General features: G+C 39.5%; 3 protein-coding genes and 4 long non-coding RNA genes across 10 annotated transcripts; 4 read left to right on the forward strand and 3 right to left on the reverse strand.

The window, feature by feature from the left end:
• The first annotated feature begins 111191 nt into the window (after positions 1–111191).
• On the forward strand, positions 111192–827094 carry LOC115256314 (uncharacterized). 2 transcript variants are annotated; one of them, XR_009995602.1, is made up of 5 exons: positions 111192–113157; positions 455984–456048; positions 560937–560979; positions 746685–746820; positions 826491–827094. It is a non-coding gene; the product is annotated as an uncharacterized LOC115256314 (long non-coding RNA). The 2 variants fall into 2 exon arrangements; XR_009995601.1 differs by lacking the exon at positions 826491–827094 and having other exon boundaries at positions 111193–113157; positions 746685–747305.
• LOC134291186 (uncharacterized) lies at positions 161207–163180 on the forward strand. The gene is made up of 2 exons (XR_009998957.1): positions 161207–162858; positions 162915–163180. It is a non-coding gene; the product is annotated as an uncharacterized LOC134291186 (long non-coding RNA).
• LOC134284060 (uncharacterized) lies at positions 568690–572056 on the forward strand. The gene is made up of 2 exons (XM_062842283.1): positions 568690–570357; positions 570420–572056. The coding sequence occupies exons 1-2, from the start codon at positions 570180–570182 to the stop codon at positions 571652–571654; spliced, it is 1413 nt and encodes a 470-aa protein (XP_062698267.1). The 5' UTR covers positions 568690–570179; the 3' UTR covers positions 571655–572056.
• LOC134284052 (uncharacterized) lies at positions 767108–768885 on the reverse strand. The gene is made up of 3 exons (XR_009995595.1): positions 768822–768885; positions 768690–768760; positions 767108–768628 (listed from the first exon to the last, which is right to left on the reverse strand). It is a non-coding gene; the product is annotated as an uncharacterized LOC134284052 (long non-coding RNA).
• LOC134284192 (uncharacterized) lies at positions 769150–774886 on the reverse strand. Its single transcript, XM_062842777.1, has 3 exons — positions 774823–774886; positions 774691–774761; positions 769150–774629 (listed from the first exon to the last, which is right to left on the reverse strand). The coding sequence occupies exon 3, from the start codon at positions 774292–774294 to the stop codon at positions 769150–769152; it is 5145 nt and encodes a 1714-aa protein (XP_062698761.1). The 5' UTR covers positions 774295–774629; positions 774691–774761; positions 774823–774886.
• Positions 827095–911824: 84730 nt separating the features above from the next.
• Positions 911825–914154, forward strand: LOC109424330 (uncharacterized). Its single transcript, XR_009999120.1, has 3 exons — positions 911825–912761; positions 913604–913731; positions 913789–914154. It is a non-coding gene; the product is annotated as an uncharacterized LOC109424330 (long non-coding RNA).
• A 16700-nt stretch (positions 914155–930854) lies between these two features.
• On the reverse strand, positions 930855–952696 carry LOC134292124 (uncharacterized). Of its 3 annotated transcripts, XM_062860891.1 has the most exons (3): positions 948610–952696; positions 948463–948543; positions 930855–948403 (listed from the first exon to the last, which is right to left on the reverse strand). In XM_062860891.1, exon 1 carries the CDS (start codon positions 952681–952683, stop codon positions 948736–948738), a length of 3948 nt encoding a protein of 1315 aa, XP_062716875.1. In that variant the 5' UTR covers positions 952684–952696; the 3' UTR covers positions 930855–948403; positions 948463–948543; positions 948610–948735. The 3 variants fall into 3 exon arrangements, with proteins under 3 accessions (XP_062716875.1, XP_062716874.1, XP_062716873.1); XM_062860890.1 differs by having other exon boundaries at positions 948463–952696; XM_062860889.1 differs by having other exon boundaries at positions 930856–948543.
• Positions 952697–974482: the final 21786 nt, after the last annotated feature.

Genomic DNA, 974482 nt, shown 5'->3' on the forward strand with positions numbered 1-974482 from the left:
GTGCACCTATGTCAATCTTGGTGCCGCCATCGGACGCCATTTGGCTACCAAGATATTGGACGCTGTAAACATTCTCCACTGCTTGCCCCGTAAAGCTGGAAGGGTCGACTGTGTTTACATCCAACAATTTGGTCTTGTTGACGTTGATGGTAAGACCTGTCGCCGAGGAGCGATTGGCAAGATCACCGAGCTTTCTCTGCATATCACAGCGCCGTTGAGCTAGGAGAGCAAGGTCATCAGCCAATTCGAAGTCATTCAGTAACTCCATGGTAATGGGCTGCCACAGGAACCATCGATTTGGTTCACGATTAATCGCACCTACCGGGATCTCGTCGATTACGATAAGGAACAGTAGCGATGATAGGATACATCTGTTCCGTACGGAACGAGAGATTAGTCAACGAGCATTTAATTAATCATCCAACGTAGCCACCGCGACCCACGAATGCGAAACCCTTACCGATTTGCCGCCCCCAACACGACCCACCCTTGCTACGTCATTGAGAACGTGAGTACCGACAGCCACCGTGAGTACCCGCAGTGAGCGCAAATGACAGGTTCTCGCCGTCGTCGACGTTCCCGAAGTGTGGTGACTTACGCGAAACTCACCACGACAGCCAGCGCGATGACGATGAGAGCCATCGAGAGAGTTCCACCCGCGTCTGGAACCAGCGTTGCGATATTGCGCGAACATTCCAGATGGCGGGTGCGCACTTATAAATATGCGAATGGTTCGCCCGCAACTTCAGTTTTGTTTCAACCGCCGCGTGTTATACTTCGACCAGTGAAAGTGCAAAGTGAACCGAGTGCAAAAGTAAAAGTGCTATTTCCAAATAGTGTTAAGTAGTGTTGTAAGGTGCAGAGTAGTAATAAAATGTAGTGAATCAGTGAACCATTGGTGTTGTAACCTTTCATCCGAATTCCCGACAAGTGATACAGTCCACCCCGACCCGACCGGAGTTGGCCCCGGATACGCGCCAACATAGTGGTCCTTCGAACCGGATCCAGTGCCGCCCTCGCCGTAGGAAAGGATACAGCACCGTCACCGCCGCCCGACACGTTTCCGTGGCTCCGTTGCCAAAACGTGCACCGACCGAAGAGAATATTATTCGCTACTGTCGTCATCGCTTCCCGAGCAGGAGAAAATAGCTGAAGAATAACTAACTCAGGTATGGAAAACCGAATACCTACAACCTGAATGAGGTATTAAGTAGCCCTGCATAAGAGGTAAAATACCTAAAATAATAACTGGTGTGTATTCTGTGCATAACGCGTGAATAATGACATCAGGTATGGCAATACCTAAATAATAATCGGCGACTTTTCCAAACAAATAGCGATTTTTCCATAATTGAATAATACCTCAAGCAGTCCTCAACACCAAACCAATAACTCGTTGAGGTATTCCATCAATACCTACAAAATACCAAAATAAGTTATTTTCAATACCTAGATAACCTACCAATAACCTGTCTTGGTATGATACCTGACTTTGGTATGCTCCAGTTATGTGGCAGTTATTCATTCCTGCTCGGGTTGTGAAGTGTTCCATACCGACCACCGATCGCCCGAAGAGTACTCTGCACCCCAGTTCCGACCCGAAACGAATTCGTAGCGTGTTTTGTCCGAAAGAGTTTCACCATGTCGCAGGTACGAACGCCGATGACCAGATCAGCTCCCAAGGCTGCAGCTGAAGCCGCGAAGCAGAAGCAGCAACTAATCGTCAACGCAAGCAGCTGGGAGATCAATGCCGATGCAGAGACGATAAAGGAAGTATCGTCGCTGTCCCGCCAGCGTGATCAGGTAAGCCTCAAGCTAGCACGAGTGCAAAGGGCACTTGCCACTGCAAAGCATGAGGTGAGCCTCCCGCAACTCAAGACATTCCTGAAGAAGGTGGATGACGCGTACGCCGAATTCAGTGCCATTCATACGAGGCTGGTTGCCGTTATCCCGGATGAAGCTTTCCGTCAGCAGGAGGAAATTTACATCGCTTTCGAGGAACGATACGACTACGTGCGCACAGTAATCGAGGAGCTTATGTTAGCACACGAGACGAACACCGCCAAGGCGTAAACGCCCCAACCACAAGTGATCCTGCAGCAACAGCCATTGAAGGTCCCGATCCCCACTTTTGATGGATCGTACGCTAGCTGGCCAAAGTTTAAGGCTATATTCCAGGACCTGATGGCTGGCTCGGGAGATTCCGACGCCATCAAGCTTTATCACCTTGATAAAGCGCTTGTTGGTGAAGCGGCTGGAGTTCTTGATGCCAAGGTGATGAGCGAAGGGAACTACCAGCAAGCATGGGCTATCCTCACCGAACGATACGAAAACAAAAGGATCATCGTGGAGACCCACATCCGTGGACTGTTCGACATCCAGAAAATGGCTTCTGGATCCTGTAAGGAGCTGCGAAGACTTCACGACGAATGTGTCCGTCATGTCGAGAGCTTGAAGTACCTCGAGCAGGAGTTCCTTGGTATTTCTGACTTGTTCCTGGTCCACATTCTAGCTTCCGCGATGGATCAAGCGACTAGGATGGCTTGGGAGGCCACCCAAAAGAAAGGTAAGTTGCCTTCGTACGCACAGACCATATCGTTCCTCCAGACACGGTGCCAGATGTTGGAGAATTGCGAAATGGCTTTTCCGACAACCAACACAGGACATTCATCGAAACCAAGTTCAAGGAAAGAAGGTTCTACGAACGAATCCACCATGAAAATCTACACCGCTACATCCGAGCCGAGGAAAGACATTTGCGACTTCTGCCAAGGCCTACATCGCAACTACCAGTGCAACGTGATTCGTGCTATGCCGTTCGACAAGAGGATCGAGAAAGTGCGAGCTTCTGGCGTGTGCTTCAACTGTCTCCGCAAGGGGCACAGCGTCAGAGATTGCTCGTCAACAAAATCGTGCCAGAAATGCCAGAAGCGTCATCACACTCAACTCCACAACGAAGAGGTTGAACAAGTGTTAAGTCCCAGCGTCCACGTACCAGCACAGGAGACTCGCCATGCAATCGCCGAAAATGTGGAATCTACTGCAACTTCAACCCGAGAATCACCGAACATTCCGCTTTCTTGCAACTTTGCCGACTCTACGAAGACTGTGTTCCTGCTAACAGCTGTTGTGAACGTATTGGACGCAAACAACAAACCACATTCCTGCGCGTGCTGATAGACAGTGGATCCCAAGTGAACTTTGTCACAACGGATTTTGCGAGTCGCATTGGAAGTACGAAACACCGTGTCAACATCCCAATCAGAGGAATCAACGATGTACAGACCACTGCCTACAACAAGGTAGTGGTGAAATTCCGATCCCGTGTCTACTACTACGAAGCGCAGGTGCAGTGCCTCGTAACACCAAGCGTAACAGGAGTCATCCCAGCATCAAGAATCGATGTTTCATCTTGGAGTATTCCCTTCGGAGTTCAACTCGCCGACCCCGAATTCTACAAACCGGAGAAGATCGACATGTTGCTTGGTGCCGAACTGTTTTTGAAATTACTACGCCCAGGTTACATCAAACTTGATGACGATTTCCCCGAGTTACGTGAGACTACACTAGGATGGGTAGTAGCCGGAGTACTCAAGGAACGACCTATCTCCAAGCGTGTTCACCATTCGCACATCGCATTGGTGGACCACAACGAGAAGATCACCCAGCGTTTTCGTAGCACCCAGGAGTCATCCGGCCCAAGTGCGACATCCAGTAACCCACAATATGGGAGATACCGCCGAGGAATGCGAGACGATAATCTAAATCATTCAACGCGTCGTGCCGTGTACCGCCCTACGAAGTCGACTGCCAATGTCCCAGTGCTTTGCTGTAGTGCGTGGACAGTGGCAGATCAACAACGTAATTAGCCGTCCTCAGCTAACGTTTCAACGATGGATGATCTAATCATGCTGTATCAACGACTAAAACTTTCACGTTCCCAGAGTAAGTTTAAGTGCAACCGGCCACCTGACCGCCTCCGAGTGCAGCAACCATTGATTCCGACCAAGATATCCAGAATCAGTCCTCACCTTTGCCTAAATAAGCCGAATGAATCGCTTCGAACTTTGTGGGACCCCAACACCAACGGCATACGCAATAGAGTTTCAACATCGACCAATGGATGACTGAGGAATAAAAACTCATCGATCAGCTCAAGAGTATTCCGACCCAAAGCAGACAACATGCGCAACCGATGGACTTCAATCGTCTAAGACAAGTTTGTATCATCAGCAACGAAACCTATTGAACTTCGTGTCAACCGGGGGGAGTATGTTCCGTACGGAACGAGAGATTAGTCAACGAGCATTTAATTAATCATCCAACGTAGCCACCGCGACCCACACACCAAATTTTGATTTTCTCATCCAGCAAAACGAATTGCTGGATAAGCATCAGCAAATTACATCTGGCTGAAAGATCGGTTCTGCTAACTGATTATTCAGCAAACATTGAAAAAGCTGGCTAATCAGCAAAACACTTGTCAAACACTTACAATTTTCTGTAAGAAATGTTGCGCGCCTCCTCATCCCGACTTCCAAACCGACGTGAGAACTAGCAGAGATCATGAAAACTCCGGCAAAAAAGTCTTCGGCAGCTTAGAGAATAAAGCGCAATGTTTTAAAGTATGTCTCTTACATTTGTACACTGCTGGCTTAATCAATTTCAGCTAATTAGAAACCATTTAAATAAAAGTTTTTGAAAAAAAAAACAAACAAAAAATGCAGCCGGAATCGAGCACGGACAAAATTGCTGGTTGACCAGCAAAGTATGCTGTCAGAACGCATTGCTGAACAGCCAGCAAAAATATATTGCTGAATAGATTGCTGTATCTACAGCATGTCAAAAACCAGCAAAATTTTGCTGGTTTCCAGCGAATTAAAAATAGTGTGCACGAATGCGAAACCCTTACCGATTTGCTGCCCCCAACACGACCCACCCTTGCTACGTCATTGAGAACGTGAGTACCGACAGCCACCGTGAGTACCCGCAGTGAGCGCAAATGACAGGTTCTCGCCGTCGTCGCCGTTCCCGAAGTGTGGTGACTTACGCGAAACTCACCACGACAGCCAGCGCGATGACGATGAGAGCCATCGAGAGAGTTCCACCCGCGTCTGGAACCAGCGTTGCGATATTGCGCGAACATTCCAGATGGCGGGTGCGCACATATAAATATGCGAATGGTTCGCCCGCAACTTCAGTTTTGTTTCAACCGCCGCGTGTTATACTTCGACCAGTGAAAGTGCAAAGTGAACCGAGTGCAAAAGTAAAAGTGCTATTTCCAAATAGTGTTAAGTAGTGTTGTAAGGTGCAGAGTAGTAATAAAGTGTAGTGAATCAGTGAACCATTGGTGTTGTAACCTTTCATCCGAATTCCCGACAAGTGATACAGTCCACCCCGACCCGACCGGAGTTGGCCCCGGATACGCGCCAACAACATCCTTGCCTCATTCCGGATGGGATCGGACAAGACGCTGTACGAAAACGCCCTGTACTGTGCTTCAATGAGGCCAATGATGTTCTCAGGGACACCCTTGCGTTTAAAGGCTTTCCGCATGTTTTCATAAATGAGATAAATGAACACCAGGTATACTGCCCCCACTCGCAAAACAGTCCCATATGAATAGGAAACCCAGGAAAGATGGGACTGTTATGCGAGTGGCAGCAGTATACAGATTCTTGGAATTCAAATCAATGAAGACCAACAATAAACCAAGATTTTTCGAAGGTGACAATATGGCCCACACAGGATCGTTCGGCACGGAATCCAGTTTGCTGTCGTTAGAGAGTCGCACAAATTTCCCGAATGGAGGAGAACGTGCCTCTAGAGCCGACCTACTGATACTGATACTGATACTGATATGTTGGACGCTCTCCTTATCAGCTCACCGTTTCGCAGCTCACATTTCGTGGAGCGTGTCACGAATCCTTTTCATGATGAGTTTCACCTTCTGGTAGAATTTCCGAGAACCAGTGCAATCATACGCATTACCCAGCATTTACCAGCAATCTGGATGCAAGAATTACCCCAGTTAATACAGCTGCCCAAATGAGTGTCAAAGAAAAAATAATATAATAACATGTTGTTCGACTGGTTGATATAAATGTCACCAACTACTCTTCCAAATCCATCAAAAGCGACAACCCGTGATGAACAAATCCCGGCTTCGAGTGGTTAATTAAAACGAACTAAGTATTTATCGGATTCTAATCCGCTTAAATTTTCTGAAAAGAACGAATCAATGTGTCATGCGATACTTTTTCATCCCCTCGCTTGTGCGTTGTGCCGGTTGTTAGTGTCAATCAAAATGTAGGTAGATAGGGTAGGGACGTACCCGGGAAACAGTACAACTCGAAACGAAGAACCAACCGGACGGGGTCTGTATGGAGTTCACCTTGTAAAGTTGTTCCGATACATTTTTGTCGGTCTGTAGGTCGGATGCTGCAAAGCACGTAACTGTGAGTCAGAGGATATAGAGAAGGATCAAAACGAAAATATCAATTTCCGAATTGGACGCATTGGTTCTCGCAAAGTGAGTTTAACCAGGTTTGATTGAATACACCTTTAATTACGGGATGTGTTTCGTATTATGTAAAAGGGTGCGTATGACAGTTTGAAGTCGTTTGTAAATTTGTTGAGCTAGAGGGGCTTTCCAGAGCTCGGAAGCTATACGCTTCAAAATCGAATAAGTGGCGACATAAATTGTTATTATGACCCAGCCATGGAGTTCATCGCTCCAACTACAATCCAATCTTCAGCTTGCTTTGAAGGTTCTTCCCAGCATCCAGGCATCAGAATGTCACCACAGATCAGTAAGTGGTTCACTGCTTCTGTCCATTCTGCGCTCCTCTCAACGACGACGTGCCGTCACACGGCACCGGCTCTTCTGTTATTCCACGCTCCTCCGCTGACCGTCCTCTTTCGGAGCTTTATCGTCGTTGTCGACCTCATAAATAGAGCCCTGCACCCTTGCAAGAGATATCGATTGTCGTCGGTCGCTTCAAGTGTCCACTCAGCAACAAAACAACACAAGGACACCCTCTTCGGAGGGTTCTCTGTGTCGTGTCTGGTAGTCAAACAGAGTGTTTTTACATTTCTATGAGACCCTTTTTGAAAATTTATTCCTTCTTTATTCAATTATGCTACGAGTTCCGATAGCTAGTGGTAGGTACAAGGGTACAAGTGGGGGCGTTCTACCGAACGAACTGTGTGATGCGACCCAAGTCGGAAGAGAAAGTGGTCTTGGTTACACAAAAATCCACTTCCTCTACCCGCGTGCGACACTCTTTCCCGAGCAAAATAACAAAAAATGAAGCTGCGCGTCCCATCGTCTAGTTTCCATTATCCATTTTCGGGCTCTGTTTGAACTTTGATAAGAGTTACATTTTATTCCATTTGTCCGCAAACTTTGTCATTCTGAGGGTGGATACCAAAGTGCGGGCCACTCGGTTGATGGAGTTGGGTCTATAGAAGTGATGCAAAACTTGGACGAAAAGTGGATGTTTGAGTTCGTCGTGTTTCATAAGATGATGGAGTGCAGTTTGTAGAGGTATTTGCTGAGGAATTGAGTTAATGCAAGTGCGAGTGCAAGATGATAATCAAAGCAGTAGAATGCAAATTGGGAATTGCCGAAATATAATTGAAAAGTTATGTTTCGAGGGGTACCATTGTTGGTTAAACTGCATTAGTTTGAGGGTGTTTTCCATTCAGGTATTAAGCTCGAGCATGAGGATAATTGCGAAAAATGAAGAACAAATATTTTTTGTCAACAAAAAGTTCGTTAAGCTCTAGCGTGACGGAACCTTCAATATTTGTTGGGTTAACATGAAAACCAAAGTATTATTTCATATTTATATCACAGAGAACAGACATCCAGGCTAGAACAATATTCATTCGGAAAGTTGTGTAAGGATTTGAATCTTTACTTGAGTTAGGTTGCAAACCAATACACGATGACAACACTAACGCCACCAAACACCATATTGCCACAGTCAGTGGTGAATTGAAACATTTCAAGTGGTGAATTAAATTAGTATGGGAAAATAACCGATTGCAGCGCCACGCTTTTGCCACTTGTGTTGCCGATTTCAAATGACCGTTAAATTCCTTACACAGTTTCGGAACTGGACTTGGATGTCTGTTCTCTGTGTTTATATGTTGTAAACTTGTATTTATCAAACAGCATCAACTTTTTTGATAACATGGAGTGAGCTCACTGATTTTGGTTTCTGCTGTTATTGGCATGAGATCAATACTGAATCTTCATGAAGTCACCATGCATGAAGTAAACACCGCAGGCATCTGTTGTTAAAGACCTGCAGCCATTGAGTATTCTTCACCAATACACACCAAGTTTCACTGGCGTAAAGCAGCACAGACTTCAAAGAAAATGAACACCCGGCAGCGAAAGGAATGCAATTATTTTCACTTTTTTCAATCGATTCACCGTAGACCTACAGCGTAGTATCGTCAGCGAAGCCGACAATGACCACGTCTACCGGAAATTTCAATATTAACACCTCATTGAACACGTTCCTTACATCCCGGGTCACTATTGTGAATTTGCAAATTCTTTCCTTACGCTGGAGAACAATCTGGGCGATCTTTGTGACCGACAAAATAGCATCTAATGGTCGACCTCCTCTTCCGAAAGCCGAACTAAACCTAGAGCCTTACCTTTAAAGGAAATTGGCAATCATCGTAAGATCCTCACGGATGCCCCTCCCCCCATCACCAGATCCAGTTCCCAGTAGTCCTGCGAAAGAAGATCAAATACTCTGATCATGACGTGAAAAACCCCTTCGATGATCCTCTCCAACATCTCTGAAGACTTTTCGGTTGGAGCCATTACATTACATTAGCCATTACATCGCGTCTTAGCCATCTGAACCCTATAGACATCACCCCAAGTAACAAAACAAGATTTTGAGAACCTTATTTATATATTTAATTTTAATTTTATGATGGTTCAAAGAACCTCCTCTAGTCTGTTCGACTAGAAAATGGCGGGGATGCATCCAGATTTTGGTCAGTTTTGTAACTTGTAAAACTTCATGAATAGACGAGACTAATTCAATGAAGGATATTCTAAGTATTTTTTTTGTCACATACCTGATTCATCGTCATCTGGTTACTTCGGGGAAGGGACTTGATCGTAGCACATCTTGGCTTGAGATTCTTCTGCGATTCAGAACACTCTTGTAAGATTCTTCCTGAAGTTTTTTCTTCCTCCTAGAAATTCATCTGGCATGTATACCAGTTCCTTCAGTGATTTTTCCTTGAATTCCTTCTGGAGTTCCTCCAGTTATCTTTTCTGGGAGTCCTCCAGTAGATTCATCTGAGATGCTACAATTATTTTTTCCTGGGGTTTCTCCTAGATTTTCTTCTGGAATTCCTACTGGAGTTCCTTGAGTTTTTTTATTTGAAATTCCTTCTGGGAGTCATGTAGACGATGTGTCTGGAAATCCCCTTGAAGATCTATCTGAGGTATCAAGTGGACTTGCTTACTGTATTCTTGTTTGAATTGTTTCTGGAGTTATTTTTAAGAATATTATTTTGTGCTTTTCTGCAGAAGCTTTTCTTCTGGGATCTCTCCAAATGATTGTTCAGAAAGATTCTTCTACACTTGAAAATTCGTCCAATAGTATTGTTACGGTAGCAAAGAGGCGTTTTCGCCGAATTTTCGGTAGCAGGACGCAAACTCCGGGATGTGGGTGCGAGCAAGCTTTAAGCTATAAATTTTATTGAAATTAGATTGGAATTTTTACATATGATTGTTTTACTTACAATTTTCGGTCTGAAGCATGTTTTAGGAGCTTTTTTGCCTCGTTGTTCTCGTAACTTGTGTATGTCTGTTTTACAATAAATGTTAATTTTAAGGTTTGATAAGTTACACTAAATTCTAGTCAAAACTTACAGTGATAACTTGTGATAACTATTAGTTTAAGTTCGTTTGTAATTCATTGTGTTTGTTATCATTTTAACGGAAATATATATATAAGAAAACTAGATAAATCAGATCATGGTTACTATTTAAGACTGAAACACTTCACTTGATATTACTTCTTATTTCTCCCGGTGTGACATTTCAGATCGAATTGATATTACTATTGTCAGTTGCATACGAACACAAAGTGGGCAGTGCTGGCAGAAACAAGTATCTTCAAGCACTCCTCTTAATCTGACTTCATTTTTTCAGGAATTCTTGCTTAGATTTCCAAGGATATTTCTTTAAAATTTAATTCCGATATTTCCCAATGAGTTTATCTTTGGGATATCTCAATCCTTCTCTCCGCACATTTTGTGTGAGATTCCTCCGAAAGATCTTCTCTCTAGAGAAATTTATTTCTCAAGAAGGAGATTGTTTTGGTTGATTGATTGATTTGTCTTTATTTAAGAAACTTTCAGCCCTTGGCTGGTTCGTCTCTCTCGTTCAGGGTCGTGCAATTTCGAAAGGAAAACATGACGTACGACGACTGTAGCAAATCGTTTCCCATGCGAACGGACTGCTGTGATGCTTCATCTCTCACCCAGCAACACACTCGTTCGTTGCTGCTACAGAAACAAGTGTGTATGAAACATGGGATGATACACTTGGATTTTCGTTTCATTTATGAGTCATTGAAATACTTCAACATGCTAAAAACACTATTTAAACCACATTTTTAAAAAGTGGTGCACGCCAATAGAATGATAATTATGTTTTATGAAAGAGGATAACAAATTCGACCACTTAAATCCAATTAACGGGCGCCCGTAACCATTGAGAGACTAGCGCGCACCAGTGAGACACTAATGCTCTGACGGGTGAAGCACAAGCAATGCGACCGGGTGGGAGACTACCGAGTGCTACGATGAGTGGAAAAGTTTTTTTTAACGACCGAGTCATTAGAAAAATGTATGAAACACTTGAAGTGACTCATTCAAATATTGCATGAAAGTGTATCATCGAAACGAAATTGTACGCCCCTGCTCTCGTTTTGGACTTCCTACTGGATTTCCTTCTGGAATTTCTGGAATTGCTGAGCTTTATTCTGGGATTCCGCCAGTAAATCCTTCTTGTGTTCATTTTGTAGATCCTTCTACGATTCCAAAAGTTAATTCTAGAGAAACACCAGGAGGCACTTCTGGAGGAATTTCAGAAGAATCTTCATGAGAAATCCTCGAACGAACTTGTTGAGGCGTCCGAGAAGAAAATCTTTGAAGAATCCAAAGAAGAACTTTCTCAGGAATCGCAAAAGAAATCAATGTATTTCAGAATTACAAAAGGAATCCCTGAAAATATCCCGAGAAAAACTTCAAGAGGAACAGCACAGGGAAGTTTTGAAAAATTTCAGAAGAACAATTGTCTATTTTGTTATGTTATTAGAAGAACCTTCTAAGAGAATCCATGAGGAAATATCTAGATCCACGATTCCCAACCTTGGCTCTCGCGACCCCCCAGTCTATCGTCACTACGCTTTTCGTAAAAGAATCGAAGCGTGCCTGCAAGCGGTTGGGGGGTCGCGAAACGAAGGTTGGGAAGCTATGATCTAGATGAATACCAAAATGAATTCCAGGAAAAAACACAAATAACTACTGAAGGATCCACAGAAGAAATCACTGAAGATGCTTTCAAGATTTTCTCGGGCATTCCCTCAGAAATCCATTCAGAATATTTTCTGAAATTCCTTCAGAATACACTTTTGAGGCACTTCAACTATTTTTTTGGGATTTCTTTTCGGCGTTCTGCAGGTATTCCCAATGAAGGACCTTCTGTTTTTTTTTTCAGAAATTCTTCGAGGAATTGCAGAATTCAGAATTTACTTCAGAAGAAATCCTTGAAGGGACTTTTTGAAGGATCCCTGATTTTTTCATGGAATATGGATAAAAATATTTCGTAAATTTTTTCCTTGAAATCTTCTTAGAGGAAACTTTAGAAGGAATAATAAGTAAATCATTTGGAATAATCCCGGATATGTTTTTTTTTTTTAATTTGTACTTTTATCAGTGAAATGGCAATTGTTCATGTCAAGGAAAAACAATGGTTTCAAAGTGGATAAGTCTCAGGAAAACTAAGACAGTACAGTATAAATATTAGAAGGAATCTCAAAAGGGCGTTCTTCCACTGAAAGCATATGAAACCATTTGAAATGTCCTTCACCCATCTGAAACTCCCTGAGATCCTCTGGAATACTCTGGAACGCTCTGGATATCCCCATAACACCCAAGGTATGCTCTGTAGACCCCCTCAAACACCCTTGAAAACTCCTGGAACGCATCTGAAATTAACAGAAAAACCCTTGGAATCTCTGGATCGCCCTCAAAACCTTCTAGAAAGTCCCTTAAATACCCTGGAATTCTCCTGAAGCCCATTGTGTTGTGGGGGAAGTTTTCTAAAGTTTTTAGAGCAAAACATCGATTTATCGTGGTAAACTAAAAGCTATAAACTAATAAGTCAGAGCGAGTGCCAAGGTTGGGAAACGATGGGTTAGAACATTCCTTATGTCCCATGATACTCCACTGAAATCTCCTGGCACGTCTCTGAAACCCCTTGAACATACCTGTAATCACCTGGAGCATCCCTGAAACCCTTTAAAACCCCAGGAACGCCGGAGACTCTTTGAAAACCCCTGGAATTTCCTTGTACCTCCTCGTACGCCTTTAAAACGCCCCTAGAACACCTCAGTAACACCCCTGAATTCCTTTGGAACACCTTGGAATGTCCCTGTAACCCCATGAATCCGCATGGAAAGCTTATGCAATCAATTGGCACACCCCTCGAACGCCAAGACCATCTGGAATATCCCTCGAATAAGAACGCACCTGAAAAAAAGAAAACAAATCTGACAGTTTGAAAAAATAAAATCATTAAAATCCCGATGAGAAGGTAATGCATTTGGAAATGTAACAATGACAAAGTGTTAAGGGCATCCTCCAGGTTCTTTTAACTATGGCACGACCCCGAAATTTTTTCACTTGTTTGCCAGAAAAGCTTATTTCGTATAAGCAGTTCCTCAACTTTCATTTTAAGAATTGTGCTCTTGCAGTTTCATGTAATCTGCGATGAAAACAATTTCAACCAATGTTTAATGGAAAATATAAATAATTCTGAAGAAAAGTGCCCCGCATAATAGAATTTCAAACTTTTTTGTTTTCGGTGCGTTCCAGGTCGATTTTCCCAATTATTTTTTCGTACGCACACATCGGAGCCCTGCACGAATGAAACACTGAAAGAATGATGAAGATCCGTTGACGCGTTCCTGAGCCTATTCGTGACACACAAACACCATTCCATTATATATATATATATATATATATATATATATATATATATATATATATATATATATATATATATATATATATATATATATATATATATATATATATATATATATATATATATATATATATATATATATATATATATATATATATATATATATATATATACATATATATATATATATATATATATATATATATATATAAGTTATCGCATCAGTTTGCCCCAACTCCGAAGAAGCCATACTTGGCCAACTAGGAGACATCCAACAACAACAACAACAGTTAGCAACATCGCTAGCAACTTTGAACGAGCCACACAACGGACGATGAGCAAGATCAGCAGTTTCCACGGAATCCACACCTGTCTTCAACCTTACTGAAACCAGCATGTCAGCATCGCGCCACCGGACGACGCGATCCAATTACGCATATGGTAAATTAGCCAGGGAATCATTCCTCTTCCCAGCCAGGCTTTTGTAAGCTTAAAATAATAAACGACGGTTAGTCTTTGTCCATTAATCGACGAGTTCAGTTCTGTTTTGTTTTTTAAAAAACCCGATCCTAAAGCCGAACTCAAAGCTTATATATATATAGATTTTGTAAATAAATCGGTGCAATATCGTGGCTTACATGTGTATGTCGTTTAAACTAAGTGAATATAACTTAAGGCGAAACTGGAAGCATTTCTTCACTTTTTGGTTTTTGATTTTTTATTCAACAACGAAGCAATATTTTCAAAATCGGTTTTCGTACACATGTAGAGTATGGATCAAGGTATCTTCTGATTTTTTTTTGTGGTGGAAAAAGTTTATCGTTTTTTCAGAAACCATTTCTGAACAAAATTCCACTAAAAAAGGGTTTCTACAAAAACGGAAAACATTTGCCATCACAAAAAAATTCAGAAGATACCTTGATCCATACTCTACATGTGTACAAAAACCGATTTTGAAAATATTGTTTCGTTATTTAATAAATAATCAAAAACCAAAAAAATGAGGAAATGCTTCCAGTTTTGCATTAAGTCCGATTTACAAAACGGTTTTTGGAAACTGTTCAACATTAGAGTAGTGTTCAACAATTATCGAATTACGCTAGTCATCGCTGTTTCGTAATTATGCATCAGAATAATGGCTTTTAATCGTGTTTTGAGCATTACCTTCCTACGAACAAACGCAGAAGCATTTCGGTTATGCAGCTCCAGTGCTGTGATATTTATTTATGAATATAATGGAAAATGTTTTTTAATTTTACCAAAACATCATTTTTAAAAGAAATATTAAAAAAAGTTTCTGGAAAACTGAAAAACACTTTCAACAGGGAAAAAATGCAGGAGATACTTCTCTAAGTATGAAAACCTATTTTGAAAATATTGATCTGTAATTGAATAAAAAATCAAAAACAAAATAAAAATGAAATACTGGCCACTTCTCAACTATCTACTTATTTGTCCAGTGTTTCCTGTTTCAATAGAAATAGAAATAGTAATGCGAAAAAATACACAATACATTTGATCAGTCGTTGTTCTGTTAGATAAGACATACTATATACAGTAGCGTGGTTCAAAAAATCGTTTTTGCTCCACACCGCTTATTCGATTCGTAACCAGATTATATGCCTTCTCCTAAAATTTGAGCTCATTTGGTTGAAAATTGAGACTGCACAAGCCCTTCAAAGTTTGTATGGGAATTACTATGGGATATCGATGTTTTTCATTCAATCGGCCTTAGCTTTTTTCCAACTGCCCTAGAGGGTTAGTTGACCCTTGGTATTCCTAGGCTACTCTATCAGCTACAACTTTGCCGAAGACCGCATTCAAATCGGACGCCTCATTAATTAGTTATCAATTTGTATCCAACTGGACAAACTTTAACAGTGATCCTCCAACTTCCCAGCAGGCAACATTGCTGCATATGGCGCCAAAGATAGCACACTGAAATCATGGCTACTATGTTTCACTGCAAAATGCAGTGATGCCCACCGAATAGTTTAACCATCATGAGTAAAGATTTCAATTCTGGGTAAAAATCGATAACTAATTAATGAGGCGTCCGATTTGAATGCGGTCTTCGGCAAAGTTGTAGCTGATAGAGTAGCCTAGGAGTTCCAAGGGTCAACTAACCCTCTAGGGCACTTGGGGAAATGCTACAGTCGATTGAATGAAAAACTTCGTTTTCCCATAGTAATTCCCATACAAACTTTGAAGGGCTTGTGCAGTCTCAATTTTCAACCAATTGAGCTCAAATTTTGGGAGAAGGCATATAATCCGGTTGGGAATCCAATAAGCGGTGTGGAGCAAAAACGATTTTTTGAACCACGCTAATATACAGGGTGTTAGGTTCCTGAGTGCAAACTTTTTAAAGGGTGGTAGAGGACCATAAATGGTGAAAAAATTGTTCCACGCATATGGTCAAATCTCAACCGTTATGTAGTTATTGAACTTCCCATGTTTTTGACTCTTATTGCCTTAACTGGCAATAACTTGAAAATGGTCAAACTTATCGAAGTTTTTCTCACCCTTTTTCGAAAGATTATTGAATTTTCTATTAAATGGCATGTCGAGGCCATAAGCAAGCTTCTGGGGTGTTTTTATTTCATCGCTATTGTTCTAGATAGGTACTGCATTGCTCGTATTCGTAAAGGCTTTGTTATTGTGTTATAAAGGTCTAGCAGTTTTAAAAGGTCAGCCACATCCACACAATAGATTATAGATATTTATATTGTATGCAATTCTACCTAGAGGTCGTTTGATAGGGAAGAGTTTCCTATAAATAGAGTACCTGTAACTGAATACAACCAGTATCAAATAAATCGTTGAAGAGGAAGTCTCCTATGTATTTTCAATCGCTCCGCAACGTATCCGCGGGAACATGGCATCTTTGAACCGATTGGTTTAGTTAAATAACTAAGTTTTGTAGAGCAAAATAGCCAAAATAGTGTATTTTTATAGGTTTTTGTCAATAATCTCTGAAACATGCGTAATAAATTAAAATTCTTTCTAAGGCAAAGTTGTGGCCCCTGTTACACTCTACAGTTCGTTCTTTGTCATTAAACTTCTAGCTCTTATCGTTTTCTTGCAATTTTGTTTTAAATGTGCGTCACAATGCGCAAAAAAGTGCTTTCCATGGCAGTGGCAAATTTATGATCTGAAATGCGATGTTAAAATCAAAATTGCAACAAAACGATAAGAGATAGAAGTTTGATGTCAAAGAACAAATTGTAGAGTGTAGCAGGGGCCACAACTTTGCCTAAGAAAGAATTTTAAATGATTACGCATTTTTCAAAAAAAATTGACAAAAATAAATTAAAACACACTACTTTTGAGCTATTTGCTCTAGAAAACTTAGTTATTTAACTGAACCAATCGATTCAAAGATGCTATTTGATAGAAAATTCAATAATCTTTCAAAAAAGGGTAAAAAAACTTCGATAAGTTTAACTATTTTTATGTTATAGCCAATTAAGGCACAATGGGGAAAAACCCATGAAAACCAGGAAAAAAATCAATAACTTTTGTCGCAGTGGAGTGAAAATTGCAAACAAAATCATTTCCGCTTGGAAAATGTCTCATAAATCGAATGGAACTAGTGTCGATCACCGCACGAAACTGTATGTCGACCTACAGAGTCGATTTATCATCGGATTCTTGATTTTTCATTCTAAGAGATGCGTTTTAACAGTATATCTCATACAATATATAGAAATTATGAGCTTACTCTGGCATACAAATGCTTTAGAATGTACACAAGTAGTATTCGACATAAATATTTTTTTATGTCGACTCAAGTTGGTTATTTTGGCGAAATTGATCGATTTTCATACAAAAATTCATAATTCTGTCGTAGTTTACTAGGAAAACTAAATTATTTCCGCAAAGAAAATGTCTGGTAAATAGTCTGAAACTTGTGTCGTTTACCGGATGAAACTGTATGTCGACCTACAGAACGATTTATGACCGGATTCTCGATTTTTTGTACTAAAAGATGCGTTTTGTCAGTATTTCTCATACTATTTATGAATAAACTCTGGAATACAAATCCTTTAGAATGTACACAAGTAGTATTCGATATAAATATTGCTTTATGTCGACTCAAGTATTATTTTAACGAAAATGATCGATTTTCATACAAAATCTCATAATTCTGTCGTTGTTAACTAGTATATTTTGAATTTACTCTGACATACAATTCCTTTAGAATGTACACAGGTAGTATTCGATATAAATATTTTTTATGTCGACTCAAATTGATTATTTTGGCGAAAATGATCGGTTTTCATATAAAAATTCATAATTCTGTCATTGAACACTGAATCGTTTCCGTTAAGAAAACGGCTGGTAAACAGACTGGAACTAGTGTCGTTCACCGGACGAAACTGTATGTCGACCAACAGAGTCGATTTATCATCAGTTTCTTGATTTTTCGTACTAAAAGATGCGTTTTGTATTAAAATTATGAATTTATTTTGACATACAAATACTTTTGAATGTACACAAGTAGTATTCGGTACAATTTTTTTATGTCGACTCAAGTAGGTTGTTTTGGTGAAAATGATTAATTATCTTACAAATGATTAATTTTCATACAAATTAATACTTGTAATAGTTAGCAAAGAAGTAAATATTTGAAAACATTTGAATGTTGAACATATGTACACTGTAATTACTTCTGTACTCCAAATTTCTCTCTCTCACTATCTTCTTGGCACAACGTCCTCACTGGGACAAAGCCTGCTTCTCAGCTTAGTGTAATATGAGCATTTCCACAGTTATTAACTGAGAGCTTCCTCTGCCAATGACCTTTTTGCATGTGTATATCGTGTGGCAGGCACGAAGATACTCTATGCCCAAGGAAGTCAAGGACATTTCCTGTACGGAAAGTTCCTGGAGCAATCTGGAAACGAACACGCCCCCCCCCCCCAGCATGGTCATGCTGGATACCCATGTATTTACAGCTGTGGCTATATGAGCCTAAATACTGTATTCCAAATTTATTTTTATATCGTAAACAGCTATTTTATAACTCGAGTCGATTAAATCGGCTCGCCTGCTATCACTGTAGAGTCGAGCAGAAAAGCTAGTACAGAAATCGACTAGCTCTATAGCCGACCGACGAAGAGTGGTCGATTCGTGATTTTGACAGTTTAGTGACAGAAATTCCTCAAGGATTTCCTCAAAAAATACCTCCAAGAATTCATCCGCAAATTCCTCATGGACTCCCTCCGGAAATTTCTCAAGGATTTTCTCCGCAAATTCCTCAAAGATTTCCTTCGGAAAATCCTCAAGGATTTTCTCCCGAAATTCCTTAAGTATTTTCTCCGGAAATTCCTCCAGGATTTCCTACGGAAATTTCTCCAGGACTTCCCTTGGAAATTCCTCCAGGATTTGCTTCGGAAATTCCTCCAGGATTTCCTTCGGAGACTCCTCCAGGATGTCCTCCGCAAATTCCTCCAGGATTTCCTTCGGAAATTCCTCGAGAATTCCATCTGGTAAGTCCTCCACGAATTCCTCCGGAAATTCCCCCAGGAGATCTTCCGAAAATACCTCCAGGAATACTTCCGGGAATACGATTTTCTCAGGAAATTTCTCCAGGATTTCTTCCGGAAATTCCTCCAAGAATTCCTTTGGAAATTCCTCCAGGGGTTCCTTCGGAGATTCCTCCAGGATTTCCTTCGGAAATTCCTTCAGGATTTCCTCCGGAAATTCCTCCAAGATTTCCTTCGGAAATTCTTTCAGGATTTCCTCCGGAAATTCTTCCAGGATTTCTTTTGGAAATTCCTCCAGGACTTTCTTCGGAAATTCCTCAAGGTTTTCTTTTGGAAATTCCTTAAGAATTTCACCCGGAAATTCCTTAAGAATTTCACCCGGAAATTCCTTAAGGATTTCATCTGGAAATTCCTCCGCAAATTCTTCAAAGGATTCCTCCTGGAATTCCTCCGGAAATTCTTCCAGGAAATCTTCCGGAAATTTCTTCAGGATTTCCTTTGGAAATTCTTCCAGAATTTTCTTCGGAAATTTCTCAAGGATTTCTTCCGGAAATTCCTTAAGGATTTCATCCGGAAATTCCTTAAGGATTTCATCTGGAAAATCTCAAGGATTTCCTCCGCAAATTCCTCCTGAAATTCCTCCAGGATTTCCTCCGGAAATTATTCCAGGAAATCTTCAGGATTTCGTGCAGGAATTCCTCCAGGAATTCCTCCGGTAATTCCTCCAGGAAGTCTTCCGGAAATTCCTCCTGGAATTCTTCCAGGAATTTTCCCAGGAAATTCTTCTGACAGTTTCCGGAAGGAATTCCTGGAGGAATTTCCGAAAGACTTCCTGGAGGAATTACCGGAGGAATTCCTGGAGGAATTCCTGCAGGAAATCCTGAAGAAATTTTCGGAAGATTTCCTGGAATAATTTCCGGAAAATTCCTGGAGGAATTTCCGGAGGAAATCCTTGAGGATTTTCCAGATGAAATCCTTGAGGAATTTCCGAATGAAATCCTTAAGGAATTTCCAAAAGAAATCCTGTAGGAATTTCCGGAGGAAATCCTGAAGGAATTTCCGAACGAAATCTTGGAGGAATTTCTGGAGGAAATCCTGGAGGAATTTCCTGAGGAAATCCTGGAAGAATTTCCTGAGGAAATCCTGGAAGAATTTTCTGAGGAAATCCTGGAGAAATTTCCTGAGGAAATCCTGGAGGAAATCCTGGAGGAACTTCCTGAGGAAATCCTGGAGAAATTTCCTGAGAAAATCCTGGAGGAATTTCCGAAGGAAAACCTGGAGGAATCTCCGAAGGAAACCCTGGAGGAATTTCCAAAGGAATTCTTGGAGGAATTTCCAGAATCCTTGAGGAATTTCCGAAGAAAATCGTTGAGGAATTTCCGGAGGAAATTTTTGGGGAATTTCCGGAGTAAATCTTTGAGGTATTCCCGGAAGTATTCCTGGAGGTATTTTCGGAAGATCTCCTGGGGGAATTTCCGGAGAAAATACTTAAGGAATTTCGGGAGAAAATCCTTGAGGATTTTCCGAAGGAAATCTTTGAGGAATTTGCGGAGAAAATCCTTGAGGAATTTCCGGAGGGAGTCCATGAGGAATTCAAAAACATGGGAAGTTCAATAACTACGTAACGGTTGACCATATGCGTAGAACAATTTTTTTTCTCTATTTATGGGCCTCTAACACCCTTTAAAAAGTTTGCACTCAGGAACCTAACATCCTGTATAAATACCTGATTGTGATAAGCATCTGATTCCAACAGTACGGCACTTGAAAGGAAACTCTTAAAACTATGTCCTATCTAACGGAAAAACGACCGATCAAATTCCACCCGGAGATCAATTTGACCCAGGTTTACAGTACCTTGCCCTAAAATTCTCAAATTCATTGTTATGTGCAGTATTTAAAAGGAAATCTCCAAATCACAAATAATTAAAGAATAATCACGCTTGGCTAGGATTAAGTATGATATGAATGACCAATAAGAATAAGCGATGCTATGACTGAGCTTTCATAAACCATAAGTAAATCCATAAATAAGGAAAAATTGCATTTTTCTTTTTATCAAATGTTATTATCTAACAAATATTATTTTGTTTGATGTAAACACTGCAAATGATCTCAAAATAAAAGCTATTAAAGCCTTTTAATAAAATGTGAACATATCTTTTGTTGAAGCATTGTTTGTAAATGACACCGCTATGAGTCAATTATATCTCAATGATTGAACATATTTGCCCAGCCAGCTAAAATCCAGAAAGAATTTATTCTCCATTGAGCAAATCATTCGTTTAATTTCGCCACGATGAAAGTTTAAGCGTTTCGAATGTCACCGCACCGCATTAACAACGATCGACCGACGACTACACAAAATGTCAAAACAGTGACTGATCCAATTCGATTCTAGCAGCAGCTGCCTACGCTACTTATTTGATCTTTGTGAGTAGCGCGTGCTTTGTTTGGCATTTTGGATCTGCTGAAATAGAAGTTGACTTTGTTGTGGGTTGGGTAGAGATAATCCATGAAATAATGAACCGGAAACTTCCCAGTTTAGTAACAATGAACTTCTGGCATCAATTGTCAGTGTGAAACGGTATGTTCCTATGATCATTGACAATCATACTAATTATGGTAATCGACACGACCGTATGATCTCTATTACATCCATGCAAACATTGAAGAAAACCAGAATGCATTCACCGGAATCGTTTGTCGCAACCGCGAAGCTGACAAAACCTACCTCTACTCTGCTGCCAGCAGATAGTCACACAGATCGTAATTCAAGCGTGCGGCTAATGAAGGTTTGTCACAAAAAACGGACCCAGTCATGGTACTAAACGAGTGCAAACAAGTTATAGGAGTTTTGAATGACCGATCAGTGATATGTGCACTTAATAGCCCAGAATTTGATACATGGAATGAGAAACACCCACATGGAATGCACATGGGTTGAATAACACGGATAGATCATCGCCATGAATACGGTTGCAAACTGGCGTACAGTTGAGACTTCTACAACACATGGCAGTCCGCTATACACAGTTCGCTTTGAATCATTTCATCTGACTTTTGAAAGCCAACTATAAGACAGAAGATAAATATTTATAAGTATGTAGTGGGCAGCACAGTAGTGTTATAGGAGTCCCGACTGTAAGTGTGTTCCGCAATTGGTGCATACAAAAAGTGTAAAAGTGCAGACAAAAAACTACTGTTGAATAATGAGGGGCTTTAACGTTATGGTGACAAAAGATAGAAAACCTGAAATCGGTAGGTTATGCCTACGTTTATACGCACTGTGCTTGGTGAGGTGATATATGTTTTGCTGAAGCTGTTTGGCTTACACCATACCATATGGAATGAGTTATTTATTGCGCGTATTAAAATAATGATGCTATTTAAGCAACAGTTGTTATTAAACATGGATGAATGGGAAATGATAAACCAACTCTGGTGCAATTCCTATATGAGGCTCATGAAAAACTAAACGACGAATGTAAGATCACTTTAATATCAATACGTAAGCATTTTTCAAACGATCCTGCATTTATAAAGAAGTTCTGCTAGTGCTTCAAATTCTTTACTACTTTATTATGAAACGTTGATCAACTGGTAAACTCCATGCTTCAAATGGATTACACGATATGCTGTTTTCGTTAAGGTTTCTATTTCAGATTTATTACGCCCCCATTTGGTCTACCCCCTATTCTACCTACCAGCGACTTAATCATGCTTTTGAGTCCATATTATCACACTCTGAGATTTCATAAGTTGTAATGAAGATCAACTACCCATACTAGCGGAATTCAAATGTTGATGCTTTCAATTCTTGTTGGTGTTCTTAGGCCATTGCGATCCTCATAGGTCAAATGCAACCCAAATCAAATGCGAAATTTGAGTTCTTCCTTCGGAAGGGAAGTAAAGAGTGGGTCCCGAGATGAACTAGCCAAGGGCTAAAAATCTTGTTATTTTTTTTTTTTTTTATCCATTTCGTTTATTTAAGGCTCAATTGTTTAATTCTAAACTCTACGGAGCCGAGGGTCTCCAAAGAATAATTTGATATTCTAAAAGAAAAACAATTTATAAAAGAGTAACTAATAGTGGGTTCTTCGCGCACATTTCTTCCTCGGGGCGGAACCAGATCCAGAGCTTGATCGAGATGCCGCAAAATCAGCACGCCGCTGATTGGCCTGCGGGTTTGTCATCGCAACCTGAATAGCTTTGGCGACTTTTTCCAATTCCTTCCAGCTTTCCTTTTGACGCTTCTCTTTTTCCGACATGGCTACGGATCTTTCCTCTAACGTTTCTATGGGCTCCTCTAGTACTTCTTCCTCCAGAATTTCGACGATGTCGTCCTCCACTGCTTCCGACGGTTTTTCTGCAGATTCCAATCCTGACACAATCGCAGCATACGAGGCCGGCTCCAACGTTTCTTGATGTCCCCCTTTCTGTTCCTTTTGTATTTTACGTTGTGGACAGGAGTCTTTCCGGTGTCCCGTTGCACGACAAAAAAAGCACGTGTCCTTCAGTGCACTGTAGAATATGCGCCCTTTTCTATTGCCGATGTTAACCGATGGTGGGATATCGTTTTTGACGTCGATATAAACACCGCGGACACCGGTATACATGTGGCCGAGGCCTAAATCCGCCGGGAATTTTTCCCGAATAATTCTCTCTACCTTACCAAACGATCCAAAAACTTGCGATAAATGGTCATCGCTCAGTTCCGGTGGCAGATCGAATACCCGAACGTATTTCATGTTGGTGCCTGCCATGTACATTTGCACTTGTACCGTCTCTCCGCTTGAAAAGGAAAATACCAACATCTCCGTGTTTCTTTGCATTGTATCCATCATCGCTTCCCGGGTCGTGAATTTCACGAATAACGAGCGATCATGTGCCGTTTTATATGCTGAATCCATCAGCATCGGATCCGTACCCAACTGCTTCACAAAGTTGGCAATTTCCTCATACGAAGGTCGCGGACTACCGGCCGGGAACCGAAATTGCAGTGTGTTCACAATTTCGCACATTGCGGTTGTATGACACACAAAGCACCGACCGACCAATTAGCACAATGCGATCAAACGAGAACAAAACGCGTGTGATAACTTCAGCCTAAAAAATAAAGGCTGATGGCAAGGCAAAAGCGAACGGCGAAGAACACCTTTCCTTCCGTCTGTACCCGACGACGGCGGCGATAGAACTGAAAAAAATCTTGTTAATACAAATACAAAAAAATACATTTTTGCTGTACAAGAGTTGAATTAACAACTCTTTAGCAAACTTTAGTTTAAGAAACTGCAGTTCAGTTAGTTCTGTTTCTTGGGCATTCATTCATTTATTTAGTTAACATCAAATTCATGATAATACTGAATCAACAATTTGCCGCCATAATATTCGATTTGCAGCTGCAGTTCTCCAAACTCGGTCACGCCCAACACTCGCCAGATCACGCTCCACCTGGTCCGCGCATCGTGCTCTCTGCGCTCCACGCCTTTTTGTACCAACCGGATGGTTAGCAAACACCAACTTTGCAGGGTTGTTGTCCGGCATTCTTGCAACATGCCCTGCCCACCATATCCTTCCGGCTTTGGCCACTTTCTGGATGCTGGTTCGCCGTAAAGTGCAGCGAGCTCGTGGTTCATCCTTCTCCGCCACACACCGTTCTCCTGCACGCCGCCGAAGATCGTCCTTAGCACCCGTCGCTCGAAAACTCCGAGTGCTTGCAGGTCCTCCTCGAGCATCGTCCATGTCTCGTGTCCGTAGAGAACCACCGGTCTTATTAGCGTCTTGTACATGGTACATTTACGGGGTGAAACTTTTTTGACCGCAGATTCTTCTGGAGCCCATAGTAGGCACGACTTCCACTGATGATGCGCCTTCGTATTTTACGGCTCACGTTGTTGTCAGCCGTTAGCAAGGAACCGAGGTAGACGAATTCTTCTACCACCTCGAAAGTATCCCCGTCTATCGTAACATTGCTGCCAAGGATTGTCCTGTCTCGCTCAGTCCCACCTATCAGCATGTTCTTTGTCTTAGCCGCATTCACCACCAGTCCGACCTTTGCTGCTTCACGTTTCAGGCGGGTGTACAGTTCTGCCACCGTTCCAAATGTTCTTGCAATAATATCCATGTCATCCGCAAAACAGACAAATTGGCCGGATTTCGTGAAGATTGTACCCCGGCTGCTGAGCCCGGCTCGTCGCATAACACCTTACAGGGCGATGTTGAATAGTAGGCAGGAAAGTCCATCACCTTGTCGTAGTCCCCGTCGAGATTCGAATGAACTGGATTTTTTTTTTTCCCTTATCTGTAGAGCCTTTGAGCCACTGCTTCCATTATGTAGGAATATTGTGGCATGACCCATGTTTGCTTTAGTGCTTATCAAATATCCTGTCACAATTGAGATGCGATGGACATTGGTTGATGTAGCACTTGATCCCAACTAGGCTCAACTCGTTTTATGAAGTCGATTACCCTGTTCGGATTAAATTGCCAAATTTCCAAGGGCTCTAATAACCCTTTCCCTAATATTGACGACCTTAAATTATATAGTACTCCACATTTGCATAGAATGTGTTCAGCAGTTTCGTTTTCCGTTTGACAAAAACGACATTCAGAAGATTGAATTTTACCAATCTTATTTAAGTGATATCTGCTTGGGCAGTGCCCAGTCATCAGACCGGTTATTACCCTAAGATATTTTTTGTTCAGATTTAATATGGCCTTGGCTTTTGCTGCACTGGGTCTTATAAATCTTTTAGCTTGTCTACAAGTATCCGTGGCATTCCAATTAGATTCTACCATAGACATTTCCCAGGTTTTAAGTTTCATTCTAAGAGTACACTCCGGAACTCCACAAAATGGTTCAGGACCAACAAAACACGATGCTGCACCGTGTCTTGCTAATTTGTCGGCTTTTTCATTTCCTTGAATTCCACAATGACCAGGAACCCAACTGGTGAACTGGATAGTTCACCCGAAATCCTTACGCTGTTCTACACACCGTCCATCGTTGCTCTTATCAGTCTGGTAAGCTTCCCGGGAAAGCTGTTTTCGTCCATAATTTTCCATAGCTCTGTGCGGTCGATACTGTCGTATGCCGCTTTGAAGTCGATGAACAGGTGGTGCGTTGGGACCTGGTATTCACGGCTTTTCTGGAGGATTTGCCGTACGGTAAAGATCTGGTCCGTTGTCGACCGAAGTTCTCACATTCCAAATGGTCGCCTTTATTGTGAATGGGGCAGATTCCCCTTTCCTTCCACTCCTCCGGTAGCTGTTCGGTTTCCCAGATCCTGACTATCAGCCGATGCAAACAGGTGGCCAACTTTTCTGGGCCCATCTTGATGAGTTCAGCTGCGATACCATCCTTACCAGCTGCTTTGTTGGTTTTGAGCTGGTGAATGGCATCCTTAACTTCCCTCAGCGTGGGAGTTGGTTCATTTCCGTCCTCCGCTGCACTGGCGTCGTCGTTTCGTCCGTTGCCGTGGGCTCCCGTGCCTACGTTCTCCACGCCGTTCAGGTGCTGATCGAAGTGGTGCTTCCACCTTTCGATCACCTCACGTCCGTCCGTCAAGAGGCCTCCGTCTTTATCCCTGCATATTTCGGCTCGCGGCACGAAGCCGTTGCGGGATGCGTTGAGCTTCTGATAGAACTTCCGTGTTTCTTTGGAACGGCACAGCAGTTCCATTTCTTTACACTCCGCTGGAAGAGCGGCGCTTTTTCTCCCGAAAGAGGCGGGCCTGCTGTTTCCGCTTCTGTTTGTAACGTTCCACGTTCTGTCGAGTCCCTTGCTGCGGCATTACCGCCCTCGCTGCGTTCTTCCCCTCCAAAACCGTTCTGCACTCTTCGTCGAACCATTCGTTCCGTCGATTCCGTTCCACGTACCCGATGGTGCTCTCTGCTGCGTCGTTAATGGCTGCTTTCACTGTACTCCAGCAGTCCTCTAGAGGGGCCTCATCGAGCTCGCCCTCGTCTGGCAACGCGGCCTGGAGATTCTGCGCGTATGCTGAGGCGGCATCCGGTTGTTTCAGTCGCTCTAGGTTGTACCGTGGCGGTCGCCGGTACCGTACATTGTTGATGACGGAGAGTTTTGGGCGCAGTTTGACCATCACCAGATAGTGGTCGGAGTCGATGTTGGCGCCACGATAGGTCCTGACGTCGATAATGTCGGAGAAGTGCGGTCCGTCAATCAGAACGTGGTCGATTTGAGATTTCGTCTGCTGTGGTGATCTCCAGGTGTAACGATAAGGGAGGCTGTGTTGGAAAAAGGTGCTACGTATGGCCATATTTTTGGAGGCGGCAAAATCAATGAGTCGTAGGTCGTTTTCTTTCGTCTGCTGGTGGGCGCTGAACTTACCAATCGTCGGTCTGAATTCATCCTCCTGGCCTACCTTAACGTTCATATCTCCTATGATGATCTTGACGTCGTGGCTTGGGCAGCGATCGTACTCGCGTTCGAGCTGCGCGTAAAATGCGTCCTTGTCATCATCAGTGCTTCCGGAGTGAGGGCTGTGCACGTTTATTATGCTGAAGTTGAAGAATCGGCCCTTGATCCTCAACCTGCACATTCTTTCGTCGATCGGCCACCAACCGATCACGCGCCTCTGAATATCACCCATCACGATGAAAGCTGTTCCCAGCTCGCGTGTGTTGCCGCAGCTCTGGTAGATGGTATGATTTGGCACGGTAAAGGCTGGGTATGCTGCGCAATTCAGATCCCATTGTGATCCACTAGCCTCTGCCCAGCAACTCCTATCCCTACCTCCACGCGGTACCGGCCGGAAACTATGAGCAACCTTAGGGAAGATCGGGATCCCAACTCCGGTGGGAACTTTGGTATTGGCTGATCTACGTCCGAGTGCCAGGAAGGACTCTGAGCTCAACTGTGCACTACCCAAGTAACAATTCCATTGCTGGTTGGTTTTGTTTGATTTTTATTAGGGTTTTATCACAGCAATAATTAAAACTCAGTTTTATGACTGCTTTTATGAAAACCATTGATGAAATGTTTTATAGTATACTTGAAAATATGCATAAAGACAGATTTTAAGAGTAAACAAAACCCTCCGATATGTAAACCTTCTGGCAATCATTATTACCACAATAAAACTGTTAAAACTCTCAACAGATGGCGAACCGTTCGATTATTAACGACATCTGTTGGTGGAAAAGCAGAAACTACGACACTGCTAGGTTTATTGCGGTCATCATAAAAGTAAACTTGCTTTCGTGTTATTTTCGCTGATTATGGTCGTCGCCATATTGAAGAATTAGCTAACGTGAATGGAAAATAGTTATTTTTGCTCAAATTAGCAATGAATTGATAGTTAGCCATAATTTCCATAACGTGCTCACATAAATAAACTATCTCTTCTGAGTTTTCTTGTGATTCGCGATAGTTTTACTAAATTAACCAATTGATTTATTTCATTCCAAGATGATAATTTTCACTATTTTCAAAGCGTATTAATTTTATGGTTCTGCAACCCCAATATCCACGGTAAAATTGAATGCGCATAAGCATACCAACACAATTACTACAAAAATATTGCTTTAAAATGATCCCTTTCTACTTACGAATGATGTATCCTCCTGAACTTTACGTGCCATCGAAGAAGCTTCTCTGCATCTTGAGCTGTCATAGTTTTGTTGATAAAAAACAACAACAACAATCGAGAATGGGAAACTTCTCAACTAGGTTTTAAAACGGGTTTATTGCTACTTCTAATGCGGTTTGCAAAACCTCTCCGAGAGTGGTCCACTTAGCCGGAAGATGCTCTCAAAGAGGTTATCAAGAGGTTTAGATGTATAAATCAGTTTTATTGCAAGTTTTAAAAATTTGGTCATGAAGATCTCTTGTGGAGCGGAACAAAACTTAAAATGTTACTTGGGTATGGTCCTCCGGAAAGTAGGGGGTTGATGTCAGGCCCTACGAGCCAGCCGTAAAAAAACATTGTAGCGGAAAATCATCAACAGAATTTCTTCAGATATTGTTACCTAATCTCCCGGCATACCCTAAGGATGTTTGCTCAATTTCCTTCAGATTTTTTTTTGAATACCTTTAAGAATATCTCCAGAGATTGCTTCTGGAACTCCTTCAGTGATTCCTATCGGATTTGCTTCAGGAACTACTCTAAGAGTTTCTACAGGTTTTTCTCCCGAAATATATCACCCGGCATTTACTTCATTGTTTTTTTTGTTTAGATATTTGTTATTTAGAGTTCCTCTTGGAATTATCTCAGGGTTCCTTCTAGTATTTTACTGAAAAATCCTTACAAAATTGATTTCGTCTCTCCTGAAGAATAAATTAGAGATGATAGAAAGGAAAAAGAGAGAGGAAATAAGAATAATTAGATTTGAACATTTACGTTTGCTAGGTACCTTAATGGAAAACAAAATTTTATCTAAATGTATATTTTTATAATCAATGATGACACTCATTGCTCCATAAAATCATTAAACATTCGAAGCTTTATGAGCTTGAATTTAATTCCACTACATATTGCTTTAAAAGGTGCAACAGCACACCCACAAAAAAACAATGCGCAATTAATATCGCAACTCGTTTAATCAATCGCCACACTTTTTATCCGCCTGGGCATTACCGGGTATTATTCTGTAAAATGTTAACGATGCTTTTACTGTGAACATTAAACAGTAGTATCAACGAATGGCTGGAGCTCGCTTTCGGTAGCCAGCAGTAACATTAAAGAAAATTCCGGCAGTAAAATATTAACAAAAACAACGCGCAAAAAAAATAAAACAAAAACGAACAAAAAGAGATTACTGCTGTAATGCGTCACACTGTAAAACAATAAATTTTAACGGCTTGGCAAGTTCGATTCGATGCTCCCGGATTCCGGTACCCGTGCCGGCCCGGCCCAGTCCACTCGATTTCATTTGATGCATATTATAAATAAAAGCGGGGGTCTTTTTTTATTCGAATTTACTGTCGAGAGATGTGGTTGAGGGGACGGGCACAAAAAAATGCCAGCTTCGCGAGGTTGGTGACGATAACAGGCTAGATTATGGTTGCACTTTTTATTTTACCGGTCATTAGCTGGAAACCGATATGGAGAGAGGGTTTTGCGTATTGATGGCAATTACCTAGAGTGTGTGGATATGAGTATTTTTTCGAGTTTTTTGTTCATGGATGATTGTAATGATCCGGGACCAGCTTATTGGGCAGTTAACTATTACAACCGTCAACGGATATGACGTCTTAATGGCTAACATATGTATCTACCTGTTTTATTCATGGCCTCGACCAGTCAGACAATTAGTATGTTACTCTTTTCAGAATATATCAGTCGGCTAGTATGTCTGAGATAGACGTAAAAACTTGAAGCAATTAAACGCACCTCACCTTCAAAAGTGCGTTTATTTGACAAATTAAAAGATTCATTCCTAAAAGAATTACCGCTTGTTTTGGTGGGATTCGAACCGTCGACTCCGTATCGGTGTAGCGGCGCTTTACCAACTAAGCCACATAACAAGTTACTAGTGATACGGAGTCGTGGGTTCGAATCTCACCGAAACAAGCTGCCATTTTTTAATGCATTTTGCCTGTAAATGCTTCAAGTTTTTACGTCTTGGCCAGTCCTCTATTATTATTTTCTGTTAAACTCCTTACGTGTTTTTATCTCATGCTTTATCTTCTTTTCATATTTTCTTAATGTTTTTAGTAATCTAAGAGCACTCATAGTTATTACCTAAAAGTTGATCATTTTGCATGTGTATATCGTCAAGTCAAGGAAATTTTTCATTACGAAAAGTTGCCGGCGAGATGGACCACCCATGGTCTTAGCCAGAAAAGACAGCAAAGAAAAAAAAAAGTTCGAGGACCGATCGAATCCCTGAACCTTATACTGAACGCCCCAGAAATAACCGCTTCGGTTATCATTTTATGTGTGAACTATATCGACGGAAACATTCGAACACGGAATGGATTAATTTTCTCACAGGGAAACGTAGTTATTTCTGACGAATTACATCGTAATCCTCTTCATAGAAAATCCACACAAATTACACGCTCTAATCGTTGTTGGCATAAACAAACTCGAAAACATCAAGCTGCATTATGACATCATTTGCACAAACACGTTAAATCCCATAACCTTAGCTCAGCCCTCGCACTCAGCCCCACCTCACCGCCTCACGGGGGTGTCTTTAAATTTCGTTTCGCATCGCATTAGTCAGTACAACAGCAACAGCAGCAGCAGCATCAGACAGGAAAAGCAGGTGCAAAACTTTCCTGGACCGCATGTTTTCCCTGCACCTCGCCGAAATAACTTTATTTCTTTTCCGGCTGCGTCGGAGAAAAAAAGAAAAGCACCGCACAAAGAATCCTGGATATTCGTTCGCGGGACTTCGTTTCTTTCGTCACTTCTTTTGGAAATGTGGCTGCTTGCTTATTCTATTCAACGGATGAACATGGGCGCGAAAAGAAACCTTGTAACCTTGGACCTCGACTGTGTAGCGTTGCTGTTGGTGTTGCTGCTGCTACTGCTGTTGAAGCATAGCATTGAGCTCGTTTGCTGACCTGAAGTTTCGTTATGCACCGCGACTGGGCTAAATGGTTTTCGCGATAGAGGATGAAACGGATGGCAACATTCTAGTGAGCTTATTTTGGTGGAGTGTCCCATGAGGTGGCATCAAAACTGAAGATTACTGACGAAGTATTTTGTACATATCTTAGAAAGCAAAGGATTTACCGGTATGTACTCTAAGGAACATTTAAGAGTTCTCCTGAGAGTTCCTCGATCTTTTTTTTGCACCATTTACTTCAGATCATCGAAGATAGTAATAGAAAATATCTTTTGTCTTCATCTTGCTTGTGATTGTCAATCATTTTAGGAGGTTCAGTTTAGTGGTGCAAAACGGTGAGTCAATAAGGTAAGCATCCAACACAGCTCTGGTCTTCACAAGTTCCTACCTCATGCTTCCAAAGATCAAGCGATGGCAAAGACCGCCAGCTAAAAGTTAACTGTGCTTAGCTGGTACTGTTGTCCTTCTGACTTCAGCTAGATTGAGGACCCGAGCAGAGAAGAATAGCAAATTAATAACAACAGAATCACATAGTCTTCCGGATGAAGAAGCGCCAGCAGGAAGAACGAGATCGCGAAGCCATGGAACAGCTGTACCGCGCTAAGGACACACGAAAGTTCTACGAGAAGCTGAACCGCTCGCGCAAGCCGACATGTGCCGAGATTATCACGGGAATATTCTCACGAGCGAGCGTGAGGTGATCAAGAGGTGGCGGCAGCATTACGATGAGCACCTCAATGGTGACGTTGCAAGTACTGAAGGTGGCGTGGTAACAGCTCTAGGAGTATGTGCACAGGACGAAAGACTTCCGGCCCCTGACCTCTAAGAAATTGGAGAGGAGGTTGGCCGGTTGAAAAACAACAAAACCGCTGGAGCAGATCAACTACCAAGCGAGCTTCTAAAATACGGTGGAGAAGCACTGGTGAGAGCACTACACTGGGTCATTGCCAAGATTTGGGAGGAGGAAGTATTACCGGAGGAATGGATGGAAGGTATCGTGTGTCCCATCTACAAAAAGGGCGACAAGTTGGATTGCGGGAACTACCGCGCGATCACACTACTGAGCACTTCATACAAGATACTCTCTCAAATTTTATGCCGCCGTCTATCACCGATTGCAAGAGAGTTCGTGGGGCAATATGAGGCTGGATTTATGGGTGAACGCGCTACAACGGACCAGATGTTCGCCATCCGCCAGGTGTTGCAGAAATGCCGCGAATACAACGTGCCCACACATCACTTGTTCATCGATTTCAAATCGGCGTATGATACAATCGATCGAGAACAGCTATGGCAGATTATGCACGAATACGGATTCCCGGATAAACTGAAACGATTGATCAAGGCGACGATAGATCGAGTGATGTGCGTAGTTCGAGTATCATGGACACTCTCGAGTCGCTTCGAATCTCGCAGAGGGCTACTGCAAGGTGATGGTCTTTCGTGTTTGCTGTTCAACATTGCTTTAGAGGGTGTAATTAGGAGAGCGGGGATAAACACGAGTGGAACGATTTTCACGAAGTCCGTTCAGCTGCTTGGTTTCGCTGATGATATTGATGTTATTGCTCGTAAGTTTGAGACGATGGCGGAAACGTACATCCGACTAAAGAGTGAAGCCAGGCGAATCGGATTAGTCATTAATGTGTCGAACACAAAGTACATGATGGCAAAGGGCACCAGGGAAGAATAACCGCGCCCGCCACCCCCAATTTATATCGACGGTGATGAAATCGAGGCGGTTGAAGAATTCGTGTATTTGGGCTCACTGGTGACCGCCAGTGACGACACCTGCAGACACCAGCAGACAAATTCAGAGGCGCATTGTGGTAGGAAATCGTGCTTACTTTGGACTCCGCAGAGCTCTACGATCGAATGAAGTTCGCCGTAATACGAAGTAATACGCTGATTCGACCGGTCGTCCTCTATGGGCACGAAACATGGACCCTACGTGCAGAGGACCAACGCACAATGCTGCGAATGTATGGAACTGCAAGACAAAAATCATAACTAACGTACCATACATTTTTTCTTAATAGTGTCTTCGGTGAAGTTGACAAACTTGCTAAAAGCTACAATTTGCATAAATGCCCCATGTATAATTCATAATCGCTTAAGTGACTTAAGCGCCAATTAATTTTAATCTTGCAGGTTTTTTTTCTAGAATACAGTTTAGGCAACTGTATCAACATACAGATCATAATAAATAGGTAATTGCAAGAATGACTTATTCACCAAACTTTATTCTCACCGAACATTTTGTTTCTTGAAGGTCGTGTGTTTGGCCATTTCTTGTCTAGTTGCATATTTTAAAAATGAACAAATCGTTGAAGTTTGCCCTCAAATTCTTCGTAGAAATCAGCAGTTTCATAAGCAAACGAGAGAACAATATAAACTGATACACTTTTCGTTTGAATGGATCAGAAAAGAACACTCGATCAAAAATATCTTCGATTTTGACTATAAATACATGACTCGCAAAAAGTTCGATTACTAACAAATTAGCAATTAAAAGCAGCTGGAGTCGAATTCAGTATTCAGCGGACACTATAAAGAAAACATGGTGAAAAATTCAGAGAGGTCTTTTGAGGTCATTTTTTGTTTCATCAATTTGAATTTTGGGGTCGTTTTTCCTCTACGCCATATAGTACTTACATTATGACATTTTATTTTCACAAATATCAAAACATGTTGCCGTGCTAAACGAAAAAATAGATTCTACTGATGTGTTGTAGACCATCCATTTTGATTTTCACTGAAAACTTAAACGTTTAATGATGTTGAGCTAGGCCAAAGATGAATCTGTTTTATAAAATATTATTTTTCTATGGACAACGAAAACACTGTTTGGTAACCTAGGTTTTTTTGGTATCATAAATACAATTTTCAAGCTTATAATGATCGAGCAACATACTTCAAGCATATATGAACAGCATGGTATACTAGATTGAACAAAATTTTAATGTCGATTTTTTCACTTTTGTCTATGGGGCGCAGCACTGTGCAACGCGCCCTTGGAGTTCTCGAACGGAAGGTGTTGCGTACCATCTACGGCGGAGTGCAGATGGAAGACGGGACTTGGAGAAGGCGAATGAATCACGAGCTGCATCAGCTGCTGAGAGAACTAACCATCGTCCATACCGCGAATATCGGGAGGCTACGGTGGGTGGGTCACGTCATCAGGATGTCGGATAGCAGCCCGACTAAAATGGTTCTCGAGAGTCATCCGACCGGTACAAGAAGACGTGGAGCGCAGCGCGCTAGGTGGGTTGACCAAGTGGAGGACGATCTGCGGACCCTACGCAGAGTGCGGAACTGGAGACAAACAGCCATGGACCGAGTGGAATGGAGTCGGCTACTACAGTATGCGGCAGGAAAAAATGCGAAAGTGTTTTTCAACTTCAAACCTCATTTTCGCCCATTTGACATTAACCTATCTATGTTTCAACGTTCCATGATCTATAATAGGCTAGTTTTCTGAAAAGTTAATTAAAAAATTTCCCATTTTGTTCACTAACCTTTACAGGGCGGCGCCTGAAGATGAAGACAACCAGAATTTTCAAACCGCAGAAAATCGCACAGGTCGCTAAATTTCGCATCTGATAAAACAAAATTTTTGATTTTCTCTACAATATCATCAAGTATATGTACTTATTTCATCTGGTATGTGAAACTACATGGCTCTGGATCAGTGTGGTCTGGTTGTTCATCGGATTTGAGCTAATTTTGTTACTGTTATAGTCATTTTGTTTAATGACTATTGGGCGCGCAGTTTATTGATATCCGCTTATTAGGCCTACATTATCACGTGTTAAACATCAAATGTGTTCATTTTTATTTTTCAGTGCTAGAATATAGACATTGACTGATACACTGTCATTAAAAAATAGTCATATATATCCCATATTTAGCGTGTAATAGTGCCTTGAACTTTTCGCATTTTTTCCTGCCGCACCCTGTATGTACAGCAGAGGCCACCCGGCCTTAGCCTGATCGTCAGTCAGTCAGTCACATATTAAGGCGATGGCTGGGAATCGCCCAGGATGGAAATCTTTCAATTTGGCCCTCTGCACCACCGTGGGTGTCCAGGACTGAAAGTAAGTAAGACCCAGACGTCCAGCGAAATAAAACTGTCCTCGTGACTCCAATTTTTGAGACTACCAGCATAATTGAAACTACAACTAATAATGAAGTGAACCTCAAAATTTCATTAAAAAATATTGATGTTTGCGTCTTTGGCAGCAGTTTGAAACTTTGTTGTGAGCTCCGTAGCCTACGGGTTAAACATTGATTTTAAATGTGTCTTCAAGAATTCCAGCTTTAACCATTGAAATCAAGAAACTTCTTAGGATTTTTCGTAGGATTTTTTAGCAGTTTTATACGTGAGTTTTTTGGAAGTTTATTATTGATCAGATGTGTCCTTATAAACTTTTTATAAATTTCTGCAAGAAATGGTTCACTGGAGGCTCAATATACAAATCGATTCAGCTCTACGATTTTATTTCACTAGTTTACGTAACGCAACCTTTAATTACGATTATGGCCATTTTTTACGGTAAAAAAAAAAAAGATTTCAATTGAATATAAATAAGGCAGTCAAGGTACGGTGGGCGGAAATCAAGTTATACCATATTGTAGAAGATGCAACTGCATATGAAAACCTCCATGAAATTTTCACGAAATGATTATATGGGCACATAATAATATGTAATCTTCTAGAAAGAAGATTATCAAAAATGTCAAGCCTATGTATCATCAACGGGTTTTTTATTTAAATTTTGTCAGTGCTTCCAAAACTCTTGGACTCAAATCTCTGTCGCAGATTTTACCAGAAATTCCTGCAATGTCATTCATGAATCATTCAATAATGTCCAGAAATTATGTAGTGAATTTTCGCAGGTACATTAACCCTTCAGGACGCGTGCTGTTGTAAAAAGTACAACACTACCAACAAACCTCACTCGTCGTATATTCCGACGGTTTCCTGTGAATCGACGGACCTGACACTGGACGACGTTGTACCTGAAGCGCGCTACTGATGATCAGTTCTGATAGGAACCGACACACTTCCAGCGGTAGAAGGACTTTTTACTTGCTAAGTAAAAATTCAAAAACGTCTAATTTTTGTACAATACTACGACAGTTCCAGTGTAGAACAGAAATCGTATCATCGACCTCCGTGGTTAAATTAGCCATCGAAAGATACGATTGTCGCAAGGAGGGGCATTTTAGAAGCCAACTGCTTCAAAAGAGGGGCCACACAAGGAAGAAGTCCTTTGACAATGCTCTTCACTGAGTCGAAAGCATTAAAGAAGTTATAGATGATGTCTACGATACCAGAAAGCGTAAACATCGGAATACCAAGGGGTTGTTCCTGGTTTTCCGAATGCTGTCCCTCTGGCTGAGAAGTCCAAAAATTGGGACATCTGGGATTTTTTATGTTCCCGGGAGCGAAGGAAAGCCCCGTTCAGCTTGGATTTTGAATCCAGGAGGTGAACGTTTGTTGTCTTTCTTAACACTTCTTGAATTGATCACGGTGAGTTGGGGGTCACTGCTGGGCAGATTCCCCGAGGTTTTTTGGTGGGTCTCTGGAGCCTCATTCGTTTCCTCGTTTCATCCTTAAAAACAAAGGGAACCTCGTCCCCGACCTCAGAGTCAGAGCCCTGATCATCGAGAGACAAAGACGAGTAGATGTTGTGCGATTCAACGACCGGAGCAGCTTTTCTCAGCATTTCGGCGTAGCTTCGCCTTGAATGCTGCTGCAACGATCGTTTTTGATGTTGTTTTTGCTGTATGTACTTTGGGCAAACATTGAGATCATGTGGACGGTCGCTGCCACAATAAACACGGCGTTTCACACGCACCGTCTTCATGTCTCTCCCCGCATGCTGCACAGCGAGGTTTATTGCTGCAGTACTGGGCGGTGTGGCCCCGCTGCTTGTAATTGATGCAATTCATTACCTTCGGTACATACAGCCTCACAGGTAGCCGAAGTTTGCCAACCGCCAGCAGATCTGATAATGCTGATCCGGAGAAGGTCACACAAAATTCATCAGACGGTGTGTAAACCTTCTTCTCGCCCTCCTGGGAGATCGAATGCAGTTGCCGGCGATCCAGTATCTGGACAGGAGGTAGAGAAGGGTTTTGGAAACGACCACAGCCTTGCATGATCGTTTCGCAGGTCAAAGATCCTTCGGCGACCTTCCTCGAAATCTCGATCTGGGCGCTTGGAAGGTACACGTGATACTCAAGTGTAAATTACTCACAGGCCACAATCTCATTTAGCCTGTTTTCGGTCGCCTACTGTCACCCGAAACTTAGCTATACCGACCATGTCAATGGAGACAACGGAAGAATACCGCTTAGTCAGATCTTTGCTGATTTGAACGGTGTTCAAACGTTTGCCTTTGGGTCCGAAGAAAACTACATATGGCCCGCCAAAGTCGGGAGGGTAGGCCTTGAGGCGGGGGACGTTGGAGGGGTATTATTGGCGTCCATTGCCGAAACGCCAGATTGAGGGGTGCTAAAGGGGTTCACATTTTGCTGGATCGGTGCACCCGAAGCCAACAGCAAGGCTTCATTGATGGGATAAGACGTACCCCGCCATCCTCATCATCACCCATTGCGGCAGGTAACCACCGCCACGGGGCACACACTCAAAAACAACAACGATCACGACGATCAAAAATGAATCGAACACTAACACAAAATATTAATACAAATGGGAAAGCGAAAGAAAAAACTACAATATACTTGATAAAAACTAATCATAGGAGACGGAAAAGTGGGGGAAAACCACGAAAGGGAACGGGGTACTTAACTTAACTGCGCTGCGCTAGTGCCAACTGGTTGTCGGTTGTGCACACGCACGATGATTTGCTCTCTCTGCTCTCACTGCTGCTGGGTTGGTGTTGGTCGAAGACTGCTCACACACACGTTGATCGGACACTCACCAACGTGGTCTAAGTGTGCGCGTGGGTACGCTGAGGAAAAAAACGGACCACGTGGGCGGCTATACGCACAAAAACTGCACTTTTCGACGGGTAATGGCTCTGCCAAAGAATTCTTCTTGCAAGCGCGGCTTGGGACAACCACTGCTTGCACACTGCTGCACTTCCACCTCTTAAAAACCACTGGATTTGGGAAAAAACGAGGAGAATCCCGGATGCGTGAAACTGTCGACTGTCTCGCGCGGTAGCTCAACAACGAATGTAACTATATTGTTATTGTTTTGTATTAACACCTGGAGCTTTTAATTTTGTTTTGTTAAAGCACTAGGAGGTCGTGGGGCTAAGTCTCCAATGGAAGTTGCAAGGAGTCTTTATCAAAATACTCTAAAACTATCAAAGAATTTCTTGATTTTGCAAGTGAAGCATTTTTTGACTGAGAGTTTTCTTGGTCAATCGACTATTTCACAATTCGGTTGTTATCGGAAAGCAGGCGCAAAAAAGGCAATTCCCAAGAAGATTGCTATTACGACACAATCGTCATCCGAACGATAATGGATTCCGTACTATTTTAACATAGTTTTGGTGAATAACTAAGCTTTTATAACTCCACCTATATTGGCTGAAAAATTTAATAGCTTCTAGAATGTTAGTTCCCCTGGATTTTTTTATGATGCTAAGGGCGCATTGAGTGAACCACCATGAAGCCTTTTCCCACGGTTTTTTTTTTCTTTCCTCTCAAACGTATGCAACTGTGCACTTTCTTGCCGCCGACACAGGGAAAAAGAAACACAGCAACTGCAGCACCAACAGGGGCAGAAACGATGAACCAGCGTGCAAAAGTTTTCTCTTGCCAGCGAAAAAGAATTTCCACATTTTCCCCCGCGAGTTGTGGCAAGAAAAGAGTGATTGCAGCTGAAAGAGGCTTTTCCTGAATAGGGGAAAGGATGAAAGCGAAAAAAAAGTCGCTTGAACTATTGCATCGCTATTTTGTGGCTTTTTTTCCTCCGGGGGGATAAAAACGGGAAGCCACTGACTGCTGGCTGGGGGCGGAAAACACATTAGCTCGTTATTAATGGGCTCGCTGTTTGAGTTTAATTTGATAGCGTTGGGTGATAGTTTGAGATTTATGGGATGTTGAGAGGATTTTCTGTTTTTGGATGATGTGAAGTATATTCGGAACAATCATATCGCGATTCTGGCTGGAAAACTAAACGATTCAAGTTTGTTTTCGGCGGTAAAAGCTGTCAGCAAATTTTATCTTTCAACTTAACGTACAGCGACAGCAACTACCGACACCGCACAATTGTCAGCGACTCGATACGGGAAGTGCTTTGCAAATATTTTCCACGGATTGTTTCACGCTTCGCGTGCCAAAATAAAACCCAAAACTATAACCAGAGTAAAACATTCAGGAACGACAGACGGTTCTACTCCACTGCCAAGCAGCAGCGGGTTGTTGTTGATGGCGCGGAGACAATTCCAATTCGGAACTCAACGGCAAATGTACCAGCAGGGCACCAGCATAGCAGCAGCCGGCGTGTATGCCAACCGGGCACAGCGGAACAAAATAAAATTCTCGAAAGTATTGTGACTGGCGTTGGAAAATCTCGTTCGTTGGTTGCCGCATGCCAAGCTTGCGGTTGGAAAATTTTATCGCTTTTCGTTCATCCGAGTGAGATTGTTTCTTCCTTTTGCGGTCCAGCAGATAACTGCGGATCATGCTGGGAGAGACGTGCCATCCTTGCTACCAAGCGTTTGCTGGCATCGCTGCCTTGAAGGATGCCAGCCAAGGAAGTTGCACTGACTGGTATTATCGCATCGCGGTGGTTGTGGGAACTCGCGTCAACATTCTGAAGTGAAAGTTTCGTTCTCGCGGGAAGAAAGGGTCCAAAGAAAAAGACGTTGTAAACTGCAGAAAAGACGCTGTAAACTATTGCTCCTGGTAATTGTAATTAAAATTTGAATGGAAGGAAAGAGTTTGCAAGACATTTATTTCATTTTTTATTTGAAAGTATGCATTGAAATCTCGTTTGAAACTTTGAAGATGATCTGATTACATTAATTATTCATTTCTAAAGAAACTTAAACTGATTTTATAAGACCCCTTCATCATAGACAGTAAGGATTTAGTACCTGAGCAGAGGAGAATAGCAAATTAATTACTACGAAATCACATATCCAGTTTTTTTGTTTATATTAACGTGTATTTTAACTTAAATGCTAACTCTACACTACATAACCTGTTTTTATATCTTGTTTTGTTTTTATTAAATAATTAAGGCATAGCTCTCTAAGAGCCGAAAGAGTGATAAAGTTGTGGAAGACGGACCCGGTTTAGGGTGGTGCTACGAATCCAGTTTGACTTTCTATTCTGCAGAGTTGTAACTTGTTCTGTAGCTTAGTTGGTTAAAGCGCCGGACTAGCGATAACGGAGTCGTGGGTTCGAATCCCACCAAAACAAGTGGTAATTTTTTCACAAATTTATCTCTCAATTTGCCAATTAAACGTACTTTGCCTAAAAATACTTCAAGTTTTTACGTCTAATTCTTCTGAGTAATTATTGGAGTTCTTGGAAGAATTTTTTGAAAAATTCTTGGAATTTTTTTTAAAGCTGCTGGTGAAATTCTGAAAGAAATTTACAGAGAAATCTTAAGATAAACTTCCAGACAAATTATCACAGGAAATTTTGAAGAAATCCTTGAAGGGATTCTATGCAGAATTCGGGAGAAATTTCTAGGGGAGTCTTTGAAAATCCGTGAAAGATTCCGTAGAAGAACTCTCGAAGAAATCTCTGGAAGATTTTTCGGATCTATTTATGGAAAAGTTTATGACGAAATCTGTCGAGGAATTTCTGGTAGGACAAATCCCTAAAAAATCCTCAGAGAGGACAATTACAGAAAAAACACAGAAGGAATTTCTGAGGTAATCCTTAGATAAATCGATGTAGGAATTTTAGGAAAAATATTGCAGAAATTGATGGTGAAAGTTCTGAAGGAATCATCAGAGAAAGTTCAGGAGAAATTCTTTTTGGAGGAATCTTTGAAGAATGGAAGTCGTATTATTTGAAAATATAAAAATTACTAGAGTGCAATTACCTTGCGTTGTAGTGAGCCAACTTCAAATCTCTTAGAATGACTTAAAAACTGAATTTGATATCAAATAACAAATTTTGCTCTCCGTCTATTATCAATAAAATATTACTATCAAAATTTGTTGTTTTTTTTTTCCAAATTCACTATTATTAAGGGGCTGTCCATAAACCACGTGGTCATCAGGGGGGGGGGGGGGGGTTCGGCCAATGACCATTTTGTATGGACAAATAAAAATTTTTGTATGGACAAATGACCACGCGGGGGGGGGGGGGGGGTGGGGTGTTTGGAAAGTCCCAAAAAATGACCACGTGGTTTATGGACAGCCCCTAAGTTGTTATTGAAACTAACAAAACAAGTTATTAGAATGGTTTTCCAGGAACATTATGATATTTGTTATTTTGCCGCTTATGACAGACAAGTTCCTAACATAATATATTATGTTAATAACTTAAAATAATAGATTCTATTATTCAGTTATTTTGCCCAAATAATACAACTTGTTATGCTGTTATTTTTCCCTTCTGCTCGGGTAAATTAGGGGTAATGGTACTTCAGGGCAGGGCACTCAGTTCTTTAAAAATTTCTGAAGGGTTGTTAACTATAAGGCAACAAGGCAAGGGAACTTGTGTGGCCACTTGATTATAGAACTATTCCTCTGCACGTCAGACCTCGTAATTTCTCTTTCAAGTACGAGTAAGTGGCACAGTAAATTTGAAAGAGCATCGCCCTGCTTCAATCCATCTAAGGTCGCAAACAAGGTAGACGCTTCGACGAAATGCAATATCTTCTTTGTTTCAAAACATTTTACCCTGGAGTTTATTTTTATAGGCAAAGGGAACAGTTGTGCTAAGAAATGCATGGTACCTCCCCCCTTTGAACCCTCCACCCTTTTGCTGGTAGTCGAAAATATGTGGCTTTTTTGTCACTGATCCTTTACATGCAATGTCTACCTACTCTATCATAATCTATTGAAGTTTCGATGCCAAGCTATTCTAAGGCCTCCAAAGTACTCCGAAATTTGTGTCACAAATCTAACATTCTAAACCAAATTTTATACACGATGAATGATCACAGAACGTAGTCTACGGTACTCAAAAAGCCGCAAAACACCCCTATAAAATTCATGGTGCATGAATTGGGTGATCTAGGTCATCCAAACTATTCTGGAATTCATTTTCTTAATATCTACAACATCTACCATCGTTTGTGCTTACTCTGCTCAAAATATTTATTCACGTTGATGCCCATTAGACCTCGAAATGCTACGAGCAACTCGATATGGGTCATTCCGCGCCAAGTGGCCGACCGCTTGCAATCGACCATCACGGATTTGAACCAAATTTGGCTGAAATATTTGTTTAGATGGAAAAAGAAAAAATCCAAATTTTGGTGTCGATCGGATCACCCCTCGGCCCGTGGCAGCACCCCTCGTTTTGGCCGATATAGAAACTATCCTCTCTTTCTTTTATTTTTATCATTGAAGTGATTGCACATAGACATTTTCGACCTTCGACTTTTTTGAAGGAAATCGTTCAGGGAATCCAGAAAAAAATATTATTTGTTTGATGCAGTGTTGCCAGATAGCAAATTTTTCAATTTTAAAACTCAAAATCAATTTTTCTCAAAATACGTATATTTTGATTTCAAAAATTTTGATTCCATCGTGTTTATCAGACGTTTTTCTATCGAAAAAGCTTAACTCCCCAAAGTAATTTGCGTCGTTCCTGAGAAATACTGTTTTTAGGAAAAGATATTCAATTTTTTCATTTAATATATCATATAAAACCAGATGCAGTTTATAAGTTTCGTAACAAAAACAGTGTTTGATGCCATGTAAAAGTGTTTTGTGCTGATTTGAACAATATCGAGTATGAAAAGGATTAAAAAAATGTGACAGTGTTGCCGGTTTCCCGTTTTTTATTATACCATGAAACTTAACCTTCAAGTGTTTGACAATGTACAGTTATTCTGATAAATCGCTCCATGTGTGTTGCAAGATGTGTATCTTACTCACACAATACACCTCTTCTTCTCTAACAACCTTGTTGTTGACCTTTTCTTCACAGGCAAACAAACTTAACATCCCAAGCAACACGACTTGTTTCAAAGCCAGTAACAGCAACCTTAGTGCAATTTATTCACTGTCCGTATTATAGAAGACGATAGAATACAATTGCTTCTTTTTTAAAACACAAAAAGCGCAGATTCTGAATCGTTATGCAACTTGAATGAGAGGAAATAATACACATAGATTTTGTCCAGAATCGAACCATGGATACTAGGAGTATTAACTACTCACCTTACATACTACACCAAACGCTCTGTGAGAGAATTGTTGCTCAAAACACCATAAAAGCTACTGAAATTACTTTTTACTTCATTGCACCTTCTTTGTCACAAGTTAAAGAACTGTCAAAATAAAAAGAAGTTTATCGCACAAGTTTTTCTCAACACATTTGAAACATAATCTGAACCAACAAACCAGAGTTAGATGTTGCATGACTATAATATAGCACATTTAATGCAAGTCAACTGTTTTATCACTAGTGATGAATATGTAAGCTCCGCCTCCACGAATAGATGTCAAAACTCATACCATATGCAATCACATCATTTGACAACACAATACTCTGTTCACTTCTCTGCCCGGGACAATAAAAGACATGATCTATTATTCTGCAATCCCCTCATAAGGGTTTATGCATTCACAGTAATTATTGTGTGCGTTTCCGCGGAATACTAGCATTCTTAGCAACACTGCCGTAAAAATCAATCAAAAGATATTTTACAGGGATTTTTATAAGGAGTTGAACCTTCGAATATAAAATAAAAATACCGAAGTCTGAGCTACCAGTTGCGCCACTAATCTAATCTATCTAATCTAATCTAATCCCAAAGGATATTAGACTTCATATTTTATCATATTCCATATTTTCAGTTTCAGATTCTGAAATTAACTTTGAATGTAGATATATCGAAATGACATTTTCAGCACTGTTGTTCATAAATACACCCATAAAATGTTTTTTTCTGAATATATTTTACGCCGATGTTGCCAAATGTACAACATGTTAATGAAAAAATATACTTTTGGCTAGTTAATTAGATTTTATACTAAAGTTCTCAAAAAATTAGGATTTCTACAATAAATATTAACTATTTGGCAGCACTTCCGTTAAGATTATGTTAAAATAGATGAAATTTGTTTAGAATTGATGATCTCAATAGAAACATTTTTTAGTTCAACAGGTTATGCTAATCCATTACGATACTCATAATTGATAAAATGGCAACACTGTTACATTTTTTAATCCTTTTTATACTCGATATTGTTCAAATTAGCATTACCATTAGCATTAGCATTTAGCAAGTCGCACAAATTCGTAGGTGGTACAGCCCTGGATCGCTGTTATGAGGGTTGCATCTTTCCTGTCCGTTATCAAAGCACAAAGATTTGGGACTAATCTCTGACTCTTAGACAAGATTGGCGCAATCCTCCAACGGTCGAGTGCTGTCCTGGCCACGTCCTTGCGACAGCTTTGGGATGGGGAAGGAAGATTAGTTGGACACCTATGAAAGTACATAGAGACCTCTACATTCTTTCAGGCCTAGGCGTCACGGGAATTTGGGTGTTAGTGGAAGGGTAAAGTTCAAAGAAAACGTTTGGTCAACGTTCAGGTGCACGCAATATTTTTGGTTGATGCCTGGTTCCTTTCCTAATTCCTTGTTGGGTGTTCGATTCCAAATCTGAAATAAAAAGTAAAATTATAGATTTTTAAATGGTGATAGGCTCACAACAGCAACATAATTTCAAATTACCTGAATCCTCCTGAAAGAGATGGTTTATTAACAATGAAAAACATAACATGTAAAAGAAAAAAAAAGTAGAGCAAATTGTGATCTTGCATTTTTTCTGCATTTAAATTAACAAAGCTAAGAAAATACAAGATCAAAATTTGTTATGGTAGATCTTACGCCGTAACGCACCATTATAAGGTGATCTACCCACGTTACGGGACTTATACTCGATATTGTTCAAATCAGCACAAAACCTCTTTACATGGCATCAAACAATTTTTTTTTTACGAAATTTATAAACTGCACCTGATTTTATATGACATTTTAAATGAAAAAAATGAATATCTTTTCTTTAAAACGTTATATCTCAGCAACGACGAAAATTACTTTGAAGAGTTAAGCTTTTTCGATAGAAAAACGTCTGATAAACACGATGGAATCTAAATTTTTGAAATCAAAATATACGTATTTTGAGAAAAATTGATTTTGAGTTTTGAAATTGAAAAATATGATATCTGCAACATTGCATCAAACAAATAATATTTTTTTCTGGATTCCCCGAACGATTTCCTTCAAAAAGCCGAAGGTCGAAAATGTCTATGTGCAACCGTTTCGATGATAAAAATAAAAGAGAGGATAATTTTCATATCGGCCAAAACGAGGAGTGCTGCCACGTGCCGAGGGGTGATCCGATCGGCACCAAAATTTGGATTTTTTCTTTTTCCATCTAAACAAATGCTTCAGCCAAATTTGAATCAAATCCGTGATGGTCTATGCAGTTTGTGTTACTATATCTACATACTGTAGCATTCTTTAATTGTAAATATTATGCGTGGAATGTAGTCTTTACTGCCAATGGAGCCTCAGTTCACAGCTATAATGCTTTTGGTACATTCATAGGGTATTCCAGGCTATCCAAACTATTCTGGAATTAGGACCTTCAAGGCCTACCGGCTCTACTCTTGTTTCTCTTGATTCTATCGGCATAATTCATTCGCGATTGTGTCTGTTGCAGCTTGTTATACCATGAGTATCTCTGTGTTTTGCTATATGGGTGTCCACTGGCATACAAATGGATCCAATGTATTTTGAAGTATGAGTCGCAATATCTGCAAATCTTGTGATATTTTTATTTTAGTGAATACTCGCGGAACATAATCAACACTACTGTTAAAACCTCAGAGTGCAATTCTGATAACTCCAGCAACATTCACTTGGTAATCTAGGTCATCCAAACTATTCTGGAATTAAGACTTTCAAGCCCTACAAGTTCTAATCTTATATCTCTTTACTTTATCGGTATATCCTCCAAAAATCCTCTAGGAATTCCTCCAAGAATTTCTCCAGCAATTCCTCCAAGAATTCATCTAGAAATTTCTCCAAGAATCCCTCTAGGAATTTCTCCAGAAATTCTTCAAAGAATTTCTCCAGAAACCTGCAGGAAATCCTACAGAATTTTTTCCCAAAATTAGTCCAGGGATTCATCCGAGATTACTTTCAGGCATTTCTCCACAAATCCCTCTGGAATTCATGAAGAAATTTTTCAACAATTTTATACAGAAATTACTTTAGGAACTTCTTCAGGAATTCCTCAAAGAATTCTTCAAGGAATTCCCCCAAGGATTTTTTAAGAATTTTTGTCATGAATTACTTCAGAAATTCCTCCATGAATACCCCCAGGTTCCTTTGGGAAACCTTTAAAAATTTCCCAAGAAAATACTTCCGGGTTTACTATAAGAATTTTTCAGAGAAATCCTTCAGGGATTTCCTCAAAAATTCCGCCAAAAAAAGTATTAAGAAATTCCTCCCGAAATTACTCCAATTCCTCAATGAATTCTTCTGGGAATTCCACCAGGGTATCCTCCAGAAATTTCCTCAGATATTACTCCTTAATTTTCTTCAGGAAGTTCTTTGGAGATCTTCGGGAATTCCCCCAAGAATTCCTCCAGGAATTCCACCAAAAAATCCTCAAGGAATTTCTCCGAAAAGTCATCCAGGAATTCTTCCAAGACATCTGCCTAGAATTCCTCCAAGAATTGTTCCAAGAATCCTACCAGTAATTCCTCTAAAAAATCTACAGGGTCTTCCCCAAGAATTTCACCAGGGGTCCTTTTAAGACTTCTGCCAAGAATTCCTTCAGGAATTTCACCAAAATTACCTCCAGGGATTGTGTCAAGAAATTCCTTCAAGAACTCATCCAAAAAATCCTCCAGAAATTCCTTGATGAATTCCTCCAATATTTCTCAAGGAATTACTCCAAGAATGCCTCCAAATATTTCTTCAAAAATTTCTCCAAAATTCCTCCAGGAATTTTTCTAAGAATTTCTCCAGATGTTTCTCCAAAACTTCTGCTAAGAATTCCTCCAAGGAACTCTAATAAGAATTAATTCAAGAACTGCTCCAATAATTCTGTCAAAAATTCCTCCATGAATTTGGCCAGGGATTTCAAAAACTGATTTTTGACTTATTTTATTTTTAAAATAATTACAAAACAGTTTGACATCCAAGAAAGAGTTGTTTATTTTGACAAAATGAGCAACTTTCCCAAAGGCACAGTCTCTAGGAAATAAAACTAAAAAGTTAGATGGTGGCGCCAACTATTCGTATAATTGACGAACCACTAATTTCTTAATGTCTCTGATGATTACAACAAACTTTGTCAAAGACAATCTGTGCCGGAAATGCTTCGTTTCGGAGTAATTAATTTTGTCCCGCTAGGTTGCGATCATTGCCCTTAGTGGTGATGTTTTATCGATACACTTCTAATATCTTCCATGTGTCGAGCTCTCGCACATCTTTCTCCAGAAGTTTCACAAAGTATACTTTTACGGAATCGGATGTGAATTTCTTCATCAATTCCTCCATTATTTTTTTTTCAAATCACTCCAGAGATTGTTTGAGAAATTCGCCCAGGGATTTTTTCAGAAATTTCTCTAGGCATTCAGCTGGAGTATTTGGTCAAAAACTCCCCCAAGGATGCTTTCAAAAAAATCCATTTATTTATTCCGAAATTTCCCCAGAAATTCGTTTAACTAAACTTTTAGTAATGCCATCAGAAACTATCCCAGAGTTTTTTAGAAAATGTTGCAAAAGTTTCTTCAAAAAAATTGTACATTGGTTACTTTTGAAATTCTTCCAAGCAGGGATGGGACATGTCATAAAAATGTCATTTAGTTATTTGCTAATTTCACTGCACTTAGTCGGAAATGTTAATCGACGACAACATTGATTATCCATAACTAATCAGCGTTATGAGCTGATGATGCATACGGAAAGAAATTTACTTCGGTAGTGGTGTAAATAGAAAAATGTCATGACATTTTTTTTAATGAAATTCCACGACATGTTCCATCCCTGCTTCCAAGGATTTTACCAGAAAATTCCCATATCAACTTCCCATTTCTCTAGTTATTCCATAAGAGGTTACTCCAGAACCCAAGTAACACACTTGTCACAAAAGAGTCACAGCGGCGCAGGTTTTTGTTGCGCAGCAGTCACTGTGACTTACTTCTTACAAATAAACACTTACTTGCTAAACTCAACCGATTTTATTGGAAATTTTACGGTATTAGCTACACATAATATACTATTCTTGGTAAAAAAATTACTCTTTGGCAAACGCAATCAAACGTTATACAATATTTTCTGTGTGCCAATTTCATCGTGGACATCGTGGAGAAGTAAGTCACAACAAAAACCTGCGCCGCTGTGACTCTTTTGTGACAAGTGCATTACATGTGAAGTTCCACTAGGGATTTCTCCAGAACTACACAAAAAGTTGTGTATGAGTTTCTGCAGAAATTCCTCCAGGGAGTTTTTAAGAAAATCCTCTAGAGATTTACCCTATTTTCTTCAAGACTTTTCAAGACCTTTTAGTTTGAAAAAATCTTCGGAAATTGACCATTCGCTCTAATGATTTATTCCAAAATTTTCTCCGTGGGTTGCTTTAGTACTTATTCCAGAGATTTTTCTTCAATTTAAATTTCTGTCAGAAAATCTTCCTGGGATGTCTTTAGAAATTCCTCCAGGATTTCTTTTTAATATATTAACATCCATTCCAGATTTTCTGCAGGGATTTCTATTAGAAACTGCCCTAGGGGTCCCTTCACAAATTTGTCGAGAGATTCTTTCTACCATGGGTTTTTATTAAAAACTCGACTAATATTGTCTTCAGAAATATCTCCAGATTTTCCTCCCGAGATTTGCTTTCAAATTTCTCCAAGCATTGCTTGAAGTAAGTTCCACAGATTTTTAGACTATTTATCCATGGAGCCTTGCTGAAATCCGTCATAAGATTAATTTAAAAAAAAATCACGAGCTCCTGAAAAAAAAAATCATTCTTAAAGATTTTTTTTCAGGGGCTTCTTTGGAAACTCTTCGTAGATTTACTTTAGCAAAATCTTCTAGGGATTCCTTTAGACTTGGTGATAAGCACCAACGCGTATTAGCCGCGATTTAATCTAGGATTTACCAAATCCGAGATTAAATTTAATACCCCGTTCGGTAAGCACCAAAGAGCTTCGAGAGAGGATTTAACAAAGAAAACACGCAGCCATTTTCTCTCTCGTGATTGTCCAGCTCGCGGAAATGTCAATTTAGTTTGCTTCAGCATCCAATCAGCTGGTGTTTATTTACTCTTTTTTCGTGCAAAAAAATGTTTGTTCCTCCTGCGTGATGGACCATGATCGGTGGGCAGAAATTGCGCGATGAGCGTTGCATAATGCAATCCTAAATTACCCAACGAGGATAAGTGGACAATATCAGACGCCCCACCGCTGTCAAACAGAAAGAGCCGCCGAACCCGCCCGTTGGCTGTGTGCGCAACACATTTCACCCGGGATTCCCGAGAAGCGCTTTCCCAGGTTTTTTTTTCATTGCTTCGGTAGATCATGCCTGAAATCTCTACAGAAAATTCCTCCTTATTCACCAAGAGATTACAAAATTTGCCGTAAAATATTTTTGTGGAATTTCAACAAAAGTGCCTCCAAGAATTGCTCAAGGATTTTCTTTGGAAGTACGAAGCGTTCTTCCAGGATTATTTTCTTTAATTAGTTCAAGGATTCCTTTAAATCGAAATTTATGTAAGGTTTCTTTAGCAGAAATTTTCGTTGGAATTACTTCAAAAAATCCTCAGAGAAATACTTACACACATTCCTATGAAAACCTCCGGAAATTCATCCACGAATAGAGATGGGCGAACCGTTCGCGAACGGTTCCGAAGAACTAGTTCTAAGGGGAGAATGACTGAACTGTCGTTCGTTTGAAAAGAACGGTAGTTCTCCGTTCTCTATAAAACTAGAAAATTGACTGTCTCACAGAACGGTTCATTCAGCTTTTACAATGAACGAATATTGCATTTTGAAAGAGCAAATGTTGTAAAAAATGAACTACCCAATCATCTCGCAAAATAGTACTCCGATGACATATGCAGCCGGTCCAAAAACTGCAGGTAATAAATAATTGATCAATGCTTAGTATCACAAATCCTAAATATTTTTGCGGAGATAGATTTTTTTTTATGTGGTCACGTAACACGGCAACGTACAAACGTCAAACTTCGGTTCGAAAAGGCCCATAAAAACTACTGAACGAAAAAACGGTTCAAAAGAACTAGTTCTTTTTAAGGAACTGTTCAATTGAGAATGGTTCACTTAAAATAACTGTTTTGCCCATCTCTATCCACGAATTCCTTCTGGAATTCATAAAGGAATTGCTCAAGAAATTCTTCCAATAATCCTTCCGGAAAATAATTCAAAAATGCTTCCCGCAATACCTCCAGAAATTATTTGAAATTTTTTACAGAAAATCTTCCGGGAACTAATCCAGAAATTCTCAGGGAATTTCTCCAGAAATTCGTCCGGTATTTCCTCCAAAAGTTCCTGAAATTCTTACTGGAAATAATCCATAAATTTCTCTGGAAATTCTTCTTAAAATTTCTCCAGAAAATCTTCTGGGAATATCTCGAGAAAGTCTTTTAGGAATTCCTCGCGAATTTCTCAGAATATTCCTCCACAAATTCCCCAGGGAGTTTTTTCAGGAATACCTATGAGAAAACCTCCAGAAGATCCTCCGCGACGTGCTCCGGAATCCAATCCACGAATTCTTCCTGAAGTTTTTCTGGAAATTATTTGAGAAATTTCAATGGCAATTTGACCAGACATCGCTTGGAGAACTACTCAATAAATTCCTCCAGGAATTTCTTCGAGAATATCTAAAGGATTTTTTTTTGGAATACCTGCAGCAATTTTTCCAGAAATTGCTTCGGGGATTACCCCAGGAATTCTTTCGGGGATTCCTCCAGGATTTCTTTTGGAAATTCCTCCAGGAATTCCTTCGGAATTTCCTCCAAGAATTTCTTCGGAAATTCCTCCAGGAATTTCTTCGGGAATTCCTTTAGGAATTTCTTAGGAAATTCCTTCAAGAATTTATCCGGGATTTCATTCGCAATATCTTAGGGAATATTCTTCCAGGAATTCTTCAAGGGGTTCTTCCAGGAATTCTTCTGGTGATTTCTCCAGCAATTCCTTCGGGGATCCCTCCAAGAATTTCTTCGGAAGTTCCTCCAAGATTTTTTTCGGACATTCCTCCAGGAATTTCTTTGGGAATTCCTCCAGGATTTTCTTCGGGAACTTCTCCAGGAATTTCTTTGGAAATTTTTCCAGTAATTGCTTCGGGAATCCCTCCAAGAATTACTTCGGGATTTACTCCGGGAATTGCATCGGGGAATCCTCCAGGAATTTCGTCTGGAATTCCTCCAGCAATTTCTTCGGGAATTCGGGAATATTCCTCCGGTGATTTCTCTATGAATTCCTCAATGAATTTCTTCGAAACTTCCTCCAGGAGTTGCTTCGGAGATTCCTTCAGGAATTTGTTTAGGAATTCCTCCAGGAATTTGTTCTGGAATTCTTCCAGGAATTGCTTCGGGAATCCCTCCAGGAATTGCTTCGGGCATTCCTCCAAAATTTTTTTTGAATTTCTTCAGGAATTTCTTCGGGAATTTGTTCAGGGATTTCTATGGGACTTCCTCCAGTAATTTCTTCGGAAGTTTCTCCGTTAATTTCTTCGGAAATGACACCACGAATTTCCTTGGGAATTCCTCCAGGAATTTCTTTGGGAATTCCTCCAGGATTTTCTTCGGGAACTTCTCCAGGAATTTCTTTAGAAATTTCTCCAGAAATTGCTTCGGGGATTCTTCCAGGAATTTCTTCGGGAATTTCTCCAAGAATTTCTTCGGAAACACCTCCTGGGATTTCTTCGGAAATTCCTCTAGGAATTTCTAAGGAAATTCCCCCATAAATTTCTACGGGAATTGCTCTAGGAATTTCTTTGATAATATTCCTCCAGGAATTCCTTCGGGAATTTCTCCCGAAATTTCCTTGGAAATTTCTCCAGGAATAGCTACGGGAATTCCTCCGGGAATTGTTTCGGGGATTCCTCCAGGAATTTTTTGGACATTCCTCCAAGAATTGCTTAGGGGATTTCCTCCAGTAATTTCTTTGAGGATTCTTCAGGGATTTTCTTCGGGAATTCCTTAAGCAATTCTTCGGAAATTTCTTCAGGAATTGCTTCGGAGATTTCTCCAGGATTTTCTTCGGGAATTCTTCCAGGAATTCCTCCAAGAATTTCTTCGGGAATATTCCTCCAAAAATTTCTTCGGGAATTTCTCCAGGATCTCCTTCGGGAATTCAGCCAGGAATTTCATCGGAATTACTCCAGAAATTTCCTCGGGAATATCTCCAGAAATTTCTTAGGAAAGTTCTCCATGAATTTCTTCGGATATTCCTCCAGGAATTTCCTTGGGAATTTCTCCAAGATTTTTCCGGAAATTCCTCCAGAAATTTCTTTGGGAATTGCTCCAGAAATTTCATCGGAAATTCCCAGAGAAATTTCTTGAAATATTTTTAGAATTGCCAGAGAAATTTCTTGAAATATTTTTTGAAGAATTTCCGATCGTATTTCTGGAAGAATTTCTACCCTGAGAAATACCCTGAAAATTGTGGAGGAATTCCCAAAGAAATTTCTGAAGGGATTCCTCCTAAGAATTTTAAGAAGATTTTCTGGAGGAACTCCCAAAAGAATTTCTAGAAGAATTCCCGAAGGAATTTTTTGAGGAAGCCCCGAAGAATTCCTGGAAGAATTTCCGAAGCAATTCCTGGAGGAATTCCCGAAGGAACTCCTGGTAGAATTCTGGAGGAATTTCCAAAAACAAATCCTGGAGGAATTTCCAAAAAAAATCCTGGAGAAATCCCCGAATAATTTCTTGGAGGAATTCCCGAAGAAAGTCCTGGAGAAATTTTCCCAAAGAAATCTCCGTAGGAATTCCCGACGAGATTCTTGGAGGAATTTCCGAAGAAGTTCTTGGAGGAACTTCCGAATAAATTTCTGGAGGAATCCCCGAAAGAATTTGTGGATGAATCCCCGAAAGAAATTCTTGGAGGAGTCTCCGAAGGAATTCCTGGACGAATTCCCGAGCATATTTCTGGAAGAATCTCCGAAGAATTCCTGGAGGAATCCTCGAAGAAATTTCTGGAGGAATCCCTGAAGGCAATCCTGGAGAAATCTCCGAAGAAGTTTCTGGAGGAATTCCCAAAAAACTCCTTGGATGAATCTCCGTAAGAATTCCTGGAGAAATCTCCGAAGGAATGTCTGGAGAAATCCTCGGCGTTACCCGTGCAAAATCCGTGGCGGTAATTCATTAAAAAATCTGTGAAATAATTCATGGATGAATTAACGAAAGAATTCCTGAAGGAATCCCCGAAGGAATTCTTCTAGAAATCCCCGGAGGAGTTCCTGGAGGAAGCCCCAATGGAATTCCCAAAGGAATTACAAAAAAAATCCTAGAAGAGTTGCCAAAGGTATTTCTGAAGGATGCACTGGAAGAATTTCCTTAGGAATTTCTTGGGGAATTCTTAAGAGAATTCACGGAGGAATTCTTGAGAAATTGTCGGAGAAATCTATGGGGGAATTCCCGGAGGAATCCCTGAAAATTTTCCCGGATGAACCTCTGTCGGAATTACCGAAGAAATCCCTGGGGGAAGCCCGGAGGAATCCCTGGGCGAATTCCCGGGGGAATTCTAGGGGAATTTCCGGAGGAATCCCAAGGGGAACTCCCGGAAGAATCCCTAGGGGAATTCTCGGAAAAATCCCTGGCGGAATTCCTGGAGAAATTCTGGGGAAATCCCTAAAGGAATCCCTGGTGGCATTCCCAGAGAAATCGCTGGAGGAACTCCCGCAGGAATCCCTGGGGGAATTCCCGGAGGAATCCCTGGGGAACCGATGGGAGAATTCCTGGAGGAATCGATGGGGGAATTCCTGGAGGAATCCCTGTAAGAATCCCTGGGGAAAATCCCGGAAGAATCCCTGGGGGAATTCCTGGAGGAATTCCCCGAAGAGAAACCCTATACCCGTTTTCGAGAGTTTCTGGATTCCCGAAAGATTTCCCTGATGAAATCCTCCAAATTTCGAAGGTACTTCTTACGAAATCTCCGTAATATTGCTGAAGTTATCCCCGAAAAAAAAATCGAATGGAATTTCTGGAGGCATTCCTTGAAAAAAACATGTCGGAGCCTAGTATGAATTCTTACTAGAACTCTATCTTTAGGTAACAACTTTCGGCACAAAACTGACACATATGAATAAAAAGGTCAATCTTGTTATTAAATCATTAGTAAGCTACCAGCAAACAAGGATGAATACAAGGAATATCGTTGGCCGTACTGCAGTTGAACAACCATCCAATCTAGGATATCTTCTATCCAAGGCGGGCACTGAAACAAGTGCCCAAGTAACCACAAGCATTATATCATAACATTAATTCAATCATATTATAGTTTAGCTAATGCGAGATAACTTTTATTCTACACCTGTCAAGTAATAAAGCGTTTAATCTACATTATGAAAGCATTGAAGCATTATGGGATTTTGACAGTTCGGTATAGTTCTATAAGGACGTTGTTTAATGCTTCATTGCATTACCATGTTAAAAGCTTCATGGCAATCAATAATGCAAGGATTTATTACTTTATATATGCCTTTAATAATGCTTTCATAGTTGTAAACAGAAAAAAACATCAGTTCGAAAAAAATCTGTACAACCTTTTTAAAAGCACAACCATTTAAAAAGAAATGAAAAACAAACCCAAATTTTCATGGATTGCTGCGTAGAACTTGGATTATCATGCTCAGATGTTGCTGAAAATTTATATTGTGTATGTTTTTTTTTTATTCTGGTTGGGACATAAAGACAAACATAAAGATGCTGAGGGAACAAAAATTATGTGAGGTTGAGGTATTGACTTCCTTATTTAACATATAGTGCCCAATTTCATAAAATAAATGGTAGAAGTGTGCACGTATGAAAACAATAAGAGCAGAATCAACACAGACTAATTTATATCCTTATATTATCTTCGTTTGTGGAAACAATTGGTTCTGCAATCGCTTGTTTTCGAATGAATTTGGGAGAGTAAGATAACTGATGGCATTCAGACCCTAGCACAACTTCTTAGAGCTGCTGAAAACACAAATCAATAAAGCACGAGCTGAGTATACGTTACTTTATGTTGCACATTTTTCCGGGTGCAAAATGCATGGTAGTCGTAGCACAGCGTTAGCGCATCCGAGTTTCATCACAGTCCAGTTTCAGCAGTCTAGGTTCAATTCCCGAATTAGAATAAAAAACATCAGAGTGAGAGTATCGGAACAGCTATGAGAAGATAAAAATAGACAGAAAAATGAAAAAATACTTTTTTTCTTTTGTTGACATGATGCCTTAAGTATACATTCCATACTATTTCATTGCATTAGCTATATGGTACAAGCATTTTTTATGCTTTAGCAATCACAACAGTAAAGCTTGCTTCAAATCAACAATAGTAGCGCCACTTTCGACTTTAAACCTACTTTAATGATACCTATATGACAAAACAACTTTACATCGCATGTCATATAATACACTATAAAGCGAAATTAATGCTCTATATGCAGCGTCATGGTTACTTGGGTGGCTCTCTGCGCAAATTTTTCATCATCTGCAGCATCATTGTTAACGCTCTTTTTTTTATCTGTATTAACGAGATTTTTAGCCCTAGGCTAGTTCATCTCGGGACCCACGCTTTATTTCGCTTCCGAAGGAAGAACTCACATTTGGTGAGTTTGTCGGGAGTGGGATTCGATCCCAGGTCCTCGGCGTGATAGTCAAGTGTTCTAACCATCACACCAGGTCCGCTCCACTGTTAACGCTCTTTCTTGCATTTAACAAAAAGGTCTTGCGAGAAAAAAGCGGGGCAATCCTTCGGAAACATGCTGCAGTTGGGGAGATTTTAACTTTAACGCAGATTGCAGCTGCTTGTTTTATTTATTTTGTTTATCATCATTAACGTTTCCCAACACGATTGCGTAGTAGGCGCGTATCCGCACGCAGCCAGTTTTTGTAAATCCGAGATTTAATTTTAGTGCGCCAAAATCGGCGCACTAAATCTAAATCTCAGATTAAAATTGAGGATAATACCGTTTGGTGCTTAGGAAAATCGAGGATAATACGTGATTGGCGTCTAGTACGCTGTGGAGCTTACCGCCATAAATGTCCTCTAGCAATTTCTCCAAGTACTCCCTTAGAAATTCTTGCACGGTTAGGTTCCAAAAATGTGCCATGGATTTATTTAGGGAATACTTCAAGAATTTCTAGCTAAAAATCTTGCATAGACTAATCAAGAAACTTTTCATCTAGAAAACTTTCCATGAACTTTCTCAAAAATACTCCATGATTTTTTTTTTGATAATGATTCACGGATACATCAGAACCATCAGAAAATCCGAAGTTCTGAGAAATTTTTTCTAAAAAATTTCCTCCAAAAATTGTTTTAGAAATTCTACAAGAGATAATTGAGGAAATTCCCAAAATTTCTTCACACTCACATTCTAATTTTTCTACAGATTCTTTCAGATATTCTTATATGGATTCTTACGGCAAGGCTGGAAAATATTCTTGCAGAGATTTCAGCTGGGATTCATACGGATAGTTCATCAAAAATTTCGCCAGGTATTCCTCTTTGTGTTTTCTTTTTTAGAAATTCCTCCATGATTTCCTCCAAGTGTACCTCTTGCAATTGGTCGGCGTTCAGTCAGAGTGGACTACGCGATTTTTTGGGCAGGTAAAGATAAGCTGAGGAATTCGTTAAACCTGAACTTTTCGTCGTTCTTTTGATGCAGATGTGTCATTACATAAAAGAATAATAGTATTTCTGAAAATAATACCAGAGTTTTGAAACTTCAAGTGCTTGCAGGACAATTTCTCGAAATCATTAAAAAATAGATGGTCCGGTCTGACTTAACGCCGACTAATTTATCTATGGATTCCTCCAGGAATACATAAAAAAAAAGATTAGGATTTTTAATAACATTTGAGGTACATTCGATTTTCATAATACTTCCTTTTGGACATAACGTGATCAAATTCCAATGGAACTATCGAAAAATTCTCAAAAAAATTATGAAGAATTTTCAAAGTAATTTCCTGTTCATAAAGAAAATGACGAAGGAGTTTTAAAAGATTTTCAGAAAATATTAACAAATATATATCCGAAGAAATTTCCAAAGGAATTGACGAATTCACAGGCAGTTTCTTGGTCAGTGAAACAGGAACAACTTTACATGTACCGTCGATGGGGGTGACAATGGGTCTGGGGGGTGAGATTGGGTCAAAACGGAGAAACATAAAATTTGAAATAGCTCATTAACTATCGCGAATTTTTATTGAAAACTTTATGTTATTTTAAAGAGAAGATGTTTTTACACGTCATGATGCAGAATAAGATGTTTAGCAATAATCGTTTTTTGTTCAAATTGTGGCTAAACTTATATGATGAAACTACTAGTAAATCACTCTGAAAAAAATTCTCCTTCGCAATGTTTCACACAAGCACCTAACCATAAATTTTATTATAAGTAGTTAGCTACCCTGGTAATACCTACCCTGGTTGATGCAACGAAAAAAAGGGGCTGTCAATGCACTTTTTATATAAAAAATCAATATTTGCGACCCAATGTCTAAATATTAAGAATGGGGGTGAGATTGGGTCAATCACGTTATCAAGTGCACATAACCTTAACTAAAAATTCAACTTGTTATCCAGTCCCCATTTGACGTTAAAGTGGTGCCATGTTTACCATATCTTCATAAAAGCATATATTTTTTCGAAAATATATCGAAGAAGTGTCAAGCGAGTGTGTTCATACGTTTAGTGCCTAAAATCATTTATAACAATAAACCTATGCGTTTGGACAGCTCCTCTAATCATCATCTAGCGTTCAGTGTACTCCAATATCGTAAGCTCACAAAATAGACTTAAAACGTTCTTCTTCTCCACTCATTTTTGAAATTTTAAGGAAATATCGTGAAGCTGCCAGACGGTAGTGGGATTCAGGAAATACAGGGACTATAAAACCGATAAAATAGTACAATGTCGGAAAGTGAATGAACGGCGAATTTTGGTTTGGTTAAACATTTCTATGCAATCTTTCAATGCGTTCCTCCCTCATTGTAATCCTCCCCTTCTCTCATCGAGGTTGAAACTTTAAATGAGGATGATTATATTGGCTAAAATGGCGATAAAACATACAAGCGTTATTTTATCAAATTTCAACATTTTTTCGGTTGTATTAGCCCTTTTAGGTGGATTAATCATCTTTTAAAATTACAAAAGTTTTTTTTAGTCATGGTTATATTGTTTTTTAAGTAGGTTTACTAGATATGATCAATAAAATTAACTTATATTCTTAGATAGGCGACTTCGAATACTTTGACCCATTCTCACCCCCTCTAAGGGGTGAGATTGGGTCAATTTTCAATCATTTGTAGTTTTGCAAGTAATTCATATAATGTAATACTTTTTTACTAAACTATCAATACCACATAGAAGAGTATACATACCAAATAAAAAGTTATTCCGACTTCAATTGCATTTGTTATTTAACAAACAATCTTTGAGTATCCTTTTTTGACCCATTCTCACCCCCAACGACGGTACCCAAATTAGATAGATAGCCGCAAGGTGAAGACAGAAGTAGTTTTAACTCATTTTTTCTTGATGATGCTACCAACGGATTCTAAAAACTGAAGAAATAACAAGAACCCCTAATCTAACCAATTTCATACTCAGCTAGTTAATCCATTTCCAAAATTCAACGTTCAATGAACCAATCATTACTAAGATATCCTGGATTGGCTGAAAGGTTGCATATATGAAATGTTTGTTTGTCAAAGTAGTTGGTTTTAAATATTTTCGTTTATTTCCGTTGCAATTGGCTATACTAATGACCGGATTTCAGCATTTCGGGAGATATTTCTTTCAGCATTTCGGGAGATATTTCACGGTAACGAAAGTACCGGTACCGGTACCGGTATTTCGGTACCAAAAAATGGTTGATAATACCGGTGTTTTCGGTACCGGTACACCTCGTCCTTTTTTTACGTCCATGCTTGGCTAAGCGACAAAAAATTCTACCGCTAAGACAATGAGAAAACTCAACAGTTTTATATTTTTTAAAACATCTTCGTGATTAGGAGAAGTGTACAAAAATATAAAAATGTGTATTTTGATCATTATTTTGGCAGTAGAAATTTTTTTCGCTGAGCCAATAGTGGACTTAAAATAAGGTTTGGGTGTACTACAGGTATTACATCCCTAGCACAGACCAAGAAGGCGAGGGCTGCTTTTGTGAGTTGAAGAAATGTAGGGGAAAGTGAGGTAAGATGCCATTTTTCAAGCTTTCATCGTTTACAATGATAAATAGCCTCATTTGTTGGGCTTTCAAAGTGGTAACAGCAACTAGACTGTATTTACTCAATGCTTCTGCAAAAATATTAACTAAAATATTGCATTTTCATCGATTTTCAGTGATTTTAAAAACTGGTTTGTAAAAAAGGAAGTGGTGCAAAAAGGCCATCTGCCATGGGGTAGGATGCCACTTCATGAAAACATTCAAAAATAACGTCCGTCATTTTTCGGGCATTTTCGACTCCCTTTCCCCACACTGTCCCGCTTTTTTCATATACTCAATATACAGAGTGTCATCCCCCTCCCCATTAAACGATGGGGGTCATATTTGAATGACCCCTAACATGGATAGCGTAGACAACAACAACCATGCGCCTCCATATGTGCCTCAATATCCTTGGAAACACATGGCTGGTAATAAAATCATCTGAAAACCTTAATTGCAAGCACGAAATACCGGAAGTTGCCATTTTTCATTGGGAAATCCAAAGATTTTCCGTTTGTTTGGCGGCCTAGCTTCTAGAAGAATGGAAACATATCTTGACACAATTCACCTATAGTAATAAACAAGCCCCATTCAAGAATGATTTTATGATTTGGGCCATTTTACCCCATCTTGCCATTTTGAGCTCTGTTCCTCTATGGAAAAACAACCAGATAAGTCGATGCACCAAAAACCGAATTTTCAACTCGAACGTAAAATCTGTACTGCTGTACGACAGTGAAACTTGTTGTGTATCAGTGGAGAACACTCATCGGCTGCAGATCTTCATCAATCGATACCTGCAGTATATAATTCGTACATGGTGGCCTCACAATTGGATCTAAAACGTGGAGCTCCATCGTCGATGTCATCAAAAGTCGATAGCGACAGAAATTCTAGAGCGAAAGTGGAACAACACACTATCCAGGGGCTTCCGCCTGCATAATCTGCGTGTAAGCGTTAGACTGGAACCCAGCAGGAGATTGCAGCAGAGGCAGACCCAGAGGCTCATGGCGGCGCAGCCTCAACAACGAAGTCAAGCAACTCAACAGAAATTTGACCTGGCCTCAGGTCAAGGCAATGACGGGCAATCGCTCAGGATGAAGATCCCTTTTCACCACCGTGGGTGCCCAGAACTGAAAATAGTAGAAGTAGTATTCTTTTAATTCTTACGTTCTTATGCCAATCCATAATTACAGACAGTTCACCCTTTAAGAATGCTTAAACTAATGCACAAAGAACTTATCCGCATCGTCAAATAGCAACTACTCCTACCTACTTCAAAATGCAGCCAATTCCCATACTGATCCAATAAAATTATGCTGTGGCCTTCCCCCTGCGATCACCGCCCTCAGCCGCACATTGCTGATTTTTGCATCACATCGCCATCCAACAACAAACCCACCGGAGGCGATGCACTTCGCTGCAATTTTCCATCTGCCTCTCTCAAGGTGGTTTCCATCATCACCATCACTACCTCCACCACCCGTAAGGCAACTTGAGAAGACTCAGTTCTTCTTCAGCTCAGCTCGCCTTGGCGCTGCTGCACGTCTCTCTGAATAGATTCCAACCGAGATCTTGGTGCACATCGCGCGTCCGTGATGCTGATGCCGGTGCATCACCCAAGCCAAGACCCGAAGGAAGGAGTAAACAAAACTTTAAAGTTTCGGAATCTGCTAACTGGCACGACATCGAGAGCATGCGGATGAGATTTCCATAAGTTGGCATTCCTGCGCTTGAGAGTTGCCTGTGAGCTGCTTGGTTCGTTCGTTCGAGATCGGTGGGGGAACTCCATGGCTGTTGTTATCTTACCGGAGGAATCTTATTTCTGGTCCAAGACAGAGGGGAGTTTTCTTCTTTCGAGAGCATCGACAAACTGTGTGCTGTATTTGCACCTCTGTATCATTGCGATAGATGATGGAGGATGGATTCCCGAGTAAGCAGTTGCAAAAACCATGCATATTTTTTGTAGAACTATTATATTTCAGAGTAATTATAATTAAAAAAAATCTGTAAAAACATGATAAACGACCAATGATGTTTTTATACTACTCATATTTTGTTTCCTCCAGAATGATTTTAAAAATTCCTTGTGAAATCCTGCAAGAGATTACATAAAAAGATCTTCACATATTCTTTCAGAAAATATCCAACCGATATCTTTGACAATTTATCTAGGGTTCGATCATTTTTTGAAAATAACCACATGAATTGATTTAGAGAATCCTCCAGTGATTCCATTTTATTAAACTTTTCACCGATTCCTTCAGTAACTCATTCAGGGTTTGTTTTACAAATTATTCTATAAATTGCTTCGGAATCTCTTTCAGCGATCCCTTTAGTAAATCAGAGATTTAAAAGCTTAACCAATGGATTTATCAGAGTTTCATGCAGAGATACCTTCTAATAGTCATCCAAGAGATGTCTTCAAGGTTTCTTTTGAAACTCTTCCATGATTAGGGGCCAACAATATATTGAAATGTTTGTTCCATAATTCCATAAGTTTCCTTATGAGTTCCTTTAAAAGTTTATACAGGAAATTTTCCTTCAGAATTTTATCAAGGATTCTTGCAGAAATCTTCAGGATTTTTTAAGGATTCTTACAAAAATTCCCGAGAGAACTTTATCGGAGTTTTTTGTTTAACTCCTTCATGTGAACAATGCCAGAATTTCTACAGGGGTTCCTGCAGAAATTCCTCCACATATATATTAGAAATACCTCTAGCATTTCCTCCAAGAATATTATATGTACCAATGCACAGTGAGGAAAAATAGGTATAAAACGCGAATAAATTCAATATCTCTGCTCGGAGTGGACGGATTTGAATAAATTTTTGACACGAACTGTAAAAATCTCTATAGTTTCAGATAAGGAGAGTCTCATTCGCCGCACGATGCACGATTGCGTTCCACTCCGAGCGAAGATGTATGTGAAATTTCAAAGAAAAAGGGGATATCGGGGTTACTCGAAGATATTCCAATTTTTAGGGCTGTGCGGTGAGCCAAACCAGCTACATTCGATACTATGGAAGTTTTTACACAAACACGAATTAAATAAATCGTTTATTTTGCATTCCAGGATTTTTCTAAAAAGGTGAAAAAGAGAGAGAATGGGGTAAAACGGGCCCGATACTCTGATTTCCAGTATCGTGCGGCGAATGATATCCTCCGTATCTGAAACTATAGAGATTTTTGCAGTTTGTGTCAAAAATTCATTCAAATCCATCCACTCCGAGCAGAGATATTGAATTTATTCGCGTTTTATACCTATTTTTTTTCCAATTGTGCAATGTCTCCACGGATTATTTAAGAAATTTATTCAGAATTGCTCTTGAGAAGTTTCGAAATTTTTTTTTTTCAAAAACGTTACCGAATTTCTCCTGAATATTTATAAAAAAATCCCCAGCAATTCTTGTAGTAATTCTATCAACATTTTCTCAAAAACATTTTTTTTTCAGTATAAATTTCTTAGGAAACACTTTTTCCTATTTATTTTTAGCAATTTTCTAGGTATTCCTTCAAAATATCCTCCAAACACTTCTTCGGAAATTCTGCCAAGGTTTCTACCAAGAACGACTAAAGACATTTTTAGAAATTTTTGGGGGATTTTCTAGAAGAATCCCTGAAGTAACCGTCGAAGATTTTTGAAAAGAAACCCCTGGAGGATTTTCTTAGGAAACCCATACAGTAATTTAGGAGAAAATCAAATGGTCATGTCCTAAAGGAGAAAACTCAGGAGGAAGCCCTGGTTCTATGGTGGAATCTTGCACGGATTCCAAATTTTAAAATTTTGTTCAAGGATACCAGAAAAAAAATCCCAAGGTTACCTTCCGAAATTCCTCCATAGATTTTTGTTTCAGAAATACTTTTCGAATTTCTCCGAGGACTATTCAGAAATTTCTGCAAGTTTGTCTTCGGGAGTTTCTTGATGACTGCATCCATAAGTTCCTGAGAAGCTCCTGACATTTATGCATAATTTCTTTCAATGAATTACGCCGGAATTCCTGCAGAAGTTCAAACAAAGATTCCTTTAAAACATGCTTCGGATATTCTTCCATATATTTACACAGCTTATAAAAAAAATCCTACAGGAATACTTCCGGATAGTTCTCCATATACTTTTTCATTGATTTTTCCAGAAATTCATGCAGATATGCCTTCTGGAATACATTCACATTTTCCTCCATATTTGCATTATTTTGGAGATTTTTTACGTATTTGCTTGCAGTGAATTAAGCTGGAATCTCTGTAGAAATATACACAGATTGCTTCAGGAATTTCTCCGGATATTCATCTATATATTTTCTCAGGGATTCTGTAGTATTTCCTCCAAAAATACCCCTACAATTTTTTCCAATTTTTTTTCGAAATCCCCATCAGGAATAATGATCAGAAACGATCTTTACCAAACCGTTTCTTAGGAAATCTATAGGAATTCTTTCAAAAACCTTTTTTCAAGGATTGCATCAAAACTTTCCCAAAGAACTCAATCAGGATATCTCCACAGATTTTACAAGAAATTTCTCCAAAAAGACCTTCAAAATTTTATATAAGGATTTTTTTTTTAGGATTTTCAGGATATATTCAGTAATTCTTCAAATTCTTCAAACGCGTTGCGTTCGGCGTGAGTTTCAAAAATTTGCTTCCAAAAATGGTAATGTTGTCAAACGATCGGAATTGAATAGAAGATTTAATTTATTTTTTTAAATGAAAATTGGAACTTTTTACCTCAAGAAAAAGATAGAAATAGAGCATAACTAGACATCATTGCAAAAAATATTAATTTTGACTGAACGCCATGAAGTTTGCCAATTTTTCGAAACAGTTTCAGTAATTTTAAAATAAAATAAATAATAAATTTAATTTTAGTGCAAAAAGTATTAAAATCTACAGCAGGAGCATGAAAATATCGTTTAATGAAGTTCAAAAACCACAGTGCACAATGGTCCACGAACCAGATTTACGAGGAAAGATGCATTCTGCGCCTTCAAATGATGTTCTAGATTAATATGGTCTTCTACAAAGTTGTTCCTAAAAATAAGGCGCTCTTTTCAATTTACATGAAAATTAGGGTGGTCCATATTTTCAAAGAAATTGGGAACCAAACTTTTTTATTTGCAAGAATATCTATATACACTCTTCGCGATAGTTGTAGATCTATCAATTTTGAGCAACTTTGCTGAATACTATTTTTATGTAGCTTTAAAGTTGACCGATCTAGAGGTATTTTTCTGAATAAGCTTAGGGTGGTTGAGGAAAAACTGGTTTTCTGGCGTTAACTTTTCCATTTTGGATTTTTCATCAAAGTCGCCCAAAAACACTTGTAGAGCATTTGGAGACGCGTCGTTTCGTGCACTGAGATGGTCGTTATTTCTTTTGGTTCAAAAGTTACAGGCATTTTTCTTAATAAATATAGTCTTTTAAAACGGTGTTTCTGACGGGTTGGGGCAAACATGAAAAATATCTTTTGCCCGCATTCAAAAGAAGAAATGTTGTTATAAAACATATCAAAAAATTAAAGGGGTGTTATTTTTGTAACTCAAGTGAAAAATACTTGAAAAGTGCCTATTTTTTCAAGAAAATCATCAATATCTTTTGAACGGAATAACGTAGCAACATTATCAGCGCACGAAAATGTGCGTTTTTTAAGGCTCTAAAAATGGTTCTTAGACAACTTTGATGCGAAGTTTGAAATAAAAACCCAGATTAATCCACCTAGCGGTGATAGTGCCTTTCTCGTAGAATACGTTCTCTAGCTCCTGCAACATAGAAGCTTGAACTTGTAATAGTTATAGCAATTAGATTCTTTAAGGGTAAACCAAAAATGTACAGTAAAATGGGGTATCTTTCATAGTTTTTCAGCAAATTTTCCTAATATTTTCCCATGTAACAGTATTTCCAATAATAACATACAAATTTTCAAAAACTTTTGTTCGGTGCAAAACCATCTGTCAAAGTAACGCTTCGATTGTGAATAAAGTGCGTGCGCTGCTTTCGTAAGCTCTGTAAAAGTGATCTTTAGTGATTTTCAAGTACGAAATGGTATCGCCACCAGAACAAAGGTAAAATTTGTGTTCCTAATGTGGAAACTAATGTGATTGCAGCTAATTAAAGCTAATTTCAGACAAAATTTAAGTGACTCATTATTGCTGCGTGAAAATCACGCAATTATGGGTGACTTTTTGTGCAGCATATATGTAATTGAGAGTTCTGCGCTGCCGTGTGCAGCATATTTGTCCCATGTTCTATAGGAATCCCTATTAACATGGGACATCTATGCTGCACGCGGCAGTGCGTACATATACATTGCATACTTTTAGGCGTTTATCGATGGTGTGGGTGGATGGAGATTTGGTCCCAATTTTGAAAAATTGATTTCAAATCATGAAAACACGCTTCGTTAAGAGATTTGAGACCAGCATTAGATTCTAATATAGTTGATCTAACGAGAATAAATGATAATTCATTAACAAAATAGATAAAACTTGAGTAACTAAATAAATAATAGGTAGACAACAAGTTGACCCATAATTGTTACACAGCCAATTTTGGCCCATTAATGTAGTTTTCATTATTATTCATCAACTTTTTAGTAATTTCCAGCTGATTTTTATATAAAACAATAAAAAGGAGTTGCAATGATAAGAATGCAAAATAAAAATAATGTAAATGTTATTTCTGTATGAAAATCGATTATGAAACGACTGCTTCTTGAGTAGGTACCTAACCCATAATTGTGCTATGAGTGTAACTTTATGAATCAATTTTGAAAAAATGAACTATCCCATCCATATCCGAAAGCTCGAAAATGGTTACCATCATCTTATATAAGAATAGTAGTTTGAGCATGACGCTGAGGAAGGTGATTCAGTCCCAAAACAAAATTTTTGGTCCTTTTTATACAGGAATCAAAAACATTCAATACTGAGGAAAATGGAAAATTTGATAAAAATGAAACTAAAAATAAACGACGGGAGCGAAAATGTTCACTCTCATCAACAAGCGCGGCACACTACGAAAGTGATCCTTTTTAACCCTCGAACAGTCGCGTCTTCAGCCACCCTCAGCGACACCACGCTCACGCTGTGTACCACAAATGTGCTTTTTTCATGGTGCGTGTACTCAGTACACGACTCGACCGTAACCGGGTTGATGAAATATACGATTTATTAAAAGAAGGTTTTCAATTCCCTAAAAGTTTGCCTACCTTAAGGCGTTATTAGTTTAGACGGTTTGACAGTGACAAAAAAAGCACATAATTTGTATGACTCAGAGCGTTCATGATTAACAAATATTTTAATCATGATTAATCATTGGTGATTAAAATTCAAATTTCGGTGATTATTGATTATGATTAATGATTAATTTGATTTTTGGGATGATTAATGATTATGATTAATGATTAAAATTGATTTTATCTGTGATTATTGATTATGATTAATGATTAAAAATGGCTCATTGATTAAAAATCATGATTAATCATGATTAATCAATCACAAAAAACAGGAAATGATTAAAATATAATTATTGTTTAAAATATTTTTGAAGTTCCAAAAGTAAAAGGTAACTCTGTCTGGGAGATTATTGAAAAAATAATCAAGAAGAACAGCATTTGAACCAATTCTAATTGGATCATATATTTAATATGGTGAAAAATTTTTGGTGATGAATGATTAATGATTGATTAATTTTTTTTCTAATGATTATGATTACTGATTAATGATTAAATTGCGAAATCAGTGTGATTATGATTAATGATTAATGATTAAATGAAAAATTTTGGTGATTATGATTACTGATTTTTGATTAATCTTAATCATTAATCATTAATCATGATTAAATTTATGATTAATCATTAACGCTCTGGTATGACTTTGGACAGCATATTCGAAATCAGGGATATCGATTTAGTTCACCCAGCGAATATAATAACGAAATTCATCAAAACACCTTATGAACTTTTGCTATAACTAAATATTATTTTGTGGACTTCGTGGCCGTGTGGTTAGCGACGGCAGTCGTCTAGGCATATCGTAAGCCTCGAAGTGTGAGTTCGATTCCCGCTCCAGTCGGTGGAAACTGTTCGTCAAACGAAAAATTCATCACTGGGCCACTGGGTGTTCTGTGTCTCGTCCGTTGTCTAGTGTAAGTAATGTGTTCAGTCTGTGCGGGCCAGGGGGAGCGACAAGCCAAAAAACCTCAAAAAAAGCTGAAAAAAGCCCAAAAAAGTCGCTAAAAGCCGCAAAAGTTTTGCGGGTTTTACCGGGTTTTTTCGACTTTTTTTGGGGTTTTTCGGCTTGGCAAAACTAGTGTCGCTCCCCCCGGTGCGGGCTGAAGACGGTGTGAATTGTCTTTTTCTTTAAATATTATGGAAGCCATAAGAATACCTCATGAAAATTCATTGTGTTGATTATGACAAACTTCATTAAATAAGACTTATGAAAAGCGTAAAAAACTTAAAATTAAGCATACTGGAAATGATCCATGAACATTTCATGAGGTCGGTCAAGCCAATCAATGTTACCCCGCTAATCAAAAAATCTGTTGGCAACTGGGTCCAAACCAACAAGCTTGAGATCAACTGGCTCGCATGCTACCACTCGGCTATAGAGGTAATCACGTTCAAATGTATGCGTGCCTTTTTTGTAGATGTAGTTGTGAAACTGCGAGGAAAATATTTGCACTCTTACCCCGGACGTTAGTTTTATCATTATTTACCCGTTTTACCCAAATCGATTGGATAATATTTGCATATGCAATCTGAATAGCCTTTGAATCGGCGTGCACTTTTGTGTGAGGAAAAATTTGCGCTAGTGTTCGTGTGATGAAATGTCACTTAGGGGCTGTCCATAAACCACGTGGTCATTTTTTTGGGACTTCTCAACCCCCCCGCGTGGTCATTAGTCCAAACAAATTTTTTTGACGTAAACTACGTCTTACGGGAAGTACTGGGTGTAAAATGAAAATCTAAAATTTTGCGACCGTCACGAAAAATTGATAGGTTTTGAGCGCTAATAACTCAGCCGTTTCACGACCGATTCTCAAAATTTTTGCACCGATAGATCACAAATGTATCTACGCGTTGAAATAATTATAGCTAACTATTGATTTTCAACAGTAAACTATTGAAAATTTGGGAAAAGTGGACCCATGTTTTATCCAGCCAATCACGTGCGAGCACATGTTTGCGATTTTTCGTCGAGCACCACCCAGTATAAAAGATTACTGCTTCTTCCCATCTTCCTCCATTCTGCATCGACTCCTCGAGGAGAACGCATCGGAGGAGAACTGTCCAGTACCTCCGTTTGCATTTTCGCTGCTCAGTATAATATTTCCACATGCCGAGCACGGTGGTTGCCGACGGTCGCGTGTCGTCGCGTCGTCGTGCCTGGCCTGATGCGGTACAAGTGGAGCTGCTGACCAGACCAGAGGGAAACGCATCGGAGGAGAACAGCCATAAGTAGTCATTCCGAGCGCGGTGGTAGCTGTCGGCGGTTGTGCGTGCGTCTTCGCGTCGGAGTGCGCGGCAGCACGAGTGGATCTGATGATCACACAGAGCAGTTTCTCCGTTTGCATGTTCGCTCAGTATTCTGTGACATGCGGTGCGGATAGCAGTGGATGTCAACGGTTGTGCGTCATCGTGCACGGCGTGCGGTGGTAAAATTGGAGTAGCCAGCCGGATGAGGACTTTTCATCGTCGGATGGAAATGATGTAAATTAAAACAGCCCTTCAGAGGGCTATAAAACTGTCCCACAAGAGAGAACGGATAATTTTCCAGGTTACGGTTTCAAGTGAAATTAATATGAGATGGCTGTTATAAATGGAAGGAACAAAATCAGCAAAATTTGTACGACTTGATTGAAAATTTGTTCAATTTCTTCAACTTAGAAAAATGGTTACTTTGATGAAGAAAATGAGCATTGTTAAACAGTGTTGCCAAATTTAATTGAATAAGTACTTTAACCGTTTAAAATGTGCGATACTTGACCATGATATTAAATTATTATTTATAAGTATTAAACTTTTATTAAATCTAGTCTACCAATTTGCAAAAGTATGATTTGCATATTAAAATGAATTTGATGAACGATTGCAAATAAATCCTATGGCATCACTGATTCTTACCCCTCTCTCATCGAACCAACCACGTTCGAGAGGGGAATACGAACCGCCTTGCCGTATAAAAGCAAACTGCTTCTTCCCATTTTCTCTTATTCTTTGCCAACTCTTTGACGGGAACGCATCAGCGGAGCGCTCACTTCACTTCCTTCAGTATGCTTTGGCAAGCCGATCGCGATGGTCGACGGCGGTTGCGCGCGAGTGCGTCCGCTTTCGCGTCGTCACGTTTTGCACAGCATCGCCTCGCAAACCCACCATCGGAGTCAACGCCACCGTCGCCGTTCTGGATTTCGCAATCATAACTACCGAATTTCACCTTTAGTAAGCAATTAAATTTAAACAGCCCTTATGAGGGCTACAATTCTAAATTTTCTGCAAGAGTTGATTCCGAATTAAGTGAAGACATGCAAATGCCGACAATTTAAAACCATCTACGCGAGTGTGGTAAAATTGCATGAAATGGGGTGCTTACGCTACCACGGCACTGGAAATCTAAAATTTTACGACGGTTACGAAATTATGTCAGATTTTGCACGCTAATAACTCAGCCATTAATAGTATTATTTCCAAATATTTCATATTAATCGATTGGAAATGTATGTACGTACCATTTATGACAAATAATCAAAATTATTGATTTTCAACAGCAAACTATTGAAACTTTGGGAAAAGTAAGCCGATGTTTTAACCAGCCGATTGCGTGCGAGCACATTTTTGCGTTTTGCCGTCCAGTTAAATTCTTCTCATCTTCCATGATTCGTTCATGACCTTTCTAGGGGATTGCATTGAAGGATGGCTTGCCAGTTTCTCCGTTTGCGTTTTCCAATGTTCCTCCACAAGAATGAAGCGAATATTTTTCTAAGGAAGACGAAGCGCCGGGTCACAAATAATGTCAAAATCGGCACAGTCTCAAAGCTGGAGTAGCGGAGTAGTGGCAATATAATTGCTTCTTGTAGCATCCATGATACACTCCATATAAATTTACAAAAGCGAGTTGATCGGAAATTTCCAATAATTTTCTTAAACTTAGAGAAATTGCAAGTTTAATGAAGAAATGAAGATTATTGACGTAGGACTACGTCTCTGTTTTCTATACCCGGTGTCATTTCAAAATTTATGAAACCAAGAGCGTTACGTTTGAGTGAAAGATTTTAAACGCTCACAGTACCTTTCCCACTGAACGAAATGATAAACAAATCCCGTTATCCGAGAGATGAAACTCCCGCGTTCAATTTGTAATATTCGGTGAACCTAAAAATCATTGATAAATAGTTAAAAAGTTGTTTTAAAGTTAGACATTGAAATCGCTGAAATCTATAAATATGGGTAGCGGACAAATTTTCTCGTTCAGTATACCAACGCTCTCTGATTGGTGCGCATCGTGGGGGCAACTACGATGCAGGAAGGAATGCGATCATGCGAGAGCTGATCGTCAGTTCCATTTCGACCACCGTCGAGGTGACACCTCGAGCTGGGCAGCGGCACATCGACTCAGCGACGACACTTGGCTATCGTACTGATAGCACCAGGAATCTCATTCACAACAGCAAGCGGCGGGCCAGTTTTCGATTGCGTCTAGCGTTGAGCGCGGAGAAAACCAACACGAATTGCGTGGCATTGTGAATTCATCAAAATCGTCCATTATTCAAACGGTTCTTTTCAGAGCCATCGAAAAAGATTTCTCAAGAGTTAATTGGATGAATTTCCACCCTCGATCGAGAAAGGTGTAGTGCAATGCAAGGACAGAGCGGCGTTTCTCAGCAAAAGCAAAGCCGGTCATTAATCGCATGCGCGGCAGCAAGCGGCGGGCCAGTTTTCGGTGGCGTTCAGCATTTAGTGCGGAGAAAACAAACACGCATAGTGGCATAGTGAATTCATTTAATTTTCTTCCTAAAATTATTCATTATCCAAACGGTCCTTTTAAGGACCATCGAAAATGATTTTTCAAGAGCTGTGAATCGAATAATTCCATTCCAACGAACGGGAAAAGTGTAAGTAGTACAGCCGAAAAGTGAATGATTTTGAATGCTTGGTGACTCAGCCAGCAACAATTATGACGTCTAATTGTTCCACCCGGACTTTGGCAACGCATTATCATATCCGGACCATTTTGCGTGAAAATGTTTCAATTCATTTTCCAAATTAAAATGATCTAAATCATCTAATATTTTGGTTACATTATCCGTTCAATGGAAATTTTCTCATTTCTCGGTTGATTAATCGTTTGATGCGTCTGGAGCATAAGGGGCGGGTCATGCAAACGAAATTAACTGAAAAGCCAGCCGAATGGGAGGAGCTTCATCTGCCAATCTAGGGGTATAAAAGCAGTGTTCTCTGTTTTCTTTCGTCATTTTCGTTGGATCAGTCAAGGAGGTTGGAGGTGGATGTCACCTCCAGCAAGGCAGCAGCACAACAACCCAGCGACTACTCTCGGCTATCGTGCTGATGATAGCACTTGGAATCGCATCCATGGCAGCGGCGGTGGGCCAATTTTCGACGGCGTCCAGCATTCTCCGCACTCCGCAGCGAAAACCAACACGCATTGCATGGCATAGTGAATGCATCAAAATCGTCCATTATTCAAACCGGTCCTTTTCAGGACCATCGAAAATGATTCCTCAAGAGTTAATTGGATAATTTCCAACATCGATCGAGATGTAGTAGTGCAACCAAAAAGCAAAAGACAGAGCATCGTTGCCAGCAATAGTGAAACTGGTCATTATTGTAATCCACGGCGGTCCAGTTTTCGGTGGCGTTTATCATTCAGCACGGAGAAAACCAACACGCATTGCGTGACATGGTGAATTCATGCCATTTCGTTCCTAAAATCGTCAATTAATCAAACGGTCTTGTTCAGGACCACCGTTAATTATTCCTTAAGAGTTTGTGAATCAGCTAATTTCATTCCATCGAACGAGAAAAGTGTGGTGCAATTGAGAAGTGAAAGATTGAATACTTGGTGGCCCAGCAATAATGATGAAGCCGGTCACTAATGGCCTAATGGTTCCACCCGGAATTTTACAACGCATTATTCTATCCGAACTATTTTGCGTGAAACATTGTTTAAATAAAATTAAGTTTAAACATTTTTCGAAAATGTTCGAAGGTGAATATATGACGAAGCCACACCTAGAATTTTCTAGAGCACAAATCTGAAGAACCGAATGTCGGTTTGCGCTTGATCGTTTGGTTACCCGCTGGTGGTGAATCGAAATTATCCAATCCGTTCAATGAAAATTTGCTCATTTCTCGGTTGGTTAGTTGCTTGATGCGTCTGGAGCATTCGGGGCGGGTCATGCAAACAAAATAAACTGGAAAGCCAGCCAAATGGGAGGAGCCTAATCTACTAATCAAGGGGAATAAAAGCAGTGACCTCTGTTTTCTTCCGTCATTTTCGTTGGATCAGTCAAAGGGAACGGATGTCACCTCCGCAGCTGCGCACCAATCCTGCGATGACTCGGCTATTTAGCTGATAGAACCAGGTATCTCATCCACGGCAGTAAGCGATGGCAGTTTTCGATGGCTTCCAGCATTCAGTGCGGATAATTTTCAATTGTCTTGCCGAAATCTCCTGTTATTTAAAAGGTCCTTTTCAGGACCAGTGAAAATTATTCCTCCAGAGTTATGAATCGGATAATTAAAAGCGACAGACTGAAAACTTCTGTTGCTGATTTTCCGTTACAATGGTTTTTTACGGCTGGCTCGTAGGGCCTGACACCAACCCCCTACTTTCCGGAGGACCATAGTGCACAGTTGAGCTTAGAGTCCTTCCCTGGCACTCGGACGTAGATCAGCCGCCCCTAACATGGGGATCAGACGCTGTTGTGAGCCGCTCCTCCTGGAGAACAGACGCTCAGGTTTGCCGAAGCAAACCCCCCCTTCCCTGTCAGCCTACGACCAAAGGTCCCACCGGGGTTGGTTACCCGATCTTCCCTAAGGTTGCTCATAGTTTCCGGCCGGTACCGCGTGGAGGTAGGGATAGGAGTTACTGGGCAGAGGCTAGTGGATCACAATGGGATCTGAATTGCGCAGCATACCCAGCCTTTACCGTTCCAGTTCATTCGTATCTCGCCGGGGACTGCGACAAGGTGACGGACTCTCATGTCTACTCTTCAACATCGCGCTGGAAGGTGTGATGCGACGAGCCGGGCTCAACAGCCGGGGAACGATTTTCACAAAATCCGGTCAATTTGTGTGCTTTGCGGACGACATGGACATTATCGCTAGAACATTTGGAACGGTGGCAGAGCTGTACACCCGCCTGAAACGCGAAGCAGCAAAGGTCGGACTGGTGGTGAATGCCTCAAAAACAAAGTACATGCTGGTAGGCGGAACCGAAAACGACCGGATCCGTCTGGGTAGTAATGTTACGATAGACGGGGATACTTTCGAGGTGGTGGAGGAATTCGTCTACCTCGGATCCTTACTGACGGCTGACAACAACGTGAGCCGAGAAATTCGGAGGCGCATCATCAGCGGAAGTCGGGCCTACTACGGGCTCCAGAAGAAACTGCGGTCGAAAAAGATTCACCCACGCACCAAATGCACCATGTACAAAACGCTAATAAGACCGGTGATCCTCTACGGGCACGAGACATGGACCATGCTCGAGGAGGACCTACAAGCACTCGGAGTTTTCGAGCGACGCGTGCTAAGAACGATCTTCGGCGGTGTGCAGGAGAACGGTGTGTGGCGGAGAAGGATGAACCACGAGCTCGCTGCACTTTACGGCGAACCCAGCATCCAGAAGGTGGCCAAAGCCGGAAGGATACGTTGGGCAGGGCATGTTGCAAGAATGCCGGACAACAACCCTGCAAAGCTGGTGTTTGCAACGGATCCGGTTGGCACAAGAAGGCGTGGAGCGCAGAGAGCACGATGGGCGGACCAGGTGGAGCGTGACTTGGCGAGCATTGGGCGCGACCGAGGATGGAGAGCGGCAGCCACAAACCGAGTATTGTGGCGTACTATTGTTGATTATGTCTTGTCTTAATGATGTTGAACAAATAAATGTATGTAGACTGAAAACTTAGCAACAGTATAGCCGGCCTCTAATTGTTGTTCGCGTAACTATACAACGTATTGTTAAATCTAGAATATTTCATGAAACTGCAATCAAAATTATCTAAAATTTCGTTAACAGCAATTGAGTTGTGTCAAATACACATGGCGACGGTTGCGCCATCTGTTCATTTCATAGCGGCAATTTTAGTTATTTTAATGATTGTTGCGATCGCAATATGATGTTTGGGAAGCTATGGCTTAACGCCTTTCAATATTATAATCATTCTTTCCTTTCGATGAAAATTCTTTCAAATAACGGTTGAACATATATCTTCAAAATAAAATAATACTCAACCCTCAAGTGATGGCCAACCGCGCGAGTTACGGAAGGTTTAACTAATAAACATCTTATGAATGCGTTCAGTGAAATGGATCACATAGGTAACAACTTTAATCAACACATCACTCCGCCGAATTGAATTTTGCCAGCATACATTGTGTAGGCCTTTTATGTGATAAATCCGTTATGCATTTATTTACGAAGGTCGGACAACAATGACACGAAAAATCAGCTGATTTAAGACTTCAAATTAAAGGGCCCATTTTAATATATAAAAGTCGGAACCTCATTCCAGCCTTTGTCCTACGTCAACATTGCGGTTATGTCTCAGACATTACCCACCCCTAGTTTTTCTCAACCAAATTTCAATTAGTATTTTGTCTGCAAAAATCAAAATTCTCTGTGCCCATTTTTGCCGCAAAATCTGGAAGAAAGCTACTAAGATTTATAGAAATTCTTTGATAAATAATAATATATCTAGGCAATTCCAGTCATCAAATTAGCAAAAGCTTAATGATTTGCATTTTTTATTGATCTGTTTGATTGCAAAGTAAGCTGTATGGCATTACTGATTCTCACACCTCTCTCGTCAAACTAAGTCTTCTTCTATCTATCAAACCAATTTTTCTGTTTCTTCTTCTTCTTATGGACGTCCTAAGACAAAGCCTCGTCGCTGTTCTGACTTTTGCTGCCAAAACAATGAAATTTGTTGAACTCACGGGCAATAATTTGACTAAATTCAGGTTCGAACAGCCTTTTCAAGGGCTTTATAAATTTTCTGAAAGAGTAAATGGCAGATTTTCCGATAAAGTGACGCTGGTCACATAAGTGTCAAAACTGCCGAATATTAAAACTTACTATAGTACACTAAACAAAATGCAACAGCATTGTGCGGAAATTAAACCGTGTCTTTTCATCTGGCCGTGTCTCTGAATCTAGCGAGTACGCTTTCTTCTTGCGCCACCATCAACGCAGTGTATAAGGGATTTCCGCCGGCTTCAAACTGTGGATAACTGACTGACACTGAGGAAGATTACAAGTGGTAGTCGATACGCGTATCTGTCAAAGGATAAGCAAAATAGGGCGGAATTAAAAGGTACAAAACTTATTACACTCATTCGAAGAGGGTATTCTGCTTAGAGAGTTCGAAAAGTCGGTACAAGTTCAAACTATTTTGTAATTATTTCCAATACCGGAATTCTCAAACTTGCAGAATTTACCTTGTTCCTTATGATATGATTATTTGTATTGATTCAAACTATTGATTCAAACTATTGATTCAACAAAATCTCCTTAATGAAGCTAATAATAATAATAATATTGATTCAACCAATAACTACGTAGTTTACGTCATGCGGTTGTGTCTTGTACACGCCCCTCTAATTTTTTCTTCCATACAAAATGGTCATTGGTAGGTAAAAGAGATTCCAACTCTTTGTCGCTCTAATGAAAAACCTCGTAAGGAACTGTCAGAATGTGCGTGAAAAAAAGCAAAAAATATTTCCCTCTCGTTTTTTCTCACGTAAACCTTCACGCACATTCGACAACTTCGTATTCGCGAATCAACATTGTTGTCACTTCGTAAAATGGCTCATAGTAATTTCAACCGCAAGCCGTTATTTAGTGTAGGAAAACAAAAACTATTTCTGATTCTGAGTAAGATCAACCCAGTGACTGAGTAGAAATTTTCCTCGGTAGGTGATAATTAGAACCTGACAAATGTACATTTATTCGTTAAGTGGTAGGTAAGTTAATCGCCAAGATGTATGCAACACACGAACCATTAAATATATTAATATGTTCGAGACGTTCATAGATTACGTCACATTAAAATTTTCCATTCTAAATCACTTTTCTCCCTCTACGTCAACATTTTAACATTTTCATCTTCAAAATGTGTGCATGGATTATTACACTTTGTGAGTACCTCTTAAAGCGTGTCGTGATTCACGATTGCTCCCTTGCCTGAGCGAAGCACACGCTTAAAAATGTTACATTAATATATGTACTATACGTAACGTATACACCTGCAAAAAAAATTACTCGGTTTCTGAGTTGGTCTCACTCAGAAATCGAAAAATCCTTTGTTTTCTTGCTCAGTTTCCATTAATGGTGGGACAACTCAGTAACAAATTTTGAAAACGACGTATAATCAATGCTACACCATTGATTATACGTCGTTTTCAAAATTTGTTACTCATTGGCAACGGGTTGTCCCACTTTTAGCTAAAACGAGTAAGAAAAATAATCGATTTTTCGATTTCTGAGTGAGATTATCTCAGCCACTGAGTAGATTTTTTTCTTGGTGTTCTAATTAGAACCAGGTAAGCGGTAAGTGAACCGCCGAGATGTATGCAGCACACGACCCTTTAAATGTACTAATGTGTTTGGGACGTTCTCAAATTACGTTACATAAAAAATGTCCTTTTTCAACCCCTTTTTCCCTTGCAATCAAACTTTTTACATGTATCTCCAAAACATGTATCGGGATTATCACATTTTGCAGATATACCTCAAAATTTGACGTGATTTATTATCGCTACCTTACCTGTTATAACGCACACGCTTAAAAAATGCTACATCAAAAGGTGTATAATAATTCACTACTTTTCTAGCTTAAATAAGATCTTCAAAACCACTTCGTTGAATATGCAACTTAAATTTACTACATCTACTGTTGGGCTACAGTAGAAAATAGTTTTCGCTACAATTTTGTCGATCTAAAACAATGCGAGTTAAATTCACAGCTCAGGTGAATTTTTTTAGGGTTCCCGATAAGCGTTTGTGTCTAGACTTGGAAAATGGGAACGTGGGGAATGAGAAGTATTTATTTTGTGGTAGCTCGCAAACTTTTTCAAATATCTCCGAAATGGCTTGAAATATCCAAATCAAATTCAATAGCGTTCAACTACAACCTATTCCCTATCAAATAAAACATGTTGCGGCTCAATCGATTGACATTTACTAGGAAAAACATAAGCTCATTTCTTTGCTTAGCATTATTAGCACACCAATACACACATACGGACGGACATTAAATGCAGCAAATTTTGCTCAGTTCGTCGAGCTGTGTCGATTGATATATGATTGATATATCTGAGCTTTCTATCAAAAAATGATTTTTGGAATGAAATGATAGCCTTTCGGTACAACTTTGTTGTACGAGAAAGGCAGAAATGCCAAAAAACGCTAAAACAAGTAGAGTTTTCATACCTTACAAGGTTGTTTGATTTTGAGTTTTTGGCATATTTTTTTTGGTAATTTGTTTATTCGTGTGCAACGTGTACTAATTAGAACCCGGTAAGCGGTAAGTTAATCGCCGAGATGTATGCAGCACACGACCCACGAAATATACTAATATGTTTGGGACGTCCTTAAATTACGTTACTAAAAATTGTCTATTTTCAACCCCCTTTTTTCTTGCAGCCAAACTTTTTGCATTGTTTCTCTGAAACATGTGTCGGAATTATCACATTTTGCAGATATCCCTCAAAATGTGACGTAAATTATGGTCGCTCCCTTACCTGCTACAACGCACACGTTTAAAAAATGCTACATCAAAAGGTGTACAATTCACTACTTTTCGAACTTGAAATATAACTTCAAAACCACTCCGTTGAATATGCAACTTAAATTTACTACATCTACTGTTGGGCTATAGCAGGAAATGGTTTTTGTTACAACTTTGTCAATCTAAAAATATATGAGTTAAATTCGCAACTCAGGTAAATTATTTTAGGGTGTCCAAGAAGCGTTCGTGTCTAGGCTTGGAAAATCATGGGAACGTGGGAATTAAAAATATTTATTTGTGGAAGTTCGCAAAGTTTTTCAAATATCTCTGAAATGGCTTGAAATATCCAAACCAAATTCAATAGCGTTCAACTACAACCTATTCCCTATCAAATGAAACTTGTTGCGGCACAATCAATTGACATTTACTAGGAAAAACTTAAGCTCATTTCTTTGATGTATTATTAGCACACACATACACACACACATACACACACACATACACACACACATACACACACACATACACACACACATACGGACGGACATTTGCTCAGTTCGTCGAGCTGTGTCGATTGATATATAAGACTTGATAATCTGAGCTTTCTATCAAAAATTGATTTTTGGAGTGAAATGATAGCCTTTCGGTACAACTTTGTTGTACGAGAAAGGCAAAAAGATAAAGCGTTTAAACTGTTTTGACCAAATTTTGAGCATTTTCCCATAGTTTTCATAGGGTGGCGCTAGAACAATTCTTTTTTTTTTTTTTGCTTTATCTTTTTTGTTTCAAATGTCTCGTTAAAGTCGCCTAAAAGCCACCCAAAAACGCGCATTCGAACGCTGAGAATGTTGCTACGTCATTCCGTTCAAAAGATATTGATGATTTTGTAGAAAAAATAGGCACTTTTCAAGTATTTTTCACTTGAGTTACAAAAATAACACCCTTCTAATTTTTTATATGTTTTATAACAGCATTTCTTCTTTTGAATGCGGGCAAAAGATATTTTTAATGTTTGCCCCAACCCGTCATAACACCTTTTTAAAAAACTAGGGAATCGCGCCACTTGGGCGGTGGCTTCTATATTCGTCTGTTTTCCACTACAACTCAGCCAAATTTGAACCAATTGACACAACTTTTGGAATGTGGTGAGATAGGTATAGTATCTACCCGTGTACAACATTTCAAGTCAACTGGTTCAAAATTGACTGAGTTATAGTGGAAAACAGACGAATAAAGAAGCCACCGCCCAAGTGGCGCGATACCCTATATTTTTTTTTTAAGAAAAATGCCTGTAACTTTTGAACCAAAAAAAATAACGACCATCTCAGCGCACGAAACGACGCGTCTACAAATGCTCTACAAGTAGTTTTGGGCGACTTTGATGAAAAATCGAAAATGGAAAAGTTAACGCCAGAAAACTGGTTTTTCCTCAACTACTCTAAGCTTATTCAGAAAAATACCTCTAGATCGGTCAATTTTAAAACTACATAAAAAGTGTCTTCAGCAAACCTGCTCAAAATTGATAGATCTACAACTATCGCGAAGAGTGTATTTGCAAATAAAAAAGTTTGGTTCCCAATTTCTTTGAAAATATGGACCACCCTAATTTTCATGTAAATTGAAAAGAGCGCCTTATTTTTAGGAACAACGTTGTAGAAGACCATTGCATTTATTTAGTTAACATCAAATTCTTGATAATACTGAATCAACAATTTGCCGCCATAATACTCGATTTGCAGCTGCAGCTCTCCAACGTCGGTCACGCCCAACACTCGCCAGATCACGCTCCACCTGGTCCGCCCATCGTGCTCTCTGCACTCCACGCCTTCTGGTACCAACCGGATGGTTAGCAAACACCAACTTGCAACATGCCCTGCCCACCGTATCCTTCCGGCTTTGGCCACTTTCTGGATGCTGGGTTCGCCGTAGAGTGCAGCGAGCTCGTGGTTCATCCTTCTCCGCCACACACCGTTCTCCTATACGTCGCCGAAGATCGTCCTTAGCACCCGTCGCTCGAAAACTCCGAGTGCTTGCAGGTCCTCCTCGAGCATCGTCCATGGCTCGTGTCCGTAGAGAACCACCGGTCTTATTAGCGTCTTGTACATGGTACATTTGGTGCCGGGGTGAATCTTTTTTGACCGCAGTTTCTTCTGGAGCCCGTAGTAGGCACGACTTCCACTGATGATGCGCCTTCATATTTCACGGCTAACGTTATTGTCAGCCGTTAGCAAGGAACCGAGGTATACGAATTCTTCTACCACCTCGAAAGTATCCCCGTCTATCGTAACATTGCTGCCTAGGCTTGTCCTGACTCGCTCAGTCCCACCTACCAGCATGTACTTTGTTTTAGCCGCATTCACCACCAGTCCGACCTTTGCTGCTTCACGTTTCAGGCGGGTGTACTGTTCTGCCACCGTTCCAAATGTTCTAGCAATAATATCCATGTCAAACGCAAAACAGACAAATTGGCCGGATTTCGTGAAGATCGTACCCCGGCTGTTGAGCCTGGCTCGTTGCATAACACCTTCCAGGGCGATGTTGAATAGTAGGCAGGAAAGTCCATCACCTTGTTGTAGTCCCCGTCGAGATTCGAATGACCTGGATAATTCACCCGAAATCCTTACGCTGTTCTGCACAGTCAGTCTGGTAAGCTTCCCGGGAAAGCAGTTTTCGTCCATGATTTTCCATAGCTCTGTGTGGTCGATACTGTCGTATGCCACCTTGAAGTCGATGAACAGGCGGTGCGTTGAGACTTTGTATTCACGGCATTGCTGGAGGTTTTGCCGTACGGTGAAGATCTGGCCCTTTGTCGACCGGCCGTTGATGAAACCGGCACTAGGTGAAAGACGACGGAAGATGATCTGGGATAGCACTTTGAATGCCACCTCAAAATGGTGATCGCTCGAATGTTTTTACACATTAAATTGTCGCCTTTCTTCTGGTTGGGACAGATTATCCCTTACTTCCACTCCTCCGGTAGCTGTTCTGCTTCCCAGATCTTGACTACTAACTGGTGCAGACAGGTGGCCAACTTTCCCGGGCCCATCTTGGTGTATGGGAATTGCGGGTAATATGAACACCCTAAGCGTTTGTGGTCGTTTCCAATACAAATATGACAAAATCTTTATTTTTCACCCCGTAATATCGTAGATGGTAATATATTCTAAGAGTTCTGGAAGAAAATAATAATAAAAAATACAGTTTTCTTACATTATTTTTGATTACAAAAAATGCAAGAAAATGGGGTTATGGAAAATAGTGTTGGTAAAATGAACATTCGCTGGGGGTAAAATGAACAAATTTAAATATATAATCTTGATATATTCAAGTGTAGGCCAACTAATTTAATACAAACTTTATATGCTACACTTTTGAAACTTTTGATATATATTTTGGAATGTGCTGAAATAATTATTTGTAAAAAAATGTAATATAACAAGCAATTGTTCGGATAAAAATCTTATTTTATGAGCGTAAAATAATTTTTCCAAACTTTTTGCACTAGTTGTGTCAAAATATGTGTTACAGATTTCAATAAACCGAGTTTGCACAAAATTTTATAAAAAATGGACAAAGTTTGAACTAGCTGTTCATTTTACCCCCAAGTAGCTCTGGTTTTAAAGTTGTTCTAAAAAATTTATGGAAAGTGTAACCTAATTTTTTTTTCAACTGAATATTATCTTTTGGAAGTACATTGTTGACATATGGGATCACACATGTCATAATTTGCGAAAAATATACAAATTGACCTTAATTCAGATAAGAGCGATTCCAAGCAACAGCATCAAAATTAAGGAAATTTTTTAATTCATGATTTTCTATTGAACTGAAACTTTGCACAGTTTTTCAGTTCCATCTAAATCGCCATTTTTCGATATCAAATTTTTATTTAGAGCCACGACTAACTTTTCAAAAGGGTGTATGTGAAAATGGTTCAAAAATATTCAAAAATATGCACAGCAAAAACGGATTGTTCGATTGTTATGAATTTTTCAGCAAAGTTAGATAGCTAAATGGTGATTTCTAAGAAAATATACACTGTGAAAAAAAAATCTATTTTATCATTGAAAAACATCATTTTTGTCACAAAAACTCAAATATCTCAAAACCCTATCTTTTTACCAACTTGAATTTTTTAGGGAAAACGGTCCATTGTATTAGCAATCTACCATAAAAATTTGGTGATGGTAAACTAATAAACAAAAAAGTTATAACATTTCAAAAATTTCACAATTTTTACATTTAGTAAAAAAAATTTTTCTGTGTAAATTATTTCGGCCGGGAATCGCGATTTGATGCTGATTTTATTGTTCAGCAAAGTTAGATAACTAAATGGCGATTCCTAAGAAAATATACACTGTGAAAAAAATCTTTTTTAACATTAAAAAATGTCATTTTTGTCACAAAAACTCAAATATCTCAAAACCCTATCTTTTTACCAACGTAATTTTTTAGAGAAAACGGTCCATTGTATTAGCAATCTACCATGAAAATAAACAAAAAAGTTATGACAATTCAAACATTTCACAATTTTCACATTTAGTAATAATTTTTTTTAGTGTAAATTATTTCGGCCGGAAATTGAAGTTTGATGCTGATTTTATTGTTAATGGCCTTGCGTGAGTAAAACAAGTTGTTTTTATTATATATTATATATACATATAATATAATATACTATGTACCGTAATGTTCCGATTTTATCACGCCCTCCGCGCATTAGTCGTTTATTCATTAATTTGCTGTTACATTTGAGGACAAGTGTTTTCCCTCTTCTTCAAGATGAATGTTGAAAGCGTGTTTTGCAACGTTAAAAATATTGAAATGGGTATAGATGTTGAAGAATATTACAGGGCATTTTTGAAAAGGGGCGTAATTAAATTGTTTAAACAGATGTCGCTGATGGCAATTTCTCAGTTGTTGTCGTTTTCGAACTTCCTGCGCCCTGCTTTACCGATGATATACAGATGGCTCGTTTGTCAAATTCTAGACGGCAGGACGTGCAAATGCGTAATTTTGTACACAATGTGGACATTTGGGCATAACCACCCAAGTAACCAGTAAGCATTTAAAATAGCATTCATTCAGCATTATAGTAGCCTTTACGACAAGGCGTTTAATGCTAATTAGCCGTATATGCGCCTAAAGTGCTACCTCACAGCAGGTTTTGGCAAAATAACGGGCTGTCTTAGTGCTATCCCTTCAGGAACGTCGTGACGAAATGTCAAAGAAGCGTAACGCCTCGTCGAGCAAAAAAAAAACAAAAATAGATTGACGTCTGCTTCTCGTTCTCTCAGCCTGCTTCCCCGCTTCATCGTCCTTCCATATTCCAGCCGGTGCTAGGTGGTACTTTTTTGCTGATTTTTGTAGTGATGTAGGTTTGAACTTACGATCCGGAGATTGATTAATCATATCTGCTTCGGATTCTGTTGCTCCTGATCCACGATGCTAAAGCTGTCCCGGTGGCGTGCGTTGATTTAATCGCCAATATAAAGAATGATTCGATAACAGCTTCAGATTCAACATCCAAAACTTGTTTTCATTGAGATATTTACTTGTGATAGAGCATTACGATTCCTTCTTTTAAATATCTGTGGAATATGATTGTTTCTTCCCTCTTTCAAACAATCCTATGATCCACCAAAGCATCCACCTATTCGGCACATATTTTCCGACGAAATGATAAATAATTGGTGTTTTTTTATGGACAAATTCCCAATCCAATCCAGCTGCAGTAATGTTTTCTTTGGTGCTTTTGGATGAGTAGGGGAAAATGAAGAAATAAATAAGATGCACAAATTTGTAAACAGAAGCATAGGCTCTGTAAGAGAGAGACAAAATGTGTTGCCAAATGCGTAACATATCTCCCAACCTTTTTGCTCCTAGCATTTAAAGAGCAGTTGAAAAGCATTCTGTATGCTCCCAAGTGAAACCACTTCAAGCAGTTGAAATGCTAATTAACAGCCGTAAGCTTTTGAGCAGCACAGCTTATGCTATCTCAGGGCAGCTATGCATTCGAAGTGCTTATGTAGGGCAGCAAGCAGTTTAAATGCGTAATACGGGCTGATACACGGCTTATTCAAATGCTTAGTGGTTACCTGGGCAGTCTCTTTCAGTTTATCTATGGTGCTTTCGGTGAGATTTCGTAACTCTTTTGAACATTTTTTTTCATCAAACGGTCTACAAGAGAGCGTTGAGTTGAAGACCTTTGAGAAAGCGACTGTTCATCTTGTTCGTTAGATTATAATAAACAAAATCACTTATTAATTTTAACTTACTTGTTTGGTGTTGGTGGCTGAAGAAAAAAAATACTATACAATTTTTAATATTCATAGCGGTAGTATTTTTTTGTTTTTTTCGTGAGCATTGTCAGGTATGTATACAGACAAACAAACGTAACACTGGCGAAATTTTCATTGACCACGCCTTCAACGATCATTTTGAATCTTGGTTGTGGCTTTCATAACAAGAAGAGCGCCCATCGTTTTTCTTTGCGTTTGACGTTTCACACTAGCGCCTTCTGATGACGATATTGCACAACGCAGTGTTTCGTGAAACATTTCCACCAGGTGGTGATAGTGTGAACTGGGCGATGAATTTTCACTAAAATTGTTCTAGGCGTTTCGTCTGTTTGTCTGTGGTATGTACCTCTTATGCATTTGTTGTTGTTGAAGTTACTCGCATTCTTCCGATCATAAAGTCTGTTCTCTAAGAGGGATTTTTTTGCGGATAAACTAGACGTATACGCGTATAAAAAAACTTTTATTATACAGCTTTTGTCTTAAAAATAAATTCAATTCCATTTTTCTTATAATCAACAGCTTTTCAACACTATCAAGGGATTTTTTCACCAGTCACGTACAATAAAAAGTATGACAATCTCAATATTTTTGATCACAACACTGGATCGCGTCTAAGTTTCAAATAGATACTATAGTAATTACGAATAATCAAACTAAAGTATCATGAAAACAACTTGTTTAATTCAGGCGGTAGCCTTTACAATAAAATCAGCATCAAAATATAATTCTCGAAATAATTTACACAGAAAAAAATTTTTTTTTGTTACTAAATGTAAAAATTGTGAAATGTTTGAAATGTCATAACTTTTTTGTTTATCAGTTTACCATCACCAAAATTTTATGGTAGATAGCTGATATAATGGGCCATTTCCCCTAAAAAATTGAAGTTGGTAAAAAGATAGGGTTTTGAGATATTTGAGTTTTTGTGACAAATATCATATTTTTTCAAAGTAGAAAAAGAAATTTTTTACAGTGTATATTTTCTAAGGAATCATCATTTAGTTATCTAACTTTGCTGAAAAATTTATAACAATCGAACAATCCGTTTTTGCTGTACAGCTTTTAGAATATTTTAGAACTATTTTCGCATACACCCTTTTGAAAAGTTAGTCGTGAGTGAATATGAAGGTTTAATATCAAAAAATGGCGATTTATATGAAATTGAAAAACTGTGCAAAGTTTCAGATATATTTGAAATGGTCGCTCAGGATCGACTGACATGACTCCGTGGAATTCCTCATAAGCTCAATTTCACATCAAAGCATATTTTTTGCGTGGCTTTTGATATTTTCCTCATAATCAAGTAGTTTATTTAATTTTTAAGTTCAAGATCAGTAGAAGTATAATTATTTACGTTATCACACAGAATCCAATCGTTAAAACATGCAGAAATACGCTAATTGCTGTAAAACAACACCATGTTCATTTTACCCACAATTCCCCTATGGCATCCTTAACTTCCCTCAGCATGGAAGTTGGTTCGTTCCTGTCCTCTGCTGCACCAACATAGTCATTTTCTCCGCTGCCTTGGTCCCCCGCACGCTATGTCCAAAGGGAAGTATTATGAAAATCGAATGTACCTCAAATGTTATTCCATAGGATCATAGGTTTGGACCTCTAGCTTCAGAATCTGTGCGGTTTAAAATATTTCATCTTGGGTTTTTCGATTTGTTTGATTTTTTTTCCTATTTTCCCATACAAATGGCGAAAAAAGTCATTTTAAGGTAAATTTCATCCCATATAAAAATGTATGGAAAAAAAACCCAAGATGAATTATTTTAAATCGCACATATTCTGAATCTATAGGTCCAAAAATATGGTTCTAGCGAATAAATTTTGAGGTACATTCACTTTTCATAATACTTCCCTTTGGACATAGCGTGCCCCGTCCCTTCATTTTCTTCACCATTCAGGTGCTCGTCGAAGCGCTGCTTCCACCTTTCGATCAACTTACGTATGTCCGTCAGGACTCAGGAGGCTCCCGTCCTTATCCCTGTATATTTTGGCTTGCGGCACGTAGTCTTTGTGAGATGCGTTGAGCTTCTGGAAGAACTTACGTGTTTCTTGTGAACGGCACAGCAGTTCCATTTCCTCGCACTCTGCATCTTTCAGGCGGCGCTTTTTTTCCCGGAAGAGATGGGTCTGCTGCTTCCGATTCTGTTTGTATCGCTCCACATTCTGTCGGGTTGCATGCTGCAGCATTGCCGCCCGTGCTGCGTCCTCCTCTTCCAGAACCGCTATGCACTCCTCGTCGAACCAATCGTTTCGTCAACTCCGTTCCACATACCCGATGGTGCTCTCGGCTGCGTTGTTGATGGCTGCTTTCCAGCAGTCCTCTAAAGGGGCCACATCGAGCACACCCTCGTCCGGCAACGTTGCCTCGAGATTCTGCGCGTATGCGGTGGCGACATCCGGTTGCTTCAGTCGCTCTAGATCGTACCGGGGCGGTCTTCGGTACTGTACATTGTTAATAACGAAGAGTTTTGGGCGCAGTTTAACCATCACCAGGTAGTGATCAGAGTCGATATTAGCGCCACGATAGGTCCTGACGACGATAATGTCGGAAAAGTGCCGTCCATCAATCAGAACGTGGTCGATTTGCGATTCCGTTTGTTGTGGTGATCTCCAGGTGTAACTGGAGAAGGTGCTACGAATGGCCATGTTCTTGGAGGCGGAGAAATCGATGAAACGTATGTTATTTTCGTTCGTTAGCTGGTGGGCGCTGAACTTTCCAATCGTCGGTCTGAATTCCTCCTCTCCAGAAATTCATTCAGAAACTCTAAATTCCAAAAAAGATTCTAAATTTTAAAAATTTATCCAAGGATTTTTTTTAGAAAATATTTCTTAGGCTTCTTTTAGGAATTCCTCTAGCGCTTTCTTCAGAAATTCTTGCAGAATAGAAATTTCTGCAAGCATGTATTTTTTCAGGAGTTCCTGAGAATTGTCATAAAAAGGTCATACTAAGGATTCTTTCAGATAGATTGCTTCGGATATTCTTCAAAATATTTCCACAGAGGTTTGTCCAGGACTTTAAAAGATTCCTGCAGAAATCTAATCAACATCTTGCACAAATTAAGTCAGCATGCGGAAAATTCATTTGGACCAGTTTTATTTTCCAATTCAGTAGAAACCAGCTCTACATGGACTATCGCAAAGGTGGTCTTCGTCTAGTAGACCCTGAAGCAAAATGCAAAGCGTTGTTTTTGAAAAATATTTTCTACAACTTTGATGGGAATGGTCAAAACATGGAAGAATCTTATTTACAGAATGATAAAATTAGCGGGAAGCTAACAAGAAATGCTAGAGAATGGTTGCGCGAAGGAATAATGAACAAAAATTCCAAAGATTCCATTAGTCGAAACAAGATTCCAACTTGATTGGCAAAACATTTAGGATAATGTTAGTTCCAGCTTTTTATCGCTTAATGATCGGGCCAAATTATTTGTTTTCGTGAATGATCTTGTGCCAAATAAAGAGAAACTCAAAGCATACAACATAGGTCATATTAACGTCACAACATGTGAAAAGTGCGGTCTATCCGATATCAATGAACATCGCATAAAACAGTGCCCCAAAGCCAAAATGATCTGGGACTGGTGTACGAATGTAATAAGAAATAATGTGAAGGTAAACGTGAATGACATAGAAGATATTCTCCAGTTTAGTATTCCGTTATCATCCAAACAGCGTAAAGCTGCATTATAGTTGACAGCAAAAGCGATTGCATTTTATTTGAGGGTTCATGAACCATCGTTGTTTATTTTCAAAAAAGAAATACGAGAGTTGAGGTGGAACAAAAGGAATGTGTTTAACGCGGAATTTGGAAACTTTTTAAATATTTGTTGATGGCAACTGATGAGAGACTAAGATTGGTAGAGATTTAGGTTGGTCGATTAAAAGTGTAACACGAACTATATTTTAATTAAAAAAAAAACAGTGTTAAAAAATTTTCCAAAATTATTTTGACTTGTATCCTCTTTACATTTCTCTACCGTATTTTTTCAGGGATACCAAAAGGATTTCAGTGATAATTGCTCTAAGATTTCTTCTAGACTTCCTCCAAGATTTTTTTCATGGAATTTCCCAAGGATTTCTGCAGTAAATTTAAAAACAAAAAAAAAGAAAAAAAAACATTACTACGAGTTGCTTTTGGAATTCCACGAGCGTTTTTTAGAAATTTCTTCAAAGTATCCTTCGGCGATGTTTTCAAGTATCAATTTCTTGATTTTGCTTTGGCTGATCAAGCCAAGCTCTCCCGCTTTGACACATATGTGCACAACAGTGTATGTGTTAGATGTTGCCCGTGTAGCTGCCGGCTTAGAATAGCACTACGGACCACCTGTTCCGGGGGTAAAAGTCCACCAAACAGGTAACCCCAATCCAAGGTGTCAGGCGACCCGTTCTGAGGGATGAATGGTTGAGGGGGTTTAAAAGATGCTCGATCTTTAACGGAGCCCGCAGCGTGGGTAGATCGCCTTTTTGGGTTGCGTTGCGGTGATAGATCTACCAAACCGAAATCTAGTGTCGTCCTATTTTTCGATTTTGAAATATATGTTCTGGTAATGCAAGGAATTATAGTATTTAGTCCTTACTACTGGTGTTTTGGTGACTTCCAGTTTTTGAATAAAACTGAGTTTACCAACTTTACTTTGCATATAGTTGAAAACCTCACCATCTGAGGCTAAACTCAATGCAAAGGAAATCAAATTGGGTTAGGGATCCATGTATGTACTAACTCTTCAAAGACTGGAAAGTGCTAGTACTCAAGGAACATACTAGAATCCTTATTACTGAACACATGTTCCAATATTGGAATTATATTGCTGCTAATGTTAAAACCCGGGTCCTAAACTTCCTACTGGGGAGAATTTAGCAGCAAAACAAGGGTGATGCTAGGTTTCCGATGCATGGCCAATATCAGTACTCTTGTTTTGTTTTCTAAGAAAACAAAACAAAAACTGTATCAAAATCGATACTTTATTGCCCCTCAATGGCAATTGAGTAATGCGACATGCACTACACTAAGGATACGGGTAATGTCACAATAGATCTAAAAACTGGTCGCAGTGACAAACCCGAACAGGAATAAAAAAAAACATGTGTTAGATGTTCCTAATCCCATCCGAAAGAGAGTTGGATTGTGAAAAGAAGATAACCATGTGCGACTGTGGAATCGAGTTCAGTTATAGGCCTGCTGGCGATGGAGATAGTCGAGTGACTCCGTAGCTTGAAGGAATAGAAGCGCCCGTCTAGCGAAATGGGAGTCGTGAGTTCGAATCTCACTGGAGTACGTGGATTTCTTTACATAATTCAAATCTCAATTTGTTCATTGAGCACATGTTCTGTTGTGCAAATGGATGTCAAAGCATTTTCAACTGTGTGATTTTTTCAAGGATTTGTGTAGAAGTCCTTCAAAGATATTTTAAGGAATTCCTGCGAGGATTATTTCATCGAATGTTTCTCCAATTACTCCCGAAACAATTTTTCCAAAAAATCCTTGCCATAAAATCCTCCTGCGGTTTTTGCAGGGATTTCTATCTAGAATCCTGTTGATTTTCATAATAATTTCTTCTACTTTCTTTTATAATTTTCAATTTATACCTTAACCTGGGAGTTCTTACATGGACATTTGTAAAACTTTTTTCGGAAATTTCATATGAATTTAATTCGAAGTATCTGTTATCAAAATTTCGACAATGATTTTAGAACCCTTTAAAGTATATCTTAACGAGTTTTTCTCAAATAATTTTCTAGAAACTTCTTAAGATTTTGATAACAAGAATTTTATTATAAATTCCTCAAAATATTTTTTCAAGGAATTATGTACTTTGATTTTTTCAGTATCTTGCTGAAGCTTGCTTTCAGAAATATCCTAAAGCGTTTTTATGGGTTCTTTTCCAAACATTTGATTAAAGAATTTCATCAGATTTCTGTGGCAATTTCTTCAAAAACTGTTTCTGGGCTTCAAGGCTTTTTTTAACTCCAGGAATTTCCTAAGAAATTCATTCGATGATTATTCCAGGATCTCCTCCAATGATTTCTTGCTCTCTTGTTCGAATTGTTCGAGGTATTCTTACTTAGGGATAAAAGTATTCTTACAACGTTCAAACCTGGGAAACATTATAAATTTCTCCTCATTTTATATGTTTTCATGAGGTCCTCTTATATGATTGGAGTTTTTTTAAAAGATTTTCGAAAAAAAAATCGAACTTTTTTAATTTTCAATACTTATTCAAGGCCTAAGCAATTTTTTCGAGAATTTTTGTAGGATTTCTTATACAGATTCCTTCGATTTCTTCAAGGCTTTGTTCACAACTTGTTTAGGAGGTCTTTAGAAAATGCCTTCATTGTTTTAACACGTTTTTCAGAATTCCTTCAAGAATTACACAATGGACTCTTTTAAGGGGATATCAAATTGTTCTTTTTTAATACTCATAAAAGGATGGATAAATTGAGGAATTCTTCTTCTTCTTGGCGTAACCTCCCCAATACGACAAAGCCTGATTTTAAGCGCGGTGTTCTGTAAGCACTTCCGCAGTTTTCAACTGCTCTGCCAATGACCATTTCGCATGTGTATATCATATGGTAGGCACGAAAATACTTTGTGCCCAAAGAAGTCAAGGAATTTTTTAATGAGTTACCAAAAGTTCCTGGACCGACCGGAAATCGAACCAGGTATCAGGTATCAGAAGGCCGGCTCCAGAGGCACGTTATCCTCCATTTGGGACATTTGTGCCATCGCCAAAATAACAGCCTATTTCATCATTTACCTGAGGGAAAAGGAAGGAAAAAGGATTTGGATGGGGATAGGGACAGGTAGGGAAATAGGAAAAATACCCTGGAAGAGGGTACTAACGCACAAGCGTACCACAATGGGTTCAAACAGCCTGAAAAGGGCACTGTAATAACGCATAAAGCGAAAGAGAGCCTATAGCTCTTTACCACAGCGGGTTAAGAACAACAGAATATCCTGAAGATTCAGGTTTCTGAAGTCAGTTTCACTTAATAAGTGTTTACCGAATACTCGGAAACGCAGTTGCGCGAAAACTGGACAGTTACATATCAAATGATACGAAGTTCCATAATCGGATTCACAGCTATCACAGGCAAATGAATCAGCTTGCTGAATATTCGCCATGTGGTAGCTGAGTCGGCAGTGGCCAGTCAATGCTTTGACCAGCATGCTGCAATTCTGCTTAGACAGATTAATTAGATACTTCGCCACCCGTAGAGATGGCTCAGCACTATACAATTTGGTTTGACGACATGACTCCAAACTATTCCAATATTGTCTGTGTTGGGTGACAGCCCAGGTGTGAATCTGAAGCTTAATCCAACACTTCATTATCAGAATAGCTGGCTCAGGGCCAATGAAGTCATGTGATGCTCCAGAGCGAGCTAACTCATCAGCCAATTCATTTCCAGCGATGGAAGAATGACCAGGTACCCATACAAAGTGAACAGCGTTTGCTGAATTCAGCTCCTCGATTTGAGTTCGACAAGCGATAACTATCTTCGACCTGGAGTTGGCCAAAGCAAGTGCTTTAATAGCAGCCTGGCTATCTGAACAGAAGTATATTACTTTGCCCATTACGTGCTGCTGAAGTGCTGATTGCACTCCGCACATAAGAGCAAAGATTTCGGCCTGAAAAACGGTGCAGTGTCTACCAAGTGAGTAAGACTGATACAGCCTTAGCTCACGAGAATAAACACCAGCACCTGCTCGACCTTCGAGAAGGGAGCCATCAGTGTAACATACGATGCCGTCTGAAATACTTCTTTCCAGATAACCAGATGTCCACTCTTCCCGGGAAGGGAATTTCGTGGAAAATGTCCTATATGGAAAATTACAAGCAATTGTAAGATCACTTGGAGCAAGGACAATTTTGTCCAAATTCACTAAAAGTGGAAACAACGAGGTGTGTGTTGATGTGCGGTTCACAGGAGTTTCCTCTAGTAGACCGAGTACCCGTAACCGGTAAGTGCAAGAAAGGGCTTCTTGTTTGAGATGAATGTGTAGTGGGGCAACGTCAAAGAGAACTTCTAGCGCTGCCGTAGGAGTTGAAGAGAACGCTCCAGACATCGCCATTAAGCACATCCTTTGGAGATGGCCTAATTTTGATTGGACCGTTCTCACTTCACCCTTTTGCCACCACACAAGACATCCATAAGCCAATATTGGCCGAACCACAGTTGTGTAAATCCATTTGATATACTTGGGTTTTAGACCCCAAGTTGTACCAAAAGTACGCCGGCATTGCCCGAAGGCCATACAAGCTTTCTTGATTCGGAACTCAATGTGAGGTGTCCAGGAAAGCTTGGAATCAAGAATGATTCCAACGTACTTTACCTGTTCAGTCACATCGATTTCAGAATCAAAGAGACGCAAAGGTCGAACGCCATTACGGTTTCGCCTTTCCGTGAAAAGAACAATAGATGTTTTACTCGGATTAACCGAAAGGCCATATTGGCGACACCAACCCTCAACTACCTGAAGGGCGTTTTGCATCAGGTTGAAAAGGGTGCTGATGCACATACCAACTAACAATGTTAGGTAGTCGTCGGCAAAACCATAAGTAGGAAAACCGCTATTATTGAGTTGCCTCAATAGCGTATCTGCTCCGAGATTCCACAAAAGCGGTGATAAGACTCCCCCTTGGGGGCATCTACAAACACTCAATTTCCTAATCCCTGCTAGACGCAATGTCGAGAAGAGATATCGGTTTTTGAGCATTTGGTGAATCCAATTGGAAATCATTGGAGATATACCATGACTCCGTGCGGCTTCCAATATGGCATCGAAAGGCACGTTGTCAAAGACACCCTCGATATCTAAGAAAACACCCAAACAAGATTGCTTTTGAGCGAATGCTTTCTCGATATCGTAAACAACCTTGTGTAAAAGAGTTTCAGAAGAAAAGAGGTCAAACTGATAGGTCTGAAACTCTTTGCTTCTTCATACGACGCACGACCCACTTTTGGAATAAACTTTACAGTAATATCCCGCCAGGATTTGGGAATATACCCTGTAGCAAAACTGCAAACAAGTAGTTTTTTCAAAACATGTTTGAAATAATCAAATCCCTTCTGAAGCAAAATAGGATAAATCCCATCTGCCCCAGGAGATTTGAAAGGAGCAAAGCTATTAAGAGCCCACTCAATCGATTCTATAGTTACAATACTCCGAGCCGAAGCTAAAGAATCATAACTACAAGAAAAGACATCAGAATCATCCGAAGATGTAATATCCACACATCCAGGGAAGTGTGTGCTGAATAAGCATTCCAGAACTTCCTCATCAGAGGAAGTCAGATCGCCATTTGGCAAACGAAGTTCGTTCACCCGGAAACCCTTAGATTTCGCAAGGATTTTGTTTAACCGACTGACTTCACTCAAGCTGGAAACATTTGTACAAAGGTTTTTCCAGCCGGATCGTTCAGCAGACCGGAGAGCTTTCCTGTAGGCCTTGCGAGCCGACCTGAAAGCCTCCGATCCAGCCGAACGTCGTCTGTTCCAACTCTTTCTACATTGTTTCCTGAGTTTCGCCAGATCAGAGTTCCACCAAGGGGTTCCTCTTGTGATCTTCACAGACCGTAGAGGGCATGCTTCTTCAAAAGCTTCCATGATGAAGGTCGTTGTAGTATCAACGGCATCATCTAAATCACTTGGAGTGTCAATGGATGGTGAATATCCATGAAATTTGGCTGCAACCAAATCAGTATAAAGATCCCAGTTTGTTGACCGAGGATTCCTGAAACGCAATGTTTGCGAAGTAACATTTAAATGTTCAAAAAAGATGTAGCGATGGTCAGATAAAGATTCTTCATCTGACACATGCCAATTGGTCAGCTCGTGACTGATTCTGCTAGAGCAAAGCGTTATATCTAACACTTCCTCTCTAGCAGATACCATGAAGGTTGGGTGGTTGCCTATGTTAAGTAATGCAAGATCTGTACTACTTAAGTACTCCATCAAACTGGAGCCTCTCAAGTTAATGTCTGAGCTGCCCCAGATGATATGGTGAGCATTAGCATCACTGCCAACAATTAGCGGAAGGCCTTTTGAAGTGCAGTATGCGATGACTTGTTTGAAAGCATCCGTAGGGGATGGTTCATCATGCGGTAAATACACAGAACAATAGACGTATTTCCTGTTGAGGTTTCCAACAGATACATCAATTGTGATAGCACATACATCTCTGGTGGTAAGTTCAGAGATGAGTGTAGCAACGATTGCGTTGTTGACAAGCACACAGGCTCGAGGCATGACACGTGAGTTTGCCAGTTCATGTTTACTGAAAGTGGCAAACACCGGGTTCACAAGGTTTCCTAGATAGAAATTTCCCTTACGAAAGTAAGGTTCTTGTACCAAGGCCACTTGGGCTGTACCATTTTGCATAAGTCTGCAAAGATTGATTGTTGCTGTTCTTTTATGCTGAAGATTGATCTGAGCTATCTTAACCGTAGCCACTACCCAAACTAGGTAAGATTAAACTCTTCGCAACAACAGCACAACAAAGAACAGCAACAATAAAACCAAATCGGTATCGATTGGATAACGCCAAAGGCGAGGATACACAGAATACACAGTGTAAATCGCATAATGCGAAACCATATAGGTGAAAATTTAAACTAATTAACAACATCTTCATAATCCCGCCCTTATTTAGCCTCAAGTGAGACTAAAGAAGGGCAGCTGATTGTCTCGGAGAAACACAAGGTCCACTGCACCATTGCTCCGGTTAGCGCAGTAAGGGCTACATACTGTGGAGGGCGCCCTGGTACTCCACAGGCTCCGTTAGCGGTTAGGTTTTTATTAGACCCCCCTAGCCATTCATTCCTAGGCACGGTAAGCATAAAGCCGCATCACACCATGAATTAGGGGTCACCTGTTGGTGGATTCTTACCACCGGAACAGGCGGTCCGTAGTGTTATTCTTAGCCAATTGAGACAATCGCTACCGACACTACACAGCTATCTAGGCTGATCGAGAAAAGAAGTTAATATTGATGATCAACTTCATACGGACTCGAACAGCCGAACATATGGTAGGCACGAAAATACTTTATGCCCAAAGAAGTCAAGGATTTTTTTAATGAGTTACCAAAAGTTCCTGGACCGACCGGAAATCGAACCAGCATGATCATGATGAATTCCCACGCCTTTACAGCCATACAGGCATTTAGGAGCTTCTTCGATGGATGTATCGGAAATTCATGAAAAGTCTACTACAAGGCGTCTAAAATTTGTTTCTAAGATTATTTTTTTCTTTTCAGGGACACTTCAGGGAGATTCAAAGGGTTTTTTTTTTATCACTTAACCTAATCTACAGCTCTATTGTCCACAAGGGCACTGCGTTAGCGATTCCAATTGGAAGCTGTACGTACACTTTGTACAGCGCCTAAATGTATTATATTCTAATTGTACTACATCGAACTGGTTGCTGTTGCGCTGCTTTCACGTTCTACCCTTTCATGGTAGAATGATGAGCACGAGGATGTTGATGTGTGGCTGTTGGTTGTTCCTGTTTCCAGTCCGAATGGGGGTCTATAATGGGTTGCCGTTCGCCGATGTCCAAGTATCCGGGTTCATTTGAGCCATGGACTCACAAGAGAGCCAGTTTCAGCTGCTCTAAGGGGGAAAGCGCAACTGACGAAAGTGCCGGGGCTGGGATCGAATCCATGACCATCTGCTTATTAAGCAAACGTGTAGCCACTACGCCACGGGCCCCGGCAATTTCGGAGATTTCTCCAAGGTTTCCTGTAGAAAGTCTCGTATGGAGTCCCTGACAGGTCAAAGATCAAAGAAATGATCGCAGTGGTTCATTTCCCAACAACAAAAAAATCCATTTAGAAATTTTTTCAGGGATTTCTTCAGAAAACCTTTTATGTATTCCATTATATGCTCTTTCAGGGATTCCAAATTTGAAAAATTTATCCAGGGATTTCTTCAGAAATTTCTCCAGTGGTTTTTTTACAGAATTTCTTCTTAAACTTCTCCAGGGATTTAATTGTTTTTTTTTACAAGAATGTCTCCAGGAGTTTATTAAGGGATTTTTACCAGAAATACCAAAGTGAATTTTTCCGGAGATTTCGGCATAATTTTTGTCAGTATGTTGAGCTGGAAATTCTCCAAAGGCTTCTGGCAAAAATTCATACAGAGATTCAATAACAAAATAACTAATAACAAGAATTCTTCCGGAAATTCCTTCATATATTTTCGAAAAAAATCCTCTAGGTTTTCCTCGAAGAATACCTTTAAGCGTTTCTCCATAGATATTAATTCAGTTTTTTTCTAGAAATATTTTCCAACCATTCCCGCAGAAACTTCTTAAGCTTAGAGATTTTTCTATGCATCTTAACTGAAATCAATCCAAGTGTTTTTTTTAGATATTTCTCAAAGATTTTTTTCGCAAGTTAAGGAAATTTACAATTTGAAATGTTCCTGAACCAACTGGAAATCCGGAATAAATCGAAATTTTAAACTAAACTTGAAAATCTCCAAAAAGTGATAGATACTTTCGGAAACTATGTTCAAAATTGTTTTTATATTTCATACATAGCTTTGCGTTTTATGAGTTAAGTTGTATCATTTTTTTAGCTGTACAATTTTATTCGGGTGTATAGATCTCAAAACGCAAGAACTTCGAAAAAGTGCCATAAGGCTGGCGTCATCGATACCGGTCTCTGCGGAGTGTGGAGGGGCTTCTGGAGGAAGGTACTTGGCGGAATGTCACGTAATACTGGATCACGTAGCGAGCAACTCATCCAAGCCATGCATGGGCTGAGCACCACGGCACCACCAGCATCGGAACCTGAGGGAGATGGTTTTTGGTTCTGGCTACTGGCTCGTGGCTAAAAAGTGAGAGCTAACGAACCGAACCGGTGTCTGCAAATGTGTTCCGGAAGAATTCCGAACGAAAACGTTGATGCGGCGTGGGAATTTGATGGAGCGTAGTTGGTACGTATGTGAACTGTCTAGTTTGTTTGTGTTGTAGAGTTAAATAAAATAATAAAGTGTAAAGTTTAAAAAAAAAAATGTTGCTCAAGTAATAAAATCTAAAAAAAAAGTTTTCCACCATACTTTAAATTTTCTTTACCAACCAGCATTGTATCAACGACAACTCTTTTAATTTTCATGCAAATGACGTACGGGAATATAATTTGCAGGTGTGAGCACGGTGAATGAATCTTACTCATTTTATCAGCACAATCCCAGTCATTCCAACTAGTAGGGAACCCTTATTCGCTCCAGGCAGCCGTCGTCTCTTCGTCGTCAATGTCGAAATAATTGAAAACGACCCAACAAGGTCGTATTCCATTTCCGGAATGGCACCCCGGAGTGTACCTTTCACACAAACCTGCTGCAGGTGGTGTTGTGATTGCAGGAGCAACTCGCTACTGTCGCTACCGTTCGGCTTGCATCCGCCGCCGCCGTTGTTGTCACCGTGAACGATGAGTACTTTCGCCCCTTTTATTTTCTTCGGGAAACACACTTGACTGATGTATGTTGTAGGTACTTCACGTTCAGACCTAGAAGAACGTGTGTCATATCTACTGCGAAACAGGTGAACACACCATTATGTGTGTGCCTTTTGCGAGTAGGTGGAGTAATGCGTCCAAATTTTCACCTGCACGTTTGTCGGAAAGTGACACTGAAGTGAATTCATTTTTATGACATCTCATTATGCTCGTTACTTCTCGTCGGGTGCATCTAGGTGCACAGAGTCTTTACTAAGGTTTAGCGATGGTAGTTGAGGAGAATCGCAGCTGAAAGAACTCTTATGATGATAATAAACATCTTATTTTCCTTCATTTTGTTTTTTGTTCCAATTAACTTAGAAACTTAAGGACAAGTCTCGTGTCTGTTGAGGACTTCCACTCTAAATAGCGTTTATATTAGCGATCTCCATAGATTGTCGGCTTGCTAAATACATACATTTATTCGCCCAACATCACATTTAAGATAAGAGATAATCAGCAATAGTACGCCACAATACTCGGAATTTCACGGCTCACGTATCACCGTCTATCATAACATTACTACCCAGACGGATCCGGTCGTTTTCGGTTCCGCCTACCAGCATGTACTTTGTTTTTGAGGCATTCACCACCAGTCCGACCTTTGCTGCTTCGCGTTTCAGGCGGGTGTACAGCTCTGCCACCGTTCCAAATGTTCTGGCAATAATGTCCATGTCGTCCGCAAAGCACACAAATTGACTGGATTTTGTGAAAATCGTTCCCCGGCTGTTTAGCCCGGCTCGTCGCATCACACCTTCCAGAGCGATGTTGAAGAGTAGGCATGAGAGTCCATCACTTTGTCGCAGTTCCCGGCGAAATCTGAATGAACTGGATGATTCACCCGAAATCCTTACGCTGTTCTGCACACCGTCCATCGTCGCTTTAATCAGTCTAGTCAGTTCCCAGGAAAGCTGTTTTCGTCCATGATTCATCATAGCTCTGCGCGGTCGATATTGTCGTATGCCGCCTCGAAGTCGATGAACGGGCGAGGCGTTGGGACCTGGAGTACTCTGGAGGATTTGCGCCGTACGGTGAAGATCTGGTTCGTTGTCGACCGGCCGCCGATGAAGCCGGCTTGATAACTTTCCAAGAAGTCATTCGTTTTAGGTGACAGATGACGGAAGATGATCTGGGATAGCACTTTGTATGCAGCATTCAAAATAGTGATTGCCCTAAAGTTTTCACATTCCAAATGGTCGCCTTTCTTGTGAATGGAACAGATTACCCCTTCCTTCCACTCCTCCGGTAGCTGTTTGGTTTCCCAGATCCTGACTATCAGCCGATGCAGACAGGTGGCCAACTTTTCTGGGTCCATCTTGATGAGTTCAGCTGCGATACCATCCTTACCAGCTGCTTTGTTGGTTTTAAGCTGGTGAATGGCATCCTTAACTCCCCACAACGTGGGAGTTGGTTCATTTCCGTCCTCCGCTGCACTGGCGTCGTCGTTTCCTCCGCTGCCGTAAGCTTCCGTGCCTACGTTCTCCACGCCATTCAGGTGCTGATCGAAGTGCTGTTTCCATCTTTCGATCACCTCACGTCCGTCCGTCAAGAGGCCTCCGTTTTTATCCCTGCATATTCCGGCTCGCGGCACGAAGCCGTTGCGGGATTCGTTAAGCTTCTGATAGAGCTTTCGTGTTACTTGGGCACGGTACAGCAGTTCCATTTCTTCACACTCCGCTTCTTCCAGGCAGCGCTTTTCTCCCGCAAGAAGCGGGTCTGCTGTTTCCGCTTGTGTTTATAACGTTCCACGTTCTGTCGAGGTCCTTGCTGCAGCATTACCGCCCTCGCTGCGTTCTTCTCCTCCAAAACCGTTCTGCACTCTTCGTCGAACCATTCGTTCCGTCGATTCCGATGGTGCTCTCGGCTGCGTCGTTGATGGCTGCTTTCATTGTACTCCAGCAGTCCTCTAGAGGGGCCTCATCGTGCTCGCCTTCGTCTGGCAACGCGGCCTCGAGATTCTGCGCGTATGGTGAGGCGGCATCCGGTTGCTTCAGTCGCTCTAGGTTGTACCGTGGCGGTCGCCGGTACCGTACATTGTTGATGACGAAGAGTTTTGGGCGCAGTTTGACCATCACCAGATAGTGGTCGGAGTCGATGTTGGCGCCACGATAGGTCCTGACGTCGATAATGTCGGAGAAGTGCCGTCCGTCAATCAGAATGTGGTCGATTTGAGATTCCGTTTACTGGGGTGATCTCCAGCTGTAACGATACGTGTGGCCATATTTTTGGAGGCGGCAAAATCAATGAGTAGTAGGCCGTTTTCGTTAGTTTGCTTTTGGGCGCTGAACTTACCAATCGTCGGTCTGAATTCCTCCTCCTGGCCTACCTGAGCGTTTAAATCTCCTATGATGATCTTGACGTCGTGGCTTGGGCAGCGATCGTACTCGCGTTCGAGCTGCGCGTAAAATGCGTCTTTGTCATCATCAGTACTTCCGCAGTGAGGGCCCTGTGTGGTAGTGGTTTGTGTTCAGATTTCCCGTGTTAATCTATCTGTAAGAACTTTGTAAACATCTTTTGTTCTCACGATATGGATAGGCTTGCAGTAGGTTTCGTGAGACTTTTTTTGGACAACTCAACGCTGAAGTTGAAGAATCGGTCCTTGATCCTCAACTTGCACACATACATTCTTCGATCGGCCACCAACCGATCACGCGCCTCTGCATATCACCCATCACGATGAAAGCTGTTCCCAGCTCGCGTGTGTTGCCGCAGCTCTGGTAGATGGTATGATTACCTCTAAACGTTCGCACCATGGATCCTGTCCAACACCTCCTGCGGCGCTACGATGCCGAACCCGAGGTCCTTCAGTAGACCGGCGAGTATGCAGGTGCTGCCAATGAAGTTGAGAGATCGGCAGTTCCACTAGCAGACATGGGCAAAACACCAAACAGTGCCGCACCGGTGGCGCGTTTGCCCGTTAACACACCACCGTGTGTGTTCATATCACCACCTTCGTTCAGCTTCTACTGATGAACACGCAGTGCGACTGACGAAACACTCGTGTCGGTATTATAACTCGAGCCTCAGTTTCGGCTCCGTGTTTCAGTTTTGGTTGGACACGGATGCCGAGTGTTTCCGATTGTATGAAACACCAAAGCAGTGAGCTCGGCCACAGTGCGTGGTAGCTTGACTGCATCATAGCCACTGAGTCAGAAGGAACGAGAAAGACACAAAAGGAGCCGCCAAGTACTTCACCATTTGCAACTGGTGCTGGAGAATGAACAGCACTGAGCGTTTGAGCTCGCACGAGTGTTTTGCATAATCGGAAACACTCGGGCTCCGTGTTACCCAAAGCGCAAAATACCGTGCCAGTGCCTGAGTACCGCCACCGACACCGGTGTTGAACCAGGCACGCTGCGTGTTCGTTCTGAAACACGAGAGCTAGGTGGTGGTTTGGCACCCACAGTGGTGTGTTTGAGCATCGACTCCTCGTGCAGTGTTTGGACATGTCTGGTTCCAAATACCGAGTTTCCAATCGCAAGTCCTTTTTGTTCGCTGGGGTCGTTGCCGTTGGTCTCGGTTCGTATTATTCTGTTGCTGATTTTCCGTTACAATGGTTTTTTACGGCTGGCTCGTAAGGCCTGACACCAACCCAGTACTTTCAGGAGGACCATAGTGCACAGTTGAGCTTAGAGTCCTTGTCTGGCACTCGGACGTAGATCAGCAGCCCCTAACATTGGGATCAGACGCTGTTGGGAGCCGCTCCTCCTGGAGAACAGACGCTCAGGTTTGCCGAAGCAAACCCCCCCCCTTCCCTGTCAGCCTACGACCAAAGTTCCCACCGGGGTTGGTTACCCGATCTTCCCTAAGATTGCTCATAGTTTCCGGCCGGTACCACGAGGAGGTAGGGATAGGAGTTGCTGGGCAGAGGCTAGTGGATCACAATGGGATCTGAATTGCGCAGCATACTCAGCCTTTACCACTTCCAATACATATACTTGGGGAAAGGATCACTCCATCTTTTCCAGTTTCAGAGAGCGAGTTAGCGCCATTAAGCCTAGGCTTTCGAGCCTGGATATTAAGCTTAAATTCCCTTGTCCCATCCCAGAAAGAAGAGCCTCGATGGAGTGACATCAAATTTCTTAGCAAAGTCACTCCCAACGTATTTACTGTTTATATTTATACTACATACTGTACTGAGCGGTTGGTACGAGATGTTCTCGTTATTTAGCTTTATTGTACAAATGACGCTGCACAGTAGGCCTGGCCGCTTCAATGCAGCAAGCATTGATTATGGCAAGAAAAAATGCTAGAAGTAATCGGTTCGATTGTTTTTCAGGATTCTTTCAATGAATGGCTGTGTATGTGTAGACTAGACTAGACTAGACTAGACTAGACTAGCAGATCTATCGATACTCTTACTAGACATCTGTCAACAATTAATACTGAACTATGACGAGGGTTTCTTCATGAATCTACAATATATTTGCCATTATTTTTAGCAAGAATTTCGTCAAGAAGGCACAAAGTTGATCGACAATCTCTGAATTGCATACTTTGAAATTGACGACTTGGTGCATTGCGCAACAATATGCTTCCAAAAAGTGCACCGCGAGGAGTGTTATGAAAACCAGAGCGTTAATGATTAATCATAAATTTAATCATGATTAATGATTAATGATTAAGATTAATCAAAAATCAGTAATCATAATCACCAAAATTTTTCATTTAATCATTAATCATTAATCATAATCACACTGATTTCGCAATTTAATCATTAATCAGTAATCATAATCATTAGAAAAAAAATTAATCAATCATTAATCATTCATCACCAAAAATTTTTCACCATATTAAATATATGATCCAATTTGAATTGGTTCAAATGCTGTTCTTCTTGATTATTTTTTCAATAATTTCCCAGACAGAGTTACCTTTTACTTTTGGAACTTCAAAAATATTTTAAACAATAATTATATTTTAATCATTTCCTGTTTTTTGTGATTGATTAATCATGATTAATCATGATTTTTAATCAATGAGCCATTTTTAATCATTAATCATAATCAATAATCACAGATAAAATCAATTTTAATCATTAATCATAATCATTAATCATCCCAAAAATCAAATTAATCATTAATCATAATCAATAATCACCGAAATTTGAATTTTAATCACCAATGATTAATCATGATTAAAATATTTGTTAATCATGAACGCTCTGATGAAAACCCCTGCATCAAAACAACAAATGCATTTATCTCATATATGAGCAAATTGACGCATCTTCCATAACTAATCCATTTTACTACAGAAAGCCTCGACATAATTTAGAGCAGGAAATTTCAGGTCTTTTGTCTCATGATTCGCTGTTTTGGGGACACACTGCCACGCAGTGCACTTGATCAAATATTTTAAAACATTAAATTTGAAGTTCGTCAGAGATGTTAATGTACTTTTTGATGCGATTTTAATGTTCTTTGCACGTCGAAATAGTTTTGACACTGATTATGATTTGGTTTCTGGTCAAATTGGTGTCTGGTTAATATCCACATTTCCTGGCGCGACCCTCTACGAAGCTTTGTTCTGATCCCTGTATTCCTAGACAACTGGTATGATTTTTCAAATATTCTTTTTCAAAGATATCCAAAGATGCTCATATTTTCAGAAACACCAGCTAAATTTTGAAATTTTTAGTGAAGCTAGAGAAAATATGTTTCACCATAACTTGTAACATTTTTGGTATTGGAGATAACTTTGATGGATTTATTAGAATTGTTTCATATCTAAGGAGGCCAGAGGAAGGAAATTCACTAAAGAATTCATTATACATCTGTCTGCTTGTCAAAGAGCTATGTCGCATTCATTTCTTCAATATTTTCGTTTTTGCCTTTCTCGTGTACCAAGGTGTACCGAAAGGTTATATGTTCACTCCAAAAACGAAAATTTGATAGAGCCTACGGAGGGGTCACGTTCTATATATTGCTTTGTGTGTTCAAGATGTAAACGGTGCCCGAATGCGCTTCAAACGCGGTAACACATGTTACCAAAGGCAACGTAGCAACCATAGCCAATATCACCGCCAACCTAGGATTCGAAAGCTCCCACTGACATCGGGTTACTTGTTAGAAAATCTTACCGCATTTGGTGCTCCCGCATTTGATATTTGCATTTTGAATGCACACAGCAATACCAACCGACTCAGCTCGACGAATTGAGGTGATGTCTGTGTGTGTGTATGTGTGTATGTGTACAAAAAAACTCACATCACTTTTTGGCAGTAAACCTCAACCGATTTTAATGATTGATGGTTCATTCGACGCGGAATGTGGTCCCATTGTTTCCTATTGAAAATGGTTCGGATCGGTTCAGCCGTTCTGGAGTTATGGCCATTTAGGTGTTCCGGACCGGTACCCCAGGAAAGGGCCAGATATGAAAACGCTACAAACCCATCCATGCGGCACATCAACCTATGGCATTTTCGATAACTTGATGAATGGTAAGCAGAAAAATAGTCTCAGTCCATATCTGAACCAGTAGTGTCCCGGAACCGGTTCCGGGTGTCCCACCGGAAGTTACCAAACATAAAAGTGAACTAAACCCATGCATGCGACATTTCAAACCGCGGCTTTTTCGATAACGTGATGAACAGTAAGCAGGAAAACATTCTCAGACTATATCGGAACCGGTAGTGTTCCGGAACCGGTTGCAAATGTCCCGCCGGAAGTGGCCAAGTATAAAAGTTAGCTAAACCCATGCATGCGACATATCAAATAGTGGCTTTTTTGATATGCTGATGAACAGTAAGCAGGATAATATTCTCAGACCATATCTGAACCGGTAGTTTCCCGGAACCGGTTCCGGGTATCCCGTCGGAAGTGGCCAAATATAAAATTGAACTAAAACCATGCATGCGACATATCAAACTGCAGCTTTTTCGTTAACCTGATGAACAGTAAGCAGGAAAGCATTCTCAGACCATATCGGAACCGGTTCCAGATATTCCGCCGGAGGTGGCAAAGTATAAAAGTTAATTAAACCTATGCAAGCGACTTATCAAATAGTGGCTTTTTTGATATCCTGATGAACAGTAAGCGGCACGGTAAAGGCTGGGTATGCTGCGCAATTCAGATCCCATTGTGATCCACTAGCCTCTGCCCAGCAACTCCTATCCCTACCTCCACGCGGTACCGGCCGGAAACTATGAGCAACCTTAGGGAAGATCGGGTAACCAACCCCGGTGGGAACTTTGGTCGTAGGCTGACAGGGAAGGGGGGGTTTGCTTCGGCAAACCTGAGCGTCTGTTCTCCAGGAGGAGCGGCTCACAACAGCGTCTGATCCCCATGTTAGGGGCGGCTGATCTACGTCCGAGTGCCAGGGAAGGACTCTAAGCTCAACTGTGCACTATGGTCCTCCGGAAAGTAGGGGGTTGGTGTCAGGCCCTACGAGCCAGCCGTAAAAAACCATTGTAACGGAAAATCAGCAACAGAATAATACGAACCGAGACCAACGGCAACGACTCCAGCGAACAAAAAGGACTTGCGATTGGAAACTCGGTACGTGGAACTGCCGATCTCTCAACTTCATTGGGAGCACCCGCATACTCGCCGATCTACTAAAGGACCGCGGGTTCGGCATCGTAGCGTTGCAGGAGGTGTGTTGGACAGGATCCATGGTGCGAACGTTTAGAGGTAATCATACCATCTACCAGAGCTGCGGCAACACACGCGAGCTGGGAACAGCTTTCATAGTTATGGGTAATATGCAGAGGCGCGTGATCGGTTGGTGGCCGATCGACGAAAGAATGTGCAGGTTGAGGATCAAGGGCCGATTCTTCAACTTCAGCATAATAAACGTGCACAGCCCACACTCCGGAAGTACTGATGATGACAAGGACGCATTTTACGCGCAGCTCGAACGCGAGTACGATCGCTGCCCAAGCCACGACGTCAAGATCATCATAGGAGATTTGAACGCTCAGGTAGGCCAGGAGGAGGAATTCAGACCGACGATTGGTAAGTTCAGCGCCCACCAGTAGACGAACGAAAACGGCCTACGACTCATTGATTTCGCCGCCTCCAAAAATATGGCCATATGTAGCACCTTTTTCCAACACAGCCTCCCTTATCGTTACACCTGGAGATCACCACAGCAGACGGAATCTCAAATCGACCACGTTCTGATTGACGGACGGCACTTCTCCGACATTATCGACGTCAGGACCTATCGTGGCGCCAACATCGACTCCGACCACTATCTGGTGATGGTCAAACTGCGCCCAAAACTCTCCGTCATCAACAATGTACGGTACCGGCGACCGCCACGGTACAACCTAGAGCGACTGAAGCAACCGGATGTCGCCTCAGCATACGCGCAGAATCTCGAAGACGCGTTGCCAGACGAGGGCGAGCTTGATGAGGCCCCTCTAGAGGACTGCTGGAGTACAGTGAAAGCAGCCATCAACGACGCAGCCGAGAGCACCATTGGGTACGTGGAACGGAATCGACGGAACGAATGGTTCGACGAAGAGTGCAGAACGGTTTTGGAGGAGAAGAACGCAGCTAGGGTGGTAATGCTGCAGCAATGGACTCGACAGAACGTGGAACGTTACACACAGAAGCGGAAACAGCAGACCCGCCTCTTTCGGGAGAAAAAGCGCCGCCTGGAAGAAGCGGAGTGTGAAGAAATGGAACTGCTGTGCCGTTCCCAAGAAACACGGAAGTTCTATCAGAAGCTCAACGCATCCCGCAACGGCTTCGTGCCGCGAGCCGAAATATGCAGGGATAAAGACGGAGGCCACTTGACGGACGGACGGACGTGAGGTGATCGAAAGGTGGAAGCAGCACTTCGATCAGCACCTGAACGGCGTGGAGAACGTAGGCACGGGAGCCCACGGCAACGGAAGAAACGACGACGCCAGTGCAGCGGAGGACGGAAATGAACCAACTCCCACGCTGAGGGAAGTTAAGGATGCCATTCACCAGCTCAAAACCAACAAAGTAGCTGGTAAGGATGGTATCGCAGCTGAACTCATCAAGATGGGCCCAGAAAAGTTGGCCACCTGTCTGCATCGGCTGATAGTCAGGATCTGGGAAACCGAACAGCTACCGGAGGAGTGGAAGGAAGGGGTAATCTGCCCCATTCACAAGAAAGGCGACCATTTGGAATGTGAGAACTTCAGGGCGATCACTATTTTGAATGCTGCCTACAAAGTGCTATCCCAGATCATCTTCCGTCGTCTGTCACCTAAAACAAATGAGTTCGTGGGAAGTTATCAAGCCGGCTTCATCGACGGCCGGTCGACAACTGACCAGATCTTTACCGTACGGCAAATCCTCCAGAAATGCCGTGAATACCAGGTCCCAACGCATCACCTGTTCATCGACTTCAAAGCGGCATACGACAGTATCGACCGCGCAGAGCTATGGAGAATCATGGACGAAAACTTCTTTCCTGGGAAGCTGACTAGACTGATTAAAGCAACGATGGACGGTGTGCAAAACTGCGTAAGGGTTTCGGGTGAACTATCCAGCTCATTCGAATCTCGCCGGGGACTGCGACAAGGTGACGGACTCTCATGTCTACTCTTCAACATCGCTCTGGAAGGTGTGATGCGACGAGCCGGGCTCAACAGCCGGGGAACGATTTTCACAAAATCCGGTCAATTTGTGTGCTTTGCGGACGACATGGACATTATAGCTAGAACATTTGGAACGGTGGCAGAACTGTACACCCGCCTGAAACGCGAAGCAGCAAAGGTCGGACTGGTGGTGAATGCCTCAAAAACAAAGTACATGCTGGTAGGCGGAACCGAACACGACCGGATCCGTCTGTGTAGGAATGTTACGATAGACGGGGATACTTTCGAGGTGGTGGAGGAATTCGTCTACCTCGGATCCTTACTGACGGCTGACAACAACGTGAGCCGTGAAATTCGGAGGCGCATCATCAGCGGAAGTCGGGCCTACTACGGGCTCCAGAAGAAACTGCGGTCGAAAAAGATTCACCCACGCACCAAATGCACCATGTACAAAACGTTAATAAGACCGGTGATCCTCTACGGGCACGAGACATGGACCATGCTCGAGGAGGACCTACAAGCACTCGGAGTTTTCGAGCGACGCGTGCTAAGAACGATCTTCAGCGGTGTGCAGGAGAACGGTGTGTGGCGGAGAAGGATGAACCACGAGCTCGCTGCACTTTACGGCGAACCCAGCATCCAGAAGGTGGCCAAAGCCGGAAGGATACGGTGGGCAGGGCATGTTGCAAGAATGCCGGACAACAACCCTGCAAAGCTGGTGTTTGCAACGGATCCGGTTGGCACAAGAAGGCGTGGAGCGCAGAGAGCACGATGGGCGGACCAGGTGGAGCGTGACTTGGCGAGCATCGGGCGCGATCGAGGATGGAGAGCGGCAGCCACGAACCGAGTATTGTGGCGTACTATTGTTGATTATGTCTCGTCTTAATGATGTTGAACAAATAAATGTATGTATGTATGAACAGTAAGCAGGAAAATATTTTTAGAACATATCTGAATCGGTTGTGATCCGGAACCAGATTCGAGTGCCTCGCCGGAACTGGCGAAATGCACAAATTAACCAAACCCATACATGCATTACATCAATTTGCGACTTTTTAGGAAAACTGTTTAATAATTTGCATGAAACTTGTCTAAGACCACATCAGGGACAATCGGTCAGTGGTAAAATATGAACCGAAAGTGGTAAATGTGAAATTGAACCAAACCCATGCGCGTCGTACCATAAAACCACGCTATTCGACAATGATTGCTGTAAAATTACCTGGGTAAACTTTTAATTCGATAAACTAACTCTATTTTAGTTTTGTTTAGATTGTATGATTTGTTTTTGAACACAAATCTTACAGATATTGTGGTGGTAGGGTACGAGTGCCATCAGTAAGCTCACGCTCCCATATTCATCCTATTTGAAAACAAGCGATTACGGCACCGATTGATTTCGTTCTTTTTGTTTTCATGCGTGCTCACTTCCAACAAAAAATACAAAAAAAATAAAAACAAAACAAATAATGGTTCAATCCTTTGTTTTTCGTAGGATGAAAATGGGAGCCACATGCTTAATAAGGGAACCAATACCCTACGAATTGATAGCTTGTACATTTTACGATTGTTGGCTTCCGAGGTTCACTGCGGTTGATCACCAAACGGATCAGGTGTCGGAAAGTAAATAACATCAATGAAAGGGATAAATATGTGTAAGAGAACAAAATTTTGACATATTAAACCCACATACAAACAGACGTCTCACTATACTCACTACGTTCTTGTTTTCAACGGTCAATAAAATATAACCTAGAATATGCAGAAAAAGCTTTATCGAAGACCGAAAAGTGATCTGTGATTGTGTAAAAAGTTATATCTTATATTGAATTAATATTGAACAGCTCCCAATGCTAGTGAAGCTACTCAAGCAGTCCACTGAGAAATCTGATACTATTCAGCTCTGCTGATACGCTGAACACAACGTCGGACTATGTGCCAATAAATTTTAAGTCAATTCAATGATGGCTTTGATAAAATGCTTGCTTTTCTTAAAAAATATCAGGATTAAGGAACACTTTGACTTACGTCGAAGGAAAGATCGTGAGAACATATACGACGAGATAGAACTATCACCTCTAGGTGGATTAATTTTTTTTTTTTTTTTATTAGATTCAATTGTCTAATAACAGTGCTATCAATCATCCACATTGTTGGTCGATTTATTAATCTAATATTTTTCCATCAAGCATGTAGCCTGTTCAAAATTGTTGCGGTGCACTTGGCAAGCCTTCGCCGTGTAGCAAATGCACCGCGGTGCATGATTTGAAAACCTCTGATTTAGAGTGTTCAAAATAGTAGCAATTGCTCCGTGGTTTCATTTTATCAAGATAAGTTTGAACTACCATGCGTCTCCATCTCAGTATTAATTTCTTTAAAAATTGATGAAGAGCTGTTTGGAGGAGTTAATCTAAATCACACAATAAAACAAAATTGGTAACGAAAAAACGAATCTAAGCTTCACATGTATAATGTATATGCAAATATAATAATCGTCTCTTTTTGATCGTTATAACAAAACGACTTCCAAACAAGCTAGCTAGAGCAGAACATCTCGTTTAAAGCCACAGTAACCTTCCTTCACGTGCGATATACAGCAACATAAAACATCACCCACAAGCCACCACCACCCACTCACGCATAACGAAACAAAAGCCCAAAAGGAAAACACAACAAAAACAAACTGCAAACTGCTCGAACGGAGAGCGATTCGAGTAGCGACTGTATGTTACTCGCTCAGTGCATAAGCCATGCTGTTCGCTCTGGGGGAGAGCAATATTCTCAAAACAACATTCCACGTGAGTGAGAGTTTCATCGACTTTCACAGTCTCAACCGTCTCAATAGCTCCTATGTTGGATCATATGTTGCTGGCACATGCAAAAATGCCAAGCATAGTTTTATGCTCTCTCTCTCTTGTTTCACGCTCTTTCCGTTTAGCATCGTGACCCACCGACATCAGTGGGTGGTATGTGGTGGAAGTGTTGTTGGCGCGAAGCGCCGCCGGTGAATCATGCTCAGGCCTTAGCTTTGTAGGTAGTGGGTGAATGCCGCTCTGCTCCGCTCCGGCGGATAACCGTAGTTGTTGTGCGCTTCGTCGAGATTTCCCTCTTTCGTCGACTCTCACCTATAGCAACAACTCAAGGCAACAACGCGTGGCTCCACATCTCCCCGTGCTTCTCGATTCTCGAATCACGGACGGACGGTTGTTGGTTGGGTTCGATGGAAAATAATGTTCATGGTTGCATGCTGCTGCTGCTGGGGGATTGGCCGAGTGCATGCTGTTGACTCCAACTGGTTCCAGTCGTATTCCGGCATTTCTGACGGTCGGTCCGTATTTGTTCGTTTCTCGCGTCTTGTGGATCCGTATACGAAAGTCGTCGGGTTGAGTTGTTTTGAAAGTCGTGCGTGCGTGCGAGCGTTGTGTTTTGGGGATCCGCTTGAGGACTCGTTGAGCAGTTTCCCCGAAATATTCCACCGGATTCGAAAAGTTGACGTCCGGCTTAGGTGGGGGTCGTCCTGTGGAAAAGTCAACTCGGAGCTCCCACTTACGACGAAGGATTTGGTCCGGAAGCTCGTGGGACGTGACGTTCAACGGTGACGACGTGCTGCAGCTCCATGCTGAGTGTAGTGAGTTGTTAATAAATAATTGCAGCCGAGAAAAAGGAAACTTTCAGCAACGCGAAAAGTGACTGTGTGAAGGAGATCCGGTCAGGTCCGGTCTGATAGCAGTAGAAGCAGTCCGGTTCGACTTGTTTTTCGCCACGTCCGTCCATCGCGCCGTAGTGTGGACGACGGGCTGATAACGACGGAAAAGAGCTGTTGCCATTAAAAAAAAGTTTCGACTCCGAGCTCGGCGACTGTCGTTAGGGGGCTAGGGGACACTAACCAAGTGGCGGTTGGCGAGATCTGGAAGTCACGTTCTACCAATAACCGACGACCTTCTCGCGTGAGTCGGTGTCCACGTGCGACGTGCCACTTTCTGTGATTATCGTGACGGTCCAGAGGTGTTATGCAGTGAAGTTGAGCGCGAAGAATAAAGTAGCAATCAAAGAATTAAGAAAAATAAGTCAGCCTGGTGATTTTGTTGTGGGTTGAGCTGTCTGGGTCATTGCAACACCCGACTGATTACAAAACGGCCTGCATCGGTGTTGTATTTTTTGGCATGTTCGAGCCAGTGGAAATTTGCGGCCTTCGCGCCTTCGTGATTCGATTTGGCTGATTTTTCTCAAATTGTTTCGAGAGTGATCAAAATAGAAGAAGCAGAAAATCCGCAAGAAAGCAGTTTTCTCGCCTCGAGGGGCAAAAGTGGTGCACCCGCCGCGCCGCGCTCCGCCAAATTGAAAGCGCAGTGTAATTGTTGTTGCCGTTCGCAGGCTGAAGTTGCCCGCCGCCGCCCGTGTTCAGTGAATTATTCTCAATTTTCGATTCCACCCGTTGTTGTTTGGCTGCAATTCGAGAGCCCAAATACGAGCGCGGACTGAGCAATAGGGTACCCGACCTACCTATACCTACGTTGTTGTTGTTGGTTGGGAGTGTAGAAGATAATCCGCAAAAAAAAGAAGGCGCAAAGTGTCAGCCACGGAGAAGTCGTTCGAACACACTCTCGGCCGGGCCAAGTCAAGTTTCGAAAAACCGGTTTCGACAGAGTCAGTCAGGCAGCTTTCAGGTTCAGAAATCCCGTGCGGGAGTAGTGTGGAGTGATTGCAGTGTGCGATTGTGTATGTGTTTGCATTATTGAGGAGTACAGCGGAAAGCGACAACGTTGACGTCGTCGTCGTCGTCGTCATCTGATAAAGCGCAGAACAAGTAAGAAGCCGGTAGACTGCCGCTTGAACCGGCTTGAATCTTGCTGTAAGGTTGCATTTTTGCCAGTCGGTTGGACACTGCATGCCATCTGGAGCCCTCTAGGGGGAGTGATGACTTCGTGAGTGCGAGAAGCAACGAATCTTAAAGGTAAGATATATGATGCTTTATTCATATATTTTTTGTGAAATCTTCAGAAACAAACAGGTAATTATAATTTTCTCTTAGAAACGCCTATGCAGTCTTCTAATAATGAAATAATGTTTATTAACTGCTTAACGTTTGCACTCGGGGTTAGCTACCGTTCTACGTCCGATTGTCCCACGTTATATGGGAACCCCATGTAACATGGGACAATCGGGCGTAGAACGGCATTTAGTGTCTGCTCAGGGTAAACTTAACTTGATCGTTATTTCCCCCTGAAAAAGACACTAACCCCGCGTCGAAACGTTGGTCAACTAGAAAACATCGTTTCATTATTAAAAAGACTGCTTAGTCGTTTCTAAGAGAAATTTGAAACTTTACAGTCGAGTCTCCAATAGAAGATGTCCCGATTGTATCACCCCTCAGGAATAGTGTTAAATTCTGGAAATATTTTATTTTTCATATTTGAACTTTATCATACGTTTAATAATTTTTGTACGATTTTTTTCGCCAACTTCGCCGGCGTAGAACGCGTCAGCGAGGTACCAATGACTCAATCGTCCTTACGGGTTAAAGTAGCTTATAGCTGTCAAAGTTGTATACGCAAAGGACGTTTCTGACGTGAGGACGTTAATTAATTACGCCACGCAAAAGTATTAACTCAAACCACCTTCCTCTTTGTCACCCTTTTAGTATAGCATCTCATATTTGTATGAACAGTCCCACTTCCATTAACGCATCCCCTACCCTTTTCTGAAAATTTGACGTAGATTACGGGTACTCCCCATAATTCTGCACATGAGTGTTTATTCTGCAGAGATTCATCCAGGGTATTCTCTAGAAACTCCTGGATTTCCCCATTGATTTCTTCCGGAATTCTTCCACATATTCTTTTTCTACTTCTTTCTCTAACGTCCCTACTGGTACAAAACCTGCTCCTCGGTCTAGTATTGAATGAGCGCTTCCTCAGTTTTCAACAGAGAGCTTTCTCTGCACATGTATGTATATCGCGTGGCAGGTACGAAATTACTATATGCCCAAGGAAGTTGAGTCAATTTCCACTACGAATAAATCCTGAGTGGACAGAAAACACAACTCGTCTACCCCAGTATTGTCTTGTTTAAGACCCGCACGTTCACTGCTTCGGCTATATCTGGCTGCCTTTCAGGTGTGTCGTGATTTTTCAGGGTTTTCTCTCCGAATGTTTTCAAATATGCCTCACGTGATTTTTCATGGATTTTTTCTTGGATTTATCCCGAGATTTTTTCGGAGCTTATCTCGAGAATCTCCAAAGATTCTTCTTCAGGATTTTTCAAGCTATTCTCTCTGAATTATTCAATAGATTGGAACAGGGATTTGCTGTTCTTATTATCTTCTTCTTTTTCACTTCTGTGGTTTGAATACCCTGTCAAGCTGGTCTCGTGTCCCTAGATTTAAAATTATACGTCTAAATCTCTACAAACTAACACTTTGCAGTGATTTAATAATTACAATAAATCCTCTGTACCATAAAACGCCTAAAAGTAGGCAATTTTTAGCAATTACTTGGAGAACATCGACCGGCTTGAGTACGGACCAGCACAATTGTGCTGGTCCTAATTTGACCCCAAAAAGTGCATAGGTGGATAAAGTAGCCGAAGTAAAGAAAGTTTTATTCTAGAGGACGTTCAGTTTATAAGAGAAAATTTGAGATAATCATTGTTTTATGGTCCGTCACGAAAGGGATATCGAACTAGTTGCCTTTGTTCTGCTTTCATTTTTCCATCCTGTCAATGATAGAATTATGAGCACGATGATGTTGATTTTTGCGGTTAGCTGATGTTCGTGTTTCCACCGGATCCGTTGGATCTATAGGCTCAGAAGAGGGTCAAGTGTCAGCCACTCTTGGGGGGACGTGCTACTTATTTAGCTTAGCTCAGCTTAGACTGACTACACATATATATTGTTGCTACTCCGTGATTGACCCGAACCTATGACAGTTACACAATGAATAAACTGAATAATTGACTGGGAGTGATCAACCATTCTCACTGTGCAACCTTTAGGAGCTCTTTTTAGCGGTACAATAATCACACTCGCCAAGTCCTTCCAGCCAGGTTGGAAGAGGGAAGAAGTATTAGTAATAACCATTGCCAAGTTAAGGATTATTTTTATCGCTGAGACTCCACCAAAAGCTGCAGGAAGGAGTGCTTGTTAGTAGGGAAGGTATCGTTGGGTAAGGATTCACTTTGATAAGTAGTATGACCTTTGATTTATAATACCTATGGAAGTGCCGCGCTATTGATCGCTTCACGTGGTATCCCACGTCAGGTGGTCGCTTAATATCCTAATATTCTCACGTGAAAAATTGCAAGTGCCAGGGTTGGGATCGAATCCATGAACATTCATTTATGAAGCGAACGTGTGACCACTGCGCCAAGGGGCCCCATCATATCCAGGATTTTTTTTTTGAGGAATGCTCCCAAGTATCCTCCAATGATTGTTTTCAAGATTCTTCATTGATTTCTCCTGGGATTATCTAAGATTCCTTCAAAGTACTCTATAGAATTTTCTAAGCAATCTTGCAGGGAATATTCCCGAGATTTATTCGAAGATTCTTCCCAGTAATGTTCCATTATTTTTGCCAGGACTCCTCTTCCTCCATAGTTTACTTTTGTTATTCCTCCAGCGATTTTTTCAAGGACTACATCATGGATAATTCAGGCCAAACATTTCAATAGGTCCTAACTGCATTTGAGAGGCTCTCTTTGTTCACTTCCTCTTTTAATTATTATAAAGGGTGATACGGTCAAAATTTGGTCACACAATTTGTTTCATAACTTGAAACTGCGTACACCAAAACAGCTGAATTTTGAACCAGTAATGGTACTTTATATGTAGCTTATACCATAAAATTTTCATCAAAATCGGTTTAGTATTTGCGGAGATATTGTGAATCCTGAAAACTGCAATTTTAAAATGTTGTACAAAGTGGATTAAAAAATAAGAACACATTTTTACGCTTTTATTTATAGAACCAGAAATACTGAACCAATTTCAATGAAAATTTTTTTGTATGTAAAGTATGAATATCAAAATGTTGTGTAAAAATTTCATTCAATTTGATCCAGCCATTACAAAGTTATATTTGTTTAGGTGGTCAAATTTTGTCAAATTTTGTCAAGTAAAGCCAAATTTTGGTCACACATTTTTTTTCATAACTTTAGATTGCGTACACCAAAACAGCTGATTTTTGGATCAGTAATGGTACATTATATGTAGCTTGTACCATAAAATTTTCATCAAAATCGGTCTAGTATTTGCGGAGATATTGTTGAACCCTGAGATCTGCAATTTTAAAATTTTGTGCAAAGAGGATTCACACATTTTTACTGTTTTATTTATAGAGCCAGAGATACTTAACCGATTTCAATGAAAATTTTTCTTTATGTGAAGTATGCATATCAAAATGTAATTTAAAAATTTCATTCAATTTGATCCAGCCGTTACAAAGTTATATTTGCTTAAGTGGCACCCGGTCAGTTTTTTTCATATTCAAACTGCTACAACTTTGAAAGTATTCATACAAAATGGCTCAAAATTTTACTAAGAACATATTTACATAATAGTATTATACTGTAAAATTTTGATAAAAATCGGAGCAGTATTGATAGTTCTATAATCAAAATTGTGCTTTACTGACCTCAAATTTCCGAAAATTTACTATGGAGCGCCTTTGTACAAAATTTTAAAAAGGTAGGTCGATGGTTTTATTTATATATCAACCAATACTTAATCGATTTTGATGAAAATTTTATAGTATAAGCTACATATAATGTAGCATTACTGGTCCAAAAATCAGCTGTTTTGGTGTACACAGTCTAAAGTTATTAAAAAAAAAGTTCGACCAAATTTTGACCGTATCACCCTTTAATGTAATGTTACACTTTTCAATTATTTTTGTAGTACAAATCAAAAGACGATTGTTTTGACCATCATTCAATGCAAGGAGACAATCATAATACAAATAAGCAGCTGAGATATTAACGAAAGAGAGGGAAACCAAAGAGAGCCTCTCTTCTGCAGATAGGACCTTTAGACATGTTTGGCCTGAATTACTTAGATGTCTTCTCGGGAATCCACCAGTCATGTTTTGTAGGATACCTCAAAGAATCACTCCTTTGTTCCTCCAGAGCAGGGGTTCCCAACCTTTTTGAGATGGCGACCCCCTTGAAGAATTGTCGAAACATCTGGGGCCCTAAGGAATTTTTCAAGAATAAAAATATGAATTGAATGAATGAAACCTAGTTTTTTTGGGTAAAGTGACGTAGTCAGAAATTTACTGTGGGAGGGATTTTCGACGATCAATGAAACGTTTTTTTTTATTCGACACTCACATTTCGTAAACATCGTACATTCAATTTAAGTTATTTATAGCTGAAAAATTGCGGCGCAGCCGAAAATTTTTTCTCCTGAAGGCGTTTTATACTGAAAATTTGTTCCTAAAATTGTGGCTTTTGAGGATGGCGGTATACAAAATTAAAAATCGGTATGATTTGCACAAAATAGAATAAAAATTTAACAAGTTTTTGGTAACACTGTGGCCCCCTTGGACTGGCTTCACGGCCCCCCAGGGGGCCACGGACCACCGGTTGGGAACACGTGCTCCAGAGATTTTCTGTTATTCGCCCAGGGGTCTCTTCCGAAGCCCTCATATATTTCTTCAGGAATTATTTCAAAAACTTTTTTCGAAATTGCTTCGAACTCTCATGCCACACATTCTCCGTGAATTCTGTTTAGGGTTTTTGCTGCTTACTCCTGTGGATTTTGTTTGATTTTTAGAGTTTTGTCTCCAAAATTTTTCCGGTATACCTTCAGGTATTTTTTCTCTATGATTTTTTCTGGATTTGTTCAGGGCTTCCTCCCGTCTACTCTTCAGAACCATCCCCAAAATGCCATTCATTTTTTTTTATATTATCCAGAAATTCCACCAAAAAATCCTCCATGATTTGCATTTCTGTGGAAGTGCTCATAAAATACTTAAGATGGTTTGCAGGATGTGTTTCATCATAGCCCAGTAAAAGTATCAGCAATCGAATTAAGCTTGTATAAACAGTTGATCTACACTACAATTTATGAAATCTTAGAGGGGGTACACAGAATCGAAGGCAGACAAAACCGGAGAATGCCAAAATCGCGTCAAGACTGTAATACAAACTATAAAATAAAAAATATAAAAAAATATAATAATACAACAAAAAATTACTTATACGTTGTTTGGACTTGCCATCGGCTTCGGGCTCTGGCTATTTCAAATTTCCCACTGGAGCCAACTAAAGCCCCCTCGGCAATTTTATCCACACTATTGTCTATTGCATCTCTATACCAATACCCATTCGGTTCATGTGTAATGACAATTCTATGAGTGTTTTAGATGAGTTTTTGTTTACCTATAGTATTTAAGCTGAATATGTTCTAGTCATTGTTAGTTCTGTAGTTCACTCCCTTGCGGGCAATAAAAAGTGCAAAATCCATGTTTCGTCGTTCTTCATTGTCATGGAGAAAGGAATCCGGCATTTCGGATTATTGTCGTCGTCATCGTAGTGGTTTGCCATCATCACAGGGCAGGTTCCGGTCCCTGGACAAAACATGGTGCCGTGACCAGGATCGGTCGCACAGGACGCGGCCTCGAACCGACGGAAAAATTGTCAAGGTACGGAAACAAGCGTTTGCCATTATGTTCAGCTCCTCGAACGATATGGAAACTGTCGACGACGCCATTCCACGGACTGTTTTATTGACATCGGATCTATACGCCATTGCTTCATCCTATCATTCACGGAATGACTGACTCCGGACCGGCGTGCCCATGTGTCAGCGTACTACAACCTCCTTCCGGACCGGTGCGTCCAACTTCCGGGCTTATTAGTGGTTCTTTCAAGTGGCTGTCTGCAAATCCTGAACTGCCAAATATCCATCCGAACCGGTGAGTTCATCGTTTGGTTCCTTCCGGACCGGTATACGTCCAATTCCGGACAGTTGAGTCCATTTCTGGGCAATGATGCCATCATTAGCCCAGCGGTCAAATTCTTCCACATACTCCGTGCGTCATCCTTGCGGGCCGGTGCATGCCCTTTCCGGACCAGTGCGTCCCTTTTCGGACAATGTACTCCACATGTTCGACTGCCAATTCCTCCTAGATAAGTGAATCCTCTTCCGAACGTCAGGCGGCTCTCCAATCAATGATTACTCCAGTGTTATTAGTTAAGTAGTGAATTGTTGAATAGTTCGATAATTGTCAGTCATTTTGATTTTTCCTTGAAGTGTGTAATCAAACCATTGTGAAATCGATTGTCATAGTTCCGTTAGGTTTAAGTGTATGACAATTGTTGAAATTGAAAAACATTCGTTTTTGTGGGGCGGGATGTTTGGACTCGCCATCGGCTTCTCTGGCTATTTCAAATTTCCCACTGGAGCCAACTAAAGCCCCCTCGGCAAAGTTATCCACACTATTGTCTATTGTATCTCTATACCAATACCCATTCGGTTCATGTGTAATGACAATCCTATGAGTGTTTTAGATGAGTTTTTGTTTACCTATAGTATTTAAGCTGAATATGTTCTAGTCATTATTAGTTCTGTAGTTCACTCCCTTGCGGGCAATAAAAAGTGCAAAATCCATGTTTCGTCGTTCTTCATTGTCATGGAGAAAGGAATCCGGCATTTCGGATTATTGTCGTCGTCATCGTAGTGGTTTGCCATCATCACAGGGCAGGTTCCGGTCCCTGGACAAAACATACGTCGAACCAATTATTTTTAATGAAGTTGTGACCAATCTTATCACTTTTCGATGCACTCCTAAACCTTCTTCGGATATTAAGAAAAACAAACGATTCAGAGAATGGGTTCATACAGACCCAGAAATTCAAACTCAAATGACAAAGTGAAACTTTGATTAAACTATAAACTTATTTATGTCAATCGAAAAGATCTTTTTTTCTTGAGAATGAGATAATAAAATAAAATACTGGTTCCGGGAATCGACTACAAAGGGTATTATGTTTTGTATATAGCACTACCACACACCTCTGTCCATTCCAATTCTAGTGGAAAGCTGATTTCGTATAGAAATTCAAGGTAAAATGTATCAATGTTTTCAGATATGTTGGTCTAATTCTACGATGGACTATAGTTACGGTTGGCAACTCCGGGAACCTCCGAGGTGCCACGGGGGAACCTATAACTGGGGACAATTACGTTTTTACCTCAAAATATGCCGTAAGACGGCTTTTTCTTCATGATTTTTTGTAGTCATGCTGATGGTTGTGAAGAAGAGGACCATGCCCACCATGGGTCACTCCGGGAATCTCCGAGGTGCCCCAGGGGAACCTTTGACAGGGGACAATTACGTTTTACATCAGAACGTAACCTTCATCGGCTCTTTAATCATTATTTTGGATAATCATCTTCTACTTTTTGGCGTATCTTCCTCATCGGGACAAACAGGGTGGCCAGCGAACCGGGAAAACCGAGAGAACCGGGAAAAAGCCGACAATTCAGAATCACCGGGAAATATATGGGAATTGAGGTTGCCACTGGGAAAATATAGAATAATTTCAAATTTATCTGCAACTTCTAGGTATTTATTACAAAATTATTTTCATTAAAATTTTTCATCAACATTATCTTTATTATTGAGATTTCCAGCCAAGAGCTGGTTCATCTCCGAAAATCCATCATAAGGAATCCAAATCACCGAGAATTCGTATTAACTAATAATTTCAATTGTTTCACATAGAGTTAGTAGCAAAGCATGTAGAAACAGGATTATACTATTATATCTGTTTATACAATTTTCATTTTACATTTTTTTTTATATCCATTTCTACATTTTTCAAAGTATACAAGCTAAACTTTCATTTCACATTACATGTTGAAGAAATTTCCTAGGTCTTCTCGTTATTTTTGTAGAAATAGTTTTCTTTAGGTAGAGCGATGACTATGATTTCAGGGTTCTTTCACCAAAACTTATACCACCAATATTTTTAAATAAAATCCTGTATGCCACTATTAGCTCAAATGTCTATCACAAAATTTACATATTTTGAGAAGCAGAAACTTAAGTTGAACATTTTTGTTTGAATCAATTGATCTGAAACACTTCAATTAGCTAAATTTGTTTCAGCTGAGATCATCTTGGGATTCGCTCAGATTTACCTCCAGTAAATTCGCCAAAGGTTTATAAGGGATTCCTCCGAATATTTTCCGATTACTCGATAAAATTCCTGCTGGGATATTTCCAGGGGTTTCTTCAAGGATTCCTATGTCATTTCTCCAAGGATTTTCGCCAATAATTCTTTGAGGAATTTCTCTGAAAATTCCTGCTATGATTTCTCCACGAATTTCTGAAAGAATTGTGAATTCTATTTGTATTTTTTTCGGGAATTATTTCGAGGACTCCTTCAGAAATTCTTCTTGAGAAGTTTAAAGAATTTCTTCAGTAATTCCTCTTATTTTTTGTGTCGTGGATTTCTCCTGTGAAAACTTCAGAAATTCCGAGCTCGAGTTAGCCCTGCTTAAACTCCTCCGGAATTAACCACTGCCGGAACTCGTTTTGGAATTCCTACAAAAATTCCTTATGTGATTGTTCTAGGAATTCCTCCTAGAATTATTCTAGGGTTTTTTTTTCGACATATTCCTTCTGGAATTCTTCCAAACATTTCTCCCATAAACTCTCTGGGATTTATCCAAGGACTACTGAGATTACTTTAAGAATTCATCCTGAATTCAACTAGGGATTAGTTCAGGAGTTATTGTTGGAATCCCTTTGGAAATTTATCCAGTTTCCTGAAGTAATTCCAGGTTTTACCAGTCCTAAATACAACTCCAAAACAACATCATATTATAATAGTCTTCGTTTGATTCCCGGTGCTGAATTTCTTGACTTTTGGCAAGCAAATTTCTTGGTTTCTTTCTGAGTATAGACCTACCTTCAAAAATCCTTAATACAGAGATGAGTGGATTTTTTTTTATGTCAATTGGGCATCACTGTTTGTTTTGTTTATAATAGCTGCCAGCACTTGCTACAAAGCTAGATGTTCAAACCTTGTATGCGACTTGACTATATTGTTGTTCAAATCGTTGACGTTTGTTAATAAGGGTCGATTATTTCATTCTGTAAGTTTGACCAAAAGCAGTGCAATAGTGGAAAATGGAATTCATTAGTGGAAAATGGAAAAATTACAGTAAATTGTAGAAAGTTGGGTCGATTTTTAAACTCCAAACATTTGTATAGGGTGTAAAAATTGGTGAAAAACTTTAAACTACATCTCCTCAAAAGTGGACTTTTGTCACATCCCTTTGATTTTAAAACGGGCTTGGTTGTTTAGTGGCTATCGCTTCTGATTCGTATGCAGAAGGTCCGGAGTTCAATGCTTGGCCTGTCCTTTTCCTCCTTCTTTGTATATATCTCTCTATATACTTTCTCCCTCTTCTTTACACATACACTCATGCATGCCCGTAGGGGCCCATATTGTATGAAGCGTCGGTAATGGGCGGGGGGGGGGTTAACCCTCAAGCACCTCCCCCTTGTTCACGGGCTTGAACTCATGTATATTCACGTGTTCATAGCCATCGCTAGGAAAGAAACGGGTTAAAAAAGCCGGTTTTTTCGTTCTTATTTTCCTAGCACTGTGTTAATCTATCATATAACGCCTTTGAGTTAAGCAATCAAGCGAATTATGCCACATTATCTTCAGAGTAAAAAATACACAAATCTATCACCTTACGCCTGGCATCCACGAACCAATGTGAGAACACATTGCCAACACTCCGACATCCTCATAAATTTTGCAGACGCAGAGGTATATTCGGTCTGCTGTGGATACAAACGATTGCAATCAAACTTCCTTTTCCTTCCCCACATTGACCTTCAACCTGACATGGCAGGCGCCATTGTCGCCTAAAAATAGAAGAACACACTGAAAATGCCTGCTTAGTCCCCGGCAGCTATCTCATTGGTTCCTTGTGTGAGTTTGGCTGGTCTGGCGATACTGGAGTAGCATCCACAGACGGTCAATCAAGCTTAAGCTAAAGCTTTAAACTTATTTGATTCTGACTTCCTTCATTCTCAATTTACAAAGTTCTCTTTTTTTCTCTTTTTAACTAAAGTTGCTCTCTTACATGCATCTCATGCTTCGTAATCAATGCTTCAATGGAGCTGATATTTTTATTGTTACTTGCCAACATCTTATATCTTGAATGTATGCGGAAAAAAAATCTTATTGTCATTCTCCTATTGCAAAACATATTTTGAAAATTTTGCTGGACTTAGGAAGACTACAAATACCTCCAATCATTAAGACTTCCATCAATCTGACGTTAAAATTGCATTCAGATGATCGGAATAGATGATATTCAGCTTTCTTTCATGGAAACATATTGAAAATTGGTTAACTGCAACTGCAAGATATTTGAATTTTGATTGATCATAGTTTTTGAAACTTGTACAACATCAAAAATTTATCGTTGTTGAAAAATGAAAATTGATCGTTCAGGAGTTCACGACTTTCGTAGTACTTTGTAAACTAGTGCTACAATTTTTTTTTGTTCTTCATTCACTTTACCTAATATCCACTAGGGTACTGCGTGAGCGATTCCAAATGGAAGCTGTACTTAGGGACCATCCATTAAGTACGTCACGGTCATAGGGGGGGGGGGTGTGAAAGTGTGACAAACAATGTATTCAGTATAGGAAAATCCGTACGAGGGGGGAGGGGGTCAAAAATTCACACTTTGTACAGCGCCTAAATGTATTCTATTCTAATTGTACTATATCGAACTGGTTGCCGTTGCGCTGCTTTCACTTTTTACCACGTCACGGTAGAATGATGAGCACGAGGATGTTGATGTGTGGCTGTTGGTTGTTCCTGCTTCCAGTCCGATTGGGAGTCCATTATGGGTTGCCGTTCGCCGATGTCCAAATATCCGGGTTCGTTTGAGCCATGGGCTCAGAAGAGGGTCAGTGTCAGCTGCTCTCAGGGGGAAGAGCAACTGACGAAAGTGCCGGGGATTGAGCCCATGACCATCTGCGTATGTAGCAAATGTGTGACCAATTGCGCCACGGGCCCCGGCAGTGATACAATTTGTTCAAATTCAATTGCAATACCTTTCAACTGAAGTTTTGCTACAAACGAAAAGCATGTTCGATTTGACTCACACTATTACAGATTTTATTGAGCCTCAGTAACGGAGTCGTCCATAACCATTTGCAACTAGTTGTGGATAGGGGAGGAATATTTGTTTGGAATCTTTCTCCTCGGAGACAGTGTCTTCCTCTGCGTACTCTGGTCACAATTCGAATCAATTGTTAGTGAGGAAACTTTCTTAAGAATTTGCTAGTTGATATTGATATCTGAAGGTTATGGTTTTCAGTCTTGAAAAGTTCACCCGAACCTCCATTTAGGCAACGAGTCGGGACTGCCTAAATAGAATTTTTACCTAGATGAATTCAATACCTAAATAGATTTAGTTCATTACCTAAATGGATTTCAAAGTTGCAAAAAAGTTTGAGAAGGGCATGTGGCTTGCCTATGCAAAGGGAAGGGCGTCAAGGCTTTCAGATGTAAAAAGGAGGGTCAGATGGATTTCAAGGGAGTTTCTAGGAGGGGGGGGGGGGGTCAGAGGCGTTTCCAGGCATTTACGGGCATTTCAGGACATTTCAGAGGGCTTTTAGGGGGCTCCATATGCTCTCAGATGAACTCCACGGGAGTTTCAGAGGCCTTTTAAAGCGTTTCAAGGCGTTTCAGGGCGTTTCAGGGCGTTTCAGGAGGTTTCAGAGGTATTTCAGGGGGCTTCAGAGGCTTTCAGGTGCATTTTACATTAATTTTATTTGTGTTTTAAAGGCGTTTCAGAAGGTTTCAGAGAAGTTTTATGGGGCTTCAGAAATTCTTCAGATGGCCTTAACTCCAGGGTGTTCTCGGATACTCCTATACAATCATAGAACCCACCACTTGATAGAACATAGATGCCTGGGGCTGTGTGAGTATAAACCTCATTCTTAGTGCTCTTAGATACAATAAGTAGCCCTCGTAGATTCGATTACCTATACTCAAGGGAGTTCTTGTAGACCCTTAAAGATTCTTCGAACTCAAAACTTGATAAATCATAGTTACCTGAGGTTGTGTGAGTATGAACCTTAGTCGTAAATCACTTAGAGATTACCAAATACGTTCATAGGTAGGTATAGGTCAGATGACCTATACTCAAGGAAGTTCTTGGAGTTCGTCAAACTGACAACGACCTCTCCACTTGACAGCACATAGTTGCATGAGGTTATGCAAGCCTAAATTTCATTCATAAAACTCCAATCGATAACTGATTACGCATGTAGATAAGATGGCTTTACTCCAGGTAGTTCTCGGATACTCTTAAACTTTCGACCCTTAAACATTCCGTAAACGTCCCTATACTCTTTTTTCTGCTTTTTTCCCGTAAAGCATCTTTTTCTGTAATCTTGAGTACTCGAACTGCTCTGAACATAATCAAATTCCATTTAGATAACGTTACCTAATTGGAGGGTCCTAAATAAATTTTACCTAAATGGAGGTTTCAGTGTATATGTAACTCAAACACGGATTCAAGTTTGCATCTACTGTTTCGATCAATTATTTTGTATCCCGCTAGTAAGATATTTTACAGAGAAATAATGTAACGAAGGTTTGAGAAGTTTGATCAAATTATAAAGAAATTAAAAAACCGAGCATCACCAACTCTAACATTTGGTAAACAATTCAATTCGTTTATATTATTGAAAATTCTTTATTTTGAAGCTTCTTAACTATAAAATTTAAAAATTGGCATTGGCATCATATCTTCTAAGAACAACTTCACCAAGACAACCCATGTAGCAGTAGATCTTTTCCAGCTAAATTTCCAAATAAAAGATCTCCAACCGGCACGTTTCACATGCGGATCGCCCCAATCAGATATGCGGTGAAACCGGGCAGCAAACAAACATGTACCTACGACTTGGTGTGCTGGTACGCCCTCGTAAATCTCGTTGACTGTGTAGCCCGGTCACATCGCCGACGCCGCGGCCGCCTCATGCATCTCACGAAAACCGGTATGCCTGCCTGATTGTAGACTCAATGTAGATAGAGTGTAGACAACACGCCGGGCCGGGCCGGTCGCGCGCTTGCTGACTCTAGAGCTGTATGTAACTAACCTTTCTCTTCCTCGATTTTCTGGCTGGACTGGCCGTAAGTCTGCAATTGCAATTTTTGCATGCGCCTCCATTCCCACATACAGTCGCCCAACGCTGCAACAGCCTTGGGTTGCAACTAGTAATAGTTGTGCTGGGTTGGGAGGTATCAGGGTAAAATGTGATTACTGTCACTAGATAACTAGGTATTTGTGGAAAAAAAGTTTGTGTCTGGTTTGACATGTTCTAAAATTTTTATTTAGACAAAACTTTCGTTACCACTTATATGGTGCATTTTGCATCACATCCCCCTACCAACTACAGTGCTACAGTTTGGACTTTTTAATGGCCGTACCCGGTACGTGATTTCTGTCCCTAAAGGTAACCCCAGCTAACCACCGCGCACCGAGTTGGCGGAGTTCCGGAGGAGGAGGAACGAGTAGCTGTGGTCATTTATGCTGGTTATCCACCACTTTGTTGTTGCTGGTGCAAACGGCGGCGGCGTCCGTGGCACCTTTCGGTAAGGAAGCGCGTGCAATTATCGCATTACAATTTTAATTAGCCTGACATCCCTACGGTGCGGTGCGGCGAGGCGCACCATGGTGGTGTGGAACTTCGTCTGTTGGTCCGTTCCGTGGTCACCGCAGATATAATGACCGATAATGAGCGGAGCCTTCTCTGTGTTCTACGTGCCATGCCACACTGGATCTGGCTGGAAGTTGACCTCCGGCTCCGGCTGCTTTGGTTGCCTTCGTTGGGGAGATTTTTCCATGGAAACTCAATCGTGCCCGAGGTGCAACGATACCTGGCCATTTGTGAGTTAAACGACCAGGAAAAGGAAAAAAAATGACCCTACGGGAGTTTCTCGCCGGACATCGGCGCTCCGGTGGATGTGGTTTTATACTTTTCTTCGGAAGCTTCGGAATTAGTTGTGCATCGAAAGTTCGTATGAAATAGGAATGATTTGATGATGGTATGCTGGCGGCGATAAGTTACTGGAGATTTTTCCTATCTTAGCATAGTTGTGTTCGAGTTATTTTGGAATTGCAGTACTTTGCTTCTTCTTATTCTTCTTCTTTTTTATCTGTATTAACGAGATTTTTGGCCCTAGGCTAGTTCATCTCGGGACCCACGCTTTGCTTCCCTTCCGAAGGAAGAGTTTGTCGGGAGTGGGATTCGATTCCAGGTCCTCGGCGTGATAGTCAAGTGTTCTAACCATCACACCAGATCCGCTCTACCTTCTTCTTCTTCTTCTTCTTCTTCTGTTTCTATCTAGTGTTAATACTTGAGGACACGCTAATAATGAATTCCAGACTGCCTCAGTATGAATTGGTGGACGTTAGAGTGGTTCAGAATACCACATGTCAAAAAGCTCGATGCGCACCCTTCTCATTTTGATTTATATACCGCCATAATGCTCTGGTAAAATTTTCAGCTTAATTTTACAACATTTGGGCGATGATAAGCCCATTTGAAGTTTTTTGGTATGGAAGTTTATATATTTAGGAAAACAAATCGTTTTTTTGCATTTTTGTCGTGAATAGCTTTATTTTTCTAAAACCACATAACTGATTATATAGACCTAAATCCTTATAGATGTCGAAAGATTTTATAGAAGACCGTGAAATCATCCGTAGCTTGTGAGATAAAATATTACCTTTAACCCATCTGATGGTGTTTAGCATTTAACATGGAAAGTAATATCAAAAGCAATAAAATCAGAGTGATTGGGCATGTACTATCTAGGCTGTAACCAGTGATGTCATCAAAGGTTCTCATTGAGTAACCAGCTCTTAAAATAAAAAAAAACTTGTTTTTACTCTCAAAACGCTCTCTAAAAATCATAAATTAATTTAAGCGTTTTGAATATCTTTTTTGAAAATATTGGATAGATTGCTGTGGAAATTCTCCAATGTTTTTTTCCCAGGTTCCTGCAGAAATATTTTTTTCATAAATGCGGTTAGGGATTCTTTCAGAAAACCTTTTTGAAGACTTTCAGATGATTTTCCAAAACCTCAAAAACGAGTTCAAAAATTCGCTCGTTTTTTTTTCTAAAACTTTTCTTATAATTATTTTGAACATTTTCCTTCAGAGATTACGAATTTCAATAAATATTTTTACAAAAATTTGAGAAATAGTTCTTTTTGAGAATCCTGCTTTGATTTATTCATAAATTCTTCAAGCGATTTCTGAAGTAGTAGCGCGATTTTTTTAGAAAACCTTCCACAGATTTCTTTAGAAATTTCTCTAGAGAGGCTTTTATAAGGTTTTCTAGGATTTTCTTTTCTCAGTTCTACTTCTTTTTCTTGGCATGACGTCCCAACAGAGTAAAGCCTACTACTTAGCAAGATTCTTCTAGAAATTTCTATCAGTATTCCATTGGAAAGTACTATATGGTTTTCTGTATGGGATCAAATCATAAGTCAGAAATTCTTTCATGAATTCTTCCAGAAACTCTGTCATAAAATCTTTCAAAAATTTATTTGGAATTTGTTCCTGGGACTTTTGTAGAAGTTTCTCTTGAGGTTCCCTCAAATATTTCTGTGGAGATCCTTCTAAAAATCAAGGAATTCTAATAGAACAGTTTCCATGGGTCACTTCAGTATTTCTTCTAAGAATTTCTTCAGAAATTATTCTAGATCCTTTTTTTATTTTTTTTTTTCCAATGACTCCTATAGGAACCTTCCTCAAATTTCTTCAGGAAATTGTTCATACATTCTTTTAAAATTTATTCAGATTTGTACAGAAATTTCTCCAAGTACTCTTTTTGCAAATCTTTCACAGATTACTACAAAATCTAAAATTAATTATTTCAGAACTCCTTTAGAAACTGCTGTTAAAATTCATTCAAAAGTTCTCTCCTAGGGGATCTTTTAGAAATACTTCCAAAATTTCCTTTAGAAATTCTTCCAGAAACTTCTTAATAAAATCCTTCCCAAAAACCTTTTTTTTTCAGAAATTACTTTGAATTTAGCTCTAGAAAATTTAACAAGAACTATTTTAGAAAAACTTCCATTGAATGGTTTCAAAAATTCCTTCACAAATTCTTGCAGGAATTCATTTTAAAAAATCTTCCACGATTTATAAAAAAACAACTTCAAATATTCTTTCTAAACATCTTGCAGTAACTACTTCAACAATTCCTCCAGCGAATCCTTTAAAAATCTTCTGGAATTACTCTAGAAAGCCTTATGGGCTTGTTCGGAAATTCCAAGGGAAATTCCTTCATGGGTTCTTTCAAAAATCCCTCCAGAGCTTTTTTCGCCAAATCTTTCAAAAATTCCCCCAACTATTCCAACTATGATTTTTCAGAAAATCACAAATTCAGAACTTCTTCAGGAATTTCCCCAGGGACTTGATTAGAAATTCCTCAGAAGTGTCCTATATTATTTATTTAAGGATTTAATTTAAGAAATCTTCCTAGGGTTGCTTCAGCAATTCCTCCAGGGTTTTTGTTTTCAAAAATATCTTGAAGGCTCGCTACCAAAATCACTTTATTGAGATTCCATTATTATTATTATTTGAAATTCTTCCATGGATTTCTTCGAAAATTTCTCTGTAGCTTTCTCCCGCAAATCATCTAGAGATCCTTTTAGGATTCCTTCAGAAATTTATCCAGCGATTTTTTTAGTTTTTTCCAGAGCTTCCTTTAGAAAATCCATCGATTCTTCGGTTTCTTAAGAAATACATGATTTTTATTCAGAAACTACAAAAACATTGTTCATTTTATTTTCCCAGTTGACATTCATTGATGTTTTACGGGATCAGAACTCAGAATTTCTGGCGAGCTAAATTTATGCAATAATTTAATTTCATTCACCGAGCTTTACTTTGAACAAACAAAACACCTTTTTCTGCGTCTCATAAAGCATTGCATTTATCTACTATAGCACTTGAGATTTTGTTCTTTATTTTGATCTTCGCATTCTCCTGCAAATTCTGAACCTACAAAGGGGAAATCGCAACAAAAGAAGATTGCTACTGCTTTCGACAAAAATATGGCAACCGTCCTTGTCCTAAAAACAATGAGTGCAATTTTTACAAATCGTATGGAATGTCGTTGGGGTTAGGTTTTTGCTGAGTGATTCTATTTGAACTCGATGTTCATGTTTTAATTGTTACTAATTTTTCATAAGCATTTTTGAAGACAACATTTACATCACCAGTTCGCCACTTTGACTCTAGACTTACTCCCTAAAGCATTTAATTTTTTCTCGTAGTTTCCTCCGTCCATGAGCTACGTATACTTGCAAGGGGAAGAAGGAGTGGGGGTTTGAGTTCCTGACCAAAATAAATGGTCCATATAAACTTGGGGAGAGCAAAGGAACATCTCAGGGGCATTTCAAGGGCGTCTTAGTGGGTTTCAGGGGGTACCGGGAGGTCTCAGGAGCGTTTAAATGGGTCTCTGGGAGTTTTAAGCTGAAATTAAGAGAGGCAGCCACTCATTTTTTTTTTCAATTTTTATCGGGATATCGAATGAAAAGCCTCTGGTTATTCTTCGAGGGCATCTCAGGGATATTTTGGGGGCTCCCAGAAGGTTTCAGTGGAGTACCCATGCAGCATACTTGCTACAAAAGAGTCATGCAGCGCAGTGTTTTGATTGCACACAAGTCAATGTCAAGTAATTCTAACATGGGGTTGGATTAACATGACCATAGCTCATGCGCAACCAGAAAACTGTGCTGCCTGACTTTTCTGTAACATATGTACGTCTCAGGAGCATTTCAGGGAGGGGTGCTTTAGGGTTGTTCCAGGGGGTCTCAAGGACATTATGTGGGGTCTCAGGTGCGCTTCAGGGGGTCTCAAGTACGGTTCAGGGAGTCTCAAGGGAGATTTAGGGAGTCTCAGGGGCATTTCATGGGACACTCGGGGGTTTGAGGGGTTATCTGAAGGTCTCACGAGCGTTTCTAGGGGTCTCAGGTAGTACCTGTAGGACTCAGAACCCGAACTGAGTCTAACAACAAAGTGATAGCAAATCGAAAACTCGGTTTGCATTCAGCAGCAAACAGATATCACATTTTGATATCAGTTGGTCTTAACTAAATATGATTTTAAGCTTACATTTCGTTTTGCTGTCACTTTGAACTATTATAAAAAATAAGTTTTTAAGTTATTTCAAAACTTCTAGGCAACCTTGTACAATAACTCTAAGAATATACCATTAGTGTTATTATTTTATGGCATTTAGGATTTAATATCAATACAAAAACCCCTATATTTACCGATTTTTCCATTTTTTCGTACTAAGAGCAAACACAGTTATCAATTTGCTATCACTGATAGCAGGCATTGTTTTCAACTTGCTATTACGGGAACATTTTTCTGCCCTCATTTTTGATGTTTTAACCGTTAAAACGACCAAAACGACAACTAACTGGGTTTTCATAAATTGCAATATATCAACATAAAAATTAGCTTTCCATTTGCTGTCAGACTTTGAAAACTCACTTGGTTTCAGGGTGTTCCAGGAAGCGCATCATTCTTTTGAAACGCTCCTATAATCTCTATAATCTCTTTGAAATACCCCTGCACACCTCAAACTTCTGAATCTCCTAAAAAACCTTGGAACCCCTTAAAATGCCCCTGAGCTCATAATTTCATTGAAACGCTTTTGAAATCGGTTATGAGGTTTCTGATATCTCCCCAAAAAAAACCCTGCAAACCCCTTGAAGCGTCACTGATGTGCTATCAACCTCGTGAAATACCCTTGAAACAACCCTGTCACTCCAGTAATACTACTATAAAGTCCCTGGAATTCCCGTTCCTCATTGAAACGCCAACGAAACCCGTCCCGAGTAGAGGAAAAGAGCTCAATAATAGCATATTTTGATATGGAGATCAAAAAGTGATATGGGTTTGATTGACATAAGAGATAAAAGATCTAAAAATAAAATCAAAAATTTACTCCTGGAACATCATCATCATATCATATTTAGATTTTGTAAGATCTAACCAATAGCAGCAAGCTATTCGCTTGATCTTGAAATACCCAATTTTTAAATTGTTCAGATGTTCCAGGAACATTTATCAGATATTATTTTTAGATCTTTTATCTCTTATATCAATCAAATCAATATCAAGTTTTGATCGTTAGTATTTCACCTCTACCCGGGGTCGGAACGCACTTGAAAAGCTTCTGGATTTCCGTGAAACAAACAATCCTTTGAAATGCCCCTGTAGCCCCATGGAACCCATTTTTTGGGCTCTCTGGCAAATGCTTCGGAGTAAGTTCTCGCGAGTTTCTCAGTAAAGCCCTGACTGTTTATGTATGAAACAACCTCTTTTTACGTCTTTTTAATTTATACACCCTCATCCCATGGCTTAAAAAGAGGTTCCAGGATACCTATCAACATTGTATAAATCCGTGTAGATTTGTTAGGAACATCTGGGTATATTCTTTGAAGAAAATTAGTGGATTCCTTGGACGTACCTGAACTATTATTTGAAAAAAAAAAATAAAATTGAAGAATTTTCTGATAGAGTCGATGATGTTTTTGAGGAATATTTAACCACCGACTGAACCTTGTTTTAAGCTGGTTGAAAACCTCGAAAAACTCCGGCTATAATCCTGGGAAAACTTTTGGAAAGTTATAAGAGTCTTCGTATCTTTGTAGCATTTTATATGGGACTCTTTGATGAATATTTTATTTTTTTATTCTTATTGTTCTCATAGACTTTAGTAACTTCTTGAGCAATAGTTGAATATTTAACCTTCTAATACCCAAATTTTTGATTTTGATCTAAATATCATTTTTCGTCATCTAAAATCGATTTAAACATGTTTTGGAAGATGATTCTTTTTAATTCTCGATTTCGTGAATTTCAGTTTTTGATTTTTCTAATTTTTATTTTTGAACATTCCCACAGTTTCATATTTTTCCTGGAAGCCTATTTGGGGTACGGATTTTTTGAGATGAAAACATTTTGAGATTTTATGATTATTGTTAAAATATTTTTATTTTTATTTTTTTTTCAAAGAATTTATTAGTCATCATAAAACCAAAATAAAATGCATTAGGTTTTATGACGGTTCTTAAAACCTCTACATCATCAAAATGTTACTTGGGATTGGCGAAGGGAATCTTTGAAAGCAATGCAAAAGTTAGCTATAGTCGGCGTAGTAAACACGAGAAAATCTGGTGCTTTCACTGTAACTCATCTCTTTTTTTCTCTTTCTCTACTTCTCCCTTTACACTGTTCACTTCTCATTGTTTAGTCTTCACTGCTCTTTTCTCATTCTTCGCTGCTCAGTCCTAACTGTTCCATTCTCACTCTTTACATTTCACTGCTCATTCCTCACAACTAGCTTCTCGCTCCTCGCTCTTCGAGTAATAGAACTACACAACCCTTCCACAGTTATTTACTGACTATTCTTCTGCTAATGACCATTATGCATGTTTTGTTTATATCGTATGGCAAACTATTTGAAAGGAAGTCAAGGAATTTTCTTTACAAAAACTTCCTGGACTGACTGGAAATTGAACCCGTCATCGGCGTCTTACTCCTCGTTGTTAATTAATTCTTCCTCACTGCCTACTTTTCATCTCTAACCAGAGAAGACAATTGTCTTGGAGTTTATTCTTTTTGACTCACCTTGTAAAAATCTCGAAAATGTATATTGGCGACAAAATAGAAGCTGAACTTGTAGTGTACTTTAAAACTTATCAATAATCAATTAATATGAACCGAAAAACATAACTGTTTAATGGTGGCTGTTCAACAGTGATGCAATGCACAACAACTTGAAGTTACCGCTTCAAAATCGCAATACAAGGTTTAAAAAAAACTCCGAACTTGTGATGTACGATCTTCATTATATTTTTTTGAAGTGAGGACAAACCTGTGATTAATGCAGAAAATGAGGTTGTGAAATTGTCATTATTGTCGCCCTATTGTAGAAATTTGAATTAGTGTCTCTGGCTTTTCGCTACTTTGTTGTTTACTTATCACTCACTCACTGCTCACTACTCACTCTTCACTCCTCACTCTACATTTCTCACCTCCTCCCTTTTCGCACGTTTTAATTTTTACAGCTCATTTCTCACTTCTCTTATCCAAACTCCTCACTAATCACTCCGTATTGTTTACTTGTCACTCCTCACTACCCCACACATGACCCCACAGTATTTACCCTTCACTGTGGACTCCTCACAGCTTATTGCAACTTCTCACTCTTCACTGCTAAATCCACATGCATCATAGCTCAGCCAACATTCACGACAGCTTGGCACATTTTGCACATTCAAAATATGGAATATGAAAAGAAAAGAAGCCAAAAGGGCTTCGGTTAACTATGTTGATGTTTTCTCAATTTCTTGTCTCTTCAACAATACAGTTTTCTAAAGTTTTGCTCAAACAGCATCAAATTAGAGAAGAAATCCTGATAGTCACTCTTTTTGCACCATTTCCTTGCAGAATTTACCTTCTCATCATACAAAACTTTAGCTCATTACTACAAATCTAGTACTTCACCGATCGTGTCCTATTGGAACACCTCTTCTAATCTACTGTTGCATTTGCATCTGCTTAGTGGTCAGAGTTTAATTCCCATACTAGATATCCACTTGATTATTTTTTAGAAACCATCCAAAAGGCTTTGATTGCGGATATTGTTGATTTTTTTTTGCATTTTAGTTTTTATATCATGTATGATAAACTCATATACCCATTACATTATACGCTTCGTTCGTGTTCGAATCATTCAAGCAACAAACTGTTGAAAGATTTCCGTCTATCCAATCTCCCAGAAAGCACGAAGCCGGTAACAAAACTTCGCAAGGCATACCCATGCCAATTACCGGGTATTAATCTTTAAACACTATCGGCAATCTTTTGGCATGCAACGAATCTCCCATTGTCAGAGCCGCACGACACCACCGGCGCAAACAATGCTCGGCGTCCTCTATTCAATCCAGCGCGGCGGTGGTGCGGGCCCATTGACGTGGGACAAGATGGAACGAACCTATCCTTTGCACCAGCCAGCCAGCTAGCCAGCCTCTCACAACACAAGAAAAGCGAAAACCTGCCATTCACGAGTTAACGAAAGGCGATTCCGAGCGACAAAAAATGTCAGAGATCCATCCGAGTGCGCTTCTCACAAACTCCGGGGCACCAGCCAGCCAGCAGCGTAGATTCCTTCGAGGTCGAATAAATAATTGAAAGCAAAAGTTCCTCCGACGACTGTGACTGCGAGTGCAATTTTGTCCCGCAATGCACTGCTGCTGGTGCTGCTGCAATCACGGTGCCCTTTATCGAAGACGAACCTTTTTGTGCACTGTGGGATAGAAGGTGGTACTTTGGGAAGAAATTCTCTGGGCACACATAAGCATAAAATCTCCTATCTTCTATCTTCTATCTTCTATCTTCTATCTTCTATCTTCTATCTTCTATCTTCTATCTTCTATCTTCTATCTTCTATCTTCTATCTTCTATCTTCTATCTTCTATCTTCTATCTTCTATCTTCTATCTTCTATCTTCTATCTTCTATCTTCTATCTTCTATCTTCTATCTTCTATCTTCTATCTTCTATCTTCTATCTTCTATCTTCTATCTTCTATCTTCTATCTTCTATCTTCTATCTTCTATCTTCTATCTTCTATCTTCTATCTTCTATCTTCTATCTTCTATCTTCTATCTTCTATCTTCTATCTTCTATCTTCTATCTTCTATCTTCTATCTTCTATCTTCTATCTTCTATCTTCTATCTTCTATCTTCTATCTTCTATCTTCTATCTTCTATCTTCTATCTTCTATCTTCTATCTTCTATCTTCTATCTTCTATCTTCTATCTTCTATCTTCTATCTTCTATCTTCTATCTTCTATCTTCTATCTTCTATCTTCTATCTTCTATCTTCTATCTTCTATCTTCTATCTTCTATCTTCTATCTTCTATCTTCTATCTTCTATCTTCTATCTTCTATCTTCTATCTTCTATCTTCTATCTTCTATCTTCTATCTTCTATCTTCTATCTTCTATCTTCTATCTTCTATCTTCTATCTTCTATCTTCTATCTTCTATCTTCTATCTTCTATCTTCTATCTTCTATCTTCTATCTTCTATCTTCTATCTTCTATCTTCTATCTTCTATCTTCTATCTTCTATCTTCTATCTTCTATCTTCTATCTTCTATCTTCTATCTTCTATCTTCTATCTTCTATCTTCTATCTTCTATCTTCTATCTTCTATCGTCTATCTTCTATCTTCTATCTTCTATCTTCTATCTTCTATCTTCTATCTTCTATCTTCTATCTTCTATCTTCTATCTTCTATCTTCTATCTTCTATCTTCTATCTTCTATCTTCTATCTTCTATCTTCTATCTTCTATCTTCTATCTTCTATCTTCTATCTTCTATCTTCTATCTTCTATCTTCTATCTTCTATCTTCTATCTTCTATCTTCTATCTTCTATCTTCTATCTTCTATCTTCTATCTTCTTTCTTCTATCTTCTATCTTCTATCTTCTATCTTCTATCTTCTATCTTCTATCTTCTATCTTCTATCTTCTATCTTCTATCTTCTATCTTCTATCTTCTATCTTCTATCTTCTATCTTCTATCTTCTATCTTCTATCTTCTATCTTCTATCTTCTATCTTCTATCTTCTATCTTCTATCTTCTATCTTCTATCTTCTATCTTCTATCTTCTATCTTCTATCTTCTATCTTCTATCTTCTATCTTCTATCTTCTATCTTCTATCTTCTATCTTCTATCTTCTATCTTCTATCTTCTATCTTCTATCTTCTATCTTCTATCTTCTATCTTCTATCTTCTATCTTCTATCTTCTATCTTCTATCTTCTATCTTCTATCTTCTATCTTCTATCTTCTATCTTCTATCTTCTATCTTCTATCTTCTATCTTCTATCTTCTATCTTCTATCTTCTATCTTCTATCTTCTATCTTCTATCTTCTATCTTCTATCTTCTATCTTCTATCTTCTATCTTCTATCTTCTATCTTCTATCTTCTATCTTCTATCTTCTATCTTCTATCTTCTATCTTCTATCTTCTATCTTCTATCTTCTATCTTCTATCTTCTATCTTCTATCTTCTATCTTCTATCTTCTATCTTCTATCTTCTATCTTCTATCTTCTATCTTCTATCTTCTATCTTCTATCTTCTATCTTCTATCTTCTATCTTCTATCTTCTATCTTCTATCTTCTATCTTCTATCTTCTATCTTCTATCTTCTATCTTCTATCTTCTATCTTCTATCTTCTATCTTCTATCTTCTATCTTCTATCTTCTATCTTCTATCTTCTATCTTCTATCTTCTATCTTCTATCTTCTATCTTCTATCTTCTATCTTCTATCTTCTATCTTCTATCTTCTATCTTCTATCTTCTATCTTCTATCTTCTATCTTCTATCTGCTATCTTCTATCTTCTATCTTCTATCTTCTATCTTCTATTTTTGCTGTGCCATTTCGTTTTTCGCCCCTAAGTGCCGAAGCGTGCATTACAGTGAGAATTAATTACATTTTGTGCAATCCAACTTGCGACGCGCGAGTGCAGCAATCAGTTCCCTAGCAGCGAGCGCGCCCGTTCGGTTCGGACTTTCGTTACAAAATTAATTAGTTTCGTAAAAGTTGAAGAAGACGATATTACACCACACCGCCACGCCGAAACCGAGCATCGACTTCAGCGTCGCCCGTGTGTAAGCTAAGCCAGCGGTGCTACGATAGAGGCAATGGACTTCTTCTCCTCCTCCCCAGCCCTCGATCCAAAAACGAAACCGCGAAATTCCCCCGGTTCACGACGAAAGGAAAAATTACCGCAGATTTTTTTTGCTCCGGGTCGCAAATCGAAAACCGGTGCCGGCTCCGGCTTGCACTATTAGTGCTCATTTGAAGGTGGCATTCCGAAGAAAGTGAACGTTATTGGTTTTTCTTTTGGTTCGCTCGGCCAGTTGCGGCAGCAGCAGCAGGTTCGAAAGTCTCTGGTGCCAAACCACCAAGACTAGGCAGTTAAGCGGAAAAACCGCAATTTCTCCCACGCCCCCATCTTCACAGCTATCCGCGGTCAGTGTTTGTGGATTGAACGACGACGACGACGTCTCGTGTGAGCCACAGTGAGGCCACTTTAAAGAGTTGCATCGCTGGTTGTCAGCTGGTTTGGGACGCCAAACCGCACCGACATTTGGCGAAAAAGCAAAGCGAGTGGAACCCGAGATTGTTTCACTTCTACTTGTAACCGTTCGTCGAATTCGCTCGAGATATTTTTAAACTCGGTGGCTTTTGCGCCACTCTCGCGAACGAGAGACCACCGGTTCAATTTAAGATTTGCCCGACTATACGACGACTCTTACCTCAAGGGCTTTCTTGAACGGTCTCTGGTCGAAATAAAACCCATAAACGCACCAAATCTATTATACAAAACTTACAAACTGAACCAATATCAGAAAATTTACGCAAAAAGAAACAAAGCAGGATAAATAACAACAAGTAAATGAAAGAAAGTATTTGAAGTGAATTTATTGTATAATACGTAGGGGAACAAAGCCCAAAATGCCAAGATGGGGTAAAATGGCCCAACTCATAAACTCATTCCTGAATGGGACTTGATCATTACTATAGGTGAATGGTATCAAGATATGTTTGCATCGAACATTCTTCTAGAAGCTAGGCCACCAAACTCACGAAAAATCTTTTGATTTCCCAATGAAAATTGACAACTTCCGGTTTTTCGTGCTTGCAATTAAGGTTTTTTGGTGATTTTATTACCAGCCAAGTGTTTCCAACGAGATTGAGGCACAAATGGAGACGCATGGTTGTTGATGTCTGCGCTTTCCATGTTAGGGGTCATTCAAATATTACGATCATCGTTTTGCAGGGAGGGGGGTAACACTCCATTTATTGAGTATACGAAAAAAGCAGGACAGAGGGGGGAAAGGAGTCGGAAATGCCCGAAAACTGATGGACGTAATTTTTGAATGTTTTCATGAAGTGGCATCTTACCCCATGGCAGAAAGTCTTTTTGCACCACTTCCGTTTTACGAATCAGTTTTTAAAATCGCTAAAAATCGATGAAAATGCAATAGTTTAGTGAATATTTTTGCTGAGGTATCGAGCAAATATTGTCTAGTTGCTGTTACCACTTTGAAAGCCTAACAAATGAGGCTAATTATCATTGAAAACGATGAAAGTTTGAAAAATGGCATTTTACCCCACTTGACCCTATATTCGAGCGATGCTGGAAAAGGTGAAAACCGCAAGAAATCACCTGTTTGGGGTGGTTTGAGTGGAGCAGATATCTGTAATCGAGAGAAGCTCTTCTCACGGTTTTTGGACTTAGAAATCGTGTGGGGTTTCAAAGCATGTCGAATTGATTTGCTGATATTATTTTTTCGTGAGTTTGTTGTTGCCGATGTTTATAACAATATCAGTGTAGGACAGCTTAGAACTTTTTCTTATTTTTTTACGGTGTAATGTCTCAACTGGAACAAAGCCTGCTTCTCAGCTCAGTGCTCTATAAGCATGCAAGCACTGATACAGTTATTAAATGACAATTTCCTCCGAGTGATTTTCGCTTAAATGCGATAAGTGTCAAGACCGAGCGGTAATTGAAACTGTCACCCTCAGCTTGGTCGAACTGAAGACCTTGAATGCTTAAGGAGTGATATATGTTGGGGTAGGGAAAAAAGTGATTCTTTTAACTTAAAGTATGGGTTCTTAAGTATGCTGTGTCATATTTCCATTGAGATCCAAGCAGTAAAAGAAAATATATAGCGTTTTTCGCTATATCTTTTCCAAATATTTTATCAGATTTTTTTCCGAATATTGTACCAAAAATTTCTCTATATTAGTTGTCTAAGAATAACACTAAAATTGTTTTACCGTTTTCATCAAATGCTTTCAAATATCCTTAAAATTAGTAATGCAAGGCTAGGATTCCATCGGAATCCTCATCAAATTTACTCCAATGATCCCTCTTCCAAAACATCCCCCCGTGAATAATCCACATATTCTTTCGGAATGAATCCTCTTACAAATTCAAACGAGGGCTTTATCAAACATTTCTCCAAGTATACTGACCCCTAAGGTCATCTTAGTATTTTGAAAGACTTTAAAATCAATGCAACAAACTTTGAACGACTATTCGATGTGACTTTTCTGAATCGTGTTGAATGGGAATCAGGGGGGGCTAATATTCATTCAGGTTCGGTAATTTTCTTTACAGATAGCTCCACCCAAGCAACACACATGTTATATAAAAGTTACGACAGCGCAAGTTTTGGTTGTATAGAAGTCAAATTGACGTAATTCTAACATTGTGTTAAAATAACGTCGAATAAACACATATACAACCAAAACTTGCGCTGTCGTAACTTTTATATAACATGTGTGTTGCTTGGGCAAAATGGGTGACAAGGTTATAGCTGGTGTCAGTGGCCCTGGAATTAGCTTATCAATATCTATGGGCAGATGGCCAACTGTATTCAAGCAGAAATACAGGCGATTAATGAATGTGCAATTTCAATTCAAAATTCAATGTGATGAAAACAGAACAATACATAGGCAGTCGGGTGCCTGAAACTTTTGCCAGTCTTGGTAAGGTGGTATGAACTACCAACCAAGCCGATCTGTTTAAAAGCACAGGTCGCACGGCAGAAGTTTCACGCATTCGATGTATGTATTCGTTCAATACATGGCCTACTTGCCTAATTTCACCGTTGTTCGCTACCTAGCGAATTCTATCATATCTATCATTTCATTATCCACTTTGATCTCTACTCCCTTATACTTATGAGTAGAAAGAGACCGATATAGCCACAAAATCATCAACATAATTTCACCAAAAAATGGTTTCTGCAAAAATAGAAAACATTTTCCACCTCAAAAAAATTCAGAAGATACCTTGATCCATGTGTACGAAATCCGATTTTGAAAATATTGCTTCGTTATTTAATAAAAAATCAAAAATTAAAAAAATTGAGGAAATGCTTTCAGTTTCGCCTTATAGATCAAAAAACAGGTCACAGTGGAAATGTACCCAACAGGAAAAAAGTGTAAATTCTAAAAGAATATTGAATCATTTCTGCAGCATTTCTACCAAAGATTCTTATAATAATTTTTCTAAGGATCATATTAGGAGTTCTATCGAGGATTTCTGCAGGAAATCTACTAAGAGCTCCATCAGGAATTGCTTCATAGCTTTAAATAGCATTTGAATCTTTTCTAAAAATGTTTTAAGGGGCTCATTTCTTCAAGAATTACTCCAAGAACTCTTACACAAGTATTCGTTATAGGTAGAAGAACTGCAAAAACTCTTTTAGGGGTTTTCCCAAATGTAACTTAAGCATGTTTTTCAAGGACGTTCAACGATTTCATCGAGTATTTCTCCAAATTATCCTCCGGGAATTTATCCAAAAATGTCTACGGGATTTTCTTACAGGTTTTGTCCAAGAAATCATCTGGGCTAATCTTCAAAAACGACTTAAAAAAATCTGTCAAGAATTGCATTAGCAATTCCCTCAAAATTTCCTTCATCTATTGTTTTAATCGAGGTCTTAAGGAATTTCTTGATATATTTTTGATAGGATATTTCTTATTTTTTCAGTAATTGTTCCAACGATTACTTCGACAAAATCCTTCACAAATTCCATCAACCATTCTTTCAGGAATTCTTCACAAATGCATCATTTAGATATTACTCAAAGGGTTTCTTGATTAATGCCAACAAGGATGTTTGTAGGAATTTCTTCAAGGGTTCTTCAAAGAGTTCTTTCAAGAGCTCCGTCAGAAATTGCTCCGAGTATTCATAGAGGGATTTTCGAAGTAATTCTACAGAAATTTCATTCTTGATTTATTCAGGATTTATTTTATTTATTTCTTTAGAAATTCCTTCTTGCGATTTTTGCAAAGTATTGTAATATCTTCTAGAATCCTTCAATAAAAATCCCATCCTCAAGCATTTGTCCACGTACTTGTAAAGCAAGTTCTTCCAGGAATTCCTCAGGAAATCCTTACGGAATTTCTCCAACAATAGAATTCGTACGAAGAAATCGACCGCACAGTCAACCAGTGATCGTATAAGATGTTGATTATGTTAAAGTGGATGGCGATAGGCGTACATTTTACATGCGCCTAAATGGAGGCATGCACGCATATGGCCTACATATTTTTTGTTATTTTTTTCCAACGGTTGGTTAAGCGATTTCTTCTAGGATTCCTTTGGGATTTCTTCAATAATACTTCAAAAAATTCCTGCAATTCCTGCTTGAGATTCCTCCAAGATATCCTCCAAGGATTTCCTTTCATAAACTTCTTGAGAAATTTGTTCAAGAAATTCTTAAAAAAATTCTGCAAGTATTCTTCTAGAAGTTTTTTAGATGACATTATTAGAAACTCCTCTTAGATGTTCTATAGGAATTCCATAAAAGTTTCTATGAGGATTATATCTGAGGTTTTTCCATTATTTTTGCTAGGAGCTTAACTGAATATTCTTTAAGTTTTTTTATTTCTTCAGGACTTCCTCCTTGCAAGGATTTTTAAGGGTTTTTTTCAAGAATCAGTAACTTCTACAGAACTTTCTCTGATAGATCTTTGGGAATTCATTCGAAGATTGCTTTGCCGTTTGCTTAAAAAAAATTTCTCCAAATATTGATTCAGGATTTCTTCCAAGGATTCTTTTAGGGAAATCTCGTTGAATCAATCTGCAAAATCCTTCAGGGACTAATTTAATAAATCCAAGAAGGATTACTCAAGAAAATCTCAAAATTGTTTTTACATGTATATTAAAAAAAATCTATTGTAATTCCAACTGAGAAATAGTTCTCCTTCTACATTTTCCTAAGAAATTCCATCACGAAGTCTTTTATAAGATATTTTTTACGAAACTTTTAAAAGTTTCTTTAACGGCTTCATTAATAATTCTTTCAAAGATTCTCCAATAATTTATCCTGGGATTTCTGAATGAGTTCCTGCTAGAAGTTCTTCAGAGATTTCTCCAAAAGTTCTCCTAGGCGTTCCTTCAAGGACTTTTCAATCATTTTTTCCAGTAATTCTTTTAGAAATTTCTCTAAAAATTCCTTTTATTAGAGAATTTTTCAAAAACTTCCTTAAACAGACAGATTTTCCTGCATGAATTTAATGAAAAAAAAAAATCCTTCTAAAATTTCTGTAGAAAGTTTTTCAAAGAGTCTTTCGGGAATTTCTCCAAAAAGTTCTTTACGTATTTTTACAAGGATTTCCACAGAAATATTTTTAAGAAAATCTTTCGGAGTTCTTTCAAAAAATCTTTCCACCGAAAAAACAAATCTTCCCCCAAAAAAGTTCAGTAAAAAAATCTTCGAATTTTACTAAGGAGTACTATAGGAAAATTTGCTTCTACGGAACTATTTAAAAACTATTCTAAGAATGTTTTCTATTGATTTTTGCAACTACTAATCAAGGTATTTTTCTCAAAAAAAAAACAATAGAAATTTCCACTAACATTTTTTTTTAAGAATTAGTGTAAAGACTTCTGTTCAACGCACAGTAACTTTTTACCGGCCCCGAATTCACTCGGCGGAGATTCGCGGACCGGCCTTCGATGGTCAAAGTGGACTGGAATAACGGCAACAGACACTGAGGGGTTCACACGCGTTCACTTGAGATATTTCGGATTCGCACTGGACTTTCGTCGTACTCGGGTGGTAGTTTTAGCAAGACTGACTTTATTTCGAGATGGGGTATCATATTTATAGGGCAGCATGAATTGGTGTTAGTACGTATATCTATTATAAACGAGGGTTATATTCTATTGCATATACAAGTAGTACATAAGGAATAATATAATGGGTTTATGGATTGAAGGCCAAAGTGGCTTTCTCTTTCCAGGGTCGAGAGACAATATACCGTTATGTGCAGCTGAAGCTAGGTTTAAATTTTAATACACTCCGAGAAATTCATTTTCATCAGATTGGCATTTAACATACCGGCCGCCAAAATGAATTTATTTCGAAGTAACAGTAGGAAGATCTTATGGGAATGCAACGTTACATCTGGCTGAATCAGGACAGTTCGAAACTCTGTCCCAGTGAGCAACGCTTCCCAAGTAACGCCGGCCGCCAACTTGTATTACACCTTTCGACTTCGATGAACTAATCGGGAACTTCACCCTACCCTGCTTTGGCTCCTCGATCTACAGACCAAGTTCTGGTCCTCTTGCACACGAGCTACGAAACCGACGGGACCGTGATCGATTTCCGCGGACGACACTGACCGGACGACGCGACGCGACGTTTCGCGAACACGAGGAGAGCAAACTTTCACGCACTGGTGTCCTGCTGCGATATCCGACCAAGAAGAGATGGTTTCCTTCAACCGTTTGCGTCTACGCTTCCATATCCTTCTCTTCTTCGTTCTCTTCGGTTGAAGAGGCTGTCTTCTTGACGGAAACATTATTTTGAACGAGGAATTCCGATCCAAGAGTCGACGGTATGCTGGCTGATACTCACATGAAAAACTGCTGCTGCCTTCGGATCTCTGACGTTTGTGGCCAGAAACTGGACACGCTAACGATGTTTTCTTTAGCGATGACAAACGTTTGCGATGATGGCTGAAGTTATCCCGTACAATACCGGAGTCATAATCAGCACCAGAAATGACGGAATGGGAATTGAAGAAAGCAGAGTTTTCTGAGCACGCGTTTGTGAAATCCGACCGTTCTGGTATGCTAGATGTTGAAACGGCAGATTGGATGGCGATGGAAGGCAAGACGACGAGCTGAGGTACGATGGAAACGACTGGTGTGATAGACGGTACCTTTTTTATAACCAACTGACTCGTCTTGATGGTAGTTTGAGCGATACCACCGATTTGAACATACTGGCAGAGAGCAGAATTTAACAGGCAGCGGGTGAAGATCCTGCGTATCTTGTCCTTCTCCACAAACGCAGGATGGGCAATCACGGTCTTTGAAGGCTCCAACGTCTTGTGAATCGACTGACTCTCGCACTGGAGCTCCGACGTCCTTAGCAGAGCTGATATGGAAGGGGAGTGGGTATTGTCCTGCTGATTCAGTACCTTCGGAATCAGTGGCGGGCTGGATGGTTGAACCACCATGGAAACTGCTCGAGAGGACTGACTACCGGAAGAAAATGGTAATACAAACTTTGCACCGTGAAGCAAAGTGTGATGTTTCTTGAAACACCGGATGCACGTTTGCCGTGGACAAGTTTTAGCGACATGATCGACCTTCCGCAGGCAATTCAAGCAGACCTTCAGACTCAGTGCGCAATCCAACCTGTCAAGCTTGGAAAGTTGTTTGAAAGCCGGACACTGATGCAGTAAATGATCCTGTTGACGACATTCTTGAATAAGCCTCGAATTTGCAGACGCAGGAAGAGAAGTCACGCTTTGCACGATCCGGGGGTACATCGAACTAGAACTTCCCTTGCGCTTCTTCAGAATGAAGGCACGCATCTTGATGTATGATCTCTCTAGCTGCAGTCTCTCCTCCTTATAAGGTGGATCACCGTGGATTGATTCTAACGCACAAGTGATTCGACCATAATCCTGCATGATGTGATCCAAAGCCTCCGACCACGCATCAATCGGAGCGTTTACATCCTCTCCCACATTTCTCAGCTTCTCTTGGAGATGCTCAAACCATTCCAACAAATGCCTTTTCTTTACCCGCAAAAATACGGGATTCATATCGAGATCAGTTTTAGGGGCCATTTTTACGTGAGACTACACGGAAACAAACACGAACGAATAGCTCCTTCCCGGGTCAACGCGCGGGTTGACACTACCGAACCGGGGCGAGCGACGAAAAATGATCGAAACGACGAGCCAACCGATAGGGCTCACGCGATGTCGTGTGCAAGGGATAGAAAGAATATGCAGGGTACTTACGCAGCCGATGTGCTGTTGGCGATTCTCCGGGTGGCCGCTCTCGAAGCGGCGATGAAAATTGGACGCCAGCAAGCGGGGAATTTTCTGCTGTTGGTACTCGCTGCAATGCCGGTGGTGACGGTCGTCACACCAACACAACGATCTCTCGATCTTTCTCTGCGACGCTGAGACACAGTCACTAAGTCCACTAACACTCTTGTTCAACGATAGCAGCACGCAGTATCACCGGGTTTCTTCTGATAACCGTCCGGGTTTCTGGTTTGTCCGACAGAACCAGCGATCAAACACTACCACGTTTTCTGCTGACGATTCAGCCATACACCGACGAGAACTACACGAATCAGCGACAACGCGATCGACACTTCAAAGTTCACAAATGCCGTTGGTGCGTAGCGGTTCCAGGTTTCTTACCGTGATCGTACCGGTGGCTAGTTCATCCGACAGAACTAGCGAGAAAATTTGATCACAGCAAGCGAGAAAGAATAACCACTACGCGTGAGAACTCCGATAGTCGGTGCTGACGCACTCAGCCACGCCGACGACGTTACTACCACCGAAAAGTTGTCGCTTATTCACTGTTCTGCGCGAACGCGTGGTTGATGCAGTTCGGCACACACTCAACCAGCGCGCTGGGTACCGAAAAAACGTTTCTTCGCTGTGCGTGCACTTCCCCTCTACGCAAAAACCGATCACGCTTCCACGGACAGCGTGGTTGCTTCGTACACACACGCACTTGCTTCTGCGGCAGAGCGACTCTCGCGACGCACACTCTCTTCACGCTATCTTTTTTCTTCTCTCTCTCTCTTCTGAGCCACGCTTTTCACACTACCGACGCGCAAGCTGCATGCGTATGGGATACATCGAACCACGTGGCCGATCGATAGCACTGCTGATTTTGGTTACGTTTTTGCACTTTTGCCGCGATTCCACTTTGTCACTTGTCCATCATCCGGCTCGAAGGACCATTTTTTTCAACGCACAGTAACTTTTTACCGGCCCCGAATTCACTCGGCGGAGATTCGCGGACCGGCCTTCGATGGTCAAAGTGGACTGGAATAACGGCAACAGACACTGAGGGGTTCACACGCGTTCACTTGAGATATTTCGGATTCGCACTGGACTTTCGTCGTACTCGGGTGGTAGTTTTAGCAAGACTGACTTTATTTCGAGATGGGGTATCATATTTATAGGGCAGCATGAATTGGTGTTAGTACGTATATCTATTATAAACGAGGGTTATATTCTATTGCATATACAAGTAGTACATAAGGAATAATATAATGGGTTTATGGATTGAAGGCCAAAGTGGCTTTCTCTTTCCAGGGTCGAGAGACAATATACCGTTATGTGCAGCTGAAGCTAGGTTTAAATTTTAATACACTCCGAGAAATTCATTTTCATCAGATTGGCATTTAACAGACTTCCTTAGGAATTCCTTTAGCGATTTATACAAGGATTTTTTTTAAGAATTCTTTTAATGATATGTTAGGAGATTCGAGCAAGTAGACCATCAATGATTTCTTAAATTATTTCTTCAGCATTTATTCAGGAATTTCTACAAGTATTAATTTTAGGAGGAAGTCCTGATAGGATTTCTTCATAAACTCCATCAAGGATACATGTTCAATTTTTTTTTAAGATTCTTCAAAGAGCGGAGGAGAAGAAATTCTTGGTATTTTGCCTATGATTTTCTTCCAAAAATCCTTTTTCAAGAATTTCTTCATTTTTTCCATATGTTCCATTAGAAAGTCCTTTCTAGCATGACTTCACAAATAATCACAATGATTCAGCTACTCCTTTAAGTATTCTGTTGTGGATTTTACTAACGATTCATTTAATTTCTCCAAGGGTTTGTGCTAGATTTTCTTCAGTGATTCTTCCAGGACCCTTTTCAAGCACAGAAACAACTTCAAGCTTTCTTTTGGGAATTCTTCTAAAGATTGTTTCAAGAATTTCATCACATATTCTCGCAGACATTCAAATATTGTTTCTGGAACTCCAAGAATTCCATAAGCAATACCCTCGATGATTCTTTCAGGATCTCCTTTAAAGATTTTAAAGAATTTCTCTTTGGGTTTTCAAAAACTACTGTTGTCATTACTGAATCATTCCTTGATGCAACTTCTGAAGCAGACCTTGAAGGAATTCTTAAAAAAAAAACCTGTAATACTTGATAGAAAACTTGCAGGATTATCGGTAGGAAAACTTTAAGATATTAGTGATGAAATCATGCTGAAGGAATTACACTCACCCTTCGAAGCTTTAAGAATTCTTGGAGAAATTCCTGAAGAAATATAAAAAGAAATGACTGGAGGTATTTTTGGAAGAATTTCCGTAGGAGTTTCTAAGATCTTTTGATGGAATTAACAAAAGCAATCATTGGAGGAATTCCTAAAAAAATCTTTGCAGATTTTGTTTAAAGAATCCATCAGGATACTTCTGAAAGAATTCATGAAAGAACTGCCAAAAGAAGTCCCGATTGATTTTTTTGAAAACAAAAAAAAAATCTGTAATGCAAGACAAGAAAGAAGAACATCCAGATCCACGGATTCAATGGCTGCATTTGTCAAGATTCTCCGATAGCCCACTGCGCCGTTCTACCCATGCCATGGAGATTAGCACTCAGCAGTCAGTGGCGTTCCACCAGAGCGCATCGTATCGAGGTTAATTACTCATCCGTCCTCTTCTCGAGAACTGACACCGAGACAGGCGGATTCTGTCTTATTCGTTTCGTCGCTACAAATAGCTGTAACTAAGGTATTCATTCTTCTGACTTCGCATCACCGCAGCAGCTCAAACAGAGAAGTTGCAACATCTTCCACCAAAGAGACTAGCCATGATTCCGTCGTCGTCGTTCGTGTCCGCTCTAGGTCGAAAGATAACCCCCTCACGTTAATTTTAGTTGATGCTGCCAAACTCTCGCAGATTACACTGACTGGCATCGGTTTCAGCACAACTCGACTCGACTCAACCCGAGACAATCGAGTCAACAAGCGCATCGGTTTATATCTAATTCGCCTGAGATTATATTGCATTTTTATAGGTACTGTTCCGCAAGTTTCGGTTTTGCTGCACTGCTTGAGAACTGCAATTGAAGGCTACAACGGACCGAGCACCGAGTTCATCGACAATCACGAACAACGGTGGTGATTGAAGTCAGGGACGTTTGCGCGAACCGAAGCGGAGGTAATGGAGCTCACGGTCGGTTTCGTCGGTGACGTTGTTGTCAATGCTGAGCTCTAGTTTTCGGAGAAGTAACTTTAATTTAATTAACAATCGCGATAGAGATCATACCGTTGTTGCTGCGTTGTGGTTTGAGATTTCGGAACTACTATTGTGAGGAGGTTGGTGATGCCTTTGAAGAATAAATAGAAGAAGAATAAGAACAATAAGAAGATAAAAAAATAATACGAAAAATAAAATGAACATGAAGAAAAAATAAGAAGAATAAGAAGAAAAACGAATCGAAAAATATGACGTATAAGAAGTATAAGAAGAATAAAAAAAAAGATTTTTTTAAAATAATAAGAAGAACAAGAAAGAATAAAAATGAATTAGAAGCATCATTAGTATACGAAGAATAAAAATAATAGAATAATAACAAAAATATGAAGAATGAGAAGAATAAGATGGATAAGACGAATAAGACGAATAAGCCAAATAAGACAAATAAGAATAATAAGAAAAATAAGAAGAATAAGCAGAATAAGAAGAATCAGAATCAGAATCAAGCCAAATAGGAAGCTTCTCTATGTCTTCAATCAATTATTCCAGGAATTTTGGAAAGAATTGCTTTAAAAGTCGCATCGGGAGTTCCTCCAAAAAATCAGCAATTTCTCGAAGTCACAGCGCTTTGATATTGTATTCTTCGGCAACTATCTTGGATAATTCCTTGACAATTTATCCGAGACTTTCTTCGACATTTACTTTACGATTACCTTTAAGAAAACTCGATTGAAATTGTTTTTTGTTTTTTATTTTTGTGTATTTTAACTTAGATGCTAATTCTACACTCCGATTAAAATTGCCTTTGCTTTAAGAAATACTAGTTGATTTTAAAAAGAAGTTCTCGTAGAAATTCCTTATTGATATTCCTGCAGAAGTTCAATTTGTTGCAGAAGAATTTATAAAAGGGTTTCAAAAGAAATTACCTGAAAATTTCCAAAATGAACTGTCAAAAATTGTCCTACACAATAAAATAAATTTAAAAAATCGCAAAATAAAATGATGGAAAAAAAATCCGAAACAAATTGCGAAAGGAATTCCTACAGGAATTTCCGAAATAATTTGCAGAGTTAATGCAGAGAGAATTCCTAAACAAATTTTTGAAAAAAAAAATCCCAATCGCCAAATTCGATTACAATCAAAAATGGGTTGCAAGACGGAAACGCTGCTGTAAGGATTTTCTTCAGAGATTCCTTCAAGAATTCTTTAGAAATTTCTTCAGGAATGCTTTGTATAATTCCTAAAGCGATTTCTCAAGGATTTTTTTTATGAATTCCTTCAGGAATTCCTCTAGCGAGTCTCCCAGGGATTCCACAAAAAATCTCTAATGATTTCCTTCAGGATTCATCAAGGTATTACCTAAGGGATTCTCTAAAGAATTCCATCAGTAATTCCTTGACTCCTTAAGGAATTCATTCAGGGATTTCTTCAGGGATTCCTTCAGGGATTCCTTCAGGAATTGCTTCAAAGTTCGCTTCAGGGATTCCTTCAGGGATGTTCAGGGACACCTTCAGGTATTCCTTCAGGAAAACTTTCAGGAATTATTTCAGGAACAGCTTCAGGGATTCTCTTAGGAATTCCTTCATGGATTTCTTCAGGAACACCTTCAGGGATTCCTGCAGGAAATTCTTAAGGGACTCCTCCATCAATATATTCAGGATTCCTTCAAAAATTCTTTCAAGCATTCCTTTAGAAATTCTTAAGGGTTTTGGTCTCCGTCGAGTTTTATATTTGGAAATTGTTGATATTTTTCACCGAAAAATATCAACTATTTCCAAATATATATTCCTTCAGAAATTCAGGATTTTTTTCAGGGATTCCATCAGGAGCACCTTCAGGCATTCCTTCAGGAAAACATTCATGAATTCCTTTAGGAATACCTTCATGGTTTCTTTCAGGAATACCTGCTGGGATTCCTTCGGGAATTCCTTAAGGGTTTTCATTATAAAAACTTTTAGGGATTCCTTCATAAATACCATCAGGTATTCCTTCGAAAAAACCGTCAGATATTTCTTCAGAAATCCCTTCATGATTTTCTTCAGAGATTCCATTAAGGATTTTTTCAGGAATTCCTTTTGGGATTCCATCAGGAATTCCTTCGGGGATTCCTGCAGGGGTTCCTTAAGGGATTCCTTCAGAAATTTCTTCAGATATTCCTTCAGGAATACCTTCAGGGATTCCTCCTGGAATCCCTTCAGAGATTGCTCCAGGAATTCCTTCAGGGATTCCTCCTGGAATTCCTTCAGGGATTCCTCCTGGAACTCCTTCGGCGAAACTTCCAGAAATTTCTTCGGGGATTTCTTCAATGTTTCTTTCAGGAATTTCTCCAGAGATTCCTTTTGCGATTTCTTCAGGAATTCTTTCAGGGAATCTTTCAGGAATTCATTCAGGAATTGCTTCAGGAATTCCTTCAGAGATTCCTTCAGGAATACCTTCAGGGATTTCTCCAGGAATTACATCAGGTATTCTTTCAGGAATTCCATTAGGAATTGCTTCAGGGATTCCTTCAAGGATATCTCCAAGAAATTTTTCGGGGATTCTTTCAGGAATACCTTCAGGAATTCCTTCAGAAATACTTTCAGGAATTCCTTCAGGAATACCTTCTGGAATACCTTCAGGAATCCCTTCAGGAATACCTTCAGGAATTCCTTCAGGAATATATTCAGAGATTCTTTCGGGAATTCCTTAAAGGATTGCTTAGGGAATTCCTTCATGGATTCCTTCAAGCATTCCTTCAGCAATTTCTGCAGGGATTCCTTCAGGTAATAATTTAGGGATTCCTTCAAGATTTTCTTTGGCGATTATCTCTGGAATTTCTTCAGGAATTCCTTTGGGGATTTCTTCATGAATTCCGTCAGAGATTCAAGAATTTCTTTAGAAATTCTTCCAGGTATTCCTTCAGGTATTCCTTTAGAAATGCCTTCAGGAATTCCTCCAGCAATTCCTCCAGCAATTCCTTCAGGAATTCTTTCAAGAATTCCTTTTAGGATTTCTTCAGAAATTCCTTTACCGATTTTTACAAGATTATCCTTCTAAAATTTCCACAGGAAATCTCTCGAGAATTCCACAAGGGGTTTTATTTTTTTTTTGGATTCCTTAAGGAATTCCTTCAGAAATTATTTCTGGTATTCGTTGAAGAATTTCTTAAGGTTTTTTATATTTAGAAATAACTTCATTTTTTTTTCAGATGTTCCTGCAAGCATTCCTTCAAAATACTCTTCAGAAATTGCTTTTCAGGAATTTCTTTAAAGATTCTTACATAATTTATTACAATAACTCGTTTTAAGAGAGGCTTTTTGAGTTTTCAACGATTCCGTCAAAAATCCTTCAAAAATGTATTCCGGACTAGTTTCTAAGGTTGATTCAACAATTTCTACACACATTTCTGTAGGAGTTCCTCTAATATTCTATGTGGAGGAGTTTTTTGGTCGTCAAAGCTCAAAAGTATGTATGCCTTTGGATGATCTTTGGTTCCCAAATTGTATTAGTTTTTTATGCAGGTTGCGTTTATAAGGTTAAACTTGTGATATAAAAATCTAATAGCAAAAATCACTGCAAAAACTTCAACAACTAACAGCGAACATCAACGGTACATCACCATGCGTTACCTGGTACTTACCGGAGAGTTAGCATTATCATCATCACACATTTTACCACAGCAATTACTTTGACATTTTAGTACCCAAACAACTCATGTCTCTCGAAACCACAAGCTTTACGACTCTAGCCAGCCAGCCAGCCAGAAAGAAGCCAACTTTACTTCGCGAACTACCCGCACTAAACGCACCACACCGTATGAAGTGCTAAACCAAGTCATAAATCACGCCCCATAAACGACGACACACGACGACGACGACGATGACGATGGATGTAACAACAACGCGTGTACATGTGTTGTTGCCGGTCATTAGCTCAAAGTTTAGAGGAGTTTCCACTTCCTCGCGTATGACATTTCGGCCGGAACCGACCTGCTGCTGCTGCTGCTGGAAAAGCGTGTCAAGGTTCGTCGAGGTGTGACGAAACGGAAAAGGGCAACTTAACTCAACCCGACTCGACTCGACTGATCTCAAAGGGGAGCATAAAAATTTTACATGTGTTGTTCTGAAATTGCGGTGAAAACTTCGGTGGGGTGTGATAAGGTCACCCCCGCCTTTTGGATCCACTTCTAAAGCGACGGCAGAGGAATACATTTTACAACGTTTTCGCTTTTCGTCGAGTATAGAAGTGCAGCCAAAGGCGCAGTGGAGTCATCTTCACGATGGTGACCTTTCCCTGTGCTAGCTAGCGCATTGGAAGCGTGGTGAGGCACAACTAGAAACCTTTCAGTTAATACACGCTGCAGTACCACAACAACACAGTCATCGATTGCAAATTGTGGCTCACGATGATGATGGCAGTAATCGATCAACTTCCACTTACCCACTGGGGTACCTTGCCGTTGACACCGCCGACAGCAACAACAACCGACCGGCCCCAACAGCGCGCCGTGGTTACACGGCTTGTTCGGTGCAAAGTCGAGCGAAAGATTTCGAGATTCGCTTAAGCTATTGTTGGGGAAAGGCAAAAATAGACCTCGGCCCTCGGTACATATTCTTCTCAACAATGTGTAATGGGACGACCCCGCTGCGCGACGACCGCGCTACAGAAGGTAGGTTGGTACATCAAAGGAAGTTTGCACACAAAAGGACGACGACGACGACAACGACGGCTGTGTCATGATGAGATGGCTGAATCCCGATGGCCGCCATGACGGAAAGTGAATTACATTGTCAACACCGTCGCCGCCGCCGCCGCGCCGTCCGGCTTGGATCCGGTCAAGCGGGGACCAGAAAAAATAGCAGCAGTAGCCGGAGTCAGCGATGCAGGGGATTGGATTGTGGTGGTGGTGGATGCGTGGGACGGTCTAAATTTGTGCTCAGGGAAAAAAAAAACTTCTAGAAGCGAGATTAGTGAAAGGTTGAAGTGGCAATTCGCTGAGCAATTGAACGGCCATGGAGACAGCAGAGGAAATGACTAGACTGCTACCACTTTCCATAGCCACACTCTTGGTTTCATATGTCTAGAAATATCTAGGATAACAATCGATATATTAAACATTATGTAGTCTAGTCATGGACCATTTGGGCAGGGGCATACTTTGGGTACTTGCTGCTATAACTAACTTAACTTCCAAGAGATTGAGGAGGAGATTTGTCGGTTGAAAACAACAAAGTCGCTGGAGCAGATCAACTACCAAGCGAGTTACTAAAATACGGTGGAGAAGCACTGGTGAGAGCACTACACTGGGCCATTACCAGGATTTGAGAGGAGGAGGTATTACCGGAGGAATTGATGGAAGGTATCGTGTATCCCATCTACAAAAAGGGCGACAAGTTGGATTGCGGGAACTATCGCGTGATCACATTACTAAGCGCTGCCTACAAGATGCTCTCTCAAATTTTATGCCGCCGTCTGTTGAGGCGCCGCAGTGCCTCAAACGGGAAGCTCTTGGATTTCTGGCGGGATGGAGTCTCGCAAGACCTGGGGTACCAGAAATCCTCCGTTGATCCGGTTCGAAGGACCAAATGTTTGGGGCTCCGCAGTGCCTCAAACGGGAATTTTTCCTTCCGCAGAAAGAAAAATACACGGGAAGTACTTTACACTTAAACCACTTTATTCCTCTTCACTTGGCGTTGTCCAAGCCACGCCAACGCTTGTAAGTACACTTTACTTAACTTAACACTTCACTTTACACTTGACCGTTAGCCGGGTCAAAACAGACTATTTCGTTGTTCGGGATTGCCGTGCTGCTTATATAGTCCCTCAGAGTGCTTCTGGAATGTTCTATAACTTTCCCGGATAGAACATTCAGGAACTTTCCTCCATTCTGGCTGCACTGCTCGAACGAAGTAACTCAAGGTCACTCACGAGCGGCCTGCACATGTTCTTCCCACTGGGTGCCGCCGCAATGACGCGTGCTCGCTCGCAGCTGTCATCATCAATCATCATCGTCATCATCGTCGGTGGTGAGTGGTCCCGCACTGTCGCCGTGTTTACGTTTGTGGGAGCTCGAGTGACGCTGTTCAATCTCGTAGGGGAAAGTGGGGCACATTTTCCACCGGAGCGTCCGATGGGCGCGAACATACTGCCCCCGGGCTGGAGGTATTCCTGTCGAAGCGACGGCATCGGATGACGGTTGGCTTCTCTGCAATCGAGTTGAAGCGGTGGTCGACTCGTCGGAATGTTTCCCTGTTGTCTTCGTCGCGGCGGTTGGTGGCGACACTTGGTGGGCACTTCGTCACAAGATATCTCCATCAGTTTGGATAATCCAGCGTGTCCTTCTTTGGATGGGCTGAGTTGCTCGACGGTCATCTCAGAGCAAGCTTCTGCACTGATATACTCGCCCACCAGAGCATACCTCGAAACATTCACAGAAGTCCTTGGTGGTGGTTTCGATGGCTTGGTGTGCCACTTCTTTATGGCCTTCAGTCTTTGAAGGTTGTGGAACTTTCCCTTCTCGCTGTTATTGTCAAAAACCGTGACACGTACAGCAGTGTCCAGAGCCAGCTTCACGCTGACTGCTGTAACAATTCCACACTCCATGGTCTCCAATTCAGACCCCTTGGAAAACACCGCTGGGTTTACCAGAGGTTTCACACACGTTGATGGTTTGGAGGGCTCCCCTAGAGCGGACTCCACTTGGTGGATGACTGTCGCAAACGATGGTTTTTCGTCCAACAGCAGACTCGGTTTGTCCGGAATCATCTCTCGATCTGCAGCTATCGCACCACGCAATGGCTTTACGTACGATAGCCAGAACTGCTCATCATGAGCGGTTTTCATGGGATTCGGGCTTTCTGCAGTGTAATCTGGCAGATCATCACTGCACAGCTTGCAATGCTCCTTGTGAGCAGACTCTGGTTCCACGGCGGATATTGCAGTGTGAGCAGGCTGGTGCACACAGGACAAATCAGAGAGCTCCTCCAGAACGGACTCTGATTCCTTCTTGCTTGCCATGGGCTCGGTGGTATGGGGATTCGTCAACTCCATTACGGACGATTTAGCCTGCATTCTCGAGGTGAAGGCAGATCCTTCGACGAATGTTGCAGTGTGAACGGGCTGTTCAACACTGGACGGGTCAGAGAGCTTTTCCTGAGCTAGCTCTGGGCACTTCACGGCTGCCACTGTCACTGTCCTTATGCTGGACTCCACATGACGTAGCTGCTGCTCGATACTCGTCAGCTTGGAATGCTCCTTCTTAGCGGATTCCGGATGCTCGACGGGTGTCGTAGAATGCACGTTTGGGTATGATTCTACTCTTGGCTGATTGGAGTTCTTCTTCTGAGCGGGCTCCGAGCGGTGTCGATGATCCACTTCCTGCTGTAGACCAGGGGCTCCTGACTCGGCAGACTTCACGGTGTGACTTGGTGAGCCGAAGTGCTCCTCCCGAGCGGACTCCGACTGACGTTGGTTCCGGTTACTTACCGGCTTGCAGTGCTCCTTCTGAGCGTTCTTCGATTGGTGATCTGATCGCACTCTCTGAGTCGATGGCACTACTCTGGACGCGTCGGAGAGCTCCTCGCTACAACAGTGCGATTGGTGGTGAATCCGCATCCTTCCTGAAGATCTCCAATCCTTGCTGGCCAGTTGGATTACCTGGACGGGGATCGCATTGCCACTCGATAGCTGCACACAGGACTGGCTGGATAGCTTCGTCGGTATGAACTCTGCCCGAAGGGAAGTCCGCTTCCAATCCGCGCCTTGTTGATCTTCAGTGCTAGGTACGCCACATCGCGTCGTGTGACGCGGTTCCTTCGTAGAGGATGACCCATCGTGTTCTGTGTAAACGTTGATCGGTTCGTCCTTGGACGTCTCAGAGATTGCCGGCGGCTCTAGACTGGATGAGTCGTAGAATTCTTGTGAGACGGACTCCACCTGATGCCGATTATGGAGGCTACCAAAAGCTCGGCATTCTCTCGATTGCGACTTGGCTGGTGACTGGTTAGGCGTCACAGTGTGATTTGTTGGTGTCACACTGGACCAATAAGAGTGCTCTTTCTGAGCGGACGCCATATTGCTGACGGTTGTCGCAACGTGATGTAGCGGTTTCACGTTGGACTGGCCTGAGAGCTCCTCCGGAGCAGGCTCTGACAGCTGCCTGCTTTGGAAGCTTTCCAAAACACGGCACTCATATTCGCTGAGTTGGTACTTACCAGCCAAGCTCACGGATAGCTGCTCTATCCTTAGCAGCGCTTCGGTGTGCAGCCGGTAGAAGTCCATCTCCAGGTCACCCTGATCCTCGAACTCCGATGCCGGGATGCGATCCAAGATCTCCTGGTGAAGCTTGGCGTACTCCTGGTAGTACATGCTTAACTTCTTCTCGTATACCCGCAGGAGCGATGATGTCATCTTCGACGGGTCGTGCTCTGCCTCCACCAGGTTTCCCAAGATGTGCCGGGTCTTCCGCGAGACCTGTTCACGGAGATGGATGAGCAGCTGTGTCTCATGCATGGCGGGTGCCTCAAATTCCGATGTGCGGTGTCTCATCTTCACTTCGACGGTCGGTGGTTGGTTGACAAGTCCTCTCTTCGGTGTCCACGCAGGAATTCACCGACGGTGCCGATCTACTTTGAACGGCAAAAACCGTCGACTGGTCGCCTTGTTGACCAGGGCCGTACGCCTCACTAGTCGACGGCAGATCTACTCCTTGGTGTCTCGATGACTTGTAGGAGCGGTTCCGTTTCTACTGATACCTCCTTGATCAGCAGAAGGCTTTAACGGCACCGATAGCAGGGCTCGCTGACCGGTATAAACTTGTCTTCTTGGTTGTCTTGCCGGCGGCAAGAATGACACATCCAGTGCCGATCGTCCACTGACCGGCGGTAATTCCTCTCGACCGTCGCCCAGGGAAACACTTCTTCTGGGGCCGATGACCTCGTTGTTCGGCAGGAAATCTTCTCGTTGGTAACGTCTTTACCAGCGGCAAAGATGTCACCCTTGATGCTCGTCGTACACTGACCGACAGGATTCCTCGACTGGTCGCCTCAATGACCAGCAGGACGCTTCGCTGCGGCCGACCGACTCTTCGGTACGTTGATGTTCTCACCGGCGGTAAGGATGTCAGCGATACCGATCTCTCGTTGACCGGTACGGAGCTCCTCGACTGGTCGCCTCGATGACCAGCAGGACGTTTCACCAGGACCGACTGACTCGTCAATCGGTGGGATTCCTTCGACTGGATGGTGTCTTTGCCGGCGGCAAAGAAGTCACCGTTGATGCCAACCGTTCACAGATCGGCAGGGATTCCTCGACTGGTCGCCTCGTTGACCAGGGTAACAACTCGCTGGTGCCGATCTCCTCGCTGACCGGCGGAACTCCTCCAGGGGATAGGATCTCGGTTCCACTGATCTCTCCTCGACCAGTAGAAAGCCTAACTGGGACCGACCGACTCGTCGATCGGTAGAATTCTTCCAATGGGATGGTGTCTTTGCTGGCGGCAAAGAAGACACCGTTGGTGCCGATCGTCCTCAGACCGGCAGGGATTCCTCGACTAGTCACCTCGATGACCAGCAGGGCACTTCGCTGCGGCCGACCGACTCTTCGATAGGCTGGTGTCCTCGCCAGCGGCAAGAATGTCACCGTTCGCAACGATCCTCTCGTTTACTGGTAGGGATCCTACGACTGGTCGCCTCGTTGACCAGTAGGAAACTTCGCTGGGGCCGACCGACTCGTCGATCGACGGAAACCCTCCGATGGGATGGTGTCTTTGCCGGCAGCAAAGAAGTCACCGTAGGTGCCGATCGTCCACAGACCGGCAGGCTTTCCTCAACTGGTCGCCTCGTTGACCAGGGGGACAACTCGCTGGTGCCGATCTCCTCGCTGACCGGCGGAAAATCCTCCAGGGGAAAGGATCTCGTTTCCACTGATCACTCCTTGACCAGCAGAAAGCCTCGCTGGGACCGACCGACTCGTCGATCGGTAGAAATCCTTCGATGGATGGTGTCTTTGCCGGCGGCAAAGAAGTCACCGTTGGTGCCGATCGTCCACAGACCGGCTGGGATTCCTCGACTGGTCGCCTCGATGACCAGCAGGACGCTTCGACAGTGAACCGGGGACTGTAGGCCGGTTCCACTCCACAGTACGGTATCCGGTTCGGACGGACCAAAATGTTGAGGCGCCGCAGTGCCTTAAACGGGAAGCTCTTGGATTTCTGGCGGGATGGAGTCTCGCAAGACCTGGGGTACCAGAAATCCTCCGTTGATCCGGTTCGAAGGACCAAATGTTTGGGGCTCCGCAGTGCCTCAAACGGGAATTTTTCCTTCCGCAGAAAGAAAAATACACGGGAAGTACTTTACACTTAAACCACTTTATTCCTCTTCACTTGGCGTTGTCCAAGCCACGCCAACGCTTGTAAGTACACTTTACTTAACTTAACACTTCACTTTACACTTGACCGTTAGCCGGGTCAAAACAGACTATTTCGTTGTTCGGGATTGCCGTGCTGCTTATATAGTCCCTCAGAGTGCTTCTGGAATGTTCTATAACTTTCCCGGATAGAACATTCAGGAACTTTCCTCCATTCTGGCTGCACTGCTCGAACGAAGTAACTCAAGGTCACTCACGAGCGGCCTGCACATGTTCTTCCCACTGGGTGCCGCCGCAATGACGCGTGCTCGCTCGCAGCTGTCATCATCAATCATCATCGTCATCATCGTCGGTGGTGAGTGGTCCCGCACTGTCGCCGTGTTTACGTTTGTGGGAGCTCGAGTGACGCTGTTCAATCTCGTAGGGGAAAGTGGGGCACATTTTCCACCGGAGCGTCCGATGGGCGCGAACACCGTCTATCACCGATTGCAAGCGAGTTCGTGAGGCAATATCAGGCTGGATTCATGAGTGAACGCGCTACAACGGACCAGATGTTCGCCAACTGCAAGGTGTTGAGAAAAAGCTGCGAATACAACGTGCCCACACATCATGTGTTCATCGATTTCAAATCGACGTATGATACAATCGATCGAGACCAGCTATGGCAGAATATGCTCAAATACGGATTCCTAGATAAACTGATACAACTGATCAAGGCGACGATTGATCGAGTGATGCGCACAGTTCGAGTATCAGAGACGCTCTCGAGTCCCTTTGAATCTCGCAGAGGATTACGGCAATGAAAGCGGGGATAAACACGAGTAGAACGATTTTAACGAAGTCCGTTCAGCTGCTTGGTTTCTCTGATGATATTGATATTATTGCTCGTTAATTTGAGGCGATGATGGAAACGTTCCTCCGACTAAATAGTGAAGCTAGACGAATCGGATTAGTCATTAATGTATATATTTCTATCCATGGTGGTGAAATCAAAGCGGTTGAAGAATTCGTGTGCTTGGGAGCATTGGTGACCTCCGACAACGACACCAGCAGGGAAATTCAGAGACGCTTGTTTTTATGATAAAAATGAATATTTTTACATGCTTACTAACGTCACCTAGCGACAGAATTGCGAATCAAAAAATTTTCAAACAATCCATCCTCTGCACAACTTTGCCGAAGATTTGAACTTTCTATCTTACCGGGATCGCGAGATAGAGCTGGTTAAAATGCTCATTTTACATGGTCACTAGCGTCATGTCACTTAGCAGTAGAATTGCGAACCAAACTGTTTATCTTTAAGATGTCAACGACCTTCTGAACAACTTTGCTGAAGACTGTTTCTTTGTAGATTACATATCAGGATTTCGAGGTATAACAGCATGAATTTACCTGTTTTTAGGTGATGCTAAATTTTTTAGGGGGTGCGGATGACGCAATATTCACCTGAATGTTGAAATACTTTTTCAAATGAGTCCGTACCTATGACGGGTAGAGTTCAATGCAGCTAGAATCCCACTGATGACCAGGGCCCTACATTTTCAATTTCAATTGAAATTTTCAGGCGAAGTTTGTAAACAATGTTTTCAATCGTCAATGGTAACAAGGCGCCGTCGTCGTCGCTCAGCCCGACTGTCATCGTCACCGATGAACCGACGCTGCTGCGTCGTCGCAGATGCCACTTTGTTTCGCACTCACAAGCTCACGCACGCTCGTTCGACGTCGAATGAATTTCTCTGTTATAACTCATTTAATGAGTGTAACAACCGTCAAATCTGTGTAATGTTAATGTATGCTATGCATATTTTACTGAAATAGTTTATTACCCATAAAAATATTAAGCAAACATACATTTTAGACAATTTGAAAATTTCAGTTGAATCCCAGTCGGTGTGAAAATGAGCCGCCACTCGTCGTTGCGTCGAAGAAAGTGACAAGAAGGGCGGATGAAGCGAAGCGCATGCATGTTGTATTGAATGTTTCCGTCGTCGGCGTCCGTCTGATGCTGATGGGCGCTCGCTTTCAGCGTCATGTTTTGGTTTCGACGATGTAGGCCCCTGCTGATGACAGTTGGAAACGTGAAGCTAATCACCAGGGGGTATGCCCCTAGATACGTATGTCATGGTATTGAACTCCACGGATCGACGATGACGAGCTATGTGCCATGTGCCGAAGGGGAACATCGAAAGCTGCCGTTCAAGTCAAGTGGAGCTCGGGCGAAGGGTGTGTTGAAGTTTATCCATTCAGTCCTGTGTGGACCGATGGAAAAGTAGTTGCACGGCGATGGATTTAACCCTTATGTGGCCAACAGGGTACCCGGATACCAAGCGCCCCTTTAAAATACACGGTGTAGAAAAAAGCAAAAAGTTTGTCGGACACATAACGGTGAAGTTGACATTCACAAGAATGTATGGCCCACGTGGAGAAACAAACTGGGTACAGAGTAGAATAAAATGCTTGGGTCCAAGTGATGACATACGTTGCCAAGGAGAAGAGGAATAAACTGGAAGCTAAATCCATTTCATGCAACCTGGTTATCTACGCAGAGTATAACAAGGGGTACAGAGCATTCAATCTGGTGACAAGGCAAATTTTCACTAGCCATGTCTGCATAATGCTCTATCAGAAGCCTTCCAAGCCGGTCATACTGTAACAAAAGTGGCACCATATTGCGAAAACATCGGTGCGACCATTGAGAGCAACGAAGCAAACGACTCGACTCGGTACAGATTGAACCAACTACGGACCTGATTACCACGGTTAGGGGTTGTGGGTTACAGTGGATAACCTAAGCATTTTGGTCGTTTCCAGTGGAAATGCGGCAAAATCCATCTGTATTTCCGAGTAACATGGATATACATACCAAAGTCCCAAATTAAGTCGTAGCACTCGGGCTCAAACCGGGTACCACTTCTAGTACTACATTTGGTCCCCGGTACCCAAATTTGACATTTGGCTACATACCTCATTTTTTAATACTTTGTGACACAGTAGCCCACGACGAGGTAGTAGCTTAGGACAACAAACTAATTTCAAAATGTCAATTCAAAAGAAAAAAAATCATCTCGCCGAAGACGTTCACGGACCTCAATCAGCTGTTTTCCAAACTCTTATGGTAAATTCCATATCTAAACATTATCTGTCTGATGATAATTATATTCCTTTTTTCAGGGAAAAAAGATTTTAAGGTGCTTTTCCTTGAACCGAACCTAAAACCGACGGCACGTACAATGGCTTTTCCTCTATCTAGCCTAGAATGAGATCGTGTGTCTATAGGCTCTGAGGCTAGCTTGAAACATTACCGGCTCAAGAACCCAGTTGAAAATGCGTTCAGGAATGGCCTTTCCCATCTGTCCGGATAACTATTGTAACCTACATTGAAACTACTCCTAACGGATGTTAAATATTATGGATTAAATTACATTGATTTGCCCTTTTTTCCTGTCTAAGTACCTATTTCAAAATAAAATCACCTCAATTTATTTTTATGAAATTGATTATTTTTGCCAGAGAAAGGGAGAGGATGATGGGGAGGGCCAATAGGGCACTTGCTGGCTTTGTTTAGTGTGCCCAACAGACCCTTTGATTTTGCTAGTAACGCTTTGTAATGAGAATCGCGTTACGAAACGTTTCACAGCTAAATCAAATGGGTCTGTTGGGCACACTAAACAAAGCCAGCAAGTGCCCTATAGTAGTGATAGCTCTGAATTGTAGCCCGAAATTCAAGCCTAAAAATGATCTTCTGACGTGATTGTCAGCATACTCCACTGGGACTCATGTCGAATGATCATCCGGGTTTCCGTATTTCTTTTCAAAAACTTCTGTATAATTTTGAATTATTATTTATACTCCAGGCCGGGAATCGGATCAGACGATAGGTCCTGGCTGCGGTCGGGATTGTTTGTCTTCCTACATTCTATTTGGGCTTGCTCTATACGAGCCTAGTAAAAGTTATGACTTAATATCGGGTCATAGTCTCCCTTTTTATCGAATCGGCATGGCACAACAAACGAATTCCAATATTTGCTATCCAAACATTCCATAACCGAATCACTTAGCATCCTAAAATAGAGGAAATAATCGTTATAAAATGAATAATAAGTATGAAACTTGATTTTCCAACGCCATGTTTTTTCATGTTTTTACTGGCATAAACCCTAGGCATAAACATCTATCTGGTTACTGTTAGCAACAATCAGGGAGTACTAGAGTTTTAATTCTTGGGGTGTTGCAAGGTTTTATCGATTGAAGGTATTATATGTTTCAACCCTAGTACTTCATGAGTCATGAAATTTCCAGGTGTTGTATGGAAGTAGGAGGTCTTTATTTTGTCTTTGTACATACTCTAGAAATCTTGTAAGGGATTACATTAAAAAATATTGTTTTCTTTGATTATTTTCTTCACCAAAACGTGCATCAAAATAGCGTGAAAAAAGTTGGTGGGGGTAAAATGGACAATCGATGGGGTAAAATGAACAAGTCGTTTAAAGTTATATAACAACATATTGTGTCTATGTTTTTATTTACAAACTATCAAATTTCATACGAAACCTTTATTTTGTTGTTTTCAAACTTTTAATAGAAACTTTGAAACACACTTAAATAATTATTGCAAAAATAGTATAAAAAACAAGCACTGTTTTGGATGAAAATTACATTTTGTTGATAAAAAATATGTTTTTAAACCTTTTTCCTTCAGCTATACCACGATATGTATGACGGCTGATGAATCCGGAGTTTGGAATAAAAAAAAAATTTTTTTTGGTGGAATTTGAACCGAATTTCCATTTTACCGCCAAGGTCTGGTTTTGTTAAAATTATGTCCAACAACATTTTTTTTTTTACAAAACTCAATTTTTTTTCAGTTTAATATACACTCAAACCTCTATTTAGGTAAGATCCATTTAGGTGAAATCTATTTAGGTCCCTCCATTTAGGTAACGTTACCTAAACAGAATTTGGTTGTGTTCAGAACAGTTGGAGTACTTAAGATTGATGGCGTCATACCCGATATTAACCTATCATTCACCTGTTTTTGTTTTGGCCACCAAACCCAACATATACCCAACAGTTGTTCGATGTTGGTCCAACAGTGGCCCAACATACGATAAAAAATTTCCCGACTTTGACCCGATATTCAATAATTTTTCAGTCTGGCGGAATTTTGCAGTTTTTTTGTGTTCCGTGCCCAGCTAGTCATTTTCATAACAGTTCTCACCTGAGACCCTCCAAAACCACCGAAAACGGCCCTGAAGCCCCTCCCCTTTTGAAACTCCCTTTTTAAGTGCTCTGAAACTCAGCATGACCCTCTTTAAATCTCCTTTTCGAGTCACTCTCCCTAGATGAACTTCTTTGCAATCTTGTACTCCATTTAGGTAATAAACTGTATCCATTTAGGAAAAAATTCTATTCAGGCATTCCCGACTTATTACCTAAATGGAGGTTTTGGTGTATTCTTTTACGTGGTCTTTATTGGTTTAGGGTGTAAAACTTGGAATAATTAGAAACATAACTTACGATAAAACCTTAGCAATGATAAGCAAATTTTAAATCATTTCCGATTTTTCACGTGATTTTTAAAGTTTTTGTCATTTTGAAGAGGTTTATTTGATTTTAATGTTCAAGTTCAATAAAAGTATAATGATTCATGCTTAGGGATAAGCTTCAATCGTTAAAACATGTTGAAAAATAATAAAAGTCATGAAACTGTACTCTGTCCACTTTACCCCTATCACCCCTACGAAACTTGAATCGGATACAGTTGAAGATTTGGAAGCTAGTTGTTTCGGGACAGAAGCAGTTCAATCATCTGCACTTCCTCCGCATTCATCTCGAGGCAGTGAGCATCTAACTCCGAGACGCAGCGAAAGGGAGCGCCATTGACCCGGCAAGTATTATGATTATAAGGCCACAACAGTGTCCTGCTTCAGAAGCTTGTATCTTCATCGGCTTTAAAGAAGCATCGCACTCCTGTCGCATTCCAAAGATAAATATGTTGGTCTTCAACAAATGTCTGAGCACGCAGTGACTGAGAGCGCTCAGTCACGGGCAAGTATTCTTTAAAATTCGTCACGTATAGTAATACACAAGGACGATTTCCTCATTCTTTCATACGATCGGTGATTGATGGCCAGTATCAAGCAGCAACTAAGCGCCAAGTTCGAGATGAAGGACTTTGCGGCCAGTTAAATAGGTGTTAGGGCTATGGGTGACCAGATCGAACGGCGGCTTAGAAATTGACCATAAATACTATATCGACCTGTTGTTGAGGATGTTCTACTTGATCGACTGTAATACTGATCCTACTGCCCTCGGTGTAAACCAGTGGCTCACATAAAATATGTCCTATATATGAAGAAGAAAAGGAGAAGATGTTCCATTCCAACAGCTAGCTGGTGGAGTCCAATTCGTTGCGCAGTGCTCAAAACATTAGCCATGCAGTAAGTTTGGTCAACAGTTATTGCCATCAATTTGAAACACGTGGCTCTTTAGCCGAGGGGCTTCTACGTTACGACCTCCCCTAAAATGTCACGTTTAGTTTCGCAAGTCTTCCTCTTTGGGGCCACCATCCCTTGTCACACTTGTTTTTGCAAGCATCTTATCCTCTTTGGAGCCACCATTCGCTGGTATTACATCCAATAACGCTAATTTGGCGACTGATCTTCTCAAGACCGTTAAACCATTAAACCATTGATACCGACTTGAAAGTCCTTTCGAGCTCTTATATGCCTGCTATGGCCCACGTTCTGGCTAGTTAGCCCAATATTATTATGGACAACAGGACTTTGTTTGCGAACCAGATTTTGGGTTGTATCTCAGTTTTGTCATATCCCCGATAAAACCTACTAAATAAAACCATCTTCTGTCTTGTCAAATATTTGTTTTGCTTATTTTTCACTATCAATGTTCGGTACTCAGAATAAATTATACTAGATTGTTTATCAATTGAAAAAATGCCGATCTGGAATTCAGATTGATTTTCCTATTTGATACGTGCTAGGATCCATGCCACAGGAAATTTGTGGTGAATGTGACTGTGATAATGATAAAAACTTAGTGCGCCACACAAACTGTACATTAGTATGGGACACACTTGTATGGAAAAAATAAATCCTCGCTCCAGTCGACTTTTTAGATCCCATTTAGGTCCCATATGAGCTGTACAAAATTTCAGCGCAATCGGTGAAACTATAATTTAGCGCAAGTGGTTTAAAGTTTGCATAGGATTTACTATGGGAAAAGTTACACTTTCAGATAAAAAATCCCAGAGGTCGCCCCTTGTCTCCTTAATTCAAATCGACCAACGTTTCTTGTAGAAAAATCATTTATGAAACTTTCCTTCGAAGACCGCAAAACAATTGGATGCTAGTGGAAAAAGTTATTGATTTATTACCGATTAGTGATCCAACGAACTGCTTTTTGTTTTGTTTTATCAGCAGCACTGCTGCTGCCGTTGTTGCATGAGGTGGCGGGAGGCATCACCACCCCCAGAGACAGCAGCAGCCAAGGCAGCAGCTACAGTGCTGCTAATAAAACAAAACAAAAAGCAGTTCGTTGGATCACTAATCAGTAATAAATCAATAACTTTTTTCACAAGCATCCAATTGTTTTGTGGTCTTCGAAGGAAAGTTTCATAAATGATTTTTCTACAAGAAACGTTGATCGATTTGAATCAAGGAGACAAGGGGCGACCTCTGGGATTTTTTATCTGAAAGTGTAACTTTTTCCATAGTAAATCCTATGAAAACTTTGAGCCGCTTGCGCTAAATTATAGTTTCACCGATTGCGCTGAAATTTTGTACAGTTCATATGGGACCTAAATGGGATCTAAAAAGTCGACTGGAGCGACAATTTGATGTGTGTCCCATACTACTGTACATTAATTGGAAGTTAAATGCATTTAAATTACTCGGTGGAATTGGGTGAAAAAATTTTTTTTTTCATAGACATGTTGGAAGGGGAATGGCGTTCAGTCTTTGGATGAATAACTCAAAAGAAGGCGCAATATAGCGACCGAAACGTCGGATAAAAGCTTAAGAATCCGTTTTTGAGTTATTCCTCCAAAGACTGAACGCCATTCCTCTTCCAACATAATCACCAACAGTCGAAATTCGAAGAAAGGACATTATGTAAGTTTTTTGGAAAACAAAATAACGGAAACGTGTTGAATCGTTATGTTTTTTCTTAAGCTGTACGTGAAACCATAAAATTGAGCAATGATTTTTCTATATACATATTTATACATCATCCTGACTAGGCGACACATTTTTTCTGATAAAACTCTGTGTTTCTGATGATTTTTCCAATAAGGCTAACCCTCCTGAGGTGGTCATAACTGAGCTCATGATAGAACTAACGGTTTTATCACAGCGTTTCTTATACACTGGAACCTCTTTTTATGCACATGGCTGGGACTGCATAAATTAAAAATGTGCATAAATTAAAAAGGGCATAAAAAGAGGGAAATTTATGCATAAATTAAGTTTGGGTTGTAATTAGAGAATCTAGTTCTCGAGAACAAGACCTGTTGCAGATGAGGTGAGGCTAAGGAGGTTTCCAGAAAGTTCTCAGAGAGCACAAAAAGGGGGTTCCAAGGGACTTCAGGGGCATTTTAAGGGGTTGTTTCGGGGAATTTGAGGATCCTTTGAAGGGTGTTCTGTCAAGATTTTTTGGTGTTTTAATGGGATTACGGGGAATTATGGGGTATTTCAATAGTATTAAGTGGATTTCAGGGGCGTTCCAAGAGGCTTTAGGGGCAATTCAAAGGATCTCAGGAGCCTTTGTAGGGCGTTGCAAGAGGTTTGAGGGGCGTGAAATACTTTCAGAGTCTGCTATGAAACTTCCTGAAATGCCTCCAAAATTCCCCTTAAACCCCCGGGGACCCCATGTAACGCACCTGAGAGGCTTTGAAACCCCTGGAAACTCTTCCGTAACGCCCCTGAATCCCGCAGAAAATGCTCTGAAACGTCATGAAATGCCTCCAAAATCCCCCTTGAGCCCCTCGGACCCCATGTAACGTACCTGAGGAGCTCCAAACCCCCCGAAAATTCCTCCGTAACGCCTCTTAACCACGCCGAAAATGGTCTTAAACATCCGGAAAAGCCTTTAATTTGCCCTGAACCCTCTCAGACCCCTTGTAACGCATCTGAGAGGCCCCAAACCTCCCAAATCCTCCCCCAAGTAACATTTTCAGAGCTCATTGGATTTATTTTGGTTTTATTAGAGGCTTATTACGGCCACCAACAACGCCATCGGCTGAAGTTTTATTTGATTCTAGAAGCGTTCTATGAAGTGTCAATAAAATCATCACAAAACTTTCCAACGGTGCACCCAATTTGATTTATGAAAGGTTGTATTGCAGTCGTCAAGGGTACTATAAAATAAACAATGAAAGAGTAATCAATGGCTGCATATCATGGCTGATATGCACTATATCATATTATGTGGCCAAAACCAGGGTCAACCATAATCACGGCTAAAATGCATTATATTTTTAATCGATTAATGGACTCGATACGCTGATCTCAAAACTCTATATTGAAAAAATATTTTTCTAATTAAATAAGCACCACTGGTATTTGTTCATTTATTTCATTGAATTTATTTGACCAACCATAGCCGACCATAGTGAATTGCTGTTCATGGTCTATCTGAGCGCCATCTCGTAAGAGGTAGCGAAATCTACAGATAGATTCATTGTGAATTTAATATGGTAATGGCATGATCAGTTTCACTTATTGCGGTTGTGACGAAGAGATAGAAGCTTTATTGTCGAACGCATTATTTTTTTCGGGAGGCTGCTGCTGCCATATTGAAATGTATCACTTATTCACAACGCAAAATCGATAAACACAATAAAATAGTACATACCTTGATGATATGACGCTTTTGATGAGAGGTAGGGCTATTATCGATACCGGTAAGTTATTTCTGGAGGAAAACGTGAAAAAATACGACACTTCATTTTTACTTTATAAACACTTTATTGCCAAAAACTGCACTGTTTGAGTGGCGCGTTAATTATATGCATCTATTATCGCAACATGCACGGTAAAATTTTTCTCGCTTTCACTGAATTGATGTAACAATCGTCACAGAGTTACACATTTTCCAACAAACTACTTCTACTCTTCATTTAAATTCAGTTCCATGATGGTTACGATTCCGTGAGTAGATTGTTTACCTTTCTCGCACGGTCAGAACGAAACTGGATGTCAAACTTTTTCGAGCAGAAATGAGAAACATGAAAGTTTTATTGTGGACTTATTGTTCCTTTAAATGTTGATTTATTAACCTCTATAGGAGTGGTCCATTTGGTCGGAATACGTTCTTATAGCGGTTATCAGAAGGTTGTGATGGAAATGTTGGTTTTATTAGCAGTTTTATAAAATTTGTCATGAAAACCGCTTATAGAAAACGATAAAACTAAAAATGTTACTTGGGCCGTAACGCTTTCGTAACGCCTCTTATTTCCACGGAAAATGCTCTGAAATATTCTAAAATGCCTTCAAAATCCCCCTTAAGCCTCCTCGGACCCCATGTAACGCATCTGAGAGGCTCCGAGCCCCATAAAAACTTCTCGTATCGCATAAGTAACGCGTCTGCATCCCGACGAAAATGCTCTGAAACGTCTTGAAATGCCTTCGAAATCCCCCTTAATTTCCCTCGGACCCCATGAAACGCACCTGAGAAGCTTCAAAAGATTTCAATAAAAGTTTCTTTAGGAATGATCACGTGATTTTTCAACAAATGTATGCATTAAGTTCAAGTGAGAGTTTCTACTAGCATTGCAGGAGAAATCGTGATACATTTCCTAAGGAGTTCCCCAAACATTTCTTTCCTATTCTTAACTATAAACATTTTCTAAAACGTATTTCCAATTAGGCTCTAAATATGATGCAGAAAACTTGCAAGTGTTTTCATTTTGATGATTCTTAGGTTAGTGGTTGCCCATAAGTTAGGCTTTCTAGTAGAAGGGCTTACACGCAAAAAATTATCCCATATATCGCACTTAGTTTCGCAAGCACAGCTTCCTCTTTGAAGCCACCATCTCTTGTCACGCTTGATTCGGCAACCATCGCATCCACCTGGGAGCCACCATCTATGAGAGCCACCATCCAATGACAGCCAATTACGCTTATTTGGCGACAGCTTTTATCAAGATTCCACCTGATGTAAAAACGTCTGCTTAACGAATTACACCATTTTACCAGTATAAAAGATTCTAGTATCTTCCAGCATACCAGTACTAACCAGTCTTTGAAGGTTCATAAAACTTGGTACTGAATTTTCAATGGGGAATATTGAGAAAATTCCAGGGAAATCTAAAGCAATCCATAAGAAATTTCTAAAGGAACTCCGTCAAAATTGCTGAAGTCATTTTTGATAAACTTCTGTTAATTTTTCAGGAAATTCTTTTAGTCATTAATATCAAAGAATTTGATAAAAGTTGTTGAATAACTTTCTGGAAAATGTCTGGCACCATTCCTAAAAAATACTCCTAGAATTTTAATTTTATCAAATTTCAAGAAAATCGATGGCAAAATTCCTGGAAAGTTCCCGATTTTGTTTTGCAAAGATCTACTGTAGGTCCTAACTGTGGTGGCTGCGCAGTCAAACGGGTTTGATATTTACCCAACGTCAATAAGTCCCGAAACGTTGGGTATAAAATAAATCCGTTTCAAGAATAAAGACGGCGTAGTCATCAAAAATGTAGAGTATCTTCGTGCCTGCCACACGATATACACATGCAAAATGGTCATTGGCAGAGGAAGCTCTCAGTTAATAACTGTGGAAGTGCTCATAGAACACTAAGCTGAGAAGCAGGCTTTGTCCCAGTGAGGACGTTACGCCAAGAAGAGGAGAGGAGGAGTCATCAAAAATCCACAGTTTCCGATAATCTAAAATTTTACAAAAGATCCAGAACAATACAAGTTTGGGGAAATTTCTGAGATCAATTTACGGCGTAAGATCTACCATAACCAATTTTGATTTCGTAGTTTTCCAGCTTGGTTTAAATGCAGGAAAATAAGGCCGTTACAAATATTTATTTCCCTTTTTGTCCCACCACTCTTTGGCTGGTCGAGGGGGGGGGGGATAAAAATAATAAAGCATTTATTCTGGAAAATATTAAAAACTCATCGGATTTGTTAAAGATATTTTGGCAAGACCCGATATTTTGATAAATATTTTTTTATCTGCCCCCTCAAAATGCAAAATCCAGCCAAACATTTTTGAAGGGGGTAGGAGACAAAAAGTCAAAAATAAATTTGTATCAGCCTAATAAGATCAAAATTTTGTTTTACGTTTCTGTGTTTTGTTTTATTTTTGTATATTGTTTTTCACTACTAATATACAATTTTCCGTGTTATTTGCTTGATTTTAACTTCAACTTTAATGAAATAACGATTTGTTTCAGCGCTGTTCAGGTAAATAAAGTTGAAATTGTAATGTAAGTCAATTCTATGCATCATAATCATAATATTTATTGTTTCAGGTAAAATCAGGTAATTGGTCAATTATATAATTAAATATATTCAAATTATATGATACTTGGGATATTGGGAGAGTAGCCTAAGGAAGCTAAATGAACTGGTTTCTGGACAAATGTTCGTGGGGTGGCCAGACTTTGTCACGAGATAACAACCATCGTGTTGTCTTCCGAAGGTCTCCAGTAAATTTAGCTTACCCTGCTACAACAAAACATCAGGTAGATCATTCCCTTCCGGTATGACTCTGCAGCCATAGGTAATCCTTGCGCTGATGGTGGGTACACAATCATCATCATCATCATCATCATCATCATCATCATCATCATCATCATCATCATCATCATCATCATCATCATCATTTCTGAGATCAATTTATGGAAAAATATATGAGAAATTCAGAAAGAAGAACGTTGGGAGTTCCTGGAGTTCATAACAAAGGGAGAGTTGGTTGAAAATTATTTGAAAAAATCTTGGCTTAATGTTCAGTAAACCTTTGAATGAATTGTTGAGACATTTCAGAAAAATTAATTAGAAAACCCCCACGGAAGATCTCTGCAAAAATTTCTCGAGTGATGTTTCGCATAACCATTAACCATTATGTATGGAAAACTTTTGGAGGAATTTTCAGGAAATTCCTTGAAGATTTTCCAAACAATTCCTAGTACAGTTTCTTACGAAGCTCATGGAGATATTCCTGGGGAAGTTCCACAACAACTTCGAAAAACTTCCAGGGTAAATAATGGGTTTTTTTTTTGAGGAGTTCTCGTTAGAGAGAATTGTTAGCATTTCTGGAGGATATTCTGGTAAGCATTTACCTCAGCATCAGTGAAGAGCAGCGCTGTTATTGGTCGTGAGCTTCCCATGACGATGAACAAGTAGGCTCTTTCATCGTCACAAGACAAAACGAGCATTCGCGCACTTCGTCATGTCATTTTGCAATGATCAAGCGTCATGACGAAAATTTTCAAATTGTTTTGAAATTAAAATTTTCACCTGGTCCAAGCAAATTTAGGCTAGCCGTTGTATTTAACGGATAGAGAGGGCATACGTGCATGCTTTAAAGGATTTGAACAACGACAAAATCCATGAATGTTGTAGTAATTGCCTTGTTTACAACCATGTCACGCTCCGTCGTGACCGAAAAATGAGCGAATATTGTTAGACTCTCTTGGTCATTGTCTCACGATTCGATGACATTGAGAGAGGCACTTCTGTAAAATTCGCGTGACGATCCGTGTTGACGCTGACGCTTTCCAAGCCTGGTGAAGAGAATTGTCAGACAAAAGAGGTACAAAACAAGCAACAAAGACGACTACTTTTTATCCCTACTGGTAACAGATAATGACATTTTCTCAAATTTTTTTGTTGCAGACAAAACGGAAGCTTTTTTTGTTGCGTACTTTTCAACTCGTGAATAATCAATTATGAGCCATTTAACGAGACGTTTCGGATCAGCTGATCGCTCATTTCATGAATGAAAATTTGACAAGAGGTTGCGCCCAAGCCCGTGAGTGTTAATATCAATATCAACACTGTTGTCGTTTCGTAAAATAGACTATTGCTAACCCAAAGTCGAAACTGTTTGATGATAGAGTTTCACCAGAGTTGCAGTATTTACCGATTCCAAGTTACCGTCCGAAAATCGCCATGCAAGGCCTTAAAATCTCTAAACTCTTGATGTACGATGTTAATCCCATTATTTTCAAGTTGGGACAAACTTTTGTCGCATCGGTTTGCTTGTCGCAACAAATACAGGTTGCGACATTGTCATTATTGTTGCGCGATGGTTGAATTTTGATTCACCGCTCAGCATTCAAATAGGATGTACAAATTTAGAATTCACCACTGCACGCATTTCTGCCCATATCCGAGTAATATGTTTGATCCGCACAACCGTTCTGTTGGGCCACCCCGAAGCGCAAGACGACATCGTCGTCAACGGCGACGACGAGGATGACGATGACAGCGACAAAAATAATTATGTTCCGTGTAATTTTCTTTTTTGTTTGCTTGTGCGCAGCATAGGTACCTTGGTGGAGCAGCTCCCGCGCTACGTACTATAACTACTAGCGTGGGTCATCGGAACCGTTTTCTCAGATCAAAGCTTTTTTGGTTCCGTTTCGGGTCCTGAGTATCTGTGCAAAATTTGAGCACGATCGGTTGCGTCTACACTTTGCGCATTGCAATTGAAATTTGTATGGAAATTTGTATGGGAAAACATACTTTTTAGCATTTTAGCCATAAGTTGAAAAAGTTTGTCTGAAAGTTTTTAACCGATACTGCAAAATGATAGCCTAGGATGTTCTGAAAAACTTTGTTGAAGACCGCAAAGCGATCCGATGCTTGTGAAAATAGTTATAACCAACGAACCACATGCATGTGTTTATGTTTTAACATGTAAAGGAATAACAATAACAAAATCATGCTGTTTCGCCAAGCAATGCCAACGCCATAACTTTTTTCATAAGCATCAGATCACTTCGCGGTCTTCGACAAAGTTTTTCAGGACACCCTAGGCTATGTTTTCCTTTCATCGGTTACATGGTTTTAGAAAAATTCAAGCTTGTTATGAGAGAAATGCAAAAAAGTGTCTTTTCCCATGTAAAACTCCATACAAACTTCAAACGCGATGTGTAAAACGTAGACATAACCGATCCTGCCCAAATTTTGTACACTTATTTGGGTCCTGAAATGGGATCAAAAAAGCTTTGATCTGATGGGATACCATTGAGTTTTTCATTTTTCCATATAAACGATGACCCACTCTAACCTACTGCTCTCTGGCTCGGGTCGGACGTTTTGAGCGAATGAACCTTTTCTGACAGTCATCATCGCTACCGCCACCGCACCGCGGAGAGCGCACCGCATTGTTGGGTTGTTATCCACCCCGGTTGTCATCACCAGCTACATAGCTGGAGCAGCATGATCTTCAGCATGTTGCTGAAAAAGTTCAAAGGACGAACTGTCGTAACTGCTCCGACGCGATAATACTATGTGTGTTGCTTCATTTCATCATCGTCATCATCACTGGCACTGCCGTCGTTGATCCACCCCAGTGCCAGTCAGTAGTGGTAGCAGTGCACTGCCACTGTCTGGGCATGCAACATAAATGACCAATTTCCTTAGGATCTGGTCCGAAACTTAATTTACTTTGGGCTTTCGCATGGTCGTATGTATGTCGTCCACATGGGTATGGGACGATGTGAGCTTGAACTACCAACGATGATGACTGATTTGCAGATAACGACCATCCGTAAGCATGCGGTTCGATGCAAATGGACCGGAGTGTAATTATGTGGTCGTTATTTGTGCACCGGGGTTTGGACGGAAAGGACACTATCAGGAACTTGGCGGTTACATCCACGGAAGAGATGAAATTAATTACTGTTTGTAATTGGAAGCTTTTGTGGTCTGTGTATCTAGTGAAGAAAGATGCAAATTTTGATATTTCAATTTTTGAGCCTTCCAATGTCGTTTACATCTTTTCAGATGCAAAACGGTGAGTCGATAAGGAGAGCGTCCAACATAGCTCTGGTCCTCACAAGTTCCTACCTCATGCTTCCACGGGTCAAGCGATGACAAAGACCGCCAGCTAAGAGTTGTGTGCTTAGCTGGTAGTGTAGCCTGGGCACTGTTGTCCTTCTGACTTCAGCTAGATTGAGAAGGTACGATCCGAGTGTCTGTTCACCAAGGAGGTGCGGCTCAAACAGCGTCTGTTCTGGCATCCAGCGGCTGAGTAAGAAACGCTGCACCACGCCCAGCTAGATCCAAGGTGGTAGCCCCATCAGCGTGGTCGTCCCAGTGTTGGTTGGGACGTTAAACAGAACTGGCACGATGGCCCTCCGGCGAGACAGGAGTGTTGGCGTAGGCCCAATAAGCCACCCGTAAAAATCCCCATTGCGAATAACATAGGAGAAAATACGACTCGATACAATCGGCAAAGACCCACGCGACGAAATAAGGACTACGATTGGAAACTTGGAACATGGAATTGCAAGTCACTAGGTTTCGCAGGATGTGACAGGATAATCTACGACGAACTACATCCCCGCAACTTCGACATCGTGGCGTTGCAGGAACTTTGTTGGACTGGACAAAAAGTGTGGAAAAGCGGGCATCGAGCGGCTACCTTCTACCAAAGCTGTGGCACCACCAATGAACTGGGAACAGGATTTATAGTGTTGGGCAAGATGCGACAACGTGTGATCGGGTGGCAGCCGATCAACGCAAGGATGTGCATGTTGAGAGTAAAGGGCCGTTTCTTCAACTACAGTATCATCAACGTCCACTGCCCACACGAAGGGAGACCCGATGACGAGAAAGAAGCGTTCTACGCGCAGTTAGAGCAAACATACGATGGTTGCTCGACGCGTGACGTGAAAATCGTTGTCGGCGACATGAACGCGCAGGTAGGAAGGGAGGAAATGTACAGACCGGTAATCGGGCGAAACAGCCTGCACGCTGTATCGAATGATAACGGCCAGCGATGCGTAAACTTTGCAGCCTCCCGTGGTATGGTAGTCCGAAGCACCTTCTTCCCCCGCAAAGATATCCACAAAGCCACCTGGAGATCACCCGACCATCAAACAGAAAACCAAATCGACCACGTTCTAATCGACGGTAAATTCTTCTCGGATATAACCAATGTCCGCACATACCGCAGGGCGAATATAGATTCGGATCACTACTTAGTCGCTGTATGCATGCGCTCAAAACTTTCGACAGTTATCACCACCCGTCGAAGTCGAACGCCGCGGCTCAACATCGAGCAACTTCGTAACGTAGAAGTGGCTCAAGACTACGCGCAGCAGTTAGCAGTGGCATGGGCGAGAATGCTGCAACACCGTACGAGAGCGAATGAGGTACGTTACAAGCAGGCGCGGAACAGGCAGAACTCAGTCTTCCGGATGAAGAAGCGCCAGCAGGAAGAACGAGATCGCGAAGCGATGGAAGAGCTGTACCGCGCTAAGGACATACGAAAGTTCTACGAGAAGCTGAACCGCTCGCGCAGAGGCTTTGTGCCACAAGCCGACATGTGCCGAGATAATCACGGGAATATTCTCACGAGCGAGCGTGAGGTGGTCGAGAGGTGGCGGCAGCATTACGATGAGCACCTCAATGGCGACGTTGCAAGTACCGAAGGTGGCGTGGTAACAGATCTAGGAGTATGTGCACAGGACGAAAGACTTTCGGCCCCTGACCTTCAAGAGATTGAGGAAGAGGTTGGCCGGTTGAAAAACAACAAAGCCGCTGGAGCAGATCAACTACCAAGCGAGCTTCTAAAATACGGTGGAGAAGCACTGGTGAGAGCACTACACTGGGTCATTACCAAGATTTGGGAGGAGGAAGTATTACCGGAGGAATGGATGGAAGGTATCGTGTGTCCCATCTACAAAAAGGGCGACAAGTTGGATTGCGGGAACTACCGCGCGATCACATTACTGAGCGCTGCCTACAAGATACTCTCTCAAATTTTATGCCGCCGTCTATCACCGATTGCAAGAGAGTTCGTGGGGCAATATCAGGCTGGATTTATGGGCGAACGCGCTACAACGGACCAGATTATGCACGAATACGGATTCCCGGATAAACTGATACGGTTGATCAAGGCGACGATGGATCGAGTGATGTGTGTAGTTCGAGTATCAGGGGCACTCTCGAGTCCCTTCGAATCTCTTAGAGGGTTACGGCAAGGTGATGGTCTTTCGTGCTTGCTGTTCAACATTGCTTTGGAAGGTGTAATAAGAAGAGCGGGGATAAACACGAGTGGGACGATTTTCACGAAGTCCGTTCAGCTGCTTGGTTTCGCCGATGATATTGATATTATTGCTTGTAAATTTGAGACGATGGCGGAAACGTACATCCGACTAAAGAGTGAAGCCAGGCGAATCGGATTAGTCATTAATGTGTCGAAGACAAAGTACATGATGGCAAAGGGCTCCAGGGAGGAATCACCGCGCCCGCCACCCCGAATTCATATCGACGGTGATGAAATCGAGGCGGTTGAAGAATTCGTGTACTTGGGCTCACTGGTGACCGCCGACAACGACACCAGCAGAGAAATTCAGAGGCGCATTGTGGCAGGAAATCGTGCCTACTTTGGACTCCGCAGAACTCTACGATCGAATAAAGTTCGCCGTAACGCGAAGTTAACCATCTACAAAACGTTGATCGTCCTCTATGGGCACGAAACATGGACCCTACGTGCAGAGGACCAACGCGCCCTTGGAGTTTTCGAACGGAAGGTGTTGCGTACCATCTACGGCGGAGTGCAGATGGAAGACGGGACTTGGAGAAGGCGAATGAGCCACGAGCTGCATCAGCTGCTGAGAGAACCAACCATCGTCCATACCGCGAAAATCGGGAGGCTACGGTGGGCGGGTCACGTCATCAGGATGTCGGATAGCAACCCGACTAAAATGGTTCTCGAGAGTCATCCGACCGGAACAAGAAGACGTGGAGCGCAGCGAGCTAGGTGGGTCGACCAAGTGGAGGACAATCTGCGGACCCTACGCAGAGTGCGGAACTGGAGACAAACAGCCATGGACCGAGTGGAATGGAGGCGGCTACTATGTACAGCAGAGGCCACCCCGGCCTTAGCCTGACCGGTAAGGTAAGTATCTTTTCAGATATGAAAAGCTGGAAACAAATTGTATGATTTTAATAAAATTCTACAACATACTTATAAAATACAAATTAGTCAGCAACTGTTTTTCTTTATCGACTTCCTCTTTACTGTACGTTATGCAGTTTTCGGTCAAACATTTGTCATAGTTTAAGATCGCTAACCAAGGTTTTCCAAAAAGCACGCCACGATTTAGAGGAAAATTAGAGCCAAAAGAAGAAGGAGTCATGAGTTTACAAGTGTGGCAACATAAAAATAAAACAATAAATCACAAAACTCTATGAGCGTTCAAACAGTTATTTCATTCGCCAGAAAAATGCACTTACAGTCCTCGTTAACCATCACTAATTCCCGTAGCTATGAATGAATGCTACGAGGTTAGTGCACTGACTGTACTGTAGCATACCGGTCGGTCACGATCGCATTAATCCACGCGAATCACACGTAACTTGATCAGCAGCAGCAGCAGTGCCAGCAGTTGGCAGTGGCACTTAATTACAAACGCACCGCAGCGTACCACACGCACATACTGCCTTCGCCGCTCGCTCCTCCGGACCGTCTGACTAATCGTCATCGGGTGGCCGCAACAAATTGATCGTCCATCAAAGTTATAGGCAACCGAATCACAACAAGCAGGAGAACTCAATTAAGCCCAAAGCTGTACAAACTAGGGCTTGGCACTGCTGTTGGATAGATGGATGCGATGCGATGCGAGGGCAACCCTCGGCGGTCGTTGTTGCTGTGTGAGGATTTGATGAGTAGTGTTTGGAGTGGATGCGTGTAGTATTTTCCGACTGAACAAAGTGCACGGATTTTAGTTTGGAGGTGGCCAGCGGCAGCTCCTTAGCGCTTAATTTCACGCTGCACAGCGTAACCAAACAATGTACTATGCACAAGAAAATAAAAACACGCGTCAAAAATAATGGTCGGGGTACTTTTTGGATGGGCGCTCTAAATACTCTTGGCCTAGGGAGGGGAATAAATTTGTCTTCTTATCGGGAACATTTTCTATTTTACGACTTTCTTATTACTAAAACATAACATAAATAACTAAACACATGTTAGAGTTTTTATGCAATATTTCGCTGCTTATAATTTGTTATGAACTTTAATCATTTCATGGTGTGAATGATGATCACACATGTCGAAGGTTAGAATCATTCTCTTCAACATTTTTAGTAATCCCTGACCGTGTTTACATCCAACGATTTGGTCTTATTGACGTTGATGGTAAAACCTGCCGCCGACGAGCGATTGGCAAGATCATCGAGTTTGCTTTGCATATCTGGCTGCAAAACGGTGCGTCGAACATAGCTCTGGTCCTCACAAGTTCCTACCTCATGCTTCCACGGGTAAAGCGATGACAAAGACCACCAGCTAAGAGCTGGATTAGCTGGTGTGTACTGCTGTAAGTCTGCAAAGTGACGTAAGCGACATTGACAATTATAATACATTTTTGATTATTATGCATCTAGCTCTTGGATATTCTCCAAATGTTCTTCCATAGATGCCCGGTTTCACCAAGATCTTGCATCCTAATACAGCCATTCCATAGAATAACGATATAGTGCAACTCCAAACTTGGTTGGTTTGTAGTTCATCGAAAATAATTAGACCCATATTTTTTATTTCGTCATTAGTGTGACAAATTTTCAAATAGGGTGGTGTTAAAAATCGTGGTTTTTAAAAACTAAAAATTTTCAAAAAATCATAACTTATGAACCAGTTAACTGATTTAAACCTTTTTTTTTATGTTTGAAAGTTATTTAATTCTAGTTTTCAGGAAAAATACGTTTAATGGGCCAAATTGTGTTTTTGTGCAAAAAAATGCAAAAAAAATAGTTTTTTCACGTTTTTATGGTCTTGGGACCAAAGAGGTACCCTGCTTTTATATTTTAATCAGAAAATTTGATATTTGATTTTTTTAAAATAGCGAAAGTCATATATTTTAATACTAGCTGCTTTAAATTTTTATAAAACTATGCTTTTCATTGCTTTTTTGAGTAATTCCTGGTCTTTTTGGTATCCATACATGTATAAGGATTCAAAATATAATCAAATTAAAAAAAATGTTTTGAAGGGGAAAATTTGACCCTTTATTTTCAAAAAATCATCTCAAAAACTAAAACAACATACATCTCTAATTTTTTTATATGTTACGCCAAATATCCTGAATTTTCTGATAAAAAAACCAGGGTACCTTTTCGGTCCCGATACCATAAAAACGTGAAAAAAACAAAAAAATGCATATTTTTTTGCACAAAAACACAATTGGGCCCATTCAACGTATTTTTTTTATAACTGGAATTCAATAGCTTTCAAACAAAAAAAAATTTAAAAGCAGGTAACTGGTTTATAAGTTAAGATCTTTTCAAATCTTTTAGTTTTTAAGAACCTTGATTTTTAAGACCACCCTATTTTCTTTAGTGACGAAATAAAAAACAAGGGCCTAATTATTTTCGATGAACTACAAACCCACCAAGTTTCATGATAATCGGAGTTGCATTATATCGTTTTTCTATGGAATGGCTTAATATAATGGGCATGCCACAGGGTTATTATTTCACCAGATATATAACTTAGAATGTTGCTTACGTCACTTCGGCAGGGCAGCTTGGGCACTGCTGTCCTTCTGATTTTAGCTAGATTGAATAAATGAATTCCGAGCGTCTGTTCACCATTGAGATGCGGCTCAAACAGCGTCTGTTTTGACATCCAGCGGTTGAGCTTGAAATGCAGTATCGCGTCAGCTAAACCTAATGAGGTAGTCTCTTCAACGCGACGTAGGTCCCGGTAGATAGCCTGCTGAAAATCTTCATACATTCAAGAAAGACATAAGTAGAACTGCCGCAAAAGTGGAGCATTTTTCTCCCTGATAACCTCCAATAAAACTGCCAGAAATTCCAGATTCTTTTAGCATTTATCAATATGTCACAGGAGTCCCTAGAATTTTGACAGCAAGAATTTCTCCAGGTATCCCTTTAGAATCAATTCCTGTCCATGCATTTATTCGAAAATTTCTGCAGGTATTTTGAAATAGATTCTCTCAAGAATTACTCCAGGATGTTTACCTAGGGTCTTCTTCGGGAGTTTCGGAAGAGATTTCTAAAAAGATTCGCTTTGAAACTAGTCCAAGGACGTCTTCAGAAATTCTTACGATTTTTTGCAGGGATTCTTCAGAACATTTCTTCAAGGATTGCTACAGAAGTTCGTTCATGTATTTTTCCAAACTTCAATGTCATCAGCATTTTCTCCTAGAGTTTTTCTTCGTAATAACCATCAAACATTTTTACAAAAGGTGCAATTCCGGGAGATTTTTTTCACAATGATTGGTAGAATCTTTTAAATTTTTCTCTAGAATTTTCTTTTTGGAATTCCGATTTTTTCCAGGAACAATAATTTTTGGTATTTCTTCAGGTATGGATACTTATATTCAGGGATTCGTTAAGGTATTTATTCAGAAACTCCTCGAGAATATTTTCAAGTGATTCTTCTGGAAATTGCTTTAGTGGTTTCTCCAGAAGTTCCTCTTGATATTGGTTTGGAATTATTCACACCGAGGGATTGCTTATGATTAATTAAGGCATTTTACAGGGATTTCTTTTCAGAAATTTGTCTGATTTTGAAGTTTGATTTTTTTGTTTCTGCAGGACCTTTATAAAAATTTCTCCAGACAGTACTAATTTCTTAAGAACTTGTTCAAGAAATTCTTCCAAGAATTCCTCCAAAGGTATCTCCAAGAGTTCAATCAGAGATTCCTTCAGAAAATTAATTCAGGGTTTTTTTTCATGAATTACATCAGTACCTTTTCCTACAATTTTTGCAGACATTTTTAAAAGATTTCTTCAGAAATTCCTTCATGGATTTCTATTTTACTCCCTTCAGATTTTTTTCATGTAATTATTTCCAGAGTTCCTCCATGAGAAGTTTCTCAAGATTATTTTTCCTAGGAATCAAGGAGGTATCTTGGAGAGATTTTTCAAGTATCCTTCCACGCATTTATCCAGGTCAGTCTTGCGAATAATCGCGACCATCACGAGACAATCACTTGAACCGCTTTCTGGAGTCACCCTTCCCAAGGTGATACGAACCAGCTAGCATGTCACGCCTGGAATGACAAACATGTTGTGGGTTCCACCCTTCGCAGCTTTGCAGCGATAGCAGTTGCTGAGTATGCTTCAGGTGGGTTGCGAGAGAATCAATCTCTCTGAGCAACGATGCATAACGGGCGAAGTGAGAGCATTTGCCGTAGCCAGGGCGAACTGCGTGGTGCGCTCAATGTGTGCGTTTAAACGGAGCTATGCAAAACGAATAGGATTTATGACGTAGTACCGTGCTTGTGATAATACACATGCATAGTTTTACATGCTGTTGCGCGTGCATCTGCTTGAGGCGACGGAGAGAGTCATGACACTCACATGAGCCGTATCCAAGTCAGGATGATTGTAGCAAAACAAGGGTGACCGGGTGACTATGATGGGATTCTGTCTTTTCTGGTGTTAGCGACTGTAGAGAGAGCGAATCAGAAACCGCAGAGATAGGGTGACACAAGCTTGGTGTTTATCAGATTTTTTGTGACTTGTACGCTGATGCTTCGCGACACTGATCCAGGTATATTTTCCTATTGCTTTAGGAATTTTTGTCTTGAAGTCCTCAAAAAGGATTTCAAGAATCTCCAAAGATATCACCAGGAGTTTTAAAGGGATTCCTTTAGACAATCCTTGAGGTATTTTGTTTTTACAAATGCCTATAGGATTTTTTTCAAGAATTCTGCCAGCTAATTCTGAAACAAATCACTGGAGAAATATCTGAATCTACAAGAATTTCTCAAGGAGTTCTTGGAGGAACCGTTGGAATTTGCCATGGAATCTCTGCAGGATTTTTAAACCTCCTTGTGCATCACGATCATTTTCGCCCCAAACCGTACACTACGTCAGCGAGCTGTTCGCAACGTGATGCATTAGGCAAGGTCTAAGAAAAAAATTAGAGGAAGTTATGAAAAAACTTCATGGAAGAACTTTCAAAGTAATTTCTTGCTGAACTTCCTAAAGAGATCATTAAAATTATGAAGAAATCTCTTGAGATACGTTTGAAGGTATCCCTAAAAAAGTTTTAGAAGGAATACAAAGAGGAATTTTTGAAACAATCCGTGATAAAATTTCGGCAGGAATCTCCAGTAAAAGTCTCGGGAAGCACACTTCAATGGAACTCCAAATAAATATCTGAAGAAATTCTAAGGAAATTCGTGAAAGAATTCTAGGTGGAAATTCTGAAGAAATTCCTGGAGAAATATCTGGAGAAACTCTTGGAAAAAACCCTTGGCTGAATTTCTAGAAATGTTTATCGAGGAACTTTTAGTAATAAAAACCGGATATATGAAATATTTGGAAAATTTCTGAAAGTAATCCTGGAGAAATTCCAGTAGAAATATCTGGAGACACGCCTGTAGAAGGAACAGTTAAGATTCATTGAAAAATAAATTTTGATATATTTGTTGTTAATTTATTTATGAAAAAAAAAAATCTTTAAAGAAGCCGTGAAGGGATTCTAAGTGTTTTCAGAGGAATTGCCAGAGAAGTTTTGGAAGAAATGCATGGAGGAGTGTCTGCAGAAAACAATTGAATTCGCAGCAATAGTGGTGGACCTCTTGAAGAAATATCTAAACGCATTTCTGAAGGAAACATTGGTAAACTTGCCATTGAAAGAATTCATGAAAGAATATTTGAAATAATTTCAAAAGAAATCCTTGCAAAATTATGAAGGATTCTTCATGGGATACTTTGGAGAAGTTCAAAAAAAAAATTCTAAACGTTTCCCGGGAAGAAATTTTAAAGTGATTACTCGTGGAGTTCCCGAAAGAAGCTGTACCCGACTAGATGGGAAAAACAAAATTATTACAGGTTTTGTTATTTTGTTTCAATGATTTTGTAATAACTATAGTTCAAAAATTATGTACCGGTCATAGTTAAAATAACAAAAAATCTAGCAAAATTCGTTCCAATTAAAACAAATATATAAATAGTTGAGATATAATCATATAAAGATTATATCACGTTTTGTTTGACTTAACTTGTGAAATCATAACAAAATTATAACAAGTTCTGTTATATATTTCGGAACAAATTTATTACAAGTTTTGTTATAAATCGCTAGATTCGAGTGACCAATACAATAAAAAATACCAATCTTTTTCGCGACAACAGAAAAAATCTTATAAAATCTGAAATAGTTTTGTTACAAAAAATATAACATATATAGCCATAAAAGTGTTACGAAATTATGTTAGAGGCAATTATATTATAATGCATAATATAACAAATGTTGTCAAACATCTTACTAATATTATAACTTATGTAAATATAATTTTGTTATTGATATTCACATGGAAAAATCCTTATAACTACTGCTATTTTTAACAACAGTTGTTTTATTTTGTTATGATCTTGTTATGTGCTTGTGTTCGGGTGGAAATATACCTTAAAGAGTTCTTGAAGAAATTTCTAGGATAACTCCCAGTATGGTAAAGGTTAATTTTCTTATAATTTGGGGATGCATAACATTTTCAAAAATAATTTCGTAAAAAAACATGTAAAGTCACAATATATAAGAGGCATTCCGCCCTTCAAAAAGCACAAAGCGTAAGCTCTTACGCAATTACAAATGGAAGCGCAAACACAAAAGTAAATATCAGAAAAGGAAACCTTTCTGAAGTGGTTGCAAAACTTTTAAAAAAATATAAAAACGGTGATTTTCTTATGCCTAGGAAAGTGGAAGAAAAAATCCAGAAAAAGCTTGGAATATTCACAAGAGAAATTTTCCACAAATCTGTTAGTGCGCATTCAAAATACAAATACAAAAATATAAAAATAGTTTTTTTTTAGAAAAATATTGTTAAGAGGACTCACTTAACGGCGTAAATAACTGCGTTAGCCAGGATTATCTAATTGTTGAATGTTTCATTAAATTGCGAATAGAAATATCAAAGGATGCCTTGGTGATCGCGACGTTTAATCAGGATTCTATATAATAAGTGGTTTACGCTGTTAGGTGCTTGAACTTTATGGGACAGCTTTCAACTAATGGAGTTACGAACTATTTTTAAGATATTTAAGATAAAATGGCCAAAAAATTCAAAGTTTTTCAAAACAAAAATTAAAAAAAAACCATAAGTTATGAACCAGTTGTTTGAAAGATAACAAATTGTTGTTTTCAGGAAAAAATGCGTTGAAGTGGCCAAATTTTGTTTAAGCATATCAAATTTGTAGAAAACCATAAGTTTTGTCACGTTTTCATGGTTTTGGGTCCAAACAGGTACCCTATATTCTAAACATAACAAAAAATCAGAGATCTATGTTCTTAGTTTTCGATATAGAATTTTTTTGAAATCCATATACATATTTCAATACTAGCTACAAGCTACTCTATTTTTTTTACTTATTCGTTTATTTGGAAGGCTCGGGCGCCACATGGGCAAAACTGAGCCGAAATCTTTTGTTTTTACATTGATTTTACATTTTAGAATTTAATACTGCCTTAAAACTATGTAAGTTGGGAAGCCGAAGTACTCGCGGCTGTTTCGAGGTTAAGGATTGAAAAAAAGAATAAAATAAAATTGGGAAGGACGGATTTATGGGTTTAAAATTAAATTATTTGCTAACTTATACTAAAAACATTGATGGGACTATAATAGGTTCGTTGGATTTCTTTGTTCAACAGAACTACACGTTACAGAATGAATTTTATTGTCTCAACTGAATTGGTTGAGACCCATAGAGAACGGAACGCGCAATTGACTGTGTGTGGTCATCCGCTTTGGGCGACCTGATTAAAATATGCTTAAGTTGTTCAACTTCGCGACGGATGTTTATACCGGCGAATTAAACAACTGAGCATGGATAAAATATTGTAATCACAATGTTGCGCAAGCAACACTGCAGTATGAAAGTATTCATACTACAGGACAAATTGTCCATATCTGTAGCGGAACCAAAAAGAAAGGACTTTATCGGTAGACAACGACAAGATGAGGACAAACGGAAGGAGGGGGGGCAGACAGGAGCGAACAACAAAACCAAAAGGCGGACAACGAGAACAAGGAACGTACTACATCAAACTCTGGCATCAACACGTTTCAAAAACTGGTAAATCAGGTTCATGTATTTCAAATCAAGTCCTGCAAACACTTCTCTAACGGGTTTCTGTTGTTTTCTTCGAATCCGGAGAATTTCATGCAGCTCAGATCTGACCTCACGATACTCATTGCATCCCCACACGACATGTTCGATATCCTGGTAAGCCACGCCACAAACACAGAGATGGCTTTCTGTGAGCCCAACACGGAAGGTACATATGTGCGTTCAACAAACAGTGGTTGGACATCAGCCGACAAATCACACGAATAAAATCGCGGCTTAAATCCCAACCTTTGAACCATGGCTTCTTTGACACCTGTGGGATGATAGATTGCAACCATCTACCCATCTCTCCATTTGTGTTGCCAGCTGATCAAGGTCTCCTGACGGGTCAATGCAAAAAATTCGTCGAAGTCGATTTGACGCTCGTAAATATCGCCTTCGCTAGCGCCCACCTTAGCCAGAGAATCCGCTTTCTCATTGCCCGGAATTGAGCAATGTGTAGGGACCCAAGCTATGGTGATAATGCGTTTGGACAAAGCACTCAAAACTTGTCATATTCCTTTTAAGAAGTACGCTAAGTGCTTCATCGGTTTCATTGACCGAACAGCCTCCAGAGAACTTAGACTGTCGGTAAAAATGAAGTAGTGCTCAGGTGGAATGTACTCTAAGGTGTAGTATATAGCCGCTAGCTCAGCTACGTATACAGAACAGGGCTTTTGAAGCATGAATGTTGCGCTATAAATTTCGTTGTAGACACCGAATCCAGTCGAATCATCGGTTTTCGAATCGTCTGTGAAGAACTGTCTGTCCCCGCTAACATGCCCGATCTTATTTGCAAAATCTTGTGGAATACACACGGAACGAAACGATTCTGGTATTCCGGTGATGTCATCCTTCATGGACAGATCAAAATCCACAGAGTCGAAGTTTGAGAAGTTGTTACGATTGGTGTTGTTAACCGGAGATGGACTTACCTCCAGCGTCATGTACCAGTAGTACATACACACTCATAAAACGAGTTTGAGGGTTCTGTTCGAGCAGCTTTTCGCAATTTTCTATGGATTCACAACCTCGCATCGGATGAGGAACCGGAACGATAACTCCGCAGAGCTGTACACCATCGAGTACCTCTAAACTCATAGTGTGAGTTGAGTACAGAGTGGAAGTTGAATATTGAATATTTCTATGAACAAAAAGACTATCGTTGAACACTGGCACAATCCACACTGTTAGCATGACTGTCAGACATTGCTATTCAATTTGCCTGATAGTGCATTTCAAGGGGTTCAGGGGCGTTCCAGAGGTTTTCAAGGAGATTGAGAGACATTCCAGGAATCTTCCAGGAGGTACCAAAAGTCAAGTGGCGTCCCAGAGGTCTTTCAGAGGTTTCAGAAACATTTCGTTTGGTTTCAGGAGGTTTAAAAGGCGTTAAATGGCATTTAAGGGAGCTTCAGTGGCATTTTATGGAGCTTGACGGGGTTTCAAAGGCGTTCCAGGGGTTTCAGGAGCATTCCATGGGGTTCTGACATATTTCAGGGGTGTTTATACTCTTTCTATTCGTGAATTTGGGTTTTCACAAGGTTTTAGGACCTCTTTGGGGAGCTTCATGGGATTTCAGGGACGTCCCAGAGTGTATTATGGGCCTAGCCGATCCAGGGATATTCTAGGGGCCTCAGGAAATTTTATTGGGTCAGGGGCGTTTCAACGGTGTTCCAATGCGCTTCGGGAACGTTTAAGAAGTGTTTCAGGGGATATCACTTGGAACCGTGAAACGCTCTAAACTGCGTTGAAACCTCTATGAAAGTACCCGAAAACCCCTCTAAATCCTCTAAAAAGCCTTCAGGCGCCTTGAAACTCCTCATCCCTGAAACCTCTCTTAAAAGCACCATCCCTAGGTAATCCCTTCGAAACCTTTTCGAAACTCACTAGAAACTTGAAAATAAAAGTTTGGAAAATTTGGAACAGATGATTTAAAATTTCAACTACCGAAGGGAACTGTTTAACAATTAGCGAGAATCGGTCTACATTAGAATGAGCTAGCTTAAGGATGCGTTCATCATTTGGGTTTCATTCTTTCGATACAAAAGAAAAATTCAATAGAAAGTATAGAAATTGATGGATGTAGACGTTCACTGTTTTTTTTCTGATACCGTGGAATACACTGAAAAAAAAACAATCAAACAACGAATCGTCCTGTTAAAAAAAACTTATCAAGATCTGATGATGAAAAATATACTGACAAAGATTAAACAAAAAACCCTGAGAATGCAAGAAGAAATTGTAAAAATGAATACTTGGTAAAATAGTCATAGATAACCTGGAAAAAATAAAGCACGAACAATGTATTTGTCCTTTTATTTCAAAAAAAAAAAGGCATTCGTTTAACCCATAAGGAATATTTTTTTAAAGATTTATTCGAAATCTCTTTGATTACCAAAGGATTTCGAAATGGATTTTTTTTGGGAAATTAAACTCCCTATCATTATTTAGGGAAAAGTTTTTGAGATAATCTTGGAGCAAATCTTTAATCGTAAAATGTATTAGTTAAGAAATTTTGATGGGAATTTTAGATTGAATTTTGAACGGAGCTACTAATAAAATTAACTGACCTTTTTGGCAGAAGTCTACTTCGGAAATAATCATTAAAGAATTTCAGAACAATCTTATAAAGATTTAAAGATACAAATTAGTTTTAAAGAAAACGGTAACTTTCCTTAAAGACTGTCCAAATATTATACATCAATTCGAAGAATTCCGCCTCCATAATGTGTTTTGTGTATTGTGTTCAATATCTGCATTCTAGCCCACAGTGCTGTGCCTGGCGGGATGGCTTCAATGAGAGTATATTACAGGTGAGGAAGAAGAAGAGATGGCTATGTATTAGTAAGCAAAGAAAAATGTAAACACAAATAGTGACGTCACTATTTGACACGCGTTCTTATGGGAGCTCGCTTTGCTTGTAGTAGTGACATGTGTTGCACCAAACACGGATCTCACGCACACAAAGCATCTCTTCCACACCTCCATTATACTCTCATTGGGATGGCTTCATTTTTTAGTTCAATTTTTCAAGAGTCTTTTCAATCGGTAGAGATGGTCGAACCAAAGAAGCAAAATATACACCACCAACAGCAACGCAGTAGTAGGTAGTAGCAAAGTGCGATCTTTTGAGTTGCTTGCTCTTGTTTTTTTTGCTTTTCGCTTAGTAGAGTTGCTGTTTTTTCTTCGGTCGCTGATGCTCGTCAAGCTGCTTATTTTTTTTTCGGTTACCCGACTTAGTGAAAGATGCTCGTCGGCGGCGTGATGAGTGAGTAGTATAGCGGCGGTGTTGTTCGTTCGTTGGATCTGGATGGTTGCAACATAAGCACAACATCTCAATTGGAATTTTAAATGAGTTGGAAAACAAAAAGTTGCGATGGGTTTTTGTTGCTCTAGTCCGCGTAACATTTTGGAACAATGATGCGCGAAGGTTGGCTTTGGGTGGATGGGTGGATGGATGGATTGGGCTCAGTTACGTCTTGGGACCATTTGAAGCTTAGCTTGCGCTGACCGTACAGTGAGTATACAGTGTACATGTCATTGATTGCTTCTCCGTGATTGATCCTAACTTTCTCTTCTTGATGTTACTTCCAAACTGAGGTTGTGCCTGCTTATCAGCTTAGTGTTCTATGAGCACTTGTACAGTTATTTACTGATTTTGTATGTGTATATCGTGTGGCAGGCATGAAGATACTTTATGCCCAAGGAAATCAAGGTAATTTTCATTACGAAAAGTTTCTTTACCGAACGGAAATCGAGCCAACCACAATACAATATTGCTTTATACTGTGAGTTGCATGGAACGAGCTCACTAGTTTGTCTGGTCTGTATGAAACAGATAAATTCCAAACATTTTCGTGTCTGCTGTAAATTGATTATCCTTCATCTGTAAATAAAAATACCGTGAAAGTGCTCGTAGGATTCTTTATTGAGTAATTGACGTCTGACAGAAAAACGCATTTTGATATTGGGATTAAGATTCCATACTTTTGATCGGCGCACACCACGTGATTTACCCTAATTCAGTTCAATAACCTTAGCTCTTCAGTTGTAAACAAATTGAAAAATTCAATTACTCCCATCGTAATGACACCTGTCAGCTACCAATAACCTCGCCGTTACCGGTCGGGACAGCCACACCGGTACCGATGCAATCGTTATCTTCCCCATATGCATCTAATGCCATCGCTTGCAGCAACCATCATTCACGGTCAACGAACCAAATAATTGAAGGAAACCGGTCTTTGTTTACCTTCTTGCTTCCGTCGTCGTCATCCAAGACGACGACCGCTTGCCTCGAGGTGAGGGACGAATCTTCGTGTGTGCAGTGCATCTCCCGCGCCAACCTACAGTCGGCTCGATGGTACGAGCGGGGGTCACTAGCATCCAACGGAATCAAATCGCAGAAAACCGTGTGGAATTCGATGCTCGTCTCGTTGATCGTCGCCAACGTAGCTAGCAACCTTGACTGACAACCCAGAAACGGGGGACCGCGGGACTGGAGTTAGTCGTCCATCACATGCAGCGCCACCGTTAATGATTAATGACCTATCAAAATGGGTACGGTTGCCACCATTCAAAAGTACGGTAACTTTGGATCCAAAATCGTGCAGGTTTGTTGACGAATTAAGGAAGGTTGGGGATATAGGGGGTAAAATCACTACTTTGCAAGAATGCCAAATACAACTACTTTGGAATTCCTGGTGCAGTTCCCTGTGAAATTCCTGGTGGAATTGTATAGATTATGAATGTATGTATCCCTAGTGGAATTCTTATCGGAATTCCTAATAGAGTTCCTGAGGAATTCCTAGTAGAATCTCCTGTGGAAAATCTAGTGGATTTCCCTGTGAAATTGCTAGTGGAATTCCAGTTCCTAGTGGAATTCCCTGTGGAATTCCTAGTGGAATTCCTGTGGAATTCCTAGTGGAATTCCTGTGGAATTCCTAGTGGAATTCCTGTGAAATTCCTAGTGGAATTCCTGTGGAATTCCTAGTGGAATTCCTGTGGAATTCCTAGTGGAATTCCTGTGGAATGCCTAGTAGAATTCCTGTGGAATTCCTTGTGGAATTCCTGTAGAATTCCTAGTAGAATTCCTGTGGAATTCCTAGTGGAAATCCCTGTAGAATTCCTAGTGGAAATCCCTGTAGAATTCCTAGTGGAATTCCTAGTCGAATTCCCTGAGGAATTCCTAGCGGAATTCCCTGAGGAATTCCTAGTCGAATTCCCTGTGGAATTCCTAGCGGAATTCCCTGTGGAATTCCAAGCGGAATTCCCTGTGGAATTCATAGTAGAATTCCTAGTGGAATTCCCTGAGGAATTCCTAGTGAAATTCCCAGTGGAATTCCTAGTGTAATTCTTGTGGAATTCCTAGAGGAATTCTTGGTGAAATTCCTGATGAAACTCCAGATGGAATTCCTGATGGAATTCCTAGTGGAATTTGTGGTGGAATTCCTAGTGGAATTCCCTGTGGAATTTGTGGTGGAATTCCCTGTGGAATTCATAGTGGAATTCTCTGTGGAGTTCCTTGTGGAATTCTCTGTGGAAATTCCCTGTGGAATTCCTAGTAGAATTCCCTGTGGAATTCCTAGCGAAATTTCCTGTAGAATTCCTAGCCGAATTCCCTGTGGAATTCCTAGCGGAATTCCCTCTGAAATTCCTAGTGGAATTTCCTGTGAAATTCCTAGCGGAATTCCCTGTGGAATTCATAGTGGAATTTCCTGTGGAATTCCTAGTGGATTTTCCTGTGGAATTCCTAGTGGATTTTCCTGTGGAATTCCTAGTGGAATTCCCTGTGGAATTCCTAGTGGAATTCCCTATGGAATTCCTAGTGGAGTTCCCTGTGGAATTCCCTGTGGAAATCCTAGTGGAATTCCCTGTGGAACTCCTTGTGGAATTCCTTGTGGAATTCCAAGAAGAATTCCCTGTGGAATTGCTAGTTGAATTCCCTGTGAAATTCCTAGTGGAATTCCTAGTAGAAATCCTAGTGGAATTCGCTGTGGAATTCCTGAGGAATTCCTAGTGGAATTCCTAGTGGAATTCCCTGTGGAATTCCTAGTGGAATTCCCTGTGGAATTCCTAGTGGAATTCCCTGTGGAATTCCTAGTGGAATTCCCTGTGGAATTCCTAGTGGAATTTCCTGTGGAATTCCTAGTGGAATTCCCTGTGGAATTCCTAGTGGAATTCCCTGTGGAATTCCTAGTGGAATTCCCTGTGGAATTCCTAGTGGAATTCCCTGTGGAATTCCTAGTGGAATTCCCTGTGGAATTCCTAGTGGAATTCCCTGTGGAATTCCTAGTGGAATTCCCTGTGGAATTCCTAGTGGAATTTCCAGTGGAATTCCTAGTGGAATTTCCTGTGGAATTTCTAGTGAAATTCCTTGTTGAGTTCCTAGAGGAATTCCATGTTCAGTTCCTAGTAGAATTTCCTGAGGAATTTCCTGTGGCATTCCTAGTGGAATCCCTGTGAACTCCTAGTAGAATTTCCTGAGAAATTCCTAGTGGAATTTCCTGTGGCAGTCCTAGTGGAATCCCTGTGAACTCCTAGTGGAATTTCCTGTGGAATTCCTAGTTGAATTCCCTGTGGAATTCCTAGTTGGATCCCTGTGGAATTCCCTGTGGAATTCCCTGTAGAATTCTTAGTGAAATTCCTGTGGAACTCCTAGTGAAATTCCCATGGAATTCCTAGTGGAATTTCTAGTACAATTCTTGTGGAATTCCTAGTGGAATTCCCTGTGGAATTCCCTGTGTAATTCCTAGTGGAATTCCCTGTAGAATTCCTAGTGAAATTCCCTGTGGAATTCCTAGTGAAATTCCCTGTGGAATTCCTAGTGGAATTCTCTGTGGAATTAATAGTGGAATTCTCTGTTGAATTTCTAGTGGAATTCCCTGTGGAATTCCTAGTGGAATTCCCTGTGGAATTCCTAGTGGAATTCCCGTGGAATTCCTAGTGGAATTCCCGTGGAATTCCTAGTGGAATTCCCGTGGAATTCCTAGTGGAATTCCCGTGGAATTCCTAGTGGAATTCCCGTGGAATTCCTAGTGGAATTCCCGTGGAATTCCTAGTGGAATTCCCGTGGAATTCCTAGTGGAATTCCCGTGGAATTCCTAGTGGAATTTCCGTTGAATTCCTAGTGGAATTGCTGTGGAATTCCTAGTGGACTTGCTGTGGAATTCCCGTGGAATTCCTAGTGGAATTTCCGTGGAATTCTTAGTGGAATTCCCGTGGAATTCCTAGTGGAATTCCCGTGGAATTCCTAGTGGAATTCCCGTGGAATTCCTAGTGGAATTCCCGTGGAATTCCTAGTGGAATTCCCGTGGAATTCCTAGTGGAATTCCCGTGGAATTCCTAGTGGAATTTCCGTGGAATTCCTAGTGGAATTCCCGTGGAATTCCTAGTGGAATTCCCGTGGAATTCCTAGTGGAATTCCCGTGGAATTCCTAGCGGAATTCCCGTGGAATTCCTAGCGGAATTCCCGTGGAATTTCTAGTGGAATTCCCGTGGAATTCCTAGTGGAATTCCCGTGAAATTCCTTGTGGAATTCCCGTGGATTTCCTAGTTTAGTTCCTGTGGAATTCCTAGTGGAATTCCCGTGGAATTCTTAGTGGAATTCCTAGTGGAATTCTTAGTGGAATTCCTAGTGGATTTCCTAGTGGAATTCCTAGTGGAATTCCCGTGGAATTCCTAGTAGAATTCCCGTGGAATTCCTAGTAGAATTCCCGTGGAATTCCTAGTGGAATTCCTAGTGGAATTCCTGTGGAATTCCTAGTGGAATTCCTGTGGAATTTCCATGGAATTACTAGTGGAATTCCCGTGGAATTCCTTGTGGAGTTCCCGTGGAGTTCCTAGTGGAATTCCTGTGGAATACCTAGTGGAATTCCTTTGGAACTCCTAGTTGAATTCCTAGTGGAATTCCTGTGGAACTCCTAGTGGAATTCCTGTGGAAGTCCTAGTGGAATTCCTAGTTGAATTGCTGTGGAATACCTAGTGGAATTGCTGTGGAATTCCTAGTGGAATTCCCTGTGGCATTCCTAGTGGAATTCCCGTGGAATTCCAAGTGGAATTTCTTGTGGAATTCCTTGTGGAATTGCTGGTGGAAATCTTAGTGGAATTCCCGGTGGAATTCTTGGTGGAACTCCTTGTGGAATTCTTAGTGGAATTTCTGGTGGAATTCATAGTTGAATTCCTGGTAGAATTCCTAGTGGAATTACTGGTGGAATTCCTTATGGAATTGTTGGTGGAATTCCTAGTGGAATTTCTTGTGAAATTCCTGATGGAATTCCTGTGGAATTCGTAGTGGAATTCCTGGTGGAATTCTTAGTGGAATCTCTGGTGGAATTCTTAGTGGAATTCCTGGTGGAGTTCCTAGTGGAATTCTTGGTGGAATCCATGTGGAATTCCTAGTGGAATTCCTGGTGGAATTCCTAGTGGAATTCCTAGTTGAATTCCTGTTGGAATTCCTAGAGGAATTCCTAGAGGAATTCCTGGTGGAATTCCTAGAGGATTTCCTGGTGGAATTCCTAGAGGAATTCCTGGTGGAATTCCTGGTGGAATTCCTGGTGGAATTCCTAGTGGAATTCATGGTGGAATTCCTAGTGGTTAGTGCATTTCATGTCGATTTCCCTCAGCACACATCCCAGAAACTCGAAACATAGGTAATGACAAATTATACTGCGACGAAACTACCGGCATCAAGCACGTTGCGGTTGTCTAGTGCTTCGCACGTGCGGGCACCGAGTTTGATCGTTTTTTCAGCGTCTCGTGCAACTGACAGATATGACGAATGTTTCGTTGCCCGTTGATACTTTTTGAAAGTAACCAAAAACATACAGATACCATAGTGCACCGCTCATTCCTTTTGGTGGCGTTTGATTGGGGCGGCTTAATTAGTTGCACCATGTCAGATTTGTGGGGTTTAGTTGATTGTAATTTTTCATTTCTGTAAAATTTCAAAACACGAACGAATGCTTTTTTTTAAATCAAACGAAATGTGATGCCATCACACAGTACATATGCGGCATTCAATTGAATTCCAAAATTAAGACATTTCAAATTGTTTTCTGACCATCAATCTAATACTTTGTTTACTTTTTTTCTGTCTTTCTTCTAGGTAAATCATGGTTGATCCACGTTCGACACGACGAAGAATTCCCGACAACTATTTGTTATGGGAAGAACTTCGACGCTTCTTCGTGCATGACATGCTTCTTCATCAACATGGACGATCGGCCGCGACATGCGATGATTGACAGCTGTCAGAAGTCGATCCCCGATAAACCGACCAAATGGCGGGCGAGTGAACAACGTGTCGGACGAATCGGCGTGGCGCAGCAGCAGCGTTTGCACCTTTCTCTTGTTGCATTGTGTTTCATTTTTTCCTATTTAGAGTTTTATTCAACATTTCCGTTGTTGCTTCCAGACAGGTTTTGAACTGCTCGGCTACGGCTAGAAAGGCATACATCATCATTTCTTTTTAGAGGGGCACCGCAATACATACCGACACAATGTTGCATACCATTTCGCTGAATTAGGCGCAGTGAAGCTTGAAACTCAAAACAAACAACAAGGCAGATTCCATTAAAATTTTAGGCTGACGTGGTCTAAAAATGTGTCTTCCTGTCTAGACTGGATTTGGTGATTTCATGTATTGAGCATACACTAAAGAACGCCAAACATGTTGTAGGTGCCTGTTACACACTACCTAAGGAAAACTATTTATATAAAAATAAGAAGAAGACCGACGAATGTTTCCAACATATGTCAAAAGATTGTGTAGTTTCCATACCTTACCACCAAATGAACAAACCGAGTCAAAACAACTTTTAGTATTTATTACGGCGTGTGCCAATGATAGGAACCCTGTACCAGTTATAGACACGTTTTCTTATTTCGGTTCCACTTCGCACTATTTGTATGAATTCCTTATGGAATTAGCCATAACTGGTACACTATGGCGAAATAGGTGTAGTAGGCTTTGCATTAGGTATCATTCTGAATAATCGTCACTTGTACACTGTACACTGAAATAGTAAGAAGTCTTTTTTACTAAACACTACAATAGGGTGCAAGGAAGCTGAAATTATAAGGAAAATGATTTATTTCTATAACAATTTTAACAAATTGTGAAGTTTTAATGATTGCACTTATCTTTTGTTAGTGTGATCTTTTATTCACATAATGTTTTCTGTTCTGAAAAGTTTTAATTGCTTGAATCTCGACTCAGTGAACAAATATAAAAATGTCGTTTTCAGCAAAAAACAATCCAGTGTAAAAGAGACATGTGTCGAAAAGGCTTACATTTCAATACTACTGTACTTGAAGTGAATGTGTCTATGAGGTTTTTCAGTATTTCCTCATGATAATTCTTCATGTTTTTTTTTTTCAAGAATTTCTATCAGTGCTCATCTTGTAATACCTTCAGAGAACCCTGTAGGGGTTCATCCCAGGATTTCATTGGAACCGTTCAAGAATTGTTCAAACCCTCCCGGGATTCCTTGCGGGGTGTCTGCAAGTATTTCCTCCGAGATTCGAGTAGGGAACTAAGCGATTTCTTCAGGGATTCTTACAAGAATTCTGTCAATTCTTAAGGGATTTATCCTGGTATTCCTTCACCTTTCCTTCTGGATTTTTGCCACTTATTTTTATAAGGTATTTTTTCTCAGAAATTCACCTCAAGATTCATATAAAGATTCTTTCAAGGATTCTTCCGGGGATTTCTTTAGAGATTTATCCTAGGATTCCTCCCGGCATGCATCATTGATTTCTCCATGGGATCCCTAAGAAGTTTTTGCTGGGACTCCTTCCGGCATACCTACATACATGCCTTCCAAAAACCATTTAGAATTCCTCCTGAATGTTTACTGGATTTCTTCCAATTATTGACTTTTTATTTGTTTGGAAATTCCTCCAGGGATTTCTTCTTTGATTTCTCCCGAGATTCTTCTATGGATTTCATTCGGCACTTTTTCCCGGGGTGGCTTCAGCAAATCCCTCCCTTCATCGATTCCTCCCACGACTCTTTAAGAAATTCCTTCGGGATTGCTATTAATTTTCCCAGGTTTTCTTCAGAGATTCATCCCAAGATTTTTTTTCATGGATTATTTCAAGGGTTGTTTCTAAAATTAGTTCATTAATATCTTCCAGAATATGTTCTGGTAATATTTCAGGTTTCACTCCCAAAATTTATTTAGAAATCCTGGATCCTTTCCGGGTTTTCTCTGGGAACTTTTTTTTCTCCCGCAAAAAAAATTCAACATGCTGTAACATTTCATAGAGTACATCAAAAAATCTCAAATTTTGACTGTTTATCAAACTGTTATATGTGCATCTTTGGTACAAATTAGGGCTCGATTGAATAATTTTTCGTGAAGTTAGAACCGTTCGGGTAAAACACTATTTTTTAGACAGCTAATGTTAGAGCTGTCATACCTCTGAAACCAGTGAACCGAATTGAATGATTTTTTTAACGTTTATCAGCAATATATTGATACTTAATACAACGATATAAAATGTAATATTTTCTCACGGCGAATTAAGTTATACCGGGTTGAAATTTTTACCCATATAAAGGAAAATAAGTCAAATTTACAATACCAGACAAAAATTGCTAAATGTGTTCTTCCTCGAATCGAAATAGGCTCTTATATATCTGATTAAAGCAAATATAATAAATTAAGAATATGACCCACTCTGGCGCTGAACTGGCGAACGCATTTTACCGACAGCAGCGACACGGTTGGCTCGCGGTCGAACTAATTTACTGCCGCAAACCGACGGGTGGCTATGATTGAAAAAGAAAAGGATAAACCTAGGGATAAACAATGAAAATTTTGAACGAGCTCCAGACGTCATTTTCTTGGTGCTCTGAAGTACCACGTCCAAAGTGTGTGCAGGAATGCAATTTTTGTGGAAGTTGGTAACGTTGGGTTATATTGGGTAACGTTTGCACGGCCCGGTATGATCCATGGTAGGTCACGGTTTTTCGTATGGGAATATTACCTTAACGGAAAAAAGCTACTCCAGCTCATGTTCCAAAGGGTTTCTCCCTTGAAACAGCTTCATCGAGAGATATTCCAACAATATCAAGTTGTAAGTGCGACCAGATCTGAATGTGTTACTGATTTGATTTGATTTGATTAGTTTTATGTAAATGCTTACACCAAGAGACACCAAGCTTTGGTTAACCAGAAGAAGTCTCTGGCATAGTGAAAACCCACATCCTACCCGAGATTCGTGAAGGCCCCCTACTCATTAGATTTGATTGATATTGCGAGAATAACCAGCATTAGCAATGAGCCATTTTACGAGACGTTTCGGATCAGCTGATCGCTCATTTCATGAATGAAAATTTGACAGGAGGTTGCGCCCAAGCCCGTGAGTGTTAATATCAATATCAACACTGTTGTCGTTTCGTAAAATAGACTATAGCACGGTAAGGTTTAAGGGCTATTTATTCCCATTACACCGGGCCGGGACCGTGCCGGGCCCCGGCCGTGCCCCGGTCATCGATTTCTTACATGCGATTACTATGGCGTAATTCACATCACACCGTGCCGAGGCTCGGTCGGGCCCCGACCGGGCTAATGAGAAGCACGCCATAGATATCGTTAAAAAGAAATCGATGACCGGGGCACGGTCCTGGCCGGTTGAAATGAGAAGATCGCTTTTAAGTGTCGTTATAACAGAAATCGAAAATTATCACGGCACTTCTAATTCATTGGGTGTTCTGATGGTCATCATAGTGCGAAATTGTCCGAACCTTACCCCTTGATGCACGATTTAGAAATAAAAACTTCAAATAATTCCTTTACAAGCCAGAAAAAACAAGTTTTATGCTCTTTTTCATTGGACTTTGAATCTCTTCTACGTCAACCAACGACTCTCTCAAATGACGTCTACTACGTAGCAAAACACCAAGCTAACTCGATTATTTTTTCTCAAATGGTTCGATTTCCCGCCTAAAGTGGCGCTGTCGTCGAACAAAACTGTTCGCCAATCGATAGTATGAGAAATGAAAGAGTGGGTTATCTTGTACTTAAAAATCTTTGATTAAAGATAACTTGAGAACAGAAGTGAAAAATATTTATACATCAACACTAAAATTTATTGACATTGACGTAACAAAATTACATATTTTCGAGAAAAATCCAAAAAGTGTCAATCCATGATAAGTTTTTTCCACGTTCAAAAAGCATCTATGTTTAAATAGTTTGTGATGGTTTCCGAGATATGACAGCTCAAAAATGAGTTGTCTAAAAAATAGTGTTTTACCCGAACGGTTATAACTTTGCAAAAGATTAATCAATCGAGCTTAAATTTGTACCAATGATGCACATATAATAGGTTGACAAATAGTCAAAATTTGAAATTTTTTGATGCGCTCTATGAAAAGTTATAGCATGTTGAACTTTTTTGTGAGAAAAAAAAGTTGCCTATCAAAAACATTTTGGCCATCCCCTGTAGATAAAATATAAAATGCCGAGTCATTAATTGGCTCGGTAGCGTAGTTGGTAAAGCACTTGTCTAGCGAATAAGGGTCGTGAGTTCAAATCTCACCTGAGCTGTGAATTTTTTCCCACTTTTATCAATAATTTACCCATCTGTACACACGGATTGGTATTTATTACCGAAGATTTGCACTTTGTGTGAGTCGTTTTCGAGCATCTACCTCTACGTAATTATCAGTCGTATCAAACAGAAAACGAACAACTCGTTTGATCGCCTTCCAGGTAGCAATTGTTCTTTCTCAACACAGTCGTTGGGGAAGCGGTGCCTGTACGATAGGCTAACAGTTTTGTTTAATAAATAAATCGCTTTCGCTCGTCGTACATATTTACAACAGAGATGGTTATATTTGCGGTTTAGGGGAAGATGATATAGAGAACGATCAACGGACGGGGATGTCCCTTGGTGGAATACAAGACTAGAACATTTAAAGAAACAAGCTCGAAAAAAGTTTAATCGAGCTGAGCATACTTTACAGTGGGATGAATATAGAAAAGCACTAACCTTATATAATTCAGAGATAATAAAATCCAAACGCAAAAACTGGAGGCACACCTGTGAAAATACTGAAAGTACTCCGGTTGCTGCTAGGTTACAAAAGGTTTTATCAAAAGATCATTGTAATGGGCTTGGTACTCTTAGGAACGATAACGGCTGTTTTACTTCTAACGCAACAGAAACTTTGAATCTGATGATGCAGGTACACTTCCCAGGATCTTTGGCGGTCTCAAGTGGAGAAGCGACTTCTCGGTATATTCAAACTGGGCCTGAAATGACCAGATTGAGAATATTTGAGGAAGCTAATAAAATTGCAAAAAGTACTGGGCGACAAATGACCAGGACAGACATGCAAGATCAAGCAAGTCGCATTTTTACTCAAGCAAGAGATGAATGGGCTATAGATTCCTTTGAACCATATAAATCACCAGGCACAGGTGTAATTCGTCCAATAATGATTCAGCAAAGCAAAAACATATTGATTCCATGTTCAACTGAACTATTTAAAGCTAGTTTAAGGTTGAATTATATTCCCAAAAGCTGGCGACAAATTCGTGTTGTATTCATTCCTAAAGCCAATAAAAAAGATAAAAAGATTTGAAAATCTTTTAGGCCAATTAGTCATTCATGCTGAAAGTGGCGGAAAAAATCATAGATTACTACATCAAATCAAAATATTTAGTAACGATTCCATTGAGTAAAACCAATTTGCGTATCAGCACGGAAAGTCGACAATAACAGCACTCCATACACTGGTAACAAAAGTTGAGAAAACTTTTGAGGCTAAGGAGATCTTGTTAGCTGCATTCAGTGACGGCAATTGTAAAATTACGGTCGTCTGCACCGTCGCCCAGCGGCGCCAGCGTCATTGATTTGTTTTTGTTTTGATAGTCGTCTTGACAACCCGAGCGGCGTCCTCAGAAATGTATGCTTTCGAAATTCTTTTGACCGCTGTCTGCTGAACTTCAACCACCTACTGATACTCAAAGTCAGTATTTTCAATTTCAACTGATTCGTTTTAATTAAGCACGATGCAGAAGCAAAAAATGCAGTTGTTTTGCATCACTCACAAAATGTAACTATAACGCATTGAATTAAGGTAACATATCGGTATTTGCATGCCCTAAACCGTAATAGACGAGTGCACCCATGAACTGAATTCATCGCGGTCCGAGAATTTTGACACTACAGCGGGGTCGTTCCCAATCAGAATTGTTCAATTCTGATTGGAAATCTTTCATTTCTGATTGGAAGCGACCCCGCTGTAGTGTCAAAATTCTCGGACCGCGATGAATTCAGTTCATCGGTGCACTCGTCTATAAGTCAATTCCAAATTGAAATATTCATACAGTCATAGCACAATCATGGGTCACCCACAATTATGGGTCAATTCCATTTGAATTGCATGGTGAACTGCCTGACTAATAATTGTGACAGAGTGACCCATAATTGTGCAATGACTGTACATATTCGAATTCATCGAGCAGAAGTTCAGCTGAACTACAGCTAGAGTGGATGACACCACAAGACGTCGCACAGTGGCCGGAGGCCGGACAAAACCTCAAAATTTCATCTCAAAATTTCATTGCTTTGATATTTTTCTTTTATTATAAATACTTCAACTAAGAGAAATCCAAATTTTCAAGTCAATTGAATCAAAATTGAGTCCAGGGGAATTTTTCAAAGTTGAACAATTATGTACTGAATAATTAGTTTTTATCATCATAATTTCAAACCATAATTTCAATGTCACAGTGTGTAACATGTAGTTGATATTTAAATACATGAATTTTGTCATTGTTTTGGGATACATTTAGCCTTGGCATTACAACATTCAATCTTAATCTTAGCTTACATTAATTGTCTTTTAAGACCATTCAAAAAGTGTAACTTTTACTGATTTTTTTGATTATAAATTCAGGCTACATTGATCTAGTACTTTTTAATGAAACAGTTCGGAACGATCAGGTGTGTTGCATCTAACCCCAAATCTTGTCTAGTTTTTGGGGATATACGTCACTGTCTGCGCAAAACTGCGCTAAGAACGAAAAATTTACTTTTTTGAAAAAAAGTTGTAATGGAGACGCATGGTTGCGGAACAGTCGAAAATTTATGAATTTTATTTCCGAACGTAAACTTATAAAATATCTTTTAGAATTCCCGTCCAGAATATAAAAGTCATTGTAGTATATTGATATGTTGCGTTATCACTTATGCAGAATGTACTGGGGAGGGGTTTTAACCTGTTTATTGTCGCGCATTCGATCTCTTGAGACAGCATTACGTTGGTACTGTATTCAACAAGTGCACTTTTGAGCAAATACTACAGTGCGGATATTGAATGGTTTAGTGATAGACTGTATTTTTATCGATTATATTAGAGTAAGTAGCTATACGTAGTTTACCTTTTAATAAATATAATGAAATTACGGATTTCTTGTGCATTCGACGAATGTACCTTACATATGCATATTTATTGTTTTAACAAGTAATCATCCGAGGATTCATTTGCTAAAATACGTTCTCGGAACTTCAACGGCATTAATTTCAATAATGATTAACTCAAAAAAGCCACTAAAATGGTGACCACAGACCAACGCACAGACAAACAGACGTATCACTTCGAACAAATTGCGATTTAAATAATGGTTATTTGCTCAATGCTAATCAAACCGCCAATCAATTCCAATGTTTCGCAATCTCATAACTAGGTGGCGACAGTGAACAAACGTTAAACAGGAGCAAAAATTATGCGGGAGCCATGAGCGTACGATTTACGAACTACCGACTGTTAATAAGAGGATCAATGGGAAGTGAGTAGCATGAGATGTCTGTTTGTCTGTGTTGTGAGTTTGTATTGACGACTTTTGTTGCACCTAGATGTGGTATGAGGTATCGTCTTTGTTATTTTCGCTTTGTGGCAAGCGGACATGATGAATAGAATGTAACCCTCACTTAATAAAAAGTGTATAGCAATTTTGCATTGTTAACTCGCATTTTTGTACAATTTTGCATGCTTCATCAAATAAACTATGTAGATAAACCTTTTATCCAATATTTTTTGCAACATAGAGCACTATACTCCACTCCACTATATTCCTAAAACAAATAAACATGATGCCGACTTATTTATTATGAGCTTTTTATTATTTTTATTAAAAAAAAGTTATTTTAATATTTTAAATCTACTTTTATACAAAAATAATGCAAGTTATGTAAATTTTGATGCCAGAAATAGATTCAGCACACCCAAATTAAATAGACATGTGAATTTCAGCGCATTTGGAGAAAGTTTTAGGTTTTGTCCGGCATTTGTATGGAGCCCCGCCACTGTGCGTCGCTTTCATTGTTTCGTCTCTTCTTTGTCATGTTCATTCTCGGCTTCGTGTCTATGGGTAACTGTGTTGGTTTAATTGTGTTCGTTTTTGCACAAATTGAACCTCATTGTACTGATTTTTTTTCGACACTGGCTGCATTTCCTGACATAGAAGGAGCCTTTGACAATGCTTCTCACAATTCAATGAAAAATGCGATGATCAAGCGTAACTTTGATAAGTGTATAGTGAATTGGATTTTTGGAATGTTTCAAAAAACGAGAAATAACTTATAATTATGGTAATTCAACAGCTGTGGTTAGGGCTGTGACAGGTTGTCCACAGGAAGGTGTTCTTTCACCTCTATTGTGGTCGTTACTAGTTGACGAACTAATATCGAATTTTGAAAGTCAAGAAATTGAAATAATTCGGATTAGCAGATGATATAGTAAGGCTGACACAAATTTCGATTTTATCTAATGTCACCACCCCCCCCCCATCCCTCGGAAAATTTTTGGCGGAATTCGAGATTTTGAGGGGGGACACAAATAAATTATTTAGGAAATTTAAAAATTTTCAAGTGAAATTAGAGTCGTCGAGAAAATTCCTTAACAAATCCGATGAATTTGACGATTTTGCCTAATTGTTTGGGTAATTTTGCATGAAATACGTTTATTATTTATCACACCCCTCCTGACGAGTCAACGAGCAAAATGACAAAAGAAGAAAATGAGATTTGTTCCGGCCTTATAGTACGTGGTAAATTTGAACAAGTTATTAGAGACAGACTGCAGTATGCTCTAAAATTGACTTTAGCGTGGTGTAAAAATGTGGGGTTATCATTGAACCCTCTTAAAACTGCTATCATTCCGTTAACACGAAGAAGGAAGTACAAAATACCAGATATTTTCTAGGATGGATCAAAACTTCCGCTCTGTCTAAAGGTTAAATATTTGGAAGTAATGCTTGACAACAAACTAAATTGGAATTCGCACATTGATCAAATATTAAATAATGTTACAGTGTACAGTTTGAAGCTGAGAAAAACGCACTAAGATTGAAAAGAACACAAAATTTGTTTGATGGAGATCTTAGGGGTCTTCTTAGTATTTTGTAAAGTTTTGAAATCAATACTTTAGTTACTTATGAAGGCTGGATGGAGAGGCAGTATAACTTTGAACGACTACTCGATGTGACTTTTCCGAATCGTGTTGAATGGGAATCAGGGGGGCCTAATATTCGTTCAGGTTCAGTAATTTTCTTTACACATGGCTCAAAATGGGTGAGAATGTTGGAGCTGGTGTCAGTGGCCCTGGAATTAGTTTATCAATATCTATGGGCAGATGGCCAACTGTATTTCAAGCAGAAATACGGGTGATTATTGAATGTGCCTATATTTGTTTAAAACGTAACTATAGAAATGCAAACGTATGTATTTTTTTCTGATAGTCAAGCTGCGTTTAAAGCGTTAAAATCTTTTACGTATACTTCTAAATTAGTTTGGGAATGTATTCAATTACTACAGAAGGTATCTAAAAAATGATCAGTAAACCTTTTCTGGGTACCTGGGCAATGTAGTATTGAAGGTAATGAAAAAGCAGACTATTTAGCAAGACTTAGGTCATCAACTTCTTTCCTAGGTGCAGAGCCATTTTGTGGGGCCGCAGAATGTACCTTCAAAATGGAATTGAAGAACTGGGAAAAGAAGATGATTGATGATGCCTGGCAGTTAACGACAACAGCACGACAATCGAAACGATTTATAGTACCTAACAAAATTATAACTCAAAACTTCTCAGCCTGTCAAAAAAAGACTTGAATACTTTTTGTGGCCTTCTAACAGGGCACTGTGCAAGTAAATACCATTTGAAACAACTATGTATACTCGAAGATGATACCTGTCGTTTCTGTAATAGGGACAAGGAGGATTCTGACCATTTGTTATGTACCTGTGAAGCCCTTTTCCAACAAAGATGCACATTTTTCGATAAAGGTTTCTAAAACCATCCGATGTATGGATGACTTCTCCTAGCAAGGCAATACATTTCATTCGATCTGTTATACCATACTGGGATAATGCCTACAGTCAGCAAGTAGAAATCACTCAAACTCATAGTGATATGACATACTGATATGGGCAAAAACATTAAAACGGGGCCGTCCACAATAGATCAAAAAACTGGTCGCAGTGGAAAATGTACCCAACAGGAAAATAAAAAAAAATGACTCTTATTTTATTCCAGGTTTTTGGGGCCTGGCAGGCCCGTGCACAAAAGTGGCGCCAAGGGAGGGGTTTTTCCCAATTTTGGGAAAAGGCGGAGGGGCGCCAAGTGTATGAAGCGTCGAAAAAGGGGGCGGGGGGTTGAACACCTAACCCCCCCCCTTGTGCATATTAAATAGAACATATTTGAATTTGTTTGTTCTAGCTGTCACGTCGGTTCGTCGGTGATACAACATTTGCCGGAGCTTATTATTTTAATAATAAAATAAACAGAATAATGGTAGGGTTTATTGCCAATTATTGCACATCTGAAAAACTCGCCAATTGTTGCACACCCCATAAGAAAAGCATGGAGTGTGCAACAATTAACGAGTTTTTGAAGTGTGCAATAATTGGCGATTTACCCTAATTAATCCTAGTTTCAGATCGACACCATCTAAAACTATAGAAAAGCACTTCTATTCTTTTATCAATTAATTGAAACTGTAGCCATAATGGCTAAAAGATATTTCACGATGAAGTCCCAAAAACGACTTACAGTTTTAACTATTCACTGCACACAACTCTCGGAAATCATAGCTTCCGGGAATGAAAAAAAAACTTGGCGCGTCTCTTCTCTATCGCTTTCGTATTTATTTTTTACCAGATTCTTGTTTTTTTTACTATTTCCTCTTTTGTAAATCATCCCATACAATCAATGAACTTTTTGTTTTAACGCGGCATAATTTGTTTTGCTTTGTTTTCTCGCTTTTCTCTTTCGCGCGTGGAATCACGCGTGGTTCCGATTTGAATTTACATGTGTGTGCTGTATTGCCACAGTAGGTACACCACGATCGTGGCGCTGCCACTCTCAGACCATCACCGATTTATAGGTAATCACCACGTGTGTGCGAGTGCGGGTGTGGCTTGGCCCACTGCGCTGGACCGCGTGCGCGAGCGATCATCACATGCGTCGCATTCGCATTTTGGCCCTACTTCGATCGCCGCGGAATGCCTTTCTGTGGCGATGCGAGCGAGCGATGCTCGAACGAAGTCATGGTCGCCATTAGCGGCGCGCGCGGCGACGACGGACGGAGGGGTAATTTCTTCTGCGTAACCTACATGTGCGAGTTTGCTCATAAAATCTGCAAAGTGAAAAACAAATTGCCGGCCGCTGCCGTCTTCATCGGGTACGGGTACACGCGTGTTTTGCTTCTTTTTTTATCGCACCGAGTGAAGACTCGGTACAGACAAAAAGAAAAATCCACCTCGATCTGGATTAACAGCACGTGGAACGGCGGGGGCGTTGTTGGTCAATTACCCCTTGCTACAGTTCCAATGCGATCAATGGGGGAAAGTCAGGTCCAACTCAGTTCAACACCAGTTCAATTTTTGTGCGGGTTGTGACATTGAATGGGCATACTTTTTCGGCAGCTAGGATGATCGATAATTGTTTTGTAATGAACATTGTTGCAATCGGACGAAGCCCCTTTGGAGCAGGTCGAGAGGAGTGAGTGTTGGCGTGTCGAAGATTTCCGTCGAAGGTGGCAAATATGCCGGTGAAAGGCGAAAAACCTTCGAAAATGCCATGAACCCATTCATCAGTCAGCGCTAAGCTACGGAGAAGGCTTTGTAGTGTGCTGTGATTGACCGCGGTCGACTTGGAGGAGGTCGAGGAGAGGTCCAAGCAGTCCAAGATTTTTAATTGCCACGCGATGCCGTGAAAAACACCGAGCCAACTTTGATCGGTGAAGGTGCATTGCTACCTTTCACCATTGGCTACTTTGATGCGGTGATGGTGATGACGATGGTTTGAAATGGCAAAACGAGCAAACGAGAGTATACATGCGATTTTGGTTGACTGAAACTGGGGTGTGATGATTTCGTATTTCGGCTGGATTATGTTAATTTGGAGTATTCACTCTATTTCACTCGTTTGGTATTACTACAGATTTTAATTCTGTCATTTATCTTATCAGTTGTCCGTTGTCAATGTTCCTCCCACTATTTAACACTACGAATTCACAATGCACGATCGTCGCAACTTTACTCCGTTATTCCTATCGCATTAGTTCTTTCCTCCTTCTAGATACAACTGTTTGTTTTTCCAGGATATTTTCGACAGCACAATGGACAGTAAGATCAACTTCCCCAATCTCGCCCACTACTGGACGCCTCCGGCACCGGTTGCCACTGTCGTATTTATCCCACGCCAGTTGAAAATTGCTGTGAAACAATGCCGTCGAATTGCCAGACCGACCAACAGTCGTCGTTGTCGTCATTGTCATCGTAGCCCGCCCGGTGTTTCCGGTTTGTCCGTCACTCAATTGGGACGACTATTTATATCGTGACGGAGGGGTAGCGCAGGAGGAACCGATATAGTCGATGAACTCGCTACATCCGCTGCTATGGGGTAATGCATTCCGAGGGAAAACTCCTGACAAAGTATGCTTATCAAAATGGTCGTGCTTTGTTCGGACTCCTAGGTTCTAGCTGGGATGACTAAAGATGACCGTTTCGGTTGGTGTTCCCGAGTAAAAGGTGATAGATGATTTCATTGTTCGAATTTCTGCTTGCTTATTGTTTAACAAAGAATGAGTAGTGATAACAGTCTACAGCATCGAATAAATTGTTTAGGTCACTCAAATCAAAAGTAATTAGCAGCCAATAAAACTGTCTATGGAAATTCATAAAGAAGTTGCGTTGATAGCAATATTATACAACAAAAATTCCATAATAAATTTATTATATACATAAAAAATCGAAAATACAATTAATAATAGTAAACAATTGCAATACAATCAGAGGCTGATATATGTGAAAAAGCTTGCTATGCGGACTCGTTGACGTTACTTACTTACTTTCAGTCCTGAGCACCCACGGTGGTGCAGAGGACCGGATTGAAAGATCTTTATTCTTCATCCTGGGCAATTGCCCACTATCGCCGGCTTTCTGTCGGTTTGCTTTATTTCGTTGTTGAGACTGCGCCGCGACGAGCCTCTGGGCCTGCCTCTGCTGTGATGACCTGCTGGGTTCCAATCCAAATCCAATGCCAACGTTTGCTGGCAGATTTCGCTTCCGCCCCTGCGTAGAGTGTGGCCGACCCACTTCACTACACTTCCACTCCCGAATATCTGTCGCTATCGGCTTTTGATGACACATTGACGATGGAGTTTTCTCCACTGATACACACCAAATTTCACTCGCGTACAGCAGCACAGATTTCACGTTTGATCCGTGCACCTATTTCGATCTTGGTAACGCCGGCGGCCGTAATTTGACTACCAAGATAGGAAGCTTTCAACATTCTGTAAAACTAGTACACAGCAAATAATTTTGTAATATCCAGGCGCGTTATTTCTGGCGACGTATCCATTTTCGAACGTTATTTCACTCTGCTGCATCGTTTTCCAACAAATATCACATTCATCATGTACACCGTAGTTGGCACCGGAAAGTGTCAACAAACCCATTCCAGCAGATACCTAGAAACAGTATCATATTTATCACTCACCTTCCAACTCAGTGAAATAGCCGAGAGGTAAGGGATATGCCTCTCAATCAACGGATCCGTGTACGAATCCATGCCAATATTTTTCTTATATATGATTCATCTATCAATTTGGTTCTAGCGATTGCTAGACCCACTTTCATGCTGCGGCGGCTAATTTGCTGCTTAGAAAGAATGTAATCTGTACATCATTTTTACGACGCAACTGATGTGCAGCGAAAATAATGAGATATTACAAGATTTTTTTTGCTGTGTAGGGTTGACCGTGTTTACATCCAACGAATTGGTCTTGTTTACGTTGATGGTAAGACCTGTCATTGAGGAGCGATCAGCAATATCATCGAGTTTGCTCTGTACATCAGAGCGCCGTTGAGCTAAGAGAGCAACTCCATCAGTCAGTTCTAAGTCATTTAGATGATTCATGGTAATGGGCTGGCTCAACAACCCACGATCTGGTTCATGGTCAATCGCACCTACCAGGATCTCGTCGATTACGATGAGGAACAGTAGCTGTAATACATCCTTGCTTCACTCCAGCGACAACTCGGATGGGGTCGTACAAGACACCCTCGCGCCTGAGGTCGACTTCCACATATTTTCGTGACTGAGACGTGATCAATTAACACTAGGTAGAGAGATTCTTGGAATTCATTGATTTGCTCCAAGATAATACGGTGCGTGACAATATCGTCCGTCACGGAATTCTACTAGGTGCCGTCGGAGAGTTGCGTCAAGGATCACTTTGCAAAGGTCTTTACACAGTAACATGACACCCCGCCATTTATCGCATTCAGTCAGGTCACCCTTTATGGGTACCTTAACTAAGACGCCATGCATCCAGTCGGACGGAAATGTCACGGTTTCCCATATATTGCAGAATAACTGATGCAGCAGTTTTGCGGATACTACGCGGTCAGCTTTGAGCATCTCGGCTGATATGCGATCGACCCTCAAGGCCCTGTTCGAATTCATGTTTTGGATGGTTGTCTCTATCTCCTGGAATGATGGAGATTCTGTGTTGACACGGGTAATGCGTCGAACCCTTGGCGAATCATTCTGAGGTGTTGATGTCGTGGCTGATACTTGAAAAAGGTTTCCAAAGTGCTCGAACCAGCGTTTCAACTGGTCAGTCGACCCGTCAATAACTATCCAGACGTGTCTTTCACTTGAATCTTAGCATTCATCTCAGTTCCACTAAGGCGACGTGAGGAGATGGTTGTTTTCCGGTGTGTTGCGGCTTTCTCGTCTTCGTCGGCTAGGGGGTCCGCCCATGCTTTTCAGTCCCGCCTACATAAGTGCTTCACTTACCTCTCGAGAGCCGAATAGCGCTGACGGGCTACTGCTTTGGCTTCTCGAGTTTCGCTCGCTCTATCGTAGCTTTGCCGTTCCTTCGCTCCTTCTATCTTCCTCTAGATGTCATCTGTGATCCACTGCTTTCTCTGGGTGTGTAGCTCATCCAAATTATTCTCGCCAGTGGTAATGAAGGCGTTCTTGATGCCGTTTCATTGATCTTCTACGCTTTTATCTTCTGAAATATGCGCAACATGGTTCTCTAGCTCGGTAACGGTAAGGTTTCGAACCCGTGTTCTGAATCTGGCCTCAATTATCCTATCATTAATAGGTTCCCACTTCATGAGGGCAGCGTGGGCGTGAGCACTAAGCAGGAAACCAAATCCACGGTGGTGAGGAGCGTGTTCTCGTATGTTAGAGTATATCAGAATTTTGACCCGACGCCAATCTGTGTTCCCCATAGTTCGGCAGACGGACTTCTCTCAGGAAATTTCCCATTCAAATGTACCTCCAACTGGAAGATCTCTAGCATTCCGTCAAGCCGAAGCTGGATCCGGACGAAAGCTATGATGCTGTGAACCCTGCAAAGACCCGGATAATACAAGTTCCAAAGTTATACTTCTCTTTGAACCTGTAAACTGTGCCCATGGCAAGGAAGCAAAAGCGGCGCAGGAAGTGTAGGGTAACCCGGAGAAGACGATCGAAGGTTCCTGTCTCACCCGATGAATCGGTCTCCTTCACAGGCTGGTGAAAACTGTTCTGACAGGATAAGTGATGAAGCAAGCGGTCCATCTCTATGGCCTGATACCTCAGGCCAAATAACCGGTATGGCTTCGCAGCAGCGAAATGACGAGTGACAAACGATGTCCGACGACTCGAGGACAAGAGAAGTACGACGCCCATTTAGTCAATGGAACGCAGCAGACCTCCAACCTCGAGGGATCTCGTTGGGGGTGATACACAAATTATGTCACGCAAAAATCGACCTTTTTCAACCCCTCCTCCCTCCTATGTCACACTTTTTGTATGGGTTGTCACGTTTTGCAAAACCCTCCCTTTCCCCTAATAGCGTGACGTAATTTGCGTATGACCCCTTGGCTCTCCGATAACTTACCTTTCGGTTCAACTCCGACAGCAACCATCATACAGGATTCCTTATCGGGCTGATGATTGATCATCGAAGCAATAACGATAACTTCATTTTGTAGATCAGCCCGGTTGAACGTGTTGGACGACTTCTTGGTGAATTGGATCTGCTTTGGTCTCTTTCCGAACCGCTTTGTACGCTAGCGGCAGGAATTTCAGAGACGGCAGCATAGTATCGTGACGTGGTAAGTGCGCTTCAGTTTGATGTCCTTAACCACGTTCTCCTGATCCGGGCGAATATGATTGTTGATAAACCTGAATCAACGTATTCGAATAGTTCGATTGACATGTACTGAATATCGAAATCGTATATGAGGAATATGACCAACAATGGTTTATTATCCGTTTTGAGCGTGAAGTCTTTGGTGAAATACCAATCAAACAGCATCCACCGGAATCGAGCGATGGCGAATATCAACGGTTCTAGCGCAGATGGACGAGGCGTCTGCAGACACCAGCTTTGGATTATAGAGTGTCTGCATCTGCGAATACATCAAAGTCTCCTTGAACCGGTCGAACGAGTTTTGACAGACTGTGTTCCAGTCTCATTTGGTTACATTTTCAGGAGTTTGTCCATGTGATACTACATCACTAGAAAGTAATGCACGTAGTTATTCACGACACCAAAATAGGACAGGAGCAAAAGAAGGCCGTTGCATGCCGGCATATTCACAATAACAGTGACCTCGTTGGAGTTCGGTCTAACACCATGCACGCAAAAAAATCCGTTCCGATATATGTGCACTCCCAATCACGGCAACGGGAACAAAGGGGAACTTTGCATAGCAACGATAACAATAATAAGAAATGTACACCGTGAACTAGATTTCACTTTTTCTAGAACGCTTATATTAACGGCAGGAACTATGTAGTTCCAGTTCACGGTGTATATTTGCTTGTTCTCATATTTGCGTTTGTTTGTTCACGTTTATCAGAACGGTTTTCTGAGCGTGCACCGTTATTCATGATCTGCCAAAAAAAATGACCTTATGCTCCTTTTTATCAGGCACTCGTCATTCACGGAGATGCGTGAAAATGGTTGACCAAATTAAGAAACGCCTAGTGGTGCTATGTTGTGGTGGCAATGGCCCATTTTACCTCGCGAAGTGATTGCATTGATTTTTGTTTTCAATATATGTATTTGGAGCGGACCTGGTGTGATGGTTAGAACACTTGACTATCACGCCGAGGACCTGGGATCGAATCCCACTCCTGACAAACTCACAAAAATGTGAGTTCTTCCTTCGGAAGGGAAGTAAAGCGTGGGTCCCGAGATGAACTAGCCTAGGGCTAAAAATCTCGTTAATACTGATAAAAAGAAAAAAAAATATATGTACCGACGCCAAGCTCGTGAATCTGGAAACCAACGCGCGATATTAGACGTATTCGTACGGGTGAAATGATCATCGAGCGCAAGCGATATAAGGAGCGCAAGGGCGCCGCCTATAAAAATGTGGTGGAAGAGGTCCTTGGTGAGAGTGTCTAGATGAGGGATCTTACAGCGGAGGTGACTCTGAATTTTAAGAAGCTACATGAGCTCACGTGACGCGGAAGAGCTCGTCACGGCACTTCGGTAACAGTACAAGATGCAGATGGCCACCGCAGCCGTTCTGATACGAAAGGGCTCAGCAGGAACACAGCTGGCTTTGGTACAGCTACCTTTGGCGAACGTACTTGAGTCTGTTAAAATAGGTTAACTCTAGGTGCGCTGGTTAGTATGCCAACTGACCTTGCACGACCAACCGCAGGTTTGCTTCAGATGTTAGGAAGCAGTATACAAGTCATGGGACTGCAAAGGTTCTGACAGGAGCAAGCTGTGTAGGCGATGCGATGTGGCGGCGAAGGCCACAAGGCACAAGGCTGTACGAGTCTACCCACGTATTTGATTTGTTCCCGGAAATCCGTGAATCTTAACGACCGGAACAAATCACAGTACTGATAACGCAGCTGTACCTGAATCATTCAGAAATTGCTTTGTCAGACGGTTTCTGAGTGGAGGACGGATACCGCCATCATACCGGACCCATACCGTGTACCTGAAGTGCTTTCACATAACCTCAGGAGTCGCGAAAGGTTCCATCGTGGTTCCGGTGTTATGGAATCATGTATGACGAGGTGTTGTAGTTGAAGTTCCCGTTGATAGTGGAAATCGTCGGCTACGCTGACGACATTACGTTGGAGGTCTACGGTGAATTGATCAAAAAAAAGTGGAATTGACAGCTGCCCGCCCACTCGATCAAGGTTGTGGAGGCGTGGATGAGATCCATGAAACAGGCGTTGGATTACCACACCACTGGCTATCATTCACATCGTCTTGAAGTTGCAGAGGAGGTGGCGCGTGGACTTGAGGAGTTGCCAGCTCAGACGCTAAACAAGAGGTCCAAGCGATCGGACGTTATACCGGTAACCTTACAGCGAATGAGTGACCGAGGGGTGAACATCCCTGCTGTTGTGGCGTCAGTCTACTGAGTTGTATCCGGGGTCCTTGTCGACGTCGGGCAAGTGGAGGCTCCATGGTCAGCAACTCCTTCTGCGTGCTAGCTCATTAGGGCTAAATCCTTCAGGACCGCAAATCTCCGAAGTGATGGCTTCTTGGTGGTCCCGGAGAGACGTAAGGTTTGGCGGCAACAGGAGTGTGTTTACTGGTTCTGGGGTATAGCCCTGTCTCTACTTTGCCTATGCGGTCCCCAATCCCACAATACCTGAGCTTGGACCTTTCAGGTGCTGTTGGGCATGTTATCCCCGGCTTGAGGAAGAAAGACATCACCTCAATTTGTTGAGCTGAGTTGATTCGAGCCTCCAGGCCTCCAAAAAAGTCTTTTTTGGAGTGAACATATGGCCTTTCCAGTACTTTTAGTGTACGAGAAAAGCAAACCTTTCCTAAAAATTTACTCATTCTCTGCTCGGGCTTTCCCGAATGATAAGGTCAAAATATCCTCTCCATCAGTTTGTCTTATGGCCGCGTGAGCGAGGAAAAACGGCAAACACGAGGAGGAGCATCTTCATCCGGTCTGGACAAAAGTAGCTTTTATAAGCTCTACCACAATTTTGTTACGCTCGGATGGAACTGGACGGGCATCCACTGACTAACTGTCAGCAACTGTAAAGACTGTGAGCAGCTGTGACGTAGTTTCATAATAATTGACTTCTGGCCACAACGGCCATCAACAAACTGGCTGGATCTGTGTTGTCTGCCTGGTCGCCGCATGCTGACACAATGCGGCTTACATTATATCATCCAGTTGGACGTCTATATATCTAATAGCGAGAAGAAAAGATCCATTTCGCAGCAAATGACCAACCAGGCTATTGAAACCGAAGAATGCAAAAACTTCTCCCTCATGGAAAGTGATTTGTGCATTCAACCGTGACGGACCGTGGCTGACCACCACACATCGCACGCTCTAGGTATGTAGTGTAGAGGGATCGCCAATCGATGCGACAACTGTCACCGATGGGATTGGTGTCGCGCAAGCTTTTTGTGCTCAATCAATGAGGGAGTGTAACAACGTCTAGGAGTGAATGTGTGACTGTGGATTTCTGGGTCACTGCAGAGGTATGCAAATAGGGGGCGTATTTGACGTTGATTGGATGGTTGGAATAGTTAGATCTATAGTTTAGGTTTGTTTTTCTGATGTTTGTTTGTGTTGAAGCCGCATTCTGTTCAGCGATATGCTATTACAAATGATAGGGCGGTGAAGTAATTGTGAAGTAATCCAATTCTTTGATTTGTAGTATGGTTCTATGGCACAGAACATTTTACAAATTCACTTCATCGAACACCATTGGATCCATCCATATGCTAGGAGTTTTACTTCGTCATCTTGGACGACCGACGACGTCTTGCCGTAGGCACTCGCACTTGTGCATCGCACCACCGCACCGAAGGAATCACCCATTACACTTTCCGGAAACTTTATCACATTAACTGCGCTTAATGGGGATTTCGTTCCGCACACCCAACCAAGAGTGGCGCAAAAGTTTACTGAACGCTGCAGCAGCAGCAGTGCCCCAACCAACGCAACGTCGCGTGTGGCGGCCGGGGCGTTCCGGTGATGCTAAAGGATTATCACTAGTCAGCCGCCATCGCATCGCCTCGTATCGTCTCCTCTAGTCCGCTCGAAAAGCCGACTCGTGGCGAGAAATTCGCCATCCCGCCGTCCCGTTCGTTGGATGGGTCTTTTCCGTATATAATTTGCATATTTTACGAGTTAAACAGCGATCCGTTTGCGCTGAGCCGAGCTGATGATGAAGAACTTTCCCCGTGGGAATTGAAGAGTGCGAGGACTTAAGGCTGACGATGAGAAGACACGGTCTTTTGGTTTTTGATGTTAGACAGCGGCCGGTCGCCAACACGTTGCGTTGGACGGAAGACTTGCCGAGGAGTGGGGACTCATTTTTTGGTTATTATGATGATAATCAAATCAAATTGCTTGAATCGGATTCATTACTGATGGAATGGTGGATACCATCAGGGAAGCAATGTTCTGAAGTCAGCGAAGTGACGGAGGGTTTTTAGTTTCATGTAGTGATTTAGCTCCCATTCCCGTTTCTGGTAAATAACTTGGTATTTAACTTTCTGCAGACGGTTTGCGATATTATACTTCATCATCTGAATAAGATTCTTCTTCGTGTTCACGGTGTGTGCACTTGCCATGGTAAAATCACAGCTGGTTACTTGAGGTTTTCAAATTTATGTATGCCTCTATGGAAATCACTTTAGTATTGTGCCTAAATAAGAATTATGCCGGGGAAACAATTCATGGGTTTTGCAGAAATTCCTTTTATTATTATTATAACTTCATTATAAAGATTTTCAGCCCTAGACTGGTTCATCTTTTAAATTCCTTTTATGAGTTCAGCTAGAATCCTTCTAAATATTTCTCTAACAACTATTTGAGGGGGTTAGAAGAAAAGGGGTGTTAGTAACAAAAATCTACTTTCGAGTAAATGATTTTATAGTTCTTCATCATTTTTTTTATCCCATACAAAATGTAATGTATGGAGTTTCAAAATCAACCCAATTTTCTCCGATTTATCGTAATTTTTCGAGTAATCGTAAAAATAATCTAAAAACATTTCCTAAAAGATTGAGGCCTGAAGAATTTTTTGATATGCTCACCTCAAAATCGGCAAAATGGTCACTACACCCCTTTGCACCTGGGCCCCTCATTTAAGAACACATTCCGTCCCGGTCCCATATACTTCTTTAGAATATTCTCCACGATAACCTCCAAAAACGCGACCAAAAATTCTCTTCGGGATCCTTACAATTTTTTTTTTCTCAAAATTATTTCGGATTTTTTATAGAAATATGATTTTTGCAGAAATTCCTAGAATGATTTCAGCCAGAGTTCCTCCAAAGATTTCTCTAAGTATCCCTTAAGAATGCATTCTTGTCAAAGTATTTGTTGCCTTTCTCGTACACCAAGGTGTACCGAAAGGCTATATGTTCACTCCGAAAACGAACTGTTGATAGAGCCCCCGGAGGGGCAAGTTTCATATACCAATCGACTCGGCTCGACGAGTTGAGAATTTGTCTGTATGTGTGTATGCGTGTGTATGCTAGAGTTGGTCAACGTTGTATGGAGAAACTTTAAATTTGATCGCATTAACCCGAAACAAAGCTTTTTCAATCTATATTAGTGTCCAAAACAACTGTGCAAAATTTGGAAGCGATTGGTCGCGTCCCCGAATTCCGCATTGCGATTAAAATTTGTATGGAAGTTAGTATGGAAAAACGTACCTTTTTACATTTTATTCATTGGATGAATTCTTTTGTCTAATACCATGTAACTTGTAATGACGTTAAAGTATAGCCTAGGATATGCCGAAAAACTTTGCCGAAGACCGCAAAGTGATTCGACGCTTGTAAAAAAAGTTATTCGCTTGGTAACTTAGGTCAAAAATTGAGATTTTATTATTGATTTTATTCTTTTATATGTTAACCCATTTACGCCCAGTTATCTATTTATAGATCAGTAACTTTTGCGATAACTGCGAAGACATGAAGCATTTTGGAAGACTGGTGTCTTCAGAAAAGTTGTTGAGGAGATCAAGGGTTCTCCGATAGCACGTATTCGCTAGTAATTTAGTACGTATTCGCTCCAGTAGGTGGCGCTAGTGATCATGAAACATTGTGCTTTGATAGGTGTTTCGTCAACAGCCATTGCAAATATCGTCGCGCTCGTATCTTGAGAATCCAACTACATAGAAGAATTTCGTCTTCGGCACTAGTTGTTTCTAGTTTTATCTGTTAGATGGCGCTAGTGAGTACTAAAAACATAATCACACTACACAGAAGAATTTCAAAATTTCGTCATCGACAAGGTCGATCAGGACATCAAGAGCTAATCGATACTGAACTAGTTGGTTCTAGGTTTATCCAGTAGGTGGCGCTAGTGAGTCTTAGAAAATCTTAGCTTCTGTTTCTTAACAACCAGACTACATACAAAAATGTGGTCATCGGAAAAATTGATCAGTACATCAAGAGCTATCCGATAGTTAATTAGTTGGTTCTAGGTTTATCCACTAGGCGGCGTTAGTGAGTCCTAAAAAAATTAAACCTCTGTATCTCGAGAATCCGACTACATAGAAAAAAATCGTCTTCGGCAAGGTTGATCAGGACATCAACAGCTATCCAATAGTGAAATATCGAGTGAGTTGATTGTAGGTTTGTGCGCTAGGTGGCGCAAGTGGGCCCTACAATTTCTGAACTTCTGTATTTCGAGAATCAGACTACATTGAAGAATTTCGTCGTTGGCAAAGTTGATCAGTACATCAAGGGCTAACGGATAGTAAAATAGTTGGTCTTGGGTTTATCCGGTAGGTGGTGCTAGTAAGCTCTAAAAATTCTGAACTTCTGTATCACGAGAATCCGACTACATAGAAGAATTATAACTTCGACAAGGTCCATCAGGACATCAAGAGCTATCTGATAGTGAACTAGTTGGTTGTAGGTTTGTCCGCTAGGTGACGCAAATTGGCTCTAAAAATTCGGAACTAATATTGGTAAAGTAGTTTTTACGATAAAATAAAACTTATTTTATATAAACTATTCATATAATTCATAACTAAATATAATGTTGAAAAAGAAAATATAGTATAGTATAACTAGTTATCAACTTGAACTTAATGATAACGTAATTTTCAATGACGTGCTATGTGCTATCAATGTGTTACTTTTACTCTAGTTCATTGTGACTCTCATCTCAAAGACATTTGTTTGGGTCGAATGTGCCTCTGGAGCCGACCTACTGATGCAAAATATATAATTTGATCAACTAGCGCCCAGCAAATTGGTTAGAGACCAGAATACTTGAATGCCCAATGGTCTATTCACAGATTAGTAAGTTTTGCTAATACCGTGGAAAATGAAGCATGTTGCACCGTCTTCCATTCTCCTCTCTTTTTCGCGCTCGTTCAGCAGAGTTGTTATTCTATGATGAGCTGGTTGGTTTTAGGTTAGCCCGTTAGGTGGTTTCAATGATTCATAGTGTTGCCGAGGTAGAATTGTACTGGAGTTTTTTGACTAGATGGAGCACACTGGTGGTTGCTTAAATCAGCTAAAACTGGAATAGTTTGTTTCATTTTAGTTCATTATCTGCTTCGGTTCAACCCGGATCTAGTTTCCTTTTATTACAAATTCTAACAAACTTGCTGTGATCGACTAGTGATCAACGCACTTGATACTACTTGATACCATATGAGCAGAACGCTAGTAAGGTGGTGCTTTATTAAATGAAACATAAACCATGCTCAACTGTACCATGGCACTGTACGAGATAACGGTGTGTGGCGGCAGAGGGTGAGCCATGTGCTCGCTACGCTCTGCGGTTACCAAAGTCAGAAGGTTACGGTGGGCAGGATATACTACTAGTATGCCGAATATCATCCCATTATATATAGAAATTATTAGAATGATGCATATTGGAATGCCTAAAAACTGTTGAAATCTATCCCCCAAGTAGCACCTGCAGCTAAAATGGAAATGATCATCGTTGCAAACATGTTGCAACTGAGTTTTCATGAAACAAACAAAATTAAAACCTATTAAAATCCAGTTGGTTATGCCAAACTGAGGTATAACATTTTTATAACAACTATCAAAATGAAAACAAACGTCATCATTAGTTGAAACTTCCGAAACCAATTTGTAACTGAAGTATAATCTGTTTGTTTCAACGAATCTTAGTTACAACCGTTTACAAACCAAATCAACAAAAACATTGATTCTGATTGTTATAAACATGTTGCACCTGGAACTTATTTAGAACATAACGAACAATTTTGACAGGAGAGGTAGAAGTTCCAAAATGTGCAGCAAAATGTTTTTGTGACCATGAAAAATATAAAATGCACTTTAAAAAACCAAAATGTTTCAAAAATAACGAAATCATGTACAAATAAAATGTAACCTTTTCTTCATAAATTTATCGACATATTCCAAATTTTATAAAATTAAAGTGGTAAAATAGAAAAAAAAAATCTGATTGGAAGTATAATAATGAGCCAATAAAAAAACTGCTTCATTTTCGCAGTACTGAACGACTGGTATCTACCACTGGGAAGATTTGAATATACGGGGCTTTGAGAAATCTTACGTAACGTACATATTGGGAGTTTTCCACGAAAAATTTTACAATGGGTTTACATTTTTTACAAAAAACGTGAAATTTTCGTTACATAATAAATGGACAGCCTCTTGTCGACGTAAATAAGAAGTACACTTGCAAGTCTCTGCTTTTTTGGTTGTTTACGTCCTGTACGGAAAATTCAAACTACCTTATTTTGGGTCAATTTTACCCTAAAATGAGTATATCAAATTGATTAGTTACCCAAAATTAGGTCGTTTTTCCTCTCTCCCCCACAGATGTTGTCGTAAATATACAGAGATGCGTCTATTCAACGAGAGTCCTTGAGGCCAATAAGCCAATTTTGGGTAAATGTAGATTTACCCAAATTTGGGTTGAATGAAGGGGGTCTTGGGTTGAATTTACCTACTCTTGAGTATATTTTTAGCTGGAGGTAAAGGCAATTTACCTTGCGTGAGTTTAATCGATTCACTCAAATGTTCACTTATTGGGCCGAACTATGGGATTGCGTCAAAAGCATCCAATTTTGGGTAATTTGGTGGTTCCGTGTACCGCGTGCAGCATTGTTGTACTTTGTCAATACGGATTCTCATAGACATTATTTAGCAAATAATATCTTCCTAAATTCTAAAATTTATTTTCAGCATTTTACGGGTGCATTAAATAACCTGCTGAAATGCACTCCGGCAAAGCAATATGGCGAGTTAATTTTTACCACAAATGCCTAAATTTTCACTCGCAAAATGATAGGAGACTGAGGCGCGTTCAGAATACGGAGCTAAAATGCGTAACTTACCGATAAATCTGGAACGGCACACAAATTGACGTTCTCGGTCAGCCTTATTTGCGGGAAAATTATTGCCACAATTTATTAATCACATGAACGAAACTGTTGATGCATTATTACTGGCAGTGACGAATGTGGTGACTAGCTGATTAGTTGTCGAATCAGTCACCATTTTTTAAGCCGACTATAAGTTGTATCTCGGTTATAAATCGATTGCGTATTAAAACCGTTCATATCACGAATGGATGTTTTATATTGGCTCCGCCTCTTGCGCTTTTTTGGTTGCAATTTAGTCGTTAATAAGACGATTGGTTCAAAAGGCATAACTTTCAATATAGTTGCATACAAATTACAGGAACTTATTAATGTCCAAGTGTGTTGCTTGGGCCATTGATAACCTACTAGTAGATTTTTTTTAGTTATTAAACCCTTTCTGGAACATTTCAAACCGTATTTTTTTTATTAAGAGAATATCAACTATTCCTTGCATCATGATCAGTCATCTAAAATAGTTTTACATAGCTCATAGAAATAAGGTAACTGCACAAAAAAAGAAATAGAAAAATATTTTTTCAACGTTTCTTGTGCATATGCCCCACTGTGTATTAAAACGAAAATTTCACCGTAGATTTCCGTTTAAATGACTACAATAGCTTTCTTTTATGGGGTTGAGGTACTCCAAAAAAAATCAGACATCTACTGTGATTGTGGCATAATTTGGGCATTAATGGATTAAGAGTCTTTCAGTCCTTGGCTGGTTCGTCTCTTATTTCATAGCAGAATAAACACGTTCAAAAAATTGGAAGTTTGTCTATGTCTTTTTGCAATTGCTTCGGAGTCAGTTTGGCTTTCTATTCCGCAGAATCATTACTTGTTCTGTGGCTTAGTTGGTTAAAGCGCCGGTCTAGCGAATACGGAGTCGTGGGCTCGAACTTCACCAGACCGTCATTTTTTTTTACAAATTTCATTTCTCAATTTGTCAATTAGCAACATTTCGTGCCTTCTAATTACTAGTTTTTCCAGTATGCTTCAGACATATCAGCAAATCTGGTAAAATGCCAGTAAAATGGGTAATATGTGTCATTGTAAAATTATTAATTTCATCAGATGTGAAATTTAGCGCCCAGTTTAGTTTTTTGTGGTTTGATAACACACGCTAAAACCGCTCAGTACCTAAAATGTGTAAGACCTACTTATAAATGCTTAATTTCCAGACTACACCAACAATGAGTAACAGCTACACATTCACAAAAGCAGCTCGTACACTCTTCTAGATGCGAAATGTCGATATTTTTTTTTTCTACCTTAGTTAAGGTCACTAGTATACCTAGTTAGATTGCCGTACAACGTTTTTTTTTTGCGAATTTCACGATTTTGCGGACGCAGGAACTGTTTTTGTGAATGTGTAAGTGTTACACATTTTTGGTGTAGTTTGAAAAATATGCACTTTAGTGCTGAGCGGTATTAGCGTGCATTGATTGACTTCAGTTTCAGGCGCTGGTGCTGTCTTGTAAAAGTTATTGACCAAAATGAACAAAAAAAAACTTTAAATAACTTCTCAGAAATAAGCCTGTTAGGGAACATCCATTAACTACATTACTTTTTTTTTTTTTTTTATAATTTGTGAATTTATGTACATTACTCTAAAATTGAGAATTTCAGACCCCTCCCCCCTTCGTACGGGTTTTTCCTATACCCAATACATAGCTTGTCACACTTTCACAAATCCCCCTCTCCCCTAGGACCGTGACGTACCTAGTGGTTAACGTCAAATAGACGAAAATGAAGTTTGAAGTTCAAAAACACTTTCGCATTTTTTCCGACCGCATTCTGTAGGTAATTTTCGAATATCCAAGAGGGCGGAAACAATTCTCGATTTCTTTGAGGAACTATTTTCTTACATGTATGAAGCGCAAAAAAAAAAAACAAACAAAAGGCAGACCTTATAAGACTCATTATTATCTCATTTTTCTCTTCTAAAGTGAACATCTTTTGGGCGGATAGCCTATGAACTTTTTGGGATCAAATTATAACCAGCTTAATTTTGCTGGTCCGTTCAAGGCGGTCCCGCAGCCTCAGCATGTTCATAAACACTGGCAAAGTAATGACACCACTACTGGACCAGCTGTCGAGGTGGTTAGTCCATCATAGGCACGTGGTGGTCGCGTTCAGCCTCACTTGGTTACCGTGTCGAGTCGCGTGCAAGTGATGTTCATGGAAGATGTACTACATCGCATCCCGTAGATACCTACCTACTATGCAACAGCAGCCATTTGCCACTGATGAACATCAAAAACGACGTGAACCACTCGGGCGTGTAACATAGTTTCGAAATGTGGCATAAATTTGCCTCCATCATCTTTCTGTGTTGAGGCCTACGACCACGACCCTCATCATCATCATCATCATCACGTAATGTACCATCCCTAAACTTCCACCGTGCAGACCCAGAGAGCTTCACACCACACCAACACCACACGCCAGGTGAACGGTGTCAGATGAAGACATAAATCGTAATTATTGTTGAAACCGATTAGAGTTTGCTCGGGAGCAGAACCACCCACTGACAGACTGACTGACTGACAGTAGCACTATTCGCAGAGACCCAACACTCCCAAGGATGACACCCATCATCACGGTCTCGCTTCGATTACAATGTATAATCGCCGTCATCATCGCATCATCTTCAGTAATCTCGTCGCAATTATGAAAGCTGCCAGAAGGTACTGTCACTGTGTCACCAACCGTTGCTCACCATCCTCATAAACCTCTTATGCAAATCTCCCATCGAGCACAACGACGACGACGACGACGACACCCGCACAATCCGCATTCGAACGCAGACAGCTAGAGCCAGCCAGGTAGGAATTACCTAATTGACCTCGCCAAATATGCGGATGCGACGCGGAGTCTCCGTATTCAACACCTCCCGTGCCGGTGCCGGGCGTCGGTATCGTCTCTCGACTGCGGTGGGTGATGCTGTTGGTTGGATCGGCGGCGCTGAAATTTAAAACCTGTTCGGGCTCGAAATCGAAACCGTTTGCTCTGGGCTGCGCTGCTGTGGTTGCGAGTTGGTCACTTTCCAGCAGGCGAAAGTGAAACCAGCAACCTACCTATGACGGCAACGGCACCACGGCAGCGACACCTGTCTGGGTGCTGCACGCCCAGACCTCTCTCTCCTAGCGCCACAGAGACAGACAGGCACATGGTAGCCAGTGCGACCCAATGCTACAAGCTGAAGGCAGGAAACGACTAACAGCTGTTATTTGGCATATCGACGGCGATGATGGCGGCAAAGTGGTTGGTTATACATAATTACAAAAGTTTTATTTTCGTCTTTTGCACTACTACTGGGTGGTAGCCTTTCCACTAGGCATGACGCCCTCTGTGAGGGGCCAATCGATCCACTAATGTGATAATTTAATTCGATGGTTTGGGCTGGTAATGGGTTTCCGAATTTGCGATTGTTAGAGGGTGTAAACTTGGCAAAATGCTAGTTAAGATATCTGGTGTGTTATTGAGATAAGATAAATAGATGCATGGATTTAAGATAACGCTGCTGGAGTTTCAATACACTGGGACCTCCATTTATGTAATAAGTCGGGACTGTCTTAACAGATTTTTTAACCTAAATGAATTCCTTAATCAATGGAATTTCAGGAAGAGAAAGGTTCATAGGCGATCCAAGGCAATTCAGGGCGATTCAGAAGGATGTTCGGGAAATTCACAGACTTTCAGGCAGTTCAGTGCAGCTTTAGGGGTTTTCGAAGGGATTCCAGAGAGTTTACCTTTAACGGATCTGAAGAGCGACGGGGCTTCAAGGGTGATTTCGAGGGTTTTTGGCGGGTCTCAGATGCGTTAAAAGGGGTCCGAGCCTCAGCCTGTGGTGCGTTACAGGTAGTCCAAGGTGGTTTCAGAGAGTTTTCGGAAGCATTTCAGGAAATTTCATAGAATTTTCAAGTGGTGTCAGACTCGTTTTAGGGGGTTTTGATGGGTCCCAGGAGCGTTACAAGGGGTTTTGAGGGAGTTTCGGGTGGCCTACAATTTTGATAATATATTTTGGATTACTACTCTCAGCTTCAGGGGGATATCAGCCTGTGGAGCACATTAAAATGTTTTATTTGCGTTCCATGGATTCTGGACTTCCAATCGCCCAATATGTCTGGAAAGGCGTAAAAATTTGAAGTATTTTAGGACAAAGGTCGTTTAATTGAAAAAATTATCAAAAAAAATTACCACATGTTTTGGTGGGATTCGAACCCACGACTCCGTATCGCTAGTTCGGCGCTTTAACCAACTAAGCCACGGAATAAGCTACGATTCTGCGAAATAGAAAGTTAAACTGGATTCGAAACACCATCCTAACCGGGTTCGTCTTTCACAACTTTATCTCTCCTTCGGCTTCTTCTTCTTATTTATGGTTCTACGTTCCCACTGGGACTTGGCCTGCCTCGCTTCAACTTAGTGTTTTTGAGCACTCCCACAGTAATTATTTGAAGGGCTTTCTTTGCCTGCCACTGCATGAATTTGTACATTGTGAGGCAAGCACAATGATACACTATGCCCAGGGAGTAGAGAAAATTTTCCCGACAGGAACGGGAATCGAACCCGCCGTCTCTGGATTGGCGATCCATAGCCTTAACCACTAGGCTAAATGAAGACCCCTCTCCTTCGGCTCTTAGATGTCAATCTCCCGCACTCAGTATGTGTCAGCTATAATATCAACATTCTAAAAACAATACGCTCACACTTGTTGTTCGTAGGCCGTGAGAGTGCGGGAGATTTCTCAGGAGCTTTTTTTTTCATTTTAATAGGAACAGTTTCTTTAAGAATGTTTTTTTCAGTAATTACTTCAGTTTTTTTTTCATTTCGGTAATTCCTGTGTGAATTTATTCGGTAAAAACATTTGCAATTTTATCAAATAATCCTTAGAAAACTTCTCAGGAAACTTTTTGGAAAACAGTTTGATTATTACTCTGGGAACTTCATCAATTATAAATTATAAATTCTTCCCGCATTTTTTTCGGCAATTCCTTTGGAATTTTTGTAATAAATTACAATGAGCAATTCTTCGAGAATTTCTTTGGTCAATCCCTTTGTTGCTTTCTTTGCTTGCTCGACAATTTCTTCGGCAATTTCTAAAGCAATTGGATTTGAGGATTTCATCCGAAATTCTTTTGGTGTATATTTTAAGAATTCTGTGGTGATTTCTTCAAAGTTTCTCTTGAATATTGTTCATGCGATTTTCGTTGATTCGGTTGATTCGGTCTTTAAATGACTCCTTTGGTATATTTTTGTTCTATTTAAAAATGGCTTTGGAAAGTACTACAGTAAACTGTTTGGGAATCAAAATGGACAGTTTCTCTAGAAAGGCTTTCGCAGTTTCTTTAAAAATGTTAACAATTTCAACAATATTCGCACTTTTTTTTGTGATTTCATTTGAAATTTCTTCAGCAGCTCTGACTCGGAATTTACGAATTTTCAAAGATGGGGACAGCAGGATCGATTCCCGTTCGGGTCAGGAACATTTTCTCGATTTCCTGGGCATAGTGTATCATTGTGCCTGCCTCACAATGTACATATTCATGCATATTGGTAGAATAAGAAAGCCTCAACCACTGAGCGTCCGGTAAACAATTTAACCGAAACAATCAGTGAAAGTAAGTAAATTTGTTTTATTCGGTCAAACTTAGTTCTGTGATGTTTATTATCTTTTACTTTTACTTAAGTCTGTAAAAATGTTAACCGATTCCTCAGCTGTTGAGATTTCGGTAAACGATTACCGATTTTTTTCCTAGCTGTGTAGAATTTTCCAAAAGTTTCACTAGGAATTTTACCCAGACTCCTCAAAGATTTCCTTAGGAATTTTATCCAGCAATTTCTTCTCCAAGAATTCTGAAGAAAGTTCTGCATTGAGCTACGGCTATTTTTATTCATCAATCACTTAACCTAATTTACAGCTCTTTTGTCCACAAGGGCACTGAGTGAGCGATTCCAATTGGCACTGCACTTACACTTTGTACAGCGCTCAAATGTATTCTAATTCTACTATATCGTACTGGTTGCCTTTGCGCTGCTGTTACCTTCCTACCCTGTCCATGGTAGAATGATGAGCACGATATTGCTGTTCCATTGCTCTTGTTCCATTTCCAGTTCGATTGGGGGTCCATTTTTAGTAGTTACTAGTCTTGTTGAGAGTTGAAACAATAATGAGTCTTTATTCAAAATCAAAGCTTAAGCTAACCTGCTTAATCTAGTACATAATTTCTGGAGAAGGCTGAAACGCATACATATCAATAGCCTATCGATCCATGCAACAGAACGATAGCCAATCCAAGGAAAGGAAAAGATAATTACGAAAAGGGGCGTTTACCATTCAATTAAGTAAACGTTCACACGTGGTTGCTTGAACTGTGCGCTGTTCGGTTAGGTCAGCGCTTCGAGTGGAAAGAAGGAATTGTGTGCATTTATGGGTATGAAATGTGATACGCGTACTCAGCATGAGTACGGTATGGGAAACAAGAGTGTTGCACAACTTGTGTGGTAAATCGAAGTTATTTAGGTGTGAATGACATGTCCCAGCATTGTTCGTGGGAACATGAGAGGAATGCACTTGAAGAAATGCAGGCGCATCAGTCCTGCATGTGAAAAAGACCACTTGAAAAGATGTGGGAAAGACTGCTTGAAAACGGACAGTTGTAAACTGTCAAGATCAAATATTTATGATCTTTCAAAAACATGCTAAAGAATAATTCTTTACAGATACGATAATGCTACACCATCCCCCTTTGGGTGAATGACGTAACGCAGTGAAATCATTCAATTATTGTCAACATAGTTTCAATAAATTCTAAAATATTGTTTCAATCTCCTTTACAATGATGAAATAAAATGTCAGTTTTTGTAATTATAATTGAAATATTTGGAATATGTAGTTGCAAAATAAAATAAAATGTATCTTAAAACTATCCGAATTTCTCACTTCTCAGCTAATGCTAAGAATATTGACCTATCTCATTTTTTTACTATTTTTTGATTTCCAATATTTTTTTTATGAGATTAGGCTCGGGTTTATAAACTAACACTTCTTATGATCTAATTAATCTATTTTTGTGAACTATTGATGAATGATTCGTTTTCAAATTTATGATCTCACAATTTGGTTCTGATATCGATGTTACTTTATATGGACCTGTATAGAATGAATCTAATTTACGTCTATTTTCCTTTTGCAAATAAACTGTATCTCCTGTTTTGATTTGAATCGGATTCGTTGAACGATCATTTATTTCTTTTCGAATTTGTTTCTGTTCAAGTAATTTTTGTTTTACAGTTTCATGTGACTTTTGAAGTTTGAATTTTAATTCTGTGCTGTAGAGATCAAAATTATAAACTGGATCAACTTTATCTGTGTATGTTTCGTGTGGTACTCTTGCTTTAACTCCGAAAACCAATTCATATGGCGTTAAACCATGATCAGTATGTGGGCTAGTATTATATGTAAATGCATAAAATTGTAACCAATCATCCCAATCCGAATGGTGTTCATTGACATAATTTCTTAGGTATTCATTCAAACACCTATGATTTCTTTCCAATGAACCTATCGTTTGTGGATGGTAGGCTGTAGAAAAAGTTTGCTTAACCTGTAATAACTTGCATATTTGGCCAAGGACTTCATTTTTGTATTCGGATCCTTGGTCTGATTTTAACTCTAAAAATTTACCATATATCAAAATAAAATTTTCAACCAAAGCTTTAGCTATTACATTCGCTTCTTTAGTTGGAATTGGAATTAAAACTATATACTTAGTCAATTCACACTGTATAGTCACAGCGTATCTATTATTATTATTTGATTTTGGAAGTGGTCCTACGGTATCAATAGCTATCACTTCGAATGGTCTAGATGGGGTATTGGTAATTGTTAATTTTTCTTTTGTGTGTTTGGTAATTTTATTCAACTTGCACAATTCACAGGCCTTTATGAATTGAGCAATCGAACTTTTCATATTTGTCCAGTTGTAAATTTCTCTAAGCTTGAGGTACAGTCTATGCTGACCTATATGTCCTCCAGTTGGTGTCTCATGATGGTTTTTGAGTATATTTTGAATTTCTCCAAGATCACTAATGAACTTGGGTGGATTATACATTATAATCTGTAATGTTTTGATTGATTTCAGAGTTAACTCTTTAAAAGTTTCTTTAGATACCATGTTAAAAATTGGGTCAAGACTCGAAAGTGCAATTTTATCAATTTTATTAATATTCATTTCTTTTTCTAACACTGAAAGTGCAAACACTAGTGTTTGTCTTATACTTCGCAATCGTGTTGTTATTCGTATAATAACTTTATTTTTCTGCGCTTCATACATTGTAAAAATTAAATTTTCATTTTCCACTATACTTCGAAGTTTTGGTAGTTTTCTAGCTTCAGTCGGGTTCTCTGTCATATAGATAACAAGTTGATCAGGCTTATTATCGACATTGATTTGACTGGAATATCGTTGTTCATTTTTAGTTTCATTATCTTTCTTCCTTGTCATTGACCTAGTATTAACAGTAAATATACTTTTAGATTTTAATTCATCTGATGTCATTATTATACGTGACAATGCATCAGCAGTAACGTTTGTTTTACCTTGAATATATTCAATGGAAAAATCGAAATCTTCCAAATCCAATCTCATCCTAGTTAATTTAGATGTCGGATTTTTCATATTAAATAAAAATACTAAGGGGCGATGATCTGTACGAACTACAAATTTACGTCCATACAAATAAGCTTTGAAATAATCGATAGCCCAATGTATCGCTGTTAATTCTTTTAAAATTACTGATTTATTCTTTTCACCAAGCGTAAAGCTTTTACTGGCAAACGCTATAGGTAAATCGTTGCCATCAATATTCTGTGATAATACCGCGCCACATCCAACATCAGATGCGTCGGTAGTCAATATAAATGTTTGCTTAAAATCAGGGTATTGTAATAATTTTGGTGACATCAAAAATGATTTAAGAGCATTGAAAGCATCCTCACATTTTGATGACCAATCAAATTTTACATTTTTTCTTAACAATTGATTCAACGGATAAGCAATTGTTGCGAAATTTGGGACGAATTTACGGTAGTAGTTGCAAAATGCTACAAACCTTCTAACTTCGTCACTGTTTCTCGGAACTGGGTAGTTCTTTATTACGTCATATTTACTACTGTCGGGCAGAATACCTTTGTCGGTTATTCTGTGCCCTAAATAAGTAACTTCTGTATTGAAGAATTTACATTTTGCCAAATTTAATTTTAAATTATATTTACGAATTCTTTCAAACACTATCGATAAATTGCGTAAATGGTGTTGCATTGAACAACCTACGACTATTATATCATCGATATAAACAAAAGCGAGTTCTGGTGTCAAACCAGACATTGCAATAGTCATCATCCTTTGAAAACTATTTGGACTAATATTTAATCCAAACGGTAATCTTGTAAATTGGTAATGACCTGATTGGGTCGAAAAAGCAGTAAATTTTCTCGAAGACTCATCCAGTGGGATTTGATGAAATCCCGACATTAAATCTAAAGTTGAAAAATACTTTGCTCTACCAAGCTGATCCAATATTGAATCTATTCTTGGCAAAGGAAATTTGTCACTTAATATCTTCTTGTTGAGCTGTCTAAAGTCTATGACAAGACGCCATTTTTTCTTATCATCTGTTGATTTCTTCGGAACCAAAAGTATTGGACTATTGTATGACGATACCGAAGGTTCAATAATGTTATCCTTCAGCATTTTATTAACTTGGGCTTGAATTTCATCACTTTGGGAATGAATGGTTTTATAATTTGGTATATAAGTTGGAACTGGATCACTGGTATTGATAGTCTGTTCGTAAAAATTGTTTACAGTTACTGGCTCATCTGGTAGTGAAAAAATATCCGAATAGTTTGTAATTAATTTCTTTAAATCATCTTTTGCAAAATCAGGAACGTTTGTCAAGTCAACTTGCTCCAAAATTTCTTTATTTCTCATTTGTGTGGTATCAGGTTTCTTGGATTTCCGAAAATTCAATATTTGGTAATTAGTCAGTGGTTCCATCATAAGCTTTACGTCAACATTTGAAACATTAATTGGTTGTAGAGTGGTATTCATGAATTTAACATACTGACAATTAGGTGAAATTATTGCATTACCACAGAAAAGACCAGGTTTAACTTCCTGAGAAAATAAAACCATGTCCTCTGTGATGTTTAAATCTTTAATCTTACGTATTACTTCACATCTTCGTGGGATTATGTAATTCTCATTAACTGTATCTTGAATTGGAACAGATACAGGTGTATTATTAATATTAAAATTCAATAACCAAGATTCATAATCAATATTGCATCTGAAGAGAGACAGAAAATCTCTTCCTAAAATGCCATCAGTTAAAATTGGAAAATTTGCATTAACTACATGAAATGAATGGTTAACTCTTACGCCATTTCCAAAATTCAAAATTGTCTCAGTTACAGCCAATGTTTCAATCTCTCCTTCTGTAATTCCCGTAATAATTGTTTTAACATTGTTGTTTATTTTGTGATTTACCAAAATTTTATCAGATTTAAAAATAGAAATATCTGCACCTGAATCTACAAGTAAAGTGCAGACTGAATTTGTCATCTCTACTCCAATCTTAATAAAATTGGAAGCAGAAAGATTTATAGTTAACACTGATCTAAAAAATTACGTTGACTCTGCTGCTGGTTTTGTTGCTGTTGCTGAGGAGCTCTGTTTGAAATATCGCGATTCTGAGATTGTGGTGGACCAGGGAGCTGATCCACATTTGCCATGTATATTCGATTTGTGTTATCGAACCGTGGGCGATTATCATTAAATCGTCCGCGATTATTATAACCTCCGCGTTGGTATCTTCCACGTGATGAATAATGGTAATAGTTTGGATAAGGCCTTGGAGTAAAACGATTAAAACCACCTCTAGGGGGGTTTCTATAATGTTGGTTTCTGTTGAAGCCATTGCCGCGAAAATTAGATCTATTATCCTGACGCCCGGTATGTTGTTTACTTTTGATAGTAAAAACTTGTGATGTGGAAACATCATTGGCACATTCTTGAGCTTTTTGCAAAGCATCTTTAATGCTAGAATAATTTCCAGCTTTTAGAATCAATTTTGTTTCGCTGGCGGTAACACCTTTGATGAGGGCATTAACACCTGCTTTTGTAGTCATTGTTTTCGCAACATCTTCCGGCACTTTTTGCGAAACATAAACATTTTCTAGTTTGCTGCAGAGATTCTCAATCTCCTCACAAAAACTTGTAATTGGTCCCCGTTGTCTCAATGTATTTAACTGCGCCACAATCGAATCAGGGGTCGTAGTATCCTGACATTTTGATCTAACATGATCAATTAAGGCATCAATCGTTACTATGGTATCAGGTAAACCACTGCGAGCTTTTCCTGATAATCTTGTTTTAATAAATTTGACGGCCATTGCCATATGTGTCGGTTGTATTAGTTCTTGCAATAGCTTCACTGAATCGATGAATGTATCGAATCCAGCTACTGAACCATCATACGGGTGTATGATCGATGATGCTTGTTTGATGTCAAAAATAGCTACTGGTTGGACACGATTATCGTTTTCTTCTGCCATTTCGCACGATATAACCTTTGCCACACGACACTGTTTGAATTTAGTTTTTGGAGTTACACGTTTCTTAATTTGTAATTTATCTAATTTAATTTTTATGATACCTTTAATTTCTTGATTATATTTCCTCAATTTTGAAATTAATGAGTTCAATTGCTCGTCTGACAAATCGTCAATATTATCAATTAATTTTGATTCACAACTGCTGTACAGCTCGTTACACTGCCTTAATTTATCTCTTAACGTTTTTTCCGAAATAGTTGTGTTAATGCATTTTTTTATATAGGTGTGTAACAATTTCAACTTTTCATAATCATTCATTCGTGATGCATTTTAATTAAACAAATTTACTCATAAAAAAAAATATATATAAATGAATAAACAATTTTGTGATAATTTGTGATGATTTCGTTTTGTACATTACCAATGTTGATTTCCTCGCGCTCCCGCTCTGTGATGTGTCGTGATGTAAAGTTGTTATTGCACGTTACCGCATCTCGTCAAATCGCCGATCCGGATCCATTGAATCCCGCCTACCGGCTCCTGCCGGTAGTGGTCTCGCCTGCAGTTGATACTCTTAAATTTTACACATTCTAGTGTGATTGCACTTTTTTCTGGTTTCCATTCCGCTGCACCCTCTGAACTATGGGTTTACGTTACGAGTCACCTTTTATTCACTTCACATCCACCTCGTGTCGGTCTGATTTCGACATTATAATTGTGTTATATGAATGTTTGTCTTCCACTTTTATTACTTTTCGCTTTTCATTGCCACAAAAAGGTCACAAATTGGGTTCTTAATGAGTTTTCAAAATAGGGCTAGTATGGACTTAGCTATATCTGCAACTATTCTTCACTTTTTTTTTTTGCTTCGATAGATTCACTTATACAATATCTAGCGCAGCCACCGACTTTGCTGCTTTTATAGCAACTTTTCGTTCTCTCCTCTTATAGAGGGTGTATAATGTGACTGTTAATTGAATCAACACAGCGGCTAGAATCAGCCACAACATTAGAGTATGTTCTTCATGGTCTTCACTGTGCGTTTGTTGGTTTTGCACTATAGTTGTTAATTTCACTTCACCATTTTCGTTGTACTGTTTTGACTGGGTTTTACCCATCTTATTGGTTTTGCACAATGTAAAAAAAAATCTCTAAGTCTATGACTTAGAACCTTCACTGATCGCCATTTAGTAGTTACTAGTCTTGTTGAGAGTTGAAACAATAATGAGTCTTTATTCAAAATCAAAGCTTAAGCTAACCTGCTTAATCTAGTACATAATTTCTGGAGAAGGCTGAAACGCATACATATCAATAGCCTATCGATCCATGCAACAGAACGATAGCCAATCCAAGGAAAGGAAAAGATAATTACGAAAAGGGGCGTTTACCATTCAATTAAGTAAACGTTCACACGTGGTTGCTTGAACTGTGCGCTGTTCGGTTAGGTCAGCGCTTCGAGTGGAAAGAAGGAATTGTGTGCATTTATGGGTATGAAATGTGATACGCGTACTCAGCATGAGTACGGTATGGGAAACAAGAGTGTTGCACAACTTGTGTGGTAAATCGAAGTTATTTAGGTGTGAATGACATGTCCCAGCATTGTTCGTGGGAACATGAGAGGAATGCACTTGAAGAAATGCAGGCGCATCAGTCCTGCATGTGAAAAAGACCACTTGAAAAGATGTGGGAAAGACTGCTTGAAAACGGACAGTTGTAAACTGTCAAGATCAAATATTTATGATCTTTCAAAAACATGCTAAAGAATAATTCTTTACAGATACGATAATGCTACACATTATGAGTTTCCGTTAGCCGATATCCATGTTTCCGAGTCCGTTAGAGCATATGCTCAGAAGAGGGTCAGGTGTCAGCCGCTCTGACGAAAAATTGCAAGTGCCGGGGCTGGGATCGAACCCATGACCATCCACTTATGATGTGAACGTGTAGCCACTACGCTACGGGCCCCGGCTGAGCTACGGCTTATTTTTCAAAACAAAAAAAAAAACAAAAGATCTGGAATTCTTAAGTTTTTCTAGATTCACACGACATAAAAAGAGAAAACTCTCTGCTTTCACTTCAAGCCCATAACTTTTTCAGTTTCTAAGCGATCATCAATCTTTTTATGAATCTTTGTCATAATAATTTTCGAATAAGCTTGTAGAACATATTTTTTTTTCCAAAGTGTTGCAAAATATGAGTTTAAAAAAATTTATTATTTTTTTTTCATTTTTTTACAAAAAAATGTCTGCTTAGGGCCCGATAACTGTATAATCGCTTGATAAATTTTAAATATTTTAGCGTGCTTATGTAGATATTGTTGTTGCCCAAGAATACTGTGCATAAACTGTACCTGTAAAAAATAATTTCAACATGGATAAATATGAAAAACCGTACATAAACACGTATTTTAACAGAAAAAATTAGAATTTTGACAAAATTTTAATAGTTTTCTTGCTTAATAGTTTCGGGCTAACAGTGGAAAAAGTATTCTAAATGATAATATAGAAGCCTTAAACTTCAAGTTTTGGAGTGTTTTGAATTAAAACATATATTCATGTTCTGAATGCGAGGAGAAAAAATCCTAAATACGATTCTTAGGATCTGGTTTTGTGTAAGAAAAACTTGCAAAAAATAGTCCTAAACTCCAATTTTATACAAACTTACAATTTATGGAATTTTTTGGTAAAAAGTTTCATAAAAATAAAGTATTCAACGAATAGTTCGCTCAGGACAAACCATAAAAAAAATCTTCAAAAGCACGTTAGAAGATTTGAAAATGGTCAAGCGGTTAAAAAGATATCGAGCCCTATTTTTTTTATCAAAAGAAAAAAATGAGATTTTTTTAAATTCTATGCGATATTTTGCGTGACTTTGGAAAAGTTAAATGTTCTACAAGTTTATTGAAAAAAATTTTTGTGAGATATTTATAAAAATATTGACAATCAGTTGAACATTGAAAAAATTATGGCACTTGAAGTGAAAACTCCTTTTTTTTTGCCAAAAAATCAACTTTAAGGCGATTGTGCCACCTCGAAATCTAAATATTTTGGCTCAAACTCAGAGGTTTCTGTTTTTATGTCATCCGGATTCAGAAGAGCTTACGAATTCCAATTTTCAATTACATTTCTGAAATTAACTGCATTCTGAATTGACTTTTTCGATGATTTCTTTAGGAAGTAAGTAGAAATTCCAGAAAAAAATATTCTACAACTTCTTTAAGGATTCTAACAGAAATTTCTATGTGAGTTCCATCAGAAATTCATCCCAGGATTTCCTAGGGAATTCTCCCAAGAATCTTCAAGGGATTCCCAGAATTTCTGCAGCAATTTAATCTAAACATTTTTCAAGAATTTCTCTAAGGATTTTCACAGAATTTTCTCAAAGTGTTGCTTTATGAGTTTTCCCTAGGATTGTTTTTTCAAGAAATACTAACAAGTAATCCTTTATGAGTTGCTGCAGTAATTCCTCTACGTTTCCCTGCAAAAACTCTTCAAGGGGTTTCTTGGCAATTCCACTAAGGCATTTTTTAGTAACTTCCACGATTTTTTGCCTTTCTCGTACACTAAGTGTACTGGAAAGGCTATATGTTCACTCCAAAAATGATTTTTTGATAGAAGGCCCGGAGAGTCGAGTCACATATACCAATCGACTCAGCTCGACGAATTGAGGTGATGTCTGTGTGTGTGTATGTATGTATGTGTGTGTGTATGTGTGTGTACAAAATAAACTCACATCACTTTTTGGCAGTAAACCTCAACCGATTTTAATGACCGATGGTTCATTCGACGCGGAATCTGGTCCCATTGTTTCCTATTGAAAATTGTTCGGATCGATGCAGCCGTTCCGGAGTTATGGCCATTTAGGTGTTCCGGACCGGTACCCCTGGAAGGGGCCAGACATGAAAATGCAACAACCCCATGCATGCGACCCATCAAACCACGGCATTTTCGATTGTCTGATGAACGGTAAGCAGAAACATAGTCTCAGACCATATCTGAATCGGTAGAGCTCCAGAACCGGCTCTGGGTGTCCCGCCGGAAGTGGCCAAATATAAAATTGAACATAACCTATTCATGCGACACATCAAGCAGCGGCGTTTTCGGTAACCTGTTGAACAGTTAGCAGAAAAATAGTGTCATGCATGCGACACATCAAAAAGCGACAACCTGATGAATGGTTAGCAAGATAATAGTCTCAGACCATATCTGATCCGGTCTTGTTCCGGAACCGTTACCGGTTGTCCCACCGGAAATGGCCTTATATAAAAGAGAACCAATCCCATGTATGCGATACAACAAATAACGGCTTGATGACTGGTTATCAAGGAAGTAGGCTAAGACCACATTAGGGACTGCCGCTAGTGCCGGAACTAGTTCCGGTTGTCCCTCCGAAAGCGGCCAAATATAAAATTGAACCAAACCTATGCATGCGATACAGCAAAGCGCGGCATAAATGGTGAAAACAAATTTCTACGCACATGGTCAAATCTCAACCGTTACGTAGTAATTGAACTCTACATGTTTTTGACTTGCATGCCTCAAACTGGTTATAGATTGAAAACCTATTCATTGGTTCCTTGTGCAATTTCGATTGCTTTGGTCAATCACGGAGTAGCAACTAGGAATTGTGCGGTCATCTATGTTCATGCTTAAACTGGCTACAATATCATTCGAAAGATTATTAAATTTTCTACCCAATAAAGATCATTGAATCTATTGGTTTAGTTAAAAAACTTAGTTTTCTAAAGCAAGTAAGCTCAAAAGTATTGTTTTTTATTTGTTTTTGTAAATTATTTTTGAAAAATGCGTAATAAATTTGAATTTTCTCCTAAGCAAATTTGTGGCCCCTATTCCGTTCTACAATTCGTTCTTTGACATCAAATGTCTAGCTCCTCTCATGTTCTTGTAATTCCGAATTCAACATCGTATTTCAGATCATGAATTTGCAATTGACTTTCACGAATTTTAGTAATTTTTGCTCAACTCCTACAGCATTGGTGTCAAAGAAGCAAATAACCAAAAAACATTGGAGAATATGATGCCGTTTTGAAAAATCCAACTTATTAAGTATATTAGGGTGTTCCAGAAAGAAATCTATCAGAAAAACAGTTTTGGGCCTGCAACTCGAAGCAATCGGACGTGTTTCACACGCTAAGAGTGAGTGCTATTTTTTTGTGGTTTCGTTTCTTCGGAAACAATAGGGTTTATTACAAAGGGAATTATCATCGTCAAAATGGAGTACGCACGAAAAAATACCGTCAAGGTTCGTTTTGGAGATCAAGCCAGATCTCCGTCCGATGGAGAAATGGTCACCTTCGTCGCCAGAAGTTTGGGAATCAAGCCGGATCAGGTTTCACACCTGTATCATGATCCGTACGAGAAGTGCATCGTAATCAAGTTTGCAAGTGAAACGCTAATGAAAATGTGCCTCGAGCAACACGTGGGTGAAAAATCGTTCGGTTACACAAGTGGACAATACACTAAGGTTATGATCACTGATGGGAATGAGGAGATCAAGTATGTGAGGTTGTTTTACCTTCCTCCGGAAGTACCGGACCGGGAAGTTGCAGAATTTTTCAAGAAATTCGGAGTGGTGAAAAAAATTGTACATGAAAAACGTTCATTAGCATCGAGATTCAACTGCTTTTCCGGTACGAGGGGCATCTACATGGATGTTACCAGGGAAATACCGCCTCAGGTGTACATCTGTAATTACCGGAGTCGAGTGTATTATTCCGGAATGCAAGAGAAGTGCTTTATCTGTAAGGCAACGGATCATCTAAAGCCCGATTGTCCGCGGCGTGTGAGCCCCGGCACCAGCAAAAATCTGTGTCCCAGGGAGCGTGTTCGGGAGCAGGAGGAATCATTGAAGCTTAATTTCACGAATCTCAACAGTCTGACGAGGGAGACAAAGGAAGATAAATCGGACCAAATCACCATTCCGTGTGGCGATGACCTTGAAATGAAAGAGGTTAGTTCGGCGGTCAACATGGTAGCAGAAGCTGATGTGGATGTAGGTAGTATCGTGGATCCCACCGTTGGATCGAACAAGGGTAGTGATTGGGTGAACGTGTCCAAAGCTACAAAGCACGGAGCCTCAGTGACTAGTGGGTCATCCTACGGGGTCACTCACAGTGCTCAGCCCATCGAAGAAGCGACAAGTAGTAAGAAAGGAGAGGTAACGGTGAGTAATGAGTTCTCCTGTTTGCTTGATGATGTGGAAGGAAGCGAAATCTCTGATCTGGATCCGAAGAAGAGAAAGCTGAGTTCTAAGTTGAGCCAAAACCTAAATGGGTAGGTATTCAATGAAAATTGCTACCGTTAATTTGAACGGGATCGTATGCACAGCAAAGCAATCGTTGATCCGTGATTTTGTCAATTATAATAATGTTGATATAGTATTCTTTCAAGAAATGAACATAACGTCGTCGTCCTTTTTGCCTAATCACGAGATCATTCTAAGCTATAATCATATAAATCGTTCGACAGCTGTGGCAATACGGAGAACCTTTGCTTTTACAGACTTGTTAGTTGATCCAAGTGGTAGGATAATATCGTTCATGCTTAAAGGGATAAAATTTATTAACATCTACGCACAGTCGGGTTCACAATTCAAGAAAGAACGAAATGAATTTTTTACTGAAGGTTTAGCATTGCATCTGAACTCTAATTTCGATGCTCTAGTGATCGGAGGAGATTTTAATTGTGTGCTGTATGAAGAAGATAGTAGAGGATCCAATAATTTTTGCCAGGGTTTGCAACATTTAATTGATCAATTGAGTTTGAAGGACGTCGGGAAATTACTTTCAAAGAAAACAAATTTTACATTTTTCAGAGGTAAAAGCGCATCTCGGTTGGACAGATTCTACTGCTCCACGAAGATGGTACAGAATGTTTTGAATGTTGACACCGTACCTCTTGCATTTTCAGACCATCATTCCGTAATAATGAAAATTGAAATCAATGAACTTCCTAAAACATTACAATCCAGAGCAGCCTACTGGAAGCTTAACTCAGCTACTCTCAAGAATGAACAATTAATACTAGATTACCGTACTGAATTGAACCGCTGTAAACAAAGGGTTAAGTATGATGCAGACTTCAACCTATGGTGGAATTTGGACTTCAAATGCACTACAAAGAATTTTTTCAAACGTTTCACAATCAATCGTAACATAAGCATAACGAACGAAAAGAGCATGCATTACCGAGCACTTCAAGAATTTTCAGCAAGACTTAATGCAGGAGAAGATGTGTTTCTAGAAATTAACTTTATTAAAAAAAGGTTGATTGAAATTGAAAAGGCAAAACTGTTGGAGTTTTCTCAGATCTTTCAACCAAGCTCACTGGTTGAGGAAGAGAAGTTAGGAATTTTTCAGATAGCACAACATAACGATAGAAAATTGGCAACTTCAAAACTTAAAGTTGGTAACGAAGTAACGACTGATGGCAATATAATTAGGAATGAATTTCTCAAATACTATGCATCTATTTTTCAAGATAACAACCAGCTTACGGATAGCACCAGTTTTCAATCTTTTGAATTCATCTCAAAGCATTTGGATGATGAGCAAAAATCATTTCTAACGAAACCGATAGATCATCAAGAACTATTGCATGTTTTATCTAACGCGACCAAGAAGAAGTCTCCGGGAATCGACGGTCTATCGTATGAGTTTTATCTGAGAAATTTCGAATTGCTAAAAGATGATCTTTTAAAACTTTTCAATTTGTATTTTTTACGTGGAGTAAAACCACCAGCTAGCTTCAAAGAAGGCGTTTTAACGTTCATACCTAAAACTAACAATCCAACAGTTAAAGACTTCAGACCTATTTCACTTTTGAATACAGATTACAAATTATACTCCAAGATCTTAGCCAACCGCATACAATCAGTTCTACCCTCTCTCCTTGGGCCATATCAATCGGCGTGTCATAAAGAAAAATCATGTGTGGATAATTTAAAAACTTTAAGGAATTTATTAGCTTCATCTAACAAGAAAAAGTCTTTCAGAATTGGTTTTTTGAGCCTTGACCTTCAAAAGGCTTTCGACCACGTAGATAGAAATTATTTGTGGGCACTGCTGGCTAAATTCGATTTTCCAGCGGCTTTTATTGATGCGCTAAAAAGTTTATACGAAGGAGCTGTTTCGAAGTTATTGGTAGCGGGGAAACTAACTAACGGAATTAAAATAAATCGATCAGTGCGACAAGGATGTCCACTGAGTATGGCACTTTTTGTTTTATATTTGGAGCCCTTGATTCAGATGCTTGCTCAATCCATTCCAGGTATTTTAGTAGATGGAAGTTTTTTCAAAGTAATAGTTTACGCAGACGATATTTGTATAATCATCAAAAACCAACATGATTTCGTAAAGGTTTTTGAAACAGTAAAAATTTTTTCAAAAGATGCAAGAATTAGTTTAAATTACGAAAAATCCTCAGTATTGTGTTTGAATGGTTTGGAAATCTCGAACAATAGAATCAAACAGGTCGAAGAAATCAAAATATTAGGTATTACTTTCAAGAAAACTTGGGATGAAACAGTTTCTTGTGTTTACAATATTCAATTGAATAATATTAAAAGATCATTGTTTGTAGCGAAATTTAGAAACTTAAACCTGATACAAAAAATTTGGATGTTGAATAATTTCATTTTGTCTAAATTGTGGTATGTAGCGCAAGTGATTCCAGCGCCAAATAAATTCATTGCTGAAATAACAAAAATAATAGGAAATTTTTTGTGGATGGGTCACCTGTTCAAAATAAATAGAAACCAATTATATCTACCCAATGAGAAAGGAGGACTAGCCTTAACTGATGTTGGTAATAAAATTAAAGCTCTTTTCATTCGAAATATCCTGTACACCTCAGTTAAAAACGGTTCGATTCCCTCACAAGATTTTCTATTCAAAAATAGAAATAAACTTAAATTAGGAAGAACCTTCAATATTTACATAAAGGAAGCAGAAAATCTTGTGAGGATCCCATTTTTAAATACTACGAAACAAATTTATTTATATTTGATTGAAAACATGCGAATTCTGCCTGCGGTTGAAGTGAAAAACACGAACATTATATGGCAAAATGTTTGGCTGAATCTAAATATGAAGTTCATTGATTCAAACCTTAAGACAGCTATCTATTATTTTGTAAATGGAATTGTTCCAACCCGTAGCAAACTTTTTAGACACAAAATTCGTGGAACAGAAGACGATAATTGTAAAATTTGTGGCAAATTAGATGACGCAGAACACCGTCTGAAAACATGTAAAAATTCTATAAATGTTTGGAAATTCGTACTGGAGCTATTAGGAAAACAATTAAAAATTGATGTTGCAGACCCTTTAGAACTTTTAGATAAAACAGTAGGTAAAAATAACGAAAAGTTAGGTCTTTGGATAATTGCAAATGCTATAAATTATAACCTAAAAAATTACACAACCAGTAATGTAACTGATTTTAAACAATTGATTCATTCAGGATTATACCACAAGAAGCAATATTTCGATAAGGAATTTGGCACATGTGTAAATTTAATTCATAAGATGTAAGTTTTGTAACGTTTAAAGTCTAATAAAGGTTTTTTTTTGAAAAAAAAAAAAAAAAAAAAAAAAAAAAAAAAAAAAAAAAAAAAAAAGAAAATCAACTTTCTAAGGTTTTTCTGATTACAAATGTGATAATTACACATGTTTCCTTCAATTTTATTGGCACACGTTGTTCGGAGAAGTTGTAGCAGACAAGTATAGCTTTCAATTTCTGCCGAAAGAATTAAGTTTTGACATGTTTCAGAGTAGTTATGATTTTTTGAAGTTCAAAAATAGTCGAAAAACACAAAATTGATTTGATGCACCTTTTAATTTCAACGGATTTGGCTGAAATTTTGACCAGTTACTTCTTTTAGGATGCCAATCAAAATATGGGGGTGGACTTGAGAATCAGAGAACATTTTTGAAAAGCTGGACAGGCCTATTGTGTATGAAGATGTGTGGCACAGTTCGCTTGATTGCTTAATTTGTAGGCGTTATTCAATAGGATTGAGGCATTGTGCTGTGGAAGTTTGGAAGGCTTTTTCAACCCGTTTCTGTTCTAGTCATCATCGAACCGTGAAAATATATAAGTTGTATATGTAGAGAGGAGGAAGAAAGTATATAGAAAGATAGAAAGTAGAAGGGAAGGGACGGGCCAGGGATTGAACCCTGGACCTTCTGCATATGAATCAGAAGCGTTTACCACCTAGACCACCAAGTCTGTCTGCATTATTTTTTTGATCAAAACTTACTCAAAATAGCAATTTTAATGTTGTACTCGGTTCGGGGCGTAATGAACACTGGCAATTACGAATGGATGTATGCGCATTGCATACTGTTAAACGTTTTAGAAAGTTAAAAAAAATCCATCCAATTATTTCAGCCTAAAGTTTATTTAATAAACTTTGATAACATGTAAACTCGTCTAAAATAGAGTATTATATGAGGGGTATCGATATCCGTAGGCAAATTACTTAACTGGTCGATGTAATCAAAGAATTAGCATAAAATATGCAGGTGTGTTCATTATACCACGATGGGTGTCCATTTCGCCCTGTACCTTTTGTGCCAGCCCTAAAAAACACACGGTTTACAATTCATTACTTTATCACAATAAAGGCATTCTACCTACTGTAAATGATTGAAATACTTAGGAAACAAGCTAAAGTTGTAAGACAGCTAATAATATGTTGAGTTTTTCTCTGTTATATAGCCCAGACGTACTCATTTGCTTATAGCGTCCATTATACCCCTAATCCCCCTATTATTCCAAATATTCTTTCACGAAAACAATAACAGTAATATCAAAGTCAACGTTCCAACAGAACGACTACGCATCACAGCGAAAGCGTGATTTGGGAAATTTAACATTCATGAAACATAAAATATCAAGCGGTACGACAGAAATAAGCCTCCTGGGTGTTTATATTGTTTCTCTCATAAAAGAAGAAGCTTGAAAACAGTGATAATTCTGTGCGTCAAACAGCTCAAACTTTTAAAGCTGAGAACAGTCAGTGATAGTATTTTTTTTTCACCGGAAACAGAACTGTTTCCGGTCATCGTCCATTCTTTGATCACGGTCTGAAAAATTCACGTAACGCATGTTTAAATCCCAAAACTCATCCCCACTGAACTGTGTGTTGACACACCACCGCACCGCGAGGCAGACAGACACCAAGGATACCTACCCATACCTACTAGCTGCAGGTAATTGTAGGGTGGTCGATAAGCCCCCGTCCATGAAATGCCTCCCAACAAACGAGAGGAGACCGATGTTTATCAATAAACAATCGATGTACGCAAGCTAACAGAAAAAAGCTTTTAAACGGGAGCTGAGCACTCTGACGGCAGGCAAAGTGGCTTCACTTCAGCAGGTAATGGTTCCACCTGTGTGTGCCTGATGTGGGGATGATGCCCTCCGCCGGAGCGCTGAGGAGTGGAGCTCTGTTTACGGCGGCGTATCGGTACGAGCGGAAACTGTTGCACTCGTTTGCTTACCGAATCGGCGTCGTTGCTGTCTGTCGAATGTGTCATGTTGTAAACACAGTTTGGTAGATCGCTTCGCTTGTCGGTGTCTGGTATTCGGGGAAAGTGATACTGAAGGGTGTTTGTTCTATGGGAAATGTGTCTATGTGCATACAGAGTTGGCGTAAATAGTCGTTTCCCAACAAACTGCAAATTGATTGATGTCGTTTTTCGGAACACACAGTAAACGAACGGTTTTGTTCGATGGGAATGATAAATGGCGGAGGGGTGGAGAAAAGGGCAATCCAAACTCGAATGGTAACTGTAGTGCCGCCGATGCATTACAGATAAGTGCCTGACAGAACAAATAGTCATACCGGAACCGGTGCACAGTGCACAGTGGCTGATTTCGTCATTTTAGCGCGCTTAATTAATAACTTTTTAACCATGACGTTTAGCGTCATGGTGTCTTCGAGAAAGTTTTTCGCTATAATAAGGAGCTTCTTTTGAGCTATTGTAAAAAATGATCAATCCCTCTAAAAGTGAGATAGAAAATTTATTTTTTGCATTTTTCAAGATACAAGGTTTGTGTCTTTACAAAAGTTGTAGATAATGTTATTTGGAGCAACTTTGTCAAAGACGCCAAGTTTGTAACTCCGTTACTTTTCAAGATACGTTACGTTTTTTATCATCAGACCCTTGAAAAGGGTTTTTGCGCAATAACTTTCGAAGGATTGATTCTACATTTTTCTGATGTTCTACAAAGTAATAGATAATGGTGAAACACATAACTTCGCCGAACACGACATCCTTCTAATTTCTAAAATAAAATAGTTATAACGGTTTTTATAGATTTTTGGGCCATATTTCAAGCATATATAACCTAGCTATAGGCAATTATATGCAAATTTCCTTTTAAGCATGTGAATATACAAGTAATTGCCTCTCTTAGAAAGCCAAATCCATCAAACTGTAAGAGACTGTAAAATGGTTTTTGTACAGAAACTTTCAACCATCTATGTTACTTTTATATGGGATTTATTCATATCTTCACCATACTTTTTTGAGAGTTCATGGCAGCTTGCATTTTTATTGTTATTGTAAATGTGTGAATATATAGAAAGGATTGTGGTGCATTCTGCAACATTCATGAAGTACGTTATATTAAAACTTACCATCTACTTCTATTTTCTGACTAACTGACAGTGCTGCATGTAGTCCACGAAAAGAACGCATAAAGTGTTATTTGTTTTGTCAGATCACGATTAAACAGCACCTTACTGTAAAGTACAATAAGATTTATAATTAGCTATAACTATTGTAGACATGTACTAGAGGGAGCGTTCACAAAATATGTCACGCGCAAGTTTAGAATTTGAGAAAAAATGGCACTTCGTTCGCTCTTTTCGTGGACTACATGCAGCACTGTGAGTTAGTAAGAAAATATAAATAGATGGTATGTTTTCGTGTAACGTACTTTATGAATGCTCCAGAATGCACCACAATTCATTCTTTATATTCACACACACGTACAATAACAATAAAAATGCAAGCTGCCATGAACTGTCAAATAAATATGTTGAAGATATGAATAAATCCCATATAAAAGTAACATAGATGGTTGAAAGTTTCTGTACAAAACCCATCTTACAGTTTCTTACAGTTTGATGGTTTTGGCTTTCTAAGAGAGGCAATTACTTGTATATTCACATGCTTAAAAGGAAATTTGCATATAATTGCCTATAGCTAGGTTATATATGCTTGAAATATGGCCCAAAAATCTATAAAAACCGTTATAACTATTTTATTTTAGAAATTAGAAGGATGTCGTGTTCGGCGAAGTTATGTGTTTTATCATTATCTATAACTTTGTAGAACATCAGAAAAATGTAGAATCAATCCTTCGAAAGTTATTAAAAAAAAACCTTTTCAAGGGTCTGATGATAAAAAACGTAACGTATCTTGAAAAGTAACGGAGTTACAAACTTGGCGTCTTTGACAAAGTTGCTCCAAATAACATTATCTACAACTTTTGTAAAGACACAAACCTTGTATCTTGAAAAATGCAAAAAATAAATTTTCTATCTCACTTTTAGGGGGATTGATCATTTTTTACAATAGCTCAAAAGAAGCTCCTTATTATAGCGAAAAACTTTCTCGAAGACACCATGACGCTAAACGTCATGGTTAAAAAGTTATTAATTAGGCGCGCTAAAATGACGAAATCAGCCACTGTGCAGTGGGGTAAATTGCTAAAAATATGCTAGATTGACCAGACCGTTCTACCGAAAGACTGTGGGTACTCTAGAGGACTGCTGAAGTACAATAAAAGCAACCATCAACGACGCAGCCAAGAGCACCATCGGGTACATGGAAAGGAGTCGATGAATCGACGATGAGCTCAGAGCGATTTTGGAGGAGGAGAACGCAGAACGGACGGTAATGCTGCAGCAAGGAACCCGGCAGAACGCGAAACGTTATAAAGAGAAGCGGAAACAGCAGACCCGCCTCTTTTGGAAAGAAATGCACCGACTGGAAGAAGCAAAATGCGCGGAAATGGAACTGCTGCTCCATTCCCATGAAACACGGAAGTTCTACCAGAAGCTCAAAGCATCCCGCAACGGCTTCGTGCCACGAGCCGGAAAATGCAGGGATAAGGACGGGAGCCTCTTGACGGATGGACGTGAGGTGATCGAAAGGTGGAAGCACTACTTGGATGAGCACCTGAATGGCGTAGAGAACGTAGGCACAGAAGACCACGGAGACAGAGGAAATGAATACGAAAGTGCAGCAGAGAACGGAAATGATCCAACTCACATGCGGAGGGAGGTTAAGGATGCCTTCGCCAGCTCAAAGTCAGCGAAGCAGCTGGTAAGCTGGTGATGATACCGCTGCTAAACTCATCAAGAGGATCACAGAATGTTGATCACCTACATGCAGCGGTCGATAGGGTCGATAGTCAGGATCTGAGAAATCGAACAGCTATCAACGGAGTGGAAGGAAGGGGTTTATCCTCCAATAACAAGAAAGGCAATCATTTGGAATGTGAGAACTTCAGTGCGATTACCATTTTTAATGCCACCTACAATATGCTATCTCAGATCATCTTCCATGGTCTTTCATCCAACATGAATGAGTTCATGGAAAGTTATCATTAACGACATGTGCAGAACCCAACGTAAGTTTGTGGAACAATTATTATTCCACACGAACTAATTTAAATTTAACTTTAGCACACGTACAGACTACCAAAAAAACCCAAACAGACATTCCGCTCAGCAACGAACCAAATGATTGTAAGTTTACACAATGACGAAAAACAAAAATTCAGAGCTAACATTTACAATAAAATACGCCAGTTTCCCCTGAAGATAGCAATAAACATTGTCGAAACGTAGGGACGAATTAAAACCGTTGGCGTTTGATGACTGCATAGCCGAGAAATCCAACATGTAGCGCATCCAAACAGTGGAACACTCAAACCTCCAGTTTCCCAGGAACTTTTCCAGAGATTTCTTCTGGGACTTCAAGGGATTCTTTCCGGGATTTCTCCAGGAGTTCCAGGAATCTTCTAGGCATTGTTTCTAAGATTCTCAACAACTCGAATGCCACAAATAAACTCCGTGATACACTCTTAAAGGATTTGAATCCCAAGCACATGTTAGAAAATTCCATAAGCATCTATAGGAATTATAGAAGAAACTTCTGAAGGAATCCAGAAAAGAGTTCCTAGGGAATCCCTGGATGGAGTTTCTGAAGAAAATCCGGATGCAGTTTTCGGAAGAATCATGGATGGATTTCGAGGAGGAATCCCAGTAGAAGTTCCGGAAAGACTTTCGTAAGAAGTTCCTGGAGGATTCAGGGAAGAAGAATCCAGAAAAGAGTTCCCGGAGGAAACCCAGCAAGAATTCCCGCAAAATATTCTTAAATCAATTCTGAAATTCTGCAAGAATCCCGGGAGAAGATTTGGAGGATTCCCGAAAAGGATTCCCAAAGGAATCCCAGTAGGAGTTCCTAGAGGAATTCAAGAAGGAGTTCATGGATGAGGAGGAATCCAGAAAGGTGTTTCCGAAAGAATCCTGGAAAAAGTTTCTGAATCCCAGAAAGAGTTCCCGTTGGAATCCTAGATAAATTCTCGGAGGAATACCGGGAGGAGCTCCTGAAGCAATCTCTGATGCAGTTCCTGCAAGAACTTCAGAAGAAGTTCCTGGATGAATCCCGGAGGGACATTTTCGAGAAATACCGGAAGGCGTTTTTGGAGGATTCCTGGAAGGATTTCCTAGATAAATCTCAGAATTCCTAATGAAATTTCTGAAAAAAATCTCAGAAGCAAATCTAGTAGGAATCTCGCATGGAATTCCTGGAGCAGTCCTGAATGAATCAAGCCAAGAATCCTTGCAGGAATTTAGAAAGGAATTCCTGATGGAATCCTATTATAATCTGAGAAGAAAATCTTCGAAGAAGCCCAGAATGGATAATGGAAGGAACACCTAGGGAAATCTTAGGAGGAATGTTTGAAGGAGAAGGAATTCGCGATGAAATTCTAGAATTGGCTCCCCAAGTCAAGCAACAGATCCTTTGTACAACAATAATGTTTGTTGAGTCCTGGAGGGGTGCCCCTACCAAGTCTTTAAAACGAGCACCGCAAACCCCACATTTTGTACCCAATCAAACCACTCATGGAAAGCTGACAAAAAATTCTAAGTCTGAATCGTAAATAACAAGGCCAGGGGCTCTCCAGTTGGATGGCATAAGAATATAAATCAGCTCATATAAGGTGCAATTACATTGCAATAAACGGCAATACATACATGAAGCATTTGCAATTAATTATGGATTATTTGTATTTTATTATGGAGCATTTTAGTGTTAGTATTAGAATGGCACTTTTAAGGAGAAAATTTTATATTTTACTGGTACATTTTCTATAAAGTATGGAACGTTCAGCTCATTATTCCAAAGGTCTTTAGTTCGGCACTGAGGTTATAATATTTGTTTTTTTTTGTGAATATTAATAAGTCGCATAATATGCTACATTACATCATAATAGTGCACACCGTAAATCGCATAAGATATCGCTTTATTTCAAAATCAAATATTCAATGCACGTATATCGCCTCCACTTTTGGCCGCACTTGCAGCCTCTTATGTGATGGGACTTACCCGTATAAGAGACCGTATAACACGGTTATAAACTTCATTATAGAGTAGGGTGTTCCAAAATTTAAAAAGTGTCAAAAAGTTAACTTGCTTACCCTCAGAATGATAGCTTATTGCCTTAGAAAATTTTTCCATACACGAAAACTCAATCAAAAAATATTTAGAGGTTGCACGCATCGATTTTATGAAAAATGGACGATTTTTACCAAAAGACGCTAATACGAGTTGAAAAATGAAAGAAATTAGAGTCATGAATCTCAGTAAATCTTAGTTCTGGGTCCGCAAACAAAGTTTGGAGGTGTGGGATATGAACAAAGCTGAGTAGCATTTCCCATGCGTGTATTTAGATCGTCAAAGTTATAGATATATTGTTTCGTATACTCTTTTTTTATCTAGTTCATTTATTTGGGGCTCAATCGCGTATAACGCTTCACGGAGCCGAAGTTTTTTTTTTGTACTTAATAGTATACATTAGTAATTAGTAATGGGTAGAAGCCAGGGTACTCGTGGCAGCTCGAGGTTAGAAGGTCACCAAAGGTTTCACTGCAGCTCATCCGGGGGCGAATCGCATCTTGCTAGCGTATTAGGTGCCTTGTGGTGTTGGTACAAGGAAGACTTGGTCTTCCGGATGGCCAGGAGCAGCTTGGTAACACAAAGAGGACAAACAGAGAAAAAAAACCGGAGAAGAAAACACTAGTGAATTAAACTTTTATACCAGCAGAGCGAAGAAAGTCGAAAATACATCCCATGTATGTGACATCGCGGGTCCCCAACACATCTCTCACGAGAACAAAGGGTTGTCTACTTCGGGCCTCAAGGGTATCCAAAAGCAGTGCTCTGGAGGCATCATAATCCGGGCGTTGCCAAACTACGTGGTCGATGTCATCATAACCGGAACCGCACTTAGTGCAAACATTGTTCAACGCGAGGTTAATCCTGTGTAAATGCGCATCTAGCGAGTAATGGTTGGAGATAAGTCTCGACATCACGCGAATGAAATTGCGATTTACATCCAAACAATACCACCACACTCGCAAAGTAACATTAGGAATAATGGAATGTAACCACCGTCCCAGCTGGCCATCTCGCCAATCATTTTGCCAACTTTGAAAAGAACTCTGGCGAACTAAATGGAAAAATTCATCGTGAAATTCTTCTATCATAGGTCTCACCTTCCTGTGCGCTCACCTTTGCGATGGAGTCCGCCTTCACATTGCCATAAATTGAGCAATGTGAGGGGACCCATACAAAGGTAATCTTGTATGATCTTTCCACCAGTGCACCCATCTGCTCCCTTATTTTTGTAAGTAAGTAAGATGAATGTTTTACAGGTTTCATCGACCGGAGTGCCTCAATCGAACTAAGGCTATCCGAGAAGATGAAGAAATGGTCTACGGGCATGTTTGAAATCATCCCCAAAGCGAAATTGATTGCTGCCAGTTCAGCAACATAAACCGAACAAGGTTCCTGAAGTTTGCGGAAGGCGGTGAAATTTTCATTGAAAACACCGAAACCAGTGGATCCATTTATGCGAGACCCATCAGTGAAGAATCTCTTACAGGAATTGACATTTTGGTACTTTTCGTTAAAATGCGAGGAAAAGATATGCATCGAAGTTGATCTGGTATTCCATGAGTAGCTTGTTTCATGGACAGATCGTATTTAACAGAGGAACTGTCATTAGTGAAGTGTACACGAGGAGGGTTATAACTTGGTAGGCTTATGTCAGACGACATGTAGAACAGATAGATTCTCATGAATTTTGACTGAGTGTTCAGACTGAGCATTTCTTCAAAGTTTTCAATAACAAGTGTGTTGCTCACTCTACACTCGTATACCATTATCTATCATTCTAAGGGTGAGCAAGTTAACTTTTTGACACTGTTTCTTTTTTTTAACACCCTATTATAGAGCCATTCCAAAGAAAAAGGATATAGTGCAACTCCGATTGTCGTGAATCTTGATGGGGTTGTAGTTCATTGAAAATAATGAAACCCTTTTTTTCGTCATTAGAGTGACCAACTTTCAGATAGGGTGGTCCAAAATGTCAAGATTTTTCAAAACTATTTCTTAACTTTTGTTGAAAACTTTGATCGATTTTAAACTTTATTTTTTATTTAAAAGCTTTTGAATTCCAGTTTTCAGGAAAAATACGTTAAAGGAGCAAAATTGTGTAAAAATGCAAAAACCATCAGTTTTTTCTCGTTTTTATGCTCTCGGGACCAAAAGGGTACCCTGGATTTATATTTGCAAAAGAAAAATCAGGAAATTTTCTGTAATATATAAAAAAAACCAGAAATGTATGTTTTTGAGATATTCTTTGGAGAATTTCTTGGCTTTTCAGTCCGATTGTGAGATCAAAAACACCTTATGTTCTCTTACTACGATGTTTCGATCGGTATCGGATCTTTATCAAGGAATCTGTATTTTTTCGGAACATTACAATTTTTTTCGTTTTGCAAGACACTTTACACACAATTAACACATTACCGAGTTTTTGGTAGTTTTTTCGTCATGTAGATTTTTCAATCCTTCAACCGTCATTCGATATTCTAGCTACAAATAATTAACTGTTAGTCTTTTTAACGCATTTTTGTCAAATTTTACTTACTTTCCCGTCCGTTTTCATCCGGAAAACCGTAACTTAAATCACTAATGATCGGAATTCGGACCCCTTTCGCTACTGTATGTCTACGTTTCCAAAATGACGGTTGATGCTTTTATACTTCGCGTGTTATGTGTTCGGTTCTTAGTGTGTTCGGGTGATTAGCGTGTGTTGTGTTTACATTCGTTCTGTTTTGATTTTCCATTTTTGTCGTCTGTTTGTTTTTTATCGTGTGGAGTTCAGCAGCGTAGACTACGTGCAGGTTGTCTGTGTCTGATCGTTTGTTTACCGTGTGTGGCGTGTTTTTGATGTAACAACTTTCCAAAATGGGAAGATTTGATGGTCTAACCAAAAATTCGGTAATGTGTTAATTGTTTGTTAAGCGTCTTGTAAAACGAAAATAATTGTAATGTTCCGAATAAATACAGATTCCTTAATAAAGATCCGATACGAATCGAAACGTCGGAGTAAGAGATCATAAGGTGTTTTTGATCTCGCAATCGGACTGAAAAGACAAGAAATTCTCCAAAGAATACACCAATAACAGTCGTAATCCATCAACGTTTTTGAGATATGATTTTGTGAGAATAAAATTTCCAAAATTTCCCATTCAAGATACTTTTTTAAATTTGATTATATTTTGAATCCTTATAAAACAATGGACACCAAAAACACCAGGAATCACTCAAGAAAGCAATACAATACATAGTTTCATAAGGATTTACAATATGAGGCAGTTTAAGAGTAGCTAGTATAAAATATATATCTATATATAATGAAAAAATCGTAACTCAGAAACTTTAAAACATACATCTCTGATTTATTTATTTTTTTACATGTTACGCCAAATTTCCTGAATTTTCTGATCAAAATATAAAATCAGGGTATCCCTTTGACAGCCGCAAACTGAGTATTGTGGCGTGCTTTTTCTGGTTATGTGTTATCCTAATTATGAAGTTGTGCAAATAAATGTAAAGTAATGTAGAGTGTATCTTTAATTTCTTTCAAAGTGCAACTGCCAATCAATGAACACATTTATTTTAAGAATTTGAACGAAAAACACCATTGGTGCTGAGGACCTAATCATTCAGCATTGATGTTCTGTTTACTATTATTTTATGAGAAAGCAGAACAACTTTTGATCTGATTTGAATTCAACAGTTTTTGCCCACTGTACAATGTTGCAGTTCTTTGATGACAATGTTGTTCAAACATCAATTTCAAACCTCCTGTAAGTCTTGTGCAATGCAAACCAGAATAGCATCAAACGTCCCATCCTGAGTGAGACAAATTTTCAGCTGCATCGACCTTTTCACTGGATGGATCTGAACTGCTCGAACTGCACTTGTCACCCCCCGGTGATGGTGATTCGTTTGGTCAACGAGCTCTAAAAGCATTTCCCACCAATTGATGCTTGTCTATCTCTCCATGATATGTAAATTATTTCCACACAAACACATGAAGCCATATGACTGACCTATCATGATACCAGGTTCATCTAAAATCCATCACAACGTAAAATCAAATGGAAACAAGACTATGGACGACGCACGGACGACCGAAAGTCCATTGAGCAGCAATTTGAGAGCTTAATGGCTTTTCCCATCCTTCCCTTGAACGGGGACGATGTGAAGCAAAAGCATCACATCGTTCAATCGCCATACTCTCTACTAAAGTGCTACACTTAAAACTGACTGACCGACGAACGGTGACACCACCCCCGTATCCCCACCGTGAATCTGTGCGCTCTGAGTAGGAGAGAGTGTTCTATGGCGTACCGTACGCAGTTATTCAGCAAGACCATGCTTTGGGTGACGGGTTCGATGCCCGATTTATCTTGGATTATTTGTAGTGGAATTTTACTTTACTTCGTTGGACGTAGAGCATCGCAAGTTGTGTACACACGATAACACATCGGAAAGCATAAAAAGAAGAAAGCCTTTCTTGTTTATACATCAACTAATGGAGATTCGTGAAGGAGACGCGTGGTCTTTTCTCTGTGATTCTTCTAGTCTCACATGAGCAACCATGCGTCTCCATTGGGTACCATTAAAATTCCGTATCATAAAACATGTAAGATCACCGATCACCATAAATCAGGAGATCTATATTTTATCAAATTAAAACTTTGACTTTTGCAATTTATCCATGCCGAATCATTTTGTGCCATTAACCCCCAGCCTAGTACAGTGTGCACAGTTCACCGCACACCACACGACCACGACGAGCCAAAACATGGGAATGCCATTCACCTGCCACACGTGCCCTACCTTCAGCTCACACCAGCCAGCAACCAACCAACCGACGTTGGCGGCGTAGTTGGTTGACCGAATGTGAGGCGGCTGAACAGCCGGTCCCCACGAAAAAAGCGTGATCAATAGATCACGCATCTCCAAACAACAACAACAGCACCAGCTTCAGCGCGTTTCTACGGACTTTTCAGTTTCAGTATTTCCATTAATTTCACGAACACCTTCGCCATCGGCAGCCATCCATCATCGATTATTATCGCGGGTGGTGTCAAATCTCACCGAAAATCGTGACCAATGGCCATGAATTTCAACCTGCTTGCTTGCTTGCTTGGATTGGTTTTTTTTCTATATTGTTAGCTGACCGCCAGTTTCGATTTCATATCGGAGATTTATGGGAAATTAAGTGGAAGTGGGTTGTGGTTTTTCATGCGTTTGATAATATTGAGATATCTAGAATTCACATTTTTACGATACATAATGAAAAAAATGTGCGTTCAGTGATTGGTATACTAAACACATTCCAAAACATTCGCAAATAAAAAGAAATTAAAAAAAAAACCATATCCTGGTGGAACTTCTGGAGGAACCACGGTTGAAATTTTAGAAGTAATGTAACACTCCCAGTGCCATTACTCCCAAATAGTGGGAACGGTAATTTCAACATGCTATAACTCGGCCATTTTTCATCATACGTATTAATTCCAAAATTGAAACAAGATTTCAGAAAAAAGCAGGAAACTGCTGGAATAGACTAAAGAATGTAAAATTGAGCCAACATCCTGTAACTATAGCTGGCCAGAGATTCTACCAAGAATTTAACCATATTTCCTCTAAGAATTCCACCACGAATTTCTCTAAGAATTCTCTTATCAAATGTTTCAAAAACTACCCACAGAGTCACGGCGACTCAGGTTTTTGTTCCGCAGAAGTCGCTGTGACTTACTTCTAACAAGCAAATGCTTAATTGCTAGAAGGAAGTCACAATGACGTCTTCGCAACAAAAACCTGCGTAACCGTGACTTTTCTATGACAAGTGTGTTGCTTGGGCAGAGATTCTTCCACGAATCGTCCCATAAGAGTTACGGCACCACCAATAATTCCTCGAGAAGTTTTTCAAGAGATTTCTCCAAGAATTTTCTAAAAGTTATCTCTAGTTTAATCCTGTAGAAATTCCCGGTTGAATCTCTGGAGAAAGTTCCGAATGATTTTCCTTAGAACTCTAGGAGAAGTCTCTGGTGTTATTCCTTGAGGAATCTAGAAAGAAATTGCTCGAGGAATTTAGGAAAGACTTTCTGGATGAATTACGACGGAAATATGTTAACAAATTTCTGGAATAATTCCGAAAGCAATTTTCGATGCAATTTATTGAGGAAAGAATTCTTTGGAGAGTTTTCAGAGCAATGTATAGAAGAGCTCGTGGAGAGATACCCGTAAAAACTCCTACAAGTACCGCTGAACTGATTCATGGAGGAATATCTGAAGCATTTCTTGAAGGAAACTTTGGAAGAATCAATGAAACAATTCTTGGAGAAATTGTGATAAAATTCTTGGAACTCCGGAAGATGTTCTTACAAAAAAATCTGGGGAACTCCTGAAAGTATATCTGGAGTAACTCTTGCGCGGATTCTTGGCAGAATCTACGGAGAAACTCAAAAGCTAACGTTGTGGTATCTCGAGATGAACTACTGGAAGAATCCCTGGAGGAATCTGTGATGAAACTTCTGAAGGAATCTCTGTGACAATTTTCGAAGAAAACTATTGAACGAACTCTTAAAGCAATTCTTGGAAAATTTTTTGGAAGAATTCTTTCCTAGAGGTATATCTGGGAGAACCCTTGATGAGTTACTGGAAGAATTCCTGGAAAAAAAACGCAGAAGTACTTGTTTGATTTTTTGAAGTGATTTCTGATGGAACCTCTGATGAATTACTGGAATCTTTGCAGTAGAACTCCTGGAAGAACCTCTTAATAATTCTTGTACGAATCGTAACAGTAGTTTCTGAAAATATCTGTAGCAATCATTGAAGGAATTTTTGGAACAAGCTTCAAAAATTTTCCTGTAGGGATCTTTGCATAAATTCTAACGTAAAACTCTGCAGCAATTACTGAAGATTTTTGGAGGAATCTTTCGAGATTTTTGTAATGAAAGATTTGAGAAATTCCTGAAGAAGTCAACGAAAAAAGCTTTGGAGTTATTTCTGAAAGAAGATCTTCGGAAGTATTACTGAAGAGTTTCTGAATGAACTTCTGGAGAAATCTCTAGTGTGTTTTTTTGTAATTATTTGCGGAATCTTTTAAGGAATTGGTTTACAACTCAGTAAAAGTTTCTAGATAAACTGATACAGTTCCAGCAGTAATACCTAAGCGAGTTCCTTAAAACATATTGCAATAAATTCCAACAAAACTCATAGAGAAAACTTTGGGAGAATACCGAGTTGGATTTTCGGGGGAATATCTGGAGGGATTCTTGAAGAAATGCTTGAAGAAATGCTTGAAGGAACTACTTGAAGATTCTCCGGTATAATTTCTGGAAGGGTTGCTGAAGCCTTTATTTAGACTTAACTCTAAATGAATTCATGGAGGACTTTCTAAAAAAAAAAATGCGATTGAATTCTCCGAGAAATCTGTAATTTTTAAGAAATTACAGAATTGAAATTTGAAGAATTTTGAATTTTGAAGAATTTCAGAAGAAATCCTTGAAAACATCTTCAAAGGAACTCCAGAAGAACTCCCGAAGGAATCTCGGAATGAAGTCCTGGTAGAATTTCTGCAAAAATTCTTCAACAGGCAACAGTTCTCTAAAGAATTAAGCGGAATGCAATGTTCTCGCTCCGACGTTTCGGTCAGGATTGATACCTTCTTCAGGGATCTATATTTATGGATAATGAGGGCAATTGTTGGACTTACATGTAACATTTAAAATTACTCTTTTACAAACAAGAGCAATCTGCAAAAAGGGCCCCTATAGTCACTGCTGTAAAGGCGTTATATTATATTTAGCATGACTATGCTGAGGGAGACAAGCTCGATTCCCGGTTGGTCCATGAACTTTTCGTAAAAGTAATTTTCTTGACTTTCTTCGTCGTAGAGTGTCTTGGTGCCTGTCACACGATATACAAATTAAAAATGATCATTGGCAGAGGAAGTTCTCAGTTAATAACTGTGGAAGTGCTTATAGAACACTTCCTGAAAAGCATGCTTCATCTCGGTGGGGACGTTCCACCACTAAAAACAGTATGTAGAGAAAATCCTGGAAAAACTTTTAAGATGTTTTTAGATGATACTCTAGACATTCCTGAGGAATTCCTGAAAGCATGTTGGAATAAGTCTGAGGAAATTCTTGGAGAAATCTCTGGATGAATTCCTTAGAGAATCTCTTGAAACAGAATCTCCAAGATTTCTTGGAGTATGACAAAATTGTTTTGGAATCAAGAAATTCCTAGACAAATCTTTGAAAGAATCTTTGAAGGAATCTCTTGAAGAATTTCTGGAGGAATCTTTGGAGAAGTTCTTGAAATAATCTTTGAAAAAAATCGTCTGAAAAGCTATAGAGGAATATGGAAGAATTGCTGGAGCGAACTTTTGAGCATTTTTTTAAATGAAACTCTCCGTTTTCTGATGAATCTTGAAAAGAAGTTTTCTGTGAAAGGAATCCTGAAAGAGTTTCAGAAAAAAAATCCCAAAGGAGCCACCTGGTATTTAATATTTGGAACATTTAGAGGATTATTGGAAGACATTCTGCAGAACTTTTTGGAGAAATCTTTAAAAAACCCTTAAACAGCCATCGTGATCCTCAAGTTCTAAAGTGTTTCGATATCACCCATTATTACTATAAAATTATACGGCCATCTGTTAATGAAGACCTAAAGCCGTTGAGCGCCTTGTATTCACACGATCGCATATGATGTTGAATAGGATGCTAAAGTGGAGGCGATATGCGTACACTTTACACGCGGTTAAATGGAAACATGTACGCATATGACTTCCACTTTAGCATCCTATTCAACATTATATAAGATTTCGTGTTAGCTGGGTGTTCTACGCTGATACGCACCAGCTTTCACTTTCTTACAGTTTCACAGATTTCTTATTTAAATTAAATATAAGGTATTTATTGCTTCGATCAATCTGTGATATAAAAGATTTCTTCTAACGTGATTAAAATTTCTTGGGTTTGGCAGTCTGTGTGGGAACCTAAAATATATACTAACAATTTCCTAATTCAGTATCCTTGTTTCGAGAAAATTTCCCATAGAGCTACTTACAGGAGTTAGCCTTTTTGTTCAGTGGTGTTATGTTCTACATTGGTTAGTCCTACAATTATAAAGATGCACCGCGGTGTTCACTTTGGCGATGGTTTCGAGGGTCAGACAATAACTGTCAAGACAGGTCTTTCACGGACATCGTGGCACTCATCACAGTCCCTCTAAGGCACCGTGAGATATAATAGGGGAAACGATGACAACATTCGTTGCGGTGTTCTCAACTCCTAAGCTAGGGAGCCCGCACAAACAAAAGACAAGTTCTGTCTACTTCCTTCTCGAGAACAGCATAGCGTTGAAGCGCTTTGACTTTGGCTCCTCGTTTTTTCGCTCGCTTAAATGCGACTTTGGTTTTCCATCGCTTCTATATCGCCCTTCAGATGACCAAAGTTGTATTGCAGAATACGGTTGTATGTAGTGTTGTATGTCCATGTGGATGAACTTGTGATTGATGGATGTTCAGTTTGTACTATTCTTGCACACGCCGGTCAGCTCTCACATATCAATCTGAATGCTACATTATTATTTAAATCCCACCCACGAGATCGGGAAGGCTCAGATGAGTTTCTGTATGATGCCATTCATAGAGCTCGTAAAAGAGAAAACAATGTCATGCCATACATTTTTTGTTGTACATACATGTACATGAGTTTCCATGAGCAAGACTCCAAAATGTCCTTCATTCATGGCCTTTTAACGATCCATCGCTAAGCAGATATCATTCTTATAAGCTGTGTTTACGCGTTTACATTTCTGATTCAACAAACCATTCTTACAACTGAGTCCCCATCCCAGTTCCACTCACAATCCGTGTGGGTGCTTAGCTTACTACTAAAAGAAACCAACGTGAATAAACCCCAAGAGGAACGAGCGCAATAACCGATGCGATCCCATATGCTACGGTCGGCGGCGCTGCGGCAGGCAACCACCCCCAGCGCTTGGTTCGACGGCCGTATCGTTGCTCTTGCGAGCTAATGTAATATTTGCACAACCGCTGAACCGGGGGACCACTCCTTCCTCATCGAGTCGAGTGAATCCATGTTTCGCCTTATTGAGACGCCGGTCGCTGCTCCAAGCGAAACCAGATGATCCCAAAAGATTACCGGGTACGAGTGGGGTATGGTGTGGAAACGCAAGACCAAGTCGCGTTCGTAGTTCGTAGTGCATCTAGCGGTAGCGCACCCGCGCGTCGAATTCTTAGAAAAGCAAACTGCATCGTTTACTAAATAACATCGGCGGCAAGTACGAGCATTCTGCGTCAGCAGTATCGCACACCCGTTTGGCCTAGGTCGGGGAATTCCCGTCCCGTTTGCGTTGCTACCGCCGCCAAAACCAACAATCGTACCGAAACAGAACAGCTCGGGCCACGGCTGCTGGGTCGTCATGTAGCTGCAGATCGGTTGCAAACCGGCTGACTACCACCGCTGCTGGCAGCCCTTCTTACTGCACACAACATAATCCCGTGAGAGAATACCCGACTACCGAACACTCGGTTCCAAGAATCGAGCAGCTTGCCCTCACCCACGCAAACGTTACCGTCTCCGTGTCGGCACGTATACCACCTACAAGAGATACCCATCTCCGAACGGATGGATGATGGACAAAAAATAACAAACATAATGCGATTACGATTGTGTTGTTGTTATCGGTTAGCAGTAAGCACACAAACGGCGGCGGCCGGCGGTTCTTGGGAGCCATCGCCACCACCGCAACGCAGAGAACATCCACTATCCACACTCGCCGTGTAGTAACGACGGTCGGTCGTCCACCACCCCTCATCCTTCTACTGATGTTCTGCACAGCACAAGAGCTACACGTGATGAATGGAATTCGCGTAGCATTGCGACTGTTTGTCTGCCGGCATTCGGTTACTACCTACCTACAACTGCTCAAGTGATCCGACCTAATGCCTGGTTTAGATGGTGCAAGTGACTTGATTCAAGTCAATGGAAACTGTCCAATTGAACGCAAATAGAACGTGTAAACACCACCGCTCAACTCACTTGATCAACTGACTTGACTTGAACGAAAGTTGAACATGTTGAACTTTTTCATTCAAGTCAAACGAAATCATCTCACTTGCCTCGTCTAAACCCGCGATTCATGTGAGTTGAATTCAAGTCATCTGTCAAATAAGATGAATTCAATCCAGTATGCTTACGCACCGCACGAATTGAACAATGTAAACACTTCGTTCAACTTAAATGCTTTCAAGAGCATTCAGGTGGACGTTCAAGTCGTTTGCTCAGTCTAAACACATCATTCAATTGGATTGAGCACATTTGAGAAGTTTGCAAGTGAAATGCTCGTTTCAGTTGATCAATGTAAACCAGGCTTAACCGTGCACCACAGTGAGGCGTTAGTTGTGAGAAACGGATCGTTGGCGCTGCTGGGTGGCTGAATGGTCGGATGTTTATCTGGCTCTAGACAAGAGGCGTGTGGCCTATCTATGGTATACTACACGCGAAAAACAGATGATTTGATGTTGATGACGACCGAAAGATAAACAGCTGCCGTTGCCGGGGGTGTTGGATTGTACCGCAAAACTATGAACTAAGCCCTGATAGTTTTCGCAGTTTGGATTGCTCAGAGCAATTCGAATTAATATAATTTTTATGAGGCTCAAATTAAGCATTGTAATCAGAAAAAGCTCTTATTCATTTAAACAATAATCAACGCTTCTTTTCAGTCATTTTTATTCTATTCATGTTTCATAAGCTTACAGTCTTTCAAGTAAAAAGTGATTACTTACCAAATTAATAAATAGCAAGGAACAGGAAGAATACATAATACTTATTTACTTCGTTGAAACTGCGCCATCATACACAGAAAAAAATATTCATGTAAATTTCAGCGAAAAATCATGCACATAAAGGGAATGCTACACAGATAAAAATTATGAGATTTACACGTCACGTAAACTTCATTTTAATCATGTAAACTTAGTGTTACGATGATTTACACGATATATCATGTAAATTTGTGCTCTCAGAGTCATGCTGAATTACGTGACATATAATGGAAGTGTACATGATATTTTATGACTTTTACCAGTGTTGGTAAAAACTCAAATTCTCAAATCTCATGCTTGAGTTGTTTCACGCGCGATTCTTGACTCGCCAAACTCACCACCGAAAAAAATCATGCATGAATTGACTCGCGATTTCACTCATTGCTTTATTTCTTGGTATTCTTATTATTTACATCGATATTATTAGGATTGTATGATAGAACAAAAGCAAACCTGTCGTACAACAACATTGGATGTCGTTCAAATTGACTTGGATTCGTTTTACAGGCGAACGAGATTTCGGCGCTTGACTCGTGAGAGCGAGATTTTGCATGAAAATCTCGCGCGTGAGAAAACGATTCAGAATCGCGCGCGAGTTTACTCACGCAGGAGCGGTTCATGAGTGTGCTTTAGTGTGATTTTACCAACACTGACTTTTACATGATATACCATGTAAACGTCTGTGATATCCCACGCTCCAATTATGTGCATCATATGTCACTGAAGTCTTTTTTCGATCTGTGTAGACTTGAGATATCATGTAAAATTACGTTACGTTCGTGTAAATTTCCGCTAATAGTCGCGTTACCGGTTGGAGTCCATGACGGTTTACGCGATAGTTGGCGAAAATTTACACGGTGGCAAAATAATTTTACATCACATCTCATGTAAAAGTGCACTAACTCTAGCATTCCCTTTATGTGCATGATTTCTCGCTGAATTTGAATTACATATTTTTTTTCTGTGTAGGCCTGCCTCTTCTGTAATATCCTGCTGGGTTCCAATCTAACGCTTTGTCGCAGATTTCGTTCCCGCCCCTGCATAGTCCTCCTCTGTCGTTCCAAATTTCTGTCACTATCGGACCTTCGTCGGCTAGTGAGTTCGACCACTATCTTATGTCCCGTCAATATTGGCGTTTCACATTATCGCGGCTTTGGCATTTCTTCGCTCCTCTCAGTTATTTCCTCATAAATTTCTCCAGGGATTCCTTTAGATTTATCAACAGGAATTCCTGTGGAAATTCTTCCAGAGATTCTTTCATCTTCCAGTGGTGTCTTCAGAAAATTTTACAGATATTCTTTTAGAAATTCATGCAGGTATTTCTTAAGAAACCAGTCCATTTCTTAAGGTCACCAGAGATTTATTTAGGAATCACTCTAGAGATTCCATCGGAAATTCGCGCATGAATGTGCCCAGCAAATTATTCAGAGATTCATTCAGAAAATAGTTTGATGCGAGATTGATTGCCCTGCCTTACTTGATCCCGTTTAAGTAATGGTCCAAAGCGTATCTTTAGAACGAGAAAACTGATTCAGATAAACCGAAACAGGAACGAAGCCGTAACGGGATCGATCGGATCCGGGGCGAGGAATGACAGCCCCAGCTGGTTGAGCTGGAATGAGAATGGCGTGCAATCGGATGTTACTTAGAAATTATTTTTTTCAATCATTAGGAAGAAATTTCAACACGCCTTTTTACTCACGCGTCGCTAAACGGAGCCGGTACAGGAATAGAATCGGACACTGCCGGGATGGTGCCTGCTTCGTTCTTTATGCGGCCGAAACTATGCAGTCGGGATGGGGCTGGTGTCGTTTGACGGCGCCGGAACTGGAACAAACGAAGTCGGAACGGAATTGGACAAGGAATGGCAGCCACGTTTAGGCTAGAACAAGAAAGATGGTGTGCAATCGAATTTAGAAATGAGTAAAAACAACTTAAGAAAACACGGCACATTTTACTTACCTGTTTCTTTGAGAGAATGGTTTCCCGTAGAACACACTAGAACACGAAAAACACAAAAAAGAGACATAATTATTGTATTTAAAACTAGATTTCAATTAAAATAATGGCTTTTTAAATTGTTTTCCACTAATCACCAATGAAATCACACACTGAATGACCACGTTTTGACAGGTGTGCGGAGTGCACGTAACGCTTGATAATTTTCATGAGTTTAAGCTCATAAAAATGGTTGCAACGAATCAAGATATTAGCTGCTCAGATCATGAAATTATGATTCGTGATCATGATTTCTTAAAATGACAAATCTTTATGTTTTATGATTGGTGAATCATAAAAACAGGATCAGATTTGTCTCCGTTCAGGAATTACTTTGGAAATTCTTCCAAAGATTCTTTATTCTTCCAAAATTGTACAGATATTCTTTTAGAAATTCGTTCAGGTATTACTTTGGGAACCAATCCATTTCTTAAGGTCATCAGAGATTTGTTTTGGAATTACTCTAGAGATTCCATTGGAAATTCGCGCATGAATGTGTCAAGCAAATTATTCAGATTTATTATTATTATTTCTTTATTATAGAGATTTTCAGCCCTAGGCTGGTTCATCTCTTAAATTATTCAGAGATTCATCCAGAAAATAGTTTGATGCGAGATTGATTGCCCTGCCTAACTTGAGCCCGTTTAAGTTATGTTCCGGAGCGTATTTTAAGAACGAGAAAACTGATTCAGATAACATCGAGGAATACTGATTATGGAGCGAATGATCCGGTAAACTTCATTTGTAGTGGTTTCCGTCTAGGCGGTAATGCTTTTGATTTTAATTTTTCGTTAGACTTCTTTAGACAATGTTTGAGCGGAACCCATATTGTTGATTAACACTTAAGATCTAGAATCAATTTATTTCATTTAGACCTTGATGAAAGATGAAAACAAACACAATTAATGATAAATAAGTGATACAATCCTGCAGGAGTTTAGTGATTCAGGTTGGAATTTCTCCGTAGATTTCCGTGGGAGTTCATACTGAGTTTCTTTCAGGAATTACTCCAGAGATTCCTACATGTATTACCCTACAAATTTATCCGGCGTTTCGTCTAAGGATAGCTGTTTAATCTTGAAATTAGGTTTTGATCCGCATTAGAGAAGTTTGTCTGAACGTTCGGTATAATGCAACATTGCATTAATTGTAACCACTAGTTATAATGGATTAAGAAGACAAGTGCATTCTTCATGATATACAATGCGTCAAAGGTTTCAATAGTCAGTCAAACAGTATTTAACCACTACCATGTTCTAGTCCAAATCAGTATCAGTATGTATTTAGTATCAATCCAGTATCAATGTATCATTGTCAGTATATAGTGTCAATAGTAGTTTGTATCGAAGTAACCGTTCAAATTGTTCCTGTAACAAATCCCGCGTCCGTTGTAATGTGTTACAGTTCAAGGAATACAAGTTATCGTGCTCTCTGGAGCAATACCTTCTTGGTGGTTCCGGAGAGACGTAGGGTTTGGCGACCATAGGAATGTGTTTAGTGGGTACGAGGAGAGAGTAGTCCTGGCTTTTACTTTTGTTGTAGAAGACGGCCTCAGACCTACACTACCCTAACCTTCTGTTAGGGTGTCTGTTGAGCAGATTATCCCCCTATGGCTTAGAAGGAAAAAAAAAGTTACCGTGCTAATGTTCCTCTAAGTACTTGTGTAATAAATCAGACCACTAAGTTCCGTGTAAATCAGACCCGACTATACCGACCAATAAACGAAGTATTCAGGCAGACCGCGTAACATTCAGTGATTATCATTTGTGGAACTCCAGTGATTAATTAGATACCGACAGATCAGTACAGACGCTTTTATGTGCGCGAACAATAGCTCTTAAAACTTTTCCACGGAAAATCATTCAAACATATTTCCTAGGAACTTCCACGGTAATACCTTCGGAAATATCTGAAGATTTTTTTTGCAGAGGTTTATCTATGCGTTTCTCTACGAAGTTCTACGGGATTTGTTTTTCAGAAATTCGTCCACAGATTTCTCTAGGAATACTTTCAGTAAATCCTTCCAAATTTTATGAAAGGCTCCTGGAATTTTCCTATAAATCCCTAATATTTTTCCCTAAGAACTCCACCAAAGAGTTCAAGAGTTTCCCTGACGATTTCTTCAGGTATTCCTTCAGAGATTCATTCAAAGGTACTTCTAAGATTATTACAGGAATTCAACCTAAAATTTCTGCTGAAATTTCTTCAGGGGTTCTTTCAGAAATGTATGCTGGGATTCCTTCTAAGATTCCTTTTTTCCAGAAACATCTTCAATTATTTATGGATATCTTCAGAAATTTCACCAATGGATTTTTTGAAAAGTTCTTCCAATGAATATTTCATTTCATTCAAGTTCTTTTTACAAATCTGACAGGCCTTGCTTCGGAAACTCTTCCCAAATTGTCTTCAAAAAACTTTTAAACATTCCCTTAGTGATTTCTGCAGAAAGTCCTTCAAGGATTTGTTTTAGAAATTTCTCATGCAATTCCATCAGAAACATCGCCTGGGATGTCTTCTGAGATCCCTACAGAATTCCACCAGGGATTTTTCAAAAGCACTTGTAGATAAGGCACACGCTTTTGGCGAACGCTCCGCCACTGTCAATGTTTTAAGCCCTGTTTCTGATATTCTCAGTATCTCTCCAAATCAATATACTCCGAAATATCTGTATTTTGAATATTTGCATATTTTTTTTTAAATTTCGTCGGCAGCTCTTTGGAACTTCTTATGTAAATTCTATTGAAATTCCTCCGGCTTTTTCTGAGAATTGAACCGGGAATAATTTATTGAAGTTGCTTCGGTAATTCTTCTGGAAATCCTCAATTTCCAAAACCAATTCAACAGATTTACAAAACATTAATGGCCGGAGGTAATGCCAAGAAGATTGCCGAAACAAATACTGATAAAAATGCTGAAGGATTTTTATAAGGATTTCATGGGAAACTTTGAAATGAATGGCCCAAGGAGTTCTTAAGACAATTTTGAACAAAATTCAAACCGAATAACCGAAACATTTTCCAAAAGGACTGCTGTAGAAATTTACTTATATATTGTTGACGGAATTCCCGAAAAAAAAAATCCAAATTTATTCCCAACTTGATAACTGAAAAAAATAATACCGAGAGTATCAACAATAGCAGGGCTCAAGAAATTTTCAAAGTAGGGTGTCCAGTTATCGCACTACCTAAGTGTAGTGTACATACTACTACAAATAATACTATCTTGAGTGAATACATCTTAGAGTGCATGCTGTCACTCATGCGTAGGTAAACATGCTCAGTTCTATTCAGACCACTGCCGCGTGTACACGTCTCTCTTGTGATGCATCCACCAACCACTTTCCGACATTAGACTAAGAACAGCTATTTCTACTTAAATAAGAAGAAGATCAACAATTGTCATCAATATGTCAAATGAATGATTGGTTTTCATACTTTACAGGAAAAATATATAAACTGTGTCAGCAAAGCATAAAGGGGCTGTCCATGACCACGCGGGGGGGGGGGGGTTTGGAAAGTCCTAAAAAAATGACCACGTGGTTTATGGACAGCCCCAAAGTTGTGAAACTAGTCTCAAACTTTTTGACATGATGCATTCCTCCAACGATTAAGAGCTGTCCTGGCCACGTCCTTTCGAAAGCTGGGGGATGGAAAAGTATGGCTAGTTGGCCACCTAAGAAAGATGTAGAAAACTCTACGACATCTCAGGCCTGATGTTACGGAAGGAAATATGGGTGTTGTTAGTAGATGGGTAAGGTGCAAACGGTGTCAGGCCATTCGGCCGAAGGTCATTAGGCCGAATGGTCATTAGGCCGAATGGTCATTAGGCCGAATGGTCATCAGGCCGAATGGTCATTGGGTCTTCTTCTTGCCGTTACGTCCCCACTGAGACAAAGCCTGCTTCTCAGCTTATTAACTGAGAGCTTCCTCTGCAAATGACCATTTTGCATGTGTGTATCGTGTGACAGGCACGAAGATACTTTATTGATGCTGAATCTACTGATATTTTACCCATGAATTTTTCCTTCTTTTAAATATAGGCTGTTCTTTCTAGTATCATTGCTGAAATAGTTTTTGGCGCTGAAACTGCTGATATTCAATTCATAAATTTTTCCTTCTTTAAAACATAGGCTATTCTTTCTAGTTCCATTGTTAAACTAGTTTTTGTCAAAAATTGTTGGAAAAGGTAAAAACAACGGCTAACTTTCAATTCGTCCTGATGACCATTCGGCCTAATGACCATTCGGCCTAATGACCTTCGGCCTAATGACCCAGCATCCAACGATAGGTTTGGTCAACGGTCCGCCACACAATACATTATTAGGCTGTTTTGAATCAGCTGTCTTCATCCATGTTGTGTCGTAATCTTTTTTTTATGGCTTTATTTATGAGATTTTCAGCCCGAGGCTGGTTCATCTCAGTTCGTAATCTTTGTTCCAACTGGGCTGTTCGGTTGAAAATCTGAAATATCAACTGGTATCAATATCTTCCGTTGGATAAGCTGCATATAAGCGATATACTTGCAAAAGTTATATTTTACAGAATAATGAGTATCATACGATAAACCGGTAACCACATAAAGTTAAACATTATTTGACAGTGAAATTTAACATACAAATAATATCAAAATGTGTGGGTTCACAACTGGTAATTATGATTAAATTAAGTGGTGGTGAATCGGCGGCGAATCCTTCCAAACAATATTTTTTAGTTAAATAGACTAGAGGAGGTTCTTAGAACCATCGTAAAACCAAAGTACATGGTATTAGATTTTATGACTGTTCTCAAAATCTCTACCAGACTAGTTGGTCATCAAAATGTTGCTTGGGTCACAACAAACATTACAAAGTGCGTCGAACCTTGATCATGATATGATTTTAAATTACTACCTGGTTACTTTAGGTAGAAAAAAAAATCAAGATCAAAATTTAATGTGGTAAACCTTACACCGTAACGTAGCATTCTAGGATGATCTATCCACGTCACGGAATCCGATGAAATTTAAAAAAAATAATTGGGGAACAAATTTCAAACGAATTAGTATAGGAATTTTCAAAGGTTTTCTCGTCAAAGGATCACCAGAGGAATCACTAAAAGAATTCTAATGATATTTCCGTATAAATGTCATGAATGAAATCTCAGAGGAATTTAAAAAAATGCTAAATGACATTCAATAGCATTTCTGCAGGAATCAACAATTTTTAAATAAATAATATTAAACAAAATTTTTCAAAGCTATCTCCGCAAACGCATTTTCGATAAAATTGCCCAAGAAATTGAATAAAAAAAATCTTGAGATATATAAGAAAAAAGTTTGACCTGTCTAAAGGATTTCAAATAAATTATATCGAATAATAGCGTTTTCTGTATTACAAAAAATACAACAAATATTTGATTGTTATTTGAATTAGTGATTTACTAGTACATGTCAATAGCAGTTGCCAAAAGTGCTACGTTCGATATGATAAACATTGTTTTTTTATTCTTCAATCACTTACAGCTATGTTGTCCACTAGGGCACTGCGTGAGTTATTCCAATGGGAAGCTGTACTTACACTTTGTTCAGCGCAATTGTATACTAATTCTAATTCTAATTCTAATTCTACTATTTCGAACTGGTTGCCGTTGCGTTGCTTTCACTTTCTACCCTATCATGATAGAATGATGAGCACAAGGATATTGATGTGTGGTTGTTGGTTGTTCCTTTTTCCAGTCCGATTGGGGGTCTATTATGGGGTGCCGGTAGACAATATCCCCCAAGCAACACACATGTTAAAACAGTTGTATAGAAGTTTATTTTACGTAATTTCAACATTGTGTTAAAATAACGTAAAATAAACTTCTATACAACCAAAACTTGCGCTGTTGTAACTTTTATATAACATGTGTGTTACTTGGGCCATGCTTCCGGGTCCGTTAGAGCATATGTTCAGAAGAGGGTCAGATGTCAGCCGCTTTCGGGGGAAAGAGCAACTATAGGGCCCATATAGCCGAGGCGGTAAACGCACGGGTATTCAGCATGACCATGCTGAGGGTGACGGGTTCGATTCCCGGTCGGTCCAGGATCTTTTCGTAAAGGAAATTTTCTTGACTTCCTTGGGCATAGAGTATCTTCGTGCCTGCCACACGATATACACATGCAAAATGGTCATTGGCAGAGGAAGCTCTCAGTTAATAACTGTGGAAGTGCTCATAGAACACTAAGCTGAGAAGCAGGCTTTGTCCCAGTGAGGGCGTTACGCCAAGAAGAGGAGAGGAGGAGGAAAGGAGGAGTAACTGACGAAAAATTGCAAATGCCGGGGCTGGGATCGAACCCAAGACCATCCACCTATTTATGAAGTGAACGTATAGTCATTACGCCACGGGCCCCGGTGAACCTTCTGAGGACCTTGGGCAAACAAACACTTTAAAAAGTATCACTTTTTTAACCTAAAACGTCGAGCCAAAATTAAAAAAAAAAACTGACCCGATTTTTCTGGGGGGTTCTTTAAAAGCTAAGCAGCTTTCTCGAGGTGGCTCATTTGCCTTCTAAGCAGCTTCATTTTTAAGTAATTTTGGAACTTGAAAGTTCATCCAGGTAGCTGGATAGCCTTCTAAGCAGCTTCTGACAGAACTTCGACAAAATTCAGAGTCAAGCAAACGTCACTACTGTACAGGTGTGCAAAACTAGCTGCCGACAGAAAATCGATTCAAGTCAGGATTCACCCGCTCTTCACTTAATTTTAACTGTAGTAACTTGGTAGAGCGTAGGGTGGCGTAGGTTTCTCACGCAGCGACTCTCGGTTCGAATCTGATGAGTGACATTTTTTTTATTTAAGCCTATCATTTATTGATTTGATATATTCAAATTTGTATTATATTTCTGTATGCTCAACACTGTTATTTTCTGCAAAAAATTACATTCAATATTCATTGAAAGACAATGCTACTGAACTGAACTTCTCTGAACTTGAAAGTTCTGACAAAGTGCCGAGTAGCATCTTAAGCAGCTTTAAAGTTCCGTGAAGTTCAGATAAAGTTCCGAATGGAACTTTTTGGCTTCCATTCGGAACTTTATCTGAACTTTATCTGAATGGAACTTGAAAAAGCATTTTGTCATGGGAAGCGGAACTTTTGGTTATTTGGGTATGTAGAAGTATTGTATCAACATTTCATTCAATTTGATGTAACCGATAAAAGGTTATAGCCATATATTTAGCGTTTTTTCACATAATTAGATGTGTTTTTTTGTATAGTGTAATTTAAACTGCTCTAGCTTTCAAAGTATTCGACCAAAATGGCCAAAATTTTCACTGAAAATAGTTTAACACAACAATTTGACAATGTAAAATTTTTATAGTATTCGGGACCAGTTGTTGCCAGTTCTACAATTAAAATAGTGCACACTGGTTTTAAAATGTTATAAAGTGCCCAACATTTAAAAACATATTTTTTGTATGATTTTTTTTTATTGTTAAAAAAAGTACTGAACCGATTATGATGAATTTTCACCACCAATTATGCCTTACTTAAAGAATCACATTTTCAGACGTATTGATAAGCTAATAACAAAGTTATAGCCTAGACAATTTTTAAAATGTATGCCCAAAGTTTCCAAAGTCACATTGTATTGTTTCGATAATATCTGCGCCATTATTAAACCGATGTTGATGAAATTTTTATGGTGTTAGCTACACATTATATGCTATTCGAAGTTGAAAATTCAGCTAGTTTTGTGCCTGCAATCAAAAGTTATGCATTATTTTGTTCCTCTTTCTTTTTTCGATTCCAGTCTTTATTCTCGAAGGAATTCCCAGTATTTTTAAATTGGTAACTTTTTGGCCTTTTGCTTCCAAGTAACATTTTCATGTCAAATAGTTTCGAGGAGTTCTTTAGAACCGCCATAAAACCAAAAACGATATCGTAAAAGATTTTACGATTGTTGACAATCTTATTATCTTATCCTAAACTATTGTATCATTATTAAATTGGTTGTTTGTATGGTTTTCATACTTATTTTATACCGCAGAAACAAACAGTTTCCCACCTTTGATCAAGTTGCTAATAACAAGGAAACCGTCATCAGCAAATGAGCCTCGCATTTGTCTCCACCAACAAACACATTTTATCTTTCTCTCCCAACTGTTGTTACCTATCATCATCACAAGACAACAACAAGTGGTGGTGCCGTCTCTGACACCGCCACCCGATAGCTGATAGGCAGAGAAGTGTTAATGAGCACCCTCATTATTCCTACTTGTGGTTTGGTTGGATTACTGGTTGGCACTAGATGGCATGGTCCACCTCGTTGCCATCGGGCCGAGCCGGTGAGAAAATTACCAGTCTCATTCAGTTTTGACAACCTCTTTCAATGTACCTAGTTTGGTTGATTGGCGAGGTGTCATGTTGGATGACATGTTTCCTATTTAGCTACTGAATGGTGGCAAAATTTGACATATGTCTCTGCCAGTCTCTACCATGTTACCGAAGCAATAAACGCTCAGAGGATGCCTGGAGTAGATTCCTGGTTAGTTAATTATCCTTTAAGGTTGAAGGATTCGTCATTGATATCACCGTCATCATTAGAATTTCGAAAGCAGTTTTCTCGTTCAAAACCCAAATGTTTGTTATGTAAATATATTCACTGTATTCTAGGAGGAGAATGGAATGCAGTGAATACATTTTCATAACGAACATTTGTGTTTTGAGCGAGAAAACTGCTTTTGAAATTTCAATAATGACGGTGATATCAATGACGAATCCTTCAACCTTAACAAGTCTAACGATTTATAAAAATAGAAGTGGTTTGCTTCCAGAATAATACTTGCCAGTTAATTGCTGTGGTAGTGCACATTTCTGGATTTTTAGTATATTTTTTTGGTAGCTTTGATGTGTTGCACCTCTCTACCTACAATCAGTAGTGGTCGAGTTCAGTGACTGCTGCCCGAATCGAAACACGTAGGTACCAAGCCTCGAAGAAGTTGAGTGACACCTGCGAGTAGACACTATCAGCATCACTTGCCGTGGAAGTTTTTATGTCTGTCACAGTAACGTAACGGCAACACATCAAAACAAATGACAAGGCATTTTTCGAACGAATAGAGTTTTGTGTAGTGCACTACTTTAGCGAGTCAATGGGTACTTGAGTGGTGCCACCTTCGGGCGTAATGAATTAAGATTATATTCATAGGGTAGATGCATCGGTTTACACCGATACTCTATTTTCACCGTTTTTGGTTATAACGTTTTTTGTGCAATGTACATAAATCGACGTGAATCATATCATTATTTGATTTAATTAAAAAAATAGGATGGAACGAGCTCACCATGTGCATTAAACAATTATTTCAGAGCCTTCTTCCAGCAGGGCATAACAAGCAGAAGAATCAGGTCGTTGGATATAGTTTTAAAAACATGTTTCCTCAAGCTGTCCATAATCAGTACTGTTACCCTATTAACGATTTGGCTTTATTAGGATTGGAAGGTTAATATTTCATAAGTTCATTTAGTCGAATTATTACGGAATTTTCAGGGCAAGTGGGCTGAGACGCCTACTTATTTCCCATTCAAAGTCAATGACTCGCTCCCATAGCCAATGCAATGGGAGAAATTTCTCCATCAGCCCCAGCCCAAAACCCAGATTACCCCGAACAGGTAGCACATTTGTTAACAATGATGAAAGAACCGACTCGACATGACATGATGATGGTGATGGATGGAATACCACGCAGTTCAGCTGGTGGATACATTCTCGGGAATCCCGTTCGGTGAATGGCCACCCGTCTCTCTCTTCCATGACAATGACGATGTCGACGATGATGACGACGACGACGACGACGGCGTTGTACCTATTGTGTAACAATCAACCGCCCGGGGTATTTCGTTCTTGCGAACTATCCCACATGACGACGGGAGTTCTTCGCTTTGTGTGGAAAATGTTCAGTGGTTTCCGATGAGCATCGGGTGTGTGGGAAGCGTAACAGTAGTTGGCAGCTGATGAACTATTGCGTGATAGTCAACCCCTGCCGGTACAAGAACACGAGTTCTGACAAATGGGTAATTTACGGCTTTATTTAGATTCTTTTGTTTATTTTAACAGAAGTGCAAGTAACATTGAAGTCTAATTAGCTCTGGGAAGGATCTTAAAACCGTTATAAACCTAAAAGTAGAATGAAGAAGATAGAAGATAGAAGATAGAAGATAGAAGATAGAAGATAGAAGATAGAAGATAGAAGATAGAAGATAGAAGATAGAAGATAGAAGATAGAAGATAGAAGATAGAAGATAGAAGATAGAAGATAGAAGATAGAAGATAGAAGATAGAAGATAGAAGATAGAAGATAGAAGATAGAAGATAGAAGATAGAAGATAGAAGATAGAAGATAGAAGATAGAAGATAGAAGATAGAAGATAGAAGATAGAAGATAGAAGATAGAAGATAGAAGATAGAAGATAGAAGATAGAAGATAGAAGATAGAAGATAGAAGATAGAAGATAGAAGATAGAAGATAGAAGATAGAAGATAGAAGATAGAAGATAGAAGATAGAAGATAGAAGATAGAAGATAGAAGATAGAAGATAGAAGATAGAAGATAGAAGATAGAAGATAGAAGATAGAAGATAGAAGATAGAAGATAGAAGATAGAAGATAGAAGATAGAAGATAGAAGATAGAAGATAGAAGATAGAAGATAGAAGATAGAAGATAGAAGATAGAAGATAGAAGATAGAAGATAGAAGATAGAAGATAGAAGATAGAAGATAGAAGATAGAAGATAGAAGATAGAAGATAGAAGATAGAAGATAGAAGATGGAAGATAGAAGATAGAAGATAGAAGACAGAAGATAGAAGATAGAAGAGAGAAGATAGAAGATAGAAGATAGAAGATAGAAGATAGAAGATAGAAGATAGAAGATAGAAGATAGAAGAGAGAAGATAGAAGATAGAAGATAGAAGATAGAAAATAAAAATAAAAAAGTGAAGGTCGAAAACACAACAGGAGAAAGTTGATTAAAGATGGAAAACAAGAGATGGAAATGATAATTATAATTCTCGGTACAAAAAACTATGTTCAGAAAAAAACTTCTCCATCCTAAATCGAACCATTACGAAAGTCAACACCTGTGCTTGACTACGTAACAACCTCCATTCATTACGAAATAATAAAAGTATAATCAGAAAACAGCAGCAGTAACAGCAACTAATTACCGAACCCATCGTACAAACCCTCAACTCAACGTACCTCACCGTACCAATCTTGCACCTTTCGGCACGCCAGAGACCGACAAATTTACCTATTACTGTTATAGTTGTACCCAAATGCGGAGAAATCTCCCAAGTCACTTTGCACCAATTGAATTTCAGTCAAGCTGTTTCTCCTATTGCTTTACTTTCAGCAATGCTACTTCTGCTACCATGGGAGATGAACGATGCCGAAGAAATGTACAAGCACCACGAACGGAGGTCATGCTTCTGTTGGATGTTTTTACGGTTGCTTTTCCTCTCCTTTCAGCTTCTAATCATTTGCATTTCATTTCTCGCCCTCAGAGTTTCGTGTAAAATAAAGTTTTAACGTTTGCCAATCGTTTCTCTGCTCTTTCTCGTTGCAGGTGTGATTTTTCATTTCGGGATTTATTGCCCCCATTTGCAGCTGGAGACAAAAAAACCCTAATTAATCCACCTAGCGGTGATGGTGCCTTTCTCGTGCTTTAAAATATCCTTTCAACAAAACTCGAGCGACATGTTGATGACATTGACATAAATACAAAATGAAAACTGCTTGCTAAATCTACTCAATATGGATACATTTTTTATCAGCATAACATCCAATATTCAGAAAATATAAGACAACGATCCAAAACTCAAACCAAACAAGTGTCATGAAGCCGCAAAATTTTTAAACGTCATTTTAGATTTTCCGGTCATTATTTTTGACTCCGGATTTCTACCCCAACTAAACTAAGCGCCATCTTGAATATTGAGACACCATCTTGGATGTTCTGGTATTCATTTTTGGACTCTGCACCTAAAATTACATAAAATAGTCGCCGTATTGAATTTTGACATGTCGTTTATGATTTTCTGGTTACCAGTTTTGGACGAAGACCGGCATTCTTCCCCATTCAAACTATAGTCATATTGCAGATCTTGTGAAACAGCGTACAGCTTGGGTTTTCTGATTACAAATTTTGAATTCTGGACATATTTTCATACAAAATATGCCCATAATGCAAGAATTAAAAATCCTATAAAATAGGCACTAACTTGAATACTGGGCCATTATCTTGGACTTTAGACCGGTATCTTGGATACTCTGGTGGACTCCGAACATATTTCCCATACCTAATACACTTATTTTACATAGTTTTAGAGCTCTAAATTCCTTAAAACAGCCACCATCTTCTGTTGACGCGATCAAATTCTTATTTTTCCATTCAACGTTGACCCATCCTGCTATAAATTTACACCTTAGGAATTCGAAATGGTACGATTTGATGAGATCGCTTTAGTTTTGTTTATATTTTGTTCTCATATATGAGAACTTAGACCTATTCGTCAATGTTGTTCATACCTAGTGTTTATCAGGTCATGTAACAAAACCACGATTTAATTTTTCACATGAACGTTGGTTCTGCTACACAACAGCTAGTCTCTAATGTGATCTAAGGCTATTTTCTTGCTAATCGTTCATTAGATTATCAAAAAATCTGCGATCTGATGTTTCGTATGTATGGGTTTGGTTCATTTTTATATTTGGTAATTTCCGGTGGGATAGCCGGATCTGATTCCATGAGTCATGGACCATGACACTACCGGTTGTCCCAATCATGGTCTGAGAATATTTTATTGCTATTTATTCACCTTTACCTAATCACCGCGATTTGATATATCGCATGAGTGGGTTTGCTTCACTTTTACTTCTAACCGCTTTCGAAGCCACAGCTGAACCCGCAACACTACCGGGAATCTAATGTGGTCTGACCCTATTTTTCCATCAGGTTGTCGATAAGTCGTGATCAGTCTTGTTAGAGATCACAGTCATTTGAACCTTTTCGTCGATATTCGGCCTCCTTTGTCTCCGACATTCGCAACACAAGCAATCAAACTACTGTTCGAAACAAAAATGTCAAACGAATGCACTTCACCACGATAGCGGTTTCGGAAGACGGTTCGGCTTTTGTTATTCCTGTCTTCTTCCATAATAAGAGCTATGTTGCCCATCTGTGTGTCGTATTCAATGCAACATGCAAAAATAAGACGATGAAATTTTTTTTTGTATGGAGTTTTCATTTACGCGGCCGCGTAAATCAAAACCGCGTAAAAAAAACCTGACTGTATTAACATTCATAATCGGAATTGGCAGAAAATCTATGCGTAAAGCTAGAACTACACACATGTCATCGTGTCAGATGACATTGATTTGACCCTTTCTTATGTTTATTGATCTTCGTTCTACTGCTCGTGTTGTGTGTAGGTAAGAGGTAACGATAGCGCAAAAATGTAACAAAGCCGACTGACACCCGACTACGGCAACGAAATGAAGGTAGTAAAAAGTGTCGAATGTTTACAAGACTGGTCGTGTTTTGATGTACCGCATCCATGGGTTTGGTTAAATTTTACATTTTACTACCCGGATCTGATTCCGGGTAACTACCGGCTGAACCAAATATGGTCTAACATTATTGACTTGTTAACTGCTCATCGGTTAACCAAAAACGCTGCAAATTAAAAGTGTCACATGCAGGGTTTGATAATTTCGACGGGACTCTCGGAACCAATTCCGGAACACGACCAGTTGTCTTTAGTGTGACGTAAGGCTATTTTCTAGCTAACTGTTCATCAGGTTATCGCAAAAGCCACGATTTGATGTGTCACATGCCTTGATTTGGTTTACTTTTACATTTGGCCTCTTCTGGCCACTCAAAACCGATTCCGAAACACTTGCTGGCTGTTCATTCGGTAATCTAAAAACCCGCTATTTGATGTGACGCATGTACGTACGGGTTTGTTTCTCTTTCAGATTTAACCACTTCGGTGGGAACCCCGGAACGGGTTCCGGAACACTACTGGTTCAGATATGGTCTGAGATGGTTTTCGTGCTCATTGTCCATCAGGTCATCGAAAATGCCGTGGTTTGATGTGTCACATGTATGGGTTTGGTTCAATTGTATATTTGGCCGCTTCCATCGGAACGCCCAGAACCGGTTCCGGAACACTACCGGTTCAGATATGGTCTGAGATGATTTTCCTGCTCATTATCCATCAGGAAAATGCCGTGGTTTGATGTGCCGCATGCATGGGTTTGGTTCACTTGTATACTTGGCCACTTCCAGCGGGACGCCTAGAACCGGTTTCGGAACACTACCAGTTCAGATATGATCTGAGACTATTTTCCTAATTACCGCTCATCAGGTTATCGAAAATACCGTGGTTTGATGTGTCGCATGCATGGGTTTGGTTCACTTGTGTATTTGGCCACTTCCAGCGGGACGACTAGAACCGGTTTCGGAACACTACCGGTTCAGATATGGTCTGAGATGATTTTCTTGCTCATTATCCATCAGGTCATCGAAAATGCCGTGGTTTGATGTGCCGCATGCATGGGTTTGGTTTAATTGTATTTTTGACCACTTCCAGTGGAACGCCTAGAACCGGTTCCGGAACACTACCGTTTCAGACATGGTCTGAGATGTTTTTTTCTGCTCATTGTCCATCAGGTCATCTAAAATGGCGTGGTTTGATGTGTCGCTTGCATGGGTTTGGTTCAATTGTATATTTGGCCACTTCCAGTGGGACGCCCAGAACCGGTTCGAGAACACTACCGGTTCAGATATGGTCTGAGACTATTTTCATGCTTACCGCTCATCAGGTTATCGAAAATGCCGTGGTTTGATGTGTCTCATGCATGGGTTTGGTTCACTTTGATATTTGCCACTTCCGGCGGGACACCCGGAACCGGTTCCGGAACACTACCGGTTCAGATATGGCCTTAGACTATTTTTCTGCTTACCGCTCATTAGGTTATCGAAAATGCCGTGGTTTGATGTGTCGCATGCATAGGTTTGATGCATTTTCATATCTGGTCCCTTCCTGTGGTACCGTTCCGGAACACCTAAATGGCCATATCTCCGGAACGGCTGAACCGATCCGAACCATTTTCAATAGGAAACAATGGGACCAGATTCCGCGTCGAATGAGCCGTCGGGCATTGAAATCGGATGAGGTTTACTGCCAAAAAGTGATGTGAGTTTTTTTGTACACACACATACAGACACACACACACACGCACACACATACACACACACATACACACACACAGACATCACCTCAATTCGTCGAGCTGAGTCGATTGGTATATATGATTTGACCCTCCGCGTCTTCTATCAAAAAGTCATTTTTGGAGTGAACATATAGCCTTTCCAGTACACTTAGTGTACGAGAAAGGCAAAAACAAACGGTAAGACGAAAGACGGTCAACCGACGGACGACGATGTTCGTCGATGTTGGTTGGTTTTAGCAGTAGCCACTAGCTAGTCATCACCATCATCCGCATGATTTGTGAAATTGTCCAAAGTCATGGACACATCCGACACGCCGAACGAAGAAGTGAACAGTAGCAGCAACATCAGCGGCCGGTGACCACCGTCGTCTGCCAGTTGCAGCCCAACCCGACTGTCATCGATCGGACGGTGAGGGTTCGATTATGTGTTCAATGCCGGTGGTACCGCGGGTACTTACAACGGCTTAGTTACCACGAAGCGGAGTGATACGCTAGAGTGGTCCAAAATAGGCGACATCTGGAGTTTTTCCAAGCAAAAGCCTGTGCTACCAACATGCAGTGGTGTCATTGAGGTTACTTCTGAATACTCACTGAGTAACCAGCTCTTCAAAAAAATATATATATCCGAGAATTCTCATATTTGGAAAAGCATAAACTTACTGGAGCTTTACAAAGTTTCTGCGCTATTATAATATTAAAAATAACCTTTGTGGTTCATATTTTTTTTGCCTTTCTCGTACACTAAGTGTACTGGAAAGGCTATATGTTCACTCCAAAAATGACTTTTTGATAGAAGGCCCTGAGGGTCGAGTCACTCATACCAATCAACTCAGCTCGACGAATTGAGGTGATGTCTGTGTGTGTATGTATGTGTGTGTGTGTGTATGTGTGTGTGTGAGTATGTGTGTGTACAAAATAAACTCACATCACTTTTTGGCAGTAAACCTCAACCGATTTTTATGACCGACGGTTCATTCGACGCGGAATCTGGTCCCATTGTTTCCTATTGAAAATGGTTCGGATCGGTTCAGCCGTTCCGGAGTTATGGCCATTTAGGTGTTCCGGATCGGTACCCCAGGGAGGGGCCAGATATGAAAATGCTACAAAACCATGCATGCGACATATCAGATCGCGGCTTTTTCGTTAACCTGACGAACGGAAAGCAGGAAAATACTCTCAGTCCATATCTGAACCTGTAGTATTCCGGAATCAATTCCGGATGTCCCGCCGGAGGTTGCCAAATATAAAAGTGAGCCAAATCCATGCATGCGACACATCAAATAGCGGCTTTTTCGATAACCTGATGAACAGTGAGCAGGAAAATAGCCTTTGACCCAGCAGAGACTACTGGTGGTGTTCCGGAACCGGTTCCGGGTGCCCCGCCGGAAGTGGCCAAATATAAAATTGAACCAAACCCATGCATGCGACACATCAAATCGCGTCTCTATAGATAACCTGATGAACGGTTAGGAATAAAATGGAATCAGACTATATTTAGAAAAACCAGTAGTATTCCGGATTCCAATATAAAAGTGAACCAAACCCTTGACGAAACCCATGCATGCGACACATCAAATAGCGGCTTTTTCGATAACCTGGTGAACAGTAAGCAGGAAAATAGCCAGCAGACACTACCGGTAGTGCTGTAGAACCAGTTCCGTATGTCCCGCCGGAAGTGGTCAAATGTAAACGTGAACCAAATCCATGCATGCAACACATCAAATCGCGGCTCTATAGATAACCTGATAAACGGTTAGCAAGAAAATGATTTCAAACCATATTTGAGACAACCAGTAGTATTCCGGAACCGGTTCCTGGTGTCTTGCTGGAAGTGGTCAAATGCATATAAGAGCCAAACCCATGCATGCGACATATCAAACCACGGCTTTTTCGATACATTGATGAACGGTTTACAAAAAAGAAATAGTCACATTAGAGACTACCGGTAGAACTCGTTTTGTTTGTCCTGCCAGAATGACCAAAATGTAAAATGAAACAAATCCATGCATGCACATCAATTTTCGGCTTTTCAGAAAACCTATTGAACAGTTAGCAAGAGACTCTGCCCATAATCGCATAATTGACGTAACCACCATTAACAATGTCAGCACTCACAAGCTAATATCTATCAAATGTGCATAATTGTGACCAGTTTTATTCAATAGAGCACAAGATCTAACCACTAGCTAGATATCAACGTGAAAAAAATCATAAACTTTTCATTAATCATTGTTAAAATTTCAAAAGTGTACTGAAAACTACAGTGGCGCTTACGTCAACTATGCGATTATGGACAGACTAGTCTCAGACCATATTTGAGACAATAGGTACAGTCTTGGAACCGGTTCCGGGTATCTTACAGGAAGTGGTAAAAACAGTGAAAATAATCAATGCAAGCGATAAATATGTGTAAGAGAACAAAATCTTGACCAAGATCTTGACAAAACTGATGCAGGCTCATCAAATTACATCTTCTCATATTCCTGAGGTGTAAATATACAGTAGAATGGGGGTTCCATGAGAACATTGAAATTTAATCGCATCAACCTCGAGCAAAGTTTTTCAATCCCCTTTTGCGTCTAAAATTGCTGCGCAAAATTTTGATCCGCTGATTGCTCCTCGCGCTCTGTGATATGATTCTAATTTGAATTGGATTCAGTACGAAAAATTTCACTTGCTTCCATTTTTTGATTATTTTTTTTTTTTGAATCTAGTAACCAATGATAATAAAATATAGCCTGAAGTGTGCAGGAAAATGTTTAACGAAGACTGTAAAGTGATTTTTGGTAGTGAAATAAATTATATTTAAGCTTGTTATTATAACTAAATTATTCACAGGATTCAGAATGCTTACGTCGACGGAAAGATCATGAGTACATATTCGACGAGAAAGGCACTATCACCACTAGGTGGATTAATCCGGGTTTTTTGAATCCACATATGTGCAAGCAGAAGCTTCATTTTAATACATACTCCAGAATAAAAACGCATAAAAAAGACACTACATCATCTTTAGCCAGAGGCTGCACAGACTGATTATTACTAACACGTGACAACAGACAACCCAGTGGCCCAATGGAGAATTTTCCGTTTGACGAAAAGTTTTCCCCGACTGGAGCGGGAATCGAACCCGCACTCCGAGGCTTACGAAACACCTAGATGACTGACGCCGCTAACCGCACGGCCACGAAGCCCGGCCAGGATAAAAACGCCTAGACTGAGTGTACCAGTTATCGTCATAATAGTTTCCCATTTGGCCATAGTGGTTATTTGAGATAACTAAACATTTTGTTTCATTTCAAGAGTTTAAAAGACTGAACTCGAAAAAACTGAAACACGCGAAATAATATGTGCAGTTATTGTCGATACAATAAAATATGATTTTGAAAACTTTGAGCATCCATTTCAAAAATTGTTTGGACTGTACCTTTTTTGTTAGCTCATCAAAACGTCTGAACATTTGACTATAAGCTCTCAAAGTAAGACATAATACGTGGTGAAAATTGCATCATAATCGGTTCAGTACTGTTTTTTTAACAAATCATACAAAAAAAAACGTTTTTTTCAAATGTCTCTCTCTCTCTCTCTCTTCTTGGCGTAACGTCCTCATTGGGACAGAGCCTGCTTCTCAGCTTAGTGTTCTATGAGCACTTCCACAGTTCTTAACTGAGAGCTTCCTCTGCCAATGACCATTTTGCATGCGTATATCGTGTGGCAGGCACGAAGATACTCTATGCCCAAGGAAGTCAAGGAAATTTCCTTTACGAAAAGATCCTGCACCGACCGGGAATCGAACCCGTCACCCTCAGCATGGTCATGCTGAATACCCGTGCGTTTACCGCCTCGGCTATATGTAGGCCACTTGAAAATCTGTGTGCACTATGTCTCGATTTTTTTAAAATTTGACAGTGTATAATTGATGTGTTAATCATTTTTTAGGCACACTGGAAACATTTCATCATTTATGGTTTCTGATTTTTTTTTATTAAATAACGAAATAAAATGTTCAAAGTCGATTTTCTTGGATCAAGGAATCTTCTGAATTTTTTGAGTGGTAGAAAACATTTTCCATTTTTGCAAAAACTATTTTTTGCGAAATTTTGCTTAATGGTTTCTAAGAAAAAGAAAAACATTTTTCATCGGAAAAAAAGAGACACCTAGATCCATACTCTACTCGTGAACGAAAACCGATTTTGAAAGTATTGCTTTGTGATTTTTTAAAAAATAAAACCGAAAAATAAATAAATGCTGCATGAATTTCACTTTACCAAGAACACATCTGCTTATTGTGACACAGCTCTACATATATACAGGGGGTGGCCAAAATGTTTGGGATAGGAAACTTTTTTTCTCTCACAAAAAAATTCAACATGCTGTAACTTTTCATAGAGTGCATTAAAAAATCTCAAATTATGACTGTTTATCAACCTGTTATATGTGCATTGTTGGTACAAATTTCGGCTCGATTGAATAGTTTTTCACGAAGTTAGAACCGTTCGGGTAAAACACTATTTTTTAGACAACTCATTTTTGAGCTGTCATATCTCGGAAACCAGTGAACCGAATTGAATGAATTTTTTAACGTTTATCAACAATACATTTTTACTTAGTACAACGTTATAAAATCTAATATTTTTTTCACGGCGAATTAAGTTATACCGGGTTGAAATTTTTACCCATATAGCGGAAAATAAGTCAAATTTACAATACCACACAAAAATTACTAAATGTGTTCTTCCTTTAAGCTCAATTGGCTCTAATATATCTGATTAAAGATAGCTTGAGAACAGAAGTGGAAAATTTTTGGACATCAACACTAAAATTTATTGACATTGACGTAAAAAATTACATTTTTTCGAGAAAAATCCAAAAACTGTCAATCCATGATAACTTTTTTCAACGTTTAAAAAGTACCTATGTTTTAATAGTTTGTAAAGCATTAACATATTGTTAGTGTACGTTCAAAATTTCATTCAATTCGGTTCACTGGTTTCCGAGATATGACAGCTCAAAAACGAGTTGTCTAAAAAATAGTGTTTTACCCGAACGGTTTTAACTTTGCGAAAGATTAATCAATTGAGCCCAAATTTGTACCAATGATGCACATATAATAGGTTGACAAATAGTCAAAATTTGAGATTTTTTGATGCACTCTATGAAAAGTTATAGCATGTTGAACTATTTTGTGAGAGAAAAAAAGTTGCCTTCCCCAACATTTTGGCCATCCCCTGTAGCTATAACTTTCTAACGGTGAGATCAAATTTAATGAAATTTTGACAAAATACTGCTACATACATACTTTACGTACAGTAAGCTTTTCATTGAACTCGGTTCAGTATTTTTGACTCTACAGTTTTATGTGTTTGTTTGCCCAACATTCTCAAATAGTAAGTCTCTTGTTTCGACGATATTTCCGTTAACATTCAACTGATTCCGAGGAAATTTTTATGGTATTAGCTACACATAATGTATTATTCCTGATCAAAAATCAGCAATTTTTGTGCACGCAATCAAAGGTTATTATTACATTATTTTGTGCGTCCCATTTTTTTTCGAGTCCTGTCTTTAATGACAAGATACTTTTAAATTCTTGCTATTAAAACTTTCATAACAGGTCACAGCTTGAAAGCTTTCTAAATTTCCACTATGGCCAAATAAGGAACCGCTAGGGTCATAACTGGTACACTTGCCCTATATGATTTCTAACAAAAATTGTTTTCGTTATTGAAGGAAATATCATCTTTGTAATTTTTGGAGTTTCCTAGTACTTCTCGCATATTAGGAAAATTTTAGTTGTGAGATCTCCACAAAAATTCAAACGATTTTTTTTAGGAAACCTTGCATTGATTGCTTCAGAAATCCTTCTAGTTATTTATTAGAAAAAAAAAACACCTCCTGGAATTTCTCCAAGGATTAATTCAGAGATTTCCACAGAAATTGCAACATGGATGTTTCAAAAGATCCATAATGGATTCATTTGGAAGTTCTATTCGGAAAAGTTTCAAAAATTTCGCAAGTTATTCCTTAAAAAAATCCAATCGAAAAATTTCTTTTAAAGAAAAATTCTTTATAAATTTCTTTAGAAATTTGGCCAAGGACATATTTTAGATATTAATTTAGAAATGTCTCCAGCTTGTCAAATTGAAAATCTTACAGAGATTCCTTCAGAAAATTCCCGGAAATTTTTCAAAGGTACAAATTGAAAGTTCAGGAATCCATTCATGGAGTCATTTGAAATTTTACATGTATTCTTTTACAGGTTCTTGTAGAAAATTTTCCAAGAATTTTTTCGAACATTTTTTAAAGTTTACCTTATCAATTCCTTCAGAATTTTGTTTTAATGGGCATTTTTTTGAAGATTTTTTTTTTTAAACCTTTGATGGGTTAGTTTATAAATTTTCAAATGGGAGCCATACAGATGTTTCACAAAGAATTCTGGATATACATGCATTGCTTCTTCAGAAATTATTTTTGGGATTTTATGTAAAGAAATTAATTTAAAGATTAATAAAGAAATATTATTAATATTTTTTTACAAAATCTTTTGAAGATTTCTTCAAAAAATTGCAATTTTTTGGTATTTTGCTATTCTGTTTTTCGAAAAATATTCATTTTCTTTTTGTCAAGTGACGAATCAGCCAAGGGCTGAAAGTTACTACAATAAATCCTTTTATTTTTTTATATTTTTCACTTCAGCAATTCGACCAGAGAGTATTTAAAATAAATTCCCATGTTCGATTCTGAAAATCTTCTAGAAATTCTTCTAGAACTTTATTTTAAGATTCCCTTAGAAACCATTCATGATTTTTTTACAAAAACAAATTCGTGAACATCCTAAGAAACTTATCCTGGATTTTTTAGGAAATCTTTCACGACTTTTATTCGTCATAAAATTTGCCTTAACTCAGATATTTCTCTATCGGGGTTTTTTTTCGGAAATCGTTCCAAATGTGTTTTTTTATTTTAAGATTTTCTGCAGGGATTCCTTCTAATATTCCTTCTTCAGAAATCTCCAGGAATACGTTCAGGAACTCGTTCATGTATTCTTTTACGGACACTTCCAGAGCTTCATGCCAAAATTCATGCAGTGTTTCCATCGGGAATTCAACCGGTTTTTTTTTCTGTATGTATTTTTTAAATAGTTTCTGAAGGATTTTTTAACTACGGTAAACAGTAAATGACTACATCGAGAAAATAGTCCATGAGATAGTTATTAGTTACGATTGTAATTTGCTTTCAGTGCTTTTATATGTGTTTTTGAGAAGTGTGTCCGGTAGTTGTATGATGATTCTGATATCAACAGAAAATACAAATAAATGTGAGATTATTTTTTCGCAAATGCTTCTGAACTTGGATTTTAACCAACAATCATTGCTTCTCTCAATCACTGTTGGCGTGAAACAGTTTCCACAGATGTCATAATTTCTGTTTGTATATCTAGTATCATTTCTAGGGACATGTTAACCTTCACGTACCCGACCCCCAACATCCCATTTAGAAAATGCTGGCATTTCGTCAATTTTTATCTAATTTTTTTGAAGTCGCCCTCAATTGATCATAAATTGATGCAAGTTTATCACACCCAAGTGACCATGCAATATCCGGAACCATTCCGAAGAAATTCCGGATTGTACTGGTGTCAGGGAGAGTGCCGAAATGGCTAAAAATGATTATTTCGTGGGTTATTGTGTTTGAACCATCGATTTTCAGCGGATTTTTTGTTGCGAACAGTGAAACACAAATGCGATAATCAGATTTGAATAAGTTGACCCATCCGGATCACCGTGACAGGTTCCGCGAGGGCCTCATTGGGGACACTTCTGGTTTTCTTTCAAAATATGTCGTGCGACATATCAATTTTCATGATTTCGAATGACTGAGTCAGAAACGATACCCTGAAGTCTGTATCAACCAATATGGCCATCCCGGAACATCTAGCATAGGTTCCACGGGGGTGATATCGGGGACATTTCTGGTTTGCAACCAAAACATACCGTGCGACGTATTAAACTTCATGATTTCAAGAGAATGGGGCAGAAAAAATTGACTGAAGTATGTAGCAACTGATATGGCCGCTCCGGAAAACCTGAAATAGGTTCCGCGAGGGCCCCTCAAACACAATAACACACGAAATAATCACTTTTAGCCATTTGGCGAAACAGAACCCCTCCACCACCCCCTGACCCCAGTACAATCCGGAATATCTCCGGAATGGTGCCGGATATTACATGACCACTTGAGTGTGATAAACTTGCACCAATTTATGATCGCTTAAGGGCGACTTAAAAAAATCGAATGAAAATTGGCGAAATGCCAGCATTTTCAAAATGAGTTGTCGGGGGTCGGGTATGTGAAGGTTAAGTATAATTTTCAAAAAAAAAAAATGATAAAATTTTGGTAATTTTCTGACATAAAACTTTCTTTGCAATTTCTGAAGAGATTCCTTACAAAATTCTCCAAGTTATGCTCGAAAACTAAATCAAAGATGGAATACATGAGAAATTTTCTTGCGCCGACCTTTCGAACCCTCTAAGCAGAATACCCTCTTCGAATGAGTGTAATCAGTTTCGTACCTTTTGATTCCGCCCTATGTTGCTTATCCTTTGACAGATACGCGTATTTCGACTACCACTTGTAATCTTCCTCAGTGTCAGTTATCCACTCCACTGGATAACTGACACTGAGGAAGATTACAAGTGGTAGTCGAAATTCGCGTATCTGTCAAAGGATAAGCAACATAGGGCGGAATTAAAAGGTACGAAACTGATTACACTCATTCGAAGAAATTCTCTGTTTAACAGCTTCTTTCAAATGTTTTTAAATATTGGATTGAAGATACTCAAATTTTCAAAATGGACATTCTCTGGGCAGTAGGTGGTATTTTTGAGAATTCTTAAAAATATATCTTTACTACGCTCTGTAAAATAACTTATTGTTTCTCAAATTGTTTAGCAGTTTCTCCTTCACATTATTCTTTTTTGTCGTCTTAGATTGCAGTTTTGTGCAAAATGGCTTAGAGAAATACACGCTTTTACATAGAAAACTTACAACGAGACGCTTGTGTTATTAGAAGCTATCAGTTTGATCTAAGCATCATATATCTTTTCAGCATGAACTGCTATCGAAAACCCTATCAACTTTTTTTTCGAAGAAATGTTACTTTTTTCTTTTGGAATATTTTTGATTTCTTTGATTTTTTTCGAATATTTCTTTGAAAACCATTTAAGAAAAATTTTCATTAAAAATTTCTTTAGCAATTATTTTGGAAAAAAAATACAAATATGTTTTTTTTAGTTTGTTTCTTCAGCTCTTGTAAGAAATTCCCTAAAATAGTTATTTATGCAACAAGTTGCAAAATGATGATTTTTTCAGCACGAGTCATACATTTATCCAACGAGGCTTGCCGAGTTGGATAAACATGACGAGTGCTGAAAAAATCGAGTTTTGCAGCGAGTTGCATACAACATTTTTTTGCAATTATAAAAAAAAAATCATTGAATTGGATCATTTCCAGCTGTACAGCCATGTTGCAAGAAATACACGTGTGAGCATCAATGTCGCGCTGGACCACGTTTTTCAATCAGGTAAGCTGTGCCACAGTTGGTTGTCATAAATTTTCGGGCAGCCGTTGGAAATAAGTGCCACAAGCCTTCGTGAAACAATTCGGATTTTCTGGGAGTGATTCAACGAGAAAAGTGTCTTCTGATGCTCAATAGACGCAGAAGTAGCAGAGGAGTCTTGTCCCGGTGTAATGTTCTCTTAGAAAACCTGAAAAGTTTGCTATTTTGCAATTTAATTGCAAAAGGGTTTTTTTGGCAACCTTTATGGAAATTTCCTTAAGATTTTTGCTATTGGTTTAAAAAGTCCTTTGATTTCCTTTTTGCTATTTGTTTAGAAAATCCCTCAACAACGTCAATGGGACTTTATTTAATTATATTTTTAGAAACTCTTTCGGTAATTCCTTTGAAAATTTGATCAAAAATCTCCTGGACAAACAAAATCGAGATGAATTATCAAAATTGCCGAAGAAATACAGAAATACGAAGAAATAAATACGAACTACAATAGAAGTTTCCGAATTGCTAGAACTGCCGAAGGGAACATTGCGGAATCAATTTTCATTGACATATCCGTAGAAGTTCTTATAGAAATTTCCTAGCCATTTCTCTCGGAAATATACTGGAAAAACTTGTAATTAGAAGGCGCGAAATGTTGCTAATTGACAAATTGAGAGATGAAATTTGTGAAAAGAAAATCGCGTTCTGGTGGGATTCGAACCCACGACTCCGTATTCGCTAGACCGGCGCTTTAATCAACTAAGCCACAGAACAGGTAATGGTTCTACGGAATAAAAAGCCAAACTGATTCCGAAACCGCACCGTGAACACTCCTATTTCACAAACTCATCTCTCTTTTCGGCTTAAATACTAATCCACAACACACTCCTGTTTGTGCCCACTAACTACAAGTGAGAGCGAATTATATATATGAGCCGAGACTTACTCCGTACTCCGCATACCTAACCACCAGGCAGTTTGTTTTGCTGGTGTCTAATTAGTATGCGGCTAGGTATGCGGAGTACGAGAGTAAGTCCCGGCTTCATAAAAATAATTAGCTCTCACTTGTAGTTAGTGGGCACAAACAGAAGTGTGTTAAGTAGTTCTTCGAAATTTCATAATAAAATTTTTACCGGTACATTGTACTTATTATTATTATTATTATTATTATTATTATTATTATTATTATTATTATTCACCGTCTTCGAAAAAAAAATCGTACAGACTGAACTCCTTAATACTAATTTACAATTACTTAAAACCAAACAATTCTTCTTAATCGATTTTTAAAAACAGTTTTAAACATATCGAAGTCGAATTCTTCAGAAACAACATTGAATGCGCGAATACAAGAAACAATTGGATTATTATAACCATCATTAGAGTGGTGGAAAGGGACAACGAACATGGGGACATGTCGAAGTTGCCGCGGAGGAACGTAAAAAGGAATTTGTTCTAGAAGAGTAGGACAATCAATGGTACCGGTTAGAATGTCAAAGACAAAAAGACGTTGCAACTCTACACGTCTAACCGACAGCAGTTCCAAGCTAATCAATTTACAACGATCTGAGTAGTCAGGGAGATTGTTCGGGTCATTCCAAGGGAGTAAGCGTAGCGCAAAACGAATGATTTTTTTCTGCACGCGTTCAATGGATAGTGTCGGTGCGGCGTAATACGGAGACCAGACAGGGGCAGCATACTCTAGGATGCTTCGCACTAAACTGCAATAGAGTGTTTTCAAGGCGTAAATATCAGTGAACTCAGAGGCATGACGCCGGATTAGCCCTAGAACTGAGAAGACTTTAGCGGTAGTAATTCGCACGTGCTCATTGAACCGTAACATAGCATCAAGAGTAACTCCCAAATCACAGATAGAGGTAACACGCTCCAGGTTTGCAGATTCTATGCTGTACTGGTGACGAACGGGATTGGTTGCGCGGGTGAAGGATATGACTTTACATTTTGCGTAATTGACACGCATACCATTGTCGCTACACCAGACCAATAAGGCATTGATGTCCTCTTGCAAAGCGTCGCAATCGGCTGGCGAACATATTACGCGATAGAATTTGAGGTCGTCGGCAAACGAAAGTTTGAACGATGAAAGGAGTAAGCACAAATCGTTTATAAATATGTTAAATAACAGTGGACCCAACACGCTGCCTTGAGGAACTCCGGATGTAATGTAAAGTTGACGGGACCTTGCAGAGTTGACAACTACGTGTGCCGAACGACCGGTGAGATACGAGAAGACCCATTCTGAAAGCCAGTCAGGATAGCCGATGCGTTTGAGTTTTTCGATTATCAAAATATGAGGCACCGTATCGAATGCTTTTGCAAAGTCGACGTACACTGCGTCCACTTGTCTTCCAGCTTCCATTTCGTTAATCAGTGAAGGAACGTAGCACATCAGGTTAGTTAACGTTGAGCGGCGTTTCATGAAACCATGTTGGTTTTCAGAGATTAAAGGCGTTGCAACAGTGTAGAGAACATTATGCATCAGCTTTTCAAAAACTTTGCTCAAGCAACATAGAATAGATACACCACGATAGTTCTCAACTTGGTTCACATTTCCTGATTTGTGAATGGGAACGATGGTTGCAATTTTCCAAGCGGAAGGGAATGTCCTTTCACTAAGCGATCGATTGAAGAGAAGTGTTATAGGGATTACGAGTTCAGCTGCGCACTTTTTTAGAAGCAGTGGTGGTATGCCGTCCGTTCCGGATCCTTTGTTGGAGTCAAGGGTACAAATAACATTGAGCACATCTTCCGGAGAAAACTGGATAACTGGAAAGTTGATATTGTACGAAGGGATATGCGAAAAGCAGTCTTGACGAGGTACAGGAGACGATTTGCAGAAAACATTCTCGAAGAATTACTTAGTAAATATTTTAGAATATACTTCAACAAATATATTCAGCAGCCCTTTAAATTGTTTCAGATATTTATTCGGTACATTTTTTAACAAGATTCTCGAGAAAACTTTATCTAAGTTCCTCGGAAATTTTGCCTTTTCTTTCGATCATTTCTTCAGAAGTTTGAGTGAAAAATTGAATAGGAAATGTTTTAGTAAATCTTCAGAAAATCGCTATTAGGAGGTTCCCGTTGAAATTTTTCACTTTGTTAAAATTTCATTCTTTAATAAAAGGAGAGTTCGAGAGAGTTAATGGTGAAATACCTTTCACCATTCTTTCGGAAGTTCATAAACCTCTTTCTCGGAGAGTTCCTTCAGAATATATATATAATTTTTTTTAGAAATTTATCGATAAACGTTTTCGGGTGCTCTTGTGACAAACCCAGGAGCTTTTTCGAAACCTTGACCCCAATGGTTTTAGGAAGTTCCTTGTGAAATTCCAACTGACATTCGTCGAAATGTTATTGGAAAATTTCTCCAAAAGTTGCTTTAATATTTCTTATATGAATAACATTTTTTTTTTCAGATAGTATTGTCTAAATGTTGCTTGTCGTGAAGAAAGGCTTCAGCAAGATGTTTTCTAGCATATTTCTTCAAAAGTTCCATAATAAAAAATCAACAGCAATGATAAATTATAAAAAACATTATTGCGGAAGATTTTGAATTTTTCCTCGAAAAATTTCCACCTAATGTTTTTAAATGATTCCTGAGATTTTTTTCTCAGGAATCCTATGGGAGACTGCAAATCAGGAAAACATTTCAGGATTTCTACTATAAATGCTTCCAAAATTCCTTGTCAAAATTTTCTAGCAGTTACCGTAAACTGGGGTATAGTTGATCAGTGCAGTGAACCTGATCACTCAATTACCCACGGATATCAACTTTCAAGGAAGTTACCATACCATTTTAATTTTACGTCATTGGCATGCGAATGTTTCAAATATAATTGTTGCTTTTTTGAAAGTCTATGGGGTTGTCCATAAACCACGTGGCCATTGGGGGGGGGGGGGCTGGGGATTTCGGCCAATGACCATTTTGTATGGACAAATAAAATTTTTTGTATGGACTAATGACCACGCGGGGGGGGGGGGGGGGGGGGGTGAAAAGTCCCAAAAAAATGACCACGTGGTTTATGGACAGCCCCTATATCCACGGATAATTGAGTGATATGGTTCACCCCACTGATCAACTTCACTCCAGTTTACAGTACTTGTCAAACTACTCAAAAAAAAAAAACTTGAGAATTTCTTTCCGTATTTTTCTGGGAATTCCCTCACAGTTTTGATCAGAAAACTCCATCAAAAGTTATTGATGATTTTTTTCCAGCATTACGTTAAGTAATTATTCTGTAAGATACTTTCAAAAAAATTGCAGCTTTTCTCGGAGGTTTTAACGAAGAATTCCGAGAAAAATGTTCTCAATATTTTTCCATTAATAGATCTTTATGAAGATACTCGGAAAGATTCATTAGAAAATAACTCTCGTTATTACTTGCTTTCTTCAGAAGTTCCTCCTAGAAGTTCTTGGAACTATTACCCAACAAATTACTTCAGAAGTGTTTTGTTTTGTTATTTTTTGTGGAATTTCTTTTATGAGTTCTTGGGAAATGTACGTTCGGAGTTCCTATGGAAGATACTGGTTTCATCGTGTTTTTTCGAATTCTTCCATGAATTTCTAGATTCTTCCAGCATCTACCCAGCTTCTTTGAATATTCTCGTGTAATTCCCCATAGAGTTTCTCACAAAAAAAAAAGAAAACTACCTCAATAGTTGTTCAAGTTTCTTGAAAAATTACTCTGCTAATGTGACTACCGGCTTTCCTCAGGTGTTCTTCAGGAAAGTTCTTCAAAAGGTAATTTTATTATTTTTTTTAAGCCTTTTTTATTATTATCCCTTAGTTCTTGAGGAAATTACGTAAGGAGTTCCTCTTATAGCTTTGACAGTAGTTTCTGTGAAAACATATCCAATCCCGTCCAGGAGTTCTTCGGCAAAGAATCACTGAAATTAATCTTAAAGAAATCTTAATTTAAATTGATTCTCCGTTTTTCCACCTTGGCCACTCTAGTGAACCCCGCAAACCGTCTTTGAAAGTGCTGAAGTATTGCTCGTTAGATGCATATTACCTAATAAATCGGTCGGTTTCGGGCGGCAAGGCAAATACCTATGCTAGATCGAGGAAAAGGGAAAGCATCAGCCGGTCTGAGGAGTGTCAATCAAACGGGAAATTACCGAGGAGAGTAATGAGAATGTCGGTGTCGGCTGTAGTACGGCGCGCAGTCGGGAGAATAAATCGAATGATAGACCTCGCGAACCGAACCGCGATCGTCATTGCATTGTTTCGCCGGGGAGAGTTATGACTGCGAGCTGGCTGAGGTTGTTCGATTGTTACGGGAATTGGTACTTACCGGGCGAAGACGTCATTTTGGCGGGAAGTATTACTTTGATGGGTGACATAAACTTTACGAGGGGGAATGTCATTTGGCGTGATGAGGATTGCACTACTATTGCCGAAATTAAATTCGGCTCATGTCTCTGAAGCGCTGCATCTATATATATAAAAATGGATTTCCGTCTGTCTGTCTGTCTGTCTGTCTGTCTGTCTGTCTGTCTGACCGCTATGCATTCAGAAACTACTGAACCGATCGGTGTGAAATTTTGTGTGTGGGTATTTTGGGAGCCGGGGAAGGTTTTTAGCTTGGTGTGAGACCTCTCCGGTCTCTGGAACGGGGGGCTCCCATACAAATGAAACAGAAATGAGCAGAGAGAAAAGCTCAAAATTCAAAAGTAACAAAACCAATCTAGCGTGCGGTGCAACAATTGTCAAATTTGATTTGCCAATTGAATGTTTGCCTAAAAAGACAATGGTGTGGCAAACACGGCGGTGGCTGGCCAGGTGGGCCACAATAGCTGCAGAGGAAAAGCCGGGGATTTCTGTTCCACCGGGATGCGACAACGGCTTCGTCCCGAAGAAGTGGGCCCGGAATGACCGGGCGTGGCAGCGTGGGTGGTGAACAACGGCGAGGCGACAACGGTTTTGGCTGGCAAGGTTGGCGTCGATAGCCACCGAGAAAAGGCCATGGTTTCTAGCTTTCGTGGTGTGCCGACTTCGTCCCGAGGAAACAGGTCCGGGAGGACCGGGCGCTGGGCAACTGGCTTGAGGCGGCTGCCACCAACCAGCAGGTTTCCTAGGAATGAGCGGAACATTCATTGGGGAATCCATGACTTTTCAAATGAAGACTTATGAAAAACTCTATGTAGTAACATCGGAATCTGAAAGTAAATATGCATATCAGAATCTTTGAGGAACGTATCTAAAAAGTCTCCGGGGGGAATTGCACCGGATATTAACTGGCTTTGTCTTACACTAACATAACACTCATGTTTTCCTTTAGGAGTCCATCCTAATGTTTCTTAAATTATTCGTCTAAAAATTATTGCAGACATGGATTTGTTTAAAAATGTTTATCCAGCGATTCCTACAGAAATTCTTCCAGGAATTCGCTAAGAAAACTCTCCTGTGGTTCCCTTAGGAATTCCTCATGGGGTTTCTTCAGAAATTCACTTGGGAATTCCTTCTGTGATGCTAATATGGACTTCCTCCAGAAATTCCTTCAGAAGGTGTTCCTGGATTCCTCTGTGATTTGCTTCAGGGATTTGTCTAAAAATTCCTACATGGATTCGTCCAGGAATTCCTCCATAAAGTCCGCCAGAGATTCCTCTAGAAACTCCTCCAGGTATTCCTCTAGATATACCTCAAGCAATTCCACCAGGGATTCATCCAGGAAATCCTACAGGAATTCTTTCAGTGATTTGTCCAAGAATTTCTCCAGGGATTCTTCCTGAAAGTTCTCCAGTGATTCTTCCAAAAAATCCTTCAGAAATTCCTCTAAGGATTAATCCAGAGATTACTCCAGGAGTTCCTTAGAAGATAGCTCAAGGAATTTCTCTAGAGATTTCTCAAAAAAATCTCTACTGGAATTTCTTCAGGAGCTCCTCTAGGTACTGCTCTTAGAATTCCTCCACAAATTCTTCAGGCATTCCTCCAGGGATTTATATAGAGATTCATCCAGGGATTCATCCAGGCATTCCTTCAGGATTTAGTTCTGGGACTCCTCCAGGAATACCTTTAAAAATTCCAGCAGGAATTACCCCAGGAAATCCTGCAGAATTTACCTTAGGAATTCTGGATTTCATCCAGAATTGCCACCAAAAATACCTCCAGGAATTACCCCAAGAATTCATCCAGGAATTGATCCAGAAAATCCTCCAAGGAAACCTTTTTGAAATTCTTTCAAGAGTTTCTTCAGTAATTCCTCCATGAGTTTTTCCAGGGATTCCTCCGGGAATTCTTCTAGGGTTTCCTTGAAGAATTTTTCCAGAAATATCTCCTCCAGGTAAAACTCCAAGGATTCCTCCAGAGATTTCTCCAGGAATTGATTCAAGGGATCCCTCCAGGAATACCACCAGCATTTCCTCCAGGAATACCTTCAGGAATTGGTCCAGGTATTTACCAGAAATTCCTTCAGGGATTCCTCTAAAGATTTTTCCAGAGATTCCTCCAGGAATTCCTATGATGATTCATCCAATAATTCATCCACATATTCCATTAAGAAATTTTTCCTGGAATTCCTCCAGAAATTCCTCAGGAAATTAAAAAAGGAATTTCAGCAGAGATTCCTCCAGGAGTTCCTCTGGAGATTTCTTAAGGATTCCTCGACGAATACCTGTAGGTAATTCTCTAGAGATACCTCATAAAATTCAACTAGAGATTCCTCGAAGAATTTCTCCAGAAATTCTTCCTCTAGGGATTCTACCTGAAAGTTTTCCAGCGATTCTGCAAGAAAATCTTCCACAAATTCATCCAGGAGTTCCTCTGAAGATTTCTTAAGGAAGTTCTCTAGATATTCCTCCAGGAATTCGCACAGGCATGTCTCCAGGCATTCCTTCAGGAGCTTCGCTAGGGAATCCTCTAGGGATCGCTCTAGGATTTTTAAAGGAATACCTCCAGGAGTTCCTCCAGTGATTTTCATAGGGATTCCTCCAGGAATTCATCAAGGCATTTCTTCAGGAATTAACTCTGGGGCTCCTCCAGGAATACCTTTAAAAATCCCACCAAGAATTACCATAGGAACTCCTGCAGAAATTACCTCAGTAATTTTTGCAGAAATTAATCCAGTAAATCGTACAGAAATAATAACGGCAATTTATCCAGAAATTTCCTCAGGAAATCATCTTCCCGGAGTTTATACACGCATTATCCCAATAATCCAGGGATTCCTGCAAGGATTCCTCCAGAGATTTCTCCAGGAATTGTACACTGTTATGAAACGGTGGAAATCTCTAATCTAATCTAATCTAATCTAATGCAAACGCAGCCAGTACGAGAAAGCATCCTGGAAAATAATTGGGTAAGATTACGCCCAATTATTTTTCTTGTCAGTATTGACGCTTGCAGCATATCAAAAATATGACACAATCGTCAAAGCGGCCAGGCCTACTGCGTTGCATTTACCGCAGAGATGATTCTTTGAAATGCCTGGACAAAAGGTTTTGCCATAAATGGCTACTTCATTCATCAAAACAATTCTCGAATCCACAGGGGAGGAAGGATGCGTGGACATACCGTACCAAACGCTCCTGTAGTTTTTAGGTTATATATGGTTCAAATATAATTGGAATGATATTCAAAAGTTTCATATTGGAAAGATCTCACCCATTTGTGCAACGTTTGCAATCCTTTGCCGTGCTGCTGGATCTGCTGACGGTATCCTCCGAGCGGTTTCTTGAACACAACTATTAATGACTTCCAGAACTAACTAACGCTTTTTCCGGATGCCCTGCACGAAGCAAAACGAATCCACTCCATGCAATTGGCATTTGATTTGCATTTAACGACGATCGCGATAGCTCACTACACAATAAAATCCACTAGGTATGCTTTGAAGGGCCACTACGAACAAAGGGGTTCCGAGAGGAGAACATGTCACAAGACACGAAGCACAAAACAAAACCCAATTTCTTCTTCGATTTCATTTCATCGTTAATCACTCACATAAAACAATAGTTTCGAAATCTTTTCAGATAACATTTGTATATTTTTTTTTTTACTTCAATTACTTTTTATTCTTTTGGATTTTCACAAAAACAAGCAGAGAAAAATTCTGCTGTCACGAAAACACGTCCACTCGCGAGCAAAGCATACTACGATCTCTCTTATGAAACGGTGGAAATCTCTTAACAAAAATTAAACCATGGATAAAATTTGTTTCAAACTGTTTATTTCTCAGGTAAAAAGCATAGACGTTCTGTTCTATTATGTTCTATACATACACGATGTTCTATTGTATATACAACTGACTTTGCTACCCTTTGTAGTCGATGAAATATTAGAACGATCGGCATGATTTTTGCACGGTTCAATTCGACTTCATGGTGGCTATGTTTAGATGTAGAAAAAGTTGGGAAAATAAACAACATGATATATTTAAAAAAATGTGACATTACTGTGAAATATGCATGAGATGCGAAGAATTTCAAAAAAAATAATAATAATATTAAATGCGGTAGATAACTGTAAAAAAAAATAATCCAGCACATTTAAAATGGGCAACACAAGGTTTGCCGGGTCAGCTAGTGCATTATAAAATTACACTTTATGCCGTTTGTTGGAGGAACACGTAGATGAGATTCGGTGTAAAGTGCATTGTTAGGATAATGCGAACTGCTAAAAGTAAATTCTAAAATGAACCACTTCACTGCAAACGGTCAAGCGTGATGAACATTGGCAGCACGTATTTCCCACTTTCACCTAATTAGATTCACCAGAAAACCATGTATGTAGAATTATTGCGTGCTCCAGTTTTGAAACAAATTTGATTATTTTCAGATTTTTCAAAAACCTGAGAGACGCAAATCAAGAAAACGATTTAGAGTGGCAAAGGTATGCCAACTCATTCAGCATAATGCTATTTTTTTGGAATAATCCCATTTGTCATAACGTCGTTTATCATTTTCCCACGCTCTCCCCAACGACCTATCTGTGCCAGTCACTGCCAGAAACTACTGAGGACATCCAGGCCTGTGTTGCACATTTGCTTGCATCCCCTTTGGTGGCGGCTGCTGCACCTTCTTAAACCTTTCTCTCTGAAAGATGCTAATTTTATTCATCGTCACACTTACTCGTTTTCCAGCAGGAGTGGCGTGGCACCGGATTGCTTTGATGAGCTTCCCTTCGCATACTGATGGCATTGCTTTGGACGATGGTGGTGAATATACTTAGGTAACAAGGCAGCAAGGGAGCAAGGTTCTATGCAAAAAGGCTTATTTCAACTTGATTGAGAAAACTGGTGAATGGGAAATGAATGGCTGGAAAAGGGCTTCAATTAGAGGGCTTTTTCACAGTAAGTAGATGGTTCCAGAAATTGTCCATTGGCCCAACAGACTTGTCAAAGGAATCTTGCACATGCCTCAAAAGCTCAGATTATTGAACACAGTGGCCTAATTTCCCCCAACAGCGGGAATAAAAAATCTTGCAGAAACTTGTTTGGACTGTTTACCAAGATATATCTGTACTAAGATTGGAAGATTTTATTAGAAAATGCGCGAAATATAGGTTTCATTGATACGATGGGAGTGCCAATCACACGTATTCTTTGCAAAATTCTTTTAGCAGCCAAATGCATGTTACCGTCTCGACGCTCCGACGCAGAAATTAGGACACTCGCTGTTAAGCGACGGCTAAATGCCAAAATTTCACAAAAGCTTCCTAAAGCGCTTCTTTCAGGATTTCGTACAGTAATTATCCTTGAGGCTTCTTTAAAAGTTTCAATAGAAATTTACCAAAGGATCCACTTTTTTCAGAAATTTATCCTGGGATTTCTTCAGATTTTTTTTAGGAAACCCTTTTAAAGACGTCTACAGAAGTTTGTGCATGTAATCCTTCATATAGAATAGAAGCTTCAGATTTGTTCAGTCGGGTGTTTTGGCCATAGTGCGTTATTCAGCCTATTGCAATTTGAACCAGCAAAAATGTAGTTTTTACTATTAGATCCTAATTTAATATGATGATTAAAGTTGTGAAAACTATATAATTTGATTAAAAAATGCGAGAAAAAAATAATTTTCCTTGAAACCTCAGCTCCCATATGTGTATTTTGGCCAGGGTGTTGCATTGGCAGTTTTCATATGAATATTGGGTATTTTTATACAAATGATTATCCCTAGACTAACCAAGTTTTTTTAAGTTGCTCAAGGAACGCTGTTACCAGTTTTATTTTTCTATTAGATGTTCGATTATAGCTTGTGAATATTCTACTAATTTTGATGTGCATTTATAGGGTTCTTCTATCACTCAGGAGAAATATAGCCCTAGCAACCGGAGTCGTTGCATACATTAACACTTAAACTACCTAGGGGGTAAAAACTCCCGCGAACTACCAAGGGTCCAAAAAAAGTCGGAAGTCCAACTTTGACAAGGCGTTTCTCGGTCGTTTTTCAACCGATTTCAAAACTTTTTTTTGCGATGGAACCGGACAGGTTTCAAGATCATCGTCCATCTAAAAAAAATATAAAATAGATGCGTCTACCCAAAGTTATTAAGCAAAAGGCACTTCCTAGTTTTTTTGAGGGCGCATTTTTTGCGCACATTGTTCAATAAAACAAAACTTAAAGCGATGACATATGGTTTTTTCGACTCTAAATCATGCGTACAGTTGGAGTGAACATGTTTATGCAAAATTAGTGATTTTTCAGTACACTGATAATTTACCTTACTCAAAAAACTGCTAAAATACCCTATTTTTCAAATAAAATAAGCAATAAATCAAAATTCAAAGCGATGACATATAGTTTTTTTGGTCTTAAATTGTTCGTAGGATTGTACTCGACATTTTTGATGAACAATGAAAATGTTCTAATTACACTCTTATTTTGTTTTACCCGGAAAACTACGAAAATTCCATACTTTTGACACAAAGTAGTCAACAAAACTAAATTTAAAACGATAACATGTAGTTTTTTAGTCTTGAAATGTTCGTAGCAGTTTGGGGGACATACTTGAAGAATAAGAGTGATGTTTTCATTACACTCAAATTTTGATTCACTCAAAAATCAACGAAAGTACTACATTTTTCACGCAAAGTGCTTAACAAAAATAATGGCTTACAATGCAAAGTAGTTTTTTACCTTTGAATTATTCGTGAAAGAGTACTGGACGTTCTTGATGAGTAATAGTGACGTTTTCATGACACACTTAATTTATTTTACTCGAAAAGCTACAAAAATATTATAATTTTTATACAAAACAGTCAATAAAACAAAATTTAAAGCCATAACATGTAGTTGTATGGCCTTATATTTTCCGTTACAATGTTCTGGACCTGTTTTTGATAAAATGTTGATGTTTACATTACACTAATATTTTGTTTTATAGAAAAATGTACGAAAATACCACAAAAAAAACGAATAAGCCAAAATTTAAAGCAATGATATGTAGTTTATCAACTTTGAATTTATCGTAGTAGTTTAGTGGATTTATTTGAACAACCCTAGTGATGTTTTTATTACACTCATATTTTATATCACTCAAAATACTAGAAAAATACCACATTTTGCACACAAAGTAGTCATCAAATAAAAATTGGAGTAAATGCATTATAGCTTTTTTTGCCATGAAATTATTTGTAAAAAAGCACTAAACTTGTTTGATAAACAATAGTGATCTTTCAATTACACTCGTTGTTTTCTAAATTTGTTTATAAAAAATCAAAAACAACTCAAATAAAGAGAACTTACTATGCGCAGCATATAGTCACATGTTGATGTACCGTAAAAAAAATTATTTTTACACAGATAATTATTTTTGATAGCTAAAAGCACTGAGATTTTCACTCAGGTGGAGTACTGACTCAATTTGTTATTTATAATTTTATAAAATACTTCATGTTTTGATACAATAAATTAACCTAACGTATTTCATACGGCTTTTCCCATCATGCTGATACTCTTTGCGTTGCAATCTGTAATATTTTTTGGGATTTAATATGTTTGTAAGAGCACTATCAAAGTTTCCCCAAAATGAAAATGTCATTCTCGCTCATATGAAAAATTAATATTGATCACCCAAAACAATTAAAACTGTCCAATCCTTACATTGCAATTTTAACTGAGACACCAGTACTTGTTTTAAAATTATTAAATCAGAAAAAATACATGGAATAATATTAGGGAAATATGCTGAAAAACTATCAAAGCTACCCCGTTTTACGGTATTGCATCAGAAATTCTTCTATATACATTTGTGTTTCAGAAATTTTCCAAAAGGTGCATTTATATTTTATGATATCTTTCAAATATTCTTTCAAAATATTATGTTGTGGGTTCTTTTCGAAAATCTTTCAAAAATATTCCCAGAGATTCCTTCCGGGATATTTTCATAAACATCAAGGATTCATGCGGAATTTATTTAGGGGTTCTATTTCTCGAGGAATTCTTTTAGAAATTTTTTGAAATGTTTCCGTGTATTATTTTTTTTTTGGGTTTTCATCAGAAATCCCTCTAGCGATTGCTTGATAAATTTCTCCAAGGATTCATTTAGAATATTATCATATTTTTTAAGGAATCTCTTATTTTTTCCTGGAGCATTTTCGAAGTTTTTTTTCTGGCTTTCTCCAGTTCTCTCAAGTTTCCATCCTAGTTTCCATGCAAAGTGTTGGTCTTTTATTTGCTCCCATTAATAGTTCCTTCCGTGGTTTTTTCGATATTTTTAGAGATTTCCGATAATTACTTCTGGAATTTCTGCCAAAGAGTTTTCCGATATTTCTCCTGAATTTCTTCGCTGGTTTTCATCCGGAGTTTCTCCAGGGATTTCTCTTAGAAATGTTCAGAGTTCTTTCATGAATTTTCTAAATATTTCCTACCAGAGCTTTTTTCCGAGATCTCCCAGTTCTTTTCAGGATTTCTTCCGAAGTTTCTCTCGCGTTCCTCATTGCATAATTTCTCGCAAAAATCACGTGGATTCATTCCGACATGTCTCCGGTTATTTAACAATAAATTTTGTAGGTTATCTCAGGCAGGAGGTTTTCTGAGAAACACTTCTAGAAAAGTACAGTACTGGACGCATTGACCGATTTTCATACAAAATGCTTAAGTTTGGAGCTCTGTATTTCAGCTTCTAGAGCACAAACTCCAAGAGTAATCTCAGGTGAAACTTAAAAAAAAAACTCTCGCAAGAACATTTATAAAATATCCCGGATGTAACTTCTGTAGAAATCCGGGGAGAAATTCCAGAAAAAACTCATTGAAATTTCTTAAAACTTCGGGAGAAATCCCTGAAGCAATTCCTTCAGAAAACTCGTGAAAAATACCTTTAAAATCCGGGAGGAGCCTCAGTTGAAACCCCAGCAAAAGTTTCTGTAAAAACCTTAGAAATCCCGGAAAAATCTCATGGAGAAGTACCAAGAGGAATACCGGAAAAATCCAACGAGAGACTCTGAGAGCAAATACGGGAAAACCTCTGGAAGAAAATCTATAGAATTCTCATAAAAACCTTCAGGAGACAATATTTGGATTTCAGAAATCCTGCAACATTCTCCAAGAATTTTTCCGGAAAGAACTGTTTGAATCTAGGGTAAAAACGTCGATTGGAATACGAAAGAATCTCCGAGAGGAATTTGAAAAGGAATCCCAAGAAACAGGAATGAAAAAAGGCTGAAAATCTCTCTAATAAAGACACATAACCTAACCTTAACTTTGGAAACCAGTTAAGTTCGTAACTTTTTTCATTTTCACAGGATTTCCGTTTATTTTTTGGTGATTGCTACTGCATGTTCAGGAGACGCAAATGGACTCAAATAAAAACAAATTTAAAAAATCCCTGGTGAATTTTCGGTTTGCCTTGTATTTTTTTTAGGTAAAAGATAACCTGAAACTGGTACAAAAAAGTCAGTAATAGAAATCTGTTTTGAATTTTTTGTTATTGGCTATTTTGTGTTAAAAATATGGCACATTCGTGATTTTTTAGTAAAATAAAACGTGGATGTGATGTGAACATCAAAATTTTATCAAATACATGTCTAGTACAAATTTTGTTTTATTGACTATTTTGTAAGAAAAATATGGTATTTTAAAAACTTGTTTGGTAAAATGAATTAGGAGTGTCATGAAGGCGGTATAATTGTTCAACGTTCGTCATTTCACGAAAAAAATCAAGCCAAAAACCAAAATGCATTGCCTTATATTTTTATTTGTTGACTACTTTGTGTGAAAAATGTGGTATTTTCCTAGTATTCCGTGTGAAATAAAATATGAGTGTAATAAAAAATTCACTAGGATTGTTCAAATAAATTCACTAAACTACTACGATAAATTCAAAGTTGAATAACTACATATCATTACTTTAAATTTGGGCTTATTCGCTTTTTTGTGGTATTTTCGTACATTTTTTTATAAAACAAAATATTTGTGTAATGTAAACATCAACATTTGATCAAAAACAGGTCCAGAACATTGTAACGGAAAATTTAAGGCCATACAACTACATGTTATGGCTTTCAATTTTGTTTTATTGACTGTCTTGTATGAAAATTATGGTATTTTTGTAGCTTTTCGAGTAAAATAAATTAAGTGTGTCATGAAAACATCACTATTACTCATCAAGATTGTCCAGTACACTTTCATGAATAATTTAAAGGTAAAATACTACTTTGCATTGTAAGCCATAATTTTTGTTAACCGCTTTGCGTGAAAAATGTGGTACTTTCGTTGATTTTTGAGTGAATCAAATTTTGAGTGTAATGAAAACATCACTCTTATTCTTCAAGTATGTCCCCCAAACTGCTACGAACATTTCAAGACTAAAAAACTACATGTTATCGTTTTAAATTTAGTTTGTTGACTACTTTGTGTAAAAAGTATGGAATTTTCGTAGTTTTCCGGGTAAAACAAAATAAGAGTGTAATTAGAACATTTTCATTGTTCATCAAAATTGTCGAGTACAATCCTACGAACAATTTAAGACCAAAAAAACTATATGTCATCGCTTTGAATTTTGATTTATTGCTTATTTCATGTGAAAAATAGGGTATTTTAGCAGTTTTTTGAGTAAGGTAAATTATCAGTGTACTGAAAAAGCACTAATTTTGCATAAACATGTTCACTCCAGCTGTACGCATGTTTTAGAGTCAAAAAAACTATATGTCATCGCTTTAAATTTTGTTTTCTTGATCAATGTGCGCAAAAAATGAGCCCTAAAAAAACTAGGAAGTGCCTTTGCTTAATAACTTTGGGTAGACGCATCTATTTTATATTTTTTTAAATGGACGATGATCTTGAAACCTGTCCGGTTCTATCGCAAAAAAAAGTTTTGAAATCGGTTGAAAAACGGCCGAGAAATGCCTTGTCAAAGTTGGACTTCCGACTTTTTTTGGACCCTTGGTAGTTTAGGAGTTAAGGTCATTTCTGGCGACAAATGACTGCAAGACAGGCAAACCGCTCCCTAGCAGGGACATCAAAATGCAGCCGTCTTTCATTAAAACTCGATTCGGGATGGCCAATTAGGACTAGTTTTCCTAGACACAAATAAGCTATGTAAACAGAATAAATACTGCTAACAAAAATGGAATCAGCCAAACAAAACACTGTTCCAGGATTGATTGATGGACCAAAACCAATAAATGAAACCTCGTCATCCTGTGATCGTAAATTGTTATTCCTTTGAGGATAACTGGCCACTTTTATGTTTTGTGTTGTATGTAAATGTTAATTTGTGTAGTTATATTTTAATGTGCATTTGAAATGTTCTATTTATTTTTCGTAATGATAAATAAAATAGAGCATTTAAAGGGTTCCATCATTGTTTGTCCGTAATTTGGCACCCAACGCGGGCTATTGATTATTAGATTTTTTTTATTTGTAACAACGCATCCATACATATTGTAAGAAATTTTTCCATTTTCTTTTTTGGAATTGACTTATCCCTGAATTCATCTAGAATTCTTCCATGTGCAATTCCTCAAAGGATTTTTACGAAAGATTCAATTGCAAAACATTTTTTCTCAGAGAGTTGGAGATTCTTCCAGAGATGCTTCCAAAATCTTTCAGAATGGTGCTTCAGGAATTTTTCTAAAGATTCACTTCGAAATTTTAGCAGAAACTAACCCTCAATCGTTTTCATGGTATTTGTAAGGGATTTTACAAGTAGTTTTGCTATAAATGACTCCAGATAGATCTCTAGTTCTTCCAGGTATTCTTTTGAAAAAAATCCTTATAGAAAGATTTTTTCAAGGTTTTTCGTTTTGTTTCTGCAGGATTTTCTTCAAAATTCTACTAGAATTTTTGTGTATGAATCCCTTTAGAAATTGCATATATATTTTTTATCTAAAAATTCCTCCAGAGGGATCTGCGGGAGTTTTTCCAAGGATTAAAGCCTGTATCCGCAATAATCGGGACACAGAAGTACGGCTGTAGCTCTATAATGAATCGGTAAAATTGACCAAATAATTGACTGAGAACTCTTTGGTGTATGTTTATTATTTGTGCCAAATTTCATGAAAATCGATGCATTACTTTTAACTGTGGATGAAAAACAAACAGACGTGGTTTTGAGCATTTTGTACAATCATGACTAATTTTCAGCTCAAAGTTCTGTAAGGATAATTATGAAATTTTGTTGGCAGTTATGATACTCATAGAGACACTTTCTTGCAAAATTTCATCAACTTTTATAAATTGGTTTGAAAGCTACTGGTGTTGATAGGGGTGAGTGTTAGTGACATTTTTTCGTGTTTTCCATGTGCGATGTTTGCCTATTCATAACTTTTGAATTTCTCTGCCAATTTTCATGAAATTTTCACAGAATGGAAGTTGATTATGTGTTTATTATGTCTGCAAAATTTGATGATTATTGGTATAGTACTTTCAATAGTACAATCGAAACAATAAAGGGTGCTAACCAATTGCTGTCGGAGGGGCTAAAACCACGTTCAGTCCCAATACATATTTCGACTATAAAATTTTTGATAGCGCATCGATTTTTTTTTTGAAATTTTGCCTGTGCAACGAATATAGATTGAGAGGTTTGTGTTCAAAATTTCAGCCATTTTCTTTGCCAAATTCAAAAGTTACGTGACAAGCAAAACTAGGGTCTGTACAAAATTTAATGGCGCACATTCTACTCTTTCATTGCTACAACAAAAAGTACTGCACCGATTCACATGATTTTTTTTAGGTGAAATCAACACATCTTGAGCAATTTTAATGTTTCTAATACAGATTTGCAGATGTATTTCTGTGTCCCGATTATTGCGGATACAGGATTTATATCGGGATTTTTGTTATGTTTCAGGTCCTCTGCGTGATAATCACGTGGTTTGACCATCACACCAGGTCCACTCTACTGCATCCTACAGGGATTTTATCAAGAAATTCATCAGTACATTTTCTGCAAATTCAGAAATGAATTTTGTAGACATTTTTAAGAGATGACTTCTGAACCTCCTCTACTAATTTCTCAGGGATTCGCTCTCGAACATTATCAAGTAAATTTTCCATGAAAATTACTTTCAGAGTTCCTCCAGAAGTTTCAAATATTCAGGAGTTCTTCTAGAGATAACTTCAGAAATTTGTGTGTGAATATCCATCTAAAAAATATTAAGAATTTCTTCTAGGAATTTCTTTCTGAAGGAATCTCTGAAAGAGTTTCAGGTGATACTTTTGACGGAACCACTGGCAGGAGCAATTTAAACAAAAAAACTGTAGGAAGTTCTGCAGGAAACCCTGAAGAAATTTCTCCAGAAATTTTTGGAGCAACCCTTGGAAGAATTTTTCTGGATTCTCTGTAGTATTTTTATATATTTTGAAAAGGAATTTTTGAGAATATCTGAAGATATTCCAGGGACTTTCTTGAAAAATATTCATAGAACTTCATGGAAAGCTCGAAAAGCCTTTGTTGGAATTCTAAAATAGTTTATTATTCAATTTTAAGGAAAATTCCTGTATCTTTGAAATATGAATGGTAGATTTTCTGAAAGTATTCTTGGACCAATCTGTGAACGTATTCTGAATGATTTCTGTATGAATACCTGGAGAAACGACCTAGATAATCTTTCAAATCGGGGATGAACCAGCCTCGGGCTGAAAATCCCCATAATAAAGAGCCAATAATAATAATCTTTCAAATTCGAAGACCCTGAAAAAACAAAACAAAAAAAGCTCATGAGATATTTCCAAGGAAATTCTTGTAGAAAATTTAGGAAATATTGCAAAAAAAAACTCCCTCAAGAACCCGTGGAGAAATTCATGAAGTTTTCCACAGAGGGAGTTCTTGAGGATGGGCACAGGAATTTTCGGATTAGTACCAGAATGCCTAGAGTATTTTTTCAAAAAATCCTTGTTGGATTTCTTGGGAAAAAAACTGTACGATTTTTTTAAAAGAATACTAGGAAGATTTTCGAACAAAAAACCAAGAACAAAAAAAAAAGAAATTTATGAAGGAATCTCCAGAAAATGAAGTTCCAGGGTAATGTCTAAAGGGATAACTGGAAGAATTTCTTTTAAAGAAACATTGAAAATATCTCTGAAGCAACTTTGTGGGGCTTCAGTCACCGTTGAGTTATATTTTTCAGAGTTGTTTATTTTTCTCGGTGATATTTCCCAAATAAAAATCAACAACCCTGAAAAAAAATCTTTGAAGGGAGGTCTAGTGAAATCATTGGTGAATTTTGTTTGGGAGAATTCTGCAAAATTGAGTTTGGAAGCTTTTCTAATGATATTCTTGGGGAAATTTCTGACTAAAAGTCTCTTGAATAAAGACAAATCAATCAATCAAGGACCCCCTAAGGGGGCCTCCATTTAGTACGTCACGCAAAATTAGGGTATTTTCGACCCCCGTCCCTCTTTCATACGGGGTTTTCGTATACCTAATTCATTGTTTGTCACACTTTTCGAAACCCCCTCCCTTCTACGAGCATGACGTACGTTATGGAAATTCTGAAGGAAATAGTAGAGAAATTGCTGAAACAATCCACGGAAGATGTTCCGATAACATTCTAGATCGGGTTTTTGCGGAAGATTTTTGATTGGAATTCTTGGTGAACTTTCTAAAAGAATCCTGGAGCAATTTTGAAGGAATTCAAAGAAGGGTCGGTCTATAAAAAAGTTCTGACATTAATTTCTGGAAGAATCTCTAAAAGAGCTCTAGAGAAAATTCTAAAGGAAGCTTTGAATTTTCTGAAAGATATTCCGGAAGAATTCCTCTAGGATTTCTCAGAGAAATCTTCGAAGGTATTCCTGGCAGAATTTTGAATGAACCACTGGAGAAACTTCTAAAGACATAATGATTTTTTTAAAGAATAAATCCTTCAATATTTTTGATATCCTAAAATTTCTGGAGTAACCACTTCACGGGTTTTTGAAGAAACTCATGGAGAAAATTCTGAAGCCATCCATATAAGATTTTCCAGAATCCTTTTGGAAAATTTGGAGCAACATAAGAAACTTTTCGAATTATTTTTTGATATCTTTTTTTAATTGGCCGATTGTTTAAGGAATTTGTGTGAATAAATTATGAAAGAACTCCCGTGACGAATTTCTGAAACATGTTCATTTGTTTGTGGGAGATCTCAAAGTTTTGAAAAATCGTGTAGGTGATTTTTTTATATCAGCCATTCCATAGAACAACGATATAATGCAACTCCAATGATCGTAAGACTTGGTGGGTTTGTAGTTCATCGGAAATAATTAGACCCATATTTTTTTTATTTCGTCACTAGAGCCAACTATTTTCAGATAGGGGGGCCTAAAAATCAAAGTTTTTAAAAACAAAAAAAAATCGAAAAATCATAACTTTTGAACCCGTTAACTGATTTAAAATTTCTTTTTTTGAATGAAAGCTATTGAATTCTAGTTTTCGGGAAAAATACGTTGAATGGGCCAAATTGTGTTGTTGTGCAAAAAATATGCAAATATATTAGTTTTTTCACGTTTTCACGTCTCGGGACCAAAGAGGTACCGTAAACTGGGGTGTAGTTGATCAGTGGGGCGAACCTGATCACTCATTAACCCACAGATGTCGACTTTCAAGGAAGTTATCATTCCATTTTAATGTTACGTCATTTGATTGCGAATGGTTAAAATATAATTGTTCCTTCCTTGAAAGTCGGTATCCGCGGGGAATTGAGTGTTCAGTTTCACCCCACTGATCAACTACACCCCAGTTTACGGTACCCTGATTTTATATTTTTATCTGAAAATTCAGGAAATTTGGCATATCAAAAAATCAGAGATGTATGTTTTTTAGTTTTCGAGATATGATTTTTAGTTTTTAAAAACCTTGATTTTCAGGACCACCCTATCTGAAAATTGGTCACCCTAATGACGAAATATTAAAATTACGGGTCTAACTATTTTCGATGAACTACAAACCCACCAAGTTTCACGGTAATCGGAGTTGCATATATCGTTTATCTATGGAATGGCTGATATACTAGTGGGCGGAATGAAAAAAAAATCCCCTGTACGAATAGATAATTTTTCCAACATTTTTGGAAATCAAAACATTTTGAAAATTGAACAGGTAACTTTTCTTGTATTGATAAAGGAGTAAATATGAGGCTTTTCCGGGTTTTCCAAATTAAAGAGCTGCTTTTTCTTCCAGTTGAGTAATAAAAATAATAAAGAATTAAATCAGAAATATATTAAAAATTCATCGGATTTGAAAACAAAAATTAAGCAAGATTTGATATTTTAATATATATTTTTTATCTGCTTCCTCAAAATTTAAAATCCAGCCAAATTTTTTTCAGGACAAAAAGTCAAAATGAAGTTTGTATCAGCCTTATATGGCACATTATTTCAATTTTCCAAAAACCTTACCCTTCGTTTTTTAATACTTTTTTGTAGAAAGCTGACTTCCAGTCTCAAAATTTGCTAGTCCAAGATAAGCAAATGCTTCTTACTATTTTTTTTTCTCAATATTTTTAGTCGATTTTCAGAACAAGCAATCAAATATTATTTTTATATAAAAAATCCCAAAAATTATTTCCTCTTTCCCGTTTAAAAAATAGATGAAAAATAAAAATTCGAAAAAGAAGCATTCAACCTACCTAGACTGGTAAATGTTGAGGACAAAAATCACTTTTCTTCAGAAAAATAAAAAAAAAACCAAAAGTAATATTTTTGGAAAATTAAAATTATATGACATCTAACATAGATCCGCAAAGAATGTTCCCTGTCTAGTCTAGTCTAGTCTAGTCTACACATACACAGCCATTCATTGGAAGAATCCTGGAAAATGATAGAATCGACTAATTCTATCATTTTTCTTGTCATTATTAATGTTTAGAGCACATCAAAGATGTATTTCAAGCATTAAAGCGGCCAGGCCTACTGTGCAGCGTTGTTGATTTTTTTGGCCATAGAACGGGGACATCACGTACCAACCGTTCGGCATACATAGTTAGGGTTATAATTGGTATTCGTTGGGAGTGACTTGGCTAAGAGGGTTAGTGTACACTCCATAAGTTCTCCTGGGAAGGGACACAGGTATTTCCCCCTTGTGCCCTGGCTAATGTAAGCCTAGGTTTAAGCGCCATTACTCGCCCTCTGAAACGAAACAAAACTAAAACTTATCCCCATCAAATAATGCAAGGAAACAATGTTCAGTGGAGCATTTACATTAACTTTGTTTTGAAATATTTAAAATGATACGATCTCACCAAATCCATCCTCACGTCTAACTTAATTGATGCCAGCTCACGTGCCAGCTGCTTTAAATGATATTTGTTGAACTTCTAATGCTTCATGATTCAGCACCGTCACCATAAAATTCACCATAAAAAAAACATCACAGTAAGCCGTATGTTTTTGAAGACAACTGTCGATACGCTTCTAGTGCGTTGACACCAATTAGCCAAGATAACACTTGCAGTACCTCGAATGACCTACCAAAATTTTCACCATTTTCGCTGAATTAGCACCACTACACCATACTTTTGACCCTACTACACGACTCCTCAGTGCAAAACAAAAAAAAACGATTCCGGAAGCATTCGTGACACACTTATTCATCCAGACCCACCGATACACATTCTTCACCTTGTTTTTCACTCACTATCAACCCTTTCTTCCAAGCACAACGTTTTTAATCGACGAACTGGAAGCAACGTTCAAAACTCATTAGAACAACACTTAAATCAGATTTCATTTCGAAATACGTAAGAATTATTTATCCAAATTGCAGTTATTCCATCAGCCGAAATTCGGAAAAACTGATGGACAGCGCGAGAAAACACGGGGAGCGAAAATTTTTGCTACCGTCTTGGGCGCAGCACACTACGATCCTCCAGATCCGCAAAGAATGTTCCCTGTGATTTTTTTCTTAAAGTCTTTTAAATATCCTCAAATATTTTTAAAGACATTATTTCAATCCAACATACCGTTTTTGAGTTATAATTTTTTGAAGAAGATTATAAAGTTTTGTTTTGGCCTAATAGAAACAATAGAATGTGAATAAATCGATTCTATCGAATTAGTAAGGCTTGCAGTTCTTACACTAAAGTTGAGCAAAGGGTGAAAATCCAATATGTATTTAAATGTTCAATTACTTGAAGCGTTTGTAGGCCTCTCACAATGCGGTAGTCATTGGCATTTTTTGAACAGCTTGGCGTTTTCTAGCCTATTTTTTTATCGTTGTCCATGTAATATTTTATCTTCTCGAACAATAAAATCCTGGATCCATGACTAGAAAACATTCGGAAACGTCCGAAACTTGAATATTTTTTTTAGAAAACTTTATATTTCAATTTCTGTATCTCTGGAACGAAAGTAGTTAGTAAAATATTGCTGAACATCTGATTTATTAAACGTAAGTTTTTAAAATCCTGTCGAAAAAAGCGCTTTTTGAAAAAAAAATCCTTTTGTAAAGTGGAGCGGACTTGGTGTGAAGTTTAGAATATTTGACTATCACGCCGAGGACCTGGGATCGAATCTCACTACCGACAAATTCGCCTTTCTTCGGAAGGGAAGTAAACCGTGGGTCCCGAGATGAACTAACCAAGGGCTAAAAATCTCGTTAATACAGATAAAAAAAATCTTTTGTAAAATAAACGAAAGGAATAGCAACGAGAGATGACAAAAAATCACTTTTGAAAAACCTAAGCCCATAGGTTTAAAAAAAATTCATACAAAATGTATGAAGCTTCAAAATCTACCTAATTTTCCACGATTTTTTTTTATGGTTTTCTTAACACGCCTTTGCTTTTTTTTTTTTTTTCTTTTTTTATTTGGAGCAGGGAAAAGCCCCTTGGAGTGAAGTTCCTTTTGAACCTCTTCTCCAAAAGGCATAAAACCTCCTCTTCTTTTCAACATAATAACAATTCAATGACACTTCCAGTGAGACTTTGTCTCTTTGAAGGAAGTGCCGGTATTTAACATACATTACAATACACTAATTACGAATGAAAATAACAGCTTACGGTGATGGTTGCTTGTCAGGATCATCGAGTCGACCGGGATGGCAGAAAGCTGCTGTTGGATGGACACCGACAGGATACCAAGTTCGATGGAATGTGTAGACAGTAGCTTGCATCTGGGCCCCTGATAATAGATTTTTGCTCATTTTGTCTGGTGATTAAAATTGATCGTCTTTTTAAAATTTGCTAAAAATAAAAAAAAAATTAATAAAATAATCATCAAATTTATGCCGTTTTTCTTTTTGATCCAGTTCCAACCTGGGTTGAGATCACAGTTTCAACCCCAACCCGACTTCGGTTTCGCTTCTACTAAAGTTTGTATCACGTTTGGTTGTTTACACATTTTCCACCAATCCAGTTCCAACCCAGGTTCAAAAAGAAAAGCGGCATTAGATGAAAACACTAAATATTTAATTTTGAAATGTCAATGTAGAATTAAAACCTGCCATGACTATCATGTAACGGTCTCCTCGAATGCCATCGATATGCACCGGATAGTTGTTATTGATATTTCAAAAAGTCATTTCGAAATACCTCGTTGCTTCAAATAAATAGCTGATTTGAGTGTGACTATCTTCATTTGCGCAAAGCAATTATAACTTTGCAATGAAGTTTGTCGACTGATAATGAAAATTTATTGCTAGTGCTAGAGTAGGTACGAGTTTGTCAACCGGGTGAACTTCACAGCTTCGAGCTGATGGATTGAGTGAGTAATGGACTGTCTATTTGGAATTTGAGCATCAATAGACTGTACTACGTTTACTCAAATGTGTTAATTATTCAATTACTCGGAATTTGGAATAGTCGATCAGTCCATATCGTATTAGGGATTCTCATACATCACCAATGCGATATACAGTAGCCTGGTACACGGTTTATATGAAAAAAAAAAAATATAAATAATGGAAAAACTCCAACTCCTGTATACTTTTTGAGTTCCATTTTCGTCCCATATAAACTGTGCACAATTTCATATAGTTTCTCCGATCGAGCTGAAATTTTGCACAGTTGACATGGGGCCAAAATGGAACTCAAAAAGTGTACAGGAGTAAAATGTCTTTTTGTGTCCCACGCTAATATACAGCCACTGCATCAAACGTATCACTCCACTGTTATCCGTAATTATCACATCGTTTTCACATACGTCATGGAACTTTCTCCGAAGATGCTCTACTATGACGGACGAGCCATGCTGCACACCCCCACTCATAATCTCTTCATTTCAAATCCATGACTGGATCGAGCAGATGCACTTCAACGTTACCAACATGTCACGGTGAACGAGCTTCCTCGGTGCATGTGCGACTTTTGTTGAGTGATACGAAGAAACGGACTTGTTCAGTAATTAATTGAAGACTACAAGTAAATCTGCCTCTATAAGCTCTGGCTGTTGTCCGTCGTTGCTGCCAGGAGGGACAACTGCTTAGTGGCAATTATAAACTGAAAATCGAGATCTGTCGCTCATAGTGGTGCTCCAAATGTGGATGGTAATTAACTTTTACCGGGTGCATCAAAGCGCTAGCTCACTCACACTACTGGTTCAGCAGGCGGAGAGAGCTTTCGTGATATACGATATATTGCTTTGTCCTGCTGCCATCGGTGGACGGCATGAACTCCTACATATGAATAGTCAATGACCGGAAAATTGCTCCAAGCATACGGTCAGTTTTTGATCCGACGGCGTAGAAACGGGAGTGATTTCTCTTCAGTGATTTCTGATTTGGTGACTATTTCCGTTGAATCAATTTCATTGACTGGAGGACATTTTTGGGTGTTGAATCACAATTTCGAGTTATTAAGGCTCACCTTGGTTGTTTTTGTGTGCCAGACACTGCACGATGAGCGTGATCTGAAAAAGGCTTCATTATCTCTGAAAAACAATGCCAGCCACGGATTTAATGCCCATTTCAATCTGGATAAACTCAAGCAGGACAAGTACGTGATAGAAAAGGTGATTGACTTCCCCGCTGTGCCAAAACTCGAAATCACAAACTTCTTCTCTTCTCATCTCCACGCCACGCCGTTCCAAATTCTCCAATCACACCGTACATTTTCCGACATTCGATTATTCTGGCGATATTGATCCTGGGACGTATAAACTTACCCACCCCCCGAAGCTCCCACAGCGTGATTCATCCCACTTTGCTTATCGATTGGGCCCCTGAGTCTCCTCAACGAAAAGTCACGAGAAGAGGTTCAGTTCGGACGATACGGCGAAGGCAGCAGCGAATCTAGAATCTAGATGCGACTTGACTCTGTCAAATCGGGCGAAAGCCATATTGTTTAAAGGTTGGGTACACTCTAGTCTACATTCTACATCCACTACTGTTAAGAGTGAGGGCAGCTAATTTCGTATTCCTGCTGTGTTTCGCACGTCAGTCGGAAAGCGCTCTGATTCAACGAGCTTTGTTCCGTTGGAAAGCTAACGCTAGAATTTTCTCACAGCTTCACAATAAATAGGACCGAAGAATAGGGAAAGGTGCCCGGATTGTCGTTCAATCAATCGAACGGGGACCCCGAGGCAATCCGGTCGTCTGTGTGGCACCATCACCATCACCGTCATCAGGGAATCAATCAAGTTAGATATGGCGAGGCGAGTGACTCCTTTGTTTGGGGGCAATGGAGCATCAACATGATATGATTGTTTATTGGGAATAAATTTCAAAATTCTTTGAGATTTAAAGGGTTATGTGTTTGGAATTCGCGTTTGAGTTTTGAAATAAAAAAAAGTACTGAAAGGATTTCGCTGTATTTTTCACCAATTAATTTGTAATAAGCTTATTCTCAAACGTCAATTCCATTGCTTCAACCATATCTCTACCAATACTTTGCAGGTTTTGATGAGTTTTCAATGTATTATTGTGTTCTGACTCTAGGTACAACTTACTGTTTGACTGTGAGCTATTCATCACTTTATTCAAACATCTCTCGTGCTGTTTAGTGGTATGAACTAGTCTAAGTAGGGACTTAACGTCATTAGGGAGCTTTCCAGTAAATAAATTGCGCTTTTGGTTTCAAGGGGAGCTCATGCATATACGAGGGTTGTACGGTCACATAGAAATTTAGAATAAAAGCGTTTTCGAGACTTTCAAGGGCTTCCAATAGGTTATAGAGTCGCAGGAGGAGATTCAGGTGGTTTTCAAGGTGGAATACGGGAGCTTTCAAAGGGTATTGGGGAGTTTTAGAGGGCTACAGAAGGGCCTATATAGCCGAGGCGGTAAACGCACGGGTATTCAACATGACCATGCTGAGGGTGACGGGTTCGATTCCCGGTCGGTCCAGGATCTTTTCGTAAAGGAAATTTCCTTGACTTCCTTGGGCATAGAGTATCTTCGTGCCTGCCACACGATATACACATGCAAAATGGTCATTGGCAGAGGAAGCTCTCAGTTAATAACTGTGGAAGTGCTCATAGAACACTAAGCTGAGAAGCAGGCTTTGTCCCAGTGAGGACGTTACGCCAAGAAGAGGAGAGGAGGGGGCTACAGAGGATTTCAAACGATTTTAGTCGGTTTCAGGGGATATTAACATTCCGTAACTCGCGCGTTTGACTACCTGCGTCAGCACCACGCTAATGCTGAGTACAAAAAGCGAGCGTGTTGTACAAAATACAACAGCGCGATCGCTCGAGGGTTAAGCGAATGCAGGGGAATTTCAGAAGCGTTCTATAGGGTTTCAGTAGGTTTCTGGGGATTTTCAGGGACGTTTCATGAGATTCCAGGTAGTTTTCAGGGTATTAGGAACATCCTAGAAATCTCAATGAGTATTTAGGTGAACTACCATGAAAGTCCCTTAGATCCCCTGGATATTTCCCGAAACCCACTGAAACGCCCCTTAACCCATGAAATTCCTGGTACCCATGGAAACCTCCTGATATGTTCAGAAATTGCACAAGCTATTCCTCCAACATTTCTAAAATTAATGCATTTTTTTCCAGAAAATTCGAGAAATTCTTTCAGAAATTTCTCAAAGGATTCATTTAGCAAATCATCCATGGATTCCTTCACAAATTTCTCCTGCGATGGCTTCAAAAAATCTGGTATTCATAACAACAATGTCCAGAGATTCTTTTGGATTTTTTTTTCCATAGTTCACTCGAGTTTCTGCCACAAATTTACTCTTTCGTAATCCCTTCCATGCATTGCTACCAAAATTGCTCCATAAAATTTGTTTAAAATGGGTTCATTTGAAAAAAAAAAAATCACTAATTTCTTCATGAAGTTCTTCAGAGTTTATTTCAGAAGTCCTTTCCTTTCTTCTTCCTAGAGTGTCCTACAGGAACTGTATCCAATATCTGGGAAACTTTCCATAGGCTTTGTCATGCATTCTCAAATGGATTCTATTTTCAGAAATTCTTCCAACGTTTCAGTGCAGTGAGTAAAGAATTACTTGAGAAACGTCTTCAAACATTTCTTAAGAATTTCTTCCTGGGATTCATTTAGAATAATCCTCCAGGGATCCAATCGTAATTTTCTCATAAATAGTCTTTATAAATTCTTCCGGGAAATCCTTTGGAAATTTATCTTGAGGATCCTTCAGAACTTTATAAAGTGATTTTTTTTGTAAAATCTTATTTAGATTCCTTTCAAAATCGCTCCATGATTTTCTTCAGAAATTACTCAAGAAAATCGTTGATTATATCTTCAATATTCTTTCTGAAATTTCTCCAGCGGTTTTTTTTTTTTATTATTTTTAGAGAGAAATTTCAAGAAATTTTTACATGGCTTTTTTCAGATATTTTCTTAAAATTTCAGATTTTTTTCCTCAAGGAAGTATTTTGTATATTTCTTTCAATACCCAGTCCGGGAACACTTCTGGAATTTTGTCTAATTTTCTTTGAGAAAATCTTCCAGCGATTTCTTGAAATCCGCTCCAGAAATCTTGCGGGGATTTCTTCAGGAATTCTTCAAAGGATTCCAATGGAGACGGGTTTGCTTATCTAGTGACTACCACTTCTGATTCGCATGCAGAAGATCCTGAGTTCTATCCCGAGCAGAAGAGAATAGCAAATTAATAACTACGAAATCACATAACCTGTTTTTATATCTTGTTTTGTTATTATTAAATTATCAAGGCATAGTTTTTCCATAACAAATTTTGTTGGACAATCTCATTTTGTTATAATCAAGCTAGTGATATACATTCATTAAATTACATTTAAATAACATGTTTTGTTGGAGTACAAGTTTTGTTTGATCAACTTATCAACAATAGTATAACAGTAACAAGTTTTGAAATCAAAGCTGACCTGTCGCTTTGTTTTGTTCCATTTTTGTATTTAGTTAAGAAGAAAATTTCTGAACGCATCCTCTGAAGAACATACATGACATACATGTGCACAACAGACAATGTGTTAGATGTTCATCTAATCCCATCCGAAGGAGGTTTGGATTGTGAAAAGATGATAAACATGTGCGACTGTGAAATCGAGCTCAGTTCTAGGCCTACTGGCGACGGAGATAGTCGAGTGACTCCGTAGCTTGAAGGAATAGAAGCGCCCGTCTAGTCTTTCAGACAACGCCTACGAGTTATGCAATCAAGCAAACTGTGTCTCATCAAATTCAGAATAATAAAACACACAATTCTATCATAATTTGTGAACCCTCTGTCAACCATATTCCAACAACTCTATATCATCCGCATCGATTTATGCAGACTCTCACATACTGAAGATGGCTGCTAGTCTCCGGTAGGTATCTCATTGGTTCCTTGTGTGAGTGAAAACTAGTCTAACGATACTGGAATAGCATCTACGGGCGGTCAATGAAGCTCAGTTCAAGCTCATTTCCCCTAGGGATACCAATGGCAGCTCCCACAACAATCTCTCAAGGATTTTTCAGAAAGTCATCCGGAAAATCCCGCATGTTTTCTTCCAGAGTTTTTTTTTATTTATAATTTTAAGTGTTCCCAGTAGACATTTGTCCGGAGACACTTGCAGAAATTCATACACAGGTTCCCCCAGGAGTTCCGTCTTGAATTCCTACATGCGTTTACCTAGGATTCACTTCACGAATTCTTCAAGCGATTATTACAGAGATTTATCCAAAAAAAATCCTAGGCTTTTCTGCAGGATTTTCTTTAGACATTTTTTAAGAGATTGGTCCAAGAATCTTTGCATATGTTTTTCAAGGTGTTTCTCTAGATATTCCCATTTTTTTTTTTCGAAAATACGTCCACTCCATGAGAACTATCAGAAAAAATCCAGTAACTTTATAAGAGAATTTCTCCAGAATTTATTTTATTTTTCAGTGAATTCTTTCACCAAGGAGTTTCTCCAAAACTTTCTTAAAACATTTCAATTCTTTCACGGATCTCTCCAGGGAATATCTAAAGGAATTCGACTAGAGATTTCTTCAGAAATTGTATGTGGGCTTTTTTTAGATGTTTCATTTGGGAATACCTTAAAATACTTCAGGGATTTATTTCTTATTTGAGGATTCGGGAATCGCAACAAGGAAGTTCCTCAATAGTTCTTCCATGGATTTCTTTTCTAAAGTTTCCTCTGCGAATTATTTTATAAAAACCCTTCAGGGATTTCTGCCGATTTTTTTTTATAAGTATTGATTTTAAAGATTTTTATGTGATTCTGTCACAAAAATTTTCTGGGGTTACTTCATGGATTCTTTCAGGAAATTATTCGGAAGCTCTGGTAGAAAACGTACAATATTTCAAGTTCGTCAGATCACTTTGGTAAAGCGAACTAAATAAAATTCTTGAGAGATATCCTGCTGCAAATTAACAGAGCGGGATCTCTTTTTCGTTTTAATTACTTGGACTGGAGCAAATTAAAGTAATATGATAAGTTCATTTTTGATCCCGTCAGATGATTTATCATCACTTGAGAGACCTTTTAATAGGACTACAAGAACAAGCGTGCAGCAGACCTGTCGTAAAATGTGAAAAATTTATGCTTTTTCTCAGTAAGGTACTTGAGTCGAAGATCCCGATCTTTCAGGGTTTCCGGCAATACGCGGAAGTCTTCTTTCCTAACAATTTGGAAAGAAACCTTGATTCCTCAATTGTAGTTCAAGATCTTCTGTCTAAAACCGGCAAACTCAGAGATGCTGACTACGATTGGCGTAGAGGGTCTTGTTTCTCGGACTGAAAAAAATCCCGGGATTCGGGATTTTTATTTTTTAAATCCCGGGATTTCCCGGGATCCCGGGAAAAATCAAAATTTCCCATAACCGATAAAAAAGTGATGGAATGAATTTTGAAACCGTCTTTAACCAAATTTTAACGACTAATAAAGATGTTCAACTCTTCGGATTTTTATTTTCATTTCTTATTCCTAAAGATAGGATTTGCATTCCTGGGAAAATCATAAAAAATAATATGTATAAATCCATAAGGTCTTTTCATGCTAGTTCTGGGAGCAATTAGACAGCTTCTCTGACAAAGCTTGAGTGGTAAAGGTTTTAAGAGTGATTTTAAAATTTCTTATGACAACTTTTTGTCAACATTTTGGATCGTACTGAAAAAGATTGGAGAAATTGGGTTAATTTCAAACAAATTCAAGCAAAAAGGCTTCTATTAGATATTGTGAAATATAATAAAGAACAATTGGCAGAGTAATTCACTGCGCGTCCTTCTTACAAATTCTTGTGGAATTGCTATTAAAAACTCTTTGAAGAATCTTACGACTTCGATAATTCCTTCCAAAAAATCCTATTTCGATATATTGAGTTTCACTTTTATTAATGTTTTGACTTCTGTGATAATTTAAAAGTCCACTGAAATATCATTTCATGCAAGATTATATTTCATGCTCTGGGACGTTGAAAGCCCAATAAGATCAGGTTCTACTGCTGGTTGTGTTTTTACCTCGGCTATGTAATACATTTCGCTCTGTTTTTCGTTTTGTTGACATACATCTCTGCAACAACTCTGCAGAAAGTCTAAACAAGAAGTACTATTTATGCTGGAAACTAATTCAAAAATTATCATAAAAATTGTTACAAAATTTCTGTTACAATTTTCTCTATAAAATTTTGTCCAATTTTTTTAATAAGTTTCGTATGACATTTTGGTTGGACTTCAAAAGAAAATGTCTCAAGAAAAATATTCCAGAGATAGTATAGTCCCGTCAGGAATTGATAACCAAATTTTCTGAACTATGTATAAGCCTCCAAAAATTCTGCAAATATTTCCATCAAAATTTATGTGAGCGAAATTTCACCAAAATGATGTTGAAAATGCTTCAAGCCATTGCTCAGACCATGAAAAAATATCATTTTATTACTTTTAGGATATTGGTCCAGAAACATCTGAAGTATGTCTGGTATCTATCTTCCTCTAGCACATAATTTCCTAAGAAGTTTTGCGCAGAAGTTCCACCTGGAAATATTCCACACGTTTCGTACAAATATTGACAAATTTTGCTTCTTAAAAAGCTGCAAGAAAACAACCTTGTAATAGCTTAAAATCAATCCACCAAATCCACATTTTAACCATTTCTACAGAAAGTTATGGCCTTTGTTGTCATTGTTAGAATTTTCGGGAAATCCCGGGAATTCCGGAAAAATATCCCGGGATTCGGGATTTTTCAGATCCCGGGATTTCCCGGGATTTTTGTCCCGGGAAATCCCGGGCAAGACCCTCTAGATTGGCGGCAATCGTTGCCTTTTGGCAGAAATCAAAGTGCATGGGCTAGAAGCATCTTCAATTTACTGTTACGAAAAATTGTCCTGCGTTTCATGAAGATTAAGCTGAGTGTATCAGATATTCCCATCATAGTGGTTCGCTATTTGGACATAGTGGTTATTTGAGATAATACCAAATTTTGTATCATTTCTAGAGTTTTTATGACAAGATACATTTAAATTCTTGCTACTAAAACTTTCATAATAGGTCAAAGCTTAAAAACTTTCAAAATTTCCATTATGGCCAAATAAGGAACCACTATGGCGATAACAGGTACACTTACCCTACTCATTTCAACGAGACTTTCATCCGAAACTATTGTTTTATAGACTGTTTCAGAAATTATAAATACACTAACGATTAACTGCCATTTCAATTTGAGCACAATATCCCAAAAAGTTTCTTCTAGCTCTTATAGTAAATATTCTTACGAAGCAAATAAAGGGTGAGTCGTTAATTATTGTGCCACCCTATCTTCAACTGATACGCAAATTGTCTACAGTTAACGAAATGAAACCAAATTTCTACAGTAGTTTAGTATACACCGTGTCCAATAAGTTCTCATACAAAATCAAATTGAATTCATTTCACATCTGTAACTAGGATTTTCAAAGTAAATGAATTTATTAAAAGGCCAACTAACACTCACCAAATGCAGCATATGTTTTGGAATTAACTGTCCTTTATCCTTCTCTGCTGATCGATTATGTGTCGTAAGTCCGTTTCAGCCGGCACGCACGTCATTTCTTAGGTATTTCGTTACTTTTTAACGAGTAATGGTTTAAAGTTGAAATAAATTAGGTTTCTGTACTCACCATTGCTAGTAGTAACTATGACCAGAATAAATAAAAAATGAGGCTCTGTATTGGTGGAGTACGAAGCCATTTTATTTTGTACAAAATAAAACGTGAATTAAACAAAAAAGTCCATTTACCTGTTTTAATGAGATTTGTTGTGTTAAAGAGGCATGGCTGTATCTTATCTTGTTCATTCCCAACATTTTCATTTCTAAAACATGCTTACATCCCTATTATGGAAAATTTTGTCCAAAATTTACGTTTTATGATGTTTATTTTTAATATAACGGTCATTTTCAAGAAAATCAGCTCAAGTTGGGCTTACTAGCAAATTCTTGCAATAACTTCACTTAAAGTGTATTGTTTTAGCCTTAGTTTATCCATTTCGTACAATACTTGAGATAAAAACCCAAAATTTAACCTTATGGGCACTATTTAGCTACCGTAGAATGAAAAACTTTTCGAACATTTTACTTGCGTGTCGGTGCAAACGGATTTCAGAAAACGGAGGTGTACTCCTAGGCTTATAAAAACAAATAGAAAATAATATTATTCTTAACTGTATGCTTTATTTATTCAGTATTATGTAGCCCTTCAATACATACATTCATTTTGAAAATATGAATCACAGATGTGAAATTAAATTATATCTTCTAAATTTGTAATTTGTATGAGAACTTATTGGACACGGTGTATATATGTATTTCAACTTTTTGGTATAGGTTCAAATTCGTTTTAGTGAAATTCACGACATTTTCAATTAACGGCCTCCATGTGGACATGTTCAGGCTTCACTTGAAACAAATAATTTAAGCTCTCTGGTTTGTTTATGCGCATCGTGGCTGGTTTTCAACCAGCTCCAAGCTTATGTTTCACTGACAACCGTTCCTGAAACCTAATGACGAACATTAAGATGATCCGACAATTTATAATCATTAATTGTTCCAAGGCGCGATACCATGATTTTTGATTTTAGCATGCGATTGTACAACATCTTTTTTAGAACTGTTAACTAAATTTATTCTATATCGACCGGAATCTCACTGAAAACTGCTAAATTCATTATATGTAAACAATAGACTATAAGGAAAAACTGTACAAAATTTGGTTGATTTTGGTGAAGCAGGAAAAAAGTTACGTTAGTTTGAAAATGGCACAATAATTTTCGACTCACCCTTTAATAAATTAAATTGGTCAATTTTGTTGATGTTTTTGGTAAAAGTCAAAAAATAGGGCTCTGTAAACTAGATGATTAAAATTTGAAGTTGCACAGTGGATATAAAAAATGTAGCATAGTAGAAGAGAAAAAAAATTCACAGGTAAAATATTTAATTTCCAAACACAATAAAAATTGCTGTATCGATAATAAAAGATACGCTCTATCGGTAAGAGTAATTTTTACTGGAATATTTGATCAAGAACAACAATTACGGGCCTTTTCAATACAACATTTTTTGTTTAAAATTTCTCAACAACACCAGTAGCAACAAACGTTAAGCAAACGAATGTCTTAATTACTGCTTACTGCATTCGTTTTATGGTATGACAAGCTTTACCATCTGAAGGATCGAATGAGCTGAAAAAATAAGTTTGTTTAGATTAAATGCGTTCAGGAAAGCTAAGAAACTGTGTGGTAGTTCTTATGTTCCGTAGAAAACCTTAAAAAAAAGAAACTTGATCTCCGAAAAAATGTTGTGGAAATGCCTTTATCGATTTTTCCCAAATTTTGATCAAGGCATTCCTTAGACAACTTGTTGAGAAAGCGAATGTGATAAACATTTAGATAATTTTTGGTATTTAGTGATAAATAATGTTGAAATCATTAACAACACCTTTGTGCAAATGCAAATTTGATAAATTAAGTCATTTGTTAGAGATCTCGACTGTTCTTCAAGATATCAAGACAATTGAAAGGAAATAAAAAAAATATGATGTAAGGTACCCCGGGGCAAGTGGGACCTAAAAAAATGCTAGTTTGGTTTTGTCAAACCAAAAAATTCTAAGCATAAATAATTTTATAATTCCAATAGTTCTAAAAGACACTGTTGGTATATTTCTTCTTAGTAATGGGCATAAAAACTGTTTCAAAAATTTTAAATTCTGTATATTATGCATATTATAAATAGTGGAACAGATCTTCATTTACTCCGTATCACGGGGTAAGTGGGACCTATTCGGATTTGTTTTGTAATAATGGCTTAATATAGTTGCTGCATATGTGAGGTAGCATAAATTATAAATATGTTGCGAATAACTATGTTTAGCGATTTATGTTGGAAAAGTTTTGTGGTATCGTGCATAAATTACGTAACACATATAATAACGAATCACTGAGAAAAAAAATGATTTAACTCTAGCAGCTCGTGCAAAACAAATTGATTTTATTTATACAAAAAGCGCCCTAAGGTTAAATGCCGACAGATTTCCAAACTTACTTTTCATATTACGTAGTTGATGAGTCTCGCCAAAAGGGTTTTCAACATTTACAGATGTTATGTTTTCCCTTACATAATATTACGATCATTAAATGAAGATATTTAAATCGTAAACTCCGAATAAGTTGTTTTCCAATTTTATGATATTTTATGGCCGATTCCTTAACATTCAGAAAAACTCATTATGCAGCGAAAAACGAAAAAAAATAATAGAATTTGCTTGAACTAAAATATGAAAAAAAAAATAGATAATTTCGAAAAAAAAAATATGTTCTATCAAAGATCTCACCATTTTTAACAATAGCTTCATCATCAGAATAGAAGTAATTAAGTATAATTCAACGATGGATTACTTAAGGCGCCAATTTTTACTTCACTTTTATGTGAATTTCGACTTAGGCTGAAGAAAGCGAGATCAAACTTTGAAATTGTGTTTGTTTACTCTCATAGGTCTCACTTGCCCCAGATGCTGAAATGCACTGGGGTAAGTGAGAGCAGTTAACAAAAGGTAATAAATGAAAATAAATTACAGCTTTTTCGCTTAAAATAACTCGCAAGCACTCCAAATATTATCCCGAAACTGAAAAAGTTTTACTTTATTTATTATTCTATTTTTCAACGACGAATGTAGTAGAGTACATTAATCTCACTTAGTGAATTGAAAATTACATATGAACAACAATAACATATATGGTCTCTTTATGGTGAGAACAATACCAATTTTTGAATTCAAAGTATCCGTTGGTGTGATACCTATGTTTTCTATGAAGAATGTTTGCCTTAAAACTTATAAATAAAAAAAGTTATAGCTGTAGGTCTCACTTGCCCCGGATTCTCACTTGCCCCGGGGTACCTTACAATATGCTATATTTTGAAAGAAGTTGATAAAAATCATTAGAACAGTTCATTCAATTTGATAAACAAAGTGTATTTATAATTTCTGAAACAGTCTATATTAGAAGGAAGCGATGAAACTGAAAGTTCTCCTTTCCTTTTAATTTTACTGCGTTTTGCGACCGTTTTGACACTTTTGTGGAAGGGAGCGGTGAATTTATAGCTATTTATGTAACGAGTTGCAAAATGATGATTTTTACAGCACGAGTCGTACATAAATACGAAGAGTGCTGTAAAAATCGAGTTTTGCTACGAGTTGCATACAACATTTTTTGCAATGACCAGAATTATTTCTTTACTAGAATATGATCATTTCCGCAGTTCGCGGTAGTTCAATGAGACCGACCACGTGCTCCAACATACCTACTAGACCTGAAGTTTAGATCAAGCAAGCTGTGCTATAACCAACTATAACCGTCACAGTTTTGCAAGCTCTAACGGTGGAAACGGTGGCAACCAAGGTGGAAACTCAGATTGTTGATCAAACAATTGCATTATGGTTCATAATGCAACCGAAATGAGTTGCATTATGAACCATAATGCAACTGTTTGATATTGTGCAAAAAAGTAGGCCGTTTCGCTGCCAAAACGGTAAGTATAAAACAAGAATTTATAGTGCCGAGTTGCAAAAAAGAGCTTTTTTTGTTCGACGATGATGATTTAATTAGAAGCGACCTTCCAGGAGGTGTTTTTCATAATCGCTGTCTTAGTATGATTTCCACCGTTTCACACGGAATTTTACTTCCGTGGTTCAGGCAAGGATCAAAAAGGAATCAGTAGGTACAAATCTAGCGCTGAATAGTGCTATTGTGGGTAGTACTGAGAAGTACTGTTGAATTGCTTTCGGTAGTAAAACTTCCTGCAGCAGAGAGAGCTTAAGTCCGCACAACACAAGAGTACGATGTGGACTGATGAACTGTATCTTATGTTATGATTCGATCCTATGTTTTTTTATCATAAAGTCATTTTTAGAGTGAACCTACGCTGTCAATACCGGCGTAAACTGCATTTCGGAATCTAAAATAGATCTACACTTTTAGAACATAAATAACGAGTTTCAATGTTTTGTCCCATTCATATGTAACATCCATTCGCATCTGATTTGCATTGCCGGAAACACCATTTCCTCACTCAATTTCAACAAGCGCTTTTTCCCAGAGAAAGGAGTTTCTATTGATTTGCTATTGAAGCATATCATGCAAACACCTAGGTGTGGACGGTACCCAAGTAGATACTTACCTCAGACGAATTCACACCAAAGCATCCCACTTGGTATCAGAGGGAGCTCTGCGAAGAGAAGCTCCGATCGGAAGCACCAAAGAGAACCAATCGTAAATGCAAATTGCATCAACTTCCTTTGGATTCATCAACCACATATCCACTAGGACTCCATCAGCATTGCTTTCGGGAGCATCGTCACGGGAAAAGTAGTAGGTACATGCAAATCGGGTTACGGCAGTTGGTTCTCAGAATCAAACTTAATGGTGGGAAATGGTGGGAAAGAAAGGGTTTACGTTTGTTTTGACGTATTTGAAAAGTTAAATATTTATTAAAGATGAATTAAGATGGCTTATAATTTCACTTAACTGAACTAGGAATTGATTTTTTTTCCTTACAAGAAAAAGTGATCTTTTTGAATTGTGTACAAATCGACTTTCATGCTATACATATACGAAGCATTTTATACCAATACCTTCTGTCTCCATCGAAAATATGTAAATCATCCAGAGCATTTTCCAGTGAAAGCTGATGATAAGACACAATTTTAAAGAATCTGCGCCCAAGAACCTTACCGCCCAGACAGCAATTTGGTTAAATTGATTCAATGTTTAAGCTGCAGAAAAAGGAACGAAAACGTCTTCTGTCGATCGCGGAGAAAATGCAAATGAATCCGTGAAAAACTCACCAACCCGAATAAATTACGTTTCGCTAAGTGAACCCTCATCCGTCTTCCCGGGATTCCACCGTTTTCTGGGGTAAAGCGGTAAAAGTTGACCGCCATAAATATCAGTTTGTCACAATTTAATCAGCGGTAATTGCACGCTTCTAAATCGGACTCCGGTTCGAAGTTTAAGCACAAAGTAGCTAAATTTTTCGTTCGTTAAGTAATCTGTCTCCCGAAGCATTACAAAAAGCGATTAACGACCGTCGAGTTGAGACCTCTTCTACAACAGTGCAGCCAAGTTCCTTGAAAATTAGCAAAACCAAATCCCCCAAAACATTCATCAACACGTTCCGCCCATCTTGATTCTACCTTGGACAGAATTTGCAATGACACGTAACACCACGGCAGTAAAACAGTAAAAAGTTGCAAATTTTATGCCCTCAAGACGTGCGCTGCCATCATTTCTGACATTTTTGACATTTCTATGTTTGCCCGTCTCTAGCATACCGGTGCGGTGGGTAGGTATGTATCTACTCTGTAGTACGATTTGAATTATTTGAAGTCTGCAAGAGTCGCATCGTAAACCATCATCGTGGCGATGCATCACCGAAAGTGTTTCCCATGATCTATGAACTCGTGGTAATGCGTTTCTTTGCAAAATTAACTGCTTTTTGGCGACGGCAGGGCTAATCGGCGGCCGTAAAACTTTGGCTTGAATGATGTTGTTGTTTTTTTAATAGGTACCATTGAAATGAGAAGCTGAAATTTGCTAAGATTGATGAGGAGTTGAATTTGGACCAATTTTACAATTGTTCTTTAGCGTCTTTTATTGACATTGTTCTTTGGGGCCGTCCATAAATGCTGAAGCATTTTTTGACCAATTTTCAACAACCTCTTCCCCTCGTAGCCTATTTTCTCACAGCTACATGGACGTAGCAATTTCAGAGAGTCTCCCCTACCCCCCAAAATACTATGTCATTTATGGACGACCCATTATGTTAAATAGGCTACGATGTGATTGTAGGTAGGATTTTGAAAAACAAATGTTGGCTTATCACTGTTGGTTTTTTTCCTTATCGTACAAATTGCACCGAAGAGTCTCAGATTTTCATGAAAGTTTTTCCACAGGCAGGGCTCATGGATGCATGAATGTATGTATGTAAAATGAGTAAAGAAAATCCGGAAAAACTATACCCGAGCTCGTGGAAAATTAAAAAAAAAAAATGTTTGAGAAGGTAATTTTATAAGCTTTATTCGCTGAAATTTTTGGAATGCATTTTTCTTTCGTTTTTGAGCTATGGCCAATTTTGTTGAAAAATGTGCCAAATGTGTCATATAAGCCTTTTCTTTGAAAAATCATAACTAAAGAACGACGCATCGTAGAAACAAAGTGTTTTTTAGAAAATGAAAGCAAAATTTCTTAGAAATCAAAAAAAAAAAAATATTTTTCGAAGCTTTGATCGCTGAAATTTTTGGAATGCACTTTTTTTTTCCTGAGTCATTTTTTTTTTTCATTTTCCTAAAAAAAAATATGTCTACGATGCTTAGTTTTTGAGTAATGATTTTTCAAAATAAGTAGGGTAAAAGCTCCCTTAGTGGATGTAGTTCATATATCCATGAGCCCTGCCTGTGGAAAAAGTTTCATGACAATCTGAGACCCTTTGGCCCAAACCCGTACGGTAATAAAAAAAATCCCATGTTTTCAATTTTAGTTGGATTACTTTTTAAGGCTCAAGCATCCGTCATAATTTTTCGGAAAATAAAAAGCAGTTTTCTCGCTGCAAATCAAAACAAGGATCATGAAAATATATTCACGGCATTATATTCCTCATGTGCAGTACAGTGAATATATTTTCATAGCAAAAACTTTTGTTTTGAGCGAAAAAGCTGCTTTCAAATGTTTGATAATGACGATGATTTCAATGACGAAAAGTTCAACGTTAAATTGGCTCACAATTTCATTTAATAGTTATTTATGTAACGAGTTGCAAAAAGTTGATTTTTTCAGCACGAGTCGTACATTTATCCAACGAGGCTTGCCGAGTTGGATAAATACGAAGAGTGCTGAAAAAATCGAGTTTTGCAACGAGTTCCATACAAAATTTTATGCAATGATTTTTTTTTCATAATGCAACCCATTTGAGTTGCATAATGTTCATCATGCAACTCAAATGAGATGCATTATGAACATTATACGACTATTTTTCATTATGCAACTCACTTCAGTTGCATAATGAGCCAGTTCGGAAAAATTGGCCATTATGATATCAAAATGAGTTATATAAAATGTAAATTATGATACTGAATTGCATAAAAATGTTTATTGTCTTCGAATTAGTTCTGAATCAGCTTTCTTTCATTATTTTTATTAACGTCTCCACAGGGACAAGACCTGTTTCTCAGTTAAGTATCACATGAGCTCTACCACAGCTATCAACTAACAGCTTTCTCTGTCAATGACTATTTCGCATATGAAGTGCATTTTTAAATATTTATTCAGTTTTAGATATTTTCCGTGCTTTGTTTTGTTGATGTTCGTGACTTTTTTGATGCAAAGGAAAGGAAAGAGAAAAAAAGTGAATAAGTTGAAACATCAATTTAAAGTCAATTAAATGTTTGAATAAGCGGTAAAGCAGGTGTCCTAAAGACTGCAGATCCAAGAGATATGGCGGACTGGGTATGTAGAGTGCGATGAGCGGAATAGGCGAATTTGACGGAAGCTAACGATCACTCTTTTATCTGGTGGCAGGAATGAGAACCCTATGAAAAGAGTGACTCCACCAAAATTTGCCATGGCGCAGCATAGCTGCCGTGTGCAGCATAGTTGTCCCATGTTAATAGGGATTCCCATAGAACATGGGACAACTATGCTGCACACGGCAGATAGGCAAAGTGAACTTTTTTTCATTTTTTCATATCGAATTCCGCATCGTAGAGAACCGAACGAGCACTTTTTGGAACGAAAATTGACGCGCAGATGCGCTTAGATCCGGTAGGTACTCACGAACAATTTATATGATAAGAGCTCTTGCTATGCCTCCGGCGGGCGATCTTCCGGGTTTTTTGTTAGCTGGCCAATCCGGTGTTTGTCGGCGTGGGCATCAAGAATGATGATAATGGAAGCCATTATCAAAGGAAAATAGAAACAACCAAGGCAAAATATTAGTTAATTTTGAAGACAAAAAATTGAATTTTTGATGTAAGCAAACGATTTCCACCTCATCTCACCTAGTGCTACGTAGGGTCATTCGAATTCTTCTATACGTATGTAGGCCAACCCGGGAAGACGCTGGTCAGATTACCGTAAATCAGTGGATGAGTTCAACACTATTCCTTCTGTATTTGCATTTAGGGGAGTTTTCTCCCCTTCTCTCATGTGAACTTATCTTCTACCACAACCGAATCAAATGCGATTGACGAAACTTGCCTTTGACGTAGAGCCATCTTTAACATATGGACGGGACACTGAAGTAACTTCAAATATAGGTTCCTCTGTGGATTCGCTTTTTAACCTAACTTATATTTGAATCGAACTTGACAGTTTTCTCATTAATTGTTATAAATTTCAAACTTTAGTCAAAATGGAGCCTAAATATTGCAATAAAGGTTAAGCACGCTGTAATGATCCTTATGTATCTAGTCACCCACTCCATGCAACTACATTAGTGGTCTAATTACACTTAGCTATCTCAGCATAGTTCCATCATGCCGCTCAAAGTGCTGCCAAAAAAAAATGCTTAGTTTGCAAAACCCGGTTATCTGGCTGGTGGGGCATGGGAGCTTAAACTTAAACTGTTAATGCAATCAGAGACTACTCAGACTCAGACGTGGGCGATCCTATATCAGAATGGTTGTCCAAGACGCTCAGGAGAATTCCCAAACCCATTCTAATAAGGCTAGAAAGCCTAAGATACCATTAACAGGAGAAAAATGTCAAGATAATATAACATTATATCGTTTATGTAATGTGAGACCAAAACCATTTGATTAAATGTATAGCCAGTAGTTAAATTACAAATAAAAACTCTATGAATTTACGGTACATTTTATTGTATGAAACCATACAATGTACGGTATATAAAAACCCACGTATCAGTATTTAGAACAATTCATTTACAATAAAATGTATGGTTTTGCAAAAAAATATATATGGAGAAAAATATGTTTTTTTGGTATTGTTACGATACTTAACAACCTGTATAAGATATTGTAAAATTCCTATTTACAATTCACTTTATGGTGTCCACATTACATCTAATTGTTTTTGTATTTTTATTTTTACAGTGGTGTCTATTGGTTCTAAATAGTACTGTTATAATACAACGTTCGGTTTTTCTAAAGTATTTTTTATTCGGGTAGACCGCACCAAAAACGAACCCGTTACCTTTAGCATGGTCTTGCTAAATACGCCTTTACAGTTGTCCCAAATATTGGATCACAATATTGAAAATTACAGTGCAACTTCCATAGGTACAAAACTTAGCGCAAAACCTCGATCGCGATTATTTCGATATTGTTATTTTGATAAGAGCCGACTAACAACTAGCTGACCGTTTTGCAAGCTTTTTTTCCTAAATATCGAGGCATTGGACGGTTCACTTCTCGTAACTACAGTATTGTTTCGGTTTTATCATTGTAAAAAAAAAAATGCCATGGAAAAAGGAAAAAAAAGGAAAATTGGCGAATCGAAAAATAAGCGTAAGTGTATTTTTTTTTTAATTCAAAATCGATCTATTGCAAAAATTACACACTCAGTTGAGCTCGGCTAATTTTCATTCTTTTGCCGAGATCCGCACAGCCGAGCGCTCGGCAATCGCATTTTAACTGAGATATCAGCAAAAATTAAAGTTTATTCATAGCAGCACCCATGAGTGCCGCTACAATCAAACATCAAACGTCAAGCGTTTAGCCGAGATTTCAGCAAATCAACATTAACCGAGATCCGCACAGCCGATCTCGGCATTCTGTTTTAAGTGTGTATGAACCGTAGCTTACCTGAAAAATTAGCATTCAGTTAAAATACACAAAAATATAAACAGAAAAAGAAAACCTAGTGTTTGAAACGCATTGGACTTTCCCGAATTTTAAACTATGCTTAAAAAGCAAATAACGTTAAGATTCTAGAGACTATAATGCCGTTGTGGACATTCCAGTTCTGAACGTATAAAGGTGTTTTGAAACGAATTCTCTCAAAAATCAACTTTTTCATGATCTTCGGGTTATACTTTTGGTATTTTTTCGGCGTTGCGACCAGTGGTCTGAATTCTGACTACCATTACTAAAATTATGGTTTTCCGGTTAAAAACGGACGGAATTTTAAAGTATCAAATGGCGGTCAAAAATCTGTTTGACGAAAAAACGACAACTATTTCGAATACTTGATAAAGATCCGATAAGGATCGGAATGTTGGAGAAAGAAATCAAACCGTAGTATCAGTATTCTTGTAAATAGGCTCTAATATATCTTATTATAGATATATTAAGAACAGAGGTAGAAAATCTTTGGGCATCAAAAATAGAATTTAATGACATAGATGTGAAAAATTTACATTTTTTCGAGAAAGATCCTAAAAGGGTTAATCCATCATAACTTTTTTCAACATTTGAAAAGTACCAATATTTAAAAGGATTCTCAAGCTACTGATTCAACGGCAACGACTTTTAGCGCGAAATAACGGACAAGAATTGGAACTTGGAATGTATTAATCATAGCCCAGCAGGGTAAACTAGTACAACTATAGTCACAATGAGGCATACCGTATGATAGACACGGGCAACGTCTTCAACCAGAGGCTGTTACAGACTGAACGAAACTTAATACTAGATAAGGGACACACGGAGCATGCACCAGTGGATACGGGGAAGAAACTACTCTCACGAAAAGATTCATCCCCCGGAGCGGGTATCGAACCCTCACCCCACAGCATGGTGCGATTAGAAGCTTGGTGACCCTAACCGCACGGCTACGAGCCTCCAGCTACGAAGCTTGAGATTTTAGGACTGAGCGGAGTCCGTTCGCCGAACTTTGGAGAACACAGATTGGCGTCGGGTCAGATTCTGCTATACTCAGCTTACTAGGTGAGCACGCTCCTCGCCATCGATGGGTTGGTTTCCTGGAGTCGGTTTAAGCGAGAACAGTGAGCTGTTTGCAGAGGAAATTTGTGTCAGCCTAATCGAAGTCGAAAAGTTCATTACATTAGTGTTCAAGATCAGTTAATCACAAAATTTTGATTTTAACTTGAGTAGGCTCATGCAGAAAAGCTCAACGTTGACATAATTATGACGACCAGTAATGGGCAACTAATTATCAACTAACAGTGGAAATTTCAGAATTTTAGACGTAATTTTCAAAAAACTACAGCAATTTAAACGTTTTTAAAGTGATGTTGTTTAAACTTCGTTTGTACATTGCTAATAAAGTTTATTTTCTTTCTTTCAGGTAATCGAAACAACCACTCTCCAAAAATAATAAAATCAAGGGGATGTGAGTTGAAAATGTAAGTGTTTATAACGGTAAGTCACAACAAACTAGTTTCCCAAACTTCCATTTCGTCAAGGCACTTCCCAAGCAATTAAGTTGAATCAAATTGTTCTTGTCATACTTCCATTTAAATAACTGCATTCTTTGCATTACATTGCAGCAGTGAATGTCACACCGGATTTACATAGTTAGATAGACAACCCAGCACTCTACACTGCTGCTGCTACTGCTGCGGTAACCACGGATTACAACTCGCCCAGAAATTCCTCCCAGGAAAACCGTCAACTTCTGCTCAATTTCTGTCGCATTCGCCATGTACGTAGAGCTCCTCCAATCCTGCATTCGCGTCAGTTATCCTCACGCTTTTCGTAGAAAACGTTGTGCAAGTGCAACTGTTTTTCCTGCGGTTCCATCAGTTATTCCCAGTGTGGATCACACTCCGCTCGTGTCCGTGTCAGCCAACTGCACCGCCACCACCTCCCCTCAGGGAAGGCGGGTTGAAACGAAACTTGAATTCCAATTGTATTTACTACTAGGTAGCATTGCTGCCGCAGCAAGGCAATCGCACTCCGGCCCGTGTGTTGGCAGCATTGCACAACTTCCGACCCAACTCGGTGCAGTGTGTACACACTGATGCTGCTGCTGCTGCATTGCACTGCACTACTGTCTGCATTCATCCGGGAGTTGACTGACAGTAGCACTCTGCGCCCGTCGTCGCCGTGTTGAGGCGGGAAGAAGTGCGATCGGTAGCTTGTGCGTTCCTTCTTTATAATGCACAGAAAAGCCCTATTAATATTTGAATTATGTTATTTTTGATTAGATTATATTCTAATGAAAGTACTTTTTAAAATTCTAGTTAAAGAATGCACTGCTTTATATATGTAGGTATGATAGCCAAGAATTAACAAACTATTGTAACATTGCATTGGTCATTGCAAAAAGAACGTCAAAATACTTTGAAACAAAATGGCCCATCTTTATTTGTTAATCTGTGACTCTTGAATAATTACTGCAAATAGTAAATTTTTTTTATCTGTATTAACGAGATTTTTAGCCCTAGGCTAGTTCATCTCGGGACCCACGCTTTACTTCCCTTCCGAAGGAAGAACCCACATTTTGTGAGTTTGTCGGGAGTGGGATTCGATCCCAGGTCCTCGGCGTGACAGTCAAGTGTTCTAACCATCACACCAGGTCCGCTTCACATAGTAAAATTGAAATATTTCAAAAATCGAATTATTTCTTTCCCTTGTGAGTACTGAATGTTAACTTGAACGCCGTTAAGGTGAATGTATAACGAAGCCATCCCTCGAATTTTCAAGAGCACAAATCTGAAGAACCAAATGATAAATAGTGCTGAAAAGTTGATCGATTGGTCACCACCAGCGGGTGACCAATCGATCAAGTTTTCAGCATGGTGAGACATTTGGTTCTTCAGATTTGTGCTCTTGAAAATTCGAGGGGTGGCTTCGTTATATATTCACCTTAAGTATGCAGCACAAAATGCATTTAAAATTTTCAAAGTTTTTTATGCTACTCTCAGTGGATTCGTGACATAGATTAGCTATTCAAAAGCCTCAAAAACTTTTTGTCAACATTTAACAGCTGTGCAGTAGTATGGGACACGCTTATATGGAAAAAATAAAATCTCGTTCCAGTCGACTTTTCTGATTCCATTTAGGTCCCATATGAACTGTACAAAATTTCAGCGCAATTGGTGAAACTATAATTTAGCGCAAGCGGTTCAAAGTTTGCATAGGATTTACTATGGGAAAAGTTACACTTTCAAACAAAAAATCCCAGAGGTCGCCCATTATCTTCTTAATTCAAATCGATTAATGCTTCTTGTAGGAAAAACATTTATGAAACTTTCCTTCGAAGACCGCAAAACGATTGGATACTTGTGGAAAAAGTTATTGATTTATTACCGATTAGTGATCCAGCGAACGGCTTTTTGTTTTGTCTTATCAGCAGCACTGCTGCTGCCGTTGTTGCATGGGGTGGCGGGAGGCATCACCACCCCCCCCCCGAAACAGCAGCAGCCAAGGCAGCAGCTACAGTGCTGCTAATAAAACAAAACAAAAAGCCGTTCGTTGGATCATTAATCGGTAATAAATCAATAACTTTTTCCACAAGCTTCCGATTGTTTTGCGGTCTTCAAAGAAAAGTTTCATAAATGATTTCCCTACAAGAAACGTTGATCGATTTGAATTAAGGACACAAGGGAGGACTTCTGGGATTTTTTATCTGAAAGTGTAAGTTTTCCCATAGTAAATCCTATGAAAACTTTGAACCGCTTGCGCTAAATTATAGTTTCACCAATTGCGCTGAAATTTTGTACAGTTCATATGGGACCTAAGTGGAATCAGAAAAGTCGACTGGAGCGAGGATTTGAGATTTGTCCCACACTACTGTGCAGCTGTGGCGTTATAGAAACAAAAAATACAAAACTTACGAAATACTATGGAAATTTAATTTAAGCCAACCGACTGCGCAAAGCCATACTTTTCATCGTCATTCCTCTTAGAGCGCCCATCACATTGCATTGCATTGTTGCAGGATCAAGACCTTACTGTTTCAAAAAGCACGTGCACGTGCAGCTTACCAACACGGGCGGTAGAAATTATATGGTACTGCCAGCATTGACCGACCAGGAGGACAGTCTCTAGGGTTTCACTGCGGACCAGCAAGCGCCAGCGGTCCAGCTTATCATGTCACCAGCACTGACGAGAAGGCCAGAGCCAATCCATCCGGCGAGAGTGGCGTATTCTGACGGCTGGCACACCGTGCTCTGGTCCAATGAATTTCAATTTTTCTGTTACTCTTCAGAAATGAAATGGGAAAATGGTACGGAAATGCATTTTCCATTCAGCCGTACATTTCATCCCCACATTTCATATGTCCTTGCGGTTCACTCTGTGGCTTTGCAATTGATATATCAAGAGTTTTGATTACTGTTATTTCAAGTTTAATTGATGGTGGCCAAGGTGAATAGTTCAAACAAAAAATAAGTTACACTGGCATTTTTTGTTTTAACTTTTTTGACAAAATATCCAAGAAATGTCAATGAAAACTAGTTGTTCTTTTGGATTTTTGTTTGAAGTCAGCATGAATGAAAACAAAAAGAATGGAATCAATCGATGCCCCAACGCGAGTTTACGAATATGATGAATTCGGGAACGTAGAATTATTAATAGCAAACTTGAGCTTAATGAGAGGCACTGTATAAATCCTTCAAATAAAGCAGCGTTGATTTTCTTGAAACTATCGATTTACCTAGGATTTTAGCTTAAAAATATCAAACACAGCTCTGAAATAAAAAAAATATCCGAAGATAAACTTCAACTTATCATTACAACCTGTTGAGGAAAGAGAGCTTCCCTTTGTTTATTTTCTCTTTCGCTTATAACCCTGCGGCATCTTCGTATTCGTTCTGCTTAAATCCTTAGTAAATAAGAATGTCTTTTTATCCATACTGAAAAGTCAATCAAGATAATCAATTATCAAGCAAACTTATTCTGAACAACTGAATGAAAATTTTTGGAATGAAAAAGAATTTGCGTCATCTCGCAAATGGGAGAACTGGTGAACCAATATGCTACTTGCCATGAAATCGATATATTGAAACAAAACTTTGTGTCGACACTAACAGTGACGGACCACACACACTTGGGCAAAATACTGACGCATAATTACGGATCAAATCAGTGTGGCCAGCACCGTAAGGTAGCGGACTGTACAAAAATAAAAGAAAACTTAACTAAAACAAAACAAAATTAATGAGAAATTTGACCGCCACTCGAAGTGACGAACTTTGCAGTTCTTGTTGAGTAAATATATGAAGGATGATTTTAAACTAATAGATACTGTTTCGTCCAGCGGTTGATAGGCCCCTACGTTGTGTCTTCTTTCCCCCGGTGACAAGACGAAGGAAGAACTACTTTCGGCTACGCTTACTTTACGTTTTATTTGCACCACCGAGAGGCAGTGCTCCTACTCTGTGGTGTTATATTGCTTACAACTAATTACATGTAGATCACGCTGCCGCTTTTATAGGCGACAGCGATAGTACGGAGAAATGTGCACAAAGGTGAAATGCGCTAAGGGCTAGCAACACGCAGCCCAGTACAGCAATGATAATGTAGCCGCTGCTGGGCGATCCAGCATAAAACGCGTGGCTTAAGCGCCACTCCACAAGGGAGACCACGCGCCCGATATTATATTGCCCGGATGAGACCCCCTAAGGGCGAGTCCATTTGAAAATTCCTGAAAGGATTTACGGATCAATCCAGCTGGCTACGCACTAAAACGTCCAAACGGGAACACCCTATTATCGCAACATAACTACACAGTCACGACGACACTCAGAGAACGGTGAGAGACCACCCGTACCCTCAAGATCTCACTAGTGAGAAGTTCTCATCATCGGCAGACTCTCTCCGTTCATCACTAGATTGCTCACTGACCTGGAAGACATTCAACAACCCAATCAAGCTCACTGACGTGGAGGACGGGACAACGAAACTACTAACATGCTATGTGATGATAAACGCAATTAAATGATCAAATGGCTAGGAAGGAAACTCTGTACTCTACATTTATTTGGATTACTAATGAAACGATTATTATTGGCTTAACATTCTAGAAGACATATACTTAACATTTATTGGGTACATTAGGGTACAACATTCAAATTTGGCGTTTCATAATGTGTGTTCGTTCCTCTCTACTACTACTTCCTAGCGTGTGTGCGAATTCTAACTCCTCCCTATCTGACTATCTGTGCTCAGTGCTCTCTGTGTTCTTCAACGTGACGTCATTTTCATAGGCAGGACAGCGGTGTAATGGGCTGCGCTCCTATTCCCCGAAACTGATTGGCGGTGGTGAACGATGGCGTTTCACGCACGCATTTCTCACGGAGCCAAGACGTTGATCCGCAGAAGTCGTTCAACGGGTTCCGGTTCTTCAAAAGCGGGTTTGTTGGCTTTGCAGCTACCTTTCGGTCTTCAGTCTAAGACTGGCAAAAAAAATCCTCCGCGGCGCCCTCAACGGACGCCGCACTCCGTTCAAAAAAGAAAAGGTTTTGACTCACCGAGATGTCGTTGGCTTACTGAACAGCAGTCGATGACCTGCTGCTAGGGTCGATGATCCCTCTGGCTTGGCTGATCAATCGGTGGCAATCACAGAGCTGAGGTACGCAATGGCGGTTGCTCCTACCAATGCGATGGCGGTTTTGGCGGTTGATGCGGCTGTGCTGGACAATGGACGAACCAGCATGTGGAATTCTTCCACTCGAAGGTCCCCGGGCCTCCCGGACAGATATGGAGACGGATCCGTCCGCTTCCGGCGGTTCGGCGATTGCCGGGAATTCTTCGTCCGTTGGGGAGCAGAAGTCGTCGCGCTTGGGTGCGAGGAACTGTGGGATTGAAACAAAAGCCAACCTGGCAGAACATGGACATGAGCACTTGCACTACGAGCACATTAGAGCACAATTCTCACCTTCGTTTAGAGCTTCTTAAGGTTCTACTAATCGCACACAATTCCCTACGCACACTTTGGCCTACTTTTTGGAACGAAACAATTTAATTATTCAACTACATTTAACACCACACTAAACGGCACCTACAATTGGCTCACGAAACACTAGCTAACAAACGCGGGGACTTCTAAGTCAGTAGACGATCACGGACGAAATGATCGAGTCTTTCACGCCTCAGATAAGGGGAAGTGTATCTCGGACGCACCCGGAAGTGCGTCATTTCCCGAAACCCTTCGTGTAGTTTCGTGACTACACAGCTACGTTGGATAACTTGAACGATAGCCGTGCTGCCTTCTCTCTCCCACCTTATCAAGAAAACAAATGGCCTCGACCCAAGGAAGCGTTTGCACCTCATTAAGTGCTCGTTTGCCTACTCTAAGGGATTAAATACATTTCAAATTCATTAATGGGAAGTGCGTATTCTTACAATCTATTTCCATTCCATTATTAACACACTATATTTACAAAATTTATTTACAAAACTCCTGACTGCTACAATAATACCATTGGGCTGCTCGCACGTTTTCAAATTATCTTCTGCGCCGGGCAGGCTGACGACGATTCATCTGTATGTACGATCGGGATGGGCTGATTCGGCTGGTTGCGATCGGGTTTCGATCAGACTGCGATGATGCGCTCGTTGTCCGATGTAGGTCCAGAAGATGATTCGCTCTTCGCTGACGATTCGCAATCGAGCCAGGCAGTTTTTGCTTGCTTGGCGATGTCGTTCTGGTGGTGCGGTTGGTTCGGTTTGCATTTGATTGACTTCAATTTTTCACTTTATCACGGGATGGTTGGGCGGTTGGCTGTCTCGGCAATGGGTGATTTGATGGCTAGGTTTCATGCTTGGGTCCATTGATGACGCTGCGATCCATGGATGGCGCTTCAGCCAGGTGGTGGACGCTGGGGGTCCTACGGGCGAATGCTGTGATCCTTCTGTTGGACGCAGGGGTCCGACGAGTGGTTGATTCGGCAGGGCGATGATGCGCTCGCGGCCTGCAGGAGGACTCTCGAAGTCCGACGGATGATTCGACAGGCGGCGATGGTACGCTCGCGGCCTGCAGTGGACGCTGTGGTCCCAAAGGGTGGACGCTCGGGGTCCGACGGGTGACAATTCGGCAGGGCGATGGTGCGCTCGCGGCCTGCAGTTGGACGCTGGGTCCCATGGATGGACGCTCGTGGTCCGACGGTGGATTCGGTAGGGCGATGATACGCTCGCGGCCTACAGTGTGGACACTCGGGGTCCGACGGGTGGACGGCAGTGGTCCGGCAAAATTACACAGGGTCCGGGGGGTGGACGCAGGGGTCCTACAGGAGGACGCTACGGTCCATCACGGCGGGAGGATGTTTGATCTCGCACCGTTCGTCGACGCCGTCGTTGGCTGTTAGATACACACGCTATCAGCGCAGTACAACACAGCCCATTCAACTATTGTATCTCTTTCATAGCCTACAGTAAATGCCTAGAGCCACGGTAGGCATGGTAAAGCGTGCTACCGTGCGCTCTGTTGTTTTGTATCTATCCGTACTGCTTCCCCTATAAAAGGGAAGCCCTAAATGTATGTAATTTAGTGTGCTTTATCATATCACCGCCGTGTGGAGCACTGCCACACGGTGGTGCAAATAAACGTTAGTATTTTGAATCTGCGTACTTCTTCCTCGTCGTCTGGAGTCTCGTCGGTTTAATAAAAGTACACAGCGTAGGGCCGTAGTCGCATCCTGGCCGAAACATTTACTGCGTTTTTCAAAATTGCTGGTTGTCTGTGTTTCTCGTCGCCCAACGAAGGACAAACCGCGAACTGACTGCGTCGTCGTCTCCGTAGATTCCGGGCCGCAACAAAAAAAAAACAAACGAACGAATGCGTACCAAACCTTCTGTCGCGAACTGACTACGTCGCCATCACCGTCGATTCGTTCAATTCGTAGCTTCTACTCCGCGAACGACCAGACCAATCGAAATTTCACAAGGAACCAACAAACGGAGCTTGGGAGCAGCTTGCCATTCTCAAAGTGCATCATCAATAATTCCAAGCCTTGATAAATAATTAACGGCGCCGGCCACGTCCCTATGGTCATCGAGAAAGAGAAAGAATATCAGTGTGATGCGCGCTGCCACTAGAAACCGAGATCACATCTACTTCTCCAAGACTGACACAGGAAGGGGTTTTTAGATGTAGGCGAGAAAGTTACATATGCAGGATCCTCTTTGGTAAGTGATGCGATCCACGTAACTTCTATTTAACTCATAACACATATTTCATTTTGGCCAAAATCATCACACGTGTCGACAGCAAAGGTGACAAACCAATCAAAGTGTTTTGGGGACATTCATTAAGTACGTCACAGTCCTAGGGGGGAGAGGGGGGTTTGTGAAAGTGTGACAAGGGGCTGTCCATTAATTACGTAAGGGTTTTTGGGGGAAGGGGGGTGGTTTGAGAAATCTTACGCGCCATGCAAAAATATTTGGGTTCTCAAACAAAAAATCTTACAAGGGGGGGAAAAATCGTAAAAAATACCTTACGTAATTAATGGACAGTCCCCAAGCAATGTACTGAGTATGGGAAACACCCGTACGATGGGGGAGGAGGGGTCGTGACGTACTTAATGGATGCTCTCTTTTGTAAAAATAACCATGACAAAATGTGAGACAGAAAGCGAATCGCGAATGATTGCCGTCACTGAACGTGACGAACCATCCAGTAATTGCCCAGTAAATACAAAAAAAAATGCCGTTTATCAAATAAATCAAATGTTGTTATTTGTATTATGGAACGAACTCACCTATTAGTAGCTTCTATGACTGGATGGCATCTTATGACCAAAGCACGCAATCCTATAGGAATGTCGCTTTGGCACCATGAAACATTCACACGATGACAATCCATTTTGGATGGTTCTTACGACGGCGACGGAGTATCACCACCAGAAAATCCATTTCTGTGCCCTGAGGTATTCACACGACGAAAAGCACACTTTCCTCGACCGACGCACACGACTCTTCGGAAATTTCTGCTCGCTCCTACTACGGCGACGGAGCATCACTACCACAAAGTCCATTTTGGCGCCACTTGGATATTTCAGCTTATGGTTCCACATAAAAAGCTACTTTTCTACCACTCTTCGTTCTCGAGTTATGTATGGATCGTATTTTTTGACCCCCTCTCTCCTTTCCAAGGAAAACCGTGAAATTTTCAGAGATCCTTCCCCCTCTCCCCACAATAATATCCACATGGATATTATTATTTTAAAAAAATTTCCTATAAAAAAAATGGAAAAAGTGATACCTACTGATTTTATTTAGTCAACGTAACGGTCACCACAGAACATGCAACGATTCTGCGGAATGGAAAGCCAAACAGACTCCTAAGCCACACCATAAACGTTCTTTTTCCACAAATCTATCTCTATTTCGGCATAGATACCAATCCACAACACACTCGCGTTTGTGCCAACTAACTACAAGTGAGAGTAAATTGTTTTTATGAAGCCAAGATTAACTTTCGTACTCCGCATACCTACGCGTCGTGGCAGTAGCTGATTACTTGACACATGGTAATTAGCTGGCTAGATGCGAATATCAAAACGGGACGTGCTACAAAAGTTCAGCCTATTGGACGCAGTGGCTTAATTTCCCCAACAGGGGAGGAAAAAAAATACCTACCTAGAAGGCCGTCCCTTATTTTGCAAAAATTGGAAATGTTATAAGTTCGTTGTTGGCAAATGATCGTTCTAGCTCAGAAATGATCGTACCAAAATTTGAAGTCCGTATCTCAAGGCTAAGTGGTCCCTCACAGGGCCTAAAGCTATTACAGTCAGGTTTTTTTTTTTACGCGGGGGATACGTACCGCGTAAAAAAAAACTCAGTTCAAATTTCGAAAAACCGCGTAAAAAAAGTCTCACCATTTCTCGACGAATCATGCAAAAATAAGACGATTAATTTTTTTTTTGTATGGAGTTTTCATTTACGCGGCCGCGTAAATCAAAACCGCGTAAAAAAGACCTGACTGTATACTAAAGCAGATGATTCTAGAACCCTAAAAGCCCAAAAATGTGCTTAGAATTGCGATATCTCTACTCGTTTGTGAATTATTGACAAAAAAAAAACAGATAAATCAGCATTTTTGACCATTTTTTTCCGTTTTTAAAGGAAACTTACCCTATTATGCTCAATAACTTGAGGAGATATCGTAAATCTAAGCACAATCATCGGTTTTAGTAGAATAACGTATTTTTTTTTGTTAAAAAAATTTCATGTTTTTTAGTCCCATACAATTTTTGACAACTTTAAGCCCTTTGAGGGACCACTTAGCCTTGAGATACGGATTTCAATTTTTTTACACGATCATTTCTGAGCCAAAACGATCATTTGCCAACAACGAACTTATAGCATTTCCAATTTTTGCAAAATAAGGGACGGCCTACTACTTAGCCACCAATCAGTCTGTTTGCTGGTGTCTAATTTAGTATGCGTCGAGAGCTTGGCACGGTCGCACGCTTCACTACCAACTGCGCCGATACGACGCAATTAAGGGTAAAATGATATATATTGCCCTTTACTGGCATTCATCAGATTTGCTAGTATATCTGAAACATACTGAAAAAAAAACTTATAATTAGAAGGCACAGAGTTTTGCTAATTGACAAATTGAGAGATGAAATTTGTGAAAAAATTACGCGTTCTAGTGAGATTCGAACCCATTGGGATTTTTCAGAAATTCTTCCTGGGGTTCCTCCAGAAATTCTTCGTAGGATTACTTCTCCCGAGATTCCGTGAATAATTTGCCTTTTGATCTTTCCAGGAATTCCTTCTTTGATTTCACCAGGAATGCCATTCAAAAATCCTCCAGAAATTCGCAAATATCCGCAACCTTGTGAAATATGTAGTGTCTATATTCTGTTGGCCCATACACGATCGTGCAAGAAATTGTTTACGTTCCCAATAAATACAAGACAAAAATCTGTGCCCTTTTTCAAAATGTAGAGGTTTCCCAATTGCCGTTCTACGCATGATTGTCCCATGTTATATGGGATTTCCATATAACATGGGACAATCAGGCGTAGAACGGCAGCCAAAATGTGAGAAAATGAACCTTCGCCATAATGCGAAATTTTTATTCCGCCCTCACTCGTGCAACTCTATTAATTTCTTCAAATGATTCTCTCTGACTGAAAGAAATACGTCAAGGATTCTTTCAGAAATTCGACCCATTTTTCAGAAATTTATTCAATGATCAACCCACGTATTTCCCCTTTAATTCCTCGGGATCGATTAAATATTCATTCAAAAATTTTCTCAATGGATTACTTCAGTTTCAGATTAATTCAGATGTTTCACCTGTAATAGCTTTTCGTACCAAATTTCTCAAAACATTATCTTGGATTGCTTGGATATTTCTTTTTTTTTTTCAGATATCCTTCAGTAATTCCTTTAAAAAATCTTTGAGAGAAGGCTTCATTTAGTAACTCATCAAAGCATTCGTTAGGAAAACCATCCCAAACATAATCCATCTTCATAGATTCCTCCAGTGATTCCTTCAGAAAATCTTCCAAGGTTTTTTTAAAACAATCTTAATGGGATGTCTTCGGATCCTTGATTGGTTGGATTGATTGGATGTTTTCTTTAACATTTTCTTAAAATTTGTCCTGTACCATAAAATAATAAAAATAACCCTTTATAAAAACCTCTATAGGATTCCTGCTAAATTTGCTTCATGAATTTCTTTAGATAACCTTCCAGGATTTTCTTAAATCCTTTTGAAAATTCTGAAGTCCTTCTTAAATTTTTCAGAGTTTTCAATAGGAATTCCTTGGAAATTCTTTCAAATATTCATTGATAATTTATTTTTTTGGTTTCTTTAGCAAGTTTTCCGGAGAGATTTGTTCAAGACTTCTTCAGAATTCCCACAGGATTTTAACCAGCAATTTCTCCAAATATTTATCAAAAAAAAAAACATGCTAGAACTCTATCAGAGATTCTTGCATTATTACTTCCAGTGGCTCTGGCGGGAATTCTTGTTGATATTCGTGCAGGAGTTCAAGTAGAGACTTCTTCCAATTTCCCCTCAGATATTCCTCCAGGAATTTGTTCACAAACTTCTATTGCAATTTCTTCACGGAATCTTTGAGAAATTTATTCAGAAATGATTCCTAGGATCGTTTACAGGAATTCCTTTAGAAATTTCTAGAGTTTTTTCTTCTTCTTAGGATCACCACAGAAGCCTCTCTAGGCGTTTCTCTAAGTATTTCTACAGGAATTCCTGCAGAGAAAAAACGTCCACGGGTTGCTCCAGAATCACTTTCAGAAAATCCTTTAAGAGTTTTGTGAAAATATTTCAGAAGGATTTTTTTTTCTAAAAGTTGTTTTATAAACGTTTCTAGGAATTCCACCAAGATTCTTCACATATTTCTTCAGAAATTTTACTTATGATTCCTTTACGAATTTTCTTGGGATTTTTCATATCAGCATCTAGAGATCCATTGAAAGTACTTCCTAAGATTTCTACAGAGATTGTACTGAAGAATGGTTCTGAAAATCCTTTATGAATACATTCTAATTTATCTTAGTACACTTCTTCAAATTTTAGGAAATTTCTTTAGGAATTTTAGCACGAGATTACTTCAAAAATATTTCAATGGCGTTTTTAAGAAATTGCTCTTAAAAATTCTTTAGAAGTTTATTTGAAAATTTAAAAGTTCCTTGAGAAATTCCTTCAGTTTTCAAATATTTATTCAAAGATTTTTTCAGTAGTTCTGAATTTCTTAAGAAATATCTGGAGGAATCCCTTAATATCTTTGAAGTCTGGGAGAATCCTTAGGGAAGCTTATTCAGATAGATTTCTTGGGTTTTCGGCTTGCAGTCTGAAACTGTTAAATGTTAACCAGTTAAAGTGGTGGTCAATCCCGGCGGGTATTTCTCCGTGCTAAAAGAGAATTCCCTGGACCGAATCATAACGGATGGCCCAGAAGTGTATCATACAGCGTGACCCTTTACGACCCGACATTTTTTGCTTTCTAAAAAGTTCTGTGACAGTTTGATTGTTGTATCGAGCCCTGAGGAAGGTCCCATACCTGGACCGAAACGTCGGCGATGATCTGAAATCAGTCAACGCAATTTTTTCAGACTGCAAGCCGAAAACCCAAGAAATCAAGCACTCAAATCAGTCGATATTCGAAACCAACTTATTCAGATACTTCGTAAATTCCCAAAAAAAAAAAAAAAATATGAGAAACTTATGAAGGAACTCTAAAAGCAATTTCAAGGAGAAATTTCTTGAGAAATTGTTGGAAGAACTCCTGTTAATTTTTTTTTCTGTATAAACGAGATTTTAGCCCTAGGCTAGTTCATCTCGGGACCCACGCTTTTCTTCCCTTCCGAAGGAAGAACTCGCATTTTGCGAGTATGTCGGGAGTGGGATTCGATCCCAGGTCCTCGGCGTGATAGTCAAGTGTTCTAACCATCACACCAGATCCGCTCCCTCCTGTAAAAATGCGAGAAGGAATTTTTGAAGAGATCTCCTAAAAATTTCCGCAAAAATCTCTGCCGAAATTGCAGTTACAAGTGCAGGAATCCTCAGAAGAATTTCTTAAACAAGTTCTTAAGAGATTAATACACAAACATCCCTATGATACTGTCTAGGTAAATTTTTAAGAAAGAAATTAAATGCAGAACCGATAAAAAAAACCCTTGAAAGAATACCTGGAACAATTAGGGAATTTTTGGAGATGTTCCGGCAGCATTCAGAAAGAATCCAAGAAGAATGATCTAAATAAATCCTACGCAATCCTTGACAAAACCTGGAGGCTTTTCTGTAGAAACCACCAGAGGGATTTCCTGAATAATCGCTTGAGAATTTTCTAGAGGGTTTTGCAAATTAATGCCTGAGAAAATTCCAGAAGGAAGAATACATGAAGAAATCTCCGGGGAAAACCAATAATTATTTTGAAAGGCTGTACTTTTGAAGTTCTTAATGAAAACACTGAAGGAATTTCTTAACAAATATTCGAGTCTTTGTGAAAATAAAAATCCTCTAGTATTATATATATTGAAGAAATTTCCAAGGAAATTCTGACGAAAATTTCCAGGTGAAAATACTGACAATATTTTTGAATGAATTTAAAAAAAAAAAATCTTCTGTTGCCATCCTCGAACTAATATCCTGAAGAATTATGGAACAAAACCCTGGAGATATTTCTGAAGAAGCCCATGTACTAGTCTCAGGATGAATGTTTTCAGAAATTTCTTGAGAAACTCCTAAAGAATACCCAAGGGCAATACCTGGAGGAGTTTCTGGCAGAACCTTTCGGAGAATTTTCAAAAAAATATACATGAACGGGAATGGAACCTAAAGGGAATCCTGCGAGAATCTTTTTGTATAACTCCTGGAAGAATCCTTGAGGAAATTTCTGCTGGTGTCCCTGGAGATAATCGTGCAAAAAATTGTTCAAGAAGGATCCATATGAAGGAGTACAATTTCCAAGGAAAACTTCAAAAGAATTCTTGCTGAACTCGTAAAAGGAGTTTCTTCTAGAATGCCTCTTTCGTGATAGTTGCAGAAAAGAATTGTGGAAAATTAACTCATGAAGGATATCCCACAAAATATTTTTGATTGTGTACTTTGGTAATATTGATTGATTTGTCTTTATTTAAGAGACTTTCAGCCCTTGGCTGGTTCGTCTCTATACTTTGGTAATAGGAATACCTGAAACCAATAAATATTTGATGTTGGAACTGGAAAACACTTTAAAGTTTGATCAGGATTAAATTTACTGCACCAAAAATTAGTGGTTTTCTGCCAAATTAAGATAAAACAACATTGTCTTTCAACTTTGTTCGAATTTTCTTTCTAATTCAATCATTTTTAGAGATAATATGTACATTTTGCGGAATTTTATGTTTTTGCCTTAAGTTGACACATGACTCGAACTAACCCGTAACGTGGGTAGACAGGGGCGTACAATTTCGTTTCAATGATACACTTTCATGCAATATTTGAATGAGTCACTTCAAGTGTTTCATACATTTTTCTAATGACTCGGTCGTTAAAAAAAACTTTTCCACTCATCGTAGCACTCGGTAGTCTCCCACCCGGTCGCATTGCTTGTGCTTCACCCGTCAGAGCATTAGTGTCTCACTGGTGCGCGCTAGTCTCTCAATGGTTACGGGCGTCGGTTAATTGGATTTAAGTGGTCGAATTTGTTATCCTCTTTCATAAAACATAATTATCATTCTGTTGGCGTGCACCACTATTTAAAAATGTAGTTTAAATAGTGTTTTTAGCATGTTGAAGTATTTCAATGACTCATAAATGAAACGAAAATCCAAGTGTATCATCCCATGTTTCATACACACTTGTTTCTGTAGCAGCAACGAACGAGTGTGTTGCTGGGTGAGAGATGAAGCATCACAGCCAGTCTTGTGCATTATCACCATCATAACACAAAAAAGCCGCAACATCAACATTGCTCTTCTTCCTCCATCAACGCTACAGCCGACCGTCTCTATGTTGCTATCGAACACATTCGAGAAGAACGCATTGATACGGTGGCTGCCGCCGCCACGCTCTTTCTCTGCAAATCTCTTGAGTAGCCGAACGCTTCTTAACCGTCGTTCCGAAGCAGAGCTATGCCACTCACTGCGGGGTGACTCTCGTCTGAAAATGCCAAGATGAGGGTCAATTTGTTAAGTAGTATTGCATGGCGCAGCAAACACAAACATAGCACGCCCTATGAATAGAATGCAAAGCGTAGAACAAAAACTCGCTTCAGTGTTTCATCGTGTGGTTCGAAAACAAAAGACGATCGCTGCAGTTGGATGTGGTTGACTCTGCATTGAACAAGGGTTGGCTTGAGTGGCTTTTGCGTGAATCGATTATGTTTTGATGGACTGCGTTTGTCGTATGAAGTGATGGTTAGAACGAGTGTCATTCGACATTGACCCTCCTGAAACTGCACAACCCTGATCACAGCAGTCCGTTCGCATGGGAAACGATTTGCTACAGTCGTCGTACGTCATGTTTTCCTTTCGAAATTGCACGACCCTGGTTACGGTGCAAGATCTATCATTTCAAGTTTTGATCTTGCTATTTTCCAGCCTGGTTTATTTAACCCTTATGTGGCCGGCAGGGTACCCGGGTACCCAGCACCCATTTAAAATACACGGTGTAGAAAAAAGCAAAAAGTTTGCCGGCCATATAACGGTTGAATGCAGGAACATCCCAGGATCAATATTTGATGTACTTTTATACACTATTTATTTATTTATTTTTTATTCTATTTATTTTTCTCTGCTAATATACCGTTTGTTTCAGAGGGATGGAGGTAAATTTAAACTATATATAAATAACAAATAACAAAAATATAACAGTGGAGAACGTATCACAATTTAATACTTTTTTTCTATTTCAGATTTACAAGCAGGCAATCAGCGATCAAAACGGCGAAGTATATCTTTCTTTAGAAAGGTCAAGATTACCCTACGATACAGTGGCAAGTAGACCACGTTTTCCGCGTCGATTTATTCGTGCCGAGTTCCATAATTTCGATTTCTTTTTCAAACATTTACGATAATGTATTTTTGTTCATCACACCTTCAACTTATATTACGCGTTGCGAACATTCGCGGATAATAAATATGTACAGCGGTTTTATTATCAGCAATCTTATTAACACGGGAACGCGAAAAAAAGTAATACAAGAACATAGATGAAACTCAAAAGCAACGATTCTAGTTGTTTAGTTGCCCAGTTTTCTCGTAAAGCTACGCCGCGGGTTTCGGTTTTTCAGCATTGGCAGTAACACTAAACGGAATTGCATACAGTTTATTTTCTGACTGAGAAACGATAAGCTTAAAACGTGCGTTATTACGAGTTGATCCGACATAAGCGTGGGAAAAATCATAAACTAGTGTTTTCGATTCCCCAAAAGACTGCAAAGCCAACATTCCGAAGCAAAAAATTAAAAAAAATATTCATTTTCGGTGTATAATTAAATTTAATACACAAACATACAATAAAATTAGTGTATTCTTCCGACAGCCGGCTGGCGGAAAACTAAATCATATCAAGGGTTGCATAGCTCACATCACTTACCAATATGAATCCAGATCTATGTAATTTTCTATCCCTTCCCTTCCCACTAACGAACGTCCTTCCTATGACAACCGTGGGGATGCGGAGTTACACACGGTCTCTAGTAGCAACGGATGTCCCACTGACATTCCTTCCCTTCCCCGATGACCGTAAAAACGTGGCCGGTGCCGGTACTGACAATATAAAGTTTTGAACCTTAGAAATTGCACATTGAGGATGGAAAGCTACACCCAGGCCCCATCCATTTGGTTCCCTGTGCAATGTTAACTGTTCTGGTCAGTAACGGAGTAGCAACTACGAATTTTACGGTCATCTCATGCTCATGCTCATGCTAAGTTGACAAATGACTCGAACTCTTGCCCCACAATTCGAACTTTTGCCCCACTGTGTGTAAAATATGATTTCCAAATATTTTTTGCAAAAAAGTTATACATGCTAAAGCCACAAAAGCATCTTCAAAATATACCTAGTTACGCCCCAAAATAAAATATCGAATTAGATCGCATTACAATTTCATTCCATGCTTTGGAAGGATCATCGCATTACAATTTTTTTGATCTAAAACCAACATTTTGTCATAGCTTTTTGAAATGTTGATCAATTTTCATAATTTTTGATGTGAGAGACCCTTTTTCAAAAAGGCTTCGAACAACCTTGACACCCAAAAGAAATAATTTGAATTGAGTTCAAAAACTTCAAAAGAAACTCTTGCCCTACTCGAGCTTTTGCCCCACTTTACTCTAAGTGTACAAAATAAGTACATACATTGCGCCCAATAGCGCAGTCTGTTCAAAATATTTCATTCAAAAAAATAGAATATTTTGCATAAGAAATATAAAACGACGTATTTTTTTTGAGTTTAAGAGTCATGATTGTTTGAATATAATAAATCGTGTTTTTCCAGACTAGGCACTTGTAAATTTGTGGAGCTTACATCTGTGTGAATATGACAAATACGATCAGTTATAAGCGCTAACCACCACTACAAGCGCAAGCGCAAAGTTATCAAATACAGACAGTCAGTTTGGCTCGTGAAGCAAACTGACTGAAGATCATTCATTCTCACTCGCTGCGGTGAGTGAGTTTATTTCAAATTTCTCATCAAAGTAGTCAAAGAACCACTTTTAGAGCTTTTAAATGCGCATTTTCGTGCGCGAAGAATGTTGTTACTTCATTCCGTTCAAGAGATATTGAAGATTTTCTAGAAAAAAATAGGCAATTTTCAAGTATTTTTTACTTGAGTTACAAAAATAACACCCCTCTAATTTTTTGTATATGTTTTATAACAACATTTCTTCTTTTGAATGCAGGCAAAAGATATCTTTTTATGTTTGCCCCAACCCGTTATATCACCTTTTCAAAAAACTGTGATTTTTTTTTTAAAGAAAAACACCTGTAACTATTGAACCAAAAGATATAACAACCGTCACAGCGCACGAACCGAAGCATCTTCAAATACTCTATAAGGACTATGGGGCGACTACAGATGAAAAATCGAAACTGAAAAAGTTAATGCCAGAAAGCCGGTTTTTCTTGAAGCACCCCAAGCTAATTCAGAAAAACATCTTTAAATCTGTTATTTTTAAAGCTATATAAAAACTCTCTTTAGCAAACTTGTTCAAAATTGATAGATCTTCAACTTTCCCGAAGAATGCATATAGTTATTCTTGCAAATTAAAAGTTTGGTTTTCAATTTCTTTGAAAATATGAACCACCCTAATTTTCATGCACATTGGAAGGAGGGCCAAATTAGGGACAACTTTGTAGAAGAGACACATTCTACTGTGACGTAACAACGTTTTGACGCCTTTTCTTTTAGATTTTTCACTATAACTCGTAAATTCTACCGTAAACCCTCAAATATGGTTGCATACTCGAAACCCTTGTAAATTTTCCAATAAGTATGATCTGTTGAACAGTTAGTTTTTATTAGAAAATTTTGTTAAAAATGAGAATTACAGGTATGTTCCGTTTTTATCAACACGGTCCGCGATTTTCAGTTGACAAAAACGGAATAGTGATAAAAACGGAATAATTTTCTTTGACAAAATATTTTGCAACATTTTTATATAAATTGGAAGATCTACTGTGGAACACATTCCAAAAGTAAAAATATGCAGTTTATTATGAAATTTAATTGTTTTTGATATATTTTAGCACATCTCAACGTTCAGAGCCCTTAGGTCTTCCTCAACTGCAAAAAGCCACCGTGTGCGCGGCCTACCACGAAGCCGACGACCCCTACCTGGTTCTCTGCTGAATATGGTTTTAGCTTGTCGTTCCTCCGGCATACGAGCCACGTGCCCAGCCCACCGCAGCCTGCCGTGTTTTATTCGCTTCACTAGGATACTTTTAGGATTCACTAGAATAGTTTTAGAAAATCTTCAGGAATTTTTCTAAGCAATCACTTGTATTTTCTCCAGAATATTGGATTCTCCAAGAAGTTCCTCGAGAATTCTTGTAGGTTACCTTGTACCATGTCGCTTGTTTATCTTTTGGAATTCGATAGGGGGTCGTCCAACAACGACGTGGCATTTTTAGACGATTTTTGATATTTTCCCATACCTTAAACATGGTCGTAGCATAATCAGAGACTCCCCCCGTTGTCCTAAAATGCTACGTCATTTATGGACGGCCCTAAGAATTTTTAAAGAAAAGAGGTTCTGCCCCTTATGATTTCTTCAGAAATTTCTTCTCGGATCAACCTAGATGTCTCTTTTTAAATTTCTCCTGGAGTTTCTTTGGGGATCCCTTCAAATATTCCACCAGGAATTGGAATTTATTAACCATACTTATGCATTATGCTGGGAACAGCTCGCTGACGTTGTGTACGGTTTGGGGCTGGAATGCACAAGGTGGGCTAAGAAAATCATTCTGGGATTTAGTCCTAGTTCATCAATTCATCCAAGCGTTGCTTTGGAGATTCAACAAGATTTTACTTTTGAAATATAGGAGGTTCTCCGTTTCTTCAAAATTTCCTACGAGATTTCTTCCAAGACTGCTCTTTGAAATCCCTCCAGGATTTTTTTCTGACATTTCTCCAAGGGTTCTTTCTGGGATTCCTTCAACAGTTTTTCTAGAATTTAATCAGAAGTTCTTTCTTGGATTCTTTAAAGATTTTCTTATGATATTTTTTTTACTTTACTTTGGTAGTTATGCGCAGTAGAAACATCTACACCTACTGGAACTTTCAGAGATTTTCCAATACGATGCTATCTTTTATCTATGTTATTTCCTCATGATTACAATAGATGAACCAGCCTTGGATTGAAAATCTAGTTAATAAAAATAATATGTATTACAATAATAATTATCCCCGATTTCTTACTACGTTTCCTGGAAATCTCCCAGAAGTTTAGTCTAGTAATCTTCCAGGAATTCTTTCCTAAAATCCTCCAGAAGTTTCTTGGATGATGTTCTGTATAGAAATCTCCGAGGAGTTATTCCTGAGAATCCTCCAGAAGTTCCTTGTGGGAATCCTTGAGAAATTCCTTCAAGGAATCCTGTATAAATTCTTTCAATTGTTCCTCGAGGGATACTTTAAGAATTAATAGGATTTCTGTAGGATTTTTTTTTTGAATCTTTTGTTTCTTCTTGGGACCCTTTAGGAGTTGCTGGAGAAATCCTCAGATCGTTTTCCAAGATCCTAGACTCCACCTTCTTTGAAAAACTTATTTCTGAAAGATTTAACTCCTAATTCACCTAAAGGAACTTCTGAATTATTTCCTGACGATTTCTCAGAAGAAATCCATTAAAGATTCTGGTGGAATACAAGAATCGCTAGTAGGAATCACTGAAGAAAATCAAGATTGCATTTTTGGAGCAAACGAAAGATGAAATCTCGGATAAAATTCTATAGGAATCTCCTGTTAGGCTAGTGAATATCGCTGTTTCGGTCTGGAAATTTTCGACAGGGTATCAAGGATGACAAGAGAGATTTCTGGTAGAAGTTTGAGCCCCGTCGGAAAGAAATAGCGAAAGAAATAATTTCAAGAAAACGTGTACAAAATCACGTGAAATTTATTTCACTTAAAAAAATCTTGTTTAAAAGATTGTAGTGTAAAAATTCAGGCAAGGACAGGCAAAGAAAGCCTTAAACTGTTTAAGTTCTTGAAGAACACTTGAAGTGGCAGGCCAAGTTCCAGTTGGGACGTAGATCCGTTAAGAAGAAGAAGAACAATAATAAGAAGAAGAAAGGAAAAGAAGAATCTTCAGAAAGAAGTTCTTTGAGGAATACTCAGATAGCCAGCCTGGAGCAATCCCTGGAAGGGACATCAATTGTACCCTAACACAATAGGCTAATGAAATAAAAAAAATCGATTATCCATGGTGAGTTTTTCATATTCCTTTGATGGTTTTATATGCACATCCCATCTATTATTGATCTATCATGATTATCAACTTTTGCTACTCTTGGAAAATGATTGAACCATTTTACAAACCGACAAAATTGTTGATGATGATATTGATATTCACGTGTTACCTCCTGCCACCTCCTGTCAGATTTTCATTAATTAAATTGGCCCGGTTTAATTTTTCTATCGGACTATTGGTTTAATTTTCGCATTTTCAAATAAGAAGTTAAATTATGCTTGAGAGAAAGCATGAATTACCATTATATATAGCTGAATTTGAAATGTTTTGAAAGCTACTGTGGCGTATACGTCTTTTATGTCATCATTGGTATTTGTTTAAAATTCATTCTTGCATGCATTGCCTCAAGATTAATGTTAAGCTATAAATAACTCGTGTTCGATGGAACAAATTTGACAAAAAATTTAGTGTTGATAAAAACGGAATGAAATGTTGACGAAATCGGATAGTGACAAAAACGGATAGTGATAAAAATAGATAGTGACAAAAACGGAACATACCTGTAGTAGCGTGACGTTAAACGTTAAAATTTTATAAGGAATCCGAATATGCAAAAATATTTGAGGGTCTACGGTCGAATTTACGAGTTATAGTGGAAAATCTGACGGAAAAGGCGTCAAAATGTTGTAATGTCACGGTAGAATGTGCAAGACCATATTTGTCTAAAAAATCATTTGAAGGCGCTGAATGCATCTTTCCTCGTAAATCTTGTTCGTGGACCATTGTGCAATGGTGAAGAGAAATAAATATTCAATCAGCTACACGCCGCTGAACCATCTTTCCTCACTATAAGTCAATTTTTTATCCTGCTCTCCTTTCTTTCAGAAGCTGTAAGCCAATAAAGGCATATAGTTAACCACTTTCGGTTGAATAGCGCTAGTCGAAGTGGGACAATAAAGGTTGCTGCAAGGGTTGCTTCGTTCGGGAAAAAACGTTTCATTTTTCAAGCATTGTAATCCTCATAAAACTATGAATACAAATAGTTTTTTATGTAACGAGTTGCAAAAAGTTGATTTTTTCAGCACGAGTTGTAAATACGAAGAGTGCTAAAAAAATCGAGTTTTGCAACGAGTTCCATACACAATTTTAGCAATGATTTGTTTCATAATGCAACTCATTTGAGTTGCATAATGTTCATAATGCAACTCAAATGAGTTCATTATGAACATTATGCAATTATTTTCCATTATGCAACTCATTTAAGTTACATTATGAACCAGTACGGAAAAGTTGGTCATTATGATACTGAAATGAGTAGTATAAATTGAAATTATGACACTGAATTGCATAAAACAAAAAGAATCACTCAAACACAAGTGAAAATATCGGCATGCTTGTTTTCCTAAAGTTTTGCAACATATCCTGGCCACCTTATCCTGCCGGCATAGGCTACCTCTACGATGTTCACAGCAGATCGCATTAAGGTCGAGGTGTATCCTGTGCTGCCACTAGCAGTTCTCTTACGTTACCAAAGTTTGTTTTTAGTACGCATCTCTCAAACAAGCCAAGTGCTTGTAGAAAAGCAAAATCCTAAGAAAAGATTCTCAAGTTGGAATATGCTAAAATTTCCCATTTAAAAAAAAATCCAAATATAATTTATTGCGAGTCAGTTCACACCATTCCCCTTGTTCTTTTATCTTTCATATCCGCAAGCCTACCTGCTTCTGTTCCGACAGCCGGAACAATATCGCCAAATGCAATCTCAATTTCATGATTCTGTTCTGTTGATAGTAATTAAAAAACTATTTTTATTTTTTAGCATTTCTTCCGCTTCACCCCGCCTGAATTCATTGCAATAATCATAGTAGTGTTTTCCCCTGTACACATCCACCAACAATCCTGCTCATTCTCTGGAATTGTCACAGCTTTTATTTTATTTTTCATGCCCCCCAAACTGGTCGCTTGGTTTATCCCAGCCGTTTCATGTTTTCTCATTTACCGGACTTTCATGGCTTCTTCTGAATCGGAAAATGAGGATTGAACGAGGCAAAAAAAAAAATAAAACCGTCGCTGTGGTTTGACTGCACCCGTGGACCTGGTCCGGTACGGTGGTTTCCGCTAGTAGTGCCCGTCCAGTGATGATGGCCCCAGTCAGTCAGTCCACCAAGCCCCCTGGATGGAACAATAACAGAAGCAACAGAGAGTACAATGATCATGACGGTCGAGGACGTCGACGACGGAAGCGCGCAGTGGGATATTTAATATTTATCATTTGTATTATAAGTGTCATGGGTTTGTAGATAGAGAGGGTGAGTCAAAGGTATCCTTATTGTGGAAATCTGAGAAGCGAAACTATAGGAAACTTCGATGAAAATGTGCAAAAGCGTGCAAATAGGAAGTGATGAGTCTCCTGGAAAGGATTCAATAAATGAAGCGAGAAAATCGAATCCTCAGCATCCAACCGGCTGCGATTCCGCCATGTTTTTGAAGTCATCATCTGTTTCAGGTCAAACATTTGATTTTGGCATAGTTTACGAGTGATATTTTTTCTTTAACAAAAAAGTTCTTTGCATCCCCAATTGCGGCCTAATTTGAACACGTTTTTATTTATTGTAACATATTTCTGCTAAGAGATTTTTTTTTCATATATCTCCTAGTATTTTCGAAAATTTTAGTTTTTGTTGTGGAAAATATTACGCGCTTTTCAAGTGTTGGTCCAGAAAAGTTTAATGTTTACAAACTTTGCTGTCAAAATGGGGTTCAACGCACAATGGGGGTCAGAGATGTTGGCTCGCTTTTTTACTGTGGGGTAGTATTCGGATGACAAGTGGCTGTCAGCATCTCATCTGCGCCTTTATCTCACCCACTATATAGTAGAGTGGGTCAACGTTGTATGGAGAAACTTTCAATTTGACCGCATCATTTTTGACTCCTTTTTGCGCCCAAAACAACTGTGCAAAATTTGGGAGCGATTGGTTGCGTCCCCGTATTCCGCATTGTGATTGAAATTTGTATGGAAGTTAGTATGGGAAAACGTACTTTTTTGCATTTTACTCATAAGTTGAATTCTTTAGTCTAATACCGTTTAACTAATGACGTTAAAGTATAGCCTAGGATATACTGAAAAACTTTGCCGAAGACCGCAAAGTGATCCGACGCTTGTGAAAAAAGTTATTCGCTTGGTAACTTAGGCCAAAAACTGAGATTTTATTATTGATGTTATTCCTTTACATGTTAAATGATAAGCACCACCAGGCAATCTGTGCGTTATAACTTTGTTCACAAGTATCGGATCACTTTGCGGTCTTCGGCAAAGTTTTTCGGCATATCCTAGGCTATGCTTCATCGTCATTAGTTAGATAGTTTTAGACAAAAAATTTCAATTTATGAGAAAAATGCAAAAAAGCACGTTTTCCCATACTAAATTCCATGCAAACTTCAATCTCAAAGCGGAATACGGGGACGTAACCAATCGCTCCCAAATTTTGCACAGTTGTTTTGGACGCTAAAAGGAATCGAAAAACAATTGTTCCAAAATCGATTGACTTTGTTGACCCAGTCTACTATATAGTGCATCGGTATTACATAAATAAAGGCGTTTATCCGCAGATCCTCCTCTCTTCTTGGCGTAACGTCCTCACTGGGACAAAGCCTGCTTCTCAGCTTAGTGTTCTATGAGCACTTCCACAGTTATTAACTGAGAGCTTCATCTGCCAATGACCATTTTGCATGTGTATATCGTGTGGCAGGCACGAAGATACTCTATGCCCAAGAAAGTCAAGGAAATTTCCTTTACGAAAAGATCCTGGACCGACCGGGAATCGAACCCGTCACTCTCAGCATGGTCATGCTGAATACCCGTGCGTTTACCGCCTCGGCTATATGGGCCCTGTTTATCCGCAGATATGCTGATCGAAATTTGATTATATTGTTTCAAAAATGAAAATCTTTCCAACTTCCGCAACTAAGTCCACTAGTTCGAAGGTGAATGCAAATCTCTCTCATCCTCTCTGATTTCACGTGACAAACGATTCACATGCCCACAGGAGGAACAAAAAAAAAGCACATCCCAGCAGGTCGCGATATGTATGCACACTCTGCCATCGCCATGTCATCCGGAATGAAAGATTTATGAATAAGTAATTTCTCGTTCATCTCTCACACTTGCACTCGTCGTCGTCGTCGTCGTCATCGTCATCGCCGGCAGAATGGCTTTCCGCGGACGTATTCAACTATGTATGGTGCAGTTTTTTTTTGCATTTTTTTCTCCGTGCTTTCCCATTGTCAAGTTGGTTGCATACTTTCCGGTGTGACTGGTCGGTGGATCGCCTAAGGGTATGTGACTGCCAGTTCGTCTGTGGCACTGCAGTGAAACACTCCGATCGAAACAAGATCCTTTTTTGAGGGACAATTGTGCGGTATTCTAACAGTAGGACCAGCTCACTGTATTCTGCCAGCTTTTTGAATCTTCTGGATTTAAGCCATTGGTTTATTGTTTTGTTTTCTTTTTTTTTTGTTTAAAAGTAGGTCAAATTAGATTGATTCAATTCAAGAATTTCAATTTCAGAAACTCATACATACATCTAAAAGGCGATCCTTCAGTGAATCGTTTCAAATTATTAAGAAAATGCTCGTTAATTTTTGTTCGACAACTCCTAGTGCCTAGCTTTGTGTCATTCGTTTGGAAATTTCTCAGTCAATTATTTTAGGATTTCCTTCTACAATTCTTTCGTTATGTTCTTTGGCAACTTGGTTTCTTAAAAAAAAATAGCGGACAATGTCTTTGGAAATTCTTAAATTCTATATCGGAATTGCTGAACAAATTTTCAATGAAATAACAGAACGAATTGCCAATTTTCAAAGTTTTTCGAAAGCATTTCAGGAGTAATTGCTGAATCAAATTGTAGAAGAGCTTCCGAAGGAGTTCAGAAGGTACTGAAAGTTACCTTAGGATGAATAACTTAACCTTTTCAGCAAATTACATTAAGCATTGTTGATATATTGTAACTAGTACTGAGTCATGAGCTCTACATATATTTAATATATAAAAATGAATTTCTGTCTGTCTGTCTGTCTGTCTGTCTGACCGCTATGGATTCGAAAACTACTGGACCGATCGGTGTGAAATTTTGTATGTGGGTATTTTTGGGGCCGGGGAAGGTTCTTAGCTTGGTGCGGGACCTCTCCGGTCTCTGGAACGGGGGACTCCCATACAGATGACTTCGCCGGGGACGTCCCTATGGAGCTGCATGTCAAAAAACACAGTAGGCAGGCAGAACGACGTTTGCCGGGACAGCTAGTATTTAATATTTGTGAGACGTAAAACCTGCTGTGAAACCATATATCCTCGCTTATAATAACTATCAACCCTTTAATTAAAAAATCATATTTCAGTTGGTTAGTGTATATCTTTTCAAAGCATTTTCCACATTTTACATCAAAATCTTATAATATGAACAAGAACTAGAATGTAAGAGCAGTTTAATGGTAACTAACTTAGCTTCATGTCATGTGTTGCAAGTTACCCCACAGATGGGGTAACTTGCAACAAGCATGTATTTTGCACCTCCTGATTAGGTGGCAACGTATTCTGGTAAATCAATTGCTGCATAGTATTCTACTCGTGGTAATTAGTGTACACGATGCTTTACAGTATGTTTCATATGTTTAGATTTTCAATGATATTGCTTCAAAGTCGAAAAGTGTTGCAAGTTACCCCATTTGATGGTACTTTCGATTTAATTTCCAAACTGTTGTTTGAGAAATATTCAAAGCATCTGGAAAGACTTCCAAACACAACAATAACAGGGGAAATGAAAAAAAATAGCATATTTAAACGAACAGGGAACTTTAGTAGCTTAACATTTCTGTGACCGTGAAAACAGTCCAGTCATACGTACCTTGATATAACGTAACTCGATGTAACTTAATTTTTGACAGTGATTGTTCCATCTTTAGCTGCATTTTTTGGTTGCCGAAATCAATAATTACTTAAGGAATCGCTAGATAAATAGAATCCTGAAGGAATTCAAGTAAGTATATCTCGAGGAGCACTATGAGGAATTCCTGGTGGAATCTTAAAGATAGTTTTCATAAAGAATTCTTCGAATGAATCGCTGGAAGAGTTCCTGGAAGAATCCCTTGAAAAAATCTAAGGAAAAATCCCTAAGAAATCCAGGGGATAAACCCCCGGAGAAATCACAAATGAAGATTCTGGAGGAATTCCAATAGGAATTCGGCCAAGTGTGTAATGCCAGCAGTAATTCCTCGAGAAATCGTAAAAGAAATCCTTCGAAAATCTCTGGAGGAATTCCTAAAGGCATTTTTGGAGAAATCACTGGAGATATGTATGTTAAGAACGATCCCAGAAGGAATTCCTTAAGAAATCGTATCAGGAACTCTTGTAGCAATAAAAGCAGGCATTCCTTGAAGAATCATAGTAGAAATAACTGGAAAAATCACAGTAGGAATCCCTGGATAAATCATAAGGGTGCATTTCTGGAGGAATCTAAAAAAAATGCTTTGATAAAGGTATTTTTTTTTATTCTTAATCACTTAACCTAATTTACAGCTCTATTGTCCACTGAGGCACTACGTGAGCAATTTCAATTGACAGCTGCACTTACATTTTGCACAGCGCCTAGATTCTATTCTACTTTATCGAACTGGTTGCCTTTCTGCTGCTTTCACCTTTTCTACTTTATACCTAGTGGAATGATGAGCACAAGGATGATGATGGATGGCCGTTGTTCCTTTCCAGTCCGATTGGGGGTCCATTATGAGTAGCAGTTCGCCGATATCTGGGTATCCGGGTCCGTTTGAACCATGGGGCTCAGAAGAGGGTCAGTGTCAGTTGCTCTCGGGGAAAAGCAACTGACGAAAAATTGCAAGTGCTGGGGCTGGGAATCAAACCCATGACCACCCGCATATGAAGCGAACGTGTGACCAACTACGCCACGGGCCCGGCAAGATAAAGGTAATGTAACGAAAAAAAAAAATGCATTTACGTTATATCGAGGTATGACTGTGATTACATTTGTTCAACATCACATTTAAGACAAGACATAATCAACAATAGTTCGCCACAATGGTGTCCGGCCATTTGGCCGCATGCCATCTGGCCGAATGGGTCGATTGGCTGAATGCCGTTTGGCCGAATGTCGTTTGGCCGAATTATGATCCAAGGATCCAGAGGCAGTTTTTGGCATTCTAACTACCAATATGATTACCAGAAATATTTCCTTCTTCATAGCCTTTTATTTCTAGTTTTGACTTTCAGGGATTTTTTCTTTATCTGTATTAACGAGATTTTTAGCCCTAGGTTAGTTCATCTCGGGACCTTCCTAAGGAAGAAATCACATTTTGTGAGTTTGTCGGGAGTAGGATTCGATCCCAGGTCCTCGGTGTGATAGTCAAGTGTTCTAACCAGTCTTGTGCATTATCACCATCATAACACAAAAAAGCCGCAACATCAACATTGCCCTTCTTCCTCCATCAACGCTACAGCCGACCGTCTCTATGTTGCTATCGAACACATTCGAGACGAACGCATTGATACGGTGGCTGCCGCCGCCACGCTCTTTCTCTGCAAATCTCTTGAGTAGCCGAACGCTTCTTAACCGTCGTTCCGACGCAGAGCTATGTCACTCACTGCTGGGTGACTCTCGTCTGAAAATGCCAGGATGAGGGTCAATTTGTTAAGTAGTATTGCATGGCGCAGCAAACACAAACATAGCACGCTTTATGAATAGAATGCAAAGCGTAGAACAAAAACTCGCTTCGGTGTTTCATCGTGTGGTTCGAAAACAAGAGACGATCGCTGCTGTTGGATGTGGTTGACTCTGCATTGAACGAGGGTTGGCTTGAGTGGCTTTTGCGTGAATCGATTATGTTTTGATGGACTGCGTTTGTCGTATGAAGTGATGGTTAGAGCGAGTGTCATTCGACATTGACCATCCTGAAACTGCACAACCCTGGTTCTAACCATCACTCCAGGTCCGCTCCACTTCGGGGATTTGTTGGCGTTGAAACTGCCAGTATTTTATCAAAGATTTTTCCTTCCTCAAATCATAGGCTGTTCTTTCGAGTAATACTGATGCGAGGAGCAGTGGCATGGTCACTAAAAATCATTATTAATTATTAGGTTAAGCGGCATTCGGCCAAATGTCTCTTTCGGCCAAATGGCGTTTTGCCAAATGACCCGGAACCGGTTCGCCCATCGTGCTCTCTGCGCTCCACGCCTTCTTGTGCCAACCGGATCAGCAGCAAACACCAGCTTTGTAGTCCGGCACTTCTTGCAACATGGCCTGCCCACCGTATCCTTCCGGCTTTGGCCACCTTCTGGATGCTGGGTTCGCCGTAAAGTGCAGCGAGCTCGTAATTCATCCTTATCCGCAACACACCGTTCTCCTGCACACTGCCGAAGATCGTCCTTAGCACGCGTCGCTCGTAAACACCGAGTGCTTGCAGGTCCTCCTCGAGCATGGTCCATGTCTCGTGCCCGTAGAGGACCACACCACCGGTCTTATTAGCGTTTTGTACATGGTGCATTTGGTGCGTGGGTGAATCTTTTTCGACCGCAGTTTCTTCTGGAGCCCGTAGTAAGCCCGACTTCCGCTGATGATGCGCCTCCGAATTTCTCGGCTCACGTTGTTGTTAGCCTTCAGTAAAGATCCGAGGTAGACGAATTCCTCCATCACCTCGAAAGTATCCCCGTCTATCGTAACATTACTACCCAGACGGATCCGGTCGTGTTCGGTTCCGCCTACCAGCATGTACTTTGTTTTTGAGACATTCGCCACCAGTCCGACCTTTGCTGCTTCGCGTTTCAGGTGGGGTACAGCTCTGCCACCGTTCCAAATGTTCTGGCAATAATGTCGATGTCGTCCGCAAAGCACACAAATTGACCGGATTTTGTGAAAATCGTTCTCCGGCTGTTGATCTCGACTCGTCGAATCACAGAGCGATGTTGAAGACTAGGCATGAGAGTCCATCACCTTGTCGCAGTCCCCGGCAAGATTAGAATGAACTGGATAGTTCACCCGAAACCCTTACGCAGTTTTGCACTTTGCCGTTTTCGTCCATGATTATCCATAGCACTGCGCGGTCGATACTGTCGTATGCCGCTTTGAAGTCGATGAACAGGTGATGTGTTGGGACTTGGTATTCACGGCATTTCTGAAGGATTTGCCGTACGGTAAAGATCTGGTCTATTGTCGACCGGCCGTCAATGAAGCCGGCTTGATAACTTCCCACGAGCTCATTCGTTTTAGGTGACAGACAACGGAAGATGATCTGGGATAGCACTTTGTAGGCAGCATTCAAAATAGTGATCGCCCTGAAGTTCTCACGTTCCTATGTATGACTGTGATATCCTTATTGAATTGTCTTCATCAACGATTGCGTAACTAGTTTTATGTATTTCCTAAACATACAAAATTCAAGATCACTCCTTATATTCCTTTATAACCTTCCGTAACTCGCGTGGTTGGCCACCACCGTCAGCACCACGCCAATGCTGAGTACAAAAAGCAAGATTTTTACAACGTGTTGTACTAAAAACAATAGCGCGGTTGCTCGAGGGATAGTAATCATTTCAAATCTGGATCAAATTACCCTATAGTGGACCCGACTATAGGGCGCGTTTTCACCGAGCGGCTCTGAAAGCTGAATATAATATGAGTCGATCATCTGAGCACAATTTTTGCGTCAGATTGATGGAAGTCAAGATTCATAGCATTTTCACTAAGTAAACCCGCGGGGAGAGTGCTACAGGTAGTCCGCAAGAAAAATCAGCAACACATCAGATAATCTTGATTTTGTTTATATGCTACACTAAATACTAAAATCGAATACATTTATTGCTGTGAAGCTACGTTTGCTGCTACTAAGAACGCGTTTCTCCAACCACTTTGAAACATCGGTAGCGGCTGATACGAACCATACTCAAGGCGTTGCTGTAAGGAGCTGTTCTGTAGGAAATTTTCACTATCCTGCCTGTAAAGCTCCTCTCTGGAGCCACCATCTTTCTACTTCTGAGTGACGTGTACGTCCAGCTTCATAGTTAGGCGGATTACAGATCCATTCGAGTGCGCCTTATTTTCCAAAAGTTGTTGGGAATTTGGAGTTCGTGTGCTCTTCTATATTCAAATCACATAAAAAGAGAAACCGCCGAGTTTGAGCCCAAAATATTGAAATTTATATGTGGCGCAACGCATCAAAGTTGCATTTTCGAGTAATAAAAGAGATGTGTCTTTCTTATAATCATAACTTTCTTAGTTTTCTCCCTATTTTCATTTGTTTAGCATGATTTGCTTGAGATTTATTTTTGAATGTGAAGATGCAGAAGATATTTTTTTTTATATCAAAAATAAAAAGTAAAATATATGTTTTTATAACTACGTTAAAAATTTAACCAAAATTCTAATTTTTTTTTATATCAAAAATAAAAAGTAAAATATATGTTTTTATAACTACGTTAAAAATTTAACCAAAATTCTAATTTTTCTATACAAATCTATACAAATACAAATACAAAAATCTTTATTTTCGGACGGTTTTTAGAATGCAACAATAATGTCGACTGAACATTGGTGTAGGTATAGTTTATTCACATCCTTTTCAGACATAAAAAAATACAAAAGTATGTTGAATGGTTTGAAATAGGTCAATCAGTTCAAAAGTTACTGGACTCTTGAATTAAAATGCTGAGTGAATAGAAGAAGAAAATAAGTACACCTTAAAAAAATGTTCAACAACTTTTGAAAAATAAACCGCACCCTACTATCCATCCATTCCGTTTGTTCTACTATGAAAACAAGTTCTCCCGGTGCCAACCCTTGATGACCGGGTGCAACTATGAGATTGCGAAGTTTGCTGTGCATGAGCAGGAAACATCACTACTGGTCATCCACTACAAGGCAACTTAGTTCGTGATCTTTCGGTGGAATCATGGGGAATTTGGTCCCCCTAGGTACCATGATTATAAGGGGGCACCTCCCGACTTTGTGGCGTTAACCGAAGATAAAAGAAGTTTGTGGCGGTCTCGGGAAATTTTAAGAGTTTTTGGAATAGTTTACGGGTTCATTAACCCTCTAATGGATACCTGGGGTTCATTGGACCCCAGAGCCACTTTGAAGTTGTCGCAAAAAAGTTTGGATTGATATATCGGCCCCATTTTTACAGTACCTTCAAACTACACCGCGATGAGTTATTTGGGCAAAAATACCGATAGTTTCATGGCGTACTATGGATTATTTTGGATACCAAAGTTGAACCGGGCGATTTTGTACCCCTGGGGTCCATTGGACCCCACGGTACGAATGATTGTATCTTTTGATCGTGACTTGCTAGAATAATGCTGTCTTCGACAAAATTGTTCAATAGAACAAGAACCTTATGATAAATAAATTGAATCGAATTATCTCAGTAGATGGCGCTAGTGTGTATTAAAATTACAGATTAAAAGTTATATTTAGTTCGAATATTTTTATATTCTGATTGTATAGAATATTCGTGTCTTCGGCAAAAATGTTTAATACATCAAGGACTATTGGTATTGACAGTTTATCTGCAAGCTGGCGCTAATAAATACATGTCCGCCCAGCATCCTAGATACCCCGATCGACAAATGTCCATGTCCTCAAGAAAGGAAACTTCTTTTGAGGTGAATGTCTTGATACAATATATTAACAAACTGTTAACAATACCAATACTTCCTATTTGGTGGATAATTTACATCAGAATTGCCTCACCAGGTGGCGCAAATGTAGCTGCAAAGATCACACATAGATTCGACTTTTGAACCATATTCCAAAAATGTAATATACTTTTGTTACGTTGATGTCTCGATCGAGAGAAAATATTCGGAGTTGATGTCTTCGACGGAATTTTTCATATGAATGTAAGTTTTCAATTTCAATTAACTCTGATTTGAAATTAATACAGGGAATCTTTCAATGATTCTCCAAAAGTTCCTCCAGGGCCTCATCTAGAAACTAGAAAATGCACTTGGAATCCGCATTTTTTTCCAGAAATTCCTCCCGGGATTCATTTAAGAATTTGTATTAGTACCCAGACAACCAGTCATCGTATAAGATGTTGCATAAGATGTTAAAGTGGAGGCGATATGCGTACATTTTACATGCGCCTAAATGGAGGCATGTACGCATAAGGCCTCCACTTTATCATCTTATGCAACATCTTATACGATGACTGGTTGTCTGGGTAGTGCTCCCGGGATTCCTCTAAGAAATCCTTCGGGGTTCTTCCAGGAACCTCCCGCGTTCCCTACAGGAATTCCGGCTGAGATTCCTCTTGGAGTTTCTCCTGGGATTCTTCTAAGATTTTCTCCTAACATTCCCCCAGGAATTCTTACAGGAATTCCATCTGGGATTGCTCTAGGAATGCCTCTCGGGATTCTTCTAGGAATTTCTCCCGAGATTCTTCTAAAATATAAACTGTACCAGGGATGGCATTCACCATTTGCAAATAGTTACATTCACTTGCTTCTATCTCAGTTCAAAAGCATGCTATCAAAAAAAAACAATGTATGGATGACTTTTATCTTGTAGTTTTATCTGAAAGTTTTCCGAATATCATAAGGGTCGCACACGCATGCTTAACTCGTGAGCGAGCTGTGAAAGCAACTCTCCACGCCGTGAATGTAATTTACATTCACGGCGTGGAGAGTTGCTTTCGCAGCTCGCTACCCCTAGCGTTACGTAATATTTGAACGAACCCTTTTGAGGTACCGGACATTTATGTCGGTCCCATTTCTGTCCCATTTACAGAAGTGTGATTTATTCTTTTGTTATGTGCGTCTTGTCCGCTTGCTTTGGTACGTTACATTGTTATTGTTAAATTGTTAAATTGTCCATCACTAGATAGGCCTTGACTTACCGAACATCTTTGCTGAAAACATCAACCTTTTAAAAAGTAAGGATCACGAGATACGCGAGAATATATGTTGGGGTCCAATGGACCCCAGGGTCCCAAAACGGACCTTTTTTAAGGTATCCTTTTGCGGGTTAAGCGGGTTGTCAAGGGGTTCCAAGGTGTTTCCATGGGTTTCAGGGAGTTTCATGAGGACTTTCCGGGAGTTCAAAGGTAGCCAAGGGGGTATGCATTCAAAGGAACTTCACGGCAGTTCAATATGTTGCAGGATATTTCAGAAGTTTGTTTAACCCTCTAATACCCAATCCCGCCTTTAGACGGGGTATAGTTTGAACATTTTTGTAATTTTTGTTTCGTGGAAAATCATTTTTTTATATTTTTGGCTGATATTTAGGACTGTTCTGTACATCTCAAAATTGGTTTTGGTGTATTTTAAAGCGCATTTACATTTTTTTGAAATCATTGAAAAACTGACGTTTTAGTCACCTTTTAGAAGTCATTGTTTATTTTGTATTGAATAGCTACAATTAACATATTTAATTTTTTTTCCCAATTCATTCTATCCTTGTTTAATAGTTTAAGGGAATCGAATACACTCTAAAATAATTTTCCTTAAAATTACACGGAAAATAAAATTTTCTGTGAAAAAAAATAAAAATATTTATATTTCATCAATAATCATAAAATTTCAAAATGTTTTCATCTGAAAAAATCCGTTCCCCAGATTGGCTTCTAGGAAAAATATAAAAGTTTGGGGAAGTTCAAAAATAAAAATTAGAAAAATCAAAAACTGAAATTCACGAAATCGAGAATTAAAAAGAATCATCTTCCAAAACATGTTTGAATCGATTTTAGATGACGAAAAATGATATTTAAATCAAAATCAAAAATTTGGGTATCAGAGGGTTAAGTTATAGAGCATTCAATCCCGTTTCAAGACGTTCCTCGTTCGATTCTTGGGGTTTAGGAGATGCTTCCGGGAGTCCTCTAGTTCGATGATTCATACTCAAGGGAGGTCTAGCAGACCTTCAACAGTAATAGAACGAACATAGTTGTGTGCGGCTTGGTGATCATGCGCTTTATTCGTAGTACTTAAAATGACCAGTAGATATGCTTATGTATCCAATGACATGTGTATAGGGAGTTCTTGGATATCTTTGCTTAAACAGTTTAATAAGGTCTGAAGCGCTTCTGAGATCTTCTGAAGCGCCTCAGAAACGCTTTTAAGACCTCCAGTAACCCCTGGAACCTCCTGATATCGCCTAAGACGCCCACAATATTCCCTTTAATATTGATCAGAAATCTCGTTGCCCCCTGAAACGCCCCTGAGATCTACTGGAATCCCCTAAAACTTCCTCAAATGTCCCTGAAACCCTCTAAAATACCCTCAAGACTCTCAGTAGCACCTAGGACCTCCTGAAACCCTTTAGATGCCCCTGAGACCCTTGAAATACAACTGGGACCCCCTGAGACCCCCGGGACTACCTGAAATGTCCTTGATGCCTGCTGAAAACCCCCTAAGCTCCTGAAATGCCCCTGAGTCGTCTTGAAGCATCCCTGAGGCTCCCTGTAACTATCCTGAGACCCTCTGAAGTTCCCTGAAACAACCAAAAAACCCTTGAGACGACCCCTTTCAACCACTATAAATGCACCCTGGTTGCTGTTGCCATAAATATCGTCATTATTACATTTTCATATGAACAGGCTCTGAATAGCTCTTCCTCTTTTAATGCTAGGCATAATCAATGTACAATGTTCATGAAAATTACGATACCCAAGCTCTGAACCTTTGATTTGGCAGTCCATAGCCTTACCATCTGAGCCATTCCTCACATTCCTTTGAGACACATTATACGTAACTTTTGTTGAGCAATGTATGCTTATGCCTACCTGTCACTTGAATCAACGATCAATCATCGCAATCACCAAGAAAAAGCAAAGCTTCTATAGCTCAGGAAAGCTTCTACTTTTCGATTTTTGGCTTTTCAATGATTTGGTACTTTTTATAAAAGTTGTGTGCTTGAATTTCGTAGAACGAAAACTGTTGAAAAATGTAACTTTTTAGAGTACTTGCATGACTGAAAAACGAATAAATATGATCAAAACATTCTCCGATCAGTACAAAATGTTCACATGGGCGTTCGATATTGATCTAATCGGCAGCAATGGAAGCAAATGAAAAGAGATACAGCGAAGCATAGGCTTCACGATAAACCTCGACTGAGTTGAAGTACATGATTGCGGGTAAAAACAGAGGCAGATGTAGTATCAAAAGGGGACGAGGGTGGTTAATTGATGGAGACATGTTGGAAGTTGTTAAAGAATTTGTTTATCTCGGATTGTCACACGTCTCAAGTAAACGAAGTTTCCCGTGAAGTGTAAGAGCCTATTGAAACTGCAAATACAGCCTGTTACGCACTGCGTAAACTGCTCAAATCCCGTTATTAACAAATACAAGCAAAATTTGCTCTGTATAAAACGCTGAATCTTTTGATGCCCCTCTATCCTAGTAGAGGTGAAACATGTTTTTTTATTTGTGAATTATAACTTAAGCTAATTCTTCACACAAGAGGTGAAACACTGACGATCAGAACGTGTTATTGGTTTGATTGATATATGAGATAAAATCACTGAAAATATTATCTAAAAATGTTCCTTGAACATTTGAAAAGTATCAAAATTTTATATTTCAAGATCAAACGAATAGCTGCTGCTGGTTAGATCTTACAATAGCTGAACATGATATGATGATAATGTTCCAGGAGTAAATTTTGAATATAATTTTTAGATCTTTTATCTTGTATACCAATCAAACCACTATCATCTTATGATATCCATACCAATATATGCTATTATTGAGATTTTTTCCTCCACTCGGGTACGGTCAAGGAAAGGTACCGCATACCCTTAGTGTCCGCTTATCGTCCACGTTTGCAACGGTTTGGCACATCCGGACCGGAACTTACATTGAAAAGCGAGCGCTTGTAGCCAACCAGCCAGGACGACGGACGGACATTTGACGTTGATTAAGAGTGGCGGCAGCCAAATGCGTCTCTCCCGTTCACTTCCAGGTCCGACCACCTCTTTCTTTGTGTACGAATAATGCTTTCAAGTGGTGGTGTGAGAAAATATTTTATTCATTTCCATACATCGGATTCAAAAGCTCCGGATCTGCAGATCCGGACACAAATTGAATATCGGGAAAAATTGACGAGCGCGCTTAGATAAAGGAGCAAAAAAAAAAATCCGATTTGAGCGATGATGCTGTGTGTACCGTAACCGTTATCGAAATTTGCACTTTTCCACGCCAACCGCCAACGCCTTTGAAAGGAAATTGCTTTCGCCGAAGTTTGGTTACATCGCTTGCAGACACCGCCCCTCACCTTGTATCTAGACAAGACACCTGCCAGCTCAGCCAATTTCGGCAATGTTTTAGCCGAAGTTATATCACCTCTTTGTGTTGGCGCGGGTGGGTTCCGCTGTTGTCGCTTCAGGGGTGAAACTGGGTGAACGGTGCGGCGACGTGTGGCAGCTCAACCCGAGATAAACGGAGATCAAAGAAAGTGGGTGAGAAAGAGTATCCTCGACAAGGATGCTAAACTGGCGCGGAAAGATCCTTGAAACCGGCAGTCGAGTGAGCTTCACAGTTTGCAGCCAGCAGTCAGTGCTTTGTACTTGTTTGGTGAAACGAGCTGGACCAATAGCGACGATGGTGGCTTACTTGCAGTAATCTGGTGTTGCCTTGAAAGCTCTGTTTTCTACAACAACTCTAGATTGTTTTACCGACAAGAACAATCGCTTCTATTCAGTGGGAAATTGTGCTGTTCCACTTCGGACAGGTGTCGGCTTTCTAGATCGAGTTTATGCTACAAGGTCAGTGACGTAGCTGCGACTAGCGGGGCCAACAATGATAAAAAGAGGAGAAATGAAAATTGAAAAATGATTTTCTTGCTCTTAATCGCGATAATCGTCGTACAAAGAAAGCTCGATTTCCTGCCACAATGCGCCTCTGAATTTCTCTGCTGGTGTCGTCGTCGGCGGTCACCAGTGAGACCAAGTACACGAATTCTTCAACCGCCTCGATTTCATCACCGTCGATATAAATTCGAGGTGGCGAGCGCGGTGATTCCTCTCTGGAGCCCTTTGCCATCATGTACTTTGTCTTCGACACATCAATGTCTAATCCGATTCGCCTAGCTTCACTCTTTAGTCGGATGTACGTTTCCGCCATCGTTTCAAATTTCCGAGCTATAATATCAATATCATCAGCGAAACCAAGCAACTGAACGAACTTCGTGAAAATCATTCCACTCGTGTTTATCCCCGCTCTCCTTATTACACCCTCTAACGCAATGTTGAACAGCAAGCACGAAAGTCCATCACCTTGCCGTAACCCTCTGCAAGATTCGAAGGGACTCGAGAGAGTCTTTGATACTCGAACTACGCACATCACTCGATCCATCGTCGCCTTGATCAACCGTATTAGTTTATCCGGGAAGCCGTATTCGTGCATAATCTGCCATAGCTGTTCTCGATCGATTTGAAATCGATGAACAAGTGATGTGTGGGCACGTTGTATTCGCGGCATTTCTGCAACACCTGGCGGATGGCGAACATCTGATCCGTTGTAGCGCGTTCACCCATGAATCCAGCCTGATATTGCCCCACGAACTCTCTTGCAATCGGTGATAGACGGCGGCATGAGAGAGTATATTGTAAGCAGCGCTCAGTAGTGTGATCGCACGGTCGATCCCGCAATCCAACTTGTCGCCTTTTTTGTAGATGGGACACAGGATACCTTCCATCCATTCCTCCGGTAATACTTCCAAATCTTGGTAATTACCCAGTGTAGTGCTCTCACCATTACTTCTCCACCGTATTTTAGTAACTCGCTTGGTAGTTGATCTGCTCCAGCGACTATGTTGTTTTTCAACCGGCTAATTTCCTCCTCAATCTCTTGGAGGTCAGGGGCCGGAAGTCTTTCGTCCTGTGCACACACTCCTAAATCTGTTACCACGCCACCTCCGGTACTTGCAACGTCGCCATTGAGGTGCTCATCGTAATGCGGCCGCCACCTGTCGACCACCTCACGCTCGCTCGTGAGAATATTCCCATGATTATCTCGGCACATGTCGGCTTGTGGCACAAAGCCTCTGCGCGAGCGGTTCAGCTCCTCGTAGAACTTTCGTGTGTCCTTAGCGCGGTACAGCTCTTCCATCGCTTCGCGATCTCGTTCTTCCTGCTGGCGCTTCTTCATTCGGAAAATTGAGTTCTGTAATGTGACTCATTCGCTCTCGTATAGTGTTGCAGCATTCTCGTCCATGCTGCATTATTCTCGTTTTTCAACTGTTCACATTCGCCGTCGTATTTACCAGTCGTTTTTGTGATTCGGAGTCGCGAAGACTAGTGCTGTAGCCGGGGTACTACCTATGGCGGATCGGATGTCCCTCCAGCCATCTTCAAGTGTAGCTGCGTCAAGCTGCTCTTCTATTGGTAGGGCCACTGCTAACTTCTGCGCGTGGTCTTGAGCCACTTCTACGTTACGAAGTTGCTCGATGTTGAGCCGCGGCGTTCGACTTCGATGCGTGGTGATAACTGTCGAAAATTTTGAGCGCATGCATACAGCGACTAAGTAGTGATCCGAATATATATTCGCGCTGCGGTAAGTGCGGATATTGGTAATATCCGAGAAGAATTTACCGTCGGGTGATCTCCAAGTGGCTTTGTGGATATATTTGCGGGGGAAGAAGGTGCTTCGGACTACCATACCACGGGAGGCTGCAAAGTTTACGCATCGCTGGCCGTTATCATACGATACGACGTGCAGGCTGTTTCGCCCGATTACCGGTCTGTACATTTTCTCCCTTCCTACCTGGGCGTTCATGTCGCCGACAACGATTTTCACGTCACGCGGCGAGCAACCATCGTATGTTTGCTCTAACTGCGCGTAGAACGCTTCTTTCTCGTCATCAGGTCTCCCTTCGAGTGGGCAGTGGACGTTGATGATGCTGTAGTTGAAGAAACGACCCTTAACTCTTAACATGCACATCCTTGCGTTGATCGGCTGCCACCCGATCACACGTTGTCGCATCTTGCCCAACACTATAAATCCTGTTCCCAGTTCATTGGTGGTGCCACAGCTTTGGTAGAAGGTAGCCGCTCGATGCCCGCTTTTCCACACTTTCTGTCCAGTCCAACAAAGTTCCTGCAACGCCACGATGTCGAAGTTGCGGGGATGTAGTTCGTCGTAGATTATCCTGTCACGTCCTGCGAAACCTAGTGACTTGCAATTCCATGTTCCAAGTTTCCAATCGTAGTCCTTATTTCGTCGCGTGGGTCTTTGCCGATTGTATCGAGTTGTATTTTCTCCTACGTTATTCGCAATGGAAATTTTTACGGGAGGCTTATTGGGCCTACGCCAACACTCCTGTCTCGCCGGAAGGTCATCGTGCCAGTTCTGTTTAACGTCCCAACCTACACTGGGACTATCACCTTGGATCTAGCTGGGCGTGGTGCAGCGTTTCTTACTCAGCCGCTAGATGCCAGAACAGACGCTGTTTGAGCCGCACCTCCTTATTGAACAGACACTCGGATCGTGCCTCCTCAATCTAGCTGAAGTCACAAGGACAACAGTGCCCAGGCTGCACTACCAACTAAGCACACAACTCTTAGCTGGCGGTCTTTGTCACCGTTTGACCCGTGGATGCATGAGGTAGGAACTTGTGAGGACCAGAGCTATGTTGGACGCTCTCCTTATCGATTCACCGTTTGCAGCCAAACACCCATGGAACCATCATTAATGCCTCTGAAATATCCTAATATTCCTGAAACAACCATAGCTTCCAGGAGTATCTTTGAAACGCTTCCGCAAACGCAATAGACCCCTATTAACGCCCTTGAGAGTCCTCCGAACTCCTCCGAAACTTCTCCTCGAAGCTCGAACCCTCATAAAATAGCTTTATCTTAGACACCTCACTGAGTGTTACATTTTCTTATGTACATACAAAATATGCACTGGAACCTCTTATTATGCATAAATTAAAAAAAAAAAAGGCATACAACGAGAGAATTTTGTGCATACATTAAGTATGAGCTGTAATGAGGAAACTTAATTCGCGAGAGCAGGTCTTGCAACTGGGTATTTGAGATCAGGCCAAAGGGATTTCCAGGAAGTTCCGAGAGAGCTCAAAAAAGAGGGGTTCTAAGAGGGCTTCAGAGACGTTTCAGCGGATTTCCGATAGGTTTCGTTTTGGCGTTTCAATAGGATTACGGGGATTCTAGGGACGTTTCAAGGTGCTTTAAGGGTGATTCAGAGACGGGGTCTCAAGGATTTCGTTAGGGAATCGTTACAAGGGATTTCAGCAGTGATTTAATGAATTTTAGAAGAGTGTGTGTGTGTGTGTGTGTGTGTTTTTTTTTTTTTTTTTTTGACGTAGGACTACGTCTCTCTTTTCTATACCGGGTGTCATTCTAAATTTTCAGAAATCGGCCGCGTTACGTTTGAAGTGGAGATTTTGAGCGTTAATAACTCAGCCATTTCTCGATGAATTTTCAAAATTTTGGCTCCAATCGATAGGAAATCTTTACACCAATTATGTCCAATATTAACATTTGCTGATTTTCAATAACAAACTATTGAAAAATTGGGAAAAGTGAACCCATGTTTATTCCAGCCAATCACGATCGAGCACATTTTGGATGCTCCCGTCGAATATAAAAGCTACTGCTTCTTCGCATCTTCCCTCATTTGTCTTTGTCGTCTCGAGGTGAACGCATCGAACGAGAGCTGCCCACTTTCTTCGTTTGCGTTTTCGTCATTCTTCTTCGACGGCCGTGTCGGCTCGGTGGCGGTGGTTTTCGGCAAGGGTGCTGTTGCACATTCACCTTCTAACCGTCTAACGCGGCAGACCAAGGAAGTGTTTGAACATCAGATTGATCGACGGTGGTGACAGAGGCAGCAGTAAAATCCGGAATCGCACCCACGGCAGCAAGCGGCGGGCCAATTTTCGACGGCTTCCAGCAAACAGCACGGAGAAATCCAACACGCATTGCGTGGCATGATGAATTGATTTCAGTTTCTTCCTAAAACCGTCAATAATTCAAACGGTTCTTTTCAGGACCATCGAAAATGCTTCCTAGAGAGTTAATTGGATAAATTTCCTCCATCGACCGAGAAAGTGTAGTGAAAACCAATAGTGAAAGATTGAATTCTTGGTGGTGGTTCAGCAACAGTGAAGGCGATCACTAATCTCATCCACGGCAGCAAGCGGCGGGCCAATTTTCGACGGCGTTCAGCATTCAACACGGGGAAATCTAACACGCATTGCGTGGCATGATAAATTCATGTAAATTTTCTGTCTGAAATCGTCCAATATTCAAACGGTTCTTTTCAGTACCATAGAAAATTATTCCTCAAGAGTTGTGAATCAGATAATTATTTAATTCCATCGCTCGGTAAAAGTGTGGTGCAACCGAAAAGTAAAAAATTGTGTGCTTGGTGGCCCGCAACAATAATGATGCCGGCCACCAATGATTCCACCAGGAATTTAGCAACGCATTATCCTGTCCAGACCATTTTTCGTGAAACATTGTTTAATTTAACCATTTTTCGAATTAAAATAATCTAAATCTTCCAATATTTTGGTTACTTAATTCGTTATATGAAAATTTTCTCATTTCTCGGTTGATTAACCGTTTCAAGCGTCTGGTGCATGCGGGGCGGGACATGCAAACGAAATAAACTGGAAAGCCAGTCGAATGGGAGGAGCTTCATCTGCCAATCTAGGGACATAAAAGCTGTTCCCCCTGATTCCTTTCGTCATTTTCGTTGGATCAGTCAGGCAGGGTGGATGTCACCTCCACAGCTGAGCAGTGGCACTTCAACCCAGCCGCAACTCTCGGCTATCGTGCGGATAACATCAGGAATCTCATCCATGACAGAAAGCGGCGTACCAGTTTTCGGTGGCATCCTGTATTTAGCAAAGAGAAAACCAACACGCATTGCGTGACATGATGTTTTCATGCCATTTCGTTCCTAAAATCGTCAAATAATCAAACGGTCCTTTTCAGGACCACCGAAAATAATTTCTCAAAAGTTGTAAATCAGATAATTTCATTCCATCAATCGAGAAAACTGTGGTTCAATCGAAAAATGAAAGATTGAATTCCGGCCACAAATCGTTCCACCCAGAATTTAGCATCGCATTGTCCTATCAGAAACATTTTTCGTGAAACATTGGGGAGCATCCAGAAATTACGTCACATTTAAAGGGAGGGGGGTCAGCAAAGTGTGACGACCCATACAAAAATTGCAGAGGTCCCATACAAAACGTGTGACATAGTGATGAGGAGGGGTTGAAAATGACAAACTTTTGTGTGCCGTAATTTAAGGACGATCCCTTGTTTAATTCTAGCATTTTTGGAATTAAAATGATCTAAATCTTTTTATATTTTGGTTACTTTATTTGTTAAATGAAAATTTCTCTCATTTCTTGGTTGAAAATCGTTTGAAGCGTCCGGAGCATGCGGGGGGGGGGGTCATGCAATCGAAATAAACTGGAAAGCCAGCTGAATGGGAGGAGCTTCATCTGCTAATCTAGGGGCATAAAAGGTGTTCCCTCTGATTTCTTTCGTCATTTTCATTGGATCAGTCAGGGAGGGTGGAGGTGGTATCACCTCCACGGCTGCGCAGCAGCACGTCAACTGCGACGAGTGGTAGCACCAGGAATCTCATCCACTGATCACGGCTGCGGTGAGCCCGGCAATGGAAGTTACCTCCGGAGCTGGATAGCTGCGCACCAACCCAGCGACGACTCTCGACTATCTATCTGATAGAACCAGGAATCTCATGCACGGCAGCAGGCGGCGGCAGTTTTCAATGGCTTCCTGCATTCAGTGCGGATAATTTTCAATTGTCTTTCTAAAATCAACCGTTATTTGAAGGGACCTTTTCAGGACCAGAGAAAATTATTCTTTAAGAGTTATGAATCAGATAATTTTCGGATATATTCCATCGATCGGTAAAAGTGTAGTACATTCGAAAAGCGAATGGTTGAATGCTTTGTGGCTCAGCAACAGCAAAATCGATCACTAATCTTTCTACACGAAATTTAGCAACGCATCATCTTATTCGAACAATTGTGCCTGGAACATTGTTTCATTCTAATATTTATCGAATTAAAATGATCTTAACTATTCAATACCTCTATTAGTTTATCCGTTCGATTAGAAATTGTCTCAAAGAACGGTTGATTAGTCGTTTGAAGCGGCTGACACAATGTGGGCGGGTCATGCAAACGGAATTAACTGGAACGCTCGCCGAATGGGAGGAGCTTCATCTGCTAATCTAGGGGCATAACCGCTATTTCCTCTGTTATCTTTCGTCATTTTCTTTGGATCAGTCAAGGCGAAGGGAGATGCCACCTCTCAGCTAGGCAGCAGCACACAAACTCAGCGATGACTCTCGGCTATCGTGGTGGCAGCACCAGGAATCTCATCCACGACAGCAAACGGCCGCATTCATACATGCAATAATTGTCTTGCCAAAATTTTCCGTTTTATAAACGGTCTTTTCCAGGATCAGCGAAAATGAATCCTCAAGAGTTATGATTCGGATAATCAAAAGCGACAGACTGAAAGCTTGGTAGTTCAGCAATAGTGAAGTCGGCCACTAATATGTTCTTCCTGGATGAAAACAACATTATTGTGGAAAAAGAGTTTCACGTTAAACTTTAGTTGAAAAGATCTATCTAACGCCGTTCAATTATCTAATAATTTTATCCGCTCGATGAAAATTCTCTCGTAGAACAGTAATTTGACAATTTCTCTTCAAAACGAAATAATTCTTGAACTAGTCAACATCTTTCCAAGTAACCGAACCAGCTGAATAACAGCTTCTTGAGCTAAAGTTAGCTTAAGAGTGATTTGTTTTACTCTTATACAGCAAAAATGTTTGTTGGGTTATAAATGCGTTCAGCGAAAGCGATCACACAACAACTTTACTCAACACATCAGTCCACCATTTGTATTATCATAACAACAAACATTGTATTATGGAATTATAAAAGTCGGAATCTCGTTCCAGCCTTTGTCCTACGTCAACATTGCGGTTATGTCTCAGACATTACCCACTCCTAGTTTTTTTCCTTCTAAACCATAGGGGGATAATCTGCTCAACAGACACCCTAACAGAAGGTTAGGGTAGTGTAGGTCTGACAGGCCGTCTTCTACAACAAAAGTAAAATCCAGGACTACTCTCTCCTCGTACCCACTAAACCATTCCTATGGTCGCCAAACCCTACGTCTCTCCGGAACCACCAAGAAGGTATTGCTTCAGAGAGGGGCTAGTGCACATCGCACCCACAAGGTTAGCTGCGTAGCCTGCAGCAACGAACATCGATGACTCGCTTTGGAGAGTCCATCACGGTAGCATGCTGGCGCTTAGCCAGTTTCCCGAGTGGTCCTCGCCACTCCCTTTGTCCTCGGAAGGCGGGCAGAGTCAACCCCGCCCGCGCCCTACTACTGAGCGGACATCAAGAACTGATGCCCACATGCAACCCGATCTGACCTGCCCGCAAAGGAAGGGTATCACTACCCTTCAGGCCCTATCAGATGCATCCGTAGGTTGCTGACGGCAGGGTCTCCACCTGCCCCGACCCTTGCCGGGGACCCCTTTCCAACCGCGGGCTTGGATCCAACCCAGTAGACCGACGCCACGACAGCACCGCTACCGGGACTTCCTCTCCGCGGCCACTTAATCGTTGTAAGGGTCGATCTCGACCGCAGGGCACCGGTATGACCTACGAAGCCGACTCCGAACCCCTGGACCACCTCTTGTACTGCATCTGGACTAGCCATTCTCCGAGTCCACGCGCCACCTCCTCTGTAGCTCCCAGACGATGTGGGTAATAGCCGTTGAAACGGCGTTCCAGCCAAACTCATCCCTACACATCCTCTGGACCAAGTTGTCCGGAGTTGTGTCCTCCCCGCATGTGGCAAGCATGCGGTCACGCATTGTGCGAAAACGCGGGCACACGAACAAAACGTGTTCCGCCGTTTCCTCTAAACCATTGCACACTGGGCATTCGGGAGAATCCGCATGCCCGAAACGGTGTAGATACTGTCGGAAGCAACCATGACCTGTAAGGACCTGTGTCAGGTGGAATGTGACTTCCCCATGGCGCCTATTAATCCAACTATCTACCCTCGGTATCAACCTATAGGTCCACCTTCCTTTGGTGGAACTGTCCCACGCGCGCTGCCATTTGACCATAGAGGCCATCCTGACAGTCCTGCGTATGCCTCTTGTGCCGCGCATTTCGAAGCACTCCATGTCCTCACTGATAAGAATGCTGATAGGCACCATACCAGTAATGACGCAGAGAGCGTCGTGTGACACGGTACGGTACGCGCTCGCAACCCTCAGGCACATAAGCCTGTAAGTACTTTCCAGCTTCCGTCGTGTGTGTGTGTGTGTGTGTGTGTGTGTGTGTGTGTGTGTTTTTTTTTTTTTTTTTTTTTTTCATTCTAAACCATAGGGGGATAATCTGCACAACAGACACCCTAACAGAAGGTTAGGGTAGTGTAGGTCTGACAGGCCGTCTTCTACAACAAAAGTAAAATCCAGGACTACTCTCTCCTCGTACCCACTAAACCATTCCTATGGTCGCCAAACCCTACGTCTCTCCGGAACCACCAAGAAGGTATTGCTTCAGAGAGGGGCTAGTGCACATCGCACCCACAAGGTTAGCTGCGTAGCCTGCAGCAACGAACATCGATGACTCGCTTTGGAGAGTCCATCACGGTAGCATGCTGGCGCTTAGCCAGTTTCCCGAGTGGTCCTCGCCACTCCCTTTGTCCTCGGAAGGCGGGCAGGGTCAACCCCGCCCGCGCCCTACTGCTGAGCGGACATCAAGAACTGATGCCCACGTGCAACCCGATCTGACCTGCCCGTAAGGAAGGGTATCACTACCCTTCAGGCCCTATCAGATGCACCCGTAGGTTGCAGACAGCAGGATCTCACCTACCCCGACCCTTGCCGGGGACCCCTTTCCAACCGCGGGCTCGGATCCAACCCAGTAGACCGACGCCACGACAGCACCGCTACCGGGACTTCCTCTCCGCGGCCACTTAATCGTTGTAAGGGTCGATCTCGACCGCAGGGCACCGGTATGACCTACGAAGCCGACTCCGAACCCCTGGACCACCTCTTGTACTGCATCTGGACTAGCCATTCTCCGAGTCCACGCGCCACCTCCTCTGTAGCTCCCAGACGATGTGGGTAATAGCCGTTGAAACGGCGTTCCAGCCAAACTCATCCCTACACATCCTCTGGACCAAGTTGTCCGGAGTTGTGTCCTCCCCGCATGTGGCAAGCATGCGGTCACGCATTGTGCGAAAACGCGGGCACACGAACAAAACGTGTTCCGCCGTTTCCTCTAAACCATTGCACACTGGGCATTCGGGAGAATCCGCATGCCCGAAACGGTGTAGATACTGTCGGAAGCAACCATGACCTGTAAGGACCTGTGTCAGGTGGAATGTGACTTCCCCATGGCGCCTATTAATCCAACTATCTACCCTCGGTATCAACCTAAAGGTCCACCTTCCTTTGGTGGAACTGTCCCACGCGCGCTGCCATTTGACCATAGAGGCCATCCTGACAGTCCTGCGTATGCCTCTTGTGCCGCGCATTTCGAAGCACTCCATGTCCTCACTGATAAGAATGCTGATAGGCACCATACCAGTAATGACGCAGAGAGCGTCGTGTGACACGGTACGGTACGCGCTTGCAACCCTCAGGCACATAAGCCTGTAAGTACTTTCCAGCTTCCGTCGGTAGCATTTAGTACTTAGCGCGGTGCCCCACGCCGGGCCGCCATACCTAAGTATGGATGTAGCAACACTAGCCAGAAGCTTGCGCTTACTGGCGTACACCGCAGAGCTATTGGACATCATCCGGGACAGTGCCGCAATAGCTGTGGAGGCTCTTTTACAGGCATAATCGACGTGGCTACCGAAGGTAAGCTTATCGTCGATCATCACGCCCAAGTGTTTGACGGAGCGCTTTGACAGGATAGTACAGTCTCCTACACTGATCTCCGTCTGCTGCTCCGACTTCAGGTTGTTAACAACCGTCACCTCTGTCTTGTGGTGAGCCAGCTCCAGTTTCCTGGACCGCATCCACGCCTCCACAACCTTGATCGAGTGGTTGGTAGTCAACTTTACCTCCTCGATCGTTTCACCGTAGACTTCGAGCGTAATGTCGTCGGCAAATCCGACAATCACCACTCCCACTGGATACTCTAACCTCAACACCTCGTCGTACATGACATTCCATAACACCGGACCCAGGATGGAACCTTGCGGGACTCCTGAGGTTATGTGAAAGCACTTCCGACCCACCTCCGTGTCGTAGACTAGTACACGATTCTGAAAGTAACTTCCGAGAATCTTGTACAGGTACTCCGGTATCCCCAGACGCAAGAGCGCATCGGCAATAGCAGACCAGCTGGCGCTATTAAACGCATTCCTTACATCCAGAGTCACTACCGCGCAAAAGCGAATTCCCCTCCTCTTAGGCTCGAGTGCTTTCTCGGCGGTTTTTGTAACCGACAAGATAGCGTCTACGGTGGACCTCCCCTTCCGGAAGCCGTACTGGTTACTCGAAAGACCATTTTCGCCCTCGGTGAACCGCAACATTCTATTGAGGATGATCTTTTCGAGCACCTTCCCCGCCGTGTCAATCAAGCATATTGGTCTATATGCCGACGGGTCTCCGGGTGGTTTCCCCGCCTTTGGCAATAGTACCAGGCTCTGCCTCTTCCAAGCTTCTGGGAAAACTCCCTCGTCCAGGCATTTCTGCATAGCAGACCTGAACATCTCGGGAGCCTCTGCAATAGCTACTTTTAAGGCCAGGTTCGGAACTCCGTCCGGACCTGGGGCCTTACCTACGCTAAGGGACTTAGCTATCCCCGCAAGTTCCACATCGGTGACCCTCTCCTCATCGTCAGCCCCAGTCCCCGGCTGTCCTACGAAAGGAGGCCAAGGACTAGGATCATGACGCGGAAAAAGTCCTCCAATGATCCCCTCCAACATCTCTGGAGATTGCTCTGTAGGAGCCATCACACCTCTCGTCTTGGCCATAACGATCCTGTAGGCGTCACCCCACGGGTTCGTATTGGCACTCTGACAGAGACCCTCAAAGCAGGCCTTTTTGCTTGCTCTTATCTCGGTCTTGAGCGCGGCTTTTGCAGCGGCGAACACCACCCGCCGTTCGTTTCGCTCTTCCTCTGATCGTGCTCGCTGCATCCGCCGCCTAGCCCGTAGGCAGGCGCGGCGCAGGTCCGCAATCGCGTCGGTCCACCAGTAAGCCGGTGGCCTCCCATTTCTAGGGTGGACTCGCCTAGGCATGGTCGCATCACACGCACGTGAGAGCACCGCTACCAGCTCGTCGCCGTCTAAACCGATTAAGTTTCGCTCACGGCGGAGCGCCTCCCTAAATACCCCTTCGTCAAAGTATGATGTCTTCCACCTGCGAGGGCTTGGCCTTGGCCTAGCCGCCTCTTCTTCTATCCGCTGTCTGCTGTTATTGTAGTCGATACTGTAGCGAACCGCCAGGTGGTCGCTGTGAGTGTAGCCATCATCTACTCTCCAGTTCGAACTACTTCTTAGGCCAGGACTACAAAAGGTCACGTCAATAATTGACTCCGCTCCGTTTCGACTAAAGGTACTCTTGGTACCGACATTAGCCAAGTCGACATCTAAGATGGCCAGTGTTTCTAGCAGGATCTGACCCCGCTGGTTCGTGAAACGGCTTCCCCATTCCACGGCCCAGGCATTAAAGTCGCCCGCTATTACCACCGGCCTTCGCCCTGTTAGCACGGTCGTTAAGCGGTCCAGCATTTGCGTGAACTGCTCGATCGGCCACCGCGGAGGCGCATAACAGCTACAGAAGAAGACCCCGTTTACTTTGGCGACCACGAACCCCTCATAGGTAGTAGACACCAACTCCTGAACGGGGTATTTACCCGTCGTCCATATCGCCGCCATTTTTCTGGTCCCATCTGCGACCCAGTTGCCGTTGCCGGCGGGTACTCGGTATGGGTCCGATATGATGGCGATATCCGTCTCCCACTCAGAAACTGCCTGACAAAGCAGTTGCTGAGCCGCATCACAGTGGTTCAGGTTCAGCTGCGTTACCTGCACTGTGATTTGTTGTTCACTGCGGCTTTCTTGAAGGCCGGGCACCTTGGACCACCCATCGGATGTCTGTTGTTCGAGGATTTCCCGGTACAGATCATGCAGATGGGCGGACTCGTGCAGCTTTGGGCCTTATGACCTTCAGCGCCGCATCGCCTGCACAGTTTGCGCCTGTCGGGGCCTTTGCAGTCCCACGACTTGTGTCCTGGTTCCAGACACCTGAAGCAAACCTCTGGTGGCTCGTGGAATGTCAGATGACATACACACCAACCCACCTTTATGCTCCCTACTTTAACGGACTTTTTGACGTCCGCCACAGGTAGCTGAACCAAAGCTATCTGTGTCCCTGCTGGCCCTTTCCGTAGCTTAACGGCTGCGGCGGCCACCTGCACATCGCACTGTTGCCGCAGTGCCGTGACGAGCTCTTCCACTTCGGTGATCTCATCGATGTCCTTGACCTTCAGAGTCGCCTCATGTGTCAGAGCCCTCACCTGCACACCCTCACCAAGGACCTCTTCTGCCAGCCTCTTATAGGCGGCGCCCTTGTGCTCCTTCTGGCGCTTCAGCTCCAGGATCATCTCGCCCGTACGAGTACGTCTAATACTGCGTACGTCGGCTCCAAGACCCTCAAGCTTGGCGTCGCTTCGCATCATCTTCAAGACGTCCGAGTACTGTGTGTGTGTGTGTGTGTGTGTGTGTGTGTGTGTGTGTGTGTGTGTGTGTGTGTGTGTGTGTGTGTGTGTGTGTGTGTGTGTGTGTGTGTGTGTGTGTGTGTGTGTGTGTGTGTGTGTGTGTGTGTGTGTGTGTGTGTGTGTGTGTGTGTGTGTGTGTGTGTGTGTGTGTGTGTGTGTGTGTGTGTGTGTGTGTGTGTGTGTGTGTGTGTGTGTGTGTGTGTAGGATTCGGGAACGGTTTAAAGATGTCCGGAGAGGTTTTACTGACGTTTGATAGCATTTCAGGGACGTTTCAAAGAGTTTTCAGGGCCATTTCAGAGGAGTTTCAGAAACCTTTTAAGCGTGTTTCAAAGGGTTTCAGAGACATTTTCAGTGAATTACGGTGTCTCAAAAGAAATATGAAGGTTTAGGGGCGTTTCGAGACATTTCAGGGGCATTTCAAGGGGTTTTAAAGGTTTTTCCTGGAGAAGTCTTAGAAATTTAAGAGCGCTAAGGGGTATTTCAAAGGGATTACGGAGATTCCGGAGTATTTCAATAGTATGAACGCCTCAGTGACCCCCTGGAACCACAATGAAACTCCGTGAAACTCCTTGGGCTTTCACTGAGACCCCGTGTTCTTGAGAACTCCAGGAACCTTCAAGATCCCCTGAAACGCTCCTGACACCTGTAGGTATCGGGGTCTCCAGTTAACCTAGTGGTTGAGGCTATGGATCGCCAATCCGGAGACGGCGGGTTCCCGTTCCGGTCGGGAAAATTTTCTCGACTCCCTGGGCATAGTGTATCATTGTACTTGCCTCACAATATACAAATTCATGCAATGGCAGGCAAAGAAAAGCCCTTCAAATAATAACTGTGGAAGTGCTTAAAGAACACTAAGTTGAAGCGAGACAGGCCAAGTCCCAGTGGGGACGTCGAGCCATAAAGAAGAAGATCTGTAGGTATCCCCCAAAAGCTGCCCGTGTAGCTGCCGGCTTAGAATAGCACTACGGACCCCCTGGTCCGGAGGTAAAAGTCCACCAAACAGGGAACCCCAATCCAAGGTGTCAGGCGACCCGTGCTGATGGATGAATGATTGAGGGGGTTTCAAAGATACTCGATCGTTAACGGAGCCCGTAACGTGGGTAGATCACCTTTTCGTGTTGCGTTACGGAGTAAAATCTACCGAAACCTAGTGTCGTCCTACTTTTCCAATTTTGGAATATGCGTTCTGGCAATTCAAGGAATCATAGTATTTAGTCCTTGTCACTGGTATCGTGGTGGCTTACGGTCTCTGAATAAAACTAAGTTTACCAACTTTACTTTGCAGATAGTTATAAACCTCGCCGTTCGAGGCTAAAATTGATGCAAAGGACATCAAATCGGGTTTGGGATTCATGTATGTATGTACTAACTCTTCAAAGACAGGTAAGTGCTGGTATGCAAGGAACATACTAGAATCCTTATTACTGAACATATGTTCCATTTTTGGAATGGTATTGCTGCTAATGTTAAAACCCGGGTTCTAAACTTCTTACTGGGGAGAATTTAGCAGTAAAACAATGGTGATGCTAGGTTTTCGATGTATGGCCATGGCCAATATCAGTACTCTTGTTTTGTTTTCAAAGAAAACAAAACAAAAACTGTATCAAAATGGATACTTTATTGCCCCTCAATGGCAATTGAGTAATGCGACATGCACTACACTAAGGATACGGGTAATGTCACAATAGATCTAAAAACTGGTCGCAGTGGCAAACCCGAACAGGAATAAAAAAAAATCCCCCAAAAGCACCTATTGAACCCCCTGAAACACACCGGAGATAACCTTAAATGCCCCTGAGACCCTCTGAATAACCCCTGAAATCGACCTGAGATCTCTTGGTAGGCTTCTGGGATCCTCTTGAACCCCCTGATGCGCCTCTGAGCCCTCCTGATACGCCTCTGAATGCTTGGAATCCTTGGATCCCATGGAGCGCCCCAGAGACCCTATTTGAATCACTCCTGAGATCTCCAGCTAACTCCTAACGCTCCAAAGACATTCTAGAACTCCCTTGGGAGTAGTGTTGCAAAAATTCATCTCATAATTTGAGCGGTAGGCAACAAATTTTGCTTCTAATCAAGGTTAAAACGATTTCAGTCAACAAGAGCACCCTTCAAATGACAAGAGATTCCTTGTCATTCGCATGAATTGTGACTTCTCTGCAGTGTTTGGCAGCCGAAGTGATAAGTGATCCACTCAGCTGTTTTTCTTCCCTTTTGTTGGTTCTGTTTCAATTTCCAAGCGTGTCTATGTTCGCTCGTCGTGACGTATGGTTCACGAACGAATACAAAGAAGATATTTCAATATAGACAAGCTCCAGCGAAGAGCGGGCATTGCAAGGTGTAACACTTTCTGATGCTCTCTCATCGTTGGATTCAAACAACTGTGAATGCAAGTTATTTTCATCATTATTTATCCCATTTTCGCTTTTTAAACAAAACATACTATTAAATTCAATTGTATTTATGAGGGGCTGTCCATAAACCACGTGGTCATTGAAGGGGGGGGGGGGGGGGGGGGTTTCGGCCAATGACCATTTTGTATGGACAAATAAAAAAAATTGTATGGACTAATGACCACGCGGGGGGGGGGGGGGGGGGTTGAAAAATCCCAAAAAAATGACCACGTGGTTTATGGACAGCCCCTGATGTTACCAGACGCACACTGGGGCAGGATTGAAAATACACGGAAAAAACCTCTAGCTCGTCGAGATGTCGAGATACGCTCTTGGTGTCTTCAGAGAAAATATTTCTATGAACAAGGTCGATATTCTGAACGGTAGCATATTTTTCTTACGTTATTCGCATAAAAGTCTTATAAGCCATTTTGGCCATCTTTCATTTTAGCGGTATGGTGTCTTCGGCAAAGTTGTTCGGCTATTTATGCTAAAAAAGTTTGCCGAAGACGTCAAATTTCCAAAGCCTACTGTTCTTGAGATATTAGTCGTTTTATAAAATACCTACCTAAAATCGAGTTTTTTCATTAAATTACGCTTGTAAACAAATTTAAAGTCCGTTTTCTAGTTATAATAATGAAAAATACTAAAATAAAACATATGTAAAATAAATTAGTTGGAAAAAAACAAAATATGCATTGATTTTTCATAGAAAGTTCCTGAAAATCACGCAAAATGTATATAGGACGTTCTTGCAGTCGGGCAAGTTCGGGCAAGTTTTTTCATCGGCGATCACCTAATAAATACATAAGCTTTCATGTAAATTTTTTTCACCGACATGATATTTGATGATTTTTTTTAAATAGCGTTCAAAGTTTACTGTTTTGTGTGAATTAGTACAACATTTTTGCACATATTTTACCATGTTGTATGTTGCCAAGTGAACCATGAGAAGTATAAATGCAATCTAGTTACAGGTTTAGTCATATTTAAGCTTAAAAACAAATTGTAAAACACAAAAAATGTCCGAAACGCCAATAAAAGTGAGTTTTAGATCATTGAACACACAAAAAATAATTCTATCAAATAAAATTATATAAGATAATGATAAAACCAAGGCTAAATGGCGTGTTTAGAACATTTTTGTGTTTTACAATTTGTTTGGAGCTTAAAAATGACTAAACCTGTAACTAGATTGCATTTATACTTCTCGTGGTTCACTTGGCAACATACAACATGGTAAAATATGTGCAAAAATGTTGTACTAATTCACACAAAACAGTAAACTTTGTACGCTATTTAAAAAAAATCATCAAATATCATGTCGGTGAAAAAAATTTACATGAAAGCTTATGTATTTATTAGGTGATCGCCGATGAAAAAACTTGCCCGAACTTGCCCGACTGCAAGAACGTCCTATATACATTTTGCGTGATTTTCAGGAACTTTCTATGAAAAATCAATGCATATTTTGTTTTTTCCAACTAATTTATTTTACATATGTTTTATTTTAGTATTTTTCATTATTATAACTCGAAAACGGACATTAAATTTGTTTACAAGCGTGATTTAATGAAAAAACTCGATTTTAGGTAGGTATTTTATAAAACGACTAATATCTCAAGAACAGTAGGCTTTGGAAATTTGACGTCTTCGGCAAACTTTTTTAGCATAAATAGCCGAACAACTTTGCCGAAGACACCATACCGCTAAAATGAAAGATGGCCAAAATGGCTTATAGGACTTTTATGCGAATAACGTAAGAAAAATATGCTACCGTTCAGAATATCGACCTTGTTCATAGAAATATTTTCTCTGAAGACACCAAGAGCGTATCTCGACATCTCGACGAGCTAGAGGTTTTTTCCGTGTATTTTCAATCCTGCCCCAGTGTGAGACGGTGTTGCCATAATAATCAAGAGTTATGACAATAAAACATTCTACCTGGGCGATTGTACGACATTTCCCCGAAAACCAGTTCCCCGAATGAAGTTTATCCGAAAGTTATTTCCCCGAAAAACGATTCCCCGAACGAACCGTCTCCCCGAATGTACCGTTTCCCCGAATGTACCGTTTCCTCGAATGTACCGTTTCCCCGAAATATTTATAATACTATTTTTAGTACTGGTTTCTAATCATTTTCTTGATTAATTCCATTGTCTGAACTAGTCATTGAAACGAAGTAGCGGAAAGTTAGCCTGTGTACAAAGTGTGCCGATGGGTAGTCTTTAGAAAAATATCAAGATCATGGAAACTTTCACATCTCATTGATATTGTGCATTCCATCTTACCATGAATTCTTCGAGATATAATGATCTTCATGATACTTCAATGAGGTTTGATTTTTTTTAAATATGGGTCGTTCTTTTCTGTTGTACTGATTGAAAATGACATGGCACTCAATTAAGAACACGCTCATCATAATTTTCCCTTCTTTCATTCATAGGCTGTTCTTTCTATTTATTTTTGAATTTTCAATCGATGAAAACACCCTTTAAACGCATAATACCTTCAAAACGAGTCATCGTGATTGTGGTAGTAATCTGCTAAAGTTCATCGTCATTGTAAAACACATGATCCAGATGACTTCAACTTTAAGTCTTAAAGTATTCTTGCTAGCGAAGGAAATCTGTGAGCACAAATTTAATGTGTATTAACAGGCTTTAAAACAAAAGTAAATGTAATTCAATTTGTTTGACTAATAGGTTTGAAGCTAAGCACTAGGGTGGCCCACACTTATATGAAAAACAAAAATTTCGAAAAATACCAAGTCTTACCTCCTAAATTAGTTTTTTTGGACTTCCAGAAGCTACGTTCAAAATTTGAGCAAAATCGGTTGAGCCTAAGGGGGCGCTCAAAATGCTTGAAGTTTGTATGGGAAAACTTGGCCAAATGTATGCAGAAATTTTAAGTTTTCGAATTTTGCCGCTAGGTGGCGCTGTAAGCGTTCAATAATCAAACCCTTCGGTATTATTGTAGGTGACTATATGCCAGAGAACTTTGTCGAGGACCGCGAAGTGATCCGACGGCTGTTAAAAAAGTTATACCCTAGGCAAAGTGAGGCAAAGTATTGAGATTTCATTATTGATATTATTCCTTTACATGTATTGGAAAAATAATAATAAAGTTTATCCTCACTTTTCCTAGGGTATAACTTTTTCCACAGACGTTGAATCACTTTGCGGTCTTCGACAAAGTTGTTTGGCATATAGTCACCTACAATAATACCAAAGGGTTTGATTATTAAACGCTTACAGCGCCACCTAGCGGCAAAATTCGAAAACTTAAAATTTCTGCATACATTTGCCCAAGTTTTCCCATACAAACTTCAAGCGTTTTGAGCGCCCCCTTAGGCTCAACCGATTTTGCTCTAATTTTGAACGTAGCTTCTGGGAGTCTAAAACAACTGATTGAGGAGGTAAGACTTGGCATTTTTCGAAATTTTTGTTTTTCATATAAGTGTGGGCCACCTTACTAAGCACTCTTCAGTTTTTTTGTAAATCAATGGATCAATCATGACCGCGAAGTAGCATTTGGAATTGACATTTCTACAGAACTTACTAGTAGTTAGACCGCCGGCAATATTTTGAAAGAACAGTATATGATGAAAGAAGGGAGAATCTTTGATGAAGATTTCTACTATAACACCTACTAGAACAGTCGGTCACAAAAAAAAAAAAATATAGCAGCAGTCAATTTACTGATGATTGATTGAGCAATTCAACTTGAAAGAACAGCCTATGTTTGAAAGAAGGGAAATTTTATTAAATGAAAGGTTATCAATCAAGCCAAAAAGAAGCTGCTGGATCATTAAGCAGAAGTATGTCAGGCCGAAGTACGTTAGGCTGCAATCATTAGGCCGAAAGTATAATTACGCCGGACGAGCATCATTACGATTAAGTTGAAAGCCAAGAAAAAACCTAGTTTGATCATATATACAACCCAATACTCAAAAGAATAGCCGACTTGAAGGGTAATCCTTGGGGTAATCTGTCATGGGACAGTCAGTGGTTTGACAAAATACTACCGTCAATAAGCTATGCAATACAATACAAGACTAATTGCCTATCAACATGTTAGGCGCCATCCACAAATTACGTAACGATCTAGGGGGAGGGGGTGAGTACGGCTGAGCTTTACGGCCCATACAAAAATTTTCAGGTTTTCATACAAAAAAGCGTTACGAAGGGGGGAGGGGGGGGGGGGGTCAAAAATTGTCGATTTTAGCGATACGTAATAAATGGATGCTGCCTTACTTGGGTTGATCATCAGTTCTTCAGTGACAGTATAACATCAACATCAAGAAATCATCTATGTGAGAAAAGGGAGAAGGATAAAAGAACATTGTAAAATCATGGAAGTATTTCCCAGTATCCATAGAATCCCCTAGATTCGAGGAATGTAAAACACTCAAGGGACTCAAACATCTTCTAGGCCTTCGAAAACAAATTTTAACATCGTTTATGAAAAAAATTAAGAAAATGCCTACTGACCCATTCTACCCTATGAACTTCAGCTTCGCAATCCATTCGGCTGTAACCGTCCGTTCGAACGTGCTTTCCGGTAACGTTAGCAGATGGCTTATGTGCCACTCCGGAAGGAGACCATCTACCTGTTTTCAGGGTTGCCCGGCCTAAGACCTCTCGAGGGAAAGGATTTTTGGGTCCAATTACTGGACAGAAAGCACGAATCACGTCTGGCTACGTCGTTGCAACACCAAGACCCTCCCCTGGATTTTACTCCAGACTGTTAAACTAAATAAAGACAACCTAGCCGATAGTCTAGACCACCTTTACGCCTGTTCTCATCACTGGCTGGCTGTACACGTAAACCCCTCACTGTTTCATGGAAGATTAGGGAGAAGTCCTTGGTTGGATTCGGAGCCAACCTCCCCAGTAAAATAAAATAAAGAAACAAACTAGAAAACGACACCGAGTAACATGAAAACCTCCCCTACATTACCTCTTCTCGCTCAAATAACTCAAACGCAGGTCGGTTTGTCTGTGGTACCCTAGCTGTTTATTGAAAGACACTCATCTCCACTTCAACAAATTCATTTCTATATTTAATTCAGTAGGCCTACTTTACCGACTCTCCCTTTCTCTCTTACTCTATATATACATTCTCCAATTCGTTATTCTACCTTCCTATTTCTCTCCTAACACGTGCTCTTGTGCGGTGTGGGCATTCACTTTCTCGAACGACTATGGTCAAACCAAAAATAGTCGGCGCCGCGCGTCTCGAACCAACAATCGGGAGCGGGCAAAAAAAACTACACACTTTCACTGTTATGCATGCATTTACTCACGGTACCATATCAGCACGACGGGGACGGATGATCGTCAGGCGATGACTCTGCTCGGCTCACTGACGCTGGGGACGCTGTCGTCGGGGCGCGCGTCGGGGGACGCTGCGGCTCTACCGCGCTTCTGACCGACGCTGCGAAACGCTGGGTGGGTCGTACGGTGCTGAGGTGCGGCGCGTCGGGGGACGCTGCACGCTATGTCTGAACCAGAAGATTATTAAAATTGAATGTACATCGGGTTTCTTTCCACAGAATATCAGAATTCATGCTATATTATCATATGCAGAAACTTTTAAAATATTTCATCGGGGAAATTTTGATTTTTTCATCTTTTTAGCTGTTTTTCATACAAATTTGCATGTAATTCTCGTTTTTGGCCAATTTCGCTCCCATACAAAATATATGGAAAAATTTTCACCGATAGAATATTTTTAAACCTTCTGCAAATGAAAATATGGGTTGAACACTGATGTTCTGCGGAAAAACATCCGATGTACATTCAATTTTTATATTCTGCTGGTTCAGACATAGCGTGCGCTGCTGACTTGCGACGCTGGCGGGTTTCGGTCGACGCTTACCTGCAGCACATTTCTGGCACGCGTGCGTGCTTTCCTGTCGGACAACGGACGTCTACGCTTCACGCTACATTCAGGCGCCGTCGGCGCCTCACAAACGATTTGTGGGCTTCTACTAAATATCACTCGCGGTCGTCACCGTAAGCGGGAAAAAACTGTTGCTGTTCGCTGCTGCCTTCTGCCCTGTCTGGGGCGCGGAATTGACGGGCGCGGCCCCCTTCGGCCACGTGTTGCACTGGCCGGGACCTTCGAAGCTGCAGAGTGGGGTCAGGAATAGTCTCAACGGAAATTGTGAGGTGGCGGGCTTGGCACGCTTGCCACAAATCTGTTAAAGAAACCACCCACGCACAATCCATTACCACTTAGCATATTCGCACAACTTGAGCACGTGATTTACCTGGTTGGTTTTCCACACTCGCACACTTCCTAGCACTAGCACGCTTTTCTTGCAATAGCTTAGCACGATTTACTAGCCTCAATGGTTTGAACTTTGGCTATCTAAGGGAGATTTGAACTAAAATTAGTAATTTCAAAAAGGCTTCCATGTCACTATAATTCACCTGGACTAACACCTCACGACGCGAAACACAAGCTAAACTACTCCTGCCTCTTCCACAATGCAGATCGAAGTGAACGAGTCACAGCCAGAAACCCTCAGATAAAGCGCGAATATTTTCCACGATCTTCGCTACCGGATTTGACTTGACGAAGTCTCTAAATTCCCTTTACTCAGTCTAACAGTCTATTGTGTCCAAGAGAAATTAGATACTTCGTATTGCAACGATTTCACCAGCCGAGCGCATCAGAATATCGGAGAGAATTCTCATTAACGAATTCCCGGGGTCAACAAATCCTGAAAAGGTTTCCCACAGGTCGATGGCCACCAACCAACGCTGTGATGTGATCACATGCGCTTGCATTTGCGGTCACATGTTACAACTTTCTTTAGCACTCATCTAATCCATGTGAGACACTGCTTGAGTGCTTGAGCGCAGAGAGAAAAAGCTCGAATTCGCGGTGCAAGTGATGGTGGAACTTTAGGAGATTTCAAATTATTTTTAAAGAATTCATTTTACTTAAGCTAAATTTATATTTAAATATTTACAAAAATGCAACGCACTGAAAGTTCGTTACACGGCTTAACGTACTTCGGTCTAACGTACTTAAGCGTACTTCGCCCTAAAGACCGGATGCCCCTAGTTGTGCATTGGGTCAATGATAAATGGCATATGCAATAATCTTTTCGGGGAAACGGTACATTCGGGAAAACGGTACATTCGGGGAAACGGTACATTCGGGAAAACATTTTTCGGGGAAATGGTACATTCGGGGAAAAAACTTTCGGGGAACTGGTTTTCGGGGAAATGTCGTACAATCACCTGGGCACGAAACACGGAAAACCCTGAAAAATTCCGTCAGACTTAAAACATTATCGGATGTCGGGTCAAATTTTACCGAATGTTGGACAACTATCGAACCGACATCGATTAACGTTTGAGTCTAAGTTGGATTTGGTGACTGAAATAAAAGCAGATTTATAATAGGTTTAGGTATGTCGAGTCAAATATCATCAGTGAAGAACAAAGTTTTAAACCCAGACAACCAATCTGCACGTAAAATGAAGTTTATGTTCATGTTATACGTACTTTAATGCGGTAAAGTTACATAGCATAAGATGCAGTAAAAGTGCCTTTTGCGTACACAAGTGGCGAGGCGCTCTACGTGCATTAATAACGCAATATAACTTCAGGCGATATCTTATGCGATGCACGGTGTGTACTATTGCGACGTAATATAGCATCTTATGCGACTTAAACATATTCCAAATGAAAAATTAATTCTTGTCACCTCAGTATCGAACTAAGAACCTTTGGATTTTTGAGCCACTCTTCACACTTAACACCAAACACCATTTATGAAACACACTAATTAATTTTCATGACTTTCTAACTCACCTCAGTGTTCGTTGGAATGCACAGGCTATCTGGAGCTCAAAATGACGAAGCGTGATTTCCAAACTGATATGTTCGGATCGATACTTACTTAAGACACCGTAGGACTATTGTTAAGTCTACTTTATTGATAGATGGTCGGGACGCAAAAGAGACTTTCTCTAGTGCGCACCGTGCTTATATATATTTACAACCGGAAGTTCATTCTTTCACAATGGATGGTGTTCATCTCTACATCATAATACAAATTCAAGATACTTGTACAATAGATATTTGATTTCAAGATTAGTTCATCTACAATGGGCTAAGCCTATACATTACACTTCTCCCCTTTTAGATTTTTTCTAACATTTATAAAATATTGTTGGTTTTCTTTTTCTTTGCGATCTTCTTAGTTTTGAGAAATCGGACCATTTGCTTTGCATCTTCTGTTTTCGGTTGATAATGCTTTTCTTTGCAATGATTGGTGATGAGTTATTTACAATTTGAGATTTTCTGGAAAAAGATACACTTGGATGATATTTATCACAAAGGTTAGATTTCCTCAAGGAGGAAACGTGTACTATTCTTATGTTATCATTCACATTTATCCTGTATAATGTTTGAGAGAGTTTGTCTACAACCCTACCGGGAATCCATTTACAAAAAGATTTGAAATGATTCATGTACATAATCTTCTCCCCCTTTTCGAAAGATTTCAAGTTTACATTAACATTATCATTCTTTCTTCGATAGTCAGCTGTTTTGTTGATACTTGGCTTAATTGACAATTTATCGATTAGTGTTTTTGGTTTGAAACTGAACATCAAGTCAGAAGGAGAGACTCCAGAGACAGCATTGGGTGTATTCCTGTATTTGAACAAAAAATTATCAACTTGTTCATCGATTGTTAATTTACGATATCTAGGGTCGAGCAAAAATTTTTTCAAACCGTTTTTAGTTGTTTGAACTCCACGTTCAGCCAATCCATTAGATTCCGGATGATATGGTGGCGATTTTGTGACTTTGATTCCCTGTCTAACACAAAAGTCTATAAAATGAGTGGAATTAAACGGTGGCCCGTTGTCCGATACTATTTCCCTGGGCAAACCGAACGTTACAATGAATTTTCGTAAGCAATCTGTTACCGATTTTGCATTTGATATTTTTAAAAGAAAAACTTCAATCCATCGGCTAAACGCGTCCACGATAATCAAAAAGGTAAACTTCCCGAAATAGAAAAGGTCTAAATGTACTCGCTCGAGGACAGCTTTTGGAGTGGGCCATGGTATTGTAACCGATGGTGTCTTTTTCTGAGTTTGTTGGCAAACCGAACATTGACTAACAAATTGTTCTATATCACTATCAATATTTCTCCACCACACAAATTGTCTAGCTAACATTTTTGTACGCACTACACCTATATGTCCTTCGTGTAACAACTGCAAAACTTTTGTTCTAATTCCCTCTGGAATCACTACACGATCGCGGTAAACTAAACAATCATTTTCTACTGCGAAGCTGTGTTGGAGTTTTTGATAATATTTTAGCTCTGAATCGGATTTACTAATTCTAGACCAGCCTGATTTACAAAACTTTTTTAATTTGTTCAACAGTGGATCCCTGTCGGCGAATTTACGAACTGTCTCCAAATCTATTGGCATATCATTCGAAATATTTAACGATTTCACAAAATCAACCTTCGTTTCACTGATCAATGGCAATCTTGATAAGGCATCAACGTGCCGCATTTCTGAGGAGGGTTTATATTTTACCACATAATTGTACATCGACAATTGGACAGCCCATCGTTGTAATCTAGCCACTGCTATTGCATTTTTGCATTTTTTTCGGATTAAGAATAGCCTGAAGGGGTTCGTGGTCTGTGTGCAGTTCAAATTGGTAGCCATAAATATACTTATGGAAGCGGTTAATTGCAAACATTATTGCAAGCGCCTCGCGGTGTAACTGCGAGTAATTTTGTTCCGCTGGGGATAATGTGCTCGAAGCAAAAATAATGGGTTTTTGTTCTCCATTGATTTCATGAGACAAAATTGCTCCTACTCCATAAGGAGATGCATCACAGGAAACAATTAATTTCTTATCAGGATCGTACATTTCCAGTAAGTTATTCGAGAGTAAAAGGTTCTTGCTGTCCTGGAAAGCACCTTCGTGTACTTCCGTCCACTGGAAGGAGGTGTCTTTTTTAAGAAGATCATACAGGGGTCTCAGCAAGCTACTAGCATTTGGAAGAAATCGTGAGTAATAATTGAGTAATCCTAAATAGGATTGCAATTGAACACTGTTCGTGGGACTAGGGGCTTGAACAATAGCTTTAATTTTATCACTATTTGGACTGATGCCTTTTTCGCTGAGGCAATGCCCAAGATAATCAACTTTGGGCAAAAAAAAGCTACATTTTTTTAAATTCACGTGAACGTTGTACGCGTCAAGACGTTCCAAAACCCGCTTCAAATTTTCAAAACATTCAGCAAAGGTTTTACCACCAATCAGTGTATCATCAATGTAAGATTTTACAAATTTCAACCCCCTTAAAATTTGATCAACAACTTGTTGAAAAATGGATGGCGCACTGCTTACACCATAGCATAGCCTTTGGAACTGAAATAATCCTTTGTGAGTGTTTATCGTTAAATATTTCTTAGATTCTTCAGACAGAGCTAGCTGCTGGTAAGCACCCTTAAGGTCAAGGACACAAAACACCTTGCAACCTGGAAAGCTAGCTAAAATATCATCGATTCGTGGGAGTGGATAATGTTCTGTTTCAACAAATGGATTAATGGTTCGTTTACAATCAACACATATTCGTATCGACTTACCATCTGATTTGGGGACTGCTACTATCGGACTCGCATATCTACTGTGCTTTACTGGTCTCAAAATGCCACCTGCCACCATTTTCTCCAATTCTTCTTCTACTGGCTCACGCATTTTGAAAGGCAGTTCGTATGCTTTATGAAACACTGGAGTATGTTCTTTCATGACGATGTCCACTTCAAATTCCTTAATCGGTACACTACTGTCTTCACTGAATGCTCGCGGATAGGATTCTCGCAGTGTTGTTAAAAAGTTGCTTTTATTCTCGATCGCTAAATGCTCTTCTCTAACCAATCCCTGATGATTCACTGTGTCTTCGCTCTCGTTATCCTGTTGTATTTCAGTTAACCCTTTCTCAACCGTATGTACACCGCTCCTGGGCTCATAGTCGATCATTCGGTTCTTCCACCCCGGAAATAGCGCATTTAGCCAAGATCTGCCCAAAAGGGGCCTGAATTTGAACTCAGAACGTATCACACTCATTTCTAATTTAATCAAACGCCAGTACTTTATTCGATGTACAGCGTACATCCTTATGCAATTTCTGGTTGTCTGGGAACATGCGTCACCACAATTTATGCTTGGGGGCTCAATTGAATTATTTTTGCCGGTATTTTCTTTGGCCTAATGACTCCAGGAACTTCATCAAAAACGATTTCATTTGAAGTACATGTATTAATTGCACCCTAGTTTGCACCTTTTTTACAAAATTTCAAAATTTATTAAATTTTCCATCATCTCTTTCAAGTATGAATTTACCTAACAACGCCACCGACCTCGTTACTCATCTCAAACCGGGATAACTCTGGTTCGACGAAACGACGAACGAGCTTTGGAAAAACAATTTTCGCTTGTCAAAGTTCTGTGCTGGTTTTGTCTCCGTTACCACTGAAGCAACACACTGCGAAAAAAAAGTGAATTTCAAAGTCCCCCGTTCCTAAACCACCTTGGCTTTGCCACCGACCGACCGATCGACTGAGAAAAGTCGGTGTTGCGATGCGACAGTGGGATGAGGGGACTGTTTTTACAGTCAATATTTTCGCTTTCCTCGATGGAAGTTGTTATTGTTTCAGGTTCTTTTTTATTCGTCGTGGATGACATACTCTAGCTCAGGTAGTTCTCTTTTTTTCGTGTTGTCGTTTCCCGCTATCATTTGAGCTGACAAGCTGGCTCGAAAGTTTTCTTTGTTTATCCTTCTTACAGGGGGGATCCAGTAGTTCACAGCAGATCCTGCTGCATGGAGTTGCTCCATGTCAGTTGATAATGGTGCAACTTTTTCCCCCCATCTTCGCAGTTTACCTTTTTGGTATCACTATCTGCCGCCGGTTACCTTCCAGCCAGGATGTATTGTCCTGCCTTCGCCTTTGAAGCTATAGAGAATGGCGAGACGCTGCTACTCGCATTACTGAAAGCGGCGAACGCGATGCGAGAGGATTTTCCAGGGGTCTTTTTTATTTATTTATGAAATCGCTGTTTTTATTGTTGTTCCGACTGTTTTGCTATCAGTTGCTTTTCCGATGCGAATTGGTGGAAAGTTGTCCGCTTTGTTTGTACATTTCATTTGAAATCTGGCTTTTAGGTTTCAAACTTTTCCTTTCCGCTCGAATGGTGGTTTGATGGCGCTGGGAAATGTTGTTACAACTTGTTGTTTCGGGTCGCGGTTTGTCAGTTCACAAAAATGGGGGGATTTATTGAATACCGAGGGGGTGATGCACGAAGTTTTGTCAACTCGCTTTATACTTTTGTTGAGGTGCTGAAAAATCTTTTTATTTCAATTAACATAGTACAATGTAAAAAAAACTAAGCCTAGAAGCAGTATCAGTCCCAATTAGGATGTAGCACCAAAAACAATAAGTAGAATTTCAAAGCATTCGTTAATCAATGCCTCAAGTTGCTTATGACATACCAATGAACCTACTCAATCATTCAATCACTCTTATCATCAAAGCCTGGTCAGCCTCATCCAAGAACACTTGAAAATAACCTCATTCGCTTTGATTGCTAAATCTTTTACGGCTAGCCATCTCTTTCAGAAATTTCTTCAGCGCCTTAGTACCGCACTACAGCAATTTTCCCGAATGCCACACATGCTGCATACCCCGGCATCTTCAGCGCCATCACATCCACATGACTCTATCTAGGCTAATATCAGCTCTTCCTCATCTTTATTTCTTGCGGCAGCGATCATTCTTCTCTAGAGAGCATCTCCTTGAGAAGCGCCCATACACACACAAGACGCAAACATCCCCATAAAAGCTCCGATTTTTCGATATTTTTGCATCTGATGCGATGAGGCATAAGTTTCAGGCATGGCGCAACCCAGGACACGCAAACACAGGGACCTCGCATAAACAAACAGGGTGCCGTCGTCGCCGTTGGTTGGCACTCATGCACCACATAAACACACAATCTGCTGCTGATGCTGTTGCGGAGGCTTTCCATAAAATCGAAGCCATTTATAAAAGTGGAAGAGAAAATCTCATAAAATCGGTTCAAATTTGTACCAGCCGCAACATCAGCAGCATCAAGGACAGCCGTGGTGGTTGGTTGCCCGATAAGAGAATGGATATGTGGTGTTCTTTTTCATTTCAAATAAAACTGCTTTATCAATATAAACTTGACTGCCAAATGTCTGGCTCTTTGTTGATTTTTTCTCAATCCTTGAATATTTTTAAACTTGCCACACATTGAGTTTAGTTTAGTAAATCCTAAGATTAAGTTCTTCCTCACACATGAAATACAAATAATTTTTCAAAAAAAAAAAAAAATCCGGGACCCACGCTTTACTTTCCTTCCGATGGAAGAACTTATATTTTGGGGGTTTGTCGAGAGAGGGATTCGATCCCAGGTACTCAGCGTGATAGTAACGTGTTCTATCCATCCAACAAGGTCCGAATGTTATTTTTATGCACTTTTTATTTATGCACCTTTTTTATGCCCTGCATAAAAAGAGGGAAGGCTACTCAGACCAAGCCCACTCATGGGCTCAATCAAGCGTTTTAACGTTAAGTAGAGCCCCGAACAAAGAAGCGAACCGCACCGGTCGCTGCTAAGTAGGGCTCGAAAGCGAAAAGTTTACGTACGGTTCGTAGCAGGGCTTAGAATATAGAGACACGCAAAGTACGGTCTCTATCCGTAGGCTCGTGCGCTCTCTCGCGTTTAGCTCTCTGGGTAGCGTAAAGAGGAGACGAAAGAACATGAGTACATGAGTATGGATTTGTTGCCAGGTATTAGTTTCTAGAGAATGATTTTCTTGTTTTGTATAGGTAGGAATTTATTTTAGTTTGCAGCAAATATTTAAAATTTTTATTTTTACTTGCTTTGAAATTTTCAACCAAACAATATCATAGATCGTTACACGAATAACACAACAAATTGTCTGACATACAATTGTGATAGAGTGACAATACAAACGCAGAAAAATAATAGGTTTAAATTGACAAGCTTTGCTTAAGTATGTTATGAATAAAGTTTTCCCTTCTTCGCCAATTTTAGGATCATGCATAACGAAAATGTATTAATTTTCTTATAAAAATAGTTACGATTGTTCATAATCACACCTTTAGTTTTTGATTCGGCCGATCGTTTTGAAACTAATATTTGAAGAAATGTATAGTGATTCAGTGAGTTTTGCTATTTTAACACGTACATGTTTGAGCCGGGGTTGCTACGCAGCAAGTAAAGTTTGGTTTCGCACATTTAGAAAAATGTCCAAATAAATAACTCGCGAAGTTCGTTCCGACAAGTTCCAAAATTATCGTCATCCGTCGCAGATTCCGGTGAGAAGATGTGCGTATTTTCTAACCCGGAAAGATACCATTTGACGGTAATAAGTGACCACAAGGTTTTCTTTCTTCACTTTCCGGGATGAGATCCCCCGTTTTGAAAGAGCTGTGCCTCGCCTTTCGTTTTGTCGTGAATATTTCGAAAAAGGCAAAGGAGTTTTGGTTCGATTGCTGTTTTTGAGAATGGTGGTCGTCAGTGGGTGGTTTATTAAATATAAATTTAAAAATATAAATTAAATAAACGAGACATTAGGAAGAAAGTGTGCGAAATGGGTAACTTCACCCTTGTAGAAACATTAAGGCAAAGCAGAAAAAAAATCTGCGAAGACCCCATGTGAATAACACCGATCATAAAGAATAGGATGTTCGACATTAGATCTATAAAAACAACCCAACAATTGGGGAGATCTTTCCAATATTACACATTTATTCACAGCTCTATTATCCACATTTTCATATATTTAAAACATATTTATCAACATGTTATCTGGATCGTTTGGTACAATATGTCCACGCATCCTTCCTCCCCTGTAAATTCGAGGAGTACCTTGCCGAAAGAAAATATTCTGTACTCCAAGTATTTAGAAGAATCATATTTGCGCGTAAATACAACGCAGTAGACCTGGCCGCTTTGATGCATGTGCCATATCTATGATTTGCTGCAAGCATCAATATTGACAGGAAAAGTAACACGATTACTTTCCAGGGTGATTCCAGGGTAATTGCGTACTGGCTGCGTATGTATAAGATAAGATAAGAGTAGTTACGATTTTTCAAAGATGCTTTGACTGTACCTAACTCAATTCAGATATCATAGAAACACTCCAGTATTTTTTTTTTTGTAAAAACAAACTTTAATCATACCGATAATAATCTAAAAAAAATGAAGTCGAGCTGCCAAGTTTCATCAATTAAAATAGGCGGTGTGCAGTACTGCCATATTGTAGGTTCCTCGTTATAGAAAAAGCAAGGTGTTGGATGTTAAAATACATCAATTGTTGTATGAAGTGCCAACAAGGAGAGTGGGCTCATTATGTACTTTGACAAATCTACTTCAAGCGCATAGAATCTGCTTCCAACAAAATGTTCATATACCAGCATCCAAAGGATCGCAATATATATATTAAGATTTCCGATTGATGCTTTGTAACTAAAAGGTTGTGACTGAGTATAGAATAAGCTGAAGTTAAAATACACGTTAATGAAAAAAGGTTGCGCAAACTTATCGCAGACTGTTAGAAGACTACTATGACCAGGATTCACAAATCTTGACCTACGCGAAGTTGTAAAGGAGACAACTACGTTATAAATGTGTTGGGAATGCAAAGGATGTAATTATTCAATAAACCTAATTATTAAAAAGATGCTCAAAATCTCAAATTCAGATAAATTTCTTGCGAGAAAGGCAACATGGATATCGAAGAGATGGATATTATTTTAGATAAAAATTCAACCTACAAGTCATACAGTAAGCAACAAACACATAATTTAAAAAAGATTGCTTGAATTCCGAGATTAAATACAATCATACATTATTGAGAATATAATATCTTTAAACGCACCAAAACTGGTACAAATCTCCAAGGGAATTATTTATTTGAGTTCAATTTTCACTAACTGTTTTCAGTCTTATCCAAAACCCCTTCTTTCAAAATATGAGCACAGATTATTATACTGAATAAGATTTGCAATAACACCATAGAAATACACAAAATATTGTAATGATTTACAGAAGTGCAAAAAACCGATGGTACGGATAGAATAGAGACCACCGGTGCGCAAAGGCGACCGATCATTATTTTACTCACATGGAAACGAACGACCGGTGCGAAAATGGATGGATAACGAAATTAAAAATCGTTAACGACGTGCTGTTGCGTGTGTAGTGTTAAGCCCACGAGTGGGCTTGGTCTCAGAACCAATATTCTGCATAAGAATATTTAATAATGATGGGAACTATTGCAACGGCGGCCAAGGCGTGTTTACAGAGGAGAGCAAAGGAAGGTTACACGTTCGTTTTTGGGTGTTTCCGAAGGTCTCATGTGCGTTACGTGGAATCCGAGTGGATCTTACGGGGGTTTCGGAGTCATTTCAGGAAGTCTCAGAGCATTTCAGGCTGGCGCTACGGAGGCGTTACGGAGGCGTTTTGGGGGCTTTGATTTAGGATGTTTTTTAGGCATTTCAGGACGTTTCAGAGCATTTTCTGCGGGATTAAGGGGCGTTACGAAAGCGTTATGGAGGAGTTTTCGGGAGGTTTGGGGCCTCTCAGGTGCGTTATACGGGGGTTTAAGGGGGATTTCGGAGGCATTTCAGGATGTTTTAGGCGTGATCAAGAGGCGTGCGAAAGCGTTACGGATGAGTTTTCGGGGGGTTTGGAGTCCTAAGTAGCATTACATGGGGTCCGAGGGGGTCTAAGGGGGATTTTGAAGTCAATTCAGTACGGTTCAGTGCCTCCTTGGTGGGATTCAGAGGCGTTACGGAAGAGTTTCCGGGGGGTCGGAGCTTTTCAGGTGCGTTACATGGGGTCCGAGGGGGCTTAAGGGGGATTTTGGTGGCATTTCAAGACGTTTCAGAGCATTTTCGGGGGATTCAGAGGCGTTACGGAAGCGTTACGGAGGAGTTCCCAGGGGTTTCGAAGCCTCTCAGGTGCGTTACATGGGGTCCCCGGGGGGTTTATGGGGGATTTTTGAGGCATTTCAGGAAATTTAGGAGCAGACTCTGAGTACCTTAAAATGCCCCTCAAACCTTAATTTATGCACAAATTTCCCTTCTTTCATGCCTTTTTTAATTTATGCACATTTTTAATTTAGGCAGTCCCAGCCAGGTTCCAGTGTACCTAATTCACGGGTACAAAAGGGCGTAACTGCTTTTTGGAAGAACACCCTTCTTGAAAATACAACAGCGCAATCGCTCGAGGGTTAATAAAATACCATTTTGTTATTTTGCCCTTTAGTAGACATGTTTATGGACGACATTATTATATTTCATAACCAACCAGGGGTTGAATATTCGTAGAGGGAATAGTGGAACTGAAAATGTAATTTTCAAACTGCTTAGAAGAAGCCCTTCCAGGAATTTCCCTAGGAAGCTCTCCACGATGCCATCCTAGAATCTCATCAGGAATCCTTTGAAATACTCACAGCGAATTATTTCAAAAATTCCTGAAGAATATCTTCAAAAATCTTTCCATAAATCCCTCTAGGAAATCTTCCAAAACATCTACAGAAATATTTTCAAGAATCTGTATAGTAATCGATTCAGAACCTTTTTTGGAAAATCCCTCTAGAATTTCCTTCAGTAGTATCTCTAAAATAAACACCCAGTAAGCTTCCTTGGATCCGTTCAGGAATATTTTCAGGTATCTATCCATAAATCCGTCCAGGAAACTCTTAACAAATCCCCTCATGAACCCCTTCATAGCTCTCTCAAAACATTGTTCCATAAAACCCATTACAAATACTTCCAAGAATCCATCTAGCTCATCAGTACTTTTTTCAGAGGATTCCTTTAGCAATTCCACTTGAAGTTTCTCCATAAATTCCTTCAAAAGTCGCATCCGTATTCCCCAAGAATCTCTGCAGGAATCTTCAGGATTCCATGCAAGAAGCCGTGCAAGAATCCGTCTAGGTATATCATCATTCTTTTTTCTAGGAAATACCTCCGGGAACCCCTCTAAAAGTCCTTCCAGAAACTACTCCATTATCTCAACAGGAACCTTCCAGTTATCGCTTCGGGAACTTTACGAGGAATCCCTCAGGATTATCCTAAGGAATCTCTTCAGGATTATTGCAAAGATCCCTCCGGGAATTATCGGGGAATTCATTCAGAAGTTCCTCTATGATTTTTTGATGGTTTCTTTTTCCAAAAAATCCTCCATGATCTTTGCTGAAACCCCTAATAAGTCTCTCCAGAAATACCTCAAGAAATACTTTAAGAATTGCTTTCTGTTATTTCACCATGAATTCCTTCATGAATTGCTCCAGGAATCCTACAATAATCTTTTAAAATACCCCTTCAAAACCCCTTTAGCAATCTCTCAAATAATCCTCTAGAACATAGGTTCCCAAACTTTTCGAATATACGACCCCCTTGGCCATTAGGCGATCATCTCGCGACCCACCAGTGGAAATTTTCGAAAAAAATGTGTACATTTTGCCACAATTCAACTATATTGACGACGACTGTTTCGAAGACTTTCGAATAGTTTTTTGAGTTTAGTCAAGACCCCGAAAAGACTAAAACACCAAAAACTATTCGAAAATACAATTCAACATTATAATTGTTTCTATTTGTTCACTTCATTACTTAAATATGTTCAACAAAGAAGCTGGATGTTCTTTTATTATGAGTGTGTTTTGATATATAATTCAGTGTATTAACGTCTATCTCTGTTAATGGGGATTCAATTGTATGCAATATTCGATAATATCAGCCTGAGATTATCACCAACAAGGTTGGGTAATAGTTTTGCAAAGTGGCTTGCAGAGCAACTTCAGGTACAATTTATGTGTAACTATGATAACTCCATATTTCCGTGAATTCCGAGTTGACTTTGTACGAAACTTGAGAAATTCTTAAAAAAAAATTACTGAATAGTAAACCATCTTGCTTTTCCCTCTTCCAAATTTTTAGATATTAATAAATAATAATAATAATAGTAAACCATCTCTTATTTGAATAAATAGCCATTGTAATAGGTTTTCATTTCACCTCTGGAATGCCAGAGGGAGACGCTCGATCCTAAAAGATTATTTGAGATTTCCACGATTTCAAAAAAAAAAAAACCTAAGGGAGATGAACCAAAGTGTGTCAAATACAGAAAATTAGTGAGAACTATCTACCTTTTAATGAAATTGACGTTGATTTTTGAATCACATTTGTCTATAATTTACGGTAAATTAAATCATTCTGACCTAGCTCATTGCCAAAACAATTAGAACAGTTTAGTTATGCAGGCATACGAATGTTCGAGATTGGTCCTTTTACAAACGTGAATTCATGTCGTTAACAATCGGAAACATAGACTGAAATTGCAAATCCTATTTTTCTCTCGCGAACCCCCGGGTGAAGCCTGCGACCCCCCAGGGGGGTCGCGACCCACAGTTTCGGAAACTATGCTCTAAAAACTCTTCCAGAATTTTTTTTTCCAGAGATCACATATTGAATTCCGCCATTAGCCCTCCAATTAACTCGCCAAAAACTATCCCCGGAATCCCAACAATCCCTTCGGAAATCACTTCAATAGCCTCGCCAGAAATTCCTTTTGAAAACCATCCAGACATTTTACAAAGCATTCCCACGGACAATTGTTTAAAAATCTCTCCAGAATTTGTCATGGAATCCTGCCAAACCCCCTATCAAGACGTTTTTAGCAACCCTTCCTAAATTTCTTCAGGAACCCTACCAGGAATCCTTTCACGAATTCCTTTAGGAAAAAATCCATCTATCCCTCGAGATTTTTTTTCGGAGAAATCCTCCAAAAGTTCCTCCCAGATTATTTCACGAAACCCTGCAGGTATTTCTTCTGGAATCTCTCCAGGAACACCTTTAGAAATCGTTCAGAAACTCCCCGAAGGATCTCTCAAAAAATGCCTAAAGAAATCCTATCAACAATTCTCTCCGAAAGTTCTTCCGAGAATCCCTCCACGTTTCCCTAAATGAAGTTTCTAACGATCTGTCCAAGGACCCCTTCTAAAACCCCTCCAGAGATTTCTACAGAAATCCCCCTTCAGGAACTCCTCCAGGAATCTTTTCGGAAATTCCTCAAAGAGTTTTCCAAGATTTTTTTCCCGGAAATCCTCCAAGTATTTCTCCAGAAACCCATCCAAAACTTTATACTGGAACCCCTACAGGATCCCTCCACAAGTTTTTCAGAAAATTCCTCCAGAAAATCCTTCAAATAATATCTACAGGAATCAATTCTAGAGCCCCATTATTTCAAAAGGGGCAGTAAAGAAAAGGGGGGAGCCAGTAAAAAAATAACAAAAAGTTCCATAAACAAATGAAAAATATATAAAAAATCATAATCTGTAAAATACAAAAACTCGTCCGATTTGTTTAAGAATTTTTAGAAAGACCCGATATTTTGATAAATAGAACTGCTATAAAAAAGTGCATTTTCTCACCAAAAAACTTTCCATAAACAAATCAATTTAAACAAAAAAAAATAGAAAATGTATAATGAAAAATTTCGATAAAACTGTAAAAAAATCAAATACACTATGCTAAGCTTAAGCTTGATGCTACTCCAGCATCGCAAGACCAGCTACATTCGCACAAGGAACCAACGAGATTATCTACCGGGGACTAAGCAAGCATCTTCAGTGTGTGAGCTTTGGTGGTCTTCTATTTTTAGGCGAAAATGGCGCCTGCCATTGTCGCCAGGTTGCTGGGGGTAAGTGATGATTGCAATCGTTTGTATCCATATCAGACAGAATATACCTCTGCGTCTGCACAAACTCATGTGGTGTCAGAGTGTTGGTGGGACATGGTTGGTAGAGGGTTCACACATTGGTGCGTAGATGCCAGGCGTAAGGTGATAGAGATTAGTGCGATTATTACTATGAAGCTAAAGCGGCACAGTTCGCTTGATTGCATAACTTGTAGGCGTTATCTGATAGATTGACTCTGTGGCTGTGAAAGCTGGAAGCAACGGAAACGGCTTTTCAACCTTTTCTGGTTCTAGCGATTGCTATGGACATATGAATATTCATTAGACCGGCCCACATTTGTATGGCAAGAAAGAAAAGTTGGAAAAAATTACGGGGCACCCTCTAGAATCGTGCCTTTGGATGAGAAGAACAATCTGTGAAAGATTCAGCTCAATCGGTTCAAAACTGAGCTGGCGCAAATGAGTTGAAGGTTTGTATGGGATTTTCAGTCCAAATATATGGGAAATTGGATGACCTACAGTCTCTCACTCAGTATGCTGGTTCAGCGAGTTCGACTTAGCTCATAATTGAAAGAATGGTAGTTGATACCCTAAGGAACAACTTTGTAGAAGACCATATAATGATAAAACTTAATTTAGTTGCGGTTTCAGCTAACGAAAGCACGATGAGGACATCTTCTCCCGGTTACTCTCGGTTGTTACATGTAGCACGTGTTTGTCGTTCGAAGCTTGCGCACTACATCATAGGCAGCTATGTAACTCTTTATTGTTTCGATACCCGCTAAGGTGAGTGAGCAATAGGTTACTGCAAGCACCTGATCTAACCTCACTTTGTCTGACAGTTCAGTGAGCTTGTTTACAAGGTGTTAGAATTTTTAACGAGTGGCGAAAATTAAATTTACGTTTTCCGTCCCGAAACCATTATGATACGAAAATATCGATTATATTCATCTCTACTAGTACAAAAGCAATTGCCTAATTACCGTTTTACTGAAATAGTATCAAAAAACAGTTTTGCCGGATCTCCGCCAGAGTCTAAGTCTATGTAAACAAGCTCGCTGAACTGTCAGTGCACGGTTTCGTGACGTCATCTTGCAGTATTCTATTGAAATGGAGGACAACATAGCCGCCTATGATGTTGAGCGCACGTTTGGAACAGCAAACACGTGCTGCATGAACAATCGAGAGTAAACAGGGGAAGATGTCCTCATTCTGCTTTCGTTAGCTGAAACCGCAAATAAATTATGTTTTATCATTATATGGTCTTCTACAAAGTTGTTCCTTAGGATATCAACTACCATTCTTTCAATTATGAGCCATATCAAACTCTTTCAACTAGCGTGCTGAATGAGAGACTGGAGGTCATCCAATTTCCCATATATTTGGGTTGAAGATCCCATACAAACCTTCAACTCATTTGCACCAGCTCAGTTTTAACCCGATTCAGCTGAAAAGTTCACAGATTGCTCTTCTCATCCAAAGGCACGATTCTAGAGGGTGCCCAGTGGAATTTTTCGACATTTTTGTATTTGGGCCAGTCTAATATTCTTGAGTTGTATATGGTCGGCGTTAGGTCAGAGTGGACTACGTGATTTTTTGGATAGGTAAAGATAAGCAAACGAATTCAAAAAGTTCAAACTTTCCGTCATTATTTTGATGCACATATTTTGTTATATTAAATAACTTTATTATTTCAGACGAAAACTCGCTACATTCGACATCTCATCCCAAGTTCTTGAGGGCATTTTCCCGAAATCGTTGAAAAACAGATGGTCTGATCTGATTTAACGCCGACCATATAAAAAGAGGAGAGTATAGAGAAAGTGGATAGAAAGATACAAAGTAGAAGGAAAGGGACGGGTCAAGGATTGAACCCAGGACTCTCTGCACATGGATTAGAAGCGATAGCCACTGGACCACACAGTCCGTCATAAAAAAATAATAAAAAAAAAAATTAAAATAAAAAGAAAACATTACCCATAAACTGAAATGCATTTCTAGCCAAAATTTTATTTGACCCATGTTGCGAAGCTGCATAGATGATTAAGGATATGGGGCCGCAGTTTCCGATATCCGATGCGCTGTAACTTTAGATTTTTTTTATTGCTCTTTTGATGTTTATTTATTGTGAAATTTCATATTTAGTTATTATTAGAAAGTCGTATTTATTTATAAAATATCATTTTTTTATGGGCAAAATACACTTTTTATTGTAATTGTTGAAAATGCAATAATTTCGATGTTTTTTATTGCTTGTAAATCTGCAATTTTATGTATTTTTTTATTTCTTTATGGAACTTTTGTTATTTATTACTCACATTACCCGTATTTCTTCGCAAACACTTTTAGAATTATTTCCTATGAATTAGATATTTATTATGGAAGGTTCAGTGGTCTGCCATTCCTCTACAAATCTCTAGAGGATTTTTCTTAGAAACTCTTCCCCAGATTTTCCAACGGACATTTCCAGAGATTCATTTGACGTTTTCTGTTCGAATTTCAACAGAAAAACTTCTGGAAATTTCTGCAGGAACACCTCCAGAAATTCTCTAAAGATCGCTTCGAGCTATTTCTCCAGAAGTTTTATTTAAGGATTCCTCAAGAAGTTCTTTCTATATTTCGATTTTCAAGAAATTCTCCTAAGAATTCGTAACAGCAACCATTCCTTTCCTAAAACTAACTCGGTGAATCTCAAGGAATTTCATCACAAACTAATTACACAACTTTCCATGAATATCTTCAGAAATCCCTTCAAGAACTCCTCCAGGAATCCGTGAAGGAATTTTCTCATGTATTCCTCTACTAATTTCTCCACAATCCTTCCAAAACCTTTCCAGAAATCCCTTGACGAATCCATCCAATAGTTTCTTATAGGAATGCCTCAGAAATATTCCAAAAGGATACCCCAAATATTCATGCAGGATTTTTTTTAGGAAATGATCCGGTTACCTCCCCCAATGTTTTTTTAGTTTATCTCTGCAGAAATTCCTTGAAGAATCCGTGCAGATATCTCTTAAAACGTGCGGTTTAAAATCTGTGCGGTTTAAAATATTTCATCTTAGGTTTTTTGATATTTTTGATTTTTTTCTTATTTTCCCATTCAAATATCGAAAAAAAGTCATTTTAAGGTCAATTTCGTCCCATATAAAAATGTATGAAAAAAAAAACCCTAGATGGATTATTTTAAACCACACATTTTCTGAATCTCGAGGTCCAAAAATATGGTTCTAACGAATAAATAATGTGTTCATAGCTTGGTTTTGTCTAGGAAAAACTAATCCTAATGGGCCATCTCGAAATGTGTTTCAATGCAAGACGGCTGCATGTTGATGTCCTTGCTAGGGAACGGTTTGCCTGTCTTGCAGTCATTTGTTGCTAGAAATGAACTGAAAGTATGCTACCATTCCGGTTACTAGAGGCTGTCTTCCTCCTGATCAATAGGAGAGCCCTATATGTGAGCATTAAATTTAGTAAATATTCACAAGTTAAAATCGAACATACAAACAGAGAAATAAAACTGGTAACCCTTTCCAAGGAAATTTTCCAGGAATTCCTGTTTATACATATTTTTTAAGGTAACTCTCCAAGAATGTTTTTAAGAATTCTTCCATGATTTTTTTCAAAAAAATTTTCCGGGAATCCCTCCAAGAATTTTTTAAGGAGTCTTCCCAGGATTTTTCTAGAAATCTTTTTGAGACTCACCGCCCGTCAATCTCATTTGGCATTCTTCCAAAAACTCTTCAATAAATCTTTTTAGAAATTCCTCTAGAAAGCTTCCAAGTAATTACCCAATGATTATTTCTCGGAACTCCTTCAAAAACCTCTCACCGAATTTCTCCAGGAATCCCATCCAGAATCTCTTCTTGAGGAATTTCACCAACAAGTCCTTCAGAATTTCCTCGAGGAATGCCTTTATTTATTCAATTTCCTTCTGGGGTTCCAGGTACGTTTAAAAGAACTTTTTTAAGGATTTCTCCAGGAACTTTTTATTACATTATTTTAAAAACTTCGAAAAATTGAGTCAAGTATTGACATAAGTTAAAATTCACAAGAACAATAAAAAATAGTGGAAAGTTTCCACAGATGAATCCATTTATCTGCCCCATTTTGCATTTTCCTTGTTTTTGTCAATTGTTTGAGCTTGCTGTTAAGTGTGGTTGGATGTAGGATAAAAATATGCATAGTTTTTGCATTGGAGCTTGTACGTATAATTACATTATGATATTTTTTTTATTTTTTTTTAACGAGATTTTCAGCCCAGGGCTGATAATAAAATCTCTGAAATTATTTCCATTCAAAAATCAACATAAAATAAATAATAAAATAAAAATGTTCAAAGTATTCGACCATCCTGGGCATTTGACAAATTTTAAGTTTTTAAGTTAGCCTTCAACAAAAAAAAACAAAAAAATAAGGGTAAGAAATTATTCTCAATGTATTTTTTTTCTGAAATGCCTTAAAATTTCCTCAAGCATCTACGAAGACTTGACATTCCTGTTCAACAGACTGAGACCTCTTGAAGACCTTGACCTCATCGGCATAGATCGTAGGGCTGCGGAGGAAGCTTATGCCCCTCTGATGAGAGAGAGACAGCTGGGATAGGCTGGACGATTAACTCTGCTAAGACGAAGTACATGATAGCGGGTAGAGACAGAGGCAAACCTAGTAGTGTTAGTGCTGAGGTAGTGATTGATGCGGATGTGCTTGAAGATGTTGAAGAATTTGTTTATCTTGGATCATTTGTGGCATGCGACAATGACAAATTGCAATTGCAAATAGGGCCTTTCACGGATTGCGTAACCAGTTTAGGTTCCGTAACTTGCAAACGCCAACGAAATTCACTGCATATAAAACGCTGATTTTTCCGGTTGCCCGCTACGGTCATGAGGCGTGAACGGTAAAGGAGGTAGACCGAAATGCTTTCGGAGTGTTTGAGCGCAAAGTGCTGCGGACAATTCTCGGCGGGAAACAAGAAAATAGAGTGTGGCGCAGACGCATGAATCACGAGTTGTACCAAGTGTACAAAGATGCGAATATTGTGAAACGTATAAAATACGGCAGACTTCAGTGGGCTGCACACGTAGTGCAAATGTCGGATGTAAGAGTAGCGAAAACAATATCCAGCAGAGAACCAGTTAGAGCTAGGCATCTAAATACAACTCATGCACAAAATTCCATTCGTCTTGAGGTACAGGGGATGGCCAAAATGTTTGGGATAGGCAACTTTTTTTCTCTCGCGAAAAAGTTCAACATGCTATAACTTTTTATAGAGCGCATCAAAAAATCTCAAATTTTGACTGTTTGCCAACCTATTATATGTGCATCATTGGTACAAATTTGGGCACGATTGATAAATCTTTCGCAAAGTTAGAACCGTTCGGGTAAAACACTATTTTTCAGACAACTCATTTTTGAGCTGTCATATCTCGGAAACCAGCGAACCGAATTGAATGAAATTTTGAACGTACACTAACAATATGTAAATGCTTCACAAACTATTAAAACATAGGTACTTTTTAAACATTGAAAAAAGTTATCATAGATTGACACTTTTTGGATTTTTCTCGAAAAAATGTAATTTTTTCACATCAATGTCAATAAATTTTAGTGTTGATATCCAAAGATTTTCCACTTCTGTTCTCAAATTATCTCTAATCAGATATATTAGAGCCTATTTAGATTAAAGGAAGAACACATTTAATAATTTTTGTGTGATATTGTAAATTTGACTTATTTTCCTCTATATGGGTAAAAATTTCAACCCGGTATAACTTAATTCGCCGTGAGAAAATATAACATTTTATAACGTCGTATTAAGTATCAATATATTGTTGATAAACGTTAAAAAATTCATTCAATTCGGTTCACTGGTTTCCGAGATATGACAGTTCAAAAATGAGTTGTTTAAAAAATAGTGTTTTACCCGAACGGTTCTAACTTCGCGAAATATTAATCAATCGAGCCCAAATTTGTACCAATGATGCACATATAATAGGTTGACAAACAGTCAAAATTTGAGATTTTTTGATGCACTCTATGAAAAGTTACTGCATGTTGATTTTTTTTGTGGGAGAAAAAAAGTTGCCTATCCCAAACATTTTGGCCATCCCCTGTATATCGAGTCAAATGGAATTTTTCGTGTTTTGGGCTGGAAATATTCTGTATGGTATAATCGCAATAAATAATGCCTAAGATCTGAAGGATGGACATTATCTTGTAGTTTCTGTAAGTACCTATTCTGTCCAAGTACTGTGATATATTAAATGTTGTAGCGAATACCACAAAATACTCGACTATCATGCCTGCGCTGCAGAAATTTTCTGCTCGGGTCACCTCTTTAACGGTGGGTAGGGGCAACTGTTGGAAATTCGATGAAAAGGCACCACGAGAAAAATACACTTCTCCTCGCTCTACAACTGATCTACTGCTACCGATATGCGAAGACGACGACGACGCCGACGATGCTGCCTGGCGGTGCATAAAGAAGCACCCCATATTGTGCCACCATCAGCTTGTCTCTTCCCTGGCAATCTCTTAAGTTCCAGGTCCAGGTTTTGCATCCTTGTTTGCTCTTGTTTGTTTATAACGAGACAATCAAATTGGATCTTTGCTCGGTGCCTCCCTTATTCAAACCTTGCCGTGTGGGTATATGTGGCCCCACTAGTGGCGGATGGTGATGACTACCATAACCTACCAGTATGCAACGAACGGGAAAACGGTCGTCTTTTACGGTTTTGCTTATCCCACAACCAGAACCCGGACAACCGGAAGGATGTGCCAGGCAGGCCCGAAATCCGACAGATTGGCACTGGAAGTGGCTTCGGTGTATACTTCGATGGGACATTGCTGCTGCCGCAGCATCTGCGGATTGCGGAAGAACCAGCTGGGGACGGATGGCGACGCGACGGTTATTGGCTCGGTTGCTTTTGTTTTCGAAGAGCAGATCCATTTTGGTGAACAGGAACACTATATTTGTTGAGAATGTTTAAATTTATTGGGTGGTTGCTGGACCAAACTTTGCCAACACTGCAATTATCGACTGCCGAATGTTGGTCAGGTCGGGTCGGGCAAGCAATGAAGTAACAGCAATTCAGTGTTAAACGTTTTATTTTTGGGAATGGCTTCGGTCCTGCAAGATGTTGAAAGAGAAATGGGAAGTTGATCGGTTTTATCTGCATTTAAGCTTTCTATATAGTGCATGCTTATGTGCTCGTTAACAAGTTTTTTTTTTCATTTAGGGAAAATTTATTAGGAGGAAGATGGGTTTGATCGTTGTGTAATATGTAAAGTAGTATGAAAATATGTGTCAACTACTGTATTCGTACAACACTAACAAACACTGTGCATTTCTTCTGGATAGATGTCGGCTTCGAAGAATCCTGCATTAGATGGGGTATAGTTTGAGCATTTTTGTATTTTTCTTTCGCTGGGATATCAAAGCTTTTATATTTTTGGTTGCTATTTAGGACTGTTTTTTATACCTCAAAATGGTATTTTGTGTCTTTTAAAACGTAGGTATAGACATTTCTTTAAATTATTGAAAAATTGATGATTTGGTTACCTATCAATGTCATTGTACTGCTGAATTTAATCACACCAATTACCATATTTTTAAAATTTTTCCTCGATCATTAGTAAAAGAGTTTTGGGGAGTTACCTACTCGAAAAATTTTCCATGAAAAAAAAACAAATTTAACAATAATAATAAAATCTCAAAATGTTTTCATCTTAAAAAATAAGTAGGTATGCTGGAAAGGCTTCTTGGAAAACTATAAAGGCATCCCAAGTAACAAAATTAATTTTATAATGCTTTTGAAGTATTCTTCAACACCTGTTCTTTAAAACCATGCATAAACCAAATTGCTCTACAACACGACATCAACTCAACCATAAACCCCCCATAAGATCAAAGAGGCCCATCCTAAGATGCTCTTGGAGAGTTGTTTTTAAATTTCTCTTAAAACTTGTTGTACTTCCCAAGTTGTCCTCAAGGCGAATTGCTCTCTCCTTGTAGAATTCTTCAAGTGCACGATAAAACGATAATAAATTTGTCAGTGTTGTTGCTGATGCAGCTTTTATGTCGACAGAAAAGTCTGGTGAATTAAAATGAAATTATAAATACAATGAAAATGACACATTATTGTAATCGGGATTAATTTATTACACAAATTGGAAATATTTCCGGGATGTAGCAAGGATGCCAAATGCCAAGCAAAATTCATCGTATATATGTTGCAAAATACTTCCAAAAATTGCAACGCGCTTCCATTATAATGCACTAATAAAATATTTAAAAATATTATTCCTGGTCATGCGAACATTGCTCATGAGTTTTCTCAACATGGCTTCCATTGAAATCTAGGCCGATGATCGGTCCATCATCGATGGTTTTAATCAACATCACCATAGATCGTCTTAAATTTCTTTCAACTTATGCCAGAGCTAAAAGAATAACTCAAGAATACTAGGATTTATAACGTTCTCAATGCAGCATGGTTGGCCTTCATCAAGAACGTCTTAAATTTATTTCATCTTATGTAAGGGTAAGAAGTATTACTCAAGAGTACTCAGGTTTATAACGTTCTTGATGTAGGTTTATGCAAACTCCGCCGAGAACGTCATAAATCATGTACGCCAAATTGTAAACAAACAATAAATTATCGCACCGCGGTGGATTTTGTGAACTTCGTGCGATAAATTTAATCATCAGCCCGGTACCGTTGCCAACCAGGCAGACCTTTTTCGGGAACCGACCTTGATGTGGTGCAGCGCCTTAATCCTCCGGTCAGCATTTCCAACAGGTAAGTGATTTTGCAGGTCGATAATTTGACTCCCGATTACAAGGGAATCGACGTCATGGGTGACCAAACCAACCTCATTTCGGATGCTGAAACCGGAGGAACTTGGCACTGCACCGCGTCGCGGTTGGGTTTCCGGGTAAGTGTTCTTGATTAGCAGCAATAATGGAACGATGAGAATCAAAATCTGATGCTTGAGTTTTTTCTTGTATTTTTCATGTACCAAACTGTTCTCATGCTCTTGATCAAGAACGGATGATTGAAGATAACTACAAGAACCTTATAAAACTGAAAATAAGTTCAACAGTTCTTGTTGTGTTTATGGTTTTATGAATTGAACCTCAAGTATTCTTGGAGGTGTTTTTAAAACCACATTTTGATGAAGAATAGTTGTGCTCAGCTGAAACTCCGATAAGATCAACTAGAATATGCAATGTTCCGATAAAACTATCATAAAAACAAATAAAACCAAATAGAATTAGGATTGTTACTTGGGATAGGATTGTTCAAAAACAAAAAGTGGAAAAATATAAAACAAAAATTTATAAAATCGCGGATTAAAATGAATCTCCTTCCAAAACATGTTTGAATCGAATTAAGATGACAAAAAATGATATCCAGTTTTATATTAGAGGTTTTATCAACTTGTTTTTACTTGCAGATTGATTACATCGCAATAATTCAAATTTTAATAACGTTTTCCTTTTCTCTCTTGTTTTAGGTAACACACTTTACCTGGATTTAGGAAAAGTATATGTGAGCACAGGAGCCCAAGGGTGAGCATCAAATGGAAAATGGTAAAATTCTTCGTACTCTTGAAGAACGTCTCCACTAAGATAGATACTGCATCTCAAATTAGTTTTCTACGATCACTTGAGTTTGTCATTGTGATCGTTTTTTTTTTTCAGATAAAGACCTTATTGAGTCCATTTCGGCTATTCAGAAATTGTACAAGATCTGGGCGTGATTTTTTCGGGGAATCTCCCAAGCTTCCTTCAGGGATTCCTCCAGGAAATTCTTCAGGAATTTCTTCAGCGATTCCTGCTGGAATTCGTTAGTTATTTTTTCAGGAATTCCTACAGAGATTCCTTCAGGAGATTCCTCTAGAAATTCTTACAAACTTTCCTTCAGGAATTCCTTTAGAGATTCCTTCAGAAATTCCTTCAGAGATTCCTTCAGGGATTTTTTTAGGGATTTTTCCATAAATTCCTTCAAGAATACCTCAAGGAAATTCCCCAACAATTTTCTGAGGGGATTCATTAGGGATTCCTTCAGGAATTCCTTCAGCGATTTCTTCAGGGATTCCTTCAGAGATCCCTTCAGAGATTCTTTCAAGAATTCCTTCAGGGATTCCATCAAAGATTCCTTAAGGAACTATTTCAGGGATTCCTCAAAGATCTCTTTCAGGGATTTAGGAATTCCTTCAGCAATTTCTTCAGGAAATCATTTAGGGATTCTTTCAGGGATTCCTTCAGGAATTCTTTCAGGTATTTCTTCAGGGTTTCCTTCAGCGGTAATTCCAGAAATTCCTCCAGGGATTCCTCTAGGAATTCCTTCAAGAATTTCCCCAGGGATTCCTCCTGGAATCCCTTCAAAGATTACCTCATGGATTCCTTCGGAGATTCCTTCAAGAACTCCTGCATGGATTCATTTAGGAATCTCTTCAGGAATTCTTTTTTTCTTTCAGGAATTTCTTCAGGAATTCCTTCAGGGACTCCTCCAGCAATTCTTCCAGGGATTCTTTTTTTATCTGTATTAACGAGATTTTTAGCCCTAGGCTAGTTCATCTCGGGACCCACGCTTTACTTTCTTTCCGTAGGAAGAACTCACATTTTGTAAGTTTGTTGGGAGTGGGATTCGATCCCAGGTCCTCGGCGTGATAGTCAAGTGTTATAACCATCCAACCAGATCCGCTCCACACCAGGGATTCTTTCACAGATTCTTTCAGGGATTCTTTCAAGGATTCCTTCAGGAATTTCTTCAGGGATTCCATCAAAGATTCCTTAAGGAACTCTTTCAGGGATTCCTCAAAGATCTCATTCATGGATTCAGGAATTCCTTCAACAATTTCTTTAGGACATCCGATAAGGACTCCTTCAGGGGTTCCTCCAGGGATTCCTTCAGGAATTCTTTCTGGAATTTCTTCAGGGTTTCCTTCAGGGGTTCTTCCAGAAATTCCTCCAGGGATTCCTCCAGGAATCCCTTCAAGAACTTCCCCAGGGATTCCTCCGGGAATCCCTTCAAAGATTACCTCATGGAATCCTTCGGGGATTCCTTCAAAAATTCCTACATGGATTCATTCAGGAATCTCTTCAGGAATTCTTTTTTTCTTTCAGGAATTTCTTCAGGGATTTCTTCAGGAATTCCTTCAGGGACTCCTCCAGCAATTCTTTCAGGGATTCTTTCAGAGGTTCTTTCAGGAATACTTTTAAGGGTTTCCTTCAGAAATTCCTTTAGCAATTTCTTCAGAGATTTCTTCAGGAATTCCTTCAGAGATTCCTTCAGGGTTTTTTTTAGGGATTTCTCCATAAATTCCTTCAAGAATACCTCAAGGAAATTCCCCAACCATTTTCTTCGGGGATTCGTTAAGAATTCCTTCAGGAATTCCTTCAGCGATTCCTTCAGGGATTCTTTCAGGGATTCCATCAAAGATTCCTTAAGGAACTCTTTAGGGGATTCCTCAAGGATCTCTTTCAGGGATTCAGGTATTCTTTCAGCAATTTCTTCAGGAAATCCTTAAGGGATTCTTTCAGGGATTCCTTCAGGAATTCTTTCAGGATTTTCTTCAGAGTTTCCTTCAGGAGTTCTTCCAGAAATTCCCCCAGGGATTCCTCCCTGGGTTTCCCCAGGGATTCCTCCGGCAACCCTTCAAGGGTTACCTCATGGATTCCTTCGGGGATTCCTTCAAGAATTCCTGCATGGATTCATTCAGGAATCTCTTCAGGAATTCTTTTTTTCTTTCTGGAATTTCTTCAGAGATTTCTTCAGGAATTCCTTCAGGGATTCCTCCAGCAATTCTTCCAGGGATTCTTTCAAAGATTCTTTCAGGGATTCTTTCAAGGATTCCTTCAGGGATTCATTCAGGAATTCCTTCAGGGATTCCTTCAGAAATTCCTTCAGGGAATCCTTCAGGGATTCCTTCAAGGATTCCATCAAAGATTCCTTATGGAACTCTTTCAGGGATTCCTCAAGGATCTCTTTCAGGGATTCAGGAATTCCTTCAGCAATTTCTTTAGGAAATCCTTTAGGGATTCCTTCAGGGATTCCTCCAGGGATTCCTTCAGGAATTCTTTCAAGGATTTCTTCAAGGACTCCTTAAGGGATTCTTTCAGGGATTTCTGGGATTTCTTCAGGGATTCCTTCGGGAATTCTTTCAGGATTTTTTCAGGGTTTCCTTCAGGGGTTTTTCCAGAAATTTCTCCAGGGATTCCTCCAGGAATTCCTTCAAGAACTTCCCCAGGGATTCCTCCGGGAATCCCATCAAGGATTACCTCATGGAATCTTTCGGGGAACCCTTCAAGAATTCCGGCATGGATTAATTCAGGAATCTCTTCAGGAATTATTTTTTTTCAGGAATTTCTACAGGAATTTCTTCAGGAATTCCTTCAGGGATTTCTTCAGGAATTCCTTCAGGGATTCCTCCAGCAATTCTTTCAGGGATTCTTTTAGAGATTCTTCCAGGGATTCTTTCAAGGATTCCTTCAGGGATTCCTTCTGGAGTTTCTTCATGGTTTCCTTCAGGAATTCCTTCGGGAATTCCTTCATGAATTCCTTAAGGAATTCCTTCAGAGATTCCTTTAGGAATTCCTTCAGAGATTTCTTCATGAATTCCTTCAGAGATTCCTTCAGGAATTCCTTCAGAGATATCTTCAGGAATTCCTTCAGAGATTCCTCCAGGAATTCCATCAGAGATTGCTTCAGTAATTCCTTCTGGGATTCCTCCAGGAATTCCTTAAGGGATTCCTCTAGGAATCTCTTCAGGGATTTAAGGATTCCTCTAGGAATCTCTTCAGGGATTCTTCTAGGAATCTCTTCAGGGATTCTTCTTGGAATCTCTTCAGGGATTCCTCTAGGAATCTCTTCAGGGACTACTCTAGGAATTTCTTCAGGGATTCCTTTAGGAATTCCTCTATTAATTTCTCCAGGGATTCCTTAAGGAATTCCTTCAAGGATCCCTCCAAGAATTCTTTCAAGAATTCTTTCAGGAATTCCTTCAAGGATTCCTCCAGGACTTCCTTCAGGGCTTCCTCTAGGAATTCCTTCAGGGATTCCTCCAGAAATTCATTAAGGAGTTCCTTCAGGAATTCCTTTAGGAATTCCTCTAGGAATTCCTCCAGGGTTCCTCCCAGAAATTTCTTCATTGATTCCTTCAGCAGTTCTTTCAGGGATTCGTTCAGTATTTTCTTCGGGGATTCCTTCAAGAATTCCTTCAGGGATTCCTTCATGAATTTCTCAAGGTTTTCCTCTAGGAATTCCTCCAGGATTGCTCCAGAAATTCTTTCAGGAATTCCTCCAGGAATTCCTCCAGGGATTCCTCTAGAAATTCCTTCAGGGATTCCTCCAGGATTTTCTTCAGGGATTCCTCCAGGAATTCCTTCAGGGATTCCTCCAAGAATTCCTCCAGGAATTCCTTTAGGGATTTTTCAAGGATTCGTTCAGGATTCTCTTCGGGGATTCCTTCAAGAATTTCTTCAAGTTTTGCTCCAGGAATTCCTTCACGGATTCCTCCACAAATTCTTTCAGGAATTCCTCCAGGAATTCCTTTAGGGATTCCTCCAGAAATTCCTTTAGGGATTCCTTCAGGAATTCCTTCAGGGATGCCTTCAGGAATTCCTTCAGGGATTCCTTCAGGAATTTTTTCCGGGATTCCTTCAGGGATTCCTTCAGGAATTCCTTCAGGGACTTCTTCAGGAATTCCTTCAGGGATTCCTTCAGGATTTCCTTCAGGGATTCCTTCAGGATTTCCTTCAGGGATTCCTTCAGGATTTCCTTCAGGGATTCCTTCAGGATTTCCTTCAGGGATTCCTTCAGGATTTCCTTCAGGGATTCCTTCAGGATTTCCTTCAGGGATTCCTTCAGGATTTCCTTCAGAGATTCCTTCAGGATTTCCTTCAGGGATTCCTTCAGGATTTCCTTCAGGGATTCCTCCAGGATTTCCTTCAGGGATTCCTCCAGGATTTCCTTCAGGGATTCCTTCAGGTATCTCTTCAGGGATTCCTCCAGGAATTGCTTCAGGGATTCCTCCAGGGATTCTTCCAGCAATTCCTTCAGGGATTCCTCCAGGAATTCCTTCAGAGATTCCTCCAGGAATTCTTTCAGGGATATCTTCAGGGATACTAGAAACATGTCATATTATAAACACACCGAACACAGTGAACAAGCGCACCGATACAGACAATCTGAGCAATACGTACGCCGGCGTACTACACACTTTAAAAAACAATACACGAAGCCAGGCCGTCCAACAGGCAAACGAATCGGTACAACAAGAGTTAACACAAACAGAGTAAAAGTGGCGCCAAAACGGGCAACTGCATCGCTGTTCTGCGACCCGGATAGTTTTTTCGGATATTTTTCGGATATTTTATCCCATCCATCCGCCGGCGGCGGCAGAGTAAGTAAAACCAGACGGAAAGTTTACTTGCGCAGCATGCTTGCCTGGTACTCATGTGAATTCTTGTTGTAGCGATACGTTACGTCTGGGACAAATGTGGCCTATGCTGTGGGCTCATACTGACGACAAAACGGAGCATAGTTAGTGAGTAGCATAAACACAAACATAAACACAACATAAATCGAACCATTGTCTACAGATTCCCAGAAGAAGGCGCAATATAGCGACCGAAACGTCGGATGAAAGCTTAAAAATCCGTTTTTGAGTTATTCCTCCAAAGACTGAACGCCATTCCCCTTCCAACATATTCAGGGATATCTTCAGGAAGTCCTTCAGTGATTCCTCCAGGTATTCCAGGAATATTTCCAGGGATTCTTTAAGAAATTCCTCCAGGAATTTACTTTGGCATTTCCCCAAGTATTCCTTCCGAGATACCTCAAGGAATTCCTTTGAGAATTTCTCTAGGAATTAGGGAAACCCCTGGAGGAATTTCAGGAGCAATTATAGGAGGACTTTATGGAGAAAATCTCTGAGGAATGTCTGGTGGTGTTCCTTAGAGGAACTTCTAGTTAAAAATTCACATAAGCATGCAAATGATTGGAATCTCTAAAATTGTTTTAAACCAGTTGTAATCAGTGCTGAAAATTTCATTTTGTCATAGCTAAATTCAACCACGGGCTATTTGTAAAAAATGCCAAATGATATTCACCGTGAATATCATTGGCATTTTTCGAAGGTAGTCCATGACATTTACATTAAATATTCGAAAAATAGTGGTTTTTCCGTGACTTTCTTGCAGAACTGGTCTAGCCGCACAAGTTTTTCATATACCATATTCACAGGTTCAGCTTCTAAAACGAGCTGTAGGTGATTGAATTTAGATATGACGAAATGAATTTTTCAGCACTGGTTTTAATGTTATTCTCTTTGGACACAATTTAATCAAGTCAAGTGGTGCAAATGAAAAGACTCATTTCTCCTTCAACGACATAAGGTGTATTTAATTGACAAATGGAGAGATGCATTTGTGAAAAAAATATAAACTTGTTTTTGGTGAGATTCGAACCCACGACTCCGTATTTCTAGTCCAGCGCGTCAACCTACTAAGGCACAACACAAATTATGATTCTGTGAAATAGAAAGTCAGAAAAATTTACTACCTGTTGAACATGTTCTAGCTAATAATTAAAATTGGAATGCTTTTGCAATTTTCTAACTAGCACAACCCTGTAATGAAAAAACTCAAACCAACCAGTTATTCAACTGAAAGCCCTTGTTCTACTTAACAACTTCGCCGAAACAACAATCTTCCTATATAATCAGGCTCCTGAGATAAATTGATTTAAAACTTTAAATTGTCTCCTAGCGCCGCCTAGTGGTAGAACTAAATCAATCGAACTCTTGAAGACATCATCTCTCTAAGTAATCAGGATCCTGATATGATATCATGGGTAAACAGATGTAACACTAACCAAATTGCAATATCATGTATCTCAGAACCCTGGTTTTCGAAGGTTGTTGTTTTCGGTAAAGTTCCTTAGCTGGTAAAAGACTAACAGATGATGAGACGTATGATTCGATATTCTCACATTCTAGGAGCATGCCGTCTCTGTCAAACGCCAACTTCTTGGTGTACCAAACAGTTTTACCGAAGATACCACTTTTCTAAATGATCAGAATAATGAGATATTCCATTTTTATTCTCACTAACGGCCCCTCTGAGCAAAATTCAGTATTAAATTATCCATAATTTATATGTTCTTTACCCACCAAACAACTTTACAGAATCTTAAGTTTCGCTAAATATTTAGAATCTTGAGTTGATAGTTTAAAATTTGTATGCTCACTACCACCACCCAGGTCAGCGGTCCGAATGAAACTATCCATCATCTGTAAATTCTTGACCTACCTTGCTACAACTTTGCTGAAGACACCATCTCCAAGTAACGAGGATTCTGAGATACATGATATCACATTTCATTGCATACTCGGTAGTGCCACCTGTGTGCGGAGTTCCGAATCAAATTTTGCATCACCTGTTAAGTCCTTGATTCATTAAAAAACTTTAACGAACACACAATATTTCTATGTGTTCAGAAGTCTGAAACATATGATATAAACTTGCAAGCTCACCTACGTGTGGAGTTTCATATCAAACGACACATCATCTGTAAGTATTTGAGGTACACAACTACTTTCTTGAAGGTGCTATCTTTCCAAGTGATAAGGGTTGTATGATATATGAGATACAACATTTATTTGCTTACTAGCACCACCTAGTGGTGGAATTTTTAATCAAGCGGTCCATTATCTGTAAGCGCTTGCCTTACTGAGCAACATCCCGGAGACGTTACAATTCTAAAAACTCAAAATCTTTAGATAATTTCGTGTGAAGACATTATATTACTTGATTGTTGATGCCAAATAGCGCCATCTAGTGGCAAAATTTCGAATAAACTAATGCCCCGCCAGACGGTGCTTGACTTACTTAGCAAATTTGTCAGAGATATGAATACTCTAAAACATCAGGATCAGGAGATATAGAATATTTGATTTGGGCATTTTGCTTGTGTATATCATGTGACAAGCAGGCATTTACAGCAGTGGCTACAGGGACCTTTATCTTGAAACCCGTGATGTACAATAGTTAGGTACCACCTACATTTTGCAATGCTTGCCCATTACTAGTAGTATTCTAACATTAATCAAACATTTTTTGAAAAGCAATGAATTACAGTTTAGGGGTCCGGCTGGGTAGCGGTGTAAGTGACCGACGACTTTGAGCTGAGCATTTAAAAACACATCAGATTTCAAGCTGTCAAGAACTTTCTTAAGATTATTTTTTCGATGATATGAAAAATTAGAATAAATCGGAGAAAATTGGGTCAATTTTGAAACTCCATATATTTTGTATGGGATGGAAAATTGGCGAAAAGCTTCAAACCTCATTAACTCGAAAGTGGATTTTTGTCACTTTCACCCCTTTGCTTCTAACCCCCTCAATTATTCGTCATATGTATCTTTAATATTCTAGACTTGAAAACGACATTTAAACCGGAACCCAAACGTGACTCTCTTGACATTTTCAGAATGACTCGATCCCATTTATCAAGCTACTGTTACGCTCAATGCCGCACGCCATAAAGATCAATTTTCAACACATTTTGATCTCCTTCATCTCAAATCTCAGTTTGAGTGTGGGCGGCTCCGGCTCCAGATTATTCAACACCAAATATCGCATTTTTCGGAGTTACCTTCAACAACGCTCCCACTTCACTCAGCGCCACCGTGCCGCACCGGAGCACTACCGCACTCATTCAAGTGAAGGGTATCAAATCAACCCATAATTATCTAACCGCGCTCTCCTAATATGAAAACGATGAATTAATCCCAGCCGCCGCACCGCAGCAACCGAAACCGCAACCACCCTCGCCTGCGGGCGGTTCGGTGGCGCCTTCGTCTAGTCTTCTGACTCTAAGTCAAGCAGCAGTGAATCAGTTCGGCTCGATTACTCCATCGCCGAAAGCCGTCGCGTGCCTCTGGTGGTGCTACGGTGCGTCGATCGTTTCGTCGAGGCTTATGATTTTTCGCCGTTTTTTTTATTTCTATTCGAGCAATTACGTGACGAAGTGTCATAATGTTAAAATTCATTAAAGATGTACACCCCCTCGCGCGTCATTAGAGACCCCACGACGACGACGGTTTCCGTGAGACTTGACGGTTCCCACAATTGTCTAATACGGCAGCAGGTATCATGAAGCCTCACGGTCGAGTTAATTTGCAATGAGGTGTGTGTGTGTTGGGCTTCATAATTCTTGAACGGTAGTTTAATCGCTTCGTTTTGGTCGATACTGGCAAGTGTTGTGGGATTACACCGTCGACGAAATGGAATTGCTTCCACGCCACCAAAATGCTGAAATTTCCCGCGAAAGCTGTTTCTGATCCCTACGCGAGATATCACTCCTACACTCATTACTCACCAACAGCTAATTTGAGGTGCAATAATACAGTTAGCTCCTTCATCGTACCTGTAAGCCATGTAAGAACTACACAGAAATAAAACGACCTCATCCCGTGCCATCACTCACCTAAGAAGCCCTGACGAAGAACGGTGGGTAGGTAGCAAGCTAGATGCCAGGCCAACCTTTCACTAGCTGAGCTAGCAGCCAACGCGATAATGGCAATATTTTTCCTACCGGCGCGGCGGCTTCTGGTTCCCGTTTGCCAACCGAGGCGCAAATGAAGAACTCCCATCTAGCAGCTGGGTACGGACGACGGGATAGGTAGATGCTGTCTCTAGCCTAGCCAAGCGTTCAAGCCGTTCACCTCCCACACTGTGACTTTTGCCAGAACAGTTAAACTATACTGGTTTTCACAATGATATGGACAGCCAGCTTTATTCAATGGTTACCCCGCGTAACTTACCCGAGTGGCAAAATTAATTGTTATTGATCAAAAAGTTATTTAAACATAACCCAAAAACATTGATATTAAATTAGCGAGAGTATTGGCTGATTCCTTTCATCAGTTATTTCTTACACTACTACCTTGATATTGATGCCTGCGCTCCTTGAACCATACAGGTATTCGTTGAAGTGCTGCCTCCATCTTTCAGCATATGTTGGTCTATCAGAATGTTCTCGTACTTATCCCCTGTATATATCCTCTCGTGGCACAGAGACTTTGCGGGGTGGGTTAAGCTGACAGACCTATTCTTCTCTTGAAGAAGGTCTATTTTCTCACATTCGGCTTATTTCATGTAGTGTTTCTAGCGCTAGCGCAGGTCTGCTGTTTTTGCGTCGGCATGCATCGTTCCGCGTTCTGCCGAGCCTTTACTGCAGCATTAGTGCTCGCTTTGCTTTCTTTTCCGGTAAAACCTATACGTATTCTGTACTTCACATCGATTCAACCGCTCCATTGAACCTGGTTCACGTACAGGGGATGACCAAAATGTTTGGGATAGGCAACATTTTTTTCTCTCACAAAAAAGTTCAACATGCTATAACTTTTCATAGAGCACATCAAAAAATCTCAAATTTTGATTGTTTGTCAACCTACTGTATGTGCATCATTGGTACAAATTTGGGCTCGATTGATTAATATTTCGCAAAGTTAGGACCGTTCGGTTAAAACACTATTTTTTAGACAGCTAATTTTTGAGCTGTCATATCTCGGAAACCAGTAAACCGAATTGAATGATTCAAAATTTCATACACTTACAATATGTAAATGCTTCACAAACTATTAAAACATAAATACTTTTTGAACTTTGATAAAAGTTATCATGGATTGACACTTTTCGGATTTTTCTTGAAAAAATGTATTTTTTTTACATCAATGTCAATAAATTTAAGTGTTGATATCCAAAGATTTTCCACTTCTGTTCTCAAGTTATCTCTAATCAGTTATATTAGAGCCTATTTAGATTGAAGGAAGAACACATTTAGTAATTTTTGTGTGGTATTGTAAATTTGACTTATTTTCCTCTATATGGGTAAAAATTTCAACCCGGTATAACTTAATTCGTCGTGAGAAAATATTACATTTTATAACGTCGTATTAAGTATCAATATATTGTTGATAAACGTTAAAAAATTCATTCTATTCGGTTCACTGGTTTCCGAGATATGACAGTTTAAAAATTAGTTGTCTAAAAAATAGTGTTTTACCCGAACGGTTCTAACTTCGCGAAAAATTTATCAATCGAGCCCAAATTTGTACCAATGATGCACATATAATAGGTTGACAAACAGTCAAAATTTTAGATTTTTTAATGCACTCTATGAAAAGTTACAGCAAGTTGAATTTTTTTTTGTGGGAGAAAAAAAGTTGCCTATCCCAAACATTTTGGCCATCCCCTGTACCTACCCGATGATCCTCTCGAATACAACATATACGAATATTGCATAGTTCTTAAGAATAAAACTCCTTGTAACAGCCGCCATCTTGGTTGGTTATTCTGGTCGTCATATTTGGACTCAAGGTATCATCTACTTACTTACTTTCAGTCCTGGTTCATGGTGGTGCAGAGGGCCGAATTGAAAGATCTCCATCCTGGGCGATTGCCCGCCATCGCCTTGACCTGTGGTCAAATTTCAGTCGACTTCCTTTATTTCCTTGTTAAGGCTGCGCCGCTATGAGCCTTTGGGTCTGCCTCTGCTGTGATGTCCTGCTAATGTCTTGCGCTATCGGCTTTTGCTGATATCGACGATGGAGCTCCACGTTGGAGGCCACCATGCACGAATTATATACCGCTGGCATCTGTTGATGAAGACCTGCAGCTCTTGAGTGAGTGTTCTCCAATGAAAATTCGGATTTTGGCGGTTTTGCCATACATTTCTTAAACTCGCAAAGACAGCCCTCGCCTTCTTGGTCCGTGCACCTATGTCGATCTTGATACCGCCATCGGCCGCCATTGAGCTAGCAAGGTATTTGAAGCTTTCAAGGAATTGCATGCAGTTTTGCCTTAACAGTTGTTCCAGGAAAACCCTTCAAAGCATTATTATTTAACAAAACTTTTACAGGGCAGTGAATCAAAATTCAACCATCGCGCAACAATAATGACAATGTCGCAACCTGTATTTGTTGCGACAATCCACCCAATGCGACATAAGTTTGTCTCAACTTGAAAATAATAGGACATCGTACACCACGAGTTAAGCGATTTCTAAGCCTTGCATTACGATTTTCGAACGGTAACTTCGAGTCGGTAAAAGCCGTAACTCTGTTGAAGATCTATCATCAAACAGTTTCGACTTTGGGTTAGTAATAATTGATTATTCACGAGTTGAAAAGTGCGCAACAAATTCAGCTTCCGTTTTGTCTGCATAAAAAAAATCGAGATCATGTCATTATCTGTTACCAGTAGGGATAAAGAGTAATCGTCGCGCCTTCTTTGTTGCTTGTTTTGTGCCTCTTTTATCCGACAATTCTCTTCACTGCTCCAGGGATATCGCCAGAAATTTGTTTGAGGATTCTTTGAAGATTTATCAAAAATTTCCTGGAATGTTTTCAGAAAGAAGATTCTTGCAGGATTTCTAAGAATGATGTTTGTAAGTATTTCTCTAAATATTCCTCTTAGTATCCCTTCAAAAAGCATTCTTGTCTATGGATTACCATGAAAAACTCTCCAAAGATTCCTCCAGATATTCAGAAATTTTCCGTGGCACTTCTCAAGATTCAAGATTAAAACTCGTTCATAAGTTTCCTCAGAATTTTCTTACGTTATTCCTCCTGGGATTCCTTAAGGGGTTCTATTGAAAATTCCTCCAAGAATCGCTACATAAGTTCATGCTTTTTTTCCTTCATGTATTTCTTAAAATATGTACGATGCACGATGTCAAAATATCGATTATTATCGAACTTTTATGTATCTCGCATTTTTATCATGGAATGTCAGAGCTGAATGAAATTGAGCAATTTTTCCAGCAATTTTTTAAGAAATTATTGCTTGCATTTCTCCAGGTTCCTTTAGATATTACTCCATTTATTCAGGGATTTTATTGGGCATTTATTTGGGAATTTATTTGGATTTATCTCAATTTTTCTTCAGGGATTTCTAAATTTGTAATGATTCTCTCGACAAATTCTGTAGAAATTACTACAGAATCTATTACTTAAAAATGTTCAAGGATTTTTTCAAAAAATTTGAATAGCTGTAGAGCGCATTTGTAGCTGTAGATTCTCTAGTTCCCTAACAGAGTTCATTTCAAAGATACTTTAAAAAAATATTCTTTTTAAATTCTACATTAATTGTCTAAAGAATTTCTCCAGATTTTTTTTTGTTTCTGTATGATTTTTTTCACAAATTTATAGATTTGTGTGTATTCAGAAATTCAATAAAAAAAGAATTCTGAGAATTTCTTCTGCAAAGTGACGTAGGCGCATGTCAAGTTTCTATTAGTAATCAAGTAACTTTGAAAGAACATTTAGAGAATGTGCAAGACTTTGATGCATTATAACCATAAATGTTCTTAAGTTTTCAATGTCTCTAACGTCATTTTGCAGAATAACGGCTTTTCAGGAGTGCTTCCAAGAATTCCTTCAGAAAATCCTCTAGCGACCCCTCAGAACTCCACCAGTACTTTTGTCTGCGATTTGTGCAGACATGTTTTAAAATATTCCTTGAAATTCTTCTAGGGGGCATCAATAATGTACGTCATGCTCATAGGGAGAGGGGGGTTCTCCAAAGCGTTACAAGCAATGTATTAAATACTAGCTGTCCCGGCAAACGTCGTACTGCCTGCCTCTAGGCCTGCCTACTCCGTTTTTTTTTTTGACATGTAGGTCGGTGGGGAAAAGTCCCGGAAAATGAAGTACATATCTTATTTTCCCTATTCCATTGCTTTCGCGGTCGACTTTCATATTTATTTTTTTGCAACTTGGCACTATAATGTTTTATTTTATACTTGCCGTTTTGCTAAGGTAACGGCCTACTTTTCCGTACGATACCAAGCAATTGCATTATGATTCATGATGCAACTCATTTCGGTTGCATTATGAATCATAATGCAAAATGCACAAATGCGATAGTGAAAGAATTTTTTGAATCCGTTGGCCCGTTCCTGAGCCTATTCGTCACATACAAACACCATTCCATTTTTATTTATACAGATAGATAGACAGGAAGAACTCGGGGTTGGGGGGTTGCGGAGGTGCGGATTTTTATGAAGAATCACTTCAGAAATTTCTCAAACATTATTTCCTTTGAATAACTTTCATAGTTTATCAAGTGTCTCATGACTTTTTTCTGAGAATATGGGAGTATTTTAAGGGTTTTTGTTCAGGTATTTTCCTAGGTTTTATCCTAGGCATTCATACAGGAATTGCTCAGGAATTTTTGTATGGGAATTCTCCCAAATAATTTTCAACAATTCAACAATCCTCCTGGGATTTCTTAGAAATTCTTCATAGGATTTCTTAAAGAATTCTACAGTATTTTTTGTACAATTTCTTGATGCTTTTCTGAAAATTACCTTGAAGCATATCTGAATAAATTCTACAGGATTCATCTCTAAGGACATCCCAGGAGGCATTTCCAATGGAACCCCAGAAGCAATTTATAAAAAAATCCTTCTTTTACTACCAGTGCCATATATATTTTTTTTTGTTTATTTTTCGTGACCTATATTGAAAATATGAATAATTACATCAATAATCTAATAAGATTGCTCCAATAACTTAATAAGAGCAAACCAAAAATGCGTTACATAATTACGACTATGCAATAAGATGCTCTAATGCCGATTGAAACCTGAAGCAATGATATGGAAACATCAGCCAGATGTTTACCAATCAAGCTTTGTTGGATAGCTTACCTTCTGGAGAAAGCCTAAAATTTAAACCATAAATTTATAGATGATTGAATGTATCAGAAAATACCCAGTAAAACTCAGATAGAAATGGAAAAGAATACCTAAGACATTTATGCGCACTCATTATAAATATGAAGGAATAGACAAACTTGAAGTTCGAAAAATAAAACACAATCATCTCGAGGTATTAGGCCAAAAATTGTACCAGATAGATCTGTACTATGGCGGACCCAGTGTGAGGGTTAAAGGGCATACCCTTTTCTCCGAGGACCTGGGATCAAATACCACTCCCAAAAGACTTAAAAAACGTGAGTTCTACCTTCGGGTCTGTCGATTCGGGACTGTGGGTTCCGAAATCAACTAATCTAGAGCTAAACATATTGTTACAGCAGTTGAAGAATAAAAAAATAAAAAATATAATTTTAGAAATTTTGTATTTAAAAAAAAAAATATCACCTGATATCATCAGCCCAGAGTATGTTGGTAAATAATATGATGAAATCCAGCTAACAAACGTATTTTTTTACCGAAATTTAGTATAAAAGTTGGCTGCGAACACAGCGCTGGTAGGGTTCTATAACATTTACCCGAAAACCATTTACCTGAAAGACATTCACCCGAATGACATTTACCCGAATGCAACAAATATCCGAATGCGACATTTACCCGAATGCGACACTTACCCGAAAAATTAAAAAAAAAATTACTTGATCTCCATACCATTTGTCAATAATAAATATGTTATGGCCCGGAATCATTTAGCAGGCTTTGGTTAGACCTAATAATCATCAGACTGAGTGATCATCAAGCACTCTGGAACAGGACTAATTGGCGGTCACAATGCTATTTTAATCAGAGGGCTTTTTTTAAATTCCTGTTCTTTTACGGTTACATCCAATTAGCCCAAACGCCAATTCAAATCAATCAGGAAATCGCCCAAAAAATGCTCACTGTGGATAACTTATTAAAAGTTGATGAAACTTAATCAGTTACAAAAGGGTAATCCTTGGTGTTATCTGTAACTACGTTCTGTTTCATGAACAAGAATGGTTTGCGGAAACGTAGGAAGCAAATGTAATGCATTTAAGAAAACTATGACGAAGGGAGGGGTTTCAGATTCAAACAATTGTGCATAACCGATGGCCAAAGACGATGTACGTGTCTATTCAAATATGGATCCTAGGAGAGCTCAGTATGCTTATCGAACTGGCTTTTTTTTTGAAACTAATGTGTTCTTTTAAAATTTGCTTGAACATTTGCTGTTGGCGATGATCTCAAATCATATTTAAATAATAAATTTTCTCTTCTTTTTATTATTGGCTGTTCTTTGGAGCTGTAAAGTGCGGTTGCAATATAGCTGTTGGTTTTTTTTTCTTAGAGAATTCCCCTTTTCAAGATATAGCTGTACTTTCGAAATTATAGTTATTGCTATGTGAACCATAAGTATTTTAATCTGAAATGTTCCCTTCTTTCAAATGTTGACTGTTCTTTTCATCATAATTCATTTGTTACGGAATTCTTGCCCCAGACCTTGTCAACTGGCTGGCGTTTTAGATGAGTAAGAATGAACAAAAAGTCGTCCAGCCATTCGGCCAAAAATCAATCAGGTCAAAAGTCATGAGGATGAATGTTAAATTGTCACCAAGAATTGATTGAGTCTATCAGTAAGCATTGACTGTAGCCCTATTATGAAGAACTGCGATGTGATGAAGCACATTCAAGTTAAAATTCTCTCCTTGTTTTATAATTTTATTGAAAGTGCGAAAATAAATGAGATAGTGATAAAAAGGAAACCCATGAATCCATCTTTCTACCTGTATCCTTTTGGGAACTTGTATACTTATCTATCGGGGTAATGACCCATTCGGGGTTATGGCTTTTAGGATAATGTCCTATTCGAGGTTATGATGGCATTCAGGTTAATTAGGTGGAGCTTCTTTTACAGAAATAGTGTACCTGAGTTGTTTGGTGGCCAAACTATTACCTATCCTTCAGAGATTTTTCCTTCTTCTCTTCAAAGGCTGTTCTTTCGAGTTTTACTGCTGCATATATTATTGGCGTTTGAACTTTTTACTGTATATGAGTTTTGTCCTTCTTTCGATTATATGATGTTCTTTTAAATTACACCCTTACATGATTGAGTGATGGATTCCAAGTCTTCATCTAAGATTTTTTCCTTCTTTTAATAATAGGATGTTCTGTTTGGTGAACAATCTGCAAACTTCTCTGTCATTTTTTTTTTTCTAATGATATGTTGATTTTCCGAGAGCTGTTTTCTAATCGTTTCGAGCTAATGACTATCTGGCCTACAAACAGAGATTTCCCCTTCTTTAAATCATAAACTGTTCTTTGCTTGTCGAAAGAACAGCTTATGAATCAAAGAAGGGTAAATATCGTGAGTGAATGCTAACAGCGTTGACACAAAAAAATGTAAGCTGCAGTGATTCGTTTTATTCAAGCATATATCCTGTGAGTTTCTACCGCGAATCATTTTAGAGAAAATTTGATAAAATGATTTCTCGAGGAACTTGATATTCAAAATGCTTTTCTGATCCACAATACAAAATAGTACATGTACATTTTGAATTGAACAAAATAAATGATTCACAAAATCATAATTTGTGCATGGTTATAAACTTTTCGGGTATATGTCGCATTCGGGTAAATGTCGCATTGGGATAAATGTCGCATTCGGGTATATGTTACATTCGGGTAAATGGTTCTCGGGTAAATGTCTTCGGGTAAATGGTTCTGGGTAAATGTTATAGAACCGCTGGTAGAGTTTGTCATACTCGTCTGACCTTTTGACATTTTCAATTTACTCCTGAAATTCGTCAAAAAATATCGGTGTGAACCCCTACGATCACATACTTTCCACTTGAAATACTTCAAGAATTCCGCTATGGATTCCTACATCAATGTCTTCACCTTAACATATTTTAGAAATTTAACAATTAAAAAAAAACATGATTGAGGATTCCCCTAAACTTAAATTCATCCATATATCGCCAAACTACTCTCGTCAGTTTCTCCAAACTTTCTCATTTAAGTAGAGCTCTATGAAAAATAAAAAGACTAACATGAAATTTTACGGATTTCCTATCAGAAAAAGCAATAAGAGTTTAACCGTGTATAACGCTTCGTCATACAGATTTGATGTGGAACTCATTCAAGAGTTCCACTGGAAGCATTTGCTAGTGTATCCCAAACTCTATAGCATCCTATCCTAATATTCTCCATTACTCTGCTAAAAATTTCTATTGGGAATCTAAACTGAAGACAGAAACTAAACTCGTGTTTTTTTTTGCATTTGGCTCAGCAGAAAATTTTACCAAAATATTAAGTATGGTCCCGCATACCACAAATGTTGAAAGCATATCTATTGAGCAAGATCTTGATGGTAGGTCCAAGATAAGAAGCATATTCGAGATTTTTACTGTCTTTATAATAGAACCAAGGAGTAGTTTGTCTCTCGTTTTTCGAGATGGGTTTTAAACACTTCTGTAGGTTGAGATTAGCAAGCTCTTCAAAAGATGTTGTGGACACTTACACTATTTATTTGTTTTCGAATTTTATTAGACATTCCGCGGAATTCCGTTTAATTTCGTCAAAACGTATTTTTAGAATTTACCGAAACGAAATTCAAAATCATAAATTTTGCCTAGATGAATTCCGTGGAATTCTGCGGAATTTCGTTTCGAGATGTATTTGGCGAAATCATCCGGTATACCGCATACCCTTAGTTTCTACTCCGTAACTGATCCGTACCAATGACAGTTGAGTAAATGAATTTGAAGGAGGATTTTGAAAAAAATGGCCATGGAAGTTCTTTTTAAAAATCCCTGAAGCAATCCCTAAAATTATGAAGAAGTCTCTGAAGACAAAAAATTTTCCTCATGAAATTTAAGGAGGAATCCTAGCATGATTTTCTGAAAGAAACCCTGGAGAAATTTCAGAAAATATTCTTTCCTGGAAGGATTTCTTAAGTGTTTCTTGATGGAGTTTCAGAAAGAGCCCACGGAAATCTACCTTAAAGAATTCTTGGAGCAATTAACGAGGGTATGCCTGAAAGAACTCTTTTTAAAATTTCTTATAGAATTTGTATAGAAAAAAAAAATCTCCGGAGGAGTTTCTGTAGGAAATTTTGAAAGATTTTAATTTCCCTGAAAGATTGAATTCCCTGAGAAATTCCTTAAGGAATCCATGGATTAATTATGGAAGCAATCCGTTGAAGATATACTTAGACTTGGAAACCTTGATAATTTTATGAAAAATCTCATAAGCAGTGTATAAAGGAATTTCTAGGGAAATTTCTAAAAGATTCTAAGAAAAGAAAATTTGAATTGCTCCATGAAAAATTGAAAATTCTTCAAAGGTAGCATATTCTCACAATTTAATTCGACATTACATTGCACTGCTTTAAAGGTGCAAATGTTTAAAGTTATAGAGAATTTTCATTTTTTATGGAGCAAATCGTATTTTATGTGATGCAGTTTTATAATACTTACCAATTTGTTATGGTTTCAATAACCTTTGCCTGTTAAAACTGTGTTAATATATCGTTTACAAGAGAATATAAAAATGAGGGTAACGTACAAAAGGCTGAATCACGAAAGACTGATATTACAACAGGCTGAAATGAATAATGCTAAGACCACCCCAATACTTTAACTACTCAGACAAACAGACGTAACATTCCATTATTCCCATAATGCAACAACGCTTGATACATTGAAAAAAAAACCCTCCCTTGGCACCACTTCTGCGTACGGGCCTGCTACACTGAAGTTGATCTTCACCTCACCGAGTTCAAAAATACTGTAAACTAATGTGCAATTTTGAATGTTTTGACATTCTGGAAGTATAACCTGCAGGTCTCTCGATCAATTAATAAAGCACCTAGCGCCGATATACAACATCTGCATTCGCCACCTATCAGGATTGCTTCCATCCACTCCAGCTTTGTCAGCCTGCGCTGAATTAGGAGTCCTTCCATTCCAGTATAAAACCATCCTGGCCCTCTGCAACCGAGCGATAGGTTACCTTGAACGCACTAGGGATCAAAGGCCGGTCTGCTTCCTAGCTAAGCAAGCAAACTTGGCATTAGAATCGGTGGCCGAAGTACAGCTTCCACCGCATGTTCAGTCTTTTCGGCTGAGGCCGCAGATATTCTACGGGCCATTATATCTCCTGCTGATAAACCGATTCTAATCGTAACGGACTCCGCCAGTGTTCTGGCAGCGATTGAATCACCGACGATCAACCATTCCTACATTCAAGATATTCAGGTCGCACTGGATCGAAGTCAGACCGACGTGACTTTCATGTGGGTTCCGGGCCATTCCGGAATTACCGGAAACGAAAAGGCGGATGCACTAGCGAGTATCGGCCGAAATGGAACACTACTGACGAGGAAAATTCCCGGAGACGACATCAAGGCCTGGATAAGAAAGCAGATTTGGGATGCTTGGTCCCAAGAGTGGCGACAAGAAAGAACGCTGTTTTGCCGCAAAATAAAAAAATACGACGAACGCGTGGGAAGACCCCCCCCCCGGACGGCGAGAGCAGGTCGTGCTATCGAGACTAAGAACGGGGCACAGCAGAGTATCACATAACATGACTGATAGTACTACCAGCTTCCGCCAACGATGCGAATCATGCGGAGAACGTTGCACAACCGAGCATATAATAAGCAACTGTCCGGCTTTCGAAGATCTCAGGAGGATCCACGGCATCACCAACGTGGTCAGGGCGCTTCAAAATTATCCATCATTCGAAAGACAATTGATCAATTTTCTAAAAGACGCAAGAATGTATGACAGTATTTAAACTGTCTTGGACAGTTTCGGGTCGACTGTTCCAGTGCCGTAAGCCCTATCTTCAAATCCCCCAGCAGAGACACTATTCCTTTTTATCTCGTCGGGGTATCCTGGCCTGCAAAGGGTGGCTTTGAGTCACCTAGAGGTGGTCAGGCAATGCTTTCTAATCTAATAATCTAATCTCACACTAACGCAAGTAATGGCTCCAGTAATGCATCCTGGAAAATGAAGACTTCTCAAGTCTATCATTTTTCTTGTCTAACGGCCAGGCCAACTGCGCAGCATGTACCGCAGAGAAGATTTGAAGGGATAGAACGTTTTCAACATAATCAATATTTGAAAACATTCTACACCTTGAAATCGAGGGGAAAGATGGAAGCGTGGACCTCCCGTACCAAACGCTTCCAGATAACGATATAGAGATTTAAACATGTTCGTAGATATCAATATGATGATGTGTACGATGATTTGCTAAAAAGATTGATTAGTGCGCCAGCTATGGTGATGGCGATTTACTGAAAAGAGAATAAAGGATTAAGTAATAAATACTGAATAAGGCATAAGTGATACGCTCGTTACAGTTACTATTTTTCAAAAATGGTATTATAAAACAATAAAATTACCTGAATCCCCCTGAAACAAAAGGTTTATTAGCAGTTAAAAACAAATCATAAAATAAAACGCAAACATTACAAAAATACATCAAATTTTAATCTGAAATGCTACCACTGCCTAAAGTGGCAAATAGCAAAATAGCAAGATTAAAATTTCATGCAATGTGGTAGATCTTACACCGTAACGCACCGTTCTAAGGTGATCTACCCACGTTACGGGAATCAGGAATTCTTGCATGGATTCTGCCTGAAATTGCTTCAGAGATTTGTCCAGAGATTTCTCCAGGCATTCCTACAGGGATTCTTCCAGGATTTCCTCCAGATATTTCTCCAGGAAATCCTTCAGAAATTCCTCCAGGAACTGCTCCAGGGACTCCCCCAGAGATTCATCTGAGAATTTCTCCTCCAGGAATACCTTCAAGAATTCTTCCAGGGATTCCTCTAAGCGATCTCTCCAAGGATTCCTCTAGGCGTTCCTTAAGGAAATCCGCCAGGCATTTCTTCAGGCAATTCGGCCAGGCATTCCTTCAGAAATTCCACCAGAGATTCATCCAAAAATTGTGTCAGGGATCCCTCCAAGGGCTCCCCCAGGAATTTATCGAGGAATTTCTCCAGTTATTCTTCCAAATATTCTTTCAGGAATTGCTTCAAGGATTGATCCATGATTTTCTACAGTCCTCCAAGAATTGATCCAAGCACTACCCCAGGAATTCTTCCTGTGATTTTTTTTCAGAAATTTCTCCAGGGATTCCTCCCGCAATTCCTCTGGGGATTCCTCCTGAAATTCCTCTGGCCATTCGTCCTGGAATTCCTCCAGGAATTCAATTAGAGATTCCTCCAGGAATTATTTCAGGGATTGACCGAGGAATTCATCCAAGTCCAGAGATTTCTCCAGGAATTCCTTTAGGAAAAATCAAGAAATCCTCCAGATATTTCTCCAGAATTTCCTCCCGAGATTCCTCTAGGGATTTCTCCAGGAATTTCTCCAGAAGTTTCTTCAAGGGTTTCTCCTGTGGTTCATCCAAGAATTATTGCAGAGATTCCACCAGGAATTACTCCAGAGATTTATCCAGATATCAAAGGATTTCTCCAGGCATTTCTCCACGGATTCTTTCCGGAATTCTTCCAGGATTTCCTCCAGAGATTTCTCCAGGAATTCCTTCAGTAATACCTCCAAGATGTGGCTCCGTGGTCATGCGGCTAGGGTCACCAAGCTCTTAGTCGCATCGTGCTGAGGAGCGCGGGTTCGATTCCCGCCGCAGCTGTCAGGAAAAGTTTTCGGCTGTGCCACTGGGCGTTGCATGCTAGTCCGTTGTCTAGTGTCGTGCTACCTTCAAAGAACGAAATGCTCACTGGAAGCATTGAACGTGTCCGTGTCTTTTAAAGAATTCCGTCAGAAATTCCTCAGGGCTTTCCTCTTGGAATTCGTTCAATAATTCCCCCATGTCTTCCTCCAGGGATTTTTCCGGGAATTATTTCAGGGATTGTTCTACGGTAGTACTCTAGTGATTCTTTCAGAAATTCCTCTCGGGATCTCTCCAAAAATTTATTCAGGAATTCGTTCAGGAATTTCAAATATCCTTCCATCATCACCCAAGAGTTTCCTTTTGGAGGAATACCTGAAGACTTTTTTGAATTACTTCAAGAATTTCCAGAGGAATTTCTCCAGCGATTTGTATTGAAATTTAAGAAATTTTTAGAGGAATGCAGCTGGCCTGGTGATCGAAAGGTGGAAGCAGCACTTCGATCAGCACCTGAACGGCGTGGAGAACGTAGGCACGGGAGCCCACGGCAACGGAAGGAACGACGACGCCAGTGCAGCGGAGGACGGAAATGAACCAACTCCCACGCTGAGGGAAGTTAAGGATGCCATTCACCAGCTCAAAACCAACAAAGCAGCTGGTAAGGATGGTATCGCAGCTGATCTCATCAAGATGGGCCCAGAAAAGTTGGCCACCTGTCTGCATCGGCTAATAGTCATGATCTGGGAAACCGAACAGCTACCGGAGGAGTGGAAGGAAGGGGTAATCTGCCCCATTCATAAGAAAGACGACCATTTGGAATGTGAGAACTTCAGGGCGATCACTATTTTGAATGCTGCTAACAAAGTGCTATCCCAGATCATCTTCCGTCGTCTGTCACCTAAAACAAATGAGTTCGTGGGAAGTTATCAAGCCGGCTTCATCGACGGCCGGTTGACAACGGACCAGATCTTTACCGTACGGCAAATCCTCCAGAAATGCCGTGAATACCAGGTCCCAACGCACCACCTGTTCATCGACTTTAAAGTGGCATACGACAGTATCAACCGCGCAGAGGTATGGAGAATCATGGACGGAAACGGCTTTCCTGGGAAGCTGACTAGACTGATTAAAGCAACGATGGACGGTGTACAAAACTGCGTAAGGGTTTCGGGTGAACTATCCAGTTCATTTGAATCTCGCCGGGGACTGCAACAAGGTGACGGACACTCATTCCTACTCTTCAACATCGCGCTGGAAGGTGTGATGCGACGAGCCGGGCTCAACAGCCGGGGAACGATTTTCACAAAATCCGGTCAATTTGTGTGCTTTGCGGACGACATGGACATTATCGCTAGAACATTTGGAACGGTGGCAGAACTGTACACCCGCCTGAAACACGAAGCGGCAAAGGTCGGACTGGTGGTGAATGCCTCAAAAACAAAGTACATGCTGGTAGGCGGAACCGAAAACGACCGGATCCGTCTGGGTAGTAATGTTACGATAGACGGGGATACTTTCGAGGTGGTGGAGGAATTCGTCTACCTCGGATCCTTACTGACGGCTGACAACAACGTGAGCCGAGAAATTCGCGGGCGCATCATTAGCGGGAGTCGGGCCTACTACGGGCTCCAGAAGAAACTGCGGTCGAAAAAGATTCACCCACGCACCAAATGCACCATGTACAAAACGTTAATAAGACCGGTGATCCTCTACGGGCACGAGACATGGACCATGCTTGAGGAGGACCTACAAGCACTCGAAGTGGGTGGTCAGGCAATGCTTTGTTCGAAAACACATCCCCACGCGAAACACTCCTGGGCAGCCCGAGAATTTTATTCTGGTGTCGTAAGCCCCATCCCAAACTACCCTAACCTTGCCTAACCCTTGCCTCGTCGGAGCATCCTGGCCTTCAATGGGTGATTTGGTGCCACCCGTTGTTGGTCCGGCTCTGCCTCGTTCGAAAAAATCACTCCCACTTGCATTTTACCGATCAATAATGCTATAAAATTGGAATACGAGATGGAAACGCTCTGGAAACCCCCGCTAGTAATTAACTGACAGTTTATCTTTTGTAAAGACGGCTCGTACCAGAAACAAGATGTAAGTAGAATTAAGCAAACTTATATTCATCGATTCCGTTATAAACCTTGTAGTCTGCTGACGCCCTTAAGGTATCTCCAGATTTTTCCTATTCATTTGGAGATGAACCAGCCTCGGGCTGAAAATCTCCCTAATAAAGCAAATAATAATAATAATTCTGGAAGTGTAAGGACACCAGATATTGTTGTGCAACGGATTGTTTTGTAAACAAACATCTATGGTTTACCTCTGGAACTACTCCAATGTGTACAGCATGTTATTGTTTTCTCAATTTAGTAAAGTAGTAAGATCAATGAAAATTAGACAACTCATTAGAAAAATGAATGAAGTTTTAGCTTTTTTGAGTAGTTCATCTGAAGATCACAACGCTTTGGAAGGCATTGTAGCAAAACAAAATCCACCTTCACGGCACAAATCGAGTAAGAAATCGCACTATTCCATTCCTCTCCAGACTGGCCTTGGAGCGACCGGGCGGAGACGGGACAGGAACATAAACGTTTAAATCGTCCCCCAACTGTAGAAAATTACTTCCCAAGAGCTTTCTAGGTAAAAGAAGGAGATTCACGATGCCTCCCATCAAGTCTGGCTAATGGGTGGTTTCTCTGTACATTCTCTCTTCGCGCCACCACCGCGCCGTTTCCAATGGTTCAGTGTTCCGCCTTTCGCCGCTGCGCTGTCTTTCACCCGGACCGAGCTAATTCGTCATTCTTACTGCTTGCTGCCTGCTGCTTCGTTCGTATTGCAACCAAACAGTAGAATCTCAGCCCGGCAATCAGCATAAATGATCCAACCCTTCCGTTCCATAAACATCACGGCGACGGCAACGAGTCAAGACACCAACTTCGCACACTCTTCACGACGACAGAAAGAACAATCACCACTATACTGGCGAGCAAACCAAATGCACCAACACCGTTTGTTTGGTGGGTGATTGTCGGTGTTTGTTCCAGTCCGTGTGGAGGACCACTCCCCTTGGCACGTCGTCTCGTCGTCATCGTTCTCATCGTCAGTGGGTCGGTGCAATTATTGGTAAATTGCAAATTTGCACTATTAGTATGATGAATGGTTTCCCTCCGGTTGGATAGTTTGCTTACTCGGAGTGGTGGGTGAAAAGCAACTCAAACATTGGGCCCGCGGTCGGTGAACAGAAAGTTAGGTACAAGCTACATCATAATCAGATTGTTAGTGTTTCGAACAAATTGTAGGAGGTATTGCAATGGAGAAATTTGTTATTTGAAGTGACATACGAGTTTGATTTAGATGGGATTTCTCTGTCTGTTCAGCCTGTTCAGTCTGTTCAGTCTGTTCAGTCTGTTCAGTCTGTTCAGTCTGTTCAGTCTGTTCAGTCTGTTCAGTCTGTTCAGTCTGTTCAGTCTGTTCAGTCTGTTCAGTCTGTTCAGTCTGTTCAGACTGTTCAGACTGTTTAGCTTGTTCAGTCTGTTCAGTCTGCTCAGACTGTTCAGTCTGTTCAGACTGTTCAGTCTGTTCAGACTGTTCAGTCTGTTCAGACTGTTCAGTCTGTTCAGACTGTTCAGTCTGTTCAGACTATTCAGTCTGTTCAGACTGTTCAGTCTGTTCAGACTGTTCAGTCTGTTCAGACTGTTCAGTCTGTTCAGACTGTTCAGTCTGTTCAGACTGTTCAGTCTGTTCAGACTGTTCAGTCTGTTCAGACTGTTCAGTCTGTTCAGACTGTTCAGTCTGTTCAGACTGTTCAGTCTGTTCAGACTGTTCAGTCTGTTCAGACTGTTCAGTCTGTTCAGACTGTTCAGTCTGTTCAGACTGTTCAGTCTGTTCAGACTGTTCAGTCTGTTCAGACTGTTCAGTCTGTTCAGACTGTTCAGTCTATTCAGACTGTTCAGTCTGTTCAGACTGTTCAGTCTGTTCAGACTGTTCAGCTTGTTCAGACTGTTCAGTCTGTTGAGCCTGTTCAGTCTGTTGAGACTGTTCAATCTGTTCATTCTGTGCAGTCTGTTCTGACAGTCTGTTCAGACTGTTCAGTCTGTTCAGACTGTTCAGTCTGTTCAGACTGTTCAGTATGTTCAGACTGTTCAGTCTGTTCAGTCTGTTTAGACTGTTCAGTCTGTTCTGTCTGTTCAGTCTGTTCAGTATGTAACTCAGTTATGTCTCACTGTCTATTCTAAATGTTTCATAATTATGAAAGCTAAGAGCATCTCAAATTAACTTGAAAATCTTCCCATGACTAATAGTCAGCGAATGCTTTCCATCATCACGTTCTAGTCTCATTTCCGGCACACTTTAGTGCACCTTCGCCGTACCTTATAAATTTAATAATGTCTAACTTTTAAAAGGAATTCTCCCGGCGGAAGCGCCGCCATGAAAACGAGCAGCCGTAAATTAAATTATACTGAAACAATCAACTGCTCGTTCGTCGTTTTTCTCGGGCTGCTGCCTGGATGTTTCCCTTGCCCAGAGGTGGTGTTAAAATTCCACGCTACGCTCGCTGGATAGCAGTTTTAAAACCCGGGTGCTGTGGCAGACTCACATACATAGAGAATTCCAAGGAAAACAGGAACTACTAATTCCCCAGTTGAAGATAGGAAAAACTCGGTCGATGGGTTCACGTTACCCCACGGGAAGTACCTACTAGGGCGCGCACACGCGGTGCCATTCCAGACACCACGGACAGGATCTTCTCCGCGCTGGCTCCGGTGGATGTGGTGCAGATTTGTTTACGACCTTGGAATAGTCGGTTGTTGTGGATTTTTCTCTTCTTTCGCTCTGTCGCCGCTTCGCTGCAAAGGATGCAATCTGCTTTATTTCTGCACGATTATTTCCTTTATTGACAATATCCTGCTGGTGATGGGATTTTTCTATGGCTTGTCGGGGCCGAGGTCGCACGTGGGAGTAGCTTGAACAAGTTTATGGCTAAAATTTCGGTTTTGAGGATATTTTTTCATGTCCTATATTAATCTGTAAAATTTGAGATGCTTGGCAGCATTCTATAGCTATTCCATTGCCTTCCGGTTTCATTTGAATACCGTGCTCAGATTTGATAGTTCTGTAGAACAGTCACTTATTTTAAGCTTTCCCTTGAAATTTCTGTACGAAACATTTTTTTTTAATATTTTTCGGTTATTTCTTTGAAATTTGCTTTGGCATTTTTACGGTATTTTCGTTGGAAATACTTTCTAACTCACAGACAATTATGATTCCTCACAAAATTATTCCGGATTCCAACGATAATTTCTTTGGAAATTTCTTCCAAAAATTTCCAAATTGACATGCTGAAGGAATTTTCAAAGGGCTCCAGAAGAAATTCACATAGGATTTGTGGTTTCCAACTGAATGGCTGAAGCAATCTAAAAATGGAATTGCTTAATCAGTTTTCAAAAGAATTTTTGTAGGAACTAAGTCTGAAAAAATCCGAAAAATGCCTGAAAACCTGCCTTACAAATTTTCAATCGAATGGCTAGAAGCAATTCTGAGGAACAAAAATTTAAAAGAACTTTCCAAAATAATTTCTTTGAGAATTGCCGAAAAAATAATAAATAATTGCCGAAAAAGATTTCAATACAGTTTAAGTAGATTTTTTTGCAAGACTAAAGAAGGATTTCTTTAATTTTTGTATTTGTATTTATTTCTTCGAAAAATAATGATTCAGCAATTACTTAAGGGATTCCTTGAAGTTGGTTTTGCATTTGTTTTTCTTTTTTTTTCAAAAATTTGATAGTGAATTGGTTAAAAATTGTGGAGAAAGTTAAGTAGCTTTATCAATTTCTTAATAAAATCCTACGACATTATTTTTTTGAAAATCCTTCGGCTATTTCTTCCAAATTTCATGAGAAATTCATATGGCCATCCATCAGAAAATTTTACAAGCAAATATGTTGGGGATTCTTGACAAAAAAATTTCGGAATTTTCTTTGGGAATCCTTTGGACATTTCTTTGGAAATTTCTCAGTCGATTGCTTAAGAAATTAATTTCCAAATGAACTTGCTGATGGAGTTTAAAAGGGAATATCAGAATAAATTCACAAAAGATTGACGATTTCTAAAAACAATTGCCGGATGAATCTTGGGATGGAAATGCGAATTAATTTTCAAATGCATTCTTGCAGGAAACGCCCCAAAATAATCCGATGAAATGTCTGAAAACCTGCCTGACAAATTTCCAATCGAATGGCTGAAAGCAGATCAAGGAAGAAATGTTCAAAGAAATTTCCTAAAGAATTTTTTATGAGAATTTCTAAAGAAATTAAAAAAAAAATCCGAAAAAAATCCATTCAGTAAAATTTTTTAGCAAGAATAAACTAAGACATTTCTGGAGGACCTCCCAAAAAATAAGTTGAATCAATTTTGAAAGGAATTAGCGAAAAAAAAATGCTCAAAGAATTTTAAGAATAATTACCGAATGTTTTCTAAAGACAATGCCAGACAAATTTCTGATGGAGTTGCTGATGCGAAGTTACCTGAATGAATTGCACGAGATATTTTTAAAATCATAATCGAATGAATATCTAAATGAAAAAAAAAACATACTGAACGGAATTCCGAAGGGATTTTCAAATGATTTGTCGGAGGAATTTCCAAAGCAGCTTTTTAATGCAATTTCCAAAAAAAGTTCGGAAAAAATTGCCAAAGAACTTTTTTAAAAAAATTCCAGAATAGCTCAAAGACATTTGCTTTAGAAATATTCAAAGGAATAGTCTATGAAATTGCCTAAAAAATGTTGCAGAGCAACTTCCAATCATATTTCCGAAGACATTCCTTTCGCTAACATTTTTGAAAGCATTGTTTAACAATTTACAAAGTAATTTTTCGAAATAAAATCCTCTCAACATTTCTGAACAAATAAATCAATGAATGTTTTGTGTATAACACGAAATTTTGCGAATTTCATGCTGTTTGCTGCATAAGATTGTCGTTAGTCAATAAATACTGAATTCGACTCGAAAAATTATACTTAATTAAAGTAAACAGCAATTTGTGGAATCTTTGGAGGAACTGCTGGAGCATTTCTTGAAAGGTGACACGAATGCACAATTGTGTAATGTGTAGTGAAGAAACAAACAAACAAACATTTTTTAAAAGGATTAATGAATCAAAACTGGAATAGATTCTTGACGAAATTGTCGAAGGTATTTTTAGAATATTGAAGAAGTTTCAAAACACATTTTCGAAAGAATCTCTGAGGAAATTTCAGAACAAAATAATTTCTAAAGAACAGAAATATCTGGAGTTATCCAACAAAATTCCAGAGGAAATCGAAAAAAGATTCGAGGAAAAAGACCTTGGTAAACCACCGCTGGAATACCTTACAGTGCCTTATTATGTATTTTTTTGAGAAATTCCTGAAGAAATTCCCCAATAAAAATCGACAACGATTTCAAAGAATTCCTCGAGTTAATGGAGAAATTTTTAAATGTCTAGTTAAGAAAACTTTGGAGAAAATTCTGAGAAAATACACAGAGTAATATCCGACAAAATGTCTGTAGAACTAGCTATATGAGCTTCTGAAGAAATCTCTCAAACAATTTTGGAATAAAAACCTCTAGTACTTCTGTAAGAATGTTGTGATTGAATTTTCTGCAAAAAAAACCACTAGCAATTTTTTCTGAAACATTCCCTGAAGTATTTTTGAGATAGTTCCAGGAAGGTTTTCTAAAGAAAGCCTTCAATAACTTTCTGGGGGACCTCTAGCGGAAATTCCGAAGAAATTCATAGATGAATTTCTGCAGCAATCTTTGCAAGATCTTCTAGAACAATTATTCGAAAAAAATAGAAGAAATCTGTGAAAAAAAAAAAATTCTAGAATGTCTAGTGGAAGAAATCTTGGAGAAGTTTCTGAGAAAAATACGTATGAAAATACCCGGTGGAACTTCCTTATTAATATATGTGTGAATTTATTATGAAATCTCCAAAATAATTTCGGAATAAAATCCTCCAGCATTTCTGTAAGAATATTTTGTAAGAATATTTTAAAGATCCCCGAAGAAATCACTGGAAAAACTCTTAACTCATCTTTTGAACAATTCCTTTCACAAAGACATGTCTGAAGGAATTCCCCAAAAATCTTCAGTAGAATTTCTGAAATTTCTAAATTTTTAGGAAGAAATTATTTCTGATGGAATCCGAAGAAGATTATGTGAAAAAATCTCTGGAGAAATTTGTGAAATAATTCATGCATTTATTTTAAAATGAGTTTAGTTTTTTAAGAGTTTTCGAAAAATAGGGGAAACTTTTGAGAAATGTTTGAAGGAGTTCTGAATTTCTGATTCGTGGAAATTTTCCGTATAAAAAAACCCGTACGTGATTCTGAAAGATTCCATAAAATATTTTTTAAAAAGGTTCAAAGAAGGTTTTCCAGAGAAATCCTTTGAAAATTTTCTGGGGGAACCTTTAGAAGAATGTCAGTGCTGTCAAGGTGAAATCAGAGCTGGTTATTCAAGCTTTCTAAACTTCCTAATCTGAATTAGTGTAATGCAGACTGAGAATTCTTGCAACAATGTCTTTAATGATTTCAGCAAAAATTCCTCTAGTGATTCCTTCATGTATCCTTTCGGAATATGTTCCTGTCCATGCTTTTTTTTGGAAATTTTTCCGGAGTGTCATTCAGAAATTCTACCAATGAGTTTCATCAAGAATTTCTCAAAAAAACCTTATCGGATACAGTTTACGGATTTCTTCAGGTATTCCTCCAGAGATTCCCTAAAAAAGTATTTTCAGCGTAAGTTTCTTCGTGGTTTCAGGAATTCAATCAGAGGAGTGTTCGCAAGAGCTCCTTCAAAAATTTCTTCAGAGATTATTACAAAATCAGATTCTTCAAAAAATCAGATTATTTTAGGAATTCTTTCAGAAACTTTAGTTGGAAATCCTTCATTCCTTTATTGTTGTAATAGCTTCAAAATTTCGTTCCAGAAATACCTTTTGAGATTTGTTCAGACTTTTCGTCGGATTATTCAAGAATATCTTCTGAAATTCTCTCAGGAACTCCTTCAGAAATTACTCAAGTATTTATAGTTTGGCATTTCTTCAGGTTTTTTTTGAGAACTTTTTATTGATTGATTGATTTATCTTTATTTGAGAGACTTTCAGCCCTTGGCTGGTTCGTCTCTGAGAACTTTTTAGAAGAATACCTGTCGAAGGAATTTATTTGACGAATCTTTCAAAGAGTTCTATTTCTTCAAAAAAATTTCCAGTGATTCCCTCGAGAAATTCTCCAGTATTTTGTTTACTAAAATTTCCTCTGGGAATTTCTTAAGTAGCATTCACAGGAGTTCCAGGAGATTCCATCAGGAAATTCAGGGATTTCTTCAGGAATTCCTTCAGGGATTCCTTCAGGGTTTCCTGCAGAGATTCCTAGAGGAATTCCTTCAGAGATTCCTAGAGGAATACCTCCAGAGATTTCTAGAGGAATTCCTTCAGAGATTCCTACAGAAATTCCTTCAGAGATTCCTAGAGGATTTCCTTCAGAGATTCATAGAAGAATTCTTCCAGAGATTCTTAGGGGAATTCCTTAAGAGAGTCCTTCAGGAATTCCTTAAGAGATTCCTAGAAGAATTCCTTCAGAGATTTTTAGAGGAATTCCTCCAGAGATTTCTAGAGGAATTCCTTCAGAGATTCCTACAGAAATTCCTTCAGAGAATCTTAGAGGAATTCCGTCAGAGATTCCTAGAGGAATTCCTTCAGAGATTCCATCAGGAATTCCTTCAGAGATTCCCAGAGGAATTCCTCCAGAGATTCCTTCAGGAATTCCTTCAGAGATTCCTAGAGGAATTCCTTCAGAGATTTCTAGAGGAATTCCTTCAGAGATTCCTAGAGAAATTCCTTTAGAGATTCCTAGAGAAATTCATTCAGAGATTCCTAGAGGAATTCCTTCAGAGATTCCTAGAGAAATTCCTCCAGAGATTCCTTCAGGAATTCCTTCAGAGATTCCTAGAGGAATTCCTCCAGAGATTCCTAGAGAAATTCCTCCAGAGATTCCTTCAGGAATTCCTTCAGAGATTCCTAGAGGAATTCCTTCAGAGATTGCTGGAGGAATGCCTTCAGAGATTAATGGAGGAATTCTTTCAGAGATTTCTAGAGGAATTCCTTCAGAGAGAATTCCTTCAAAATTTCCTACAGAAATTCCTTCAGAGATTCCTACAGGAATTCCTCCAGAGATTTCTAGAGGAATTCCTTCAGAGATTAATGGAGGAATTCTTTCAGAGATTTCTAGAGGAATTCCTTCAGAGATTCCTACAGGAATTTCTTCATGGATTTCTTCAGGAATTTCTTCTGGGATTCCTTCAGGTATTCCTTCAGAGATTTCTTCAGGGAATCCTTCAGGAATTTCTTCAGGGACTCCTTAAAGAACTACTCAGGGAATCTTTCAGGGATTCCTTCTGGAATTAATTAAGTAATTCCTGGATGAGTTTTTAAAAAGAATCCATGGAATAATTATTTAAGGAAGAAATTGCTTAATGTTAAAGGGAATATCTTAATAAAACACTAGAATTTTTTGAGAATCCCTGAAAAAAAAATCTAGAGAAACGGCTAGATAAATTTCTAAAGTTTTATCTGAAAAATTCAAGATGCGAGAAATCTCTGGAGAAATGTCTGAAGGAACCCCCAAATAATATTCTGAAAGAATCTCTGGAGAAATGTTTTGAGGAATTCCCGAGAGAGTTCAAAAAGAACAATTTGGAGAAAATTTCTGATGATTCTCTGGGGAATTATTCTAAGGAATACCTGAATCAAATTCTAAGGAATTTAGAATTTGTTATGAGTCCTATGGAAGGCCTCCAAGTAGAATTCATGGATCAATTTCTGTAGAACCCCATGGAATGGAAAATACTCCCGGTATCAGGTATCAGTATATCGGCTCCAGGCTTACATTCTCTTCCATTTTTTTTGTAGAAGCTCGAGAGAACTTCAAATAAATTTGAAATGGAATCACTGAAAGAATTTTTATAGAATTTCACCGAAGAGTTCCTTGAAGATTTTCTAAAGATTTCTTGGAAGTTTTTCCGAAAAAAAAATCATGGATGCTTTTTTTAATGAGCCCCTTGAGAAATTTCGGGTGGAGACTCTCGAAGAATTCCGTCAGAATTTCTGTGCAAATTAACATAAGAATTTCTGCAGCATTTCATGTAAGATTCTCTAAACAAATCTTCTGAGAAATGTTAGAGGAATGGCTTGTGGAATTTCCGAAGAAATTCCTGAAAAAAGTTTACAAATTGAAGAAATTTTCTCAAAAAATCTATGGGAGAGTTCCATGTGAAATCCGCGGGCGATTTTCTGCAAGAATCCATAGGATAGTTGGTGGGACTTATGAATGAATCTTTGAATTAGGTGCCAATATCACAGACACTTTTGTGCACTGCGAGAGTGCAAAGGTAAGAGGGACAAAAACAAATATTTAGAATGAGAAATTGCCAACCTCCTCTACGATGGTTATTTGAATATACGGGGGCTCGAAAAATTTTGATATTAGCATGATTTACTACTCTATGATGATGTTGCGGAAATTTTTAAATCTCATAGCCAATTTTCTCAAGAAGTTTTAAGAGAAATTTCTGAAGGAAATGTAGGAGTCTGAAATAATTTCCAGAAGATCTTGTGCAATTGCCTGTGAGTGAATTTCTTTATAATTCCCTGTAGGACTTTTAAAATAAATCTCAGAAAGAATTTCTAAAATAATTCCAAGAGTGGTTTTCGAAAGTGTTCCAGAAAGATTTTCTTGAAAAATCCCAGGAAGATTTGCTCAAGTGAATCGCAAAATGGAATTCAGAAAGTATCCATGAAGAAATTTTTGAGAAAATCTTTGGAAAGATTTCCAAAGTAATCCATGGGGGAAGGTAACATAAGGCTGAATTTCAAATGGCTGAATGCACATAAGGCTGAATACAAAAGGCTGAAACTATGGATATGTAACAAAAGGCTGAAATTACAAAAGGCTGAAATAACAAAAGGCTGAAACATGGATTTTAGGCCTGAAACGCACTTAGCCGAATGGGTTATAATGATTTTAATTCTAAGGAGGATTACTAGTTGTACAATATTACTAGTTACAATAATATTACAATATTACTAGTTGTCCCATGTACAGCCTAGTTGAACGGTTAAATTATGATCTATGCATATACCTCGAAAGAACCTCTAAAAAAGCGGGAAAAATCTCTGATGGGAGAGTAAGTATTGTTGCCGCAAACAGTACAGTGTAACGACTAAGTGGAAAGGTTTGATGATAATATCTCCATACTAATAACTCTACCATGATAGATTTTTTTCTTTTTATAAACAGGCTGTTCTTTTGTGGTATATGCATATATTCAGTGCTGGCATTCTTACCAATGTGTAAAATGCAGTGAGCTTCTGTGTGCGCATATTCCTTAAAAACGATTTATCAGAGATTTCTCCTTCTTTTGAACATAGGCTGTTCTTACTGTGTTTGGATGTTATAGCTGCAGCATTTTTTTTTTCTCAAAGATGTTGCTTCTTTTAAAATATTGAAAGAACAATAATTTAAGTTCAGGTGTTGAAGCTGCTTACTTTTTACCAGATGTTTCTCCTTCTTGTAAACATAGGCCATTCTTTCAAATAGTATTGTATTCGAACTGAACGCGAGCCAAAAATGAACTGAACAATTTAAATTTTTTGGACGACAAAGAATTGAACTTGCCTGTCAGAGCTTTTGCTTCTTAAGAACATCATTAAATCCTGTGTGCCTTCTTTCCTAGGACTAGAACCTTGTGCCGCATCTCCATGTTTGGACGTTATTATTTATGTTATGTCACGGGAAAATGCGTCACATTTGTACGACATTGTGGTCTCGGATATTGAAATACAGCTCTAGGCATTCGGATTTTTCGAAACACACGATAGTCGGGCTTGTTCACTCTCTAAATAGAAGGAGATTCTTAATCGAATTAGTCCAAAAGATTGCTAAAATTGACGAAAAATATGGCACAAATATGACCATTTTAGTTTTACAGATACCAGGGTAACATGTTAGTCAGCATGCTACGGGTGCATTCTTTCCATTAGTTTATGCCGCGTTCAATTTGCATGTTCAAATATATTTGATCGCAGTGTGCCGAGTATGAACTTCAACGCAAATTGATCGCGTTCACACTGTGGTGCTGCAATTCGGTTCTGAACTCCTATGTGCACAACATTGCTTGACATATATGGGAAATAGTTTCTGTCGACGCGAATAAAGCGGTATAGTCCCCGGTGTTCTGGAAAATCCGAAAATCTCCTACGTTAATACATTATTGGGCTGAGGAGGGATGAAGTATAAAAAAAATTATTTCCTGTCATGGTTCCTTGAGAAACTTAATCAGGAATGGCCAACTGATGGGCTGACGACCAGACTCTATTCGTTTAGGCAATTTTATGATTTTCGATGGTTCATGCCGTTAACTCCGTTACTGTATTGTATTAAATTATATGATTGGAAATCTGGATTTTCAAAAACCCATGTTGACCGGACTGGTACGCTCACACACCTAGAAAAAATCATGTAATTATAGGGCACTGCATGAAACTCTCTCCTTCTCTTTCACTCTTACAGAAATTTTGTAAACAACAAGGCCACGAAACTTCAAAATCCCATACAAAATCAAAACAGTGCAGTGCCCTATAGGTGTCCTGAACCTGACATATACGAGCATCTTCAATGACACAAATTTACAGGTCCAAACATATAAATTTACGTCTTCCAGGACTTTTCCTAAGCGTCTTGCAATCGCTAGAACCGATCTGATAGATACAACATTTGAAAGCAAAATATTGATATGCCTGGATTCGAACTCTGGATCTGTTGATTGTAAGCTACATCTCTTACCTCTCGACTATTTCACCGAGTTAGAAGGTGGCTGATGAATATGATACTGATTCTACGTTTCTGGTGAAGTGGATTTTGTTGACATCTAACGCAACCAACCAGTACTTACATGATGCGCGTAAAATTGAGTCTAATTTGTGATTCAGTCTTGAAAATCTTTACGTTCTTTGAGGTTCTGTCTCGTGCAAATTTCAGAATTTTTAAGTCAGATATGATTACAATAGCAGAAAAGTTTCTGAATCTAATGAGCTCCAAATGTTTGAAATCTATGGAAACATGGTGGAGGTATAGCCATTTCAGTTTCGTGGATCCCACGGTACCCTGCTGGCGTTCAATTTGGAGCTCGTACGCGTTAGAAATTTTGAACTGAACAAAGTTCAAACATTCTTGAGCAATAGTTACAATTGTTTGCATCTAAGACTCATTCTACCTAGTTTTCGTGTTAAACAAAATACTTCAAACGAGTGGAAATGAAATATTGGCGAATTTTTTCGTCAATTTGAGTTTAGTATTTGCGGAGTATTAGCCGATATGATACTGAATAAAGTACATTAACATAGACATTATGATAATGAAATCCATAATATTATGATCCACTCGAATGTCTTTTCATCAGTTAGAGCCTTAGCTCACGTGACCAGATGTCCATTCGATGAATAGTCCAATCGACTAAATGTCATATAGTTCCTCTTCCGTAAAATGGGTTTTGACCGAATGTTCATTTGACCAAATGTCCGTTCCACCAAATTTCCAAAGATTTTTTTATATCCTATGATCATTTCAAGTCGAGTCGAATGTTTTTCAAAGATCAATAGATTAGCCATTAATGTTTAAAATGACATTTCATTCGATTCTCTACAGCTTTCAAAACTTTTCAGCCTTTTGATACCTTTCAGCCTTTTGATGCTTTCAGCCTTTTGATCATTCAGCCTTATGTGTTTCAGCCTTTTAATCATTAAGCCTTAAGGCTGAATCACGCCTTTTGTACGTAACCCATCCATGGTGAAGTTTATAAAAAAAAATCCCCAGAAGAATTTCTAAAGATTTTTTGTAGGAGTTTAAAAAAATATATAAATAAAATCTGGAGCGGTTTCTGAAGAAATCCCTGGAGGAATTTCCAACGAAATCCTTGGGAAAAAATCCCGAATTACTTTCAGAAAGGTTTTTTGTTTAAAAGAATGCCTGAACAACTTTTTTGATGAAAATTAGGAATTTCAGAAGAAATCCCAAAAGAAATCTTTGAAGCAATCACAAAAGATTCAAAAAATTTAAAATTTCTGAAAGAATTTCCGACCGAATCATATAAAGATTCCGTCAAGGAACGCTAACCGAAGGATTTTTTTTAAATTCCTGCAAAAATCCATGATGAATTTCTGTGAAGGATTTTCAGAAGGAATCTTTTAGGCCCGACATTGGTACCTGCTACTCCTGTTTGATCCCACCCGTCGATGAACACGGTACACTGCTGCAAACGTTTATGGGCGACACTAAAGATGTCGCTGGTTCGCCACTCGCGCATTCTCACTCGTTCGCCATGATGGGGAGGGATGAGTTGATGCAAATTCAAAGGAATAAAACTTTATGCCTTCGGGCTGGCCGAACCGGGATCGGAGGTCAAAGACGATGCCTCGGAAGAACATGTGCCAACCTTGCTTCAGCTATGTAGCCCCGTCCCGTGGGTGCCGCGTTTGCAAATTTGCATACAAATTTCCGGCATTCCATGAGTCCGGGATGGGAGCCAGCAGCCAACCAACTAACAAACCAACGGTCGCAAACTTTCATTGAATTCTCCGTCAGCAATCAAGATGCGCGTTGCTCTCGCAGCATGCCACCACCTTGCTGCTTGATCTGCGTAGGTACCCGCGGAGAAGTGTTGAGCTTAAGCTTAACACCGCCGCGAAGAGGGACTACCAATTAAAAGTCTGGGCGGCGCAGTCCGGTTCTTGGTTCGCGCCATTAAAATTCAACTTGTACTCGTTAAACACTGGCACGACTGGCACCCATTGTGTGCTTCTCTCTGCAGCGGGGGGTGGAATCTACGAGCAGAGAGAAGGGTTCTGTAATTAAAGAAGCATTTTTATTCATACGCAACTATCCGTTCGATGATTAGCATACTAAGTAAGCCCCACGGAGTTGGAGTTGTCGTTCACCACGATGCAGAAAAAAAAAATAAAAGAAACACTCATTTGCTAGTGCAAATTTATTCAGTTCACTCGGGTCGGGTCCGCTGCTGGGGGTTTCAGAAAGTTTTCAATTAAAATTCTAATTCTGACCGAAGATCGTAATGGTAATGAATTTTGCACTTGTTCTCTCCACTTTTCGTTGCAGATTTAACTAGGAGTGATAGCGGAACGCATTTCCAGAAGAAGCAACCTTTCAGCAGCATTAAGAAGGTAAGTGGTGTAGTTGAAGCTCTAGAAAGCAAAATTGAAGAAGCTTGGTAAAAATGTAATTTCGGCAAGCACAAACAATCTCGAATGGAAATGATGAAATTTTCTAGCCGAAGAACCATCAACCCAACTTTATCTTTTCCGGGTATCTTTTCGAAGTAACAAAAGGGAGGTACATCAAGCTTATTTTGAGCAAGTGGATCCTTCGTTGGAAACAGGTTAAGAACAGACGTCAGTAAGAAGAATCAAACAAGTCAAACTTTCGAAAGCATTTTCAATATCAAAATGTGTTACCGATATATGTTTTAAAAATGTCAAGTCAAATAATAATCGAACGTAAAGCTGTTGGAAAATATGGCAAGTTCAGTACTTCCCCAAAACATAGACAATTTTAACTCATGAAGTTTTGCCCTCTCATAAACTTAAGAAAAAACCTATTTCTGAGTTTTTTTATATATTATTTATTGATATATTTTTTGTATTGTTTAATTATAAATTTGCATCATCTGTTGGCAATTTTGACTCTAGTGATACTTTTGAGAATGACCCATAGATGATAATTTGCAATACAAAAGAGATGCGGCAAAAGTTTGCATAACGTTACCGTTTCCTAAACACAAAAAAAATACTATAAAATTTACAGAAATATTTGGAAAATTTTGCCATGTACCTTTTTTACTTCCAATATTGCGTACTTTCATAAAATCAGATTGAAGAAAACTGTGGAATTGTTTTTCAAGAGTTTTCAAAATGCGACTGTTTTTGAACAAAAATTGCTCTTTTTGTCCATCATTTTTTTTTCTTGGCCAACGGTACAGGAAACTGCATTGTATGTCCGCTATAAAATATGAAAAAAAAAATAAACAACAAAACTAAAATATCTTATTTAGTTCCATTACCTTTGTGCTCCCACACTTGCATCTTTGTGATTTTTTGAAATAATTTCCCACACGTGTTGGAAAAAAAAATGTTGAGATTTTCAAAACATTATTTTTATTTTCCTAAAAAGAGAAATTTCCTGCCGAGAGGAAATTCCCAAAAAAAAAATATTTTTTGTTTATTTTTTCGCCCCCGCAAATATAAGAAAAATAACCCTAGGAATAACCAATACAATTTTTATTCACTTTGTGGCTTTCCATGCTTTGGAATTGTTCCGAAATCCTGCATAAAAAAAATCACCAACTGCGTTATACAAAAAGTGCCCTTTGACATTTTTTTTCGAATTTTTAGCGATCTCATTCAAATTAAAAAAATATGCTCATAATGAAATTTCCTTTTTTGCCACATCCTTACTAGCAAAACAAAATCATGAGGTATTCCTTTAGAAATTAACCCAGAGATTTTTAACATAAATCTGTCCAGAAATTAATTCAGAAAATCCACTAGACAATTCTACGAAAAAATTTCTAAAAGTTCTTCTTCATACAGAATCATTAATTTTTTCAGTTATTTTTTCTTGGCTGCTCCAGATTTTTTAATGAAGATTTCTTCAGAAGCTAAAAATCTCCACATTTCGAAAGTTTACCTCAGGAATTAACAATTGGTTTATCCAAAAAAGTACGCAAAAGAAGCTCCTAGAAAGTATTTTATTGTATGCTTCAGAAAAATCTTCATATATATTTTTTTAGATAATCAGGATTTTTTTTATTTTTTTTAGAAATTACCGCAGACATTCCTTCCGATATGTTTAGGTGGTTGTTTCCAGAAAGTTCTTTGTGGACCCTTCTACACAATCAACAATGTATTGCATCAAAAAAATCCTCCATGAATTTCTTCGGACAATCCGCAAAAGTGTTCTTCGAAATTCCTATACACATTCCTTCATACATTGTGTTACGAATTCCTATAGAAAAAAAATCATAGGTTCCCTTAGTAAAAAAGTAAAAAAATGGATTTCCTTCAATACTAGTGAATGCTTCAGAAAGCATCCCAGGAACCACTCGAGAACTTTTTCTAAGAATTTATTCATAAATTTCTGTCTCAATTTAAAAAAAAACTTTCAAGCATTCTTCAAGAAACACTTTTAAGAATTTCTGCAAAATTTCCCTAAACAATTTTTCAGAAATTTCATCCAACATTTTTTTCAAAAATTCATCCGGGTGTTTCAAATAATTAATTTCTTCTGTTATTCTTCCTGGACGATTATTTTTTCGAAGACTCCGTCAGAAACTCTTCCCGGAATTTATTTACAGATTCTTTATAAACAATCCCCAGAGTTCGAAACTTTTCCTTAGGATTTGCTCTACAAATTCACTAGGGGCTTAAAAAAATAATTCAAAGAATTCTTCTACAAAGTTTTGCATTGTATGCTTAACCCTAAAAGGGATACCTTCATGGCCTCAGTTTCGTCACCTCGCTGAGTGTGTTCCATCAAAGACGAGCTCTGAAAGGCGCCTGGGGTCCAATGGATCCCAGGTATCCCTTTTGGGGTTAAGAAAACTCTTCATACATATATATTTTGTTAGAAATTCAGAATTAAAAAAAACCTTTAGAACGGCCTCATGGTTCTTCAAGGATTCTTCTAGAAATTCCCCAGGAATTCCCTTGGAAACTTTTCGAGAAGTAATTTCAGGAATTTTTAAGCAATTCCTACAGAAAGTCCATTAAATAATTTTTCAGATTTTTCTTCAAACATTTTTAAAAACTGAATATTGCTTCAAAATTTCATTCAAAACCTTAAACGATTTTTTTAATTCTTAAGTTCCGTCCGGAAACTCTCTCACAAATTCATTCTCCAATTATTAAAAAATCACCCAAATTCGGAAGTTTTTATCAGGAATTACTTTTGAAATTCCACTAGGGATTCTTCCAAAAAAAAAAAACTCAAACGATTCTTTTAAAATGTTGCAAAAAATCTTCATTTTTTGAATTGTCTACGAAATTCCTCCAGATCTGCACTCAAAAAGTTGTTCTTCATGGATTCCTTTTGAAATTCATCTAGGAATTGCTTCAGACATTTCTTCACGGTTCTTTTTACAAAATCTTAAAAGGATTATATCAGAAATTCTTCCTTGAATTTCCTTTGAAATTGCTCAACAGTTTTGTTCTTAAAATCCTATTAATATTCCACCTCATTCGTTCAGAAATTCCATTCAGAATTTCAATGTATCACTTGGAGGATTCCTTCAGGAAAAAACTCAATGAAATTCTTCGGTATGTAGTGGATTTCCATTTAAGAATCCTTCAGAACCCTCTCCCGAGATTCTCTTGGAAAGTATTTTAGGAATGCTTCAAAAGTTTCTGTATCGTATCTCGCATAAAATCTTCCAGTTCGCCTTTGAGAAACTGTTCTAGGGATTCCCTCAGAAATTCTGCGGAGATCTCCGCCAAAGATATTTCCAGCGAATTTTTTGCAAAATCTTAAAAATTCTTTGGGATTACCTGGAGAAATTTCTCCAGGGATTCAATTAGAAAGATTTGAATTTCTTCATAAATATCTCCATGTATTTCTCCAGAGATTCCTTCATATTAACTTGTACAGTTTCCTACAGAACATCTTCATATATTCTTGAAATTTCTTCATGTTACTTTCAGAAACTCGGAGATTTTTTTTTCGGAAATTAGGGAAAACGGCTCACAAATTTCATCAGAAATTTTTCTTTGGATTTCTTTAGAAAATGTTTCAAAGAAATCTTTCAAAGATTCTTTCAGGAATTCTTCTCGGGATTCTTCAAAAGGCCCCCCAAAGAGCTTTTTTTTATTTTTATTTATGTGTATTTTAACTTAAATTCTAATTCTACACTCAAAACTCCAAAGAGCGCTTCTCATATTATTCTAAGAATTCCTTCAGTAAGTTCTCAAAGGAATCATTTCGAGCGTGGTCTATTGAGTTTTTAGAAAGCCTTATATGGATTTGTTCAGAATTTTACCCAGGGATTCACAAAGAAAAATATTGAGGGAATCCTTGATAAATTCTTCTAATATTGTTCTAGGGTTTACCGAATAAATCATTTGCAAATCTTTTCCTAGATTTTTTTCGAAAATTCCCGAACTAATCCTTAAGAAATTCTTCCAAAAAACTCTTTACTAAATCTTTTTTATACCTCCAGAATTATCTCTTAAATTATTTAAAGTTATGTCTATGAATTCCTTAAAAAAGTTTTCCAGGGATTAATTTTAAAGAATCTCCGTTGAATTGTTTAAGAAATTCATCCATGAATTAGTTCAGAACTTTCCCCATAAATTTCTTCAGAATTTCTTTCAGTCTCTTCCTTAGAGATTCCTCCAGAAATTTCTCCCACGATTCCCCTAGAAAACCTTTCAAAGATTTTTCCAGAAATTCCTTCATGTGTTTCTTCACGATTTCGGGGATTTTTTGGAAAATACTCCATGAATTTCTTCAGAAATGTCTTCACCGATTCCTTAACAAAATCATTCAAAGTTTCTTTTAGGGGTTTCTTCAAAGTTTCCTTGAGAGACTTCTTAGGAAAATCTTCTGAGATTCACTAAGAATGTTCATTCAAAAACATTTCGGAAATTCTTCCAGGGATTTTTTGGAATTTCCTCGAATGTCATGCACATATTATTCAAAAACAAATTTCTGTAATTTCTTCAAGGGGTCATTTTGACAGTATTCCATTAATTCCTTAAGAAACCCTTCCTTGGGTTTTTTTTTTCAGAATTTCCTCCAAGGGTTCTCCCAGAAAAACCTCTAGGTATTATTTAAGAGAACCTACCAGTGATACATTCAAAAAATTATCCTGGGATTAATTAAGAAAATTATTATGGAATTCCTTAACAAATTTCCATAGATTTCTTCTTATATACCTCCAGGTATAACTTCCGAATTTTCTCCAGAGTGTTTTTTTAATCTTTCCGATTATTCAGACATATCCTGATGGTTTTTTCCGGGAAACATCCGAGGGTTCTTTCAATATTCTTTCAGGCACTTATTTGACAATTTTCTACAAGCATTTCTGGAAATTCCGCCATGAATTTCTATAGATGTTTCTCTGAAGAATTACTGCAAGAACTCCTTTCGAAATTTCTATAATGATTTTTTTGGAAAACCCTTCTGGAAAATCTTTTGTTTGTTTATTTAGATATTCCCTTGGATATCCTCGAGCGATTGCACTAGGAAGTCAAAAACATGCACTTTTTCGGAAATTTCTCCAATGACTCATTTTGAAAATCTTCCAAAGGTTTCATTATAAGTCCCTTCAAAGGTTTTTGTTTATTTAGAAATGTTCCCATGAATGTCTTTAAAAAATTCACCAGACAAAATCTTCCAGCGATTCCAGCGTTCCTCCAAGAGGGATTCGCTGGGAACAGTGTGTCAAGCAAACCGTCTTGTATGCTATGTAGCACACTGATGCACAATTCTGACATTTGAATAGAAGTGTGAACACACTTGTCAGTCAGTCATCTGAAAATGATGGACTAAACAAAAACAAACTCGTGTTTGCCTTGGTGCTAAGCGAAATATAACATTGCAAGCAACAACACACTGGAAATGGTTGGATTCCTGCAGTCATTTCTCCAAGGCTTCCATAGTAAATCATTCATGGTTTTCTTCCAAAGTCGTTTATTTTTTTTTTCTGATAAACTTTTTGTGGTATTTTTTTTTAGAAAATCTTTCGCGGATTGCTTCAGAAATAATTCCAAGAATTTTTCGGGTTTCTTCAGATATAGCCCCCAATTTTTCCAAGGATTCCTGCAGAAAGCCATCCACAAATACTTCCGGAGATTATTTCGGAATATTTTCAAAGGGTTCCTCAAAACAAATCCACCAGGAATTCATATTTTTTTCCAGAGCATGGTTCATTTTCTGCGTCCGACGAATCTGATAATGATCTTATTGAACCCTAAATCTAGGTGAATCTAAATAATGCAGACAGCAAAACAAAAAAAAAATACATTCCAATGCACAAAAATCTTTGATCTAAGTACGAATCTTACTTAAGGCTGCCGTGTATAACAATTTTCTCTGAAGTTTTATCATATCTATATTCTCACTAGCACTGGCACGCAGACAGGCTTTCGAGGGGTAGGTTTATTTATTTCACTCTGTATTTTACTATTTTCCAGAAAATTCTCCAGGATTTCTGCGAGGATACCTCCAAGAATTACTTCAAGGAATCTTTTAGGACGTCATTCAGAAATTTAACCAAGAAACATTTTCTCTAGAGTTTTTTTTAGTATTCCATTTTCCAAGTTACAGTTTTTAGTCAAAAAGTCTACAAGAGGTTTTTAAAACCATCCTAGAACCAAAATAAAAGATAAAACCGGTTCTCAAAACCTCTACAAAACTAATTGGTCATCAAAATGTTACTTGGGTATAAAAGTGCATTTTGGTGATACGGATTTCTTCAAAGAATCCCCCGATTTTTCAAAAAGGATTTTCCAGGAACTCCTCTGAAAATTCTCAAGGACCATCGCCGAGGACCTGGGATCGAACCCCACTCCCGAAAAGCACACAAAATGTGAATTTTTCCTTTGGAAGGGAAGCAATGCTTGGATCCCGAGATGAACTAGTCCCTGGCTGAAATTTCGTTAATTAAGATAAAAAAAAAAACCTAGTTTATCCTATATTCAGTATAACTGTGTTCAATGTCATTACTTGTCTTTGCTGAATGCAATATTAATAACAATTTTAACCACCGTCCAAAGCACCCTATAAACCCTCAGAAGATATTGCCACCAATCGCAGTTACACGTGTTATTAAAACCCAAATTCTATCTGCTTAGCTGCAACCCTCACTAAGAATGACAATTTATTTCTCGGTCTTGGCAGTAATCCCCTACTTAGATAGTTAACATTCCACAGATGAGATCCCACAATCCCCCCGTCCCATAGAAGAATGTGTGACTTCCACACACACACACCTCACACATAAGTCTAGCAATAAACGACCAACCGCACCAAAGTAGAGTCATCGTCTTCATCCCTCCCCCCTCCTGAGTCTAGTTTCGCACACTTACCATAATCATTGCGGTTTTGCCCGTCTCTAGTCGCAAAGTACATCTCCTTAAGTGGTGGGATCTACCCTACCCTAGTAGGGTGCTGTCCATAAACCACGTGGTCATTTTTTTGGGACTTCTCAACCACCCCCCTCCCCCCCGCGTGGTCATTAGTCCATACAATTTTTTTTTCTTCCATACAAAATGGTCATTGGCCGAACCCCCCCCCCCCCCCCTCATTACCACGTGGTTTATGGACAGCCCCTAGTCCCTCCAGTCAGACGAAGATGATGAGGGGATGGCCACAAAACGGCTGCTTGGACGACGATGACTACCGAATATCATCATATTGGCGTGACTGTGAAATCCAACCCCGCTCGCTCCCTTAATAATGGCCGGCTCTACTAAAGTCACCCATTTTATTTCAATTTGCGTTCTCGGGAGGCGGACCCCTTGCGGAAATGGGCCGACCAAAAGATTTCTCGATAGGGGATGATGGGGTGCTCGTGGGGGATTTTACACTCAGTAACAAACCTAGCTTCTTTCATTCCAGGGACAACTTTAGAAATTATTTTACTTACGAATTTTCTCAGAAGTTTTCTTGCGATTATAACAGAATTTTTTTAAGAAGCTATTTATTAAACCTTCCTTTAATTTCTTTCGAAATTTCTTAATGGATTCCGTTAGAAAATTCTTTAGTAATTTTTTCACAGATCTTCTTCTTCTTCTTCTTTATGGCGTTACGTCCCCACTAGGACTTGGCCTGCCTCACTTCAACGTAGTGTTTCTTGAGCACTTCCACAGTTATTAGTTGAAGGGCTTTCTGTGAGGCAAGCACAATGATACACTATGCTCAGGGAGTCGAGAAATTTTTCCCTACCGGAACGGGAATCGAACCCACCGTCTCCGGATTGGCGATCCATAGCCTTAACCACTAGACTAATTGGAGACGCCTCTCACAGATCATCTTCTTTTAAATCTTTTTAAAAGTTCAATAGACATTCTCCAGAATATCCTCCATAGATTGCTTGAGCAATTATTCTTGATTTTTTTTTTGGAAATTCCTGCAGAGAATTGCATGGGTTTTCTCACGAATGCTCCATAGATTATTTCAGAAATTCCTCCGAGTATTCTTTCAGAAAAGCATTTACGAGGTCCGTAAACAATTGTACAGCGATTTCTAACACCGTTCAACGCTAAATTTTGTTATGGGATGAGAAAAAAAAATAACAAGGGTTTTGGGACCCTAGAAGTGTCATAGTGAAAGATTTTTGAAAAATATAGGACCGGGCCTTCACAGTTCAAAACCAAAGTTTGTATGGAGAACTTGGGGTGTTCAATTGATGTGTGTATTAGAACGCGCTGTGCATATATTTAGGCGTTAGACAATAACGAAACTAACCCAAATACCGAAAACGCCTAAAAATATGCACGGCATGTTCTAATGCACATATCAATTGAACACCCCAAGTTCTCCATACAAACTTCGGTTTTAAACTGTGAAGGACCGGTCCAATATTTTTCAAAAATTATTTCACTATGACATTTCTTGGGTTCCAAACCCTTGTTTTTTTTCATGCCATAACACCAAATTTTGTAAAATTTTGTCGAGCAATGTAATCTTAAAGATCAGAAATTTACAATGATCCATTTTGCCGTTTATTTTCATTCTACCAGATTATCTGGTATGTCTGAAACAAGCTGGAAAAAACTTGTAATAAGAAATATTGACAAGTTGAGAGATGAAATTTGTGAAAAAAAACAATTCGGTCTCCCTTGTAGCTAGTGGGCACAAACGCGAGTGTGTTGTGGATTGGCATCTAAGCCGAAAGAAAGATGGGTTTGTGAAAAAGAAGTGTTCACGGTGTGGCTTCGGAGTCAGTTTCGCTTTCTATTCCACGGAATCATTACCAGTTATGTGGCTTAGTTGGTTAAAGCGTCGGTCTAGCAAATACGGAGCCGTGGGTTCAAATCTCACCAGAACGTGATTTTTTTCACAAATTTACTCACAATTTGTCAATTTGTCAATTAGCCACATTTGGTGCCTTCTTATTACAAGTTTTTCCAAAATGGATCAGAAACTTTCCCAATATTTTTTCCACATTATCATTAACAAACTATTTTTTTTAATTCCTCCAAAGGTTTCTTTACAATTTTTCCAGTAGATTTTTTTTTCATAAAATCTGTATCAGATGTCCACAAAAAATATGTCCCAGGATTCCTTTAAGAAAAGTCCTAAAATCTACCAAGGATCCTTTCGAAAATTCTTCCAGTGGTTTCTTAAAAAATAACTTCATGAGATCCTTTAGGATTTTTTTTTTCAGATATTTCCTTAAGAATTTCATCAGAAACATTTCCAAGAATTCATTCATGTAGATTTTTATGAACTCTTTCTGAAACTCCGCCAGGGATTATTTAAGAAATTCATCTGGACGTTTGTTCAGAAAATAATCAACTGATATCTCCAGGGATTCCTTCTAATTTTTGTAAAGGGACTCCTCCAATTCTCTAAAAAAATTCTCACATATATTCTTACAGTAATGTCTTCAGAAAATCTTCCAGGGATTCTTCCAGTAATTCGTACAGGTTTTTTTTCGAAATGTCAATCTTATATTTGATCCATAATCTCAGTAGGTATTTCATTGAAGATTTTGGAAGAAATGTGTCCAGAAGATTTTTAGGCATTCATTCAGAAAATCCCCTAGAGATTCTTGAATTTTTATTTTCAGTTATTTCAGCAGGAGTTTCTCCTGCAGAAGTTCATACAGATACTCCATTCATGTTTTTCTCTCGAAACTTCTCCAGCATTCCTTCTAAGAATAATTAAGGGATTTCTACGGATTGCTTCAGGAATTTCTTGGAAAATTGATAGAAGTGTCTACAGTACTTCTTCAAAAATTTCTCAAAAGATAGAAATCTTTACATCATTTTATCTAGGTGTCTCTAGATATTTCAACAGAAACTTTCGAAGAAATACTTTTTAAACACACACCGAGAAATTTATTGAAGGTTTAGCTAGGAATTCAAGAATTTATCAATAAACCTTTATAGGAATCTCACCAAGAAATTCTCAATAAGTTTTTGGGTGTTCCCCTATGAAGTTCTTTGTGAATTGACTTGAGATTTTGTTTTCAGATATTCCTCCAGAAATAGATTAAATAGTACCTCCAGACGTATATACAAAGATTTGACTGAAGATTTTTTTCAGAATTTTTATCAGGGATTCTTCTCCCCTTGTTTTTTCCTAAATTTTCTTCATGAATTCTTTCAAAAATATTTCCCGAGATTGCTTAAGTGTTTTGAGAATGTCTTCAGAAATTTTAGCAAGGGATTTCTTCAATTATTTTATCAGGGTGGTTTGAAAAATTCCTCAAGAAATACTTGGAAAAAAAATCCCAGACTTCCAAGGATTCCCCTAAGAAATTCTTGAGAAACTACTTTGAGAATTTCTTCAAAATTTTCACAAAGACTTTTTAGAAATTGCTCCTACAATTCCGTCAGTAATATTTCCTGGGTACTCTTCAGAGACTCCTCCAGGAATAGTTTCAGACATTTCTCCATAGGATTTTTGCGGAAGTTCTTCCAAAACTGTTTAAAAATAACTGCAGGGATTCTTGAAAGCATCCCTGTAGTGTGGAACTTTGATAATAAATTCCTGAAAGATTGTCTGGAGTGATCTCTTGAAAAACTCCCTGAAGCAATTACAAATTTATCTTTGGAGCAATGTTTGGGAGAATACGCGAACTAACCGTTTTTCTGAAAGAATTGCTTGAAAAATGTCAACAGAAAATTTTTAAGCAACTTCGCGAGGAATTCCAAGTTACAATTATTGGAGTATTTCTGGAAGAATTCTTGGATAAATCCCTAGAGAAATGCTTGAAGGAAACTCTGGAAGAATTTCTGAAGGAATCTCTCACGAAATGTCTGCATATATCCCTGCAGATATTGCAGACGAGGGTACTGGTGATATTCTTGAAGGAATTCCTCCTCAATACATTTTTTAGTGATCCTTGGAGGGCTTTCTGAAGAAATCTTTGATAGAAGTCCTGGAAATACTTCTAGAGAAATTGAACAACTTAAAATGGGATCAGCATGCAACAATCTTCGAAGCAGTTTCTGAAGAAATGTTTGAATTAAATCTTTCAGAAATGAAAAAGGAAGGTGTCTCTGAAAAAATATCTGAAAGAACTGGAGAAATGCCTGAAGCAGCACTGAAAAAAATCCTGAAGAAAAGTCAGAATAACTACTATGCAACTCTGGGAGTAACTTCTGGAGAAATACAAGGAGAAAAATCCAGAATCTCTTGAGAATTTCCTAGAGGGCTTTTTGAAGAAATGTTTGAGACAATCCTTGAATAAATGGAGAAATAACCTCTGGCGGATTCCAACAATAATTTCTGAAAAAGTTCCTGAGAATATTTTGAATTCTTCAAAAATTCTAGAGGAATTTCAGAAATAATCTCTGAGAAAATCTCCGAACCTCCGTGAAAAAGTTTCTGTTGGATTTGCATTTCCAGAAAAAAAAAAACTTTGGATGAATTCTTGCAGAAACCGCTAAAGAAACCCGTAGAAAAATGTCTTTAGAAACTTCAAGAAATCTTAGAATAAAATCAATAGAGGAATTTCTTATAGAATTTCTGGAATAATTTCTTCGGAAAAATTCCTGAGAAAATCGCAGGAACAATTTTTGAAGAAATTTGTAGAAAATCTCGAATTTTGGTTCCATGATGAATCTTTTTGAAAACTTCTTAAAAAACTCCTTGAGAAACTCCTGAAATGATCCCTAAAGAAATCAGTGGTTTAATCGAGGTTACTCCAAGTTACTCGCTGAGTAACCAGCTCTACAAATACATTATTTACTCCTCTCCCCTTCTACCCTCCGTAATCCCCCAACATGCCTCTGAAATTCGTTGAAAACTCTCTCAAGCTTCTTTAAACGCCATCTAAACCCTCGGACGCCCTGAAAGCCCCTGAGTCGTCCAAAACCCCCCGAGAATGTCCCTAAAGTCTTTCGTCATACGCCAGAACCTACCCCCTCCCTTAAACCCAAAACCCTCCCTTAAATCTCACAGCCACTCCTCTTCTATATCGTCTATGGTATTTTTTTTTTCAATTTTTTGCGTTACCAACAGAACAAACAAGAAATTCATTTAAAAATTCCCCAGAATTTTGTTAGGATTATTCTAGAACGATTCCTCCAGAAATTCTCACTGGATTTTCATTTACGAAATTTCAGGGCTTTTTTCAGGGATTGTTTAAGAATTTTTTGCAGGTACACTTTTAGAAGTAAGTAAGTATGCTTTTAAAAATTTCACGAGGATTCCTCTAAAAACTTTAAAAATAGTTCATAAATTATCTTACTCGGACTGCTTTAGAAATTTCTCCATAACGTCTTCAGAAATTATTCCAGGCGTTTTAAAGAAACTCATCCATGGATCCCTTTACAACTTTCTAGGATACCTAGGTTATTCAGTCATTTCTCCAAATATTTTTTTTTGGAAATTCTCCCTAGGGCTTTTCGGAAAATCTTAGAATTTTTTTTCATAATTTCATCTATGAATTCGTTTGGAATTTTTTCCCAATGATTGCTTTATAATTTCGCGCAAGAAATACTTTACGGATTTTTTCAAAAATCCTTCCTAAGATTCTTTCAAATTTCTTTAGGGATTGCTTCGGATATACCTCCAGAGATTCCTGTAGAAACTCCAATAGAATTCATTTAGAAATTCCAATTCCGAAATTTCTTTAAAAAATCATTGAATTGTTATAGCAATTTCACCTTGATTTTTTTTGTGATACCGTGGGTACACAGTCATGGATCACTTAGTGATATTTTTTACCTCCAAAATTCAATAAAAAATAAAATAAAACAAAAACTACGACTTTGAAAGCACCGTTGGCTAGGTTTTGATTTGAACTTTTGATTTCCGAACTATTTGAGGTATAATGGCATGTCATTTTTGCGTAAAAATACAATATTTCACTGTTTACCGAATGCCCAATTATGGATCAGTTCCACGGAGTCCCACATATTATGGATCAATTTGAGCCATATTATGGATCAACGCGTAATTACTCAAAATTCCAACCTTAATATATAATTCGGGTTGGTAAGGCCAAACTACACAGTGTCTTGATTATTTTACCCGATATTACAGAATAAATAAAAAGAAAACATTAAAAATTCCCAAGTCCATGTACTTTGCAAGAGGTACGCCACTAGGGTACAGTGATGTTCTCCATCTTAAGTTTTATTTTTACTATTATGCGTTTCAAGACACCTGGTTTTCAAGGTCCTATGTTTTTAAATAATGCTTTTGTTACATTAAGCTAAAAAAATTGCATCGGGAGCGCTGAGTGGGGCGAAAATCAATGTATGTTTGAAGTGACCCATAATTGCGTCAAACGATCAGTTTCTGGATCACATTATGGATCACTGTTGAGAGTCACATTATTTTAGTATTTTAATCCCAGAATCAAGTAAAATTTCGCTAAATAGATGTAAACATACCTTTTCCGAGGTATACGAGCGGTTTTTATATCAAAATCGGTGGATTTCGACACTTTCAGAGCTTATCACTGCAGGAGTAGCTTCTTATGGATTTCGGATATTTTCTGGCAGATATGAGAAGACAACTCTATCGTTGCAATATAATACATTTGATTTTCAGATTAATATCTTGAAAATCACTTTTTATCTCAGAAAACAAATAGGATCATGCTACAAAAATGATTTTCGTGCCGAAATATATGTTTTGAGCAAGATATTTGACTTTAAATATCAAAGTGATCCGTTACTGTGTGTGATCCATAACTGTGTAGGGACGGTATCTCCAGGCCCTCTAAAACTTATTCCAGAAATTCCTCCATGGATTCCAATAGAAAATCTTACTGGATTTTTATTGTAATTGTTCCAGGCAGGACTTCCAGGGATTTCTTTGAAAATTAGTCTAAACGATCCTTGGATTTTTAAAGAACTTCCTTCAGGGATTCTGGAAGAATATTTTCCATTGATTTCTTTACAATTTATTTGATGGTTTCAATCGGAAATTTTCTTCAAAAATTCTATCAGAATTTCTTCATGGTTTCATTCGGAATCTTGTAGCGGTATTCGATAGAGAACCAATAAATTATGTTATCATATGAGAAAACTAAACTAAACGAACAGCAATATAAATTCAGTAACCTTCAGAACGAACAGCAGTATGTTTCATCTACTTCTAGTCTTCTAGTCTTCTAGTCTTATAGACTTCTAGTCTTCTAGTATTCTAGTCTTCTAGTCTTCTAGTCTTCTAGTCTTCTAGTCTTCTAGTCTTCTAGTCTTCTAGTCTTCTAGTCTTCTAGTCTTCTAGTCTTCTAGTCTTCTAGTCTTCTAGTCTTCTAGTCTTCTAGTCTTCTAGTCTTCTAGTCTTCTAGTCTTCTAGTCTTCTAGTCTTCTAGTCTTCTAGTCTTCTAGTCTTCTAGTCTTCTAGTCTTCTAGTCTTCTAGTCTTCTAGTCTTCTAGTCTTCTAGTCTTCTAGTCTTCTAGTTTTCTAGTTTTCTAGTCTTCGAGTATTCTGGTATTGATGTCTTCTAGTCTTCTAATCTTTTAGTCTTCTAGTCTCCTAGTCTTGAGAGTTATGATTGAATAGCAGCCTTTGTTTTAATCACCCATATTATGCTCGCATGATCATGTTATATTTATTTATGGGCTAACTCTTTCAGATACTATTGCTGAAAAATCTTTCGACTTGGGAATCTTGAGTAAATAGCTCTAATTTTACCATGACAGCACCGCTTGTTCCCCAATTTACTCTACAGCAGAAGTCTGTCCCATCCGTAATCTCTCCCCGTCATTATTGTCATATATGTATTCATGCGGGAAAGCAATGGGAGTAATAAAATTTGTAAATTATATGGAAGCCGTCCGGCCGACACAAAGATTACCGCATCTTTCCAGTACGACGGCAGCAGTAGCAGAGATGATGGGCCGGGATGCAAAAGACGAATGAAATCTTCTCATTGAGATAACGCAATGAAACGCAATCAACTCACGTCAAGTGGCGGATAGAGCTCGTTGCCGAGTGGAGACGAATTTCATTGGATTCCAGCGTGATGTGAGATGTGTCGGCTCCGGGCTCTAACCGGCGTGAATGATAGCCTAAAAGGAGTTGGTGAATCGTTTTTTCTGCTTCTCTTCGGAAGAAGAAGATGTGTAAACACGATAATCACGTTGATTATTTCATTTGGGAGCTGTGAATCGACTGCTAGAGTTTTGGATTATGATGCGGTGATGGACTTGGTCAGGGAACGCGCGGAGAAGTACGTCATCCACTGACTGGGTGTTAGGTGTGCTTTAGTCAGCCAGCGATGACTACGGTTAGATGTTATGCTGGAAATTGGATTATAATTGGACCTGATTACCATAACATCAAGTAACAATAGCCGACTTATTTTGCCAGCTTGCGAGTCATGATTGATGAATTGGTGGGTTTGCTTCTGCAACATCAATACAATTTGTTAAAGTCATTCCAACAGCGTAGTTATATGATGGTCGAGTCAAGTACAAGACACTGAAGACGACCTTACAGTTGAGGTCGAAATACGTATCTGTCAAAGGATGCAAATTCTTAGTGGAATTCAAAGGAACAGTACTTAACGCGATTTTCTTTTATTTACAGATATTCCCCTAACAAGCCCAGGTTAATCATCATCATATGATGGATTACCCCAGCAGACCCCGGGCAAAAAGTATCAGGTGCATTTACCGAAACCCTTCTCCTTCGCTTTTGAAAGAAAAATGATCGGCCATCAGTCTGCATTAGGTTCCAATTCGTCATCGGTGGAAATTTTCAGCCGAATATCGTTTTCCATCCCATACTAACCCCAATCATCCCATTAGTCAAACATCCTCCACAGTATAATTCTGATCCGAGTCAGACACAGCTCAGACATTCCACCCATTTAATCCTTTTTGAACAATTCGGCGAAATGCCTGCCAGGCCATTCGTCTTTTGCGCTGTGCCTCACCGAAAAATATCGAATTCAGGGTGAAGGAGAACATAAATACACCCACCCAGTGCCACCCTGACCTGAATTGCGAGTCCCGAAACCCGAGGCCTGACTAGTAACTGGAAATTGTCGTCGTCGTCAGCGTCGAAGAACACGCTTCTGTAACTGATTCACCGCCACCCGCCGTTCGAAACAGGCGAGAATAATCCGTTTGCTTTTGTTGGGATGTTTCACAGCTTTCGGGAGAAAATTGGGAACGAGTGATTTTCCAGCGGCTGAGTGGGCCTTCCGGGAAAATCGACAAGATGGGAGATCCTCAGAAGGAAGATGAAGATTCTCTCGGTGAATGTGGGTCAATGTTAAAGATAGTGTTCACGAACAAACATAGATGCATTGAAATTTCTTCGTCATAATCTAGTTTCTTCTTTTTATTGGAATAACGTTCCAACTGTGACAAAGTCTGCTTTTCAGCTTAGTATTATATGAGGTAAGCATGTGTATGGCAGCATCCATTTATTACGTAAACGCTAAAATCGACAATTTTTGACCCCCCCCTCACCCCTCTGTAACGCTTTTTTGTATGAAAACCCTAAACTTTTTGTATGGGCCGTAACGCTGGGCTGCACTCCCCCCCCCCTCCCCCTAGAACGTTACGTAATTTGTGGATGGCGCCTATGTCGTGTAGCAAACACGAAGATCTCTATGCACAAGGAATTTCAGGAAATTTTCTTAAGGCAAAACTGGAAGGATTTTCTCATATTTTTGGTTTTTGATTTTTTATCAAATAACTAAGAAATATTTTCAAAATCGGTTTTCGAACACATGTAGAGTATGAATCAAGGTTTCTTCTGATTTTTTTTTGTAGTGGAAAATGTTTTCCATTTTTGCAAAAACCATTTTTTTGTAGAATTTTGTTCAAAAATGGTTTCTGCAAAAATGAAAAACATTTTACACCACAAAAAAATTCGGAAGATACCTTGATCCATACTCTAGATGTGCACGAAAACCGATTTTGAAAATATTGCTTCGTTATTTAATAAAAAATCAAAAACCGAAAAGTGAGGAAACGCTTCCAGTTTCGCCTTAATGAAAAATTCATGGACCGACCTGAAACAAATGTAAAAACTGCCGGAGGTTGTAAATTTAACAATTATATCGGAGATGGGTCGGCGATTCGATTGCATTCGAACCCCGGATTTTTTTTTATTTCGGAAAAGAAGACCCTCTGAGCAAAGGTGGCCGCAATATCTTGACTACCTTGGTGAAAATCTAAAGAAACTACTATCACACTATATGGGATTGCCAGCCGGAGTGTGGTGAGAAGTAATTATAACATTCTTGTAGATGGGTTCTTCTATCCCAACAGTTGCAATGGATTTGACGCGCCCTTCTTGTAACAAACCATCCCGTAGAAAACTTGACAAGTAATGTAAATTTCATTATTCATCCTTTTAGATCATACTGTTGGAAGGAGATTCTCTTAAACCCGCGGATTTCGCGTAAGTGTCTCTACTTACGGGTCCGCCACACCCCCTTTTGGCCCTTCATACAGCGGTATGTTTAAGTCAGGGTGGTAATGTAATTGATCTTTACTGTTAAGTGGAACTGCATGCAGAGCAAGACTCAAGCTAGGATGGTGGCCACATACATATATACATACATACATTTTCGATAACGCCACCTATTAGTGGATTTCGAATTAAACGGTCCATTAACTGTTGGTCCTTTATCAGCTTTACAGTATAGGCTAATTCGGATAACCCCCAATTGTAGAGGTGCTTGGTGAGATAAGGAGAAAATCGTTTGTTTACATAAAAAGGTATTTTTTTTGTCGTCAAACTAATTTTTTGCTCTAGTAGTTGCTGTTTTCCATTTGCAATGGCTTCCATTATATTAATTCTTGATGCCCACGCCGACAGATACCGGATTGGCCATCCAACAAAAAATCCGGAAGATCGCCCGCAGGGGGCACAGTTCCTTAAATTTATCACATACATTGTTCATACAGTGTATCAAACAATTGTCCGTACAGCAACTTTTTGGTCAAAATAATTTTTCATTTAAATGATTATAACTTTTTTATACGTCAATCAAAAACGCTGGAATTCTGACCAAATATAACCCATATATTAAAGCTCCATTGGTAAAATTTTGAGGGAGATCGAATAAGTTTTCTGAAAGTTATAGAACTTTTAGTAAAATTTATAAAATTTTTGAATACATTTTTAAAACATTATATCTCAATATGTACTTGATGAAACTTTTTCAATATTTTTCGTGGTACAGCTTATACCTAAGGCTTTCATATGCAGCTTCGTTTAAGGTTTTATATTCAATACAAAAAATATGAAAAATCTGTATATTTTCAGATTGTCATTTGGGAATTTATCATATTTTGATCAATAAAAGTGCCAAGTGTTTTCAACTTTTTTAAACTCTCTTAATGATATATTTTTATACAGGACCTACTGAACTACATATGAAGACTAGGTCCTATGGATTTTTCGTTCAGTTAATGCAATTTTATTGGTGGAAAACGTTTGGCAGATTATATGTGCAAAATATGGTAAATTTTAAAACATCGTCAACTACATACGCACATTTTTCATATTTTTTGTAGTGAATATAAAACCCCAAACATGGCTGCATATGAAAGCCTTAGGTCTAAGATGTAACACAAAAAAAATTGAAAAAATTTCATCGAGTACATATTGAGATATAATGTTTTAAAAATGTATTCAAAAGTCTTATAAGTTTTACTAAAAGTTCCATAACTTTCAGAAAACTTATTCGATCTCGCTCAAAATTTTACTAATGGAGCTTTAATATATGATTCATTATTTGTCAAAATTTCAGCGTTTTTGATTGACGTATAAAAAAGTTATAATCATTTAAATGAAAAATTATTTTGACCAAAAAGTTGCTGTACGGACAATTGTTTGATACACTGTAAGTACCTATCGGATCAAGCGCATCTGAAAGAGAATTAAATTTTCTTTCCAAAAAGTGCTCGTTTGTTTCTCTACGATGCAGAATTCGATATGAAAAAGTGAAAAAAGTGCAAATTTCGAATTAACCAATTTACCGCCAGATGGCGCTTGACCTACCGAACAAATTTGACGAAGAGATGAATATTCTAAAACAACAGAATAAAAAGATATAGAGAATTCAATCAGGCAGCCGTGTTGTCATGGTATAATCAGAGCTGATAAGTTAAGATTGTCAAATCTCAATGCCCCCTATACTGGTAAGCCACCATAGAAATGACTTCAAATAACTTTAGTTTTTAAGATTTTTTTTGTAATTATTGCAGGAGAGGTATTCCCGCAGGTATCCCTTCTGTAACTCTTCTAAAGGTTCCTCCAAAAATTATCTTAAAATTTATTTCTTTCCCTGTACTGCTCAAGAATTTTCTTCATGATTACCTCAAGGGATACTGCCAGAAATTCCTTTAGGGATAAAAATCCGGAATTTTTATAGAAAGAAAATTTTTGCTGTATTTCCTGGAGTTATTCAAGCAGGATTCGTTCAGAAATTCTTCCTGGGATTCCTTCACGGATTGCTACGGAAGATCGTGCATGTAATCTTTTATGCGTTTCTTCAAACATTTCTGTCAGAATTTCCCATCGGAATTCTTTTGTACAATTCTCAAGAATTCAAAAATGTCTACAAGGTTTATAAAGGAGTTCCTTCAACGATTTCTTCAAAAGATGCAATTCCAGGAAAAAAAATACAGAGATTCAGTTTTTTTTTCTGAGAGTCATTCAAAAATTCCTTTAGGAGTTTCCTTTAGAAGTGCAGATTTTTTTTCCTGGAACTCTTTCAGGAATTTTTATTAAAATTTCTCCACAGCTTCCTTATGTATTATTCCATATATTCAGAGATTTCCTCAGGCATTTATTTAGAATTTCCACCAGAAAATTCTTAAGAGATTCTGAATGTTCCTCCAGAGGCTTCTCCAGAAGTTCCTCCAGGTATTTTCACTCAAGGGTAGATTCAGATTTCACTTAAGGTATTCTTTCATATTTTTTTCTGGTGATGCTTTAGATATTCCTCCAAAGATTCCAAAGAATTCATCAAGAAATTCTTCTGCAGAAGGTTCTTCTAGTCTTCCAGCAATTTTCTTAGATTAAAAAAAAATATTTTTAACATTTCATTCAGAAGTTCTCTAAAAATGTTTTATTTCCAGAATGTTTTTTTTTTGTTTCTGCAGGATTTCCTACAGGAATATTTCTTCAGAGATTTTTATGTAATTATCCCTCAAGAAATTCTATAAGAAAATGTGTCTATGTATTCTTTTAGCGATATCTCCAGGAGTTTTTCTATGGATTCCTTCAGAGATTCTTCCAGGGATGTCTCAGAAATATATTGATGGATTTATACAAGAAATCCACCAGTGCTTGTGTTGGCAATTTCTGTAAGAATTTTAGCAGACATTTTATAGATGATTCCTTCACAAAACTTACTACGGATACCTGCAGGCAGTGCTGAAAATTTCATTTCGTCATATCTAAATTCAACCACCTACAGCTCATTTTAGAAGCTGAACCTGAGAATATGGTATATGAAAAACTTGTACGGCTAAACCAGTTCTGCAAGAAAGACACGGAAAAACCGCTATTTTTCGAATATTTAATGTAAATGTCACGGACTACCTTTGAAAAAATGCCAAATGATATTCACTGTGAATATCATTGGCATTTATCGAAGGTAGACCGTGACATTTACCTCAAATATTCTAAAAATAGTGGGTTTTCCGTGACTTTCTTGTAGAACTGGTTTAGCCGTACAAGTTTTTCATTTACCATATTCTCAGGTTCAACTTCTAAAATGAGCTGTAGGTGATTGAATTCGAATATGACGAAATGAATTTTTCAGCACTGCCTGCAGGACTTCTCTCAGAAATATCTTAAGCCATTTTTCCATGAAATAATTTGCAGAGATCCTCAGGAAGTTTATTTGGTTTTTATTTTCTAGAGATCAAGGAGGATTATGAATGAGTTTCTTCAGCTACTTTCCCAGATATTTTTGTCCAAGGTTCGCTCCAGAAAATTTTCAAGAATTTCTTCTAGGAATCTCCATAGTTATAACAAGGATTTTTTTTGAAGAAGGGATTCCTTCAGACACTTATGCTAGAATTTCTTCTGAATTTTCTTTGGAGATTCTTTCAAGAGTTCTTCCAGGTATTTTTGGTACAATTTCTGTAAGATGTTACTCTAAAGATTTCTCTTAATATCCCTGCTAAATGCATCCCTATTACATGATTTTTTTATTCGAAAATTTCTGCAAGTATTCCTCCAGAGATTTTTTGGGGAATTTCTCCGGGATTTTTTCTTGGCATTTCTTCAAGAATTTTCAAGAAATTTCTCTTAAGATTCATCTTGAAACTGGTCCACAGATTTCCTCAGATTTTTTTTTTCTGTAATTTCTCCTGTGATTCCTTAAGAAACTCCATGTCAAATTCCTCTTCAGGAGCTCAGAAAATCCTTCTGGCAACTCTTTAAAATTCATTGGTAGATTTCATCAGGAATTACACCAGTACCTCCGTCTGTAATTTCTGTAGAGGACTTCTAGCAGATTTCTTCAGAATGTTATACCTACAGAGGTTTGTCAAACCCTTTTCCTTGGAATTACTTGCAGAGTTCCTCCATAAGTCTTTCTTTTTTTTTTTTTTGAGAGGTGTATTTTAAGATACTTCTGCAGGTGGTATTACTTTGAGTATTCATCCGAAAATTTCCCACAAGATAACTTTAGAAATTGCTTCTGGAATTTTTGAGCAGGGATTTCTTCATACAATTTTCAAGAATTTTTTTCTAGGAGCTTCCAAAGATATCGTCAAAGTACCAGTAGCTGCTTGTGTTCCAATAGCCTCTCACCGTCATAAATATCATGTTTATTGGCATAACTATGTCAGGGCATCCGTATCAGGGATGCAAAATGCCGCAAAATGTCATGAAAAAATGTCTTGGCATTTTATATTTACACCACTTTCGGTTCGCACGCATCACCAGTCCATAACGCTGATTTGTTATGGATAGTCAATGATGCCACCGATTAACAATGTCAACTAGGTGCAGTGAACTTTGCAAAAAACGAAATGCCATTTTTATATGACATTTCCCATCCCTGATCCGTATAGGGTAAAAGTACTAGTTTTCGCCCCCTCCATACAAATTCCATTTTTTATGTATGAAGTGGCGAAGATTAGAGCAGAACCTTAGGGAGGGCGAAGTCTAGTATGTTTACCTTATTACCTTCTTATGCTTTTGCAGGGAAGCTTTTTTTCTACGCTCGTAAGCGGCTTCCAGGATTACTTGAAAAAAAAAAAATAGTTTCTTTTCTTCTATCATGTTTGTCCAATTTTTGGAAGAACTTCTGAAAACCCCTGAAGGAATATCTGAACAAATCCTGCAGGTACCTTTAAAGATATTCCGGGAGATATTTGTAATCAATCCATAAAAGTTATTTCTAAAAACAATCCTTGTAGGAATTTGTGCAAAAATTACTGAAGAAATTTTTCAAAGAATTTCTGGAGAAGCCCCGGGAAAAATTTCCGAAAGAATCCCTCTAGGATTTGTGAGGATTTTTTGAGAAGAATTCTGAATAAAAAACTCCTTAGAAGAGCTTTTTACGAAATCCCATGCTGAAATTCCTTAAGAAATCACTAATCACTAATTCTGTTTCGGAAAATAAAAATATCTCAAAAGGAATCACCGCATTTGTGAAAAAATGCTCACAGGGGACTCACTGTACTGTTTGCTTGTACCTCTCATTTGTATATGTGCACTACAGCAAAATTCCACATTCAGATGCAAAGGTGCAAAGGTGCAATCCCAGGAGAATAAAAAAAAAACTCTGGAAAATATTTGAAGCAGTAATTTCTTTACAACTTTGTCGAGAAGCTTCTCATGAAATTTTGGTCGAATTCCTAGAAGTGAAGTATTTGAAGAAATCCCAGGAAATTTTGAAAAACATGGAGAAATTTCCTGGAAAAGCCATGAGTGGAATTCCTAGTTTGTTAGGTAATCTTTGAAAAAATCCTGTAGAAACCCTTGAAATTCCTAAAGAAGTCTGGAAGATTTTCCAAAGAAATCCGTGGATAAATTTCCAGACGAATTTTCTACTTTTGATTTTATGAAGAAATTGCAGTAAACATTTCTAAAAGTTTTCCTGAAGCAATTTGTGGACATATTTTTGAAGAAATTCCTGAGGGAATACTTGAAAAAACGCCTAGATGAGCTCATGCAAACATCCTTTGAAAAACAAAAACTCGAGATTTTTCTAAAGGAAATTCTTAGAAAGCATTTCTGGGTAAATTCCTCAGTCAAATAATTTCTAAAGGAATCACTGAATATTTCTGATGAAATTCATGGATAACACTAGTTCACAAAATAAAACGAAAGTCGTGAACTTCTGTCAACGACCAAAATTTTTGAAGCATAATTTAGCGAAACCGTGCTTCAAAAAATTTGAAGTAGAACAGTTTTTAAGTTTTAGCTCAATATCGAGTTTTACAACTTTTTAAAATATGGAATTTAACAAAATTCAAATATCTTCCGTTTTGTTCAACTAATTTTGAATCTTTTTCCATAAATTAAAAGCTGAATATAATACCTTTCGATCATCTGAAAGCAGGTTTTGCGTCAGATTGATGAAATTCAAGATATTTGTGAGTTTTGGGGACAATCTCTTTAAATTTTAGCAAAATTTTCTAAAATATTTGAAGAAATATATTTTTTTCAATAATAAAAAATCAATTTAAAAATTCTTTCTCAACGTTTATTTCACATATCATATGTAAGCGAGTTGCAGTAAAAAATTCAGCTCAATCGGAGCATTGATTACGGAGAATGAGATCTGTGAAGTGAGTGACATTGCTTAAAAATAGAACAAAAATCGATTTCAAATCATCAACCTTGTATGGAAAGTCGAAAAAATTTCCGCTCTACTGTATTTTTTTTCCTTTGCGTTTTCGAACTCAGGGCATGATTCTACACCAAAAACGATCATCAGCTTACCGAGTTCAAAAATGCTGTAAACTAGTGTTATTCATCTGGGTAACCAGCTTTAAAACAGACACAAACATGCAGAATTAATCATCTGTTGTTCAACCTTTAATCAAATAATGTTTGACAGCTGACCCAAGCATGGTTTTTGTGAAGCCCACATCGCTTCTTCAGCCTCAATACAGACTTAATTCAACTTACGTTTTCGACTATTCAGACACAACAAGTAATGCTCTTGTATTCGACGATATGTATACAATTGTGTGTGTGGTGAAGGTGCTAAGGTGACTGTCTATTAATCAGGAGGCCCGAGTTCAATTCCCAGTTTTCCCTCAAATTAATTTATGAATTTCTAATCATCTCTTCGGGAAATAGACGCAACTAATGTTAAAAATAGGATCACGAAAGTGTTTTTTATTACATTTTTATACAGTTAACAAATCTAATGGATTACTGATTAAGCGCATATTAAGCTTTAAATCAGCCTTCCAATGAACCTCAAATCAGCTAAAGGTTGAATAAAATCACCAAAATTGGATGTTTAGGAGCTGAATAAAGGATTGTACCTCTTGTGCTCAACTTTTGTTAAAATGAAGGCTGATTTAAAATAGTTGGAAATTTAAAATAGTACAGCATCAAATTTTTTCTTGGATTACTTCAGGTATTCTTTTATATTTTTTTCGGTCATGTTTTAGATCGTCCTCCAAAGATTCCAAGGAACTAATTAAGAAATCCTTCTGCAGAGAGTTGTCCCGTTATTAAAAATCATATTTCTTTCATTCAAAAGTTCTCTTAAAATGTTTCTAAGATGTTTCTTGTTTCTGCAGGATTTTCTTCATGAATATTTATTCAAAGATTTTTATGTAATTATCCCTGAAAAAATTATTCTATGGATTCTTCCAGAGATATCTCCAGGAGTTCTTCTAAGGATTCCTTCAGAAATTCGCCCAGGGATCTCTCTGAAATATATTTATGGATTTACCTATACAAACAATCTACCAGTACGTGTGTTGGTCATTTCTTCAAGAACTTTGGCAGACATTTTATGAGTGATTCCTTCAGAAATTTCTCTACGGCTGCCTTCAGGATTCCTCTCACAAATATCTTAGGCATTTTTTCTTTGAAATAACTTTCATATTCCTTAAAATTTTCCCTTAATTTTTCTCTTTTTTATGAGTTTTTTTTAGATACTATTCCGGACATTTTTATCCAAGGAATGCACCAGAAAATTTTCAAGAATTTCTTCTGGGAATCTCCAAGGTTACAACAAGAAATTATTTAAGAAGGAATTCGTTCTGACAATTATGCAAGGTTTTCTTTAGAATATGCATCGGAAATTCCTTCAAGAATTCTTCCATTCATTTTTTTGTGAAATTTCTGGAAGAACTTGAAATTCCTGGAGGAATATCTAAAACTGTTTCTACATGAATCTTTGTGGGAACCTCAGGAACAATTCCTGATTTCTGAAGTAGCAGCAGGAGCAATTTCCAAAATCAATTCGTGTGGGAATTTCTGCAGAAACCCCAGAAGGAATTTCTCATGAACTTCCTGGAGCAACCCTCAGAAGTATTTCCAAAGTATCCCTTTAAGATTTTTCAAAGAAATGTTTCGATGGGTTTCTGTAAAATTTCATGAACTGTTGAAGAAATCTGGAACTGATATTACTAAAAAAAAATCCATCAAAATCTGAAGGAATTTCTGAATATATTTTTGGATGGATCCCTGACGGGATATCAGAAAAAATCCGAGTGGGCATTTCCGAAAGAATCACTGAAGGAATTTTCGAAGAAATCTTCAGTAAAGTTTCTGTAAGAACTTTCGACTGAATCCCAAGAGGAATGTCCATGAAAAACCCCTGATAAAATTTTTTGAAGAAATCCTAGAAGAAGGTTTTCAAAGTTTTCTAGAGATAAATTCCATCAATATTTCCTCCAGTAGCACATTGTGGAAATCCGTTCGATCTTATTATTTTTTTTTTTTTGATAATATTAATGTGAAGTCTTCCATGAACTATCTTATGTTCATCCAGAAAATTTCCAATTGTTTCAATAGGTTATCTCGTAAGTGCCTGTCCATAAACTACGTTGACTCTGAGGGAGGTGAGGGCCATGGTATGGCCATTAGCCTGATACACGGTTTATATGGGAAAATACAAAAAATGGAAAAACTCAAGTTCCTGTATACTTTTTGAGTTCCACTTTGGTCCCATATCAACTGTGCAAAATTTCAGATCGATCGAAAAAACTATATTTTAGCTGTCAATTTCTTGATTTTGTTTTGGCTGACCAAGCCATGTGGGAAATTACACTGTTGAAAATGCTTTGACATCCATGTGCACAACAGAACATGTGCTCGATGAACAAATTGAGATTTGAAATTATGAAAAGAAATCCACGTACTCCGGTGAGACTCGAACTCACGACTCCCAATTCGCTAGACGGGCGCTTCAATTCCTTCAAGCTACGGAGTCACTCGACTATCTCCGTCGCCAGCAGGCCTAGAACTGAACTCGATTCCACAATCGCACATGGTTATCTTCTTTTCACAATCCAAACCCCCTTCGGATGGGATTAGATGAACATCTAACACATTGTCTGTTGTGCACATGGATGTCAAAGCATTTTCAACAGTGTAATTTCCCACATGGCTTGGTCAGCCAAAACAAAATCAAGAAATTGACATTTGTAAGGTGCTACGGTCACCCTTACCGTATTCGGTCGGCCGAGGACCGACCCGTCGAGAGTCCGACTGCACACTAATTGCCATACCAATAAGTGATTGGAAGGCAGTGCCCGAAGCTCTCGACAATTAAAAATAACTTCCTCTCCCGCTTTGACATACATGTGCACAACAGACAATGTGTTAGATGTTCATCTAATCCCATCCGAAGGGGGTTTGGATTGTGAAAAGAAGATAACCATGTGCGATTGTGGAATCGAGTTCAGTTCTAGGCCTGCTGGCGACGGAGATAGTCGAGTGACTCCGTAGCTTGAAGGAATTGAAGCGCCCGTCTAGCGAATTGGGAGTCGTGAGTTCGAGTCTCACCGGAGTACGTGGATTTCTTTTCATAATTTCAAATCTCAATTTGTTCATCGAGCACATGTTCTGTTGTGCACATGGATGTCAAAGCATTTTCAACAGTATATTTTAGCGCCCGCCATTCTTAGTTTTTCATACGATTTACTATGGGGAAATATTACTCCTCCAAAGAAAAATCGCTAGGAGTCACCCCTAGATCCCTAAAAATAAGTCGATGAATGATTTCTGTAGAAAACTTCACTAGGAATCAGACCTCTGAAGACAGCAAATCGATGCGACGTTCGTGGAAAAAGTTATTAGGCTTCACCCGATCGATAAAATAATGAGATTTTATTATTTATTGTTATTCCTTACATGTTAAACAGCGTTTGCATGCCATTCGGGTTTCAGTCAATAACTTTTTTCACATGCCTCAGATCGCTTTGCGGTCTTCGGAGGGTTGGTTCCTCGTAAAATTTCCAACAGAAATCATTCATCGATTTATTTTTAGGGGTTAAGGGGCACCCTGTGGCGATTTTTCTTTGAAAAAGTGATTTTCCCCATACTAAATCGTATGAAAACATAAAATGGCTGGCGCTAAAATATAGTTTCTCTGTTGGGGCTTGTTCCACCGCCCACAACACGTAAGGGAGTAAAGCCTCCGGAAGAACAATTCCTTGGGGTAAGTACCTTCCTTTTTGATGTCCATCTCCACGATCCAGAATTGAAGGGGGTTCAGCTCTTCCTTGAGTTTCTTGTTGGATGCTTCCAGCGTTCGCCGATTTCTTCCGCGTAGGTCACATGAAACAGTATTTTACATTTACACTATTTATTAAACACAAACTACATTCATTTAACTAGTCAAGTATTATATTACATTATATACACAATTTGTCTTGATATAAAAGCCTTGGTGACCGTTCACCTTATTGCCTGAAACTGCACTGAATCTTATATTTCCAGGTCTCTTGCCGATCGACCCGCTTCGATCGTGCAATGATGACGTAACCATTTTGCTCTCTGTGCGTATTAACTCAAAGGATCTCATCTTATTTAATAGTTGATCCAGCGGCATGTTTCAGGGTGGGTTAAGGGGTAACGCAGCTCCTAAACATACTCACCCACCCTGAAATGTCGTACATTTCTGAGCAATCCTAATCCGTGTTTCTCGTCCATTGCATATCGCTATCGAAGCTCACCCACCGTGAGGAATCCGTTCCATCCTTTTGGACACAAGTATAAGTAATCCGAAAAGTGGCTTCGTCTTCCATATAATCCAGCTCGGCGTCCTCGTCCATGAGCCTGTCCATCTGCGGTCTCCATGTAAGTGAGTGATTCGTTGGTTACCCGTCCCAGACGACGTACTCGTTGAAGTGTCGCAATGGTTGAAAAAATGGTGTTAGCATTTTGAATAACGTAATACTTCGACTGGACATATACTGATCTTGTATATTTACCTGGAAGACCAAGTTGTTCCATTTGATCAGTTCGTCAGTCATCTTGATGATTCCTCCCACTCCGTAAGATCGTCTTGTATATTTTGTTACGATGCCTGGTTGAATTGAATTGGCTTCCGTTGGGGAACACCGTTGAACCCTTGTTTTAGTCCACTTCGTGATTGAATTAGATCCTGGTTCACGCATTAGCTGATTCCAATAATATTCCTGCCCGTAGAAGTTCTCCTTGACTTCGTCCTTGTGGTATGCTTGTAGTGTACGGACAATCCCCTTATGTCCTGATCCATTGGGTAGATTTGATCACACCGTGTATTCAATCCGCAGTGGTAACCACAAAGACACCCTTGTGCCCCGTAGTAGAGGCCGAAATCATACAGCCTCAGTGCCAACTATCTGATGGGTATTTACCAATCGAAGACCCTTCTTCGATTCCGATTTGATGTCGAACACCACCGTGTCCATACCGTAGGTGGTTGATATGGGCACCCCTAGTGCTCGTTCCTAGACGTATTCACAGACACCCTTGAGTCCGTGAATTGAATTGCAGTGAACTATGTAGTTTCCAACTGCATTGGATGGTTGAATGAGAGACATGCATGTCTCTCCCGATAGGTAAACCATGAGAATTCCAACCTCCTTAGGGGAATGTTGCCATCTGTTGTTCCTCGACAGCCGCGTCGTTGACCGTACTGGAGTGGAGCATAATTTCTCTAGAATCCAATTCCCTTCTCATTAGGGATAAATATAATGAGATCGCTGGCTTGCACGTCATCGAAAATAACGACGACTGAATCCAAACCGATTGTGTTGGTCTCCTCGTTGTTCATCGTCGTTGTATACACCAAAACCTCCATTTAGGTAATGAGTCGGGACTGCCTAAATAGAATTTTTACCTAAATGGATTCATTACCTAAATGGATTCAGTCTATTACCTAAATGGAATACAAGGTTGAAAATAAGTTCAAGAAGGGAGATTGACTAGGAGATTTAAAGGGGGTCATGCGGAGTTTCAGAGGACTTTCAAGGGAGTCTCAGGAAAGGAGGGGCTTTAGGGGCATTTTCGGGGGTTTTGGAGGGTCTCAGGTCAGACTTGTCATTCAAATGACTAGAAGGGCACGAAACACGAAAAACCCTGCAAAATTCCGCCAGACTGAAAAATTGTAGAATGTCGGGTCAATGTCGGGTCAATTTTTATCGTATGTTGGGCCACTGTTGGACCAACATCGAACAACTGTTGGGTTTATATTGGGTTTGCCGGCCAAAATGAAAACAGGTCAATGATAGGTTGATGTCGGGTTTGACGTCATCAATGATGACCAATGACAATCAAATTCCATTTAGGTAACGTTACCTAAATGGAGGGACCTAAATAGATTTTACCTAAATGGATCCTACCTAAATGGAGGTTTGAGTGTAGCCGAGAAATAATATTGGTGTAGTTAGCTGAAGAGATTGCCTAGCTTCGCCAAACATATACAAGTAAGCTGCTTACCTGCCCAAGCAGTAGCAGCTGCTGGGATGTTCCAAATGATGCATCTGTGGTTGTCCAGGAGATCAGCTGATCGCATCAAGTGTGCGAGCATAGAATAGTGGTGGCGATAGCAGAATACAATCATCAGCATCTCGCGTCGCCGAGATCGAAGAGTACACACCTTCGTATACTACTCTCATCACGCCGTCCAGCACGCTGCGCTGGTGTGGTAGATGCACTGCTTTCTATACCGAACTCAGTTGATTTTCATCCGCCGCGTGCATCGTGTGATTCGCTTTGCTCCGAGTTCCAAATCGATCCATCGTGTGATCGTTGTGTTGAAATCCATCCAATTCCATCCGTATTGCTACACCACCTTGATCCATCGAAAGCTCCGTTTTCATACCGGTAGTGTGTTGATTCTCGTCATTCCCTTGACGAAGAACCGCGAAATCGTATACCGTCCCATGACGATATCGAGTTGTTCGAAGACGTCGGTAGCTAACTATACCTTGAGCAACCGTGAAAAACGTCTTCGTCCTTAGGTAAGGGATGTTCCAATCCTTTACCCTGCCTAAAGTTGTGCCACCCTTGTAGCACTTGGGTTACCAATCCATCCATTAATTAGGATAAACCTCCGTGAGCATCCGTTGCTCGAAAATTGGATAACGTTGAAACCATGAATGGGTTTCTTGCTGTCCCTAACAGCAAGATCCGAAGAGCCGATGGAATTCGGCATTGGTGATGATGGAGAACCGTTGGATCGGTAGGTAGATTTGCGCACCGTAGTCCGTAGCCCTTAGTGACGTAATTAACCAAGTGAAGATGTGCATGCCCATGCATACGTGTTGAACCGTCGTCATCGCCGTTCAGTGTGTGATGCTATAGTGACCACGACCACGTAGGAGAGATGAAGTTGACCGATCGTTGTATAGGTTGTAAACAGAGAAATTGAGAGAAATTCCGATGCTAAATCTCAGTTGCCGAAACATCACACATCCACCGATGATAAGGTGATAGCGTCGATACTCCACAACTCGTTCAGGTGTGTGATTCCTTTTCTGCATATCCAATACAGGGCCGGTTGAAAGTAGTTGAAGTCCACTTGGTGATCCTCTCGCCGAAAGATGTATATGCATGTGATGGAGAGGGTATTTCCAATTAGCGTTATGTAGTATCCAGTGTCCACGCTTCGGCGGACACATACTATAGAAACTGACCTGACAAAACGATAGCTGGTGCTAACCCTCCTCCAACCGTTGAAATCTGATATTGAGTGCGTCGTAGTGATTCCATCGGTGTTTATTTGTTAATCTTGTGTTTTATCTGTGAAGACCACAAATGACGAAGTGTCGTGAAATCCGTTACCCACTTTGCTTGCAGAGCCGATGTACGTGTCGTCATCAATCCGTATCCGTAGCCTCCAGTCCAGGCTCAGAAGTTCAGCGTAGGATGAATGTAACCGAGTTGGAAAACGAAGTGTAAGTGATTGTTTGGGTTGCTTCGGCGGGACATATACACCGAACTTGTATATATTTACCTGTGGAACCAGGAGTTTCACTGGTTCGGTGTCCATGAACGTCCAACTCGATAGCCGAGAAAGTCAGATGACGACAGTGTTGTTAACCAGTTGACCAGTGGTGATGGTTCGCGATTCCGTGCTAATCCGTATCCATGTACGGTAGGATTTTGTGAAGAATGATGGTTCAGCTGCCATGATAGATGGTTGACATGGAAGTTTGTGCGCAGTGAATACTCAGCTGCCATGATTGCTCTTATTTGAGTGATGCGATGGCACGATTGCAGCAGACCCATTGTCCTTTTTCAGTGATTCGATGATGGCGTATGACGATTGGGAATTCCAGTGCCATGTCTTCCCGATGGCGAATTAGTTGGCTCCTTTAACCATGTATCCATTGTCCTTCCAAAGGCATCCGGCTCGAAGGACCATAATGTTGGGTTGTGGTCCTCCTGGGTTTCTTCGATAGCTCATTTTACTCGTATTCCACTTCCCAACATCGGGTTTTCTTGGGTCCATAGCCATTAGAGTAGGGGTTTGAGATATCCGGTGTAATCACAATTAAACGTCCTTTGTCCATAATTTATTCCACATAACACACTTTGGTTGAACACAAAACGAATATATTTTACACAAACTGACTACATATATTTACACTTAAGTTCTAGAAATACTACACAATTTACATACAACAAATTAAAATCCTGTGCAGTAGACCTTACCGGCACTGTCTTATCACGATATGGTACATAATTAAATTAGGCAAAAAGAAAACATTTTTCTCCCCTATCAGTAACTAATTCTCTCACTTTTGCATTAGGGTGACTCTTCAACACTTAGTTTTTCATACGATTTACTATGGGGAAATATTACTCCTCCAAAGAAAAATCGCTAGGAGTCACCCCTAGATCCCTAAAAATAAGTTGATGAATGATTTCTGTAGAAAACTTCACTAGGAATCAGACCTCTGAAGACAGGAAATCGATGCGACGTTCGTGGAAAAAGTTATTAGGCTTCACCCGATCGATAAAATAATGAGATTTTATTATTTATTGTTATTCCTTACATGTTAAACAGCGTTTGCATGCCATTCGGGTTTCAGTCAATAACTTTTTTCACATGCCTCAGATCGCTTTGCGGTCTTCGGAGGGTTGGTTCCTCGTAAAATTTCCAACAGAAATCATTCATCGATTTATTTTTAGGGGTTAAGGGGCACCCTGTGGCGATTTTTCTTTGAAAAAGTGATTTTCCCCATACTAAATCGTATGAAAACATAAAATGGCTGGCGCTAAAATATAGTTTCTCCGATCGATCTGAAATTTTGCACAGTTGATATGGGACCAAAATAGAACTCAAAAAGTGTACAGGAGTAAAACGTCTTTTTGTGTCCCACGCTAATGGCCATAGTCTACGGTTCATAAAAAAATCGAAAATTTGAAAGTCTACGAGGGAAGGGGGTCTGAGATTACCAAAATTGAGTCTATATTACTTGTAAAATTAATGTGGTAATTTCCAAGAGATGTTTGTTTGAATAACATACGATGGAAAAAAAGTGTACGTTATATCGAAGTGAAATGTACGTTATATCGAATTCACTATATCGAGGGTAAGTTATATCGAAGAATACCTGTAGGAGTGTTCATGATGTGGGCTCGGAGTCAGTTTGGCTATCTTTTCTGGAGATCTGTTACCTGTTATGTGGCTTAGTTGGTTAAAGCGCCAGTCTAGCGAATACGGAGTCGTGGGTTCGAATCCCACCAGAACGCGATTTTTCACAATTTCATCTTACGATTTGCCAATTAATCAACATTCTGTGTCATCTAATTTTCAGGTTTTTCCAGTAAGCTGAGTGAACCATTAGCTTTAAGTTACATGTTAAGTTTTAATTTTGACGATTGCTGTTTTTCGCTTATTGTTCTATAATTTGCTTTTTCTGTGTTTGACATTTTTTTGACTTCACTTAACGTTTTTGTTTTGCCTAAAAAGGAATACATCCACTGCGACCATTTATTGGTTGTGGTATCCAGTAAGCTTGATTAGAATCAAGACATTTACAATATCCCAGAAGCGAAAATTCTATTTACAAACCACATACACGATCGACCTGTTAAATTGGTGCTGATGTGTTCAAGTTTTAATTTTAGAATAAAAATAATTAATTCAAAAACTTTTCCTCACGAGCACTATTCTATCACGAACCGTTAAATTCCATCCGTAACAGTTTCCCAGTCCTAACCGAAACCGCATAATCCACCGGGGAGTTTTGCCTCACCCCCTGTTTTCCACGAAATCGTAATGACTTTCCTAATTTAACTAAACTTTACGATCTACTCAACCCCCCTTCCGCTTGGAAACCGTTGTTGTTGGTTGTTGCACGAATGAATATTCAATATTTAAACGATGTCAGAAACAATTTCGGCTTCCGGTTGTTTCCAGCTTTAGATTCAGGAGCAACCAGCAGCAGCCACAACCCTGCCAAGAACCATGAACCAGCCAGCCATCCCATCAACACCTCTAGAACGCTGATGACGACCGGTTTACCTGTGCTCATCCAATCTAACTTCAGCAGGTAGGAAGATCTGGCCATGCTCTAATTTCGCTACAAATAACACATGAACGGAATATCTTTCGCTGGAAGGAATTTTTAATTAACTTTGAGCTCCGCTCCTTACTGGCTTGCTCCTTGCTCTTTGTTCCATCTTGTGGCAGTTAACCAGCCTTCAACCTCACCACCAGGCCTTGCCCAGGGGATTCCTTTGTCTAGTAGCTTGTAGTTGATGAGAAGCTTTCGGAAACTGGTCCTGACTGGTGAGCTCCGTTCCCCGTCTTATCACGGGGTGGGGCTCTCCGCCGTCCGTGAAGAGCAATTATCCAAACATCATTACCTGCTGCCACTGCACTGACTGCCGAAGATGTGTGATCACCTTTTATCTTTCAATCTTTTTATCTTTCTATCTTTCTATCTTTCTATCTTTCTATCTTTCTATCTTTCTATCTTTCTATCTTTCTATCTTTCTATCTTTCTATCTTTCTATCTTTCTATCTTTCTATCTTTCTATCTTTCTATCTTTCTATCTTTCTTTCTATCTTTCTATCTTTCTATCTTTCTATCTTTCTATCTTTCTATCTTTATATCTTTCTATCTTTCTATCTTTCTATCTTTCTATCTTTCTATCTTTCTATCTTTCTATCTTTCTATCTTTCTATCTTTCTATCTTTCTATCTTTCTATCTTTCTATCTTTCTATCTTTCTATCTTTCTATCTTTCTATCTTTCTATCTTTCTATCTTTCTATCTTTCTATCTTTCTATCTTTCTATCTTTCTATCTTTCTATCTTTCTATCTTTCTATCTTTCTATCTTTCTATCTTTCTATCTTTCTATCTTTCTATCTTTCTATCTTTCTATCTTTCTATCTTTCTATCTTTCTATCTTTCTATCTTTCTATCTTTCTATCTTTCTATCTTTCTATCTTTCTATCTTTCTATCTTTCTATCTTTCTATCTTTCTATCTTTCTATCTTTCTATCTTTCTATCTTTCTATCTTTCTATCTTTCTATCTTTCTATCTTTCTATCTTTCTATCTTTCTATCTTTCTATCTTTCTATCTTTCTATCTTTCTATCTTTCTATCTTTCTATCTTTCTATCTTTCTATCTTTCTATCTTTCTATCTTTCTATCTTTCTATCTTTCTATCTTTCTATCTTTCTATCTTTCTATCTTTCTATCTTTCTATCTTTCTATCTTTCTATCTTTCTATCTTTCTATCTTTCTATCTTTCTATCTTTCTATCTTTCTATCTTTCTATCTTTCTATCTTTCTATCTTTCTATCTTTCTATCTTTCTATCTTTCTATCTTTCTATCTTTCTATCTTTCTATCTTTCTATCTTTCTATCTTTCTATCTTTCTATCTTTCTATCTTTCTATCTTTCTATCTTTCTATCTTTCTATCTTTCTATCTTTCTATCTTTCTATCTTTCTATCTTTCTATCTTTCTATCTTTCTATCTTTCTATCTTTCTATCTTTCTATCTTTCTATCTTTCTATCTTTCTATCTTTCTATCTTTCTATCTTTCTATCTTTCTATCTTTCTATCTTTCTATCTTTCTATCTTTCTATCTTTCTATCTTTCTATCTTTCTATCTTTCTATCTTTCTATCTTTCTATCTTTCTATCTTTCTATCTTTCTATCTTTCTATCTTTCTATCTTTCTATCTTTCTATCTTTCTATCTTTCTATCTTTCTATCTTTCTATCTTTCTATCTTTCTATCTTTCTATCTTTCTATCTTTCTATCTTTCTATCTTTCTATCTTTCTATCTTTCTATGTTTCTATCTTTCAATCTTTCTATCTTTCTATCTTTCTATCTTTCTATCTTTCTATCTTTCTATCTTTCTATCTTTCTATCTTTCTATCTTTCTATCTTTCTATCTTTCTATCTTTCTATCTTTCTATCTTTCTATCTTTCTATCTTTCTATCTTTCTATCTTTCTATCTTTCTATCTTTCTATCTTTCTATCTTTCTATCTTTCTATCTTTCTATCTTTCTATCTTTCTATCTTTCTATCTTTCTATCTTTCTATCTTTCTATCTTTCTATCTTTCTATCTTTCTATCTTTCTATCTTTCTATCTTTCTATCTTTCTATCTTTCTATCTTTCTATCTTTCTATCTTTCTATCTTTCTATCTTTCTATCTTTCTATCTTTCTATCTTTCTATCTTTCTATCTTTCTATCTTTCTATCTTTCTATCTTTCTATCTTTCTATCTTTCTATCTTTCTATCTTTCTATCTTTCTATCTTTCTATCTTTCTATCTTTCTATCTTTCTATCTTTCTATCTTTCTATCTTTCTATCTTTCTATCTTTCTATCTTTCTATCTTTCTATCTTTCTATCTTTCTATCTTTCTATCTTTCTATCTTTCTATCTTTCTATCTTTCTATCTTTCTATCTTTCTATCTTTCTATCTTTCTATTATTTTTTTTAATTTAATTTGATCACATCCTTACGCAATCCACTACCCTTCTTTCAGCTCATTCAATCCCAAGTCCCGACCGACAAACGGAATGCCACCATTTCCTGAACAATTCCAACCTGGATTCCGCTGAACTAATGTTTACTCAGAAGAACCTGAGCGCATACGGGGGAGATATCCGTTCGCTTCAACCAGGACAATTGTTCGGATTGTCATCGCCGCATCGCAGCCGGATTCGCTGCGGCGATGACTGGCATAGTTCAGCTCCAGCTTACCGAAGCATCCGTGCTTTCTTAACGGCTGGGGAAGTTCAACTCTCGCTCGTGGCTGGCTGGCTGGTAGGTACATATAAGTGGGGAAAGTTTTCCTTGCGCTTTTCGGTGGATTCGTAGCTTTCCCAAGCGTGATTCTGGGGTTAGATCCATATATGCAGTTGTGGCGGGGGTACACATCCCGCAAGATAAGCGGCACATTTTCTATTTATCGAACGTGACTAGCGAGCGGAATTAATTCGAGGAAAATCTGCGGGAATATTGTGGGGAAAGTTTGCGGTGCATTACAACCTTAAGACTGTAAAAGAGGGATTTTCAGAATGACTGCTGATTACATTGACGGAATATGTGTTTGGAAGGGTAAAAGTTTATTGAAATTTTACGAAAAACTAAGTTCAAAGTTTTCACTTATTTACATAGTAAAAATCGTCATTAAAAGCAATCTTTCAACGTGCTGTTGAACACTGAAGAACAGCAATGACAAAACGTTACACGTTCCTCACACAATTCAACCGCAATAAAATTCGATTTCAATTTCAAAGCGCAACATGATCCCAGGACAGAACAGAATCGTTCCCATGGTTACCATGGGTTTAGTTCTATCTCTAACACTACTGACTGGCACCAGCATGAAAGAAACCATAAATTTGCGGAGCATACCCATTGCCGCTTCGAAATGGTGCATGTTTAAAACCCATTGGTCTCGATCAACATTTTATTACAATGGCGTTACGTTCGAAAATTCTAGTTTTGCGCTGGTTGGTACTGGACGTGGTGTGATGCCGTGGTAGGATGATGCCCGAGCTGGGTAGAATTACAAAATGGAACTGTTTCAACGACATTTCAGTGGCATTCCAATGGCGGTTCCAGTGCCATTCCAATGGCAGTTCCAGTGCCATTCCGATGGCAGTTCCAGTGCCATTCCAATGGCAGTTCCAGTGCCATTCCAATGGCAGTTCCAGTGCCATTCCGATGGCAGTTCCAGTTCCATTCCAATGGCAGTTCCAGTGCCATTCCAATGGCAGTTCTAGTGCCATTCCAATGGCGGTTCCAGTGCCATTCCAATGGCAGTTCCAGTGCCATTACAATGTCAGTTCCAGTGCCATTCCAATGGCGGTTCCAGTACCATTCGAATGGCAGTTCCAGTGCCATTCCAATGGCAGCTCCAGTGACATTCCAATGGCAGCTCCAGTGACATTCCAATGGCAATTCAAGTTTCATTCCAATGGCAATTCAAGTGCCATTCCTATAGTAGTTACAGTGACATTCCAATGGTAGTTCTAGTGCCATTCCAATTGCAGTTCCAGTGCCATTCCAATGCCTATTCCAGTGCCATTTCAATGGAATTCCATTGCCATTCCAATGGCATTCCAGTGCCATTCCAGTGGCATTTCAGTGATATTCCAATGGCATTCCAGTGCCATTCCAATGGCAGTTCCAGTTCCATTCCACTGGCAGTTCCAATGCCATTCCAATGGCAGTTCAAGTGCAATTCCAATGGCAGTTCCAGTGCCATTCCAATGGCAGTTCCAGTGCCATTCCAATGGCAGTTCCAGTGCCATTCCAATGACATTTCAGCACCATTGCAATGGCAGTTCTGGTGCCATTCTAATGGCAGCTCCGGTGCCATTCCAATGGCAGTTCCGGTGCCATTCCAGTGCCATTCCATGGCGTTACAGTACCATTCCAATGGCAGTTCCAGTGCCATTCCAATGGCAGTTCTAGTGATTTTTTAGTTTTAAGGACAAACTTGAACTCGGGTAACATTTTCCATTCACACTTTCCCTAGCCATTTTTTCGTTGTTCACATCTCACTCACCCTCTACACGTGCCGTTCATTTGTTGCATCGGATTTGCATTTTTACCAACTATTCCCATGGAACGGATCAGCAGTTGGTTTGTAACGGCGAACAGCGGGAGATCCGCAGTATCCCAGATCCGGCCAGAAAATGTGAATATTTTCCAGTTGAATTTCAAACGGAATGAACCGATGCTCATTCGTGGATAGCGAGAATAGTTCAACCGACCGAGTGAATACCGCGATGATGGTCGTAAAACAAAAAGCGTTCAACTACCTGCGATGTATATGCTTGTGCCACTCTGGGTGGGTGGCCACAGCCACGTGAATTGCGCGAAAAAATGAAACAATTTTCAACATGAATAAATTCATAAATAAAATTTTAAATTTAAATGTGGATTCCCCGTCGGTTTTTTTGCTATCATTTCTCAGTGTCTGACTGACTGTAAGGAACCCAAAACAATGCAAACATCCATTTTTCCATCCACGAAACCGGAATGATAGCAACAGCAGTATCACAAACCCGAAAAATAACAGCAATCGTGGTGGATGACGAAAAAATTGAAAATGTATCTTCCTGGGCCTTGTGATATGCGATGTGGCTGGAGCTTTCTGGTCCCACTGCAGGTAGGATTTATGGAATGCGCGTGCCGAGGTGATATCCTTTCGCCAGGATCCATGAATAAATTTGGCGGCGCCGATCGAAATTCTCGTGTGGGTTTTATTATTTAAAAAAAAATGCGTGCAACGGAGTGACATTGATAATTTTTTCTGATTTTTTCCAAGAAATATATTTGAAATTCAATTGATCATGCCATTGGCATATCCAATGACAATTCCATTGGCAATTCCATTGGCAATTCCATTGGCAATTCCATTGGCAGTTCCATTGGCAATTCCATTGGCAATTCCATTGGCAATTCCATTGGCAATTCCATTGGCAATTCCATTGGCAATTCCATTGGCAATTCCATTGGCAATTCCATTGGCAATTCCATTGGCAATTCCATTGGCAATTTCATTGGCAATTCCATTGGCAATTCCATTGGCAATACCATTGGCAATTCCATTGGCAATTCCATTGGCAATTCCATTGGCAATTCCATTGGCAATTCCATTGGCAATTCCATTGGCAATTCCATTGGCAATTCCATTGGCAATTCCACTGGCAATTCCATTGGCAATTCCATTGGCAATTCCATTGGCAATTCCGTTGGCAATTCCATTGGCAATTCCATTGGCAATTCCATTGACAATTCCATTGGCAATTCCATTGGCAAGTCCATTTGCAATTCCATTGGCAATTCCATTGGCAATTCCATTGGCAATTCCATTGGAAATTCCATTGGCAATTCCAATGGCAATTTATTTGCGATTTGATTGACAATTTGAATGACAATTCTGTTGGCAATTCCATTGATATTTCCTTTGCAATTCCATTGGCAATTCCATTGGCAACTCCATTGGCATTTTCATCGGCAATTCCATTGGCAATTTCATTGGCAATTCCATTGGCAATTCCTTTGGAAATTCCTTTGGAAATTCCATTTGCATTTCCATTGGCAATTCCATTGGCAATTTCATTGGCTATTTCCTTAGCATTTTCATTGGCAATTTCATTGGCAATTCCATTGGCAATTTCATTGGCAATTTCATTGGCAATTTCATTGGCAATTTCATTGGCAATTCCATTTTCAATTCCATTGGCAATTTCATTGGCAATTTCATTGGCAATTCCATTGGCAATTTCATTGGCAATTCCATTGGCCATTCCGTTGGCAATTCCATTGGCCTTTCCGTTGGCAATTCCATTGGCAATTCCATTGGAAATTCCATTGGCTATTTCATTGGTACTTCCATTGACAATTCCATTGGCAATTCCATTTAAAATTCTATTGGCACTTCCATTGGCAATTCCAGTGGAAATTCCATTGGCAATTTTATTGGCAATTTTATTGGAAATTTTATTGGAAATTTTATTGGCAATTCCATTGGCAATTCCATTGGCCATTCTATTGGCAATTCCATTGGCAATTTCATTGGCCATTCCATTGGCAATTTTATTGGCAATTTTATTGGCAATTTTATTGGCAATTTTATTGGCAATTTTATTGGCAATTTCATTGGCATTTTCATTGGCAATTTCATTGGCAATTCCATTCATCACAAGATTGGCAACCTAATTGGCAATCTAACTGACAATATAATTGGCAATCTAGTTGGCAATTCCATTGGCAATTCCATTGGCAATTCCATTGGCAATTCCATTGGCAATTCCATTGGCAATTCCATTGGCAATTCCATTGGCAATTCCATTGACAATTCCATTGGCAATTCCATTGGCAATTCCATTGGCAATTCCATTGGCAATTCCATTGGCAATTCCATTTGCAATTCCATTGGCAATTCCATTAGCAATTCCATTGTCAATTCCATTGTCAATTCCATTGTCAATTCCATTGTCAATTCCATTGTCTGTTCCATTGGAAATTCTTTTGGCAACTCCATTGTCAATTTCATTGGGAATTCCATTGGCATTTCCATTAGCAATTTAATTGACACTTCCATTGGAGATTCCATTGGCAATTCCATTTGCAGTTCCACTAGCAATTACATATGCAATTCCATTGACAATTCCATTGGCAATTCCATTGGCAATTCCATTGGCAATTCCATTGGCAATTTCAATGACAATTCCATTGGCAATTCCACTGGCAATACCATTGGCAATTCCATTGGCAATTTCATTGGCAGTTCCACTAGAAATTCCGTTGGCGATTCCATTGGCAATTCCATTGGCAATTCCACTGAAAATTCCATTTGCAATTTGCAGTGATTCTATTGGCAACTCCATTGGCGATTCCATTGGATACTCCATTAGCAATTGCATTGGCAATTTCATTGGTAATTCCATTGGCAACTCTATCGACTATTTGATTGGCAATTCGATTGGAAATTCCATTGGCAATTCCATCGGCAATTCCATTGGCAATTCCATTGGCAATTCCGCAGGCAATTCCACTGGCAACTCTATTGGAAATTGCATTGGTAATGACATTGGCAATTCCATTGGCAATTCCATTGGCAATTCCATTGGCAATTCCATTGGCAATTCCATTGGCAATTCCATTGGCAATTCCATTGGCAATTCCATTGGCAATTCCATTGGCAATTCCATTGGCAATTCCATTGGCAATTCCATTGGCAATTCCATTGGCAATTCCATTGGCAATTCCATTGGCAATTCCATTGGCAATTCCATTGGCAATTCCATTGGCAATTCCATTGGCAATTCCATTGGCAATTCCATTAGCAATTCCATTGTCAATTCCATTGTCAGTTCCATTGGAAATTATTTTGGCAACTCCATTGTCAATTTCATTGGCAATTCCATTGGCATATCCATTGGCAATTCCATTGGCAATTCCATTTGCAATTCCATTGGCAATTCTATTGGCATTTCCATTGGCAATTCCATTGGCATTTCCATTAGCATTTCCATTGGCATTTCCATTGGCATTTCCATTAGCAATTCAATTGGCAATTTCATTGGCAATTCCATTGGCAATTCCATTGGCAATTCCATTGGCAAATCCATTGGCAATTCCATTGGCAATTCCGTTGCCAATTCCATTGGAAATTCCATTGGCGATTCCATTGGCAATTCCATTGGCAATTCCATTGGGAATTCCATTGGCAATTCCATTGGCAATTCCATTGGCAATTCCATTGGCAATTCCATTGGCAATTTAATTGGCAAATTTATTGGCAATTCCATTGGCAATTCCATTGGCAATTCCATTGGCAATTCCATTGGCAATTCCATTGGCAATTCCATTGGCAATTCCATTGGCAATTCCATTGGCAATTCCATTGGCAATTCCATTGGCAATTCCATTGGCAATTCCATTGGCAATTCCATTGGCAATTCCATTGGCAATTCCATTGGCAATTCCATTGGCAATTCCATTGGCAATTCCATTGGCAATTCCATTGGCAATTCCATTGGCAATTCCATTGGCAATTCCATTGGCAATTCCATTGGCAATTCCATTGGCAATTCCATTGGCAATTCCATTGGCAATTCCATTGGCAATTCCATTGGCAATTCCATTGGCAATTCCATTGGCAATTCCATTGGCAATTCCATTGGCAATTCCATTGGCAATTCCATTGGCAATTCCATTGGCAATTCCATTGACAATTCCATTGGCAATTCCATTGGCAATTCCATTGGCAATTCCATTGGCAATTCCATTGGCAATTCCATTGGCAATTCCATTGGCAATTCCATTGGCAATTCCATTGGCAATTCCATTGGCAATTCCATTGGCAATTTTATTGGTAATTCCGTTGGCAATTCAATCGTCTGTTCGATGTGCAATTCGATTGACAATTCCATTGGAAACCGCACTGGCAATTCCATTGGCAATGTCATTGGCAATCCCATCGGTAATTCCATTGGCAATTTCATTGGCAATTGCATTGACAATCCATTAGCAATTTCATTGGAAATTTGTTGGCAATTGCATTCTCAATTTAATCGACTGTTCGATGTGCAATTCGATTGGCAATTCCATTGGAAATCGCATTGGCAATTCCATTGGCAATCCCATTGGTAATTCTAATGGAATTTCCATTGGTAATTACATTGGCATTTCTATTGGCAATTCTATTGGCAATTCCATTGGCAATTCCATTGGCAACAATTCCGTTGTCAATTCCATTGGCAACCCATCGGTAATACCATTGGCAATTCCATTAGCAATTTCATTGGAAATTTATTGACAATTTCATTGGCAATTTAAATCAGTAATTCCATTGTAATCGGTAATCGGTAATTGGCAATTCAATTGGCTATTGCATTGGCAATTTCATTAGCAATTTCATTGGAAATTTATTGGAAATTTCATTGGCGATTCCATTGACAATTCCATTGGCAATTCCGTTGGAAATTTTATTGGAAATTCTATTGGCAATTCCATTGGCAATTCAATTGACAGTTTTGTTTCATTCGGTTAGAAAATCTCCCTGAATCACGGTTCTCTTCCAACCGAGGCCAGGTGTGTGTGTGGCCCAAATCGATCATACTTCGAGCAAGGAAATCCCCAAACAATTAAATTCCTGGTCTCACATGTGCTGAGACCAGATTGTGCCAACGTTTGGAGAAAACTCCTGTTCGTCAGAAATATGAGCCTTGCTCTGCTGAAATGTATAATAAGTCCCACCCTCCACCATGACGAACCAAATTCCATCGATATTCACGTGTCAATCTCTCCGAACCAGGAATCTCAACCTCAGGACGGCTTAACCCAAAGTTCCCATTCCGTTCACCGACCGACCGTCCAACCGACCACCCGAAAACATGTAAACAAGCCGAGCGAAAACATCTTTCCGCTCCATTTCGACCGGGCAGCTTCCCCGGAATCTGCTCGTCCAAGCTCTCTAGCGCTTTTGCCAACGGATGTTGGGCGGGAGTCTAGTCCTAGTAGTGATGGCGACCGAACCAGCAGGAACGATTCCAAAAATAGTGCCAAAAATGTTCTCCGTGTTTTTTTTTTCTTTGTTGAGGGGAGCGGCAGTGCACGCAAAAAGCGACACCGAGACCAAAACACGGCCAACGCCGGGTCAACAAGTGGTGAAGCGGCTCCAATGGGCAGTGGTTCTCTAGCTTTGGATTGATGTCATTTGTGTTTTTTTTTTTTCAAAATTCATGACTCAAAAACAAATATGCATGCAATACAAAACAAAAATATAAATGGAATTTTTAAAGAATTATTGCTCGCATTTCTTAGGATAAACTTTTGCAAAAATCAGTTATAACAAATTTTGAAAAACAAAGCATTTAAAAATTCCTCTTTTTGCCTTTCTCGTACACTAAGTGTACTGGAAAGGCTATATGTTCACTCCAAAAATGACTTTTTGATAGAAGGCCCTGAGGGTCGAGTCACTCATACCAATCAACTCAGCTCGACGAATTGAGGTGATGTCTGTGTGTGTGTATGTATGTGTGTGTGTGTGTATGTGTGTGTGTGAGTATGTGTGTGTACAAAATAAACTCACATCACTTTTTGGCAGTAAACCTCAACCGATTTTTATGACCGACGGTTCATTCGACGCGGAATCTGGTCCCATTGTTTCCTATTGAAAATGGTTCGGATCGGTTCAGCCGTTCCGGAGTTATGGCCATTTAGGTGTTCCGGATCGGTACCCCAGGGAGGGGCCAGATATGAAAATGCTACAAAACCATGCATGCGACATATCAGATCGCGGCTTTTTCGTTAACCTGACGAACGGAAAGCAGGAAAATACTCTCAGTCCATATCTGAACCTGTAGTATTCCGGAATCAATTCCGGATGTCCCGCCGGAGGTTGCCAAATATAAAAGTGAGCCAAATCCATGCATGCGACACATCAAATAGCGGCTTTTTCGATAACCTGATGAACAGTGAGCAGGAAAATAGCCTTTGACCCAGCAGAGACTACTGGTGGTGTTCCGGAACCGGTTCCGGGTGCCCCGCCGGAAGTGGCCAAATATAAAATTGAACCAAACCCATGCATGCGACACATCAAATCGCGTCTCTATAGATAACCTGATGAACGGTTAGGAATAAAATGGAATCAGACTATATTTAGAAAAACCAGTAGTATTCCGGAACCGGTTCCGTGTGTCCCGCCGGAAGTGGTCAAATATAGATGGGAACTAAACCCATGCATGCGGCACATTAAATTGCAGCTTTTCCGATAACCTGAAGAACGGTAAGCAGGAAAATAGTCTCTAATCACCACAGCAGAGACTACCAGTTGTGTTCCGGAACCGGCTCCGGATGTCCCGCCGGAAGTGGTCCAATATAAAAGTGAACCAAACCCTTGACGAAACCCATGCATGCGACACATCAAATAGCGGCTTTTTCGATAACCTGGTGAACAGTAAGCAGGAAAATAGCCAGCAGACACTACCGGTAGTGCTGTAGAACCAGTTCCGTATGTCCCGCCGGAAGTGGTCAAATGTAAACGTGAACCAAATCCATGCATGCAACACATCAAATCGCGGCTCTATAGATAACCTGATAAACGGTTAGCAAGAAAATGATTTCAAACCATATTTGAGACAACCAGTAGTATTCCGGAACCGGTTCCTGGTGTCTTGCTGGAAGTGGTCAAATGCATATAAGAGCCAAACCCATGCATGCGACATATCAAACCACGGCTTTTTCGATACATTGATGAACGGTTTACAAAAAAGAAATAGTCACATTAGAGACTACCGGTAGAACTCGTTTTGTTTGTCCTGCCAGAATGACCAAAATGTAAAATGAAACAAATCCATGCATGCACATCAATTTTCGGCTTTTCAGAAAACCTATTGAACAGTTAGCAAGAGACTCTGCCCATAATCGCATAATTGACGTAACCACCATTAACAATGTCAGCACTCACAAGCTAATATCTATCAAATGTGCATAATTGTGACCAGTTTTATTCAATAGAGCACAAGATCTAACCACTAGCTAGATATCAACGTGAAAAAAATCATAAACTTTTCATTAATCATTGTTAAAATTTCAAAAGTGTACTGAAAACTACAGTGGCGCTTACGTCAACTATGCGATTATGGACAGACTAGTCTCAGACCATATTTGAGACAATAGGTACAGTCTTGGAACCGGTTCCGGGTATCTTACAGGAAGTGGTAAAAACAGTGAAAATAATCAATGCAAGCGATAAATATGTGTAAGAGAACAAAATCTTGACCAAGATCTTGACAAAACTGATGCAGGCTCATCAAATTACATCTTCTCATATTCCTGAGGTGTAAATATACAGTAGAATGGGGGTTCCATGAGAACATTGAAATTTAATCGCATCAACCTCGAGCAAAGTTTTTCAATCCCCTTTTGCGTCTAAAATTGCTGCGCAAAATTTTGATCCGCTGATTGCTCCTCGCGCTCTGTGATATGATTCTAATTTGAATTGGATTCAGTACGAAAAATTTCACTTGCTTCCATTTTTTGATTATTTTTTTTTTTTGAATCTAGTAACCAATGATAATAAAATATAGCCTGAAGTGTGCAGGAAAATGTTTAACGAAGACTGTAAAGTGATTTTTGGTAGTGAAATAAATTATATTTAAGCTTGTTATTATAACTAAATTATTCACAGGATTCAGAATGCTTACGTCGACGGAAAGATCATGAGTACATATTCGACGAGAAAGGCACTATCACCACTAGGTGGATTAATCCGGGTTTTTATTTTTTTTTTTTTTTTATTACATTTTTTTTTTCAATTTTTCTTTTAAAAATATTTGCAATTTTAAGATAATTATAAAAAGTTTGAATACATTTTTTGAATTACTCTGTTCCATTTGTGAGTTATATTTTTTCGGACACTTCAATCAAAAAGGAAAAAAGAAATGGACACTAGTGTTATCATGAAAATCAGCGGTTCTTTTTTTATTCATGTCTTTGACTTTGACACATGGAAAAAAAAACATTAATATCTGAGATCCTTCGGCCAAAACTCGAACGGTAATATTCAAAACTCTTTTACACCAATTTCCTATGAAAATCCTTGACGTAAGACTACGGTGTTTATTGGAGTAGGACTACGGTGCACAATAATATTTATGTTCATGTCAAAATCGTATTTTTTGCAATCAACAGATAAATATCGTAGATGTTTGACAAAGATGTTAAGCATAACATTTTGTAAAATCTGTTGATATTAGTAATGCTTGAGTGATTGCGGTGAATTTTTGATACATTCTAGCTGTTTCTGATTATCGAATGTTAAAATTTTTAAATGTCATTTACCTGGCGAAGGCAGCACAAATTCCATGTAGTACACGAAAGTATTATCAAAAGTGTTGAATTTGCTTAAGGTAAAATACATATAAAAACAAAAGGAAAACCTAATGAACTTTGATGTGTTTGTGATCTCCTTAATCTTCCATAAACAAAAAATAACGAACTCATCACATCAGGGTGGTTCAAAAATTTTGCTCGTTAACAATTCCATCGGCAAACATTAGACACCACTGACTGGCCCACATTTCCATTCCACAAGCAAGCAGTGAGGATACTTTGCGGTAGGATGCTTGACACGGTGGTGGCACCCATCCCCATATTCCATGCAGGCTAGGTACCATGTCGATATTGTTTTGGTGGACCTGGTTTGGTCCCGGTTCGGGCACTACCCGGGAAATAGTGAAAGAGAATTCCTGAAATTAGCTCCTTGCCTCCACGACTGCTGCCTGGCGCTGGTGCTGGTTGTTGTGTGTTGCAGCTGCTGCCCCCCACTGCATTGTTGTTGGGGCTTGTATGGGTAGGGAATCTGTGGTTGACCGTAGGTGTTTTTCGGAACGTGTAGTTGCATAAATAGCGGTGGTTTTCGATGTTGGTAAGGTAAATCTGATGGTTAAACAGTGAGTGGGTTCCAGTGGCTATTGTATTAAAATGATGCAATATATTAATAAACTTTGATAATCAGTTCTCGTTGTGGGAAAGCAGCGTTATAAATTGTTTGGCTAATGAAATGGTCGAAATTCAATTTTGCTGCCATGGACTAATGGGGACCTCAACCTTACATCCATCGTTTCAAAAATAATAACAAACTAGACACGTACAGGTTTCTAAAGTCATATGAAAATATAAGAGTTGCTTATTATTTCACCAATTATGGACGTAAACACAGGACTTTCGGTCTCGACAATAGTGATTAGCATGCTCGTTAAGGAGGAACGTCAGAGAATACAAATATGGCTGCCACAATGGCTGAATTGGACCCCTACTCACGTTTTCAAAAGTTTGGGCACTTTTTGGGTTTTTCTCGAAAAAAGTGCATTTGTTTTTAAATCAGTGCCATTAAATTTAAGTTTTGATACCTTAAGATTGTCTACTTCTTTTCTCGAAATATCTCTAATAATATATATTAAAACCTATCTGGATTAACGGAAGAACACATTTAGTAATTTTTGTGTGGTATTGTAAATTTTACTCATTTTCCTCTGTATGGGTGAAAATGCCAAGCCGGTATAACTTCATTCGTCGTGAGAAAATATTAAATTTTATAACGTCGTAACAGGTATAAATATATCTATATATATATAAATGAGTTGGAAATCCCTTTGAGGCAACAAAACTCAAGAACGGATTAACCGATCAGCATGACTCTTGAACGGTTCGATTCGTATTCGTGGTGGCTGTGTTTATATGTACAAAAAGTTACGAAAATCAATTAGAAAAGTAAGAAAATTGATGGAGTACTGATTTTTCATGACCTGGGAGAAAATCAACACGATTGAAATAAAACAAATCTAGAGTGCGGTGCTGCAATGACCTCAACAGTTGTCAAACCACCACAACCGGGCAAGTTTGCCGGGCCAGCTAGTTGTTGATAAACGTTCAAAATTTCATTCAATTCGGTTCAATGGTTTCTGAGGTATGACAGTTCAAAAAATAGTTGTTTAAAAAATAATGTTTTACCAGAACGGTTGTAACTTCGCGATAGATTAACCAATCGGGCGATAATGCACATATAATAGGTTGACAAACTGTCGAAATCTGAGAGTTTTTGATATACTCTATGAAAAGTTACAGCATGTTGAACTTATTTAGTGAGAGAAAAAAAGTTGCCTATCCCAATCTAGTAAATACAATGTACTTTAAAATTATCATTTTTTCTTCTTTACAGGTAAACAAGTTGAACAGCTTGATTGGTTCATGTAGCTGTTGGACCATAAGGTAACAGACTTACATGGCTACTCTTCAGCAACGCTTTGAAAGCAGCGGTGTCATCGAGGTTACTCAAAGTTACTCACTGAGTTATCAGTTCTTGAGGTCAAGAACTCTTAGTATGAGCAAATATAAAAACAACCTATTTTTTATTAGTTTTTATGTTTCACATCTGTAAATGTGTTCTCATATAAAAGATTCCCCCATAAAATTGCCCACGGTTTCCAAGTTCAAGGAAATCATCTAAGGATTTCTTCAAAAATTATTCCATGGAAACCTTTAGAAATGACTCCTGGAATTCGGTCTTAAAATTTATCAAAGTGTGTTTCAGAAACTCCACTGGCGATTTTTTTTCGGAAATTATTTCGAGGACAGAAAAAACAAATCAATTTTTTTTTCAAGGAATTTCACGAAATTAATTTACTTATATTTCAAGAGGTTTTTTTCTAGGGATCTTTGCAGACGTTTTTTTTTTTGGGAATTCCGACTGTTTTTTTGTCAGAAATTCGCCCATTCTCCAGTAATACTTTCCGAAAATTCTGCAAGAATTTTACTAAAGGATTTCTACAGGAATTTTCATAGAAATCCCTAATTATTTTTTTATTCTAGAAATTCCTCTCGAGACATTTTTGAGAAACTTCTCCTAGGATTCCCTTCAGAATTTTTCAGGGTTTCTTTTGATATCCTTCCAAAGTGCATCCTAAGATTTCTAGAGGGATTCTGAAGATTTTTTCAGAAATTATTTCAGAATTTCCCTCAAAAATGTTTGCTGGGATTCTTTATGAAATTCCTGTGAGAAGATGTTTTATATACCGAAATGTGTTTTTTATTACTGAAAAGGTTTGGGCCGATTTTCATGAAACTTTTTCCACAGGCAGAGCTCGAGGATATATTAACAAAAAAAAAAATGAAAAAAAATCAGTTGCCTTTATTTGCAGAAAACTGGATGTATTTTTTTTTGTTTTCTCCTGACACTACTTACTTTGAAAAATCATAAATCAAGAATGAATCATCTTAGAAACAAAGTTCTTCTAGTAAATGGAAGCAAATTTTCTCAGAAAAAAATAAAAATGAACTGGAAAAAGTTTTCCACAAAATTTTTCACAGTTGGGATCGTAAATCGTAAAAAAATGCCGGAAAAACTATGCCCGAAGTCGTTGGAAATTTTCAAAAAAAAAATTTTTGAGAAGGTTGTTTTATAAGCTTCAATAGCTGTAATTTCTGAGATGCACTTTTTTTTGTTCCTGATTTATGACCAATTTTGATGAAAATTACCATATGGATCTACGGGGTCATTTTTCACAACATTGGCCATAATTAAGGAAAATAAAGTGCATTCCAAAAATTTCATCGATCAAAGCTAATGAAATCACCTTCTCAAAAAAAATTTTTTTTTGAAAATTTTCCGTGCATTTGGTCACAGTTTTTTTTTCGTTATGAATTTTCTTAGCGGTGGAAAATTTTGTGGGAAACTTTTTCCAGTTTATATTATTTTATTTCTGAGAAAATTTGCTTTCAGTTTTCATTTAAATCTTCGTTTGTACGATGCTCTTTGAGTTATAATTTTCCAAAAAAAAGCCTATATGGCACATTTGGACATTTTTCTACAAAATTCACCATAACTCAAAAACGAAAAAAAAGTGCACACCAAAAATTTCAGCGATTAAAGCTTATAAAAAGGCCTTCTCAAAAACATTTTTTGAAAATTTTCCACAAGTTCAGGCATAGTTTTTCCGACTTTTCGTTACGAATTTTCTCAACTGTGGAAAACTTTTAATAGTTCATATTTTTTTTTTTATTTCTGAAAATTTGCATTCATCTCCTAAAAAAACTTTGTTTTATATTATACGATGCTTCGTTCTTGAGTTATGATGATTCAAAGTAAGGAGTGTCAGGGGAAAACAAACAATTTCCACCTGAGTTTTCCGGAAAAATAGGTGACCCTGATTTTTTTTTCATTTTTTTTGTTCATATATCCATGTGTAAAAAGTTTCGTGAAAATCTGAGACCCTTCGATTCAGACCCGTACGTTAATAAAAAAATCCTCACTTCCATTGTTACTCTTAACGCTTAACAAACGAAGTTTTTAAATGAAAACTGAAAGCGAATTTTCTCAGAAATAAAATAATACAAACTGGAAAAAGTTTCCCACAAAATTTTCCACCGTTGAGAAAATTCATAAAGAAAAAAAAATCTGTGACCGAATGCACGGAAAATTTTCAAAAAATATATTTTTGTGAAGGTTATTTCATAAGCTTTGATCGATAAAATTTTTGGAATGCACTTTTTTTCCTGAGTTATGGCCAATTTTATGAAAAATGACCCCGTGGATCTATATCATATGGTAATTTTCATCAAAATTGGTCATAAGTTAGGGACAAAAAAATGCATTTCAGAAATTACAGCGATTGAAGCTTATGAAATAACCTTCCCAAAAATATTTTTTTGAAAATTTCCAACGCTTTGAAACTTTCTCGTTGAACAAAAACAACAACAGAATTGAAAAGAATTTTTTTAGCAAGAATACGTCTTAGCATCGCTTCAAAATGTGTTCGTGTCCATGAATTTCATTTCTTCTGAGACTGCTGGAAAGTCTCCAGTTAGCCAGGTGGTTAAGGCTAGGGATCGCCCATCTGGAGCAGCGGATTCGATTTCCGTTCCAGTCGGGAATATTTTCTTGACTTCATGAGCATAGTGTATCATTAAGCTTGCCTCACAATATACAGGGGATAGACAAAATGATCGGGACAGGCAAAATTTTCATTTCCCAAAAAAAATCTAAACCCAAATCAAAAATCCAAACTTTTCAAAGAGTGCATCAAATATTCTCAAATTTTTACTGTAAGTTGATCAACCATTTGTGTATCAGTGGTCAAAATTTAGAAAAGATCGAACTATTCTGCACGAAGTTATAAAGATTCTAAAAAAGAGGTATAATTTTACGATAGCCAGCTTTGAGCTGTTATATCTCCGGATTCAATGAACCGAATGCAATGAAATTTTGACCATTTATGACTTATATAATAAGCTTTGAAAAACTTTTGACATAACTTAAAACTTTTAGCACTGAAGAAAATTATAACGGTTAGATTATTTTTCTAACAAAACACCAGATTTTCTTAAATTTCAACAGTGTTTCAATATTCAAGATGCTTATTATAGTTCATTTAAATTCCCTCTAATTGTCTTGAATACAGATATGTTTTGAAATAAAGTAACAACATAGGCGGCAATTCATTAAAAAAGTAATGGGATGCATATTTGAAATAGACTAATTTACTAAACAATCATAAAATTAATGAAATCGCTATAATTTTTTCTCTTGTTAATAATTTCAAGTTGATTCCAACGTTTTTCAGAGCTCATTATAAAAGTCATAAATGGACAAAATTTCATTGCATTCGGTTCATTGAATCCGGAGATATAACAGCTATAATTTGCCTATCGGAAAATTCTATCTTTTTTAAAATGCTAAGAACTTCGTGCAGAATAGCCCGATATTTTCCAAATTTTGTCCTCTGATACACAACTAGTTGATCAACCTACAGTGAAAATTTGAGAAAATTTGATGCACTTTTCGAAAAGTTACAGCTAATTGGACATTTTTTGAAAAGTGAAAATTTTGCCTGTCCCGATCATTTTGTCTATCCCCTGTATGTACAAATACATACAATGGCAGACAAAGAAAACCCTTCAATCGCCAACTGTGGAAATGCTCGGAGAACACACAGGTGCAGAGAGGCAGGCCAAGTTCCCGTGGTAATGCAGAGCCATAAAGAAGGAGAAGAAGAAGAAACGATTGCTTCAGAGATTCTTCCGAAATTTTTCAGGGCACATCTTGTGGAGTTTGTTATGTATTTTTTCGAAAGATTAATGTTGAATTTCGTACACGACTGTCCTCAGAATTTTTTCCGAAATTCCTGCTGGGATTCATTAAGAGATTCTCTAGGAAATTCCGCCAAGGATTTCTCCAGAAGTATTGTCATTTTTTTCCATGAGTTTTTCTTTGGATTTTCTTCCGAAAATTATTTCAGAAATTATTCGACGTACTGCTCCAGGGGTTTCTCCATGTTTTTTTTCCTTCATAAATTCACGAATATTTTCAGTAATTATTGCTTGAATTTCTCCAGAGGCTGCTTCAGATACTCATCCATTTATAAGGGAATTTTCTTGACCATTCATTAGGGAACTTCTACAGAAAATAATAAAATACAAGAGATTTTAGCTACTCCTTTCTCCTTTAGCTCCTTCAAGTATTAATCCAAGCATTGCATTGGATTTTTTCAGACCTTCGTTTAGGGATTCTTGCAGCTTTTTTTCTCGAAGAATCTCTCAACAATTCCTTCAGAAATTACTCTACAAACTTTTCCTGGGCATATTTGGAGGATTTTTCAAGATTTTTTTTTTTCTATTGGGTTTACCAGTTTTTCAAGGTAATAAGTTTATAAATTCCTTAAAAAAACATTTTTTCCATTTATTTACTGGTTTTCTACAGATATCCTCCAAGGTTTTTATAATTTATACAGGAGTTTCTTCAGACATTTCTCCAAGTATTAGTTAAAGAATTTTTGTGTACAATTCCCTACAGAAATTGCATTTGATTGTTTTTTCTGAGAATGACTTCGAAGTTATCTCCTGGATGTCTTTCAAGAATTCTTTTAGGAAATCCTCCAGGAATCCCTTAGAAATTTATTAAGGGGAAAACTCTTCGAAACTTCCACCAGTACTTTTGTCTGCTTTTTCAGCAGATATTTTCGTAGAGATTCCTCCAGAAATTCAGCTTCAGAATTTCTCTGGGAATCCCTCCGATATTTTTTCGACCATGTTCTTATTGAAATTACTTGAAACTTTCTCCTTAAGTCTTTCATCTGATAATTAAGGTGGACTCCTATGATGTTTCTTCATATGTTTCCCTAGATATTGTCCTGGGAATTCATGTAGAAATTGTTTCACAGATATTCAGAACCTGCTTCAGGATGTTTCAAAGAATTCCAACTAATTTTCAACATTTTTTCTATGCGTTTTCAAAGATATCTCCAGGATCTTTCATGGGATTTCTTGAGACAGTCCTTAACAATTTTCCAAGGAATTCTTTCATGGATTTCTTGTGAAACTTCCATGATATTTGTGCAATTCCCGGAAGATCTTCTGAAAAATCCTTTAAGGAGTATCTGAGAAAAATCTGCAGAGATATCCCAGTGGATATTTCTGATGGAATCACAAGAGCATTAAAAAAATACTTGTGGGAATTTCTCTAAAAAAAATTGATGGAATTTTTGGAAGAACTATTGTAATACCTTTCCGAAGCAAAACTGTGAGATTTGTAAAGACATTTTTATAAGATTTTTTTGAAAAAATAAAAAAAAAAATCGAAGAAACCTTTTGCCCTTAAACTCTGAAGCAGTCTGCTGAAATAAAAAATTTCCCCTCAAAAGAAATTCAGAAGGATTCTTCAGTATAATCTTTGTGGAAACTTGTGGAGAACTTCCTGCAGAAACTTCTCGAGAAACCCTTGGTGGAATTTTGAGAAAAAATATTGAGGAATTTATTGGAAAACTCCTAGAGAAATCCTGTTATTTAATTTTTGAAGGATTTTCTGAAAATACCTTAAAATGGGGTGTTATGGAGAAACTGGACCCATTTCCTCCTTTTGGTTTTTGATTTTTTATAAAATAACGAAGCAATATTTTCAAAATCGGTTTTCGTGTACATTTAGAGTATAGATCAAGGTATCTCCTGAATGTTTTCCTGGTGGAAAAAGTTTTTCGTTTTTGCAGAAACCATTTTTAAACAAAATAACATAAAAAAATGGTTTCTGCAAAAATGGAAAACATTTTCCACCACAAAAAAAAAATCAGAAGATACCTTGATCTAAATATGCTCTACATGTGCACGAAAACCGATTTTGAAAATATTACTTCGTTATTTTATACGAAATAAAAAAACCAAAAAAATGAGGAAATCCTTCCAGTTTTGCCTTAAGGGGCGAGTTTTTTTACCGCATTCATTTATGCGTTCAACTTTTTAAAACTTTCTGCAAAAGCAGTCCCACTATTATCTTCATATAGATTACACAATTCAATGATTGGTTGATTGGTTCAGAAGAAGTGTGAGTTATTTTGATTTGTTGAACCAAACTAGGTAACCCTTGACGGAATAAGAATGTATGGTTCTGATTATTTTCGATGAACGACATAGCTATCATGCTTCACGGCATTCCTATATACAGGGGATAGACAAAATGATCGGGACAGGCAAAATTTTCACTTTTTAAAAAAATGTTCAACTAGCTGTAACTTTTCGAAAAGTGCATCAAATATTCTCAAATTTTCACTGTAAGTTCATCATTTAGTTTTGTATCAGTGGTCAGAATTTGGAAAAGTTCGGACTATTCTCCAAGAAGTTATAAAGATTCTTGAAAAAGGTATAATTATCCGATAGCCAACTTTGAGCTGTTATATCTCCGGATTCAATCAACCGATGGCAATGAAATTTTGACCATTTATGACTCTTATAACACTAGTTTACAGCATTTTTGAACTCGGTAAGCTGATGATCGTTTTTGGTGTAGAGTCATGCCCTGAGTTCGAAAACACGAAGGAAAAAAATACAGTAGAGCGGAAATTTTTTCGATTTTCCATACAAGGTTGATGATTTGAAATCGATTTTTGTTCTATTTTTAAGCAATGTCGCTCACTTCACACATCTCATTCTCCGTAATCAATGCTGCGATTGAGCTGAATTTTTTACTGCAACTCGCTTACATATGATATGTCAAATAAACGTTGAGAAAGAATTTTTAATTTTTTTTCTTATTGAAAAAAATATATTTCTTCAAATATTTTAGAAAATTTTGCTAAAATTTAAGAAGATCGTCCACAAAACTCACCAATATTTTGAATTTCATCAATCTGACGCAAGACCTGCTTTTAGATGATTCAAAGGTATTATATTCAGCTTTTAATTTATGGCAAAAGATTTAAAATTGGTTGAACAAAACGGAAGATTTTTGAATTTTATTAAATTTCATATTTTAAAAAGTTGTAAAACTCGATATTGAGCTAAAACTCAAAAACTGTTCTACTTGAAATTTTTTGAAGCACGGTTTCGAAATCAGCGCTAAATTATGCTTCAAAAATTTTGGTCGTTGACAGAAGTTCACGACTTTTGTTTTATTTTGTAAACTAGTGTAATGAACTCTGAAAAACGTTTGACTTAACTTAAAATTTCTAACAATAGAAAAAGTTATAGCGATTTCATCTACTTTATGATTTTTCAGTAAATTGGTCCATTTTCAATAAGCATCCCATTACCTTTTCAATTGTTGGCAGCTATGTTGTTACTTTCCTTCAAAACACATTTATATGCAGGGGATGGCCAAAATGTTTGGGATAGGCCACTTTTTTTTCTCTCACAAAAAAGTTAAACAAGCTATAACTTTTCATAGAGTGCATCAAAAAATCTTAAATTTTGACTGCTTGTCAACCTATTATATGTGCATCATTGGTACAAATTTGGGCTCGATTGATTAATATTTCGCAAAGTTAGAATCGTTCGGGTAAAACACTATTTTTCAGACAACTTATTTTTGAGCTGTCACATCTCGGAAACCAGTGAACCGAATTGAATGAAATTTTGAACGTTTATCAACAATATGTAAATGCTTCACAAACTATTAAAACATAGGTACTTTTTAAACGTTGAAAAAAGTTATTATGGATTGACACTTTTTGGATTTTTCTCGAAAAATGTATTTTTTTTACATCAATGTCAATAAATTTAATTGTAAATTTCCAAACATTTCCCACTTCTGTTCTCAAGCTATCTCTAATCAGATATATTAGAGCCTATTTGGATTGAAGGAAGAATACATTTAGTAATTTTTGTGTGTTATTGTAAATTTGACTTATTTTCCTCTATATGGGTAAAAATTTCAATCCGGTATAACTTAATTCGCCGTGAGAAAATATTACATTTTATAACGCCGTATTGAGTATCAATACATTGTTGATAAACGTTAAAAAATTAATTCAATTCGGTTCAGTGGTTTCCGAGATATGACAGTTCAAAAATTAGTTGTCTAAAAATAATAGTGTTTTACCCAAACGATTCTAACTTCGCGAAAAATTAATCAATCGAGCCCAAATTTGTACCAATGATGCACATATAATAGGTTGACAAGCAGTCAAAATTTAAGATTTTTTGATGCACTCTATGAAAAGTTACAGCATGTTGAATTTTTTTGTGGGAGAAAAAAAAGTGACCTATCCCAAACATTTTGGCCATCCCCTGTGTATGTCATTTAGAGGGAAACTATAATTTGCATCTTGAATTTTGAAACAAAGTAGAAGTTCTGGATAATTTGGTATTTTATTAGAAAAATATTCTAATCGTTATAATTTACTTCCGTGTTAAGAATTTTAAGTTGAGTCAAAGGTTTTTCATAGCTCATTATAAGAGTCATAAGTGATCAAAATTTCATTGCATTCGGTTCATTGAATCCGGAGATATACCAGCTCAAAGTTGGCTATCGGATAATTATACCTTTTTCAAGAATCTTTATAATTTCATGGAGAATAGCCCGATTTTTTCCAAATTTTGACCACTGATATTCAACTTGTTGATGAACTTACAGTGAAAATTTAAGAATAATTGATGCACTTTTCGAAAAGTTACAGCTAGTTGAACATTTTGTGAAAAGTGGAAATTTTGCCTGTTCCGATCATTTTGTCTATCCCCTGTAATATATAAATTGTCTATGCAATAACTGTGTACTAGGCTGCGGCTTATTTTTCAAAAGTTGTTCAAATCTGGAATTCGTAAGCTCTTCACAAAAAAAAAATACTTTAGGGCGCTATAACTGTTTAGCCGCTTGATCAATTTACCTGGTTTGGAGTAAAAATTTGCAAAAAATCGTCCCGAAATCCAAATTTACATAAAAATATCAAGTTTTTAGACATATGTTGACAGTTTTGGTGAAAAGTATCATATATATTAATACCTTGACAAATAGTTTGTTCAGAACAGAGATAGGTTACAGAAATATATACAAAAGCACGCTTTAACATTTGAAATTGGTCAAGCGGCTAAAAAGTTATGGGGCCTAAAATAATTTAAAAAAAAAGAAAAAAAATTAATTTCATCTTTAAAAACACATATTTTACGTGACTTTGGAAAATATAATGTTCTACAAAACTTTTCGAAATTTAATTAGTTTAAGATTCATAAGAAAAGTTTGAAAATCGGTTGAAAATTGAAAAACTTATGACACTTGAAGTGATAACACCTTTTTATTACTCGAAAATTTAACTTTCAGGAGACTTCACCGTCTCTAAATCTCAATATGTTTGGCTCAAATTCAAAAGTTTCTTTTTTATGTCATTTGAATCCAAAAGAGCTTACGAATTCCAGGTTTCAACAACAGTAAGCCGCAGCCTACTGTGTTCGCATGTCTCAAAAAATATTGACAAACTTCTGAATAAATAGGTATCCCGCAATTTTGGACTCAACATTTTTAGAGACTCAACGACTTCGGTGGAAGATCGAATCCACTGTATCCTCATCGAAAATTCAGAGTTAGCCGTACCAATTGCTAACACATGTTTCAACCTTTTTGCCAATACACTCGTGTACTATGAGAGCAAAAACGCAACTCAAATAAACTTTTCCGGAAAGCGTGTGACAACTCACTCGGAACTCAACTGTCACGCTGCATCCAATCAAATTTATCAGTCACGGATCTGATCTAATTCAACGCTAGCTCAATCACGCTGAAACATACATATTGAACGAGGAAAACTGGGAATTTTTGCCCCCGATAACACATCACTTCAGGATTATTCACCCGATTTTAAAACCTCGAGTGTCAATCCAAATGGAATCCCTGTCAAAATTCCACACTGCTGAAGCACGGGAAGCGCGTTTCGATTCCAACGCTTCGATGCTTGACGCTAGAATTCTGCTGGTGCACTCATCCGCATCAGTATGCAGGATAGGTGCATCCGGGCGGGAAACAAACAGGTGATTGAATTTGTCGAATTCAATTAATCCGAATGAATTGATGGGAGATTTTGGAAAAAAATCTCAATCTCAATGAGCTTCAAAAACTTCAATTTGCCTGAAATTCGCCGAAGCTCTTTTCGACCTCATAGGGATCCATCTGCTTGAAGTGCGAACCACCACTAGTGGTTGCACCTGCCGCGTGCAACTTTTTTTTTGTGCCCTACTCCTACGAATCCATTAAGTGAAAAATGCATCACCCAGTCCAAACGCCCCGGCGGCAGCGAAAGACAAAAGCCAGAAACTGGCCACACCACCACCGGCGAAGAAGCGAAGATCGCTTCCGGGGCCGAATGGAAACCATAATCAGATAAGCCATAAATTTCTTCCCTGACAGAGGTAGTTCCCTGGTAGCCGGGTCTAACGAAGAGCCCAACCACTACCACCATCAGTAGTGGAAGCAGGATCGTGAACTCGCTGTTCTCGGACATGGAGGGCACACTTACGCTCGCTCTATGGCAGGAGAAACTAGGAAAAATGCAAATCTGAAGCAAAAGTCAAGCACATGAGTTGAAGGGGGATTTTTTGTATCTCCGTGGTTGAAATATTACACCTCATATGATGCAGTTTTTTTTTTTTTTTTCGTTCGTAGCTTGGTTTTCCTGGCTTTAAAGTGAGAAGAGTGAATCCTCTTTTGTACGCTTTAGATAATTAACCTAGTACAGTTCTATGTGAAGCTTTTTTCGTCAACCTTCTGCTTCTTTATTGGTGTAACGTCCAATTGGAACAACCAGCGGAGGAATTCCAAGTGAAACTCTTGAAGAAACCAATGGAGAAATCCTACGAAGCGCCACAAGAACAATTTCTGGAGCAAATCTGGCAGGCGTTCGTAGAGAAATTCCAAGAGCAATTCTTGGAGAAATCCCTGGCGCAACAAAGGAGGATTTTCTGGAGAAACTTCCAGTGAACTCATTGAAGTAATCCCAAAAGAGATTCTTGGAGACATTTTAGGGTAATCTTCTTGAAATACCTGCAGGAATGCACGCAAAGATTCCTCCGGAATTTTTTGTTGGGATTGTTCCAGAGGTTTCGCGAAGAAACGCTATACAAATTCTTCCGGTAGTAATTGTTCCAAGGAATCCTCCAAAGATTTCTATAAGGATTGCTTCAGGTATTTCTCTTGAAATACCAGTAAATATGCCTGCTAGGACTCCTATAGGAGTTTCTTCTTAAATTTTTCGGGGAATTCTTGCTAGGATTTTTCAAGCATTTCCAACTGGGATTTCCTGAGTAATTGCTTTCGGAAGTTCTCCAATAATTTCTGGAGGATCCCCTATCTGAGGAATCTCAGCAAGGCTCACTGGTGGACTAAAGGAATCTAAATTGGATTTACAGCCGACTTCTCAGATTATTATTCTATGAGCACTTTCACAGTCGTTTTCTGAGAACTTTCTCTGAAAGTTTTCATTTTTACTTATGTAGGTATACCGTGTGACAGGCAAAATGCTAGAACATAGTTTTCTTTACTTCAGCTGACTTGTCCACAAAGTGCCGGCTTTTCGGGCCCGTATGAAGTTGATCACCAATATTAACTTCTTTTCCCGATTAGCCTAGATAGCTGTGTAGTGTCGGTAGCGGTTAGTTCAACTGGCTAAGAATAGCACTACGGACCGCCTGTTCCAGCGGTAGGAATCCACTAATCAGGTGACCCCTAATTCATGGTGTTATGCGGCTTTACGCTTACCGTGCCTAGGAATGAATGGTTAAGGGGGTCTTATAAAAATCTGATCGCAAACGGAGCCTGTGGAGTACCAGGGCACCCTCCACAGTATTTGCCCTTACTGTACTAACCGGAGCAATAGCGCGGTGGACCTTGTGTTTCTCCGAGACAATCAGCTGCCCTTCTTCAATCTCATACTTGAGGCTGAATAAGGGCTGGATTATGAAGATGTTATTAATAAGTTTAAATTTTCACCTATATGGTTTCGCATTATGCGTTTCACACAGTGTATTCTGTGCATCCTCGCCTTTGGCGCACTCAAATCGATACCGATCTGGCTTTATTGTTGCTATTCTTTTTCTTGCTGTGATTGTTAAGAGTTTAATTCTGCCTAGTTTGGGTTGTGGCTAAGGTAAGGATAGCTCAGATCAATCTTCAGCACAAAAGAACAGCAACGATCAATCTTTGTAGACTTATGCAAAATGGTACAGCCCAAGTGGCGCTAGTCCAAGAACCTTACTTTCGTAAGGGGAATTTCTATCTAGGAAACCTTGTAAATCCGGTGTTTGCTACTTTCAGTAAAAATGAAATGGCAAACTCACGTGTCATGCCTCGAGCATGTGTGCTTGTCAACAACGCAATCGTTGCTACACTCATCTCTGAACTAACTACCAGAGATGTATGTGCTATCACAATCGATGTATCTGTTGGAAAACTCAACAGGAAATACGTTTATTGTTCGGTTTATTTACCGTGTGATGAACCATCCCCTACGGGTGCTTTCAAGCAAGTCATTGCATACTGCACTTCAAAAGGCCTTGTTGGTAGTGATGCTAATGCTCACCATATAATCTGGGGCAGCTCAGACATCAATTTAAGAGGCTCCAGTTTAATGGAATACTTAAGTAGTACAGATCTTGGATTACTTAACATAGGCAACCGCCCAACCTTCATGGTATCTGGAAGAGAGGAAGTGTTAAACATAACGCTTTGCTCTAGCAGAATTAGTCACGAACTGACCAATTGGCATGTGTCAGATGAAGAATCTTTATCTGACCATCGCTACATCTTGTTTGAACATGTGAATGTTACTTCGCAAACTTTGCGTTTCAGGAATCCCCGGTCAACCAACTGGGATCTCTTTACCGATTTGGTTGCAGCCAAATTTCATGGATACTCACCATCAATTGACACTCCAAGTGATTTAGATGATGCCGTTGATACTACAACGGCCTTCATCATGGAAGCTTTTGAAGAACCCTGCCCTCTGCGGTCTGTGAAGACCACAAGAGGAACCCCTTGGTGGAACTCCGATCTGGCGAAGCTCAGGAAACAATGTAGAAAGAGTTGGAACAGACGACGTTCGGCTGGATCGGAGGCTTTCAGGTCGGCTCGCAAGGCCTACCAGAAAGCTCTTTGGCCTGCTGAACGATCCGGCTGGAAAAACCTTTGTACAAATGTTTCCAGTCTGAGTGAAGCCAGTCGATTGAACAAAATCCTTGCAAAATCAAAGGATTTTCAAGTGAACGAACTTCGTTTGCCAAATGGTGATTTCACTTCCTCTGATGACGAAATTTTGGAATGTTTATTCAGTACACACTTCCCCGGATGTGTGGATATTACATCTTCGGATGAACCTGATGTCTTTTCTTGTAGTTATGATTCTTTAGCTTCGGCTCGGAGTATTATAACTTTAGAATCGATTGAATGGGCACTTAATAGCTTGCTACTTTCAAATCTCCTGGGGCAGATGGGATTTATCCTATTTTGCTTCAGAAGGGATTTGATCATTTCAAACATGTTTTGAAACAACTACTTGTTTGCAGTTTTGCTACAGGGTATATTCCCAAATCCTTGCGGGATATTACTGTAAAGTTTATTCCCAAAGTGGGTCGTGCGTCGTATAAAGAAGCAAAGAGCTTCAGACCTATCAGTTTGACCTCTTTTCTTTTGGAATGCTTAGAAAAAATTGTCGATCATCACATCCGTGATGTTTATCTGGCCAATGTGCCTCTTCATGTGAACCAACATACTTACCAATCTGGAAAGTCCACTGTGACTCTTTTACACAAAGTTGCTTACTAGCGTGGTTCAAAAAATCGTTTTTGCTCCACACCGCTTATTCGATTTCTAACCAGATTTTATGCCTTCTCCCAAAATTTGAGCTCATTTGGTTGAAAATTGAGACTGCACAAGCCCTTCAAAGTTTGTATGGGAATTACTATGGGAAAACGATGTTTTTCATTCAATCCACCATAGCATTTCCCCAAGTGCTCTAGTGGGCTAGTTGACCCTTGGTAATCCTAGGCTACTCTATCAGCTATAATTTTGCCGAAGACCACATTCAAATCGGACGTCTCATTAATTAGTTATCGATTTTTATCCAATTGGAGAAACTTTAACAGTGATCCTCCAGCTTCCCAGCAGGCAACGTTGTTGCATATGGCGCCAAAGATAGCATACTGAAATCATGGCTACTATGTTTCACAGCAAAATGCAGTGATGCCCACCGAATAGTTTAACCATCATGAGTAAAGATTTCGATTGTGGATAAATATCGGTGACTAATTAATGAGGCGACCAATTTGGATGTGGTCTTCGGCAAAGTTGTAGCTGATATAGTAGCCTAGGATTACCGAGGGTCAACTAACCCACTAGAGCACTTGGGGAAATGCTATGGTGTATTGAATGAAAAACATCGTTTTCCCATAGTAATTCCCATACAAATTTTGAAGGGCTTGTGCATTCTCAATTTTCAACCAAATGAGCTCAAATTTTGGGAGAAGGCATACAATCTGGTTAGGAATCAAATAAGCGGTGTGGAGAAAAAACGTTTTTTGAACCACGCTATTGCTTACGATATCGAGAAGTCATTCGCTCAAAAGCAATCCTGCTTGGGTGTTTTCTTAGATATCGAGGGTGCCTTTGACAACGTGCCTTTCGATGCCATATTGGAAGCCGCACGGGGTCAATGGTCATGGTATATCTCCAATGATTTCCAATTGGATTCACCAAATGCTCAAAAACCGACATCTCTTCGCGACATTGCGTCAAGTGGTGATTAGGTAATTGAGTGTTTGTGGATGTCCCCAAGGGGGAGTCTTGCCACCGCTCTTGTGGAATCTCGTAGCAGATGCGCTATTGAGGCAACTCAATAATAGCGGTATTCCTACATATGGATTTGCCGACGACTACCTAACATTGTTAGTCGGTATGTGCATCAGCGCCCTTTTCGACCTGATGCAAAACGCTCTTCAGGTAGTTGAGGGTTGGTGTCGCCAATATGGCCTTTCGGTAAATCCGAGTAAAACATCTATTGTTCTTTTCACGGAAAAGCGAAACCGTAATGGTGTTCGACCTTTACGTCTCTTTGATTCTGAAATCAATGTGACTGAACAGGTAAAGTACGTTGGAGTCATTCTTGATTCCATGCTTTCCTGGACACCTCATGTTGAGTTCAGAATCAAGAAAGCTTGTATGGCCTTCGGGCAATGCCGGCGAACCTTTGGTACAACTTGGGGTCTAAAACCCAAGTATATCAAATGGATCTACACAACTGTTGTTCGTCCAATATTGGCTTATATGTCTTGTGTGGTGACAAAAGGGCGAAGTAAGAGCGGTCCAATCAAAATTAGGCCATCTCCAAAGGATGTGCTTAATGGCGATGTCTGGAGCGTTCTCTTCAACTCCCACGGCAGCGCTCGAAGTTCTCTTTGATGTTGCCCCACTACACATTCATTTCAAACAATAAGCACTTTCCTGCACTTATCGCCTATGGGTTGTAACGATGTTACAGAAGGTCAGAAAAACAAATAAAAAAGTTGCATACAACTTTCCAACATAGCTTGAATCGCGTACCCAGTCTCTGATTCATGTCAAGCTGAGATACGCCAGGGAGGTTCAATGCTCGAATTTCGAAGACGGTTAGGGGTCCATCCATGGATGCCTCCGTAGATTCTAACGAGCCGAGAATTACCGAATGAGTCGTCTTCGGGATCGACGTAGAGCATGGATAGTGAAAAATTGCTTTAACCCGATCTCTCACAATTCGACTAGCCAAGTATAAAGACGTAGTCTAGCAAGTGCGATTTAAGTGAGGAAAGGAAGCCTTTGTGTCCAAGGACGAACAAAAGAAGATTGATAGCCTATTGTTAAAAGTATACGGTAGTGAGTCACTAAGTGACAGGAAAAGGTAGCAAAACTAAAAAAAAATGTGAAATTCAAACCTAATCGTTCATACAATTCAGTCCTAATTAGAAAACGCAGTCCTGTATACAAGACCAACGTGAAAATATCGGTTAACGAATGGACCACGACGAGTGAGGTAAATTTAATGAGCGTGTTGAAATTTGTAAGCGTGATTCTAGTTGAGTTTAAATTCGTTCGAAGGTTTCCTTCGAACGAAGGTGCCACCCCTAGGTCGCCCACCTAAGGGACCCGGCGTATTGACACCCTCGTGAATGACCGTGCAACACGTCGCATGTGCAACACCGGCCACGTGCAACACGGCACCGTCGAAACGATACATTTCAAACGCCTGTCGCGCCACCGCACGTGGAATAGCGGAACTTCGAATCAGCCCGGTTCGGTACCTTAGCAGTAGCTCCATGCAAAGGGTGCTATAATCGAGGACTGTCCGTCGAGCAGGAGAAATAGATACGTTTTCAGGATTCTCGTAAGGCGTGGACCAATTGGTACAGTTTGAGCGATCACGTGGCGGGCCGCCGCCTGTTGGACATGCGGTGGGCAGGTAATACGAATTAGGTAAAAAAATAGACGATGTACACTACTAACCTTTAGAGAATAAGCACCAAATATGTACACGATCAGCATGGAAAGGTTATGTGGGAGTTATGCATGAGAAAGCTAGAATAAATCAGTAGCCAGATGATAGAAGAAACGCAACTACGAAGCTTTTAGTTACATGCGGCAATCCCTTGGGTTGTGTGAGTTGGGTTAAGGCATTATCGGTTTTTGTTTTCGGAGTTTTAGAATAGGCTCTGGGATTGGGTGCCTCTTCCACGGATTTGGAACCAATCTCACCCTGAAATTGACTACTTTGAGTAAGATCACTCATTCTGTGAACTTGGTGCGTTAGTTTCGGCCGTGGGTCGAAGTTTGTTGGATCTGAACCCGCCTTGAGGTCTCTCCGCCGGGCACGGGATTGTTTGAGATATCGACTCGCTCCTTCACGGCAAGGAAATATACTTGCCTGGCGCTTAAGTGAAGGTTGTATGCGGAACTTACCATAATCTTCCACCTTCTCCCGTTACAGGGTACTCGGTCTACTAGAGGAAACTCCTGTGAACCGCAGTTTGATATACACCTCGTTGTTTCCACTTTTGGTGAATTGGGACAAAGTTGTCCTTGCTCCAAGTGATCTTACATTTGCTTGAAATTTTCCATATAGGACATTTTCCACGAAATTCCTTTCCCGGGAAGAGTGAACATCTGGATATCTGGAAAGAAGTATTTCAGACGGCATCGTATGTTACACTGATGGCTCGCTTCTCGAAGGTCGAGCAGGTGCTGGTGTTTATTCTCGTGAGCTAAGGCTGTATCAGTCTTATTCACTTGGTAGACACTGCACGGTTTTTCAGGCCGAAATCTTTGCTCTTATGTGCGGAGTGCAATCAGCACTTCAGCAGCACGTAATGGGCAAATGATGTGGGATTTTTCGACTGGAACTGGATCTTATTGCGTAGAAACGGCTATCTCAGTCTTAATTTACGACTATTTATTTTATTCTACCCGACGTTTCGGCCATGGGTTTTGGCCTTTTTCAAGGGAAAACTGTATTTGTACAAAGTATTCATTAGTTATAGACAAACTAGACTAGACTAACTAATTTATAACTAATGAATACTTTGTACAAATACAGTTTTCCCTTAAAAAAGGCCAAAACCCATGGCCAAAACGTCGGGTAGAATAAAATAAATCGTCGTAAATTAAGACTGAGATAGCCGTTTCTACGCAATAAGTAATGGGCAAAGTAATATACTTCTGTTCAGATAGCCAGGCTGCTATTAAGGCACTTGCTTCAGCCAACTCCAGGTCGAAGATAGTTATCGCTTGTCGAACTCAAATCGAAGAGCTGAATTCAGCAAATGCTGTTCACTTTGTATGGGTACCTGGCCATTCTTCCATCGCTGGAAATGAATTGGCTGATGAGCTAGCTCGCACGGGAGCATTCCATGACTTCATTGGTCCAGAGCCAGCTATTCCGGTATCGAAGTGTTGGGTAAAGTTCCAGATTGACACCTAGGCTGCCACTCAGCACAAACAATATTGGAATAGTTTGGAGTCTTGTCGTCAAACAAAATTGTATTGTACTGAGCTATCTCTACGGGTGGCGAAGTATCTTACAAATCTGTCTAAGCATAACTGTAGCATGCTGGTCAAAGCGTTGACTGGCCACTGCCAACTCAGTTATCACATGGCGAATATTCAGCAAGCTGATTCATTTGTATGTGATAGCTGTGAATCCGATTATAGAACTTCGGACCATTTGATATATAACTGTCCTGTTTTTGCGCAACTGCGTCTCCGAGTACTCGGTAAACACTTATTAAGTGAAACTGACTTCAGAAACCTGAATCTTCAGGACGTTCTGTTGACCCGCTGTGGTAAAGAGCTATAGGCTCTCTTTACGCTTTATGCGTTATCACAGTGCCTTTTTCAGGGCGCTGTTTGAACCCATTGTGGTACGTTTATGCGATATTACAGTGTCCTTTTCAGGACGCTATGTGAACGCATTGTGGTACGCTTATGTGTGTATGAAGACCCTATTCCTTTACCTCTCCTTTTCCCTGTCCCATCCTTTTTTCCTTCCCTTCCCCCTCAGATAAATGATGAATAGGCTCGTGTTCATGGCGATGGCACAAATTTCCCAAATGGAGGAGAACGTACCTCTAGAGCCGACCTACTGGAACCTGATGAAGCTCGATGATCTTGCCAATCGCTCTTCAGCGGCAGTCTTACCATCAGCGTCAACAAGACCAAATCGTCTAGCTGAATGTAGATACCTATTTGCTCCAAAAGTTTTGAATCGCATCAAACTTAGGTTAAATGTGGCATTTCTTTTCATTTTGATGTTTGATTATTCCAATTTTCACACCACTGCACTATGTTTCGTGCGTTTGCTGCACAAAAAAATAGCATCTGCCGTTTCCCTTATTCTCTCCATAATGCCGGATGTGCATATTTGTATAAATTCGGCAGTACAGCATCATCATTCGAATCTGCTGCAGCATCATATTTATTTTCTCCACTTTCAGCCGGGTGAATTTCATCCTGGATGGTTCGTTTCGGTGACAGCGCGGCATGTGGCACACAGAGCGGGAAGCGATAATCCTATCTTTTATAGGCATGTGATACCCGACAAATGCCATGTCGCCCAAGCTTCACATATGCGGGCGGGCCGGTGTTTGTTCACATATTTTTTTTTTCTTTTCGGTTGGTAAAACATCCCAATGCGGCAACACATTTATAGCCACGATGAGATTGTTTGTTTATTTAACTGTTTTTCATGGTTAATTCGTTTTGAATTATGCAACCGAATGGAGTGTGAAATTTTCCGGTCGACACCGGGAATTTTCTCGCGGGTCATCCAGGTACCAGGTAGAGCACCCTTTGCCTGTTTCACCGAAATGCGTTTCGGAAGAAGTGATGATGATGATATTGCAATTGAAATCGGGATTAAATTCTTGTTCGTTTTCGGAAGGGTTTGCCATAATTGGCAATTGAAATTTTCGGGATTATTGAGCAATAATAATGAAGTTTCGAGAGAGGCATTATGGATTATTTGTGATTAATCGAAAGCTATCCGAAAAATGCAAAAAAAAAACCTTCCAGTGGAATTGTAAGATGTAGAAGAAAAATAATGTATGCATTAAGAAATACTTTGACCTTTGTGTAGTGTAAAGAATGTCACTTTTTCTGCTTGTAGGATTAAAAAATAATGCCTGAAACAATTTCGGCTCATTTTGATTCGTGAAAATATAAATTATTTAGCATACATTGTGGAAGTATATAAATATACAAATCTATTTGATATACTGATTGTATAATCTCATGAATATTAAAAAAAATAACGATGCAATCAAATTGGCATACGTGTCACCAATTTACGCTAATGTTCAATGTATAACGCATTTTTAATTCCACAATTAAAGCTTCTGGCAAACAACCTCTGACCCAGTATCCACAGCTAATTTTCCCACTCCCCATGTTTTGCATTCCGCCCTTTATAATTGATGAATGGCAAACAGTAGGCTAATATTCTCGCCCACACTCGTCATCATGCCAGAAATCGCTCACTAATTTGAGTACATCTTGTCCTTTTTTTACGTCCATGCTTGGCTGAGCGACAAAAAATTCTACCGTTAAGACAATGAGCAAACTCAACAGTTTTATATTTTTTTAAACATCTTCGTGATTAGGAGAAGTGTACAAAAATATAAAAATGTGTATTTTGATCATTATTTTGTCGGTAGAATTTTTTTTCGCTAAGCCAATAGTGGACGTAAATCAAGGTTTAGGTGTAAATTGGAAAGACAACTATCCCGAGCCAGGCACACACCTAGGTACCAGGTATTCCCATCATAGAAGCGGGCCGCCGTCCACCACGCCACATCACACACCGCGGTAAATTGCAGAAATGTTTGCCATATGCCATTATGAAATATGTGATTATCGTTTTAATTTGCATATTGACTTCTTGCCCTTTCCCCTCTCCATTCAACGCCGGTTAAATTTTCACGGCTTCGGTGCAATTGCAATCTAATTGGCAAGTGCATTCACCGCTCTCAAAGCGTTTCCCCAAAGCTGTGCGCGGTACATTCATGTGGCGGCGGTGGAACCTACTGAAATGCAATTGAATGAGAGCGCGTGTCAGGATTCTGCACATTGGGATGACGACCAAAAACAGACCAAAAACCATTGTGAGTCTCCATCCACGGTCACACCCAATGCCCGACAAGTCACGCTCCACCTGGTCTGCCCATCGTGCTATCTGCGTTTCACGCCTTCTTGTTCTAACCGGATCAGTAGTGAACACCAATTTTGCAGGGTTGTTATCCGGCATTATTGCAACATGCTCTGCCCACCATATCATTCCGGCTTTGGCCACCTTCTGGATGCTGGGTTCACCGTAAAGTGCAGCGAGCTCCTGGTTCATCCTTCTCCGCTACACACCGTTCTCCTGCACACCGCAAAAGATCACCCCTAGCAAGCGTCAATCGAAAACTTTGAGTGCTTGCAAGCCCTCCTCGAGCATGGTCCATATCCGTAGAGAATCACCGGTCTTAACAGCGTTTTGTACATGGTGCAATCGATGCGTATGCGATTCTTTTTAGACCGCAGCTTCTTCTAGAGCCCGTAACAGGCATGACTTCCACTGACGAAGCACCTTCGAATTTCACGACCGACATTGTTGTCAGCCGTCAATAAGGATCCAAGATAGATGAGTTGCTTCAACACTTCGAAAGTATCTCCGTCTATCGTAACACTACTACCCAGACGGATACGGTCGTGTTCGGTTCCGCCTACCAGCATATACTTTATTTTTGAGGCATTCATCACCAGTCCGACCTATGCTGCTTCGCGTTTCAGGCGGATGTTCTGTACAGTTCTGTCACCCCTCGCTCCAAATGTTTTGGCGATAATGTACATTTCATCCGCAAAGTCGCAGTCCTCGGCGAGATTCGAATGAAAAGATAGTTCACCGAAACCCTTACTACATCCCAGGAAAGCTGTTTTCGTCCATGATTTTCCATACATCTGTGCGGTAGATACTGTGGTATGTCGCTTTGAAATCGATGAACAGGTGATGTATTTTGACATGGCATTTCTGGAAGATTTGCCGTACGGTGAAGCTCTGGTCCGTTGTCGACCGGCCGTCAATGAAGCCGGTTTGATAACTTCCCACGAACTTCTTCGTTTTAGGTGACAAACAACGGAAGATGATCTGGGATAGTACTTTATAGGCAGTTTTCAAAATGGTGATCGCTCTGAAGTTCTCACATTTCAAATGGTCGCCTTTCTTGTGAATGAGCCATATTACTCCTTCCTTCCACTCATTTGTTCCATTCTGCAGCATTACATGTTGCAACGTTAGCCGGGCACGATTTTCACGAAATCTGCAGCATTATTCTTCTCCATAATCGCTCTGAACTCCTCATTGAGCTGCGCGTAGAATGCGTCCTTGTCATCATCAGTGCTTCCAAGGTGTGGGCTAGTGCGTATGTTGATTATGCTGAAGTTGATGAATCGATCCTTAATCCTCAACCTACTCATTCTTCCATCGATCGGCCACCATCCGAACACAGGCCTCTGCAAATCGCCCATCATGACATCAGCTGCTCCCAGCTCGCATTAATTGCCGTAGCTCTGGTAGATGGTATGATTACCTCTAAACGTTTGCACCATGAAGTCTGTTTTAAACTCCTCCTGCAGCGCTATGATGCGAACCCGCGGTCCTTCAGTTGATCGGCGTGTAGTATGCGGGTGCTCTCAATGAAGTTGAGAGATCGGCAGTTCAACGTAGCGAGTTTCCAATTGCAAGTTCTTTTTGTTCACTGAGGTCGTTGTCGTTGGTCTTCGTTCTTATTATTCTGTTGGTGATTTCCCATTGCAATGCTTTTTTTATGACTGGTTCGCAGGGCTGAACACGAAACCCCTACTTTCCGGAGGACCAAAGTGCACAGTTGAGCTTAGAGTCCTTCCTTGACACTCGGACATTGATCAACCGCCCCTAACACGATCAGATGCTGATATGAGCCGCTCCTCCTGGAGAACAGATGCTCAGGTTTGCAGAAGCCAACCCCTCCGTTCCCTGTCAGCCGGGGTCAGTTACCCGATCTTCCCTAAGGTTGCTCACAGCCCGGTGGGTAGCACGCGAAGTGAGGGATAGGAGTTACTAGGTCGATCTGAATTGCGCGAAATACCCTGCCTTTACCGTGGCAATAACAACGACGCCACCTATATGTGCAGTTCCAAATCAAACGGTAAGTGCTACACCTATCCAACAACTTTGCTGAAGACACCCGTTTTTGTAATTGATCAGAATCCTGAGATATATTAGATATTGAATTTGCACCCTCAGTAGCACCATCTATATGTGAAGTTACGAATAAAACGGCCCATTATCTGCAGGTTTTTGATTCTTAGCCTGCACAACAACTTTTCCGAAGACTTCATCTTCCTAAGTGAAAACATTCATGAGATAGGGGAACTTACGTATTTTCGGCAGTTTTGTTCTCTTCGTTTTGGTTTTTTTAAACCTTTTTGGTCTGAGAGTTGTCCTTAAATTCTTTCCATCAAAGCTGAGTTATATGCCCAAATTTAACCCTCTAATACCCAAATTTTTGATTTTGATCTAAATATAATTTTTCGTCATCTAAAATCGATTGAAACATGTTTTGGAAGATGATTCTTTTTAATGCTCGATTTCGTGAATTTCAGTTTTTGATTTTTCTAATTTTTATTTTTGAACATCCCCACAGTTTTATATTTTTCCTGGAAGCCTATTTAGGGTACGGATTTTTTTGAGATGAAAACATTTTGAGATTTTATGATTATTGTTAAAATATATTTATTTTTATTTTTTTTTTTTCATTGAAAATTATATTTTCCGTGTAATTTAAAAGAAAATAATTTTATAGTGTATTCGATTCCCTTAAACTATAAAACTAAGATAGACTGATTTGGGAAAAATTAAAAATATGTTATTTGTAGCGATTCAATACAAAACAAACAATGACTTCTAAAAGGTGACTAAAACATCAATTTTTCAATGATTTTTAAAAAAATGTAAATACGCTTTAAAATACACCAAAAACTATTTTGAGATATACAAAACAGTCCTAAATATCAGCCAAAAATATAAAAATTATGGTTTTCCACGAAACAAAAATTACAAAAATGCTCGAACTATACCCCGTCTAAAGGCGGGGTTGGGTATTAGAGGTTTAAGGCAATGCGGCCCACAAAAACCCCCCATGACGAAGAGTACAAACCTGCCGATAATACCCTTCGTCATCCTATTTGTGTTATAAAATATGTAATATGCTTGCGCGGTAGCGCCATCTATATGTGGGGTTTCGAATCAAACGATACAACATCTGTAAGACCTTGACCTACCGAACAAATTTGCGAAAGATACCATCTTTCTATGAGATTGGGATCCTGAGTTATATGCAATTAAAATTTGCACACTGAGTAGCGCCATCTATGAGTGGAATTTCCAATTGAACGCTTCATCATTAGCGAACACTTGATACAATAAACAACCTCATAATTGTAATGAAACCTATTACTCTTTATTTTGGTTCTATGGTGGTTCTGAGAACTTCTTCTAGTTTATTTGACTAAACAATGTTACTTGGGCATATTGCCCAATGATCTTATTATATGTACATGTGATCGAATACTTAAAACTTACATGTTCACTAGCACCAAACTTATCTGAACTAAAACAAAACAAGACTATTCTGAGTCATCTGTCATCTAACAAGCCAGGATCATGAGATATTGAAAACACATTTGGAGTCCACCCATGTTTCCGAAATGCACCATCATTCAAAACGGTTCCTAGGTATTATTATGACGTTCAACGGACGGGTGTCCGAACCTTCTGTGCCACGGCCACGGGTCACCAAGGCTTCTCGACAGAAGCGTCGCCGTGAGGAAATGAGTCGTGGTCCAGTAGATGAATTCGGATGCCCCCAATTGAACAGGCTCTAAGTGAGATAAGGTAAAAATCGTTTGTTTACATCAAAAATTCATTTTTTTTGTTTTCAAAATTAGGCCGTTACAAATATTTATTTCACTTTTTGTCCCACCACTCTTTGGCTGGTCGAGGGGGGGGGATAAAAATAATAAAGCATTTAATCTGAAAAATATTTAAAACTCATCGGATTTGTTAAAGAATTTTTGGAAAGTCTCGATATTTTGATAAATATTTTTTTATTTGCCCCCTCAAAATCCAAAATCCAGCCAAAAACTTTTGAAGGGGGGGGGGAGACAAAAAGTCAAAATTAAATTTGTATCAGCCTTAACTCATATTTTGCCTTGGTGGTTGCTATTTTCCATTGGTAATGGCTTCTATTATCATCAATCTCGATGCCCACGGCGACAGGCACCGTATTGGCCAGCTAACAAAAAATCTGGAAGATTGCCCGCCGGAGGCATAGCAAGAGCTCCTCAAATTAATCACATAAATTGTTCGTAAGTACCTACCGGATCTAAGCGCATCTGAAAGAGAATTATATTTTCTTTCCAAAAAGTGCTCGTTTGTTTCTCTACGATGCGGAATTCGATATGAAAAAGTGAAAAAGTGCAGTTTGCTTATGCTGCGCCGTGGAAAATTTTGGCGGAGTCACTCTTTTCATAGGTTTCTCATTCCTGCCACCAGATGCGGAGGGATCGTTAGTTTCCGTTGGAGTTGCCTATGGACCGAGATTTGTACCGTTTCCTCTCATCCGGAAGACCAACGTGCATCCACAGACTGTCTGTGGTGCATCAAACTGGTTCTGGTTCTCCCCACGAAGATTTCCGGCAGGTTGGATGGCCCTCTGCATCTAAGTTTTATTACCAGCAATAAGCTTCATTCAGATAAAGCTTCAAAATTTATGTCTTGAAATTTGTAATTTCTGGCTGGTATGGTTCCAAAAATTTCAAAACAAAAACCCAAACCTCCATTTAGGTAATGAGTCGGAACTGCCTAAATAGAATTTTCACCTAAATGGATTCATTACCTAAGGGGCCATACATTAAGTACGTCACGGTCCAAGGGGGGAGGGGGGCCTGTAAAAGTGTGACAAGCAATGTTTAAAGTATAAGAAAACCCGTACGAAGGGGAGGAGGGGTCGAAAATTCCCTATTTTAGCGTGGCGTACTTAATGGATGCTCCCTAAACATATTTCAAGGTAGCAAAGCAGTTTTCGGAGAGCAAGTGGCTAGCAGATGCAAATATGAGGAAGGTAATGAATGGCTATCAGACGTAAAGGGGGGAGAGTCAGAGGAATTTCAAGGGAGTTTTATGGGAGAGCGCGGTCAGTGGCGTTTCCAGGCGTTGCAGGGCATTTCAGGAGGTTTCAGAGCGCTTTAAGGGGGCATTATAGGCTCTCAAGGGGAACTTCACGGGATTTTCAGAGGCGTTTCAAGACGTTTCCATGAGTTTCAAAGCATTTCAAGGTATTTAACCTTCCAGGACGCGCGCCATCAAGCATCCAAAACTGCACTCGCGCTGTATACGATGAGCGAGGTTTTATGAGAGTGTTGTACTTTTTACAACAGCGCGCGTCCCGAAGGGTTAAGAAAGTTTCAGAGGCATTTTGAGAGGGCTTTATAAGCCTCAAGAGAGCTTCACGATAATTTCAGAGGGGTTCAGAGACGTTTCAAAGCGTTTCAGGGGCGTTTCAGGACGTTTGAAAGTTGTTTTAGGGGACTTTGGAGTTCACAGGAGTTCAGAGACGTTCCAAAGAATTTCAAGACATTTCAGGGCGTTTCCTAGGCGTTTTGTAGGACTTTTGACTCTCTCTAGTGAGTTTCACGAAGAATTATGGGGTCTTTCGAAGGCATTCCATAGCGTTTCGAGGTGTTTCAAGGCGTTTTAATGCGTTTAGGGTGTTTGAAGAGGTTTAAAAGTGGTTTAGGAGGCTTCAGAATTTCTCAGGTGAATGTCACGTAAGTTTCATGGGGATTTTAGAAGCGTTCCAAAGTATTTTAGAGCGTTTCAAGGTGTTTCAATGCGTTTTAGGGCAATTCAGGAGGGTCATGAAGTTTCTATAACAAAGAAAATTTCAAAGACAATTCTGAAGAAATCTCGGAAGAAATACTCCAAAATGCTTGAGGAATTTGCAAAAACATACTGCCTGACAAACTTAAAAAAAAAACAAATAAATTTTAGGAACAATTAGCGAAGGAATCCTGATAGAATTTATGCATAAGAGTTCCAAAAAATCAAAAACAAATTCCGGGAGACTCCCCAAGGAACAAAAATAGCAGCGCAGGGATTTTTTGTAAAATAAATTAAAGATCAGTAGGTCGGCTCCAGAGGCACGTTCTCAAATAATTTGCTGATGAAATTAGTAAACAATCTTTCGATTCAATTTTCGAAAGAAATTTCAAACACGTTTCCAAATAAATTGCTACAAGAAAACCTTAGACTGCAATACTTAAAATTAACAAAAAAAGTGTTAAAAAATACCCATAGCAATTAGACAAGGAATTCACAAAAAAAAAAATGCTGAAGAAATTTCCGAAGAAGATGCCAAAAGATTCTTAAAAAAGTTGTGATAATTCTAAATGGCTCTGATTAAATTATTTTCGCCGGAATAATTGATAAAACTTATGAATTGTTGAAGAAATTAAAAAAAAATCATTTAAAAATCCTGATCCATTGCCGTAGTAATTACCAAACGAGTTACCGAAAGATTTCTCAATAGGGCCATCCATAAATAAATTCGCATCATGAGAAGTTAGATGTCAAGGGAAAAGAGTTCAAAATCTACCAAAAATACAAAAGCATCCCAACGGAAAGGCCAGAAGAGTTATTGGAAAATTGAAAATAAATGCCTGAAATAAAAATGTTGGTGATACCAAAAGCAGTAATGAAGCGAATTCAACAAAATCGTAAAATGATTTGTACGGAATTTTTCATAGAGAAAATCCGATGCATATTCTAAAAAATGCCAAGATATCAGCATCAGCTTCTCAATACAGATTCCAAAAAAATCTCTAAAAGAGGGCTCCAAAATAACAACCGATGAAATTTTCAACAGACGTGACGGAAACATTTTTTTTAAAGGCGGACACAAATTTCGTTTTGACTTTTTGTGGATTGAGGCAGCCATTCAATGTTTGACAAACACATTATTGAAGAAAAAAAAAATATTTAAAAAAAGCAGAAATTATTCGCTGTAAAAGTCAAAACATTCAAAAAAAACAGAAACATTCAAAAACACTTCAATTTTCAATCCATGCTCCCACTTTTCAGGAAAATAGCAAGATTGAAACTTGATGATCTACCACATCACGCCGTAACACACCATTCCAAGGTGATCTACCCACGTTACGGGATATAATTTCCACGAAAACAGAAATTTTCATAAACAAAAAATTGAAAAATCTAATTATTTCAGGAATAACAAAAAAATGTACTAAGTGAAACATTATTGATATTTTTTACAAAAAAAATCAGTAGCCCCAAAAGAGCGCTCAAAACATAAAAAAGTAAAAACTAAAAACCAAAATTTAAAAAATCGGGAATAAAAAAAGAACGTCTTCCAAAATATGTATAAATCGATTTTAGATGACAAAACATTACATTTAGATCAAAATAAAAAATGCGGTAATAAAGGGTTAACATTAGTCGGGGCCCGTGGCGCAGTGGTCCACACGTTCGCTTCATAAGCGGATGGTCATGGGTTCGATCCCAGCCAAGGCACTTGCAATTTTTCGTCAGTTGCTCTTCCCCCCGAGAGCAGCTGACATTTGACCCTCTTCGGAGCATATAGCTCTAATAGACCCGGAATTTGGATATCGGCGGACGACCTCCTATTGGACTGGAAAAGGAACAGCAGCCACACATCAGCATCTTCGTGCTCATCATTCTATCATGGACATGGTAGAAAAGTGAAAGAAGCACAAAGGCAACCAGTTCAATATAGTGGAATAGAATAGAATACATTTAGGCGCTGTACAAAGTGTAAGTGCAGCATCCAATTGGAATCGCTCACGTAGTACCCTAGTGGACAAAAGAGCTGTAAATGAGGTTAAGTGATTAAGAATAAAAAAAGGGTTAACATTTTGCAATTATGATCGCCTTTTCCCACATCTATTTTCACTGTTTCCATTGTTGAGCATAGCCCACGGTTTCATATCTCGATCCTGGTGTGTGAAAATAATTAGCTTTGCTTCAGCTAAAACGCCCAAAAATTTCGCTATTACCCGGCTGGAAATCCTCTTTCGGCATAATTCCGGATTCCACTTTGCTTTGTTGGTTGGGTTCTTCTCGGAAATCATGTGAATCCTACCCCTAACTATGAGGATGAATCTCCCACCCAAAGCACTCAATTCATAACAGTATTTTAATTAGTTTAATGTTTTGGAAATTGAAGCAAGTCTGCGGGAGCAGCCACCCGACAGGACGAGGTGAACTAGTTCTGGCACACCCCATTTGCAGCATGATTGCGCGTTCTGGCAGTACGATTGTGCTGCTGTATGGGGTTGAACGTAGGCCGCCGATCTAATTGTAGTGTACCAGGATGTCCAGTTTGTTTGCAAGCCGATAAAACTTTATTCGGGTGGGAATTTGTGGCCATCTATGGGATTGTAAAACATAATGGGCGTGTTGGGGGTTGACTCTTATTATTCGGCCATAAACCAAACTTGCTAATTACTCGTTGTCATTGTTTCGGGGAGGGGGATTTTTAGAGAAGGGGCGTTAAACCTAGTGGATTGTGGTCTTCCAGTTGATGGAAAACGATTCAGAATGGTAACATTGGATGGTTTTGTAGCGAATACATTGCGGTTTCAGAGAACATTTTAATGATCAATTTTAGATAATTATCATGGAACGAGCTCACCAATATTTTTCTATTAGTGATCTCAATAAACAAAGGAATGAATTTATGATCTCCAACAATAAGTTTTGCTAATAATTAATGATTTGCTCTTTTCGTCCACCAAAGTGAACTGAAAGGCTATATGTTCACTCAAGAAAAACGAATTTTCGATAGAAGGCTCGGGGGGTCAAGTCACATATACCAATCAACTCAGTTCGACGAAGATGATGTCTGTGTGCATATATGTGTGTGTATGTATGTCTGTGTACAAAAATGGTCACTCATAAGGCACTTCCCATTGGTTAATTTTTCGGATTGTAGCTTGAATCAAATCAGAATTTTCCGCATTATTTGCTTTTGAAAATGGTCTGGATCGGTCAAGGCACTCCGGAGCCATGGCAATTTCAGAGATCCGGATCAGCACCGGTAGAACTGGCCGTCTATAAAACTGAACCAAGTCCCATCATGCGACACATCAATTTGCGGCGATGTTTGTAACCCATAGCATGGTTGAGGCATTTGGTGCGGAAATCAACACTGCAGACCAGAAATTCCACGATGTCAGCCCAAAATTCAAGATGGCCGCCCAAAATTCAAGATGGCGACTGTTTAATGGATTTTGAAGCTCTAAAACGGTGCAATTTGGGCATATTTCCAAATCCATCCAGTCCAAAAAATACCACCAGAATATCCAAGATGGCGATCTGAAATCCACGATGGCGGCTCCAAATTCAAGATGGCGGCTGTTAAATGTAGTTTCAGGCTCTAAAACCATGCAAAATGGGTATATTTGGTATGGGGAAGATGTCCAGAGTCCGAAAATGGCAACCAAAATATCCAAGATGGCGATCTAAAATTCAAGATGACGGCTGTTTAATAGAGTTTTTACCTCTAAAACCATGCAATATGGGTATATTTGGTATTGGAAAGATGTCTGGTTGGAGTCCGGCGACCGGAATCTCCAAGATGGCTGTCCCAAATCCAGGATGGTGGCTCCAAATTCAAGAGGGCGGTTGTTCAACGAACTTTAGGCTCTAAAATCATGCAATGTGGGTATATTTGATATGGGGAAGAATTCTGGAGTCCAAATATGGCGACCAGAATATCCAAGATGGCGGGTTTAATGTCCAAATTGGAGACTCAAAATTCATGATAGCGGCTTCTTTGAAGAGCTTGAAGCTCGAGCATCAAAGGCCAGATAAACAATATGATCTCTGGTGCCATGAAGTAGATGAAGTGGAACATGTCACTTGAGTTTTGTTGAAACGGGTTTTCGAAGGCACAGAAAAGCGCTTCACTGAATCCTCCATTTAGGTAAAATCTATTTACTTCCTTGCGTATAGGTCATCGGATCTACCAATGATTCTTTAAGGTTCCCCAAGAACTCCCTTGTGTATAGGTCATCGAATTTACGTGGGCTACTAGTTGTATCCCCGGAGGGCCCATATAGCCGAGGCGGTAAACGCACGGGTATTCAGCATGACCATGCTGAGGGTGACGGGTTCGATTCCCGGTCGGTCCAGGATCTTTTCGTAAAGGAAATTTCCTTGACTTCCTTGGGCATAGAGTATCTTCGTGCCTGCCACACGATATACACATGCAAAATGGTCATTGGCAGAGGAAGCTCTCAGTTAAAAACTGTGGAAGTGCTCATTGAACACTAAGCTGAGAAGCAGGCTTTGTCCCAGTGAGGACGTTACGCCAAGAAGATGAAGAAGAAGAACTAGTTGTATCTTAAAGCATTGAGAATGAGGTTTATACTCCCACAGCCCCAGGCTTCTATGTTCTATCAAGTAGTGGGTTCTATGATTATATAACATATGTGAGAATTCGCTAGAGTTAAGACCATCTGGTCTTCAAGCGTAATCAAGGATCCATTGGAGTATTATGAATGACATTTGTGCTTGCATAGCCTCGTGAAACTATGTGCTGTCAAATGGTGAGTTTGTTGTCAGTTGGAGGATCTCCAAGAACTTCCTTGAGTAAAGGATATCGGATCAACTAACGTATTTCATTATCTCTAAGAGATTTACATAATAGAGGAGAGTTAAATGGTCTTCTATTTTCACCTGAAACCGCTCTGAAGACCATTGAGATGCCTTGAAACGATTTGAATCGCCTCAAAAACCCCCATGAAATCTTCATGAAATTCACTTGCGAGCCTCGGAGCCGCCTAAAGCCCTTCTAAAACAACCTGGGATGACCTGCAACGCATTGAAAATCCTTGAAACGTCTTGAAACGCCTCTAGAACCCCTAGGGACCATTCATAAGCCACGTGGACTTTTTAGGGGGAGGGGGGAGTTTGGCCAAAGTCTACGCTCCATACAAATTTGTTTTTTTTTTTGTATGGACGAAAGTCAGAACAGCCCCCTTCAAAACCTCCATGACATTTTCCTGAGAGCCTTTGTTGCCCCCCGTGAAATCTCCTGAAACGCTCTGAAACGCATTGAAACGCCTCTGAAATCCCTATAAAACCTCCGTAAAATTTACCTGAGAGCCTCTGAAGCCCCTGGAAACCCACGTGAAACCTCCTGAAACGCCCTAAAACGCATTTATACGCTTTGAAACGCCTCTGAAACCACCATGAAAACTTCATGAAATTCACCTGCGAGCCTCTGAAGCCCCTGGAAACCCATGTGAAACCTCCTGAAACGCCCTAAAACGCATTTATACGCTTTGAAACGCCTCTGAAACCACCATGAAAACTTCATGAAATTCACCTGCGAGCCTCTGAAGCCCCTGGAAACCCATGTGAAACCTCCTGAAACGCCCTAAAACGCATTTATACGCTTTGAAACGCCTCTGAAACCACCATGAAAACTTCATGAAATTCACCTGCGAGCCTCTGAAGCCACCTTGAGGCCCCCTAAATCTCCTGAAACGCATTGATACGCCCTGAAATGCTTTGAAATACTTTGAAACGCCTCTAAAATCCCTTTAAAACCTGCGTGAAAGCCACATGAGAGCCTCGGAAGCCCCCTAAAACCCCTGTAAAATTTCTTGAAATACCCTGAAACACACTGAAACACATTGAAACGCCTCTGAAACCCATATAAAAACCCTCGTGAAGTTCACCTGCGAGCCTCTCAAGCCCTCTCAACCTACCATGAAACCTCCGTGAAATTCACCTGCGAGCCTCTGAAGTCCTTTTAAGGCCCCCTTAAACCTCCTGAAACGCTCTGAAACGCATTAAAATGTTCTGGAACGCCTTCAAACACTCTGAAAGGCTTCTAAAACCCCTTCAAAACCTGCTTGAAATTCACCTGAGAGCCTCTGAAGCCCCCCAAAATTCCTGTGAAATGCCTAGAAACGCCTCTGAAATCCCTATGAAACCACCGTGAAATTTACCTGAGAGCCTCTGAAGCCCTCTTAAGGTCCCGTAATCATCCTGAAACGTCTTGAAACGCTTTGATACGCCCCTGGAATCCCTGTAAACCTCCTTGAAATTTACCTGAGATTCTCTGAAGCCCCCTAAAGCCCATGTGGAACCTCCTGAAAAGCATTGAAACGCCTTGAAACGCCTCTGAAACGCTCATGAAGCCTCTGTGAAATTTATCTGCGAGCCTCCTAAGCTCCCTTAAGCCCCTCTTAAACCTCCTGAAATGCCTTGAAACGCATTAAAACGCCATGAAACGCATTGAAACACTTTGAAACGCCTCCCTACTAACCCTCCGTCAAATAAACCAGCGACCCTTTGAAGGCAACCTACCTTAAACCTCCTGAAACCTCATGAAACGCCCTGAAACGCTTTGAAACACCTTGGAACGCTTTGAAATGCCTTTGAAACCCCCATCAAACCTCCGTGAAACTCACTTGAGAGTTACTGAAGCCCCACAAAACTTCTCCGAAACCTCCTGAAACGCCTTTATACACCTCTGAAACACAAATGAAATCCATGTCGCACCTGAAAGCCTCTGAAGCCCCCTAAAATACCTCTGAAACCTCCTGAAACGCCCTGGAACGCCTTGAAACGCTGTGGAACGCTTTTGAAACATCCATGAAGTTCACCTGAGAGCATATGAAGCCGCCTAAAAGCCCACGAGTCGGAACCCCCCCCCCCTTAAAAATTCCCTTGAAATCCCTCTGACCATCCCTGCTTTACATCTGAAAGCCTTGAACCTCACCCCTTTGCATTTGCAAGCCACTTGCCCTATTCGAACTTCTTTGCAACTTGAAACCCATTTAGGTATTGAACTGAATCCATCTAGGTTAAAAATCTATTTAGGCAGTCCCGACTCGTTACCTAGATGGAGGTTCGGGTGTATCACCGCTAGGTGGATTAATAAGGTTTTTGATTCTATGAAGTCAATGAATACTCTGAACAGTGTTTAGCAGACGGGCTAAGAAAGGTAAGAAAGGTAAAGCAAATGACAGAAAAGCATCTGAGAAAATCAATTTCCTCCTACATTTACTACACGATAAATGGTGGAGCAATCTCAAGAAATGAAATTACGTGACTTTTTAAAATCTAGAGGCTGCTTATGCTCTGCTTCCTCGAAGAACTCGTGATAACAAGGGAACATCGAATCAACAAACAAGTGCCTTTTCTTTATCAAATCTACCTCTTACCTACGTTGGCAATATCCTTCCAAGTTTTTGGTATTTTTTTTTTGAAAGACACTGAAGGGCCTTGAATTGCCAGACTTGAATGCAATCTTTATCAAATTTTCGATATGTTTTTCTTTAAAACCATAACAAGAAGTCAATGTTGTTTCTATGAGGAAACCCACAGATCTAGCTCAAAGTGGATTATTCATGTTTCCTTTTTTTTTCATTCCGGGGATTATCTCGTGTTTCGCGGGAAAATTCAAATTGAATTGATCCCTCCGCTTGTTCCGGCGGTGTCGATCCGAAAGACAGAGCTAACAATAACGTAAATTGGAACAGCTGCGTCCTTGCCATTATTTATACCGCTTGCATTAAACCCAAAAGAAGAACGACTTCTACTGCACCTTCATCCACCGCCAGCACTGGAGGAGCTAGGTTGGAGCCACATCTTCGCAACAAAGTCAAATATTTTCACTCAACTCAACGCTTACGCCACGACGACAACGACGACGACAACGACGACGACTACGATGACGAGAACGACGTTAAAACAATATCTCAACCGAGCGTCGAGCTCGGTCGCGGGATTTGCTTCAAACTTGCAGTCTAAGTGCTTCTCAAACACGCGCTTTTGCGAACTGTGGTGACGGATTTTGCAAACAACGAAACAACACAGGAAATGCATTAAGGCATCTTTAACGTGAAGTGTTTTGTTTAGGCCTGGAAAACTTCCTGGATTATTTTACTTTTTGAAATCGAATCGAAATTGCATCGAAATGAAAATCCTACCGGAGAAAACTAGGATTGAATGAAAAATCCAATAAATAGACAAAAACGTCCCATTGACCTCATCGAACAGCTTAAAATATGACCCATTTAAACCTAAATTGCCCGCAGCTAGTAGTATAGTTCAGTTCAGTTCCTCCGTCTTGGTATGTGGTCTAAAATAACATCGAAAAAGTGGGGCCATTTCCGTTGTCATATCCGTTAGTGTCAAATGTTCTCACCACCCACCGCTTAGAATGGCTAGTTTTTTTCTTTTTTTTTTTTTTTTGAGTCCTTCCCCTAGAAAATGTGACCGGTGTGGTATCGGACGGCAACTACGCCGACAAAATCATGCCGGTCCGGTGGTGGTTTGGTCAGTAGACTACAGTGTGACCTGGACGACCGTACTCGGTTGCAGTCGCAAAAAAAAACGAACCCACTTGCAATGGAAGAAAATTGCTTCCTTCAAGTGGCATGACATGGTCATTTGTTCGTGGTGGATAAGGAACATGCTAGGATTTTTTCTCGTTGGAAATACCGGTGAGTTGCACAGTGCTGGACTGCTTGTTCGAGTATTAGACAAAAACCGGCGAAGAGGACGGCCGTTTCCGGGCGAGAATGGAGATGTTAAATTGCCAGTTTTCGATGTCGTTTGTCTTTGGTTAGACAAGAAGGTGGCGTCGTTTTTTTTTTTCGGAATATGTTTATTGAAGAATTTGATCGAATTCCAAACCGATTTTTTTATGTCATATCATTTATGATGATGATTAATTAAAATCTTCAAGCCAAAGTTGATAACATTAGCAAACATCTTACCAGTTTATTTTTTTATTTTTTGTAGTACCAAACAGTAGTTGTGTTTTTTTCCTTTCAACATTGTTTCTTTCTGTATTTTTAGTTTAACTTTTGTAGCTTTTATATTTGCATTCTTTTCCCAATTTCTGATAATTTTATTTCCCACGTTCAAACATATTCCCATATTTTGTTACAGTTTTTATTTTACACTTTCATTTTTTTATAACCTTTTCTATCATTTTCGTCATACCTATTCCCATTAGGGTGTCCCACACTTATATAAAAAACAAACAATTCGAAAAATGCCAAGTCTTACCTCCTAAATCAGTTGTTTTGGACTCCCAGAAGCTACGTTCAAAATTTGAGCAAAATCGGTTGAGCCTAAGGGGGCGCTCAAAACGCTTGAAGTTTGTATGGGAAAACTTGGCCAAATGTATGCACAAATTTTAAATTTTCGAATTTTGCCGCTAGGTGGCGGCTGTGAAAAAAGTTATACCCTAGGCAAAGTGAGGCAATAGGGTGGGGCTAATTTCAAAAAATCTCTCCGATATATGATTTCTCAAGTGGAAAGTGATCTACTAGTCGAAATAAGTCAGCTGTACAAAAATGAGCGATTTCGGTTGATATTTAGGGGTGGCGCAAAGGGTTCAAGTGAAATTTTTGCTAGAACAAACTTTCAAAAATCATTTCAAATTTAATTTTCAAACTTATGTTTTCTAGACTAAATTGGTGATTGTGCTCAAAATTGCGATATCTCCACTGGTTTCCGAGATATTTGAGAAAAATGTCATATTTTGGTACCAAACCCAAAAAATACTGAAAACGACATTTTTTTTCAAATATCTCAGAAACCAGTAGAGATATCGCAATTTTGAGCACAAATTTGGTCCAACTGGGTTCTAGAATCACCGATTTAGTCTAGAAAAAATAAGTTTGAAAATTAAATTTGAAATGATTTTTGAAAGTTTGTTCTAGCAAAAATTTCACTTGAACCCTTTGCGTCACCCCTAAATATCAACCGAAATCGCTAATTTTTGTACAGCATAAGTCAGCTGTAGATCATTTTCCACTTGGGAAATCATATATCGGAGAGATTTTTTGAAATTAGCCCCACCCTAGTGAGGCAAAGTATTGAGATTTCATTATTGATATTAATCTTTAACATGTATTGAAAAAACAACAATAAAGTTTATCCTCACTTTACCTAAAATATAACTTTTTTTCACAGACGTTGGATCTCTTTGCGGTCTTCGACAAAGTTTTTTGGCATATAGTCACCTACAATAATATCTGAGGGTTTGATTATTGAACGCTTACAGCGGCCACCCAGCGGCAAAATTCGAAAACTTAAAATTTCTGCATACATTTGGCCAAGTTTTCCCATACAAACTTCAAGCGTTTTGAGCGCCCCCTTAGGCTTAATTGATTTTGCTCAAATTTTGGACGTAGCTTCTGGGAGTCCAAAACAACTGATTTAGGAGGTAAGACTTGGTATTTTTCGAAATTTTTGTTTTTCATATAAGTGTGGGCCACCTTAGTACCCATTTGCCGTTCCCTTTTGTTTCAATTTAAAAGTACGAATAAACGTAGTTTCCTGCCAAACCTGCTTCGGTAATGCAAATTACGTACCTGATATGCGAATTTAATTGCTTCTTGGTGGAATAAAAACGTTACTACATTTAGTTTATGGCTTAAATTACCTTAGTTTTCTTTTTTTGACTATGAATGCAGTGAACAAGCAAAAAACCGCTTCATGTAAACACACTTTGGTGTCAAAATGATACTTTAAAAAGTTTCCAATGAGAGTTTTGACATGGTAACAATTCATTAGTGTTGTATTTGTGAAATTGAAGGTGAATTGTCATCCCATTCAATCATAACATGGAAATAATGAAAAAAATATTCGAAGGCACGCGGTGAATAAAGCCCCCACGGTGACTGGCGACTTGACGGTATACAAATTGTACCCGTATATTTTCAGAGATCGACCAGCATTGATTTTTAAATTAATTCTCTTCACATTTTTTCGAAGAACTTCTGAATATTGAATTCATTTCACGAAATGCAATTCCTGCAGGAATTCCTTTTATGAATTCAGCAAGAATTCTTTTAAAGTTAAGTATGTATTCCTTTCTATTTACTTATTAAGTATTTTCTGCATGACTACCTCCAGCGACATCGGCAGACATTCCTTCGATATTCCTTTAGGATTTACAAATTTTCCGGAATTTTCATAGTAAGAAATACTTGCAGGATTTCTTGAATGATTTCAATAGAATTTCACCAGGGTCTCTTTGACTGATAGCTATAGTTTCTCAGCTTGTTATGTGTAAGTGTTATAAATTTGGACTTGTTTGGTTAGCTCTACACGAAGATGGAGTGCTTCAAGCAGAACACATATTTATTTGACTGTCGTGTTATTCACTTTTATATCTTGGCACCAAATGAATCAAATCAAATCAATTTTTGCACATTTATGATTACTATTTGGTTCGAATACAATAGGGTAGTGGAGGTACGGTCCCATATAGCCGAGGCGGTAAATGCACGGGTATTCAGCAGGACCATGCTGAGGGTGACGGGTTCGATTCCCGGTCGGTCCAGGATCTTTTCGTAAAGGAAATTTCCTTGACTTCCTTGGGCATAGAGTATCTTCGTGCCTGCCACACGATATACACATGCAAAATGGTCATTGGCAGAGAAAGCTCTCAGTTAATAACTGTGGAAGTGCTCATAGAACACTAAGCTGAGAAGCAGGCTTTGTCCCAGGAGGACGTTACGCCAAGAAGAGAGAGAGAGAGGGTAGTGGAGGTATTTTGGCCCATCTAGGGAGTTTTATTACATTTATTATATAATATCTACTAAATCTTGGTAAATTTTTATTGTAAAACGAAAAGTAATCGGTCTATGTACTGATCCTTGTACTGATCTCCATTTCGGATGTCAGTTAAATATGCTGTTCAGTTTAAAAAAATAGAGAAAAGTTCACTTCCAATGAAATGCACGAAAAAGCATCAGGTAGAGTAGAGTGGAGCAAAAGTTTCTTTTGAAGTTTTTGAGCTCAATTTCAATTATTTCTTTCGGGTTTCAAGGTTGTTCGAAGCTTTTTGAAAAAGTGTCTTTCACTCCAAAAATTATGAAAATGATCAATACTTCGAAAAGTTATGAGAAAATTTTGCTTTTTGATCAAAAAATTATAATATGCAATGGTCTTTCCAACGCATGGATTGAAATTGTAATGAAATCGAATTCGATATTTTTTGTGGGGCGTAACTTGGCATACTTTGAAGATGCTTAAGCATGTATAACGTTTTGCAAAAAAAGATTTGGAAGTCATATTTTACACTTAGTGGGGCGAGAGTTCGAGTCATGTGACAACTCTAGGTAAACACCTGAAATTCAGCAAAATGTACATATTATCTCTAAAAATAATGGAATTAGTGAGAAAATTCGATCAAAGTTGAAAAAAAGTTGTTTTATCAGAATTTGGCGGAAAACTACTCATTTTTGGTGTAGTAGAGTAAAGCGGGGCAAAAGTTCGCACCTAACAGTCTTTAAAAATAACTATTAAACATAAAGAAAATAATATCATTTTTTCTCGTTAAACGAGTCCCTGTCATGTAACCTTTGAAACGTAGTACATACTAGATTTTTTCACGTTCCTTTTGTAGTTGTAGCGATAAAATTTTTGATACAAGTACTCAAATACGAACTTTTGCCCCATACTGGGGACAAAAGTTTACATGGTGAGGGGCAAAAGTTCGCACGTTGTGAAGGATAGTTTATTGGGGTGAGGGTAGTTTATTTCATGTTATATCATGTTCATCCCTTCATTCTAGTCACGAAATGTATTCCTTTTTATTGATGGCATTACATACCAACTGAAACAGCAGCCTGGTTCTCATCTTGTGTATTTTATGAATACTTCCACAATTTTTAATTAAGAGCTATCCTTTCCTGCGTTACTGAAGTTGTCAAAATACGGCAGCCTATTTATTGCACCCATAAACAAATAGAAACGCTCCATAGAAAATCAAAAAACGCTCCATAAAGAATGAACATATGTACCATGAAAGTGTGCGGCAACATAAATAATTGAAAACATACCATACTTTATAAAAAATGTACCGGTAAAACATAAAATTTTCTCATTAAAAGTGAAACTTTGCACCAATAAATAATACTGAAATGCTCCATAATAACCATGCACCAATAAATAATACAAATGCTCCATAGAAAAATGCAAACGCTCCATAAAAAATAAAATTGTACCCATAGAAAATTGAATATTGCTCCATAGAAAAATTGAATAACACCATTAAAAATTGAAATTGCACCATAGAAAATAGATGAATTCACCATAAGTATTATCAAACTGCACCATAGAAAATTTGAATTGCTCCATGAAAAATTGAAAATCCTCCTTAAATAGCATATTCTCATAATTTAATTCGACAGGGCTGAATTGCTTTACATTGCACTGCTTGAGTGGTGCAAATGTTTAAAGTTATGGAGAATTTTCAATTTTTTATGGAGCAAATTGTATTTTATGTGGTGCAGTTTGATAATACTTATGGAGCATTTGTATATTTTCTATGGTGCAATTTGAATTTTTTATGGTGCATTTTTATTTTTCTATGGAACGAAAATTCAATTTTCTATGGGTACAATTAAATTTTTTTTATAGAGCGTTTGCATTTTTCTATGGAGCATTTGTATTTTATTATGGAGCATTTCAGTTTTTTTTTTACTGTGCAAAGTTAAAAGTGAAACTTTTATGTTTTACCGGTACATTTTTTATAAAGTATGGAATGTTTTCAATTATTTATGGGTAACATTGAACATTTTCGTGGAACATATGTTCATTTGTAATGGAGCGTTTTTTAATTTTCTACGGAGCATTTGCAATTTGTTATGGTTGCAATAACCTTTTGCCGTCAAAATACATTGTAAGGTAATTATTGTGGTAAGTGTAACATTTAATACTTGAAAAAAATATCAAATATGGTGCAAAACTATTGAATGAAACCGTAATTTTAATCAAACCTTTGTCAATATGGTGATGTATTACAACAGTGATTTTACAAACTGAGCTATGAAAAACCCCAAAAAAGTAGATCAACATAATTCTGTTGGTGTTTAAAATACGGCAGCTTTGATGAATAGTGTGCCTAAGTGCCTTAAAATCAGGAAATGTCATGTTGAATACATTTTTGGGCGATAAGAGCAATGTTATAAAAATGTGAAATATGCCAAATTCAAACTTTGAAAAATTAGTATTGATGATACGGGGCCCATAGAATGTTTCTTCTACAGCTGTCCTCCGAGAGAATCTTCCGGCATTTTTTTCCTTGGAATTACTTCCAGAGTTCCTCCAGAGCCTATTGTGCAATTATCTTAAGGAATTCCCTTAGTTATTTTTCCAGACATTCATTCTGGAGTTTCTTCAGAGATAACGTCAGAAATTGCTTCAGGATTTTTTGTCCGGAAATGGAGGCATTCCCTGAATCTCCTAACTGCCCATATTCGCATAGTCGATGTAACCACCATTGACAATGCCACCGTACTAAAGCTAATATCTAACGCGTGTGCATATTTGTGACCAGTTTTATTAAAAAGATCACAAGATCTAACCCTTAGTTAGATGTCAACGCGGAAAAAATCTTGAGCTTTATATTTATTCATTGTTAAAATTCCAAAAGTATGTTGAAAAGTACAGTGGCGCTTACATCGACTATGCGAATATGGGCAGCTAAGGTAACATCAGGATTTTTTTGAAAACCTTTCAGACAATCGTCCAGAGGCTTCCTTTGAATTTAGGAATTCTTCCAAGAATTCTTTCAGTATTTTTGTGCAATTTCCAGGAAAACATCTTTAAAAAATACCTGGAGGAATACCTAAAACAATTCCTGCTAAAATCTCTGTAACCGCATTTTTTCTAATAAGAATTCTTATATAACTTTTTGCAGGAGTTAATGAGGGAGTTTCTCAATGAATTATTGAAAAAGGCGTTAAAAGGTGTTTCGGGGATCTCAAAGGCATTTCTATGGGTTTTAATGTGGAATTAAGGTGGTTTTATTGGTATTTCAATGCGCTTCAATTTTTTTCTGTTCCGTGTGTTAGTTTTCTTTCAGGAAGATACGCTTATACTTACTCTAATACGTTAATTCTCAAGAAAGAATGCCACGAATGAATATTGCATCCTTCTTTGGCATTTTTTACCCAAACCGTACACTACGTCAGCGAGCTGCTGCCAACGTGATGCAAAAGGAAGGTTAAAACAAAACACCCAAACATTGAACCGAAATCAGCCATGCAAAAGTGGCATCTTCTCCCGAAAGCTTACCGCAATTTCCTTTTCCATCAGCTATGATAGCTATTCGCCACTTGGCATGCATGACTAGACCAACCAACCTCATAGAATGATTGTGTCACTTTGGCGCACCATCATCGACACATCGTCCAACTTCGCACGTGTGGTGCAGCGGCTGGTCATCGACACACGACACAATACCCGGCGCGGCGGTCCGCACTCGAAAGAACCGAGGCCACCGAATTAATTCCAGAAACGCCCCGAAAAGAGTGGAAGCTAGAATTCCCGCACCACAAACTGACATTTGTGATCATAAAAATAACACCGTCGCGTCGCCACCGGGCAGGGCGGCCATGTGCGCCGCGCCACCTATCGTCATTGGATGGCAGCAGTTAAAAGTGTTTTCCTACGAGGACGATGACGATGACGACGACAACGAAACTACTGCAGTGCCATTCGTCCTCCTCTCTGATGGGACTTGTGGGGAGCTCAATGAAAGACCGAATCATTCTCCCGCCTATGCTATGGAATGGATGTTTTTCGATCTGCGCCCGATTATTGCCGGCCGCCAGCTGCAGTGTTCAGTCGGAGGCTATCGCAATTCAGGCGCTCCCTCGGTGCGATGGTGCGGCCATCTGATAAATATATTCATTGCATTTGAAGGGTAGGAAAATCCAGCTGGACTCTTCCTTTTGTGCCGGATGGAAGCAGACCCGAGGCTTTGGGATTCAGTGACTGAAAGTGACGCGTTGCTCGGACATGAGGCAAAAACGGTTTGCATGTGTGTCTCCGCTCTACGGAATGCTGTGCTGGAACGGGGAAGCCCAATAAAACTTGGTAATTAGTTTGAGTCGGAAATGAATAAATTTTGGCTTGTTGTGGGTACCGTTTTGTTTGCGAATTTGCCCGAAGGGGCTAATGATGCGGACCCGTTTGAGTTTTATGAAGCACATAAATCCAGTTAAAATTGATTGCGAACTGTTCGAGTGCATTAATCACATGAAATTTGAATTCATCTGTAAGCCTTCATTTCATTTATTTAGTTAACATCAAATTCATGATAATACTGAATCAACAATTTGCCGCCATAATACTCGATTTGCAGCTGCAGCTCTCCAACGTCGGTTACGCCCAACACTCGCCAGATCACGCGCCACCTGGTCCGCCCATCGTGCTCTCTGCGCTCCACGCCTTCTTGTACCAACCGGATGGTTAGCAAACACCAACTTTGCAGGGTTGTTGTCCGGCATTCTTGCGACATGCCCTGCCCACCATATCCTTCCGGCTTTGGCCACCTTCTGGATGCTGGGTTCGCCGTAAAGTGCAGCGAGCTCGTGGTTCATCCTTCTCCGCCACACACCGTTCTCCTGCACACCGCCAAAGATCGTCCTTAGCACCCGTCGCTCGAAAACTCCGAGTGCTTGGAGGTCCTCCTCGAGCATCGTCCATGTCTCGTGTCCGCAGAGAACCACCGGTCTTATTATCTTCTTGTACATGGTACATTTGGTGCGTGGGTGAATCTTATTTGACCGCAGTTTCTTCTGGAGCCCATAGTAGGCACGACTTCCACTGATGATGCGCCTTCGTATTTCACGGCTCACGTTATTGTCAGCCGTTAGCAAGGAACCGGGGTAGACGAATTCTTCTACCACCCGAAAGTATCCCCGTCTATCGTAACATTGCTGCCAAGGCTTGTCCTGTCTCGCTCAGTCCCACCTACCAGCATGTACTTTGTCTTTGCCGCATTCACCACCAGTCCGACCTTTGCTGCTTCACGTTTCAGGCGGGTGTACTGTTCTGCCACCGTTCCAAATGTTCTAGCAATAATATCCATGTCATCCGCAAAACAGACAAATTGGCTGGATTTCGTGAAGATCGTACCCCGGCTGTTGAGCCCGGCTCGTCGCATCACACCTTCCAGGGCGATGTTGAATAGTAGGCAGGAAAGTCCAACACCTTGTCGTAGTCCCCGTCGAGATTCGAATGAACTGGATAGTTCACCCGAAACCCTTACGCTGTTCTGCACACCGTCCATCGTTGCTCTTATCAGTCTAGTCAGCTTCCCGGGAAAGCTGTTCTCGTCCATAATTTTCCATAGCTCTGTGCGGTCGATACTGTCGTATGCCGCTTTGAAGTCGATGAACAGGTGATGCGTTGGGACCTGGTACATACATACATTTATTTGTTCCACATCATTAAGACAAGACATAATCAACTATAGTACGCCACAATACTCGGTTTGTGGCTGCCGCTCTCCATCCTCGGTCACGCCCAATGCTCGCCAAGTCACGCTCCACCTGGTCCGCCCATCGTGCTCTCTGCGCTCCACGCCTTCTTGTGCCAACCGGATCCGTTGCAAACACCAGCTTTGCAGGGTTGTTGTCCGGCATTCTTGCAACATGCCCTGCCCAACGTATCCTTCCGGCTTTGGCCACCTTCTGGATGCTGGGTTCGCCGTAAAGTGCAGCGAGCTCGTGGTTCATCCTTCTCCGCCACACACCGTTCTCCTGCACACCTCCGAAGATCGTTCTTAGCACGCGTCGCTCGAAAACTCCGAGTGCTTGTAGGTCCTCCTCGAGCATGGTCCATGTCTTGTGCCCGTAGAGGATTACCGGTCTTATTAGCGTTTTGTACATGGTGCATTTGGTGCGTGGGTGAATCTTTTTCGACCGCAGTTTCTTCTGGAGCCCGTAGTAGGCCCGACTTCCGCTGATGATACGCCTCCGAATTTCACGGCTCACGTTGTTGTCAGCCGTCAGTAAGGATCCGAGGTAGACGAATTCCTCCACCACCTCGAAAGTATCCCCACAGATCGAAAGAAGAATGTAAAATTGTGTGACATATGATGCACATGATTGGAGCGTGGGATATCACAGAAGTTTACATGACATATCATGTAAAAATCATAAAATATCATGTAAACTTCCATTATATGTCATGTAATTCAGCATGACTCTGTGTGTTTACATGACATATAACACAAATTTACATTATATATCATGTAAACCATCATAAAAGTAAGTTTACATGACTAAACTGAAGTTTACAAGACGTGTAAATCTCATTTTTTTTTATCTGTGCCCGTCTATCGTAACATTACTACCCAGACGGATCCGGTCGTGTTTGGTTCCGCCTACCAGCATGTACTTTGTTTTTGAGGCATTCACCACCAGTCCGACCTTTGCTGCTTCGCGTTTCAGGCGAGTGTACAGTTCTGCCACCGTTCCAAATGTTCTAGCGATAATGTCCATGTCGTCCGCAAAGCACACAAATTGACCGGATTTTGTGAAAATCGTTCCCCGGCTGTTGAGCCCGGCTCGTCGCATCACACCTTCCAGCGCGATGTTGAAGAGTAGACATGAGAGTCCGTCACCTTGTCGCAGTCCCCGGCGAGATACGAATGAACTGGATAGTTCACCCGAAACCCTTACGCAGTTTTGCACACCGTCCATCGTTGCTTTAATCAGTCTAGTCAGCTTCCCAGGAAAGCCGTTTTCGTCCATGATTCTCCATAGCTCTGCGCGGTCGATACTATCGTATGCCGCTTTGAAGTCGATGAACAGGTGGTGCGTTGGGACCTGGTATTCACGGCATTTCTGGAGGATTTGCCGTACGGTAAAGATCTGGTCCGTTGTCGAACGGCCGTCGATGAAGCCGGCTTGATAACTTCCCACAAACTCATTTGTTTTAGGTGACAGACGACGGAAGATGATCTGGGATAGCACTTTGTAGGCAGCATTCAAAATAGTGATCGCCCTGAAGTTCTCACACATTAACTTGTCGCCATACTTGTGGATGGGACCGGTAGCTGTTCGGTTTGCCAGATCTTGACTACTAACTGGTGCAGACAGGTGGCCAACTTTTCCGGGCCCATCTTGATGAGTTCTGCTGCGATACCGTCCTTACCAGCCGCTTTGTTGTTTTTGAGCTGGTGGATGGCATCCTTATCTTCCCTCAGCGTGGGAGTTGGTTCGTTCCCGTCCTCTGTTGCACCAACATAGTCATTTCCTCCGCTGCCTTGGCCCTCCGTACCTACATTCTCTTCACCATTCAGGTGCTCGTCGAAGTGCTGCTTCCACCTTTCGATCACCTCACGTTTGTCCGTCAGGAGGCTCCCGTCCTTATCCCTGCAGATTTCGGCTTGCGGCACGTAGCCTTTGCGGGGTGCGTTGAGCTTCTGGTAGAACTTACGAATTTCCTGTGAACGGCACAGCAGTTCCATTTCCTCGCACTCCGCTTCTTCCAGGCGGCGCTTTTTCTCCCGGAAGAGACGGGTCTGCTGCTTCCGCTTCTGTCTGTATCGCTCCACATTCTGTCGGGTTCCATGCTGCAGCATTACCGCCCGCGCTGCATCCTTCTCCTCCAGAACCGCTCCGCACTCCTAGTCGAACCAATCGTTTCGTCGACTCCCTCCGTTCTACGTACCCGATAGTGCTCTCGGCTGCGTTGTTGATGGCTGCTTTGACTGTACTCCAGCAGTCCTCTAGAGGGGCCACATCGAGCACACCCTCGTCCGGCAACGCTGCCTCGAGATTCTGCGCGTATGCTGAGGCGACATCCGGTTGCTTCAGTCGCGCTAGATCGTACCGGGGCGGTACGTACCGGTAATGTACCGGTAATGTAATAACGGAGAGTTTTGGGCGCAGTTTAACCATCACCAGGTAGTGATCAGAGTCGATATTAGCGCCACGATAGGTCCTGACGTCGATAATGTCGGAGAAGTGCCGTCCATCAATCAGAACGTGGTCGATTTGCGATTCCGTTTGTTGTGGTGATCTCCAGGTGTAACGATACGGGAGGCTGTGCTGGAAGAAGGTGCTATGAATGGCCATGTTCTTGGAGGCGGCAAAGTCGATGAGGCGTAGGCCATTTTCGTTCGTCAGCTGGTGGGCGCTGAACTTTCCAATCGTCGGTCTGAATTCCTCCTCCTGGCCTACCTGAGCGTTTTGATCCCCTATGATGAACTTGACGTCGTGGTTTGGGCAGCGGCCGTACTCGCGTTCGAGCTGCGCGTAAAATGCGTCTTTATCATCATCAGTGCTTCCGGAGTGAGGGCTGTGCACGTGTATTATGCTGAAGTGGAAGAATCGGCCTTTGATCCTTAACCTGCACATTCTTTCGTCGATCGGTCACCAACCGATCACGCGCCTCTGCATGTCACCCATCACTATAAAAGCTGTTCCCAGCTCGCGTGTGTTGCCGCAGCTCTGGTAGATTGTATGATTTCCTCTAAACGTTCGCACCATAGATCCTGTCCAACACACCTCCTGCAGCGCTACGATTCCGAACCTGCAGTCCTTCAGTAGATCGGCGAGTATGCGGGTGCTCCCGATGAAATTGAGAGATCTGCAGTTCCACGTACCGAGCTTCCAATCGCAAGTCCCTTTTCGTCGCTGTGGTCGTCGCCATTGGTATCGGTTCGCATTCCTCTCTTGTTTATTTTTCGGTGCTAGCCTTTTTAACGGCTGTTTCGCATGGCCTGACACCAACCCACTAACCCAGGAAGGGATTACCTTCCTGGAAGCTACGGGTTCTGAATTGGCATTTCCTCTAACTACAGTGCTAAATAGCAAGGCTCAAGCGCCAGTCTTCGCCGGGGATGGTGCTTTTAATGGGCGCCCAGGAGATAATATTTTACCTGAGCTTTCACCCCCATCATTCTTCATTATTACTTTTTAATATGAATTTTACCCTAAGTCCACTCCACTCATTGGAAAACTCTGGAAACTTATACATCAAATCATCAGGGTATTTCCTTCAGGTGTTTCTCAGAGAAAGTTTCAAAATTTCATCAAAAAAGTCCTAATGAGTTTTTTGAAAGTACACCCTGCAGAACATTCTGCAATCAAACCAGAACATATGTTCAGATTTTTTTAGACTATCCAGGATGTCTAAAAGTTTCGTATGTGAATCTTCGGGATGAATCCCAAGCAGATCTATTCCGAAAAAGTGAAAGTACTGGAAGACCAATAAAGAACATAAGGAGGAATCCCACGTGCAACTCCTAGAAAAGTTCCGGTGGACCTCATAGAAGAATCTCTGGTGAAACTCCTAATGAAATACCCGCTGGAGCTTCTTGAGAATTTCCGAGATAAATCTCGATGAATCTTTTGGATACAAACTCGAACTCCTGAAATAAGTCCTTGGGAAAATCCCTAGAAAATGGTCGGAAAAATTTCTGGAAAAGATCTTAAAAAACACTTGGAAGAATTACTTGATAAAAAATAAACTCCTGCAAGAATTTCTGCAGCAACTGTGGGAAAAAAAATCCCTGACAAACTTTTTACCTCTAGCGGCACCAGAGTCCAAGTTGTGCCCTCTTTATCAATGCGCTGCTCATCCGAGAATTTCTCTAGGAATTCCTCTAGGAGTTCCTCTTGCAATTCCTGTGGAAGTTCCACCGGGAATTCATAGAGAAATTACTGAAAGAAATCCTAGAAAAAAAATCATGGGGGAATTCATAAAAGATTCTATGGAGAAACACCTAGTGGAATTCCCGGAAAAACTCCTAGTGGAATTCCCGGAGGATATCCGAGAAGAATTTTTGCGGAATCTGGAGGAATCCTAAGAGGAATCTCTAGAGAAACATCTAGAGGAATTTCCGGAGGAACTAGTAGAGGGATCCTCGAGAAACTCCTAGAGGAATTTTTGGAGGAACTCTTAGAGCAATACCCGGAAGATCTCCGTGAAGAATTTTCAGAGGAACTTGTAAAGGAATACCCAGATGATGTCCTTGAAGATATTATGGGGGAATTCCTAGAAAAATCCCTGGAGTAAACCCTGGAGTAACTCCCGAAGAAACTCCTAGAGGAATTACCGGAGAAAATCCTAGAAGACTTCATGGGAAAATTCCTAGAGGAAAATCCATAAGAACTTCTAGTGGAATTTTCGAAGGAAACTCCCGTAATTCCCAGTGAAAGGAACTCTCGAATGAACCATTAGTGGAATTCCTGGAGGAACTCACAGAAAAATTCCTGGAGGAACTCCTACGGGAATTCATGGAGGAATTTCTAGAGGCATTCAACTCCTAGAGAAAATCTCCGAGGAACCTTTCCCAATTCCCCGAAAGAGGTTCTAGATAAAATCCCAGAGCAACTCGTACTGGAATTCTTGAGGGATTTCCGGAAGAACTGCTAGATAAATTTTCAGAGGAAGAACCCAGAGGGATTCCCGGAGGAACTCCAAGAAGAGCTCCTGCAGGAATTCTCTGATGAAATTACAGCAGTTTTCAGACAAAACTTCATGAAGAATTCCCAGTGGAACTCTATGTGGAATTTACGGAGGAACTCCTAGATGAAATCCGAGAGGAACACCTAGAAAAATTCTCGTAGGAAGTTCCCGCAATTCTCAGCGGAATTTCTAGAAGAATTCATGAAGGAATTCTTAAAGGATTCTCATAGGAACTGTTACAGGAATTCCGGGAGCAATTCCTAGGGAAATTTCTGGAGCAACTACTGGAGGAATTTCTGGAAGAACGTTTAAAGGTATTTCCGCAGAACCTCCTCAAGAAATTTTCATAGGAACTTTTTATCTTGGAGATATTTATGAAAAAATCCCAAAGGAACTCTTTGAAAAGTTCCCAGAAGAACACCTAGAGGAATTCTTGGAGGAAACTCGAAACTCCCAGAGGCAGGAACTTCTGGAGATGAAATCGCAGGGGAAATCCTGGAATACCTGAAGAAACTCCTAGAGTAATTCCCTGAGAAACTATTGGAAAAAATCAGTGGTACACCTAGAGGAATTTGTGGAGGAACTCCAAGGTATATGTTCGGAGGAAACTTCCGGAGAAACTTTTAGAGAACTTTCTGAGATAACGCATACGTACCTAGTCATAGCTGAAGTCAGAAGGACAACAGTACCCAAGCTACACTACCAGCTAAGCACTCAACTCTTAGCTGGCGGTCTTTGTCACAGATGGACCCTGGGAAACATGAGATTGGAACTTGTGATGATCAGAGCCATGTTGAACACTGCTTTCAGGCTGTTGACTCACCATTTTGAAGCCCTTAAATGCAAATTATTAAATTAAGATTCGCAATCAATTCAATTCAGTGTCCAAATCATGATTTTTGTTACGGATATCCCATTATTCCAATCAAACAAAACATCAGTCGATTAGTGATCGTAGATTCTTTTCGCTGACGAGTGACGATGATATTGCAATAATTTCCTAATAACTAGCTAGGCGGCAATCATTTGAAACCAAATCCACCAGATGAGCTTCAGAACGCATCAAACGGCCCAGTCGCAACCAGTCGCATTTTGGCTGACCACTCATTGTTGCGGATTCGTTAATTGTCAATTATTCGCAGCTTCGCGCCGCCGGCCTCCAAGCACGCAACGCCGTCGGTGGCAATGTTCTCATCGCCTTTTTAAATTTACCCAAAGTAATTTCCTGCCAGTGCGATGGAATTAATTTAAATTTAATTAGGAAGTGATCTGCTCGCGTGGACTGAAGTCATTGGCACTGACAATGGTGCTTTATGACGTGAGGTGAGGTAGCATGCAATTGTTAAAACGGAGTTGCAGGTTGATCTCCTGTACCTTGTAGAACTATATTGCTTCGTTGTTCTTCTAGCCGTCTTAATAACTGTTCGTTTGCTCCATTGCTACATATCTAGTATTTCTCGATATTTTTTCAACTGTCTCGAAACAAACAAATTCCTCATGTATCGTTCTGTATTCAAACAATACTTGACACTGAAAATTGCGTTACTGTTTTGTGGTCAATCTTCGGTTAGTTAATTCCAAAGCAAACATTTGTGCCCTCGAAAACAACCAAACTAAATCGAAAACGATCCATCCATTACAACTATGCCTCCCAACCGCACAATAAATATCCCATTGACCAAATAAGTGCGTAAATAATTTGCACACAAACACACCAACAAAGCCACCCAGAAACAGCAGTCAATTTTTGCGTTTAAGGTTTAATTAATCGCTCCTGAATTTGTTTGATTTTCCATCGGTCGCTAGCAGCGACCACCAACGTCGTCGTCAGCGTTGCCGCAACCTTCGACGGCATCACCACCATACTCCATGCATTTGTGAGATATTTGGGTGAAATGGACACCCATAGGAATCCATATTGGAATAACTGAAGGAATTCCAAACTGAATTCCTGAAAAATCCCTAGAATATTATCTGGAGGAATACCTTGGAAATTTCTGAAGGTTTCGCTTGAGGAATTCTCGAAGAAAGAAATTCCTGAAGGAATTCATGGAGGAATTCCTGAAGAAATCCCTGGAAAAGTTCCCGAAGGAATTCCTGGAGTAAATCCCGAAGGAATCCTCGGAGGACTACCTCAAGGAATCCCTGGAGAACTTTCTGAAGGAATCCCTGGAGAACTTCTTGAATTAATCCCTGGAGAACTTCCCGAAGAATCCCTGGAGAAATTCCCGAAGAAATCCCTGAAGAAATTCTCGAAGGAATCCCTGGAAGAATTCCTGAAGGAATCCCTCGAGCAATTCCTTAAAGAATTTCTGGGAGGAATTCCAGAAGAAATCCCTGGAGGAATTCCAGAAGAAATCCCTGGAGGAATTCCTTGAGGAATCCCTGGAGGAATTCCTTGAGGAATCCCTGGAGGAATTCCTTGAGGAATCCCTGGAGGAGTTCCTTGAGGAATCCCTGGAGGAATTCCTTGAGGAATCCCTGGAGGAATTCCTTGAGGAATCCCTGGAGGGATTCCTTGAGGAATCCCTGGAAGAATTCCTTGAGGAATCCCTGGAGGAATTCCTTGAGGAATCCCTGGAGGAATTCCTTGAGGAATCCCTGGAGGAATTCCTTGAGGAATCCCTGGAGGAATTCCTTGAGGAATCCCTGGAGGAATTCCTTGAGGAATCCCTGGAGGAATTCCTTGAGGAATCCCTGGAGGAATTCTTTGAGGAATCCCTGGAGGAATTCCTTGAGGAATCCCTGGAGGAATTCCTTGAGGAATCCCTGGAGGAATTCCTTGAGGAATCCCTGGAGGAATTCCTTGAGGAATCCCTGGAGGAATTCCTTGAGGAATCCCTGGAGGAATTCCTTGAGGAATACCTGGAGGAATTCCTTGAGGAATACCTGGAGGAATTCCTTGAGGAATCCCTGGAGGAATTCCTTGAGGAATCCCTGGAGGAATTCCTGAAAGAATCCCTGGAGGAATTCCTGAAGGAATCCCTGGAGTAATTCCTGAAGGAATCCCTGGAGGAATTCCTGAAGGAATCCCTGGAGGAATTCCTGAAGGAATCCCTGGAGGAATTCCTGAAGGAATCCCTGGAGGAATTCCTGAAGGAATCCCTGGAGGAATTCCTGAAGGAATCCCTGGAGGAATTCCTGAAGGAATCCCTGGAGGAATTCCTGAAGGAATCCCTGGAGGAATTCCTGAAGGAATCCCTGGAGGAATTCCTGAAGGAATCCCTGGAGGAATTCCTGAAGGAATCCCTGGAGGAATTCCTGAAGGAATCCCTGGAGGAATTCCTGAAGGAATCCCTGGAGGAATTCCTGAAGGAATCCCTGGAGGAATTCCTGAAGGAATCCCTGGAGGAATTCCTGAAGGAAACCCTGGATTAATTCCTGAAGGAATCCCTGGAGGAATTCCTGAAGGAATCCCTGGAGGAATTCCTGAAGGAATCCCTGGAGGAATTCCTGAAGGAATCCCTGGAGGAATTCCTGGAGGAATCCCTGGAGGAATTCCTGAAGGAATCCCTGGAGGAATTCCTGAAGGAATCCCTGGAGGAATTCCTGAAGTAATCCCTGGAGGAATTCCTGAAGGAATCCCTGGAGGAATTCCTGAAGAAATCCCTGGAGGAATTCCAGAAGAAATCCTTGGAAGAATTCCTGAAGGAATCCCTGGAGGAATTCCTGAACGAATCCCTGGAGGAATTCCCGAAGGAATCCCTGGAGGAATTCCCGAAGGAATCCCTGGAGGAATTCCCGAAGGAATCCCTGGAAGAATTATTGAAGGAATCCGTGGAGGAATTCCTGAAGGAATCCCTGATGGAATTCCTGAAGGAATCCCTGATGGAATTCCTGAAGGAATCCCTGAAGGAATTCCTTAAAGAATCCCTGGAGGAATTCCTGAAGAAATCCCTGGAGGAATTCCAGAAGAAATCCTTGGAAGAATTCCTGAAGGAATCCCAGGAGAAATTCCTGAAGGAATCCCTGGAGAAATTCCTGAAGGAATCCCTGGAGAAATTCCTGAAGGAATCCCTGGAGGAATTCCTGAAGAAATCCCTGGAGGAATTCCTGAAGGAATCCCTGGAGGAATTCCTGAAGGAATCCCTGGAGGAATTCCTGAAGGAATCCCTGGAGGAAATCCTGAAGGAATCCCTGGAGGAATTCCTGAAGGAATCCCTGGAGGAATTCCTGAAGGAATCCCTGGAGGAATTCCTGAAGGAATCCCTGGAGGAATTCCTGAAGGAATCCCTGGAGGAATTCCTGAAGGAATCCCTGGAGGAATTCCTGAAGGAATCCCTGGAGGAATTCCTGAAGGAATCCCTGGAGGAATTCCTGAAGGAATCCCTGGAGGAATTCCTGAAGGAATCCCTGGAGGAATTCCTGAAGGAATCCCTGGAGGAATTCCTGAAGGAATCCCTGGAGGAATTCCTGAAGGAATCCCTGGAGGAATTCCTGAAGGAATCCCTGGAGGAATTCCTGAAGGAATCCCTGGAGGAATTCCTGAAGGAATCCCTGGAGGAATTCCTGAAGGAATCCCTGGAGGAATTCCTGAAGGAATCCCTGGAGGAATTCCTGAAGGAATCCCTGGAGGAACTCCTGAAGGAATTCCTGGAGGAACTCCTGAAGGAATCCCTGGAGGAATTCCTGAATGAATCTCAGGAGGAATTCCTTAAGGAATCCCTGGAGGAATTCCTGGAGGAATCCCTGGTGGAATTCCTGAAGGAATCTCTAGAGGAATTCCTGAAGGAATCCCTGGAGTAATTCCTGAAGGAATCCCTGGAGTAATTCCTGAAGGAATCCCTGGAGTAATTCCTGAAGGAATCCTGAAGGAATCCCTGAAGGAATCCCTGAAGGAATCCCTGAAGGAATTCCTGGAGGAATTCCTTGAGGAATCCCTGGAGGAATTCCTGAAGGAATCCCTGAAGGAATTCCTGAAGGAATCCCTGGAGGAATTCCTGAAGGAATCCCTGGAGGAATTCCTGAAGGAATCCCTGGAGGAATTCCTGAAGGAATCCCTGGAGGAATTCCTGAAGGAATCCCTGGAGGAATTCCTGAAGGAATCCCTGGAGGAATTTCTGAAGGAATCCCTGGAGGAATTCCTGAAGGAATCCCTGGAGGAATTCCTGAAGGAATCCCTGGAGGAGTTCCTTAAGGAATCTCAGGAGGAATTCCTGAAGGAATCCCTGGAGGAATTCCTGAAGGAATCCCTGGAGGAATTCCTGAAGGAACCCCTGGAGGAATTCCTGAAGGAATCCCTGGAGGAATTCCTGAAGGAATCCTTGGAGGAATTCCTGAAGGAATCCCTGGAGGAATTCCTGAAGGAATCCCTGGAGGAATTCCTGAAGGAATCCCTGCAGGAATTCCTGAAGGAATCCCTGGAGGAATTCCTGAAGGAATCCCTGGAGGAATTCCTGAAGGAATCCCTGGAGGAATTCCTGAAGGAATCCCTGGAGGAATTCCTGAAGGAATCCCTGGAGGAATTCCTGAAGGAATCCCTGGAGGAATTCCTGAAGGAATCCCTGAAAGAATCCCTGGAGGAATTCCTGATGGAATCCCTGAAGGAATTCCTGAAGGAATCCCTGGAGGAATTCCTGAAGGAATCCCAGTGGGAATTCCTGAAGGAATCCCAGGAGGAATTCCTGAAGGAATCCCAGGAGGAATTCCTGAAGGAATCCCAGGTGGAATTCCTGAAGGAATCCCAGGTGGAATTCCTGAAGGAATCCCAGGAGGAATTCCTGAAGGAATCCCAGGAGGAATTCCTGAAGGAATCCCAGGAGGAATTCCTGAAGGAATCCCAGGAGGAATTCCTGAAGGAATCCCTGAGAGAATTCCTGAAGGAATCCCTGGAGGAATTCCTGAAGGAATTCCTGGAGGAATTCTTGAAGGAATCCCTGGAGGAATTCCTGAAGGAATCCTTGAAGGAATCCCTGGAGGAATTCCTGATGGAATCCTTAAGGAATTCCTGAAGGAATCCCTGGAGGAATTCCTGAAGGAATCCCAGGGGGAATTCCTGAAGGAATTCCTGGAGGAATTCCTGTAGGAATTTCTGGTGGAATTCCTATGGAAATCTCTGGAAGAATTCCCGAACCAATCCCTGCCAAAATTCCTGAATGAATCCTGAAGGAATGCTAGAAGAAATCCCTGGAGAAATTTCTGTAGGAATTCATGAAGGTATTCCTTTGGGATTATAATTTATCCCGATTCTCCCCACCACTCACTCGTTTAAAACCGGAATAATTGCGCATATTTCGCCTCGACAGTTCTGAAACCGCACTACTGGGACACGAAACGGAACGGATCAGCAAAATAAAAGCAAACGAAATGGGTTTGGATGTGGTGGGTGATGGATTGAGGGGCTCGAGGAGTCCGGAGGAGTTCGTTTATTTTTCCACTCTTCCACTGATGTGGTTTCATATTCGCGGAAATAGCAAATAGTTTTCGCTTCGTTACGGTTATTATTCTTTGTTTCAATATTATTGCACCGAATTCACGCCGCGTGTGGCACAAACATAGGTAGGTGCACACACAGTGCAGTTGTTCGGAAAGTGCAACGCAAATACAGCCCCGGATGAGAGACCATCAACATCAACAAACGGGGCGTGTATGTGAGTATGGTTAAATGTTGGAAAAGCTTAAAGGTTGAACGAGCGTGAAATTTTAATGATTTTTCCTCACCATGGGAGATTCTGGGGAACTCGCGCATGGGTGATGAGTTTGTTTTCACGATTTTTTATTCCTCAACAGATACAGAATCAATTGATTCGTTAGTGGACTATGATTGTCGATTATTGCCTCGAAAAGTATTCCCATAGCTATAGAAGTGAACTGACCTATTTGGTGAATTCGAAAAATGCTTAAAAATGTGTTTTTTCTCTCTTTTCAGCCTTTCTCAAAGCCCGGGCAAGGATAATCCCCGTGTGCTTTTGGTGTAAGTAGTTCATGTTTTTATTTTGTAGATGATGACCACTTCGAAAAAAAAGAATACTTGCTCATACGATACCATGTAGAAACTACAAATCCTCCTAGAATTATAGTAAATTTTTGATCCACCTGAACTCGATAACATCTTAAATGTATCAAACGATGATTCTAAAAACAACAGGTGTTAACTTAACTGTATATACTTTTTTTTATTTCGCAAAAAATTTGCGAAAACATTTCGTCATTTTTTTTTGGCAATTCCAATTAAAATTACATTGTGAATTAATTTGGTTGGAATCATACTTTTTTTGAATTATATTCAGAATAAATTCTGGTACTTAAACCTCATTCAGAAATGTCTTCCTGAATTTTCAGGATCTTCAAACCGACCGTATAGAAAATTTACTGAAAATATCTTTGATAATAATTTCGGACATTCTTCAGGCAACGGGTTTAGAATTTCCATAGGAATTCCTTTCGAAATTCTTTTAGTAGTTTAAATGGAAATTCAATTGGCAATGCATTTGGTAATTCAAGCTGATTTTTTCATCATAACTCACTTGTTTATAAGCTATTCGGCTATCTATTTGGAATTCAGCGACGCCTTTGAGAATTGAACAGGCGACTCGCTTGACGTTTTTTGAGATATCTTTCAGCATTATTCTGCTAATCCCTTTGGTTTTAAAGGTCTCCAAAAAATTATGCTCTAAAAATGAAGGTACTCAACCCAGAAAACGAAACATATATATTTTTGTATCATTTTTGTAGAATATTTCAATATTCTTAGAAATCAATAAATCTGCCAGGACGGTTTTTTAATAATTTCCCATTTTCAAGAAAATCATCAAAAATATCATATGTTCGTTATATTTTTTCATATTCTCTTTTATTTTTCAACATTTTTGTGTATTTCTATGGATTTCTAGGAAAGTTTTCATGATTTTCTAATAAATAAAAAACAGTATATGTATTTGTCAGGCCAATTTTGGTGACAAATTTCCAAAAAAAAAAATAGGCCTCTTATCTGCACAACAAAAGGCTCTTCCGTCAATATGAAAACAAAATTTTAGAAACCAAAATCAAGAATGCCTAGAGATTCATAGAAATAAACAAATATATTGAAAGAAAATCAGAAGTTAAAAAAATATAACAAAAATATTTTTTGAAAGTTTTTTTGAAAAAAAAAGTTTTTTTTTCAAAAATTGCCGTGGTGGATCCCTAAATGTTGTTTATTCTTTGAAAATCGAAATGTTCTACAAAAAGCATATTTTTCATTTAAAGGTTGAACACCTTGGCTTTTCAAACATAGATTTTTTTTGGAGCAGTCTATTGGTGATGCTATTCTTTTAAAAGCTTCTCCAGTAATTCTTTCGAAAGATTTACATGCCAACGTTTAGTTATTAACCTAGTTATAAGTATAGCTGTTGCTGCCGGCTTTAGGACATTTGGTCGAATGACATTTGGTCGAATGACGTTTGGTCGAATGAACATTTGGTCGAAACCCATTTTTTGGAAGAAGAAGCATATGATATTTAGTCGAATGAATAATTCGTCGAATGGACATTTGGTCGAAAGGCACTAACTGATGAAGAGTTTTGAATGGAAAATAATTTTATAGATTTCGGTATCATAATTTTTATGTTGCTGAACTTATTCGGTTTAAAGTAGGTTGGTCGAATGGACGTTAAGTCGTATAGCAATTTAATCGTGTTTAACCCTAAAAGGGGTACCTGGGGTCCATTGGACCCAAGGCGCCTTTCAGAGCTCTTCTTTGATGGAACACACTCAGCGAGGTGACGAAACTGAGGCCACGAAGGTATCCCTATTAGGGTTAATTATATCAAACATAAAAAAGCAAACATTGTAGTGCAGTGTAGGTTTCGGCTCTTCTTTCCAGTTTTACCATTTCATTGCGATTTTGTGTATAACATACTGGCTTTTCCATCAAATATTTTTCCTTCTTTTCAACATATGCTGCTGTGAAGAGTGGACATTATGGTTATGATTTTTTCATCTATGATTTTTCCTTCTTTTGAACATAGACTGTTCTTTCAAAATTCGTATTTGTACTATGTTTGAATGTTATGGCTGCTGTCTTTTTATCATGAATTTTTCCTTCTTTGAAACATAGGCTGTTCTTTAACGTTTATTGATTTCTTTGCGTTTTCCTGTACAAACTACTGAATGTTTCAGAAGCAATTTCTCCTTTTGAATACAAGCTGTTCTTCCGTTTGATATTTGGATGTTATAGCTGCAGACTTTTTCATCGGATATTTTTCCTTTTTTTAAGGACAGATTGGTTAGGATCCCAAAATGGCCGCCACAATGGCCGACTTTGGCACTTACTCGCGACTTCGAGCGTACAAATCTCTTCGTAAACAAAACCAGCGCACCTCATCTTCTTGTTTCAAGCTTATTATAAGTGAGCAAAAACAGCATTATAAAATGCACTGTTGAAGTGGGATTTCAAGACGATTGTCCGTAAACATAGGCTATTCTTTGACGCAGTGTTGCATATGAACTGAATGCGAGCCAAAATGGTTATTTATGTAACAAGTTGCAAAATGATGATTTTTTTCAGCACGAGTCGCACATTTATTGTAACGTTTTGACGTTTTTATTCTATTTAAGTAAAATAATGTTTGAATTCCTTTAGATTAAATTGTTATTTTTTTGAATATTTCGATTTTGATTTTAGAATTTGTTTTTTTTTTATTTCATTATTAGTTTTCATGATTATTTTAGTTAATTTGTAGCTTTTGACGTTTTTATCTTTTTAAGTAAAATCCAATTGGAATTTCTTTAACTTTGAATTTGAACATTTGAGGATATCGTTCGTGTATGGTTTGCGTCCTGACTAAGTTATGTAACGCGTATATGAGTAAGTAGCTAATAAGATATTTTGATGGCGCGGAATATTCTTCGCGGCCATCTGAAATTTGTTGGCGCAATTTTAGATAATAGTCGAAGAATTGAATTGGATTTGTTTTATGAGAAGAGGCATAGTTTCTTGTACGAAGCGCAACTTCGACTCTGGCATTTCGCTGCTAAATCGGCTGGAGAGCAGAAGTGCGCGGATTAAGACTTTGAAGTAAAGTTCAGTTTTTTAGTTTATTTCTTGAGTCGGTTTGTTTGAATAACTTTGAGTTACAAGTTATAGTGGACTGAGGTCCGTTGAGATCCGCGTATTCCGTTCAATTTTGTTGTTTGTACCAATACGAAAAAAGCGCGCTGCGCTTTTTTCGTACGGCTGGTTTTTCGTAAATTGCGTTCGGCGATCGTCATCGCAGAATTGGGGAACCATTGGTGGACTGAACCGCCATTTCCGTTTTGGATATTTGCGACCCGTGTGCCCAGCGAAGGCCCGCCTCGAGTAGGTAGCTAAACGGAGGCGCGAGTGTAATCGCTAGACCATCCAAGCAGCGAATTCTCCCGTCGGTCGTCAATTGCCGAAGGTAAGGTCCGGTACGTTACTCCCCGTGGACCGGAGAACGAGAGTCGGTTCGTTGCAGCGTGTCGCCAACTGCACGCCACGAATCTGGTCCAAATCCAGGAAATAGAAGTAGTAGCATTCCCCGCTCGGCCTAGTAGGAATATTAGTACGCGAAGCCGGGTCGCTGGGCTCTGTTTACTCTTTTATGGACTGGTGAAGACCATCCCGGGAATCTAACGGCATTCGCCTGACACTCTCGATCATCGTAAAACCGGAAGCTTCCGTCCAGCCGCCACTCCCTCCGCAACGTTGATCGGCCATATCGCACACGGGTCTCCTCGTCGTGACTACGCGTCAAAACCCAGCACGAATACGCCAGTTGTCGCCATCTCCAAGCTTCAGGCGTCGACATCATCGAGTCACCGAGCTGCATCGTCGCCGTTATCGAGTAAAATCCTGCGCAGGTATGTTTTTATCTTTCATGGCCATGAAACTTTCTTTCCGTACGTTTTGTTAATTAATCCAACCCGAATGAATGTTTTTATTGAGTTTAAGTAAATGAATTTAGATTATTTTCTTGTACGTTTGACTTCTTTTAATAAAATTACTCACTTTGTTATTATGTTTGTTCCATTTAATTAGTTGTTTTTTTCTGCTTTGCTTAAGATTTAGTACCATTTTGATGAAGTTTTAGATTGGGTTTTAGTTTCATAGAAATTATGCCTATTTTCCGTGAGCCGTTCAACTTATCCTCTGAGATAAAAGTCTCTAATAGAGTCGGGCAAATCAAACACGAGCGGTGGTCTCTCTTAGAGAGTGGCGCATAAGCCATCGTGCTTCAATTAAGTCTCATGAGAAGTATGCGAACGGCTACATTATTCAACGAGGCTTGCTTGTTCAATAACATATAAATAATTATGATACCGAAATCCATAATATTATTTTCCACTCATATCTCTTTTCATCAGTTAGTGCCTTTCAACTAGATGTCCATTCGGCGAATTGTCCATTCGACTAAATGTCATATGCTTCTTTTTCCAAAAAATAGCTTTCGATCAAATGTCCATTCGACCAAATGTCCGTTCGACCAAATGTACTTTCGACCAAATGTCATTCGACCAAACGTCATTCGACTAAATGTCTTTCGACCAAATGTCATATATCCGTTGCTGCCAGCACTGCCGGCAATGCAATGACAGATCTGCATACTGTCGATAAATGGATAGATGATAGAGAAGAATGAGAATTAATAAGAAGAAGGAAGAGTAGTTGACATCTTTGCATTGAGTAGGCGACGATCGATTACATCCGACGTCTATTTAACAAAACATACATAAAACATATAATTTTCTTAGTTCCTTATAATAAAATGTATACATTAGCATTGAATTCTTAAGCTAAACGTGTATCACAGATAGTTATCACAGTAAACTTGCATCTAAACCTATTTGAACTAAATTAACCTTAAATCTAATATCAGGATTTTCTTCGGAAATTATTTAAAGATTTCTTTCGGCTTTTTTATTGTTATTTTTTTCAATCAGTTTTCAAAATATTCAAAAACTTAATGTTTAAAATTTTTAATTACTAAGAGACGTAAGTTTAAAATAAATTGCCGACAAAATTTGCAAAGAAATCACTAAAATAAATTTAAAAAACCCTAATTAATTCACCTAGCGGTGATGGTGCCTTTCTCGTGCTTTAAAATATCCTTTTAACAAAACTCGAGCGACATGTTGATGCCATTGACATAAATACAAAACGAAACGAAAACTGCTTGCTAAATCTACTCAATATGGATACATTTTATATTCACATAACATCCAATATTCAGAAAATATAAGACAACGATCCAAAACTCAAACCAAACAAGTGTCATGAAGCCACAAACTTTTGAAACGTCATTTTAGATTTTTCGGTCATCATTTCATGACTCCGGATATCTACCCCAACTAAACTAACTTGAACATTGAGACACCATCTTGGATGTTCTGGTATTCATTTTTGGACTCTGCACCTAAAATTACATAAAATAGTCGCCGTATTGAATTTTGGCATGTCGTTTATGATTTTCTGGTTACCAGTTTTGGACGAAGACCGGCATTCTTCCCCATTCAAACTATAGTCATATTGCAGACCTTGTGAAACAGCGCACAGCTTGGGTTTTCTGATTACAAATTTTGAATTCGGGACATATTTTCATACAAAATATGCCCATAATGCAAGAATTAAAAATCCTATAAAATAGGCACTAACTTGAATACTGGGCCATTATCTTGGACTTTAGACAACTATCTTGGATACTCTGGTGGACACCGAACATATTTCCCATACCAAATACACTTATTTTACATAGTTTTAGAGCTCAAAATTCCTTAAAACAGCCACCATCTTCTGTTGATGCGATCAAATTCTTATTTTTCCATTCAACGTTGACCCATCCTGCTATAAATTTACACCTTAGGAATCTGTAATGGTACGATTTGATGAGATCGCTTTAGTTTTGACTATATTTTGTTCTCATATATGAGAACTTAGACCTATTCGTCACTGTTGTTCATACCTTATGTTTATCAGGCCATTAAACAAAGCCACGATTTAATTTTCCACATAAACGTTGGTTCTGCTACACAACAGCTAGTCTCTAATGTGATCTAAGGCTATTTTCTTGCTAACCGTTCATTAGATTATCAAAAAATCTGCGATCTGATGTGTCGTATGTATGGGTTTGGTTCATTTTTATATTTGATAATTTTCGGTGGGATAGCCGGATCTGATTCCATGAGTCATAGACCATGACACTACCGGTTGTCCCAATTATGGTCTGAGAATATTTTATTGCTATTTATTCACCTTTACCTAATCACCGCGATTTGATATATCGCATGAACAGGTTTGCTTCACTTTTACTTCTAACCACTTTCGAAGCCACAGCTGAACCCGCAACACTACCGGGAATCTAATGTGGTCTGACCCTATTTTTCCATCAGGTCACAATCACAGTCATTTGAACCTTTTCGTCAATATTCGGCCTCCTTTGCCTCCGACATTCGCAACACAAGCAATCAAACTACTGTTCGAAACAAAAATGTCAAACGAATGCACTTCACCACGATAGCGGCTTCGGGAGACGGTTTGGCTTTTGTTATTCCTGTCTTCTTCTATAATAAGAGCTATGTTGCCCATCTGTGTGTCGTATTCAATGCAACATGCAATAATAAACTAATATTAACATTCATAATCGGAATTGGCTGAAAATCTATGCGTAAAGCTAGAATTAGACACATGTAATCGTGTCAGATGACATTGATTTGACCCTTTCTTATATTTATTGATCTTCGTTCTACTGCTCGTGTTGTGTGTAGGTAAGAGGTAACGATAGCGCACGAATGTAACAAAGCCGACTGACACCCGACTGCGGCAACGAAATGAAGGTAGTAAAAAGTGTCGAATGTTTACAAGACTGGTCGTGATTTGATGTACCGCATCCATGGGTTTGGTTAAATTTTACATTTTACTACCCGGATCTGATTATTGTCTTGTTAACTGCTCATCGGTTAACCAAAAACGCTGCAAATTGAAAGTGTCACATGCAGGGTTTGACAATTTCGACAGGACTCTCGGAACCAATTCCGAAACACTATCAGTTGTCTTTAGTGTGACGTAAGGTTATTTTCTAGCTAACTGTTCATCAGGTTATCGCAAAAGCCACGATTTGATGTGTCACATGACTGGATTCGGTTTACTTTTACATTTGGCCTCTTCCGGCCACTCAAAACCGATTCCGAAACACTTGCTGGCCGTTCATTAGGTAATCTAAAAAGCCGCTATTTGATGTGACGCATGTACGGGTTTGTTTCTCTTTCAGATTTATCCACTTCGGCGGGAACCCCGGAACGGGTTCCGGAACACTACCGGTTCAGATATGGTCTGAGATGGTTTTCCTTCTCATTGTCCATCAGGTCATCGAAAATGCCGTGGTTTGATGTGCCGCATGCATGGGTTTGGTTCAATTGTATATTTGGCCACTTCCAGCGGGACGCCTAGAACCGGTTCCGGAACACTACCGGTTCAGATATGGTCTGAGATAATTTTCCTGCCTATTGTCCATCAGGTCATCTAAAATGCCGTGGTTTGATGTGTCGCTTGCATGGGTTTGGTACAATTGTATATTTGGCCACTTCCAGCGGGACGTCCAGAACCGGTTCGAGAACACTACCGGTTCAGATATGGTCTGAGACTATTTTTCTGCTTACCGCTCATCAGGTTATCGAAAATGCCGTGGTTTGATGTGTCGCATGCATAGGTTTGATGCATTTTCATATCTGGTCCCTTCCTGGGGAACCGTTCCGGAACACCTAAATGGCCATATCTCCGGAACGGCTGGACCGATCCAAACCATTTTCAATAGGAAACAATGGGACCAGATTCCGCGTCGAATGAACCGTCGGTTATTGAAATCGGTTGAGGTTTACTGCCAAAAAGTGATGTGAGTTTTTTTGTACACACACATACACACATACATACACACACACATACATACACACAGACATCACCTCAATTCATCGAGCTGAGTTGATTGGTATATGTGACTCGACCCTCCGGGCCTTCTATCGAAAAGTCATTTTTGGAGTGAACATATAGCCTTTCCAGTACACTTACCCAAGTAACCACAAGCATTATATCATTACCCTAATTCAACCGTTTTTCAGTATATCTAATGCAAAGTAGCTTCTATTTAGCAATTCCAAAGCAATGAAGCATTATACCTACATATTGAATGCACTGAAGCGTTAAAGAATTTTGACAGTTCAGTTTAGTTCTATATGGTCATTGGTTAATGCTGCATTGCATTATCTAGCTAAAAGCTTCATAGCATAAAATAATGCAAGCATATATTGCTCTATACACACCATTACTAAAGCTTGCATCGTTTCTAGTTGTTTTCGTTCATAGCTGCTTGTTTGTAAACAAAATGTCTCAGTCCGGAGAAAAATTTGAAACTTTTTTAAAAAGTGGAACTTTTCGAAGAAAAGTGTTTAAGTATCGTTCTATAATACCGGGAACAAATGCTAGAAACAGACAAACTGTGCACAAAATTAAGATTAAACGGCAGACACCCGACAACATACAATCGTTAAGTTCAAAACTTTTTCCGCCAACTTCCAACCAAAACGAGTATATGCCGGAATCGTTACTCGACGGAATCAGTCAAGCTCCAGAATTTCACGGAATCGATCTTGCAACCTGCGAACAGTTGATTCAATTAAGCGCAGAACATCCGGAAACTGCAAGGGAGAATGAAACACTACGTCAGTGCCTTGAAACTATCTCAGAACTTCGTGCCCAAGGATGCAAAGACCAGGATCTTGGAACGTTTTTGAGAAATTGGAGCTTAGAGTACAGGATTTCTCATCAAGCTTTGAAGCCTTTGCTTCAAAAGTTAAGCGAAGGACATGCTCAGCTGCCGACTGATCCAAGACGACTCCTGAGAACACCTCGTAGCAAGCCGGAAATCCACAAGATCGAAGGTGGTTCTTACTGGCATCATAGTATAGGTAAAGTAAATCTAGAATGATTAATTTTCTGTAAAATATTTACATTTTTCTCCATTTTACAGAACACTGCTTGCGCTTGTACTATGGGAACATTACGGAATTATGTACAGCATCGATCAATATTAACATCGATGGTCTCCCGTTGTTTAAAAATGGGACTGCGCAAGTGTGGCCAATACTGTTTAATGTATTTGAAAGACCAGAAATACCACCTATGATTGCCGGAATTTTCTTTGGTAATAATAAACCGAAAAAGGTTGAGGAATTCCTTACTCCATTTGTCGAGGAGATCCTACCTATCATGGAAAATGGTCTAATTCTGAACAACCATAAGCTTACCGTCAATATTCGTTCCGTTATATGCGATGCTCCTGCGAGGGCATTTGTAAAAGGTACCTACATATTTTGTTAAAAATTACTAAATAAATATTCTTATTGGGTGTTTCTATTACAGGCGTTGTCAACTTCAATTCAATGAACGGTTGTCTAAAGTGTTGTACTTTAGGTGAATATTCGAAAGAGTTTCGTACAACTGTTTTCCCCCATACGACTGCTGATAGTAGGACGGATCACGATTTTCGCAAAAAAGTCTACGGCAAGCATCATCAGGAATACAAAATCCGCCGGGATGGGAAAATTGTTAGAACTCCCGTTGAAACACCCTTTCTAAAATTACCTATTAACATGATTGAGGATTTCATTGTGTCTGATTCGTTGCATTTGCTCCACCTTGGAGTAATGAAAAGGCTGCTTTTAGCATATCGAGATGGTCATAACAATCTCACTAAATGGTCGAAATCAACAGTCGACAATATTTCAGATGTATTAAAACTGATTAAGTTGCCCATGGAAATACACCGTTCGGTACGAGGAATGGACTATGTCAATCATTGGAAGGCATCAGAGTTCGGTTCATTTTTGAATTACATTGGTATAGTGGTTTTGAAAAAGTTCTTGAACGACGAGCATTACATCAATTTTGTTAGATTGTTTTGTGCAGTCACAATTTGTTCTACTAAATACTACCAAAAATACCTACCAGTGGCAAAGATGCTTTTTATTGAGTTTATTGCAAAATATCATAAGCTGTTTGGATCGGTAACAAGTAACATTCATAATTTATCACACATTGTCGAAGAAGTCGAATCAAAAGGTCCCTTACCATCCATTTCAACATACCCATTTGAAAATCATTTATACCAAATTAAAAAGCAGGTCAGATCAGGAAATCATCCGTTACCACAAATAATTAATCGAATGACAGAGAGAGATAACCATTGTACAGTGAAGCCTTCAGATAATGAGATTTATCCTTTGCTTAAAGAACCATCTAAAAACCACGAGTCTATGTACCTAAGAATCTCGATAAACCCAAATTTTACGCTACGATCAACCTTAGCAGATAGATGGTTTTTGTCTAAAAATGATGAAATAATCGCTATGGATTTTGCTGATTCCTCTGGTATATATGGACACAAAATGACAAGTCGGTTGTCTCATCTATTTGAAGATCCTTTAACTTCTAATTGTATCCACGTATATCAAACTAATGAAAGTTTAACTTTTCAAAACCGAAAGCTTTATCCTATAAGCAGCATTTTTTGTAAACTTGTAGTTGTCGTTATGGCTGATAGCACTGTGTTCATTCCATTAGTTCATACACTTCCATCAGACATCGAGATGAGGTAGAATCACAAGTAGAGCGACCTCAAGTTAGGCATTTAGTGGCATGTATACTACAGCCATGATACAACTGTTAAAAAAATCATGATCTCATATGCAAAATATATTTTTGTTTCTTCTAAAGCATTTTCCGAAAGAATTTTCTAATAACGAATGGTCCTGCTGCACTTACCATGCCAAAACTCCCATCGAACGTCCTTTCACAATACTAAGCTTAATATCCGTATTTATTAAGGGAGCGTCCATAAATTGCGTCATGCTTTAAAAAGGAACGGGGTGAGATTCAGCGAAGTGGAAAAAGTGGAATGGCAAAACCTTTAAAACTAACATTTTTTGTGACGTAATTTATGAGCATTTCCTAAGGCGAAACTTCACATAATCCAAATAGTTCGGAAACAATAACCAGCTTGAAACCACCCCCCCCCCCCTTATAAAATTATTTGTCTGAAAGCGGACCGCAAGATGTCTTCTCTCTCGACCTGCAGTGCGAAAACGGTAATCTTTTCCTATGGTCACGATTGTATTGTATTTGTTTCAATTTCTTTCAATGAATTAGTTAAACTAGTTTTCCTTCTTCGCTTATTTATTTGCAAGAATTCAAATTCAGACAATTCATATTACGCGTTTCCTTCTGAAACAATGTTTTTCTCTGTATTTTGAAGAACAAAATAAAACGTTTCAAATATCTGCAGTAAAAACGGTCTCATCAACAATCATGTCGTTTGAATCATCAACATGTCTTTTTGGATCATGATCGTGTTCGACGATTTCCTCGATGTACTCGATGTTAGATCCTTCTGCCTGTCTATCTTCGGAGTCATCTTCATCTTCGGCGTAGTCGTTTGAATCAACGGGAATCCTTTTTGTCCTATTTCTGGCAGCCGGCAATCTTAGCATCTGCTCACCAACACGTTGCTTAGAATTCCTCAGACACTGTTTGAAGAACTTATTGCATTCTTCCTTGGTGAAGTCCTCATCTGCATTACGGATAACTCTGTAAAACAGATTGATGAACTTTTCGTACTTCGAGAAAGCAATTTTCTCCACCAGTTTTTGATTCTCGTCAAAAGTTTTGCTAATCCCGGTCCACGAACACTGACGGAAGAAGCTGCGATCGACAAAGTGATCGATTATCTGGAGACAGACAGTCCCGCCTCGGGTTTTGAATCGATTTTTGCCATGCATTTGTCCCATTTCACGAATAACACTTTCGACGTAACTGTCGTCCTCACATCGCTTTTCAGCATTCTCCAAGTCGGTCAAACTGTTAACCGGGACTAGTAGCGACTCCTGCGGTTTAGCTGCTACATTCACTGTTGGCTGCTTTGCCTTCTCGGACAAAAGGTAATCAATTTTCGCATTTGCTTGTGCACCAAGAATCAAACACTTCGCCTGATGCTTCCCCATTTCTTGCACGTTGTTCTCGATACTTTCCAGCTTCTTCATAATGTCGGCAAATTGAATGTTCACACTCAAGCTGTTGCTGCTGCTTACAGATGAGAGAATGTCCGTCGGATCATCCGCAGGTTCCGGTTTGAGGAGCATGGCTTTGCACTCATTCAGTTGGTTTGGAGCAGGGTCTGAAGTGATCGTAGAGTGCTCCGATCCGGAATCGTATTCTCTGGTTTCCTTACTCTCGATGGCAGTCTTGACGACAGTGCACTGTTTTGCTGCAATTGCAGCAAATAGTTTAGCCGCATTTGACTGGACACCAACATTGCTCTCAGCATTCTGTGGTTTGAGAGGATGGAGATGCTTTTTCGGCTCGGAGCCACCGGTCTTCCGGCGCCCAGCGGCGGCTTTGTTTTTAACTTCGTCTGAAGGAAGCTTTTCTTGTTTTGTTGGAGCCGTGGCCTTTTTCTTGGGGTATTTAGCTTTCGGCGGCATTTCTGTGAATAAATTTATGGTTTATATATTACTGATTTCGTAAAATGTGCTGGAGAACTTACTTTTGTGGATTTACTGATCGAATCCGATTCTCACAAATAAACACAACAAAGCAGTCCGTAGGCGCAGATGGAATGAAAACGTTTCAGCAAAACATTTGACAGCTGCAGAAAGCGCAAAGGCGAGGACGACGAGTGGCATGAGCTAAATTTACACTGGTTATTATTATGTGTTTGGCGTGGCTGAAACACGTAGCATCCGTGGTACACTCGGTCAGCGCGTCCGGCATTTATCAAGGTCAACATTCTAGGTTCGAATCCCAACACAGGAAAAAAATACTAGAATCACCATATCTCAAAGTATCAAGGAAGCTGGGTCGGTCGGTCAGTAGGAGAAAAGCAAGGTTAGAAAATAAAAAGTGAGTCCAAATGTAGCAATCTATTTTTAGACGGCGTTTTTTTTTATTTTACACTGACGATGTTCAGTTTTTCAATCATATAAATTTAACATTATATCTGCTTTGTTATACGGCATTGATGCCTTAAATGTAAATTTTGTAAGACTTCATTGCATTAGCTATGATTCATTAAAGACTTCTTTACGGCACAAGCATTACATACACTTTAGCAGTTGCTAAAGAAAAGCTTGTTTGGGAAGCTTTATATCCACAATAGTAGCGCCACTTTCGACTTTAATACTACATTAATGTTGTCTATATAGCAGAACAACTTTAAATCACATACTATATAAATCGCTAAAAAGTGGAATTACAGCTGCATTTAGAGCTTCATGGTTACTTGGGTAGTGTACGAGGAAGGCAAAAATGTCTCGGAAGTTTCGAATGAAATGACTACGGAGTTTTTGAAAAATCTACTGAAGGAATGTCAATATGGTTATTTGAAAAAAAAAAATCAAAGTTATTACCAAAGCACTTACCAAAAATATTAGTGGCTAAAAGGAAATCACTGAAGAAATCATGTAGGAATTGCTTTAAAAATTTTCAAAGAAAATTCTGAAAGCATTTCTAACGAAGTTGCAGTGGGTACCTTAAAAACAAATGGCTGAATTCTTCCCTAAAGTGCTAAGGGGATTGAAACATAGTAACCAATCGAATTTCTAAAGGAATTATCGAAGTAAATTGAAAAAATGGATGAATTTCATTGAAATTACTTGAAGTAAATAATAAAGAAAACCTACAAGGAAATTTCGAAATAATTCAAAATAATTCGAAAAATAATCATAGGAAATTTGTCGCATTAACTTCCAAAATTTTGGTTCCATATTTTCCTACTCAATTCCCAAATGAATTAACAAAGAATTTCCAGGAAAGGAAGCAAAGGAGAATTAAAAAAAAATATTGCAGAAGGAATCCCGAAATGCATTACTTAAGTGATAATTAAAGAATGTGCCGTATAGATGCTTAAAGAATTCTCTGAAGAAGTTACCAAAACTTCCCAAACTTCCCTAAATAATTGCTAAAAGATAGTTTAAGTAATTTTCTGGGAAAATTCCCAGAAAAGAAAAAACCTTAAAGTAAATTGCAGAGGTCTTGCGATGTGCGAAACAATTTCTGAGGTAGTTTTAAAAAGCATTTGCTAATCAAATTTTCAAAAAAATATATTGAGAAAAAAATACAGAAAGATGGCTTCAAGAATTTTTTCAGGGTTTCCTTCAGGAAATTCTCCAGGGATTCCATCAGGAGTTCCTCCAGAGTTTCTTAAAGGAATTCCTCCAAGGTTTCCTAAATGAATTACTCTAGGGACTGCTTCAGCATTCCTTTAGGGATTCTTTCAGAAATTTCTCCTGGGATTCCTTCAGGAATTCCTCCAGGTAATCATTCAGGAATACTTCCAGGGATCCAACCGGGAATTTCTTCAGGGATGCCTTTAGGAATTTCTGCAGGACTTCCATCTGAAACTTCCACATGGTTTTCTTAAGGACAAACGTCTTAAAATCCCGGTTCAATAGTGCATCAAAACTTCAGACGCACAAATCTCAAGAAGCAAGCTTCAAACAACAATGCATTTTATTATTCTGTTCTTGCTCACTTTGTAATAAGCTTAAAATAAGAAGCTCAGGTGCGCTGCTTTTGTTTACGAAAAGATTTGAGCCCTCAAAATCGTGAGTAGGTGCCAAAGTCGGCCATTGTGGCGGCCATATTGGGATTCTAACAAGTCTGTCCTTAAGGGATTTCTCCAGGAATTCTTCCAGTGCACAGTGGGAAACAAACTGTAAAAATCTCAATACATAGTATCAGATAAGGACGGTGTCATTCGCCGCACGATGCTGAAAGTCAGTGTATTAAGCTCATTTTACCCCACTCTCTCTCTCTCACACCTTTTTGAAAAAATCCTATTCCCGCCTGGCGTGCAAAATAAATGCCTTATTTAACTCGTATTTGTGTAAAAACTTCCATAGTATCAGCAATTTGACATAGGGTTGGTCCTGCTCTTATGGATTGCGTTCCACTCAGGGCGGAGACGCATGTGAATGTTTGAAAAACCTATTGATGTCGGGGTTACTTGAAGATATTTCAATTTTCAAGGCCGTGCGGTGAACCAAACCAGCTCCATTCGATACTGCGAAAAATTTTACACAAGCGCAAATTAAGTAAATCATTTATTTTGCACTCCAGAATTTTAACAAAAGGTGAAAAAGAGAAAGAGTAGGGTAAAACGGGCCCCATACACTGATTTCCAGCATCGTGTGGCGAATGACATCCGCCTTTTCCTGAAACTGTAGAGATTTTTGCAGTTTGTGTCAAAAATTCATTAGAATCCATCCACTCAGAGCAGAGATATGGAATTTATATACGTTTTATACCTATTTTTTCCCATTATGCAGTAATTGTTTCAGGATTCCTCCAAGGATTTACCCAGAGATTCTACCAGGGATTCCTTTAGGAATTCCTTCAGGGATTCGTTCTGGAATTTTTCCAGGGCTTAAACCGGGAATTCCTTCAGGAATTCATCCAGAAAAAATTCCAGAGATTCCTTTAAGAGTTTCTCCAGGGATTCCACAGGTATTCCTAAAGAGATTCCTCCAGAGATTATTTCAGAAATTTCTCCAGGGATTCCTTCAGGATTTCCTACAAGGGTTTCTTCAGGAATTCCAACAGAGATTCCTTCAGGAATTCCTCCAGGGATTCCTTCAGAAATTCCTCCAGGGATTCCTTTAGGAATTGCTCCATGGATTCCTCCAGGAATTCCTCCAGGGATTGCGTCAGGAATTCCTCCAGGGATTCCTTCAGGAATTTCTCCAGGGATTTCTTCAGGAATTCCACCAGGGATTTCTTCAGGAATTCCTCCAGGGATTCCTTCAGGAATTCCTCCAGGGATTAATTCAGGAATTCCTCCAGGGATTCCTTCAGAAATTCCTCCAGGGATACCTTCAGGAATTGCTCCATGGATTCCTCCAGGAATTCCTCCAGGGATTGCATCAGGAATTCCTCCAGGGATTCCTTCAGGAATTTCTCCAGGGATTTCTTCAGGAATTCCACCAGGGATTTCTTCAGGAATTCCTCCAGGGATTCCTTCAGGAATTCCTCCAGGGATTCCTTCAGGAATTCCTCCAGGGATTCCTTCAGAAATTCATCCAGGGATTCCTTCAGAAATTCCTCCAGGGATTCCTTCAGAAATTCCTCCAGAGATTCCTTCAGGAATTGCTCCAGGGATTTCATCAGGAATTCCTCCAGGGATTCCTTCAGGAATTCCTCCAGGGATTCCTTCAGGAATTCCTCCAACGATTCCTTCAGGAATAATTCCAGGGATTCCTTCAGAAATTCCTCCAGGGATTCCTTCAGGATTTCCACCAAGGATTCCTTCAGGAATTCCTCCAGGGATTCCTCCAGAAATTCCTCCAGGGATTCATTTAGAAACTTCTCCAAGAATTCCTTCAGAAATTTCTCCAGGGCTTCATCCAGGAATTCCTTGAGAAATTCCTTCATGGATTCCTTCAGAACTACCTGCAGGGATTACTTCAAATATTCCTCCAGGAATTCCTTCAGAAATACTTTCAGGGATTCCTTCAGAAATTCCTCCAAGGATTCCTTCAGGAATTCCGTCAGGAATTCTTCCAGGTAATTCTTCAGTTATTCTTCCAGGGATTCCTTCCGAAATTCTTTAAGGGATTCGTTAGGGAATTCCTCTAGGAATTCCTTCAGGAATATCTCTAAGGATTGCGTCAGGAATTCCTCCAGGGATTCCTTCAGGGATTCCTCCAGGGATTCCTTCAGGAATTGCTCCAGGGATTTCTTCAGGAATTCCTCCAGGGATTCCTTCAGGAATTCCTCCAGGGATTCCTATAGGAATTCCTATCGGGATTCCTATAGGAATTCCTCCAGGGATTCCTTCAGGAATTCCTCCAGGGATTCCTTCAGGAATTCCTCCAGGGATTCCTTCAGGAATTCCTCCAGGGATTCCTTCAGGAATTCCTCCAGGGATTCCTTCAGGAATTCCTCCAGGGATTCCTTCAGGAATTCCTCCAGGGATTCCTTCAGGAATTCCTCCAGGGATTCCTTCAGGAATTCCTCCAGGGATTCCTTCAGGAATTCCTCCAGGGATTCCTTCAGGAATTCCTCCAGGGATTCCTTCAGGAATTCCTCCAGGGATTCCTTCAGGAATTCCTCCAGGGATTCCTTCAGGAATTCCTCCAGGGATTCCTTCAGGAATTCCTCCAGGGATTCCTTCAGGAATTCCTCCAGGGATTCCTTCAGGAATTCCTCCAGGGATTCCTTCAGGAATTCCTCCAGGGATTCCTTCGGGAATTCCTCCAGGGATTCCTTCAGGAATTCCTCCAGGGATTCCTTCAGGAATTGCTCCAGGGATTCCTTCAGGAATTCCTCCAGGGATTCCTTCAGGAATTCCTCCAGGGATTCCTTCAGGAATTCCTCCAGGGATTCCTTCAGGTATTCCTCCAGGGATTCCTTCAGGAATTTCTCCTGGGATTCCTTCAGGAATTTCTCCTGGGATTCCTTCAGGAATTCCTCCTGGGATTCCTTCAGGAATTCCTCCAGGGATTCCTTCAGGAATTCCTCCAGGGATTCCTTCAGGAATTCCTCCAGGGATTCCTTCAGGAATTCCTCCAGGGATTCCTTCAGGAATTCCTCCAGGGATTCCTTCAGGAATTCCTCCAGGGATTCCTTCAGGAATTCCTCCAGGGATTCCTTCAGGAATTCCTCCAGGGCTTCCTTCAGAAATTCCTCCAGGGATTCCTTCAGAAATTCCTCCAGGGATTCCTTCAGGAATTCCTCCAGGAATTCCTTCAGGAATTCCCCCAGCGATTCCTTAAGGAATTCCTCCAGGGATTCCTTCAGGAATTCCTTCAGAGATTCCTTCAGGAATTTCTTCAGGGATTCCTTTAAGAATTCCTCAAGGGATTCCTTCAGGATTTCCACCAGTGATTCATTTAGGAATTCCTTCATGGATTCCTTCAGGAATGCCTCCAGGGATTCCTTCAGGAATTCTACCAGGTATCCTTCAGAAATTCCTTCAGAGATTCGTTTAGGAATTCCACCAGGCATTTCTTCAGAAATTCCTCCACCGATTCCTTCAGGAACTCCTTCAGGGATTCCTTCAGGAATTCCTCCAGGGATTCTTTCAGGAATTTCTCGAGCGATTCCTTCAGGAACTCCTTCAGGGATTCCTTCAGAAATTCCTCCAGGTATTCCTTCAGGAATTCCACCAGGGATTACTTCGGGATATGTACTGCTCCAGAGAAAAAAAAATCTCATTGATATTGTGCCTGCAGATGTCATTTTTTACCAGCTTAAGCCCAAACATTACGTGTCTAACAAACAGACAGTTATCATAAAAATCATCTCCCATAAGTCCAGCTACAATTGCATCTGAAATTGCCATCGAATCGCCTCGTTAAACCCGTACAAATGCATCCGATTACGTCGACAGATAAGAAAAATCTCCGCTTTCGCAGATTATCCCGATTGTCCGTTCGTGAACGATTGCTTCGCTTGGCTGCATCAGAGCCAGCAGTAGTAGCAAGCAGCACATTTGCATTCTCATCTAGGAGTGAGAAAGTAACAACAATAAAAGCCCCACTTGCAGATTGTATTGCACTACTGTGCTGTCCAGGCATTTTTCTTCGCCAAGCCATGTGCAATCCTTTTTCGCTCTCCATCAGCAAAGGCATCTCGGGCAAAGGCAACAACGAACAAAAAAAAATCCTTCACAATTTATGTTTGGCTGTATTTATTTAACATTTTATAGTCGCAGTGCTATTTGCGTTCGGGATTAGACCCCGAGACTACTGGTGGTACTGCTGTCGCTGCTTCTGCTGATGCTGGAGATGGTTGGCAACCGGTCGTTTAGTCTGCTGGAATCTGACTTCCAGGCTTGAAGAATGGAACTGAACTGATTCATCTAGGGTGGGTATTTAGAAAACCAGCGATAACATCTACAGGAATTCCAGTAGAATTCCCGGAGGAATTCTAGCAGAACTTCTGGAAGAATTCTAACATAAATTCCGTAGCATCTGGCAGAATTCCCGGAGGAATTCTAGCAGAATTCCGGGAAGAATTCTAGCAAAATTCTTGGAGGAATTCTAGCAGAATTTCCGGAGGAATTTCAATTGAATTCAAGTCGCATTCCAGAGGAATTCTAGCAGAATACCCCGAAAATTCCAGCAGATTTAGTAGAAGAATTCCTACATAAATTTCAGAGGAATTCTAGTGGAATTCCTAGAATAATTCCAGCACAACTTGCAGAGGAATTCCAGCATAATAAGCCAAGGTATTCCAGCAGAATTAGCTGAGAAATTCTAGCAAAATTATAATAAGAATTCCCAGAATAATTCCAGAAGAATTCCAGAGCAATTCTAGCTGAATTTCAGAGGAATTCTTGCGGAATACCAGCGGAATTCAAATAGAATTCCCGGGGAATTCTAGCAGAATTCACGGGGCATTCTAGTGTCCGGGGAATTCTAGCAGAATTCCTGGAAAATTCTAGCTGAATTCGCGGCGAATTCAATCAGAATTCCCGGGTAATTTTGGCAGAATTCCCGGGGAATTCTAGCAGAATTCTCAGGGAATTCAAGTAGAATTCCCGGGGAACTCAAGTAGAATTCCCGGGGATTCTAGCAGAATTCCTGGAAAACTCTAGCAGAATTCCCGGAGAATTCTAGAAGAATTCCCGGTACATTCTAGCAGAATTCCCGGGGAATTCTATCAGAATTTCCGGGTAATTCCAGCAGAATTCTCAAGGAATTCTAGCAGAATACCAGGGTAATTCTAGCAGAATTCCCGGGGAGATCTAGCAGAATTCCCGGGGAATTCAAGTAGAATTCCCGGGGAATTCTTGCAGAATTCCCGGGGAATTCTTGCAGAATTCCCAGGGAATTCTTGCAGAATTCCCGGGGAATTATTGCAGAATTATCGGGGAATTCTTGCAGAATTCCCGGAGAATTCTAGCAGAATTCCCGGAGAATTCTAGCAGAATTCCCGGAGAATTCTATCAAAATTCCTGGAGAATTCTAGCAGAATTCCCGGGAAATTCTAGCAGAATTCCCGGGAAATTCTAGCAGAATTCCCGGGGAATTCTAGCAGAATTCGCGGGGAATTCTAGCAGAATTCCCGGGGAATTCTAGCAGAATTCCCGAGGAATTCTTGCAGCATTCCCGGGGAATTCTAACATAATTCCCGAGGAATTCTAGGAGAATTCCCGGGGAATTCTAGCAGAATTCCCGTGGAATTCTAGCAAAATTCCAGGAGAAATTCTAGTAGAATTCTAGCAGAACAGAATTCTGCTATAATTCCTCTAGGAATTCTGTTAGAATTGCTCATGGAAGTCTGCTGAAATTCCTCCGGGAATTATGCTACGATTCCTCTCGGAATTCTGCCGGCATTTCTTCAGGAATTCTGCTAGAATTCCTTCGAGAGTTTTGGAATGTTTTATAGAATTCCTCCGGGAAGTCTGATGAAATTCCTCTGGGAATTTTGCTAGGATTCCTCTGGGAATTCTTCTAGAATTCCTCCAGGAATTCTGCTAGAATTCCTCCAGGAATTCTGCTTGAGTTCCTCCGGGAATTCTGCTAAAATTCCTCCGGGAATTCTGCTGGAATTCCTCTGGGAATTCTGCTGGAATTCCTCCAGGAATTCTGCTAGAATTCCTCCAGGATTTCTGCTAGAGTTCCTCCAGGAATTCTGCTAGAATTCCTTCAGGAATTCTGCTAAAATTCCTCCTGGAATTCTGCTAGAATTCCTCCAGGAATTCTGCTAGAACTCCCCCAGGAGTTCTGCTAGAATTCCTCCAGGAATCCTGCTAGCATTCCTCCAGGAATTCTGCTGGAATTCCTCCAGGAACTCTGCTAGAATTCCTCCAGGAATTCTGCTAGATTTCCTCCAGGAATTCTGCTAGAACTCCTCCAGGAATTCTGCTAGAATTCCTCCAGGAATTCTGCTAGAATTCCTCCAGGAATTCTGCTAGAATTCCTCCAGGAATTCTGCTAGAATTCCTCCAGGAATTCTGCTAGAATTCCTCCAGGAATTCTGCTAGAATTCCTCCAGGAATTCTGCTAGAATTCCTCCAGGAATTCTGCTAGAATTCCTCCAGGAATTCTGCTAGAATTCCTCCAGGAATTCTGCTAGAATTCCTCCAGGAATTCTGCTAGAATTCCTCCAGGAATTCTGCTAGAATTCCTCCAGGAATTCTGCTAGAATTCCTCCAGGAATTCTGCTAGAATTCCTCCAGGAATTCTGCTAGAATTCCTCCAGGAATTCTGCTAGAATTCCTCCAGGAATTTTGCTAGAATTCCTCCAGGAATTCTGCTAGAATTCCTCCAGGAATTTTGCTAGAATTCCTCCAGGAATTCTGCTAGAATTCCTCCAGGAATTCTGCTAGAATTCCTCCAGGAATTCTGCTAGAATTCCTCCAGGAATTCTGCTAGAATTCCTCCAGGAATTCTGCTAGAATTCCTCCAGGAATTCTGCTAGAATTCCTCCAGGAATTCTGCTAGAATTCCTCCAGGAATTCTGCTAGAATTCCTCCAGGAATTCTGCTAGAATTCCTCCAGGAATTCTGCTAGAATTCCTCCAGGAATTCTGCTAGAATTCCTCCAGGAATTCTGCTAGAATTCCTCCAGGAATTCTGCTAGAATTCCTCCAGGAATTCTGCTAGAATTCCTCCAGGAATTCTGCTAGAATTCCTCCAGGAATTCTGCTAGAATTCCTCCAGGAATTCTGCTAGAATTCCTCCAGGAATTCTGCTAGAATTCCTCCAGGAATTCTGCTAGAATTCCTCCAGGAATTCTGCTAGAATTCCTCCAGGAATTCTGCTAGAATTCCTCCAGGAATTCTGCTAGAATTCCTCCAGGAATTCTGCTAGAATTCCTCCAGGAATTCTGCTAGAATTCCTCCAGGAATTCTGCTAGAATTCCTCCAGGAATTCTGCTAGAATTCCTCCAGGAATTCTGCTAGAATTCCTCCAGGAATTCTGCTAGAATTCCTCCAGGAATTCTGCTAGAATTCCTCCAGGAATTCTGCTAGAATTCCTCCAGGAATTCTGCTAGAATTCCTCCAGGAATTCTGCTAGAATTCCTCCAGGAATTCTGCTAGAATTCCTCCAGGAATTCTGCTAGAATTCCTCCAGGAATTCTGCTAGAATTCCTCCAGGAATTCTGCTAGAATTCCTCCAGGAATTCTGCTAGAATTCCTCCAGGAATTCTGCTAGTATTCCTTTAGGAATTCTGCTAGAATTCCTCCAGAAATTCTGCTAGAATTCCTCCAGGAATTCTGCTAGAATTCCTCCAGGAATTCTGCTAGAATTCCTCCAAGAATTCTGCTAGAATTCCTCCAGGAATTCTGCTGGAATTCCTCCAGGAATTCTGCTAGAAAACCTCCAGGAATTCTGATAGAATTCCTCCAGGATTTCTGCTAGAATTCCTCCAGGAATTCTGCTAGAATTCCTCCAGGAATTCTGCTGGAATTCCTCCAGGAATTCTGCTAGAATTCCTCCAGGAATTCAGCTAGAATTCTTCCAGGAATTCTGCTAGAATTCCTCCAGGAATTCTGCTAGAATTCCTCCAGTAATTGTGCTAGAATTCCTCCAAGAATTGTGCTAGAATTCCTCCAGGAATTCTGCTTGAGTTCCTCCAGGAATTCTGCTAGAATTCCTCCATGAATTCTGCTAGAATTCCTCCAGGAATTCTGCTAGAATACCTCCAGGAATTCTGCTACAATTCCTCCAGGAATTCTGATGGAATTCCTCCAGGAATTCTGATAGAATTCCTCCAAGAATTCTGCTAGGATTCCTCCAGGAATTCTGCCAGAATTCCTCCAGGAATTCTGCTAGAATTCCTCCAGGTATTCTGCTAGAATACCTCCAGGAATTCTGCTACAATTTCTCCAGGAATTCTGATGGAATTCCTCCAGGAATTCTGATAGAATTCCTCCAGGAATTCTGCTAGAATTCCTCCAGGAATTCTGCTAGAATTTCTCCAGGATTTCTGCTAGAATTCCTCCAGGAATTCTGCTAGAATTCCTCCAGGAATTCTGCTTGAGTTCCTCCAGGAATTCTGCTAGAATTCCTCCATGAATTCTGCTAGAATTCCTCCAGGAATTCTGCTAGAATTCCTCCAGGAATTCTGCTAGAATTCCTTCAGGAATTCTGCTAGAAGTCCTCCAGGAATTCTGCTAGAAGTCCTCCAGGAATTCTGCTAGAAGTCCTCCAGGAATTCTGCTTGAATTCCTCCAGGAATACTGCTAGAATTCATCCAGGAATTCTGCTAGAGTTTCTCCAGGAATTCTGCTAGAATTCCTCCAAGAATTCTGCTAGAATTCCTCCAGGAATTCTGCTAGAATTCTCCTGGGAATTCTGCTATAATTCCTCCAGGAACTCTGCTAGAATTCCTCCAGGAATTCTGCTAGAATTCCTCCAGGAATTCTGCTAGAATTCCTCCAGGAATTCCTCCAGAAGTTCTGCTAGAATTACTCCAGGAATTCTGCAAGAATTCCTGCAAGAACTCTGCCAGAATTTCTCCGGGAATTTCGTTAGAACTGCTCCAGGAATTTTGTTAGAATTCTTGAAGGAATTCTAGCAGGAGTCTCGGAGGAATTCTAGCAGAATTTTCTCGGAGGTTTTCCAGCAGAATTTCCAGAGAAATTCCAGCAGAATTTCCAGAGAAATTCTAGCAGAATTTTCGGAGGAATTCTAGCAGAGTTCCAGGGAATTCAAGCAGAATTTCGAGAGTAATTGCAACAGAATTTCTAGAATTATTGAAGTACAATTCCCAGAGGAACTTTCTTTTATGAACCACCCTAATGGGTACATTCCGTGAGAAAAAAGTCTTTGAGCAAACATTTGTTCTCCGAAGCAGCGCCCACTTCCCCATTAGGTTGGGGCAACGGCAAATCCACAATACCGAGTACAGTAGTCTCAACCGATTGCCAGAACAGAACGAGTCAACCGGGGTATCCCGGTATCTGGAAATCTGGAAAGTTGGACTGTGCTGGCTCTGGCTGCTGTGGCCGTCCCATTATCTATGATAATTCAGTCTGATTCAATTTCACATTCGTTGTTTGGCGCTGGCTGGTGGGAAATTCATTTCGTCTTTCGTTCAATTTTTCGGTTTTCGCCGCATTTCATCGAGTTTGTGAGGGAACATGTGGAGGAAGGGCTAGTTCTGTACTGTGGGAGATAGCTTGTCGTATGAACTGAGAGGGTCGTTCGTTGTTCGAATCTACGCGACACAATTATGCAGATTTATATAAGTACGTACCGAGAGCGCAAGCGACTGAAAAACTGAGTTATAAAGCAAACACAGACATTGAGGTGCATCACGGTTTATCTGAATGACAATTTTGGAGTAGGTTGGATCTTGGAATAGCGCTATAGAATAAATGTCAGAGTTGTCTCGTCTCGATGAAATCCGAACGAGTACGATGTTCATATTTTAGTGTACAGCACTATTTCTGTTTTCTTTTAGTGTACAGCACTATTTCTATTTCTGTACATTATCATAATTACTAAGATATACGATAATCGAATCCCACCAACACCTGATGATGGTCAAACTTCCAAAACATTGCATAATCATTAATGTACGGTATCGACGGTTGCCTCAGAACGACCTTAAGTGTTCTTTGCAAATGCTAAAAAATGCTGCCAGATGAAGGTGCGCTCGATATGACTTCCCTGGAGCAATCCAGGAGTACAGTCGAGGCTGCCATCAACGACGCACTTTAGAGTCTGGTGAAATATGTCTTATTTATACGACGGAATGATGCTGAATCTGCATCAGTTTGTATTGTTTGACGTTCTGCAGCATGACCGCCTGTACTGTGCATTTCTTTTTTGTAACCTCTTTGTAATTCTAGCCAAAACTATCTGTTAATATTTTACATGGAAATTTGAACAAGAAGACAACTGTGCTAAAGGAACTTACAAGGAAGAGGTGAGGCTTTCTTCGTCTTATGTGTGAAATAAAGGTCGTAGCGAATCATTTGAGGAACGTTGAACGAGCCCCTCCAACCCCCACGCAGCACGTGTTCAACGATAAATCGTATAAATTATTTGCAATTTAGCACGGTGACGAAGACGACACCACGGACCGCAGGCAACCAAACGAACGCACTCATGTGCTCAGCGGGAGTTCAAAATCTTCTTCCCCAGGCCAGACATGGGGCTCAACATGAGGATGATAAAAATGAAAAACAAATCTCCTGCATGCCGCCGGTCCACGGTTCACGCACAAGTCTGGTGGCACAAGGGGCACTGACTGACAAACACGGAACAACCTGTAAAGCCGCTACACGCTGTCGAGTATTAAAATGAAAAATATGCTTTCTGTTTAACGCTTGATGGTGTCTCGCACTAAGCACGCCAAAGTCAGCGCACAAGCGAGCGGATATGCAGCGCAATATCCAATTAAAAAATTTCCTTCCTCTGCGCTCTCTGGGGCCTGTCCGGCCCCTCCACCAAATCATCCGGACTGGATCCTGCCATCGCCTGGTCTAGTGAGGTGAGGTAAATTAATACCGCCGTGTCGCGAGATACCTACAAGGTCGATCGAACGATACGGCGCAAGGAAGGAGAAAAACTGGTAATGTTTGTGGCAGTGGTCACTGTGAACTGGCAAACGCTTTATAGTTTTTGTCCAGGCTTCTAGAGCCTAAGAATAGAAGACGCCACGTTGCTTGAAAATTCATGGTGAAGATGTGAGAAACTATTATTGTTATTTTTTCACAGAAACATAGGCATTAACTATCACTTTTTTGAGCTCATTTACACAAAATGAAAAAAAAAATCACTTCACTATTACTTGACTTGTGCAAAAAAAAAAAACGAATAACTTTTTTAAAAGAAAAACAAGTATGGACGAAGTATAACTCCATAACTTGTGCTTATCTTCGGACAGATGGTTTAAGGCTGAAATTGAGGTGAAAAGGCAGGCCATTTGGATTCCCAGGTGATTCAGGGAAATTAATAGGGCTTTTCATCAAGTTTTAGGGGTTTCCAGAGTAGTATCAAGGTGTTTGGGTTCGTTCATAAACCACGTAGACTTTAGGAGGGGGGGGGGTGAAGGCGGGGATTTGTCTGGCTCAAGTCTACGCTACATACAAATTTAACATTTTTTGTATGGATAAAAATTTACGAAGGGCAGAGGGTGGGGGTCTGAGATGGCCAAATTTTGGTCTGCGTAGTTTATTTCGTTGGTGTGCTCGACCTGAAGAAGGTCCCAAACGGACCGAAACGTCGGACAAAATAAAATAACAGCGTTTTGATTTTGTCAAGAATGAGAAGCCACAAAACATTAGTATGTAGTTAATACACAGCCCCTTTCAAATCGTTTCAGGGTTTAGGAGATATCAGGAATATATCTCTTGGGATGCCTTTGAAACCCAATGGAAAGTTTTCTAAAGCTTCCTGAACTCCACAGGAACACTCGTGGAACCCCCTAAAAAGCTCTAAGACCCATTGAACACCCCTGAATGTAACTGAAACTCCTTGAAATTCATTGGAATGCTCTTGAAACCTCCTGAGACCTTCTGGGGCCTCTCTGAAACTTTCTGAAACCGCATGGAACGCCCATGAAATCCCTTAGATTCCTTGAAAACCCCTGGAACGCTACACAACCACTCCTGGGACCCCCTGGAACTTCGTGGAAATTCCCAGAGACCCTAAAAACCCCTGTAACGATCCTGAAAGCTCCTAGAATATCCTGGAACATCCTTGAAACCAACCCTCTGTAGCCCCCTGAACTCTCTGTTACATCTCTTAAAAAGCCCAGGAATGCTCTGAAACCCCCTGAAATGCCTCTTCTCTTGAAGGCTTCTGAAAAACTTGCGAAACTTCTTAAAACTCTCTGAAAAAAAAACTTAAGCTCTTGAATCACCTTTAGCCGCTTAAACCTCCTAAAACTTTTCTGAAGCCTCTGAAAACAAAAACGTTTCTGATCTTCCTAGCTGCTCGTGCAAATTCATAAAAACCACTAAACGCTTCCCTTTAATCGCCGTGAAATGCCTTGAAACGCCCTCTGAAACGCTTCTGAAACAAGGGCCCTGGAAATACCTGCTAAACTGATCAGGCATTCTTCCTTAACTCCTTGGGTACCCCCAAGATCCCTTGGATCTATGCTGGAACGCTCCTGAAACAACATCGTTTTAGATTATTTTTTTTTTTTAAGTTTTTATTAATGTGTATTTTAACTTAAATGCTAATTCTACACTCATCTTTTTAGAAATAAGGACAGATTTGTTAGAATCTCAAAATGGCCACCATGATGGCCGGCTATGTCTCTTATTTACGATTTCGAGCGCACAAATTTCTTTGTAAACCAAACCAGGGCACCTGATCTTTTTGTTTTAAGCTTATCATTAACAAGAACAAAATAAAAACTGCTTTGTTGTTTGTTGCTTCTTGAGATTTGTGCGCCTTCAGTTCTAAGGCACTGTTGACGTTTGAAACCTAGGATCGGTGCTGGGATCTCCCATTACTCTCTGCGACACCCATGAAACCCTATGGAACCCTTTGGAACATCTTGGAACGCCTCTGTATGATTGAAATTGAAAGAAAGAATCTGACAGTCATGCTAACGGTTTGGGCTATATCAGTGTTCATCAATTGGATAATGGGATGCATGTCTGATGAACAAGCCGTCAAGATCTGCCGAATCAAAAATGAATAAAGAGATTTTTCAAATGATAGTATCTAGGGTGACATATAACTCAGCTTGGTTGGGAAGGATTTGGGGCCAACTTTGAGATCAACAGGTTTCAAAAAACCCCCCATGACGAAGAGAACAAAACGGCCGAAAATACGTAAGTTCCCCTATTTATAGTGATTCAGTGACCCTGTTTGGAGATAATTTCGTCAAGCACATGGGGCGCACAAGGCCTTCAAGATTATGTTGGCCATAACATGCTCAGTACATGGACAGTTTGGATACCCAAGGCCTAATACATATAAAAATAGTCTCGAATTTTGATATAAAAAACAACATCGTCAGTGAAGTTACTTGAATATGAAACAGTCCTCCCAGAATATCCTGATAACTCCCGTGGACATCACGGGGCACGTTTCTGTTTTCCATACTTCTTGGATATAACACGTCATCCAAATCATTAGTTAGTTAGTATCAATAGTTTTTATGGAATGAAAAAACACAGGCTCATGTAAAGTGTGCACCGTTTGGGCGGGGGCGTTTGGTGAAGGAGGTTCCCCTTTGGGTTCTTTCCGCTTATAACTAAGTCAATTTTTAATCAATTGGCTAGAGAGTTTGTATTCGGTAAATACTGTAGGATTCTCACTCCTGATTCTGTACTGATTTGATTCGGCATTTTTTCCTTAAAGAATTGCTTCAGTCGATCTAAACAAACTTTCAGAGGAATGTCCTATTTGAAAATAAAATTTTGAACTGATTTTCGAACATAATTGCTAAGTTCTACGGGGTATGACTGGGTTTACGTAAAACTTGGTATTTTCGGCTTTCAGTCACAGAAAAGCGTTGATTATTTTAGATCATTGCCAACGTTTCGATCCTGTGGTTGGGATCTTCATCAGGGCTCGATGTGAATCAACTTGTTATCAATTCGTGTTGATCACACGGCGGAATGTCGTTTTCTTCTCTGCACCGCACTTGTTTCATTGGACCCTAGCACCTCGATTGAAATGGTGGGTGGGTACACAGTTCGAGTCACAACACTTGGCACTTTGGGAACACTTCTGTTCGTGCTGGCCGGGATGGGATTACTGTGTACGGCAATATGGATCAAATTTGAACGGAACCACCGAAAAAGTTCTCACAAAATATGTTTTTGAAAAAAATCAGAGTAAATGACGAACAAATGTCACAGGATCTACTGAAAGCACAATACACTAAAGTTATGTTTAAAAACATTTTCAGATGAATTCCCAAAGAAATTTGTAGAAAATGTCAAATAAGAGAGAAGGTAAAAAAAAACATCAAAGTAATTTCCGAGCAATTTTTAAAGAAATCTCCAAAAAATATCAATTACAAAACGAATTTCCAGTGATACTGTTTAAGATTACTTCGAAAATCGTCACTTGAATATTCAAAGAAATAACTGAAGAAAATGGTAATCCCTTCGGGCATTTCTTCGGAGGTTTCTTTGAAAATTAGTTTGGGAATAAATTGGACGTTTGTGAAATCATTTGGAAATCACATTTTGTTTTATTCATCATTTACTCTGGGGATTCATTCGGGCATTCGGTTCTTTCTTTGAAAATTTCACTGGTAGTTCCATTGATTTTTTTTCAGTAATTCCTTGGAAAACTTTCAAGGAAGTTATTAAATCAATTCTTTCTAAATTCCCTCGGCAGTATCTTTGGAAATTTCCAAAATTGCCAAAGGAATTAATAAAAAAGAATTGCCGATTCAGTTCTCTGTCTATATAATTGCCAAAAAAGCACATATTTCAAAGCAGTCACTGAATATATTTTCAAAAAACCCTAATTAATCCACCGAGCGGTGATGGTGCCTTTCTCGTGCCTTCGAAAACACATTTCAACACAACTCAAGTGACATGTAGATGAATATCGTACTTTCATACGTTTAACAGAAATTCATTTCATCAGAGATCATATCATTTATCTGGTTTTTGATTTTTGAGCCTTGAACTCTTAAACAACAGCCGCAATCTTGAATTTTGAGCCGCCATTTAGGATTTATGTCCAGCAGCTTGGAAATTCTGGTCGCTATTTTTGGACTCCAGACTTCTTCCCCATATCAGATACACCCATATTGAATGGTTTTAGAGCGTGAACCTCCATTAAACAGCTGCCGTCTTGAAGTTTTTGCCGCCATCTTGAATTTTGAGACGCCATATAGCCATATAGTGAACATATAGCCTTTCAGTACACTTCGGAGCACGAGAAAGGCAAAACAATATTTTCGAGCATAAATTCTGTAGAAAACTGAGATATTTAACTAAACCATTAGCTTAAAAGATCTGTTTTTGATAGAAAATTAAATAAACTTTCGAATGAGGGTTAAAAAGCTGCGATAAGTTTGACCTTTTTCAAGTTATAGCCAGTTTGAGACAAGCAAAGTCAAAAACATCTAAAGTTAATTACTATGTAACGGTTGAGATTTGACCATATGCGTACACATCACTCCTTAAAAAGTTTGCATTCACCCATCGGGACCCCCCGGAACCGGTTCCGGAACACTACCGGTTCAGATATGGACTGATAGTGTTTTCCTGCTAACCGTTCATCAGGTTATCGAAAATGCCGCTGTTTGTTGTGTCGCATGAATGAGTTATGTTCAATTTTATATGTGGTCACTTCCGGCGGAACACCCAGAACCGGTTCCGGAACACTACCAGTTCATATATGATCTCATGCTGTTTCCTGCTAACCGTTCATCACGTTATCAAAAATGCCGCTGTCGCATGCATAGGTTTGGTTCTCTTTTATATTTGACCACTTCCGGCGGGACATCCGGAACCAGTTCCGGAACACTACCGGTTCTGATATGGTCTAAGACTATTTTCCTGCTTACCGTTCATCAGATTATCGAAAATGCCATGGTTTGATGTGTCGCATGCTTGGGTTTGGTTCTCTTTTATATTTGGCCACTTCTGGCGAGGCATCCGGAACCGGTTCTGGAACACTACCGGTTCAGATATGGTCTGAGACTATTTTCCTACTTACCGTTCATCAGATTATCGAAAATGCCGTGGTTTGATGTGTCGCATGCATGGGTTTGTTGCATTTTCATGTCTGGTCCCTCCCAGAGGTACCGATCCGGAACACCTAAATGGCCATAACTCCGGAACGGCTGGACCGATCCGAACCATTTTAAATAGGAAACAATGGGACTATATGTCGCGTCGAATGAACCGTCGGTCATTAAAACCGGTTGAGGTTAACTGCCAAAAAGTGATGTGAGTTTTTTGTACACACACATACACTACACACACACAGACATCACCTCAATTCGTCGAGCTGAATCGATTGGTATATGTGACTCGACTCTCCGGGCCTTCTATCAAAATGTCATTTTTGGAGTGAACATATAGAGTAAAGTGGGGCAAAAGTTCGAGTGGGGCAAGATTTTCTTTTGAAGTTTTTGACCTCAATTTAAATGATTTCTTTCTGGTGTCAAGGTTGTTCGAACCCTTTTTGAAAAAGAGTCTTTCACTCCAAAAATTATGAAAAATGATCAATATTTCGAAAAGTTATGACAAAATGTTGGTTTTTGATCAAACAATTGTAACATGCGATGGCCCTTCCAACGCATGAAATGAAATTTTAATGAAATCAAATTCGATATTTTATTTTGGGGCGTAACTAGGTATATTTTGAAGATCCTCTAGCATGTATAACTTTTTGCAAAAAAGATTTGAAAATCGTATTTTACACATAGTGGGGCAAAAGTTCGAATTGTGGGGCAAAAGTTCGAATCATGTGGCAACTTTAGGTATAAACTTAAAATTCCCCAGTGGTGGGGCAAGAGTTCGAATAAAACAGACACATACAAAAAGTGTTGTAACTCAAAATTGAGAAGACATTTGGCGTAACTTTGTTCAGCAAAATTTTAGCTTAAAGATGGTAGAATCACCACGCGGTATTTATTTATTTTTATCTGCTTCGGTTTTTTGAAATAGGTTGAATTTTCAAGTAAGGTCGAACTTTTGCCCCACCTTACTCTAGCCTTTCCAGTACACTTAGTGTACGAGAAAGGCAAAAATCATGGCAGGAATCCACAGCTGTATTTCAGAATGAATTTTAGAAAAATATACCGGAAGAATTATGGATAAAATCAAGGAATTGTTGAACAAATTTTCGAAAAAAAGTGAGGCTTAAAAAAATACAAATTAATTCCAGAAAAAAAAACAACATAAAATTGATTGCCAAATAATTTCTCAATGTTATTGCCAAAACCATTTGGAATGAAATTTCCGAAGGAATTTCCTATGTAAACACCAAAGAAGTTTCTAAAAGTTTCTAAAAGAGATAAGAACTTCTCAGAATCGATATCCGGTTCGAATAAGGTGCAGTTTAAACATGACATATTTGGCGCATATGGTACCATATAGCGCCGCCTTCACATTTTATTTCGATTCCAAAAACCATTATATCCAGCAAAAAAACGGCAATAGACTATGTTGGCGAATTTTCGAAGAATACGAGACATTGGTAATTCCTCTGAAAAAGGCACAACAAATGTGGAAATTCTAATGAAACATAAAAATCCGTTTTTTCGGCATAAATGACTGGAGGCCATTACCACGAATCTAAATAGGTAACCCGCAAGTCGCCAGCTTCTCATCATACTGAAAAGGCAGCTTCTGAAAAAAAAGGACGTATAACATGATCACACGGACATGTTTCAATTTACGGTAGCGCAGCAATTTCCCGCAATCGATTTTGTGGTCGCTTTACACAATTTAACTTGAGAAAATGCTCAATGGTGGCAATTCAGTAAAAGAACTGTCATGCTCGGCAGTTTTCGGAACAAGCCGAAGATGCTGAAAAGGAATGCCAGTACCGGATGTTCAATGGAGCAGAAACATTGTTTGACACTGTCTTTCGTTAAACGGCTAAGAATCAATTAAGTAGAAACGCTCTGTTCAACCTGAACGGAAATTGAAAAATGTTCCGGGAAATTTTAAATTTCAAGGTACACGACAATAGAGTTGGGTGTTGGAAGAAACACATGCTTTTGGGAGCTTCAATTTTCAATGGGATTCTCAAGCAGCTGTGCCACATATTTCTTGGGCAATAAGGTGCATTGCAGTTAAAAAATATATAGAAAGAGTCAAGACTCGTACAAATGTCACAAAGGAATCCATCTGGAAATATGAATCATTCATAATAGTCGTAAAACAAGGGGTGGCGAATTTTTTAAAAGTTATTGAAATCTGAAATTCGGGTGTTCTTCTAGATTCAGCTGCCATAACAAGAGAATCCTCTTAAAACTAAAAATATTGAGATTTTTCATGTTTTCACTGTTCCATAACCTTCTCAACTTTCTACCCGATTTTCAATGTTGCTATAACTCAGTCAATTTCAATCCGATTGGCTTGAATTTTTCAACATGGCTAGATACTGTGCGTATCTGATCGTTTCTCAAAAATCAAGTCAATTGACCATTCTGTTTTCTGTTTCTCTGAAGAACAAAGGCTTTCACAAAGATTTGACCTATTTTTATCCTTTTCCTTTTTTTTTATTTTTGCTGGATAATGAACCCTCCATAAACGGGTCCCCGGTTAATTGAATCCCTAGATGACTAAGTCCGACTTAAGTCCATGCTGTACTTTGAAGGATACTGTCTTCGGCTAAGTGATTCAGAAAAAGAAAAGTCTTACCAAATCATTATGCATCTTGCGTTCTGGACCATTTCGCATGTTTCTATCTTTGTGAAAGTTTCTCAAAAGAATAAAAGCTTTCACATAAAAAGAACAATATAACTCGAGATTCGCTCACAACATGGCGCTTGTTCTCTTTGTAGATGTCAGCTTGATCTAATAATCAAATATCTTCTCTGTAGTTTCTGCGGAAATTTCTTTTGGATTTTCTAGTGATTACTTTGATTATGCGCGCAGAAATAGCTTAATGTTTATCTTTGGATATTTATTAGAATATCCTTGTGAAAATCCGATGAGAACTTGATGACTTTGGAAATTACCTTGGCAATTATGTAAGCATTTTTCACAGTTCTTTCTGCATTATTTTAAGAAATTTTTGTGGCAATTTTTCTGGAAAATTTCTCAATTATTGTGTCGGAAATTGGGTTCACTTTTTCTATGATAAAATTTTTCAAGACTCGGACGTTCGGTAAAAATTAACCGAGCTTCGGTTAAACTGTGCTGAACTTCGGTAATACGAACTTTAACCGAAAATAGAACAGCCGAATACGCAACCCTATTTTTTTTTTTTGCACTATTTATAATATCTCTAGTACTTCCTCAGAAAATTCATTAGGTAATACATCTGGAAATTCCTTTAGTAATTCCTTACGCAACTCTGTCTACCACATCTTTTCAAGTTCTACTAGATGCTTTCATTACCAAACATTTTTAACGGTATGTCCGAAGAAAATCTGGAAAGAATTAACTTAGAAATTTTCTTAAGTTAATTGTCGGAGAAGTTGCCAAAAAAAACGAAAATTTTCACAAAACGTTTGCATTGAATCAGCTGAAGGCAATTCCAATGGAATTTCCTGGGTTATTGAAATGGTCGTATTTGCTCAAGGAATTACTACAAAATTTTACAATAAATTTGCTGACGGAACTCAAATAAGAAATTGATGAGAAATTGTTAGAAGAAATCATAAAACTAATTGTCAAATAAATTCCCATCTGAATTTTGGTATAAATGTCAATAATAATTGCTGAACTAATATTCAAAGAAAATGTATATTTCGCAAAATTGTAAAATGTAAAACAAAAAATTTGCAGTGAGAGTTGTCGAAGAAATCGATGAAGCAATTTTCAAAGGAAAAGATCGCAGAGAAACCTGAAGAATTGTCAAGGAAATTTTAGAAGAAATTTCCGAAGAAGTACTCAAAGGGATTTTCTAATGATTTCTCAAAATACTAGCCGAAAAAAAATAAAAAACAAACTGAATGGGATCTTGAATAAAATGCAGAATGGTTTTCCAAAGAAAGTGTTGAATCATTTGCTAAAAGAAATGCCAAATGTTTAGGGAAGCTTCCAAAGAGGCTTCTTTAAAACCCCCATAAAAATTTCTAAAGGTTTTATTCTTTTGATCAACTCTGTTTAACAATTCTTCTGGAATTTCTTTAAAAACTTCTTCTGATATATTTTTCTAGAATTCTTTTTGAAATTTCTTTGTGATTTTTAAAATATATTCAGCAGCAGTTATTTCGGCAATTATCTAGAGAGCTGATACGCCAATTATTTTTCACATTTCTTTTATACTTTTATTATTTCAATCAGCATTTTTTCAATTTCCAATGACACTGACCGGGGGATGCCCGAAAGAATGGCCAAAGAAATTGCTGAAGGAGTTGTGGAAGGAATTTCATAAAGAATTGCTAAAGAAGTTTCCAGACGATTTTTTTCAAAAAAAATCTTCAAAAATCCCACATTTTTTTTTAAGTATACATCTAAAATAATTGTTGAAGCAGTTTCCAGAGGAACTTTTAAATTAAAATACAAATAAATTATCGAATAAATTGCAACAGAATCTCCCAACTGCCTTACATAAGAAATTCCACAGGAATAGACTAAGCAATTACAAAAATAAAAAATAAAAACAAAATAACGTGAAGCTTTTTACGTTCTAAATGAAATCTATCTATATATATAAAAATGAGTTTGAATTCGCTTTGACGCAACAAAACTCACGAACGGATGAACCGATCAGAATGACTCTTACACGGTTCAATTCGTATTCATGGTGGCTGTGTTTATATGTAGAAAAAGTTACGAAAAGCCACTAGAAAAATAAAAAAAAGATAAAGTACTGATTACTCATAAAAGCCGGGAACAAATTCAGCGTGATCAAAATTAAATCAATCTAGAGTGCGTTGCTGTAATGACCTCAACTGTTGTCAAACAACCACAGCTTGGCAAGACAAAGTTTGCCGGGACAGCTAATTATTTAATAAATTTGAATGGAACAAAGAAGAAGTTACCGAAGAAGAATTTGCCGTGGCAATATTCGAAAAAATTGGATTCTCAAAAAATAATCTAAATATTTTTCAAGAGGAGCAATTTCCTAATGAATTCTCATAGAAATTCTCAGAGAAAATGGCGAATAAATAAGATTGAAAGTAATTTTTGAATGAAGTCACAAGCATCGAATTAATTTCCGAACTTATTTTCAAAGATTTTTTGGAAGAAATGCCCAAAGGGATTATCAGGTTATCCAGTTCCTTTTCATATTTAAACAGTGATTTCTGAAAGAATCACATAGTTTCACTGAAAATTCGTTTGGTAAGCCCTTTAGGCATTTCTTCGGAGATTTCTTTAAAAATTGGTTTAATTATTTGATGTTTGGCAATTTATTCGGATTTTTTTATCTGACATTTTTCTGCGAATTTCTCTGGACTCATTCGGACACAATGAAACATATAGCCCATTTTACTGGCATTCTACAAGATTTTCTGGAACGTCTGAAACATACTGTAAAAATTTGTTATTAGAAGGCACGAAATGTTGCTAATTGACAATTTGAGAGATGAAATTTTGTAAAAAAAAAAGGCGTTCTGGTGAGATTTGAACCCTAGACTCCGTATTCGCTAGACCGGTGCGTTAACCAACTAAGCTACAGAACAAGTAATGATTCTGCGGAATAGAAAACCAAACTGACTCCGAAGCCACACCGTGAACACTCCTACTCCACTTCCAACTCATTCGGAAAGGTTTCACCTTTGCTTTGTGTAATGTGCTTTCCAGTGGATCTTTTTGTATTTGTTCGTCAGATCCTCTGAGATTATTTTCGTAAATGTATTTAAAAAATTTTCTGATGATTTATTTGGGAAAAAGCTTCGGCAATTTGTTTTAGAACTTCTCCAGTAGTTCCACTGAAAAGAGTTCCATAATTCCTATGACTTCAGTAATTCCTCCAGAGATATTGGACCAAACAATTATTTATATTTTTTGATAACAATGGATGTAGAGCCGCATTTTGATTCGAAGTTTCGTAAAAATTTGTTGAAGCGAGATAAAAAGCTCTCGATGAGCAAAGGTTATTCCTGTATTTAAAGCAGATGATTTCCAAATGAGAATAATATTTGTTCCACTGAACCACACTGTTGGTCCAATTTAATAAGAGCCCTCTCATTTACCGGAGATCCTTCTCCCCACAAATGGGCAGCCAACCGCATTTCACGGTTGTGGTAATTAGTTTTGGTGGGAAAATTAATTGTGTGTTCGGTACAACATGACTGCGCGTGGATAATGAGAACGCCGCGTGTGAACAATTACAACATGAAAGTAAACGTTGAATACTGGAAATAATTCAGGATCAACGTTAAAGATGGCAGCTACTGCGACAGGCATTGTTGTCCACACCTCTTTTGTTAAAACGGGCCCGAATGAGGTTGTCAAACGGGCGGGCCTAAAATATCCTGTCTTCTGTCAATCAATGCTCTTGATATAGACGTGCCTATATCAATAGCAATGAATGAACAATGTGTGTCGAGCTTGAATGGAGTTTTTCACAATAGATTGATGTTTGATTGATAGCTTTCGTTGTTATTATAAACATTACGTTTGGATACTTTCAATGACCTTTTTGCTTTCTTGTACACCGAAGTGTACTGAAAGGCTATATGTTTACTAAAAAAAACGAATTTTCGATAGAAGGCTCAGAGGGTCACGTCACATATTTCGATGAATTGAAATTATGTCTGTATGTGTGTATGTATGTGTGTATATATGTGTGTATGTATGTATGTCTGTGCGCTTAAAAGTTCACTCATTTTTAAGGCACTTTCCGTTGGCCGATTTTTCGAATTATAGCTCGAATCGAACCGGAATTTCACCGCATTGTTTGCTATCAAAAATGGTTCGGATCGGTCGAAGCGTTCCGGAGTTATGGCCAGTTAAGTGACTCGGACCGGTGTAACTGGCCGTATATAAAACTGAGCCAAGCCCCATCATGCGACATATCAAACTGCGGCGATTTTTGTAATCTTTAGCATGGTTGACGAATTTTATGCGGAAATAAACACTGGAGACCAGAAATTGCACGATTTCGGCCCAATATTCAAGATGGCGGCAGTTCAATAAAGTTTTAGGCTCTAAAACCATGCAATACACTCCGACCTTAATTTACGTCCACTATCGGGAGGGGGGTGCGTAAATCAAATTGAACGTAAAAAAACAAAGCTCTTACCAATTTCCATTGTAATGCACATACTAGATGCCAGTTTACCTTCTCTATGTGTTCAGCAAAATTTAAGTACTGGCCAAGGGCTATCATGTGTGGCCATTCACTATTTGGAATTATGACCGCAGATGGCAACACTGATCGATCTACATAATAGCGTCTATTAACTGGGGGTGTTGCTAGTTAACAAGTAAAGTTTCAGCAGATAGAAATGTGTCGTCTTCAACAAAGTTGATCAGAAGGACAAGAAAATTTTGGTGATTCACGAATTAGTTGATAATTAACCAATTATATGGTGATTTCACCGCTAGGTGGCGCTAGTTATGTAGTAAAATTTTAAACTTCTCTATCTTGGAAACCAAAGCAGATAGAAATGTGTCGTCTTCGACAAACTTGTTTAGAAGGACAAGAATATTCTGTTGATTCACCAATTAGCTGATGATTTCGCCGCTAGGTAGCGCTAGTTATAAAGAAAAATTTTAGACTTCTCTATCTCGGTAGCGAAAGCAGAGAGAAAAGTGTCGTCTTCGATAAAGTTCTTCAGAAGGACAAGAACATTAGTTGGTGATAATCACCGCAAAGTGGTGTTACGCAGAGTTGCTCTCTGTCACTATCAATGGTATGTAAACCGCCGATATTTCGCAGCTCTGGCGCTAGAGGGACGTCTATTAATTATATCATGAAAATACACAAATTGTCACACTTTGTTTATAGGACCTCCACAATATTTGCATGGATCATCACACTTTTATGAACGCACTCATAATCTTCTTGTAATTTAGGGCATTCTCCATAATATTGTTTATTCTGCAGAGGCTCCTCCAGAGATTTCTCTTAGAATTTCTGATGGGATTTTCTCAGTGATTTTCCCATTGATTCCTTCCGGGATTCTTCAGGAATGTTATTTTTGTCTGCTTGGCGTAACATACCTACTCGTACAAATTCTGCTCTTTGCTTATTGATTCATGAGCACTTCTACAGTATTAAACTTAGAGGATTTTTCCAGGTCACCACGAAATTTTCATTATTTTTCCATAATTCCTAACGGTTTTTTTTCCATGGTTTAACTTCAGACTTTTTTTTTATTATTTTATGTACTCCTTCCAAGAATTAATAACTCCACCAGGACTGTTTTTCGAGGTTCCTCTAAGTATTGCTTCTTTAGTGCCTCCAAAAGGGATTCCCGTGGATTAAGCAGAAATCCATTTCCAAGGATTATTTCGAAAATTTCTTCAATGATTCAATGATTCAATGATTTTCTGCTAATTTGTACAGTGCTTCATCCCGGCATTCCTTCAGGGGGTTTGAAGAATATTTCCGGGATGCCTTTCAATTTTTATGGGAGATCTGGGATTCCCTCCAGAGATGTTCTAATATTATCTGCCAGAAAAAACTTATTTTTTGTGTCACAATGTGAAACAATGTACTATAGCTTTGTCGCTTATTCGATTTGCCTATCTAATACCGGATCTCGATTATCTCTCTCTCTTCTTGGCGTAACGTCCTCATTGGGACGAAGCCTGCTTCTCAGCTTAGTGTTCTATGAGCACTTCCACAGTTATTGACTGAGAGCTTCCTTTGCCAATGACCATTTTGCATGCGTATATCGTGTGGCAGGCACGAAGATACTCTATGCCCAAGGAAGTCAAGGAAATTTCCTTTACGAAAAGATCCTGGACCGACCGGGAATCGAACCCGTCACCCTCAGCATGGTCATGCTGAATACCCGTGCGTTTACCGCCTCGGCTATATGGGCCCCCATCTCGATTATCTTTGATTCAATTATCATACAAAAATGCCTCCATTATTCTTATCCGGCGAATAAATAAGTGTTTGCTTTGTTTGCATAATTTGAGATGGCAACATGTCAAAAGATATAGGACATTTTAAAAACAACAAGAATTATTTTTAATATGCAGATTTTTATGCTGAAAGTCCATTCTCAAAATATACGATAACAATATTGTCAGCCGTTGAATTTAGGTACTATAACATCGACACACTGTTGGTCTTCTATGTTTATTGGATGTGGATGATCGAGTCGGAATTGTAATGAGCTTTATTTAAATCTGCATGACCAGTGTTGCCAGCAATATTATTTTTTGTCCCAACGTGAAACACTTAAGGTGCACTCTAACATTGTAAACATTCGAATTGCCTATCTCACACAATATCAGAGATATAGAGCAGAGATATAGGCAGAAATATTTTTTTTGTCCCAACGTGAAACAATCGACTGCATTTGAGGTGCGCTATAACATTGTCGAATATTCGAATTGCCAATATCACAGCATATCAAAGATGTTTAGCTATATTTGAATCTGTACGATCAGTGGTGTTGCCAGCAATAATATATTGTTTGTACCCGAACGTAGAACAATGTACTGCACTTGAGATGCACTATAAAATTGGGGAACATTCGAATTGCATATCTCTCTGATAAGAAGATATTGAGCTATATTTGAATCTGTATGATCAGTATTGCCAGCAAATATTTTATTTTTGCTCCAACTTGAGGTGCACTATAACATTATCGAACATTTGAATTGCCTATCTCATACCATATCAGAGATATTGAGCTATATTTAAATCTGTATGACCAGTGTTGTCAGAATCAATATATTTTTTATATCCAAACGAGAAACAATGTACTGCACTTGAGATGTAGTATAACATTGTCGAACATTCGAATGGCCTATCTCACACCGGATCTGTTATATTGAGCTACAATTGAAGCTACATGACCAGTGTTTCCAGTTAGTACAAAAATTATGTGTTATTAACCCTTCAGCGCGCGCGCCCTGTTGTAAAAAGTACAACACTACCAAAAAACCTTGCGTTTCGTATACAGCACGAGCGCGGTGCAGTTTCGTTTGCTTGATGGCACGCGTCCTGGAAATGACGTCTACAATTTCTGTATTTTGGAATGGCGCCAAAGATGCCACTTCACTTCTACATAATCTTTACTGAAAAATCGAATTCGATGTATTATCTTAAAATCGTGTAGATCGACATTTAATATTAGGCAGTGTTGCCAGTTGCAGAAATTAATTTGAAGAACCAAATTTTACAAAGACAAGTACTCAAGGTAAATCTGGTTGGCTTGCTAATATTGTGTTACGTTACTTCAAACTACCTCGAACAAAGACACCCAATTCCAATTGTAGTGAATTATATATCCAGATTTTTATCTACAGTTCAGCAGTGTTGCCAGCTTTAGAAAAAAACTTCGTTTTATTCTATGTATGCAACACAAAACAGTGTTTGACGTCTAATTAAATTATGCTGAAGATTATTTTATATTGCATACATTCATATGTATATATTCAGCAATATATGATTCTATTTGAACAGTGTTGCCATCTAAATAAGAAATAATGATATCAGGAACTATCACTGGATGGCCTTTGTCATCCTTTCGAACTTTTCTGAACATTTCCTGTGTATATTTACTATTGAAGCTTTAAGAAATGATTGAAATGGACGTTATTCGAAATTTTGGACGTAAAAAAGTGGACGTAAATCAATTCGACGTAAAATAAGGTCGGAGTGTATAGGTATATTTGGTATGAGAAAGATGTCTGGAGTACAAAAATGGCGACCAGGATATCCAAGATGGCGGCTCCAAATTCAAGATGGCGATTGTTTAATGGAGTTTTAGGACCTGAAACCATGAAACATGGGTATAGTTGGTATTGGAAAGATGTCTGGAGTCCAATAATGATGATTATAATATCCAAGATGGCGACCAAAGTATCCGAAATTGGCGAAATTCAAGATGGCTACTATTTTATGGAGTTTTAGGACCTGAAACTGTGCAATATGGGTATATCTAGTATTAAAAAGAAGTCTGGAGTCCAAGATGGCGACCAAAATATACAAGATGCCGTCTTGAAATTCAAGATGGCGTCTGTTAGGCTCTAAGACTGTTCAATATGGGAATATTTGGTATAGGAAAGACAACCACAGTTCAAAAATAGCAACCAGAACTTCCAAAATGGTGTCTCCAAATTCAAAATGGCGGCCCAAAAATCAAAAGCCATATAAACGATATGATCTCTGATGCCATGGAATGGATTTTTGTTAAACGAATGAAAGTACGATATTCATCAACATGTCCCTTGAGTTGTGTTGAAATGTGTTTTCCAAGGCACGAGAAAAGCACCATCACCGCTAAGTGGATTAATTAGGATTTTTTTTAAATGGATAAACTGTAGTAAAAAATCTACATGTATTGTTGTAGTAATGTGCTATTTTCTCAATAGAAAACCATATAAGTTTGAACAAGGAAGGCGCAAATCCAAAAATAAATAACCGGAAAGTCCTTACGGTTATAGTAAATTGGCATGTCTGATCGCCACAACCCTGGATCACCTTTGTGAGAAGCAATTCCGCCCTAAACCGTGCATATTTCTTCCCCGTTATGAGCCCATAATAATAGGCTGTAACCTTTCACGAGCTAATTAATTTATATCTACTGATACGGGGGAAACCCTTCGCGCGTCCAACGCCTGACCCCCAGGCAGGTGAAGCAGATGAAAACCAACAATGCTTCCAGCTAATCACAGCACTTTGGCAGCTAAATGGGACGCAAAAGCGGTATCTATGAATATTAAAAAGGGGCGGCGTCGGCCGTGCATTCCCACCTCGAAGTCTAGAGTCACCCATGGATCGGGATCGGCCGGCCTTTGTGCTGCGCTGCGCCGACGACCGTCATAACTCCTTGTAACGTCTAATCGGTTTCGCATGTCGGAAGCCCTTAAATAAATCCTCACCCACATCCTGAGGGGGAGTTCGTCCCGATGTTGGTCTGCCAAGGCGAACCAAGACCGGTTTCGAACTTTGACGATGCACTCCTTTCCAGAACGGCCGCCGCCGGTCGCCGTTAGTCGCGTCCGGTCGTCGATAATGGAACGTTCCGTGGACCCGCCGCCGACAATTATGCCAATCCTGTAAAATGGTGAATAATTGACGCATAAATTCAAACAAAGCCGTTTTACCTCCCCACATCATCGCACCGGTGTGTGGTAACGTGAAAATCCGTCGTAAATTTTCCCTCCAACCAGAGAGTGCTTAGGAGAGTAATTCACTAATATTTGCTTTCGCTGTCAAGCTCATAATTTTACAAGAGCGGAGGCCCCGTTCCGTCCTCCCAGGTCGTCGCTATTAATCACTCACTCGTTTACGTATGCAAATTTCATTCACTTAGAGCTACGGCTGAGAGCGAACCACCCAACGAACGCCATCTGTTGTAAACGCCGAAATGTATGCAGTGCGCGTCGCTTCATTGCCTCAAACTGGAGTGAGCGGATCACTTTTCCGTCAATTTTCCCCAGCATTTGATAGTCGCCTCGCTGTGGCTGTAGCTGACTGCATTTCAAAGCAACCCAGTCAATCCAAACCCCAAACCGCAAAACTAAATTTGTAATTATGCCGCTGCTGTGCTGTGTTGTACCCAACTGCGGGGGATGGTGTTTTTGTTTCCGAAATAATGCGATGCGAGGTGAGTGGCGGCAAGGGGCAAGAAGAAATTTCAAATATTTGCAACCAGGTTTGGACACCGTGAAATGAGATGTCACACATTCCAGTTTGGCAGTATGTAGTTTGTTGGCTCTGACTGGTTGTTTCTAACGAGTCGCCGGAGCTTGTAATGAGATGATAATGAGTTGTTCAACAGTCGTATGTTACCATATATTTGCGCAAATTATTGCTGATGTTTGCGGGTTGCGGTTCTGAAGGCATGCTGTGGGAATTTGGTCACGCAACGTTGGGAATCCCAATGGGCTTATCATTCAATTATTGAAACATGACAATGAGGGAAAATCTCATAGAGAGTACAACAAATCTGGTGTACGCCAAATTTGGACTCACCTATTACCGCTTTCGTCCAGTGGCGTACCTAGGAGGTGGATGATAATGACTAATAGGTAATGAACATCTGGATCACTGACTGAATCTATACATACTCAGGAATATTATTGAAAGACCTAATGAGTTTTTTTTAAAGATTTGTTAAAAAAAAATATGTAGGTTCAATAGGTACAGGGGGTGGCCAAAATGTTTGTGATAGGCAGCTTTTTTTCTCTCACAAAAAAGTTCATCATACGGTAACTTTTCATACAGTGCATCATAAACTCTCAAATTATGATTGTTTGTCAACCCACTATATGTGCATCATTGCTACAAATTTTAGCTCGATTGGTTAATCTTTCGTGAAGCTAGAGCCGTTCTCGTAAAACACTGTTTTTAGACAACTAATTTTTAAACTGTCATACCTCGGAAACCAGTGTACCGAATTGAATGAAATTTTGAACGTTTATCAACAATATATTGATATTTGATACGACGTTAACGTTTTAACTTCTTTACTTTTTGATGATAAATTATGGCGAAACCTCGTATTAAAAATTATTGGTAACTCAAGGCAGCAACTTTAAGTTCGTGCACAGAAAAAGCAGCCAGGAATGGTTTTTTTTTTCATTTTTTTTAAGGATAGAGAGGCGCCTTGTGTACAGGGGATGGCCAAAATGTTTGGGATAGGCAACTTTTTTTCTCCCTCAAAAAAAATTCAACATGCTGTAACTTTTCATAGAGTGCATCAAAAAATCTCAAATTTTGAGTGTCTATCAACCTGTTATATGTGCATCATTGGTACAAATTTGGACTCGATTGAATAGTTTTTCGCAAAGTTAGAACCGTTCGGGTAAAACACCATTGTTTAGACAACTCATTTTTGAGCTGTCATGTCTCGGAAACCAGTGAACCGAATTGAATGATTTTTTTAACGTTTATCAACAATATATTGATACATAATACAACGTTATAAAGTGTAATATTTTCTCACGGCGAATTAAGTTATACCGGGTTGAAATTTTTACCCATATAGAGGAATATAAGTCAAATTTACAATACCACACAAAAATTACTAAATGTGTTCTTTCTTTAATCTAAATAGGCTCTAATATATCTGATCAGAGATAACTTGAGAACAGAAGTGGAAAATCTTTGGAAAATTCATTGACATTGACGTAAGAAATTACATTTTTTCGAGAAAAATCCAAAAAGTGTCAATCCATGACAACTTTTTTCAACGTTCAAAAAGTATCTATGTTTTAATCGTTTGTGAAGCATTTGTATATTGTTAGTGTACGTTCAAAATTTCATTCAATTCGGTTCACTGGTTTCCGAGATATGACAGCTCAAAAATGAGTTGTCTAAAAAATAATGTTTTACCGGAACGGTTCTAACATCGCGAAAAACTATTCAATTGAGCCCAAATTTGTACCAATAATGCACATATAACAGGTTGATAAACTGTCAAAATTTGAGATTTTTTGATGCACTCTATGAAAAGTTATAGCATGTTGAACTTTTTTGTGAGAGAAAAAAAAGTTGCCTATCCCAAACATTTTGGCCATCCCCTGTATGTAACATCGGCAATGGGAGGGGTTTAACCCTCAAAGCCCCTCCCTTTTATGAACCTAAATATCTACTTACTTACTTTCAGTCCTGAGCACCCACGGTGGTACAGAGGCCCGAATTGAGAGATCTCTATCCATGAGTTTTCCTTGAAAAATCCTCACTAGCTTTTTGCAGGAATTCGTACGAGATTTCTTTCTGGATTTCACCCATAGATCCCTGCAGAAATTCATTCGGCGATTCTTTAAGAAAATCAAAAGTAACTCCAGAAATTTCTCCAAGGATATTCATAGAAACTCTTCCACATATACTTTCAGAAGTTCTTACAAATATTTCTTTAGAAATCCTCAAAGAAAAACTTTTCGAAATTTTAGTGGAGATTCCTTCAAAAATTCCAAAATAGATTCCATCACAAATTTGTTCAAACTTTTATGGGATTCTTCGAAAATCAATCCATGGACTTCTTCTGAAAGTACTCGTGGAATTCGGTCCCAAAATTTATCAAGACTTCTTTCAGATATTCCCTCATGAATACCATCGGTTTTTTTTTCAAGATTTCATTTAGGTAGATTTCCTAAAATTGAATCAGTTAGTGCTTTAAACATTTTTCTTTATAATTTCAAGGATTCTTTCATGAACTCTTCCTATAGTTTCTTCAGAAAATTGTCCAGATACTGTTTAAGAAATTCGTGCAGGTATTTCTTAAGGAAGACTAACAGAGATTTGTTCAGGAATTGCCCTAGGGATTCCATTGCAAATTCCCGCATTAAAGTGTCCAGGAATTCCTTCAGGCATTCATCCGGAAAATCCTGCAGGAATGCCTCCAGAGATTCCTACGGGAGTTCACTCTAAAGTTCCTTAAGAATTTCTTTTTAAATTCCTAATAATTTATCCGGTATTTCTTCTAAGGATAACTCCAATAACTTCTCCACGGATTCTTTTAGAAATTTATTCAAAAATATTTTCTTGGAATTTCTATGTAAATTATTTAAGAAATATTTCAAGAGTTTTTTAACTTTACAGGCGCTTATATATGCGTTTTACAGGTCGGACTCGATTATCAGGAGTATCGATTTTAAATTTCACTTCGGATAATGGAAAGATTTCCTCTTGAAGGAAAATTTAGATAAATCCCAGAATTTTTTTTTGTATTTTTTTATTTTGTTATTTTTTTATTTTCATTTTTTATTTTTATTTTTATTTTTATTTTTATTTTTATTCTTATTTTTTTACAATCCTTAACCTCGAAACAGCCGCGAGTACTTCGGCTTCCCAAACTAACATAGTTTTAAGGCAGTAATAAATTGTAGAATTGTAAAATGTAAAATCATTGTAAAAACAAATGATTTCGGCTCAGTTATGCCCATGTGGCGCCCGAGCCCGCCCGAGAAATGCCAGCAATTCTCCTGGATTATTTACGGCATGTTTAGAAAACAGACGCAAAATGTAGCGTTTTCTCGCCGGGAAAAGATTTAAAATTGTTTGTATATGACGCCAAAAATTATCAGTTGAATTTGAGATACACAATGTTGATGCTGAGTGAAAAACATTATTTTTTTTTATAAAAAGTGGCTAACATAATCGGGTCAAAAAACCGACAAAATCAGAGGAAAACGGAATCGGGGGCTTCCAAAATCGTGTCATCACTATGTTATAATACCTAATTATGTCAAATTTTATCACTAAAATTAAAAAAAAAAGTATCGCAATAGAAATACTTCGGATAATGGTGTCTAAAATTCCGGTTAATTGAGTCCGACCTGTACCAGGTTTTTTTACAGATTTTTTTTCACGAGTTTCTTCACGAATTCTTTTATAAAATTCTCAAAGAATTCTATAGACGGATTTCTCCTGGAATTTTCGTGTAAATTTCTCAATATTATTTTATCTAGGAGCACCACCAAAGTTTTCCCAAAAAGTTTTACCAGGTATTTCTCTACTAAGAATTTTCCAGAATTTCCTTAAGGGACTCTTTCAAAAATACCTACTTGATTTCCTTCTGGAATTCCTTTGAGGAAATATTTTTATCTCAAGAAACTTCTTTAGAATTTTAAGCATTGCTTCAAGAAACTCAGCAAGGGATTTCTTTAGCGTTTTTCCATGAAGTTTTTCAGGAACTATTTCCAAAATTTCTTAACAAACCCCTACAAGGATTGCTTGGAAAATTCTTTCTAGGATTTCTATAAGATCTTTTTGATAAGTTTTTCGGTTATTGAAGCAGAAATTCCTATAATGATTTTTTTGAAGAAATTGCTGCTTCATCAAAAACAGGACCGAAGTAGGCTTCGCCGCGAATGGACGCGTTTTGCTCCACTTGTCAAGTTTTTTCTCGCGTTCCTGTTTTGTTAGGTTTGGAAAAGAAATTAACTGGTGCTATACCTTCCGGAAATGGGACGCGTGTGATTTACGACCTACATAGTTTATTATCTGTAACGGTGCAATTGTAAAGTTGTGAATTTGTATGCCAGATGTTTGATTTGACCGGCAAGTGGTAGTAACTTGAATTGCCCACTGACGAAGCGGTTTAGCAATACTCGTGACAAATATCAGAACGGCCCATTGATGAATAGGGTAGCGAGCTACTTGGGCAGTGGCCGATATTTTGGGCACTTTTCGCTTTAACGCAGTCAATTCGAAACCAATTGACTTGAAATTTTGTACACGATTAGATACTCTACGTATCCCACCGCGTTCCAAAAATTGCGTCAATTGGCTCAAAATTGGCTGAGTTCTAACAGAAAAGTGCCCAAAATTGAAATTAAAAAGAATGTTTCAAACTGAAGAGATTCGCATTAAGATTTGGTGCTAATTTAATGGGCGTAGGAAAAGCGTCGAAAAAAAAAAACTGTAGTTGCCATGAAGGAAGAAGAAACGCAATTACATCGCGAAATGAGCAAATGCGCATTGGTGTGCAGTGCACACTTTATATACAGTTACAAGTTGTGAATGCTGTGGCTCTTTGAAGGCTCTTTTCGATGCTGTTTGGTGATCGTTGCCATAGAGATCACCTTTGCTGAAGGAGGAAATCAGCAGTGCAGTAGATAAACTGTGTTCTGAATGAAGAGGTCGTCTGCACGATTTGAAACTGTAACCGTATGCTGAACGGCAGTGCCATGTCGAAGAAATAGGTAATCTCCTGGACCAGTGCGGCCCGATCGGAACGCTGTATAATACACCGCAGCATGCCGCTGCCAAGCGCAAGCGTACCGAGCTGGAGGAATCCGACGAGAGTAGTATGTCGCACTTCTCAGTCACTTCGTCCGCCAAGGGAGACAAGCAATTTGGTGAGTTCGTTCTGATTTGATCTGTTAATCATAATCATTGAGATTTCTATAGAACCATTAACCCCTAGATTAACCCCAACAATAATATTCCAGTAGCATTGCCTATATATAGTGCATCCTAGATCACTCCATGACCAAAACCCAACACCATGCTATTTACGAGGGCGTTGGTGGGTCTCTGGCCTCTCGATAAATAGATGTCATCTCATCCCTACTATCCCTTCCCACTTCAGATAGGATCGATTGTATTTCTTTCCTTTCAAAGAGCGAGCAATGGCGCTTAAGCCTAGGCTTGTAATCCAGTACACAGTGTAAATGCCTGTGTCCCATCCCTGAAACAAAAAGGCCCATGGAGTGACAAAATCTTTTAGCTACGTCACTCCCAACTTTGGTGTTTAACCTTCCAGGACGCGCGCCATCAAGCAGCTGAAACTGCACCGCGCTCGCGTTGTATACGACGAGCGAGGTTTTTTGGTAGTGTTGTACTTTTTACAACAGCGCGCGCGCTGAAGGGTTAAATATACTAGAGCACTTACACTCTCACCAACACATCTACATGATCTACTCTTACACAATCTAAATCTTGTCGCATCACTCGCTTATAGTGAATCCCAAATCAACCCATTCCAAATATCAAACCCCTTACACCTATGGGGGCGTCGATGAGTCGCTGACCTTTCATAATATAGGTGACATATCATCACATCCTTTCCTATCCTCGTAACGGAGAAGATGGGCATGGTCGGCAATAGAAGTTTTCATGTCTTTTTACTTCAACCTCTGATTGGATCCTAAGAGGCGAATGAATTTGAAATTTAAAGCCTTAATAATAAATACAAAAAAAAAATCTGATTGGATAGCTGTTCCTTCCCAAACAGCATTCCATAAGCAGGAATATTAGAGTTTAAACATAACAACTTTCAGTATTCAATCCACGAATTACTCCATTACCACGCAACGCAACGCAAATTGCTGCTTCATCAAAAACATCTCCCAGAATGTCTTTTGAGATCTTTGCAGAATTTATTTAGATGTTTCTCCAGCCTTTTTTTTAGAACTTCAAGATATTGCAAAAAAAGTACTGAACGATTGCTCAAGAAACCCCGCTGAAGGAGTTATCTTTTAACAAATCCGGAGACAGCTTTGAAAACTACTAAAACAAATTTTGAAAATATTTTGGAGGGATTCCTAATAAAAATGAAGCAATTTCTGAAACAATTCCTGGGAGAATGCCTGGGATAATACCGAGAATACATGGGTACTTCAAGATAGGGTAAGATTCATAGAAACAAAAAATCATGAGAAACTTCTAGAGGAATTCTGCAAATTGCAGTGCTCGAAAAGTTTCTGGAAGAATTTTTGGAAAAATCCGTAGAATAAGTAGAATTCTTGAAGGAATTCCCAGAAAAAAAATCTTGTGCAATTTCTGAAGGGATTTGAGGAAGTGAAGCTAGGAAATAGATTCTGGAATAATTTCTGCAGGAGAGAATCTTTGAAAAAATCTTATGTAATTGTAAGAAAAGTTCTGTTTATATTCAAATCGATGCCTGGAGGAATACCTGAAACAAATATTTGTGAAACCTCTGGAGAAAATATTTTTAAACACATTACATATATAAAAAGGAATTAAAAAAACTGGGAAAACTTCCAGAAGAATCTCTTGCGAATTTTCTAGAGAAGTTTCCAAATAAATGCCCGAGGAAACCCATAAAATGGAGCAATACCTTAAGGAACCTCTTGGGAAATTCAAGCTTCAAGCAATAATTACTAGAAAATCCTTCTTGATAAATTTCTGAATTCACAAAGAAACACCGTAGAGGGATTTCTGATAGAATCTCCGAATCTGTGAAAAAAAAAATCCCTGCAATTGCAACTTTTTAAAAAATGTTTGAAGGAATTCCCAAAAGAAGTTTTTTAGAAATTTTCTTTGAAAATTCTGGTAGCATTTCTTAACGAATTCCTTCATAAATGTTAAATACAGCATGAAAGAATAAAAGCAATAATTTACGTAGCACTCCTTGAATGAATATACATATAACGATTTTTTGTTTGTTTGAGGAAACTTGAAAGGAATTTCGGAAGGAATTTCTGGGGAATCCCGTGGACCTGTTTCATGATTTGCTTTAGTTTTTTTAATGAGAAACTTCTGAACTTGGGGAATTCTCGAAAGTATTGCTAGAGGAATTCCTAGCGAAATTTTCAAAGATACTAAAAGGAATCTTAAGATGTATTCTTGCTAAAATCATTCCAAAAAATTGGTCGATGTTTTTCTTTTTGATTCTATTCCATTTTTTTTTTTTGATAATACATACCTTAAAGAATCTTCAAAGAATTTCTGGCGGAATCCGTGGAGGTAATTGGACGCAATAGTGAATCATTTTTTGAGGGCATACCAGTATAACGGGCGCTAAAATTTGAATACCCTGAGTAAGCAGCTCTGGTTTTAGCATGGCAGCAGTGATCTTAAACTTTATACGGCACGCCTCTTGGGCTAGTTGTGCCAGTTTACCCTGCTGAGCCAGAGGTTCCCAAACTTTTTGCTACCGCGGCGTCTTTTGAAATTTTTAAAATTGTCGCGGCGCACCAACAACTTTTTACAAGGAATTTCAACACCTTCAGTTCAAAATTTCAAATTTAATCGTAAAAAAGGCCTTCATCGTCATGCTTCCTTATTATTCAAAAAAAGAAAATTGCTTAAAGATTCGCAGAACTTAAAACAAATTTCTGGAGGATTACATTAAACCCTTAAATTTGGTAAATAAAGTACGTAGACTACCAAATTTTAGGGAAAATAGATATAAAAATGGACTGTTCAGAAGCTGTTAGGAAGGCTGACGGTGACGGTTCGGAACTCAAAAATCCCCGACTCAACAATTGAAAAAGGCGGTTTTCAGAATCATGCATGAAATCGACACATAAATTGTCGCAGATTTTTTTACTATAAGGAGCTAAACCAGCCCAAAACGTTTGATACAGCACGAAGACCTGGAGATTGACAGTAATTATAGACGACAGTTTCTTGAAGTATTTAATATGAATTACAAGCTATTGATAAAATCGAAAACTAAGCAGAATCATACAAAATCCAAATAACAATTTGAGAGTTTTTACGAAAATTTTCAAAATTCCGGAAATTTGAAAATTTTGTAAAAATTTGTTTCATGAGAATATTCGAAATTCCGGAAAACATTTGTAGACTTATTTACTTTTTAATTGAAAATTTAAAAGAGGTGAACCCCTTTGAATGGCTTTTGTTTAGAAGTCTTCCTTAAAAAGGCAAGACATTGGTATAGAATACATAAAATGGTCTAAGGAGACACTAGTTCTAGTAACAATACAAAAACAACTAAAAATATTTTCTGCCTTCAATAATAAGAGTTTGTTCTTTGCTCAAGAGCCTGCGGCGCACCTGAGAGATGTCCACGGCGCACCAGGGCGCCGCGGCGCACAGTTTGGGAAGCACGTTAATATAATCCAAGTTCCAATTCTTGTACGTTGTTTCGCGCTAAAAGTCGTTGCCGTTGAAGACGGGCTTGGTGATCTAGTGGCTACCGCTTCTGAATCGTATGCAGAAGGACATGGGTTCAATACCTGGCCGGTCCCTTTCATATTTTGTATCTTTCTATCTACTTTCTCTCTTCTCTACATATACAACTATTGCTAGAACCACAAACGAATTGAAAAAAAAAATCGTTTCCCTCCCTTCCAACTTCCACTCACAGCACAGTGTATATAACGCCTACAAGTTATGCAACCAAAGCGTGCTGTGTCGCTTGACCTTATTCACCTTATTCACCACACAATCTATCACCTTAGGAAAACTATAAGGGCCTTAGCTTAGCTTAGCTTAGACTGACTGCACACATCTATGGTTGCTATTCCGTGATTGACCCGAACCAATGACAGTTGCACAATGAATCAACTGAATAATTGACTGGGAGTGGTCAATATTCTCACTGTGCACGCTTCAGAGACTCTCTTTAACGGTACAATAACGGCACCGGCCACGTCCTTGCAGTCAGGTTGGAAGAGGGAAGGAATATTAGTAACAACCTTTGTTAAGTGAAGGCCCGCGTTTACCGCTGCGACTCCACCAAAGGCTGCAGGAAAGAGTGTTTGTTAGTGGGAAAGGTATCGTTGGGTCTGGATTCACTTTGATAAGTAATATGACCTTCGTGTCATGCTGGTTGCCGCGCTATTGTTTGCTTTACGCGGAAAGCAAACAACCCACCATCCGCATCAGGTGGTCGCTTAATATTTACTGCAAACGACGCGACAAAATATGCAATCTAACACGCTATTATTCGCTTCACTCGGAAAGCAAACAATCGATCACCCACGTCAGGTGGTCACTTAATATTTCGAATCAAACCGCGGAAGGTAGTCGCCAAATATTTAACTGTAAATGACACGACAAAACATGCAAGCTGACGCACTATTGTTCACTTCATATGAGAAGAAAACAACTGATCACCCACGTCAGGTGATCGCTCAGTGTTGCTACAAAAGACGCGACACAACGAAATGCTCATTTCCGAATAGGGAAAAAAAAAATTGAATGACCGAAGCAAAAGCGCGCGACACCGGCACCCGACCAAATCCCATGACACACTCCCTTAGGAAAACTATAAGGGTCTGTCCATAAACTACGTAGACTCTTAGCGTGACGCGGGGGGGCGGTTCTGGTCAAAGTCTACGCTCCATACAAATTTCGAAAATTGTGTATGGAAAAAAGTCTACGTCCCCCCTCGGTTCTGAGATGGCGAAAAATGAGTCTACGTAGTTTATGGACAGCGCCTAAATAACCCCCTATCCATGGATAGCATCACCGACCCAACGGTGACTCCCAGATCTCCCATCCTTTCCGTCCAACAAATACCACAGTCCGTGCTGATTGTGGGGATGCAGAGGTGATCTCGGTCTTTACTAGGAACAACCAGCAACCATTAACATGTACATATAGTCAGATTTGATCGTTTGATCGATGGAAAAGTCCACGGTGTACAATATTTAGAAGGTGATACTTTTCGGAAATCTGACAGTTTTTTGATGACGTAGTTCAAATCAAATATGGTTTGGCTTGCAGTCCCTCAAATCAAAAGGAAACAGAGGTTATCTAGTGATGCGACGAACAAAAATAGGACAATTTTATATAGAAATTAAACGGACAATGACAAAAAAACAGAACTCTAGTAAGTAAATGACACACAAATAGAAATGTAAAATTAAACTTATTGTATAAACCATTTTAGTGATCCCAAGAAGAAGGCAAAATACATTGCGCCGAAACGTCGGAAAATAGATAACCTCTGTTTCCTTTTGATTTGAGGGACTGCAAGCCAAACCATATTTGATAGAAAACTTTACAGTCGATAAATCAAGATAACATCAAGTAGTTCAAATCGTTCATAGGCGTTTCCTCAATGATCTAGTACTCCTCACCAATTTGATCAACGTAAAACGATAAGAACGACGCCACATATTTATGCCGTGGAAAAGTCGTTACCGTTAAATCAGTTCATAATCTTTCATTTTCGGTTTCTTTAACGGTTTTTTGGTTTCGGGAACAGTAGGTTGTTGGCCTAAGGTCCCCTATTCACCGTGGTGGGGCTGCCACCTTAGGTATAGCTGGAGGAGCGGTGGAGGAGTATTTCATACTCAGTCGCTGGATGCCAGAACAGGTGCTGTTTAAGCCGCACCTACTTGATGGACAGACGCTCGAGACGTATCTCCTCAATCTAGCTGAAGTCAGAAGGACAACAGTGCCCAGGCTGCACTACCAGCTAAGCACACAACTCTTAGCTGGCGGTCTTTATCATCGCTTGACCCGTGGAAGCATGAGGTAGGAACTTTTGAGGACCAGAGCTATGTTGGACGCTCTTCTTACCGACTTACCGTTTTGCAGCCCATTTCTCTGAAAGCTTTCAATCAATGACTGTGAAAGGTATTGTATCTATACTATAATCTGAGCTCTTTTTAAAACATTAGTTCACATAAGTTCAATTACTGTGAAAGAAAGTGCATTGACTCTGCTGAAGTTCTAGAGTATCTTACAATTCCACGTGAACATTCAGTACGAGGCATTTCATATCATAGCTTGATTCGCGGCGACCATAACCACTACAGCTAGCAGCATTTTGAAATTTCCTGATTGTTATGCGCTCCTATTCCATTCAATTAATGTCAATTTAGCTCGGGCGGCGACCTGACGACAACAAAGTCTCTGCTCCACTATACAAAGTGAGAAGTCAGTCTGGTCCTGATGTAGCATACATAAGGTTGGTGGCATTCAACTCCGGTCAGGAGTGGACGAGGCAATCAACACCACTTTATCTCCATCTACTTCTGGTGGTGCTGCTGTTGTTGCTGAGTTACTATTGCGGCGTGGGACACCCAAGCTGCAGCAACCAGCAACACATATTGCACACTTTCGATTCTGGAGCAACAAAAAACAGAAACCATACGGTTTAACATACTTGATCGCGACGACGGACGCAAGGAAGCGGGCCATTGAGTGGGTTTCGTCGAGCATAATAAATCGGTTTCTGTGTTAGTCGCTCGAATGTTAGTTGAAATGATAAATCATGACAGCGCACAACGACGACGACGGCCGGCGGTGACAGGAACGGAGAAAAAGTGTGTTGCCCTTAAGGGTCCCTAGTGACTAGTGAGTCATGTCGATTGTGCAATTGGTGCAGCAAATGCACTTTAAAACGATTTAAGAAGGTTCCATTAGTAACTGTTGTGTAAGACGTGTGTAAGAATTTGTCATCCATGCATGACATTTTATCGCGTAGTTTACGGGTAGACATCTCGAGAACGGTATAGGTGTGCTTTCAAAAACTGGGGAACGTGACATGCATCCCCGTGCCTTAGCGACATGACGACCATTCCAAAAACCTTACATCGTCACCACACACTAATTCCTGAACAACAACGGTGAACCGCGAAAGTTGATTGACGGGCCCTGCGGGCGGGGAAATCAATTAGCGAAATGTAAATCATCCAGAAATCCGAGCTCGACAACTGCCTGCTGCTGCGATGACATGTGTCGATAACAGTCGAGACAGTTAGACTGGCGTAGGTAAATATGCTGCAAAGCAGATAGATAGTCAATGGCAGGCAAATTTGGATTGTTTATAGACGTAATCGAGGCTGCTTCTCGATGTCATTGATTTTGTGTGTAATTGAATGAACGGAATCGTAGCTAGACGGAGTCGAGTGGGTTTTAAACACAGGTGTCCTTAATGAAAAATACCTTATCATACCTAACTTGTTAGGTAAAACTTCAGACTTCAGTGCCGAGCGTAAAGAAGAACACCATCTTAATCGGCCTCAGGTGATGGTCATCCAGTTTCCGTGAACGTGTAAGGTTTCCAGGTCTCTTCAACTGCGTGCAGTCAATGCGTTCGCGGTTGCTGAAATCATCGATTTCTACAAGGTTGATTTCTGAGTATTTTTTGCGTTATTCTTTCTTCCGACATTCGCACTACGTGTCTAGTCCTAGGGCCCATATAGCCGAGGCGGTAAACGCACGGGTATTCAGCATGACCATGTCGAGGGTGACGGGTTCGATTCCCGGTCGGTCCAGGATCTTTTCGTAAAGGAAATTTCCTTGACTTCCTTGGGCATAGAGTATCTTCGTGCCTGCCACACGATATACACATGCAAAATGGTCATTGGCAGAGGAAGCTCTCAGTTAATAACTGTGGAAGTGCTCATAGAACACTAAGCTGAGAAGCAGGCTTTGTCCCAGTGAGGACGTTACGCTAAGACGAGGACGAGGAGGTCTAGTCCTCTGAAATCTGCCGTATTTCATCATTCACAGCATTTTGAGCCCACAAATTCCAATAGCTTTTTGAAAATGCCTATTGAAAAATGTCATGGGTCTCATATAAAAGTGTGACATAAGGAAAAGAGATTGATTTTTATTTACTTCAACGACATATGTAAATCTTAAGTGTATGTAATATGCATCTAAATTAACATAACAACTGAGTCATAGAACTTATCTAGGCCACATCATTTGATCCACCGACCGTTTTTGAAAATTAGTTTCTCCAGGTGAGACGAAAGCCTGAATAATTTCTTTCATTCGTCCAATTCTTGTGATAACCTTCTTTCTCGACAAGCTTTTTACATACATTGTTCACATCGTAACATTGCCAAACTCATTGAGGCAGTCTCAAATCGTTTCCCGCTTGATTCAGCTACGTCACTGTACTCGGATATCAATTAAAGTCATTTATTGGTGACAGTTGAAAACCACAACAACAACACATTGACCATAATAACTGTTCTTATCATGGTGGTTTTATCTTTCGCCGTGTTTACGTTTGCTGTGCAATCGTTATTGATTTGTTCTGATAGGTACAATTGATCAGTGATTGTCGATGTAAGAAATATTCTGGCATGTAATTGATATCACCGGATCTGATTATTGCATTTGGAATCTGATTTCGAGTTGGTATTTTATATCTACCATTCAATTAACGGTTCGATAATCGTAGACGCGAACTTTTAAAAATCAAATGAAATGTTCCTCATACATGAGCTTTTACGATCTGAGTGTTACAAGGAATCTCATGCTCCCAAATTCATCCTAATTGAAAACAAACAATTACAGCACCGATTTGTAGCGTTCTTTCTATTTTCATGCGTGTTCAACTCGAACAGAAAAAAAAAACAAAAATAAGAAATAAAACAAACAGAGCTTCAATCCATTGTTTTTCGTATGATGAAAATGAGATCCACATGCCTAATAAGGGAATCGATACTCTATCTGAAAATGTTTTTTATGTTGTTTGTTTTGTAATATTCTCCACTAATTTTTGAAAAGAGCGTATAAAAACAATCTAATTTTCTTTTTTCATAAAACTATAACACGAAAGCGGTCTGTTCGATTAAAATTATGTCTTCGAAGATTTTGCAGGATAAAATTAAAAAAAAGATTAATATTCATCGTGGATCCATTTAAGATGTCATATAGTTTTGATTTTCCAAAAAACTCAACCTTCTTTTTCTATAGAAAGCCCAGGATGATCAAATGTTTCGTACTACTTTTTCTCAAATTTTAATTTTTCATCGATTGTCTTGTCTTGTCTTGCCTTAAAAGACAAGCAAAAGAAAACATTTTTGAGATTTTTGACATCTAAAATAGATTATATGTACAAGTTCCAGTTGAACTAAGCATTTATTTATAACAAGGGAATCGTTCAGAACCTCAAGATTTGAAAAACACAATTGAGCAATTACAATAAAAAGATTGCAAATCGTTTAACAAGCTTTTCGGAAATCATGATCTCCGCAACGACCCTTTTTGAAAACACCATTTAGAGATAATAGCGTTTAATGTTTCATGCTTTGCCTTACCCCTATTGAGGTTGTGCGCTGCAATGGGCTGTAACTTTGGTTCTATCCTTTGGAATTGTTTGGAATGTTTGGAATGTTTGGAATGTGTATTGTCTAGCTAGTATACTTTTAGATTATGCACTAAAAAAGTTTTATTCTTTTATCCCCGCAAGGTATGTAAGCCCTTAATGGAGGGCCCTATCTTAGATATGTCGTTAAGGAAAAACAAGAATTTTATCAAAGTCATCATCGAACTGGGAAACATAATGATGGCACTCACTCTGACGTTGTGTTCAACGTATAAGCAGGTTACTTAAAAAACAGCGATTTAATGTATTGCGTGCATGGGTATGCTTCACTTTGACATTAGATCACTTCTGGCAGGACGTCCGGAACTAGTAACAATGCAGTAACCATAACTGTGCCTATTCCCTTATTATCCGTGCATCAGGTTACCTAAACAGCCATTTGATGTGTCGCGAATACTGATTTGGTTCTCTTTTACATACGGCCACTTTCGGTGAGACACCCGGCACCGGTCTCAGATTATTCTCCTGTTTACCGTTCATCAGGTAATAGAAGATGCCGCAATTTGGTGTGTCGCATGCATGAGTTTTTTATTTGGCGTGACACCCGGAAACGGTTCCGGAACACTGCTGGTTCAGATATGGTCTTAAACTATTTTCCTGCTTTCCTTTTATCAGGGTGTCGAAAAAGCAGAGATTTGATGTGTCGCATGCATGGGTTCTTTTCACTTTTATATTTGGTCACTTCCGGTGGGACATCCGGAACTGGTTCTGGAACGCCACCGGTTCATATATAGTCTGAGACAATTTTCCTGCTTACCGTTCAGCAGATAATCGAAAATGTCGTGATTTGATAGGTCGTAGCATGGGTTTGTAGCATTTTCATATCTGACCCTTTCCTAGGGTACCGGTCCGGAACACCTAAATGGCCATAACTACAGAACAGCTGGACTGATCTGAACCTTTTTCGATAGGAAACATTGGGACCAGATTTCGCGTCGAATGAACCGTCGGCCATTAAAATTGGTTGAGGCTAACAGTCAAAAAGTGATGTAAGTTTTTTTGTAGACATACACACATACACACACAAACATACATGTGGGAATAATATCTTGAACATCCCTAAAGGACCGTGCATACTCTCTGTATTCGGCAAGGCTGCCCGAGCGTACTGACATCGTAAGGGAGATTAGTCTTGATCAGTGAGAGCAATAGTTCGGTCGTAATAAATTTGCTATTATATAATATACGTCCTAAGATTAACTATCGTCTTTACACACCTGCAATATCCGAAGTTATCGTCCAGAACGCGACAATTGGAACCAATTACCTACATACATGCACACACAGACATCACCTCAGTTCATCGAGCTGAGTCTATCGGCATATAAGACTTTCGGAAGCTCTATCAAATTTTCGTTTTTGAAGTGAACATATAGCCTTAAACTTGGTTCACGATAAAGACATAAAATAGTAAATATTCTGCAGGACATTCTTACTGGATAAATGGTTCCGTTTCTGATTTTTTTGTAGTTTTTGTCAGTGTATTATATTTTTAGTATTTTATGTTGAATTGGGAATTTATAAAAAGAGTTGAGGGTTATTTCCAGAATTGTACAAAAGCAAGTTATGAGCCATTTTACGAAACGGTAACATTGCTGATATTGACGCACGCTATGTCTGAACCTGCAGATTATAAAAATTGAATGTACATCGGGTTTCTTTTCACCAAACATCAGTATTCAAGCTATATTTTCATATGCAGAAGGTTTCAAAATATTCTATCGGTGAAAATTTTTCCATACATTTTGTATGGAGAGAAATTGGCTGAAAATGAGAATTTCATGCAAATTAGTATGAAAAACAACTAAAAAGATGAAAAAATCAAAATTTCCCCGATGAAATATTTTGAAAGTTTCCGCGTATGATAATATAGCATGAATTCTGATATTCTGTGGAAAGAAACCCGATGTACATTCAAATTTTATAATCCGCTAGTTCGGACATAGCGTGTGACGATATTATGATATTATCACAAATTCTGGATGTAGCCTGAGTCTATTTTCTTGTTGACCGTTCTACAGATTGTCAAAAACGCCGCTATGGTTTAGTTCCCTTCTATATTTTACCACTTCCGGTGTGTTACTCGTCTCGTCACCAGTTCTGAAACACTAACGGTTCTCCCAAAAATGGTCTGATATTATTTGTTGGCTCATCAGGTTGGTTCATCATATTACTGAATAAGTCATTCATATGTCACATGTATTGGTTCTCTTTTAAATTTGACCATTTCTGGCGGGACACCCGGAATCCGTTCCGTAACCCACTGATATGGCATGCGTCTATTTTCTTGCAACTGTTCATCATGTAACCTACAAATCCGTGATTTGAGGTATCGCATGTAAAAGTTTTGTCAAATTTTATATACGACCACTACTGGCGGAACTCCCGGAACCGGTTCCGCAACACTACTGGTTCAGATATGGCCTGAGTCTTTTTTCATGCCAAGCTTTCATTATCGAAAAAGCCGCGCTTTGCTATGTCGCATGCATGGATTTGGTTCACTTTAATATTTGGCCACTTCCAGCGAGACACCCGGAACCGGTTCCGGAACATTACCGGTTCAGATATGGTCTGCAATGTTGGGAATACTCACTTGCAAAAAGTTATACTCACTTGCTTCCATCTCAGTCCAGAAGCATGCTATCAAAAATGATGTTTGAAGAGGTTTTAGATTGTAGTTTAATCTACAAGTTTGTCGAATAAAGTAATGGTCGCAGATGCATACCAAAATTGTAAGAGAGCTGTGAGCACAAGGTGAGTATAAATTTCACGAATTTTACTCACCTCGTACTCACAGCTCTCTCACAACTTTGATATGCGTCTGCGGCCTTAACTTCATTCGGCAAACTTTTAGATTAAACTAGAACCTAAAACCCCTTCAAACATCATTTTTTGATAGCATGCTTCTGGAATGAGATAGAAGCAAGTGAGTATCACTCTTGCAAGTGAGTTTTCCCAACATGGTCTGATGGTCTGAGACTGTTTTCTTGCTAACTGTTCATCAGGTTGTCGAAATTGCCGCAGGTTGATGTGTCGCATGCAAGGGTTTGGATCACTTTTATATTTGACCTCTTCCAGCGGGACATTCGGTTTCGAAACACCGGTTCAGATATGGTCTGAGTCTTTTTTCATGGTTATAAAAAGTCGCGCTTTGATATGTCGCATGCATCGATTTGGTTCACTTTTATACTTGGTCACTTCCGGTGGGACACCCGGAAACGGTTCCGGATTACAACCAGTTCAGATATGGTCTGAGACTGTTTTCTTGCTAACTGTTCATCAGGTTATCGAAATTGCCGTAATTTGATGTGTCGCATGTATGTGTTTGTTACATTTTTATGTATGGCCCCTTCCAAGGGTACTGGTCCAGAACACCTAAATGGCCATAACTCCGGAACGGCTGAACCGATCCGAGCCATTTTCAATAGGAAACAATGGGACCAGATTCCGCGTCGAATGAACCGTCGGTTATTAAAATCGGTTGCGAATTACTGCCAAAAAGCGATGTGAGTTTTTTGTACACATACACACATACACACACACATACACACACACAGACATCACCTCAATTCGTCGAGCTGAGTTGATTGGTATATGTGACTCGACTCTTCGGGCCTTTTATCAGAAAGCATTTTTTTAGTGAACATATAGCCTTTCCAGTACACTTAGTGTACGAGAAAGGCAAAACACTAATAGATCATAGGCAACGAGGGCTAGCACTACTTAGCATTAATATTAAGCATAGAGACTGCAATTATCATAATATTTTAATATAAATGTGGCACCAGTTCAACGTGTAGTTATCTTTCACAAAATGACAATCAGTATTTCAATTCTTCTTTTCTCCTTATCTGCTGCCTAAACGTCATCGCAATGAAGTCCCAATACAGAGTGCGGCGGCGACGTACCGTCGCGGTCCCAATAACCGTCACACAGGGTCTCAGTAAATTCATCGCAGAGTCCAATACTTTGTGAAATGTAAAGTTAAAAAATGTTTCGTTTATTTTACCAAAAAGCACATGAAATTGTTATTAAGAACTTCAGGAGTTAAATTTTACCTAATCAAATTTAGTCACAGAGTTGCTAAAGTATTAAAAAAACATTTTTACAATAATCTTCGACAGACAGTTTTAAACAATTTTGGCAGAATTTCATTGGAGAATATGGTTGAGTTTGTGAGAACTTTCCTTTCTGAATATTATGGCCAAACCGATGGATGTTTTTAAAAAAAATTGTAGGAGGAAATTTGTACAGAAATCCCAATTGATCTTAATGGAGCTTTAGGAATTTTCCAAAAATAGAAACCTTCCAAAAAACAGTTATAAATTCGTGTTTCAATATTTTTATTTTTATTTTTGAACTGACGCCTGATTTTCATAGATAAAAACAACAGAAGGATTGTAGATTATTCTTTGTTTCTGTGTTCAGATTGTTTTCATAAATACGCGTTTCTGGATACAACACAATCAATCATCACAGCCATTTTGGCAGAAAAGTTTCAATCCCCAAAAGAATATACTTTGTCTGCTCCGTTTTCGTTTTCCGCATATTTTCAATTCGTTGAACAATGTTTCGCCGAAATGAATATTATCAGGGGATATTTGATGAACTGATACTGTTCGTTTACTCGAAAATCAATCGCTCTGATGTGGAGACAATAACAATTCCTAGAATATCACCAATACGTAATTATTTTGCGATTCCCACAAATGACCTGTTTTCCTGCTATACCATAAACTACAGCCCAGAAAGAATGATGACGGTTGGTATAAGGCCTTTTTGCAAGAATTGCATTTTGCATCGTCAAAGTGGAGGAAAATTGACTGCTATATATGTTTTGAGACGCAGTTCTAACATAAATTATGTTTACGCCCTAGGGTTCATACATGAACTACGTCACGTTCGAAAGCAGGAAGCGGGTTTGTCATTGGGTGACGAGTGAAGTGGAAATTATAGCAGTAGCAGGGGGGGGGGGTGTGTTTGTGCAGGCTGATTGAAACTTCACAGTTATAGCTTGGCATAGTAAATGAATGCTCCTTCTCCTTCTTCTTCTTTTTCTTCTGTATGGCTCTACGTTTGCCACTGGAACTGGGCCTGCATCTCTCCAACTTAGTGTTCTTTGTGCATTTCCACAGTTATCAATTGATGGCCTTTCTTTGCCTGTCTTTGCATGAATTTCGTATATTGTGAGGCAAGCACAATGATACACTATGGCCCAGGGAGTCGAGATTTTCCCGACTGGAACGGGAATCGAACCCGCCTTCTCCGGATTGGCGATCCATAGACTTAACCACTAGACTAACTGGAGACCCCTGAGAGGCATTGATAACCATGAGTGTAGCTCATTGTTCCTGAGCGACTGAGCAGATTCTTTTCCAGAATCAATGTATTTAAAAATAGATTATGCTTGACAGAGCCGTTCAAGGTCATGTGCATTTGTTGATGCGCCTATAGGTACGCGCCTTTGGTTTCCGATAGCTTTTGGAACGTGATCATATATCGTCGGTTTCCTGCAATAGGGGCACAACTCAAAATTTGTCATTTTTGAGATTTTGAAGGCAAATGATAAAAAACTATGTAAACTTTTATCTCACAAAGACCCGTTCCGAAATTCGTCGAGAAACACGAGTTTTTCTCATTTTCACAAATTTTCCGCATTAAAGGCACAACTCAAAATCAGTCAACTTTTTCAATAGTCGATGAAAAATAGTAATCCAAAATTCATGAAACAGATAGTCCTTCAGTCCCTTTCCTTGATACAATAATCAAAATTCGTTTACTTTTGCCAAATGATGAGAGAAATAAGTGAACATGCAGAAGGTGCTTCAACAATGCCAATTTTGAAACGCTTATTCTGAAAATTCACATTTTTTGAGTTGTGCCCCTATTGCAGGAAACCGACGATATTATGCACAAGCTTTGGACTTATGGACTTATAGTCACCCTGCTTAGCCATGTAGGTATCCATAATTAACTCACCTCTCACTATTTTGGCGACTGTTCCTAACTTCCTAACATCAGGTACAGCATCCAATCAACGAGAGCATACCAAACAAATGTTGCAGGAAAGCGGAGACCAAAACACCATTTGACGGGACTTGACATATCAATTAGGCAAATTATAGCACAGTCGGTGTGCCGTGAATGGATTTGCACACGCACCTGGCTGCTGCTGGCCCACAAACGAAGCATGATTGGTATTGGGGTGTACAAAAACGATTCTCTAATTTGATAAATAACTCGTTAGGAAATTATCTCGAGAAAAGTTTGGCAACCCCGATATCGATGTAATGGAACCTGCGATTACTTGATTAATTATCTGAGTCAATCAAGAAAATTTGAAAATTTCGAAAACCACCCTATTTCACGATTCGAGTTAAATACAATCGACGAGAAAGCTCGTCGTGGCTCTGGTCTGACCTGGCCACAGCTGAGCATATGCGCAGAGAAGAGAAGGTCCTCTCCCGAGTCAGAAATTGATTAAAATTTCATGCTGTTGGTCGCGACACCTAGCGGTTGAAACCACACTTTTTACACGGAAAATTTCAACCGTGTTGACACGATAGAGCAAAGTTTTTTGGAGGCAGGTATACCAACTCAAAAATTTATTCGCAAAAAGATTGTGTTCAACTAGAATGTATTTCGGGGACACAGTCAACGTTGCTTATTCATTAAAATCTTAAAAAGGGTACGCGATACAAAAATGCGGGGAATATGCGTATGGTAACTAAGAAAAATGGGTAAACACCATTATTATGCTTTATAACAGCTTGGAATTGCAAAAACATCGTTGGTACGTCTACCATATTACTGCCATAGTGGTTGAAACAATAATTGATATGCTCTCAATGAAACAAATTATCAAAAAATAAAAGAATCAATCATCGATATGACGTCATTTATTCATTAATTTTGGTTATACCTGAAAGTAATCAACATACTTTGATCCATGCAGTTGTTTTGACGTTTAGACACGATGAAAACGAAATGAGCAGAAACAAAATAAATCGGGTCGATTTTCGACGTCAAAAATTAAACACTTTTCGTGTGGTCGATTTGTTCTAAGATGCCCTTCTCTTCTCTGATATGCGGCTGACGTATACCCTAATCGAATTTCGCTCGAGCAAAACGGGCCGTGACAACGTCATTAATTTTCACTGTGCACTCTGATTTCCTGTCGGAATTTTTGAGCAAGGATCTCAGCAGGAATTTTGTACAACGCAGGAACTGGGAGGGTGCAGTTGTATAAGGACTGTATCGGAAATTAACTATAAACATTCAAAATGCTCTATCTCGACGCACGGTTGGTCTTTTCATTCCGGTTCTTCTATGAAATCTTCACAATATAGTTAATTTTAGAACAGCTTGAATAAAATTGGAAAATGTTTAGTATTATTGAAAATATGGGTATATGAGTATGCCACACAAAATAACAATCTGGACAAACATTTTTTATTTTAAATTTTTTTAACGTTTCAATCATTTGTAACGAACAAAAATTGTACGGGGAAAAATCTGGAAAATAATGATTATTACTAGCAGTTATGTACACATAACATATCACTCAAAACCGACTTTTGAAATGCTTATTTTGGATAGAAAAACCTCCAACATTAACAATATGGTCTATCCCAAAAAACACCTACTTTTTGGTCGAACTTTGACGCTCTGTTTTAAAATCTTTAGAGGTTATAAAATTCCGTTCTCTGGTAAAACTACCTCTTCAATAGATTTAAATACATACCCAATCGAAAAAAATGCAAATTTTCAACTTTTTGTATTTATTATTTGCGTCATCGTTCTTTGAAGACGCATAAAAAAAAGAGCTCCTCGAAAAATGGCCTTTTTTCATTTTTAAGAATTGCCCTAGTCTGCGGAGGAAATTTTTCTTGATAAAAATAATTTTCCTATATCATGAGCATTCTGGAAAAGAATATATTTGCGCAAAAATAAGAGAAAAAATTGAATATTTTCCCACAGTTTTCGCAATTTTAAATTTTTAGGAGGTGTCCAAAATTTTAAAAACATTTGTGCAATCTTTGAGATAAAAGTCCAAGTTAAATGATTATTTTTTGAAAATTAAAACTGTCATTCTTTATTTAAGAGATTTATATAGTATCTCCAAAAATAAAGTTATGTTTATTTCGAACAGATTATTTTTTAGGCAATTGTGAACGTTTATAGTTAATTTCCGATACAGTCCTTAGAACAGATGATTTTGCTCACCATGAGTGGCATATTCGATGTTCAGTGCATTTTTTTCTTTTGTAGAATTTTAATTTTAATTAGAAAGATGTGTGAACCAAACCAATCGAGCAACGTGTCAAAGTGTGAGCCAAATAAACATGTCTATCGTTTCATGTCTATCAATGCCCAATTTCACGCGGCCTTGCTGTGTGTCATTGACGCTCCGCGCTTGAGGAAATGCCGCTATGTTATTCTCCCATAAGAACCATAAGCAAGAACCGTTGTGCGTCGTTCCCTCAAGCAATTTTAAGCAAATCTATATTTATAAAAGTGAATATCTGTCTGTCTGTCTGTCTATCCGTCTGTCTGTTTGTCTGACCCTTATGGATTCGAAAACTTCTGGATCAATTGGCATGCATCATTGGCAACTTTGAAGCACCCTTGAAACCACTTTGAGACACTCCTGAAATCCCCGTAACACCTCTGAAACCCTTTGGAACGTCCGTATTTGGCTCCTGAACCTGAATAAATTGGAATGGCCTTAAAAGGCTCTTTAAATTCCCCTGAAACAGTCCTGAAACATCCTAAAACTCACTGGAAACTTGTTATTATAAGGCACAAAATATTGCTATTTGACAAATGTATGAAATAAAGTCGCATTCTGGTGGGAATTGAACTCACGACTCGGTATTCGCTAGACCAGCTTTTTATCCAACTAAGCCTCAGAACAGGTCATGATTCTGCAAAATAGAAAGCCAAACTGATTCCGAAGCCACACCGCGAACACTCCTTTTTCATAAACCCATCTCTTTTTCGGCTTAGATGCCAATCCACAACACACTCGCGTTTGTGCCCACTCACTACAGGTGAGAGCGAACTTTTTTTATGAAGCCGAGACTAACTCTAGCACTCCGCATACCTAGCCACCAAGCAGTTTGTTTTGCTGGTGTCTAACTAGTATGACTAGAGCTCGATACGGTCGCTAGCATGGGTACAATGATAGTGTGCACAAACGCGAGTGTGTTGTGGATTGGCTTCTAAGCCGGAAGAGAGAGGGGTTTGTGAAAAAAGAGTGGTCACGGTGTGGCTTCGGAATCAGTTTGGCTTTCAATTTTGCGGAATCATGACCTGTTCTGAGGCTTAGTTGGTTAAAGCCAGAGAAATCTGGAGAAATCTGTATCACATTTAAAAAATCTTTTTTTTTTCTGTACTCTGTATCTTGACTGTATAGAAGGTGAAAATCTGTATAATACAGAAAACTCTGTATATCTGGCATCTCTTGATAAAGCGCCGTTCTAGCGAATACGGAGTCGTGGGTTCGTTAGCGTTAGCGTAGTTACGGTATACTTCGTAGATTGGATACTATCAACATTCATGTACCTTTTTCTAATCTTGCTCGGATTGCTTTTCGGAACAAGGCTGGAGAGTTAACTTCGCTCCAATCTTATGCAAGAATACCAAAAGCACAAATGTCATTATTCCCGGCCACGCCCATCTTTACCGTAGCTTGGGATAGGGGGAGGAAATATTGATGTAGCACTTATTTAAGAGGCCTCCGACTCTCCATAAGTACTACGGAGTGGGTGGTTGGGAGATGTATTATGTAGGTCAAGGATTCGCTTGAAAAGCTGACGAATGACCCACGGCATAGGTTGTTTATTTGGTTAAAATTTAATCTTTTGAAAGCCGGCAATCAAAACAGATTTTTTTTATTTATTGTTTCAATAATTATGTTTCTGCTCAGTGAGAGGCCCAAGCAGAACCGATCCCTCCAGGGTCATCGGAACATTTCAGTAAATGTTTGAAACGCGCCAAAAGAAAGAAAAAAAAGTTGGTGATCCGAGAAAAAAAATCAATTTACATAAAAAAACGCGAAAACAACGAAAAAAAACATCTAAATATTTATTAAAAAAAAATCACATAAAACGAGTTGAACGAAAATGAAATCAATAGATATTTTTTTCTTTTTAATGTGTAAATAAGTATGTTTCGGCTCAATGCGAGGCACAAGCAGAAGTGATCCCTCCAGGGTCATAGGAACTTTGCAATAAATGATTGAAACGCGAAGAAAAAAAAAAATGAGGACTCGAGAAATAACAAAATATGTAAAAGAAAAAAAAAAATAATCAAAAAATCGCGTTAAACAACAACAATTTATCAAAAAATAAATAAAACAAGATCGCGTAAAACGAGTAAAAGAGTTCGCAATCCGAAAAAAAAAACATTTTTTCTAAAAAAAAAAATCAACATCCGCGACATTACGACACTAGGCTCGAAGAAAAACGACGCGGACAACGTGATCTACCCGCCACCGAATGATATGGCGATCTTGATCCTTCAAAAAATAAGAGGATGTTTCGTCGTCCGACTGCAGGGTTGCCCGCTTGAACATCTGAAATAGAAAATAGTATTAAATGGTGTGATAGGCTCACAACAGTTACATAATTTTCTAAAACAAATCTCTCTAGACATAGACAAAAATTACTGGGATCCTCCTGAAACAAATGGTTTATTAACAATAAAAAACATAATATAAAAAAAAAGTAGACCAAATTGTGATCTTGGAATTAAATTAACAAAGCTAAAAAATTACAAGATCATATTTTGTTATGGTAGATCTTACGCTGCCAGTAAGGGTATGTATCATTGTATCCTAAAACTCTTCTTAAATGTCATGAAACGCCCCTGAAATCACTTATAGCATCTTTGAAACAAAGATCATAATGGCTAGTTTCCAGCTGGTAAGTACTGTGTAAAAGGATTGGACAAGTAATGGTCAAGCAAAACTTTTGCAATCAAAATTACTTTAGCGTTCGCAGTTGATAAGTAATTCGCAGCCAAAAAGATTTGCCAACAGATGGCACTGTTATGCGATGCTGTCAGTCATGTTGTTACTTTTCCGTACGGAATAATATGTCGATGTATTATTCCGTGAGTAAAAGTGACATTTCTCTCTTTCTTTTTGTTTCTTATTTCGCACCAAAGACATCAGTGTGCATTAAAGATTTGGCAAGGGAAGATCTCAAGATAAAACATCTGTTTGAAGTGCAACGAAATGCGGAAGCACTGTGGTATGTACTCAAAAAAAATCCTCTACTCTGCCGCGGCGGCAAAACGCAATGAGCGTGGATTTCCTGCGGTTAATTTCAAAACAACTTCAGTTTGGTGAATAAGTTTGTTTCCTGGAAGAAAGTAATTATGTGAGAATCTGCAGCATTGCTCTTGCTCTGTCTCGCTCTATCGGTGGTTATTGTGGAACGATCTTGAGGACGATAATGGGGTTATAGAGAGAAAATTAGTGCAGTAAAAATCCAAAGATTTTAAGAACGAACTACCTGGTCAATCTATGAGATATAAAGAAGTTAATACGGATGGAAATTCCAAGAATTTCATTCTCATAAAAGAAAGTTATGATTTTATAGGAGTCCGGGTATTGTCCGAGATGGTACAGGAAGCGGGAAATACTATTAAAAAAAAACCTAATAATTCGGTGAAGCTCCTCAAGCTCTTCAAAGAAGCTGTGGGTCCAAGAGAAGCTGATGATTTCAAAAGATAGTTCGAGACTCTGGCAGTTTTGGAAAGATGGTGTTCTTGAGTTCCTCATGAAAATAGCTCTTAATTCCAGGAACAAGCTCTTGAAAAATCCTAAAAGAGTTCTATCAGGAGTTCCTCGATAATTCCTCCAGAATGTCCCCCAGGAGTTCACGGGAATTCATCCAGGAGTTCTCCTCCAGGAGATTATCAGGAATTCCTCCGGAGTGTCCCGGAAATTCCCGTGGGAGTTCCCCCAGGAGTTCTCCGGGAATTCCTCCAGAAGTTCCCCGGGCTTTCCTCCAGGGAGTTCCCTGTGAATTTCTCAAGGAGTGTTCCGAAAATTCTACCAGGGATTTCCCAGGAAATCATCGAAAAATTTTCAGGTGAATCATCTAGGAAATCCCCGATAAAACTTCCGAGAGTTCCCAGGTATGCCTCCAGACGTTCCCCGTTAATTCCTTAAGGAGTATATCCAGGAGTTCCCCATAAATTCTTCCAGGAGTTCTTCGGGAGTTCATCAAGGGGAATTTTGAGACTTTCTGCATGAGTTCCCCGTGAATTTCTGTAGGAGTTCCCCGGGAATTCTTTCAGAAAATTCCCTGGAATTCCCCAATGAGTTTCCAGGAAATTTTCCCAGGAGTTTCCCAGGAACTCATCTAAAATTATCTCGGTAATTCCACCAGAAGTTCCCCAATAATTCCACCTTGACTACTTCGGGAAATTTTCCAGGAGTTCCTCTGAAATTCTCGTGCAATTCTTCCAGAATTCCTTCAGGACTTCCTCGAGAATCCGCGGATGGATTCTTGGAGAAACTTACCGGAGAAATCCCCGAAGCAATTTCTTGAGCAATCACCAGAGGATCTTCTGGAGCAAATCTCCAAAAAATCCTTCTAAGATTTTTCCAATAATTCCTCCGGAGATTCCTCCAATAATTCCTCCGGAGATTTCTCCAGGTATTGCACCGGAGATTCCTCCAGGAATTTCTCCGGGGATTCCTCCAAGAATTTCTCCGGAGTTTCCTCCAGAAATTACTGCAGGAATCTTTGGGGGAATTCCTGGAGGAATCTTCGGAGGAATTCCGGTAGGGATTTCTGGAGGAATTTCTCGAGGAATCTTTAGAGGAATTATTGGATAAATTTCAAGGAGGTATTTCTGGAGGAATCTCCGGAATATTTTTGGAGGTATCTCCAGAAGAATTCCTGGAGGAAACTTCGGAGGAGTACCTGGAGGAAACTTTGGAAGAGTTCCTGGAAAAATTAGCAAAGATAATCCGGAGAAATCCCCAAAGAAATTCCTGAAGGAATCCTCAGAGGAATTCCTGGAAAAATTGGCGGAGATAATCCGGGAGAAATTTTCGGAGGATTTCCTGAAGGAATCCTCGGAGGAATTTCTGGAGGCATCCTCGGAGAAATTTCTTGAGGAATCCTCGGAGGAATTCCTGGAGGAATTGTCGGAGGAATTCCTGGTGGAATTTCCGGACGAAATCCGCGAGGAATTTTTGGAGGAATCTCCGAAGAAACCTCCGGAGGATTTTTAGGAAGATCTTTTGGAGGAATCTCCGGAAGGTTTTCCTCGAGGAATTTCCAAAAAAATCTCCGGAGGAGTTCCTGCAGGAATCTCCACAGAAATTTCTGGAGGAATCTTTGGAGGAATTATTGGAGAAATCTCAGGTGGAATTTCTGGAGAAATGTCCGGGGGAATTCCTGGAGGAATCTTTGGAGGAATGGAGGGATTTTTTGTAGAACTTCTAATGAAAATCTCAGAGACATTTTAAGACAATCCCCGGCGAACTCCTGGTGGATTTTCTGGTGGAGCACCTGGAAGAATTTCAAGAGAATTTTCTGCGAAATCTCAAAGAAAAACCTGCGTATGGAATGCCAGAAGATTCATCACAAAGAATCCTTCGTGGATCTTTATTAAATTTCCATTCAATTCCCTCTGAAGCTTTGTCCCAGTATTTTTTCAAGAACTCCATGAAGTTACCGCCAGAGACCCAACTGAATTCCTCCCACCGTAGTGCGAATCCGTAGTCTGGATTTTCCCCAGATGCCCACCCAAAAGTTATAAATTAAATCATTTTCCCCACACGCGCGCGAAAAAGTACATTTCAATTTCAATAACATTTCCTGTGGAAACGAACGAAATTTCTTCAAGTCCAAATCGTAAACAACCGGGTGCCCTTTTCTTTCACATCCTTCTTACTGCATCGTTTCGTTAAAATGCTGTCAGTTAAACAAATGTCAAAATTACTTACGGAAAAAGGAGGAATTTTACTTGAGCGCTCTACTTGGGAGCAGGAAACTAAGCTTAAATATAAAAAAATGACAAAAAAACCTAATAAAAATGTCAGCGAGGCTTAAGGAGAGCAAGTGGCTAGAAGATTCAAAGAAAAGTTAGGGGGTGGGGTTTGGTTGGTCGTGTGAGGTTTCAGAAGGCTTTCAAGGGAGTTGCAGGTCGTTTCAAGGTATTTTGGGGAAATTTTTGGGGATTTATAGGCTCTCAGATGAGCTTCACTGGGATTTCAAAAGCGTTTCAGGTGGTTTCAAGTTTGGCGGTTTGGCGAGGGTTTTAAAGGCATATCGAGAAGTTTCAATGCGTTTCAGGACGTTCCAAATGAGTTTTGTGGGGGCTAGTAGGTTCTCAGGGTGTGCTTCACATGGGCTTCCGGGGGCCTCAGAGCATTTCAAGTTGTTTCAGAGCCCGTGAAGTGAGTTTCATGGGTTTTGTGTTTCGATGCATTTCAGGGTAATTCAGGAGGTTTCCAAGGGGTTTCAGGAGATTTTAGAGGGGATTTTAGAGGGGTTTCAGGGATTTTAGAGCCCCTTAACTTCAAGGGCGCTCATATGCTCTCAAGTGAGAGTTTCAATGTGTATCAAAATCTTTAAGGACGTTTCAGTGGGGCCGTATTGCTCTTCACAGGCTCTCTGGTGAGTTTCAGAGGCATTTCGAAATTGAGAGCTTGTTTAACGAAAGCTTCATGGGAGTTTCAGGGCGTTTTGGGAGAATTCAGAGTGATTTTTAGAGACTTCATAGCTTCTCAGGTGAGCTCAGTTTTGTGAGAGAAGGGAAGAGGGGTTCGTGAGGTACGAAGGTCTCTCAGATGAACTTCAAAAGGATTTCAGAGGATTTCTATGAGCATTTCAGGCGGTTTAAGAAGGGCTTCAAGAATGATTACGCTTTTAGATTGTATTACCAATATTCAAGGTAGTTATTGAAGGTATTGAAAAGGACATTAAACTCATCACAAGACAGCATGTATTTACATGATTTATTAAAATACATTGGGACCTCTATTTATGCCCATGGATGGGACTGCATAAATTAAAAAAGGCATAAAAAGCGGGAAATTTATGCATACATAAAGTTTGGGCTTCAATGAGGGAATCTAGTCTTCGAGAACAGGACTTGCTCCTGGTTATTTGAGGGGGGGCTAAAAAGCTTTCCAGAAAGTTCCCAAAACCCAAAAAAGGGGGTTCCAAGGGGCTTCAGGCGCGTTTTAAGGGGTTGTTTCAGGGGATTTGAGGAGCCTTTTAAAGGCTATCTGTCAATATTTGTTGGCGTTTTAATGGGATTGAGGGAGTATCAGGGAAGCTCCAAGGTTGTTTAAGGGTAATTCAAGGGATCTCAGGTGCCTTTTAATGGCGTTGCAAGGGGTTTGAGGGGCGTTTCAAGGTATTTCAGAGTAATTTAAGAGAGTTTCAGGGTGTTCCATGAACATTTTAAGAGTGTATCGGTTGAAGATAATCACCGTGGACCTTTACTATTATTTGGTTTGATTGGCTTTTATCGGTGAAGCCAAGCTGTTCGGTCTGGATCAGCAAGTTGTAAGTGTAAATTGTAATCGTCTTTTTTGTATGAAAATTGTGAAAATGTTCAATAAATGTTTGTTTTAGGCGTCTGATGATGGCTGAAGCGTAGTAAGCCGAAACGCGTTACGCACAAGAAATACATGCGAGTTTCATTACAATTCACCGATAAAAGCCAATCAAACCAAATAATAGTATTTTAAGAGTGTTCCTAGATGTTTTAGGGGCGCTTGATAGCACTTCAGGGGCGTTTCTAGGGGTTTCCAGGTGCATTTCAGGTGTTTTTTGGGCCATACTAAAGCCGCCCAAAGGGTTTCAAAGGCATTTCAAATTGTTTATGATAATTTCAAGGGCGTTTCAATGGGATTACGGAGGTTTCAGGGACTTTTAAAGGCATTTTGGGTAAGGGTCGTATCAGGGGATTTCATGAACATTTTTAAATCAATTTAAAGGGTATTTCAGGGGAGTTTCAAAAGATATGTGATGAGGTCTCTAAAAATCTTCTGAAACTTCCTGAAATGCCTCCAAAAACTCCCTTAAACCTTCTCGGACCCCATGTAACGCACCTGTGTCCCCCGGAAACTCCTCCGTAACGCCTCTGAATCCCACTGAAGCTTCCTGAAATGCCTCTTAAATGCCTCTTAACCCCTTCGGACCCATGTAACGCACCTGAGAGGCTCCGAAAACCCCTCAGACCCCCGAAAACCCCCTAAGATCTCCTGGTACCCCACTGAAACCTCTTGAGTCTTGGTATCCCCTCAAACGCCCATTTCACCTTCCTTTGCTCTCCTTTATAAACACCCTCTGGCCACAGTTGGAATAGACCCCTTCATTATTAAATATTCTTATGCACAATATTTGTTCTGTGTAGCTTTCCCTCTTTTTAAGCAGGGCATAAAAAAGTGCATAAATTAAAAGTGCATAAAAATAACATGCATAAAAAGAGGTTTTAGTGTACACACGTTTTGCGTGTAGATCCGATGATTTAAGCTTATGTGAAATTTTGGGGGCTCTCTAAACTTCTGTTGCTTTTTTTTATTTCAATATAAGCCCTACTGACAAGTTCCACGCAAAATGACGGATAATAGTCAAATTACAATTTTATGCCCCTTGAATCTTCTCGAGCACATATCTGGAAAAACATGGGCTTTAGAGGCAGTCAGGGTATTTTAGAGGGCGTTCCGACCGATTTCGTTGATGATTCAATGGGATCATGGAAATTTCAGGGACGTTTCAAGAAGCTTTCAGAGCGATTTAAGTGCCATCTCAGGAGGCATTTCAGAGAGATTCATGAGGTTGCAGGTACATTGCAAGGGCGTTCCGAAAGGTTTTAGGGGCATTATATTGCATGTCAGGGAATTTTTAAAGCGTACTCAGGTGCCTTTCTGGGAGTTTCAAGAGTATATTAAATGGATTACGGAGATTTGAAGAGCGTTTCAATGGCATTATAGATGTTTCAGGGGCATTTCAATGCATTTCAGGGGCATTTCAAGCAGTTTCAAGGGTTTTTCTTGGGTCTCGGGAGTTTAAGGACGTTCAGGTGTATTTCAAAGTGGTTACGGGGATGTCTTGAGTATAAAGTACCTCAGCCGCCCTCTAGAGCCCCCATGAAACCTTCGAAGGCCCCCTGAAACTCTTCTAAGTTCTTTTGGTATCCCTTGAGAGTTCGTGACACCTTCTAGGACCCCATAAAACACCCTCGAGACCCCCTGAAACTTCCCTAAGACCCCCTTTGAGGTCGAGATCCCCCAAATTGCCCCTAATCCCCCTGGAACACCCATGAGACCCCTAAAGCACCCCAGAAATCCCACACATCCAAAAATATATAGAAAAAGTTGCTAGGCCCTCTGACACATCCTGATACCATCTGAATCGCCCAGGAGACTCCCTGGGACGTTTCTGTGACCCCGTGGTACCCCCTACAATCCCCTGAACTTTCCATGAGATCCCATGAAGCGGTTCAGAAACCTGTGGAACGCCCCTGAGACCTCCTGAGCCCCTTTCAGCGTTCTTGGGACCCCCATAAGTTCCGCTGATACTGCTGGAGCCCAATAGAACCCTCTAAAACCCCCTTATATGACCCTGAGACCCCTTAAACGTCCCTGAAAACTCCTGCTCCCGCTGAAACTCCTTGAAACTCCTGAAACGCTCCTGCAACTTATCTTTGCTCTCCTCTATAAGTGCCCCCTGGCCGCCGTTTCCATAGGTACCACCATTATTACATTTTCTTGTGCACAATATTGGTTCTGAGTAACTTTCCCTCTTTTTATGCAGGGCATAAAAAGGTGAACTAATTAAAAATAACATGCAAAAAAGAGGTTTTAGTGTATTCAAATTTTCCCAGTTCAATTTTAGCATTTTCAATGTATCCTTTCCAAAGCTACAGCCGTATTTCTGTGTCCCGATTATTGCACATGCATTCTTAAACGTAGTAATTTGTTCTAAATAAGAGACAGTTTTAAACATATTTCAGTCATGTTCCACCTTCTTCGTATTCAGAAAGCCATTATTCCATCCACTTACTCATCTAATTCTAAAGTATACAGCTTTAATTTTATTATTCTTCATTCTCTAACTTTTACTTGCAGAAGTTACATCTTTCCACATCTAGAGATGCTCCACGTGTACCCATAAAACGGGTACAGATTCCAACACGCTTCCTTACATCACCGGCGGTCGGTCATCCGGTTTGCATCAAGTGAGTCCAAAATTCAATTAACTGAACATACCGAAAAGAAAAAAATAACACAGGCTTCCTTCCATCGAAACAGATATCAGACGCAAAATTTTCCGGAATTTTTCCTCCGCCCACACTTTTGAACGAAAAGATAGAAAGAGTGAGTGAACCCACTCTGGCAAGCAACCTGTTGGTATCATCTCCGGCGTCGTCGTCCGCCGTTCACCAAATATTTTTCCCATTTCCAACTGGAAGGGAATTCTTGCTCCTTCCGCTAATGAAATATGATGAAACACACCGAGCGGCGGTCGGTCACCTCCGGTACAGATCCGGTCCGGACCCGTCTTTTGAGTACCCGGAAGAGCCAGTTTCCGGTAGGCGGTAGAATGGTAGGAGGTACATCGTCGTAAGTTTGACAGAAACAATAGAAGGAATGTCCCATTCCCCCTAAAACCAGGAGAACAATCTGGCACAATGTCTCCATGCTGTGCGACACAACGCCGCCGCCGCACGGGAGCTATAAAACGGAAAATTCTATTTGAAAAGTTTTGCTATTCGTGTTTTTGCGGGAGAATTCATCCATGTCTCGGTTTGGTTCTACTTTACTTCAAGCATTTCGGTCTCCACTAATGGTATGGTTGGATGAACAGCACTCCCGTGGCGAAGCAACGCCGTCATCTGCCTAGAAGATTTCAAATTATTGGAATTCTCATCTAAAAGACACACATCTTCCGTCTGGAATCGCTTTTAATTGGTACTTCCATTGGTGCAGTGCTTTACTCCGAGGCAACGTGGGACGAAGACGACATCTAATTTTACCAAAATTAAATCTTCAATAACTTGCCTCGGATGACAAGCTCCGAAGAGAGACATTCCTTATAGTCATTCCACCCACTCAGCTTGGTGATATTGGCTGTAAGTTTAAGCAGTCATACATAGAAGTGTATCTACGAAATAATCAAGCAATCTAGATTCATGCACCAGCTCCTCCAAAACGGGAGAGACGTTCTGCCAACTCGGTTCTGATTGCTGCTGAATATCAACAGATTTCATCTTTCCGCTTGGATTGGTATGGATAACGACGATTCTTTGGTGGTGCCCAATTTGAGTCGAGTTTGTACGACGATGATAGTACGGATGATGTCTTGTATGCAGAATTTCTATGCTTCCATCCCAAAGGCTATCGTTCGACGTTAGAAACCATCCGAGACGTGCCAATGGTCCGACGACGATGATTGTTTCAAATGGTTATTACCTATCGGTTGCTGGTGATGTGGTACGACTGAAGGCAAGAGCTCGATGAAGAAGGTCTAATCCAGTGTGTTTAATCAAGGGATTTAAATGAGTCCTTAGAAGTGAGGATTTGGTTTGGGATTAGTAGATTTCGATAAAGATGACGATGCCAGACAGAGTTCATTTATAAACTCTTACGTAACGGTGAAAACCCAAATAGAGCAGATGTTGATACCTTGTTGGGATTTCTGAAAAATCTCTGAAAAATGTTCAATGCAAATGTTAAATTTTAAATAAAATCAGTTCGGGAATTCCATAATTGATGCTTGAATGGATCGAGGAAATAAAGAAATGTCTTAAATTATCCCTTTACATTTTTTTTTCTTGAAACAGAGATTCGTTAACAAAAATATGTTGATTTTTTTTTAAGTTTGAAACGCTTGTAAAATTATGTGTTGAATAAAACACTAGCTGTCCTATGTAGAGCCAAAATGTTTGTAATGTAAGAACTGTAGGTCTCTTCAAACTTTCTATAACGCCTCTGAGCGCCTCCGCAATTCTCCTAATACGTCTCGGAAACCCGCTGAACATCCTCTGAAACTATCTGAAATGGCTCCGTAAACCCCCTAGAAACCCCTCGGACTCCTGTGATGCATTTGCAGAATTCCTCTGAAAATTATATTAAACTTCTTTAAATGCTACCAAAAACCCTCTAAACCCCTATTAGACCGTGGGTCTGAGACCCATACACCACCAAAACGACCCAGTAACGCCTCCGAAACTTGCTGAAAATCCTCTGGAAATATTGCCGAAACCCTCCTGAAAACCCTCGGACCCCCTGTAATACACCTGAGACCCTTCCAAATCCTCGATGCCGCCCCTGAAACACCTCTGCAGCTCTCTAAAAATCATTTGAAATTTCCTTAAATAACACCGAAAATCTCATCTAACCGCATCGAACCCCATCTAAGCCCTCCGAAATTCTTCAATTTGCTCCTGTAACGCATTCGGAAAGCCCTGAAAATCCTCTGAAACTTCTTGAACTGCCACCGAAAACCCCTTGATGCCCTCTCAGATCCACTGTAAGTTACATGGGACCCTCTTAAACTTCTAATAACGCTCCTGTTACGTATTTGAAAGTCATGGAAAATCCTCTGAAGCTTTCTGAAACGCCACCATAAACACCCCTGTTAAGGCTCCGGAACCCCCTGAAATCCTCTGAAACTTCCTAAAATGCCTTCGAAAACCATCTGAAACCCTCGCGGATTCTCTGTGACACACATTATGCCCAGAGCCCTCCAACCCCTTCCGAAATCTTACCTGTAACGCCCCTGACCCCTCCTGAAAATCTCATGAAAGCTCTCTAATACACATGACATGGAAAAAATCTATTTTAGCAGTCCCGACTAATTATCTCAATGGAGGATTGGGTGTACATAAGGCATTTTGTGCGTTGGACATGTCTTACTAGTCTTACCCACTCCGTCACTCCTCATGGTACATTGTTAATACACAGGAACCTCTTTTTGGGGGCGTATAAATTGGAAAATCAGTTCTAAATGAGGAAACGTAGTTCTCGAGAAAAAATAATGCTCCCAGGGGTTTGAGATGGGCCCAATTGGTTTTTCTGGTCTTTCAGGGATGCTAAAAAGGAGGGTCCTCCAGGATGTTGGGGCGAAACAGAGGAATTTAATGAATTAAGTAGACAAGGTCGTGCCCTTCAAGGAGGGGTTTTGGAGGTTGAGCCCCTCCCAGTTCCCATGTTTCATGCACTAGGCACTCTTCTGCCTGATGTGTTTGAAATGTTTAAGGGATTCAGGCAGCTCCTGGGCCGCATCTGAAGCTCCTTGAAACAACCAAAACTCTGAGATCTCAAGAAACAACTGTGAACTTCCGATTGCCCAAAACACTTCTGAAACCCCTCTCGAACCTCTTAAATTTTACGAAACCCCTTGAACTCCTGAAATTCTTTAAAACCTCTAAAACCTCCCAGAATCTTCCTGAGACCTCCTGAACCACCCCTTCACACCCCATGAATTCCAAAAAAATATTTCCCAACTTCCTCTAAAATTCTTAGAGGTCGTGAATTTTTTTAAGCACTAAGAAACCCTCTTGAATCCTCCTGAGCCCCCCTGGAACGCTTCTTGGGGCATGGAAATTCACTGAAAATATCCTAACTACCTTTAAAATTCCCCAAAATTCCCTAAAACGCCCAGCCTGTGACCTCTTGAAAAGACTCGTTAAACCTCTAGAATCCTCCTGAGACCCCAAGAAATCCCCTTAGACGCATATGTACACCACTGAGATCCCCTAAAACGTTCTTGAGAGCCCCTTGAATCCTCTTGAGACCCGTTGAAATATCTTTGAAACTCTTTCAGACCCCCTGAAACGCTTTTGAAACTCCCTCAAATCCACTGCAAATCTCTTAATGTCCCCTTGAAATGACTCCAGATTTCCTTAAACGCCTCTGAGATCCCAATAAATTCCATTGAACTCCGCATGAACCCTCAAGCAAGGTTGTGACCATTCATTTGCAAAGATTTACATTCATTTGCTATTATCTCAGTTCAAAAGCATGCTATCGAAAAACAATGTATGGATGAATTTAACCTTGCAGTTTTATCTGAAAGTTTGCCGAACAACATTGGGGTCGCAAACGTATACCAAAGTCGTGAGCGACCTGTGAAGGCAACTCTCCACGCGGTGAATGTAAATTTCATTCACGCTGTGGAAAGTTGCCTTCACAGCTCGCTCACGACTTTGGAATGCGTGTGCGACCCCAATGTTATTCGGCAAACTTTCAGATAAAACTAAAAGGTTAAATTCATCCATACATTGTTTTTCGATAGCATGCTTCTAAACTGAGATAATAGCAAATGAATGTAAATCTTTGCAAACGAATGGTTGCAACCTTGCCCTCAAGACCTCAATACTGCTTATCTTATCACTATGAACCCCTCGAAATGCCTCGGAATACTTCTTTATGTCTTTCAGATCCCATGAAACCTTCTGAAACATCCCAGAACACCACTGAAACCTTAAGAATCTCTCAACCTTCCTTTAATGCCCTTGAATGCCCCGAAGATCCACTGAGAGGTCCCTCTAGCTTCTCAGAGACCCTCCAAAACACCCTTGCCAGCCCCTAGAATCCTCTTGAGACCCCCTGAAACTTCCTTCAATCTCCTCGAGACCCCCTGAAATACCCATGAGACTCCATGAAATCCTCTGATTACCTCTAAAATGCCTTTGTGTTGCCCTTGAAATCACTTTAGATCTCATGAAACGCCCCTGAGACGCCCTGAAATTTCATTGAAACTTCTTGAAATCCCTCTGAATCCTATTGAGGCTCCCTGAACTGCCCTTCTGAGACCCCTTAAAACCTATCTTCTTATGCCCCTAAGACCTTCTAATATACTTGAAATCATCTTGGACCCCTCGAAATGTCTCTGAAAACCCCAGTAATGTGTCTGAGATCCGCTGAATCTAATACATCCCTAGAGTTTTTGTTGGGCAGAAGTCACTATGACTTACTTCTAACAAATAAATATTTACTAGCTAGGAGAATGTCACAGTGACTTCTGCGCAACAAAAACCTGCGCCGCCGTTACTCTTCTGTGACAAGTGTGTTACTTTGGAACATACCTGAAATATTCAGAAACCCTCTCAACTTCCCTGAATGGTCCCTGTAATCCCGATGAATACTCCAGAGACCCTCTAAAATATCCCTAAGACCCCATGAAGCTCGTAGTTTCTCCCCTAAGATCCTCTAAAACTTCCTTGAAAGTCACTTGAATCCTCTTGAGACAACCTGAAATTTATTTGAATCTCTCTGAGATCCCCTGAAACGCTCATAAGACTACCTCAAATCCTCTCAAAGCTTTAAAATGCTTACGCAGTGCCCATGAAGATATTTGAGATTCCATGAGATGCCTCTGAGACGCCCTGAAATTTCATTGAAACTCCTTGAACCTCCTTGAATCCCATTGCGGCCCCCTAAAACGCCCTTAAATGTCTTCTGAGATCCCCTGAATCTTATCCTCTAATGCCTCTGAGACCCTCTGAAATACTCGAAATCAACATGGACCTCTCGAAATGCCTCTGAAAACACTTGAAACACTCTGAAACATTCCTAAAACACCCCTGAAATATACAGAAACCTTCTCAACTGCCTTCAAACTCCCTCAAACGCCCCTGAGATCATCTGAATGGTCTATGTAACCCTTTTGAATCATCTTGACACTCCTAAAATAGCCTTGAAACACCATGAAATACCCTGAAACTCCCATTAACCCCTCTAAGATCCCTTAAGATACCCTTGAATTCAAGGACTTTCTAGGAGGAATACTTGGAGAAATTCTAAAAAAAATCCTGTTGGAATTTTTGAAGAAAATTTTGGAGGAATTCTTGGAGTATTTTCGAGAAACTACTTGGAGACTTCTAGTATCCCCTAGGAACTCGTAGAAGTATTCTCGGAGAACATTACGATGAATTTCTGAGGGTCTTCTGGAGGAATTTCCTAGGAATGCCGGGAGGAATTCTTGGGTAATTTCCAACACTTCAAAATATTATAGTGATCATTTGTAAGTCAGTGGATGCACATGCACAAGTAACACAAAGAAATACTCGAAATCTTATGAGATACAACAGCGGTAATCGTGTAAGAATTACATCGATAAAGTAAAGAGATACGAGAGTAGAGCTTGTAGAGCTTGAAATTAGCAGAATAGTTTGGATGACCTAGATCACCAAGTGAATGTTGCTAATCAGAATTGCACTTTGAGGTTCTAAGAGTAGCGTAGATTATATTGTGCGGGCATTCGCTACAATAAAAATATCCTAAGATTTATAGATATTGCGACATATACTTTAAAATACATTGGGTCCATTTGTATGCCGGTGGACACCCAAATAGCAACAAACAAAGATACTCGTAATATGATAAGGTGCATCAGACACAATCGTGAAAGAATTATGCCGATAGAAAGGAGGAAAACAAGAGTAGAGTCTATAGACCTTGAAGTGCCTAATTCCAGGATAATTTGGAAAGCCTGGAATATCCCATGAATGTACCAAAAGCATTATATATGTGCATTGAGGTTCCATCAGCAGTATAGACTACATTCCACGAACATTTTTCACAACTAAAGCATGATACAGTGTGTAGATATCGTAGCCCAAACTTCAAAGTGTATTTGTAGGCCATTTGTATTTCACGTAATGTCCAACTACCATAATATCAAGTTGCTCATAACAGGTCTAATGGACATCAACGTGACTAAATTTCTTTAACAGAGTGAACACAATCGACGGGAGATGTTTTAGATCTTAAGAAAATGAATTCCAGAGTAGTTTGGATGACCTAAATCAATCAATTCATGTACCATGAATTTTAGGGGTGCTTTGAGGCTTTTTGAGTAACGTAGACTATGTTCTGTGATCATTCATTGTGTATAAAATTTGGTTGAGAATGTTGGATTTGTGTCACAAACTTCGGATTACTTTGGAGGCCTTAGAATAGCTGTGGGATCAAAACTTCAACAGACCATGATGGGTAGTAATACATTGCATGTCAAGCATCAGTCAAAACTATTGATGATTAGCAAAGCAATGAAATTTGAGCAAAAACATGTAGGATTTATAAAAAATACAAAAAACACGTATTTTCGGCTCCCAGCAAAATGGTGGAGAGTGCAAAGGGGGGAGGTACCATTCATTTCTTAGCACAACTATTCCCCTTGACTATAAAACAAACTCCGGTGTAAAATGTTTTAAAACAAAGAGGATATTGCATTTCTACCGAAAGTAGATCGTCCCGGGTGTTTACGGGTTAATGAAATTCCCTTATGTGCTCTCGAAATCCCTAGGATTTTTTTTTTTGCAAACCACATCCCAAGCAGCTCTCCAAGATTTTGTTGAAACTCTCCAAGAACTTCTATGAAATCCCTCTGAAACCCTTTAAACCCCCTGAAATAAGATGAAACATCCTTGAAAGTTTCATGAAACCTACGAGATCGGTTTGCACCTTCTGAAACCTTTCTGACAGAAGTTCGCAGAATCTCACCAGAGATCTTATTTTTAATATATGATAGGACATACCTCTAGGGTAAGTTTCCCATTTTTGGGCGTTCAAAACTACAGTCTTTGTTCATATTTGAAGTTTCATGAAATCATAGCAAATAGATGAAAACTGTCAGATTGAATACAAAACGTGTGAAAAAATCCACTTACTCTCTTGAATCAGTCATTTTGTAATTTCTAGGAATTTAAATTCCCCTTAACTCCAGATTTTAGGTGAAAAAATACATTTAGCCCGGTAGTCAAGAAACCAACTGTTAAACATATCCTTGGGCTAGCTCAGCCTAATGTTGGCCAATTCTCGCTAATTGAAGAACTGTTCACTTCGATCGACAAAATTTTCAATGTTTTGTAGCGAGTTACACTTCCGTGTTCAATAAACACAAAGACGGTCCAATAACTTTTGGAAGATTCCAGTGGAGTATCATGGGGTTTAAAAAGTGTTACCCAGAGGCGTTCAGGGTAGTTTCTACACGGAGGTTTAAGTGGGCTTCAGGAGCGTTTCAGAAGGATTCAGAGAGAACAATGGGGCTCCTGGGGTTTCCAGGAAGTTTAAAAGGGTTTTCATGAACGTTCCAAGTGACCTCTGCGGACTTCAGATAGTACAAGGGTTTTCAGGGGCGTTATGAACAGTAACGAAAGGAGAGTGTCATAAGGTTTCAAAAATTTCAGATGTTTTAGGATATAAGACCCTTATTTTTGGCCCCGGTACCTCTCGGCTCGGTTTCAGAGGGAAACCGGCCTAAAACCCCAGGCTGCTGGTCTAAGCCGGCGGCAGCCTCCGGGGTGTGCACTCACGGCCTCTTTTGGGACCGGGTCTCAGGGCAAACGGATGGAGGGAGAGCTTTCGGAAGCGGGAACCTAACTTTTAACACAGTACTTACGGTCAAACAGTTTATTGATTCCTCTGGGCGGGTTCCAGGATCTGGACGTGGCGGCGTGGGCGATGGACAACGGCGGTGGCACAGAGGAAAGGCCGGGGGTTTCTGACCCACGGGTTGCGGCGGCTTCGTCCCGAAGAAACAGACCCGGGAGGGCCAGGTGCGACGTGGTGCGACGAGGTGCGATGACGGCTTCGTCCCGAAGAAACAGACCCGGAAGGGCCGAACGCTTGGCAGCTGGTGGCGTGGATGGTGGACACTGGCGGTGACTGGCGAGGATGGCGCCGACCGCGACCGGGAAAAGGCCGTGGTTTCAGACTCACGTGGTGTGCCGGCTTCGTCTCAAGGAAACGGACCCGGGAGGACCGGGCGCTAGGCATCTGGCTTGAGAAGGCCACAACGGACCGGCAGATGGCTTGGTGAGACACGTGGAAGCACTTCCGGGTAGGTCCGTATCGGGGACCGACAAATGCGGGGATTTCTGACCCGCGCGCGATGAGGTTTACTTCGACCCGAAGAACCCGGCTCTTGAGGACCGGACGCTGGGTTACTCGCGCCGGTCTGCTTCTACAGGGCCACAACGATCCCTGCGAATGGTAACTGGTGAACCGGGTGCTTGAGGGGGCACGTGGAATCCGTGCTTGGGCGGCCAGGCGCTGGCGACTGACAATGGCTACCCGGTGTCGCCCGATAACCAGCACGATTCAGGGAACTTGCCGATCGGGCTGCCGAGTCTGCTGGTTTGGGGAATCTCACTGATGGTCCACTTCCACTCGCGATAGTGATCGGAGCAAAATCTCCCAGCGACACAATCGTAAAAAAAACTGGTCAATTTACTTGATCTTTCGTGCTTCGTAGCTGAATCTCAACTAACTCCCACTTTCATTTCGCACGTTCGGGGATCTCCTCTCGCCGATCTCCTATCTCCATCGTACCTCTATTTCCGCCCACACTCAATAGGAGTTCAGTGGAGGCTGCCACCCACCATACTTTGGCACCCATTTTTGCCATTCAGGCGCGATGCGCTTCACGGTCAACCCAGGCGTAGAGAACTGATTTGACCGTTAAATATTTACGCTAACTGTATAAATATTTCCCTATTTTCCCGCACTCAAATAAGGGTTTCTTCTACAATAATGTTACCCGCCGGTAACAAGGAGCGTTTCAGAAAGTAACAGGGAGTTTTAGAAGGTTTCTTGGCTTTTCAGAAACGTTTCAGGGGTGTCATGGGATTTCAGATACATTTCATGGGGGGTTTCAAGGCGGTTTTGGGTGAAAGAGGAGGCTTGTGTACAATTCACCTGCCCAAGTAACACACTTGTCACCGAAGAGTCACGGCGGCGCAGGTTTTTGTTGCGCAGAAGTCACTGTGACTTACTTCTAACAAATAAACACTTACTTGCTAGAAGTAAGTGTTTGGAGCTGAATGATTATTGAAATTAAGGGCGGACGGGACGGTCGGGGAAATATCCGCCATTGCTCTGTTGCTACTAAGATGGTAATCTCAGATTCTACTTCATATTTTGCAACAAAAACCTATCACTGTGTATGCTCACTCGCAGTGCATATGCTGATTGTTTTTCAGCATCTTCAGTGCGATAGAACTCGAGATTACCATCTTCAAAATCGCGAGGCAAATTGTTAGAAAGAGAGGCAAGATAGGAAAAATAACACGGCGTCCCGTTTCACCTTAAATTACATGAATTCAAATTGAAACTGTTATAAAGAATTTATGATAACACTCTTTACTACTAGGTTGGCGAATTTGTAGTCGCATATATTTTACTTTTACATATTCTCACATATACATATACAGATAAAGCCGAATCTAAAGGCACGCATAGTATTAGATAAGTTAGTTGAATTATAGACCTCTTAGAAAGCAGAAGCCAAAACGTGTTCTGTCGAGACAATCGATTTTTACCGAAATACCCACACCTTGTCGTCGGTCGAAAGTCTGATTTTCGCGAAGTGTCCGCTTTGGGTCTACCGTTCATCACCTGTCGTCGCGAGTTCACCACTGGAGGTCTTGCCTCTGAACAAATTTATGGTGCCGAAACCCGGGAGGAAATCCCACAAAGTGCTCTGGTGAACGACCACGTGTAGTGCCTCGTGCTTCTAGTGCTTTATCATTCGCTCCAGCCCCAGTGATCATTGTTGTCGCTGCTGTTAATCAGCCAAATTCCCTTCGTTGTCGTTCTGGTGGCCGCGGGCTGTGATTGAGTCAGAGAAAGTACCCAAAAGTGATTATATCTCGAGTATCCGTCGGTCCGGCGGAGATATAGCTATCCTCAATTTGCGAGGTCGTATAGTGCGCCGTTAGGCAACCTCATTGCAAATCGGTATCGTGTGGTGATTGTGTGCGTGCAAAATGAAGAAGTCATCCCTGCGAAAAAACACTCTCCATCACAAGTCGCTGCTGCGGCGGAGAAGCAATATTCTCGGATCAGCCAGGTTAATAAAACTGTTCGATGAGCAGTACGACCCCGAAACCCAAGTGAATCAAGTGCCGTTGAGGATCGAACGCCTCGATGAACTGTGGCGAAATTTCGAAAGTGTGCAGGACGAAATTGAAGTGATTGAAAATGAGCAAGAAGATTTCGCGGAGTTGCGTCAAGAGTTCCATGACTTGTATTTCGCGTTGAAGGCTTCTCTCACAGCTAAGCTCCCTCGAAAACAATCAGCATATGCACTGCGAGTGAGCATACACAGTGATAGGTTTTTGTTGCAAAATATGAAGTAGAATCTGAGATTACCATCTTAGTAGCAACAGAGCAATGGCGGATATTTCCCCGACCGTCCCGTCCGCCCTTAATTTCAATAATCATTCAGCTCCAAACATCCCGGGCCCCGTTGAAACAGTCCGTTTCAACAGTCATCAGCTGATGTTCTAGTTCGCAGAAGGTAGATCGCCATCAGGCTCGTCAATCGGTAATACTCGGACCTCGGTGACTGCCCGTTTATACGCTCCACGGTTCGTGCGCACAAGAACTACACGAACCAAACCGTCAGGACCTGTGTATGTTTCGTCGACCCGTCCAATGTTCCACATGAACGGCGGAAGCCCCTCCTGCTTCAGAAGGACCAAATCTCCCCTCTGGATATTCGGCGAGGGAGTCCTCCATTTTGATCGCTGGTGTAACTGTGTGACGTAATCTCTGGACCAAAGTCTGGACCAAACCCCCCTCTCCGTCGCCGGTTGTTTCGCTCGATCGCAACGAATCTGAACCAACCCCATACTGCGCCCAGCCTCCACAGCCTCTACCACCCGCCACATCGTTGACCCAAGCAAACAATACTTTTGAAAGCATTGTGTTCCTATCGACGGCTGTTGTTCGAGTTCGAGATGTGAATAACGTGTGCCACTATGCACGGGCTCTATTGGACAGTGGTTCCCAATCGAACTTTGTTTCTGAATCACTGTGCCAGAAATTAGATCTCAAGCGTACACGAATCAGCCTTCCTGTTAGCGGTATCGGGCAAGCCACCGTAAACGTACACTACAAGGTGAATATCGCGCTCGCGTCACGGTTCGGCGGTTTCGAACAAGAAATAGACTGTTTGGTCCTACCGAAACTCACCGTGAGTCTTCCTAGTCGAAGTGTAGACATTTCTCGCTGGACCATTCCGCGTAACTTGCCGTTAGCTGATCCGAGGTTTAACATTTCCCACGGAGTGGATCTCATTGTTGGAGCGGAACTGTTTTTCGCTCTTCTCGAATCCGAAAGGCTAACCCTCGCTGACGGATTTCCCATTTTGCAGAAAACTGTATTAGGGTATGTGATATCTGGCACATCCCCCGCAGAGACGCAGAAGACGGTAGTAAGCCACGTTGCTACCGAACAAGATCTAAACGCCCAGCTGGAACGGATGTGGGAGGTTGACGATTTCGACGTCGGACGAGCGCTAACGCAGGAAGAGCAACATGTAGAAGACCACTTCATGCGCACTGTATCCCGTGACGACACAGGACGCTACGTTGTACGCCTACCGCTTAGAGAAACCAGCATCCCATTCCTTGGAGATTCCTACAAGGCTGCAGCCAATAGATTTTCGATGATGGAAAAGCGTTTTGCCAAGGACGACGAGCTGCGTGTGGAATATACGCAGTTTATGGAGGAATATCTTAGGCTGGGCCATATGGAGGAGTGTTCCCGAGTCGATGGTCTCCAGTTTTACCTCCCGCACCACGCTGTACGTCGGCCAGAAAGCACGACCACAAGAACCAGAGTCGTCTTCGACGTGAGCAGCAAATCCCATGGCCAATTGTCGCTGAACGACGTCCTTTTCACTGGCCCAACGGTACAGCCAGCTTTGCTCGCCGTGGTTGTTAATTTCCGGCTTCCCAGGTACGTATTCTCCGCGGACCCCGAGAAAATGTTTCGGCAAGTGTGGGTCCACCCGGACGATCGAAGATTCCAATCTGTCGTTTGGCGTTCGGATCCGTCTCAACCGTTGAAGCACTACCACCTGAAAACGGTGACCTACGGATTGGCCAGCTCACCGTACCAAGCTGCCCGCGTCCTAAATAAGCTCGCCGAAGATGATGGAGACCAATATCCCCTGGCTGCACCAGTTGTTACAAAGCGCTTCTACGTGGATGATGCCTTTGCTGGAGGTGACATCTTAGAGGAGGTTGCTGAGACATGTCGGCAGTTACAAGAACTTCTCGCCAAAGGGGGTTTCAACCTCCGTAAGTGGTCTGCCAACGACCCTACCGTGCTACGTCACATACCCAGTGAACTGCTTGGAGCAACCGGCCCAACGGAAATCGGACGTAGTATTGTCACAAAGGCACTAGGATTACAGTGGAACCCAATCACTGATAAGCTCAGTTTCCAAGTTCCCGACCTGGAAAATCTAGACATCGTCACCAAACGAGCCGTGGTATCCGAAATGTCAAGGCTCTTTGACCCCTTAGGCCTACTGGGACCGGTCGTCATCAGTGCAAGGATGTTCGTCCAAGGATTGTGGGCAAAGCGGCTCACTTGGGATGAAGAATTGTGCGAAGAAGAAAGCCTCTGGTGGCAATTGTTTCGGGAAGATCTGGCGCAACTGAAGAAAATTGCCGTTCCGCGGCACGTCATTTCCAACTATCACCAGGAATATCAGTTGCATTGCTTTTGCGATGCGTCATCAAAGGGTTACGGATGCTGTGTGTATGTAGTTGGACCCAATATGGATGGCGAAATAGAAAGCAAGCTTCTGATTGCGAAATCCCGAGTCGCTCCTCTTCGTGGCTTGTCCATACCCCGGTTGGAACTTTGTGCGGCTGTCCTTGGCAGTCAATTGATCCACAACCTACGAACAACAACAGATTTCGACGGATCAGCAGTGTTTTGGTCGGACAGCACTGTCGTATTGCACTGGATACAGTCGCCACCGAGTGACTGGAAAGTGTTCGTTTCTAATCGTGTTGCGGAGGTGCAACGTCTTGCTCGTGAGCTTCCCTGGAACTACGTCCCATCCGAGCTTAATCCTGCGGATCGCATATCGCGCGGGACAAATCCGAGTCAAATTATCGACGACTCACTTTGGTGGCATGGGCCACCTTTTCTAAGGCAGGAGGCTGAATCTTGGCCGGATTTCCCATCAAACCCCACGAAAACTCAAGACACCGAGCTGGAGAAACGTGTCGTCGTAGCGCTAGTTACCAACCCAATCGACGATTCTATTTTCGAGCGGTATTCAGACCTGGGGAAGCTATTGAGGACGGTGGCAATGTGTATCCGATTTGGTTCTAACTGTCGACGGCCGAAAGCAGAAAGAGTGTACGGCAATCTCACTCCACCGGAAATCGACGGAGCATTGAAAGCCATTGTACGTCTCGCTCAGGTAAGCAGTTTTTCTAAGGAAATCCTTCTTCTCAAACGATCTAAACTTGATTTCGAAGCCAAATCTCCTCTAAGAAACCTGAACGTTTTCCTCGATCAGTTCGACCTTCTGCGCTTGGATGGTCGGTTGAAAAATTCTCCTGGCCCATACGATTCGAAATTCCCATTGATTCTACCAGCAAATCACCAGATCAGCTTCCTGATAGCGCGCTTGCTCCACGTGAGGACGGCCCATGCAGGACCGTCATTACTACTTGCGACCATGCGCCAGAGGTTTTGGCCGGTGCGTGGGCGGGAATTAGTTCGGAGAGTGGTCCGAAAGTGCATTACTTGTTTCCGCTGCCGCCCTACGGATTACCACCAACAAATGGCTCCACTACCAGCGGCCAGAGTCGCTCCATCCAGAGTATTCTCCAAAGCCGGGCTGGACTACTGCGGGCCATTTAGCGTTCGTCCTTTGTATGGGAGGGGGGCCAACGTTAAGATGTACGTCGCGATTTTCGTCTGCCTGGCGGTAAAAGCGGTGCATTTCGAAATCGTTCCGAGTCTCACGTCCGCCGCGTGCATTAATGCAATCAAACGGTTTGTAGCTCGACGCGGTCGGTTGATTGAGCTACATTGCGATAACGCCACAGCCTTCGTCGGGGCTGATCGCGAGTTGAAATCGTTGCGTCGTCAATATCTCGAGCAGTTCAAGACGGACGAGTGGAAGGACTATTGCCTTGATTCCGGAATATCCTTCCGCTTTATTCCTGCTCGCTCTCCACATTTTGGGGGGCTGTGGGAGGCCGGAGTAAAGTCGTTCAAATACCACTTTCACCGAATTTTTGCTGCCAATTCCTACACCTTGGACGAGTTTACTACAGCAGCGACCCACATTGAGAGCATTCTGAACTCCCGGCCTCTCACACCCCTCACTGACCATCCCGATGACCTCACCGTGCTTACGCCTGGCCACTTTTTGGTCGGGGAACCGATGTTCTCCATCCCAGAGCCGGACATGACGAAGGATCCCGTGTCGCGACTCTCTAGATTCCAGGACCTACGCCGTTCTGTCCAAAACTTCTGGAAACTTTGGTCCAGAGATTACGTCACACAGTTACACCAGCGATCAAAATGGAGGACTCCCTCGCCGAATATCCAGAGGGGAGATTTGGTCCTTCTGAAGCAGGAGGGGCTTCCGCCGTTCATGTGGAACATTGGACGGGTCGACGAAACATACACAGGTCCTGACGGTTTGGTTCGTGTAGTTCTTGTGCGCACGAACCGTGGAGCGTATAAACGGGCAGTCACCGAGGTCCGAGTATTACCGATTGACGAGCCTGATGGCGATCTACCTTCTGCGAACTAGAACATCAGCTGATGACTGTTGAAACGGACTGTTTCAACGGGGCCCGGGATGTTTGGAGCTGAATGATTATTGAAATTAAGGGCGGACGGGACGGTCGGGGAAATATCCGCCATTGCTCTGTTGCTACTAAGATGGTAATCTCAGATTCTACTTCATATTTTGCAACAAAAACCTATCACTGTGTATGCTCACTCGCAGTGCATATGCTGATTGTTTTCGAGGGAGCTTAGCTGTGAGAGAAGCCTTCAACGCGAAATACAAGTCATGGAACTCTTGACGCAACTCCGCGAAATCTTCTTGCTCATTTTCAATCACTTCAATTTCGTCCTGCACACTTTCGAAATTTCGCCACAGTTCATCGAGGCGTTCGATCCTCAACGGCACTTGATTCACTTGGGTTTCGGGGTCGTACTGCTCATCGAACAGTTTTATTAACCTGGCTGATCCGAGAATATTGCTTCTCCGCCGCAGCAGCGACTTGTGATGGAGAGTGTTTTTTCGCAGGGATGACTTCTTCATTTTGCACGCACACAATCACCACACGATACCGATTTGCAATGAGGTTGCCTAACGGCGCACTATACGACCTCGCAAATTGAGGATAGCTATATCTCCGCCGGACCGACGGATACTCGAGATATAATCACTTTTGGGTACTTTCTCTGACTCAATCACAGCCCGCGGCCACCAGAACGACAACGAAGGGAATTTGGCTGATTAACAGCAGCGACAACAATGATCACTGGGGCTGGAGCGAATGATAAAGCACTAGAAGCACGAGGCACTACACGTGGTCGTTCACCAGAGCACTTTGTGGGATTTCCTCCCGGGTTTCGGCACCATAAATTTGTTCAGAGGCAAGACCTCCAGTGGTGAACTCGCGACGACAGGTGATGAACGGTAGACCCAAAGCGGACACTTCGCGAAAATCAGACTTTCGACCGACGACAAGGTGTGGGTATTTCGGTAAAGCGGGATTTGACTCGCGGTAAGGTCTGCTTCACACAAAGGTTGTATTATGACTAAAGACTAAAGAGTTACAGTAAGTCACAGTGACTTCTGCGCAACAAAAACCTGCGCCGCCGTGACTCTTCGGTGACAAGTGTGTTACTTGGGTGAAAGCCTTTAAGTCCAAATGAATCCTCTCAAAATGTCCTGGAACCTCTAAAATACCCCTGAATCCCCAGAAAACATTCCCAATACAGGTCGGACTCGATTATCCGGAGTCGGGTTCCGAAGCTTCCCAAACATATATCTCAAGAACGGAATGTTGTACGAAGCTGAAATTTTGTCAAGTCAACTTTGATAGATAATAAGTTACAATTTCAGCTTTATACAACATTCCGTTCCTGAGATATATGTTTAGGAAGCTTCGAAACCTGACTCCAGAAAATCGAGTCCGACCTGTATGCCACAGAAACCGTTTGAAGTAATATTTTCGCCCCTCTGAAACCGTTCTAGAACCCCGCAATATACTTAGAGTAATTGAGATTTTTCTTGAGAATTCGATGTTGATGTTGTTAATGTTTATGTTTGGGGGTTATGGCTTTCAGTCTTGGAAAGAATAACTCAAAAACGGATTCTCAAGTTTTCATCGGACGTTTCTGTCACATTTATTGTGCCTTTCTCAAGAAATTAATATGCTTCGTTTTCTCGTAACACAGTAGCGCCAAACAGGCAAATGCATCACAGTTCTCCGACCTGGACCGTTTCCAGAATTCCACTTTACTGAACCACCACCGCGAGCAGCAGACTTAGTTGGCCTTTGCTGTGGGCCTTTGTTACGAGAAAATGGAGTATGGTTAATTTCTTGAGAAAGGCACAATAAATGTGACCGAAACGTCGGATGAAAACTGAAGAATCCGTTTTTGAGTCATTCCTCCCAAGACTGAAAGCCATAACCTCCAAACGTAATTGAGATCCTTTCTGAAACTTTTTGAAATCCTATTGAAATGTCTTTGCAATCCATCTGGAACGTACTTCCTGAAATGACGTGCTCCCCTTACAGCCCCTTAAATCGCCCCAGAAACCCCATGTCAATCGCTGGATCCAATCTGAAGATCCCCTGTAATACCAGTTTTCTATTTGGGATTATGTTTGACATTCTATTAGGAGAACATCAGTGGTAATTCATCAATACATTATTGCGAAGTTTATTTTCCTACAGTCGACGTTTAAAGACACGGACACGTTCAATGCTTCCAGTGAGCTTTTCGCTCTTTGAAGGAAGCACGACACTAGACAACGGACTAGCATGCAACGCCCAGTGGCACAGCCGAAAACTATTCCTGACAGCTGCGGCGGGAATCGAACCCGCGCTCCTCAGCACGATGCGACTAAGAGCTTGGTGACGCTAGCCGCACGACCACGGAGCCACACAAACTTCAGTTCTATCAGACATTTTAAAAATTCTCTTCGAGATTTCCACAACAATAAGGTACACCGTGGCAAGATGAAACAGCGGATTAACATGATGTTTTCTATTGATGATTAACAATTTGATTGCCATAACACATAGTTTTTGATTCAAACAATCATTTACCGAAGGATAAATTTCCAAATTTTATTGAAATTTATTTCAAAACTTCGTGTTTCATTTTGCCCCGGTGTACCTTATGTCCAATAATAACAATTATTATTATTTATTTACGAAATTTTACCCAAAAATGGGCATTCGTGGCGGGAATATGTCCAATAAGTTTTTCGGAAACTCTTCCACAAGCTCTAAAATCATTCAGAGATTTCTGAAGATCACCAGAAATCCAAAAAATGTTGTCGAAGAGCCCCAGTATTTTTTTTTTTCACTTCAATGAACTTTTCCGAGAACTTTGAAGCTGCGGTGAGAAACTACTTTCAAAAATAGGTAAACATAGTTCCAGGGATTTTTCAAGAAACTCCGTCTTTTTACATTCACTTTTTTTTAGCTTGTTCAATATTCTCATCATACAAAAATGGGTGTTTTGTGTTAAATCCAGCCAATTGGTGGCATTACATTCAGGAAGAACTTGAGGCCTGCAGTCTCTCCTCCAAATTTTATTTTGGCAGCGATGATTATTAAGCTGAGTTTCACTGCTTTAGAAAAATCTCCAGAGATATTTTTTAAGCAACTCTCTATTGATTAATACAGAAATTCCATTAGGGATTTCTTCAGGAACTACTCTAGAGATATTCCTTAAGAAACTCCCAAAATAACTCCTTTAAAAAGTCTTACATGGATACATTGCAAAATTGCTTCATGGATGCCTTTATAACTCAATTCAGAAAAACTTCCATAGAGTTCCGTAGGAATTTCTCGAAATTTCTAAAAAAAAGCTTAAGATATTTCTCCATGATTGTTTCACTCAGAGCTTACTCAGAATTTTCTTTAAAGATTCCTCCAAAAAAATCTTTAAATAAAATATTTCACTGGTTTCTTAAAAAAAAATCCGTAATGGATGCTTTCAAAAATCTCAACGGGAATTCTTTATACGGGTTCCTTCAGAGATTAATCCAGCGATTCTTTAAAAAAATCAGGTATATTTCAAAAACTCCTCAAAGTGTTCCTTTAGAGTTTAAACAATCTTTTGAAGTTTCCTATAGAAATTCCTCCAAAGTTTGATCCGGTTTTCATGAATTCCTTTCAAGAAAATTTTCAGGAATTTATTGGAAATTCCTTCAAAGTTTGCTTCAGAAATTCTTCCATGAGTAAGTGCCATTTCACCTTAAGCTCTTTCGAATATGAGTGGAAACATTACTTGACGTTTTGAATTATCACCAAACATAAACATGGAGAGACCAAGTACATAATTGCAAAGCCATCAAACCCACAACCTTCAATATTAGTTTTTTTCCCTGAATCAAATGTTGAATCATTAATCCGAAGTTAAATACATCCAAGTTCAGAGAAGAAGAAACCTTGACAAACTCGTCGAGCTGTTTGCGCTCACCCCCATGCGCAAATTTTCCAAGAGTTGAAAAGTTTCCTCCCTCTTCCAAGGAGGATAAATATTAGTTCGAAACTTTACCTACCAACCATCGTATCGTGAAGAGCAAGGTAGGTAGGATGTTACCGTCTCGGTCAGAAGGAGGATGGTAATTACTTCCCCAGCTTCATTCTAAGCTGGACTTGGTTGGCTATCTATCTAGAAGTCTCCAGCAGTAGTCAGTAGTGGCTCAAAGGCTGAAGCTGAGTTAGTTGAAAACTTTAGACTGCTGCTGCATGTTTCGAAAAGTGCCGATCTAATACCAGGGCCAGAACTCTTCTCGTCATCTGCTCCATATTGGGACTCTTATCTGAGTTAATGGAAACCGTTGTGTAAGTTTTTCTCTTGCAATCTACATTGCACTGATGCTCATGTATGGTCTGTTTTAGAATGGAGTGAAGTCAGTGTGTAAGTAAGTGCACTTCGAGCCAGGGGGTTCGCAGCTCGACATGCAAATCATGAAGCAGTTTCATGCTCACAAAATACTAGTCAGAGCTCATGTTTAGCTCTAATTTACCATTTGCTGTATCAAAAGTTCAAAATTTCCTTATGTTCGATAAAATTGTTTTAGTTAATATTTAAACTCAAACCATTTTCTTCTAATAAGTCTATTTTCAATTGAAATCATTACTTTTGCATATCGCACAAAGCTCACAATCATTCACAGTCAAAAGAAAAATGTGCTTACCTTCATCGGGTTTTGGTTGCATGCAGTAGCAGCCCAAGTAGTCTTGCATGTGAAATGCCCCTTTCGATATGCACCATGACGATGATGCTGATGCTGCTTAGTGATGATGAGCTCTGATAAGCGCCACCACCGTCGGCGCTTGCCGTCGACGCCGTACGGTACACCTGAGAAGCCGCCTACCTCAACAATTCCAACCCTACACAGCCCGTACTTGGTAAATGTTGAAAGCGAAACATATATGGTAGGACAGTTTAAGCAACAAGATCTGCACAAAGTGGCTTTGGAAATAGCATACCTAATAGGTATTGTTGATAGTAGGTAATTGGAAAATATCAGCAGTGATAGGAAGAAATGTTGTCTTTTAAGCAGATCTGTTTAATGTCAAAATTGTATTAGGCAATTACTCGGGTCTAAAGATTAAGAACGGGCACCAAAGTGTTTAGGAAATAGGAAATTAACAGAACAAAAGGATAACATTTCTCTTGGTGCGCGATGGTCATTATTTATCACATGGCAGATAAAACCGTTTAACCCTTTGGAGCCGGAGGGGTCATACATGACCCCGGCGATGAAACCGAGCATAACAAACGTGTTCGACACCAGCGAGGTTGCGTCGACAGCGGCGAAAAAAATCGGCTCCAAAAGGTTAAATTAATATTAGTATAGTAAAGATTAAGTTGTATTTCATGCCATTGTAATTGACTTATTCTAATCAAAATTGAAATTATTTGTTTCTGAGTACCACCAAAAAAATCTCTAAATGTTCCTCCTGAAATTTCTGTAAGATTCTCAGCTTCAATTCTTCCAGGTCATTAGGAATTATTCAAGAATTGTCATCGATACCCGCTGAAAATGTTCCACAGGAATTTCTTCCAGGAGCCACTAGGGTAATCCTTTGAAAGTTGAACCAGGTACTCCTAGAAGTTCTACCGAGAATTATATTGGAGTTTTACCAAGAATTTCTAGATGAGCTAAACCTATAAAAACGCTATAAATTTTACCAAATATTTCTGTAGGGCTTCCACTTGGTACCCCGACTAGAAGATTTAAAAAAAAAATATTACATAATTATAACAAATCATCATATTTATAACTCATTGTGATATAAACATGTTTGACATCTTTGGTGTTTCAAAAATATTGTAACTCGATTATATCATATCATGTTACAAATGTGGTTTAAAAACTCATTATAAAATAATTTAGTTTTGATTTGACATTCAGATATAATGATACACAATTGTATTACAATATGATAAGGCCTAGTTTTCTTGAAGCCAAAATTTACGTGTATCATATTTTGTTACAATTTTGATCTAAGTATAACAAAAAGGGTTTTTAATTTTTTTAAACCATTGTACTTTTTGTTACAATTTTAGTTAATTTTACATCATCCTGCTCTGTTGAAAATGCTTTGACATCCATATGCACAACAGAAACATGTGCTCGATGAACAAATTGAGATTTGAATTATGAAAAGAAATCCACGTACTCCGGTGAGACTCGAACTCACAACTCCCAATGCGCTAGACGGGCGCTTCTATTCCTTCAAGCTTTTTAGACATAGAAGGAGCATTTGATAATGCCTCCTATTCATCCATGAAGCGTGCCATGGAGAACAAAAACTTCGACCAATGTATCACCCGAGCAGAAGGGAATAGCAACAGCATATTAAAATATGTTATTTTGGCAAAATAACTGAGTTGCGGAATGAGTTATTTTCATGTTATTAACATAGCATATCATGTTATAAACTTGTCTGTCATAAGCGGCAAAATAACAAAAATCATAACAAAAAAACCCAGATTAATCCACCTAGTGGTGATAGTGCCTTTCTCGTCGAATATGTACTCAACATTTTTTTCCGGCCATAAGCCGAAGAGTTCATGAATCCTGAAAATACTCTAGAACGGAATAAATCTCATTTTCTTCTTTTGTCACAGTGCTCGTTGACTTGTCAATGAGGGGTGGAGTTGATAAATAATAAATGTATTTCATGAAAAATTCTTAAAAAAATTAAGCAAAACCGCTTAAGGCGAAACTGGAAGCATTCCCTATTTTTTTTGGTTTTTGAATTTTTATAAAATAACGAAGCAATTTTTTGTGAAATTTTGTTCAAACATGGTTTCTGCAAAAACGATAAACATTTTATACCGCGTAAAAAATCAGAAGATACCCTGATCCACACTCTACATGTGCACGAAAACCGATTTTGAAAATGTTGCTTCGCTATTTAATAGTACATCAAAAACCAAAAAATAAGGAAAGGCTTCCAGTTTCGCCTTAACTCATCGGTTTTGATAAAGAAAAACTTCTGGAAGACTCTAATTTCACTTTAAAATTGATAAATCTATTGGTTTATTTATTTGTGCACTTCTTCAAGATGTTGAATTCCGACCAAAATTTCCAAGGGGGACCCCTCTGGACTTAACCCTCTAATACCCAAACCCGCCTTTAGACGGGGTATAGTTTGAGCATTTTTGTAATTTTTGTTTAGTGGAAAATCAAAATTTTGATATTTTTGGATAATGTTTAAGACTGTTTTGTATATCTTAAAATAGTTTTTGGTGTATTTTAAAGCGTATTTACATTTTTTAAGAACCATTGAAAAATTGATGTTTTAGACACCTTTTAGAAGTCATTGTTTATTTTGTATTGAATCGCTGCAATTTTAATTTTTTCCCAAATCATTCTACCCTAGTTTAATAGTTTAAGGGAATCGAATACACTCTAAAATTATTTTCCTTATAATTACACGGAAAATAAAATTTTCTTTGAAAAAAAATAAAAATAAAAATATTTCAACAATAATCATAAAATCTCAAAATGTTTTCATCTCAAAAAATCCGTACCCCAAATAGGCTTCCAGAAAAAATATAAAGTTGTGGGTATGTTCAAAAATAAAAATTAGAAAAATCAAAAACTGAAATTCACGAAATCGAGAATTAAAAATAATCATCTTCCAAAACATGTTTAAATCGATTTTAGATGACGAAAAATGATATTTAGATCAAAATCAAAAATTTGGGTATTAGAGGGTTAAGAGAAAATCAAAATTTGTGTCAGCCTTATTCAGAAAAGCAAGAATTTTATCAAAGCCATAATTGAATATGGAAACTATGTTAAACGTATAGGCCGAGTTGAAAAATATCAAATCTCTCAGTTGATATTTCGGCAATTTTTTTTTCTGCGCACTTTAGCCTATATATTTTTTTTTTCTTTTTTTTATTCTGGGATTTTCTGCCGTAGGCAGGTTCATCCCGGCGTATATATTTTATTATCATTAGTTAGGCCGGTACAAATCTCATTTTCTTCTTTTGTCACTTTACTCGTTGACTCGTTAAGGGGGAGGATTAGTAATAATAAGTGCATTTGATGAAAAATTACCCAAACAATTTGGTAAAATCGTCAAACTCATCGGATTTGTTTAGAAATTTTCTTGACGACTCTAATTTTATTTTAAAAAGTTTAAATTTCTTGAATAATTTATTTGTGTCCCCCCTCAAAATGTCGAATTCCGACCAAAATTTTACGAGGGGGCGGTGACATTAGAGAAAATCGAAATTTGTGTCAGCCTTATTAGATTCATGTAAAATTTGACAAAAAAGTGCAAGCAATAGAAATTTCCCCTATTTAAGCCCATTCAAATTTCTACCGTGTAACAGAGCGCGAGGACTCAACCAGTTGCATCAAAATTGTTCGCAGTAATTTTGGACGCAGAAGGGGATTGGTGCTTTGAAATTTAAATTTTTCCATACAACGTTGATCCGTCCTACTGAAAAATGACGCCTCAGGAATCTAAAATGATGTAATTTGACAAGATCGCTTAAATTTTTATCAAGATTTTGTTCTTTTACACATATTAATCGCTTGCATCGATTTTGTTCACCTGTGTAATTTCAGCAATGGGTCCAACCCTGATTCTGCAACACTGCCGGTAATCTTAAGTGTGGTCAGAGACTATTTTCTTGCTGCCCGTGTAACTGGTTAACGAACATTTTTGATGATTTGATGTTTCGCATGCATGGGTTTGGTTTTGTTTTTTAATTGATCACTTCCGACGGGACACCTGGAACCGGTTCCGGAACACAACCGGTTTAGATACGGTGTGAAACTGTTTTCTTGCTTACCGTTCATCTGGTTATCGAAAAACCCCGCTCTTCCATGTGTCACATGCATGGGCTTGGTTTACTTTTTTAATTGACCACTTCCGGCAGGACATCCGGAACCGGTTCCGGAATACTACTAGTTCAAACATGGTCTGAAACTATTTTCCTGCTTACCGTTCATCTAGTTATCGAAAAAGCCGCTGTTTGATGCGTCGCATGCCTGGGTTTGGTTCACTTTTTTAATTGGCCAATTCCGGCAGGACATCCGGAACGGGTTCCGGAACACTACCGGTTCAAACTAGGTTTGAAACTATGTTTCTGCTTACCGTTCATCTGGTTATCGAAAAAGCCGCTCTTTGATGTGTCGCATGCCTGGGTTTGGACCACTTTTTTAATTGGCCAATTCCGGCAGGACATCCGGAACCGGTTCCGGAATACTACCGGTTCAAACATGGTCTGAAACTATTTTCCTGCTTGCCGTTCATTTGGTTATCGAAAAAGCCGCTGTTTGATGTGTCGCATGCCTGGGTTTGGTACACATTTCTAATTGGCCACTTCCGGCAGGACATCCAGAACCGGTTCCGGAATACTACCGGTTCAAACATGGTCTGAAACTATTTTTCTGCTTACCATTCAACTGGTTATCGAAAAATCCGCTATTTGACGTGTCGCATGCATGGATTATGTTCACTTCCTTATTTGGCCACTTCCGGCGGGACACCCGGAACCGGTTCCGGAACACTACCGGTTCAGATATAGTCAGTGACTATTTTCCTTCATCCTGTTCATCAGATAATCGAAAATGCCGTGGTTTGATGGGTCGCATGCATGGGTTTGTTGCATTTTCATGTCTGGCCCCTTCTTGGGGTACCGGTCCGGAACACCTAAATGGCCATAACTCCGGAACGGCTGGACCGATCTGAACCATTTTCAATAGGAAACAATGGGACAATGTACCCCGTCGAATGAACCATCGGTCGTTGAAATCGGTTCATATTTACTATCTAAAAATGAGGTGACCTTTTTGTACACACACACACATACACACGCACACACATACATACACACACACATACATACACACAGACATCATCTCAACTCGTCGAGCTGAGTCGATTGGTATATAACACTTGACCCCTCCGGGGGCTCTATCAAATTTTCGTTTTTGGAGTGAACATATAGCCTTTCGGTACACCTTGGTGTACGAGAAAGGCAAAAAGTTCCTTGAAGACCAGTTAAATAACACTTTTTGTTGGTTTCAATAACAACTTAATAATAGCGATTTTTTTTAATATTTCAATAACAAATTTTGATATGAATAAGTTATTGATAACAATCAAAAAACAAAATGGGGTTCTGTACCATTTGGGCAGGGGTACCTATTTTGGGCACTTGCCGCTATAACTAAATCAATTTCAAACCGATTGATTTGAATTTTTGTACAGTTAGATACTGTACGTGCCTAACTCTATACAAAATTTCAAATCAATCGGTTTGAAATTGACTTAGTTATAACGGCAAGTGCCCAAAATAGGTACATCTGCCCAAATGGTACAAGACCCTTAGTTATAATATAATATCAAAATCAAAGTGGCCTCGATGCAGTGAAAATGACTTTTTTTTGACATTTTTTTTCCGAAATGTGTAGTTCATCCTGGATCCAGCTGATCCAAAACATAAAATAGCCAACACTCTATTGCACTTTCTACGCAATCGTACCCAACTGAAACTGAAAAAAAACAAGTATTCTTATCAAAGGGCTTCTGTTACAGTTAGAATATAATGTCAAAAAGAAGAGGAAGGAAAACAGATGAGAACATAATATTTTCTTATCAGTTCCTCGCGAAATGCTGTGGACAACGTCAATCTTGAATGGTTTACTCTTGGTAGCAAAGCTTGTTATTGTTGTGCTAACAATGATCAAATATTTGAACAGTCACAATAACACAATAATAACTGAACTTATGCTACAGGTATTCTTCGATATAACGTACCCTCGATATAGCGTACCCTCGATATAGCGAATTCGATATAACGTACATTTTGCTTCGATATAACGTACAACATTGATTTTTTTTTTATTTTTCCCACGAATAACCCTTAGATAAACTACGAAATCACTGAAATCAATGTTTTGTTGCAGCATTAGCCTTGTTTAGAGAATTAGAGCAATTTGGGGAAAAAGTTAGTGTACGTTATATCGAAGCAAAATGTACGTTATATCGAAGCACAAAAAACGAAATGACTTTTTCGTCAAAACTCAAGTTTTTCATTATTGGTTTTGTGAATTTCACCGAAATCATTATTTGGGATTAATTTCACGTCGAATACATCAATACTAGCATAAAAAATATTAAATTCTTCTCTGCTTCGATATAACGTACACTTCGATATAACGTACAAAGAGAAAACTTTTTTGTACGTTATATCGAAGAGTACCTGTACCACAAAATATGTTATTGAAATGTGATTTAAAGAAAATATACCAATAGCACGTTCATAACAAAATAAGATAGTCCAACAAAACATGTTATGGAACGGTAATACCTCAATAAGTTAATAATAACAAACTAAGATATAAAAACAGATTTTGTGACTCCATTGTTATTATTTTGATATTCTCCTCTGCTCGGGCATACATTGGATTTATACTGTGCTTGCAAAAAGAGAAATCACCTCTGAGCTGGGAAGTTCTTCTATAACAGTCAGGGCAACAAAGGGTTGCCCTCAAGGAGCAGTCCTCTCACCACTAATGTGGTCCTTAGTTGTAGACGATCTTCTAAGAAGCTTGAAGGAAAAAGGTTTCGAAGTTGTGGGCTTTGCAGACGATATAGTCATAATAGTGAGAGGAAAGTATGACGAAACTGTTTCGGAGAGAATGCAAAGGGCCCTAAACTATACACATTCATGGTGTATTAACACTAGGAGCACCGAGATCAAAAAAGTTACACGGAGCACCGGGATCGAAAATTTGTTGTAACTAAATTTTTAATTGGCTATATCTCAGCAATGGCTCAACCGATTTTCAAAATATTTTTATCAATCTCATGTCCGAATCCTAAAATTTCAGATGATTGAACAGAAATTATTCTAGGGGTGTTCAAATTCCCTCTAGAACAGTGCAACCGATACAAATTTTGTTTCGTCATGCTTATCTGGCTGTAAACGTTCCAAATATTTCAGAAAACATCATAAATCTGAGGTGTTCAAATGAAAATAGTGGAAGATAACTGGATGCATATCGTTAATCTAACAGAAACATATTTTGAACATCCCTAGCGCTCCCGGCACAGTGGCTAGTTGCAATTAAATTTTCAATTGACTATATCTCAGCAACGGCTCAACCGATTTTCAAAATTCTTTTACCAATCTCTTCTCTGAATCCTAAAGTTTCAGATAATTGAACAGAAATCATTCTAGGGGTGTTCAAATTTCCTCTAGAACAGTGCAACCGATATATTTTTTTAAAATGTTTACCTAATTGGAAGCGGTCTGAAAATTACTGTACGCATAATGGATGTGTGTGGTATAGTATAAGATAAAATATTTTGAACATCCCTAGCGCTCCCGGCACGATAATCGAAAATTTGTTGAAACTAAATTTTAAATCAGTTATATCTCAGCGATGGCTTAACCGATTTTCAAAATTATTTTCCTTACATGTTGTCCTAATCTTCTAGTTTCAGATAATTGAATAAAAAATATTCTAGGGGTGGTCCAATTTTCTCCATATCAGTGCAGAAGATACGATATTTTTCAGCCATTTTTTCTTCATTGAGGACGTTCAAAATATTTCCTTGAACTTCATAAACCTACATAATTCAAACGAGACTAGTATAAGATCTATCTGGATACATGCAGTAAACCTCAATTAAAAAGATGTTGAACATCCCTAGTGCTCCTTGAATTGTGACCGAAGCTTGACTGTAACTAAATTTTCAATCGCTTATATCTCAGCGATGGCTCAACCGATTTTCAAAATTATTTTACCAATCTCTTGTACGAATCTTCAAATTACAAAAGTTTGAATAAAAAAAAACCTTCTAGGGGTGTTCAAATTGCCTCTTGAACAGTTCAACTTTTTCAAAATATTTATATCATTGTAAAAGTTCTAAATATTTCGGTAAACATCATAAATCTTTGTGATTCTAATGAGAATAGCATAAGATCACTTGATACATATTGTGAACTACATAGTAAATTGAACATCCCTAGCACTACTGGCATTGTGATCGAAATTCGGCTGTAATTATATTTCCAAAGGGGTAAATGTCAGCGATGACTTGACCGATTTGCGGTGTTCAAATGAAAATAGTAGAAGTAACTGGATCCATATCGTTAATCTAACAGAAACATATTTTGAACATCCCTAGCGCTCCCGGCACAGTGGCTAGTTGCTATTAAATTTTCAATTGACTATATCTCAGCAATGGCTCAACCGATTTTCAAAATTCTTTTACTAATCTCCTGTCCGAATCCTAAAGTTTCCGATAATTGAACAGAAATTATTATAGGGGTGTTCAAATTTTCTCTAGATCAGTGCAACCGATACACTTTTTTTTCGACATGTTTATCTGGTTGTAAACGTTCCAAATATTTTAGTAAACATCATAAATCTGAGGTGTTCAAAGAAAATAGTATAAGATAACGATACATATCGTTAATCTAACAGAAAAATATTTTGAACATCCCTAGCGCTCCCGGCACAGTGATTAGTTGCAATTGAATTTTCAATTGGTTATATCTCAGCGATGGCTCAACCGATTTTCAAAATTATTTTACCAATCTCTTGTTCGAATATTCAAACAAATGAACAATAATCATTCTAGGGATGTTCAAATTTCTCTAGAACAGTGCAATCGATATAATTTGTTCGACATGTTTACCTAATTGTAAACGATACAAGCGCTTCCGTAGACATGATTAATTTGTATGGTTCCAATGGGAATCGTATTCAATAAAATATTTTGAACATCCCTAGCGCTCCAGGCACGATGGTCGAAAATTAGTTGAAGCTTCATTTTAAATCAGCTATATTTCTGCGATTGCTTAACCGATTTTCAATTATTTTTTTACTAATATGTTGTCCTAATCTTCAAGTTTCAGATAAATGAATGAAAAATAATCTAGGGCTGGTCAAATTTTCTCCATACCATGCAGCAGATACGATTTTTTCGACCAGTTTTTCTTCATTGTGAACCTTCCAAATATTTCCGTAAATATCAAACATCTATGTGATTCAAATGAGAATAGTATTAGATAACCAAATGCTTATAGTGAATCTCACAGAAAAATATATTGAACATCTCTTGAGCTCCCGAAATTGAGATCAAATTTTAGCTGCAACCAAAATTTGAATCTTACATATCTCAGCGATGGCTCAACCGATTTTCAAAATGCTTTTAGAACTCTCTTATCATAATCTTCAAGGTTCAAACAATTCAACATTATAGGGGTGTTCAAATTTCCTCTGTGCAACCGATATATTTTTTTTCGATATGTTTACCAATTTAAACGTTCTAAAAATTTCCGTAGGCATAATCTATGTGTGTGTTTTATATTAGAATATATTAGAATCCCTAGCGCTCCAGGCACGGTGATCGAATTAGTTTAAACAAAATTTTTAATCAGCTGTATCTCTGCGATGGCTTAACCGATTTTCAAAATTCTTCTAGTAACATGTTCTGCAGTTATTCAAGATTCAAACAATTGAAAAAATCATTATGAGAGCGTTCAAATTTCATTCAAACCATTACTACCATTACATTTTTTCAATTTGCTCATTCATTGCAAAAGTTCAAAATTTTACCCCAAACATCATACATAAATCTACGTGGTTCAAATGAAAATTGTATAAGATTACTGCATGCATATCTCAGCCGGTTTTCAGGGTTTGTTTTAAAAATATGTTGCGCAAACCTTCAATTTTCAGACAGTTTAACAAAAATCATTCTATGGTTGCTGTGTAACAACAACAGCAACAGTGCAACCTAAAAAAATATTTTTCAACATATTTGCCTCATTGTAATCATTCTGAATATTTCGCATACTAGCACTCCCAGTACGTTAAATTCTTAAGTTCCACAGTTCGTAGCTAAGAGTTGTCTTTACTAATTACCATTTTTGCCTTAATATATCACGTGACATGCACGAAGCTTCTCTTTGAAAAGACTACACCGTCTTCAACCAGAGGTTGTACAGACTGAACGATCACAAATATGAGACAACGGACAACACACGAAAAATGTATCCTTTTATGATCTACTGTTCTAATAAGAATCTCGCAGATTTCTCATGCTTGTGAAAATATTTAGAACGTTCCCAATGAAGTAAACAAGTCGAAAAAACTACACCGGATGCAGAGCTCTTGAGGAAATTTGAACACAAAACAAAATTCTGACAAGAGATTAGTCAAATAATATAGCAAATCGGTCAAGTCATCGCTGACATATAGCCCATTGAAAATATAGTTACAGCCGAATTTCGATCACAATGCCGGTAGTGCTAGGGATGTTCAATTTACTATGTAGTTCACAATATGTATCAAGTGATCTTATGCTATTCTCATTAGAATCACGAAGATTTATGATGTTTACCGAAATATTTAGAACTTTTACAATGATATAAATATTTTGAAACAAGTTTAACTGTTCAAAAGGCAATTTGAACACCCCTAGAAGGGTTTTTTTCAAACTTCTGTAATTTGAAGATTCGTACAAGAGATTGGTAAAATAATTTTGAAAATCGGTTGAGCAATCGCTGAGATATAAGCGATTGAAAATTTAATTACAGTCAAGCTTCGGTCATAATTCAAGGAGCACTAGGGATGTTCAACATCTTTTTAATTGAGGTTTACTGCATGTATCCAGATAGATCTTATACTATTCCCGTTTGAATAATGTAGGTTTATGATGTTCAAGGAAATATTTTGAACGTCCTCAATGAAGAAAAAATGGCTGAAAAATATCGTATCTTCTGCACTGATATGGAGAAAATTGGACCACCCCTAGAATATTTTTTATTCAATTATCTGAAACTAGAAGATTAGGACAACATGTAAGGAAAATAATTTTGAAAATCGGTTAAGCCATCGCTGAGATATAGCTGATTTAAAATTTAGTTTCAACAAATTTTCGATCATCGTGCTGGAGCACTAGGAATGTTCAAAATATTTTATCTTATACTGTACCCCACACATCCATTATGCGTACAGTAATTTTCAGACCCCTTCCTATTAGGGAAACATCTTGAAAAAAAAAATTATATCGGTTGCACTGTTCTAGAGGAAATTTGAACACCCCTAGAAAAATTTCTGTTCAATTATCTGAAACTTTAGGATTCGGAGAAGAGATTGGTAAATAAATTTTGAAAATCGGTTGAGCCGTTGCTGAGATATAGTCAATTGAAAATTTAATTGCAACTAGCCACTGTGCCGGGAGCACTAGGGATGTTCAAAATATTTTATCTTATACTATACCACACACATCCATTATGCGTACAGTAATTTTCAGACCGCTTCCAATTAGGTAAACATTTAAAAATATATATATCGGTTGCACGGTTCTAGAGGAAATTTGAACACCCCTAAAATAATTTCTGTTCAATTATCTGGAACTTTATGATTCGGAGAAGAGATTGGTAAACGAATTTTGAAAATCTGTTGAGCCGTTGCTGAGATATAGTCAATTGAAAATTTAATTACAACTAGCCACTGCCGAGAGCGCTAGGGATGTTCAAAATATTTTTCGATTGTATTTACGATATGCATCCAGCTATTTTATACTATATTCATGTGAACCACGCAGATTTATGATGTTTACTGAAATATTTTGCACGTTTACAATTAAATAAGCATGTCGAAAAAAATTTGTATCGGTTGCACTGTTCTAGAGGAAATTTGAGAACCCCTAGAATAATTTCTGTTCAATCATCTGAAATTTTAGGATTCGGACATGAGATTGATAAAAAAATTTTGAAAATCGGTTGAGCCATTGCTGAGATATAGCCAATTAAAAATTTAGTTACAACAAATTTTTGATCTTGGGGCCGGGAGTGTTAATGAGGGCATTAGCATCAACCCGTCAAAAGTCGTAATTGTCCCTTTCACTAGGAGAAGGAAGATCAACCTAAAAGCTTTTCGGCTTGGAGGGATACAAATTCATCCTAGTGATCGAGTCAAATACTTAGGTTTGATACTGGATGCTAAACTGAACTGGAATGCTCAAATTGAGTCCGTGATCGGTAAGGCAACAAGTGCGTTCTGGTTATGCTCCAAAACTTTTGGCAGGAAGTGGGGCTTGAAACCAAAAATGATAATGTGGATTTATACTGCCATAATCCGCCCAAAAGTGACGTATGCTTCGTTTGTCTGGTGGCCAAAAACAAGAGAGGCTACCACACAATCAAAGCTTGCGAAAATTCAACGTCTTGCGTCCATTGCTGTTACAGGAGCGATGCGAAGCACTCCATCAAAAGCTTTAGATGCGATTCTCAATCTGCTACCTTTGCACGAGTACGTGCAATTAGAAGCAGAAAAGGAATTGCTGAGACTTGAACGAGTTGAAAAGTTTATGCCAGGTGATCTTGTAGGTCACCTGAGCATTTCACAATACTTCCAAAATAGGCCAGTAATGAAAATGATTAAAGACTGGATGAAACCTGTGGAGAACCATGATGTTCCTTACAAGTTGCACGAAACAACTCGTGCAGATTGGGAAGTCGGAGGTCCCACTGTTCGTCAAGGGTCAATCAAATTCTTCACAGATGGCTCAAAAGTTGGAATAAAAACGGGAGCGGGAATCTACGGCCCTGGAATACAAATTTCAGTGGCGATGGGACACTATCCTACGGTGTTTCAAGCAGAGATTCTTGCTATTTTGAAATGCGCAAATATCTGCCTTGAGAGAAAATACAGATACGCAAATATTTATATTTTCTCAGATAGTCAAGCTGCACTAAAAACATTGTGCGCTTACAAATGTACTTCAAAGCTTGTCTGGGAATGCATTCTTCCACTGCGCAGGCTGTGCCAAGGGAACTCAGTAAACTTATACTGGGTTCCAGGTCACTGTGGCATTGAAGGAAATGAAATGGCAGACGAGCTTGCTAAAAGTGATTCCAATTTACAGTTTGCTGGCCTAGAACCATTCTGTGGTATATCAAACTGTACAATTAAAATGGACCTGAAACGCTGGGCTGAGCAGAGGGTGATATCCAATTGGATGGATGTCAAAAACTGCAATCAGTCAAAACGATTTATAACACCAAATGCTTATAAAACCAAAAAGCTCTTAGAGCTCAACAAGAGAGCTCTATGTACATACACTGGCCTAGTAACTGGACACTGCCCGAGCAGGTATCACTTGAAAAATATTGGCCATATTCAGAGTGATATCTGTCGTTTCTGTAATACGGAACGTGAAACCTCGGAACATCTGCTTTGCAGTTGTGGTGCTTTATACACGCGCAGGCAAAGATTTCTAAATAGTGGTTGCTTGCAACCCAGTGAGATCTGGTCTGCAGAACCTGGGAAGGTCTTGGAGTTTATCAATTTCATTGCACCTGACTGGGAGACGACGCGTCGTGGCAGAAGCTGATTACTTGACACATGGTAATTAGCTGGCTAGATGCGAATATCAAAACGGGACATGCCACAAAAGTTCAGCCTATTGGACGCAGTGGCTTAATTTCCCCAACAGGGGAGAAAAAAAAATCCTTCAAGCTGCGGAGTTGGAGATAGTTGTTTCTGTTGTGCACATGGATGTCAAAGCATTTTAAACAATGCCAAAGCCAAAGCAAAACCATTAAATTGACATCATCCTGCTTCTAGTTTACTTATAACATAAACAGTTATTGAAAAAGTATGTAGCATCTTAACCCAACGTGTTATAAACTTGATATTTATATTTTTTCTAGTCAAGACCTCGTTTAGAATTTCCTATTGTATTATCTAAATGAGATCTGAGAATTCCAAGTCGTGTTCAATCAAGAATTTCTTCTGGAGTTTAACTATGAATGACCGTTCCGCCAATAATTTCCCGGAAGTTTATTTCAAAGTTCTTCAAAAGTTCCTTCAATAATTCTTTCTGAATATTCTTCAGAAGTTCTTCATGTAGCTTCTTCTGGATTTGTTCCTTGCAGATGATAAGCGACTTTACCCAGGTGTTGCTCTAAGAGTTACCTGAAGTTTCAATGATGTGTTCTCAGGAATTCCTTTGGTATGTTGCAGCAGAGTTCTTTCGAGACCTCTTCCTGGACCATTTTCGGGAATTCTTTCAGAACTTTGTCCGAGAATTATTCGATATAGTTGCTTGGAGAATTCTTCCAGGCGTACATCCAGAAACATTTCCAGAAGTTCCTCCGGATTTTTTTTTCAGGTACTGCTTGCAAGAGTTCCTGAAGAAGTTCTTTCAGGACCTCTTAAAGGGAGGTTCAAAAGATCCTACAAAATTTCTTCAGGAGATCCATCGGGAATTCTTCCAAGCGTTGCTCCAGAAGTTTTATCTGGGATAGCTTTAATAGTTCAAGCAAAAGTTCCTCCTAGATTTTAAAAACTTCTGAAGGATTTCGCGGAGGAACTCCTGCAACAATTCCTAGAGAAACTCATGAATGAATATTCGTAAAAGCTTTTGAAGGTTATTGTAAGACCAAGGCTAGGTAAAAATTTACTTGAAAATATAAATTTCCAGAGACAATTTTGACGAAAAATGTTTCTTTAAGGAGCATTGCTCCAAAAATTCTTTCACTTCAAGAAACTCTCAATAGAATTCCCGGAGGCATTTCTTAAGAAACTTCCAAAGGTACCGTTGAAAAATATTACGGTGAGTGGAGGATAATAAAACTCACGATAAACTTCCTATTCCATCACGTTGAGAACAGTTCGCCGACGTAGTGTACGATTAACTCAAATTTGGGTCAAAAATGATCTTAATGCAAAAGAAGGGTTAAAAAGAAAAAGTTGAAATTTCCAAACCAAGTCATGTAGAAATTTCAAGAGGATCAGTTATCACTATCAGGTATCAAAAGGCCGGCTCCAGAGGCACGTTATCCACCATTTGGGACATTTGTGCCATCGCCATGATAATAGCCTATTTCATCATCTACCTACCTGAGGGAAAAGAAAGGAAATAAGGATAAGGATGGGGATAAGGACAGGTAGGGAAATAGGAAAAAAAATACCCTGGAAGAGGGTACTAACGCATAAGCCTACCGCAAAGGGTTCAAACAGCGCCCTTAAAAGGGCACTGTAATAACGCATAAAGCGAAAGAGAGCCTATAGCTCTATACCACAGAAGGTTAAGAACAATAGAATATTCTTAATATTCAGGTCTCTGAAGCCAGTTTCACTTTATAAGTGTTTACCGAGTACTCGGAAACGCAGTTGCGTAAAAACTGGACAGTTACATATCAAATGATACGAAGCTCCGTAATCGGAATCACAGCTATCACATGCAAATGAATCAGCTTGCTGAATATTCGCCATGTGATAGCTAAGCCGGCAGTGGCCAGCAAGGATGGGAACACTCACTTGCAAAGAGTTACACTCACTTGCAGTTTTCTCAGCTCAGAAGCGTGCAATCAACAAATGATGTATGAACGACTTTTGCCTTGTGGTTTTGTCTAAAAGTTTGCCGAATATAGTAGCAGTCGCACACGCATAGCGAAGTCGTTAGGGAGCTGCGAAGGCATCTCTCCACGAGGTGAATGTAAATTACACTCACCTCGTGGAGAGTCGCTTTCACAGCTCTGTCCCGACTTTGGGATTCGTGTGCGACCCCTACTCTATTCGGCAAAGTTTTAGACAAAATCACTAGGCAAAAGTCGTCCATACATTGTTTCTTGATTGCACGCTTCTAAACTGAAAAAATAGCAAGTGAGTGTAATTCTTTGAAAGTGAGTGTTCCCATCCCTGGTGGCCAGTCAATGCTTTGACCATAATGTTGAAATTCTGCTTTGACAGATTTGTAAGGTACTTCGCCACCCTTGGAGATGGCTCAGTACAATACAATTTGGTTTGATGACATGACTTCAAACTATTCCAGTATTGTCTGTGTTGAGTGGCAGCTCAGGTGTGAATCTGAAGCTTTACCAAACACTTCGATATCGGAATAGCGGGTACAGGGCCGATGAAGTTATGTGATGCTCCAGTGCGAGCTAACTCATCAGCCAATTCATTTCCAGCGATGGAAGAATGGCCAGGTACGCATACAAAATGAACAGCGTTTGCTGAGTTCAACTCCTCGAGTTCGACAAGCGATAACTATCTTCGACCTGGAGTTGGCCGAAGCAAGTGCTTTAATAGCAGCCTGGCTATCTGAGCAGAAGTATATTACTTTGCCCATTACGTGCTGTTGAAGTGCTGATTGCACTCCGCACATAAGAGCAAAGATTTCGGTCTGAAAAACGGTGCAGTGTCTACCAAGTGAGTAAGACTGATACAACCTTAGCTCGCGAGAATAAACACCAGCACCTGCTCGACCTTCGAGAACGGAACCAACAGTGTAGCATACGATGCCGTCTGAAATACTTCTTTCCGAAATCAAGATGTCCGCCCACTCTTCCCGGGAAAGGAATTTCGTGGAAAATGTCCAATATGGGAAATTACAAGCAATTGTAACATCACTTGGAGCAAGGACAACTTTGTTCCAATTCACCAAAAGTGGAAACAACGAGGTGTGTATTGAACTGCGGTTCACAGGAGTTTCCTCTAGTAGACCGAGTACCCGTAGCTGGTAAGTGCAAGAAAGTGCTTCTTGTTTGAGATGAATGTGTAGTGGAGCAACGTCAAAGAGAGCTACCCCAAGTAACACACTTGTCACCGAAGAGTCACGGCGGTGCAGGTTTTTGTTGCGCAGAAGTCACTGAGACTTACTTTTAGCAAGTTAGTATTTATTTGTTAGAAGTAAGTCATAGTAACTTCTGCGTAACAAAAACCTGCGCCGCCGTGACTCTTCGGTGACAAGTGTGTTACTTGGGACGAGCGGTGCCGTAGGAGTTGAAGAGAACTCTCCAGAGCCCAGACATCGCCATTAAGCACATCCTTTGGAGATGGCCTAACTTTGATTGGATCGTTGTCATTTCGCCTTTTTGCCACCACACAAGACATTCATAGGCCAATATTGGACGAACAAAAGTTGTGTGAATCCATAAGATATACTTGGGTTTTAGACCCTAAGTTGTACCAAAGGTACACCGGCATTGTCCAAAGGCCATACAAGCTTTCTTGATTCTGAACTCAATGTGAGGTGTCCAGGAAAGCTTGGAATCAAGAATGAATCCAACGTACTTTACCTGTTCAGTCACATCGATTTCAAAATCAAAGAGACGCAAAGGTTGAACACTATTACGGTTTCGCCTTTCCGTAAAAAGAACAATAGATGTTTTACTCGGATTAACCGAAAAGCCATATTGGCGACACCAAACCTCCACTACCTGAAGGGCACTTTGCATCAGGTCGAAAAGGGTGGTAATGCACATATCAACAAATAATGCTAGGTAGTCGTCGGCAAAATCATAAGTAGGAAAACCGCTATTATTGAGTTGCCTCAATAGCGTATCTGCTACGTGATTACACAAAAGCGGTGTCAAGACTCCCCCGTGGGGGCATCCACAAACACTCAATTTCCTAATCCCTGCTAGAAGCAATGTCGAGAAGAGATATCGGTTTTTAAGCATTTGATGAATCCAATTGGAAATCATTGGAGATATGCCATGACTCCGTGCGGCTTCCAATATGGCATCGAAAGGCACATTGTAAAAGGCACTCTCGATATCTAAGAAAACACCCAAAGAAGATTTGTTTTGAGCAAATGTTTTCTCGATATCGTAAACAACTTTGTGTAAAAGAGTCACAGAGGACTTATCAGATTGGTAGACATATTGGTTCACATAAAGAGGCACGTTGGTCAGATGAACATCAAGGATGTATTGATCAACAATGCGTTCTAAGCATTTCAGAAGTTAAGAGGTCAAACTGATAGGTCTGAAACTCTTTGCTTCTTCATACGACGCACTACCCACATTCGGAATAAACTTCACAGTAATATCCCGCCAATAATTAGGAACAAACTGCAAACAAGTATTTTTTTTTTTCAAAACATGTTTGAAATAATCAAATCCCTTCTGAAGCAAAATAGGATAAATCCCATCTGCCCCAGGGGGTTTGAAAGGAGCAAAGCTATTAAGTGCCCATTCAATCGATTCTATAGTTACAATACTCCGAGCCGAGACCAGGGAATCATAACTACAAGAAAAGACATCAGGTTCATCCGAAGATGTAATATCCACACATCCAGGGAAGTGTGTGCTGAAGCATTCCAGAACTTCCTCATCAGAGGAAGTGAGATCGCCATTTGGCAAACGAAGTTCGTTCAGTCGGAAATCCTTAAATTTAAGGACTTTACTCAAACTGGAAGCATTTGTACAAAGGTTTTTTCCAGCCGGATCGTTCAGCAGGCGGGAGAGCTTTCCTGTAGGCCTTGCGAGCTGACCTGAATGCCTCCGAACCAGCCGAACGTCGTCTGTTCCAACTCTTTCCACATTGTTTCCTGAGCTTCGCCAGATCAAAGTTCCACCAATGGGTTGTGATCTTCACAGACCGTAGAGGGCATGCTTCTTCAAAAGCTTCCATGATGAAGGTCGTTGTGGTATCAACGGCACCATTTAAATCACTTGGAGTTTCAATGGATGGTGAGTATCCATAAAATGTAACCGCAACCAAATCAGTAAAAAGATCCCAGTTTGTTGACAAGAGGATTCCTGAAACGCAAAGTTTGCGAAGTAACATTTAAATTTTCAAAAAGATGTAGCGATGGTTAGATAAAGATTCTTCATCTGACACATGCCAATTGGTCAGCTCGTGACTAATTCTGCTAGAGCAAAGCGTTATGCTAACACTTCATCTCTACCAGATACTATGAAGGTTGGGCGGTTGCCTATGTTAAGTAATGCAAGATCTGTACTACTTAAGTACTCCATCAAACTGGAGCCTCTCAAGTTAATGTCTGAGCTGCCCCAGATGATGTGGTGAGCATTAGCATCACTGCCAACAATTAGCGGAAGGCCTTTCGAAGTGCAGTATGCGATGACTTGCTTGAAAGCATCCGTAGGGGATGGTTCATCATGTGATAGCACATAAATCTCTAATGGTTAGTTCAGAGATGAGTGTAGCAACTATTGCGTTGTTAACAAGCACACAGGCTCGAGGCATGACACGCGAGTTTGCCATTTCATGTTTACTGAAAGTAGCAAATACAGGATTCACAAGGTTTCCTATATAGAAATTTCCTTTATAAAAGTAAGTAAGATAGCTTCAAGTGTATTTTGCCTGAAAATTGGAATCCAATAGCTTTCAAACAAAAAAAAGAAGTTTAAAATCGGTTATTTGGTTGAAAAGTCATGATGTTTTGAAAATGTTTAGTTTTGAAAAACCTTCATTTCTGGAACACTCTATCTGAAAATTGGTCACCTCAATGACAAAATAGAAAACCGGTCTAATTATTTTCGAAGAACTGCAAACACACTTAGTTTCACGACAATCGGAGTTGCACTATATTATTTTTCGATGGAATGGCTGCATAACAAGATTATATCAAACTTTGTTTGATAACACTTTACAAATTATAACTAAATGATGACAAGTTCTGTTATCTATTTCAAAACAAAAGTGTTGTTATACGCATCTTGGCTCTAGTGACTAAAATAATAAAAATTATCAAACTTTTTCGCGACAACACAATCTTGAATTACAAAATAATAACAATAAAAATGTTACGTAATTATGTAACATAGAAAAATATTAATATGCATAATGTAAAATGTTGTTAAATAGCTGTTTTAATTTAAATTTAACAAGTGTTATTATTATTTCGTTAGGAATATTAACATAGAAAAAATCTTACAACAAAATTAAATCAACTTCTGTTATATAATAATTTTCATAATTCAACAGTTGTCATAATTTTGTAATAATCTTGTTATGTGCTTCTTGTCGAGTAGTTTCAGTGCAACTGTTTAAGTTTGAATAAATCAATTGCTCATAAATCACCGATTCCGTTATTTTTTAATTCATTTTCATAATCCATAAAATGTAACACTTTGTTTCGTAAAACTCCCTCGATTACGCTTTTATGGACTCACCCATCGTAAACCGCCAACCAGCAAATCGTTTCTTTTCTCTCTGCACCTCATCCCGCAGCTGTGCACCCATCATACATCCCAGCATCCTTGCCCCATCTCCAACAGCACTCATATAAAGGCAATTAATTTATCGACAACAAACACCAAAACCATCTCCCCCGCTATTCGCTGAGATTCCTTCGCGTTTCATCACCCGAATATCGTAAAATTTTATCGTCAAACACTTGACGGCAGCGAGTTGGCCTTTCGTCCAATATAAACAACGACAAACAAGACGTCCGTCCGTCCGTCCGGGGCTTATGGTTTTCCAAGCAAGATATCGTCCCCCGACCGAACGACCGACCAACAAATATCTCAAGAGACTCCGCGAGTCAGGCAACCGTCGTCGTGGTGCGCGTCACACCAATCATCATCGACGAAAACGTGACCAACCGACAGACCGAAAACATCCCGCAGCACACTTGAGAAGCGCAATTTGATTAACTCTTGGAGGTCGAATTTTTTTGATTATGAACCAGAATGTGGCAGATACGAACCCCATAGGAAATAGTCAGATTTTATTAAATTTTTCGCGTTTATTTTTGAAGACTTGAGATACACAATGATACCAACGAGCGAACGTAAAACTGCAAAGAATGGGTATAACAGGGCTAAGTACTTGGCCAACATTCATGATTGGTCATCAAAGGGTTAAAATTTCCGTGGCACTCGACCCACCTATGAGCCATCCAAACGCGCCACTTGAGACTTCGAGATTGCCTAGTAGCGCAACGCAGTGTCATCATCGCACGTCATCATTGCATTGGGGTATCATTACTCCGACGTTTTGCCTTTCTTGTACACCAAGGTGTACCGAAAGGCTATATGTTCACTCCAAAAATGAAATTTAGATAGAACCTCCGGAGGGCCAAGTCTTATATACCAATCGACTCAGCTCGACGAGTTGAGATGATGTCTGTGTGTATGTGTATATTTTTTTTCCTTCTAAACCATAGGGGGATAAATCTGCTCATCAGACACCCTAACAGGAAGGTTAGGGTAGTGTGGGGTTGAGGCCGTCTTCTACAATGCCGGTAGAAGCCAGGACTACTCTCTCCTCGACCCACTAAAACACATTCCTATGGTCGCCAAACCCTACGTCTCTCCGGAACCACCAAGAAGGTATTGCTTCAGAGAGGGGCTAGTGCATATCGCACCCTCAAGGTTAGCTGCCGTAGCCTAGCAGCAACGAACATCGATGACTCGCTCTGGAGAGTCCATCACGATAGCCTGCTGGCGCTTAGCCAGTTTCCCGAGTGGTCCTCGCCACTCCTTTTGTCCTCGGAGGGCGGGCAGGGTCAACCCCGCCCGCGCCCTACTGCTGAGCGGACATCAAGAACTGATGCCCACATGCAACCCGATCTGACCTGCCCGCAAAGGAAGGGTATTACTACCCTTCAGGCCCTATCAGATGCATCCGTAGGTTGTAGACAGCAGGGTCTCACCTACCCCGACCCTTGCCGGGGACCCCTTTCCAACCGCGGGCTCAGATCCAACCCAGTAGACTGACGCCACGACAGCACCGCTACCGGGACTTCCTCTCCGCGGCCACTTAATCGCTGTGAGGGTCGATCTCGACCGCAGGGCACCGGTATGACCTACGAAGCCGACTCCGAACCCTTGGACCACCTCTTGTACTGCATCTGGACTAGCCATTCTCCGAGTCCACGCGCCACCTCCTTTGTAGCTCCCAGACGATGTGGGTGATAGCCGTTGAAATGGCATTCCAGCTAATCTCATCCCTACACATTCTCTGGACCAAGTTGTCCGGAGTTGTGTCCTCCCCGCATGTGGCAAGCATGCGGTCACGCATTGTGCGAAAACGCGGGCACACGAACAAAACGTGTTCTGCCGTTTCCTCTAAACCATTGCACACTGGGCATTCGGGAGAATCCGCATGCCCGAAACGGTGTAGATACTGTCGGAAGCAACCATGACCTGTAAGGACCTGTGTCAGGTGGAATGAAACTTCCCCATGGCGCCTATTAATACAACTATCTACCCTCGGTATCAACCTATGGGTCCACCTTCCTTTGGTGGAACTGTCCCACGCGCGCTGCCATTTGACCATAGAGGCCATCCTGACAGTCTTGCGTATGCCTCTTGTGCCGCGCATTTCGAAGCACTCCATGTCCTCACTGATAAGAATGCTGATAGGCACCATACCAGTAATGACACAGAGAGCGTCGTGTGACACGGTACGGTACGCGCTTGCAACCCTCAGACACATAAGCCTGTAAGTACTTTCCAGCTTCCGTCGGTAGCATTCAGTACTTAGCGCGGTACCCCACGCCGGGCCGCCATACCTAAGTATGGACGTAGCAACACTAGCCAGAAGCTTGCGCTTACTGGTGTACACCGCTGAGCTATTGGACATCATCCGGGACAGTGCCGCAATAGCTGTGTAGGCTCTTTTACAGGCATAATCGACGTGGCTACCGAAGGTAAGCTTGTCGTCGATCATCACGCCCAAGTGCTTGACAGAGCGCTTCGACAGGATAGTGCACTCTCCTACACTGATCTCCGTCTGCTGCGCCGACTGCATGTTGTTAACAACCGTCACCTCTGTCTGTGTGTGTGTATGTATGTGTGTGCGTGTGTATGTGTGTATGTGTACAAAAATGTCAGCTCACTTTTGGATAGTAAATATCATCCGATGTCAACGCTTTTGGTTTCAATGGACGCGGAATATTCTCCCATTGTTTCCTATTTAAAATGGTTTGAATCGGTCCAGCCGTTCCAGAGTTATGGCCATTTAGGTGTTCCAGACCGGTACCCCAGGAAGGGGTCAGACATGAAATTGCAACAAACCCATGCATGTGACCCAACAAACCACGGCATTTTCGATTATCTGATGAACGGTAAGCAGGAAAATATTCGCGGACTATATCTGAACCGGTTCTGGGTGTTCCGCCGGAAGTGGCCAAATATAAAAGTGAACCAAACCCATGCATGCGACACATGAAATTGCCGCTTTTTCTATAACCTGAGGAACGGTAAGCAGGAAAATAGTCTCAGATCATATTTGAACCGGTAGTATCCCGGAACCGGTTCCTGATGTCCCGCCGGAAGTATAGCCTCAGACGCGCCAACTTGGTCAAATTATTGGGGGGGCAAAGCCTGGTTTTTCTGATTTTTTGTATGAGAAAATCGAAAAATCATTGAAAATCGTCAAATATTGGGGGGGCGAAACCATGCTTGCCCCCCCTAAGTTGGCGCCTATGAATTCATACATGCGACACATCAAATTGCGGCCTTTTCGATAAGCCCACATTAGAAGCAACTGATAATGTCCCGGAATCGGTTCGAGGTGTCTCGCTGAAAGTGGCCGAATGCAAAAGAGAACCAAAAAAATATTCGCGACACATTAAATGGCTTTTAAGGTATCCTTATGAACGGTTACCAAGAAAAAATATCTCAGATCATGCTTGCGAAAACTAGTAGTGTCCCGGAATCGGTCCCTGGTGTCCCTCTTTTTTTTTTCTTTCTTCTAAACCATAGAGGGATAATCTGCTCAACAGACACCCGAACAGAAGGTTAGGGTAGTGTAGGTCTGACAGGCCGTCTTCTACAACAAAAGTAAAATCCAGGACTACTCTCTCCTCGTACCCACTAAACCATTCCTATGGTCGCCAAACCCTACGTCTCTCCGGAACCACCAAGAAGGTATTGCTTCAGAGAGGGGATAGTGCACATCGCACCCACAAGGTTAGCTGCGTAGCCTGCAGCAACGAACATCGATGACTCGCTTTGGAGAGTCCATCACGGTAGCATGCTGGCGCTTAGCCAGTTTCCCTAGTGGTCCTCGCCACCCAGTCAACCAGTAATCATATAAGATGTTGCATAAGATGTTAAAGTGGAGGCGATATGCGTAAATTTTACATGCGCCTAAATGGAGGCATGCACGCATATCGCCTCCAGTTTATCATTTTATGCAACATCTTATACGATTACTGGTTGTCTGGACACTCCCTTTGTCCTCGGAAGGCGGGCAGAGTCAACCCCGCCCGCGCCCTACTGCTGAGCGGACATCAAGAACTGATGCCCACATGCAACCCCGGTGTCCCTCTGGATGTGGTCAAATGTAGAAGGGAACCGAACTCCATGCATGTGCTTCATCAAATCGCGGTTTTTTCGATAAGCTGATGAAAGGTTTTCAACAAAATCAGCTCAGATTACGTTAGAGACCACCGATGGTATTCCACAGCTGGTTTCAGGTGTCCCGCCGGAATTGGTCAAATGTAAAAACGAACCATGTAAATTTTCCGGAACCGGTTAAGGGTGTCCCACTGGAAGTGGACATACATAAAAGTCAATCAAACCCATGCTTGCGGTACATCAAAATGCTTTTTTGTCAGTAACCTGATGCATGGATAATATGAAAATAGGCACAGTCCACAGAAGTAACTACCGGTAGTGTTTTTAGTTTCGGGTAACCTGATTAACAGTTTTCATAACTTCAGATCACATTTAAATATACCGGTAGTGTTCCGGAATCATTTCTGGGGGTCTCGTAAGCAACACAACATAGACTCAGGCTACATAAGAGGCTACCGGTGGTGTTGCAGAAGCAGCGTTGGGTGCTTCAGCGGAATTACGAAAGTGAACTAAATCAATGCAAGCGATGGATATGTGTAAGAGAACCAAAAACCTAAAAAAAAATAAAGCGATCTCATCAAATCACACCATTTTAGATTCCTGAGACGTAAATTTACAGTAGGATGGATCAACGTTGTATGAAAAAATTAAAATTTAAGCGCATCAGCCCGGAACATTCTTTTAAATCTTTATTTGCGTCTAAAATTACTGCACAAAATTTTGATGCGATTGGAGGGCGAGCTCAGTAATATTGTTGATATTTGAATGTGATATAGCATTTGCAATTCAAATAACTACATTACAAATTCTACACGAATTTTGTAACCAATGATAACACTAGTTTACAAAATAAAATGAAAGTCGTGAACTTCTGTCAACGACCAAAATTTCTGAAGCACAATTTAGTGCTGATTACGAAACCGTGCTTTAAAAAAAAATAAAGTAGAGCAGTTTTTGAGTTTTAGCTCAATATCGAGTTTTACAACTTTTAAAAATATGGAATTTACTAAAATTCAAATATCTTACGTTTTGTTCAACCAATTTAATTTTTTTTCCATAAATTAAAAGCTGAATACAATACCATTTGATCATCTGAATGCAGGTTTTGCGACAGATTGATGAAATTCAAGATATTGACGAGTTTTAGGGACGATCTTCTTAAATTTTAGCCAAATTTCCAAAAAATATATGAATAAATGTATTTTTTTTCAATAAGAAAAAAACAATCTAAAAATTCTTTCTCAACGTTTATTTGACATTTCATATGTAGGCAAGTTACAGTAAAAAATTCAGCTCAATCGGAGCATTGATTATGAAGAATGAGATGTGTGAAGTGAGCGACGTTGCTTAGAAATAGAACAAAAATCGATTTCAAATCATCAGCCTTGTATGAAAAGTCGAAAAAATTTCCCCTCTACTGTAATTTTTTTCCTTCGCGTTTTCGAACTCAGGGCATGATTCTACACCAAAAACGATCATCAGCTTACCGAGTTCAAAAATGCTGTAAACTAGTGTAATAAAATATAGCATAAAGTGTACAGATAAAACTTTGTCAAAGTGATCTGTGAAAAATGTTTAATCCTGGCTAGTAATTATCATATTGGTATGAATCAGCCTCCAGTAGGTGGTTAAGCAGTCAACTGAAAGTACTAATACTTTCAGCTCCGCCCATACATTGAACATAACGTCGGAATAAATGCCCCAATTCTCATGATTCAGAAATTCTTAGGTGGTACAGTCCCAGAGATTTGGGGCTGATCACTGACTCTAAGGCAAGATTGATTGCGTCGACGAAAAGATCGTGAGTACATATTCGACGAGAAAGGCACTATCACCACTAGGTGGATAAATCTGTTTTTTTTTTTTTTTATTTGGGATGTGTGTGGGATCGATCGAGTTACCAAGTGCAGTTGAGCATCGTTGCTGGGGTGCAACGTGCTCCAGATTGGCGTATCTAATTCAATAGTTTATCAATTATTGCGCGATCCAAATGGATGAAGAAATTGGTCTTAATGTGGAAGCTCAAATGGATGTGGAATTAATGGTGGTGGTGCAACTGATAAATGAGGCATTTTATTCTTGGGTGACCTTAACTCATGACGCTCTTCTGATTCTTTCTGGCGTATCATCCCAACTAGAACAAAGCCTGCTAGTTATTAACTGAGAGCTTTCTGTGCCAATGACCATTTTGCATATGTATATCATGTGACAGGTAAGAGTATGTCCAAGAAAGACAAGGGAATTCACATAACGAATAATTCCTGGACATCCACGAGTTTTTCCTTTTGAATTATGTGGGACTAGTTTTTATATGAGGTCATATAAAATGTTCTTCACTGATTAACGACAAAAACCCCAAGCCTCAGGAACCGTTATGCAATCATCTGGAATTAATTACGCCTAAGCATTCCATAGCAAATTCATTGCCTCCTAGCCTCGCATTCATCCAGTTCTATTTCACTGCTCTAGGGCGCACTCAACACATTCTGTGACCAAAATAGGAAGAATTATGACCCAGTCATAACGCACTTTCTTCGTCATAAATAATCGTCTACGACGCACTCATGCAGCAGGCAACCACCGTACGAGACCGGACCGGAGCGCTCCACTACAAAGGGCAGAGCACAACTGGTTTCATTCCGCCACGCCGGCCGCAGCAGTCTTCCTCATACACCTCGAGGGCTTGGCTCTGGACAGTCGTCGTCGTCGTCGTCGTCGAGGTCAGAATCGGACTGCACGCGTGTCCGATTCGTATATGTAGCTCCAGCTCGTATGTGATGGCACGTTCCGGCAGAAAACTAGTCACTGCACCAACCGGCATCGCCGTTGCTCTGTTCCACTAATAGTGATGTTTTTGCGGCAGTTGTTGGTCTACAAGTCCTTCTGGAGGAAGGACTGTACGTACATGAGTACGAGCTGTATGAGAAAGCTAAGTTCTTGCTGGCTTGTCAATCTAGTCGAGCGAGAGACCGTAGAGTATAGTCACCGACGGTAGTCGGTTGCTCTAATTGACAAGCAGTTCTGCGACATTCTTGCTAGATGAGCCTCTTCCACCAGTACAGACCAGTTGGGGGTCTAATTCAGAATCAGTGTTTGAATAGTTGAATTCGCTGCAAAAAAATGTATGTCACTATTTTGAGTTATGCCAAGAACTCCTCTTTCTCTCTCTCTCTCTCTTCATGTTTCTTCTAAACAAAAAAATTGTAATTTTTAAATTCCTTAAATTTTTTTTCACATTTTTTTGATTTTAATTCCTGCGCTTTTCTAGTCGGTTCAGTGTGATATTGCTTACTGCCCAACGTGATATCTGCTTTTTAGTTAACATTGGAGTAAAAGAGGATTGGTGAGTTCGTTCCATGCTATTAACATAGTCCACATAGTCCGTTCGGAGACTTTGCCTTTTGATATATGTTCTTGAAAGAAGCAGTACCTTTAGCAGGGTGTCAAAGGATGTTTCGGTATGCACAGGGTACATTGAAACGCATAGCATTGGAGTCAGAACTAGACTGACTTGAAACTAGAACCTACGTTCCTTTTATTTGGTTTTCAAATTGATTGTTGCAATATAATCAACAAGTGTAAAAAAGATGGATAAAGATGCCTGGGACGGCGATGACAATATTTCTGCAGTAACATATTTGGGTTGAAACATAAGCCTTCGTCCGGTGTTAAACCCCTCCCATTGCCAACGCTCCATACACTAGGCGCCCCTCCGCCTGTTGCCAAAATTGGGAAAAAACCCCTCTCTTGGTGCCACTTCTGTGCACGGGCCTGATTCGGGGTAATGGGTCATTCTGAGTAATGGAACTCGGGGTAACGTCATTTAGGGTATTGGGATTCGGGTTAATTGGATTCGGAGAAATGACCTTAAGCCTTTTCCAGGTAAATATATAACAATCTTTTGCCCAAAAAGTTCCCACATCAATTCCAGGAGTTCCACTAGGAATTCATTCACGAATACCACCAGGACCTAGTCCAGGAATTCCACCTGGAATTTCTCCAGGAATTCCACCTGGAATTTCTCCAGGAATTGCCCCTGATTTTTTTTCCAGGAATTATTCCAGGAATTTCTACGAGAGCTCCAGGAACTCCAGCTGGAATTCCATTGTAAATTTCTCCTAGAATTTCACTAAGAAACCCTCCAGGAATTCCACTGGAAAGTTCTTCAGGAGTTCCACAGGGATTTCCTTCAGGAATTCCTCATAATTACTGAGAATTACTCCAGGAATTTCACTGGGGATTCTTCAAGGCATTCTACAGGAATTTCCTCTAGAATTTTCAGAGGGAATTCCTATTGCAATACCACTGTGAATTAATCCAGATACTTCTACCACGAGGAATTCATGCAGGAGTTCCCATGGTAAGTCCTCCAAGAAGTCCATTGAACATTCCTCTAGGAATTCCACTGTGAATTTCTGCATTCCTTCGGGATTTTTTTCAGGTGTTCACTCCTTCTGTAATACTTTCAGGTATTCCTTCAGAAATTCCTCACGAAATTCCATCAGGAATACCTCCATGAATTTCTTCAGGAATTTCTCCAGCAATTTCTTCAGGAATTCCCTCAGGAATTCTTTCAGTATTTTCTCTAAGAGAACCTTCACGAAATCCGCTAGGAATATTTTCAAGAGTTTTTTCAGGGATTCCATCAGAAATAATTTTGGGAATTTTTCCAGGAATTCTTTTTTTTCCCGATTTTTTTGAGAAATTTAGGTGGAAAACTTTCTAGGAATTTTCATGGTTATTACTTCGGAAATTTCTTCAGAATGTTTTTCGTGAAATCCTCAAGAAATTCATGCAGGAATTCCTCCGGATATTCCTTTACAAACTGCTCCAGAAATTCCACCGGGTATTTATCCAGAAATACTTGTGGTTACCCGGGTAGAGCTTAATGGCAAAAGAATGGCAAATTTTACCATTAAAACAGTATGTTTGAATGGCAAAATATGTTATTAGTTTGTTTGAAATAAGAGTTAAAATAACAAAAATAATAACAAAATTTTGGTAGCAGAAAAACATAAAAATAACTTATTTTGCCATTGTAATAACAAAGTAATGGTAAAGCATGCGGATTAAATTGAAGAACAAAATAAGTTATTATTGAGATATTGATAACAAAATAAGACCCAAATTAACTGTTATCGGTGTATAACAAAATATGACATTCTTGAGTTATTGATAACAGAATAAGAACAAATTTAGCTGTTTATGTGGCGATCAAAATAATGGTAGGTTTAATTGTTCAAATTCAATTTTAAAATAATGGTAGATTCAGTTATTATTTCAAAGTAGCAGAAGAAATGTAAAATGAGCTATTTCTTTTTTTTCTTCAATAAAATTTAAGTTCATCAATCAATGTAAAAACAGTTTTATTTTGTGGAAATTGAAAACTCAAAACGAAACGAACTTAAAAATCAAATTCACTTTGATGAACGTAGCCACCGTTATGCTTGAAATATACAATATAATAGTTAATGGTAGATTGAGAGTAAAATATGTTATGGTGCCTAATGTTTATAAATAATTTCTCACAATATCAAAATAATGGTAAATTTAGCTAGGAATATAAATTATGTTATTGTTTTGATATTTTATACAATTCATTATAAAAGGTGCTAAATTGCAACTTTTACCATGATAGTAATTTTTGTTATTGATGTGTTATTTAGCATTATTCATGAATAACATATCAATGACAAGATTTGCTATGATTGTATATTTTGCTATTGATTAGCCATTTTAAGTTTTTCATAATAACAGAAGAATGGCAAAACGAGATATGATGGCAAAACCAGTTATTATTTTGTCCTTTGTTTGCCATTAGCCTCTACCTGGGTATAGCTTCAGGAATTCGTTTCTGGAAATTTTAAGGAATTCTTTCTGGAATTCTTTCGGGAATATCTCTATAAATTCTTTCAGGCATTCCCCCAGAAATTTATTCAGGAATTCCTCCATGAATCCTTTCAGGAATTCCTCCAGGTTTTTTTTTCGGAATTCTTTCAGGAATTTCTTCAGGCATTGTTTCAGGTTTCCTTTCAGTAATTCTTTCAGGAATTCTTCCAGAAATTCTTTCAGGAATTCTTTCAGGAATTCCTCCTAGAATTACCCCAGGAACTCCTTCAGAAATTCCAACAGAAATTCTCTAGTGAGTTCCTCTAGAAATTATTAAGGAAATTATTCCAGTTTTTTTTTCTTTTGGAATTCAACAAGTACTTTAATTGGGAAACATTTTAGGAATTTATATGGCAATTCCTTCAGGAATTATTTCGGATGTTTTTTCAGCATTTTCTTCGTGGAATCCTCCAAAAATTTCCTCAGAATTCCTCCAGAAATTCCTTCAAAAATTTTTCCAGGAATTTCTTCGGATATTCCTCCAGAAATTCCTTCTGAAATTCCTCCGGATATACCTCCAGGAATATCTCTGGGAATCACTGCAGGAATTCCTGCTGGAATTTTCCAGGAATTCCACCGAGAACTCCTCCAAGTATTCCTCAGGGTATTCCTCCAATAAATATTTTCTGTAATTTCCCAGAAATTCTGCTAGGATTTTTCCAGGAATTCCTTCAGGTATTCTTACAAGAATTCTTTCAGAATTTCCTCCAGGAGTACTTTAAAGAGTTCTTCCAGGAATTCCTCCAAGATTTTTTTTTAAGAAATCATGAAATTCTTTCAGGATTTCCTCTTAGTATTCTTTCAGAGATTCCTTCAAGAGTTCTTTCAGACATTCTTTCAGGAATTCCTACAGGAACTCTTTCAGGAATTCTTTCTTCCTCAAGGAATCCATCCAGCATTTTTTTCAGGAATTCCTCCAGGAATACTTTCAGAAATTCTTCCAGGAATTCTTTCAAGAAGGAATTTCCGGTCTTTCAGGAAAACCTCCAGGATTGTTTCCAGAATTCCTCCAGCAACTCTTTAAGGAATTCTTCCAGGAATTTGTTCAGGAATTCGTCCAGGAATTCCACCGGGAATTCTTTACGGAATGTTTCCAGGAATTCTTCCAAAAATTTCTCCAGGAACTCTTTCAGGTATTCTTCCAGGAATTCCCCCAGGAGTTCTCTTAGGAATTCCTCCAGGAAATATTTCACAAATTCCTCCAGGATTTCTTTCAAGAATTCCTTCAGAAATTCTTTCAGGAATTCCTCCAGGATTTCTCTAAGGATTTCCACCAGGGCATTTTACAAGAATTCTTGCAGGAATTCCGCCAGGAACGCTTTGAGGAATTCTCCCAGGACTCTTTGAGGAATTCTCCCATGAATTCTTCCTGAAATTCCTCCAGACATACTTTAAGGAATTCCTCCAGGATTTTTTCAGGATTTCCACCAGGAATTCTTAAAGAAATTCTTTTAGATAACTCTCAAAGAATTCCTTCAGGAACTCATTGAGGAATTCTTCAGGAATTCGTTCAGGAATTCTTCGGGAATACTTACAGGAATTCTCCAGGATTTCCACCAGGAAATATTTTACAATTTCATCCAGCAATTCCAAGGAATTTTTCCAAGAATTCTTTCAAAAATTCGTCTAGGAATTTTTTCAGGAATTCATCCAGGAATTCTTTCAGGAATTCGTCCAGGAACTCTTCAGTAATGCCTCCAGGAATTCTTCAGGGACTCCTCCAGGAATTCTTCCAGAAATTCCTCCAATAATTCTTTCAGGATTTCCTCCAGGAACTCTTTCAGCAGTTCCTTCAGGAATTCCTTAAGGAATTCTTTCAGAAATTCTTTCAGGAATTCATTCAGGAATTCATTCAATAACTCCTTCAAAAATTCTTTTGAGAATTCCTCGTGGAATTCCTCCTGAAATTCCTCCGGGAACACCTCCAGTAATTCCTCCAAGAGTTCCTCCTTAAATTTCTCCATTAATTCCTGCGGGATTTCCTCCAAGAAGTCCTTCGGGAATCCTTCAAAAATTCTCCCAAAAATTTCTACGGGAACTCCACCAGTCAATGTCTAGGAATTCATCGAAGAATTTTCTTAGAAATTCCTCTAGGAATTTCTCAAGGCATTCTTCCGGGAAATGCTCTAGGATTTTTCAGGATCTTTTACAGCAATTGCGCCACAAATTTCTCCAGGAGTCTTCAAATCTCCATAAACACCTTCTCAAGGATTCTTCCAATATCCTGCTTAGCTTACTTAGGAGTCCTCACAGGAACTCTTAGATTATTTCCAGAAACTTCAACATGAACGTCTCAGAAGTTCTTCCTTTTATTCAGTAATGTCTTTTCAATCTCCAAGTAAAAGATTTGCTGTCCAGCAACTTTTGTATTTCGGGTATCTATAACGCTCCAGAATGCGCGCCGTTGTAAAAAGTACAACACCACCGAAAAACCTTGCTCGACGTATACAGTGCCAGCGCGATGCAGTTTCAGCATCAAACAGATGCACGTTCCGGAAGGTTGAACAGAAATTTTTGCAATAGTTCCTCTGAAAAAACCTTGAAAAAACCCCTCAAAATTTTATCCAAAAATTTTCCTTAAAAATATCTTTAGAAATTCAGGTTGGAAGGTTGGAGCTCATTCAGTACCACCATAGTCTATTCATGTAGCTCTTTCTGGAATTTCAAAAAACTGTACGCATCCTTGCAGCTTCTGTTCAGGAATTTCTTAAGGTTATTCTCCTGGCTGCTGTTCTGGTATCTCCTTCTTATTTATGGTTCTACGTCCTCCACTGGGACTTGGCCGGCCTCGCTTCAACTTAGTGATCTTTGAGCACTTCCATAGTTAATAATTGAAGAGATTTTCTTTGCCTGCCATTGCATGAATTTGTACATTGTGAGGCAAGTACAATGATACACCATGCCCAGAGAATCGAGAAAAGTTTCCCGACTGGTAAGGGAATCGAACCCGCCGTCTCCGGATTGGCGATCCATAGCCTTAACCACTAGGCTAACTGGAGACCTGGAATAAACCAAAACCCGACAGCGGCCATTCGGCTCTCGAGAAAAAGGTGAAACGCGCATGTAGACGACACAAAAGAGCGTACGCGGAATACCTATCCGGCAAAGGGAACGTTCAAAAATTACGTCCAACATTTGGGGGAGGGGGGGGGGTCTAGAAAAGTGTGACAGTACGTGTATTGGGTATAGGGAAATTGCGTGACAGAGGGGGGAGGGGGGGTCTAGAAATCCCGAAAAACGATGGACGTAATTTTTGGATCTTCCCAAAGCCGAGAAAGCCCCAATCACCGGTGTCAAACGTCTCCTCTACGATGTTTCACGTCGCCATAGTGGGACTAAGATTAATGCTACGATGCCCATATAGGACACGTCTGGACAGTTATAGTTATTGGCCGACCCGGCTGATCAGCTGAAACGTTGGATCGAGCACTTTGGAAACCTTTTTCAAGTGTCGGCCACGCCATCAACACCTCAGCATGATCCGCCAAGGATTTGACGCATTACCCGTGTCAATATCGAAACTTCATCAGTGCAGGGGATAGAAACAGCCATCCGTAGCATGAAATCGAATAGGGCCCCGGGGGTCGATTGCATATTAGCGGAGATGCCCATAGCTGACCCCGTAGTATCTGCACAACTTCTGCATCAAATATTCTTCAACATATGGAAAACTGCGACATTTCTGGTCGACTGGATGCAAGGCGTCTTAGTATAGGTGTTTCTGTGCATTGTTCTCAAAGTCCTCTTCCAAGTGATCCTCAACCAGATACAGGAGAAGATTAGCACAACTCTTCGACGGCAGCAAGCAGAATTCCGTGCCGGACGATCTTGTGAGGACCATATTGTCACGCTCCGTATCATCTTGGAGCAAATCAATGAGTTCCAAGAGTCTTTCTACCTGGTGTTCATTTATTACGAAAAATATTTCAACCGTCTCAATCATGAAGGGTATCTCTAAGAAAATCATCGGCCTTATTGAAGCACAGTACAAGGCATTTTCGTGCAGGGTACTGCACAACGGCGTCTTGTCCGATCCTATCAGGGTCGTTGCTGGAGTGAGGCAAGAATGTATACTATCACCGCTACTGTTCCTCATCGTAATCGACAAGATCCTGGTAGGTGAGATTGATCATGAATCAAATCGTGGGTTGCTGGTGTAATCCCATTACCATGAAGCACCGAAATGACTTCAAACTGGCTGACGACGTTGCTCTCCTAGCTCACCGGTGCTCTGATATGCAGAGTAAGTTCGATGATCCTATCGATCGCTCCTCGGCGGCAGGTCTTATTTACCATCGACGTCAACGAGACCAAATCGTTGGATGTAAACACGGTCAACTCTTCCAGCTTCACGATAGCTGGGCAAGCAGTTGAGAATGTTGAAAGCTTCCAATATCTTGGTAGCTAAATGGCGGCCGATGGCGATACCTAGATCAACATAGGTGCACGGATCGAGAAGGCGAGGGCTACCTTTGCGAGTTCAAGAAATGTATGGAAAAAACATTCAGATTACTCGACGCACCAAAATCCGAATTCACAACTCGGATTTGAAATCTGTGCTCTACGCTAGTGAAATCTGGTGTGTATCAACGGAGAACACTCAACAACGGTTTCAGGCCTTTAGTTCATAAATAGATACCTACGGTATATAATTCGTGCATGGGGGCCTCACAATTGGATCTCCAACGTAGAGCTCCATCCGTCGATGTCATCAAAAGCCGATAGCGACAGAAATTTGGGAGCGAAAATGGAGGTGGGTCGGCCACACACTACGCAGGGGCGGAAACGAAATCTGCAAGCAAGCGTTAGATTGGAACCCAGCAGGACATCGCAGCAGAGGCAGACCCAGAGATCGAAATCAAGAAAGTCGACAGAAATTTGACCTGGCTACAGGTCAAGGCGATGGCGGGCAATCGCCCAGGATGATTTCGGCCCTCTGCACCACTATTAGTGCTCAGGACTGAAGGTAAGTAAGTATACGCTATTGAAATACAGTAGAATACAAAGTTGCAGTTTCAGATTTACAAACAGTTCGAAATCCACAAACCATGCAAGAGCAAGAATCATCATTTGTGAACAATACAAACAACGTTGTGTACCCCATCGATTAAACCCTAATGGCATAGTTCCATTTGCACAAATGATTTTGTTACATAACCGAACACTCTACTACGAGTAATCCGAGGCTATAACTCCTCATTCAATGCAAAGACATGCCGCCGACGATGCCGCCACCACCATCGCTCAAATCATGACTAACGACAAACTGCGACATCTCATCATCAATCGAATCGATTGTTTAGAATTCCGAAGGCAACTCCGTATCCCTTCATTGTGTATTGTGTAAGTGCTATATGTCAACAGCTTCCTCTCTCTCTATCATGAATGAGCCTCTGTACGAATTTGCCCTGTCCTGCTCACTCCCACAGAAAATTTGAAAACACCGCGCACAGTAAAAGTCACATTTGACTTTAACTGTGCGAACTGTTTTCGAACTTTCTGTGGCAGTGAGCAGTACGCCAGATTCGTGCAGAGGCTCATTCTCGAACAGTCAGTGCAGCGGGAGCCGGTGCGGCTTCGCAAGAAGCACCTCTCTAGAATGGCAGTCTCCCGAGTAATTGATTGGGCACTTTACTCGCTACATGTCGAACAGCCGGCGAACCAACTGAGCTCGGTTGATTTGGTTTATTGGAGTTTGTCGTTTTGCAGTCATCACAACAACGCCACCGACTGAGTGTTTCGTATTCCGGCGCGCAATTATTCTTCTATCAAGAGGATGGCGACGATGACGACGAAGAAGCGACTTGTGTGCAATTCTCAAGTGCTTACCTACCCACCGCGTGACACGGACTACCAACGACCAGACCATCCAACGGAACGGCATCAGGCGGTGTGGCGGCGTGTGTTGACACAGGGATGACACTCGGAGCTCCGGGAATTACTCGAATACTTGAAACTCGCTCCCTAGAGACTCTCGTCGAGACGGATGACTACCTATTTTGAACTGCTCGGTCGAATGGTCGTCGCAGCGCCGTCGGCAAGGAAGCGTGAAATCCCTAGACGCCACGGCTGACACAGCCGGAACAGTCGGAGGAAAAGCATGGCAGCCAGCATAATCGTGACCAAATTCAAATTGTTTTAACTAGGAACCCCATGCGGTTCAAATGGAGCCTTGCAGACTCGCTGAAGAATGGCACAAGCCATTCGGAGGACGATGAGTAGGGCTTGCGGAAATGTTATGTTTGTCTGGTAGTCGAGTCGTGAATCGCAAATTAATCACTGCCTTAGAAGGTTTGACGCTATGAAGATTCTTTTATTGTCATCTTCATTGTATATAAATTACTGACAATGTGAAGATTTACTCAAGAAAACAAAACCTTGAATATTGTACTGAAAGACAATAACGCAATTTCACGTAAAGATCTATGGGAACTTCATGAGAAATCTGAAAAAAAAATACATGAGTTCCTAGGGCATACGCAAAAAGTTCTTGGTTGTTTCCTGAGGGTATACCAGAACAAACTGTGTTCAAAACTGTCCTGTAGTAAACTGTCCAAGCTACCTTGGAGTTCAGAAGTTCAGGTCTACACTCATAACAGTAGCCATATCTGATATACTGAGTAACGATGCATATTTTAACGTGGTAATTGGACCAACCTGAAGCCTGCTGGATATTATTATAAACCTTTGGGACATTCAGGGTCGTCCAAGCTGTGCTATAATGAAGTCCTTCAAATCTACAAGAAAAACTTTATGTGTTTTCGCCATAAAAAATAGCATTGCATAATCTGCTGGGATTCGTGAAGCTCTTGAAATCTCAAATTACATTTAGAGACACTATAGGGCTATTCCAGGTCAGCCAAACTATCTTGGAGTTCAGAAGCTCAGGTCTACACTCGCAACAGTAACCAAATCAGCTATATTGAGTAACGTTGCACAATCAACCAGGGTTACTGAACCAATCTAAAGTCTGCTTTATATTATTTTGAACCTTTGGGACATTAAGGGTCGTCCAAACTGTCCTGAAGTTTAACTCTTGACAGTTAGAGTAGAACAGGTCTGACACTGTCAATTGAACTTTCAAAAAACCTACTGGACATGATAGAATATAAATCGTAGTTTAGTATAATGAAAGAGGTTACTGTTACATCCGTAGACTTAAGGATAAAACTCAAGAATAGTCTGGATGACCTAGGATATCACGACCGATCTTATACTGTCTATTGAACTTTCAGAAGACTTACTGGACATGATAGAATACATGTCGTAGCTTTGTATAATGAAAGAAGTTGCCGTTACACTCGTAGACTATAAGAGCTGAACTCAAGAACAGTTCGGATGACCTAGGATATCCCAACTGATCTGATACAGTGTATTGAACTTTCAGAAGCCTTACTGGACAATAAGGGCATAGCCAGAGGGGGACAGGAGAGACGTGATGTTTATTCATGGAATACAAAAACTGCGTGCCAAATTTCCAAGATATGCTGGAACCGGTTCCGGTAGGGAAATAGAAGGACTTTGTAGAACCATACACTGAAATAAATTTTGTTGTGGAAACTACCGATTCCATAGTTAAATTACTAACCGTGCCTATGATTCTCAACCGACAACAAAATCTGTTACGGTAACTGAAATATGCTTGAAATTACAATGCATTGTAGTAAATTCAACTAAAAGCATAGTCGTCTCAACAACAAAACATTGTTATTTTTTCCAGGGCACGCATTTTACAACACAGCACAAATACAATACTCATTTATTAAATTAAGATTATTTTTGGTTATGTTAACTGCACTGTTAGTTAAGTTGACAGTGTGTTAGTGGAATTAACTGGAAATTGTTGTCGATTAAGAATCATAGGTACGGTTAGTAATTTTACTATGGAATCGGTAGCTTCCACAACAAAGTTTATTTCAGTGTATGCTGCTTTAGAGTGAAGTTATATGCTACGGTGCTACCGCTACACGAATTTTCACTTGTATTCAATTCAAACAAACGTCATGCTAAGAGCAAAATACCTGGGATTTCCTTACGAATTCATTCAAGGACACCTCCAGAAATTCTTTCAGGTATTTATTCAGGAACTTCTCCAGGGATTCTATCAGAAATTCCTCAAGAGACTTGTCCAGGTGTTTCTCCTTCGTGAATTCTTCCATGGGTATCTTGCATGGATCAGACAGTTTTCTTTTTCAGGGTTTGTTTCAAGAAATGCTTCAAGAATTCCTCGCATGAGCAAAGAGACGAACCAGCCAAGCGCTGAAAGTCTCTATAGTACAGCTAAATCAATCAATCAATCCTCCCACGATTCCTTCAGAATTTGTTACAGATACTTCTGCAAAGATGCATCGACGAATTCCTTCAAGATTTTTTCCATAGCTTCCTTCGTTTCATATATTTTTCCTAGAGAAATTCTTCCAGGAATTTGTTAAGAAAGCTTTTCTGGAATTTCCTAAGGAATTCCTCCTGGAATTGCTTCCGAGATTTCTCCAGGTTTTCCTTCAAGAATATTATCTGTGTTTCTTTCAGAAAAAAAACTCCAGAGATTATTTTAAAATTCCTCCAAGGATTCCCCCAGGAACACTTTTTAGAATTCCTTCAGGAGTTCCTCTTGGAATTCATTCAGGAATTAATCCAGTAACTAATTGCTCTCGGCTGTTTAAGAATTCCCTTAGCAATGTCCCTAGGAATTACTTCCGGGATTACTGCTGGGGTTTTTCAGGAAAAGCTTCAGGAAATTCCTTCAGGATTTCTCCAAGGATTCCATCTGCAATTTCATCAGGATTTTTTCCAGGAATTTCTTCAGAGATTCCTCCAGCAATTATAGCAGGGATTCCTCTGGGAATTGCTGCAGGGATTCCCCTAAAAAATCATCCAGAGATTAATTCAGAAATGCCTCTAGAGATTCCTCCAGGAATTCCTTCAAGAATTCTTCTAGAGATTCCTCCAGGAGTATTTCTAGACATTCCTCCGTTAATCTCGACGGGCATTCTTCTAGGATATCCTCCAAGAATTTCAGCAGGGCTTAATTCGGGAGTACCTTCTGTGATTCTTTCTGGACTCTTTTTAGGGTTCCTCCAGGAATTCCTCCTTCTATTTTTTAGGGAACTCTTCCAGGAATTGATTGAGTACTTCCTCCAGGAACTGTTTAGGGATTCCCTTAGTAATTTCTCTTGAAATTGCTTCCGGCATTCCTTCTGGAGTTTCTTCAGAATCTCTTCTAGGGATTTTCCCGAATTTGTCCAAGAATTCCATCTGCGACTTCTTCAGGAATTATTTCTGGTATTCTTCTACGAATTCCTTAAGAGATTCCTGCTGAAATTCCGCTAGAAATTGGGTTCTTAAATTAAGAAAAATGTATCGATTTTTTGATTTTATACGAAAGTGCACCTTTTTCTCAGCCACTATGATTTTTTTTCAGATTTTTAGAACTTTGTTTTGGTACCTAAAATAAATTTCAAAGAGATTTTTTTAAATCACCTTTTGACAGCTGGGTTACTGTTTGACAGCTCCACACAGTACAAAATGCGACGAGGGGTGATTCGACAAACCGCTCCCATACAAACTTCAAATTGATTTTAAATAGGTTCCCGGGCACCAAAATTCATGAAAATTTGGATTTCGCCTCAGTTTCTCATGCAGATTCAGAATATGGAATTATCTCAACACCGCTAAAGAAGCCAATTTCTCTAGAGATTCCACCAAAACTTTTCTGGAGATTCCTTTAGAAATTCTTGCAGGCATTCCTCTAGAATTTCCTCCAGAGTTTCGTCCAAGAATTCCTACAAGATTTTTTTTAGAGATTCCTCCAAGAAATCCTCCAGGGTTTTCTCAATGTATTCCTTTAGACCTTCTTCCAGGCATTCATCCAGAGATTCCTCCAGTAACTGCTTCCGGGATTCTTCCAAGAATTCCCGTAGAAATGTATCCAGAAATTCTTCAAGGGGTTCCTCCAATGATTTTTTTCAGAGACTCCTACATGAATTCCTCCAAAGTATTCTCCAGGAATTACTTCAGAGGATTCTCCAAGAATTTCACCAGGAATTCTCCTAGGCATTCTTCCAGGGATTCCTCCTTGGATTCTTGCAGAGATTTCTCCAGGAATTACGCCAGGAATTAATCAAAGAGTTCCATCATAAATTATGTCAGCAATTCATCCTGGAGTTACTCCAGGAAATCCTTTAGGGATTCTTTCAAAACATTTTCCAGGATTTTCTCTTTGAATACCTTCTGGATTTTTTCCAGGAATTCCACCAAGAATTCCTCCAATTTTTCCTCCAGGAATGGCTAGAGGGATTGCTCCAGAAATTCCGCTAAAAACTCTTCCAGCCCGGGTAGAGGAAAAGAGCTCGACAATAGCATATTTTGATATTGAGATCAAAATGTGATATTCGTTTGATTGATATAAGAGATAAAAGATCTAAAAATAATATCTAAAATTTACTCCTGAAACATCATCATCAAATCATATTTAGATTTTGTAAGATCTAACCAATAGCTGCAAGCTATTCGTTTGATCTTGAAATATCAAATTTTGATGTTGTTCAGATGTTTCAGGAACATGTTTCAGATATTATTTTCAGATCTTTTATCTCTTATATCAATCAAACCAATATCACATTTTGATCGTCAGTACTTCACCTCTACCGGGGAGGGCTTCCTCCTGAGATTTCTATAGAAATCCGTCCGGGAGTTTCTCAGGGGATTTTTTTCCAGAAATTTCTCTTAGACCTCCTCTAGAGATTCCCCCAGAAATTTTTAAAGAAATTCCTCCAGAGATTCCTCCTGGAATTCCATCAATGATTCTTCCAGCAATTCCCATAGGAAAACCTCCAGGAATTCCTCCAGGATTTTATCCAGGTATTTCTTCAAGAACTCCTCCAGGAAGTTCTCGAGGAATTACCCCAAGAATGTTTTTCAGGAATTCTTCCAGCAATTTCTCTAGGATTTGTTCGAGGAATTGCTCCTGCACATCTCTCAGAAATGTTGTCAACAATTTCTCCAGATTTTTTTTCCAAAAAATCTTCTGGGGATTTTTTCAGAATTTTTTTCAGGAATAGCCTCAGGAATTTTCTGGGATTCCTCCAGGATTTTCCCGGGGATTCCTCCAGGAAATCCCCCGAAGATTCCTCCAGGAAATCTTTCAGAAGTCCCTTTAAGGATTCTTCCTGGTAACCGGCTAGGAATTTTTCAGGGATTCCTCCAGGTACTTTTTCACAAATTTCTTCTAGGATCCCCCCAGGGATTCCTTCAGGAATTCCTTCGAGCAGTTATCCAGGAATTCCTCCAAAAATTCTGCTAGAAATTCCGCCAGGATTTTGTCAAGGGTTTTTTTAAGAAATAGAAAAACAATAGAATAGAAATAGAAATCTTCCAGAATTCATCCAAAAATTCATCCAGTTATTCTTCCAAGAATTCCTCTGGAGATTTCTCCAGGAAAAACCCTTAGGAGTTTCTTCAGGAATTGCCCCAGGAATTTCTTCAGGAGTTGCTCTTGGACATCTTACAGAAATTATGTCAGCAATTCCTCTAGTGATTTCTCCATGGAATCTCTTCAGGAAATTGTTCGAAGATTCCTCCAGGAAATCCTCAAGAAATTTCTCCAAGGATTCTTCCTCTAGGATTCATCCTCTAGTGATTTCTTCAGACATTCTTCCAGGAAATTCTCCAGGATTTTTTTAAGGCAGTCTTCCAGGTATTCCACCAGGAATTCCTCCAGAGAGTTCTTCAGGGCTTTCTTCACAAATTTCAAGGATACCCCAGGAATTCCTGCGAGAATTTCTCCAGGAATTCCACCAGCAATTCCGCAAGAAATTCCCCCAGCAATACCTCATGGTTTTTTTTTTCAGAAATAGAAACAGAAATCTCTTCCACTGGAGATTCCTCTAGATATTCGTCCAGTAGTTCTTTAAACAGTAATTCCCACAGAAATACCACTAGGAACTCCTTCATTCATTCCCTCAGGATTTTATCCAGGAGTTTCCTCAGGAATTTCTCCATGGATACTTCCAAGAAATACCCCAGGAATGTCTGCCGGAATTCCTCCAGGAATTGCTCCTGGCATCCTTCACAAATTATGCCAGCAATTCGTCCAGGAATTCCTCCTGGAAATCCTCTAGAGATTTCTTCAGAGATTCTTCCAGAAAATTCTCCAGGAATACATTCAGTAATATTTTAGGAGTTCCTCCAGACATTCCTCTGGAAATTCTTCCAGAGATTCCTCCAGGAATTGCTCCGGGGATTTCTCCACGAATTTTTTCAGGGATATTCCCAGAGATTCCACCAGGGAATCCCCGAGAGATTCCTCCATAGGTCCTTTTAGGAAATCCTCCTGGAAATTCCCAAGGGATTTTTTCTCTTCATCAATTCCTCCCAGATTCCTGGAGATTTTTTGGGGATTGCTCCAAAAATAAATCCAAGAAATTTCTCAAGAAATTTGTCCAGGAATTCCTGCTGGGTTTAATCCAAGAATTCCTCCAGGAATTACGCCAGGAATTCTACAGGCATTCCTCCTGGAGTCTCTTTAGAGATTTTCCTAGAAATTGCTCAATATATTCCTCCTACAATTCCTCCAGGAATTTCTCCAGAATTTCTTCCAAGGAATTTTCCAGAAATTTATCTTGGATTTCCTCATGAAATCTTTTTAAAAATTTCACTAGGTATTACTCCCATAATTTATCCAGGAATTCCTACAGGTTAATATTCTGAAATTCTTCCAGAGATTCCTTTAGGAATTTCTCCAGGGCTTCCTCTAGGCATTCCTGTAAGAATTGCTCCAGGGATTCATCCAGGTGTTTCTTTAGGGATTTATCCAAGAAGTCTTTCAGGGATTGCTACACCTCAACTGATTCCTTCTATCACTTTTTCAAGGATGTACCCCAGAACTTCTCCAGGATTACCTGATGACTTTTTTGTTTTTTTTTTCAATAATTTCTGGACGAATTGCTCCAGTGAACAGTATTGGAAGATTATGTAAAAAGGACACATACAGGAACCAGGAAGCTCTAGGGTAGTGCTCAAAAGTGTTCGTAATTTCCAAAAGCGTTCAGCTATATTTTTTTATAAGTCTACAATTTAACAACAACAAAAATCAGAGCAAAATAATGCACGAGTAAATAATAATCCTTAATCTTCCAGAAATTGGTCACTGCTACCAGCACCACGTTGATTTGTGTAGATCAGGCGAGCTTTTTTTTTAACGTATTGTACACAAAACAACAACGTGACTGCTAAAGGGTTAAATAAAGCTTTTAGAATATATTGTTATTATATTCAATTTCATCGTGTTGCGTTTAGTTATAAAAGCTAGTAGGTACATATTTGCTATGGGCATATATTCTGGCGGTATGGTAATATCAAAGGAGCTTTTTGAAGAGTTTCCACCTCAGCTTTCGAAGATATTTCCAAGGAGAATTTTTAAAATAAAATCCTGGAAGGCTCCAAAAACGAAATTTCAATATAAATTGCTAGAGGAATTCCTGGTATCAATCCCAGAGGAATTCCTGGAGAAATTCCCAGAGAAATTCCTTAAGAAGTTTCTGGTAGAATTTTTAAGAGAAATTTTGGCGGAATACCTAGTGAAGGACATCCTGAAAGAATTCTTCGGGAAATTCCTAAAAAAAAACTCTGGACGAATATCTGGAGAAATTCCGAGAGAAATTCCAGGAAAAAATCGTGGAGGAATTCCTGAAGGACTTCCTGGAAGAATTCAGGGAGGAATTCCTGAAGAAACTCCCGGACGGATTCCTGGAGGAATTCACGAAAAAATATCCTGAAAGAACTACCGAAAGAAATGACGGAATTCCCGGAGAACTTCCTGGAAGATTTAGCGGAGGAATTCATAAAAAAGACAGTACACCGTCTTCAGCTAGAAGCCGCACAGACTAATCAGGACTGGAGCGGGAATCGAACCCACACTCCGAAGCTTACGAGATTCCTAATCGACTGACGCCACTAACCGCTCGGCTACGATGCCCACATGGATATATTTTCGTGGAAGTCCTGCAGGAGTTCTCCTGGTGGAATTCCGAGGGTAATTTCTAGAAAATGGAAATCCTGGAGAAAATCTCATTGAAATTTTGGAACAATTCCCAGTGGAGCTCTTTCAGAACACCTTCGATAACTTTATCCAACAGCAACGCAACAAAAGTCCTCTATAGAGAACTCCTAGAGCTCCAAAAACAAATTCTGGTGGTAGTCCTACAAGAACTCTTTTAAGAATTTCCTCATGAACTTCCGAGATTATTTCAAAGGAGAATTTTTGAACCACTCCTCGGGGGATTTTCCCAAAATTTTCTCAAAACGCTAATGGAAAAAATCTGAAAAAGGGCAGAAGAGACACACAAGTCACTGATAACCGAGATCTTCACTTGAAGTTCGCAAAACTGTTTTAAAAATTTCTAGAAAAAAAATCAAGACAAGATACTTTTTTCAAACTGTGTTGGGGCACAGCCTCATTCGTGTTCGATTCCCAGGAAAACTTCCAAGAGAAAATTTCCAAAAATTCTTAGGAGGATCCTGGAGGAGAAAGTTAGATGAGGGCTGATCAGTGGGAGAAGTGATGAAGTGATGGAAGATTTACAGATGGTAATCCTGGTGAAATCTCTGACCCTGATGGAATTCATGGAGCAAATCCTAGTGGAATTCATTCATGGCAAGATTCCAGTAGCAATTCATTGAGGTACCCCTGAGGGAATTACTTGGAAATGCATGGAGATATTCCTTTGAAAGTTTAGAAGAATTACCTGGGGAAAAATTACCTGGGGAATTAGTACAGGAATTCCCTGTGGAATTCCTAGAGAAGTCCTAGTGGAATTCTTTTAGGAATTTTATGAGGAATTTCCAGAAATAATTCCGGAAATAATTTCCGGAGGTATTCCTGGAGGAATTCATGGAGAATTTCCCGGAAGAATTTTTGGAAAATTTCCTGGAAGAATTCCTGTTGACAATTCCCGAAGGAATTCCCAGTGGAATTCCTGGAGTGGAAATACCCAGGGTTTCTGCAAGAATTCTACGGGAAAATCCTTGAAATTTCCGAAAGTCTTTTTTTAGACATTACTCCTGGAGATCTTCTCTTGAAGTGAAGAAATGGTCAATCGAATCACCATTATCGAGTTATATACATCTCCGTAGATTAAAACATAATGAGTCATTCTCATAATTCAATTCAGGATAGAAATTAGTCACCCTTGCAATTACATCATTCGTGTCTCCTCAGATTCAGGTTTCAGCAGAGTCACTTCCCCTCCACCAATCAACAACACCTCATATCGCCCGCTGCCTAATTCGATAAAATTTAATGATTTCAAAGTTATTTCCCCACCGTCCCTCCTCTACATCGTTTCAATTCCATCAATATTCATCTCTATCGGCAAATCTTCAACGTGAAGCCCGTTGAGAAGCCAAGTTTGCATCATCACACCACCGCACCGTCATGCAAATGAACGTCTACTATACCTATCTCATTGAGGAGAGGGGCAAAAAGTTCACTTTTTTGCGAGTTACTGAATATCGTGGCGGTGGCGGGACGCATAAACATCTTCTTCGCACATCCAACAATAATTAGATAACAACGTGATAATCGTGGGCGGCGGAAGACCTTGAAGCGGAATTTACGTCGGGGAACTTCGACCCCCTCGACGATCAGCGTCGTCGTTTGAACACTCAGCAGCAGCAGCAGCACCAGATAGGAGCGCGCGGTCACGTGTCGGTGAAGAAGATGATTCCGGTCGGATTAATTTATGTTCCAGCTGCTATGGCCTAGCTAGCTATGGTCAGCCAGAACGAATGGGGCATGGTGAACGCTTCGAATGGTTTTCTTGGAACGCCAAGCGATGATCCATATCATCGTTGTTCCATCGTGGTGGTTAGAATTGTAGGTTCGGAGTATTTTTTTTTTCGTTCTGAATTAGTGTTTGTTGGTCATGGATGGTACTTTATTGTGTTAATGATTATTAAGAGCGATGGCGATTTAAATGGCCTAGCTTAGCTTTATCAGATGAGTCGACAATAGTAGGATGTGTCCGTGTAGCTGCCGGCTTAGAATAGCACTACGGACCACCTGTTCCGGGGGTAAAAGTCCACCAAACAGGTAACCCCAATCCAAGGTGTCAGGCGACCCGTGCTGAGGGATGAATGGTTGAGGGGGTTTAAAACATGCTCGATCTTTAACGGAGCCCGTAGCGTGGGTAGATCGCCTTTTTGGGTTGCGTTGCGGTGTTAGATCTACCAAACCGAAATCTAGTGTCGTCCTATTTTTCAATTTTGGAATATGTGTTCTGATAATTATAGGCATTATAGTATTTAGTCCTTGCTACTGGTGTTGTGATGACTTCCAGTCTTTGAATAAAACTAAGTTTACCAACTTTACATTGCATATAGTTAAAAACCTCACCATCTGAGGCTAAACTCAATGCAAAGGAAATCAAATTGGGTTAGGGATCCATGTATGTACTAACTCTTCGAAGACTGGAAAGTGCTAGTACGCAAGGAACATACTAGAATCCTTATTACTGAACACATGTCCCATTATTGAAATGATATTGCTGCTAATGTTAAAACCCGGGTCCTAAACCTGGGGAGTATTTAGCAGTAAAACAAGGGTGATGCTAGGTTTCCGATGCATGGCCAATATCAGTACTCTTGTTTTGTTTTCTAAGAAAACAAAACAAAAACTGTATCAAAATCGATACTTTATTGCCCCTCAATGGCAATTGAGTAATGCGACATGCACTACACTAAGGATACGGGTAATGTCACAATTGATCTAAAAACTGGTCGCAGTGACAAACCCGAACAGGAATAAAAAAAAAATAAAAAAAAAAAAAGGATGTGGAACCATTTGGAAGGAAGGGTGTAATCTGGACACTTGTCACTATTAGCCTGTGCATGCCGGCAGGATCGACATACGAATGACACTAATGAGTTTAGCTTTTTTTGTCGACCATTCAAAGCTTTTAACAGTGTTCGACATTCGATGAGAAAATCTTATTAGAATCGTATGTTTACGATTCCAATAAGATTCCAAAAAGATTTTCCCATTGAACCATCATTGACTGAAATTTAATTCAACCTTTGATTCAACCGTTATTTTGAAGATAGAATTTTGATTTTTTTTTTGTCACGCGAAAATTGATTTTTTCGTTAACCGTGTGTTGGACGTACTTCGAACATATTGCGCTGGATAGAGGGCCAGATCTGCTGTCCAGCGCATTACGTCCGACGTTATGTTTCACATATTCATTTGAAGAAAAAATTATTGTTTCAACCGCGACGACAATAGACTTACGTGAAGGTAGGATTAATTCGTTAAATGAAAAAATAATTGAAGATCAAATTAGATTAGAACTAACAAAATTAGTTAGAAACAGTAACGTTACTGCAAGTATAACAATAGCTGGAAATTCAATCCTTCTTAATACATTTTTTCGTTAAAATTAACCCTTATGTGACCGGCAGGGTACCCGGGTAACTTTTTCGATTTCGAATCTCGATATTTCAATTATTATTGAGAATAGGAAGTAGAAACTCTGCTAGATCCAAGAACTAGTAAATATTATCTAATTAATGTATCTATTAATGGGGTTGACCGAATTTTCAAGTGAGGTGGGTCAGGGGAGTGGCTTTTGTTTTTTTTATTACGTGGAATGCCGCCAAGGTACCCGGGTACCCACGAAACTGAAATGATAATATCTTCGTCAATTTTTCATCGTTTTTTCGGGAGCATGTGCTTATTGAAGCCCACATTGTTGAGCCTGGGATACCGTAAAGTAGCCATGGCCAGCCAGAACCCTCACGGGAAGCCTGATCTGGAATCGCAGCTTCAAAGTCAACACATTTTATGATCTCAGGCTGATCAGACACTATATGCTGAACCAATTGAGGCAAGATTGATACCGATATTGCTACTAACCTACCGAAAATCCCGAGCATTGTTTTGTATAAAAACATGGGCGAAATCCGGATTTTCACCCACGGTGATCGGACCGGTCCAACCAAATATTATCTCGATAGGTAATGAGTTTGTGAGTTGAATGAGCCAAAAACAATCGGTGAAAAATTGACGGAGATATGATCATTTCAGTTTCCTGGGTACCCGGGTACCGTATTGACATTCTACGGGTGTTTCTTTTATTGCTGGCCACACTACGGTTAATGCAAAACTGCAAACTAGAAAGGTGATTTTTTCAACAGTTGGAAGTTAAATTTAATTATTTATTTATTGTAACGCTAACGACCTCCATCTAACAAAATGTATTTAATTAATTTATTAATTACTAGCTGTACCCGGCAAACTTTGCCTTGCCCACTGCGTTTTTTGACGTTTCAAGTTTCTAGCCAAGCCCAAGCAGCCGGTGGAAGAGGTATAGAAAATCGATTTTCAAAAACTCTCAATTTGTCCATGTTTTAGGCCTCATAAACGTTCCTTGAAAACTAACAGAACAAAACTAAGACGACCAAAATCGGACTTTCCGCTCGCAAGTTATGGGCGGTCCCACGTATGCCACTGCATTTTTAAATATATAGATAGAATATAGATTAAATGGTGTAATTTTCAGATTATATATCTCACAAAACACAAAAAATTGCAACCTGATTTTTTTTAGCAAATAATTCGAAAATTTGGAGAGGCACCACCTTTATTAATACTATTACAAAAGATCAAATATTTCAAAAACACCAAAATATACCTATTGATGTGTATTTGCTAAAAATTTAAGATTGCGATTTTTGCGATCTGTGAGATATTATAATCTGAAAATTAAAATAACGGTTGAATTGAATTTCAGTCAACGAGGGTTCAATAGGAAAAGCTGTTGTTTACGATTCCAATAAGATTCCAATAAGATTTTCTTATCGAATGTCAAACACTGTTGAAAGCTTTAAATGATCGACAAAAAAGCTCCACTCATTAGTGTCATTCGTATGTCGATCCTGCCGGCATGCACAGGCTAATTACTCAGTTGATGTTAGACTCACAATTTTGTGAAATCCTGACATTTTCCCCATACCAAATACAGGGCTGTTACAGGTGGCGCGGATTTTGCGTTTTTCGCGGTTTTTGCGTTTTTCGCGGTTTTTGCGTTTCGCGCGGATTTGGCGCGTTTTTGCTAATTTCGGCGCGGTTTTTGCGGAAATGGTTTTCAAATGCACTTACATCAAATATGTAGACATGTAGCTCAACACAATCACAATTGTAGCGGGAGGCGTTACAGCCGTTAGTGCGACGACAAAAATGTTCAATAGGGATAGCAGATATGTGACGGAACGATCCGTCACCGAACGCCATCGTTTGTCATCCGACAATTGTTACGGCATGAGTGGGGAAAAATCAGGAAAAAAAAACAACAGATGATGGAATGTAGTGATGCAAATTGTGCTAGAGCGGGAATTTGATTAAATATTGAAATAGTCGATATCTTTCGTGAATTTACTAGTGGCAACTTGACCAAATGAACTCTGTTTATAGTTACTAGTGAGTCAAACATGAAAATAATTTATTCTTATGCGAAAAATATGTGAATTCTTTAAAATCATGATTTCAGGTTAGATTCCATGCACTATTTCCCTGCTAGGGCTTCATATTTGCGCTAAAATTAGAACTTAAACTATATTTGCCATGCAACAGTAAGTAAAACTACATCCTATTGTTAAACTTAAGACTAAGAACTTAAAATCGACTTACTAGGTATACTGACTAGAACGATAATTGGGCGGTAACAAGGACAGGGACGTTGAGACTAGAGTCACTGAAATGTGAGTACAACACGATATGAATGATGAATCATGGGATGTAATTGGAAACTTTATATTTTAGCTTTAAAGCGTTTTGCTGAATAAATTATGGATTTCGCTACTAAGACAGTGACCCGTTTTTCCTGCGTCTTACACCGTGCCAACAACAATAAATAAAGAACATTTCCATATTGGAGTTATGAATTTTGTGATTGAGTAAAAATGATGTTACTAGTCGCTAGCTTGGAGTGCTAAATAAGTTGCACTGCACTAAACGCTCAATTTTTGAAGTTCCTCTTCTGAATTTCGTAGTCAACCTCTTATTTAGTAATGTCTGAGGTTCAAAAAACACTGAATCATGGCAAGATTTCTGCATAAATTCCTAGAGTTTCTTGGTAATTCTGAAATCTGTTTTTATGGAATTTGCAATTTTGGATAAACTTTCTCACTGGATAAAGTTTTAATTAAATTAGAGAATCTCGTATAGAAAATTATTGGTATTGTAGTTGATTCTGTTGCTTGTAGATCTTTTGTCGAATCGATTTTTGTTAAAAAAAACTCTGGTAGAATTATCCTAAAAATAAACTTCTGTTGTCATGATAAAATTTATCTTTGATTTCCAATCGGATATTCGTTGAAAGGGGAGTAGCAAGCACAGTTAATAAAGGGTTTCTTGGTAGAATTGTGAAGGATTTTTTTTACATGAAAACATGAAGCTTTTGGAATCCTTGCAGGACATTCTTGCTGAAATCTTTACTAAATTTCCAAGTTCGTGGTATGGGCAGAAACTCTTATCTTAAATTTCTAATAAATTAATACTTCTCTACATACCTTTTGCTCAAACGTGAGAACATTTGCCTGACATTTTTTATGAAATGTTTCTAAAAAAAATATCACCCTTAGATTTTATTCCTTTTGGAATTGGTGATTTATTTAATCAATGGATTACGCTAAAATCAATTACTCAATTTGTATCTTCACAAGAAATCTGAAAATTTTCTTGCAGTTCTCTCGAACGATCTTCTGAGACTTACTACAGATTTTATAGCAGGATTTCTACAATAATGTTGGTTATAATTATTTAAAAAAATTCTCCAGTTTTGGAACTGTTTCAGGGAACAGGAAATCCCATTCTCGTAAAATAGTAGTCACCCTGATTGGCCAGCAATCAAAGCACTATTTATTCGAAACTTTTTATTCCAATTTTAAAAAACTTTCCTGTTTGCAACATTTCTTGGTTGATGTGGAAGTTGCATGGGTTAATAATAGTTAAAATCGGTTTTAACCTAGGTTTTAAAATAAGAAATGATCTTCATCAGGAGTGCAAAAAACATGCTCGAAAAATTGAAAAATTCAGGCTTTTTATGAGCTTGAGTCATCAAAATCATATGTTTTTGTACTGGCGCGGATTTGATGACCTCGGCGCGGATTTCAAATGGCTTGGCGCGGATTTTGCGGTTTCCAAATTGACAGTTTTGTAACAGCCCTGCAAGTATACCCATATTGCATTGATTTGGAACCTGAAACACCGTTAAACAGCCACCATTTTTCAATTTTGAAACATCTTCCCCATACCAAATATATTGCATGACTTTAGAGCCTAAACAGCGTTAAACAGTCGCCATCTTGAGTAAGAGCAGCCATCTTAGATTTTGGATCGCAATAGGAAGTGCTTTAAAAGTGAGTGGACTTATTTTGTGCACAGGCATACATACATACACACATACAGACACCAATTTGTCGAACTGAGTTGATTGGTATATGTGACTTGACCCTCCGAGTATTCTATCGAAAATTCGTTTCTTGAGTGAACATATAGCGTTTCAGTACACTGTGGTGTACGAGAAAGGCAAAAAGTGATGATTTTCCATATAAAAATCAAAATTTCCAGCAAAAATGATTTATACAACAAAACCTCTTGATAACCCCTTTAAGAGCATCTTCCGGCTAAGTAGACCACTCTCGGAGAGGTTTTGCAAACCACATTAAGAGTAGCAAAAATAACTGTTTTTAAACCTAGTTGAAAAAAATCCATTCTCGAAAAGAGGTTATGATGATTGTTGTTGTTTTTTTTTTTCAACAAAAATTACACAGCTCAAGACGCAGAGAACCTACATCGATGGCACGTAAATTTCAGGAGGATACAATATTCGTATTTCGATCATTTCAAAATGATAATTTAGTTGTTATTGTGTTGGTAAGCTTATGCGCATTCAATTCTACCGTGAATATTGAGGTTGCAGAAACACAAAATTAATGCGCTTCAAAAATGGTGAATATTATCATCTTGGAATTAAAAAAAATCAACCTGTTAATTTAGTAAAACTACCTCGAATCACAAAAAAACTCAGCTGAAAGAGTTTATTTATGTGGGCATGTTATGGAAATGGCGGCAAACTATCAATTCATTGCTTATTTGAGCAAAATTAAATATTTTCAATTCACGTCAGCTAAATATTCAATATGGCGACGACCAATTAGCGAAAACAAAACGAAAGCAATTTTGCTTTTATGATAACCGCAATAAACCTAAAAGTGTCGTAGTTTCTGTTTTTTCACCAACAGATGTCGTTACTAATCGACCGGATCGTCATCTGTTGAGAGTTTGAACAGTTTTATTGAGGTAATAATGAATGCCAGAAGGTTTACATATCGAAGAGTTTTGTTTACTCTAGATATTTGGCTTTATGAATGTCTTCAACTATATTATAAAACATTTCATCAATGGGTTTCATAAAAGTAGTCATAAAACTGTGAGTTTTAATTATAGCTGTAATAAAACCCTAACAAAAATCGAACAAAACCAATCAGCAATGGAATTGTTACTTGGGATTATTGAGACTTTAGTTGAACAAACACTTCTAAGTGTCTATTCTTGGAACCAGAGTTGTACAAAAAAAACAGATAACTTATCCAATTGAGATAAGATATATAACATTTGACAATTGTTCCAACACAAATTTCTCTTTTTTGATGTTTGTTTTGCCATTGAATAGAAACAAAATGTAAGTAAATGTAAATAATATGCAAGAACTAAATTTGTATTATATAAAAATAAAAAAAAACTATTTTGAATCACCCTAATTTCAAGTAGAAATGAAGTAGTAGAATACTATGGACCGATAGGGCATTTCGAAATTAAACTACCCAGGCAGATAGGCTAAACTGCTCAACTCACAAATATCATCCAACTGCTCGAACCGCGGGAGTATCTGTGGAAGATATATCAGGTGCTATACAGTAAGGACCCGATTTTGTCAGCCCCTGGTAGCATTTTGGGCTGACAAAATCGGGTACCTGACAAAATCGGGACATTTTTTAAAATCATTTTTTAATTTATGAAAAATTGTTCTGAGCACGTCAGAGACGGAGATAGGTGTGGAGGGTCTGCTTTGGGTTCGTTCAAATATTACGTAACGCCAATGCAATGAGGGGGGAGCCCAGCGCTGTGTTACGCTTCACAAAATTTTAAAATTTCTCTTTCAAAAATAGTTACGTGGTGGAGGGATAGCGGATAGGATCTAAAATTGCCAAAATTTTGCGTAACGTAATATTTGAACGAACCTTTTGTGGTAACAAATCAAAAGGGTGTTAAGGGCTCAGAAAAAAATGGTATTTGGCAAAGTTAACATTCAGTGCTTTTTTACAGCAAAACTATTTAATCTTTTATTTCTTTTTCTTCTTGTCATAACATCCTTACTGGAACACAGCCTTCTCCTAGCTTAAAGCAATTGTGGTCTACAGAAGACCGTTGACACTGGTTAGCGCAGTTTAAATCATAACATATAACTTTAGCTGTCAACGAATGAAAATAAACCAACATCTGATTGACAAAGTATAGACACTCAAACTGTCAGAATTGGCTACGTTTCCGCTGCCTTTCCACTTTAATTTTCAGAGCCTAATCTCTAAAGAATATCTGGAGAAATCTTTGAAGAAATGATCGGGGAAACTTTCGGAGAAACTATCCAAGGATATACGGAACGTAACCCTCAAGACATTCCCGAAAGGATCCCATAAGCAGTTTCTTTCTTTTTTTTTTTGGTTTTTTGTATTTGTGAATTTTAACTTAATGCTAATTCTTCACACATAAGCAGTTTCTGCAAAAACCTTTAAGATAGCTCCGGATAAGTCCCTTAAGTAATTTCTGAAAGAATCCTTACTGCAATCTCCGTAGAAATCTCTAGGGGCATTTATTTAGCATTTTCTGAAAAATCATTGAAAGAATCTCTATTGCAATCTTTCAAGAAATCTCCTTGAGAAATTCATGGAGTATTTCCTGTAAAAAAGTACTGGGGAAATATCAAGAGCAGTTGAAGGAGAAACCATAGCAAAAATGAATTGTTAAAGTCTAGCATGAATTCCAGAAGAATTTAGAAGCAATACCAAGGGATTTCGTAAAGAAATACCAAGAGGTAACCCTGGAAAAATCTCAAGCGGGACTTCCGGAAAATCCATAGAGGATGCTCAATTGGGAAGTCTAACAGAGCAATCATAGTGAAATCTCTAGAGGAATTCTTGTATGAGTAATAACTGAAGGCATTAATAGAGGAACATTTTTCGAAATTCCTAGAAGGATCCCTGAAGGAACCCTAAAAGGAATTCTTGAAAAAATCCCTAGGAAAATCGCTAGATTTATTCATCAGTTGGTTGGCTCCGGGGGCACGTTCTCTTCCATTTGGGAAATTTTTGCCTTCCGGAAATTTGTTCATGGACTAATGCACGCAGTAATTCATATAGGAATTATTTTAGAAATATCTACAGAATACTCTGAATACATCACTAGAGGAGAATTTCTGAAGGAATCTTAACAGGAGTTCGTCAACCTGGGGGTATCATAGGAAGAATGCATGAACAATTCTTAGGGAAATACCTGAAAAGGTTCTTATAGAAATTTCCTGAAAATTTCTTGGAGGAACTCCAGCAGAAGTTCCAGGACTATCCAAACAGATATGTATGGAGAAATGCCAGTAGGATGTATTGAAAGAATCGCTAGGAAAATCCCTGCATAAATCCACGTAGCAAATGTAGGAGGAATTATAGGTGAAATCCTTGGAGAAACCCCTAGATACATAGCTGTAGGAGTTCATATAGAATTTTTTTGAAAAAAAAAATGCTGTAAGAATATCAGCAAAACTTTTGGAGGAATCCTAGCAGGAGTTCCAGAACAAGTCTCAAGAAAAGCTTCTGGAGAAATCACAGGAGGAATGCCTGAAAAAATCTTAAAGAGACACACCTTAATGAATCATTAAAAAAATCCCGGAAGAATTCCTTTAAAAGCTTCCGGCGGAATTCTTGGAGAAATACCAGCAAAAATTCTTACAAGAAACCACGCAAAAGTTCTTGAAGGAATCACAGCAAGAATTTTTGGGGGAATCCCATCTCAAATTTCTTAAGGGTTTCTAATGAATACAATTCTGACAGCAATTTTTGAAGCAACCCAAGGAGGAAATCTACACTACAAATCTCATAATAAATCAAGACCAACATGTGAAAAAAGGGCGGCACAACCATTGCATTCTCAACTTCTTCCACCCCGTATAGGCGTATTTCAATTTATTTGTGCAAACTTATCCCGTTATCAGATAGAGGGCAGTCTGCTCTATCTGTTACTGGTCAGAGATTACATGAAAAATGGACCATGTGCTCAGAAGGAAGGGATAAGAAAAAACTCGAAATGGTTGTTGCGCCTTTTCAAATGTTAGTCTATCTAGATCAATCTAAACAAGTATACCTAGAGGAATCCCAGAGATGCCGGAAAGAAGTAAATGGATTGACTTGTAATCACAACAACAGGCAGCGTTTATTGTTTGTTCTGTTCCTGAGGAAATTCAGAAGAATAGTCTTTTAGCCCATATAGCCGATGTGGTAAGCGCACGTGCAATCAGCAATACCATGTTGAGAGTGAGGAGTTTGATTCCCGGTTAGCTCAGAAATCCATTTCATAATTGACATTTCCTTAACTACCTTGTAGGGTAATTGATCCGATCATGGATGAGTTAAGCACTGGGTTCATGCTTAACCCTAAAAGGGATACCTTCATGGCCTCAGTTTCGTCACCTCGCTGAGTGTGTTCCATCAAAGACGAGCTCTGAAAGGCGCCTGGGGTCCAATAGGTTTTATGGCATATCTTAAGCAAACAAGTAGTGCAATCGCATAATTTAGGCACCATACTAGCGTGAATCGCATATCAGTCACATCTTTGCTGGATTTCCTATGCAAATGGGACAGATATGCGATTCACTGCAGCATACATCTATTAAAAATATCTTTTGGTAACATTTCAGTCGAAGAAGTGCTCAATTGGGTTCTTTAGGGGCATCCGGGTTATTTCAAAATCGGATTCTCCGCCCTACAATTAATCGAAATCCAAAATTTCATAATTTTCGGAGTCCGGGAACTATTTTTAAAATGCATTTAAAATTTGTATAGGGAATTTTTTTTGTTTTCACTTTATCGATTGAACTGTCATTCTATCCACAAAAATGAAACCTGTTTTGTTAATTTAACCATCAAAACAAAGGTATTGGAATCCAATAAATTCACGTTATACTCAGAAAAATGAGCTTTTTCGATTAGGGTATAGAAAATAGCAATATTTCATTCTCTAAACAACCCAATTGCCATTACCGCAACATTAGGTACTACCACAATGATGGGAACAATTACCCTATATCAAATATCTTCATGACTACTACACGATGTACAAATGCAAAATAAACATTGGCTGTGGGGGATCTCAGTTAAAAATTGTAAGAGCTCTCATAAAATACTAAGCTGAGGAGCAGGTTGTGTCCCAGTTGGAACGTTACGCCAAGAAGAGAGAGAGCTGGAATATTTTAGCAATTTAAAACAATATTGGTTCAAAACATTGGCGAGGGTTGGGTGCTAAAATTGCCTCAATGTGGTAGTTTGCAAAACAAGCTTGGCCGTTTTCAAAAGTTACGCGAGTTTTGTTCATTGCGTAATTTTTCTATGGCGCCTAAAGACATCAGCTGCATTAATAATGATTATAAAATTGAAATTCTGAATGAAATACAAATTCATTTTTTTTGCTTCAAAAAAGGCTGACAAAATCGGGTCAAAAAGCTGACAAAATCGGGGGTAGACAAAATCAGGGGTAGACAAAATCGGGGGCTGACAAAATCGGGTCCCCACTGTACCACCACACCTTTCGTGGAATGAAGTAGATGTGAAAACGCGCGATGATCATCCGATGCTCCAAGAATTTACCCACACCCATCGGCCGCTCTCTTTTTCGATCCTGGGAAGCCAAGATAGCGCATCGAGTTTTATTATAAAGTGTTCGGCAAGTGTACGAAAAACCCATAGTTTGGGGAGTAATATAACGTCTGGTGAACGTATCTCCTGGTAATTGTGCCAAATAGTAAATCAGTTCTGACTCGCGAGGACATTAAAAGTGGTGTTAGTGCTTTTAGTGGCCACATAGTGGCATACTGGACCTCCTAATCGCTAACGAGAGGCCAGTTCCCCTGTGAGAGGTCGCCTGCCGGTTCAAAAGTCTAAATCGACACGTGTGCGTGTTGTAAAGCTAGTTGGCCGGATAGGCAAGGTGTCGTAGTCCGCGAGTTAGACAGAATCCCTCTCAGTGAAAAGTGCCGAACATAGTGTTACCGCTCCCAAGAACCAATCGGTCGTCCATCAACACACGACCCGTGAGAAAGTGCCAGGCCCGTTAAGGGTGAAGCGATCCTGCGATCCTGCGTACCTGCAAGCATAGGGCGGTTGGGCGGCACGTGGACGCCTCGACCTCGACGACGACGCCAGATCCCGCATCATCGGAGCAGAGAGAGTGAGTTCCTACCTTTGATACATTGCCATAAATTGAGTGCCTGTAGAAGTTTTGAGCCACAATTAAAGAAAATTTTGAAAATTAAATTAGATTCCTAGTTTTGTTGGGTGAAAATCAAAAGTTGCCTTTAGTTCTTTGCAAACATCGAAAGAAAAGAAATTTCAGGTTGAGATAACATCATAGGTCTGTTACGGTGAGTATTCCTAAGCACGTGTGCCGACCCTGAGAGGCAAAATCAAAGAGGTGAGCTGGCCTAGGGCGAACGGACGTCCATGCCACAGACGCGTGGGCGTCATTGGTAGTAACAGATATTAAAAAAAATATTCCTGAGTGTTTGAAACCAGAGTTCTACAAACAAAATCAGATTTCCTTAACAAGATCATAAATTCCAAAAAATTGGTATTTCTTATTGGCACCAGTTTTATACAAAACAAAACAAAAATATCTCAAATTTAAATCAGAAATTCTTAAAAAAAGAAACATCAGTACATACATTTTAACACCAGAGTTCTATAAAATAAAATCAGAGAATATCTTTTTACCGTCAGAGTTCTTCACAAAATCTAAGAATTTTTATTTAAGTTCAGAAATTCAAAAAAAAAGTGAAAAATGTCTATTTTACAAAAAAAATAATACATTTCCTAACTAAGACCGTAAGTTCCAAAAAATATTTCAGGGAATTTCTTCTTGACATCATACTTACAAAAACCCGTGAATTATCATTTGAGCGTATAAACTTAAAAAATCGAAAAATGAACATTGAGATTAGACTTTCAATAAACTTGTTGTTTGATCATAACGACACTCAACGTATAAAACACTCATCAGCTTTGGCGCTCCCGCTTCCAAATCGCCATCATCACCTTTCGACAGTCCAAATCGATCTACCAAAGCATTCGGGAGCTAAGCCATTCACATCACCAATATCTATCGCAAATCGTTTTGATCGGTTTTCGTTATGTGTAACTGTATCGTTTTGTAATTTGACCCAATGACTGTGTGTATAATTAGAGTAAAGTGACGTTAGTTTAAGATTACATGCACTATTAATTCAATAAAGTGATGATCTGTTGAAAGTAGAAAAACGGAGCACAAAAGGAACATTCATTTCCGTTGATGAAGCATAACGTCTGATGAAACTCTGCGCTATTCGAACACTTGTCATGGTATTTCCTTTCGATACTAGAGTTCTTCTCTTCAGAGTTAATATAGATCAGAAATTCCAAAAAATACTTCGGGGTATTTTTCATTGGCACAGATTGGCACTAGAGTTCCAAGAGCGCCAAAGAGTTCAAAAAGGCATAATCACAGAATGTCTAATTCAATTCAGAAATCCGAAAAAAAAACTTCGGAGTATTTCCTATTACCACAAAAGATCTATAAAAGTCATAGCTTCTAAATGGCTCTACCCTATTTGGCATAATGCCATTTGGTATAACACGAAGAACAGCCTTCTTGGTAAGAATGTGCATAATTATTGTTATGCGAAATGGCATTATGCCAAATGGGGTAGAGCCCTCCTAAATGAGATCAGAAATCGAGTAACTACTTCAGATTTTTAGCAATAAATTTCTACAAAAAGTCTGAAAATTCCTAATTCAGATCAAAAATTTTAAAAATATTTCGCGGAATTGATACCAGTTTAACAAAAATCTGAAAATTCCTTGTTATGATCGGAAATGAGAAAAAAGTGAATTTTTTTTGGCACACAAAGTTCTACAAAAAAAAATCAAAGAATTTCTTATTAGGATCGGAAATAAAAAAAAAACTTTGGGGAGCGCTTTCTTGGAACCACAGTTCTACAAATAACCAGAAAGGTCCTAATGAAGATAAAAAGTTTTAATAATACTTTAAGAAATTGCTTCTTGACCCCTGAGTGACCCCACAAAAATCAGATCTCCCAATCGAGATCGAATATTAAAAAAAATACTTAAGGGTGTTTACTTTTGGCACCATAGTCTACAAAAAATCAGTGAATTCATTATTGTGATGTGATGAAAAGCCGCCTTCGTTGGACTTGCATGTTGTACGGTACCTCTTTACAAAAAAGTTTGGGTTTCCATCTAGTGGTTCCTAAATATTGTTCCAATTGAATTGCAGACTACTAGAGTAGATCCGATTATCACCCATCGCAAAAATGTGGATGATTGTGACGATCTTTTCCGTGATTTGGGCCAAGTGACCACATCTGTAGTTTACAAATAGTTTAAAATTCTCACAGTTTACATGGAATACAACTGCCGAATTAACTGACGAATTCTTCTCGTCACTGAGTTCTACAAAAAAAAACATCAGAGAATTCCTCATTGTGGCCCGGAGGTCTAAATACTTTACAGAGCGGTTTCTTTTGGCCAAGGAAATCTACAAAAATTCGGAGAATCCCCAAAGTTTCAGGGTGATTGCACTTTAGGAAGGAATTTTACAAAAACATGAGAAAATGTTACAGATATTTCAGAAAAACGGCAATATTACGATGGCAATTCTCAAAAAAAATAAAAATTTTAAATACATTTTAGCAAAATATCGAAAAATTCGTCAAGGAGATTCAGATGAACGAATATCTTACGATAGCTCCTCACACAAATGAAATTTCAAAAACATTTGTTAACATAATAAGAGGAATTGCTACAAAACCATAACTTTATTATTGTTCGATCTCCTTCCTTTCACAAACATGCTTAATATAGCTTATCTCTTTTTTTTTCTTGGTGAACAAGCGGCAATTGATAATACACTAGCTTGAAGATTAGACTGTACCCAAAACGCTGTGAACGCTCTCAAGTCTCTGTTTTGGGTGTATCTTTTCAGCTACTAATACATGTTTGAAGTTCCACCAAATGTTTTATTTTTGGTGCAGTTTAACAAAAATGTTTACGCAGATCAGAGAATAATCTTCTGTATTCTGCAGGAAGTGAAATGCAGAGTAAAAAGGTTCCTGCTGAATGTTACTGTCAGAGATTCTTCTAGATATTTTGAAAAATTTCTATAGAGTTTTTTAGAAGCATTGCAGGATCTTCAATCGGAATTTTGGAGATTTTTTTTAACTCTAGGGTACAATCAAAACATTTAGGAAGAACTCTAGCAAGAAGTTCCGGTATATACTTTGTCGAATTTCGAATCGAGTTTATTTAGAAAGATATGGTTGAGTCTTGTAAAATTTGTTGGTTTGGGATTTCCACCAAAAATTTTCTAAAAATTTTAGGAAAAAAAACATATAAGAAATGGAGCCGGAAATCTTATCAGGAATTCAAGGATTTCCGCTAAAAAAGTCTCTATAGCAACTATGAGATTTGCCGCCAAAAACAACACTATATAATTTACATATGTAATTAGTTGATTCCGATTCAGAATATTGTCGAATGTTCTTTGGGGAGATCGCCATACACTCTCCCAGAACTTTTCATGTTAAAGTTCCACAAAAAACTCGATAATCGACCAGCAACTTCCATCATGGATTCCGATAGAAATTTTCTAAGGAGCTTTCGCGTCAACCTCCCCAGCAATTGCGCTACAAATTTTACGCAATAAAATTTCATAACTTTGGAACCATCACCATTCCAATCCTTCTTCAGAATCCCAATTGTACTTGGCGATGTTAGCACCACAGCATGTTAAAACCTCTTCTTTGGCATCCTAGTAGCACCATGATCTAAGCTTGCACGATCTTTGCAGTGCTCCCTCTAAGCAAGCACCCCGCGAACGCTAGTGATTGAGCCCTTTCGAAATTTCGCCATCGTTTCTTCCTGGGATTGCTTTAGGCATTCCTTCTGGAAATTCTTCCCGGGGTTTAGTTAGGGATATTTCTGGCATTCCACCGGATACTGTACCCGGGAATTCATCAATGATTTCTCCTGGGATCAGCTCCGACATTTATTCAGATATTCCCTTGGAATTTTTCAGGGATCCCTTTCAGAGATTCCTTCCGGCTTTTTTTCTCCTGCATTTCCCTTAAGAATTCCTTCAGGGATTCCATAAGGGGTTCATCGCTATATTCCTTCAGCGATTCCTCCCGGGATTGGTTCATAGATTTCTTTCGAGATTCTTTAATGTGTTTCTCCCGGAATTTTCCCGATATTACTCAGCGTTTTTTTCCAGGGATATCTTCCGGAACTCTTGTCAGTAAAGTTTCGCGAATCTATTCCGGGATGTCTTTGGGAATTTATGCTGATGTTTCTTAAGGGCTTCTCCCAGGAAGTCTATTAGGAAATTGTTCCGGTATTCGAGAAAGCCAATTCAATCGGTACTGCTCCCGGGATTTGGTTCAATGATTCCTCTCGGAATTCCCTCCAGGATGCTTTCGCGAATTATTCCAAAGATTGCATCATGGATTCTTTCAGGATTTTTTCTGGGTTTTCTCTCGGGTATTTTTCTTGGGCTTCCTCCAGAGATTCCTTCCGAAATTCCTCTAAGGATTCTATAATAAATTCCACTCGGGATTTTATCATTGATATTTTGCAGGATTCCTTTAGAGATTCTTCCGGAGATTCATTACGAGATTCTTATAAGGGCTTAGCCAAGACTCTTATGTAATTTATTCCAGAATTCCTTCCAAAATACCTTCATTGATTTCTCCCGGGAATCCTTCTGGCAATCCTTCAGGAATTCCTCCCGAGAGTTCATGTAGGGCTTCCGTTGTCATTCCTTCAGTAATATCTCACATTGATTCTTTCCGAGTTTCTCTCTGGAATTCGCCCTGATATTTCTACGGAATTCCTCCTGAGATTATTTTATTTAGTACTTCAGGGATTGTTTTAAACATATCTTATAGGATCTCCAGTAAGGTGGCCCACACTTATATGAAAAACAAAAATTTCAAAAAATGCCAAGTCTTACCTCCAAAATCAGTTGTTTTGGACTCCCACAGGCTACGTTCAAAATTTGAGCAAAATCGGTTGAGCCTAAGGGGGCGCTCAAAACGCATGAAGTTTGTATGGGAAAACTTGGCCAAATGTATGCAGAAATTTTAAATTTTCGAATTTTGCCGCTAGGTGGCGCTGTAAGCGTTCAATAAATAAACCCTTTGGTATTATTGTAGGTGACTATATGCCAAACAACTTTGTCGAAGACCGCAAAGTGATCCAACGTCTGTGAAAAAAGTTATACCCTAGGTAAAGTAAGGATAAACTTTATTGTTGTTTTTCCAATACCGTCAAGGCGCCATTCACCGTGGGGGCTCCATTCACCGTGTGCCTTCGAATATTTTTCCATTATTTCCATGTTATGATTGAATGATATGACAATTTCCCTTCAATTTCACCAATACAATGTTTTATTGGTGAAATTGAAGGGAAATTGTCATATCATTCAATCATAATATGGAAATAATGAAAAAATATTCAAAGGCACACGGTGAATGGAGCCCCCACGGTGAATGGCGCCTTGACGGTACATGTAAAGGAATAATATCAATAATGAAATCTCAATACTTTGCCTCACTTTTCCTAGGGTATAACTTTTTTCACAGCCGTTTTTCGAGAAAGTTGTTTGGCATATAGTCACCTTCAATAATACCAAAGGGTTTGATTATTGAACGCTTACAGCGCCACCTAGCTTCAAAATTCGAAAACTTAAAATTTCTGCATACATTTGGCCAAGTTTTCCCATACAAACTTCAAGCGTTTTGAGCGCCCCCTTAGGCTCAACCGATTTTGCTCAAATTTTGAACGTAGCTTCTGGGAGTCCAACACAACTGATTTTGGAGGTAAGACTTGGCATTTTTTGAAATTTTTGTTTTTCATATAAGTGTGGGCCACCCTAATCTCCAGGCATATATTCATAGACTCCTTCCACGATTCCTTCGAAGGTTTCGGAATTTTCGTTGTAACTTCTCCAGTGATTTTTGCTACTCTTATCGGCGCTGCAGACTTGGGGAATCAAAACGACTGTTTTAGATGGTAGCCCATTTATTGCACCCATAAATAAATAGAAACGTTCCACAGAAAATCAAGAAGCGCTCCATAAAGAATAAACATATGTTCCATGAAAATGTGCAATGTTACCCAAAAATTATTGAAAACGTTCCATACTTTATAAAAAATGTACCGGTAAAACATAAAATTTTCTCATTAAAATTGAAATTTTGCACCAATAAATAATAATGAAATGCTCCATAGAAAAATTCAAATGCTCCATAATTAATTAAAATTGTACCCATAGAAAATTGAATTGCACCATAAAAAGTTGAAATTGCACCATAGAAAATAAAATAATTCTCCATAAGTATTATCAAACTGCATCATAGAAAACATGAATTGCTCCATGACAAATTGAAAATCTTCCATAAATAGCATATTCTCAAAACTTTATTCAACAGGGCTAAATTGCTTCACATTACACTGCTTTAGTAGTGCAAATGTTTAAAGTTATGGAGAATTTTCAATTTTTTATGGAGCAAAGTGTATTTTATGTGGTGCAGTTAGATAATACTTATGGAGCATTTGTCTATTTTCTATAGTGCAATTTCAATTTTTTATGATGCAATTTAATTTTTCTATGGAGCAATATTCAATTTTCTATGGGTACAATTTTAATTATTTATGGAGCATTTGCATTTTCCTATGGAACATTTGTATTCTATTATGGAGCTTTTCAGTATTATTTATTGGTGCAAAATTTCACTTTTATTAAGAAAATTTTATGTTTTACCGGTACATTTTTTATAAAGTATGGAACGTTTTCAATTATTTATGGGTAACATTACACATTTTCATCGAACATATGTTCATTCTTTATGGAGAGCTTTTTGGTTTTCTATGGAGCATTTGCAATTTGTTACGGTTGCAAAAACCTTTTGCCGTTTTAGATTTGGGACAAATCTAAACTGGTAGAACTGGTAACCGTCCAATGATGAACAAAATAACTTTATTGTAAATCCTATCTAAAGGATTACGGGTACGACAGACGGTCTCATTTATCTACCAGAAACATGATTCAACAATCTTTGTGCTTGTACGATAATCTCTTTTTTTCTTATGATTGTCATTTTTTAATTTCTTTTTATTCATGAGTTTTAACTAATGCTAATTCTTCTTGTGATCAAGAAAAAAATTCTGTCACGAACAAAAAAAAATGATAGGCACAACTTCAAAACCGAATCGCAATCTCAAGCTTCCAACACCGCAAATGGCATCATTCCATCGCAATTACCAACTTAAATGAGATCTAATGAATCGCGTTAATCAGACTTGGCAATGACCACACGTACCAAACAACCAGAAAAGCACTTCGTTCCGTCCACGTCCACGTCAAGCGTCAAGCGTCAAGTTCCGTCCACGTCCACGGTCTACGGTCCACAGTCCATGCTCCAAAACCTCAGCAGTAGCACGTTCATTAACGCCCGCCTCGCTACTTAGTTGTCGCATCGCCCCATCTCCTCTAGCCTAGGCAAAGTACACTGCTGTGTCCATTTGTCCGATTACCATCTCATCGTCATCGTCGTTCCAAATGCGGTCGGTTGGTCAGCTACTACTTGTTACAATGGTCACGTCCAACCAGCGGTGGCTACTGTTTCCAAATCCCCCCGAAGGCGAGCGTACCAAGATCCGACCTCGCTCGCTCATACCGATACTTAAAAAGGCCGAAACAACTTTATTATCTGCGTGCCTGTCTCCTTCCTTCCTGGCTGACTGTTGTAGGGCGTCCCACTGTGTCGCAGGTTCATTGTCATTCATCCGGTATGAAGTCATCCCCGTCGAGATTTCCGGTACCCTATTCTTTCACAGATCTGTCATTTATCTTACCCCCAAAACTTCATTAATCCATTCCAGAAAAGTGACTTCAACAGCCGGATAATCGGGAAGGATCAGGCTCCTATGGCAAATGAGGAAGGAACATGCCGGAATAGTCAGGATTTCCATCAACAAACAACTTCATCCGGCGAAAGAGCGCTCAACCTTCTACCCATCATCGGGGTTGAGAAAGCCTCCAAACACTACACTGCATCTGATGAAAATGAATCACGGACCGCAGCCAGTCAGTCAGTCCACATTGCTAGTTATATTCTGCGGTGCATCCCAAGAGTAGCGAGCAAACAAGGACTATCAGTCGACGACGGCGCCGGTCGGTGAATCCGGATGGAAAGCAAAATGCCGTATCCTTCTCAACAGCATTCATACGCATCCTCCGCACGATTCTGGCGGGAGTCTTCATCGGTACGGGACTTTAGGGTGGAAGGCGTTCTCAATGGTTGGACGGACTTCATTATTGCTTTAGAATATCAAGTTGTTGCGATAACATGACCTCAATGCTATGGATGATACATAATGGCGCATTTTATGCCGACTTCCCCTTCGACGGGACAATGAATAAGGTGCGTTACACTGAGAATGGATTCGTACATTAGGAGGTCGGTTCATGTAGTGAATAGCACAGCAGGTCATATCTTCTCTATTCGAACAAGAAGGGAAACCCGAATATAAGAAAATCTCAGATTTATGGAATTTTCTGCAAAATTCTGACTGGTGGTAAAATTATAATAGAACTGCAGAAAAAAAATGTTAGAATTCCGGAATTATTCTGGAAAAAATGCTAGATCTCCTTTATATTTTCTGTTAGAATTTCTCTGAGAATTCTGCTAAAATTCTTCTAGAAATTCTGCTCGAACTCTTGTGGGAATTCTCCTAGAATATCTCTGAAAATTTTTCAAGAATTCATCTAAGAATTCTTCTAGAATACTTATGAGAATTCTTCTTGAATTCCTTAAAAAATATGCTAGAATCCTCTAGGATTATGCCAGAGTTCCTCAGAGAATTCTGCCAAAATTTTGATAGAATTCCTCTGAATATACTGAAAAAATCGTCTGGGAATTCTGCTAGAATAATTTACGAATTTCTGTTGAAATTTCTCTTGAATTTCTGCTGAAATTCCACTGGGAAATCTGCAAGAATTCTACTTGGAATTCCAAAGGATTTGATTTCCTCTGGGAATTCTGCTTGAAATCTTCTTGAAGCTGTAATAAAATTCCTCTGGTAATTCTGCAAGAATTCCACAGGGACTTCTGCTAGAATTCCTCAGGGAATTCTGCTAGAATTCCTCAGAGAATTCTGCTAGAATTCCTCTGGAAACTCTGCTTGGATTCCTCTTGGAATTCTGCTAGAATTCCTCTGAGAATTCTGCTACAAATCTTCCGGGAATTCTGCTAGAACTCCTCTGGGAGTTCTGCTAGAATTCCTCTGGAAACACTGCTAAATTTCTTTTGGGAATTCTGTTAGAATTCCTCTGGAAACACTGCTAAATTTCTTTTGGGAATTCTGCTAGAATTCCTCTGGGAATTCTGCTAGAATTCCTCTGGGAATTCTGCTAGAATTCCTCTGGGAATTCTGCTAAAATTCCTCTGGTAATTCTACTAGAATCCTTCTGGGAATTCTGCTAGAATTCCTCTGGGAATTCTGCTGAAATTCCTCTGGGAATTCTGCTAGAATTCCTCTGGGAATTCTGCTAGAATTCCTCTCGGAATTCTGCTAGAAATCCTCTCGGAATTCTGCTAGAAATCCTCTCGGAATTCTGCTAGAATTCCTCTCGGAATTCTGCTAGAATTCCTCTGGGGATTCTGCTAGAATTCCTCTGTGAGTTCTGCTTGAATTCCTCTGGGAATTCTGCTAGAATTCCTCTAGGAATTCTGCTAGAATTCCTCTGGGAATTCTGCTAGAATTCCTCTGGGAATTCTGCTAGAATTCCTCTGGGAAATCTGCTAGAATTCCTCTGGGAATTCTGCTAGAATTCCTCTGGGAATTCTGCTAGAATTCCTCTGGGAATTCTGCTAGAATTCCTCTGGGAATTCTGCTAGAATTCCTCTGGGAATTCTGCTAGAATTCCTCTGGGAATTCTGCTAGAATTCCTCTGGGAATTCTTCTAGAATTCCTCTGGGAATTCTGCTAGAATTCCTCTGGGAATTCTGCTAGAATTCCTCTGGGAATTCTGCTAGAACTCCTCTGGGAATTCTGCTGGAATTCCTCTGGGAATTCTGCTAGAATTCCTCTGGGAAATCTGCAAGAATTCCTCTGGGAGTTCTGCTAGAATTCCTCTGGGAGTTCTGCTTGAATTCCTCTAGAAATTCTGCTAGAATTCCTCTGAGAATTCTGCTAGAATTCCTCTAGAATTCTGCTAGAATTCCTTTGGGAACTCTGCTTGGATTCCTCTGGGAAATCTGCTAGAATTCCTTTGGTAATTCTGATAGAATGACTCTGAGAATTCTGTTAGAATTTCTCTGGGAATTCTGTTAGAATTCCATCTGGGAATTCTGTTAGAATTCCATCTGGGAATTCTGCAAGAATTCCTTTGGAAATTTTGCTAAAATTCCTCTGGGAAATCTGCTAGAATTCCTCTGGGAATTCTGCTAGAATTCCTCTGAGAATTCCCAGATGGAATTCTAACAGAATTCCCAGAGAAATTCTAACAGAATTCCCAGAGTCATTCTATCAGAATTACCAAAGAAATTCTAGCAGATTTCCCAGAGGAATCCAGGCAGAGTTCCCAAAGGAATTCTAGCAGAATTCTAGAGGAATTCTAGCAGAATTCTCAGAGGAATTCTAGCAGAATTTCTAGAGGAATTCAAGCAGAACTCCCAGAGAAATTCTAGCAGAACTCCCAGAGGAATTCTTGCAGATTTCCCAGAGGAATTCTAGCAGAACTCCCAGAGGAATTCTAGCAGAACTCCCAGAGGAATTCTAGCAGAATTCACAGAGGAAATCTAGCAGAATGCACAGAGGAATTCTAACAGAATTCCCAGAGTCAATCTATCAGAATTCCCATAGGAATTGTAGCAAATTTCCGCAAGGAATCCTAGCAGAATTCCCAGAGGAATTCTAACAGAATACCCAGAGGAATTCTAACAGAATTCCAGAGGAATTTCAGCAGAATTCCCAGAGGAATTCAAGCAGAACTCCCAGAGGAATTCTAGCAGAATTCCGTAAGGAATTCAAGCAGAACTCCCAAAGGAATTCTAGCAGAATTCACAGAGGAATTTCAGCAGAATTCCCAGAGGAAATCAAGCAGATCTGCCAAAGGAATTCTAGCAGAACTGCCAGAGGAATTCTAGCAGAATTCCCAGAGGAATTCAAGCAGAACTCCCAGAGGAATTCAAGCAGAACTGCCAGGAGAATTCTTGTAGAATTCCCATAGGAGTTCTAGTAGAATTCCCAAAGGAATTCTAGCGGAATTCCCAGAGGAATTTCAGCAGAATTCCCAGAGGAGTTCAAGCAGAACTCCCAGAAGACTTTTAGCAGAACTCCCAGAGGAATTGTGGCAGAATTCCCAGAGGAATTCTAGCAGAATTCCCAGAGGAATTCTAGCAGAATTCCCAGAGGAATTGTAGCAGAATTCCCAGAGGAATTCTTGCAAAATTCCCAGAGGAATTCTAGCAGAATTCCCAGAGGAATTCAAGCAGAATTCCCAGAGGAATTCAAGCAGAATTTCCAGAGGAATTCTAGAAGTATTCCCAGAGGAATTCAAGCAGAATTCCCAGAGGAATTCTAGCAGAATTCCCAGAGGAATTCTAGCAGAATTTCCAGAGAAATTCTAGCAGAATTCCCAAAGAAATTCTAGCAGAATTCCCAGAGAAATTCTAGCAGAATTCCCAGAGGAATTCTAGAAGTATTCCCAGAGGAATTCTAGCAGAATTCCCAGAGGAATTCTAGCAGATTTCCCAGAGAAATTCTAGCAGAATTCCCAGAGAAATTCTAGCAGAATTCCCAGAGGAATTCTAGCAGAATTCCCAGAGGAATTCTAGCAGAATTCCCAAAGGAATTCTAGCAGAATTCCCAGAGGAATTCTAGCAGAATTCCCAGAGGAATTCTAGCAGAATTCCCAGAGGAATTCTAGCAGAATTCCCAGAGGAATTCTAGCAGAATTCCCAGAGGAATCCTATTAGAATTCCCAGAGGAATTCTAGCAGAACTCCCAGAGGAACTCTAGCAGAATTTCCAGAAGAATTCTAGCAGAATTTTCAAAGGAATTCTAGTAGAATTCCCATAGGAATTCTAGCAGAACTCCCAGAGGAATTCTAGCAGAATTCCCAGAGGAATTCTAGCAGAATTCCCAGAGGAATTCTAGCAGAATTCCCAGAGGAATCCTATTAGAATTCCCAGAGGAATTCTAGCAGAACTCCCAGAGGAACTCTAGCAGAATTTCCAGAAGAATTCTAGCAGAATTTTCAAAGGAATTCTAGTAGAATTCCCAGAGGAATTCTAGCAGAACTCCCAGAGGAATTCTAGCAGAATTCCCAGAGGAATTCTAGCAGAATTCCCAGAGGAATTCTAGCAGAATTCCCAGAGGAATTCTAGCAGAATTCCCAGAGGAATTCTAGCAGAATTCCCAGAGGAATTCTAGCAGAATTCCCAGAGGAATTCTAGCAGAACTGCCAGAGGAATTCTAGCAGAATTCCCAGAGGAATTCTAGCAGAATTCCCAGAGGAATTCTAGCAGAATTCCCAGAGGAATTCTAGCAGAATTCCCAGAGGAATTCTAGCAGAATTCCCAGAGGAATTCTAGCAGAATTCCCAGAGGAATCCTATTAGAATTCCCAGAGGAATTCTAGCAGAACTCCCAGAGGAACTCTAGCAGAATTTCCAGAAGAATTCTAGCAGAATTTCCAAAGGAATTCTAGCAGAAAGCCCAAAGGAATTGTAGCAGAATTCCTGGAGGAATTCTAACAGAATTCCCAGAGGAATTCTAGCAGAATTCCCAGAGGAATTCTAGCAGAATTCCCAGAGGAATTCTAGCAGAATTCCCAGAGGAATTCTAGCAGAATTCCCAGAGGAATTCTAGCAGAATTCCCAGAGGAATTCTAGCAGAATTCCCAGAGGAATTCTAGCAGAATTCCCAGAGGAATTCTAGCAGAATTCCCAGAGGAATTCTAGCAGAATTCCCAGAGGAATTCTAGCAGAATTCCCAGAGGATTTCTAGCAGAATTCCCAGAGGAATTCTAGCAGAATTCCCAGAGGAATTCTAGCAGAATTCCCAGAGGAATTCTAGCAGAATTCCCAGAGGAGTCCTATTTTAATTCCCTGAGGAATTCTAGCAGAACTCCCAGAGGAACTCTAGCAGAATTCCCAGAAGAATTCTAGTAGAATTTTCAACGGAATTCTAGTAGAATTCCCATAGGAATTCTAGCAGAATTCCCAGAGGTATTCTAGAAGAATTCCCAGAGGAACTCCAGCAGAATTTCCAAAGGAATTCTAGCAGAATGCAAAAAGGAATTGTAGCAGAATTCCTGGAGGAATTCTAACAGAATTGCCAGAGGAATTCTAACAGAATTCCCCGATAAATTCAAGCAGAATTCCATGGGGAATTCTAGCGAAATTCCCAGAAGAATTCTAGCAGAACTCCCAGAGGAATTCTAGCAGAACTCCTAGAGGAATTCTAGAAGAATTCCCAGAGGAACTCTAGCAGAATTTCCAAAGGAATTCAAGCAGAATTCCCAAAGGAATTGTAGAAGAATTCCTGGAGGAATTCTAACAGAATTCCCAGAGGAATTCTAACAGAATTCCCCGATAAATTCAAGCAGAAATCCAAGGGGAATTCTAGCGAAATTCCCAGAAGAATTCTAGCAGAATTCCCAGAGGAATTCTAGCAGAACTCCCAGAGGATTTCTTGCAGAATTCCCAGAATTCCCAAGTATTCTAGCAGAATTCCCAGAATTCCCAAGTATTCTAGCAGAATTCCCAGAGGAATTCTAGCAGAATTCTCAGAGGAATTCTAGCAGAATTCCCAGAGGAATTCTAGCTTAATTCCCAGAGGAATTCTAGCAGAATTCCTAGAGGAATTGTAGCAGAATTCCCAGAGTAATTCTAGCAGAATTCCCAGAGGAATTGTAGCAGAATTCCCAGAGTAATTAAAGCAGAATTCCCAGGGGAATTCTAGCAGAATTTCCAGAGGAATTCTAGTAGAATTCCCAGAGGAATTCTAGCAGAATTCCCAGAGGAATTCAAGCAGAATTGCCAGAGGAATTCTAGCAGAGTTCCCAGAAAAATTCTAGCGGAATTCCGAGAAGAATTCTAGCAGAATTCCCAGAGGAATTCTAGCAGAGTTCCCAGAGGAATTCTAGCAGAATTCCCAGAAAAATTCTAGCAGAATTCTCAGAGCAATTCTAGCAGAATTCCCAGAGGAATTCTAGCAGAATTCCCAGAGGAATTCTAGCAGAATTCCCAGAGGAATCCTAGCAGAATTCCCAGATGAATTCTAGCAGAATTCCCAGAGGAATTCTAGCAGAATTCCCAGAGGAATTCTAGCAGAATTCCCAGAGGAATTCTAGCAGAATTCCCAGAGGAATTCTAGCAGAATTCCCAGAGGAATTCTAGCAGAATTCCCAGAGGAATTCTAGCAGAATTCCCAGAGGAATTCTAGCAGAATTCCCAGAGGAGTTCTAGCAGAATTCCCAGAGGAATTCTAGCAGAATACCTAGAGAAATCCTAGCAGAATTCCCAGAGGAATTCTAGCAGAATTCCCAGAGGAATTCTAGCAGAATTCCCAGAGGAATTCTAGCAGAATTCCCAGAGGAATTCTAGCAGAATTCCCAGAGGAATTCTAGCAGAATTCCCAGAGGAATTCTAGCAGAATTCCCAGAGGAATTCTAGCAGAATTCCCAGAGGAATTCTAGCAGAATTCCCAGAGGAATTCTAGCAGAATTCCCAGAGGAATTCTAGCAGAATTCCCAGAGGAATTCTAGCAGAATTCCCAGAGGAATTCTAGCAGAATTCCCAGAGGAATTCTAGCAGAATTCCCAGAGGAATTCTAGCAGAATTCCCACAGGAATTCTAGCAGAATTCCCAGAGGAATTCTAGCAGAATTCCCAGAGGAATTCTAGCAGAATTCCCAGAGGAGTTCTAGCAGAATTCCCAGAGGAATTCTAGCAGAATACCTAGAGGAATCCTAGCAGAATTCCCAGAGGAATTCTAGCAGAATTCCCAGAGGAATTCTAGCAGAATTCCCAGAGGAATTCTAGCAGAATTCCCAGAGGAATTCTAGCAGAATTCCCAGAGGAATTCTAGCAGAATTCCCAGAGGAATTCTAGTAGAGAGTTCTTCTGGGAATTCTGCTAGAATTCCTCTGGGAATTCTGCTAGAATTCCTGTGGGAAATCTGCTAGAATTCCTCTGGAAATTCTGCTAGAATTTCTCTGGGAATTCTGCTAGAATTCCTCTGGGAATTCCGCCAGAATTCCTCTGGGAATTCCGCTACAATTCCTCTGGGAATTCTGCTACATTTCCTCTGGGAATTCTGCTAGAATTCCTCTGGGAATTCCGCTAGAATTCCTCTGGGAATTCTGCTAGAATTCCTCTGGGAATTCTGCTAGAATTCCTCTGGGAATTCTGCTAGAATTCCTCTGGGAATTCTGCTAGAATTCCTCTGGGAATTCTGCTACAATTCCTCTGGGAATTCTGCTAGAATTCCTCTGGGAATTCTGCTAGAATTCCTCTGGGAATTCTGCTAGAATTCCTCTGGGAATTCCGCTAGAATTCCTCTGGGAATTCCGCTAGAATTCCTCTGGGAATTCTGCTAGAATTCCTCTGGGAATTCTGCTAGAATTCCTCTGGAAATTCTGCTAGAATTCCTCTAGGATTTCTGCTAGAATTCCTCTGGGAATTCTGCTAGAATTCCTCTGGGAATTCCGCTAGAATTCTTCTGGGAATTCCGCTAGAATTCCTCTGGGAATTCCGCTAGAATTCCTCTGGGAATTCCGCTAGAATTCCTCTAGGAATTCTGCTAGAATTCCTCTGGGAATTCTGCTAGAATTCCTCTGGGAATTCTGCTAGAATTCCTCTGGGAATTCTGCTAGAATTCCTCTGGGAATTCTGCTAGAATTCCTCTGGGAATTCTGCTAGAATTTCTCTGGGAATTCTGCTAGAATTCCTCTGGGAATTCTGCTAGAATTCCTCTGGGAATTCTGCTAGAATTCCTCTGGTAATTCTGCTAGAATTCCTCTGGGAATTCTGCTACAATTCCTCTGGGAATTCTGCTAGAATTCCTCTGGGAATTCTGCTAGAATTCCTCTGGGAATTCTGCTAGAATTCCTCTGGGAATTCTGCTAGAATTCCTCTGGGACATCTGCTAGAATTCCTCTAGTTATTTCGCTATTATTATTATTATTATTGGCTCTTTATTATGGGGATTTTCAGCCCGAGGCTGGTTCATCCCCGAGTTATTTCGCTAATATTACTCAAGGAATTCTGCTATAATTTTTTCTGTTATAATTTTTCTGGGAACAGTTCTAGAATTCTTTCGGAAATTCTTCTAGAATTCTTCTGGGAATTCTGCTATAATTCCTCTGGGAATTCTGCTAGAATTCCTCTGGGAATTCTGCTAGAATTCCTCTGGGAATTCTGCTAGAATTCCTCTGAGAATTCTGCTAGAATTCCTCTTGCATTTCTAATAGACTGCCTCTGAGAATTCTGCCCGAAATCTTCTGGGAATTCTGCTAGAATTCCTCTGGGAATTCTGCTAGAATTCCTCTGGGAATTCTGCTAGAATTCCTCTGGGAATTCTGCTAGAATTCCTCTGGGAATTCCGCTAGAATTCTTCTGGGAATTCCGCTAGAATTCTAGCAGAATTCTAGAGGAATTCTAGCAGAATTCTCAGAGGAATTCTAGCAGAATTTCTAGAGGAATTCAAGCAGAACTCCCAGAGGAATTCTAGCAGAACTCCCAGAGGAATTCTTGCAGATTTCCCAGAGAAATATTAGCAGAACTCCCAGAGGAATTCTAGCAGAACTCCCAGAGGAATTCTAGCAGAATTCACAGAGGAAATCTAGCAGAATGCCCAGAGGAATTCTAACAGAATTCCCAGAGTCAATCTATCAGAATTCCCATAGGAATTGAAGCAAATTTCCGCAAGGAATCCTAGCAGAATTCCCAGAGGAATTCTAACAGAATACCCAGAGGAATTCTAACAGAATTCCAGAGGAATTTCAGCAGAATTCCCAGAGGAATTCAAGCAGAACTCCCAGAGCAATTCTAGCAGAATTCCGTAAGGAATTCAAGCAGAACTCCCAAAGGAATTCTAGCAGAATTCACAGAGGAATTTCAGCAGAATTCCCAGAGGAAATCAAGCAGATCTGCCAAAGGAACTCTAGCAGAACTGCCAGAGGAATTCTAGCAGAATTCCCAGAGGAATTCAAGCAGAACTCCCAGAGGAATTCAAGCAGAACTGCCAGGAGAATTCTTGTAGAATTCCCATAGGAGTTCTAGTAGAATTCCCAAAGGAATTCTAGCGGAATTCCCAGAGGAATTTCAGCAGAATTCCCAGAGGAGTTCAAGCAGAACTCCCAGAAGACTTTTAGCAGAACTCCCAGAGGAATTGTGGCAGAATTCCCAGAGGAATTCTAGCAGAATTCCCAGAGGAATTCTAGCAGAATTCCCAGAGGAATTGTAGCAGAATTCCCAGAGGAATTGTAGCAGAATTCCCAGAGGAATTCAAGCAGAATTCCCAGAGGAATTCAAGCAGAATTTCCAGAGGAATTCTAGAAGTATTCCCAGAGGAATTCTAGCAGAATTCCCAGAGGAATTCTAGCAGAATTCCCAGAGGAATTCTGGCAGAATTTCCAGAGAAATTCTAACAGAATTCCCAGAGAAATTCTCGCAGAATTCCCAGAGAAATTCTAGCAGAATTCCCAGAGGAATTCTAGAAGTATTCCCAGAGGAATTCTAGCAGAATTCCCAGAGAAATTCTAGCAGAATTCCCAGAGAAATTCTAGCAGAATTCCCAGAGAAATTCTAGCAGAATTCCCAGAGAAATTCTAGCAGAATTCCCAGAGGAATTCTAGCAGAATTCCCAAAGGAATTCTAGCAGAATTCCCAGAGGAATTCTAGCAGAATTCCCAGAGGAATTCTAGCAGAATTCCCAGAGGAATTCTAGCAGAATTCCCAGAGGAATTCTAGCAGAATTCCCAGAGGAATTCTAGCAGAATTCCCAGAGGAATTCTAGCAGAATTCCCAGAGGAATTCTAGCAGAATTCCCAGAGGAATTCTAGCAGAATTCCCAGAGGAATTCTAGCAGAATTCCCAGAGGAATTCTAGCAGAATTCCCAGAGGAATTCTAGCAGAATTCCCAGAGGAATTCTAGCAGAATTCCCAGAGGAATTCTAGCAGAATTCCCAGAGGAATTCTAGCAGAATTCCCAGAGGAATTCTAGCAGAATTCCCAGAGGAATTCTAGCAGAACTGCCAGAGGAATTCTAGCAGAATTCCCAGAGGAATTCTAGCAGAATTCCCAGAGGAATTCTAGCAGAATTCCCAGAGGAATTCTAGCAGAATTCCCAGAGGAATTCTAGCAGAATTCCCAGAGGAATTCTAGCAGAATTCCCAGAGGAATTCTAGCAGAATTCCCAGAGGAATCCTATTAGAATTCCCAGAGGAATTCTAGCAGAACTCCCAGAGGAACTCTAGCAGAATTCCCAGAAGAATTCTATCAGAATTTTCAAAGGAATTCTAGTAGAATTCCCATAGGTATTCTAGAAGAATTCCCAGAGGAATTCTAGCAGAATTTCCAAAGGAATTCTAGCAGAAAGCCCAAAGGAATTGTAGCAGAATTCCTGGAGGAATTCTAACAGAATTCCCAGAGGAATTCTAGCAGAATTCCCAGAGGAATTCTAGCAGAATTCCCAGAGGAATTCTAGCAGAATTCCCAGAGGAATTCTAGCAGAATTCCCAGAGGAATTCTTGCAGAATTCCCAGAGGAATTCTAGCAGAATTCCCAGAGGAATTCTAGCAGAATTCCCAGAGGAATTCTAGCAGAATTCCCAGAGGAATTCTAGCAGAATTCCCAGAGGATTTCTAGCAGAATTCCCAGAGGAATTCTAGCAGAATTCCCAGAGGAATTCTAGCAGAATTCCCAGAGGAATTCTAGCAGAATTCCCAGAGGAGTCCTATTTTAATTCCCTGAGGAATTCTAGCAGAACTCCCAGAGGAACTCTAGCAGAATTCCCAGAAGAATTCTAGCAGAATTCCCAGAGGAATTCTAGCAGAATTCCCAGAGGAATTCTAGCAGAATTCCCAGAGGAATTCTAGCAGAATTCCCAGAGGAATTCTAGCAGAATTCCCAGAGGAATTCTAGCAGAATTCCCAGAGGAATTCTAGCAGAACTGCCAGAGGAATTCTAGCAGAACTGCCAGAGGAATTCTAGCAGAATTCCCAGAGGAATTCTAGCAGAATTCCCAGAGGAATTCTAGCAGAGAGTTCTTCTGGGAATTCTGCTAGAATTCCTCTGGGAATTCTGCTAGAATTCCTGTGGGAATTCTGCTAGAATTCCTCTGGGAATTCTGCTAGAATTCCTCTGGGAATTCTGCTAGAATTCCTCTGGGAATTCTGCTAGAATTCCTCTGGGAATTCTGCTAGAATTCCTCTGGGAATTCCGCCAGAATTCCTCTGGGAATTCCGCTACAATTCCTCTGGGAATTCTGCTACATTTCCTCTGGGAATTCTGCTAGAATTCCTCTGGGAATTCTGCTAGAATTCCTCTGGGAATTCTGCTAGAATTCCTCTAGGATTTCTGCTAGAATTCCTCTGGGAATTCTGCTAGAATTCCTCTGGGAATTCCGCTAGAATTCTTCTGGGAATTCCGCTAGAATTCCTCTGGGAATTCCGCTAAAATTCCTCTGGGAATTCCGCTAGAATTCCTCTGGGAATTCTGCTAGAATTCCTCTGGGAATTCTGCTAGAATTCCTCTGGGAATTCTGCTACAATTCCTCTGGGAATTCTGCTAGAATTCCTCTGGGAATTCTGCTAGAATTTCTCTGGGAATTCTGCTAGAATTCCTCTGGGAATTCTGCTAGAATTCCTCTGGGAATTCTGCTAGAATTCCTCTGGGAATTCTGCTAGAATTCCTCTGGTAATTCTGCTAGAATTCCTCTGGGAATTCTGCTACAATTCCTCTGGGAATTCTGCTAGAATTCCTCTGGGAATTCTGCTAGAATTCCTCTGGGAATTCTGCTAGAATTCCTCTGGGAATTCTGCTAGAATTCCTCTGGGAATTCTGCTAGAATTCCTCTGGGACATCTGCTAGAATTCCTCTAGTTATTTCGCTATTATTATTATTATTATTGGCTCTTTATTATGGGGATTTTCAGCCCGAGGCTGGTTCATCCCCGAGTTATTTCGCTAATATTACTCAAGGAATTCTGCTATAATTTTTTCTGTTATAATTTTTCTGGGAACAGTTCTAGAATTCTTTCGGAAATTCTTCTAGAATTCTTCTGGGAATTCTGCTATAATTCCTCTGGGAATTCTGCTATAATCAGGGTACGAAAAACGGATCACGCCGAAAAACAAACGCTTTGTCCTAAGCGGTGTATGTTGGTAACAAAGGCGCTCCGCAACAAACGCATGTCAGGCGACGAGAGCAATAAAACCAACATCGCTTGCCGTGCGTGTGCGGATATTCCGGCTTTTTTGTTGAAATTTTCGACATACATTATCGAATTCATGAGCATTTGGACGAAATAAGACTTTTGCAAACCTCAGAGTCGAATTTCAGTTGTAAAACAATGCGAAATTCACGATGTGAATAGAACGAGACAAATATTCCTACCGTTTTTGTTGTGAACAAACTCGGGAGCGATTTTGTCATTATCTGCTAACGAAAAAACAAAGCGTTGTTGCCGTGCCTCCTTTGTTGCCTCTTTTTCGCTTGCGGTGGCATATTCTGCGTACACTGGCTATAATTCCTCTGGGAATTCTGCTATAATTCCTCTGGGAATTCTGCTAGAATTCCTTTGGGAATTCTGCTAGAATTCCTCTGGGAATTCCGCTAGAATTCCTCTGGAAATTCCGCTAGAATTCCTCTGGGAATTCCGCTAGAATTCCCCTGGGAATTCTGCTAGAATTCCTCTGGGAATTCTGCTTAGATTCCTCTGGGAATTCTGCTAGAATTCCTCTGGAAATTCTGCTAGAATTCCTCTGGGAATTCTGCTAGAATTCCTCTGGGAATTCTGCTAGAATTCCTCTGGGAATTCTGCTAGAATTCCTCTGGGAATTCTGCTAGAATTCCTCTGGGAATTCTGCTAGAATTCCTCTGGGAATTCTGCTAGAATTCCTCTGGGAATTCTGCTAAAATTCCTCTGGGAATTCTGCTAGAATTCCTCTGGGAAAAATTATACATTCCTTCTGTAAATTCTGCTAGAATTCTTCTGGAAATTCTGCTAGAATTCATCTGGAAATTTTTCTTGATTTTCTTTGGGAAATCTAATAGAAACCTTATCATAATTCTGCTAGAGTTCCTCTGATAATTCTGCTAGAATGCCTCTGAAATCTTTGCAAGAATTCCTCTGGAAACTCTGCTAGAAGTCCTCATGGAATTCTGCTAGAATTTCTCTTGAAATTCTTTTAGAACTCTTTTGTGAAATCTGATAGAATTCTTCTGGAAATTCTGCCAGATTTTTTTTTGGAAATTCTGCTAGTTGCTGCTGCTTAAGTTGCTCTGGGATATCCGATAGAATTCCTCTGGCAATTCCACTAGAACTTCTCTAAAAATTCTTCTAGATTTCCTTTGGGAATTCTGATTGAAATTTTTTATAAATACGGCTATAATTCCTCCACAAATTCTGCTACAATCCCTCTGCAAATTCTGGTAGAATTCCTTTGAAAATTCTGCTAGAATTCCTCTGCAATTTCTCCTGAAAATTCTGCTGGAATTTCTCTCAAGATTCTGCTTGAATTTCTTTGGGAAATCTTACAGAATTCTTCTGTAAGTTCTGCTAGAAATTCTCTGGAAATTCTGCTAGTATTCCTCTGAAAATTCTGCTAGAACTCCTCTGGGAATTCTGCTAATATTGCTCCGAATGCTCTGATAGCATTCTCCTGGGAATTCGGTTAGAAATTTTTTAAGAATTGGAAAATCAAATATAGTTCTTCTGTAAATTCTGATAGAATTCCTCTGAGAATTCTGCTAGAATTCCTCTGGGTATTCTGCAAAATTTTCTTTTATGAAGCTTGCTCGAATTTCTCTGATAATTCAACTAGAATTCTTACGGAAGTTGTGTTAGAATTCTTCCGGTATTCTATTCTATTTGAATTCCTCTGGGAATTCTTCTAGAATTCCTCAGGGAATTCAGCTAGAATTTCTCTAGGAATTCTGCTTGAAATCTTTAGTAAATTCTGCTCGAATTTCTCTAAGAACTCTGCTAGAATTCCTGTGCGGATGCAACTAGCATTCTTTTGGGAATTCTGCAAGGGAATTCTTCTCGAAATTTCACTAAAATTTCTCTGGGAATTCAACTAGAATTCCTCTGAAAATTCTGCTTGAATTTTTTGGAATTCTGCTTGTATTTTTTTGGGAATTCTGCTAAAGTTCCTCTGAAATTTCTGCTAGAATTCCTCTGGGAACTCTGCTAGAATTTTTCTGGGAATTTTGCTAGAATTCCTTTAGAAGTTCCTCTAGAAATATTTTGGGAAATCTGAAATTATTCCTCTGGGAATTCTTCTAGAATTCAAACTGTTCCCTATTCAGAATTTTGTGTGAAATCATTATAAAATTCGCAAGAAATTACATCATCTATGTGAATAAAAACGTCCTGCGTCAAAGGCCTAATGCATTTTGTAATTTATTTCTTCTCGGGTCCTTGCATGCAGTCACATGCAGCTGTTGTACAAGACAAAGAGGACGCCCGTCGCCGTCGTAGTCGGCGCATTATTAGAGGATAATGATAACGTACATCTCCTTGCCGTTGGGACTGACTCTCCGAATGGACGGCTAGAGGACGTCATCCTCTCAATCTAAGAGCGGGATTTCACCGTCATCGTTGTTAGAAGGCGTTTGTCGTAGTTCCAGTACTACGTATGTACTTCGGGTTTAAATGCTTCCACCGAGGAACCATAGCAAACGAGAAAGGGATGAGACCGATGCGATGTTGAGTAGTACCGAGATCTACATTAACTTTGCTAGTGGAGCTGGTAGGCACAAGTACAATGTACCTTCTACCGATATATAATCTACTATAGAAGCCCAGCATCACTAGCAGAGAATACGAGTGAATTAAGTCATCACTACCGGATCGGTGCTTCTTCCCTGGTGAACGAATTGTGGCTTAGGCTTAGAAAGGGACGGAAAGGCGGGAGACTGAAAGTTTTGTGGTTGGCAGCTCACTTGCACTCTGTACCTACATCTGATAGCTCGACAGGGCGATGAGTACTGTAATCGGACTATGGTTGCCATTCATCTCCATGGGAAATACTTATTCTGGAGAATTGCCGGAATCCAAATTTTCAACTTGGCGAAGAACCGCCACACTTCTCTTTTCCCCCAAAACCACGGTTGTTCCGTAACACAAAGAATGAAATGTGGCGTATCATCATGGAGGTATGCAGGCCAAAAGACCGAATTCAACCGAAACCGAAACCATCCAACCGACCGAATGTAAGCACCACTCACTCTTGTTATGCTGCTGCTGATGATGATGACGATGCTGCTGGTAGGTACTTACTATCATCTCCACAAACGAAACCACACTGGTGCACATTGCATCGTACAACGTACTGCAAACTGCACGTCAACGGCCGGAGTGTTACGGGTTTCACACCACGGGGACGGTTCCAAGCGACTGCCAGTCCGTCTGTTGTCTTTAGCACCCGCACTCCGGCCGAGTTGGTGCTGCCGAAAAACACTACATTTTCGCTGTGCATACTAGTACAGGTACCGTATAGCCGGGAGAATTCGTTAATGATGCAATTTGATTATAAAAAAAACGGTTGAATGGAATAGAAAAGTATAAAATAGGTAGAATAGAAAACAATAGAGGAGGATGGACGAGAATAGAAGAGAATTAAAAGAGAAGAATATAGGCGAGAATAGAAGAGAACAGAAAAAAACGCAGAGAAGAGAATAGAAGGGAATAGAAGATAATAGAAAAAATAGCAGAAAATTGAACAGAATGGAAGAGAAAAAAAGAGGATTAAAGAAAATAGAAGATGAAAGAAGAGAATTGAAGAGAATAAGAGAGAATAGAAGAGAATAGATAAACATAGAAGAGAATAGAAAGAAATAGAAGAGCATTGAAGATAATGGAAGAAAACTGAAAATTAGTTGATATAAGAAAGGCAGAAAATAGAAAGGAATAGAATAGAAAATAATAGATAAGTACAGAACAGAATTAAAAAAAAGAATAAAATAGAACCAAAAAAACAGAATAAAATGGAATAGAATAGAATGGAAAATTAAAGAATGGAAAAGATTGCCTCTGGAATTTCTGCAAGAATTTCTCTGGGATTTCTACTAGAATCTCTTAAAGAAATCTGCTATTTTTTTCTCTGAAATTTTACGAGAATTTTTCTTGCTAGTTTTGCTACAATTAATTCGAAAGTTCTGCTAAGATTTCTGCTAGATTTCCTAGGGCAATTCTGGTACAGTTCCTCTGTGAAATCTGCTAGAATTCTTCTGGGAATTCTGCTAGAATTCCTCTGAGAATTCTGCTAGAATTCCTCTGGGAATTCTTCTAGAACTCTTCTGGGAACTCTTCAAGAATTGCTCTGGAGATTCTTCAAGAATTCCTCTGGGAATTCTTCTATAATTCCTCTGGTATTTCTTCTGGAATTCCTATGGCGATTCTGCTGGAATTCCTCTGGGAATTCTGCTACAATTCCTCTGGGAATTCTGCTAGAATTCCTCTGGGGATTCTACTAGAATTCCTCTGGGAATTCTACTAGAATTCCTCTGGGAATTCTACTACAATTCCTCTGGGAATTCTTCTAGAACTCGTCTATGAATTCTTCAAGAATTGCTCTGGGGATTCTTCAAGAATTCCTCTGGGAATTCTTCTAGAATTCCTTTGGTATTTCTTCTAGAATTCCTTTGGCGATTCTGCTAGAATTCGTCTGGGAATTCTACTACAATTCCTCCGGGAATTCTACGACAATTCCTCTGGGAATTCTGTTTGAATTCCTATGGGAATTCTGCTTGAATTCCTCTGGGAGTTCTGCTAGAATTCCTCTGGGAATTCTGCTAGAATTCCTCTGGAAATTTTGCTAGAATTTCTCTGGGAATTCTTCTAGAACTCTTCTGGGAATTCTGCTAGAATTCCTCTGGGAATTCTGCTAGAATTACTCTGGGAATTCTGCTAGAATTCCACTGGGAATTCTACTAGAATTCCACTGGGAATTCTGCTAGAATTCCTCTGGGAATTCTGCTAGAATTACACAGGGAATTCTGCTAGAATTCCACTAGGAATTCTGCTATAATTCCACTGGGAAATCTGCTAGAATTCCACTGGGAATTCTGCTAGAATTCCACTGGGAATTCTGCTAGAATTCCACTGGGAATTCTGCTAGAATTCCACTGGGAATTCTGCTAGAATTCCACTGGGAATTCTGCTAGAATTCCACTGGGAATTCTGCTAGAATTCCACTGGGAATTCTGCTAGAATTCCACTGGGAATTCTGCTAGAATTCCACTGGGAATTCTGCTAGAATTCCACTGGGAATTCTGCTAGAATTCCACTGGGAATTCTGCTAGAATTCCACTGGGAATTCTGCTAGAATTCCACTGGGAATTCTGCTAGAATTCCACTGGGAATTCTGCTAGAATTCCACTGGGAATTCTGCTAGAATTCCACCGGGAATTCTGCTAGAATTCCTCTGGGAATTCTGCTAGAATTCCTTTGGGAATTCTGCTGGAATTCCTCTGGGAGTTCTGCTAGAATTCCTCTGGGAATTCTGCTAGAATTCCTCTGGGAATTCTGCTAGAATTCCTCTGGAAATTCTGCTAGAATTCCTCTGGGAATTCTGCTAGAATTCCTCTGGGAATTCTGCTAGAATTCCTCTGGGAATTCTGCTAGAATTCCTCTGGGAATTCTGCTAGAATTCCTCTGGGAATTCTGCTTGAATTCCTCTGGGAATTCTGCTAGAATTCCTCTAGGAATTCTGCTAGAACTCCTCTGGGAATTCTGCTAGAATTCCTCTGGGAATTCTGCAAGAATTCCTCTGGGAATTCTGCTAGAATTCCTCCGGGAATTCTGCCAGAAGTTCCTTTATGGATTCTGTTGGATTTCCTTGATGAATTCTAAATCCTCTGTAAATTCTGCTAGAATTCCTTCGGGAGTTCGGCTAGAATTCCTTCGGGATTTCCGCTAGAATTCCTTTGAGAATATACTGCTAGAATACCTCTGGGACTTCTGCTAAAATTCCTCTGAAAATTCTGCTTGAATTCTTCGGGGAATTCTGCTGAAATTCTTCTGTGAATTACGCTAGAATTCCTCTGAGAATTTTGCTAGACTTCGTCTGATAATTCTGCTAGAATTCCTTTAGGAATTCTGCGAGAATTCCTAAGGGAATTCTGCTAGATTTCCTCTGTGAATTCTGCTAGGAGTTCCATTATGGATTCTGTTGGATTTCCTTGATGAATACTAAATCCTCTGTAAATTCTGCTAGAATTCCTTCCTGGAGCTCTGCTAGAATTTCTTCGGAAATTCCGCAAGAATTCCTTCGGGAATTCTGCTAGAATTCCTTTGGGAATTCTGCTAAAATTCCTTTAGGGTCTCTGCAAGAACTCCTTTGGGAATTCTGCTAGAATTCCTTTGGGAATTCTGCTAGAATTCCTTTGGGAAATCTGCTAGAATTCCTTTGGGAATTCTGATAGAATTTCTTTGGGAATTCTTCTAGAATTCCTTTGGGAATTCTGCTACAATTTCTTTGGGAATTCTGCTACAATTCCTTTGGGAATTCTGCTACAATTCCTTAGGGAATTCTGCTAGAATTTCTTTGGGGATTCTGCTAGAATTTCTTTGGGAATTCTGGTAGAATTGTTTTGGGAATTGTGCTAAAATTCCTCTAAGAAGTCTGTAGAATTCCTCTGGGAATATACTGCTAGAATTCCTCAGAGAATTCTGCTAGAATTCTTCTGGGAATTCTGCTAAAATTCTTCTGAGAATTATGCTGGAATACCTCTGAGAATTTTGCTAGAATTCCTCTGATAATTCTGCTAGAATTCCTTTAGGAATTCTGCTACAATTCCTCTGGGAATTCTGCTAGATTTCCTCTGTGAATTCTGCTAGATTTCCTCTGTGAATTCTGCCAGAAGTTTCTTTATGGATTCTGTTGGATTTCCTTGATGAATTCTAAATCCTCTGTCAATTCTGCTAGAATTCCTTTGGGAGTTCGACTAGAATATCTTCGGGAATTCCGCTAGAATTCCTTCGGAAATTCTGCTAGAATTCCTTTGAGAATTCTTCTAGAATTCCTTTGGGAATTCTGCTAGAATTCCTTTGGGAATTCTGCTAGAATTCCTTTGGGAATTCTGCTAGAATTCATTTGGGAATTCTGCTAGAATTCCTTTGGGAATTCTGCTAGAATTCCTTTGGGAATTCTGCTAGAATTCCTTTGGGAATTCTGCTCGAATTCCTTTGGGAATTCTGCTAGAATTTCCTTGGGAATTCTGCTAGAATTTCTTTGGGAATTCTGCTAGAATTCCTTTGGGAATTCTGCTAGAATTCCTTCGGGAATTCTGCTAGAATTCCTTTGGGAATTCTGCTAGAGTTCCTTTGGGAACTCTGCTAGAATTCCTTTGGGAATTCTGCTAGAATTCCTTTGGGAATTCTGCTAGAATTCCTTTGGGAATTCTGCTAGAATTCCTTTGGAAATTCTGCTAGAATTCCTTTGGGAATTCTGCTAGAATTCCTTTGGGAATTCTGCTAGAATTCCTTTGGGAATTCTGCTAGAATTCCTTTGGGAATTCTGCTAGAATTCCTTTGGGAATTCTGCTAGAATTCCTTTGGGAATTCTGCTAGAATTCCTTTGGGAATTCTGCTAGAATTCCTTTGGGAATTCTGCTAGAATTCCTTTGGGAATTCTGCTAGAATTCCTTTGGGAATTCTGCTAGAATTCCTTTGGGAATTCTGCTAGAATTCCTTTGGGAATTCTGCTAGAATTCCTTTGGGAATTCTGCTAGAATTCCTTTGGGAATTCTGCTAGAATTCCTTTGGGAATTCTGCTAGAATTCCTTTGGGAATTCTGCTAGAATTCCTTTGGGAATTCTGCTAGAATTCCTTTGGGAATTCTGCTAGAATTTCTTTAGGAATTCTGCTAGAATTCCTTTAGGAATTCTGCTAGAATTCCTTTAGGAATTCTGCTAGAATTCCTTTGGGAATTCTGCTAGGATTCCTTTGGGAATTCTGCTAGAATTCCTTTGGGAATTCTATAAGAATTCATTTGGGAACTCTGCTAGAATTCCTTTGGGAATTCTGCTAGAATTCCTTCGGGAGATCTCCCAGAATTATTTCGGGAATTCCCTCAGAATTCCCGCGGAAGTTCTCCCAGAATACCTTAAGGAATTCGCCCAGAATTCCTTCGGAAATTCTCCCAGAATTCTTTCGGAAATTCTCCCAGAATTCCTTCGGAAATTCTCCCAGAATTCCTTCGGGAATTCTCCCTTAATTCGTCCGGGAATTCTGCTAGAATTTCTTAGGGCATTCTGCAAGAATATCTTTAAGATTCTGCTAGAATTCATTTGGGAATTCTGCTAGAATTCTTTTGGGAAACACTCTGGGAAATCTGCTAGAATTGCTCTGGGAATTGTGCTAGAATTCCTCTGGGAATTGTGCTAGAATTCCTCTGGGAATTCTGCTGTAAATGTACTCTATGTAAATTCTGCTAGATTTCCTCTGTGAATTCTGCTAGATTTCCTCTGTGAATTCTGCCAGAAGTTTCTTTATGGATTCTGTTGGATTTCCTTGATGAATTCTAAATCCTCTGTCAATTCTGCTAGAATTCCTTCGGGAGTTCGACTAGAATATCTTCGGGAATTCCGTTAGAATTCCTTCGGAAATTCTGCTAGAATTCCTTTGAGAATTCTTCTAGAATTCCTTTGGGATTTCTGCTAGAATTCCTTTGGGAATTCTGCTAGAATTCCTTTGGGAATTCTGCTAGAATTCCTTTGGGAATTCTGCTAGAATTCATTTGGGAATTCTGCTAGAATTCCTTTGGGAATTCTGCTAGAATTCCTTTGGGAATTCTGCTCGAATTCCTTTGGGAATTCTGCTAGAATTTCCTTGGGAATTCTGCTAGAATTTCTTTGGGAGTTCTGCTAGAATTCCTTTGGGAATTCTGCTAGAATTCCTTTGGGAATTCTGCTAGAATTCCTTTGGGAATTCTGCTAGAATTCCTTTGGGAATTCTGCTAGAATTCCTTTGGGAATTCTGCTAGAATTCCTTTGGGAATTCTGCTAGAATTCCTTTGGGAATTCTGCTAGAATTCCTTTGGGAATTCTGCTAGAATTCCTTTGGGAATTCTGCTAGAATTCCTTTGGGAATTCTGCTAGAATTCCTTTGGGAATTCTGCTAGAATTCCTTTGGGAATTCTGCTAGAATTCCTTTGGGAATTCTGCTAGAATTGCTTTGGGAATTCTGCTAGAATTCCTTTGGGAATTCTGCTAGAATTCCTTTGGGAATTCTGCTAGAATTTCTTTAGGAATTCTGCTAGAATTCCTTTAGGAATTCTGCTAGAATTCCTTTGGGAATTCTGCTAGGATTCCTTTGGGAATTCTGCTAGAATTCCTTTGGGAATTCTATAAGAATTCATTTGGGAACTCTGCTAGAATTCCTTTGGGAATTCTGCTAGAATTCCTTCGGGAGATCTCCCAGAATTATTTCGGGAATTCCCTCAGAATTCCCGCGGAAGTTCTCCCAGAATACCTTAAGGAATTCGCCCAGAATTCCTTCGGAAATTCTCCCAGAATTCTTTCGGAAATTCTCCCAGAATTCCTTCGGAAATTCTCCCAGAATTCCTTCGGGAATTCTCCCTTAATTCGTCCGGGAATTCTGCTAGAATTTCTTAGGGAATTCTGCAAGAATATCTTTAAGATTCTGCTAGAATTCATTTGGGAATTCTGCTAGAATTCTTTTGGGAAACACTCTGGGAAATCTGCTAGAATTGCTCTGGGAATTGTGCTAGAATTCCTCTGGGAATTGTGCTAGAATTCCTCTGGGAATTCTGCTGTAAATGTACTCTATGTAAATTAACTTTGAACTTTGCCGAGGAGTCATTTATTTGAAAATATTGCTAGAATTCCTCTAGAATAAATAAAACGAAATGAAAATCCAATCGCCCTGTTTCAGGAAACACTCCAAACATAATCAAATGTACCAAATTCACCTAATCTGACAGTATAGAATGCTGTTCCAGTTGTTTGAATTCATTCTTGCGCAACAGAACCGGTGCTGATGGCTCACCCAGCCATCGTCAGTTTGGTTGGTTCAGATGCAGACCGCCGGGAGAAGTGGGCCTTCTTCTCGTGACCGGTGCCAGTAAATCATGTCCGATGTGAGGAGTTGGAGCAGTTTTTGCCTGATATAATTTATCTCCGCGTGTCGGTTGAATGTTTCCGTTTTGGGAGAAGGGCGGTTTATGAGGGAAGGAAGAAACTTAGCAATGAAAACCCTCATTCTAAAAGTATTTCTCTGGATTTTTTTGAGAGGCTTCGTGATGGTTGCACATAAAATTCTGGATCCATCACGATTACGTTACTGAAGTTTCAAATTGAGAATGATTGCATCGCCATAATCGGATTGTAACTCACTTCTACTTATGACCAAACCGTATCCCAAGTTCTCAATCATCACGATTCACGATACAAATTTAATTACACCAAGATACACTTCCTGAACTTCTCCATCCATTTCAACCATCACTGCTCAATAGTGTGCCAGCTATAACGACTCCATCCGGAGAAACGTCTCAGTCTGAGCAGCCAGCGGTCGTCGTCATCAGCATCGTCGCTTGATTGGAAAATTAGCCAACGTAATCCATCTTAATCCGTACGGAGCACTGCTGCAGCAGCGGTGATGTCTGACACAGTTCATTGATGTCATGCAATGCTCCTCTTCATCATCGTCGGCGGTTGCGTCCCTTTCCTCTAACTACCATCGGTGCTGAATGTTCGATCCCCCGAATCGGACTCGTGATCAAAACGTTAATGTTGATTTGTAGAGCGGTGATGACCAAGTAAGTGTGCAGGACTCTGGAGAACCTAGTTGAATTCGTGGGCATATAAAATGCGATGATCTATAAAACTCCACTGTATTCTGTAAAATTCGAATTTATGAAACTCCACGATATACTATAGAACTTCACAGTTTTCACTTAAACTTCGTAAAACTTTGCGTTATTCTAGAGAACTCCACTATTCCATGGAACTCCAAGATATTCAGGGGTACTAATTTAGTAGTAAGTACTAAAGAACCATTCGTTAAACTCTATAGTAATCCGTGTAACTCTTCGGTACTTCGTAGAACCCCCTGATATTCTGTGCAACTTCAAAGCATTTCGGAAAATAACGATATTACGCAGAACCTCATAGTATTCCGCAGTATCTTTAGTCTGAAGGAATAACCAATAGCACCCACTTTTATGACGCATCCAAGACTTTTTATGGTTCCCAAAAACCTTCTTCCAAACATAACTAAGAAGCCTCCCTAGTTGATTGGGGATGATTGGGGGTGGCTTGGGGTCATCACCCGGCTGGGGTCCTCCGCAACAGCAAAGAAAAACTTTTCGTGTACTCAATCAACAGTCGTAGCGAATCGAACATCGGATCGGATTTCATCATCAATTTGTTGTAGGTACCTACTCGTCCGAATGGGATGGGATTGTTATTGGTTTGACTGTGTTAATTGAATAAACTCCCGTCCACCGAATCCGGTTCAGTCCAGTTGGACAGACCGGCAGGAAGTAACGACTCCACTAACGAGCGTTTTCCTTCTCAATGTCTTTGCAGGGTTGCCTATTTGCAGGTGTAATCGGGCAGAAATCGCGGCTGGGCATCACCGGACAGAAGCAGCCGCGGACCTCCATCGCCGGTAATTACGATGATTGGGATCGATTACCCAGCGAAAGCTTGAGAGATGATGATGGTAAGTGTGTTAAATGTATGATTTTGTTTATGGTTAGGAGGCGGCCAGAGAAGACCGTGGCGATGGATGGTGGCGAAATGATTGCGATAATGGTTTGTTGAGGAGACGCGAAAATTATCGGGGAAATGGTTTGGCTTTGGGATGTGGGCACACGGGAGCTTTTGATGCAATTTGCATCGCCGCTGTTGAATGTGGAAATATGGTGATCGGAAGCAAATGAAAGTGAACCGGTAGTCGAGAGAAATTGGATTATTACAGTGATAGAAGATAATTATTGATTTTAATAACCGTCAGAAAATAGGAGTTCAAGTAAATTTTGATTCAAGGGAAAAGACATACATTCAATTAGAAACAATAAGCAAATGTTGATGCATTTTCCAGCATTTGAATAAGATTTGGCATAAAGATGTCAAGCTCAAAAATTGAAGTTTAATTTCATTTAATAATCGAATTTGATAATTATGGAAAACGATGTAATGAATGAAAAAGCAGGTCAACTTTATATTAATGATGAGATTGGAACGAGGAATGTACGATGATCCTTTTGTCGTTCATCATTCATCATTCATCATTCATCATTCATCATTGATCATTCATCATTCATCGTTCATCATTCATCATTCATCATTGATCATTCATCATTCATCATTCATCATTCATCATTCATCATTCATCATTCATCATTCATCATTCATCATTCATCATTCATCATTCATCATTCATCATTCATCATTCATCATTCATCATTCATCATTCATCATTCATCATTCATCATTCATCATTCATCATTCATCATTCATCATTCATCATTCATCATTCATCATTCATCATTCATCATTCATCATTCATCATTCATCATTCATCATTCATCATTCATCATTCATCATTCATCATTCATCATTCATCATTCATCATTCATCATTCATCATTCATCATTCATCATTCATCATTCATCATTCATCATTCATCATTCATCATTCATCATTCATCATTCATCATTCATCATTCATCATTCATCGTTCATCATTCATCATTCATCATTCATCATTCATCATTCATCATTCATCATTCATCATTCATCATTCATCATTCATCATTCATCATTCATCATTCATCATTCATCATTCATCATTCATCATTCATCATTCATCATTCATCATTCATCATTCATCATTCATCATTCATCATTCATCATTCATCATTCATCATTCATCATTCATCATTCATCATTCATCATTCATCATTCATCATTCATCATTCATCATTCATCATTCATCATTCATCATTCATCATTCATCATTCATCATTCATCATTCATCATTCATCATTCATCATTCATCGTTCATCATTGATCATTCATCATTCATCATTCATCATTCATCATTCATCATTCATCATTCATCATTCATCATTCATCATTCATCATTCATCATTCATCATTCATCATTCATCATTCATCATTCATCATTCATCATTCATCATTCATCATTCATCATTCATCATTCATCATTCATCATTCATCATTCATCATTCATCATTCATCATTCATCATTCATCATTCATCATTCATCATTCCTCTCCTCTTCTTGGCGTAACGTCCTCACTGGGACAAAGCCTGCTTCTCAGCTTAGTGTTCTATGAGCACTTCCACAGTTTTTAACTGAGAGCTTCCTCTGCCAATGACCATTTTGCATGTGTATATCGTGTGGCAGGCACGAAGATACTTTATGCCCAAGGAAGTCAAGGAAATTTCCTTTACGAAAAGATCCCGGACCGACCGGGAATCGAACCCGTCACCCTCAGCATGGTCATGCTGAATACCCGTGCGTTTACCGCCTCGGCTATATGGGCCCTATCATTCATCATTCATCATTCATCATTCATCATTCATCATTCATCATTCATCATTCATCATTCATCATTCATCATTCATCATTCATCATTCATCATTCATCATTCATCATTCATCATTCATCATTCATCATTCATCATTCATCATTCATCATTCATCATTCATCATACATTTGCGCCAACATCTTCTACTACCTAGTGATGGTCAAACTGCGCCCAAAACTTTCCGTCATCAACAATGTATGGTACCGGCGACCGCCACGGTCTAGGCCACGGTACAACCTAGAGCGACTAAAATTACCGGATATCGCAGAATCTCGAGGCCATGTTGCCAGACAAACTCGATGATGCCCCTCTAGAGGACTACTCTGCCGTGAATCGCATATCTGTCCCATTTGCATAGGAAATCCAGCAAAGATGGGACTGATATGCGATTCACGGCAGTACTGGAGTACAGTGAAAGCAGCTATCAACGACGCAGCCGAGAACACCATCGGGTACGTGGAACGAAATCGACGGAACGAATGGTTCGACGAAGAGTGCAGAACGGTTTTGGAGGGGAAGAACGCAGCGAGGGTGGTAATGCTGCAGCAAGGAACCCGACAGAACGTGGAACGTTACGCGGAGTGCGAAGAAATGGAACTGCTGTGCCGTTCCCAAGAAACACGGAAGTTCTACCAGAAGCTCAACACATCAAAAAAAGGCTTGGTGCCGTGAGCCAAAATGTGCACGGATAAGAACGGAGGCCTCTTAACGGATGGACGCGAAATGATCGAAAGGTGGAAGCAGCACTTCGATCAGCACCTGAATGGCGTGGAGAACGTAGGCACGGGAGACCACGGCAACTGAGGAAACGACGATGCTAGTGCAGCGCAGCACGGAAATGATCCAACTCCCACGCTTAGGGAAGTTAAGGATGCCATTCATCAGCTCAAAACCAACAAAGCAACTGGTAAGGATAGTACCGCAGCTGAACTCATCACGATGGGCCCAGAAAAGTTGGCCATCCGTCTGCACCGGCTGATAGTCAGGATCTGGGAAACTGAAAAGCTACCGGAGAAGTGGAAGGAAGAGGTAATCTGCCCCATTCACAAGAAAGGCGACCAGTTGGAATGTGAGAACTTCAGGGTGATCACTATTTTGAATGCCGCCTAAAAGTGCTATCCCAGATCATCTTCCGTCGTCTGTCACCTAAACCGAATGAGTTTGTGGGAAGTTACCTAGCCGGCTTCATCGACGGCCGGTCGACAATGGACCAGATCATCACCGTACGGTAAATCCTCCAGAAATGCCGTGAATACCAGGTCCCAACGCATCATCTGTTCAACAACTTCAAAGCGGCATACGACAGTATCGACCACGCAGACCTATGGAGAATCATAGATGAAATCGGCTTTCCTGGGAAGCTGATTAGCCTGATTAAAGCAACGATGGACGGTGTGCAAAACTGCGTAAGGGATTCGGGTGAACTATCCAGTTCATTTGAATCCCGCCGGGGACTGCGCCAAGGTGATGGACTCTCATGCCTACTCTTCAACATCGCTCTGGAAGGTGTGATGTGACGAGCCGGGCTCAACAGCCGGGGAACGATTTTCACAAAAATTTGTGTGTCAATTTGTGTGCTTTGTGGACGATATGGATGTTATCGCTAGAACATCGCTAGAACCCGCCTGAAACGCGAAGCAGCAAAGGTCGGACTGGTGGTGAATGCCTCAAAAACAAAGTACATGCTGGTAGGCGGAACCGAAAACGACCGGATCCGTCTGGATAGGAATGTTACGATAGACGGGGATACTTTCGAGGTGGTGGAGGAATTCGTCTACCTCGGACCCTTACTGACGGCTGACAACAACGTGAGCCGTGAAATTCGGAGGCGCATCATCAGCGGAAGTCGGGCCTACTACGGGCTCCAGAAGAAACTGCGGTCGAAAAAGATTCACCCACGCACCAAATGCACCATGTACAAAACGCTAATAAGACCGGTGATCCTCTACGGGCACGAGACATGGACCATGCTCGAGGAGGACCTACAAGCACTCGGAGTTTTCGAGCGACGCGTGCTAAGAACGATCTTCGGTGGTGTGCAGGAGAATGGTGTGTGGCGGAGAAGGATGAACCACGAGCTCGCTGCACTTTACGGCGAACCCAGCATCCAGAAGGTGGCCAAGGCCGGAAGGATACGGTGGGCAGGGCATGTTGCAAGAATGCCGGACAACAACCCTGCAAAGCTGGTGTTTGCAACTGATCCGGTAGGCACAAGAAGGCGTGGAGCGCAGAGAGCACGATGGGCGGACCAGGTGGAGCGTGACTTGGCGTGCATCGGGCGCGATCGAGGATGGAGAGCGGCAGCCACGAACCGAGTATTGTGGCGTACTATTGTTGATTATGTCTTGTCTTAATGCTGTTGAACAAATAATTGTATGTATGTATGTATGTATGCTGAAAGGCGGAACCGAACACGACCGGATCTGTCTGGGTAATAATGTTACGATAGACGGGAATACCTTCGAGGTGGTGAAGGACTTCGTCTACTTCAGATCCTTACTGACGGCCTAAAACAACGTAAGTCGTGAAATTCTATGATGCATCATCAGCGCTTCCAGTCAATGCAAAAGGGTACATGATAATAGCCCTAAAGTCTGGACGCAGTGATCCGATATACGAGAGAGATAGAACCTCTTGATCCCCATAAAATCCATGGAACCCCTTCAAGTCTCCTGAAACTTCTTCAAAATTCCTTTGAAACCCTTCAAATATCTTAAACCTCATAATCCCGGTAATCTCTCATCGTACGAGTTCAGAAACCACCCTGGAACATCTTTGGCCATTGACTCCAAACTTCGCCAAACCATAAATGATCCTTCCACCTCTAAAATGTCTGCAACATTATTTGCTTTTTTACAGAAAATCACCTTGCCCTTCAAACTCTCTTTAACTCAATTTGAACTCACTACTCATATCTTTTTGATAACGCTAAACCCCTTAGACTCATCTGAAAATTAAATTGCGTTCCTTTGAATGAAAACCCAAAACTTCAAACGCCCCTGCCTCTCTAAGATTTCTGCTTTCTTTTTTCGAAGGAGTTCCAGGGAATATCAGAAAGTTTTAAAGTGAGGGGGGGTGGTCAGGGAGCTTAGGAAGGATTTAAGAGGATTTTTTTGGAGTTTTAGAGGGCTTCAGAAATCATGAGATATCCAATAAACCCACTGAAATTCTCTCTGAAATTTTATTAACATCCCCATGAATATTTCCTAAAACCTCCTGAAGCCTAATTGAAATCCCCTGAAACTATTTAAACCCCTTGCAGATATGATGACCCTCTGAAACCCTAATGAACTTACCTAAAACTCCCATAAAACTTTCATGAACCGCATAAAATACGTCCCAAAAGTATCCAAGCACCCTTGAAATCTCCTGAAGCCTATTAAAATCACCTGAAACTTCTGTGAACCTCCTAGCCTGCCCCCCTGAAACATATCTTAAACCACCTGAACCAGGATACCCCTCCCAAACCCTTAGACACCTATGAGGCCTATAACCCCGGAGTCACACTTTGCTTGGTTTAAGCTCTATGACCATCAATTCTTCTTAGACAACCATTAATAATCCTTACTTTTAAAAAGAGAGCTTGAAATTCTCTTTCCTTCAACACGAGGCCGTTTTCCTAAGAACTCCTTGTAACTTCTTTTGCACTCATTCCCCTTTGAAAAGTTTGTTTGTCCCCGTGAGACCAAGAGCTCAAAACCAAAAAAACTAACAATTTGCCTATTTAAGATCCTTTTGAAAACTGCTTTGGGAAGGAGTTTGGTTCAAGTTGTTTCATTGCGGTTTCATGAATGTTTGATTTTCACGGACCTTAACTACGATTTCAAGGGGTACAGTGGGTTCACGGGTACAGTGAGGGTTTCAGAGGAATTACAGAGGGGTTCAATTTTAGTTTCACGATAACCCCAACGAAAATTTCCTAAAATCCTCATGAATTTCCCTTGAATCTTTCCTGAAACCCCATGAAGCCTCCTTACAATCCTGAAACTAATTAAACATGTTGAAACTCCCTGCAGACGCTCTGACCCCTAAAAAACTTGATATCTTTATTACATCAAATAATACCCTCCTAAATCCCCCTCGAAAGCTATGTTAAACCTCCCGAAACACCCTTGAAATCTTAAATGTCGTTGTCCACCAATATCCGATCCGATCCCAACCTTGAATCGATCAGAAGCCAACCTTGAATCACTTTCGCTATTGATTCCACTTTAGGGCAACACCCAAGATCTTCCTGGAATCTCCTTTGAAAAGAATTTCATTGGGGTGCATGTGGGCCTCATAGGACCCAATGAAATCCCCTAAAAATTCCGTTGCCCTTCTAAGACTTAGGTACAAACTAAAACTTCGAAGACACCTCTCTTCAGTTAAGAATATTCAAGGTTATACGCGGATTCACAGGGGCTTGACGACTCTTGCAGAGGAGTTTCAGTGGTTTCAAGGTCAAAGACAATTGCAGACGATGTTTCCAGCGGTTTCAGAGGGCTTCAAGTGGAGAGACCAGGATGCTTTCAGAGATATTTCCAGTCGTTTCAAGGTATTCGAGAACCTTTCACGAAAGCTTCAGAAGGGCTCAGGTGGCTTTTCCTTGCTGCTTTTGGGGCTTCTATGAGAGCTCGAGGAGAGTGCCAAATAAATTGCAAGGCGTTTCGTGAGGGAGAAGTTTCATTAGGTTTCAGGGAATTTCAGAGGGCACATTTTAAGGATTGACTACGGAAGTCTCAGTGTTTGAAAACGTTACAGTGGATTACAGTCTTTAGGGGACATTAGTGGGTTTCAAGTGGTTTTAGTAGGCTTTTGTAAATAAAAAGAAAATCGCGTTAAGTACTGTTCCTTTGAATTCCACTAAGAATTTGCATCTTTTGACAGATACGTATTTCGACCTCAACTGTAAGGTCGTCTTCAGTGTCTTGTACTTGACTAGACTGAGTCGAGTCAAGTACAAGACACTGAAGACGACCTTACAGTTGAGGTCGAAATACGTATCTGTCAAAAGATGCAAATTCTTAGTGGAATTCAAAGGAACAGTACTTAACGCGATTTTCTTTTTATTTACAGATATTCCCCTAACAAGCCCAGGTTAATCATCATCATCAAGGCTTTTGTATACAAAATAGAGTATAAAGTAAGTCTCTGGGGAGCCTTAGGGGAAATTACGAACCATTTTAAGGCGTTTAGAGTGGTTTAAAGAAATTTCATAAGGCTTCAGTAGAATTCGCAGGAAGCCCACAGGGGGTCTCAAGAAGATTTTCTGATGTATGCCAAGGCATTTGAGCGTGTATCAAAGGACATCAACGCGTTTCAGTGCGATTCCAGGAGGTTTTTGGGGGCCTTCAGTAGAAAATAGGCGGTTCAACAGTATCTCAAGGGATTTTCTAAGGTTTTAAAGGCGTTTCAAAACTTTTCAGTTGGTTTCAGGGCTTCAAGAGCTTCAGTAGAGTTCATGGGTGGTCTACGAAGATTCTATAATATCTTCTCCAAAATCCATCAATAATTTCTCCAGGGATTCTTGCATTATTAATTTCAGTAGTTTTGTCAGGCATTTTTTCAGGTACTCTATTGAAATATTTTTCCTTGAACCCTTCGAAAGTTAAAAAGAAATCTCTTGGAGTTTCCCCAAGCGCTAACCCAGAAGTTTTTGCTGGTACTCCTCCAGTAGCTTCTTCAGAAATCCCCCTGAAATTTATGAGATACCTGGGGTTCCATTTTTGCAGAAATCAGACTAAAGACTTATTCAAAAATTCCATCAAGGTTTCTTTAAGTAATTCCTCCATTTTAACCTCATGAAGTTTCTTCAGCGATTTCTTCATCCAAGAACTCTTTCAGTATTTCAGGGATTTCTTTAGGAATTTTAGCAAAACTTCTCCTGTGGATTTTTTTTCAGAAAATCCCGTTTCAAAATCCTACAAAAATTTCTTCCTGAGTTCCTCCAAGAATTCTTAAAAAAAAACTCCTTCAGGGCTTCCTGCAGTAATTCTTACAAAGGTTTTCTTTAAAATTGCTACTGCAATTCCTTCAGAAACATCTCCTGTAATTACTTCCAAGATTCCTCAACTATTATTTTTCAGTGTATCTTCCCGATATTGCACTAAAAAATTATGGATTTTTTTTTAAATTCAAAGAAAATTTCTGAGGATTTTCTGAAGAAATTTCTGAAAGAACTGCACAAGATACCTGTAGTTTAATGTAGATTTTTTTTTCTCAATAATAACCTTTATTAAGCTTTTCCTTCGTTATAATATTTACAATTTTATATTACACTAATCCATCGTTTAAAATATGTTCAAATTGTTTTCTATTGTTCCATCGTATCTCACGAATTATTTGCACAAACTCTTGAAGAGTACGGGTTGATGTTTTCAAATTATATGCAATTCCTACACAGATCGAAAAAAGAGTGTAAAATTCTGTGACATATAATGCACATAATTGGAGCGTGGGATATCACAGAAGTTTACATGACATATCATGTAAAACTCATAAAATATCATGTAAACTTCCATTATATGTCATGTAATTCAGCATGACTCTGAGTATTTACATGACATATAACACAAATTTACATGATATATCATGTAAACCATCATAACACTAAGTTTACATGACTAAAATGAAGTTTACATGAGGTGTAAATATCATTATTTTTATCTGTGTATTAACGTGAGCCATAGAGCGACTTTGCTCTCATATTGATTGTTCTCTATTATTCTTCCAAGCATATCTACAGGGTCATTAACCCTTCCGTTACCAACCCCCCCCCCCCCCCCCCCCCCTAACGAGAGTGCGAAAAAACAACACTCTTTTCGCTATAACTTTTTCGTTTTTCAATATTTTTCAACCAAATTTTGACACAAGAAGCGGATATCCTTCTAGTTTATGGATTTTCCAGGGATTTTTGGAATGGCCACCTGGTTCCGGAGTTATTCCGGAATCAAAATGTGTCATTGGAATTGGCCATATTGGATAAAGTGAATTTTCGATATGAGAACAGTTTAGTTTCTAGACCTAAATGAACTAGAATGATAGAAACATATGTCTGGAAGTCCATACCGGTCACTAAGTGCCTTGGAACCAGTTTGACGGATGTTCCGGGGTCAATTTTTGAATAAGTTTCAATACCATCATGCGACACCTCCAACTTCGTGATTTCGAAATACTTTTGGCCATTTTGGAACAGATAAGCGGCTTTCACGGGAATTGGTTCTGGTGATTCCGGGATCAATTTTTGAATTTGTGGTTTTTCAAGATACATCATTCTGAGCTGTTTTTATGTTATCCAAAATACTTCCTCCTGGTATTTCTTCAAGACCTTCTCCATGGGGTTTTCAAGGAATACCTCTATCGAATCTTCCAATGAAATCTCAAGGTATTCCTTGATGGATTCCTCCCGATATTTCTTCAATATGCTTCTCTTGGGTTTTTCCAGGCATCCCTGAAGTTTCACCAGACATTTTGCAGAGATTCCTCCAGCAATCCCTCCTACTATGATACCTCCAGCAATTCGTCTAGGGATTTCTCTCGAGATTTATATTGTTTTTTTTTTCAGGAATTCTTGGTGAGGTTATTGAAGACAATCTTCTTGAGGTTCTTCCAGAAGTTTCTCCGGCGATTCCTCCAGGAATTCCTTCAGAGATTTTGGCCTGGGATTTCTCGAGAAATTCCTCATGGGATTCCTCCAAGAACTCGTTTTGGCCTACCTCCAAGAGATGATTGCCTGCAATTCCTTCAGGGACTCTTTCACGGATTCTCCAGAATACTTCTAAAGATTATTCCAGGGATTTCTCTAGGCATTCCTCTAGGTATATATTCAAAGAGCATCTTTTAGGATTCCTCCAAGCATTCCTTATGGGATTTCACAAGAGAATTCTCTAGTAATACCTACTAGTCTTTTGAATAATCACTATAAGTACCACCAGAGGCATTCCTCCAAGTATCCCAGCAAGAATGTTAAGAGAAATCTATAGAGGTTTTCCTGCAGGTATCACAATAAAACTTTCTGGGGGAGTCCTAGCAGGCATTTCTGAAAGAATCATAATAGGAATCGCTTGCAGAATCCCAGCTGGAGCTCCAGGAGGAATTCCATGAATTTTTTTTGAGATATCCCAGGATAATGTCTGTGTAGTAATTTCTCGAGGAAACACCAAAGCAACTTCTGGGAGAATCGTTGAAAGATTGCCTTGAATCATCTCAAAAGTTTTCGAAGGAACGCTAGGTGAAATTATAAGAAGAAATCCTAGATGGTTTCCGAGAGGTTTTACAGTAAAAATTTCTGGATGAGTCCTGGATGAAATTGTTGGAAAAACATTGATTTGAGGAATCAAGCAGGAACTCTTTCAGGAAGGCCAATAGGAGCTCCTGGAGGAATCCCTTGAGAAATTTATGAGGGAATCTTTGGATAAAATTTCTTGGATAAAAATACCTGGAGTCCTAGCAAGAATAGTTGGAAGAACCGCAGGAAGAGTTTGTTGAAGAATTCCAGCTGAAATTTCTGGAGGAAGGTCACGAGGAGCTCCTGGAGGAACCCCATGAGAAATGAGTGAAGGAATCCCGCAATAAAATTTCTAAATGAATTCCTAGAAGAATCGCCGGAGGAACTTTTTGCAGAATGTTCAAAATATTGCCTTGAATAATCCCAGCAAATATTATTGAATAATCAAGAAACCACTAGAGAAATTCTAGGAGAACTCCTGAAGGTACTAATGAAGACAAGAACGTTTGGAGGAGTCCTGGGAGGATTTGTTGGCAGAACCACAGTTGCAACTGTTTAATCCCAGCTGGAATTCCTGAATAAAATCTCTGAAGACGTTCCTGGAGCAATCACCGAAGGAACTTCTGGAAAAGCTTAGATTATATCCCAGGATTCCCCCACGAATTTGTCATGGCAATGCTCCAGGAGCTCCTCTTGGCTTTCCTGAAGGAGTTCCAGCTGGATTCGTCAAAGCAATTCCTACTGTGGTTCTTTCAGCAATTTCTCGCAGGACTCATCCTGAAATTCTTACTGTAATACCTAATTTTTCTAGGGTTTCTTCTTATAATTTTCCTGGAGTTCCTTCAAAAACTCTTGGGATGATTCAAGGTAATCTTTCTACGTTTCTTCCTGAAGTTCCTTTGGTGTTTCCTCGAGTAATTACTCCAGAAACATTATCCTAGGATTTCTCCGAAAATTTCCAATGGAATCCCTCTTGGAGCTCCAGCTGGGATTCAACAAGCGATTCCCACTGTGTTTCTTTCAGGAATATCCTCTATGACTCCTCCAGAAAGTTTTATTGTGATACCTGCAGGAAACCCTCTATGGATTTCTCTTGACATTCTTGCTGGGTTTCTTTCGAATAGTCTTCCTAGGATACTTCCAGAAATGCCTCTGGTGATACTGCTAGTGATTTTTCTATAGACTAGTAGGTATTACTAGAGAATTCTCTTGTGAAATCCCATAAGGAATGCTTGGAGGAATCCTAAAAGATGCTCTTTGAATATATACCTAGAGGAATGCTTAGAGAAATCCCTGGAATAATCTTTAAAAGCATTCCGGAGAAATCCGTGAAAGAGTCTCTGAAGGAATTGCAGGTAATCAATTCTTGGAGGTAGGCCGATACGAGTTCTTGGAGGAATCCCATGAGGAATTTCTCGAGAAATCGCAGGCCAAAATCTCTGAAGGAATTCCTGGAGGAATCACCGGAGAAACTTCTGGAAGAATCTCAAGAAGATTGTCTTCAATAACCTCACCAAGAATTCCAGAAAAAAAAACAATAGAAATCTCGAGAGAAATCCCTAGAAGAATTGCGGGAGGTATCATAGTAGGAATTTCTAGAATAATCCTAGGAGGGATTGCTGGAGGAATCTCTGCAAAAATGTCTGGTGAAACTTCAGAGATGCCTGGAAAAACCCAAGAGAAGAAATTTGAAGAAATATCGGGAGGAATCCATAAAGGAATACCTAGATAATTCACTGGAAGAATCGATAGAGTTATTCCTTGAAAACCCCATGGCCTTGAAGAAATACCAGGAGGAAATATTTTGGATAACATTAAACAGCTTAGTATGATGTATCTTGAAAAACCACGAATTTCGAGGTGTAGCATGATACTGTTTCGTTCACATTCGAAAAATGGAACCCGGAACCGCTAGAATCATTTTCCGGTAATCAGTTTGTCGGTTCTAAAATGACCAGAAGTATTCCATTCAACGCAAAACTAGCACATAACGGTGTATTTTGAAAACCGCGATGTTTGAAATTCCAAATGTTAGTATTGCACCCTTTCCAAAACTTTTCGCCGGAACTGGATTACGGAAAATCGTTAAACCGGTTCCAAAATATCCAAATGTATTCTAAATGACCAATCATCGTAATAATATTCTATAACTTTCAAATTCATGAAGTTTGATATGTCGCATGATGGTGTTTATTCATCTTAGAAAATTTGACCCCGGGACCACCGGAACCAATTCCCGTGAAATCCGCCTTTCGGTTCCAAAACGGCCAAAAGTATTTCGGATAACACAAAAACAGTTTAGAATAATGTATCTTGAAAAATCACGAAGTTTGATGTGTCGTATGATGGTATTGAATCATATTCAAAAATTGATACCGGAACCACCGGAACCAATTCCCGTGAAATCCGCTTATTGATTCCAAAATGGCCAAAAGTATTTCGGTTTATACAAAAACACTTCAGAATGATGTATCTTGAAAAATCACGAAGTTTGAGGTGTCGCGTGATGGTATTGAAACATATTCAAAAATTGACCCCGGAACATCCGTAAAACTGGTTCCAAGGCACTTAGTGACCGATATGGACTTCCAGACATATGTTTCTATCATTCTAGTTCATTTAGGTCTAAAAACTAAACTGTTCTCATATCGAAAATTCACTTTATCCAATATGGCCAATTCCAATGACACATTTTGATTCCGGAATAACTCCGGAACCAGGTGGCCATTCCAAAAATCCCTGGAAAATCCATAAACTAGAAGGATATCCGCTTCTTGTGTCAAAATTTGGTTGAAAAATATTGAAAAACAAAAAAATAAAGCGAAAAGAGTGTTTTTTTCGCACTCTCGTTAGGGGGGGTTGGTAACGGAAGGGTTAACACATATTTTTAGCTTGATAGGTTAGTACAAGAAACTCTTGATTTTTTTTTTCAGCAGGAATTGGTGGACTAAAATTCTTGAAGAAATATCTAAAGTAACCTCTGGAAGAAATCCTGGAATAATCTTTGGGGAAATACCTAAAACTTAAGGAGGAATTCTGCAAATAATTCAAAAAAAATTTTGAAAAATTTCTAATGAAATTTCTTAACTTAGTTCAGGTTTAGTTTCCGAAGAAATTCCTAAGGATATTTCCAACGGACACTTTTGAGGAGTTTCTGAAGGAAAACCTGTTGAATTATTATAAATTGAATAACAAATTGCTGGAGGTATTCTTCAGGGAATCACTGACGAAATTTTTGAAGGATAGGATTTTTTGGAACGAATCTCGAAAGAATAACCTGGAAGATGTGATGAACCCTCTCCAGGTACTTCTAAAATTATGTCTTGAAAATATATTTGAGAAGAACCAAGGAATAAAGCGATGGAATGATCCTGAAGGATCAACAGTAAAACATCTAAAACAATTCCCAACGAAAGCTCTAAAAAACCCTAACATGAATTCATTGAGCAGCCCTTGGAGGAAAACCTGAAGGAACTTCTTGAAGAATCTCTTGAGAATGTTCTAGAGAAAGAAATATCTGAAAGAACCTTTGGAGGAATGCCTACAAAAAATTCAAAATAAATTGTGAAAAAATCTAAATATATCCATAGAGGAATTCTTGCAAGAATCGCTGGAGAAATCTACGAGGAAACTACTGCAAAAATCCTGCTTGCATTTCAAAATGTAATCCTGCAAGAAACTGTAAGGAAATTTCTGCCGAAAAGACATGCTATGCTGAATTATTTTCGAAAAATCTCACTCGAACATCATTTTAGGAACGCAGCCTCCAATTACAAAGTAACTTCCCTTCTCTTCGCCTTCAATCGATTGACGCTGGAAAACTTGAACCCGAAGTCCTCTAGAAGGTACAACCATTATCGAAGAACGTAGAAAAAAAACCATCCACTCCGTAACCGGAGGCCAAAGTGAGCACCCCTCCGGAAGTAGCTCGGAAACGCCCTCCCATGCAGAACTTTTTACTTATCCCGCCTCTGGCTTCGAACCAAAAAGCACCGACCGAAAAGAAAACGCTTGCTTTCGTTCGGTTTGGGACCAAAGGTCAGGATATGGGGCGTGCAACTACTTTACTTTTGCACTCGAAGCAGCACATTTGCACGAGGGTCTTTCTCTAACGACGATCTAGCTGCTAGATGGAAGTGAACGAAAAAAAATCGGCATCTCGTTCTTCTAAGTACTTGCGAGCTGTAAAGTACTAACGAACTCACCCGTTCCACTTCCGTTCTCTCTGAAAAGAAAAGAAACTTTTCCCAATCGGGTCAATATCGGCTGCAGAACGGCTGGGGAAGGGTGATACTTATCTGTTGTTTGCATGCAATGTTGTTCACTGAGTTATGTGATGTAACTGGAGATTTTATCGGAAAAAGGCGCAGAATACTCCCCTCTTTTTCTGCTTCCCTCAAGTGGAACAACTACCTTCGGAATTAACTCGTTTCGAAACATTATGCACCGGCAGCACCAGTTCATCGCTCTATAATGCCGTCGTTTAGTGGAATGCTTCCGCGCAATATATTATCATAATTTGTCACTTTTCCTATTCTGCCCTTTTTTTCTACACACAAACACACGTGTCGATGCATATGCTCAGCCACTTGAGAAACTCCCCTCCGTTTGAGCCAGAACAGACGTTCTAGCGCCTCAGTCAGTTACAACAGCGCCGGCAACCTCAGAGGTCTAACTGCTTTCTTGATTTGGAAAATTAATGTCCCACGGTAACATCTAGTAGTTGGTTGGTGTGGTTTAGTAAGAAGCTTAGGAACGCAATAATTTTTAAAAAGGTAGACAACAAATTCCTTTTCTCCCTCTTCTATTTTCTTGATGTGCCGGGGAAATTTTCTTTTTTTTTATCGCATCCAAGCGTGTAATTTGACGACAAATAAAAAATGCCTAAAAGTTGAAGTCGTCGATCGTGGCGGAGTCGTCTCGTCTCGCGCTGGTCTTATGCTTTTCCCCAGTTTACCTACTTCGGTGTGGGGGGAAAATTTAGATGTTGTTTATTCGTTGATAAATGGCGGCTTCTACGGTCGGAACACATGTGTCGATGCCAAAGCCCGGTGCGTTGATTGAATGCAGCCGATAGGGTTACCAAACAAGTTGGATAACATAGCTATTTAAAATAAAACGTAAGTGATGGACTTTAAACAAAGATTTTTGATTTGGATTTTAAGTGAAAAAGTTTTTTAGGCATAACTTAAAATCGTTTTGAACATTATTTATCAAAAAAAAATCTGAAATCTATAGATTTTTCGATTGTATGGAGTAAATTTTTAAGAAAGATGGACAAAATTCGTGTCATCAGAGAGTTTTAGGGACTTTTTCCTTAAGTTTTCGAAAAATTTAAATATGGTTATAAAGATGTACACTGTTTAGAAAAAGAAATCAGCTTTAACTGGAGTCGGCTAATTATGCCCCAGCTGCGCAACCTCGTTGGCCTCGAATACGTTTGTTGTGCTCGGTTTCATTGCCGGGGTCATATTGGCTCCAAATATATTTTGTTTCAATATTTTACCTTAAAGCAAAACTTGGATGCGTTTCCAAATTTTTTGTTTTTTTTTTTTATTTTTTATTAAATTAGTGTTTACCGAATACTCGGAAACGCAGTTGCGCAAAAACTGGTCAGTTACATATTAAATGATACGAAGTTCCATAATCGGATTCACAGCTATCACAGGCAAATGAATCAGCTTGCTGAATATTTGCCATCTGATAACCGAGTCGGCAGTGGCCAGTCAATGCTTTGACCAGCATGCTGCAATTCTGCTTTGACAGATTTGTAAGATACTTCGCCACCCTTGGAGATGGCTCAGTACAAAACAATTTGATTTGACGACATGACTCCAAACAAATCCAGTATTGTCTGTGTTGAGTAACAGTCCAGGTGTGAATCTAAAGCTTCACCCAACACTTCGATATCGGAATAGCTGGCTTAGGTCCAATGGCGTCATATGATGCTCCAGTGCGAGCTAACTCATCATCCCATTCATTTCCAGTGATGGAAGAATGGCCAGGTACCCATTTGCTGAATTCAGCTCCTTGATTTGAGCTCGACAAGCGAGATAACTATCTTCGACCTGGAGTTGGCCGAAGCAAGTGCTTCAATAGCAGCCTGGCTATCTGAACAGAAGTATATTACTTTGCCCATTACGTGCTGCTGAAGTGCTGACTGCACTCCGCACATAAGAGCAAAGATTTCGGCCTGAAAAACGGCGCAGTGTCTACCAAATGAATAAGACTGATACAGCCTTAACTCACGAGAATAAACACCAGCACCTGCTCGACCTTCGAGAAGGGAGCCATCAGTGTAACATACGATGCCGTCTGAAATACTTCTCTCCAGATAGCCAGATGTCCACTCTTCCCGGAATGGGAATTTCGTGGAAAATATCCTATATGGAAAATTACAAGCAAATGTAAGATCACTTGGAGCAAGGACAATTTTGTCCCAATTCACCAAGAGTAGAAACAACGAGGTGTGTTTTGAACTGCGATTCACAGGAGTTTCCTCTAGTAAGCCGAGTACCCATAGGCGGTAAGTGCAAGAAAGTGCTTCTTGTTTGAGATGAATGGAAACTGAGATGTTGGTAAACTTCAAAGAGAACTTCGAGCGCTGCCATGGGAGTTGAGAGAATGCTCCAGACATCGACATTAAGCACATGCTTTGGAGTTGGCCTAACTTTGATTGGATCGTTCTCATTTCGCCATTTTGCCACCACAGTTGTGTAGATCCATTTGATATACTTGGATTTTAGACCCCAAGTTGTACCAAAGATTCGCCGGCATTGCCCGAAGGGGGCTGTCCATAAACCACGTGGTCATTTTTTTAGGACTTCTGACCCCCCCCCCGCGTGGTCATTAGTCCATACAAAATTTTTTATTCGTCCATACAAAATGATCATTGGCCGACCACCCCCCCCCCCTCATGACCACGTGGTTTATGGATAGCCCCAAGGCCATTTCTTGATTCTGAACTCAATGTGCACAGCAAATAATTTTCTAATATCCAGGCGCGTAATTTCTGGTGATGTATTCATTTTCGAACGTAATCTCACTCGGTTACATCATTTCCCAACAATTATCACACTCACCATGCACACCCTGGTTGGCACTGGAAAGTATCAACAAACCCATTCCAGCAGATACCTAGAAGCAGTATCATATTTATCACCTTCCTTCTAACTCGGTGAAATAGCCGAGAGGTAAGGGATATGCCTCACAATCAACGGATCAGTGTACGATTCCATGCCAATATTTTACTTATATATGATTCATCTAAAGATCCGGTTCTAGCGATTGCTAGACCCACTCTCAAGCTGCGGCAGCTAATTTGTTGCATGAAAATGATGTAATTGTTTACATCCCTTTTACGACGCGACTGATGTGCAGCGAAAATGATGGGTGTTGCGGTTGCGGAAGGTGGTGGCGAGTCCCGACTCTTTCAGCAGAAAGGAAAAACGTAGATTCTCCTACGATCAGCTATAAAGCTAAAATGATATTTTATTGAATAAAACAATGTATAAACATGTACAAATAATCTTACATATTCGGTGGTTTAGCTCCTTCTACCACTTCCTCGCTGTAGCTACTGATCTTCACTTCTATTTGACATTATGTTTCTCTTTGCTACAGAGACTAGAGGTGCTAAAGTTTAAATATATTTAGTCTAATCTATGTTCAAATTTTAGATGCGTTTTCATACGCAACAATATCACAAGATTTTTTTTTTTGCTGTGTGAGATTTTCAGGAAAACTTGGAATCACCTGTACTTTACCAGATTTCAGAATCAAAGAGAAGTTCAGGTCGAACGCCATTACGGTTTCGCCTTTCCGAAAAAATAACAATAGATGTTTTACTCGGATTAACCGAAAGGCCATATTGGTGACACCAACCCTCAACTACCTGAAGGGCGCTTTGCATCAGGTCGAAAAGAGTGGTGATACACATACCAACTAACAATGCTAGGTACTCGTCGGCAAAAACCATAAGTAGGAAAACCGCTATTATTGGGTTGCCTCAATAGAGTATCTGCCACGAGATTCCACAAAAGCGGTGACAAGACTCCATAAACACTCAATTTCCTAATCCCTGCTAGACGCAATGTCGAGAGAGACATCGTTTTTTGAGCTTTTGATGAATCCAATTGGAAATCATTGGAGATATACCATGACTCCGTGCGGCTTCAAATATGGCATCGGAAGGCACGTTGCCAAAGGCACCCTCGATATCTAAGAAAACACCCAAACAAGATTGCATTTGAGCGAATGCTTTCTCGATATCGTAAACAACCTTGTGTAAAAGAGTCACAGTGGACTTACCAGATTGGTAGGCATGTTGGTTCACATGAAGAGGCACGTTGGCCAGATGAACATCACGGATGTGATGATCCACAATGCGTTCTAAGCATTTCAGAAGAAAAGAGGTCAAACTGATAGGTCTGAAACTCTTTGCTTGTTCATACGCCGCACGACCCAGTTTCGGAATAAACTGCACAGTAATATCCGCACAGTAATATCCCGCCAAGATTTGGGAATATACCCTGTAGCAAAACTGCAAACAAATAGTTTTTTTTTTCAAAACATGTTTGAAATAATCAAATTCCTTCTGAAGCAAAATAGGATATATCCCATCTGCCCCAGGAGATTTGAAAGGAGCAGACCCGAGCAAAGTTTCATAACAACCGGATAACATACTGTGTTATCTGATATCAAAAATAATTAACTAAATTTGTTCTCATTGTGGCTGAATAAGCAGGCAACATAACAAACATGATAACAACCAAGTATACCCGTGATACCAATATAATATCTCATTATGTTATCATCAAAGGTACCCTGATAACAGCTTCTGTAAATCTATCAATTTTATTCAATTGAAAACTTATTTTGTTATCAGAAAGATATTTGCAACGGTCATTGATAACTAACTTCCGTTGTTGTTGTCGACGATGATGACAGGTAATGGTAACATGAACTACCAAGTTGATAACACAAAATTGTAAAATGAGTTCTGGAGCGTACACTAGTTATCAGTTTGTTACTGCTCAGTTATTGTACTTTGCTCGGGGAGCTATTAAGTACCCACTCAATCAATTCTATAGTTACAATACTCCGAGCCGAAGCCAGAGAATCATAACTACAAGAAAATACATCAGGTTCATGGGAAGATGTAATATCCACACATCCAGGGAAGTGTGTGCTGAATGAGCATTCCAGAACTTCCTCATCAGAGGAAGTTAGATCGCCATTTGGCACACGAAGTTCGTTCACTCGAAAATCCTTGGATTTCGCAAGGATTTTGTATAACCGACTGACTTCACTCAAACTGGAAACATTTGTACAACATTTGTACAGCCGGATTGTTCAGCAGACCGTAGAGCTTTCCTGTAGGCCTTGCGAGCCGACCTGAAAGCCTCCGAAACAGCCGAACGTCGTCTGTTCAAACTCTTTCTAATTTGTTTCCTGAGTTTCGCCAGATCAGAGTTCCACCAAGGGGTTCCTCTTGTGATTTTCACAGACCGTAGAGGGCATGCTTCTTCAAAAGCTTTTATGATGAAGGTCGTTGTAGTATCAACGGCATCATCTAAGTCACTTGGAGTGCCAATGGATGGTGAATATCCATGAAATTTGACCGCAACCAAATCAGTAAAAAGATCCCAGTTTGTTGGCCGGGGATTCCTGAAACGCAATGTTTGCGAAGTAACATTCACGTGTTCAAACAAGATGTAGCGATGGTCAGATAAGGATTCTTCATCTGACACATGCCAATTGGTCAGCTCATGACTAATTCTACTACAGCAAAGCGTTATGTCTAACACTTCATCTCTAGCAGATAACATGAAGGTTGGGATTTTTTTTTAATTTTTTTTTTTCAAAACAGAAAGAGTGCGTTCTACTAAACATGACTATTCACTCTGAATCTTTCTTATCATTTCAGATCACTCTTACAACCCTTCCCACACAAACTCTGCCAGAGAAATTTTCAAATATGATATTTTAATTACCATGAGAAATATAAAATATACATCCAATTTCTCTAGGAATTTGGATGTATATTTATATTTTTTTCCTATAGAAGGTAATTACTTTTTCGTCATTATTATGACTGTTTTTCATACAAATGTATAACAAAACATACACAACACACACTCACATACATTACATATACATATCTCATCATATATTGGGAAAGGGAGGGACCATCATGGCACCCGATTGAAGCGATTTGGACAAGAGCTTGGAACTGCCTCCTCATTGTTGTTAACATTTCGTGGATTGAGGGCGGGCTCTTCGACCCCATCTATTGGGAGTATTCTGTCAATCGAGGGCTTGATTTTGCAGTTGTTCGTGAGAACTTTCTTCTGGAAGGAGATTCTTTTCCCCTGACGCGGGTTTCGCGCAAGTGTCTCTGCTTCCGGGTCCGCACAACCCTTTTTGACCCTTCATACAGGAAAATGACTGACCACTAACAACAGCACAATCTTGATCAAATCGTTTTTCAGATTATTCCAGTGCTATAGGCAGCTGCCTTGCTATAATAGATGGTAGAACAATATCATCATCATCATCATCATAGAAGGTAATTACTTTTCCAAAAATAAAATTCAATAACGATTTCTCTTGGTAATGCAATCTGGAACTTTTTCTAAAATGTGTTTCTCGCCTGAAATTCCTGAAGTGTGTTCGGATCTTCGCCAGAATTTTCACCAAATCTGAATCCCGTTTTTTTTTGTTACTTGTTTCCCAGAACCTTTAAATCAGTAAAATTTTGATACATTAGAAATTATCACTGTAGAGTGAGTGTACCAGTTATATCCATAGTAGTTCCCTATTTGGCCATAGTGAAAATTTAGAAAGTTTTCATGCTTTGACCTATTATGAAAGTTTTAGTGGCAAGAATTTAAATGTTTATCTTAAATAACCACTATGGATAAATAGGGAATGATTAAGGTGATAACTGGTACACTCAGCCCACCTTTTATGTTTTTATATATTTTTTTTCACAACTACAATCATTTTGGTCTGCTTGTAGGCAAGGTTGCAACCATTCATTTGCAAAGATTTACATTCATTTGCTATTATCTCAGTTCAGAAGCATGCTATCGAAAAACAATGTATGGATGAATTTAACCTTGTAGTTTTATCTGAAAGTTTGCCGAATAACATTGGGGTCGCACACGCATTCCAAAGTCGTGAGCAAGCTGTGAAGGCAACTTTCCACAGCGTGAATGAAATTTACATTCACTGCGTGGAGAGATGCCTTCACAGCTCGCTCACGACTTTGTTATACGTTTGCGACCCCAATATTATTCGGCAAACTTTCAGATAAAACTACAAGGTTAAATTCATCCATACATTGTTTTTCGATAGCATGCTTATGAACTGAGATATGTAATAGCTGTTGCGTCAAACAAACTTGGCACTATTCTTGATAGCAACTTTATTTCTGGTATGCTTCAAGCTGAAAAGATTTCATAAGTTCAATCACATTCTTAAACCGTATCAATTCAACTTACATTTAATAGTGCATTATTATGCCAAACTAAAGCACGGTCAATCCAATTCTCGTCATAAATCTATCTGCTGGGATTATTATAGGATTATAATACATCTTTAGCACAATTTTAGCATCTTAAACAGCTTACCAAAGAGTAATAATAGGTAGTCAATTCAAATTTTAATAATGTGATTATGAAAGGTATCTAATTCAACCTGTAGAAGATCTCAATTATTAGTTATATAATTCAATACTAAAATCTATTGTTGTTCTAACCTTCCACGTCCCAAAACAGATTATTTAACAAATTAAGGTAGTTTTAGGTAAATTTAAGATGAGATCTTTATCTGTAATTTAGGAGAGAACATTTAGGCACTAAATAAATCAATTCAATTAAACAAATCCTACAATTCATCAACAGTTTAAGTAAATTTAAGATTCCAATATAGCACATTTATGAACACGTTAGCTGGAGATCAAAACATTGCCCCTTGACATACGAATCGATCAAAAGTTTCCTCCAATCCATATGTCTGTTCAGTGGCGCGCCTAGCGTTGATGGAGGGAATCTCCAGATGTCGAAGGCCGGGTTGCCGGTGCTGCGGTCGTGGCAACATCCCCCTCCCCGTGAGGATGTATGGGTCCAGCAGCCTCACTGCGTCCTGCCACGTCCAGCACAGCCAATTTGGAAACAGGCCGCCGGAAAAATCCACTAGGTGTCTGAATCATCGCCTGCCTAATTCTGACATCTCTTCTCCAGTCCTTTAACTACGGTGCGCAAATGAGCAACATAAAATCGTTGCCGTATTTCGTTGGCCACCGTTTCAGAATTCCCGTGCAGGAACTTCCGATGATAATCGTTGACGATGAGGATGGTAACCGAATGCTTCCTAGGTAATATAATTGGAAACTTTAGGTCTTCTGCTACTCCTTGGGCTGCTGTAATGCGGCTATCGATGCGAAGAATCCCATTTTCGTCAAGCATAGGTGTCAGACTCCAAAGTGGACTTGATTTATCCAGAACTAGTTGTTTGTCCATCGGTAGAGTCCGGTTTTTCGAGAAAATCGCAATCTCATCCGGATATGCTTCTGATTGTATTAATTTCCACAGCAGAATCTCGGCTTCCTTCAATTCTTCGTGTGTTAACAAGTGATCAATTCTTTTTCCCGAGGTGTTCCGACTACGAGGCGTTCCGAAACGGATCATATACGCCGTTGTACGTAGCAGCCGATTCCAGTTGGAAAATCGGCTGTAGTCTATGGGAGAGCACAGAACGTCGGATTCTTGATGTAGATGACACGCTCTCAACTCTTCATCAGTAGTCGCAATAGATCGTTTCGATTTGGGCCACTCATTTTCCGGCAGTTGCAGATATGCTGGGCCATTGAACCAGCGGCTTGACGCTCCAAGAGACAGCCCGTCAGTCCACTTAGTTGCCTCGTCTGAAACGTTCATCTTGCTGGGAACATGTCTCCAATCCTTCACGTTGGTCGACGACAGTATTTCACCAACGCGACAAGCTACAAACGGGCGGTACTTCCGATGTTCCGAGCGGATCCAAGCTAGGGTAACTTCAGAGTCAGACCAGTAGATTGCTCGATTGATTTTGACGGAATGGTTGTCGCGCACGAATGAGAACAATCTAACCCCTAGGACAGCCGCCATCAACTCCAACCTTGGTATGGAGACGTACCTTAGTGGGGCCACCTTTGTTTTCGCAGACACTAAAGCGCATATTCCAGTTCCGTTTTGGTTGACAATACGGAAGTAAACTACAGCTGCGTATGCAGCTTCACTTGCGTCGACAAAAACGTGTGCTTCCAACGAACGGTACAGATCCAAACTCGCATTGTGGAAGTAGCACCTAGGTATTTTTACAGTGCTAACGTCGTCCAACAAGCCAATCCATTTTGTCCATTCTTGGTAGACGTTTTCGTCGATACACTCATCCCATTTGATGCCGCTACGCCATATGCTCTGCATTATTACCTTCCCGTGTACCAGGACGCACGCCAGTAGGCCTAACGGGTCAAACAGACTCATGATACATTTGAGTACCTGGCGTTTAGTCGGTTTCGTTCCCGTTTCAATCAGTGTCGCCATTTCGTCCTTGAAGACTGTAGAGAAGCATAGTACGTCCTCTCTTGTGCACCACAGCATTCCCAGCACACGCTCCGTTTTCGACTGCAGGGACAAATCTATCGTTTCCTGTTTCGGAGCTTCTCCCAAGTGATCCAGTACTGCCTTTTGGTTAGACGACCAATTTCGGATCTCGAAGCCTCCTTGTGCATGGATCCATTTCACCTCGCCAGAAACCGTCTTCGCCTCGTCGATTGTCTCAAAACTGTCGAGATAATCGTCGACGTAATGCCGTTTGATTATGGCATCAGCAGCTCTCGGGAACTCGTTGGCAAACTCCTGTGCATTTCGGTTCTTAACGAATTGAGCTGACGTTGGAGAGCTGGCTGCTCCGAAGGTTAACACGTCCATTATATAGCGGAACAGGAAGCTTTGAGAAGGTCGGTCACGTTCGATAACTCTCATCTGGTGGAACATCTCTTTGATGTCTCCACTGACGGCGACTGGATATTGACGGAAAAGAAACTGCACCGATACCAACGATACGAGAAGGTCCGGGCCGGGTAGCAGAAGGGAGTTCAACGAGATCCCGTCTACTTTTGCCGCTGCGTCCCAGATTAATCGCACCTTCCCCGGTTTTTTGGGGTTGTAGACTGCTCCTAACGGAAGATACCAGATCCGCCTGGGATCTGCCTCGGCAAGCTCGTCTTCTGTTGCTAGGTGTGCAAAGCCCTTTTGTTGGTATTCCTGCACTTGAAGGTGGATGTTCTCCTTTAGAAGTGGGTCTTTATCCATGCGCCTCTCGAGGCACTGCAGACGGCGTAACGCCATCGGAAAGCTGTCAGGAAACTCCACGATGTCTGTCTTCCACACAAGCCCGGTTTCAAAACGGTTTCCTATCCTGCGTGTCGTCGCTTCCATGATCTTCCGTGCTCGCGTTTCGGCATCGGACTCCAGGATATCCTGATGGCGTACTCCACAGTCTTCAGCATTGAAGTATTCTTTAACTAGTTGCTCCAGCTTCTCTTCGGCTTCACATTCACACACGTGGTAGCTGACCTCCGCGTTGTTTTCAACCTCGTCCAGACTGCCGTATACGCACCATCCCAAACGCGTTTTGGTCGCTATGACACCGCTTCGTCCTTGTTTGACTTTCAGCGGTACTGCAAACTGCAAATTTCGAAGGCCTACAAGGAGCTTAGGAGTAGCGTTCTCGTAGTTATGGATTGGAAGGCCTTTCAGATGAGGGTGGTCCTTTTGAAGTTCATCGAAGCGGAGCGTTTGATTTGGTAGGTTCAAACTTTCTACGGTGCGGACGTTCACTAGGTGGAGCCGATTCTTCTGATCAACTCCAGATACCTCCAATGATACTACCTGCGATTCTTCCTCGTTTCTTGTCATATTTGCCGTCCACTTGAGACAGAGCGGGACGTTTGGACCTTCAATCCCAAGTTCTTCAACTAAGCTGCGCTCGACGAGCGTTGCGGAAGAGCCTTCGTCCAAAAAGGCAAACGCATTGACGGATTTTGTAGCCCCATGGATTTTTATGGGAATGATGCGGAACAGAATGGACTGCTCATGATGGTGGTGTGCATGATCTTCTGTCCTCCTGACTTCCGGCGTCTTCTTGGTGATTTCTTCGCTCTTCTGGTGTAGCAGTTGATGGTGACGGAATTGGCAGCCGTCTATCCCACATCGACTTGATATGCGGCACGTGCGTCGCCCGTGTAGATTAAGACAAGTTCTGCAAACCTTCAGCATCTGCACATTTTTCCATCGATCGTCCACTGCGAGTTTTTGGAACTTAGTGCAGTCTTTCATCCGATGACCAGCTTTTCCGCAGAATAGACAAACTTTATCCTGCTCTGTTTTGTCTTTCACTGCGTTACCCGATGTTGGTTGCTCAGCGTGTGCATGGACGAAACTTTTGTCTTTGCTCCGCGACTTGTCCTGCTGTCCGCCGGAAAAAATAACCACTTTGCTAACCGACTCAACTATTGTTGACATAAAATCGCTAAAATTCCGCAAACTTGCATCAGGGCGGAATGACAAATGCTGCGCCCACTGCAGTTTCACGTTGGCTGGTAGTTTTTCAACTAATTCTTGAAGCAGCGCCGGGTTCGCCAGGTGCGCTTGCTGGCCGGCTGCAACCAGATGTTGGGTCAGGTTTCTGACGGACATTCCGAAGTCAATTAGGGAGTCCAATCTCTCGGACTTGGGATTTGGCGTCTCGCGCACGGTTCGAATAAGCCTGTTGATAATAACCTCCGGGCGTCCATACAACGTTCGTAGTGTGTCCATCACATCCGGAACGGAGTCAGGTGATAGGAGATAGTATCGCACTGACTTCAAGGCGCTACCTTTCAGGCAGCGTTGCAGGCGGGCGAGATTCTCCACATTACTGAACCCACAAGCGGCCGTGGAGTTAGTGAAACTGCTAAAGAATATCGGCCATTCTTCTGGGTCACCTGAGAACTCGGGCAGATCGCGTGGCATCACCTGTCTTGCAGCGAGTTGTTCTTGGGACGGTCGACGTAGAACGGCGGTCGGTAATACAGCTGGGAAACTCGACGGTGCAGAATAGACCTGCGGCTGCGCAAGGGAGCTCGAATTGCCTGGAGCATCGTAGTAGTTGAACTGCGCCGAGTGCTGCTGTCTGAATGGATCCGATCCTGGAGGAAGAATGTTCGAGGGCGCGTGAAGCGTACGCGGCTGCTCGTATGAATCTGTTTCATGTGGAAGAAGATCCGATCGCGCTTGATGGGAACGCGGTTGCTCGTTTGAAATCAGATTGCTGGCAGACCGATTCGAGAATATTACCTGTCGCGATTGCTCTAATGGAGCTGCCATCGGAACCGATTTAGCTAGAGGAACAGTGTCTCTGCCGTGCTGATCTACAAGAGGATCTGTCTGCTTCTCAACTGGTTCTCGCGCCCTGTTCGTCTGCGTTATACATTGCGCTTTGGGAATCGCACCTTTACTCGTGCTTGGCACAGGTAGCTTGAGAGGAGTTGACTGGTTTCGCTGCTGTAGTTGAATCCGAAATCTCTGCAATTGTGCCTCCAGATCTTGAATCTGTGCAAGTGTCGGTTCTGGCTGTTGTTGGCACTGTGCCAGCTGCTGCTGCAGTTGTTGAAAACCTGATTGCACAGCTCGCTCGATCGTCACTTCATCGGTGGGCGTGGTAGCTTTCTGGGGGTCTGGCTGTCTCAAACAATCATATCCTCCTACAGCTCCTTGTTCCTCATCCGGTAGATTGTTGATCAGCGGCTGCATCGGCTGTGGAAGCTCAGTAAGCGCTGCTACATGCGAAGCTGGGACGACCGGTTGGTTGGTTGCGGGGGTATGCTGATCAATCCATGTGGATACCTGCTTCTCTCGAGACTCAATCTCGATCACGCGGCTTCTGACACTACGATTGTCTTCCTCTTCCGCTAACGTCTCTTCCAGATCGAATTTCTCCTGCGAGTGCTTCTTCTGAAGTTCCAACTGTTTCCTCTCCAATTCCAGCTGCTTTCTCTCTAGTTCTTGCTGCTCAGCCAGCCGTTTCATTTGGAGGATGGCTCTGCGACTCGACGTAGTGGATCGTACCGACTGTGGTACCGTGGGAGCTGGAAGGCATCTCCTACATGTCCACTCCTGGTCTCTTACCGAATCGGTGACACCGGCGCATGTGTAATGCCACCAAAGACTGCATGTATCGCAGGCTACGATATTATCGGCCGAATCCGGGCGCTTACAGGCAACGCAACTGTATCCAGGTCGTGGTGGCGGGGTGGCTGTTCGGTGCTGGGCATCCATATCGATATTAAATCTTGAAGTTTGTTGCGTCAAACAAACTTGGCACTATTCTTGATAGCAACTTTATTTCTGGTATGCTTCAAGCTGAAAAGATTTCATAAGTTCAATCACATTCTTAAACCGTATCAATTCAACTTACATTTAATAGTGCATTATTATGCCAAACTAAAGCACGGTCAATCCAATTCTCGTCATAAATCTATCTGCTGGGATTATTATAGGATTATAATACATCTTTAGCACAATTTTAGCATCTTAAACAGCTTACCAAAGAGTAATAATAGGTAGTCAATTCAAATTTTAATAATGTGATTATGAAAGGTATCTAATTCAACCTGTAGAAGATCTCAATTATTAGTTATATAATTCAATACTAAAATCTATTGTTGTTCTAACCTTCCACGTCCCAAAACAGATTATTTAACAAATTAAGGTAGTTTTAGGTAAATTTAAGATGAGATCTTTATCTGTAATTTAGGAGAGAACATTTAGGCACTAAATAAATCAATTCAATTAAACAAATCCTACAATTCATCAACAGTTTAAGTAAATTTAAGATTCCAATATAGCACATTTATGAACACGTTAGCTGGAGATCAAAACATTGCCCCTTGACATACGAATCGATCAAAAGTTTCCTCCAATCCATATGTCTGTTCAGTGGCGCGCCTAGCGTTGATGGAGGGAATCTCCAGATGTCGAAGGCCGGGTTGCCGGTGCTGCGGTCGTGGCAACAATAGCAAATAAATGTAAATCTTTGCAAATGAATGGTCGCACCCTTGCTTGTAGGTACCGTCGTGTGGGGTGACATTGGGCCTGGAGGGCGACATTGATCCATCGATCCCATGGATTCAACATAAGTCAGAGCATCCTACGGTGGATGTCAAGTATCTTATTATTATGTATTCTAGCATTTTAGCACATGATATACTTACATTGTTGAATAGTGGCCCAATGATACCTCGAACGACGGTACAAGTTTTTTTAGAAGGCGAACCAGCTCTCAAGCTGAAACCCTTATAAATAAAGACAAAAGAAAAGTTTTTTTTTTTAAATTTCAGTTGTTATCATAGGTAAAAATTCAAGAATTGAGATATCAGTGCCATTATAATAAGTTTTATGCATTATTAACCTGGTTCAACAATTATTTTCATATTTTTTTTGCAGAAACTTTTCGCTGAATTCAAGCTATCAGATGTTCATGAGAACACTTTCTTATTGTTTTTTTTTTCAAATCGATAGGTACATATATATGTAAATAAGTATTGATTCATATGTTTAGTTAATTCTATTCTCATTTGACTGAAATCGATGTTTATTGAAATTGATATAATTGAAAATAACTGTCTGACCCTCATGGATTCGGAAACTACTAGACCAGTTGGCGTGAAAATTTGCATGTAGGGTTTTTTTAGGGACGAGGAAGGTTCTTAGCATGGTGTGAGGTCCCTTCCTTTTCTGAAAAAAAAAAAACGGAATTCTTGAAAGAAGACGTGGCGGTATTCCTGAAGAAACTCATGAAAGGGAATTCCGGAAGGAATTGTTGGAGGAATTCTTGGCGGATGTCTTGGAGGAGTTCTTGAAGGGTTTCCTGAGGAGATTCCCATATTCAGTTCTGAAGGAACTTCTGAAGGATATCCTGGAAGAATTCCTGAAGATATTTATTGAAAAATTCCTGGAGGAATTCCAAGATGGATTTATAAAGGAATCCCTAGCCAAATTCCTGGTGGGATTCTTAACCCTTCAACGCGCGCGCTGTTGTAAAGAGTACAACACTACCAAAAAATCTCGCTCGTCGTATACAGCGCGAGCGCGGTACAGTTTCGGTTGCTTGATAGCGCGCGTCCTGAAAGGTTAAAGAAATTATCCACAGAAATATCCGAGCAGGTCGTGGGAAAATTCCAATAAGAGTTCCTTGGAGAACTGCTTAGCAGAAGTTTTGGAGGAATATCTGGAGCAATTCTTGGAGAAATTCCTGGAAGATTTTTTTAACAAACTTTTGGGCGAATTTTCGGAAGAAGTCTCGGAGCAGTTCCTGAAGAATTCCCTGGAGAAATTCTCGAAGGAATCCTTGGAGTTGTTCCAGGAGTATTTTCTTGAGGAAATTCTTGAGGTTTCCTGAAGAATCTTGAACTCTTGGAGGAATACATGAAGGAAAATAAAGGTTTTTTTGAATGGATTCTTGATGGAAATTCTTGAAAAAATCCCTGGAGGTATTTCTGGCGAAATTCTTGAAGGAATTTTTAGCAGAAGTCTTAGAGGGACTTCTGGTCAAATTCCTGGAGAAGGACCTGTAAGAATTTTAGAAGCATTCCTGGAAGAATTCTAGGCAGATGTCTTGGAGGAATTCCTGGATGTATTCTTTAAGAAATTCCTCTAAAAATTTTTGGTGCAATTCCTGGAGGATTTATTGGAGGAATTATTGGAGGAATTCCTAAAAAATATTATTAGAAGAATTCCTGGATGAATTTCTGGAGGACTTCCTGAAGAAATTTCAGGAGGAATTTCTGGAGGATTTCCTGGCGGAATTCACAAATGAATTTATTAAGGAGTTCCTGAAGGAGAAATTTCGGGAGGATTTTTATGGCGTAATTCATCCAGATTTTTTTGGAGGAATTTCTGAGGAAATCCCTGAAGAAATTCTAGGAAGAATTCTTAGAGTAATCCCAGTAGTATTTTCTTAAGGAATTTCTTAAGGATCCCCGCAGGATCCTGGGGGTATTCATGGAAGACTTCTGGAGTTATTCATGAAAAAAATTCTTAAAAAATTCCTGGGAAATTCCTGGAGGAATTCTTCGAGGAATTCCTGAAAAAGTTCCTGGGGGATTTCCTGAAGTAATTTCTGTAGATATTTCTTTGAAAAAAAAATCTTCACGAATTTCAGCAGGTATTTCTGGAGTAATGCCTGTAAGCAATATCGTATGAATCGGTGGAGTTTTGGAAGAATTTCTGGAGGATTTTCTGCAGGTTTCTGGAGAAATTCTTTGAAAAGATTCTGGAGCAATTCCTAGAGGAATTCCTGAAGGTGGCGAAAATCCTGGAGGAGTTTCTGGAGGAATGCTTCGAGAATTTCTTGTCAGAAGTCTTGGAGGAATTCCTGGAGAAATTCTTGAAGGAATATCTAGAGTGATTCTTTGAGAAATTCTTGGCAGAATTTCTTGGAGGAATTCCTGGTGGAGTTCTTGAAGGGTTTTATTGAGAAATTCCTGGAGATATTCTTGTAGGAATTTCTGGTAGAATTCTTGGAGGAACTCGTGGAAATTGATGATTAACCTGGGCTTGTTAGGGGAATATCTGTAAATAAAAAGAAAATCGCGTTAAGTACTGTTCCTTTGAATTCCACTAAGAATTTGCATCCTTTGACAGATATGTATTTCGACCTCAACTGTAAGGTCGTCTTCAGTGTCTTGTACTTGAGTCGAGTCAAGTACAAGACACTGAAGACGACCTTACAGTTGAGGTCGAAATACGTATCTGTCAAAGGATGCAAATTCTTAGTGGAATTCAAAGGAACAGTACTTAACGCGATTTTCTTTTTATTTACTCGTGGAAGGATTTTCGATGAATTTCTTGAAAAATTCCTAGAAGAATTCTAGAAGGAATTATTGGCAGAAGTTCTTGGAAGAATACCTGAAAGGATTCTTTGAAGAGTTCTTGGCGAAAGTCTTGGAAGAAAATCTGAAGAATTTTTCGGAGGAATTACACCGATAAAGCAATGAGATGCAAGAGTAGAGCGTGTAGGACTTGAAGATCTTATTTCCAGAATAGTTTAGATGACCTAGATCACCAAATGACTGTTGCTTAGTTATCAGAATTGCACTCTGAGGGTCTAAGAGTAGCGTAGATGATATTACGTGAGCATTCGCTACAATAAAAATACCCCAATATTCAAAATACATTGGGTCCATTTGTACGCCAGTGGACACCCAAATAGCAACAAATAGAGATACTGATAATACAATGAGGTGCAACAGACGCAATCGTGAAAGAATTATGCCTATGGAGTGAAGAGAAACAAGATCCTGTAGATCTTGACGGTCCTAATTCTAGAATAGTTAGGAAAGCCTGGAATATCCCATGAATGTACTAAAAGCATTATATGTGCTGGTAGTTCATCGATTGGTTTTCGGCGAGAACTAATCGAAACCAATTTGGTCGAGACCAATTGGTTTTCGATTGGTTCGATTGGTTTTCGGCGAGAACCAATCGAAACCAATTTGATCGAGACCAATTTGGTCTCGCCGAAAACCAATCGATAAACTACCAGCACATCAAATCGCGGCGATTAAAACAACAATAACATTAAAAGCATTATAGTTATGCACTGAGGCTCCATCAGCAGTGTGTACTACATTCCACGAATATTTTTTTTTACAATTAAAGCATGATACAGTGTGTAGATATCGTAACCCAAACTTCAAAGTGTGTTGCAGACCATTTGTATATCACCGAATGTCCAACTATTAGAATATCGAGTTGCTCGTAGCATTGCGAGGTCTAATGGACATCAACATGGCTATTTTTTTTGAACAGACTGAGCACATTCGATGGTTGATGTTGTATATCTTGGGTAAATGAATTCCAGAGTAGTTTGGGTGACCTAGACCACCCAATGCATTTCTAATGGTTTTTGTTTCGGGTGCTTTGAGGCTTTATGAGTACCGTAGAATATGTTCTGTGAACAGTCATCGTGTATAAAATTTGGTTCAGAATGTTGGATTTGTGACACAAACTTCGGAGTACTTTGGAGGCCTTAGAATAGCTCTGGGATGAGAACTTCAACAGCCGATGATGGGTAGTGATACATTGCATGTCAAGGATCAGTCAAAACTATTGATGATTAGCAACACGATGAAATTTGAGCAAAAACATGAAGAATGCATAAAAAACATACAAAAAGCCACGTATTGTCGACTACCAGCAAAAAAAGGGAGGGTGCAAAGGGGGAGGTACCAATAATTTTGTAGCACAACTATTTCCCTTGACTATAAAAAAGATCAGACTCTAGTTTAATTTAAAAAACACTTCACTAATACTTTACTTTTGCAAAAGAAAATAAAAAATGAATAACTCTTTTAAAGAAAAACTAGAAAGGACGAGCAAATTCCTTTTAATTCTACTACTGTGCTTATCTTCGGACAGATAGGCCTATTTCGTCTGTGACTTACAGACTTCTTCAGTGTCAAGTGCTCGACTTGACGCTGAAGAAGTCTGTAAGTCACAGACGAAATAGGCCTATCTGTCCGAAGATAAGCACAGTAGTAGAATTAAAAGGAATTTGCTCGTCCTTTCTAGTTTTTCTTTAAAAGAGTTATTCATTTTTTATTTTCTTTTGCAAAAGTAAAGTATAAGTGAAGTGTTTTTTAAATTAAACTAGAGTCTGAAGTAACAAGTTCTACTAAAAGCTCTAAAGTAATAGTAAAGTATAAAAAAGATTCCAGGGTGAAATGTTTTAAAACAAGAAAGATATAGCATTTCTACCAAAAAAAGATCGTTCCGGGTGTTTACGGGTTAAGAAGGGCCATGCAAATTTTTAGTGGAGTCTAGGAAAGTATCGTGGGGGATAATTTAAAAAAGGTTCCTCTTGGGTTTCAGAGAAGGGGAATTTGAAGAGACTTAAGTGGGTTTCGGAGGTGCTTCAGAGGATTTCACAAGGTTTTATTGGGGTTTCAGAAAGGTATTTTTTTTTTCCTTCTAAACCATAGGGGGATAATTTGCACAACAGACACCCTAACAGAAGGTTAGGGTAGTGTAGGTCTGACAGGCCGTCTTCTACAACAAAAGTAAAATCCAGGACTACTCTCTCCTCGTACCCACTAAACCATTCCTATGGTCGCCAAACCCTACGTCTCTCCGGAACCACCAAGAAGGTATTGCTTCAGAGAGGGGCTAGTGCACATCGCACCCACAAGGTTAGCTGCGTAGCCTGCAGCAACGAACATCGATGGCTCGCTTTGGAGAGTCCATCACGGTAGCATGCTGGCGCTTAGCCAGTTTCCCGAGTGGTCCTCGCCACTCCCTTTGTCCTCGGAAGGCGGGCAGGGTCAACCCCGCCCGCGCCCTACTGCTGAGCGGACATCAAGAGCTGATGCCCACGTGCAACCCGATCTGACCTGCCCGCAAAGGAAGGGTATCACTACCCTTCAGGCCCTATCAGATGCACCCGTAGGTTGCAGACAGCAGGATCTCACCTACCCCGACCCTTGCCGGGGACCCCTTTCCAACCGCGGGCTCGGATCCAACCCAGTAGACCGACGCCACGACAGCACCGCTACCGGGACTTCCTCTCCGCGGCCACTTAATCGTTGTAAGGGTCGATCTCGACCGCAGGGCACCGGTATGACCTACGAAGCCGACTCCGAACCCCTGGACCACCTCTTGTACTGCATCTGGACTAGCCATTCTCCGAGTCCACGCGCCACCTCCTCTGTAGCTCCCAGACGATGTGGGTAATAGCCGTTGAAACGGCGTTCCAGCCAAACTCATCCCTACACATCCTCTGGACCAAGTTGTCCGGAGTTGTGTCCTCCCCGCATGTGGCAAGCATGCGGTCACGCATTGTGCGAAAACACGGGCACACGAACAAAACGTGTTCCGCCGTTTGCTCTAAACCATTGCACACTGGGCATTCGGGAGAATCCTCATGCCCGAAACGGTGTAGATACTGTCGGAAGCAACCATGTCCTGTAAGGACCTGTGTCAGGTGGAATGTGACTTCCCCATGGCGCCTATTAATCCAACTATCTACCCTCGGTATCAACCTATAGGTCCACCTTCCTTTGGTGGAACTGTCCCACGCGCGCTGCCATTTGACCATAGAGGCCATCCTGACAGTCCTGCGTATGCCTCTTGTGCCGCGCATTTCGAAGCACTCCATGTCCTCACTGATAAGAATGCTGATAGGCACCATACCAGTAATGACGCAGAGAGCGTCGTGTGACACGGTACGGTACGCGCTCGCAACCCTCAGGCACATAAGCCTGTAAGTACTTTCCAGCTTCCGTCGGTAGCATTTGCCCCACGCCGGGCCACCATACCTAAGTATGGACGTAGCAACACTAGCCAGAAGCTTGCGCTTACTGGCGTACACCGCAGAGCTATTGGACATCATCCGGGACAGTGCCGCAATAGCTGTGGAGGCTCTTTTACAGGCATAATCGACGTGGCTACCGAAGGTAAGCTTATCGTCGATCATCACGCCCAAGTGTTTGACGGAGCGCTTTGACAGGATAGTACAGTCCCCTACACTGATCTCCGTCTGCTGCTCCGACTTCAGGTTGTTAACAACCGTCACCTCTGTCTTGTGGTGAGCCAGCTCCAGTTTCCTGGACCGCATCCACGCCTCCACAACCTTGATCGAGTGGTTGGTAGTCAACTTTACCTCCTCGATCGTTTCACCGTAGACTTCGAGCGTAATGTCGTCGGCAAATCCGACAATCACCACTCCCACTGGATACTCTAACCTCAACACCTCGTCGTACATGACATTCCATAACACCGGACCCAGGATGGAACCTTGCGGGACTCCTGAGGTTATGTGAAAGCACTTCCGACCCACCTCCGTGTCGTAGACTAGTACACGATTCTGAAAGTAACTTCCGAGAATCTTGTACAGGTACTCCGGTATCCCCAGACGCAAGAGCGCATCGGCAATAGCAGACCAGCTGGCGCTATTAAACGCATTCCTTACATCCAGAGTCACTACCGCGCAAAAGCGAATTCCCCTCCTCTTAGGCTCGAGTGCTTTCTCGGCGGTTTTTGTAACCGACAAGATAGCGTCTACGGTGGACCTCCCCTTCCGGAAGCCGTACTGGTTACTCGAAAGACCATTTTCGCCCTCGGTGAACCGCAACATTCTATTGAGGATGATCTTTTCGAGCACCTTCCCCGCCGTGTCAATCAAGCATATTGGTCTATATGCCGACGGGTCTCCGGGTGGTTTCCCCGCCTTTGGCAATAGTACCAGGCTCTGCCTCTTCCAAGCTTCTGGGAAAACTCCCTCGTCCAGGCATTTCTGCATAGCAGACCTGAACATCTCGGGAGCTTCTGCAATAGCTACTTTTAAGGCCAGGTTCGGAACTCCGTCCGGACCTGGGGCCTTACCTACGCTAAGGGACTTAGCTATCCCCGCAAGTTCCACATCGGTGACCCTCTCCTCATCGCCAGCCCACAGACGAACCAGCCAAGGGCTGAAAGTCTCTCTAATAAAGACAAATCAATCAATCATCGCCAGCCCCAGTCCCCGGCTGTCCTACGAAAGGAGGCCAAGGACTAGGATCATGACGCGGAAAAAGTCCTCCAATGATCCCCTCCAACATCTCTGGAGATTGCTCTGTAGGAGCCATCACACCTCTCGTCTTGGCCATAACGATCCTGTAGGCGTCACCCCACGGGTTCGTATTGGCACTCTGACAGAGACCCTCAAAGCAGGCCTTTTTGCTTGCTCTTATCTCGGTCTTAAGCGCGGCTTTTGCAGCGGCGAACACCACCCGCCGTTCGTTTCGCTCTTCCTCTGATCGTGCTCGCTGCATCCGCCGCCTAGCCCGTAGGCAGGCGCGGCGCAGGTCCGCAATCGCGTCGGTCCACCAGTAAGCCGATGGCCTCCCATTTCTAGGGTGGACTCGCCTAGGCATGGTCGCATCACACGCACGTGAGAGCACCGCTACCAGCTCGTCGCCGTCTAAACCGATTAAGTTTCGCTCACGGCGGAGCGCCTCCCTAAATACCCCTTCGTCGAAGTATGATGTCTTCCACCTGCGAGGGCTTGGCCTTGGCCTAGCCGCCTCTTCTTCTATCCGCTGTCTGCTGTTATTGTAGTCGATACTGTAGCGAACCGCCAGGTGGTCGCTGTGAGTGTAGCCATCATCTACTCTCCAGTTCGAACTACTTGTTAGGCCAGGACTACAAAAGGTCACGTCAATAATTGACTCCGCTCCGTTTCGACTAAAGGTACTCTTGGTACCGACATTAGCCAAGTCGACATCTAAGATGGCCAGTGTTTCTAGCAGGATCTGACCCCGCTGGTTCGTGAAACGGCTTCCCCATTCCACGGCCCAGGCATTAAAGTCGCCCGCTATTACCACCGGCCTTCGCCCTGTTAGCACGGTCGTTAGGCGGTCCAGCATTTGCGTGAACTGCTCGATCGGCCACCGCGGAGGCGCATAACAGCTACAGAAGAAGACCCCGTTTACTTTGGCGACCACGAAGCCCTCATAGGTAGTAGACACCAACTCCTGAACGGGGTATTTACCCGTCGTCCATATCGCCGCCATTTTTCTGGTCCCATCCGCGACCCAGTTGCCGTTGCCGGCGGGTACTCGGTATGGGTCCGATATGATGGCGATATCCGTCTCCCACTCAGAAACTGCCTGACAAAGCAGTTGCTGAGCCGCATCACAGTGGTTCAGGTTCAGCTGCGTCACCTGCACTGTGATTTGTTGTTCACTGCGGCTTTCTTGAAGGCCGGGCACCTTGGACCACCCATCGGATGTCTGTTGTTCGAGGATTTCCCGGTACAGATCATGCAGATGGGCGGACTCGTGCAGCTTTGGGCCTTATGACCTTCAGCGCCGCATCGCCTGCACAGTTTGCGCCTGTCGGGGCCTTTGCAGTCCCACGACTTGTGTCCTGGTTCCAGACACCTGAAGCAAACCTCTGGTGGCTCGTGGAATGTCAGGTGACATACACACCAACCCACCTTTATGCTCCCTACTTTAACGGACTTTTTGACGTCCGCCACAGGTAGCTGAACCAAAGCTATCTGTGTCCCTGCTGGCCCTTTCCGTAGCTTAACGGCTGCGGCGGCCACCTGCACATCGCACTGTTGCCGCAGTGCCGTGACGAGCTCTTCCACTTCGGTGATCTCATCGATGTCCTTGACCTTCAGAGTCGCCTCATGTGTCAGAGCCCTCACCTGCACACCCTCACCAAGGACCTCTTCTGCCAGCCTCTTATAGGCGGCGCCCTTGTGCTCCTTCTGGTGCTTCAGCTCCAGGATCATCTCGCCCGTACGAGTACGTCTAATACTGCGTACGTCGGCTCCAAGACCCTCAAGCTTGGCGTCGCTTCGCATCATCTTCAAGACGTCCGAGTACTTGGACTGTTCCGTCTTGATGACGATAGCGTCGCCTTTCTCGCGCTTGGCACCTGCCCTCCTACGCCTTGGCTTGGCGTCCTGCGCTACTACCTGCGGATTCGCCTTCTTCTTCCTCTTCCGCTCTACCTTCGTCCAAGGGGGGTCCTCCCCTTGGATCGCCCTACTCTGTGGCTGTTGAGGGCCCACTAGCGGTCGCAACCCCTTGTTCCCATCGTTCCGGGACGGGCCAGCCTTTTCAGGCCCACCCTTCCCAGCTTTCCGGGAACCCTGGCTGGGGTCCGACCTTCCGGCATTATTACCGACTTTCGGGGTAATGATTCGCCTGGCCTTGCGGGCACCGCCAGACAGCTCCTCGCCTGATGGTTGCCTCGCCCGCTTCTGCGATTGCTTGCCCCGTTTGTCGCGAGCAGTCGCTTCCGCCTTATTCGGACTTCCTGCGAAGGAGAAGGCCTCCGTTTGGGTAAACTTCGGCACTTTCTCATTTGCAGGCTCCGCTGCTGCAGCAGTCAGCAACGCGAGTGCCGCGTGCTCCTGCTTGGCATCGTCGATCGACGCCCTAAGTCGAAGCAAGGCTGTTTTCAGGTCCTTGCTTATGTTCGACTTAGTGGACGCAAAGTCGATGATTTTGCCAAGCTGCTGCTCAGCCACCTCTATTGCGGACCGTCCTTTGGATCCTCGGTTGACGGCCCTCAACAACCACGCTCCTTCCATAACCTCCACCGGCTGGCTTGCCGGGAAGTGGACTGGAGCACCCACGCTTGAGCTGCGTACGCAACTCCCAGCGCCTATCTCCTCACTTCTCCTTGTCGGAGATCTCATCAACCCGCTTCTTGCGAAGGGGTTGATCCCACCACTATTTCCACCTAGATTCTGATTTTTATTTGACTTCATGATTAAATCCCACGAGTAGCACGGGAAAGAATGTCCACCACGCCAGAGCCCTGCATTAACGCGGTAAGGGACAGCTTACTGTGGGGGGTGCCCAGGTACCCCACAGGCTCCGTTAAAGATCGAGCATCTTTTTCACCCCCTCGATCACTCATTCCTCAGCACGGGTCGCTTGACACCTTGAATTGGGGTTAGTAGACCTATTCTTAGCCGGCGACTACGCGGCTGACTCGCAAGCGGGGGGGTGCGTCAGGCCCCAGGACTTTCGTCCCTGCTGCCTCATCAGAAAGGTATTTGGGAAATCTCAAACGGTTGGTTTTGGAGAGAATTCAGCTCGAGTAACACGCATGTTCGGCACAAGTTAGAGCAACTCTCATATGACCAAATTTGGTAAAAGAATTACATAAACTTAAGTAGATCATATGTACTGCTCGAAAAGTGGTATCATGTCAGTTTTAGAGTGGAGAATAAAGGGGGAGTTTCTTAGAGTTTCAAGGAGGTTTCAGGGGAATTCCAATGAACTTTAAGGAGAAGAGGCGGGGCAAATTGTAAATAGTATACCCTATTGAGATATTTTAGCTTCCTAGAATATCTCCAGAAGATAATCAAGCAAAAAGGTTAAGTTAATTAGAGAAGGACTTCATGGAAAAACACTAAAGGAAAAAGTAATGAACAAGCTGGATTAATCACTTGGTAACATCTGAAAAAAAAAATCTGGAAAATTCTGAGAAGAAATACTTATAAAAAGGTTTTGAAATCATTTCTTATTTTTCGAATAAAAAATAAATTGTCGGCAATTCCTGAAGCAATGCTTACGAGAAAGCAAGATAAGAGCCCTCACGATTTCAACCAATGCATGGTAACCCTACGCCCATCGGCGGTGGGTGTGGGAAATGAGCAAAAGTGTTTACACATTTGGGGCGATTAGACCGCCACTGCCACAGCCGCTGCCGACACCGCCACCGCAACGCATCGAAAGCGACCGAGCTTGTCGATACAAATTGTTGGGAGATTAATGGGTGGGAAAATGCGTGCCTACTTACAATACATTGTAGTAATGTACATACCTTACGGTTGGCGCTCGACCGACCGGATGAACAGATGGCACCGCGCAGCGGTACCTTCTAATACTAGCAGTTCTATAAGGGGGGATGGGTGATTTACTGTGCGGTGAAATGAAAGTGTGGTGGCGCAGCAGCGACGACAAAATGTATTTGCGTTGCAGTGATTCAATTTCACGGTTTGGGGAATTTTTGATGAGGGGAAACAACTGCCTTTTATAGGTTCGGTGCAGCGTGAGAAGTTGGTGCTTGGTTTGTGTTTTAAGATTTAAGTGACAAAGAAGTTGATATCGTAGCAGCAATTTGTTACAGAGTAGTAGGATGCTGAGGTTAATATGACAGATACGCTGGTGTGAAAACCAGGGAGGGTTAATAAATGTCACGACAGTGCAATTGGCACATATAAAATTATATTTTTCATCATTATTCGTAGTATTTATGGTATTTATATAACATGGCATGAAGATCACTTTTAGTGTACATGTAAATATCAATATAAGGTAGTAAGATTTGATTCGGATTATTTCATAAATAGTACTTCCAAAAAGCTCTTAGGTATTACAAGCTCAACAGAAGAAGGCAACAATTCTATTGTAGAAGCAGCAGTTCAAAAGCTCTAAAGATTGTTGTTAGCAGTACTTTTCCTCTTCCTTGACAAACAAAATTTTTATTATGAAAGTCATGTTTCAAGTACCTACTTTACCATAGGAAGTATTATAATGTTGACCTTCAACCTCAAGCATTAGTGAAACTAAAAGCTTTTTCCTTTTACCTACTGAAGGTAAGCGAAAGAGTATATTTGCAGGGCGTTACCAGACCACGCTTCTTCCGGGAGAGCTCCATTAGCCTCCGCTATCGATAGGAAACATTTTTTTGTCAGTTTCCTTTCGATGGGCTGTGCCAGGGGCAGTAAGCATAGCAAAGGTCTAATTTCGCAACAAATGTAGGTGAACGGACGATTTTGGCAGTTCACGGGGCTGTTTTTTTTGCGATGATAAGTAAATTCAATCTCGGTCATGTAATGATCGGCATTTGATAATAATAACACGATGCTTTGCAGCTAATTATAATCTGAGGAAAATATCATGAAAATTTGTGCTGAGCGGTTGTTATCATGTACAATTTCTTGCAATGTTCATCCCTTGTGCAACTGCACAACAATAAAAAAAAAAGTTTTAAACGCATAAATCGCGTAGATGCTACCTTTGCAATTTAAATGAAATTTCACACATATATGAGATGTCATACAAAAACGTATGTCATTGTATTTTTCATCTAACTTTTGAAAACGGCGCATGAAGAAAAAAGAGTTTTCGCCTTTGAATATATATGACTAGAAAAGTTGTGTTGAATTGAAATGTTTTTTTTTTACTTATTCGTTTATTTGGAAGGCTCGGGCGCCACATGAGCATAACTGAGCCGAAATCGAATTGAAATGTTGTCTTCGAAGATGCTGCTTGAAGGTATTTTAAGGACTAAAGACGTCATATATATTTTTTTTTAACTTTACGTTTTTTTTTTTTTGGAATGCTGATTTCTAGCCACAAAATTTGCCATTAGCATAGTCAAATGTCTTTAACTATTTTTTCTCGATGTTTTTCTTTTCATTGATTTCCAATAAAGCAGATGCAAAAACTTATTTAAATATTCAATACCAAAACGGGGTTCTACGTACAATTTCCTATTAAAAATATACATCGTTTTCCAACATTAAATCTTTTAAGTTACAGCAACTTCAATCTTTGGAACTATAAAAAGGAAGGCAATTGGATACCAATTGAGTTGTCAATATATTGTAAGTTAACTAGAACACGCTACGCTGAAGTTCGACGGCTGAGCTTTGTTCATCTATTTAATTAAAAAAATGTTTTATTTGTTTAATTGTTTAAATTCGCTGTAACTTAAAATCGATTGGATGCACATTTGGTCGAAAGTTTATTTTACTTGCAGAGGTTCGACTGGGAAATTGACTTCTTTCTTGTGAGATTTTGGATTGAAAGTGTAGATTTGGATATCTCATTACCAACGTTTCGATCCAGATGTTTGGATCCTCTTCGGTGCTCAAAAGTAATCAATTTCTCTGATCCCGTTTTCACTGCACGTCTCATTAACTGCCAGTACCCATGAAGGTGGTGAATGAATGGTAAAAACTAGGAGGTCTACACCAGGTGCCATGACACTGCCAAAGCTATCAGTCAACAGTGAGATATGCACAGAGTCAAACAAATTGATTTATTTCAATCCCTAAAGAAGACCCCAACATCTGGATCGAAACGTTGGCGATAAGAACTATACGACATTTTCTGAGCCTGGGATATCGGTTACAATTTGTACTTTATATTGTTTATAGTTTTGAAAGATAGGTGAAAAAAAATATACATCTTAACAATAAAATTTCTCATACGGTTGCTTGTTTAGTACATGTACTTTTTGTTAGTGGTGTGTGAATTGCTGACTTTTCATCAAATCTTCTGTTTCTTTTAAACCTAGGCAGTTTTCGACTTTTTAGGTTGATTTTTCTTCTCTCAAAACTTATGCTTCTCTTTAAAGTTTACTTACTTGGTTACCTTTTTTTTTCTTTTGTAGCAAATATTGAATTCTCCATCAAATCATGTCCTTTTTTTGAACATAGTTTACTTCTTTTGAGTTTTCCATTTTATTTTTTATGTTTACTGTGGTTTTAATCAGAATTTCCTTTTTTTTTTTAAACAAAGACAGTTCCAAGTTTTCTGTTTGTACTATGCCGATTAAATGCTTCCTCTTACATAGTTTTCGAACAAATGTCCGTATGTTCAAAAATACTTCCTACCAAATGTTATTCGAATGTCATTCAACCAAACTTCATTCGATCAATTTTTGTTGTATCATAACTATAAAAAAATGTTTCCTTCTCTTTGTTTTGAAAATCGACGAAAACAGAATTAAATAAGAAAAAAAATATAAATATAAAATAAAAAGTTCTGAATACACCCGAACTTCCATTTAGCTAATGAGTCGGGACGGCCCAAAGAGAAATTTAGCCTGTTGGATTCTTTACCTAAATGGATTTCAACACAGCTAATCGCGTTCGGTAATATTTACCTAAATCTCAACTGCTGAGCGTTCGGTAATGGATTTTACCAAAATTCTGTAAAAAATTACAAAAATTCTGTAAAATGTTATCGTTTATCTGTCAAACTTTACCGATTTTTTTCGGCAAACAAAACTTAACGGTTGAGATTTCGGTAAAATATTACCGAAGTTGGTGATTTTATCTAACTGTGAAGGTTGCGAAGAAGTTTTAGAAGGGCAAGTTGCTAGCAGATGCAAAGAGGTCAAGGCTTTCAGACGTAAAGAACAGATGGTCAGATGGATTTCAAGGAAGGTTTGAGGGGGAGCAGTGTCAGAGGTTTTTCTGTCCACTTCAGGAGGCTTCAGAGGGCTTTTACCCGAGCAGAAGGAAATAACAACTCCATAATAAAATGCGTTATTTTGGCAAAATAACTGAGCAATGGAATCAGTTATTTTCATGTTATTAACATAATATATTATGTTATAAACTTGTCTGTCATAAGCGGCAAAATAACAAAAATCATAACAAAAAAATGTTCCTGGAAGATCAATTTGAAAACATGTTTTGTTGGTTCCAAAAACAACTTAATAATAATAAATATAAAAATATTTCAATAACAAATTTTGAACTTTCTATGTTATTGATAATAATTTAAAAACAAAATTGGGTATGATTATAATATACCTGAAATATAATAATGTACCTTATCTTTAACCCTAAAAAGGGTACCTGGAGTCCATTGCACCCCAGGCGCCTTTCAGAGCTCGTCTTTGATGGAACACACTCAGCGAGGTGACGAAACTGAGACCATGAAGGTATCCCTTTTAGGGTTAACATAAGGTATGGTAAATGCCACAAGAGAGATAGAAGTACCCCCTCTCTCCACCATAATCGACCCAATTTATTTAATTTCCCCAGAAGATTAGTCTAAAGTTTATAGTATATTTCTAATACACCATTTAATAAGTTCCTCCTGAAATTCTACCAACTGATCGAAAACATCTTCTAAAATGGCTCGTTGCCGTTGTTGGAATCGTGAAATCATGTTCTTTTGGATACAGGTCGCTCAACTCCGCTGATCAATGTTGACTCTAATATCTTTAACACTAAAACTGAGAAGCTGGTATGCTATCAGTTGGGATGTAAGTCCAGAGAGAGAGAGAGAAGGAAGAGGAGAGAGAGAAGAAGGTGGACAGATGAGAGATTATGCATAAGCTCCCCATCACGAAATGCTGAAAACAACGTAAATCTAATGATGTAGTTTTGATTTCAAAACTTTTTATCGTTGTGGTATTGATGATTAAATATTTATGCACACTCTAAAGTTCAATAATAACTAAATTTGTTTTACAACAAAACATATTATTTAAATGTTATTTTATGAATGTATACCAATACCGTGCTCATAACAAAATAAGATTGCTCAACAAAAGATATTATGGAGAAGTAATGCATTGATAAGATAATTGTAACAAACCAAGATATAAAAACAGGTTATGTTATTTCGTAGTTATTAATTTGATATTCTCCTCTGCTCGGGTAGGGGGTTTCATAGGCTCTCAGGTGAAATTCACGAGGGTTTCAGAGGCGTTTCAAGATGTTTTAAAGGATTATAAAGCATTTCAAGATGTTCAGGGGGTTCAGAGGAGTTCTAAATCGTTTCAAGATGTTTCAGGGCATTTCAGGAGGTTTCAAAGGGATTTTAGGGAGCTATAGAGGTGAGTTTAATGAAGATTTCTGTACGACTCGTGCTAAAAAAAGAAGAAATAAACGTCTTTTCGATTCTTTCAGCACTCTTCTGCAAGCCTCATTGGATAAATGTAAGACTCGTGCTGAAAAAACAAAAGATAAAACCCAAATTAATCCACCTAGTGGTGGTAGTGCCTTTCCCATCGAATATGTACTTATGATCTTATCATCGACTGAAGTCAAAGTGTTCCTGAAAGCAAGATTTTTTTTCCCAAACCATCATCGATTTGGGAAACTTATTGAAGGCACATATTCTTGACAAATTCAACGCATAGACAGAGCTGTAAAAAATCGGACCTGATAGTTGATTACATTACCACCTTCACTATCACTGGAGGCCGATCACTTTGCGACCTTGGACAAAGTTTTTTAGGCACAGCACTTGGCACAGCAAGTGAAATTCCTCATACTCAGTCTCATCTAAATTTCATTTACATTACAGAGCGCGAGGGTGCAACCAGTCTCATCAAAGTTTTACGTAGTTTTTTAGACGCAAACGAGGTTTGAAAAAAACATTGTTTGTTGTTGTTGGGATTGAATTTTAATTCGTTGAATCATTCTACTGTACAGTTTAACCTCAGAAATCTGAAAATCGTGTGATTTGATGAGATCGCTTTACTGCCCCCACTCGCAAAACAGTCCCATATGAATAGGAAACCCAGCAAAGATGGGACTGTTATGCGAGTGGCGGCAGTTTAGTTTTGTCAAGATTTTGTTCTCTTATATTGCACCGATTTTGTTCACTTTCGTATTTCCGGCGAACCACCCAACGCTGGTTCTACAACACTAGCGGTAGTCACTATTGTAGTCTGAGCCTATTTTCTTGCAAACCGTTCATCAGGTCATCAAAAAAGCCGTGGGATGATGTGGTTTGGATTACTTTTACATTTGGCCACTTCCGGCGAGACACCCGGAATCGGTTCCGGAACACTACCGATTCAGATATGGTGTGAGACGATTTTTCTTCTTACCGTTCATCAGATTACCGGAAAAACCGCGATTTGATGAGTCGCATACTTGGGTTTGGTTCACTTTTATATTTGGCCACTTCCGGTGGTACACCTGGAACCGCTTCCGGAACACTACCGGTTCAGATATGGTCTGCGAATATTTTCCGGCTTATTGTTCAACAGGTTATCGAAAATACCGTGATTTGGTGTGTCGCATGCATGGATTTGTTGCATTTTCATATATGACCTCTTCCTGGGGTACCGGTCCGGAACACCTAAATGGCCATAACTTCGGAATAGTTGGACCGATCTGAATCATTTTTAATAGAAAACAATGGAACCAGATTCCCCGTCGAATGAACCATCGGTCATTAAAATTGGTTGAGATTTACTGTCAAAAAGTGACGTGAGTTTCACAGTTAAAAAATGTTACATTATATAACCTGTAACAAAAGGACCCCGTCATATTGCACATATTTTTCTATCAGTTCTTAAATTTATAGCTCGCTCTCAGTATGAAGCTTGCGTTCAACATTACATGCAAGAACTTGTTGAACGTAAAATTCAGTGAGATGGGATAAAAAGTTATATGCCAAATTTGTTTACGTCGGGTGTAATTTTCAGAATTTTTTGCTGTGTTGTTTGTAAGGTACATACACATACACAACATACATACACACACACATACCCACACATACATCACCTCAATTCGGCGAGCTGAGTTGATTGGTATGTGTGACTCGACTCTCCAGGCCTTCTATCAAAAAGTTATTTTTGGAGTGAACATATAGCCTTTCCAGTACACTTAGTGTACGAGAAAGGTAAAAACGTATTTTTGCAACTTGTCCCATAAATTATTACACTACTTTACGAAGCGTTACAACCATAGTTACGTGAGGCTGTGTGAGTATGGACCTTCAGTAGGTCGGCTCCAGAGGCACGACCTTAGGCATAAAGCTCTTAGAGTAGAGACAACCAGATACGTTAGTAGATCCGATGGCGTGTCCTATATGTACGTAATAAAGGAAGTTCTTGGAGGAGCGGACCTGGTGTGGTGGTTGGAACACTTGACTATCACGCCGAGGACCTGGGATCGATTCCCCCTCCCGACATACTCACAAAATGTGGGTTCTTCCTTCGGATGGGAAGTAAAACGTGGGTCCCGAGATGAACTAGCCTAGGGCTAAAAATCTCGTTAATACAGACAAAAAAAAAGTTCTTGGAGATCCTCAAACAGACAATCAATACACTACTGGACAACACATAGTTGCATTAGGGTGTGTAAGCATACACACTTCGAAAAAATCTTGTATTTTTGTGTCATATAAGTCCGACATATAAAAGCAACGCATATGACGCAAAATTGTGTGCGATCTTATTTTTACAGGAAACGGAAAATGTTTGACTCATGTAATTTTACCGCAACAGCTCAGCGCGTCGGCTGCTTGTATACATGATTGAGAACTGTGCTATTTATAGCACCCAATATTGAAACAAAAAAAAATACAAAAAGTTCCATTCGGGAATCGAACTTTGATCCTCAGAGTGTCAGTTTTCGATCTTGCTCTCTCGGTTGACTCACCACGTTGAAGAGACAGCAGTCGAAGATGAACAACTTCTACCATAAACGAACATGCCAGTTCGGCTGTCGCGTCGTCACTGCTGGCGTGTATGTAAGTACTGAGGCAGCCGTCATCGCAGCCAAGCAGACAAAGCCGCCTTCTGATTAACTGAGCGTGGCTGTTTTCGTTTACCACTGCATCGGCTGATGGCAACGGATTGTCATTTCCAGGTTTGTGGCTCAACTCGGTGTTAAATTTATGAGCGGTTTTCATGCTGTTTCACCTTCGTAATAAACAAATTTTCAATCGACTGCAGTCTTCATCTGATTTTGTAAGGTGCTGTTTGACAGTTCAACATCAGTAATCATTATGTTTCTGTAACATATCGCGTAAATTTACAGCATAGAGAACTAAATTATCAGTTCTGTGATTTAACATTATGGCTGGAAGAACTCAAACAATATAAACTTAATACGTACGTCTCAAAAAGTGTAAAAATGTGGCACATTTATGTTTATGACAAAGCTTTTTCAAGCAGTTCGATCAATTGTATCACTATTAAAATTGAGATTTTTTTAGTGTGTACATTTCATTCATAATGCTATAAGAGTTAATTATTCAATTGTTACGCTTATATATCCGACGACCTGGGGAGGTTCTCAGATGCCACTATACAAGTATAGAATCTACCACTTGATGGAACATATAAATACCTGAGGCTGTAAGAGTATGATAATGTTCTAAGATACAAGTAGTAGCTCTCGTAGATTCGATGAATTTTACTCAAGGGAGGTCTTCAAGTTCCTTATAGAATCACTGAACTCCCAACTGGATAGATCATAATCACCTGAGGCTGTGTGAGTAAAAACCTTAGTCATAAAGCTCTAAGATACAACCAACTACGTTGGTAGCTCCGATGACCTAATCTCAAGGAAGTTCTTGTAGATCCTCAAACTGACATTGAACTCACCACTTGACGACGTAACTATGCGACTGAGTAAGCACACATTTTATTCAAAATGCTCCACCTAACACTTGTATATCAGATGGCCTACCCAAGTAGCAATAAATGCTGAACAGTGAGTGTTTTAGCTGAACATTGGCTGGTTAATGGCATCAGTGGCTGAGCACAATGATAGCAGAATATTGGTCTGAAATATGGCTTGTTCAACTTCTTTAATCAACAATACATAGAAGGCTTTCATATTCGATAATATGTATACAATTGTGTGTGGTGTAGGTGCTAAGGTGAGTTACTATATATAAGGAAGTCCGAATTCAATTCCCAGTTTTCCCATAGATTTAATTTTTACAGTCCTAAATATCTCTTCTGGAAATAGAAAGCCGTAAATGGTTAACAATGCTAACGAAAGAGTTTTGAATTTTGGATTTCCATCCTAAATAAATAAAAAATTATTGATTAGTGATTAAGCGCATATTAAGCCTTAAACCAGCCTTTCAATGAACTCCAAATCAGCTAAAAGTTAGATAAAATCACCATAATTAGATGTTTAGGAGCTGAATAAAGAATTGTATGTCTTGTGCTCAGCTATTGTTCAAATAAATGCTGTTATAAAAATAGGAAAATCGCTTGTACAGCATCAAATTGTTGCCTGGGTAACTTCCATTCCAGGGAGCTTCGAATACTGCCATACAATTATAGAAACTAAGACTTGATTGAACATAGATGCCAGAGGCTGTATAGATATGAACCTTATTCATATTCCTAATAGATACAACTAGTAGCTCTCGCGGATACGATGACCTTCACTCGAGGGAGACCATTAACCCTTATGTGGCCGGCAGGGTACCCGGGTACCCAGCACCCATTTAAAATACACGGTGTAGAAAAAAGCAACATAACGGTTAAAGAATCATTGAACTTGCTACTCGATAGATCACACCTGAGGCTATGTGTGTATGTATCTTAGTCATAAAACGCTTAGAGACAACCAAATACGTAGGTTGATCCGAGGACGCACATATACCCAAGGGAGTTTTTGGAGGACCCAAAACAGCAAACGGAACTCACCACTTGACAGCACATAGTTGCATAGGACATAGGGCTGTGCAAGCATGAATTTTATTCATAATGCTACAATGGATCACTGATTCCGCTATTAGATCAGGTGGCCTTTATGTCTTTCGACCTTTTGTCATTGGATTCACATCCAATCCAAATTTTATGATATGCTCAGCTCAAAATCGACAAAATGGTTACTTTCACCACTTTACATCTGGGCTTCTCGTTTGTCCTTCGACGTTCTGTCCTAAAGCCATGCATCTCCACTGTTGTCTCCGTTTTGCCTTTCTCGTATATTTATGTTCACTCAAAAAAAAACGATTTTTCGAAAAAAAAAAAAGGCTCGGAGGATCAAATCTCATATACCAATCAACTCACGACGAATTGAGATGATGTTTGTATGTGTGTATGTATGTATGTCTGTGCGTAAAATAAGTTCACTCACTTTTAAGGCACTTCCCATTGGCCATTTTTCGGATTACAGCTCGAATCGAACCAGAATTTTACCGCATTGTTTGCTATTAAAAATGATCCGGATCGGTCAAGGTGTTCCGGAGTTAAAACCATTTCAGTGATTCGGATCAGCACCAGTAGAACTGGCCCTATATAAAAATGTACCAAGCCTCATCATGTGATACATCAAACTGCGGCGATTTGTGTAACCTTTAGAATAGTTGACGAATGTTGTGCGGAAATCATCACTGGAGACCAGAAATTCCACGATGTGGGCCCAAAATTCAAGATGGCAGTCTAATATTCAAAATGGCGGCTCAAAATTCAATATGACGGCTGTTTAGTGGTGTTTTAGGCTCTAAAACCATGCAATATGGGTATATTTTGCATAGAGAAGAGAATATTTAAAATGGCGGTCTAAAATCCAAGACGACGGCTCTAAATTCAATATGGCGGCTGTTTAACTGAGTTTTACGCTCTAAAACCATACAATATGGGTATATTTGGTATGGGGAAGATGTCCAGAGTCCAAAGGGAGCGATCAGAATATCTAAGATGACTGTCTAAAATCCAAGATGGCAGCTCCAAATTCAAGATGGCGGCTTCACATTCAATATGGCGGCTATTTAATTGTGGTCTAGGTTCTAAAACTATGCAATATGAGTACATTTGGTGAAGAGAAAGATGTCCGGAGTCCAAAAATTACGACCAGAATATTCAAGATGGCGGTCGAAAATTCAAGATGGTGGCTGAAATTCATTATGGCGGCTTTTTAATGGTGTTTTAGGCTCTAAAACTATGCAATATCGGTATATTTGGTATGGGGAAGATGCTTTGGAAGATGTCTGGAGTCAAAAAATGACAGCCAAAATATCCAAGATGGCGGTCTAAAAACCAAGGTGGTGGCTCTAAATTCGAAAAAGTTTCTGTTTAATGGCATTTTGGGCCTTAAAACCACGCAATATGGGAATATTTTGCATGGTGAAGATGTCTGGACTCCAAAAATGTCGAACAGAATATTCAAGGCGGTCTAAAATCCAAGATGACGGCTCTAAATTCAAGATGGCTGCTTTTTAGCTATACGGAGGATTTCTAGAGTCTAAAAATTCCGATTTCTGTCCTTGATGTTCAAAATTCCTTCGTCGTAGTCAGATTACCTTGGTTCATCCCTTGACAAATCCGCATCAAGATCACGGCTCGATTATGGATACTTTTCCGGAGGAGCCTTTAGTTTTAAGTTTATTTTATAATGATTTTTGAAAAGATAAAAGAGGTTTTATGCCTTTTTGAGAAAGATTTCGTAGATGAGGAAATCACTCAAAGGGGCTTTTCCCTCTTTCAAAATTTTTAGTTAAAAATAAATAACAATAACAATAGAGTCTTAAAATAGCAACCAGAATTTCCAAGATGGCGGTCCAATATCCAGGATGACGGCTGTTAATTCAGTTTAATTTAGAATCAATAACCATTCAATATACCCATATCTGGAATGACGAAGTCTGGATTCCAGAACTAGCGTCCAGAATTTCAAAAAAATAGCGGAGTTAAATTCAAGATTGCGTTTTTTTTTTTAGTTTAAGGCTCAAACATCAAAAGCCAGATAATCGATATGATTTCTGGTGCCATGAAATGGATTTTTGATTTCTTACGTTTATGAAAGTGGTACATCAACATGTCACTTGAGTTCTGTTGAAATGGATTTTCGATGGCACGAGAAAGGCGCCACCATCGCTAGGTGGATTAATTGGCTTTTTTGTTTAGTATGGTGAGACGTTGCCCTGGCAGTTATCCACAAGTTTTTAAAGAGCAATTATTGAGTACAGTCAACTTCTATTGCCCAACAAAATAAATGTTAGCACTGTTTTTGTTTGGATGATTGATTCTTCATGGTCTTCTTCATCGATGACCCTTTCAACATTGACCTCTCGATTACAATTTCCTCATCTAAGTCGTACTTTTTTACCTTTCCAATCATTCATTATCTCCACAAGGGGTCAACGAAAATCCAAACAAAAACTTCGATTTGAATGTTGTAGGATTTATCTAAATAAACACCACCTGAAGTGACGATGATTATTAACCTGATGCTGATGATGATGATTATGTTCGACGTTCAAATGTGTTCTTATCTCGATTCATAGCATACGTCTCGCATAGGTACCTGTCGTCCGTCCGTCCATCATCATCTCCCGTTTGACGGGTGGCTGGGAGGCATGTATGTAATCCCGCTCTCGCCTCAGTGCCACCCTTCAATGTCACTGTCAAGATCTGTTTGTTTACGAGCACCATCATCATCATCATTATGATCATCGAGCAGCAGCAAAAGGTTCAAGGTGAGTCGGATCCGAAGGGGGAGGGGCTTCCGTTCCCCGTAGAGTGTGTTGTTTGACTCATCCGTTAGGGGCTGTCCATAAACCACGTGGTTATGAGGGGGGGGGTTCGGCCAATGACCATTTTGTATGGACTAATAAAAAATTTTGTATGGACCAATGACCACGCGGGGGGGGGGGTTAAAGAGTCCCAAAAAAATGACCACGTGGTTTATGGACAGCCCCTTAATATATTTCGTCGTCGCCGGACGACGAAGTGCGATGATGCTCGATTGGAACGTTTCCCCGTTTCCGGGTGCCCATCAGCTCATGTTGGTGAACCGAGAAGAGTACAGACGGAGGTACAGCATCAGCAGGTAGATGATGTCAGGGAGATAAAATTAATTTACTCGGATCATCTTCCTGCGCCCGGTATGCCGCCCCGTTCATTCCTCCGTGTGAATGCTCCCCGGAAGGGTTGAACGCGTAGCGTTAACGGCACCGAAAGGATACTGGTACAAGTACTCAGGTACAAAAGCAGTGCGTGGTATTGCTGAAGCTACTACAACTCGCGCTAAGAATAGCGCACTACTGTGAAGTAGAACCCCCGGTGTCCGGATGGAATCGACTTCTGGCTTATGGAAATAGTCGGCATTCCGGAGGATGGCGACGACGACATCTGCGCTATTTATAGGTTCTCCAAGTGGGAACAAACCTGTTCCCCGTCTGAGAGACTGGAAGTACCCACGTTCCTACAGCATGAGGTGAGTCTCGGTGCAAATACACGAACCGCGAGACGTGATTAGTTCGATGAGGTCTGAGACAGTAATTAACGGGAACGTGTTTTTTTCTCTTATCGACGGAGATGATTGCGTCAGGTGTCGGGCCGAGGTGGAGAATGATGATTATTTAATGAATGATTGTTGTGAGTAAATTGCGATTGGCGGAACGGTCGTAGAATATGGGTAATAAATTCCTAAGAATCTAAAGAGCTTTTCATAGTTTATTGCAAAACCTGTCGCAAGCTTTTCGGAAAAGATTTCACAAAATTCGGAAAAAAAAGTTCTTCGAAATGTCGTAACAAAGCGATCCTGACTTTCTTGGAGACTTTCTAGTCTTAAGCGGGAAGATTATGTTTAGCTTCGTCCAAGAGTTTCCGGAAGCTATTTAGAAGAGCTTTTGGAAGCTTCTCCGAAGAGCTTTCCGAGGCTTCTGTGAGAAGCTTTTCCATGCTTCTGGGAACTTTCTCAAGCTTCAAGGAGATGCTTTCAGAGAGAAACTTTTCCAAACTTCTGAGAGATGCTTTCCAAACTTCTGGGAGAAGCTTTCCCAAGTATCAAGTAGATTTTTTCCCAAGCTTCTGGAAAATGTTTTCTCAAGCTTTTAGGAGAAGCTTTCCCAAGGTTCAGGGAGAAGTTCTCCGTAGCTTCTGGCCGAAATTTTCTCAAGCTTCTGTGAGAAGCTTTCACAAGCTTAAAAGAGGCTTTCACAAGCTTCAAGGAGCTCTTATTCAAGAATCTTGGAGAAACTTCCTGAAGCTTCTGGGAGAAGCTTTTTCAAGTTTCTGGGAGAAGCCTTTCCTAGCTTCTGGAAGAAGTTTTCAGAAGCTTTTGTAAGAAGCCTTTCCAAGCTTCTGTGAGAAGCTTTGTAGAAGCTTTCTCGAGCTTCTGGGAAAAAATTTCCAAGCATCTGGGAGAAGCTTTCCAAAGTTTCTACAAGAAGCTTTTCCAAGCTTCTGGGAGAAGTTTTTCCAAACTTCTGGAAGGAGCTTTTTCAAGCTTCTGGAAGAAACTTTTCCGAGCTTCCGGAGGGAGATTATTCAAGCTTTAGAAAGAAGTTTTTCCAAGCTTCTGGAAGAAGTTTTTCCAAGCTTCTGGAAGAAGCTTTTACAAGCTTCTAAATGGAGTTTTTTTAAGCTTCTGTAGGAAGCTTTTCCAAGCCTCTGGACGAAGCTTCTCTTAGCTTCTGGACGAAGGTTTTCTAAGCTTCTGGAAGAAGCTTTCCAAAATGCTTGGCAAAGCTTTTCCAAGCTTCTGGAAGAAGCTTTTCCAAGCTTCTGGAAGAAGCTTTTCCAAGCTTCTGGAAGAAGCTTTTCCAAGCTTCTGAGAGAATCTCTACGAAGTTTCTGGATAAAGCTATTCCAAGCTTACGGATGAAGCTTTTCCAAGTTTCAGGAAGAAGCTTTTCCAAGCTTTTGAGATAAGCTTTTCCAAGCTTCTGGAAGATGCTATTCCAAGCTTCCGAAAGAAGCTTTTCCAATTTTCTGGAAGGTGCTTTACCAAGCTCCTGGAAGGAGCTTTTAAAAGCTTCTGGAATGTGCTTTTTCAAGGTTCTGTATGAAGCTTGCCAAACTTCTGAATGAAGCTTTTTTAAGCTTCTAGACGAAGCTTTTCCAAGCTTCTGGACGAAGATTTTCCAAGCTTCTGGAAGAAGCTCTTCCTCACTTCTGGACAAAGCCTTACCAAGCTTCTGGAAGAATCTTTTCCAAGCTTCTGGAAGAAAGTATTCTATGCTTCTGAATGAAGCTCTTCCAAGCTTATGGATGAAGCCCTTCCAATCTTCAGGAAGAAGCTTTTCCAATCTTCTGGAAGAAGCTTTTCCAAGCTTCTGGAAGAAGCTTTTCCAAGCTTCTAGAAGAAGCTTTTGCAAGCTTTTGGAAGGTGCTTTTCCAAGCATCTTCAAGGAGCATTTCCATGCTTCTTGAAGGAGCTTTTTCAAGCTTCTGGAATAAGCTTTTTCAAGCTTCTGTAAGAAGTATGCCAAACTTCTGAATGAAGCTTTTCTAGGCTACTAGACAAAGCTTTTCCAAGCTTCTGATCGAAGATTTTAAAAGCTTCTAGAAGAAGATTTTCCAAGCTTCTGGATGAAGCTCTTCCAATCTTATGGATGAAGCCCTTCCAATCTTCTGGAAGAAGCTTTTCCAAGCTTCTGGAAGAAGTTTTTCCAAGCTTCTGGAAGAAACTCTTCCAAGCTTCTGGAAGAAGCTCTTCCAAGCTTCTGGAAAAAGCTCTTCCAAGCTTCTGAAAGAAGGTCTTCCAAATTTCTGGAAGAAGTTCTTCCAAGCTTCTGGAAGCAGCTTTTCCAAACTTCTGGAAGAAGCTTTTCCAAGCTTCCTTAATAAGCTTTTCCAAACTTCTGGAAGAGGCTTTCCCAAGCTTCTGGAAGATGCTTTTCCAAGCCTCTGGAAGAAGCATTTTCAAGCTTCTGGAAGGAGCTTTTCCAAGCTTCTGGAAAAAGCTTTTTCATGCTTCTAGACGAAGCTTTTCCAAGCTTCTGGACGATTTTTTTCCAAGCTTCTGGAAGAAGCTATTCCTCACTTCTGGACATAGCCTAAACAAGCTTCTGGAAGAATCTTTTCCAAGCTTCTGGAAGAAAGTATTCTATGCTTCTGGATGAAGCTCTTCCAAGCTTATGGATGAAGCCCTTCCAATCTTCTGGAAAAAGCTTTTCCAATCTTCTGGAAGAAGCTTTTGCAAGCTTTTGGAAGGTACTCTTCCATGCATCTTCAAGGAGCATTTCCATGCTTCTGGAAGGAGCTTTTTCACGCTCCTGGAAGAGGCTTTCCCAAGTTATTGGAAGATGCTTTTACAAGCTTCTGGAAGAAGCTCTTTCAAGCTTCTGGGAAAAGCTTTTCAAAGGTTCTGGTAGCATTTTTCACAAGCTTCTGGAAGGAGTTCTAGCTTCAAGCTTCTAGAATAAGCTTTTCCACGCTTCTGAGAAAAGCTTTTACCAAGCTTCAGAAGAAGCTTTTTAAAATTTCTGGCATAAGATTTCAAAGCATCTGGAAGAAGCTTTTCCTAGATTCTGGCAGAAGCTTTCTCAAGCTTCTGGCAAGAACATTTCCATGATTTTGGGAGAAACTTTTCCAAGCTTCTTGGAGATGTTTTTTAAGCTTCTGGAAGAAGCTTTACCGAACTTCTAGGAGAACTTCTCCCTAGCTTCTGGAAGAGACTTTCCCAAGCTTCTGGGAGAAGTTTTCCCAAGCTTCTGGAAGAAGTTTTTCCAAGCTTCTGCGGAAAACTTGTCCATGCTTCTTGGATGAGCTTTTCCAAGCTTCTGGGAAAAGCTTTTCTAAATTTTTGGTAGAAGCTTTTCCAAGCTAATGGGACAATCTTTCTCAAGCTTCTCTAAGAAGCATTTCCAAGCTTCTAAAAGAAGCTTTTCCAAGGTTCTGGGAGAAGCTTTCCTAAACTTCTGGAAGAAGTATTTCTTAGCTTCTTGGCAGAAGCTATTCCAAGCTTCTGGGAGAAGTTTTTTCAAGCTTCTGGTAGAAGCTTTACGAAGCTTTCAGGGGAAAATTTTGCAAGCATCTGGGAGAAGTTTTTCCAAACCTCTGGAAGAAGCATTTCCGAGCTGCTGGAGGGAGGTTTTTCAAGCTCTAGAAAGAAGGTTTTCCAAGCTTCTGGAAGAAGCTTTCCCAAGGTTCTAAATTAAGCTTTTCTAAGCTTCTGGAGGAAGCTTTTCCAAGCTTCTAAACGAAGCTTCTATTAGCTTCTAGACGAAGTTTTTCTAAGCTTCTGGAAGAAGCTTTTCCAAACTTCTGGGAGAAACTCTTCTAAGTTTCTGAATAAAGCTCTTCCAAACTTATGGATAAAGCTTTTCCAAGCTTCTGGAAGAAGGTTTTCCAAGCTTCTGAAATAAGCTTTTCCAAGCTTCTGGAATAAGGTTTTCCTAGCTTCTGGAAGAAGCTTTTCCAATTTTCTGGAATGTGCTTTTCCAAGCTCCTGGAAGGAGCTTTTCCAAGCTTTTGGAAGAGGCTTTCCCAAGCTTCCGGAAGAAGCTTTTCCAATTTTCTGGAATGTGCTTTTCCAAGCTCCTGGAAGGAGCTTTTCCAAGCTTCTGGAATGAGCTTTTTCAAGCTTCTGTAAGAAGCTTGCCAAACTTCTGAATGAAGCTTTTCTAAGCTACTAGACGAAGCTTTTCCAAGTTTCTAGAAGAAGCTTTTCAAAATTTCTGGCATAAGATTTTCAAAGCTTCTGGAAGAATCTTTTCCAAGCTTCTGGAGATGGTTTTCTATGCTTCTGGATGAAGCTCTTCCAATCTTTTGGATGAAGCCCTTCCAATCTTCTGGAAGAAGCTTTCCCAAGCTTCTGGAAGAAGCTTTTCCAAGCTTCTGGAAGAAGCTTTTCCAAGCTTCTGGAAGAAGCTTTTCCAAGCTTCTGGAAGAAGCTTTTCCAAGCTTCTGGAAGAAGCTTTTCCAAGCTTCTGGAAGAAGCTTTTCCAAGCTTTTGGAAGAAGCTTTTCCAAGCTTCTGGAAGAAGCTTTTCCAAGCTTCTGGAAGAAGCTTTTCCAAGCTTCTGGAAGAAGCTTTTCCAATCTTCTGGAAGGTGGTTTTCCAAGCTTTTGGAAGGTACTTTTCCAAGCATTTTCAAGTAGCTTTTCCAAGCTTTCCACGCTCCTGGAAAAGCTTTTCGAAGCTTATGGAAGGAGCTTTTCCAAGCTTCTGAAAGAAGCTATTCCAAGCCTCTGGAAGAAGCTTTTCCAAGCTTTTGAATGAAGCTTTTCCAAGATTCTGGAAGAAGCTTTTCCAAGTTTCTGGAAGAAGCTTATACAAGCTTCTGGAAGAAGCTTTTCCCAGCTTCTGGAAGAAGCTTTTCCAAGCTTCTGGAAGAAGCTTTTCCAAGCTTCTGGAAGAAGCTTTTCCAAGCTTCTGGAAGCAGCTTTTCCAAGCTTCTGGAAGCAGCTTTTCCAAGCTTTTGGAAGGTACTTTTCCAAGCATTTTCAAGTAGCTTTTCCAAGCTTTTCACGCTCCTGGAAAAGCTTTTCGAAGCTTCTGAAAGGAGCTTTTCCAAGCTTCTGGAAGAAGCTATTCCAAGCCTCTGGAAGAAGCTTTTCCAAGCTTCTGGAAGAAGCATTTCCACACTATTGGAAGGTGCTTTTCCAAGCATCTTCAAGGAGCTTTTCCAAGCTTCTGGAAGGAGCTTTTTCACGCTCCTGGAAAAGCGTTTCCAAGCTTCTGGAAGAATCTTCTCCAAGCTTCTGGAAGGAGCTTTTCCAAGCTTCTGGAAGGTGCTTTTTGACGCTCCTGGAAGGTGCTTTTCCCAGCTTCTGGATGCAGCTTTTCCAAGCTTCTGGAAGAAGCTTTTCCAAGCTTCTGGTAGAAGCTTTTCCAAGCTTCTGGAAGAAACTTTTCCAAGCTTCTGGAAGAAGCTTTTCGAAGCCTCTGGAAGAAGCTTTACCAAGCCTCTGGAAGAAGATTTTCCAAGCCTCTGGAAGAAGCTTTTCCAAGCTTCTGGAAGGAGATTTTCCAAGCTTCTGGAAGATGATTTTCCAAGCTTCTATGCCACAAAGGTCAGCCTATTCTAGACGAAGCTTTCCAAGCTTCTGGACGAAGATTTTTCAAGCTTCTGGAAGAAGCTTTTCCTCACTTCTGGACAAAGCCTTACCAAGCTTCTGAACGAATCTTTTCCAAGCTTCTGGAAGAAGGTCTTCTATGCTCCTGGATGAAGCTCTTCCAAACTTATGCATGAAGCCCTTCCAATCTTCTGGAAGAAGCTTTCCCAAGCTTCTGGAAGAAGCTTTCCCAGGCTTCTGGGAGAAGCTTTTACAAGTTTCTGGAAAAAGCTTTTCCAGCTCTTGGGACATCTTGAATAGGCTTTTCCAAGCTTCTGGGAGAAGCTATCCAAACTTCTGGGATAAGCTTTTCCATGCTTTTGGAAGAGGCTTTCCCAAGTTTCTGGCTTTCTCAAGCTTCTGGGAGAAGTTTCTCAAGTTTGCCCGGCACAGAAGCGTTTCCAGGCTTCTGAGAGAAGTTTGTCTAATCTACTAGGAGAAGCCCAAAGTACTGGGATAAGTTTCCCCAAAGTTTAGAAGAATGATTACAGCTTACCCGAGCATACAGAAGAAATATCAGTAAGAAGTTTTCCCATACTTCTCAAGTGACGCTTTTATGGGAGCTTTTTGGAGAAGCTTCTTCCTACAAATTTCATAAAGAAGCTTTGTTATTTATTCATTATCTGAACGTCCATGATTTCTTAACTGAACTACTTTACAAGTCATACAAAACACATAGCAATGATAACTTTAAAACCTTGCCATTTTAGTCAACCAATTCAAGGAAATAATTTCCAACCATGCTTTAAATAGAATTGGTTATATTCATTTCAAGCCACCAAATTCCTTTCATCGTACTCTGAGGAATCCTTTCAAGGAACTCTTTCAACCTCCTCTGCCGTTCCAGGATAACCTAATTAATTTGTGTCTCCTTTGGTGCAATTCTTTTGCTCAAGAACACACATTCTCACACAGACACAGAATCCCATGCCTATTACTTATTCCCAATCATGTGCCTCATTTAACCAATCACCATCAACGACGCACCATCGCATCGCTCCCTACCATATCTGCTCGTCCGATCCGGTCTCGATGAAGGGGGGCACCAGCTGGAAAAAGGGTCAATCACTTTAAAGCTTCCGGAATCCGTATCCTTTTTCCTCGTGTCGCCGGTCGGTCGGTCGGTCGGTCGGTCGGTCGGTCGGTTAGTTAAATGGGGTTCCCATTTCGAGATGAAGGTTCTGCTCTACATCCCGAACGTTTTGTTTTTTAAAGTTCTCCCATTTGGCGACCTTGTCTCGAGGCGTATTTGTTTCCGTGTCGAACAGAAGCCTCTTAAACGGATTACCGTCTTCGTTGAGGGAATCCCAGCTTGCTTGCTGTCAGCACCTTGCCCCTATACCTAGTCGTTATCGGGGGTGCGTGCGTGTGTGGGAAAAACTTTGGAATTAAAATGTTACCTTTTGGGGGGATGTTTCTACTCCGAGATGATTTGAACGATTTGGGTGAAGTGTAGTCGGAGAGTTGAGTTCTGATAAAATGAAACTTCCATCAACATTAAGGGCGAAAATGGGAAACGTTTAGGGAAGAAGGTTTTTGGTAGATTGAGACGTTCCGAATTAAGGTTAATCGATTTCTAGAGGAAGTAAGTTTCTTATCTTAATGTTATTACGAATTTTCCACGTTAGAAGAGATAATAACAGAAACCAGGAGGCATATTTTTTTTTCTGAAGTTCTCCGGAACCAAGTAATTTTTTGAGAATGATTTATAGGGGTTCCTTCAGAAACTGACCAAGTTTAAGACTTGAGAAATCTTCTAGGGATTCGTTTAAAAATTGGAAATTACCTCCCTTCACAATTTTCTACAGGATCTATTAAAAAAGTTTTCAGTTCTAGAGTTTCCGTTCAGGTATATATTCAGGAATCCTACCAGAGATTTGTTCTAGGGATTCTATTGAAAATGTGTGGGATTATGTTTAGGAATTTCGTCAACGATTCAACTAGAGACGAACCAGCCAAGGGCTGAAAGTCTCTTTAATAAAGATAAATCATTCAATCAATCAATTCAACGATTCATATAGGATTTTACAAACAAAATCCTTCGGGATTTTCTCCAGAGATTACTTCATGCAGGGGAGACTGAGGAGACTTGATCCCTGGGAGACTTCTTCCCCCCATATTTTCTCGGAATTAAAAACAATTTTCTTCTAGTATAATTTTTCCAAAGCTACTCCTGATAACAAGTGATTTCGATTGTACATTGCATTATTGTTTAACGGCTGATGGTTTGTTTTCAGTCCTTCAGAAATATTTTAGGTGATTCCGAAAAATCTCAAGCACTTTGTGCAAATTGAACCAAATCATGTTAAAATCTCAAAGAATATAGTTTAAATAAAATACTATCAAACATATTTATCTAAATAAGGCTGTTATAAACATATTTTTATTAATGCAGATAAGTATACAAAACTGTGACATGGGGAGACTTGGTCCCTCGAGAATTACACACACACATTATATATGTGAAAAAAAAAATTCTATTCGGAAGCCTCTATTTACTTGGAATTTTAGTATATTCAACAATAAACTGTGTCAGATAGTTATTATTTTAGTACAAGCCATGAAAAGGGGGATCAAGTCTCCCCATTTTAAAAATACGACATATCCTCAAAAATTTAAGAAAATCACAATTTCACAATTTCAAAGACACCATATTCATCGAAAATACAAGAAAACTTTGAAAGAAATTGAATAGAAAGCCTCTGGAGTTATTTTCCTTTTAAATGAACCAAGTGTTCAAAGGGGGATCAACTGTCACCCATTTTTGGAAAATACATCATAAGCATGCCTCCATAAAAACACAGTTTTGAAAACTTTTACAATAATTGCAAGGCCTTCTGTTGTGTATAAACTTGCAAAAGATGTTTACCTGCCATTCTGTACGGAAAACGGATCTAGTTTTGTGTTTTTCTTAAAGTTACAGTTGTATTAAGAAAAAGGGATCAAGTCTACCCAGTCTCCCCTATTTTTTTAGAAATTTATTTCAACTTCCTTCTTCAAATATTTTCTCCTCGGATTCTTTTAGAAAAAAAAATCTAAAAAAATGTCCAAGAAATTTTCCTGGAAATTTCTTCAGAAATATCTCAACAGTTTTTTTTCTTATAGATCTATGCAGACGTTTTTTCTTACGTTTTCTTCAGATATTCCTAAGGGACTTTTTTCAGAAATTTATTCGCAGATTTCTCCAGGAATATTTTCTTCAGAAATTTTCCTCTGTGTTCCACAATATTTTTTTCCATGGATTCTACCAAAGATTTCTCGAGAAGTCTCTCCTGATATTTCTCCAGGTAAGTCCTAAGAAATTCCTCCTGAGATTTCTTCAAGAATTTGACTGGTTTTTTTTCTCAAAAAAATTAAAAAAATATTTCTCACTAAGGATTTTTTCAAGGATTCTACTGAAGATTCCTTCAAAAAACTAGGGGTGGGTAATGTCTGAGACATAACCGCAATGTTGACGTAGGACAAAGGCTGGAATGAGGTTCCGACTTTTATATATTAAAATGGGCCCTTTAATTTGAAGTCTTAAATCAGCTGATTTTTCGTGTCATTGTTGTCCGACCTTCGTAAATAAATGCATAACGAATTTATCACATAACGTCGGTTTCCTGCAATAGGGGCACAACTCAAAATATGTCATTTTTGAGATTTTGATGGCAAATGATGAAAAACTATGTAAAATTTCATCTCACAAAGACCCGTTCCAAAATTCGATGAGAAACGCGAGATTTGGGCATTTTCACTAATTTTCCGCAGTAAGGGCACAACTCAAAATCAGTCAATTTTTTCAATAGTCGTTGAAAAATAGTTGTCAAAAATTCATGAAACAGATAGTCCTTCAGCCCCTTGATACAACAATCAAAATTTGTTTAAATACATTTGTCAAATGATGAGAGAAATAAGTGAATTTGCAGGAGGTGCTTCATGATTGCCAATTTTTAAACGCTTATTCTGAAAATTCACATTTTTTGAGTTGTGCCCCTATTGCAGGAAACCGACGATAAAAGGCCTACACAATGTATGCTGGCAAAATTCAAATCGGCGGAGTGATGTGTTGATTAAAGTTGTTACCTATGTGATCCATTTCACTGAACGCATTCATAAGATGTTGATTAGTTAAACCTTCCGTAACTCGCGCCGTTGGTCATCACTTGAGGGTTGAGTATTATTTTATTTTGAAGATAAATGTTCAACCGTTGTTTGAAAGAATTTTCGTCGAAAGGAAAGAATGATTATAATATTGAAAGGCGTTAAGCCATAGCTTCCCAAACATCATATTGCGATCGCATCAATCATTAAAATAACTAAAATTGCCGCTATGAAATGAACAGATGGAGCCACCGTAGCCATGTGTATTTGACACAACTCAATTGCTGTTAACGAAATTTTAGATAATTTTGATTGCAGTTTCATGAAATATTCTAGATTCAACAATACGTTGTATAGTTACGCGAACAACAATTAGAGGCCGGCTATACTGTTGCTAAGTTTTCAGTCTGTCGCTTTTAATTATCCGATTCATAACTCTGGAGGAATAATTTTCACTGGTCCTGAAAAGGACCTTTTAAATAACAGGAGATTTCGGCAAGACAATTGAAAATTATCCGCACTGAATGCTGGAAGCCATCGAAAACTGCCATCGCTTACTGCCGTGGATGAGATTCCTGGTTCTATCAGCTAAATAGCCGAGAGTCATCGCAGGATTGGTGCGCAGCTGCGGAGGTGACATCCATTCCCTTTGACTGATTTAACGAAAATGACGGAAGAAAACAGAAGTCACTGCTTTTATTCCCCTTGATTAGTAGATTAGGCTCCTCCCATTTGGCTGGCTTTCCAGTTTATTTCGTTTGCATGACCCGCCCCGAATGCTCCAGACGCATCAAGCAACTAACCAACCGAGAAATGAGCAAATTTTCATTGAACGGATTGGATAATTTCGATTCACCACCAGCGGGTAACCAAACGATCAACTTTTAAGCGCAAACCGACATTCGGTTCTTCAGATTTGTGCTCTAGAAAATTCTAGGTGTGGCTTCGTCATATATTCACCTTCGAACATTTTCGAAAAATGTTTAAACTTAATTTTAATTAAACAATGTCTCACGCAAAATAGTTCGGATAGAATAATGCGTTGTTAAATTCCGGGTGGAACCATTAGGCCATTAGTGACCGGCTTCATCATTATTGCTGGGCCACCAAGTATTCAATCTTTCACTTCTCAATTGCACCACACTTTTCTCGTTCGATGGAATGAAATTAGCTGATTCACAAACTCTTAAGGAATAATTAACGGTGGTCCTAAACAAGACCGTTTGATTAATTGACGATTTTAGGAACGAAATGGCATGAATTCACCATGTCACGCAATGCGTGTTGGTTTTCTCCGTGCTGAATGATAAACGCCACCGAAAACTGGACCGCCGTGGATTACAATAATGACCAGTTTCACTATCGCTGGCAACGATGCTCTGTCTTTTGCTTTTTGGTTGCACTACATCTCGATCGATGTTGGAAATTATCCAATTAACTCTTGAGGAATCATTTTCGATGGTCCTGAAAAGGACCGGTTTGAATAATGGACGATTTTGATGCATTCACCATGGCATGCAATGCATGTTGGCTTTCGCTGCGGAGTGCGGAGAATGCTGGACGCCGTCGAAAATTGGCCCACCGCCGCTGCCATGGATGCGATTCCAAGTGCTATCATCAGCACGATATCCGAGAGTAGTCGCTGGGTTGTTGTGCTGCTGCCTTGCTGGAGGTGACATCCACCTCCAACCTCCTTGACTGATCCAACGAAAATGACGAAAGAAAACAGAGAACACTGCTTTTATACCCCTAGATTGGCAGATGAAGCTCCTCCCATTCGGCTGGCTTTTCAGTTAATTTCGTTTGCATGACCCGCCCCTTATGCTCCAGACGCATCAAACGATTAATCAACCGAGAAATGAGAAAATTTCCATTGAACGGATAATGTAACCAAAATATTAGATGATTTAGATCATTTTAATTTGGAAAATGTTAGAATTGAAACATTTTTCACGCAAAATGGCCCGGATATGATAATTCGTTGCCAAAGTCCGGGTGGAACAATTAGACGTCATAATTGTTGCTGGCTGAGTCACAGCATTCAAAATCATTCACTTTTTGGTTGTATTACACTTTTCCTGTTCGTTGGAATTGAATTATCCGATTCACAGCTCTTGAAAAATCATTTTCGATGGTCCTTAAAAGGACCGTTTGGATAATGAATAATTTTAGGAAGAAAATTAAATGAATTCACTATGCCACTATGCGTGTTTGTTTTCTCCGCACTAAATGCTGAACGCCACCGAAAACTGGCCCGCCGCTTGCTGCCGTGCATGCGATTAATGACCGGCTTTGCTTTTGCTGAGAAACGCCGCTCTGTCCTTGCTTTGCACTACACCTTTCTCGATCGAGGGTGGAAATTAATCCAATTAACTCTTGAGAAATCTTTTTCGATGGTCCTGAAAAGAACCGTTTGAATAATGGACGATTTTGATGAATTTACAATGCCACGCAATTCGTGTTGGTTTTCTCCGCGCTCAACGCTAGACGCAATCGAAAACTGGCCCGCCGCTTGCTGTTGTGAATGAGATTCCTGGTGCTATCAGTACAATAGCCAAGTGTCGTCGCTGAGTCGATGTGCCGCTGCCCAGCTCGAGGTGTCACCTCGACGGTGGTCGAAATGGAACTGACGATCAGCTCTCGCATGATCGCATTCCTTCCTGCATCGTAGTTGCCCCCACGATGCGCACCAATCAGAGAGCGTTGGTATACTGAACGAGAAAATTTGTCCGCTACCCATATTTATAGATTTCAGCGATTTCAATGTCTTACTTTAAAACAACTTTTCAACTATTTATCAATGATTTTCAGGTTCACCGAATATTACAAATTGAACGCGGGAGTTTCATCTCTCGGATAACGGGATTTGTTTATCATTTCGTTCAGTGGGAAAGGTACTGTGAGCGTTTAAAATCTTTCACTCAAACGTAACGCTCTTGGTTTCATAAATTTTGAAATGACACCGGGTATAGAAAACAGAGACGTAGTCCTACGTCAAAATCCTGCGGGAATTCCCTCTGAAATTCCTTTGAGGAGATATTTTTATCTTCAGAATTTTAGAGATTCTTCTTCTTCTTTGTGGCTCGACGTCCCCATTGCGACTTGGCCTACCTCACTTCAACTTAGTGTTCTTTGAGCACTTCCACAGTTATTAATTGAAGGGCTTTCTTTGCCTGCCATTGCATGAATTTGTATATTGTGAGGCAAGTACAATGATACACTATGCCCAGGGAGTCGAGAAATTTTTCCCGACCGGAAAGGGAATCGAACCAGCTGTCTCCGGATTGGCGATGCATAGCCTTCACCACTAGGCTAACTGGAGACCCCTTTAGTAATTTTAGAGATTACCTCAAGAATTTCAGCAAGGGATTTCTTAAAAGTTCTACCATGGTGTTTTTTAGAAATTCATCTAAAAATTTCTTAACAAATTCTTCAGAAATTTCTTTGGAAATTTCTCCCGGGTTTCTACAAGAATTCCCTCAGTAATTCCCGTAGGATTTTTTTTAGAATTTACTCTGTCGTTCAATCAGAAATACCTCGTGGAATGTGTTCAGAGATCCCTGCAGAATTTCTGATTCTCTGCAGAGCAATTATTATTAGCTTTATTAGGGAGATTTTCGGCCCAAGGCTGGTTCATCTCCAGTGCAGAGCAAGTTCTTCCAGAGATTGCACAAAAAGTACTGATGAACTCTTCAAGGAGTCTTTTAAGGTACTTCTGGAAAACCTATGGAGGATTGCCTCGAGAATATTCTCAAAACCACTGAAGATATCATTAAAAACTCCAACAAGAAATTCTAGATCTTCTTCTGAATCAATTATTGGGCAATAATTTTTGAAGCAATTTCTGAATTAATGTCCAGGATAATTCCTATGAAAAAACCTGAAGAAGCACTTAAAGATATTCCCTTAATGCTCAGCAAAAAAAAAACATGAAAGACTTGCAGAGTTTCTCAAGTAATTCCAAGGAGAAAATGTTTAAATTTTTGGGAGTGCTGGAAATATCCGTAGAGGAATTTCTGAAGGAAATCTGAAGGAATTTCTTCAAAATATCATACAGTAATCAAAGATAAAGGCACAAGTGGAATTGAACAAATTCTTTATTAAATTTCTGAGGAATCTCTGGAGGATTTTCTGAAGAAATCCTGGAGAAACCTCAGAAGGAATTCTCAGAAAAAAATGTTATACAATTTCTGAAGGAATTTACAATAAGAAAAAGAAAAATGTCTTGAATTATTGAGAGAATATTTGAGAATAAAAATAAAGAATAATTGTAAGAAGATCTGAATAAATCTAACGTAATATGTACCTTGAAAGATTTTTTGGAGAAACCCCTGAAAGAACTCACCGGAGAATCTCTTTTGAATTTTCTTGAATAAGCTCCAAATAAATGCTCAAGAAAAACCCTAGATAAAGGGAGTAATACCTGTAGGAACCTCTAAAGAAAATCTAGCAATAATTTCTGAAGAAAAATTACAGATTTTGTTATTAAAATCCCAAGAGTAATTTCTGAAAGAATCTCCGAATCTTTGTGGAAAAAATCTCCCGGAATCACTTTTTTTGAATCTAAGGGCCCAAGAAATTTTTTTTGAGAAATTTCTTGAAAAATTGTCGGACAATGCTCAAAGAAAAATTCTAGGAAAATATCTTACAATATTTCTGCAGTACTAGTTGAAGCTTTTTCAAATTATCTGTACAAGCTTTACGAGAAAGCATTCCCAAGCTTTTTGAAAAAAACGCTGGGCATGTGGGGAAGTTTTGACAAACTTATCGAGAAAGACCTCCGATGCTTCTAGACAAGACAGTCTCGAGTATCTAGGAGAGCATTATTGAAACTTCTGCAAGAAGCTGTCCTATAGTTCAGGATAAAGCATTTGAACTTTTGGGAGAAGCTCCTTTAACTTCGGGAGAAAGTTTTCCAAGCTTTCTTGGGAAAGTTTCCCAAGATTTTTCGAATATATTTTTGTAAAATTATTCCAAAAGCTTTTCAAAATTCCTGGAAGAAGTTTTCTGAAGCTCCGAGAAAAACTCCAACAATCATCAGGGGGAAGCATTCCCAAGCTTCTGTAAAAAGTTTTCCTGAAAGAAGCTTCTCCGAGCTTTTGCGAGAAGCTTCCTCAAGCTTCTGTGAGAAGCTTTCCTTGACTTCTGGGAGATTTTTTGCTAAGCTCCTGATAGCAGCTTTTCCGAGCTTCTGCAAGAAACTTTCTCAAGCTCCTGGAAGAAGCTTTCCCTGGCTTCTGTGAAAAGCTTTCCCAAGCTTCTGTGAGTAGCTTTCCCAAGCTTCCTAAGAAGTTTTGTCATGATTCTGAGAGAAGCTTTCTCAAACTTTAGGTGTTTTAATCGTAAGCTTCTGCGAAAAACTTTTCCAAGTTCCTGAAAGAAGCCTTTCTGAGAAGCTTTCCTATGCTCCTGGAAAAAGTTTTATCCAGCATCTGAGAAAAGCTTTTCCAAACATCAGGGCGAATGTTTCCTGTGCTTTGGGAGGAAGCTTTCCCTAGCATCTGTGATAGGCTTTACCATGCTTTTGAAAAAGCTTTACAAAACTCTTGGAAGAAGCCTAAGAGGTTCCCAAACTTCTGTATCAAGCTCTCCCTTTATGTGCCTCTGGGAAAAGCGTTTTCAAGCTTGGAGAAGAAGCTAAAGCTTCCCCAAACTCCTTAAATATTTTTTTCTGAGCTTTTGTGAGAAAGTTTTCCAAGTTCCTGGAAGAACCTTTCCCATCTTTCTGGGAGTAGTTTTGACAAGATTTTGAGAGAAGCTTTCACAAACTTCTGGATGATGCTTTTTTAGTCTTTGTGAGGAAGCTTTTTCAAGTTTCTGATAGCAGTTTTCCCAAACTTCCAGAAGTAGCTTTCCCAAGTTTCTGATTGGTTTTGCTAACATTAATAGGGTGGAATGAAATGCAGCTCAATATGTTGAATCAGAAACCCTGAGAAGCCTTTTTATTTTCCGTTTGTAGGGTTTAGGCGATATTGGGTTTCTCGTTAATGTTTATACTACTGTGATAATTTGAGAATCCACTGAATCATTGTTTCCCAGCCAAATTTCACACCAATCAAACTTATTGTGTTTACCTGTCGTGCATTCGGACGCCCTTGCATTAACTTAACCGAACTTGTGTATACCAGCCGCTGCGAAGTCGTGTGTGAAATTCGACTGTGATGATAATGAATTTCGGCCGAGTCTAAATGGGTGCAAATGTCGCAATAATGATCCACTTGAAACAGAAAAGCATATTTAGACATGCTAGATCAAGCAGAACCTCAGAAGACAGAATGCACGAAAAGCTGAACAAAACAGTCAGAAATTATGCAATCATCGCATAAGGCTTAACTTTTACAAGACTGAAAATTGAACAGGCTGATGTGATCCAGTCTTTTCCTAATGAAGAGGGTACCCAGACAACCAATTTGCAAGAAAAATGAAGCATATGATCATGTTATACGTACTTTTATGCGTTAAAGTTACATCGCATAAGATGCAGCAAAAGTGTCTTATGCGTACAAAAGTGGAGGCGTTATACGTGTGTTGACGAAACAGTAATAACGCTATATGACTTGAAGCGATATCTTATGCGATGCACCGTGTGCACTATTGCGACGTAATTCAGCATCTTATGCGACTTAATAATATTAAAAATAAAACATTCTTGTCAGCTCGATATTGAACTAATGACCACTGGATTGTCGAGCCGCACTTCACACACAACACCAAACTCTACTTATGAAACAAGCTGATTAATTAGCATGATATTCTAACTCACCTCAGTGTTTGTTGGAATGCAATTGGTTCACTTGCGCTGTACGTGGATGGTAGGCTAAAACGACGAAGCACCATTTCTTGCACAGTTTTCACTGCCCCTCTCCGGCTAGCGCCCCCCATTGTTGATTATCAGGCCAACAAAACTAATAAGGATGACTTTGCAACCATAATTCTGGCTTTTCACTTTCTGGTAGCTTTTTGGCACTGCATCAACAGTCCAACAGAAACTCTTTTATTGTTATCACATATCAAATCGCATTATGTCAACATAAACGCTTCTAGCTTATACGAGTTTGTATGCACACTTTAACGAGTTTATTTGTACTTTTATGCGATTTCATCCATACACCAATGCGAGGTAAACTGACACAACAAGAAAAGTACCAAGCAAAGTCGTAAAATCATCGCAGTACGCAATTATGCGCATTCATTTAACACTTTGCGAGTTTGCTCGCACGCTTTTGCGAATGAGTAAAGTTCATCGCAATAAAACATCAGAATATCATCTACTACGATGTACTCATACCTTATAAAAGTTGATTTGTATTCTTATATGGCTTTACCTGATACATCGTATAAAGTTCGAAAAATAACATCATATGCGATGAAAATTGTCAGTCAGCCGTACATATATGCGATAATGACTTGAAATAGTACTTTATACGATGTACATCGTGGTTTCTTATACGACTCCTGGTTGTCTGGGTAATAAATTTTAACAGTTATATAACGTTCAATGCTACATAACTAGTTGAGTCCAATAAATTCTTTTGACTCTTAAACACAAAACTTTTGAAATTTCTGGATCTTGGAATAAAACGTGCTTTGGATCAGATTTATGCACGTCGTTCAAGTTGTAGGGGCATTAGTAAGCATCAGGTATCTTTTCTCACTCAAATGTTTAATTCCTAATTTCACTACCGGCAGGTATTTGCAAATTAAACAATTTCAAGGAAGGCCTTCCAATTAAGCTCACTCTGTCCGGAAAACTCTGCAGAGTATACCAAGGGCAGCAACGACGACGACGCTAAAGCATAATTATGATGATCCGATTTTGCAACACATTGTTGTTCTGACAGGCAAAAGAAACGCAGGGAAAACTTTTTCCTCAAGTTTTACCCCGAACGCAAAGATGGGGGAACCGGGAAAACTTACCTGCCGACAGCAACGGGGAAAAAACTTTGTGCGTCTGTTTCAACTCTGAACGCCCCGTCGTCGTCGTCGTCGTTTTCATGGCCAAGCGCGCTCTTCGCAGTCCGGGGAATGACTCTCTGATGCTCAAGAGGCCAGTGTTGCCAGGTTGGTGGTTGGCATGGAAATAGCGATTGATTTAAGACTTATTTTTATTTCAGTGTATCGAAACTAGAGTGGTAGCCTTTCCGAGCTTCGAATACCTGATAAAAGTCTCTTCCAACAACAATCATCACAAACTGGCATCCATGCTATTCAGCATCAGCTCTACCTGCAGAGAGAGAAAAGCAAAAGACTTCTGTGTCCCGAAGCAAGCAATTGCAGAAATTGGAAATTTATTGAACGATTATGGGAATGTTTTTGCTTGTTTCCCAACTACATACTTAGTACGAACGGCACTGCACTTGCGGAAGTAATGGATTGAGATGTTTTTCTTCCTGCGGACTTACCAGTTAGTAACACTTTTTGAGGAAGAGTGAATTGGGAACGTTGGGATAGGGTGATTCTTTCCAGTTTTTGCATTAAATTACACATTTTTTGTTTCGAGAGGTCATAAAACATTGTTTCCATTTTAACCTTAAATTCCACAATATTCTATGAATTAGAACCGCATCTGTCCAGTTTGCCAGCCGTTTAACACCATTTGCAGCATTTGATACCTACAGGCAGTCCGGTAAGCGTAGCATCGGTTCTCGAAATAATGCAGTTCAAAACGGTTGAAGGCTCGAAGAATAAGAAGAAGTGATAGTCACGGTCGCCATGTAGAGTTCCTCAATGAAGATGGAAAATCGGGAATAACGTCTGTTTGTAACTAAATACAAAGTGGTAAGTACCGGAAGGCTCGCATCGGCGATTATTACAGTGGGAGGCAAAGTAATCTAGTAAACCACACAAGATTTACCTTACAACTTTTGTGGTTAACTCAAAGACAAACAGATTTGGCATTCAAAAAATATATAATATCTTCGAAATTCAGTAGTTCTCAAGATGTCACATACTTTACTTCCTTGTCATTCAATTCTACACTATAATTAGGTTAAATCTACTTGCAAAAAAATACAACCGAACACAATTATAATATTACGCCTTATCAGGCTGTTAATAAATGTAAAACCGTCCGTATTCACCTGTCATGTCTTATCTTAAAGTCCACCATTACTATGCGAGACCACAACTCAATTAGCATCCAATCGTCAATTGGTCGGCGAGCTGCGTCTCGCCTGAAGACACCACATTTAGTCGCCACAAATTAAATTACCGGCTTCCATAATGAAATGCCTCTCAGCCAAGCACTTGATAATCATTTCAATCGCATTCGTCGTATTCCTTCGCCGGTAATAAAGTTATAAAACAATTTCGCCAAAAGAATGCGCTGGAGATACATTTTTGTACGATGAATCTGATTCACTGTGCATCTCAATTATGATTGGGACGACGCTTCCGGTGACGGAATTCTTCGGGCCCGTTACGCATTGACGTAGCTGGAGAGGGATGTGGGATGCCAGCCTGAAACGAAAGAATACTTGGACGAGTTCCTGATGAAACTACCAGAAAAAAATGTAATGAAAACTAGAGAAATTTGACGACATATTTTAACAGCCTTTCCATAGAAAATCGATACAGTTTATCTCCGAATGTTCCCAGAAGGAGGAATCTTTGAAGAAACTTTTGGATAAATCCCAGAAGTAGGTGCAGGACGTATTCGTAGAGGAACTCCTGAGAGAATCCTTGCAGAAGCTTCTAGAGGAGTCCAAGAAGGACTCCAAGAAACTCCTTAAGGAATCATAGAAAGAACCCCCTAAAAATCACAGAAGAAACTTTTGACGAATTCCCAGAATGAACTGCTAGAATTCTCAAAAAAAGAAATTCTTAAAGGCATTTCTTTACGAATCGAAGAAGAAACTTCTTGAGCATTCCCAGAAATAATTGTTGAAGGAATACCAGAAGAAACTGCTGGAGTAATTTTAGTGGGAACTGCTGGGCGTCCCTCGAAGGAATTTCTGGAGAAATCTTAGAAAGAACTCGTAGGTACTACTGGAGTTTTTCCAGAAAGAACTCCTGAATGAATCTTAGAAACAACTCTAGGAGGAATCTGAGAAGAAACTTCCGTGGGAAAATCAGAAGGAATATATGCAGGAATACAAATAAAAAATATCTACATAAGCACGCTGAAAGATTTGAAATTGGTCAAGTGGTTAAAAAGTTATCGGGCATGTACAGGGGGTGGCCAAAATGTTTGGGATAGGCAACTTTTTTTTCTCTCACAAAAAAGTTCAACATGCTGTAACTTTTCATAGAGTGCATCAAAAAATCTCAAATTTTGACTGTTTGTCAACCTATTATATGTGCATCATTGGTACAAATTTGGGCTCGATTGATTAATGTTTCACAAAATTAGAACCGTTCGGGTAAAACACTATTTTTTAGACCACTCATTTTTGAGCTGTTATATCTCGGAAACCAGTGAACCGAATTGAATGAAATTTTGAACGTACACTAACAATATACAAATGCTTCACAAACTATTAAAACATAGGTACTTTTAAAACGTTGAAAAAAGTTATCATAGATTGACAATTTTTGGATTTCTCTCGAAAAAATGTATTTTTTTTTCATAAACATCAATAAATTTTAGTGTTGATATCCAAAGATTTTCCACTTCTGTTCTCAAGTTATCTTTAATCAGATATATTAAAGCCCATTTAGTTTGAAGGAAGAACACGTTTAGTAATTTGTGTGTGGTATTGTAAATTTGACTTATTTTCCTCTATATGGGTAAAAATTTCAAAACGGTATAACTTAATTCGCCGTGAGAAAATATTACATTTTATTACGTCGTATTAAGTATCAATATATTATTGATAAACGTTAAAAAATTCATTCAATTCGGTTTGGTCTCCGAGATATGACAGCTCAAAAATGAGTTGTCCAAAAAAAAGTGTTTTACCCGAACGGTTCTAACTTTGCGAAACATTAATCGATCGAGCCCAAATATGTACCAATAATGCACATATAATAGGTTGATAAACAGTCAAAATTTGAGATTTTTTGATGCACTCTATGAAAAGTTACAGCATGTTGAATTTTTTTGTGGGAGAAAAAAAGTTGCCTATCCCAAACATTTTGGCCATCCCCTGTATTTTAACTTTGAAAAAAATAGATTCTACAAGTTTGTTCAAAATTTATTAGTGAGAGATTCATAATCGGTGGAAAATTGAAAGAGTTTTGACTCCTGTAGTAAAAACAACTTTTATTTCTCGGAAATTCAGCCTTGGGGCGATTGCGCCACCTCTAAATTTCAATATTTTTGGCTCAAACTCAGAGGTTTCTCCTTTTATGTCATTTGAATCCTACAAAGCTACAAATTCCAGGTTTCAACAACTTTTGAAAAATAAGCTGCAGCCTATACTGCATTGACTTTTTTGGGAATTTCTTTAGGAAGAAAACAGAAATTTCTCCGAAGAATAGTTCTACAACTCCTCTAGGAATTCTATCAGGAACTCCTTTATGAATTCCATCAGGTATTCTTAGGGAATTTTCACAAGAAACCTCAAGGGATTTTTTCCCAGAATCCCTTCAAGAATTTCTCTAAGAATTTTCACATAAGTTTTCCAAAGCGTTGCTTTAGGAATTTTGCCTAGGACTCCCAAGTATTCCTTTATAGGTTGTAGCAGTAATTCCTTTAAGTTTTGCTGCAAAAACTTCTACAGGGGTTTCCTTGATTATTCCATCAAGGCATTCTTTAGTAATTCTTCCATGATTTTTTTTCAGGATCTCCGTCAAAGACTCCCTCAGGAAATCTTTCTATTTTTTCTGAAATTTCCTCAGACATTATTTTACTGGGAGTTCCTCCAAGAATTTCTTAAGAAATTGCTTCAAAAATGTTTTCAGAAATTATTCAAAGCATATTACAGAAACTCCTCCAATGAATTGTATAAGATTTTCTGCTGCAATTAGTTCCCAAGTGGTTTTGGAAGTTCCTCTTATTACTTACTTATTATTATTACTTACTCTTCCCAATTGCCCCGCAGAAATTTTTCCAAGGATGCGTGTAAACTTCTTTAAAGATTTATTCTTAAACTGCTTCTAGGTTTGTTCCATTAGTTTCTCTTGCGATAATTTTCAGAAATTTTTTTCTATAAAGAATTCCTCCAATAACTGCTTCAATAATTCTTCCGGTCTTTTTTTAAAGCGATTTTCCTGAAGTAGTCTTTCACTTCATTAAGAAATTTTCTAATATTTTGGAGGTTTTTTATTTCAAAATAGCTCTAAAACTGCATAACTAGTAAGAATGTAAGGCCTGGATCCACAGTACTTTAAATACGCAAACAACGTTAGTAACCTTGAAAAGAATCTATTAAAATTGTTTATTGTTGCAAAGCTTCATGCATTTCGGTGCAGTGTATGTTTTTGCACAAAATGTCCTTAATTTACCAAATTTACCAAATGCTGTAACTTTTGAGATTGGCAAAGCAAATTGTAGAAATTTTGAACTTAAGAACACAAATATCTCTATATACATTGTTGGTACATCGACAAAATCGAAAAAAAATTCTTGTGCCTGAAATAAGTGAACACTACCCGAGCAAAGGCGGATAACAAAATGATAACAAGTTATGTTACCTGACATAACCAAAATGATAACTTAAATTTACTTCGCGAATACCGAAATGATAAGAAGTTAAGTTATCGTTGAGTTCAAGTTGATAACTAATTGTGTTATACTATATTTTGTTCAACATTACATTTGGTTATCAACATGGAAAAATACACCTGATTCATAACTGGTTTTGTTATCAATTAGTTATCATTCAGAGCTATTTTTATCGACCAATATAGTAAAAATCTACTTTACCGACATCATCAGCAATTGAAAAAAGTTTCTTATAATTTACAACCAATGTTTTTAACTATTGCGCCCAGGCGGGTCTTGAACCCTGATCGAGTGATGGCCAGTCGCAGCCGATAGTCCCTATACCAACGGGACTCAGTGAGAGTGAGAGTAATTGAAGGCTACGGTTTCGTACTACAGTCGCATTGAAGGTGGAAAGCGGAATCTATTTTTAGATTCGAGGTTCATCAGGCTCTCAGTTTTGGGAAAGCTTTGACATATGCGTTAAGAAGCTTATCATTTAGAATTTAAATGTTATCACGATAGACTAGAATTTTTGATAACTAAATTTGTTATATATAACTTATCATTTGGTTATCATCAATTGGAGAAGATGATAACAAAAATAACAAAATGATAACACCGATAACATAGTTTGTTATCAAAGTGATATCACTTTGTTATCCGCCTTTGCTCGGCGAACACTCCTTTCTGTTCCAATTCCGATCACTATTCCAATATTGTTTCTTTTAGCAACAATGTAAATTATTGCACTGAATTTTATTAAGTTTGTCACAAACAATAATGATAACTCCAAATTTTTTTGGAAAATGTTCAGGATTTAATTATTGATCTATTGCATGTTTGACTGCAGCATTTCTGTTAACAAATAATTGCAGAAACAGGCACCATTTTTTTTAAACAACCAGGGTTTTATTTTAAAAAAATCTCTAGGTTTTTTTCAGAAAATCTTCCAAAAAATCTACCATAGATTTTTTATTCTTGTATTTCATCGGACGATCCTTAACAAACTTTTTTGGGAGTTTCTTTCCCAATTGATATAGTAATTTATCAAGAATTTTGTTTTTTTAATTATCTTCGAATTTATTTTAAAATTCTTTTCATTATTCCAGCAACTGCACTTTTTTTTTGAAATCCTTTCTGCAATGCCTTCAGGAATTCGTTCGACATTGAATCCGTGAATTCCCTCGCAAATTTCTTAGACAACTTTTTCAACAATATTTTCGGGAATTTCTCTGGCAAATATTTTGAGAATTTCTTAGTTTCAAAGCTGTAACAAAGAAATTCTCAAAATATTTGCCAGAGAATTCCTTTTCAGGATTTTTTCAGCAATGCCTTTGTAAATCTCTCAAGCATATCTCTTGAAGACTCGTTCGGTTATTGATTTGTATATTCGTTCAAAACATTTTTCAGAGAATTCCTTTGAAAATTCGTAAGATTTTTTTTATCTGTATTAACGAGATTTTTAGCCCTAGGCTAGTTCATCTCGGGACCCACACTGTACTATACCCACACTATATATGAGTTTGTCGGGAGTGGGATTCGATCCCAGGTGACGTTAGAATTAATTTTTGGCAATTCTATCATCACTATTTCGGCAATTTCCTTCAGAAATTCTTTCCTTGGTATCTCCACCACTATTCCTTTGAGAATTTCTCCAGCATTCTCTTGGGAATTCGTTTCGGAACTCCTTCGACTAAAGCAGAAGGATACCGAAATTTCTCTGATGGATGACTGTTTTTTTGGATTACATTTGGCGTGTTTGTGTCTTAGGCAATTTCTATAGAAATTTATTCGGCAATTTCTTTGCCAATTTCTTGGGATTTTTTCAGGAATTTCTTCGGTTTTTCCTCCGCGTATCTCTTTGAGAATTACTTTGCAAATTATTTTGGCAATTACATTTTCAAATTCTTTGGGGTAATTTTTATATTTTAATTCTTTTGTAAATTTCTTCGGCAAGTCCAATTGGGAATTTTAAAAGAAATGGCTAAACCTGAGCAGAAGGGAATAACAACAGCATAAGGAGCTGTGTAATTTGGGTAAAATAATTGAATAATAGAATCGATGATTTTTATGTTATTAACATAACATATTATGTTGGGAACTTGTCTGTCATAAGCGGCAAAATAACAAATATCATAACAAAAAAATGTTCTTGGAAAACCATTTTAATAACTTGTTTTGTTAGTTTCAATAACAACTTAATAACAGTGAATTTGGAAAATATTTCAATAACAAATTTAGATATTAATGTTGTATTGATAATAATCGGAAAGCAAAATTTGTTATGGTATCAAAATCGTAACTAATTAAATTATGATACTAATTATATAAAATTATTCACTTTGTCTCACAAACCCACCAATAGCATGAGTAACAATACTTTAAATGATCGAAAAATACTAGGGGGATTCACTTAACAGCGTAAACTGATTAAACTGATTAAACGTCGCGATCACCAAGGCAATCTTTGATTATTTCATTCGCAAAATCTTGAAACATTTCAAATAAGCAGAAAATCATGGTTTACGCAGCAATTTAATCTGTTTAGTGAATACCCCTACTATATTCATATTCAGAATCAGAATGAATTAATCAGTCTAAAAGAATGTAAAAAAAACTTCCAGAAATTTCTCTGAGAGTTCTTCCACGAAATCATTCGCAGATTTTAAAAAAATCCTCTAGATATTCCTCCAGAATTATGAACGGAATCCCCGAATTTCAACTTGAGATGTCTCTGAAAATTTCTTTGAGAATTTATCCAGGAATTTTTTTTGAAGAATTTTGCAGGAGTTTTTCAAAAGATTTTGCCAAGAATTCTAATAATTGCTCAGAAGAATTACTTTTGAAATTTCTACGAAGATAGCGCCAGGAGTTCTTTTGAAGACTTGTGCAGGGTATCGAAGGGTTTCTCCAGAACTTCTAAGTGTTCCAAAAATGGAACAAAACAAAAATACAGGTAATTATTATCGAATTGTTGCTTTGATTTCAAAACTTGTTACTGTTGTGCTATTGTTGATAAGTTGATCAATTGTACATCAATAACAAAACTTGTAGTTCAACAATAGTTATTTATGCAACGAGTTGCAAAAAGTTGATTTTTTCAGCACGAGTCGTACATTTATCCAACGAGGCTTGCCGAGTTGGATAAATACGAAGAGTGCTGAAAAAATCGAGTTTTGCAACGAGTTCCATACAAAATTTTATGCAATGATTTTTTTCATAATGCAACCCATTTGAGTTGCATAATGTTCATAATGCAACTCAAATGAGTTGCATTATGAACATTATACAACTATTTTTCATTATGCAACTCATTTCAGTTGCATAATGAGCCAGTTCGGAAAAATTGGCCATTATGATACCAAAATGAGTTATATAAAATGTAAATTATGATACTGAATTGCATAAAATATGTTATTGAAATGTACCTTAGTGAATGTATATCAATAGCTTGATTATAACAAAATGAGATTGTCCTACAAAATTTGTTATTGAAAAGCTATGCCTTGATAATTGAATAATAACAAAACAAGGTATAAAAACAGGTTATATGATTTTGTAGTTATTAATTTGATATTTTCCTCTGCTCGGGAAGGAATTCTCAAAGAAATTATCGAAAGATTTCACATAGAATAAACCAAAAGAATGCTCTAAAGAAAGCCCTTCAATTAATAACTGTGGAAGCGCTCAAAGAACACTAAGTTGAAGTGTGACAGGCCAAGTCCCAGTGAGGACGTAGAGTCATAAAGAAGAAGAAGAAGAAGAAGAAGAAGAAGTGTTTTGTTTTATGTGAATTCCATAAAAAAGTAAGTGTCATGAAATGTGATTTTCACGGTTGAGTGGAGTCGGTGTAACACATTTTGGCATTGGCATTTTAAAAAGTACATAATTTCCATTCCACGTGTCATTTATTTTTAAAGTACCACTGCCAAAATATGTCACACCGACTCCACTCAACCGTGAAAATTCCACTGCTTTCCAAAGCGGATGTCCGACGAAACAGCCAAAACAAATCCCGATAAACCCGGCGGAGAACTTCCATCCTTGGAAAGACAAATATGAACGAAAGTCAGATAAATTGCCTGCTACTTAATATTTGTCTCACGAGGACGACGAAGACGTCGCCAGCACACACATCACAATCGCACATTCCATTCGATGTCGTCGTCTTCATGTCATTGGCGCAGCCCCAAAGAGGGAACATGGAACCACAAAGAAACATACGTTATCTAAGTGTTAAAATTATATTAAAAATCATTGTCACGAAATCGTAATCGCCCAATGCTAATTATGTTGTGTTTGGTCAAACCACCACTACGTGATGGTAGTGACCAAACGTCAAACAGGGAGCAAAAACAATGCCAGCGCCGTGATTGATCAATCGACCAACTACCAAACATTCGACTCAACCGTTAAAAAAGGTAATCTATGGAAAGCGAGTAGAGTTTGACGTTTGCTTCTCTGTGATGGAACTGAACAGAATTACATTCTTGAAGTAAAATTCGATGAAGCTGAAAGTCTCGCGTTGGATCCCGTGCTCGATGGATTTCTATCCTTATTGTACGGTACAGTTCGGTTCGGTTCAGGAGAATTGCCGGTGCCGGAGGTGGATCGAAATTGATAATAAATGAGTTCTTTTTTTCTCCTTGGGAAGCGAAATGCCGCCGCTATCTTGGCATGGAGCAGAGAGAGCATTAAAATTGATTAATTTTCAATGAACTGGTAGCAGCTGCACGGGGAAAAATTTAAGCATTAAGCTGGGAGGCTTTTACATTTGTTTTTGTTGTTTCTATGGGGTTTTAAGTTTGACACGGTTTAAACTAACTCGTTTTTTTTGCATTTAATTTTTTAAGTGTAACCCTCGTTTAAATAGCAATAGAATTTGCAGGCATTTGAAGCTTTGAATGAGTAGTTTTAAAAGCTTAACAATTTTAACATTATTTCAGATTTCTAGGATTGCATATTTTACCGTTATACGACTTCTTCCTTTTCTGTTTTTCTACATTACATTAAATGTAACCATTTTTTTCTCTCTCTATTTACAGGTATGTACTGGGACTGACATCTAATGATCTCCGTAAGTAACTGAAAAAAACTCGGCCACACGTGATGAATGTGAAAAATAAGTTATAGATGTTGAAATATGTTCATAAAAAAAATGAAAGAAATACTTTCATCAGGCTTACACTAAACCATCTTCCAAGCTCACTCATAATACTGAAAGACGACGCAACCAAACCATCAGCCATAGCCACTGGGAATATATTTGGCACTACTAACTCCAATGTTGCAAGTTACTCGAAATCAAGATAAGAAAGTGTATAGTATTTATGTTTGTTTAGCAGAATAATTGCATTGAAATCGAACTACGATTTTTTTTGAAAACGATTTGTTTGACTACTGTAAAATCTTCGTCAATTCCTTCGGTAATGCATTAGGATTTTTGGCAATATATTCGAGAATGTATTGGGCTATCCCTGTGAAAATTCTTTGAATTATTCCTCTGGGAATTCCTTCCAAAATTTCTGTACGAATTTTCATTTATTTTTGTGAATTTCGATAGTAATTCGGTTGAATTTTGAACATCATTTATTATTATTATTATTATTATTCTTATTTTGAAAGTTTTTCGTCAGTTTCTTTGGGATTTTTTGTGTGCTTTATTATGCTGAAATTTTATCTGAGGAATTTTCAAAGAAATTGCTGATCTTTGAAAGGTCCTCAATTTGATTTTTTTTTTAAAGTTGTGAAAGTAGTTTCTTTGAAATTTATTCAGCAATATCTTTGAGAATTTATTTGAAAATTTTGACAGCAACACCTCTTGAATTTCTTGGGTATTTTATTAGATAATTTCTTTTAAAACTTTATTGTTTTTTTTTATCTGTATTAACGAGATTTTTAGTCCTAGGCTAGTTCATCTCGGGACTAACATTTTACTTCCCATCCAAGGGAAGAACCCATATTTTGTGAGTTTGTCCGGAGTGGGATTCCATCCCTGGTCCTCGGCGTGATAGTCTGGTGATTTAACCACCACACCAGGTCCGCTGTTTTCCGCATTCAAAAATTGTGTAACTTCTGCGGCAGTATTATCGAGATTGCTTTGGTATCTGATTGTATTTATATTTATTCCTCCGGAAACTGCTTTATCAAATCCTCAAGGGGTTTCTTTGGCACTTTCTTCTCAAATTTCTTCGGAAAACTCTTTTGGAAATCCTTAGGCAACCTCTAACAAACTGCTTTTGGTAAATCTTAAAAAAAGTTTGAGCAATTGCTCTTGAATTCCAATGGATTTTTATGAAAATACCTTCGATAATTTTTTAATTTTCTTTCTCAAAATTTTCAAAGGACGCTTTTTAAGCAATTTTTCAGGAAATCTCCTCGGAAATTTTTCTTAGAATAGCTTCAGCAAAACTTTAAAACTTTTTTTCTGCAATTCTTTTGGTAATCCCCTTATATATTTAGTAAATTCCTGCAAAAATTTCTCTGATGTAGTGACGAGAGAAATTTGCATGCACACTTGCGATTCTATCCACAGTTTCTTTCATTTCTTTTGTTGCTTCCTCCTTCTTTGGGTAGTATTAAGTTCTCTGAGAAAAGCAATCGAAAATTCGTTATCTTTATGAATTTGTTCATTTCGTTCTTTAATGTGTTTTTTATATTTCTTAAAACATTTCATCGGACGCTTATTAGGAAATGTTTTAAGACATTTTTTAGTTAATTCCTTAGAAAGTTTTTCGAACAACTATTTTGGAATATCACAAATATTCAATTGGAATTGCTGAACGAATATCCAAGGCAATAGCAGAAGATATTTGCTAAGGAATTTCTAGAATTTCAATTTCAGAAAAAAAAGTCGGAATAATTTCAAATCAGATATGCCGAATTAATTTCAAAAACAGGTTTCAAATGAATTCAGGTAATGAAAAAAAAACACAGCCTAAAATTCCAAAGAAATTAACGAATGGATTTCCAGGAAAAAATTATGAGAAGTTTCCAAAGGAATTCTGAAGAAGTTCCAAAGAAACTTGACCGAAATAAAAAAATACTAAAGGATTTCCAAAAGAAATTTTGAAAACATTTCTAAAAAGAGTGCTGAGAACTATTTACAAAAAATGCCAAACAAGTTTCCAAACTATTTGTCTAAAAAATAATTTTAGAAATTTACACATTTTTTTTCTGAATACATGAAAAATGGGAGAGAAATTGCTTCTCAAATTAATCATGAAAGCAATTCCCGAAGGAATTGTAATGGAATATGTAAAGAAAAGTCACAAAAACATGCTAATGCAATTTGCCGAAGGTATCCCCAAAAGACCAGAATAATTGCGGAGGATTTTTTTCTGAGAAATTTCCGAAGAATTTCTCAAAGTAATAACCGACAAAGTTTCTACCATAATTGCTTCTGAAATTTTCTAGGGAATTGCTGACGAATTTGATTAAGAAATTCGTGAAGCAACTTCCAAAAGAAATGCAATCCTAAATAAACTTACACGTAGAAATATATAAGAATGGGTAACTAAAGAATCCGCAAAGAGATTTTCTGCCAAATTATCATAAGAAATAAAAAATGCGAATTTTCAAAAAAAAAATCAGAGGAATTGCGAAGTAATTCCTAATAAATCTTAAATGGCGTATACAAAAAAATGTTTAAGGAAATTAAAATAAAATACTCAATGATTTTATAAAGAAAATAACATAGAAATATTCTTTTGCAAGCAATATTTTAAGGAATTTTGGAAGAATTAGGAAAGGAAATTCAAGAAAAAATCTTCTTGAAAACAAAATTAGCAAAGATTTTTCCCAAGCAATAAGAATTGTCCTCAAAATTGTCAAAGGAATTGCTGATGAATTTCGTAAAGGATGTTTCGAATTGAACTACAGAGAATTTGCCGGAGATATTCCAAAATTAACTACTACTGGAAAACATAATCATGCATAAGTAAAGAATTCAAAAAGAAATTGTCCATGGTAATCCCATAGTCATGAAAGATGGAATTCACAAAAAAAAACTTTCAAAGAAAAATTTGAAAGATTCTTCAATTAAATTTCCGGAATAGTTCATTATGTCATTGATAAAATTATTTGTTTCGAGGGTTACATTCTGATAGTGGACTAAAGTAGAGCGCAGTTGGAGTTAAAAAGGCAGGCTTTTCCACAGTATGGCAATAACAGCATCGGGCGTCCTATGCAATTTGAGTCGCACTCGCTTTTGGCTTATTCCGTACGGAACAGCGATTCACAAATACAGTGTATCAAACAATTGTCCGTACAGCAATTTTTTGGTCAAAATAATGTTTCATTCAAATGATCATAACTTTTTTATACGTCAATCAAATACACTGAAATTTTGATCAATCATAAACCATATATTAAAGCTCCATTGGTAAGATTTTGAGCGAGATCGAATAAGTTTTCTGAAAGTTATAGAACTTTTAGTAAAACTTACACGACGGAGAAAGTTATCAATTACTAACTTAAAATTGAAAGGAACTCTTTTGGAACTTTCAAATACAGTCAAGGATCTTGGAATATATCTTGACAGCAAACTAAATTGGAACTTACATCTTGAGCAGGTAGTTGGTAAAGCTACAAGTGCTCTATGGATCAGTAAGAAAACTTTTGGTAAAAAATGGGGATTGAAACCGAAAATGATCCACTGGATTTATTCGGCAATTGTGAGACCCAGAGTTACCTATGCGTCACTTGTTTGGTGGCCTAAAACAAATGAAAGATTAGCACAAAAAAAGCTGGAAAAACTTCAAAGATTAGCTAGTCTTTCAATTACTGGTGCAATGCGAAGTACACCGTCTAAAGCGCTCGACACTTTGCTTTACCTACTTCCACTGCATCAATTTGTTCAATTAGAAGCTGCAAAGAGTGTATTGAAGCTCAAAAGAACTACACAACTCTTTGAGGGTGACCTAAGAGGGCATCTCAGTACTTTGAAAACAATTAGTATCGGCTCACTAATCGTAAATAACAGTGATTGGATGAGCAAAAGATACAATTTTGATCGCTCTTTTGAAGTGATTAATCCTGGGCGAAATCTGTGGACAAATGGTGGCCCAGAACTACACCCAGGATCAGTCGTATTTTACACTGATGGTTCAAAACGGAACGGTCAAGTAGATGCTGGAGTTACTGGCCCCGGGATCAAAATATCAATCCCTATGGGCAAATGGGCTACAGTTTTTCAAGCTGAAATCCAGGCGATTTTAGAATGCAGTAATATTTGCTTACGCAGAAACTACAGACATTCAATAATTTGCATGATGTCTGATAGCCAAGCAGCTCTAAATGCTTTGAAATCAGCAACATGCACTTCTAAACATGTTTGGGAGTGTATTCAGTCACTTCAACAATAAGCTTGCCGAAATCAGGTGAAGCTATTTTGGGTTCCAAGGTCACTGTGGAATTGAAGGAAACGAACTAGCCGATATGTTAGCAAGACTTGGGTCGTCTCATCAATTCATAGGGCCAGAACCATTTTTTGGTGTGTCTGGTTGTTCTCTCAGAATGGAGTTTAAATCATGGGAACATGAGAAAATAAAATCCAACTGGGAAAACACCACTTTTGCGAGACAGTCGAAACGTTTCATAAAGCCGGACATTTCAAACACTCGCAAAATTCTAGAACTATCTAAAAAGATTTGAGTTCTTTTACGGGCATTCTAACAGGTCATTGTTCGAGCCGGTATCATCTGAAGCTAATTGGAAAACTTTAAGATGATGTATGCCGCTTTTGCGGCATATATAGAGAAGACTCGGAGCATTTGTTGTGCCGTTGTCCGGCAATTGCAGCTAAAAGAATTAGGTTCTTCGACAAGGGGCTGATAGAACCCTTTGATGTTTGGAGAACAAACGCCAATACGGTAGTACAGTTCATCCGAACTGTAGCACCGTGTTGGGATCATGCTTACAGTCAAGGTCTGATTATTGCTAACTCCAATGGTAATACGTCAACTTGACATAGCTAAATAAAACTGGGGCATTTGTCACAATAGATCTAAAAACTGGTCGCAGTGACTTACATTCCCAAGAAGGAATAAAAAAAAACTTATAAGATTTTTGAACACTTTTTCAAAACATTATATCTCAATATGTACTCAATGAAACTTTTTCCATTTTTTTTGTGATACAGCTTATACCTAAGGCTATATGCAGCTTCGTTTGTGGTTTTATATTCACTACAAAAAATATGAAAAATTTGTATACTTTCAGAGAGTCATTTGGAAATTTATTATATTCTTATCAATAAAAATGCCAAGTGTTTTCAACGTTTTTAAACTCTCTTAATGTAATATTTTTATACAGGACCTACTAACAGTGCTGTCATGCTAAAATCAGAGCTGGTTACCCAAGTTTTAAAAATAGCTGCGCCCCTTATGATGCTACGCCCCCATATAAATAATTCAAGCATTGCGCTCAATTTAACTATTTTGCTGTTCCCAAAATAAAGCAAACAAGACAATTTTCCCGCTCACAAAAAAGTGTTAGTCTTGGATGTTAAAATTGCGCTCATCTTATACCAAAAAAGGATAATAGATTTTTCAGTTCCCAAAATATAAAGTGGCTATCTCAGATTCGAAAACAGCTGTCATCGTAAATCAATAACAATGTGAAAATTCCTTCGCTTTTCAATGAGCTGCGATCTCAGTCGTAGAAATTCCCTCAAAATATATCATTAACAATGTAATATATGAAATTACGGATTTATATGATTTTGTTTGGACAAGTTTAATCATATTTGAAAAATAATAGTGTAATAGTTTTCAATTTATCAAATTTGTTGGACGGAATACATATCATAATTCAAAGATAAGTGGTGTAAAAGCTGCAAACTTCATAAAATAAAAAAAAAAACTAGTGGTGATATCAGATGAAAAACTTGCACTCATAATATAAAGTAGAATGTGACAAATTTTAATTGAATTTAACTATATTCTATTTATACTAGAAAATTGCTCTCATCGCAAATTGATAAAAATGTGAGAATGTCTGTCTACCCATTTAAAATAAAGGATTTGCAATCTAAGATGATAAAATATATTATCTAATTGAAAACATTGAGAATTTTGAAGTACTTAAACAAAATAAACGAGTTTGAATGTTAGATGAGACCATTGCGCTCTTCATACATTAAAAACAGAAATTAATTTGTCGGCTCCCCAAAATAGAAGCGGCGATCGAGGCGGTGATCTTATATTCATAAAACTTCACTCATCGGATAGCCATATGAAACTTCGTCGCTCTTTATAATAAAAGAGTCGCGTACTTAGTTGGAAAAATGTTGCTGTCATATTAAATAGATAATTTGAAAATTGCGCTCATCAAACATGTAAAAATGTTCGCTCTCCTCATAATATTAAAAAAAAACTGAAAACTGAAACGATTTCTGTTAACTGGCCAAAAGAGAAAAAACTTTCGCTAACTTAGAAAAATTTGACCTACCCTAATACGTTAACTACTTTGAATTACCCTAATGAACTAGATGTAACTTGTTTTCCTTTCCAAGTAAACTTACACTACCACAACTATAGACAACCTGTGTAACCCAGTCAGAACAGAAATAAAATGAGTCTATTAGCCTGTGTACACACAGCATATGCTGTCAAAATTCCTTTGGCTTTTGACTTATACTGCGAGCTCTGTTTAGGTGCTATCCTGCTCACTCATACAGGAATTTTGAACACAGTGCTCGCAGTAAAAGTCAAAATCTCACAGCATGCAGAGGGTAATTGCAAACAGTAAAGCTGTTCGGGCGCGTTCTTTCGTTATTTCTCCCCGTCCGAATAATTCCCCGCGAGTTGGAAGTCCGCCATATTCGAAGTCCGCTGCGAAACCCTCGAAGGCCGGTTCCCGAGATTTGGTCGGTTGTGAGCTGTGACCGGGACCGGAAAAAAATCTGGATTTTACATGGTCCTTCGGCTCGGATTTTCGGTTCGGTCGTTTTCCCGGTATGCAAAAGTGCAAATCCGTCCGACTCGTGTTACTGTGAAATTCAGTGTTTGGACGAAAAAGTGATCAGTGAACCACTCGGCAGTTTTTCTTCCCTTCTGTTGGTTCTGTTTCAATTACCAAGCGGTGTATGTTCTCTCGTCGAGTCGCATGTTTCACGAAGGAACACAAAGAGGATACTCCGATATAAACAAGCTGCGGCGATGAGCGGGTATCGCTAAGTGTAACACTTACCGATGATCGCTCATCGTTGGCTTGGGGCAACTGTGAATAATCGTTATTTTCATAAGTGTTTAATGCGTTTTCGCTTTAAAAACGTGAAATACTATTTAATTTAACTGTATTCATGACGTTGCAGGTTGTGTAGTCACAATAAAAAAAGAATTATGGCAATAAAATATTCTTACCGAATGCATCGCTTTCATTAGCGTCATCGAGCATCTTCTCTCTTGATTGCGCTCTCGTTTCGAACCGGGCAAGAGAATGAACAGCATTTCGGGGAGCGTTCCCGAGCATGTTGGTTCATGAAATGTTACATTCGCGAATATATCACTTGCTGAGCATGGACCATTCAGTGGTTCGCGATAAAAATCCACACACTGCTGTGAAATTACGCCAAGGATTGGCTGACACCGAAAAGGTGTAGTGAAATTGAATCCTCCACATAAAATTGTGCGAGAAACGGTGAAAAAAGTGCGAAAGTGGCTAAAAATCGACGAAATTCGGTCGATATCCGAAATTGCGCAGTGAAATTTCTCGAAGCGCCACCGAAAGAAAAGAGAAGTTCAAGGGCGGCCATCTTGTGCCGAGAAATTTCCACGAGATTCAGCCAGGTTTCAGAGTGTGTGAGTGAAGGAGATCCAACTTGGATCACGAAGTACAGTGCCAGTGTATTGTGGGGAAAGAAAGCAGAGAAGATACGGCACTTGTGAGTGTCTTTAGTGGTGGCTACCCCGACCACTGCGGCTGAGTGGTACAGGCCATCCAAGTGAGAAGAGAATAGTGCGCCGTTCAGTTGTTGCTGTGTATTCCCCACGCAGACCGAGGATTATTTGCGTGTATGCTACCTGCGCTGCTGCTATGTGCGTCGGCGAGAGCAGAGCAAAGAGCGAACTGCCGTTCGTTTGCTCGCGTTTCATTTTCCACGCTGTTCCCGAGGATTCTCTGCCAGCCAGCCACAACAGGGATCGACTGCTGCTGCCGTCATTGAGTGAGTACCTACGCTGCTTCTTTATCATTGCACACGACTCGCGTCGTGGTTCGTTAACCCGTGCCGTTGTCCTCGGCGTCGGTGAGGTACGACTGTTCGTCGTCTCGTTTAGTAGGTTCGGTTGGTCGAGCCTATTGGGGACTACGAAGGTTGATGAGCCGGGAAACACTCTTTCTTCCTACGGGGTTTCTTATGGGAGTATGAGTGAAAAAAAAGCAAAAAATCTTCTTTCCTTCACTTTCTCACAGAAAACCGCAAACAAAATCATCACCTTCGTAGTCCCCAATTGCTGGCACGGAAAGAAATTCGTTTCGTTTCGACTATCGCGTTGAGCCACCGTAAAGACAATGATTAAGGTTCTTCTTCTTCTTCTTCTTATTTCTGGCGAGCCGACACCGTTCGGCATCAGCTCTAGTTTAACGTCCGCCTATTTCTGGTACTAAGCCTAAACACGGACGGTCAGGGAGACATCCACACACACCTGACACCCTACATATCGAACCCATCAACACATGGGCCGGGACCTACGGCTTTACTTCCTATCCGAGGGAAGGCGTGATCAGATATTTTTGTCTCAGAAATACCGACGGCGTCGACTAGGATTGAACCTAGACCGACTGGGGTGAGAGGCAACCACGCTTACCACTACACCACCGACGCCGCTAATGATTAAGGTTGAGGGTGATAAACAAGCAGATGTCCTGAGCCGGGTTCCTGATTTCCACTTTTTATCTTCTTCCACATTCGAAGACAGTCAGCAGCGAACGGTTGTCGCTTTAGTTCGTGTGTATGCTTGTCAGCGACGACAGCAAACTCCGGCGAACGGTGGAAAGCCACACTTGGAAATTACTCATTCGTCAACATTCGCATCGCAAGCGAATGCGATTCGTGAGTGATGCGATTGATATTGTGCATACGAATATTGGATGTTTTCGAATTATTTTCTTTGCTAATCTAGCATTTCAACAACAATACAGTAAAAATGTACAGGGGATACTCAAAATAACTGGGACAGGTAAAATTTTCACTTGTCAAAAAATGTTCAATTCGCTGTAAATTTTTGAAAAGGGCATCAAATATTCTCAAATTTTCACTGTAAGTTCATCAACTAGTTGTGGAGAGTTCCCAGAAGAAATTCCTGGAGGAATTTTTGGAAGAATTTCTTGAGGATTAACTAAAAAAAATTCAAGAGAAATCCCTGAAGGAATTCCTGGACGAATCCCAGGAGGAATCCCTGGAGGTATTCCTGGAATAACGCCTATAGGAATTCCTGGGGGAATCCCTGGAGGAGTTCCTGTAGGAATTCCTGGAGGATTTCCTGAGAAATTCCTGGAGGAATACCTAGAGGTATTTCTGGAGGAAATTCTGGAGGAATCTTTGGAGGAATCCCTGGAGGAAGCCCTAGAGGAAGCCCTAGATGAATTACTGGAGGTATCCCTGGAGAAATCCCTGGAGGAATTCCTGGAGGAATACTTGGAAAAATTCTTGGAGGAACCCTGGAGAAATTCCTTAAGAAATCCCTGGAGAAATTCCTCGACGAATCGCTGGATGTATTCCTGGAGGAATCCCTGGACGAATTCCTTGAAGAAACCTTGGAGGAACTCCTGGAGCAATCGCTAGGGGAAATCCAGTAAGTATTCCTGGAGGATTTTCTGACGACTTCCTTGAGGATTTCCTGTAGGTATTTTTGGAGAAATTCCTGTAGGAATGCTTGAAGGAATCCCTGGAGGTATTTTTGAAAGAATTATGATAATTAGCTTTATTAAGGACAGGGCCCCTATAGCCACAGCTATAAAGGCGTGGGTATTCAGTATGACCAAGCTGAGGGTGACGGGTTCGATTCCCGGTCAGTCCAGGATTTTTTCGTAATGGAAATTTCCTTGGGCATAGAGTATCTTCGTGCCTGCCACACGATATACACATGCACAATGGTCATTGGCAGAGGAAGCTCTCAGTTAATAACTGTGGAAGTTCTCATAGAACACTAAGCTGAGTAGCAGGCTTTGTCCCAGTTGGGACTTTACGCCAAGAAGAGGAGGAGCTTTATTAAGGAAATTTTCAGCCCTTGGCTGGTCGATCTCCGGTTTTTTTGAAAGAATTCGTGCAGGATTTCTTGGAGGAAACCCTGGAGGAAGCCCTGGAGGGATTCCTGGAGGTATCCCTGGAGAAATTCATGAAAAAAAAATCCTTGGAGGATTACTTGAAAAAAAAAACCCCTAGAGAAATTCGTTAAGGAATCCCTGGAGAAAATCCTGGAGGAATCGATGGATGTATTCCTGGAGGAATCCCTGGAGGAATTGCTTAAAGAAACTTTGGGGGAATTCCTGGATGAATTCCTTAAGGAGTCCTTGGAGGAATTCCTGGAGCAATCCCTGGAGAAATTCCTTGAGGAATCCCTGTAGGAATTAATGGAGGAATTTCTGGAAGATTCCCTAGAGAAATCCCTGGAGGAAATCCTGGAGGAATCCATGACGAAATTCCTGGAGGAATCCTGGAAAAATTATTTAAAGATTCCCTGGAGAAATTCCTGGAAGAATCCCTGGGGAAATTCCTGGTGTAATTTCTTAAGGTATACTTGGAGGAATCCCTGGAGCAATTCCTGGAGGTATTTCTGGAAGATCCCCTGGAGGAGCCCTTGGCGAAATTTCTGGAGGCGCCCTGGAGGAATTCCTTAAGGAATCCCTGGAGAAACTCCTGGAGGAATCCCTGGAGAAATTCCTGGTGGAATTCTTGGAGGTATTCCTGGAGGAATCCTTCAGGTATCAGTAGGTCGGCTCCAGAGGCACGTTCTCCTCCATTTGGGAATTTCCTGAGGAATTCCTGGAGGAATCCCTGCAGGTATTTTTTAGAGGAATCCTTGCAGGAATCCCTGGAGGAAGCCCAGGAGGAATCCCTGGAGGTATTTTTTGAAGAATTTCTGGAGGAATCCCTGGGGGAATCCCTGGAGGAAGCCCAGGAGAAATCCCTGGAGGTTATTTTTGGAGGAATTCCTGGATGAATCCTTGGAGGAATCCCTAGAGAAAGCCCTGGGGGAATTCCTTGAGGAATCCCTGAAGGAGTTTCTGGAGGAATCCTTGCATGAATTTTTTGAGGAATCCCTGGAGAAATTGCTGGGGGAACCATTGAGAAATTCTTGGAGAAATCCCTGACGAAACTCCTGGAGGAATATTTGGAGAAATTTCTTCCGGAATCTCTGTAGGAAATCCTGGAGGAATGCCTGGGGGAATTCCTGGAAGAATCCCAGGAGGAATCCCTGAAGGTATTTCTGGAGGATAGCCTGGAGGAATTCCTCCAGGAACCCCTTGAGGCATTTCTGGAGGAATGTCTGGAGAAATTCCTGGAAGAATCCTTGGAGAAATTCTTGAAGGAACTCTAGAGAAATTCCTGAAGACATTCCTGGAGGAACCCTGGAGGTATTCCTGGTGGAATCGCTGGTGGAGTTCCTTGAGGAATCCTTGGAGGAATTACTGGGACAATTCCTTGAGAAATTCCTGAAAACCTGGAAGAACTCCTGGGGGAATGCCAGGAGGAATGCCTGGTGGAATTCCTGGAGGAATCCCTAGAGAAATTCCTGGAGGAATCCCTTGAGGAATTTCTGGATGATTCCCTGGAGGAATCCCTGGAGGTAGCCCTGGAGGAATTTTAATTCCTTAAAGAATCCCTGGATAAATTCCTGAAGAAGTTTCTTGAGGAATCCCTGCGGAAATTCCTGGAGAAATCCCTGGACGAATTCCTAAAGGTATCTCTGGAGGAATACTTGGAAGTATTTTTGGAGGAATTCGTGTAGAAATTTCTGGAGGAATCGCCGGAGAAATTCCTGGAGGAATCTCTTGAGGAATCGCTGGAGGAATGCTTGGACGATTTTCTGGCAGTTTCCCAGGAGCAATCCTTGGGGGTATTCTTGGAGGAATCTGTGGAAAAATTCCTGGAGGAATCCCTGGAGAAATTCCTAGAGGAATCTCTGGAGAATTTTTGGAGGGATCTTCGGAAGAATTCCTGGAGGAATCCCTCGAGGAATCGCTGGAGGAATTCCTGAAGGAATGCTTGGATGATTTCTTGGAAGAATCCCTGAAGTTTTTTATTGAGGAATTCCTGGAGGAATCTCTGGAGGAATTCCTGGAGGAATCCTTGCAGAAAAGAATGCGAATCTTCACAAGAATCAACGATTTTTTTTCTCATAAATTCCGAATTTTTTCTCATTAGTTGCCGAAGAAACGTTCAAAATAATATACGAATATTTTCCCGAATTATGCCGAAAGAATCCCTCAACATAATGTAAGATGAATTTGCAAAGTAATTGCTGGAGAAATCCCTCAAAAAAAAAATTATGAAGGAATTTCTAAAAATTGCCTAAAATAAATTTCAAATTATTTTTCGGAAGAGTTTTTAAAGAAATTTTCAAAAGTAGGTACTTCTGAAAGGATTTTATAATTATTGCTGAAAACGTTGTTGCAGGAAAGTTGAAAATAATGTCTGGAAAATTCTGAAAATATTGAATAAATTCGCGGAAGAATTGCTTGATGAATTCCCAAATAAATTGCCAAAAGAATTATTGATGAATTTGACAAAATAACTTTAAAACGATTTACGACAATATTTGTTAAATATTGCCGCAGGAATTTCAGAAATTGCTGTTGAAATAATTATATTATTTCCCGAAGAAACTTATAAAGGAACTACGAATAATTCCTCCAAATACTACCGCTGGAATTTCTATAAAAATTGCCAAATAAATTTCCCAAAAAAATATTTAAGCGTAGAATTAGCTTTAAGTTGAAATAACATAAAATAAAAACCAAAAATGATTTCGAGAATTTTGAATAAACTTCTAAAAGAATTCACAAATAAGTTTTCCGATCAAATTTATATAAAATAATGTCGAAGAGAAAATAATTGTTCTTGGACTTTTTATGGGAATTTCCGAATTCCATACCATATTCATATTTATTATGGTTATAATAAGTGATTGCAGGCGACGAAAGGTACAAAACCCCTGGAATTCCGGCAGCTGTCTCCGATTGACTATCGCGGAAACCCTCCATACCGAGCTTGACGGTGTTCCCTCTGATGGTCACATTGTCCAAAAACCTCCGAATTCACCTCCAACACTCTTGATTTGCAAAATCATGATGTTGGATGTGTCGCAAGCCAGGTTTCGTAATTGTTCGGGAAAAGGCCACTATTTCCGGGTAGCCCCAGGTTCCCGAAACATCCGGGATGGTGGTCAATATGTCCAAAAATTTCTGAATATTCCTCCCAAATACTTGATTTGCGACACTATGTAGAATGGGACATGACAAATGTGTTTTTTAAAATTATGTTATGCAAAATGTCAGGTGTCAGGAACTTGCGAAATGTGTCTCCTGAAGGCACCCCAAACGTGACCCAGAACATCCGAAACCAGAACCAGGTAATCCCAATTTACTCAAACAATGCATTTGCAATAATAAAACGATAATTGAACACATTTGCAATCTTTTTCCATGTGTTTCTCACAAATAATCAGTGATTAAAAGGAAGTTGGTCCATTTTTGACCCTATTTGACCCCCCTTCAATAACTCAAACCCCAAGAACCAAAAAACCATTTTGATATTTTTCCATGCAACTAGGGATGTAGCGCGGTCTTCATTCCAAATTTTGTAAATATCGGTTGAAAAATGAAGTCACGGCGATTTTCTGAAATTAAATTTCTAACTATGACCAAAACGGGTTAATCAAAGGTTTTTCTTTCGAGTGGCATTGTTGTGTAGCTTATGGCAGTTGAACTGTTAAGTCTATGGTAGATTTTTTCCGTAATTACACTGATAAAGGTTTTACTAGCAACCAAACTGCATAGTTCAAATGAGATTTTTCCATCTTTTAAAAATAGGCTGTGCATTCGAATTACACTGTTACGAAATAGTGGACCTTCCTTTCTTAGTCAAGTATATGGAATCATGAAACACATGGGAACAAATGCCCCAAATGGAAGATATTGTGGATTTACCGGCTACTTGTATTCTACCGGTCGCTTCAGTATGGCCTCCAAAGTAGCCGTTTTATAAAAAGAGTAACTTAAAAATAATTTTAAAATTTTTTTATTGTACACGCTATTCCTCGTTGCCACTAGCTACTCAGCGACATTCATTTTTTGACAATCAAGTTGATTTTTATATGAAAACGGCTACTTTGTAACGGTTACTTAAGTAACCGGTAGAATACAAGTAGCCGGTAAATCCACAATAACGTGCCTCTTTAGCCGGCCTTCCAATGTATATGTATATCAAAACTAATGATCAATTTGTTCGCGGGGTGACTGTGTTATGAAAATAAACAAAAAACATTAGAAAAACTGTGAAATTCTTATAAGCTTTATAAGAAGAGAGAAATTAAAACCATCTCGTTAAACCAAGTGTCGTAGTGCAAGAGCCACAATTGAAATGGGCAATACAAGGTTTGCCGGGTCAGCTAGTGAATACATAAAAATAAAGAATCAGGGAACAAAAACTGTGTGCTAAAGTTTCCAACTGGTTTTTTATTTGCAAGGACATGTATAAATTGGAACAATGCAAATGTACACACATTTTTCTGATTGGAAATTATTGCCAAGGAAAACAAATTTTAAACGCCCAAATGTATGCACAAGAAATCAACCGTATAATAGTTATAAGAATAAGTTAATCATTTTCAATCCAACGACAGTATCGCAAACGTAACATGGACATGCATGAGGAGTACACAGGGTGTGAATTTACCATATATAATATACTAATGTTTCAGTTCAGTTCAGTGAAGTGAAGTGATCTGAAAATTTTTGAAGATGTGCACCCAGCTGGTGGTAATAATAACATTACCCATTTCATTGGGAATTTTGAAATAAAGCGTTTTTGGCTTTAAAATAAAACTCCTTAGCGTTAATGCCCTGAGGGGGCGGTCCAGAATGTCGAATTGTTTAAAAATCCATATTCACTAAAACTGATGTGGTCAGGGAGTTAACAGTGTGCACCCATAATAATCAAAATTGGTATTTTATTATATTTTGCATCCTGAAAAAAAATTTTTTTTTTTGAACTGAAGAGCTGGTTACTCAGTGAGTAATTTGGAGTAACCACGATGACACCACTGCCCGAGGGGGCGGTCCAGAATGCCGAATTGTTTAAAAATCCATATTCACTAAAACTGATGTGGTCAGGGCGTTAACAGTGTGCACCCAAAATAACCAAAATTGGCATTTTATAATATTTCGCTTCCTGAGGGGGCGGTTCAGAATGTCGAATTGTTTAAAAATCCATATTCACTAAAACTGATGTGGTCAGGGCGTTAACAGTGTGCACCCAAAATAACCAAAATTGGCATTTTATAATATTTCGCTTCCTGAGGGGGCGGTTCAGAATGTCGAATTGTTTAAAAATCCATATTCACTAAAACTGATGTGGTCAGGGAGTTAACAGTGTGCACCCATAATAATCAAAATTGGTATTTTATTATATTTTGCATCCTGAAAAAAAATTTTTTTTTTTGAATTGAAGAGCTGGTTACTCAGTGAGTAATTTGGAGTAACCACGATGACACCACTGCCCGAGGGGGCGGTCCAGAATGCCGAATTGTTTAAAAATCCATATTCACTAAAACTGATGTGGTCAGGGCGTTAACAGTGTGCACCCAAAATAACCAAAATTGGCATTTTATAATATTTCGCTTCCTGAGGGGGCGGTCCAGAATGTCGAATTGTTTAAAAATCCATATTCACTAAAACTGATGTGGTCAGGGCGTTAACAGTGTGCACCCAAAATAACCAAAATTGGCATTTTATAATATTTCGCTTCCTGAGGGGGCGGTTCAGAATGTCGAATTGTTTAAAAATCCATATTCACTAAAACTGATGTGGTCAGGGCGTTAACAGTGTGCACCCAAAATAACCAAAATTGGCATTTTATAATATTTCGCTTCCTGAGGGGGCGGTCCAGAATGTCGAATTGTTTAAAAATCCATATTCACTAAAACTGATGTGGTCAGGGAGTTAACAGTGTGCACCCATAATAATCAAAATTGGTATTTTATTATATTTTGCATCCTGAAAAAAAAATTTTTTTTTTTTTTGAACTGAAGAGCTGGTTACTCAGTGAGTAATTTGGAGTAACCACGATGACACCACTGCCCGAGGGGGCGGTCCAGAATGCCGAATTGTTTAAAAATCCATATTCACTCAAACTGATGTGGTCAGGGCGTTAACAGTGTGCACCCAAAATAACCAAAATTGGCATTTTATAATATTTCGCTTCCTGAGGGGGCGGTCCAGAATGTCGAATTGTTTAAAAATCCATATTCACTAAAACTGATGTGGTCAGGGCGTTAACAGTGTGCACCCAAAATAACCAAAATTGGCATTTTATAATATTTCGCTTCCTGAGGGGGCGGTTCAGAATGTCGAATTGTTTAAAAATCCATATTCACTAAAACTGATGTGGTCAGGGCGTTAACAGTGTGCACCCAAAATAACCAAAATTGGCATTTTATAATATTTCGCTTCCTGAGGGGGCGGTTCAGAATGTCGAATTGTTTAAAAATCCATATTCACTAAAACTGATGTGGTCAGGGCGTTAACAGTGTGCACCCAAAATAACCAAAATTGGCATTTTATAATATTTCGCTTCCTGAGGGGGCGGTCCAGAATGTCGAATTGTTTAAAAATCCATATTCACTAAAACTGATGTGGTCAGGGCGTTAACAGTGTGCACCCAAAATAACCAAAATTGGCATTTTATAATATTTCGCTTCCTGAGGGGGCGGTCCAGAATGTCGAATTGTTTAAAAATCCATATTCACTAAAACTGATGTGGTCAGGGAGTTAACAGTGTGCACCCATAATAATCAAAATTGGTATTTTATTATATTTTGCATCCTGAAAAAAAAATTTTTTTTTTTGAACTGAAGAGCTGGTTACTCAGTGAGTAATTTGGAGTAACCACGATGACACCACTGCCCGAGGGGGCGGTCCAGAATGCCGAATTGTTTAAAAATCCATATTCACTCAAACTGATGTGGTCAGGGCGTTAACAGTGTGCACCCAAAATAACCAAAATTGGCATTTTATAATATTTCGCTTCCTGAGGGGGCGGTCCAGAATGTCGAATTGTTTAAAAATCCATATTCACTAAAACTGATGTGGTCAGGGCGTTAACAGTGTGCACCCAAAATAACCAAAATTGGCATTTTATAATATTTCGCTTCCTGAGGGGGCGGTTCAGAATGTCGAATTGTTTAAAAATCCATATTCACTAAAACTGATGTGGTCAGGGCGTTAACAGTGTGCACCCAAAATAACCAAAATTGGCATTTTATAATATTTCGCTTCCTGAGGGGGCGGTTCAGAATGTCGAATTGTTTAAAAATCCATATTCACTAAAACTGATGTGGTCAGGGCGTTAACAGTGTGCACCCAAAATAACCAAAATTGGCATTTTATAATATTTCGCTTCCTGAGGGGGCGGTCCAGAATGTCGAATTGTTTAAAAATCCATATTCACTAAAACTGATGTGGTCAGGGAGTTAACAGTGTGCACCCATAATAATCAAAATTGGTATTTTATTATATTTTGCATCCTGAAAAAAAATTTTTTTTTTTGAACTGAAGAGCTGGTTACTCAGTGAGTAATTTGGAGTAACCACGATGACACCACTGCCCGAGGGGGCGGTCCAGAATGCCGAATTGTTTAAAAATCCATATTCACTAAAACTGATGTGGTCAGGGCGTTAACAGTGTGCACCCAAAATAACCAAAATTGGCATTTTATAATATTTCGCTTCCTGAGGGGGCGGTTCAGAATGTCGAATTGTTTAAAAATCCATATTCACTAAAACTGATGTGGTCAGGGCGTTAACAGTGTGCACCCAAAATAACCAAAATTGGCATTTTATAATATTTCGCTTCCTGAGGGGGCGGTTCAGAATGTCGAATTGTTTAAAAATCCATATTCACTAAAACTGATGTGGTCAGGGAGTTAACAGTGTGCACCCATAATAATCAAAATTGGTATTTTATTATATTTTGCATCCTGAAAAAAAATTTTTTTTTTTGAATTGAAGAGCTGGTTACTCAGTGAGTAATTTGGAGTAACCACGATGACACCACTGCCCGAGGGGGCGGTCCAGAATGCCGAATTGTTTAAAAATCCATATTCACTAAAACTGATGTGGTCAGGGCGTTAACAGTGTGCACCCAAAATAACCAAAATTGGCATTTTATAATATTTCGCTTCCTGAGGGGGCGGTCCAGAATGTCGAATTGTTTAAAAATCCATATTCACTAAAACTGATGTGGTCAGGGCGTTAACAGTGTGCACCCAAAATAACCAAAATTGGCATTTTATAATATTTCGCTTCCTGAGGGGGCGGTTCAGAATGTCGAATTGTTTAAAAATCCATATTCACTAAAACTGATGTGGTCAGGGCGTTAACAGTGTGCACCCAAAATAACCAAAATTGGCATTTTATAATATTTCGCTTCCTGAGGGGGCGGTCCAGAATGTCGAATTGTTTAAAAATCCATATTCACTAAAACTGATGTGGTCAGGGAGTTAACAGTGTGCACCCATAATAATCAAAATTGGTATTTTATTATATTTTGCATCCTGAAAAAAAAATTTTTTTTTTTTTTGAACTGAAGAGCTGGTTACTCAGTGAGTAATTTGGAGTAACCACGATGACACCACTGCCCGAGGGGGCGGTCCAGAATGCCGAATTGTTTAAAAATCCATATTCACTCAAACTGATGTGGTCAGGGCGTTAACAGTGTGCACCCAAAATAACCAAAATTGGCATTTTATAATATTTCGCTTCCTGAGGGGGCGGTCCAGAATGTCGAATTGTTTAAAAATCCATATTCACTAAAACTGATGTGGTCAGGGCGTTAACAGTGTGCACCCAAAATAACCAAAATTGGCATTTTATAATATTTCGCTTCCTGAGGGGGCGGTTCAGAATGTCGAATTGTTTAAAAATCCATATTCACTAAAACTGATGTGGTCAGGGCGTTAACAGTGTGCACCCAAAATAACCAAAATTGGCATTTTATAATATTTCGCTTCCTGAGGGGGCGGTTCAGAATGTCGAATTGTTTAAAAATCCATATTCACTAAAACTGATGTGGTCAGGGCGTTAACAGTGTGCACCCAAAATAACCAAAATTGGCATTTTATAATATTTCGCTTCCTGAGGGGGCGGTCCAGAATGTCGAATTGTTTAAAAATCCATATTCACTAAAACTGATGTGGTCAGGGCGTTAACAGTGTGCACCCAAAATAACCAAAATTGGCATTTTATAATATTTCGCTTCCTGAGGGGGCGGTCCAGAATGTCGAATTGTTTAAAAATCCATATTCACTAAAACTGATGTGGTCAGGGAGTTAACAGTGTGCACCCATAATAATCAAAATTGGTATTTTATTATATTTTGCATCCTGAAAAAAAAATTTTTTTTTTTGAACTGAAGAGCTGGTTACTCAGTGAGTAATTTGGAGTAACCACGATGACACCACTGCCCGAGGGGGCGGTCCAGAATGCCGAATTGTTTAAAAATCCATATTCACTCAAACTGATGTGGTCAGGGCGTTAACAGTGTGCACCCAAAATAACCAAAATTGGCATTTTATAATATTTCGCTTCCTGAGGGGGCGGTCCAGAATGTCGAATTGTTTAAAAATCCATATTCACTAAAACTGATGTGGTCAGGGCGTTAACAGTGTGCACCCAAAATAACCAAAATTGGCATTTTATAATATTTCGCTTCCTGAGGGGGCGGTTCAGAATGTCGAATTGTTTAAAAATCCATATTCACTAAAACTGATGTGGTCAGGGCGTTAACAGTGTGCACCCAAAATAACCAAAATTGGCATTTTATAATATTTCGCTTCCTGAGGGGGCGGTTCAGAATGTCGAATTGTTTAAAAATCCATATTCACTAAAACTGATGTGGTCAGGGCGTTAACAGTGTGCACCCAAAATAACCAAAATTGGCATTTTATAATATTTCGCTTCCTGAGGGGGCGGTCCAGAATGTCGAATTGTTTAAAAATCCATATTCACTAAAACTGATGTGGTCAGGGCGTTAACAGTGTGCACCCAAAATAACCAAAATTGGCATTTTATAATATTTCGCTTCCTGAGGGGGCGGTCCAGAATGTCGAATTGTTTAAAAATCCATATTCACTAAAACTGATGTGGTCAGGGAGTTAACAGTGTGCACCCATAATAATCAAAATTGGTATTTTATTATATTTTGCATCCTGAAAAAAAAATTTTTTTTTTTTTGAACTGAAGAGCTGGTTACTCAGTGAGTAATTTGGAGTAACCACGATGACACCACTGCCCGAGGGGGCGGTCCAGAATGCCGAATTGTTTAAAAATCCATATTCACTAAAACTGATGTGGTCAGGGCGTTAACAGTGTGCACCCAAAATAACCAAAATTGGCATTTTATAATATTTCGCTTCCTGAGGGGGCGGTCCAGAATGTCGAATTGTTTAAAAATCCATATTCACTAAAACTGATGTGGTCAGGGCGTTAACAGTGTGCACCCAAAATAACCAAAATTGGCATTTTATAATATTTCGCTTCCTGAGGGGGCGGTTCAGAATGTCGAATTGTTTAAAAATCCATATTCACTAAAACTGATGTGGTCAGGGAGTTAACAGTGTGCACCCATAATAATCAAAATTGGTATTTTATTATATTTTGCATCCTGAAAAAAAATTTTTTTTTTTGAACTGAAGAGCTGGTTACTCAGTGAGTAATTTGGAGTAACCACGATGACACCACTGCCCGAGGGGGCGGTCCAGAATGCCGAATTGTTTAAAAATCCATATTCACTAAAACTGATGTGGTCAGGGCGTTAACAGTGTGCACCCAAAATAACCAAAATTGGCATTTTATAATATTTCGCTTCCTGAGGGGGCGGTTCAGAATGTCGAATTGTTTAAAAATCCATATTCACTAAAACTGATGTGGTCAGGGCGTTAACAGTGTGCACCCAAAATAACCAAAATTGGCATTTTATAATATTTCGCTTCCTGAGGGGGCGGTCCAGAATGTCGAATTGTTTAAAAATCCATATTCACTAAAACTGATGTGGTCAGGGCGTTAACAGTGTGCACCCAAAATAACCAAAATTGGCATTTTATAATATTTCGCTTCCTGAGGGGGCGGTCCAGAATGTCGAATTGTTTAAAAATCCATATTCACTAAAACTGATGTGGTCAGGGAGTTAACAGTGTGCACCCATAATAATCAAAATTGGTATTTTATTATATTTTGCATCCTGAAAAAAAATTTTTTTTTTTGAACTGAAGAGCTGGTTACTCAGTGAGTAATTTGGAGTAACCACGATGACACCACTGCCCGAGGGGGCGGTCCAGAATGCCGAATTGTTTAAAAATCCATATTCACTAAAACTGATGTGGTCAGGGCGTTAACAGTGTGCACCCAAAATAACCAAAATTGGCATTTTATAATATTTCGCTTCCTGAGGGGGCGGTTCAGAATGTCGAATTGTTTAAAAATCCATATTCACTAAAACTGATGTGGTCAGGGCGTTAACAGTGTGCACCCAAAATAACCAAAATTGGCATTTTATAATATTTCGCTTCCTGAGGGGGCGGTTCAGAATGTCGAATTGTTTAAAAATCCATATTCACTAAAACTGATGTGGTCAGGGAGTTAACAGTGTGCACCCATAATAATCAAAATTGGTATTTTATTATATTTTGCATCCTGAAAAAAAATTTTTTTTTTTGAATTGAAGAGCTGGTTACTCAGTGAGTAATTTGGAGTAACCACGATGACACCACTGCCCGAGGGGGCGGTCCAGAATGCCGAATTGTTTAAAAATCCATATTCACTAAAACTGATGTGGTCAGGGCGTTAACAGTGTGCACCCAAAATAACCAAAATTGGCATTTTATAATATTTCGCTTCCTGAGGGGGCGGTCCAGAATGTCGAATTGTTTAAAAATCCATATTCACTAAAACTGATGTGGTCAGGGCGTTAACAGTGTGCACCCAAAATAACCAAAATTGGCATTTTATAATATTTCGCTTCCTGAGGGGGCGGTTCAGAATGTCGAATTGTTTAAAAATCCATATTCACTAAAACTGATGTGGTCAGGGCGTTAACAGTGTGCACCCAAAATAACCAAAATTGGCATTTTATAATATTTCGCTTCCTGAGGGGGCGGTCCAGAATGTCGAATTGTTTAAAAATCCATATTCACTAAAACTGATGTGGTCAGGGAGTTAACAGTGTGCACCCATAATAATCAAAATTGGTATTTTATTATATTTTGCATCCTGAAAAAAAAATTTTTTTTTTTTTTGAACTGAAGAGCTGGTTACTCAGTGAGTAATTTGGAGTAACCACGATGACACCACTGCCCGAGGGGGCGGTCCAGAATGCCGAATTGTTTAAAAATCCATATTCACTCAAACTGATGTGGTCAGGGCGTTAACAGTGTGCACCCAAAATAACCAAAATTGGCATTTTATAATATTTCGCTTCCTGAGGGGGCGGTCCAGAATGTCGAATTGTTTAAAAATCCATATTCACTAAAACTGATGTGGTCAGGGCGTTAACAGTGTGCACCCAAAATAACCAAAATTGGCATTTTATAATATTTCGCTTCCTGAGGGGGCGGTTCAGAATGTCGAATTGTTTAAAAATCCATATTCACTAAAACTGATGTGGTCAGGGCGTTAACAGTGTGCACCCAAAATAACCAAAATTGGCATTTTATAATATTTCGCTTCCTGAGGGGGCGGTTCAGAATGTCGAATTGTTTAAAAATCCATATTCACTAAAACTGATGTGGTCAGGGCGTTAACAGTGTGCACCCAAAATAACCAAAATTGGCATTTTATAATATTTCGCTTCCTGAGGGGGCGGTCCAGAATGTCGAATTGTTTAAAAATCCATATTCACTAAAACTGATGTGGTCAGGGCGTTAACAGTGTGCACCCAAAATAACCAAAATTGGCATTTTATAATATTTCGCTTCCTGAGGGGGCGGTCCAGAATGTCGAATTGTTTAAAAATCCATATTCACTAAAACTGATGTGGTCAGGGAGTTAACAGTGTGCACCCATAATAATCAAAATTGGTATTTTATTATATTTTGCATCCTGAAAAAAAAATTTTTTTTTTTGAACTGAAGAGCTGGTTACTCAGTGAGTAATTTGGAGTAACCACGATGACACCACTGCCCGAGGGGGCGGTCCAGAATGCCGAATTGTTTAAAAATCCATATTCACTCAAACTGATGTGGTCAGGGCGTTAACAGTGTGCACCCAAAATAACCAAAATTGGCATTTTATAATATTTCGCTTCCTGAGGGGGCGGTCCAGAATGTCGAATTGTTTAAAAATCCATATTCACTAAAACTGATGTGGTCAGGGCGTTAACAGTGTGCACCCAAAATAACCAAAATTGGCATTTTATAATATTTCGCTTCCTGAGGGGGCGGTTCAGAATGTCGAATTGTTTAAAAATCCATATTCACTAAAACTGATGTGGTCAGGGCGTTAACAGTGTGCACCCAAAATAACCAAAATTGGCATTTTATAATATTTCGCTTCCTGAGGGGGCGGTTCAGAATGTCGAATTGTTTAAAAATCCATATTCACTAAAACTGATGTGGTCAGGGCGTTAACAGTGTGCACCCAAAATAACCAAAATTGGCATTTTATAATATTTCGCTTCCTGAGGGGGCGGTCCAGAATGTCGAATTGTTTAAAAATCCATATTCACTAAAACTGATGTGGTCAGGGAGTTAACAGTGTGCACCCATAATAATCAAAATTGGTATTTTATTATATTTTGCATCCTGAAAAAAAATTTTTTTTTTTGAACTGAAGAGCTGGTTACTCAGTGAGTAATTTGGAGTAACCACGATGACACCACTGCCCGAGGGGGCGGTCCAGAATGCCGAATTGTTTAAAAATCCATATTCACTAAAACTGATGTGGTCAGGGCGTTAACAGTGTGCACCCAAAATAACCAAAATTGGCATTTTATAATATTTCGCTTCCTGAGGGGGCGGTTCAGAATGTCGAATTGTTTAAAAATCCATATTCACTAAAACTGATGTGGTCAGGGCGTTAACAGTGTGCACCCAAAATAACCAAAATTGGCATTTTATAATATTTCGCTTCCTGAGGGGGCGGTTCAGAATGTCGAATTGTTTAAAAATCCATATTCACTAAAACTGATGTGGTCAGGGAGTTAACAGTGTGCACCCATAATAATCAAAATTGGTATTTTATTATATTTTGCATCCTGAAAAAAAATTTTTTTTTTTGAATTGAAGAGCTGGTTACTCAGTGAGTAATTTGGAGTAACCACGATGACACCACTGCCCGAGGGGGCGGTCCAGAATGCCGAATTGTTTAAAAATCCATATTCACTAAAACTGATGTGGTCAGGGCGTTAACAGTGTGCACCCAAAATAACCAAAATTGGCATTTTATAATATTTCGCTTCCTGAGGGGGCGGTCCAGAATGTCGAATTGTTTAAAAATCCATATTCACTAAAACTGATGTGGTCAGGGCGTTAACAGTGTGCACCCAAAATAACCAAAATTGGCATTTTATAATATTTCGCTTCCTGAGGGGGCGGTTCAGAATGTCGAATTGTTTAAAAATCCATATTCACTAAAACTGATGTGGTCAGGGCGTTAACAGTGTGCACCCAAAATAACCAAAATTGGCATTTTATAATATTTCGCTTCCTGAGGGGGCGGTCCAGAATGTCGAATTGTTTAAAAATCCATATTCACTAAAACTGATGTGGTCAGGGAGTTAACAGTGTGCACCCATAATAATCAAAATTGGTATTTTATTATATTTTGCATCCTGAAAAAAAAATTTTTTTTTTTTTTGAACTGAAGAGCTGGTTACTCAGTGAGTAATTTGGAGTAACCACGATGACACCACTGCCCGAGGGGGCGGTCCAGAATGCCGAATTGTTTAAAAATCCATATTCACTCAAACTGATGTGGTCAGGGCGTTAACAGTGTGCACCCAAAATAACCAAAATTGGCATTTTATAATATTTCGCTTCCTGAGGGGGCGGTCCAGAATGTCGAATTGTTTAAAAATCCATATTCACTAAAACTGATGTGGTCAGGGCGTTAACAGTGTGCACCCAAAATAACCAAAATTGGCATTTTATAATATTTCGCTTCCTGAGGGGGCGGTTCAGAATGTCGAATTGTTTAAAAATCCATATTCACTAAAACTGATGTGGTCAGGGCGTTAACAGTGTGCACCCAAAATAACCAAAATTGGCATTTTATAATATTTCGCTTCCTGAGGGGGCGGTTCAGAATGTCGAATTGTTTAAAAATCCATATTCACTAAAACTGATGTGGTCAGGGCGTTAACAGTGTGCACCCAAAATAACCAAAATTGGCATTTTATAATATTTCGCTTCCTGAGGGGGCGGTCCAGAATGTCGAATTGTTTAAAAATCCATATTCACTAAAACTGATGTGGTCAGGGCGTTAACAGTGTGCACCCAAAATAACCAAAATTGGCATTTTATAATATTTCGCTTCCTGAGGGGGCGGTCCAGAATGTCGAATTGTTTAAAAATCCATATTCACTAAAACTGATGTGGTCAGGGAGTTAACAGTGTGCACCCATAATAATCAAAATTGGTATTTTATTATATTTTGCATCCTGAAAAAAAAATTTTTTTTTTTGAACTGAAGAGCTGGTTACTCAGTGAGTAATTTGGAGTAACCACGATGACACCACTGCCCGAGGGGGCGGTCCAGAATGCCGAATTGTTTAAAAATCCATATTCACTCAAACTGATGTGGTCAGGGCGTTAACAGTGTGCACCCAAAATAACCAAAATTGGCATTTTATAATATTTCGCTTCCTGAGGGGGCGGTCCAGAATGTCGAATTGTTTAAAAATCCATATTCACTAAAACTGATGTGGTCAGGGCGTTAACAGTGTGCACCCAAAATAACCAAAATTGGCATTTTATAATATTTCGCTTCCTGAGGGGGCGGTTCAGAATGTCGAATTGTTTAAAAATCCATATTCACTAAAACTGATGTGGTCAGGGCGTTAACAGTGTGCACCCAAAATAACCAAAATTGGCATTTTATAATATTTCGCTTCCTGAGGGGGCGGTTCAGAATGTCGAATTGTTTAAAAATCCATATTCACTAAAACTGATGTGGTCAGGGCGTTAACAGTGTGCACCCAAAATAACCAAAATTGGCATTTTATAATATTTCGCTTCCTGAGGGGGCGGTCCAGAATGTCGAATTGTTTAAAAATCCATATTCACTAAAACTGATGTGGTCAGGGCGTTAACAGTGTGCACCCAAAATAACCAAAATTGGCATTTTATAATATTTCGCTTCCTGAGGGGGCGGTCCAGAATGTCGAATTGTTTAAAAATCCATATTCACTAAAACTGATGTGGTCAGGGAGTTAACAGTGTGCACCCATAATAATCAAAATTGGTATTTTATTATATTTTGCATCCTGAAAAAAAAATTTTTTTTTTTTTGAACTGAAGAGCTGGTTACTCAGTGAGTAATTTGGAGTAACCACGATGACACCACTGCCCGAGGGGGCGGTCCAGAATGCCGAATTGTTTAAAAATCCATATTCACTAAAACTGATGTGGTCAGGGCGTTAACAGTGTGCACCCAAAATAACCAAAATTGGCATTTTATAATATTTCGCTTCCTGAGGGGGCGGTCCAGAATGTCGAATTGTTTAAAAATCCATATTCACTAAAACTGATGTGGTCAGGGCGTTAACAGTGTGCACCCAAAATAACCAAAATTGGCATTTTATAATATTTCGCTTCCTGAGGGGGCGGTTCAGAATGTCGAATTGTTTAAAAATCCATATTCACTAAAACTGATGTGGTCAGGGAGTTAACAGTGTGCACCCATAATAATCAAAATTGGTATTTTATTATATTTTGCATCCTGAAAAAAAATTTTTTTTTTTGAACTGAAGAGCTGGTTACTCAGTGAGTAATTTGGAGTAACCACGATGACACCACTGCCCGAGGGGGCGGTCCAGAATGCCGAATTGTTTAAAAATCCATATTCACTAAAACTGATGTGGTCAGGGCGTTAACAGTGTGCACCCAAAATAACCAAAATTGGCATTTTATAATATTTCGCTTCCTGAGGGGGCGGTTCAGAATGTCGAATTGTTTAAAAATCCATATTCACTAAAACTGATGTGGTCAGGGCGTTAACAGTGTGCACCCAAAATAACCAAAATTGGCATTTTATAATATTTCGCTTCCTGAGGGGGCGGTCCAGAATGTCGAATTGTTTAAAAATCCATATTCACTAAAACTGATGTGGTCAGGGCGTTAACAGTGTGCACCCAAAATAACCAAAATTGGCATTTTATAATATTTCGCTTCCTGAGGGGGCGGTCCAGAATGTCGAATTGTTTAAAAATCCATATTCACTAAAACTGATGTGGTCAGGGAGTTAACAGTGTGCACCCATAATAATCAAAATTGGTATTTTATTATATTTTGCATCCTGAAAAAAAAATTTTTTTTTTTTTGAACTGAAGAGCTGGTTACTCAGTGAGTAATTTGGAGTAACCACGATGACACCACTGCCCGAGGGGGCGGTCCAGAATGCCGAATTGTTTAAAAATCCATATTCACTAAAACTGATGTGGTCAGGGCGTTAACAGTGTGCACCCAAAATAACCAAAATTGGCATTTTATAATATTTCGCTTCCTGAGGGGGCGGTTCAGAATGTCGAATTGTTTAAAAATCCATATTCACTAAAACTGATGTGGTCAGGGCGTTAACAGTGTGCACCCAAAATAACCAAAATTGGCATTTTATAATATTTCGCTTCCTGAGGGGGCGGTCCAGAATGTCGAATTGTTTAAAAATCCATATTCACTAAAACTGATGTGGTCAGGGCGTTAACAGTGTGCACCCAAAATAACCAAAATTGGCATTTTATAATATTTCGCTTCCTGAGGGGGCGGTCCAGAATGTCGAATTGTTTAAAAATCCATATTCACTAAAACTGATGTGGTCAGGGAGTTAACAGTGTGCACCCATAATAATCAAAATTGGTATTTTATTATATTTTGCATCCTGAAAAAAAAATTTTTTTTTTTTTGAACTGAAGAGCTGGTTACTCAGTGAGTAATTTGGAGTAACCACGATGACACCACTGCCCGAGGGGGCGGTCCAGAATGCCGAATTGTTTAAAAATCCATATTCACTAAAACTGATGTGGTCAGGGCGTTAACAGTGTGCACCCAAAATAACCAAAATTGGCATTTTATAATATTTCGCTTCCTGAGGGGGCGGTCCAGAATGTCGAATTGTTTAAAAATCCATATTCACTAAAACTGATGTGGTCAGGGCGTTAACAGTGTGCACCCAAAATAACCAAAATTGGCATTTTATAATATTTCGCTTCCTGAGGGGGCGGTTCAGAATGTCGAATTGTTTAAAAATCCATATTCACTAAAACTGATGTGGTCAGGGCGTTAACAGTGTGCACCCAAAATAACCAAAATTGGCATTTTATAATATTTCGCTTCCTGAGGGGGCGGTTCAGAATGTCGAATTGTTTAAAAATCCATATTCACTAAAACTGATGTGGTCAGGGCGTTAACAGTGTGCACCCAAAATAACCAAAATTGGCATTTTATAATATTTCGCTTCCTGAGGGGGCGGTCCAGAATGTCGAATTGTTTAAAAATCCATATTCACTAAAACTGATGTGGTCAGGGAGTTAACAGTGTGCACCCATAATAATCAAAATTGGTATTTTATTATATTTTGCATCCTGAAAAAAAATTTTTTTTTTTGAATTGAAGAGCTGGTTACTCAGTGAGTAATTTGGAGTAACCACGATGACACCACTGCCCGAGGGGGCGGTCCAGAATGCCGAATTGTTTAAAAATCCATATTCACTAAAACTGATGTGGTCAGGGCGTTAACAGTGTGCACCCAAAATAACCAAAATTGGCATTTTATAATATTTCGCTTCCTGAGGGGGCGGTCCAGAATGTCGAATTGTTTAAAAATCCATATTCACTAAAACTGATGTGGTCAGGGAGTTAACAGTGTGCACCCATAATAATCAAAATTGGTATTTTATTATATTTTGCATCCTGAAAAAAAATTTTTTTTTTTGAATTGAAGAGCTGGTTACTCAGTGAGTAATTTGGAGTAACCACGATGACACCACTGCCCGAGGGGGCGGTCCAGAATGCCGAATTGTTTAAAAATCCATATTCACTAAAACTGATGTGGTCAGGGCGTTAACAGTGTGCACCCAAAATAACCAAAATTGGCATTTTATAATATTTCGCTTCCTGAGGGGGCGGTTCAGAATGTCGAATTGTTTAAAAATCCATATTCACTAAAACTGATGTGGTCAGGGAGTTAACAGTGTGCACCCATAATAATCAAAATTGGTATTTTATTATATTTTGCATCCTGAAAAAAAAATTTTTTTTTTTTTGAACTGAAGAGCTGGTTACTCAGTGAGTAATTTGGAGTAACCACGATGACACCACTGCCCGAGGGGGCGGTCCAGAATGCCGAATTGTTTAAAAATCCATATTCACTAAAACTGATGTGGTCAGGGCGTTAACAGTGTGCACCCAAAATAACCAAAATTGGCATTTTATAATATTTCGCTTCCTGAGGGGGCGGTCCAGAATGTCGAATTGTTTAAAAATCCATATTCACTAAAACTGATGTGGTCAGGGCGTTAACAGTGTGCACCCAAAATAACCAAAATTGGCATTTTATAATATTTCGCTTCCTGAGGGGGCGGTCCAGAATGTCGAATTGTTTAAAAATCCATATTCACTAAAACTGATGTGGTCAGGGAGTTAACAGTGTGCACCCATAATAATCAAAATTGGTATTTTATTATATTTTGCATCCTGAAAAAAAAATTTTTTTTTTTTTGAACTGAAGAGCTGGTTACTCAGTGAGTAATTTGGAGTAACCACGATGACACCACTGCCCGAGGGGGCGGTCCAGAATGCCGAATTGTTTAAAAATCCATATTCACTAAAACTGATGTGGTCAGGGCGTTAACAGTGTGCACCCAAAATAACCAAAATTGGCATTTTATAATATTTCGCTTCCTGAGGGGGCGGTTCAGAATGTCGAATTGTTTAAAAATCCATATTCACTAAAACTGATGTGGTCAGGGAGTTAACAGTGTGCACCCATAATAATCAAAATTGGTATTTTATTATATTTTGCATCCTGAAAAAAAAATTTTTTTTTTTTTGAACTGAAGAGCTGGTTACTCAGTGAGTAATTTGGAGTAACCACGATGACACCACTGCCCGAGGGGGCGGTCCAGAATGCCGAATTGTTTAAAAATCCATATTCACTAAAACTGATGTGGTCAGGGCGTTAACAGTGTGCACCCAAAATAACCAAAATTGGCATTTTATAATATTTCGCTTCCTGAGGGGGCGGTCCAGAATGTCGAATTGTTTAAAAATCCATATTCACTAAAACTGATGTGGTCAGGGCGTTAACAGTGTGCACCCAAAATAACCAAAATTGGCATTTTATAATATTTCGCTTCCTGAGGGGGCGGTTCAGAATGTCGAATTGTTTAAAAATCCATATTCACTAAAACTGATGTGGTCAGGGCGTTAACAGTGTGCACCCAAAATAACCAAAATTGGCATTTTATAATATTTCGCTTCCTGAGGGGGCGGTCCAGAATGTCGAATTGTTTAAAAATCCATATTCACTAAAACTGATGTGGTCAGGGAGTTAACAGTGTGCACCCAAAATAACCAAAATTGGCATTTTATAATATTTCGCTTCCTGAGGGGGCGGTTCAGAATGTCGAATTGTTTAAAAATCCATATTCACTAAAACTGATGTGGTCAGGGAGTTAACAGTGTGCACCCATAATAATCAAAATTGGTATTTTATTATATTTTGCATCCTGAAAAAAAATTTTTTTTTTTGAATTGAAGAGCTGGTTACTCAGTGAGTAATTTGGAGTAACCACGATGACACCACTGCCCGAGGGGGCGGTCCAGAATGCCGAATTGTTTAAAAATCCATATTCACTAAAACTGATGTGGTCAGGGCGTTAACAGTGTGCACCCAAAATAACCAAAATTGGCATTTTATAATATTTCGCTTCCTGAGGGGGCGGTTCAGAATGTCGAATTGTTTAAAAATCCATATTCACTAAAACTGATGTGGTCAGGGCGTTAACAGTGTGCACCCAAAATAACCAAAATTGGCATTTTATAATATTTCGCTTCCTGAGGGGGCGGTTCAGAATGTCGAATTGTTTAAAAATCCATATTCACTAAAACTGATGTGGTCAGGGAGTTAACAGTGTGCACCCATAATAATCAAAATTGGTATTTTATTATATTTTGCATCCTGAAAAAAAATTTTTTTTTTTGAATTGAAGAGCTGGTTACTCAGTGAGTAATTTGGAGTAACCACGATGACACCACTGCCCGAGGGGGCGGTCCAGAATGCCGAATTGTTTAAAAATCCATATTCACTAAAACTGATGTGGTCAGGGCGTTAACAGTGTGCACCCAAAATAACCAAAATTGGCATTTTATAATATTTCGCTTCCTGAGGGGGCGGTCCAGAATGTCGAATTGTTTAAAAATCCATATTCACTAAAACTGATGTGGTCAGGGAGTTAACAGTGTGCACCCATAATAATCAAAATTGGTATTTTATTATATTTTGCATCCTGAAAAAAAATTTTTTTTTTTGAACTGAAGAGCTGGTTACTCAGTGAGTAATTTGGAGTAACCACGATGACACCACTGCCCGAGGGGGCGGTCCAGAATGCCGAATTGTTTAAAAATCCATATTCACTAAAACTGATGTGGTCAGGGCGTTAACAGTGTGCACCCAAAATAACCAAAATTGGCATTTTATAATATTTCGCTTCCTGAGGGGGCGGTTCAGAATGTCGAATTGTTTAAAAATCCATATTCACTAAAACTGATGTGGTCAGGGCGTTAACAGTGTGCACCCAAAATAACCAAAATTGGCATTTTATAATATTTCGCTTCCTGAGGGGGCGGTTCAGAATGTCGAATTGTTTAAAAATCCATATTCACTAAAACTGATGTGGTCAGGGAGTTAACAGTGTGCACCCATAATAATCAAAATTGGTATTTTATTATATTTTGCATCCTGAAAAAAAATTTTTTTTTTTGAACTGAAGAGCTGGTTACTCAGTGAGTAATTTGGAGTAACCACGATGACACCACTGCCCGAGGGGGCGGTCCAGAATGCCGAATTGTTTAAAAATCCATATTCACTAAAACTGATGTGGTCAGGGCGTTAACAGTGTGCACCCAAAATAACCAAAATTGGCATTTTATAATATTTCGCTTCCTGAGGGGGCGGTTCAGAATGTCGAATTGTTTAAAAATCCATATTCACTAAAACTGATGTGGTCAGGGCGTTAACAGTGTGCACCCAAAATAACCAAAATTGGCATTTTATAATATTTCGCTTCCTGAGGGGGCGGTTCAGAATGTCGAATTGTTTAAAAATCCATATTCACTAAAACTGATGTGGTCAGGGAGTTAACAGTGTGCACCCATAATAATCAAAATTGGTATTTTATTATATTTTGCATCCTGAAAAAAAATTTTTTTTTTTGAATTGAAGAGCTGGTTACTCAGTGAGTAATTTGGAGTAACCACGATGACACCACTGCCCGAGGGGGCGGTCCAGAATGCCGAATTGTTTAAAAATCCATATTCACTAAAACTGATGTGGTCAGGGCGTTAACAGTGTGCACCCAAAATAACCAAAATTGGCATTTTATAATATTTCGCTTCCTGAGGGGGCGGTCCAGAATGTCGAATTGTTTAAAAATCCATATTCACTAAAACTGATGTGGTCAGGGAGTTAACAGTGTGCACCCATAATAATCAAAATTGGTATTTTATTATATTTTGCATCCTGAAAAAAAATTTTTTTTTTTGAACTGAAGAGCTGGTTACTCAGTGAGTAATTTGGAGTAACCACGATGACACCACTGCCCGAGGGGGCGGTCCAGAATGCCGAATTGTTTAAAAATCCATATTCACTAAAACTGATGTGGTCAGGGCGTTAACAGTGTGCACCCAAAATAACCAAAATTGGCATTTTATAATATTTCGCTTCCTGAGGGGGCGGTCCAGAATGTCGAATTGTTTAAAAATCCATATTCACTAAAACTGATGTGGTCAGGGCGTTAACAGTGTGCACCCAAAATAACCAAAATTGGCATTTTATAATATTTCGCTTCCTGAGGGGGCGGTCCAGAATGTCGAATTGTTTAAAAATCCATATTCACTAAAACTGATGTGGTCAGGGAGTTAACAGTGTGCACCCATAATAATCAAAATTGGTATTTTATTATATTTTGCATCCTGAAAAAAAAAATTTTTTTTTTTTTAACTGAAGAGCTGGTTACTCAGTGAGTAATTTGGAGTAACCACGATGACACCACTGCCCGAGGGGGCGGTCCAGAATGCCGAATTGTTTAAAAATCCATATTCACTAAAACTGATGTGGTCAGGGCGTTAACAGTGTGCACCCAAAATAACCAAAATTGGCATTTTATAATATTTCGCTTCCTGAGGGGGCGGTTCAGAATGTCGAATTGTTTAAAAATCCATATTCACTAAAACTGATGTGGTCAGGGCGTTAACAGTGTGCACCCAAAATAACCAAAATTGGCATTTTATAATATTTCGCTTCCTGAGGGGGCGGTCCAGAATGTCGAATTGTTTAAAAATCCATATTCACTAAAACTGATGTGGTCAGGGCGTTAACAGTGTGCACCCAAAATAACCAAAATTGGCATTTTATAATATTTCGCTTCCTGAGGGGGCGGTCCAGAATGTCGAATTGTTTAAAAATCCATATTCACTAAAACTGATGTGGTCAGGGAGTTAACAGTGTGCACCCATAATAATCAAAATTGGTATTTTATTATATTTTGCATCCTGAAAAAAAAATTTTTTTTTTTTTGAACTGAAGAGCTGGTTACTCAGTGAGTAATTTGGAGTAACCACGATGACACCACTGCCCGAGGGGGCGGTCCAGAATGCCGAATTGTTTAAAAATCCATATTCACTAAAACTGATGTGGTCAGGGCGTTAACAGTGTGCACCCAAAATAACCAAAATTGGCATTTTATAATATTTCGCTTCCTGAGGGGGCGGTCCAGAATGTCGAATTGTTTAAAAATCCATATTCACTAAAACTGATGTGGTCAGGGCGTTAACAGTGTGCACCCAAAATAACCAAAATTGGCATTTTATAATATTTCGCTTCCTGAGGGGGCGGTTCAGAATGTCGAATTGTTTAAAAATCCATATTCACTAAAACTGATGTGGTCAGGGCGTTAACAGTGTGCACCCAAAATAACCAAAATTGGCATTTTATAATATTTCGCTTCCTGAGGGGGCGGTTCAGAATGTCGAATTGTTTAAAAATCCATATTCACTAAAACTGATGTGGTCAGGGCGTTAACAGTGTGCACCCAAAATAACCAAAATTGGCATTTTATAATATTTCGCTTCCTGAGGGGGCGGTCCAGAATGTCGAATTGTTTAAAAATCCATATTCACTAAAACTGATGTGGTCAGGGCGTTAACAGTGTGCACCCAAAATAACCAAAATTGGCATTTTATAATATTTCGCTTCCTGAGGGGGTGGTCCAGAATGCCGAATTGTTTAAAAATCCATATTCACTAAAACTGATGTGGTCAGGGCGTTAACAGTGTGCACCCAAAATAACCAAAATTGGCATTTTATAATATTTCGCTTCCTGAGGGGGCGGTTCAGAATGTCGAATTGTTTAAAAATCCATATTCACTAAAACTGATGTGGTCAGGGCGTTAACAGTGTGCACCCAAAATAACCAAAATTGGCATTTTATAATATTTCGCTTCCTGAGGGGGCGGTCCAGAATGTCGAATTGTTTAAAAATCCATATTCACTAAAACTGATGTGGTCAGGGCGTTAACAGTGTGCACCCAAAATAACCAAAATTGGCATTTTATAATATTTCGCTTCCTGAGGGGGCGGTCCAGAATGTCGAATTGTTTAAAAATCCATATTCACTAAAACTGATGTGGTCAGGGAGTTAACAGTGTGCACCCATAATAATCAAAATTGGTATTTTATTATATTTTGCATCCTGAAAAAAAAATTTTTTTTTTTTTGAACTGAAGAGCTGGTTACTCAGTGAGTAATTTGGAGTAACCACGATGACACCACTGCCCGAGGGGGCGGTCCAGAATGCCGAATTGTTTAAAAATCCATATTCACTAAAACTGATGTGGTCAGGGCGTTAACAGTGTGCACCCAAAATAACCAAAATTGGCATTTTATAATATTTCGCTTCCTGAGGGGGCGGTCCAGAATGTCGAATTGTTTAAAAATCCATATTCACTAAAACTGATGTGGTCAGGGCGTTAACAGTGTGCACCCAAAATAACCAAAATTGGCATTTTATAATATTTCGCTTCCTGAGGGGGCGGTTCAGAATGTCGAATTGTTTAAAAATCCATATTCACTAAAACTGATGTGGTCAGGGAGTTAACAGTGTGCACCCATAATAATCAAAATTGGTATTTTATTATATTTTGCATCCTGAAAAAAAATTTTTTTTTTTGAACTGAAGAGCTGGTTACTCAGTGAGTAATTTGGAGTAACCACGATGACACCACTGCCCGAGGGGGCGGTCCAGAATGCCGAATTGTTTAAAAATCCATATTCACTAAAACTGATGTGGTCAGGGCGTTAACAGTGTGCACCCAAAATAACCAAAATTGGCATTTTATAATATTTCGCTTCCTGAGGGGGCGGTTCAGAATGTCGAATTGTTTAAAAATCCATATTCACTAAAACTGATGTGGTCAGGGCGTTAACAGTGTGCACCCAAAATAACCAAAATTGGCATTTTATAATATTTCGCTTCCTGAGGGGGCGGTCCAGAATGTCGAATTGTTTAAAAATCCATATTCACTAAAACTGATGTGGTCAGGGCGTTAACAGTGTGCACCCAAAATAACCAAAATTGGCATTTTATAATATTTCGCTTCCTGAGGGGGCGGTCCAGAATGTCGAATTGTTTAAAAATCCATATTCACTAAAACTGATGTGGTCAGGGAGTTAACAGTGTGCACCCATAATAATCAAAATTGGTATTTTATTATATTTTGCATCCTGAAAAAAAAATTTTTTTTTTTTTGAACTGAAGAGCTGGTTACTCAGTGAGTAATTTGGAGTAACCACGATGACACCACTGCCCGAGGGGGCGGTCCAGAATGCCGAATTGTTTAAAAATCCATATTCACTAAAACTGATGTGGTCAGGGCGTTAACAGTGTGCACCCAAAATAACCAAAATTGGCATTTTATAATATTTCGCTTCCTGAGGGGGCGGTCCAGAATGTCGAATTGTTTAAAAATCCATATTCACTAAAACTGATGTGGTCAGGGCGTTAACAGTGTGCACCCAAAATAACCAAAATTGGCATTTTATAATATTTCGCTTCCTGAGGGGGCGGTCCAGAATGTCGAATTGTTTAAAAATCCATATTCACTAAAACTGATGTGGTCAGGGAGTTAACAGTGTGCACCCATAATAATCAAAATTGGTATTTTATTATATTTTGCATCCTGAAAAAAAAATTTTTTTTTTTTTGAACTGAAGAGCTGGTTACTCAGTGAGTAATTTGGAGTAACCACGATGACACCACTGCCCGAGGGGGCGGTCCAGAATGCCGAATTGTTTAAAAATCCATATTCACTAAAACTGATGTGGTCAGGGCGTTAACAGTGTGCACCCAAAATAACCAAAATTGGCATTTTATAATATTTCGCTTCCTGAGGGGGCGGTCCAGAATGTCGAATTGTTTAAAAATCCATATTCACTAAAACTGATGTGGTCAGGGCGTTAACAGTGTGCACCCAAAATAACCAAAATTGGCATTTTATAATATTTCGCTTCCTGAGGGGGCGGTTCAGAATGTCGAATTGTTTAAAAATCCATATTCACTAAAACTGATGTGGTCAGGGCGTTAACAGTGTGCACCCAAAATAACCAAAATTGGCATTTTATAATATTTCGCTTCCTGAGGGGGCGGTTCAGAATGTCGAATTGTTTAAAAATCCATATTCACTAAAACTGATGTGGTCAGGGCGTTAACAGTGTGCACCCAAAATAACCAAAATTGGCATTTTATAATATTTCGCTTCCTGAGGGGGCGGTCCAGAATGTCGAATTGTTTAAAAATCCATATTCACTAAAACTGATGTGGTCAGGGAGTTAACAGTGTGCACCCATAATAATCAAAATTGGTATTTTATTATATTTTGCATCCTGAAAAAAAATTTTTTTTTTTGAATTGAAGAGCTGGTTACTCAGTGAGTAATTTGGAGTAACCACGATGACACCACTGCCCGAGGGGGCGGTCCAGAATGCCGAATTGTTTAAAAATCCATATTCACTAAAACTGATGTGGTCAGGGCGTTAACAGTGTGCACCCAAAATAACCAAAATTGGCATTTTATAATATTTCGCTTCCTGAGGGGGCGGTCCAGAATGTCGAATTGTTTAAAAATCCATATTCACTAAAACTGATGTGGTCAGGGAGTTAACAGTGTGCACCCATAATAATCAAAATTGGTATTTTATTATATTTTGCATCCTGAAAAAAAATTTTTTTTTTTGAATTGAAGAGCTGGTTACTCAGTGAGTAATTTGGAGTAACCACGATGACACCACTGCCCGAGGGGGCGGTCCAGAATGCCGAATTGTTTAAAAATCCATATTCACTAAAACTGATGTGGTCAGGGCGTTAACAGTGTGCACCCAAAATAACCAAAATTGGCATTTTATAATATTTCGCTTCCTGAGGGGGCGGTTCAGAATGTCGAATTGTTTAAAAATCCATATTCACTAAAACTGATGTGGTCAGGGAGTTAACAGTGTGCACCCATAATAATCAAAATTGGTATTTTATTATATTTTGCATCCTGAAAAAAAAATTTTTTTTTTTTTGAACTGAAGAGCTGGTTACTCAGTGAGTAATTTGGAGTAACCACGATGACACCACTGCCCGAGGGGGCGGTCCAGAATGCCGAATTGTTTAAAAATCCATATTCACTAAAACTGATGTGGTCAGGGCGTTAACAGTGTGCACCCAAAATAACCAAAATTGGCATTTTATAATATTTCGCTTCCTGAGGGGGCGGTCCAGAATGTCGAATTGTTTAAAAATCCATATTCACTAAAACTGATGTGGTCAGGGCGTTAACAGTGTGCACCCAAAATAACCAAAATTGGCATTTTATAATATTTCGCTTCCTGAGGGGGCGGTCCAGAATGTCGAATTGTTTAAAAATCCATATTCACTAAAACTGATGTGGTCAGGGAGTTAACAGTGTGCACCCATAATAATCAAAATTGGTATTTTATTATATTTTGCATCCTGAAAAAAAAATTTTTTTTTTTTTTGAACTGAAGAGCTGGTTACTCAGTGAGTAATTTGGAGTAACCACGATGACACCACTGCCCGAGGGGGCGGTCCAGAATGCCGAATTGTTTAAAAATCCATATTCACTAAAACTGATGTGGTCAGGGCGTTAACAGTGTGCACCCAAAATAACCAAAATTGGCATTTTATAATATTTCGCTTCCTGAGGGGGCGGTTCAGAATGTCGAATTGTTTAAAAATCCATATTCACTAAAACTGATGTGGTCAGGGAGTTAACAGTGTGCACCCATAATAATCAAAATTGGTATTTTATTATATTTTGCATCCTGAAAAAAAAATTTTTTTTTTTTTGAACTGAAGAGCTGGTTACTCAGTGAGTAATTTGGAGTAACCACGATGACACCACTGCCCGAGGGGGCGGTCCAGAATGCCGAATTGTTTAAAAATCCATATTCACTAAAACTGATGTGGTCAGGGCGTTAACAGTGTGCACCCAAAATAACCAAAATTGGCATTTTATAATATTTCGCTTCCTGAGGGGGCGGTCCAGAATGTCGAATTGTTTAAAAATCCATATTCACTAAAACTGATGTGGTCAGGGCGTTAACAGTGTGCACCCAAAATAACCAAAATTGGCATTTTATAATATTTCGCTTCCTGAGGGGGCGGTTCAGAATGTCGAATTGTTTAAAAATCCATATTCACTAAAACTGATGTGGTCAGGGCGTTAACAGTGTGCACCCAAAATAACCAAAATTGGCATTTTATAATATTTCGCTTCCTGAGGGGGCGGTCCAGAATGTCGAATTGTTTAAAAATCCATATTCACTAAAACTGATGTGGTCAGGGAGTTAACAGTGTGCACCCAAAATAACCAAAATTGGCATTTTATAATATTTCGCTTCCTGAGGGGGCGGTTCAGAATGTCGAATTGTTTAAAAATCCATATTCACTAAAACTGATGTGGTCAGGGAGTTAACAGTGTGCACCCATAATAATCAAAATTGGTATTTTATTATATTTTGCATCCTGAAAAAAAATTTTTTTTTTTGAATTGAAGAGCTGGTTACTCAGTGAGTAATTTGGAGTAACCACGATGACACCACTGCCCGAGGGGGCGGTCCAGAATGCCGAATTGTTTAAAAATCCATATTCACTAAAACTGATGTGGTCAGGGCGTTAACAGTGTGCACCCAAAATAACCAAAATTGGCATTTTATAATATTTCGCTTCCTGAGGGGGCGGTTCAGAATGTCGAATTGTTTAAAAATCCATATTCACTAAAACTGATGTGGTCAGGGCGTTAACAGTGTGCACCCAAAATAACCAAAATTGGCATTTTATAATATTTCGCTTCCTGAGGGGGCGGTTCAGAATGTCGAATTGTTTAAAAATCCATATTCACTAAAACTGATGTGGTCAGGGAGTTAACAGTGTGCACCCATAATAATCAAAATTGGTATTTTATTATATTTTGCATCCTGAAAAAAAATTTTTTTTTTTGAACTGAAGAGCTGGTTACTCAGTGAGTAATTTGGAGTAACCACGATGACACCACTGCCCGAGGGGGCGGTCCAGAATGCCGAATTGTTTAAAAATCCATATTCACTAAAACTGATGTGGTCAGGGCGTTAACAGTGTGCACCCAAAATAACCAAAATTGGCATTTTATAATATTTCGCTTCCTGAGGGGGCGGTTCAGAATGTCGAATTGTTTAAAAATCCATATTCACTAAAACTGATGTGGTCAGGGCGTTAACAGTGTGCACCCAAAATAACCAAAATTGGCATTTTATAATATTTCGCTTCCTGAGGGGGCGGTTCAGAATGTCGAATTGTTTAAAAATCCATATTCACTAAAACTGATGTGGTCAGGGCGTTAACAGTGTGCACCCAAAATAACCAAAATTGGCATTTTATAATATTTCGCTTCCTGAGGGGGCGGTTCAGAATGTCGAATTGTTTAAAAATCCATATTCACTAAAACTGATGTGGTCAGGGCGTTAACAGTGTGCACCCAAAATAACCAAAATTGGCATTTTATAATATTTCGCTTCCTGAGGGGGCGGTTCAGAATGTCGAATTGTTTAAAAATCCATATTCACTAAAACTGATGTGGTCAGGGCGTTAACAGTGTGCACCCAAAATAACCAAAATTGGCATTTTATAATATTTCGCTTCCTGAGGGGGCGGTCCAGAATGCCGAATTGTTTAAAAATCCATATTCACTAAAACTGATGTGGTCAGGGCGTTAACAGTGTGCACCCAAAATAACCAAAATTGGCATTTTATAATATTTCGCTTCCTGAGGGGGCGGTCCAGAATGTCGAATTGTTTAAAAATCCATATTCACTAAAACTGATGTGGTCAGGGAGTTAACAGTGTGCACCCATAATAATCAAAATTGGTATTTTATTATATTTTGCATCCTGAAAAAAAATTTTTTTTTTTGAACTGAAGAGCTGGTTACTCAGTGAGTAATTTGGAGTAACCACGATGACACCACTGCCCGAGGGGGCGGTCCAGAATGCCGAATTGTTTAAAAATCCATATTCACTAAAACTGATGTGGTCAGGGCGTTAACAGTGTGCACCCAAAATAACCAAAATTGGCATTTTATAATATTTCGCTTCCTGAGGGGGCGGTTCAGAATGTCGAATTGTTTAAAAATCCATATTCACTAAAACTGATGTGGTCAGGGCGTTAACAGTGTGCACCCAAAATAACCAAAATTGGCATTTTATAATATTTCGCTTCCTGAGGGGGCGGTTCAGAATGTCGAATTGTTTAAAAATCCATATTCACTAAAACTGATGTGGTCAGGGAGTTAACAGTGTGCACCCATAATAATCAAAATTGGTATTTTATTATATTTTGCATCCTGAAAAAAAATTTTTTTTTTTGAACTGAAGAGCTGGTTACTCAGTGAGTAATTTGGAGTAACCACGATGACACCACTGCCCGAGGGGGCGGTCCAGAATGCCGAATTGTTTAAAAATCCATATTCACTAAAACTGATGTGGTCAGGGCGTTAACAGTGTGCACCCAAAATAACCAAAATTGGCATTTTATAATATTTCGCTTCCTGAGGGGGCGGTTCAGAATGTCGAATTGTTTAAAAATCCATATTCACTAAAACTGATGTGGTCAGGGCGTTAACAGTGTGCACCCAAAATAACCAAAATTGGCATTTTATAATATTTCGCTTCCTGAGGGGGCGGTTCAGAATGTCGAATTGTTTAAAAATCCATATTCACTAAAACTGATGTGGTCAGGGAGTTAACAGTGTGCACCCATAATAATCAAAATTGGTATTTTATTATATTTTGCATCCTGAAAAAAAATTTTTTTTTTTGAATTGAAGAGCTGGTTACTCAGTGAGTAATTTGGAGTAACCACGATGACACCACTGCCCGAGGGGGCGGTCCAGAATGCCGAATTGTTTAAAAATCCATATTCACTAAAACTGATGTGGTCAGGGCGTTAACAGTGTGCACCCAAAATAACCAAAATTGGCATTTTATAATATTTCGCTTCCTGAGGGGGCGGTTCAGAATGTCGAATTGTTTAAAAATCCATATTCACTAAAACTGATGTGGTCAGGGCGTTAACAGTGTGCACCCAAAATAACCAAAATTGGCATTTTATAATATTTCGCTTCCTGAGGGGGCGGTCCAGAATGTCGAATTGTTTAAAAATCCATATTCACTAAAACTGATGTGGTCAGGGAGTTAACAGTGTGCACCCATAATAATCAAAATTGGTATTTTATTATATTTTGCATCCTGAAAAAAAATTTTTTTTTTTGAACTGAAGAGCTGGTTACTCAGTGAGTAATTTGGAGTAACCACGATGACACCACTGCCCGAGGGGGCGGTCCAGAATGCCGAATTGTTTAAAAATCCATATTCACTAAAACTGATGTGGTCAGGGCGTTAACAGTGTGCACCCAAAATAACCAAAATTGGCATTTTATAATATTTCGCTTCCTGAGGGGGCGGTTCAGAATGTCGAATTGTTTAAAAATCCATATTCACTAAAACTGATGTGGTCAGGGCGTTAACAGTGTGCACCCAAAATAACCAAAATTGGCATTTTATAATATTTCGCTTCCTGAGGGGGCGGTTCAGAATGTCGAATTGTTTAAAAATCCATATTCACTAAAACTGATGTGGTCAGGGAGTTAACAGTGTGCACCCATAATAATCAAAATTGGTATTTTATTATATTTTGCATCCTGAAAAAAAATTTTTTTTTTGAACTGAAGAGCTGGTTACTCAGTGAGTAATTTGGAGTAACCACGATGACACCACTGCCCGAGGGGGCGGTCCAGAATGCCGAATTGTTTAAAAATCCATATTCACTAAAACTGATGTGGTCAGGGCGTTAACAGTGTGCACCCAAAATAACCAAAATTGGCATTTTATAATATTTCGCTTCCTGAGGGGGCGGTTCAGAATGTCGAATTGTTTAAAAATCCATATTCACTAAAACTGATGTGGTCAGGGCGTTAACAGTGTGCACCCAAAATAACCAAAATTGGCATTTTATAATATTTCGCTTCCTGAGGGGGCGGTTCAGAATGTCGAATTGTTTAAAAATCCATATTCACTAAAACTGATGTGGTCAGGGAGTTAACAGTGTGCACCCATAATAATCAAAATTGGTATTTTATTATATTTTGCATCCTGAAAAAAAATTTTTTTTTTTGAATTGAAGAGCTGGTTACTCAGTGAGTAATTTGGAGTAACCACGATGACACCACTGCCCGAGGGGGCGGTCCAGAATGCCGAATTGTTTAAAAATCCATATTCACTAAAACTGATGTGGTCAGGGCGTTAACAGTGTGCACCCAAAATAACCAAAATTGGCATTTTATAATATTTCGCTTCCTGAGGGGGCGGTCCAGAATGTCGAATTGTTTAAAAATCCATATTCACTAAAACTGATGTGGTCAGGGAGTTAACAGTGTGCACCCATAATAATCAAAATTGGTATTTTATTATATTTTGCATCCTGAAAAAAAATTTTTTTTTTTGAACTGAAGAGCTGGTTACTCAGTGAGTAATTTGGAGTAACCACGATGACACCACTGCCCGAGGGGGCGGTCCAGAATGCCGAATTGTTTAAAAATCCATATTCACTAAAACTGATGTGGTCAGGGCGTTAACAGTGTGCACCCAAAATAACCAAAATTGGCATTTTATAATATTTCGCTTCCTGAGGGGGCGGTCCAGAATGTCGAATTGTTTAAAAATCCATATTCACTAAAACTGATGTGGTCAGGGCGTTAACAGTGTGCACCCAAAATAACCAAAATTGGCATTTTATAATATTTCGCTTCCTGAGGGGGCGGTCCAGAATGTCGAATTGTTTAAAAATCCATATTCACTAAAACTGATGTGGTCAGGGAGTTAACAGTGTGCACCCATAATAATCAAAATTGGTATTTTATTATATTTTGCATCCTGAAAAAAAAATTTTTTTTTTTTTTAACTGAAGAGCTGGTTACTCAGTGAGTAATTTGGAGTAACCACGATGACACCACTGCCCGAGGGGGCGGTCCAGAATGCCGAATTGTTTAAAAATCCATATTCACTAAAACTGATGTGGTCAGGGCGTTAACAGTGTGCACCCAAAATAACCAAAATTGGCATTTTATAATATTTCGCTTCCTGAGGGGGCGGTTCAGAATGTCGAATTGTTTAAAAATCCATATTCACTAAAACTGATGTGGTCAGGGCGTTAACAGTGTGCACCCAAAATAACCAAAATTGGCATTTTATAATATTTCGCTTCCTGAGGGGGCGGTCCAGAATGTCGAATTGTTTAAAAATCCATATTCACTAAAACTGATGTGGTCAGGGCGTTAACAGTGTGCACCCAAAATAACCAAAATTGGCATTTTATAATATTTCGCTTCCTGAGGGGGCGGTCCAGAATGTCGAATTGTTTAAAAATCCATATTCACTAAAACTGATGTGGTCAGGGAGTTAACAGTGTGCACCCATAATAATCAAAATTGGTATTTTATTATATTTTGCATCCTGAAAAAAAAATTTTTTTTTTTTTGAACTGAAGAGCTGGTTACTCAGTGAGTAATTTGGAGTAACCACGATGACACCACTGCCCGAGGGGGCGGTCCAGAATGCCGAATTGTTTAAAAATCCATATTCACTAAAACTGATGTGGTCAGGGCGTTAACAGTGTGCACCCAAAATAACCAAAATTGGCATTTTATAATATTTCGCTTCCTGAGGGGGCGGTCCAGAATGTCGAATTGTTTAAAAATCCATATTCACTAAAACTGATGTGGTCAGGGCGTTAACAGTGTGCACCCAAAATAACCAAAATTGGCATTTTATAATATTTCGCTTCCTGAGGGGGCGGTTCAGAATGTCGAATTGTTTAAAAATCCATATTCACTAAAACTGATGTGGTCAGGGCGTTAACAGTGTGCACCCAAAATAACCAAAATTGGCATTTTATAATATTTCGCTTCCTGAGGGGGCGGTTCAGAATGTCGAATTGTTTAAAAATCCATATTCACTAAAACTGATGTGGTCAGGGCGTTAACAGTGTGCACCCATAATAATCAAAATTGGTATTTTATTATATTTTGCATCCTGAAAAAAAATTTTTTTTTTTGAATTGAAGAGCTGGTTACTCAGTGAGTAATTTGGAGTAACCACGATGACACCACTGCCCGAGGGGGCGGTCCAGAATGCCGAATTGTTTAAAAATCCATATTCACTAAAACTGATGTGGTCAGGGCGTTAACAGTGTGCACCCAAAATAACCAAAATTGGCATTTTATAATATTTCGCTTCCTGAGGGGGCGGTCCAGAATGTCGAATTGTTTAAAAATCCATATTCACTAAAACTGATGTGGTCAGGGAGTTAACAGTGTGCACCCATAATAATCAAAATTGGTATTTTATTATATTTTGCATCCTGAAAAAAAATTTTTTTTTTTGAATTGAAGAGCTGGTTACTCAGTGAGTAATTTGGAGTAACCACGATGACACCACTGCCCGAGGGGGCGGTCCAGAATGCCGAATTGTTTAAAAATCCATATTCACTAAAACTGATGTGGTCAGGGCGTTAACAGTGTGCACCCAAAATAACCAAAATTGGCATTTTATAATATTTCGCTTCCTGAGGGGGCGGTTCAGAATGTCGAATTGTTTAAAAATCCATATTCACTAAAACTGATGTGGTCAGGGAGTTAACAGTGTGCACCCATAATAATCAAAATTGGTATTTTATTATATTTTGCATCCTGAAAAAAAAATTTTTTTTTTTTTGAACTGAAGAGCTGGTTACTCAGTGAGTAATTTGGAGTAACCACGATGACACCACTGCCCGAGGGGGCGGTCCAGAATGCCGAATTGTTTAAAAATCCATATTCACTAAAACTGATGTGGTCAGGGCGTTAACAGTGTGCACCCAAAATAACCAAAATTGGCATTTTATAATATTTCGCTTCCTGAGGGGGCGGTCCAGAATGTCGAATTGTTTAAAAATCCATATTCACTAAAACTGATGTGGTCAGGGCGTTAACAGTGTGCACCCAAAATAACCAAAATTGGCATTTTATAATATTTCGCTTCCTGAGGGGGCGGTCCAGAATGTCGAATTGTTTAAAAATCCATATTCACTAAAACTGATGTGGTCAGGGAGTTAACAGTGTGCACCCATAATAATCAAAATTGGTATTTTATTATATTTTGCATCCTGAAAAAAAAATTTTTTTTTTTTTGAACTGAAGAGCTGGTTACTCAGTGAGTAATTTGGAGTAACCACGATGACACCACTGCCCGAGGGGGCGGTCCAGAATGCCGAATTGTTTAAAAATCCATATTCACTAAAACTGATGTGGTCAGGGCGTTAACAGTGTGCACCCAAAATAACCAAAATTGGCATTTTATAATATTTCGCTTCCTGAGGGGGCGGTCCAGAATGTCGAATTGTTTAAAAATCCATATTCACTAAAACTGATGTGGTCAGGGCGTTAACAGTGTGCACCCAAAATAACCAAAATTGGCATTTTATAATATTTCGCTTCCTGAGGGGGCGGTTCAGAATGTCGAATTGTTTAAAAATCCATATTCACTAAAACTGATGTGGTCAGGGCGTTAACAGTGTGCACCCAAAATAACCAAAATTGGCATTTTATAATATTTCGCTTCCTGAGGGGGCGGTCCAGAATGTCGAATTGTTTAAAAATCCATATTCACTAAAACTGATGTGGTCAGGGCGTTAACAGTGTGCACCCAAAATAACCAAAATTGGCATTTTATAATATTTCGCTTCCTGAGGGGGCGGTTCAGAATGTCGAATTGTTTAAAAATCCATATTCACTAAAACTGATGTGGTCAGGGCGTTAACAGTGTGCACCCAAAATAACCAAAATTGGCATTTTATAATATTTCGCTTCCTGAGGGGGTGGTCCAGAATGTCGAATTGTTTAAAAATCCATATTCACTAAAACTGATGTGGTCAGGGAGTTAACAGTGTGCACCCATAATAATCAAAATTGGTATTTTATTATATTTTGCATCCTGAAAAAAAAATTTTTTTTTTTTTGAACTGAAGAGCTGGTTACTCAGTGAGTAATTTGGAGTAACCACGATGACACCACTGCCCGAGGGGGCGGTCCAGAATGCCGAATTGTTTAAAAATCCATATTCACTAAAACTGATGTGGTCAGGGCGTTAACAGTGTGCACCCAAAATAACCAAAATTGGCATTTTATAATATTTCGCTTCCTGTGGGGGCGGTCCAGAATGTCGAATTGTTTAAAAATCCATATTCACTAAAACTGATGTGGTCAGGGCGTTAACAGTGTGCACCCAAAATAACCAAAATTGGCATTTTATAATATTTCGCTTCCTGAGGGGGCGGTTCAGAATGTCGAATTGTTTAAAAATCCATATTCACTAAAACTGATGTGGTCAGGGCGTTAACAGTGTGCACCCAAAATAACCAAAATTGGCATTTTATAATATTTCGCTTCCTGAGGGGGTGGTCCAGAATGTCGAATTGTTTAAAAATCCATATTCACTAAAACTGATGTGGTCAGGGCGTTAACAGTGTGCACCCAAAATAACCAAAATTGGCATTTTATAATATTTCGCTTCCTGAGGGGGTGGTCCAGAATGTCGAATTGTTTAAAAATCCATATTCACTAAAACTGATGTGGTCAGGGCGTTAACAGTGTGCACCCAAAATAACCAAAATTGGCATTTTATAATATTTCGCTTCCTGAGGGGGCGGTTCAGAATGTCGAATTGTTTAAAAATCCATATTCACTAAAACTGATGTGGTCAGGGCGTTAACAGTGTGCACCCAAAATAACCAAAATTGGCATTTTATAATATTTCGCTTCCTGAGGGGGTGGTCCAGAATGCCGAATTGTTTAAAAATCCATATTCACTAAAACTGATGTGGTCAGGGCGTTAACAGTGTGCACCCAAAATAACCAAAATTGGCATTTTATAATATTTCGCTTCCTGAGGGGGCGGTCCAGAATGTCGAATTGTTTAAAAATCCATATTCACTAAAACTGATGTGGTCAGGGCGTTAACAGTGTGCACCCAAAATAACCAAAATTGGCATTTTATAATATTTCGCTTCCTGAGGGGGCGGTCCAGAATGTCGAATTGTTTAAAAATCCATATTCACTAAAACTGATGTGGTCAGGGAGTTAACAGTGTGCACCCATAATAATCAAAATTGGTATTTTATTATATTTTGCATCCTGAAAAAAAATTTTTTTTTTTGAATTGAAGAGCTGGTTACTCAGTGAGTAATTTGGAGTAACCACGATGACACCACTGCCCGAGGGGGCGGTCCAGAATGCCGAATTGTTTAAAAATCCATATTCACTAAAACTGATGTGGTCAGGGCGTTAACAGTGTGCACCCAAAATAACCAAAATTGGCATTTTATAATATTTCGCTTCCTGAGGGGGCGGTCCAGAATGTCGAATTGTTTAAAAATCCATATTCACTAAAACTGATGTGGTCAGGGCGTTAACAGTGTGCACCCAAAATAACCAAAATTGGCATTTTATAATATTTCGCTTCCTGAGGGGGCGGTTCAGAATGTCGAATTGTTTAAAAATCCATATTCACTAAAACTGATGTGGTCAGGGCGTTAACAGTGTGCACCCAAAATAACCAAAATTGGCATTTTATAATATTTCGCTTCCTGAGGGGGCGGTCCAGAATGTCGAATTGTTTAAAAATCCATATTCACTAAAACTGATGTGGTCAGGGAGTTAACAGTGTGCACCCATAATAATCAAAATTGGTATTTTATTATATTTTGCATCCTGAAAAAAAAATTTTTTTTTTTGAACTGAAGAGCTGGTTACTCAGTGAGTAATTTGGAGTAACCACGATGACACCACTGCCCGAGGGGGCGGTCCAGAATGCCGAATTGTTTAAAAATCCATATTCACTCAAACTGATGTGGTCAGGGCGTTAACAGTGTGCACCCAAAATAACCAAAATTGGCATTTTATAATATTTCGCTTCCTGAGGGGGCGGTTCAGAATGTCGAATTGTTTAAAAATCCATATTCACTAAAACTGATGTGGTCAGGGCGTTAACAGTGTGCACCCAAAATAACCAAAATTGGCATTTTATAATATTTCGCTTCCTGAGGGGGCGGTTCAGAATGTCGAATTGTTTAAAAATCCATATTCACTAAAACTGATGTGGTCAGGGCGTTAACAGTGTGCACCCAAAATAACCAAAATTGGCATTTTATAATATTTCGCTTCCTGAGGGGGCGGTCCAGAATGTCGAATTGTTTAAAAATCCATATTCACTAAAACTGATGTGGTCAGGGAGTTAACAGTGTGCACCCATAATAATCAAAATTGGTATTTTATTATATTTTGCATCCTGAAAAAAAATTTTTTTTTTTGAACTGAAGAGCTGGTTACTCAGTGAGTAATTTGGAGTAACCACGATGACACCACTGCCCGAGGGGGCGGTCCAGAATGTCGAATTGTTTAAAAATCCATATTCACTAAAACTGATGTGGTCAGGGCGTTAACAGTGTGCACCCAAAATAACCAAAATTGGCATTTTATAATATTTCGCTTCCTGAGGGGGCGGTCCAGAATGTCGAATTGTTTAAAAATCCATATTCACTAAAACTGATGTGGTCAGGGCGTTAACAGTGTGCACCCAAAATAACCAAAATTGGCATTTTATAATATTTCGCTTCCTGAGGGGGCGGTCCAGAATGTCGAATTGTTTAAAAATCCATATTCACTAAAACTGATGTGGTCAGGGCGTTAACAGTGTGCACCCAAAATAACCAAAATTGGCATTTTATAATATTTCGCTTCCTGAGGGGGCGGTTCAGAATGTCGAATTGTTTAAAAATCCATATTCACTAAAACTGATGTGGTCAGGGAGTTAACAGTGTGCACCCATAATAATCAAAATTGGCATTTTATAATATTTCGCTTCCTGAGGGGGCGGTCCAGAATGTCGAATTGTTTAAAAATCCATATTCACTAAAACTGATGTGGTCAGGGCGTTAACAGTGTGCACCCAAAATAACCAAAATTGGCATTTTATAATATTTCGCTTCCTGAGGGGGCGGTCCAGAATGTCGAATTGTTTAAAAATCCATATTCACTAAAACTGATGTGGTCAGGGCGTTAACAGTGTGCACCCAAAATAACCAAAATTGGCATTTTATAATATTTCGCTTCCTGAGGGGGCGGTCCAGAATGTCGAATTGTTTAAAAATCCATATTCACTAAAACTGATGTGGTCAGGGCGTTAACAGTGTGCACCCAAAATAACCAAAATTGGCATTTTATAATATTTCGCTTCCTGAGGGGGCGGTCCAGAATGTCGAATTGTTTAAAAATCCATATTCACTAAAACTGATGTGGTCAGGGCGTTAACAGTGTGCACCCAAAATAACCAAAATTGGCATTTTATAATATTTCGCTTCCTGAGGGGGCGGTCCAGAATGTCGAATTGTTTAAAAATCCATATTCACTAAAACTGATGTGGTCAGGGAGTTAACAGTGTGCACCCATAATAATCAAAATTGGTATTTTATTATATTTTGCATCCTGAAAAAAAAATTTTTTTTTTTGAACTGAAGAGCTGGTTACTCAGTGAGTAATTTGGAGTAACCACGATGACACCACTGCCCGAGGGGGCGGTCCAGAATGCCGAATTGTTTAAAAATCCATATTCACTAAAACTGATGTGGTCAGGGCGTTAACAGTGTGCACCCAAAATAACCAAAATTGGCATTTTATAATATTTCGCTTCCTGAGGGGGCGGTTCAGAATGTCGAATTGTTTAAAAATCCATATTCACTAAAACTGATGTGGTCAGGGCGTTAACAGTGTGCACCCAAAATAACCAAAATTGGCATTTTATAATATTTCGCTTCCTGAGGGGGCGGTTCAGAATGTCGAATTGTTTAAAAATCCATATTCACTAAAACTGATGTGGTCAGGGAGTTAACAGTGTGCACCCATAATAATCAAAATTGGTATTTTATTATATTTTGCATCCTGAAAAAAAATTTTTTTTTTTGAACTGAAGAGCTGGTTACTCAGTGAGTAATTTGGAGTAACCACGATGACACCACTGCCCGAGGGGGCGGTCCAGAATGCCGAATTGTTTAAAAATCCATATTCACTAAAACTGATGTGGTCAGGGCGTTAACAGTGTGCACCCAAAATAACCAAAATTGGCATTTTATAATATTTCGCTTCCTGAGGGGGCGGTTCAGAATGTCGAATTGTTTAAAAATCCATATTCACTAAAACTGATGTGGTCAGGGCGTTAACAGTGTGCACCCAAAATAACCAAAATTGGCATTTTATAATATTTCGCTTCCTGAGGGGGCGGTTCAGAATGTCGAATTGTTTAAAAATCCATATTCACTAAAACTGATGTGGTCAGGGAGTTAACAGTGTGCACCCATAATAATCAAAATTGGTATTTTATTATATTTTGCATCCTGAAAAAAATTTTTTTTTTTTGAACTGAAGAGCTGGTTACTCAGTGAGTAATTTGGAGTAACCACGATGACACCACTGCCCGAGGGGGCGGTCCAGAATGCCGAATTGTTTAAAAATCCATATTCACTAAAACTGATGTGGTCAGGGCGTTAACAGTGTGCACCCAAAATAACCAAAATTGGCATTTTATAATATTTCGCTTCCTGAGGGGGCGGTCCAGAATGTCGAATTGTTTAAAAATCCATATTCACTAAAACTGATGTGGTCAGGGAGTTAACAGTGTGCACCCATAATAATCAAAATTGGTATTTTATTATATTTTGCATCCTGAAAAAAAATTTTTTTTTTTGAACTGAAGAGCTGGTTACTCAGTGAGTAATTTGGAGTAACCACGATGACACCACTGCCCGAGGGGGCGGTCCAGAATGCCGAATTGTTTAAAAATCCATATTCACTAAAACTGATGTGGTCAGGGCGTTAACAGTGTGCACCCAAAATAACCAAAATTGGCATTTTATAATATTTCGCTTCCTGAGGGGGCGGTTCAGAATGTCGAATTGTTTAAAAATCCATATTCACTAAAACTGATGTGGTCAGGGCGTTAACAGTGTGCACCCAAAATAACCAAAATTGGCATTTTATAATATTTCGCTTCCTGAGGGGGCGGTTCAGAATGTCGAATTGTTTAAAAATCCATATTCACTAAAACTGATGTGGTCAGGGCGTTAACAGTGTGCACCCAAAATAACCAAAATTGGCATTTTATAATATTTCGCTTCCTGAGGGGGCGGTTCAGAATGTCGAATTGTTTAAAAATCCATATTCACTAAAACTGATGTGGTCAGGGCGTTAACAGTGTGCACCCAAAATAACCAAAATTGGCATTTTATAATATTTCGCTTCCTGAGGGGGCGGTTCAGAATGTCGAATTGTTTAAAAATCCATATTCACTAAAACTGATGTGGTCAGGGCGTTAACAGTGTGCACCCAAAATAACCAAAATTGGCATTTTATAATATTTCGCTTCCTGAGGGGGCGGTTCAGAATGTCGAATTGTTTAAAAATCCATATTCACTAAAACTGATGTGGTCAGGGCGTTAACAGTGTGCACCCAAAATAACCAAAATTGGCATTTTATAATATTTCGCTTCCTGAGGGGGCGGTCCAGAATGTCGAATTGTTTAAAAATCCATATTCACTAAAACTGATGTGGTCAGGGAGTTAACAGTGTGCACCCATAATAATCAAAATTGGTATTTTATTATATTTTGCATCCTGAAAAAAAATTTTTTTTTTTGAACTGAAGAGCTGGTTACTCAGTGAGTAATTTGGAGTAACCACGATGACACCACTGCCCGAGGGGGCGGTCCAGAATGCCGAATTGTTTAAAAATCCATATTCACTAAAACTGATGTGGTCAGGGCGTTAACAGTGTGCACCCAAAATAACCAAAATTGGCATTTTATAATATTTCGCTTCCTGAGGGGGCGGTTCAGAATGTCGAATTGTTTAAAAATCCATATTCACTAAAACTGATGTGGTCAGGGCGTTAACAGTGTGCACCCAAAATAACCAAAATTGGCATTTTATAATATTTCGCTTCCTGAGGGGGCGGTTCAGAATGTCGAATTGTTTAAAAATCCATATTCACTAAAACTGATGTGGTCAGGGAGTTAACAGTGTGCACCCATAATAATCAAAATTGGTATTTTATTATATTTTGCATCCTGAAAAAAAATTTTTTTTTTTGAACTGAAGAGCTGGTTACTCAGTGAGTAATTTGGAGTAACCACGATGACACCACTGCCCGAGGGGGCGGTCCAGAATGCCGAATTGTTTAAAAATCCATATTCACTAAAACTGATGTGGTCAGGGCGTTAACAGTGTGCACCCAAAATAACCAAAATTGGCATTTTATAATATTTCGCTTCCTGAGGGGGCGGTTCAGAATGTCGAATTGTTTAAAAATCCATATTCACTAAAACTGATGTGGTCAGGGCGTTAACAGTGTGCACCCAAAATAACCAAAATTGGCATTTTATAATATTTCGCTTCCTGAGGGGGCGGTTCAGAATGTCGAATTGTTTAAAAATCCATATTCACTAAAACTGATGTGGTCAGGGAGTTAACAGTGTGCACCCATAATAATCAAAATTGGTATTTTATTATATTTTGCATCCTGAAAAAAAATTTTTTTTTTTGAATTGAAGAGCTGGTTACTCAGTGAGTAATTTGGAGTAACCACGATGACACCACTGCCCGAGGGGGCGGTCCAGAATGTCGAATTGTTTAAAAATCCATATTCACTAAAACTGATGTGGTCAGGGCGTTAACAGTGTGCACCCAAAATAACCAAAATTGGCATTTTATAATATTTCGCTTCCTGAGGGGGCGGTCCAGAATGTCGAATTGTTTAAAAATCCATATTCACTAAAACTGATGTGGTCAGGGCGTTAACAGTGTGCACCCAAAATAACCAAAATTGGCATTTTATAATATTTCGCTTCCTGAGGGGGCGGTCCAGAATGTCGAATTGTTTAAAAATCCATATTCACTAAAACTGATGTGGTCAGGGCGTTAACAGTGTGCACCCAAAATAACCAAAATTGGCATTTTATAATATTTCGCTTCCTGAGGGGGCGGTTCAGAATGTCGAATTGTTTAAAAATCCATATTCACTAAAACTGATGTGGTCAGGGCGTTAACAGTGTGCACCCAAAATAACCAAAATTGGCATTTTATAATATTTCGCTTCCTGAGGGGGCGGTCCAGAATGTCGAATTGTTTAAAAATCCATATTCACTAAAACTGATGTGGTCAGGGAGTTAACAGTGTGCACCCATAATAATCAAAATTGGTATTTTATTATATTTTGCATCCTGAAAAAAAATTTTTTTTTTTGAACTGAAGAGCTGGTTACTCAGTGAGTAATTTGGAGTAACCACGATGACACCACTGCCCGAGGGGGCGGTCCAGAATGCCGAATTGTTTAAAAATCCATATTCACTAAAACTGATGTGGTCAGGGCGTTAACAGTGTGCACCCAAAATAACCAAAATTGGCATTTTATAATATTTCGCTTCCTGAGGGGGCGGTTCAGAATGTCGAATTGTTTAAAAATCCATATTCACTAAAACTGATGTGGTCAGGGCGTTAACAGTGTGCACCCAAAATAACCAAAATTGGCATTTTATAATATTTCGCTTCCTGAGGGGGCGGTTCAGAATGTCGAATTGTTTAAAAATCCATATTCACTAAAACTGATGTGGTCAGGGAGTTAACAGTGTGCACCCATAATAATCAAAATTGGTATTTTATTATATTTTGCATCCTGAAAAAAAATTTTTTTTTTTGAATTGAAGAGCTGGTTACTCAGTGAGTAATTTGGAGTAACCACGATGACACCACTGCCCGAGGGGGCGGTCCAGAATGTCGAATTGTTTAAAAATCCATATTCACTAAAACTGATGTGGTCAGGGCGTTAACAGTGTGCACCCAAAATAACCAAAATTGGCATTTTATAATATTTCGCTTCCTGAGGGGGCGGTCCAGAATGTCGAATTGTTTAAAAATCCATATTCACTAAAACTGATGTGGTCAGGGCGTTAACAGTGTGCACCCAAAATAACCAAAATTGGCATTTTATAATATTTCGCTTCCTGAGGGGGCGGTCCAGAATGTCGAATTGTTTAAAAATCCATATTCACTAAAACTGATGTGGTCAGGGCGTTAACAGTGTGCACCCAAAATAACCAAAATTGGCATTTTATAATATTTCGCTTCCTGAGGGGGCGGTTCAGAATGTCGAATTGTTTAAAAATCCATATTCACTAAAACTGATGTGGTCAGGGCGTTAACAGTGTGCACCCAAAATAACCAAAATTGGCATTTTATAATATTTCGCTTCCTGAGGGGGCGGTCCAGAATGTCGAATTGTTTAAAAATCCATATTCACTAAAACTGATGTGGTCAGGGAGTTAACAGTGTGCACCCATAATAATCAAAATTGGTATTTTATTATATTTTGCATCCTGAAAAAAAAATTTTTTTTTTTGAACTGAAGAGCTGGTTACTCAGTGAGTAATTTGGAGTAACCACGATGACACCACTGCCCGAGGGGGCGGTCCAGAATGCCGAATTGTTTAAAAATCCATATTCACTAAAACTGATGTGGTCAGGGCGTTAACAGTGTGCACCCAAAATAACCAAAATTGGCATTTTATAATATTTCGCTTCCTGAGGGGGCGGTTCAGAATGTCGAATTGTTTAAAAATCCATATTCACTAAAACTGATGTGGTCAGGGCGTTAACAGTGTGCACCCAAAATAACCAAAATTGGCATTTTATAATATTTCGCTTCCTGAGGGGGCGGTTCAGAATGTCGAATTGTTTAAAAATCCATATTCACTAAAACTGATGTGGTCAGGGAGTTAACAGTGTGCACCCATAATAATCAAAATTGGTATTTTATTATATTTTGCATCCTGAAAAAAAATTTTTTTTTTTGAACTGAAGAGCTGGTTACTCAGTGAGTAATTTGGAGTAACCACGATGACACCACTGCCCGAGGGGGCGGTCCAGAATGCCGAATTGTTTAAAAATCCATATTCACTAAAACTGATGTGGTCAGGGCGTTAACAGTGTGCACCCAAAATAACCAAAATTGGCATTTTATAATATTTCGCTTCCTGAGGGGGCGGTTCAGAATGTCGAATTGTTTAAAAATCCATATTCACTAAAACTGATGTGGTCAGGGCGTTAACAGTGTGCACCCAAAATAACCAAAATTGGCATTTTATAATATTTCGCTTCCTGAGGGGGCGGTTCAGAATGTCGAATTGTTTAAAAATCCATATTCACTAAAACTGATGTGGTCAGGGAGTTAACAGTGTGCACCCATAATAATCAAAATTGGTATTTTATTATATTTTGCATCCTGAAAAAAAATTTTTTTTTTTGAACTGAAGAGCTGGTTACTCAGTGAGTAATTTGGAGTAACCACGATGACACCACTGCCCGAGGGGGCGGTCCAGAATGCCGAATTGTTTAAAAATCCATATTCACTAAAACTGATGTGGTCAGGGCGTTAACAGTGTGCACCCAAAATAACCAAAATTGGCATTTTATAATATTTCGCTTCCTGAGGGGGCGGTCCAGAATGTCGAATTGTTTAAAAATCCATATTCACTAAAACTGATGTGGTCAGGGAGTTAACAGTGTGCACCCATAATAATCAAAATTGGTATTTTATTATATTTTGCATCCTGAAAAAAAAATTTTTTTTTTTTTGAACTGAAGAGCTGGTTACTCAGTGAGTAATTTGGAGTAACCACGATGACACCACTGCCCGAGGGGGCGGTCCAGAATGCCGAATTGTTTAAAAATCCATATTCACTAAAACTGATGTGGTCAGGGCGTTAACAGTGTGCACCCAAAATAACCAAAATTGGCATTTTATAATATTTCGCTTCCTGAGGGGGTGGTCCAGAATGCCGAATTGTTTAAAAATCCATATTCACTAAAACTGATGTGGTCAGGGCGTTAACAGTGTGCACCCAAAATAACCAAAATTGGCATTTTATAATATTTCGCTTCCTGAGGGGGTGGTCCAGAATGCCGAATTGTTTAAAAATCCATATTCACTAAAACTGATGTGGTCAGGGCGTTAACAGTGTGCACCCAAAATAACCAAAATTGGCATTTTATAATATTTCGCTTCCTGAGGGGGCGGTCCAGAATGTCGAATTGTTTAAAAATCCATATTCACTAAAACTGATGTGGTCAGGGCGTTAACAGTGTGCACCCAAAATAACCAAAATTGGCATTTTATAATATTTCGCTTCCTGAGGGGGCGGTCCAGAATGTCGAATTGTTTAAAAATCCATATTCACTAAAACTGATGTGGTCAGGGAGTTAACAGTGTGCACCCATAATAATCAAAATTGGTATTTTATTATATTTTGCATCCTGAAAAAAAATTTTTTTTTTTGAATTGAAGAGCTGGTTACTCAGTGAGTAATTTGGAGTAACCACGATGACACCACTGCCCGAGGGGGCGGTCCAGAATGCCGAATTGTTTAAAAATCCATATTCACTAAAACTGATGTGGTCAGGGCGTTAACAGTGTGCACCCAAAATAACCAAAATTGGCATTTTATAATATTTCGCTTCCTGAGGGGGCGGTCCAGAATGTCGAATTGTTTAAAAATCCATATTCACTAAAACTGATGTGGTCAGGGCGTTAACAGTGTGCACCCAAAATAACCAAAATTGGCATTTTATAATATTTCGCTTCCTGAGGGGGCGGTTCAGAATGTCGAATTGTTTAAAAATCCATATTCACTAAAACTGATGTGGTCAGGGCGTTAACAGTGTGCACCCAAAATAACCAAAATTGGCATTTTATAATATTTCGCTTCCTGAGGGGGCGGTCCAGAATGTCGAATTGTTTAAAAATCCATATTCACTAAAACTGATGTGGTCAGGGAGTTAACAGTGTGCACCCATAATAATCAAAATTGGTATTTTATTATATTTTGCATCCTGAAAAAAAATTTTTTTTTTTGAACTGAAGAGCTGGTTACTCAGTGAGTAATTTGGAGTAACCACGATGACACCACTGCCCGAGGGGGCGGTCCAGAATGCCGAATTGTTTAAAAATCCATATTCACTAAAACTGATGTGGTCAGGGCGTTAACAGTGTGCACCCAAAATAACCAAAATTGGCATTTTATAATATTTCGCTTCCTGAGGGGGCGGTTCAGAATGTCGAATTGTTTAAAAATCCATATTCACTAAAACTGATGTGGTCAGGGCGTTAACAGTGTGCACCCAAAATAACCAAAATTGGCATTTTATAATATTTCGCTTCCTGAGGGGGCGGTTCAGAATGTCGAATTGTTTAAAAATCCATATTCACTAAAACTGATGTGGTCAGGGAGTTAACAGTGTGCACCCATAATAATCAAAATTGGTATTTTATTATATTTTGCATCCTGAAAAAAAATTTTTTTTTTTGAATTGAAGAGCTGGTTACTCAGTGAGTAATTTGGAGTAACCACGATGACACCACTGCCCGAGGGGGCGGTCCAGAATGCCGAATTGTTTAAAAATCCATATTCACTAAAACTGATGTGGTCAGGGCGTTAACAGTGTGCACCCAAAATAACCAAAATTGGCATTTTATAATATTTCGCTTCCTGAGGGGGCGGTTCAGAATGTCGAATTGTTTAAAAATCCATATTCACTAAAACTGATGTGGTCAGGGCGTTAACAGTGTGCACCCAAAATAACCAAAATTGGCATTTTATAATATTTCGCTTCCTGAGGGGGCGGTCCAGAATGTCGAATTGTTTAAAAATCCATATTCACTAAAACTGATGTGGTCAGGGCGTTAACAGTGTGCACCCAAAATAACCAAAATTGGCATTTTATAATATTTCGCTTCCTGAGGGGGCGGTCCAGAATGTCGAATTGTTTAAAAATCCATATTCACTAAAACTGATGTGGTCAGGGCGTTAACAGTGTGCACCCAAAATAACCAAAATTGGCATTTTATAATATTTCGCTTCCTGAGGGGGCGGTTCAGAATGTCGAATTGTTTAAAAATCCATATTCACTAAAACTGATGTGGTCAGGGCGTTAACAGTGTGCACCCAAAATAACCAAAATTGGCATTTTATAATATTTCGCTTCCTGAGGGGGCGGTCCAGAATGTCGAATTGTTTAAAAATCCATATTCACTAAAACTGATGTGGTCAGGGAGTTAACAGTGTGCACCCATAATAATCAAAATTGGTATTTTATTATATTTTGCATCCTGAAAAAAAAATTTTTTTTTTTGAACTGAAGAGCTGGTTACTCAGTGAGTAATTTGGAGTAACCACGATGACACCACTGCCCGAGGGGGCGGTCCAGAATGCCGAATTGTTTAAAAATCCATATTCACTCAAACTGATGTGGTCAGGGCGTTAACAGTGTGCACCCAAAATAACCAAAATTGGCATTTTATAATATTTCGCTTCCTGAGGGGGCGGTTCAGAATGTCGAATTGTTTAAAAATCCATATTCACTAAAACTGATGTGGTCAGGGCGTTAACAGTGTGCACCCAAAATAACCAAAATTGGCATTTTATAATATTTCGCTTCCTGAGGGGGCGGTTCAGAATGTCGAATTGTTTAAAAATCCATATTCACTAAAACTGATGTGGTCAGGGCGTTAACAGTGTGCACCCAAAATAACCAAAATTGGCATTTTATAATATTTCGCTTCCTGAGGGGGCGGTCCAGAATGTCGAATTGTTTAAAAATCCATATTCACTAAAACTGATGTGGTCAGGGAGTTAACAGTGTGCACCCATAATAATCAAAATTGGTATTTTATTATATTTTGCATCCTGAAAAAAAAATTTTTTTTTTTGAACTGAAGAGCTGGTTACTCAGTGAGTAATTTGGAGTAACCACGATGACACCACTGCCCGAGGGGGCGGTCCAGAATGCCGAATTGTTTAAAAATCCATATTCACTAAAACTGATGTGGTCAGGGCGTTAACAGTGTGCACCCAAAATAACCAAAATTGGCATTTTATAATATTTCGCTTCCTGAGGGGGCGGTTCAGAATGTCGAATTGTTTAAAAATCCATATTCACTAAAACTGATGTGGTCAGGGAGTTAACAGTGTGCACCCATAATAATCAAAATTGGTATTTTATTATATTTTGCATCCTGAAAAAAAATTTTTTTTTTTGAACTGAAGAGCTGGTTACTCAGTGAGTAATTTGGAGTAACCACGATGACACCACTGCCCGAGGGGGCGGTCCAGAATGCCGAATTGTTTAAAAATCCATATTCACTCAAACTGATGTGGTCAGGGCGTTAACAGTGTGCACCCAAAATAACCAAAATTGGCATTTTATAATATTTCGCTTCCTGAGGGGGCGGTTCAGAATGTCGAATTGTTTAAAAATCCATATTCACTAAAACTGATGTGGTCAGGGCGTTAACAGTGTGCACCCAAAATAACCAAAATTGGCATTTTATAATATTTCGCTTCCTGAGGGGGCGGTTCAGAATGTCGAATTGTTTAAAAATCCATATTCACTAAAACTGATGTGGTCAGGGCGTTAACAGTGTGCACCCAAAATAACCAAAATTGGCATTTTATAATATTTCGCTTCCTGAGGGGGCGGTCCAGAATGTCGAATTGTTTAAAAATCCATATTCACTAAAACTGATGTGGTCAGGGAGTTAACAGTGTGCACCCATAATAATCAAAATTGGTATTTTATTATATTTTGCATCCTGAAAAAAAAATTTTTTTTTTTGAACTGAAGAGCTGGTTACTCAGTGAGTAATTTGGAGTAACCACGATGACACCACTGCCCGAGGGGGCGGTCCAGAATGCCGAATTGTTTAAAAATCCATATTCACTAAAACTGATGTGGTCAGGGCGTTAACAGTGTGCACCCAAAATAACCAAAATTGGCATTTTATAATATTTCGCTTCCTGAGGGGGCGGTTCAGAATGTCGAATTGTTTAAAAATCCATATTCACTAAAACTGATGTGGTCAGGGCGTTAACAGTGTGCACCCAAAATAACCAAAATTGGCATTTTATAATATTTCGCTTCCTGAGGGGGCGGTTCAGAATGTCGAATTGTTTAAAAATCCATATTCACTAAAACTGATGTGGTCAGGGCGTTAACAGTGTGCACCCAAAATAACCAAAATTGGCATTTTATAATATTTCGCTTCCTGAGGGGGCGGTTCAGAATGTCGAATTGTTTAAAAATCCATATTCACTAAAACTGATGTGGTCAGGGCGTTAACAGTGTGCACCCAAAATAACCAAAATTGGCATTTTATAATATTTCGCTTCCTGAGGGGGCGGTTCAGAATGTCGAATTGTTTAAAAATCCATATTCACTAAAACTGATGTGGTCAGGGCGTTAACAGTGTGCACCCAAAATAACCAAAATTGGCATTTTATAATATTTCGCTTCCTGAGGGGGCGGTTCAGAATGTCGAATTGTTTAAAAATCCATATTCACTAAAACTGATGTGGTCAGGGCGTTAACAGTGTGCACCCAAAATAACCAAAATTGGCATTTTATAATATTTCGCTTCCTGAGGGGGCGGTCCAGAATGTCGAATTGTTTAAAAATCCATATTCACTAAAACTGATGTGGTCAGGGAGTTAACAGTGTGCACCCATAATAATCAAAATTGGTATTTTATTATATTTTGCATCCTGAAAAAAAAATTTTTTTTTTTGAACTGAAGAGCTGGTTACTCAGTGAGTAATTTGGAGTAACCACGATGACACCACTGCCCGAGGGGGCGGTCCAGAATGCCGAATTGTTTAAAAATCCATATTCACTCAAACTGATGTGGTCAGGGCGTTAACAGTGTGCACCCAAAATAACCAAAATTGGCATTTTATAATATTTCGCTTCCTGAGGGGGCGGTTCAGAATGTCGAATTGTTTAAAAATCCATATTCACTAAAACTGATGTGGTCAGGGCGTTAACAGTGTGCACCCAAAATAACCAAAATTGGCATTTTATAATATTTCGCTTCCTGAGGGGGCGGTCCAGAATGTCGAATTGTTTAAAAATCCATATTCACTAAAACTGATGTGGTCAGGGAGTTAACAGTGTGCACCCATAATAATCAAAATTGGTATTTTATTATATTTTGCATCCTGAAAAAAAATTTTTTTTTTGAACTGAAGAGCTGGTTACTCAGTGAGTAATTTGGAGTAACCACGATGACACCACTGCCCGAGGGGGCGGTCCAGAATGCCGAATTGTTTAAAAATCCATATTCACTAAAACTGATGTGGTCAGGGCGTTAACAGTGTGCACCCAAAATAACCAAAATTGGCATTTTATAATATTTCGCTTCCTGAGGGGGCGGTTCAGAATGTCGAATTGTTTAAAAATCCATATTCACTAAAACTGATGTGGTCAGGGCGTTAACAGTGTGCACCCAAAATAACCAAAATTGGCATTTTATAATATTTCGCTTCCTGAGGGGGCGGTTCAGAATGTCGAATTGTTTAAAAATCCATATTCACTAAAACTGATGTGGTCAGGGAGTTAACAGTGTGCACCCATAATAATCAAAATTGGTATTTTATTATATTTTGCATCCTGAAAAAAAATTTTTTTTTTTGAACTGAAGAGCTGGTTACTCAGTGAGTAATTTGGAGTAACCACGATGACACCACTGCCCGAGGGGGCGGTCCAGAATGCCGAATTGTTTAAAAATCCATATTCACTAAAACTGATGTGGTCAGGGCGTTAACAGTGTGCACCCAAAATAACCAAAATTGGCATTTTATAATATTTCGCTTCCTGAGGGGGCGGTCCAGAATGTCGAATTGTTTAAAAATCCATATTCACTAAAACTGATGTGGTCAGGGCGTTAACAGTGTGCACCCAAAATAACCAAAATTGGCATTTTATAATATTTCGCTTCCTGAGGGGGCGGTTCAGAATGTCGAATTGTTTAAAAATCCATATTCACTAAAACTGATGTGGTCAGGGCGTTAACAGTGTGCACCCAAAATAACCAAAATTGGCATTTTATAATATTTCGCTTCCTGAGGGGGCGGTTCAGAATGTCGAATTGTTTAAAAATCCATATTCACTAAAACTGATGTGGTCAGGGAGTTAACAGTGTGCACCCATAATAATCAAAATTGGTATTTTATTATATTTTGCATCCTGAAAAAAAATTTTTTTTTTTGAACTGAAGAGCTGGTTACTCAGTGAGTAATTTGGAGTAACCACGATGACACCACTGCCCGAGGGGGCGGTCCAGAATGCCGAATTGTTTAAAAATCCATATTCACTAAAACTGATGTGGTCAGGGCGTTAACAGTGTGCACCCAAAATAACCAAAATTGGCATTTTATAATATTTCGCTTCCTGAGGGGGCGGTTCAGAATGTCGAATTGTTTAAAAATCCATATTCACTAAAACTGATGTGAACAGGGCGTTAACAGTGTGCACCCATAATAACCAAAATTGGCATTTTATAATATTTCGCTTCCTGAGGGGGCGGTCCAGAATGTCGAATTGTTTAAAAATCCATATTCACTAAAACTGATGTGGTCAGGGCGTTAACAGTGTGCACCCAAAATAACCAAAATTGGCATTTTATAATATTTCGCTTCCTGAGGGGGCGGTCCAGAATGTCGAATTGTTTAAAAATCCATATTCACTAAAACTGATGTGGTCAGGGAGTTAACAGTGTGCACCCATAATAATCAAAATTGGTATTTTATTATATTTTGCATCCTGAAAAAAAAATTTTTTTTTTTTTGAACTGAAGAGCTGGTTACTCAGTGAGTAATTTGGAGTAACCACGATGACACCACTGCCCGAGGGGGCGGTCCAGAATGCCGAATTGTTTAAAAATCCATATTCACTAAAACTGATGTGGTCAGGGCGTTAACAGTGTGCACCCAAAATAACCAAAATTGGCATTTTATAATATTTCGCTTCCTGAGGGGGCGGTCCAGAATGTCGAATTGTTTAAAAATCCATATTCACTAAAACTGATGTGGTCAGGGCGTTAACAGTGTGCACCCAAAATAACCAAAATTGGCATTTTATAATATTTCGCTTCCTGAGGGGGCGGTCCAGAATGTCGAATTGTTTAAAAATCCATATTCACTAAAACTGATGTGGTCAGGGCGTTAACAGTGTGCACCCAAAATAACCAAAATTGGCATTTTATAATATTTCGCTTCCTGAGGGGGCGGTCCAGAATGTCGAATTGTTTAAAAATCCATATTCACTAAAACTGATGTGGTCAGGGAGTTAACAGTGTGCACCCATAATAATCAAAATTGGTATTTTATTATATTTTGCATCCTGAAAAAAAAATTTTTTTTTTTTTGAACTGAAGAGCTGGTTACTCAGTGAGTAATTTGGAGTAACCACGATGACACCACTGCCCGAGGGGGCGGTCCAGAATGCCGAATTGTTTAAAAATCCATATTCACTAAAACTGATGTGGTCAGGGCGTTAACAGTGTGCACCCAAAATAACCAAAATTGGCATTTTATAATATTTCGCTTCCTGAGGGGGCGGTTCAGAATGTCGAATTGTTTAAAAATCCATATTCACTAAAACTGATGTGGTCAGGGAGTTAACAGTGTGCACCCATAATAATCAAAATTGGTATTTTATTATATTTTGCATCCTGAAAAAAAAATTTTTTTTTTTTTGAACTGAAGAGCTGGTTACTCAGTGAGTAATTTGGAGTAACCACGATGACACCACTGCCCGAGGGGGCGGTCCAGAATGCCGAATTGTTTAAAAATCCATATTCACTAAAACTGATGTGGTCAGGGCGTTAACAGTGTGCACCCAAAATAACCAAAATTGGCATTTTATAATATTTCGCTTCCTGAGGGGGCGGTCCAGAATGTCGAATTGTTTAAAAATCCATATTCACTAAAACTGATGTGGTCAGGGCGTTAACAGTGTGCACCCAAAATAACCAAAATTGGCATTTTATAATATTTCGCTTCCTGAGGGGGCGGTCCAGAATGTCGAATTGTTTAAAAATCCATATTCACTAAAACTGATGTGGTCAGGGAGTTAACAGTGTGCACCCATAATAATCAAAATTGGTATTTTATTATATTTTGCATCCTGAAAAAAAAATTTTTTTTTTTTTGAACTGAAGAGCTGGTTACTCAGTGAGTAATTTGGAGTAACCACGATGACACCACTGCCCGAGGGGGCGGTCCAGAATGCCGAATTGTTTAAAAATCCATATTCACTAAAACTGATGTGGTCAGGGCGTTAACAGTGTGCACCCAAAATAACCAAAATTGGCATTTTATAATATTTCGCTTCCTGAGGGGGCGGTCCAGAATGTCGAATTGTTTAAAAATCCATATTCACTAAAACTGATGTGGTCAGGGCGTTAACAGTGTGCACCCAAAATAACCAAAATTGGCATTTTATAATATTTCGCTTCCTGAGGGGGCGGTTCAGAATGTCGAATTGTTTAAAAATCCATATTCACTAAAACTGATGTGGTCAGGGAGTTAACAGTGTGCACCCATAATAATCAAAATTGGTATTTTATTATATTTTGCATCCTGAAAAAAAAATTTTTTTTTTTTGAACTGAAGAGCTGGTTACTCAGTGAGTAATTTGGAGTAACCACGATGACACCACTGCCCGAGGGGGCGGTCCAGAATGCCGAATTGTTTAAAAATCCATATTCACTAAAACTGATGTGGTCAGGGCGTTAACAGTGTGCACCCAAAATAACCAAAATTGGCATTTTATAATATTTCGCTTCCTGAGGGGGCGGTCCAGAATGTCGAATTGTTTAAAAATCCATATTCACTAAAACTGATGTGGTCAGGGAGTTAACAGTGTGCACCCATAATAATCAAAATTGGTATTTTATTATATTTTGCATCCTGAAAAAAAAATTTTTTTTTTTTTGAACTGAAGAGCTGGTTACTCAGTGAGTAATTTGGAGTAACCACGATGACACCACTGCCCGAGGGGGCGGTCCAGAATGCCGAATTGTTTAAAAATCCATATTCACTAAAACTGATGTGGTCAGGGCGTTAACAGTGTGCACCCAAAATAACCAAAATTGGCATTTTATAATATTTCGCTTCCTGAGGGGGCGGTCCAGAATGTCGAATTGTTTAAAAATCCATATTCACTAAAACTGATGTGGTCAGGGCGTTAACAGTGTGCACCCAAAATAACCAAAATTGGCATTTTATAATATTTCGCTTCCTGAGGGGGCGGTTCAGAATGTCGAATTGTTTAAAAATCCATATTCACTAAAACTGATGTGGTCAGGGAGTTAACAGTGTGCACCCATAATAATCAAAATTGGTATTTTATTATATTTTGCATCCTGAAAAAAAAATTTTTTTTTTGAATTGAAGAGCTGGTTACTCAGTGAGTAATTTGGAGTAACCACGATGACACCACTGCCCGAGGGGGCGGTCCAGAATGCCGAATTGTTTAAAAATCCATATTCACTAAAACTGATGTGGTCAGGGCGTTAACAGTGTGCACCCAAAATAACCAAAATTGGCATTTTATAATATTTCGCTTCCTGAGGGGGCGGTCCAGAATGTCGAATTGTTTAAAAATCCATATTCACTAAAACTGATGTGGTCAGGGCGTTAACAGTGTGCACCCAAAATAACCAAAATTGGCATTTTATAATATTTCGCTTCCTGAGGGGGCGGTTCAGAATGTCGAATTGTTTAAAAATCCATATTCACTAAAACTGATGTGGTCAGGGCGTTAACAGTGTGCACCCAAAATAACCAAAATTGGCATTTTATAATATTTCGCTTCCTGAGGGGGCGGTTCAGAATGTCGAATTGTTTAAAAATCCATATTCACTAAAACTGATGTGGTCAGGGCGTTAACAGTGTGCACCCAAAATAACCAAAATTGGCATTTTATAATATTTCGCTTCCTGAGGGGGCGGTCCAGAATGTCGAATTGTTTAAAAATCCATATTCACTAAAACTGATGTGGTCAGGGCGTTAACAGTGTGCACCCAAAATAACCAAAATTGGCATTTTATAATATTTCGCTTCCTGAGGGGGCGGTCCAGAATGTCGAATTGTTTAAAAATCCATATTCACTAAAACTGATGTGGTCAGGGAGTTAACAGTGTGCACCCATAATAATCAAAATTGGTATTTTATTATATTTTGCATCCTGAAAAAAAAATTTTTTTTTTTTTGAACTGAAGAGCTGGTTACTCAGTGAGTAATTTGGAGTAACCACGATGACACCACTGCCCGAGGGGGCGGTCCAGAATGCCGAATTGTTTAAAAATCCATATTCACTAAAACTGATGTGGTCAGGGCGTTAACAGTGTGCACCCAAAATAACCAAAATTGGCATTTTATAATATTTCGCTTCCTGAGGGGGCGGTCCAGAATGTCGAATTGTTTAAAAATCCATATTCACTAAAACTGATGTGGTCAGGGCGTTAACAGTGTGCACCCAAAATAACCAAAATTGGCATTTTATAATATTTCGCTTCCTGAGGGGGCGGTTCAGAATGTCGAATTGTTTAAAAATCCATATTCACTAAAACTGATGTGGTCAGGGCGTTAACAGTGTGCACCCAAAATAACCAAAATTGGCATTTTATAATATTTCGCTTCCTGAGGGGGCGGTCCAGAATGTCGAATTGTTTAAAAATCCATATTCACTAAAACTGATGTGGTCAGGGAGTTAACAGTGTGCACCCATAATAATCAAAATTGGTATTTTATTATATTTTGCATCCTGAAAAAAAAATTTTTTTTTTTTTGAACTGAAGAGCTGGTTACTCAGTGAGTAATTTGGAGTAACCACGATGACACCACTGCCTACTAAACTACATATGAAGAGTAGGTCCTATGTATTTTTCGTTCAGTTAATGCACTTTTATTGGTGGAAAACGTTTGGCAAATTATATGTGCAAAATAAGGTAATTTTTTAAGCATCGTCAACTACATAAGCAAATTTTTCATATTTTTTGTAGTGAATATAAAACCTCAAAAGTAGCTGCATATGAAAACCTTAGGTATCAGCTGTAACACACAAAAAAAATTGAAAAAATTTCATCAAGTACATACTGAGATGAAATGTTTAAAAAATGTGTTCAGAAATCTTATAAGTTTTTCTAAAAGTTCTATAACTATTGGAAAACTTATTCGATCTCGCTCAAAATTTTACTAATGGAGCCTTAATATATGATTCATGATTGGTCAAAATTTCATCGTTTTTGATTGACGTATAAAAAAGTTATGAACATTTGAATGAAAAATTAGTTTGACCATAAAATTGCTGTACGGACAATTGTTTGATACACTGTAAGTAGCAAATGTATTTACCAAAAAGATTTTCTGTGACAGAGCCGAAAGCTTTTCCAAAGAATCTGATGAATGAGTTCTCAAACAAGCGGCTAAAAGAGTTACTATAGGAAATGAATTTAGCACACTTTAAAAATCTTGAAAATTATTCAGAAACTGTGAAATACTCTAAATTATTTTACGTGATACAGATTATTTTTGCAGTACGCTATGATTAATTATTAGAAGACCAGCATGTAAAATTCATGGAACTCAATCAAAGTATTTCTGATAAGATTTTCATGTGAACTAACATGTGAAAGACCAGAAAACATCATTAGAAAGAGAGAGAATTTTCTGAAAAAATAATGCATCATGTCTTAAATAATTATAATGAAATCAGTTTTAGAAAAAAAAATAAAATTTATAAAAAAAAACTTAGAGTAAACTAAAACGTATTCTCACTTTAATATTTTTGTCAGAAAATTCGTTTTACCTTCATTATTTTGCTTGAATAAAAAGCCATAAATTCCCAAACTGGACACTTTTGTAAATGTGTTGTTTTTTTCGAGTCCTTATAAAACTATGAATACAAAAGGCACTAGGAATCACTCGAATGTGAAATACTCTGCATTTAATCTTGAGGATTGAATATATATTAAAATTGTCTAAAATAAGCTCAATATTAAAATATAAGGTTTTCCATTTTCAAAACAACGAATTTAAAAAAAAAAAAGAGGGTCATACTTCTCAGATTTTTTATATGTTACGCCGAATATTCCTCATGGAGGGGATTAGAAGCAAAAGGGTGCAAGTGACAAAAACCAACTTTCGAGTAAATGGGGTTTGAAGCTTTGAACCAATGTTTCATCCCATACAAAATGTATGGAGTTTCAAAATCAACCCAATTTTCTCTGATTTATTGTATTTGTTTCAACCATCGTAGAAACAATCTTAAAAAAGTTCCCGAAAGCTTGAAATCTGAAGAATTTTATGATATACTTAGCTCAAAATCGACAAAATGGTCAATTACATCCCTTCGATTCTGGGCCCCTCAATTTTCTAATAAAAATATTAAAACAGGGTGCTCTCTAGGTTATGAGACCATGAAAACGTTAAAAAAATAAAATACATATATTCAAATTAATTGCACCTTAACACATTTAGACCCTTTTAACGTTTTTTTTTTCTGAAAACTAGAGTTCAACATGTTCCAAACAAAAACAAAAGAAACTTTAAATCGGCCAACTGGTTCAAAAAACCTATATGATTATTTTTTATCGCATACATTCAGTTCTCAAAAACATTGAGTTTTATACATACGAGTCTTGAAACCCACTCAGTACCACAACATTCGGAGATCCACTTTATCGATTTTGTCTGTGTGATAGTATTGTATTTTTTACGAATAATCAGACTTTGGCGACGAAATTGAACTCGCCCTAATGTGGTACTAACCTAACATTTATGACACATTTTCGCCTTCTTTCCCCGATTCAGGCGAAACCAGCTGATTTTGTTATGAAAACATAAACAGCTGGTAGCCGAGAAAAATAAGGATGAACGTAAACATCGATGAACCAGCTGGTTTTGTTGTGTAAACATGATCAGCTGGTGGACCGAGAACAAAAGACCTTAATGGTAAACATTGAGACGGCCGGCGAAAACTGTCACATTATCGGGCGAGTTGCAAAAACCCTGCGACTGAGATTGACAGCGAAATCGAAAGCGAAATATGAGTACGACGAAATTTATCGCATCAAAGTCTAAGTCGAAAAAAAAATCGCAATAACGCTTATCACAATGGATGTGATCCAGGTTGTCCATGAAAAAAGCCACACAAACTTCTGGTGGATCAGCCCAAGGTAGATAAATTCCATGTCAGCAGCATTGATTCCTCTTCTCTGTCTCGCGATGGCCTAATAGATTTCGGAATTTTCCAACCAAACGCGCCGAAAGAGGCCGTGCCACACCGTGTTATAGCCTTAAAACCATCTCCAACGGAGCACATCGAATCGGAGGTGTTCGACTCTGTGCGCTGTTGTTGATTTAACCTCAAAATTGAAATGAGAAAAAAAAACAAAATTTGCTTCCTTGATCTGATTGGATCTTCTGCTGATGAGGTTGTTGTATGCCGAATTGAAGATCGCTTCGATTTGATTGGCCGGCTGAGTGATCTCAGTCAGTGCTTGCAACGTCAACGTCTGTCAGACTCGAAAACGTCAACAGAGATGTCAATAACAATAGGTGTTGTGATGGCCTTGAACATCTCACAGCTCGAGAGATTTATGCATGGACTTATCTACCGATGAACTAAATTCATCGCGGTCCGAGAATTTTGACACTAGAGCGGGGTCTGTTCCAATCAGAATCGTCCAATTCTGATTGGAACGGCCCCGCTCTAGTGTCAAAATTCTCGGACCGCGATGAATTCGGTTCATCGGTGGATAAGTCCATACCTCCCTCTTAGAACACAGAGTGAATGATTAAATCGACTCACCCATTAGTCATCAACCAACCAACCTGATGATTGTGAACTTGATGGATGATGTAAGGTTCCTCCTAATGAGTGAGGATGAGCAGGAAAACCACCACCATAATCAGCGAAACAGCAGAAAAAAGCGCCATAAAAAGTGAATATTGAAGAACGGGCATAATGAGCGAGAACAAGCAAAAAACTCGAACACATGTTGCCTCAACAAAAAAGAACAAAGAACGCGCTGAAGAGAGGAACTCCGAGAGGAAAAAAAAAACAACTCATACACATTCATTCTGAAGTGTGCTGCAAAATCGCACCCAGCCAAAGGGAGGAATAAAAAAAAACATGGGCGCAAAATTAAACGTAGTAGAAAATAATTGCTTTTCTTATTAGTAAGCATAACATTATTTACGAATCGCTTTTTTGTTTCGTTCGACCCCAGCCCAAAACAGGGCGCAGAATGCGAATCATGATGAATGAGGAATTCCCGAATAACCGAAAAATTAGGACCGACCGGAGACTGGTTCGTTCGATGAGAGTTCAACTAACAAAGAACCAGCGGAACAAAAGGGAAGGTGAAAGAGCATGGAAACTCATCGCAGGGCTTCGGGAGAAGCTGCGGTCAAGTACGATTTGGAAGGGAACCTTTTTTTTGGATTCGTTCGTATTGCATGGCGATGATGTTGAAAATCGCTTGCCTGAGGAAACAAGCAGACGAGGAGGGCGGGAGGAACAAAGACTGATTTGTTTTGTGCTTGTTTTCGGGTATTCTTTTGTTTTGTTTGTTAGCTGGTTTACGGGACAAACAAATAGCATATACTATCGAGAGCAACGAGGAACGCAACACCAGTTGGAATGCATCCGGCCGGGATCTTTACTGCAATAAGAAACGTTCTGTAATGTGAGATCGTTATGCTTTTACAAATATACATACGGGAGAAAGAGAAGAAAAATAACAATTCAAAACCTAAACAAATCAAATCATGCAACGGGATCGTCAATGAAACGTCGTGAAATAAAATGAGTTACTCTCAAAGAAACGATCACAATCATTGAGATGCACATGATCATCGTCATTATTGTGCGAAAATGTGGATCTAGGTAGTGCTTGAATGGGTATATTGGTATCATCATGAAAGACTAACACAACCGAGTTGATCTTCTCTCCACAACTCTCTCCCTGAATCACTATCTTCCCGTAATGCTGGAATTCTCTTTCACGACTCTCTTTCGTTGCTCTCGTCGATGCGCCGCCGAACTGACGAAATTGTTTTTGTCCACATTCTTCGGCTTTTATTGGAAATTCGATACTCGTGCTCATGGTCAATATCTGACTGCCGCTTGTTCAATAAGTCCAACTTCGTTTGTCCATATGCTTGATGCTTACATATACCTACCTAGCAGAAGAGCGCGGGATGGTAGTTGTAAGTGAAGTTCGAGGTTTGGGTTGGGTTTTCACATGTGTGGCATTGTAACTAGTGTGGAGGAAGATGCGGATAGGAAGCGAGTATGGGAGAAAAAGGAAACTCGACCGAACATACGGCGAGACGTCATCTCCGATGTTATGTTGCTCGCTGCTCGCTGCTCGCGCTGCTGGTGGTAGAAGGATCACAAGGGAGCGTATGTGAACGGTATTCGAAATAAAAAATTTTTTTAGAAAAAAATATCAGTTTTTATAAACCTGTTTATAAAACAAAACTAGGTTGTACTACGTTGTAGGGGAACTGCGAGCCAAGCCCGTGCACAAGGGGGGGGTTTTAGGTGTTAAACCCCTCCCATTACCGACACTTCATACACTAGGCGCCCCTCCGCCTTTTGCCAAAATTGGCAAAAACCCCTCCCTTGGCGCCACTTCTGTGCACGGGCCTGCTGCGAGCATAACGCTCCCCGGGGGCAAAACGCCTTCACGCGATTTCATCATATTATGGAGGTTTTCGTTAGATGCAAGCAAACTAGAACTCAAACTGAGCAGTTTAAACCCAAGAACGGCTGCTATTGTCGAAAGAAAAGCGTGAAAAGCGACGCTTTTGGAAAGATTCCCTAATTTGCAGCGCACAGAAATTAAGAAATTGCTCGCCGATTATATAAAATCAACCCATGAAACTACCACGCGCCTCCTACTCCTTCATTTGCTACTGGGAAGAGTTTGATGGAGCCCCTTGGTATTTCACAACAAGTCAAAGCGAGAAATGCCAGCGGGCGTTTTGCCTCACCCAAAAAGACGTTTTGCCTCCTGCAGTTTTCCGGCACCTAAAAAGTAACACTTTTTTGAATTGGTTATTTGAATGAGACATTTTGTGGGCACGCGGGCCAAAGGTTAGTAAGTATCTTACGTTATGGAGTAAACTGCTTTCCAAAGCAGAATACCACCATAAAATAAGCATCATTTGAGGTTGATGACCACATATGCTTAGCCGGGGCGTTATGCCCCTCTTTCCCCTACTGTATTCGGCTGCGTTGGTGATCATATGAAAGTCAGCAAATCGAAGTTTTTTCACACTTACGATTGTGTGGAAATGAGAAAACCCATCCCATGATCCAACTTAAAGCTTCTTCTTCGAGAAAAATTTGCGTTTCCCGGACGGAAATGAAGACCAACTAGCGAGAGAGATCTTATAAAAACGATTTGTACGGTAACGAGAATATGGTCGTGTAGAAACTCCCTTCTCAAGAATCCGCCGAGAATTATTTCAGAATGTATTTTATTTCGTATGTATGTACATAGCTCTTTAGAAGTTTCTCCATGATTACCTCCATGGACTCCGTCAGAAACTGCTTCAGGCGTTTTTTCAAGAATCTCCTAAATTAGTTTAAGCAATTACTTCCGCAAAGATTATTCCAGGTATCCCATTAGAATGCATTCCTGCCCATGTGTTTGTTTTAAAAATTTTCCAGGTATTCCTCCAGAGATGCTTTCAGGAATTTCTCAGGTAATGTTGCTTTGGGTCTTCGTCAGCATTTTCTCAAGAAATTTCTCAAAAAAAAAATCTGGAAGCTAATCCACGGGTTTCGTCATAAATTTACCCCTGAGATTCGATTAATTTCTTCAAGAATTGCTTCGAATGTTCATTGATCATGCAAGTATTTCTTCATATTTTCTTTTAACATTGGTGAAAAAATTATTAAACTTTTCCTCCAGTAGACGGGATTTATCCAATGGCTCTTCTAGCAATTTTTCGATAAATCAAAATGTACTATACCCGGACAAAATCGACGCAGGTAATCCAAATCAGACATACAGTGATGTTGGGTATTATCGGCAGGTTAACTTATAACCCAACGTATAATTCAGCTTGGGTGCCATTCACAAACTACGTAGCGCTCTAGGGGGAGAGGAGAGTACGGCCGAGTGCTATGGCCCATAAAAAATCTTAGAAATTTCCATACAAAAAAGCATTACGGAGGGGGGAGATGGGGGCAAAAAAAAGTCAATTTTAGCGTTACGTAATAAATGGATGCTGCCTTGGTTGGGAATGATAAGAGATCAACTCTGAGTTCAACAGCTTTAAAAAAAACATGACGAAGAGAACCAATCCGCCGAACAGAAACAATTTCCCCTATATATAATTTTCATATACTACTTATATTATATTATACTAGATATATTTTTGAAAAGTCGCTTTTAAAAATCTTTGCAAGAATTACTGAAGAATCCGTTGGAGGAGCTTTCAGTTAAAAAAAAAACCTTGGTAAAATTCGAAACCGAGCTTCTACAGTAAATTCTGAAGAAATCAATTAATAATTTTGAAAGGAATCTATGGAACAATGATACATATTACCGGATTTATTGGTATGTCTGAAACATACTGTTTCTTGTAATTTGAAGACACGAAATGTTGCTAAATAAAAAATTAAGAGATAAAATTTGTGAAATTTCGCGTTCTGGTGCGATACGAACCCACGACTCCGTATTTGCTAGACCGGCGCTTTAACAAACTAATTCGACGCATACTAATTAGACACCAGCAATACAAACTGCTTGGTGGGTAGGTATGCGGAGTGCGAGAGTAAGCTCGGCTTCATAAAAACAACTCGCACTCACTTCTAGTTAGTGGGCACAAACGCGAGTGTGTTGTGGATTGGCATCTCAGCCGAAAGAGAGATGGGTTTGTGAAAAAGGAGTGTTCACGGTGCGGCTTCGCAGTCAGTTTGGCTTTTTATTTCGCAGAATCATTTCCTGTTCTGTGGCTTAGTTGGCTTAGTTGCGCCGGTCTAGCGAATACGGAGTCGTGGGTTCGAATCCCACCGTAACGCGATTTTTTCACAAATTTCATCTCTAAATTTATCAATTAGCAAGATTTCGTGCCTTCTTATAAGTTTTTCCAGAATCTACGGAAGATTTCCAGAAGCAATAATTGGATAAATCTATGAAATATGGAACAAATAAAGATATTCTAAAGGATCTTCCAGGAAATTTTCTAAAGGAATACCTAAATCATGTTTATAGCAAACTTTGGGTGAATTCTTCAATCTCTGGATACTTGGAGAAATATCTGAAGGATCCTCTAGTGGAAATTTTGAAGAAAATTTTAGAGAAGTTTTAGAAATCCTAACTTCTCTCTTAACAACTTCAATCGTGCTCAAAATTCAAAGTGCTGCAGTGGTTACATCACTATGTCAGCCAACATAAACTCGGTGGGACAATACAGAACGATTTGTTGCTGCTGATCTTCAAACGCACGTAGCAACATTTCGTGGCGATGTGCTTTGACCGCATTTCGATCTTACCGATTTTCTCCAGTTGAATACAGCCCTGGTTGACTTCGAATGTGGTTGTATTGGCAACGACACGTCTTCACCTAGATCGACCAGATCAATTACCTTAATGCTTGGCATGCTTCGGTCACCCAAACAGCACACATGCCAGACAATCGTATAAGATATTGCATAAGATTATGAAGTGGAGGCCATATACGTGCATGTCTCCATTTAGGCGCATGTAAAAAGTATGCATATTGCCTCCACTTTATCATCTTATGCAACATCTTATACGATAACTGGTTGACTGAGATGTCACAAAGAAGTGTCAACAGCGCAGGTTTTTGGTTGGACACGAGTCATTTTCAAGTTATTTTTCCTTTGGGCTTGAATAACTTGGAAATTACGAGTGTCCATCCAAAAAACTGCGCTGCCGACACTTGTTTATGACAATTGTGTTGCTAGGGTCAAGGCCACAAGAGTGATGCCCAACTAATAATGCCACCTCCAAACCGTATCAGAAAACTGGAATTGTACCTGCTGTCCAGATGATTTCCAGCCCAATTGGCATCCGCATACTTCTCGAGCCCGTCAGCTGTAGCCAAGTAGGGAATCGCGCTACGTGGGCGGTGGCTTCTATTTTCGTCTGTTTTCCGCTATAACTCAGTCAAATTTGAACCAATTGACACAATTTTTGGAATGCAGTGAGATAGGTTCTGTTGAGTCGCTCCGCCAGACCATTTTGCTCAGGTGTGTAGTCCGCCGTGGTTTGGTGATGGATTCCAAGACGTTTCAAATGGTCCTCCAGCTTCCGGTTCGTGAATTCCTTGCCATTATATGTTTGTATCGTCTTCAGCTTCTTCTCTGTGTGTTGCTCAGCCATACTACTGGATGGAGTTAACTTCCATCGGACCACAGATATACGAATAGACACTCGTGAATCTGCTTATCCACAGCACATACCTTGCACTTGTCGATGCTCCGGGGCGGCTGTACGTTTACGACCTTCTTAGACTGTCGTAATAAATGTAGCCAAGCCTCTTATGCCACAGATTTGGATTTCCATTCGACGCACATGTCAGTGCTCGTAATGGCTGCACCAAGTGCAGCTTGAACAGGCCACGCTTTCTACTACCAGTCGCAATAAGGTCATCGTTCGGGTTGACGATGCTTACACATTGCTTAGTGAATGTCACCATGTGTCTGCGTTCCACTATTTGGTTCACGGAGAGTAAGTTCGTGGATAAATCTGGAATAACCTGCACGGAGAGTAAGTTGGTGGATAAATCTGGAATAACCTGCACTTCATTCACCGTGATTGCCTGTTCGTCCAGCCAGCAAGTGGGCTTCAACTTAATGCTTGCGTTTAGCGGTACACCAGATATTTCCGTGGCTTTTCTTCGGCTCTTGTTCGGCAATAAACAAGCATTGAACTGTATGGAACGACAGATAGAGAACTGGTGAGATTCGGACCGCAAGGGAATAACAACTTATTCACTTTCAAACTGCACTACTTTATTTGCGCTTCCTCTACCTACTACTATCTACATTTGGTAATTGGGTTCTATAGGGGTATCTAGATTATTTCATAAGGGACCATCCATAAACCAAGTAGACTTTTTGGGGGAGGGGAGGGCCTGGCCAAAGTCTACGCTCCATACAAATTTCAATTTTTTTGTATGATGGACGAAAGTCTACGAGGAAGGAGGGGGGAGTCTGAGATGGGCTATAGAAAATAGCAATATTTTATTCACTAAATAACCCAATTTACCCTTCGTGTTGTTCAAGCCACGTGAACGCTTGTAACTATTTCTCTTTTCGAATTCAACTGACTTGCTACCTTCTATTGTTGTTGTCGAGGGACTTTAACCCGAAGGTTATTCGCCCCTCTCTGACTTGCTACCGCGAAGGTGTCGCATTTATATAGCGCTGTCCTCCTGTTCGCCTTCCTATAACCCACGCGACGCTTGTGGATCGATCCATCATCACCACCCACCACGTTGGCTGCAGAGAGACGAGAATCGATAGTGATCACCAGGGTGCGAGGCCGCCATTTTTAAGAATCCAACATCTTGTATGTAAACAATTGTGTATCCACAAAGGATTCCATTGTGGATACACGATAGATGTTGGCTCCTGTCATATGCATTAGGTGGGATTGGGGTTGCCACATACGTGATAGTGATTATGATGAAGGTGGCTACTGGCGTGGTTCAAAAAATCGTTTTTGCTCCACACCGCTTATTCGATTCCTAACCAGATTATATGCCTTCTCCCAAAATTTGAGCTCATTTGGTTGAAAATTGAGACTGCACAAGCCCGTCAAAGTTTGTATGGGATTCACTATGGGAAAACGATGTTTTTCATTCAATCGACCGTAGCATTTCCCCAAGTGCCCTAGTGGGTTAGTTGACCCTTGTTAATCCTAGGCTACTCTATCAGCTACAACTTTGCCGAAGACCGCATTTAAATCGGACGCCTCAACAATTAGTTACCGATTTTTATCCAGAATCTAAATCTTTATGGCTGGTTTCCACCTGATAAGTACTGTGTAAAAGGATAGGACAAGTAATGCTCACGTAAAACTTTTGCAATCAAAATTACTTAGGCGTTCGCAGTTGATAAGTAATTCACAGCCAGAAAGATTTGCCAACAGATGGCACTGTCATGCGATGCTGTCAGTCATGTTGTTGATTTTCCGTACGGAATAATATGTCGATGTATTATTCCGTGAGTAAAAGGGACATTTCTCTTTCTTTGTGTTTCTTCTTTCGCGCCTGCGCGTTCACAGTGTGCATTAGTATTTAGCCGTGTCGCTCTATAATGTGTGCTCCGTCGTCCCTCAGCATGGCTGCATCTGAACACGAGATTGAATTTCTTGAGGTTGAATAATTTGCCGTTACGTAGTTTAAAAATTTATAAAGACACCCCAAAACTGAATCTATATATATAAAAATGAGTTTGAAGTCCCTTTGAGGCAACAAAACTCACGAACGGCCGAACCAATTAGCATGACCCTTGCACAGTTCGATTCGTATTCATGGTGGCTGTGTTTATATGTATTGAAAGTTACAAAAATGAACTGAAAAACAAGAAATATTAAGAAAATACTGAGATATGTGTGAACTGGGTACAAAGTCAACATGACCGCAAGAAAACCAATCTAGAGTGCTTTGCTGTAATAACCTCAACAGCTGTCAAGCAAAACAACTGGCAAGACAAAGTTTGCCGGGACAGCTAGTTGTTTATAAATAGTTCGATTATTGAAAAAAGTAAATAGCATTTGAGTTTAGCTGATGAGGAGACAATGATTCTAAAAACTGTTTCATCATAATCATTTCATTTCGTTTGTCGAATAAAATGTTCTGTGGTGCACTAGAACCATGAGAAGTAAAGACTGTATTCGATGAAATTTGGACACAGAAAATAATGTATTCAAAAGCTATACATTATTTGCGTTCACAAAATCAAATATTTTTTTGATCAGGAATAATATATAATGTGTAGCTAATACCATAACAATGACAATAAATTCAGTTTGGTATTGGCGCAGATATTTTTGATATCATAAAATAAGATTTTAGCAAATTTTTTCATCCGTTTTAAAAATTGTAAAATCTATAATTTTGATGTAACTCGTCAAGACGTCTGAAAATTTGACTCGAAGTTCTTAACAGAGTATCAATAAACTGGTAAAAAAATCTTAAAATCGGTTCAATACGTTTTTCTAGTATTCAAAACTCAAATCGCTTCAAGGCATATTTTAGGTACATTTTAACCATTTTATTCCGTGTGTACTATTTTGTTTGTACAACTGTCATGACTGTTCCGATTTTTATTAGCATTTGAAACTGTAAAACCATTATAAAAACTGTTCTTAGCCAAATTGCTTGAAAACTTTTCAAGTGATAACTGTGTGAATGTCACGATACAAAAAAAAAACATTTTTGATTATTGTGACTTTGTGCCACATATAGGGCTATAACTTTATTACGGCTAGATCAAATTGAATGAAATTTTTACACAATATTTCTACATGTATACTTTACATACAGAACAGTTTTGATTGAAATCGGTTCAGTATTTTTGAATCTAGAGCTATAACGGTGAAGAAACTTCTCAAATGGCAAAATTCTTGTTTAAACGATATCTCCACCAATATTCATCCGATTTTGATTAAATTTGTATAGTATTAGCTTTACGTAACGTTACACTATTCCTGGTATCTACCATTTACCATTTTATTATGAAATCTTTCTGAATTCCAATAATTCGTTCCGAGATCCCTACGAGAATTGCTCTGGGATTCCCTCAGAATTTCTGCTTGGGATTCCTCCAGAAATTCCATCCTAGATCTCTCTCGAAATTAATTCAGGATTGCTCCAGGAGTTCTTTCTGGGATACCTAAGGGAGTTCCCTCAGATATTATTCCAGCAATTTGTTTAGGATTTGTTCAGAACTTCCAGGAGTTCTCTCCAGGATTACTCCTGTAACTCCATTCGGGATTCCTTCAGAGGTTTCTTCATGGAATTCTCTAGAAATTTCTTCCGAGATTCCTCCAGAAGATTCATATAAAATTATTCTAGAAGTTCTTTCAGGGATTCTTTCACGAGTTTTTTTTTATGATTTCTCCAGAACCTTTTGGAATGTCTTCAGATTTTTATCTGGGAAGAAACTATTGAAAGAATCTCTGAAATCGCTCGTGTAGATATTCCCTGCAAAACTGCTGGAGATATTCCTTAAGAAGCTGTTGGAGGAATTTTATAAGGAACTCAAGAGCAAGTCTTGGAGTACTTCCATAAAGAATAAAAAAAAAACTTCTGGAGTATTTCCATGAGCAAAATTTAAGAAACTTCCAGAATGAATTCCAAATTATGTAATCTGCAAGGAATCCCAGTAGAATTTCTTGGAGGAATCCCGGAAGGATATCCTGGATAAATTATTGGACAAATCTTAGAAGGAACTCCTGGAAGAACCTTGACTTATTTTCCAGGAGTCTGGAAGTTCTGAAGAAATTCCGGAAAGAACTTTTGAAAATTCCCGGAAGATACCCCGGGTAAAATTTCTGGAGAGGTCCCTGATGCCACCCCTGGTGTAATCTTAGAAGAAAATCCTGGAAAAATACCAGAAGAAACTATGAGAGGAACCCATAAATTTACTCCTAGAGGAAACCTAGAAGGAGTTCCTGGAGGAATCCCGGAAGAAGCTAGAGGAATTATAAAAGGAATTCTTTGAGGATTCACATGAGAAACGTCCAGAGAAAACCTAGATGAATCTCAAAAAGTTGTATCTTAGAAAGAAATCCTGGAAGAATCACTGAAAGAACTCCAGGACGAATCTAAGAATGAATTCCTATAGAAATCCTAGAAGGAATTCCTGAAATGATCCCGGAAGGAATTCCTGCGGCAATCTCCGAATAAATATCTGAGTGAACCCCGGATAAAAAATACTTAAGAAATCCCGGATGAAATTATTGTAGAATAGTTCGAAAAAACTCCTGGTAGAATCTTAGAAAACACCTCTGGAGAAAACCCTGAAGGAACTCCTAGAAGATCCCAAAATAAAAAAAAACAAAATAAATAAATCCTGAATTAGAAGAAACTCACGGAGGGATTTTTTGTAGAACTTCTAATGAAAATCTCAGAGACATTTTATAAGAATCCCCTACGAACTTCAGGTGGATTTTTCGGTGGAACATCTGGAAGAAATTCAAGAGGACTTTCTGTGAAACCCCAAAGAAAAACCTTCGTACGGAATGCCAAAAAATTTATCACAAAGAATCTTTTGTGGTTCTTCATTAAATTCCCCGTGAAGCTTTATCCTACCTCGTATTTCATCTAAAACTCCACAAGGTAACCGTCAGAGTCCCAGCCGAATTCCTCCCACCGTAGTCCGAACTCCAATATTGCAGAATTTATAATTAATATCCAACCATAGTTCTCGCTGTGATACCATTAAAAGTATTTTTTTAAATTTCTTTTTATTTGTGAATTTTAACTTAGGCTAATTCTTCACACACCCATTAAAAGTTCCCTCTGAATCCCAGCGTCTCTCATTTGCATTTCCCTTGGAACTCCGTTGCACGGTGTCAAAATTTCGATTATTATCGAACTTCCATGTATCTCGAATCTTTCTTCACAGAAAGTCAGCATTTTGGCTATACTTTATAATTGGAATGTTTTAAAATATTCCATCGGAGAAATTTTGATTTATCTAAGTTTTTGGCTATTTTCCATACTAAAATTAATTAACCCTCTAATACCCAAATTTTTGATTTTGATCTAAATATCATTTTTCATCATCTAAAATCGATTTAAACATGTTTTGGAAGATGATTTTTTTTAATTTTCGATTTCGTGAATTTCAGTTTTTGATTTTTCTAATTTTTATTTTTGAACATCCCCACACTTTTATATTTTTCCTGGAAGCCAATTTGGGGAACGGATTTTTTGAGATGAAAACATTTTGAGATTTTATGATTATTCTTAAAATATTATTATTTCAAGTTTTTTTCACAGAAAATTTTATTTTCCGTGTAATTTTAAGGAAAATAATTTTAGAGTGTATTCGATTCCCTCAAACTATTAAACAAGGATAGAATGATTTGGGAAAAATTTAAAATATGTTAATTGTAGCGATTCAATACAAAATAAACAATGACTTCTAAAAGGTGACTAAAACATCAATTTTTCAATGATTTTTAAAAAATGTAAATACGCTTTAAAATACACCAAAAACCATTTTGAGATATACAAAGCAGTCCTAAATATCAGCCAAAAATATAAAAAAATTGATTTTCCACGAAACAAAAATTACAAAAATGCTCAAACTATACCCCGTCTAAAGGCGGGATTGGGTATTAGAGGGTTAAATACTGATTTTAACCAAAAAACGTCCCATACAAAATGTATGGGAAAATTTTCACCGATAAAATATTTTCTCGTCTTCCGATTATGAATATATAGCCCAAATACTAACAATTTCCGAAGAAAAATCCGAGGTACATGAAAGTTCGATAAAAATCGAGATTTTGACACCGTGGCGTTGAAATCTCACTATCTGGATTTTCCCATACGCGCGCAAAAAATAAATTTAAATTTCAATCACACTTCCTGAAGAAACGAACAAAATTTCTCTAAGTCCAAATCGTAAACAACAAGGTCACGAACAACGAACAATTTATCTAGCAACCGCCGTATGCAGTGCCCTTTTCTTCACATCCTTCTTACAGCATCGTTTCGTAAAAATGCTGTCGGTTAAACAAATGTCAAAATTACTTACGGAAAAAGGAGGAATTTTACTTGAGCGCTCTACTTGGGAACTGGAAACTTACCATTACTCATGATGGTTAAACTATTCAGTGGGCATCACTGCATTTTGCAGTGAAACATAGTAGCCATGATTGCAGTGTGCTATCTTTGGCGCCATATGCTGCAATGTTGCCTGCTGGGAAGCTGGAGGATCACTGTTAAAGTTTGCCCAGTTGGATACAAATCGATAACTAATTAATGAGGCGTCCGATTTGTCCGATTTGAATGCGGTCTTCTGCAAAGTTGTAGCTGATAGAGTAGCCTAGGATTAACAAGGGTCGACTAAACCACTAGGGCACTTGGGGAAATGCTACGGTCGATTGAATGAAAAACATCGTTTTCCCATAGTAATTCCCATACAAACTTTGACGGGCTTGTGCAGTCTCAATTTTCAACCAAATGAGCTCAAATTTTGGGAGAAGGCATATAATCTGGTTAGGAATCGAATAAGCGGTGTGGAGCAAAAACGATTTTTTGAACCACGCTAGTGGCTACGGCGGCAGCATTCGCTGCTGCACTCATGGATGGTTCTCAATGCACTCACTTTCTCATTGCTGGTCGCTGGTGTTTTGTCGTTACGAGTGAGAGTGTGTTTATCGTGTCAATGCCCGCGCTGCCCCGCATGCTGCCACCTTTGCAGCGTTACTAGATCTACGGAAATTTCCAGGTGGACCCATCAGCATACAGACTTATCTGCGTTCTGGACACCGCTGCAAAACTGTTGGAACGGATCATTCTGTCGAGGCTGATGGTCTATACCGAGAAACCCGATGGTTCTGGCCTCTCGGATAACCAGTTCGGCATCCGGAAGGGTCGTTGGACGACGGTGGACGCTATTAGGGCTGTAACCAAAACGGTCGAGATAGCGCTCCAAAAGAAGTGAACAGGAATCCGCTATTGCGCGGTCGTCACGCTGGACGTAGCAGCGTCAGCTGGGCCGCCATCGAGTGCATCATATACCACCTAGGAGTCCCGGTTAGCCTATGCCGGATACTGGAGAGCTACTTCCAGAATAGGGTGTTAATCTATAACACAGAGGAAGGCGAGAGGAGCTACAACATCACCGCGGGGGTACCTCAGAGGTCCATCATGGGCCCGGTACTATGGAAAAAGGCGTATGATGGCTGTTCTTTCTCTAGTAAAACACACTAGAATTTATTATAAACTCAACAACTTTATTAACCAGCGAACTGTACTCTAGCACACGCTACCGAGTTCTGACTCAGCCATTCATGTAGGTAGAAAAAGATAGTGAATGATTGGATGAATGAACCCCTCAAGGGTGTGCCAAGGGGTGTGTACGCATAGGCGTGTGCAGATAAAGCAACAATGGCGTATTGAGGCTCAAACATCCACCGGGCGTGAAGCGTGTCGGCTTTGCCGATGATATTACCCTCGTGGTATACGGGGAGTCGATAGAGGAAGTGCAATTGGAATAGTGGGGGACTGGATAAGGTCGAGACAGTTAGCTATCGCGCATCACAAAAGAGAGGTGGTGGTGGTAAACAACTGCATGTCTGAACAACAAGCAGTGGTCACCACAGGGCGGATGCACGATCAACTCTAGGCGCTCACTGAAACGATTGAAACACATGATCGACGATAAGCTGAAATTCGGAAGCCACGTACTGCCGTGTGCAGCATAGTTGTCCCATGTTTTATGGGAATCCCTATTAACATGGGACAACTATGCTAACACGGTAGCGTAAAATACGCTTGCAAAAGGGGAAGCATGTCGTTAGTTCTTCTTATTCTTTGTGACTCGACGTTCTCACTTGGCCTGCCTGTCTTCAAGTTAGTGTTCTTTGTGCACTTTCGCAGTTATTAATTGAAGGGCTTTCTTCGCCCACCATTGCATGAATTTGTATATTGTGAGGCAAGGACAATGATACACTATGTCCAGGGCTTCGACAAAATTTTCCCGACTGGAACGGGCATCGAACCCGCCGTCTCTGGATTAACGATCCATAGCTTTAACCACTAGGCTAACTGGAGACCCCAGTCAATGTTGTTGTCGATAATGGCATTGTCAAAGATAATGTCAAATAGCTTGGCAATAGTCTCGAGTAAGCGTGAGCTGCTCGCGGCAGTAGCGGTCTCTATACTACGGTATGCGCCAGTGGTCAATCGAAACGTGATGCTACTCGAGAGTACCTACAGGCTGATGTGCTTTAGAATGGTTAAGGTGAATATATAACGAAGCCACACCTCGAATTTTTGAAAGCACAAATCTGAAGAACCGACTGTCGGTTTGAGCTGAAAAGTTGATCGATTGGTTACCCGCTGGTGGTGACCAATCGATCAACTTTTCAGCGCAAACCGGCATTCGGTTCTTCAGATTTGTGCTCTTGAAAATTGGAGTTGTGGCTTCGTCATATATTCACCTTAACGCATTCCGCACGGTCTCAAAGGACGCGGTATGTGTGCCAGCGGGCATGATGCCCATAGCACTAGTGGTGGTAGAGGATGAAGTGCTTCGAGTGACGAGGTATAAGAGGCGCGAGACGAAACGCCAGAACAACGGCACGGGTAATGGGATACCTCCTGCAAGGGTAGATGAACACACAGGCTCATACCGAGCGTGTCCAAGTGGACGAGCAGGCCCCATGGCGAGGTGAATTTTTACTTGACACAATTTCTATCAGGCCATGGGTGCTTTAGGTAGTATCTGTACAGATTCGGACACGCAGACTCCCCCGCATGTCTGGAGTGTGCAGACTGCGACGAGACCGCGGAACACGCTCGTTTTGGATGCCCACGTTCCGTGGAGCAAAGGTTGAGTATGCAGGAGGTATGCGGTAGAGATATCACGCCTGCCAACAATGTTGAAACACGGACAGAAAAATGTCTACATTGAATCAAAAATAAAGATTGTTGTTTTTATGGAATGATATTTTATTGAATTTATGCTAAATATCATAAAATCAATTATATAATTCAAGTTGAATTCAAAGTGAACTTATGATTGTTTTAAATGTATCAACATCCAAACATAAGTATTATTAAATCAATAATAATCCGTTAGAATTTACCGTGCATTCATGCGTGCACTCCCTCGAGCTCGTCGTGACTAAAAAAATGCTAGCGACCACTCCCTTGTTATATCTCTTGACAAATACGTAAACAAACAAAAGGTTTCTCGCGTTTCATGTTATTTGTTCCGCCGGCTCGTGAAAAAGTGTTTCTTTTCAGTAAAAAAGTTAATAAAGTGAAGTTATTTTTGTAAATTGTCGAAGGTTTAGGTAAGTATGTGTTCCGGAGATAAAATCTGTGAAGTTTCTGGTCAGTCAGATGTGTCCAAAAGTGGTTATATGTTATGCAGTTAAGCGCTACTGTGCCCGCACACCTTTTTTTTTTCTTGTTTTTCATTCAATTCCCAAATTTGTGCACTATCTTCAAAAATTTTTATGTGTTCTTTTTTTCTTTCGTAAAGTTCGGGCTCTATTGGAAGAATGGATTTCCGTCAAAATCCGCTGATTCAAGACAGCGAAGACCTACATGAAATCGTGGTGGAGGAGGTTGATGAAGGGGCAGTAGAAACCATACAACTTCTAAGCTCCTTTGGAGTTGCGGAGGATGTGATTTCTGCTTTAATAGGTAAATCGAAATGAATGAAGTACTTTCATATTGTAATATGAAGCCTAAATTTTGCTATATTTGTTAGGGGGAATGACACTTCCCCTGCTAACCGGAAAAAAATCCGCATTCATCCGTTGCTAACCTTCGTTAACCGCTTCTAACTGCTGCTCAGTTAGCAGCGGTTAGCGACGGTTAGGAACGGATTAATGCGAATTTTCCGGTTAGAAAAGGATATGTCATTCCACTTGACATTTGTAATGCTTTCACGTAATTAACCATAGTTTTGTCAGCAAAAATACACCCGTATAATGTCCGAAATTGAAATGATGAATTTTCCTTTACAAGTTAGTACTCATTTAATTCAGGCATTCAGTTTTGAGAATATAAATCCAGAAAGGTACCCGGGTACCCTGCCAGCCACACTAAGCAAAATGATGGACCATAATAGTAAAAATCTAAAGGATTTGTAAGTAGTTTCATCATTTATTTTATTTCGTTTGAACAGAAAACGGCTACAACTTGGAAACCCTGAAGATCGTAGAACGGCAGGAACTAGAAGAAGTGGTACAGAAGCCATATCTCGCCGATCGTACTAAGCTTGTGCATGGTCTAAACAACTGGAGAAAATCTTTGGTGAGTAAAGTAAAATTGAAAAAAAAAACAGGTATTTTAACTACATTGTATTTTAAGGGACTCACACCTGTGTCATCAATCTCACCAGCTCAAGAAAGAGAAGAAGTACTGCGACGAGAAACACTAACAGCAACGCTGCTCTTGAACAAATCTTCAAAAGGAAAGCAGGTTTTGGCCATCTACAACGAGTGCAAAATATTAACGAAGGCGCAGAAGAAAGCAGTCACCCATATTATCGTCGATGAGTTCAAGGATAAATTTGGCACTCTGACAAGCGTGGAGTTAACTCGACTGCCCGCCGAACTGCATTCTATTTTTCCGACGGAACCTGAGGTTTGGTTTGGTAACAGGTTGATTTTTGCGTGATATAATTTGTGTATCACCCCTTAGGGTCTGTCCATAAACTACATACTCTTAGGGGAAGACGGGGGGTTCTAGCCAAAGTCTCCATACAAATTTCGAAAATTTTGTTTGAACAAAAGTCTACGGAGGGGGAGTGGGGGTCTGAGATGGCCCAAAATAAGTCTACGTAGTTTATGGACAGACCCTTATTAGGGTCTTGTACCATTTGGGCAGGTGTACCTATTTTGGGCACTTGCCGCTATAACTAAGTCAATTTCAAACCGATTGATTTGATTTTTTGTACAGAGTAAGATACTGTACGTGCTTAACTCTATACAGAAATTCAAATCAATCGGTTTAAAATTGACTTAGTTATAGCAGCAAGTGCCCAAAATAGGTACACCTGCCCAAATGGTACAAGACCCTATATTAAGACTTAATGCAAATAATCATTAGTTTTCTATTTCTTGGCACGAACGTTGTTCCATTCAATACAATGTCGTCTTTTTATGTTTCAGCATTCGTGGTATCAACCATCATTCAAAATTGTTGACAACAAGAGAGTCAGACTTGGACGTTTAGCTAAGGGCTTATTGCATGATCGGAACGCGAACTATAAGCCCATTAATAGACCTGCTCCGAAGGCCGGGCCATCCGAAGGGAATTCATCCTCGAGCGAACAAAGCAGCTTCTCAGAAAAAGCCAGTGAGTCCAATTATGAAATAGGCTTCATGCACAGAGAAACAGACGCCACACTCCGGGCGCTTCCCATCGATCACCTTTTTAACGGATGAATCAATTTTTTGGTAGTGGGTCACTCGCGGCGAAGGCTTTCTGGCCATAATACGGCGGTTCGCTTTCGTGACAATGTTTTTCAACGTAATTTGTTCTAAGTGTTACGTCTGTTTCTCTGTGATAATATTATATGAAGAGCCAGTCTGACCTGTTTGATTCTTCTGTAAATCATCTTAACGTTTTTTTTTTACAGTTGAAGAATATCATCAAACGAAAACGTGGATCCGCCACAACCAAGACGAGTGGAATTTGGTACAAGAAAAGTGAGCAGCAACTAGCGCTCTGCGATTGTGGGAGATATCAAAAATTGAGAATTTGACTTGCGAGAAAATCTTGGAATTGTTTCCTGCCCTTCATAACTCGGAAGGATATCAACTGGTGCAGCTGGACTTCAGCTTCAAGTTTAATGCCAAACAGAATTCACTGTTTGAGCGGTGGAGCAAATTTCGCGATCGGATTCTTCCAGTATTTGAAGCAGACGTAACTGATCATGCAGGAAAATGTATGCTGGAACTATTGACCGATGATACAATAAATGAGGGTATGTTTTTAATGCACTTAAATTAAGAGACAGTAAGATTTTTTTACTCGGATGGTACGTATAATTATTGAACTCAGTTCAAAATTTAAAAAAAAAAAACGCGTAACAAAAGTTGTCTGCGAGCTCACCAATTATTTGTACGGACGCAGCCAACAGTAGTAATACTCGCCGCGTTTAGGAACTCCGTTGGAAACTGAGCTACTCTGGCTATGTAATGGTGAACCGATTCGGACACCCGAACAACCTACGACCACTACAGAATGGCTGGTCATCACTGGTCATCGGGAGGAGAGCAGAACGGCGATCAAGAGCAGATCAGTACATATCAGTCCGTCGTCGCGAGCCATTGCAAGGGGCGAACCCTTGTCGTTTTTTTTATGTTAGATTAAGTTAATAAATGTTCGTAGTGTTAAATAAATGTAGTTTGTTGTAATAAATGTGTTTATTGTGAAAACGGTGTTTGTGCTACATGTGAAGGAAGACCTGCGCATCAAGGAAGAAACCAGGAAGGATTGGACTGGACATTCAAGGAAAGGAAGGATTGGACTGGACTGGATCAAGGAAAAGGTACTTTCTGGTGAAGGTCGTGTGGAGGTCAATTATCTCGGTCGGATGCTCGACAAATCATGCAAAAACAGGACCAAAAAAAATGTATGGAGTTTTCATTAACGGCCGCGTAAATAGAAACCGCGTTAAAAAAAACCTGACTGGTATGTCTCCAGCAAGTTTTTGTCCACAGTTACTTGCAAAATTGTGTAATTTGTAATGTCATTTGAGTTGAAATACACATTTTTCTATCAGTTTATTTTCATAGAAAACAGAATTTTTATTTTTTATATGGAAAAGTTCAAAAGGATCAAGTTACTAATTGCTGCACTTATTGTTGATATAACAAAATTTAAACAATTCTTTTCGGTAAAAATGATGGTTTGCCTGTGTGTTGCTAATCATATATTTGTTAAACAATAATACTTTGTCTTGATGCTTCAAATTATTTATAAAATAAGTGTTAGAAGACATCACGTCTAATAACAGTATTTCAAAACACGATTCACGAAGTGCTTTTATCCTAGCAATTATAACTAGTGTTGAAATAGTATGTAAATTTTAAAGATCGGACTGCATATTGGTAGGCAAATGCTTTGTTTGTACCTAGATTAAATAAGGCAATATCAAGCGTTACATGCTGTCACAAGTTACCCCTCGCTGGACAGTACAGCTTCATAGTTTATCATTATTATGTTTCTAATTCAAAACCGAATTAGCGACATTTTTTCTTTTACTTCCGCTGATTTTTCCTTGCGTTAAACACAATGTCGGAAGTAGGGCGCTGTGTATAGAGTACTAGGTGTACAATACAGCGTCCCACTTCCCACATTGTGTTTAACGTAAGGCAAAAGCAGCGGAAGTAAAAGAAAAAATGTCGCTTATTCGGTTTTGAACTGAAATCATAATATTAGTTTATAATCTGATGACAACTCTATTTTCAACTTAAAAATAATCTGTGACTTACTTTTTATGGTTAAAAATTAATTTTTTTTATATGTGCATCTTTTTTAAACAGATACTCGAGACTGGCTGTCGGCAACACTCATCGTGTACATTTTGCCGTCTGTCGTGCTAACGCTACCGAACAAGACTAAATGGAAACCTTCATATCTGGAAGCACGGGATAGTTTCATCATGTGGATGAAATCTCTCACTGAGCTTGAGAAGCATATGGAGGGCTTAACTTCGCGCTATAAGAGCAAGGGAATAGCACTTGCTTCTTTCGTTATTGTTGTAGCAGAGAACCTGGCTAAGCCGAGTGTTTTCCTGGTGAACACGGGCGGTGTGTTCTATCAACTTCCGACATTTTTGAAGGCCCTTGATGTTTGCTTCAAGATTTTCAAGGCCTATGATATACCGTATCCCCGAGAATCAGCCGGCGCTTGGAATTTGATCGGCCATTGTTTGTACGGGTTTTCTCCTGAAGCACAGAATCAAACCAAAGTTTTGTCGGTAGCAGCGAACATCGAAGAAAATGTTTAAAATGATTGTTTGCCAATTACCGAACTGCACATGGCAGGCGCCGTCAAAGGCGCAATACTTCCGTCATTTGAGAAGATATCATGATGATCTAGATTAAAGTGACCAGACGTCCCGGATTGTGCGGGACAGTCCCGGATTCAAGCTAGTCGTCCCGTATTGTGAAGTGTCCCGGAAATGTCCCGGATTTCAACAACCGTTAAAATATTGTTTTTTCTTGAAAAATATATGACAAGTGTATATGTTGAACTGCTTCTGGTCTTCTCAAAAGCAAATTATAGTCAAATCTTAATAGCAAAAATAGAAAAATAGTTATTTATGTAACGAGTTGCAAAAAGTTGATTTTTTCAGCACGAGTCGTACAAATACGAAAAGTGCTGAAAAATCGAGTTTTGCAACGAGTTCCATACAATGTTTTATGCAACTATTATACAACTATTTTTCATTATGCAACTCATTTCAGTTGCATAATGAACCAGTTCAGAAAAATTGATCATTATGATATAAAAATGAGTTAGATAAAATAAAAATTATGTTACTGAATTGCATAAAAAAAAACTTTTGATTCTTAAATCAACGTGACTCGTTTTGCTTGATTCTTTTTTATTTATTTTTGTTCGTGAATTTCAACTTGATTCTAATTCTTCACTAACCAGCCAAGGGCTGAAAGTCTCTGAAATAAAGACAAATCAATCAATCAATAATTCTTCACTCATTTTGCTTAATTCTTGTATGCTCTCTGCAAGTGAATTTGAAGACGTTTTACCAGAACTTTGGTTCGCCTTTTATTTTCAAAACAAATATTCATTAAATTATTCCCAGGGATATCGATGCAAACATTCTATAGCAAACCCACAGGGCGATCTTTGAGTAATACAAAACCCGTCAGATAAAATCCCAAGAGCAGCAAGCTCTTCGTGGCAAAAATAGAAGAACTTTTGAAGTTAATTTGAGTTGGAGAGAATTCATTAAAGATTATTTTGAGAAACTTTTTGAGTAATGCCTTAGAAGTTCCAATGAACAAACTGCAATTGCTTAAGATACTAATCTTCCAGCGAAACACTGAACAATCCCTCCATGATTTTCTCAAGCAAGTTAGTTTGATATTTCCACAGGATTTTTCCTGGTTTTTTATTTTTCAAAGGGTACCCCCGAGAACCCCTCCAGCAATTAATCTAGGAATGCTTGAAAAAAAAACCCCTGATTTTGTTTTCAAAGTTTTCACTACCTATTCTTTTGCAGGGATTTTAATGCATATTTTAAAGTTTTCTCAAAGATTTTCGTGAAAAGATTTTCCCGTGGATTTTCAGAAATGATCAAGGGATTTCTATAAAAGTCTCAGCTTTGTCAAAAACGCTTTCCACGGCAATTTCTTTAAATGTTTAGCATAAATTTTTAATAAAAAAAATCAGACCCTTGGAAAAAAATTCTTGAAAATTTTTGGAGATAAACTTCAGGAAATCCCAAAAAGATGAAAATCTGTTCACAAGTATCTCTAAAATAATACCAAAAGATATCCTCAGCGGAATTTGATTGTACAGTAATATTTTAAAACACCCCTTATTAAAATAATTCAATTTAATAATTTTACACAGTTTTTCCTATCAATAACTTACATGATAGTTTCTTAATCTCTAACGATCTCTTCAACTCAACGCACAACTTAACACTAAATCTTATAACAATCCTAAATTGATTCTTATTAGATAACAGCGTTGCCAGTTTCACCAAACAACAAAATTGCGTCGCAACACCCCTATAAACTATAAAAGGGCATCATCTTGAAATATCTTTATGTAAATTTTTCGGAAATTTTGAGTTTAAAACTTATTGTTTCAAATAGTTATTCGTTGATTTGCATTATTGTTATTTGTTTCAATTTGGGGCTTTGTTTGGCATTATCTATATTCGATAAACATGTCGAGCTCATAAAAAAATCATCATTTTTCAAAAATTTAACATTTTTTTCACTTCTCTGTTTGTTACATCTACAACCTGTATTTTGATATTAGATTGATTAAATTTTAATAGGGTCACTGAATCACTGAAAAGCTTACTATTTCAGTTATGTAAACTGTGTCCCGCATCAGAGCAAAATAAGCCTGGTCACTTTAATCTAGATGGTTACACTTGTGTGTTAACCGGCTGCAACAGAAGATATTCATCACTAAAAAGCTATCGAGAGCATATCAATAAAGTACATAAGGATTTAAATGAGATGTGTAGAGAAAATTCATCGATTCAAGAAAATCATCCATCAACGTCTTATGAAGGGCAACACCTAAACATTATCCCGGAAGAGCAGAATGAACCAGTCCAGAAAGAGAAAGAGGTTTTGATCTTGCCTCAAGCATTGGTAGATGTGGACACTATCTGCAAGAGTATGAACAAATCATGTATGTGCTTAATGTTAAAGTGGTTGAGTAAAGATAGCCTTCAACGGAAAACCGCATTTGAAATGCAAAGCGATATCCTCAATTCAGTAATCGATTCGCTGACCTCAGTTATCGATGATATGTGTGGAGCAGGAATGATGACAGTTGAGTGTAAGAACACAATTGCCTTCGACGTGAAGACCGAGTACAGCTTTCTAAAACGTCTGGAGAATGAAGGACTGTATTCACCCCCCGTATTATTCAGTATCAGCGAAGAACTAAGACCGGCGGTACTCAACTCTGAACAACAAATGGTAATTTCAATGTTGTTATAATTATTCTGAAACTATTTGATAATGTATTTGTACATTTTGCAGGTTGTGGATCAAATTCAAGGTGTTTCGATGCCAATACAATTTATGCTCACCATATATCTGGAATCAGAACAAGTATTAAAGACGATTCTACAAAATCTCAAACAGTCTGAGGATGGACTGTTCAGAAGCATGGTGGACGGATCTATTTGGCAGCGGAAAACTGAAGATATGGCCGAAGGAATAATCGTACCACTTAACATTTTCTTCGATGATTTTACCACCGTTGACACCACGTCACATCACGCCCGAACAACGTCGATTTGCGGAATCTACATGAGTATCCCATGTCTGCCTAGTTATTTGTTAGGAAGGATAAGTAACACTTTAACAGTTCCCGAGCAGAGGGGAATATCAAATTAATAACTACGAAATCACATAACCTGTTTTTATATCTTGTTGTGTTATTATTGAATTATCAAGGTATTACGTTTCCATAACATGTTTTGTTGGACAATCTTATTTTGTTATGTCTAAGCTATTGGTATACAGCAATTAAATAACATTTCAATATTAAATTTTGTTGTGGAACAAGTTTAGTTATTATTGTATTATTGAGAGTGTATAAATACTTTATGGTATTGCTATCAAAACTGAAACAAGTCTACTGAAATAAAGCCTACGTCATTCTACAACGCTATTTACAGCATTTCGTGAGTGAGAGGAACAAGTGCATATTCTCTCATCAAGTTGTCTTCTTCTTCCATTTTTTATTACATCCTAACTGAGACAGAGTGCAAGCAAACTTTTTCCCGAGGAATACTAGCTAGTGATAGCATTCCATGGGAAAAAATTGCATAATGCACCAGCAAAATTGTTGAACGATTTTTTGAAAAGTGCGCAAAGTTAGGCCCTAGGTGCGCAAAGTATGTTACGCTTACGGTATCACATTTGACAAGAGGTGTGGTGTATTACGTGACATGGAGGTGCTGTAATGTGTACAAAACCAAGTCCCTGCTGGGCGGCGCTAGGTGTGAAATTGAATGAGATGTAGCTGAAAAGTACCCTACATACATCAAAACGAGAACATAGCAGACGATATTGAAGGTGGAGTTTGAAAGGGACGTTTCAGATTCCACCTTTGACATGAGTATTTCAATGATATAATTGTCAAACTTATTGAGTAAACTTGTTTGAACGAATGTAATACAGACAGCTGAATCCAAAATTGTAGATGGTTTTGAATGGGATTTTCCAGATTTTTTTTATTTTTCATGTTTTCCCTGTCGTTCCAGAGTTGAATAGTTGAAAATACGCCGTTGAGGGAAGAGAGAAACTGAAGCTCGCAATGATTGTTCCGCCCTTCTCACATGATGGTATAAATATGTATAGCATTCTAAGCCAACACGAAGTCATATATGATGCAGAATAGGATGCTAAAGTGGAGGCCATATGCGTAAATGCTCCCATTTAACCACGGGTAAAGTGTACGCTTATCGATGTTATGCATGATATGCTAGAAGGAGTTTGCATTTATGATCTGCAGCACAGTTTGCATTACTTTATTATGACAAAGAAATATTTCACTTTGAGCGACTTGAACCACCGTAAAAATTTATTTGTGTATGGGGATTTAAACTCGGCAAATATTATCAACGATATCCAAGAAACCAATTTGAAGAAAAAAAACTAGAAAATGACAGCAAGTGAAAGCAAAACATTTATGACATTTCTGCCATTAATCATAGGTCCATTAATCCCTAAGAAAGATAAAGTTTGGACATTTTTGTGTACACTGATTAGGATTTTGCACATTGTGCTTCTTAGGGAAGTTCAGCATGAACTGATCGATGAACTGAGAGTATTGATCGAGAAGCATCATAAACTGTACATAGAACTATTTCAAGATACTCTGAAACCCAAGCATCACAATTTGACCCACTATCCCACAGCAATTTCAAAAAGTGGCGCGTTGCATCTACAATGGTCAATGCGATATGAAGCTAAACATAAAGAACCTAAACAATATGCCAAAGTAAATTGTAACAGACGAAATTCGTGCTATTCATTGACTATAAAGTCTGGTTTGAAATTTGCCTACAACTTGGTAAACAATGAATTTGTGTCACCTAAAATCTTCTACGAAACTCCAAAAGCATCGCCAATTTTAAATTTCTTTTGTCAAGGATCGTATTTCAAAAAGGACACTGTTTTTGTGATACAGAAGGCAAAATTGATGAATGTTTTCCAAATTTCTGAAATTCTGGTTAACGAAAATAACGAACTACATTTAACTTGTGAAGCATATATTTCAAAAAAGTACGACGATCACTTGCAGTCATTTGAACTAGTAAAAAAAGACTCAATCGTAACAATACATAACATCCAAAACTTCTATACGAAGCCTATCAATTTGCACGTCGTAGAATCCAGACTATTTTTAAGATGCTGTGACTATTATGATTTAAACGAAGTAATTCGTGACGTAATTGTTGGCAAAGAATCAAACAAAAAATAAACATTGTAAAAACATAAAAAGGCAGAAACTAAACAAATTAAAACCGAAAAATAAATATTGTAGACATATAAAACCTAAACTTGAGCTAAAAATACACATTTACAGATGATTTTTTTTTTCTGGATATTTTGTTTTTATATAGTTAAAAAACTATAAATAATTCCCTCTCAGAGTAAGAGGAATTCGAGGGAAGTTATTCGAGATCAAAATATTTAGCATTGCTATACTGCCCCCACTCGCATAACAGTCCCATCTTTGCTGGGAGTCCTATTCATATGCGACAGTTATGCGAGTGGGGGCAGTATATTAACCAATCAATATATCTTCTAGATTTGAAAGAAAAGTCTTATATTAACAATTTTCATTATTTTTATTTAAAACATAACATACTGCATATGAACAACCCAAATGTAATCACGCCGCTAAATCCTTAATGCATGCATACATACGGTGTAAATCAAGTAAGCATTACTCTGTATGCACAATTTAAGAGATGAAATAAAGTGGGAAAGTGCCCCAATATAGTCGCATTGAAATTAATTTCATATGGCTTTATTGGGGCCCTTGTCCACCTTAATTCAACTTCAAGTGTACATACAAAATAATGTTTACTTTATTTACAACGAATTTATGCATGCGTTACAGCTTGAGCAGCGTGGTTACATGGGAATGCATTGATATTGTTGAATTTAAAATACTATTATGGAATCTACCGTACAAATCGTAATTCTGATTTTACTTTTCATGATAGATATGATTGAATTCACTAGAAATCCCCCATTCCCCATCCAGGATCTTGAGTTCAACGAGTAGTCTAAGTACTAACTAGGACCCAAGCCTCCAGGAGAGAGTAAACAACTTAAGGTGGTAGCCGGTGGAACGCTTATTATGAGAGTGTTCTCATGTACAGTCCCACCCTTCTCGAAGTCAACCCTAACGGGCGTATCGCGAAGGTAAGGAAGAGAGAGAATGAGTTTTTAGTGGGTCGATCCCCACATAGCCCATCCCAAGTAACAAAATTAATTTTATAATGCTTTTGAAGTATTCTTCAACACCTGTTCTTTAAAACCGTGCATAAACCAAATTGATCTACAACACGACATCAACTCAACCATAAATCCGCCATAAGATCAAATAGGCCCATCCTAAGATGCTCTTGGAGAGTTGTTTTTAAATTTCTCTTAAAACTTGTTGTACTTCCCAAGTTGTCCTCAAGGCGAATTGCTCTCTCCTTGTAGAATTCTTCAAGTGCACGATAAAACGATAATAAATTTGTCAGTGTTGTTGCTGATGCAGCTTGCATGTCGACAGAAAAGTTTGGTTAATTAAATTGAAATTAAAAACACAATGAAAATGACACATTATTGTAATCGGGATTAATTGATCACACAAATTGGAAATATTTCCGGGATGTAGCAAGGATGCCAAATGCCAAGCAAAATTCATCGTATATATGTTGCAAGATACTTCCAAAAATTGCAACGCGCTTCCATTATAACGCACTAATAAAATATTTAAAAATATTATTCCTTGTCATGCGGACATTGCTGATGAGTTTTCTCAACATGGCTTCCATTGAAATTTAGGCCGGTGGTCGGTCCATCATTGATGGTTTTAATCAACATCACCATAAGATCGTCTTAAATTTCTTTCAACTCATGCCAGAGCTAAAAGCATAACTCAAGAATACTAGGATTTATAACGTTCTCAATCCAGCCTGGTTGAGCTCCATCAAGAACGTCTTAAATTTATTTCATCTTATGCAAGGGTAAGAAGTATTATTCAAGAGTACTCAGGTTTATAACGTTCTGGATGTAGGTTTATGCAAACTCCACCGAGAACGTCATAAATCATGTACGCCAAATTGTAAACAAACAATAAATTATCGCCCCGCGGTGGATTTTGTGAACTTCGTGCGATAAATTTAATCATCCCCGGTACCGTTGCCAACCAGGCAGACCTTTTTCGGGAACCGCCCTTGATGTGGTGCAGCACCTTATTCCTCCGGTCAGCATTTCCAACAGGTAAGTGATTTTGCAGGTCGATTATTTGACTCCCGATTACAAGGGAATCGACGTCCTGGATGACCAAACCAACCTCATTTCGGATGCTGCAACCGGAGGAACTTGGCACTGCACCGCGTCGCGGTTGGGTTTCCGGGAAGATGTTCTTGGTTGGCAGCAATATGGAACGATGAGAATCAAAATCTGATGCTTGAGTTTTTTCTTGTATTTTTCATGTACCAAACTCATGCGAGAACAGTTGCTCTTGATCAAGAACGGATGATTGAAGATAACTACAAGAACCTTATAAAACTGAAAATAAGTTCAACAGTTCTTGTTGTGTTTATGGTTTTATGAACAGAACCTCAAGTATTCTTGGAGGTGTTTTTAAAACCACATATTGATGAAGAATAGTTATGCTCAGCTGAAACTCCGATAAGATCAACTAGAATATGCAATGTTCCGATAAAACTATCATAAAAACAAATAAAACCAAATAGAATTAGGATTGTTACTTGGGATGGAACCAACTTTTGGTTATCTGATCAGCAGATTTTCTCATTCTATGAAAACAAATATTTAGAAGGTAACTGGTGAGGTTCATTTGTTGCCAGTAGGCATGTTAATTGATTTGCAGAATTTATTTTGTGTTACTCTTCCCTTTGCGTTGTTCCATTCAATAAGTGCGATAATGTCCGTATGGAATTAATAACATAAAACGAACTCACCAAATTGTGTCTATGCTTACGTCCACCACAACGACGGCAAAAAGAAAACGAATAAACGGAGTTTGAAGATCTCTATTCAGACTTCCAGCAAATTTATTTCAATAATTTCTCGTAGATAAATCTTAGATTGACTCAACGCAGCCTCATCCAGTGCCCACGGCCCGGCCAGCTTCATCCCGTCAGTTGCCGCTACATATCTCGTTGCCTGTTATGTACACATTTATGTTGAGTTATTGCACTCTTCTCGCATCGCTTGATCCGAAGACCGATCCTCAACGAAGGAACAGCACAAAGCAGATCGTCCAGAAAAACTCCGCAATGCTGCTGAGCTGGCCGCTACTGCTGAGCTGTTACGAGCCGCGACGCAACACCGACGACCAGTCTCATAATCGACCATCTTCTTCCGTCTCCGCTCCAACCCGCTTATGCTTAACTTTCTTCACTCGCTCCGCGCTGTCATTTCTTATACAGAGCTCTCTCGAAGATGTTTGGACGTCGGACGGCCATCGTAGGTGTGTACTGTGTAGTAAAGTCGAAATCGTTTTGCTGCCTAAATCATCATCGTCATCATCATCGTGACGCACGTTCAATGCTTGTTGGTGATGGGTTTCTCTCTACCTGACTAATACTTGACTAAAACACAACCAGTTTCCGATTCACGCTCTCGCTCTCCAGCTCTGTTACCGGGTAGTCTGCGCGCTCTTCTTATCTCGCTCTCCCACGGGTGCTCTCATCGGTCGGTTCCCGTCCCGGTCTAAGCCAAAACGCCCTGCCTGTACACCGGACCGAGAGTCCGCTCCGCCGCCGAATCGGATCAGCGGCACGACACGGCACAGCGATTCAGTCAGTCAGTTTCGGGCCGGACTTAGATGCGCGCGCGCTCTTCTACGTAACCGTTCATTCGTCTTTTCAATCTATCGCCGGTTCAAGTTTCGTCGATACGGTGACCACCGCGCGACTATACCGAGGTAGAGTAGAGTGACCACCATCCCGTTGTTGTGGAGCAGCAGGAGGAGGACAGAATCGGAATCGGGTGAGGTCGCGTGGGATTAGACTGTGTGTTTACTTCGTGTTTGGGGCAGGGCAGCGGTGAATGGCGCTGTTTGTAATCCATAGGCCCCGGGGTAATCGTGGATTCCGTTATCAGTGAAATTGAAGCAACCGCCCCGTGAAGCAGAGGCTATAACTGAATGTTTGTCGTGCATTTATGGGTACATACCAATCAGAGTGGTTTTCATTCAAAGGGAGGCTTCGGGGATGCACAAGTTTTAATCCAGTGTGTGAGCTAAATTGGTGAATTATCTGATTCGGAAGTGTGTGGGATTTAGCGGACGACGACTTTCCGGATCGATCGAGGTGGTGGCGGTAGTGGTGAAGGGAAATTGGACTTTTCTTCTCGGATGACGAAGATTTCACCCGTTGATGTTCCGCACCGTCGACGTCGCGCGCGCACAACAATCAACAGACCATCCAACGGATGACCAGTCAACGCAACGGCGTGCGGACTTGCGATCAACGGCTGTGACGACGGCGATGCGACGACGTTGATCGGTGCTGCCGATGATCAGTGAAGTGTGGTACAAAAATATGAATGGAAAAGTGCGTTTCATTTTCTCCTAATTTTCTTGCGTTGCGCCGGATTACACAGTGGAACGGAGCGGAGTGTTTGTTGAACGAAAATCAGAGACACTCGTTACAGCAGTGTACTGGAATCTCTACAACAATGTCTCCATCGGTTGGATTTGTCAAATGAAGTCTATTTACCGGATAATATTCGCCGGTATTATACATCTATGTGGGATGTTGGTAACTCTATGGAAGGAATCATGTTCATCGTGAGGTAGCATCACACTGTACACCTCGTCATGGTGCTGCATCGACGTCCGCTAGGGGAAGGACACTCATGGGGAATGTCACTAATCTTTGTTCACAGAAATGTGGCCTACAACCTAATCTAAAGTCTTTTCTGACCATGTTTCCAACCAAAAATACTACAAAGCAGAAGCGCTGAAGGGATTTCCGTAAGATCCATAAAATGTGCAGTCCAGGTTTGCATCGTTGTAGACAAGAGTTTAAAAACGCCAGTATTAAGGTATGCGCACAGCAAAATCTAGCCAAGGAAAATCAAGCAGTAATAATGCATTCTAACTTATTCTCAAACAAAAAGCAATTCATCTTAAAAAAGCATTAACTTTAAGTCAACATAAAGACATTGTTGATTTGACTTATTATATCCGTCATCTCGAGCTTTGCGCTTGAGTCGTTTCGTAAAGTTTTGCACAGCACCTTCAATCGCTTGCCAAGAAATTTTTACCACCTTTGTGTCAAATCAATCGTATTTTTTTATGGAAGCAGCCTTTCTTGACATTTTTTGAAGGTTCCAATTCACGGTTACTCAATATCTTTCAATTGGTGTGAGTTTTGAGGTGTATGAAATTTTACGGTTTTTGAAAAAATGCATAACATAGTTTTCTGCATACAAACGGAAGGATTCTTCGCCATAAGCAGGGCACAAAATTCAATCCAAATCAATACACAATATCTAAGCTTTTGAATAAGGGGTGCCAGCCATTTTTCCCGACATTCCCCGTAGTGAAAAAGATGATTTGTTGTACATGTATTTTTGAAAACTTGGTTTTTCAATCCACAATTTCATATTTTTAACCAAACTATGTATTTCTTGCCAAACTTCGATTATTTTTTGGTCTTAAGTTGATCTGCAACCTTTCCAAGTTGTAATGATGTATAGAACCAAATACTTGAAAGCTAACTAAAGTCTGCGGGAACGATCTCATTAATGTACATTGTCAGATTTTCAGCACATTTGTGCAAAAACTTTTCTAGGACTTCTTATTCCCTTCACTCTATTTTAAACACAATGTCGAAATATCTCCCGAAGTGAATATTTTTCGATTCCTTACACAATAAGCTTTCATTTGCGCTAAAGGTTGGCACGATTCATTGAAAATTGTAAAATTTCTATCCAAAATGCGGTGGCTAGATTTTGCTGTGTGCATACCTTATTCTATGAGAAATTCCTTAAAATGTTGTTTAGCATACAAAGTAGTAGGTAAATATGAGACCCCTATATATTTTCATTAATGCTGAGTTATAACTGTTCCTTTCAATACGTTTTGTTGAAGAAATTCAGCAATTGTAGAGTTTTATTGACGCGTTTGCTACATGTAATGTTAGTGATCTTAAAATCCCATAAGGTGCAACAAAAGTGCCTAATGCGCTCAAAAGTGAAGGCGATATACGTGTATCGACGGGACATTAACAACGCTACATAGATCGAAAAAAGAGTGTAAAATTCTGTGACATATGATGCACATGATTGGAGCGTGGGATATCACAGAAGTTTACATGACATATCATGTAAAAGTCATAAAATATCATGTAAACTTCCATTATATGTCATGTAATTCAGCATGACTGTGTGTTTACATGACATATAACACAAATTTACATGATATATCATGTAAACCATCATATCATTAAGTTTACATGACGTGTAAATCTCATTATTTTTATTTGTGTATATGATTTGAAGCGATATCTTATGCGAGCTACGATGTGAACTACTGCGATGTAATATAGCACACACCTAGAAAATATCATGTAATTTTAAGTGTCCTGAACCTGACATATACGAGCATCTTCAAAAACACAAATTTTGAGGTTATAACATGTAAATTTACGTCTTTTAAGACACCCCAAAATAAAACTTATTTTTTCTTAGCGTCTAGCAATCGCTAGAACCGATTTGACAGATAAAACATAGAAAAGTAAAATACTGTCATACATGGATTCGAACACTGGATCTACTGATCGTGAGCCACATCTCTTACCTCTCGGCTATTTCACCGAGTTAGAAAGTGGTTGATGAACGTGATACTGATTCTACGTTTCTGGTAAAACGGATTTGTTGACATCTAACGCAACCAACCAGCACTTACATGATGCGCGTAAAATTGAGTCCAATTTGTGATTCAGTCTTGAAAACGTTTATGTTTTTTGGTGGTTCCGTTTCGTGCAAATTTCAGAGTTTCTAAGTGTGCATCTTATGCAACTTGCACAGATAAAAATAATGAGATTTACACGTCATGTAAACTGCATTTTAGTCATGTAAACTTAGTGTTATAATGGTTTACATGAAATGTCATGTAAATTTGTGTTATATGTAGAATCATGCTGAATTGCATGACATATAATGGAAGTTGAAATAATATTTCATGATCTTTACATGATTTGTCATGTAAACTTCTGTGATATCCCACGCTGTGCATCATATGCCACAGAATTTTACCCGCATAGTTTTTCAAAGAATATTTTCCCGCATAGTTTTCACTGCCCCTCCTCTGGCTAGCACAACCTTGATTATCTAGGCCAAAAAAAACAAAGCTATTTGCAACTGCATTTGCAGTCAAAAACAGCTTTTTATTTGGTACCACATATCAAATCGCATTTTGTCAACATAACCAGTTTTGCCTTAACAAGTTTATTTTTGCATTTCTGCGATTTTTTTCGACCACCAATGCGAGTTAAACTGGCATAAAAAGAAAACACCTGGATGAAGTCGTATTATTATCGCAGTGCGCAAATATGCAAATTCATTTGCCACTTTGCGAGTTCGTTCGCACGCTTATGTGAATAAGCTAAGCTCATCGCAATAGAACATCAAAATATTGTTAACCTCGATGAAGCCATACCTTTTTGGGCAGCAATAGGAGGCCTAGGGCTTGACGAGCTCCCTCATCAACCCGTCCCCCCTCTACGAGTCAAACAAGTAGTTGTACACAGCTAGTCGCGTTCGGTAATTTTTACCGAAATCTCAACTGCTGAGCGTTCGGCAATGGTTTTTTATCGAAATTCTGTAAAAATTACCAAATTTCGGTAAAATGTTATCGTTTATCTGTCGAATTTTAACGAAGTTCGGTAAACGTCACCGAATTTCTCCGGTAAAAAACATAACGGTTGAGATTTCGGTAAAATATTACCGAAGTCGGTGATTTTTTCTAAGTGTGATGCTAAAAATAGAACTACGGATGAGCGGAATCTTTATGTACATGGGACAATTATGCGGAAAATGAAACCCCAAGACTCAATTACCGGATCAAACCAATGAACGGAGAATTTGTATGCCAGAATATACGATAAATTTTTCAAAATTCACACCGTTGCCAATGACGTCGACAAATCAAGGCCTCAAACTGGATAAAAATGGTGGCGTTCAGTAAAAAAAAAGTACAGTAAGGACCCGATTTTGTCAGCCCCTGGTAGCATTTTGGGCTGACAAAATCGGGTTCCTGACAAAATCGGGACATTTTTCAAAATCATTTTTTTATTCATGAAAAATTGTTCTGAGTACGTCAGAGACGGAAGAAGGTGTGGAAGGGGGTTGGGTTCGTTCAAATATTACGTAACGCCAATGAGGGGAGGGGGGGGGGGCAGCGCTGTGGTACGATTTACATAAAATTAAAATTTCTCTTAGGAGAAGTAGTTACGCGGGGCCCTCCCGCGGATAGGGTCTAAATTTTGCCTAATTTTGCGTTACGTAATATTTGAACGAGCCCAAGAACGAGCCTTTTGTGGTAAAACAATCAAATGGGTGTAAGGGCACAGAAAAAAATGGTATTTAATAAAGTTAACATTCAGTGCATTTTACAGCAGAACTTTTAAATCTTTTATTTCTTTTCTTCTTGTCATAACATCCCTACTGGAACACAGTCTTCTCCTAGCTTATAGCAATTGTGGTCTACAGAAGACAGTTGTCACTGGTTAGCACAGCTTAAATCATAACATCTAATTTAAGCTGTCAACAAATGAAAATTAATCATCTGATTGACAATTATAGCCACTCATACTGTCCGAATTAGCTACGTTTCCGCTGCCTTTTCACTTTAATTTCCAGAGGCTTATCTTTAAACAATCTTTGGAGAAATCTTTTATTTAATATTTGGGGGAATTCCGGAGAAATTATCCAAGGAATTTTGGAACGTGACCCTCAATACATTTCCGAAGGAATCCCGTTGGTAGTTTCTGCTAAAAAAAACGCTTAAGTCTGATCCCTAGAGGCATTTCCGGAGCATTTTCTGAAAAATCATTGAAAGAATCCCTATTGCAATCTTTGAAGAAATCTCCTTGAGAAATCAATGCAGGAATTGCTGAAAAAAGTACTGGGGAAATATCTGAAGCAGTTTAAGGAGAAATGACAACTGAAATAGAATCTTTAATTCTAGCATGAATTCCAGAAGAATTTCCAACGAGATTTTCTAAAGATATTTCAGAATCAATACCAAGAGATTTTCGTATAGGAATACCAAGAGGTCAACTTGGAAAAATCTCAAGAGGGACCACCGGGAAATCCATAGATGATGCCCAATTGGGAAGTCTTACAGAAGAATCATAGTGAAATCTCTAGATGAATTCCTATATGCGTAATAACTGAAGGCATCACTAGAGCAACATTTTAAGAAATTCAAAGAAGGATCCCTGAAGGAAACCTAAGAGAAATTCTTGAAAAAAAAAACCCTAGGAAAGTAGGTTGGTTCCATTTGGGAAATTCGTGCCTTCCGTAGATTTATCCATGGACTAATGCACGGAGTAATTTATGTAGGAATTATTGTAGAAATATCTACAGAATTCTCAGTATACATCACTAGAGGTGTTCCTGTAGAAATTACTGGATAAAGTCCTACAGGAATACCAGCTAGAATTTCTGGAGGAATCTCAGCACGAGTTCTTGAAGGAATCCCTGAGGATATCATAGGAAGAATGCATGAACAATTCTTAGGAAAATATCTGAAAGGGTTGAAATAGAAATTTCCAGAAAAATTCTTGGAGGAACTCTAGCAGAAGTTCCTGGACTATCTAAGCAGATATATATGGAGAAATCCCAGCGAGATGACTTGAAAGACTCGCTAGAAAAATCCCTGGATTAATCCACGTAGCAATTGTAGGAAGAATTATTGGTGTTGCGAAACTGGCAACCGCGCCAGGGCGAAAATCGAATCAGGCCGAGCGAAATGACGAAGAAACGTGTACCGATGAGAATAGAGAAAGAAACAGAAAACAATAGTTCTCGACATGTGATGTGTTTATTGCGGAGCACATAAAACTGTATTTCATGATTAAAATACTTACCAAACCATCGTTTAAAGCCTGTTAAGACAACGATTAGTGTCAGGTGTATATGTTATAGGTGGATGTGAAGTGAATTAGATTAAACAACACCTATTTCTATTCTAGACTTAGGCCACATATTATCCAATTCGATAGCCTATACTCATTGTCATACAGCAAATGAGATTCGTTCAATGAACTCATATGCGTAATGTATGCACTTCTTGGCTAGTTATTTATGGAATAATAATTAAGTCCCTTTGTAGCCTATATCAAATTATCTGATTAATTACATTGTTTTGGGACAATTTACTGAAGATTCTAAACCCACTGAAATGGCAAGTCAGCCATTTGGAACATTTAATGAAGATTTCAACTAATGCATAATACATTTCTAGCTTAAAGCATCTCCTATACAGAATCAGCGGCGTTTTACTTGTCCCCCAACAATTGGAGAAATCCTTAGAGAAACCCCTGGATACATCGCTGCAGGAGTTTATGCAGAAATTTTTGGAAAAAGTCCTGCAGAAATATCAGCAAAAAATTTGGAGGGATCCTAGCAGGAGTTCCTGAACGATTCTCAAGAAAAGCTTTTGGAGAAATCACAGGAGGAATGCCTGGGAAAATCTTAAAGAGACACATTTGAATGAACTGAATGAATCGTTATAAAATCTCCGAAAGAATTCCTTTAAAAATTTCCGGCGATTCTTGAAGAAACACCAGCAAAATACTTACAAGAAATCAAGCAAAAAATCTTGAAGGAATCGCAGCAAGAATATCGGGGTGAATCCGTATTCCTCAGGGCACATAGAAACAGACGTCACACTCTGCTCGATTCGCATCGATCCGCTTTCTAACGGTTGATTCAAATATTCGATAAGCGGTCAATTGGCCACTTGCGGTGCAGGCATCCTTTTTTCTTCTGTTTGACGTTTGCTCACTACCGCCACCAAGTGGTGGCCCGGCCAAGCACAGTACATTTTTTTGTATTGGGCGATAGCGTTTTCGTGACGATGTTTTTTTAATGAATTTTTTTCAAGTTTCGCCTGTTTCTCTGTGCTTAATGGTTTCAATCGCTGGAAGAATTCCGACAGCAATTTCTGAAGCAAAATCTACAACACAAATCTCATAACGAATATCTGGAGCAATCCTAGCAAGTAAACCTAGAGGAATTCCAGAGATGCCGGAAAGAAGAAATAAATTGGTTCACTTGTAATCACAACGGGTCTCCAGTTAGCCTAATGGTTAAGGCTATTGATCACCAATCCGAAGACGGCAGGTTCGGTTCCTGTTTCGGTCGGGAAATTTTTCTCGACTCCCTGGGCATAGTATATCATTGTACTTGCTTCACAATATACAAATTCATGCAATGACAGGCAAAGAAAGCCCTTCAATTAATAATTTTATAAGTGCTCAAAGAACACTAAGTTGAAGCGAGGCAGGCCAAGTCCCAGTGGGGACGTAGTGCCATAAAGAAGAAGAAGAAGAAGAAGAAGTAATCACAACGACAGGCAACGATTATTGTTTGTTCTGTTCCAGAGAAAATTAAGAAGAATAGTCTTTAACCCTTTGGAGCCGGTGGGACATCATGTATATGACCCCGACGTTGAAACCGATCATAAAAAAACTTGTTCAAAACCAGCGAGGTTCGGCCATACTAGCAAAACACTCCGGCTCCAAAGAGTTAAGCCCAAATATCTTCATACACGATATACATATGCAAAATAAACATTGGCTGTGGGGGATGTCCGTTAAAAATTTTAAAATTTCTCATAAAATACTATGCTGAGGAGCAGGCTGTGTCCCAGTTGGAACGTTACGCCAACAAGAGAGAGAACTAAATCTTTTAGCAATTTAAAACAATATTGGTTTAGAACATTGGGTAGGGTTGGGTGCTAAAATGGCATAAATGTGTTAGTTTGCAAAAAAAGTTTGGCCGTTTTCAAAAGTTACACGAGTTTTGTTCATTGCGTATTTTTTCTATGACGCCTGAAGGCATCAACTGCATTATTATGGATTATAAAATTGAAATTCTGTATGTAAAACACATTTATTTTTCTACTTCAAAAAAGGCTGACAAAATCGGGTCAAAAAGCTGACAAAATCGGGGGTAGACAAAATCGGGGGTAGACAAAATCGGGGGCTGACAAAATCGGGTCTCCACTGTATCAGCAAAATTATTGGCTTCATGGCTGAAGTTAACACTCGTCTGCAGAGTGATGTTTCTCCAGGCATTTATTCAGGAGTTCATTCAGAGTAGCAGATATTGTGTTCTTCTGTAATATTCTAAGCGGACGAACCAAGAGTCTCTTCCTGTACGACCGAATCAGCTTCAACAACAATCCAGTGTCGCTTCGCCGTAGAAGGGTATTTGATCCTCCATTGCGGTCGAGAAATGATACGCAACATGAGCCTATTGTAAGATTCGTGAATATATTCAGCGGACAACAAGATGTAATTTCTCTTAATATGACTACAGTAGTAATTCGAGATATTGAACGTAGTGGCATAATTGCCCAAACAGCGAGTTAAGGGAAAAATCGAGATAGATTAAGATTATTTTGAAGAAATCAATGGAATGGACAATATAAAGAATAATGTTTTATCTAGACTGTAAGTGCGGTAACGGGCTTCCAGCCTAGAGTCCAATTACAAAAATCCAAAATACAGAAGGACTGCCTTCAAAAGTTCCCCAAGAGTCCCCTCAGAGATTCCCTCAGGAGTTCTTTGAGGGGTTTTCCCAAGAATTCTTTCAGGAATTCCTTCAGAGATTCCTACTGGTAACATTTCACGCATTCTTCCAGGAATTACTTCAGGACTTCAATCAGGAGCTTCTACAGGGATTTCTCCGAAATTTACTTGAGAGGCATCTCTTGAAATTCTTTCGGGGAATCCTTCAGGAATTCCTTCTAGGATTGCTCAAAGAGTTCCCTCAGAGGTTCCCCAGAAGAATTCATTTCATAATTCGCCTAGGGATTCCTACAAATACTCCTCAAGGAGTTCCGTCAGGGGTTCTTCCAGAGTACCTTTAGGGATTCGTCCAGAAATTCGTTGAGGGATCCCTTCACTAGTTTTTTTTCTGAGATTTCTTCGGAAGTTCCAACAAAGATTCCTCTAAGAGTTTTTTGTTTTTCATTCTTTCACGAGTTCTTTTAAAAAATTCCTTTAAAAATATTATTTCACAGATTCCCTACAGAGATTCTTTCAGGGTTTCGCCAGAATCTCCATCAGAGATTCCTCAAAGGGTTCCTCCTGGAGTTCATCCAAAGATTTCTCTTGGAGTTTTATCAAGGAACTTCTGTAGGAAATCCAAGAGTTCCTTTCGGGATTTGCAAGAAGTTTCTTCAAAGATTTTTGCAGTACCGTGATTTCGGGTGAAATTGATCACTTTTCGCAGTTTTCTGCGTCTAATTTTTGAATGTTTGTCGATATGGTTAAATTCAATGCTTTAAAACAAGTACGACCATGGTTTTCATCAGTCAACGAGGTTGAAACTTTTACAGCAAATCATTTTATTATAATAAATATCATTTTAAATAAAAAATCAAAAATGTTACTTTCGGGGTGAAATTGATCAGTCAGTGACATGCCGTTGTAAATGCTGAAAATTATTTTCCCATCTAAATTAACCACCCTAGAATGCGAAAAGCTATGCAAAACTGTTACAAGTTTACTAAATTTTTAGTTATTTAAGTTTAAAGTTTAATAAATCGAAAGAAAACGCCTAAAAGTATGCAATTTTCTCACTAATTATGTGTATCAATATTGCACTTCCGAAAAAGTGCAATTTTATGCATAAATTACAATATTTATAGAACTTTTGATGGCGAAATTGAGTTTAGCGAACACTTGGCAGCTATAAACATTCATTCGAATATTCATTACATGTGTGATACAACTACGGTAACAAAAGTTTGGAAGTGTCTATGAAGATCGCCTAAATCGCAGTTTCGGAAAATATTGACTTTAATACCGAAATATGTAACGAATTGGCTGTAAAACTTGTAAACTCATCTTTCAATAACCCTTGAGTAATGTGATGGCCGTTTTCCACAAATTGTTTAAAGTTTAAAGCGTTATTTTTGACAAATAAAAATGGGCCTCTCGTCGATCAATTTCACCCCACTGATCAATTTCACCCGAAATCACGGTACTTTTCCAGGAAATTTCTTTTCTGGAATGGCCGGGTATATTCAGTTATTGATCGAAGTACTCATTTCGCTTTATCTTCTTTGCATGTGCAGAAACCAACACAAGGAAAACGTTTTCGAACTGCTCATCTGTATAAAAAAAATTTCTATATATTAATCATCGTACAGCTTGTACAGCTGCACATTGCCGAAATAACAAGGTTCTTCCCATGGAATCTCTTCTGGAATCCCTTCTGGGATTGTTCACAGAGCTTTTTTTGGCATTGCTACAGAAGACTGTCTTTGTTGATCGAAAAGATTTGGTTTCATATTTCGTTCATAGATTTCTTTCGAAGAATTCCTCGACATTTCTCTTAGAGTCTGCCATAGGTTTTCTCCTGAATTTCCTTCCGTGATTTCTTTCAGAGGCATTTCATCCTTGTAACATTTTCTAGTCAAATGGGTTCTAAGAGGTCAAATGGAACCATCATAAAACCAAATTGAATGCATTAAGGTTTTATAACGGCCTTCAGAACTTCTTCAATGCCAATTAGTTGGCAAAATATTGCTTGTTCGAAGTTTTTGTTTTCTGAAATTTTACTAAGATTTCCTCCTGGTGTCACTCTCCGAAGTTTTTCTCGAGATCTCTTCCAAAGCCAGGTCCACAGTATCCACAAAAAAAAACCCTACTTGTATCTCTGACGGATCACCTCCCGGGATTTGAGTACCTCGTTAATTCCCGTTCTCCGTTCCTCAAAGTATTCCAAGAAATATTCCTCTGGGAAATTCCCAATGCAATGCTCGTGCATAAATCCCGGAAAATATCTGCAAGTAAACTGGAAGGAACTCTTGCATCAATTTAGTGGAAAGTTCTTGGAGAAATCCAAGAGCTGAACTCAGGGAGGAGAGTTATACCGGAAACAAATTCGGAAAGGGAGTTCTCACAAAAAATATTGATTCATTTCCAGGACGAATTCATGGAAAAAAACCTTGGCGAAGCTCTGGTAGAAATCCGGAGGAACCTCCGGGAGAATTTCTAAGAGAAATTACGGATAATAAAACTGAGAGGAATTTCAAGAGAAACATGAGAAAATTTCAGAAAGACTGTTGAGTTAGTCACTCGGCTAAGTGCATGTAAAGCAACTTAGCCAAGTGACTCACTCAACAGTCTTTCTGAAATTTTCTCATGCTTCTCTGGTACAACGGAACGTACTGTGTAAAGCATGAAAATTGGAAGACACTGAATTTAGATTATTGTCAAATTAAGAGATGAAATTGTGAAAAACGCGTTCTCGTGGGATTCGAACCTATGACTCCGTATTCGCTAGACAGGCGCTTTAACCAACTATGCCACAGAACAGCTAGCGATTCTGCGGAATAGAAAGCCAAACTGACATCAAGCCTACACCATATACATTCCTATTTTCACAATTACATCTCGGTTGTGCCTTCTAGATATACAAGGGAGAGCGAATTGTTTTTATAGTACCGAGACTTATTCTCGTACTCCGCAAACCTATGCACCGAAAAGTATTTGTTGCCGGTGTAAATTTAGTAGATTATCGAAATCAGTTACAATATTTGAGCATTAAGCTCCAGAGGTTGCACGATGTTATGTTAACATGTTTTTGAGGTTCTGAGGAAAATCGTTGAATTCAACGGAATTCCACAAATTATGGAGGAAAAGTGCCGGTTCCGATAAAAAAAAAACGATCAGAATTGATGTAATCCCAGGTATTCCGATGAACACTAGTGAAGGAAATTGAAAAAAAAACCCTTTCAGGGACTCAGGTTTCCGCTAGAGATTCTTATTGAATTAGTTTACAGCCTTTCCAGGTTTCCTTTTGAAATGCCTCTAGAAATTCATCCTTAAAGTTCATCCCAGATTTCTCCTTGAATTTCTACATTGCACTGTTTTCTGTAGAACTCCACAAATTCTTTTCGAGATTTCTGCCCACAGTTCCTCTTTATTTCGGAAGTTTTCCTGGAAGTTCATGCGAAATTTCTCTCTGAAGTTCTTCGGTAATCCATCCAGAATGTCATTCATAGGATTTCCCAGATTTCCTCGTGTGTATCTCTCTTGGGGCCCCTTATGGAATGCCGGAGCTTCTTTCCATGTTTTTCTTTCTCTTTCGCTTAGTGTTTCACGCGGGTTTCTCCTGGAGTTCCCCAAGTGACTACCACGCGCCAAAAATGACGACTAAAATATCCAAGATGGCGGTCAGGAATTCAAGATGGTGGCTATTTAATGGAGTTCAGTCTCTAAAACCATGCAATATGAGTTATTATGGTATGGGGAAGATAACAAAAATGGTGTTAAGAATTTCCAAGATTGCTGACTTAATCCAAAATTACGGCTCAATATTGAAAATGGAGGTTTTTTTTAAGAATTGACGGTTCAAGCATCAAAAGCCAGATAAACGATATGATTTCTGCATTTCTTATATTCATCAACATGTCACTTGAACTTGGTTGAAAAGGGGTTTTCGAAGGCACAAGAATGGTGCCACCACCTTAGTTTTATTCACAAACTTCATAATTTTTGTATACATTCTGAACGTTCTATTAAAACCAACAGTTGCTTTTGGGTCGTATTTTTTGAATGGTTTCGAAGAGTTTAGAGAAAAACTTTGTTGTATTATAAAAGTGTTACAAGAAATCTCACATCTAAAAGAAACTTTTAAAGAAACATTTATAAAATAAATTGAAGGGAAGAAAAATTTAGAATATCGCTTCATATGGCGACCGTTGCACACACATATCAGCAAAGATTACTTGCTCTATACAGAAAAAACTATTCATGTCAAATTCAGCGAAAAATCACGCACATAAAGGGAATGCTAGATTAAGTGCATATTTACAAGAGATATCATGTAAAATTACGTTACGTTCGTGTAAATTTCCGCTAATAGTCGCGTAACCGGTTGGAGTCCATGATGGTTTACGCGATGGTTGGCGGAAATTTACGCGATGGTTATGTAATTTTACATAAAATCTCATGTAAAAGTGCACAAACTTTTGCATTCCCTTTATGTGTATGATTTATCGCTGGATTTTAATTACATATATTTTTCTGTATACTTTATACAACCAAAAGCTAAAAAATGTATGACATAAGTTGCTAAGGAAGTTTTCTATTTGTTCAACAATATTCGATAAATTCAAAAATCTCAGTGACCCAATAGTGTAGATGCAGCGTATCCGTTTTCACCAACAAAAAACATAAATCGCCCAAAATAAAAGTTCTTAAAAGAAGTCTATTGTCTTTCACTATATTTGTTTCATTATTTATTTTCACTTGAATCATCTCAAGAAAATTCCCTTTCAAGTTTTCACCACCTCGGTCATAACTTTCCCCCCGCAACGCATCGCATTATCTCAACTCCACGCGTCATAAATTGACGAATTCGATTTCCCCTTCGATAGCAAATCCAACCTCCATTACTGCATACTATCTACTGCCTGCCGATTACTCCAATTAGCAATTTTTGCATCCATTTCCCTCTCATTACGTCGTCGTCGTCGTCGGTCTTCTACGGAAAACAAATCCGATCGCCTCGCAATCAATCAATCCGGCAGCGGAGAGTTAGCTGCGTTGCTGCAGTAGCCATAGCATCAGCATTAGTGACTACTGTGCTACTGGCAGCGCAGAAATGGATCCGGAATGAGTTGGGGAGGTTGAGGTAAAATGTGCCTCATATCTCTTGAAGTTTTATTTTTCGGGCGTGTGATTCAAGCTGGAACAGAGCTTGCTTTTCACCCACGACATACCTGACTAGATGAGAAAACAAAATTATTACAAGTTGTGTTATTTTGTTACAATGCTTCTGTAACAATGGTTGTTATAAAACATGTACCGCTAGTAGTTAAAATAACAAAAATTCTAGCAAAACTTGTTCCAATTAAAACAAAGATATAACAAGTTGAGATATAATCATAAGATTATATCAAATTTTGTTAGACTAAACTTGCGAAATCATAAAAAAAATATAATAAGTTCTGTTATATATTTCAGAACGAATTTGTTACAAGTTTTTAAATAAATTTCTTGTCTCGAGTGACAAAATAACAAAAAATATTAATCTTTTTCGCGTCAACACAAAAATTTTATAAATTTTTAAATAATTTCGTTATAAAGTATGTAATAAACGTGTTACGAAATTATGTTGGAGGCAATCATATTATAATACATATTATAAAATTTTTTTGTAATTCATCTCTTTGAATAAATAAAACAAGTTTTGTTATAATTTTGTTACCATACTTATAAAAAATAGTCATACAATATTGTTATGGGTATTCACATGAAAAAATCCTTATAAAAGAATTATATCAACTTTTGTTATTTATAACAACAGTTTTCATAATTTTTGTTGTGATTTTGTTATGTGCTTCTGGTCGGGTAGTGCACGCAATTTCATAAGTGATAGAAGTGGTACAATATGTCCTGAAAGCGCGTTTTACCCAGATAATCCATCATACGCGAGCATCAAGCATCTCGCCGGGGAAAAACGTGATTTACACCCCTCTAGCGCATTACCACTGGTACTGGCACTGGCCATCGGTTATTATTGTTTTCCACCCGGATTTTTTTTTTTTTTGTTTCTTTTGCTGCTATTATTTTTCTCGCATTAATTTTGCACTACTCTCCAATCACTTTCCAAGCCGCCGCTTACGCACACACACATATGTATATGGCAGCCGAGATGATTTTCACGCTTTCTTGGGCGCTTTTCCTGGGGCGAGTCGCTCGCTCGCGTGCTCCCATCATCATCATCGTAGCGCAGCGTGGGCAATTTTGCGCGCACACCCCGCGAGCTGAGTTATTGCGGGCGACGACGCGACGATTGCGACCACGATGTATGACGCACAGTGGGTCGGAATTGGGCGTTTGTTGGACAACAACACACAGATCAATCATGTGTGTGTATGATTACGAGTGACAACTTTTTATGCAATTTCTGGGGTTTGATGTCATGGGGAAAGTTTGTGGCATAAGAAACGGTTGGAATCGTTTTCTCGGGAACACCCAAGCAGTTTTCGTTATGCAAAACGTGGGGATTTCTGATAACACGCGTTGTGCTTATTATCACGTGGAATCTGGATAAATGGATTGAGATTGTATTGATCTCGACCCAGACGTGGTAATATGTAGTCGAACCTAAATTCCTAGGAGAGTTTTACATCTCTTTAAACGATTCCTATTTCTAATACATTTATAGATTCTTGTGACATTTCAAGTGGAACCTCTAGAACAACTTGGTATCTGAAACCTTTGAAAAAAAAAGAGAATTTATCCAAAATTTTCAGACAATGTTTTGGTGTTTTCTGGAAGAACTTACAGTAAAATCTCTGTTTAAATGCCCTGAGTTATTTCTGCTGAAATCTCTGAAGGAATTAACCCTCTCATACCCAAATTTTTTTATTTTGATCTAAATATCATTTTTCGTCATCTAAAATCGATTTAAACATGTTTTGGAAGATGATTCTTTTTAATTCTTGATTTCGTGAATTTCAGTTTTTGATTTTTTCGAATTTTTAGTTTTGAACATCCCCACAGCTTTATATTTTTCCTGAAAGCCTATTTGGGGTACGGATTTTTTGAGATGAAAACATTTTGAGATTTTATGATTATTGTTGAAATATTTTTATTTTAAATTTTTCTCTTGAAGAATTATATTTTCCTTTTAATTTTAAGGAAAATAATTTTAGAGTGTATTCAATTCCCTTAAACTATAAAACTAGGATAGAATGATTTGGGATAAATTAAAATATGTTAATTGTAGCGATTTAATACAAAATAAACAATGACTTCTAAAAAATGACTAAAACATCAATTTTTCAATGATTTTTTAAAATGTAAATACGTCTTGAAATACATCAAAAACCATCTTGAGATATACAAAACAGTCCTAAATATCAGCCAAAAATATAAAATTTTTGATTTTCTACGAAACAAAAGTTACAAAAATGCTCAAACTATACCCCGTCTAAAGGCGGTATTAGAGGGTTAAGAGAAGAGCAGTATCATAATATGGAAATAATTCCTAGAATTAATAGAAATCGGCTTAGTTCAATTAGACATTTATGGTAGAAATTTCAGGTTAAACTTCTGATGTATTCTTTTGAAGATCTATCGAAAAAGTGCGAAATAACGTCATCTCCACGGAGGAAAACATTCTTCCAGTTTACCAAGAATTGTTCCTGGTGTTTCCATTTATAAAACTCTTCGGACTAAAGGACGGAACTCAAGGATTATCTGCAGCAGTTGACGGTGTAGTTCCTTACCACACTCAGTACACTTCATGGAACGCCTTAATTCTCCACATCCATTTCTGGTAACTATTTTATTTAGTAAATTTTCAGAAATTTATACATTTTTTTCAATTTCCAAGACATTTAAAAGTTTCCGCATGAAATTCTTTATGAATTCATTTGAATGTTTCTTAAATTTGACTCCCTGGTACTGAAAGCTTGTAGTTTCGCGAAGTAGTTTTAGATTCTTCCGTTTGATTTATTGAAAAGACAGCTAAACCTGGGAAACATCAACAGTATTTGTAGGAATAGAATATATACTGGCCTTTTAAATGCAAAATCGTCAGTTTTAAATTAGAATTTTTGCTCTCATCATATTTAAATATTTGCGAGCATTTTTTCCGTTGCTTAACCTAGAACGGAACAGTCTCTAACAACAACAAAATTATATAGAACATGTAAAAATCCTGGAGGAATATATGGAAATATTCGTGGAGGGATCTGAAGATTTTTTTGGAAAAGTTTCTTAGAAAACCGTTCTAGAAATTCCTTTTTTTGTACTATTTTTTGCATTCCTTGAGAATGAGTATAAAAATATAATTTTCGAAAGAAATCACTACTAATATTTCCGAAAATATCCTTGTAATACTCAAGAAGTCTCGGGAAACATTTCTGAATCAATGCCTAAAGACATTCATGAAAAGATTTCTGAAGGAATTTCTTCGTGTGGAACGATTTCGTGTTGAAATTTTGGAATTTTAATAATTCATGGATTGTAATCTGAAGAAGTCTTTGTAGTACTTCCTGAAAAACGAGATATTAAACCCATGCCAATATTACAAGAAAAATCTCTTAAGAAATGTTTTAAATCTCTGTAGAAATTCGAAGGATTATTAAAATTATTAAAATTATGAATGATTTATTATATGTTTGGGGGCTCCAGTTCACCTAGTGGTTAAGGCTATTGATCGCCAATCCGGAGACGGCGGGTTCGATTTCCGTTCCGGTCTGGAAAATTTCTCGACTCCCTGGGCATAGCGTATCATTGTGCTTGTCTCACATGAGCATGAGCATGAGGATGAGATGACCGTACAATTCGTAGTTGCTACTCCGTTACTGATCAGAACAGCCAACATTGCACAGGGAACCAAATGGATGGGGCCTGGGTGTAGCTTTCCATCCTCAATGTGCAATTTTGAAGGTTCAATACTTTATATTGTCAGTACCGGCGCCGGCCACGTCCTTACGGTCATCGGGGAAGGGAAGGAATGTTGGTGTGACATCCGTTGCTACTAGACGTATCATTGTGCTTGCCTCACACTATATTAATTCATGCAATGGCAGGCAAAGAAAGCCTTCCAATTAATAACTGTGGAAGTGCTCAAAGAACACTAAGTTGGAGAGTGGCAGGCAAAGTTCCAGTGGTAATGTAGAGCTATACAGAAGGAGAAGAAAATGAAGAATGCTTTATTATAGAGACTTTCAGTCCGGGGCTGATTCATCTCTAATTTGAGAAAATAGCTGAATAAATTCTTGAAATAAACTTTGGGAAAAATCTCGAAGTGATCATTGGAAGAAGTCATGGAGAAATTTCTGAGAAAATAGATAGAGAATCTCATGAAGGAATCCTTTATGAATTTCTGCAGGAATCCGTGAAGGAATTAAGACTGGAATTAGGCTGACACAAATTTCGATTTTCTCTAATGTCACCCCCCCCCCCTCGGAAATTTTTAATCCAAATTCGACATTTTGAGGGGGGACACAAAAAAATTATTTAAGAAATTTAAAAACTTTATAGTGAAATTAGAGTCGTCGAGAAAATTTCTTAACAAATCCGATGAGTTTGACGATTTTGCCTAATTGTTTGAGTAATTATTCATCAAATACATTTATCACTTATCATCTCCCCCTCGACAAGTCAACGAGCAAAGTGACAAAAGAAGAAAATGAGATTTGTTCCGGCCTTACTGAAATAAATCATTCAAAAATCTCCGAAAGAATCTCTGAAAATATTCCAAATAAAATCACTGGAGCTACTCCTGAACGAATCTCTGTAATAATAAATGAGGGAATACCTGCGCGAATTCCTGAGAGAATTCCTAGAAATATTTCTGAAGAAACAGATGGAGAAATTTTCTTAATAATATTTGGAAGAATTTCTGATGGACTCCATTCAAAATTCTAAAGGAATTCCTAGAGAAGGAATTTCTGGTGAATTAATAAAAGGAGGATTTTCTCTCTGGAGGAATTCATAGGAATCATGTAACAATCCCTGGGAAAATACCTTCAGGAGTTTTTTTTTTAATCTCATGAAGAATAATCGAAGGAGTCCCTGTGGTAGTTTGAGACAGAATACAATTTCTCGAAGAAGTACCTGGAAGAGTTTTAGGAGAAAATTATGGAGAAATTTCCGAAAGAATCCTTGAAAAATCTTAAAAAAATATTTGAAGAAATCCTTGGAGAAGTTTTTGCTGGAATCTCTGGAGGATTTTCTTAAGGAATCCTTGCAAGATTTGTTTTAATAAGTCTAAAGGAATTTCAAGGGCTCGTATAGCCACAGCTGTAAAGGGGTGGATATTTAGGATAACCAGACTAATGGTGACGGGCTCAATTCCCGGTCGGTGAACTTTTCGCAATGGGAATTGCCTTGATTTCTTTGGACATAAAGTATCTTCGTGATTGCTTCACGATATACACATGCAAAATGGTCATTGCCAGGAGATGGTCTCAGTTAATAGCTATGGAAGTGCTCATAAAACACCAAGCTGAGAAGTATGCTTTGTCCCATCAGAAAGTCACGTCAAGAAGAAGAAATGCATTTCAAAAGGCATTAAAACAAAAAAAAACCTGACGAAATTCTTGGTATACTGTAGGAGTCTCTGGATATATTTCTGAAAGAACGTCTGAAGGAATTTATAAATGGATTTCTGAAGGAACTTCTGTAGAAATGTCTCATTAAGCACCTGGAAAATTCTTTAGGGGCACTTAGATTATGTCATATTTGGAATTTCCGCCCAAAATTAGTCGATACCCAAAATTTCATCATTTATAATGCCCGGCAGCTATTTTTATATATATATAAGTTTGTATGAGATTTTTTTTTTGTTCGGGGCGAACTGATATTTTACAGATTGAACTGTCATTCTATCCACGGACATTAAAACTGTTTTGTTAATTTAACTATCAAAACAAAGGTACCAGATTTGAAAATATTTGAAATAATATCAAAATTATATAATTGTGTGTTATGATATTATAATATTTTTCAATAACTTAAAATGTTATAAAATGGATGCAGGATGATATAAAAATAACTGAAATTGTAATAAACACCACATTGGTCTAATCTAGATAATATTTTTTGTTATAAGCATATCAAAATAATAACAAAATGTGATATAAATTTTAGCTTCAGGATAACTAGTTTCTATCAAAATTGGTGGGCTTCGTAGCCGAGCGGTTAGCGGCGTCAGTCGTTTAGGTGTCTCGTAAGCCTCGGAGTTGGTACTCAGGAATTACAGAGTGACTGTGATTCTATTAGCCTCGTAAAGCATTCGGACCAATTCATACCCGGGGGAATTTCATTTTTGTTTCAACAATTTCTCCGGGAATTTAAAAAAAAAATCCTGCCAGAATTAATAAAATTAAACATGCAAGAGTCTCTAGAAAAATCACTGAGAACATTACTTCTGAAATTTAAGAAAATTCAGAAATCCCTGGATAAATTCCGAGAATATTCCCTGCGGCAGTTTGTGTATGGGTTCGTGAAGCAGTCCCTGAAAAAATCAGAAAAAAACACTGGGAGAAGTTTTTGAAAGAATGCTTGGAAGATTTTCTTGAAAATTTTTGGAAGAACTCGTGAAGAAATTTTTAAAGGATCCTCTAGAGAATTATCTAAAAAAATCTGTGGAGATATTTCTGAAGCTATTTATGGAACATGTATAAGAATAATCCTTAGATAAATTTTAGAAGAAATTACCGGAAGAATTCCTGGAAGGATTTTTGAATGAATCGTTCGAAGAAATTTCTGAAAGAATATTTTGCAGATTTTATCAGAGATTTCCAGTAGTAATTTTGGAAGGGAACTATCCCTAAACATCTCTGGTAGCATTTTAAGAGAAATCGATGAAACAATTTCATTAAAAAAACATGAATGGTTCTTTGATAAATTTCCGAAGAAATTTCTTAACCCTCTTACACCCAACCCCACCTTAATATGGAAGATTGTTTAATATGGAACATTTTATATTATTTTTTTTTCTCTGCTGACCATTCGATTATTTTGTATTTTTGGCAGATGATTGGGATTGTTTTACATATCTAAAAATAATGTTTGATATCCTATGAAGCATATTTGAATTAAAAAAATAGTCAGCAAAAAATTGATGTTCTGGTCACCTTTCAGATGTAAATGTTTTAATTTAAATATTTTTTCCCCAACAAATCTACCACCGAGAAAAATTTTAGTATAATTTTATACACTCTAAAATTGTTTTCAAAAATTGTACGGACAACTAAGCTTTCCTTAAAAAAAAAAAAAGAAATATATAATTTTATCAATAACCATAAAATTTCATAATGTTGTAGTCTCAAAAAAATGGTAATCGTTGTTTACATCAGGATACAAAAAATGGCGTGTAAGAGGGTTAAGGAATCTCGGAAAGATTTCTTTAGGAACCTTTGGGTAGAATGTTCGAAAAAAAATTTGATTTAATGTCTGAAGAAATTCTGAGTTCTGGAGCGGTTGCTGTAAAAGTTTCTGAAGGAATTCGTGAAGAATTCCAGTAAAAAATACGGTAGAGAAATTACTGTGGATTCCTTGGAAGGTTTTCTGGAGGAATCCTTGGAGATGTTTTTAAAGAAATCTCCGGAGGATTTATTGAAGAGATCACTGGACAAATTCCTCTAGGAATTTCTGAAGCAGTCCATGCAAGATTTAAAGAATCCGTGCAGGAATTCTTGTAGCAATTTCGAAAGCGATCCATGGAAGGTTTTCTGAAGAAGTTCTTGTAGATATTTTTGGAGAAACCTTTTGAGGAATTTCTGAAGGAATTTGTATTGGAATCCACAGAAAGTTTAGGATTTTGATACAATTCATGAAGATTTTTTCACGAACTTCTAACAGAATTTACAATAAATACTTTTGAGGTATTTTAAAACGAATCCACGAAAGTATTATGGAGAATTTAAAAAAAAATCCGAGAGCTTTTTTTTTCTTTTTTTTATTAAAAAGTTTGGATTGGAGCCCACTGGTAGTAAACACCTAGTGCTGAGTCATGACAATACAGCGTAAATTCCAATCTACTTTTTTTAAATACCTAAGGCATAGAACTTAAGCTTGCGGAATAATGAATAGAACGCTGAATCTTATTAGCATCAGCTACAAGCTAGAATATGAAAATTTATTCGTGAGTGGGATCATACAATATAGACTAAGCGTTCACTTACAATTTCAGTGGATAGATATAATTCAAAGATTATTCCCAACAATAATTTTCGCTTCAGCGAATTCTACTAGCTGTAAATGAAGAACTAAATAACTAAGTGCAATAGGGAATATATGACTAATTTGCTCACTTCTCGAACTGAATAGTGAAACTATAAACCCTGGAACTCAGGTTAGATCACATAGGGTTTGGTGTGAACAACTCCTAAGACCTAAAATACAACGTAACCGTGTGTAAATTCACAAAATAAATGCACATTCCATTGTTCTAAGCGCACCTGCCACTACTCGTTTGAAGAATCGATAATTCTACACTATACAGATTGCATTTAATCAAATTAGGAAGAATTTTGCCCTGCACCAAAAACCACATCGTCATCTCATTAATACACGTTTGGCAATGTCTACTCTTGACGTTTCTCGCATCGTTCTTCTGTTTTGCCGCGGATCCGCTCACTCCGTTTTCGCTGTGGCGGGGTTGCCAGTTTCGCAACATCCTCCCCCCTGGTGGAACCCACATTGTCTCCGGTTCCAGCATCCGATGATACCTCCAAGACCGCCAGTTTCGATATTGGTTTTCTTGTAGGAGCATTTCCAGCAGTCTGTACAATAGCTTGACGTACACGACCGTCCGCAGCTGGCAAAACCTCAAGCACTCGACCGCGTATCCACCCGTTGCGTTTAGTATCACTAACGATGAGAACCAGGTCTCCAGGTTGAACCGGTTTCACTTCGCCGAACCATTTCGTGCGTTTCGTAAGAGTCGGGAGATATTCCCTAGTCCAGCGTCTCCAGAAGATGTCCAGGTATTTCTGAATGGCTGTCCACGAACCTTTCAGGAGAGATACTTCGTTGTCAGTCTGCACAATTGGTAAACGAACCCCCGAAGAACTGCCCAACAAAAAATGATTCGGGGTTAAGGCCTCTTGCTCGATCGAATCCAGAGGCAAGTATGTGAGTGGTCTGCAGTTGACAATACCTTCTGCTTCCGCCAAAAAGGTCATCAAAGATTCGTCGTCCAGTTTCTGGTTTCCGTTCTGGATTGCGGCCAGAGTAACCTTAATCGACCTCACCAACCTCTCCCAGGCTCCCCCCATGTGCGGAGTGCCTGGAGGAATGAACTTCCACGCGATCCGGGTGCTCGTGAATTCTGCAGCAAGTCCTTTGTTGATCTGCTCTCTCAGAAGACGGTCGGCTCCGTGAAAACAAGTTGCGTTATCGCTGTAGATTTCGGCGGGGCTTCCCCGACGACAGATGAATCGGCGTACTCCTTTGATGCAGGATTCGGTAGAAAGCGTGTGGATAACCTCCACATGAACGGCCCGTATTGTCAGGCATGTGAATATGGCCACCCAACGCTTGACATTACTTCTGTTGACCTTCACCAAAAGGGGTCCAAAGTAGTCGAGACCACAGTAAGTGAAAGGACGAACATATGAGGATAGCCTAGCACTTGGAAGGGGAGCCATTCGCGGTATTGACGGCTGGGCATTGCGTATCTTACACATCTGACATTCCTTCGACACGCGTCGTACTTGTGTACGTAGCTGCGCTATGTAATAGCGCTGCCGTGCTTCGTTGACGACAGTTTCATTGTTGGCGTGCAACAACTTGCAATGAAGATCCTTCAGAAGTAACATGGTCAAGCGATGTCGCTTTGGCAAGATGACAGGGAATTTCATTTCATCAGGGATACGTTGAGCTGCACCAATCCTGCTGTCCATCCGCAAAACTCCCGCTGCGTCTAGTATCGGCGATATTTTGTAGAGAGCGCTTGTCTTTTCCAATGGTTGGCGCTTCTGCACTGGTAGGCGTTGGTTCTTGGTCAGAGTAACTAGTTCGTCAGCGTACGAGTCCCATTGCACAGCTCGAAATAAGGATTCCTCAGCTTTCTGCAACTCCAACTGCGTCAGGTGATCGATTTTTCGCTCTTGACCAGTATTTGACGTTCGACAATTGTTCACAAATCGGCAAACGTAAGCCATCACGCGTAACATCTTTTTCCATGAGGAGAACCTTTCGGCGTCCAGCAGTTGCTTCGGCATTTGTAGATTGCGATGGACATAGCAGGCGCGTTGGTCGTCCGTCACCTTATCGTAGATTTTCCTCGGTGGCCACTGATCTTCACAGTGGCGAAGAAATTCAGGTCCGCTGTACCAAATACTGTTCTTGTCGAAGTACGGTCCTGATCCCCACTTCGTTGCTTCGTCTGCCGGGTTTAGCTTGGATGACACCCAGCGCCATTCCTCGCGGTTAGATTTTTCCAAAATTTCGCCCACTCGGAAAGCAACAAAGGGCCGATACTTCCGGGGATCCGCGTTAATCCAACTCATTGCAACTTCGGAGTCACTCCAGAAGAATTGTTTTCGAACTGGAAGTGAATGTCCCTCGACTACGAATTTGGCCAGCCGTACTCCAAGCACGCAAGCCATGAGTTCCAGACGGGGAATGGTTGTTGGCTTGACGGGGGCTACCTTGGTCTTCGCTGCTACGAATGCCACCTCTGCTGGACCGTAGGGATTCGCAATCCGGAAATACGAAACACACGAATACGCTATTTCGCTTGCATCCACGAACGTGTGGATGTCCAGAGTCGTCAGATCACCCGTGGAGAAATAGCATCTTGGTATGTTTACTTGGTTGATTATGTCCAACATTTCTAGCCAGTACTTCCATCGCTCGAATGTTCCGTCGCAAATCTGTTCGTCCCAACTGGTTCCTTCGCGCCAGGTATCCTGTAGCAGCACTTTCCCGAATATCAAGTATGGCGCCAGAAATCCTTGAGGATCAAAAAACGACATGACGCACCGCGCCAATTGCCGTTTCGTCGGTTTAGTGTTATGCGTCCGCAGGTGGGTTATATCGTCGGGCAAGGAAGTGCTGAATCGGAATTCATCATCTTGTGTATCCCACAGAATGCCGAGGACCCGTTCCGACTGTTTATCGGTACCGGAGGTAAGATCGATGACGGTTTGTTTCTTGACCTCTCCAAGCTGTTCCAAGACGACTCGTTGGTTACTGCACCACTTTCTGATGTCGAATCCACCATGTTGATGGATCTCTTTTACCCGTGACGCGACTTGAGCAGCTTCTTCAGTGGTAGCAAAGCTGTCAAGGTAGTCATCCACGTAGTGGTTGTGGATGATTCCTTGAACTGCCCTGGGATGTTCCTGTGTGAACCGGTTGGCATTCGTATTCTTTACGAATTGCGCTGTAGCGGGGGAGCAAGTTGAACCGAAAGTGGCCACATCCATCAGGTACGTCTCCAGCGGCGCCGTTGGGTCAGCTCGATACACAAACCGTTGAGAATGTCGATCTTCTGGCCGAATTCGTACCTGATGGAACATTTCCTTGATGTCGGCGCTTACGGCGACTGGATACTGCCGGAACCGGAAAAGTACCGCAGGTAGAAGTGTCATCTGATCGGGCCCTTTCAGTAGCATACTGTTTAAAGAGACGCCATCAACTTTTGCTGAGGCGTCCCAGATGAGCCGCACCTTTCCGGGTTTTCTAGGGTTGGTAACGGCTCCAAGCGGCAAATACCACACGCGACGAAGGTCAGCGGTGTTCAACTCCTCAGGTGACGCGCGGTGTGCGTACCCCTTTTGTTCGTACTCGTGGATCTGCTTCCGAACATTTTCGTTGAGTGTTGGATCTTTGGCCAATCTGCGCTCCAGACATTCGAACCGCTTGACAGCCATAGGGTAGCTGTCAGGAAATTCAAAATCGTCGTATTTCCATAACAGACCCGATTCGTATCGATTATTGGCATAGTGGGTAGTTTGTTCGAGGATCCGTAAGGCGCGCTCATCTTCCGCAGTTACTCTGGCGCCGGTCGGTTGTATTCCAGCTTCTTCAAGCGAAAAATACGCTTTTAATGTTTTGTCAAGGGAATCGCCATCTGAACACTCGCAGACATGGTAGTTGACGGACAACTGTCCTTCATCCCGATGACCTCCGTATACGCACCATCCAAGCCTTGTTTTCACGGCAACCGGGCCGCCCACGTTGCCTTCTCTTACCTTGAGTGGGACTGCCAGTTTAAGGTTGTCAACTCCAATCAACAACTGAGGTGTAACACTGTGATACCCCTGAATAGGCAGCCCTCGCAGATTCCCAAACCTCTCGGCTAGCTTCTCGATCGGCAAACTTTGCCTGGGCAAGTCGAGTGAGTCCACGGTTCCAACATCGGTCATAATATACCTCGGTGCTCGTTGATTGGTGCCCGAAATCTCTATCGTAATCCACTGCGAATCACTCTCTTCCCTCGTCACGTTACCAGTCCATTTAAGGCACAACGGATGCCGGTAGCCAGTCACCTTCAGCGTCGCTGCTAACTGCCGTTCGATCATCGAAATATTGGACCCTTCATCCAGAAAAGCGTAGGGGAGACTGGGGAGACTTGATCCCTTTTTCTTAATTTGCCTGTAACTTTAAGAAAAAACACAAAACTAGATCCATTTTTTGTACAGAATGGCAGGTAAACATCTATTGCAAGTTTATACACAACAGAAGGACTTTAAATTATTGTTAAAGTTTTCAAAACTCTGTTTTTATGGAGGCATGTCTTATGAAGTATTTTTCAAAAATGGGTCACAATTGATCCCCTTTTGAGCACATGGTTAATTTGAAGGGAAAATAACTCCAGAAGCTTCCTATTCATTTTCTTTTCAAGTTTTCTTGCATTTTTGATGAAAACGGTGTATTTGAAATTATAAGATTTCCTTTAATTGTTAAGGTTATGCCGTATTTTGAAAATGGGGAGACTTGATCCCCCTTTTAATGGTGTCCATAAATTAATAATAATCTGACACGTTTTATCGCTGAATATACTAGAATTCCGAGTAAATAGAGGCTTCCAAATAGATTTTTATTTTTCAAATGTATAATGTGTGTGTAATCCTCGAGGGATCAAGTCTCCCCATGTCATTGTTGTATACACTAAGCTGCATTAATTGAAATATTCATATAACAGCCTTGTTTGGATGAATACGCTTGAAAGTATTTTATTTATACTATATGCTGTGAAATTTTGGCACAATTTGGTTTAATTTTCACAAAGTTATTGAGATTTTTTGGAAACGCCTAAAAGATTTCTGATGGACTGAAAACAAACCATCAGTCATTAAAAAATAATGCAATACACAATTAAAACCAATTGTAGCCAAAACATTGTCGTCTGTCCAGATGTTGTTTTGGAAAAAATCATCGATCAAGTCTCCTCAGTCTCCCCTACGTAGCTACTTTGTTCGCTCCGCTGTACAAAACGACAGGAATTATACGGAACAACAAGGATGGAAGGTCTCGGTTATGGAAGTGGTGGTCCAGTGGTGCCGGTACGATGGAAGTCGTTGTATCTTTTGGGGTGGAATGTAGGAGGGGATGGTGACGAGTTAGACAACCGTTCACCCCACATCTATTGGTGATACGACACGATCGTCTGGCATGGTTGTACAAGCAAGTTCGGCATAATCCGAGACTTTGAACCCTTTTCCAACGTTCGTCGATTGCTAGTGCCTTGAATGTCGTACAATCCCTTACACAATGTCCGATCTTCTTGCAAATCGCACACTCGAAGTTGTTGCTGGAATCTATGGGCCGGTTTCTGTAACTTTTCGCTAACGTGTTACTGTTTCCCCCGGTATCGGAATGAAGAAGAGTTCGGTCGGGTGCCCTTCCTTTTTCACGCTTTGCAAACCTTTCGCTCTCACTTCCTCCGTACGATGATACGCTGCACGCATCAGCGACGACTTCCTCCATATACTCGCCGAACGTTTGGAGATTCACCAGCGGTCGATTCCTCCGGTACGTCGCCCATCGCATTTTATACTCCGCCGGCAGCTTCTCAACCAGATCCTTCAGTAAGGTCGGGTTGCCGAGGTGATCCAAAAGGTTCGCAGCTGTGATATGATCACACAAGGTTTGAATTTTCGTTCCGAACTCGATGATGGTGTCCAGCTTGTCCGCTTTGGGACTTGGTGTGCTCCTGACCCTCTCGATCAGCGACTCAATCAGCAGCTCGGACCGCCCATAGCGCATACGAAGCGACTCAATGACGTGGGGTACAGATGCGGGGAGAATCAGGCTGCTTCTTGTAGCCTCCCAGGCTGCACCCTTCAGGCAGCGCTGCAAGCGAATCATATTCTCGCCGTCACTATAGCCGCACGCTTCGGTCGTATACGTGTATTGGCTGATGAATACAGGCCAATCCGCCGGGTTTCCGGAGAAGCTTGGTAGATCTCGAGGTAGAATTTGACGAGCGGCAAGCTGTTGAGGCGTGGGACCGACCGCTACGGGGAAGATGGCGGGCTCCGGCCGCATCTGAAGTACGGCTGGATGGTCAACACTCCCAATAGGTGCCCCTTGATGTACCGTGTCATTTGGGCTTCTTGGCCGCTGGATTCCAGTGGCAAATGGCGCGTTGCCAATGGCCGAATCGTTGCTCCTTCGAAAGATGCCTTGGTGTAACCCAAATTCGTCATCTGCAGTCGGTCTTATGTTGTTCTGGACACCTTCTCCCAATCCGTCGGTTGCTGAATGCGACATCAGCTTGTGTAGTTTCTCAGGGCCATCCTGCTTTTCCCCAATCAGCTTCGGAGTTGAGGATGTGGGACGATCATGTGCATTCTCGGAGGGCTTCATTTTCGGGTATGCTCCTTTGCTGCCACCAATTTCCGGCACCGATGGCTGCTGCCGGTTTTTCTCCTTCTCTGCTAGGTACAGTGTCTTGTACTGCTCCAGCATTCGTCGTAGATACTCTACGTCTTCGGGTGTCGATGGTTTTCCTTTTCTTGGGTGATCGCTTTCTTTGGATCTCTCGATGTCCACTGGCTTCGCTGCAGCTGGAAGTGCGGGGTTGAACTTTACTTGATCCTTCTCGGGATCCAATTTCTCCATTACCCCACCGACCGCGCCTTCTAGCTCTCCGTCGTCATCGCCGGCAACTCGATTGCCGTCACCAATCGGAACGTTAAGTTTTTCCACCCAATCACGTACCTGTTTGTCAGACTTTCCTTTGCTGATCCGGCTCCGCACGCTCACCGAATCATCCGCTATGGAAGCCTCCAGGGCCTCGTACTTCTTCCTGGTGAACTCCGCTTCGACCTCGAGTGCTGCCTTCTTTTTTTGGATGGCTTGCTCCTCGTCGAGCCGCTGTAACTGTATCTGCAGCCTGGCTCTACGGCTAGCAGTGGTAGAGGCTGATCCCAGGATTTCTGCGTGGCTGGTGGTTTCATCAATGTCGCCCGCTCGGCTCATGATGAAATTCTTGTAGGAATTGTTGCGGAATAATGAATAGAACGCTGAATCTTGTTAGCATCAGCTACAAGCTAGAATATGAAAATTTATTCGTGAGTGGGATCATACAATATAGACTAAGCGTTCACTTACAATTTCAGTGGATAGATATAATTCAAAGATTATTCCCAACAATAATTTTCGCTTCAGCGAATTCTACTAGCTGTAAATGAAGAACTAAATAACTAAGTGCAATAGGGAATATATGACTAATTTGCTCACTTCTCGAACTGAATAGTGAAACTATAAACCCTGGAACTCAGGTTAGATCACATAGGGTTTGGTGTGAACAACTCCTAAGACCTAAAATACAACGTAACCGTGTGTAAATTCACAAAATAAATGCACATTCCATTGTTCTAAGCGCACCTGTCACTACTCGTTTGAAGAATCGATAATTCTACACTATACAGATTGCATTTAATCAAATTAGGAAGAATTTTGCCCTGCACCAAAAACCACATCGTCATCTCATTAATACACGTTTGGCAATGTCTACTCTTGACGTTTCTCGCATCGTTCTTCTGTTTTGCCGCGGATCCGCTCACTCCGTTTTCGCTGTGGCGGGGTTGCCAGTTTCGCAACAGAACTTAAGCTTATTCTAATTTTATCTAGTAAAATATTTCCAAATTCCAAAGCTTGCTCGAAATGATCTTGGAAATTTATTTAAGCAAAACTGATGCTTTGGATATTCTATTCCTTTATCACATTGAAAGTTGGCTTGAAATCTACTTCGTCACATGCGCTTATTCCCGTCATATCAGGCGGAAATTAACCAATAATTACATATATTGCCAATGGCTCACAAGAGGGAAGACTATCAATAACAGATCCCTATAGCACTGGCAATTGAAAAAATACGCAAAATTTCCCGTCTTCATTTCACTTACGAGCTGACATTTTTTTTCTCATTATGCGTACGATGAAGGCAACCGTACCAAAGCAGCAGCTAGCCGAATTGTTTTTCATCACCGTTCAATTTTCACTTCGCCAGATTCACTTGATGAATCTATTTTAAATTCACACCCCACAAAAGCTCTGTGGCGCTTCAGAGTTGGGTTTCCCTGCTGCAGCTTCTGCTGTTATTGATCAAATCTATTGCTTATTCCCGTCGGTAAAATGTTTGTTTACAATTGCCTTCGTCTAGGGAGGATGCAAGCAAATGTTTGCGTGGATTTTCTGCATACGAAACATTGTATTTCACAACCACCGAGAAAGATTTCTTCGTTGCTCTGTGATGTATTATGATCTGGTAGGCAAATATATTAATTGCAAAATTTAGATCGTTATTCGGAGGCTTTCTGCTCAAAAGTACTTTGAACACAAGATTGATTTGGATTTCGAAGATTTTGACCGACTACCATAGCGTCACGTAGAAGGCGTGCCGGGAATTGAATCCGGGTTGTGCCCAAATTGACGTAGACTAGACGGAAACAGAATTCGAAGGACATTAGATAATTGTCTTATTATTCAAGGGAAATTGTAGATCTTTAACATTTTTTTTAATGATATGAAGCTAATTTTTAAGTTAGTTATTGATACTAAATTGAACAAGAGGCATAAGGCGAGGTGCAAGAATAAAATTGATCATTTTTATCGGTGCTTAGATAAATGGAAATTAGATAGAAACTCTATTGATTTGAGATACTATACAATCCTATTTCAAGGATTAAAACTAAAACTTTCTTTATGGTTTGCCCTAAGCAGTGTTGAAAATTTCATTTCGTCATATCAAAATTCAACCACCCACAGATCATCTTAAAAGCTGAACCAGAGAATATGGTATATGAAAAACTTGTGCGGCTAGACCAGTTCTGCAAGAAAGTCACGGAAAACCACTATTTTTCGAATATTTAAGGTAAACGTCACGGACTAGCTTTGAAAAATGTCAAATGATATTGACCGTGAATATCTTTGGCATTTTTCGAAGGTAGTCCGTGGCATTTACCTTAAATATTCGAAAAATAGTGGTTTTTTCGTGACTTTCTTGCAGAACTGGTCTAGCCGCACAAGTTTTTCATATACCATATTCTCAGATTCAGCTTCCAAAATGAGCTGTAGGTGATTGAGTTTAGATATGACGAAATGAATTTTTCAGCACTGGCCCTAAGTGAGACGAAGTCATTCTGGTTCGCATTTGTTCACACCAGTTTTGTTAATGACATATTCAACTGAAATCATAAGCTCAACAATAAAACCCAGTGTAAGTACTTCTGAAAATCAGACTGATAACGTTTAACAACCAGTAGCAGTAGATGACCACCAATCGAACACCGAAACGTGCCAGCAGGATGCAAGTGCTTCTGCTACCAACAAGAGAGTCGTCATCATCTCATCGTCTTCGTTATATTGCAATCGCGTTTCGCACAGTTGACTTCACTTCAACTTACACTTCAGTCGCCTGTTTCTCCGACCAATTGTAGCCCAGGTAAAAGTGGTTTGCGTGAAACTGAAACATTGCATCGCTGCTCTGCTGCAGAGCAGCGCAATTGCTTGCGCACCAATTAAAATTAGTAGCCTCTCGATCCGGAAAGTGAGAAGACGCGTTCACCGCCCGAAAACGAAAGCGAGATTTCAAGGTTTATTTGTGCGTGCGTGCTGCATACTGGAACTGACGATGTGGGGGAATTACTGGATTTCTGATTAAAGGTTTGTTTGGTTTGCAGGCATCAATTACTTCTCTTCAACGACGACGACAACGTGTTTAGAACTCTTGTGTATGTGTGAAATAAGAATCAAAGCGATTGTGTGATTTGCGAGTTTCGAAGAAGTGCTGTGGATCCCGAAAAAAAAAATCTCAAATCTTGACACAGATTTCAAGTGCAAGCATAGCTACAGATTTCAACAGCCAGCCAGCCAGCCAGCGTGGAGCAAGTGAGTTTCGCTTCTTTCAAGTGTGCGGAGCAGCAGCAAAAGTGAACAACCATCGTCATCACCGTCGCCACCCGCCGACTTGGTGGAGCAAATGAGAAGTCGCAAAATTTTAGCGCCCCAGCAGTGCCAGCGAAGAAGTGTGCCTACGAGCAGCAGTGAATAGAAGGGGGTGGACTGCGCTTAAACGACGACAGCTTCAGTTCCACTCGTCGTTCTCGTTCTTGGGACTCAGACGTCCTTGTCCACCGCCAAGGCGTTGGGGTGGGTGCGAAGAAGTGACGACGAGGACGTCGACTTTAAGAAGGAGCTGTTTAGCCTCGAAGAAAAGTGTTGAAGAAGAAACAAGTGAAGTGAGGAGATTCGTTGGCGCGTCGTTGGTGGTGGTGGCAGAACCGATAGTGGCTGTCACTCAATGATTGCGCTGAAGAGGTTCTTCACGCTGATGTCTAGTCTCTCGGGAGGGAGTGTTGAACGGATGAAGGAGATTTCCTGAAAGGGGAGGGGCGGATACGAGCAGCACGAAGGAGCAGCACTAGGAGACACACGCATAATGTATGCATAAGTCAGCAGGTAAGGGATATCCATGGAATGGGACAAATGAAAGGGGAATTCCTTTCGAGACGGCAATGCCATAAATCGTTGTTTAGTGCATAGAATGAGAATGAATGACATACTCACAAAAGGGGTGGATCTTGTTTGTTTCACTGAGTTGAAATGTGATAGGAATGGGATTGATAATCAGTTAACAACTACTGGCAGAGATTTGCTTGTTTTTTTTTGGCTGCTTACTTTGTTGTAGTTAACCGGGAATAGATTTGGAAGCGAGTACAGGTATACCTCGATTCGTGCACCCTCGATTTCATGTACATTATTTAGTGGCATTTTTTCTTTAGAATATCCAATAAGTTTGAAACTTGGAATTCCTGGATGAATCTCTGAAAGAAACGCTTGAGCAATTCCTGAAGAAACTACTGGAACAACTTTTGAAAGAATCCATGGAACAACTTTTGAAGAAATCCAAAACATTTTGAAGATTTTTCCGGAAGTATCATTGAAGAAATTTCAAAAGGAATTCAAAAAATCTAAAGAAAAATCTAAGTGAATGAAACAATTGAAACAATTTCTGAAAAAATGGACATTTTCTGAAGAAATTCCAGGAAGAATACCTGGAAACGCCTGGAGGAATGCCTAGCAAAATCTCTTTAGATATTTCTGGAGAAAAATCCTGGAGAAAACCCCTAATAACAATCCTTAACTATTTTTTAAATGAATTCCTGGAGGAATCCCTACAGAAATTCCTAGATTTACGCTTGGAGGAAATCCTGGAGGAGATTTTGAGAAAATACATGGACGAATACCTGGCGGAATTTCTGATGAAATCTCTGTGTGAATGAATTTCTGCAGGAATCTCTGTCTTCCAGCTTTTCCGTAAGAATCCTTATAAGAATCTCTGAAAGACACTGTAGAAAAAAATCCGAAGAAATCCTTGGAGGATTTTCTAAAACTTTCTTAAGAAATCCTTAGAGAAATTTCTGGAAGAGAAATATCTTAGAGGAATATCTAAAGCAATGTGAAGGAATCTTGGGAATTTACCTAATTATCTCTTGTAGAATTTCTAAAGGAGAAAATTCTTTTCAAAAAGCTTCTGAATTTCTTATTCTTAATGTATACGTGAATCATTTTCAAAAAAAAAAAAAACTGTGGGTGATTTTTGAGAGAGTTCATTTAAGGTTTTCTAGATGAATACTTTGGGAAATGTCTGATACCTCTATGAAAAAAAAATCTGAAGAAATTCGTTGAATAATTTCTGGGACAATCTTTGCAATAATTTTTGAAAGTAATTCTTGTAGTATTTTCTAATGGTATTCATGCACCATTCTTGGAAGCTATCCGTGCCAGACTTTCGTAAGTAGTTTTTTGAGAAAAAATCTGGTGGACATTCTAAAATTAAAAGGAATCCCTAGAAGATTTTGTAAGAGAATTTCTGACTGAACTTCTATGGGATTTTCTGGATGATTTTCCTACGAAGAGTTTCCAAAGGAGTCCTTGAAAGAATTTCTTTGAAAATCACTGGCCATTTTTTCAGGAACTAGTGAAAGATTTTTAAAATGAATCCTAGGATGGGTTTCAGCAATGGTCCATGGAAGAATTATCGAAGAATCTGTGGAAAGTTTATGAAAGAGTTTTCAAAGTAATCCTTGGAGAAATTTGAAAAGAAGTCGGTGAAAATCTGGAGATATTTCTGAAGGAATTATTAGTCGAATTTATAGTTAAAGCCACGGGAGATTTTCTGAAAGAATCTCTCGAAAGGAAGGAACCCCTTGGGAAGTTTCTATAGGAATCCCAGTAGAAAATTCACTAGTGGATCTCACTTTTTTTAAGAGTTTCTGGAGGAATTTCTAAAGAAATCCCAGGAAGATTTTCCGACAAAAAAGGTGAAACTTCTGGAAGAATCCCTAGTGGCTTTCTTAGAGAAATTGGAGGTTGCTGAGGAATTTCTGGTGAAAGTCTCGGAAGATTTTCCAAAGTTACCCCACTACAAATTTTCAATGAAGCTTTTGAAACGTTTTCTGACAAACTGGAGTAGTTTCTAAAAGTTGTATTAGAAGAATCTCTTTAGAAATTTCTGAATAAATGTCTAAGGAATTTATTTACTAATTTTCTAAAGAAAACCTGGAAGAATTTCTGCACAAATTCAAGTTTTTTTTTGAAAAAATGGTGAAATTTCAGAATTAAATCGTGCAAGATGCTTTGAAAGAATTATTTGTGTAATTTTTATAATATGAGGAACTTATAAACAAATCCTTGAAGAAAATTTCCGGAAGAATCCATGGAAGATTTTTTGAAAGAATTTGAGAGGGAAGTTTTGCTCGAATACTCGGACAAATCCCGAAAAAGTTTTTTTCGAATGATTTTTTAGAAAAGTTACTTAAAAAAATTTTGTTTGATTTTCTAAAGAAAACTGCAATACATTCTCCAATTGAATGCCTGCAGATATTTCTGAATAAATATTTTGAGCAATTTCTGAACTAATTCCTGGCCGACTTTCTCAAAAAATCTCTTTATGATTTTTCGAAAAATTATTATGGAATTGGTGAAGCATCTTGCAAGGTTTCGTAAAAGAATTCCTTGTGACACTTCTGGAGGAACACACATTTGGGAAGTTTTCTTCGGAGACCGTCGTAATAAAATTTGAAAATTCTGGGTTCACTTTAGAGAATCAGTAGACAAATTTCTGAGAAAAACATTTTTTAAAGATTCTTTGAAAAAATACTTGAAAGAACTGGAGAACCTTTCGTAGGTATTTATAAAGTTTTCTTTAAAACTCTTGAAAAAAGAAACAAACAAAGCAATTGTGTAGCTTCTGCAGAAACAACTTAATAAAATCTTTGAAAAAGGCCTATATAGTTGAAGCTGTAAATGTGTGGAAATTCAGCGAGAACATGCTGGGAGTGACGGGTTCGATTCCCACTCGGTCCAGGAACTTTCCCTAAAGGAAATTTCCCGGATTTCCTTGGACATAGCGTATCTTTGTGTCTGCCACACTATACACACCTACAAAAGGGACGAATTACCTTCGAGTTAAAGTCCCTCGACAACAACAAAAGAAAAAAGAGACACCTACAAAATGGGCCATTGGCAGAGGAAGCTCTCAGTTAAAAACTGTGAAAGCACTCAAAGAACACTAAGCTGAGCTAAGAGTCTCCAGTGGAATCTCAGGAGGAATTTCTGAAAAAAACCATGAACTCGTTCCAAGATGATTTTTTTTTTGAGAAATTTCTCGAAGATCCTGAAGAAGACCCAAAATCTTTGGGGAATCTCCGGAGGAATCCTCGAGAAGTTTTCACTCAGACAGAAATACTTACTTAAGGATTCCTTGAGAATTCTTTGGAGAAATTAAAGGTTGGAAACCTTGAGTAATCAGCTCTGATTTTACCATGGCAGCCCTTGCAAGACCCCGAGTATCACGATTGAGGAGTGCTTATTTTACAAAATAGGGGACACTTTTAAAAAATTACTGCACAACATTTTTTTTGATAAATCCTCCCCTGGTTTCTCTGACATTTTCTGCAAAAAAAAGTTACTTTGAGAGTTCCGTTGGGGATTTTTGTAAACTTTTTAAAAAGATCCATCTGAAACTTCTTCAAGTGCTTCTTTGAGAAAAATCTTTCAGAAATCTTTTGGTAGTATCTTCAAAATTTCCCCCGGAACTTTAAGTTCGATCGGTGTTTTTGGTAGTTCCTCAAAATGTTTATACAAGATTTTTTCCAGAAGCTCCTCCGAAAGTTTATCCAGGAATTGATTCGGAAACTCCTCCTGAAGTTGATTCGAAAATAGCTCCATCATTTTTTTTCTTCGTGGATACCTCCAATAACTCCTTCAGGAGATCCAACGGACATTCTTCATGGAGTTCGTGCGGCAGTTCATCCAAAAGTTTCTTCTTGAATTTCTCCAGTTGAGAAAATTTGTAAATAAAAGCCGGAAAAAATGTACCCGAACTCTTGGAAAATTTTCAAAAAAATATTTTTGGAAAGGTAATTTCATAAGCTTTGATCGCTGAAATTTTTGGAATGCACATTTTTTTCGTTCCTGAGTTATGTCCAATTTTGTAAAAAAAATACCGTATAATATAGGTTTAGATGGTCATTTTTTAAAAAAATAGTCAGGAAAGAAAAAAAGTGCATTCCAAAAAGCAATCAAAGCTTATGAAAATATTTTTTTGAAAATTTTCCACGAATTCGGGCATGGTTTTTCCGGTTTTTCTTTGAATTTCCTTAACGGTGGAAAACTTATTCCACTTCATATTTTTCTTGGATTCCTGAAAAAAATGCTTCCATTTTCATTAAAAAACTTATGGTACATTTGGACATTTTGCAACAATATTGGCCATAACTCGAAAACGAAGAAAAAGTGCATTTCAAAAATTTCAGCAATTAAAGCTAATAAAATAACCTTCTCAAAAATATTTTTTTTGAAAATATTCCACGAGTTCGGGCATTGTTTTTCCGGCTTTTTTTTACGAATTTTCTCAACTGTGGAAAGTTTTGTGGAAAACTTTGTCTAGTTCATATTTTTCTGGATTTCTGAGAAAATTTGCTTTCATTTCCTAAAAAAACTTTGTTTCTATAATGCTTCGTACTTGAGTTAAGACTTTCGAAGCAAGTAGTGCCAGGGGAAAACAAAACAAAATCCACCTGAGTTTTCCGGGAAAATACACGACCCTGATTTTTTTTTTAATTTTTTTTATTCATTTATCCATTAGCCCTGCCTGTGGATACAGTTTCATGAAAATCTGAGACCCTTCGGCACAATTTGTACGATAATAAAAAAACATGCCCATTGCTGAATTTGGAGGAACCCTCTTCCGGGAGGAATTGTTGATTGAAATTTTTTTTGAAGCAGCAAAAGCAATTTCTAAAACATGTTTTTGATAAAAACTCTGGATAAATATCCGAAGAATCTCTGGAACGGAAATATCTGGAAAGGAACTTCTGAAGATATTTTTAAGTGGTCTTCTGTAGAGGTTTTCGAACACAACCGGGAATATTCGCGAAAACTACCGGCGGAATTCTTTACTCCTGCAGGAACTCTTATAGAAGCTTCTGAAGTAATTCCCGAAGGTCGTAGAAACTTTTGGAAACACTTGTGTAGCTTTTCGAATGATTTCCTGAAGAACTTATTGAAAGAATACCTGAAAAAAAAGAAAGATCCTCGACAAGAATTTGTTTTGTAACTCACAGAAGAACTTCTAATTGAAAAGATTTGTTTCCTCTCCCGGAAATTATTTTAGGAATTCTTTCGATAATGCATTTGGTAATTCATTTGACAATTATTCTGGGAATTTCCTCGCAAATTTCTTTGGAAATATTTTCGGTAATTCATTATGCATTTTTTTTCCAATTGCCGTCGTTATTTTTTTATTTTTTCTATATCAACACTTTATTTAAAAACTCCTTCGGCAATTACATTATGAATTCCTTTCGGCAATTACATTATGAATCCTTTAGACAACTCTGATGTCATTTGCTTCAAAAATTTCTTTGAGAATTTTATTTGCAATTGCTTTTGAAATTTATCTGATTGATTTGCAGACCTTTTCGGATGTTACTTTGGGAACTTCTTCAGTAGTTCTTGGAAATAATGGAAATTTCTTCGGCAAATTTCTTGAAGGTTTTTTTTTTGGGAATTTCTTCTAAAAAATTGGGCTATCCTTTCAGAATAGTTTTGGGCATTCATTTAGAATATGCTTTGAAGTTTCTTCGCTAAGTTCTTTTAGAATTCTAATTCTAAAATTTCTTCAGAAATACATAAATACAATTTACACCGGCTTCAGTCTGAGGCTGCACAGACTGAACATACAGGGCATACTCAAAATATTGCATCTTGCATTGCTTTATAGATTACCGTGCAAATGTTCAATCGTCTAAAATATTTGTTCACACGTCAAACACCAAGGAAAGTAGCAAGTAAACAAACCGATTATTCCATGCACCACCCAAGCACCACCCAAAAAGTGTAACCGACGCTTTAACTTTCTAGCAGCGAAACGAACCAATGCACACTGGGCCAGGAACAGAGATTAGCAAGACAAAACCTCTAGCACATTGGGGTTACGTCCTATCAAGTTGGTGTCTTCGGCAAAGTTGTTGGGTTTTATCTGCGCCTCAAATTGCGCTTGGAATTTAGTTCGTAAAACCGCCGCATAGGTGGCGCTGCGGTACTAACTTTTTTATTTCACATCCTAGAGCTTGGCGTCTTCGGCAAAGTTGTAGAACAGGCAAAAATATGAATAGTTGTCGAAGACACTAAAACTGTAGCTCTTAAAATAACAAAGTTACATTGAATTTTATAAACGAACGACTTAAATTTTCGGTTTTATGTCATTATCTTGTTTCTCAGCTTACATGTTGCCATGGCAACAGAAAACAACAATCGCAGTAGTCGAACAAGATCGTACATTTGAAATTATATTTCACTCTTGCAACAATCATGCGTTTTGAGGAATAATACATACATTTGTCTAGGTATTACTAGTAGAAATTCCTGTTTTAGTGTATATGAGTGATATAGCGTAATCTGCACCTTCCTGATTTTGCCTAAATGAAACGCATGTAGGTTAGTAAATTCGCTTCTTGAATCTTTTTAAACATTCGGGACCGCAGCAAGACGCTGCCACTCACTTCACGCCCACCGCAAATTCCAGATTGTCGTGCATCCAAATAAGTTTATTTTCAGTATTAGACAAGTCTAAAGAGGAGCCTAATTTGAGCCCAAACAAATAAAAAAAAATAAACTTGGTCGGATATAAGTTAGCTGAGATATTGTGGTTGGCGTAAAATGGATGACAGCGTCTTTTGAGTCCCAACTTTACCTTTGTTTTATCCGTTTTCACGTCAAATCTGAAACAATATCGTCTGCAACAGAAAATCTGAAAGATTTGTCAGATAAAAGTTTTCGAATTATTCATTTCACAGTTTTAGTGCGATTACAAAATAGCAGAATGGCTAGAGGTAGATTTTTTTATTTCACTAATAGAGTATTCGTACCCTTTTCATCCTACGAAGAACACGGGATTGAAGCGCTGTTTGTTTTGTTTCTTATTTTTGTACTTTTTTTAGAAGTGAGCACAAAAAAAAAACAAAAAGAACGGAATCAAACGGTGCCATAATCGCTTGTTTACAAATTTGGGAGCGTGAGATTACTTATGACACTTACACCCTAATTATTATATCAAGCGTAATGAGTTGACGAGCATCTTTTAAAATATTTCACCATCGGGGCGATTGATTTTAATTTTCATATACTGCCCATGATCGCATATGAATAGGAAACCCACCCAGCATATATGGAACTGATACGCGATCATAGGCAATTTAAGATTCCACCTACTTCATCGACAGTTTTATTTTCTAGAAAAATCCCGCAATATTCCGCATGCTAATGCTGCTTTACTTCAATCGAACTTAATATAATAAATATATAAGTGAATTAATATACCTTTTGTCCGCTATCTTCACAACCCACAAAGGCCGTGAATGGATAATTTGTTAACTTTTATCTGATAAATTCTTCAGTTTTGCTGTTGATATTGTTTCTGATTTGATCTTAAAATGCATGAAACAAAAGTATAAAAGATACTAGAAGTGAATTCACCTACGAAAAATGCGTTTGATTTGGGCAAAATCAGGAAAGTGCACATCGACAGCTAGCGATATAACATTCATATACACTAATACAGGAATTTCTACTAGTAATACAAATGTATATATTATTCCTCAAAACGCATGATTGTTGCAAGAGTGAAATACAATTTCAAATGTACGATCCTGTTCGACTACTGCGATTGTTGTTTTCTGTTGCCATGGAAACATGTAGGCTGAAAACAAGATAATGACATAAAACCGAAAATTTAAGTCGTTCGTTTATAAAATTCAATGTAACTTTGTTATTTTAAGAGCTACCGTTTTGGTATCTTCGACAACTATTCATATTTTTGCCTGTTCTACAACTTTGCCGAAGACGCCAAAGCTCTAGGATGTGAAATAAAAAAGTTAGCACCACAGCGCCACCTATGCGGCGGTTTCACGAACTGAATTCCAAGCGCAATTTGAGGCGCAGATAAAACCCAACAACTTTGCCGAAGACACCAACTTGATAGCACGTAACCCCAATGTGCTAGAGGTTTTGTCTTGCTAATCTCTGTTTCTGGCCCAGTGTGCAATGTATGCTTAAACTGGTGGGAACATATTGTGGTGTGACAAAAAATTTCTGCAGGGGGTCGAATACGGTGCAAAAAAAGGAATAACTGGGATAGGTAAAATTTTCACTTTTCAAAAAATGTTCAACTCGCTGTAACTTTTCGAAAAGGGCATCAATTTTTTCACTGTGAGTTTATCAACTTGTTGTGGTCAAAATTTGGAAAAGATCGGGCCATTCTACATGAAGTTATAAAGATTCTAGAAAAAGGTATAATTACCCCATAGCCAACTTTGAGCTGTAATATCTCCGGATTCAATGAACCGAATGCAATGCAATTTTGATCATTTATGACTTATATAATGAGATTTAAAAAACTTTTGAGTAAACTTAAAATTATTTACTCGAAAGAAAATTATTACGAATAGAATATTTTTCTAATATAACAACAATTTATCCAAAACTTCATCATCGTTTCAAAATGCGAGATAGTAATTATAGATCATTTAAATTCCCTCTAAACGAATTGAATATATTTATGTTTCGAAGGAAAGCAACCAAATAGCTGGCATTAAATTAAAAATGTAATGGGATGCATTTGAAAAATAGATAAATTTACTGAAAAAACATGGAGTTAACGAAAACGCCATATTTTTTTCTAATTCATAATTTCAAATTATATCAACTGCTTTTCAAATTGCATTATATAAGTCATAAATGATAAAAATTTCATTTCATTTGGTTCATTGAAACCGGAGATATAACAGCTCAAAGTTGGCTATCGGATAATTATACCTTTTTCTAGAATCTATAACTTCGGTTAGAATGGCCCGATCTTTTCCAAATTTTGACCACTGATACACAACTAGTTGATGAACTTACAGTAAAAATTTGAGAATATTTGATGCCTTTTTCGAAAAGTTACAGCGAGTTGAACATTTTTTGAAATGTGAAAATTTTACCTGCTCCAGTTATTTTGAGTATCTCCTGTATTACTTACACTAGACAACGGATAACATACAGAACACGCAGTGGCCCAGTGATGATTTTTTCGTTTGACGAAAAGTTTCCACCGACTGAAGCGGGAATCGAACTCACACTCCGAGGCGTACGATACGCCTAGACGACTGCCGCCGCTAAGCACACGGTCACGAAGCTCACCATGGTGAATACTTGGTTGAATTTATCGATTTCTTTGAAAAGCTCTCATAATTTCTTCACCAGAAAAGGGCATATGAAATTTTAAAAAAAATATTTTTTTCTTTAAAAAAAATAAACTCGAAAACGGTTTTTTTGGATTGAAATGATGTCCTCGAAGATGTTTGAGAATATTTGAAGAACTTTTAGAAGAAAAAAATCACTTGGAGTGATATGGGGCTACTCATAAACTACGTAGACCAAAATTTGGTCATCTTAGAACCCACTTCCCCCCCCCCCTCCCTCCTCTCGTAGACTTTTGTTCACACAAAAATTTGAAAATTTATTTGGAGCTTGGACTTTAGTCATGGATCATGGACTAAACCACCAGAAATGACAGACACCTTCTAGAATCTTGTATGAAATTTAAAAAAAAATAGCTTACATATTCCGGAATATTGTATCTTTTGTTAACTGCCAAAAGATCTTGAATCGATTAACAAATGGATAAGAAAATCAGCGAGATACACTTTGTCTAATATCTCTTAATCAGTCGAATAAATTAGCTCCGAAGTACTTGGTATTCATGGTTATGGTGTAAAAAGGATAAAAATGATATATCTACTATGTAAATCAGTTTTGGCATTAGCTAGTTATTTTGGTTCTTGTATTTTTTCCACAATATATAAATTCAAATATTTTAAATGAAATATTGTTAGTTTTCATAGAATTCCTGTTTATGTGTAATTTGTTATTTATAATTTTATTGAAAATAATAACCTGCTAGTATACACTTTATATGAGGTCAGCATTATTTTTTTGAAAAATAATTTTCCTTAGACTGGTCAAAAGCTCATGCAAGATAACAAGCGAATATAATAATAAAAACCCGATTTAATCCACCTATGGTGAACAGAACCCTTCTTACACATAATGAAATTATTGTTGTATTATTTGTATTTAACATATTTATTTCGTGCTATTGACCAAAAGTTCTAGAGAATATTATGGATTTGGCATCTAGAGGATTGGTTTCCAAAATATCATCATGGACCATGGGCTAAACTATCGGAAATGCCAGACACCTCCTAGAATCTTGTATGGAATGTTTCAAAAATAGCTTACATATTCTGGAATATTGTATCTTTTGATAACTGCCAAAAGATCTTGAATCGATTAATAAATGGATAAGAAAATCATCGAGATACACTTTGTCTAATATCTCTTAATCAGTCGATTAAATTAGCTCCGAAGTATTTGGTATTCATGGTTATGGTGTAGAAAGGACAAAAATGATATATCTACTTAGTTAATCAGTTTTGGCATTAGCTAGTTATTTTGGCTGTCCGGTTCTTGCATTTTTCCCACAATATATAAATTCAAAGCTTTCATTTAACATATTGTTAGTTTTCATAGAATTCCTGTTTAATTGAAAATGTTATTTATAATATTGTTGAAAACAATAACCTGCTATAGTATACACTATATATGAGGTCAGCATTATTTATTGAAAAATAATTTCCCATATAATGGTCAAAAACTCATGCAAGATAACAAGTGAATATAATAATAAAATTAAATAAAAAAGAATTTATTGAAATACTCTTCGTAAGATATCTCAGTAATCAAATGTCGAATCGAAATAAAATTTCAGGGTCTTTCACAAGGATATTGCAGCTTTCATTTGGTGCTAAGAGAACCCAAATCGGTTGACAGACGGCTGAGATATTTATTATGGTACCCTTGGTCAAAAATCTCTCAAAAAGTTAACATGTATTACTCCCAAGTACTCTTTGAAACATATCTCGGTAACCAAATGTCCAATCCTAATGAAATTGTATAGGATTTTACTAGAATGTTGTAGCTTTCATTTGGTGCCAGGAGAACCGAAATCGGTTGACAGACGGCTGAGATATTTATTATGATACACTTGATCAAAAATCTCAAAAAGTTTAGTTGTATAAATCCTAAGTACTCTTCGAAAGATATCTCTGTAACCAAATATCCAATCGAAATAAAATTTCTGGGCGATCTACTAGGATGCAGTAGCTTTCATTTGGTGCCAAGAGAACCCAAATCGGTTGACACACTCATAAGTACTCTTCGAGAGATATCTCGGTAACCAAACGTCCAATCGAAAAAAAATTCAATAGCGTTCTACTAGGATGTAGTAGCTTTCATTTGCTTCCAAGAGAACTCAAATCGGTTGACAGACGGTTGAGAAACGTGCGTGACTTTTTTGTAACGCACATACACACACACACATACACACACACACACACACACACACACACACACACACACACACACACACACACACACACACACACACACACACACACACACACACACACACACACACACACGCACACACACACACACACACATACAGACATTTGCTCAGTTCGTCGAGCAGAGTTTATTGGTATATGAGACTCGGCCCTCCGGGCCTCGGATCGAAAGTCGGTTTTTCGAGCGATATTTATACCCTTCTTATGGGTGTAAGAAGGGTAAAAAGGAATTTATTGAAATACTCTTCGAAAGATATCTCAGTAACCACATGTCCAATCGAAATAAAATTTCAGGGCCTTCTACAAGGATATTGTAGCTTTCATTTGATGCTCAGAGAACCCAAATAGGTTGACAAACGGCTGAGATATTTATTATGATACACTTGGTCAATAATCTCTCAAAAAGTTAACCTGTATTACTCCCAAGTACTCTTTGAAAGATATCTCGGTAACCAAATGTGCAATCCTAGTAAAATTGTATAGGGTTCTACTAGGATGTTGTAGCTTTCATTTGGTGTCAGGAGAACCCAAATAGGTTGACAGACGGCTGAGATATTTATTATGATGCACTTGGTCAAAAATCTCAAAAAGTTTAGTTGTATAAATCCCAAGTACTCTTGGATAGATATCTCTGTAACCAAATGTCCAATCGAAATAAAATTTCTGGGTGATCTACTAGGATGTTGTAGCTTTCATTTGCTGCCAAGAGAACTCAAATCGGTTGACAGACGGCTGAGATATTCATCAATATGCTAAATGTCAAAAATCTCTCAAAAAGCTAACCTATATTACTTTAAAGTACTCTTCGAAAGATATCTCGGTAACCAAATGTCCGATCGTAATAATATTCAATTGGGTTCTACTAGGATGTTGTAGCTTTCATTTGCAACTAAGAGAATCCAAATCGGATATCAGACGGCTGAGGAACATGCGTGACTTTTTTTGTAACATACGCACACACACACACACACACACACACATACACACACACACACACACACACACACACACACACACACACACACACACACACACACACACACACACACACACACACACACACACACACACACACACACACACACACACACACACACACACACACACACACACACACACACACACACACACACACACATACATACATACATACACACACACATTTGCTCAGTTCGTCGAGCTGAGTTGATTGGTATATGAGACTCGGCCCTGCGGGCCTCGGATCGAAAGTCGGTTTTTCGAGCGGTATTTATACCCTTCTTATGGGTGTAAGAAGGGTAAAAACATACATTTCTAACATCAAACCACAAGTTACAGTAAATTTACAAAAATCTAAATAACTAGAAGAAAAAATTGGACCTTGTTAAATGTTATGCTATAAAGATAGTCAAGTGGCTCCGTAGCTTGAAGGAAAAGAAGCGTCTGTCTAGCAAATCAGAAGCCATGGGTTCAATTCCCACCGGAGCACGTGGATTTTTTTTTCGTAGATTAAATCTCAATTTATCCATCGCACATGTGCTTCTGTTGTGCATATGAATTTCAAATCGTTTCAACAGCATTTTTGTTTCCACTTGGCTTGGTTAGCCAAAAAGTTGACAAATCCATTATGGGAATTGTCCCAAGATGGAGCATAAAACGATAAAATCCCTTCAAACTGCGGCTGGAAGCTTTCCGTAGGCGTAAGTCCTACGCACGTGAAGCAGATGTGTGTAACGTTATTGCCGCGACCCGGACCCGACCCAAATCCCAAAATCCAACGCAGGCTGTTGAGGCTGCTAACTGCAGCCTAGCTAGTTTACCTACTGAACCAATCCAAACCTACAGCAACTGGTTGCCTGCGCTATGCTGGCTGCCATTTATTCGGATAGTGATGAGATCCACACTGTGATACCAACCGAACCACACCACAACAACAACGGCGCGAAGAAGCTGCAGCCGAAAGGAGGAAACCGAAAAATTCAAAATCCATAGGCAATAAATAAGTCAGATGACGGGGCTTTGCCTTTCTCGGGCTGGGGCACGGTTGAGAAAGCTGTGATATCCTCCTCCAGTGAAGTTCGAAGTTTGTTGCATACTGACTTGTGGCTTGCTTAACTCGATGGGGTTAAGTGGTATGATGATGGGCGAATAACTCAGTAGGATGTGAATTTAAATGGAAAATTACGTCGAAAACTTTTCAGGCATACCACATGGCACTCAATAAAAATTAATGTTTATTACACTATTTCTGGCGTACGTCAATCACGTCATCAATATGATACGAAATTACGTTTTGTTAACCAGAAAAATCTCTGGAGTATTCAGCAATATTAACCATACTGAGATGACTTCAATCCCAGGTCGGCTAAGGACCAGGATCTTTTCGTAATGTCGTAATGGAAGTACTTTTGTTAAATTCCTTGGGCATAGAGTATCATTGTTCCTGTCACACGAATTACAACTGTAAAATGATCAACGGTAATTAAAGATCTGAGTAAATCTGTTCAGAAGCAGGATCAGTACCACTAATACCATTAATTCTAAATAGTTCATGCTCATTCGTTGTTGACCAAGACCTACATAATCATCGCTAAGTGGATTACTCCACTTGGTTTCTGCTTCTGGATGATCGGTTGTGGGAACATAGCTGCGATAACGATATGTGGCAACGACAAGACGGCTGGCTGACTGCCTGAAGATGAAGCACTCCACCTTGTAGCCAGATTTCGACACAAATACATACTTATATACACTACAGCCAAACTTTAGCCGGTGAAGCAGAAGTGTGCAGGTTTGCGTGTAGAAGAAGACCGCACCGAAATAACCAAAATCCAATCGAAAACATATAGCCCCAGTAGGTAGGTAGGTAGGTTGGTACATATTCCGTAGGAGATGGAATCAAAACAAGCGCATGCAACAGGTTGGTCTGGTCGTATAGGTATACGTTTTGCGGAATTTGGGTTGCCCCGGTCGTCTGGTATGAAATCGAGATGTGGGTATGTCGTACGCGCGCGAAGAGTTATGGCGCATATGGGATTTATCGAGACGAACCGAAAAGGTGGTAAACGAATTTTGTTGATGCGCCATCATTGGAAGCGACACCGAACCGCACGTGAAAAAATGATGATGCGTAACCAACAACAGTTCGGTGCCAGTAGAGTGGAGTATCCGGATGGGAGTTATGAAACTATGATGAAGGTTGTAATCAGTTTGATTGTTTTGGGATCGATTGTACAAGGATTGATCTTAAAGTTCTACGGATGAGCTAGTTCTATGAATCCACCAAGATCACTAAAGCAGAAAACGTAAGTGTAGAGGTCAACGGAGTTGATCAAGCATTGTCTAAAACAAAATTCTTCTGTGTATTACTGAGAATACACATTTAAGAACAGACTTGTAAGAATCCCAATATGGCCGACTTTTGCACTTACTCACGATTTCCGGCGCACAAATCTCTTCATAAACAAAACCAGAATACCTGATCGTGTTATTTTAAGCTTATAACTAGTGAGCAAGAACAAAATAAAAAATTCACTGTTGTTTAAAGCTTTCTTGAGATTCGAGAAACAGCTATGGGAGTTACTAATGACCTCTCAATTGAATTTTCAGAAAAAATCTGAAATTATAGCGAAAGTTGCTATTTCTATAATAAAAAATCTAATGAAAATTGTTGCAGAAATTTTATCCAAAGTTTCTCAATGAGCTCCAAATGGAAATTATGACTTAATTTTCTGACCAAAATTCTTGTGAACGTTCTAAAATAAAATATGACGGAAATCCCGAACATATTTATTGTCGATTGTTCAAGAAAATATTACAAAATCTTAAAAATTTACACTGTTGAAAATGGTTTGACATTCATGTACTCGATGAACAA

The sequence above is a fragment of the Aedes albopictus genome, chromosome 3 (genome assembly GCF_035046485.1).
Source record: "Aedes albopictus strain Foshan chromosome 3, AalbF5, whole genome shotgun sequence".
In the NCBI taxonomy this organism is placed as follows: domain Eukaryota; kingdom Metazoa; phylum Arthropoda; class Insecta; order Diptera; family Culicidae; genus Aedes; species Aedes albopictus.

Coding starts and splice junctions, on each gene's coding strand:
- LOC134284060 (XM_062842283.1), top strand. CDS start 570,180: ATGATTGCCGGAATTTTCTTTGGTAATAATAAACCGAAAAAGGTTGAG. Junction 570,358..570,419: donor TGCGAGGGCATTTGTAAAAG/GTACCTACATAT, acceptor TTTCTATTACAG/GCGTTGTCAACTTCAATTCA.
- LOC134284192 (XM_062842777.1), bottom strand. CDS start 774,294: ATGGATGCCCAGCACCGAACAGCCACCCCGCCACCACGACCTGGATAC.
- LOC134292124 (XM_062860891.1), bottom strand. CDS start 952,683: ATGATCGAACGGCAGTTAGCAGCGACGCTGAAGGTGACTGGCTACCGG.